Raw genomic sequence first — 1153433 nt, forward strand, 5'->3', positions numbered from 1 at the left:
TCCAAATGCAGAGGAGCCATTTCCATCTCATAGGTAACTCACATTCTCCATCCTTTCTGGATGATTGCTTGCTTTGTTAAATTTTTCATTCAGTAAGCCAAGTCATTGTGAGATATGTCCACACTCCACTTCACAGTGTCCTTTTTTTTTTTTTTTTTTCAGATGAGTCTCGCTGTTGTCGCCCAGGCTGGAGTGCAATGGCGCGATCTTGGCTCACTGCAACCTCCGCCTCCCCGGGTCTAGCAATTTTCCTGCCTCAGCCTCCCAAGTAGCTGAGATTACAGGCGCCCACCACCACGCCTGGCTAATTTTTATATTTTTAGTAGAGATGGGGTCCCACCATGTTGGCCAGGCTGGTGTCAAACTCCTGACCTCAGGTGATCCACCCACTTTGGCCTTCCAAAGTGCTGGGATAACAGACGTGAGCCTCCGTGCCTGGCCCACAGTGTCGTTTTTAAAAATCCTCCCTGAAAGAAGATGGCAATATTTTTCTCCTGCAATGTAATGCTGCAGGGTATATCATGAGTCACTGACCAGCCTCCCCAGGTCAGTGACTCAGTTGGACAATTTATTTATTTTTAATTTATTGTATATTTCAATAGGTTTTTAGGGAGCAGCTGGTGTTTGGTTACATGAATAAGTTCTTTAGTGATGATTTCTGAGATTTTGGTACACCCATCACTGGAACAGTATACACTGTACCCAATATGTAGTCTTTTATCCCTCACCCCCTTCTCACCCTTTCCCTCGAGTCCCCAAAGTCCACTGTATCATTCTTATGCCCTTGTGTTCTCATAGCTTAGCTTCCACTTATGAGTGAGAACTTACTACGTTTGGTTTTCCTTCCTGAGTTACTTCACTTTGAATAATAGTCTCCAATTCCATCAGGTTGCTGCGAATGCCATTATTTCATTCCTTTTTATGGCTGAGTAGTATTTCATGGTGTGTGTATACACACACACACACACACACACATATACACACATATATATATACATACATATATATACCACATTTTCTTTGTCAACTCATTGATGGGCATTTGGGCTGGTTCTATATTTTTGCAATTGCAAATTGTGCTGCTAGAAACATGCATGTGCAAGGATCTTTTCCATATCATGATTTCTTTTCCTCTGGATAGATAGCCAATAGTGGGATTGCTGCATCAAATAGTAGATCTACTTTTAATTCTTTAAGGAATCTCCATACCGTTTTCCATAATGATTGTACTAGTTTACATTCCCCCCAGCAGTGCAAAAGTGTTCTCTTTTGACTGCATCCATGCCGTCAGTTGGGCAATTGAAATGAGCCATTTTTCGGAGCTTGCAGTGAGCCGAGATTGCGCCACTGCACTCCAGCCTGGGCGACAGAGCAAGACTCTGTCACAAAAAAAAAAAAAAAAAAAGAAATGAGCCATTTTTTTCTCATCTCTAGAAATGTTTTCTAGAAATGAGTAGGTGGCTTGAATCACTTAGGGACCAAGAATGGCCTGTGCTCAGTACCACAGTGAGGTTATTTGTCTGTATTCCAAGCCTTCGCCTGTACGTCTCCTCCAAGGCTAGTGGTCACTAGGAAGGAGGCGGAGCACTTTAGTGTGTAGTGCAATCTATTCTCAACCTATATCCTGTATGTCCCTGGATACGGCCATTAAAAATATATGACAATATAAAGATAAATTTTGATAAGAGGGAATGAAAAGAGAAAATCTTCCGTTTGAGTTAAGGTGAACAGAATCTGGGCACTGACACCAACTCCAGAAAACTGAACATCACTATTGCTTTGCCAATTTCATTTACTGCCCAGAGTTCTAAGATGTTCAGAATCCTCCTGTTTCTCCTTCTCTGCTGTTGACAGTCCTGATTAGTGGAAACCTTGGAAATATCTAACAAATCCAAAAGGCTTTGTTTGTTTTGTGAGATGTTAGATGATCATAGCAGCCTATTTCCTGAAGTAGCCTGTATTTCCTCTGGATGTTCCTTTAGTTCTTCCTGTACTGATAAAGAACATTATATCATTGTTATTCTGGCTGTGTCCTCTTCATTGGTGATGTACTGCCAGAAATCCTGGCTTTTTCCCCTCAACATTTTCAATGAAGATTGTGTCCTCAAAAAGATTTTTTTAAATCCTATTTTCTAATGAGAATAACACCACAATGGAAGACCTACATATTCCTACCAATTGTCTTAGAATCAAATAAATTGAAGTTGTGGTAAATAATATGTCATTAAAACAAAGAAATATCTTTCTATAAATTTTCCTTTGAATGCCCAGACATTCCAAGTGGCTCCACTAATTCAGGTCATATAAAGTAAGCATAAATAGCCAGGCGCGGTGGCTCATGCCTGGAATCCCAGCACTTTGGGAGGCAGAGGCGGGCGGATCACGAGGTCAGGAGATAGAGACCACGGTGAAACCCTGTCTCTACTAAAAATACAAAAAAAAATTAGCCGGGTGTGGTGGTGGGCCCCTGTAGTCCCAGCTACCCAGGAGGCTGAGGCAGGATAATGGCGTGAACCCGGGAGGTGGAGCTTGCGGTGAGCTGAGATTGTGCCACTGCACTCCAGCCTGGGCGACAGAGTGAGACTCTGTCTCAAAAAATAAAATAAAATAAAATAAAACAAATAAAGAATAAAAAAGTAAGCATAAATGTATGGCATGTGTTGTTTATTCAAAGGGCCCCAAATATGCACAGAAAGTATAAATAGAGATTATAAAAATGCATCTCTACAGTGTGAGAAATTTGGCCATATCTAGACCTTTAGGGTTGAAGAAACTTGAGAAAGATCTATCCGGCCTCATTTGATACATAAGGAAAATGAACCCCATAGCATTAAGTGGCTTGCTTGAGGTCACTGTGCTTACATTAACTCAGATGTAATTAATGACAATTTTGCTGACTTTCTTAGAACTTAAGTGTAGTGTGGTGTGCTTATCAGAAGCCGTCTGTTATTATGTTATTATGGAGAGACTTATTATGGAAGGACTTATTACTACAGCTGTAGGAGTGTTGGCTGTGGACAGCACCCAGCTGAGTCCCTCTCTGGGACTTGCCCTTGGCTGCAGACTCTTGCTGAACTTGCTGACTCTTTACCCAAAGTTGCCCTCCTATCCCCAAGGCAGCTTGCATCTAATGACTAGGGTGTCTGGTTGATGCAGCGGTATAAAGGCCCGGTCCCTTCAGCCCTAACAGGAACAACTCTGAAGAGTCAGTAGGAGTAGCTGAAGCCATTGTCGTCCCTGCATTGTGACCCAATTCCTTCCTCTGCCCATTGCTGGTTTCCTCCCTCCCCTCTAGTCACTGATCTTGAGAGCACTGCCTAATAAATGTCCTGCATGCAACTTCCATGCTTCTCAGGGAGCTGAACTGGGGCATTAGACAAACCTTTGAAGGATATTTTGGATCAGTTGTTCTTTAAACGATTGTACCAAGAAGTTTGAACTGATATCTTAAACTCTTTGTACATTTTCTTGCAGAGTAAACATGTATTGAAAGTGGTAAGTTAACTCAAATTTAAATACATATATTTATATAAATACATATGTATTATATATAACATATTATATATATATTTTATTATTGTTGTTGTTTCTTTTTAGAGACAGGATACTGCTCCACCACCCAGGCTGGACTGCAATGGCTCGATCGTAGCTCTCTGCAGCCTCCAACTCCTGGGCTCGAGCAATCCTCCTGCTTCAGCCTCCCCAGTCACTAGGACTACAGGTATACGCCACCACACTCAGCTAATTTTGTTTTTCATAGAGACAGGGTCTCCCTACATTGCACAGGCTGGTCTCAAACTCCTGGCCTCAAGAGATCTTCCCGTCTTGGCCTTCCAAAGCACTGGGATTACAGATACAGGCCGCTGTACCCAGCCTATAACATTATATACAACATATATTATCTACAAATTTATATGCACACATATTTCTAGTAATACTGCAATATCTCAATAAGAACTTTAATTGGAACAATTTGGAAAAGGTGTATTCTCTTAACTTACTGGTTGTTTTTTTGCATTCTTTCCTTTCCTTAAGCAACAAATTGACAGTTATCAAAGAAAAAATAAAGCTCCCTTGGTTTTGTGTTTGGGAAGAAGGGCAGGATGATTGGTGGGAATAAGGAGATGGAAGACATTTATGAGCTGGTCTTGTAAAAATTAAATCTGAGGATTAAAAAAAGGAATATACAGAAAATAAATATTTATGGATACTATTAGCTAGAATTAATATTTATTTTTAAATTGTCATATTTGATCTTTAAACATATGAAATAAGATATTACAGACACAATACTTAAGATTTTCTCTTAACAACCCTGTGGTGCCCTTGTCCTGTCTGCCCCCAGAGCTTGGCTGAATCACTGGCCAGCACAGCAGCAGATCCTTGACACCAAGAACACCGATGGGTAAATGTGGACAGGAGCCAAGGCTGAGGGTTTACTGTTTAGCATCAAATGAGCAGAGTGATGAAATCAGTGTTGAAAGCAGAACACACCTTCCCTGCTTATGGACATTCAATAATAACGGAGTTAGGAAGGTAGAAATTGAATTCCAGACAATGAAACTGCAGTGAACAAACCCTTTGGAAAAATAGTTCTTTTATGATACTGCCAGTAACATTTTTAAAGTCTTCAAAATTTGTGGGGATTGCTTGGCTTGTGTAAAGGGTTTTGGAGTTCACGATGAATTCATAAATAACTCCTCACATCCCCAAGTAAATTTCTTCTCCTCCTTCTCTGTTCCAGTAAACTCACTGCTGAGTCATATGAATGATAAACCTCTGGGACTCTTCCTAGAATTCTTCTCTGGCATGCCCAATTGATTTAGCCTCTAAGTGTTGTTCAAATCCATTTCTTCCTCTTTATGCTCACTTCTGTCCCTATTTGGACCCTCATCAGTTCAGGATTGTTCTATTGCAGAAGCTTCTAGATGGCCTTGATACTTCAGATCTCGCTCCCCTGCCACCTACCCCACCCCACGTTACATGCAGGATTTACACCACCACTATAGGTTCTTCCCAAATTGCTAATCTGGCAGAGCATACCTTAAACAAAAAAACTCCTTGACAGTTCTCCACTGCCCATAAATTAAATCCGAGCCACCCAGGGAGGGCTCCAGCCCTCTGCCTTCTGGCCTCTGCCTGGTCTTCAGCTTCATGCACCAAGTCTCCAGGTCCATACTTTATATTCCTGAACTGATTGTATACCCCGTACCCCCAAATATTTCACAGCTCCATGCCTTTCATCAGGCCCCTTTTTTTGTCTTGTAATATAACCCTGGATTTGACCACTTCAGTTGGCTAGCTCATGCCTCAAGACTCAATGCTGGTGACTGAGGAAATCTTCCATCATATCTTTCAGTGGGGCTCTCTATCCATTTTTATGTCTGTCCCTCCTACTCTACTGTAAGCGCCTAATCTTATTAAACTCTGCATCCCAGCATCAAAAACAGTACCTACACTTAGTTATGCTTATAAGTGTTCATTGAGTGGCAAGTCAGGGCGGCTGGGAGAGAGGTTGAATTACTCTTCAGAAACCAGGAGTGTGGCTAGATCTAAGCGGCAAGTGAACTCCCTGTTGCTGGAGGGAGCATCGGTGAGACAAGGGGGGCATGCCCAACACGGGCAAGAGCAGAAGCCTTTGCCTTACCTGCAGTGGTCTCCTCCCCAAGAAGGAGGTGGAGGGCTGGGCTCCAGGTGTGTTTGAGTATTTGCTGAATCTCTGAGAGCCTCTTGGGATCACTTGGGCTAGCTCATTGGGCTTGGGAGAGAGAGTGTGGACTTCATGTCATAGGGCAAGTGGCAGGGAAGGGTGAAGGTGATAGGTGGGACAAGATGTCATTGAGTACTGCTGGAGTACAAAAGAACAGTAGCAAATTTTGCGTGGAAGGGACTGGTCAGATGACATGTTCCTCCCTTTCTTTATCTTCTTCCTCTTCTTTTCATCCTTTTCCTTTTCATTATTCTTTTCACTTCATCTTCCTCTGCCCTTTTCCTTTAGTTTTTGCAGACATACTACATTTTGTATTCCAAATAACCTTTTAATAGTAGTGGTATATAAAAAAGGATAGAGAACATCTGTAGAAGTGCAAAATAAATTTGGGCTCAAAAGGAAGTTTGAGATTAAAATGATGAAAAATAAAGTAGTTCATTCAAAGTTTGGCATCATCAGCTTTAAAATCAACTGTAAATTAAGCACTGCATTACACAAGGCACATTGCCTTGATGCATAAATCTAGTATTATTCTCACTGCTAAAACAAAGTACAAGTTCAAGATGATGGGTTGTGAACCCAAATGGGAAAATACGTGGGGTTAGGTGATACGGTATAACGTTTAATTTCTCTCAGCACCTGTCCATCATATATAAGGTATTGAGTTTCTTTGGTCATTTGTGGATCACGATTTGCATAAAATAGTTATGACTTTTTGTCAATGGCTTGAGATGCTAAAGGTGAATGCTAGACTTCAGAGCATTTATATCGCAGATGAAACCACCAGTGATAGGACCACATCAGAATTTCTGATGAAATTGAATCTATGGTGTTTTTTGCATTTTCTGATTTTAGTTTAAAATATTTCCAAAGGCCAGGGGATATCATTTCAGACTCTTTTCACAGTATGGTCTTTTGACCTGCATTAGAATAACCTGAAATGCCGCTTTGATCCCTGGACCCCACCTCAAGAGCTACAAGATCGGAATAGCAGGGAGCCGGTCCGGGCTCTGTGGTTTGTCTGAAAGCCATCAGGGCCCATTTTCTGAGGCATGCTTACTTAGAGTCTTCTGATTGTGCATTATGAAAGCGATGGCTGGTATCAGAGTAGCACGGACTGAAGTGATGAAACATACCTTAAGCTCCAAATGACATTAGATGGAAGATATAGTTTGCTGCCACAAATGGCTGAATTGGAGTTAGAAAGTATAAATGTGGTACTCTTTGTGCAGGAAAAATGGCAAAGCTGGTGAGCTTCAAGGAGGCTGACTTAGTGGTGGGGAAGGGCTCCTGGGTGGCCATGGGAAACTCTTAACGTGGTGAGATGACAAAGCAATGGCTCAAACAGTGTCATGACCCAGGAGGTCAGGGGTCTTAACCACTGCCAGGGGGTCTTAACCACAATTGTATTTGGCTGCCTGACTCATGCACGGGAGGTTTTTTTCTGAGCATAGTCCTGACCTTGAACAAAACCCCATAGGGAAGGGGGCTGTTTTGTAGGCTGTGAGTTGCATCTGAGCCACAGCCAATTTCATCTGCTACTCTGTACAGCTCCTGGGCCTTCAGCTAGCCAGCCCTTCTGCCACTGTGGTGAGGCAAGCCTGCAGTAAAACTGTGGTGCCAGATGCATATGCAGTCGGCCCCTTTTCCTTGGTGCGTGAAACAGAAATTCATATCATGATCCCTCTTCACGGCTTTCAACCCACTTGGTGGTATCTAAGAAGCATTTAAACACATTTTCCTGCTCTGATCCATTTCTTTTTCTGACAACTTGAACAGCACTATATCTATTATATAACTCCTGTATCTAGCAACATAATTCCTAATAAAGTATATCAGTGAAAAGTCACCCTCTATTTTATTTAATAGAAGCATTACTGTTCATGATACACTCACATGACATCTTAGAAAAAGATATTAGATTTACTCCCCAAATTTTTCAGGTTACTCTAGCATTGGGAGTATGTGAACACTCACTACTAACTTAGAAGCTGTTGCTTCTCCACCGTGCTGCCGAGATTCATCTTGAGCAGATTGAGAAGGTTATGGCTCACTTGTTTAAGCTCTGGATGTTTCTTTCTGGCTGTAAGAGAAAACATTCAGGCGCCCTGAGGTCTTGGACATGCCACCATCCTGACCTCATAGAGAGCCTAGCAGCTCTGCTTTTGTGCCAATCAAAGTTAGAACATTCTTGCAGACCTCCAGATTGTGGTGCTTACATACACTTCCAGGGGATGCAGCAAGGCTGCCCAGACTGAGTTGGGAGGGAGGATAGAATAAGGCAGAGAGCAAAGGGCTTCCACTTCAGGGTCTCTGACAGTGTTGCCCACTGGTTCCTGCCTTCTTGCTGAATCTCTCTGATAATTCTGGACCCTGGGCCTTGTCTGTCTAGAGCTATGGCACCGATTAGTGCCTCCCAGCTTACCTGACCTCCCTGGGATGCACTTCTTTTTTAATTTAATTTTTAATTTTATGGATACATAGTAGGTGTATGTATTTATGGGGTATGAAATGTTTTGATACAGCAATGCAATGAATAATAATCACATCATGGAAGATAGAGGATCCATTCCTTCAAGTGTTTATCCTTTGAGTTACCAACAATCCAATTATACTCGTTTAGTTATTTTTAAATGTACAATTAAATTGTTATTGACTACAGTTACCTTGTGCCATCAAAAAGTGGATCTTATTCTTTCTAACTGCATTTTTGTACCTGTTAGCCATCCCCACTTCTTCTTCACCCCTCCCACTCCCCTTCCCAGCCTCTGGTAACTGTGCTTCTACTTTCTATCTCCAGTTGTTTTGATTTTTAGACCCCACAAATAAGTGTGATGTTTATCTCTCTGTGCCTGGCTTATTTCATTTAGCATAATGACCTCCAGTTCCATCCATGTTGTTGCAAGTGACTGAATCGCGTTCTTTTTATGGCTGAATAGTACTCCCTCGTGCATAAGTACCACATTTTCTTTATCTACTCATCTGTTGATGGACACTTAGGTTGCCTCCAAATCTTGGCTGTTGTAAACAGTGCTGCAATAAACATGGGAGTGCAGATATCTCTTTGATATACTGATTTCCTTTCTTTTTAGTATACACCCAGCAGTGGGATTGCTGGATTATATTGCTGGATTATATATTTTAGTTTTTTGAGGAACCTCCATACTGTTCTCTATAGTGGTCGTATTACTTTACATTCACACCATCGGTGAACGAAGTTTCCCGTTTTTTTTACTTTCTTTCCAGCATTCATTATTGCCTGTCTTTTGGATAAAAGCCATTTTAATTGGGGTGAGATTATATCTCATTGTAGTTTTGATTTACACTTCTCTGACAATCAATGGTGTTAAGCATCTTTCATAGACCTGCTTGCCATTTGTATGTCTTCTTTTGAGAAATGTCTGTTCAGATCTTTTGCCCACTTTTAATCAGATTGCTAGATTTTTCCCTATTGAGTTGTTTGAGCTTCTTCTTTGTTTTTTTTCTTGCTCTGTTGTCCAGGCTGGAGTGCAATGGTGTGATGTTGGCTCATTGCAATCTGCATCTCCCGGGTTCAGACAGTTCTCGTGTCTTAGCCTCCTGAGTAGCTGAGATTACAGGCACGCATCACTGCGCCTGGCTAATTTTTGCATTATTATTATTATTATTATTTTAAGTAGAGATGGGGTTTCACCATGTTGGCTAGGCTGGTCTTGAACTGCTGACCTCAAGTGATCCACCTGCCTCGGCCTCCCAAAGTGCTGGGATTACAGGGGTGAGCCACCATGGCCGGCATGAGCTTCTTATTTATTCTGGTTATTAATCCCTTGTCAGATGGGTAGTTTGCAAATATTTCCTCCCATTCTGTCGGTTGTCTTTTTACTTTGTTGACTGTTTTCTTTGCTCTTGGGGTGCTCTTCTTATATGGCTGAATCTTGCAGCCTTGTTCACCTGCCCTTGCCTCTCTCATTGGCAGTATCTATCAGATCCCCACCTAGGAAAGCAGGCCTCGGGTACTGACCCCTCCTGGCTCTCCAGCTTCTGTTTCCATCAGAACCTAGATCTTACTGAAACCTTCACTTAAGCTCTATGTCGGCAGGCACTATGTTGATTTGCTCACTCTCATATTTCCTGTGTAGTAGCTACTCAATTATTGTTGTTCAAGTGTGGATGAAGCTGTGTACAGACTTTGGCACTTTAAAAAGGAAATCTATATTTTAGGATTTGGAACCTTGAAGGAAAATCATTTGGATAAAAGAACATGAAAGCTGTGATTCCATTTCTGTTTACAGTAATTCATGTAGTTCCCTGTAGTTATCAAGAGATATTTCCTACATTCTTTTCAGCTCTTAGGAATAATAAATAAAAATAGCTTTGCCATTCCAAAATACTGACTTAATAGCATTATCCCTCCCACACCCTCTGTAGTATGAACTATACATAGAAGGGTAAAAAAAACCTCTCTAAATCAGATACTTAAGTTGAATAATACTGAGGCTTAAAATCTTGTAGAGGCCACTATGATTGATGATTCTAACTCCAAAATAAACACTGTTATCCCTCCCCCCAACTCAAATGTCATAAGAGCCAACTTTTCCACCTAAAATTTCTTGGTAAATAAGATTGAAGAATGGAACAAATAGATACATATTTTTTTCATCCCAATTCTTATATATTATAAAGTGAGAGGAAAATCACTTATGACCCTGCTGCCTTAACTAAATCCACTTCTTGCCACTATGTTCCTAATATTGGCATGTTAGTGTCTTATCTGAATTAAAGCCCAAGCTGAACTAGCATGGTGCTAATTCATCCTTTTTTATTTTATGTTTTTAACTGATTTAATTTGACTTCTTGTTGGTGGTCACTGCAGCATGGCAAATGAACTGAGGTTGATACCACTAACAAAGTTTTTCAAGAAATAAATTAGAAATTTTCTTCCTAAATAGAAGGAACTAGAGAAAGCAAACAGACTCTTAAGACAAAGCCAAACCTGGATAAGAACATATGTTTTTACATCATTTTTAAAGGAGCAGAATGTACCTTAAGATAAGAGGAGCCCAGTGAATCCTTAAGTTGGTCTCTGTATGTGTTTATGTGGGAGAAAGATAGACAGAAAAGAGATTCTACTATCTTTCCTAGGACAGTTTCAAGGAGCAACCATCTTAGTAGTGATTAGTACTTGTAGGAAGCTGTAAGTTTGCAAATGTTTTCTCATCTGAATCGCGCAGCAATCTTGTGATGTAGTAGGATAGGCAGTATTGTTTCCTAACCTCATCTTATACATAAGAAACGGGTGCTCAGAATGTTGTAAATCTTAGCAGTAAGTAAGCGTTGGAATTGAGAATCATACATCTTGCTCTTTTCCACACACCACCTCCTGAAATATTGACTGCCATAGTTCTTAGGAGGCTGACCAATCTCATTAGCTGTGGATGACCTGAAGACTGGGGTTCATATGAGATATCTACTTTTCATGCAGTTTTCTGGGGAGTTTCTTTTCTTTTCTTTTCTTTTTTATTTATTTTATTTTATTATTAGTATACTTTAAGTTTTAGGGTACACGTGCACAAGGTGCAGGTTTGTTACATATGTATACATGTGCCATGTTGGTGTGCTGCACCCATTAACTCGTCATTTAGCATTTGGTATATCTCCTAATGCTGTCCCTCCCCCCTCCCCCCACCCCACAACTGGCCCTGGTGTGTGATGTTCCCCTTCCTGTGTCCACGTGTTCTCATTGTTCAGTTCCCACCTATGAGTGAGAACATGTGGTGTTAGGTTCTTTGTCCTTGCAATAGTTTGCTGAGAATGATGATTTCCAGTTTCATCCATGTCCCTACAAAGGACATGAACTCATCCTTTTTTATGGCTGCATAGTATTCCATGGTGTATATGTGCCACATTTTCTTAATCCAGTCTATTGTGGTTGGACATTTAGGTTGGTTCCAAGTCTTTGCTATTGTGAATAGTGCCGCAATAAACATACGTGTGCATGTGTCTTTATAGCAGCATGATTTATAATCCTTTGGGTATATACCCAGTAATGGGATGGCTGGGTCAAATGGTATTTCTAGTTTGAGATCCCTGAGGAATCGCCACACTGACTTCCACAATGGTTGAACTAGTTTACAGTCCCACCAACAGTGTAAAAGTATTCCTATTTCACCACATCCTTTCCAGCACTTGTTGTTTCCTGACTTTTTAATGATGGCCATTCTAACTGGTGTGAGATGGTATCTCATTGTGGTTCTGATTGGCATTTCTCTGATGGCCAGTGATGATGAGCATTTCTTCATGTGTTTTTTGGCTGCATAAATGTCTTCTTTTGAGAAGTGTCTGTTCATATCCTTTGCCCATTTTTTGATGGGGTTGTTTGTTTTTCTCTTGTAAATTTGTTTGAGTTCATTGTAGATTCTGGATATTAGCGCTTTGTCAGATGAGTAGGTTGCAAAAATTTTCTCCCATTCTGTAGGCTGCCTGTTCACTCTGATGGTAGTTTCTTTTGCTGTGCAGAAGCTCTTTAGTTTAATTAGATCCCATTTGTCAATTTTGGCTTTTGTTGCCATTGCTTTTGGTGTTTTAGACATGAAGTCCTTGCCCATGCCTATGTCCTGAATGGTATTGCCTAGGTTTTCTTCTAGGGTTTTTATGGTTTTAGGTCTAACATGTAAGTCTTTAATCCATCTTGAATTAATTTTTGTATAAGGTGTAAGGAAGGGATCCAGTTTCAGCTTTCTACATATGGCTAGCCAGTTTTCCCAGCACCATTTATTAAATAGGGAATCCTTTCCCCATTTCTTGTTTTTGTCAGGTTTGTCAAAGATCAGATAGTTGGAGATGTGTGGCATTATTTCTGAGTTCTCTGTTCTGTATGATATTGGCTGTGGGTTAGTCATAGGTAGCTCTTATTATTTTGAAATACGTCTCATCATTGGTCTATATCTCTGTAGTACCATGCTGTTTTGGTTACTGTAGCCTTGTAGTACAGTTTAAAGTCAGGTAGCATGATGCCTCCAGCTTTGCTCTTTTGGCTTAGGATTGACTTGGCAATGCAGGCTCTTTTTTGGTTCCATATGAACTTTAAAGTAGTTTTTTCCAATTCTGTGAAGAAAGTCATTGGTAGCTTGATGGGGATGGCATTGAATCTATAAATTACCTTGGGCAGTATGGCCATTTTCACAATATTGATTCTTCCAACCCATGAGCATGGAATGTTCTTCTGTTTGTTTGTATCTTCTTTTATTTCATTGAGCAGTGGTTTGTAGTTCTCCTTGAAGAGGTCCTTCACATCCCTTGTAAGTTGGATTCCTAGGTATTTTATTCTCTTTGAAGCAGTTGTGAATGGGAGTTCACTCATGATTTGGGTCTCTGTTTGTCTGTTATTGGTGTATAAGAATGCTTGTGATTTTTGTACATTGATTTTGTATCCTGAGACTTTGCTGAAGTTGCTTATCAGCTTGAGGAGATTTTGGGGTGAGACAATGGGGTTTTCTAGATATACAATCATGTCATCTGCAAACAGGGACAATTTGACTTCCTCTTTTCCTAATTGAATACCCTTTATTTCCTTCTGCTGCCTGATTGTCCTGGCCAGAACTTCCAACACTATGTTGAATAGGAGTGGTGAGAGAGGGCATCCCTGTCTTGTGCCCATTTTCAAAGTGAATGCTTCCAGTTTTTGCCCATTCAGTGTGATATTGGCTGTGGGTTTGTCATAGATAGCTCTTATTATTTTGAGATACGTCTCATCAATACCTAATTTATTGAGAGTTTTTAGCATGAAGCGTTGAATTTTGTCAAAGGCCTTTTCTGCATCTATTGAGATAATCATGTGGTTTTTGTCTTTGGTTCTGTTTATATGCTGGATTGCATTTATTGATTTGCGTATGTTGAACCAGCCTTGCATCCCAGGGATGAAGCCCACGTGATCATGGTGGATAAGCTTTTTGATGTGCTGCTGGATTCAGTTTGCCAGTATTTTATTGAGGATTTTTGCGTCAATGTTCATCAAGGATATTGGTCTAAAATTCTCTTTTTTTGTTGTGTTTCTGCCAGGCTTTGGTATCAGGACGATGCTGGCCTCATAAAATGAGTTAGGGAGGATTCCCTCTTTTTCTATTGATTGGAATAGTTTCAGAAGGTACCAGCTCCTCTTTGTACCTCTGGTAGAATTCGGCTGTGAATCTGTCTGGTCCTGGACTTTTTTTGGTTGGTAAGCTATTGATTATTGCCTCAATTTCAGAGCCTGTTGTTGGTCTATTCAGAGATTCAACTTCTTCCTGGTTTAGTCTTGGGAGGATGTATGTGTTGAGGAATTTATCCATTTCTTCTAGATTTTCTAGTTTATTTTTGTAGAGGTGTTTACAGTATTCTCTGATGGTAGTTTGTATTTCTGTGGGATCGGTGGTGATATCCCCTTTGTCATATTTTATTGCATCTATTTGATTCTTCTCTGTTTTCTTCTTTATTAGTCTTGCTAGTGGTCTATCAATTTTGTTGATCTTTTCAAAAAACCAGCTCCTAGATTCATTAATTTTTTGAAGGGTTTTTTGTGTCTCTATTTCCTTCAGTTCTGCTCTGATCTTAGTTATTTTTTGCCTTCTGCTAGCTTTTGAATGTGTTTGCTGTTGCTTTTCTAGCTCTTTTAATTGTGATGTTAGGGTGTCAATTTTAGATCTTCCCTGTTTTCTCTTGTGGACATTTAGTGCTATAAATTTCCCTCTACACACTGCTTTGAATGTGTCCCAGAGATTCTGGTATGTTGTGTCTTTGTTCTCTTTGCTTTCAAGGAACATCTTTATTTCTGTCTTCATTTCATTATGTACCCAGTAGTCATTCAGGAGCAGGTTGTTCAGTTTCTATGTAGTTAAGTGGTTTTGAGTGAGTTTCTTAATCCTGAGTTCTAGTTTGATTGCACTGTGGTCAGAGAGACAGTTTGTTATAATTTCTGTTCTTTTACATTTGCTGAGGAGTACTTTACTTCCAACTATGTGGTCAATTTTGGAGTAGGTGTGGTGTGGTGCTGAAAAGAATGCGTATTCTGTTGATTTGGGGTGGAGAGTTCTGTAGATGTCTATTAGATCCGCTTGGTGCAGAGCTGAGTTCAATTCCTGGATATCCTTGTTAACTTTCTGTCTCGTTGATCTGTCTAATGTTGACAGTGGGGTGTTAAAATCTCCCATTATTATTGCATGGGAGTCTAAGTCTCTTTGTAGGTCACTAAGGACTTGCTTTATGAATCTGGGTGCTCCTGTATTGGGTGCATATATATTTAGTATAGTTAGCTCTTCTTGTTGAATTGATCCCTTTACCATTATGTAATGGACTTCTTTGTCTCTTTTGATCTTTGTTGGTTTAACGTCTGTTTTATCAGAGACTAGGATTGCACCCCCTGCCTTTTTTTGTTTTCCATTTGCTTGGTAGATCTTCCTCCATCCCTTTATTTTGAGCCTATGTGTCTCTGCACATGAGATGGGTTTCCTGAACACAGCACACTGATGGATCTCGACTCTTTATCCAATTTGCCAGTCTGTGTCTTTTAATTGGAGCATTTAGCCCATTTCCATTTAAAGTTAATATTGTTATGTGTGAATTTGATCCTGTCATTATGATATTAGCTGGTTATTTTGCTCGTTAGTTGATGCAGTTTCTTCCTAGCCTTGATGGTCTTTACAATTTGGCATGTTTTTGCAGTGGCTGGTACCGGTTGTTCCTTTCCATGTTTAGTGCTTCCTTCAGGAGCTCTTTTAGGGCAGGCCTGGTGGTGACAAAATCTCTCAGCATTTGCTTGTCTGTAAAGGATTTTATTTCTCCTTCACTTACGAAGCTTAGTTTGGCTGGATATGAAATTCTGGGTTGAAAATTCTTTTCTTTTTTCTGGGTTGAAAATTCTTTTCTTTAAGAATGTTGAATATTGGTCCCCACTCTCTTCTGGCTTGTAGAGTTTCTGCTGAGATATTAGCTGTTAGTCTGATGGGCTTCCCTTTGTGGGTAACCCGACCTTTCTCTCTGGCTGCCCTTAACATTTTTTCCTTCATTTCAACTTAGTTGAATCTGACAATTATGTGTCTTGGAGTTGCTCTTCTTGAGGAGTATCTTTGTGGCGTTCTCTGTATTTCCTGAATCTGAATGTTGGCCTGCCTTGCTAGATTGGGGAAGTTCTCCTGGATAATATCCTGCAGAGTGTTTTCCAACTTGGTTCCATTCTCCCTGTCACTTTCAGGTACACCAATCAGACGTAAATTTGGTCTTTTCACATAGTCCCATATTTCTTGGAGGCTTTGTTCATTTCTTTTTATTCTTTTTTCTCTAAACTTCTCTTCTCACTTCATTTCATTCATTTCATCTTCCATCACTGATACCCTTCTTCCAGTTGATCGCATCGGCTACGGAGGCTTCTGCATTCGTCATGTAGCTCTCGTGCCTTGGTTTTCAGCTCCATCAGGCCCTTTAAGGACTTCTCTGCGTTGGTTATTCTAGTTATCCATTTGTCTAATTTTTTTTTCAAAGCTTTTGACTTCTTTGCCATTTGTTTGAATTTCCTCCTGTAGCTTGGAGTAGTTTGAGCGTCTGAAGCCTTCTTCTCTCAACTCATCAAAGTCATTCTCCATCCAGCTTTGTTCCACTGCCGGTGAGGAGCTGCGTTCCTTTAGAGGAGGAGAGGTGCTCTGATTTTTAGAGTTTCCAGTTTTTCTGCTCTGTTTTTTTCCCATCTTTGTGGTTTTATCTACCTTTGGTCTTTGATGATGGTGACGTACAGATGGGTTTTTGGTCTGGATGTCCTTTCTGTTTGTTAGTTTTCTTTCTACCAGACAGGACCCTCAGCTGCAGGTCTGTTGTAGTTTGCTAGAGGTCCACTCCAGACCCTGTTTGTCCGGGTTTCAGCAGCAGTGGCTGCAGAACAGCGGATATTGGTGAACCGCAAATGCTGCTGTCTGATTGTTCCTCTGGAAGTTTTGTCTCAGAGAAATACCCGGCTGTGTGAGGTGTCAGTCCGCCCCTACTGGGGGGTGCCTCCCAGTTAGGCTACTCGGCGGTCAGGGACCCACTTGAGGAGGCAGTCTGCCCGTTCTCAGATCTCCAGCTGCGTGCTGGGAGAACCACTAATGTCTTCCAAGCTGTCAGACAGGGACATTTAAGTCTGCAGAGGTTACTGCTGTCTTTTTGTTTGTCTGTGCCCTGTCCCCAGAGGTGGAGCCTATAGAGGCAGGCAGGCCTCTTTGAGCCGTGGTGGGCCCCACCCAGTTCGAGCTTCCCGGCCGCTTTGTTTACCTAATCAAACAACTAACTCCGCATTGGCGGGCACCCCTCCCCCAGCCTCGCTGCCGCCTTGCAGTTTGATCTGGGACTGCTGTGCTGGCAATGAGCAAGACTCCATGGGCGTAGGACCTTCTGAGCCAGGTGCGGGATATAATCTCCTGGTGTGCCATTTTTTAAGCCCGTTGGAAAAGCGCAGTATTAGGGTGGGAGTGACGTGGTTTTCCAGGTGCCATCTGTCACCACTTTCTTTGACTAGGAAAGGGAATTCCCTGACCCCTTGCACTTCCTGGGTGAGGCAATGCCTCGCCCTGCTTCGGCTCATGTACGGTGCACTGCACCCACTGTCCTGCACCTACTTTCTGGCAATCTCCAGTGAGATGATCCCGGTACCTCAGTTGGAAATGCAGAAATCGCCTGTCTTCTGTGTCGCTCATGCTGGGAGCTGTAGACTGGAGCTGTTCCTATTCGGCCATCTTGGCCCCTCCTCACTTTTTTTTTTTTTTTGAGACTGAGTCTTGCCCTATCGTCCAGGCCATAGTGCAGTGGTCCGATCTTGGCTCACTGCAACCTCCACCTCCAGGTTCAAGCAATTCTCCTGCCTTAGCCTCCTGAGTGGCTTGGATCACAGGTGCCCACCACGACACCCAGCTAATTTTTTTGTGTGTTTTTAGTAGAGACTGGGTTTCACCATATTGATCAGGCTGGTCTCAAACTCCTGACCTCAAGTGATCTGCCAGCCTCGGCCTCCCAAACTACTGAGGTTACAGTTGTGAACCCCTGGCCTGGCCAAGTTTCTTTTTATTTTTTTACATGTATTTAGGATGATTGCCCTAGCATCCATTGCTTATTTGGTCCAAATTCTGGAATAAACATTGGAATTTTACCTACCTGGAGTTTATTCAAATAAACTATTATCTTACCTGGAGTTTATTCCCATAAACTATTATCTTTGATATAAATTATGTCGAACCTACAATAAAGAGAAATTTGAAGGATGTTTAAATTCGGTTTGATTTTCTTTGGATGCTTTGTGTTCTTGGGTTTAAATGGTGACATAATTCACACTGTTCCTGACAGGAAGTAGAATGGAAGTCTCATGGCACTGCCAAAATATATCACTTTCCTTTTAAATTCTTTACTCATTTGAGTTTTGCTTTTTTTCTTTTGGAGAAAGAGACATTAAAGCAGATTTACTCTGTAGCTAATTCTTGGTTATATTTGCCCACAATCCATTACCTGCAATTCTGAATTCCAGAAAGTACTGAAAATCCTAAATTTTTCTGTAAGTTTGGTACAAACTTATTTGGTGGAAATACCAGACCTAAACGAAAATGAGGCTATTCCTAGTTATTATTTACGTCATTTAATATGGATATTTATGGGTTTTGCTGCAGAAATACTAGTATAAGGTGTTGTTCAATCCCATTTAGGGTATTACCTAAATATGATTGCACTATAAAATCAAAAAATTCTGAATTCTGAAATGCATCTAGCCCCAAGGTTTTCAGAAAAGAGATTCTAGACTGGTTCTGAAGAAGAAAAGGGAGAATACGTGTGGATAACACAGAACAGTGGAGAAGCACAGTACGGTAGACTACATTATCTTTCATCCACATGAGTGCCTTCCATGGTGGAAGATTACACATCTCTACCCTGTTGGACTCAGATATACCCATATGACTTTCTTTGTCAAATAAATAAGTGGCAGAAGAGATGAGCCACTTTCAGACAAAGTTTTAAGAGCCAATATGTAGCTCTCCATTCTCTCTTTTCCCTCTGCCATGAGTTCAGCAACACTCCAGATGAAGGCTGGAGTCCCGCCTCCTAGGTCCCCAGTGAAGCCTGTCATGGAGCTCTAGCTGATCTGCACTCGAGATGTGGCAAGAATGAGAAAGAAATCTGTGTTGTTTAAGCCTCCACAATATAACTTAGACCATTTTCACTGACACATACAAAATCATATGCCCTCTGGGATGGAGGCATCCATTCATGTAACATCTATGGGCACTGACACAGTTAAGGTGACCAACACAGTCAGTGTCCTCTAGGGGTCTGCAGCCTTGCTACACAGACGAATGGTTAAGGAGATGACGTATCAGGCCTGACCTGCAACACAGCCTTTTCTTCTTCCCAACCCCAGTTCTGGTTTCCATGTGTAGGCCCAAGGCCAAATGTCCCCTGACTTTAAGTATCCAAATGCATGCTTAGATATTAATACATACTTTTTTTCTTACCTTACTGGATTTAATAAATTACATAAGTAACTTGTGCTTATTATCATAAATCTAACACAAAAGCATACATAGAAAAAAGATTATTCTCTCTTCATCTTCTTCCTCCTAGGTTACCCCCAAGGTAACCAATGTTAATAATTTGTGTACCCTTCCATACCTTTTTCTGTACAAGGCAAATTTATATAGATACATAGGGTTACTTTTTCATATTATTCTACTTGGAACATTACTTTGCCAAGGACACCCATCCAATTCAGTTATTGGATCTAATTAGGCTTAATTAAGTCTTTTAATTATTAATAGCTTCCTTTATTGAATGTTTAGGATGTCCAAATTACTCTTACAAAGACTTTACATATATTGAATCCTTTCAGCAACTCAGTGAAGTAGCTACTATTATTATTGGCATTTTCAGTTTGAGAATGAAAATTGAATAATTTGTGAGTTACTGAGCTTAGGAAGTGGTAGAGTAAGAAACAGGCAGTCTGGCTTTTAATCTCTGAGTTATGTTGCTTCTCTAATTGCAAAATAATCCATGAATGAAGGGGCAATAATTTATTCAATCATTTCCCTACTGATTGGAGATTGAGGTGATTCCCTTGCTCTCTTTTTTTTTTTTTGCCACTGTCCGTGATGCTGAAATAAACCACACTGAAATAAACAATGTCGAAATACATACTGATACTCTTATTTCTGTTGAAAAGAATACCACATTGGTTTTTGCTTGTGCCTAATTTGAGAGAATTCTACCCACTCTGGCAGTCTCAGTCCTGGTTAGGCAAGGGGTCCTGGTTCGGCAAGAGGTCCTGGTTCTCATAATTCCTACTCCAGGAACCAGTTAGGAATTCTTGTTTCACCAGATCCTCTGAACACTCTCCAGTCCAGGACAGATTGGAGAACCCTATTTAAGTCAATGCAGCCTACATTTAGAAACAGGAGGAAGTGAACTGTAAGGGATTATCTTCTCCTAGATGTGTCAGATGCAATCACACGACATGAATTTATGAAGTGAAGTGAAATATTTGTTTTGATTGTTCACTGATTAAGAATACACTCTAATGCACAATCTTGACAACCATCTAGGGCAGCTATTCTTACTGTAAGAATCTAGGTCAGGGTTGCCCAACTTCTAGTGTAGCAGTCTCATTTCATTAAGGAATTATGCAAAGAAACCTCAATTGGGTCTGTACAATTGGTGGCTTCATCTTCAGTATTTAATATTACAGAAGCCCCAGCGGTTGTCAATGTTATTGTCCATTGATTTGAATGTTTTCTTCCTTGTTGCTCAGTATAGAGTTTGGAAAAGCAATTAGCCGGGTACTTAAAAAAATGGACATACCATATTGAAAGTGGACAAATAATTTAGTATTAAAATAATTAAGATATTTGTGTCAGACTAAACCCCACATTTTGAAGATGCTTAAATTGTGGTTTTGCAAAAACCTGAAAATGATTTAAATGGAAATCATTAAAAATCTCTAGAGGTATGTTTTAAAAATTTAATCTAGAAGCACTGCAGGGTCGGTATTTATCAACAGATTGCTACAATGTGCTACCGTATGAAAATTGGACAGTGAAACAGACTCGGCTACTTTTAGATAAATTATTCAGTGCAGTGCAGAGAACAAAGTCATAGCATAAATTGAGAGATTTTGTATTTGTGGCTGGGAAGTGTATTTTTGTGTTGGATAGGGTTTGGGGGTAGATAAGCATGTGTTCTCCTTTAAATTTTTCTTTTAGTATGATGTAGCCTTTAGGATAACCAATAGTCTTCCTCTACTGTATGTATTTGAAAAAAAAAATGCATTCAGGATCTTAAAAATTGATTATTGCATGTTTAAGAAATTCTGCTGTGAAAAGCAAAGCATCACAGCATCTCTGTCCTGGAACGCTAGTTTGTTCATTTCTCCCCTCAGCACTCCCTTCCATTCTATTTGCATTTCTATTAATGTAGGGGAAGGGCACAGGACCATTTAGGTATGAAACCTCACACAAAGCATTCAGGATGGAGGCCTCAATCAGTTCTTTTACTCTGCTCATGTGAGGGTGGGGAAGGTGACAAATATTTTAACCAATCCACATTATCTTGAGTACCACTATTTTCACTAGCAGAAGCCTGTTTCCACATTCATGGTGCTGATTAAGGTGACCCCTAATTTAACCAAAAGAAGTCTCTTTCTGAAATTCTTTATTGTAATTAGCAAAGGCCAGGTGATGGCCAAGATATGAATACTCGAAGTGCAAGCAGTAATCCCTCTGGTGTGTGGCGTTTTTTGTTTTGAGATAGAGTCTTGCTCTGTCGCCCAGGCTGGAGTGCAGTGGTGCGATCTTGGCTCACTGCAAGCTCTGCCTCCCAGGTTCACACCATTCTCTTGCCTCAGACTCCCGAGTAGCTGGGACTACAGGCACCCGCCACCATGCCCAGCTAATTTTTTGTATTTTTAGTAGAGACGGGGTTTCACCGTGTTAGCCAGGATGGTCTAGATCTCCTGACTTTGTGATCCGCCTGCCTCGGCCTCCCAAAGTGCTGGGATTACAGGTGTGGTGTGTGGACTTTTACCCTATTAATGTGGGTTCCTGATTGGGACAACTGACTGTCTTTGAGTAGAGATTAAGCTAACTGATATGGTTTGGCTCTGTGTCCCTACCCAAATCTCATTTTGAATTGTATTCTCCACCTGTCAAGGGAGGGACCTGGTGGGAGATGATTGGATCATGGGGGCCGTTTCCACCATGCTGTTCACATGATAGTGAGGGAGTTCTCACGAGATCTGGTGGTTTTAGAAGTAGCAATTTCCCTTGTGTTCTCTCTGTCTCCTGGTGCCTTGTGAAGAAGGTGCCTGCTCCCTTTTTATCTGCCATGGTTATAAGTTTCCTGAGGCCTCCCCAGCCACGCAGAACTGTGAGTCAATTAAAACTCTTTTGTTTATAAGTTACCCAGCCTCATGTAATATCTTTATAGCAGTATGAAAATGGACTAATACACTAACACATTCTTGTGTTCCATCATCTGTGCTGAAGACTTTTAAAAGTCTTCTTGAACCATGATGGTCTCATGCAAGTCCTTAAACTCAGCTGCTCTCCATGTTGGTGCTCTCTTTCCATATTCATGCAGATTTTTTCTTTGGTCACATACTCATTTCCATTTCTAGCACAGCTCCTGCCCCAGCTTCACTCATGACAACAGTTCTCTTTTTATACCTAAGTGGATGAAGTGCAGTAATCCCATGGTTACTTTTTTGAGTGATCATTTAAGTACTTTATTTACTATTGCCGTTGTGCTAAATGCAGTTAAGTTTTGGCCTGAAAGATGTAAAGCTCTGCTGAAACAGAAAAAATATTTAGAAGTTTCCCTTTGATGTGGAAAGGTTCCCACCTTAACATTTTAGGGTTCTGCTTCCTTTCACTCTAAAGTTAGGGGTTTGGACCAGAGTAGCTCTTTCTTCCCTGTAGCTTTGATAATCTGAGGTGGTCGTCCTTGCCCCAGCAGAGGCTTTCTTAGGCTAAGCTGGCAGCTGCCTGAGAGGTAAAGCCATAGAATGGGGCCTATATTTTCTTTCCCTTTGTTTGTTTTTTTTTTTTTGGAGACGGAGTCTCACTCTGTCGCTTAGGTTGGAGTGCAGTGGCGCGATCTCCGCTCACTACAAGCTCCGCCTGCCAGGTTCACGCCATTCTCCTTCCTCAGCCTCTGGAGTAGCTGGAACTCAGGCGCCCACCACCACGCCTGGCTAATTTTTTGTATTTTTTTTTTTTTTAGTAGAGACGGGGTTTCACCATATTAGCCAGGATGGTCTCGATCTCCTGACCTCGTGATCCACCCGCCTCGACCTCCCAAAGTGCTGGGATTACAGGCGTGAGCCATGGCGCCTGGCCGGGGCCTGCGTTTTAAAAGGCCTGCTGACTCGGGTATGGGTCTTTTCCCTCATGACGGTGAATCAGAGAATTCTTGTCATCACTATTTGATAATCCAGTCAGCTCTGTTCTGGTAGTGACAAATGGATGTGTATGGAAATAGTACCAAGACTCTGCTACAGGTGGGGCATCCTTTAGACAAGGAAGTACATCAAAGGAGGAACCTGTGGGATTCAACTCCCTTCCTTCAGTTTTTATGCAGACACTGATCAAAAAAACATGACCAGTGTACCACATCTCTCCATCTTTGCTTTTAAATTGAGTTCTGCTCTCTTAGCAGATTGCATAATTTGTTCAAGGAAGCAAAGACTCTTTGCCTTTGAATATTGAGAGTTGTCTTAGAGGAATAATGGGGCTGGCATTGATGTCTCAATTTAATCTTAATTAAATATTATTTTATAATAGGCCTTGCTTTAATGTCCATTTATTCTTTAATGATAGAGTTATTCCTCATTATACAGAAATTCATCATAGTGAAAATTGAAAGAACTTACAGATATATTTATTTGATACTCAGTATCTGTTGATTAAATTCAAGGAATGTGCAGATTCCTTGTCTATGTTCTAATAAAAGGACTCTATTTGTTCATTTGTTTCTGTATTTTTTTTGTTGCTTTTCTCTCTGTTGTCCCTTCTTCAGTTCCTGTGATTTTGTTCATTTCAAAAAAGAGGGCAGCTTAGACCATGTGTTTGGGTTCTGTCTGAGCCTACTAGTCACTAGAAAATATAGGGAGGAGGATTGGCAGAAATTGGTCACTTTTCCAGTCCATTTTTTTTTTTCCTGGGGAGTTTAGTTTAACTCTCTGCTTTTCCTTTAAGTCATCAAGCCATCAGGTTAAGCAAAGACAAACCACATACACTTATAGTCATATTTTGATTATTCTTAACTTATTAGATGTTTAAAATTTAAGGATTTTTTTCTATAATCTTCAATTGTATTTTTTTTTTTTTTTTGAGACAGAGTCTCACTCTGTTGCCCAGGCTGGAGTGCAATGGTGAAATCTCGGCTCACTGCAACCTTCGCCTCCCAGGTTCAAGTGATTCTCCTGCCTCAGCCTCCTGAGTAGCTGGGATTACAGGTGCACGCCACTAGGCCTGGCTAATTTTTGTATTTTTAATAGAGATGGGGTTTCACCATGTTGGTCAGGCTGGTCTCGAACTCCTGACTTCGTGATCCACCTACCTCGGCCCCCTAAAGTGCTTGGATTACAGGCATGAGCCACCGTGCCTGGCTTAAATTGTAATTTTTAATATTTTTTTTTTGTTGTTGTTAATCTGAACCAGTGATTAAAGGAAATATCTTTTTTTTTATTATACTTTAAGTTTTAGGGTACATGTGCACAATGTGCAGGTTTGTTACATATGTATCCATGTGCCACGTTGGTGTGCTGCACCCATTAACTTGTCATTTAGCATTAGGTATATCTCCTAATGCTGTCTCTCCCCCCTCCCCCTACCCCACAACAGTCCCCGGTGTGTGATGTTCCCCTTCCTGTGTCCACGTGTCAATTCCCACCTATGAGTGAGAACATGTGGTGTTTGGTTTTTTGTCCTTGTGATAGTTTACTGAGAATGATGGTTTCCAGTTTCATCCATGTCCCTACAAAGGACATGAACTCATCATTTTTTATGGCTGCATAGTATTCCATGGTGTATATGTGCCACATTTTCTTAATCCAGTCTATCGTTGTTGGACATTTGGGTTGGTTCCAAGTCTTTGCTATTGTGAATAGTGCCGCAATAAACATACATGCGCATGTGTCTTTATAGCAGCATGATTTATAGTCCTTTGGGTATATACCCAGTAATGGGATGGCTGGGTCAAATGGTATTTCTAGTTCGAGATCCCTGAGGAATCGCCACACTGACTTCCACAATGGTTGAACTAGTTTACAGTCCCACCAACAGTGTAAAAGTGTTCCTATTTCTCCACATCCTCTCCAGCACCTGTTGTTTCCTGACTTTTTAATGATGGCCATTCTAACTGGTGTGAGAGGGTATCTTATTGTGGTTTTGATTTGCATTTCTCTGATGGCCAGTGATGATGAGCATTTTTTCATGTGTTTTTTGTTTTAATCCAAACTTTCTCTCTCCCCACCTCCTGCTCCGATCTTTTGGAAGAATATACCTTTCTTTGCCTTTTGTTGCCGACTCTGAAGATATCTCATGACACCGCAGTTCTTACTTAAATTCATGTTTGGTCAATCTGTTTGCTTTCTGAAGCCTACTCTGCCTTTTCCCGCTGTGTTCTGTGCCCTGGCAGTTGGACTACTTCAACAGGCTACCTCACATTCTAGCTTTAGATTGGCTTGGCCAATGCGAGCATTGGCAGGGATTAGAGGGAGGAAGGAGCCTGAGGCCTGAAGGTGACCCACCTTCCCTCTCTTTGTAGTGTCCCATGGGTTGGCTGTATTTCTGGACTGGGTTATAGTTTCTGTAAAATGCCCTTTGCCACACATCTTGTCTCCAAATTCTAGTAGCTACATTGCCCCTTTAGGCTTATGAGTATTAACAGGGACCACTGATACTAACTCTGCATTGTCTGTTAAGGTTTCCCTACCTTCTGTAGACAGGCCCTTTATTACACTTTCCAATTGGAGTTTGCCATCAGTTTCTTGCAGGGGTCCTGATATGGGTTGACTGTGTCCCCACCCAAATTTCACCTTGAATTGTAATAATCCCCATGTGTCAAGGGTGGGCCAGGTGGAGGTAATTGATTCATGTGGGCAGTTTCCTCCATACTGTTCTTGCGGTAGTGAATAAGTCTCATGAGATGTGATGGTTTTATAAATGGGAGTTCCCTTATTCAAGCTGTCTTGCCTGTCTCCATGTAAGACATTACTTTGCTCCTCATTCGCCTTCTTCCATGATTGTGAGGCCTCCCCAGCCATGTAGAACTGTGAGTCAATTAAACTGATTTCCTGCATTAATTGCCCAGTTTTGGGTATGTCTTTATTAGCAGTATGAGAATGGGGATAATATTACCAACTTTACAGAATTGTTACAAAAATATGTATGAGTTCTCAAAAATGTTATTGTGTTAGCTTAAATATAATATGTTTAATGTAATGTGATGTAATATAATATACTATAATAATATGGTTAAGTATCCCCTCAGTATACACTGAATACCTTCCTACTGGTAAAGTCTGGTCAATTACTGAGCCATCATTTTTTTTTTTTTTGAGATGGAGTCTCACTCTGTCTCACCCAGACTGGAGTGCAGTGGTGCAATCTTAGCTCACTGCAGCCTCTGCCTCCGAGATTCAAGTGATTCTCCTGTCTCAGCCTCCCAAGTAGCTGGGACTACAGGTGTGCGCCACCACACCTGGCTAATTTTGTATTATTAGTAGAGACAGGGCTTCACTATGTTGGCCAGGCTGGTCTTGAACTCCTGACCTCAGGTGATCCCCCCACCTCGGTTTTCCACCAGCATTGAAACAAATCACTATTTGACTGCTAAAAGTAGTTGTGTTTAGGGGCCCTGTTGTATCAGAAATATAGGTTGAGATTCTATAACGCTATGGAATCCAGCAATATATTCATGCTGTGAGAGGTGAAAAACTGAAGCCAACTAAGGGAAAAAAATGGGGCAGATTCATTCCTTCTATGAAATAATAGTAAAAGTAATAAAATAGCAAAATTAACATTTATCAGACATTTTTAAGCACTTTACATACATACTCACTTAATCCTTATAATAAAACCAGAAAGCGTTTGCCATTAATCTACCCATTTTACAGAAAGTAAAATTGAGGCACAGAGAGGTAGAGAAGTCAAGTGACTTGCATCGTGAGAAGGTGGCACAGCTGGAGTTTGAACTTAGGCAGTCTAGCTCCAGTGCTCTTGTTCTTAACTGCTTTATTCTATACTTTTCACCATGATTGCCCCAGTTCAATGATCTTTCCCCTTTTCTCTCTAGGGAGGATGGAATTTAATAATTTAAAAATTTTAAATGATGAGACTTTCTTGTACTTTCTTATTGTAGCAAAAACTCAAATGATACTAAAAGGCATATAGTATACCATAAAGAGATGATCTCCCATATTCTTGGCCCCACATATAATGAATGCTAGGGATTTGTGTATTTTTCCCCCAGGACTTCTTTTAGCATGCACTCACACATATATTGTTGTTGTTCACTGCATACTTTACTCTAATTTCTCTTTTTACTTATCAATGTCATAGGCATCTTTCTGTATCTGTATATGGAATTCCACTTCCTCCTCTTAAAGAGCTATTTTCAGCCACACACTATTCCACTAAATGAATAAACTATCATTTACGTTTGTGTGTTTCCCTATTGATGAGCAGTCAGGATTTACAATTTTTTTTGCCAGATTTTCACTATTGTAAACTCTGTGGCAAACATGCTCATTTGTTCTTGTAGTCTTCTGTGGATTTATTTTTTAGCTTTAAATCTTTAATCCATGTGGAATTTATTTTGTGCAGGAGGTGAGGTGGGAATTACAGTCATTTCTTGACTTTCCTCATTCTAATGATTACCCACCTGAAGAGATTCAGTCTCCAGGCACCCAAGTAAACACATCGCATCTGTTACAAAAATACATTGAAAATTGTAATAAGGGGGAGTCTCTGTGGTGGAAAATAGTAGGTAGTGTGTTGGGAAGAGGCAGCAGGAACAGCAGGCTTGGCCAGTATAGGACTGAGCAAGGAGCTCTGCTTTCAGGTTCGAATGCTGCATTCTAATTAGCAATATTACTCCCAAATGTTTAGCTGCAATGGTGGGGGATTAGAGACCCCTGCTTGCTCATCATAATTCAGAACCTGAACATCACAGTATTTAATTAGATCTTCTCTCTTTTGAAAGGTCAGCCAATAAACTTGTCATGTTGTGTCATTCAAAGTCTAGAAGTTACTCTGCTATAAGCTTGATGGATATTTTTTTTAAAGTTAAAAATTGTCCGGTTCCTGTCTAGTGTCTTTTAGTAACCTTTGCTAGACTAAGATTCTGGCAGGTCATCATGCAGAGAGAGGCTGAAATCTTTCAGCCACTTAGAACAATTCTAGTCCTTTCTGTATTTTTTCTTTATCACTTTGGACACTATGCCAGAAAAAGCCTCTCCACCTTAAGCCTTGCGGTATGTTTTCCTTGGTGTTTACTCACAAATCAACATTCAATTCACTCTTTGTTTTGAGTCTTGGATACTGTAATTGAATAGTACTTTCAATTAATTTCCATGGGAAAAAACTCCTAAGATAAGCTATGCTCTTCTGGAAACATAATCTTTATATGGAAATTAATGAAGCTAAATTTTCCCAATTTTATTGCTGGGCTGTAAGTGTCTAAGTTGGAGAGATATCTTAATTCTTTTACACCGCAAGATTCTTAATTAGAATTCTGTATGGGGTGACAAGCTCAGAGGCCAAAAACTGCAATTATGGGCAACCGTTTTGCATGACAGTTGCTGCTGCCTGACTCCATTGACTTAGCCCATCCTGCAGAGGCATCCTCTTGGTTCTATTGGACCACCATCTCAGTGCTCAGAGCTGTTGAGCTAAAAAGTCTAAGGATCTGATCTGTGGAGAGGGGTATTCAGGGCTGACAGTTATCATTATTACTATTTTACTATTTGTGACTGTCATCTAGACCACTAATTTCATGCACAGGTAAGACTCAACTATTTTAGTTACATTCTGGGTTAAGTCTTGTGGGTTATGAAGGAAATATTATCCCTACAAATACCAATATTTTCTGAAATGTGGTTGCATCAGATTACCTGGGTATTTAATCAAAATGCTGTTTGTTGGATTTTATCCCAGAATCAGAATCTCTGGTGGTAGACCTCAGGAATCTATTTTTAACAAGTCTCCTATGCTGTGTACATTAACATTTGGGTATCTGATTTATAACATTTCTTCTACAGAAAAAATGTACTCCTGGTTCTAACCAGCTGGCTTCAAAGTATATCTTTGTGATTTTGTGTGTGGGTATGTTGGGTCTTGCTTGTGTGTGAAATCAGTGATCTGGATGACAGACACATTTCTAAAGTGTATAGTAAACAACCGGTGAATAGATTATGGCTCAGGCCATTAAATGTTTAGTTCTAAGGTATGGTACTAGGGGACTACGCTGAGAATTACTATGAGAATTAAAGCACAAAATGAATATTCAGCTGGAAGGTGAAACTGCAAGATTTCTGCAAATCCTGGGAGACTTACCTTCTCAGGGTTACTTCTGGGAGATCCCTTTTTTTCTGCTCTGCATCTAGGGATGGCCCTTTATCTTCTCTTTCCCAGTATGGTAGACCCCTTCTTCTTGATCTTTCCAGCCATAAACAGAATCTTTATAGAGGATTGAGGAATCAGAGGAAAGTAGTCAGTTACACTGCCATATCACGCAGCATAGAATTCAACTTACAATCATGTATTAAACATTCCTGGCCTTGACAGGGGTTTTGGCCATCTCATCACAGGGTATGGCTCACCAGTCAAAGCCACTTCATATCATATCCTGGCCTCTCTCTGTCTTTCTGGCTCCTTGGTCTCCTTCATTCCTGTCACCTCTCCAGGCTTGCTCTCAGGACTGCTAAGTTCTTATTCTTTTATTCAGAAAACATCAACTTGCTTGAGCTTCTACTCCCAAACTCCCCCCAGAGCAACATTTACATACCCGACACCAACCAAGGTGCATGATTGCACAAAAGTGCTACCTACCTGGTCTTTTCTTTCACAGACTCCATCCTCCTTAAAATACAATTTTGGGATTAAATAGCATTTTCCCAAGGTCTACTATATATTTCTATATAATATGTAGAATATATATTTCTATATAATAAGGTCTATTATATATTTCTTCTGTGGAAAAATTAATTTTATGTGTGCTTTCCCGAATGCGTAAAAGCTGAGAAGGAATTTTTCCTTCCTACATTATCAAAGAATCTTTTTGTTGGGAGATGGTCATCTAGAAAAAGTTAAGCAGGATTTTTGTAAGGTTTTAAAAGGCAAGTGCACATCAGGCTCTCTCAATTAATCTAATCCGTCTTTACCACACTTTTACTAACACATTAAAGAATGTATCATTTATGTTTGTGGCCAGATAAAGGAAAACAGAATTATTTCCCACTTGCCAGCAAAAAGAGTTCTCGTGACTCCAGGTGAGTGGCATGTACAAGGTCATTCAGGGCATTCTGTGTGACAAATCATATTTTGAGAATAAAGCAACAGAATTAAATTGTTTTCAGTACGATTTACTTTCTTGCTATCTTATCTTTTGTATATCTGAGAGCTTTCTATTTTGCCTGGAAAGTCATTTTCCAGACGAGAGATCATTTTATTTAGTGCTCTTATTTTCTTGGTAAGTATTCTAAATTTTTCCTAGTAATTCCTATTTTTATGCACAGTGATTCTCAATTGGTGAGAAAATTATGATCTCATAATTTCTTTTCCTTGTACTTGCTGAATGATTAGCCTCATTTGCTGTGTGAGTTCCACTTCACGGTTGTGAAATGATGACTCTCCCTGACTCTGGCTGAGCATGTCGTCTTGATGGCTTTGACCTTTTCCACAAAAACAAGGGAGATGAAAAGATGTGACATGTGTGTAAATTGTCACTCAGATGGGGTTATTTTGGCCAACGGTTCAAAATATATGCTTTGCTAAACTCCCAGAAGGTACCAGTAGGCGTGTTTTGTGTTTGGGGTTTCTAAGGCATATGAGTCTCATTATTTTTAAGCAATAAGGGTTTTAAAAAATCCTATTGGTCATTAAATATAAAGAGTACATTTATATCCTGAATCACAAGATGTGTGAATGAATGCATTGCAGACTCCCAAGGAAAACCCTGCTCTGGAGTGGTACGGTTAAATTTGCTTCATCTGCACTGTGATGGATGTTACCTCCACTGTACTTAATTGGGATAACTGACAAATTTAGATTCAGAGCATTTTGATGACTTCAAGGGATATATAAGTATCTTACCAAATCCATTCAGATGGTATTCTCAGTTTGGTTAGGGGTCTCACTGTAGTGATTTGCAGGTGTGACTGATATTAACTTACAAATTTCCTATGACTAGTCCTTTGTTGATTTCAGGCTTACCCCCACCCCTTCGGTAATGATTGCTTAGCAAGCATATTTCACCTTCCTTCTCTGCAGGCCCTTTATTGCTTTGAGATGCGCCTCTATGTGTGTGTGTGTTGTGTGTGTGTATGTGTGCACGTGTGTTTTTAATAGTGATGCATGAGACAGTATTTCCCACCAGAGCATATTAATATGAGATTTTGAAGCCATTTCTTACTTGACATGTTTCTCTCTTCACTTGGCTGTGCTTTTAGTTAAGGGGACTTGGACTATGTTTGCCTGGCTAGGCAATGACAAAACAATAATGACAGTGTTGAAATATACACATGCTCTAACAATCTGTATGATATCACACCTGGTCCAGTCCTGTGATATTATTTTTAGTAATCCCCATCAGGGTGGGTTTGAAGTCCTGCATAATAACTCTAATATGTTGCTGTTATGGAGCTGATAAATTTACATATGGGTGAAGTGATTAATCTTAAAAATTCTTTTTTCATTTTTATGAAAAATGAGATTCTCATTATCTGACATTAGAATATGATCTTTTTATGTCATTTATTTTTCTTTTCTATCACTAAAAATTTAACCCTATGCAACTACATTGCTTAGGGTTAAATTTATCACCAATGTTTGACTCATTTTAGAGACTTTAGAAACACATGAAATTGTGCTACAAAGATGAGTATAAATTTATTTAATCGTAACAACAATTCTACGAGGTAGGTACTTTTGTTATCCTCCCTTTAAGAATGAGAGACTGAAGCACAGAGAGATGAACTAACTCGTCTGAGGTCACACAATCAGGAAGCTGCAGAACCGAGATTTGAACCTAGGAATGGTTTTGATGCTGGGGAAAAACACACAAAAACAGAACACTCATGTAATACTTGCTCTCTTTTTGTAATATTTCAGACATACTTACACTAAAAAAAAACTTCACTGTTTATCTGAAATTTCAATTTCAATGAAAATGAGTACCCTGCATTTTATTTGGTAAATTCAAACCGAAGTTGTCTGGCTTCAGAGCCCACTTTCTTATGCTAATTCTGCCTAAACCCAGGCTTAATTGGTTGGTGTTGACTTTGCACATCTTAGGTAATTTTTTTCTATATTTACCCAAGGTTTTTGGTTAATGTTGTTGTTTGTTTTTAGTTTTTTTTTCTATCCAAGGTTTTGTTGTTCAAGAAGATTCTTCTATCTAGAGGTATAGCTTACTATCCAGGGTAGTGAGAAAGTTAGCAAAGCCTTTAATTTGCTCTGTGCTCAGCATTGTGTCAAAGATTAATGAGGATTTGTTTCACCCCTAAAGGAGCTCATAATCTAGTAGAAAAGATGGAATGTAAAAAGCTAATTGTATTATAATAGAATAATAGCTTTTCTGTATTATGAGCTGTTAACTCTCCTTAGAAGGTTTGGGGAAAGCATCAGAGATTAGGAAACATTTGAAGTGAGCCTTGAAGGATGAATAGGAGTTCATTAGAGAAAGACATTATGGATAGAAAGGAAACAATGTGAAAAAAGGCAAGTATCTGTGAATGTGCATGGTGGAGACATGTTTTTTGTTTGTTTGTTTGTTTGTTTTGAGACAGAGTCTCGTTCTGTTGCCCAGGCTGGAGTGCAGTGGTGCAATCTTGGCTCAATGCAACCTCCCTCTCCTGAGGTCAAGTGTTTCTTGTGCCCCAGACACCTGAGTAGCTGGGATTACAGGTGTGCACCCTCATGCCTGGCTAATTTTTGTATTTTATGCAGAGATGGGGTTTTGCCACATTGGCCAGGCTGGTCTCAAACTCCTGGCCTCAAGCGATCTGTCGGCTTCAGACTCCCAAAGTGTTGGGATTACAGTCATGAGCCAGTGTGCCCAGCCTGAGACATGTCTTTTTTTTTTTTTTTTTTTTAAACATAAGGTATATGTGTTCTGCTTAGTAGTGGATGATGAGAATTAGAGAGTGGGATATGGGTATGACTTCAAGGACTTTTAAACTGAAAAGTGATGTGATCAGATATATGTTTTAAAAATATAACTGTAGTAGCAGTGTGGCAGATAGAGAGGAAAAAGACGATGGGTAGACTGGACAACTGAGCCATTTTAAAAGCACTATTGATCATCTCTTCTTTGTGATGGTTTGGATGTTACTATGGACTGAATTATGTCCCCCACAAATTCGTATGTTGAAGCTCTACCTCTCAAGGTAATGGTAGTTGAATATGGGGCCTTTGGGAGATAGGCTTAGATGAGGGAATGAGGCAGGGTCCTCACAATGGAATTAGTGCCTTTATAAGAAAAGACATCAAAGAGTCCTGTCCCCAACCTCTCTCTGCCATGTGAGGACACAGCAAGAAGATGGCTATCTTCAAGCCAGGAAGAGAACCCTCTATGGAACTGACCATGCTGGCACCTTGATCTTAGACTTCTAGTCTCCAGAACTGTGAGAAATAAATTTCTGTTGTTTAACCCACTCAGTCTATGGTATTTTGTTATGACAGGTCATGCCAACTAAAACAGGTGTAAAATTTGTTACAGGCAAAATTTATGTCAAACGCTCCAAAGCTGACTTTGAGGACATATTCTACAAGAATCCATTCACTTTATTTCTAGGATGTACCAACTTCTAAAATTCTTAATTATTGCATATAAAACAAGAAAATAATACGGCCCAATACTAAATGTAGAGCAATGGTATAAAAGAATTTGTCTATTTTTTAGTGCTATTAGAGAAAACGTGCTACCTACTGTTGGTGGAATTTTGTTGGCTAATCCGCTTTGTTGGCTCTCTTCCTGCTTGCCCTCTGTGCAGGTTCTTGGTTTTTCTTCAACCTGATGAGTGACTGGGGAAGCTTGCCTATCAGGACTAGAGATTCCTTGCCTTCTGGCTTCTGGTTGGGTTTGGGCAATGCAGGAAACTGATAGGACATCCAAGGGAGGCAGGAGTATGCAGTCCTGTCCTCACTCTGCTGGATCACACAGGTTGGCTGCTTCCCTCTCTTGAAAGGCACAGCCTCAGACTCAGGTGTGCCCCCTTTCAAAAAGTCCTTCTCTCTGGCTTCTGATACCTCATGTCCTATTCAGGTCTTGGGTGGTAATCTCTTCCCTCCCACCCACCATCATCTTACTAGCTCCAGGTATGTTTCTATTCCTTGCTGATTTCCTTCTTTTTTCCTATTGAGAGGAGAGAGAAGATTGTCCTAAATCATCAAAGGAGCTCTGCTGGCTTCTAGATATTATATTAAAGAGGAGAACAGCTCTGTGCCTATGTGCAAGTCCTTGGCTGTTCCTAGGGTCTGCAAGAGGATGTGGTAGCACGGTATTGGGCAAAGTAACCAAATGTGTATCCCGGTTCCATCTGTCTTAGTCATACTACATTAGCTTGTAAATCTTATTTTGTTAGAGGTAAAGTAAAATTAGGGAAAAATTGAGAACAAATGTAAGGTTGCTTGGGAATGTATACTTCAGAGTATTACAAATCTGGGAAGGAAAAACAAATTGCTTGGGCGTAAGTATGGAAGAAAGAGATCTGGATGTATGTTATCAAAAATATAAAGGCATTTGGCTGGGCGTGGTGGTTCATGCCTGTAATCCCAGCACTTTTGGAGGCAGAGGTGAGCGGATCACCTGGAGGCAGGCGGATCACCTGAGGTCAGGATTTCAAGACCAGCCTGGCCAAAATGGTGAAACACCATCTCTATTAAAAAGACAAAAATATTAGCCAGGTGTAGTGGTGCATGCCTGTAGTCCGAGCTACTTGGGAGGCTGAGGCAGGAGAATTGCTTGAACTCAGGAGGCAGAGGTTGCAGTGAGCTGAGATCATGCCATTGCACTCCAGCCTGGGTGACAAAATTTTACGAAAAGTAAACACCCATTCATTTCATCACATGACATTAGATTATGCAGAGGGATTACGTAACATAGGCATTGAGTAGGAAACAAATATATGGTAAACACTTTGCAAATTACACCATGCTACGTAAATGAAAGTTACTACAATAGTAATCCTATTTTTCAGTATTCTACCATTATTAGGATATTCTGTCTAGACCTACTCAGGGCCATTTGTTTTTTTATCAAGGTGGCTTTAATTTAATCTCATCTGCTGCAAGTAATTTATGATCTCCTGAGTTACCTTACAACCTTGGGCTTCTGTGAGACGTAAGACATAATGTGGGGAAAAGGATGCTTTAGCTCTCAAAAGGAAATCTGAAATATATTCCACACATTCACACTTCGATGATGATGATAATGTTAATTATTGAAAGTTCTCCCTAAGAGGATCTGAATGCACTGTGAATAGAATAAGCAACAGGAAGTCTGAGCTAGGTAAAGATGGGAAGTAAAAATGATTCCCCTAATGTCTTAAATGCATGTAGGTCTCAAAGGCATACATTTCCACTCCCGTGCATAGTCTTAATGGAGCTTCCCCCTACTTTGTGGAAAAGGAAGTAGAGGCTGTTTGAGTTTGGGTCCCAAAATGAATATGTAAAACTGCGACTATTATCTAGGTCTCCTAACTTTTACTTTCATGATAGGATGTCCCAGTTTCCACTCTTTGAAATACTACGATTTTGATGGGAAATTTGTGAGCACACTGAGGGAGAACGAAACCAAACAACCCAGTCAGTCTCTTAAAATTATGTGACCTGCTGCTGATGAGAAAGAGTTGGCAATAAAGCCACCATAAGGTTATATTCATCTGAACACTATGTGGTTGGAAGGCAACTTGTTATAATTAACAAGTTCAGCAGGACCTTGGTAGCAGAGGATAGACATTGAATTCAGAGAATAAATGCTGATTTGCATCTTATTTTCTTGGTAACTTTTGACATTGATTTGGCTGTATTTGTATTTGATAAAGTTGCTCTTACTACTTAAAAATACTTCAAATGGGAAAACCTTTATTTTGACCTCTTTGGAAACCTTTTGCAAATAAACAGAACTCCAAGTCCCAAATGAATAATAGTGCTCAACTGTAAATTTAATGCAGTGAAACTTACAATTATATCAGTGCTGCCACCCAACTCAAGTAAATCAATAGCTTCCTAGCTGCATTTGTACTTGAGGATTGTTGTGGCAGTGGCAAATTTATTGCTGCAAACCTGAACTGTGAGGAATTAATACCAATGGTGTAGTATCCTATCAATGCAGCTCTGGTTGCCCAGTTGGAGTAGGGAAGGATGCTCTGGTGCACTTTTTATGGCTAATGCAAATTAGCAGATAGTTGTGGGAATAAAGTTCTCTCCTTGATCTATGGCAGGAGATAGCTAGTGTGCAAGAGTTCATTTCAGACTGTAATTAGTTTATTCATTAAGGTTTGGGAATTCAATGACACAGCTGTATGAGGTACCATTGAAAGCTACCTGAACATATGGCAGAAGGGTAATGCAAATTCAGTTCCTGAAAGGAAAAGGCAAAATGATGCAGCTCTGTGCTCTTATTTTACATCCTGCAGTGATTCCTTGAAGCAGGGGCGGTGATTTGATTATATTCCAAATCTTCTAATATACATTGACTTTAGATGGAGGTGATATTTATTTTCCTTGAATGCTACACGAAGTACATATAAATGTATATAACACATCCCCACATGCATCCTTAGACATCTAGATACATAGACAAAAGACTGAACACTGGTTTTTGATTCCCAGCAAGAAAGACTAACATCTATATCTACTAATAATGACTGTCTCCCTTTCTGTTTTTTAGAGTTAATTATTAGTCTTACGAGATTTTAAGTTTGATTAGAGGTGTATATATGCAGATGAAATAAAACTATTGGTTGTATCTGATCATTGTAACACTTATGGGTATTCATACATATATGTAAAATTCAACCTTGCTTGTGCAATGTAAGCACTTGGGTAGAGAGCTTCTCTGAAATCTGTTTGTATTGTAAAGACTAATCTGACTTCAGACTTAGCCATATTTATGTAAAGTTTAAAATCCATAGAGCACTTGACTTACAAAAACCAAGGATTGTAATTCAAGTACGTTATAGAAAAAATCAAATTTTCATTGTTAGGAAGGAAGCCCAGTAGGTTGAAAAAAATTGATTGGAGGGAAGCAGAACTCGATTTGAACCATTATGCCAAGCCATCCTTATGCCTCTCTCTATTCTTCGTATATCTCCTGTAAGCACTCTAAATGAAAATGTTACTGAAGTCAAAGCATCCAACCAGAGAAACAAACAGGTGCAGAATTGTGACAGATCCCTCATACTTTTGTTCTTGGCAATTGATTTACTCTACAATTAGTGCCAAAATCTATTTATTGACTACATTGTGTGCTTATAACACTGGTTTCTTCCTCTTGTGACTCTCAATCCATATTGATGGATCACACAAATGAAAGAAAATTCTTCTCCCATACCTAAGATGTTGAAACAGGAAGGATTTTGCAAGAATGCACAGTAAGATGATACTAGTGGCTGTTCCTTGAGAGTCTCAGTATAAGGAAGCTTTATATCCTATTTTGTGGTTTTCTGTATTGTCTAAATTGTGTTAAAATGTGTGTGTGTTACTTGTGTAATAATTCAAAAGTTTTCATTTTCAGAAATAGAGACTTTTTTCTGGGCAGAACCTAATGTTTGTGGTTGTGGGAGGCAGGTGGTTGCAGGTATATGGGCAGGAAGGGGACAACTATGGCTGTAAGTGGTAGGTTAGGGAGACATTAGGCATCAGAGTGAGGATAGGGTCTGAAACTACCCATATCAGAACAAACCTACCAGCAAATTCAGCCAAGGAATGGGTTGAATTAAATGAACATAAAATCCTTTTAAGTGGTGATAAAATCAAGGACTCAGGCAGGCAGCATAATCCAAGATCTAGTCTGATGGTGGTCAATGAGAGCTGAAACAAAAGGAATCAGTAGTCAGATGGCACAGTGCTAGGATCAGGAGACTTTCCTAGATGAGGTAGATTTTTACCTCATCCCCCAAAACTTTCATATCTTTAGGTAAAATAATCCCCATGACAGAGAAATACCTACACAAATATATATAAGAAGAGGCCTGAGGACACACTTGATGGATGAGGGAGTGCGGGCAGACCTTTACTCCAATTGCATTTATATCCCTGGTGTTAACCTCATGAGTATATTACCACAGAGAACAGCAAGGCATTCTTCTGAAAGTCTGTGGACAATTCTGCCATTAAAAAAAAAAAAAAAAAGTCTTTTAACAAGGCGTGGTGGCTCTCACATTTGTAATCTCAGCACTTTGGGAGGCCAAGGCAGGTGGATCACTTGAGGTCAGGAGTTCGAGACCAGCCCGGCCTACATGGTGAAACCCCGTCTCTACTAAAAATACAAAAATTAACCAAGTGTGGTGGCGCACTACTGTAATCCCAGCTACTGGGGAGGCTGAGGCAGGAGAATCGCTTGAACCCAGGAGGTGAAGGTTGCAGTGAGCCAAGATCATGCCACTGTACTCCATCCTGGGTGACAGAGCGAGACTCTGACTCAAAACAAAACAAAACAGAACAAAACCAGTGTAAACCAACTTTCCTGTGCAGGTGAGGGGAGAAGTAGCAGAGTTCTACTTCTCTTAGGATCACATGAATTTGGCTGGGTTATGTTTAGACTGTTTTGTTCTTCGCAATGAGAGTTAGTGAAAGCTGCTCCTCCCCAGAATATGTGTTTGCTAAGGAGTATCTCTTGGCTAATTCCTGATTACTCAAACTTTTGCTGATGTTTTATGTGTGAAGAAGAAATAAAAGTTAAAATCTGCCATTGTGAATTTTATAATACTTTTGAGGAGACAAGAGAAACAATCATTTCTTCATTTTAATGTTCAATTATTCAGCAATTATTAACTATACTAGATACAATATCTAAAACAACAAACAGGATAGACACATTTCTGCCTTCACGGACATTACAGTTAAATGAATTACTTAAATGATGCAAAACTTCTATTTTACTTATCTGCTCCAAATGCCCTACCTTCTCATTTAAATCACATTTTTTTTTCTTTTTTGCAAATGAAGAATAGTACAAAATTAAACAAGGCCTTGTAGTGTTAAAGCTTTTCTAATTTTACAAAATGATTTCAGCACATTTACTAGTATCTGGTGAAGAATCGTGATAATTAAAATTCAGCTATACTAATTAAAACAAATGAACAAAGCCTGTTTAATGCCCTTTTCCTTACAATTTTTAACTTCTGTTTTGCTTACTCCTGACTTTGCAGAATTCTATAGTTCTCACTGGGATTTTCCTGTCATAAGGGAAATTTATGAAATTATGCAGCTCAGAAAGCATGAAGGACTTCTACAACAGTAGTATCTGAATAAATGTAGATTCCTTTGGGTCAGCTCCTTTAAATCAATGAATTTAAACTGATAAGTATTCTAAAAGTCAACCTTTATATAGTATGTTTATATGGTATGCTTTAAATATATATATAGTAAGCATATATGTATGTATATATGTAATATATTGTGTGATATATATATATATATATAATGTTTTAAAGTTCTGACCAATACTTATTATTTCAGCATGCTAAGTTTAAAATTGATTTCCTATAGGTTTATATTCTCCAAATCTCCTTGGGAATTAAAAGCTGTATTTGTGATATGAAATCAACTAAATAAAAGCTACATAGAAAATAGGAAGCAAGAAATTATAACAAAATGTTAATCGGGTTGCCTCTGGGTACTGGGGTCATGAGGTTTTTGTTTGTTTACATCTTTTCTACATTTCTAAGTTTTCAAAAATAAGCACATAGTATGTTTTAGAAACTACGGTAATAGCAAATGCTAAATAATTTCATGGATTGAGATGTCTTCCATAGACAGGACTTTTCTTTCAAAGCAGGTCTCAACTCTCCCTTTAAACAATCCATTCACATTCAAGATGGAGACATTTTTTGTCTCATTTTGTTTTATAAACTGGTGTTCTAGGTCCTTTTAAGTGAGTTTGATCCAATAGAAAACTCAGCTTGATCCTTTTGATTTAATCCAACTTTGAAAGTACAGTGTTGCCCTGTGGTTTAGTGTAAATATCAATAATAATAACAATATCTTTGCGAAGTGCTAGATCGTAGGCATGAAAACTTTTGAGGGAAATCAGATTCCCATCTGCCAGTATGATTTCCACTCCAACTCCAGATCCCCAGAATAGGAGAAACTTAGTACATGGTTCCAAATGAAATGACAGAAAGTTCAGGCGGGCTTCATGAGAGTGCGGTGAGGTTTTAGGACATGTATCTTAGACCTGATAAAGATACGGGCTTTGGAGACCAAGAGTTGTTTTCAGTTCCTAAATTTGCCACTGGATAGCTGTATGAGCTCTGACAAATTAGTTAGGCTGTCTGAGTTTCTCATCTGTGAAATGTGGCAGGTAACTTCTACCTTTCAAGGTTGTTGTAAATAGGTGATGTACATAAAATATTTACCTTCGTGCTTGGGACATGTAGTTATTCTTGGAACAGGAGAAAGATGCCTATGGGTGGAAAAGTCCTCAGATAAGTTAATATCCCTGACTATCTAATTTAGGAAAGTCTGTCCTTCCCAAGAATAATTCTCAACTCTGACAAGAAGTTATGAAAACACTTTTGGAGTTTAGAACCTTGTTAATGGCACTGAACGGTTCTGCAAGGAATCAGTATCATTGCCCACACACTAGCTAACTTCATCCCTCATTAGTAATGTGTGCCTGCAGATATTTTGTCTTTGTTCTATCTTATCTCCACTAGGATGCCATCCAAGAGAACACGTAAGTAAAAATCTAGTTGTTGTGTCTTGCTGTTAACTGAGCAATTGTAGGGACACATTTATTAGTATCTGGTGAAGAATTGTGATAATTAAAATTCAGCTATACTAATTAAAATAAATGAACAAAGTCTGTTTAATGGTTTTCCTTACAATTTTTAATTTCTGTTTTGCTTACTCCTCACTTTGCAGAATTATATAGTTTAAGCTAAACATCCTTGACAACTGAGTTGCCAATTAAGGTTAAATGTATTACACTAACGTAAGTTGAATGAGCCACAAGAAGTACTCTATCTAGGCTGAGGAACGGCCAACTTTGAATGACAAAATGGCACTTTCTAAACTTAGACCTGGGTTTTACTGGCGGTGTTGGGCATTCTTTCTTCAAATCGCAAGAGGAAAACAGTTTACAATTGAGCCTGCACTTGGGGACTGTTTATTGCCTATATTTATTCTTCCTCTTCAAGATTACAGTTGAGCATATTTTACATCCTCCTCCTTTTCCTTTTCATTCTTATCAAGAATTATATACTGAGCAGCTATTATGGCCAACACACTAAGTCAAATTTTGAAATATCCAAAGATGTAAGACAGAATCTCTGCCCTCTGTATTTGCTTGGGCAGTTTAGTTATATAGAGGGGATGGAAGAGCCTTATAGAAGGTCGTTTTTGATGATGAATGCCAGACAGGTTTCTGTATAAAATATCCTGTATCGACAGTTTGGTAAAAGTAGAAACTGAGCCTTTTGGTCTCCTCCATTAACAGTAGGTGAAAACATTTTACTTGCCTTCAATTTTCTCAGATCACAGCAGGTGCTGCTGCCTGATCTACCTTTTCTATGGGTAGTAAAAGTCTAAGGTGTCATTTGGAATTTAAGAGTCATGCTCCATTAACATTAATGAGTGACTTATGGTTAAATCTTCATGGATCAGCCTGAACATCCCCCTGTAGGTATTGGTGCACATTTCATTTCAATGGGCATCACACCAGCCTGCACTAAAATTGCTTGCATCATTTAACCTGTAAGGTTGTCCAACAAACCCATGATTTATAGTTTGGAAAGTACTCAGTTTAGTCCAGCCTGTTACTGAAAATTTCCTGGTTTCCTGGTTATAGTTTCATGTTCAGGTCAAATACAATTACAAATTTCCGGGTCCTAACTGTTTCCTGTAGTACTTGGGTCAAGATACTCTATATGTGGAATAGTATGACTTTTAAATGACTGTGCTAACAATAATGGAAGCATATAAATTTACTTCTAAAAGCTAGAGGTTTAAGCTAAATATCCATGACAACTGAGTCGCCAAACTATATATATGTAAGAAACTATACATAGTTGATTTTGTAATGATTTGTAAAATAACCTCTAAATTCACAGGCATGTAGGTGAGCAATTTTTAAAATGCCTTAATGAACAACATAAGAGACGCCAAAAATCCTGCTTCTATTTCCCACATAAGTCTGAATAGTGCTTATATTAATTGTATTTACCTTGATTGCAAATTTAATGTCAGGACACATTGTTTGGATGTATAATTCAAGGTTAATAAGAAGGTGTTTTGTTATATGATTTAGTCATGAGCCACAGCTTGAGGCATCACCCTCCTACCACCTAATGAGTTGCCTCCAGGTTTTCCTCTGTAACTACAAGATTCTGAACATTTGAACTGCTCCAGGAGTGGGGGTGTCTTTGTGCCTGTGTGTTTGCTCTTTCATTTGGGGAACTGGTCGTCTACCACCTTTTCCTAACAAATCAAGTGAGTCCCTGTTGCAGTCTGGCTGTTAGATTGGGAGCCATTAATAATTGGCAATTTGTAGCTGTCATAATGATGCTGGGGGATTTTCCAGATGGCTTTTCCCTTTCTCTTGAGAAGGACTAAGACTTGTGCTTATTCCCTTTGATGGGGTTTTAATCAACATACATTGGTCATGACCCTTGACTCACAGTAGAAACAGGAGTCACATGCTTGCCAGAGCTTTGCTTTTCTGATGAAGGAACAAGGCTACAGCTATAGGGTGTTTTAGGATAAAGATGGTGGAAATATTGGAGTGAGTGGGATTGTGAATTTAAAAAACAATTGGCCAATGGGTATGGTTAGTGGGTACAAAAATATATTTAGAAAGAATAAGACCTACTATTTGATAGCACAACAGGGTGACTATAGTCAATAAAAACTTAATTGTACAGTTTTAAATAACTAAAAGAGTGTAATTGAATTGTTTGTAACACTGAGGATAAATGCTTGAGGGGATGGATACCCCATTCTCTATGATGTGATTATTATACATTGCATGCCTGTATCAGAACATCTCATGTACCCCATAAATACATACACATACTGTGTACCAATAAAAAATTGCCCAATTAAACTTTAAAAATAACGAAGCCAATTTTAAAGGGAATAGAAGCAGGAAGTTGATAGCATTATGTCTCCTTTGGGCCTGCCTCAGTGCAAATCTTGGGTAGGCACTTAAGTTTAAATTAGAAACAATATGGTAGTTTCTACTATTATTTTTATAGCAAATAATTTTCTCACATCCAACTTTGTTCACCTTCTTGTCCCTCCACATCGCTCATTCAATCTTAAGATAAAGAGAAGAAAAATGTGTTCTTTATAAAGTTTTACATTTTAATGTTCCCAGAGGAACATTCTACTTCAGCGTGGGGACAGTGGTGGTTGGAAAGTCTCTTTCCTGTGGAGCTGATGAATGTCCCAGCATCAAGCTGCTTTCCGCCTTACAGTCGCTGTGCACAGGCTTCCCTTGGTCTAAACTCCTGTTCCTAGGCTTTCCTTTAGGACTCTGCTTAGACGTTACCTCCTTACCTGCTTTCCTTGACCTGCTCTGTCTACACCAGTTCCTCCCCTCCCTGCCCGTGACACCCTCAGCCTCCTGACTCTGCTCCATTTTCCTTCATGGCGCTCATCCCTCCCGTGTAACTGCGCATTGTCTGCCTCTCCCACCAGAAAGGAAGCTCCGTGAGGATAGGCACTGTGTCTCTTACTGTTATATCCCCAGGTTATATAAGGTACTGGTACCTTATAGAGATTGAAAAACCATAAATTGGATGAGTGTATTCATGTTCCACCTTAGGCTCAGAGTGTAGAACCTGAGCTTCTAAAGCATGCAGCTCTCCTCTGCTTGTTGCATTATCATGGATCCTCTATTCCCCAATGTGCAGTTTCCCACATTTTAACATTTCTAAAATCAGGGTACACATTAAAACACACATTTAATGTGGTAGTGGTTCCCACCCCTCAACTGATACACAATTAAATGTGTCTTAGAATCAAGAACATCATGGTAGACAGAAAAATGATAGCTTCCCCCAAGATATTCATGTCCTAATCCCTGAAACCTGTAAATATGTCACCTTACATGTCAAAAGGGACTTTGCAGATGTGATTAAATTAAGGATCTTCAGATAGTGAGCTTATCCTGGATTATTCTAGTTGGCCCGTGTATTCACAAGGGTGTTTAGAAGAAGGAGGTAGGAAGGTCAGAGTCAGAGAAGATACGATTATTGAAGCAGAATTTGAAGTGATGTGGGTCCACAAGCAAAGGAATGCAGGCATTTAGAAACCAGAAATGGCAAGGAAAGGAATTCTCTCTCCCTTAGAATCTACATAAGGAAAACAGCCCTGCTGACCCATTTTAGATTTATTTCTGACCTCCAGAGCTATCAGATCACAAATTTGTAGTGTTTCAAGTTTGTTGAAATTTGTAACAGCAGCAATAGGAAATGAATACAGACATGCTATTACAAGCAATAGCATATATCGCATTCTGGAAATTTTAATGTCCAGTTTTATAATCTTCTTGCACATTGATAAATTATGTTATTGATTTTATCTCTCTGATAACAAAATGTCATTGATATTTTAGGATCTAGACAGGGTATAATTGTGGAATCTTTGATGCCATTTTGCAGATGTTGAAAATGCCCCATTCATATCCTCTTGACCTACATCAGAGGTGGCCTGTAGTTAGTTCCTACGATAGAGTGAACAATCATCCCAGAAGAATCAATGCCTGGGACTTACGAGTTCTCAGGATGCGGCACTTTCTGTACTAAAATCATGAAATTCCTGGGCAAACAGAGATGGGCTGTTTACCCTACTTGTACATGGGGTGGCTACCTGCATATGATGAGGATATTCTTTGGCTATAGGCCCCTCCCCTTCAGATATACATGGTGGGAGTTAACACTGCAGAAACATTTCTCAAACAATGAAGAGTGAGAGTTGGTGGATATGTATCCAGCTTCCCTGATTCCCAGTGGGAACATTCTGAGGCATGTTTCATGTAATCTTCCAGACTGAACCCAGTTGCCCACAGCACTCATCAATGACTCTCTTATTGGCTCACCTTCCTTCCTTGTCTTAATTCTTCAACACTCACCATGCTTCCTGGATTACTTACCAAGTAAAGTATTTGCACTCTGTCCTTGTCTCATAGTCTATTTTTGGATGAACTCAAACTAGGACATCACCCTAGCCTCAAGAGTCTTACATAATGAGTGCAAAACCCTTAACATAAGCCCAAATATATGAACTCTGTTTTCCCCTTGAGCTTCCCTCCTGCTATCCTTTCTCTTGCTCACCAGCATCAACTGCACCAGCCATGACTCAGAAGCTACCCTGTTCCCCATTCCTTCCTCAACATAGGCATTTTCACTTGTTGCCTGAATGTTCCTGTCATGGTCATCCTTTAGGTCCCCGCTCGAATCTCACTTCCTCATAGACTCTTCTTCTCGCCCTCCAGACTATGAATGACTTTCTGTAATCCTCCTGTGCTTTCTTTCATGGTACATGCGCCAAATGACATGAGTCAATTATGAGGATGATTATCTGTTTATATGTGGGTCTTGTAAAGGACCCAAACACACTAGTATCACATGGCATGAGTATAAAGTAAGGTTTATTGAAAAACACAGGCAAAAGGGTCATCATGGTGCATGTGTTCTTGTGCTCTGTCCTCTGGCCGACTAGCTGAGATGCAAGCTGGGCTAGGCACATCTGGACATATTGTGGGAAGTGCTCCAGGAGAGGGACCTTGCTGTGTACCATTGTACAAATTTATAAGGAAACTGGAAGAGGCAGTTACATCTAGTCAATATGTGATAGTAGAAGCTTCCTGGACAGAGAGTTGATGGCCTTATTAGATCAGCACTTAGCCAGGAGATGTATCATCCCAATTTTTTTTTTTTTTTTTTTGTGAGATGGAGTCTCACTCCATTGCCCAGGCTGGAGTACAGTGGCATGGATCTTTCCTCACTGCAACCTCTGCCTCCCAGTTTCAAGTGATTCTCTTGTCTCAGCCTCCCGAGTAGCTGGGACTACAGGTGTGCACCACCATGCCTGGCTAACTTTTTGTATTTTTAGTAGAGATGGGGTTTCACCATATTGGCCAGGCCTGTCTCAAACTCCTGACCTCGTGATCTGCCCGCCTCAGCCTCTTAAAGTGCTGGGATTACAGGTGTGAGCCACCACGCCTGGCCCATCCCAATTTTTAATGGAAAATTCCATTAGTTAAAAAATTTGAGTTTGTACTTCCAGCATATGTATATTTATTTATATATTTATACAAGCACCACTGTCAAGCTAAATGTCAAATTGCAGAGAAGCTGAATTTCTTCTTGAAGATAATAATAAACAAAAAATAAATAGAAGTTGAACAATATCTTTCTGTGTGGTAATAGATCACATACCACACTTTGAAGATTATTGCCCTTGAGCAGTGCTTTCATGAGCAGACAAATCACCTGGGGAGCTTGTGGTTTGTGAACTGGACTTTCAGTAGTCAGGCTTTAAAGCATCTTGCTTTCCAAATATTTATAAGCCACTGAAGTTTAGATGCTCAGGTTAGACAGGGTGAGATGGTCTTTTCTGTTATTTTGGAATAATTGTCTTCTCTCTCATGCTCTGATCTTACCAGGCAGAATCAGTACCATGTCTGCAAGCTTCACTGTGTTGCCCACTGGAAAATACACAAAGTGAAGAGCAGCTGGGCAGGGTGAAAGTTTGTTGACTCTTTATTTCTCCTGGCCTTTGAAATCCAATTACCTATTTTTATTCCTCTGAAGAGATTGCAAAAACACATGGAACCCCACAAATAGGCTCTACGCTGGGTGCTTTTCCTGTGCCATTTCATTTCATATCTTGCTATAACAGCAGAAACCAGCCTGAATATAAAGAGATACTCTGTGTGTGTGTGTGTGTGTGTGTGTGTGTGTGTGTGTATAAGGCTTGGCCTTCCCTTCTGACCCTCTATTTGACCTGCTGTGAGGGATGGGGCAAACCACTCAAGCTCCCTGTGCTCTGGGATGCGGGGAGGATTTCCCAGTCAGTGACAGAGTCTGAGTGATTTGTAGGCATTTGTGTGCTCATTGTCTTGCCCTCTAGGCATCTGCAGTGTTGTATCAGGAGGGCAAGAGGGTTCCAAATAGATTTAATATTCCTTGTATGAGCTTCAACCATCTGCCCGCCAGCTCACAGTGTGAGCATAATATATGTTTCCAGAATGAAACACAGAGAGCTTATTTTTTTCCCTTTCTTTTCACTTTTTTCAAAGCCTTTTAATTAAGATTATTTGTGTTTTCTTTGTCTTTTGGAATAGGTTACTAGGGTCACCCTTTCTGCAATTATATTTATGCTCATTTTGTTTTCCAATGCTCCTGGCATATTTAAATTAATGGTTTCCCCTTTCCTAATCTCCATCTAGCCCCTACAGAGTGTATCCCTGAAATAAACATCTATAAAATCTTGTGATGGAGCCTATGAGGTGATTGGAATTAAATGACAGGTTTTCCCAGTGGGTGCAGATTAGACCATGGATACCTGAAAATTATTCCCAGGCTAAATCTGAGTGCTGTTTTCCTGAGGGATGAAACTTTGGCTTTTCCTCCTCCTTTGAGAGAAATGTTGTGACTGTTGATGGGCCTATTCTAGTAGCTGTAGCTCATTGTACGACCAGAGTTATTTGGGTATTGGGTCTTTGAACTAAAATCCCTTTCTCATTTTTTAAAAGGTAATTGACATGAGGGATCTTGAGCTCTTAAAGAGAGGAATATATGCTGAGTCAATCAAATGGAGTTTTTATCTTAAAATCTCACTTAGGTTAGAAAAATTTGGTAGCAGAATTTGGAAAACTCTTTAATTTACATGAAAGTTGGGTGGGGATACCACTGCTACTCTCCCAGCATTATTCAGCATGCAAGTGTGGGCAGGGGTGACAACAGTGAAGTAAACTTGGAATACTTTCTTGTGAAGGCTTAAGGGCATAGGGATCAAGGTTCTTCAGGTCTGCTCATTTTTATTCTGTCGGCAAAATTGGCATTGTTTTGCATTAGACAGTGCATAATTAAAACTGCTTCCTCTTTAAACTCATTCCATATTTCCCTCTCACTCTATGGTGAGGCTGAGAGAGCCTGATCTCTTGCTGCTCTTCTAGTCTAAGGATGATGGGATGCCAGGTGAGGATATGGGTATGGAGGACTGCCTGGATGCCTATTCAGGCTCCATGTCTTCCTAGCTCTGTGACCCTGGGAAGGTAATCAGCATGTCATGCTGTATTTTCCTCAGTTGTAAAGAAGGGATTATGAAGTTATCACCCAAAGGAGTTGATGACATGATCAAATGTAATAATTGCATAATAATATATGTAGAGGGCTTAGCACAGTGCCTCCCACATAGTAACATGCTGGCTATTGTTACTGTTATTATAATGCTACAGAAATGAAGCGTGGGGAAAAATGGACTTGTTGATTCCAGATCATGACTTGTTCTGTTTGGCCTTGGAAGATGACTGAAACACACCTCTGCCCATGGAGAATTGAGAGGTGCTGAAGAACGAGAAAATTGAAAGCAGCAGCTTTGGTTTAAATATGTGGCTGCTATAGAACTCATGGAGGTGTGTGGTTGGGTGGTAACTGTCTCTCCTTTTCAGGCTGGTGCAGGATTATCCTTGCTCACTCCCCAACACCCTCAGGTGTTTAGATTTGGTCTGACTCCAGTCATTTTTGACCTATATTTGTTGTGAGACTGATAGAGCCCTCTATCAATGGTGACAAAGGGGTGACCTTGTCTAGAACTCTTTAATCTCACCAAATATCAAACACAGAGCAGATCTGGGCCTCTGCGGATAGGGAGAACTGAGCCAAAGTTTAGGGGATGGGGTGGATCTGATCTGGCCAGAGCCAAGAGCCTGTGCATTTTCTTGTCCCAGTTTTCTCTCATGTGGACTGTTAGGATGGTGGGCCAGTCCAAGAAGGGGTGAAAGCAATGAAATGCAAATAAATTGGTATTTGCCTCACGTCCCTTCTGGGTGATTTTTTTGATCTTTAGGTTTCCCATAGAGGACCCAGGCTAGCTCACTGTTCAGCACTATACCTGCTGCGGCTCTGCTTTACAGCAGCTGGCTCCCTCTCTCTGCTTCATTGCCTGTAACCTTTATGCTCTTTGATCTCTGCAGCCGCCATTGCTCACTCGGAAGTGCAGAGTCCTGGCTCTGATGCTTCCTTACCTCCTATCTAGCTATGATCCTACTCACTACTGCCTATTGGTGCATTTGGCTCCAAGGGCTCCAGATTGATGCATTACTTCCTGCCCAAGTGAACACTGGCTTTCTACTCTTGAGCTGTGGTTCCTAAGGGGGTGGCATAGCCTTGATGCCACTGTGGGTTTTGTTGTTGTCACATAGTACCAGTCTCCTCATTGTCATTAGTGTTGGCCCAGGTGCTCCCACCGTCACCGTGGTGAACCAGGCCCTTTGCCACAGCACAATGACTCTTACATCAAGTCCCAAACTGACGAGTGGGGTGCCTTATTCTCTTAGTCTATTATCACATCAGTAATATTGTAAGTTTTCAATGTTCTCCAGTTTCTTTGGGCTCATTTTCTCCAGGCTGTTCCTCTCCTGTGAGTCATAATACAAGTTTCCTCCAGGGCTGGATTAGGAGGGAACTGGCATCACACTGAATGACTTAACTCCTTAAACAGCCTAACCTCCTTTGGTGCTGACCATTAGCTGATTAGACTGACCTGCATCTTGGATCTTTCCCATATTAGAGAGTGTCTCCTTCCCATCCAGGACAGCCAGAGCAGGGGTGGAAAGGTTAGGTCTATCTGTTTGCTCGTTAAAGAAGCTCTGGTCATCAGTTTCAAGATATACTGCAAAGATTCTCCCAGGGAGTCCCATTATAGTGTTTCAAATAAGGAAACATAGGTGGCTCACTGTGCCAGGACCTCAAATTGTTATATAAAAGGAGTAAGCTTGGCTGTGATGTGGGAGTGGTACCCTGAATCCATGATGCTGAGTTCTTTTCCCTTCCTTCATTGGTCTTTCTCTTCCTTCTTTCCTCTTTTTTTTCACCTTGTTCAGAGAAAAGTTCATTTTTCAGTCAAAGTCTCAGTTCAGCATGGTGCTGGGGCAATGACTCAATGGAAAGAGCATGTGCTATCTATCAGGAGATTTAGAATCTGTCCCCAGCTCTACCAATATAGTAGCTGTGTAAACTTGGTCAAAAAACTTAACTTCTCTGTGCCTCTGATTCTTCAACTGTAAACTGGGATATGAGACAGAGAGAGAGAGAGAGAGAGAGAGAATGAATGAATGTGTATGTAGTGGGGATTGGATGAAATGATCTTAAAAACACTGTCTTTTTAATGGATATTGGCTTCTAGCAACTAGTGATAGAAAAGGCCTGGTATACATAGGCTTTGCCACCCGCATTCTTTAAGGCAGAATGGGGGCCCAGACAGACACCACATGCTTGCTTACTGTACCAAGAAAGAAATGAAGCAAACATTAAATTTAAATCAATAGCATTACTTGAACACAGAAGACAAAACTGTTTTCCCCCAAACTGTTTTGATTGCTGTCAGTAGCTGCTATTTGGTATGAAATCCATTCAGATCATCAAAAACCAGAGCAACATACAGTGCATGAAAAGCTGTTGTAATTGGCACCATTGTAACTCTATACGGTGTGTGATCTTAGCTGGGAGGAGGGAGAGTTGTAGGATAACTTGTAATCTAATTTTCTTTGTTGTAAAATAGAATGTTACCATTGTATTTCTGTGGAATAATAATTATAACATCTCACACAAATAGAGTGCCTTTCTCAGGAGGTGCTTAAAGAACTCAACAGACATTCATTCAACCATGTAAACATAGTAAAACCTGGCTTGCTTGCATTTCTCTCAACTGAAAATTCATATTAACCAGCATCTTTCCTCAACCATCCTACTGGGATAAATGATTTTTATGCTGGTGAACCTGACACCCTGAGAGACACTGAGGGGCCTTTTGAATCATCAAATAATTATGAAACCTTCAGTAGACCTTCAATGTTAATTGCAATTTATGACAGCCTAATTTTTTGAAAAGCAGTAATTCATATGTTGCAGAGATGATGATTAGTCAGAATAGTTGGTTAATCAGACTGCTCTATTTCCTGACCATACTGAAGTACTGAGTCTACAATAACTAACATGGGATCTCCCTCTAAGACCCACAAAGGAAGCCAGGTAAGTGAAAGTAGTGTTCTTTATTACTTGGCAGGCATAAATTACCCAGAATTAATCATTCTGGGCAAATGACAATTTCCAAAGGTTGATTCTTCAACTTCTACATTCTCTTGTAAACTAAATGAGAAGAGAAAATAAGTATGTTTTAAACATAGATTTCACTTGCCTCTTAAGACTTTCCCATTTCTAGTTATTAAGGCTATTGTTGATAACTATTGGCTCTTAGCAGTGAGTGTCTTTAAAATCAAATTTTGGATGATGTTTTGTAGAACCTTTTCACAAACACCAGAGATTTCTTCAAGAGAGTGTCAGTGCAGTAGATTTAGTTGTGTTAATTGGTCCATCCTAAATGTTTTATTGAAGTGATAAGATCTTAAATCAATTAAGATTAACATGATGACTAAAAAAAGTCTAAGTTCTTAATTATGGGATTGTAAAAAAGTGTTTAAATTGGTATTACACTCAAGTTCACTGCAGAGAATCTAGAAAATTAAGGCATATATAAAGAAGAAAATAAAAATAATCCATAATTTCATCACTCACAGAGAACTATTATTGCCTTTTGGTATATTTCCTTCTATTTTGGCCCTAATGTATAAATATACATGTAAGTATTTTATAAATTTAGAATATGCTACATATACTGTATGCTGCCCCCTACTAACATTACCTACAGGCATTTTCTAGGTCATTAATTATTCTTTTAAAACATACTAGGTTTTGATTATATGTACCATAGTATATTAAGTCACTCTCCTGTTGTTTTTATGGTTTACAAATTTTAGCTTTATCATGCTGTAACAAGTATCCCTGTTCATTTGTTTGTCCATCTGTTTGTCCATGTACTTAATCAATTTTTATTGAGTATTGTGTGCCAGGCTTTGGGCCATGAGCTGAGAATATATCATTAATCATCACCCTAGTCAGAGTTAACATATTACTATTATGTAGTATGGACCAGGTCCTTTATTAGTATTCCTATAATAATTATATGAATCATTCTAATAAGTGAGTATAATAGTATTACCTAATTAAGTTCTTATGAGGTATTATTATCCTTGTTTTCCAGATGAGGAAATGGAAGCCTAGAGAATTGAAGTGACCTGCCCAAGATCACTCAACTGGCAATTGGCAGAGCCAGAATTCAAGCCCAGGCAGCCTGAGTTCAGTCCTAGTATTTTAACCATGGTGGTTACTGTGTCAGTAGAAAAGACACTCACTTGCCCTTACAGACATGAAACAATTTTAAATGCAAAAATCTTTGAGTGATTCTCTGATTATTTTCTTAGGATAAATTCTAGAAATGGAAATACTGGGTGAAAGAGTATGAACAACGCTTCTAGTAAATGATACTGCAGTCACAGTCCTAAGTGGGGAAGGACCATAGATGATAAGATTATTTTTTGGTTTGCTTTCCTTTCTTTTCTTTTTTGTCCTGGGTCTCTGTCCTTGCTCTACCAATGACAGGAAGAAATAGACATGGTAGTGATTCAGGCCTGGGCATGCCCTGGAGAAAGTCTGGGCAATGCTCTTGCTGTTCAGGCAGGGTCAGTGGGTTGCTGCCTTTCAGACATGTTTATTTCCTCTACAAGATGCAAGACATCACAGAGGAGAGGGCATGGGGACAAAGAAGCCATCAAAGGAATGAGTCTAGATTGCAAATAATGTATAGCCTCCTAAGATGAATGTCACCACAAGAAAATGCATCTGCTCAGTAAAAATCACCAGGTTCAGTTAAATATATATATTATATATACATATTTAATAGCTGCTCCTTGCAGAGCAGGGCTAACTCCTAGGCAGTGTGCCCAGAGTCAGCCTAAAGACTTAAAAAAATTCAATTAGTATTTAGTACAGTCTCCCTTGTGCCTAAACCATAGATTATTCATATACGGCAAGTGACTACCTGTAAATATTCCCTGTGCTCCTCATTATTGCACACCCCTTCTCAGGTCCCTCTTTCTCAAATGAAGATCATCCGTCCTTTGCCCTATCTCCTAGTGCTCAGCACAGACTTGATTGATGGCTGTTCTAGGTTTGATTCCTGGCTCTGCCATTAACCCTCTGTGTGGTCTTGGATTGATTCTCAGTTTCTCCCCTTTAAAATAATAGAGTTGTAGTGTCAATCAAATGAAATGCCATGCGTAGACAAAATAGCTAATCTTTATTGAGTTCTTATTATCGGTACCACAAAATAAAATACTGTTCTAAATGTTTTAAATACACACCTTTACTTATTCCTCAAAATAATCATGCGGTAAGCAGGAGTCTACGTAGCTCTTATGATCTTCACCCTGGAATTACTTTTGTGATTATAGTACATGGCAAAAGCAACTTTGAAGATGTAACTAAGGTGACTAATCAGCTGACCTTAGAATAGAAAGATTATCCAGGTGGGCCCAATGTAATCATATGAGACCTGTAAATGGTAAACGTTTTCTCTGGCTGTTGGCAAAAGAGGAAGTCAGATTTGAAGCATGAGAAGGATTCAATGCAGTTTCTCCTTGAAGATGAAGGAGGCTGCATAAGGAGTCCAGGAAGCCTCTAGAAGCAGAGTGGCTTCTGGCTGCCAGTCAGCAAGAAAACAAGGACCTCAGACTTACAGCTGCAAGGAGCTAGATTCTCCCAGCAACCTGAAAGAGTTTGGAAGTGGCTTCTTCCCAGAAACTCTAGGTAAGAGGCCAGCCTGGTTGGTTTTAGTCTTGGTTTTAGCCTTGTGAGACTCCAGGCACAGAACCCACCAGATTTCTAATCTACAGAACTATGAGATAATAAATGGGCAGTGTTCTAAGCTGCTAAATTGTGGTAATTTGTTATGATAGCAATAGAAAACTAATATATACTGTATGTGGTAGGTACCTTTATTATTAAACCCATTTTGCAGATGAGAAAACTGAAGTACAGAGAAGCAAAGTCACTTTTCTAAGTTTCACATTATGTCTTAGGCAATTTTGTGCTGCTATAATAGAATACCACAGACTAATTTATAAAAACAGACATTTATTTCTTACATTTCTAGAGGCTGGGAAGTCCAAGATCAAGGCTAGCATCTAATGAAGACTGCTGTCTACTTCCAAGATGGTGCCTTGAATGCTATATCCTCTGGAGGGGAAAAATGCTGCTGCGTCCTTACGTGGCAGAAGACAGGACAAGAGGGGTGAACTCCCTTCATCAAGCCATCTTATAAGGGCACCAATCTCATTCATGAGGGTGGAGCCCCCATAAATCAATCACTTCCCAAAGGCCACAGCCCCAATACTGTTGCATTGGGGATTACATTTCAACATGCAATTTGGAGGGGATGAAAACGTTCAATTACTAGCAGTATCAGAAACGGGATTTAAATGGAGGTAGTCTGCCCCCAGAGCCCATGTTCACCCTAGTGACATGGTGACTGAGACATTCATAGATACTCGTTACATATTAGTTCTCTTTCCTTTCTAGTATAGCCCGGGGGTACCTTGCTGCCACATTTCTTGATTTCACTGCTGGGGGTTAGCTGGTGGTGTGGCAGGGTTCTGGAAAACACAGAATAAAAATAACATACTTGGAGCATTAGTTTTAGTCATGGGGGTAGGTCTTTTTGTTTTATAACGAACCTGAATATTTTGTAGGTTAGAATGCACAAGATAAAACCAGATAGAAAAAGTTTGAGAAGCACTGAGATGATGTATTCAAATGAATTTAGTTTAACATCTTTCCTTCCTCTTTTATCCCTTAAATTCACAGTGAATTTGTTGCACCAGCTAGAATTCTGGAATGGCAATTAAGGAAATTGGGACCAGCTATTCATCACCATCTATCCTCTATTCATCCCGTCCAATGAGTATTTATAGGGTATCTACTCCATGTCCTGGGTGTCACTGATACAGTATGACTTGAAGTAATGAAAACTTTTCCAGTTCTGTTTCCTTGCATAGCAGATCAGGTGATTTGACACAACTTTCTCTAGGGTCGTGTCTGTCACCAAATCTAGTGTTTTCCCAGTCCTTGAAAGTTTATGTCAGCATTTTTTTTTTTACATAGTAGGGCCATGTTTCTCAAAGTAGAGCCTGGATACCATCTACATCGGAATCTCCTGAGATGGTCCAGGACCAGAATCAGAATCACTGTTTCAGAAACATGGGTTGGGGGCCCAGGACCTCTCATTTTAAACAAGCTCTATAGGTCAGGTCATTCTTATGCACGTTAAAGCTTGAGATGTACAGCTATGGGGGTGCAGAATAAATACACAATATAGGCCTGGTCCTAAAAGTCTTTTTTAATGAAAAGACATTAGCTGGGTGTGGTGGTGGGCGCCTGTAATACCACCTACTCGGAAGGCTGAGGCAGGAGAATCGCTTGAACCCGGGAGGCGGAGGTTGCAGTGAGCCGAGATCGCACCACTGCACTCCAGCCCGGGCAACAGTACGAGACTCCGTCTCAAAAAAAAAAAAAAAAAAAAAAGAAGAAGAAAAACAGGGCTATCAGGACCATACCTGTTTCAGTCTCCATGCCGCTCCTTGGCTCTCCGGCCGGAGCCAAGGACAGGGAGGGAGCTGTGATCATGGAGCGTATCCGGCCCAGGCCCTAGTGCCTACAGCCACCTTTCCTCTTTGGGGGCTTACCTGGGTCTGCCCCACTCACTGGTTTGGGATAATGTGAGAACAGGAGGGGGAGTTCCTCCTCCGAGGCTAAGGGAGCCTTTTCCCTTTCCCAAAGGAAGGGTGGGGCGGCGCCGGCCGGTGCCAGAGCTCCTGCGGGCCGCTGGCATCTGGCAGCAGCGACTCTCCCGGGTCAGTCAGCAGAGCGAGGCGGCCGCCTTTCCACCTCCGTGAGTGCTGCCGAGGGGAAAACTGGGGAAGTGGGTCAGCCCGGCGGCTCCCATCCACAGACCCTCCCCCGCCCCGGCCGCCCGCTCTCCCGCGGAGCTTAAGGCGTCTGCTCCCGCCCGGCCGTGTTGCCTGAGTGGCCCTGCCCAGGTGTGGGTCGGGCCGGTGTCTGCGCCAAGGCGCTGCGCCCGCCGGCTGCCCTTGTTCACGCGCGGCGCCCATCCTGCGGCGCCGTTGGCCCTCCCGCCACCCCCTTGGCGGGGCCCTTCCCTTTACTGTGGTAATAGTGACATTCAGCGGGAAAGCCTAGCGCGGCGACGGCGCCCCGGCTCCCGCAGAGCGGAGGCTCGGGCCGCGGACTGGGCTGCGCGCACTCGCACCGCTGGACGCCGGGGGGCGGGCGGCCGCCGCGCTCTCCCCGCCCGGCCCGGCCCCTCCGCCGCAGCCGCGGGGCAGCCCCTGAGCCACGGCCCCGGCTGGCGGGCGGGCTGCGGGCAGGATCCTGGCGCTCGGGCTCTGGCAAGGGGAAAGGACAGAAACGGCGCATCGGGAGGGACCCTGCCTCACCGCTTGTATATGGCAAAGTTTCTCGCCGAGCTCCTGGGCTGCACGTTGCCGAGCAAGGGCGCCTCTCCCATGTTTGAGGTAGGTGGAGGGTGTATCCCCTCAGGGACCCCTGGCGGGCCCGGGGGTCTCCGCAAGTTGACACGTGTGCAGGCTCACCTGCCTGGTTTCCACCTGGCCCTTAGGCGGGACGGGGCACGGGAGGAGGGCTAGGCGGAGACCTCCTGGAGCTCTGGAGACGGGTTTCTCACTTCGGACCTCAGTGAATCTTTTTTGGGTTTTTTTCTACTCCCCAGTTGACAGGTGAACACGTTTTCTGTCAATCTGGCTGAGCTCTGCCAGTTGCTCTTTACCTAAAATGTCAGGGATGTCTAAAAATGAGCAGTATCCTGCAGTCCTCTTTGCTGCCTACTTTGTTTTTTTCTTCTAGTCTGAAAACAACAGAAAAATCTTCCGGTCAAAAGGTTTCCACCTTCTTACCTCCTCCAACTGCTTCCCTCCCCCAATCTCCATCCAGCACAGGGCAAACTCCATTAAAGTTAACTTGTGTCTTCTGTGAATGAGATAACACTGGGGATGAGGAGGGTTAAGAAGGGCTTTGCCAAATCAGGTGAACAAATAGCAGCTCCTAAGACAGGTTCATCTAATTGCTCACACCTGCCTGCAGTGGCAAGGCTGCTGCTGTGAGGCATCTCTGCACGGAGTCATTTAGGAGACGGCTGGCTGGCTGGCTTTCCTATATTGACCACTCAGTAGGGAGAGTTTTATACTGTACAACCCTTCCCCGCCCTCCTTATCTCTACAGTAAGAACAGAGAGTGTTCTCTGTCTCTCTACCCTGCCCTCCCTCAAGAGACTGCCTAACACACCGTCCTGAGAGAGTGCTGAGGCGTTGGCCAGGTTAACCAGTGCTGCAGTCTGTGTTGCACTGCGCTCCTCTATCAGTCGTAGTCACTGTAGCCTGATGACTTTCCCGGCCAGCCACTCCAGGAGCTGCCCCAGCCTTCTCTGTCTGCAGTTTCTTGACTGGCCAGAGAAACACAAGTTGGTCTCTTCTCTGGTGAACGCAGGAGTTTGCTTGTCCTTCAGCAAGGCACCTCTTCTGGTTCCAGAATCTTAATATGTTCTCTGGCTGCTGGTGAGTCTCTTCTCACCTTTGGCACCTGTAGCCGTTCTTACCTTCTGAGATTTTATGGTCACATACCTTAGATTTTGAAGCTCAAATTACCCAACCCATAACCTCTGCTGTGTGACAAAATGGCCTTTAAGCAGGGAGATCCCAACAGTAGGTGATAAGGAGGAGCTGGGGAAACAAGAGTGGGGTGGGAGAAGCCAGGCTGAAAGGCCTGGGCAGTTGGTAGCCTGAAACCTACAAAATAATGAAAAGCCTGGAAAAGTTAAGTTTTCCAGACCTACAGTGAAAATTAGCTGTCACCTTTGGCATGCAACATCACTGCCCATTTGCTGCTCTGTGAAGTGTTATGTAGCATTTGGGGGTCACTCTGGAGACCTGAGATGCTCTTTTAAGTTGCTTTTCTCTTTGGCTTTCTCTTCACTTGTGTTTGGATTTTTGTTCTTAAATCACCAAATGTGCCAAGCGATTTTGGTTGTGTATACTGCCTCTTTTATCCTCCAGCCAATAGATGCCCCATCTTGATTTTTCAGAATGATTGGCTCCCAGTCATTCCAGAGAGGAGGCAGCCTATAAAAACTAGCCATAGACATATTTAGACAATTACAAAAAATGAGTGGCTGTTTTGTGTTTGAAGAGTTCCCAGGAAAGGGAATTCCCTCGGTCCTTGGTCGTGCCTCATGTCTTGCTCTGCGTTATTTTCCACCCATCTAGAGGTAGGAGCTACTTGAAGCCTATGCCCACTCTGTCTTTCTACAAAGGATTGATTCAGTGTTGGCTGACTTGACCTAACACGTCCCACCTACATGTCATTCTTAATCAGTGTTGCTGGACAAACTAAGTAATCTTCCCTTTTCTACCTTTGGGGAAAAGCAGTGCCCAAAGATGAACTGAATTAGGAATGTGCTTTGAGGATGCTTGCTTCTCAGGCAATAGCCCCTTCAACACACTCTTGCTCAAAAATGAAGAGGCAGTCGTTTGGGAAGGAGGGAGAGAGAAATGTGTAAGAAAGATATTCTTAAACCTTTCTAAATATTCATTTCCAAAAGTGAAAGTGCTAGGACACTTGAGAAAAATTTAGGCAGCTTTTTATTTTCATCAAATGCTCCAATTCTAACTTTGGTTACCTTTAATTTCAGAGAGATCAGGAGAAGAGATGGATGTTTTTCTAATGAATGGCCTTTCGTTTCATTTTGGTTAGAATGTGGACAATAATGTAGTTTCTTCCCACTCAGGCCACTTTGGTTTGCACAGAGGATATTCTCCCTGAGGACTGAATCTGGGACCTCTTGTGTGTTTGCAGTTGTCTGACAAGAGGGAGTGAGTGACAGGTTATAGAGAAAACAGGGTCAAAAATGTCACTGTCATTGAAAAACAGCTCCAGTGTGTGGCTTGCTGCACCATCTTCATAGGCTAGGGACAGAGTGTGTACACTGGAAACACAAAGTGTCTTAATGATCATTTTGGATCATTAAGAATAATGGATATTTGGAATAATGATTATGCAACACCAAGGCAGAGCACCTAGAGAGAGAGTGGGCTTGCTGCGTATTCTGATGTCCAGAAACATAAGACAGAAGCATGCAGGCAGGTAGTTTCAGACCTAGCAGTTCCCTGTGTGCTTGAATGGATGGATACATGTCTGGCCCTGGCATCCACTCCTCCCTCATGGAGCTCTTAAATATTATGAACCTGCCCCCCACCTCCCGCCCCAGTCTTTCTTTTCATGGTGCCTTAGTAGCTTTTGGCATGGCAGTCAGTGATGGCGTTTGAGTTCCGGGACAGGAAGTGGTGGGAAAATAATATAGTCAGAGGCTGTTGCTTTTTTATCTTTTGTGCCTCTCTTCCCCCAATCCACAAGTCTGCATTTTTAAATCCCTGTCATTTTTCATCATCTCACCTGGTGGTACACCTTTAAGAAGACAAATTCATTGGGCCGAACACTAGAAAAGGGATGTTCAATTCTATGCCACCATTCATGGATGTGGTCTCCAGAATTGACAAACCTCATGTATACTGTATGTGTTTTTGCGTGGTTTTCTATCTCCACTTGTACCGATGCCTAACTGTGACAATACATAATAATTATCAGTTATTGCCTACTCTGGGCCAGACATTGTTCTGAAGGCATACTATACATGATCGCAGCTATGCTTCACATAGTCTTATGATATAAGTGTTAACAACCATGTGTTACAGATGAGGAGATTAGGGTTTAGAGGGCTTAAGTAGTTTGCTTAAGATCATTCTGGTAATGTATGCTAGAGAGAGGATGCATACACAAGTCTGTTTTATCTCAAAGTTCACTTACCTTCTCCACCTATAGTTACTTGGTATTCTGGAGTTTGTTTTGTTTTGCTTTTTGTTTCACATTTTTTTCTACCTTTTGGTTTTTAGCTTCGTTCTTAGATATATTCTTTTTGGAAGAAGGAAAGATAATCCCCCATTCTCTCACTGCTCTCACTATGTTACCATTGGGATGTGTATTAGTCAGTTTTCACACTGCCATAAAGAAATTAATTACCCAAGACTAAGTAATTAATTTAAAAAAAGGGTTTAATTGATCCACAGTTCTGCATGGTTTGGGAGGCCTCAGGAAACTTACAATCATGGCAGAAGGTGAAGGAGAAGCAGGTACCTTCTTCAAAAGGCAGCACAAAGGAGAGAGACAGGGGAAAGAGCCCCTTATAAAACTATCAGATCTTGTGAGAACTCACTGTCGTGAGAACTCACTGTCATGAGAACTCACTGTCATGAGAACAGCATGGGGGAACCACCCCCATGATCCAATCACCTCCCACCAGGAACCTCCCTCGGCATGTGGAGATTACCAATTGAGATGAGATTTGAGTGGGGACACAGAGCCAAATATATCGGGATGGCATAAATGTCTTATTCCCAGAGATATTTAATCAAAGGCTGATTGAACTTGAAGTTGTTAAGGGCAGGTTCAAGTTCAATTGCCATGACCATTTACAGATAGTTTCTGCTTATTGAGCATTTCTGTGTATCAGCTTGTTTTATCACCCCAATAATGCTATGAGGTAAGTGGTATTGTCATCCCTGTTTTGGAAATGAAGAAGCCAAGGCCCAGGGTGATTACATGAATTGTCCAAGGTCACTCACCTACTAAGTGTCTGAACTGTAAGGTAAATCCTGGATTCTGGTGCCACAGTGCTTTGCCAGCCATCTGTATTGACTTACCTAGTTTTGTAGCCTCTGATTTTTCATCTCATCCCCTCTATCTTTTGTACTATTACCAAAATCATCTTTCTAAAAGCTGAACTCAACATGGTGTCCATTTACTTCCCAAAAATACTTAAAAAAATTTTTTTTTAAGTCTGGCATGGTGGCTCATGCCTGCAATTCTAGTATTTTGGGAGGACAAGGCAGGAAGAGTGCTTGAGGCCAGAAGTTTCAGGCCAGCCTGGGCAACATAGTGAGACCTTGTCTCTACAAAAAAAAAAAAAAAAAAAAAGGCATAGTGGCATGTGTCTGTAGTCCTAGCTACTCAGGAGACCAAGGCAGGAAGATCGCTTGACCCAGGAGTTCTCGAGATTTCAGTGAGCTGTGATAGTGTCACTGTACTGCACTTCAGCCTGGTGATATAGTGAGACCCCGCCTCTAAAAAACCCAGTTTTTTTTTTTTAGTTTTATTTATTTATTTATTCATTTAGAGATGGGATCCAGCTATGTTGTTCAGGCTGGACTCAACCCCCTGGACTCGAGGGTTCCTCAAGCCTCAGTCTTTAGAGTAGCTGGGACTACAGGCATGCACCACCACACCAGCTATTTATGCCAGTTCCATTAGTGGTTCACCATATATGCAGATTCAACAGGGCAAACTTCCTCCACAGTGTGGTCACTGCCTGGTTAACTTGCCTAATCTTTCCTTCCTACTACTATATTTCTAATATTCCAGCAACTTTACTCCCATTTCTTGATTATGCTCTCTTACCTCCAAGCTGTTACTCTGCCCAGAATATTCTTCCTGTAATAGTCACCTATTGAAGTTGTATCTTCCTTCAAGGTTCAGCTCAAATCTCACTTCCAGATCCACCCATCTTGAATAATATCCAGGCTCTACCAGAGGCCCACTGAATATTATGTGTGTGTGTGTTTTTTCTGAGACCTTGGACAACTTCCTCTTTGAACTTCTCTATGCTCGTTATGTCTTCAATAGGGATAACAGTAGTGCTTAATTCGGGGTGGTGAGTGTTAAGCGAGTTAATGCCTGTAAAACACTTAGAATAGTGGTCAATACATGTTAATTTTTGAGACTGTTGCATGTGTCTGTGTCCCCTTCAGTGTCAGGCACCATGTATTTCTTAATTCTCTAGTACTTGGCTTGTATTTTGCATGCAGTTTTGCATCAAATAAATGTCTGATGGATCACATTGATTTTTCTGACCCTCAACATTCATGATTTTCTTTGCCTTTACATATTTATGGTTTATCTGAAATCCAGATTTAACTGGGTACCTTGTATTTTTGTTTGCTAAATCTGGTGACCTCGTCTTACCTTCTCCCTCTTTCCTCCAGAACCCTGCTCCTAGAGTCCAATCCCACTTACCTGTGTAGTCCTTGTTCCCATCCTTCTCTCCTTATAGCTCCTACTCTACCCAAGATCCTGTCCCAAGCCAAGGGAGCCACCAATAGGCAGTTGCAGCTGGGTCAACTGTCTCTCCCCACTGCCTCACTAGTATGGAAATGCAGGAGTGAGCAAGCTTCCTATTGCAGTGTCAGGGCTGTGACTGAGAAATGTATAACTAGCATTCTATTTATTCATGCTTAATGTTTTCACCAATTCATTCAGTCATTCATTTATTCAACAAATCTTAAATACTGTCTTGGTGCTAGGCACCCTATGGAAGCCTTGTTAAGAGACATTCAAACTGTTTTGACTGTGACTATTGGTAAGAAATATATTTTACATTGCAATCCTGGATGCATATAGCTATTTACACCTATAACAGTGAAATTAAGTAGAATAATGCTTTTCCTTATGACATGGGATATCCTCTGATCTTTGCAGTTTCATTCTTTCCTTTTCATTCTATTAAAAAATAAACTGGTAAAGACTCACTAAATTGATTTCATGGGTTACGACCCACAATTTGAAAAGCACTGCTATATAGGATAGTAAGATTCTATTTTTACAAAACAATTTGTGTTACCCCATTATCTCAGTATTATATTTATACATTATTACACTATACATTGGGAGATTCTTGTTGTCTATCTTGGGAAACCAGTTACCATGTAATAACATTATTTTTTAGGGAAGAAAATGTATTCAGAGTTTCAAACTACTAACTTGCCAGACAACATTTGATAAATATCCTGCCTCTAAATTAGGAGGCATTTGGGTAAAAGATTTGGCATGTTACCCAAACATATTTTATTGTATGGTTTTTTTTTTAAACAATGTGCCTGAATTTCAGTGATTTCTCTCTTAGCACCCACTAATGACAAACGTGCTCCACTGGTTGGATTGATTTCCAGGGCTACATTTTATAAATCTTCCCATTTTTATATTTCAGTTAACTCCATCCCTTCTCTCCTTAAAATGGTTATATTTTCAAGCAGTTTTTTTTCTTTCTAATTTGCCTGTTAAAGACCTTAATTTTGCCCATTACAATTGAATAGCTGAGCTCCTTTGTCTGTTTACGTGAATCTTATACACTCTCATCCACTTGGTTATTCCGATGGGCTTCAAGCATCTAGAGGATGAACCATGTGATCAGGCTGTTTTGAAAGCAAATAACTTGGACAAGTATGACTGTAACTTCTCTGATTGGATGCTGGTGGGTGATCATAAGAGAGAAGTTTACTTTGAGAATAATAGCTCCTATTGCCACAGCTGGGCTTTCTGTGAGGGTCATTTGAATTTTAAGCTAATGGGTACTGGGTTTGTCTTGTAAATTCACAATTCAGTTTGTTTGAGGGCCAATTGGATTGCTCTACCACATCTGAGCCAGTGTATACTCAGGGACAACGCTACTTACCTTTTGTGTTAGCTGCTTTTAAACGCCACATGTGGTCCCAAATGCTTGCATTTCATTTATAAGAATATTTGGTCCCATTATGATTACATCTGTCTAATGGCTTCTTGCTGAGAAACGTTTACATGATTTTTTTTTTCTTTTTGTATTTTGATAAGGAAAGGCTGGTGTTTCAAATCTGTCAAAGAGCCAGTGCTGGCAGCATGTCATAGGGAGCAGGGATAGGAGTTTAATTCTTTGATGTATTTCCTTTTGCTTAGTTCTTTTCAGTTTATAATGGTGTTCTTGTATATTATGAATTTCTTTACTTTGCACGTCTTTGATAAAATACAGTAGGACCAGTAGTGACATTTACATTAGGAAAGTTATACTCACCTAGAGTTGCCTATTCAGGTAGCCCATAAATACAGTGGCAACTTTTATTTATCTGAATTTGTGATGAGTAGGAGCTGTGCTTTCTACCCTTCGAGATTCTTAAATGTAGTCTAGGCTTCGTTCTCCAAATACCTATAATATATTAAGAGTATCCTATGATCCTTTCAAGCCCCTACATTTTCAAACCAAAATGGAAGCCATATTTTCCTCCTGGCATCCACCTGAAGCCCACTTCTCCTTTCTAACTCCATTGTCGGCCAAAAGTGCCCATTTTCTTTTCACCTTGAGTAGCACTTTAATGCCATCTTTGCTTTTTCTTCCTTTTCCTCTATGGACAATCTGTCAGTGACTCCTGCAGATTCTTTCTTGGATTTATACCTTTCTTTTTATCCGTATCACTCTTCATGCACTGATCTGACAAACATTTATCGAATGTCTGCTATGACCTAGGAGCAGTAGGGCCCGGAGAGGATTTCACAATAAGCGACTAATTGTTTTTCTTTCCTCAAGTCTCACTTCTCTCCACTCTTCCTGAATAAACTGCTGCTATACCACAATGCCTTTTCATTATCACTTTCCTATACAAGAGTCTACATGACTTTCTATTTCCAAAGGGTCAAGTCCCTAAATTCTGCCTAGATTATTTCTAATGTGTTCTAGTAAATGTCTCACCCTGCCTAGCCAACTTTATTCCTTGCCATTGATTTTCTTCAAGGATCCTCACATGTTCAAAAACAAATTCCTGCCTTTGTTTATGCTATTTGTCAATCCTCTAACAATGACCTATGTCCATTCTTTCCGCTCTTCCTAACAGAACCCTACCTAATCTTTAGGGCCATATCAAAGAGCCAGCCCTCCTTGAAGCATTCCCCAATACAGCAAAGCAGCTCAGAACATGCAGGCTGAGGAACACATACTTGGTTTCCAATCCTAGTTCCTCCACTTCTTAGCTATGTGGCCTTAATAAAGTACGTTACTTCTTGATGCCTCAGTTTTACTTTTTGTACAATAATAATAATAATAGCTACTTCATTGGGTTGTCATAATAATTAAATAAGGTAGCTCAAATAAAATACTTAGCATAGTGTCTGGAATATAGTAATGAATAAATAATATGTATAATAATAATTATTATAAAATTTCCCCTTGACCCCAAACTCTGAGTTATCCCTCTTCTTTGACTATGTAAGAACATACCTTATACTTTTCTGAATGTTCTGCACTGCTGAGCAAAACATAGGTGCTAAATGATGCTTATTAATTTTGAAAACATTCCATGTGCTGCTTTAGCGGAATCTGGGAACCAGTTTATTTCTGGATATATTTAATTATATTTCATGAAAATGTGACAGCCACTGTCCTTTAGTGATCCCATCTCGGGTCTATGGGATGTGTGTTAAAGCTAACTTGGGCAGCAGCTGTGCAAATGATGATAATATACTTTTATATACAACTGTGGCAGAAACAGTACTTGAAAAATATGCCAATTATAAATGCCATTTAAATGAAATTCAACCACAGATTGCAATATAATTAAATATAGAGTATTTTTTATTTTTCAATTGGGTTGCAAACATGTATCCTCAATATAGGTCAAGTGAAGCAAATCCATGCCATAAGTCAAGATTTTATTAATCAGACTTTATTTTCCATGCCGTTGGTGGAGCATTCTGGCTGGAAGTCAGGTTAGATTGCTCCAAAAGTAATTTACTCCAAAGAACACTTACCCAGTGGGCTTCCTTATTATATTTCCAGTGGGAAAGTAATGATGCCCTATTTCTCTGGAAGCTCTGTTGGGTGCCTGGAAACATGGGAATTTACTTTCATGGAGAGGATTTAAATTTGACTGGAAGTCAAGTGAGTGTACCTACAGGGAGGCACAAAGGGCGGAAAACTAAAGAGCGACAGTGTTACCAATTGCAAAGAACCTGCATAGGGAGTCCTAAGACCTGGATTCTGAGTCTAGACCATCTCCTCACTGGTTGTAAGCTATTGGAGAAAATCTCCTTACCTCTCTAGTGTCAATTTTCATAGCTCGAAAATGAAAGTATCAATATTCGACTTGCTTCACTCACAGAAATGATGTGAGGCTCTAGTGTGGTAATAAATGTGAAAGTCCTTTATAAAATTTCAAGCATTATACAAATGTGAATTGTCGTTACTGATACTGTAATGATGAGAGCAGAAAGATAAGGTGTATACTTGGCATCCTGGGCATGCAGGAGCCTGCTGGGGAATGGACTGTTAGGGGTGGTATAAATGGTGAAGAATAGAAGTGCTTCTATTCGAAGGGTAGAAAAGGAAAGACAAAGCAGTCAGAATCTTCAACTAGAACTCAAGGTTTATGAATCCAATGCTTAGATGACCAAATAGGCCTCTCATCTTTCTTTGAAAGACGTCTTGGAGTGCTTAGGAACTTTGGTGACAGCCTGAATTTCAGGCAGCCTTAAGATCCTGTGGTTTTATTTTATGGAAATTTCTTTCCCAGAATTATGTTATTCTGTTTAGAATATGACTGTGAAGGGATATGGTGGGAATTAATCTGATCATGATTGAGACCTCAGGGGAAGGCTGCCGGCTTCAATGGGTTCCTAATGGTCATTGGAGTTTATATTTTGCCTTGGGCATAGTCTAATTCTTCTAGATAAAGTCCTTGATTTATTTTTAGTTTCTCACCATGTCCAGTATATTTTACCTTACACAGTGCATCCTGCCTTGGGGGAGCCCTGTGGAGGATACGAAGTAGGATAAGGTTAGCCCAGCCTCAAGCTCATAGACAGATGGGGAAGAGTGACTGCTTGAGTGGTTCATCCTCCTTTTATATGTAGGTCCCCACAGTGGCTGTAACCACTCAGGCATGTGATAGGTTCATATATCTCTTACTTTTTCCCTAAGAGTCGTCATATTTAGCTTTTGTGAACCTGGGTTAGGCACAGACATGTCTGGGATTTAATTTCCTCTCTGTAAAGTTGACGTTTTAATAGATCCTACCTTATAAGGTGATAAGGTAGCGTATGTAATGCACTTAGCTCAGAGTCTGTGACATAGTTATTCATAACAGCAATAATAATTTGTCTACTAAACTATTCCTTCAGCATCCCATGGTTTTAATTTTTAAAATTCTTGATAATTATCTAAATTGTGCTGTTTACTTGCAATTGGCAGAATTGTATTGTAGCCAGGGGGAAGAGAGGGAATAGAGAGTATAGAGAAAAGGAATAGTGAGCATTAAAAAAAAATCTGATGGATTGTTGGGCCAGAAATTCCATTTCATTCTTTGTTCTATGTTTAATGCCAACTTTGTTACTAGAACCATGTTAAAACTTTTTTCTAAGAGTTCAAAATATTTCCACAGTTACCCTTTTATATATGACTACTGATCCCTAGAAGGAATAATAACACACTCGACATTCTCGAGGCAGTCCCTCTCTGGTAAATGAGAACTATCTCAAGGGTCAGTAAGTAGAAGTAACAGAGGCAATGTTCTCAGATGGTATTAAAAAAATTTCTCAGGGGTATGTAATGCATTTATAATGGAGGCCCCCTTGCCATGTCAGAGCTGAGATTTGGCTATGTCCATTGTGTGACAACCTCTGGAATCTATTTGTAACCAGATAGATACATAGAGATTAAGGTACTTTCTGAGAACTCAACTTTAACTAGGTTTAAAAATGAAATTCTATCAACATAGGGGAGGAGAGATATCAGTGACAGAAGACCAATTGCAAGGAAGGGCTGCTGGGCTAGACCCGGAAAAAGAGACTGAGGGTCTAGGATTATAGATTGCAGAAACAGATAGTGGCTGGTGTTTGAACTCCCTCCTCTTTCCCTCTGTCCCCTGAACCAAGTGCCCTGTGCCAGGAAAAACAGCTTAACATATCATGATCCAAGCCACCCTGCTACAGTGCCCTTTCAGAGAGCGGAATCAGAGGAAAGAGCTTTTTCAATGCAAGGCAAGCACTGGTGGCCTGGGCAGAGAGGTCATGGGGAGTTTGCTGCAGGAGTAGTAGGGGTGCACAGCCCACCTGGAGCCAGCCTGGTCCAGTGGCCGCCTGGATTGGTTCAGGTGCTTACATGGCATAATTTCCCCAGAGGACACTTGCTGACAGCAGAGGGAGGAAGGATCCTTGGAAGAGAATTTGATATTCTTAGGGTGGGAGTGGGTTTATGTGGCTAGCAATATTTGGGTGTAAGTGATAAGGTGACTTCCTTTGTAATCATATTTGTGTACATAAAATGGGTCCATATAATCTTGTCAACTTCCTTCTTTCCTATTCCATACTTGAATCAGTGATTCCCACAGGCTACAGGTCGATCTTTTGTGAAATTGAATCCCCCACTGATATGGTTTGGCTGTGTCCCCACCTAAGTCTTATCTTGAATTGTAGTTCCCATAATTCCCACGTGTCATGTGAGGGACCCAGTGGGAGGTAATTGAGTCCTGGAGGCAGTTACCTCCATGCTGTTCCCTCCATGCTGTTCCCATGATAGTGAGTGAGTTCTCATGAGATCTGATAGTTTTATAAGGGACTCCCCAGCCCTATACCCCAACTCCCGCTCATTCTTCTCCTTGTTGCTGCCATGTGAAGAAGGACTTGTTTGCTTCCCCTTCCACCATGATTGTAAGCTTCCTGAGGGTTCCCTAGCCCTCAGAACTGTGAGCCAATTAAACCTCTTTCCTTATAAATTACCCAGTCTCTGGTATGTCCTTACAGCAGCAGGAGAACAGAACACCCACCAAGCCATTTTTTTTTTCCCCAATGAGCTTACTTTTAATGTCCATTTTAACCACATTTTATATGTGTTAAAAAGTGTTGTTTATCTGTTAGGAGAAAGTGGGGTGGTATGGAGAGGTCACTCACACATAGAGCCATGTGCAGACAGAAAGACGGACACACAGTGATTTGTGCCTGAAATGGCCATGATGATTAAACCACATCATGACCAGTAAAGTGACTCAAGAAATCTCATTGATTTTATTTACCAACTTTGCTCCAAACCTTAAAACGTGCTTTGGGTACCTGAGGCCAACCTCAGGATATTTCTCAGAGGTTAACAAATTGAACTTTCTTTCCTTTAGAAAGGGAGTTTCTCTTGTGCCTCCTTCCTGTCCTCCAGCTTGGGGAGTTCCTTCCTAAGAATCTGTGACATAGCTATGTGCAACTTCATTTTTTTCCATCTTACTCTGCAAATAGAAACTGATTTCATTTTTTCTCATGTATAAAGATATAGTGCATTTCACAGGCCAGAAAGACATGATTGGAAAGCATCCAGCCAAGCCCTGGGGAACTCCCTAAAATTATCTTCTACCTTATGGACTGTCCAGATTGTTTGTATGTGTGACTGGGGAAGATGGGGGCGGGGAAGAGGGACTTGGGGAGGACAATTTTCTTGTGCCTAGATGCTGTGAGTATGTCAGATGGCTGGGTGAGCACTCCTGATGCCTCCTGTGATTTTAGGAGTCTATTTGCTTGGTGCCAGGTTTGCATGTCCAAGCAGCTGGGCAGACCCTCTGGGGTTCCTAGTTAATGCAACTCCTTCTCTCTGCATGTTGTGTGGACTTTCCTTACATGTGAATACTTCCTAGACAAATGAGGGGAGGACTTTTCTTGGCTTACCTTGGCTTGTATCTTTGATTTGTAATTGCTGTGGGTTGGAGTGACTAAGAAAAATGCTCTCATTTTGTAGCATTGATGGACAATAAACAATAGTAATGGTTCTTTAGAATTTACCAAAGCACCTTACGTACATTATTTTACTAGAAACAGAAAAATTTCAGGGAGCTATTTTACCCTATTTAGAGATGGAGAACTAAAGAACAAGGAATTAAGAAATATTAGCTATTGGAAAAGAGCATGAATCTAAAATTGTCCAACCAGTTTTGCAGATAATTAATTTACCACCTTTTTCCATGTAAGCTTTCCTTCTTAATAGGGTAATGGTTATCAGGGATTCGGGTCTGAGCAGGAAATGGGGAGATTTAGGACAAAGGATACAAACTTGCAGGTATGTAGGGTAAGTAAGTCTAGAGATTGAGTGTAAAACAGGTCGTTGTAGTTAATAATGGCATTTTTGTGAAGAGAGTAGATTTTACATGCCCTTACACACACACACACACACACACACACACAAAGGGTGTCTATGTGAGATGATTGATATGTAAATTTGATTGACTGCAGTACATCCAAACATTGTGTTGTTTACCTTAAATATATACAATAAAAAGATAGCACAAGAAAGTAATCATGAATTGAAATCATTAATATGAAATTTTTGAAAATCATGAATTATTACAAAAATGTAAGGTATCTGTCTCAAATACAGCTTGGGACAATGCAGGGTGCACCTGAATGCCATAAAATGTTATTGTTATTTAAACAAAAAATTCCATCATTATTAAAGGGCCTTTACATCTCTGGCCTTGCACATTTATATGAATACAAAGGGGAGCAGCTTTGAGTATACGTTTCCAAAATCATTCCCAAGCCTTTTTTGTCTCACAACGTTAGTACGAATCACACCTGTCATTTCTGACCATCCTCACCTCTTCCTTCAATTTCTTTATATCACTGGGTAAAGAGTACCCAAGCCATGAACTGTAGAGAATAGTTATATTTTTCTCTCCGGAAAAATCATTCCTAAGGTGCAGCTGGTTGGGGTGATGACCCAGGATTTTATGTTATGGAAACTTTTGTTCTGCTGACTGAGAGCATTGTCAGTGGTAGAGAATAATCAACACATTTCATGGCACAGTGCTTTGTAGATTTTGAAGTACTTTGACCAAATCTCTCTTAACAGCTTTTGACACATTATTATTCCCATTTGACAGATTTAGAAGCTGAGGTCCAGAGAGGTAAGGTGAATGTACTGACAACAACAGGCGGAAACTGATGGAGCTAGGACTTTAGCTCTAGGTCTTCTGTTCCCAAGTTCTTCCATTCTTTGTAGGGTAACCTGGGTGTTAACTGTGTGCTCTCACCAGTGTAAGGAGGCAAGCAAGACTCATATATATTAACCATCTCAGTGATGACTGTAACATCACCAAAGCAAAGAGGTGGCCCTTCCCACTTCCTGTATCTAAGGCTGCCCTTTAGTGATTATCTTCTAGAGTTTAAATTTGAATCATTATTCTCACCTGATACTTATCTGCATGATCATAGACAAGGTACTTAACATCTCTAAGCTTCAGTGTCTTCATCTGTAAGGTGAGGACAGTGGTTATTATGAAGATTTAATGAAGAAATATATGCAAAGTGTTACGCACTATGCCTGGCATGTAATTAACATTAGATGTTACCTCTCCTCTTATTTTTCTTATTTTCTACTTCGTGATTGGGCTTGAATTACATTTTAGTCTGGTCCCCCCTTTATTAACTTTTTTGGGGGGCAGGTATTGAGTGGACATGTGATGGGAGTGAGAAAGGCTTAGGAGAAGACACCTACTATATACTTTTTCCTCAGCCCACATGGAAACCAAATTAGATTCCAGAGCACTTGCAGTGATAGAAGATTGGTTTGATTTTTTGGGCGGGGGGGGTGGTAAATAGACAAGTGTTTATTTTTCTTTGTGAAGTCTCTTAGCCACCACATACTGTACTATGCTGATTGTTCGTTAAAACGAGTTTTTACTTAGTCCCAATTATGTGTTCCATATGTGTGCTTGGTGCTGTAAGGATTACAAATAGAACAAGATGTGGTCTCTGCCCCAAGTTTACTTGAGGAGGCTTGATTTCTAAGCACAAAAATAGAGTCCTATTCTGAGCTGAGGTGTGGTAGAAAACCACTATGTCTGTTTTAGGGTAAAGATTTCATGAGCTAACTCTTTTCCTAACATGCTTCGAAGTGCTGTGACACCACTTAAAATATTTCTTCAAAAGGAGTTCATTATAGAAGAAATAATGCTTTTCCAGATTCATGCTATAAATAGGCAGAATACATTATCATTTGTATCTTGCTACTTTCTAAGACACAAATAATGATTAAAAATGGTAAAAATTGAGATTATGTCTGAGGTCGTATCTGGTTGTAAAACCTTTTTCAAATAATACATCTTTATTGGATTTTCTGATTTCGTTTTGTAGCGCCTTAGGCAAATTACTTTCCTCGTATGTAAAATGCTCTAAATGAAAATATCTCACTGCATTGTGCTGCAAATTAAATGAGATATGATGTGAAAACACTTAGCTTTCACTCAGTGCCTGGCGCGTGGTAGCAAATATTCAGTTAGCAATATTTTTCTTTCTAGATTGATGGATATGCTCCTTGTCTTTCCTAGAGGTTTAAATGAAACCTCCTTTTGAACTCCCATCTCCTGTTGTTCACTTTTATTCTGCTATCCCCTACAGCATTTTGATACTGTTTACAGCTTGGCATGGCTCTTCATGCATAGCCCATCAAAGAGTTCATAATGCTGTGCTCCAACATTTCTGGGTTGCTGGAGCTACTTAATCAGAGAAATCATTATGGCTCATTTTGTGCAACCCATTGATGTCCAAAGCAACTAATTAGAGAGAGTGTATAGAAAATCAATCTTTACTATAACACTGACATTTCTTCCAACTTAAGCAATTGGTTTGCTTACATTCTTTGTGCAAACCTGTATAGATTTAAAATTATCCCAGATGACTACATTAGAGGGTTCTAATAGGCTCTTGGTGTTAGAATAAAGATTATTTGAACATTAAATACATAGTTAGAATTTGGAAGGGATCTAGCACATTACATGAGCTCACTGGACAAGTAGTTTGCACTCATGACATCATTAAAGAAGCTCTTTGAGAATCTAGCCCATTTATAAGTAGAGGGAAGAGGTGTGTGTTAGGTTTTTCCTTTACCCCTGCATTTATTGACCTTCCCCATCACAAGTTCCAGGAAGCCAACCTGAGTGAAATACAGCAATAGAGTTAGTTCTCTTGGCCTCAGTTTCTAACTGGGTTTGGCCAATGAGGAGTGTTGCTGAGAGAGACTGGAGGCAGTGAAGATTGGGTGGGCAGACATTTGTTACCACTGCTCCCTACATGTGAGACCTCCTTGGGCTGACTGTGTCCCTCTACCTAAGATCACAGCTCCTGTAAGGTGGTCGTCACCACACAGCCTGTCTCCAGTTTCCCGTCATTCTCCCTTCTGTTGCTACTTTAGGGTTGGTAATTGGGCATGTTACTTGCCTCAAAATATTGCACAATGCCTTGTGGTTTTCCTACGTCTTTTCTACATCTTTGTAAATAGTCAAAATTTTATTGAATTTTCCTTGTCACCTTTTTTGAATATGACATGTATTTCCTACTAGAACCCTGAATGATAGAGGAACAGTAGCAGCTTCTGCTTGAAAGATAAAAGTGACCATCTGAATGACTGGTTTGTAAACAATTCTGTCAATTCATTAAAATGCTGTGTGCTTCATTACACATGCATGTAAAAGTGGATAAATTCACAACATGAAATCACAAGAACGATATATAAAGATGTAACTTGTTTTGTTTGTAATATGTAGTTAAATGAAAAGTGATTTGGCTTGAATGAGGATATTATTAGAGCTTCCGTAAATGTCAGTCTTAAAACAGTACAGTGTGTACAGATGTGGTGGAACACAAAATGCATTGCATCTCTACTTCTTAACTTGCAAGTGAGGAATTTGAATCCCCAAGAAGTTAGATCTCAGTTGCCCAAGGTCAGACAACTAGTGTATTGGTTCATTTGGGCTGCTAGCACAAAATACCATAAACTGAGCATTATAATTAACAAAAATTTATTTTTCCTAGCTCTGGAGGTTGTCCAAAATCAAGGTGCCAGGCAGATTCTGTGTGTCCTCACAGAAGCTGTCTTTCAATTTAACCTCACTTGATGGAAAAGGTAAGGAGACTCTCTTAGGCCTCTTATAAGAGCACAAATGCCACTCCTGAGAGCTCTGCATCCATGACCTAATCACCTCCCAAAGTCCCAATTTCTAACTCAATCACCTGGGATTGAGGATTTTAACATATGAATTTCAGAAGGACTTAAATATTCAGACCATAGCAACTAGTGTGTGGCAAAGCTGGGTCTTAAATCTCATCTCATGATTCTAAAGCTAGTGGTTTTGGGTTTCGATTTATTTTTAAAGGGGAATTAAGTGCAAGTGAGGAATTTCAGTTTACAATAAATCACCTGTCATGTCAGCCAAACAAAACAATGTTATGATGACATTAGCACTGTTTTTAAATTTGTTTATTTGTAAGATAATATTTTGCTGCATAGAGCGGATTTTTGGTTTAGAAAATGTAACTTATACTTGTGCTGAGTGATAAATTATAAAAACATTTAGAAAAGAATCCCAGTTCCCAAATAGATTTTATTATTAAAAGAGTTTCCGGGGAACTGGTCTCCCTTCACTGTTTCATATCAGAAAAATATTTTATTTTCTATTGTGTATGTGGTATGTGCACCCTGAGAATTGGAGTGGTTTTTACACAGAAAGTGTCAGTGATTCTGCCCTTAACATAGTAACAGCCTAATGCAAGGGAGATAGGGTAGAGATGATACGCAAATTGAAAAATAAACAGGGTAAAATTTTCTGCTTAAGCCAACTGTTAGGACCTACTAGATAACGCCTTCAATTAAAAGGTAGGGCCCTGAAGTCGAGGGTAGAAACTTCCATTTTTTAAACAGACTCTTCTACCTCTTACATATGGGCAGGGAAAATGGTAATTGTTCAGTAAATATTTTACAAATAAATAAATGAAACCACAGTATGTGTTCTTTTAGTATTTCAGGAATAAGAAGGGGAGTTTGGGCTGGGTATGGTGGCTCATGTCTGTTATCTTAACACTTGAGAAGGCTAAGGTAGGAGGATTGCTTGAGTCCAGGAGTTTGAGACCACTCTGGGCAAGGTAGTGAGACCCTATCTCTACAAAAAAATAAATAGTAAAAAAAAAATTAGCTGGGTCTGGTGGTGCATGCCTGCAGTCCCAGCTACTCAGATGGCTGAGGTGATAGGATTGCTTGAGGCTGCAGTGAGCCACTGCACCACTGCACTGCAGCCTGGGCAACAGGGTGAGAGAGACCCTGTGTCAAAAAAAAAAAAAAAAAGAAAAAGAAAGCAAGAAAGAAAGAAAGAAAGAAAGAAAGGAGGTTAGGTCTAATCTGTGTTTTATCCAGTTCATAGTTGCTAGGCTAGATGGCTTATGCATTGGGACTATTATTTTGCTATACATTGTGTGAGAGTGTAGTGGTAATTTTTTCTATTTCGGTTTGCATCTAGAAAACCCAATTGGATTATCAATTCAATATTAGCTCTTTAATAAATTAAGAAGTGAAACTGTTTAGGTAAATAAATCAATAACACAATAGTTTAAATCAATTTTACTATGGAACATCATCACTTTTCTTGTGCATAAAACCTTGAAAATTAATTAACATAATCTGTTTATTGGCTTTAGTTTTTATACTTTTATACTGATGCATAACAATAGTCACTCACACCAGCTAGTTGTGTTAGTTTTCTTGCATTTTTATAATGTACTAAGATGATCTTTGCTCTAATTCTGATTTCTAGTGCAGAATTACTATAGTAACATGCAGAGTACACATTACTATATTAAATGCATATGTTAGTATTTTAAACTCTAAAATTTGCTTCTGTGCAATGCAAATATATTCCATTCCCTTTAAAACATCATATATGGGTGCTTGCCTTTTTAATATCAAGACTGGCTTGATTATCTTTTGAATGGTGAAGCTTTCTGAGAAAGATCTGTTGAAAAGATAATGGACAAATACATGTTTACCCAAATGTAAAAATTATATTGTAATCACGACATTTCCTTTAAAAAGAAAGTTGAATAGAAAATTACACCATTATCCCCTAGGAAGGGTGCCCAATGCCCTTTCATCTTATCAAATTAGTTATCTTCCCCATTGGACTCTGAGGTGGAAGAATACAGACCTAAGAGGTTGCAGGACTCAGATGGGCCATATATGAGAATAGGTAAAGTCACTATATGCATATGTTTGTCTCTTTTTCTCCTTCCTTTCTTCCTTCTAAAATGATAAGGGCCAGGAAAAACTCTCACTTGTGAAAATGCACAGCTATCTCTTTCTCTTTTTTTCTCTTTCTCTTTCCTTTCTGTCTCGTAAGAGTAGAAAGCTCTTTCTCAGAAAAGGTCTGGCAAGCTTTCTTGCTTTCCCTAGATTCACTCTCTTCCTTCCACACTTCAACAAATGTGAAGTTATCCCAGCAAGAATCTCAATGTTAGAGAGTGACAACTACATCTATTTCTTCATTGTTGGGTCCCCAGCACATAGCAGTATTTTCCAGATAGCAAGCTTGTAAAATGAATATATGAATGAATGAATGCGTAAAACTACACCATCTTTTTTCCACAAGTCTTCCCCTTCCACCATCTCTTTCATCATCACTAAGAAAACTTGAATGATATTCTATTCCATGAGTGTATACTTAAGGTTATAAGATGCTTTTTAAAATTTAAATTATAATTTTAATTTTGAGATAGTCTTGCTCTGTCAATCAGGTTGGAGTGCAGTCCATGATCTCAGCTCACTGCAACCTTTGCCTCTTGGGTTCCAGTGATTCTCCTGCCTAAGCCTTCCAAGTAGCTGAGATTACAGGCACACACCACCACTCTGGGCTAAATTTTAGCAGAGACGGGGTTTCACCATTTTGACCAGGCTGGTCTTGAACTCCTGACCTCAAGTGATCTGCCCGCCTCAGCCTCCCAAAGTGCTGGGATTACAGATGTGAGCCACCAAGATTTTTTTTTTTTTTTAATAGGCTCTTTTTCTCTTTGGCCTTGGAGGCTTTCAGGTTTGACTCTCATATTAACCTGATTACGTTTGCTTTAAATATTGAGGGTGGATAGGAAGGAATGTTAGTATCCCTAATGTGATTTTCCCTTCTCTGGGGAAGCACTGGGCCCTTAAATATTTTAGGGGACATTGATTGTAAATTCTAAGATATATTGTGATAGCAACTTTAACATTGTTTAAATTGATTAAAAATATTTGTGTATATCTGATTTTTAAGTTGATACAGTTAAAACTGTTCATGCTTTTCAAGTTGCTAGTATTCAGTTGACGAGTACAGAAGCATAAATTTTATGCATTTTCCACTTTTTTGGGTAACTTTTTGTGTGTTCATTTTTATTTCCTGAGGCATTTTCTGTACAAATCTTCAATCACCATTAATTGGAACAGTTAGGTAGTAAATACAGGAGGTTTTCTTCTCAAGGCAAATAGTTTCTGTTTTATTCCAAGATGTTGATCATTTTGAAAAATGTTACAAACAATGAAAATGGAAAAATTTCCTTATTACCATAAACATCACATTAACTTAAAATATTAAAACTATCAGCTGGGTGTGGTGGCTCGTGCCTGTAATCCCAGCACTTTGGGAGTCCCATGCGGGTGGGCCACTTGAGTCCAGGAGTTTGAGACTGGACTGGGCAACATGGTGAGACCCCATCTCCACAAAAAATACAAAAAAATTGCTGGTTGTGGTGGTGTGTGCCTGTAGTCCTAACTACTCTGGAGGCTGAGGTGGGAGGATCACTGAAGCCTGGGAGGCAGAAGTTTCAGTGAGCCGAGATGGTGCCACTGCATTCCACTTGAGTGACAGAGTTAGACCCTGTCTCAAGAAACAAAACAAAAGACAAAACTATCCGTGAAATTTTTTTTTTACAATAACTTTTAAAACAACCCTATTAGCTTTTCTCCTTGAGTTCAGTGTCCTTTCCTACCCGTAGTGACTGTCCATGGTGCTGAAATCATACTGTCTTTTTAGACATACTCACAAAATGATGGCGACATAAGACAATTTCTATTCCATGCCCCTCATTTTCAATGAATATTATGGAGTGCCTAACCTACAGCTTGTAATGGCTGATAAGGGCAAGAATTCATTTGCTTTCTGTACTACCCCAGGCTGGCAAACTTGCCTTCAAACCTGGAAGATCCCAACTGGAGTTAAATGTGTAAAACTCTAGGGTTCAATTTGAAAAATGAGTTACTGTATTATGAGTCTTCATAACATAGTAATGAAGTGTCAACAGCTTGTAAAAACCCTCCTTTTGAGGGCTGTAAATCCTGTTTGAATTTTTTTTAAATTCTGAATTATTTCTGACCTTTGAGTCTTTTGAAGGCCTTCTTTATATTCTGACTGACTTTGAGGTACATTTCAAATACAAACAATTACTTCATTATCTTGGAACCAGTATTTAATGTGGTTCACTGTCCACTAATGATTTAAAAAAAATTGGGAAAAGATAAGATTTAGAAAAATAAATCTTGAAACGCCTAGGTAAAAACTTTGACTGCATAGTATTCCATGGTGTATATGTGCCACATTTTCTTAATCCAGTCTATCGTTGTTGGACATTTGGGTTGGTTCCAAGTCTTTGCTATTGTGAATAGTGCCGCAATAAACATACGTGTGCATGTGTCTTTATAGCAGCATGATTTATAGTCCTTTGGGTATATACCCAGTAATGGGATGGCTGGGTCAAACGGTATTTCTAGTTCTAGATCCCTGAGGAATCGCCACACTGACTTCCACAATGGTTGAACTAGTTTACAGTCCCACCAACAGTGTAAAAGTGTTCCTATTTCTCCACATCCTCTCCAGCACCTGTTGTTTCCTGATTTTTTAATGATATGGCCATTCTAACTGGTGTGAGATGGTATCTCACTGTGGTTTTGATTTGCATATACACCATGGAATACTATGCAGCCATAAAAAATGATGAGTTCATGTCCTTTGTAGGGACACGGATGAAACTGGAAAACATCATTCTCAGTAAACTATCGCAAGGACAAAAAACCAAACACCGCATGTTCTCACTCATAGGTGGGAATTGAACAATGAGAACTCATGGACACAGGAAGGGGAACATCACGCTCCGGGGACTGTTGTGGGGTGGGGGGAGGGGGGAGGAACAGCATTAGGAGATACACCTAATGCTAAATGACGAGTTAATGGGTGCAGGAAATCAACATGGCACATGGATACATATGTAACAAACCTGCACATTGTGCACACGTACCCTAAAACCCTAAAGTATAATAAAAAAAAATAATAATAATAAAAAAAAAAACAAAAAAAACTTTGAGATAAAATATGAACCATCCTTCTAAATTATGCTTAGCAAAATTTTATCTGATAAAGCTTTATTTCCCTTTAGGATTATTTGAAATACTACTTAGCTTATTGTTGCAAATTAGATTGCTAATTTTATTTTCCCTATTATTTTTGTCCTGGTTTGACTTTGTCTTGGAAACACTTGAAATCTATTTTGGTATTGCCTTTTAAAAATTAATAAGATTACTTGTACCTTATTTAGAATATGAAAAAAATTTTAGAAACATGAAGACATAGTGTCTTCCAAATATATCTATTGGAAAAATAGCAAAAAAATCCCTTAAATTAAACCCATGTATTCACTGTACTATATAAGTGCATACTGTTTGTTCATAACTGTGGTAGGAAAAAATTAATTTATGACAGTCCTAGCTTATCCTTCTTAGTTTGTAATTTAGTTTGTTTAAACATCAACACTCATTATTTTTAAAAAGCTTTATTGGCGTATACTTGATATACAATAAATTGCTATAAAAGTGTAAAGTTGCTATAAAGTGTACAACTTGACAGATTTTGACTTAGGCATATACATGTGAATCTGTTACCACAATCAAGATAATGAACTTGCCCATCACTCTCAGAAGTTTCCTTGGGTCTGTTATAATCTTTCCATGGGTACCTCACTTCTACCACCAGGAAGTCACTGATTTGTCCTCTGTCACTAGGAGTTAGTTCATATTTTCCAGAATTTTATCAATGAAACCATGCAATTTATAGTCATTTTTGTCTGGTTTCTTTACATCACTATTATTCACCCATGTTGTAATGTATATAAATGTTCATTCTTTATTTTGCTGAGAGTATTTTATTATGTGAATGTGCCATAATTGGCTTATCCATTTACCTATTGACGAACATTGGATTATATATAGTTTTGGCTCTTACAAATAAAGTTGCTGTGAATATTCATGTACAAATGGACATATACTTTCATTTCTCTTGGGTAATACCTAAAAGTGGAATGGCCAGCTCATATGGTAGGTATGTGTTTGCTATTTAAGAAACCATCAAATTGTTTTCCAAAGTGGTTGGTTCATTATATATTCCCATTAGCAGTGTATGAGCATTCCAGTTCCTTCACATCCTCACTAGCACTTGGGATGGTCAGATTTTAAAATTTTAGCCATTCTAATAGGTGTGGAGAGATATCTCATTGTGGCTTTAATTTCTATTCCCCTAAGGGCTAATGATGTTGAGCATCCTGTCATGAGCTTATTTGTCATCCACCACTTCTTTGATGAAGTGCCTATTCAAATCATTTGCCAAATTATTTCCCTGATTATTATTTAGAGAGTTAAAAACATATGACTGGGCATGGTGGCTCACACCTGTAATCCCAGCACTTTGGGAGGCTGAGACATGCAGATCATGAGGTCAAGAGATCGAGACCATCCTGGCCAACATGGTGAAACCCTGTCTCTACTAAAAATACAAAAAAGTAGCTGGGTGTGGTGGTGCGTGCCTGTAGTTTCAGCTACTTAGGAGGCTGAGGCAGGAGGATTGCTTGAACCTGGGAGGCGGAGGTTGCAGTGAGCTGAGATCGAGCCACTGCGCTCCAGCCTGGCAACAGAGTGAGACTCTGTCTCAAAACAAAACAAAACAAAACAAAAACCTGAATACAAGTACTTTATCAGATAAAGGATTTGCAAGTATTTTTTCCCCAGTCCGTGGTTTTTCTTAATGCATTCTCTCAACTGAGTCTAGAAGTTCTAAGTTTTGATTAGGTTAAATTTATCATTTTTTCTTTTATGGATCATGTGCTTTATGTGATATCTAAGAAATTATTATTTAACCCAAGGTCTCAAAGATTTTCTCCTGTATTTTCTTGTAAAAATGTCTCAGTTTTACATTTTACATTTAGGTCGATGCATTTTGAGTTAATTATTACATGTTATTTGAGGTATGAACCAGATGACGATGACTACTACTACTTCTCCTCCTCCAACTCCTCCTCCTCCTTTTTGTCCTTCCTCCGCCTCTTCATTCATTTCCTTCCTTCTTCTCCCTCCTCCTTCTCCTTCTTTTCTTCCTTCTTTTCTTCCTTTTCTTCTCTTCCTTCTCCTCCTCCTTCTCATTCTTCTTCTGTCTTCTTTCTCCTCCTCCTCCTCCTTCCCTTTCTTCTGTCTTCTTTCTCCTCCTCCTCCTCCTCCTGCTTCTTCCTTCTTGCTTCTTTATTTATATGTATTGCAATCCAATTACAGCAGCGTTTGTTGAAAAGATGATCCTTTGCCCACTAAATTATCTTTGTATCTTTCTAAAAAATCAGCTGTCTATGGAACTTTCTGTACTTTCTACTCAGTTTTACTGTAAACTTAAAATTGCTCTAAATAATAAAAGTTTATTTTATTTTATTTTATTTATTTATTTTTGAGACGGAGTCTCACTCTGTCGCCCAGGCTGGAGTGCAGTGGTGCAATCTCTGCTCACTGCAAGCTCCGCCTCTTGGGTTCATGCCATTCTCCTGCCTCAGCCTCTCCGAGTAGCTGGGACTACAGGCGCCCGCCACCACGCCCGGCTAATTTTTTTGTATTTTTTAGTAGAGACGGGGTTTCACCGTGGTCTCGATCTCCTGACCTCGTGATCTGTCCGCCTCGGCCTCCCAAAGTGCTGGGATTACAAGCGTGAGCCACCGCACCCGGCCTTATTTTTTAAATAAGAAATAAGGCAGCACCTGGTGGCTCACGCCTGTAATCCCAGCACTTTGGGAGGCTGAGGTGGGCAGATCACGAGGTCAGGAGTTCGAGACCAGCCTGGCCAACATAGTGAAGCCTCATCTCTACTGAAAATACAAAAATTAGCCAGGCATGGTGGCACACACCTGTAGTCCCAGCTACTTGAGAGACTGAGGCAGGAGAATCGCCTGAACCCAGGAGGCGGAGGTTGTGGTGAGCCGAGATCATGCCACTGCACTCCAGCCTGGGCAACAGAGCAAGACTCCATCTCAACAACAACAACAACAAAAAGCAACAAAAGTACATTCATGTGCAAATCAGTACCTTGTACAATTTTTTTGGAGAGAGTCTCTGCGGATCTTTGGAGTCTTCTCTGTGAAAGTTTATCCTCTTTGGAACTCTATTGTGCAAACTCTAGCTGCCTTGGTCTCCCCAGCCTCAGCTCTGTCTTCTCAGCTCAGTGAGTTGGCCGGGCTCCACTGGATTCCTTTTCCCTGGACCACTGTCCAGAAACTCTCAAGGCAGTAAACTGGCACAATGATAGGTTCTCCCCTTACTCATTTCTAGTCTCTCAAGGATCATCACCTGCTCTCCACTGTCTTGAAAATCATTGTTTCATATATTTTGTTGTTTGTTTTGTTGTTTCAAGCATGAAAATACATTTGGTCCCTGTTATTCCAAACACACTTATTATAATTGAAGAGTAATTATATGCTAAGTCATGTGTTAGGTACAGTAAGCGTAGCTGTTGGAATTAAGTAGAAGTAATTTCCACAATGATAGGAGAAAGATACATGAAAGAAGGGAATGAACTGAGATTTGAAAGTTAAGTGGAATCTGGATACATATGGCAGAGGTATCATATCTCTGTAGTGATAAATAGTCCCCCTCCTGCCACAAAAGAACTATGGAGACATGAATGAAGAAGACCTTTGTTATCAACTATCTTAAGGGACCAGTCTACATATTTACTTCAAGGAATTTTGTTTGTTTAACCATGTCTTTCAGAAAGAAACTATTAAGAGAGTCAGTGAAATGTAAAGTTTAGCCATTTGGGATATACTGTTTGTTAATACCAGGTTTAGTTTTCAATATCATGTTGTTTTACTACATGAGTTTTTATTGAAAATAATAAATGAATGAGTTTTGGAAACAAACAGATCTGGATTTGAATCTGGCTCTGATATTTATTAGATGTGCTGCCTTAGACTAGTTACTTATTTTTTTATTTTTAAAATTTTATTATTATACTTTAGGTTTTAGGGTACATGTGCACAATGTGCAGGTTTGTTACATATGTATCCATGTGCCATGTTGGTTTGCTGCACCCATTAACTCGTCATTTAGCATTAGGTATATCTCCTAATGCTGTCCTTCCCCCCTCCCCCCACCCCACAACAGTCCCCGGAGTGTGATGTTCCCCTTCCTGTGTCCATGAGTTCTCATTGTTCAATTCCCACCTATGAGTGAGAACATGCGGTGTTTGGTTTTTTGTCCCTGTGATAGTTTACTGAGAATGATGGTTTCCAGTTTCATCCATGTCCCGACAAAGGACATGAACTCATCATTTTTTATGGCTGCATAGTATTCCATGGTGTATATGTGCCACATTTTCTTAATCCAGTCTATCGTTGTTGGACATTTGGGTTGGTTCCAAGTCTTTGCTATTGTGAATAGTGCCGCAATAAACATACGTGTGCATGTGTCTTTATAGCAGCATGATTTATAGTCCTTTGGGTATATACCCAGTAATGGGATGGCTGGGTCAAATGGTATTTCTAGTTCTAGATCCCAGACTAGTTACTTCTTTTAGTTTCAGTTTCCTCATCTTTAAAATGAGGATAATGATGGTATGGGGATTAAATTAGATCATTCATATGAAGTAATGAACAGAGCCTGATACAGATTGAACTCTCAATTAATGTTAGTTGCCATTTATCTTAGTCTGTTTGTGCTGCAACAACAGAATACCACAGACTAATTTATAATGAATAGAAATTTATTTTTTCACAGTTCTGGAGGATGGGAAGTCCAAGTTCAAGACACTGGTGTTTGGTGAGGGCCTTCTTGCTGCATTATCACATGGCAAAAGGTGGAAGAACATAGAGACAAAAAGGGGGCAAATTTGTTTTTGCCTTTTTATAATGGCATTAATCTTACCCATGAGAGCAGAGCCTTCCTGGCCCTATCACTTCCCAAAGGTCCCATTTCCTAACATTACCACAATGGCAGCCAGATTTTAACATGAGTTTTGAAGGACAAATATTCAGACCATAGCTCTATTATATGTTATATTGTAAAAGTAGAAAGGCAGTTGCATTAAATATCTTGTGTAGTCCTGGTGTGATTCCATCCTGTGTGCTGTTCTCTGGAGCAGCAATTGATATTTATCTCCATCTGGCTTCTCTCCCACCTGAGTGTATGCTACCACCAAGTGAAGACTGATGGACATGACCATGAGCCCCCTGAGGCCCTAGAACTATCTTTTTTTGTCGTGAGCTAAAGGCCCTCAAAGATTAGTACGTTAAAGTGGGTAATGATGAAAATGAGCACCAGTTATCTTTAAGAATAATCAGTTTAGAATACCAGAAATTATTGTTCCTAACTGTAACTTTGTACCCTTCGACCAATTTCTCCCTATGCCCCCATGCTCTCCCCTTCCTGGCCTCTGGTAACCATTATACTACTTTCTACTTTTTTTTCATGAATAATCAGATTACTTTTTTATTGTTCATTTTAAAAAGTTTTATTATATTTTACTTTAAGTTCTAGGATACATGTGCAGAAAGTGGAGGTTAGTTACATAGACTATAGCTAACAGTAATGTATTGTGAATTTCAAAGTAGCTAGAAGGATTTTAATGTTATCACCACAAAGAAACAATAAATGTTTAAAGTGAAAGATATGCTAATTACTTTGATTTGATCATTATACAATGTACCATGCGTTGAAACATCACACTGTATCTTATAAATATGTACAATTATTATGTGAAAATTCCAAATAAAATAAAACTTTAAAAACTGGATATTTCACATATTCACAAATTTGTTTGTAAATTAATATCAAATTTAATCCAATAAACAAATATTTGGATTAAAAAAAGAATAGTCAGTTGAGGGACTGGTGCAAAGGATGAATTGTACATTGTTGAAGCAGAGGCAACGAATGATGAAGGCAGGTTAATTGAAATAACACAGGCAACTTTGAAAATGTCTTCACAGCCAATGGGTTCCTTAAGGGCTTTAAAAAATTTTTATTTTAAGTTCTGGGGTACATGTGCAGGATGCGTAGGTTTGTTACATAGGTAAATGTGTGCCATGGCGATTTGCTGTACCTATATACCCATCACCTCAGTATTGAGCCCAGTATGCCTTAGCTATTTTTCCTGATGCTGTCCCTCCCCCTGCCACCTCCACCCCTAACAGGTCCCAGTGTGTGTTGTTCCCCTCCCTGTGTCCATGTGTTATCATTGCTCAGCTCCCACTTATGAGTGAGAACATGTAGTGTTTGGTTTTCTGTTCATATGTTAGTTTGCTGAGAATGATGGCTCCAGCTTGATCCATGTCCCTCCAAAGGACATGATCTCATTCCTTTCTATGGCTGCATAGTATTCCATGGTGTACATTTACCACATTTTCTTTCTCCAGTCTATCATTGGTGGGCATTTGGGTTGATTCCATGTCTTTGCTATTGTGAATAGTGTTGCAGTGAACATACACATGCATGCATCTTTATAATAGAATGATTTATATTCCTTTGGGTATATACCCAGTAATGGGATTGCTGGATCAAATGGTATTTCTGGATCTAGGTCTTTGAGGAATCATCACACTGTCTTCCACAATGGTTGAACTAATTTACATTCCCACCAACAATGTAAAAGCATTCCTATCTCTCCACAGCCTTGCCAGTATCTGTTGTTTCTTGACTTTTTAATAATCACCATTCTGACTGGCGTGAGATGGTGTCTCATTGTGTTTTTGATTTGCATTTCTCTAATGATCCGTGATGTTGAGCTTTTTTTCACATGTTTGTTGGCTGCATAAGTGTCTTCTTTTGAGAAGTGTCTGATCTTGTCCTTTGCTCACTTTTTAAACGTTTTTTTTTTCTCTTGTAAATTTGTTTAAGTTTCTTGTGGACTCTGGATATTATATCTTTGTCAGATGGATAGGTTGCAAAAATTTTCTCTCATTCTGTAGGTTGTCTGTTTACTCTGATGATGGTTTCTTTTTCTGCGCAAAAGCTCTTTAGTTTAATTAGATCCTTTTTGTCAATTTTTGCTTTTGTCCCTTGAAGGCTTTGAAATAACACTTGTGGTCTTCTGGTTCAAGTGTAGTTCAGGGCCAGTGCATATTAGTGGACAGTGCTTAGTAACTATGGAGGAAGATGCAGAGTCAGAAGATGAAGAGGAAGAGGATGTGAAACTTTTAAGTATATCTAGAAGGCAGTCCACCTGTGGAGATGATAGAAAGTTTCCACAGAGAAAAGTAAAACTTGCTGCTGATGAAGATGATGATGATGATTTTGATAATGAGGAAACTGAAGAAAAAGCTGTAGTGAATAAATCTGTCTGAGATACTTCTGCCAAAAATCAAACCAGAATGGAAAAAGACTAAAAATCATTAACAAGAAGATCTAAAAGTAAAGAATTCTTCAAAAAAACAGGAAAAAAATCCTGAAAACACCAAAAGGACCTAATTCTGTAGAAGACATCAAAGCCAAAATGCAAGCAAGTATAGGAAAAGGTGGTTCTCTTCCCAAAGTGGGAGCCCAGTTCATCAGTTATGTAAATAATTGCTTCTGGATGAATAAACAGGAGGCTATTCAAGATCTCTGGCAGTGGAGAAAGTCTCCTTAAGAAAATAGTTTAAACAGTTTGTTAAAAATTTCCCATCTTATTTCATTTCTATAACAGTTGATATCTAGATGTCTGTTTGATAACACAGAGTGAGAACTTTCCCTACCGTCTTTGATAAATGTACAGGCTCCACTGCTAAGAATGTGTTTTCCAAAATGCCTATTTGGTTTTTAAAGATGGATCTCCACCCTCTGCCTGGTTTTAAGTATGTATGAAATGTGTGCTAGGATATAGTAGTTGCAGTGGCCAGACATGGAAATGGCGGGGAGACAAAAATGTACATGTGAAATAAACTCAATGTTTTAATAAAGTAAAAAAAATTGTAATATTCAGCCTTCTGACATCAAACTATTTTTCTCACAGAATCTTATAACTGAAAAAACTGTATTTGAGTATAATATTCCTCTATTCATTTATTTCTTAAGCTTTATTTTATTTAGTACTCTCATTCTTTGCCCATATGGTAACAAACATCTTAATAAAAATGGAAAAAGCATTAGCTTTGGATAACTGTGTTCATCCTAATGGTCATGCTGAATTGACCAGACAACTTTGACTAAATTAACTGTATTTGTTTGTACTTCCATTTGCAATTTTTAATCTGAGTCTTCTCTCTCAATCTCTCTTTTATCTCTGTTACTCCCGTCCTGGTCAAGTTGGCATTCACACCCAGCAGTTTCTCCATGGGTTTTGTCCTGGAAGGAAGGTTTTGTTACTTGATTTTGAGATTTTATAAGAGCCACGCTCCTCCAGCCCCTTCAGCCCTCCCTTACTGAGAACGTTTTGCACTACAAATTGGAACGTGCAGAGTTCTTTCGAGTCTCAGCTACTGTCCTCACATTGGCCTGCTGTGCTTCCCAGGGACCACTGGTTGATAATTTTTGAGTTTTCCTGTTCTCAGATCCCTCAGATATTCTGCTGCTTTCTCTTATCTCTTACATGGTAGCTGATACCCTATAGGTCTTGTGGCTGGCTGTTGTTTAATCCCCATCTGTTCATATTTTCAGGTTGCTGGGGAAATCTTAGCACTTCATTGTTACCATGGTGTAAATATTGGCCGTGAGTTTTTGGTTTTGATATTCTACTTGCTCTGTCTATTTTTATGTGGTGGGGGTGGTGGGTTGGGGAGATTTAAAAACTATATTGTAGTTGCCATCATCTTCCCAGAATTCCTCCCTGATCAGTCCCTTTTTCACATTTATCTCTCTATTTGAGATATTGCCAACAGTTTTCTGGAAGTGCTGACCCACAGGTTAATTAAATGGAAACTAGATTGTGATAAAAGAAACTAGCCTCACTGGAGGTGGCTTGCTGGTACAATTCTTTTAACGTGGGCATTTAATTTTTCTGGATGTGTCTGTCTGGGGCTTGGGATACATTACTTCCTTATTACTCAATTTGCAAATATGGTGACAGTGTATATATCATTTTTATGCATTTCAGATATGCCGTGAGTCAATTTCTGTTCTCCTGCTCTATAAACATGAGAATTACTTTAAAAAATGGATTTAGCACCATTAGCTTAAGATTCAGGTATTGGTGTTAATTCTCCATCATGGGAATTGTAAAGGGGTTTTACTTTTTGCCCTGTTGAGTATGTTTAAGTGTTCCTGTGTGAGAGAGTTGCTTTCTTTTCTTTCCCTGACCTCATGTCTTTCTTGGTCTTAAAAACCATTCAGGCCTGTAGTCCCAGCTAATCGGGAGGCTGAGGCAGGAGAATGGTGTGAACCTGGGAGGCGGAGCTTGCAGTGAGCCAAGATCGTGCCACTGCACTCCAGCCTGGGCAACAGAGCGAGACTCCGTCTCAAAAAACAAAACGAAACAAAACAAAACAAAACAAAACAAAAACAAAACAAAGAAACAAACAAAACAAAACAAAACCATCCAGGTTGGGAATAAAGGAGGTGAAGGCTTTCTTAGGGTTTTCACTGGCTTCAAACCTAGTGTCAACTAAACAAGTCTAATTTCTTTTGGAACTTTGCCTCTTTTTTGAGGAAATTAATCATTGCAGAAATAAACATTCATTTGGTCATTTGAAATCTTATGAATTTTTGTTTGAGTTTAAAATTGATTAGAAGTGATGCTGGTAGTAGTCTGGGGTGAGTGAGAAAGGAAGGAAGCAGAATTATCCCCCCAAATCTATCACACACCAAGGGCATTTTCTGAAAAATTATTATTGTGAGCATGTTGTTAGACTTTACTATGAAAGGTGAGTGGATTAGCAATTTTACCTAATTCACAGGAGAGGAAAATAGGAATCTGAGAAATTTCTAAAAGACCTAGAAGATATAATTAATTCTCAAACTTCTTCCTTGTGTTCTATGCTCAGCTATAGAAATGTCTGATTTTTCAACAGCAATAATCATTGATTACCTACACTTTCTCTTACAATAACAATTTTTACCTAATTTTCAGAGAGGTGCAGAGAGCCCTAATTTTGGGAACTGTAGTAATTGCTACTGATTATACACATTTTTTGGGGGGGTACATAAATGGACTTTGATGTACTTGGAGTTGGGTGATTTACAATAGGAGAGGTTTTCTCCATATTTTACCTCACTTCTTGTCTCAGCACAGCCCATCTGCTCCTCTCTGGAGTCTTGCTGTGTGTGGTACCCGGTTCATGACTACTTAATGTCCAGTTCTTCACCCTTGCCAGGCTATTTTCCACCATCTGAAAAGCCTCCCATGTCAACCATATTAGTAAGAGTTAATCTGTCTCTTCTTATCTTGATCGAAACTCAATTCCTACAGAAAATCTTCTATAAATGCTATTCCCTCCGAGTGTGCCATTGGGGCACCATCCCTCTGGCATGTGTATATTCAGTTTGAATAATAATGCTTCTCACTGCATTTAATGTACTTTCAGTGCAAGCCGAGATCTTAATAAATAATTCTTAACTAACTAACCTATCACCTTTCCTTGTAGGAAAACCCGTAGGTTAACCTCATGTATCAAAAGTTTTTATTCAGGTTTTGAGTGTTTTAGCATAAAACAAATGTTCTATGACAACTAGAGAAGGATGAGTTTAGGTGAATTAAGTTTTATAGTGCAACTTGGTTATTTGTATATCAGCACTTAAATATAACATGTAGTAATAACTATATAAATGTTTTTTTAATTATAAAAGGAACAGTTATATATAACTGTGTACCAGGCACTTTGCCAAGGAATCTGGATCATCCTGTTTAGGAAGTATGTGTTATTATTGTACTTACTTTACAAATGGTGACCTTGATATTTAAAGAAGCTGGATAACTTGTGGGAGATTACTCAGGCAATAAATGGCAGACCTGTGGTTTCTTTACAGGCAGTCTGAATCTAGAGCTTACATTAACTACTTCATTCAATCCTAATTCCAAGAATAAGAACACCATGATAAATCATCTTTTTTTCCTGTCCATTTTACCGTACCTAGGCAGATTTCAATAGCCCAGAGCAGTGCTTCACAAAAACTTTTTCTTGATAACCAGCATCAGAATCACTATATTGTATAACTGATTCATTGACTAAGCATTGGCATGTGGGATATAATCTAAGTGCAGCTTTGTTTTTTTCTCTCACTATCCTAGCTTTGTTTGGAGGTCCAGTCCACACTGACTCTTGCTTTAGGAAGTTCTCTGCAGCAGAATCTAAAACAATTTGAGGTCTGCTCGCTGTCCTATATGACCTACCTGGTTTAGAGGAAACATGCATATATCCATTACCCCCATAAATTCTGGGAGCAAAGACTAAACTAAGCTGGTGGGGCTGAGTTCAGCCTGTGCTCCCAGAATCTATGGGGTAAGGGATATATGCAAGTTTTCATATGTATATATCCTCAGGCACGTTCACTTTTTCAGCAGTAAGTTGAGCCTGCTGTCTTTCGATAGCCAGGAACACATTTCAGGCTCTGTGAATGATCTCATGGGAGTCCCCTGTCTTTGCACACTCTGACCCTTTTTTATATCCTTGTTTAGATGAGGCATCCAATGCGATGGAACTAGTTTGAATAATTTCTTTTGTGGATTCTGCACATGGGAGGAGTGAGTGAGGGGTGTGACTCCTACTCACTTTGGTATCTGTCATATTGGTGCCAGTGCAGGACATTTCATTTTGTCCCTCCAGACTCTCTCTCAAGTAAGTCCTCTCTGTCTTCTTGTGCAGCCCAAGAGGCTGAGCTGTACAGACTGTATCAATGTGCTCCTAAGGGAGCCCTCTGGCTTCCTGTTGCCATTTGTCAATTGAGAGTATCAGGAGAAGCAAGAAGAAGGGAGAAGAGTAAGGTGGGGGTATTGTTTCCCTGGGTTCCCTCTTTGGGTTTCCTTGGGCTGCCTGCTTCCCTCAACAAACACCACAGCTTTTGTCAAGCAGTTCTCTCCACCCACTGCCTGTACTCTCTGATTCTGGTAACTAGTCTCTTTCCTTGCCCTTTCAGGTCTAGGGAAGTTAATAGGTGCCTTGTTGTTTCTAGTCTTGGGGTGCTGCATTAACCCTTGTGGTTTCCCTATATGCTACTTACACCTTTTGTGAATTCTGCCTTTATGAAACAACCCTCAGTTATCTCCTTCAGTGTGACATATCTTTCCTGGTGGGATCCTATTTGATATGACACCTCAGTTGACAGTGACATAGAGATGCTGCCCTTTTAGCATCCTGTTACACATGTTAAAAGTATAGATTCCTTAGATCCCCATCAGACCTACCGAATCACAATTTCTGGTGGTAGCATTTGAGATCCTGCATTTTAAATAAGCATCTCAGATGATTCTAATGCTCACTGGAGATCCAGATTTAATAGAAGCTGTATTAATTTGTCCTTGCACTGCTGTAAAGAAATACCTGAGACTAGGTAATTCATAAAGAGAAAAGGTTTAATTGGCTCATTGTTCCACAGGCTGCACAGGAAGCATGGCTGGGGAGGCCTCAGGAAATTTTCAAGTATGGCAGAAGGTGAAGGGGAAGTAGACATATCTTACATGGCTGGATCAGGAGGAAGAGAGCGAAGTGGGAGGTGCTACACACCTTTAAACAACCAGATCTCATGAGAACTCACTGTCATGAGAAAAGCAAAGAGAAAATCCAGCCCCATGACCCAGTTACCTCCCATCAGGCGTCTCCTACTATATTGAGGATGCCAATTTGACATGAGATTTGGGTGTGGACACAAATCCAAACCATATAATTCCACCCCTGTCCCTCCCAAATCTTATGTCCTCCCACATTGCAAAGTACGATCATTGGCTGGGTACAGTGGCTCATGCCTGTAATCATAGCACTTTGGGAGGCTGAGGCAGGTGGATCACTTGAGGTCAGGAGTTTGAGACCAGCCTGGCCAACATGGTAAAACCCCATCTCTACTAAAAATATACAAAAATTAGCCAGGTGTGGTGGCGTGTGCCTGTAGTCCCAGCTACTTGGGAGGCTGAGACAGGAGAATTGCTTGAACCTGGGAGGCAGGAGTTGCAGTGAGCCAAGATCCCCCCACTGTACTCCAGCCTGGATGACAGAGTGAGAGTCTGTCTCAAGAAAAAAAAAAAATCTGTTCTCAACAGTCCCCCAAATATTAACTCATTTCAACACTATACTAACTCAAAAGTCCACAGTCCAAAGTCTCATCTGAGAGAAAGCAAGTCCCTTCTGCTTATAAGCCTGTAAAATAAAACAAAACAAGTTACTTTCAAAATACAGTGGGGGTACAGGCATTGGGTAAATATACCCATTCCAAAAGGAGAAATCAGTCAAAAAAGGGGGACTACAGGCCCTGTGCAAGTCCAAAACCCAGCAGGGCAGTCATTAAATCCTAAAGCTCCCAAATAATCTCCTTTGACTCCATGTCTCATATCCAGGCCACACTAATGCAAGGGGTGGGCTCCCAAGGCCTTGCGCAGTTCCACTGCTGTGGCTCTGCAGGGCTCAGCTCCCATGGCTGCACTCATGGCTAGCATTGAGTGCCTGTGGCCTTTCCCGGTGCATGGTGCAAGTCAGTGTATCTACCATTCTGGGGTCTGGAGGGCAGTAGCCCTCTTCTCACAGTAGCTCTCTCATGGTAGCTGTGAGAAGAGGACTACCATGTGTGGTAGATCTGTGTGGGGCTCCAACCCCACATTTCCCCTCTGTACTGCCCTAGTAGAGGTTCTCCATGAGGGCTCTGCCCCTGCAGCACACTTCTGTGTGGACATCCAAGTGTTTTCATACAACCTCTGAAAGCTAGACAGAGACTCCCAAGTGTTAACTCTTACCTTCTGTGTACCTGCAGGCTTAGCACAGTGTGGAGGTACCAAGGCCTAATTAGGGCTTGTACTCTCTGGAGCAGCAGCCTGAGACATATCTGGGGCCCTTTTATCCATTGCTGGAGCCGGAGTGACTTGGATGCAGGGAGCAGTATCCTGAGGTTGTGCAGGGCAGTGGGGCCCTGGGCCTGGGCCATGAAACCACTCTTCCCTCCAAGACCTCTGGGCCTATGATGGGAAGGGCTGCCAGGAAGGTCTCTGAAATGCCTTAGAGGCTTTTTTCACATTTTCTTGGCTATTAACATTTGGCTACTCTTTACTTATGCAAATTTCTACAGCAGGCTTGAATTCCTCCCTAGAAAATGGGTTTTTGTTTTCTACCACATGATTAAGTTGCAAAGTTTTCAAACTTTTGTGTTCTACTTCCATTTAAAATAGAACTCCCAGTTTCAAAACATCTCTTTGCTCATGCATACACTGTTAGAAGCAGCCAGGCTACATCTTGAATGCTTTGCTGCTTAGAAATTTCTTCTGCCAAATACCCTAAATCATTGTTCTCAAGTTCAAAGTTCCACAGATCCCTAGAGCAGAGGCACAGTGCTGCCACTGTCTTTGCTAAAGCATAGCAAGAGTGACCTTTACTTCAATTCCAAATAAGTTTTGCATTTCCATCTGATATTACCTCAGACTGGACTTTGTTGTCCATATCACTATCAGCATTTTGACCACAACAATTAAACATGTCTCTAGGAAGTTATTCTGAGCCCTCCACACTCTTCCATCCTCTGCCCATTATACAGTTCCAAAGTAACTTCCACATTTTCAGGTATCTTTATAGCAATGCCCTACTCCTATGTACCAATTTTCTGTATTAGTTTGTTCTTACATTGCTATAAACAACTACCCGAGACTGGGTAATTTATAAAGAAAAGAAGTTTAATTGGCTCCTGGTTCCACAGGCTGCACAGGAAACATGGCTATGGAGACTTCATGAAACTGTCAATCATGGTAGAAGGTAAAGGGGAAGCAGACACATCTTACATAGCTGGAGCAGGAGGAAGAGAGTGAAGGGGAGGTATACACTTTTAAACAACCAGATCTCATGAGGACTCATTATCATGAGAACAGCAAGGGGGAAATCTGCCCCCATGATCCAGTCACCTCCCAACAGGCCTCTCCTACAACACTGGGGATGACAAGTTGACATGAGATTTGGGTGGGGACACAAATCCAAACCGTATCAGAAGCTTAACACCAGGAAGTAGAAATCCTGGTGTTTTGAGTGAGACCCAACAGGCAGGAGTTTAACCAGGGTATGCCAGCCTAGAAGGCTTAATGAGTTCAAATTGGCAAAGTGCTTTAAGATTCAATAATAGAAAAAACAATATGTTCATACCACCCTTGTAGCATTTGTGTCTTCTTATATTTTCTTCAAAAGTTGACTTAATTCTTTTGATCAAATTGATTATTTTTCCACCATTGTATAGCTCCTATGGGTGGTTTTAAAAATATTTTTCTTGAGATTATAGACATGGCTTACCAGTATCAGTTCAAGTTATTGTGGCCTAATACATATATCTAATATCATTGTTGTTAATACTTCAATTACATAAATAGTTTTTGAAATAACTCTTATTGCTAAATGTTTTCTAGAATATTTTTTAAAAAGGAGAGTTTTGGAATTACTTTTAATAATGATATGGCAGGCATAGTAGTTTCCCTTGCTGCAAATGTCCATGTCCTAATCCCTGGAACCTGTGAATATGTTAGATCACATGGCAAAGGGAAATTAGAATTGCAGATGAAGTTAAGATTGCTAATCAGATGACCTTGAGATATTAAGATTATCCTGAATTACCCACTGGTCCCAATGTAATCACAAGGGTCTTTACAGTGCAAAAGGGAAGCAGACGTCAGAGTGAGGTGATATGAAAATGAGTAGACCTATTTTGGCTTGAAAATGGAAGGGGCTACAAACCAAGGAATAAAGGCTGCCTCTGGGAGAGGGAGAGTCTTAAAAAGGCAAGGAAACAGATTCTCCCCTAGAGCCTCCAGAAAGGAACACAGCCCTGATGATTCCATGATTTTAGCTTAGTGAGACCCATGTTGGGCTTTTAACCTACAGAAATATGAGATAATTTGTTTTAAGCCACTAAAGTTATTGGTAATTTATTGGTAATTGGTAATTTGTTACAGCTGCAGTAGAAGACTGACATAAAGACTTACAACAAATGGGTGGGAGGTGGTTTCAAATAATAAATCAATACTTTAACTGGAGTCATTTACCCTGTAAGCCTCTGAGTATGCAATGGCTATAATTGTCATATTTGAATATTTGAAAATTTAATTCATTCCTTTGGAGACTTAGTGAGTGATATCATGACTTTTTGATATTTTAATTATGAGGTTGGTATGGGAGCAAATTATGCACAGGGAGTGACAACTAGGAACCTGTGGTGCACTACTGGACCCATTCTAAGCCAGGGCTTGACTGATGCTGCCTAGAATGTCACTGACTTTCATTCTGAAGATCAGCCCCGTAAGAGATGATATCTCCATAGAGATCCTGTTCTTTTATGTCTCTGGGAGCCTGTCAGCTCATTCCCGTGTAGGTAAAGAGGCTGGTCAAGGAGCAGGAACATTTCTGCCCGGGAGAGTGGTTCATGCTCCTGAAGTGGGATCTGAACAGCAGCCCAGGGAGGCAGCTATCTTTTGTGTCTCCCTCTTGTTTGGGAGTGGATATGGAACTCTTAAGAGTTCCCACCATTCACTGTATTGCTTAATGGGCAGCTCTTGAGACCTGGTTATGTTGAACCAATGAACAAATAATCTTCAGTTGCCCAATCGTGTTCCCTTTCTGAACACAAATTTTTGATGCAGGTGAAGAAAACATGCCAATACTGTTGGCCTTTTATCCTTTCTTTTGTTACCCATTTTGTTATGGGAGGGATCTGGTTTTCTCTTCCTTGAATCTTCCCATTATTCCTTCTTTGGAAAGGTTTTGGAAGGTAACATTTGGGGTGGCTAGAAATATCCTCTGTGAATATTTCCACAGACCAGAGAGGCTCTGGGGTCTCATGGAGGCCAGAGCAGGGTCCTGAGGTGTAGAGAAAGTGGAGGAATGGCTGATTTAAGGGAATAAGGTATGGGGTCCTTGAGGTCTCCACCTCATCCACCTCAGCTGAGTAGAGTAGAAAGCAGATGGGATTTCCAAGTGGAAACTTCGCCTAGGAACATTTGCCTAGAATGTCTTCTTGTGTTATGTCTCTTGGGCAGCTAAGGAAGAGACTAGGTGGCTGGACAGTGCATAGTTTAGTTTTGCTGAAACTCTCGTAAGAATCAGAAAATATTTTTTATCTATAAAAACTTCTTAATTATTTAATAAGGTTTCAGCTACTTTCAGAACATTTTGCTTTTTTAATGAGAGAAGTAAATTCATAACCTTTATTATTGGATGTTTTCAATAATCAAAGTTATGTATGTACATGGCTTAGAAAATCAAATATTCTTTGAGGTTTTGACAGTGGCATCCTTGAACTACCTGCTGTACCCTCATTTCTGATTTCCAGAGGCAATTTGGATATACTCTCCCAATTCTTGTATTAAACATTTTATGTTTGCTATCATATTTTTAATTCCCTAGAACTGATTTTTGATTTCTGAATGCTGACAAGGATTTCCTCCTCAGGCTCTGTCAAATTTTCTTCCTGACTAGGCCTTGGCCTGCTGAGCCCAGTTTTAGCAAGAATTCTTCTATGCCAGTTTACTGAGAATCCCCCATTCTTTTTTTTTATTGCTCCTTTTTTGATTATTATTATACTTTAGGTTTTAGGGTACATGTGCACAATGTGCAGGTTTGTTACATATGTATCCATGTGCCATGTTGTTTTGCTGCACCCATTAACTCGTCATTTAGCATTAGGTATATCTCATAATGCTGTCACTCCCCCCTCCCCCCACCCCACAAGAGTCCCCGAAGTGTGATGTTCCCCTTCCTGTGTCCATGAGTTCTCATTGTTCAATTCCCACCTATGAGTGAGAACATGCGGTGTTTGGTTTTTTGTCCTTGCGATAGTTTACTGAGAATGATGGTTTCCAGTTTCATCCATATCCCTACAAAGGACATGAACTCATCATTTTTTATGGCTGCATAGTATTCCATGGTGTATATGTGCCACACTTTCTTTTTTTTTTTTTTTTTTTTTTTTTTTTTTTTTTTTTTTTTTTTTTTTTTATTATACTTTAGGGTTTTAGGGTACATGTGCACAATGTGCAGGTTTGTTACATATGTATCCATGTGCCATGTTGATTTCCTGCACCCATTAATTCGTCATTTAGCATTAGGTGTATCTCCTAATGCTGTCCCTCCCCCCTCCCCCCACCCCACAACAGTCCCCGGAGCGTGATGTTCCCCTTCCTGTGTCCATGAGTTCTCATTGTTCAATTCCCACCTATGAGTGAGAACATGCGGTGTTTGGTTTTTTGTCCTTGCGATAGTTTACTGAGAATGATGTTTTCCAGTTTCATCCATGTCCCTACAAAGGACACGAACTCATCATTTTTTATGGCTGCATAGTATTCCATGGTGTATATGTGCCACATTTTCTTAATCCAGTCTATCGTTGTTGGACATTTGGGTTGGCTCCAACTCTTTGCTATTGTGAATAGTGCCGCAATAAACATACGTGTGCATGTGTCTTTATAGCAGCATGATTTATAGTCCTTTGGGTATATACCCAGTAATGGGATGGCTGGGTCAAATGGTATTTCTAGTTCTAGATCCCTGAGGAATCGCCACACTGACTTCCACAATGGTTGAACTAGTTTACAGTCCCACCAACAGTGTAAAAGTGTTCCTATTTCTCCACATCCTCTCCAGCACCTGTTGTTTCCTGATTTTTTAATGATGGCCATTCTAACTGGTGTGAGATGGTATCTCACTGTGGTTTTGATTTGCATTTCTCTGATGGCCAGTGATGAGGAGCATTTCTTCATGTGTTTTTTGGCTGTATAAATGTCTTCTTTTGAGAAGTGTCTGTTCATGTCCTCTGCCCACTTTTTGATGGGGTTGTTTGTTTTTTTCTTGTAAATTTGTTTGAGTTCATTGTAGATTCTGGATATTAGCCCTTTGTCAGATGAGTAGGTTGCAAAAATTTTCTCCCATTGTGTAGGTTGCCTGTTCACTCTGATGATAGTTTCTTTTGCTGTGCAGAAGCTCTTTAGTTTAATGAGATCCCATTTGTCGATTTTGGCTTTTGTTGCCATTGCTTTTGGTGTTTTAGACATGAAGTCCTTGCCCACGCCTATGTCCTGAATGGTATTGCCTAGGTTTTCTTGTAGGATTTTAATGGTTTTAGGTCTAACATATAAGTCTTTAATCCATCTTGAATTAATTTTTGTATAAGGTGTAAGGAAGGGATCCAGTTGCAGCTTTCTACATATGGCTAGCCAGTTTTCCCAGCACCATTTATTAAATAGGGAATCCTTTCCCCATTTCTTGTTTTTGTCAGGTTTGTCAAAGATCAGATAGTTGTAGCTATGCGGCATCATTTCTGAGGGCTCTGTTCTGTTCCATTGATCTATGTCTCTGTTGTGGTACCAGTACCATGCTGTTTTGGTTACTGTAGCCTTGTAGTATAGTTTAAAGTCAGGTAGCGTGATGCCTCCAGCTTTGTTCTTTTGGCTTAGGATTGACTTGGCGATGCGGGCTCTTTTTTGGTTCCATATGAACTTTAAAGTAGTTTTTTCCAATTCTGTGAAGAACGTCATTGGTAGCTTGATGGGGATGGCATTGAATCTATAAATTACCTTGGGCAGTATGGCCATTTTCACGATATTGATTCTTCCAACCCATGAGCATGGAATGTTCTTCCATTTGTTTGTATCCTCTTTTATTTCATTGAGCAGTGGTTTGTAGTTCTCCTTGAAGAGGTCCTTCACATCCCTTGTAAGTTGGATTCCTAGGTATTTTATTCTCTTTGAAGCAATTGTGAATGGGAGTTCACTCATGATTTGGCTCTCTGTTTGTCTGTGATTGGTGTACAAGAATGCTTGTGATTTTTGTACATTAATTTTGTATCCTGAGACTTTGCTGAAGTTGCTAATCAGCTTAAGGAGATTTTGGGCTGAGACAATGGGGTTTTCTAGATATACAATCATGTCATCTGCAAACAGGGACAATTTGACTTCCTCTTTTCCTAATTGAATACCCTTTATTTCCTTCTCCTGCCTGATTGCTCTCGCCAGAACTTCCAGCGCTATGTTGAATAGGAGCGGTGAGAGAGGGCATCCCTGTCTTGTGCCAGTTTTCAGAGGGAATGCTTCCAGTTTTTGCCCATTCAGTATGATATTGGCTGTGGGTTTGTTGTAGATAGCTCTTATTATTTTGAGATACGTCCCATCAATACCTAATTTATTGAGAGTTTTTAGCATGAAGGGTTGTTGAATTTTGTCAAAGGCCTTTTCTGCATCTATTGAGATAATCATGTGGTTTTTGTCTTTGGTTCTGTTTATATGCTGGATTACATTTATTGATTTGCGTATGTTGAACCAGCCTTGCATCCCAGGGATGAAGCCCACTTGATCATGGTGGATAAGCTTTTTGATGTGCTGCTGGATTCGGTTTGCCAGTATTTTATTGAGGATTTTTGCATCAATGTTCATCAAGGATATTGGTCTGAAATTCTCTTTTTTGGTTATGTCTCTGCCAGGTTTTGGTATTAGGATGATGCTGGCTTCGTAAAATGTGTTAGGGAGGATTCCCTCTTTTTCTATCGATTGGAATAGTTTCAGAAGGAATGGTACCAGTTCCTCCTTGTACCTCTGGTAGAATTCAGCTGTGAATCCATCAGGTCCTGGACTCTTTTTGGTTGGTAAGCTATTGATTATTGCCACAATTTCAGAACCTGTTATTGGTCTATTCAGAGATTCAACTTCTTCCTGGTTTAGTCTTGGGAGGGTGTATTTGTCGAGGAATTTATCCATTTCTTCCAGATTTTCTAGTTTATTTGCATAGAGGTGTTTGTAGTATTCTCTGATGGTAGATTGTATTTCTGTGGGATCGGTGGTGATATCCCCTTTTTCGTTTTTTATTGCATCTATTTGATTCTTCTCTCTTTTCTTCTTTATTAGTCTTGCTAGCGGTCCATCAATTTTGTTGATCTTTTCAAAAAACCAGCTCCTGGATTCATTAATTTTTTGAAGGGTTTTTTGTGTCTCTATTTCCTTCAGTTCTGCTCTGATTTTAGTTATTTCTAGCCTTCTGCTAGCTTTTGAATGTGTTTGCTCTTGCTTTTCTAGTTCTTTTAATTGTGATGTTAGGGTGTCAATTTTGGATCTTTCCTGCTTTCTCTTGTGGGCATTTAGTGCTATAAATTTTCCTCTACACACTGCTTTGAATGTGTCCCAGAGATTCTGGTATGTTGTGTCTTTCTTCTCGTTGGTTTCAAAGAACATCTTTATTTCTGCCTTCATTTCATTATGTACCCAATAGTCATTCAGGAGCAGGTTGTTCAGTTTCCATGTAGTTGAGCGGTTTTGACTGAGTTTCTTAATCCTGAGTTCTAGTTTGATTGCACTGTGGTCTGAGAGACAGTTTGTTATAATCTCTGTTCTTTTACATTTGCTGAGAAGAGCTTTACTTCCAACTATGTGGTCAATTTTGGAATAGGTGTGGTGTGGTGCTGAAAAAAATGTATATTCTGTTGATTTGGGGTGGAGAGTTCTGTAGATGTCTATTAGGTCCACTTTGTGTAGAGCTGAGTTCAATTCCTGGATATCCTTGTTAACTTTCTGTCTCGTTGATCTGTCTAATGCTGACAGTGGGGTGTTAAAATCTCCCATTATTATTGTGTGGGAGTTTAAGTCCCTTTGTAGGTCACTGAGGACTTGCTTTATGAATCTGGGTGCTCCTGTGTTGGGTGCATATATATTTAGGATAGTTAGCTCTTCTTGTTGAATTGATCCCTTTACCATTATGTAATGGCCTTCTTTGTCTCTTTTGATCTTTGTTGGTTTAAAGTCTATTTTATCAGAGACTAGGATTGCAACCCCTGCCTTTTTTTGTTTTCCAGTTGCTTGATAGGTCTTCCTCCATCCCTTTATTTTGAGTCTATGTGTGTCTCTGCACGTGAGATGGGTTTCCTGAATACAGCACACTGATGGGTCCTGACTCCTTATCCAGTTTGCCAGTCTGTGTCTTTTGATTGGAGCATTTAGCCCATTTACATTTAACGTGAATATTGTTATGTGTGAATCTGATCCTGTCATTATGATGTTAGTTGGTTATTTTGCTCGTTAGTTGCTATAGTTTCTTCCTAGCCTCGATGGTCTTTACAGTTTGGCATGTTTTTGCAGGGGCTGGTACCGGTTGTTCCTTTCCATGTTTAGTGCTTCCTTCAGGAGCTCTTTTAGGGCAGGCCTGGTGGTGACAAAATCACTCAGCGTTTGCTTGTCTGTAAAGTATTTTATTTCTCCTTCACTTATGAAGCTTAGTTTGGCGGGATAGGAAATTCTGGGTTGAAAATTCTTTTCTTTAAGAATGTTGAATATCGGCCCCCACTCTCTTCTGGCTTGTAGAGTTTCTGCTGAGAGATCAGCTGTTAGTCTGATGGGCTTCCCTTTGTGGGTAACCCGACCTTTCTCTCTGGCTGCCCTTAACATTTTTTCCTTCATTTCCACTTTGGTGAATCTGACAATTATGTGTCTTGGAGTTGCCCTTCTCGAGGAGTATCTTTGTGGCGTTCTCTGTATTTCCTGAATCTGAATGCTGGCCTGCCTTGCTAGATTGGGGAAGTTCTCCTGGATAATATCTTGCAGAGTGTTTTCCAACTTGGTTCCATTCTCCCCATCATTTTCAGGTACACCAATCAGACGTAGGTTTGGTCTTTTCACATAGTCCCAAATTTCTTGGAGGCTTTGTTCATTTCTTTTTATTCTTTTTTCTCTAAACTTCCCTTCTCTCTTCATTTCATTCATTTCATCTTCTATCAGCGATACCCTTTCTTCCAGTTGATCGCATCTGCTACTGAGGCTTCTGCATTCTTCGCGTAGTTCTCGAAACTTGGCTTTCAGCTCCATCATCTCCTTTAAGCCCTTCTCTCCATTGGTTATTCTAGTTATCCATTCTTCTAATTTTTTTTCAAAGTTTTTAACTTCTTTGCTATTGTTTTGAATTTCCTCTCGTAGCTCAGAGTAGTTTGATCGTCTGAAGCCTTCTTCTCTCAACTCATCAAAGTCATCCTCCATCCAGCTTTGTTCCGTTGCTGGTGAGGAACTGCGCTCCTTTGGAGGAGGAGAGGTGCTCTGTTTTTTAGAGTTTCCAGTTTTTTTGGTCTGTTTTTTCCCCATCTTTGTGGTTTTGTCTACTTTTTGTCTTCGATGATGGTGATGTACAGATGGGTTTTGGTGTGGATGTCCTTTCTGTTTGTTAATTTTCCTTCTACCAGACAAGACCCTCAGCTGCAGGTCTGTTGGAGTTTACTAGAGGTCCACTCCAGACCCTGTTTGGCTGGGTGTCAGCACCGGTGGCTGCAGAACAGCGGATTTTCGTGAGACCACAAATTCAGCTGTCTGATAGTTCCTCTGAAAGTTTTGTCTCAGAGGAGTACCCGGTTGAATGAGGTGTCAGTCTGTCCCGCTGGGGGGGTGCCTCCCAGTTAGGCGGCTCAGGGGTGAGGGACCCACTTTAGGAGGCAGTCTGTCCGTTCTCAGATCTCCAGCTGCGTGCTGGGAGAACCACTACTCTCTTCAAAGCTGTCAGTCAGACAGGGACATTTAAGGCTGTGGAGGTTCTCGCTGAGTTTTTGGTTGTCTGTGCCCTGCCCCCAGAGGTGGAGCCTACAGAGGCAGGCGGGCCTCCTTGAGCTGTGGTGGGCTCCACCCAGTTCGAGCTTCCTGGCTGCTTTGTTTACCTAAGCAAGCCTGGGCAATGGCGGGCGCCCCTCCCCCAGCCTCGTTGCCGCCTTGCAGCGTGATCTCAGACTGCTGTGCTAGCAATCAGCGAGACTCTGTGGGCATAGGACCCTCCAAGCCAGGTGCGGGACACAATCTCCTAGTGTGCCGTTTTCCAGGCCCGTTGGAAAAGCGCAGTATTAGGACGGGACTGACCCGATATTCCAGGTGCCGTCTGTTTTCCCTTTCTTTGACTAGGAAAGGGAACTCCCTGACCCCTTGCGCTTCCCGAGTGAGGCAATGCCTCGCCCTGCTTCGGCTCGCGCACAGTGCGCTTCACCGACTGTCCTGAACCCACTGTTAGGCACTCCCTAGTGAGATGAAACCGGTACCTCAAGCAGAAATGCAGAAATCACCCGTCTTCTGTGTCGCTGGGGCTGGGAGCTGGAGACCGGAGCTGTTCCTATTCGGCCATCTTGGCTCCACCCCCAGAAGAATCTGTGCCACACTTTCTTAATCCAGTCTATCGTTGTTGGACATTTGGGTTGGTTCCAAGTCTTTGCTATTGTGAATAGTGCCTCAATAAACATACGTGTGCATGTGTCTTTATAGCAGCATGATTTATAGTCCTTTGGGTATATACCCAGTAATGGGATGGCTGGGTCAAATGGTATTTCTAGTTCTAGATCCCTGAGGAATCGCCACACTGACTTCCACAATGGTTGAACTAGTTCACAGTCCCACCAACAGTGTAAAAGTGTTCCTATTTCTCCACATCCTCTCCAGCACCTGTTGTTTCCTGACTTTTTAATGATGGCCATTCTAACTGGTGTGAGATGGTATCTCACCGTGGTTTTGATTTGCATTTCTCTGATGGCCAGTGATGATGAGCATTTTTTCATGTGTCTTTTGGCTGCATAAATGTCTTCTTTTGAGAAGTGTCTGTTCATGTCCTTCGCCCACTTTTTGATGGGGTTGTTTGTTTTTTTCTTGTAAATTTGTTTGAGTTCATTGTAGATTCTGGATATTAGCCCTTTGTCAGATGAGTAGGTTGCAAAAATTTTCTCCCATTTTGTAGGTTGCCTGTTCACTCTGATGGTAGTTTCTTTTGCTGTGCAGAAGCTCTTGAGTTTAATTAGATCCCATTTGTCAATTTTGGCTTTTGTTGCCATTGCTTTTGGTGTTTTAGACATGAAGTCCTTGCCCATGCCTATGTCCTGAATGGTATTGCCTAGGTTTTCTTGTAGGATTTTAATGGTTTTAGGTCTAACATTTAAGTCTTTAATCCATCTTGAATTAATTTTTGTATAAGGTGTAAGGAAGGGATCCAGTTTCAGCTTTCTACATATGGCTAGCCAGTTTTCCCAGCACCATTTATTAAATAGGGAATCCTTTCCCCATTTCTTGTTTTTGTCAGGTTTGTCAAAGATCAGATAGTTGTAGAAATGTGGCATCATTTCTGAGGGCTCTGTTCTGTTCCATTGATCTATATCTCTGTTGTGGTACCAGTACCACGCTGTTTTGGTTACTGTAGCCTTGTAGTATAGTTTGAAGTCAGGTAGGATGATGCCTCCAGCTTTGTTCTTTTGGCTTAGGATTGACTTGGCGATACGGGCTCTTTTTTGGTTCCATATGAACTTTAAAGTAGTTTTTTCCAATTCTGTGAAGAAAGTCATTGGTAGCTTGATGGGGATGGCATTGAATCTATAAATTAATGGCCATTTTAACGATATTGGGCAGTATGGCCATTTTCACGATATTGATTCTTCCAACCCATGAGCATGGAATGTTCTTCCATTTGTTTGTATCCTCTTTTTTTTCATTGAGCAGTGGTTTGTAGTTCTCCTTGAAGAGGTCCTTCACATCCCTTGTAAGTTGGATTCCTAGGTATTTTATTCTCTTTGAAGCAATTGTGAATGGGAGTTCACTCATGATTTGGCTCTCTGTCTGTTATTGGTGTATAAGAATGCTTGTGATTTTTGTACATTGATTTTGTATCCTGAGACTTTGCTGAAGTTGCTAATCAGCTTAAGGAGATTTTGGGCTGAGACGATGGGTTTTCTAGATATACAATCATGTCATCTGCAAACAGGGACAATTTGACTTCCTCTTTTCCTAATTGAATACCCTTTATTTCCTTCTCCTGCCTGATTGCTCTGGCCAGAACTTCCAGCACTATGTTGAATAGGAGTGGTGAGAGAGGGCATCCCGTGCCAGTTTTCAAAGGGAAGGCTTCCAGTTTTTGCCCATTCAGTATGATATTGGCTGTGGGTTTGACATAGATAGCTCTTATTATTTTGAGATATATCCCATCAATACCTAATTTATTGAGAGTTTTTAGCATGAAGGGTTGTTGAATTTTGTCAAAGGCCTTTTCTGCATCTATTGAGATAATAATGTGTTTTTTGTTGTTGGTTCTGTTTATATGCTGGATTACATTTATTGATTTGTGTATGTTGAACCAGCCTTGCATCCCAGGGATGAAGCCCACTTGATCATGGTGTATAAGCTTTTTGATGTGCTGCTGGATTCAGTTTGCCAGTATTTTATTGAAGATTTTTGCATCAATGTTCATCAAAGATATTGGTCTGAAATTCTCTTTTTTGGTTATGTCTCTGCCCGGCTTTGGTATCAGGATGATGCTGGCCTCATAAAATGTGTTAGGGACGATTCCCTCTTTTTCTATTGATTGGAATAGTTTCAGAAGGAATGGTACCAGTTCCTCCTTGTACCTCTGGTAGAATTTGGCTGTGAATCCATCAGGTCCTGGACTCTTTTTGGTTGGTAAGCTATTGATTATTGCCACAATTTCAGAGCCTGTTATTGGTCTATTCAGAGATTCATCTTCTCCCTGGTTTAGTCTTGGGAGGGTGTATTTGTCGAGGAATATATCCATTTCTTCTAGATTTTCTAGTTTATTTGCACAGAGGTGTTTATAGTATTCTCTGATAGTAGATTGTATTTCTGTGGGATCAGTGGTGATATCCCCTTTTTCATTTTTTATTGCATCTATTTGATTCTTCTCTCTTTTCTTCTTTATTAGTCTTGCTAGCAGTCTATCAATTTTGTTGATCTTTTCAAAAAATCAGCTCCTGGATTCATTAATTTTTTGAAGGGTTTTTTGTGTCTCTATTTCCTTCAGTTCTGCTCTGATTTTAATTATTTCTAGCCTTCTGCTAGCTTTTGAATGTATTTGCTCTTGCTTTTCTAGTTCTTTTAATTGTGATGTTAGGGTGTCAATTTTGGATCTTTCCTGCTTTCTCTTGTGGGCATTTAGTGCTGTAAATTTCCCTCTGCACACTGCTTTGAATGTGTCCCAGAGATTCTGGTATGTTGTGTCTTTGTTCTCGTTGGTTTCAAAGAACATCTTTATTTCTGCCTTCATTTCATTATGTACCCAATAGTCATTCAGGAGCAGGTTGTTCAGTTTCCATGTAGTTGAGCAGTTTTGAGTAAGTTTCTTAATCCTGAGTTCTAGTTTGATTGCACTGTGGTCTGAGAGACAGTTTGTTATAATTTCTGTTCTTTTACATTTGCTGAGGGGAGCTTTACTTCCAACTATGTGGTCAATTTTGGAATAGGTGTGGTGTGGTGCTGAGAAAAATGTATATTCTGTTGATCTGAGGTGGAGAGTTCTGTAGATGTCTATTAGGTCCGCTTTGTGCAGAGCTGAGTTCAATTCCTGGATATCTTTGTTAACTTTCTGTCTCGTTGATCTGTCTGATGTTGACAGTGGGGTGTTAAAATCTCCCATTATTATTGTGTGGGAGTTTAAGTCCCTTTGTAGGTCACTCAGGACCTGCTTTATGAATCTGGGTGCTCCTGTATTGGGTGCATATATATTTAGGATAGTTAGCTCTTCTTGTTGAATTGATCCCTTTACCATTATGTAATGGCCTTCTTTGTCTCTTTTGATCTTTGTTGGTTTAAAGTCTATTTTATCAGAGACTAAGATTGCAACCCCTGCCTTTTTTTGTTTTCCATTTGCTTGATAGATCTTCCTCCATCCCTTTATTTTGAGTCTATGTGTGTCTCTGCACGTGAGATGGGTTTCCTGAATACAGCACACTGATGGGTCCTGACTCCTTATCCAGTTTGCCAGTCTGTGTCTTTTAACTGGAACATTTAGCCCATTTACATTTAACGTTAATATTATTATGTGTGAATCTGATCCTGTCATTATGATGTTAGTTGGTTATTTTGCTCATTAGTTGATGCAGTTTCTTCCTAACCTTGATGGTCTTTACAATTTGGCATGTTTTTGCAGGGGCTGGTACTGGTTGTTCCTTTCCATGTTTAGTGCTTCCTTCAGGAGCTCTTTTAGGGCAGGCCTGGTGGTGACAAAATCACTCAGCATTTGCTTGTCTGTAAAGTATTTTATTTCTCCTTCACTTATGAAGCTTAGTTTGGCTGGACATGAAATTCTGGGTTGAAAATTCTTTTCTTTAAGAATGTTGAATATCGGCCCCCACTCTCTTCTGGCTTGTAGAATTTCTGCCAAGAGATCAGCTGTTAGTCTGATGGGCTTCCCTTTGTGGGTAACCCAACCTTTCTCTCTGGCTGCCCTTAACATTTTTTCCTTCATTTCAACTTTGGTGAATCTGACAATTATGTGTCTTGGAGTTGCTCTTCTCGAGGAGTATCTTTGTGGCGTTCTCTGTATTTCCTGAATCTGAATGTTGGCCTGCCTTGCTAGATTGGGGAAGTTCTCCTGGATAATATCTTGCAGAGTGTTTTCCAACTTGGTTCCATTCTCCCCGTTATTTTCAGGTACACCAATCAGATGTAGGTTTGGTCTTTTCACATAGTCCCAAATTTCTTGGAGGCTTTGTTCATTTCTTTTTATTCTTTTTTTCTCTAAACTTCCCTTCTCACTTCATTTCATTCATTTCATCTTCCATCAGCGATAGCCTTTCTTCCAGTTGATTGCATCAGCTACTGAGGCTTCTGCAATCTTTGCGTAGTTCTCAATACTTGGCTTTCAGCTCCATCAGCTCCTTTAAGCCCTTCTCTCCATTGGTTATTCTAGTTATCCATTCGTCTAATTTTTTTTCAAAGTTTTTAACTTCTTTGCTATTGTTTTGAATTTCCTCCCGTAGCTCGGAGTAGTTTGATTGTCTGAAGCCTTCTTCTCTCAACTCGTCAAAGTCATTCTCTGTCCAGCTTTGTTCCGTTGCTGGTGAGGAGCTGCATTCCTTTGGAGGAGGAGAGGTGCTCTGCTTTTTAGAGTTTCCAGTTTTTCTGCTCTGTTTTTTCCCTATCTTTGTGGTTTTATCTACTTTTGGTCTTTGATGATGGTGACGTACAGATGGGTTTTTGGTGTGGATGTCCTTTCTGTTTGTTAGTTTTCCTTCTACCAGACAGGACCCTCAGCTGCAGGTCTGTTGGAGTTTGCTAGAGGTCCACTCCAGACCCTGTTTGGCTGGGTGTCAGCAGTGGTGGCTGCAGAACAGTGGATTTTCATGAGACCACAAATTCAGCTGTCTGATAGTTCTTCTGGAAGTTTTGTCTCAGAGGAGTACCCAGCCGAGTGAGGTGTCAGTCTGTCCCTACTGGGGGGTGCCTCCCAGTTAGGCTGCTCAGGGGTCAGGGACCCACTTTAGGAGGCAGTCTGTCCGTTCTCAGATCTCCAGCTGCGTGCTGGGAGAACCACTGCTTTCTTCAAAGCTGTCAGTCAGACAGGGATATTTAAGTCTGCAGAGGTTCCTGCTGAATTTTTGTTTGTCTGTGCCCTGCCCCCAGAGGTGGAGCCTACAGAGGTAGGCAGGCCTCCTTGAGCTGTGGTGGGCTCCACCCAGTTCGAGCTTCCTGGCTGCTTTGTTTACCTAAGCAAGCCTGGGCAATGGTGGACACCCCTCCACTAGCCTCGCTGCCGCCTTGCAGTTTGATCTCAGACTGCTGTGCTAGCAATCAGCGAGACTCCGTGGGCATAGGACCCTCCAAGCCAGGTGCGGGACACAATCTCCTGGTGTGCCATTTTCCAGGCCCGTTGGAAAAGCGCAGTATTAGGGTGGGGCTGACCCGATCTTCCAGGTGCCGTCTGTTACCCCTTACTTTGACTAGGAAAGGGAACTCCCTGACCCCTTGCACTTCCTGAGTGAGGCAATGCCTCGCCCTGCTCCGGCTTGCACACAGTGTGCTTCACTGACTGTCCTGCACCCACTGTTTGGCACTCCCTAGTGAGATGAAACCGGTACCTCAAACAGAAATGCAGAAATCACCCATCTTCTGTGTCGCTCAGGCTGGGAGCTGTAGACTGGAGCTGCTCCTATTCGGCCATCTTGGCTCCACCCTGAATCCCCCATTCTTAATATCCAATCAAGTTCCTCACTCTCCCAGGCTTGATACCCAACAAAGTTTCTTTTAGTCATTTTCCATCCAGTGACTCACTCATTCTGCCCATTGGATATGCATCTCCAACTGTCCCTTTTGTATTTAGAGTTGAGTTCAGCCTCTTTCTCCTACTGTAATAGTCTTGACTCTTATTGCAATGGTCTTGAATAAAGTCTTTCTTTCCTGCTTAATTAGTCTGGTGCAATTTCTCTTTGACGGTGTTTCTTGCCTGCTTAATTAGTCTTGTGCGATTTCTCTTTGATGGTGTTTCCTTTGTATAAATTCTTTTTCTTATTTTTGTCAGTGTAGTATCTTCTCTTATGAACCAGAGAATATTAGTGGCTTTTAAAATAAACGTTTTCTTTTCTCTGCTTTGTTTCTACAGATTTAGAGAGGCTTTTTTTTTTTTTCCTGGAAAATTTTTTTTCCTCTGTTTTCATATTTAAGAATGGAGCACTATTCGGATTGGAACTTCTATGTGTGAATACTTATCAATTGGTAGCCTTTACTTTAGGATGATTGGGCTAAGCCATTTCATTGCCTCTACCTCCTCCTTCATTCCCCCATTAATACCTGCTCTTCCTTTCTCTGACGCTGTTTAGTTGCTCCAGAGAGAAATTTCCCAAGCTTCTGCTTGTTGGGGTAGACAAGGGCACAGTTAGTTAAGTGAGTTCTGGAAGCAAGGGTGAATAAGAATCTGGGAATCTCACCTTTAAATGTGTGGTTTTATGTAATTACCCTGTTATAGTAGTCTCTCTGTATCCGTGGGAGATACGTTCTAAGACCCCTGTGGATGCCTGCAACTGTGGATCATGCCAAACCCCACATATACTGTTTTTTCCTCTACATGCATACCCGTGATAAAGTTTAATACACAGTAAGAGATTACCAATAAGAACTAATATTAAAATTGAACAATGAAAACATACTATAATAAAAGTTATGTAAGTGTCGTCTCACTATCTTTTTATCTCAGAATATCTTATTGTATCTTACTCACTTATTTTTGGACCTGGTTGACTGCAAGTAACTGAAACCACAGAAAGTGAAACTTCTGGTAAGAGAAGACTACTGTATTAGTTCAGATATTCCTTACTTTCTGTATCCCTGGTGTCCCCAGCCCACAATGCCTCCTATTCACTAGATTTAGTGAATCTAGTCTTCTGGAGGTTGGGAAGGATGTTTAGACGTCAAAGAGCTTTTTATACAGATGCCCAGTCAATCTTCCTGTTTTCAGCCCTGCACAATTTTCTACTGTATGATTTTCTAGTGTGTAGAGGTACAGAGTAACTCTAATTACTGACCATTTTCATGATTCTGAAGACATAATCAACTGGTTTCTTTCACTGCTGGCTTAGGGTTAAACTTTCTTAGGTCTGCTGAATCAGGATCACCTGTCTGTCTGCTGTCTCCTTTCCCTCCTCTAATATTTTGTTTCTGTCTTCTCCTAATTTTTTTGGTTGGTCTTTCCCAAAAGTGGAGAATCAGAAGGTTTTTGATGCATCGTGTTTAACAGGAAGTAAGAGCATACATTTTAGACAGTTTTTCAAGATCTTTCTTTGCCAATTATCTTCTCATTTCCTTTCAGTCAATAAGAAATTCAATTCACCTTAACATCCCAATCCCTCCCAACAAACTTAGAATTAATAAATGGTGATGGAACTATTGATCTATTATGTAAATAGATACACTATGTTTCCTTGGCACTTTTTAAAGGTTGTAAAGCAATACTATGTTAAATAAATCCAATGAAGGAAAATATTTCACAATAGAGAATAAATTACATAAGTGAAAACTACCTCACCCACCATATTGCATTAAAGCTGAGAATTATCTCAGTAATCACCTAACAATAGGGGTCCATATTGATTTTAACTGCTAATTACATCAGGGCTGTGCCCTCGAGTTGGAATTTTAAATCTAATTCTGCATAGTCTGAAAGTGCTTTCCGAACTCTAGGTGAGTTGTAATTTAAACAGAAAAAAATTACAGATCATGGCAAAACAACATATCTGACTAGCTTATCCCACATGAACTGATTTAAGAACTTTTTCATCATCTTTTATCATAGCATGGTCTGGCCTTGTATTTTGGACCAAGGAGTTATCAATTGGAATATTTAACAGCAACCCCAGTAGAATAAAACTTCCAACAAATTCAAAATTAATAAATGGTGATGGAACTATTCAGACATTAAGATTGGATATTTTTGTTTGTCAAAGCCATTTGAGTGACAAATAAAAATCTGATTAGAATTTAAGGAGATGTAAATGAGGTAAAGAAGTAGCAGGAAGAAATTCCTGTTTGCAAAAATCCAGGGCTTGTCTTTCTCTGGACTAATGCCTCAAATTTCTACCTTCCTTTTGAAGGATATAGAAGTAAACACTGACAGCAGCTTTTTCTGAAAGTCAAGAGTGATTCTTGGATCAATCTTGGTCATGTTTATCATTTACATAAATTACATTTGGTAGTGTCTGAGATTTCTGAGAAATGTTTTAGGAAATTGATCAATTCAGCCACCCAAAAGACCCCGTTTAGAGTAGGTTCCTGAAATGTCACACGAACAGTACCTTTTCTTGGATGTTTGGATCCAGCACAGGGTTTAAAATACTTGTAAGTAGACAGATACGAATTTTTGGTTATGAAAGAAAGGATCTAGAAGATTAGTTCAATCGACTCCCTCTACATTCCATTCCAAACTCATAATGTTATAGAACATTCTCCCACATTTAAAAATGCCTCTTATAGTTCAATAATGTGACACCAGGTGATGCGGCACATCAATTACTAATGAATCCTCTGGCATATTTCTGTTTTGATAAGTAATCCTTAACAATATCCTTTCAATAAACTTCTTTTTTCAGTAAAATGAGATTTATTTTCAGATACTCTTTCAACAAAGTCAAATGGTCTTCTGTACAAGGAAAGGTATAGTTAGACTATTGTATTGTCAATATTTCAGTCTACAGGTATGTATTAAATATCTCAATATGCTCTGAAGTATAGAACATGTTTTGTTGTTTAATTTTATGAACACATCTACCATAGCCAGTCACATAGTAGATAACTATAAACATTTTTTGGATTTCAATAATGCTTAAATTTGTTGACTATCCACTATAAAATAAGTCTTAAGAAATAAAATATCAAACAAGACTTAAGCCTTTTAGGCAAATGAAGAAATAATCAAATAATAATCTTAAAGGAGATGACAGTTACCTATCACTTACTCATAGGCAGAGTTGATATTTAATTAGAATTGGACATAGACATAAACTACATCAGTTGGTGTATAGCTACTGCTCTGAACACCTACCCATTCCACTGCCCTCAGCACCCTGGCCCTCTACAGTCCAGCAACGAAAGAATGGAAGCCTGACACAACAGGAGATCTGCAGGGCTGAGAGTCCATTTTGATTGGTCAATGTCTAGGATATATTGTTGTTAAATATCTTGACTATCACCCCTGTCAATATCACCCTTCCCCTCTCACCAGATAATAATTGCTTAGGGAATGTAAATAAATTTTCATAGTAGCTGGATGCAGATTTTATTAGTCTGCAAATCAGTTCTTTTTGGGTGGGGAAAATATAATGCAGCATTTCCCAAGCTCTTTTCATGGAAGTGTTGATGATTTGCTTGAAAAATGCTGGATTGAACAGTTTATACTTATTTCTTTGGTATAGAATATCTCAGAGCCTTGAACATATGACTTTACATTTTAAATCTTTAGGAAGGGATATAATATCTCTGTTTCCCAAACCTACTCAACTGTGGAGCCCTTTTTTGCCTTGAATACCAATTAATATCAATGGATATAATGCTAATTACAATCCTAAATATTTAGGATACCTCTTTGCTTCTCCTCATGTGTATAAAAGATTAGCATTATTTATTTTTCAATTATCAATTTTTTTTGTCATATTAAGGCAAAGAAAAGTTGTCGACTGTTGTTTTAGTTCGGCTATGCTAGGCCATTTTGTGGGAACACAAAATACCTAAATGTTAGTGTTTTGACATAACAGAAGTTGCTTAACAACACAGAAGTTGCTGTGAGTGGGGACACTGCTCTTCAAATAGTGACCCAGTGATGGGGCAGCTTTTTTCTTATGTTGGGGAGCAGTCGGAATGTTTGGAGAGCCCTACTCTCTGTACCACAAATATATTGAAAAGTCAGGAATATTGTCTAATGTATTGATTGTCCTTTGGTTTTATTTTAATAAATAAAAAGCTACATATTTTTATCTCCCTCCAAAAGATTTTTACAGTTCTGCAAATTAGCCATTGAAAAGTGTCAGTAGGCCCTGCTTAGCCCATTCTTAGAATGTATGTCAGCATTACATGTTCAGACATTTTGTTCAATCTACACTATAGGCAGACAGGATTGAGTTTTGTTATCAGATTTCTGTGCTTTTTGACATCTTGTTTACTTATCATCATCGTTCATTTCAGTGTTTCTTATTCTTTCTGTCCATTTGGTTAATGCGTGTCTAGATACTCAAAGAAGAACTCTATAGTTTTTTTCTAGACATCAAAATACTGTCTTTTACCATGATTATTTTCCTAAGAGACAGGTGAGAAATCTTCCCTAATTTTGGCAGAACTGTCTCTGTTGAAGAGATATTCTCGTCTTCGTTATCAAGGAGATAGTGCAAAAGGATATGAACACTGACAGAAGTTGAACATAGTATCCTGCAGTGCCTGGTCTAAACTAATTGCTATTAATTTTTCAGTTTTGTGAGTAGCACATTCACTCAAATTTATTCAGATGTTGGTAAAACCTCCATTATTACCTTTCACCTCTCAGGGTCTCAGGTGTCATCTACCTGAGTCTGAACATTTTATTGGGAGGAAAGAAGCTACCTTAATCTGGTGTAGACCAATGCTGAAGGATGCTGTATTAATGCAAAGGACGAGTCCCTTCTTCTGATTACTGAAAATTTTTCCAAAGTAATTTGGACTCAACAAGGTTCACTAATGTATTTTTTTTTTTTTTTTGAGACAGTGTCTTGCTCTGTTGCCCAGACTGGAATGCAGTGGCCCCATCTTGACTCACTGCAACCTCCGCCTCCCCAGTTCAAATGATTCTAGTGCCTCAGCCCCCCGAGTAGTTGGGATTACAGGCGAGTACCACCATGCCCGGCTAATTTTTGGTATTATTAGTAGAGATAGGGTTTCACTGTGTTGGCCAGGCTGGTCTCAAACTTCTGGCCTATTAGCGTAGTTTTCATCATGGTGCTGTCAGTAAATATCCAGGAAAGCTCAGCGGCCACACCTGTACCTGACACTTTCCTTCTTGGGTTCTCTTGTTCTTTCTTTTTCTTCCTAAATTCTCCTGAGCAGGTATAGCCTTTGTGAACTTAATTTTAAAAATTTATAATTTAAAAAATTCAGCAAGTACTGGTTTGCAGCTATATTATACTAAGCACCTGTTGGCAGTCTTTTTTCCTGGCTTTGTGAATTCAGTGTTTTGAGAAAATAGTTTTCTTTACCAAGTTTGGGACCCAGTTTAGTGTGTAGAAAAGAAAAAATAATTTCCTTTCCACCCTCTGTAGTTCTTGGTTGGAATAGACCCCTGTAATGAAAGACAGATTAACAAGAGAAAAACAAGCAGAAGTTTAATAACATATATGCCTCCTGTCTACATGGGGGATAACCCAGAGAAATAAATAAATGTCTAGAGTAGATCTTAAAGAGTTGTCATAGACCTCAGGCTTAAATACCATTATTTTCTGAAAAATGGTATTACTTATCTATCAGAGAAGGAGACAGTCTTATAAATGGAGATTTCCTTTTGTAAGATGTAAACTTTTTTTTTTTTTTTTTTACAAAATGACAACTGTTTAGAGATATGCCTATGTCTGCAGTTTCTCAAAATAACCAGCCCAAAATAATCGTTATGCCAAAGAGCCATATTTTGGGGTGGCATATTCTGGTCTACAGTCATATTTTGGGGTGGTGTTTTCTTGAAATCAATGAAGGGTTTTCAGCCTCTTGGACCTTTTTTTTTTTTTTTTTTTTTTTTTAAGATGGAGTTTCACTGTTGTTGTCAAGGCTGGAGTGCAATGGCTCGATCTTGGCTCACTGCAACCTCCACCTCCCGGGTTCAAGCCATTCTCCTGCCTCAGCCTCTTGAGCAGCTGGGATTACAGGTGCCTGCCACCACGCTTAGCTAATTTTGTATTGTTAGTAGAGACGGAATTTCACCGTGTTGATAAGGCTGGTCTCAAACTCCTGACCTCGTGATCCGCTTGCCTTGGTCTCCCAAAGTGCTGGGATTCCAGGCGTGAGCCACCACATCTGGCTGAATCTTTAAAATAAAAAACACAATTTAAATTTAAATTAAGAAGCAATATATGCTTATTATAAAATATTAGAAATAACAGGGAAAGAAAAAGAAAAAAATTTGCCCTTAACTCATTCTGCCCCCAAAATAACTACTGTCATCATATTTGTGTATGTTTTTTTATGAACTTTTTCTATTGGTATAAATAATTTCTCATAGTTGCAATAATAGTATAAATACATTCCATTTTTTAAATTTGCATTTTATAGACTTTCCATATTTTATTTTTTTACATAATCTTCATATTTATCATTTTGGTGGCTGTTTACCGGTTTACTGGGTTAAAATGATGATTGCAAAATGAGTTATAGTTAGAAGAAATGAATTATTTGAGAAACATTTCTGCTTCTGTTTTGTTGGTTTGAGCAGGGTTCTGGGATACATAGGTCATTCTCCTCTTCACCTGGGCACGTGCACGCCTATTTCTTTATTGCCCTTGTTTTCCCTCTTTTGCTTAATACTTGAAATACTTTTTTATGTATATATGAATAATATTAGAAACTTATTTGGAAGGAAATAATGAGTGAAAGGAGTGGTCTTGAAGATGATCTTTCTGGATAGCGTCAAAGGCAGAGATTTTCATTTTATCTGACATTTCATTCCAAGTGAAAATAAGAAACTGCAGCTGTATTTTGTTAACTGCAAAATTGTGCATTTATGTCTGAGGAACTTTTATCAAACATCTTAGCAAATGATCATCAATCCTTCTAATTGATTCATTACAACATATGTACTTATTTGAGCATATTCTTGGGTCCTCTGCATTCAGATGGCCTGATTTGTAATACATGCCATTCTTTTCCATGGTTTGCATATCAGAGATGATGCTTCTCCCCACCCCACCCCCACTGCTGCTGCTGCCTCTACCTGGGATTATGCAGATTCTGGTTTAAACCTCTTTATTCTTTTCTGCAAGTGCACAGCATGATGGACTTCATTTCTGCGAGTAAATGATAATGGATTTCAGCTTTCACCAGTGACATTTGGAAACTACATATCTTAAATCATATGTGTGCCGCAGAATAAAAATGATTGCCCTGTTCTAACGATGTGAAAATGTAAATAAAAATGAGTGTTGTAAATATGTAGAGGCCAAATCTTAAAATGAAAGTAAGGGGTCCTAATTATTTTAATGGAGACAATTTTATGATTTTTCAAGCTGGATGTAAAATACAATCTTATCTATAGTGGGTACTTAGGATAATCAAGAGAAGGCCGTTAGGAAGGGTTTAATTTATTCTGTCAGATGTTCAGGGCTCTAAAACATTTCAACAAATCAAAGCCATCACTTGAGAAGTAACACATTAAAAGCCAGCATTGGATACCACAAGCCTGCGTCCTTCCTGCCCTTTAATCCCAGAAGCAGTTTTACATTAAATAAAGCATACTTATCATTGATTAGCACTTATTTTGATCTCACTGGGTGTACAGTGCTTTTTGATGCTCTAGATGTCAGAAGATTCAGTTTCTTGTCTAAAATAACTGATTGTCTTTTGTTTATAAAGATAAACATAATGTGTGGACGGTGTTGAAAGAGTTCTGATAAATTTGTCAGACCTGGGCTTTATGGTTGAGATCTAGAGGGGGAGGAGAATCAGGGCAGCAAGAAAGGGCCCGTGGGGCAAGTCTATTTGGAAAGAGCGGGGGTGTTTCCCTAAAGAGCAGTGACTTTGAGAGATGAGATTATTGGAACCTCAGATTCCAGTGATGCTTCTCAAGGCGAAGAAATCTTTGCCTTATTCCCTTATTCCCATTTACTACTAGCAGAGAATGGGAATCAGTTTCCTGCCTTTACTAAAGCTTCTCTTTCTCATGCTTCTATTCTGTAAGAGGAAGAGGAGGCTTTTCTGTCTCAAATGCCGGGGGAGGACCCTTCCTCATTTCATATTCCTGAATCATCTGGGCCTTTGCACTTGGAGTACTGACTTGTAGCAATGACACCTCCACCTCTGCGTGATATGTCTTTCAAGTGAGAAGGCTTTCCTGGTCAATACTGAATCAATTTGTGCTGGCAGTCTAATTGAATGCCTCCCTCAGACAAATAGGTCACTGGGGGAAAGGGTGAAACCTTGATATGCAGATCTGAATCGAAGCCCCCAGCGAAAGATGTTTTAAAAATATATATTCCTCTTGACAAGTAGTCTATGTAACAAATGCAGTGCTAGTTATTTGCTCAGCAAAATGAGCATAAATCAATCTCTTTATAGCCTTCTTTTTATTTGATTACTATTATACTTTAACTTGATCTCTGCAGAAAGAGAGAGCACACAAAACTCTAGAATGACCCCTAGGATGAGAAATTTCTTGCCCTAAAGTTTCGGGTATGTGGATATCTCTTTATTAAGTGGGATACTATTTCCATTTAGCAAATTATATTGATGATGTGTAAATTATTTGACATCTTTAATATTCACAAATTACAGCTTTTCCAAAGATAAGCTTGGTTTTTCTCAGTGTTCTCTTGGGAACTGATGAGAAGAAAGGGTCAGGAGACTCTCAGATGAGTGCTCAGAATTGTGTTTGCTTCTTCCTAAAACTCTCTTTTAGTCCTTCTATAGCTCTATATCCAATTTACATGAGGAAATGCAGAAAGCTTAGCTAATTTACTGGTATGAACCAAACTCTGGTGTCTCCAAGGCCCAAATAGTTTTTTTCCTTACAGGGTTAATTAAATTTTATTATCACTTATTAAGATGGTATTGGGGATAACCCCTTTTATTAGTCTTTCATCTACTGAAGGAAGCCAGAATATGTTACTCCAAAAGATGCCTCTTGGACGTAAAACTCATTCTGAGCTGAGGGCAAATGGAAGGATGCAGTCATAGGAAAGACTCTCTGCTCTTCCCCCACCCCTCCCCCTTTTTTGCCCTCATACATATGTTTACTGCAGGACATATGTTTACAAAGGCAAAGGTGTCTGGCCTCCCTTCCTTACCAGGGAGAACAAAGGTTAACCACTGAAGACAACTCTAGACCCTTATCAGGCTGGAGAGGACACCAGTTATCTATATAACACACTTTACTAACTAGTCTTTACCGTTTATTTACCTTACCACAGTTTGCTGCCCCTAGAGACTCAAAAGTTCTTTTCCTTTGTCTTGACACTTACCTAAAAATTTACTGTTCTTTTTTGAAGATGCTATATAAGCTGGAATTCAAAACGTCCTCTTAGAGAATTACTCATTCCCTGAGTGTCTCCCATGCAGCTGTATGAAATATGCATGTTAATAAACTGCTTGTTATTCTCTTGTTAGTCTGCCTTTTGTTATGAGGTCTGTCCCACCAGTGAAACTAAAGATAGGTAGAGGAAAATTATTTTTCTCCCCCTATACTACATGACATGAAAATGTATGCATTCTCTGTATATTAGTTTCTCATTGTTGCTGCAATAAACTGCCACAAACTTAGTAGCTTAAAACTAAACAAATTTGGCCGGCGCAGTGGTTCATGCCTGTAATCCCAGCACTTTGGGAGGCTAAGGCAGGTGGATCATGAGGTCAGGAGTTCAAGACCAGCCTGGCCAAGATGGTGAAACCTCGTCTCTACTAAAAATACAAAAAATAGCTGGGCATGGTGGCGGGTGCCTGTAATCCCAGCTACTGGGGAGGCTGAGGCAGGAGAATTGCTTGAACCTGGGAGGTGGAGGTTGCAGTGAGCTGAGATCATGGCCACTGCACTCCAGCCTGGGCAACAGAGCATGACTCCATCTCAAACAACAACAGCAACAACAAAAACAAAACAAATTTATTATTTTTCACTGCTTAGGTCAGAAGTTTAAAAATGAGTCTCACTGGGCTAAAATCAAGGTGCCAGTAGGCTTGCATTCTCTTTTGGAGGATGTAGGAGAGAATCTGTTTTCTTGCCTTTTTCAGCTTCTAGAAGCTGCCCCTGTTCCCTGGCTCATGGTCGCTTTCTTCATCTTCAAAGCTAGCCATGGCTGGTTTAGTCTTTCACACATTGCATCACCCTGACCTCTGCTTCTGCCATCATATCTCTTGTCTCTGACTCTGACCATCTCTTCCACTTTTTGCCCACTTGGTAATCCAGAATAATTTTCTCATCTCAAGGTTGGCTGATTGACATCTTTAATTCTTTCTGCAACCTTAATTCCCCTTTGCCATATAATCTGACATATTCACGAGTGCAGGCAACTAGGACATGTACATCTTTGGGGGACAATTATTCTACTTCCCATACTCTGTGAAGTCTTTTAGTAGAGTTATACAGTGGCAAGAGGCTCACTGAAGTCAGACTGCCTGAGTTCAAGTCCTAACCCTCTGCTTTCTCACTGTATGTTTTGGGGCAAGTCAATGATATTCTCTGCATCTTGGTGTCCATATCTGTAATATGGAAGTAATAATTTGTGGTGGAGGTTGAGATACTGTATACAAAGTGCTCATCATATGCCAGTACATGACATAGGGTAGATGTCCAATAAATATTGAACATGGGGCTCTGTGCTCCATAAGATTTCATAGATATTATGTTGTTTGTATTCATAGTATGGCTCTTACTAGTAATACATCTCTAGTTGATTTTAAACTTCTTTTAAGTCAAAGCTGTAATTGTAGAAAACAATATGGCTTACAATTAAAGGAAATCTCACAGGAGAATCTACCATACTAATACGTTAACATAATCACTTGATTTTTAAATACTTCTAAGTCTGCTTATAAACATTTTATAGTTATTTACAAGCTTCTAGAGAGTAGGGACAATGTCTTTATTCATTTTGTAGGCACTGGCTTGAACATTATTAGCATGCAATGAATGCAAGTGAATGACTGGATGAATCCTAGGAGGCTGAAGTGGCCAGAGGTGAGGGCAGAGACTGGGAAGTGGTAAGGCTTTTGTATTCTCACCTTCCTTTTGCTGCACCAAAAGTCCCCTAGCAGGTCACTTAACTTTGCTGTGTTTAAATCTTCTCAACGCAGCAAAGACATAGCAACTTATTTAGAGCTGCCTTGATCATTTCAGTGAATTTGGCTTTAGTCATGTGCAAGTAACAGAAAACTGGGCTCAAATAGGCTAAAGCAATAAGATGTTTATCAGCTCTTGTAACTGAGAAGTCATGGAGGTAGGTCAGGCTTGGGGCCAGCAGTTCACCAATGCCATCGTTTTGTCTCTACCTTTCTCTTCTCTGTTTTCACTATGTCTGCTTTAGTCTAATGCTGGCCTCTCTTATCACAAGACAGCTGCTAGCAGTTTCTAGGGCTCTTTGCTTTCTTGCTTCTGTCCTGCAGGAGGAGAGAGAAAAACTCTCAGTGGTAGTCACAGAAGAGTACAGAACTAGCTTTCTTAGAAACCAAGAAGCAGCCGGGCGTGGTGGCTCACACCTGTAATCCCAGCACTCTGGGAGGCCGAGATGGGCGGATCATGAGGTCAGGAGATCGAGACTATCCTGGCTAACACAGTGAAACCCTGTCTTTACTAAAAATACAACAAATTAGCTGGGTGCAGTGGTGGGCACCTGTACTCCCAGCTACTCGGGAGGCTGAGGCAGGAGAATTGCTTGAATCCAGGAGGAGGAGGTTGCAGTGAGCCGAGATCGCGCCACTGCACTCCAGCCTGGGTGACAGAGCGAGACTCCCTCTCAAAAAAACAAAATAACAACAACAACAACAAAACAAGAAGGAACTCTTCACATCTCATTAGATTGAGTCTCAGACTCTTGAGTCATCCCTGGACCAATCACAGTGGCCAAGGGAAAGTGGTTGCTGATCAACTTAAGCCAATTAGAGTTCACCTTTGGCTCTGTGTGTGTGTGTTCAACTTTTCCCTAAAGTGAAGTTACCAAATAAAATGTAGAAAATGTAGGCTGGCCAAAATACTCAAGCTGCATGGGGGGAGAGGTTTATTCTGAGCAGTCAAACCCAGCAAAAATGTAAATGGCTCAGCCCATCTAGGGGTATAAAACAGGCAACTTCTCCTAGGCAATGAAATCTGGCTGAGTGGAGTCAGAGTCTCTTACACCTTTATAAGCAGGTTCCTTTAATCATCCTTCTGGCTCATCATCTTTTTAATTTATGGAGCATTTCCTAAGGGTTTCAATGCAGAGATTTGCTTTTAAAGTGTCAAGTACTTCATTTATTCATTTGCAAGGATTTATTAAAGACCTACTCATGCAAGCTGTTCTGCTGAGCGCTGGGGATTCAGAAATGAATAACAAAACAGCCGCCAAGTTTAAAGATCTTACTACCAAATAGAGCCCCTGAACTGCTAGGATTCTTGGTTGATTTCAAGGATAAATCCTTGTCAGATTCTCAGTCTGACTGTAATTGGATCAAGAAAGTGAAGTCTTTGTGTCTGTACCTGAGCAGAAAGAACTCACCCACTTGTATCAGAGGGCTCAATGTTGGAGGACAGAGCTGATGCATTTTGGAAAGGATGCAAGTAGTCTGGAAGAAAGGTGCATAATCAGTAACAGAGAATGATACAACTTAAGCTTCTTGTGTTAAAGTTGTAAACATAGGACAGCTGGGAGATGGGGTGGAACAATTGAAATTGGGATATAGAATGTTGTTGCCGCTTGAAATGCATTCCACGGGGGTGTTGTGTGAACTGAATTGAAAGTGGTTTAAAACCATGCAGTTGCATCACAGTTCGTGACCTCTACTGGGAAGCCCTAGGGAGGAACCTGGGATCGAACCTGTCTATTAAAATCCTATTTTCTATCGTAGAAGTTGGCCATCTGGGTCATCCTGAGAGTTTCTACTGTTGATGAACTTCACATTCTAACTGCTTTCTCTCTAAATAACTACCTCCCTAGGGTAGAAGGTGCAGATCCCTAGGTGCATATGAAACTTACTTAAGCAATGAAGTGATTTCCTGCTGGTCACCTTAGGAAATCCTGAAGGACAAGGGTCTAGGCTGGGGCAAAACCTAGGGTTAAGCCAAGTTGCTTAAACTCTATTCCTTCATGTGGTTGCCATTCCCTTTCAATTTTGTAATGTTTGAGTGCTAGATGGACAGAGGAAGCCTAAGTATATTAAAACACATTTAGTCTTATAATCAAATAAAATTTCAAAGAAAACTAGGAGGACCCATATTTATGACATTTTTGGTCATTATTATACATGTGACAGTAGTCATGGTGATATTTTCTGCCTGTTATTCTAATTAGTAGTACTTTGATACAGTCAGACCAGTTTTAAGTTCTCCATTCTTTTTGTTCATTTTCCAGCATCCATAAAACACATTAAGACAAATTGTCAGGATCCCTAAAGGGGGCCTGTCAAATAAAACCCTCTGTCCAACCTGAGTGCTAAGGAAGGTAAGAATTAAAGCAAGAAAGTAAAGCAGATGAGAGTTCAAAATGCCAACTTTATTACTCCTAAAGGCTCACTTGGAGTATGTGTTTCATCAGATGTTCCTACCTAGTCATGGGCTGTGCTGGACCAAGGCCTATTCTCTGTGGTTTGGGGTGACAGCTGTCAGGTTTGCTCTTGGAGGAATACAAAAGAACCAGGAGGTAAAAAGAAGAGCTGAGCGTGTCCAGTTTATTCCTTTAAATTTTTCCCTTAGGCAAGTCACTCCCATAGATCATGGGTGTTACATTAAATGAGCTCCCTCCACGTGGAAAGCTTCATCAAAAGCAGAGAAGTGTTCTTTTTAATGCATAAACAGTTCTTTTGATATTTTATACAGTTTAATCCTCTGTTTACATACGGACTCAATCACACTATCATCCAAAGACACGATCTTGGATTCAAAACAACTGTGGACCTCCTCTGTCCACTATTATCCCCTGTTCTACCCTTGTTCATCCTCCACATGCAGTAAAGCTGGTCACTGAGCTCAGACTTTTTGAGGTTCTCTTCTGTATTTATTTTAAATTATTTAATTATATTAAATCTCATTTAATCCTACTCATTGGGATGGTAGCTTGTCATATGCCAGTCATTTTATATACATCATCCCAATTAATTCATAACAAGCCTTAAGAGTAGGATTTATTCTCATTTATAGAAGCCAAAACTGTCATTTAGAGAGGATAATTCATCCACGGTTAAAGAGATAGTAAATAGTAAAAACAGGATTCAAACCTGTGTTCCTTCACTCCAAAAGCCTGTACAAGGGCTGTGACTGAAAGAAGCTGATAATCCCAAGTAGTTAATTCTGTGGTTTTGGCAATATTGAAGACTGGGTCTGAAACAGGTGAAATGCATCTATCATGTCCTGAAAAGTGAGCAAGGCCACATCAGTCTTTCTTTCCTAGAAGAGGAATGGTGAATAGTGTAGTTGGGTATTGAGCTCTCTGAAAAGGGAGAGAAAGATAAAAGCCACTTACATCTTTAATATAGGCATCTGTCCTCCTAACCCCCACAACTTAGAAGTTACAAGCTAGAAGGCTGCAGCATTAAGTTTTCTAGCTTTTCTGCACATAGTAGGGTGTGGACTTGGAAGAGGCTTGATTTACCTTTGGGTGGGAGCCCTGAGGCAGAGAGAGTCAGGTGGGTAAACAGTGAGTTGCGTAGCTTATTGACCTACTGTTTTCAGGCATGTATTCTCAGTCACTGGCTCCAAAAGTCCTCCTCTCTTTTAGCGCTCCTCTTTCCTTTCCCTCCTCCAGGGAGGACAGAGGTTTTTATTTAAGAGGCCCCCTTCAGGAATCCTGATAACTTGTCTTAATGGTATTTATGGATGCTGGAAAAATGAACAAAAAGAATGGAGAACTTAAAACTGGTCTGGTTATATCAAAGTAATACTAATTAGAATAACTGGCAGAAAATATCATCATAACTGTCACATGTATAATAATGACCAAAAATGTCATAAATGTGGGTCCTCTTTTCTTTGAAATTTTGATTGTTAACACTAAATATGTTTTAATATACTTAGGATTCCTCTGTCCATCTAGCACTCAAACATTATAAAATTGAGAGGGAATAGCAACCACATGAGTGGATACAGTTTAAGCAACTTGGCTTAACCCTAGCTTTTGCTGCCAGCTTAGACTCTTGCCTTGTGAGATTTCCTAAGCTGACCTGCAAGAAGTTACTTCACTGCTTAAGTAAGTTTCATATGCTCCAAGGGATCTGCACCTGCACTGCTAAGAACTCGTAGCTCCATGGTCAACAAGGGCTTCTCTGCTGTTAGTGGAGGAGGAGAAGGAAAAGAAAGTGAGCATTCTATATTTCCTTTTGGGGGAGTAGGCACCTGTGCACATGCATATCTGTTTCTGAGGATACATGATTTCCAATTATCTTTGTCTCTGGAGCAGAATGCTTTCCTTCACTTTCTTCCTGGTGAATAATGCCATAAACATCTATTACTTTCATCTCTGGAAGTGCCTTGCATGTTCCACTCCAACTACACCATGCCCCAAACCTCTAATCAAAATATTAAGGCAACCTGTCATTCAAATCCTATCTACCTGCAGCAGTTCCCTAGACAAAGTCATCCACGTTGACTACTATGTGCACAGCAAGTTGCTTTTTGATTTAAGAGAAACTTGAAATTGTTGTAGCTCAGGAATAGTGTGCTGGTAATGACTACTTTTCTTCTTTCCTAATTATCTGGATATCTGATAAGAATAATGAACATCTCACCCAGAACTATAGGCAAAAACCTACACCTCTGGTGTGTAAATGACTGTGACTGAGAGGGAATGGCAACCACATGAGTGGGTAGAGTTTAAGCAACTTGGCCTGTTATGTAGCGTGGGCCTGAGTCACACAATCAAATTCTTAATTGAAGAGAGATGGCAAAAGGAGATTTTAGAATATTATTAACAATGTTTCTGAAACACTTAGGATTTCTCATAACAAGGAAATATTCCTAGGTTTCTGGTTCATTGGTAATTTGAGTTTGCCTTTGTAGATTTACTCATTTCTCTTATTAACACTAAAAAGTAAAATAAATAAAATTAAGGCCATAAAAATTCGTTCTCTTTGCTTCTGCACTGCCCAAGAATACTATGGAGTAAGAACTCCAGGAAACTTAACTTGATTTTAAATTCTATCAATAAATGTAAAAAAGGAAAAGAAAACTATGTTTCATTAATTTCTCTCAGTCTGTGTCCATCTTCTTTAAAACAAAACTGGAGCCTCTGACAAGATTCTGTTCCACTGGTTTTAGTATTAGTTGGGGTGAAGAAGGAGCCTATCAGTCCTTTCTTTAAAATTGTACCTTGGAGACATTCGTGTTGTTCATGGAGTACTTAAGAGTTTTGCCCTTGAACTGATTCCCAAGTAGGAACTCATTTATAGACTTCAATATGAATATGTAATCCACATGTCCTTGAATTTGGCAGGACCATTGAAAAAGAACCAACATGTTATATGTGATATATTTTTTATAAGGCACCTTAGTGCCATGTCATAGATTAAAATGGGCAGGTGATTCTGGCCAAAAAGATAGTTTGTTAAATCTAGCTACAAATGTGGAAATTTGACTTATGTTTAAGTTTCCCTATCACTAAAGAATAGTTTGATACAATTTTCTTCGTGTAATTGCAAAGAATTGTTTGTGGTAGGGAAAAATCCTTTAACTTGCCAGAGGGTCTTTCCTTTGCCTTTTCTATTAATAGCTCACATTTCTTGAGAGCCAATATTGACCAGCCTTTGTGCTACATACATTTGTGCATTGGTAAATGCTTAGGAACTGGGTCTCAAAAATAGTTCCGATTTGTAGCTTTTGCCAGTTTCTGTGGTGTAAATATCCCCACCATGGTCAGTTTCAAGCCATGATTGTGCTGTCACTGAAGGGAGTGGGGAGTTGGGAAGACATGCTACCAGTAGGCTCTTGTGGGCAAATAGGAGTCAACTCCAGTACAACAGTGGCTAGACGTTTACATGTGCTAACTCTCAACGCAGTTCTATGATTTAGACTCTGTAACTACCACATTTCAAAGATGAGAAAGCTGAAGCATTGAGAGAATTTTTTTTATTATAGACAGATATGATTTCATATTACCTTTTAGTTAATTCCAATTATATTTCTATTTTTTTCTAGTTGATTTCTAGTTGATTCTTTTATTATTATTATTATTATTACTATACTTTAAGTTTTAGGGTACATGTGCACAATGTGCAGGTTTGTTACATATGTATCCATGTGCCATGTTGGTGTGCTGCACCCATCAACTCGTCATTTAGCATTAGGTATATCTCCTAATGCTGTTCCTCCCCCCTCCCCCCACCCCACAACACTCTCTGGAGTGTGATGTTCCCCTTCCTGTGTCCATGTGTTCTCATTGTTCAATTCCCACCTATGAGTGAGAACATGCGACGTTTAGTTTTTTGTCCTTGCGATAGTTTGCTGATGGTTTCCCGTTTCATCCATGTCCCTACAAAGGACATGAACTCATCATTTTTTATGGCTGCATAGTATTCCATGGTGTATATGTGCCACATTTTCTTAATCCAGTCTATTGTTGTTGGACATTTGGGTTGGTTCCAAGTCTTTGCTATTGTGAATAGTGCCACAATAAACATACGTGTGCATTTTTTGAGATGGAGTCTCGCTCTGTCACCCAGGCTGGAGTGCAGTGGTGCGATCTCGGCTCACTGTAAGCTCCAACTCCCGGGTTCACGCCATTTTCCTGCCTCAGCCTCCCGAGTAGCTGGCACTATAGGTGCCTGCCACCACACCCGGCTAATTTTTTTGTATTTCTAGTAGAGACAGGGTTTCACCGTGTTAGCCAGGATGGTCTTGATCTCCTGACCTCGTGATCCGCCCGCCTCGGCCTCCCAAAGTGCTGGGATTACAGGCGTGAGCTACTGCGCCCGGCCAGCATTGAGAGAATTAACTTATCCAAGTGACACAGCTAGTAAGTGGACAGCCAGGATGTGCACACAAACAAACTGGCTTCAGGGTCCATGCTGGTAAACACTTTGCAGTCACCTTCAGCATTGGTAGTGGTTTCACCTCCAGTTCAGAAGTTTGGTGGACATATTGTTTATCAATATGAGGTCATTGAGTGTGAAAATTATAAAGTAGAAAATTGTATTACTCTATAATTCATCTATGTTTTATATCTTTATATATAAGTTCATCTTTGTAAATTACTTAAGATAATGGTTATACGTGGTCATTTGGGGGCTAAGATTGTGTCCACTTTTGGGAATATCTCTTAGAGTAAGTAAAAACCATCTTGAGAGTGTTGAGAGTGAGTGTTCTGGTAGAAAATGGAGGGTGGGGAGCCCCTGTGGACAGATGAGGGATGACGGGTAGGGTCTCCCATCAGGGACTGGGATCCCAGGCTCCTGGCTGTGAGTCGCATACTACTTAGCTGGAGCAGCTTCCTGGACCACTTCCACCTGGATTTCCTAGGAGTGCCTCTACATGTTTGCTCCTCTGCCCATGAGCCTCAGGGAGTGGCATGAGCTCAGCATCTCATAAGTGCGGGTGTCTCCATGATTTGAGCTATGAACCCCAGGTAAAGGTAATATGCCCCCTCAGTAACCTCTCCTTAGGCTTCTTGATGTTGAAATTTTGTTTTTTGGGTAGAGACTTAAGTACGTAGCAATGAATGATCTTTTTTAAGGGAGCCTTGACTCCAATTTAGGTATAACATTCCGTTACCAAGGAAATTATAACTGTAATTACTATTTTTTTTAACATTTAAACTCAATGCACCCACAATGGTATCTATTAGGTTGGTGCAAAAATGATTGCAGTTTTTGCCATTACTTTTAATGACAATTAAACGCAATCATTTTTGCACCAACCTAAATATATGTAATTCATATGTGCCCTGAAGGAAGTTGCTTCCTGTCGCATCTAGTACTGTTTATAAATCATCTCACTATTTCACATGTGCTATTCAAGCATTGCACAGTCAATACAAACAGAAAAAAAATAGCCTTTTCTTGATAGCTCCACACCTCTACTGCCACCCACCTCCCCTGCTTCACCTCATGCCAAAGAAGCACCAAAACCAGTCACCTAAGATCTTTGCATCTGGATCAGACTTTATAGCGAGTCAAAGGGGCTTACATTCTCCAACAACAGTAGTAACTTGAAATTAAAATTTCATTTTTGGTATTATTCACAAAAAGCCTTGTCGCAATTTCCTTCAGCCTAAACTCTAGTTTTCTTTCATTTTCTTTGTTTTATGTTTCTCTTTTCTGACCCCAGAAAGTTCTATTTCATTGTCTGGTTTTCTCTATTCAACTGCTGCCGAAGTCAACTCCAGGCATCAGTCTCTGCAAACTAAAATCCCATTAAAAGTGTTCTGAAAAATCCTGACCTTTTCCACCCTTCTCCACTTGCCTTTAAAGGGGGAAGGGCCATGCAGAGCATTGGTCCTCACTGATATGAGATATGCCCATGTGCATGCACCCCCCACCTGTACCCACCAGGCAGAACCAGCTCACTTTTGGTTCTGGTAACAATTTGATTTTTCCTTTTCACATAGGACACATATAATTCTAGGATTTTCTCTAATGCAGTGTGGTTGTAGATGTAGTGATGATATAGCAGGTGAAATTATAGCTTAGTATGATTGTTCAACCATGCAGTCTGTTTTGTCCTTCAGGAGTTCCATCTCATTTATATCTTTTTATTTCAGTATCAGTTTTATTATTTAAATTAATCCCATTAATGTAGGGATGGATTTTATGGCATAGAGATTATAGAAATATCTGGCAACAAGAATCTGTGTTCAGGTGTATTCAGAGGGTGGATGCCTTTTGTAAACAGGCCCAAACAAACTTGGATATGCTTTTGGGTAGATCTTAGTAGCCCCCTAATAATTAGAGGGTATGATGATTAGCTACCCACTCCTCACCCCCTTGGCACCAGGTTGTAATGAAAGCAAGTCTTAGATTAAATTTTTCCACTCATGCAGATGCTTATTAGCAAGCACAGTTATAACACTTGTTCTGCAGGTGGATGAAGCCACAGTTCTGTCCTTTTTGGTCTCCCAAAACATCTTGCAGTAAGGTTCACTTGAGGCAATGCAGCCCTATTTCAGTGTCAGGAATCAGTGAACTATTGGGAAACCAAAAATCTGCTGACCCACTGGCTGGGCACAGGATGTTTAGCAATTAAGCTACAACTATAAGCCTTATTATATTTTGATACTGTTTTCATGTATTAATATATGTAGGGGTGTGTCCCAATGCACCTGTTTTGAATCCCTCTAATTTCATCTAAGGTAACCCATTTCTAGCATCTGTGATGCTAATTGCAAGCCACTAATTGCACCCATGAAAACCCTTTTTAGCCTTTATTAAGCCACTTGTCAAAGCCTGTGGTGTTGATCAGAGATAAGGACAGCTGAAGGCGCTTGTAGTAGTTGCCCATGATTACATGGTGGCTGACTATCCCTGGAATGTAAATTTCCAATTCTGGTAACTATAGTTAGATTGTAGTTTAACAGTTATATAATACCATGTTGTAACAAAATAGGAGTTTAGAAGGAAATATCCTTTGTCCCAAGATATTTAAGATTTTGAATGTTCTTTCTAATCACAGGACATCATTACTCCTCTCCTCCAAAGAATATCTCCAAGACTACAGAGACAGCATGACACTGTTCCTTTTTCTGCAGCACAAGATTACAAACAGAAATAGAATACACTGTTGGAAATAAACATGAATGAAGCCAGTCTGCTTTGATAGAAATACATCTTGTGATGGGTTAGACCTTAGAACTTTCTAAAGGGATAGATACTTTTCTGGCCTATGAACTTTGTTTCCCTAAAAAATGAACTAAAAAGAATGCTAGAAAAATGTAGAAACTAAATCCCTAGAAACTTCTATGTGGTTTCTTTGTATTTTATTTCTTTTAAATTCAGTGTGGTAAATATTGTTTATGACACGCAGCCCAAATAAAATCCATAGCAATTTGAAACTCTGCCCACCATTAAGTGTGGGTTTTTTTTTTCTGGTAATTTTATACCTCAATTCAGACAAACTGATGCTTTTTCCATTAAGGAGAAAAAGACAAATAAGGGGAGTAGGCAATTAACCTTCCTAACCAACCTGCAAAATAAAATATGCATGGAAACTATGGTTCTTAATTAGCCAAGGACAATGGGAAAACGAGTTTATGCGAGGCCACTTGAAAATTGTTTGCAAATTTGTCTACATTTTTACATTATTTAAGTTAGATGGCAAATTTATATTTCTAATTAGGATCTCAACTCAATGGTAAAAATCTTATACTGAGTTCCATTGGAGGAGTTAGAAACCAGCTAATAATTTTGTTGACACTTGTGTTCTAGAGAAGTGAGTTCAAATTTTGATGTATAATATTTTATAGGTAGATTTGAATAAATGGCTTCCTGTCAGTCATGGTAGACTGCTTATGCTTTTACTTTCTGGCTGCCATATCTTTGAACATAATTCCCCTTGTCCTCATTGTCCTATTCCCTTACTGCTATTTCACTGACCTCTCCAATCTGAACTATATAACTTTTATTGTGCTAAGCCTGTGATTTCTTCAATGATAGGATGGTGAAGCCAGGGAGGATACCTGCATTTGGATCTGGATTCATTTGGGATCTTGGTGGTAGGATCAGAAGGACATATCCAGTTACGAGTGCTGGGAAGTCAGTAAGTGTGGCATGGTAAACATGGTACCTAGTAAGGAGGGAAATTTAAAGTTGCCCATGATGTAGGGATAGAAAGGATATAGCGTTTGTGCTCACCAGCCCTAGCGTTGTACATCATTGAAAGCCATCACTAATTGATGATGATGTTCTTTTTTTTAGAACCTGAACATGGCCTTGGACTTCTTTTCAACAAAGTGCTCTAGGCAGCCAGTACACTTAAATGAATTGATCCTTGTAGTCTAATTGGGCAACTTAAATAGCAGACAGATCTATGTGATAAGAAATTGCAGAGCAGGCAATATCTGGAACAGCAGTCAGACAGTTCATAGGCATTGTTAGAGCAGGCTCTTAGCCACTAACTAGCCTGAAATGCTAGTCCTTTGGAGAGTGACAAGCAAAAGCAAGACATGAAGCATTCAGTTGTTAAGGTAACAGGATGTGGGAAGGTTACCAAGATGGGGAACAGGACAGAGTTCCAGAACTGGGCTATCAAGTGGGAACTGGCACTCAAGAAGAAAGAAAAGTCATCTTATCAGGCCTGGGGAGGAAAGTTGAAGCTGAGTTAGCTACAGGGAAAGCTTGATGTTATTCTCTAAAGTGATTAAGGCAGAGAGGGAAGAGAGGGAGAACAGTATTCACTTGGTACCTGCTGTGTGCCAGGGACTGTTTAGTACTTTATAGACTTGGTCTTATTTCAGAGGCAGCTTCTGTAACCCCTTCTGCCTCATAGTAGGTTTATTCCTGGCCTAGATCCAGGCCACCCTACAGAGACCTAGCACCAGGCCAGAGCCATCACCGGCCACCTACTCTCTTATTACTTGTCTTTTAAAATCCTCAACTGTATTTTAAGCTCTCAAAGGAAGACACCAGGCCTGCTGCTTCTCTGTATTCTCCTCAGGGTCTTACGTGTCTTAGGTACTTGATAAACAATTAATTGATTGCTGTTTCCTGGTACATGTGGCATCTGCCTTAGAAGAAAAATATTTCTGAGAATTGTGTCTCAAAGCAGATCTCTGTGAGATCAAATCCTGACTGTCCTTGCACTTCAGTCTCATATAGTCATTGTATAAGTAGATAACACCAGTAAGAATTAAGCTGCAGATCTCAATATGCCATAAGTAATTAGAGAGAATTCACCCAATGGGATGTTTTTCACACTGAAACTCTATGTGAGGAAGAGTCTGGGCTGCCAGCTATGAGGCCTAAGAAAGGAAACACAGTACCGAATTCCCACAACCTCTCTAGGATGAGAAAACAGTAATCCCAGGTATGTCCCTGCAAACCCCCTGCTCACCTCAACGTGCCTTTTGTTTTGTCTGCAACTACTATAGTACTTACCTGCACCTTTGAGTTAAGTCCATAAGGGTATATGTTAAGATCTAGTTAGCCTCTGGAGGATTTACATTAGACCATTATCAGTCTTCTGTTTTGTAAGATCAAAATGATGATTCTCGGCCAGTCGTGGTGGCTCACGCCTGTAATCTCAGCACTTTGGGAGGCTAAGGTGGGTGGATTGCTTGAGCCCAGGCGTTCAAGACCAGCCTGGGCAACATGCTGAAACCCCATCTCTACAAAAAAATACAAAAATTAGTTGGGTGTAGTGGTGTGCACCTGTGGTCCCAGCTACTGAGGAGGCGGAAGTAGGAGGATCTCTTGAGCTCAGGAGGTGGAGGTTGCAGTGAGCCAAGACTACACCACTGCACTCCAGCCCAGGTAACAGAGTGAGACCCTGTCTCAAAAAAGGGATACTCTTTCTCTAAGGTCTGTCCAGTTAAGCTTGGTATTGCAAAATAATTTGAGAGGAAAATTGTGTCCAAATTAAAAATGAAATAGCATGGGCTTTGGAGTTAAATGGTATGTTTACTATGTCACTGACTTCTTTGGGCAAGGTAATAAGCCTCTTTAATTCTCAGTTTCTTCATCTCTAAAATGAAGATAACAATGCCTGCATACATGTTTTTATAAGGATCTAAGACAATGGTCATAAACTACATAGTATGTAGTAGATGCCCAATGAAGTGTGGATGTTATTACTACATTTTAAAATTGGTTTTTGGAAAGTAGGAGATGAACCATTTCTTGTCCATCTTTATTCTTTTCTGACTTTTTCTTTATCCAAAAAAACGAATGAACCAACAAAATATAAAATTATTATGATGTTTTGCATTTTTAGTATTTCTATCCATTGAATATGCAAGTATTTATTATTTATTATTTTATCACTAAGGTAACATATACCATAATGTAAGTGCAAGTGCAAATATTGAGGCATATGCTATAGGGGTTACAGCATTTTACCCAAGCTGTCAGGGAATTTAGTTGATAGAAAAAGGGCAAGATGAGCCTTTGATGTACAGATACTATCGAAAAAAGCAAACCTGTGTCTTTGAAGACATAAGAAATCCAAAATGCAAATATGGAGGATGTCTCCCTATCATACCCCCATCCCTGCCATGTTCTTCAATATTATAGTTTTAAGTATTTGTTCTAGCCCTCAGTGACCTTTCAATCCTAACTGATATTCTTATTTAGATATTTAAATATTCTTATCTATCTCATATCTCTCACACAATCATGACAGATCACAGTGAGATGTACAAAGACAATCCTAATCCAACAGTATCTTGGCACAATTAGCTTAAGAAAAATATTAATTCATGATAAAAGCCTGCTGTGTTGTATGTAAGTGTGTGTGGCCTTAGTCACTACAGAACTGGTTAATATTCTGTAAAAATATTTTTACAAGCTCAGTTTCAGTTACTATAATCATGACAATAATTTTTCACACCCTGGCACCTATTGAATTAGCAACCAAGTTCTTTTCTTCAGCCATTATTCAAATGGATTCTGTCTGCATTCAAATTAATCTCAAGATCATAGAAATTAACAATGGGAAAGGTACATTAAATCACGTAGTCCATTTCTTTGCTAGGGGAGAATTGAGCTGTACATTATAATCTCTAGTGCTTTGTCTGGTGTGTTTTAAATGTCTCAAATAATTGTTATTCTGATTCTGGGTGGTCATCTCTTCAAATTCCAGGGGAAATTCTTTTTCACAGTCTACTGGTGTGTGTGCGTGTGTGTGTGTGTGTGTGTATGTGTGTGTATATATATATATGGATTTTCTGATGCTGTGCAATTTGCCAGTGCTCAGAGCCTCTAGGAATCAGGCAGTGAGTTTTCCAGAGGGGTATGTGTGGGGGCAGTGGGGTGGGTGTATGCATGCATTGAAGGGGTTTAGGTGAATCACGGTGAAAGGGAGAGAAAGACAACAAGAGGGCAACTTGAGAAGGATGGTATGTTCGATTGTATTTGAGATTGGACAGTTGTTTGCTTTCATTTAGTGATACCCTGGGTGGTTTGAGGAAGAGAAGCGGGAAATAGGCATAGTCACTAAACCAAGAGAGGGGCACTGAAAACTGTGGATGAGTCTGATGCCAATTTGAGTAGGAATTATGACATTTTTAATGAAGTCAAATATCTAGAAGTCAAGTGAAAAATTCTTTAATTTAGCTTATATATTATTAATCTTACATATGGATACTGTAAAAGTTATGTGCTCCAAAGTAGAAAGTCAGAGGCTAGGCATTCTGATGTTAGCCATTTTTCTTTCTTTTTAATTCAGTTGAAGCCTTCCAATTAGACAGATACAGAGACAGATAGGCAGAATAGTCATCTATACTTACCATAAAGTTGAGAAACAAAGCATTATTAGTATAGTATAAACCCTGCCTTGATTGTTGTTTAACTCAAATGTTCTCAATTTTCTTATTTATAAAATAAGATAAACAGAAGTGAATCAAACACTTCAAAAATGTTAGGGCATAGCATAAATGTTAGGTCATAAAATATAAATAACAGCAAAAATGTTAGGAGATAAAACAAATTATATGATTAATAACACATGCATTATTAAAATTAAATGAGTTTAATAGAAGACAGAGAAAGAGTTGTCCCTAGAACTGACATGAGAAGCACAAGGATTCCTTCTTTCAGAATCTCATGGAATATAAGGATCATAAAGGACCTTAAATTTATTCACCTTCTGTTGTATTGCTTGAATTTCCACTTTAACATCCAGGACAAGTATCTGTTCAACTCTTGCTTGCTCACCTTCTGTGATGAAAAAGTCATTAGCACTCAAAGCTTCAGTTAATAGTAGTTTGAAGGTTCTTATTTCCATTGAGACTCAAACTCTCCCTCCTCAACACTTTCACCCATGGGTCCTATCGTTAAGGGTCATACAAAACTAATCGAATCTCTTAGAACAGCTCTTCACACCGTTGAACACAGTTGTCATTGCTCCTTGCCTCCACCCTCTAAGCGCTCCTACCTCCAGTTTCTTAATCTAATTCACTCTTTCCCAGACACCATTGCTCTGCCTGCTTGTTTTGGACATGACTGTCTTAAGTGGCGGCTCCAGGCAAGCCTATTCTTCACAGTCTTTATGAAATGCATTCCTTCAGTGCTTGGAACATAGCAGGGACTTAATTTTTATATTTGCTACATGGAAGAGCATATTCTAGCTAACCCCATAGAATATGCATCTAGTATTGTAAGCCTCAGTTTACAAAAACAATTTCTTCAGTACCTCTCATGTCATTTTTCTCCCCAAGTCTCAGTCCTCATTAGATGAGGGAAAAACATCACTTTTGCTTCTAACTCCTTCAATCTCTCACAAAGTGATCCACCTTTTTCCATAAGCCAAAAACACAGCAAGAATTACTTCAATTACTTCCTCTCCTCCTCTCTTCCAAAAAAGGAAACCAGTTTGCATTTCACACATACAGTACTCTCTCATTTGCTAGCTAAAATGTATTGAGGGTTTACTTTGCACCAACTACAAAGCCCTCCTGTAACCTCTGAGAAGCCATGGTGTAGGCTTTACTGCAGTGACATGATGGTGTTACTCAGGCTGAAGCTCATCCATATAAAGTCCTTGTGCAAACTATGAAAAGGTACCCTCTGTGGTGGGCTCCTAGAAAAGCCTTCTCTGCCCTGCAGGAAGCCCCCTCCCTTCTATATCAAACCCTTAGTGGAATCACTCTTGGACAAGCCAGCAAATCAGATCTGATAACAGAAAAGCTCTTGGAAATGTTTGTTGATTAAAGAATGATGTTATGAAAAGAAACAAACCAAATGCTAATTAGTGACTTCAAGGGGAATAAGCCAAAATAATTTGTTTAAGTTTAGCCCTGCCTGCAAAGTAAGGCCACTTTGCTCAGGCATGTACAATTTTGCATAGAAAAATATTAACAAAGTCCTCAAGGGTGAGGAAGGTTAGTAATTTGAAACTGGACCTGCTGTGGTTCCTGATGCTGTTGAGTCCACTGACTGCCGGATCGCTAACCTTGCCTTTTCAGTTAAATGTTCCTGTACAGACAGAAGGTGGAGAAACCACCCCTGCAGGTTGCCTGCTGCCTGATGGTCCCAGCTCTCCATCCCAGTTATTTGTTTGGTGATGAAAAGCTGAGCTCATAAAGAAGTGGAAAGTGCTGGAAGAAAGAATTAACACATCCCTCCTAGGGAGGCCAAATGTTAGATCAATCATGTCTTCCAGCCACTGCAGTGATTGCAGACAATGAGATGTTAATTTATGCACAGTGCCATCAGGAGCCTGGGAAGTGAGTTCTATAATCTGTCTGATTCTTCAGCCAGTGTAGCTGCCTCTCTGTAACCTTTGGGCTCTTGGCAGGTGCACCCCGCCCCCACCCCCTGACTGCAGTGGCCACCTATGGGATCCGCAGACGAGGCTTCATCTCCTAACTTTCCTGACCCTTTCCACACTCTCCAGTGTTTCTTCCTCCTTCCCCCTATCCAAGTCTGAGGTGCCTTGGTGGTAGGACAATAAGGAAAACTTTGCAGTCACTTGGAAAAATTGCTGACCAACTGAAAATACATTTCTACAACCTGCAGGGAAACAGCGATGTGTGTAAAAATGAAATAGGTTGATTTCATGTGGTTTTGAAGAGGCCATTTAGAACTATGGAAAATAGCACCCAGTTTTGCAATACTGGGAACCTGAACCTGCAGTTTGTATATGATTATCTACCCACCCCCGCCCCCCCACCGCCATCCCCCACCCTCACCTCCGCAAAGGCCTACATTCTGTCTTTTTCTGTGAAGGCGGATGGGGAAGAGGTAATGGAACCATCAGCAAGCAAGCCAGAATTCACCCCCTAGCAATATGAATAATTAGACGTTCTTAAATGGAAATTGGAATGGTTACAGATGATGTAACATTTGTTGATGTAAAATGGAATGTCCCCAGCAGCATAGATAGCTTTAATTGTTCCTATCCCAGAGCTTTTATAAAGCCAGTGATAAACTATATTTTGTAGTATTTTCATGGCAGATGCCCTGGATGGCAAAAAAAAATATGTAAAGTTATCTTTCTAGATGGAGCGTGAAGGCTCAAAGAGCAGTGCTTTGTCCTGCATTGCAAGTGTAATAAGCCAAAGGTAATTTTCATTTGCTTTTTGTTTGTGTCCTGTCACAAGATATAGGACACCTTGTAGGACTGAGCCATGTGCTTGATCTTGATGAAGTGCTCTGTTCATTTTGTTACTCATTTTCTCTGTAGTATGTCTTATTTAGAGGGACTGGGAGGGAGGATGACATGATAGAAGTTTGGAGAAGAGGATGAGAGAGCTTCTTGGTCTGGTGTGTGGAAAGGTCAGATTGAATGAGGGGACCTTTCTGGTAGACCTCTTATGCTGATGGCTCCGGTCACCCTACAAGAGCTTGGAAAAGTGTCATGGCTCTAGGTCATAGAGGAGAGGTTTGTGCCATTGTTTCCAAGGCTGGTTTGTTCTTGATGTGAACATACCATCATGGTTCAGTGATTATTCACAGACTCATAGATGGAAAAACTCAACCTCCAGGGGCCATCTCTGCAGTGTGTCCAAATTCATACTCTGTAATTTCTAAGCCACATCTCAGTAGAAGCCATCTTTGAGCATACTGTATCCATTTTAATGCACTACACTGACTTGTCTTCTCAGTAAGGTGTTTTACATAGTACTCTGGTACAGCAGTACAAACATCTGTGGATTGTGAGAAGTGCAACCCACTTCCATGGCTCCACCCTGGCTTCAGCTAGGACTGGTTCATCACTGAGTCCTAGACACTGCATTTCAGTTTCACTCCTTTTCTTTGCATGGCTCTAAATCTCCTGGTATTGGCTGTCGATCTCACTGTGATGTCTGTGCTCTGGACTTTCCTCCTGGTCTTTCTGCCACTCTGGTCTCCACTGCTTGCGCATTTCATGGCTTATCCTTCCATCAACACTGTTCTAAAAACAGGAAAAGAAATCCTTGTCCTTATGGAGCTTACATTCTAGTTGGAGAGAGCAAGTTAAAAAAAATAAGTAAAAAAATACCCCAAACACCCAACATACATATATGTATGTAGAGGAGAGTGTTGGTGGCAGGGTTAATTTTGTGATTCAGTCAGTGCTGCTCCTGTTCCTATGCTGGAGAACTCTGCTACGTACCTACCACCTTCTTTCTGGGTAGCCATAGAATCCACTTCCTTATCATTTTCAGGTTTATTTATTATTTATTTTTATTTTTTAACACCTTTATTGAGCTATCATGGACACATAAAATTATATATATCAGTTTATCATATATAAATGATATATAAATGATTTTTTTACTTATTTTTTTTTTAACTTGCTCTCTCCAACTAGAATGTAAGCTCTGTAAGGACAAGGATTTCTTTTCTTGTTTTTAGAACAGTGTTGAATGAAGGGATAAGCCATGAAATGCACAAACAGTGGAGACCAGAGTGGCATATATGTAAATGTATACATATACATATGTATACATTTATATATAATATATATGTATACAGATCATTTCTATATATGCTATATCATGATATAGATCATATATCATTTATATATCACATATATCACTTATATATATGGTGTACCACTTGATGTTTTCATACACATATACATTATAAAATGACCACCACACTCTAGCTAATTAACATTTCTGTCACATCTAGTTACCATCTAGTTACCACTTGTGTGGGTGTGTGTCAAGAAAATTTAAGATCTCTCCTTTTAGCAAATTTCAAGTATGCACTACAGTATTTTTAACTATTGTCCCTGTGTTGTGTATTAGACCTCCAGAACTTATTCCTCCTGTTTGACTCAACCTTTGTACTCTTGGACCAACATAACGCCATTTCCCCTTGTCCACTAGCCCCTCTTTCTTCTCTTCTCTTTCTGTGCTTTTTTTATTTCACTTAGCATAAATCCTCCAGCTCCATTCCACTGTATAAATAAATAAACATACAAATGTATGTATACTACATTTTCTTTATCCATTCGTCCATCAAAAGACATTTAGATTATTTCTGTATCTTGGCTGTTGTGAATACTGCTGCAGTGAGCATGGGAGTGCAGATATCTCTTTGACACAGCGATTTCATTTCCTTTGGATGTATACCTAGAAGTGAGATTGCTGGATCATATGGTAGTCTATGTTTGAGTTTCTGAGGAACCTTCATACTGTTTTTCACAATGGCTGTACTAATTTACATTCCCACCAATAGTGCACAAAGGTTTCTTTTTCTCCACATCTTTACCAACACTTGTTTTCTTTTGTCTTTTTGATAATAGACATCCTGATAGGTGTGAGGTGATAGCTTGTGGCTTTGATTTGCATTTCGCTGATGGTTAGAGATATTGAGTACCTTTTTGTATGCCTGTGGAACATCTGAATTTTTTCCTTCTTTTTTAGAGAAGTGTCTATTTAGGTCTTTTGCCCATTTTTAAATTGGCTTTTTGTATTTTTGATACTGAGTTGTATGAATTCCTTGTATGTATTGAATATTAATATTTTATCAGATATGTGGTTTGCAAATATTTTTCCCATCCTGTGGGTTGCCTTTTCATTTTGTTAATTGTTTCATTTGCAGTGCTGAAGCTTTCCCCATTTGTTTATTTTTGCTTTTGTTGCCTGTGCTTTTGGTGCATATTCAAAATATTATTGCTAAGACCAACATCAAGAAGGTTTTTCTCTAATTTTTCAGCTTATAGTTTCAAGTTTTATGGTTAAGTCTTTAATTCATTTTGAGTTCGTTTTTGTGTGTGGTGTGAGAAGGGGTTCAATTTAATTTTTTTTTTTTGGAAGAAACAATCATTTCCCTATTTTGTGTCCTTGGAATTCATTTTGAAGATCAGTTGACTGTAAATGCAATAAACCCAGTTTATTTCTGGGTTCTCTATTCTATTGCATTGGTCTATATGTGTGTTTTTTATGCCAGAACTATATCGTTTTGATTACTATAGCTTTGTAAGGAATTGTCAAAAAGTGTGATGCTGGCAGCTTTGTTATTTGCTCAAAGTTGCTTTGGCTATTTTGGGTCTTTTGGGATTCCATATTCTTCTTGGATTTCTATTGCTTACCCCATTGAAGTGTGATAAAAGTGGAAATTTTGCTGAAGATGGAGAGCTGCTTCATTAACATTGCAGAAAGAGCCTCAGTGTAATAATCTGAAAATTTAGGGCTTTTCCTTTGTTGGAGTCTAGGTATTTGATTTGAGCTGACTAAATTAACTGTAGCACTGAAATGTTGTGCTCATTACCTGTCACTTCCAAGTGGATGTACATTTCACATTTATGGTGCTTTTCCATTTTAGTAAAATGTTTTTACAAACACAATCTCATTTTAGCTTCACAACAGTTTAGGGAGGCAGGCAGATCAGACAGCATCTTCCCCATGACAGTATCACATCTATGAATTTTGGTCTTACTGTGTTTCCCTGAGCATGTTACTTAAAGTCATAAAGCTTGTTTCTTCACTTCCAAAGTGAGGTTATTAATACTTACCTTGCACAGTTCTGGGTGAGAGTTTAATGAAAAAGTATAGGTAAAGGCACCTATTAATAGATAGTGCCTGACACATCATAGGGATGCTAAATGACAGCTGTTGTTATAATAATTATTATTTGCAGTTGAGAAACAGGCTCACAGAGGGAAGCAACTTGTCTGCTATGGACCAAACGTGTGAATTCCCCCAAAATTCATATTGAAAGCCCTAATCTCTACTGTGATGATATTTGGAAATGGGCCTTTGGGAAGTAATTAGGTTTAGAGGAGATTGTGAGGTGAAATCCCAGTGATGGGAATAGTGCCCTTATGAGAACAGGAAGCGGCCAGAACAAGGGTATGGCGAGAGGCAGCTCTCTGCAAACCAGGGAGAGGACCCTCACCTGATATAGAATCTGCCATTACCTTGATCTTAGACCTCCCAGCCTCCAGAACTGTGAGAAATAAATGTTTGTTTCTTAAACCACCCAGTCTATGGTATTCTTGTTATAGCTGCCCAGCTCGAGGTTGTTAATGATGGACTGAAACCCAGATTGAGAGTTTGTTGTTTTTTTCCATGGCAACAGCAAGTTTATGTGACACTGTTGTATAGTTGTTAGGAAACTCTGTGAGACATCTGTGTTACATTTTAGACCCATAGCCTTTTAATACTATAAAAGTATTAAAGGTCAACAAATAATTAGTGTAACTGATCTTGTGACATGGTGGTCATTTCAGGGAGAAATGGAATCTATAATCAGAGACAAAATGATTCTTTTAGTATTTGGATGGTCTCTTCAGGTCCCAAAATGTTATCCATGAACTTGAGAGAAGAAAACACTAGGATAAAGTCAAACAAAGAGTGAGAAAGCTTCTGGTGAACCTGGGGTGAGTAAAGAGGTCTCAATGCCTTTACAATTCACTGGTGAGCTTTGCTTACCTGCTCTCAGAGGATATTTTTCTAAGCGATAGATAGGATTTTCTGACCCTGAGGCATCTAGATGAATTAATTCCCTAATTGTGAATGATTAAGACATGTTCCCTGGGCTCCTCCCTGAAAGGTTTGTTGGGATGGATATATTGCTTTAACAAAATTGGCACTAAGAACTATTTAAAAACAACTATAGCACCCACCAGCTTTCATGTACCTTCAAGACTATTTTCTGCAATATACGAATGTAAGGCTTAAAATGTCCTGCATTTTAAATAAGCAGCCCCATTTGTATAGTGCTTTATGATGATGAAGTACTTTTACATACATATTCTCATTTTAGCCAAATGACAATTTTGCTAAGTAGAAGAGCAGGTGTTCTTCCTGTTTTCGTGATCGGGGATGAAACCCATGGAGGGTGATCAGTGTTGCAAACTCAAACCCCATCAGTTATGAGATAATAGGGAGTGGGAGATAATCGGAAAGAAACTGCCTGGTCTGAAAGTGCTTAGATCTAAAAATGTGAAAAACCCTGAGCTGGCCTATTAAAACATGTCTGTGGGTCAGCATGGCCTCTTATTTATAATATTTCTAAGGTCATAAAACTTGTAAGTGGCAGAGTTAGGCCTAGGTCCCAGGTCTTTGTCTCTACATTCAGCACTCTTTCTCCAGCATCTTTATATTAATCCCTTGGGTTTCTATGAATAATAACAATAGCTAATATTTATTGATCAGTTTACCATGGTCATTCTGTTCTTCTGCCTCCTATTTATTTAAAGTCTTGCAACAACCTAATGAGGTGGGTATTGTATTGCACCCATAATGCAGATGAGGATAGTGAAGCCTCAAGAGAGGAAGTGGCCTGCCCACCAACCTGTCACATAGCTCAGAAGCAGAGGAACCAGCATTGGGAGGCAGGCAGGTTAGTTCTAGAATGTATGACATATGCATAGTATCAGAGCACTCATTCATTCTCTGAAAATGAAAAAATAAAAAAATCTGTCAGCCAGAATCACAGATGTATTGTCTTCTTGATAAAAATATTTTCAGAGTATGGAGATTTCTCAAAAAACTAAAAATAGGATCACCATATGATCCAGCAATCCCACTACTGGGTATTTATCCAAAGGAAAGGAAATCAGCATATCAAAGGGATACCTGCACCCCCATGTTTATTGCAGCACTATTCACAAAGATGGGGAATCAACCTAAGTGTCCATCAACAGATGAATGGATAAAGAAAATGTGGTACTTATACACAATTCAGCCATACAAAAGAATAAAATCCTGTCATTTGCAGCAATGTGGATGGAACTAGAGGTTATTATATTAAGTGAAATAAGTCAGGCACAGAAAGACAAATATCACGTGTTTTCCTACGTGGGAGCTAAAAACATTGATCTCATGGAGGTAGAGAATAGAATGATAGTTACCAGAGGCTGGGAAGGGCATTTATGTATGTGGGGGTGGTGAAGTGAGGTTGGCTAATGAGTATAAACATACAGTTAGATAGAAGGAATAAGTTTTAGTGTTCAATAGCATAGTAGTTAATATATTGTATATATTGTATATTTCAGGGTAGCTAGAAGATTTAAAATGATCCCAACACAAAGAAATGATAAATGTTCAAGGTGATGTATTTCCTAAATACCCCAACTTGATCATTACACATTCTATGCATGTATCAAAATATCACATGTACCCCATAAATATGTATAAATATTATCTATCAATAACATATGCTGTTTTTGAGAAATGTCTTTATGATCTAAAAAGCAAAGACTGAACTGAGTACCTTTTTCAGGGCACCGGCTGGCTCTGCAAGCATTGTCAAGGCTGGTGCCTGGACTTCAGGGCCCTGCAACAGTGGGAGAAGCCTTAAAGTAGCAGGGATGGAAGGAAAATTAACAGCCCTGGGAGGGGCATGCTTCTGTCTTTGGTAGGAGATGTGATGAGAATATAAAGGATATATGGCCTCAAATTAATTTGAATACTTTTTCATGTCTTTCCCCTCCTGATCAAATTTTCCACTTTGCTTTTTACATAATAATTATAAGAAATGTTTCCATTGCTTATTAGCTATAAGACTTTGGGAATGTGGCCGAACTCCTCTTCACTCTCATTTCCTCATCTATAATAATAGACCTACCTCAGGAATAATGTGAGGAATACATGCATATATGTAAAGCACTTAGCATAGTTTCTGGGATCTCCTTTGTAAATGCTCAATAAGTGTTAGCTGCCATCATTGTTATTGATTTAAAAAGTGATAGTAAAATCTTAGAACTGGTGTATTTCATCATAGTCCAAACTAGAAACACACAAGCTGATCACTTGGGTCAGTGATTTATTTTGTTCTAACTTAAAAATATACCCAAAACATTTTATTTAAAAAGTGATAGTAAAATCTTAGAACTGGTGTATTTCATCATAGTCCAAATTAGAAACACACAAGCTGATCACTTGGGTCAGTGATTTATTTTGTTCTAACTTAAAAATATACCCAAAACATTTTATTGAGTTTCACTGTATATCAGGCCTTCTGCTGAGAGTTTACATACCCCGTGACTGATTTGATCCTAGTGCCAAATTTAAGAGATAGCTTGGGCAGAAACTAATATTATTTCCATTTGATACATGTGGAAACTGAGGTTGGAAAGGATAAATGATTCTCAAAATCACTTAGCTAATAAAAGGAAAATCAAGACTATTAATGAAATCCAGGCTTTCTGACTTAAAACCCAATGCTTTCTTCCAATTCCCACCCTGTCACTCTCCCCTGACCTGCTTTTGTTTATCTCTGCTGATTACCCTGCTGTCCCTGAATTCTGGCTGAACACAATGGTAAGCCAAATGCCTTTGCCTGAGGCCTTCAGGCTCTGCTTTCAGCTTCCTTGCTTTACAAAGATTTTTTAATGCTTAAAAAGGAGTTTTTCTTTCACATTTAAAATTTTCTGTCTTGCAATTTTCCAAATCTATGAATTCAATGTCCTATGTTCTATATCTCATTAAGGAACTGAATGATGGCTATATTGAATACTCTTTAAGGCTTATGCTGAGTCACTTGAAAAATGATCATATTCAAAGGAAGATAAATTGAGAACTGGCGGCTACACAGTCTGTGAGAAAGACCTAGAGCACCATGGTGTCTATGTATGTGTCTCAATTAGTGAATGAAAATTTGCCAAATTATGCAGTTGATTGGAGCAAATGAGTCAATGGGGTAATTTTTCTTTATGAAATGAAAAATTTATTTTTAAAACTAACTTTTGCTTGATCTTTGGCCTCATTTTAGTTTTGTCTTTGCCTTTCCCCTCTCTGGGGTATGGCTCCCTTCACCGTCATCCCCATTGTCTTTGTCTGACAGTCCACTTGAATGGACACTGCAGACCACTGAGCAGGTCCAGCAGCAGTTGAGGCTTGTAGGCACTGGGCTGGTGCTGTGTGCTGCATACTTGGCTGCTGCAAAGAAAGTGCAGCAGCTCAGAAGGAACTCCATGTCAATTGGGTCCAGAGTGGGATGGGGGTAACCACCTCACATCCTCTTGCTGTAGGCTAAAGTGAGAATTATTTAGTAATATGCAGTTTCTTATCTGTTCCAGTGGGGAGGAAATGCTAAGGATCAGATATATGGGTGAGTCATTCATATACATCCATTCATCAAAAAGTTATCAAGGCCTCCTGTGTGTTTCTCTTTAGAATATGAGCTTTAAAAACCTAGCACAGTGCTTTCTACGATTTTCTGTTGAATGGACAAATTAATGAACGAGGAGAGGAAAAACACTGTGCTATGGGAGCATGTAAGAGGGAGACTTGATTGCTCAAAGAAGACTCCAGGAGGAAGAGACATGTAAGAGGGGACTTGATGGGTGAGTATGCATTAGTTATGAAGTAAAGAGGTGTGTGAGGATCTGAATCTAACAGTACAGTATTCTCTAGAATCCTCATCATAAGGGGGTACAGAAGGTGGCCAGGATGGGCACAACCAAGCATAGGGAGACACTCTAGAATAAGAGCTACTGGCAACATGAGAATAGAGCTGGACATGGGTAAGAGGTGGCTTGATCTGTTTGTTATGTGTTTGTTTATTTAACAAATACTAGCACTTACTATGTAGTGGACACTATTCCATGTGCTTTATACATCCATTCTCATAACAAAACTATTTATTATTTCCATTTTACAGATGGGAAACTGAGGCACAAAGAAATTAAATAACTTACCCAAGGTCCCATGGTAAGTTGTAGATAGGGTCAGGATGGAAAGCCAGACAGACCACTTGCATTTTCTTAATCCCTTCACCATGCTAACTCTTGTTGATGAGCAAAAGAGAGGTTGAGGGACTTGGACTTTCAAGATAGAAAAGGCACAGCTACATCTGGAATCCTAGGGGCTGTCTTTATACAAAGGCAAGGAAGCTTCTACCAAAAGCAGATAGGTATCTTGCTTTGTGATAATACAGTAACTTAAGTTCCTGTTGCATTTAAATAAAGAGAAAAAGGTTCTTTTTAACTTTTTCTGACCTTTACTGTTGTGTGTGAAAAGGAAAAATAAGTAGAGAGAGAGAGAGAGAGAGAGAGGGAGAGTGGGAAACTGGGTATATAAACAAGGTAAATTTTGCTTAGTGTTATAGGAATTCAGCCAGCTTTTTGTTCATTCCTGGAGGGTGATTACTGCTAAAGCCTGGTCCTGTGTTCCCGAAGCTGCCCATTATGAAGTCTGGAGTGTTACTTTTGCTTTCTATTGCTTCAGACACAATCAGAAACCCCAAGTAAACCTTGAAATGGTGGTATACAAGAGAGAATCTGGTGCAGAGATAATTTGAGACTCCCTTCCCCAAATCACCTAGATGAAATCTTGATGTACATACTTGGAAAGTTTTAACAAATATAGTTGTAATTATTACCCCAAATAAAGAGTTTTTCTATTTCTGAAATTTCTGGAAATATTTTAAAACAATTTATGTTTAGATTTAAAAACTGACCACTTATTTTTCTTATAATCTTTTCTACGTGGAGCTCTTCTGGTGTCAGTGAATATGATCCCTATGGTGGAGTCGGGAGGAATTCCATGAAAGGCCAATGTGGATAAGATTCATGGCATGAGCCAGTTGATGGAGCGTCGGTAATTCAGATTTGCTAGGCTGGATTGATAGAATGACCTTTGGTGAAAACAGCTTGTAGCTATTGTTTACAATAGATTTTGCTTCTAACCAGTGTTTAGTGAGTAGTCCCCCCAGCCAATTGTATATTGGCTACTGGACCCAGGAGCTCAAGCTCATTTTTCTCTCCCTAAAAGCACTATCATTTCCAGAGGCCAATGCATGTTAGAAACCTATTCCTGGGGTTGCTTTGTCAGGAGAGGGAGATATAGTAAGAGGTTGTCGGGAACAAACAAAGACATCCTTGACAATAGCGATTTATCTTGCTACCTGCAACATGCCCTTTGGTTTGATAGCTGCATAGGCTGGCTGGGATTATTTATCTTGAGCTCACACTGATATATGGAAGTGTGCTCCTGGCAGGCTTCCTTCCTTTCTTCCTTCCCTGCCTGCCCAGTTTCCTCCATTCATTCTTCCATATCAGAGGGCTGTCAGCCAGCGTTGTCCTGGGGAATTAGAGGGGAGGGCAAATGCCTAGAAATATCTTAGGAGAAATGATTTTCTTTGCAAGCAGGACTTTATCTAGTTTCTTTTTTCCTGTCAGTTAAGCCTTAGGAAATCAGAGATACCTAGGAGCGTATCTGGCATGTGCAGGGAATGTTGGACTGTGCTTCTCTCCAGCGGTGGATCTCCTTCAAGCAGACCATCTCTCATCTTTTACATTCTCAAAGAACAGCCTCCTTTATGCTTCCTTCTGCTGCCTGGGCTTGTTCCAGGTGATGTTAACATGTGACAGGTGCAGGGAGACCTTGGGCAGCAGCTCTCCTATGTTTGAGCCTGGGAAAATGCTGTTCCCTCTCTTAAGAATCTTGTCTCCTCCTTACTCCATACTTCTCCTAGCTACTTCCTGGTGGCTATCTACACATGCAGCCCAGGGATGACCTTTTCTCAACAGCTCAGCTTCCCTTCTTAGACTGTGAGTTTAAAATCTTAGAGTTTTTTTTTTTGAGACGGAGTCTCACTCTGTCACCCAGGCTGGAGTGCAGTGGTGCGATCTCAGCTCACTGCAAGCTTGGCCTTCTAGGTTCACACCATTCTCCTGCCTCAGCCTCCCAAGTAGCTGGGACTACAGGCGCCTGGCTAATTTTTTTGTATTTTTAGTAGAGATGGGGTTTCACTGTGTTAGCCAGGATGGTCTTGATCTCCTGACCTTGTGATCTGCCCGCCTCAGCCTCCGAAAGTGCTGGGATTAGAGGCGTGAGCCACCACGCCGGGCCTAAAATCTTAGTTTTTCCGGTAGTTGAAGGCTGGAGAAAGTTATTGTTCACAGGTCCCTGGGCACTGACTCTGATATCTTCTGCCCAGTCCCAACACAAATACATGTGAGTGTACACAGACATGCACGCACGCACACGCGTGCACACACACACACACACTCTTGCACCCTGCCTCAAAAGAGAATGTGACCACATCCTTGCTGGTTTAGTTCACAAATCAGGTGATCCCAGTGTTTGTAATGGAATCAGGTTTTCAAGACTGGATATTGTTCTTCAAAGACTTAACTGGGAAGAGTTTAATGAAGGGACAATTTCCAGCAGTGTGGGTGAGTTTAAGAACCAACAGGAGGTAAAATACCCAGGCGCTGGTGACAGCAAGAATGGCAAGGCACAGGAACAGAGCTATTGATGCCTTGAGAGAGACGTCACTGAGAAAGAGAGCTGTAGAAATGCAGCTGTCTACTGGAAGCCCAGTGAGGTAGGGATAAGTGGGGAAATTCATCCAACTGCTATTCTCCCCAGGGCCACTACCAACCAGAAGCTGGAGCAAGGGGCAAGGAAGCTCAGGTGATGATTCCATCAGGGTCACACTCCTGGGGCACAGAGCAAGGCAGGGAAGTATAGTGTGTGTATGGCCCGAGGGGCAAGGATGCAGGGTCAGCAGTGGTGAGGGCAAATAGAAAATAGCCAGCATATAAACATCTATTTTGTTGTTCCATGAACCCCCTTGAACTCCCTTTGGGCAGTCTGGAAAACTGTCAGGTCAATTTTCAAAATAATCTTAATAAATACAAAAATAGAACACAGAGAATTACAAAGGAAACCAATTATATTGAAATATAGTTATCAAAATACTAAAAATATGAAATTGGGATTAAGTAATATAGACGCTTGTTTATTAACACATGAAACTACAAAATCTAACAATGACCAAATGTTCTAAATAAGTGTAAGTGATATTTCAAGATACCTCCAACAGCAGAAATGTCTATGAAAATATCTCCAGTGTTTCTATTGGGGATAAAGTTTTAGGTACTTCTAGTATTATTATGTTTTGTTGCCTACATTCATAGTTGAAGAAAATTCTAAATTGCAGTTAGAGTTTGTGATGTAGATAAAGACATAACTTTCCCCCATCTAGGTTCATGGAGCACTGAATTCTATCCAGGGCTCCTTAGGGGTCTGAGAACCTCAGATTAAGAATGCTTGCTTTAAATATAAGTGCAGAGATTGTTAAATTGTAGGGCACTGGTAATGTAAGCCTGAGTGTGAAAGGACAGCAGTGTAGCCAGAATACAGTTTAACAGTGGTAGGATGCTTACTGTGCATGTCCCAGGGACCTGGAAAATTCATACTAAGAAATGATGCATTTGCCCAATTCAGTGGTAGCCCTCTGCTTCCATTAAGTACAATATCATTGGTTGTGCTAGAATATAAACTTCATGAGGAGGTGATTTAAAAAAAAACTTGTTATTGAAGAATTTTATATAAAATACACACACGCACACACACATACATATATATATGCATGCATATATCCCAAATTTATGGCTTGATGAATTTTCATGAACTGAACTCACTGGTGGAAGCAGAACACAGATCATTACCAGCATCCCTGGAACCTCCCTCAGGTCTCCTTCCTGCAAGTGTAGGTACCCCATCTCCCCCAAGGGTAGCTGGTATCCTGATTTCTAACAACATAATGAAGTTTTGCCTGTTTTTGTTATTTGTAGAAATACAGTAATGCAATGTGTATTCTTTTGTGTCTGGTTTCTTTCTCTCAAATTACGTTCATGAGATTTGCCCACATTGTTCCATGTAGTTGTGGGTTAGTCATTCTCATTACTGTATAACATCTCATTGTATGAATATACCATAATTTATCTGTTCTGGTATTAATGGGAATTTGGGTTGTTTTGAGTTTTGGGCTATATGGGTAATAATTGTTATAAATATTCCAGCATACATTTTATATTGAACTACTTCTGTTGAGTATATACTTGGGAGTAGAATTGCAATGTCATAGGATCTGAGGATATTCAACCGTAGAAGATACTGCCAGTTTTCCAAAGAGATTGTATTGATTTATACTTCCACCAGTTCCAGTTGCTCCAAATCTTCACCAACACATAGCATTTTCTATCTTTTAAATTTTAGTCATTCTGGTAGTAGTAGCCCCTTGTGGATTTCTTTTAAAAATGTATTAATATTATTTTTGATTGATAAATCATAATTGTATACACTTGTGGGATATGTTGCGATGTTTTGATGTATGCATACAATGTGGCGTGATTATTAGATCAAGCTCATTAATATCCATTGCCTCACTTACCTATCTTTTTCACGGTTTGACATTTGAAATTTACTCAGTTATTTTGAAATACATATACATTACTATTGACTATAGTTATACTGCTATACAGTAGATCTCAAAACCTGTTCTTCTTGTCAGTCTGAAACTTTGTACCCTTTGATCAACAACTCCTCCATTCCCTCCCTCTCTACCATCCCAGCCTCCTGTAACTATCTTTCTACTCTCTACTTTCATGAGTTTAACTTTGTTAGGTTCCACATGTGAGTGAGTTCATGTGGTATTTGTCTTTCTGTGCCTGGCACATTTTACTTAGCATAATATCCTCCAGATTCATCCATGTCCTTGTAAATGACAGGATTTCCCTCTTTTTAAGACTGAATAACTTTGGGAGGCCAAGGCTGGTGGATCACCCGAGGTCAGGAGTTCCAGACCAGCCTGGCCATCATGGCGAAACCCCATCTCTACTGAAAGTACAAAAATTAGGCTGGGCATGTGGCCCACACCTGTAATCCTAGCACTTTGGGAGGCCAAGGCGGGTGGATTGCCTGAGCTCAGGAGTTCGAGACCAGCCTGGGCAACATGGTGAAACCCCGTCTCTACTAAAATACAAAAAAAAGTTAGCTGGGCATGGAGGAGTGCGCCTGTGGTCCCAGCTGCTCAGGAGGCTGAAGCAGGAGAATTGCTAGAGCCTGGGAGGCGGAGGTTGCAGTAAGCCGAGATTGTGCCACTGCACTCCAGCCTGGTGACAGAGCGAGACTCTGTCTAAACAAAAACAAAAACAAAAACAAAAATTAGCTGGGTGTGGTGGTGCAGGCCTGTAATTCCAGCTACTTGGGAGGCTGAGGCAGGAGAATCATTTGAATGGAGGCAGGTTTGTGGGGAGAGGGGGAGGCTGCAGTGAGCCGAGATCACACCACTTCACTCCATCCTGGGCGTAGGACCAAAACTCCATCATCCATCATCTCGGAAAAACAAAAAAAAGACTGAATAATATTCCATTTTGTACACCACACTTTCTTATTCATCTGTTGAAGAGCACTTAGGTTGTTTCCATATTTTGGCTTTTGTGAGTAATGCTGCAATGAACATGGAAGTACAGATATTTCTTCAACATACAGATTTCAGTTCCAGAAGCGGAATTACTGGATCATATGGTAGTTCTATTTTTAGTTTTTTAAATAATCTCTAGGGGTGGAGCCAAGATGGCCGAATAGGAACAGCTCTGGTCTACAGCTCCCAGCGTAAGCAATGCAGAAGACGGGTGATTTCTGCATTTCCATCTGAGGTACTGGGTTCATCTCACTAGGGAGTGCCGGACAGTGGGCGCAGGACAGTGGGTGCAGCACACCGTGCGCGAGCCGAGGCAGAGCGAGGCATTGCCTCTCTCAGGAAGTGCAAGGGGTCAGGGAGTTCCCTCTCCCAGTCAAAGAAAGGGGTGACAGACGGCACCTGGAAAATCGGGTCACTCCCACCCTAATACTGCACTTTTCTGATGGGCTTAAAAAACGGCACACCAGGAGATTATATCCCGCATCTGGCTTGGAGGGTCCTATGCCCACGGAGTCTCACTGATCGCTAGCACAGCAGCCTGATATTAAACTGTAAGGTGGCAGCAAGGCTGGGGGAGGGGCGCCTGCCATTGCCCAGACTTCATTAGGTAAACAAAGCAGCCCCGAAGCTCGAACTGGGTGGAGCCCACCACAGCTCAAGGAGGCTTGCCTGCCTCTGTAGGCTCCATCTCTGGGGGCAGGGCACAGACAAACAAAAAGACAGCAGTAACCTCTGCAGACTTAAATGTCCCTGTCTGACAGCTTTGAAGAGAATAGTGGTTCTCCCAGCACGCAGCTGGAGATCTGAGAACAGGCAGACTGCCTCCTCAAGTGGGTCCCTGACCCCCGAGCAGCCTAACTGGGAGGCACCCCCCAGTAGGGACAGACTGACACCTCACATGGCCGGGTACTCCTCTGTGACAAAACTTCCAGAGGAATGATCAGGCAGCAGCATTTGCGGTTCAGGAAAAATCTGCTGTTCTGCAGCCACCTCTGCTGACACCCAGGCAAACAGGGTCTGGAGTGGACCTCTAGCAAACTCCAACAGACCTGCAGCTGAGGGTCCTGTCTGTTAGAAGGAAAACTAACAAATGGAAAGGACATCCACACCAAAAACCCATCTGTACATCACCATCATCAAAGACCAAAAGTAGATAAAACCACAAAGATGGGGAAAAAGCAGAGCAGAAAAACTGGAAACTCTAAAAAGCAGAGTGCCTCTCCTCCTCCAAAGGAATGCAGTTCCTCACCAGCAACGGAACAAAGCTGGACTGAGAATGACTTTGACGAATTGAGAGAAGAAGGCTTCAGACGATCAAACTACTCTGAGCTACAGGAGGAAATTCAAGGCAAAGGCAAAGAAGTTAAAAGCTTTGAAAAAGAATTAGACGAATGTATAACTAGAATAACCAATACAGAGAAGTGCTTAAAGGAGCTGAGAGGAGCTGAAAGCCAAGGCTCGAGAACTACGTGAAGAATGCAGAAGCCTCAGTAGCAGATGCGATCAACTGGAAGAAAGGGTATCGCTGATGGAAGATGAAATGAATGAAATGAAGAGAGAAGGGAAGTTTAGAGAAAAAAGAATAAAAAGAAATGAACAAAGCCTCCAAGAAATTTGGGACTATGTGAAAAGACCAAACCTACGTCTGATTGGTGTACTTGAAAATGATGAGGAGAATGGAACCAAGTTGGAAAACACTCTGCAAGATATTATCCAGGAGAACTTCCCCAATCTAGCAAAGCAGGCCAGCATTCAGATTCAGGAAATACAGAGAACGCCACAAAGATACTCCTCGAGAAGAGCAACTCCAAGACACATAATTGTCAGATTCACCAAAGTTGAAATGAAGGAAAAAATGTTAAGGGCAGCCAGAGAGAAAGGTCGGGTTACCCACAAAGGGAAGCCCATCAGACTAACAGCTGATCTCTCAGCAGAAACTCTACAAGCCAGAAGAGAGTGGGGGCCGATATTCAACATTCTTAAAGAAAAGAATTTTCAACCCAGAATTTCCTATCCCGCCAAACTAAGCTTCATAAGTGAAGGAGGAATAAAATACTTTACAGACAAGCAAATGCTGAGTGATTTTGTCACCACCAGGCCTGCCCTAAAAGAGCTCCTGAAGGAAGCACTAAACATGGAAAGGAACAACCGGTACCAGCCACTGCAAAAACATGCCAAATTGTAAAGACCATCGAGGCTAGGAGGAAACTATAGCAACTAACGAGCAAAAGAACCAACTAACATCATAATGACAGGATCAGATTCACACATAACAATATTAACGTTTAATGTAAATGGGCTAAATGCTCCAATCAAAAGACACAGACTGGCAAACTGGATAAGGAGTCAGGACCCATCAGTGTGCTGTATTCAGGAAACCCATCTCACGTGCAGAGACACACATAGACTCAAAATAAAGGGATGGAGGAAGATCTATCAAGCAACTGGAAAACAAAAAAAGGCAGGGGTTGCAATCCTAGTCTCTGATAAAATAGACTTTAAACCAACAAAGATCAAAAGAGACAAAGAAGGCCATTACATAATGGTAAAGGGATCAATTCAACAAGAAGAGCTAACTATCCTAAATATATATGCACCCAACACAGGAGCACCCAGATTCATAAAGCAAGTCCTCAGTGACCTACAAAGGGACTTAAACTCCCACGCAATAATAATGGGAGATTTTAACACCCCACTGTCAACATTAGACAGATCAACGAGACAGAAAGTTAACAAGGATATCCAGGAATTGAACTCAGCTCTACATAAAGTGGACCTAATAGACATCTACAGAACTCTCCACCCCAAGTCAACAGAATATACATTCTTTTCAGCACCACACCACACCTATTCCAAAATTGACCACATAGTTGGAAGTAAAGCTCTCCTCAGCAAATGTAAAAGAACAGAAATTATAACAAACTGTCTCTCAGACCACAGTGCAATCAAACTAGAACTCAGGATTAAGAAACTCAGTCAAAACCGCTCAACTACGTGGAAACTGAACAACCTGCTCCTGAATGACTATTGGACTATTGGGTACATAATGAAATGAAGGCAGAAATAAAGATGTTCTTTGAAACCAACGAGAACAAAGACACAACATACCAGAATCTCTGGGACACGTTCAAAGCAGTGTGTAGAGGGAAATTTATAGCACTAAATGCCCACAAGAGAAAGCAGGAAAGATCCAAAATTGACACCCTAACATCACAATTAAAAGAACTAGAAAAGCAAGAGCAAACACATTCAAAAGCTAGCAGAAGGCTAGAAATAACTAAAATCAGAGCAGAACTGAAGGAAATAGAGACACAAAAAACCCTTCAAAAAATTAATGAATCCAGGAGCTGGTTTTTTGAAAAGATCAACAAAATTGATGGACCGCTAGCAAGACTAATAAAGAAGAAAAGAGAGAAGAATCAAATAGATGCAATAAAAAACAAAAAAGGGGATATCACCACCGATCCCACAGAAATACAATCTACCATCAGAGAATACTACAAACACCTCTATGCAAATAAACTAGAAAATCTAGAAGAAATGGATAAATTCCTCGACAAATACACCCTCCCAAGACTAAACCAGGAAGAAGTTGAATCTCTGAATAGACCAATAACAGGTTCTGAAATTGTGGCAACAATCAATAGCTTACCAACCAAAAAGAGTCCAGGACCTGATGGATTCACAGCTGAATTCTACCAGAGGTACAAGGAGGAGCTGGTACCATTCCTTCTGAAACTATTCCAATCGATAGAAAAAGAGGGAATCCTCCCTAACACATTTTACGAAGCCAGCATTGTCCTGATACCAAAGCCTGGCAGAGACATAACCAAAAAAGAGAATTTCAGACCAATATCCTTGATGAACATTGATGCAAAAATCCTCAATAAAATACTGGCAAACCGAATCCAGCAGCACATCAAAAAGCTTATCCACCATAATCAAGTGGGCTTCATCCCTGGGATGCAAGGCTGGTTCAACATACGCAAATCAATAAATGTAATCCAGCATATAAACAGAACCAAAGACAAAAACCACATGATTATCTCAATAGATGCAGAAAAGGCCTTTGACAAAATTCAACAACCCTTCATGCTAAAAACTCTCAATAAATTAGGTATTGATGGGACGTATCTCAAAATAATAAGAGCTATCTACAACAAACCCACAGCCAATATCATACTGAATGGGCAAAAACTGGAAGCATTCCCTCTGAAAACTGGCACAAGACAGGGATGCCCTCTCTCACCGCTCCTATTCAACATAGTGCTGGAAGTTCTGGCCAGAGCAATCAGGCAGGAGAAGGAAATAAAGGGTATTCAATTAGGAAAAGAGGAAGTCAAATTGTCCCTGTTTGCAGATGACATGATTGTATATCTAGAAAACCCCATTGTCTCAGCCCAAAACCTCCTTAAGCTGATTAGCAACTTCAGCAAAGTCTCAGGATACAAAATTAATGTACAAAAATCACAAGCATTCTTGTACACCAATAACAGACAAACAGAGAGCCAAATCATGAGTGAACTCCCATTCACAATTGCTTCAAAGAAAATAAAATACCTAGGAATCCAACTTACAAGGGATGTGAAGGACCTCTTCAAGGAGAACTACAAACCACTGCTCAATGAAATAAAAGAGGATACAAACAAATGGAAGAACATTCCATGCTCATGGGTTGGAAGAATCAATATCGTGAAAATGGCCATACTGCCCAAGGTAATTTATAGATTCAATGCCATCCCCATCAAGCTACCAATGACTTTCTTCACAGAATTGGAAAAAACTACTTTAAAGTTCATATGGAACCAAAAAAGAGCCCGCATCGCCAAGTCAATCCTAAGCCAAAAGAACAAAGCTGGAGGCATCACGCTACCTGACTTTAAACTATACTACAAGGCTACAGTAACCAAAACAGCATGGTACTGGTACCACAACAGAGACATAGATCAATGGAACAGAACAGAGCCCTCAGAAATGATGCCACATATCTACAACTATCTGATCTTTGACAAACCTGACAAAAACAAGAAATGGGGAAAGGATTCCCTATTTAATAAATGGTGATGGGGAAACTGGCTAGCCATATGTAGAAAGCTGAAACTGGATCCCTTCCTTACACCTTATACAAAAATTAATTCAAGATGGATTAAAGACTTATATGTTAGACCTAAAACCATTAAAATCCTACAAGAAAACCTAGGCAATACCATTCAGGACATAGGCGTGGGCAAGGACTTCATGTCTAAAACACCAAAAGCAATGGCAACAAAAGGCAAAATTGACAAATGGGATCTAATTAAACTAAAGAGCTTCTGCACAGCAAAAGAAACTACCATCAGAGTGAACAGGCAACCTACAGAATGGGAGAAAATTTTTGCAACCTACTCATCTGACAAAGGGCTAATATCCAGAATCTATAATGAACTCAAACAAATTTACAAGAAAAAAACAAACAACCCCATCAAAAAGTGGGCAAAGGACATGAACAGACACTTCTCAAAAGAAGATATTTATGCAGCCAAAAAACACATGAAGAAATGCTCATCATCACTAGCCATCAGAGAAATGCAAATCAAAACCACAGTGAGATACCATCTCACACCAGTTAGAATGGCCATCATTAAAAAATCAGGAAACAACAGGTGCTGGAGAGGATGTGGAGAAATAGGAACACTTTTACACTGTTGGTGGGACTGTAAACTAGTTCAACCATTGTGGAAATCAGTGTGGCGATTCCTCAGGGATCTAGAACTAGAAATACCATTTGACCCAGCCATCCCATTACTGGGTATATACCCAAAGGACTATAAATCAGGCTGCTATAAAGACACATGCACACGTATGTTTATTGCAGCACTATTCACAATAGCAAAGAGTTGGAACCAACCCAAATGTCCAACCACAATAGACTGGATTAAGAAAATGTGGCACATATACACCATGGAATACTATGCAGCCATAAAAAATGATGAGTTCGTGTCCTTTGTAGGGACATGGATGAAACTGGAAAACATCATTCTCAGTAAACTATCGCAAGGACAAAAAACCAAACACCGCATGTTCTCACTCATAGGTGGGAATTGAACAATGAGATCTCATGGACACAGGAAGGGGGAACATCACACTCCAGGGACTGTTGTGGGGTGGGGGGAGGGGGGAGGGACAGCATTAGGAGATACACCTAATGCTAAGTGACGAGTTAATGGGTGCAGGAAATCAACATGGCACATGGATACATATGTAACAAACCTGCACATTGTGCACATGTACCCTAAAACCCTAAAGTATAATAAAAAAAAAAAAATGAAATATAAAAAAAAAAAAAAAAGAAAAATCCTTTGTCCATCTGAACTCATAGTAGAAAGGGAAGACTAGGGTACATTTCCTGTGCTTGTAACATCTATAGGTGGGCACAGATGTATGAATGAAACCAACACTCCTTAGATTTATAAGTCCCAAGTTATTCTCCCAAATGTTTAGCTCATTGAGAGGAAGCATGGCCTAGTGGTTGTGTGTAGGCTGTGGAGCCAGATGGGTGTAAATCTTGCCTCTGTTGCTGTCTTTGTGAACTTGGGCAAGTTGCTTAACCTTTCGATGTCTTTGTCTCTTCACTTGCAAAAATACTGGTGATAACACTACTTATCTCAGAGGAATGTTAGGAGATTTAAATGAATTAATAAAGCTAAGTGCTTAGGATATTTTCTGGCTTGCAGTAAGCACACAATAAATGTCCTTTCTTGAAATTTTTCAAGAACTTTGTTGTGATTTAGCTTAGTACTTCTAAAGACCTTTGCATTGTACTTATTTTCCCATAGCATAAGAAGCTTTTACATGAAAGGGAATGCCATTGTTAATGGGACAGAAGCAAATCTAATATAAACAAACAACTCACAAGCACTAGCTTCTGGTAGATTAGAAGACAGTGGTGATAATAGTAGTTTATAGTGCTTACTATATGTCAGGCATTATTTTAATTTTACATACGTTAGCTTATGTAATCATCACAATAATCCTATATATTAGGCATTACTATTTTCTTCATTTTACAGATGGGAAAATTGGGGCACAGTGAGGTTAAATTGCCCCAGGTCACACAGCTAGTGAAGTGGCAGAGTTATTTCTTCACGTCCAGACAGTCTGGCTGCAGAGGCTGTGCATGGGAGACTCCTGTTCATTTTTAGCACCTAGTCAAGGGGCCTCTCTTTTGTGAAATCTTCTGTGAAGTCTTTTCTGATATGTTTGGGAGGGTTGTTTACTACTACCTATGCCAGCTACCACTCTATCTTGTACAAGTTTGATTGTAACAGGAACCACACTATATTGTAGTCATTTGTTCATATTTCTATGAGTTCCTTGTGCATGTAGGCTATCTTGTGTTTTTTAAACTTCAGTATATCTTTAAATGGCCCGGAGATCTTGTTAGAATGCAGATTTCAATTTAGTAGGTGTGATGGTTAATTTTATGTATCAATTTGAGTGGGCCACAGGGTGCCCAGATATTTGGTCAGACATTATCCTAGATGTTTCTGTGACGATGTTTTTGGATGAGATTATTGTTTAGCTCAGTAGTAGACTTAGTAAAGCAAATTGTCCTTCCAAATGTGGGTGGGCCTCATCCAATCAGTTGAAGGCCTTCCTAGAACAAAAAGGCTGACTTTTCTCTGGAGTAAGCAAGAATTCCTCCTGCCTGACTGCCTTTCAGCTGGAACATCAGCTTCTTCATTTTTAAAAAATTTTAGATGCAGAGGGTATATGTGTAGGTTTGTCACACGGGTATATTGAGTGTTGCTGAGGTTTGGGATTCTAAAGACGGCACATCCGTTTCTTCATGGCTTTGGACTTTAACTGAAACATTGGCCCTCCCTAGGTCTTGAGCCTGCTGGCCTTCTGACTAGAACAAGCCCATTGGCTCTCCTGGGTCTCTAGTTCTCTGACTCACCCAGCAGATCGTAGGACTTGTCAGTCTCCATAATCTTACGGGCCAGTTCCTTATAATAAATCTATCTATATATAGTTAAAGAAAGATATAAATCAATTACCTATTGGTTCTGTTTCTCTGGATAGCCCTAATCTAGTAGGTTTGGAGTGGAGCCTGAGATTCTACATTTCTAACCAGTTTCCAGGTTAGGCTGATACTCCTGTGCAGTGGGCCACATCGTGAGGAGCGAAGATGAGACTGTCTCATTCACCTTCATATCCTTGGTCTCTAGCAGAGTAGGCACTGTGCAAATTTCTATTGAAGGTTTTGGATAAAGTATTTTTTTTTGTTTTTTTGAGATGGAGTCTCGCTCTGTCACCAGGCTGGAGTGCAGTGGTGTGATCTTGGCTCACTGCAATCTCTGCCTCTGTGGTTCAAGCAATTCTCCTGCCTCAGCTTCCCGAGTAGCTAGGATTACAGGCACCCGCCACCACACCCAGCTAATTGTATTTTTAGTAGAGACGGGGTTTCACCTTGTTGGCCAGGATGGTCTCCATCTCTTGACCTCGACCTCATGATCTGCTTGCCTTGGCCTCCCAAAGTGCTGGGATTACAAGTGTGAGCCACTGCGCCCAGCCTAAAGTTTTCTTTTGTTCTGTTTTTTTTTGTTTGTTTGTTTTTTAACCAAGTGAAAGATTCCTTAAAAAAACAAAGCAAAACAAAACAAAACAAAAAACCTCAAGGAAATAGTAATAAGATTAAATAATTCTGAAAACTGTCACTTCACCTTGAATATAGTCCAAATTTGACCTAAATAAAGGGGAGAAAAGAGAAGGTTAAATCAGAAAATGACAGATTGTAAGAGCCAAATGCAGCAAGTGGAAAGCAAGATTAATGAGACTGATTGGAACGTACTGAAATCTACCCATGGTTAAGCATAGAAAAGATGAAATTAGCTTTAGTACTTGTGGGTTTAATAGCATGGATTTGAAACTAGGCACTGCTGGTGTGTCTTAATGTTACGTAAAATTTTGTTCCTTGCATTCATGCATTGAAAAGTCATTTTAATCACTGGTAAGTGTGATAATGTATCCGTAAAGTTTAAGCCTGATAACCTTCAGTTAGTTTCATGGGTCATTATTTTCTGCTGTGGAAATGGTGCACCTCACCTGCTGTGTTTTCTCTTGGAACTTTGTTCCTGAAGTTTGGTTATACTGTAATCAGCTTAACAAATTCAAGCTTTAGTTTCTGTGTGGTGAGTGTTGATAAGATGTTTCATCATTTGTCTTACTCATTTTCTCTTAGTAACTAGGGTTTATTTACCAGATTTATAAACCTGTGAGTCTAAGCTTAAAATTAATGTAGGAAGCAGATAAAAGATGAAAATGCTAAAATAATAACAGAAGAAGTCAATAGGAGTAAGACATATACACAGACTACACACACATACAATCCAAGATGTCATTGATTATAAGATGGTGTCATCTTTCAATGTGTATGTCTAATAGTGTATACTGCTGCTAAAATTGAAAAAATGCAGCACTATAATACATTGTTATAATTATATAATATATAATATATTACATATATATGATGCATCCCATTTTCAGAGATAATAATGTGAAAAAATTTTGCACTTTAGAATTGGTGAAATACATTGTATGTTTATGTATACATGTATGTGTGTGTAGATATATGACTAAATTAATACATATATTTATTTATACATACCCATTCAGATGTATAGACAATGTTAAAAGCTACGTTTCTATATATTAGAAGTCAGACTCTGTCTGGAAGGCTGTAGATACTCTATGTAGAAAGTGCAGAAAATTGTTTTTCTTGTACTGTACAGCAAGAATCTGAGACTGCTATACTTTTAGGCTTATTTTAAATGTTGGGAATTATTGAAACAGAAGTCCACTGTAATGTTCTTAGGGCTTAAGCTATTTCAGCCTTCAAAAATAATACCTATTTTGACTTCTGAAATTGAAAATCTTTAGTTTACAAAGACAATTATAATTTAAGTAAAAGCTATTTGATTTTTCTTGCGAAATATGTGTTCTGTGATATGTCCTTCTGTTATCTTGGTTTTTTTTTGGTAGATATTTTAGTACAGATCTGCCACTTTAAAAAATCTTATTTAATCTGGGGTCTCATTTAAATTGACCCTGTTAGTCAAACCAAATTGCCAAGGCTTTCACTTGTATGACCTGGTTAAAATTGCAGGGCAAGTTCAGAATTGCTTCATACATACAGACCTCCCAAAAGTTCAATAATGATTTTTAGTGTATGTGGACTTTGTGACAAGTAGCAATGGACTTTATGTGAGGAACAATTAAAAAGCATCAATACTCACTAATGTCCTGCACAAAGGGACTGGAATTGTGAAAAAGCTATGGACTCTAGGAGCATGATGGATATGGTAGGCAAAACACAATTGTCATGGAAAAGCTAATGATCATTATTTTTCATGGATGGAACTTTTACACTGCCAATAAAACCTTTCGAATGGGTGGACATGTGTCCCTCAGGAAACATGTTTAGGCATTGTTAATCTGTTTTCTCCTTTCCTTGTCCCCAAAGCCTCTTGAAGAGGTAGATTATTTAATGTTGAACCTGGTTTTATTTCATGTTGCTTCTGTTTATATCTTGTATTTGAACTAAAAAGGCTAGTTTATTCACTAGAAAAACAGGAGATAAAAGATTATCATTAAGGGGCTACTAAGATAGCAAGACTACAGAAATCAATAGCAATAAAAATCTCATTTTTAAAGAGAGAAGAATCATGGGCATTTTGTGAAACAGTATTATTAGGCAAAATAAATTGCATTTTTGCCTAGATAAAAAATCCACACTGTTTGAATAATGACAGGAAATGTAGTATACTTGGAGTTAGTAGGAATTGAGTAATTCCTGTGTGTTAGGCACCTACAACAACCCTAAAAGCAGTACCCTGACTAGACTGATTTTACAGATGCAGACACCGAAGCCCAAAGAAGTTAGATAACTTGATCAGGCAATGTCCTATCAAGAAACACAGTCAAATTGGGTATTTGGAGGAGAGTTTACTTAAGAGATTATTTATGAGGGTGTTAGCAAGGTTTAAGGAACAACAAGGAGTTAGCAACATCAGGAGTCAGTTCTACCCCTACAATTAAGGGGACAGGGAGGGGGAACAGTTCCTGGGTCCAAAGCTCTATAAAGAGGACTGCCTGATGGGATCTGTGGATTTGGGGAGAGGTATGTTGCCAGGTTCAGAGACTCTGCAGGGAGCTGGTGTAATAAATACCTAGCCTCACTCTCCTACACTCCGGCATCCTGCTGGTGCCTTTCATTGGCAGAATCCCACTGGAAGTTAAAGGGCAAAAGAGCCACTGATGCAGTTACTATGGTTTAGCCTCCAGGACACAGAGTAGGACGGCACATGGATGTGGAGGAGCAACAGTGCGACAACCAATTGCCAGCTGTCTATGTGTCAAGAGTTAGTAATTGGCAGGGCACAGGGATAAAGGTAGGCAGTGCTGGTGCTCTTAACTGCCTCATGGCAGATGCCTTCAGTTTTCCTTCAGAGTTCATCTAGGATTCACAAAAATTCAATGAAATGTCTTAGCAGCCCCAAACATTGGTTATTCATTCTTTATTACTCACTTAAAATTTCATCAAACCTTCATTTCTAGTATTACTAGAAGAACCTCTTGTCTTTCCTTCCCTGGGTTCTATGAGTACAGGTTTGTTTTTGGCTCTTGACTATTTGTTTTGTTACTTCACCATCCCTCTGTGGAGTGTTCTTTTATTTTTGGGAGTGCTTTTCCAATTATTATTATAGTTGCGAAGAAATCAGTTCTTATCTTAAGCCAGGTAGATTTGGGAGTATTTTGCAGTATCAAGAAAGTAACTGTTTCCAAAAAAACACAAGAAAATTGCCTTTTAGCGTATGTGTCAAGGAGCCAAAATTCCTGAAGAAAAAGGACTCTCTTTGTGAACAGGCAGATAAATGAGTAAATGATCGTCTGTTTTTATGTTAAAATGTAGTTATTTCCATAGATACCTGATTCATAAGGAGTAGTTATATGGTAATATTTCCCAAAGTCTATTTGAATTATGTACAGTGAATTATAACCTTGTAGCTTCTTACTCAAATATTTCAAAATTTTTTTTCAAAAATTATTGATGTGCAGTGCCTTAAATAGAGATTAATAGATTCAACTTTCCATTTTTATATTCACTTGCTAGCAGATAAATTTTGGAAATATATTAAGGCTTATTGATTATAGTGATCTTAATTTTTATCTTTGAAAAAAGTGTAATGAAAATTTTGTATGTTAAAATGGGATATTATGATGACATTTGACCAGACCAAGCTATTCCTTGTAGGGAGTAGGGAGCCCCAGGTTACTCAGGAGTCTACATCTGGTCATGTGGTGTGTGATAGTTACAGAGTTTAGCATGGCTAGTGATAGCTTCAGTGGACAGCTAGTTTGATGAATATTCTGCTTAATATTAATAATAACTAACATTTGCATACAACGTTAAAACTTACAAAGTACTTTTATACACATACATCATTTTATCTAATCTTTGACCCTATGGGGAAGTTCTTTTCTTTTTCTTTTTTTTGAGACAGGGCTTGCTCTGTTACCCAGATTGTAGTGCAGTGGGGTGATCATAGCTCACTGCTGCAGCCTCAAACCCCTAGGCTCAAGCCTGGGAGGCAGTTATTCCTGTTATCAAAATACAAACAAGGAAATTCAATGTTCAAAATCCAGTGTTTGATTTCATAGCTAGTGGGTGGTAAAGCCAGATACAAACACGTTTTCTGACTCCCAAGTTTGGATGTCTTTTTGATTGTCTAATGTTGACTTACAAAGTATCAACCCAACTAATTGACAAGAGAGGGCTGAGTTTATGGCTTATGCAGGGAGCGAGAACACTGCTTTGACAGAGTCTTGGCAGCTCTTAGAGGGGGAGAGGCAAGGTGGGATTTTATTGAGAATTAGAAGTTTGGTTTAAAATTGGTCTTTCAATGCAGGGACTGATCAGGAATGAATAAGAATGGCTGGGCATGGTGGCCCACGCCTGTAATCCCACCATTTTGGGAGGCCAAGGCGGTCATATCACCTGAGGTCAGGAGTTCGAGACCAGCCTGGCCAACATGGTGAAACAATTTAGGATTTGATAGAAACAGCAAGGTGAGGAGTTCCAAGAGTTTTGATACTTCTTTTTTTTTCAACTTTTATTTTAGACTCAGGGGATACATATGCAGGTTTATTCTTGGGTATATTGCATGATGCTGAGATTTGGGTTAGGAATGATTTGTAGTGAACATAGTACTCAATAGTTTTTTGATGCTTGCCCCCATCCTCACCTCCCCACAGTAGCCCCCAGTTTCTATTGTTCCCATCTTTATGTCCATGAATTCTCAATGTTTGGCTCCCACTTATAAGTGAAAATATGTGGTATTTGGTTCTCTGTTCCTGCATTAATTCACTTAAGGCACTGGCTTCCAACTGCATCTATGTTGCTGCAAAGGATGTGATTTCTTTCTTTTGTGTGGCTGCATAGTATTCCATGGTGTATACTTACCACATTTTCTTTAACCAACCCACTTTTGATGGGCACCTAGGTTGGTTCCATGTCTTTGCTATTGTGAATAGTGCTGTGATGAACACGTGAGTGCATGAGTCTTGTTGGTAGAACAGAGTGTTGATACTTCTTATTGAAGAGTTAATGGTCTTTTGGGAAATTCTTGTAATGAACAATCAAGTTACATGCCTCAGCAAGAGTCTCCTGGAGTAGCAAAGTAATACTAATGAAGACAATAGATTACAGTCATGTTGATGTAGACAGTTAGCTCTGTGTGTGTGTGTGTGTGTGTGTGTGAGAGAGAGAGAGAGAGAGAGAGAGGAGGGAGAGAGAGAGAGTAGGTAGTTCCAAGGTAGATCCTTGTTGTCTAAGCTATGTATGGAGGTAGGTGGTCTAGGTTTCCAGTGCCCCCTATGTGGCCATTCTTTAGCCTGAGTTGAATGATAGATCATTTATATCCAGGGGTGTGATGGATCAATCCAGATATTCACCAGTGTCTGAGGTGTCACAATTGCATATAAGTATCTGGGTGTGGTTGTTTCTACCTCTGTGAGTTCAAGTTTTCTTGCTCTTTCTGTTTGATGATAATTTGTTAGATCACATCATAGGACAGAGACTGCAGAGCAGCATTTTAGACTCTGGAGATCACTCATCTGAACACTGTGACAAAAATACTAAGAGAAGGATTATGATCAGAGTTTGTAGTGACCTCCTCATCTAGGAGCTGAGACAGCCTGTATTAAACCAAGAGATGAGATCTCATACCAAATGAAAAGAGCCCACAGCACTACATATGGGGTTATTAGCTACATTACCCAATTTTTTTTTATTTGCTTCTGAGTCTTTTTTGTGCTATTAAAGATCCAAGACAGGTCAGCATGGATGTAACCATAATATTCTTTCTGTAAAACAGCACATCCCCCTTGAGAGGCCAATATTATATCTTAAGCAGCTCTATTCTGAACCACTCTCTGTCCAATTTGGTCTATACTCTTGGTGTCATGGTCTGACTCAACTGGGAGTCTTTGAACCATGACATCTAGGAATCTTCCTACTTAAAAATTTAATTAATTAATCAATCAATTAATTTTATTTATGCATAATAGATGTACAGTACATTTTGGGGGTACATGTGATATTTTAACATATTTATGTAATGCATATTAATCAAATCAGGGTATTTGGAATAGCTATCATCTTAAACAATTTTCTTTATGTTGGGGACATTTGAATTATTCTCTACTAGCTATTTTGAAATATACAATAGATTATTGTTTACTCTAGTGCTGCTATTTATTTATTGAACAATAGTCTTATTTCTTCTACCTAACTGTATTTCTGTACCCATTAATCAACCTCTCTTCATACCCACCTCACTCCTACCCTCCTAGCCTCTGGTAACCACCAGTGTAGTCTCTGTCTTCATGAGATCCACTTCCTTAACTCCCGCATCTGAGTTAGAACATGTGAAATTGTCTTTCTGTGCCTTATTTCACTTAACATAACCACCTCCAGTTGCATGCAGCATGCTGCTGCAAATGACAGGATTTCATTCTTTTTTTATGGCTGAATAATATTCATGGTTCATATATACCCCATTTTAAAATTTTTCCTTCATCTATTGATGGGTACTTTCATTCATCTATTGATGGGCACTTATATATAAAATGTGTATGTATATACCACATTTTTCATTTATTCATTCATCTATTGATGGGCACTTGAGTCCATATTTTGGCTATTGTGAGTAGTGCTAGACACTGGAGTGCAGATATCACTTCAATATATTAATTTCCTGTTTTAGGGGATAAATACTCACTAGAGGGATTGCTAAATCATAGGGTAATTATATTTTTAGTTTTGAAGGAACCTCCATAATGTTCTCTATAATGGCTGTACTAATTTACATTACCACCAACAATGTATGAGTGTCCTTTTTCTCCATCCATACCAGCGTCTGTTATTCCCTGCCTTTTCGATAAAAGCTATTTTAACTGGGGTGAGATGATAAGTGTGTGTGTGTGTGTGTGTGTGTGTGTTCAGAGTCTCATCCTGTCACCCAGGCTGGAGTGCAGTGTCATGATCACAGCTCACTGCAACTTTGTCCTCCTGGGATCAAGTGATACTCTTGCCTCAGCCTCCGGAGTGGCTAAAACTACAGGCATGAGCTACCACACCCAACTAATTTTTAAATTTTTTGTAAAGATGGAGTTCCACTGTATTGCCTAGGCTGGTCTCGAACTCCTGGGCTCAAGCAATCCTCCTGCTTTGGCTTCCCAAAGTGCTAGGATTATAGGCATGAGGCACTGTACCCGGCCTCATTTTGGTTTTGATTTGCATTTCCTTGATGACTAGTGATATTGAGCATTTTTTGTTACTTCTTCGTCATTTGTATGTCTTCTTTTGAGAAATGTCTGTTCAGATTTTCCCCCATTTTTAAATTGATTTCTTTCTCTCTCTCTCTGTTTTGTTATTGGGTTGTTTGAGCTTCTTGTATATTCTGGTTATTAATCCCTTATTAGATGGATAATTTGCGAATATTGTCTCCCATTCTGTGGCTTATCTGTTTATTTTGTTGATTGTTTCCTTTGCTATGCAGGAGCTTTTTAGTTTGATATAATGCCATTTGTCCATTTTTCCTTTGGTTCCTTATGCTTTTCAGGTGTTACTAAAAAAAATCTTTGCCCAGACCAATGCCCTGGAGTGTTTTCCCAATGTTTCCTTGTAGTAGTTTCATAGTTTGAGGTCTTTTAATTAAGTCTTTAATCCATGTTTATTTGATTTTTGTAAATAGTGATAGATAGAGTCTAGTTTAATTCTTCTGCATATGGTTATCTAGTTTTCACAGCATCAGTTTTTGAAAAGATTGTCCTTTTCCCAATGTATGTTCTTGGTGTCTTTGTTGAAAATCAGTTCACTATAAATGCATGGATTTATTTCTGGGTTCTCTATTCTGTTCCATTGGTCTGTATATCTATTTTTATGCTAGTATTGTGCTGTTTTAGTTACTATAATCTGTAGTGTATTCTGAAGTCAGGTAGTGTGATGTGTCCAGCTATGTTATTTTTGGTCAGGATTGCTTTAGCTATTCAGGGTTTTTGTAATTTCTATGTAAATTTTAGGACTGTCTTTTCTATTTCTGTGAAGAATGTCATTGTTATTTTGATAGGTAGTGCATTGAATCTATAGATCAGTTTGGGTATTACATTTTAAAAATATTCTTCCTATTCATGAACATGGAATGGCTTTCCCATTGTTTGTGTCTTCTCCAGTTTCTTTCATCACAGCTTTATAGTTTTTCTTATAAAGATATTTTACTTATTTGGTTAAATTTATTCCTAGATATTTTATATGCCTTGTACCTATTTTAAATGGAATTGCTTTCTTGATTTGTTTTTCAAATTGCTCATTGTTGACATATATAAATGTTGCTGGTTTTTGTATGTTGATTTTGTATCCTGAAACTTTACTGAATTCATTTGTCAGTTCTAAGAATTTTTTGGTGGAGTCTTTATGGTTTTCTAAATATAAGATCATATCATCTGCTAACAAGAGTGATTTGACTTCTTCCTTCTAATTTGGATCACTTTTATTTCTTTCTCTTTTCTGATTATTCTGGCATAAACTTCCAGTTTTAGAAAATGATGCCCTCTTTGACTTTTATTCAACATAACAGTGAATAAAAGTCAAAGAGGGCATCATTTTCTTGTTCCAGATCTTAGAGAAAAGGCTTTCAAGTTTTCCTCATTCAGTATGTTGTTAGCACTAGGTCCATCATATATGGCTTTTATTGTTTTGAGGTATGTTTTTTCTTTCCCCAATATATGAGCATTTTTACTATAAAAGGATATAAAATTTTATTAAATGCCTTTTCAGCATCTATTGAAATGATCATATGGTTTCTATTCTTGGTTCTGTTAATGTTTCGTATCATTTTTATTGATTTATGTATGTTGAACCATCCTTATTTCCTAGGGATGAATCCTACTGGATCATAGTGAGTGATCTTTTTAATGTGTTGTTGAATTTGGTTTGCTAGTATTTTGTTGAGGATTTTTGAATCTGTGTTATTTAGGAATCTTGCCCTGTAGTTTTCTTTTTTTGTTGTATCCCTTTTTTGGCTTTGGTATTAGGGTAATGCTGAACTCATAGAATGAGTTTGGAAGTATTCTCACCTCTGCAATTTTTTTTTTTCAGAGTTTGAGTAGAATTGGTATTGGTTCTTTAAATGTTTAATAGAATTCAGCAGTGAAACTATCAGGTCCTGTGCTTTTCTTTGATGAGAAAGGTTTTATTATGGTTTTGTTCTCATTACTCATTATTGGTTTGTTCAGGTTTTTTTATTTCTTCAAGACTCAATCTTAGTAAGTTATGTTTGTCCAGGAATTTATCCATTTCTTCTAGGTTCTCCAATTTTTTGGCCTATAGTTGTTTATAATAGTCTCTAACGATTCTTTGTGTTTCTGTGGTATCAGTTGTTATGTCTCCATTTTTGCTTCTGATTTTATTTATTTGGGCTTTCCTACTTTTCTCTTAGCCTAGCTAAGGGTTTTTCCATTTTGTTTATCTTTTCAAAAAGCCAACTTTTTGTTTTGTTGATCTTTTATAAGTCTCAATTTCACTTATGTTTGCTCTAATCTTTATTATTCCTTTCCTTCTACTAAATTTGAGTTTAGTTTGTTCTTGCTTTTCTAGTTCTTTGAGGTGTATAATTAGGTTGGCAAGTTGAAATCTTTCTGATGTAGGCATTTATTGTTATAAACTTTTTCCTCATTAGTGCTTTAGCTGTATCCTGTAGATTTTAGTATGTGGCATTTCTATTTATATTTGTTTCAAGATATTTTTAATTCCCTTCTTAATTTCTTTATTGACCCATTAACCATTCACAAATATGTTGTTTAATTTCCAGATGTTTGTGTAGTTTCTAATGTGTCTCTTATTATGAATTTCCAGTTTTATTCCACTGTGGTCAGAAAAGATACTTAATATAATTTCACCTTTTTTTTTTTTAAAGCTTTTGAGACTTGTTTGGTGGCCTAACATATGGTCCATTCTGGAGAATGTTCCATGTGCTGATGAGAAAAATGTATATTTTACAGCAGTTGGATGAAATGTTCTGTAAATGTTAGTTAGGCTCATATCTGTAGTGTAGTATGTAGTTTAACTCTGATGCTTCTTTATTGATTTTCTGAGTGGGTGATCTGTCTATTACTGAGAGTGGGCTGTTGAAGTCCCCTACTATTATTATACTGCAATCTGTCTCTCCCATTAGATAGGTTAGTGTTTGCTTTATATACATGGGTGCTCCTGTGTTGGGTGCATAGATATTTAAAATTGTTTTATCCCATTGCCAGATTGACTGCATTATCATTCTATAGTGACCTTCTCTGCTTCTTTTACAATCTTTGACTTGTAGTCTATCTTATATAAGCATAGCTACTTCTACTCTTTTTTGGTTTCTGTTTGCATGGAATATCTTTTTCAATATCTTCACCTTCAGTCTATGTGTATCTTTATAGATGAGGTGAATTTCTTGTAGATAGCATATAGTTGGGTCTTGTTTCTTCATCCATTCAGCCACACTGTTCTTTTAATTGGAAAATTTAGTTCATTTCATTCAATGGTACTATTGATAGGTAAGGACTTACTAATGCCATTTTGTTACTTGTCTTCTGGTTATATTGTAACTCCTCTCTTCATTTTTTTCCTGTCTCCTTTTGTGGTTAAGTGATTTTCTCTGGTAATGTGTTTCAATGTGTTTCTTTTTATTTTTAGCATATTTATTACAGCTTTTTGCTTTGTGGTTGAAATTTAGAAAAAAAATCTTACAACAAGTTATTTTAAAGAGATGACAACTTATCTTTGATCATAAAGAAAAGAATAGAAACAAGCAAACAAACAGGAAAAACTAAAAAGACTCTACAGTTTAACTCATCCCTTCCACATTTTTAAGCTTTTTTGTTGTCTCAATTAATATATTTTTATATTGCCTATCCTTAACAGGCTGCTATGGCTATTATTATTTTTGATAGCTTTGTCTTTCAGTCTTCATGGTAGAGTTATGAATCGGTTGTATACCACAATTCCAGTGATAGAGTATTCTGAGTTTGTCTGTTTACTTATTTTTACCAGTGGGTTTTATCATTTAGATGTTTTCTTTTTGCAAGTTAGTGTTGTTTTTTCTTTCAGATTGAGCAGTTCTCTTTAGTATTTTTTGTAAGATGGGTCTGGTGATGATGAATTCCCTGAGCTTTCTCTTTTTTTTGTGGGGGGGTGCGGGGGGGATCTGGTATCAGGTAGTTTTTGTTGGGTATAGAATTTTTGGTGGACATTTTAGTACCTGCCCACCAATCCCCTACCCCAGCACTTTGGATATGTCATCATGGCCTGTATGGTTTCTGCTGAGAAGTCTGTTGTCAGACAAATTGAAGCTCCTTTATGTATTATTTGTTTCTTTTTTCTTGTGGCTTTTGTCTTTGCCCTTGACCTTGAAAGTTTGGTTATTATATGCCTTGTGATAGTTTTATTTGGGTTTCATCTATTTAATGATCTCTGACCTAACCGTACCTGAATATGTATGTCTTTCTCATGTTTTGGAAAGTTTTTTGTTATCATTTCTTTGAATAAGTTTCTATCCCTTGCTCTTGCTCAGTTCCCTCTTGAATACCAGTGATTCTTAGATTTGGTCTTTTGAGGTAATTTTCTATATCTTGTACATATTCTTTATTCCTTTTTGGTCATTTTAATTTTTTTCCTTTGATGTATATTTTCAGATAGCCTGTCTTTAAGCTTATTGATTCTTTCCTCTGCTTGATTCATTCTGCTCTTGAGAGCCTCTAATAAAATTTTCAGTTCAGCAATTTTTTTTTAGTTCTTGGATTTCTGTTTGATTTTTTACAATTATTTTAATCTCTTTGTTAAAGTTATCTGATAAATTTCTGAGTTGCCTTTTGTGCTATTTTGGAGAACACTGAGTTTTCTTAAAACTGCTATTTTGAAGTTATTTATCAGAGAGCTCACCTATCATTGTCTCATTAGGGTTGGTTACTGATTCCTTGCTTTTTCTTTTTGGTGAGGTCATGTTTCCCTGTTTGTTATTGTTCCTTGTGAATGTACATCTTTGTCTTTACATTGAAGGATTAATTATTTCAGTCTTCTCTACATGGCTTGTTTTTGTTTTTATTCATTATGTTTGCTTAGAAATTTCTTTGCAACATATCTGTTTAATATCATTTCTGCCAGGTCACTGCCTCCTTTTAAGTACTTGATGGTGCCTTATGCCCAGGTTTGCTTTGGCTCTGGCAAACTTTGGACCCCTGTCTGTCCTGGATAGGAGAGGTCCCAAAAGTGATATCCCTGCAGCATGGGAGGGATAGGTAGGTGTTCATACCCAGAGAATCCATGGAATGAACCCCCTACAGTATGCTGCTGAACAGCCACTCTGATGTGATGTCTCATTTGGTCCAGACACAGAGAAGCATTTTCTGGGCTGGCGATGCTAGTCCCACCTTCCTTTCTTGGTCTCTGGCTGTCCTCAGAAGTTTTTATCCTTTCAGGCACTCGTGATGTTTTCCATTAATTGAGGCAGGGGCAGGTCTCCTGCCAGGGAACCCAAAATGGTGGGGAAACTGTTTGACCACCTCAATCTCACTTTTTCCACTGTAGTAACCATGAATCAGAAACAATCCTGAAAGTAAGTATTAGTTTACCAAAGTAAGAAGTTTCTGTTCAACTATGGGTAGTAATCAATAGGCTTTTCTTCCATAAATACAGTACATTCATTAGGGGTTACACAATGCTCTACTTTTGGTGAAAATATATCTATATGATTGTCGAATAGCATTGTAACATTTTGGTGCCATTGGAAAAGTTTAGCATCACACAATGAAACTTGTATTGAGGTCATTAGGTAAGTATGAAGCAAAAACAAAAAAACAAACAAAAAACCAAAAACCAAAAACCCAAAAACCCCACAAAAGCAAGCAAGCAAACAAACAAAAACCCCCAAAGTAACGTGTCAAAATTGTGTGAAAAGGAGACGGCTTCCAAATACTCACCATGTTAATAAACCACAGCTACCTGTCCAAGTAGTGAATACTTTCTTAGAAATGAAATAATTTTTCTCTTGAGAATTCATTTATGCTTCCAATTAATTTAGGGCTTTTTTGAAATGTGTCAAGGGGTTGCATATGCTGCAAAAATAATTGTCTAAAACCTTGTTCTTTTTCATCTTACTGGAGATAAGTTGTATATCTGCTGAAGCTTGTACCTAATGCAAGGTCCTTCATGGTTACTTCTCTTGTTTCTGTGCCCCTGATGCATGCACCTCTCCCAAATCTTTTTGTTTTGCCATGGCAGGAGTGGCAGCCCAAGTACTCCAGAATCTTGCAAAATACTTGTATGGGTCTGTGCCCTGTGAAGCTGTGTGGATTTTCACATGCCTATTGATAGTAATTTAGAAAACTTAATTGACAGTTGGGGAGGGAGCAGATAAATCAAATACAGAACAAAGAAAGGTATAAGATGTTTTCACAATGCAACATTGAATTATACAAAATAAACTAATGTCTTGGGACAGCATTTCTGTCATTTTGGACATAGCACACGTAAAGCAAGCTACTGAGACACATCAGAGCATCTTGCTATATTTTGATGTATTCTTAAATGAAGGTAACCTAGGATGAGTTATGGTTGTGGAACCTTGTGTCTTCAAGAACTGGTTGAAGAAGCAACACGAGGGCACATGAAAAATTACACCTTAGCTAACCACTACTGCCACCACCACCACCACTATCACCACCGTAACACTATACTTTCTTGTCTGTTTTTACTATGCCAGAAATTGTCCTAAGTGGTTTATGACATTTTCACATTTAACCTTATGGAGTAACTATTATTAGTACTCCCATTTCATAGCCAAAGAAATCAAGGCTTAGAAAGCTTATGTAGTGACCAGGAGTGGTGGTTCATGCCTGTAATCCCAGCACTTTGGGAGGCCAAGGTGAGTGGATCATGAGGTCAGGAGTTCAAGACCAGCCTGGCCAAGATGGTGAAACTCCGTCTCTATTAAAAATACAAAAATTAGCTGGGTGTGGTGGTGGGCACCTGTAATCCCAGCTACTCAGGAGGCTGAGGCAGAGAATTGCTTGAACCCGGGAGGTGGAGGTTGCAGTGAACTGAGATTGCGCCACTGCACTCCAGCCTGGGTGACAGAGCGAGACTCCATCTCAAAACAAAAACAAAAACAAACAAAACAAAACAAAAGCTTATGTAGCATAGTTAAAGACGCATAAACAGAAATGTGGTAGAGCTTGTATTTAAAGACAAGTCTCTCTGATGCAGCAACATATGTTAGTAAAATTCCAATTTAAGCATTTAAGTGTTTGTAAGTGGAAGCAGCCCCTATGATACCTAAAAGTGAAGTGAACATCAACACTTCACAGAGTCAGTAGAATCATTAAACTTATAATCTGTCTACAGTGATGTCATAGAAGTACCAAGTGGGATATCTGGGAAAAGGGAGCATTTAAATATACAATTGGGGAAATTTCTGGTTAGTGGCTACAATTCCTCTAAGAACCTAGGTCTTAGATGGGGATAAGGGAGAGTTATGACCCTACAACCAAGTCAAAGTATTTTTAATCCAGGAAAAGTAGAATCATCTTTTAGGCCTTTGGAACAGACTAACAAACAGAATTTGGAGGGAGTGGTAGACATATATCAGACTCTCAGAAATTGCCTTTTGAGTAGGAGTGGAGGTCTCTTGACGCTGAGACTCATGATTGGAGAAATCCAATTTGAAGTTCTATAACAGAGTAGGTAGTGTGGAAGGGATATACTTCACAATAAGAGGAATTTATTTTACTTCTGGGTCTCTAAGACTTTCTTGTGAAGTAATAGGGACTACTCTGACTTAGGAAAAGAACCTCTTATAAAGAACAGAGTGGCTTTTACTGGATACTTTTAAAGTCTAGGCTTTCTGTGTATTTCTTTCCATTATGTTGAGGGTTCGAAGGAGGGACTAACGTAGTGAGAGCATGGAAATACTGGCCATAGCCTTTATGTCTTCTGACATTTTAAGAAAACGTAGGGTCTATTTTTTGCTACTCATATTAAATTCTCCAACTAATGTTTTAAACTCAAATTTTAGATTCTTCTTTGGAGGAAAGCAGGCTCTTCACTGTTTACAAGGTTATTTTTCAGTTGCAAAATTCTGTTTCTTCCCCATATTCCCCCATTCAGTTTTGACTGTTACAATCAGAAAGCTTGAGGACACTTTTTTCTTGCATCTGTAGTAGAAACCTTAGCAGTAGATAATAACTGCTCCAGGTCTGTTAAATAGATGCATTCCCTAATCAATATTTATATTTCAAAGGATCTTGTGTTTCAAGGAAAAGATTCACTGTAGAATTTTTAAATAGTTATTAAAGTACACATTTATACATCACAAATTATTTTGAAGTGACTAAAGAGAAAAGGAATATACATGTAAAGAGTTAGAAGCCGCTTTAATTGGCTGTCAATTGGAGAGCAATCAGAAACAAAGATAAACTTCTCTTAAGGCAAAATGTGAGTCAATTGGAAAACCAGATTTGTTTTACAAAAATTCTCACAGACATAACTTATCAAGCAAACTTGTACTGGTATTGTGTCGTGTTGTCACTGATCACTTCTCTTTGTCTTGTTGTTTGTACGTAGTTGATTCCACACGCTATTGTTGTCCTAGTAATGGGAAGTCAGCTTTCAGTGACAGTTCATATGATAAGGATCCCCTCCTTGGGTAAGGAGTCTGCACCAAAAATAGTCATCTAGCATTTGTTTTTATAATTTCAAATCAATGTTCAGCATTGACAACCTATCAAGTAGAAAAATAATGGTACCTTACCTTTATATAACATATATTTTATGAAATTTCTGCGTGTTTCTCTACAGGTGAGTTCAGTGTTATATTTGGAACTTTGTGTTTCTTATATTTTAGTCATTTATAAATAATACAGAGGCTAGCCATGACCTTATTTTTTTAATTGCAAGTATCCCTGTTTAGATTGGTATAATATATATTTGTTGTGGAATGAGAAATGGGATTGGTTTCCACACTTTTTGAACAGTGTTTGTTATTAAGTGAAAGAAAAAAGAAATAAAAGCAAAAAAGAAAGATAAGGGCCCCAACTTAAAGCCTGCCTTCATGATCCATAAGTACCCATTCTTTTTGTCTAGTCAAAACCCTTTACATAAATGTAGTGATATGATCCCCATGTGTCAGGCACTGTGCTAGTCACAAGATACAAAATGGAATAGAATATGGTTCCCACTTTTAGGGAGTTTGCAGTCTAGTTCAGGAGATGGACCAGTTCACCATCAACTATTTTTCAATTTGCTCAATGCTATTACAGATTGGTTTAGCTAAAGTGCATTTTCAGAGTCTAGTGAAGGTTGAACAATTCTGCTTGACTAGAAAGAGAGAGCTGGGGTAATACTTCACAGGAGTCTTGACATTGGAAGTGGGTTTTGGAAGGTGAATTGGGGTTGAGAAGGGGACGAAGAAGTTAGTAAAGCTTACATTGGACCTATAAGCCACAGCCTATCAGACAACTGCTGTGTCTGGCGCATGAATATTTAGGTGGGAGCCAGGCTTCTGCTAAGATGCGGTCTGCAAAGTTAGAGTGGAGGCTGCTTATTGATCATGGGGCAGCAGAAGGTGGACAGGAATTCATGCAGTAATGGAGGAAAGGTGTGTGAGAGAGAGACATGGGAGAGATGAACTAGGCAGAGACACATTCCCTGTACAGTCTTACTTAAATTTCATATTAGAAGCACATAACCAGTTTTTTGTTGTTGTTCGATTCAACTTCACAGGTATTTGCTGAGCATTTCATATATTTTTTAAAAGAGGTCATACAGGCTATATTTATATGGCATCACCATGGGTGTGAATGATATCTCCCAGGAAGACCATGCAGAGAAAACACAAACGGTAGCAGGGTGGGGAGGGGAGGACTGACATAAGAGATAACCCAAAATAGCAAGGTAGGAAGAGACCCAGGGGAGAGTAGCCGTGGAGGCCAAAGGTAGACATTCAGGAAACCAGGAGTGTTTAACCGTGTCACAAGCTGCAAAATGGTAAAATAAGAAGAAAACTGCAAGTTGACACTTAGAAGATCATTATGAATGGGATACAGAGCAAGTAGGCAGTGGGGGTCCTGGGGATGGAGGGTAGCAAGTAGCCATCTCCCAATTTCACCTAGAGCTGACCCTGTACAAAGGGGTCTTATTTACGGCGATTTGAATACTTTGTTAACAGCTCTTAGAAAAGGTTGGTTGAGGAAGCAGATTGAAGCTCTTGGCTTAAATTAGGGTTCTGGATTATTTATGGATTTAATTTATCCCTGTGATCCATGTCCCCAGTTGACACAAGCTATCAAGAGTTAGCTGCATTCTTTTCTTCTTGAAATAGTAGGAAGAATATTTAATCATAACTGAGCTTCACTAATAGAAATTTTAATAAAACTGGGCTGAGCTAGGACTGGGAGGTTGCATAAGCAATCAGAGAGTGTGAATGTTCCTCTGGGTGCACTCTGTGCACTTGGCATAATTCTTAGGACTGAAATATAGTATTTAATCCAAACAGCTCCAGGGTTTTCATAAATGCAGTTTAATTTAAAGTCTGTGCAAGCACATGCGGTACATAAAGCATAATTTTCTGGGACTTTTAAGCCTCTCTACAACTTAGATAAAAGTTAAAAGAATAAAATCTTTGATAAATTTGATAGCATGCTCATTTAAATTGTTTGCCTTCAGTGGAAATCCAAGTAAAGATTGAACTCCACCTGCCTTTCTACATACTCAGTTTTTCCTTGAGGATAAATAAGAAGGCCTGAAGAACTATTGTCATCTGGAGCTTAGAGGTCATCTAGTACAGTGTCTTCATTTTGCAGTGAGGAAACTTAGAGCCACAGAGGAGAAATGACTTTTCCAAGGTGCATTACTGTTAGTGTCAGTGCTGGGAATAGGGTGAAAACCCACATTGCTACTATTGCTGGCAACAAAAAAAGCAATATGACTAAAACACTGCAGATTCTTCTAACTCCTCCTTCAGACCTCTTTAATCCTGCTAGAGTTTTCTTTCCAAAAACAAATCTGATTGCGTCATTCCTTCCATGTTAAAGTCTTCAGTGGCTCCTCTGAATAGTAGCCAGACCCCTACCTATTTTTCTGGTCATATGTGCCCAACCACTGACCCTCATGGGCTACTTAACCATGTGCAGTCCTGGGACTCATCTTCTCTCATGCCTTTTCATTATGTCTTCCTGGGAGACCCGTCCACCTCCCTGGTGCTTAACAACTCCCATTCATCCTCCAAAATTCAGCCTTGTACTGCCACCTCCCAGAAGCCTTCCTGCACCTTTTCCCTTTGTGCTCCCATATTCTATGTGGTTGCATTTCTGTTATAATACCTGCCACAGTGACTGACGACCGTTTGCTTATATGTTTGACTATGTGCTTATATGTTTGACTGTTCAGCTAGAAGATCCTTGAGTGCAGAGAGAATGTTTTACCCATTTTGGCATCCTGAGTGTACAATGCCTGGTGTGTGTAGGGTTCAGTAAGTGCTTATGGAATTGAATTGAACTCTAACAACAAATCCAGAGAATTGTGAGTCTCTAATAGGATATTTAGATGACAGTATATCCTATGAGCCCTCATCAGTTTGAAACTAGCCTAGTTCGCCCACCTCTTCTGCCAGTTTTCTATAACCTTTGGAGAAATTGGTCAACTTGTTATTCCTTAGGGATACTGTATGCATTTATTCTTCCCACTGTGCCTTTGTCCATGGCATTGTCTCTGCCTGGCAAGCCCCTTCTTGTTTATTTAGCAGTTATTGACTACCTTTGTGTCTGACATTGTGTTGGACTCTTATCTTTTCCTTCCTAAACAGGACTCTACTGTTTGAGGCCTCCTCAAGTCCTACTCACACTTGCATCTTCTTCTAATCAATGGTCTCAGTCCTCATCACTTTACTACTTCCTATAGGTATGGCACATTTGATATTTAATAAATGCTACCTTTTATGGTTATTTTTCATTCTGGGCATGTTACACACCTATTCAACTAAATTATGAGGCTCTTGAGGGCAGAGCTGTATTTTCAGTGGCAAACTTTATGTAGAGTCTTAATACATGTTGGTCAATGATCAAGAGGACTTGAGGGGCACATTTTTACGCTGAGGCTCTGTCATTGTGCAGTGTGTTTGTGAGGATGCTATTCATGGAGACAGGTCAGGATGGCTGTGGTCAGGGATTCTGGAATTGAAGGGCAACTTTGGGAAGCATAATTGTCCGAGTTCATGAAAAGTAAATATCTCCCAGATGGAAAGATTAGATCATGTAGAGATTTCCCCAAATTGCAGTGATTTATAGGCTTAATATCATAGCAATTAAAATCTGATTGGGATGGGGAATAATTTATCCGAAAAAATAAATAGAATTTACAAAGGAAATTCTGAAAAAGTATATTGTGAGAGGCTACTTTATTTAAGCCTTTAAAAAGCTACAATTATTAAAATATTTTAGTACTCATTCACAAATTAAAAATATATTCTTCTTTTGTTGTTTTATGTATGTGTGCATGTTTTATATTATACTATAGTGCAAATGTAAAAAATGCCTGTAAACAATCTCATTTTGATATGAGTCTTCATTTGAGGTAATGGTGGAAAAAAGCTTTAATATGCTTTCCCTCCCTTCCCAAACACTGCAGGGTAAGAAGCTGGATTACTGTGAAAGAAAAGGCATTGAGAAGTATTTTTTTTTTTTTTTTAAATCATGGTCCCTTCACATAAAAATAATTATATTATTCCAGAGATAACACAAAACAGATGCAAAGGGCAGAGTTTTTCTATAGATATTGTTAGGAGGTCCAATTAGCATTTTGGGGGTGAGGGGATAGGGGGAATCTAGTCAAATAAATACCAAATAGATTAAGTAATTAAGTATAAAAATCAAACCACAGTCCAGTGTGAAAAAAACAAACCGAAGATTTATCAAACTCTGGAGGGGGTATACTTTACATACGTGGGGCTCAGAAAGGGCTTAGTGATGGCTTCATTGCACATGAAGATCTACAGTACTCGTACTGACCCTGTCCAGCACTGGGTCCCCAACAGCAACCGGCATATATCGGGTTCCACGGTTACTTGTAAGAATGTGGGGATGCCTGGAGTGTAAATGAACGTGTAGACCTTCAGACTGATTGGCTTTGAGAGTTCTCTGTTTGCATGTGTGTGTTTTGGTTTCCTTTGAACTCTAGAAAGAGGAGAGAAGAAGAATGGCCTCGTGGGACTTCTGTGTCACCATTTCTGACACTTCAGGGCTGTGTCATTCTTCATGTATTATTGGAAGGAGGTGCAAAGGAGGATAAGATCTCAACCAAAAGAGAGGGAGAGAAAAAAATGAAGCTCTTTTAAGGATGTAAGATGGGGAGTGGGATGTGGTGGGAGTGTATTCTAAATGCTTTTTAAGCAATTTTAATCATCTTTCTATTTCTGTGGTGGCAAATCAAATGTCTGCCTCTCAGGATTCATGTATTTTTCTCTAGCTGAAAAGTACTTGTAAGCTGGAAAAGAAGCTCCTCCATCTGGATTTTTGTTAGTTTCACAACTGCTTCATTACAGACATCAATAGACCCATCACACTGTAGTCATAGCTGGCTTAGTTGGCTTTCTGAGGACAGAGCTGTATCTGCCTGGCTCACCATTGTATCCCCTGCATTTATCTGTTACCTATTTTAGAGTAAAAACTTGAAAACATTTGTGGAATGAATAAATAAATGCCTATTGTGTATCTTCAGAGAGTGGTAGAGACCTCTAAGACATAACCCTTGATTTAGAGTTTATCATGTGAAAATATCTGGCCTTTATTAACACTTTCTTTGTGGCACTGTGTTTTCAGAAAACGCTCAGTATTAGACTTTCCTACATTAATTAGCCTTAGAGACATACGAATCCAGAATACATTATAGTCATTTTTCTTGGACTTGTTCATGCACTGAGTTCATTGTTTTATTTTGAGCACAGCTCCTTCTTCCCCTCTGCACTGTAAAGTTATTAATAGAAATAGGAGCTTCCCAGCTTCAGTGACATGCCTGAGAGGGATGTTCAAAAGAGATAGAAGGATTCATTTCCTAAGTAATTTGTATGCTTGGAGTACCACTCCTTAGAAACCCTGCTCTTTGTTGCTAACGTGGTTCATGACAGGGCTGGCATGCAGGAGTGAAGGCAACCAGGGAAGACAGGGAGAAACTGCAGCCTAGAACTAAAACCCTCCTGTCCCCACCCCAAGACTAGACAAGTGCTAAGGGTGGGCCAGATGGAGGCACTAGCCAGCAGTGGGAAGAAAGAAGAAGGCAAGTAGGCAGACCACAGCACCCAAGCAGTCATGAGGCAGTCCTGGAAGAGGGTGTAAATGTAGACAGCAGGCAGAAAGGCATCTGGGAGATGAGTAAGTGTGGTGGTTAAGGACAGTAGGTTTTGGAAGCAACTCAAGTGTCCATCAATAGATGAACTACAGACCGTAACTCCCTTGTCCTCTGCCTTCCACTTTGGTTTGGCCAATGGGCACTGGCAGCAAGTGACAGGGGGTGACAGGAGAGAATCCTCCAGCTCCTCGCCTGCTGGGCTGCATGCTGGCAGCCACTGTGCCCCTGCAGTACTTTCTCCTGTGGCTAAAGCTCTCTCAGAGATTGCCTGTGTGGGGTTAGCGATGATAATCACTTCCTACTTTTGTTAGCCTGGGGTGCCTCCCCATCTCTTACTGGTTTCATTAAGCCTGTCTGCACCTCTGTACAACTATGCTTGATCAAATTCTCTCCAGAGAGCCCTGTGTTTCCTGCTGAGTTCCTGACTGTTGCAGTGATACAGTGCTATTACCAGAAAGAAGGAGATGGATGCAGGGCAAACAATAACAACAGATGTCTGGCAGCAACTGATGCTGACCCACCATGGCCCCCTGGATTATAAATCTCCAGTCATCCCCCACAGACAGGATTGGACCCACAGCTGTCCAGTTACCCCAGATGTGGGAAGAGAATAAAATTGGAAAAAGAGAATCTAGAAGGGCCTGACAGCAGCCCAGAGTGACCAGAGAGGAGTTTTGTCCTGAGCATTTGTACAGATATTCCTCGAAAAGGAAGGACTCCTTACATTTCTGTTGGGAAGTCAGATACTTTCCCTTTCCCTAATGTGGACGAGGAGGTGGTGGTCCTACATTCTAAACGAATTGCAGTTCAGAGTGTCATAGGCCTTTTGAATTTAAACTATCTTCATGATTTCTTTTAAAGGAGATTGGATTGAAAAACAACTCCCAAATCAGAGGAGTATCTTCTGTCAATGCTGTGTAGTCAGTCTTGACTGCGTTGTTAGCATCCTGCAAATTGTGAAGTGACAAACACTCTTGTTTCTGAACTTTCCATTTTAGCCACTTCTTCTTGTGTCATTCCAGAAAACGAGCAACACATGGATGTGATGTGGGAGACTTTCTTAATGTCATATCAGCTCAGAGGTGTCCTTTGTGCCGGTCTCTGAGCATGAAGTGACACTTCCAAACAGGTTATTACTCCCATGAGTTATTGGGTTGCTAATCACCCCATTTACAGAGTGATCCCATTACATTACCCTGCGGTGTTCAACTAAGGGAGCTTAGACCAAAGCCCATATTTAAGAGCGCTCCCTTGCCTGTTTCATCTTGGGGTTTAAATTGAATTCTCTGATGTTGGTAGAGCAACCTGAATCATTTCCTAATTCAGCTAAAAATAGCAGAGGGATCATAAACGCGGACCCCTTTCTCGATGTGAGTAGTATCACGGGTGGGGAAAATGCATAGTAGTTGCTGGGAGAGGCCACTTAAATTCCCTTTTGGTTTCCGTTAAAATCCTGCATGCATTGTACTCAATCACAACTGCAGGCTTAGATGTCAGAACGCTCATTTTCATAAATAGGCCTGGAAAACATAATCACATTCAACCCTTGCTGTTTTGAACTCTGGAGTAACTTTAGAAAAAAAGTTAAGGTCAAAATTCCAGACAGTTTATTATAATTCAATTATAGAAGGAAACCAGGGATTTCTTTTATAAGGTTTTCTTCTGCTGCTCCTGCCTCTTCTGAGTATGTGTGTGTATGTGGGAGTCAAGGTTAGCCTTGTTGGGTAGGCTATTTTTATTTAAATGTGTTGAAGTCTACAATAAAACATTACGCAGACATTCCCCAAGTTGCGGGCGTGATGGCTTTAAGGTTACTTTGTGGAGCTGGAGCACTGGCTGCGCAGGCCCTGAGGGCCTGTGGTCCCAATGGGGTGGCCGTGGTGTGCTCTATGGCATCTGGAGGTGGCGTTCCTACTGATGATGAGCAGATGACTGGATTGGAGATGGAGGTCATGATGGTTGCAGGGAAGGGACTGGACCTATACAGTATATTACCCCTGAAGGCAGTTTCAGGCACCAAGGAAGACCCTAATTTAGTTTCCTTCATCACCAACAAGAGTATAGTGGGCTGCATCTGTGAAGAGGACAACAGTGCTGTCATCTGGTTTTGGCTGCACAAAGGCGAGACCCAGCAGCAATGCCCTAGCTGTGGAACCCATTATAAGCTGCTGCCCCACCAGGTGGCCCACTGAGCCCATGCATTAAGTTACTCAAAATGTGCTGTGAAGTTTTTCTTTCCAACTAAGACTAGCTGTTGTATTGGCTGATATACCAGACAAGGCTGTATAACTGATCTGTGAATGTTCCTTGTATATGTGGTGCCAGTTACAACATAATAACTCCTTCTCTACCTTCCCCACTGCCAAGCTATTCTGCTCTCCTTTCCTTCTTGCCATTCATTAGTTCCAGAGAGCAATCTTGGGGTTCTTGGACACTAATGCTAACTAAAGTCTGACTTAGGCAAATTTCTGACCACTTACCTCTTCTCCATGACTTTCCTTCTTTCTTTTGAGGCAGTTATTCATGTAGAATAGTTTTCATTGCCCTATCTTTCCTTTCTTTTTGAATTTTTACTCAATTTTTTGAGAAAAGCAAGTTTTTTTCCTTTTCATTTTCTCCCCATTTCTGCGTTTTCCAAGCTAGGGGACAGGTGAAAATAGGCAATAGTCCATCTCCGGTGAGAGCTGGCCTGGGCCAGCGTGCCTGCCTCAGGGAGCTGTCTAATAGCCTTTTTAGTTCCCTTGCTGCTCCTTACCACTAGGAGTCCTGAGTGACCCTATTCATAGCTGCTAAAGATCAGAGCAATGCTGGTGATGCACTTGAACTGAGAAAAGCAAAACCATCCACTTGCGAGGGAAGGGCGAGCGGCATCGGACACATTAGTTGTGAATACCATGTCTTGAAATTTCTGTAAAGGCCTCTTCAGAATTCCAGAATTTCTACCTTTGTCTTCATCTTCTTCAAATTAAATATACATTTTGTTTTACACTATTGTTCAAGATACACGGAAAAAGTAAAACAGGTTGTTAATTGATTTTTATTATTTTCTGCTTTGTCAGTAGCATGGTAGTTTACTGCTTTTTACTGCAATTACATAGCATTTCAGTTATATTAGTGATTAAATAGGCCTTTGTGGTGTAGCCTATAAAATTATCTGTATAGGGAAAGTAAACTCTAGTCTTTTATACCTAACTTATGAAAGAAATTTTTGGAAGGCCACCGGATTGTAAATAGTAGACCCACTCCATAGCATGGAATGTGCAATACAGATGATCTTTATTAAGCCCACTCTCCATTCTGTCAAGACCCAAGAGCTCATTTAATGTCAAATGAAAAAGGCATTTCTTTAGGATTGAATTGGCTTTTAATCCCTTATAGAAATTGAGGGCTTTTCCTTTAAGTCATGTTGACTGTCATGACTTTGAGTTGTATACAAAGGCCATATTCATGGATGTTTGTGGAAATTAATATGGTATAGAAGCCCAGCCAAATTTCTAAAAAACGTAAATAAACACACAATTTGTATGCTTATTTTTTTTTTTTAATTGGAGAGGTTAAAGAACTATTGTAGATCTGCTTTTGGGCTAGTGTGAATAATTTGCCAACATTTACCTGTTTCAATTCTCCTAGTCCCAGTTACCACTGTCCTTGGCAGGTGAGTGTTTCTCAAATTATTCTTGGTAGACCATATATCTATTTCAGTTCTCTGGGGTGCTGGTTAAAATGCACATTCCAGGGAGATATCCTACACCTACATCTTCTTACTTGGAATCTTTGGAGTTGGAGTTGGGAAAATGGAATGGTTAACAGCCCCCTAACTGATCTTTATGAACTCTAGAGTTTTAGAAGCATTGATCCAGACTTTCTTTCTCAGGATTTACATGGTTGGCAATGAATGTGATGATAACGGTCCATTTTGATTCAGGGCTTAGTTTTGCTGGACCTCCATTTTCTGGATTTTTGACTTCTTCTTTGGCGTAGATTTGTATTCGTTTTCTAGGGCTTCCATAATAAAATACCACAGGTTGGGTGGCTTAAATAACAGAAATTTATTTTCTCACAGTTCTGAGAGAGACTAGAAGTCCAAGATCAAGCTGTCAGCAGGGTTGGTTTCATCTGGATGCCTCTCTCCTTGGCTTGTAGATGGATATCTTTGTCTTCACATTGTCTTTCCTCTGTGTATGTGTATTGTTTGTGTCTTAATCCCCTCTTCTTATAAGGATGCCAGTCATATCGGATTAGGGCCTGTCTATATGACCTCATTTTACCTTATTTATCTCAAAAGCCTCTATCTCCAAATACAATCACATTCTAAGGTACTGGGGTTAGAATTTCAACATATAAATTTTAGTGGGAAATAATTCAGCACATAACAGTCTAGATGGACTTCAAAACATGATATGAATAAGTGAAAGATGAACACTCGATTTCATCTCAAGTTTCTTTCCCCATCCTGGCTCTGTCCATTAGAAGGAAGTCTACTACTGATTGGTCTCTCTTGTCTAAAGCAGCAGAAGGGAAGTAGGGACAATGACAACTTGTTTTTGATTGGCCCTGTTCCTCATAAGATCCATTTCTTTGCTTTAGGCTCAACTGTTGTAAATGACTAAGGGTGGCAATTCTCAAAGGGAATCTCAGAAGTAAAAACTCTTGTCATAATATTAAGACATTCTTTGCCTTTATTGGGTGACATTTGCACTGATTGTGTAGAAGCAATGGTGGCTAAAACTGTTGGTGCTTTAGCATGACTTAACGCAGTAGCACCAAACTGTATAGTAATCTTTATAATTTCACCACTGTGCATTTGCACTGCAGGACAAAAATGCCTGTTTCACTTAAGAATGCCCTTGATGAAATACTAAAAATTATTAAGTTTGTTAAATCTTAACCCTCGAGTACACATCTCTTTAGTATTCTGTGTGATAAAATGGAAAGTATGCATACAGCACTTTTGCTCCATTCAAAGGTTCAGTAACCGTTTTGAGGAAGAGCACTGTGCAATTGAATTGTGAGCTGAACTAGTCTCTTTTTTCATAAAATACCATTTTATCTTAAAAGAACAAGAGATGAACTATGATTATTTAGATTCAGGTGGCTGGCAGACATGTTTGCAAAAATGAATGAAGTAAGTGTATTACTTCAAGGAAGCAACTGACGGTATTTGTTGCCTGTGATAAAATTCAAGCTTGCAAGAGAAAAGTAGAATTTTGGAAAGCTTCTTTCTGTTACTATGAGCTTAATACCTTATAAGCAGCTGAGGATTTTTTTGGTGAGGTTGGTTATTAACAAATGTGATTTTGGGGATATTATATAGTGAAATGGGTCAACATTTGGGAATTCTGCATAACTCACTGAACCAATGTTTTCAAAATGACCAATACAAGATGCTACAAAAGATCTATTTAAAGTGTAAGATAGACCAACACATTTTAATGTAACAGAGTATAAAATGTTCATGGTATGATTTCAGACTATATATTGCAACTAACCCTTAAGAAATCGCCACTTGTCAAGTTTTGGCATATTATCAGAGAAGAATATCTACAATTTTCTGAAAGGATCATTACAAATACTCTTTCGTTTTCCAACCTCATATCTGAGTGAGGCTGGATTTTCTTCATTTATTGAAAGCAAAAACCTATCAAAATAGATGAAATCAAAAGCAGTTTTGAGAATCTAGCTATCTTCTTTTTAAGCTAAACATTAAATAAATCTGCAAAAATGTAAATGTCATCTCACTATTTTTTTCTGTTTTGGTGTATACATACAATGTGTTTTTTAACATGTAGTGAATTTATTCTTGCTATTTTAAGATGAATTAATAAATACATGTTTAAACATTTCTCAACTCCAATTTCTAATACGGTGAATATTAGTAGATATAACCCATATAAACAAAAGCTTTTTGGGAACTTCAAACTTCAATACTTTTAAAAAGTATAAATGGACTTTGAGATGAAAATGTTTGAGGACTGCTGACTTAGGAAGACATTTTTCTAGCTATGTTGCAGCAAATGATTTAGAGTTAACTTTGATTCTAGTATGTTTAAAGAAAAATATATTCACTATGTGAATACTAAATATAGTAAGCTTGACTTGCTTTTTTCTCATTGGGAGAAAAATCATAATAATATTCCATATCAAAATATTCTTATGCATGGCTTAATGCCTGGTTTACCTTTGCTAATCCCAGATCAGTTTAGATAATCGTGAACAAACTGGGAGAAAAAAAAGCCCTATATAAGAATTAATATTTTTGAGAGCTTTTTTCAATGTAATGAAAATTTATTTAAGTTAACAGATTAAAATCTGCCCTACCCTATAGAAACGCACTTGGAAATCTTCCCATAAGCATGTTCTTTTCTTCATTCTGCCTGTTTTGTTGTGTTCCAATTTAGAGGACATTTCCTTCCTTTCCTTCTCTTTTTTCTTTCTTGCCTCTTGTTTCACTCATTTTCTTCCTTCTTTCCCTTTCCTTTATTAGAGCTGCGGGCATGTGCTGCAGTTTTTGGTTTCTGCCAGTGTCCTGTAAGAAAAGATGCTGACTTGGTAAATATGAACAAGGCATTGCCAAAGTGTAGGTCTGTCTTGGCATTCTCAGCTCTAGAACTTAAATAGAGTGTACATTTCAAATCTCAACACTGGAGTCTGTGCTGTGTTTCTAGTCTTAGATTTCTAGATGCTATGAAGGAAGTTTAGGGGAAAGGATTTTAACTTAAAACTTATACCTCCTATAATAGAAGAAATGACTTCAAAATACATTCTACTATTATACTGTGTTTTTCATAGATTTCTTTCTCATTTTTTCCTCTAGTCTAAAAGTCATTCCCGAGTTGGCCTGAAATCAAGCACCAAGCAAAAGGTATATTTTTTCTTCCATATTGTTCCTTTAAAAAATAATTATTTTGGGTGGGTGCTTTTATTTATTTATTTATTTATTTATTTATTTATTTATTTATCTTCCTGAAGAGAATGACTTGTCTTTGGATGGCCAGGGCATACCCAGAAACAAAGTAGTTCTTATTCTCATATGCTTTGCCTTCATAATAGCAAAACTGAAATGGGAGAGGGATCCTTGAAATGAAATATAATTTGAGGGAGATTCTTGAAACCCAGTGGCAGAACCTGAGAATTTTCCCATGACTTACAAGCAATTCTGAAAGCAAGGTCAGAAGATACTGTGCTATATTCAGCTCTTTTATTTTCTAAGCACTTCACAGTGAAGCAATTTGTTCCTATCTCAGTTCATATTTTTACCAAACTTTATTCTCTCAACATGTGTTGTGGAGAATAACCCTCACTAATGACCTGTGATGAATTGGTTAAAACATGAGCTCTGTGAGTCAGAAAGAATTGGTTTCAATTCTTGGTTCTGCCACTTTGCTATGTGATCTTGAACATATCTGTATAGAGAAGATGATCATACCCACTACGGTAGCATATGTTAAGGATAAAATGAGATAATATATGTGAAAACACTTACATCCCGCTACCTGGTGCAAAGTAGCCTTTTAAAAATTTTGAGGTTCTATATTTCATTGATAGTTCAGAAATTCAAACAATAGAAAATTTGAAATTTCAAAATATTAATTCTCAGACAAACACACATGAATACACACATACACACTTTAATTATGTTAATTCCTGGTGATACATGGGGCAAGTTTGGAGAAGTTCATGTTTAATTTTAGAGAGGTTCATATTTACATATTATTCTTCCACTGTAGAAGTTTGCACTGATGGGAGTACTTGCCTACCTTTTCAGAATAATGCACATAGTAACTCAGAATACCTTTCTTGATGCCAATTGTCAGAGAAAAAAACACTGCAAAAATTCAAAGCATCTAAGAGGTGCTGAAGAGGATTAAAAGAGGCAATGTATGTGGAAGCATTAAGCCCATGCCTGTGTCAACAGTAGCTATTTTTGTTAGAGAAACATTATGTTGATTGAGAAGATGGACAGACCCAGGTTCCCACCCAGCTCCAATACTTACCACATAAAAAGAGCTAACATTGATACAGCAAGCCCTATGCTCCAGGTACAATACGAGCATTTTACGATGAACTCATTTAATAGTCTCAGTGACCTAATGAGGTAGGTGTTCTTGTTTCTCAGGGCTTGTCAGGAGACTACCACACCAATAATTGGAAAAGAGAATCTAACCGGTTAACCGGTTGTAGTGTTTTAATGACGTAATGAAAAGGGTAAAAAGAAGGGTAGAAAGAGAGCTGTAAGGTATCAGGTAGGTAGCAAGCAATTCCAGGGAGCAGCTGCCGTCTCCAGGGCTGAAGAAGCAAAGGAAAGAGCTGGGATTACTAACATTTCCTGGACACTCAGAGGAAGGGCCCCACAGAGCTGAAATTCAGACCTCTGAGGAGGGGGCGGGTGCCAGTATCCCTGAGGGGCACATAATGAGGCTGATTCTGGAATAAGGAGGGGCAGGTGCCAGTGTCCTTGAGGGGCACATAATGAGGCTGGTTCTGGAGAATCTACAAACTGGCTCAGTGGCTCTGTAGGAAGGAAAAAAGGATGGTATTGCTGAGGCAAAGTTCATAAGAAGCACACGGGAAGGAGCAAGTCCCATGTTCCTCCTCGGGCTCTGCCCCTCTCGCTAGCGCCCCTACTGGCAGATATTACAAGAAGCAGCTGGCTCAGCCAAAATGTGGTTCTCAGAGTTCCAGCCCCAAGCATCACAAAGCAGATAATAGAAATGTGGGCTTGGAGATGAGCGATGATAATTTAGCAACTGGCACAATTATTAGCTCCATTTTTCAGATGAAGAAACCAAGGCACAAATATATTAAGCTATGTTTGTCCAGAGTCACACAGCTAGTAAGAGGCAGAGGCAGAATTTAAACCTAGTCAGTCTGGATCCAAAAGTTTATGCCCTTAACCCCTTAAACAAGTGACTACGGACAGAAACACTTTTCTGAGTCTTTTTTAAAATGGAGATGATACTTCTTAACGTGTAGGGCTGTCGTAAGGGTTAAACAAAACAATATAAAATATGTGCCGATCATACTTCTTGGTACATAGTAGGTTCTCAATAAATACTAATTCTTGTTAAATATATTTTTCTTGTTTTAAGTATGAGAAGTTCATTTTGCCTTGGTGACTTTATGTGTAGTTTTGAAAGTATCTATGTTGCCTTCGCCTTGGAGTGGTTCCATTGCCAGTGAGTTGTTTATTTAATTTAATTCCTCCAACTTTACATATTTTAAAGTATTTAAAGTTTTCTGTGTTGGAAAGTAAACAGCAGAGAGAAGTTAATCCTGGAGCTTGATCAATGGAGGCTTTATTGAGGATTTCCTTAAAACTCAAAATTTATCAGGGGCTATGTCAGAGCACAGAACTGGTCTTTCACTTCAGATTTGAAGCAGTGGGAGAAATCACTAAACTGATTCATTCATTATTTAATGCGACAATTATTTATTGGGTGCCTAATTGTACTGGATGCTGTGCTGGCCATCAAGGGTTATATAAACACTGACAGATGGACCCTGCTTTCAAGACTGTTTCTTACAATTTAGTGGTGAGTATGATGCAACATCTCAGCTGCACATTCTCCATCACTCTTTTTCATCTTGGCAGGTGTGTTATGTGTGTGTGTCTTGCTACATAGATGTAATGCTGTCTTGTGGGTAAAATATCTATTAGGCCAAATACTGAGTTGACTCATGTCCAAGGGAGATTAATGGGTGTAGGGAGGTATGAGGGGAGGGCAGCTGACTCTCCTGAAGGACAGTCATTCATTAACTGGGGAAGAGACAAATGTCAGACTAGACACAGGGAATTAGTGGGAAAGGCTGAGAGGCCAGGCACACTGGAAAGCCCTTGGGTCCCTGGTGGTAGGTGGTAAGAAGTATGCATGCAGGGATGTGAGAGTTAAAGGGTCCAGGCTGGATGCCATGATGCTTAATGGGCCTTTTTGCTCTAACATGGTTGATTGCTTGGGAGACAAGGTCTGGAACAGCCAAGACCTTAGAGTCCTGGTAGTAGGTAACTGTGATAAGATTAGGAACCTCTTTTATATAAGTCAGGCTTCTTAAAAATGGTTTATTCCCTGTCTATGTTTACTTTCTTTTGTTTAAAAGTGCCAACTGCCTGAGTAGCCCTAAATGAACTAAGGGAAGAGCTTTGTGTAGTACTTCGGTCAGAACTCCAAGGGGAAGCTGGGCTTGGAGGTCAGCAAGGTGTAGTGGTGATGTCCAAGATCCTCATGAGAAAATTCCAAGGTCATAGTCATGTGGTCAAGATCTTGTAGTTTTTTCTAGAAATTCTGGAAAAATTAAAGAGATTAGGTTTTGTGGAGATATATTTTGTAGGACACAGGAATACCCAAAACCTGTCCTTGATCCCTGTGCCTCAAGAGAATCAGAGGAAAATAAATGAATACAGGACAAAAACTTGCACATGAGTATTGTTTCCCTAATGTAGAATTTCAGTGAGCTAGGCTGAGAGAAATCGAAGACTCTTTTGTCTCCATTCCATAAAATCTACTCACTGCTCCCTAAGTATCTTTTCGAGAGTAATAACAATAGTAAAATAGTATACAGTCAATGCTCTGGTTGCTTTGCAAACATTCAGTGTTTGCATTGTTTTCATTAAAAATTTTTTTCAGATTATACTTTACTTTTTAAGAGCAGTTTTAGGTTCACAGCAAAATTGAGTGGAAAGTACACAGATTTCCTGTATACCCTCTGCCCCTTACCATGCATAGCCTCCTGCATTGTCAATTCTCCCACCAGAGTGGTACATTTATTACAACTGATGGGCCTGCATGGACACATCATTATCACTCAAAGACCTTACCTTACATTAAGGTTCATTCTTGGTGTGTTAGGTCATTCTTGTGTTGTTATGAAGAAATACCTGAGACTGGATAATTTATAAAGAAAAACGATTTAATTGGCTCATGGTTTTGCAGGCCGTACAAGCATGGTGCTGGCATCTGCTTGACTTCTGGGGAGGTTTTAGGGAGTTTGGCAGAAGGCGAAGTGGATCAGGCATGTCACATGGTGACAGCAGGAGCAAGAGAGAGATTAAGGGGGAAGATGTCACACACTTTTCAACAGATGGTTCTTGTGAGAACTATCACGAGAACAGCACCAATGTGATAGGGCTTAACCATTCACGAGAAATCTGGCTTCATGATTCAGTAGCCTCCCACCAGGCCCAACTCCAACATTGGGGATTACAATTCAACATGGGATTTAAAGGGGACAACATCCAATCTATATAACTTGTTGCATTACACTATATGGGTTTTGACAAATGCATAATGATGTGTATCATTACAGTATTATATCATTACAGCATAATGATGTGTATCATTACAGAATAGTTTCATTGTCCTAAAAATCCTCTGTGCTCTGCCTTTCATCTCTCTCTCCCCCCACCACTGAGAACCACTGATCTTTTTACTGTCTTCGTAGTTTGCTTTTCCCAGAATGTCACATAGTTGGAATTATATAGTATGTAGCCTTCCCAGATGGCCTTCTTTCACTTAGTAATATACATTGAAGTTTTCTCCATGTCTTTTCATAGCTTGATAGCTCTGAACCTTTCAGCATTGAATAATATTTCATTGTCTCGATGTACCACAGTTTATCCATTCATTCACTGAAGGACATCTTGGTTGCTTTCAAGTTTTGGCAATTATGAACAAAACTGCTATAAGCATTCCTGTTGGATGGACATAAGTTTTCAACCCTTTTTTTGGTAAATACAAAGGAGTGTGATTGCTGGCTTGTATGGTAAGAGTATGTTTAGTTTTGTAAGAAACTGCCAAACTGTCTTTTGCATTCTCATCAGCAATGAAAGAGTTCTTATGGTTCTACATCCTTGTTAGCATTTGGTGTTATCAGTGTTCTGGATTTTGGTCATTTTGATAGGTATATTGTGGTATCTAATTGTTTTAATTTGCATTTGCCTGATAACATGTGATATAGAGCATCTTTTCATATGATTATTTTCCATATGTATATCATTTTTGGCAGGTGTCAACTAAAGTCTTTGGCCGATTTTTTAATCTGGTTGTTTTCTTTCTCATTGTTGAGCTTTGAGAGTTCTTTGCATATTTTGGATAACAGTTCTTTATCAGATATGTCTTTTGCAGATATTTTCTTCCTGTCTGGGGCTTGTCTTTGGATTCTTTTGACAGTGTCTTTTACAGAGGAGAAAATATTAATTTTAATGAAGTCCAGCTTATCAATTCTTTCTTTCATGGACCATGCCTTCAGTGTTTTCATCCCATTTTTTCAGAAAGAAAATTGATTTGCTAAAGCCTATAGTTAATAGAGTGTTTTAAATATCCTCATTCCCCAGCCAAACATTTCACCATGCCATGGTGTTCAGTGATCTTGAGTTTACTATATCCTTTTTCCTATCAAAGCAATCTACTCAGATCAGATAAATAAACTCACAGTAAGTTACACTTGATTTATATGACTTCAAGTCTAATATCTCCTAAGGGTATTTGCATTTTAATAGGTAGCAGAAGGGTACGTGTTAGCAAGCAGGGTACATGTTTTGGTTGGTAGGAAGACCTTATCTTTGCTCTTAAAATTACATTGTTTAACTTCAAGATTACTTCAGCAGGAAACATCAATTGGTTAGATGACCTAGGGTCACAATGCATATCATTGGTAGGCAGCCAATACTCAGTTTGGAGCATTGAGGCTAGCACTTTTGTATTCAGTCCATGATCTTCCTCCCACCCCCATTCCCCATGAACCTCCTCACTTATGAGTGTAGTGTCCCTTGTTCCCACTCAACCGCAAACTCTCCTCCAAACAGAAGTTGTATTAATATTTGTAATTTTCCCAACTTCCTTCTTTTTTGTATCTAGTATCTGAGAGTTTCATAAATATTGATAAGAACACCCTGTGCCCCCATGTTACAGCAGAGAAACCATGCCATGGACAGTGGTGATGCCTAATGTTAGTCTCAGGTCCCTGGAGAAGTAGCTTTTAATTTTTCCTGCTAAAGACTAAAAAAGGCTCTTGAAAATTTCTTGGGTTATTCTTGTTTTCTCATTCGATTCTAATGCTCCGTTAGCAGTGTTCTTTTGCCCTTCGAATCCCTCCACTCAATCCCCCCTCCCTTGCCCCCATTCGAAACCTTCTTCACTTTCAGCATCCTGCACCAGAGTGGTACATTTGTTATCATCAATGTAGTTACGTTGATGCTTCTTTATCACCCAGAATCCATAGTAGTTTACATTTGGGTTCACTCTTGGTGAACATTCTAGGGGTTTTGATAAATGTATGATGACATGTATCTATCTAATATTGTAGTATCGAACAGAATAGTTTCACTGCCCAAAATACTCTTCTGCTCTGCTTACTAATCTCCACTCCCCTCAACTCCTGACAACCACTGATCTTTTTACTGTCTCCATTGTTTTTTTTTTTTTTTTTCCTTTGAGATGGAGTCTTGCTCTATCGCTCAGGCTGGAGTGCAGTGGCATGATTTTGCCTCACCGCAACCTCCACCTCCTGGGTCCAAGCGATTCTTCTGCCTCAGCCTTCTGAGTAGCTGGCATTACAAGCACCTGCCACCATGCCTGGCTAATTTGTGTATTTTTAATAGAGGCAGGGTTTCACCACAGTGGCCAGGCTGGTCTCGAATTCCCGACCTCAAATGATCCACCTGCCTCGGCCTCCTAAAGTGCTGACATTATAGGTGTGAGCCACCGCACCCAGCTGTCTCCATTGTTTGGTCTGTTCCAGAATGTCACCTAGTTGGAATAATGCGGTATGTAGCCTTTTCAGATTGGCGTCTTTTGTTTAGTAATATGCATTTAAATTTCCTCCATGTAGTTTCATGGTTTGATGGCTCATTTGTTTTTAGCACTGAATAATGTTCTGTTTTCTGGATGTATCACAGTTTATTTATTCATTTAACTACTGAAGGACATCTCAGTGTCTTTCAAGGTTTGGCAGTCATGAATAAAGCTGCTATAAACATCTATGTGCAGGTTTTTGTGTGGACGTGTTTTCAACTCATTTGGGTAAAATGAAGGAACACAGTTACTGAATCAATTTTTGTCTTTTTTTTTCCCACAAATGACTCAGAGCCTTTGCTCCATTTCCCTCAAGTATCTGCTCCAACTTTTGTGTTTTCTCACTTGTGCTTCCTTGGTTTTGGCCACGTGTTTCCTGCATTAAGTCTCCAGAGTCCCCAAGAATGATCTATGTCCCCTTGGAGGAATGTAAGAAAGAGTGAGATGCTCTATATCAGTAATGCAGGGGAGGTTTTTTGTTTTTGTTTTTGTTTTTTTTGAGACAGAATCTTGCTCCATTGCCAGGCTGGAGTGCAGTGGCGCAATCTCGGCTCACTGCAACCTCTGCCTCCTGGATTCAAGTGATTGTCCTGCCTCAGCCTCCCGAGTAGCTAGGACTACAGGCGCCCACCACCATGCCCAGCTAATTTGTTTTTGTATTTTTAGTAGAGACAGAGTTTCACCATGTTGGCCAGGATGGTCTCGATCTCTTGACCTCGTGATCTGCCCGCCTCGGCCTCCCAAAGTGCTGGGATTAAAGGCGTGAGCCACTGCGCCTGGCCCATGCGGGGAAGTTTTTAATGTAGCAACTAGATTTAGGCAAGTCAAGAAGAAGAAACCAGAGGATGAGTTTATAGCACCCAAGAGTTAAATTCCAGTCCTGCCATGCAAGTCTTACTGCCATGCAGTTCTTACTGGGCCTTTTACATCACTATGAGGGTCTGAACACTGAATCTATCTTGAGGGAAAATAAATGTCACTGCTTTCTGATAGTGACAATTACCCTTGAAGGTCCTGACAGGAGATGGAAAGGGAATCAGGCTGCCTAGAGCAGAGCCTGTATTATCTTTAATCCACTGTTATCTTTCCATGGCCTGTGAAAGATGCCCAGTGGCTTTTTGGAAGATGCTGCCTAATAAAAGTGACAAAACAAGCAAACTGAATTTAAAAGTTAGAGATCCTCTCTACAGACTCACAACAATAAGGACTTTAGGAGAGCCTATTATTTCTATTTTTTTTTCCAGAAAAGATGCTGAATTAACATTTTAATATATTGGTTAATTAAAAAAATACTAATTAACTTTTCTAGATAGAGGGAAGTTTTTGAGGTAAGTATTACTCAAAAGATCAAAGGCTATGTGTTAAACACACTGACACTAACTTTTATAGTCATCTCTTCTCTGAATTTTATCCATTAAAAAGACCCAGAAGGACAAACTTGGCATTTTAGCAATGTAGGTCAAATTCTATCGCTATGAGCTCCAGGGAACAAGCCGTCCAGTGCTTTTACTCTTCTTGAACTTGTGTTCTATGGAATAGCATTTGGAGAATATGAGCCTGGGTCTGAGGCTTTGAGAGTATATCACGGATTTTGTAAAAAATTTGTTTTTAATTGACAAATAATAATTGTATATATTTATGGGGTCCAATTTGCCATAGATTTTTAATGTGATGGCATTTGTTAAATGGGAATTGAAGTCATTTCACTTTTTGTCTTATCCTTTTTCTCTTCCCTTGCCTTGGTGGAGAGCAATCTAAGTCTTACCAAGGTGTATACTTCCCCCATATCCCACTGGCTCCGGTCAAGGGTCTCCTTCATTTCCATCTTCTATCCCTTAATTTTCAAATATCCTGAGACATCCCAAAGATAGACTGCATGTTCAGATTTGCTTACATTACAGTCAAGCATCTCAAACTTAGAAGAGTGGGCTTTAGGAATGGTGTAGGCCAGTGGCTTTAGGAGCCCTCTTCAGCAAAGAGCAGGTGTTTTCTCGTAAATTGTGCGGAAAATAAGGCCCAAGCTGGATTGCTCAAAGCATTCACCTTGTATTTCTGGAGCAAAGGAAAAATAATAGTGCCTCAGAGTACAACTCACTTTGTTAAATATTAAACATGGTTACTTCCCAGTTCCCCTGTGGTTTCCTGAGTTTCAGCAGGTTTATTCAAGCTCGTCCTCTAGAGTGCGTTTCTAGCCTGTGAGTTAAACCCAGTGTTTCAGAATGACAGTCACTCTCAGAGGTGGGGCCTAGGTGAGGTTTTGCTGGGAAATGTCAGAAAGGAGCTGTAAAGCCATCCAAATGTGATGCAATTTCTTCCCTTCTTGAAGGGACTACCAACTGGAAAACCCATGGCACAACTCAGAAAAGCTGGTCAGACTGTTATGAGGTCAAAATTTTGGTTTTGTGTCTCTATGTAGCCTTTATTTTAGGTTAACTAAAACAAAAGTTTTCATAAATAAATAAAAATCTTCAATTCTTCAGAAATGCTCAAGGTAAGATTTAAGAAATAAAGAATGAAAATCCATCGCATTTCCCCCACTTCTTATAACAAATATCATTCTCTATGCAGAGATTAGAAAATCAGGCCAGGTGCAGTAGCTCACATTTGTAATCCTAGCACTTTGGGTGACCAAGGTGGGAAGATTGCTTGAGGCCAAGAGTTCGAGATTAGCCTGGGCAACATAGCAAGACCCCATTTCTACAATAAAATTTAAAAAATTAGTTAGGCATGGTGTTGCAGCTATAGTCCTAGCTACTTGAGAGGCCAAGGTGGGAGGATTGCTTAAGCCCAAGAGTTAGAGGTTACAGTAAGCTGTGATCATGCCACCGCACTCTCGCCTAGGTGACAGAGTGAGACCCTATCTCAAAAAAAAAAAAAAATCACGATTCAGTTATGTTTTATTTTGCCAATTTGAATGATTTTAAAAAATACTGAGCCAATATTTTTTAATGTGAGTGTTTTCACATAAATACCTGGCTTTCTGGCTTGTTTTGAAAAATTGGAGTATCTGAAAAGTTAGCATGGATTTCCAAATGCCAACAATCTACCATGATGAGGGGGCCCCTGCCAACTCTAAACAGGGCAAGGCACCTGCAGTTAATCACAGTACTCACCTTTCCCTATTGTATTCCTGATACACTCCAGCTCATGCCTTTCACTGCCTTCCTGGCCCCTAGTAGCACTGAAGTCTTTGACTTCTAATCTGTGGGATATTATGCTACTATTTTCCCTGAGGAGTTCGAAGTCCTTATGTTTTAGCAGAGCTCAACCCTGGGCTGTCTTGCAAACACATTCTATTTAGCAAATTCATTAATTACGGTTCACATTTTCTTTGAAACATGTTAGGCTCCAAGAAAATTAATTTGAACAAATATTCTTTGTTTTAAACTTATTTTCTTACAATGCATTGTGACATTAACACTTTTTGTAAATAATTCCATTTCATACAATCTTGCATTTCCTCTGAGTCCCTAGACTTACAGAATGGCAGTTCTACATTCTATTTAAGCTAAGAATCATTTTCTATTAAAATGAAATTAAGCATAGGTGTTAACACATGGATATGCTGGCTTCCTACATAATTACATTAGTCCAAGTTCATATATTATTCCAAACATGAATCTTTCAGGCCAAAAATATTCTCAAACATCAATACCGAATCCTGAAACAACCAATGTAGGGATTAAATAGGAGGAGAAATATTAATATATTCACAAAAGGAAGAAGTAACAAGGAAAAGCTGGACTTTAAAATGCAAATGATAGGATTCTGGGAGGGTGTTGCCTGTACTGATGGGTCCAGAACCTCCAGAACCATGACCAGGCACTGGTCTAAGGTAAGGTGAATGAGGCAGGCACAGAATTTAAGAGGCTGCCAACAATCTCAGTTATCACCAAAAATAATTTATTAATAAGTTCTGTTATTTCCCATCCTTCCCATCTTACAGCTGAAAAAAACTGAGGCTTAAAGATATTGAGTAACTTGTCCAAGGTAACAGCTAATAATTGACAGGGCCAGGATCCAAGCAACTTGACTACAGAATCTACCCATGTCCAGTTACTGTAAAGTCTAGTACTGCTTGACTGACTCAGCCTGCAATTAGATCATCACACTCGTTGGATGCCAACGTGACTCCACTATCCTGATGGTACCTACGAGGTTCATGACCTCAGCGCAGCTATACATAGACTGGCTCTAGGGAGCTGAATTAATTTAGTGGGCAGATGTGGCCTGTTGGTTTTCTTGTACTTCATGCCTTCTGTTCAATGCAGTGTTAGGGAGGAGAGGGAGGAGAAGGATACAGGGAGAGAAGGAACGAGAATCAGGAAATACATAGACACAGAGAGAGACCAGAACCTAAAGACCAAAACAATGAACAGATAACCTGTGGTTGGTAGAGGCAAGAGCAATGGGGAATGGACTGTTTCAGAATGAAGTGTGAGCCCAGAGTGAAGAGCATGGGGACACCCTGCAGTTGAAGAGAATTCACATAACTCATACTAGAGCTGTACTGAAATGACCTTCCAGGCTCTGGGAGTATGTCTGTGGCCACTCGAGCTTGTTTTCTGGTTTCCTTGCTGTGTGTCCTTCTCTTGTCCTTCCCTAAACATCCATTTTGAATTTTAAAAATTATTTTAAATTGACAGTCCATATATTAATAGAAACAGCCTAAGGTGTTTACTGCAACCCAGAAGAGCACAGTGGGCCCCATCCCTGCTTTCAGGACTCCCTTTTCCCCATCTGAGGTGTCCTGTCGTCGTGTCTTTTCACTAACCTCCCCTTTTTCCCTGGCACCTGCCTCCCTAGCCATCATTATACTAATGTAAGAGCCTTTATCAGCAGAGCCATGTTTTTCCTTTGCGATGCTTCATGAAATGGTAAAGAGTCCAGTTGTCTGTGCTCCTGCAGCTGGGAGTGCTTCATTATCTGTCAGTTTCTCCATGCCTTCAGGGCCTGAAGCAGAGAGTGAGGAAGAGAGGGCTGGCCAAGAAGGGGGCAGTGTCTGAGAGGGAAGACATTCAGAGCTAAGAAGGAAGTTCTGTTACATTTGCAGTACACTGGAAGCATGTCTGTCTACTTTACAGGCATATTTCCTGTAGAATACTTACCTTTAATTTCAGACTTGCTGCTACTGCCATAACCAGATTTAAAATATATTTGGTAGATTTTCCAGCACCACTTAACTCACTAAAAATAATATTTAACTCTCTAACTCGGTGATTCTCAGTCCTGTCACATTCAACAACCCATTTGGCAATAAATATTTAATATTTTGTAATGATGACTCTTTCATTACTTGTATGGATAATGTAACCTATTTATGCATAATTTTTAAAATTCTCTAACTGTACAAGAAAAAAATAACAGAAAATTAAATAAGTAAATATCAATTATTGGGCAGGAGTCTACCAGAGAAACATAAGGCTGCCAGGTATTCTTACCTTTTTTTTAGCTGGGAGTGTGAATAATGCAGTCTGATAAGGTGTTTTATATTAGCCACTCAGAACAATATGAGTGGTTAATATATGAGTACCATTATATTCCATGATGTGGTTGCCCGAAAAGGTGACTGTGGTAAGCAGAATAATGGTTTCTCCAAAAATGTCCATGTCCCAAACGTTGGAACCTGTGAATACTTTGCCTTACATGGCAAAAGGTACTTTTCAGATACGATTAAGTTAAGGATCTTCAGATAGGGAGGTTATACTGCATTGTCTGGTGGGCCAAATGTAATCACAAGGGTCCTTGTAAGACAGAGGCAGGAGTATTAGAGTCAGAGAAGGAAATACAACAACAGAAACAGAGGCTGGGGTGATCCAGGGCCATGAGCCAGTGAATGCCGGCAGCCACTAGAAGCTAGAAAAGGCAAGAGAAGGGGTTATCCTTAAAACTTCCTGAAGGACCACAGCCCAGTGGTCACTTTAGACTTCTGATCTCTAAAATTATAAGAGAATAAATTTGTGTTGTTTGAAGCCCCTACGTTTGTGGTAATTTCTTACGGCAACAAAAGGATACTAATACAGCCATCAACTCTTGGAAAATTCCAAACTATCAAAGTACAGTCTTTATAAAATTTATATAATAGCTTCCTTCCTGGAAAATTCATTATGTATTCAAAGTGTGCAAAAATACTTTGTAATTACATGTAAAACAGAGCTTGATTCTAGACTCAAATAATTATTAGGACTTTCCTTCTGTTGCCTATCAAGTCTTCTGTTTTCTTGCTCTTATGTCCTCTCTCTTCTCTACTCCACCCACTTGCAGTTTTTGGTTTATATCTCATGCCGAGCAATTTAGCTTCCACCCTTTTTTGAGGTCTTCTTGCAGACAGTGGCCTTGTGGCTTTGCCTTGCCTTTGCAGAGCAGCCCTTTAAGATGTTCTCCACAAACATGGTTCCTTCCCCAAGAATGCCAGCTGCTAAAATTCTTGTATGAGGAAGTTGTTCTTCCTTCAGCCTAAAATGACCTTCAGCTTCCAGTTCCTGAGTTTGACTGATGCCCGGTGGTCCTTCAAAACTCATCTCAAGTGCCGTATCTTCCAAGTAGCATCTTTCACCTCCACTTCATGGATAGGTCCTCCTCTTGGATTTTCGCTGATACCTAAACTTACGTATCTTTTATCTTTTACCTACTTTGTTTTTTCTGTGTGCAAACACTATGCTGAGCACTTTAGATATATTTTGTCATTTATCTTCTGTATCAATCCTGTTAGTTATTATTTATCTTCATTTTATAATGAAACTGAGACCCAAAGAGTAAATATTTAAAGTTTATAGATTAAAAAATAAAGGATTCTTGTACTTAGAATCCTTAATGTTTACAAAATATTAAGTTTCAAAGGGTTACCTTTAAAAGGATTAGATGTTTACAATTTTTTACCCATTAGTTATTATTTATTATATTTGTATGTACATAGAGAAAAGTTTCCAGACTATGCCCCAAACTCTTCAGGTTGCCTGGGTTTACTTTATGCCTTTGTATCATTTGAACTTTTTACAATTGTTAATTAGTGGGTTCTAACTTATTTGGCCTTCATGTATAAAATTTAAAGAAAAAAATTAAAGGTTTTAATGGTATTTTAAATATTTTCTAGGCCAATTCTTTGCTTTTATGTTTTTAAATATAATTTTTCATGTGTAATAACAAATTTCATTCATTCACATACTGATTTGCTCCATGCTTACTTGAGTGTCACTATGAACCAGGTTCAGTTCTAGGCATGGAGTATGATAGTAAATAAGAAAGACGAGGGCTTTGCCTCTGTGGAGCTCACATTCCAGTGGTGAATGTGTTCAACACTCTAGCAGGCAGCCATAGTATTATGAAGGGAAAGAAAGCAAGGTAAGGGTTAGAAAATGGTAGGGGGTTCTCTGATACACAGCCGAAAGAGGTCTCTCCGGGGGTCTGGTATGTGAGCATGGGCCTGGGTAAAATCAGTGAGAAAGCCATGTAAACATCTGGTGAAGTGTGTTGCAGAGTGTTATTTATAATGTGTATGCAATAATTTGGGTTTTATTCTGAAATCAGAGTTACTTATATCGAAGGTGTCTATTGAGCATGTACTGGGTGCTTGGTGGGTGGGGTTGGGGTAGATAACAGCGAAATATGAGACATGACTTTGGCCACCTTGTTTACAATCTTGATGAGAAAAAATATGCATATAAAAATATAGAATAGTAAAACATTATGGAATTATTTGACACTAAATTATATGACACAGATTCTAGGTTTTGAAGGACCCCTTTGGGTCTTTCCCCTTTTAGAAGTAAAAGTCTAATTTTGTTAGATTCAACCCATCTTAAGGACAAGGCAGTAGAACTAAAATAAGAAGGTGAGAAAAATGTTCTTTAATAGAACTTCAGTTCTCACTCCTGTAGGGATCTCTTCCTCTTAGGATGCTACTGAGGGAGCTTGTGAAGTATGATTCTGATTGGAGATAGGAATCTCTATTGGAAAACAGACAGTTGATTTACAGTAGATGGCATCTGCAGAAGTGGTAGGTTTCCTTGGACCCAGACTCTTGTGTCACTGAAGTGTGGTGGGAAGGGTAGCAAATGTTTTATTTTTCTTGCTTCTCTTCCCCATGGCTCCCATGTGCTATCAACAACTGAGATTTCAATTTAGACTTAAAATCAAATTAAGACTATGCACCAGACTTAGCTCATTTGGGGATGTCAATAAATGATTTGTGACTAGAACATGAATATGCTAACAGTATTTGTGGTAGTGGGATTATGACAGTTTCTGTATTTTTCAAATTTTCTGCTTTCCACAAATCCTGATTGTTCATAACACAGTTTCTAATTATACTTCAGTTTCTGATGTTACCTATGAAATAAAAACAGGTAAAAATTAATAATTTGAAAAAGCATTAGATTCATTATGCTAATGAGTACATTTCCAGTTTTCACAATAGACTTTTCTCTACTAAATTTAATATTTTGCTTCAAAGATTGATGCTTGAATCAACTCTCTTTTATTTTAATGAGGAGTATCATTGCAAGCATTAATTATAATATGTAGTGTTCACACTATGATTTTCACCCAAAAAATGAGGAAACATATTTTTAAAATCAGTAATCCCTTAAATAAGCCTACCATAGCAGATAGGCAGCAAATATTTACGTTTTTAAAGAAGGCCTTAGAGGTTAGCTGACAAGGAAAAGAACACAGTGACAAAAAAACTGGAGAAGTTTTTCTTCCGCCTGATAGGAAATACACTGTTTTGAAAAGCTGCCTAGACTGTTCCTCAAACTGATTCTAATGATGCTAGTGAGGTTTCCTGAAATACACATAAGTGCTGCTACAAACCTGAGAAGGACGGCTTTCCCTGTGGTTTTGATTTATAATTTCATTAGCTGCAAAATCAAAGACAAGGCTCCCCCTTGTTTTGTTCTTTGGTGTTAGAATTCCAGGCAATGAGCTCTATGTGTGCTGCTTCTCAGATGGGGGCCTTTTATTGTTTCCGACGCTCTTTCTTGCAATCGCACCATGGCAATGTGCTAATCCTAGTCCTGTTTGCCCACACATGCCTGCCTTGCCTTTCCTTTGCTCTGCCCCCTGTAACAGTAGGATCAAACCTTGCAGGTTAGATTGATTCTCATGCTCCTCCTTGTCAGTTGATTTCTGGCAGGAATCAACCAATGGAAGGTTCTGGAAGGTTGGAGGTTGGGAGAAGCCAGGACCCCCAGCTTCCTCCAGGTGATCCGAATGTCTGCCATCTCCCTTTATGCCTGTAGCTTGGGGAGGTGGGTAGTGGCTTTCTGCTGCTGCTAGTCTCTGGGCTGCCTCACTTTCCTGTTTGGCTCTCAGCAGCTCTCGCATTGCCTGTGCCACCAATTCTCTGTTGTTAAAGTTTCTGTTTTAGATTTAAAGTGGTTTTTGATTTCCTACTTAGACCTTGGCTGATATAGGTATCATTTCCCAGGGATACTTGCTAACAGGATGAACTGTGGTTTTCATGAGAATTTTTGGAAAGTTAAAGTTTATAAAATTTATCTCATTTTAGGCCTGAAGGAAAAGAATAATATGGGAAAACTTAGAAAGTAATAATGATATCATTTTGTAGGCAGCCATTTCTGAGCTGATGAATTATTTTACATGCTGCTATAAAATGAGACGTTAATTTCATACACCTTTGAGTTTCTTTAATATACACTTTGGATTTATAACATTTTTGTAATTAGCAAACGATCTAATGTGAAATAAAATGATCCCACTACAAAATACTAATTGAAATACTTAAAAGCTTATATATAACAGCATAACATCATTGTCCTTATTTGAGACAGGTATAATCATAAGATAGACTGAGAAATAAGTTTACATGATTTTTCTGAGATAGAGGAAAAATGTATATCCTGGATCAGTTACCAGCATTGATAAGAAAGGGACTAGTATCTAGCATCTTCCACATTTCCTTAGCCACACAGCATTCTGCAGTGGGAAAGCCACTGGACTTGGAATCATAAAACATATTTCCTATCCAAGGTTAGGTTTGATAGAGACAGGGATGTGCAAGTCATTTATTGAGGGAAGGACTTGTAAGGAAGTGAGGGAATAGGATGGGGAGGGAACCAATATAGCAAAGATGTGTTTCAGCTGAAGTCTAGTCTCGGCCTGATTGCACAGGAAACATCGGAGCTTGAATGTCACCAAAGGGGCTGGGCTTTGGTACCCCTGTATCAGTCAGTCATTCACTGTGGGAGGCCCCTTGGGTAAATGTATATAATCCCCCAAGCATTAACATGGAGGGCAGTTCTCTGGAGAAAGGTGCAGCTATGAGCTTTTAGCAGCAACACCCACAAGTTGCTGAGAGATGGATAAACTGACCTAATAAAGGAGAGATGTGTGAGACAGCCACAGCATCTGCTGTAGATACCAAGAAACACAGTGTCGTGTCTCTATCACTTACAAAGCTTTGGGTACCAGACAGGATATGTAACCCCTCCAAGCCTCAGGTTCCTTATCTGTTTTAAAAATAAAAATGTCAGGGAGTTGGTAATAAGAACTACTTTGACTATCACTCATAAATGTGCTTTGCAGCTGGAGATGATTATCCTAAGTGAATTAAAGTAGAAACAAAATCAAATACTTCATATTCTCACTTTTAAGTGGGAACTAAACATTGGGTACACATGGACATGAAGATGGGAACAATAGACACTGGGGGCTGCTAGAAGGGGGCAGAGGAGGAGGAAGGGGGACAAGGGCTGAAAACTACCTATTGGTGCTATGCTCACTACCTTGGTGATGGGACCTCAGGTAGTGACCTCAAACCTCAGCATCATGCATTATACCCATGTAACAAACCTTCCCACGTACTCACTGAATCTAAAGTAGTATAGGAAGTAGATATATAAGCAGTGAACTATATTTTGTAATTGATTATTTTAATATATAGCGTACAAAAACAAGAGTAATTAATCCTGCCAAGAGAAATCGGAAAAGTCTTCAAATACGAGGTGGTATTTGGGTTGACCATTAAAAGATGAATATGAGTTTTCAAAATGGACATTGGTAGACAGAAGGCATGCTGAGTAGAAAAAACAGCATCAGCAAAGGTATAGAGACATGAAATCACCTGGAATGATGAGCTAATGCCAGGTGCTTTAGTGACTAATGCAAAGGGTGTGTTGTGGGGTGGGGTGGAGATAATTAGATGGGGTAGAATGTACAGAGAAAGGTTGAACCAGGCCAGATGGCAATGCCCTGTATTATATTCTAAGGAATCAGAGCAGAGAGACATCACTAACACAGATGTATGTATATAGACCATGCAGTCAACGTAGTGGAAACATTAAACCGAGGTGTGACTGGTTGACAAGGCAGTGTTGGAGTGAAGGTCTTGCTGGAGTTAGAAGGAGCCTTACCTGCCATTTTCAAATGTGTTTCAGATGCAGTCTTACAGTGAAAGTTAACATGGTCTAAAAGTCAGAGTTGTTCTGATGGAATCATTGAGGGTAAAGGGTGAGAAGGGGCCTGTAGGGTGGGGGCCCAGAGACCAATCTGAGTGTCCCTTTGCTCTTTTTGTTTACCAGGTAAAAAAACAAAAAGTCACATGAAATTGTGTATGATTTACCTTAGGCTAGAACACGAATCTGTGAAAGTGTTGGAAAACCTTCCACCTTACGTTTATGTTCTTTATGTATCTAAATATCATGGACAAAATCTCAAATGATGTGTGAAATTTTGTTTCATAAAATGTTGAGTTGTAATAGAGTCCAGTCAATGTTGGCTGTGATTATTACTGCTTTACCCATTAATCAAAGCACTCAGCCGGGCGCGGTGGCTCACGCCTGTAATCCCAGCACTTTGGGAGGCTGAGGCGGGTGGATCACGAGGTCAGGAGATCGAGACCACGGTGAAACCCCGTCTCTACTAAAAATACAAAAAAAAAAATTAGCCGGGCGTGGTGGCGGGCGCCTGTAGTCCCAGCTACTCGGAGAGGCTGAGGCAGGAGAATGACCCGGGAGGCGGAGCTTGCAGTGAGCCGAGATTGCGCCACTGCACTCCAGCCTGGGTGACAGAGCAAGACTCCGTCTCAAAAAAAAAAAAAAAAAAAAAAGCACTCAAGTATGTTTAGGAAGCAGGTATAGGAAGGGTGAGGGAGAGAGAGAGAGTGTGAGAATGTGCTGAATCCCTTCTTGGATCTGGGCTGGGGAAGGGAAATGGGAGTCCTGTGTCTGGGCTGATGATGGGACAGCTGTCAGAAGTTGTCTCCTGCAGGCTACAGTCCCTCTCTTTGTAATCATTCCACAGTCTCAACATCAGTCTTGGCATGAGGTGGTGGAGGCAAGTTGTAAAATATTCTATGTCCAAGTTGCTCTGAGCTCTTATCTTCTGCCCCATGGTGACACATATCTTCTTAATTTGATCCCTAAATGAGTTATCTCAGTTGGATGAGAGGAGGAAAATGCAGAGGGAAGGGTAGCAGAGGAAACACATCCATGAGTGGGGGGCAGCAGGACAGAGGGCCTGCTATAATTACCTGCGGGGTTTTTTCAAGCTACTCACCTCTCTTCTTCCACTAGAAGAGTGGACATTATACCCCCCTTGGGTAAGGGGAGGTGACTGGTGAGCCTCTAAGTCACGGAGACTGCTCTATTCCTTAGCCATGTTGGGGAGAAAAGTAGTTCAGAACCCCTGATTTAACCTTTGCTTCTTTTTTGTCCTTCTGATAAATTCTTGGGAGAATCCTTTCTAACTTCATGTTAGCCATGACACCTAGCAAATTGCTAGCTCTCAGTATTTATTTATTACAGCCCTTAGCATGTATAATTAATCCTAATGATAGTATGATAAAAATGATAACCATCACTGCTGAAAGTTTTAAGGTCATATGGTAGATAGTTCTGGACAAATTCCAACATTTGTTTCCTGATTTGGCAATGGGGAATGAAATAAGAGGAAGGAGATCTCATATGTGTTTTCTATGATCCTCTGTCTTAAAGATATTCTGTATTCGGAGTCACTTCTAAACACCTAGAGTCATGAGTGAATAATAATGATATAAAAAAGAAAGATGGCTGCAAAGAGCTTTGCATTTTGGTATTTTGTAGGTAAAAGGGTAGGTGAGGGGGAGGAATTAATAATTTATAACTAAATCTTTTAAATGAAATAAGCTTAATACAAATCCATAGCTTAGTTCCAATGGAGAGGGTTTTAAAAAATTTCTCCAGTGCAGTTTAGACATATTTAAGTAGCAGAAAAGAAATGGTACGAGGTTAACTGTATTGTAATTTTATCCCTTTTTTAACTTAAATTTAAAAATTTATCACACAGAGGCATGCACATGGTTATAAAAGTCAAAAAGTACTAAAAGACATATATACAAAAATAGCAGTCACCTTCTCCCCTGCCCCAACTCAAGGCCATTCTCCAACAGTAGTGAACTGCTTACAGCTCTTTTCTTGTCCTATGACTTCCTTTATTGTGAAGTTGGAATTTTTAGTCTCATACCCTATCCCCTCACCTCCTATATCCTTTAAATATAGTTATTTTATAATATTTGGTTACATCCATATTCATGGGTGTTTTTTTGTTTTTACTAGGTAAATATTATTTATTGCTGAGCCAAATAGTAGGCTATGATTACATAGCTTTATTTTATAACCTTCTCTTTTTCCTGGATTTAACAACTGCCTTGTTCATTTTTTGAATCTGCTTCACTGCCTTCAAATTTCTGGCCCAACTCTTCCCATACCCTACAACAGCTTTGTCAAATGTCTTAGAATTTTTCTCATAATCAAACCTGTCAAATAATCTATCATACCCATTTTTTTGAGACATCCGTACCCTTCAGTTATTCTCTTTCACCCTAGATTGGGCTCTCCTGGGGCCTGTTACAGAACTGGACTTTGCCTAATTCACTTTGCTTCTCTTTCTTTTGTCTGGGATGCCATGCTTTTTTTTTTTTTTTTTTAGTTTATGTATTCATCCTTCTGTAGCTTCCTGAGAAGTCATGGGAGGTAAGTGTTCTGAGACTTCAATGTTTGAAAAAGAGCATTTATTCTACCTTTATACCTGATTAATAGTTTGGCTAAATTGAGAATCCTTGGTTGCAAATAATTTTCTCTCAGAATTTTGAAGATATGTCTACACTGACTTCTAGCCTGTAATGTTGCTTTCAAGAAGATGGATGTTTTTCTTATTCCAGATCCTTTGCCTGTGACCTGTTTTTCCTTGCTGGAAAACTTTAAGATCTCTTTATGTCTGATAATCTTGAATTTCACAATGCCATCCTCGGCATGGGTTACATTTCATTCATTTGCTGTGTCTTTTAAGCCAGAAATTCATGTCTTTCAGTTCTGTAAATTTCCTTGGTTTGTTTATTTCAGAATTTCTCTGTCGATGATTTCTCTGTTCTCTCTTTCTGGAACTCCTATTGGTTGGATTGAACCTCTAACTTTCCTAAGTTTTCTGCCCTATTTTCTATCTCTTTGTCATTTTGTTCTACTTTCTGGTGAATTCCTTGACCTAATCTTACTGCCTTTTTACTGTTTCTTATTTTTAAATTTTGGTGCTATTTTAAAGTCTGTATCTAAAATAACTTCACTAAAAATTTTTTTATACCATCGTGTTTTAATTTCATGGATGTAAGTTTTAAAAAAATTACTTTTAAACTTCCTACTTTTTTCCTTTCCCAGTAGACGTGCTAATACATCCTCCATGCGGGAAGGGACTGGTGCCAAGAGTGTGTCTATCCCTAGGCCTGTTGGGGGAGAAACGTGTCAGAACTCCTAAGACTTCTGATTAGAGTGTCTTTGAAATTTTCTTTTCTTCCTGCATTGTATCTATTTCTTTTATTTTCTCAATTATTGATTTGCTTGTCTCACTTCAATATTGCAGACTTTCCCCACGTGCCTGGAATCCTTGGCTGTCTATTCATATTCAAGAGAAAATCTTTGGAAAGTTGAGGGGAAGTTTTGTGTCTATTCATTGGACTTTTCAACTTTCGGGCTTCACCGCAGGGCCATTAGGATGACATGGCTTTTTCACCAGGGACCTTCAAATGTCAGAATCTGTAGTATTTTGGCTGAAGGTGATTCAGTTTTGCTAGAGAAGTTTCCTCCAATCATCTGGGGGTTCATTCTGTGCAGTCTGCTGACTTTCATTTCATCTCCCTGTTTTCACTCATATGTCTTACCTCCACTTGACCTTCTATCTCTTGTCTCTGAGTCTGGATCCTTACCTCCTCCAGCTGGGCTAAGGAAGCAGTAGCCAGACCCAGCCTCTTCCCACCTTCAGAGGCACTTGTGCTCCTAGCCTGTCTGGATTCTGTGAGCATTTCCAATTCACTTCTCATCAGTGCCTCCCTTTGGAAGCACTTAGTTGGGTCCCGGCTCCTCTCTGGTGAGCCATCTACTTCTCTATTGCTTTCTGCCATCTTATGACTTAGTTCACAGTTAAAACTGTCTCCAGAATGATGAAGGTTGACTTTCTATTTCTGATTCTTATTTCCTTAAGTGTTTGGGTGATGTTTAAGATAAGAGAGGTTGGGCTGGGTGCAGTGGCTCATGCCTGAAGTCCCAGCACTTTGGGGAGCCCAGGCAGGAGGATCGCTGGAGCCCAGAAGTTTGAGGCCAACTTGGAACCATAGCGAGATCCTGTCTCCACAAAAAATTTAAAATTAGCTGGGTGTGATGATATGGACCTGTCGTCCCAGTTACTCAGGAGGCTGAGGTGGGAAGATCGCTTGCGCCTAGAAGATCAAGGCTATGGAGAGCCGTGATCACGCCACTGCACTCCAACCTGGGCAACAGAGCAAGACTCTGTCTTGAAATGAAATGAAATGAGAGATACTGGAAATATATACTGTCTTGAAACTGAAGATTTGGTAATCATCATTTTAATTATAATGGGAAATAATTGGTGGTGCCCAAATAAATTGCTGTGTAGAAAGACATTTTTTTCCTCTTAAATTTTGTATCTGCTGAAAGCTGATATACAAATCTGATGAAAATATGTCTTTTTCTTAAATTTGTGAGGACAGGTGGGAAACAATGGAAGTGACTGATTATGGCCGAAAATCACATTGCAGCATATTCCCCCCCACCATTGGTAGGCTGGTTCGTACAAATTTATACTTTCAGATCGCATCAAGGTTAGAATACAATGGAAGGTTGTAGTGAATTTTCTAAGTGATCTGTAGTACTCCGAATTTTTGCACAAAAGTCCCAAATACAATCTTGACCTGTGGAAAGAGTGCTCAGTATTCTGGTGTCATGTAAACTGACACATCATGGTTAAAAGCAACAGAGGGAATAGGAGAAGAGTCAAATGGCAGGATTATGATGGGAAGAGGATACTGAAGTATTTCCTGAGAGAGAGAGGTTTTATGGGATTGATACAAACAGGAACCAGATTATAGATGGTCAAAGAGGATTGTTGATGATACTAAGTACTTATTTTACATGGCAAGGTCTGTGCTTGGAAGTGCCTTACATACATTATGTTATTTAATTATCATAATAACCCTGTAAGGAAGATGCTGTTACTTTGATTTTACAGGTTAGGAGGCAGAAAATGAGACAACTTGCCCAAATTTACACAGGACCAGGGTTCAGTCCTTGGCGGGCTTACCCTGGAGCCTCTGCTACTAACCCACTCTGTGGTGAATGAAGAGACCATGGAGATAGTGAATAGAAAAAAGGGAGGCAGCCGGTATTAATGTACATCCAAGGAAACCGTGACCCAGGGGTCTTGTGTGTATTTCTGAGAAGAGGGGTGAGAAAAGGCACTGTGTCAACATTTGCTTCTGCTTGAACGTGCACCTCCCAGCACTCCTCCATCAATTAGGAGAACTGTCTTGAAGAACGCTCCCTCAGCTTCTGAAGAGAAGACCCCAGGACATGCATTAATGAGAGGAGGGGGAGTCACAGCTGACAGAAGAATAAAGCTCTCTGAGGGAGCCTGGGGCCCCCAGTGAGGCCTGGAGCTTGTTGACAGAGCAGCAGGAGACCCCTGCTGCTGGGCTCCCCCTGCCTCTGTAGCCTCGCTGCTGCATCTTGGAAGAGCTCACTCTTCCCACCGTGACTCGCCTTATATGGGACAATTAATGAGCAATGCGGTGGCAGGAGACACTTCTCTATGTTGTTCGTAGCTTAGGCTTGTGACCAGACAATCCACCATTGCCCTCCTGCTTCCCTTAGAGAAGTGCCTTTTCAGCAGTTTGCAGAATCAGGTTGCAAAAGCAAAGGGCATAAAGTTAAATGCATCACATCTTTCATTTATTTAGTCAATTGCTTTTGGGAGAAGCACGGATTTAGAAGGGAGTGCTGTTTTGTTCTGAAAGGTAATCCCTCTTTGGTCATTTATTACTAGGATGCTTATTAGAATTACTTTGGACAAGAATGACTGGATTCTGTTACTCACTAATTCAATACAGAAGGAAATCCCTTAAACAAAATAGAATTTTTGAAGGGCTTTCCTCTACTAAACCGATTTTGATTCTAAGAGGAAGGCATTATTATTCCCTTTTTAAAGATTAAGAAACTAAGGCTCAGAGGTGTTTATGTAAATACCATACCCAAGGCCACACAGGTGTTGAAATGGAAGCAGAACTAAGATTGCCTTGCTCTTAATCAGCATGGTGCTCTTTCTTATTTATTTATTTATTTATTTACTATACTTTAAGTTCTAGGGTACATGTGCACAACGTGCAGGTTTGTTACATATGTATACATGTGCCATGTTGGTGTGCTGCACCCATTAACTTGTCATTTACATTAGGTATTTCTCCTAATGCTATCCCTCCCCACTCCCCCCACCCCACAGCAGGCCCCGGTGTGTGATGTTCCCCACCCTGTGTCCAAGCGTTCTCATTGCTCAATTCCCACCTATGAGTGAGAACATGTGGTGTTTGGTTTTCTGTCCTTGCGATAGTTTGCTGAGAATGATGGTTTCCAGCTTCATCCATGTCCCTACAAAGGACATGAACTCATCCTTTTTTATGGCTGCATAGTATTCCATGGTGTATATGTGCCACATTTTCTTAATCCAGTCTATTGTTGTTGGACATTTGGGTTGGTTCCAAGTCTTTGCTATTGTGAATGTTGCTGCAATAAACATACGTATGCATGTGTCTTTATAGCAGCATGATTTATAATCCTTTGGGTATATACCCAGTAATGGAATGGCTGAGTCAAATGGTATTTCTAGGTCTAGATCCTTGAGGAATCGCCACACTGTCTTCCACAATGGTTGAACTAGTTTACAGTCCCACCAACAGTGTAAGTGTTCCTATTTCTCCACATCCTCTCCAGCACCTGTTTTTTCCTGACTTTTTAATGATCGCCATTCTAACTGGTGTGAGATGGTATCTTACTGTGGTTTTGCATTTCTCTGATGACCAGTGGTTATGAGTATTTTTTCATGTGTTTGTTGGCTGCATAAATGTCTTCTTTTGAGAAGTGTCTGTTCATATCCTTCACCCACTTTTTGATGGAGTTGTTTGATTTTTTCTTGTAAATTTGTTTAAGTTCTTTATAGATTCTGGATATTAGCCTTTTGTCAGATGGGTAGATTGCAAAAATTTTCTCCCATTTTGCAGGTTGCCTGTTCACTCTGATGGTAGTTTCTTTTGCTGTGCAGAAGCTCTTTAGTTTAATTAGATCCCATTTGTCTATTTTGGCTTTTGTTGCCATTGCTTTTGGTGTTTTAGTCATGAAGTCCTTGCCCAGCATGGTGCTCTTTCTTCATCCCATGTCATGTTTCCTTTTGCTAAAAGTTTGCTAAAGACAGCATGTTATTAAAACACTTCTTTGTCCCATGGCCCCAGGAGATCACCCAGGAAGGGTCAGTTAAGCAGTTGGTTGCTCATTATGCATTTCTTTTTTGGTTATATATGTGCTCAGTACATTTCTAGGCACATGGAGAAAAAAAGTCAGGTCACATTTTCTGTCTTTGAAGAATCTGCAGTCACATTGGAAGATGTAAACTTAAAAAATGCTTAGAGAACAATAAAGTTCTTTATCACAGCTATGTGGTAAATGTAGGATTGCCAAAAAAAAGAAAAAAGAAAAAGGAAGGATAGCATAGGCTGGAATAATTGGAGCATAAGCAGGGTGGTATGCAAGTGGATGTGGAGAGATGGATAGAGATGGAAAGATGGATGAGACATAGGAGGATGAAAAAAGTTTTTTTCTAACAGTGGAAACAATTAGAACAGGAAAATGGAGTATTCTGGGCTAGCTTCAGAGATTGGGGTAGTGGTGAAATGGTGGAGGGAGTGAGGAATGCGTGTATGTGTATTTGTACATTTATTTTATCTCTTTTGTTCTTTTTGGCTTTTCCCTTTGACATGAAGGTGTAATTTAAAGTGAGATTAAGAAAGAAAAAAAAATGCCACTTTTTCTTGCACCTATACTTAATGTATTTTTTAATCCATTTATTTTACCAACCAGTTTTTGAAGGCAGAGGATGAAAGTAACCAACTCTCAAAATACTGTTTTTAGGACAGTTACTAGTAATTACTGAATACATTGTCTGACTTTCCATTTTAACCAGAACCTCTCCAGAATTGATTTCAGGGATTTTTCTTTTTTCTTAAACAGGTCTCTCTGTCAGAAAATCCACATGAGAAGAATTTGTATTAATGCAATAAATTTAGAAAAATAAGTACAAATAAGATTATCACATGAATGTCAGCCTATGAATATCTACACAGGGGAGAAATTAGACCAGGCAGAACTTGTGATTCCCATTCAGTGTTTCCATAGTGTTGTGAATAATCTCTTTTCTTTGCTATGCCGTGAACTTCTAGAAGAAAGCGACTATGTTATGTGCATCTTTACATCCCCAGTGTTGAGTATATCCCTAATTGTTAGAGGTTACTCAAGTAATGTTTAGTTGAATGAATAAATGACTATATAAATGGAAGTCTAGGCTTCATCCTGTACTAATTAGGGTAATGCTAGTGCTACAACAAGTAAGCCCCTAAATTAAAGTGACTTTGCACAACAAAAATATAGTTATCACATATAAATAGTCTAACATAGTGTTCATTGTTGATAGTGGCTGTCCTCTACTTGGTGATTCATGGATCTGGGCTCCTGTCTCGTGGCTGTGCCTTCCCCTAGGTCTTGAGACCACTGCATATGGTTGGCAGAGAGAGAAGGGAACATGAAGAATGTCCAAGTGACATATCTCACTTATGTTCACATTCATATAACTGGAACTAGCCACATGACCTACCTAGGGACAAAGAGGACAGGAACATAGGGTCCTTGACTGGACGGTTTCCTCAAAGAGACCACTCAATATATGGATGAAATATATGGATTTTAGTGACAGCTAATCATTTCTTCCACATCAAACTTTAGCACTTCCTACCTGTGTGATCTCAGGCAAGTTATAGCTTCTCTAAGTTTCTGTTTTCTTACTTATAAACGGGAATAATATAATCTTGTAAGGATATTGTAAATATTAGATGATACGGTATATTTGAAGTATCTAGCAGTAGAGCTTAGCATATGCTTTATTTGTAAGACCTGTTATAATATTGTTACTTTTCATATTTTGATTCAGTTAAGATACTTAAGACACTTTAATGTGTTAACATTTATTTTTCTTTAACCATGATCATGGCACATGCAAAGTTAGGGCAATCCAAAGAGAACATGTAGTTTCTTGTCTTAAGGTGGAAGAAATGGAAACTTTTAGATTAATACTCCTCCTGGGGCCATTGGCACATACTAAGTGTAAGGTAAGGTATGATACCCATTTGGTAGTGTGGACTTTAGACAAAAATCACAACTTTCATTAAACAAAAATTTTAAATAAATTAAAAATTTTATTTTAGTTTCAGGAGGTACATGTGCAGGTTAGTTACATGGGTATATTGGATGGCGTTGAGGTTTGGGGTACAAACTGTCCCGTTAGCCAGGTAGTGAGCTTAGTACCCAATGGATAGTTTTTCAGCCCTTCCGCCTCCTTCCTCTCTCTCCCCTCTGTAGTAGTCCCCAGTGTCTATTGTTCCCATCTTTATGCCAATGAGTACCTAGTGTTTAGCTCCCACTTATAAGTGACAACATGCAGTATTTGGTTTTCTGTTGCTGCATTAATTTGCTTAGGATAATGGCCTCCAGCTGCATCCAAGTTGCTGTAAAGAACATGATTTCATTCTCTTTTATGGCTATATATATTCCATGGTGTATATGTACCACATTTTCTTTATCGAATTTACCATCGATGGGCACCTAGGTTGATTCCATGTCTTTGCCATTGTGAATAGTGATGTGATGAACATACAAGAGCATTTGTTTTCTAGGTAGAATGATTAATTTCTTTTGGATATATACCCAGTAATGGGATTACTGGGCCAAATGGTAGTTCTGTTTTAAGTTCTTTGAAAAATCTCCATACTTCTTTCCACGGTGGATAAACTAATTTACATTCTCACCAGTAGTGTGTAAGCATTCCCTTTCCTCTGAAGCCTCACCAGCATCTCATTTTTTGACTTTTTAATAATTGCAATTCTGACTGGTGTGAGATGGTATCTCATTGTGTTTTTGCTTTATATTTCTTTGATGATTAGTGATGTGGACCTTTTTGTCATATGATTGTTGGCTGCTTGCATGTCTTCTATTGAGATATGTTTGTTCCCATCTTTTGTTCACTTTTTAATGGGGTTGTTTTTTGCTTGCTGAATTGTTTAAGTTCCTTACAGGTTCTGGATATTAGATATTTGTCAGGTACATAGTTTGCTACTATTTTCTCCCATTATGTAGGTTTTCTGTTTATACTGTTGGTATTTTCTTTTTTCTGTGCAGAAGCTCTTTAGTTTAATTAGGCACCAATTGTTTGTTTTTGTTTGTTGCAATTGCTTTTGAGGACTTAGTCAAAGTTCTTTCCCAAGGCCAATGTCCAGAATGGTGTTTCCTGTTTTTATGTAGGATTCTTACAGTTTGAGATTTTACATTTAAATCTTCAATTCATCTTGAGCTAATTTTTGTTTCTGGTAAAAGGTAGGTGTCCAGTTTCATTCTTCTGCATATGGCTAGCCAGCTATCCCAGCACCATTTATGGAATAGGAAGTTCTTTCTCCATTGCTTATTTTTGTTGATGTTGTTGAAGATCAGATGGGTGTAGGTGTGCAGCTTTAATTCTGGGTTCTGTATTCTATTCCATTGGTCTATGCATCTGTTTTTGTACCAGTACCATGCTGTTTTGGTTATTGTAGCCTTATAATGTAGTTCGAAGTCAGATAATGTGATTCCTCCAGCTTTGTTCTTTTTGCTTAGAATAACTTTGGCTATTCAGGCTCTTTTTTGTTCCATATGAATTTTAGAATAGTTTTTTCTAATTCTTTAAAAAATGACATTGGTCATTTGGTAAGAATAGCATTGAAGCTGTAGTTTGCTTTGGGCAGCAGGGACATTTTAATGATATTGATTCTTCTAGTCCATGAGCATAGAATGGTTTTCCATTATGTCATCTATGATTTCTTTCAGCAGTGATTTGTAGTTTTTATAGAAGTCTTTCACTCCCTTGGTTAGATGTATTCTTAGATAATGTATTTTTTTGTGTGTGGCTATTGTAAATGGAATTACATTCTTGATTTAGCTCTCAGCTTCAACATTATTGGTGTATAGAAACGCTGCTGATTTTTGTAGATTGTTTTTGTAACCTGAAATTTTACAGAAGTCAGTTATCAGTTCAAGGAGCTTTTTGGCAGAGTTGTTAGAGTTTTTTAAGTATAGAATCATACCGTCAGTGAAGAGAGATAGTTTGACTTCCTTTTCGTATTTGGGTGCCCTTTATTTCCTTCTCTTGCCTGATTGCTCTGGCTAGGACTTCTAATATTATGTCAAATAGGAGTTGTGAGAGTGAACATTCTTGTAAAAAGAATAATTTTCTTTTGAAAATTTAGTGCAAATCTGCTAAGAGAAACTACATATTATCACTGTGAAAGGTTGATTGTCTTGTAGGCTTACCCCATCCTAGTGGAGCTAGATGGAATGGAATTATTACAAACTTGTCTCATAAACCAAAGGGAATAAGAACCAGGACACTGGGGAAAGGAGATCAAAGGAATGTAAGGGCTCTGGGTCATGGGAAAACAAGAGAAGGGAAGGAAAGGGAAGGGAGAAGTGAGGAAAGCAAATGGAGCTGTGATGGGCCACCGAGATTTTCCTTTCAGAACTGAATTACTCAGTCTCCAGATGCTAACAGTGCATTGGCTGCTGAAGGCTCACAGCTGAGTCCTCTCTCAGAAGTTGCCCTTGCTTGAAGGGAGCTGCTTAGCCCAAGGTTACAACCCTTCTCTAATCAAGTTGGCACTGCCAGGACTCATTGTAGGCATTACTGAAGGGCCATCCCGGCTTGGTAGTTCCTTGTGGAGTTGGCTGAAGCTTCTGTTGCAATCAAGTGCAACTTCTCCTTCTGCCCATGCCTGTTTCTCTTACCCTTCACAGCTGTGGTTCTTCAAGCACTTCTCTAAAAAGTTCCTGAATGCAAATCTCCATCTTAGAGTCTGTTTCCTGGAGAACTGGACCTATGAGAATACAGAAGGGAAAGGAAGAGAAGGGAAAGTAAGGAAAGTAAAAGGAAGGGGTGAGAACCCAAAGGAGAGGGGATTTTTCCCTGTGGACTGTCATATGCAGTCATTCCTGAAGGCATCTAAATTGAAAGACCCCTTCCTGTTAACCTCCAGGAAAATTACTCAGAAGAGTTAGACAAACGACTCCAACTTGAAGTAAAGGACTCTTTGTACCTTCTTCTGGATTCCCTTGATGTGCTTGCTCAGCTAACGTTGAGATTATTTAATAACAGATTATTCTGCTCACCTTCCACTATAAGGGTTAGTACTGGGTTTAGGTAGTAATTCTGTATACAGTCTGCTTTGTTACAAAATCTGTTTTCTCCATCCTCTCCCTGCTCTGCACCATAGTTGAACTTAACCAGCCCTGCTCCAAACAGAACAACACTGTATGTGCAGAAGAAAATGTATTTGTTAGAAGAAAAGGAAAAAAGTCTACTTATAGCTTCTATAGTGAGGAGATTTCACCAAGAGGCCTTATGCTTCTCTCTCCTGCTAGTAGGATATGGAAGTGGGTTTCATGGTCTTCCATACCAAGCATAGAGTGGGCCTGCAAAAGTTATATTTTAAAATAAATTATACTGGCCCTGTAATCAGTGTGGTCTTATGAGCTTGGGTGGGAGGGATTTGCTGGAAACATGACTCTGAGACTGGGGAATGTGGGGCCCCATGGACTACAAATCCACATCTTCATACATGTCTGCTTAAAACCATTCACCTTCAGGCATTCTCAGTTAGCTTTATCTATTTGCTGCCATTTATGGAATTGTTTCCTAACAAGAGCTCCCACTTGAAGGATACCGTTAATGTTCTACAATTTGCTTCTATTTCAAGAAATTCTGTTTTTTTGTGTGTGGGTTTGCCACGATGAGATTCAATTTCCCTGATAGATGTGTGTTTTCTGGCCTCCCTTGTGTGATTAATTCAGAGGAAGCATTTATCTGTTGTGATCTAAATGTGTATTTGTTTTACCCTGAACCTACAAGACAGTTACAAATGTTGTCTTGCCTGCAACCATAGGCTTAGAAATGCAGTTGTCACAATGAAAGCCAGAAAGCATATGACTTCTGGGCTCTATGCTGACACTTGACTAGCTGCATACATGCAGAAGCCAGAAAGTGGAAAATTTTTTACTGGCAATGATGAATGATTTTCTGCCCTGCAGAACTGGCAATGGACTTTGCTTCGACCTTAATTTGACCCAGAGTTTTCCTGTAAGTATTCAGAGTAACATGACTGTCTCACTTCCCTACAATACTATATGCCTGAGGAAACTCCAACAATATCAATTGTATGGAAGTGCCCTGACTTCTCCCACCTGCCTCAGGGTTCTTATGGACTCTAAAAGCTCTGATGGGCCTCAGTATCGGAGACAGACTCTGAGACTGAATGGATCTGAGCAAGTAGCTCACCCTGTGTTGAGGACCTGGGATAGGGCTGTTGCTTGCAAAGGAAAATTCAGGGATGGAGCAGCTCCATTGATATCCTCGGGAAGGTGGGGCCCCATGGACTACAAATCCATATCCTCATACATATCTGCTTAAAACTCAGTAGCCCTCTGCTGTCTGTGCTTAACATTCATAACAAATTATTTACTGCTTTCAGGGCCAGGCCAAATAAAGTTCTGAAGGCAAAGATGATAATGAAAAATACTGGTAACTGTCCCATCTTTGTTATTAAAGCTGAAAAAAATACGACTTAGATGGTACTCTTCATAGTGACAACCGTGAGTATCTAATGCTATCTTGAGATGGTTCCTCAGGGAGCAGTTTTATGTCATTTTCTTGTAACTGTCACTCTAATGTGCTGAAGTGAAGTTTTATTGTCATTTGCATATTCTGAAAGTTTACTGAATTTTAAAAATGTGTGCCTGAGAAATAGCTTGTCTTGATATATTTAGGAATTTGGATTTTTTTTTTTCCTGGTTGGAAATGCCACAAACCTGGCTGCTACATTGATCATTTATTTAGTATAGCTTTATGTGGAGTTAGTCCAAAGAGTTAAGATTTAAAAAGGTATGCTTTTAAAAGTCGTCATTCCCATTCACAGTAAAATAAAGGAGTCATACGTGTAAGAAAATACTTGGAGTCTAGAATTCCCAGTATAACGCTATGGATTAAGTGCTGTAAGAGCAGGCAAGAAAGTGAAGGGGAGCATTGACCATGTCAGCTTGAGGTACTTTCACAGTGGGAGTGGCATTTAAAGTAGTTTTTGAAGGAATAAGTAGGAGTTTGGAGGAGGAAGAATGATAGCAAAGACCACTCCAGACAAGGGACAAAGTATGAAAAGGCAAGAGATACAACACAGGGGGAGGATGCTTGTGGATCTGAAGTGTTCTGTGGCCAAGAAGGTACATAGAGATTGTAAAGAAGCTGTATATGATTGCCTGAGGGATTTACAACAGGCACGTGGGGCCATGGGAGGCTTTTAGGCTGGAGAATGAGAGTGGGCAATAGTCAAATACTACATAGGGTAAGGTGACTGCACCTTTAAGAACCACCAGTGAGGGACTCGAACCACCAGTGAGGAGCAAGAAGGGAGGTGTGAGGTCCTAACTTCCTGATTCACTGGCTTCCTGCAGGCTCCAGGGTTCTTCCTGTCCTGGTGCAGGAGGTATGGTTCTACTTTCAGCATTGGAGAGAGGAGATTTTTAGATCACAGGAAAGGATGTGTGATGATGGGAGCTGTTCCTGGAAGCTTAGCTTAGTTTAGTTTATGCCGTTTCCTTTAGTGATTGTGTTAAGCATTTAATACCTGGCAATAAAATATTGTTTTGCTTAAACTAGCTATCATAGTGTCTGTCATCTACAACTGGACCCAAAATGATACAGCATCCCACCAGGCCTGCAGGCTGAGCTAGGAAGCCAAGAAAGAGACAGCTGTGTTTTGTCAGACTTGATGAGTGGGGAGTAGGAACCAGGGCACAAATACAAGTGGAGATGGCTCATAGCCAGGCAGGAAGACAAGTGAAACTAGGTGGAGACAGAGCTGGGGAGGGTGGGAATGCCTCCTGGCACTGGGAGTCTTTGTGAAGATAAGGGTTGCTTTCACTGGATGTCAATAGGTGAGGCATACCTTGGCATTAATAAGGAAAACATGCCAATAGTTTTGTGAGCCCCCCAATATGCTATTACTGTGATAACACTTAAATCTGAGTCACAGAGGGCAGTAAAGCATGACTGAAAAATTAAATGAACCTATTTTACTTTATTTATTTTATTTTGAGATAGGGTCTTACTATGTCACCCTGGCTGGAGTGCAGTGGCACAATCATGGCTTACTGCAGCCTTGACTTCCCCAGACTCAGGTGATCCCCCCACCTTAGCCTCCTGAGTAGTTGGGAGTACAGGTGCATGTCCCCACGCCCAGATATTTTTTTTTTTGTATTTTTTTGTAGAGACGGTTTTGCCATGTTGCCCAGGCTGCTCTTCAACTCCTGAGCTCCAGTGATCCACCTGCCTTGGCCTCCCAGTCCGAAGAGCTAGGATTACAGGCAGAAACCACAATGTCCGGCCCCTCTTTCAGACATTTAGTAAAAATTTTTTTGTGTATGTGATGAGAAATAGAAAAAAACAAAGCTGCAGAGAGATGCTAGTTTGCCAGTGTGCTAGGCAGTTGCTAGATTCACTCACCAAGTCCATCCTCAACGAGCTGACTGATCTTTGCAAGACATGGTCCTTTAAGGTTCACTTGCATTTGAAACTGCAAATGTTAAATTCATAAATACTAATGGTCTGTGTTTTGTATGTTAGTTGTAGGCTTGTTTTTTAGTTAAACTAATAGATTTGAAAGTAAATCTGCCAGACAAATACTTTTCTTTTTAAGTACTTCGTGTGTTGGTTGGAAGCTTGTTATTTAACAAATACCTGATAACTAAATTATTAGTCATATAGCCTTAATAGTCTATGGATAAAATTGAAGTCATTTCATTATTAATGTTTCATTTACAAAGCCCTTAGTGGCTATCTTTTGCCTCGAGTATTTCAGATTTTCCTTAGTTTCCCTCATTTAAAGCTAACAAAGACCTGGATTTGTGTAGAAGCAAATATTTTTTCTAGAATTTGGTCAGATAATTAGAAAGTAGACATACTGCTTCTGTCCTTCCAGTTGGGTTTTATATTTGGGTAGTTTATCAGAAATTACAAATTGAAGACTGATGGTGGCTCTAAATGTGTTTTATTTGCATGACTTCTATATGATGCTTGAATTAGTTGCCAACAGTAAAAACTGAGAGATCTTACCAGAAAGCCCAGGTTTCCCAGCAAACCGGGTGCTCATCTGGCTGGAGCTGAGTAGCCCTAATCCCATTGGAAGGGACATGGCACGCCACCTCCAGGTGGCCCCAGCCTGTGCGCTGCCCGTTTCCCTCATTTACATTGCCTGCCTGACTCCTGTGGGCATTGAAGTTTATGACCCAAGTTATGCCTTATGATTGAATAAATAAAAATTGTCACCTATAACTGGAATACAGGGTCCTCTGAAAAATCATGATGTTAAGAATATCCAACTATTGGTTATTAAAACTGTATTTGTAATGTAATCTTCCTTGTGAAAAAAATTTTTTTTCAATTCATGGTCTGAGCTATGCAGAGTTTGAAGATTCACCAAGTATAACCTATACTACATTACCATTATTCTTTTTATTCAGTATTCACTGAGCACCAACTTGGAAAAAAAATTTTGTAATCAGGGCATTTATTTGATCCCTCCTGTAATCCTCCAAATTGCTTATTTATTCCATCATTTAGGCTTCTCTATCTTCGCCGTGTTCTTGGGCGACCTGGTTCTGCTCTATTTCCTTCTCTTTTCTCCAGTGCATTGTTTGGTGCACTAATATCTGTATCATCTTTTTTCTCATTCTTTTGGCTTGAAAAATGTATCTTTTAGTAATGAAGTGTATGCCTACAAAATAAGCATAAACCTATAGCCCCTATTTTGGTAAAATATTCAAAGAAAGCCAATATAACTCCTCTAATTTACATTAAAAAATTAAATGCATCTATGCATTCATTTATTCAGCAGATACTTGTTGAGTATCTCATGTGTGCCTGATGTTCCTAGATCTGAATGGTGCCATAGTGAGTAAAAAAGAACAAGATCCAGCCACATCCTAGTGGGGAGACAGGCACTGAATGAGCATATTGGAGTGTCACGTCAGGCAGTGACAGTGCCATGAAGAACCATGATGCAGGGTAAGGTGATGGAGTCACATGGGTACCGTCTTAGGTGGGCTAGGAAAGTAAGGCAACATTTGAGCAGAGACCTGAATGAAGTAAGGGGATGAGGCATGTGGATGTTTGTTGGATGCTTTCCTGGCTATGGGAACAGATCTTACAAGGGCCCTGAGAAAGGATGTTCGTGGTGTTTTCTGGAAGATCCTGAAGGCCAGTGTGGCTATAAGTCAAGTAGGATTCGTAGACCTTGTAGCCCATGAAAATGACTGGGTTTCACTTTAATTGTGATGGGAAATCATATAAAATATGTTTGTTTGTTCGTTTACAAAGTGTGATATGCTGAGGAGCAGAGCAGGCCACGGAGAATGCCTGACCAGTGGTGGGATTATTCCTGAAATCACGTTCAGGTCTCATATGATTGAGGTGGTACACCGCTTGACTATAACTATGGCCAGTTGTTCTGCTCCTGCCCTGCCGGTGCCTCCAGGCTCCTTCCCTTCCCCTTGACCACCCCTAACTCCCTCCTGCTGGTGCAGAGTATTCCTTAGAGAGTGTAACACAGTGCAAAAGCATTGCATGCAGGCTTGCCATACATTTGTGATTTGTGATGTACTTGCATTGGTGCTCATTTGAGCCTTCTGGGAGAATGTGGATTCCAGGAACAATGAATGTGTGATGTAAGCAATATGAATATCTCAGGGATGCATCCGCATTTATTGGAACTGACAGCAGAAGTCCTGGCTTGGCAGCATTCTGTTCAAAATCCTCCAGGTGCACATTTGGATGGGTATGCATTTATTCAGGTGCATCCATTAGGAAAGGTAATTTTGATAGAAAAACTAATTTGTGATACCCCATTGACCAAATGGCAAAAGCATTTACTTTCCCATACTCCAGAGCATCTCAGTAATGGTATAACTGTTTGGAATTATCATTCTCATGCTAAGGACTTTATTACTTTTCCTCTTGTAATGCCTTATCATAAGGACACTGATTTATCTGTTTTTCTAGTAGAGAAGGTGGTCCACCACTAACTTCTAACTAAAGCCCACTGATAAGTGTTCCCATGTCAAATGTTCATTTTCATCTTAAATTAGAAAGATTATTATACTTTTGATTTGTTCCTGTTTTCACTTTGGCATGATTTTTAACTCCAAGTAATACTGCATCATTGTTCAGAACGTTCCCTCATCTCCTGTTTCTCTGCCCCTTAGTCACAATACGCGAGGCATCCTGGCTTTCTTGTTTCCAGTCTCAGTTTTGGAACTTGCTGTTTGCCTGAGCACTCTTTTACAACATATCCACATGGCTCTGTCCCTCACTTCCTAAAAGTTTCTGCTCAAAGTTTAGCTTATGATTGAAGCCTTTTCTGACCATCTTTTGTTAAATACTCCACCTATCTCAAACCCAAGGCCTGACACTGATCTCTTTTATTCTGCGTTACTTTTTTCTGTAGCAGTTATCACCCCCGGCATGCTGTTTATCTGCTTGGTTACTTGCTTATTGCCTCCCTCACTGGAGTATGAGCTCCATGAGGGCAAGAACTTTGTTGTGATCGTTGCTCTCTCCCTAGTTCCTAGAACAGTGTTCCTCACAAAGGAGTCACTCAATAGTCTTAAAAATGAACAATGATGGCTGGATGTGGTGGCTCATGCCAGTAATCCCAGCACTTTGGGAGGCCAAGGCGGGTGGATCACCTGAGATCAGGAGTTCGAGACCAGCATGGTGAAACCCTGTCTCTACTAAAAATACCAAAATTAGCCAGGCGTGGTGGCGCATGCCTGTAATCCCATCTACTCGGGAGGCTGAGGCAGGAGAATCACTTGAACCCAGGAGATGGAGGTTGCAGTGACCCGAGATTGCACCATTGCACTCCAGCCTGGGCGACAGAGTGAGACTCCATCTCAAAAAAAAAAAAAAAAAAGAACTATGCTGATAAATGGCTGATGAAGTCAAAGTCAAGTTCTAGACCTCTGTTAGTAGCATATTTTCACCAAATGAGCTACTTTCCATGGAGTGGCTCCATCAAAAGCCCAAAGTAAGTAATCCTTCTAGCCAAGTGTTTGCACAGGCCATTTTTCTTTGGGTATTGGGCTGATTTTTTTTTTTTTTTGAGACAGAGCCTCGCACTTTCGCCTAGGCTGGAGTGCAGTGGCGCGATCTCTGCTTACTGCAAGCTCCGCCTCCTGGGTTCACGCCATTCTCCTGCCTCAGCCTCCCGAGTAGCGGGGACCACAGGCACCCGCCACCATGCCCGGCTAATTTTTTGTATTTTTAGTAGAGACAGGGTTTCACCGTGTTAGCCTCCTGACTTCGTGATCCGCCTGCCTCGGCCTCCCAAAGTGCTGGAATTACAGGCGTGAGCCACCGTGCCTGGCCTGATTTTTCTTTGGAAAGAGGAATTTGCAAATGTTGGTCCTTACTAACAGACTGTATTGGAGTGAGTCTCTGAATCCTTGTTCTTCAAAGTGTGGTCCATGGGAGCCATCTTATTGCCATTGCCTGGGAGCTTGTTAAAAATGCAGGATATCAAGGCCCACCCAACCTACTTAATCTGAAATTGCACTTTAATGCAGGTGATTCCTATGCATAAAGTTTGAGAAGGACAGTGCTAAATCACCTGACTTTGACCTAGAAATCAGAAGATATCTTCTATTTCATTTAACCCTGTTTTGGAAATCATCATTAGTAAAGGGGCTAACTTAAATACTTGATATTCTTTTTTTTTTTTCAAGTTGAAAGTGAATATGGATTTTGAGTTAGTCACTTAATCTCTCCTTAAATTCCTTTTCTCTATGAGGAGGCAGTGGTCTAAAGTATTTGTGTGTGTATGTATGTGTGGGGTATGCCTTCCAGACCCAAGCCAGAGCAGATCTGTGGATATCTTCAGTCCCACTTTCCCCTCTCCATTTCCTAACTAGAGTTTTCCAGGACCCTGTAGAGCCACAGATGGAGAAATTGACCTTCTCAGGAAAATGGCGATAACATTCTATTTGAAGAGAGTCATCCAATGCCCTCATTCCCAGAAAGAATCCCAACTGATGTGTTAGTTGGATTGGAAAAAAAAGTTATTTAAGCCCTTACTCTTGTGTCAGATACTATTCTGTGTGCTTATAAATTTATCTAACAATAACTTGGTAAGATGAAAGTGATGCTATTGTCATCCTCATTTAAAAGTTATGGAAACCAACTCTTGAAAGGGATCAGTCATTTGTCAAGCTCACACAGTTTAAGTAAAGAAGCTGGGATTGCAACCCAGGTGGTCTGGTCCCAGGGCCGGAGTCTTCACTATTTTTGAGGGAAGAGCTTGCAATTTTACTACTACCTGTTAGAGAGGAATATGGATTAAATGTTGGTAGCAGGAAATTGCAGGCACTTCAATGGGACTCATTTGAAAGGCAAAAGTATAAAATACTGAATTTTGATCTGAATTATCAAGCATTATTTATTCCCTTTGAGGCTCATAGTTTAACCTTTTGTTATGCAAAGCTGCCAGTGTGATTTTTCCAATGCAGAAACTGTCTGGAATGATTAACAAGTTGTATTTATTATTCACTGTAACTACACTAACAAGTAGAATAAGTTGAGGTTGTTAAAATTGCTCTCAAACCACCTTCAGGCAATCATTAGCATGCATGCAAGAGGAGGCCGCCCAAAATAGTAATTCCAGTGACTTGATGAGGGGAAGAGGAGGGGAGTGGGAGAAGGAACCAATGTGTGTTTAACACCTTTTATGTGTGAGGCCTGTTCTGGGTGTCTTACATACATTATCTTATTTAATCTTCACAACACATGAATTAGGTAGTATTATTTCCTCTGCTTTACAAAAGAGGAAAGAGCGAGGTTTAGAGCTAACTACTAACCAATGGAGGCAGGATTTCATACAGGATTACCTAACCTCAAAGCTCATCTGTTTCCCAACTTAGCATTTTGAAGAAAAACAAGGAAATATTTTAACAGAAACAGATCAACATATTTATTTTTAAAATAAACATTTCCCCACCCTAGTTAAAATAATGCTGTTCTCTTTCTCTCCAAGCTCAGATTAGTTGACAATGGTAATAGAAGTAAATTAAAAAAAAAAAAAAGATTAGTAGTTTCCAAAGATATCATTGTCTGAAAAATACAAGAGTAGTGAAAAATTGATATATCTGTATTCAGATACATAATCTATTACATGTCCAGGTCTAATAAATTACCCGTTTGTTCACTTTATTTGAAGGAGGGGTTGGCTTTGCTTGGAGATATAAATATATACATGGCTTCAGCTACTTCCCAAGCATCGTACTCCATGGCTTGTGTGCGTTGATCTGTGCGGTAAACACAGGCGGCAGGAAGTCTACCCTAAGTCTTCATTCTAGTGATTTCCTTTGCTGGATGCAGTTGCCCTAATGCTGGTGAATTCTCCAAATTAAAAATCCACGCTGATTTTACCTGTCCTTGTTTTCATTTCCTACAAAGACAAATCAGATTTTGATTCAAATAGCCTAGCCATCCCTATAAGGCAGAATTTCTTGACATATTTCCAGGCGTGTTGAAGGTCTGCAAAGGAGAGGAGAATCTCTTTTCACTTCAAAATGCATACTGTTTTTCACATTCCAAAAGGAAGGCAGCTGGGGCTCTCAGTCACCGTGGAAGCAGGCTGGCTTTCTGCATGTTTGCAAAGTGGCTTTTGTAGCCTTTAATGAGGCAGCAGCCCCAGAAATTGCTAGAGAATCAGCATATTGAATGTCTTTCCCCTATTCCCAGTTCAAGTGGCTTCTCCAGTTTAAAATTAAGGACTTCCTGGAAGTCCTCAAGACGACTCATTCTTATGCTGCATCTTCATGTGGCCTTCCTTACACAGGGATCTTACATTCTAGTAATTTGGGGCATCATTTTTGAATGTGGAGTTATCAAAGCTTACAGACTGATCATTTTAATTTGAATAACCTTTGCAGTGTCTGGTACAAAATGAAAAGGGAGGGCAATCATGTCTCCTGTGCCTTTTCCCTATCCTGGGCTTCTTAAAATCCGTCCAGTTATTCTCTAGTGACAATATTTTTCAGCTTCCTGAGGCAGCCAGCAAAACTCTGATGTAAAAGGATTTGTCATTTTGTTTCTAGTTGAAATGAAGCATTTTGTACAGTACATGAAAAAATATAGAAGTCTTTTCAGTGAATGAACAGCCTATTATCCATAGCAAAACTACAGTGTTTTATGTCTGTCTGAGAATTACTGATTACAGCAACAGCCCAGGCAGGAAGCAACTAAGCTGCTGCTGAATTGTTGTGGCCTGAAAATAGATGGGAGCTTTATTTTTTTTTTTTTTAGAACACTTTCAATTGGTGCCATGGTCTCCATTTTCTAAAGTATAAATAAGATCTTTGGTTAGAAATCCTGAGGGTAAAAGGCAGCTACATAAATGCAGGAGACATTCTATGACTGCCTGGTCAATTTTGGAGTTGGAAGGGAATGATGGATAACTGATTTATTCCACTAATGACAAAGCTTGCCTCTCTGAAACCTGTTTACCTTCATCGGATGATCTATCAGCATTTCCCAGCTGCGTCTGTGACAACCAATGTGAAAGGAAGATCAGTACCATTTATGACTAATATGTCTTGATTTGGGGGAAGAAAACAAAGAAGTCTTTTATGGAGACTTACTACAGCTTCAGTATTCAGACATCATGACCACCAAGGTTCACACTTGTCTTTTTGTTTCTTGGTACAAAAATTCTAAGTACAGGAGAGGAAGACAAGAAAAAAGATGTTATCACAGAAAGCATTGTTTGATATTCTGAGAAATTTGTAGTAATCATAATCACGTGGAGTGCTTCATGTTCTTGCACTCAGGGTCTGCTTCATGGGCTCATGACCTGTGTGGTCACACAGAGCTGGCTCTCAGAAGGTTGCACTTGGTTTAATGCTCTGCTGTTGTCTTCTTAAAATAGTTGATCATTTTTGAACAAGGGATGCTCTGTGTTTATTTTGCCCTAAGCTCCACAAATTATATAGACAGTGCCGCTTGTAGTTTAGAATTAAAAGATGGGTAATGTGAGGACTCTGACCAAATATTCCAATCTCTAGTTGATTACCAATTGAGATTGCTTTCCTTTTTCATTCTTATTCTGTTTTTCTCCTTTTGTTCTTTCCATACAGAGAGAAAATTTATGTAATGTATAGTTGAGACAGTCTGAGCTGAGGTCATTCCTCATTTACTTGCTGTGTGACCTTGAGCAAGTGACTTTATTTCCCCAAGCCTTCGTTTAATTACTAATGAAGTGGGAATGATAATAGCATGTAACTCACAGAGTGGCTGTGAGGAGTAAATTAGATAATGCTTATAAAACATCTAGCATAGTACCTGACCATGGTAAGCACTCAGTAAATAAGAGCTATAAATTTTCTTTTACTCCAAGATTTGGAGACATCCACATATCTCTAACATTTTAATAAAAAAATTTTCAAACATACAGAAAAATTAAAGAATTTTATAGTGAACACTCATATCCACGTCCTAGATTCTGCCATGAACATTATACTATACTTGCTTTATTGTGTACTTATTCATCTACTCATCTCCCTGTCCACACACCAATCCATCGTACTTTTTGATACATTTCAAAGTAAATTGCAGACATGAGTACATGAATACATTTCTCCTAAACATTTAAGCATGAAAATCTTTAGAGTTCAATATTTGTTACCTTGTTTTTTTTTTTTTTTGAGATGAGGTTTCGCTCTCGTTGCCCAGGCTGGAGTGCAATGGTGCAATCTCGGCTCACCACAACCTCTGCCTCCTGGGTTCAAGTGATTCTCCTGCCTCAGTCTCCTGAGTAGCTGGGATTACAGGTATGTGCTACCATGCCTGGCTAATTTTGTATTTTTAGTAGAGACGGAGTTTTTCTATGTTGGTTAGGCTGGTCTTGAACTCCTGACCTCAGATTATCAGCCCGCCTTGGCCTTCCAAAGTGCTGGGATTACAGGTGTGAGCCACTGTACCCAGCAATATTTGTTACATTTTTTTCTTTCGTGGTAATGCAGTGAAATACCCAAATCTTCAGTGTATTTTTGCTAAGCTTGGACAAATGCTTGTACTCATTTAACCGGAATTCCTATTAAGTTACAGTCTTAGCTTGGGGTGCTATAACAAAGTATCATAGACTAGGAGGCTTATAAACAACAGAAATTTATTTCTCAAAGTTGTGGAGACTGGAAATCTGAGATCAGGGTGCCAGCATGATCAGATTCTGGTGAGGGCCCACTTCCTGGTTGCAGACTGCAGATTTCTGGTTGCATCTTCAAATGATACAGAGAGAAAACTAGCTACCCTTCTTCTTATAAGGCCCCTAATCCCATTCATGAGTGCTTCACCCTCATGACCTAATTACCTTCCAAATTACCACCTCCAAACACCATCTGTTAATGAAACCACTGAAAGGATTTCTTTTTTTTTTTTTTTAAAAGAGTATTCCAGCAAGCAGTTTACAAACCGGGGCGAGGCAGCCTTTGCTACAAAACAAAGACAGGTGAGAACAAAGAGAAGAGTTGTCCTTTATAGAAAACATTACCACCTAGTTTCTTACTCCAGTTGGCTATGCAAATGAGGGATGCAAACTTGTTTAGTTCTGATTGATTGACATTAAGATTGAATGTAGGTAACAGTTTCTGATTGGTTGACATTAAGATTGAATGCAGGTAACAGTCTATTGGTTAAGTTCAGGTGGCCAAATGAGACTTTCCAGGGGAGAATGTCACAGGATCCTTAGGGTGTTTACTTTCCTAGCAGGAAAACTCTGTGGCTGGTGGTGCCTTTGCCCGAGTTTTTTTTTATTTTTATTTTTATTTTTATTTATTTATTTATTTTTTTGAGACAGGGTTTCACTCTGTTGCCCAGGCTGGAGTGCAGTGGCACAATCTTAGCTCACTGCAACTTCTACTTCCCAGGTTCAAGCAAGTCTCATGCCTCAGCCTCCCAAGTAACTGGGATTACAGGTGCACACCACCATGCCTGGTTAATTTTTGTATTTTTAGTAGAGATGGAGATTCACCGTATTGGCCAGGCTGGTCTTGAACTCTTGAACTCAAGTGATCCACCTGCTTCGGTCTCCCAAAGTGCTGGGATCACAGGGATGACCCACCACACCCAGCCTGCCTTTGCCTGAGTTTTGCTTGGGCCTGCTGGGCTCATTCCACCCACTTAGCCCAACAGGCTGCGCTTCGCTTGCACTACTGGTCCAGATTCTATGCCTGCCAAGGGTGAGCCAGGCATGTAGTAGTAGGGGGTGTGTAACTGAGTGAGCATGGGGTCCAGGCAATGCACACAGCCAGGTGCACCAGCTAGATCTTGGATGGCAGCTCCAGGCACCAGCACAGATGCTGGCTCTGTGCAAGGCTGCAGTTGGACCAGATGTATTGCAAGTAACTTCCGCTGCAGGCACCAACATCTGGACAAGGAGACCATTGTGGCATCCAAAAGCTTGGAGACACCAGGAACTGCAGAGCCCCAAAGAGAGTGTTACAGAATGTCACAGCCCCGGTCTGGGGAGCCCCAAGGTCTGGGCTCCTAGAAGGGCCACAGCTCTTCTCTTCTTGTTGTTGCCTGCAACATGGCAAGCGGGGGGGTATGTTTCAGCCCTGTTCATGTTACAGCTCTTTCAGTCCTGCCATTTGGCAGGTCCCAAGTTCATGTCCCATGTCCAGGAATAATGAGATATGTGGATAACTGGAGGGTGAGAGAGGAGCTTCACTGAGCAACAAAACAGGTCTCAGGAGACTCAAAGTGAATAGCTTCTTTCTGCAGACAGGTTGTCCCAACAAGTGTTCAGTTCTCAGCAGAGAGGAGACCCATAGTGGGTAGCTCCTTTCCATGGGCAGGTTGTCTTGAAGAGTTGAGGAGACCTGAAGTGGGTAGCTCCTTCTTGTAGCTGGTGGTTCCTATGTCTGTCCAAGCCTGGCTGAGTCCAGGGTTTTTATGGGCTCACAGGGAGGAGGTGCATGCTGATTAATCCATCATCCTAGAAAAAGCACCATAAGTTTTCACTCCAGGCTGTGGATTCCACTTAGAACTGGCAGCCTGGCCCCCAGGCTTCAGGCCATTCTTGGCTAGAAGGTGGAGTTTCACCAGGGACCCATCCCTTTCTGCCCAGGAACCTGTCTGCCTCCTCGTGTCAACATGTTGCCTCCTTGTGTCAGTATGCTGTCCATAGTGCTCAGGCTGTTTGTGCTGAGGGGTGCCTGCAGGCCTGCACTGAGCTGCCCTTAGCATCCCCCATCTGGCTTCCCTCCCATGCTCATCGGTGCCCAAAGTCTGGAGGGGGCTAAGGCGCAGGGGGCTGGCATGTCAGTGCTGCCCCGAGTGTGTGGACATCTGGCTGGGTTGTGACAGTGCTTGGTCCTGGCCACAACCTTGCTACACACCAGACTGGGCGCGGGAGCAGGGAAAGGCCAGGGAGTGGGAGCAGGCACCTCTGAGCCTGTGGGATCCAGGGGCTTCCTGGGCCCCCCAAGAGGGCAGGGGTGCCCAGGTCTGCAGCTGTGGCTGGGCAGCTGCAGCTGCACCCAGGAGCATGGGGCTCCCACCCCACCAACTCAGTAGATGGTGGGGCTCCTGCCTGTTCCCAGCCCATGCCAGCTCCATGGAGTGAACAGCCCTGGCTGCGCCTCCCCCACTGCAGCTGGCATCCCCACAGCAGCTGCTCCAGACAGGCCACCACTGCCATCGATTTGTTCAGGTGGCATAAACAGGAACCCACAGCTATGGAAGTCTCTAAGTTACACAAGTGTGTGGTTTTCTCAGGAATGCAGATTGTGTGTGTGACATCTAGTCAGCAGGTGGCCACTTGCTTCCATTTTGAATTTAGGCCCAGTTAGCCACTCAGGGTTCAACTTGAAGGACTGGCCATTTCAGGATTCATACATCACATTGGGGATTAGATTTCAACATATGAATGCTGGGGAGATAAAAACACACAGTTCCTAACAGTTACAGAACTTTATCATTACCCCTAGATACTCTCATGCTCCTTCTCAGTCAATCCCACCCCACTCTTCACCCACAGAGGCAGCTACTACTCTGTTTTTTTTTTTTTTAGGTTAGTTTTGCTTGCTGTATGACTTCATATAAATGTAATCATATACTATATACTCTTTGTGCAGCTTGTTTTACTCAGCATGTTTTTAAGATTCATCCTTATTAGTGAGTGTTCAGCAGTACATTTGATTTTATGGCTGAAAACTACTTCATGCATAACTGTCCCACAGTATGTTTTACCATTCTCCTGTTGATGGACACCTGGGCTCTTTTCAGATTTGGGCTATTATGAATAAAGCCACTATGAACATTCTTGCGAAATTCTTTCTGCAGAAATCCTGGATCAGAGAGTAAGTAGTTTTATAAGAAATAATCATAAATTGTCCCAAAGTGGCTGTACCCAGTGGTGTGTTAGTAAATGCTTATCAACAGACTCCCCCTAAAAGAAGAAGACCAAGAAGAAGGAGGAGGCAGTGGTGGCAATGATGATCACCACCACCAATACCAGATGCTAAATTGCCAATTCCGTCATGTAACTCCCACGATGGCCAATATCAAGCTTCCAATATGGAGTCATTGACGGCTGAGATGAGATGTAAGTAATTTTATCTTGAGAGCCAGGTGGATTCTGCACACCACTGCTGGTACTATTTTATATTCCCATTGACAGTATGTGAGCATTCGAGTTGCTCTACATTCTTGCCAACACTTGGTTCTGTCAGTTCTTTTCATTTTAGCTATCTTGGTAGATGTTAGTAAATTTAAAATTTGGATTTCTGTGGTTACTATGTTGAGCACTTTTTCATGTGCTTATTGGCCATTCATAGCTCTTCTATAGTGAAAAGATCTGTTGAAATCTTGCCCATTTTTTTATTGGGAAGGTTTGTCTAAGAAACATTTGTCTATCTCCAAGTACTGAAGATATTCTCCTACCTTTTCTTCTAAAAGCCTCATTATTTAACTTTTATGATTAGTATATAATCCATTTCAAATTAATATTTGTATTTGGTATGAAGTAGAGGTCAAAGTTCATTTTCTGGCATGTGGATGACCAGTTTTTATAGCAACATTTGTTGTGACTTTTCTGCCCCCATTAGATTATCTTTGTCAAAAACTAAAGTCGTGGTTCTATTTTTTGTTTCCCTACTCTGTGGTATTGATTTGTTTGTTGATTATTATACTAGCGACATATTATCTTATTTACTATAGCTTAATAGTTAGTTTTGAAGTCAGGTAGTGTAAGTCCTCTAGCTTTGTTCTTTTCCAAGAATGCTTTGAATATTCTAGGCCCGTTGCTTGCATTTTCCCATATTTTCTACTAATTTTGGTCTGAGAATGTAGAAGGTCATTTTTTTTAATATAATGACCTGTCTACTTTTGAAAGTTAAAAGTTCTTTTTAACATTTAGCATATTATGAATACCTTATAAATACTAAGAAATTTTCCAACATTGTGGCAAAATCTTATTATATTTTATTTTGTACAAAGAGTAACTGGATCAGAGGGGTTAATTGGTAAATGCCATATGATTATTTGGTGAAGTAGAAGTCAGGTTTTCTGCTTTTAGGGACAGTGAATTCCGTTAGACTGTGCTGCCTGAGGCAATCAGTGTCAGTTCTCAATACGAGCATGGTGCTAGATATTCTAGTGGCCTGCCCTCAAGTGAAAGTCTCAGATTATTTCTGAAGTATAAATATGTGCCAGTAATTACCAGCTACTGTCAGTGACCTTTGTTGCTTTATCTAACTTGTGTCATAGGTTGGGAAGAATGCTAGTGGACCATCCAAACAACATTCCCATTCTAAACATGCTGTTTGGATTCCATGTTGTAATCCCTTCTAAGAAATGTTAGAGCCTAAGGAAGCCAATTAATCACTATCTCTCTTCCTTTTAAATTGTGATCCACTTGAGGTATACATAGAAAAGTTAGATAAGAATCAAACATTGACTATAATGCAGGCAAAGTTGATTCAGAATCTTATGTTCAAAGTGGGTTTCTGCTTTCTTATACCCTGGATTGAGCCCACTCACTTAGATGTAGACTATACAGCTAAATAATGACAAGTCTTTCTACCCCTGGAAGGCCAGGATCTGTGCTGGGACGCATTCCCACAAAGAGGAGACAGAAATGGGGGAGAATGGATGTGATCTGTGTTCAGGCAGCTCTGAAAAGGAAGGAGCCTCAAGAGAACCTTGTCTAAACATGACATGGAATTTCTCCCCCTCCCATAGGGTGGAGCATCTAAGGTTAAGAAGAGAAGGCAGAGCAAAAGTTTCCTCTTAAAATGAGAGAGGTAGGCACAAGGCAGAAGTGTCAGAAGAATCTCTGCTTGTCTCTTTCAGTCATGGGGACCCGACTCCCTGCCAGGGCAACCTACTTATTTTTAAACATCTCCTTTTGTGATAAAGTTCTTCCTTATTTTAAGTTGAAGCTGCTTCTTTGATATTCTACCTTTGGTTCTAGTTCTGTTTTCCTGATACTCATGGGATAAATCTACAAATTATTTTGGCAGAGTTGAAGTACTTGAGTATGTTGTTGTATCTTTATTCTCTGGCCTACATTTAGCAGTTCTTAACTTTCTTACATCTGAAATGTACACCTTGTATTCTCACCTGCCCTGTGTCCATTCCTCCATTCTTGAACTTCTGAGCTCAAGTAGTCTGCTTGCCTCGGCCTCCCAAAATGCTGGGATTACAGGCGTGAGCCATAATGCCCAACCCATTCCCCCCTTCTCTTTTATTTTAATAGCATCCAGTTTTTCTTTAGGGAATCTCTTCTTTCATTCCTGAACTGTTTAACTGGCTGGTGCTATGGTTTTAATGTTTGTATTCACTCCAAAATTCACATTGAAACTTAATCCTCAATGCAACAGTATTATGAGGTGAGACCTTTAGGAGGTGATTAGGCCATTGAGGGCTCCAACTCATGGATGGGATTAGCACTTGATAAAAGGATTGGAGAGACCTAGGTGAACCTCTTTTTTGTCTTTCCACCCCTTCTGCTATGTGAGGATGAAGTATTCAAGGCGCCATCTTGGAAACAAGGACTGGGCCCTTATCAGACACTAAACCTGCCAGTGCCTTGGACCTTAGACTTCCCAGCCTCCATACTGTGAGAGATTAATTTGTGTTGTTTATAAAATACCCAGTCTCAGGTATTTTTTATTAAAGCAGCACAGGCTAAGACAGATAGGATTAAACATTGCCTTTCTCATCTCCCTTTTCTCTGCCTCCAGGAGTAGGTACTTGATTTCATGGCCAGTCAGTGGATTTGAAACACCAGGGTCAGGAACTCATATGAACTTTGACTTCCAGGGAAATAGTTGCATTCTTTGAATATTTATCTTCTGCCATACTGCAACATCAAAGCCTTATGGAAACTCCAAATATTTTATTGATGCCAAGCTTGCATCCAGTCAATTTTCAGGAAGAATTAGACACTAGCCAAATAATTCTTCAGTTGTATCGACTTGCTGTCATTGAAATGACCTCTAGAATGACTGGAGATAAATTTCTTGGCAGTTTATATCTGGATCCTCTGCCCCTTGGTTGCACACATATTGCTATGAATAAACAGGCAAGGTCCTTTCTGCCAGGTGTGATTGCCTCAGTGAAGCTGAACTGTTCTACTCAATAAAATAAAATGAAGCAATCTATACTTCCCTTTGGATTCCTACAAATTACAATGAATGATGAAGTTTTTATTTTGCCATCCTTATTTTCTATAATTAAGAATGAAATTTATTTAGTGAACTGTGCTGGCTACTTAGCGTTTCTGCATTACCCAAGGTAATTGTTACTTAGAGCCAGTTCTTTATTGCCTGCATTTAAAGGTTTATTTTTCTTTTGTTGTGGTTTCTTGGCGTTGCTCCTGGCAGGGCTGACAAATTAATAGGCATAAGGTACTATAAGTATTTGCAATTAAAACAAAGTGGTAATAAAGGCTACCTGTTCCAAGAAAGCTTTTCTTTCAAAAATCCTGCCGAAATCAATGCACATTGAATATGAATTGTTCTCCGTGCTGTAGCTCCTTTTCCAAAATCATGTTTCAAACATTTTTCTGCTAATTCAAATAAGTAATAATTGCAAGTGGTAATCTTCAGCTTTGCCACATTTCCTTGATTGTTGTCAACTATATTTTGAACAGATCTCTCTCATATGAACAAAGGGAGACAGAAACAATTGCACTTATTTTAGCCCCCACCCTACTTATTTAATTCAGCAAATATTTATTAAATATGTCTTATGTAGTCAAAGCTGGAAATGTAGAGTTGCAAAGCTATAGACTATCCCCTTAAAGAGTCACAGTCCAGTAGACAGAGATAGAGATAATTGCTGAGTGATGTGATTCGTTTAACAGCAGAGCAATGTTGGAAGTACAAGGGAAGCTGTGATTAATTTCATCCTGAAAGGTAGAATGGGTAGTCTTTTGGAGACGTACTTTAAGGGATGAATAGAAGTTCTTCCTGAAAACAAGTGGGAAAATAATTTGTCAGGTGGAGGGAGGAACCTGTGCAAGGCAAGGCAGTGTCAAACAATCTTTCTCATTTTGGAAACTACAAGCAGTTTGGCGTTCCTGGAATATAAGGTATGAAGTGGAAGATCTGGAAGTCTAGGCTGAGTGATTATGTCATGAAAGAACCTGTGTTGGAATTTATCCACTGGGAATAAAATGATTTTTAAAGCAGAGAAGTGACATGATTATCAATATATTTGGGAAGACTGCTCTGGAAGTAATCTATGATCAGATATTACTTGCTAATTTTAAGGGAATGGGAATATGTGGTCAGTAGCCAATTATTTTTAAGTTGGGTCTAGGAAAGCATAAATAATTGAAGTCCTTAGATGAAAATTATTTGGCATAATAAGTAAAAAATTGGTATCAGGTTGGGTCCTTATTCCATTGTCACTACGTAACTGTGACAAAAATAACTTCTCTGGGTCTTATTCCTCTTGTTTCCTTATCTTACCAATGAGGCATTTGAACAGATTCTCTGTAGTCTCTTACAATGCTAATATTTTATAGATGTCACCCAGTAGATTCAGTTTCCTTCCCCATCATATTTTTTAAGAGAGCTTGAGTGGCAAGCAAGATTTTCTCCTGTCAATAAAGGATAGGACATATTATATTCACTGAGAATAGGATAGTTTATTTACCCCGATTAATAAAGAATTGCTGGGCCTCTTTTAAGGATCTTTCTCCCCACTCCCCACTGATACTATATATGCTTTGATAAATCTAAAATTTCGTATCTTGGATTCCAGCTGAAAGTTTAAAAGTCTGAGGAGATTTAAGGCAGAAATCATATTTTATTTATCTATGCAGCTCCATTATCCTTAGTGGATTTTCTTTCTAAAGAGGTAACTAGCAGAAATCTTTTTAGGCCCTTTTAATTGGCTTTCTCCATGCTTACCATATTTTCTATGCATCTACTTTTCTACTTAGTTTGAGGAATTGGAATTCTTTTTCATTTATCTCGAGGATTATAGACTTAACAGAAATGGCAATGAAATAGCTGTTCTGTGTTACCAGAATAGGTTGAAGAGTGGGCTTTTTTCTATAATGGTTTTCATCTGAAGTGAGAATAATGTAGTGTCGAAATAGTTGTTCCTAAGTAAAGGAGTTAGCCAATGCAAATTACCTCAGATAATCAAACACTTGGGAATTTTTTTATCCTGAGCATTAGAGTTTGTTATAAATCAGTTTCATTGGTATATGGATTAGGGTATACTCATGGTCCGATTGAGTCTTTTGAATTTAATGATATCAATTCTGATGTAACATACTTAACTTTTGATGTAAATAATACTTTTGGCTTTTAGCACCAATACAAAAGAGCAATGGCATATTGTATAAGGGCTGGAGATCTGTAAGTAGAGAGTCCTAGAAGGCACATAAAAACCATTTTTAAATTACCATAGTGATAAAAGGATTACAAAATTTTCTTTTTTAAAATTTATTTTTAATTTTTATGGGTACATAGGTGTACATATTTATGTGGTACATGAGATATTTTGATGCAGGCATACAATGCGTAATAATCACATCAGGGTAAATGGGGTGTCCATCACCTCAAGTATTTCTCCTTTCCTTGTATTACAAACAATCCAATTATACTCTTTTAGTTATTTTAAAATGTAAAATAACTTATTTACTGTAGTCACCCTATTGTGCTATCAAATAGCATATCTTATTCATTCTATCTATCTATTTTCATACCCATTAACCATCTTCACTTCCCCTGCCCAGCTTCCATTATCCTTCCCAGCCTCTGGTAACTATCCTTCCACTCTCTATGTCCGTGAGTTCAGTTGTTTTCATTTTTGCCCCCCATGGATGAGTGAGAATATGTGAAGTTTGTCTTTTGGTGCCTGGATTATTTCACTTAACATAATGTCCTCCAGGTCCATCCATGTTGTTGCAAATGACAGGATCTTATTTTTTTATGGCTAAGCAATACTCCATTGTGTGTATATATCACATTTTCTTTATCCATTCTTCTGTTGATGAATACTTAGGTTGCTTCCAAATCTTGCTATTGTAAATAGTGCTACAGTAAACATGGGAGTGCAGATATCTCTTCCATATACTGACTTCTTTTGGGTATATACCTAGCAGTGGGATTGCTGGATCATATGAGATAGCTCTATTTTTAGTTTTTTGAGTAACCTCCAACTCCTCTCCGTAGTGCTTTTACTAATTTACATTCCCACCAACAAGGTACAAGGATTCCCTTTTCTCCACATTCTCACCAGCATTCATTATATCCTGTCTTTTGGATAAAAGATATTTTAACTAGGGTGAGATGATACGTAATTGTAGTTTTGATTTGCGTTTGTCTGATGATTAATGATGTTGAGCATTTTTTCAGATACCTGTTGACCATTCGTATGTCTTCTTTTGAGAAATGTCTATTCAGGTCTTTTGTCCATTAAAAAAATTGGATTATTAGATTTTTTTTTCTATGGAGTTGTTTGAGCTCTTTGTATATTCTGGTCATTAATCCCTTGTCAGATGGATGGTTTACACATATTCTCTCCCATTCTGTGGGTTGTCTCTTTATTTATTGTTTCCTTTGCTGTACAGCTTTTTAACTTGATATAATTCCATTTGTCTATTTGTGCTTTGGTTGCCTGTGCTTATGGGGTATTACTCAAGAAATCTTTGCCCAGACCAATGTCCTGGAGAGTGTCCCCAATGTTTTCTTATAGTTGTTTCATAGTTTGAGGTCTTAGATTTAAATCTTTAATCCATTTTGATTTGATTTTTCTATATGGCAAGAGATATTGGGTCTAGTTTCATTCTACGTATGGATATCCAGTTTTCCCTGCATCATTTACTAAAGACACTGTCCCTTTTCCAATGTATATTCTTGGCACCTTTGTCCAAAATAAGTCAACTGTAAATGTATGGATTTATTTCTGGGTTCTCTATTCTGTTTCATTGGTCTACATGTCTGTTTTTATGCCACCCAGTACCATGCTGTTTTGTTACTGTAGTTCTGTAGTATAATTTGAAGTCAAGTAATGTGATTCCTCCAGTTTTGTTCTTTTTGCTCAGGATAGTTTTGATTATTGTGAGTGTTTATGGTTTCATATAAATTTTAGGATTGTTCTTCTATTTATTTAAAAAATGTCATTGATATTTTGATAGCAATTGCATTGAATCTGTAGATTGCTTTGGGTAGTATGGACATTTTAATAATATTGTTTCTTCCAATCCATGAACATGGAATATCTTTCCCTTTATTTGGTATGTCTTCAATTTCTTTTATCAATGTTTTCTGGTTTTCATTGTAGAGACCTGTCACTTCTTTAAGTTTATTCCTAGGTATTTTATTTTACTTACAGCTATTGTAAATGGAATTACTTTCTTGGTTTATTTTTCAGATTATTTGCTGCTGGCATATAGAAATGCTACAGATTTTTGTACATTGATTTTGTATCCCGTAATTTTACAAATTTTTTTTTACCTGGTATAATAGTTTTTGGTGGAATCTTTAGTTTTTTTCAAAATATAATGTTATTCATCTGCAAAGAAGGATAATTTTACCTCTTCTTTTTCAATTTAAATGCACTTTATTTCTTTTTCTTGTCTGACTGCTTTAGCCAGGGCTTCCACGACTATGTTGAATAACAGTCATTCAAGTGAGGATCCTTGTCTTGTTCCAGATCTTAGAGGAAGGGCTTTCAGTTTTTCCCCATTCAGTATGATACTAGTTAGGGGGTCTGTAATATATGACTTTTATTGTGTTAAGGCACATTCCTTCTATACTCAGTTTTTTGAGGGTTTTTATCAGGAAGGGGTGTTGAATTTTATCAAATGCTTTTTCAGCATCAATTGAAATGAATGTTTTTGTCCTTTATTCTGTCAATTTGATATATCACATCGATTTGCATATGTTGAACCATCTTTGCATCCTTGGGATAAATTCCACTTGATCATAGTGAATAATCTTTCTAATGTGCTGCTGAATTCTGTTTGCTAGTGTTTTGTCGAGGATTTTTTGCATCAGTGTTCAGCAGGGATATTGGCCTGTGGTTTTCTTTTTTTGATTTTTTTTTTAATCAGGGTAATATTAACCTTGTAGAATGAGTTTGGGAGTATTCCCTCCTACTCTAATTTTTCTGGAATAGTTTGAGTAGGATTGGCATCAGTTCTTTAAATGTTTGCTAACATTCAGCCATGAAGTCATTGGGTCCCAGACTTTTCTTTGCTGGGAGACTTTTTATTACAGCTTTGATATTGGTCTATTACTTGTTATTGGTCTATTCAGGTTTTGGATTTATTGATGGTTCAATCTTAGTAGTTTGTATGTGTCTAGGAATTCATGTTTCTTGTAGGTTTTCCACTTTATTGGCATGTAGTTGCTCATAGTAGCTTCTAATGATCCTTTGAATTTCTATGGTTTCAATTGTAATATTTCTGTTTTCATCTCTGATTTTATATTTTTGTATTGTTTCTCTGTTTTTTGTTTTTTTTGTTTTTTTTTTTTTGCTAGTCTGGCTAAAGCTTTGTCAGTTTTCCTTCTTAGGCGCCAAGCTTCTCTGGCCGAATATCAGCATGGGGACATCCCTATGCGTTGGTAATCTCTAGCTAATTTACCAGTAGTCCAGAGACTCCACATTCAGTCAAAATGGCTCGTGTCTGTTCCCAACCGAGAACCAGTCCTGAGTTTCTCCCTTCAGGGAAGTGGGTTCCCCTCTAGCCCAAGGCAGGTCCAGAAATGCTGTCCAGGAGCTAAGGACTGGAATCAGGGACCCCAGGAGCCCACTTGGTGCTCTCTTCCTCTGTGGCTGAGCTGGTTCCCAAGCTGCAAAACAAAGTTCCTTTTATTCTTCCTTCTTCTTTTCTCAAGGTGAAGGGACCTCTCCCATAGCCATCACAGCTGGGAGTGTGCTGGGACACACCTGAAGCCAGCACAGCTCTGAGTCTTACCTAAGGCCCATACGAGTACTGTCTGCCTACCACCGCTGATTATTTAGAACTTAAGGGCTTTTTAGTCAGCAGATGATGGATTCTGCCAGAACTGAGTCCTTGCCTTCAAGGCAGTTGGTTCCCTCTGAGCCAGGGTGTCTAGAAATACTGTCCAAGAGCTAGGGCCTGGAATGGGGGCCACAGGACTCTACCCTATTCTAGTGCCTATTTCTACTGTGGCTGAGCTGTTATCCAAGTTGCAAAACAAAGTCCTCTTTACATTACCCTCTCTTCTAACAAGCCAATGGAAGGAATTGCTCCCAGAGCTGTGTTTACATAAGGCTTAATGAAAGAAAACAACCACAGATTCTTCCTATCTTCATGCAGATTTGCATAGTTTGCATGTGATTTGCATAATTTAATGTCAAGTGAAGAGAATCTTCAATCTTTGCAACTTTCTTACCAGTGTCTTTTACTCTTTATTTTTTCCTCCAAATAACTCTGTGTTTCTTGATTTACTTGCTCTTTAGTTTCCAGGATAAAACAACTATAGTGGTAAGAAATCCAGTCTTCACTTTGTCTAATAATATTCTTTTTATCTGTGCACGTTTCAATGATCAGTTGGCTTAAAAGTTGTTGTTTTTCTTTTTATACTAGGCTTTTGGGTGTATATCTGCTTACTGAAGTATATGGCATAAAGTCGTAGTGCAATTGACTTTATTTACGTGGAAGAGTAATAAGTGGCTTCCTTTTATGGAAAACATGGTGTATTTTTAAAGTGTGAGGCAGTAGAATATGGCAACTAAGAACATGGACGCTAGATCCAGAATGACTGGATGTGAACCCCAGCTCTGCCACTTATTGGTTATATAAGCTTGGGCAATTACTAAGCTCACTATGTTCAATAGTGATAATAAACTCTATCTTCTTACAGAGTTGTTGTACAAATTAAATGAGTTCATTCATTTTAAAAACCTTAAGTCAAAGTGTTAAAAACTATTAGATATTATCATTATTTGGGGTCCCCACTAATGCTTTTTTCAACTTGATACCAGAAAGGGAGATGGGAAGAGGCATCTGAAAAATCAGTATTTTTTAATGTTGAAGAAAGCTCTAGATAGTTAAATATAACTATGTAAAACTAAGCTGCCTTTAAATTAATCTCTGCACTTAGTCACTTAAAAACAAGCAAAAAACACAAAGCCCCAAACACCTAATGTCCTATTAAAAAGTGCTTAAAACAATAAAAAAATTACAAGTTTCTTAAAAATTCCTTTAAAATGCCCATAGTCTCTTTTATACAGTACAAAGCAGGAAATAAAAATATTTTCCCCATCTCTGTTTCTTTCAATTCTATATTTTATCAATAGATGAAATAATAATGTCCCTTATGAGAAATAGCATCCTAGATTCAATGAAATAGGATATCTCACGTGACACACTGAGGAGGACTTCTCACATGCCTTTCTCAAAGAAGGGCACTGAGGAATCACAAAACATCCACCTCAAAGGACTCCTCCACCGTAAAACATCCCAGTTGGCTCTTGTCTCTCACACTGTCTTCTCTGGATCTCTTCTCTCCTCTCCTCACCTACCTCCTATTCTTTCTTCTTCCCCTAGTACAGATTACATTAGCTGTTATGATTCTTCTTGTTCTTCAACTCATCCTGTACCTCAAATCGATGCAACAAAAGACCCAGGCCTGGTGACTCTCCTAGTCACAAAGACCTATTTCTCTGGCAAAGTAGAGGAAGGGGGAAAGTTGTGATTACATTAATTTGGGGGTCAGTGTTGTGCAAGGATAGCTGCAGAGACGTATTTCCAATCCAATTCTCACCTCTTTACCTTATTTATCTGAGCCCATTACCACTATCTTTACCCTCATGTTTCCTAGGCCTCACCAAAGTTAGAGACTGTGTTGGGAGCAGGCCTCCCAAAATCTGGCCATAAACTGGCCCCAAAACTGGCCATAAACAGAATCTCTGCAGCACTGTGACATGTTCATGATAGCCATAACGCCCATGCTGAAATATTGTGGGTTTATGGGAATGAGAGCAAGGAACACCTGGCCTGTCCAGGGCGGAAAACCGCTTAAAGGCATTCTTAAGCTACAAACAATAGCACGAGCTATCTGTGCCTTAAGGACATGCTCCTGCTGCAGTTAACTAGCCCAACCTATTCCTTTAATTCAGCCCATCCCTTCATTTCCCATAAGGGATACTTTTAGTTAATTTAATATCTATAGAAACAATGTTAATGACTGGCTTGCTGTTAATAAATATGTGGATAAATCTCTGTTCAGGGCTGTCAGCTCTGAAGGCTGTGAGACCCCTGATTTCCCACTTCACACCTCTATATTTCTGAGTGTGTGTCTTTAATTCCTCTAGTGGCACTGGGTTAGGGTCTCCCCAACCGAGCTGGTCTTGGCAGACTGTATGCATACGTCAGTCTACTGTTGATGGGCAGTGTGACTTAAGAGGTTAACATGATGGTAGATCTAGGAGTTCCTGAGATTTCTTTTGGAGTTGAAAATGGCTTGTGGTTTTCTAAAGTCTTAACCCTTATAGGTATAATAATAATCTCTGCTTCATTGCAGAAGTGTTTGGAACATGTAGAAATCAGTGAGAACTCAAAAGAAAAGTGGCCAGTCTGCCTTGGTGTGGAAGGGATTGCTTGAAATGTAATCAAGAAGAGGTAGTAAGAGGTAATACTTGAAATGTGTCTTGAGAGATGAGTAAGCGTTGAGTGGGCATGTTTCTGGAGGAGAACTGGGACGGAATTGGGTAGAAATGTGGGATGTAAGTTCAGGCAAAGATATTAGCAAATACATAGGAGAGATTCAGAAGAACCCATTCAGTGGACAATAGTTTGGTCTGTGTGAAGCACAGGGTTCAAGGAGAAGGCAGGGTTTGTAGAAAAATATAAAGTTAATTTAGACATACTGAGTTTGTATGTCTGTAAATCATTCAGGTGAAGAGATCTAAGAGGATTGTGTATGGGTTTGGAATAGTAGCAAGTTTGTGAATGGAAATATGGATTTGGGAGTTTAGAACACAGAACAGGAACAGTCAGGAGAAATGGAATACTAAAGCTGGAGGGGTAGATGGTTGTGGTAGTAGACTATTATAATAGTTTAGGGTTTTAGAACTAGAGCAGTCCTGAGTTATAACAAAGTCTAGTATAAAAAATTCATATTAAGGTGGTGCAAAATTGTATACATTGTAGCATTTATAATCACATTTAAAAATGACTTTGCGCTGGGTGTACCACACCCAGGATTACAGGCTCATGCCTGTAGCACTTCAGGAAGACAAGGCAGGAGGTTTGCTTAAGCCCAGGACTTCGAGATTAGCCTGGGCAAAATAGTGAGACCACAGCTCTGTAAATAATATAAAAATTAGCCTAGCATGTTGGCATGTGGCTGTTCCAGCTACTTGGTAGGCTGAGGCAGGAGAATCACTTGAACCCAGGAGTTAGAAATTGCAGTGAGCAGTGATTGCACCAGTGCACTCCAGCCTGGGTGAAAGAGCAAGGCCTTGTCAAAAAAAGCAAGAAAGCAAGCAAGAAAGAAAATGACTTTACTGTTTGCAGAATTCTTTTCACATAAAATAATAATGAAGTGCATCATGAGAACAGTATTAGGAGTTTGAGTGTCTTGTTTTCCAACTGCCCTGTCTTATTTTACATATAACTTAGTCTGTAATGGAAAGGAACCACTCCTGGGCTCTATAAGCTTTGACTTTGCTTAGACTTCTCTAAAAGATGGAATAGAATTAAATAATTTGGCAACTATAAAGCTTCTTTACATGTAAAGTTAGTTGCCAGTAGGGATATAATGAAAATATTAGAGATTAGCTATTATAATAAATATTAATTTGTCCCCAAGAAAGAAGGGTAATAATGGACCAAGGCAGGTCTGGAAGGGGCTGTATCTATAGATGAGGTTGAGGCCTTTTGAGGACAGCCTCTAGGCTCTGCCCCTACTTGTAGGTGACTTGGATATGTCCTTGTCATTCTGTTGAGGATGTGAATGAACTTTATGCTATTGCTTGTTCAGAGGCTGTATGTGTTATTGTCTTATTCTCAGGCTTTTGAGAGGGACTGAATCCTTCCCTCTCCCACATTTCACCCTGTGTAGTTTTACAGTGATGCCCTGTAGATATTATATTGTACTTACCACTCTGAAGTCTTTGGGGGAGGTTATGGATTAATTCCATTTATTGAAGGCAGTTCTTGCTGATCTATTTATTTATGTGTTATTTCAAGATGATTTTTACCATGATCAAGCTCTAAACCTTTAACCGGCCATTTACCAAAAATTAAGCTTTTTTCTAAAGAGATATATGTACAAAAGGCAAGGCCAGAGAAATCTATTCTCTTTATCATTATTGGGGTTTTTGGTCACAAACCATCCTGTGATTTGTGAATAGGTCTCCTGGATGCTTCCATGTATGACACCTTTCCTCAAGGTAGGTCTGAGGCTCAGACTGAACTGCTTCCTTAGTTTTTTTCCTTGAGTTTCATTCTGTTCTGTTGTGTTCATCCTGTGGTCACAAGAAGCAAGAAAAGATGGCTAAAGGAAAAGGAGGACATGTCTCTAGCCTAACACAGAAGGACTAAAGCTGTTTCTACAGGCCTTATTTATCCTGTGGCTAGCCCTAGTGATATGGTTTGGCTGTGTCCCTACCCAAATCTCATCCTGAATTCCCATGTGTTGTGGGAGGGACCTGGTGGGAGGTAATTGAATCATGGGGGCAGGTCTTTCCTGTGCTATTCTTGTGATAGTGAATAAGTCTCACATGATCTGATGGTTTAAAAAACACGAGTTTCAGCCAGGTGCGGTGGCTCATGCCTATAATCCCAGCACTTTGGGAGGCAGAGGCAGGTGGATCACAAGGTCAAAAGATTGAGACCATCCTGGCCAGCATGGTGAAACCCTGTCTCTACTAAAAATACAAAATTTAGCTGGGCGTGGTGACGTGCACCTGTAGTCCCAGCTACTCGGGAGGCTGAGGCAGGAGAATCACTTGAATCCAGGAGGCAGAGGTTGCAGTGAGCCAGGATTGCACCACTGCAATTCAGCCTGGCAACAGAGTGAGACTCTGTCTCAAAAAAAAAAAAAAAAAAAAAAATCAACAACAACAAAAACCCAGCGGGAGTTTCCCTGCACAAGCTCTCTTTCTTCTCTTGTCTGCCCCCATGTGAGATGTGCCTTTCACCTTCTGCCATGATTGTGAGGCCTCCTCAGCCACGTGGAACTGTAAGTCCATTGAACCTCTTTATTTTGTAAATTACCCAGTCTTGGGTATGTCTTTATCAGCAGTATGACAATAGACTAATATAATAAATTGGTACTGGGAGTGCTGTTGAAAAGATACTCAAAAATGTGTAAGCAACTTTGGAACTGAGTAACAGGCAGATGTTAGAACAGTTTGGAGGGCTTAGAAGAAGACAGGAAAATGTGGGACAGTTTGGAACTTCCTAGAGACTTGTTTGACCAAAAAGCTGATAATGATATGGACAATGAAATTCAGGTTGAGGTGATCTCAGATAGAGATGAAGAACTTGTTGGGAACTGGAGCAAAGGTGACTCTTGTTATGTTTTAGCAAAGAGATGGGCAGCACTTTGCCCCTTCCCTAGAGATTTGTGGACCTTTGAACTTGAGAGAGATGATTTAGGGTATCTGGAGGAATAAATTTCTAAGCAGCAAAGCATTCAAGGGTGACTTGGGTGCTGTTGCAGGCATTCAGTTTTAAAAGGGAAAGAGAGCATAGAAGTTTGAAAAATTGCAGCCTGACAATGCGATAGAAAAGAAAATCTCATTTTTTGAGGAGAAATTCAAGCTGGCTGTGCAAATTTGCATAACTAATAAGGAGCCAAATATTGATCACCAAGACAATGGAGAAAATGTCTCCAGGGCATGCCAAAGGCCTTTGTGGCAACCCCTCCCTTCACAGGTCCAGAGGTTTAGGAGGAAAAAATGGTTTTGAGGGCCAGGCCCAGGGTCCCTCTGCTGTGTGCAGTCTAGGGACTTGGTTCCCTGCATCTCAGCCATTCCAGCTGTGACTAAAAGGGGCCAAGGTATAGCTTGGGCTATTGCTTCAGAGGGTGGAAGCCCTAAGCCTTGGCAGCTTCCATGTGATGTTGAGCCTGTGGGTGCCCAGAGGTCAAGAATTGAGGTTTGGGAACCTCTGCCTAGATTTCAGAGGATGTATGGAAATGCATGGATGCCCAGGCAGAAGGCAGGGGCAGGGCCCTCATGGAGAACCTCTGCTAGGGCAATGTGAAAGGGAAATGTGGGGTTGGAGCCCCCACAGAGAGTCCCTACTAGGGTGCTGCCTAGTGGAGCTGTGAGAAGAGGGCCACCATTCTCCAGGCCCCAGAATGATAGATCCACCATGCTTGCACCATGCACCTGGAAAAGTGGCAGACACTCAACACCAGCTTGGGAAGGCAGCCAGGAGGGCAGCTATACCCTGCAAAGCCATGGGGGAGGAGCTGCCCAAGGCCATGGGAGCCCACCTTTTGGATGAGAGTGACTTGGATGTGAGACATGGAGTCAAAGGAGATCATTTTGGAGCTTTAAGATTTGACTGCCCCACTGGATTTTGGGCCTGTATGGGGCCTGTAGCCCCTTTGTTTTGGCTAATTTCTCCCATTTGGAATGGCTGTATTTACCCAATGCTTGTACCCCCATTGTATCCAGGAAGTAACTAATTTGCTTTTGATTTTACAGGCTCATAGGCATAAGGGACTTGCCTTATCTCAGATGAGACTTTGGACTATGAACTTTTGAGTTAATGCTGAAATGAGTTAAGATTTTGGGGGACTGTTAGGAAGGCATGATTGGTTTTGAAATGTGAGGACATGAGATTTGGGAGGGGCCAGGGGCAGAATGATATGGTTTGGCTGTGTCCCCACCAAAATCTCATTTTGAATTCCCACATGTTGTGGGAGGGACCTGGTGGGAGGTAACTGAATCATGGGGACAGGTCATTCCCTTGCTGTTCTTGTGGCAATGAATAAGTCTGCTGAGATCTGATGGTTTTAAAAATGGGAGTTCCCCTATACAAGCTCTCTCTCTCCTCTTGTCTGCTGCTGTGTGAGATGTACCTTTCACCTTCTGCCATGATTGAGAGGCCTCCTCAGCCACATGGTACTGTAAGTCCATTAAACCTCTTTCTTTTGTAAATTGCCCAGTTTAGGGTATGTCTTTATCAGCAGCATGAAGACAGACTAATACACCTGGTTTCTGCTTGCCTTTCTATAGAGGGGATGTGGAGGCAATGAAGGAAAGGAGGAAAAGGAGAAGGAGAATGACAGTGGCATTTCCTCCTGCTGTGGGTAGGGTAGGAGTTGGGGGAGTGGAGTACAGGAGAGAGAATTCAAAAGGAAGTCAGGATTCCAGTGATCAAATCCAAAGGAAATGCTATGGCCCCAGATCTTTAACCTTTATCACACCAAAAATGTGACCCAATATTGTCCTTGCTGCCATCATACCTACCATATATGTTCTCCTTAGGAGTGGGTGTAGGAGAATGGGGGAGAGAGCCTTGAGCTCTTTCTAGAGATTAACATTTGGTTTTTTGTTCATTTAATACATATTAATATTTATTGAGTATTGTTCTAGGCACTGTGTACAAATATATGAAAAGTGAGAGGGAGAAATTGAGAGAGAAACTGAAATTTTGGTGGTTAGCTCTGGATTTAAACAAAATAAAAACACTCTTTATCATTCTGATATATTTAAACTACCTTAAGAACAACTGTCATACAGCATATGGGTGGGTAGTTTCTACACCATCGCCTGTGAGATTTTAAAGTTTTTCACTCCTTTCCTTCTATATATTTGTAAAAAATAATGTGATATTTAATTACTGAAGATTGAGAAATTATCCAAGTCCACTTTCATCCTGAGTTAAGAAATTGGGAGATTTACCAATTTATTGTCTTGGCAGTTTACTTACCATGGTTCTATGGTTTTTGGTCTTCTGAAAGCCAGAGTGAAGAGTGCCAGGTTATTTGGCAAGATTTCTGTCCCACTGTGCAGTCAGACAGACATATGCTGAAGTGTGGAATAAACCCAAACCTTTTTTTGAACTAGGGGCCAGTCGACTTTCTGCAGATGTGGGTCATGGTTACTCATGTAGAACTTTACATTGAAGACCTGCCTGTAGATAGAGAAGATAGTAAGTTTATGGCTCTCTGTTGGTTGGGAACAGACATGAGCCATTTTGACTGAACATGGAGTCTCTGGCTGCTGGTAAATTAGCTAGAGATTACCAACACATAGGGATGTCCTCATGCTGATATTTGGCCCAAGAAACTTGGCACCTAAGAAGGCTTTCCTAGCCAACCCCTATGAACAAACTGGCTCAGAGTCCGGCATGGGGAGCTGAAAATAATCCCAAATCCAAGACTAAGGTACATCTTTTGGAGAAGGTATAAAGTCCTGTTTTTACCCATCTTGTTCTTATTTATTTTCATAATTAATTTCTCTATAAATAGGTACAATTGAAAGTTAACATTTTCTTTACAAATTTCTCTAATTGGGCCAGGTGTGGTAGCTCACACCTGTAATCCCAGCACTTTGGGAAGCTGAGGTGGGCAGATCACGAGGTCAGGAGTTTGAGACTAGCCTGACCAACATGGTGAAACCCCATCTCTACTAAAATACAAAAATTAGCTGGGCATGATGGCATACACCTGTAATCCCAGCTACTCAGGAGGCTGAGGCAGGAGAATTGCTTGAACCCGGGAGACGGAAGTTGCAGTGAGCCAAGATTGTGCCACTGCACTCCAGCCTGGGCGACAGACCGAGACACTGTCTCAAAAAAAAAAAAAAAAAAAAAAAAATCTCTAATTACATTTGAATTCAGCCAAACTGCTCTTCCGTAATAATTTCCAAGTGAAAATATCAGTTCTTTCTTTCTTTCTTTCCTTTCCTCCCTTCCTCCCTTCCTCCCTTTCTCTCTTTCTCTTTCTCTCTTTCTCTCTTTCTTCTTTCGACAGGGTTTTACTCTTGTTGCCCAGGCTGGAGTGTAATGGCGTGATCTTGGCTCACTGGAACCTCCACCTCCCAGGTTCGATTGCTTTTCTTCTTTTAGCCTCCCAAGTAGCTGGTATTACAGGTGTGTGCCACCCACGCTCAGCTAATTTTTGTACTTTTAGTACAGACAAGGTTTCACCATGTTGGCCAAGCTGGTCTCGAGCTCCTGACCTCAAGTGATCCACCCGCCTCGGCCTCCCAAAGTGCTGGGATTACAGGCGTGAGCCAGAGGATTGGTAGAGTCTCTCTGTGTTTTCACATACACAGAGTTTAATAAGTTAAACTCTGTATTTTTGGGGCAGTTTAGAAGGTTCCACACATTTCTGATAATGGAGTTTGGAAACTTCTTCCTAAGTACTAGGAGTAAAGAGTCTGGTAGGAATAACTGGATGTGAAAATATAAAATTAATGACCAATTTATCATCTCATAGGTTTCTTAGTCCCAATGGTGAACCTCTCTGTAAAGTCAGAGAACTTGAACAGCACAGGTTGTTCCCTTCAGTTGCACAATTAATTAAAAGCCCTTGATTCTTCCTTGGTGAAAAATGAGGGAGATTTCCAACAGGAGAGCGAATTCTGTAATGTTGGCATGGAATGCTGGAAGCTGAATAGCTCTGTCATCAGACCAAACCTGGTCCAATCTTTCTGCTACCTGCTTCATGTTTTGAATAGATTAGTGTCCCTCTTGAGTGCATATGTATTTAATCATTCACTCACATTTGACTTTCTTTCTCTAGGTCCTCATTTTTGTCTTGCTTATTTCAGGTTTTTATAGAACTGCATTCTATGGAGGCATGATTCATATGTCTTATTTTTCCTCCAGTTATAAAATTCTGTTTTCTTTCACAGAGATTAATGAATCTGCTCTAAATTTCAAATAATGATAGCTTTTGTTTTTTGGTAACTAGCCATGAGCTTTATAACATAGGTGTTTTCTTATAAATAATGTCCTTATTTGAATATCTGCCTATACTGCTATGTTGAAATAAGATTAGCTCTGAATTAGCGTGTTTGCCAATTTCCAGGCATAACACATTCTTGAAAATGTGCATGAAAGATGAATGCATAATAGATGATCAATGGACTTGAAAATTTCAAGGTACCATGGGGTGGGTTGGATAGCTAGTGCCAGAGAGCTAAAAATGTATTCTAAAATCCTAATTACTCCTTATAGATATCCCCTTCATTGATATATTTGTCTCATTTCATACACATTCTTTAACTTTTTTCTTTCCCATTAAATACATGATTGACAAGTTTAAGTTCCATCATGTCTTGATTGAAAGTTAGGAGTTTCCACTTTTGGGAGAGCTAAGAATTTGCTTCTTTGTCTCTCTTGTATGATTCTGATGAGATCTTCATTTAGTATCATTAATTTTAGCATATGAATTTATTTTTGTCTCATTTTAGCTTTACAAAAAAAGGACAAAATAAAATATCCAAAAAATTGCCCACAAAAGATACTGTGACACAGGCAAAGAAGGTGTCACTGCTGGAACTGAACTGTTAGCCAGCTGGTAGCATCACTATGCAATGGTCTGAAATGGTCACTGGGTGGTTTATATTCAGAAGTTTAGGATGGAAAAGGTTTGTTTCGGGGTATACTTATGCAATTGTGAATGTACCAAAGCCTAAATTTATAAAAACATGACATCTTCATATAATAAATATGGCTGTGACTTAAAAAGTGGTCAGATATTTAAGAAAAACACAGAACACTGATTGATTGCTAATTAGACCACTAATTATCAGGAAGGGAAGAGAGTTTGAATCCCTTCTCCCCACTGCCTTGTAAATAAAAGGTGGAACATGGTTTTCCAAGTCAGTGGATTTGGGCTGAAGTTGGTAGAAATGTAAAATTAAAAGGAGGGCAGTGAATAAAAAGAATATTCATTCGCAGTGAATTAAACAGCTTTTGTTCAGTTAAATTATGGAGATCTTTTCAAAAGAGTACATTTGGAAAAATAGATAATCAAAATATTCTATGAGAAAATTATGATAGCAAATACTAAAAGATACGTTGTAGAAATTTGAAATTTGGCTGATGAAAAAGTTTTTTTTTTTCCTGGAGAGGTGTTGTGTTAAACAACTATTAACCTCAACAGGAAAGGCACCAGGTTCAAGAGGCTGAAGAAGAGACCTAGAACCAGCAAATGAGACATGGGGTTTTATGAGGGGATTACATACAGGGGAGAGAGTTCAGTGGTGGCAGCTAGACAGGAGAACCCCCACTTATGTACAGAAATAGTCCAGTGGTGGTGGACCGGACAACATATCCACTTGACCCAGTGGTGGCGGGCTGGGTGGGAAAACCACAGTGCTTGCAAACAGCATGCAGTTTATATAGCATTTTCACAAAACACTCCCGCTAACGATCTCCCCCTGCAACCTTCATCAAGCCCAAAACTCAGGGCCTCAATTCTCCGTATGGTCTGTGTTCCACAGCATGGGGCTTGGGGCCTCCTGTGTTTCTCATAGACAGGGAACTAATGTCCAGGTTGGCCACTCCCTAATTCCCTAGCTTGGAACACAGATTTAGGTGCATGTGCCATACAGTGTCATTCTAAAAGTATGCTTCAGTTATTGCTGTCACGTGCATTTACCCTACAAGAGGCTATGGTTTTTAAATTATAATGTAATAGTGTATTAAAAGCAATTCTTTGGAAAACATTTGAATGAGAATCCCTCTGGGACCTCGGCAATAGCTCAATGGAAAAGCAAATGCATCTGTAGTGGGCAGGAGCCTCACGGCTGCCCAGATGGCGTGGAACCCAGGGGGGCAGTCCCCAGCCTTCCTAATGACACATTGAAAGGCGATGATCTTTGGCTTGGTCAAAGCCACTGTTCCTGTCCTAGAATGTCTGATTGGGCGGGTATGACAGACGAAGATCTGTCTGATTTCATGGTTGTAACAGAAGAAGAGGATACATTTCTAGACAGATTCCCCCTTCTAGCATTCGCTTTGCTTATCTGTTTTGTACCTACAGTGCTCCAGTTAAACTCTGCTAGTATAATAGTTATTCCCCAAACACCACCACCCTTTATAACCTCTAAGCCTTTACTCTTGTCTGTTACATCTGTCTTAAATCACTTTTCTACCTTTTTCATCCACCGAACTCCAATCTAGTGTTGAAAGGCTAGCTGATGTGAAGTAGGTTAAGAAGGGAAATTTTAACAACCCTTCACTTCTTCCACCCTAACCAAATACAAAACCAACAAAATTATCTTCTCTCTGAACTTCCATAGCACTTTTTACTTCTTTGTTACATTCCAGTGATTACAGTAATTAGTGTACATTTTTATCTCTTCTAGCAAATTATAAACTCATCAAGGAGGGAAAAAACCACATTTGATTCATTTGCTTACTCATTGTGGATTCTTCTGCACTCCGCCTCCTCACTTTTCACTGTACTTTGTATATAGTAGACATTCAAATAGTAAATTATATTAAATATTAAATAAGTTTAATATTTATCTTAAACATTAAAGATAAATTTCACTCTGCTATGTAAGATAAGATTAATGCACATGGCATGCACCATTTAAAACTCTGAAAAAGGAAGTTAAATAAAGGAAGGTAAAAGAGTCAAGAGACAGGCCAGGCGCGGTGGCTCACGCTTGTAATCCCAGCACTTTGGGAGGCTGAGGCGGGCGGATCACGAGGTCAGGAGATCGAGACCACGGTGAAACCCCGTCTCTACTAAAAATACAAAAAAAATTAGCCGGGCGTGGTGGCGGGCACCTGTAGTCCCAGCTACTTGGAGAGGCTGAGCCAGGAGAATGGCGTGAACCCGGGAGGCGGAGCTTGCAGTGAGCCGAGATCGCGCCACTGCACTCCAGCCTGGGTGACAGAGCGAGACTCCGTCTCAAAAAAAAAAAAAAAAAGAGTCAAGAGACTTTGTCTTTAATATCTCTTAAACTAAAATAATAATATTATTGTACCTAGTAGAACAGTAAAAAGGCTCTTACTGGACTGTCTTACTTCAGATTCCCTGGAAACATACACTGACATGGGGATTTGTGTGCAAGAAGTTTATTGGGGAGTGCTCTGAGGATGAGATCAACACCTGTAGAAAAGAGGGAGCAGGAAGCAGGCTGAGCGGCTCCAATGGAGGCCCCAGCTGATCCGTGGGAGAGTTCTGAAGCTGAGCGGCACCTCAGAGTTGCTCTGCCTTGGGTCAAGAGGACCGATTCTTTACACTACTATTATTGGAAAGGTCTGGTGACCTTGGGCTGGGCAGCACGCTGGCTAAAGGCAATCACTAAAAAATAACTCAGCTGAGAGTCATCTTCTACTAAAAGTCCCAGCAGCTGAAGGAGTGAGTGCTCCAGTCCTGAGGAGGAGATGTGGGCAGGGCACCGCAGCAGCCAAGGCTACACTAATGCCATTGGGGTGTTGGTAGGTGATTTCAAAAAGTCGGTCAAAGAGGAGAATCATAAAAAATGATACATACACCCACAAATACTCTATTTCAACTTAAAATATAGGAATGTGAGTGGATTTGCCTTTTACTTATAGGAATAAGGCCACTGAGTATGGGCCACTGGTTGATGTTTTACATCTTGTGCAGATAACATAAATAGATCATTGTGTAAAATGTTCTGTTTCAGCTTATTTAGAGATGCTTGTGAAACATGGTTGTCTTTTTTACACATAATTTGAAAGCAATATTTTTAGTGATTTGCCTGTATTATGTTTTAGTTTTTAAATTTGATTTTATATTTCTCATATCATTAAAGTACATATTTTAAAGCATCAAACAGTCCTACAAACCTTATAATTAAAAACAGTAGTATTTCATTCCACCTCTCCCTGCTCTTAATACCTACTATTCTCTGTAGGCAATCACTTCAACTCCCTTTTCCGTTTTTCATTTGGATTCACCTCTATACAAACATCCTTATGCTTATGTTATTTTTTGTGTCAATTTTTCAATTTTGGATATATATATTTTTTGAGACAGGGCCTTGCTCTGTCACTCAGACTGGAGTGCAGTGGCACGATCATGGCTCACTGCAGCCTCAACCACCTGGGCTCAAGCAATCCTCCCACCTCGGCCTCCCAAGTAGTTGGGATTATGCCTATGCCACCATGCCTGGCTTGTTTTTTAGTTTTTTGTTGAGTTTGGGGTCTTGCTGTGTGGCCCAGGCTGGTCTCAAACTCCTGGGCTCAAGTGATTCTCCTGCCTCAGCCTCCCAAAGTGCCGGAATTACAGGCATGAGCCACCATGTCCAACTAGTTTTAGATGTCTATTCATGCCTTCTACAGAAACTGATGAGTTTTCTTACATCCCCTATCTCTGTCTCCCTCGCCCTGTTCTTCAACACATCCTTCCCCTCTTGTCTTCCAAACATGATTGTTTGAAAGTTGTGGCTTCTATCATTGAGTGTGTGTTACTATCACTTAACAGCTGAGCCATGTATTACGATATGATTGCATTTACTTTTCTATGTAACTTTTATAGTTTTTTTCTTTTTTTGGACTTAGTAGTTACCAATAATACTTTGTCTCAATTTCTTGAACTGTAAAATGGTCATAATAACTGTACCTATCTCATAGAGTTGTCAAAACTATATAAGTTTAACTATTAGTTTTCATGCACTTTGTTTTTTATGTACCAATCCCTAATTCATCTCAAACTTTCTAACAGAGCTGTAAATATCTTTTTAATATACTTGATTTTATATTAAGTGTTCAATGAATAAGTGTTGAAAACTATAGCCAATACTCTAATCTGCGCTGTATGAATGACAAAGCCATTTAATTGCAAGAGCAATGCATTTAGAATTCCTGGCAAGGCCTGGAACTGCCCCTTCCTAGCTGTGTGACCTTTGGCTAGCATATTTGAGTCACAGCTTTATCATCTGCAAATGGGAGAATTGGATTAGATAGTCTCTAGGGTCTCTTCCAGCACTATGATTCTATTATGGAGAAAAGCATATGCAGAAAATACCAAACTATGTAAAATATGTCAATGAAAAGAGTCAAACTCTAAAATATTTTGAAGGAATTTATTCTGAGCCAGATATCAAAGACAAGTGGCATGTGACATAGCCCTCAGGAGATCCTGAGACCATGTGCCCAAAGTGGTCAGGATACAGTTTGGTTTTATACATTTTAGGGAGATACAAGGCCTCAGCCAATATTTGTAAGAGATACATTGGTTCGGTCTGGAAAGGCAGGACAACTGGAATCCAGGGCTTCCAGGTCATAGGTAGATTCAAGGATTTTCTGATTGGCAATTGGTTTAAAGAGTTAAATTAAAGAGTTTAAAGACCTTGACTCAATAGAAAAGAATGTCTTGGTTAAGATAAGGAGTTGTGGAGACCAACCAACCCCTTATCTTATGCAGAGGAGGTCTCCAGGTAGCTGACTTTAGAGATAATAGATTATAAATGTTTCTTATCAGAGTTGATTTCTTTCTCCTAGATCAGGAAAAAGGAAGGAAAAGCAAGGGGATTCTCTTCAGAATATAGATTTTCCCCAAAACAGTCAGCTTTGCAGGACTATTTCAGGACATGGCAAATAAAATATATTTGGGCTTAAAGTACTTTGATTTCCTTCTTTATCTGTCATGTGATGTTATGCCAGAGTCAGGTTGGAAAGTGAGCCACATTATATAGGGTTAAATAAAACCCCTTTGATGAGACATTTTGGATTGCAGGGTGTAACCCCTCAGGCCCCTTAGATACAAATTTGGGCAAGAGAAGAAAAATGTCAGTGTTTAGTTCTCAAATGTAAGATTGCAATGACATAGCTTCTACCACCTCTAGCACCACCTCCAGAAGACCTCTTAATAACCTCTTGGGCAGGATTATGTGACATCACTCACGCTATGATAAAGGAGAATTTTGCTGAGTCGTTTTATACAAACAATTGTCCTACCCCTTTGGGACACCTAGTTGTAATTTGCGGGCACCACCACTAAATGTCGCTATAGGTTACATAACTAAGTGGTCAGGAGTGCTCTATGTGTGTGTTCTACAGGCTTTGAAAACTACCATTTAATCTCGTTATAGATTTAGAACTACATACCTTCAGTACTTAAACCAAAGTATTAAAAGACCTTGAAATTAAGATTTGTAAAGAAGGCCGTTAAACACATAATGCTCTTTATTTCTTCCTTCCATATGCCTTTTCCCTCAAATGTTGTTTCTGTGTATCTAGTCACTGGTATAAACCAAGTAAACTGGTATTTAAAGGAGCTCTTAACTGAGCAATTGCTTGACTCTCAGGCCTGCACCTAAATGATTTTTCTTTCCTCCAAAGATAAGAGATTAAGCAATAGGATGAAATATGGGTCTCTTTGTTTTCTGTTTCTTGTGTCTGTTGTATTTCCAAGCTTATCTAAAATCCTAGACACTTTAATGTATTTTATTGATTTTATAAAAATATGCACATATTTTCACATTTTAACATTTCTGAAATTATGATGCTTTATATAATTAATAGCAACATACAATTATATTGGTAGCACTTCTCTTTCTTAGTGATATCTCATAATCAACTTTTAATTTGATAAAATATTGTGTCTGATATTATAATGTATCCATCTGAATTTATTAGAGTTCAGGGCTGTCTTAAAGAGTCGTTTGACAGAGGAACTTCATTTTCTAATCAATTTTTAAAATTTTTTTCATTTTATTTTATTGTATTTTTAGATAGAGTCTTGCTCTGTTGCCCAGGCTGGAATTCAATGGTGTGATCTCGGCTCACTGCAACCTCCACCTCGCGGGTTCAAGTGATTCTTGTGCCTCATCCTCTTGAGTAGCTGGGATTACAGCCATGCATCATCACGCCTGGCTAATTTTTGTATTTTTAGTAGAAACGGGGTTTCGCCATGTTGGCCAGGCTGGTCTTGAACTCCTGGCCTCAAGTGATCCTCCCAAAGTGCTGGGATAACAGGCATGAGCTAACGTGCCTGGCCTCTAATAAAATTTTGTAGGGAGTTAAGAGTGGAAGAGATAATAACATTTATTGAATGTCCAGTATTGTCTGGACCTATGTACTTTGCGAATATGATGTTTTTAATACTCATACGCTGGAAAATGGGCTTTTTTTGTTTCTATTTTATGGGTGAGAAAACCGAGGCCTAGAAAGGTCAGTAACTTGTACAACTTGTAACTTGTCATACTACTAGTACGGGTCACTGTTTGAAGTGGTGTATTTCTGATTATAAATCTTACACTTTTCCTACCCTGTTACATTGATATTTTATACTTCCCTTTAACACCAGAACATTTTTCTAACATATAGAACTCAGCCCTTTTTGAATAATGTAGTTTTCTGATAACCCTTTAAAAATATTGATTAAAAATCTTTGATTAAACAACCTAAGAATGATTTTTCTGAACTCTAGTCTCAACTTTGTGATCAAAAGGGTAGAACGAGACTCGATGTCTCTGAAAAGTGAATTGCTTCTCTGGAGAGTAATGGTGCTCTGCAAGAGACAACATGGGGTGTGTCAAACTCATATAGAGTGTTTGGATCCCCTTAGTCTTCTGGTAGACCACTGTAGGAGACAGTTTTCAAAATGCCTTGAATTGAAACAAACAACCCCCAACCAAAAAAAAAAAAAAAAAACCCAAACCCAAGGAGTATTTCCTCCAAGTCTCTTCCTTATAGAAAGCTAGTTTATCAGCTCTATGTTATGGTTTCTTTCAGAGTCCATAAGTGTCTTGGAGATCCAGGCTGTAGGCAAGATGCAGTTGATAGGAAACGCTTAGTCAATGTCCCTTTACTTCCCAAGGGGCAAGGCTGAGAAATGAAGAGCAACTTCCTTTTGTACATCTTTGCTTTGGCAGTCCTCTGCGTGCAAATGGCACTCACTGGCAAAGACAAGAAGGGCAGAGAGAGAAGAAAACAGCTTACTGATTGTCACTGTGTTTGCACAGGCCAGAGGTACCTAAATTTCAATTCCCAGCAACTCTCAGAAACTGCTGAAATGCATTGCCTTTTAATTCTCTACCTCATATCCTGAAGGGCATTTGTTGTCTACAGGATGTACTTACGTTTTCCATTTTCAATCCTCCTTTTACAGGTTCCCCTCATTTGTAAATCTAAAAATGAAACATTAGCAATCTGTCAGCAGTTCTGTTCCATTCATTTGTCTAGGGATTTATTATAGAAATACTTTTTATATCAGCAACTTAGGATCTTATGATGATAAATATTCTGTTGTCCCATTTCACAATGATTTCTCAAATAGTGGGCATATGACTACAACATGTACAGGAAATAATAGCTAAAAATTTGAGATCACTAAGGCATGAGTTGATTACCATTGCTTAAAATTTCTTTGGCTTAAAGATGATACTATATATGCTGAAGCAATTTTGAAATGATATATTTAACTTTCAATCTCTTAAGGGACATAATGACTCTATTATGTGTTATCTAGTTGAAAACCATTGAATGAAAACTGTTTGCACCTATTCCGAGCCATCCATCCGTCATCAAAGTGATCACTCTGGGAAGGAAGGCCAAGTGACAAGCCATGAGGCTTTTTATTATATTTCAAATTCTTGGACATTCCAATGTGAAACCAATGAGAGTATGGGTGTATGTGGCAAAACGTTAAGACCAGAGTCACCCAATATCTTTCTGAATACTAAAATTGGGGACCTCTTTCAGTTCTTATGTGATTTCTTAGTTGCATCTCACTCGTTTACTTAATCATTTATCCCTTCATTCATTCTACAAATATTTATTTAACACTAGCTATGTGTCATGTACTATGCCAAGTACAGAGGATATGCTGTCAATATGACAGAGTCCCTGTCTTTGAGGAACTAATAGTCTATGAGAGTTACAGGTAAGTAGACAGCTAAGTGTATGGTGATAAGCACTATGATAGGGATAAGTATGATGTGAGGTGGGAGGAGATAGAAAATTTTAGTCCTGATTTGGGAGACTGGGAGGGATTGTTTCCTGGGCTTGTTCTGTGACAACATTCTCATCTGGCTCTTTTCCTACTCCTCCGACTACCTTTTCTCAATTTCCTTGGCTGGCTCTTCTTTCTATTCATCTTAATAAATATCAGTGTGTTCTGGGGCTTCCTTCAGTTCCTTATTTCTTATAATTAAACACTTTCCTAGGCAATCTCAGTCATATTTGTGGCTTTGACTATCCTTATACACAGTTGGTGCCTAACTATATCTCTAGTCAGACTTACACTATTAAACTAGTGATTCATTCATTATTTTATCAAACATCCATTGGCTATGTATCATGCATCTGGAGTGACAGAGATGAATAAAATTGCCTTCATTAGCACTCACTGAGTTTTCAGTCTAGCTAGCAAGAACTGCCTAAGATATTATAAAATACCTGAGAATGAAGGACTCTAGGAACACAGAGGGAAACCACTAACTAACCACTCTTTGGGGAATCAGAGAAATCTTTTCGGAGGGAAGTGGCCGTTGACCAGTTGATTAGGGGAAGGGATTTTTAGGCAGAGGAAATACAATAGTATGTGCAAGGACTTGGCAGTCTCCTTGGCTTCATTATCTCTTGAAGGCACACAATCTATGGGTTTGTGGCTAGTTTATAGGATTCTTACACTGTAAGGATCTAGAGTAAGAATATAGCCTGACAAAATAAGATGTAGTCAGATTGTCAACAGACACTGTAAGGATCTAGAGTAAGAATATAGCCTGACAAAATAAGATATAGTCAGATTGTCAACAGACACCATCCTTAGATGCAAGTACAGTAGGCACTGGGGAGCTGGCAGAGATCGTTAAACTGGCAAACTGCAGAATCACATTTGGTTTAGGGATACATTGTGGTAGGAATGTAGAGGATGGACTGGTAGCATGGAAATCTGGTAGAAAATGAAATAGGAGGTGACTAGGGTCTGAACTAAGGCAGTGGCAAGGGCAATGAGAAAAGGAAGCTTTATGATTTGAGCATCTTCTATAGTAGCATCAATAGGATAGGATGATTTGAGAGAAAGGTAAGGAAGGGAGAGTAGTCAAAAAAGACACTGTGGTTGAAAGAGTGAATAGATGGTCTCACCATTAACCAAGATATGAGCAATTGGAGACAGATTTAGAGTAGAGGACTATAATATGTTCAGTTCTGGACAAGTCGACTTATAGATGCTTATGGGACATTTGAATGGAGATATGTAATAGGCAATTAGAAATAATGAATTTGAAGCTTGGGAGGGGCACCAGGGATGGACAAACACATTTAAAATGAATATCATTTGGTTAGTAGTTGAAGCCATAAAAGTGGATGGTTATGTTTATATTCAACAAATCTTTAGAAATATCTACTATTTAAATATCTTTTAAAAATATCAATACATTTAAAAAAATCTATAGCCATTGTGTCATTTAGAGTAGCAGAGTATGGCTGGGTGTGGTGGCTCACGCTTGTAATCCTAACACTTTGGGAGGCTGAGGTGGGCAGATCACTTGAGTCCAGGAGTTCCAGACCAGCCTGGGCAACGTGGCAAAACCCAATCTCTACAAAAAATACAAACAAATTAGCTGGGTGTAGTGGTGTGCGCCTATAGTCCAGCTACTTGGAAGGCTGTGGTGGGAGGATCACCTGAGCCCGGGGAGGCCGAGGCTGCAGTGAGCTGTGATTGTGCCACTGGACTCCACCCTGAATGACAGAGTGAGACCCAGTCTCAAAAAGAATAAAACAAAAAGTAGAATAGGAGAAGTATGGCTTATGGCATGGTCACTGCTTCCAAAGAGTTCTCTTGAGATAAGGAACATAATAAATGCAATATAAAATGAAAAAGTTTATAGAAGTGTGTACAAGTATAGAATTGGCACAAAGAGAAACGAGATCACAGGAAGGATGGGGAAGACAAGGAAGAGAAAATAGAAGAGAACCAAAACAGAACTTAGTCAAACTTCTCAAAGAATAAGCTTCACAGCTTCATTATCTCTTGAAGGCACACATATATCTCATTCTTCTCTATCCTCCCAGCAGTACCCAGCCTAATCCTGGAACATAAATGCTCAGTATTGTTTGTTTAATAAATGGGCCCAGAGCAGTTGGTAAAGAATGAAAGACAAAAAGAAGCATGGGATTTCCCCAAGCCCTGGGGAACACATGAATCATTTCTTGTTATCCTTTAACTTGGAGTGCTTGTGCAGGTGGAACTCAAAATAAACCCTGAAGAAATGAAGATGCAGCAGTTTAGAACCAGAATAAGGACTCCATCTGCCAGTGCTCTAATTATGAAATGTGTTTATGGCAAACCAGACTTTTTTATTTTTATTTCCGGTGTGCAGTAAAATTGTGTAGCCATCGATTTTCTGTCAAACCATCACTTAGAGAGTCTGAGATAATGCCACATCACTATTCATTTACTAATGACAGTGCTGAGCTTTTAAACAGGAACCCATCACACTGGGTTTGGCAACCTCCATTCTTGTTGTTTAAATTATTTGTAATAGCTGGTAATTGTGAAAATGTCTTTCTTCCTTGACCTTCTCCCTTCTTTCTTCTCCACCTGCCAGATTTGCAGGTTAGTATTTCATCAGCTTGGATTACAAATGAACATAGTTTGGTGTTTTTTTTTTTTTTTTAAGATGGATCTATTTAGGTGTATGTTAATATGCATAATTACTATGAAAAAGAAAAAGGAAGAAAACATTGTGGTAAAAGCCTTATGGTAAAATATATTCCCCTATCCCACTCCCCCACTCCAACATGAAGGATATTTCTTGGGGTTCAGCACTTTCAACTTCATTGCCTGACTGGTCATCTGTTTCATTCTCATCTTTCCTGAGAATTTTGAAGGAAGGAATCCTATCATTAAGCACACACAGCTAAGTTTGAGACTAATGTACGTTTTAACCCTCCTCACACCCATCCCCACAAATAATTGCAATTGTGGTATAATGTTTTTCATTGTTTTATCTAGTTGACATTTAGTTTTTCAAGTTAAAAAATATTTTTTCCTGATTGTATTCTATCTCTTGCTGCAGAAAAGATAATGGTTTCTGGAGGGTGAGCTTTGGGAGCTCCTTGAATGTTTTTCTCAATAATTCAAACTTGTGGCCGGGCGCGGTGGCTCACGCTTGTAATCCCAGCACTTTGGGAGGCCGAGGCGGGCGGATCACAAGGTCAGGAGATCGAGACAACGGTGAAACCCCGTCTCTACTAAAAAATACAAAAAATTAGCCGGGCGTGGTGGCGGGCGCCTGTAGTCCCAGCTACTCGGAGAGGCTGAGGCAGGAGAATGGCGTGAACCCGGGACGCGGAGCTTGCAGTGAGCCGAGATTGCGCCACTGCACTCCAGCCTGGGCGAAAGAGCAAGACTCCGTCTCAAAAAAAAAAAAAAAAAAAAAAAAAAAAAAAAATTCAAACTTGCAAGCATAACCACATGTGCATGTATGTGCGTGTATGTGTATGTGTGTGTATGTGTGGGTGTGTGTTGAAAATGATCATCCACAGCACTTTTCTTTCCTCTCAGGCACTGCATGGTATTCACTGTATAAGTTATTCAGGTAGTTTAACCAGGAGCATGAGAATTTACCAGTATATACTAATTCAAAGATCAGGCTGGGCAAGGTGGCTTACACTTGTAGTGCCAGCATTTTGGGAGGCTGAGGTGGGCAGGTTACTTGAGGTCAGGAGTTCAAAACCAGCCTGGTCAACATGGTGAAACCCCTTCTCTACAAAAAATACAAAAGTTAGCCTGGTGTGGTGGCGCATGCCTGTAATCCCAGCTACTTGAGGGGTTGGGGCATAAGAATCGCTTGAATTTGGCAGGTCAAAGTTGCAGTGAGCCAAGACTGCTCCAGTGCACTTCTGCCCCAGAAAACCCCACAAAGATCGTTTGAGGAAGAGAAGGCCAATCCCTCCTCCCTGCTGTCATCCAGTTGCTCTAGAGCCTGGGCTTTAAGTAAGTATGTAGCTGTTTCCTTGCTTCCTAAGCCACCACTGTGTGCTTTAGTGGCACAGATATATCCCTATAAATAGGCATTTGTGAACTCTGTAGGGTAAGTGTGGTTGGAGACAGAGATGTAGAAGATACTGAGAATTCTCAGAAATTCTTGTAAGAATCACTATTATTTATACAATACACATCACCTTAAATTCTTACAAAATACTCTAAAGTAGATGGTCTTGTTCCCATTTTACAGATAGGGAGTTCAGGCTCACAGAATTTCAATGATAAGTCCCAGTCCACATAACAAGGGGCAGAGCTGGGGTTGATCCATTTCCCTTCCATTAGGCTACCCTGTTTCCTAGAGAGAGTCCTTTGGCCCACCCTCACTTTTATGTGAGCATCTTTGAGGAGGATGTCAAGTTGCTAAGAGACATTCGGTAACCACGGCTTTCTTCTCAGTTCTTTTCAAAGTAGGTGGTGATGATGTGCCAGGGTGGAGGGAACGGGGAAGGAGGTGACAGAAGATGAGACTCTGGAGAGAGTAGCAGCCAAGAGCTGGCTAAGGCTATGGATTTTCTCTGTTCACTTCAAACCTGAGTATGAAGAGTCACGAACTGAGAATAAGGTTAATGCAACACTTCTGTGTACATCAAGGAAGCACACAGTCTTAAGGATGAAGGAGAATTGGGATAATTAATTTGGAGAAAAATCCCTACTGTCTAAGACCTTATGACCGCGGTGGGTTACACCAGTAATTTGGAAGGGGCTACTCTCCTCAAGGGCATTAACTTTAGTTCCAGAGGGTCTATAACCCCATGCAGTGTTAGCAAATGATATTTCTTCCTGTGAACTATTTTCTTTATTCCTTGCTGCTTTCTTTGGCTTTACCTTGTGCCAGACCTGAAAATCTGGAGCTGTCCGCCCAAGTCCAGCCCCCTCCAGAGCACAGTGGCAGGGTTCCAATTCCTTATGGCAGTGAGTGTGAAGACATTTCTGCATGCAGGGTAATATTTATGGCTTTGTCAGCTGTTGGCACCATAGACATGAGCTCAAGATGGTCAAAGAAGCTTTAGTGGAAGATGAATGTTTATTTAGAATGATGATCTAATGACCCAAGTTACAGTGTAGCCTCTGGGAAGTAGTCCCCATCTAGTCCAGAACATTGCCGGAGAGAAGGAGTTTTTTATTCCCCAGTACCCAAGGGTCAAATGTAACCAAAGATAGTGACCATTTGCCTTTAGAGTTGCTGTTTACCTCAGAAGGCCTTCCGGCTGCCCACACTTTTGTGTGTAGTATGCATCTTCTGGTCCTCTGTACTGATTCCATCTGAAGATGTGGTGATTGACAGACTTATGTGTTTGTTTCCACCCCCACACTGACTCCATGACTCAGAATCAATTGATCATCATCCTGGCCTTAGTGTTAATATTTATTTCTGGAAGAGCAAGAGCTAGATCTTTCAAGTTTTCAATACTATTACTTCATATAACGTATTTAAAACTTACGATGTTTGTCTCATCCTCATAATAAACTTCCAGGTGGGCAGAAAAAATATTATGCTCCTTTGAGCATCAAATGTGGTGATTCAATCAAATTTATCAGAATAATTGGTGGAACCAGGACTATAGCGAGGTTTTTCAGATTCCTAAATCTGTATCCAGGGGTAGACAAATTATAGCTTGCAGGGCAAATCTGGCCAATTGCCTGATTTTTTTTTGTTTTTTTATTTTTATTTTTTGCTCTGTGAGCTAAGAGTGGTTTTCTCATTTTTTAAATAGTTGTAAAAAAAAAACAAAAAAGTACATAATATTTCATGACACATGAAAATTATAAGAAATTCAAATTTCAATGTCTGTAAGGCTTTATCAGAACATGGCCAAGCTTATTCATTCACATATTGTCTATACCCTCTTTCAAGCTACAGTGACAGAGTTGAGTAGTTGTCACAGAGACCTTATGGACCTCTAAGCCTAAAATATTTACTATCTGGCCCTTTATAGTGAAAGTTTACCAACCACTGAAATAGAAGATCAATGGAGACCCCTGTATTAGTTTGCTAGGACTGCTGGAAAATGTTTTTTGTTTGTTTGTTTCTGTTTGTTTTTTGAGATGGAGTCTTGCTGTGTCACCCAGGCTGGAGTTCAGTGGCATGATCTCGGCTCACTGCAACCTCTGCCTCGCGGGTTCAAGCAATCCTCCTTCCTCAGCCTCGCAAGTAGCTGGGATTACAGACCTGTGCAACCATGCCCAGCTAATTTTTGTATTTTCAGTAGAGGTGGGGTTTCACCATCTTGCCCAGGCTGCTCTTGAACTCTTGATCTCAGGTGATCCACCCGTCTTGGCCTCCCAGAGTGCTGGGATTAGAGGTGTGTACCACTGTGCCTGGCTATTTTGTTTGTTTGTTTTTGATTGACTCTCACCCTGTTGCCCAGGCTGGAGTACAGTGGCACAATCTTGGCTCACTGCAACCTCTGCCTCCTGGGTTCAAGCAATTCTCCCACCTCAGCCTCCCGAGTAGCTGGGATTACAGGTGCCTACCACGAAGCCTGGCTAATTTTTGTATTTTTAGTAGAGACAGGGTTTTACCATGTTGGCCAGGCTGGTCTTGAACTCAGGACCTCAGGTAATCGGCCCGCCTCAGCCTCCCAAAGTGCTGGGATTACAGGCATGAGCCACGGCACCCAGCCTGGACTGCTGAAAAATGTACTGCAAACTGGGTGGCTTAAAATACCAGAAACTTATCGTCTCATGGTTCTGGGGTCTAAATGTCCAAAATCAAGGTGCCAGCAGGGATGGGCTTTCTCTGAGACCCTGGGCAGAATTCTTCCTTACCTTGTCCTGGCTCCTGGTGGTGGCCACAATCCTTGGCCTTCTTTGTTTGTAGGTGCATCTGTCCAATCTCTGCTTCTGTCCTCACATGGTTGTCTTCACCTCATTTTCCCTCTGTGCATGTCTGTCTTCAAATTCTCCCTTTTTGTAAGGATGCCAGGGTTATTGGATTAGCACTCACTCTAATTACTTCATCTTAACTGAGTCATCTGCCAAGATCCTATTTCTAAATAAGGTCACATTCACAGGTACCAGGGATTAGGACATCGACATCTCTTTTTTAGGGGACACAATTCAACTCATAAGACTCTTTCCACAGTATAGCGTGTTGTCCCCTTGTTATCATTTATCATTTGTCTTTTCCTGCCTTCCTCCCTCTGTTCCTCCTTTCCCCTTCTCGCTTTCGCCTTCCTCTTGCCTCCCTTGCCCTATTCACTATATATTTAACAAACATTTATAACATCCCTACTGTGTTCTCATTCTTATGCCCAACACTGTGCTCACGTATAGGATAGAAAGATGACTAATGGTTGGTCTCTGGTCCTGGTGAGCTTACAGTGCAATGCACAAGATAAATCACCTGTGGTGAGTTTTGTAAAAGGGGTTTGTATAAAGTACAGTGGAAATTTGAAGGGATCTTAAAGATTTAAATTCCTAAATATTGAGTAATACTATTATGAAATCATTGACAGTTTCTGTTATTTAATGTACCACAGCTGTGACTCAAAAAGGATAGATGCTAATATACATTGAATTTTAATTTTTATAGATTTAGGGGGTACAAGTGCAGTTTTCTTATGTGGACATATTGCACAATGGTGAAGTCTGGGGTTTTATTGTGTACCCATCACCCAAATAGTGTACATTGTACCAATAGGTAGTATGTCATCCTTTAGCCCCCACCCTCCCTCTCCCACTCCCTCGCACCTTTTGGAGTCTCCAGTGTCCATAATTCTACTCGGTATGTCCGTGTGTACACATTGTTTAGCTCCCACTTACAAGTGAGAACATGTAGTTTTTGGCTTTCTGTTTCTGAGTCATTTCACTTAGGATAATGGCTTCCAGTTCTGGTATAGAGTTTCCTTACCATTCCTTTTTTTTTTTTTTCCTTTGAGACGGAGTCTCGCTCTGTCACTCAGGCTGGAGTGCAGTGGCGCGATCTTGGCTCACTGCAACGTCTGCCTCCTGGGTTCAAGCGATTCTCCTGCCTCAGCCTCCAGAGTAGCTGGGACTACAGGCGCCCACCACCACGCCCGGCTAATTTTTGTATTTTTCGTAGAGACGGGGTTTCACCATATTGGCCAGGATGGTCTCAAACTCCCGACCTCGTGATCCGCCCACCTCAGCCTCCCAAAGTGCTGGGATTACAGGCATGAGCCACCATGCCCAGCCCCTTACTATTCTTTTAAAGTCAAAATGTATAGAAATGTCCTACTTTCTTCTCTGCTTCAATTCTTTCAAGCTTCTTTCTCATAGCATTTACAATGTCAGATTAGGATACCCAGCATTGGGATGACAGCCTGAGTAGAGGCCTTTTGCCTGGTTTGTTATATTAATGTTGATGGCTTTAGAGAGACTTGGTCTGCAGCTTTGTGGGGTGGAGCCTGTCACCATTCAGTGCTTTTTGTCCAAATATGTTGCTTTTTGTTATGTCTTCTTTGAGGCTCTTTGTTGCTCTGCTTTCTGCTCCTGGCACTAATTGGCCACATTCAAACACTGTTGTGAAGTGCGTGAAATGTGTTTTGACTGCTTCTCGTCCCCTAGCTCCAGAGCTTAGTGTCCTGCTGGTCTTGCAGGAACCTCCTTGCCAGGGTCAGGGGTACTTATTAGTTAAGAAAATTTAGGCAAGTCACTTAATCTGTTTCTTAGTGTCCTAAAATAAGATTAATAACTACTTTATAGGATTGTTTGGAAGTCCAAGTTTAACAATGTGTGTCTGGCTGGGTGCAGTGGCTCACATTTGTAATCCTAGCACTTTGGGAGGCCGAGGTGGGTGGATCACCTGAGGTCAGGAGTTTGAGACCAGCCTGGGCAACATGGTGAAACCCCTTCTCTACTAAAAATACAAAAATTAGCTTGGCATGGTGGTGGGTGCTTGTAATCCCATCCTACTCGGGATGCTGAGGCAGGAGAATCACTGGAACTCGGGAGGCGGAGGTTTCAGTAAGCCAAGATCGTGACATTACACTCCAGCCTGGGTGACGAGAGTAAGACTCCATCTCAAAAAAAAAAAAAAAAAAAAAAAAAAGTGTCAAGGGGCTTTAGACATGGAAAGCACTATATAAATGATAAATGTCAGGAGGTATCATTAGGATAGTTACTAATTAAAATTATGCTCTGGAAATTCCAGAGACATTTTCTTCTTTTGTGAGGTTGTAAAAGGCATAGTTATCATTGATGTTAACTTGCTTTGGGTATAGCTTAGACTACTGGTTCTCAAAGTAAGGTTCCAGGGCTGGGAGCATCAGCTGTACCTAGAAATGTGTTACAAATGCAAATCCTTTGGCCTCACCCCATCCCTTTTAAGTTGGAACCTCTGGGGGAGGGGCTTAGCAATCTGTGTTTTAATAAACTGTCCAGGTGATTCTTATGCCTCTGAAGTTTGAGCTCCATTGGCTTACAGCTATGCCCAGCTGGATATGGGTAGGCTCTGATGTGCTGATGTTTTTTCACGTGAGCTTCCTTTCCCATATGGAAGGAGTTCTGTAGGCATAAATGTGTGCCCCTAAGATTGAGCTGTCACAACATCCCTGCCACCGATGTTTGCCATTTTTCAGCATAGGAAAAGATCCTAGGATTGCAGGTTCTTGAAGCACCATCTTTGCTAAACACAAATGAATCAGGTATTTTGGTAGGGTCCAGAGAGGGGGTTTTAAGGTGTTCCCTAAGTGAAAAAATAACAGTTGGATGAGATGACTGGTAAACTATTCTGTGAAATTCAGTAGAGCTGCTCTGAGCTTGGTTCCTGTTCTGGCTACTTCTGAATACCAGGTTTTTGTCTTTTTTCTAACATCCTTAGTCTTCCTCAGATGAACACCCATCTATTAATCAGACTGGGGCCTGCCCCTGCTCTGCCAGGTCTGAGAAAAAGCCAGGTGTTTGCTGTGCACCCTGTGTTTCCCATCATGCCCCTGGATTGCAGCCACGCCATGTCTGTTATGATAGGCGGACAATAGTTACATGGGTAAAGTGAAAACCAGAGCGGTGCATTTAATGAAGGTGGAAAAGGGGAAGTTGTGGGAAAAACATAAGGCAGATCATGGTACTGTCATGTTGATTCACAAGGGAAGAGGCACATGGTAGGTATTCAATAGATGGATATTGAATGAATGAAGGAGGAATGAATTTGGAGTTTGGGGAGCTAACCAAACTACTTAACTTCTGAGCATCTATGTTATCCCAGATGAACAGACATTATGGCTTGATTGAGTGAACTATTAGATATGTTTAGTTTTAAATGCAGACATAAATAGATTTGATCTTTCAGTAGTCTGAATTTCCTCCCATCAGCTTTCCCTTAATTATCCACAAGTGTTCCAAGCCTTCATTAGCTAAATAGGATGCAGATGATGGTCATTAGTCTGGGCTATAAATCCTGCTGGCACATTCAATGGCTTTTCACTTGGTTAATTGAAATTTTCAGTATTCATGGACTACAAGAAAACACTGTAATTTTATCATTTATTTGGTGGTATGTTTTTTCATTTGGCTGGTGTTTTATAATTATGCAGTTTTTTAAAAAAATAAATGTGAATGCCATACTTTGCCTGGAGGGAATACCACTGCATCCAGTGTATATCCATCAATACTAGTTTACTAAAGCATGAAGACCTAATGGAAATTCATACTTTGTCTAGAAATCCTAGAATTGGCTGGCTAAACTGTCTAAGAAAGCATCCAAGTAGTGTGCTCTTTGGAGACTCATTGATTCAAGTGTAAGAGACTTCCAAATTGTTAGTAATGTGATAGGTTTAGTCTTGACATCTACCAATGAGTAAGAAATCATCCATTGTGTCTGTGAGGTGCAAGGTATCAAATGGAGATGCTTTATGCAGACATCATTCCTTTAAATGGCTGTTAGCTTTCAACTGTATTTGACCATTCATCAAACCTACCTGGCCTCTGTCTGGTGGTATCTGGCTGAGAGTGAAAAACACACCCAAACACAGATACATACATACATAAAGGAACAAATAATACTTGAAATAAAATTTCATAATATTGCTATCTTAGAGATTCAATTTCTGTATTTCTTAATTTTATAATTCAATATTTAAGCAATTCTCTTGCACATGACTGTTCCAATATAATGAAGTGTCAGATGTTTGCTGTTTGAAAAATGTAAATCTTAGTTATAAGCATTACATAACAGAAATTGACACAGTAGAGATAGAATAGATTTATTTCTGTTTCTCTAAATTGAGTTTAATGGGAATAAACAGCATTGTAATAACTTTCAGAGGTAAACTCTCTCTTACAAAAACGAGTATAGGACATATGGATTTGGGTGGTTGTGGTGGCTCACACCTGCAATCAAAAGTGCTCAGCACTTTGGGAGGCTGAGGTGAGAGGATCACTTGGCCCAGGAGTTGGAGACCAGCCTGGGCAACATAGTGAGACTCCATCTCTACAAAAAATTAAAAAAAAATTAGCCAGGCATGGTGATGCATGCCTCTTGTCCCAGTTACTTGGGAGGCTGAGGTGGGAGGATTGCTTGAGCTCGGGAAATCAAGGCTGTATTGAGTCATGATTGAGCCACTGCACTTCCTTCTGGGTGACAAAATGAGACTCTATCTCAAAATAAACAAATTAATTAATTTTTAGAAAGAATATATGAGGTCTCTTTTCAGTGCTCAATCACTTTGCAAAAACATTTCCACCAGCGAGAATTGGGTAAGCAACACACCTTCTGGAAGCCTCTTTTTGTAGGCTGGACTAAATGAGCCACCAATTACTGGTCTCCTATCTGTGGGCTCTCTGTCTAAGGACTTATTACGGACTTTTTTTTTTTTTTTTTATCCCAGTTCACTTTTCCTTTTAGGTCAATTTCCTCTTTCTGTCCACTTGGAATATTTCTACAAACAGTTATTAATGTTAATTTAGGGAAGATATGTTGAAGTACCTGTCTTCTAAATTAACCACTAATGTATCTCAAAGTCAAATGTAAAGGCATTTGTTAAGTTATGCTTTTGTGAATCACCCGTTGTGATGGTTAACTTTACATGTCAACTTAACTGGGCTAAGGGATGCCCTGGTAGCTGGTAACACATTGTTTCTAGCTATATCTATGAAGTTGTTTCTGGAAGAGATGAGCATTTGAATCAGAAGACTGTGAAGATCTGCCCTCACCAAGTTGGGTGGGCATCATCCAATCCATTGAAGGCCCAAATAGAACACAAATGCAGAGGAAGGCGGAATTCGTTTCTGTTTGGGCTTGGACATCCGTTTTCTCTAGCCCTCAGACATTGGAGCTCCTGATTCTTGGGCCTTCAGACTTATGCTGGTGGCCTCCCTCCCCCTTCCTCTGGGTTTCAGGCCTCCAGGAGGGGGCTGAATTACACCACTGGCTTCCCTGTGTCTCCAGGCTGCAGATGGCACATTGTGGGAGTCCTCAGCTGCCATAATCACACAAACTAATTCTTATAAGAAATCTCCTCTTGTATATCTCTATATATCCTATTGGTTCTGTTTCTCTGGAGAACCCAAATTCATCTGTGAAATTCTCTTCCCCTCTGTAGATAATCAGGAGCTGACCATGTTATTTAGTCAGATATGTTCTTTTATCAGAGGATGAAGAAAGAACTAAGCAGTATGCTCATTGATTTCCAAACAATGTGTCTGATAAAATCAGGTCCACTTTCTTCAAATTGGCCAAGGCTCTCATGACCTAAAAGGAAATGAATATGGGTTTCCTCACTTCATAGTGAAGAATTCAAGACCCCAAGGCCAGTGATCCACTTTAAGCTCACAAGGAGGTCTGTTAAGAAGGGACAAGAATTAGGTCCTAGACTCCTGAGCAAATTTGCTTTTCTGTCCAAAGGCTTTATCATAAAAGGCCAGCAAACTTTTAACTATAATATGGGGTCATGTTCAACTAGAGTCAATCAGCCACAGCCAGGATCTGCCCTTGGTAAAAGTGTGTCAAAGTAAAGTAGATTGTAGTGGACTTGGCAATGCCGTGCACAGAGCTCCCTGGTGCCAGGAGTCCTGCCAGCTGACTGCCCTCAGCTATCAGTCCTCCCAGGAAATTGCTCTTGGCTGGAAACAGTCACGTTGCCCAGGATCACGCTGCCTTCCCAGGGCAGGCCTCTGTCTCACTCCAGCTTGGGATGAGTTTAACCTGCTTCTGAGCTCTCCATTTTGTTGGATGAAATCTTTGTTGAGTCTGCACCATGGTCCAACTTCTTTATCTTCTCTACCCCACATCCTTCCCTATCCTCCTATAAGCGGTGATGTCAGGAACACTTCCTCATAAAGCTTCTGCTTGCTAATTTCTATTTCACAGTCTGCTTTTTAGGGAACCTAACCTGTGACCTGTGTCTTTAGATTGCTTACCATCACTATGAGTGTCCAATATCCTCATGACTTAAGTCTTCATTTCTCTCCTATCAAAATTTGCTTTTGAAATTATTTAAAAAACAAGCCGGGTGTGGTGGCTCACACCTGTAATCCCAGCACTTAGGGGGGCCTAGGTGGGCAGATCACCTGAGGTCAGGAGTTTGAGACCAGCCTGTCCAACATGGCAAAACCCATCTCTACTAAAAATACAAAAATTAGCCGGGTGTGGTGGTGGGCGCCTGTAATTCCAGCTACTCGGGAGGCTGAGGCAGAAGAATCGCTTGAAACCAGGAGGCGGAGGTTGCAGTGAGCCAAGATTGTGGCACTGCACTCCAGCCTGGGTGACAGAACCAGACTCTATCTCAAAAAAAAAAAAAAAAAGAAAAAATTATTTAAAAAAACCCCAAAACTCCAAGGTATAACAATATGCTTTTAGAAGGGATCTGATAAACTCATTCCCTTTCAGGTATAATGGACCAATGAACTATAATATATGAAGTGTCCAATTTTCCCGTCTGCCGTGACACCCCCCCCCATATCTTAACATCCCTCATGAGTTTGTCTATTATGAATCAAAGCCTTATGCTAAAAACAGAGCTCTAATAAGTGAAATTTCAGGCATTAGTTAATAAATGGTCAAAAGAGAGGTCTCACCTATCTAAATTCTTTTTGGGAAATTGCTAAAACTGTCCATGTATAATACTATAATACTATTCACTTCATGCTGGTCACCCCACTAACAAGGTTAGGAGTCAATGCTCTAAAAAAGTCACTTGTGCTTTATTGTGCTTGTGCTGCTGTGACAAACCCAGCATCATACCAACTTTGGTGGAGGTGACTCATTAGGAGTTTCCTTTTTAGTAGAAAAATATTGATACAATCATCAAGAAAGTCACAGCATGGCCAAGTCGCCATGTTTTGAGTCTTTCATTTTCAGTAATTAAGGTGAACATGTTATTGGAAGATTTAGAAAGCCCACCCAAAGTCACTCACAATAGCTGCAATTAGTAAACTGGAATGCCAGTTAAAGTCTTTTGAAGCGGAGAATGAATTGAGACTGACCAAGTGTATACGAAAACTCCCCTTAGAAAATGGCTAAAGTAAGGAGATGGACTCTCATTGACCCGTGCCACCCCTCTTTCACACTCATTCCAAGTCTTGAGATTTTGCATATGTTTGCCCTTTGGCTAAAGTGTTTCCTTTCTACAAATGCAACATTTAAAATTACCTATGTATATATATATATATATTTTTTACTGAGGCTAATTTCACCCATCTCTGACTCTAAATTTTCCTCCAAACATGTTTCTTAGGTCACCTGAGACTGTTCTCAAAGGTTGAATGGTATTGTTTAACTGAAGATCATTTCCCCTGGGGCTATGGCACTAATGTCCAAATTCTTAGACATGCTCCTTAATTTACTCTCCCCAGGGTTGCAGTGCTCGTGCATCTTGAGCTTACTTAAAAATGCAGTTATGGTCTCTTGAGTTGCCCCCACATGGACTCTTCAGTAGCTGGAGAGTGGGTCCTCCCTATGTTCTGAGTCCCATTTCAGACAGAGAATGAAACTTGAATTCAGGGTTGAGCAGAGAAATTTTCACCACTGGACTTGCATTTCCCGGAAAAAAATTTTAGTTGCATTAGCCAGGGAATCAGGGTTATTTCTATAACTAGTCCCTTTAGAGTTTAGACCAGTTTTCTCAAATGTGGGCAGTTTTCCCCCCTAGAGAACATTTAGCAATGTCTGGAGACATTTTTGTTTGTCATGACTGAGATAGGTGGAGATCGTCAGTAGCATCTGGTGGGTAGAGGCCACACATGCTACAGAACCCCCTACAGTGCACAGTGTGTCCCCACATGCCCTCAAAACAAAGAGTTATCTAGTCCAAAAACATTCACAGGCCATCACTGAAAAAGCCTGGTTTAGCCAAACCAAGCAGAAAATAGACAACAGCTTTATGCTAAATAGAAGGTGTATTTTACCATTATTTAGAAGTCTTTTATCTCTCTTCTTTCCTATATCCCTGAGCTTCACTTTATAATGGTGTTTCTTGTGAGGCTGCTTTTCCAGCACAGTGCTTCCAAAGAAGTGTTTTGGGATAAGGATTGCAGTTTTGCCAGATGTTATTTTCTTTTGCATCTACTCAGTTCATATTTATTGGTTATCTTCTTTGTGCCAGGCACTGGGCTAGTAATGGAACTACTGCAATGACCAAGTTTCAGTGGGTCTTTACCTTCTTGGAGCAGAAATCTGGGAATCAACACTGAGGCCTCTCTCATGACACAGTGCTCATGTGTACAAATGAGTAAATATGATGAAAAGTCATGAGGAAGACATCTGATGGGAAGATTGTGGGTGGGGTGGTTCACGGTAGCATGTGGAGAGCTGCCTGGTTCTTTGGCTTTTCTTTCTGTCCTGCCCTAATCTTTGAACAGTCAGCAAGAATACTATTTCTTACATCCCGATGCAATACAGAAATGAGAGAAACTAAGATATACCTGGCAGCACAAAGAGCAAGAGGACATGAAATTTGCAGGGCTATACCTGTCCTTTCACCACCTGCTACTGTGTTTCAGGGCTAAAATTAGGTCAACAGGATAGATCATGGTAACAAGAATGCATCATGTGCCCTCATTCTCTTTGAGCGAGGATGACTGCTTCTCTATGGAAACCATTTTCTTCTTTGTTAATTGTTTGACAATTTTGCTATTTGTGCCTGTTTTTTATGAACTTTTCATTTTGTCCGTCTTTTTGTCTTTTGCCTCTCCTCTTTTCTTCTGCCACCAGAATTCTTCCCTTCTTTCTGTTTTCCCTTTTTAGTTCAAATTTTCCCAGTAACATTTATCCCTTCCCTCTCAAATGAAATAAAAATGGCCAGCAAACCAAACTTGGAGATTACGTCTAACCTAAACCTTGAACTTAATTTTTTTAATTAAAGATGCGTTTTTATATGTGCATTCACATTCTATCTTTTCTGTCCTTTAATACTACATGTTGTTTTGACCTAGAATATGTGCTGACTTAGATCCTTAGCTTTCTCACATGCTTATTGCAAAACAAACAAACAAACAAACAAAAAACAAAGCAAACCAAAACCTTAGGTGAGGTGGTAAATATTTTTATGATGTTATATGAGCGGAGAGTAGGAGACAGTTTATATACACTAAATTTTCCAGCCATATACAAGCATGTTTATTGCAGCATACTTTGCAATAGCAAACAAAAGAAAACAAGAAACAGCAACAATAAAAGAACAAAAACCTGTTGATCAATAAAGGAAAGCATAAAAGTATGATATATTTATATTATGAAATGTTATATAGGTATTGAGAAGAATGAGTTAATCTGCATGGGCTGAACTGGAAAGATGTTGATAATATGTTCTTAATTAAGATGGTATGATCATAAAAATGAGAGTTCTATGTAGTATGTGCAGACATATTTGCATGAGAATAGAGAAAGTGTGGAAGGATGAATACAAATTTGTATTATTGGTTACCTCAGGAGGATAGGGTATAAAAGAGACTAACTCATTAAGAATAAATATTAGTTTTATAATTAAAGAAAATGTAAAAAAGGCTTACTGAAAAAAATCTCAATACTGTTTTTATGGCTGACCATAGCTATGTATTTATTCACAGGATTGTCCAAAGGGAACATACTTGCATGTAAATCCCAATATAGCCTTGAATGTTGCAGTGCCTTTTGAGTGATTCATCAGGCCAAACAAGTATACATACAAATGTGTGAGAAGTCAACCACAGGGAGAGTGAGTGCATTAAAGCAAGCAGAAAGGAGATAGTAAGCCCTGGTATTGTTCAGATCACAAATCTCTTACATAGGCAGAAGCTCCACTCTCCCACTTGGGCTCATAACAGCTGTCATTTGAAAGATTGGGCATAGCGGACTCTAACATTATGCACATATCTCTTCAAGATAGAAGATCATGTGTGGTTGGAGGTGGGTTCTGGAGTTAGATGGCTTTGCCTCCTGACCTAACTATGTCCAAGGTATATAGCAATTAACCTAATTGTGCTTTCGTTACCTTGTTTGTAAAATGAAGATAACTAAGAATCCTTACCTCACTGAATGGTTCTTGGCCCATAATGGATGTTCCAGCTTGGGTGGAGTAGCTTTGGGAATAGTGAAGGGCAGACACATTTTAAAATTCAGAGAAATCAGTGGGGGACACAGAAGGTAGTGCCTACCTTGGATTGGGAATGAACATGGAAGGGTCAATATGATTATATGTTAACAGTTCTAAAGTGTTTTCCATCTTCCTATTTTGTAGAGCACCATTTTCAGCACATTGGCCAGTGAGAAGTCCTTATCTGACTGCAAAAAGGTAAGTCAGCATCCAAGAATTCCAGCATGCTGTCAGAGTAATAAAGGCTTCAGAGTTGGTGATATTCGAATGAAAAGCTGTGATATCAGTGGGGATGTTCTGGTGGAATATTATGGCTGTCTTTCTTTAGAGATGGAAATGTGAATGGTTTACTTTAAGGATGTGGGAAACTCCATTATATGACAGTATTTTGTTGAAGAGAAGCTCTGATTCCATATATTTACATCTCACTATTATCTGATACTTTATCCTGGCAGATGAGCATCAGGGGAGTTTAGGGAATGCTGTATAAACTGCATTGCAGGCTTCTATATCTTTGTTTGCAAATTTAAATATAATAAATGTAAACCTAATGTAAAAATAATTTTGTATTTTGAAAGCTGATCATATAGCATAAAAATCTGGTTTGGATTCACCGCAGTCAATCTTGAGAAGTTGTCATGCTTTGCAAAAGGATTAGCTTCACGAGCATCTGATGGAAGACATCCCTGTAATAGATCAACTTTGAAGACTCCCTGTTATAGCCTTGTGTCTAATTCCTGGCTTTTGCAGGCCAAGGGTAACGTTTATCCACCTCTTTAATCTCAGATTTAGCTAGATATTCTCCTTTTGGGGGGCAGAGAAGTGGCTTCATAGTCCAAACAACTCAAATTCTTTGACACTATCTATTGATACAGAAAACCAGCTGCACATAGAGTTGACCTGTGCGTAATATATAATTCCTAGGCATTTCTTAAGATTTCATATTATGACATTGTCTGCTGTGCTGCTTCTGTGTCTAATGTTGCTTGATATGGAAGTAAGTAGCAGAGTTACTTACCTTTAAAGGTGGTGTGAGGGCCTACTGCTCTAAGTACCATTCATTTAATTATTTGGATAATTTTAAAATCTATTTTATTACATCTCCATCTTCATTGAATTATGCTATATTTGTCTTGTTCTCTGCATTGAGTTGTATGCTGCCTGAGAATGAAAACCGTGTATTATTTTTAGAATTGTAGATCTTGGCTAGGCGTGGTGGCTCACGCCTATAATCCCAGCACTTTGGGAGGCGGAAGTGGGCAGATCACGAGGTCAGGAGTTTAAGACCAGCCTGACCAACATGGTGGAACCCCATCTCTACTAAAAAAAATACAAACATTAGCCAGGTGTGGTGGTGCGTGCCTGTAATCCCAGCTACTCAGGAGGCTGAGGCAGGAGAATTGCTTGAACCCAGGTGGCGGAGGTTGCAGTGAGCTGAGATCGCGCCACTGCACTCCAGCCTGGACGACAGAGTAAGTGAAACTCCGTCTCAAAAAAAAAAAAAAGAATTATAGATCTTAGGGAATGAGAAGGACTTCTGTGAGACTTCTAGTCTCACCTTTTTACTGGTGTGGGACTGCCACTGATATCATTATAGATGGACTTCTACCTCTTAACTGAATATTCTATTGTCAGGGAACCCAGTGAGCCTGACTATGTGTCAGGCACACTAATATGCACTAGGGAGACAATCCATAGTGTTAGCAAGTTCTTTATTCTACTGAGCCAATAGCTGCCTCCTTTAGATTCCTTCCTAGGTATGTTCCCTTTGGACAATCCTATGAATAAATACATAGCTATGGTCAGCCATAAAAACAGTATTGAGATTTCTTTCAGTAAACCTTTTTTACATTTTCTTTAATTATAAAACTAATATTTATTCTTAATGAGTTAGTCTCTTTTATACCCTATCCTCCTGAGGTAACCAATAATACAAATTTGTGTTCATCCTTCCACACTTTCTCTATTCCCATGCAGATATGTCTGCACATACTATTTAGAAGTCTCATTCTTATGATCATACCATCTTAATTAAGAATATATTATCAACATCTTTCCAGTTCAGCCCATGCAGATTAACTTATTCTTCTCAATACCTATATAACATTTCATAATATAAATATATCATACTTTTATGCTTTCCTTTATTGATCAACAGGTTTTTGTTCTTTTATTGTTGCTGTTTCTTGTTTTCTTTTGTTTGCTATTGCAAAGTATGCTGCAATAAACATGCTTGTATATGGCTGGAAAATTTAGTGTATATAAACTGTCTCCTACTCTCCGCTCATATAACATCATAAAAATATTTACCACCTCACCTAAGGTTTTGGTTTGCTTTGTTTTTTGTTTGTTTGTTTGTTTTGCAATAAGTATGTGAGATATATAACATTTCATAATATAAATATATCATACTTTTATGCTTTCCTTTATTGATCAACTGGTTTTTGTCATACACAAATCAACATAGCATGGTCAGTTTCTATGACTTCAATTTTATCCATCTAATCAGTTAACACATGTTCACAGAACATCTGCTATGTGACATGCATCGGACTGTCATGATGAACAAATCACATATGTATGATCTTTACCCTCATAGAATTTATAGATATTCATTAATAAAGTAATTAGCAAAATTGTGATGGATGATATAATTTTTTTTAAGTTGAGAGTTCATGGGATCCCATGCCAGGAGAACCTAACCTAATCAAGGGGTCAGGGAAGATTTTCCTGAAGAGATGATGTTCAAGCAGAGATCCAAAGAATGAATGAGATTTGGCTCCATGAGCACAAAATGGTGGCAGAACAGCAGGTGTGAATGTCTATAGGTGAGGGGGAGAACCATACAAAATTCAGAGCGCCTGAAAAATGACAACTTGAATTGGAAAAGATGAGCAATGAGGTCCTGGTACAACTATATTAAGAGTTTAAATTGTTCTCAGGGTAATGAGAAATTTTTAAAGGGCTTGAATTTGGGAAAGTAGGTGTATGTGCCATGATATGATTTTTAAGATCACTTGGTTACTGAAGGACACAAGAAGCAGGATTTAGATGTGAAGTCTAATTATAAGGCTACTGCTATAATCTAGGCAAGAGATGATAGTGGCCAGGATCAGAATAATGGCAGAGGGGAATCAAGAAACATTTCAGTATTTCTCAAAATCAACAGTGTATGATAGTTTGGTTATGGGAAAGGAAGTAGCTAAGGACAATTCTTTGATTTCTGACATCAACTAGTGTCAGAATATTGGTGCTATTTTCTGAGACAGGAACCACTAGTAGAGGACCACATTTAGGGAAGAAGTTGATGAGTTCACAATGGTATATGTCATTTTGGTGGTATGTGTAAGATCTAGTAAGGATGACTAGCAGACAGCTGGACATTTCGATTTATAATTGAGGAAAGCATTCTGAGCTGGATATATGGATATGAGAGGAATATGCATAGAGAGAATGATTGAAAGAGTGGGAATGGATGAGATTACCCATAGAGGTTGTGTAAGATGAAAAGGAAGAAGGTTTTCACGAGTCTTGAGGAAACTTAACATGTAAGAGCTGGGAGAAGACTATGGATTTTGGAGGGAAGAGGGAAACTGAGAAGCCACAGAGGTTGGAAGACACCAGAAGAATGTGATGTCTGAGAAATCATGTCAATAAAAACATGATCTATATAAAAAGAGGTAGACGTAAGTATCAAAACTGTTGCTAAGTGATTAAGTAAAATAAAGACTGAAAAGTATTCATTGGCTTTCTTAATACCATAGGCTTGTTGGTTTTATTGAGATTGAAGTGATGGGCACAGAAGCCAGATTGTAGTGGGACTGGGACTTAGCTGGGATAAAGAAATAAAAATGTCTCCCTGCTTTGACAACTTTTACTCACATGAAATCTATCCCTTCTTCCTTCCTTCCTATTGCAGGGCAAGATGGACTTAGTAGGGATAAAGAAATAAAAATGGTAAAATAGAGTCTTCTAAAAGCAATTTGTTGCAAGAAGAAGGAGAGAATTGAGTAGTTGGGTAGGGTTATGGGTTGAGATATGGTATCTTACAATAATGAGACATTTGAGTGTGTTTAAATGGTGTAAGAAAGAAAACAATAGGAAGAGAAAGGGATAAGTATCCACAAAGAGGGAGGGGAATATTCTCTGAGTGAGGTCATTGAGAGGATTGAAGACTTTGGATCCTAAAGCACGGAATTATCCCATGGATGGAGGGACACATCTTGCCCTGCAATAGGAAGGAAGGAAGAAGGGATAGAATTCATGTGTTAATATGGAAGGCCGGGCGTGGTGGCTCATGCCTGTAATCCCAGCACTTTGGGAGGCCGAGGCGAGTGGATCACGAGGTCAGGAGATGGAGCCCATCCTGGCTAACATGGAGAAACCCCATCTCTACTAAAAATACAAAAAAATTAGCAGGGTGTGGTGGCACGTGCCTGTAGTCCCAGCTACTCTGGAGGCTGAGGCAGGAGAATCGCTTGAACCCAGGAGGCAGAGGTTGCAGTGAGCCAAGACTGGGCCGCTGCACTCCAGCCTGGGTGACAGAATGAGACACCATCTCAAAAACAACAATAACAATAACAACAACAACAACGAAAAAGAGTTATGGAAGCAGGGAGCCAAAATGTGGCCATACCATCAGATGACTCTGATCAATTTATCTTTTTTTTTTTTTTTTTGCAGGGAAGTGGGATTATTGTTCAACCTTATTTGAGTCTGCACAACTATATTATCCATTTATGAGGTAGAATATTTAAAAAAGAAACATTTAAAGTTGTTTACACAGATACTATTTTTTCTATTTTATAGGCAGAAAAATCAGGAGGGACTTTGGTAAATGTATTATTAATGTCAAGTTACACTATTTTCACAGTATTTATTCAGTCTACAGCTACTCCCCCATAATATTTTATATAGATAGCACCATTCACATGATCAGCAATCTCTGGGCAATCTAGTTTGTTCAAATGAGATCTAAAGAAAATTATTCTAGAGTCTGTGTCACAAATAATGAAATATCTTCTGAGCCAAGGATCCATGCTGCTGACTAACTAGAGGTCTTTTCCATGGTCCGCAGACGGTGTCCAATGTACATGAATTTTTTCTACATTGTGAACATTCTTGTCTTATGTTCACCACTTTGGTTAATGGCTTCACCACACTTTTTTTTTTGAGACCGAGTCTCGCTCTGTCACCCAGGCTGGAGTGCAGTGACCTGATCTCTGCTCACAGCAACCTCCGCCTCCCGGGTTCATGCCATTCTCCTGCCTCAGCCTCCCGAGTAGCTGGGACTACAGGCGCCCACCACCACGCCTGGCTAATTTTTTGTATTTTTAGTAGAGATGGGGTTTCACCATGTTAGCCAGGATGGTCTCTATCTCCTGACTTCGTGATCTGCCCGCCTCGGCCTCCCAAAGTGCTGGGATTATAGGCGTGAGCCATGGTGCCCGGCCAGTTTCACCATACTTTAATATTATCCCTGGTTTCTTCCTTTCTTTTACTTCTCACATCCAACTAACTGTCAAATCCCGTAAATTCCATTTTGAAGCATTCCTGGGATCTTCCTTTCGTTTCTTCCCTTTCCTCCTCATCTCTCCTTTAGAAGGTTCCAACAACTCCCTTCTCACTCTTTTCTTGTACCACGTTTCCCATATTCACTCTATTTTCCAAAACACAATGAAAGTTACTTTCTGGAAAACAAATAAACAACAAACACATCTGTTTATGTCAAATCTGTAAACCAAAAATAAAATTCTAAAGTCCCCCAATCATCTAAAGGGACTTCCTCCTCAGACAGAGCTCTTAAAACTTAACCTGAAAGACTGGTTCAGGCCATGAAGGGAACTGGGATGGGACATGCCTCATTATACCTCTCCAGCATTAACATCAACACAGACTTTAAGTCTGATCCAAATATTTTACAGCCTGTTCCCTCTGAAGCCTGTTAGCTAAAAGCTTCATCTGCGTGATAAAACTTTGGTCTCCCCCACCTCTTATCGCAACCCAAACATTCCGTTCTATTGATCCCAGGTCTTTAGACAAACTCAACCTATCGTCAGTCAGAAAATGTTTTAAATTTATCTATAGCCTGGAAGCCCTGCCACCCTTTGAGTTGTCCCGCCTTTCAAACCATTGTATTTCTTAAATGTACTTGATTGATGTCTCATGTCTCCCTGACATGTATAAAACCAGGTTGCATCCCAACCACCTTGGGCACAGGTCCTTAGGACTTCCTGAGGCTGGGTCACAGGCATGCATCCTCAACCTTGGGAAAATAAACTTTCTAAGTTAACTGAGACCTGTCTCAGATTTTCTGGGTTCACAAACCTGTACTTAAGAAACATCTGAGGGATTTCAATTTTATTCAAAATAAATCCAACTCCTCTTGAGAAGTCATTACCATTCCCGTTGTCTCCAGTCTCAACTCAACTTGAGAAGTCATTCCCATTCTCTCCACCCTCATCTCCTGGTACTGCACTGGAAGCTGGAGTCTAAAGGCCTTGAGCAGACTGCTCCTGAATGTGAAAATCTTGGATAACTGTGCCTGATGTACAAACTTTTTCTTCTTTCTGGAATGCTTTCCTCTCCCTCTGGTCTGTCTGGAAAACTTTTATACTTTCCTGGAGAGGTCCCTTATATTGTCTCTTTCTTTTCAAAGACTATCTCGATTTCTCCAGTAAAGATGAGAGTTTTACCTACTGGATTCGTAATATTTTGTACTTAATATAACATCTAACAACAATCACACACTTTGTCTAAAGTTTACCATGTCCCCAGCCCTGTGAGTAGTGCTTGACATGAACTATTTCATTTGATTTTTATAACAACCCTCTAAGGTAGGCAATTGCTATTACCATTTTACAGATAAAGCAATTGGGGCCTTCAAACATTATGGAACTTGCTTGAGGACACTCCAGTAGTAAGTGTTGGAGCCACGATGTGAATCCAGGCAGTCTGACGCCAGAAACATTGCTTTTAGTGTTTTGCTACCTCCTTTCCCTTTTGGATTTTAAATGTTTATGGATCTAGCTTCCCCATAAACTATCAGCTCTTAGAGGAAAGGAACAATGACTGATTCTGTTAGGTATAGTAAAACAATACCTCACAGGTAGTAAGAACTCAGTAAACATTTATTTAACGAATGGATTTGCTATACACATGATTATCAATTGGTGTGCGATTATTCTAATATCATTTTGTTTGTTATTAGAAACAATCCTGCTATATACATGATTATCAATTGGTATGAGGTTATTCTAATATCATTTTGTTATTAGAAACTATCTTGCTATACACTTGATTATCAATTAGTATGAGATTATTCTAATATCATTTTGTTTGTTATTAGAAAAATCTTTTTTTCCCTTTTCATAGGAGTTGAGAAAAGAATATTTATACTCAACATTTACTCGTGAAGGGAATTTCCACACTAAAATAAGGTGTTAATGGATAGCTGGGGAGATTGAAGTGTTTTGTTTGGCCTGAGGTAGCAAATCCCCAAGGCCTGTCTCCAAACACCACTTTATAGAGTTATAAGAACCCCTGTTGTTATTTTCAGTCAAAGACCAGTTTATTCCTTAATTTGGAAAACCTAGGAACATCTAGGGTACATACATTAATTCACTCATTCATTAATAATTATTTATTGAGTGCCTCCCATTGCAAGACAGTCGTTACCGTTAACATGTTGCAGAGGAAAAAAACTAATGTGCTGAAACATGAAATGACTTACTCCAGGGCACATAATAAGCTTTAGTCAGACTCTTAGAGGATAGGCCTAATTCCTATGTTCTCATTTATTCCCTGTACAACCTCTGCATCCTATGCTATTTAACTAAAACTCACATCTAGAAGATGTGTGTTGCGTTGATGAACACCACAGATTGCTCCTCAAGCCTGCTCCATAGTGTCTCATGCCGCCTGTTTTATGTTATTGATGTTTATATCTTTGTGTCTTGATATTTTTACATCTCTTGGTGCGGGACATTTGGACCCAGTTATTTTGACTCAGCAATTTTTGTGCAGGAACATTCTGACATAGCACTGTTGAACCTCCAACGTTTTAATTGTTTGAAAGTACAGGGGAGGTGCAAAAGGGATATCCTCACCCCTTCTCCGAGGTCTTGTGACTCCCACCCCTAGGGCATATTTTAGAGGTAGGATAGGAGTGATAGGTAAGTGTGATAGATGGGGTGAGGGTCATGGAAAGGTTGAATCCCAGGGATGGATTAAAGTTTAGGGATGTCTGTTTCACAAATTACTTGAAACGAAAAAAATAGTGGTGTTTCCAGTTTGGCATCAAAATGCTGTGCTTCATCCTGCTGTAATTTCTGTCTACATATGGTAACCTAGAATTCCATCTGGAGTCCCTGTATGTAGTCATAGAAATAGGTTCCTGAGGTTGGAAGCTTATTTTTAAACTTCAGCTACCATTTTGATGGTTTATTTTACCTTTTTGTGGGGGGAGGGGGCTCTGTTTCTCTCTCTGTATGTCTTCCCCTGCTGTCTCTCCCTGAACTTCTAATATCTTAATCCATATAAATGACAACTTTTAAAAATAGCTTAAAAATTTCATTTAAAAGACGATTTTTAAAAATAGTTGAGACAATATTTAGAAAATGTATTCCTATTGTGTAAAAGAGTGTTGGTTTTAGAATATCTGGGATTTCCTAAAGAAAATCTGTCTGTTGGCCAGTGTAATTTTGTGGGATTATTGGTGACTGTGTTATCTCTTCCTTTCAAATGTTGGCTTTGACTTGGGTTCCCGTTGCTGTTACTAATGATGTGAGTGTGTAAGTGTGCAGAGAATGTGCCCATGTGGTCCGTTGGCCTGCTGGATGAAGTTTTCATTTTTACTAGACATCAGTAATGCTTCATTTACATAGACAAAGTAATTTTCCTTCAGGAAGAGGTAACTAAGAATAGAGAATGTAATGGGCTATTGGAAGGCTCAACCTTTTCATCAATGTTGATGAATAGGTCTCTAGGTAATCACAACTCAAGGTAATAATATCAGTGGTTAAGACATTTACTGTCACAGTCCTTTGAAACTATATTGTGTCTGGCGTCCTCTTTTAATGTCTAGATGGTGTTCAGTGACCTCCACAAAGCTGGTTGGGCAGATTCCCATGACTCTCAGCCTCTTGGCAGAATTTTCAGGCTGGTAGGTCACGGAGACTTCTTCCCATGCCCTGAGAAAAGGCATGAAGACAAAGTCAGCCGTGTCAGCGGGAGGAAATTCCTCAGTTCTCCTCTGGAATGACAGAATGCCATGTTCTGGAGCAGTCACAGCAAAGAATATCACTTCCAGCAAATTTAAACACTGTTTACTTCTAAAATAGATTTTTGGAAACAGTGAAGTTTCATTTTTGGCAGAGTGCTGTTTTTGCTGACTTGCTGTAGGGCTCTCTGCTGGATACAGGATGTTATATACACATTGCAAAGTTCCTATCTTTTTTCATATGTGCCAACACAGGCCACTAATTTATGGGAAGGGAAGTTGCATCACTGTTAAGAGAAGGGAGGTGCTACACTCTTCTCCCCTCCCTTCACCCCCGTCACATCCCTCCTTTCCTCCCTCTTCTCCTGTCACTGTCTCTACAAAGAAAGAGCTACTAGCAGTGTTTGGGAAAAGGATTTGTGGTTCTGGATTCCATGTCCTCTCCTTTCAGGCCTTATTGCCTGGCTTTGGTTTTTATTGTTGCATTTTTCCACCCTGCTCTCCTGAGAGGCAGTATGGTGTGGGGGTTAAGAGCACAGGCTTGAGGGCTTTATTTGTGAGACTCTACTACCCATGAGCTCTACAACTCTAGCCACGTTACTTAGCTTCTTTGTTCTTCACTTGTTTCATCAGTAAAATGAGACAAAGAATGATATTGACCTATAGAATTGTTGTAAGTATTGAATTTCTGTTTGGATCCATGTAAAACTCTTAGACCAGTGTCTCAGTGGGTGTTCGTCATTATTATTTCATCCCTGCGCTCGCCGAGAATGATCTGAGCCTTGATAGCTTTGAGTCCAACTTTATCTTTTTGCTCTAACAGAGCAACAATATCAAGGAAAGTACATCAGTAGACTTGGACCAACATTAGCATTTGGAAAAAACTTAGACTGTAGTTGCACTGGATAAATACCCTCAGATGCTTCTTTAAATCTTAAGATAATTCTTAATAGTTGAAATAGACTCAAGTTCAGTTTTGTTATAAGTTCCAGTTCTATAGAAGCAATGCATTTCTTAATAAATGAAGCATAAAACCTTCCAAACAGTACTGTACAATGAATCTACTTTTCTTTATCTCTAACACCTAACACAATTATGAGCACATAGTAGACATTCAATAATGCTTGTTAATTCCTAACTTTGGCATGATATTATTTCTCCAAAGGCCTCCAGAGTAAGGCTTGAGGTAGAAAAGAAAGGAAGGGGAAGAGTCCCCTCTTGGTATGTCTTCATATGCCAGCAGCTGGAACATTCACAGGTAGGAAAAAAGTACCTTATTACCTGCTTATAGGTACAGAATAAAATACAAAATATTCCTCTCCCTCAAATAAATATCCATTGCTTTTTCTAAACGTTAATCTCTTTTGACCATTAGCATTATAATATGTTAGAGGAGGTGTCATTTATGAATGTGGTATGGGCCAGGTAGAGTCAATACTGTGGGTGGAGTGGATTTGTGGGCTTTTCTTTGGATTGAAAGGAAGCATTTCAACATATGGATGATCTGGGCTGATGAATATGAAGTGCTATGGAAATGTGCACTTTTTTGCTTGCAGTGTAGTAGCCATGGAGATAATTGAGTAGAGTGAATACTGGTGAGGTCCTCCATGTGATAGCATTACATCCCTAGGCTAGGAATTTTTTATTCTTAAGCTTATGATAATGGAATTTTCATATGGAAAGTCACATATACCCAAGGTCAAACCAAGTAGTCATAGTTCATAGGATTAAAATTCATTGTGGAAAATAGTCTCATGGCCAGAAGAAATGCATTGCATTTTTATGTGTAACACCCTAAGCCAGAATCAAGAAATAAATAATAATCATATTTTTGTTAAGGTATAATTTACATTCAGTAAAATGTATTGATCTGAAGTGTACAGTTTAATGACTTCAGTTTTTAAATTTTAGCGATAGAATCACATCAGTAGCATTACCTGGTGCCTTTTGGGGTGTGGGATTTTTTGTGAATTGGCATTACTGCTAACCATGCCACTGCCAATGCTAGAGTATACCCATTATTCCTTCCTGGCAGCTGCTATAATTGTCACTGTCACTTCAGAATAAACAGCACATTTAGATCCATGGATGTATAATATAGTCATTGTCTGTAGCAGTATCATTGCTAATAAGAAAGGTAGTTAAGGGCAAATGTCATGGAATATGTTGCTCTGATCTTCTTTGAGCTGTAATTATTGTGGCTGCAGCTGCCTGAAAACAAGTTTCAAGAATATGACCTTTGTAGTCTCTGTTTCAGGGATATGTTGGAAACAGTAATAATTAGCAGTACAACCCCCCCTTCCCCACACATACACCTTAAAAAAGCTATTTTAAGCTACCAATAAAACACAGGTTTTTCTCATAGCAATTTCAGACAGCCAAATAGTTTAAAGGGGGAACAGAAATAAAAGAGTCTTGCTAATCTTGCAAACTGTGCATGCAAAGGGCATTTAATAATAGTACTTTTTTTTGCCTTTTTTTTTGTGAGCAAATGCCACAAACTACCAAGTTCAGCTCTGTAATCACTAACTTGATTTCACTCATTTCTTTGTTAAGTACTAAAGATATTATGGTGTGCTTTTGGCTGTAAATTGTGTTTCCCTTGTGATTCTAGAGTTTTTCTGTTTGGTTGCCATATTATTGAGCTTCAAGGGCACTGTAGCAACTTTTCCTCCTTTCTTTTACCTATTTTCCTTTCAGATTTTCCAGAATCTTACATAATCAAGACTGGGCAGTAGTTATTAAAGTACGTGCACGTATACACATGCATGCATTTAATTTTACATAATGTATTCTGGAGGGTGAGCTTTCATAGAGATACAGTCATCCCTCAGTATTGGTTGCAGGACCTTTGTAGATATCAAAATTCACTGAGGCTCAAGTTCCACAGTCCACCCTGAGGAAACCATGCCTATGAAAATTGACCCTTAGAATCCAGGGGTTCTACGTTCCTCAGATACTGTGTTTTCAATCCACTGTTGGTGGAATCTGTGGATGCAGAACCCTTATTTTCTTACAGCAAAATGTGCTAGATGTGAAAAGAAGCAGAAAAAACCGTAAAAGATGAGTCAGTATGAGAAATGGAGCAGAGTTCATGTAAATTGGATCTCTGTAATGGCTGGCAACTCTTTTTCATAAAAGTGGAGTAATCAGAATACTTAATTTACCTCAATTGAGAGTGATCACTGTGGCTATTCTTGCTCAAAATGGCACCAAGTCACTCTACAATTGAGCTAATTGCCACCTCTGATTTAGTGGCTTAGCTCTGTGATTTTTCTTTTGTTTACATAAATGATCTGTGGAGCAAAAGCAATCCCTCCTTCTCTCCTCCTGTTTATTGTTTTTCTTTATTATTTTAATTCCACCCTTTGATGATTGCTATAATCTCCTAAATCATTGCTCATGTTAACCACTAGATAGAACAGCTATGTAATGGTGACCTCAGAGCTGCTAGACTAAGCAGCCAGTGCAGCGGGTGCACTATGAGACCCAGACTTACCTGCCATGGACTGTGCACCTGGGCTTGTGAATTCTCCTGCAGGCTCAGGTAAGGCAGAGTCAACAGGATGCAGTGTTTCAGGGAGAGGGCTATTTCTGTGTTTACAAAAGGAGTTGTCCTAGAGATGACCTCTTTGGTCATGTCTAGTTCTAAAACTCTATGGTTTCATTACTTGCTATGATGGAAAATAGTGGTGGTGGTAACAGTAGTGCCAGTAATTCCTTTAACAGCGGGTGTGTGTGTGTGTTTAAGAGATGAAGTATGTTGCCCAGGCTGGCCTCAGACTCCTTGGCTCAAGCCATCCTCCAGTCTCAGCCTCCTGAGTAGCTGAGTCTACAAGCATGTCACCGAGCTGGCTTTCAGTGTATATTTTTTGAGGAGCTACTATGTTCAAGTACCAGTTCACATCAGTGACTAAAAGAGATAAAAAAAAAAATCCTGTCACCTCAGAATATATTCTATTGGCAGGAGTGACATAATATACAAAACACAAATTAATTAATTACATAGTATCTTAGAATGTGAAGAGAAAAAATAGGAGATTTGAAGGCTCTTGAGGAGGCACATGTTACAGTTTTAAATAGGGTGGTCATTGAGAAGGTTATCATTTGGTCAAACGGGATGCAAGAGTTAGTTACACAGATCTTTGGAGGAAGAGCACTCCAGGCAGTGGGAACAACCAGTGCAAAACACTAAGACCAGAATGTGCCTGGGGCATATACAGAAGAGTAAGGAGGCCAGTGTGGCTGGGTGGATAAAAATAATAAAGGCTAACATTTATTGAAGGTTTATTATGTGCCAGTGACTGTAATAAACTCTTTTTAGGGATTAATATATTTCATACTCACAACAGCCTTATGAGGCGTGTTCTGTTCCCATCTTTATTTTCAGATGATAGAATGGAGGCACAAAGAGGTTAATTAACCTGTTAAAGGTCACCTGGTAGTCAGATATGGACTGCCCAGATTCAAATCTAGGCTGTCTGACTCCAGAGTTCATGTTATTTATTTATTTATTTATTTTGAGATGGAGTTTCACTCTTGTTGCCCAGGCTAGAGTGCAATGGCGTGACCTCTGCTCACCGCAACCTCCGACTCCTAGGTTCAAGCAATTCTCCTGCCTCAGCCTCCCAAGTAGCTGGGATTACAGGCATGTGCCACTAGACCCAGCTCATTTTGTATTTTTAGTAGAGACAGGGTTTCTCCATGTTGGTCAGGCTGGTCTCAAACTCCCGACCGCAGGTGATCCACCCACCTCGGCCTCCCAAAGTGCTGGGATTACAGGCGTGAGCCACCGCACCCGGCCACGTTATTTTTTTAACCACTTGTAAAGAACACAAGAGGGTAACAAAAGTAGTTTTCACTTATGGTTAATAACATTCCAGGTCAATGTGAAGGCTCTTCGTTATTTATTGATCAACTTATTAGTGAATACTCATTAAATATATTACTATTACTTATTAATTCATTTTGAAATATATGTTATGTGGCAGGAATTGAATCAAACACCGCCTGGCAGGGGTTTGCTCAGGTTAGTCCCTTTTCTTTTTTCTTTTGCTCAGGCAGATTGAAGGAAGTGCCTGGTATTGTGAGATGAGATTTGCTTATTAGAAACCAAATGTCCAACTTTATGGCTGAATCTGGTGAAAGTGGTGAGGGCTGAGATTTTTGCCTATCATGGCATTATTTTATTTTGTTAGGTCGTGCGTTTTGCCTGGAGTTTTTTTTTGTTTGTTTGTTTGTTTTTTTGAGACAGTCTCACTCTGTCACCAGGCTGGAGTGCAGTGGCGTGATCTCAGCTTACTGCAACCCCTGCCTCCTGGGTTCAAGTGATTCTCCTGCCTTAGCCTCCTGACTAGCTTGGATTACAGGTGTGTGTCACCACACCTGGCTAATTTTTTGTATTTTTAGTAGAGACGACATTTCACCATGTTGGCCAGGCTGGTCTCCAACTCCTGGTCTCAAATGACCCACCCACCTCCCAAAGTGTTGGGATTACAGGTGTAAGCCACCACACCTGGACTGAAAACAATTTTTGAAGAAAAATGTACAGTATTTTATAGAGCTCCATGTGTGCCATTTCAATATATTGTCTTACAAAGCTCCCACAGAGAGTGGGCCTTTGTTATGGACAAGCATGCAAAGTAGTTAACATATATCACATTTTGCATACTGTAGGTCTTCAAATATTGGTAATAAATTGGGTAAGGGGCAATTGCAAAGTGCTTTGAGAATATGAGATTGCTGAAATATGTATAGAAAATGGGTGGGCCCTGTTAGATTAAGTAATGATATTTTAAAAGTGTTATCTGACTCCAGTAAAATGTATTGGCAAAAGTATACTCTGAACTGTATATGTGATGTTTCCTGCTTGGGCTATATTTCATGTTGCCTTTTCTTAATTCTGTCAGTAACAATAACAGTATCAAAAAGGTGGAGATTTCAGGACATACCCTAAAGTCACAAAAGCGTTGCTAATTTTACTATTTTATTTTAAAAGTCTGGGCAGCTAGAGGCATATTTTGTGACATTTTGTGAAGTTTGAAGCCTCCAGAGATCCTTAAGTTCTACCCTCATTTTGGACAAGCTCTGAACCTATTACCAAATTCTTATGCAAACTGTTTTTCATAGTTTAAGTTTTATATTTCTACTCAGCTCAAGCAAAGGTAAGTGTCAGATTAGGCAAATTTAGTGTGACGCCAGAAGCTCGCTTATATTTATGGAGATTGTAGTTGCTTAAAAACATCAATTTCAAGTATTAACAAAAAGATTTAGCATTTTATCATTTCACTATTACTGTGGCTTTGACCACAAAATGTTCATTGTGTTGGGGAAAGAGCCTGTATTTGGCTTTTTAAAATAGATATAACCTATTACAAGATATTTTTGCAATTACAGTTTCTAGGTTGTGCATCTCTATAACTTCAATCTCTTCTTTCTCTTTTCTTTCTTTTTTGCTTTTTCTTTATTTCTCTATTGAGCTTTTTCTACTCGCTCTTTCCTCTCTTCCTTTGTTTTTGATTTAACACATCAAGTAATAAGGTATAAGTTGTTTTCATGTCCCCACCTGACTCCTCACAGATACACCAAATTTATTCAAATCTTCTTTAGGCCCCGGTTGATAGGATGGTTTGGATTCATCTAGACTCCATAAATTAATTAATTAGTACATATTGATGGCCTCTCATGGATTATTTGGAAAATAAAAGATAAATGACTCCCTGAGCTCATGGTTTAGTTTGGGGGAGATAAAACTACTTGGATCAATGAATCACAATAGGGTAAACTCTATAATAAATGTATCAATAAAATGCTTTTATAGCAGAGAAAAGGTTGTGAATAACCCTCCCTGGGAGAGCCACTAACTTGTTCTACCTGTTTCATTTAAACTCTTACCAGGGACAACATCTAAATGCATTCCTGGGTTACTGAATAGGTTTTGGCTGCTTGGTGGACTATTTATATACTGAGTCAGGGGCTTGAGGAAGGTCTTCTTAAAGACTTGCCTGCTCCATGGAAATGAGTAGAATAATTCACCAAGTTGCTAATGCTTTAAATATTGTCACAAAAGGTCTTGAGCTCTGTCCTGCTCTGTTTGGGGTTGAGCCTAAATTTAATGCTATCTTTTAAAACCACAGACCGTGCAGACTGCCTACATATGTTGAAAAAAGAAAATGGTGCTGCTGGTGTAGAATTGCAAGATAAGCAGAGAACCCAGTAAATGACTCAGTGGGAGTTTTCCCCAAGGGAAGGATAAAGAAAAGAGTACACTGTTTTTCTGGCAAAGGAAACTGGTACTTAACATGATTATTGCAACTCTGGGCACTTAGCTTTTCCCACTGGGGAGATCAAACGTAATAAAGGCAGAGCTGCTCTTCCAAAGCTGAACCTTCATGAGCTCAAGTGTCCAACTGAGATGTCAAAATGGCCAATATCTCTAGCATGGAGAGCCCTTCAATTAATTAGCCCTTTGGGCTGGCAGCTTGCCACGAAAGCACCTGAACAGAGTTGCCTGTGGAAAGAACTGCAGAGGGCCCTTGCCAGCGACATGCTGCTTCCCCAAGTCCTGCCGCAAGCATCCACCTGTCTCCATGGGAAAGACAGGTGCCATGTCCTTTTGATGAGGAATGTGTGTCCACTTGGTGTTCTGTGCAAAGATGTTCCTGGCAAAGTCTTTTCTTCCATGCAGTCCTAGAGGTGGAAAAAGGATGAAAACGAAAGTATTGTTTTACATTTCTTTTGGAGAGCCATGAAAGTCAGCACATAGAGCAAGCAGAAGGTGTCTAACAAAGGCGGCACTCCTTGCTGAATCAGAGCCTGTCATTGTGCATTAGCTCTGGAAATCTCAAGACTGTTCAGGTAGGAAGAGATCTTGAGGCTCTCTAGTGTTATCAAGGTGATCTGGTGTTTTGAGGGAGGTCTTCTCTTATTACCTCTTTAGGTGATTTGGGACTCAGTTGTTACAAATGCTGTTGCCAGGTGTCTCAGAGGAAGCATCCTGTAGGTTTGCAAATGTTTTGCATGCCCTCGTTGTGCTTCCATGCACTGCTTCTGTTGCTGCAAGGGATGCCCTTTGGATGATGTGCTTTGGTTTACTCAGAAAGGATAGAGAACGTGCTCACCTTCCTTTACAGAGTTGTACTGGGAAAGAAGTCATAGGACTCCAACGAGGGCTGTGAAGCTTCTAGTCCTATCCATCCCAGGGCATCTGGCTTTCTTCCTCTGGCCTTAATCCTGGGCCACTCTTCATCTTGGTAGGCAAAGTTCTTTTTATGATCATTTCCTCAATGATTCTGCTAGCTCTCTCAAGTATTCTTAAAAATCTTTGAAGATTCTAAAGAATATGATGATGTACTTTCACACATCAAATGGGGTTATTAGTTATGTATTTACTGGTGAACATAAGTTATGTAATATTTATTAATATTAATATATATTATGTAATATTAATTTTAATATTTAATTGTTACATAATATATAATATTATTTAAAGCACCAGATGATAAAATTTCCAGTTCTTCTATAACCACTAGATGACTCTGCAGCCAAATTGCCTGTATAAAATGCTGCCTCCAGCACTCATTAGCTCTGTAATGCTGGGTGAAATTACTAAACCTCTCTGAGCCTTCATCTCTTCATTCTTAAAATGGAGATAATAATAGTATCCACCTCATAGAGTTACTATCCAGTCATGACATTGAACCCAAAGATGAGGACCTTATGAGAGTATCTACATCATTTCTGGATGTAGCTTCTCTGGAGATGGAGACAGCTCTACCTACCCTCTCCATGGCAAATTATCTACCCTGCATACGTGCCACATATAATGGTAGAATTACTCCCATCAGAAAGGGGAAATTTAGACATTTGCAGCAGCTGCTGGTTGTACAGTCCTGATACCTGTGCAGGCCAATGACCCTTGATTAGGTCTCACTTCTGTTTCCAGGAGATAATTTCCCAGGCCACTGGTTATTCCTCTGAGAGGGCTTGCTCTTACTGTTCTTCTCCTTGGCCACATGTGAAGACGGCACTGGAGAATATGCCCTTCCTAGGGTTGGAGCTACTTTCCTAGCCTACTACCTGCTCATTGAACAGCCACAGTCCATTTCATCTTAGGCTCTCTAGCTCTCTCAAAAACTTAGTTGGCTTTCTTCTTTGGTTTCCAGTCAGTTTCATATGTTGATAGGTATATTCATAATTATCTTATTTAAAAAAATTTACATCTCTTTTTTCTTTAAAGTATAACCTACATATAGAAAATATACCGCTTTTAAGTATACTAGTTCAATACATTTTGTATATTCCCATGTATTCACCATCCATATCTGATCTAGAACTTTCCAAGTGCCCTGGCAGACTCCTTTGTGCCCCCTAGTAAGACAACCACTTTTCAGACCTCTTATCACTATAGATTAGTTTTGCCTGTTTTTGAACTTTAAATAAATGGAATCATACCATATTTACTTTTTTGCTTCTGACTTCTTTTGTCCAACATTATGCCTGTGAGAGTCTCTGTGGTCTTGCATGTAGCAATGGTTGTTTTTCTTTCCAGGGCTGTTCAGTATTCTTTTGCCAGAACATACCACAATTATTAATCCATTCAACTATTGGTATACTTTTTAGTTGCTTCTCCTGAGGCTATTGTAAATAACACTACGATGATTATTCTTGTACTTTTTTTTTTGGTGGCCACAAGCACTCTTTCACTTGGGCATTTATATAGGAGTGGAATTTCTGGGTCATCTGGCATAGATATTTATGTTTAGCTTTAGTAGAGCCTTTCTAATTTTCTCCAAAATAGTGTACCACTTCTTTTCATAGCCTGTAAGAGATAAGTACTATAATCTAGAGCTCTGTGAGGTTGCAAGCTCTATATCATTTATAATAAGTTTTGCCCCATTCTCCACTGTGATTCATAGAACCCGGATAAAGAATCTTTTTGACCAGAGCCCCTTGTTGGCATGAGCTATTTCTACTTCTAGAATGCTCTCCTCCATTCAGGGAAGGGGAAGGCAAAGTCTGCTGAGGGTTCTGTGGGATGCGTTGGCTTCCTGGTCCTTTTTCTTGGGGGTTTTGATTGAGCTGCACCTCCTCAATGGTTACCAGTACCTCTTGGACTGGATCTGCTCTCAGCTCTTGAAAGACCACCAGCTCCCCTTGCGTACTCTAGACATTACCAGTGAGAGCCCAGGAGTTCCTGTCCTAACTGAACAGTGATTCTAGAACTTCTACAGGAACACTACTTACAGATAAGCTGCCTCTTTGTTCAGAGACCCCTTGGGAGAAAGCAGGACACTGCATTCCCTCTTCTTTGGAGTTGGCTTCTTCATAAGAACTAGGGGCCAGCAGCACTGACCTTGTGCCCAGGCAGGGTGACTGGAATTTTACCTCATCCTTTGCCCATTCAAGGATTTCCTTGGGGAAGGAAGCAGTCAGAGTGCCACATTTATCCTCAAGTTTATTCTTATTAAGCACTGGATTGATTGGATTTAGCTCCAAGGTCAAAGTATCTGAGGAATCCTGGCTGTGATTCTGGTCTTCTGCCTGTGCCAAAGGCCTGGGAGTCCCAGGGATGGAGCTAAACAAAGGTAAGGAAGCAGATGGTGCTGGTCTATGAAGTGACTTCTGCTGGACTGTGGTCTACCTGGAGCTTTTACAAATGCAGCTTCAGTTTTGTGTGATACAGTTGGGTTAATCTTACTTAAACGCAGAAGGGGTGGATAAATGTGTCCAAAGAAATTTTGAAGAATGACCTTTAATTTTTTAAGACAGCCTGATTGAGAGGAAGGTCAGAACCCAGAATCTTTGTGCTATTAAGCAGGACTACATTTACTCCTTTCATTCGCTGTTCTTTTATTTGAGTTGAATTCTTCCTGTTAAGTTACAAAATAATCAACTATGGAATTTCTGGCTTTATCCAGTGTGTTTTACCTGAGTGTCCCAGGTCTCACCGGGCTCTCACAAAAATATCAAGAATATTATATTTTGCCAACTCCTAGCACCCACCTGCCGAAGTAGTCAACTCTGTTCTTGGCCATGTTTCTCACGTCATGTATTTCTGGAAGCCTCCAAGAGCTTTTCACATCTACTTCTCAGGTTTCCTCATGGAAATCTGCTAACTAAAATTACCTAAAGGAAGATTGTCACTGCCTTGGCCTTTGGCTTTCTGTGAAAATACTGCTCCGCTGTTGGTCTGGTGGGTGGGTGGGCACCACCACTGCATGACTGTGCTCTGTAATCCTGCAAAGTGCTGCTGTGCTTCAGTGATGAAATGGGAGAACACGTTGCTCACCAGCTCTACCAAGAACTTGGGCCTTTAGGCCTCAAACCAGCACTGCTTGTGCTCAGAGTTTCACAAACTCCTTCATGAACACAGTGCTGTCAGTGTCTGTTCTTACCAGCCTGCCCAGTGGGTCTCAAGACCTGTTTTCAAATCTAAGAGGAAAGATATTTGCCATAGCATTCCCCGCCATTATACTTGTCTGCTCCTTCCTTGTCTATATTGTTCTTTTCTGCTGAACTCCCTTGCACCAAAATTTCTACCCTCTCTTTCATCCAAAAACAGCTTTTAGGTAACTTGGTTTTTAAATGTATATGCTTAGATGGTCAGTGGTCCAGTTTCATAAACAGGGAGCCTGGGAATCCTAATCTTGACTAGCTAGGATGTTCTGATAACCTACCCAAAGTCAGTGCTCACAGACTTCCAGTTCTAGAAAAGTGTGAGGGTGAATTAAGTAAAATTTTGGTCTTTTTGTTCCTCCAGACACCAATCAGCTGGTAGAGGAAATTCATTCTGTTTTCAATGCTCCTTATCTCTGTAATGTTGCTCATTTCGACAATGTCTGGATCGAAAGGATTGAGAGAGCCAGAGTGTTTACAGATTCTTAACTTGATCTCCATTCATAAAAAAGGAAGCTAGTTCACTTATTGAACAACCCATTCAACATCCTTGAAACCAAGCTTGCTACCTCAGCATTGAAAAAGTTGCCTTTTGTCTGCAAACTCCTTCTAGTGGGATCAGTGAATACCAGGTAAATTCATGGCCTGGTCAGGAAAACCTGCCAGTTTGGCTTAATGTTTTATTGCTATTTGTAGCAGAATTTTAAAAATATATATACTTTATGGGAAGGAATAGACAACTCCAGAGAAAAAGAAAGACTGAAATCAGATTGATTCTATGAAAATTAGCTACTTGTAACTATATATGCTCTCTCAAACTAATATTGATTGATCAAGGGAAATCATGTTTGAGTCACCATGATGTAGTAAAAAGATCAAGATCAAGACCTTGGATCTGGTTTCATCATGGACTTGTGTGGTTTGGAGGAAGTATCTTAATTTCAGCATCTATTTTCTTATGTGGCAAATGATTGTAATAGCATTTAGGCCCAATATACAGTTTTTTGTGAGGTTTACCTGTATATCTGCTGGAGGGGCACTAATGCGGTTGCCTCCAGTGAGGGTGGGGAAGAGGAGAAAATGGAGAAGGCAGAAAGAAGACTTTTCTGTGAGGTCTATGGGAGGATAGGAGGGAAAGATTTAAAAAGTTGTTCTGGTTTTGTGAAGGGAAGAACAGAGCAGAAAGAGCCAACTGGGGAAAATTTGTTGTGATGTTTCATCCCTTTCTAATGAGAGAAGCTGAGGCAGTGCCCCTCTTCATGAATTACACTACGATGAACCCTATATACTGCCAACTCTTCAAGAGCAGGAATGGCAATACTCTTATTTCTGTCTTCCCAACATACCCAGACCAGACCCTGGAATGGAGCCGGTTTTTGATGAATGCCTGTTGAATTATGAATAAACAAATGAAGGGAACCAAGGTATAACATAATCATATGAGGATACAAAGCAATCTCTAGATGAATGATTGCTGAATGAATAAGTGAATGCACAATTTTTATCTGATGATTGTGCAATTTAGGTAATTTGAAGACTGTAGGGCACACAAATAGGAGGGTACAAAATACAAAGTGCAAAACACTGGTGAAACAGCAGGCAGACTGTTTTGAACCCCTGCTGCTGCTGCAGCTGCAAGGGATGGTTAGGATATTTGTTCGTGTGATAAACGAAAGGACTATGTACATACAGTTTTGGGACTTCCAAGTAATAAAGGTATCGTTTGCACTTTCAGTCTGAAGATTTGTCTTCCAGAAATGAGGCAATGGGAAAAACCCCTGTTGCTGCCATACAATGTTATGCAAAATGTGCATTGGAAAAGAAGAGCGGCCCCTGTAAAATTGGGTGAATGTGTGGAAATGCTCACAGCTGTGTTAATAAAGTATTTAAAAGTCTGACCTTGCAGCACTTGCCAAAAATTTAGATGCTAAGGAACTGTAAACCCACTAGGGCCTCCTTTGCACACTGTCAACACTCTGCTTACGTTTATTGCATGCATGAGCGAATCAAGGGAAATTGGATCAGGACTTTTAGAACCTTCATTCTTCTGTTTTGTTTACCAAAACACTAGCTTCTAGAGAGATTGGAAAAATAGTGGGTCATCTAGATGGAAGAAAATGTGGTATTTAAACAAATTTATTCACAGATAGTTTTAGGACTTGGCAAGGGAGAATGATGTTATCTGTAGGCCTATATTTTTCATTTCAGAACAAAGAATTGTATCTGGCATAGGAAACAACCAAAGATAAGCAGGATATAAAAAATGACTCTGAAAATTATTTGAGAAAGAATATTCTGTCATGAAATGTGCTTTAGGGGTAAAAACGGAGAATAGTTGAATTCTTGAATCACCTGTGGAGGAGGATACTTTTATGCAAAAAAGCTTGCCACCCTAAGGTAGACAAATACCAAAAGCTTAGCTAGCTTTAGGAGCTTAGAGTAAAGGGGAAAGAGGAGCAATAATACTGGTAGTGCCAAGTCACTTGAATTAGCTGAGATCTCTTACTGCTCTGTGTCTTTCAACATGCTGTTCCTTCTACCTTTCCCTCCAACTTTGCCAAGAAGTGCTTCAGCAGGCCCCTATCACATGTTACCTTGGCAGCAGAGACTTCTACCACTCTCCAAACTGCTTTCTGTCCTTTGTTTCCCAGAACAATTGGACATGTATTTTGTTTCTGCAGCACTCATTCACGTATAGTTCATGAGCACCTGTCATGTGCCAAGCACTGTGAACACAAAAACACGTAAGACAAAATTGCTGTTTGCAAGAGGCTCACAGTCCAGTAAAGGGAGTAACATTTGCAGCAAAAAAACTACCCAAAGGGTATGGAAGATGTGCTGTGGAGGGTGACTTCGTGGGGAGAGGAAATATCATTTCACATGGATAGAACAGCTCAGGTAAGCCTGGGGAGACTTGAGATGCCCATGGTTGCATTTCTGGCATCACCAGTAGTTCAATGGGTAACTGTCAACCTCATTTTCAGTTCTTGGAATTAAACTGATTCATCTGTCTTATAAACCAGGGGTCCCCCAACCCCCAGGCCACGGACCAATGTTGGTCCGTGGCCTGTTAGGAACCAGACCACACGGTAGGAGATGAGCAGCGGGTGAGTGAATGAAGCCTCATCTGTAGTTACAGCTAATCCTCATTCGCATTACCACCTGAGCTCCACCTCCTGTCACGTCAGTGGCAGCATTAGATTCCTATAGGAGCACAAACCCTATTGTGAACTGTGCATGCGAAGGATCTAGGTTGTGAGCTCCTTATGACAATCTAATGCCTGATGATCTGAGATGGAGCTGAGGTGGTGATGCTAGCACTGGGGAGTGGCTGCAAATACACTTTGGGTGTCACTGTCTCCCATCACCTCCAGATGGGACCATCTAGTTGCAGGAAAACAAGCCCAGGGCTCTCATTGATTCTACATCATGGTGAGTTGCATAACTATTTCATTATATATTACAATACAATAATAATAGAAATAAAGTGCACGATAAATGTAATGCACTTGAATTATCCTGAAACCATTCCTCCCCACGCCCTGGTCCGTGGAAAAATTGTCTTCCACGAAACTGGTCCCTGGTGCCAAAAATGTTGGGGACCATCGATATAAACCATACATGCTGGATGGCATTAAAGAAAATCATGTGGAACCCTGGCCAACCCTATCCCAACTCACTTCTGTTTGACCCAGACCCATTTGGTTTGCTGATTGCTCTTATCTTCCAGATTTAAATTCCTGACTCTGTATCCCCTAAGATAGATATCCACCTCTGGGGTGTCTCTTGGATCATCAACACTTCTGACTCTCCTTTCCTCTGCTGCTGCTGGCTTAGCTTTCTCTTCAGACCCCAGCCTCTTCCAGGTGAACTCATTCCCCTTTAGGCCATAACATGACAGGTGGCCATGCTTGCCTGGTTCCTCAGGTGGTATCACAATCCTCCTAAGAGATTGGGCTTTCCATCACCCACTTGGATGGAGCTGCTGCCACTGTCTTTTATGGCCTGCACCTGGGAAACACAGGCCTGGTGAGAACACAGACTTAGGCACACAGCAGCAGATGGCTCTGCTGATGGCCACGGAGGCTGGAGAGGTCAAGTAAGGAGGCAGAATGGTATGTGTTTCTACTCCTGAGGTTAGAAGCTAAGGCAACACTTATTGTGCCTCAGAAACATCTGAGGAAATTTAATAAACTGGAGATTCCTGAGCTTCCATCTTCTCGCTGAGATTCTGATTCATTTGTTCTGGCATGCGGTTTGGGCAGTGGCAAATTTGAGAGCTCTTTGGAGGATTCTCACCTGCAGCCAGAGTTAAGCACCAGTGAATTAAGGGAGTGAGTGGTTTCCCATGTCTAAGTGTATTTTCTGATGCAATGGCCCTGGTTAAGTGGACCCAGCTTGCTACCAACCTGATCTCCTCCATGTCATGGGTACTGCTTCCAGGTCCCCACTGCTAGGTGATCTGGAAAGCTGTGGCACCTCCCTCATTAATCTTTGTTTGACACCACCTCTAATGTGGCCTCAGTGTTGTCACTCTCTGGGATTCTTCGAACTAGGCTCGCATCTCTTAGATCTGCTCCTTAGAAAGCTTGAGTCATGAAGTTGTCTCTCTAAAACCAGCTCATCTGGGCTTCACAGACTGACAACTTGAAGTCATGTGTTTGGTTCCCAATACCCTGAGGAATATTGTCTAAATACACCACCTAATACACATATCCATCCTTACTTAAACTCTCAAGAAAAATACATGGTCTGTCGTTGTATCTGGTAGGATTCGTGCATACGTGGTTAGGAAGAACTTCCCAGATGATTCTAATAGGTCAGACTCTCATTGAGATCCTCTGCTAAATGATCTGAATTTTACCTGGAAGACATCAATAAATATTTGGACTTCTGACCTGTATTTGTTCTGTGATAGAAACTGCTAGGCTATCTGCCCACCAAACCTTTTCATCCCTTTTTCTCTAGTAATAGAGTGTGCTGGGCACATGTCTACCTAGACAGGAGTTAAATTTCCCACTCCTCCTGTAGTTAGTTGTGGTTCATGAGACTGAGATTTCACTAATAAAAAGCAGAAGTGATGTTTACTGCTTCTGGGCTGGGGCTGTTAGGATAGTGAACAGCCTTCTCCATGGCCTCTCTGTACCCTTCCTGCTAGCTGACCAGGGCAGCTTTGGAAGCCACATGTTGAAGCTGGCAGAACCATTGTCAGCCCAAGGCTCTGAAAGAACAAATGAAGCAGAGCTGACAGCCAACCTGAAACACTCACCGCAGACTGGTACACGAGAGAAAAATGAGCTTCTGTTCCTACGTTATATACAATTTTTGCTTGATCTTGTCTTACCTTGATTGTTTTAATTGAAACTCATGCTGCCAACAATGCAGTGGCAACATTTTTGCCCCCAAAGTAAATAGTTCCAGGTTATGTTAACTTTCCCAAAGGTTGGAAACACTACCTAGGAGAGGTCTATCAAATATGACTATTCCAGGATCCAAATAGAGCATGGAGCAGACAGGTGGCTTGACTAAGCTGGGCCAGTAGGGCTTCAGTCTTCCAGCATGGCGCTTTACATCCACTGTCTATCTGACACCTGAATAGTCAACTGCCTTTTCTTATAAACCAGAATATCAGGGAATGTCAGGAGTTTCAAACTCTGAAAGATGCACTGAAGATTGAAGATGTAACTTATGTCTTTGAATTCATTTAGCAGCTGCCGAATCTGCCATTAAGCAGACTTTAAAATCATATATTTATTGTGTGCAACATGATGTATTGAAGTACATATACCTTGAGGAATAGTTAAATCTAGGTAATTAACAAATGCATTACCTCACACACTACTACCTCTGCATTTTTTTCAAGAATCCAATATATCATCATTAATCGTCACCATGGTTTACAGTACATCTCTTGAACTTATTCTTCCTATCTAACTGTAATTATATGTCCCTTGACCAACATCTCCCCATTCCCCCTCTCCCTAAGTACCCTGGCCTCTGATAACCACCATTTTGCTCTCCACTTCCATGAGACCAAATTTTTCAGATTCCACATATGAGTGAGATCATGCAGTGTTTGTCTTTCTGTGTCTGGCTTAGTTCACTTACCATAATGTCCTCCAGGTTCATCCATGTTGTTGAAAGTGATAGGATTTTGTTCTTTATTATGGTGGAGTAGTATTCTATATATGTGTATATATACCACATTTTCATTTCCTGTTCATCTGTTGATGGACACTTAGGTTGATTCCATATTTTGGTTATCGTGAATAGTGCTACAATAAACATGGGAGTGCAGCTGTCTCTTCAGCATACTGATTTCATTCATTTCCTTTGGATGTATACCCAGTAGTGGGATTGCTGGATCTTATGGTAGTTCTATTTTTAATATTTTGAGGAACCTCCATATTGTTTTCTGTAATGGCTGCACTAATTAACATTCCCACCAACAGTGTGCGAGAGTTCCCTTTTCTCCACATCCTCACCAACACTTGTTATCTTTGTCTTTCTTATAATAGCCATTCTAACAGGAGTGAGATAATATCTCATTGTGGTTTAGATTTGCATTTCCCTGATGATTAGTGATGTTGAACAGTTTTTTTCACAAACTTATTGACTATTTGTATGTCTTCTTTTGAGAAATATCTGTTTGGGTCTTTCGCACATTTTTAAATTGGGTTGTTTTCTTCTTATTGAGTTGAGTTCCTTATATATTTCCATATTAATCCCTTATCAGATGTATGGTTTACAAATACTTTCTTTCATTCTGTAGGCTGTCTCTTCACTCTCTTGATTGTTTCCTTCGCTGTGCAGAAGCTTTTTAGTTTGATGTAATCCCATTTGTCTACTTTTGCTTTTGTTCTCTGTGCTTTTGGGGTTATAGCCCAGACCAGTGTTATTTCCCCTGTATTTTCTTCTAGTAGCTTCCTGGTTTCAGTTCTTATGTTTAAGTCTTTAATCTATTTTAAGTTGATTTTTGTATATGATGAGAAGTGAGGGTCTACTTTCATTTTCCTGCCTGTGGATATCTAGTTTTCCCAATATTGTTTATTGAAGAGACTGTCCTTTTTCCCATTGTATTTTCTTGGTGTCTGTTGAAATCAGTTGACTATAAATTCATGGATTTACTTCTGGAATCTCTATTCTGTTCCCTTGATGTATGTGTTGCTTTTTATAGCAGATTTTTGTTTTTGGAGGAAATCAGGTAGATTTCCCAGCAGCCAGAAGATGCTGAGAACTTGCTGAAATTCAGACTTACCCAAGAATGGCCCCCAAAAGATATTAAAGAGATGGGAGGATCTTGTTTAATGAATTATCTGTCACTTAGTTATTTGTGTATATGAGCAGGTAACTCAAATACTACAGCTCTGCCTTATTGCCATATTACTACTGGCTGACCTTTAATAACCACTCAAGACCCTGAACATGATTATATGGACTTTTGGTAGCCCTGTTAATGATAAGACCCATTCCTTCACACACCAGTCATTGGAACAAATGTGCATAGACCAGATACATCCAAAATCCCAAAGTGGAGAATAGATTTGCTCCTAATCCACAAGGACTGATAGATTGACATTATGATGGATTTCACCATGAACCTGCCTCCATCCCACAGCTACAATGGGTCTGCCCTTACTAAGACGGTAGAACACAGAGAAGCACATAATAGTTACAGAGTTTTCGTACTCTGTTCATTAGGGAAATTCCTCCCTATACAATTAATGCTTGAACTCTGATTCCAGGTATCAATTTATATGATGAATCTAGAAGGCACAGTTCAAAATCTTGTGTGTCCAGAATCATCCATCCTGGGATCCTAATCTTCATGCTGTTTGTCCAATGTAACATGTTAGTGGAATCCTGGCCACTTCTACATATAACCTGCCATTCCGTGTATCTCAACACTGTTAAACCTCACATATAATGATTTAAAACCCTCCTCAATACAGAAAATCCTACAGCTTCTTTTTCTATTTTTTATTGCACCTCCAAATACTACAACTTCAATATCTGGCAGGTACCTGGAAAAACTGCCAGTTATTCAAGAAGATTTGTAAGATACCCTTTTTATGTCAAGAGGCAATTTGGTGCTAATTCTTGTAGACCTGGTCATCAGGAAAGCAGTCTGAATGGAAGAAACTTAATTTTCCAAGCACGAATATAGAATCTTTCCTATAAAAGGATCTGGGGACCACTCTTTTGAACTATTTTAAAACAAGCAAACAAAAATGATGGCATTCCGTTTCTAATATCGTGTGCTTGTAGCCTCACCCTGGCTTTCACTGCTCCCCATCACATCTGCCCCTCAGAAATTCTGCCCCCACATCCATTCTCAGCCTAGTCCTCACAGCCTTAGGCAGACACAGAGTATATAGGAGTGGACTTTACCATCCCAGAGGGCAACAATCCTTTCCAACACCTGATTCAAGGGAAAGGTATGGGCCTCAGCCTACCCCTCACCTGGACGATTCCTTGGCCATGCTGGTGTATACCATCTGATAAATCCAGAATGGCCTTGAGACCCACTGAACAGGGAAGGATTACAGGAGAAGGCCATGCACCAACCTTCACCTTATTCTGGCCTTTTTAAATGTAGACAACTGTGAACACAAGCTGCAAAGGCTAGCTGATAGAGTTCAGGGCTTCCACTAGCACTCTACGCTTTGATTCCGACCCACTTGCCTTCACTCTGTCTCCGAAATCTGGCTCATACTTGATTTAAATAACCACCTGCACCCACTTCCAAATTTGGTCATGTTTTCTACCTCTCCCACTAGGCTTTCAGATTTTATTTTCCTTTAAGCCTTCTGGCCTAGCTCACCCACCCCACTGCCCACCTGTACCTGAACATGCACATGTATACACAGAGACATAGGCCAATGGAAGTATGATGCAAGATGAGGCACAAGTAGTAGTCGAAGACCAGAGGATGAATGACCTCCTAAGTAGTTTGGATTCCATCCTTCAGAGTGAAGACTCACTGAAGAATTTTAAGCAGGAGAATGACATTTTAAAAAGATCTTTTCTCTAATAAATGCAGCATGCAAGATATTTAGAACTGGTTAGCACTAAAAGCAAGATGCTACTGTATTAGCTGAAGCCAGAACTAAAAGCATGCTTTGTAACTTAGTTGTTCCTAGGCCTTTCCTTACTCTTAGCTCTTTGAATAACAAGACACTTTTTATCTACCTCTGTGTTCTGTCTGCCATATAATGGTTACTTGATCAACATTTTTAAAACTAAGCCAAGCAAACAAGCTTGATCTGCACAATAAATGCAAATTGGAACTATTAGAAGAGGCAGCAAAAGGGAACCAAGGAAGAGAGGGGAAATATAATAATAGAAAAGTAGGCTTTTACCTAGAAAATGGGGAGATGGGAGTGGATAAAACACGTTCTTAGGAAAGAATATATGTGCAAGTTACAGTAGGCACATATCACACAAAAATAATAAAGTATGTGGCTTTTCTAGAATGTAAGGGAAAAACAAGAATAAATTGTGGGAGACTAACAGTGCAGTTTATGTGGCTGGAAAGAAGATGACATGGTTTGGATATTTGTTCCTGCCCAAATCTCATGTTGAATTGTAATCCCCAATGTTGGAGGTGGGGTCTGGTGGGAGGTGGTTGGTCATGGGAGCAGATCCCTCATGGCTTGGTACTAAACTTGTGATAGTGAGTTCTCAGGAAATCTGCTTGTTTATAAGTGTGTGGCAATTTCCTGTCACCGCCCCCTCGCCTTGTGATGTGCCTGCTCCCCCTTTGCCTTCCACCATGATTGTAAGATTCCTGAGGCCCTCATCAGAGGTAGATGCTGGCACCCTGCTTCTTGGACTGTCTGCAGAACCATGAGCCAATTAAACCTCTTTTCATTGTAAATTACTCAGCCTCAGGTATTTCTTTATAGCAATGCAAGAATGGCCTAATACAGAAGAGAAACTTGATGTAATTTTAGTTCCAACAATGAAACTAGATACAAAGTGGAAACCCATTTGTTGATGAAGGAGGAAAGGAGAGCTGTACATAGGTGAGATTTCTCTTGCATGGAATCTGAGTTGGAAGATGTTCATAAAAAATGAATTGTGAATGCACATCCTCCTCAAAAGATATGTGGAATGGAAAAATTATTTAAGGACATACATCTTTCTGTATTGTAAGAATGACAGTTTGAGGGAAGAATTTATATCTTGAGAAAAATCGGTGGAGTTCACAGCAACCGATATCTGATATATGAAGCCAGCTACTTGGAATAAATCAGCCAGAAGATGAGATTGAAGCACAACATTCAAATCAAGTTTACAACATGGATATAAAATGATGAAGCTGGTAAATGGCATTAACAATATTTACGTGCCACAAAAATGACAATAGATGTGAAATGTAAAGTGAATAAAATACCCCTTAAAAGTTCAGCTACAGCAACAACTGAGTGTTTTAGCTTTCTTGCAATAAATCTCTTAATCTGTGTCTCCTACTGGTTCTGCTTTCTTTGAGTGAACCCTGACTGATACACAGATTAACAGTTGGCTGTACATAGAATCAAGCCTTGTATTGGCTGCTCCATTCATTATACAGTCGTGGGTCTGGCTAATCAATTCTGAAATCCATAGGTCAGGCTCTCCAGAAAGGAAAGCTAGAACTCTCATGCTTGGGCTGAAGCTGCTACCCACAGTGGGAATCTCTTCTTTTTCTCAGTCCTGCTCTTAACGACTTTCAGCAGATTGAATCAGTACCACCCACATAATCTAGGAAAATCTCTGTTAAAGTCAACTGATTATGGCCTTTAATCACAACTACAAAATAACTTCACAGCAACAACTAGATTAATGTTTAATTGAATGACTGGGACTGTAGCCTGGCCAGATTGACACATCAAAAGATCATCATACTCTCTTAAGAAAACTTGATAAGAATAGGATGTTAAATGAAAAAGGATATAATTATAGAAGCTCAGTCAGAGAGCATGCTAGTCATTTATTCTGATAAAAAAGAAAGGGAGAACACATTTAAAATATAGAACTGGACTATCAGAAATGTCAGATGGAGCAAAGCCATTTGTTCATTCACTTACTCATACACTTGTCCATTCATCAAACATTTGTTTCTAGTCAATGTATGAGATAGTAAGATTATAGCAATTAAGGCACAGCCTTTTCCAGTAAGTAGCTTCCAGCCTGGTGGGGGAGATAAGAGAATTAAAAATACATACTAACTTGTGTGTTTTAGAATACAATATCATAGAAGCATATATACTGTGGGAACAGTAAGGAAGAGCCATGATGATGGTAGAAAAATGGAAATGAACCATTTATTAAAGGTATAGAAATAGATGATGGACCAATAAGAATTTTCGGCATGTATGAGAAGATTAACAAAGACAATGAGAATAAAAATAAAGTTTAAAAGTAGACAAACATGGGAGGGTAACCTTATTTCCTCTTACATATTCATGATGGGTGGCTCCTCCCAAGAATATATATGATCCCACCAACAGTAATGAATATTCTTTTATGGCCTATAAAAAATAGCACAGTCTCAGAGGGCAACTGTGCATCTACTAGGCTAAAGGAAAAAGAACATGCTGTATAGAATTTATTCACACTTCGGGGTTACTGTATTTCAGCTTTAAGAAGCCAGAAGATGATAATGATGGGTTGTGTATGTGGTTAACTGAAATACCAGATGCCTGAGTTGGCTCAAAAGGCTCCACTGAAAAGAAATAATTTTTTACTATAAATTTATCTGTCCAAAAAGGCACCAGGTTATGTTTTCTTCTTCTTTTCCCCTTTGCCTTCCAGAATAGATGGATCCCCGTTGTATCAACTTGGACTCTTGGTTGTAATAAACAGAAATCAATTCAAACTGGCTGAACAAAAAATAACTTATTTGTAAGAATGCACAAATGAATCATAGGCCCAAAGGCAGGAAGGTAGGCAGACCTCAGAAAGGAGCTAGGCCTAGACACTGGGATTTTCATCATCTCTCTCCTTTTCTCCTTTCTGCCCAGTAGCTTCATTCTCTTTGGGACCAGCTTTCTTTGCTCACCAATACACCTGGTGGAATATCTGCTGCATTGTGGAATGTTGGTCCCAGAGTTAATTATTTCTGCAGCCACACAGACAGACCATCCCAGTTTCGAGTCTGATTGCCTGGTTTAAATCAAGTGTCTTCCTTATTCACTTGGCTATGGCCCAGGGCTGGGCGTAGAAGGCTTTGAGGTCCATAGTGGGAGAGATGGGTCATGGGCTAATTAGAGCACTCCAGGGAAGCACACAGAAAGAGAAAGGGGATGTGGAGCATATCATAAACCTGTAGCCGCACGTGTGAAATTCTCAATTGCCACCCTTTTTTCCCTAACCTGTGGAGTGGGTCTTATTTTCACAACCCTAGAATATTATGATGCCTGAGATACACAGTGAAATATTCAATAAAAAACAGGCAGTATGCTTCACTGGTTTTTCCACTTTAGTAAAACCACCCAACATCTTGGGAGGCTGAGGGAGCAGGATCATTTGAACCCAGCAGTTTGAAACCAGCCTGGGCAACATAGCAAGACCTCGTCTCTACTAAACATAAAAAATAAAAAATTAGGCATGGTGTCTTGTACCTGTAGTCCCAGCTACTCAGGAGGCTGGGGTGAAAGGATTGCTTGAGCTCAGGAGGTTAAGGCTGCAGTAAGCTGTGACTGTGCCACTGCACTCCAGCCTGGGTGACAGAGTGAGACCCCCGTCTCTAAAAACAATTCCAAAAAAACCCCAAACCAGTCAACCAAACAAAAACCATAATAACATTGAATTAAGCATCCACCTTTTCCTCTTTCACTTCAATCTGCCTACCCCAGAAATTAAAAAAAAAAAAAACAGTAGATTATTACATGTTCATTTAGTCCTTCTATGTGCTCAGCTTTGTGGAAATCAATATCAAGGAAACAAAGGAAGCATAAGAAATAGATCTGGAGAAAAAGGGCTTGTTATTTATTGGAAGAATAAAATGCAAGATTGAGGGTAAGACTATACCAGGTTAATTTTTAAATACAACCTATCGGCATGATACATATAATATCACAAAGTTCTTGATGAGTAAAATACTTGGGGTGCTGTTCTCTCTTGGGCCTCATGTGCACCTGCTGAGTCAGTCTTCCAGATGCAGAGAGGGGATAAGGTTCACCCTATATAACTCTCCTCCTTCCCCAGAGAGATAGGAGAAAGGCCAGTCAGACTGGGGCAGAAACCCTAAGAAATGTCTGGCTGGGAAGAAGGTGGATATTGTTTTTGAAATCAAATTTATTATACTTCTTTCTCCATTATGCCATACTGCTCTCCATGGATCTATGAGTGATGATAATTGCTCTATTTTTCCGAGCTTTAGCCTTTGTAATAGTCCTATGATGATAATATATTTTACATGGTAATACCCTAATAAGAATACTACATATAAGATTAGGTGAATTGTATTTGACAAATTTAATTTTAAAAAGCCAACAGGAAAAACCACATCCCAATGAGATTAAATGCTGACTTAAGTCCTCAAAGCGGGAAATTGCTAGAAGGTTAATTTTGCCTTTATCTCTGCCCTGTTCCCTACTCCCAGAGGGCTTTGCAGCTGCTCTTAGAGCCTGTACCCCAGAGCCTCTGAAGCACTGTGAGCTGCTGGGTGAGGACGGGTGGACTTCAAAGTGAGTTTTTTCCTAGTTACTGTTATTATTCATCTCTCAATAGGTCCTATAAAGATCAGTTAAGCAGATGGAATCTAAATGAATGAGTTTAGAGGTTTGTGGGGAAAGTTGATCAATAGGTTTAAAAATAATTCCTTGTAAAAACAAGCAATGGGGAAAGGATTCCCTATTTAATAAATGGTGCTGGGAAAACTGGCTAGCCATATGTAGAAAGCTGAAACTGGATCCCATCCTTACACCTTACACAAAAATTAATTCAAGAAGGATTAAAGACTTACTTGTTAGACCTAAAACCATAAAAACCCTAGAAGAAAACCTAGGCAATACCATTCAGGACATAGGCATGGGCAAGGACTTCATGTCTAAAACACCAGAAGCAATGGCAACAAAAGCCAAAATTGACAAATGGGATCTCATTAAACTAAAGAGCTTCTGCACAGCAAAAGAAACTACCATCAGAGTGAACAGGCAACCTACAAAATGGGAGAAAATTTTCGCAACCTACTCATCTGACAAAGGGCTAATATCCAGAATCTACAATGAACTCAAACAAATTTACAAGAAAAAAACAAACAACTGCATCAAAAAGTGGGCAAAGGATATGAACAGACATTTCTCAAAAGAAGACATTTATGCAGCCAAAAAACACATGAAAAAATGCTCATCATCACTGGCCATCAGAGAAATGCAAATCAAAACCACAATGAGACACCATCTCACACCAGTTAGAATGGCCATCATTAAAAAGTCAGGAAACAACAGGTGCTGGAGAGGATGTGGAGAAATAGGAACACTTTTACACTGTTGGTGGGACTGTAAACTAGTTCAACCATTGTGGAAGTCAGTGTGGCGATTCCTCAGGGATCTAGAACTAGAAATACCATTTGACCCAGCCATCCCATTACTGGGTATATACCCAAAGGATTATAAATCATGCCGCTATAAAGACACATGCACACGTATGTTTATTGTGGCACTATTCACAATAGCAAAGACTTGGAACCAACCCAAATGTCCAACAACGATAGACTGGATTAAGAAAATGTGGCACATATACACCATGGAATACTATGCAGCCATAAAAAATGATGAGTTCATGTCCTTTGTGGGGACGTGGATGAAACTGGAAACCATCATTCTCAGTAAACTATCGCAAGGACAAAAAACCAAACACCGCATGTTCTCACTCATAGGTGGGAATTGAACAATGAGAATGAGAGAACACATGGACACAGGAAGGGGAACATCACACTCCGGGGACTGTTTTGGGGTGGGGGCATGGGGGAGGGATAGCATTATGAGATATACCTAATGCTAAATGACGAGTTAATGGGTGTAGCACACCAACATAGCACATGTATACATATGTAACAAACCTGCACATTGTGCACATGGTACCCTAAAACTTAAAGTATAATAATAAAAAAAAAAATTCCTTGTTTCCTGGCTCTGGGTCGTTTTCTCCTTCTTTTATATGTAGCTCAACAGAGCAAAATCTCTATTGGTTTTTGACAGGAAGAGGCTGTGTGATTTTTTCAGTGTATTGGTGGTTTCCAAGCTTGGTTATGTAAGAAAAATTATCTCAAGATGTTTGATACAATTCTCAAAGCTGAATTTGAATGTTGAAGGTAAACATGTCACATCTAGCTTTTGAGGAGGTGGAATAGAGTCTCCTTCAGAAATATTACCAGAAAGGGAGACCATTCTGCTTGCTGTCTGCCTGCCATACTTCTTAAGGGTGTGAAGGAAGCAACTTGTTTTAAAGATTCACTGGAAAAACAGCCACAATTTTATTATAAAGTACATATAAAATATAAATTTAATGCTACTAGGAAATATAGTATTTTTCCTCTTAACTGAAATTATACCCTGTATTGTATGTAGAATATCCTGTCTGACGTTGGAATGATTAATTTTATGTGTCAATTTGGCTGGGCCACCATGCCTATATATTTGGTCAAACACTACTCTGGATGTTTCTGTGAGGGTGCTTTTGAATAAGATCAACATTTAAATTAATGGGACTTTAAGTAAAGCAGATGGCCTTCCATAATGTGGGTGGGCCTCATCCAAGCAGTGAAGACTGGAGTAGAACAAAAGACTGACTTCTCCCAAACAGGAGGGAATTCTAGAGCAGATGGCCTTTGGGCTTGAACTGCAATATTAGCTCCTCCCTGGGACTCCAGCAGGATGGCCTCCCTTGCAGATTCTGGACTTACCAGCCTCCATAATAGATTAACCAATTAATGAAATAAATCCCTCTCTCTCTGTCTCTCTCTCTCTCTCTCTCTCTCTCTATATATATATATATATATATATATACACACACACACACATACATATACATATATACTCCTTGTACTCAAAAGCAAAGCCGAAATTTCAAGATTTGATGAAAAATACAAAATAGAATCAATCGCCCTGCCCACGTTTGTATACCCTTCACATAAAGTATCTTATTACCACCATCTTACAGTTACCTTACTGGACCTAGAATAACTGATGCTAGATCAAGGAAACTATTTGTGTGGGAAGTAATCTAAAAATGCTCTTTCTTGACTATTACATAAAAAAGTAATATATTCCTATTAGATTGAACCAAATGAAAATGCTCCTTTTAAATAAGTCAGACACATTCAAATATCTGCAATTTCATATGGTTCAGTCTGACAGATCAGAGATTGAACTAAATATGGTACAAAGAACCTTGTCTGCCACAAATTTACAATCTAATACTTACTAAAATGTGTCCCATGTAATCTACTTCTTATCACAGCTTTTGTTCTAATTTATTAAGTGCTTGCTTAAATAAAGCACTTTTTAAATTATTTATAAACTTGTACACTTAAGACACAGTATTTTAAAGGCAATAATACAGTCTCTACCATTTAAATAAAATTTTAAGGGGAGCTATCTTAAAGGTGCCTCTTTTTTTTATTCATTTTCTCCTTCTTTATATTTTCCTTTAAATAATGGAGCTCAACCTCTCTATCTGTCTGGGTTCTCCAGAGAAACAGACCAATAGGAGGTATATATATATATGTGTGTGTCTATGTGTGTGTGTGTGTGTAATATATATACACATTTTTGCTTGTACTCAAAAGCAAAGCCGAAATTTCAAGATTTGATGAAAAATACAAAATAGAATCAATCACCCTGCCAAGTTTGTATACCCTTCACATAAAGTATCTTATTACCGCCATCTTACAGTTACCTTACTGGATATGTATATATATGTGTATATATACATATATACATATACATACATGTATATACATATATATACACACAGACACACACAAATAGGAGGTATATATGTGTGTGTGTGTGTCTATATATGTGAAATGAAATCTCTCTTTATATATATATAGTATTAAATATCTCTTTTTCCAAAACACACCACACACACACACATACACACACACACATATATAAATAGATAGATAGATGTATCCAAATTAACACATAAGATTAATCATTCCAACCTCAGACAGGATATTCTATGTATGATACAGGGTATAATTGCAGTTAAGAGGAAAAGTACTATATTTTTAGTTTACTTCCCACACAAATAGTTTCCTTAATCTAGCATCAGTTATTCTAGGCCCGGTAAGGTAACTATACAATGGCGGTAATAAGATACTTTATATGAAGGATATAGAAACTTGTGCGGGGTGATTGATTCTATTTTGTATTTTTCATCAAATCTTGAAATTTCAGCCCTTCTTTTGCATACAAGGAAACACCCTGAAACCAGAGACACACTCTCTTTTCCCTCTTAATTCCATGGTATGGTGACTGGCTGTGGGCCAGGTGTTTACACTGATGCTATTGAAGTGCCATTTGATGTTCGATATGTCTCTGAGGTGGTATTGATAAACTTGCACAAGAATAATTTATGACATCCCTAGTGATTCATAGTAGAGCAAGGTCTATAACTATGTAACAGTTCCTGACATTTGGATAGCACTTCACAGTTTAGAAAACTCATTCTCCTTTCATCTATGCACAAACATCATAGAATACATTGTCTTTCCCATATTTATAATGGAGAAGAGGCAGTCCAGAGAGCTGAACTTACTTGCTGAGGTAACATAACTTAATGGCAGGGGCTGGAACTATAACCCACTCCAGGAATTGCTGCTTACCACCTTGGAATTGATTGCCAACTTTCTTACAACTTGCCCTTCTTCTTCCAATTCAGCTCTACCCATTTTGTGGATCAACTCATTACTGGACCACAGGTTGCGGAGGCTGGCAGGATTCTATGAACATTTTCAGGGATGTGTTTCCATAGAAAATTTTAGGAGCTCACTACTGTGTTCTAGTAAATGGGCTTGGCTGTCTCTGGGCTTGTTCTTTTTCCAAAACACAGTGCTAACTTTGCAAACTGCGCTAAACATGCAGGCACTTGGAAAACCCAGCCATCTGCATGCATCTGAGCTAGCACCAAGGCCTCACAGCAGCCAGCTGTTTGCAATGCAACCTCACTTGCCTAGTGCATTCAAAGAGGAGACAACATCAGGATACCCCTGTAGCTGTTGTATAGAAAGCTGTATTTGGAAACTGGAAAATGTGGGAATAAAGATTTGTGAGGGCCTTGCTAAAGCTCTGCCTCAAGTGCTGAAGAACAACAGGGAGTAAGTGGGCAATATGTGGCCATTGACCAGCCTGGCTCTTAACTAATGTGAATGGAAGAGTCCTTTACTGGCAAAGGTGCACGTTGATGTAAGTCTCAGAGAACATGCGCTGGAGTTCCAGAGCGATGCCTGACTTTGCTTTGTGTCTGCCTGAGGGCTGTGCATAGAACTCAGCACATAGATGAGAGGAAAAATGGTCAAGGTCAGCAGAATGTTCTTTGTGGTCACAGGATGACGTTGCCTCTATAGTTAAGGAAAAATTACCAACCCCTTCCTTTCAATATGCTTCAGCACTCTTCCTGGTGTCTTTCTTTGAAGGAAAAAAAATGCAATTCTCCTTTGCTATTTGGTATCTGAATCTCTCTTCACTACTGCAAAAACTTACAGAGCTTGTGAATATCTTCAAATTTAGTTCACAAGTTTCCTAATTATATATTTTCTTTCTTGTAATTTATTTTTCAGGCCTCTGCCTAGATATTTATAGCTGTTTCATTCTTTTTGGCTCAGTGCCACAGGGACAATTCTGGCACAAAACAAACATTAGCAGACTAGAATACAAGATCGATCTCTTATCTTACTAATTACCATCCATTTCTGCTGACAAAATCTTCAGGTCTTAAAGAGAAAACAAACAATTTACCTGAAAAGCAGAGGAAAGATTTGTCTGTAATTTTGCCTCTCTGGGTTTGCACTATCAGGAGAATTTTTAGTACTGACTTTTCTGTTTGGGGTACACTTTAAACAGCAATTGTGGTAACAAACTCATCTCTGAGCTTCAATCTCACAGCTAATACACTAAGCCTTGGCTTCCCCATCTGTAAAGTTGGGATAATCATAGCCACCTCATGGTGTTGGAAGAACAAATGAGATAATAAATGAGAACATGCTTTATAAGCCGTAAAGTGCTATATGAGTTTTAGCTATTAGCTATGGTGATGGGGATTATAATTTTTGGAAGTTAGAGAGTCTGCACTGTCAGTTTTAAGTTGCCCTTTCCTGTTTTTGCTCACTTATGATGAATTGTTTGTAGGTTTTACAATAAGAACACACACATGCACACACACATGCACACACACACACACACACGATTCTTTGTAGATTTCTAAGAATGTGAAAATCTTCATTTTTAAAATTGTAAGACCACATAGTTCTGAGAGGTCTTGGCAAACTATAGCCCATGGACCAAATGTGGCCAGCTTCCTGTTTTTGTAAATAAAGTTTTATTAGAACACAGTTTATTGGAATAGGTATACCCACTTGTTTACTTGTGGTCTATAGCTGCTTTCAATGTGCAGTGGTAAGAGTTGAGAACTCGCAATAAAAACTGGATGGCGGTTGGGCACAGTGGCTCATGCCTGTAATCCCAGCACTTTCAGAGGCCAAGGTAGGTGGATTGCTTGAGCTCAGGAGTTGGAGACTAGCCTGGGCAACATGGTGAAACCCCATCTCTACAAAAAATAAAAATAAAAACTTAGCCAGGCATTGTGGCGTGCACCTGTTGTACCAGCTACTTGGGAGGTGGGAGGATCACTTGAGCCAGGGAGGTTGAGGCTACAGTGAGCCACAATCTTACCACTGTACTTCAGCCTGGGAGACAGAGGGAGGCCCTGTCTCAAAAAAAGACTCATGGCTTACAAAGCCAAAAATATTCACTATCTGGCTTTTTATAGAAAATCATGGCCTCTCAATTAGATCAAAGGATTTTGGTAAAATAAAAGGGTTCAGTGAAATGGACATTTTGATACACTGGTGGTATGAAAAGTATGGTGTTTCTAAAGGACAATGTGGAAATATGCGCTAAGAGTTTGGAACCTTTATAACCATTTTTATTCACTGAATACAAGTACAATGAATGTTAACAGTGTTTACTTCTGAGATATGGACTTCAAATGCTTTTGAAAACAAACAAAAGCTTTCTTAACTTTTAAAATTCTCTACTGACATTTAAAAATCTTCATAAAGACCAGATAAAAACACAAACATGTCAACTTACATGATGTTGGTGGGAAAATATGCTCCTAGTTCAATGCCGTTTTAATGGTAGTTGTTTAAGGAGCTATAGAGTAAAGCCTTTTGGTATGTGGATGAGCATCCTGTAATTTATTTACTTATTTTTCAGCTCTAGAGCCTGTTTAGTTTTCTTTTAGTTTGAACAGATGCTAGGTGTTAAGTTCCTCTGTGTTCCTTGCTATGAAATGCTTCTGCTTCCCTTTTAATTGATTACACACACACACACACACACACACAGACACAAACACACCTTCCATAGACCCAAAAGGATAATTCAATATTAGTACCAATTTTTTTTTAAATCTGTGCTGTCAACTTTTCTTTTTCTGGAGCAATTCATTTCATGTTGATGTTTAACTAACAGTCTTTTCTTTGGTAGACAAGAATTATGGTGGCTGGATGAATTATTTTAAAGATTCAGCAAAATTGTTTCTGATAGAACAGCTACAACTACAATAGCAAAACTTTGCCCCCAAAAGGAAAAAAGAAATTAAAAAAGAAAAAGAAAAGGAATACAAGTTAAGAGCCCTTGCTATGGCTTAAAAATGACTTTAAACTGGAATCTATTTGCATTTATTATTCTTTTGTAGTCAGTATACACTATAGTCAGTGTAGTCAGTGATAGATCCCTTCATTGGGATCTTACATTCTTCCTCCAGAGATAAATGCGTCTGGGAAGGTGGTAACCCATAGCAACCAGGCACTATGTGAGAGTGGCAAACTAACTTGGAGGTGTGCTTAATATTTTCTTGGTGAGGAAACCTTATGTAAATGACTTCTTTTTTTTTAAATAATTCTCTAGGAATGCACTGTGTCAAGTTTCATAATGAATGCACTGTAAAAAAATGCTACTAGTCGAGGCACTTAGTCAACCTTCGAAGTTCAGTTTCAAGTCTGCACAACTCTATTAGAGGTCTGGGGGCTTCTAAATACAACACACGAAGTGAGTGCTATGCAAAAGCCTATGTTTTCTCACATTTAGAGGGGCAATTTTGGTGATTACAAAGTGACTTTTGCTTCAAGAGTCAGGAACTAGGCTCATTAAAAAAAGACTGTATTCTGTGTGTATACTGACGGAGATAAGCATGCATGCATAACATGATTTATAGATAAATATGTCCCTGAGTAGTGATGGAGTGTTATTGTCTTGGCTGGACTGGATACCTTAATGAAAAATTTTGAGAAAGGCCTGTCTTTCCCACCTACAACACAAACACAGCACAAGATGGTATTTGCTTTAGTATAGAAATGGAATGGCTATTGTTTCTATTTTTATTGTTAAATTTTTCTGCAAAATAGGAAAGCTCACTAAAATGATGATTAAATCAGAGAATATAGACAAAGCATGAACTAGTTAGGATGTAGGAGAAAGGTCTCGTTGTGTTTCATTCTCTAGAACAAAACTCAATGGCAACTCTTCTCAAATAAAGCCATTCAATTTTTAAGGATAAAATATTAATGGTGACTCTTCACATTTGCAAAATGTAGCACCTTCATTCCAAGGATCATAACACATGGTAGCCTTGTTGTTAATTATAACTTGCCCTGTGAATTAAATAACAGAGCAGATTTTACCAGATGGGGAAAAATGTCATTATAATACCTAAAAGGGTATATGTGCCTGCGTGTGTGTGTGTGTGTGTGTGTGTGTGTGAGAGAGAGAGAGAGAGAGAGATGTAGATAGTTTGTATGTGTGGTTGTGATATGCATGTATGTATATATTTTGAGATCCCTATGTATGTGTGCTTGTGATATATATGTATGTTTACATATGTGCATATATAACATACATATATACACATACACACTACAGAATTATTTGCAATAGCAGAAAACCATGAACACAAATGTTTATCAATAAGGAATGGGCTACGTGAATGATGAGACTATACAGCTTTTTAAAAGAATGAAATAAATCTCTGTGTTAATATGAGTGTTTTACAAGTTACAAAATTAAGTAAAAAGAAAAAAGTGCCGAACAGTATGAATGATTCCATTGATATAAATAAAAGGATATATACACAGACATAGATATACTAGCCGTTTTCAACTTTTTGGTTTTGGAAGGATACATAAAAATTTTTGTAAATAGTTAAATGTGGGGAGAAGGAGTGGAATTTGGGGGAGAGAGAATTCTACATCTCATCTTATGTCTTTCTAAATTACATGGATTTCTATGATGTGTGTGTAAGACTTCTGTCATTTAAAAACATTAAGGCTTAACTAAGGGGTAGAACTAATGTTTTGTCCTATACACTTCTCAGCATCTGAAAATATCTAATGTGTGTTATTAAAAACAACATTTGTGAAGTATAGTGACAATTGACAGACTTTTTAGCTATATGAAATAGGAAGAGAATGTTAGTTTTCCTCCCTTTTTGTTCTACAGTTAATAATGAAGTCAAAGGAAATGCAGTGCCATCCTGAGCCCTGCAGTCATTTCTGTTATCCATGCTGCCTACCTGTAGAGAGTAAATCCAGCAGAGAATGCTCTCTGCAGTTATATTTGACAAATACCACAGTCCCTGGTTATAATATCACATCCTGACAATGCACAGAGTTGAACAGATCTAATACCCAGTAGTCTGATAATCGAAGGCTTACAGTTCAAGGCTTAAATTTTCTAGTATCTTCAAATTCCATAATTAAGAGAGCCCAGAATTAAGAGAGCTGTGAATTCTGTCACGCAGAAGAAAGCAGAGAAGGAATGAAAAGATTGGTGTAAGATCCAGTTTCAAGTAGGGACCACCTATAACATTTGATTTCTAAATTGTATGTAGATAGTATGTCTCCAATAAGTATATCAGTACAGAACTAACCAATATATAAATATTTTAAGTCATGTTTTGAGACAAATCAGAAGGAAATATTACTAATATCTCCTACTTAGGGGCTTGTGATTTAGACAACTTTGGAGTTAGCTCATTTTTACCTTATCCATAGAATCAATATTGTGAGAGAGATTAACCCTAAGTCCCTAGGACTCCCCTATCTGGGAATTCAGTGGTGGACTGAAGACATGTCAAATGGCAAAACTAGAGGCTCAAACAATGTTCTCTTTATCTATTTATTTCCTTCCCACTTTGCATGTTTGTGTAATTCTCTCTTACAGCATATGTGCCTTTTTTCTATGTAATAAACAATGGTTCCTGCAAAGCCTCAGATCATAGTTATATTTTTCTGTCAAACAGATAAGGAGAGTCTTTTTTCCAATGGGCATTATTAGAATGGTTCAGGGAGGACCTCTTTGGCTCTTGAGGATCATGTGGCAGTTCCATAGCTAATTGTTGGTTTTAGAGCATGTGGTTCTGTGACTGGCCTGGCTTGGCTGCCCACTTCTGTAGCTGAGACTAGTGACTAAGGTGATATCATGATTGGCAGCCCAATGAAGTTCTCCTAGGGAAACAAGAATAACTGTCTCTGTGAAGAAACAGCATTTAGGAAATGAAAAACTACAGCTTTCGTAGTCTACTATTGGTGACGTCAGAAGCCATTGTTTCCCCTTCATGCTTATCTTAAATATAACTCTGTTCAATCCTGCTTATATCTACAAGTGGACTGAGGCAAGGATTAACAGAGAATTTGGGAACTCCAGTTGTCTAGTATCTCTTGTTAATACAATACATTCTTAAATCTATTGCCTCCTCTGAGAAGAATCTTCAAAGCCATGACTATTCTATTGTAATTATTTTTAAAAGATCTTTGTCCTCCTAAACCTGATATTAATAAAGATTGTTGAGAAACATAATTAAAACAAAAAGAGGTTTAATAAGTTACTTAGGTGGCACATCAAGCAAAAGCCAGAGCTTAATCACGAACATAGAGTTTATATCTTACAGTTTTACTTTTATTATTTTAAGAAGGTGAAGGGAAACCTCAAACTCAAGTAGAACAAACGCCAGTGGGAGATTTGGCTTTTAGGACTAATTGTTATATAATCAGAGACCACTATTACTTTATGACATGGCATTGATTACAGATGAATGGAAGACATCTGAAAAGTCTATTTCTTTTCTTTCTTTTCTTTTTTCTTTCTTTTTTTTTTTTTTTGAGACAGGGTCTCACTCTGTTGCCCAGGCTGGAATGCGGTGGTACAATCTTGGCTCACTGCAACCTCCACCTCCTGGTTTCAACAATTCTCCCATCTCAGCCTGCCAAGTAGCTGGGACTACAGGCCTGTGCCACCACTCCCAGCTAATTTTTGTATTTTTAGTAGAGATGGGATTTTGCTATGTTGACAGGCTGGTCTTGAACTCCTGGCCTCAAGTGATCCACCCATCTTGGCCTACCAACGTGCTGGGATTACAGGCATGAGCCGCCATGCCCGGCCTGAAAAGTCTTTTTCTTATCTGAGAAATTATTAAAATTATTTAGACACTGAGTTTGTGTAGAAATTCAACTAATAATCTTGTCTAGAGTTCTAGGTGCATATTTCTTATTTCCAGAATTGTTTCAAGCATCATTCTCACTAGAAAGCTCTGATCCAGGACAAATTCCTTCAAGTTGTTCTTCAGGTACAATGCCATCTAAATGGCCTCAAAGCATAGTTTAGACAATAAATTATAAAATATCAAAGCTATAGAATCATCACTTTCTAAAATATACTTTCAACAGTTTATTTCATCTTTTTTCGTCTAAAAAATGCATATTTGAGTCTCTTGGTCCAATATTTACGAGAAGAAACAAGTGGGTTTCAGGCATCATTATGTTACTACAGGAGGCAGTAGTTAAGATCATACTAGTTAGAAGTCAGAGAATCCTAAGATTTAATTCTGACTTTGCTGTGTGGCATCATTATCTCAATAGATGCAGAAAAGGCCTTTGATAATATTCAACATCCCTTCATGCTGAAAACTCTCAATAAACTAGTTATTGGTGGAACATATCTCAAATTGTCTCTGTTTGCAGACGGCATGATTCTATATTTAGAAAATCCCATTGTCTCAGCCCAAAAACTCCTTAAGCTGATAAGCAACTTCAGCAAAGTCTCAGGATACAAAATCAATGTGCAAAAATCACAAGCATTCCTATACACCAACAACAGACAAGCCGAGAGCCAAATCATGAATGAACTCTCTCATTCACAATTGCTACAAAGAGAATAAAATACCTGGGAACTAACAAGGGACTTGAAGAACCTCTTCAAGGATAATTACAAACTGCTGTTCAAGGAAATAAGCGATGATACAAACAAATGGAAAAACCTTCCATCCTCATGGATAGGAAGAATCGGTATCATGAAAATGGCCATACTGCCCAAACTAATTTATAGATTCAATGCTATTCCCATCAAACTACCATTGACATTCTTCATAGAATTATTAAAAACTACTTTAAATTTCACGTGGAACCGAAAAAGAGCCCATATAGCCAGGACAGCCCCAAGCAAAAAGAACAAAACTGGAAGCATAACGCTACCTGACTTCAAACCTACAAGGCTACAGTAACCAAAACAGCATGGTACTGGTACCAAAACAGACATATAGACCAATGGAACAGAACAGAGGCCTCAGAAATAGTACCACACATCTACACCATCTGATCTTTGACAAACCTGACAAAAACAAGCAATGGGGAAAGGATTCCCTATTTAATAAATGGTGTTTGGAAAGTGGTGAGCCATATGCAGAAAACTGAAACTGGACCCCTTCCTTATACCTTATACAAAAATTAACTGAAGATGGATTACAGACTTAAATGTAAAACCCCAAACCATAAAAACCCTAGAAGAAAACCTAGGCAATACTATTCAGGACATAGGCATGGGCAAAGATCTCATGATAAAAATGCCAAAAGCAATTGTAACAAAGGCTAAAATTGACAAATGGGATCAAATTAAACTAAAGATCTTCTACACAGCAAAAGAAACTATCATCAGACTGAATAGGCAACCTACAGAATGGGAGAAAATTTTTGCAATCTACCCATCCAACAAAAGTCTAATATCTAGAATCTACAAGGACCTTAAACAAATTTACGAGAAAAAAACAACCCCATCAAAACATGGGCAAAGGATATGAACAGACACTTCTCAAAAGAAGACATTTATGCAACCAACAAATATATGAAAAAGAAGCTCAACATCACTGATCATTAGAGAAATGCAAATCAAAACCACAATGAGATACCATCTCACACCAGTCAGAATGGCTATTATTAAAAAGTCAAGAAACAAGAGATACTGGCGAGGCTGTGGAAAAACAGGAAAATTTTTATATCGTTGGTGGCAATGTAAGTTAGTTCAACCATTGTGGAAGACAGTGTGGCGATTCCTCAAGGATCTAGAACCAGAAATACCATTTGACCCAGCATTCCCATTACTGGGTATATACCCAAAGAAATAGAAATCATTCTACTATAAAGATAAATGCACACATATGTTTATGGCAGTACTATTTACAATAGCAAAGACATGGAACAAACCCAAATGCCCATCAATGATAGAATGAATAAAGAAATGTGACACATATACCATGGAATACTATGCAGCCATAAAAAGGAATGAGTTAAAGTTCTTTGCAGGGACATGGATGAAGCTGGAAGCCATCAACCTCAGCAAACTAACACAGGAACAGGAAACCAAACATCACATGTTCTCACTCATAAGTGGGAGCTGAACAGTTAGAACACATGGACACAGGGAGGGGAACAACACATACCTGGGCCTGTCGGGGGAGGTGGAGGGAAGGGGAGGGAGAGCATCAGGACAAATAGCTAACACATACAGGGCTTAAAATTTAGATGATGGGTTGATAGGTTCAGCAAACCACCATGGCGCATGTATACCTATGTAACAAACCTTCATGTTCTGCACATGTATCCCAGAACTTAAAATAAAATTAAAAAAGGTTATACTACTTAAAAGTCAGAGAATCCTATGATTTAATTCTGACTTTGCTATGTCACAAGTTTCTTGGACAAAGTTTCTTTACCTTTCTGAGTCTGTTTCTTTCTCAGTAAACAACAGATGATAGTGCTTAGATAGTATTGTTGCAAATGCTAATGAGTCATATTTGTAAAGGACTTATGTAAGAACTTATGTATGTAGTAAATTCTCATAAATGTACATTTGTTTAAATTGTTATTTTGGCCATTATTATACTTTTTATTCATAGGAAAAAAATCTGTGAAAATCTATGTAAGATTATCGTGTCTTCTTTATCAACTTCTGATTCTATGTACTTATTTATGGAACAAGCTATGTGAACCTGTCTGGAATCATTGATTGTAGAAAATTTTTGTGGTATGTAAGGTGACTACTTTAAGTTTTGCTTAAACCTCATCAGGTATCTCTTTTCAGATGTTTCTGTACTTGCTCTGAAATTGTAAACATGTTGTCATTATGTCATTGAATGATCCCTGCTCCCTCCTTGCATGGGAAATTTTTATCAGAGCTTGGTTCTAGGAAAAGCTTTATCTCCCTTGGGAAAGTAGTGGGTTTCCTCTTCTCATATCAAAATGACTTATACAACTTGTCACATTTTCCTTAGTCTTGTTTGTCAGGAAGATTGTAGTTGGTCTTTTCACTCAATCACAACCACCTGACTCATTGTTATATTTTGGATATTTACTTTTTCCTCTTCTTCTCAATTAAAAATCTTATTTTAGTAATTTATTTTTCCTTACTTTTGCTGTGCCTCATATAGTTTTAGGAAAGTGGTGAGGCAGAAAAAAATATGTATGCATATGTATATACATCCTCATATAGATCTATTTTGTTAATTTTTATTTGAAAGTTTGACACACAAATTTAAGTTTTGATATCAGCAACCCCCTTAACCCAACTAGCTCTCTTTTGCCTTTGTTCATTTCTTTCATATTTGTCCAACAAATATTTTTTGTGTCCAATTGATGGGATTGTTATTTTTATTTTTAAATTGACACTTAAAAATTTTTATGGGGTAGATAGTCATGCTTCAATACCTATAATGAATAGTGATCCACCAGCGTAATTAGCATATAACCCTGGATTTCATCACCTGGCACATGTATTATTTCTTTGTGTTGGGAACATTCAATATCCTGCTTCTAGCTATTTGGAACTATATAATATGTTACTGTTAACTATAGTCATCTCACAGTGCTATAAAACACTAGAACTTATTCCTCCTATCTGGCTGTAGTTTTGTATCCTTTAACAAATCTCTACCCATCCTCACCCTCTCCCTACCCTTCCCGGACTCTAGTATCCTCTGTTCTTTTTACTTCTATGTGATCAACCTTTTTTAGCTTTTACATATGAGTGAGAACATGTGGTATTTAACTTTCCATTCTTGGTTTGTTTCACTTAGCAAAATGTCTGCCACTTCTATCCATGTTGCTGCAAATGACAGCATTTCACTCTTTTTAGTGGATGAATAGTATTTCTCGGTATATGTGCACCACATTTTCTTTATCATTTATCTATTCTTGGACACCTGGGTTGATTCCATATGTTGGCTATTGTGAATAGTATTGCAGTAAACATGGGGGTGCAGATGTCTCTTTGATGTACCAATTTCTTCCTTTTCTTTAGAGAAACGCTCAGTAATGGGAAAGCTTCTGTACAGCAAAGTAAATAATCAATGGAGTGAAAAGGCAACCTATGGAATGGGAGAAAATATTTGTAAACTATTCATCCAACAGGGGATTAATATCCAGGATATACTAGGAACTCAAACATCTCAACAGCAAAAAAACAAACAGCTTGATTAAAAAATGGGAAAATGATCTGAACAGACACTTCTCAAAAGAAGACATACAATCCGGGTGCAGTGGCTCACGCTTGTAATCCCAGCACTTTGGGAGGCCGAGGCGGGCAGATCACGAGGTCAGGAGATCGAGACCACGGTGAAACCCTGTCTCTACTAAAAATACAAAAAAATTAGCCGGGCGTGGTGGCGGGCGCCTGTAGTCCCAGCTACTTGGAGAGGCTGAGGCAGGAGAATGGTGTGAACCCGGGAGGCGGAGCTTGCAGTGAGCCGAGATCGTGCCACTGCACTCCAGCCTGGGTGACAGAGCGAGACTCCGTCTCAAAAAAAAAAAAAAAAAAAAAAAAAAAAGAAGACATACAAATGGCAAAAAAAAGTATGAAAAAAATTATCAATATCCACTAATCATCAGGGAAATGCAAATGAAAACCACAGTGAGTTATTATCTGACTCCAGCTGAGGATGGCTATTATCAAAAAAACAAAAAGTAACAAGTTTTGGCAAGGACGGGGAGACAGGACAGCTCTTACACACGGTTGGTGGGAATGTAAACTAGTACAGCCATTGTGAGGAGGTTCCTCAAAAAAGCCACAGATGGGCTGGATTTCAGGCGGGTGAGGTTTCCATAAAAAGGAATCAAAGTATCATCAGTGAGCTTACGTCCTACTAGGGGATATGGACTTTTGAGAGGAAGTACAGACCTAATGAGGTCAGAGTTGCTTCCGTTTAAAAAGTTTAAAATTTGATAACCATGCTGTTAATTTTGATGGGAAAATGACAGCCTAGGAGAAAGACCTGGGTTTTTTGATGTTGTTATTGACATTATTGCTGAATCTGATGGGATTCCACTAGCTTGCCCACAGCCTCAGGTGAAATTGGTTTTTCTGTTCGTTATCTTGGTGCCTTTTCTACAATAGCTACAAATAAGATATCCTTTCATATCTGTGAGCAAAGGGAATGAATTTTATTTTGTCACATCTCTGACTATGCTCTTAAAGACAGGGAGAAAATACAGCTTAAGAACCTCTGGTTGTTGAATCCCATTTTCTTGTCATTTTGTCATACTTTCGGCATACTTCTCAGGGCAACTTACTATCAGTGCTTAATGTTGTCCTATTTTCCTTCCTGTGGTTTTTTTTAAAAGACAACAAGAGGCCTTTTATCCTATTTCATGAGGAAATGCAGTGTATTATTAATCACGATTGTTTTATTTATAAGCCAGCACTGCTTTGGAAGGGCCAGAGCCCCACTAAGGATGATTCTTCCTGCTTTCAGGTCAGGAGCCTCTTTAGGGTTGTTTCTTTTCACCTCAGAGAATGTTTCTTTACTTGAACATAATAGTATATTTTATTTAGGAAAGCTGTTCTTTTGTGTTAGGGATAATTGTACTCATTTGGATTTATTTTCTCAATGTCTGTTGAACTACCACTGTGAGTTTTATGCCGTGTTGGGCCCTGGACTGAATGTAGCTGCCTTATGCTGTGCTTTTAAACTCAGTAAAGTCTAGAAGTAGGAATATATACGATAGTTAAGGAAGTTATATCATTTTTGTTGATCTCTTAAACTTTGAGTCTAAGAACAGGTACTACATGTGGGAGGGACTTTAGTATTTGCGTTGATCCTGATTATTAAAGTTGGGGTGACCAATTATCTCGGTTTTAGCACTGAAAGTCCTGGGTCCCAGGAAACCACTCAGTCTTGGACAGATTAGGATAGTCAGTCACCCTAACTTTGAAGCTTAAACAGAACCTGTGCCATAAAATAGCCATAATGTGGTTTTAGACAGTTGGATCCTGATTTCTAATGAGGCTATTTTAAGCACAGTATTTTACTTGGGAAGAATAGACACCTACTTATTAGCTTAAGAAAAGACAGTTTATTATAAGAAGTCTTACTGAAATCAAAGAAAACTGAACAATCACACTCTAGGAAAGGTGAGACTCAGGGTGACTCTGAGGATCTCAGCAGCTCAAGTTCAAGGAATTTTAGTCTAGTATTCTGCCATTAATATGAGCTAGCTCCAAACTCCCTCGGATTCTAAGTCCCTTAGTTCAGATTTTAGAGAACAAGAATATCATTGACTCAAACGTGCCTGTGGATTGGTTCCTCTGAAGTTTTTACCCAAATTTGGTTCATTTAGTAGTGGATGGGGGACCAAGTAGGAATCAGTGCAATTGACTGCCCAGCATCTAGCTCACCCTGGGTACCATGGTAATTCCATTCTCTTTGCCTGTAGTTGGCTTGGGAATGGACGTGTGACCCAATTCTGGCCAATGAGACCTGAGAGGGGATTTTCTGGAGAACTTCTAGAAATAGTTCCTCAGTTCTCGGACTCAGACACGATGTCCTCTTAGATACTGCTATATCTACTTGTATTGTCTGGAATTATGGCACCTATTGGCTGTTGTGAATAGTGCTGCAGCCTGAGGATGAAAGCAACACAAGAAGGGCAGAACAGAGAGAGAGAAAAATCTTGAGTCTTGAATGGCATCTTTGAGCCACTGAATCAACCCAGTCTGCCCCACCTCTGGATTCCTTGTAATTAGAAAAATTTAGAAAATTTATTATTTAAGCCATTTTAAGATATGTATAATGTATCCTGTATCCTAAAATATATAACACATACTAACAAACACCAACTGGGTCGTGGGTTAGCAGGGCTCCTCCTTTGGATGGAATATATTTGTTAGGAAAGCAGGAAAAGAAAGAAAATGAAAAGTATAATTTCCACATGGGTAAACCAGAGATGTAGTACAGCTCTTCTTTTGAACCTCTGCCTTAATGAACTGATGCTTGTTTTGAGTGTACTGGGTACATTCCCTCTATCCTTAAAGAGAATAAAGTAGCCTATGATCTTTTACCCACAAATATCTTGGCTCTAGTAATAATCTAAGGAGGGCCCAATAGTCAATGAGCCCTGCTACCTATTAGCTGCCAGAAGGAAGGACCTCAAAAATAGGATCATCATGATAGATTAGACATCTAGTATTAACTGAATTATAATTAACCCCATTCAGGAATGTAACTTATCTGGTTACTCAGGATACACTTAGCAAGCAGTTCATTTTAGAGCATATGCACAGAAGTTTATTAATCAAAGGTAAATATTTTGCGGGTATTTTACTGATATATATATATTTATTTATTTTAAATGACCAAGGAGTCATTTGATAATACCTATTTTTATAACTGTCCAGGCTTAAAATATTGGGGCCATGTTTTCATGTTTGTGCCATTGAGATTGTTGATTAATCTGTGTGTTAGAATGGGAGAATCTTGGACTTCCCCGAGGGAGCAGGGAAGCTCTATCTAAAGAATATTTTTTCCAGATCATCCAAGAGCCTGTCTCAGAAAAATATGACTGGCTGTTAAAGCATGTGGTCAGCACTAGCTTCACAGATGTGTGATCTATGCAATTATGCACACCCCCACTCTCAGAGGGACTTCTCTGGGTTAAATATTCTTCTATAGCCATTTTGAAATTCTTAATGATTGTGAACAAGGAGTCCCATAGTTTCATTTTTCACGAGATCCCACGCATTGTGTAGCTGGTCCTGTATAAGATTCTGTAGTTATCTGGATCTGGTAGCATCAAGTAGTTATATTCTTGGTCCAGGTCAGGAAATAGAATTTTGAACATTTCCCTTAGTTCTTATCAAAAGCTCATAGAACAGCATTTGAAGAAACTGTCTGAAGGATTTGTGGCCTCTCCAAACTCTTCTAAACATGCTAAAATCAATTTCTGGATTAAGCCAGACTGGATACCAATAGTGTCTGGACCTCATCATTTGCTGCTCTCATTCTCTATCTCCCATTGCTTTATTGAATTGCTCTTTGGGAACCAGCCCTCATATTGAAGGATGTCTAAAAAAGACTGTGTGACACTCATAGTGTATTTGGAAAGATGTTGAGGGTATTTATAGCATTATCCACTATTCTTACTATGAAGATCAATAAAAGACATTTCTCTTTGTTCTAGTACCAAAAATAGCTGTGTTTTCTTGACCAGTTTAACTGGTTTATCTCTCAGAATCGCTTGATTGTGTTGCCCTATTTGTCTTGGTTGCTAGGAAGGTTGGAAACATAACTACTGAATTCACAAACCTCATATTTTGCATTTTGTGTAATAACTTAATCTTTGCTTTCATCTTCTACACCTCATTCTCCCCCTGCCTTCATTTTCTCACCTACTAATTTTTTTAATAGCATTCTATTTTTGTCCTAGTGTACAATTTTATAAGCTTCCTTAAGCTTTTTTCCAGAATATGGTAATATCCATATATTACCTATTAAAAAGGTTACTTCCTATTTATATCATGTTCCCACCTGGGAACATATAAGGGAAACATTTTTAAAGTAATGGTAACATTAGAGGAATGAAGAACAATGATGGTGTTTTATTATGTAGAGATACAAAAGAGTACTTGTACAATGGTGTTAATGTGAAATATAAGAAAAATATTTGGTAATAATAAACTATGACTTGAAATGGATAGACTCTTACCCTGTGTAATCAATTGTATTTGAGTTTCAATTCACAATGACTGTTGAAAAAAAAATTCCTCCATCTCTCTGTGTCTCCTTCTCATCTCTGGAGTGCATATTGACATAAGATATGTCTCCAAATATTTATGAGAGTTGTTTAATATTACTAGAGTTAAAAAAGAAGTCCTTCAGTATAGCTATTTTTGTAAGCACAAATAATTATTGTTGATTTTTAATAAAGCTACTATTATTTCAATGTTTCTTCCATTTATTTTTGGTAAAGAATGGAAGATTGTTAGCATAGTGGATATAAAGTAACTTTAGGAAGAAATATATGAAATTGTGATATGTAGCTGTATTTTCTTTTTTCTTTTTCTTTTTTTTTTTTTTGAGATGGAGTCTTTGTTACCAGGCTGGAGTGCAGTGGTGCGATCCCAGCTCGCTGCAACCTCTGACTCCCTGGTTCAAGTGATTCTCCTGCCTCAGCCTCCTGAGTAGCTAGGATAACAGGCATACACCACCACGTCCAGCTAATTTTTGTATTTTTTTTAGTAGGGCCGGGGTTTCACCATGTTGGCCAGGATGATCTCGATCTCCTGACCTCGTGATTCACCCGCCCAACTCAGCCTCCCAAAGTGCTGGGATTACAGACGTGAGCCACTGCGTCCGGCCTGTAGCTGTACTTTCTTATTTTGAAAGTTACATTGTCTTGTTTTTCTCGTGACATTTTTGTTCTTATAATTCATTCAGTATTCTTATATTCATTGTTCTTATAATTCATTCAGTATTCATTCAAAAATATTTATTCAGGATCTATTACGTACCAGACATTATTCTAGGTAATAGGAATACATCAGTAAACAAAAAGCTCCCTGCCCTCATGATGCTCACACTCTAGCGATTTCCTCCCAAGTCATCTACATTTATTTCTTGAGTGTATGTCTTTATCCAATGCTATATTTTCTTACTAGTATGTTAAAATCATCGTTACCTGAGATATAACAGTTGTCCATGTTTAGGGTTTTCATCCTCCTTCTTTACTGATCGGATAGTTAGAAGTTTCACCCAATTTGCTAGTGAACTACATATTTTACTGATTATGGGGGTTACGTGGTGTGCTTGATTTGTGCTAATTGACATAATTTTCTGATTAATCTACATATTAGCCTTTTGACCTTTGCACTTCTTCAAATGTAGAGGATAATTAGTCTGCACAATTTGATAGAAAAGAATCCACATCTGCTATTTTTTTCTTTTGCCTCAATTAACACACTTCTGATAATATATAGATTTCCTTCTCAGCTAAATATGAATAAGTTACTTTCATTCTGGTAGGCACTGCACCACTGAGCATTGTCCGTATCAAAAAAAAAAAAAAAAACCTATGCCACTTTTTGTTCAAAGCAAGTAGAAAAAATATTTTAAGTGATCTGTTAAACGAAGATAGAAATTTCTTAGCCTCAATAGCCTCCTTGTTTAACTATTTAGAGGGAAACAAAAGGGTGATGCTATTTGCAAAAATTCATGAGTTTGCAGTTAGGATTCAAATGAATATGTAGCACAATGCCTGGTTAGATGAGGATTTGAAATTTCTTTTCTTGAAGCAATGATATTTAACTAAGTCATTTCTCTGATGAGATAGAGAAAAGCCACCAAGAAATAGCTTTGTTCCAGGATAATTATCCTGGAGGGAAGGAATTACGACCTTTCTTTGGGTGGCTTGACAAAGGCCAAGGAGATTTAAGCTTTGACCTTATACTTTTGAGGTTCACTGTTCTCAGAAGCTCTGGTGGATTAAGTTGGCTCTAGGATGCCACTTCCTTTTCCCAGCCTAAGGGAAACTCATGAGGAAAAGAGAAGTCTCAGCTGGCAAAATGGGTTCAACAGCTGGACTTACAGGTCTGGGTGGAGAGCTGATATTAACGGGTTTAAACTGTCTACTACCCTGACGTTGCTTTAGGAACAATGGCTGGTTGTGTCACTGTAGCTAAAGAACAAAGACCCTGGGCTTCAAGGGGTTAACCTGAATGGAGCAGAATCTCATTCCTTGGAAAAACCGGCTTGGCCTGTGCAAGGATCTGAGCTAGCTGGCGTAGCCCTCAAACAGTGGGGAAGGGCCTTGCGGGCTGGGAGAATTTTCAACAGCCATGTTGTGTGGCTACCACTAGAGCAACATCAACAGGAATGAAAGTGACTAGTGGGCTGAGTGGGCTGAGTAGAGTTTTTGACTTCTTGATGTGAGGCATTTGGAATATGAATTTTTAGTAAACTTCTAGAGTGGGTGGTGGGTGCTTGAGAGACATATTTTAAAATTTGACAAAAGAAATGAAGTCACATAATCTGATTACATGTATATTAGTCCATGTGAAGATGTTTGCAAGTGCATTGGCTGCAACCGCTTTTTTTTTCTAAAGCAGCAAAACATAGTTGTGGACACTGTAACAAGGAACATTTCAGCTAGGCAGCATTTGCAGCTCAGTTGGTGAAATAGCTAATCAGGTCTTTCCCATAATTAATGTGATTGGTATCATTTTGAATTAAATTGTTACCACTTGATTGCATCTATACATCTTTGTATAGTTCTTCTTACTGTCGGAGAAAGTCTGTGTATCGCTTTAAATCCAAATGGTTCTATAATTTTACAATTCCTCATGAACTGTGGAAAAAAGTATTTGGTCTCTTCAAAAACTACCTCAAACCACTTCAATCTATGACCTTTTTCTGTTCTTTTCTATACATAGAACTAGTTTTCTTAGGATCTAAGAGGGGCTTTATTTGGTTCTCTTGGCCTAAGGTGTCTCATCATAGGGTTTTAGTGTAGAGCTCTTGTTTTTTCTGTGCCCTTAACGCTCCAGTAGACATTATGGACTTTTTTTTTTTCCATCTCTGTTAAGATTGGTTGTAATGCCCATGGGCCCCAGCAAACTTCCCAAGGGCATGCATGTTACACAAGAGTGGCTCAGCAAAGTGTGAGGACTGGTTTCTCATGGAGCTGAAGGGTGACCTAGAGCACATTTCTCTTTTCTGTTTCAAGATATATATAAAATATTTTGAAAACTAAACATTTAATGGCCATAAAAAATTCTGGTGATAAGGTAGATTAGATTATCAGAAAAAAACTTTCCTGAAACACATTTTAAAATACTGAAATAAGATATTAAAACTTATATACATTTATATTATATATGTAATTGAGTAGGAGGCAGAATAATGGAATTCTTCGGATTAAGGTGTGATACAGAAGTTTGACTGCATACAATTAAGCCAAGTTTCAAAGTTGGCCTTGATCTGAAGTATCTGCTGATCACAGGTGGTCCAAACCTTGGGTTTTAATAGGCCACATATACATGGAAGTGGGAAACAGCCTAGGGGCCCAAGCACGTTGGAAGGTCAGATCAGGGTTTGAATGTAAACCCACAACCCCCAAAAGGCAATATGCTTAGTGGATGTGCCAGAAAATTTTCTGCCCCGGAGATGATGTGAATATGCACCTACTTTAGTTTTGGTTCGAGTTTGGAACAAAAAAATAAAAATTGCCTCCTCTGATAATTCCTTAGCACGAGCATCCATTCACACAGGATTGGGACTTGAATACACACTATGTTGGAGGTGCCAAAACACTCCAAACTGTATTTAGTGTGAGATGGCGCTGGCTGGTATGGCCTCCGGGTGGCAAGTGGAAGCAAAATGAATTCTCCCTGAAGGTATGCACTTTAAACAGGACCTCAAACATTCCCACAGATGATGTTCCAAGTAAGGTGAACTCATTCATAATTTAAAAAGTCCTTATAGACATGAGAAAATAAGCCACTATGAGAAATAATAGTAATGAAGAACTGTAGAAGCAAATCTATAAAAACTACAGCACTGAAATGATCAGATATTAAATATATATAATTAAAAAGCTGAGGGTATTCATTTTACTATCAACAGTAAGATGAAGATGCCCACTATTATTGCTCTGTATTCTCCACTGGGGCAGGAATGAATCAACTGTGGTTTATGTTTGTATTTTTCTAACTAATAAATAATTAAAAACATGACATGTCTGTATTTGTTTTTAGGGCCTCCATGACAAAGTACTAGAGAATTGGTGGCTTAAACAACAGAAATTTATTTCCCCATGGTTCTGGAGGCTAAGTCTAAGATGAAGGTATTGGCAGGGTTGGTTTCTTCTGAGGCCTTTCTGCTTGTGAGATGGTCATTTTCTTTCTGTGTCTTCACATGATTTTCCTCTGTGTGTCTCTATGTCCAAATGTCTTCTTATAAGGACATCAGTCAATTGAATTAAGGCCTCATTTTTACCTAATTACCTTTAAAAAAAACTTATATGTAAGTACAGTCACGTTCTGAATGATGAAGGGTTAGGACTTCAGTATGTGAATTTGGGGGCTGGGGGGACATAATTCATCCCATAACACTGTCCAAAGGTGATAAGAGCTGTAGGAAAAGTAAAGTGAGAAAGGGGATTAGAAACATCTAGGGGCTGCAATTTTAAATTGGATTGTTAGGAAAGATCTCACTGAGAAAGTGATACAGGCGAAGACCTCAAGGAGGCGAAGAAGCAGTCCCTACAGAGGTCAGGGGGTTTCTGGTGTCGTCTAGAAAAGCAACAAGATACCATTTCACATCCACAATATCAGCAATAACTAACAGTTCTGAGGATATCAATTTTTGGCAAGGATGTGAAGAAACGGGAACTCGCATACTGTTGGTGGGAAGGATATAAATTGCTATAAATGCTTTGGAAAATATTTAGGCATTTCCAAGTAAGATTGAAGATGATGACATAACAGTTCCATTTTCAGGTATACACAGAAAGAAACTTGTACCTAAATATCAGGAGAAAAGTGTAAGAATATTCATGGCAACATGGCAACAATTCATAGCAGCAAAAAATTGAAAAGAACCCAAATGTCAATCAACAGAAGAATAAATACATAAATTTTATAATTAACAAACTACTATATAGCAGTAGAGGTAAGTGAAATATACTTACATGTATCAACATAGATGATTATCAAAAACATAATGTTAGGCATTTATATCATGAGCTTCTATGTAAGTAAAGCTCAAAAGCAAAGCTAAACAATTTCATTTAGGGACACACACATACACACACACACACACACACACACCCCTCTTTGTGGTAAAAAGCCCCCTTAAAAGCAAAGGAATGATTAACAAAAATTCAAGACAGAGTTTGCTCTGATGAGGAGGGAGGGAGATGGGTTGAGAAAGAGTGTACAGGGAAACTTAAAGAGGTTCTTATTCTATTTCATAAGCTGGTTTGTTACTATATAGGTACTTAGATATTCAAATATGAAAATCTTTGGCATGTTAAAGTTAGTGTAGCTAAAGTATATAAATCAGGAATTACAGGAATTAGCACATAGAAGATGGGTTAAGAACAGATTTTTGTTTTCGACATCTGGTGATTGGGAACGTATATCCCACTAAAATCAGTGTGAGAAAATAGTGTTTTCTTTAAACACAGCCTGAAGTCTACATGTTTTGTTTTGTTTTGTTTTTTCCATTTAAGCAGATGTTTTCTATGAGAATTGGGGAAATGCTACATAATTCTTTATTGCAACATTAATGCTATATTTATTAATGTACTTTTTCATACATTAAAACACTAACAATTTATGTCTTAAAAATGGAGAAGCAGATTCAGCACTAGGTAGAATCCAGACTGCAGTCTAATTCAAAGCAGGCAAAGTTTCAAGTATTGGGCGGGCATGATTAACCCTTATTTAGACATCAGTTTTGTTTTTTTGTGTGTGTGTGTGACAGAGTCTTGCTCTGTCACCTAGGCTGGAGTGCAGTGGCACGATCTCGGCTCACTGCACCTTCTGCCTCCCAGGTTCAAATGATTCTGCCGCCTCAGCCTCCTGAGTAGCTGGGATTATAGCATGTGCCACCATGCCCAGCTAATTTTTGTATTTTTAGTAGAGATGGAGTTTCTCCATGTTGGCCAGGCTGGTCTCGGACTCCTGACCCCAGATGATGTACCTGCCTTGGCCTCCCAAAGTGCTGGGATTACAGGTGTGAGCCAACACAACTGGTGGACATCCATTTCTTTTCCTTTGGCCAGTAGGGATGTTTAGCTTCTCTGACCAGCTGTGCCTGTTGATGACCAAATACACTACCAAAAAAGAGAAAATAAAATAAACTCTATTTCCTCACAATGGAGTATTATAAATGTGTGATTAAAAATTGAAATCATTTTTCTTCGTGGCATATCTTTAATCATAGTTCTACATAAGCTTTGTAGTTTATCTGTGAGCATGTTCACATTTGTTTCCTAACTTGAGCCTTAAATAACCCTCAGAGGTAGGTAAACACTTGGAATTACAGAGGAGGCAAATGATGTTAATGCCGTTAAGTCTGCTTGTTGATAAATGAAAGGGTGAGAATTTGAGTCCAGATCTTTTCATGTCTAGTCCTGCACCCTTTCTCTTACAACATGTTGCCTTTCCCTAGTTCGCCAGTTTGCTGTTTGGGGAATACATCATTTAGGAAGGATTTTTGTTAGAGGTAAGTAAGAGATAACACCAACAGCAGATAAAGAGTGGTTTATTCTTTGCACATCAAGTCCAGGGCAGAGGTAGGCACTGCTGGTGTTGGTTTAGATTAAAGACTCAAAGTGATTCTCACTGATGTCTCTGTTCTCTTGTGATCACAATAGTTGTGGCAGCTTGAGATACTGTGTCTATTCAGGGTAAAAAGATAAAAATTGGAAAGGTGATGCCAACAGCTTTTCTTTGCATCTTTTTGTCCAGAGTTGTGACATATAAATATCTCTCATTCAAAGAGATGCTGGAAAATTATATTGTGTTGTTTGTTTTCCAATCTCTATAGCAGAGGCAGGCAAAGGAGAATAAAGTTGAAATAAAGCTGCGTTTTATGTAAGCCAGCCTATAGTATGCACCAGAAGAAATTGGAGACATAGCTTAGATGCTGATGTTGAGGGCTTTGATTAGTTAATATCTGTGTAACTATTTTGTTTTTAAGCTTAAGAAATTCTTTGTAAATCCTTTTTCTATGGATTGTTCCACCAGTGGACCATAAGTAATTACTGAGATTCTGTCAATTAAAAAAGGGATTGCTAGGAAAGTTAACACAACCATCAGCAGTGTTCCTCTGTGTTCAGGTGACTTCCTGATCAATCTTGTGTAGATGTAGCAGCTCATCTTGTCCTTGGCACTGACAGCTTTGCCTTTTGCTTTTACATGACATCAGACAACTTGAGGCCTAAGAGATCAAACCAGGGTCCAGATGCTAAGGGCTATATGTAGGTGTATTTTTTTCTTTTATAAATTCAGCTAGACATAAAGAGCCATCCTTGCTCTCTTTATACATACATCTATATAAACCTTTGGGATATACTGTAAAACAATGGTTGGCAAACTTTTTCTGTAAAGTGACACATAGTACACATTTTAAGGATTTTTTTTTTTTGATACAGAGTTTCACTCTTGTTGCCCAGGCTGGAGTGCAATGGCGCGATCTTGGCTCACTGCAACCTCTGCCTCCTGGGTTCAAACGATTCTCCTGCCTCAGCCTCCTGAGTAGCTGGGATTACAGGCATGTGCCACCATGCCCAGCTAATTTTGTATTTTTAGTAGATACGGGGTATCTCCACGTCGGTCAGGCTGGTCTCGAACTCCCGACCTTATGTGATACACCCACCTCAGCCTCCCAAAGTGCTGGGATTACAGGCGTGAGCCACCGCGCCCGGCCTGTATTTTAAGTACTATTATTGCCTTTCTCTTGCAATGAATGAAATACTCTGCTTTTTTTTTTTTTTGAGACAAGGTCTCACTATGTTGGCCAGGGCTCAAGTGATTCTTCCACCTCAGCATCCCAAGTAGCTGGGACTAGGCATGCACCACCACCTCCAGCCTATCAACTTTGCTATTATCAAGTAAAAATAGCCATGAAAAATATATAAATGAATGAGTGTGACTGAATTCCAATAAAACTTTATTTACAAAAACAGGTGGAGGACCAGATTTGACATCTGGGCCATAATTTACCCACTCCTGCTCTGGAGAGGGGCTCTGGAATAATTATCAGAGAATATGAAATAATAGTAAAACCTAGACAGTGTTCATTGTGTGCTAGACCTTGCTCTAAGGCCCTTTGAAATATTATTTCATTTAGTTCTCATAGTAATTATGTGAGGTAGATACTATTAGTAATTCAGTTCACAGATGAGAAACAGACACAGGAAGGTTATTTGTTTTGTTCATGGCCCCTGACTAGTAGAATCCTAGTGGGTCTTCCAACGCAGAGAGTCAGCTTCATTGTGTGCATGCTTCCAAGGTGGTTTTTGTAAATGTCTTTTCAGCAAAATTAAACAGTTAATAAAGCCAAAGAGTACTTCTCCATAAGCCATCTGTCCACCCTTAGATCCATTCATCCATTCATTCAACCAAGTTAACAAATATTTACTTATCGCCTCCCCTGTGGTAAGCAGTGTTCTAGGAAGTGGTAACGCAGCAGTGAACAAGGCTGGCATGACCCTGCCCTCCTGGGGTTGTCTAGTAAGCACAGCCAGCTGGGTAAGTAAGAAAGTAACAAAGACCACATCAGCAAGGGAAGGAGGTAAGACTAGACCATGTGATAATGACTGGGTTGGCCCGTGAAGGCCTCTGTGAGGAGGTGATGCTCAATTTGAGACACAAATAATGGGAGAAACCAACCAAAGAAAGTTTTGGAAGGATGGGAGTCCCTGGCAGAGAGGAAAACAAGTGTGGCACCCTGAGGTGGGAATGAGCCTGGCCTGAGGGATATGCAGCTGAGCGTGGAGAGGGCCAGGCAGGCAGCTGCAGAGTCAGCCAGGGTGCTGAGCACCGAGGACGTTTTAGGCCAAGACCTAAGATTTAAGTCTTGTTCTAGGTTTGGTGAGGGTTGCTTGGGGGGTTTTAGGCAGGAAAGCCAATGATCTGATTTGTGGTTTGACATAATTACTCTAGCTGCTCTGAGGAGATTACAGGAGGGACTAGAGGGGAAGCAGGAGGCTGGTTTGGAGGCCAGTGCATGAGTCCAAGTGAGAGAGTGTGGTAGTTTGGCCTAGAAGTTAGGAGTAGAGAGAAAAAGAGTGTGAAGATTTGGGTTTTTATTTTTGTAGGTAGGGTAGACAGAAGTGGTGGGTAGCTTGGATATGGCTGAGAGGAAGAGGATAGTTTGAGGACAACCCCTGTGGCTTGGCTTGAGCATATGGTAACATTTACAGAGGTGGGGAAGCCCAGGAGAGAAGCAGATTTGGGAGGAGAAGGGGCAATCAGGAGCTCTTTTTTGGACAAGTAAGTTTTGTCTGAACATTATATAATCAGGTGGAGATGTCAAGTAGACAGATATCTAAATCTGGATTATAAGGTGGAAGTTATGGCTGAGATAAAAATTTTGGTTATATGCATACAGGTAATTTTATCAGTTAGGTTATTTCCTGCTACATATAACAGGAAACCCAAATCGAACTAGGTTAAATGATAATGGCATTTATTATTTCACATAAGAGGAAACCTGGACATACATAAGCTTCTGGATGGGTTTATCCAGTACTTTTTTTTTTTTTTTTTTTGAGACAGAGTTTTGCTCTGTTGCCCAGGTTGGAGTGCGGTGGTGTGATCTCGGCTCACTGCAACCTCCACCACCCAGGTTCAAGCGATTCTCCTGCCTCAGCCTCTCGAGCAGCTGGGATTACAGGCGCCCACCACCACATCAGGCTAATTTTTGGATTTTTAGTAGAGACAGGGTTTCACCATGTTGGCCAGCCTAGTCTCAAACTCCTGACCTCAAGTGATCTTCCTGCCTCAGCCTCCCAAATTGCTAGGATTACAGGTGTGAGCCACTGTGTCCAGCCTCATCCGGTACTTCAGTGAGATCTTCAAAGACCTAAATATTCCCTTTTCTTCATTGTAGTGCAGTAGTGTCTTCTGTATCCCAAAGTTTGTTGTTTCGTAGCTGAAGTCAGAGCTACAGGTTTCTTCATTCATATTGGAAGGGAGGGAGAGGAGAAGGAGGAGGAGGAAGAAAAACGGAGAGAGAGAGACTGGTTAACTATGGCTTTCTCTAAAGAAAAAAAAGGCTAACTGTGGGCTTCCTCATTCATATCGAAAGGCAGGGAGAAGAAGAGGAGGAGTAAGGGAATGGACTGGCTAACTATGGCTCTCCTTTAAGAACAAAAAAAGCTTATTTTCCAGAAACCCCCAGCAAACCTTTGCTTATGTCTTATTGACCCAAATTGGCTTAGGCCTGACCATCCCTGAACCAGTCACTGGCAATGATCATAGGATTTTCACTATTGACTTAGATAATGTATTTTGTACCTGGAGTGCAACCAATTTGGGAAGTCAACCTCAATATCCATTATTTAAACCCATGAAATCGTATGGGAAAAGGTAGAGATACAGAATAAAAAAGAGCCCAGGCCTGTGCCCTGAAGAATTCTAATAAAGCAAAATTAAAATCTGATCTTTTTATCCTTCTTCTTGGATTCTACTTCTTGGATTCTTTTTTATACCCATATGCCTGAGTAGAGCACAGCTGTACAGAGTACAGGTGGGTCAAAATCTACCCGTGACTATACATGTGAAATTTGCATAAATGCCAATGCCAATTCCATATTCCATATGCTGAGAAATAAAATCATGGATGATGGATGGATAGAGTTCTGGAATGCTGAATCTTCAAAACCTCTGAATAGTCAGAACTTTAGGTGGGGACCAAAAGGGAGGGGATATGGAGGAATGATAATATAGCAAGTTTGGCAGGGCATTTGGGCTTTCTTGTATTTATTTGTTTACAAGTCTGTTTCTTCCTCAAAATTTTGAACTCCTTTGGTGAAGGAACTGTATTTTATTTACTTTTGTATTCTCAGGGCTTAAATGGTGTGCTGTGTCTATAAAATGTTAAGTAAATGTAAGAAGGAAAGGCAGGGAGGAACATTAGATGGAATGAAGTAGGTTGACATATGGCTGTAGTTACATGAAAGAAATGAATAGTTTTGCATTTTTGTTTGAAGCTGTTAGCTATGTTGTGAAACCTGGCTAGAGGTCCCCTGTGTTAAAAAATAAAAAGTTTCCTAAAAGTCCCCAGTAGTCTCCTTAAGCCAGTTGTTCCAGCAGGGGTGATTTTGCTCCCAGGGTACATGTGACATCTAGAGACATTTGGGGGTGTCACAACTTGGGTATGGGGATGTGCTATTGGCATCTAGTGTGTAGAAGCCAGGGATGTTACAGAAACATCCTACAAGGCATAGGACAGCCCCCACAATCAAGAATTATCCAGCCCCCAAAGTGTTAATAGGGCCGAGGTTGAGAAACCCCATCTTAATTACACATTGATATGGTTTTCTGCTTGATGATTGTGAATTTACTTTCCATTTCCTTTTAGAATAGAGTCTATAGTCATCCAGGTAATGATGCCTGGAGAGGAGCAGAACCAATCCTGAATTTCAGGGTCATGTGGAACTTTTAAAAATACAGTCAGCCCTCTGTATCTGTGGGTTCCACATCCGAGGATTCAACCAAGTGACAATGGAAGATATTCAGTCAATCAAGCAATCAATCAATCAATACAATAGAACAATAAAAATAATCCAAATGAAAAGCAATACAGTATAACAACTATTTACATGGCGTTTACATTGTATTAGGTATTATAAGTAATCTAGAGATTATTTAATGTATGCAGGGGGATGTGCATAGGTTATATGCAAATGCTACTACATTTTATATGAGGGACTTGAGTATCTGCAGATTTTGTTATCTGTGGGGTACTGGAGCCAATCCCCTGTGGATGCTGAGGGACTACTAGAATCCATGTGGTGTGTTTGTGGAGAATTTACAGAGATACCTTGGTTATAAATAAGTTGAGCTTTACCTGCTTATATCTATTTCTTTCGAAAATAGAGACTACATCATTCTTTCCATGAGGGCCTAATTTGGAACAGCAAGGGTGTACAGTATACATTAAGCAATGATCACATGTATGAAAAGCTGTGTAATGAAACGTGCCCTGTTTTCCATCTCCCCACTCCCCAAATGAGGAGTGCTCAAATGGCACAGCACTAAAGCATGTAACAGTGCTGTCCTGTCTACTAGAGCTTTGTATTTGGAATTGATCAGTAGGCTCATGTCCCACGAGCTGAAGGATGCTGAAAAAGGGCTCCACACAGCTGTAAATATCCCGGGAGATCCCTAGGATAAGGCAGGGAGTGTTTGGATGGTTCCAAATCTGGCAGACTTCTGTGCAATCACATCTGCATGCATAGTTGTGATATCTCTCATTACAATTTTAAATGATGAGCTCGTTTTTTAATGAACATAAATTGCCTTCAATAGATGTGGTGATTGAACACAGTAAATATTTTTCTGTGACACTAAAAATAGTAAGAACTCTAGAAAGCACTTCTCCTTTCTGTTCTGCAAAAACTTATCTTCCTATAGCACATAACCTCTTGATGGTGCTTACTTACACACATACATCCTTCTCACTGCCTCTATGGCCATCTGCTTTACTAGAGAGAGTTCTTTCCGGGCCTAGTCAGATCCCACTGCCCTTAGTAAGGGTGAGCCGGCCTGGGAGATCTGTTGCCCTTGGAATGTGCCACCATGTTGGGGGTTGAAGAGTGCCTTTGGGAAAAGCTTCTGGGTTTGGGACAGAAAGGGCCCTTTTACAACAGACTGCCTTGTCACATGTCTGGGCTTCTGCACCTCTGTTCCTTATGGCAAACAAACAGCTTGTTCCTTCCGCACATTTTCCCGGGTCTACGATCCCCTCAGGAGCTGCTCATGCAAATTATGTGTGGCAAAGGTTGTCTTTCTCTGTCTTATTGTCCTTCTCTGTCATATTTTTCTGTGAGTGCTCATCTCTGCATTGCTATGTCAGCAGTCTTAGTGTAAGAATAAGAATTCCCCGCCATCCAGGCTACAAGAATGCATTCCTGTACCATGCCCTTGGTAGGGGAGGGGGGACTTGTGTTAAAAAAAAAAAAAAAAAAAAAAAATCTATGCTTGTGGTTCCAGGTCTGATGATTTATAGTAGCACTGAAAAAATAGCTTTTTTTTTTTTCAATTCATATCGAGGATAAGTGGATTAAAAAAGGAAAATTAAAATCAACAGCTCAGAATAAAGTTCACAGATATTCAAAAGGGCAGCTTTTAAACATTTCACTTTAAGGTCAGTCCATATTTCCAGAATACTAGTGCATTTCTACCTTGCCTAATCATTTCAGAAAAATAAAGTGTTATTGCGCAGGAAGAATGGGTTTCTGTTGATTCTGCCACTTTGTTTTCTCACATTATCCCCTTGAAGTCAATACATTCATACTTTGGTAATCTCAGAGACAATGTAGAAGATATTGCTAACATCTTTCCTTAACATTCGAGGTAGTTTTTATTATGTGGATAAATCTCCCTTTGGGGGACTGGAGCAGGAAAACGACTTTGGGGCTTCCTAGCTCTAAGATGTGGCTCTCCTCGCTGTTGTTACAGTGCCACAGGCAAGGGCTTGCCCTCAAATAGGCTGCTCAGGAGCAAAGAGGGTTCTTGTCAGAGAGGCTGCTGCTTGGGAAGGAAAGGAGAAGAGCTGTGAATCCATCACCCTGTTGGCAGTGAGCCTGGTGGTTACAAAGGGGAAGGCTCCATACACAAAGCAAAAGGGCTACACTTTGATTTCTGAATGGAACCCTTCTGGCAGCACTTCCCTGGAGCTAGATCCTCAGGAGCTAATGACATAGACTTTCAAGTGTTTTGTAAAAACACGCCTACTATTAATGCATTTAAATAAAATAAATTCATTATTCAGATTGCTAAGAAAATGACCTCCACATAATTATCTTTTATTTTTCTGTAAATGTGCAAAACACTCTATGGTATTTATAAAATTTTTGAGCTTTGTATAATGCTAAATGAAGGCCCCAGGCTTACTAACTAGCTCATTGAAAAATGTGTTCTTCAGGCATTATTGTGAGGAATGCAAATGAGGATGCATCTTAAGGAAAGGGGAAGGATGGAATAGACCAAATCCTAATACACAGCTCTACTACATATTTACCTATCAGTTTGGTGAGAGTGATAGGAAATGAACTGCAAATAAGTCTAAAGAGTCTCCCCTCACCTAGTATGTCGAAGAAAATATGATTAGAATGGGTTCTTTCCAACCCCATCCAACCAGAACAGTGAAGAGGCAGGTCTGAGAAATACTAGCCAAAAGGTAATATTTACCTCAGTAAAGAACAGAATCTAAAGGAGAGTTTCACAAGGAAGGAGATGCAAACTGCTGTGACACTGGGTGCAGCAAGGTCCCATGAGATTAGGACTGACAAATGTCATTAGACTGTTCGATAAAGAGGCCCTTGGTTGACCTCAGAAAGACAGTTTCAGGAAAGTGGTTAAAGTGCTAGAAGAGTTTTAAGTGAATTGAGAAATGAACGTGTGATAAAGAAATAAAGATGTGCCTATGGATTATTCTTTCTAGGGGTTGCCCAGGAGAAGAGAAGAGAGCTAGGGAAATTGGCCAGAGGAAGACACTGAATTAAAGGAAGGTTTTTACTAATTGGAAAGCAATGAGAAAATTTGGAGGTTGAGAAGAAGGAGCTATTGAAAACAAAAGGTTAAAATACAGGAAGAAAATGCATGGAGAAGCCCCAAAAATATGGGAAAAGACAAATATTGATGCATGGAAAGAGAACGCCTAGTCCTCAGTGATTACAGGGAATGAGGTTAAAAAGAAGCATAACTATGGATAAATTTGGTGATGGCGAGGAGGAGGAAGTTGAGAATATTAATTATGGATTGTCTCTATTTTTCTGTGATGTCAGAGGCAAACTCATCTCCTGAGAGCACCAAATAAGGAGTGGGCTAAGGGGCTCTGAGATAGGGTTGAAATATTAAAATATCCCGTTTGTGAAATACAAGAGGAAATTCACCAGCTCAGGACAAGAAATTGATAGGTGGTCTGGCAGAACTTCAAAACCACAAACTCTTAGTGGTAGCACTTGATATGATAGTATCAACTTTTTCAAAGGTGATCCATGGTCTGGGGAGAGGAGCACAGAAAGTAGGTGGAGAAAGGGTTAAAGAACTTGAAAAATATGTATAAGCAAAAAGGTTAAGTGGGTGAAGAAATTAAATATCCCAGCTGGTGAGGAGTTGAAATAATGACTTGTTGGCTTATCCTGGAATAATGAGCTGATGCTAAGAGGAGAAAAGTGAGAAGTCAAGCCACATGAAATCTGAATGAAATTTAAACGCAAAGGATTCTGATTTAGGGATTTGAGAGCTGGTGAGATAGTATTTTGTGGTTAGATAGTAAAAGTGTGGAGTTTAAGATTTTGGAGATGAAGCAGTTCCAGGTGAAGAAAAGATCATTGCCATGAGAAGTGTGGGTAAAAGAAATTGATGGCTTTAAAAAAAGGCAAAGGTTCTTTTTAATCACAATTTACTATGAAAAATAAAGTGAAATCTCTATGAGGAGTGACCAGCCAGGACTGAAGTTGCAGAAGATCTGCTTAATCATGATTAATTATGAAAGCTTTCCCCATAGGAAAGAGTGTTTTCTTGTTTGTTTATTTTTGGACATGCTTACTTAAATAAAGGGAATGGAGAGTCTGGCTTTTCTTTCATTTTTAATGTCAAATCTCTAGGAGCTGAAGAAAAAGCAACACAGATGTGATTACTGCTCTGAATAATAAATTCTCCCTCAATGCTACCAAATTTCAAATGAGTCATGTTGCACTTATAATTGTTCTTTTAATAAGAATGTGACATTAACATATTCTCAGCAACATAGTAAACTTTTCTTTGCTGATATACTGGGCCTTTTATTAGCCTTTTCATGCATATCATAGGATCAATTTTCTGTTCATCACAGCTTTATGCTTGAATCCCTCATAAATGTCTTAATATATGACATTTATATATATAATACATTTAGAGAGTTTTGCCTTCCAGCACAGAGGGAAGAGAGTAGGAGGCTCTACCTTTCAGTTCCACAAGCAACAAAGTCACTAAAAGCAAGATTGATGACTGGAACAAATTGAAATCTTTGATGACACTTGTCATGGAAAGTTTTAAAATCTCTGTAAAGTTCTCTCAGTGAAATGTTGTTACCTAACTAGCTCAGATTTCGTATTTGTTGTAGTCTGTTTTGTGCTGCTATAATAGAATACCATACCTGAAATGGGGTCATTTGTAAAGAATAGAAATTTATTTCTTACAGTTCTGGGGGCTGGGAAGTCCAATACCAAGGCACTGCCAGATTAGGGCCTGGTCTGTCGGCTTCTAAAATGGTGCCTTGAATGGTAGATCTTCCAGAGGGGAGGAACAACGTGTCCTTACATGGCAGAAGAGCAGATGAACAGAAGAGGGGGATCCCACTCCCACAAACCTTTTTTATAGCAGCATTAATCCATTCACGAGGGCAGAGGCCTCGTGACTTAACACCTCTCATTATGTCCCATCTACCAACACCATTGCATTGGGGATTAAGTGTCTAACACATGAGCTTTTGAATTTTACATTCAAACCATAGTAGTCTTTACATTTTGTATTGCTTCCTATTTGCTTGCTTTGAGAACAAAGTTGATAGGGACATAGAAAAGAGGTAAGACAGCTTAAAAATAATTTATGTAAGTTAAAAAAGTCTATAAGCCTGATCTATTTGGTTTCTAAGACTCAATTATTTCACTTTTAAGTGATTTGTTAAGCATATTAGGTCTTAGATTGTGCCCTGGAAATTGTCCATTAAGAAGTTTCCAAATTATTTATGGTGCAGTTTTATTCCTCGTAGCTTTGTCTTAAATGTTATATGGAAAAAGCCATAGCAACTTTACCTGAGCATGGCTTAGGTTGGCTGATGAGGAAATGAGACTTCCAGAGTTCCATGAAACATGAATTTCTCAGAGTGAACTTTAAAGGGCTGGAAAATAAGCCGCTATTGTTTTCTTCTGCCTGGTTTCATGTTGTACATTGCCAATGATGCCACTGTCAGAGATGTTTAATTGTGCTGGTCTAGATCAAAGAGTTTAGTCAAACATGGTGCACAGAAGAGACACTGGAAAGCCAATGAAATGTTGTTCGATGGAGCCAGAAATGAGTGGTGAGCAGCAAGCATAATTGTGCAGCTGACTCACAGGTTGCCAAGGGAACAAGTTGGCCCAGCACATGTTGGCCTGCAAGCTGTGTGGAACTCTCCTCCCTCTACTCCTGCAGGTATCTTGGAATCTGGAATCTTTTCAAATAGATTCATATCCCATATGGCTGATGCTATGGTCTGAGTGTTTGTATCCCCCCAAAATTCATATGTTGAAATACTAACCACCAAGGTGAGTTGGAGTTAGGGCCTTTGGGAACTGTTTCCACCTCCATGAATGGGATTAGTACCTTTATAAAAGGGAACCCAGAGAGCCTGCTAGCCCCTTCCACCAAGTGAGGACATAGTGAGAAGTTGCCTTATATGGTCCTCACTGGTTGTTGAACCTGCCTGCATTTTGATCTTGGACTTTTCAGTCTCCAAACCTGGAAGAAAGAAATTTCTGTTGTTTATAAGCTACTCAGCTTATGTTATTTTATTATAGCAGCACAAACAGACTAAGAAAGGTGAACCAATATTTCTTACAGCTGGGTGTTATTCTGACCACTCCCCCAGACCACTGTTCAATATCAAAGCATATGGATCTGCTCTTAACCAACAACACTGATGATCTAACCTCCAGTCCCTGATTTCTTTCCATCCAATCCCTATCAAAATCTTTGTCGCAAGAAATAATTATGAAGGAGCATTTGCAGATGTTACAGTCCACACATTCCTCTAGATAGAAAAGTTTTTCCCTTGGATTAAGAAGACTATCAGAGAACTGTTTACCTCATTCCTTATAGAAGTGCGTTAGCTTAACTGCACTTCAGTTTGAACTGCTCTTGGTTCACAGCACAGGTTTTCCTAAACAACAGCTGAGCATCCTTTGCAATTGATTTTACTGTAGGATGTGTTTAATGGCTTTGTCCACCACACCCCATAATGTCCCACAAGATATTGCTCTGACGTCTCAGTACCAGGAAAACCCATGTTACTACTGAGTGATTGGTTTATCTTCCTTTTAAGGACATGATGCGTCTTTGTAACATTTTTTCTCTTTTTGCTTTAGCCGTTGGAAAGTGAGAGCTAAATTTGGGACATAGCTCTAAAGACCATAATGCTAATTTTACCCTTTATTATATTCTCATCCACTTTAACTTTTACACCAACTCCTTTAAGAATTGTATGTCCTTTTGTGATCCATATATTAAGAACCCAATAAAATTTCTCTCTAACATGAAAAAAATTATGATACAAAGTCTCAAAGCTTTGCAAGTAAAATAGTAAAAATACAGCTCCTGGTGCTCAAAGACAATGAAAGTAATGAGCTCATGACTAAGGATCCCCTGAGTGGAACTGGCTCAGTTCAAAGTATATGGACATGGCAAAAAATGTCAGCTGTGCAGCTTTGTGCCATTTATTTTAAGCCAAAAAGACATGGCTAAAATCAGTGTTCTCTGGAGTGTGCTCTACAGAACATTAGTTCTTTGTCAAGGGTTCTATGATCAAATACGTTTGGGACACTCGAGGAATATATGTAGCTTTTTTCAAATCTAAACTGCAGGATGTCTAGAAGGTTTTAACATACATGCATTATGAATCTCCAAGAAGCAGACTCTATGGTACAGGGTTTCCAAATTTATTTGACAATTTATTTTTCCTGGAGCATCTTCAGGAGCTAGTTTTATCTGACAAATGCTGGGATAGAATAATGCCATAATAATAATAATTATTATTATTACAAAGGACTGTTTCCTCTTAAAATATACAGGGCAAAGACCTAGATATTTATTGCTGGTATTCTTAATTTCTTATTTTAAAATCAAAAGTGACAACGCACTAGGAACAAAAGCAATGAAGATTTTCATAAGCCAGGTATGGTGTTTTATGGATTTATTTAGTGGAGTCTTCTATACTTAGGTTATTTCTTCTTAATGTTTGAGGTTCTTAACTATAGAACAATGTGGTGTTGAGGTGGAATCCTTGGCAACATGCTAATTTTATGACATAGTTACACTTTAGGAGGGCACAGTAGTGAAGTGATTGGAGTCTAAAATCAGACGTGACTTTAATTTATGGCTCTGTTACTTACTGATATGTGATTTACTAGATATGTGACCGTGCAAAAAAGTTTCTTAAATTCTATAAGCCTTGGTTTCCTTTCCTGTAACATTGGGATTATAATATATGTACCTCCTAGAGTTGTTGTGAGGATTAAATGAATTTGTATGTATATATTATGTCTGTGTATGTATGTACAGTGTCTATCACAATGATTCTCATACTGTAAATATCTAATGATTTGTAACTATGATGATATTTGCTCGTTCAGCATTTGTGGAGCACCTGCTAGGTAAAGGGTACTATAGGGTTTGCAGATACAAATATGAATGAGTCATAGTCCTGCCCTTGAAGAGCATGCAGTTGTCAAGTAGACAAATAGTGGACAGTTATGGAAGTGTGTAAAGTGAAGTGTTTATGGATTCATAATAAATATAAGTACTTACATAGCGCAATTGCGAAAGAGAGGATTGTCAGTTTTGGGGGGATGGAGCGGGGAGGTGGCTTGCATGAGGATTCACTGTGGATGCAATTTTTGAGGTGAGTTTGAAAAGGTGGTTAGGTATTTGCCAGGAAGAGGACAGTGAGGCCAGGGGTGCTGGCAAGAGATTTATGAGCATGAACAAAGGCAGAATAAATTTAGGAAGCTGCAGGTAGCTCAGAAGAGCTGCAGATGGCACATGAAGGTCAGGGGCGTGATGAGAAACCCTGTGGCAGGGCTTGGCAGTGGCTAGATCATTGAAGGTCTTAAATCGCAAAGTGAAGCCTTTGAAGTTCCCTAAGCAATAGAGAATGATTGAGGAATTTAAGCAGTAGAGTAACTGTATCAGATGGTTTTAGATCAGCACTGCTGCAGGTGTGGCTTGTATTTTTGCTGTTAGCATCACCTTGGAGCTTTATTAGAAGTGTAAATTATCAGACCCCACCCAGAGCTACTGAATATGAGTCTCCAGGAAAGGGGCCCATGTTTTGGCAAATCAGGTTACGTTTTGGATAGCATTAAGGTTGGGGAAGCACTGTTTTAGATCCATCACTCAATGCATTTTATAGAGAGTAGACTGGATGCTCTCCAGTTACATGCAGGGAGATTAATTAGTAAAGAGCCATTGTCCAGGTGAGAAATGATGGCAGAATCTGAACTAAATTAGCAAAAGTGGAGGAAAAGAAGAAGGAGACATAATACAAATATAACAAAGTTTACTTTATGGAACTTTAGTCCCCACCTGGATGTTGTATTAGATAAAGGAACTATTCAGGGATGGTTCCCAGGTTTCTTGCTTTAGTAATAGAATGCAGTATTATGCATTAAAATGGGGAATACAGAAAGAGTACAAGGCATTTTGTTTTGTTTTTAGGCAGGGAGAGAGCTAAATTATGAATTTTGTTTCCAACATATTAGAAGTGCCTATGGGACATCCAGATGGAAGTGTACTTATTATTGGCTGCTGGACCTATGGACCCAGTGCTCAGCAATGAGGTCCTGACCAGTGTTATGGATTCAAGAGTCATGAACATCCAGTGGGGAGGCAAAGCAACAGGAATGGATGAAATTGGAAAGAGATCCAAGTATAGAAATGTGGGTAACAGAAGATATTTTTGTGGGCCTTTGTTACCATGTTATCTCTTTTATCTTAACACTATTTCCTCTCAGCAATACATGCACCAGTCAACCTAACCCACTTGAGATTCTCCGGATACACATTCTATCTTAACCTCCGGCTTTTTCACAAACTGTTGCTCTGCCAGGAACATTCCTTGTTCTCTCTGAGCCTAGTAGACTCCTACCGATCCTTCAAAACCCACCTCTAAAGCAATCCCTTCTCCAGGAAAAGTACCCCTTCTAGATGCTTTCTTAGAGTTATTGTACTAAGTAAAATGGACAGTTTGCCTCTCTGTTCCCTTTGTGCTTAGTTCCTGCTGGTAAGGTCTGTGTCTGGTTCAACCTTTCACCTCAGTCCTGGAAAGGTGCTTGACACATGGCAGATGCTCAATAACTAATTGCTCAATGAGTTATGAAAGAATGGTCAGAGGAAGAAGGATTGCCAAAGGAGGAATAAGAAAGCATGGTAGTAGAAGTAGAAGGAATGTAAAGAGAGAGGGATAGCATGGAAACCAATAAAGGAAGTTTCTAGAATGAAACAGTAATGTTGAGAGCTTCCAAGCAATCCTGTAAGATAAAGACTTAAAATATTCATAAGATTTGCACATTAGGTCAGTAGTGCCCTTTATCAGGGTGGCTTCAGTAGAGTGAGCTCAAAGCAGAAATCAGACTGTAGAGTTTGAAGGACAACTTGGAGGTAAAAGAGTGGAACCTAGAACTATGAGAAACTGTCTCATGACAGGAAGGATGGAAGAAGGAGATGTAGTTCAGGTGAGGGCTCTCTGAAGTGAGAAGTGACTTAACATGAATGTGCTATGCTGTTGAATATGGCTTGGCATAATAAAAAAATCCAATATAAAGAAGGAGGGAGAAGGAATGATAACTGAACAAGCTTCCAGCATAGAGGAAAAGGATCAAGCTTCATGAAGAAGGATTAAGCTTGAACTGGAAGAGGGCCTAGAAGGGGCAGAGATGGGTTGGATATAGACAAGTTTATAGGGGTAGGAGAAGGAAACTTAGGGAGTTGAAGATTGATGGCTTAATTTTCCTAGTGAAATAGTGAGCAAGTTTATCTGGAATGAAGCTGTGTGTGTTGGAGGTGGCTCAGACAGGGAGAGAGGCCTGGGGAACATATGCCTGGAGGGGAATGATGTGACTTGGAAGACCCAGCAGATGGAGCTGACCAAAAATACATTATTATGTTTTTTTCAAAAGGAAGTCCCATCATCTTAAAATTAGCGTCCCTTATGTATTGATTTTGACGAGAACTCTTTATTGAGTATATAGGAAGTGTCATGAGGTCATGATTAATTTACAGTGTTATGCTTCAGTCTCTCTTACTGACGACAAATTATTTTTAAAGGACGGTCCTTCCAGAATTCAAAGAATGTTATTTGTCTCATCATCTAGCTATTTGTACACTATGTAAATGACCTGAACTTCTAATAACCATGCAATCCATGTGAGACGCCCATATTACAGAAAGAAGGGAGAAAAACCCAACCGTATTATTACTTTGGTTGAGTTTGTCATATTCCTTAGTTAAATGCATGAGCAAGCCATGCTGTGCTGTCTTGAATTAACTATTAATCAGTATAATATATAAAGATATGCACCTTAAAATTATGGTTTTATGTGTCAAGTGGCACCATAATGTTAAACATTAACACTTACTGAGTTCTTGTAAAATAGCAGAATATTTTGCTGCAAGCTTTCCTAATATAATCTGATTTAAACTTCACAATAATTCTGGGAAGTAGTAAATATTTAGATCTTATTTATAGATGAAGAAATTGAGGCTTAAAATGTGTACCTTGTTAGAACTGGAAGACCTTATGTTAAGTGAAATAAGCAAGTTACAGAAAGACAAACTTCACAGGTTACCACTTATTTGTGGGAGTTAGAATTAAAATAATTGAACTCAGGGAGACAGAGAGTAGGATGATGGTTACTAGAGGCTGGGAAGGGTGGTGGGGGTGGGGGTGGGGAAGGGGGAAGTGGGGATGGTTAATAGATACAAAAATATATATAATTAGATAGAATGAATAAGATCTAGTATTTGATAGCACAACAGAGCTACTACTGTAAACAAAAATAACAGAATATAATTGGATTGTTTATAACACAAAGAAATGATAAATGCTTGAGGTAATGGATATCCACTTACCTTGATGTGATTATTATACATTGTATGCCTGTATGAAAATATCTCATGAACCCCATAAATATATACACTTACTATATACCCACGAAATTAAAAATAAAATTAAAAAAGAGTAAAAACATGTACCTTGCTTTACTTTTAGCTTGCCATTAAAAAAGATGTCGAGTTTAGAGGCACTGATATTTAGCTAAGAGTTCTGCATTTTAACTGCAATTTTACAACATTTTGAATTTTAAAATTTAACAACACTAAATAACTTGATAGGAGGGTTAAAGGCCTAGGCTAGCATGACCTAACTACTGTGTTCATGATGGACAAATACAAGGCATGTGTGCCTTTCTATTCCCTTCTATGCCCATTGCAGACATTGATAATCAATTGTAGCACACTTTCCTGGGGGCCCAGACTTAGTCTCAGAGATTTTCACAAGAGGGTGCTCCGGGCAGTCACTACCAATTGATTTTCCACTCAGAGGCTAATATATCCAATTACTTTGTGAATCACATCTGGTGGACAGGAATGCCAGTTCAAATCCTCCGAGAAGCAGCCAAGATGGGATAAGACCTATAAGAGTTTTATTGGAGGAAATGCCTGGGAAGATAAAGAGAAAGGGAGCAATTATAGGCAGGAAGAGTCTTCAGACTACAAGGCAGGTCTGACACCTGTAAAAGGAGAGAGGGAAGGAAGAATTGGGTAGACAGGGTCTCAGACTGTAGCACAGCTCTGAGAAAGTTTCAGCCAGGATGATGGGTTCCCTGAGCAAAAGTGTCTCTTAGAAGAATTCTCACTGGGCAGCAATGGGCTGGCCCTCATACCTGCCCTCTTACCATGCTCACTTGCTGGCTGTGAGTAGTCTGGGGGAAGGAGAGCTTTAGAGTGGTAAATTCAAAGGGTGGCAGCTGGAACTTACAAGCCAATCATGCTCCCCACAACGGGTTCTCTTGATGACAAGTTGAGTGTACACTTCCATGACAACCATAAGACTCCTTGGAAATGTCTTAGTGGATCCTCTAAAGATCAGCTATGGATTTTGATTGTGCTACCAAAGCTGGCCATTCACAGAGCCACTGAACGTTCCTTAGCAGCTAGAAGATTAGAATGACAGTTCTCTTTCCTAGAATTGTGGCTCACACTCCTGAGTTGTTTGTGGAGCCCTTGATCCTTTCATCATCAGTCCCTGGGGAAGAAGAGGAAGTGCCAACTACTCTTTTTTTTGTTTGCCAGCTGACCCCTGCTCTTATCACTTCATCTAGTAGGAAAGAGTGTTTCACTTTTACTTAGCAAAATCTATCCTCTTTGTTATAAGGATTGTAAAATAATGAAATATGATTAAAACAGTAGTATCTATAAGAAATATGTTTAAGATGTTCAAATATTCCTTGAAATTACAAATATGGAAATGTCTATACAGTTGACCGGCATTCTCCTAAATCATATCCTCACTGAAATATATATCTATTTATCTTTTTCATGTGATGCACATTTTTTTCTTAACAAAAAAAAGAACAAAGATTTTGCCACTCAAGGGTGATTAACAATGAGTAGCAACTCAGCAAAGTTTCTTGAGCTAGTATATAAGTTTATTCACTGAGTTCCTCCTGCACACCACTCTCAGAGCATGTGCAATTCAAAGTGTACTTGGGTAAGATGACATGTTATCACACATTGTAATGATGACCACAGTCACAGCTATTAACTACCTCTAGTGATTGCCCAGTGAGTGCCAGGGCACTGTATCTGAAATATATTAATGTCAGATATTTATAATAACTCTGTAACATAGGTGGTACTATTGCCTTTCAGAGAGAAGGGAAAAAAGGGAGATTAGAGAGGTTAATAAGGAATAAGGTTGCCAAAGTCAGTAAGTGTCAAAAGTAGGATTTAAAGCCACACCATTTGGCTCCAGCTCCTAAGTTCTTAATTACTATTTGGAGTTACTCAAAGAGTCAAAATCAGTTTACACCAGGGGTCTGTTGCATGTAATATTATACCTCCCAAATGTGAAGCATCAGATTTGCCTTTAAGGCTAGACACAAATATAATTAAATACACATAGTATACATACGGCTAAGGCAACCCTTACCTAAATATTGCAGTTGTGCTCCACACCTTAAGGCTTGCCTCAGAAAAAGGAGTTTTTTTTTTTTAAAGGGACTTTTCTAATGGATATTAGAAGTAGAGAACAATTTCTATGTTTATCTCTTATCAAAGTTATCTTGAGGCCAAAGATAGTGTTCTAAGTTACAGGTGAACAGAGGCTGTGTCTAGGTTATCCCCAGCTCCTAGGCACCATTCCTGGAACATACAGGAAGCTCCATGTTGACATTGCCTGAGGGGTTGCTGGCATATTCAGCTGCTGAGAAAAATATGATATTCATTTAATAGGAGATCATAGGCAAGAAATAGTGTAGCAACTTCACTTAAATTAAGCTGGAAAAAAATCTAGAATGTCATGTGTCCCAAATCTGCTCGGTAGTCTGCTCTTATTTGGGGTTGAGGGTGGTTCTTTGTGGGTCTGATTTTCCTAAAGACACAGAAAGAGGCAATGGGCTTAGTCATTGAGAAGAGAAAATGAAAAGGAATATTTGACCACTATTTTTTTTAAAAGCCTTATTATAAGGCCTGGAAAAATGTGTGTGGCAGATCAAAACACCCAGGTGTTTGGGTAACAGCCCTCTGTGGCCACCTGGCTGAGGGCAGCTGGTCATCAGAGTAGATGAGAAAAACATCTTCCAAAAAATGAAGAGTTAGCCTACGGGAGGTCACTGGAAAGCACCCGATGTGTGGGAGGCTGCACACAGACCATAAATTATGTGCATGAAGAAAGAATTAAAGGAGCACATTTTAGATGTTGCCAGGGTCTAATGAAAGGTCTCTTTAATCCAGAAAGGCAGATATTCTTCTAGGGACTCAGTTGACCCTTCAGACACTCGTAGGTCAGAAGACACATTCAGCATTAAAGATATGGAGAAACTTACTTCAATGCATAACCTGATAACATTGAGCACCTCCAGAAAATGAAACACCAAATTTAGGGGTCTGAGTTACAAGGCAAGTCTTTCCAGGTTAAGTGAAAGGAGTGAAAGCTGCTAAAATTTGGACAAATACAATGTAATGGCCTTTTGGGAAAGTAATCCAAACTATATGATATGGTTTGGATTTGTGTCTCCACCCAAATCTCATGTTGAATTGGAGGAGGGGCCTGGTGGGAGGTGATTGGGGCAGATTTTCCCCTTGCTGTTCTTGTGATAGTGAATGAGTTCTCAGGAGACCTGATTGTTTGAAAGTGTGTGGCACTTCCCTCTTTTCTCTCTCTCCTGCTCCACCATGGTAAGATGTGCTTGCTTCCCCTCCACCTTCTACCACGCTTGTAAGTATCCTGAGGCCTCCCAGTCATGCTTCCTCTTACGCCTGCATAACTGTGAGTCAGTTAAACTCATTTTCTTCATAAATTATGCAGTCTCAGGTAGTTATTTATAGCAGTGTGAAAAGAGATTAATATACGTCTTGAATTTTGAACTTCTTGCCCAGTAAAATTATGTAAGAATTACTATGAACTGTATTTATCAGGTAGACATTCAAAATATTCCTGCTTTCTACTCATTTTCCACTTCTTCCACTCATCTCTGACCCCACTTGTATTTCCAAGCCAACACTTTACTGTAAATAACAGTAAGTTATTTTTATTTAATGTTACTTGCTGTAAATAACAGTAAGTAACATTGATTGGCACTTATTACATACAGGCACTGTTCTAAGTGTTTTACAAAAACTAACTTGTTCATCTTTACAATAGCTCTTTATTATTATCCCTATTTTACAGATAAGGAAACTGAGTCACAGAGAAGGAATTGACCAAAAAAAAAAAATTAAAAAGAACAACAACAATAAAATACCCAGCACGTAACAAATAGAGGAACAAATAAATAGCACTACTGTTGTCAAAATAATGCTGATGATTTCTATAACCAAGAGCTGGAGACAAAAGGTTGAAAGGGAAACAGAAGAAGCAGGCAAGAAACTAGACTAGAGGAACAAATTAAAGAGGATTTAAAAAGACTAATCTTAAGAAAGATAAGAACTGGGCCTAAAGTCTGTAAAATTAGATGATTATTTGCTTACTAAAGGGACTTTAGAACTGAGGACACTCTTTGAATCCTGAAAAGAAAAGAAAATACCTTGGTGCTATATAGTCAGCCTGATGATTATAAACCTTGAACAAGCTCTGGGAATAAAAGGAAGGAAAGAGAGGGGGAAAAGGCCACAGATGAGGCACAGGAGGACATGGTACTGCGGACTGTATGGTGACGGCCATCTGTCATGGTCCAGGAGGACACAGAACGGTGCTGCGGACTGTATGGGGATGGCCATCTGTCATGGTCCATAAACCCTCAGGGCTTTGGCTCCCAAACCATCTTCTGTGGGGCCCTCAGAGAAAAATTAACCAGGCTCCCACTCCCCTGGCACAGCAGTCTATTGTTACACATATGTTCAAATTGAGACCCTGTTTTCCATGGGAAGCTGTTTTTCATTTCTGCATATGCAAGCTGAATCAGCCAACCACGAGAGGCCCAAGGCCACTCCTAGCCTGTCTCTTTCCCTGTCACTGCATTTGCTTGTCTCTCTCCCCGGCTCCTCTTGCTGCCTTTGAAGCAGGTGCCTTCACCCGGAGTCCTATGGACTGGAAGTCCATGTGCCAGGCAAAAGGCTCTCTCTGCTTCACTATTCTCAACCCCAGTCATGGAAGAGACTCTGTTGCCAAGAACTCGGCCAGAGAAAATACAAAAATGGTTTTAAACCAGGCAAAAATATGCAAACAAACTGGTTTGAAGGAAGGTGCCAAGCAAATCCACAGTCTTAGTTTCTGAGTTACAGCAGAGGGAGAGAAGTCAGGGATTATCTGTGATTGTCTGTGGCTCAGAAGTAGAAGTGAAGGGGATTCATTGCTTTCTGTGTCCTTGCTGAGTCTGAAAGCTGAAAAATAAAACATGAATATTCTCAACTTTATCAAGTTGGAGTCCTTAAAATACAAGTTAGATTAAAATTTATCTTCTCTCACTTCATAAGATGGCTGATGTAGCTTATCTTTGGAGTGCTTTACATAGCAAATACAGAAGGTGGGGTTATCTCTCCTAATTTTCTTTCTGCTCTGATGTGACTTTGAGACCACCCAGATCTACTTATTCTGCCCCTCATCTACTGGAGGAAGGAAAAAAGGTCCTTACCTGCTTATTTTCCTGTATCTCAAAGGTTACCATCTCTTTGGTGAGGAGTTAGTCTCCTAAATCATCATGTTGAGGGTATGAGATGTGTACAGACAGTAAACTTCCTGAGAAGAAAGGGGGGCAGAAATACCTCTCCCAGATGGTAATCATAACAAACTAGGGCAGGTAGAAGAGTGTGTGTGTGTGTGTGTGTGTGTGCACATCAATTTGATTGCCAGCAACATCTGACTTGTCAATTTATTAGGTAAATCTTCAGGATTAACTGATTACCAACCTCTGTTTGGGCTTGTCTTTGTTTTCTCAATGTATTGTGAGACATAATGATATCTACATTGTTTAGCTCAACTGTGGTTTTCAACATTGGCTGCACATTGTTATTATCTGGGGAGCTTTACAACTTCCAGATGGGTGGATTCCTCCTCCAGAGAGTCAGGTTCAATTGGTCTGGGTGTGGCCTGTGCATCAGGACTTTCAAAAGCTCCCCAGGTGATTCTAATTTGCAGATGAGACTAAGAACCAGGGCTAAGAACTGAAGGTTGAGTTACTTCGTAATGAGAAATTTAGGAAGATTCCTCAGGCTATTGGGCCAGATGAAAGGACATGTTATAGGGACATCATTAGTTAAAAAGGGAAGACACTGAAAATAAATATCTAAATGCAGGTCTTTCTGTTTACAAAACAGTAGCACCCATGGCTATGAGACTGTTAGAAGAGGCCACAGAAAACACTTGATCTCTCCCAAGTTTTCTTTTTGTCATTAATCTGTTTGCATCCATGAAAACTATGGTCCCCTTCTCTTAAATACCCATTGATATTCAGGAAGCCTGCAGGCCAGAGGTACAGCTTTATTAGCAATGTGCCCACTGGTTTTCCCTATAGTTCAAGCAACAGAATAATCTCTACAAACAAAAACTCACTGTTTTCTGTGCACATCAAATAGACACCAAAGCCGAGAGTTCAGATTTGTTACCTCCAATCTCCAGGTGAATAGACTGTGAAGTCAGAAAATTATGCTACTGAGAATGTCAGATTCACATTGTCTTTCAGCATCTTGGGACACTTGGCTAACTGTCAAGACATCTCTTGATTTTAGTTAAAGAATTCCCTTCCTTGTAAATCTATCCGATACTATCAGTGGTAACATATAGCCTTTGCTGAGCACTTGCTATGTACTAGGCATTCTACTAAGGGCTTTGTGTGGATTATTTTATTTAATCCTCATATCAATTGTGGGAATTGGATGCTGCTTTCTCTATTTTACAGGTGAAGAAATTGAGACTTTGTGTGGCCCTATGACGTGGTTATTATCTTGCTATTGGTAAATGTCAGGGCAATGATTTAAACCTACATCTGTGACTTCAAAATTCAAACTTTTATTACTGTTCCCCTTGCTTTGTAGACCTCCAGTATAAGATAATTCAATTTTGCTTGTTTCTCAGACCCTTAGATTATCCCTCCCTAAAATTTTAATTAATTTAATTTTAATGCAATTTTTTGTTGATTTATTTAAAAATTAGTCTTTCTCTAAGAGTTTGCCAGTGCATACATGAACCTCAGACAACAGCTGAGTTTATGACTGGGGACTGAGATGTTTCTTTATGCAATTTAATAAATCCCAAGAAGGAAACAACAACAATAAAATCCAAAGTAATAAATGGTCGCTGGGGTTGGGCGAAGTGGCACATGCTAGTAATCCCAGCATTTTGGGAGGTTAAGGCAGGAGGATTGCTTGAGGCCAGGAGTTTGAGACCAGCCTGGACAACACAGTGAGATCTTGTCTATACCTTAAGAAAAATGTAGAAGAGTTGCTGAATATGCTCATGTGTTGACTCATATTATTGGTACTGCTATTTGGTCAGCATCAAAGACCAAATTTAATACTTTATAAAATTTATTTTTCTGCTTTAGCTAATGGCTGTTATAACATTTTGCTCATGTGCCAGAGATACTTGAAAATCTTCCCAAAGCTACTATTAGCAAGCAATATAAAACAGGGCCAGAGTTTCTCTGCCTATTAATATTTGGAAATATTGAATGAAGACATGAGGCATGATGGTATGAGCTTTTTTAACATTGACTATATTGCTACAAAGCAAATAAACAGTTACAGAGGACAGGAGGTCAGCAAATGAAGGTTTTGTAAATCTGCACTTGGCTGTGTGTGTGCATAGGTATACATGTAGAGAGGTCCCCATGTACATGTCTTTTACTAATTTCTGTCCTGTGCATTTAGTGTGATGCTCTAACCTCTGAGAAGTCCTGTCATTTTAGTGCACTCTGAGTGAATGGTTTGGGCTTCACTGCTGTCTGAGCTTGTCCTGCTTTTCTGAGGGTCCGGATGGGGAGGCTCTTCTATCACAGGGATGTTTATCTTGCTATTATAGAACCATCAGGGGTTTTTGCTTGGTGCTCTGCACTTGAACTCAGTGTCAGTGGATGAAGGCCATCCATGTGGATTTATGGAATCTCTAGCACCTCTAAAATATGTTGCAGCTTCTCAGTCTTATGAGACCTGTAAGCCTAGAGTAAATCAATGTCAAGGATAGGTTTATTTTCTTTTAAAGCTTTTTCTCCTCTGAGGCCAAGAATGCATTTTCACTTTTCTAAATAAAGCATTTAGCAACCTATCTTTTAATGCTTTGGGTTCCTCTGACTTCTGGGCTCAAGGACAGAACAGAGTTGAGGCAGTGATGGGAGGAGGAGATGCCCCTTCTCCTTTGTTGACAGAGCAGCCTGTGAATTCACTGGCCTTGAACTTTGGGATGATACACATGGCAGAATGCTGGGAATGTCCTTTGATGGTGGGACCAGGTTTTGTTTCATTGTGATTGTGATATATATTATAATTTACATCATTGCATATGTATAATTATATATAGGTGTGCTATAATATAAACTATAACTAAAATGACCTTCAGAAATAATGCAAAGATATGTGCAAAACCTAGAGAGAGGCTAGAGTGGTCAGAAAGACTTTGTGGGATTCACACGGGCACTCCACATCTCCCTCTCCTTCCAGATGTGCAGTGCAATATAGAACCGCATCCCACACTCCCTTGAATTAGATGTGGCCTTATGACTGTTTGGGCCAATGAAGTAAGCATGGAAAAGAAACAGGTCTTTTCTGGGCAGAAGCGTTAAGAGCCAGTGTGTGCTTTGCAACAGTCTCCTTTCCTGCTAGCATGGTGAATGGGGCTGCTTCATCAGCCCAGGTCCCTGATGGAATCTCCTTAGTGACCCACTACAGACCTGTAGAGAGAGAGCGAGAAATAATCTTCTGTTATTTGAAGCTACTGAAGTTTGGGCTTATCAACGTAGTCTGATTGATAAGGAAATCATGTTAAAGCTCCTGTATTAAAGTATAATAGAAATGTGACAAAGGCGATTCCTAAAGAGGAAAAGACTTTGAAGATTTCTTGGATGTTTGTTTTAACCTTAAGAACTGTTGGGGCCAGTAAACGTATAGAGCTTTTAAAAAGTATTAAAATGCCCAGGACAAGTTCCATAAAGCCTTTGTTTTATTTTGTTTTTAATTATGGTAAATGTACATAACATATTTACTATTTATTGTATTTTTAAGTAGACAGCTCAGTGGCAGTAAGTACATTCACGTTGTTGTGTAATCATCATCACCACCCATCTCCACAACTTTTTCATCATCCCAAGCTGAAACTTCATGCCCATAAAACAGTAATGCCTCATTCCCTCTTCCCACCTTCTACTCCACCCCTGCCCCTGGCCGTTCTCCTTTCAGTCTGTATGATTTTGACTACTCTATATAACTCACATAAGTGGAATCATACAATATTTGTTCTTTTGTGTCTGGCTTATTTAAATCCTCTTGGTTTCATTTTCAGTAGAAAAGATTGGATTTCAGTTTTTGCTGGCAACTCCTGTATCTATTTAGCTATTTTGAAGATAGTCTTTGCTCCAAGAAGAAAGAGGGATCACAAGAATCCATAATAAGGACTGACTGTGGCAGTGGGTTGAGGTGGCTTTATGCTTTCCAGGCCAGAGGTCAGCAACCCTTCTCAGCTGAAATGCGAGTTCCAAGCTTCCCTTGGGTCAGGGGTTAGGGGTGCTTTCAAACCCAGAGTGATGAAGTTCTGCCTTCTGCTCATACAAGGAAAGGATTGCCATATTCTACAAATTGAGAGAGAGAGGGAGTTTTGATTTCTTTTAGTAGCAAAGGTTGGCCCAGTGTCAGCAGATAGTTCTAGCTTTCAGAAGGGGTTGTGACAATGATGACAGATCCTGAAGTCATATTCAGTCATCCTGTGCCTCATCAAAGACAGAGGGAGTCTTGTTTATCATTCTTTTTGCTTGAAGAAAAGTGTCTTGTCAGAAGTTGTCTGGAGATGTTATTACCCTTTTGGTGATTTCTTTTCCTTTCCTTTCTTTTCTATTCATATCATATTCTTATCTATTCACATCAATAGATGTACCGAGTTTAACATACACAAAGCCATGAAAACCAGTGATGCCAGATGGCACTGACTTTTCCTTTTCTTTTCTTCAGAATTGCACTTGTTAGAAGCACATGTGTAGTCTAAGATGGACATCAAAGAGGTGGAGGATGGTGGTGGGAGTTGGGTCAGAGGACGACAGAGAATGCAAACTCAACTGCACTGATGTCATCCCTGAGTTTCTGTTCAGGAAGGCAGGCAGCATGTGGAGGAGATGGGCGAGTCCTGGAGGTCCCTGCTGAAATCTAGCTTTTGCATGTTCTATCAGATTTGGCCACCTGGAGATAATGGTGAAATCCCTGCCTTCTGTTCATATTGGAATTTTTGTTTGGAAATGAAAAGAACTGAAGGTTATTTTTTTAAGGGTCCTGGGAAATAATTGTCATAGAGGTAACAAAACTGTGCTCTGGTTTAGACGTTTGCTCAATAGATATTATCTCATGTGTCAGGCATTTTACTGGGTGCTGAGAATACAGTGGAAGAATAAACACGGTTTCCTCCTTCATGAGGTTCATAGTCCAGTGAGGTGACAAATATTATTTACTCAATCAGTAAGCCAGTCAATAAGTATTTATTGAATGATAATTATGTCCTAGGCATAGGGGATACTACAGGAAGCTAATTAGACACGAGTTACATAAAACAAATGTCCAATTGTAACTGTAATGAGGGCTAGGAAAGAGAGGTGCCCTGCACCACAAGAGCTATTATGAGGGTTCAGCATGGCCAGAGAGAGCTTGTTCGGTGATCTGAGGGACAGAGAGTTCAACCAGGTGAAAGGAGATAGGAGCATTCCAGGCAGAGGGAGCAGCTTGTGCAAAGGCCCTGTGGAGGAAAGGATATTGGTGATAATGAGGGGGGAATGGACACCTTTGTGGTTCAAGTTGGGAGAGAGGGGATTGGAAGACAAGTTAATTTTGAAGGAGTGGGCAGGGGTCAGTCATGAAAGGCATCCCTATAAAAATGAGAGGAGCCTGGCTTATCATTGTCTTTGTTAGAATGTGTGTATCCCCTTCTATTCCTCCTCAGCTTCGTACCATAGTTAAGAGCCTGAATTCTGGAGTCAGGCTGCCATGATTGGATACCAGCTCTCCTACTTACAAGCTTTGTGACCATAAGCAAGTTACTTAACCTCTCTGTGCCTCAGTTGCCTTATCTGTAAAATGGGGAATATAATAATACCTACATCATAAACTTGAAATTAAATGAGTTTATATATGTAAAATACCCAGAATAATGCCAGGCACTGTAAGCACCATATAAATATGATCTATTATGATGATGTTGATGATAATAAAGAACATCACTATTCAGAAGATATTCCCCAATTAGTTTATGCAGAAGAAATCCATACCAAATCAAATCCAGAATATATAAGTATTTGCATTATGAGCAGAGAAAACCTAAAACAAACTGTAGGTCTCTTCAGTCTTCATTTATGGTATGGAAAAATCCATTTCTCAAGTAAATCATCTTGGAAAAGTCCTGTTTAAAGCTGCGAAAATTAAAATAAATTCTACTCTGCCTAGTGTATATTTGAGATATTTGGAAGACAATGTATTCTTGATACTGATTCAGGTAATACTCTGGACTGAGGAATGGCAGAACTCAAAACCTCTTATCATTTTATCACTGATGCAACTGAACAATCAGAATGGTAGAGCCGTAAGCAACCTTAGAGATTAGCTAGTCATTTGTTCTGATTTAATTGGTTGTTGGTTTCTGCATGAAGTGATCACATTAGACAAAAAGAGCTGCCAGCTTAAACATTTAATAGATAAGTAATTAATTTAACTGAGACACTTCTGTGAAAATCACAAATACCATCTGCAGCTTCTCCTTTGGAAGCTGGTAATGTATTTTTGCTGAAGGGCTTTTTGTTTTTGTTTTTCACTATTCCTGAAAAAGTAATAGCAGCCTGACTTTGTACCAATAGATTTGATAACACTGTGAGTTATCATGCCCTCTATTTGGATGGCACTATATAATCAAACGAACATTTTATTGAAAGCTCACCACGTATGAGGCCTTGTGATGGATGCTTTTATATGATGTCGTCTTTAATTCTCACAGTAATTTTATGGAGTCTTGGACAGGTCTTGGGGCTGCTGTTCTTGGATCCCACCTCACCCTCCCTCTGCTCTGTCAGTGTTGCAGGGAGACCGCAGTCTCTCCTGGCCACTGGTTCTGGGTCGGGTCTGGGCATTCAGGCACTGGTGGAGATGAGGGTGGAGAGAGGAGCCAGTCTGTTTCTCTGCTCCCTCTCTGCCTTGGGCTGCATCTTCTCTATGGCTTCAGCTCCCAGGACTGGCAGGCTGTGGTTCAAACTTCCACTTGGTGGCTCCACTGGAGGTTCCAAAATAACTAAGGTTCTCTCCTCCCTTAGTCTCTCCAGTCAAGGGATGGTGAAACTCCCTGCACTTGCTCATGACTGGATTACCCCATTGTCTGCTGTTTGGCTTATAATCTCCATCACCTGTATAACCAGTTCCCTGTGCTACATTCCCTCTGTTAAACATATTTGAAGTAATTTCTGTGTTCTTGTTCAGACCCCAATTTATAGAGTTTCATATGTTTAATTATAGCTGCTTTTTTAATAGAAGAGGAAACTGAGGATCATACTGGCTAAATGTCACAATATTAAGCTCAATATCACAAATCTACTATTTAAATCAGAAAGTCTTCATACTCCTAAGCTCATACATACTTTTTCTACTATTATGCTTTAGTGTCTTTATAACTGTCTAGAAAGGAGAATTCTTATTATGGGGAAATCCTTCTTGAATCGTTAGTATCATGATAGGTTTTCCTACAGTCCTGTGTTAGTCCAACTGGATTGAAGACCCAGAGGATGGGATTGAAGGTCAATATCTGACATGTCTCCAGAGAAAGAATTATTAGGCCTTGGGCAGCAGATCAGAAAGATGCTCTTTTGTATGTCTACTGAAATTTGGTCTTTCAGGAAATCTTCCACAGATCCATGGAGCCACCAAGTTCTGGCCACTCATTTAGGACAGATGATGAAATCCAGAAATAGTTTGGATGTTTGTCACCTCCAAATCTCATGATGAAATGTAATCCCTAGTGTTGGAGGTGGGGCCTGGTGAGAGGTGTTTTAGTCATGAAGTGGATCCCTTGTGAATGGCTTGGTGCTGCCCTTGTGATCATGAGTTCTTGTGAGATCTGGTTGTTTAAAAGTGTGTGACACCTCCCTCCTTCCTCTCTTGCTCCCACTCTCACCATGTGACATGCTGGCACCCCTTCGTCCTCCACGCTGATTGTAAGCTTCCTGAGGCCTCACCAGAAGCAGATGCCAGCACTTTGTTTTGTGTACAGCCAGCAGGACCATGAGCCAATTAAACCTCTTTATAAATTACCCAGCCTCAGGTATTTCTTTTTTGCAACACAAAAATGGCCTGATACAATTCCCTTTGTTCCAATGTGAATAGAAAATTGAGATTTTTCTGGCCAGGTGCAGTGGCTCATGCCTGTAATCCCAGCACTTTGGGAGGCTGAGGCAGGAGGATCACGAGGTCAAGAGATTGAGACCATCCTGGCCAACATGGTGAAACCTTGTCTCTACTAAAAATACAAAAATTAGCTGCGTGTGGTGGTGCATGCCTGTAGTCCCAGCTACTCAGGAGGCTGAGGCAGGAGAATCGCTTGAACCAGGCAGGCAGAGGTTGCAGTGAGCCAAGATCACGCCACTGCATTCCAGCCTGGTGACAGAGTGAGACTCTACCTCAAAACAAAACAAAACAAAACAAAACAAAAAAAACAAAAAAAACAAAATTGAGGTGTTTCTGACCTTGAATTCTTGAATTTGATCAAAATCTGGAGAGAGATACTCTTAAATTATCATTGAATCCCACCCACAATCAAATACTTTGGACTTTATCATAATTTTAGCCTTAATTTTTAGACTCCTTTCATAAGAATAAATCATAGGCTAAAATGTTTTTAGTCTGAACAACTGAAGGAATGAGCATAGCATTACTTTACTTGTGGGGACTCTTGTGAAGAAGTTGGCAGTCAAAAAAGAACAAATAAAATGTTGAACCAGCAGTAGAAGAATAACCTCCAATTTCTCTCTTTTTCCTAAATAGTAAGAATAATAGTGGAGAATGTTGAAGTCTAGGGGAAGGGGTGTCTCTGTGTGGGTGTGTGTGCATATGTGTAGGGGGAAGGGATACAATGAGGAGCCATCAAAGAGTGAATGACTTAATCGTGTGTTAAGGAAAATAGGTAAAAATGTGTTGGTAGAACATAGCGATAAGGAAGAGGATCTGGATGAAGGATGCTGCTATTAATATATTTTATATATATAATATATATATATAAAATAATGCTATTATATAGTTAAGAAAGGTAACAAAAACTTGAACTACCTGACTTTTGAATAGCAGCTACTGGTAGATGCACAAGATGATGAAGATGTGGGATTGATAAGATTTGCTAATTTATTGGGATAGAAATGAGGGAGGAGAAAACAATTGAAGATGATTCTGAGACTTGAAGTCTTCATGACTTTCCTTTTTTCATTATAATATTCAACCCAAGTAACTTTTTATACTGTTATGGAATTTTCGTATTGCTATGGGAACCTTGTTGGTCCTCAGTCTTCCCTTTGTTAAGCAAAGAGCCCGGTGCTGTAGTTCCATCTGTAGTACAAAGAGCACCCAAGAGCTTCTGAAGTCATCAGGATGCTGACCCTGTATGGAGACCATAGCATGGCAAGTCTGTGGGGCACTTTACTTAGCATACTCCTCCACTTCAGTCAGACTGGTCTCTGCACTGCCCTGGGGGCAGACTATGCTCTTTCTGCCCTTTGAGTCTTTGCCTCAGTCACACACATCTGCCGAGATGTAAACTATGGCTAAATCATTTGGTATCTACATGCCAATGAGGCTTCAATATTCTCTATCTGCCTATATTTACATGTAGAATGAGGCCTATATTATGGATCCTACACCTTCCTAGAAACTTGAAACATTGATAACATTCTAATACCAACAGTGGTCATAGGTTATGTAATAGCAACAGCATTCGTAGGTTATGTCCTTCCACGGGGTCAAATATCTTCCTGGGAAACAGTAATTACACACCTGCTATCAGCTATTCTGTACATTGGAACAGACCTAATACAATGGATCTGAGGTGGCTTTTCAGTTGGCAAAACCACCCTTACAGGATTCTTTGTTTTCCATTTTATTCTATCTTTCATTATTACAGCCCTACTAGCTGTTCATCCCCTACTCCTACATGAAACAGGTTCCACCAACCCTTTGGAAATGTCATCAGACTCTGATAAAATCCCATTTCACCCTTACTGCACGATTAAAGATATTTTAGGCCTAGTCCTACTTGTCCTGCTCCTTCTAGTACTAGTGTATTCTCACCCGACCTAGTAGGAGACCCAGACAACTACATCCCAGCAACCCTCTCAACACTCCACCCCATATTAAGCCAGAATAATACTCCTTATTTGCCTATTCATCACACAGTGAATGGCTACAAATCCATGGGAGTTTACAGATATTTTTAGATTTCTGGTACATCCTTATAAGGTAAGAATTTTGTAAAGGGTCAGGCAAGGGATGAGGAAATTATCTACCTCAGAGTCACCTTAGGTGATGGGTAAGCCTTGAAGGATGGTTCTCATACCTAGCATATTCCTCCACTTCAGTCAGACTGGTCTGTGCACCACCCTGAGGGCAGACCATGCTCCTTCTGCTTTTTGGGTCTTAGTCCTCTCACCTGCAGGACCTGCTGCTCCTCCCCGCCAGTCAAATCTCCCCAAGCCTGCAAAGCCTGAGTGCCTCCTGGTTGTGGCCCTACACCCTCTTAAATAATTCATTTTCCTTTAAACAATCATAGTGTACATATTTCATTTTGTTTTATACTTTATTATATATTACATTTTATTATGCTTTAATTTCTCCAATTGTGTTAGTCTTATCTTTCAAACTAGATCACAAACTCTTTGAAGGAAGAACTATTTCTTACTCTATTATCCCCCATGATGCCTAGTACGGAGTGAATACTTGTTGAATAATTAATTTAGTGTGAAAAATTAGCCCCATCTTCTCCTTGCCACTTTATCTACTTGATTACCTTCTTCTCTAGCTACTGGATTAAAACCAAGCATGTGGACATGCAGTACAGGTTCTGAATACTGAAACATTTCTTCCAGTAAAAAAAAGAATGCTGTGACCAAAGAGAACTCCAGATATGGTAGTGAGCAGGGAGAGGAAAGAAAGAAAAATGCATTTAGAAACACAACTTCTTCTTTGACCTGAGTGAACTTGGTTGCTAGAAGTTACCGAAAAGCAAAGGTGCTCAGAACAATGATCAGTCCATCTTCAGACTCTGGTATGTTTTAGAACAATAGAAAATGACATAGGCCAAGAAATTCTTGGTAGGACATTTGGGTAAAAAGTGTTTTCTGCTTTAAGAATTTAGATTTCAGAATATTAGCTTCTATATAAGTACAAGAGACCAGCAGGTTTATTGAGCTGGGAACGTTATGGCAACTTCTACCTACATGTTGTATTTTTCATCATAAATGTAGATGTAGGTATTTTAAATTACACTACAAAAATGACGAAACTGATACCTAGAGAGTTTAAGTAACTTAACATCAATAAATCATCTTTTTCAAGAAGTCTTCTCTAAACTTCAGGATAAATTAAGCATTGTTATATCTCCCATAGTAATTTATGACTATCTTTATTGTACTACATATTATTTTTTAAAATTATTTTTAATTATTATAGATAAATAGTAGCTGTACATACTTATGAGATAAGTGTGTTATTTTGATACAACCATACAATGTGTAATGATCAAATCAGAGTAATTAGTATTCACTCCATACTAGGCATCATGGAGGATAATAAAGAGTAAGAAATAGTTCTTCCTTCAAAGAGTTTGTGATCAAGTATTTGGCATTTCTTTGGGTTAGGAACATTCCAATTCTATAGTTTTTGTTATTTTGAAATATACAATAAATTATTAACTGTAGTCATCCTATTGTGCTACCTAACACTAGATATTTTTTCTATCTAACTGTGTTTTTGTACTCATTAACCATCCCCTTTCTACCCCGCGTCCCTTCCAACTACCCTTTCCAGACTCTGGTAAGCATCATTCTACTCTCTCTTTCCATGAGTTTAATTTTTTTTTTTTTTAGCTCCCATATTAGTGAGAACATAGGATATTTGTCTTTTTGTGCCTGCTTATTTCACCTAATGTACTGTCTCTAGTTCCATCCATGTTGTTACAAATGACAAGATGTTATTCTCTCTAGTGGCTGTAAAATATTATATTGTGTATATGTAACACATTTTCATTATCCATTCATCTGCCAATGTACACTTAGATTGATTATGTACCTTGGCTATTGTGAATAGTGCTGCAATAAACATAGGAATACAGATCTCTCTTCCATATATTGATTTCCTTTCTTTTGGATATATACCCAGTAGTGGGTTTGCTGGATCACATGATAGTTATATTTTTAGCTTTTTGAGGAACCTGCATACTGTTCTCCATAGTAGCTGTACTAATTTACGTTTCCACCAACACCTTTCTCTACATCCTCACAAGTATTCACTATTGCCTGTATTTTGGATAAAAGCCAATTAAACTTGGGTGAGATGATATCTCAGTATAGTTTTAATTTGCATTTCTCTGATAAGTAGTGCTGTTGAATATTTTTTCATATAACTATTGGCCATGTGTATGTCTTCTTTTGAGAAATGTCTATTCAGATCTTTTGTCCATTTTTTTCTTTTTTTAAAAATGTGGCAAAAGGATCTTTTTTTTAATCGTCAACTTTTATTTTAAGGTCAGGGGTACGTGTGCAGGATGTGCAGGTTTGTTACCTAGGTAAATATGTGCCATGGTGGTTTGCTGCCCAGGTCATCCCATCAGCTAGGCATTAAGCCACATGCATTAGCTATTCTTCTGATGCTCTCCATCATCTTTGACCAACAGGTCCCAGTGTATGTTGTTCCCTCACATGTGTCCATGTGTTCTCATCATTCATCTTCCAGCTTTAAGTGAGAACATATGGTGTTTAGTTTTCTGTTCCTGCATTAGTTTGCTGAGGATAACAGCTTCCAGCTCCATCCACATCTCTGCAAAGGACATGATCTTGTTCTGTTTTATGGCTGCATAGTATTCCATGGTGTATATATACAACATTTTCTTTATCCAGTCTATCATTGATGGGCATTTGGGTTGAGTCCATGACTGCTATTGTGAATAGTACTGCAGTGAACATACACGTGCATGTATCTTTATAATAGAATGATTCACATTCTTTGGGGTATATACCCAGTAATGGGATTGCTGGGTCAAATGGTATTTCTGCCTCTAGATACTTGAGGAATTGCTACACTGTCTTCTACAATGGTTGAACTAATTTAGAATCCCACCAGCAGTGTAAAAGCGTTCCTTTTTCTCCACAACCTCACCAGCATCTGTTGTTTTTTCACTTTTTAGTAACTGCCATTCTGACTGGTATGAGATGGTATCTCATTGTGGTTTTGATTTGCATTTCTCTAATGATCAGTGATGTTGAGCTTTTTTTCAGATGTTTGTTGGCTGCATAAATGTCTTCTTTTGAGAAGTGTCCATTCATGTCGTTTGTCCACTTTTTTATGGGGTTGGGGTGTTTTTGTAAATTTATTTAAGTTCCTTGAAGACTCTGCTTAGACCTTTGTCAGGTGACTAGATTGCAAAAATTTTCTCCCATTCTGTAGGTTGTCTGTTCACTCTGATGATAGTTTCTTTAGCTATGCAGAAGCTCTTTAGTTTAATTAGCTCCTATTTGACAATTTTTGCTTTTGTTGCAATTGCTTTTGGTGTTTTCATCATGAAATCTTTGCCCATACCTATATCCCGAATGGTATTGCCTAGATTTTCTTTTGGGGTTTTTATAGTTTTGGGTTTTACATTTAAGTTTTTAGTACATTTTGAGTTAATTTTTGTATAAGATGTAAGCAAGGGGTCCAGCTTCAATTTTCTGTATGTTTGCCCATTTATAATTCGATTTTTTTTCTATTGAGTTCTTTATTCTGGTTATTAATCCCTTGTCAGATGGGTAGTTTGCAAATATTCATATTTTCTCCCATTCTGTGTGTTGTCTCTTCACCTCACTGATGACTTCTTTTGCTGTATAAAAGCTTTTCAGCTTGATGTAATCTCATTTGTCCATTTTTTGCTTTGGTTGCCTGTGTTTTGAGTTCTTATTCCAGAAATCTCTGACCAGAGCAATGTCCTGGAAAGTTTCTCCAATGTTTTCTTGTAGTAGTTTCATAGTTTGAGGTCTTATATTTAAGTATTTACTCCACTTCTGTTTGCTTTTTGTATATGGTGAGGGGTAGGGGGTCTAGTTTTATTTTTCTGCACATGGGTATTCAGTTTTCCCAGCACCATTTATTGATGAGGCTGTCCTTTCCCCAATGTATGTTGTTGGCACCTTTGTCAAAAATGAGTTGACTGTAAATGCATGGATTTCTGGATTCTCTATTCTTTTCCATTGGTCTACATGTCTGTTTTTATGCCAGTACCATGCTATTTTGATTACTATAGCTTTGTAGTGGTATTTGAAGTGAGGAAATTGATGTGATTCCCGCATTTTTGTTCTTTTTGCTCAGGATTGGTTTGGCTATTCTGGATCTTTATGGTTCTATATACATGTTAAGATTTTTTCCTTCTATTTCTGTGAAGAATGCCATTGGTATTTTGATGGGGATTGCATTGAATCTGTAGATTGTGTTGGGTAGTATGGACATTTTAAAAATAGTGATTCTCCCAATCCATGAACATTGAATATCTTTCCTTTTTTGTGTCCTCATCAATTTATTTCATCAATGTTTATAGTTCTTGTTGTAGATAACTTTCACTTCTTTGGTTAAATTTATTCTTAGGTATATATTTTTATTTGTAGCTATTCTAAATAAGATTACTTTCTTGGTTTCTTTTTCAGATTGTTTGCTGTTGGCATATAGAAATTCTGCTGACTTTTGTATATTGATTTTGCATCCTGAAACTTTACTGAATTTGCTTATTAGTTCCAATAGTTTTTTGGTGGAATCTTTAGGTTTTTGTAAATATAAGATCATATCATCTCAAACAAGGATGATTTTAACTTCTTCCTTTCCAACGTGGATGCCTTTTGTTTATTTCTGTTGCCCAATTGCCCTGGCTAGGACTTACAGTACTGTGTTGAATAAAAGTGATTAAAGTGGGCATTCTTGTCTCATTCCAGATTTCAGAGGAAAGGCTTTCAGTGTTTTCCCCATTCAGTACGACACTAGCTGTGGGTTTATTGTGTGTGGCTTTTATCATGTTGAGGTATGTTCCTTCTATACCCAGTTGTCTGAGAGATTTTATCATGAAGGATGTTGAACTTTATTGGATGCCTTTTCAGCATTTATTGAAATGATCATATGGTGTTTGTTTGTTATGGGACAGGGTCTCAGTCTGTTACCTGGGCTAGAGTGTAGTGATGTGATCACAATTCATGACAGCCTTGACCTACTGGTCTCAAGTGATGCTCCTACCTCAGCCTCCAAGTATCTGGGACTATAGGCATGCACCACCATGCCTGGCTAATTTTAGTATTTTTTTTCTAGACACAAAGTTTGAAACCAAGCTGGTTTCAAACTCCTGGGTTCAAGTGATCTGCCTGACTTGATATCCCAAAGTGTTGGTACTACAGGCATGAGTCATTGCACCCGGTTGTTCATGTGTTTTTTGTCCTTTATTCTGTTGATATGATGTATCATGTTGATTAATCTGCTTATGTTGAACCTTCCTTGCAACCTTGGGATGAATCCCACTTGATCATGATTAATGATGTTTTCACTGTGTTGCTCAATTTAGTTTGCTAGGATTTTGTTGAAGGTGTTTGCATCTATGTTCATCAGGGATATTGATCTCTAGTTTTCTTGTATTATTGTGCTTTTGTCTGGTTTTGGTATTAAGATAATACCAATCTTGTAGAATGAGTTTGGATAGATTTCCCTCCTCCTTGATTTTTTTTGAATAGTTTGAGTAGGCTTGGTGTAAGTAATTCTTTAAATGTTTGTTAGAATTCAGTAGTGAAGCCATAAAATCCTGGGCTTTACTTTGATGGGAGACTTTTTTTATTGCTTGTATCTCATTACTTGTTATTTGTCTATTCAGGTTTTGGATTTCTTTATGGTTCAATCTTGGTAGGTTGTATGTGTCTAGGAATTTATCCATTTCTTATAGACTTTCCCATGTATTGGCATATAGTTTCTCATAATAGTCTGTAATGATACTTTAAACTTCTGTGGTATCAGTTGTGATGTCTTCTTTTTCATTTTGATTTTATTTACTTGGGTCTGCTCTCTTTTTTTCTTAGTTAATCTTGCTAAAAGTTTGTCAAGTTTGCTTATGTTTTCAAAAAAACAATTTTTCATTTTGTGGGTGTTTAGTATTTTTTTAGTCTCAATTTTATTTATTTTATTCTGATCTTTATTTCTTTATTTCTAATGATTTGAATTTGGTTTGCTCTTGCTCTTCTAGTTTTTCATTAAGGTGCATTATTAGGTTGTTTATTTAAAGCTTTTCTCCCTTTTTGATGTAGATGTTTATTGCTATAAGTTTCCCTCTTACCACTGTTTTTGCTATATCCCATAGATTTTAGTACATTGTGTTTTCATTTTTCATTTGATTCAAAAAATTTTCTAAATTTTCTTTTTAATTTCTTCATTGACCTAATGGTTGTTCAGGATCATATTATTTGATTTCCATGTGATTATACAGTTTCCAAAGTTCCTCTCGTTATTGATTTCTAGTTTTATTTTATCATGTTTAGAAAAGATACTTGATATGATTTTATTTATTTTGAATTTTTTTAGACTTGTTTTGTGGCTTAACATGTGATCTATCCTTGAGAATGTTCAATGTACCAATGAGAAAAATGAGTATTTTGTAGCTATTGGATGAAATATTCTGTAAATAACTATTAGGTTCATTTGATCCATAGTGTAGATAAAGTTCAGTGTTTCTTTGTTGATTTTCTATATATATGATTATCCAATGCTGAAAGCTGGGTGTTGACATTCTCAGCTAATTTTGCATTAGGGTATATGCCTCTCTTTAGCTCTAATAATATTTGCTTTATATATTTGAGTGCTCCAGCATTCGTCTTATATATAATTAGAACTGTTATATCTTCTTGCTGAATTGACCCCTTTATCATTTAATAATTACCTTGTCTCTTTTTACAGTTTTGGTCTGGAAATATATTTTATGTGATATAAGTGTAGAGCTACTCTTGCTGTTTTTTGGTTTACATTTGTATGAAATATTTTTTCCCACCTTTTATTTTCGGTCTATGCATGTCTTTATAGGTGGAGTGAGTTTCTTGTAGGCAACATATGGTTGAGTCTTATTTTTATCCATTCAGCCACTCTGTCTTTGGATGGGAAAATTTAGTTCATTTACATTCAATGTTATCATTGAAGGTAAGGACTTCACTGTTGCCATTTTCTTTTCTGGTTGTTTTGTTGGTCCTCTTCCTTTCTTTCTTCCTTCTGGTCTTCCTTTGTGTAACAGTGATTTTCTCTGTGAGTATTTTTTTAATTTCTTGCTTTTTATTTTTCGTGTATCTACCATAGGTTTCAGTCTTGTGGTTGCCACAAGGCTTACAAATAACATCTTATAACCAATTATTTTAAGCCGATGACAACTTAACTCTGCTTACAAACAAGCAAAGAGAAAACTGAAACACTCCACATTTTAATTCCTATCCTGCTTTTAGACTTTTTCTTGTCTCTTTTTATGTCTTTCATGTTGTCTATCACTTAAAAAGCAGTCATAGTTGTTATTTTTGATAGGTTTATCTTTTACTCTTCTTGCTGAAGTGCTTTCTTTTATGGATAATTGTTCAATTTGGTGTTCCTGTGGGGAGACAATTGCTAGAGAGTATTTTTCAGCCATCTTGCTCAACCCATACATATTATTTTATATAATAAATATAATAATATAATTGCTTTATATTTTTGCCTCATCTGTTTGATCATAGCCTCCCTGGGGGTAAGGAAAGTTCAGGTTCTAAGTCTAGTGTTTTTTTTTTCTATATTACATTTACACTACCATTTCACATATGTCATGGACCTTGGATTTTAAAACACAGAATGTCCTTCAGTTATTGATAATAATTACCAGCTTTATTATATAGTAAAGGTTACTTAATGTGTCCTTCTTCTCTATGAAAGGGAGTATTTGTAATTTTTTTAATGAGATAACCACCTCATTGCATTTTAATTGCCAGGGATCTCTGTAAAAGTCAACATCAAAAGAAGATATCTTATAGTTATAATTGCTCCTTGGCAGAAAGGTTACCACGGATGCTGGAGAACATTCATGGTCAATTTTGTAAAACCATAGCTAATGGGACAAATCACTCAGCCATGGAGACTTTGCAAGCTGAAAGAATATAAAGAGCTGCAAAGGGAGAAGCAGGTTATGGGCTCTGTCCCTGGGCTTCTGAGAGGTTCATGTCAAAGAGAAAGCAGGCAGATGTGACTCACTCAGTCAGCTGTGGGTGGTGGTGGCCTCAGCTGTCACAGCTGGGCTGACATCAGCAACATGTGATTGCCAGAAGTGTGTGGCAGGAACAACCAGGGCTTGAATCCTGTGAGAAGAAAATCTTCTGTTGGGGACACCAAATAGCAGCAGTGAGCCCTCTCTTGCCTCCCAAAGTCTGACTAGGCTCAGGGACTTGGAGAGTTCATCTCAGAGGTGTTGTGACTTGTCCTAGATCACACAGGACATTAGAGGTCAGGCTGGGACTAGCAACCAGATCATCAAACTCCCAGGCCAATGCTGTCTTCATAGAACACACAGAAAAGGAAGACATGAGAAGATTTTTAAGAAATTGTAAAATCAGGTTAAAATCAACCTGACACTTGAACAGCTTGCTTCTTCAAAACAAAAAAAATGGTCTTTCAGGTATTCAGTAACTGCAGTGATTTGACACAGCAGCTTATCATTATTTCCTAGAGGTGATTCTTGTAGTTTAACCCAGAGAAATATTTCAGTAGTGCAGTCATCATGTATTTGCTGATCTTTATTGATGTATAAGAAACAACAACAGTGATACATGCAAAAAGGAGATTTAATTGGGGAATCTTTTCCCATGTAAGCAACACTGTGCCATTCAAACAAGAAGCAGTAGTGCATAATTAAATCTATAATCATTGAAAAAATCATTTTAAAAGATAATAAACAGCTTGAATTTGGTAAACACTTTACTTATTCAAAATACTTTGATGAATTCTATCTCATTTGATCTTCACGGCTACTTCTGTATAACTTAGGAGAAAGCAGTAGTCACCCATTTTGTAGATGAAGAATCTGAAACCAGAGCAGCTTGGCAATTTGCCCACAATTACACAGTGGTTACTACCAGAGCCAGGACTAGAATCGCGGTTCTTTATTTAGTGCTTTTGTGTAATAAAGTTCACAATGTCCTATCTGAAATTTTGAAATATAAACAATAGCCTAAGTTTATTTATTTTTTTCTTTTCTAACTTATTTGATGGTAAAACTACCTGTTCTGAATGACTTTTGGTAACAAAACCTGTTTTGAGATGACAGGAAGCTCTGCGTTGTTCTCTTTAGGGAGAAGATTCATGTTTCAGAGCAGAAATGTTAATGCGTTCAGTTACAGGATGCTGCCCCAGACCAGTGTGTTCTGTTTGTTATATGAACCATATTGTCTTTTTAAAGTCCAAAAATTTTCTGAATTCAAAAGCGCATCTGAACAGAAGAGCTTTGGATAATAATTGAAGTAGACTGCCTGTGCCTTCTTCTAGCAAGGAAATGAGATGTTTACATTAATTAGATATTCTGGTTTATAGTCACCATAGGTACAATATGTGTATTGCTAATATTGAACAAATGAGACTGTGATGAAATGCCCTTAATATTGACTCAGCAGTTGTTGTGAGGGTTAAATAAAATAATTCAGGCAAATCAATTGGCATAGTGTCTGGTTCATAGGACATATTTCATAACTAGAGTGTTAACTGCTATCTTTCTTAATAAACTTTGTATCCTCGTATCACAGATGAGGAAATGGTAATAGGCAGAGAGGTTAAGTAACATGCCCAAGGCCACACAGCTAGTAAATGACACCACCAGAACTGGACACCCAGGCTACCTCTAACACTCAAAGCATATGTATAAACAGTAGGGTATATATTTTCTTGGATCTTTCAAGAGGCTGTAGAAATCCTTCCAGATCATCATTATGAAAATTAATTACCGAATCATTGGACTGTAGCATGTGGAAGTGCTGTTTAATAGCCTGCTGGTTAGGCCAGATTTTGCTGGCTAAGGAGAGAGAGGGGGAGAGGGAGAGAGGGGAAAAGGAAGAGGAAGGGAGAAAGAGACAGAGAAGGATTAAACTACTAGGAAATACCTTACAAATGAAAAAACTGGAATGAGCATAGAGCAATTGGGAAATCTCTATGCTAGAGAATTATTACCAGGTCAGTCACTCCCTTGGATGAAATGAATGAAGTCTTTCTGGGAATTAGATCAAAGAGAAAGCACTCTGACGGCTTTTCCCAAAATTCTGTGGATCAGGTTGATGAAACTTATGGTCAGGAGAAAGTAATTTTGTGTTTAGATAATGAGAATTGCCTCCACTCCCACCCACTCCTGGCTTCTCTCCCTGAGGCTTTTTTGCCTACTTGGTTTCCTTACTCTGAACCTAGGAACTATCTTTTTTTCACCATGCTTTGGAGGGGAGTGCCTGCCCTTTGAAGGTGGGGGAGGCAGGTGGGCCCACAGAGGAGAAGGCAAGCACAGAAGGCAGCAACACAGGAGATGAGAGGAGAGCAACGTTTGCCTCAAAAATGGATTCTGATCCTGAAGCAGCTTTCTTGTGACTACCCCCGTCCCAGATGGTGAGAGGAGAACTTGAGCGCCTGGTGCTTGTGGTCTGTCAGAACAGGCTGGCAAGAAAGTGAGCCCCTGGGAAGCTAAGCCTGAGATTAAAAGGACTTGGTGCTATCCTGTTGGCAGCTGCTCCAGCTCACCCTTGTGCGGTGCGGCCTCAGCGCATGTCTGGCTTTATTTGCTATTTGGGGCGCGGCACTTGAAAGGTGCCCCCTCCCCCAGACTCCTTGACATTTGTCCAGAGATTAATTGAGCTAATCCCCTTCTTGGAAGAATAGGTTGGGAAGTCTGTGTTGAGGGAGGGTAGGGAGGCAGGCTGGGATTGAAGAGGCATGCATTAATAAGGGTGCTAGGGCTTGCTGGGCCCTTTGAAGAAAGAAAAGAGCAAATTTCTCTGCTGTTCCTGGACGAGGCTGACAGGTGGGCAGGGAGACTGCAGTTTCTCTGTTTCGCCTGGCTTTGCCAGAAGGTCTGTGCGCATCAGCAATAACGACTCTTGACAGCACCAGCTGTCACTCAGGGATGAAGTACTCCCAGGACACCTTGGCCTGCCATTCTCATCTCTTGTACTAAGGGCAGAAGGTGAGAGCCCCAAGACAGGCTATCCTGACAGGGGAGGCACATATTACTTGAATACTTGTCTGGGATAGTTAGAAAAAGTGCATTTGAATTTTGTTTTGAATTAGGCATTAAAATTAAACATCATTTATTATTTTGTATTTTTAATGGAGGGACAAAGACAGGGGAACATGAACATTGTTTTCTTATGCTGTGTGCAACTGTCCATATTTTGGGAGGGGACACAAAGCTTTTCACCTTACCGTACAATAATCATAGCTAGAATTGGCAGGGTACTATCGCTTCTGCCTGTAATCCCAGCATTTTGGGAGGCCATCGTGGGAGGATCATTAGAAGCCAGGAGTTCAAGACCAGCCTGAGCAACATAGTGAGAGTCTGTCCCTACAAGAAATAAAATAAACTTAGCCAGGTGTGGTGGCATGTACTTATAGTCCTAGATACTTGGGAGGCTAAGGTGGTAGGATCACTTAAGCCCAGAAGTTTGAGGCTACGGTGAGCAGAGATTGTGCTACTACACTCTGGCCTGGGTGACAGAGTAAGACCTTGTCTCTGAAAATAGTAGTAACAACAATAGCTAGCATTTATTGAGTTATTGTGTTCTAAGCATTTTATATGTATTAAGTCTTCTTTCTTTTTAAACAACTATACTATAAGTTCTCAGATACATGTGCAGAACATGCAGGTATGTCACATAGGTGTACTCGTGCCATGGTGGTGTGCTGCACCCATCAACCTGTCATTTACATTAGGTATTTATCCTAATGCTATCCCTCCCCTAGCCCCCCACCCCTCAACAGGCCCCGGTGCATGATATTTCCCTCCCTGGGTCCATGTGTTCTCATTGTTCAACTCCCACTTATGAGTGAGAACATGCGGTGTTTGGTTTTTCTGTTCTCGTGTTACTTTGCTTAGAATGATGATTTCCAGCTTCATCCATGTCCCTGCAAAGGACATGAACTCATTCTTTTTTATGGCTGCATAGTATTCCATGGTGTATATGTGCCACATTTTCTTTATCCAGTCTATAATTGATGGGCATTTGGGTTGGTTCCAAGTCTTTGCTATTGTGAATACAGCTGCAATAAACATACGTGTGCATGTGTTTTTATAGTAGAATGATTTATAATCCTTTGGGTATATACCCAGTAATGGGATGGCTGGGTCAAATGGTATTTCTGGTTCTAGATCCTTGAGGAATCGCCACACTGTCTTCCACAATGGTTGAACTAATTTACACTCCCACCAATAGTATAAAAGCGTTCCTATTTCTCCATATCCTCTCCAGCATCTGTTGTTTCCTGACTTTTTAATGATCCCCATCCTAACTGGCGTGAGATGGTATCTTATTGTGGTTTTGATTTCCATTTCTCTAACGACCAGTGATGATGAGCTTTTTTTCATATGTTTCTTGGCTGCATAAATGTCTTCTTTTGAGAAATGTCTGTTCATATCCTTCACCCACTTTTCGATGGTTTTTTGTTTGTTTGTTTTTGTTTTTGTTTTGAGAGAAGTCTCGCTCTTGTGCCCCGGGCTTGAGTGCAATGGCTCGATCTCGGCTCATTGCAACTTCTGCCTCCCGGGTTCAAATGATTCTCCTGCCTCTGCCTCCCAAGTAGCTGGGATTAAGGCACCTGCCACCACGCCCAGCTAATTTTTGTATTTTTTAGTAGAGATGGGGTTTCACCATGTTAGCCAGGCTGGTCTCAAACTCCTGACCTCAGGTGATGTGCCTGCCTCAGCCTCCCAAAGTGCTGGAATTATAGGCATGAGCCACTGTTCCCTGGCTGGTTGTTTGTTTTTTTTCTTGTAAATTTGTTTAAGTTCCTTGTAGATTCTGGATGTTAGCCCTTTGTCAGATGGATAAATTGCAAAAATTTTCTCCCATTCTGTAGGTTGCCTGTTCACTCTGATGATAGTTTCTTTAGCTGTCCAGAAGCTCCTGGTCTAATTAGATCCCATTTGTCAATTTTGGCTTTTCTTCCCATTGCTTTTGGTGTTTTAGTCATGAACTCTTCATCCATGACTATGTCCTAGGTTTTCTCCTAGGGTTTTTATGGTGTTGTGTCTTACATTTAAGTATTTAATCCGTCTTGAGTTGATTTTTGTATAACGTATAAGGAAGGGTCCACTTTCAGTTTTCTGCATATGGCCAGCCAGTTTTCCCATCATTTATTATATAGGGAATCCTTTCCCCATTGCTTGTTTTTGTCAGATTTGTCAAAGATCAGATGGCTGTAGATGTGTGGCATTATTTCTGAGGCCTCTGTCCTGTACCATTGGTCTATATATCTGTTTTGGTACCAGTACCATGGTGTTTTGGTTACTGCAGCCTTGTAGTATAGTTTGAAGTCAGGTATCATGATGCCTCCAGCTTTGTTCTTTTTCTTTGCATTTTCTTGGCTATACAGGCTCTTTTTTTGGTTTCATATGAAATTTAAAGTAGTTTTTTCTAATTCTGTGAAAAAAGTCAGTGGTATCTTGATAGGGATAGCATTGAATCTATAAATTACTTTGGGCAGTATGGCCATTTTCACAATATTGATTCTTCCTATCCATCAGCATGGAATGTTTTTCCATTTGTTTGTGTCCTCTCTTATTTCCTTGAGCAGTGGTTTGTAGTTCTCCTTGAAGAGATCCTTCACATCCCTTGTAAGTTGTATTCCTAGGTATTTTATTCTCTTTTTAGCAATTTTGAGTGGGAGTTCACTCATGATTTAGCTCTCTGTTTGTCTGTTATTGGTATATAGGAATGCTTGTGATTTTTGCACATTAATTTTGTATTCTGAGACTTTGCTGAAGTTGCTTATCAGCTTAAGAAGTTTTTGGGCAGAGATGATGGGGTTTTCTAAATATACAATCATGTCATCTGCAAGCAGAGATAATTTGACTTCCTCTCTTCCCATCTGAATACCCTTTATTTCTTTCTCATGCCTAATTTCCCTAGCCAGAACTTCCAATACTATGCTGAATAGGAGTGGTGAGAGAGGGCATCCTTGTCTTGTGCTGGTTTTCAAAAGGAATGCTTCCAGATTTTGCCCATTCAGTATGATATTGGTTGTGGGTCTGTCATACATATCTCTTATTATTTTGAGATATGTTCCATCAATACCTAGTTTATTGAGAGTGTCTAGCATGAAAGGGTGTTGAATTTTATCAAAGGACTTTTCTGCATCTGTTAAGATAATCATGTAGTTTTTGTCATTGGTTCTGTTTATCTGATAGATTATGTTTATTGATTTGCATATGTTGAACCAGCCTTGCATTCCAAGGATGAAGCCGATTTGATTGTGGTAGATAAGCTTTTTGATGTGCTGCTGGATTCAGTTTGCAGTATTTTATTGAGGATTTTTGCATTGATGTTCAACGGGGATATTGGCCTGAAATTTTCTTTTTTTGTTGTGTCTCTGCCAGGTTTTTGTATCAGGATGATGCTGGCCTCATAAAATGAGTTAGGGAGGAGTCCTTCTTTTGCTATTATTTGGAATAGTTTTAGAAGGAATGATACCAGCTCCTCTTTGTGTTTCTGGTAGAATTTGGCTGTAAATCTGTCTTGTCCTGGGTTTTTTTTTTTTTTTTTTTTGGTTGGTAGGCTATTAATTACTGCCTCAATTTCAGAACTTGTTATTGGTCTGTTCAGTGGTTCGACTTCTTCCTGGTTTAGTCTTGGGAGGGTGTGTGTGTCCAGGCATCCATTTGTTCTAGATTTTCTAGTTTATTTGCATAGAGGTGCTTATAATATTCTCTGATGGTACTTTGTATTTCTGTGGGATCAGTGGTAATCTCTTTTTTATCATTTTTTATTGTGTCTATTTGATTCTTCTCTCTTTTCTTTATTAGTCTGGCTAGTGGTCTATCTATTTTGTTAATCTTTTCAAAAAACCAGCCCCTGGATTCATTGATTTTTTGAAGGGTTTTCTGTGTCCGTATCTCCTTCAGTTCTGCTCTGATCTTATTTATTCTTTATCTTCTACTAGTTTTTGAATTTGTTTGCTCTTGCTTCTTTAGTTCTTTTAATTGTGATATTAGAGTGTCAATTTTAGGTCTTTCCTGCTTTCTCCTGTGGACATTTATTGCTATAAATTTCCCTCTAAACACTGCTTTAGCTGTATCCCAGAGTTTTTGGTGCATTGTGTCTTTGTTCTCATTGGTTTCAAAGAACTTACTGATTTCTGCCTTAATTTTGTTATTTACTCAGTAGTCATTCAGGAGCTGGTTGTTCAGTTTTCATGTAGTTGTGCAGTTTTGAGGGAGTTTCTTCATCCTGAATTCTAATTTGATTGCACTGTGGTCTGAGAGACTGTTTGTTATGATTTTCAGTCTTTTGCATTTGCTCAGGAGTGTTTTACTTCCAATTATGTGGTCAATTTTAGAATAAGTGCGATATGGTGCTGACAAGAGTGTATATTCTGTTGATTTGGAGTGGAGAGTTCTGTAGACGTCTATTACATCTGCTTGGTCCAGAGCTGAGTTCAAGTCCTGAATATTCTTATTAATTTTGTGTCTCGTTGATCTGTCTAATATTGACAATGGGGTATTAAAGTCTCCCATTATTATTGTGTGGGAGTCTAAGTCTCTTTGTAGGTTCTAAGAACTTGCTTTATGAATCTGGGTGCTCCTGTACTGGGTGCATATATATTTAGGATTGTTAGCTCTTCTTGTTGCATTGACCCCTTTACCATTATCTATGTCTTTTTTGATCTTTGTTGGTTTAAAGTCTGTTTTATCAGAGACTAGGATTGCATCCCCTGCTTTTTTCTGCTTTTCATTTACTTGGTAAATATTCCTCCATCCCTTTATTTTGAGCCTATGTGTGTCTTTGCATGTGAGATGGGTCTCATGAATACAGCACACTGATGGGTCTTGACCCTTTGTCCAATTTGCCAGTGGGCATTTAGCCCATTTACATTTAAGGTTAATATTGTTATGTGTGGATTTGATCCTGTCATTATGATGCTAGCTGGTTATTTTGCCTGTTAGTTGATGCAGTTCCTTCATAGTGTCAATGGTCTTTACAATTTGGTATGTTTTTGCAGTGGCTGGTACCAATTTTTCCTTTCCATATTTAGTGCTTCCTTCAGGAGCTCTTGCAAGGCAGGTCTGGTGGTAACAAAATCTCTCAGCATTTGCTTGTCTATAGAGGATTTTTTTTTCTCCTTCGCTTATGAAGTTTAGTTTGGCTATATATAAAATTCTGGTTTGAAAATTTTCTTTAAGAATGTTGAATATTGGCCTTCACTATCTTCTGGCTTGTAGCATTTCTGCAGAGAGATCCACTGTTAGTTTGATGGGCTTCCCTTTGTGGGTAACCTGACCTTTCTCTCTGGCTGTGCTTAACCTTTTTTCCTTCATTTCAACCTTGGTGGATCTGACGATTATGTGTCTTAGCATTTCTCTTCTCAAGGAGTATCTTTGTGGTGTTCTCTGTAATTCCTGAATTTGAATGTTGGCCTGTCTTTCTAGGCTGGGGAAGTTCTCCTGGATAATATCCTGAAGAGTATTTCCCAACTTGGTTCCATTCTCCTCGTCACTTTCAGGTACAGCAATCAAACGTAGATTTGGTCTTTTCACACAGTCTCATATTTCTTGGAGGCTTTGTTCATTCGTTTTCATTCTTTTTCTCTAACCTTGTCTTCATCCTTTATTTCATTAAGTTGATCTTCAGTCTCTGATATTCTTTCTTATGCTTGATTGATTTGGCTATTCATACTTGTATATGCTTCACGATGTTCTCGTGCTGTGTTTTTCAGCTCCATTAGGTCATTTATGTTCTTCTCTAAACTTGTTATTGTAGTTAGCAATTACTCTAACCTTTTTTCAAGGTTCTTAGCTTCCTTGCATTGGGTTAGAATATGGTCCTTTAGCTCGGAGGAGTTTGTTATTACCCACCTTCTGAAGCCTACCTCTGTCAATTTGTCAAACTCATTCTCCATCCAGTTTTGTTCCCTTGCTGGTGACGAGTTGTGATCCTTTCAAGGAGAAGAGGTGTTCTGGTTTTTGGTATTTTCAGCCTTTTTACACTGTTTTTTCTTCATTGTTGTGGATTTATCTACCTTTGGTCTTTGATGTTGGTGACCTTTGGGTGGGGTTTTTGTGTGGAAGTCCTTTTTGTTGATGTTGATGCTATTCCTTTCTGTTTGATAGTTATCCATCCAACAGTCAGGTCCCTCTGCTTCAGGTCTGCTTGGGTTTGCTGGAGGTCCACTCCTGACCCTGTTTGCATGGGTATCACCAGTGGAGGCTGCAGAACAGCAAGGATTGCTGCCTGTTCCTTCCTCTGGAAGCTTTGTCCCAGAGGGGCACCTGCCAGATGCCAGCTGGAGCTCTCCTATATGAGGTGTCTGTCGACCCCTGCTGGGAGGTGTCTGCCAGTCAGGATACAAGGGGGTCAGGGACCCACTTGAGGAGGCAGTCTGACCCTTAGCAGAGCTTGAATGCTGTGCTGGGAGAACTGCTGCTCTCTTCAGAGCTGTCAGGCAGGAAAGTTCAAGTCTGCTGAAGCCGCCCCTTCCCCCAGGTGCTCTGTTCCAGGGAGATGGGAGTTTTATCTATAATCCCCTGACTGGGGCTGCTGCCTTTCTTTCAGAGATGCCCTGTCCAGAGAGGAGGAATCTAGGGAGGCAGTCTGGCTACAGCGGCTTCGTGGAGCTGCAGTGGGCTCCACCCTGTTTGAACTTCCTGGTGGCTTTGTTTACAATGTGAGGGGAAAACTGCCTACTCAAGCTTCAGTAATGGCGGACACCCCTCCCTCCACCAAGCTCTAGCGTCCCAGGTAGATTTCAGACTGCTGTGCTGGAAGCGAGAATTTCAAGCTAGTGTATCTTAGCTTGCTGGGCTCCATGGGGTTGGGATCTGCTGAACTAGGTGGCTTTCTAGCTTCATCCCCCTTTCCAGGGGAGTGAACAGTTCTGTCTTGCTGGTATCCCAGGTGCTGCTGGAGTATGAAAAACAACTCCTGCTGCTAGCTCAGTGTCTGCCCAAACGGCCGCCCAGTTTTGTGCTTGAAATCCAGGGCCCTGGTGGTGTAGGCATCCGAGATAATCTGGTCAGTGGGTTGCAAAGACCGTGGGAAAAGCATGGTATCTGGGCTAGAATGCACCGTTCCTCACGGCACATTCCCTCAGGGCTTTTCTTGGCTGGGGGAGGGAGTTCCCTGACCCCTTGTGCTTCCCGGGTGAGGCAATGCCCCACCCTGCTTTGGCTTGCCCTCCCTGGGCTGTGCTGACTGTCTAACCAGTCCCATTGAGATGAGTCCCAGTGAGATGAGCCAGTTGGAAATGCAGAAATCACCCGCCTTCTGCATTGATCTCGCTGGGAGCTGCAGAACGGAGCTGTTCCTATTTGGCCATCTTGCCAGCCACCAATTATTCTTCTTAACTCACAAAGTAGGTTAGTCTTATCTCCATTTTACAGAGTTAATAAAAATCTCCCAATAAATGCTAGTTGTGGTTGTTGTTATTATTTTTGGAGACAAGGTCTCACTCTGCCACCCAGGCCAGAGTGCAGTGGCACAATCTCAGCTCACTGCAGCCTCAAACTCCTGGGCTTAAGTGATCTTTCCATCTCAGCTTCCTGAGCAGCTAGGACTACAAGTACATGACCTGCCTAAGGTCATTTGTAAATGTGGTACCAAGACTCAAACTCAGGCAGTTTAGTTTGTGGCTCTACCCTCTTAACCACTCCACTAGGCTGCATCACTATCAGAGAGAAGAGAATAAGCATTTTGCCTGGGCTGGTCCCAGGTTAGAATATGATTTCAGTTTGATTGAAAAGTTAATTGAAGATGCTGCATCCCAAGAGAACTGAGGATAAAGAGCCACAGTAATCCTTTGAGGCCCCTGGGAACCTCTGAATGATATGTGCCTAGTTGTGCATACCTTGTGGAAAATGTGGACAATGTCCTCGAACTCATGGGATTCCAATCTTGTGCTGTGTTTCTTTGTGAATTATAGTAGATACTATTATAACAAATATGAAAGTACTGGTGGTTAACGAAATAAACTTATTAAAAGGGAGTTCTTACAAGTGGAGTTTCTATTGATGCCTGCTATGAAAACTATTAATAATAAGGAGTTTTTAAAATGTCATTGCAAGGTGAAAGGAAATCTGCAGAAGTATGAATATCAGTTCATTCTTTATCAGAGGTAAGAGAACTAGGTCACGGAGATTGCTTTTGGGGAGGGGCTGAAATGACAGATGTTAATGTCAGAACAATGACTGGAGAGTTTTTGGCATATCTTTATGGTTTTTAAACACAATGAGCAATCTTCGATTTTGGAGCAGCTGACTTGTCCCTTCTTTGTAGCCACTGTCCCAGCAGGAAACACACATGCAATCTCTCTTCGTCTAGCCATTTTTTTTTCCCCATTGTGAGGATGGGTCTCTCCTGGTATGAGACATCAGTAGCTATTTTCAAGTGGGTTAAGAAAGAGAAGGAAGAATAGATGCAGAATCAACTCACTTCCTGTTTGATTTCAAAACAATCCTAAGTAGGAGTTTTATTTTAACTAAAGCTCCGGGAAGTTGCTAACTCAAGAGCACACAACAAGTGGCAAAACTGGATTTATAGACAAACTGTGACATCCAGAGTGGTGTTTTCCACAGTGCATTCTACTTGTCACCATGTCTCCAGCACCAGGTGGCAACGATGGTGAAGAAAGGGAAGGAAAAGTTTTATCCCTCTGCCTGGCTGAAGCCCCTTTCCCTCCTTTGCTTTTCTGCCACGTCCAGTGCCAGTCTTCTTGACATAGGAGGGGGTGGGGGCAGGTGAAGGCAGTGGCCACCCTTGTTTCCTAATTCCCCATTCTAGATCCTTCTCCCGTGACACAGTCTCTCACCTCCTTCCTGTGCTTTTCATCCTGCAGAGATCCTTAGTACTCACTTGGACCTGAAAGCAGCTATGCCACTGTTGACTCCTTAAGATAGAAAATGCCTTTGGTAATCTGCATTAAGCTCCACAGCCTGACAAATCTGAGGGGTAAATTTTCCTGAGTACTAAGGGAGGTGTTTTTTGTTTTTTGTTTTTTTCCAATATCTCAGTACAGGGTTACAGTTGAGACATCACTACACCCAGAGAAACTTGATGCTAGAATTTGTCAGAAAAAAATGTATTCTAAACCAAAGACTTCCAATTGAACTGTTGGAATAGGCTCTTTTTATAAACTAGGGATCACTAGCAAAATCTCTTGTTTCCCTATATATAGTCTTCAGTTTCTGATCAAATGTTCTGTGGTTTTCCAGTTTTATCAGTTTTTGCATGAAGATCAATCAACATCTTAATGATACCAGGTAAAGTCATCTACATCCATCTGACTTTATTTTAACGTGGTTTCATTTGATAGGTGGCAGGAAATGAAACCAGGTTTTCCCTTCTTTGTACTGCCCTGGTGCCTGGAGCACATGCACTCTGCTGCACACACCCCACTATAGTCGTGTATTCACTTACCTGTCTCACATCAGACTGTGAACTCCTCTGTTGCAGGGACCATGTTTTAACTCATCTTGACTCTTAGCACAATATCCTTCCACTCTTTCCTTGTCCAATCCATTTTCCACAGAGCAGCCAAAGAGAGCTTTTGAAAACATAAATCAAATTTTGTCATTTTCTTGCTTAAAATCCTTCAAAGTCTTCCCATTGCCTTAAAATAAACTGTGCATGCCTGACCAGGGCTCACTACCCGCTGTAGGCTCTGGCTCCTGTCTGCTCTCAGCCTTGCTCCAGGCCTGCTGGCCTCTGCTCAGTGTCCAGTGCTGTGCTGCCCCAGGGCCTTGAGCTTGCTCTTCCCTCTGTCTGGCATGCTCCTCTCTTGGCTTTTGCATGGTTGGCTTCTTCTCATGCCTCAAGTCTTAGATGCTTAAATGTCACCTTTAATGTCAGAGAGATCTTTCCCTGAACACTCCACATGAACTATGTCTACCCTGTTGCTTTCTATCTCTGCACCGTGCTTAATTCCTTTAAAGAAAGTCTTCACTTAACATTATCATGAAAACTACATCTTTAAACAAAACGGTGTATAACGAAACCATTTTTACTATAGCCTAATTGATGGAAACAAGAGTTAAGTTCCCACGACGTATTTCTGGTTACAAAAACATCACCAAACTCCTAAATAAAGACCCAAAACACTTCTAATATTAAACATTGAAATAAATGTGAGCTATACATACATTTAAGAAAAATTAATCAAAACAAATTCTGTTTGGCATGCAAGTGGCCGGAGCTGATCCTGCAGCTCAGGGCAGAAGGTGGGAACCAGCCCTGGATGGGAGCCATCCCATCGTAGGACACACTCTTGCACACCCACATTCACTCAGACTGGGACCATGTAGACATGCCCATTCACCTAATGTGCACATCTTTGGGATGTGGGAGGAAACCTGAGTACCTGGAGAAAACATACACAGACATGGAGAGAATGTGAAACCCCTCACAGACAGTGGCCCTGCCAAGAATTAATTTTTTTTTTTCTCAACGTCATAATGAAACAACATTGAATGAAATGATGTTATTCGAGGGCCTGCTGTACATATCACAATCAGCAAGTACTTTGTTCATTGACTTTTGGGGGGTTCTCAATTCCTCTTATTGAAATGTAAGCACCATGAGGACAGGGTCTTCATCTGCTCACAGCTGTACCCTCAGCATAGAGTGGCACTTAGCATTTCACATGTAGCCGTGCTCCATATACATGTGCTGAATAAATGAATGCACGAATGAACAAATGAACAATCACAGATTTCCTTATAGTCATTACCCAGTAGGAACTATGTGTCAAGACTCTACCAATGGTTTATAACTTTTGTGTTTACACAAGTGGATAATGTGTCCCCTCACACTGGCAAACACACCAGCTACTCGGTCCCAAGAGAAAGTCAGCTCTTATTTATGACAGAGCCCTGCCTGAGAGCAGAGGTGATGTCCAAAAGTCCCAGTGGTACTCCACATATGCTGCTGTCTCTGCCCAGCCTGCCTCCCTTTTCCTGCCAAGTCCTATACCTTTTCCAAGCCGGAGATGGCCAGACTGATTTTGAATGTTCTAAGTATAATGAGAAACTTGGGAGATTCTCACTTTTGAATTTGGAGATCCTCATTCATAGCTCTTTTTACCTGCTCTTACAAGAGGCTTGTGAATGAATTGGGGTGGATAATTGGGATGTAGCCCCTCTTAAGGCTGTCACCCCAATGACAGCATCACTCCCTCACAGAGCTAACCATATTTAGAAACAGCTTATTTATATTGCCATATCTAAAACCCTTTTGGGGGGCTCATTTCCAGATCTTGTCTCAGTAACCTTAGAAGAAAAGGAGGAGTCTCACCAAGTCTACAAACATTTAGGGTGACTTATATTTTGGCTCAGCCTGATAATCCCCCAACTCCTCTTAAAGGAAAGATGACCAAGATGCCAGCAGACCAGGTGTCCCCAGTACCTTGATTTCCCCTTGATTTATGCAATAATGCCATGGGAGCACACTGTGGAAAATAACCCCTCCCAAAACATTCATGCTATATTGATCACTTAAAATATGTTTTCTTAGGCTAATGTGGTATTTTGTTTCTAATTTTATATGTGTTTATATTCACAAAGCTTGCTAGAATTTCCAGCATGGCCCTTTAGTTAAGTTCCTATAGCACCATATTACTGATAACCAAAATGGAAGCAGAATAGAAAATGACAGGGAATTTTCTAATAATATTCAGGAGAATTTTCTTTTACCTTTATATCATTAGCCATTTTGAGATGGAAAAATAATTTTCTAAATTGTAGCCTAAGGTGATAATCTTCTAACTACAGTCTCCTTTCTCAGTGAAAGGGTTGGAGTCTTTGTTTTGTTTATTGCCTTTGAATCATTTATAGATTTAAAGCCACCCCACTGAGCACCAACTCATCTGCCAGATGCACCGGGCCTCAATGGGTTGGAAGTGAAATGAGGGGTCCCAAGCAGGGAAAAAGATGGAAACCACATTCACAGTTTATTTGCTCACAGATGTTCACATAATAGAAGCTGAAATTTAAGAAGTAGTTTCTTTGTATTTGACAAGAGACAAAGGAAAACAGTTGTGTGTGTGTTGGGGGGTGAGTGGGGAGGTGGGAAAGCAATGAAACCATCAGAAGGACTGGGAATAACCATGTTCACCAACTTGAGCAGGGGAAGCTCATTGACAAGGGTACTGATTTTCATTCCCAGGAACACCGACTGGCATTCGACTCTTGGCGAATCCTCAGCGAGTGACTTTTACATGAGGAAGGGACTAGGGTTTGATCCTGGATGATGACTCAAAGACCTGCCTATTGATTCCTCCCCTCTCCCAGTACCCTGAGGAGTGGTAAGGAAATCATGATGCAGTGTCAGGGTCCTGACAACTCCTGATGCTTTGTGATACTGCTAAGACATTGCCTACAGACGTTCTCTCTGCTGGTGTCAGTACTGTCGGTTTTGGTCTGTGTTTACCACAGTGACCTGTCACCTTTGTGGTATGAAGATCTCTGTTCACTCATGCAAGATAGGGTAGGACAATGTAAGTGAAAGAAGGACATTGCTGTGACTTTATAGGTTTAGACTTTCTAGATTAGAAGGTTAGGAGCTGTGTTATTTCCTCCTCTGTGTTGTGTTCCCGTAATCATTGTCAATGATCAAATGAATAACAGGCTCTGAATTATGATCTTTATGGCCTGAACAGCTGGATTTCTTTTAGGTTTGGCTAAGTAAAAGATTAAGATGCTTTTCCAGTATACTGATAATTCTTCTAAAAATTATATGGAATTATATTTTAAATTGATGTTAACTGAGTTCTCAGATTGGGAAGTATCTCCCTTCTCCCTTGCCCTGGCAAACAGTGACTGTCTCTATTAAAACTGCAGTACAGAGAGGACCATGCCAGATTTTCCAGACATTGTTCTATTGGTATTTTCAAGTATCTTATTTTCACTGGAATGAAACTTAAACATATATTTATAATTTAAATTCCATTCCTTACATTCTTAAAACTTCTGCTTTTGAATGGTAATAATAATACTCACTAGCCAGGCAGGCTAACTACTGTATGAATAAAACCTACATTTCAGTAGCTTGATACAATAAAAATTTATTTTCTTGTTCAGATGGGAGGGATGAGGAGATGTTCCATTCAGAGACCCAACTTCCTTCCATCTTACAGTTCTACCCTCTTTTATATTCTTAGTGTCTTGTCCATTCAGCTGGAGAATGAAAAAACAGAATTTTTTTTTTTTAAGTTCAATAGCTCTTGGGGATAAGTGGTTTTTGGTTACATGGATGAATTGTATAGTAGTGAAGTCTGATATTTTAGTGTACTGGTCAGCCAAGTAGTATACATTGTACCCTATATGTAGTTTTTTTCTCTCCTACTCTTTCCCACCTTCCCCCTTCTGAGTCTCCAAAGTCCATTATACCATTCTGTATGCCTTTGCACACCCATAGCTTAGCTCCCACTTACAAGTGAGAACATGCGGTGTTTGGTTTTCCATTCCTGAGCTGCTTCACTTAGAACAATGGCCTCCAACTCCATGCAAGTTTCTGCAAAATACATTATTTTATTCTTTTTTATGGCTGAGTAGTATTCCACATGTATATATACCACATTTTCTTAATCCACTCATTGGTTGATGGGCAGGCATTTAGGTTGGTTACTTGTCTTTGCAATTATGAATTATGAATTGTGCTGCAATAAATGTATGTGTGTACATTTCCTTCCTTCATTTCCTTTATCAAATAGTAGTTCTACTTTTAGTTTTTTAAGAAATTTCCATTCTGTTTTCCATAAAGATTACACTAATTTACATTCCCACAGGAAATATCAGTGTCCAAAAAGGAGAGAATTTTATGCACCAGAGATGTTTATGGGTCAGGCCAGGAGGAGCCCAATTATTTCCACTTAACTTTACTGATTACAATTTGGTCATACAACCACACCCTAGTAAGAGGGAAGTGTAGTTTAGACAACACGGCTAGGAGGAAAAGGAGAACCCAGATATTGGTGTGTCCTAGCAGACTTTAAACTAGTCAGCTACATATGCCATTAGAACATTAGTTGCCAGGTCATATCGTGCAGAGCAAGTATCTGTCAAATGACTGATATTTGTGAGCTTGTGAGCCCACTCATCGGCATTATCTTCAACATCTTCATCCAGGGGTGACTCAAGAGCATCTGAAGTTGAAGCAGTAGGCAGTACAGATGTAGGAGGGTGTTTCATGCCTTCTTGATCATGTTTCTGATAGATATTTTATTTCTGGCATAGAGTAATGACTGGCTGAAAACATTGAGTAACTTATAATCAGTAGTTGGTGACAGATTAATTTACTTACGATTTTCTTCTTACTTTTCTATTTCTTGGAAAATTTCTGAGTTAATGACAGATTCACCTGGCCGGTTAAGGAAAGTCACCCTAACAATCTGCATGTGTGACTATCAAGATAGTAAGACATAAAGATAGTCTATATTACTTTACCTCTGACTGAAGTTGAACTATTAGGGTATCTGGGGTACTAAACACTAGATCATCAGACATCAACTGCAGATTAAAATTAACTTATGACATGTCTTCTTTGCCCATTAGGCTTTCATGGCTATTAGCTCCTGGAGGCCTGGGACTTGTTTTATGCATTTTGATCTCCTGGCACCTACCTTGTTGTCTCTGACATGGTAGATCCTCAACATATCTTTCCTGCAGTGGTTCTCAGAGTGTGGCCTCAGGACAGCCACGTTAGCTAGCACTACCTGGAAACTTGTTAAACATGTACTCTTGGGCACATCGCAGACCTACTGAATTAAAAACTCTGAGGGTAAAGCCCAGCAACCTGTGTTTTAACAGTCCCTCTAGGGTTCTGAAATGTGTGGAAGTCCAAGAACCCCTCCTTTAGTAAACTGAAATGGACAGATCTTAACTCTGCAGACCTCAACACTATCTTGTACTTCATTGTTGTTCATCGTTCTCATCTGTTTAATCTTTGGTTTTAACTCAAGTTTAAATAAAGCATATTGATAACTTTTTGTAGAATCAGATATTTCTGGAATTTACCCATAATAATGGAACATTTTTCAGTTTCACTGTATGTCCTATAAAATCTCTGTCAATATCAAAGCTTAGCTTTAAGAACCACTTTTAAACATTCCAGATAATTAGAGATTTGGAGGGAGATATTTTTATAGTTTTAAAAAACATTTTCATACTGTACTGAAACTTCATTTAGAAGATTCTTAAAACAGGTAACAAAAGTTAAGTAATGTGGTTTTAAGACAGTAAAATAGCTTTATGGCCAGTTAAGACGTAGGCTGGAGGACCAGACACTGGGGCAAAGGTAGACTCTGACGATGTGTAGCTGTGTGGCCTGTGACAAATTATTTAACACTAGGTGCTTCCGTCTCCTCTGTAAAATGAGGATAATAATAGTGGCTACTTCACAGGGTGATTAGGAGAATTAAATGAGTTAATATTTGTAAGTAATTCAGAATAGTGCCATGGTAAGAGCTATGTAAGTGTGTGTTAGAGGAAATAATCATCTTTTAAGAAATTAAAAGCACACGATGAATACTTCATTATTCCAAATCTGGTGGAATTGAGGGACAGTGAGAATGGGGAAGAGCATACTTTTAAAACAGTGTTTCTCTGCACATCAAAATATTTCATCAAAATCAGCTGGTGTTTCAAAAATGCAATTTCTTAGACCCATCTGCACCCCCAATCTTACTTAGAATCTCTCAGTGAGACACACTTGTCTACACTTTCAGCAAGCTTCTCAGTTGATTCTTATGCCTAGTAGAGTTTTGAGAAACTTTACAATAAACAGCATGGCAAGCTGAAAAATGGCTTCCCCCTCAAAGATATTTACATCCTAATCTTGAAACCAGTGACTGTTAACTCATGTGGCAAAGAAAAAAAGCCAGGGGAAGGGGTCTTTGCAGATGTGATTAATATAAGGCTTTTGAAATGAGGAGATTTTCTTCGATGGTCTGCATGGGCCCTAATGCAATCACTTGTGTGTGTGTGTCTTGTGTGTGTGTGGTTTTTTTTTGTTTTTGTTTTTTTTTTTTGAGACGGAGTCTCCCTCTGTCACCCAGGCTGGAGTGCAGTGGCCTGGTCTTGGCTCACTGCAAGCTCCGCCTCCTGGGTTCACGCCATTCGCCTGCCTCAGCCTCCCAAGTAGCTGGGACTACAGGCGCCCGCCACCATGCCCGGCTAATTTTTTGTATTTTTAGTATAGACGGGGTTTCAACATGTTAGCCAGGATGGTCTCGATCTCCTGACTTCGTGATCCACCTGCCTCGGCCTCCCAAAATGCTGGGGTTACAGGCATGAGCCACCGTGCCCAGCCCACTTGTGTTCTTATTAGAAGGAGGTATGGGGAGGGGATTTTCTTTTTTCTTAGTTTTTATTTTTATTTTAAGTTCCAGGGTACATGTGCCAGATATGCAGGTTTGTTACGTTGATAATCGTGTGCCATGGTGGGAGATTTTCACACACACTGAGAAGGAGATAGAAGATGCAGCAGAGGGAAATTTAAACATGCTGGCCTTGAAGATTGGAGTGATGCAGTGACAAGCCAAGAAATGCCACCAAAGGCTGCAAGAGGCAAGGGCAGTTCTCCCCAGAGCCTCTGGAGGGAGAGAGTTCTTGCCAACACCTTGATTTCCGGCTGGTGATTCTGGCCTTTAGAACTGTGAGAGAATAAATTTCTGTTGTTTAATATCACTAAATAATGGTAATTTGTTACAGCAGCCACAGGAAAATAATACAAGCAGCATCCTTTAAGTTGTTTGGTTTTATACCTATAAATAAAATATTTTGAGCACATGGTCCAAAATATGTTGACTCATAAATATTTTCACATAACACTGTACCGATTTATTTATACATTATGATAAACACAAAATAAACATTTTAAATGAAGCATTAAGAAGGGAAATTAATATCTAAAAGTAATTTTATATTACTAATGGTATAAAAAATCTTTTACTCCTAAAAATTATTGTTTTACAGTGAAAGCAATGTGATAGAATATGCTACATTAGTTTGAAAAATCTTAGTTTAACACTTTCTTAAAGATATGCTTCAAAATTTGGCTTACTTGGATTATTTCATTCTAATGATTATGTGGCTAAAAAAGATACATTTTGAGGCTATGCAGATTCAAAAAGAAGTAGTACATCCTTGACTATCCTTACTAAATCAGAAAGTTATTTTATTTTCCAATTCCATTTGCAAATTATGCAAATAATTTTTAAATCACAATCAGCTAATACATTTCCACCTTAACCATCTTGTCAATCAGTTGCTTTTTTGAACTAATCAGATGATACCAAGTCAATATACTTTTTTTTTTTTTTTTGAGACAGGGTCTCACTCTGTTGCCCAGGCTGGAGTGCAGTGGCATGGTCATGGCTCACTGCAGTCTCAACCTTCCAGGCTCAAGTGATCCTCCTACCTCAGCCCTTGCTGAGTAGCTGGGATGTCAGGTGCATGTCACCATGCCTAGCTAATTTTTAATCTTTTGTTGAGACAGAATCTCCCCATGTTGCCCAGGCTAAGTCCATATGTTTTTAACAAATAGAATGTTTTTAACAAATTGAATGTCTTTATTTGAAATATTTAAAAATAGCCCCAAGTTTCTAAAGGAAGCAGATAAGAGAATATTTTAAGTGAGACATAGTGTTTTCTGGCGACAAGATCACGTAATCATGGAAATATTTGCAGACATCTGTTTTCAGAATGTTCTCTTTTTTAAGTGATTTTTTAATTCATTGTAAAAACACTCCTCTCTCATGGGAGGAAATACTAAAAAGGGAAAAAAAGAGTTAAATCTTTAGAAAGTTAATTGGTGGATTTGTTTTTTCAAAAAATATCTTCTAGATACCTTCCAGGGTTGGTAATCTCTTATATTACATAAAGCTTGATAAAATTTGAACATTTGTATTTTTATAAAAGAATATGAAACTCATCTTTAAGTTTAACAACTCTTCAATACTGTCATGAGATAGCTGATGAAACTCTTTGGAGTACATGAGTTTCATATTTCATACAATCATTCCATTGTAAAATACTATAAGTATTCTACTACTTAAGATACATAATTTATAAATATATTTAATGAGATAGATACTTGCACCACGTTGAAAGCAAATCAGTGGTTAAGGATGCCGCTGCCAGCTCCTCAGAGCCTTGGACTTCCATGATTCTCGGGGTACCTCATTCACCATGCCCCGTATTTAACTTTTGGATATGCAGCCAATTGTGAGAATGTGCCACTGTCATTCTGTATATACGATATTAGTCATACTTAATTTATTTTTTAGTGTTTGGATAAAAAACAAATAGAAATCGAAATTCCAATATTTTTTCTGTCATAAAGTGATGAATACTTTTCAGACTTTCTGGGATGCTGACTACTTTGAAGACTGTAGCTTCAAAATGAGAAGAGTTTTCTGTATAGATTATAGAGAATAGAATGGGATTTGTCAAGATGGTACAGAAAAGAAGGATCTGAGACAAAAAAGGGAAAGGCTCAGGAGAATGGATGACAGAAAGGGATGAGAACCAACATGGGAAAATAGAAGTGGTTGTGCAAATGTCCTAGTAAGGTTTCCCCCAAAATAGTCTCTGAGATGGAGCTTGGTATGCAGCAAGTTTACTAGGGAGTGCTCTTGAAGTCAAAACCTTGGACAGAAGGAGGGGTTAGGTGGTTGATTGGCCTCAGCAAACCACATGGGGTGCTCTGAAAATGGGATAGTTTTTGTGAGTTGTTTCAAGTTGGGGTGGCAGGGGGTGAGCTTTCATAGCCCACATTGACCAGTCATTGGATACAGACTGACTTGGAAAGAATGTGTCCTTGGGTAAGGCAGCAATTCCCTGTGAGTGTTGGGAGCTGAAGGCATCCAGAGCCAAGGTCATCAATGAACACCCTTCCCTGTTGCTAGGACAGTGAGCCCCCAACTTCTCTAGCACAGGCTTTCCTGCAGCAAACGTTCATTGCTACCAACAAAGACTCTGAGTCTGAGGGAACCGAACAGCATTCTTATAAATCAAATAAACTTGAATTAAGACATACAGAAAGTAAAATTTAGTTTTAAAATACTACATTGATTAATTGCGCTCTCTAGGCCACAAAATCTCACCAAGGGCCATATCACCTTCTAGAGGCTGAAAATTGTTTCTTGGGGGTAAAACACACACACACACACATACACATATATATGCATAAAACACAGACATACAGTACATAACAGTACCACCATGTATTTGTGGAATTAAAATGGCTGAGAAACAATGCTTTAGACAATTAATGGATAGTAGGATAGTAATTGTGTGAGTGTGTGTTGCGGAAGGAGGAGGGCATTCTGAGTATTTTAAACAAAATATTTAGAACTCAGGTCAAGAAAGACATAGATTGAAAAGAAGAGGAAGATCCTTCTTTCCCCACAGAAAACCAAGAGGTCTTTAAAGAAAAGCCATTTTTTCTCTCATAATCTTTAGATCCTGTCAAAGTCCTGGGCATTTCTAAACCAAGCCCTCGAATCTTCTCCCTGATGCAGGTGATCGATCTAAAGGGCAGGTGGCCCCTTGTTTGTAGCCCTGGGGTAGGAATATCAATTACCTATTAGGGAGAAGGAACTCAAGGCCCAGAGGCGACACTCGATCCACCAAAGGTCACAGGAGTCAATGACAGCTTAGGACCTAGAACATTAACTGAAGCTTTATTCACTTGAAAACCCAATTTTCCAGGACAGAAAGCAAGCTGGTTTTCCCTCAAAGATGGATACTTCTCTGTGGCATCTGACACTCCATTTTTCTTAATTACATAGCTGTGGTGCTCAGGAAGATATGAGTGACTTTGTAGGACTGAAACAGAAAAGTCAGACTGTTCAAATATAAGGCATTGCGTAAACTGAAAGGGATACATTATGATCAACAAACTGTTAGAAGAAATAACGAGGAAAAATTCCATTCGAAGAAAACTAATTCTTTACCGAAAAGAACTAGAGTTTCCAAATACTGTGCTGTGCTGTGCTATGTGTAAACAAGACTGAGCCTTAACCCATATCTTCCACAGGGGTATAAATGGCACCCCTTGAGCTGTACAGTACAGAAGTCCTGATCCCCTGTGAGGACAGTGCCAGGTGCATAGTAGATGTTAAATAAATATTTTCTGGATGGGTAAATGTGCTGTCAGCTCCCTTCAGCTTCCATAATCATTTCCCTGCTAGACTCTAGCAAACCTTCCTCTAGTTGTCCTGGTTGTGACATTGAAACAGGGTGGATTTGTGTGACATGTGTTACCTGATAGGTGCAATTATTATCCTCCTTTTACAGACAGTGTATGAATAAACAGTATATAGAGGCTTTAGGAACCAAATATCTCAGGTTTAATTTTTGCCCTCTGGCCTGATTTGCTCGGTTGTCAAAATATAGTGAATTGCCCTGGACCTACAGAATGCATAGTGGCCATCCAAGTAGGCGTTCAAGAAACATTTTTTGAAAGCCTCATTACATGCCAGGCCCTGAGTGATACTGCAGAGGTACAGAGATAAATGATACAGACTCTACCCTTAATTAGTTCATTATTTAGTAGATGGCAGCCCCTAGAAGATTGGGGTTGTGAGAAGAGAGCAAATTCACTAGTACAGAAGTTGCCCAAGGTATTTGTACTTGAGAGAAGGCTGTGCTGTTGGCATATTTTGTGGGCCTCTTGGTATACCTCCACCCCAGGGCCTATGCTTGGGGATACCCTCACCCCTGTTCCGCAAGCATAGGCCCTGGGAAGCATCCAGTTTCCCTACCTAGGGATGCTCCTAGACCGATCACTGTGGCAGCAATCTGAGAACAACAAGGAGGAGGGTGCAGATGAAGTTTGAATTTTAAAAGATGGGCTTGGAGGCTATGGAGTAGTGGTAGTGAGGCTGGAGAGGAAAGTCTGTGTGTAAATGATGCAATTCATAGTAACAAATGTTTATTGAGTGCTTGCAATTTGTTAGGCACAGTTCTCAGCACTCTGCATGTGCCGATTTCATTGAATCTTCACAATCATATGTGGTTGATACTAATTATTATTATTATTATTATTGTGTTTTTCAGATGAGGAAAGTTTGGCATACAGTAATTAAGCTACTTGCCCAAGGACACACAGTTAGTAAGTGGCAGAGACAGGTTTTGAATTCTTAACCACCACTCTATCCTTCACCGGACTTGATAGATTGGAGGTGAGAAGTGTGTTGAAGCGAAGGCACAAACCACTCCTTATGACATACTCACTATGATGGGGAACACCAGAGGGAAATAGGATTTAGGATGCCAGGAAGAGTGTGGTTTGGGACAATTTGGGACCTGTAGGTAGAGATGCTCAGTTAGCTGATGGTATATGGTTCTGGAATTCAGGAGAGAAACCTGAGCCTAAAAGAAATTGAACTATATCAAAACCAGTCAATCTACATGTAACAGAGAACTAAACGGTTTAAATAACATTTGAAAATCTGATCTTGTACTTTCAGAAGCTGATCTCCAGAGTCACCAGATATCCTCATCCCTAGCATTTATACAAAATAAGTTGATTTCTCTGGCCTTTCTCATTAGGAGGCCAAGCTCTGAGTAGTAGCAGTGATGGATTTACAACTATTCATTTACAGTCTTTCACCCAGCATTTGTGACATAATTGACTGGCATTGTTGGTTTAGTTTGTGTCCATGGAACAATTTCTGTGTGAAACTAATTGACATATATGGACATCGGATGCATGGCATTGGTCCCATTGGCACCATGTACCAATCAAAGGAGCTGACTGAGAGCAACATCAAGAGGGAGGGGAGATGCTGCTGACATTTTTATGAGTCTACAGAAAGAATGTTTCAGGGCTTATATTCAATAAATCTACTTGCAGAACTGATGGGGAAGATAAATTATGCCTGTGCAGTTCTTTGTTCCCTGTTCACCAAAAGGGGGCTGCCCACATGCAGCTGTTCTCAACGGGAAATTGCTTTTCAATCTTTAATGAAGGATGTTCTTCAAGTGCAGCAAGTGCACCCTCTCCAACCCCAAATCAGAATATGCCCCCATCTTTTGCCGTTTGCAGAATGCCTATCATGGAATCCATTATATGGAGATCTTAGGTGATGAGTGGCTTAAAACCAAAGATCTTCAGCTTTAGTGTAGTGATGGCTTCCTGGGGCAGAAGTTATTCAGGTAAACTCACACAGCTGCTTCTCTCTGCCCTTCTGGGGATGGGAGTAGGGCAGGACGCTGGTGCTGCTGAACAGGAGAACTCGGAGCATGTTGCATTCTCACTAGTCAGAAAATGGACAGAAACTTGAAAAAGAGAAAGAAAAATAGCAACCAATGCACAGTCACTCTGAAGAAAAGCTGGGCCTGCAGTTTTCTGAATAAGCAGGAAGATTGGTGCCTCTAATTTTCTGTCTCTAATAGCAATTGACTAAAGGACATTCCTTCTCTTCTCTTGGTAGCCAGGACGGGGTTGCTAAGTGAGTCCCCCTGTGTGAGAAATGCGTGTTTCTTGAAAGGAGTTAGCATTAGTCTCACACTCTCTTGTTAAACCACTAGTCTTTAAACTTTCACAATTGTCTTGCCCTACCAATACTAGAAACCTCAGTAAAGACTCTTAATAAATGTATGTATTCTTAAATTACATGTGTGCACATGTGTGTAATACTCTACTTGTAACATGAACATTTAAAAATTCTATCCCTTGCCATGCAATTTAAGCATACTGGAATGCACTTGCTTGAAAATAGCATTATTTCAGTTATTGGTTATTAATAATTATTGGTAAAAAGAAAAATTCCTTATACTACAATAGGCCCACATGTGTCTCAATACCAAGCCGAAGAAAGCCTGGATTGGAAAGAGAAAAAGACTGAAGAGACTTCTGCTAGAACCTAGCAGGGAAGGGATTATAAAAGGAAGTTTGTTCAGCAAATATCCACTGAACACCTATTTTGTGCCTTTGAACAAGACAGGCCCCTGCCCTAACAAGCCTGTGTTCTTCTGAGAGAGTCCAGCTGCCCCATTACATGACTCAAGAGGGTGCATTTACATAGTCTTCATGGCTGCCCTGTGAGGGGAGGTGTTGATGAGGGAAACCAGCGAACATATGCTGTGTCAGATAGAAGTAAATGCTATGAGGAAGAATATGCAGGGTGAAGGGGTAGAGTATGAGAGAGGCTGATCTTTCCCATGGGGGAAATCTTCTGAGAATGGGGATTTGAGCCTTGACCTGAATGCTGGGAGGCAGCTAGTCCTGTGAATATTGGAGGGAGAGCATTCTGGGTATTTATTTTGGGTCTCATCCTTGCATCCTTGGTTATAGGTGACTTAAGCTCAACAGGCCTGAGAATGACCTCCTGAAGGGCTGGCTGGCTCCTGGGGAACAGGAGGGCCCATCCTCAGCAGCTGTGAGCTGCCACATAAATAAGGCCCAGGGCTTTGTTACAGCCAGTCTGCTCCCTGTCAGGCCTGACAAGGCAGCACCCTTTGTGTTTGCTAATAATGGATTTCCTTTCTGAGGCGCCATCAGGCTCTAACCGAGTTGGTAAGCTGGGCTCCTCTTTTCCTACTTCTCCCGGTAGAAGGCTGCATCCTCAGAAGCTCTTGCAGCCATTTATGAACATAGATTGCCATTGTCTTGTACAAAATGAGTTTCTAAACCGTGCCAGCGGTTAAATCACCAGCTGGCTAGACCCTAGACTTTAGCTACCAAGTATTTTAGAAAAATGGTCTTTGATGACACTGCTTGTAGGGAAGTAGGAAGTTTTGTTGTAAGGGCAATGGGAGGTTTTGGGAGTCTCTTTCCCCACATATTTCTACTGAACTTCTTTTTCATTATAGAAATAACACATTGTTAAAACAAGTCCAACAAGGCAATGGTTTAAAAAATTTAACAATCTCCAACCCTGCTCTTCTCTAGGAACATATATGGCAGAGGCCAAGAGTGTAAGCTCTATGCCAGACTGCTGGGTATAAATCCTGCTTGCCACTTGCTAGCTGTGTGATCTTGCACAAGTTATTTCACCAATTTTGTTCTCAATTTCCTTATCTGTAAAATGAGACTGTAAAATGGAACATTCTTTTACTCACCTTTTGCAGTTGTTATAGTGAATGGGTGGTGCATAATGCTCTTAAAATAATACCTGGTACAAAGTAAGTACCATTCTCATATTAGATCTTACTAACATAGCTATCATGAGATGCTATTTTTTTGGTTTGTTTTCTCTTATGTAATTATATAGAACTTGGCAACTCATTTTTTTTCTCGGAATCCATCAACAGGCATCCTTCTAGATTCAAATCCAAGCATATATAGGTATTATCAATTTTTAACCACTGCCTAATGCTGCTTAATAGGGATCACCAGTTGTTTGAACACTACATTTTTAGTAGGCATTCAACTGTTTCTAAGCTTTTACTCTTACAAATAATATAGCAATAGACTATTGTATATATATCCTTTTTTATGTTGCTCTGTTTCTAAGTGATAAATTCTTTAAAGTGGAATTGCTGGATCAAAAGTCATGAGATTTTAAAATGGTAATAGATATCCCAAAATATCATAGCAATTTGCACTTATACCAGAAATATATGAGTGCTCATATATTTCCCCATGTGCTTACCAGCAGTGGATATTTTTAATCTTTAATTTTTTTCCAGTCCAGCAGGCAAAAAATAGAATCTCATTGTCCTTTCAGTTGACATATCTCTGACTGCCAGCGAGGTTGGGTACATTGAAAGGTTCTAAGTGGGGGCATTAAATAGTAAAATTTCCAGTTTGAAAGATCAGTAGGGCTACAACATGGAAAGCTGGGAAGGGTGGGAGTGGGAAAGGTTGATCTGGAACTAGGGAGGATCGTTAGGAGGCTGTTTCTGTTCTTCTACCTTTACCACTATTTTGACAATAACCTCTATTCCCAAATGTCAGCCTCTAACCCTTGATCTTCGTCCTGGATTTCAGCATCATGTTTCTTTTTCTGTATCAGAAACGGAATGCTAGTTGTGGAGGCAGATCAAACTCCACATACCCTGAACACATTCCTGATTTTTATGTCCTCTCTCTCCCAAATCTATCCTTTCTCTTATTTACTGGATTTATCTAATGACCTCACTATCCCCTTCACTAAATATAGGGGTGTTTAGTTAATCTTGTCTACACTACAAAACTTGGGGTTACTTTTCAGTCCTTATCCTTTGCCTCCCACAACCAATCAATCCCTAAGTCCTGTGATTTTACTGCTTGTCATTCAAGTCCTCCCTGCCTGTCATTCTTTCTTTTGCTGCTGTTGATCACAACCTCATCTTTTTCTAGATTATTGTAGTATCTTTGTGGGTTCTAGCCTGATCCTGTTACTTTATTCTATTCTCTCTGCTTGGAATTTTCTTCCCTCTTTTGCCCCCTGATTGTGAAATGAAACTTTCTCCTAAGCTCAGCTTGAGTGTTCCTTTTTTGGGGACGTCTCCTGTTATTCACATTCTTGCTCCAGGCAGAGCTAACACTTCCTTCTCTCCTGCTCCTGTTGCATTCTGTACATTCTTAGGTTTCAAAGCATATTGCATATTATCATCACTTGAATGCATAGCACTTCTTTTTCCTTCAAATATCTGTGACTTCCTTGTAAACATGGTCAATTTTTTTCATATTTAAAAATATTTTTAATTGGCACATAGTAATTGTACATATTTATGGAGTACACAGTGATATTTTAATATATTGCTACTTAATATATACAATGTACACATGATCAAATCAGGGTAATTAACATATCTATTACCTCAAACATTTATCACTTTTTTGGGATGTTGGGAACATTCGAAATCCCTCATCCTTTTATCCAGCACAGCACCTGCAGAAAGGTAATATTTAACAGTTTGTTGAACAAGAAAAGCAGATTGGTTTAAATTTTTGCTGCTAAGAATTAAATTAATTAAAAATGTATTTTATTTTAAATTTTAAAAATTGTAAAGTAGTGCTGGCTCCTTATAAAAAATTTGGGAAAAAATTGAAAAGTTGAAATCAAAAAAATGACAAAAACTCATCCATGTTCCCATTTATAATTTTATCTTGATTTTTCCTTCTTAGTTTAATGAACACATAATAACCTGTAGTGGGATGAGTTTATTCCCCTCTTCTACAAGTCCCCATTCCTATAATTTGGGAACCCCATACTAAACTAAAAAGAAAGGAGCCTGCTGTAGTGTCAATTAATAGTGGGAAAGAGAAGGGTAATCCGTTAATATAAGAAAACATAAAAATATCTTAACAGAAGGTTATCCTTCACTGTGTTTTGATGGATGTAATATTTTTTCACACTGAAGCCAGTATGGTGCCCCCGGGGTCTAGAGTTAAGTCCTTGTGGGAATTGAATTGAATAGACTGTGAGCACCCATCTTGAATCCCACCACTTGATATGTGTGCTTTGTCACTCTGTCATCGTCATATATTTTTTTTCTTAATAGTAAAGTCTCTCTTGTGAGATTCTGCTTCTCTACCTTATTCATTTTCGCTGACCACCTAAAGCAATCAACAAACCAGTATTCGTGGTCTACTTTGCGTTAGAGCTTGAAAAAGATGAGGTGGGATAAATCTTATCCCACTAGATCTTTATATCATTAGATCATTTATATCACAAACTTCCTTTGGGATTTCAGGTGTGTACTTGCTTCATCAGCTAGACAGTAAATCCGTTTTGCATACTGACTCTTCTTCTCTTTTCTATGATGAGATGTGGTTACAATTTTTATTTGTTATTTATAATGGCATAATTTACATACTTAATCCTATATTGAATTTATATGTTTTTTTAATTTTTGACTATTATAATTGTTGTAATTAATAAATATTTGCAGCATTAAGCATCTTTCCTCTTCCTTTTGGACAAAGTGTGAAAAAAAGAAAAAAAAATCTCCCTGTATTTTAGTCCTATATCCTTAAGCCATTTCTAGATGTAGAATTACTGAATCAAAGTATAATAGTAATTGGAGGCTCTTCAAACATTTTGCCAAGAGTTTTTCAAATTTACACTCTTTCCTGTTATATATGAAAGTGACCATTTTGTTACACCATTTCCAACAGTGAAGATTAACAAAAAATAAGTCCCCACTAATTTGCTAGGTGATAGGCAGTTATAGAATTTTTACAAATTGTTTCCTCACATCTTTGGGAAATCAAGAGTGACAGAGACTATTCATCTGTCTGGAAAGGTTTTAACTGTGCTAAAGTCTGTTATGGATGACTTTAAGTGTTCTGATAGTTCTGTAATTCTAGGCTACTCTGAGTATTATTCCCGTCTACAAGGTGCAGGATTGTGTTTCAAAAATGGACAGTTATAAATAATATGTGCTGTGTCATCTTTATGTAAGAGGGATGACAGACATCTTATAAGAGATATGGCAGTTGGGGGCCCCAGGGAGAAAGGAAAGGAAAGATTTAATTAAAGGGTAGATTAGGTGGTCTGGAGAGGGAGGAGCTCACTAAAATTTGCTAACTATGCATTACAGTTTTGTGAGCAAAGGACTGTTAGAGAATGTTACATGGAGCTTACTCTCTTTTTCAGTTAAAACACACATACACAGATACACACACACGCACACACAGATATGTGCATACTCATCTAGGTTAAGGCAGAAGATGGGAAACGGAAAGGCACAACAAAAACTTCAGGAGTCTCAACTACCTTTCAATCAGAACATTCTGCTTATTGAGAATTCCTGTCTTTCATGACATTTCGTTGCCTTTGTGTAGCCATCTTCCTTTCTTGAGCTTATAAACTGCAAAATGCAAGGCTTGGATTTCAAATCACTATTTGGAAATCATAATTTCAAAGTCCCCAGAGTAGGAAGTACTATTTGTAGCAAATGCTCCTCAAAGTATTTCTAGCACTTCACAGATATTTTCTCACTAGTCTTCATCTATTTTTATTGTTGCTGTTCCTTAATAGAGAAATGGGACTGGTGATATGAGCTTCTGCTGCTCATCCTTATTCATTCTCAGTGCTCAACTAAAGAAACTGACAAATATATATTTGTTGTCTACTTCATATAGAGCCTTGAAAAAGACAAAGAAAGCTAGCTAAATCTCGTCCCACCAAATATTTGTTTAGAAAAAAAAGACTTGAGGTGATTAGTGATGAAATGAAGATCTGTTTTCAAATACATCTCAGTCAAGTTTGGTGGAGATACATGTTCATCAATAGTAGCATGGTTTCAGTGGGTAGTGATTGGGGTGAATGCAAGACCAAGGTTAATAAGTAGCTGAATTTCTATAGAGTCTAACAATTTAGAAAGACCTTGCAAATGATTATTCTTCCTTGAGCCTCACCAAAGCCCCATTTAGGACCAGAGTCTTCATTTTACAGCTAAGGAAATTGAGGCTCCTAAATGTTAAATAAATAAGCAGAACCCCATGAGTCCGAACGAAAACAGTGATAGACATCACAAGTTCACGATTCGGTGAGGAGATTCGCCTGCTTGGATCCAAAGATTCTACAAAGTAATTTTCAAGGAATAAGATTTCAGAGGTAGGGTAGAGCCTTTGGAACTAAATTAGATGAATTGATTTTTTTAAATTGTGAGCAGGAATGTAATACATTAAAAATGATGCCTGGCCTAGGATGGAGGTTAAACGGGGATGGGGAGAAGTTTGGAGAGGCTGACTGAATTATGTTGTAATAGCCAATGTGTGAATTTAAATGTTGTATAAGAGGACGATGTAAAATGGAGAGGAAAAGGTCCAAATGAAGGACATATCAATAATCCCAGCAAGTTGGGAGGCTGAGGCAGGAGGATTGCTTGACCCAGGAATTGAAGACCAGCCTGGGCAAGATGACAAAACCCCATCTGTATAGAATATTCTTTAAAAGTTTAGCCGAGCATGGTGGTGCATGCCTGTAGTCCTAGCTACTCAAGAGGCTAAGGCAGGAGAATCACTTGAGTCCAGGAATTCGAGGCTGCAGTGAGCTATGATCATGCCATTGCACTCCAGTCTGGGAGACAGAGTGAGACCCCATCTCTAAAAAACAAAACAAGAAAACACGGAGGTCTTAGTAATTAAATGGACATGGTTGATGATAAACAAGGGGAGATTCAGTTTTGAGGCTGGATGGCAGTTCAGTTGACACAGACATGGCTCCTTGAATTCTCAGACAGCCAGACAATTCTCTGAAAGCATTTGCAGTGCTGGAGGAACACAGAGCTAGAGCGTAGTTACGTAGCAGGAGTTTTCTGGCTTGTGTATAATTATCAAGTTAATTTGATGAGGTGAGCTATCAAATAAGAGATAGGGAGACTACACACCTCATGAGTGGCTTTTATCAAAGTGACATTTCCAGTGTTGATCAGTGTGTTTCTCTGCTATAAGAACAGCAGTGCCAAACCACTGGATCTAGTTTTCTGCCTTGTTTGGTGACGGCGTTTTTTTCAAGCTGTGTTATGGGACAGGTAGGGACTAGAGTTCTTTAGTAATGAAGATTTCCATTATGTGGATGTGTAAAGTTTTCAATCACCTTGCAGAAAAGTAGATGTCACTATTATGACAATTTGTACTGCTCCATCTTAGCCTGACTAGCACCATTTCTGAAGGTACCTTTCAAACCTATTACTGCTATTGTAGAAATGCAAGCTTTAACCAAGTCACGTCTGTGTGTGTGTGGGTTTGTGTGTTTGTATCAGATCTACTGTTAAAGAGACAGAGACAGGATGTAGTGAAGAGGCCTGAACTTAGGATTTTCACCGGGATTTTCCCAATCTGCTGTGAGGCTTTCTCCTGGTTGTCTGACTTTGGGCAAATCCTTTGGTTTCTCTATATCTGTTTTCCCATCTATGAATTAACAGTTGGGCTACAGGCTGCTTATAATCTGTGCCCTTCCACCCAGTTCCAGCATTCTATTGTTACATTCTATTTAACATTTGCTAGGGAAAAGTGGTAGCTCCTATACCTTCAGTGTGCCTAATAAATTGGTGTAACTATATTAAATTGATAGCATTAGCAAAAGATAGTTTGCTAGCCACTCAGAAACACACTTTTCCCCATCATTGGAAAATAAATAAACTTGAATAGATGATTTGTGTAATATTCCCTTCACAACTCTTTTAACTTAGGAGTTTCATGTGAGGAAAATAAGTGTAACTGTTTTCAAAAGAAATAAAGCTCCAGAGTTTAAACTCACTGTTTTATTACATCTGCTATCTGGAGGCAAAAGAAGTTTTTTTTTTTATTATTTTATGGAAAAGTGATGTCTTTTATTCAATAGGTTAATATGGGCACCAAATATTTCCGTGGTGGGAATGGGGTGGTTAGGTTGGGCAGTAGAGTTGAAGGAATACAGTGCAGAGAGAACCAGGTAGAAGCAAAAAAGATACTAATCAGGTCCATATCTCTTTTAGGGGGAAAAAAAGACACAGTTGCTCCAATGAATCTAAAATTAGTAAATAAAGAATTGTTTAGTTATTCAGCTACGTTCTCCCCGTAAGTGACAAGAGTGAAGGGAACTGAATAATCTATTTAAATTACATTGTCACCCTGCATTTTTGGGGGTCTTGGCTACTTTGTCTCGCCCTGGAAAGTTTACTCTCTGTATTGGCATCAGCCCACTCCTGAGGATCACACTGTCCTTGATGGTAGTAGTATACTTTAGGTGTAGCCAGTGAGTGCTGGGTGGCAAGGGATGGAGGGAGGCTTGAGACACCTGTGTGTATCCTCCCAGACTCCATCAGGGAAGCACATGCCTTGTGAGAGGGCAAACCCATGCCTTCCTCTGTAATATATTGTACTCTGTAATTCTAAGGCAAAATCACAACTCCTTTGGTTGCTTTTGAGACCTGCGCTTTTGAACCAAAGTTGGACTGTTCCGTAAGATTCCCTACCCAGAGTTTAAAGCTCACTCTGATCTATCCCCAATTAACTGCAATCTTTTGTTCCATTGCCTGGGTTCTGTAGCCTTCAGTTACAGGATGCAGGTGCAATTTTGCTAGCAGCTAAATCTGGTCCCTTGATAACTACCAAAGGCAGTGGCTTCCAACAGGGGCCGCACTGGCCTTGGGCCTGCTGTGTGGTCAGACTGCTAATGACTGCATCTGATATTTATCATAAATGTCCAGGAATGAAGATATTCTAGTCTAACATTCTTTTTCTGCCTCTCATGTGAATTTGAAGTTGCTCATAGCTGGTATAAAGAAGAAATGAGTTGCCTGCTACTAAGCGGGTTGCAGTTCCTCCCTGGTCTCACCTTCCTTATCTGATAAATGAGAGAGTTGTCTGAGGTCATTGTCTACTCTGACACACCAAGATATCACAATATCCACATTTTATTACTGTTTTCCTATCAGGTTCCTGCTCAAATCCTATCCACTTCAAGAGACCTCTGTGGTCAGACTATCCTGCATCCATCAAAATTAATTTCTTTGTGATATTGTCTCATGGTGTGTCCTATGGTAACCCTTACCACAGCCTGCTTTGTATTTTAGGCCTTGGATCTGTGTCTGTCTCCCTGACTAGACTGTTAACTCCAGGGTATCAAGGCTGCTCATGTCTTATTTATCTTTTCATTTCTCTTAGTGCTTTCTGCATTGCAGGCAGGCACTCCGGAAGTGTCTGAGCAGTACAGAACTCCTCACCTGTAGTCATAAAGAAACAATTTGTAATCAAGTCCTTAGGAATACAACTGGTAGAATCTCAATTCCTATTAACCTCTTTAGATGCTTAGCAATTGAGGAGATAGGTAGTTTCTTCTCCCAGCCCAAAGTTAATTAAAATGACAGCTGGCTCCAAGAATTCTAGTTCCCTAATGCATTTTTAAAGTTCTATAGCAAATAAGGTTATTTCAATTCCTGCCAGATTAATGACCTACAGAGAAGCAGCCTGTACTAATATTCTAGAGATAGCAAGTCTCAGGATCCATTGAGAGCAGAGACCAATCCGTGCTCTTTTTCTGCCCTGTCGGGGCAGGAAATTCAGAATGGTGTCATTCAGTGTATTCATCAAGTGGTTATTGAACTCGTAGGATGTTCATGGTATGGCAGGACATACCAAGCTGAAGAGAACACAGCCTCTGTTGTGAAGAAGCTTGGGGGTTTATAGGTTCTAAGAAATCACTCACATGAGTCTAATGTGAGGCTGAGTTTAATAAGTGCAATTAGCAAGTGAGAAAATGCCAGTGTGGGGTTCAGAGAAGAGAAAGCTACCATCTGACAGAAAAAAATTCAAAAAAAGCTTATTGGACAATGTAGAATTTGGGAATCGCATTGAAGGATAAACAAGATTTTAGTAGATAGAGGAACTGCATGAGCAAAGGTGAGGAAATGGGAAATCCTGGAGCATAGCTATGAGTCCAGTTTATGCAGAATGGAGAGTACCTATGTAGTCATGAGAAATAAGAGGGGAGGTGGGGAGGGCTCGGGCCATGGAGGATGTTGGATTCCAAATGTATGGCTTGTCCTGAAATTTGTAGGCATTAGGGGGCTAGGAAAGGATTTTGATTAAGGGAGTGAATATTTTAAACCAGGGGTTGGCAAACTATGGCAGGTGTCCCAAATCTGAACTGCCATAAAGTTTTATCAGAGTGCATTGTGGCCTATTCATGTATGTATTGTCTATGGCTGCTTTTGGACTACATGGGAGAGTTGAGTAGTTGTGACAGAAACACTGTCCATATGGCCTGCAAAGCCTTAACTATTTATTCTCTGATCTTTTACAAAAGATATTTGTGGCCCCCGATATAAACATCATTCATTCATATAACCATTTATTCATTTATTCTTGATTAATTTAACAAACATTCAGCATTTACAAAGTGCTAGGGATATGCTTTGGTATTCTTTCCCCTGTTATTTAAAGTTATGTCTTTATTCAAGTTATCCTTTAGAATCATTCAGAGAATTTACATTTTGTGTAATTCATTATTTGACATGCAGCTTCTTCAAATGCTATGGGAAATGTTCCTTTTTCTAACACTCTTGGCTAATTGTATCAGGGCTAAAGTTCCTATATAAAGTAATGTTTATATCAATGATTCAGGTACAAGGTGAAATTCCTATATTGTAAATTAAAGACAGAGAGGTCAATTATACTGTATACATAAAAGTTAACCTGGCCTTTTTATCAATAACTGCTTGCCTTACCTTTCCTATGGAAAGATGGCGACAGCAAGAGTGTGGGCAGGTTTTCCCACAGCCTTATCCCAACCATCACCTCTACCACTGCTCCCGTTCTTGTGGTGTTCCGCTATGGAGCATGAAAGTATTCCTATCATGACTATATTAGTTTTTTAGGGCTGCCAAAACAAATACCACAGACTGGGGCGTAAACGTAGAAATTTATTTTCTCGCAGTTTTGGAGGCTGGTGATCTGAGATCAGTGTGTAGGCAGGGCTGGTTTCTTCTGAGGCTTCACTCCTTGGCTTGTAAATGGCCATCTTCTCCATGTGTCTTCACATGGTCTTTCCCCTATCCATCTCTTTTGAGTCAGCTCTTTTCACAAGGACACCAATCGGATTGGATTAGGACACACCCATATGACTGTATTGTACCTTAATTACCTCTTTAAAGGTTCTGTCTCCAAATACAGCCACATTCTGAAGTAGCAGGGGTTGGGACTTAGACATATGAATTTGGCACGGTTAACAGAATTTAGCCCATAACAATAAATAATTTGTAGAATATGTGCTTTATTTTTATATTCGAATTTAATTTAAATGATATCTCTTTATGAGAACCTCTCACATTTTAAGAACCACACGTATCTTCGTCCCATTTATGAGCAAAAAATTGTGCTGCTGTGGCTGTGGAACAGAGAGCAAGCAGTCCACATATATATCAAGCCAGGGATTCCATCTGTTTACCACCATCCTCTATCCAGCTGACCTCCAGCAGAGGGAGATCTCCAATCTCCTCCCATCAGTGCTGCTGAATTCATCTTTCTAAAGGACAACTTATCCTGTCTCTTACACTACTGTGGGCATTTTAAGGGAAAGGATTGTGTTTGATTTATCTATAAACCTTAGGAGCCTAGCTCATTGCCTGGTGGAGAGCAGATACTCAGTAAATGTTTATGGAAATGAAAGTGAGATGAAAATACATAAAGCTGGTGCTATTTCAGTTAATAATTTTCAAAATAAATGATCTCAAAATGTAGTCACTCAAAGCAGTAACTATTTTCTTATTCACTGGTTCTGTGGGTCAGAAATTCCAGTGAAGCACAATCAAGATGGTTTATATTTGCCACACATATCCAGAGCCATGGCTGAAACGATTTGAAAGCTTGGAATGAGTTGATGGCTGAAATTTTTTCACTCACATACCTTGCACCTGGTGAAGGCTGCCTCAGCAATACCAACTGGATCACCTATGTGCAGGCTTTCTATGCGACAGTCCACACAGCTGCACTGTCATTAGACTTCTTTGCTGCTGGCTTAGGGTTCCAACCATGACTATTTCAATGAACAGGGCAGAGGCTGTATCACATTTTATTACCCAGCCTCAGACATAACACAGCATAATAACCTATTGCATAAGCTATTACAGCATATTGTACTGCCCAAGGTTTCACAGGACTGCCCAAGTCCAAGAAGAAAAGAATTAGATTCCTTCACTTGTTGAGAAAGTGGTACTCATACTTGTTACATAAAAAGTGTAGGATGGGAGTTATTATTGTGGCTGTCTTTGGAGAGCAAGAGCTGCTATTAAAAAAACAACCCAATCAACAGATATTATACAGAATTATTTTTGGTCATGAAGTGTCAAAGAGGCTTGAGGATGAATACTATTATCTGTGTGATGTCAATAGAGAAATGGTTAAATAAACCATCTCCTTGGTCTTATCCAGCCATTGAAAAAGTTACTTACAATGATGTGTAATAACATGGAAATGTCAGTTACATTACTGGTTAAGCTACATTAGAGGAAGCAGCTTGATGTATGTCTACAATCAAGCTTCCTATTAATTCCCTTCCTAAATTAAACTCTTCCACCCAGAATTATAGGCCATCCTCTTCCAGCAGTCTTTCTTCACGGAGGAGCCAGCATACATGCTTATGCAGGCAAACAGATCCCAGAGAAAGGCCACTGTGTGATGAGGTTTTTAAACTGTAAATTTCACCCGAATGGATATGTGGACCAGTGGAACAATGGATGGCAGATTCACAATCTCCATGATCATATACATTACCCTTTCTGCCTCAGAGATAGAGTGATGCTGGAAGTGTTTCTCCTACATTCTCCCCTGTCAGGAAGAACTTCCCTCTTAAGCGAAGTATGAGTGGGGTGAGTGTATTCCTAAACTAACGTTTATGTAATAGGTGAAAAAGCATTACAAAAATATGTGATTTAACTATATACACATATATCACACACGCACTTAAACCTTACATATAGAAAAAAAGAGACTGAAAGAAAATATGGAAAATAAATACTACTTATGTTTTGTTTGTGGGATTATGGATACCTTTTTCTTTTCTCTATGTTTTAGTATTTATTGAATTGTAATTAATATGAATTACCCTTTAAAGAAAAAACTGGGCTTACTAAAATTATAAAAAATTATTAAATTATCTATCTACAAATGATAGATAGATCACTTCCTAATATCTCTTTTGGAATAAGCCCTGCTATAGGATTACTACAAGATTTAGTAAAACACTTTGAGAAGAAACATTCTAAGAACAGATTTCTCTTTCTGGAAACTGAAAAAAAAGTCAAATCTAGAACTTGACCAGTCCATGAAGAAGTGAAAAAAAGATGGTAATATAAACCACAAATAAAATTTTAAGGCCCCTCCAACCATTTGAATGGACCTCTCCTCTCAGCCAAGGGCATTCCAAAATTAACCTGAAAAACTTGTTCAGGCCTTAATAGAAGGAGGGGTGAACATTCCTCATTATACCTTCCTCCCTTTTGGAACTCAGGAAAATCCAACCAGCATTTATTATTATTATTATTATTATTATACTGTAAGTTTTAGGGTACATGTGCACAATGTGCAGGTTTGTTACATATGTATCCATGTGCCATGTTGGAGTGCTGCACCCATTAATTCGTCATTTAGCATTAGGTATATCTCCTAATGCGCTCCCTCCCCCTCCCCCTACCCCACAACAGTCCCCAGAGTGTGATGTTCCCCTTCCTGTGTCCATGTGTTCTCATTGTTCAATTGCCACCTATGAGTGAGAACATGCGGTGTTTGGTTTTTTGTCCTTGCAATAGTTTACTGAAAATGATGGTTTCCAGTTTCATCCATGTCCCTACAAAGGACATGAACTCATCATTTTTTATGGCTGCATAGTATTCCATGGTGTATATGTGCCACATTTTCTTAATCCAGTCTATCATTGTGGACATTTGGGTTGGTTCCAAGTGTTTGCTATTGCGAATAGTGCCCCTATAAACATACATGTGCATGTGTCTTTATAGCAGCATGATTTATAGTCCTTTGGGTATATACCCAGTAATGGGATGGCTGGGTCAAATGGTATTTCTAGTTCTAGATCCCTGAGGAATCGCCACACTGATTTCCACAATGGTTGAACTAGTTTACAGTCCCACCAACAGTGTAAAAGTGTTCCTATTTCTCCACATCCTCTCCAGCACCTGTTGTTTCCTGACTTTTTAATGATGGCCATTCTAACTGGTGTGAGATGGTGTCTCCTTGTGGTTTTGATTTGCATTTCTCTGATGGCCAGTGATGATGAGCATTTTTTCATGTGTTTTTTGGCTGCATAAATGTCTTCTTTTGAGAAGTGTCTGTTCATGTCCTTTGCCCACTTTTTGATGGGGTTGTTTGTTTTTTTCTTGTAAATTTGTTTGAGTTCATTGTAGATTCTGGATATTAGCCCCTTGTCAGATGAGTAGGTTGCAAAAATTTTCTCCCATTTTGTAGGTTGCCTGTTCACTCTGATGGTAGTTTCTTTTTCTGTGCAGAAGCTCTTTAGTTTAATTAGATCTCATTTGTCAATTTTGGCTTTTGTTGCCATTGCTTTTGATGTTTTAGACATGAAGTCCTTGCCCATGCCTATGTCCTGAATGGTATTGCCTAGGTTTTCTTCTAGGGTTTTTATGGTTTTAGGTCTAACAAGTAAGTCTTTAATCCATCTTGAATTAATTTTTGTATAAGGTGTAAGGAAGGTATCCAGTTTCAGCTTTCTACATATGGCTAGCCAGTTTTCCCGCACCATTTATTAAATAGGGAATCCTTTTCCCATTGCTTGTTTTTGTCAGGTTTGTCAAAGATCAGATAGTTGTAGATATGTGGCATTATTTCTGAGGGCTCTGTTCTGTTTCATTGATCTATGTCTCTGTTTTGGTACCAGTACCATGCTGTTTTGGTTACTGTAGCCTTGTAGTGTAGTTTGAAGTCAGGTAGTGTGATGCTTCCAGCTTTGTTCTTTTGGCTTAGGATTGACTTGGCGATGCGGGCTCTTTTTTGGTTCCATATGAACTTTAAAGTAGTTTTTTCCAATTCTGTGAAGAAAGTCATTGGTAGCTTGATGGGGACGGCATTGAATCTATAAATTACCTTGGGCAGTATGGCCATTTTCACGATATTGATTCTTCCAACCCATGAGCATGGAATGTTCTTCCGTTTGTTTGTATCCTCTTTTATTTCATTGAGCAGTGGTTTGTAGTTCTTGAAGAGGTCCTTCACGTCCCTTGTAGGTTGGATTCCTAGGTATTTTATTCTCTTTGAAGCAATTGTGAATGGGAGTTCACTGATGATTTGGCTCTCTGTTTGTCTGTGATTGGTGTACAAGAATGCTTGTGATTTTTGTACATTGATTTTGTATCCTGAGACTTTGCTGAAGTTGCTAATCAGCTTAAGGAGATTTTGGGCTGAGACAATGGGGTTTTCTAGATACATAATCATGTCATCTGCAAACAGGGACAATGTGACTTCCTCTTTTCCTAGTTGAATACCCTTTATTTCCTTCTCCTGCCTGATTGCCCAGGCCAGAACTTCCAACCCTATATTGAATAGGAGTGGTGAGAGAGGGCATCCCTGTCTTGTGCCAGTTTTCAGAGGGAATGCTTCCAGTTTTTGCCCATTCAGTGTGATATTGGCTGTGGGTTTGTCATAGCTCTTATTATTTTGAGATACATCCCATCAATACCTAATTTATTGAGAGTTTTTAGCATGAAGGGTTATTGAATTTTGTCAAAGGCCTTTTCTGCATCTATTGAGATAATCATGTGGTTTTTGTCTTTGGTTCGGTTTATAAGCTGGATTACATTTATTGATTTGCTATGTTGAACCAGCCTTGCATCCCAGGTATGAAGCCCACTTGATCATGGTGGATAAGCTTTTTGATGTGCTGCTGGATTCGGTTTGCCAGTATTTTACTGAGGATTTTTGCATCAATTTTCATCAAGGATATTGGTCTGAAATTCTCTTTTTTGGTTGTGTCTCTGCCAGGCTTTGGTATCAGGATGATGCTGGCCTCATAAAATGTGTTAGGGAGGATTCCCTCTTTTTCTATTGATTGGAATAGTTTCAGAAGGAATGGTACCAGTTCCTCCTTGTACCTCTGGTAGAATCCGGCTGTGAATCCATCAGGTCCTGGACTCTTTTTGGTTGGTAAGCTATTGATTATTGCCACAATTTCAGAGCCTGTTATTGGTCTATTCAGAGATTCAACTTCTTCCTGGTTTAGTCTTGGGAAGGTGTATTTGTCAAGGAATTTGTCCATTTCTTCTAGATTTTCTAGTTTATTTGCTTAGAGGTGTTTGTAGTATTCTCTGATGGTAGATTGTATTTCTGTGGGATCGGTGGTGATATCCCCTTTATCATTTTTTATTGCGTCTATTTGACTCTTCTCTCTTTTCTTCTTTATTAGTCTTGCTAGCAGTCTATCAATTTTGTTGATCTTTTCAAAAAATCAGCTCCTGGATTCATTAATTTTTTGAAGGGTTTTTTGTGTCTCTATTTCCTTCAGTTCTGCTCTGATTTTAGTTATTCCAACCAGCATTAACATCAACACAGATCTTGAGTCTGATAAGAAACATTTACAAACTATTCTCTCTGAAGTCTGCCATGTGGAGGCTTCATCTGCATGATAAAACCTAGGTCTCTACAACCCTTTATTGTAACCTAGACAGTCCTTTCTATTGATAATAACTCTTTCAACCAATTGCCAATCAGAAAATGTTTAAACCTACCTGTGAACCAGAGCTCTGCTCCTTTGAGTTGTCCTGCCCTTCTAGATCAAACCAATGTAAATCTTAACTTGTATTTGATGTCTCATGTCTCCCTAAAATGTATAAAACTAGGCTATGCCCAAGTCACCTTGGGCACATGTTCTCAGGATCTCCTGAGGGCTGTGTCATGGGCCATTGGTCATTCATATTTGGCTTAGAATAAATCTCTTCAAATATTTTGCATAATTTGACTCTTTTTGTCAACAGTAATGCAAATATCAGAATACAGAACTGGTAAAAATTCAAAGTTCTAAACATAAATATATTGCAAGTGTTATTTATTACTAGAAGGATTACGGTAATATGGCAGCATTCATTGTCTTTGGGTCATGGACTTACAGGAGTGCCCCTTGTTCTCTTATTAACACTTTTTTGTATTTTCAGTTGTGGGTATAAATTACTTTAATAATCTGAAAAAAGAGCAACAGAGTGAGTTCAAGAGCTGGTGAGCCAGTGAGGCTAATAGACAGGTCAAATCAGGGTATTGACTTGGACTTGGGCTTGGGCAGCATAATTTTTGCTAGCAACGTAAGGACATTTCTTCCAAAAGAAGAGGGGCATTGACATTTTTTCCTCAGCTTTGGGCTTTGTTCTGGCCTGGATTTTGGCTCAACCATCTAGAGCTTCTTGAAAGTGGATGACAGTCATTGTCCCCACAAAGGCATAAAGCAAGGTTCACCAGCAGATGCCTGTGGAATGCAGACAGTGGGCCTGAGCAATGAATTCAGCCTACTTGTGTTTTCTTTGGCATGGATAGTGTTTTAAGGAAACTGGGAGACGTAGAATAAAAATCTAGAATTTTGGCTTCTAAAAAGTGTGAAAACATTTGGTATTCATTCCAGTATGGACACCAGATACCAGAAGGGGGTTGTAGCTGCCCTTGGTCCCTGTTATTTCCCCAACACTGGTATAGAGTTGTGGTTATAATTCATCACCACACCTGTACTGTTCCTTTGAATAGAAGAGAATGCCAGGTCACAAGGACCTAGTGTTTTAAGAAAAGTATTTTCTTGAGGAAGAGATGAGAAGTTAAGAAATGTTTGATATGCAAGCAATGGTCTGCTTATTCATTTAGGTCACCTGCCTGGGCTGGTAGTCCTTTGAAGTAGTGACCTTGCTGGGGACTTGGGAGAGTGTGCTGAGAGTCTCTCCGGGCATCACAGAGTACAAAGGAAATGGATTTCACAGCCCAGGACCAGGCTGTGTGAGACTGAGGGGAGGGTGAAATTATAAGAATAACACGCACCCTCTGTCATCCTCCCAGAAGTTCTAAGGAGGTCTTTACCCTGGTAAAAATCTGTATCAGTCAGAGAGGCTTGGTTATGCGATGGTTTCCATAACAGACCCCAAATCTCAGTGTCTTAAGGCAGTGGGTTTTATTTCTTCCTTACACTATGTGCATATCGATTGTACATGAGCCAGGAGCTCTGCTTCATGGCATTATCACTCCAGCACTTCTGCTGACAAAGCAGACGCCACCTGGAACATTGCCAGTAGCTCTAGTATAGGGAAAGAGAGCCATGGCACACTGCCAATTGGCTTTTCAAACTTGTGCTCGGAAATAACATACATTATTTCTGCTCACATTTTGTTGGACAAAGCAAGTCACATGACCGTGCCTAACTACAAAGATTATACTTCTTATAATTAAATCATGCCCAGATGTCATAGTTGGAAATGTTTGGTAGATGGCTCTAAGGACTACAATATAAACTTCTAGAGTCTCTCTTAATTTATTGGTCCTATAGAAGGAATTTGAATCAGTCTACCTTGAATTGGGCTCATGTTGACTTGACTGTTTGTGTTAGCTGTATTAGGGTTCTCCAGAGAACAGAGCCAACAGAAGAGAGAGAGAGAGAGAGAGAATATGTGTGTGTGTGTGTGTGTGTGTGTGTGTGTGTATGACATAATACATCTCTTTTTTTATATATATATTCTATATACATCACTAACTCAGCACACTTGACTGGTTTGTATTTTCCTAAGGGAATGCATCAGTATTCTTCCCTGAAAGATTTTAATGGTTGCTCAAAGGTATTCACACAGACATTTTAGTCTTTCAGGGGATTTTTAGCTACTGAAAAGTCACATCTATTGTCAACAAGATATACACTGCTTTTTATTTTTAAAGTACCTCCATATGATTTGTCTTTGTGGAAAAAGGGAGGTTATTTATTAAAAAATTTTTATACAGATATTTCCATGTTCGTATTGCCCCAAAATGTGACCTGCAGCTGGGAGTTGTCTGGTCTGACTGGACATTTATTTACTTTTATCAAAGAGGGGTGATAAGAAATATTTCTATATAATAATTAATAGAAGACAGGCCGGGTGTGGTGGCTCACGCCTATAATCCCAGCAGTGTGGGAAGCCAAGGTGGGCGGGTCACTTGAGGCCAGAAGTTTGAAACTAGCCTGGCCAACATGGAAAAACCCCATCTCTATTAGAAATGCAAAAGTTAGCCGGGTATGGTTGTGCATGCCTGTAATTCTAGCTACTAGAGGAGCTGAGACACAAGAATCACTTGAACCCGGGAGGCAGAGGTTGCAGTGAGCCAAGATCATACCACTGCACTCCTGCATGACACAGTAAGACGGTCTCAAAAAAAAAGAAACACACGACAACAACAAAAAAAAACACATTACTAAAGTCCACATGTTGGGGGGAATAAATATAGAGCTTTTCTAAAAATGTTAGTTAATGTATGATTTGAAGTTTTTAAAAATTTTCATCAAGGAATGCAAAACCTTTTGTGGGTCTCTTTATGTTTTACTTAGCCTGTTAAGTAGGAGAAACGAAAAACATTGTTGGAATTTCTTCCTTACAAATGCCTTCTCTTCTAAAATATGGAATCCATAGTGGCATAATTATTTGCTCTCTCCAAGTCAGGATCATGAAAGACCCAGGCTCAGGGCTTAGAAAAGCAAGATCCCAGCCCATTTGGCTGGTCATCTCATAATACATAATGGGTCATACTCTGAATTGTACTTACTGGTGGATTTCTAATGACTGGTTTTGTGTAAGTGTAAACTGTCTGGATTAAGAGCAGAAATAAAGGTGGCCTCAACAAAAGACAGTAGAATCAACTGTCTCTTTGAGAAAATAAAATATAACCCCTAAGTGCCAACAAACTGTCTTCCAAAAGTCCTTATTCCAGGAGCTTGGCTCTTCTAAGCCTTGCCTTCTATAGGGCCATCCCTTCAGCTGCCTTTATGCAGGACAGCTGGCTCTTTATTTTCCCCCAGAGAAAAGCAATTCCATTCTCCCCAGGTGGCAGGAGGCTTCATTTCTTCTTGTACCAGTATATGCCTTCTTTTCATCTAAGGATCCCTGAAGGGTTTTGCAAAGAATGAAGAAATACTTGTAGATAACAGAAAGCATGTTACCCCATTTTACAGATAGAGAAGCCAAGAAAGAAAGACTTAAAAGGCAAATGAACAAAAAGGCTTTTTTCAAGTATAGCAGGTGATATTTTCAGGCAGAAGACAGAAATCATGGCTGTAGTTCTAATGGAGTGATCAGATTAAATTACTATTCATAGGCACATTTTATTGGCGTCTTCAAAATTAGACCTGCAATTAAAACATAATTATACTTTGCTCTTTAGTGGTACCTTTCACCCAGGGAACAGAAAGTGCTTTACAAACATTAATTAAGCAGCACAACACCCTATGAGGAAGGTAGGAATTATCCTACTCTTAGATATGGTTTCATTGAAACTGAGGAATTTAGTAATTTATCTATGATCGCCATAGGAAGTGTCATTCAGTATTCCATAGGGCTGAAGTCTTTCTGTGGTCTTATCCTTCACTTGGAGTCTTTTGAATGCTGTGATAACTTTTTATGAAAAGTATTTTTAACAACTTATTATCAGCATTTTGTGTTTTTTAATTTTTTTATCTGTGCTTTTGTGAATGCTTTTAATGTATATCTATTGTAAATTTTAAGTCAGAGATTAAACATAGGGAACTTTTGGTATTTTTATTCATTAGAGTGCTTTAAATAAGATCTCAATGTTATCTTTTATTAAATTTTTATTGAACTACATTAAAGTAATACAGAAAAGTGCACAAATCATAAATATAAGCCCTGATACATATTCACAAAGTGAACACTCCTATGTACCAGCCAGCACAGAGCATTACAAGCACTCAGAACCCTTTCATCCTGTGTCCCCACTTCCAGTCACTGCCCTCTCAAAGGTAACCATTAGCCTGTATTCTAGCAGCATAGATTAGTTTTGCCTGTTTTTTTTACTTTCGGTACATGGAATTATACTATAGATGGTGGTTTTTGTCTCTCTTCTTTCATTGAGCAGTATGTTTGTGAGATTCATCCATTTTGTTGTCTGCAGTTATACTACGTTCATTCTCATTGCCATAGAGTAGTCAATTGCTTAAATACTCCACAATTTCTTTCTTCTACTGTTGATGAACAACTGGGTTGTTTCCAATTTGGGGCAATTTAAGTATCATTTTTAATGGTATGTTGCTGCACACAGTCTTCATCAATTAGGTTGAAATAAATCAAGGGTATTCTTTTCACATAGATTATCATTAAAACCAATGTCTCAATTGTTCATTGAGAAAAATAAATGATGTGTAATAAGGGGTTACTAGATGTCAACTATACTTCTGATAAAGAGGATTGAGAGTCTTAAGAAGCTGTTTCCCAATTGCAGGTTTGGGAAGAATCCTAACATTTTTCTCAAAACCTGAAAATATCATCTGACTTTATTGGTTGGTTGAATTCACAAGAGGCAGCTCTGAGAAGTGGGAAGAGCACAGGTGCCAGGCAGGCCTGGGTATGAATTCCAGCTCCAACACCTGCTAACCACGTGACCTTGGCCAACTCAGCCTTACCGAACTCCACTTTTCACAACCATCAGATGGTCTCTAAGGTTGTTGAAAGACATGAAATTACATACATAGCACTAAATAGGAACTCAGTACATAGCATATATTATTAGAAATTTTGTGACCCAGTTTAACTCTAAATCCTACTGGATTATAGTTTGGATTATTAAGAATATTTATTTGAAAAATTCAATGAATATTTGTACAGTAAGTGCAGAACTATTTATATTCAAAGAGACCCCCAATAGTAAATGGACCGCCAACATTGTTTCCTTTTAAGATATATTAATGATGAATATACAATAGTCAATTAATTCCATCTTGGCATCTCTGAAAGAGTTTATCATAGATGGAATAAAAAAGCAGATCAAATGTCATTACAGACATGCTCTTTAAACTACTTGACTTAATGTATGGTTTAGCTTAGAAAATTGTTGGTTTTTAAAGCTCAGAATTCTGTGGAAGTCAAAGCTTGGGCAGGAAATTGCTGTGAGATCTTGCATTTATTGGATGCTACATCAAGAGCTTCATCTTAAATGGTATTTTAGAGACGATAATGATTGGCGTGAACTGAATAAGAGGGGTGGATATTCTTTTGCTTGATTCTCATAGGGTTACTTACCAGTTAACTACATTTCTCATTCCTGAATTGACATTAGAAAGTCATTTGTCTAAATACATTATCCTTTTGTCACCACCTTTTCCTAGTCTGTCTTCACCTATCTCAGGAAATGGTACACAGTTGCTCAGGCTAGTGAGCAACACTCAAGCCTGAGTATTCTTGACTCTTTATTTTCCTCACACCCAGTCTATCCAAAAATTCCTGCTAATTCTATCTCCTAAATATTGTGTGAATCCACCTGCTTCTCTCCATCCCATTGCCACTATCATACTTGGGTCCACCAATATTGTCCACCTGGATCACTTCAGGAGCCTTTCACCTGATCTCCTACCGTCTGTTTCTGCTCTTTTACCATTCTACCAATGTGTTGCAGCTAGAAGTAATCTTCTAAAACAACAAATAAGATCTATTTTGTTTCTGCTTAAAACTCTTTAATGGTTTTACATTGAATTTGAGGTAAAGTCTGTAATCCTTAACTGAGCCTTAAAAATGACCCTTTTCTCTTTTGCTTCTCTGCCTTGATGGTTTCATGCTTTAGCCACACAGACCTCCTTTCTGGTCCTTGAATGCATATGTCTTTTTTCACATGCTTTTCTCTTTACTTCTCTTCCCTAGCAAACTCTTTCTAATTCTTCAAGTCTCGGGTTTAACATATTTCTTCAAGAAAACATGATCTCATGAGTTCACGCGTTGAATAGTTGAGTTTCTTTACTGTATCCTCTCATAGCATCGTCTACTTGTATTTATAATATTGTTCATACTTCACATTTTACATTTAATGATTACTTTGCCTAGTAGTCTGTAAGCTTTATGGGAACAGTGGTTTTGTCTATTTTGTTTACTTATATATGTCTATTACTAAGTGATCAATAAATATTATTGACTGAATCATGTATTTCTATAGGATAGGATTAAGTTGTTAACATATCTCCAAAAGAAACAGTGGACAAGTTTTAGCTCTTGAGAAATGGTAAAATGGTATTTTAAAATAGTGAAGTCATTGAAGGAAATTGTATGTTGTTTGTGAAACTAAGGATGGCAAGCCCCTCAAACGAGACTATAAAAGTTTCATGCTGATACTTATTTATACCATTTTTCTTGATTTATTTTGTTATCAATAAATAGAGCTTAACTTCACAATATAATTTAAGCAAAAGCAACAATAAAATACAATATATATGGTCTTTGATCACTCAGTAATGACATGCAGCAGAAAAATATACCCAAAGGAACTCCTTTTCCAGACTACCTATTCTAACCTCGTAATGACTTGTCTTCTTTATATATTGAGCATCTGCAAGATGAGAAATGATGCCTCTTTCTCCCCTCTGCTGCATCAGCCGTGTGCAATATTGGTTCCTTATAGTAGTGCACAGGAATCACTTCATTTAGAATCTCCTGGGGTTTTTAGTACAAGTGCAGATTCCTGCTCCCATCAAACATTTAGTGATTTAAAATCTCTCAGGGATGAGGACTAGTGAACCACGTTTTTAAGAAGAACCAACATTTTAAAGTTGTCAGCTTAGTGCCTAATCATTACAGGTATAGGAACTGACAACAGGCAAAATGATGTTAACTTTGGGGAATACAGAATTACAATTTTTTCATGCCTTCATCAGTAAGGTCACAGTGTCAGCCATAACCTTGAAATAAGCCTGAATCTCTAGCACGGTAGGAGTCATAGAAATAATGCTAAAAGGACCTCAAAAGATCATTTGGTTAAGCTTTGAGCTTCAGACATATTTATACCCAAACCACACATGACTGTTAATGGTCTGTTTCCTTGCTGGAGATGTTTAAGGACAGAGAACCCATTAATATATCTGGGTTTTATCACTGAGACAGTCAGATAATCCCTAGGTGATCCTCTTTCAAGTCAACTAAAACCTTTGGGCTTTATGTAGGATTTCTTTCTTTTGCTTGGTACTTAATAAACACAGAGAACAACTAACACAATCATGATCTAAAAATACTTATATATAGACATCTTTTCCTCCCTCAGGACTGATGCCGAACGGTACTTCCATACTCAGACTCATTAAATTGGAAGAAACCTTAGACGCTACTTAAGTTGAACTTTCTCATTTTACAGACAGCTAAACAAATGCACAGATTAGCATATTCAGTTATAAATCTGATAGATTTGTAGGCATATTTCAACACCCCAAATTAATTTTTATCCTGGGTTATATTTTTTCCACTGTGCAGTTGGAAAGCATCTGGTTCAAATTCTTCTCTATCACTTACTGCCAGTATGAGTTCAGCACATGATTGGACACACCTGAGCTTCATTTTATCATATAGTAGAAGAAGATAAAATCTATGGGTTATAATTGTATTGAGAATAAAATGAGATATAGCACAGTTCCCAGAACATAATAGGTGCTCAGTTGAAAAATGCATGTGTTTGTTATTGGTACAATTTTTTGGAAGGCAGTTTGGCAGCATATATCAAAATGTAAGATATGCATTCCCTGTGACTTGGCAATTTCACTTATTGTAAACCAGGTTCCACATGCAAAGTTCAGAAACCTCTTATAGAGCAGCTCACTATTAGTTACATGTGGGACAGAACTTATTTACTCAAGGAAGAACACAGAGTGAAGTCTTGATATAACCCAAATACTGTAGAACAGTGATACTGTCCTTTGACAAATTTCTAGAAGAATTTAACTGCATCGAATTTAGTCATAAGAAAAGTAGTAATGATAAATAATGAGAGGTAGGTAATAGTTTATTTAATGCATATGATGTGCCAGCTCTAAGCTTATTTACTCAATCTCTGCAATAACTTCAATGCAAGTATAATATTAAACATATTTTAGAGAGATAAAGCAACTTGTGCATCTTGTGGGGAACAGTCGAGTGGCAGGGATTGTCATAATTAGTGACTGAACAGATGTTGGTTTGATTCTGCAGCCAAGTGCTCAAATCTGTAACTCAATTCTGTGGTGCTTTAAAATAAATATGTTTGTGCCAAGGCCCAATCCCAGACTTTCTGAGCTGAAAAGGTGAAAGACAAGCAAGGTTGAGAACAACTGTCATAACCATTAGCTTCCTGTCACTCTGTGCCCTTATGGTGGTCTAGTTATTAAAAACAAACAGTCAGCCCTCCACATTCAAATGTTCTTTACCCATCAAGTCAACCAATGGCAGACTGAAAATATTTGAAAAAAGATTCCACAAAGTTCCAAAGAGCAAAGCTTGAATTTGCCACGTGCCATCTACTGTATTGAATCCACAAAAATGATTTATAGACATTGTATAAGGCATTATCAGTAATCTAGAGATGATTTAAATTTAGTGTGTGGAAGGGCCAGACACAGTGGCTCACTTCTGTAATCCTAGCACTTTGGGAGGCTGAGGCGGGAGGATCATATGAGGCCCAAAGTTTGAGACCAGCCTGGCCAATATGGCAAAACTCTATCTCTAGTAAAAATACAAAAATTATCTGGGTGTGGCAGGGCACATCTGTAATCCCAGCTGCTCAGGGGGCTGAGGTACAAGAATTGCTCGAACCTGAGAGGAAGAGGTTGCAGTGAGCCAAGCTTGTACCACTGCACTCCAGCCTGAGTGACGGAGCAAAGCTCTGTTTCAATAAATAAATAAATAAATAAAGTATATGGAAAGATGTGCATAGGTTATATGCAAATGCTATGCCATTTTATATAATGGACTTGAGCATCCATGGGTTTTGGTATCTGAGAGGGGTCTTGGAACCAGTCTTGCACAAATAGCAAGACAGTAGTATACACTACTGTACATATGATGACCATCGATTATTCTTGCTCTATTTTCACCCATCGAACTCTTCATACAGCATCTTCAAATTGCCTCAGAGTGAGGTCCCCATGTGAAAGACCTTGATGAAGAAACCTAATTAACTACATATGCACTTGAATGTTTGTTTTACTTACTAAATGATTGGGTGTGGGTTTTCTTCTTTCCCCTCTTCAAGAAAGCTGGGGTTTTGAGGCAGCCACAGACTGCAATATAAGTATGAGGAAGAAGGGAGGGAAAATCTTGGAAAACTCTGAGGCCTGACATTTCCCAGACATGCCATAATTTGCTTTTGACCTTGCTCCAAAAGGCGTGGTTTCCATAACAGAATGTGTGTAATGTAATGTGACCCTACTGGAGGAGTTCCGCGCTAGGCTTCAGCCTTTCCTTTCTTACAGCCTGGGACTGCATTTGTTGGTTCTACCTTGCTAACTGCTAAGAGAGGAACTGGTGCCTGGGCCCTGCAGTCTCCGCGTACTACCCGCCTTCATGGCAGCTCCAAGTTTCAATGCCACTTCCTTCTCTACCAGTATCATAGATTGGGTGGAAATAATGTATGCCCCAGGTTATAGGTGTAGTTCACAAATGTTCATGAATTATATCCTTCTCCTTATAACCAGTTCTGCCTGGTAAAGAATCAGGGACCTAGAATAGTTTTTCTTTACATTTGGTAGCAGAAAAGATTGAGCAAGATTTGGGAGGTGAAAGAATCACCCAAAGCAGCATGGAGATGCTCACAGAGCTAGACAGAACTCAACTCTCAGCAGTTCCAATCTATCAGACATGATTACCTCCCTGTTTGCCTTGTAGGCCGTCTCACTCCACATGAATCTTCTGACCCGAGCTTCCCTCCTGAAACAGACGACAAGGTTGGAAGAGGGGTCAGCTGTCTGGGTGATTTGGCAGTGCCTTCCATTAGGACTGCTTCTTTCTCCATAATGATGAAATTTAATCTCACAGTTTAAATGCTTGTTCCAAAATATTTCGAAATGTGAAATACATACGAGCCAAATGACAAAAATGTTTTTTTAAAAAACAAAAACATGGGCTTCTTGTCACCCACCACACTAGCTGTTTCGATGTCTGTTCAGTCAGTACATTATTCTTTCTGATCTTCATTTCTGATGATATCCAGATGGTCTAAAAGTCAATCTTTTCTGTGAGAGAGAAATTCTCTGTGAAGTTACAAGTGAGTAGCCGTCATGTTCAGATGGTGTGGATAGGAATTAAGTGGAATGATATAAGGGTTGTCTGTATTCAATTAATAGTAATTGATACTTAAATAATTACAGTGACTATATATTCACCTTGGAGTTAGGCTTTATCATTAATGTTCTTAACTCTTAAATGGAAACTGTATCTTTCTCCTTAAATTATAGGATACTTGTAAAAGCCAAAACTGCTAATGTTAACATTTCTTCCTATTTTCCCTAACTCTTCTAGAATTAAAATATTGTTTTGGTGGGTTTGAAGACATTCTGTAGGAAGCTTACCCCAGGTGGATTCTGAGGGCTTGAAGTGGGTCACGTTGTCAATTATGGTGTTTAAGGTTTGTTCTCTTCCCTTTTAAATGTAACCTTAAAATGGCTAATTAATAATAACTTATAATGATAATATGATTTTTGTTTGTCATCATCATTTATCACACTTTTAAAAGAAAATAATGATTTTCATTTTTAAAATGAAAATATCAATGTTAGCCTCTATCAGTTCAGTGTCTATCCGGTGCTAAGCACTACGATAGACACTTTCATGTATTATTTCATTTAGTTCTTTTTAGAACCTATAAGATGGAACATAATTATCCATATTTTATGGATGCGGAAATAGAGGCTGAGAGAGTTTCAGTAATTTCCCTAAAGCTACACAAATTGTGAGGATGAAAACCCAGGAGAGTTGGACTCCAAATCCCAGCTCTTTCAGCTTTGCTGCATAGTTTACCAGATTAAAAAACCTCCATAGACTATGTTCATATGGAGCGAATGAAAGGTAAGAAGCTTTCTTAAACCAGTTGCTCGTTTACTGCTAGAATCCAAATGGAAATAGGTGATGCTTCACTTTCCCTTCCCATACACAGATATGTTCACACCGTGTTCTAGAGTGGGGATCCTCAGCCCCAGGCCATGGACCAGTCCTTGGCCTGTTGGGAACCATGTCACACAGTAGAAGATGAGCAGCAGGTGAGCCAGCATTCCAACCTGAGCTCCATCTCCTGTCAGATCAGTGGCAGCATTAGATTCTCACAAGATTGTGAACCCTATTGGGAACTGCACGTGCGAGGGATCTAGGTTGTGTGCCCCTTATGAGAATCTAATGCCTGTTGATCTGTCACTGTCTCCCATCACCTCCAGATGGGGCCATCTAGTTGCAGGAAAACAACCTCAAGACTCCTACTGATTCTACATTATGGTGAGTTGTATAATTATTTCATTATATATTGCAATATAATAATAGTAGAAATAAAGTGCACAATAATTGTAGTGTGTTTGAATCATCCTGAAACCAACTCCCTACCCCCAACCCCATGGAAAAATTGTCTTCCATGGAACTGGTCCCTGGTGCCAAAAAAGGTTGGGCACCACTGTTCTAGAGAAAAAGTGTTAAATAAAATTATAGGATGCTATTTTTTTTTTGACTGAGCTCCTGTACCATACCCCAACAGACCAAACCAAAATGGAGTCACTCATGCTAAGTGCCATATGACTAAACTGAAATATCAAGGAAGCAGGAAAAAATCCTTCAACCAACTAGTTTTTTTGTAAAAACAGGAGATGCACAGCAAACAATTGGAAGGGGCCCAGTTAACCTGAGCCGGCAGAGTATGGATGTCCTCTCTGCTTTAACCCTTACAAGAAACTCACCTGCTATTAACCAATCTGCTTTTAGTAGTATTCTATTTCCTTGTCCCTGCTTAAGCTGCCTTATAAAAACCAACTGTTCTGCCATGCTCAATGGAGCACTGACTTTTTTTTTATGGATGAAGTGTTGCCCAATTCATGAATCATTAATAAAAACCAATTAGACCTTTAATCTCAGTCTGTTGAAATTTTGTCTTTTGACAAAATTTTGATATAGGTTAGTAGTTGTTGATTTTCTTAGCGGCTAGAGTGTGGGAGAGAACCTTACATAATTGTCTATTGTATGGCAGATACTTAGAAACAGAATTTCAGAAATGCATTTAGTTATAAAAATTGTAATATGAGGATTTGAAAAATGCTCTAGGGGGAAGAAAACTGCAAAATGGATGCTGTCATATAAGAACTGACTATGAATGTCTCTAAAGACCTAATAACTTGCACTTTACCTTTTCTGTCTTCCCCACTCCTTCTCTCCCCTTTTCTCCCTCTCTCCCATGCTTCCGTTTTTATTCTCACTCCATCTCTACAGCTTTCTCATTATAAATAATTTTCTTTTCTAACTCACCAGAAGGATTTAACACACTTCACTGGTATGAGAACTCATGACTGCAGTAAAAGGAGGGTGGCCTTGGGCAGCAATACAGAGTTTGCAGTTGCTTCCTAGATCCTGTGGTCCCCACATTGTGTTCTATGAACCAGCAGCATTTGTCATTACCTGGAAGCCAGTTAGAAATGCAGAATCTCAGACCACATCTTAGACCTAAAAAATCAGAACTTGCCTTTTCACAAGACCCTCAAGGAATGTGTATGCATATTAAGTTTGAGAAGCACCACCCTAGCTGAGTCTAATGGGTCTTTCCCTCCAGAGAAGAATCACTACTTTAAAGGGAGAAGGTATTTGTCCGATGACATTGGTTTCAGGGTCCTTCTATAGTCAGCTATGGTTAGGACTGGGGCTGGTCTGTGGGTGGGGAGACATGTGTTACTGCAGATTATAGAACAGAACTGACAATGCACAGGTAAAGTGTCTGATGGGGATTCTGGTTACCACTTCACTACCACCACTGATAGGGTTGCCATAAAGCAGGTCCTTTGGGGCCTGGGCTTTTGTAGCAGTCATGTCCTCAATTCTCCATCAATAGATATACACACACATACACATGCACATATACATGGATCACATATACATGTTCCTGCCCATGTCAAAAATAGTCATGTGTGCTCCTAAGGGAAAAGGAAGAGAGAAATCAAAATCCATTATGTATCTGCCACATGCCAAGCATTGCAGTAGGTGCTTTCACTATAAAACTAGAGAGAAAATAGAAGGTTATTGTAAGCATGCACTCAATTACTAGCCAAACTTCATTAAGCAGAACCTCTGCATATTTAATAGATCTTTAACTGGTATTTTTAATGATAACCTCATTAAATGATTAAATTAAATGATGAGATCCTAAAAATCTAAGTCATAAAAAAGTAATTAAATTATATTAATTAGAACATTCATGTTTATAATATCATCTTAAAAGTCAGTTTCCAAGCAACTTCAAATGCAAAAAAATATATTCTAGCCTAAACATTATACATTTAACACCAGCGTTAGTGGCTTGAAAGGGACCCTCGTTCCCAAGAGTGGTTTTCTGGAGTTGGATACTGTGCTCTGAGTACTGTAATTTAAACAGTTGTTCCCTTACCAATCTCTAGGAAGCCTGTCTTTTACAGTATTTCTTTCTTACATAACAAGTAAAAGTTTCCCAGAACTTACCCTCTACAAGGACCGGTATTCCTAGCATGGGATTGAGTAATTCTCGTATTCTAATCCTTTAATGCTCTGACTGGCCGGGTGATTTGGGGATGTCACTGAATCCCTTTGGGTCTCAATTTTGCCCTCTGTGAAATGTTAAAGTGGTGGGTTTGACTGGGCTCTAAGTTCCTTTTCATCTCATACATATATTCTGGAATATATGAACGGGATATTTTAAAATAGAATATGTCAAAGTTTAAATGGATTTGGCTGGGTCTTCCCACATGCTTCCAGCACTTCCATGCTCCCAGAGTCTTCATTTCCTAAAACACCCCTCCTCTTAGAGGCTTGGCTTGTGTTAGACATCAGCTTAGCTACTGGGCAGGAGCCAAACAGCCTCCTGGTGGTGAGGTACTAACTGGTGATCATTAAACAAGAAATCTTGTTCTCATGATGACACCATGGCTTCATACATAGATTTGAGTGTCTGTAGTCGATTAATAGGTGGCACATTCAACATGTATTTTTGTTTTTAGAATGTTTACCATATATTCAGGATACAGTGTGTTCTAATTATTTGAAAATTATAAACTCATTGATGGTATAGGAGCATAATTCTCCGCAGTACCAAATTTTTGATTGGCAACACAAGCAAGAGAAAGAACATAAGCTTTGAAGTTAGAAGGATTTGTGTTTAGACAGAGCCCCTTACTAGGTGAGGGGCAGCTCTGGTCATGACAATTAAATTCTCTGAAACTCAAATTCCCAATCTCTTATGTAGGGGTAATGATATCTACTTTGTAGAGTTATAACGATTCAGCATAATGTATACAATGCTTCTGTCACGTAGATGCTCAATAAATGTCCGCTATTGTTTGCAACTAGAACCATGGTTCTCAAGTGCGAGTTTGTGAGCCAGTGTGATCTTTGGCATCATTTTCACCATTTCAATAGTGTAATATATTTGCAGGGTACGTAGTTTTTCACAAATTTAAATTTATATCATGTTACTTTTTACACAGTGATATTGAGAGTAGCAATTATTGTTTTTAACTTATTTAGCAAAAAAAGAGGTAGTTTTAAGACAGCTACCCACATTTTGTCTAAATTTTCTGATCTATGAATCCAAAATAATAAGAATCATTGAATTAAGATATCTTAATCATAGTGAATATCAAGATCTACTGAATCAGATGATTTTCAAAATTAAATCATTTTAATGAGGACAATAGAATTCCCTAGCTACTTCATATTACAGCCAGTTAATGTCTCCTGATTTCCTATTATACTTATCAGGATAACAGTTCACACTTGTGTGTGTGTGTGTGTGTGTGTGTGTGTGTGTGTTGTTAGCACCAGTGCTCAGTGTAGTCTCTGTGTGTGTGTGTGTTGTTAGCACCAGTGCTCAGTGTAGTCTCAGGTTCTTGTATCTTCTCAAAAATATTTTGGAGTCAGACACAACAACGCAAAGAAGGCAGATATTGTTATAGAGTCTGGACCCTGTAATCAAACTGCCTGGATTCAAGTCCTAGATCCACCACTGGCTAGCTGTGTGACCTCTAGTAAATAACGTACCTTTTCTGTGCCTCAGTTCTGTCATCTATCACATTCTGAAATCAACAGTACCTATGTAATAGGGTTGCTGTGAAGGTTTACTAATATAATCCATGTAAGCATTTAGTGTAATACCTGATATATAGTAAAGACTCGATAAATAATAGCAAAAACAACAAGCAGATAAAGAGAAGCAAATAAAACACTTGAGAATTGGGGAGTTGGACAGGCTTAAGATCCACCCACTTCCGTCACCATCCCCTCCTTTTTGATTTCATTATATGACTTTAGGCAAGGTAGTTAGCATCTTTGCATCTGATTTTCCTCATCTGTATAATACCTACCTCACACATTTATTGTTAGTCTCAAATAAGCTGTAATATGAAAATTACTTAATATTGTGCTTGACTCATAGTTTGCACAATAAAAGCTTTATCTACTCCTTTTACAAATCTGTATTTCACACAGCCCTGCCTGTGTACATTTTACATAGTGATAATTAATAGGTATTTCTTACAGCTCTGTACCCATCGTTGTCTCATTGCCTCTCACCTGCATTCTCAGTTACTCTATGACAGAGAGGAGAGCCTGATACTGGTTGCAACCAAGGTTAACTAGATCTGTTGGCCGTTCCTTTGCTTTAGCCAAAATTGCCTCCTGATAGACTTCTCTGATTACAAGAGAGTTTGTCAGAAAGGACAGTGGATTGGGACAGTCTGCGACAACTTGTTAAAGTTGGGAGGCTTATGGGCCCACACGGTCTTTTAAAAACATGCCATATTTTAAGAAGATTGTGTTTGAAGTCTCTCTCTTCCCTGAGAACTCCAACCTCTAATTCTTCCTTTATGTGATTCTCACATTATCTGTTCATGAGGCCAAGGTGGACTTCCCTATTAGACTTTACCACGAATCCTGGCATGCATGGGGAAAACTTGTGAGACACATTTTTGGCCTTAAACTGATACATCCCTCAAGTTAAATAAGTTCCACATTCTTAAGGAAAAAAAAAGTAATGCAATTTTAAGAACCGTTTTGGAGTGAGATAAAGTTTCATTTTCCCTGCTGGAATTGAGGGAATAAAGGAATGAGTGATTATAGAATAAATAGCCAAAATAGTTTTATATATGTTTAAAAACCTCTGCCTTCATATGATGTTCTAATATATAAGGATGCAACATTCCTTACTTCAGCCTTCTTCCTGTGCCTTTTCGTTTATTTATTTATTTATTTATTTATTTTTGAGACAGAGTTTCACTCTTGTCACCCAGGCTGGAGCTCAATGGCATGATCTTGGCTCACTGCAACCTCCGCCTCCTGGGTTCAAGCGATTCTCCTGCCTCAGTCTCCCAAGTAGCTGGAATTACAGGCACCCTCCACCACACCTGGCTAATTTTTTTTTTTTTTGTATTTTTAGTAGAGACAGGGTTTCACTATGTTAGCCAGGCTGGTCTCGATCTCCTGGCCTCGTGATCCGCCCGCCTCGGCCTCCCAAAATGCTGGGATTACAGGCGTGAGCCACTATGCCCAGCTGCCTTTTCCATTTCTTAACCTCTTGTAACTTGGTGCCTGTTTCTTTTTCTTTTTCTTTTCAATGAAAGCAGCATTTAAGGAGAGATTCCTTCCAAATGTAAGAATGTAAAGAAACAGTTAAAACTCTGACTCTTTGTGAATTGTACTATAAACTCTGACTCTTTGTACTATAAAAGGTATGGGGTGAAAACGTGGCAAGCATTTTCTGTAGAGGGGCAAAGCAGTGGTAGGCTTCCCATCAGGCAGCAGATAACATCTTGCCAGGAACAGGAAAGGACCAAGTGCTGACTCCCATGTTCACTTGAGCACCTTTACTGCAATGTGTCGCACCTCAGGACCCCTGCTCAGAATAGAACATATAGAGAGAAAGAGGAGCAAGAAAACAAACGTTTGTTAATATCAGCCACATGACATAGCTTTTCCCAAACCTAACTTATTCAAAGACCATTTATGATTTTTTTCCATGTCTATATATTACCTCTTCTATTACTTCCAGGATTTCTTCTTTAAATGAATGGACCTTAAAAATCATATTATAGTTTTGTCTTAAGAAAGAACATCTAAGAAATTATGGGTTTTATGTTCTAGTTTCCTAACACATAAAAAAGAAACCCATGACAACTAAAATTAAAATGTAAAATGTGTGTATTACTTAAAATCATCTTGTGTAACACTAGTGATAAGCATAGTAAACCCTGGGAAACATTGAACTGGATTGTCCTGCTGTTGAAGTTGCAATCAGGAATTCTAGCCACATTTCTTTTTTCTTTTTCTTTTTTTTTTTTAAGACAAAGTTTCGCTCTGTCGCCCAGGCTGGAGTGCAGTGGCCTGATCTCGGCTCACTGCAACTTCCGCCTCCCGGGTTCAAGCAATTCTTGTGCCTCCACCTCCCAAGTAGCTGTGCCCAGCTGATTTTTGTATTTTATGTAGAGATGGGGTTTCACCACGTTGGCCAGACTGGTCTGCAACTCCTGACCTCAGTTGATCTGCCTGCCTCGGCCTCCCAAAGTTCCGGGATTACAGGCGTGAGCCACTGTGCCCAGCCTTGGCCACATTTCTAATGTGGTATTAGGAATGTAGAAGGTAAGTTGCAAAGCCGAGGTTGGTAGAAATACCTGTAGATGTGCCCAGACATTCAAAGCCTCCTTCCCTTTATGTCTACTCTCAACTCCTCCATTCTAATCACATATGCCTGAAAGTTAGGGCTTCTCTGTCTTTTGAGTTCTTGACCTCCATACTTAATACCATTTCTGCTTCATCACTGATTGTGGTCTGGGGGTTGTCAACCTCAGACTGATGATGCCCTCATGTAGAGATTCCCTTTGCATTGGTTTCCTTTTGACTCTGGGCTTTTCCTAATTTTTATTATTATAAAGCTAGTAACAGTAAATTAGTACAAAAGGGCTAAAATAGCTCTGGGAAGAATCTTGTCTGGAAGGATTTGTTTTGTGACCTGGAATGGGGCTGTTATCAGTTAAAGAGCAAATCTTGTAAGAAGAGAATTTTTGAAAAGCTTAAAACAAAACACTGTGTCTGCCTATATCCCTCATAAACATTTTATATCTTAAATGTGAAAAATGTGGACCACCCTCACTGGTCCTCTCATTATCTCCTGAGCCAAAATACTGTTCAGTGTTCTAAGAAAGTAGTGATTTCCAAATATTCTTAAACATGATTTCACTATTCTTCACATGCATCCCCAGAGACCATGGACAGTTTTAGGGCTGGATAAATACAAGTTCAAAAACATCGAGGAAAATTACTAGTCTAAAACTCAATCTTCTGCCTTCTGGTTTAGTACCCTCTGCACTGATCTGTGTTTTCCCTTTTTCTTTTCTTTTCTTTTTTTTTTTTTTTTTTTTTTTTGAGACGGAGTTTCGCATTTGTCACCCAGGCTACAGTGCAATGGTACGATCCTGGCTCACTGCAACCTCTGCCTCCCAGGTTCAAGTGATTCTCCTGCCTCAGCCTTCTGAGTAGCTGGGACTATAGGCGTGTGCCACTCACCCAGCTAATTTTGTATTTTTAGTAGAGATGCGGTTTCACCGTGTTGGCCAGGCTAGTGTCAAACTCCTGACCTCAGGTAATTCTCCCTCGTCAGCCTCAGAAAGTGCTGGGGTTACAGGCGTGAGCCACTGTGCCTGGCCTCATTTTTTTTTTTAGTTGAAAATAATATACATAATCTGGCACAAAATAAAAATACCTGAAATACAAAAGGATAATGAGGAGGCCAGAGAGCCTGGTCCACCTTTACCAAGATAGTCTCTGAATGAAATGTGGATTATTTTAGAGGCAAAATTTGTAAAATAGCACTAGTACGTTATATTACTAGTGTAGTTGGTTTATAAAATTCACAATAATTCCATTGATAAAAATGCCAACTGAATGTTATATTTATAATAAATGGGATTAATCTGGGGCCATGAGGCTGTACTGTCTACATTCACAGTTTTAACCAAGAGTCTTATTTGCAGTAATGCAACTCTTCAAGTCACCTGTTAGGTGAAGAAGAGTCACACCTTCAGCATCTGCTGAAGCATTAAAATGGAGGAACATTCAGAGACCTCAATGCTTTCGAATTCTTCTTCCTCTAGGATGTCTGAATTTCAACTAGGTTTTAGAAATATGAAATTCCTGAGTTGTATTTACCCACATAAGCACGTGTCAAAATGGCACATCCAAAACAGGCTTATTGCCAAGGGTGGAGGTAGAAACCAGGTCAGTGTCTCTGAGGCCAGAACAGGGTATTATTCACCTTGTGTGGGCAGCTGTTACATTGAAACTCCTCTCAGGGTATTGCTGTACCTGCAATACTGACTCCTTTTCTCTGTCCCAACCACATAGTTGCATGCATCTGGTAGTTGCAGACCTTTTACAATGATATCTAAAAATTATTGCTCTTGGGTTTGCTGGATGCATGGAACTAGTCCCTCCTTATCACATATGAATGTTTTGAAACCTAAAATGGGCAAAAAAAAAAAAGCATGTTACAGGAGAAGTAGAAATAGTAATGTCACACCAGTTGTTTCTATTGGTTGTTTTAGAATTGTTAGAAATATTGAAAGTGTTTGCTAACATAGCTGAATCTGACCTTTAGAGTAAGAATAACAGAATAACAGAGGCTTGGACTTTGCTGATGAAACCTACTCAAAAAAAGAACACAGATAATACTTCCAACAAAAGCAAGGCCAAATTTCCCTCTTTACTACTCTGCATTTCTATATCCTATGATATTTCTTCCAATTCTCTACATATCTACCTTCTGTCTTCACAACTTGAAAGGCAAGGATAAGCCTTTAAGGTTAGAGTGATTTGTTTATTCGTAATTAAATTCGTAGCTCTACCTAAGTAAATACACTAATAAATAATTGCAGAGTTCCTTAATCCTGGAACTCTGTCTTTGGCCCATTTGATTTCTTCACTTGACTTTTATACCATAAACACTGATAATTCATGTATGGAAAGAAAAGGATGTTGTTTGACTAAAGCTTTTTGCTGAGCAGCAACTCATTACCAGTTCCATCTACCAGATGTCTGACATTGCCTTTCAGAAAGAGTCTGCCCTGCTGTTATCCATCAACCAGATCCTTAGACCCATGGCTGGGAATTCAGCTTGCATCAGCCCACAGATCAAACCTTCTGTGCCCTAAGTAAGGTAGTACATCACAATAGAAAGAGCACTGGAAATCTTATTTTCAAATCTTGGTTTGCTACTGTGACATGAAGCAAGCTATTTAACCTCTCTTGCCCTCATTTTCAATGAAATAAAATCGGATAGGATCTGGACTTGTCTCAAGTGCCAGTTCAGGTTCATTGATGGTGGTATGCTGGAGACTGGGGAGAAAGATTATAAGACTGAATCCAGGCACAGTGGGAATGAAGAGCCTTATGGATTGATTCAGATCCAGGCTTATCCTAATTGATTAGCTATGTCTGTCCTGGACAGGCAATGACAGGAATGCCTTTTATTAACTTTAGCTAGAAATATATTCTATGGTGCATTTCATCTCTATTTTAGAGAATTGCAGTACATCTCCTTGAAGAAGCTGCAAGAATATTCTGTAATTTTCAGAAGCAAAAATAGAAGTTCTCTTGACCAAGATAGGTTTCTAGAAACTTGATTTTTTTAATGCTTTGGCCCAGCCTCTCATAATCTGCTTTTGATTATCCATAACCAGTTGGAACAAATGGCCAGATGATACACCCTGTCTGGGGAATGAATGAAAGTACCCACACATTTCTTCCTCACTCTCATGAGACAGGACTTGGAAGGTTTACTTTGTTTACTAGCCAATCAACTCATAATACATTGGTATGAAGTGCTTAGAGCTAGTTGTAAACTGGAAACTTTATAATTTTCATTTGATGGAATCAGCTCTGAGAGGTCTTTAAATCAGGCAGAAGTCATACAATTATTCAAGGCTATACAATCTTAAGGAGAAAGTTTGCCATATAATTATAATGTTGACTTCTATCCTTTGGGATTTATGATAAGTGCCCTGAAGAGAGTCAGATATACAAATCTGTCTTTTGTTTCCTCATTTAATAGAGAATTCTAAGGTCCTAAGAACCTCAGAAATTTGAAGATTTGAACCATTGTTTACTTATCCATGAGACTTATTTGCTTGAATTAAAGCTGGGGCTTTGGAATCACTGTTCATTACCATCTGACAGTATACTTTATATTTGAGTAGGAGTTTGAATTTGGGGATTCTGGACCTATTTTTTTAACTGGATCTATTCCTAAATTTAGACAAGTTGCTAAAGCATAATATGTCTACTTTCCTTCCCAAACAATGGGATATTTAGTTCTGCCCTTTGACTGTACCTCAAGAATATTCCAGGAATCACAGACACTCCAGGAGATCCTTCAAGGCCATCTGGTGAAACTCACTCACGTTATTAGCATTGTTGATGTTAGCTAGGTTGTTACCTACCCTGTGCTTTTATGGTAAAGAGCCCTAGGTATTCTCTTAAGTACAGAGATACCACTTATAGTGCCCAAAATCTGCAGAGACTCTGAAGAAGTCATTTTGGATGTGAAATACTAATGTGATTTTTACCTAAATCCACAAAACAAGTTCATCCACTTTGGGATTTCTCAAATATCAGGAATAACTTAAGCAACAAAAGCTGCTGTCAGGGCATAAGCGTGTGTTGGCAGGTGACCAAAGCCGACCTTATACCCCTCAGCCTTCTGTACTCTCCTCTCTGACATTCACTTGTTTTGTAAAAGGCAAAAACAAACAAACAAAAACAGGAGTCATGTGTCATGGTTGCACTTTCCTTAAAGTCTATTAACTTCCAGAGGCCAGATCTGCACATCTTCAGAGAGAATACGATTTTGTTTTAACGGATCCTCTCCTAAACTGTGAATTTAGTGGACTTTCTTCATATAACTAGAACTGGTTTACTGTTTTTCTGTCAATGTCTGTTCTTTCTCCTTCTCAACCAATTTTCCCATTCTTTATTCCAAATGAGCAATGGGGTGAGGGTACAGATTTAAGAACTAGATCTCTAAAGAAAAAAAGGAGCCCTGATTTGTAGGGTTTTCCAGTTTTTGTGGGGTGAATACTCCCACCATGGCTGTTTTCAAGCTACCAATATGACATCATGAAACACAAGGTTGAGAAGAGAACCCCAGCATCACACCCTTTTATAGCCTTACCATCACACAAAAGCAATATATGGAGGTAAACTTAAGAAATAGATAATAGTAAAATGTAGCAAAATAATTAGGAAGTGATGAGTTTTGAGTATATGTTACCTGTTTTACACATAATTCATTTGTTCATTCATATAGTTTAATTTTTAGTAACAGTTATGTTTAGCAACTGGGTCACAAAGTTCCTGAAAAGTTAACAGTTGGCTCTTATGAGCTGGTATGGACTGGTTCCAGCACACCATTGCACAAGATTTTCCGGACTAAAGTTCATTAATTCCCTGGGAATTCTTGAAAAACTGGACAGGGAAATGTAAGTGATTGTAAACTCTTACCCTGTACAAAACAAATTAAAGAGCAGGGATGTGTCCATTTAATGTGATTTATTTGGTGCCAGGTGAAAGCCCTGGCATTTGAGCACTTAATGCATGGATCATATCAACAGCAAAGAGTGAGGAGACCAGGCTTGCCAGATAGGCCACTCCTGAAAACATCAAATAGACTCTAAAATTTTGAAAAGAAAATAAACACAACCGAATATGAAACCAGAAGAATTTAGAGAGATACATTTTTGCAAAGTTAATCTAGACAATATAAAAACAGAGAGATAGTATTAAGTCTGTCTGGGAAGGCAATACTGTAGGTATCATTGTTCATTGTGTGCGAAATGAAAGAAGTAAAGAAGAAAGGCCAAATGGAAACAGAGGCTTAGGGTTTGATGTTTGTAGGTAGATAAAGAAAATATAATTTGTATTTACCCTGGCTACAAGTGAATGGATCTCGGACCACCATAAGTCAGTCTTCAAAGCCCGGCTGATTGGTGAGAATAGTTCGAGGTGCTAGGAGGGAAGATGAATTTTACTACGTCTAGCAACAGTGGGATAAAAAAGTAAAAACTCTTTTCTATTCTACAGATCTTTCTTCTCTTTCTGCAGAAATTGCCTCCAATCAGCATACTTCCATACTCCCCACATCTTTGTTGATTCTACTTTCTCTATTATAACCAAGCGTTTACCTGGAAATGTCCTTATCCATTTCTTGCACAATCCGCCTCACTGTGTCATCTCAACTTCTGCTGTCCTTGGAATTACAGCTTGAGTATCAGTTCCAGGAAACCTTCCTTAACCCCCAAGTCCTAGATGGAAGACATACTGAGTTGAAATTCCTCACTAGTTTGTCTCAGTAGACTTAAACTAATTGTAGACAGAAGTATCTTATTCTATTGTATTCTATGTGCCTAGGAAAATCCTGATTATGTAATAGGTGCTCAATAAGTGCTTTTTCTAAATTAGTAAAATAAAGAATCAATGCCCACATTGACAACAGGATCTAATACAAGCCAAGATGTAACATTTAAATTTATAGTGCACCTGATAACTTGGCAGAATCACTTGGGTGCTTCTGCTATATCTCTTTGAAACAGAACTCAAGGAACCTGAGAGTCTTTCCGTTGCCTAATATGCATGGTAACATTTACATTACTAGATGATAATACTGATAATGAGAGGGACAGTCAATTAAGGACCTTCTTTTGATGAACATACCTTCTGTTTGGCCATCTTTATGCCAGTCCCTGTTATTCTTTCATCAGCTACATTAATATCCTTTTTTCTCTCCTTTCTCTAATTGCCTTTTGGGGATCCTTGCTTACCATACCAAGTATAACAGATAGTTTTTAATTATCTGGATGAAATGAAGAAGGACAGTTGATCCCAATGCTAGCACTCACCACCTTTGAGCACCTCCCTTCACTTCCATCTAAATAATTAAATGCATGCTCCTTTCTACTGCACTTTAGCACTCTGGCAACCACTGCTATCTGCATATTCATGGAGACAAAATAAAATGGAGAAAGGAAAAATTACAGGTTAGACAGGTGTCTGGTGATAACCTAAATTATTATCTGTGCAGAAAGCAAAATGTTGACATAGCCCTATTATACATTTCCAAAGATGTGAAATTCAGGTTCTAAATTAGAGGCAGAATTCCATTATGTAGCTTGATAATTTATTCTCAGGTGTGTGGGAGGTGTATGGAAGTAAGATGGCTTTAGCACCTATAGAATGGAGCTATTTAAGTTGGAAGATATTTCACATGTATGATTTTAAATGAGCAATATGCCTTGTGCTTTGAGTTTTCAGAGATTTACTCCCTGCAGTCTATTAAACTAAACATGGGTGTTTGTTATTGCCCTCTTGAAGCAATGTAGGCACAACTGATGACAATCTGTCAAGAGTGAGAACTTTTGCTTCTTTTGTGACTCTACATTCCATATGGAATGTCCCATTGGCATGGATGAGATGATCAGTCTTGATCTGCACTTTTTCTGCTTCATCTTATTACCTCTACCAAGTATGAGAGTCTCAGGTGCCCTCATTACTCGTTCAAAGCCTTTCAGAACAACATGAGCAAGCCTTCGGTATTGTGTTATGTGTTATCTCCTTAGTCATTGGAAATGGCCATTTTGGAGGCCTGGGTATTTGTTAATGGTCTCTTCTCTCTTTGTTGAATTGAATAGCAACTTTTATAATAGTCAATAATGTAATACCTTGAGGTTCCAAAATAAATTTATATTCATTCTCTTTAAAAGATAAAATATCATAACTCTCCTATTTTTCTTAATGTAGAATTTTATCTCTGTCGATCCTTTAGGACTCCACTGAGAAGTTCAAAACAGTTTACACACATTGTGTCCACTTAAATCTCAGGAGTGTTGGTTCAAAATATTTTATTTGCATCAAAGTCATTAAGAAAATTTGTGGTAATTATTTTCACACACTATAGAAATGATCCCTGAAAGTATAGTCTTAAGTGGTAATTATTTTCAATGCAGCCTTTAAAACATTGTTTCTTAGAGCATGGGCCAGTCTTTTTGCATCTTACCTGGAGAACTTGCTTAAAATACAGATCCTTGGGCCTCACACTAGATATTCTGAATCAAATATCTAGAGGTAGGATCCAGGAATCTACATATTTAATGGGTTCCTGGATGACACTGATAAACTTTTCAGCAGAAGGACCATAAATTTAGAACATTAAAAAAGTAAAATGCAAGAAATGCAGAGCTTTCCCCCATTGCTGCTAGGAGTTGAGAAAAGCGTATTATTGGGTAGCCATGTACGTGGTTATGTGTGGCAGAACCTGGGATGTGGTATAGAAGTTTGGGACAATCTCTAAACACTAGTAGACTTATGAATCAATAACAGAATGGCCTACAATTGAACATTTATATTGTACAGGAAATGGCCTATTGTAGAACAGTCAGACTCAATAATAGAGATGGGATGGAATAAATAAGTTTCCTGGGCCCCAAGTAATGCGTGCATTTCTTCTCATGATGTCTGATGAGTAGGTGATCTAAGGACCAGAATTTCTTAGGCCCATGTATGCATTCATTCATTGATGGATAGTTATTGGGCACTTACTTTGTCTCAGGTGCTCTGCTAGAATTTGGTAATATAGATGTGAACAAATCATATGTGTTCCTTGCCTTTATGGGGCTTATGGAAGCATGAGAAGGAAGATATTAAACAGATAATCTTAGAACCTTAGAACCCTAATAGACAATCTGTCTATTAAATGGATAATCTTAGAATAAGTACATAGTGACAACTTGTGGTAAAAGCTTTGAAGGAAAAGTACATGGTGCTAAGAGCTTATGACAACAGGATCTAATACAAACCAAGATATAACATATAAACTTATAGTGCAACTGAAAACTCAACAGACTAACCTGGATGGTTCTCCTACATCTTTTTTTTATATATAATAAATATCATCAAAATAAAAGAAATAATAGCTACCTTTATTGAGTGCCAACTATCTGTCATGGTTCCATGGAAGATTTTACAAATGTTTCCTCAGTTATCCTTCACAAAGACTTCATAAGGCTTCTAAAGCTATTAAATACTTCAACTGGGATTCAAATCTGGTCTCTCTGATCCCAGTGCCTATATTCTATTCACTGCAATACATTAGACAAATATAGATTCATAGAATGTTCACACTGGATAGCACATCAGAAATCATCTAGCCCACAACTCAACTCCTTATTTTATAGAAACCAAAACAAGGGTTATGTAAATGGACTGAACTCTCCAATCAAAAGATGTAGACTGGCTGAATGGATGAAAAAACAAAACCCATTGATCTTTTGCCTACAAGAAACACACTTTACCTATAAAGACACATACAGAATGAAAATAAAGGGATGGAAAGAGATATTCCATGCCAATGGAAGCCAAAAAAGAGGAGGAGTCATTATACTTATGTCAGAAAAAAATAGATTTCAAGATAAAAACTATAAGAAGAGACGAAGAAGGTCACTATATAATGATAAAGGGGTCAATTCAGCAAGAGGATATAACAATTTAAATACATATGCACCCAGTACTGGAGTACCCAGATATATAAAGGAAATATTACTAGAGCTAAAAAGAGAGATAGGCCCTAATAAAATAGTAGCTGGAGACTATTATAGCTCAACATCCAACTTTCAGCTTTGGACAGACCTTCCAGACAGAAAATCAACAAAGAATCATCAGACTTAATTTGCACTATATGGATCTGATAGATATTTGCAGAACATTTCATACATGAGCTGCAGAATACACATTCTTTTTCTTGACACATGGCTCATTCTCAAGGATAGACCTCACATTAGGTCACAAAACAAGATAAAACATTCAAAGAACTGAAATAATTTAGAATTAAGAATAAGCGGCCGGGTGCGGTGGCTCACGCTTGTAATCCCAGCAGTTTGGGAGGCCGAGGCGGGCGGATCATGAGGTCAGGAGATCGAGACCATGGTGAAACCCCGTCTCTACTAAAAAATAGAAAAGAAATTAGCCGGGCGTGGTGGCGGGCGCCTGTAGTCCCAGCTACTCGGAGAGGCTGAGGCAGGAGAATGGCGTGAACCCGGGAGGGGGAGCTTGCAGTGAGCCGAGATTGCGCCACTGCACTCCAGCCTGGGCGACAGAGCGAGACTCCGTCTCAAAAAAAAAAAAAAAAAAAAAAAAGAATTAAGAATAAGCATCTTCTCTGACCACAAGGGAATAAAGCTAGAAATTAATATCAAGAGGAAACTGTACACATACATGTAAATTAAACAATATGCTTCTGAATGACCAGTGGGTCAGTGAAGAAATTAAGAAGGAAACTGAAAAATTTCTTGAAACAAATGATAATGGAAGCACAACATACTAAAGCCCATGGGATACAGCAAAAACAATACTAAGAGGGAAGCTTATAGCTACCAGTGCCTATATCAAAAAAGTGGAAAAACTTCAAATAAACAATCTAGTGATGCATCTTAAAGAACTAGAAAAGCAAGAGTAAACGAACCCAAAATAGTAGAAGAAAAATAATAAAGATCAGAACAGAAATAAATTAAATTGAAATGAAAAAAAGATATAGCAGATCAATGAAACAAAAAGTTGGTTTTTTGAAAAGTTAAACAAAATTGACAAACCTTTAGCTAGACTAGGAAAAAAAAGAGAGAAGATCCAATTAAAACCAGAAGTGAAAAAGGAGACATTACAACTGAGAACTGCAGAAATTCACAGGATCATTAGTGGCTAGTATGAGCAACTATATGCCAATAAATTGGAAAATCTGGAGGAAATGGATAAATTCCTAGACACATAAAACCTTCCAAAATTGAACCAGGAAGCAATCCAAAACCTGAACAGACCAATCATAAGTAATGAGATTGAAGCCATAATAAAAAGCCTTCCAGTAAAGAAAAGCCCAGGACCTCATGGCTTCACTGCTAAATCCTGCAAAACATTTGAAGAAGAACAAATACCAATCCTACTCAAACTATTCTGAAAAATAGAGGAGGAGGGAATCCTTCCAAACTCATTCTATGAGGCCAGTATTACCCTGATATTAAGACCAGAACAAAGACTCATCAAAAAAGAAAACTAGGCCAGGCGTGGTGGATCACACCTGTAATTCTAGCACTTTGGGAGGCTGAGGTGGGCAGACCACTTGAGGTCAAGAGTTCAAGACCAGCCTGGCCAACATATTGAAACCCCGTCTCTTCTAAAAACACAAAAATTAGCCAGGTGTGGTGGCACATGTCTGTAATCCCAGCTACTCAGGAAGCTAAAGCATGAGAATCGCTTGAACCTGGAAGGCAGAGGTTGCAGTGAGCTAAGATCATGCCCCTGCACTCTAGCCTGGGTGACAGAAAGAGATTCTGTTTCAAAAAAGAAAAAAAAAAAAAAAGAAAACTACAGCCAGTATCTCTGACAAATATTGATGCAAAAATCCTGAACAAAATAGAGCAAACCAAATTCAACAATGTATTAGAAAGATCATTCATCATGACCAAGTAGGATTTATCCCTGGAATGCAAGAATGGTTCAACACATGCAAATCAATCAACATGATACATTATATCAACAGAATGAAGGATAAAATCCCTATGATCATTTCAAATGACATTGAAAAATAACCTTCAACATCCCCTCATGATAAAAAAAAAAAAAACCTAAAAAAAACTGGGTATAGGTTGAGTGCAGTGGCTCATGCCTATAAATCCCAGAGCTTTGGGAGGCCAAGGTGGGCAGATCACTTGAGGTCAGGAGTTAGAGACCAGCATGACCAACATGGTTGTGCCTCGAGTAAATTTACAAAAATTAGCTGGGCGTGGTGGCGCACACCTGTAATCCCACCTATTTGGGAGGCTGAGGCCAGACAGTCACTTGAACCTGGGAGGCAAAGGTTGTAGTGAGCCTAGATCATGCTACTGCACTCCAGTCTGGGTGCCAGAGCAAGAGTTTGTCTCAAAAAAAAACTGGGTATAGAAGGAACATATGTCAACATAATAAAAGCTATATATGACAGATCCACAGCTAGTATCATACTGGGTGGGGGAAAACTGAAAGCCTTTCCTCTGAGATCTGGTACATGACAAGGATGTCCTCTGTCACCACAGTTATCCAACATAGTACTGAATGACCTAGCTAAAGGAATCAGACAAGAGAAAGATATAGAGGGACATCTTGGAAGGGACAAAACCAAATTATCCTTGTTTGCTGATATGATTTATATTTGGAAAAATCTGAAGACTCCACAAGAAAATCACTACGAACTGAAAACCAAATTCAGTAAAGTTGCAGGCTACAAAATAAATATACAAAAATCAGTAGCATTTTTATATGCCAGCAGTGAACAACGTAAAAAAGAAATTTAAAAAGTAATCCCATTTACAATAGCCACACATAAAATTAAATACCTAGGAATTAATCAAAGAAGTGAAAGATCTCTGTAATGAAAACTATAAAACACTAATGAAGGAAATTGAAGAGGACACCAAAAAATGGAAAGATATTTCCAATCTACAGATTGAATGCAATTTCTATAAAAATACCAATGACACTCTTCACTGAAATAGAGAAAACAATTCTAAAATTTATATGGAACCACCAAACACCCAGAATAACCAAAGCTATCCTACGCAAAAAGAACAAAACTGGAGGAGTCACATTACCTGCCTTCAGATTATACTATACAGCTGTAGTAACCAAAACAGCAGTGTACTGGCAGGGACAGACGCAGAGACCAGTGGAACAGAATATAGAACCCAGAAACAAATCCACACACCTACAGTGAAGTCATTTTTGACAAAGGTGCCAAGAACATACACTGGCAAAAGACAATCTCTTCAATAAATGGTCCTGGGAAAACTGGATATCCATATACAGAAGAATGAAACTAGAACCCTATCTCTCATCATATACTAATACAAAAATCAAATCAAAATGGACTAAAAACTTAAATTTAAGAGCTCAAACCATGAAACTACTACTAAAAAAACGGGGGAAAATCTCTAGGACACTGGTCTAGGCAAAGATTTCTTGAGCAATACCCCACAAGCACAGGCAACCAAAGCAAACATGGACAAAAGGAATCACGTCAAGTTAAAAAGCTTCTGCACAGCAAAGGAAACAATCAACAGAGTTAACAGACAACCCACAGAATGGAAGGAAACATTTGCAAACTGTCCCTCTGATAAGGGATTAATAACCAGAGTATACAGGGAACTCAAACAACTCTTTAGGAAAAAAGTCTAATAATCTAATCAAACAATTGGCAAAAGATTTGAATATAAAAGAAGACATAGCCGGGCACGGTGGCTCACACCTGTAATCCCAGCACTTTGGAAGGCTGAGACAAGTGGATCACCTGAGGTCACAGGAGTTCAAGACCAGCCTGGGCAACATGGTGAAACCCCATCTCTACTAAAAATACAAAAATCAGCTGGATGCAGTGGTGCATGCCTGTAAACCCAGCTACTCAAGAGGCTGAGGCAGGAGAATCACTTGAACCCAGGAGGCGGAGGTTGCAGTGAGCCAAGATTGTGCCATTGCACTCCAGCCTGGGCCACAGAGCGAGACTCCGTCTCCAAAAAAAATTAAAAAAAGAGAGAGAGAGAGACATACAAATGGCAAACAGGCATATGAAAGGGTGCTTAACGTCATTGATCATCAGAGAAATGAAGATCAAAACTATAATGAGATATCATCTCACCTGAGTTAAAATGGCTCATATCCAAAAGATAGGCAATAACGAATGCTGGTGAGGATATGGAAAAAAAAGGGAACCTTTGTACTAGATGAAACTAGACCCCTGTTTGTGGGAATGTAAATTAATACAACCACTATAGAGAATGGTATGGAGGTTACTCAAAAAACTAAAAATAAAGCTACCAAAATATTTTACCAAAATGCTTTATTTTACCAAAAATAAAGCAATCTTACTGCTGGGTATATACCTCAAAGAAAGGAAATCAGTATATTGAAGAGATAACTGTACTCCTATGTTTGTTGCAGCATTGTTTACAGTAGCCAAGATTTGGAAGCAACCTAAGTGTCCAACAGATGAATGGATAAAGAAAAACGTGGTACATATACACAATGAAGTACATTCAGCCATAAAAAAGAATGAGATCCAGTCATTTTCAACAACAGGGATGGAACTGGAGATCATTAAGTGAAATAAGCCAGGCATGGAAAGACAAATATCACATGTTCTTACTCCTCTGTGGGGTCTGAAAATCAAGTCGATTGAATTCATGGACATAATGGAGTACAAGGATGGTTACCAGAGGCTGGGAAGGAGAGTGGGGGTTTCAGGGAGGGAGGTGGTAACGGTTAATGAGTACAAAATAAATAGAAAGAATGAATAAAAACTACTATTTGATAGCACAATAGGGTAACTATAGTCAATAATAACTTAATCATATATTTAATAATAACTTAGAGTGTGATTGCATTATTTGTAACTCAAAGGAAAAATGCATTCTCCAGGATGTGCTTATTTCACATTGCATGCCTGTATGAAAACATCTCATGTACCCCATAAATATATAAGCCTACTATTTACCCACAAAAATAAAAAAAATACAAATATTGTTAATGGTATAATGAGGGAAAAAACACAAGGGCTAAGCACCTATGAAAATTCATATCCAAACTAGCTGGTAGCATATCTGGGTCTAGAACTCAGGTCTTGAGTTCCAATCCAAAGCTCTTCTCCTGCTACCTCATTGCCTCTGTATATTTTAATTATTTGTATTCCACTGGGAATTGAACATTTAATTGAGTCTCTGTGCTAGGTTTTGAAAACTGGTCTAAGCTGCAGAAATAATTCCCTGTCATCAACATTTTTGCTCTACTGCTCTTATTTACCATTGTCTCTGTAGTCACCTTCTAAGTATTCAAAATCTACCTTATGATCCTTAATAGTAATGTACTCCTTTTTAAGTGAAAATAATACCCTGTTGGCACACCCTTTGTAAGAAAGGTACTTTTTAGTTATATTTTCCATAGCGGAAATGGATGTATTTTTTCTGTTTTTCACCCTGGGGTACAGCAATCCCAAGGATAATGGCAAGGTGCCTAGGACCCACAGGCTAGCAGGAGAAATATGGCATATCTTCCCAGAGCATTAATTTAGTCAATGGCAAGTATTTTTAACCTTTTTCTTTAACATTATAGCAAACATCAATATTTATAGAGTACAATGCAAAATTAGAATAAAATTGTTAAGATAAATAGAAGTCTTCAAAGAAATCACCTGCTTGTAACTGAGTGCTTCAGACTAACATCCTCAAAAGCATACTACATCTTTTTCAGTTCCAACATGCTCATTCACCTGCCCTCCCACAAACGTTTACTCTTCTTTGCCTTTAAAGATAACTTGATGGAAACAATTGGATAAAATGTGCCTTAACCTTTATTACACTCTCTGGCCTTTTCTCTTCCTAAAGGTGTCATGTAGAGGAAACATCTTGGGGTTTGGAATCACTGAGACATGAGTTCGAAACTTAAAACCAAAACTTTCTAGATGTGGGACTTCCACCCTGTGATCCTCAGGTTTTTTAGCTGTATAATGGAGATGTTATTGGGTATACCAGAGGCTATGTTAATGATTAAATGGGAGACATGTGAAGTACCAAGTGCGGTATGGGGGGCATAGGCAGCACTAGAGACATGACAGTTGATTAGGATCACATAAATCATAATTACTTATCTGTCAGATGGCAGGCAGAGGTCAGGGGCATGGGGTGTGGCCAGGGAAAAGAAAAAGTTATTGGTCCAAGAAGGGTTGCCACATGTCTTGGCTTCTGGAACATTGAAATAAGATGTAAGAGTGAAGGACACATATGCACACACACACTAACACACGTGCATGCACACACATGCATGTATACACCCATATACACACACTCACATACCTGCACTTGTGGGAAGGGGGGAGAAGCAAATAATAGGTGAGGAAGATTGGATCATGGGAGAGAGGCTTGAGAAGCTTGAAGCTTTTGAGATATAAGGAGTATGAATCAACCTGTCATAAGAAGACCAAGAGTCATTTTCCATCTTGTTTTTTCCCATCAAACACTAGTTTATGTGTAAAAAAGATAAGGAAACAATTGGGATATGATTTTTTTTCTCCCACAGACACTTTATTTTAACTCTAGTCTTTATTTCTTCTCAAAACAACTGTGGCAAAACTGATTATTTGTGATGTCAAGATCAGAAAATACATAGTGCCAGAATTTTCGTGGCTCTTGGATTTTGCCCTAAATTTGAACTTTTTTATTTTCCAGTTTGTTTTCCCACTTCCTGTTTCCATGGCCAAGAGCTTTAAAAAGATCAGAAAATAATTATCATATAATACTAAGCTCATAGGAAAAATGGTTTTATGAGTCAGGTGCAAATTAATCAGAATGATATGTCTTAAAAAATTTTCAGGAGGCTACATATAACTTTTCAGGCAAAAAAAATGGATTTGGTTCATCTGAGCTGTAGAAACTACAGTCAGTTGATGAAACCAGCCAACAAATTCCTATACTCTGTGTGTATTATGTTTGTAAGTGTCTCCCACACACACCCACAGTACAGGAGGCCCAAACAACAGTTCTATGTGGATCCCCCTTCAGTCTGCCTCTTCCAGGGAAGAATTGAAGAGAGGCCAATTGTTCTGAAGATCATAAGAGGATTGTGCTTGGCTGCTGGCCTGTGGAAGGGAGAGAATGAATTCCATACCCTCCTCCAGAGAAGATATTCTGCCCACCTCTGTTCAGCTGCCACCTGCGGCTCATGCCACTGATCTCACCACACTTTAGGAATGAGAAAATAAGTGTCCCAGTATCACCTCCTCTAGCTATGGAGAAGATGACTTCATTCTATCTTTCAGTAACATCTCCATGAGTTTCTTGATTAAGCCTATAAGAAGTTTTGACATCTTTTTACTTAAAACAATTTTAATGTTATTTCTAAAAATAAAAATATCGAAGATAAGTGAGAACCTCCCTGAACTGCATCCCCTCATGACTGTATCCTACTTTTCACTCAGATATACTTCTCTGGGCCTCTCCTCATTACACCTTTTGAGAATATTCAGAGATATCTACCCCTTTAAGGAACTGGAACTGGATGGAGGTGACAAAGCTCTTAGACATGCTTACTTTTTTTTTCTTCTCTGCTAAACATCTGTGAACATTGCATCACAGCCAGATCTGCCACAGTACATTCTTATCTAGCTTAAAGGCATCATTGCTGGCCTGCCTTGGAGAGAAGACCCACTGGTCTTCTCAATATTGTATGACTAAAGCATAGAGGAAGGAAAATGCTGACAGTCGTGATCAAAGACAGGGGTGGTTTAAACTGGATGCAGGTAATTGTCAGGGCTAAAAGCTTAGGCTCAATGAATCATGCTTTCCTCAAAGAGAAATCATTAGTTATGGGGCCCTTAGGAACTTGTTCTACTTTATGGCACCAGGATAAGGTGAAAAGAGAGGTATTGAAAGGGGAACTAATAAGTACCTTTTGAGCATTAGCTTCCAAAGAAACTGTGGGTATTTGGTTTCACATAGTAAAGAGTTTAGATAAATTTGCTTCTCTACTGAATTGACTGTCATTTTATAGATACAACCATAATTAGGATCATTTGTTTTCATGATATGTACTTTTAGATGACAATTGTCAGTCCAGAGGGTCAATAACTGAAGCCAAGAGCACTCGGCATGTGGAATGAATCGTTGGTGCCTATCTCCATTTTAACAGGAGAGATAAGTTGAGAATTTGAGGCTAAGTGCAGGTTTCCTAAGACTCTTCCTAGCCAGGGGCAGTTGCTTACAGAATGTGTTAAGTAGAGCATTTCCTCATTCAACAAGTATTTACCAAGTTGGGCACTGTGCTAGATGCTGGGAGTAAACAGAAGAGGCATATCCCTGACCTCATGGAGTCTCTAGATCAGCAGGAGGGAGGCACATCAAATATTTGCCCTGGAAGCTGGAACACCCAGACTTTCTATGGGCCCCCACCAGCTTCAGTAACAGCTCTGGTTTCTCAACTGTCTGTCAAGAGTGTCTTCAAAGTCTGGCCCACTGGCAGGCTGTATCATTATCTCCTGGGAAGCTTGTTTACAATGCATGTTTCTATGACTAATCCCAGTTTTAAAAAATAAAAATCTCCGGCTTTTTAGCAGGCTTTCCTAAATATTTCTGATGCCATAAATTCTATCTTTGCACATTTTAATGGCGATAAGGCTTTTTTTTTTTTTTTAATTATACTTTAGGGTTTTAGGGTACATGTGCACAATGTGCAGGTTTGTTACATATGTATCCATGTGCCATGTTGATTTCCTGCACCCATTAACTCGTCATTTAGCATTAGGTGTATCTCCTAATGCTGTCCCTCCCCCCTCCCCCCACCCCACAACAGTCCCCAGAGCGTGATGTTCCCCTTCCTGTGTCCATGAGTTCTCATTGTTCAATTCCCACCTATGAGTGAGAACATGCGGTGTTTGGTTTTTTGTCCTTGCGATAGTTTACTGAGAATGATGTTTTCCAGTTTCATCCATGTCCCTACAAAGGACACGAACTCATCATTTTTTATGGCTGCATAGTATTCCATGGTGTATATGTGCCACATTTTCTTAATCCAGTCTATCGTTGTTGGACATTTGGGTTGGTTCCAACTCTTTGCTATTGTGAATAGTGCCGCAATAAACATACGTGTGCATGTGTCTTTATAGCAGCATGATTTATAGTCCTTTGGGTATATACCCAGTAATGGGATGGCTGGGTCAAATGGTATTTCTAGTTCTAGATCCCTGAGGAATCGCCACACTGACTTCCACAATGGTTGAACTAGTTTACAGTCCCACCAACAGTGTAAAAGTGTTCCTATTTCTCCACATCCTCTCCAGCACCTGTTGTTTCCTGATTTTTTAATGATGGCCATTCTAACTGGTGTGAGATGGTATCTCACTGTGGTTTTGATTTGCATTTCTCTGATGGCCAGTGATGAGGAGCATTTCTTCATGTGTTTTTTGGCTGCATAAATGTCTTCTTTTGAGAAGTGTCTGTTCATGTCCTCTGCCCACTTTTTGATGGGGTTGTTTGTTTTTTTCTTGTAAATTTGTTTGAGTTCATTGTAGATTCTGGATATTAGCCCTTTGTCAGATGAGTAGGTTGCAAAAATTTTCTCCCATTCTGTAGGTTGCCTGTTCACTCTGATGATAGTTTCTTTTGCTGTGCAGAAGCTCTTTAGTTTAATGAGATCCCATTTGTCGATTTTGGCTTTTGTTGCCATTGCTTTTGGTGTTTTAGACATGAAGTCCTTGCCCACGCCTATGTCCTGAATGGTATTGCCTAGGTTTTCTTGTAGGATTTTAATGGTTTTAGGTCTAACATATAAGTCTTTAATCCATCTTGAATTAATTTTTGTATAAGGTGTAAGGAAGGGATCCAGTTGCAGCTTTCTACATATGGCTAGCCAGTTTTCCCAGCACCATTTATTAAATAGGGAATCCTTTCCCCATTTCTTGTTTTTGTCAGGTTTGTCAAAGATCAGATAGTTGTAGCTATGCGGCATCATTTCTGAGGGCTCTGTTCTGTTCCATTGATCTATGTCTCTGTTGTGGTACCAGTACCATGCTGTTTTGGTTACTGTAGCCTTGTAGTAGAGTTTAAAGTCAGGCAGCGTGATGCCTCCAGCTTTGTTCTTTTGGCTTAGGATTGACTTGGCGATGCGGGCTCTTTTTTGGTTCCATATGAACTTTAAAGTAGTTTTTTCCAATTCTGTGAAGAAAGTCATTGGTAGCTTGATGGGGATGGCATTGAATCTATAAATTACCTTGGGCAGTATGGCCATTTTCACGATATTGATTCTTCCAACCCATGAGCATGGAATGTTCTCCCATTTGTTTGTATCCTCTTTTATTTCATTGAGCAGTGGTTTGCAGTTCTCCTTGAAGAGGTCCTTCACATCCCTTGTAAGTTGGATTCCTAGGTATTTTATTCTCTTTGAAGCAATTGTGAATGGGAGTTCACTCATGATTTGGCTCTCTGTTTGTCTGTTATTGGTGTACAAGAATGCTTGTGATTTTTGTACATTAATTTTGTATCCTGAGACTTTGCTGAAGTTGCTAATCAGCTTAAGGGGATTTTGGGCTGAGACAATGGGGTTTTCTAGATATACAATCATGTCATCTGCAAACAGGGACAATTTGACTTCCTCTTTTCCTAATTGAATACCCTTTATTTCCTTCTCCTGCCTGATTGCTCTGGCCAGAACTTCCAGCACTATGTTGAATAGGAGTGGTGAGAGAGGGCATCCCTGTCTTGTGCCAGTTTTCAGAGGGAATGCTTCCAGTTTTTGCCCATTCAGTATGATATTGGCTGTGGGTTTGTCGTAGATAGCTCTTATTATTTTGAGATACGTCCCATCAATACCTAATTTATTGAGAGTTTTTAGCATGAAGGGTTGTTGAATTTTGTCAAAGGCCTTTTCTGCATCTATTGAGATAATCATGTGGTTTTTGTCTTTGGTTCTGTTTATATGTTGGATTACATTTATTGATTTGCGTATGTTGAACCAGCCTTGCATCCCAGGGATGAAGCCCACTTGATCATGGTGGATAAGCTTTTTGATGTGCTGCTGGATTCGGTTTGCCAGTATTTTATTGAGGATTTTTGCATCAATGTTCATCAAGGATATTGGTCTGAAATTCTCTTTTTTGGTTATGTCTCTGCCAGGTTTTGGTATCAGGACGATGCTGGCTTCGTAAAATGTGTTAGGGAGGATTCCCTCTTTTTCTATCGATTGGAATAGTTTCAGAAGGAATGGTACCAGTTCCTCCTTGAACCTCTGGTAGAATTCAGCTGTGAATCCATCAGGTCCTGGACTCTTTTTGGTTGGTAAGCTATTGATTATTGCCACAATTTCAGAACCTGTTATTGGTCTATTCAGAGATTCAACTTCTTCCTGGTTTAGTCTTGGGAGGGTGTATTTGTCGAGGAATTTATCCATTTCTTCTAGATTTTCTAGTTTATTTGCATAGAGGTGTTTGTAGTATTCTCTGATGGTAGACTGTATTTCTGTGGGATCGGTGGTGATATCCCCTTTTTCGTTTTTTATTGCATCTATTTGATTCTTCTCTCTTTTCTTCTTTATTAGTCTTGCTAGCGGTCCATCAGTTTTGTTGATCTTTTCAAAAAACCAGCTCCTGGATTCATTAATTTTTTGAAGGGTTTTTTGTGTCTCTATTTCCTTCAGTTCTGCTCTGATTTTAGTTATTTCTAGCCTTCTGCTAGCTTTTGAATGTGTTTGCTCTTGCTTTTCTAGTTCTTTTAATTGTGATGTTAGGGTGTCAATTTTGGATCTTTCCTGCTTTCTCTTGTGGGCATTTAGTGCTATAAATTTCCCTCTACACACTGCTTTGAACGTGTCCCAGAGATTCTGGTATGTTGTGTCTTTGTTCTCGTTGGTTTCAAAGAACATCTTTATTTCTGCCTTCATTTCATTATGTACCCAATAGTCATTCAGGAGCAGGTTGTTCAGTTTCCATGTAGTTGAGCGGTTTTGACTGAGTTTCTTAATCCTGAGTTCTAGTTTGATTGCACTGTGGTCTGAGAGACAGTTTGTTATAATCTCTGTTCTTTTACATTTGCTGAGAAGAGCTTTACTTCCAACTATGTGGTCAATTTTGGAATAGGTGTGGTGTGGTGCTGAAAAAAATGTATATTCTGTTGATTTGGGGTGGAGAGTTCTGTAGATTTCTATTAGGTCCACTTTATGTAGAGCTGAGTTCAATTCCTGGATATCCTTGTTAACTTTCTGTCTCGTTGATCTGTCTAATGCTGACAGTGGGGTGTTAAAATCTCCCATTATTATTGTGTGGGAGTTTAAGTCCCTTTGTAGGTCACTGAGGACTTGCTTTATGAATCTGGGTGCTCCTGTGTTGGGTGCATATATATTTAGGACAGTCAGCTCTTCTTGCTGAATTGATCCCTTTACCATTATGTAATGGCCTTCTTTGTCTCTTTTGATCTTTGTTGGTTTAAAGTCTATTTTATCAGAGACTAGGATTGCAACCCCTGCCTTTTTTTGTTTTCCAGTTGCTTGATAGATCTTCCTCCATCCCTTTATTTTGAGTCTATGTGTGTCTCTGCACATGAGATGGGTTTCCTGAATACAGCACACTGATGGGTCCTGACTCCTTATCCAGTTTGCCAGTCTGTGTCTTTTGATTGGAGCATTTAGCCCATTTACATTTAACGTGAATATTGTTATGTGTGAATCTGATCCTGTCATTATGATGTTAGTTGGTTATTTTGCTCGTTAGTTGCTATAGTTTCTTCCTAGCCTCGATGGTCTTTACAATTTGGCATGTTTTTGCAGGGGCTGGTACCGGTTGTTCCTTTCCATGTTTAGTGCTTCCTTCAGGAGCTCTTTTAGGGCAGGCCTGGTGGTGACAAAATCACTCAGCGTTTGCTTGTCTGTAAAGAATTTTATTTCTCCTTCACTTATGAAGCTTAGTTTGGCGGGATAGGAAATTCTGGGTTGAAAATTCTTTTCTTTAAGAATGTTGAATATCGGCCCCCACTCTCTTCTGGCTTGTAGAGTTTCTGCTGAGAGATCAGCTGTTAGTCTGATGGGCTTCCCTTTGTGGGTAACCCGACCTTTCTCTCTGGCTGCCCTTAACATTTTTTCCTTCATTTCAACTTTGGTGAATCTGACAATTATGTGTCTTGGAGTTGCCCTTCTCGAGGAGTATCTTTGTGGCGTTCTCTGTATTTCCTGAATCTGAATGCTGGCCTGCCTTGCTAGATTGGGGAAGTTCTCCTGGATAATATCTTGCAGAGTGTTTTCCAACTTGGTTCCATTCTCCCCGTCATTTTCAGGTACACCAATCAGACGTAGGTTTGGTCTTTTCACATAGTCCCAAATTTCTTGGAGGCTTTGTTCATTTCTTTTTATTCTTTTTTTCTCTAAACTTCCCTTCTCTCTTCATTTCATTCATTTCATCTTCTATCAGCGATACCCTTTCTTCCAGTTGATCGCATCTGCTACTGAGGCTTCTGCATTCTTCGTGTAGTTCTCGAAACTTGGCTTTCAGCTCCATCATCTCCTTTAAGCCCTTCTCTCCATTGGTTATTCTAGTTATCCATTCTTCTAATTTTTTTTCAAAGTTTTTAACTTCTTTGCTATTGTTTTGAATTTCCTCTCGTAGCTCAGAGTAGTTTGATCGTCTGAAGCCTTCTTCACTCAACTCATCAAAGTCATCCTCCATCCAGCTTTGTTCCGTTGCTGGTGAGGAACTGCATTCCTTTGGAGGAGGAGAGGTGCTCTGTTTTTTAGTGTTTCCAGTTTTTTTGGTCTGTTTTTTCCCCATCTTTGTGGTTTTGTCTACTTTTTGTCTTCGATGATGATGATGTACAGATGGGTTTTTCGTGTGGATGTCCTTTCTGTTTGTTAATTTTCCTTCTACCAGACAAGACCCTCAGCTGCAGGTCTGTTGGAGTTTACTAGAGGTCCACTCCAGACCCTGTTTGGCTGGGTGTCAGCACCGGTGGCTGCAGAACAGCGGATTTTCATGAGACCACAAATTCAGCTGTCTGATAGTTCCTCTGAAAGTTTTGTCTCAGAGGAGTACCCGGTTGAATGAGGTGTCAGTCTGTCCCTACTGGGGGGGTGCCTCCCAGTTAGGCTGCTCAGGGGTGAGGGACCCACTTTAGGAGGCAGTCTGTCCGTTCTCAGATCTCCAGCTGCGTGCTGGGAGAACCACTACTCTCTTCAAAGCTGTCAGTCAGACAGGGACATTTAAGGCTGTGGAGGTTCTCACTGAGTTTTTGGTTGTCTGTGCCCTGCCCCCAGAGGTGGAGCCTACAGAGGCAGGCAGGCCTCCTTGAGCTGTGGTGGGCTCCACCCAGTTCGAGCTTCCTGGCTGCTTTGTTTACCTAAGCAAGCCTGGGCAATGGCGGGCGCCCCTCCCCCAGCCTCGTTGCCGCCTTGCAGCTTGATCTCAGACTGCTGTGCTAGCAATCAGAAAGACTCTGTGGGCATAGGACCCTCCGAGCCAGGTGCGGGACACAATCTCCCAGTGTGCCGTTTTCCAGGCCTGTTGGAAAAGCGCAGTATTAGGACGGGACTGACCCGATATTCCAGGTGCCGTCTGTTTCCCCTTTCTTTGACTAGGAAAGGGAACTCCCTGACCCCTTGCGCTTCCCAAGTGAGGCAATGCCTCGCCCTGCTTCGGCTCGCGCACAGTGCGCTTCACCGACTGTCCTGAACCCACTGTTAGGCACTCCCTAGTGAGATGAAACCGGTACCTCAAGCAGAAATGCAGAAATCACCCGTCTTCTGTGTCGCTGGGGCTGGGAGCTGGAGACCGGAGCTGTTCCTATTCGGCCATCTTGGCTCCACCCCGGACAGTGCTCGGCGATAAGGCTTTACAATGTTTCTGCAAGAGGGAACACATGAGAAAATGTGTTGGTTTGTGGATAACACTAGATTTGTGGTTTCCAGAGACAACTTTAAATGTTGGTTCCTCTAGTTACAACTTTGTTTTTGAGTCTTAATTTTTTCATCTTTTAGCTTATTGAAGGGTTCATGTAATAATGCCAGGTCCAGAGTCTCTGCTTACTTCTTTTGGCTTCTGTATTTAATTAGTAACTAGTTACTCATAAACAATATTAAAACAGAAGCCATTGACAGGGAGAAGAAATTTGTAGTATTTACAAATAATAGATAAAGTACTGTTGTTCACAATATATTTTAAAAGAATTTCTACAAATCAGTAAGCAAAGACAAATAACCACCTAGAAGAATGTGCAAAGGATGTGAACAGGCAAGTCATCAAGAAGGCAATCTGAACTGGAACAAACTCAATAATTTACAAGAAGATGAAAATTAAAACAACACAAGACACCTTTTATTATAATATGTCAGATTGGCAAAAATTAAGACATCTGACAATATTGAGAGTTGTCAGGGTGCAGGTGCAATGATACTCTCCTGCGTTACTCTTGGGAATGTAATTTGATAGACCCACTTTCAAAATATACTGACATCATCTAGTAAAATTCAAGATTTAATACTAAAGTCTCCATAATTCTACTTCTGTGTATATACCCAACAGAAACTCTGGTATATGTGCACAGAGTCATATAATACAATGAGTATTGTAGCATTGTCTGTAAGAGTAAAGAATTGGAAACAATCTTAATGACCATTTTTAGAGGAATATTTAAGTACAATGAACAGCTGAAATTAATGACCTACATCAACTGGTTATATTTTAAGAACATTATGTTGAGTGAAAATAAGGAGAAAGAACACTCAGTATGAATCATTTATATAAACAAAAAAGAACAAAAATAATATATATTGTTTTTTGATGCATGTTATATATGTATAATTTTTAAAACTGAGAAATAATCATACGAAATTTATATTTGTTGTCAGAGAAGGATAATGAAAAGGGATGGGCTGGAAAAGATGTTTGACTATGTCTGTCATTTAATTCCATTTAAAAAAATACCAAAACCTGGAAGAAATACAGTCAAATGTTAACAGTTGTTATATCTGGACCATAGAGCTACAACTGTTTGTGGTTATATTGTTCTTTGTAGTTTTCTGCAACATTCATGCTTTTGAAATTTTTAAAAGGAAATCAATGACCCTTCATTGTTGCATAGCTGAAGAAACTCTATTTGGGTAGATGAGATGGTGGTTGCTAACCTGGAGTGCAATGGGTGGTACTGGTATATCTACTGGCTGGGGGTTCTGGGGTTGGCTGGGGAGTATCCGAGGTCCCCAAAAGACTTTCAGGACCCGCCCATGGAGAGGAGACCCCAAGAATATGAACCATGTTGGTAGTATAATTGTATTTGTTTTTAATGCTCTCAGCTACTGTTTATGTAGACAGTGAAATTACCAGTCAGAGACCCAGAGAATAAATAGCTTTTTTTCTTCTCTTCCACATCCCCGCCTTCTCACCCTACGCCTGCCTGTGGTTTGGCAGCCACAGTTGACTGCTTTACAGTTGGCTGCTCCTCTTGGTTTCTATTTTATCTTCCTGTCTGGTAGGTGGTTGCCGTGGGAGTATGAAGGAGGCAAGCAAAGAAGAAAAGAAAGAGAGAGAGAATGTAATTGACTCTAGATAAAGAAGAACCATTTCTTGGCTTTTCGTTCAAAAGATCAAGTTTTATGATCTGAAGAAAACATGATTTTAGAGATGAACGTACTGGGAATTCTAACTTCTAGGTGCCTGAGCAGTTTTGTAGTGACCCTTAAGTTCTTTGCAGCCCATCCTCCAGAAATGCTGTTCATGCACACACATACATACATACACACACACACACACACACACACACACACACGCAAATTCCACTCCTGCCTCCTACACTTTAGTAAAACCCCCAGCTTGTTTGGACAGCATCCACATCTGTGAATGGAAACCAATGTGTTCAAAAGAGTAAAGTAGAGGCACCACATTCATTTTAAAGTGCTTCCTCATATGTGCATTTAACTTCCAATCTCCAAATGATACAACTCAAAGAAAAGAAAGGGTTTAGCTATTTGTCTCGACAATTAATATGTTGTCAAAAGACCTTTGGCATTGATATACCGCATAGATTTTTCTCTTCTTCCAAAGAAGGTAGGTGTTTCTAGATTCTGTCCTGCTAGAAAAGAGATGCCTTGGTATAGTATAAAGCAGTGGTTTCCAAAAAGTGTGGTTCCAACACTAGCAGCATCAGTATCACCTGTGAACTTGTAAGAAAGGCATGTTCTTGGGCCCTGTCTCACACTACTGCTGGTTGAAGGTACAACAGTCTGTGTTTTTAACAAGCCCTGTGGGTGATTCTGATGCATATTAAACTTTAAGAACCTCTGCTATCAAGAACCAGCACTAAGCCAGAAACTAGAAGAGAAAAATTCAGGTCTCAACTCCTATACTTAGCATTCGTGCCACCTTGAGCAAATAACTTGTTAGGATTAAGTGTTTTTTATTTAGCATAAGCCCAGCAACTGTTTAGTGAATAAGTAATACCAATGAAAGTTCTCTGAAAACCATTAAGTCCTATACAATTTAAGTTATTATTGTTGTTATCTCATCTGGGGAGCAGTTTTGTTTGCTAAAATCATATGCTCCAGTTGAAGCCTCTTTTCTGCTTCTCTTTGAAGGTATCTTTTTACCATCCAGGAAGAGTTGCCAGCTTTCATAAATACAAATAAAAGATATACAATTAAATTTATATTTCAGATATACCACAAGTATTTGTTTAAACATACATGTCCCAAATATTGAATGGACATCGTCGTCCTAAAAAATGACTTGTTTTTGACAAGTCCTATATTTAATCTAGAAACTCTACATCTCTGAGGTCTTTTGTTAAGGTTAGGGACCAGGTTTTATTGATTTCCAAATGCTTATGTATAAGAAGGAATGTCTTAACCAGTAACAGGAAATCTCACAGTGGTTTTAACAAATAGAATTTCTTTGTCTTACACAACAGGTAGTCTTGCCGGGAGGTGATTCTAGGAAGGATTCAGTGGCTCAAAGACATCAACGATCTTGTTCTGGGTTCCTGCGATTCTCTCGGTCTTTCTTTCATTGTTACAAAATGTCTGCAGTGGCTCTAAGCCTTAGATTCTCACAGAACTTTCTTGCCAAACAACTTTATAATATAGTCAGAAGAATAGTTTATTTCCAAGAGTCTTTCCAGCGAACTGGAAAAATGTCTAGTTTTCCCAGTCTCTAGATTGGAGTTAACCAAGGTGGGAAGGTTTGGGAAGTAATTGGGGCAGCTAATTGAAAGTGTCTTCCAGTGTTGACCCAGCATCTATTAAATGCCTATTATATGCCAACCCCTGTGCTTAGTGTTAGAGAGACAGAGATGTGTAATGCAAAGTTCTTGTCCTCCAGGAGTTTATAATTCTACTCAGGGAGACAGCTATGAGTCAAATGAATTGATATTACTAGATACATGCTATGTTAGAAGTAAGTTCCTTGTGTAATGGAAACCAAGAGACCACTTTCCTCAAGCCAGGAGTTTAGGAAAGATCCCTTGAAGAAATGCTACCTAGGCTGCAGTAGATGCTTGAGATTCTGCAAGAATTAAATCAGCTTATATGTAGTTTCTGGCACATAGTAAGGAGCAATGGATGTTAGCTCTTGTAATGATTAGTTTCCTTATGGAAGCTGGTGGTTGATATGTCACCTGGGTGTTCATCTTTTATTGGGTGATCTAAAGTAGGGGGTATAATCAGTGTTACCTTTCACAAGGTTAGGAAGTTGGACAAGGGGTGGTGAAAATGAGTAGAAAATAATCAGATGGCAGAACCAGGGAAACTAAAATCCATAGATCTAAACAGCCACCAAATCAGTGCTTCTCAACACTTTTGTAGTGTATGTTCCTTTATATACGTGTGTGTGATCCTCATATGATTATTAATGTATTAATGCTAATTGAAATTTAAAATAAAACCAAGACTGTAACTAAAACAAGTCAAAACAATGGGACCTGTAACACAGCTTCCTTCACTTCACAAAACCCATTCAGATACCCTCCCTTCTGCCTGCTCTACAAATAAATTATTGCTTTGGAGATCAGATGAATTAGCAGTTTTTTTAATTCTGTGATTTTCCAGGTCCCTGGAGGGTGCCATAAAGGCTACTGAAGGGAAGGCCCAATTTTCTGCAATTTGATGTCTAAACAACCTCACACACCTCCTCCCCCAGTACACACACACACACACACACACACACACACACACACACACACACACACTCCAAACAGGACTTTTATTAAGCCAAGGCAAGAGAGTCAGATTATCTGTGATCTTCTAACTGTGTGGACTCAGGCAAGTTTCTTAACTTCTTTGTGCCTCAGTATATTTATCTGTAAAACAGGAATGACAATAACATTTCCTATTTTATAGTATTATTAAGAATGGCAATTAAATGAGGTAATTCACCTAGAGTACTTGGCACAAAGCCTGGCAAATTCTATTTATGTAACAACTTTGAATTATTAGTAGTACCATTTTTATTATTAGATATTGGAGGTTTGAATATGATTTATCTCAACAACAAAGAGTTCTACTGCAGGGGAAAAAAATAAAAGCCTATTGTTGTAGTCAAATTTCCTTCTATTGCTGAAGCCATTGAGGTTAAAGACGTGAAATGACTTGTCTAAGGTCTTTTGGTTAGTGGCAGATTTAGGTTCAAACATCAGATCCCAGACTATCACTGCAAAGCTTGTATAAACTCACAGTTCACAAGGCTTCACTGCTCAAAACAATTTTTACTTGAATTATTATAAACTAGCACCAGATAGCAACAGCCCATAAAAATATATTTCAAGCACTGGTTTCTATGCTTTGAGGTCTGATGTAAACAGTAGATATACCTACTTTAACAGCACATATTAATGTCTACCCAATAGGCCCACCGGTGGGATACCCATCCAAGTCTCTTTTCAATTGCTACCCCATTCTCAGTTTCACTATCTCATCTTAGCGAACAATCCCTCCTCCTAACAGACTGAACTCTTGCTAATCCACTAAACACATTTTGAGAAGTGGGTGATATGGTTTGGCTGTGTCCCCACCCAAATCTCATCTTGAACTGTAGCTCCTATAATTCCCACATGTCATGGGAGGGACCCAGTGGAAGGTAATTGAATCATAGGGATAGTTTCTTCACATGCTGTTCTTGTAATAGTGAATAAGTCTCATGAGATCTGATGGTTGTATAAATGGGAGTTCCCTTGCACAGGCTCTCTTGACTGCCACCATGTAAGACATGACTTTACTCTTCATTCGTGTTCCGCCATGATTGTGAGGCCTTCCCAGCCATGTGTAACCGTGAGTCAATTAAACGTCTTTTCTTTATAAATTACCCAGGCTTGGGTATGTCTTTATTAGCAGCATGAGAACAGACTAATACAATGGGCTTAAAAAGCTAATAAATTCTCTCCAAAGGAGAAAGTCACCATACTCCTCATAGGTATTTCCATTCTCATGGACTCCCAGTTTAGAAATTTATCTTTAACTCTTCTTTCTCTTACCTATGTTCCTGCATTACTTTCTACAGAATGTTCAAAGATTATTTCCTAGACCCGGGTCTGCTTGGTTTCACTAACTTAATCTTCTCCATTAGTCAGGTCATTCTCCTTGCTGGACCCAGCAGGTAATAATTTCATCCAAACTGGGCTTAGACAATAGGAGTGATTGTGTCACATGACAGGAACCCCAAGAGAGCAGTTATAGAGTTGATTCAGTGGCTCAATATCATTAATGGTCCCGGGGCAGCTTCTCTATAATTTTCTTGTGTCTCCTTCATGGTTCAAAGTGGCTACCATAACTCCAAGGATTATGTCCTTTCAGAATAGGGATCTAGTCCTAGGGAGGACAGACCCTTGTATATTGTTCCTTATTCATGATAGAGGAAAACCTTTCTCAGAGTCCATCAGTAGCCTTACCCTTTTGTGCCAGGATGGGTGCGGTTGTCCATGCCCTGGCTTCAAAGGCAATTGGGAGACTCCGTGTTGGGGGCGGGCCCTGCCATGTAGGAAAAAGGAAGGGAGGAATGGTTGTTTGGTAGGTATGTTAGTTTACTAGGGTTACCCTAGCAAAATACCACAGACTAAATGGCTTAAACAACAGAAATGTATTTTCTCACAGTTCTGGAGGCTGAAAGTCCAAGATTAAGATGCCAGCAGGGTTGGTTTCTTCTGAGACTTCTCTCCTTGGCTTGTGGGTGTTCCTCTTCTCACCCTATATGGTCATTCCTTTTTATACGGACACCAGTCAGATTGAATTAGGGCTCATGGCCTCATTTTAACTTAATCACCCATTTAAAGGCAACATCTTCACACACAGTCACATTCTGAGGTACCAAGCATTAGAGCTTCAATGTATGAATTTTGAGAGGAGACTCAATTCAGTCTATAGCAATAGGCAAACAGCTTTGCTTGTCATACAGAGACAGGTTTCCTTCTACCCACCGTTGAACCTTTGTGTGTGCCTTCCTTCCTATAGAGAATCACCTTCTCCTCTCTAGGTTTTTAAAATACATTCATTACCCAAAACAGATCCAAATGGGACTCCAGGAATCCCCGCCTTTACCTTTCCTCATCTTCCCCAACTACTTCGATTGAACTCTGCCTCCATTTATATGCAGGCATCTTTATCATTGAAGATTTGTTAGCCTAGGAAAATTTGATTAGAGCTGAACAAATTTATAGACAAATCATGACAAATCACACAGTATGAATGCTTGTTTAGACAAAACCTAGGTTTCAATTTCAGTGATCTTTGGCTGGAGTTGGGGAAAGCTTCATCATGCTGAGATGGGAATGTGATCTAAAGTCTACTAAAACCTGCACGTTAATTCATCAATATTACATGTTGAAGTGGGAACTTGAGGAGAACTTGGAGTTCAGTAGGGGATCTCCTAAAGGGACTTTAGAATATGAAGCTGGAAAATGAGTCTTTAGTTCAAAGGGATAATTGATCGGACACTTTTTTGTATAATGTTGGATTCCTGATCAGAAGATTCTCAACAGGCCAGGTGTGGTGGCTCATGCCTGTAATCCCAGCATTTTGAGAGGCTGAGGCACACGGATCACTTGAGCTCAGGAATTTGACACCAGCCTGGGCAACTTGGCGAAACACCATCTCTACAAAAAATAAAAAATTAGCCAGGCACGGTGGCACTCACCTGTAGTCCCAGCTACTTGGGAGGCTGAGGTGAGAGGATCACCTGAATCCAGGAGGTTGAGGCTACCATGTTCACACCACTGCACTCCAGCCTGGGTAACAGAGCAAGACCTTATCTTAAAAAAAAAATTTTTTTTCAACAGAATTATGGTCACATGCTATATGCTTCCTCCTTTCTACCTATCCTCCTTATACTGTGCTAGTATGGAGATGGGAGAGTGGCAAATTCAAGATTTAAAAAAGCTCTTCTACTTTTATAGTGGCAACCATGCCTCAAATTGATTTTCAACTGTATGTTTAACTTCTTAGTCTTCTATAAAAAGAGTATATTTCTCAGAGGCAAGATCTGGAGTCCCTTATTGATACAATCCTCTTGAGTATGGAATTCTTATTTGTCACAGCTTCTCTTGGTAACTTTTAAAAATTGACTATTGCAAGGTTATTTTGAATCTGGAAGTTTTTAAAGAAAATAAGAGACTGTGACTATGTGAGCCTGCTTATTAAGGCATCATGCTTTCAAGTCACCTCTGCCGGTGCAAAGGTCTTTTTATCTCTGATCAGTGGTGGACTTCAAAGAAAGGGACACATTTTGCACATCTTCCCTTTCTGCCAGTTCCTTTCTATGCAGCTTTTATTGAAAGGAAGCCAGCACACACCTACACACATGACATGCACACAAAATAACAGGTTTCTTGGGCCAGCGCCTTCCAAAGGCTAGCCCCCAACCCAGTGATGTTCTGTTGTGAAAATTGCCTTTCACATCAACAGCACTTTGTTGTCAGACTCATAAGAAAAACAAAGTGCCAGAAGTTTTTTTTTTATGTTTGAATGATCCACTATTTTATAACATGCACACTTATGCTTTTTAAATTTAAAGTCAACAGAGGCCTCTCAACTCTAATACATTGTGATAAGCTCTAAATGATTGGCACAAATAATGGACAATAGGAACATGAAGCAAGACACCATCAGTTCTGCCTGATAAGAGAAGAATCATAGATGAGGTAAGAAAGAAGGAAGCCTTGAAAGATGAATAGAGTAGAATCTTCCTAGATTGAAGGGTAGGGAAATCTGGGCAAAGGCAGCAACATGGAGGAGTGAAAATGATGGGTCTGTTGAAGGAATGACCTTTCTAGTGGCAAGAAGTTAGAGGCACCAGGACAAAGGTGAGTAGACAAGATTTCAGAGAAAGGAAACACACTCACAAGTTAGGTTTTAAAGGATGTAAGGTACTGAGAAGTCAGAAAAGGGAAAATAGATGGCATAACAAAGTATACAGGAAAAGATCTTGGCACTGATATTTTACACAATTGGATGGACTGTAGACCAATACTTGTAAAGTAGTTAGAGAACAAGCAAACTATTATAATATCATGTGCCCAGCTCAACTGTCTAAACTGTAAATGCATACTTAGATGCAGAGTTTGTTCTGAGGTTGGCAAGTTTAAAGAAGTCTTCCTGGAGTGGATAGAGATGGGGCAAGGTCTGACAGGTTAGGAGACTTGAACCATAAGAGGAAAGAAGGCATTCTCCCTGAGCAAAATCTTAACAGAAGGATTAGCGTTGTGGGAAGAGAGGTAGATATGAAAGACAGTAGAGATTAGCCCAGTAATTATGAGGGAGGTTTAAGTTGTAGTCAATTGGTCTATTTCAGTGCTTCTCAATCTCGAATGCACATTGGAATCTTTTAGGGAGGTTTAAAAATACTGATGCCTGGGACACACCCCTAAAGATTCTAAGTTAACTGGTCTGGAGTGTGGCTTGGCAACGAGATTTTTAAAAGCTCTAGTGTACAGCCAGATTTTGAGGGTATATTAGGGAGACCCACATATTCAAAGCCAAGGAATTTAGATTTGGTTCCATAGGCATTGCCTATTCTTAAGTGATGGAGACATAGAATGGAAGTGATCTGTAAGAAAGAAGAGCAAGCTGGTAATGGAAAGTGGATTGGAGAGAGGGTGGAGCTCCTGGAAATGAGTGGGACTAGAAATCCATAGAGAAATCTTGGCATGAGTTTTCAGAGCAACAGGATAGCATTGTGCCCATGGTAAATGAAAGAGGAGGGCAGGCCCCAAAGATGCATTAAAGAATCATCCCAAGAACCTGATAGAACAGACAGCATGATTTAGCAGAAAGAATGGGGATTCTGGAGGTGGATGGATTTGGGTTTGAATTTCAGCTCTGCCCAACTTCCAGCATGATGACCTGGGCAAGCACTCTAACTCCTCCTTTAAATGGGATCTCCATGCTGGAAATAGAGATAATAATACTGACCTTGCAGAGGTGTGGTAAAGAGTAAATGAGATCATGTATAAAAGTACCTGGCTGGCATGGAGTAAGTATTCAGTAAAAGCAATCTGTGTTTTCATTCTTATAGAGAATAAAAAAGCTGACTGGTTAAGAACATCCACTTTGCAGATTAGTGATCTAAGCCTAGCTCAGCCCCTTGATAATTGTAGACTTTGGATAAAGGGCACAATTTCTCTAAACATAAATTTTCCCATCTGTAAAATGGGAATAATATTCCCTACCTCATAGGGCTCCTAGGATCGTGCTTGGTACATAATACACACTCCTTAAATGTTTGTCAAATAAAATATTTAATGAATCGAGTTTTGAGAATAATAGAAAACACACAATGCTTATTGTGTGCCAGCCAATATTCTCAGTGCTCTCTCTATATTAGCTCCTTTAATCGTCACAAACCCATTAATATGATACTCCAACTATCCCCGTTTTATAGATACAGAAACTGAGTTCAGTAACTTGCTGAAGGTCACACAATTGGTTTATAGTGGTCCAAGACTGTTTGGCTTCAGTTCCTACTGTTAACCACTGCTTCACGCATAGTGTCTAGCTTATAGTAAGCACTAAATTTGTTATTAACACATTTCATATACACAGTTACTGTTATTGGTATTTAGGGAACAAAGGAGAAACAGAAGCATGGTGGTGCCATCTATAGAAATAGGAGAAAGAGATGAGAGGACAGAAAATCATAATTCTTCAGGAATCTCTCCCACATTGGGCCTTGCTCAAGAGCATTCTTATTTCCCTTAAGCCCATTCTAAAACTAGACTTCTAAGTGAGAGAATTTCTCAGACACCTGATTTTCCAAGCTAGAGCTCCCCTTGAGACCCTGCGTTAGCCTAACCTCAGTAGGACATAGAGTCACTGAGACAGGGCTGTTGTGCATGGCTGTTCATATTGTTCACTATGCAACTGCACGCCCCATCCACACCATGATCTATGGCAACCCCTGGAGTTTTGCTGTGCCCAACTTGCAAGATCATACTCTTCCTGGGCAGGGCCAACTATGTAATTTGCTGAGCCTTGTGCAAAATGAAAATGCAAGAACTCCATATTCAAAGGGCAGAGAAAAAGTGTCAGTAAAGGCACTCATATTTTAAATGTTTAAAACTTTTTCCTTTCTTCCACATTCTCTCCCTCATCATAATGTTTTGTTGTTACTATTATTTAGTGTTGCAATCCCTTGGGCATGGAAATGAAGGGCAGTACAGAGCCTCACAGGTGCCCAGGAATCCCACCCTGCAACTCAGCTCACTAGCTGCCAGGTTTCCTCTCTCTCCAGATGCCAGGCCCACCAACAGGCTGTGTCCTGGCAGAAAGCTGGGGGTTGAGGGGTGGGAGGACTCAATCTTCCCTTCCCGTGGACCTGCTGTCCCAAGCTACAGTGACTGGTGGCCCCAAGGGGATTGCATCCTTCAAACCAGGACATGCCAAGTACCTGGATCCAGGTGGGTGAGAGACTTACCTCCCCTACCCTCTCCTCCTGGCCTATCCCCTCCCCACCCCCTGCTGCCACCCGGCAAGCATGCATGGTGCTGCCAGTCTAGAGAGGAGATGGCAATAACCATGCCCTGTGCTGGGACTCCAGGGCCCACAGGCTCGATCGGGATCTGCCCTGTACCCATGCCTAGTCCTTGCAGGAACAAAGGGTGACAGCAGTCACCGGGCAGGGTGGGGAAGGGCAGCCAGCAGGGCTTGGGCAGAAATAGACATTGGCAGTTAGTTTGGAGTCCCTTTAATATAACATGTATGAATACAGCCAGCCTGTATGCTCTCCCAGTATAAACCAATTGATACATTCAAGTTTTCATATATTTTCAAGCTAAGACCCTGAACCCATTAGCAATCCCTTCTTATTTCCCCAACAATCTCCCCCGACCCAGCCCTAGGAAACCATAAATCTACTTTCCATTTCTATGAATTTTCCTATTCTGGGCATTGTTTACCACATTGAAGTTTTGGTGTGGACATGTTTTTATTTCTCTAGGAGTCTAACTCCTGGGTCATTTGGTAACTCTGTGTTTAATATTTTGTTTGCCACAGCATCTGTGCTACTTTACATTCTTACCACCAATGTATGAGGGTCTCAATGTCTCCACATCTCTAAGCTAGAGTTCTCCTTGACAACCTGAGTTAACCTAACCTCACTAGGACATAGAGTAACTGAGACAGAGCTATTGTATATGGCTGTTCATATTGCTTGCTTGCTTTTCTTAGGCATGGTTAGCCACAAAACCTATCATCAGTTCATCTGGGTTATGCATTAAGAAATGCATGCATTTCTCTCCTTTTCTTTTCTTTTTTCTTTTCTTTTCTTTTTTCTTTTCTTTTCTTTTTTGAGATGGAGTCTCACTCTGTCACCTTGGCTGGAGTGCAGTGGTGTGATCTCAGCTCACTGCAACCTCCGCCTCCTGGGTTCCAGTGATTCTCCTGCCTCAGCCACCTGAGTAGATGGGATTACAGGCTTGTGCCACCATGCCCAGCTAATTTTTGTATTTTTAAGAGAGACGATGTTTTACCATGTTGGCCAGGTTGGTCTTGAACTCTTGACCTCAAATGATCCATCCGCCTCAGCCTCCCAAAGTGCTGGGATTACAGATGTGAACCACCGCACCCAGCCAGGAAGTCATACATTTCTTAATTGTTAACATTTATTGTTATCCCTGTTTTTGATTATAGCCATCCTACAATGGTGTGATGGGTGTAATGTGGTACCTTGTTGTGGCTTTGATTTGCATTTTTCTAATAGCTAATAACATGGGACATCTTTTCATGTCCTTACTAACCATTTGTAAATCTTTCAAATCTTCTGTTTAAATTCTAAGCCCATTTTACATATATATGTAAAATATTATATAATTTAGTATATATAAAATTAAATGTAAAATATATATTAATATATATTAAAAGTAAAATAATATATATTATAATATATCTATATATTTTACTTTTAATTTAATATATATTTTTATATATTATATTATTATATAATATAATATATTATATATATTAATTTTATATAATATATATAAAATATATATCTATATATTAGAGTCAGGGTCTTGCTTTGTCACCTAGGCTGGAGGGCAGTGGCACAATCATAGCTCACTGCAGCCTCAAACTCCTAGGCTCAAGCGATCCCCCTGCCTCAGCCTCCCAAAGCACTGGCTAAGCCCATATTTTAATTGGGGTATCTTTCTTTATATTATATATATATCTGTAAGAGTTCTTCATATATTCTAGATATAAATCTATTATCAGATACGTGACATGCAAATTTTCCCCCATTTTGTAAGTCATCTTTTCATTTTCTTGTTGATGTCCTTTGAAGCATAAAAATTTTTAATTTTGATGCAGTCTAATTTATCTATTTTTTTCTTTTGTTGCACTTGCTTTTGATATTATATTTAAGACCTTGCTTAACTCAAAATCATTGAAGATTTACTTCTATGCTTTCTTCTATGAGTTTTATAATTTTCATTCTTACATTTAGGTCTATGGTCCTTTTGGGGTTAATTTTCATCTATCATGTGAGAAAGGGGTCCAGTTTCATTCTTTTGCATGTAGATATGCACCATTTGTTGAAAAAAAAAAGTATTATTTCCCCCATGGAATTGTTTTGGTACCCTTGTCAAAAATTAATGTCTAGCCTTATGCTGCCTTATCTTGAGAGAAATGCCTTATCATGAGAAAATGACTCAAATTTGGGAAATCTACTGATTTTGTCGGATTTATTTTATGTCTGTAAAACATTTAAAATTATCTACCATTACCTTTTTAACAATTGAATGATTTGATTTAGTCTGTATTCGATATTTCACATAGAAAATTTGGTGGTAAGAAAATTATTATCAATTTTTTTTTAACTTTTCTAAAAAAGAAAAGCAAGCAAGCAAACCCTGGAGACCTGGCTGGAGGTCACAGCTGTGTCTGCCCACAGTGCTTACTGCCACACATTTTCCCAAATGCCTCTTTCCCCTGGTATTCATTCCTTAATGCATAACCCAGCTGAACTGATGGTAGGTTTTGTAGCTAGGTAACCATGCCTAATTCTTTCTTTATGTTAATTGCTATTAGTTTATTATACAACTCTAGCTGTCTTGTTTACCCCAATATCTCAAAATTCCTTTTCTCTGGCCTGAAGGTAAAACACAGCAACTGTTTGAAGAGCAACGCTCAAGTGGCTAGTGGTTCAGGAGCAGAAGGATTGGTTGTCCTCCCTCTGGGTCTTATCCTCCTTTGTACAGCTAAAGGATGAGATGCAGACACTGAAAAGGGTGGCAGGCTGGCCAGTCAGAGCCCCTGTATATTGAAAGGTACGGCAGCACATGGGCTGCCTCTCAGGGATGTTCTGCCTGTAAAGAGTGTTTGAGAGAGGCAGGCGACAGAGAGGTAATCTGCATCTCAGAGGCCCAGATGATTCCAGGTCTCCAAAATGCTCCAAGTGGTCTTGGGACGCTGGCCTAACAAAGCTAAGGATGATTTGAACCCAAAGAGGACAGTAGAAAGTGATTCTCAAATGGAAGTTGGTGTCCACCAATCGCTCCCCGGGCCCGAAGACTCGATGGTTATCTCCTTAATGGTGTATGCTATGGTGCTTCATCCTTCCCTTGCAGGGGGAGCAGGATGGATGTGGGAAATGGACCCAGTAAGGGCACTGAATAGACAAACAAAATCTGATCAGCCTTGAATCATTTTTGTGAGAAGATATAAGGAATTAACTCTAGGTGTTGTTTTCCCTGACACTAGGTCTGAAAAACTTTAAATTGCCAGAGAAATTTATTTATTGACATTTCTGAGAGACACCTATAATTTTTCCATCTACATAATTTTTGTCAACTCCTGCTTCATTCTGTATGTGTGCCAGAGATGTAGAACTGGTTTATCCCTACTTCAGAAATCAGAACTTCCTATCCTTATAGAGATTACTTTTTTGTAGTTGAATATAGGAAAGAAAGGCTCAAGTAACATTGAGTATTGTTTATTTAATTAGGATTTTCCTTTGAAGAACTGTGTATTTATCAATTTGAACTTGTAACGTGGATGGATTCTAGAGCACTTACCTTCACTGGAGTCTAATACTCTGAGGTTCTAGATCCCTCTCAACCTTCTGCTAGGCTGAGAGTTTCCAACCTTCCTAGGAGATGCTTTCAAATTCAAAATATATGTGGATAATAAACTGTTGTAGTGGTTCCTAATGATGAGCAGAATTACACCTGGAGGCTGTTTAGAATAGCATTGCTATTACAAAGACTGAGGGGACTACTGGAATATGCTGGATGGGCAAGAGATGCTATATGTCTTTCAATGTGAGACACTGCACAACAAAGAATTTTCCCACCCAGAATGTGAAGAGGGCCCCCTGCACTGAGAAACAGTGATCATTTGCCTAAGTCTGAGTCTCATCTCTGTGCTTTTGAGTGGATCTAATAACAGTAAAGAGGAGTCACAGGGTTGTCTAATACAATTGTAGCATCACCTGGGTCTTCGGTGCTCATTTCCCTTCCTGCTTCCCTGAGGATCTACATTCAGCTGAGCTCTGTCTCTAGGTACCATCTTCCTCCTATAGCCTCATTCCTGCCAGCTGAACCTAATGTCCATCTAGTTGTTCCCATTAATAATAATAACTGATCTCTTATCCCAGCTTCCTTTGCCTGGCTAACTCCTACTGAGTCTTTCACCTCACTTCCTTGGGGAACCCATTCTGGGTCAGGAGACTTATCTCTGTGCACCCTCTCTTTCCTCAATCACTAGGAATAATGACAATGTTATAAGTGCTGTTCAAGTGTCTATACTCCTTACAAGGTGCTAAGGGACTGTGACTTCTCAGGCACTGTGTCCTTGATGCCTAGCTGTGGCCTGGCACAATTCAGGTGTTATACAGATGCTTCTGGATGTGGAGAAGGCACGTGGTCTCACCCCTCTGGCTCTCCCCATTCCAAAAGTGGTTCCTGTGGGTACCTTCCTCTAGCTTCAGCCCTCTGTCTACAACCAGCCTTCTTGATTGAGACTGCCTGGCCAGCTCTCAGTGGGGAACTTGAACAGAGCCTGAAGGGGAGACCAGCACTCAGGGAAAAGGGAGGCAGGGTTTTCATGAGAAAGCAGGCAGGGAATTTGTGGTCCTACAGCAGGATCTATAAGACAAGTAAGATGAGCTGTGGTGATGTGGACTCCCTGGGGCCATATAAGGAATTAGAAATAGCTTCCTAAGTCATTCATTGTTTTCTAGCCTTAATGCAATTCAATTAGAACAAAACCTGGGTCCAGTGGGGTCCCCAACCCTCAAAACCCTCTAGCCAACTTGATGACAAAGAATGTTGTGGGTTTTATGAGAAAAAACAATCAGGAAATAATATTTCTTGAGTAATGCTTTTGGCATTTAAAATTAAAGAAAACTATTACTTTGGAGTCAACAACTCAGGCAAATTTTTATAGGATTTTGTAGATTCTCCACATAATCATTACATTGTAATGGTGCCTACAATATGCCAGGGACACTAAACATGTGCATGTCTGGATCCATTGATTATTAATTTTCCCCTCCAACCCTTACCACAATCCTAAGAAGTGAATATTGACTTCCCTGTCTTACACATAAGGAAACAAAGGTTGTATAACTTGCCCAAGGTCATCCACCTTGTAAGTGGCTGAGATGGAATTTGAACTCAGGTTTGTCCGAATTTCAAGTTTAACGCGTTGCGGTTTGCCTTTTGCAGACGTATCACCAGCCTTGTATACCAGCTTTTCTTTTGCACAGTGCTTTCACTTCCTCATTCTTACAGAGGCTATGTTCTCTGTCATGTGGGGTGAGCCAATGGGCTGAAGAAGCATGAGGAAAAGGAGACTCGGGTATAGCAGGTGGCTGTGTGGAGAGGACACTTGGTAAGACTGCTGCCAAGTTGCAGGTGTAAATGATCCGTGAGATAAATGAGAAGCCTTCCCCTGTACGACTGCTTTTCATCAAGCAGAAATGATTGAAAAGATTCTGGGTCAAAGAATTTACCTCAGTTTGTTTTTATAGAAATTTTGTGTTTTAGATCCAGAAAAATATTTAATCTGACTCAACTAGGAAACCTGTACTCATAAATAGATTCTCCTGAACATAATCAAAATGATAATTTCCTCCTCTGGGCTCAACCAGCCCTGGTTGCCCCACTGCAATTATCATCTCTCTGCCAGTCTACTATGCTATTTCATTTTGTCAATCCATACTAATTTTCAGGCAGTGCAAGGAGTTGGGTGTGTGTGTTTGTGTGTGTGTGTGTGTGTGTGTCCCTGCAGCTCAAATCCTCTCTGTCTCCAGAGGAAAGTATGACTGCTGTAAGTCAAATCGAATTTGCAATTCCCATGGTAGCCTTTATCACTGTTGTGCAAACACTGTCCTCTTAAAAACCTGCTGAGGGATAGCATTTGATACCTGTGCATCACCTGACTCCATGAGGCCGGTGTTGAAAAGCTTGCTGTCCTTCTCATCGGGCCAGTTGAAGTATGGCCTAGTTATAGTGTAAAATGGCTGTTCTTTTCCTCTGGAGCCTTTCCTACATATGCTGCTTATCAACAGGAGTGGGTCATCACTAAACAAAAGAAATGAGCAGGCAGAGGGAGGGCATTGTCAGTGTTCCCTGGAGGTTAAACATTTTAAGTGTGTACATAAGTGTGCCCAGTTATGACAGAGTCACTTCCTGTCCTGAACGCCCTCCACAAACACAGGACAATGTCACGAGGTGTATGATGTAGATAATCACATGGTGTGTTGCTGCAACATATTTAGAGCTTATCATCAAGAGGACTTTTGAAATAGGCAGGTGAAGACTCCATTTCCATTGTCCAGAAAGAGCTGATGGGAGTGAGATTTCAGCATCATAGCCTATGTGCTGTCAACATGGATGTAATAAGCTTTTGATAATTTACAGGCTGTTTTTCTGCTCAGTGAATGATTTAGGGCCTTTTATTCTGTGATTGACAGCGCTTCTTTCACAATGCGGGCATGGGGAGGGGAAATGACCATTTTCCTACTCATTTGCAGTGTTGCTGAAGAACTTCTTGTGGGGTGTGGAGTATAATCCCCAATAGCTGGGACGCCCTGGGATGATTTTTGGATAAAAGTGTATTTAACATGTCAGTATCACCCTATTCCTTACAGTTGGCACCCTATTCCTTGCAGTTGGCACTTGCAATTCCCAAGGCTACCACGAGAATTGCAAAATTTTTTTAAAAAAATATGAGATTGGAATTTCCATTTCTGTGCACTAAATACGAGATATAATAGCAACATCCAGGTCACTGTGATTAAAGTTCTCACCCCATGTTTGATGCCGTAGTCCATGTTCTGCTTTTTGAGACTGGCTCTTCCTTTTGTTTCATTTAGTTTGCACTCTTTCTGCTTCCACCTACCTCTCAGACACACCCACAGCCTCCTTTGCTAATTCCGAATTTTTCCACTCAGCTTCATGATGGAGGAGCTACCTTGAGATCTATAGTCACCCCACTTCTCGGCTCCATTCTCTTCCTCAGAGCTATTCCATCCACTCCTTTGTCCTCACTCACATGTAAATCTGTTAGTGCCAGAGCTGAATAGCTCACTACCTACTAGGTATCAACCTATAAACACCCAGCAGACATCTTAGACTTAACTAGTTGAAAATCAAACTAAATACCGTTCCCTTCCTTTTTCTGCTGTACTCAGGCCTCCAGTTCTCAGAGTTGCTCATCATCAGTAAGAATTTCCATGTATCACATAAATTGCTTCACCTTCTTTGAAAAGAAATCTGGAAGACTTAGTTATAATGAAAAGTACATATACTGGCCAGACACAGTGACTCATGCCTGTAATCCCAGCACTTTTGGAGGCCGAAGAGGGTGGATCATTTGAGGTCAGGAGTTCAAGACCAGCCTGGCCAACGTGGTGAAACCCTGTCTCTACTAAAAATACAAAAACTAGCTGGGCGTGGTGGCAGGCACCTATAATCCCAGCTACTCGTGAGGCTGAGGCAGGAGAACCATTTGAACCCAGGAGGCAGAGGTTGCAGTGAGTTGAGATCACGCCACTGCACTCCAGCTTGGGTGATAGAGTGGGACTCTGTCTCCAAAAACAAAAAAAAAGTACATATACCTTTTAAGCCAGCAATCCTACTTTTAGACTCTATCTTATTGAATTCAAAGTACCTCTCTATATAAAGAGATATTTGTAAGGATGCTTATTGTTAGTAGTGACAGAAAACTGGGAACAACCTGAATTCCCATCAGAGCAGAATAGATGGCAATGAATTATGGCCATTTTGCAGCTCTTCAGTGTGAAAACGCATCTATGATATATTCTGAAGTGAATAAAGCAGCTTGCAAATTAATATGTACATCATCCCATTATTATAAAAACAAAAATAACAAAAAACTCTACCTGTGTATATGTGTTTGTGTGTTTGAATGGACATAGGAATGGAGGGATAGTCAGCTGACTTAATGTTATTTCCCGGGGTGGGGTGTGGTGGGGATGAATGAGCACGTGTTGCCTTTGTAATATTTGAAAAAAATATTTAATTGCTCATCGTTCCATATTTCTTGCTAGTCACTCAAGTAGGAATCTTAGCATCACGTTAGACTCCTCCTTCCCCCTTCCTTTTGCCAATGATTCATTGTTTCTGTGTCTCAGTCCTTCACTGGACTGTGAAGGCATTGAGGGCAAGGCCTGTGTATGGTAATGTTGTCTCCTGACTAGTACCTTGCACATTTCTTTCAACATACAGTTATTGACTTGAAATAAAGATTTTAGTGTGTGATTTATCCAGTTTTCTATTATACGGATATCTCTTGGTTTTTATTTCTAATACAGAGGGATGCCAGTGCTTTTGCCAAAATCCTTAAATCATATACCACCCTCCCCCACCTGCTATGGAAAATGTGGCCTTGGGATATGCAATATTACTTCATGTACTCTTCCATCCTAGGTTGAGTTACTTAGTCTTCTCCTACACATATTTTTACCCACCTCTGCATCCTGCTTTCAGTATCACTTAGAGCTCTTTGGATAAGAGGCAGCCAAATGGGGTAAATGGGGTAACCATCTCTGAAGGCCTGTGTGCATATGTGCACTGAAGTCAGCATAGAACAGTATCTGTGTCAAATACATGATGAAGAAGTTGGCCAAACATCCAGGTATTTCCTGATGTCAAATATTTGGCAATGTGAAACAGATATTTTAAAACCAATTTCTATATTTTGTTTCCTCTATATTAAAGATTAAATAGAGAACTCAATCTAGGGAACCTTTCACCACACATGTGGCCTTCTTCATATACGTATACCCACACACGTGCACAAACACGCTGCTGCATTGCACTTTACTTGAACTTCAATTTGCTGAATCATGATTTAACTGGCTTTGCTCCTATGGCTTTCCAGGACTGATGGCTAATGTCTGAGTTGCCTGAAAGGGGAGTGGCAGCTGTTTGGTCAGATTTGATGGATGAATTGCTCCACTGATCTTTCTACCAGTTCTGCATGCACTGTTTCATCCTGCATTCCAGAGCTTTGACCAAATTCTGATACAGAGCTCTGTGATTGGCCATCCTCAGTTTGTTGGATTGCGCAGCACATTGAATAACCAGGCATGATGTCATTTGCATGCAAAGTAAGAGCAACACATGATCTCTTACACCAGATTGAGTTAAATCATCAAGCTGCTATTTATATCCCTAACACTTCTCAGGCTGAGAGTGCAACAGCATAGCAGCAGGTATCAATTACAATCCTCGTTTGTTCTTGGAAGTTGCTAATAGGGGAAGTAAGACGCTCTTCCTTATCCACAAGATCCCTGCTTGTAAGAGAGAGAATTTGGCATCCCATTGGGTAATATAAACTTTGCAAACAGTAAGAAATGAGTAGTTAAAAATAATTGACTGGAAACCTATGGTGGTTCCTAAAGAATGCTACCCTTTTTGATGATCTCTATATATAGTTATAAGGTTCTAGGCTGAACATAGTCAACAGACAGAATTTTATGCAGGAGTTATGCTTCTTGAAACTGCTCTCTGTGTATTTTGCATCTTTTAAGAGTTGATGTCAAGCTAGTAACACTTAAGGGGTTTCCTTTTCCTATATTGGTAGTGAGTTCTGAATATGGCCTTCTCACTCCAATCAGTTGGCTACTCCGATTTAAGTCAAACCATTGGAAAGATATTCTTATACATCTTGCCTCTTTACTGAGCCCTCCTCTCCTACCACCCTTCTCTCCAAATAAACAGGAAAGGCAACCCCAAGCAACAAAATATCTTTTGAATGAGCATCGTCTCCTACCATCAGAAGTTAGTGGGAGCTTTGCCCAGGGAGAGGAATTAGAAATCAGCCTATAAAAATAAATGAATCTGTTTCCATAGTGACAGGAATCTTTCTCTCCATAGTTTTTATCCTGTGTTCTCCCACAGATCCCTTAGGCAGAATAACAATAAAGTCGAAGACAACATTTTATTATCTTAATGGATTCTTAATTTAAAACCAAAAGCCTTTAAATTATCTTCCCAAAGATACCATTGACCATAACTTTTGGAACTGAATACCTGAACGTAGTTGCAGGAGGAATATCATCTCCTAGAACCCTAGCCGAGCAGGAGGGATGAAATGAGGACGACCTCGTGGGTTACACATGCATTTTGCATGCAGCCTTTCCCGATGAGTAACACACCTGCCATGTTTAATATTGCATTGGTGAAGAAAATGTGCATCTGTCTGTGTTCATCTGCTGAGTGAAATTTTGCACTGATGGAGCCTGTGTGTGGTGAACATGGCAGGGCTCCTTCATTACTTCCCTAAATTGTATTCCACAGCAAACAGGAGAAATCCATACCAGCAACAAAGCCCGAGCCACTGCTCAGCCACCAGCCAGCTTCAGGGGATCCTTCACCTTTGTTTCTGCAGCTACCACTAGGCCTGCCTCTGCCATCACACAAAGAAGGCTCAGAGAGGCCCAGCAGCTATAGTTTCAAAAGCATGGCTGCAGAGACAAAGGACCCAGAAGAATAAATTCCTGGGCAGAGTTGTCCTAGGATGCAGGTGAGGAACTGGGAGCCCCATGAGGAATACCGAGCTGGTGGAAATGTCCTCTACATACATGGCAAACTCATAAAGCAGGTGGTCCATGTGTGGAATGATGCAAATGACATGAATAGGAATTATTTCAGGATTGTTGCAAAACTGAATGTGAAAGGGCTCAATAAATATCCTTGATTTTCCACGAGAAGTCATCTCAATGGGAAAAAACGTCTTGACTCTCTTAATTCCATATAAGCATGGATATATGTCACAGTTTTCTTGGAAAAAATTGAGAGTCTCATGCCTGTTGCCCAGGATAACTTTTTTGTTTTTTGAGATGGAGTCTCGCTTTGTCACCCAGGCTAGAGTGCAGTGGCGTGATCTCGGCTCACTGCAACCTCCCTCTCCTAGATTCAAACAATTCTCCTGCCTCAGCCTCCTGAGTAGCTGGCATTACAGGCGTGCACCACGATGCCCGGCTTTTTTTTTTTTTTAAACGGAGTCTCGCTCTGTCACCCTGGCTGGAGTGCAGTGGTGTGATCTTGGCACACTACAGCCTCCACCTACCGGGTTCAAGCGATTCTGCTGCCTCAGCCTCCTGAGTAGCTGGGATTACAGGTGCATGCCACCACGTCCGGCCTTTTTTTCATATTTTTCAGTAGAGATGAGGTTTTACCATGTTGGCCAGGCTGGTCTCCAGCTCCTGAACTCAAGTGATCTGCCTGCCTTGGCCTCCCAAAGTACTGGGATTACAGGCATGAGCCACCACGCCTGGCCCCCAGGATAACTTTTAATGCCACCCTTTCCCATTCTCACAAGCATCTCAAAGGTTTGAATGATAAATGCCAAGGCCACCCTACTTATAGTCCAACATTGTAGGTCTATTCTTCCACCACTGCTATTTTCTCTTTCTATGTCTTTCTGTATATACACATGCTGTTTCAAGACTTGTGTGACTTTCCAATAATGGAGCAGCTGCCAGGTGTATAGACCCTTTCAAACTAAAGATAAGTGGAGCCATGAAGACATTTTTCTCAAGATGAAAAGTAGAGAATGAAGGCATTCCTTCTTTCTTATGGTGTAATACCAAAGTTGTGTAATAATAACGCATTAATTAGTTTGTCACGCTAGATGTGAAGTTCTTGAGGACAAAGGGAGAATATTACTTATTTTTCTATTGTCGTGGGCAATTTATGGGCACGTAGCTGCAGTTGTAAATGAATGAATATGGCAGTATATAAGGAGAGGGTTTATTTGAGCCTAATACCAAATAAACTTTGGAGGAGGGGGGTTGAGTATTAATACATAGCAGTGGGATAGATGAGGCAGGAAAAAAGAATTTTGGACACTGTCATTTTTTCTCTTTTCATCATTTAACTTTTTCCTAATTATAAAATATTATATTTTCATTGTGGAAAATTTAGAAACAGAAATGAAAGAAGAAGAAAAAGAAGAAGAGGAGGAGGAGGGACAGGGAGAGGGAGAAGAAAGAGAAAGTGAATGAGAACAAGAGGGAAAAAAATCACTCACTTCCCAGAATAATCATAATTCACTTTCTGTGGTATAGATGTCTTGTGTTTCTCACTCGTATTCACGTATGTGTAAATGTGTGCCTGTATAGTCACATGATTTTTGGGATACAGCGTCTTATTAGGATCACTGTAGTTATCAGCAAGCTGTTTCATAAAATGCAGCTTTAGAATCAAGTGGAGAATTTATGTGAGTACCCCAAGTGGTGGGGGAGAGAAACTTGAAGAAATATTGGGGATTATCTTTATTTTATTTGGGCTGAAGAATGTTCTTTCCAAGGATATTCTGCCTTTGACAGAGTCGTTTGTCTCTAGGATCAAGTGAGTATAGTGGGAACACTGAACTTGGAATCAGAAGATTGCTACGTATATTCTGAATTAATCATTTACTTGTCTGACCCTGGGTTAGTTTTTTAACCACTTCAAACCTCAGTTTTATCACCGTGGAAGTATCTATTCTTACCACATAACAGCAATGTGAGAATCAAATGAAATCCGAAACATACTTGACAGTATCTAGAACATAGTCAGTAGGTGGTGGCTGATATAAACAGAGGTAGATATATTCTTTACAGTTCCTTATGGAATGGTGTTGGTGGGGAAAACATAAGGTTTGGGACATGAAGATGGTTTGAGATTGTGTTTAGCCCACAAATGATGTGATTATGAAGCAATTCGTTTAATTTATTTTGAGCCTTAGTCTCCTCATCAACTACTTGAAATCGTTTCTATAATGACATGTTAATGTAACCAATTTTACATAACAATGATGGTAGTTTTCTTACTGGGAAAGTTGGAAACAGAAGGAAGAAGAGAAGAGGGAGGAGAAAAGAGAGTATTCTATAATGCTATTCTGAAGATAGATGAGAAAATGACATTTTATTACTAAATATCATCTCTCAAATCCTGTACCTTCAAATTGAGGCTATATTGTTTTCAACCAGGGCTATACGCCACAATCACTGAAAGAGTTAAAACAAATAAACACAATGCCTGAGACCCAGTTGAATGAGAATCTCTGAGGGGTTGGGCTGGATATCATGTTTTTAAAAGCTCTCAAGACCATTTTCATAGGCTGCCAAGGTTGAGAACTGCTATGTGTCCATGCCTCCAAAGGAAGCTATCGGTGGGAAGCATGGCTGATTTTTACAACTCAGGGGGCTTGGACAGGAAACTTGTTGATACCCAGTACCGCATGTTGGCAGGAAGATGGAAAAGCTGGGAATGGACTGATCAGAGCTGGTGGAGCCAACCTGTCGATGGAAAGTAGCTTCCTCCAAAGTTACAGGTGCTTTAAAGCATAGAGTTCAAAGACAGTGGTGTGCTCAGCTCGGCAGGGAAGGAAGGCCCCTGTGAATTTCAGAGGTATAGGATCGTTGCAGTTCTGGGCATTCCTCCCATGTCTGGATGGCTGCAGCACCCCCCTCCCTGGTTCCCTGGCTCTAGTCTTAACCCTCTCCAAGCTGTTTTCCACACAGTCTAGCAGTTTTTCTATTCTAGTATAACAGATTACCACAAGCACAATGGCATAAAGAAACACCCATTTATTAGCTCTCATTTCTGTAGGCAAGGGGTAGGTGGATCTCTGCTCAGGGTCTCACTAGGTTGAAATCATGGTGTTGCTTGACTGTGGTCTCAGCTGGAACTTGGGATTCACTTCCAGGCTCATTCAGGCTGCTGGCAGATTTCAATTCCTTTCCATTGTAGGACTGAGGACTGAGGTGCCATTCCCTTGCTGGTTGTTAGCCAGGGCCCTCTCATTTCCTACAGGCCATTCCCATTGCTTGTCACATGGCCCCAGCCAGCAATGGAGAATCGTACTTATATCCAATTTATCAAAAGAGCTCAGGCTGGGCGCAGTGGCTCACACCTGTAATTCTAGCACTTTGGGAGTCCAAGGCTAGTGGATCACTTGAGGTCAGGGGTTCGAGACGAGCCTGATCAACACAGTGGAGACCCCATCTCTACTAAAAATACAAAAATTAGATGGGCATGGTGGCACGTGCCTGTAATCCCTGCCACTGAGGAGGCTGAGGCAGGAGACTTGCTTGAACCAAGGAGGTGAGGTGGAGGTTGCCGTAAGCTGAGATTGCACCACTGCACTCCAGCCCAGATGACAGAGAGAGCCTGTCTAAAAAAAAAAAAAAAAAAGAAAGAAAGCTCAGTCCCTTTTTTTTTTTTTTTTTTGAGACGGAGTCTCGCTCTGTCACCCAGGCTGGAGTGCAGTGGCGCAATCTCGGCTCACTGCAAGCTCCGCCTCCCGGGTTCACGCCATTCTCCTGCCTCAGCCTCTCCGAGTAGCTGGGACTACAGGCGCCCGCCACCACGCCCGGCTAATTTTTTGTATTTTTAGTAGAGACGGGGTTTCACCATGGTCTCGATCTCCTGACCTCGTGATCCGCCCGCCTCGGCCTCCCAAAGTGCTGGGATTACAAGCGTGAGCCACCGCGCCCGGCTCAGTCCCTTTTAAGGGCTTACCTGATTAGGTCAGGCTCACCAAGGATAATCTCCCTATCTTAAAGTCAACTGATTTATGACCTTAATTACATCTGCAAAAATCTCTTCTGTATACACACACACACACACACACACACACACATATATACACACATATATATCTCAATTATATAGTATATACTAATATAATAATATGTACTATATATAATATACACTAATAATATATAATCTGTACTAATATCCTATATAATATATTATATATAATATATATGTACTAATGATACCTAATATATATCAATTATCATATCATATGTTATGTTATGTTATATATTAGTGTTTACTTCAATAACTGAGAGAAGATATGGGTACACTTGGGCTGGGAGTTTGAAGAACTTAGGATTTTGCCTACCATATAGTCCTAATATATGCTTAAAACTTTTCAGTGGATGCTCTTCGCCTGCTGAATAAAGCCCATGTTCCTTAGCATGCCATCTAATACTGCATAATCTGGCTTATGTATCTACACTTGTCTCTAATTACTGTGTCCCTGCACCTCATTTCAACTACACTATATGTGCACCAATTTGTTCATATTTTTGTGGCTTTGTATACTATTTTGTTTCTTGATTTTGAGCTTTAGCTAATGCTATTTCCTGTGCTTAGAATGCCTTTCCTATCTGTATTCACATGAAAAACTGTTTGTGACCCAGCACAGCTTCATCTCCTCCAGGGACCTTTCTCTGGATTTATTCATTCACTAAGCAAATATTTATTGAGCACCTACTACGTACTGTCCTAGGCACTGGAGATACAGCAGTTAATCTGACGATGTTACTCTGTCTTGCAGAGTTCACCTTTTAGTTGGGAAAACAAGCAAAACACAAAAATAACTCTACAATTTGTCAAATGGTGATAGTGCTATGAAAAAGAATAAAACAAAATAAAGAGGCAGAAGGTGATGGGCATGTTGTCATTTTATAAACCATCAACCTGTAATGCTTCTGTCATAGGTGACATTTAAGCAGAGACCTGAAGGAAGGCAGGGAGTAAACAATGCAGAAATGTGAGGCAGAGCCTCGGGGGCTTTGCCCTTGCTGTTTCATTTTTTATCCATTATTTGCTGAATGTTTGAATGGGAAAGGGGGTGCAGGGAGTATTCTAGGCAGAAGGAACAGGAAGGGCAAAGGCTCTGAGGTAGGAAGTCCTTCAATGCTCAGCTAATGAACATTAGGGATATATATTGATTTAGTACTGTAATTAGAACTGAAACTAGAAAGCTCTCATGGTACAACTCTAGGGAATAATAAAGTACACTCGTCCACCTTCTTTCTCTCTTTTCTTCTATTTCTGGTTCCACCACCCGGTGTCAGATTTGTTTTCCTTTCTTTGCTCTAAGGCTTTTTCTGCTTACTTACAGTGTCTGTTGCTTCATGATTTTGCATTTCATGTGCCTTGCCATGAACCCAACTCTGCTTCATGGTGCTTTTTCTTCAGCTTTAATTTATACTACCAACTGGTATAGTCTGCCTGCATAATTGAATTCAAATTTAGGAGACAGAGAACTTAGTTATCCCAGCTCATCTTTCCTTTTTTTTTTTTTTTTTTTGAGATGGAGTTTCACTCTTGTTGCCCAGGCTAAAGTGCAGTGGTGCCATTTCCGCTCACTGCAAACTCCACCTCCCAGGTTCAAGCGAGTCTCCTGCCTCAGCCTCCCGCGTAGCTGGGATTACAGGCACGCGCCCCCACACCCGACTAGTTTTGTATTTTTAGTAGAGACGGGGTTTCACTATGTTGGTCAGGCTGGTCTTGAACCCCTGACCTCAGGTGATCCGTCCACCTCGGCCTCCCAAAGTGCTGGGATTACAGGCATAAGCCACCGTGCCTGGCCCTCATCTTTCTTTTAATACCAGCAAGCCAAAGGATTAGCTTGGCTCAGATGGTGACATTAGTTTAATTACCTGAACCCTGGATGAGGGAGAGAGGAGGGAAGAAAAGAAAAGGAATTGTGTGTTTAAAATGTGGCTGCTTAGCTATCAGGGGTTAGAGTGGACAAAAGTCCCTTGAAAGATAGTTTGGGTGAGCAGACACCAAATGACTTCTCTAATTCAGGAAATGAGACACATTCTTCAGGAAGATTGAAGGTTTACTAGGGAGCTTAACTATCAGCACTAAGTACCAAGAATCAAGAGTAGCTTGTGAAAAAAAATAGAACCAATACTCAAGAGTGCAGCAAAGACAAGTTTGGAACAGGAGAAGGCAGTGAGCAGTTGGCAAAGGAGTCAAAGAAATATCACCAATGGAGGCTGATCTGCTTTCTTTTCAGAGGCTAGTATCTGCCACTACTTTATTGGGCAATGAAGGAAATAGGGCAAATTCTCGAGGTCATATGCATATAAAGAGATGTATTAGACTAATCCAGGAGAAAAACCGCAGGGAAGCCGAGTGTTAGTCCAGTGACAGTGAGTACGTTCTGGTCCTCATTCACTGAAGACTTACTTGGTACCTGGCGCTGTCATAGATATCAGGAATATGTCAATCCTTCCCTGCCCTAGACGCTCCCTATCCCCCTTCCTTGATTTATCTTTGTTTCTCAAACTTTTAACTTTCTGAAACACTACCAATTACACTTACTGCTGTTTTATGTCACCCCTCGAATCTAAGTTCCATGGAGTCTAAGCTCCATGAGGGCGAGACGTTTTCTGTTTTGTTCAGTGTTGTATTTGCAGCATCTAGAAAATGCCTTGTTCAGTCATTACTTGTTGAACAAATGAATGAATTGCATTGATTATCTGAGTTACTTGCACAGAACTGAAGAGATATCACATTTACGTCAAAAGGTGTCTGAAAACTAAATAATGATAATTACATGAATGTTATTGCACATGTAAGAACAGCACTTAAGGCAAATTTTTTTTCATTAAATTGAAGGGAAACAACTACACTCAAAGGTATAGTCATTGGCCCACTCAAGTGATTCAGTCAAGACTTACTGGCCTGCCATGAAAATTTGTACCTGAACCAGTACCTTTCAATACTCACTTCCTTTTCCCTCATAGAAAGGGAATTTGTTTTTAGCCCCTAAAATCTCAGTGGCTTAACTCAATACAACATATGCAGTGCTGGGTTGCAGGAGGTTTCAGGAGGTCCTGTTTTTGTGAAGTTGCTCCAGCAGAGTCCATCTTTCTGAATAGAGATGTTCATGTGGACCTGATCCCCTGAGGCCCGTTAAGCAAGACAGGCAAGTGCACCTATCTTCTAAAAACAACAGATTCTGGCTTTTTTTTTTTTTTTATCTTATTATGAAGGAAATTCCATCATATCAGCCCAGCCACTGACCTTGAACACTCAGGCCTGGCAGGAGGAGCTGTGCACAGTGTCAACTGGCCCAATTTTTATAAATTCACCCTGTTCCTCATGGTGAATTTATAAATTCCTCATGGAGCAGGGTGAATTTATAAAATGTTTGCAGGCAGTAGTTGTAAAAGTAGGCAGTGCCAGGAAACAATTAAGACATTTCCTATTTCTCTCAAAAGTTTTAAATTATAATTTCTGGGTAGACTAATTGACAAATTGGCTCATATAAGGAAAAGAAGTTTACTTATATAAGACTATTAAGAAAGAATATTAAGCATTATAAAATAACATTCTTTTTCATTATTATAAATATATGTCCATAATAAATTTTTAAAAGAGAATACAGAAATGCACACAGAACACAATTCAGCAACAAGGACTTAAAAAATATTTTTACTCACTTGTTTTTTACGAGGCAGAATGGTGGGTGCTAGGGATACAGCAGCAAGGAAAACAGACTTCTTGCCCCCATGGAATACTATTCAGAGATCATAACTGTTAAACAGTTAAATGCGAAATTGAAATCAGTGTCTTTTGACTTGACTCCTGATTGTAAAGAACAGGGACCTTCTTTTATTTGAACACACACATTTAACTTTAGGACATTGAAGCAAATGGGCGTGGCCATAGCTTACAGCTGCTTTGGGTGTAGCCTATTCTCAAATCAGAGTCACTCTCAGAGTGCATCAGACCTTCCAAATCAAGACACATGCATTGGAATGATATCATAGGCTATGAAAAGCAAATAAACAGCTGCATCTGCAACATGTTTTTTACTAAATTAACATAATTCATAGCTATATTTCAAATGTGTGGATGCCACCCATAGAAAATAAGCAGGCAAGTGAATCCTCTCAGTTTATTATAAAGTTTAATATTAAGCTGAATTCTTGACTAATGGTAAAACTAACATTGACATTAGCTAGATTCCAACTTTCAGACAAAACAAATAGGTTTCACAGAGACCAGAGTTCAAGTTCAGCCAAAAGCAGGGGAATCTCCTGTATAAAAGTTGGTAAAATAACTCTTCCTTACTCTATGAATTCTGTCATAATGCTTTCTGTTACACTCTCATTAGTTGGTGGTTGGTACTAGAACTTCTCAATTCTTATCAGGTCAAGTAGAGTCCAGATATAGACCAATTGTAATAATAATTTAAAGTTGATCAACTTTTGTTTCTATTTTTTAAACTATTTATATGCATATACTAATATTAACAGATAAATTGTAAAGTTAGAAAGAGAATGCTAAGAAGAATACGATGGCTGTGTTGTCGTGTCTTATTTGTATTTTTAGCTTTTCTCTAAGAGTTTAAGTCAAGAGGATCATTAAATACGTTGGGGAATGGGAATTAGAAGGTAGGTGATTCAGGAAGACTAAATACCAGGTTGGAGACACCTTTGGCGGTGAGGACACCTAAATACCAGGTTCCAGATCCACAGTGCTGACTCATTCTCTGAGTTCCTTAGCTGAGTTTTTTTTCTTTTTCTTTTTTTTTTTTTTTTTTATAAATTTCAGAGCCTAAATGGATTGTTCTCCATCAAGAGCTGAATTTTACCTCAATCTGTTTTTAGCTATTGAGTGAATTTTCATGGTTCAGAAATCATCTTTTTAAAATTATGATTATAAATTAAAAACTAGGGATGCTCAGAAAGAGTAGACTGTCCATTCAGAATATTGAGGATTGGAAGGAGTGTTACTTGAATTACTGGGGTGTACATTTTCCTGGTGCTGCGCAACTGGGCTTTGCATCTGCTGAGTGTCTGCCCTTCTCCAGGAGAGGCTGCCTTTCTCTGACAGTGGGAAGGTATTTCGTTGCCTGTGAATATGACTGAGGATGAAGTATATTAAGATATTCAGGCTCACTTGGTGTCATTCATGAAGGAGTCAGCTGCCCACATTCTGAAGACTTAAAGTGGCACTCCTGGAAGTAGCAGCTGGTATGCATGTGGCTGCCAAACACTCACATCAGCCTAAACTGCAAAAATAGAAAGTACCAACACCAAAAATTAGCTTTGCATTTGGATGGATGGCACAGTTTTCACTTCTCTTTAAGGCTGATTAATTATACAATTTACATGTAGCAATCACTTGTAAATTATAAGCAGAAGACAGCAGATGATACTGTAACTGTCTGCTCAATGGTAATTTTTAGAGAGAGGCTTTCAAAATAGAATTGGTTTATCAAACAATGTAATTAAATAGGCTTCAAAAAGAAAATACTTAAACTCTCCTTATTGCCCTACTTTACCCTTTCGTATTTGGCCGAAGGAAGTCCTTTCTTAGGGGTTGTAACTACTGACTTCCAAGTGGATTCCAATGTTGCCCTTTGATGTAACATGACTTTATAGGTGCTACATGATATGCAAAAATGACCTTAGTGTGTTCCAAATCTAGTCAGTTTTTAAATTTTTCTTTTTTATGTCATCTATGTTTTTAAAATCATAGAAACTTACAAAGCGAATTGAGGGAGATCTCATCCAAGGAAAAAATCTTATCAGGGGGGTCATGAACCAGTAAAACTTTATGCCAATCAAACATCAAAAATCAGTACCAATATAACAACAGCAACAAAGCCAAACATGTTTCCACACTGGCCAACCAACCGAAATATATCAATACTACAATATATAAAATTCCTACAGGTTAAGTTTATACAGTATTTGATAAGCTGATTCAAATTTTTTATTTAACTATGAGAATGAAATAAAAACATAACAGCAAACAAAATTATATTTCTTCTGTACTCTACACTCACCCTGAGAAAAACAGCATCTTTAAAAAAAAAGACTTGAGTGTAGATGGTGAAGAAATGTATGGTTTTTTTGTGACTTAGCAGCATTCTGACCTGTAATGTGTTACGGATGCAAAATATTTTATGATTATTAGTTAGCATTATTACCTAAGACTGTTTTTAGTTAAATTGGAGTGCAGTATCAGCAGCTGGCAGTGAATGAAGAATATTCACAAACAATTTGTCACGCACTCCACTCCCTGGAATGTTCCATCTTTCTCACGACACATCTACCCTCTTGCCTAGGATGCTCTACACAGACACTGGAAAAAAATAACCCTGGAACATAGCTAGTGATGTTTGAGGTTATTGACAGTTAACAGAATATGCTCTAAATACCCTTTATAAATGAACCAACTCTTTCTTGGGTTTAAAAATAATCTATATCAATGTGGTATATTGGTGAACAGCAGAGTCTTTGGAGACAGACAATCTTGGGTTTAATTTAAATCCTTCCTTCATCATTACTTATAGTTGATCTTAACTAAGTTATGTGAACTTATTAGATGTCAGTTTCCTAATCTAAATAAATGTGACTCATACCTGTTTCATAGGGTTTTGCCTAACATAGTAGCTTGCATAAAATCGGCAAGTTAGAATGATTAACTGAGATGATTTCTGGCTATCTACCTGTCTGTCTGTCTGTCTGTCTCTCTCTCTCTCTCTTATCTATCTAGGGATGTATGTGTGTGTAAACATGTGAATACAGTATCTGCTTGGCAAGAAGTCAACACAAGATGTTACATAATTGCCTTAGGGTCTTTCTTCTTGCTATTCTCAATCTGTAATTCTTCTCTCCACATTTTTCAGCTGTCTTGTAAAGTTCTTATTTGCAAGCAACAGAATCCAGCTCTGGGTAATGTTAACGGAAAAGTAAATGCAGATGTTCAGGCTCACCTAGTGTCATTCATGAAGGAGGTAGTGTAAATTTGGTATTCCAGAAAGGTACTGCTGGAGGTAGTGTAAATTTGATATTTCAGAAAGTTGGTAAAACCACTTTAGAAAACTTTTGGCATTGTCTATATTGAATAGATGCAGAGTCTATGATCTAGCAAGTCTATTCACATTTACAAACACCATAGAAAAATGTATATATGTGTACCAAAAGGTATAGACAAGGATGCTTATAGCTGCATTATTTGTAACAGCTTCAAACTGAAAACAATACAATGTCCATCAATAGTGAAATTGTGATATATTCACACAATACAATGCTACCCAACAATGGAAGTGAATGAATGAGAGCCATACACAATGGCATGATGAATCTCAGAAACCTAATATCAAGGAAAAAATTGCAGATCCAAAGAATAAATCCTGTATAATTTCATTTATGTAAAATTCAAGAACAGGGGGAGAAAAATGATGGTTTTAGAAATCAGGATAGTGCCTTCCTTTGGAGTAATGACTCATAGGAAATGTGGAAGAGTTTCCACCAAGATAGGGTCTTGGTTGGCCTTCAGGTTACTGAGCAGGTGGCCACTTGCCCCAGGGAAGGTAGAGATAGTATCTCTGTCCTCATTGGCCCAAGAGGTCTGGGAAAGCATAGACTGCCTTGCTTGGAGATGTGAGAGGAAAGTCAGTCCCACTAAGGGACATGAGATGATTCCTTGTCCTGAAACATGCACTATGTGTGCTTTTTAAATTTTTACCTTTCATAATAAAATTTCAAATAAAAATGTCATTGGCATTCATTCTCTCTACTAAAATAAATATTACTATCAATTTCTTTTTGTTTCTGAGAGGGAGAAGCTAGCATTTGTGTGATACTTTACATTCTAGTTTGAAACTCATGCTCATATGCTTTATCTCATGGAGTATTGCTTTGAGAACGAAACCAAAGTCAAGAATGCCTCTACCACTGTGTCTTACCAGAGTGGCCATTCCCAGTAAAACTTTGAGCTGATGAGGGCAGGTAAGAGAAATGGTAGTAGGGTTTTTATTTCCTTTTTAAAAAATCGGAGAGAAAAAAGTCTCAAACCCATATCTGATGCTGAGTTTTGTGCTCTTCCATCTGAATGAAATTTGGATAATGGATCACATTTTCTAATAAATAAAACAGCTAGTTTAACAATTAAAAAGTAAATGAGGCCAGGCACAGTGGCTCATGCCTGAAATACCAGCACTTTGGAAGGCCAAGGTGGGAGGACTGTTTGAGCCTAGGAGTTCAAGAATAGCCTGGCCAACATAATGAGACTCTGTCTCTACCAAAAAAAAAAAAAAAAAAAAAAAAAAAATTAATAAATAGCTAGTTGTGGTGGCACGCACCTGTGGTCCCAGCTACTTGGGAGGCTGTGGTGGGAAGATCACTTGAGCTCAGGATGTTGAGGCTGTAGTGAGTCTTGTTTGTGCCTTTGTACTCCAGCCAGAGCAACAGAGTAAGGCTCTGTCTGAAAGTGAGCACACAATGCTGTGGGATGAACCCTACAGCAGATGCTGCCCTGGGCACATCCACATAGGAGTCACCTCTAGTCTTATTCTAAAGTCAGCCCAGGGAGGGCTCTCCTGTTATCAAGAGAAGCACATCTATTGATAGGTCCATAACTGCTTTTGCAAAACACTATTTTCATTCCTAAGAATTATAATCATAATCATAATTAAATACCTAAAAGAATGTCAATTACATAGACAATATTTTCAGGAGTATTTACTTGCTTGCCCCATTAGATGGGAGATCAAAATGGAAAGGCCTGCTTTTGGCTTACAAATCACTGTGGTATAGAACACGTAATCAGGGAAAACCAAGACCCAGTTGTAGTGCAGTTGCAATCTGGGGTGCCCCACTGCACCTGCCCTCTCAATTGTAGTCACTGGTTACTCCTGTCTGCTCTATTTCCTACCAAAACCTGATTTTAAAAGTTTATTCTCCCTCAGCCACTTTCTCCTTATTGCGAATAAAAACCAATGTGCCATCTCTCCCAGGGAATTTTGCACATTAAGCCTTTTGCTAATTATTCATCACAGAATGAGGGTCTCCCTGCACCTCACCATCAAGAAAGTTCAGGTGCAGGTAATCAATGGGTGGGGCATCTTTAACCTTTGCACTTATAATTGCCCCACCTGTCTACTTCCTGAGTGGATTATGCCAATGGATTATCACTCTATCTGGCATGTCATCTGCCAACTTGCTCCACTTAATTTCTAGTAACACAGAAATTTTTAGGAAGACTAGTTAAGGTCTATATTTTTTGGAAATGTTACTACTATATGTGCTTCTTAGAAATATTAGTGTAATTCTGAGCAATCTTTTAGCTTCAAGGAGATTGCGGTATCTTCCACACTATGTTCAGAGCTGTTTGTCTTACAAGAGTTAGTTAAAAAAAAAAAAAAAAAAAAGATTCCACGGGTCACTATAAGAAAGATGTAAGATTATCAGCCAAAATTCATATGCTTGTGAAACAGAGAAAGCCCTGAAAATGGGAGAACAAAGGCTTATTCTCTTTTCCTTAAAAGTTGCATGTAAGTGTAAAGATGCATAGATATTTCTTTTTTTAATTATTTTAGCATTTGATAAAATTTATGCTAACATTGATTGATTTAATCTTTGAGAACAGAAATTCTGTTTGTCCGTATAATCTCAGAATCCAAAGCTTAACTTCAGCCTGTAGTTAGAGTATTCACAGGTGCATGGACCACATGAAGCTCCTGAGTTTTTAGACAGATTGTTTTTGGTGATTTTGGAATCCAATTTGACTATCTCTGTCACTTGTATTTTACCTGAGCTCCTGATTTAGAAAAAGTACTGCGATGTATCAAGCACAGTTTGTCATAGGACTCTAACATTAAGATACATTTCACTTAGAAGGCCATGAATGCCAAGACAATTTATATAGACAAACCAGTTTTTAAAACTGAATTTTGTCAGTTACTTTTTGTTGTTGTTGAGACGAAGTCTCACTCTGTCACCCAGGCTGGAATGCAGTGGTGGGATCTTGGCTCACCACAACCTCCACCTCCCTGGTTCAAGTGATTCTCCTGTCTCAGCCTCCCGAGTAGCTGGGACTACAAGCACATGCTACTACGCCCAGCTAATTTTTGTATTTTTAGTAGAGACACGGTTTCGCCATGTTGGCCAGGCTGGTCTTGAACTCCCGACCTCAGGTGATCCACCTGCCTTGGCCTCCCAAAGTGCTGGGATTACAGGCGTGAGACACCGCGCCTGGCCCAGTTACTTTTTTCACTGCTCACCAACAGGATTGGTGATTGTCTTGCCTGTGCTTTGATGTCTAGAAATGCTTTCCCTTTCAACAGGGCTCCCTTCATTAATTGCAGGGCCGCTTGCAAAATGTAAATGCAGAGTCCTTTGTCCAAAAAGAAGGGAAAAATATGTCATTCAATGTACTGAAACGTAAAGTGTTTTTTATTCTTCTGCAGTCTGTCTCTCAAGTTGTCATGGTGTTTTTTAAATTTGCTATTTGTTGTCATTCTAAGAAAAAATTTTAAATTAACATGAATGTTATCATTCATCTTTGTATAGTACAATGTCAGCTTTGAATGTAAATGTAAGAACATTTAATTCATATCCAGAATCACTGAAATTATACAATTTCTATTTTGTAGCTTGTACGTGCATATGTATTTCATTCTTACCCAAACAGTGGTGGACATGCTGTACAACTGACTCAACAGTGTTTATTACACTTCTTGATACACATACATTCTACCAACACTTTTTCTACTTTTGGCTAATATTGATGAGTAAATAAAGACTAAAAGGGAAAGGACTATATATTTCCTTATCTTTTTGTCTACCTTCTATGTCATTGTTTTCAGCATAAGTGGCTAATACAAGAAAATAACATAAATTAAAAAGCATGGCCGGGCGCGGTGGCTCACGCTTGTAATCCCAGCACTTTGGGAGGCCGAGGCGGGTGGATCACGAGGTCAGGAGATCGAGACCACAGTGAAACCCCGTCTCTACTAAAAATACAAAAAAAATTAGCCGGGCGTGGTGGCGGGCGCCTGTAGTCCCAGCTACTCGGAGAGGCTGAGGCAGGAGAATGGCGTGAACCCGGGAGGCGGAGCTTGCAGTGAGCCGAGATCGGGCCACTGCACTCCAGCCTGGGTGATAGAGCAAGACTCCGTCTCAAAAAAAAAAAAAAAAAAAAAAAAAAAAAGCATATGATAAGGTTCCTTGGTTGTTTGTGTTTCTTATAACACCACTGCTTTCCTATTGCATACGAAGCAAGTTCTGGTTCAAGCGGAAGGCATGATCTCTTGGAGTTGTCAGCATCCTTGTTTACTCAGTTGAAGATATAACCTTGTACTTGCTTTGAGTCTTCCTGAACTCCCACACGTTGTGATTTCACTGGAATTGTATGCTTACGGGGCACTGTGCACACTATACGCAAATGGGGTGTCAGGGAGCAACAGACATGCACATGGTGCTCATCCCCTCTGCTCATGTGCATCTTCCATTGTTCCATCCACCTTCACTTATAAAGCCAAGTTTAAGAATACAGTTATTAAGAATTTTTAAATGGCAACAACATAGCATTATACCAAGTGGGGGCCCATCTGAGGACCAAGCTCAGTGCTACTGTGCAGATCAAGCATTCATAGAGCTGGCCTTGAATGAACTATTGCAAAGGTAACTTGTTGCCAAAATGTCATCCAGAAGGGCATCCTACTATAATTTATTTATATCTGGATTATTTATTCACACCACCTGTGCACATTTTGTTCTTTTGACGTGGAACAAAAGCAGCACATCTTATTCTAAAAGATGAAACCCTGCCTCGCCAATCAATATGGAGGGTTTTTTCCTTTGATAGGTACCTTTCCTTGCCCATTCTCCACCCAAACTCTAAAGGCACCTTCATGGTGTTCTTCTTTTATTTTTTATTTTTTGGACCACAAAGACACAAGACTAACATGGATCTGAATACATGAGGAAGATGAAGTGAGGGCATTCACTAAGCACAGGCACAGAGCCAAGTCATATAAAAGAAAACTTTAATTTTGTTCTACAGTTAGTTGTGGGAAACTGACTGATTCTCTTGAATCTGACCTCTTTGTAAACTCAGATTCCATCATCTTGTTTTAGCTCCCAGGATCCTGCCTGATCTCTGGGCTTCCAGCCTCGCAGCCTCAGACTGTTTTTTTGTTTTATTTATTTATTTATTTTGAGTTTTGCTCTTTTTGCCCAAGCTGAAATGCGGTGGTGTGATCTCGGCTCACTGCAAACTCCGCCTCCCAGATTCAAGCAATTCTCCTGCCTCAGCCTCCCAAGTAGCTGGGATTACAGACATGTGCCACCAAACCTGGCTAATTTTTGTATTTTTAGTAGAAACGGGATTTCACCATGTTGGTCAAGATTGTCTCAAACTTCTGACCTCCAGTGATCTGCCCACCTTGGCCTCCCAAAGTGCTGGGATTACAGGTGTGAGCCACCACACCCAGCCTCAGACTCTTCTAATACATTCTTTACCATGACACCAATGTGATCCTTATAGGGCACATTGTCATCCAGACGTTCCTTGCCTAAAATATTTTTCTTGCTCTCCCTTGCTCTTAATTATCTTCATGATAATTAAGGTCCTTCATGGTTTAGCCCTTCCCAACTCTCCAACTTCCTATGTATCCTATGATCTTTCAGACAATGTGCAATTACTCAAATGTTTGCTCTCTCTTTCCTTTGTATTTGTGTGTTTACCCACTGCCTAAAAAACTTTACTCTCTTTTCTTTGCCTGCCCCCTTACCTGTCTTTTAAGAGTTATCTTAGGAATCCATCCATTTCTTTATTTAACTATTTACTTTTTATTCAAGAAGTATTTCTTGAGTACCTGTGATAGGCCAGGTGCTGTGCAACAGTTTTGGGATATAGTGATGGACAAGAACAGAAAAGCCCCTGACCCGGGGGAAGCTGAGAGTCATCAGGGGTGGAGACAGATCATATGTGCTTTCTCTCGAAAAGTCACGCAAATACGTGTACCAAAAAAAAATGCCCAAATTAATTAAAATTATGATAAGGGTCACAAAGGAGAAATGTTTTCTGGAATTAGAGCATAGAAGCAAGTCAATATAACCCAATGGAAATTACAGTTGAGCTGGATACTGAAGGGAAGATTGGATGAATTTAGAAAGGAAAGTGAAGAGTTGGATGCCAGGAGGTGGATATGTGTTTTTGTTGTTGTTGTTGTTTGTTTGTTTTTTTATTGGAAGAGAGAAGAGCATAAGGAAAGGTTCTGGGACAAGAGAGAACTTGATATTCAAGGTGCTAAAAGAAGGAGGAAAATGGTGCAATATAAATTGGAGAGGTAGGAAGAGGCCTGGCCAAGAAGGGCCTTCTAGATCAAAGTGAAATTTTAGTCTGCATCTAAGAGCAGTGGGAAACTTCTGAAGTGTTTGGTTTAAAGAGGAGGAGAACAGAGTGGAAGGATCATACTTCAAAATTTTTTAAAGAGCTCTCTCAGCCATCATATCAAGAACAGATCTGAGGGGGGGAGCAAGAATCAAAAGTCTTCCACATTTCCAAGAAAGAGATGTTTATGAGGGAAAGTAGAAAGAAGTGGGAGTTACTACTTCTATAAAGATTTGTTGATTTCCCTAACCCTTACCCCCTCTACCTTCAAGTCTGGTTTAGAACTTCGTTCCTGTGTTCCAGTGGAACCCTGTGTTTTTCCATTTAATCTACACAACAACCTTGCCCAATGGTCATTAGTAGTATCTCCACTTGGTGTCTCAGGAAGTTTAAGGTTTAGAAAGATGTAGCAACATGCCCAAGTCTCTGCGAGTAGTAGATGGTGGAGCCAGGACCAATGAGAAGGGGAGATGAAGGCATGAGAAGGAACAGAGGGATAAATAAGTATAGTGTATGCATGGGAGACAGTAGAAAATTTTAGCTGTAACAAAAAGTTAAAGTTGAGATAGGAAGACAGGTTAAGGCCAAAATGTAATGCAAAATGTACACCAAAGAATAATGCATTTAAAAGCAGAGCTCAAAAGTGGTGAATGCTCTTTGTGCCTTTTGGTTCTGAGCGATACCCTAACCTAAATTAACTGTCTCTCCTTGCCTGTCATCCACACTCTTATCATGTCCTTCCCTTTTCTTGTAATCCTAGCAAGATTCTGTACTTTTTGGTGCACTTCCTCACTCCTCCACTTCCTAGAAACGTGCCAGTTATCTAGCTCCACTTCCATTTCCAACCAATGGATAAGTTCCCATGATTTCTTCAGTCTGTCCCCTCCTCTCTAGTCTTTCTGCTACTTTGCTAGTGCCGATATCCAGACATTAGCCTACCTTTCCTGGTTGTGGTACCAGCAGCCTAAATAGTTGCCTGGTTTGCAGTCTTTCATCCCCTCAAACGCATCCTCCTCTCCACTAAGGAAATCCACTGAAACATTGTTAAAAGAATCTTGTAGTTCTTGCCTTGCACCATCTCTCACCAACCCAGTATCACTTGGGAAGATCTAACAGCACCAGATTATTTGTGGTTCACAAAAAAAGTCTTCTTAACTGCTTTTATAAAAAGCAATTCTTTTTATTCCATACCTCTTTTCTTGCACTCGTGAAATTTCCTCCTCCTCAAACAGCATACATCTCTTTTCATATCCTCAGACCTGCCATCCTCTCCCACCCCACACCACTTCATTGTCACCTAACTTTTATTCTGTCCCCTTATACTCAGCTCCAGGGTCACCTCCTCCTGGAAGCCTCCCAGCAACAGGGGGTTCCTTTGTGTTAGATGCTCCTCCTTTTGCTCCCCCTGCATCTTCTGCATACCTCTAGCCTTAATATGTACCACTTCTTTTAAATAGAATTTGTTCACTTCTTTCCCCAACTACCCTTTGGGGAGCTCCTTGAGGGTAAGGCATAAGATATCCCCAGTGCCTGCTCAGCACTGCCATGCAGAACCCCACCCCTTCAGATGTCTGCATCTGATTTGTCACTGGTCACTGCAACACCCTTTCCCCAGTTCATTGGAAAACCTTTCCTACACTGACTACCTTCTGCCCTGAGTCGTTTTCACCCATATTGAAGCTCTTTTTTTTTTTTCCCTAGGATGCCTTATATTCGTTGGCTAGGGCTACCATAATATAGTACTATAGACTGGGGATCTCAAGCAATGGAATTATTTCCCCTCACATTTCTGAAGGCTAAAAGTCTGACATCGAGGCATGGGCTGTATTGGTTCCTCCTGAAGCCTTGTGGATGGCCGTTCTTTTCCCCAAGTCTTCACATGGTCTTTCCTCTGTACATATCTGTACACTAATCTCCCCTTCTTATGAGGACACCAGTCAGATTGAATTAGAGCCCACCCTAATGAGCTCATTTTAACTAATTACCTCTTCAAAGACCCTACATCCAAATACAGTCATATTAATATTTGTCATGTTCTGAGGTACTGAGAGTTAAGACATATGAATTTGGAGGGAAAGTCATTTAACCCATAAAATGCCTCTTACCCATTAATACCTTTCCCCAAATTTGCTGCCATTCTCAAGCAGCTCCCACCTGCAGAGATGCAGGTTACAGCATCCCTGCCTCCCTCTTTCCCTGTTATTGAAAGCACTGTTATGAGCTGTTTGCATTTCGACCCCCTTGGACCTCATAGATCTGGGATTTCGTGTATGAAGTTGACCTCCAGTGATACATGGGAACTATGGAAAATTATTTCTTCTTCTATGTGATGCTTTCACATGTCTGAATAGATGACTTCCTATTTTCATTTCCCTTCTTATTTTTCCAAACGCCTATAGAATCTAGAGTTTATATCATACAAGTGAATGGACTATCGTGTGCTGTAATATCACATGTTGTGGTTTGACATTCCAAAGACATGTATAAAAGATGGTTGATTGTTTTCAGACAAAGAAGATTGGGTCTTCCTTTTTATAAAAAATAAAATAAAATAAAAACAAATTATATACTATACTTTTTATTGCTGAAGAAATGAGCCACAAAGAGATTACATATCAAGTAAGTGTCAAAGCCAGTTTTCAAATTCAGGTCTTCAGACTACAAAGCCAACAATGTGCTTTTCACTATATCATTATCTTATTTATAAGGAACTTAGAAGCAGACATAAATATATTTCATAAGCACTTACTTTTATAAGCCTATGCCTATTTTATTAACTCAATTGATTACTTTTAAAAAATATTTTAAATATTTGTTCATTGTTGAAACTTTCATTGTATGTTTTATTTTAAATGAGTTTAAAACTTATATTTATAATTATGGTTTATAATAGAAAAGTATTGAATATGTTTACAATTGGCCGGGCGCGGTGGCTCAAGCTTGTAATCCCAGCACTTTGGGAGGCCGAGGCGGGCGGATCACGAGGTCAGGAGATCGAGACCACGGTGAAACCCCGTCTCTACTAAAAAAATACAAAAAAATTAGCCGGGTGTGGTGGCGGGCGCCTGTAGTCCCAGCTACTCGGAGAGGCTGAGGCAGGAGAATGGCGTGAACCCGGGAGGCGGAGCTTGCAGTGAGCAGAGATTGCGCCACTGCACTCCAACCTGGGCGACAGAGCGAGACTCCGTCTCAAAAAATTAAAAAAAAAAAAAAAAAAAGAATATGTTTACAATTTAAAGGTAAACATACTCATTTAAACTAATAAACTTCTAAATAATCTATTTTGTACCTTTTATAATTTTTATAATTGTTATGCTTTTTATTTAAGCATTTAAAAAATAATTTCAACTTTTAGATTCAGGGGTACATGTGCAGGTTTGATACATGGGTGTATTGCCTGATGCTGAAGTGAGGGGTAAGAATGACCTTATCACCCAGGTAGTAAGCATAGTACCCCATGTGTAGTTTTCCGGCCTCTGCCCTCCTTGCACTCTCCTCACTCTAGTAGTCCCCAGTGTCGATTGTTTCCATCTTTATTTCCATGAGTACCTAATGTTTAGCTCCGACTTATAAGTGAGAACATGTGGTATTTGGTTTTCTGTTCCTGCTTTAATTTGTTTAGGATAATGGCCCCCAGCTGCATTCATGTTGCTGCAAAGGACATGATTTCATTCTTTTTATGGCTGTGTAGTATTCCATGGTGTATATGTACCACATTTCCTTTATCCAGGCAGCTGTTGACAGGCACCCAAGTTGATCGCATGTCTTTGCTATTGCAAATAATGCTGCAATGAACATATGTGTTCATGTGTCTTTTTAGTAGAATCATTTATTTTCCTTTGGATATAGACTCAGTAACGGATTACTGGATTGAGTGGTAGCTCTGTTTTAAGTTCTTTGAGAAATCTCCAATCTGCTTTCCACAGTGGCTGAACTAATTTACATTCCCAACAACAGTATTTAAGTGTTCCCTTTTCCCCACAGCCCTGTCAGCACTTGTTGTTTATTGACTTTTTAATAATAGCCATCTGACTGTTGTGAGATGGTATCTCTTTGTGGTTTTGATTTACATTTCTCTGATGATTAGTGATGCTGAACATTTTGTCACATGTTTGTGGTCACTTGTATGTCGTCTTTTGAGAAGTGTCTGTTCCTGTCTTTTTGTACTTTTTAATGGGGTTATTAAGTTTTTGATTACTGAATTACGTTTTTTAAAGATTCTGGATATTAGACCTCTGTCAGATAGTTTGTGGGTCTTTCTCTCATTCTGTAGGTTGTTTACTCTGTTGATAGTTTCATTTGTTGTGCAGAAGCCCTTTAGTTTAATTAGGCCCCACTTGTCAATTTTTGCTTTTGCTGCAATTGCTTTTAAGGACTTGGTCATGAAGTCTTTGCCAAAGTCAGTGTCCAGAATGGTGTTTACTAGGTTTTCTTCTAGGATTCTTATAGTTTGAGGTCTTACATTTAAATATTTAACCGATTTTGAGTTTTGTATATGGTGAAAGGTAGAGTCCAGTTTCATTCTTCTGCATATGGCTAGCCAGTTATCCCAGCACCATTTATTGAATGGGGAATCCTTTCTCTATTGCTTATTTTTGTCAATTTTATGAAAGATTGGATATTCATAGGTGTACAGCTTTATTTCTGAGTTACCTGTTCTGTTCCACTGGTCTGTTTATGTTTCTGTTTTTGTACTAATACCATGCTCTTTTGGTTACTGTAGCCGTACATCATAGTTTAAAGCTGGGCAAGGTGATGCCTCCAGCTTTGTTCTTTTTGCTTAGAATTTCCTTGGATATTCAGGCTCTTGTTTGGTTCCATATGAATTTTAGAATAATTTTTTTTCTATTTTTGCAAAAAATGACATTGGTAGTTTGATAGGAATAGCATTAAATCTGTAGATTGCTTTGGGCAGTATGGCCATTTTAATAATATTGATTCTTGAAATCCATAAGCATGGAATGTTTTTCCGTTTGTTTCTGCCATCCATGATTTATTTCAGCAGTGTTTTGTAGTTCTCCTTGTAGAGATCTTTCACCACCTTGGTTAGATGTATTCCTAGATATTTTATTATTTTTTGTGGTTATTGTAAATGAGATTGTGTTCTTGATCTGGCTCTCAGCTTGAACATTATTGGTGTACAGAAGTACTACTGATTTTTGTACATTAATTTTGTAGCCTAAAACTTTACTGAAGTCACTTATCAGTTGTAGAAGCCTTTTGGTAGAGTCTTTAGGTTTTTCTAGGCATAGAACCATATTGTCAGAAAAGAGAGATAATTTGACTTGTTCTTGTCCTATTTGTATGCCTTTTATTTCTTTATATTGTCTGATTTCCCTGATTAGGACTTCCAGTACTATGTTGAAAAAGAGTGGTGAGAGTGGGCATCCTTGTCTTGTTCCTGTTCCTAAGGGGAATATTTCTAGCTTATTTACATTTCTATAAATTGTTATACTACTTATAAATACACATTTTTATATAAAATTCTTATAAAATTAGCAAAGAGCTAAGTTACAGTACTTAGAAAATATCTGCTGATTGACAATAGGTGAGGAAATCTATTTATTAAATTATAATAGAGATTCACTGATACCTGCTATTCTACTCTGAAGAAGGCACCAGGGAAGACTAACAAGAAAATATTTTTTATTAACATGAAAAATAATAGTACCACTTATTATGTAAGTTTATTTGCTGGACTGAATTTTAAAGTCCTCCAAACAAGCCTATGATATAGGTATTATTCCATTTTACATTTGAGGAAACTGAGGCTTAGCAAGGCTCATTAACTTATGGTCTCAAAGGTAGTAAGCTATGGAGCTGACATATTTCCGACTCCGTGCTCACTGTCTCACTGTGACACAAGCTGAAGAAATTATAGGATAGAGACATAGTCAGCGATTACTCATTGAAACCAGGAACATATTGGGTACAGGCACTTGAAGCCAGTGAAGCTCATAAAAGGGACATTGGTCATCTGACACTGAGTTACTTCACCTCTGTGGTGTTTAGTGTTCTAACTTATAAATATGAGGTTGATGATGGCAGTTCTTCAGGGATTTGCTGTTAAGCAAAAAAGAGTTGGATGTGTGTGTGTGTGTGTGTACATACATATGTACTATATCTCTAAATACATATATATATAGTACATACATATGTACTATACCTCTAATATATATACATATATAGTACATATGTATATATATATAAATGTATAGTACATATGTGTATATATTAGAGATAGCTGTATAAACCAGTTCGATCCTTTTGAAAAGCAATAATTGGATAGTAAATAAAAAGAGCCATAAAAATGTCTATATTTTTGGCTTGGAAATCCTACTTCTAGAAATATATTCTAAAGAAATGACTCAAAAGACAAAAATAAGACCATATGTAATTAAAGGGAGAAAATGGAAATGATAAAAATATATATCAAGATATAAAATACGTTATAGTCTATGTTGATGGAACATTTTGTAGTTACTAAATATTACAACTCTACAGACTATGCAACAAGACAAAATATGTAATATGTGGTGCTACGTGGATACAAGAGGTTAATACAAAGTGGTGTTCTAGCTTAATACACATGCATTTGGATAAAGCCTGGCAGAAAACTCCAAGATATGTGAGTATGGTGAAGGGAATGTGCCGTCTTCTTTCAGAAGTCCCATTAATGTGTAGTGTTTCTTGTTTTAATGTTCTTTGTAATTGTAGCCTTGTGGTAAGTACAGGTGGTGCTGAAGATGCATGAAACATGGGGAAGAAAGGTAACCGCACAAGGGACATTTTAAAAATCAGCATGTAAAACAACTAGGAAATAGAAATTTAAAGGCCAAAATTTAGCAGAGCATTTAAGGGAAATGGGTACTGAGGGAGGTGCTGAAGAATGCATTAGCAGGTCAGGCTCTAACAAGATCCTGCCAAAAAAAACTGGAAACCCAGAATGCTTGTGAGTTTGTTCTCCCCTGTGACCTTCTTTCTGCTGGCAAGCCTGTGATAATAGCCCAAAAGGAAGGAAGAAAGTGTAGCAGTTTGCACAGTTTACTTAAGTTCACCAAAAACTGTACTCGACTGTAGAAAAGGGAGGAAGTCTGGTCAAGCCTGAGTGAGTCAACATTTAATCACCCTCCACCCAGTTCTCCTCCCTTCCCAAGGCCACCTCAGCTTTATGTCTGTGTGCTTGACCCTTCCAAGGGAGGAACTCCAGCTGTGAGGGGAGGGACCAGCCCAAATCCCTATTGGTTGGTCTCAACAACCAGGTTGAGGGGCCAGAGAGAGCAGGGGCCAGGACAGCCGGTGATGATCTACATCACATCCCCTTTTAGGAATTTTCTTTTTCCTCTGTTTCCTCTGAGTATTTGAAAGGTCACAGCTCCCTCCATATCCTAGGCCCCAGAAAGAGCCCATAGCCTTTGAGCAGTGTGAGGAACAACCAAAGTGCTTTGTCATCAGTTTGTTGAAAGGTTTCTACCGAAGCAAGGTGCAGTTATTTTTGCTCCTTGAATAATGAATGACAGGGTGAGGTTGGAGATGGGAATAGCAATCTTTAAGGTAGAATCTGCTTCCGTCTCAAAACAGAACGCGCTGTTACTAGCCTTGAGGTGTGGGGAGGAGGGGCAGGCATTGGATGGATGTGAATATCCTTGTTTTATATGGAATATAAAATCAAGACTTCTGCGAGAGGAGGCATTCTTTCAGAATTATTAGGATAATTTGGGCTGCCTGGTGACTCAGCCTTAAGCAGATGCCACTTGGTCTGATCCCACTGCTCAATCAACTAGCTGAGCTTGCCAGATGATCCTCACATCTTTATTTCTTAAAAACCTTGATTATCGCTTTCCTTTTGCACCAGAAGTTGCTCTTATATTTCAGGCATCGGGATAAACACTGAAGGCAGTAATTACAGTTAAAGGCCTTAACAACTTCTTTGGTCTCCTTTAAGGGGTCCAATCTGGAAAGGTAACCCCAGATACCTTTCACGTAGAGATTTCTGAGAAGTTCTGTAGCTTTTTGGAGTTCTGTAGCTCTGAAGTTATTATGGGAAGAAGATAAGGGGACAATTACCCTCATTTTCCAGAGATCTGGAGAGGATGGCTGGTTTGCCTGAGGCTTCAACAACTTTTCTCTACTTCCCTGCTAGTCTCCTTATTCCAAGTCCATCCTCAGCGCCCACACCCCCACATTCCACAAATGGCGAGTTAGTGTGAAACACTGGTAAGCATCAGTCACCCAGACTGCGTGTGTGTACATACATATTCACCGTATCTCTAATACATATAATACATATATACATAGTACATACAAAACCCTGTAGGTGGGAAAAGCCTGAAATGAGGATAGGGGATAGGAAAAGGGGAATGCTATTTAATAATAACTGTATGTCCCTCATTGTTCTGTGTTTTGCATATGAACCCACTGTTTCAGAAGTTCCCTTTTATGTATGGCCCAGACTTATGTTTTCCTACCAAATAAATAATTTATAAGTAAGAAATCTATGTTTTGCAACTGCTGGGTTGTTTTGGTCTTAGGTATACCCAGTGTAAATGTATCAGGGGAATGTTTGGTCTAAAGAAAATCAGGCTGTGTAACACCCTAAGAAAGCTAGTTACATGTTGCCATAGCAACTGGAGGCGCCTCAGAGTGAAGGCCAGAGTTCTTTAGATTCATCTACTGCCTCTGCAGATTGACTTCCTTGAAACAGAATCATGTTTCACAATCATCAATACTGAACAGTTATTTTCATTTTTAAAAAGTTACAACCTTAAGTTGATATATTTTGGCTTTTTCTCTGGTGCCATTCAGTATCTTTTTACCTTTGGAAGGTGGGAGTTGGTAATGATATCTCCTTTGAAACTTTTATTCACGTACTCACTAATATTGCTGGGACCTGTGCCAGTGGGGTTTGATGGTAATTACTCTTTGATGGCTGGAACATGACCTGTGAAATGAGTTGCTGGTCTCACTTTAACTCCTAATGGACAGAAATCCGCGTGTCTCAGAACCCAACTATAACCCTTGTTTTCAGACCCCGGGAAGAAGTTAGCAATTTGAATGGCTTCTCCTGAGGGTAAACTATAGGGTCTGTTCCCCAGGAATTATACTTTGCCTTTCTAGACCACAGATATCATTGCAATTAGTCTCAAAATACTCTGTGAGATGTGTGTGAATAACACAAACCACATTTGCAGAGAGGGCCACCCTTTGAGAGTACAAGTAATTTGCCTTAGGGGAAGGGGGTAAGATAATTCGTAACAGCAGGACTAGAGATTCCAGAGGTTCATACTCCATTCCTTGCTAAGTCCACAGGAAAAAAAATCTTCCTTTTACTCAAGAAACACAGCCAATTAATAGACAGTGTGGGTGGGGATGGGTCAATATTTGTTGATTAATTTTTAAAGTTCGTTTTTATTTTATGGGGTTTATTGGTACCTACTATTAAGTTTTTTTTTCCCCCAATAACAAGTCTCTTGATGTCTTCTCTACCAAGACTGAAAAAACTGGGTGAAAAATGTGTGTAGTGAGAACTGGGGCTGGAGGTTGGAGAGGGCTGGATTTAGTGGGGTGTTTTAGAAATTAGTAAGGATATAAAGAAAAAGATTCGGCTGACAAAAGAAATAATTAATTGAAAAAAAAGAGCACACACATAGTGTAAGACCTGTTTTAGATTGTGAAGGATACAAGGTAACTAAAGCATGAGTTCTGTCCTCTGTAGCTCACATTCACAGCAGATAGTGACAAGTACTCTGTTTTAGTCAATTTTCTGCTGCTATAACAGAATACCACAGACTGGGTAATTTATACAGAGAAGCTATTTATTTGGCTCATGGTTCTGGAGGCTGGGAAATCTAAGACTATAGCACCAGTATCTGGTGAGGGCCCTCCCATGGTGGAAGGTGAGAGGAAGTGAGCACATGAGACAGAGAGAAAATGGGAGTTGAAATTTTCTTTTATCATGCGCCTACTCCAAAGATAACTTAACACATCCCCATGAATACAGCATTAATCTATTTAGGAGGGGAGAACCCAGATAGCCTAGTTACCTCTTAAAGGCTTCATCTCTTAATATTTTTACAATGGCAATTATGTTTCTGACATAGGAGCTTATAGGGGGCACATTCAAACCATAGCACACTCCAATAATAGTATTTTGAGACTTGGTAGGGAGAAATTCATTCTGACTCTAGTAAGAAGTAGAGAACAATAGTGAAATGTTTCGTAGGGAATTTGAGCTGGGCTTTATAGAACAAGTAGGAATTCACAGGCAGATATTACAGAAAGGCTATTTTAGGAATCGTGAGCAGCATAAAGAACAGCATAAATTGGAGACGTTCACAAAAATAACATAGGCCAATGTGACTTGAGATTTAGGGTAAACTATAGGGCAGAGTTGGAGTCAAAACTGAAAAAGCAAAGACTCTTTGGGAGGGCTCTAATAGCAGGTAGAGTACTTTGGAAATTATCCCATATGGAATCAAAAATTTGGAAACCAGAGGGTTACATGGGATCACTTCGTTTGTTTGTTTGTTTTGAGATGGAGTCTCACTCTGTCACCCAGGCTGGAGTGCAGTGGCACAGTCTTGGCACACAGCAACCTCTACCTCCTGGTTCAAGCAATTTTCTTGCCTCAGCCTCCCGAGTAGCTGGAATTACATACCTGGCTAATTTTTGTATTTTTAATAGAGGCAGGGTTTCTCCATGTTGGCCAGGCTGGTCTTGAACTCCTGATCTCAAGTGATCTGCCCACCTCGGCCTCCCAAAGTGCTAGGATTATATGCATGGGCCACCGCGCCTGGCCAGGTCGTTGTTTTTATGCAATGATATATTAGTAAAGTTATTTTTTAAAAGATTCACATAGTCTGATCCATGTTCTAAGAAGATATCTTAAGAGGTGAACATATTGTGAATTTATGTCAACATGTGTGTATTAATTCCCTCAAAATGTCATAAATGGTGTCCCTGTACAAGTTTAAATGGGTTTGCACAGGCTGCAAACTAAAGAAACCATGCAAAAATGCTGACTCAAGTATTTCAAGTGACAACTATCAAGTTTAAATGCTTGCGGCACTGTTGTATCAGGAAAATGGATCCATGCAGCAGGAAAGCCAGCCACGTCCCTGAAATTTCCCTTTCTGTGTTTCCTTTCTTGCAGGAACAGCAATGGAAACCTTCCATGTACAGCAGCATAACTCCAGTTTGCTTTCCAAGCCCTCTGATTGAGAAGCCAATAGGCAAAGTAAGAATGAACCTACTTTTATCAGACACTATGATTCGAGCCAGTTGGCTGTTATTTCTTTTTGCCTTGAGCTATTTCGGTGAAATAATAAAATTGATCTTATAAAAGCAACTGATATAATTCAAAGTTTGTACTATTTGGTTGGCCTTAGTAGGACTTTCTCAGGCAAAATGTTGAGTCTGAGAAAACTTTGATCCGAGAGTCCCTGTCCTCAGTGTCTGCCACCACACCCATCCCAATGGCATCCTCCCCATCTTCCTTCACTCTTCCGATCTCTCCACTCTGATTCACCTTCCCCTGCCTGTGGAAACTTATAAGAAAGAGGGTGCTTTTAGTCACTGACATCTTCATGTGGAAATCAGCCACAATACTAACTGTACAATATTTGTCATTTAAACTATCTTGCGGACTTTGCCTCTAGAAACTACAGACTTTGCCTCTAGAACTACAGGTGTATGCTAAAGAACTACAGGTATAAACTAAAGACTTTGCCTCTAGAAACTACAGGTATATGCTTGAACTGCTCCTGTTCTGAACCTGCAATCACAGCATCAGTCCCATCGGGGAGTATAGCGCCCTAAAGGAAGAGTGTGGGGCTCTCTGAAGCCAGCTCACCTGGCTTCAAGTCACAGGTCTGCCATTCATGGGCTGTGTGACTTTAGCAAGTCCCCTGTTAAAAAAGAAAAAAATCCAATCAAACAAAAACTCATCATAATGGTACCTGCCTCATGGGGCTGTTACAAAGATAAAATTATTTATTTATTTATATGTATTTTTGGAGACAGAGTCTCGCTCTGTTGCCTAGGCTAGAGTGCAGTGGTGCGATCTCAGTTCACTGCAACCTCAGCCTCCTGGCTTTAAGCAATTCTCATGCCTCAGCTTCCCGAGTAGCTGGGACTACAGGCATGTGCCATCACACCTGGCTAATTTTTTGTATTTTTAGTAAAGATGGGGTTTTGCCATGTTGCCCAGGCTGGTCTCGAACTCCTGAGCTCAGGCCATCCACCCACCTCAGCCTTCCAAAGTGCTAGGATTACAGGCGTGAGCCACTGCGTCCTGCCTAAATAATTTAATATAAATCTACAAGAGCAAGGAATTTTTTTTTTAAATTTTTACCTATTTTGTCCACTATGTATTCAGGCACTCAAGGAGTTATGCAAATGAATTAAATACATGAATAAATGAAAAGCTAACTAGTAAGCTTAGAGAAACTACATCCCCAATTTGCTTATCTCAAGAAATAGAAGAAGGAGGTGTTGTATTTCATGAAGAGAAACCAAACTCTGGTGAGTAGATCAAGCATACCTTCCAGGTACACCTTAACAGAAGGATCACAGTGTCCCTGGGATTCTCACCACCTTCCTGTCCTTTGCTACTGCAGTACATCCCCGGACCACACGCAATCCAAAATCTAGTATGAAACATAGTCACTGCCAAGAAAAGCCAAAAACAGGCAAATAAAAATTCTTTAGATAGTGTTCTTATAGATATATGTGGGTAGAACCAGAGGGGGGTTTTTTGCAGTTTTTAAAGGAAATGAATCTGTTTTCCTAGCTAATTCCTGGTAATTTTGCCTTGGCCACAAGTCCTGCCAAGGCAGCTGTATGCGGAGTGTGAAATCCCGGGTGAAGCAGAAGCCGCCTGTCTGTGCTGTCAGCGAGTCTGACATTTTGCAGGCCTAGCAGGGGAGCAACCCTAGTTTCTTGGGACCGTGTTTCTGTACTTTGTGTTTGGTGAGGTCTGCACTTCCCCTCTGCTGACTTCGGTTCCAAGTAAGAGGAATATCCTTTCGCCCAAAGATTAAAGCAACCAACCGACAACAAAACACACCCTGGATGTCACAGAATGTGTTGCTAACTGTTCCAGTATTCACGGCCTTGCCCCCATGGCTGTCCCCTCTAGCCCCCATATTTTGACATTGTTTATATAGCCTCTAAATAGATCACCAGTTTGTCTGTGGAGACAGAGAGAAGCCTTTTCAAAGGCGAAGGTCAAAAGTCAATGAACCCCTGAGGGGTCGCTTGACTAAATTTCATTTCAATTCAGTATGTGGTCCGGAGTTTACTCCCTGGTTTCCTAGGCGTGATGAGGAACAGAAGCAGCAGTATACAGATGTTAGGGAGTGGCTTTTTTGAAATGCTTTTCAGAGAGTGGAAGTGAATTTAGCACAGTATGACCATCCATGGTTCTGTGATACTGTCTCTCTGTGTGATTCTCGGGCCCTCCTTCCCCACTGGGGCAGAGTTAGCAGATGGGCTTTCTCTACGGTGTCACCAGGACTGTTCTGGGTCGAGTGAGATCGCTCCCAAAGGGCGCTCTTGCTCTCTTTTCTCATAGCTCTGGCTTCTGGGCTTAATATACTTGCTATAAATTACTCTAATGAATTTATTTTGCATCAGCTCTGATATTCATCTACCTGGAGGGGAGAAATGACGCTAAAAAATGTAAGCAGAGTCAACCTATAATTATAGGGGCCCATGGAAGGCAGCATTTGGGTAGATAGTTGAAACCTATGGTTAATCTGCCCAGAATCCAAACTATCTTCCTCACTACCGAGAAATTTTGAGTGTAAGGCTGAAAGCTGGCTCAAGATAGGATTTTCACAACCTAAACAATGATTCTCCAAGCTGAATCAGGGACCAGCATTTTTTTGTTGTTGTGGGGGAAGGGAGTGTCTTGTGAAAACCCACAATTGGAAAACAGAGAATTTCAATGTGAGCACATAATAGAAAACAATATTTTGGAGCCAACTCAAATCTTACAACTAAATGATAACTCTTTTCCTTAATGGTTGTGATGAGAGGGTAGGCATAATGGGGAGAAACTCTTGGATCAGAGAGCAAGAAGCCAGAGAAATCACTCTGGGCAACAGGCAAGCAAGCCTAGAATATGTGGTTATCTACTCGTCAGATGAAGAGAAATCGAGTGTTTTATTTTACATAATTGGAGTCAGCGCCTTTTGAATGAAACATACAAATTTATGTAAATAAGAATGCAAATGTTAAAAATATGTGTCTTGGGATTTCCTGGGGATAACCTAGCAGCTTTATCTTCCTTTCCTTTGCAGCTGCTAAATATTGTGTTGTGAAATCTCCAGCTGAATTTATTCCATCAAATCCCACAATGTTACAGCTAGAAGACTTTTCTTTGTAATTTATAGGAGATACTTTGGAGGATGAACTAAAACAGAGTAAACTTTAACATATTTGACAGTAAACATGTTACTCCCTAGAGGTTGCACAGGCCAACAATAAATGCAAAAAGAATTGCAGGATTTTAATAAATTAATGGGAGATTCAAAGTAGACTACTGAAAGGGAATTGGACAATGATGATGAAAACAAAAGCAGGGATTGAGGGAGATAGGTAACATTAGAGGTTAACGTAAAAAACTACCAGGATCTCCACAAAATTCTCATTGGTGCTACTGGCAAGGTATTGTGCATATCATGCCAAGTTAAAACAACCAAGTAAAATGCCATGACCTCAGCAAACTGTGCAGGTTTCTCTAGATACACAAGCAAACAACTGTTTTGAATAAGGGGCTGCTCATGACCATGACTGCCAACTTGCCTTTCTCAAAAGAATTTAGGAGACAGCTTAATCTGATTGACTTGTCCTCAATCCAAAAAAAAAAAAGTAATAAGTAACATTATTTTATTTGGCCAGAAGGAAATGGAGAGATAAACTGCTTTGAAGGATAGCAGTGTTATTAAATGAAAGGATGTCTAAGAAAGTAAACAAGACTCCCTAGGCGTTCTGTATTTCTGAGTGAGGGAAAGGGAAACTGAAGGAGCCGGGTGGAAGTAGCTGGATAAACAACAGATTAAAAAGAAAGGAACTGGTGAACTTGGAATCAACAAAACATAGATCTGCTTTATTTCAAAGTTGGGAAGCATCCATGGGAAGAAAAAATTAGAGGTGTCCTTTTCATAGATTAATCTTTAGCTTCTTTTACCACCACACAATTTTTCCTAGCAAAGGAATGTTTAGCTTAGCTAATGGGGACCATTTTAAGAGTAGTCATGTAAGTCACAGGCTGTTCAAAATTACTGAACATTATATTATTATATTATGGCTAGATCTGGATGGACAGCACTAATTCCGCAGGTGCCTCGGGACATAATATTCATTATTTAGGGCTGTCAGTGACCCAAGAAGATGGAGAAGTCAACTCAAAAACTAGTGTATAGACTACTGCTGCTTCCAAAAAATACTGAAAGTCGTGTGTGGAATAATTGGAAGATAATGATTCTTAGCAAAGCAAGTCATAACAACTACTATAGTCATATAAGAACATGATCTTAGTTTTTCTGTGTGAGTACCTCTGATTTGGCTGGAACTCTTTTGCTATACATTTAGCTTCTGGTCACTGAGGCAAAATGTATTAAGCCAAGTAATCTTCCTCTGGAACTTTTCGTGATGAGGTGAAGAAAATCTTCCAGTTAAATAGTCCATTTTTTTCTTCTAAAATAATGGAAACTTCACTTGAGCATATGTCCACCCAGATAAAAAGCACATTTATCAGCCTCCCTTGCAGCTAGATGTGGCTATATGGCTAGATTATGGCCAATAGGATGTGAGTGGACATGATGTATGTAACTTACAGGTCATGCCCTTTATAAGAAAGCCCTGCCCCTCATGTCAGCTGGAATACAGATGTGGTAACAGAAGCTACATCAGCCACCTGAGACCAAGAGAGAAGGGCAGAGAAACAACACTGGAAAGTTGAGGTCTCTGATTCCATAGAACCGTTGGCTGCTTCTGCTCCAACTATGATTGCCTAAGACAGAAATGCACTTCCATTTGGTTTATGCCACTACTATTTTGGTCATTATTACTGTGGCAGCAATAATATCTTACTGCACAATTACACAGAGCAGAGAGTAGGCTGCCTGCTCTGTGGGAAGTCACTGAGAGAACCTGATACAATAAATAGCGTGAAAGGAATGGAGATGCTAACTTGTTAGCACTCATTTCCCAAATCCAGCCTGGTTGAGAAAGAAGAGGCAGAGAAGCTAACTTCTGGCTCAAAGAACATGGTGGTGAGCAGGGCTCTGCTTAGCAGAGAACCCTGTCTTTCAGTTCTGAAGGTAGTAAACCTAGGTATCTAAGCTCAAAGAAATTCTCCTTAGAACTGAGGCAAACAGATTCCACTGAAACCACTCAAACTCAAGAGTCCATTGTCTATCAAATAATGTTTCTATTGATACTAGCTGTTTGTCCACTGTGGTAAAGTCCGTTGTCTATCAAATAATTCTTCCAAGGATACTTACTGTAGGTAGGAGGTGTCATTAGTTTGGGGATATTCACAAATATTTTCATGTCTGTATTTCACATAATATTCTATTTCATTATCTGAGGCAGGTTTGGATTCCCTAGGGCAACCATCTTGGACTCCAGCTTTTGCTATAACTCTATGACACAGGCTTTCTATGGGAACAGTGAATCATACCTCATTCTAGATCCATTCTTTTTTTATTTAACATGAAAGAATACTTATTGTTTTGGCTTAATAGATTAACCCTCTAAAAAGGCAATGGTTACTACTATCATACATTAGAGTCCATGGCAGATTTTTTTCATCCTGCCTTTCCCCTTAATGTCTGAAACCATGATATGTACGTAGTAGCTGGGTAGTGCCTGTCTGTTGATGGTGAAATGAATGCAAAATTTTAGTTTGTCATTCAGTTAGGTATTTTCATCTTCTTATCCTCGTTCATAATGGTTTTTGAAGTAGTATTCTATGTTAGTGGCTTACTATATTTGACTAAGGACAAATAATTTTTAAAATCAGTATTATCTGTACTGTCTTGTAAATATTAAATAATCAGAGGGGGGACTATAGATCTCTTAAATTTAGAGTCCTGGGTTCTCACTACCACCCAAGCATAACCTAGGCTGAAGTTTACTACACTAATTCCTTCTGTAGGAGTTCAAATGGGTAAAAAAAATACAGTCTAATGCGTTAAGGTGAGAAGTTTATCCACCCTAACATTCCTAACAGGCAAGATGGCTCTATAAATAGACTCAATAAACTCAGAAGAGTTGTAATAAAATTTAACAAATGAGCTTAAGCCAATGGCAATTCATTTTATGTCCTCCTGTAAGGATAAAAGTATTTAATGTTAGCTCTCAAAGGCCACAGAAAATAAATGAAATGTGAACAATTAATATCTGTGGAATATTTATTAGGCTTATAAATTGATTAATTTTAGAATTATGTAGATGCCTCCCCACTATACAACTGAGAAACAATAAACATGAGAAACAGATATCATTCTTGTTCTTCTGATCCTGCTTTATAGCTTATCTTTAAAGGTTAAAACATATGGTACAATATGTATGGACAAAATGCACACACTCATCACCATATACTGATGTTTAAATATAAATAAATGTTAACAGCATATGCACACGAACACAACACACACCATCGTCAGATCCTTGCTGCTGTGGAATGTGCTATCAAAGGGCACAGAGTCATATTTGTATTACGGAGATACTGTTTATTCTTTCCTTGTCGCAATGTGCTGATACTTTTCCATTAACACCACCCTAATGCCTCTTCCAGAACCCAGCTGAAAAATATCAAGTGGAACTTCTGATGGAAAAATGCTAAGTAGATGGCCTGGTGTGTTACTGAGGGAAATAGAAACTTTAATTTGTACCACCTGCGAGTAGTCAAAACACATGCCCTAAGGCTGCCATAGGATGCATATACCCTCTTTTCACATAGATATGAAAAAAAAATCACTGAGCTCTGTGAAGCCGCACCACTGAATTATCAGCAGGATTAATACAGAATTAAGGCAGTTTTGCTACCTTCCCAATCTCCTTGCCCTTGAGTTCCTTTTGTTATCTTCCCAGTACTCTTGAGAAAGCCAAAGGAAGCACTCCCTGGAAATATTGCATTCTCAGCTAAAAGCTAGCCAAGCATCCGCTAAGAAATAAACAGACATTGAATACCTACCATGTGTGAGGCAGTGTGCTATAAACTGTAAACCAGGGCAATTTGGTATAAATGATAACAGAAATAATAATTATTACAACAATTACTATTGTTTGAGGACTCTGTGCCAAACACTAACGTAAGTTCTTTATAAGCATTATCTCATTTAATCATCTTACAGATGAAGCCTAGGTGATAAACAACTTGTTCAAAGTCACAAAGCTAATAAATGGTACGTTGGCATTCAGACCCAGGCATGCTGACTCAAGAACCTAGGTCTTAACCACCTGCTAGAGAAGTGCTTTTTTATTTGGACAATCTCTTTCCTATTCCTAGTTGAAATATGATCAAAGTTTCCTGAGAGGACACAGAAGGATGCCAAAAAAAGTATGACCTGGCTTATATTATGGGTCACTCTGGCTACAGTTAGCCAACCTTAGATTTTCATTTTCTAAAAGGCCCCAGTTATAAATAGCAACCGTGCACAAATGGGAAATAATGTGTGAGCATGCAGCCTTAGGCTGATCCTTTAAAAGCAGTTGCTTTACAAAGAAATTTAAAGGGGGTATGAGCTGCAAAGATGTCACCATGAGGTTACTCAGATCAAAATAGTATTCTTCAGAAGCCATTCCATATATTTAGGTGTCCCAGTTTATCTCCCCTGGGAGAAGGAGGCTTAGTGTTCATCTAATCCATGAGGTTATGCATTTAATTTTCAGAACTTTAACACTCTCAGTGAAAAGACTCAAAGTGATATTATTAAATATCATTAAAGTTCAGTTTAATGAAACAATTACAATCAAGTCAAGGGTGGAGCTAAAATCTCCACTCACCAATAATACTTGTAAAGTTTTTACATATAGGCAGCTTGGATGCCTGTTAAAATAAATGAGTACAAATGAGGTGAACAGAGAGCATATCGCATAAAAGTTTATGGTCTGAACAGTAGGGAGGTAATTAGTGGAGCGATGAACTCCCCAGTTGTGTCTGTGTTTTTAAAGTTCACTTCCTGTATTTCATGAAAGGTGGAGGATTACTTTCATAGAACTTCGCTTGCACCATTGTGAACATTTATTTCAGCTCACCTTAAGGTTGTTTGATTGTACATCTGTCTTTTGCACTGGCTTGTAATCTCCTTGACTAGGGGCTGAAGTGCGGCAGGATCATGCTCTATTAATGTCCCAAAGCACCAAGCACATTTCTTTTCACATAGTAGCTGATTGTTAAGGACAGGGAGTGGCAGAAAAAGGAAAGGAAAGAAATTCTCACACTGATGAATCCGAGATCCATGTTTTCTGATTACCTGGGTTCAGGTTGCTTTTTATTACATGCCTTCTAAAACCTCTCTAATGAATTCCTTACTGGAAAATTTAACTTTACCTTAAAAGACAGTTGCTTACAGAATGATAACTCTTAAAAGGCTCTATTCATTTGGAAAAGTCAGAAACTACAATTTTTACACTAAGGAGTTTCAAAAAGAATCAGCCATAAGAGACATTATGTTGAGATTAAAACAGAATAGAAGCTGAGCCCTGTGACGTGTGCCTGTAATCCCTGCTATTCAGGAGGCTGAGGTGGGAGGATTGTTTGAAAGCAGCCACTGCACTCCAGTATGGGCAACATGGTGAGACCTCATCTCTTAAAAAAAAAAAAAAAAAAACAGGGAGAGAGAGAAAGGAGAAAATGAAAATGTTCTCATGCTTTGTGAAAGGAAGTTAGCTGTTTCCTTCATTCACAGCACCAGTGAAGGTGATCTTGCCAGGACTGGTAGGAAACCGCTAACTGCCAAACCCAAAGAATACATTCCAATTCTTCTCTGAATTGACCTTCACAGCATTTGACTCAATTGCCCTCTTCTGGAAAGTTGTTCCTCTCTTGGGTTTCATGAGAGCAGACGATTCTAATTCTCATCTAACCTTCTTGATCTCTCTTACAACAATACCTCCAATTTTGTGTTACCCAGTGTTCCATCCCTGGTGCACTTTGTGTGTATGTGTGTTTTTGTTTTTTTTTTTGTTTTTTGCTTTTTGTTTTTTTTTTTTGAGATGGAGTTTTGCTTTTGTTGCCCAGGTTGGAGTGCAATGGCACAATCTTGGCACGCCACAACCTCTGCCTCCCGGGTTCAACCAATTCTCCTGCCTCAGCCTCCCGAGTAGCTGTGATTATAGGCATGCGCCACCACACCTGGCCAATTTTGTATTTTTAGTAGAGACGGGGTTTCTCCATGTTGGTCAGGCTAGTCTCAAACTCCTGACCTCAGGTGATCCACCTGCCTCGGCCTCTCAAAGTGCTGGTTGTGTTTTTTGTGTGTGTCTGTAAATCAACTCTCTCCCTTTGAGCAGTTGTCTTTATTCTGTTGGTTCATTTACTCAACCTGTTCAGAAATAAACTAGTTAGCTTCTCTTTCCCTTCTGCTTCTCGTGCTCTACAAATGTTCTTTTTCTCCCTCAGTGAATGGTCATATCTTCTACCCAGCAACTCAGGCCAGATGTCTGGGTGTCATCCACAATTCCTTCTCTCTCATGCGTTCAGTTAGCCACCAAATTCAGATGGTGCTTGGTCCTTAACATCTCTCTATCTCCTTCCTCATTATGAATTCTCTATTTATGGCCGTCATCATCTCTCATCTGGATACTGCATACAAGTTGTAAATATGATCAACTTACTTTCTCCACTAAGATGTGGAATGGCATCCTATTGGCTTCTGAGTTGGTCCACATCTCTGGATGGCAGAGGGAGCCATGTGGGATGTATCTACCCCTCTGGCCTCAGTGCCCACTGCCTATTGCCTCCAAGGCTGTACCCTAGTCTCAATTTCACAACTTGGTGCTGTTGTTCACTCTGCTCCTTCTGCTTGTTCTTGTCTAGTTTCTTTCTCTTTTAAAAAAATCTATCTTACAATTCACCTCCACTCCTTTTCCTCCACTGCTAGAACCTCTGTTCTGGGTTAAAACTGTACCTTGCACTTTCTTTTGTTACAGCATTACTCTCACTCAGTTGAAATAGTATGTAATTGTCTCCTCTGAGTAATGAGTATGTCTCTAATCTTTGCCTTGAATGTGTGGCACATACTAGACACAGCATGGTCCAGAAATCCTGCTTGTGCCTGTGAATACCTTTTCTATTCATGTCACCACATACTGAGAATGCAGAGCTCATTCAAACCTAGAATTCAGAACTCTTCTCACTTGTGTATTTTTTCATTCTCCAGCCAGAGCACCAGACTCTTAACTTCATTAATGAGGAAAATAAAACACTTCTTTTCCTTACAGATGATTAATGCCTATTACTACGCTGAAACTCATCTTAAGGGAAGATTTTTATCAGTTGAGACCATAAAGACTCAAGCCTTGGCCAGTGTGAATTCCTCTCTGTTAACTGATAACAATGAGATAATTGAGGAAGATAGGCATATTAAATAATTTAGGCGATTCTACCCAATCTATTTTATTAAAGAGAATAGCAATGGGAGTTAGAACTGCCTGCTGTGCCTTTAGTAGGCAAGAGTGATAAATGTGATTAGCACTTCCAGATGCTGTATGTATAAAGAGAAGGAAAAATGGTTACTGACTCCAGCTTGACTTTTGATATGAGACCAATCACAGAAGAAACCTAGGCTTCCTGTACCTTGAAAATATCTGACCTGTTTAACGTTAGGCATTCTGTAGGGGAATGCCAAGTGTGAAAAGATAAGAGCTTTGCACCTATGAATTTAAACACCACACAAGCAAGAGCTTATTGCATTAAAATTGTAGTTTTGGGTTTTAGTCAAAACTGATAATTACAAAAACAAACTTTAATGACATACTTCTAGAGGATATGAGATACAAAAAAACCCAAATCCTCGCATACTTTCATTTCGGCGTGGAACAACTCTTACTATGGGAAAACCACATTTATAATGATATAACCAACAAAGTTTTATCAAATGTATTAGATGCATATCATTTGATTGATAGTGCTAGGTATTCTGAAACATACTAAAGAAGTTATTCCAGTCTTAAGGGATACAGACAGACTTATTCAGTGCTGGAAGGTCATTTAAATGTCACCTACTCTAACTTCCCATCTGTTGCTTAAATCTGTTCTACAAACATCTGCCAATCCTCCTGTATCTCCAGCGATAGGGAACTTTCTGCCTTGTCAGGCAGCTCATTTCACATTTATACAGACCTTATTATGAATAATAATAAATATATTGAGTGCTTACTATGTGTCAGACCCTGAGTTAAGTGTATCTTCAAAAATCCTATTTGATCTTCATCACAACCTTATAAAATGGTATAGTTATTAATTCCATTTTAGTGGAATTAATGATGAGAAAACTGATGCTTAGCAAGGTTGGGCAGCTTACCCAACAACACGTAGTTGGTAAGTAGAGGACCTGGTTTTGGCACCATGGTCTATATTCATAAACAGTATACAAATGCAGCTTCTCTAACTCAACTTCCTTCCTATGTTGACTTTAAATTTACCTTCTTATAGCTTCTATTCATGGGTCCTAATTTTTAGTGGGTTGACACTAAACATGTCCAATCCCGTTTCCACATGGCAACTCTTAAATTAGTTGAAGGTAGCTATCTAACCCACTCGACCCTGTCAGTCTTTCTACTGGATTTACAGTTCACTGCCTTCCAATTTTCCTTATGTGAGATGGTTTCTGGGCCCTTCAGCATCATGGTAACTACCCTCTGGACTGACTCTATTTTAGCCTCTTACACAATTCACACAGTATAAAATTACTTTTTATGTAGAATTAGTTTTGTTGGAAGAATGGAAACACAAGGTTGAATTAGATGCTTGTGGTCAATCAAAGTGACTAAATGTTTTGCACATATGTTGGCAAGCTCTATCTCTGCTTTCCTATATTCACAAGTTGATTTTTTTTTAACTTGAATTGAGAGCTTTGCACTTATCACAGTTATTTTTGTCTTAATTGTGTGGTTTATTGTTCTAGAATGCTGAAATCTTTTAGGATTGAGATTCTGCCATCTGACTTTTCTTATATTCCCTTTGTATCCATTAACTTCTGCCATATATTAAACCACTCCAGACTTAGTGAATTTTAAAATAGCAACTTTGCTTCTAATTCCATGTGTCAGCAGTTAGTTTGGGCTCAGCTCAATGTCCTTTTGTACCTGACTGGGCTCACCCATGCATCTGTGGTCAGGTGGGAGCTGGTTGGTCTAGAAGAACCTCAGCTGGGTTGGCTAGTCTCAGCTCTACATGACCTTTCATTCTCCAACAGGCTAGCCTTGGAAAGGGATGGAATCCCATGACAGCAAACGAAATAAGAAGGCCCCCTGAGTCCTCAGCTCAGGACAGGCGTATCATCACCTGCCCCACACTCTACTGGCCAAAATAAATCCCAAGGCCAGCGACATTGAAGGTTGGAAAAATAAACTCTATCTCTTGATGGAAGAACATTCAAAATCAGTTTCCAAGGTCCTACATGTAGGAAGACATGAAAACTGTCATTTTTGAAATCTGCCACCCTCTTAGAATCATGTCATTTGTGGATTTGATAAGCACACCATCAAAATTACCCCCTTTAAAATTTCATAGGAATTTCAATTTAATAATGTCTAAAAGTAAAGTCCTATGTGATATCACTTTTGCTTATACAATCTAGTTAGACAACCAATACCCTGTAAACAGTAAAAGAAAAAAATATATGCTACATGATAACATTCTGTTTCTGAGAGGCATAATTTAAAGGACAGAAAGATCTGTAAGGGCCATCATCAGGAAAATGCTTCTAGATGAGATTAAACTTGGTCTAGATTTTTAAAAAGGCTAAAATCTGAACTGGAAGAAAGGCATTTAGGTTAGGGATTGGCAAGTGTAAAAGCACACAGGATCAGAGAACGGACTAGAGTGACAAGATTGGAGAGCTAACTCTGAAAAATGAGTGGGAGAAGAAAGCATGGCTAAGTGGTGAGGGATCTATAGTGAGAGAACATGAATTTGAATTTGATTTGGTAAGCAGTAGGGAACTATAGATAGTTCTTGAGCAAAAACATAATGTGATTAAAATTTTTGAAGACTAACTTAGCATTAATTTGAATGGAAATTTTTGGAGTCAGGGAAACCATTCATAATAAGCCTTACAGCTTTTCTTTTCTTTTTTTTTTTTTTTCCCCCTGATTGAAACCAAACATCTGATACTGTTTTTTCCTAAGGTAGAAAAGAAATGGTCCAAATAATTACTTTCACAATAAGTTTCTTTTCTACCAACTTAAGGAGCAGGCACAAAGTGCCAGCATTTGGAAACAGGTGAATGTGTTCTTTTTCTTAAAGAAGGGGAAAAGGAAGTGTAACTACTTCTGCTTAAGTCTGAGTTGTATGTCATGTGTACAGATTTTTCAAGGTTATTTCCCTCAGTGGCAAAATGGTGGTTTTCAGAAATAAAAAGCTGACAGTTTCAAGATTCAAAAACTTAGTGATTCAACAAAACCCTGAGTAATCACAAAAGTGTAGTTTTCCATTCTGGTATAGAAGTCCTATTCACTGTAAGAGGACGTGACAGACACCCAATTTTCTCAGCTATTCACTCAGACTGAGTCTTACTGTAGGGTCTCTGTAAATAATGAAACCACTCTCTGATCAATGTTCTAATGCCAGGATGCCGAGAGCGTCGGGAAAATTATTAAATATTTAGAAAACAGTTTAGGATTCCCCCTAGAAAAACATGAATTTGTCAGAATTCCATCACTAGATGGGTGATGTGATAAAGGCCATTTTCACTACTTGTCTTCAGACTTTCTTGGGACACATCCTTTCTGGAAGAAATCAATTTAAATCTTCATTTAACCTTGCACACCAAAATGAGTTCCAAGAATTGAATGTTAATAAATAATAAAATTTTGGAAAAAATACTGGTGATTGTTTAATGATCTGATATTTTAATAGAGTAAGAGTTTCTTAGCTTAAAAATGTTGGAACCCTACGGTGCTAATGGATCTAGGCAACAATTAATGCCTATTAAAACCATTAGCTCTTTGGGAATTTTGTAAAGGATACATCAGGCTGATAATACTTGAAATCACTAATTAATTTTAACATTGCTAAATGTGGAACACTCAGAAATTATGTGTCTCATGACATGATGCAATAGGAAGTTTATGGCACCACCTATGAAGTATTCTGCCTAAAGATATTAAACCTGAAGCTTATCAAATCTGTAAATCTGACTACGACTTGACTGAAAATTTAGTGATAAAGGAATATAGTAAATGACATCACAAGGATAGATCATCCAAACCCGGAAAGCGGGATATTCTTTAGGATAAATGACCCAGTTTCCTCAACAAATAAATGGCCTGGAATAGAAACAAGAGGGAGAACTTAAAATAACATACCAATCAAATATAGCACATGGATCCTGTTTTAATATGGATTCAAAAATCCAATTCTGAAATGACATTTTTAAACATCAGGAGGCCAGGCATGGTGGCTCACGCCTGTAATCCCAGCACTTTGGGAGGCCAAAGCGGGCAGATCACAAGGTCAGGAGATCAAGACCATCCTGGCTAACATGGTAAAACCCCGTCTCTACTAAACAAAATACAAAAAATGAGCCGGATGTGGTGGCGGGCACCTGTAGTCCCAGCTACTTGGGAGGCTGAGGCAGGAGAATGGTGTGAACCTGGGAGGAGGAGCTTGCAGTAAGCCGAGATCGCTCCACAGCACTCTGGCCTGGGTGACAGAGCGAGACTCCGTCTCAAAAAAAAAAAAAAAAAAAAAAAAAAAAAAATCAGGAAAAACTGAGCCTGATTGGATATCAGACATGAAGGAATTACTGTTAATGTTGATGAGTGTGTTTCTTGTATTTTAGAAGCTCTTATCCACTAGAGACATATTTTGAAGTATTTGTATATGACATAACATTATATCTGAGATTTACTTTAAAATGCTTCAGCGAAAGAATCCTGGGGAAAGGGGACAGAACTGATGAAAGAAGAATTGCAGAGTGTTGAGAGTTATTGTGCCAAGTAGTAAGACATGTGGGTTTATTATAATATTCCTGCTACTTTTGTGTATGTTTGGAAATGTCCATTCAAATTATTTCAACGTCATTGGAAAAAGTCACAAAGGAAAAGGCCAATATGTTCTATTTGAATGAAATTAAGAACTTCTATGCCTTCTTAAACAGCAAGCTGGGGAAAATATTAGTTACAAATATGGCAGACAAGGAATTAACATCTGTTTTTATACACATACATGCATATGCATATACATGTAGATTGATAGGAAAAATACTAAGCCTCCAATAGCTAAGTGATATAAACATAGAATTCAGAAGGGGAAATGTAAATTGCTTAAAATGTCCTTTTAGAAATAATCATTAAAAAGCAAGTTGAAGTATTTAAAACTGCTAAAGCAAGCTGTCCTCCAGAACATCTATGCCTATTATGTCCTGGGAAACAGTTATTTCCTATGATCAATGAGAAATTTTTGAAAATACTAGCAGCCTTCTTATTAAATGCCAAAAAAGTGCCATGTGTTGTACAGTAAGGACTATTTTGGGAAAGTCTTTCTAACACTTCTTCAGTGCTGATAAAATCCCAGCCAAGAATCTTTGCTGGGGTTGGATAGGTAGTGTTACAAATGAACTCAGGGAGTGGGTTGTGATAAGGAAGGGCTTCACAGGGTGTTTCTAGGGGTGTTGACAATGTTCTTCTTAATTTGGTTGATAGCCATATGGGTGTTCCTTTGTAACTACTTATTAAACTGTGCATAGAGATTTTATGCCCTTTTTGGTAAATGCATTATATTTTATAATGCAATTTTTTCTTTAGAGTAAACTTCAACAAGTGTGGTCACCCTTGAGTTGAGTTGCTTTATGTGGTGGTTGGCTCCAAATCACCCTGAGTGACCAAAGTGGACATAACTGCTTTAGAATGGAGGCCAGCATAACAGTAGGGTGAGGGCTCTATAATGGTAGAAGCTATTTCCCAAGAGGAACTCTTAACTCATGTTTGGCTATTCGGGTTTTCCCCAGAGGCATTATTGGCTGTTGTGGGGGTGTTCAGTTCTGGAAATACCCTAAAATATAGTACTCCAGGAATACTAGTACTGGTAGATAGTACTCCAAGAATTCTCTGAGAAGGTGTTTTTTCTTTTTTCAAACCCATCCATATGGGATGTTTTTAAGGACAGAAGAACTCCATATATATGATAAATTAAGATACTGTCCTCAGGACTTTCTATGAATGGGCAAACTCTGAGATGGCTTTCTAATGGTGAAGATGGATTTATTCTTTTTTTTTTTTTTTTTTTTTTTTTTGAGACAGAGTCTCACTCTGTTGCCCAGGCTGGAGTACAGGGGCGCGATCTCTGCTCACTGCAAGCTCCGCCTCCTGGGTTTATGCCATTCTCCTGCCTCAGGCTCCCAAGTAGCTGGGACTACAGGCGCCCGCCACCACGCCCAGCTAATTTTTTGTATTTTTAGTAGAGATGGGGTTTCACCATGTTAGCCAGGATGGGCTCGATCTCCTGACCTCATGATCCGCCCGCCTTGGCCTCCCAAAGTGCTGGGATTACAGATGTGAGCCACCGCGCCCGGCCTGGATTTATTCTTAACTATTTTAATCGTCCTACCTAGCTCTTCCAGGGGAAGATGGGAGGCTTGAATAAAACAGTGGATGATTAGATTAAGCTATGATATTCAAAAATCAACCAAGTTCCTTCTCTAACATTAACTTTCAGCTCTCTGATTCTGCGTGCAATTTGTAATTGACACGTCCAGAAGGCTTGTGTGCTGAGCAATCATATCTGGTCAAGATGAAATCCTATTCTTAGTATCAGGTACTCAACAATAATTTGTTGTCTATTGTCATGCAAAAAAAAAAAGAAAAAAACAAACCAAGAATACGAAAGAAAGATGTTACCATTTGTTGATAAAATTGTGGAGATAATCTTTTTTAAAGTTGTTTTTAGAAAACCTATTAAATGTCTCAGACCAATAGGAAAATGTAAGTATAATAATAATTCATCTTTAATGGCTTCTAATAATTAAATACTTTATCATTTAGAATAAGTAACTAAGGCTTTTCATGAAACCATACAACTCCCATTATGTTCTGTAATTTTCTCTTCTCACTTCTTTCCCTAATTTCCACCAACTTTATCAAATTACCTGGGACCAGAGTGGTATATTTTATCTTCAAGAAAGTCTCTTCCAGGGACAAGAGATTCAATCTTTAAGTTTCATCCATGAGTTTGGAATGTTAATTAATGACAAATAGAAATGTTATTTGATTATTTACTATAGAATTTGGAGGTCTTTTCTTGTTTTTAAAAAAAAAAAAACTCTTTTTCTGATTATGGAAGTAATACTTTATTTTTCCTCATTATGGGTAATTTGGAAAATTCAGGGAAGGTCAAAAAGGAAACGAAAATTTCCACAATCCAAAGATAACCATAGTCAATATTTTGTTGTATTTTCTTTCCATGTGTGCATACATTTGTGTTATATAACTTAGATAATTCAGCATATGTAGTTTTCTACCTAATTCATTTTAGCTTCATATTTTCATGAGCATTTTACAATGTCACTAAATAGATTTCAAAGATCTCAATTTTAATAACTAATATTTGAGTGTATTACTATAGCTTAAGTTATTTTTACCAACAACCAATTCTGGACACTTTGGTAGTTTCTAATTTTTGTCATTAAAAATAATGTTAAAATAAATGATGAATACACTTATACATAGATCTATGTATGTTTCTTTGATTACTTCCTTATAATTATTCCTAGAAATGAATAACAAAGGTTAGAAACAAAATTTTATAATATGTATTACCTAATTAGTTTTTAAAAGTATGTTCAGTCTATGTTTTTACTAGCAATATATAAGAATGCCAATCTCACTATACCTCTCCATCAGCACCGAATATTATATACATATATATATATATGTATATATTTTTTTTTTGAGACAGCAGAGTCTCACTCTGTTGCCCAGGCTGGAGTGCAGTGGCCCAGTCTCAGCTCACTGCAACCTCCATCTCCTGGGTTCAAGCGATTCTCCTGCCTCAGCCTCCCTAGTAGCTGGGATTACAGGCACGGGCCATCACATCCAGCTAATTTTTGTATTTTTGGTAGAGGTGGGGTTTCGCCGTGTTTGCCAGGCTGGTCTTGAGCTCCTGACCTTAAGTGATCCACATGCCTTCGCCTCCCGAAGTGCTGGGATTACAGCCATGAGCCACTGTGTCCAGCCTGAATATTATAATTTTTAATCTTTGCTAGTTCAATAGATTAAATCTCATTGTTTTCATTTGCTATTATTTGTTTAGTAGTGGGGCTTATTTTTTCCCATGGCTGTTTTTTATATGTCTGCATCTGTATAATACATGTTCATTTCCTTGATCCATTCTTCTATTTGAACGTTAGTATTTTAATACTGACTTTTAAAAAATATATGTGACAGGGATAAAATAAAAATATATTAAATCATATATTTGTTTAATTGTGGAATTGTTTTGTAATCTCTCCACCTTTCCCCTTCTCTCTTTTCTGTTCCTCATTTCTCTGCTCATAAGGAGGAATGTTGAACTCTGCTAATTGGAGTGAGGTGGCATTGGGAGAGTATAGGCTAAATTGATAAACATAAGAAAAATCACGGACATATATTTAAAAAAAATAAGATGTGGAAATTTAGAGATACCTGATTGGGGGCTAGGGGAATATTTATGAAAACAGCAAGAGGTTGGAGCTACTTAGCAAGAGGGATGAGAGGAAGATAAGAAAAAAAGCCAGGATGGGCTACTTGTTCCCCGTTTGGGGACAAGATGATAAGGAGTATGAGCAGCTGCTCTGATTAATGAGGCTTTGATGAAAGGGATGGGCAAAGAGGATTTTTAATAAATTTTACTGTGTTTCATGCAGTGAAATCTCTTGTTTCCTGCTATTAATACCCCTGCTTCTCCAAACAAAACAAAACAATCTTTAATAAAGTGTCTACAGTGCTCTTCAAAGGCGTGGAATTTGATTTGTGTTTTGTTTGGATGAGTCCTTGGGGTAGGATGGGCCTTACCAGGAGTTTGAAAAGCCCAGGTTTATTATTTAGGTTAAACTCACATAATAAATATAAATAATCCTGTCATATTTTTAAACCAATATTTCCCCTATTGTCTGTTTTATCTTTTAAGGCTTTCATAAAACTTTATGAAGATGATACACATGCAAATGTTTCTCACTGGGTGTAAAAGATGAATTGGTTAAGATTTAAAAATTAGGTTTTATTTTAATACTGCTTTAGAGTCTAGGAGGTGGATATAGAAACTTATAAAACTTAGACTAAAAAAAGGTCTCTTCTATCTAGGAAATAAATTTTTTTTACCAAATATATAGCATTAGACACACATATAATACAGTGAGGTTTGAGGAACCTTCCCCTGGGCCCCTTCCAGTGACACAGGTAACTTGGGTCAATTCTGTCACAGGCGTACCTCAGTAGTTGCAGGGATTGGTAACAGGAACCCTGCAGATAGTAAAAGCTGAGGTCCCTGCTGTATGCTAAAGTCCCTGGTACAAAATGGTGTAGTACAGTCAGCCTTCTTTATCCCTGAAAAAAGATAAGGCAAAACACTCAAAAAAAGAAGACTTCATATTCAGAGATGCCACTGCTACTTTCATTAAATGGTGGGTGGGCCAACTGTATTATGCTTCTACTGTATTATACTTTTTGACATCTAAATAAGTATCTATATCTATATATCTCTGTCTCTATATGGTTAAATCTACAGGTGGGTGTGTGTGTTTATTGGAGTGACCCAATATCATCACCTTTCTTTACTTCCAATTTTTCTGTGATGTCAGTATTTACATTTAACACTGAAGCAATTATGGGATGAATGACTTTGATGTGTAGGATGAGGTGAGGATTGAGGTTGATGTTTTCCTCCAGATTATACCATTTTTTCTAATGTCATCATTGGAAAGTTAATTCATTCGCTGTTAGTTTACGATACCAAGAAAAGAAAAATAGCTCAGAGCAGTCTGAACTGAGATATACAAAATTTACCAGGCCCAGAGACGTGAGTATGGGACTTCAGTGCACATTCATGCCTGGGAACAATTATTTAAAGCCATTTTTCCTCCTAACTGCCTCACTCATTATCTTCATGTTCCTGGAAATTGTGATACAAAAACCAATATATAGTCAATTAATAGTTTATATTAACTTAATATAAATTCTTGGTAAACACCTTAAGAACTACCACTTCTATTTTCCATAAAAACCCACTCATAACTACCACTAATCAGAGTATATATTCAAGACAACTTAAATTTATGCCATCAGGTGGCCATTCTCAAGCTTTGGATGATGATTAAGTATTGAGTTTTTTATAAACTATATATATAGGGAAACAAGACAAGGATGCCCATTAAGACCACTAAGTATAGAGTTTATTATAGACTCTATATTTAATCATATTTGCTAGGCCAGGCACAGTGGCTCATGTGTGTAATCCCAGCACTTTGAGAGGCCTAGGCGGGCAGGGATCACTTGAGCTCAGGAGTTTGAGCCCAGCCGGGGAACAGGGTGAAACCTGGTCTTTACCAAAAATATATATATATATATATATATAAAAATCAGCCCAGTGTGGTGATGTGCATCTGTGGTCCCAGCTACTTGGGAGGCTGAGGCGGGAGGATCACTTGAGCCCAGGAGGCGGAGGTTGCGGTGAGCCAAGATTGCACCACTGCACTCCTGCATGGGCGAAAGTGAGACTTTATCTTAAAAACAAACAAACAAAAAAACATATTTTCTAAATCTCTTTAAGGTTGACAGTACACAGAACAACTTGTGAATTTTAAATATGCATTTTGACTCTGGTCACCATACTGAACCTTTAAAACATTAATTCTAATGTTTTATTCACTCTCCTGGGCTTTCTAAGGAGATGTATACTCTGTATAGCTAGAAATAAAATATCTAGAAAAGAGATAAAATCAATTTCACTTTTTATATTTTGATTGGAAGACTTTCCAGGAAAGTTTTTATAATACTGGAAAGCAATAGCCAGCTCATAGCTAATTATGGAACACCAGAGATATTCCTATCTAACGCTGATGTCATTAAGACCACTTTTTATGGCAGACACATTACAAATATCATTTAATATTCTCATTAACTTAGTAAGGGAGGCATCACTAATACAGAATACATTTAACCTTGATTAAATACATAGTTCATCAATGATGCTATATTTTAGATGAGAAAATCAAAACATGAAGTGGTGAGGACCTTGCCAAGGGTTAAACAGGCAGTGGGAATTGAACCCAAGTCTGTGATGTTCCAGTGTTGTGTCCGGAATTGGCGTGTTCTTGGTCTCACTGACTTCAAGAATGAAGCCGCGGACCCTCGCGGTGAGTGCTACAGTTCTTAAAGGTGATGTGTCCGGAGTTTGTTCCTTTTGATGTTAGGACATGTTCGGAGTTTCTTCCTTCTGGTGGGTTCATGGTGTCACTGGCTTCAGGAGTGAAGCTGCAGACCTTCACGGTGAGTGTTACAGCTCTTAAGGCGCGCGTCTGGAGTTGTTCGTTCCTCTCGTCCGGAGTTGTTCGTTCCTCCTGGTGGGTTCGTGGTCTCGCTGGCCTCAGGAGTGAAGCTGCAGACCTTTGCTGTGAATATTGAAGCTCATAAAGGCAGTGCGGACCCAAAGAGTGAGCAGCAAAGAGCCAAAGAACAAAGCTTCCACAGGGTGGAACGGCACCAGAGAGGGTTGCCAATGCTGGCTCTGGCAGCCTGCTTTTATTTATATGGCCCCACCCACATCCTGCTGATTGGTCCGTTTTACAGAGAGCTGATTGGTCTGTTTTGACAGGGTGCTGACTGGTGTGTTTACAATCCCTGAGCTAGACACAAAAGTTCTCCAAGTCCCCACTGGATTAGCTAGACACAGAGCACTGATTGGTGCATTTACAAACCTTGAGCTAGATACAGGGTGCTGATTGGTGCATTTACAAACCTTGAGCAAGACACAGAGTGCTGATTGGTGTATTTACAAACCTTGAGCTGGACACAGAGTGCTGATTAGTGTATTTACAATCCCTTAGCTAGACGTAAAGGTTCTCCAAGTCCCCACTAGACTCAGGACCCCAGGTGGCTTCACCTAGTGGATCCCGCACCAGGGCTGCAGGTGGAGCTGCCCGCCAGTCCCTCGCAGTGCACCTGCACTCCTCAGCCCAAGTCAATGGGACCGAGCACAGCAGAGCAGGGGGCTGTGCTCCTCGGGGAGGCTCGGGCCCCCCACAGGAGCCCACGGCAGCAGGGAGAGGCTGGGGCATGGCAGGCTGCAGACCCCGAGCCCTGCCCCGCGGGGAGGCAGCTGCGGCCTGGCTAGAATTCGAGGGCAGCGCTGACGGGCCAGCACTGCTGGGGGACCCGGCGCACCCTCCACAGCTGCTGGCCCAGGTGCTAAGCCCCTCACTGCCCCGGGCTGGCGGCGCCGGCCGGCTGCTCTGAGTGTGGGGCCCACCGAGCCCATGCCCACCCAGAACTCGCGCTGGCCCACAAGTGCCGCACGCAGCCCTGGTTCCCTCCCCCGCCTCTCCTTCCACATCTCCCCGCAAGCCGAGGGAGCCGGCTCCAGCATCAGCCAGCCCAGAGAGGGGCTACTACGGTGCAGTGGCGGGCTGAAGGGCCCCTCAAGTGCGACCAGAGTGGGCACCGAGGCCGAGGAGGCACTGAGAGTGAGCAAGGACTGTGAGGGCTGCACGCTGTCACCTCTCAGTCTGATCTCTTCAATAGACCTCGTTGCCTATTTGTCCTTCCAGCAAAAGCAAAACACTCCATTTGGAGTGTGAGTATATTTAAATTTTATAAAATGCTTTTACATACTTCATTTTCTATTTTCTCAGAATTAACGCTTAAATAGGTCCACGATAAATTCTAAATCATATAAATAAACACAAAAACTTTACGTCCCTTACCTTATAGGTGGTTTAGCGACATCACAGTGTCTGTCATCCACTCCCTGAAAAAGACAAGGCAAAGCACTCAAAGACTACTTCCTATTCAGAGATGCCTTTGCCTCTTTAATTAAAACTGTGAGTGTGTCTCTGCTGTATTCAATAATACTGAATTGGAGTAATTTTATGAGAGAATTGGTGTGAGTTCAGGGCTTTGGGAGAAACCCAGATTAGAAAGACTAATTGTCCTGTCATGTTGGGAAAGAAGAGCTAGTGGAGAATTTTCAAGTTACCATGTGGATAAAATTTGTGTGAGGGAAGGGGATAGATTTTTTTTTTCTTAAGCAATTTCTAGATTTGCAAAGGGCAACATTTGATACCATGTTTTGAATGGAGCCTAGATTCCTCATAGCTTGCTGGAGGCTTTACCAAGCATTGGTGATACCATTGCTTGAGCTGATACCATTTCGTCTATGAGCTGATACCATTTCGACTTTTCTTATAAAGATAATTATGGCATTGTATATTCTTTTAATCTTTCTATTAGAAAATATGGATTTAGAGTTTAGGTGCACATGTTGTTCCTGTGTGCCTAACTTGCTCATCTGAACTTCACAGTGGCCTTTGTCCCAGATTTTCTTGTTCCATGACTAAGATCAGGTTAGGGTGGGGCTCTGTCTGAATTATGATGGCATGGGGAAGCTGGAGAATACCCACTGTGCCCTCATAAAAACATTTGTAATGGCTTAAGTTAGGAAAACAGCACTCGAGATTTTTTTGAAGTCAGGCTGAATTTCTCCACGTTAAATTCTACTGATTAAGCTGTGTAGCTGTGTGTGTGTGTGTGTGTGTGTGTGTGTGTGTGTGTGTGTCGCCTCTTCTAGCAGGTAAAAGGATTCTCGAAAGAATGTTGGAGCTTTTCCGGAATCCTTTGGGTAACTTCAGGTCTTAGACTTTTTAATACCTAGGGAATAATTCTAACAGCATTAACAGTAATCAGCTTCACTGTCACTCAGGTTCTTTATATAATGTATCCTACTATATTATTATTTAGCCATTGAAAACTATGCATCTAAAGCATATGTAATAACTTGGGGAAATAGTTTATAATCATCAATAAAATATCTTAATTTAAATTTAAATTGAGTTAGGTCTCTCTTGGTTGCCAGTAACATTGCCCCAGCTCAGATAAAAGGACTTTTATTTTAAGTATGTTTCAGGAGCCTCATGAGAATCAAAGCATAGGAGTCAACAACAGACCTCTTGGAAACTGAATCTGGAAAATTACTAAGCACAAAGGTCTTCTCTCAGGCTACTAGATTTTCCTGTCGAGCCTTCTCCCTGCGTGCCTACTCCATTTTTCTCACTCTACAACTTCAACCTCCTCCCCTTAAACATAATTTTGCGATCTTCATAACTTCAGCGTGTACATTGTCCAAAATGTTTTCCTTAGCTTCAGTTATATCATGCATCTGCTCATCTCAGCCTCATTACTAATTGATTTCATCTCTCAGTCTCCCAATTCCAAATTCCTAAATTGAGTGGTCTAGCTCATTTTTTTGTTTGTTTCAGTCAAACCACAACTTCTAGGTCCTTCGTTAGTTAGAATGGACTGTGGTTGTATCCAGTGGCCAGACAGGTCAGGTCACATTGGTGTAAGGTATGTATGCCCAGGTACATACCTGGAGGAGCCGTAGGTGAACAAACATCATATATGTGTCTAGTACTTAAATATTATGTCGAAATATGTATAGAAAATAGAATTAGAAAAATAAAAATATTAACAGCAGTTGTTTTTAGGTAGTGATTTTACAAAGATGTTTCTCTTTATTTTGTCTAATTTTTCTTTAATGAATCATTGTATAATCACAAACATTGTAAACTTCATGCATAAAAACATATTTAGAAGAATGATAATGTTAAAACTAAAAGAGACTTCAGGATGATATAATTCAGCACCACCTCGATTTATAAAAGTTGAAACAAGCCCACATAGATTAAATGACTTGCCCAAAGTCACAGAGCAAGGCAGTGGCCAAGCTATGAGTTTTCCAACTCTTTTTCTTAAAGAATCTCAGCTGCACATGATACTACCTTGCCTGAACCAAATGAGATAAATGCCTCTGATTGCAAGTCAGAGCCTGTAGGTAGCAGATCTTTGAGTGTGCCATATACCTGTAAACTGTGCTCTACATCTTTAGAGCTTGGAATTTTGTTAAAATAACCCCTCGTTGACTTAAAGCAGAACTCTAATCTGTAGGTTTCATTAAACCATCATTTTGCTATGAGGTACATTTTGTTAAGGGCTTCTATTTACACAGTTCAAATTGTCAGCTCCATTTCATGTTAAAGTAATACGAACAGTAGAGAAGCAAAAGAGGAATGAGGGAATTTCCAGATGTGAAGTACAGGCTCACTCTGTGCTTGTGTCTGTCTCTCCACTCGGGTGGTTTTGGGTTCCTGCTCTCCAGTGTGTTTACTCTTGATGGATTAACATGATCTCTTAAGAACAGTATAAAGTCTTTTGAGGTAAGGGTGAAGTAGAGATTGGGAGGAGCATAAAATGAGATCTACATTATGCAAGAAAAGGAAAGGAAAGGTAGAAGTCTCCTAAGGTTCCATTCGAAAACAGGACTTCAAGCTGAAATGAAATACCATCGCTTAAAGAAAAAGATTACTACACAGTTTGAAACTTCTCCAGCTTAACCTAAAGCAAACAAAAGCCCTGAGGCATTTAGTCATTTCTGGGCATCAAAATGCTCAAAGATAATTCTGGCTCAAAGGCACATAGAACATGTAAATTTCCCCTGTGTGGAGCCTTAGAGAAGCTGAAAATAGGATTCAGACAGAAGTTCCTGAACTTGATTTTGAGTTTATTTAGTATTTATTTCACCGTTGGTTTAGGAGAGGATAAGCTAATACAACATATGTCACGTGAATGACAGACTCAAGACTGAAGAAGTCTCAGTAGTCTATAATGATAGCTTGAAATACGCAAAAAAAAAAATTGAGATGAAGAATTTTAAATATAAATAAATGTAAAGTCCTAAACTCAGAAACAAACAAAAATTAGTCACACAAATAAAGGATAGGCTGATGTTGTGTAATGGTAATTGACATAAAAACATCTTTGAAGCTTCAGTTAATATCAAGCTTAATATAAGTCAACAGTGTATAAGACAATGATCATAGAAAAAAGGTTTAAAATAATGTTTTTCAGGTTTTAGTATTTAATATTAGAAAAATGGTGTAAGATGCCCAAAATAGGGAGGCAGGTCTGTAAACCATGTCTTAGGGAATACAAATGTTTATTTTGGATGAGGATATTCAGTTTGGGGGAATGAGGGGAATGGAACACATAATAATGCTTTTCAGATATTTGAAGGACCTTCATAAAGTTAGACAGCTTTCATATAGAAACAAAGCATTTAATTTACAGGAGGCAGAATTCACTTCCAAATGAGGAGGATCTTTATATAATGATCGAAGCTATCCCCTAACCAGAATGAGTTACTGTGTGAGCTAGTGTCTTCTCTATTATTAGAAGAGTTTAAGCAGAGGTTAAAGAATGTGTTAGATGATGGTGGGGTTTCTCATAAGACTATGATATGACAATGTGCGTGGAAAACTTAACAGTCATTTAAATTGTTTTTTATTCTTTTCCATCATTTTTTGCAAGATATATCACTGCCTTTAGTTAAAGGAAGATATTAGCTAAATTTGGATAATAAAATGACTTAAAATAACAGCCAATAAACCAGCAGTCAAGCTTGACCCCAAGCATTCCATAAGTAACAAGTTTGCTTACACTTGTGGAAGTGCAATGAGACCTGTGAACTTTTTTTTTTTTACAATTCTCTCCACAAACATTTGTTGAACATCTACCATGTACTAGGCCGGCACTGTGGCAGAGTCCAAGACACAAATATGGAAAAGACATGGTTTCCTACAATTCCGGTATATTTGGGACTATAACCCAAATAACATGCAGGATGGTATATTCTTAATACTAAAATGAACTTCCGTTTTAAACTTTTCTTGATTTAATATTCCCCCATCTTGTTAGATGCTTTGACATCCTTAGGTGAAAGTTGTTCATATGTACCTTAGTGAACCATTTGTAACATTTTAGTAACTTTCGGGTGAAACCCTTTAATGTCTGCCAGTTAAGACAAATGGTTTTACTGCATTCTTTTAAAGTGAAGTAGAAAATACATGTGTGTGAACAGTATTTGTTACAGGCATCTTCCTCTATCCTGCTGTCTTTGAATATCTAGCAGGTTTATTCAGGTGCTTATACCTAAGATATCTTTTTATCTTACTAGTTGAGCTAGTGAAATTTAAGTTCTGAAGAAATCTCAGATAATTAGAGGCTCTTTGATCTGGAGTATTCCACAGTTAATGTGTGAGCAGATGTTGGCCTGCATTAAGCACTAAGATCAAAAAAGAGTTAAATGGGAGGTTAACTTTGCAGGCTTCAGTGGTATCCAGATGGTTCTGGACTTCCACTTAGACATGAGGCAATTGGCAAATTGGGTTCCAGTGTTATTTGGTCTTTGATTACTTTGCAGCTAGCTGCTGCTTGCTTGCTTTCTTTATATGTATTTATGTATGTGTGTGTGTATCTTTCTCTTGTTTTTTTGCAAATTACATCAAATTGTTGCTTTTGTTGTTTAAAGCGATCTCTGAACTTGCATTCAATTTGCTAAACCACCACATTCCCATCTGGGTGTGTAGGTTCAGGGGGTGAAGCTAGGGGAGAAGTCCTTGACCAAATCTGTGTTGCTGCTTTTGAGCTGAAATGTGATCCTTTTCAGCAAAAGACAAGACAGACTAATTCCCCATATGGAGAAAAGCCAGGTGGCTTAGCAAGCTGGACACGTCTTCACCATTGCTTGTTGCTTAGGGTTGGCTGTCTAATGAATCTGTGTTCTGAGGACTCAAGTATAAGAGCTATGTTCTTAGAAAGATTCATAACCACTTTTCTGAATACCCTTCCCCTTAAATCCACAAGACAGCACAGTTGAGTGTCAGTTGCTTTATTCCAGAATGTCCAACGACTATTTTTAAATAATAATTATAACCAATACTCTTTTTGTTTGAACAACATGTATCAGCACTGAAACAGAAGCCACCATTGGTTAAACTCACACTCCATCACCAATGGCACAACTATGGGAAATCAGATAGAGTGCAGTAATAATGGTGAACTAGAGTGTCCTCGGATTATATGACACCTTCCTGCTTACCTAATGCAATCTTATAAAATGTGGGAAGGATCCCTTTTCAAAGCTGTCTGTGTATATTAGTAAAAATAGAAATATTAGATGTCTTCAGCAGTAGCTGGGATCCAAGAAGAATCACTGGTTTAATCTCCCTGGTGATCCCCAGGGAGAGGTTGGTTGAAATACCTATGCCAAGTGGTGTTAGAGGAGTTCCTTCTAGTGATACTACTCTTGCCCGGTTATGCTGGAAAGAGCACCTTCATAGTCCTCCCTGCTGTTACTTCTGGGCCCTGGCTCTTGTAGAAGACAGGCTTGTGACTTCATTCACTGTAGCAGAAGTCACATCAGTCTACTCACAGTTCCTTGCAGTATTTAACAGTTGTGTCAAAATGAGCAGAGTAAGAGCACACTCAAAAAGATCCGTATGACTTTTATTTGTTTTAAAAGTTTTCATGTAAAGCAGAATAGGGAGAGTCCATGTAAATAACTCTCCAAGAATGACTCCACTTTTTTCTGGTGTGTAATGGAACATCTTCAGTACTGCTATCCCAACCAGGTTGTCCCATCCTTTCAGCTGAGCCCTTGCTCATATCATCCAGCACGATACTATCAACACAGATAAGTTTCAAGGCCACAATTTCTGAAAGTCAACTGAGGGAACTACAAAATTTATTGCTGGAAATTCCCAGGTACCACTCCTGTATGTACAGCGTTACGATTGTTAACGTGAGGGATGGAGCAAGAAGCACTGATGCTGTTTTGCATCATTATTAAGGAAGTTCTAAAGTCCTGAAAGAGCCAGGTAGGTTCTGGTCTAAAGATTCCTAATCACTTTCTATGACTTCATTATAGTGCTGCACCTTTATATTTCTCTCAAATTGTACTCCAGACTATTAGGCGTAGATTCTGGCTAAAACATTTTCTTCTTTTAAATAGTTTGCAGAAGTCTTGCATATAGCATGACCAAGACAAAATATGCATATCTGAGGAATTAAAACTGTTCACAAGCCATTAGTATAAATGTCTTGCTTATAAATGATGAATTCTAGGGAGGAAATCATGCTATTATTTCAAGGGACTCTGATTGTTGTCCTCTCGTAGTTTGACATGAATCAGTCTGAGCTCCTACCAATTAAATATACATTCTTCTTATCATAGCAAGATGAACCAGAGGCTTTCAAACATCAAAATATCTGTTGGAGCTGGCATACAATAAACTAAGGTCCACCTGTCCAGATGGTTCTGGACATCAACTTTAGGTATAATATCCCTTCCAGCCTCAATAAAGCATTCAACAAAAGACTCCAAAACTTACCATACTCAATGATGAATCTAAGTAGGACATTGATAACTCAAAGGCACTAGCCAGTGAGACTGTATTAACACATACAAATAAATTTACAGGTATTAATGATGATATTATCTCCAAATTTAGACCAGTGAAAGCAACACGCCAATGAGAACCAAACAGGTTTTGCATTAGGGCTGGTCCCCATCTCCTCCCACTTGCAAGTAGAGTCTCAAAGCAGTGTTTCCTCTACGCTGCTGGGTGAACAGAAGCCTAGTGCCCATGTAAGCCACGAGCTACAGCCTCCCCTAACCTTTGTGACCATGGTGACTATGCCTGCCTGGCCCACCTACTAGGCCTACTTCCTTTTAACTCTTCAGCCCTACATATCTTTCTCAGCTAGTTTCTATGGGACTGTTTTTCATTGAATTAGGACTTCCTCACTGGTCTCACCTTGGGCTTCCAGGCTTACTGGATAATCCTACCATGGCTACTGAGGGCAGATACCTCAAAATCTGAACAAGATGACTTCCTGAAACCTCTAAGATCCATCTTTTTTTCTCTGACCACTGAGTCTGGCCCCGATTTGATTGGAGTTTCTCACCCTCCTTCAATACTTGTTTTGATCTAATAATGCTACCCGGCTGTGTAGTAGACTTTTCCGAGGGCCCTGACTTGGTGCTGCTTCAGTCTTTCCTCCCAGGCAGAAGCTTCTATCAGAGCTTGATCTAGGCTAAACTATATTTTAAATCTAGAAATGCATTTTATAACACACAGGTAGAGGGTACTTTCCAAGAGCATCAGTGATCTGCAGCATTTTAGAAATTCTTACAGATAAGAGACTGCAGAAGGTAGGCATTAACATTCTGTTTGTAGATTCAAGGGCATGTCAAGCTTGAACAAATATGCCTTGCAAAATTTATTAAATTGTAAGCCAGGAGTGTGTTGTAAAAGTCACATCACATGGACTTAGTTAATCTTTATTATTCTGTAATGTAAAATAGATGAATTGGATATATTCAGTGGGCATAGAGCCATAGATCTCAAAAAATCTCAGTAATAGCTGTTAAATGATTCTGCTGTAATGAGTGTGAGGAAAAGTTGATTCTTGTTATAGTTTTTCAACAATATGAAAAATAATGTATCCTGGGGTCATTTGCTAAAGTTAGGAGACAATATAGCCACAGTTTCCATTGCTGAAATGTCAGTGTGAACACACAGAATTGGCTTTTTCAGAGAAAAGCTTCCACTTAACCTTGTGAGGGGCCTATGAAAATCTCTTGGAAAGGGAAACAGTTCACAGGGAGAATGAATGTTTAGTGAAATCACCAGAAGAGACCAATTGTACAAAGTTGCCAACATATACGCTACCTGGTTATTATTTAAGAAAACTGGAGTTTCCAAGTAGGATCTATTCCAAAAGTTATTACTTTTGGAACCCACCAATGTTCGAATATCAGAAAAAAAAATATCTTTTGTTTGAAGAAATAATTGGTGACTGAGCTCCGGAGGTAGTATAATTTAAAGCAGTGGTCCTCAAGTGTTCCAGTGCATGAGAATCACCTAATGGGCTTATTGCAAATGCAGATATCAGGCCCTAGTGTGAGACATTCTGGTTCAGTAGATTTGGAGTGAGGCCCTATAGTCTGTCTGCAGAATAAGTACCCAGGTGATTTTGATGCCAGCTCCATGAAACATCTTTGAAAAATTGAGGAAATAGCATAGATTTTGATAGTGGACAGAAGTAGACAAATCCTAATTTAGCCACATACTTGTTTGTAGTCTTAGGCAAGTTCCTGCACTTTCTGAGTCTCAGTGTCCTTATCTGTAAAGTGAGGATATAATACTCCCATAGGGTTGTTGTAAATATAGAATAAAATTTGTATAGAAAGCACATGCAGCAGATGGTAGGTATTTAGTAAATGTTGGTTTTCTACCACAATTTTCTACCAGGGTTATATAAAAAGTAGAATGATAAAATGAGACTTGGAAAGGAGCTGTAAGTCTATTATTAGTACATGACTGTGTAGTTTATTGTCCAAACTGGGACACTTTTGAGAATTAAAGGGAGGTTCTAATAATACTTTTTGTTTTTAGAGATGGAGTCTCCTTCTGTTGCCCAGGCTGGAACACAGTGGCATGATCATAGCTCACTGCAGGCTTGAACTTGTTGGCTCAAGCAACCCTCCTGCCTCAGCATCCCAAGTATCTGGGACTACTGGAGCACACTACCATTAATAATTATGCCCAGTCTGCCATTAATAATTATGCTAAGGCGGCCAGTGTAAACCCAGGACTGTATAGTCACCTTAATTATCGGTAAGATAAAAGATCATATATTTGCATTGCCTAAGCTCAATCTACTTGATATAGTTTGACTACTTCCCCCCTCCAAATCTCATGTTGAAATGTGATCCCCATTGTTGGAGGTGGGGCCTGGTGTGAGGACTTTGGGTCAAGGGGGTGGATCTCTCATGAATGGCTTGATGCCACCTTTGTGGTAATAAGTGAGTTCTCACCTTGTTAGTTCACATGAGATCTGATTATTTAAAAGAGGCTGGCATCTCTCTTGTTCTGTCTTTGCTTTCTGCCATGAGTCAAAGCTTCCTGAGGCCTCAACAGAAGCAGATTCTGATGCCATGCTTCTTGTACATTCTGCAGAACTCTGAACCAAATAAACTTCTATTCTTGATAAATTATGCAGCTTCAGATATTCCTTTATAGAAACACAAAATGGACTAACACATTACTCTCTATGATTCTTAGACTGAAAGAAGTGGATGTGATCTTTTCAGTTGACTTTGCAAAAGGTTTTCAACTACTCTTGGTAAGCTCCTTGCTGCCAGGGCCTGTTCCCAATGCATTTCTACTGTCTCTGCAATGGCTGGTATTGGCACGATGTACTAAACATAGTAGATTCCTAAGAAAAGATTTTTCAAATGACTACATGGATTATTATCAGCACTTTAGTTTCTGCATCAATCCAATTATTCTCAAATAACAGATATTCTAAATCAGTAACTTCCATTATCTGTTTTGTCTGAAAATTTCCAAAAGCACCAGAATGATGAGGATCATAGCACAATTCTGTTCAAATCTCTCTATTTTTTTCTTCTATAAAGAATTATATAGAATAAAACCCACTCATCTCATGAATCTCTAAATGCAGGTCAACTGACAACTTCATATGCCAAAGAATGCCATTTTAATAACAGGAGCTGGTTGGTCTTTCCTTTTAACAGGATATCATACTTGCTGTCGATAGATACTTTGGTAGTCTTGAGAAGAATGACAGAAAATAAAAGAATTTTTTAGCTCTTTTAATACCCTTGAAGCTGAAATAATTTAAAATATAAAGAAAATGGAATATCAAGAAATGTTGATTTAAGGATATTTATTGTAGACATGTTTGTATCAGCAAAGCACCAGAAACAGTTTGTGTTCAACAAGGTGGGACAGGTGAAATAAATAATGGTACCAGTTCTTAAAATGTGGCCCATGGACTTCTGTGGTTGACTATAAGAACAAAGCTATTTTCTTAGTAATACAAAAACATTCCTCACCTTTTTCATTGTTTTGACATTTCCACTGCAAATGCAAAAGTAATGGTAGGTAAAACTTATGGTGCTTAGCATGAATCAAGGTAATGGCTCCCACTATCTTAGTAATTATTATATTCTTCACCACCACACAGTTCCATTTGAAAAAATAAAAAGCCAATTTTACTTAAGAATATCCTTAATGAAGCAGTATAGGTGACGACCAGTTTCATTAAATCTTGACTCTTGAGTACTTGTGTTTTAATATTCCATGTGACAAAATGGGAAGCATGATAAAAGCATTTTTGCTGCATATCGAAGTGCAGGGGTTTTCTCAAGAAAAAGCACTCTGCAATTGTTTCGATTGGAAGTTGAACTATAGCGGAGTAACATTTTTCTTGAAGAAATGACTGACAGATAAAATGACAGAACTGAGTATTTGAAAGATACTTTCTCAAAAATAAATGAAGTGAACTTGCCAATTCAAGGAAAGCAATGGTCCATATTTCTTGACAATGGTACAATTTGAGCTTTCAAAGGAAAATTAGAACTTTGAAAAGCGGGCTGGCACAGTGGCTCACTGTAATCCCAGCACTTTGGGAAGCCGAGGCAGGCAGATCACTTGAGGTCAGGAGTTCCAGACCAGCCTGGCCAACATGGCGAAACCCTGTCTCTACTAAAAATACAAAAATTAGCTGGGCATGGTGGCATGCACTTGTAGTCCCAGCTACTCGGGAGGCTGAGGCAGGAGAATCACTTGAACCCAGGAGGCAAAGATTACAGTGAGCTGAGATCGTGTCATTGCACTCCAGCCTGGGTGACAGAGCCAGACGTCTCAAAAAAAAAAGAATTTTTTTTGAAAAGTATATATCTACCCCTACGAACTTGACAAAAATCCCAATATTTAAGAACTTTCTGGGAAGATTGGTGTTGATATTAATATAATTTTGTAATATGATATAAAATATGTCAACATTTGAAATAAATGGTTAATACATGATGCTATAAAATCATGTGTGGGTAAATGTTTCATTCAAAGTGTAAGGTAGCTCAATAGAATTTAATATAACAAAGTAGGAAAAGTTTATTGAGGTAGCTTCAAATTCTATAATGCAACTAACCTTTAAGAAACTACTGGCTGGGGGCAGTGGCTCATGCCTGTAATCCGAGCACTTTGGGAGGCCAAGGTGGGAGGATCACGAGGTCAGAAGTTTGTGACCAGCCTGGCCAATATGGTGAGGTGGCATGCTTCTGTAGTCTTAGCTACTCAGGAGGCTGAGGCAGGAGAATCGCTTTAACCCAGGAGGTGGAGGTTGCAGTGAGCTAAGATCGTGCCATTGCACTCTAGCCTGGGTGACAGAGCAAGACTCTGTCTCAAAAAAAAAAAAAAAAAAAAAAAAAAAAAGAAGAGGAAAGAAACTACCACTTTGGCAGGGCTCAGTGGTTCATGTCTGTTATCCTAGCACTTTGGGAGGCCGAGATGGGAGGATCACTTGAGCACAGGAGCTCAAGACTAGTCTGGTTAACATACTGAAACCAAAAATTCTAAAAAATTATCCAGGCATGGTCGCATGCACCTGTAATCCCAGCTACTTGGGAAGCTTGAGGCAGGAGGATGGCTTGAGCCCAGCAGTTCCAGACTGCAATGAGCTATGATAACACTACTGCACTCCAGCCTGGGAGGCAAGAGTGAGCGCTGTCTCTAAAACAAAAACAAAAACAAAAACAAAAAACAAAAAACTACAACTTTGAGTTTCAGTGTAGTTGGAGAAGAACATTTGCAATTATCTAAAAAGCCTATTAAAATACTCCTCCTGGCGGAGCACGGTGGCTCACCCCTGTAAATCCTAGCACTTTGGGAGGCCAAGGCAAGTGGATCACTTGAGGTCAGGAGTTTGAAACCAGCCTGGCCAACATGGCAAAACCCCTTCTCTACTGAAAATACAAAAATAGGTGTGGTGACACATGCCTCTAATCCCAGCTACTCAGGAGGCTGAGGCAGGAGAATCGCTTGAACCCGGGAGGCGGAGGTTGCAGTGAGCTGAGACTGCGCCACTGTACCCCAGCCTGAGTGAGACTACGTCTCAAAAAAAAAAAAAAAAAACTCCTCCCTTTTCCACTTCCATATCTGTGTTAGGCCAGATTTACTGCAACCAAAACATTATCTGCAACAGATTTAATGCAGAAGCAAATATGAGAATTCAGTTGTCCTCAATTAGGCCAAACATTAAAGAGAGTTACAAATTTTATAAAGTAATGCCATTTTTTCTCACTAAATCTTTTTATTTTGAAAAATATATTAATTTTAATTTTCACCAAAAAAGGTATTGTTTATATGAATATGCGATGGGCTTATAAATCGATTAACTTTTAATTAATATATTTTTAAATGTATCATGATTAATTTCTGATATATAGAGATAGATAGATAGATCTCCTTGGGATCTTTAGTAATTTTTAAGAATATAAAGTTTTCAGAGACCAAAAATGTTTAGAATTGCTGAGTTATGGTATATTGATAATATGGAGTTCTCAAAAGGGGGAAGGGTGGAAGTGGGGTAAGGGTTAAAAACTTACCTATTGGGTGCAGTATTCACTATTTGGGTGATGGGTATGTTAGAAACCCAAACCTCACCATTATGCATTATATCCATGTAAGAAACCTGCACATGAATCCCCTGAATCTCCAAAAAAGTGGGGTGCTATGTAATCATGGAAAAGAGTGAAGTAGATTTATATGTGCTTATGTGAAATTTATTCCATCCTATATCGTTATGTGAATGAAGCAAGTTGCATTATAATATGTATAGTATGCTTCCATTTGTATAAAAAGGGGAGAATAAACATATAGAGAAACATATATACATATTATTATTTATGTGCGTGTTATATAAACATACATATACACATTATTATTATGAATGAACTGCGTTTACATTTGGAAAAGTGGCCTAGGATTTGGGTAGAGGAGAAAATAACTTCATGGTATATCCTTGTCTATTTTTAATTTTTTTTACGATGGATTTATGCTATTAAAATTAATTTAAAAAACAAGAATTATACAAAGAAGTAATAAATTGTCCAATATTTGATTAAAATGCTTAGTAGGACGGAATTGGTCATAAACCCTAGAAATATTAACACTGAGTTTCCCAACTTTGGCTCATTAACTATTAAAAGAATGTCTCCTTTTTAGGTTCACAGTTTCAAATTTTAACTTCAATCATAGCAAATAAATACTTTTTGTCCTGCTTCCTATCTTTCTACAAACATTTATTTTTCATTAGTGTTAAGCAATTTTACTGGCAGTGCTTATTTTTGTTAAAATGCAATGGCACAGTTTCATAGGCAGAAAGTGTCTTTCCTTCTCCCTGGATTCAGTTTATCGGAAGAGGGAAAGGAAGACAAACAGAACATTTAGGACAGAAAAGATAAGGATCGCGGGGCCAGAAATTGCCAAAGAAATACGGGGAACATATGAGAATGAGAAAGGGATGGGTGACATTGGGAGGAGCGTGAGGCCAGAGAGTGAAATGGGACAGAGTGAAGAACAGTCTGGAAAGAAATCAGGAGAGGAGGAGGCGGAATTAGTGCAGGGTCAGAGAGCAACTGGCTAGGGAGGAGTGAAAAGGGGAAAGAAAAGCAGAAACTGAAACAAGAAACTGAGTTGAAAACAAAACAAACAGTCTATTGAAGAAAAGTAGCCCCCTCAACAACTGACTGAGGGATTGCTGACCTCGGCTCCAAGAGAAATGGGAATAAAAATCTCCAGACAGAAATTCAGTGGAAACTGAGGAATTGAAGGGGACATGACACTTGACAAGAGGGCAAATATTTTGATTTAGATGAGACTCTTTCCTTTTAGATATAAATTCTGGGTAGTTTCCAGGTGCCAATGATGGATCTCTCTTTCTGTCCCCATGTTCCATCTGGGAGGCAGAATGCTAGGGAAGGGGATGCTGTGACAGCTGGGTAAAGAGCAGGAGAGGAAAAAGAAACTCCTGTGATCCCTTATCCTGTGAGGAGAAGAGAGGGCGGTGAAAGGGTCCTTTATCCACTGGCCGTGCAGCTGGAGACCGTGTCTGTCCCTCCAGCTGAGCAGTAGCCCAGCCACTTCTGACCCAGAGAGTCCCTGACAAATAGCGTTCCACCCACCAGCCTCGGACTGTGGCCAAGGAGCTGTGGGAGGCGGGGACTCTGCAGAGCAACCTCCAGACTAGAAGACGAAAGAAATGGAAATGTTGAGAGAGAAAGGCAAAGAGGGGACTCACCATCACAAAAGTGACACTTTTACACTAGAAAAACTTGAGTACCTAAATGGAGGAAGAAGGATAGGAAGAGGAGCCCTCACTCAAAGGAACAAGTCAAAAATACACCCAACTGGATTTTGACCTAAGGGTTTGCCTATGATTCATTTTAAGGAGTATTATTTATTTTGTGATGATAAAGAATTTGGGGGTTCTGTGTCAGCAGTTTGTCAGCGTTGTTATCATCACCCGGATGCTAGATCACCCAATTTTAGGACTGAGCTCTGGCAACTGGAACTCAGTTCTCCAGTGTTAGAACTGTGTCTAACCCTCATCTGCTCTTTGCAAGCAGCTGGCTGTGCCATAGAAAGGACATCAGCAAGCTCTACCAGGCAACAACAGAACTAGCTGCACAGGAACAATGTACTGATCTGCCAGCATAAGACATGTATTAGTCCACAGGGGATGCTAGGATGAACATCCACAGAAAGCAAGGACAGGACAAGCTAGTCACATTCTTGTCTTTTGGTACCATATACGGTTTCAGTCGGGCAGAAATATTAACATAATAGCCCTAATATTGGGCTAACACTAAGAAAGATGCACGTGTTCTCAAGTGATGCAAAAAGTAAGCAAAAGTTTTTTTTTTTAATTACCCTAAAAATAAGTGATCCTACCGGGTGTGGTGGCTCATGCCTGTAGTTCCAGCACTTTGGGAGGCCGAGGTGGGCGGATCACGAGGTCAGGAGTTTGAGCCCAGCCTGGCCAACATAGTGAAACCCTGTCTCTACTAAAAATACAAAAATTAGACGTGCGTGATGGCAGGCACCTGTAATCCCAGCTACTCGGGAGGCTGAGGCAGGAGAATTGCTTGAACCTGGGAGGCGGAAGTTGCAGTGAGCCGAGATCACGCCATTGCACTCCAGCCCAGGTGACAGTGCAAGACTCTGTCTCAAAAAAAAAAAAAAAAAAAAAAAAAGTGATCCTAAAACAGCTGGAGATGAATCATTCAACATGGTTGATCATTTGTCCCTTGTAACACTAGATTAATTTTATTGTAAGCTTTTTATGTGGAATTAAACAATGTAATTCATTTTTCAGCTTCTTAAAAAGTATATTCTGGTTATATTTTTGCCTTTCTTTATTACTCAGTGTTAACTATGGTTAAAATTAAGTTGTTTTCCTCTACAATTATATATTGATGATCTGGGACCTACTGAAGGTTGTAGACTTGTTTGCCCCTATACACAATCTGTATATCAACCGGATACTTCAAGGTTTTCTTTTTATAATTTTTTGTTCCTTTCCTTGTTGCCACACTATCAGTAGCTACTCCACCCCTTCTCAACCCCCATTCAACTTGTTGGCTCTAATCTACTAAAGGTCTGGAAGTCAAATAGCTATATGTATAAAAATTATGGATAAGGTAACAGGAAATAGGCTCTGAATCAGTAGGTGAGCAAAATACCTGAACTTTAGTGTGTCAAATTTGTCAGTCTGTCGGTTTCAGTGTGTGAATTTTGTGGCATTATTTGGATGCCTATAGTCATTTTTGTTTTGTTTTATATTCTCATCTATGATCTCATTAACAGAGACTTCCAGGTGAATTCAGGAAAAATGAAGTACTTTTTAACATAAATTGAGGAAATCCTAGCCAGTTGTTGAGCTTTATTGACCACAAACTTGACAGTGGAAATAATATTTGCAGAAAGGAAGGGCTTTTGATTTTCTCCAAAATCAAAACACATTTGTTACCCTAAAAACTTTCATTTGTGGCTATTTTACAAAATTTTAAAAATAAAAATTTTTTAGATCTCAAAACTTTTACCAAAGATACCCACTATTAATATTATGGTCTTTCAGAAGCTACCATTTAAATGACTGCTGGTTTTCTTTTAAATAGGAATAATAAGATGGAATTATGGAGCTCATCATTTTGCACAAGTTTGTAACATCTCTACAGATCATAAATATTTTTGCTTTGCAACATAATCTCCATTAAGAGCTCAATTATTGCCTAGTATATTGAAAGGATATACTTCAATGTGTGTATTTATTGGTCATTGCACGTATCAGTGTATTTAGATTTTTCCACTTATTTTATGAATTTATGTATTTGATATTTGAACATAATTGTTTTTTACCAGATTGTTTTAATTTTGCCTTAATATTTGATTTTCTTTTGTCAGTTTTAACCATATTGTATAAACTAGACAAGATAAATTCATTTTTCTAGCAAGATGTATTTTACAAATATATGAGCTAAAAAATAGAATTCATTTGGATGGAAACTTCTTGACAGCAAAGTCTGTGAAAAGACTAATCAAAGACATCTGAGGTTGTTTTGTTTACTCAGATGTCAAAAAGTTTTTTCTCTCTCATCTTGCTTATTTTAAACTTGGTCTTCCTTTTCTCATTCAAAATAATGATTTTTAAAAGGCTACTCCTTTTCTGAATCTCCTGTATTCTCCAACCTGTAAATAAAATCCTTTGACTCCTTTTGAAGTAGCAGTGATTCAAGCCTTATACTTAAACCAGGTGTATTGTTTTTATATTTATTGGTAATATATTACTTCATAGCATCCAAATGTATAAAGAGAATTTTGGTTACAGAATGTCCATGCTAGAGGGAAATCTACTCACCATTGATCTTCCTCACAGATATCTTGAGAAAGAAAATATAGCTTTTATTCCTCTGTTTCTGAAGTACATGGAAACTCTAGCAAGGAATTTAAGATCATATTATATCACTTATTAAATTTATTAGGATTTATTAGTTGTACCCATCTAGTATGATTTTCAGTAAGAGGAGAAACTTCCAGGGGAGACTCAATAATAGATTTAAAATACCCGAGTCAGGTATTACACTTCTCTCAAAGATTTAAGGCATCCTTGAAAAAGAGTCTAAATTCAATAAGTTAGTGTAATATAACCAGTCTGCTGTGGGACATGTTCACCATGTCAGATCTCCCAGTAACACGTTTTCTGAACTTGGGCTAGTGACAAGCTTACCTAGGCCTCAGTTTCTTCATTTGTAAAATGAAATGATTTGGTTCCATGAGGAGGCTGTAGATAAGCACAGGGTGCTACTCCTGGTTAGAATCTCAAAGAGAGTCAACATTAGAATGTTGATCTGAAAAAGCTAAGGTATAGGAAGAATATTCTTCAGTTATGACATAGACTCCACCATTTATACAGGTTGGAGGGAAAAAATACTTTCTCATTTTTGTGATTACAGCCGCTAGTTTCATTTCCTCCTTTGTAGGAACCCCCCGTTTTGACGTACAGGAAAGATGCTTGAAATAGAAGTGAAAGCAGAAACTCCAGGCAATATAAGAAACACCAAGTGAATGAATATGCCTGCAAGGGGACCTAGCTCTTTATCATTCTGAGTAATTTGGAAGGAAAGGTATTTAACAATGTCTACTTCCTCAAACAATTCTTCCTTAGGCGAAGGTACTGCCTAAAAGGTATTAAACATCTGAATCCAAATTTCAAAGTAGAATTTCCCAAGGAATTTTCTTATAATAGAAATAAATGTTGTCACCTACTATCAGAGGTCAATTGAAATTTTTTGTTATAAATTCCTATCAATTTACTATTGGTAATTAAATAGTTAGGGGCCTTGGAGTAGAAAGGCTGTCAAATGAGACTGGCAATACAGATGGCTTGTAAAGAGAACAGATTCACCAAATACTTCTTCATGAGTAGCTAGTTCAAGACAATCCAAAGCCCCTCTCTATTTTGCCAAGCATGTTTTTGGTATGGTTATGGACATGGTGCTCCTGCAAAGACATTGCCCCAAATTCAGCATCTTTCTACGTGGTTGCTTATGCTTCAAGCTGTTTAATAGCCACAGTGCCCTCCAAGGCTGGGCCTAGATTAGCATTTTTAAATCTTTTTTGATCACAACCCACAAAAGAAATGCATCCTAAACCATGACCCGGGACTCCCATATGTGAATGTATGCTTGTATGTATATCTACGCCAGTTAGAATGGTGATTATTAAAAAGTCAAGAAACGACAGATGGTGGCAAGGTTGTGGAGGAGTATGAGCACTTTTACACTGTTGGTGGGAATGTAAATTAGTTCAACCATTGTGAAGATGGTGTGGCTATTCCTCAAAGATCTGGAACCAGAAATATCATTTGAACCAATAATTCCATTATTGGGTATATACCCAAAGAAATATAAATCATTCTATTAAGAAGATATATGCATGTGTATGTTCATTGCAGCACTATTCACAATAGCAAAGACATGGAATCAATAGAAATGCCTATCAATATACTGGATAAGGAAAATGTGATACATATACACCATGGAATACTATGCAGCCATAAAATAGAATGAGATCATGTCCTTTGCAGGGAAGGACATGGATGAAGCTGGAAGCCATTATCCTCAGCAAACTAACACAGGAACGGAGAACCAAACACGGCATATTCTCACTCATAAGTGGGAGCCGAACAATGAGAACACATGGATACAGGGAGGGAAACAACACACAATGGGGCCTCTTGGGGGTGGGGTTGGGGGAGGGAGAGCATTAGGAAAAATAGCTAATGCATGCTGGGCTTAAAACCTAGATGACGGGTTGGTAGGTGCAGCAGACTACCATGGCACGTGTTTACCTATGTAACAAACCTGCACATCCTGCACATGTACCCAAGAACTAAAAATATAAATTAGAAGAAAAAAAAAGAAAGCATATCCGGAAAGAGTCTCAGGAAATGATACTCTTACCAGATAGGATGAGATTTCCTGTTTTAGCGTATGTTGCTTTATTTGTTAAAATGCTGTGATGACCCACTATACTGACGATACAATCCACAAATAGGTTTCAGTCTACAGTTAGAAAAACATTGATCTAAGTTAATAATAATTATGATAATAAATATAACAACAGTGAATAACAATACAATAAAAAGTTTCAACCAACAGAACCCTGGGCCTTCTTTAGAAGAATTAGTTAATTTTTTTTTTTTTTTTTTTTTTTTTTTTTTGAGACAGAGTCTCACTGTGTCGCCCAGGCTGGAGTGCAGTGGCGCAATCTCGGCTCACTAAGAGTGACCTTGAGCAGGAGATATAGAGGGACTATCTTATAGTGTATGAGGATTTTCTGAAAATTAATAAAATTGTGACAACCGCTTTGGAGACTCTTTGTCTCATTCCACCTGCGTTCCTGATTCATCTAAATACTGTTGCATCGGATGTTAGAAAGATCTACTTCTATCTATACTCTGATATTAACTGGACTTGAGAATTAAAAGAGAATTTAAACGTATAACATATCATAATTTTTTGAGCTGCTAAGAAAGAAAAAAATGCTGCTGATTATGATTATAAAATCCCATGAATTCTATGACATTTAATAGACATGTTAAAATACGAAAAAACATACTTTTTTTTGAAAGCGTTGCTTTTAAAATGAACACTGAACTAAGACTCACTTGGGGGCTCTCCTCAGGCTTTCTGGGTCCCACATTCTTCCCTTCATAGGAGAAATAGGAGTTTGCTTATCTGTGGGGAAAATTAGCTAGGATTGTATTTTATTTTATGGAATTTTTTAGAATTATAAATTCAAAAGCCATCCTTAGTGACAATCTGGATCCTACCTCCTCATGTTACAGTTGAAGAATCTGATACCCAGAGAACTGATGTGACTTGCCCCAGTTAATATAACAAAGTAGAGACAAAAATAAGTTTAAAAGAGAAAAGAGGCTGGGTGTGGTGGCTCACGCCTGTAATCCCAACACTTTGGGAGGCCAAGGCAGGCAGATCATCTGAGGTCGGGAGTTCGATATTAGCCTGACCAACATGAAAAACCCCGTCTCTACCAAAAATACAAGATTAGCCGGGTGTGTTGGCGCATGCCTGTAATCCCAGCTACTCGGGAGGCTGAGGCAGGAGAATCGCTTGAGCCCGAGAAGTGGAGTTTGCGGTGAGCCAAGATGGTGCCACTGCACTCCAGCCTGGGCAACAAGAGTGAAACGCGGTCTCAAAAAAAAAAAAAAGAAAAGAAAAGATAAAAGAAAAAAAACATCTAGTTGTCAGGCTGGAAAGAAGTGGTAACCCAGGGAAAATCGGGGCTAGAACCCGAAGCCTCTGCTCCATTTGTTGTATCTCCTCGGCTTTTTTTTTTTTTTTAAATAGCCATAGGCTCCTTCCACCCTTTTAATTTAATATTTCCATTCTGTGAAGAGATATAAATTATTGCTAGAACTCTTTCTCAAACATCGTTTAAATGATGATACTAATATTTTGTCCTTCCTAAGAAACTCAGGAGCTGCTTTGGTTTCAAACCAATTATTTACTTTCTGTCAGGTGATCAGGATCTTCCACTATCATCTTAATTTGTTTATTTATGGTTTATACCCTACACACTTTCTATAAGAATTAGCTGGATCAGCCTTTCCACCTATTCATCTTAATCCAGTCACACTATCCTATCTACTGTTTCAGTAAATCCCCTGCCATCATCTACATGTGGTGTGAAACTTTCCAGTTCTGTAACTTTACAAATGCTCCTCATTGTTAACTTCTGTTTTCTTGTAAATCCAACATTTATCTCCTTTGGAAAACAATCTTTAATTAACATTGTTTTGTGGTCCATACATGTTTAAACATATTCTACATTCCTCTCATTTTTACTCAACAATTAAGTTGAAAGACGCTTTCTAACTGATCTCAGCTTTTATGTATTGTGTTCCCTTAAGGGTACCACTTTTGCACTGCCCTGACTTCAAGGATGATGCTCAATCTACAGCGTTTCCTGACTCATGTGGTCCCTGTCCTCAAGGAGCTAACAATTTAGTAAGCAGGAATATTCACACACACACACACGCACACACACACAATCCCCACTGAGCTACAGGAAGGAATACATGCACAAAACAGCAAAGCTGTGTTCATGCTTATTCATAAATGGTTTGTTCATCACCTCATGAATAGCAGAAAGCACAGAATATTTGGCTAATGAGAGACTCTGACCTCCTCTCCCAACACTCACTATCTGCATCTTAACATTCATCCCATACTTAACTATCTCCAGTTCCTCAAGGATGCTTTGTCACACCTCTGTGCCTTCATTCATAGGCTTATTAGCCTAGAGCACCCCTCACCCCGTTCTTCACCTGGACCACACATGTCCTTTACAAAATCTCTCAAGAAAGCTTCTTTCTCACCATCGCTCTGCCCATGCTCCCTTTCACCATGCAGCCATGAAGTTTGAGTGCCTATGGCCCATCACAGCACTTGTCACTGTATCCTAATTGTCTGCTGACATTTCCCTTCTCAACCAACCTGACAGGTACTTGTGGTAAGGTGCCAAGGACCCTTTGGCACCTAGAATGGTACTGGCAACTATAATCTGTGGTCAATTCTAATTATCCCAGAAAAACGAAAAGAAAATAAATTTGATCAAAATGCCATCCCTACCCTTAAAGGGAATGACACTTCGTGTGGTTAGTGAGCAAACAGAACCACAGTTGCTCATCCTAGACATTAGAAGTTATTCTTAGAGTCAGGTTGCTCTTCAGAGTTCATTTTTGATGGAGAATATGTCACATAAGCTTGTTAGCTATATTTTAGAAAAAAAAATACCATCTTCTAAAAGGTTAGAGCCAGCTGGATTTCTGTTTCAAAGACTCATCAGGTAGCCTTAGAAATGCTCTCTCTCTCTCTCTCTTTAATACTGCAGTAGTTTTATCACTGCCATAATATTTTCCAGGTTGGGTAACTCCTGATAAATTGCTGAGCTCATTTTCCCTTGTTTCCTTACCGTTTAAAACTAGTTATATGCATATTATCTTTAATAAAGTTCTATTAATTCATTTCAGTTCACTTTATCCTCTACTATTGTATATACCCCATTGACAATGTTTTCAGAGCCAGGGAAGGGTTCTTCTTAAGGAAGGAGAAGGCAGTTGAAATTTCTTTTCATGTACTCAATGAAAAACCTGAATATCAGTCAATTTGCATTCTGGGATTTGTAATCTAGAGATTTCCTTGTGCCTTGAACCACAAAAGAAGCATATCTCTGGACAGATCTTTGGTAGGACCCAAATATGAATCGTATTAGAGTATCTAATTGTCCTGCTTTGCCAGAGGTCAGGAAGTTTAACCTAGTAGAAATGAAATGGACTCTGGACTCATATAAATATCTGCAGAATGCCACATGCATTGTGAGGATGATGCAAAGGGCATCTGAGTCACACAAAGCTTGATTTATCCTCTTCTGCAGTTTGCCACCTGGATAGTGTTGGGCAGTTTATCTCTATACCTCATGGGGTTGTTATGAAATATGTATGCAGAAGAGTACATATAAGTCATAGATATTTAACGTAAGGTACATATTAAGTGCTTTAAAATGTTGGTTATTGCTAATATCATTTCTAGGCTATTTGATAAAATTTCTACAATATTAAATAATTTTTCAGTAGCATCTCACATTATTCAAAGACTTAAATTTAAAAAACAGCCAATAGCCTATTGGGCTTCAACACCAGCATTGATATTGTAGATTTAAGATTTTTTTATGTTACTTATTTCATTTTGTTTTGATTTTCATTCAGGAGTGACTGCTGGCTTACCCCGTGCCAGACACTAGTATTGTTACAAGGTTGAATTGCACATGAATCTAGAATACTGTTATTGATATTCAACAGAGTTCCTTGTATGTGGAGTCCTTTGTAAAGCTCTCTGGTGGCTTCTTTTGGCTGAATCAATTACTTTCGAAACTTTGTTTATCCAGGAAAAACCTGAGCTGGGGAGATGACTTTATTAAATGACTTGTAATTCCAAATTATTTTGTCCATAATATATAGGAAGAGAGCTCTTACATAGTCAACAGGAAACAAGAGGGATTTATTCCAAAAGATATAACCATGCCTACTTAGGCCATGAGAGAGTACCTCAAGATTCTGCTTATAGATTCAAAGTTCTGGAGGCAGATTCTGTAAGCAGCAGGTCTATTTAAAAGAGCACAACATTTTGGAAAGCTCTTCATAATTTAAGGGTAAAGACAGATTACTAAATAGAGAAAATCTAGATATACAAATATTAAAATGTGAAGAGGGGTTGGTGGGATTGCAGGCAGATTTTTTAAATTTATGATTCCTTCTAACTTAAGTAATAAGATAAAAGTCACATAAAAAAGAAAGTGAATGCAGTTCAAAATTTATCAGAATGAAGTTCATAGACCTTTATATCAGTTCTTATCACCCGATATCAAGTCACCTTAGCTACTGATATAACTGTGAAATGGGAATTGGATTATATTTAAAGTACCTGGGCTGAAATGCCCCTAGAAATTGCAATATTTGCAGCAATACTCATAAATACCTGGAAGAACAAGATAGATGTCTATGATATTTTTTTTCCTATTCATGTGGATAACAGCATCTTCCACAGAATATTTTCAAAGGTACTTTTGCCTGGATCACTGAGACCCACATGCATCCTTTAATACTTCACTTAAAACAGTGGTTAGAAACTGTGATGTTTATTCATTAAAACTGTGATCCTATCATTTAAAAAAAAAGAAGTGTCTGCTTGTTATTGCAAGGAAGTGGCACTCTTAGTAAATAACTGACTTATCCCAGAGGACTAGGAGAACTGGACAAAAAGAATTTTACAAAAACAAGCATATAAGCAAACAAACATATTTATAAAAATTAAGAATCACCATATGAAGCAGAAACTTTAAAAAATGAGTAAGCTTGTCTTGCCTTCCAAAGTTAAAAAGTTAGTAATTAGAATTCAGAAAACAAACAATAGAAAGACTCACTGAATAATTCTTACCACCAAAGAACAAAGCATGCTAAATGTCAGCTCGCAGAACCACACAGAACTCAACTTCTTCCTAAACCAGGAAAGATGAAGGAAATAATATAACAAAGAATGCTTTGTGTCTTAAATTTTGTTTCACTTTCTGGCGGCAAGATAAAAAGTCTCTTTCCCAAAATGAAGCCAAGCGATCTTGAAGGTAAACTCTGTGGGCTAGAAGCCATTCAACATTGAACTTTCAGTTAGACCTCAGTTGAACAAAAACTCCAAGTGAAGAAAGAAAACCCAGAGTCAACTACCTTGAGAGAGACTGGAAAAATTCCACACCTACTGATGGCTGAGCCTCACCCTTTGTTGAGTAAAAGTTTGTGTTGATTGTGGCAAGGGGATCTGCTGGGTATGCCAGGGAAATGTATGCTTGTTCATTTTTGTATGGTCATTCCTTTCCGGCATGAGTCCTTCATGAGAGAGGAAGAAGAGTGTAGGTTTATTATAGGTTTTAGGTCTATTTTTGAAATTGTGTTTGGTGCATTTAATGAGACTGGTAATTGCAAAATCCACCTCACCTGTGTAAGTGAACAATATGGACTGTTGTCTTGTTGGCCCTATGAAATTCTGCACTTGGTATTTAGTATATACTCTACATTCATTAGTTGCTTCTGACAAGATGTTCTGCCTTAGCACTCAGTTGCAGTCTTTTCCTTTTCTTTCCTGTTCATTATGCTTTAATTCTGAGGACCATATAAGGGTAGAATATGTTATCTTTTAAAAATTACCAAAATTTGTATAGGCAAACCATTTTCTTCAATTTGATGGCCAAATGTTAGAATGTTAGTTTTCATATCATTTATAATCTTGTCACAATTTACTTAATGAAGTTTGGTTAGATTTCAGTGAAAATTATCTTCCAGAGTAGTTCCCCCCACCCCCGTGCCCCCCATCCCCAACCCCGGGAAGGGGGCAACTTTGCTACAATGAGTAAGTATGGTACACAATTTCATGCAAATGAGGTGTGCCAGCAGTGTACTAATTTAAACGTATTTAAACAAAAACAAAAAAAAGAATGCACAAACTCGCTGTTACTTAGATCACTGCAGCTTCTAGGACCCAGTTTCTTTTACTGATTTAAAAACAAAACAAAAGGGAAAAACCTGTAATATTCAAATGAAGAACTCCTCACTCGAATAAAGTTTTTTTTAAATTTTATTATTATTATACTTTAAGTTTTAGGGTACATGTGCACAATGTGCAGGTTTGTTACATATGTATACACGTGCCATGTTGGTGTGCTGCACCCATTAACTCATCATTTAACACTAGGTATATCTCCTAATGCTATCCCTCCCCCCTCCTCCCACCCCACAACAGTCCCCGGAGTGTGATGTTCCCCTTCCTGTGTCCATGTGTTCTCACTGTTCAATTCCCACCTATGAGTGAGAACATGCGGTGTTTGGCTTTTTGTCCTTGCGGTAGTTTGCTGAGAATGATGTATGATTAGTTGCTACCTCTACCTGCCACTCTAAACGCTGCTTGTCTTGAATGGCAAATTATGTTTTGTGAATCATTGATCTGTCTTAGTTATTAATCATTATTTACCCAGAAATCCATGGATAAATAGACCCCACCAGCAGGTGGTTCAAGCAGTGACAGGTAGTAATATTTCTAGTCTTCTCTTTAAAGACTTTTCAGGGTGGGACACAAAAGGAAACTCTCCAAATGGTTAAATACACATTTAGTTGAATAAAGATTGATTTCTACAATTATAACAACATCATCTCAACAGAGATAAAGTGAAGTTTTATATTGGAATTTTTACATTTTATATAACTTTGCAATTCATTTGTTAGAGTAGTAATATGGTTTGGCTCCATGTCCCCACCCAAATCTCATGTTGAATTGCAATTCCCAATGTTGGGGAAGGGACCCAGTAGGAGGTGATTAGATCATTGGGGCAGATTTCCCCCATGCTTTTCTCATGCTAGTCAGTCAATTCTCACGAGATCTTCAGGTTTAAAAGTGTGTGGCACTTCTCCCCACCCCCACAACTTCTTCTCTTCCTCCCCACCCCTCTCTGCTGCTCCGCCATGGTAAGATGAGCTTGCTTCCCTTTCACCTTCCACCATGATTGTAAGTTTCCTGAGGCCTCCCAGTCATACTTCCTGTTAAGCCTATGACACTGTGAGTCAATTATACTTCTTTTCTTCATAAATTACCCAGTGTCAGGTAGTTCTTTATAGCAGTGTGAGAATGGACTAATACAAGTGAGCAGAGTATAAACTAGATTGTGAGACTTCATGTAGGTATCCTGTTTGTCAGTATTTATAGTATCAGTAACTTTAATTATAATGGAAGATGTCATTTTTCTCCACATCTTTTATTTTTGAAATTCTATTAGCAGAATTTTTATTGGTGCAAAGTCTTTCCCAGATACTCTTAAGCCAAGTAGTATTCCATTTTTCCCCACAAATATGGTAATTTGATAATTATAAAATCTAGCCCTTATTGAAAAATGTTAATATATGTTATCAATGTTGCTAAATATCTAGCTGTGTGATTTTTGTTTTAAAGATAGATTCTGAATTGTTTGTCAAATAAATATTTAATGAGCATCTGTTATTTGCTAGCTAGTGGGCATTCTGATCTCAAGGCATTTCAAATCTAGTAAAGGAAACAAATAAAAGACAATAAAAAATCAATGTGAAAAAGGTGAACTTTAAGCATAAAGAAAATATGCTACAATAAACTTAGCAATTTATTGGCTCATTTTTCTGAAATGTATAAGATTACACTAGCCTCAGGGCCAGTTATATCCAGCAGCTCAAACAATATTATCAGGACCAGGATGTCTTTCTCTCTTTCCAGCTCTTGACTTGGCTTTCTTTGTGCTGGTGTCATTTTTAGGCAGCAGATTGGTTCCAACAGCTCCAAGCTTACTCTCACCAAAACAGAAACCCCAACTCATTAGTTCCCGCAGAAGTCTCAGGGCTGGCTCTAATTAGCCCTTCTTGACTCATGTGACTGATACAGACACTGTGGTTCCTGTGATACACCATTGTCATTGGCTGTCTGGTTATATGGACTGAGTTAAGGATGGATAAGTCTACGAGGAAAAATCAGAGTGCCACTAGCAAGAGAAACAGCAGATGTTTCACCATACATGATCACCAATTATATGAAACACGAATTCCCATAAACACTAGATTCATTGACTTTTTTGTTTATATCAATTTCTACTTTATACTAAGTGTGTCTATTCTATACTTGAATATTGTCTGTAAGGAGAGGTCTATAGCGGTTTCCCAAGAGGGACACACAGAATCACTTACTGAAACTAATGTCCACCAAAGGATTGAGCAATATTCCAGTGCCCCACTGAAGAGCCCAAGGCATGAGCAGACAAGGCTAGAAAAAAGCAACTGCAATGAAAAGAAAGACTGAATAAAGAAAAGCAATGTAAAAAGTAAAGAAATATGGAACAATCAGTAAAGCATATTCCCAAATCCTTCAGTTCACTGATGCTTGGGAGCTGTCTCTATGGATGCTTGTAGAGATTTAGCCTACCAATTCAGAAAAATAATGTAGATCAAATGAGCTACAGTGACTTCCAAGTAATTTAAAAATTATTAACTAAAAGAAATATTTTTAATTCTTTAATTTTTATATCGGAAAACTGAATAAATGCAAGAAACAAACTAATTAAAAACCTTAAAATGATCCTTCCTATTTGCAGAAAGATATTTGTTTCATTTTCCAAAATGTTAATTTAATGCTTTAACATGGCAGGTCAGTTACATAAGCAGGAAATAATTTATCAGTAAATAATAACTGTGTTTTTCCACAAGACCAAGATGTTCCAATGACTTCTCAGTAAATGAATTTACTTTATAAAAGACCTATTTTTATAACTCAAAGGTCATCACTGGTCATTGCTACCATAATTATTCCATAAATAAACTTAAAAAAAATAAATATATTCAAGGAATACTATAATAGAAATCCAGGCCTAGAATAGTCTTGTACGAAAAAAATTAAGCTTAAGTACTTATTATTTTTTATATGTTCACAAATCTTTCCAATTAGGGACTACCTAATGATTCTAGTAACAATAATAAAAATTATAGTAAAAATTAGTTCCTCCCTGTACTTCATAGCACTTTATGTGTCTGTTATAGCATTTATCATGTTTCATTTTTATAAAATTCATTATGCCCACATTTCATGGAAAAGGATTTATGGCAGGTATCATTTGCCTGTTTACATGTCTGCCTTTATACTTAGACTGTGAGATCCTTAAGGACAGGAACTAAATATGATTTTTTTTTAATCTTCACACACTGTATTTAGCACCTACAAAAGTTCTAAATAAGTGCTGAGTAACATAAAAAATGAATAGATGAATTAATAGACTCTTCCATTTAAATGACTTCTTGAACTCCTCTATTTATCTTCTTTGTTAGTTTCACATTTTAAGTGTCTCAAAGCTCACTTCTCCTTAAGTTAACCAGCCCTCACGTATATGCCTGCTTACAAAATTATATTATGACTTATGCAGAGTGGAGAATGACAACCTGGGCCTGGGTCAGATTCACTGCTTAAGCGTGGACGTGGCTGGCAAAGTCTGGTTAACTCGCAGGACAGACCCGTTAGTTGTCTTTGTGTTGAGTGAGGAAGAGACTCCTGGTGAAAAAATGCTAATGATAGTTATTGCTGACATTACAGACGAATATGGGTATGTTTGGTAAGTTCTTGGTCTGCTCCATAGATTTTCAGGGAGAAAGGGGACTGTGATATCTTCTGGAAGAGAATTAATTCTAAGAGAAAGTAGCCAAGTGTGACAGACCAGTGAATGCACCAATGGCGCATTCTTTCTTTGGAAGGAAGGAAAGGGGGCTCTCTGCACTAGCAAGGCTGCCACTTGGATTGTCTTCTCTGCAAGCCCATTAGACCCAGCAAAGGCAGGAAGATGATAAGCCAAAGCTGGAAGAACTCTCTTAATAAACTTTCTAACACTTGGGGGGTATAGACTAGAGTGCTTTGGGATCCCTAAGTAAGCTCAGCCATTTTCCCTCTGCTCCTTCCTCACCAGCACTTCATCAGCTGCATAGTCTCAAAGGAAGAAATGTAATCTCCCATCTTCATGTTTTCACAGAGGAGGGAACTTCTTCCCATCAGGGCTGTGGCTTTGAAGAAAAGCTTCTAGCTTCTCTGCCAATCCTATCCCTGCTTCCCTACAAAGGAGAAGGACAGCTCCTTTCACTGGTGACAGCCTCCTGTTAGGAAGAATGTCCCTGTGTTAAAAGTGACTGCTCCTGCACAAGTCTCTTGCTCTTTATGACCCGTGTGCGAGCAGTGGCGCTCAAGTTCTCCACCCCTCTGCTTCCATGGGAGAAAGCACAGAGGGTGAGTCAACCTCTTACTCTTTCCTCTTTACACTTTGGTCAGCCAGTAATGAGGTCAGATGGAATGGGCCTGTGATCTTCCATGCAACTGGCTCGATGGCAAGTTTGCTCTGAAGATCTATTTCTCCCTTACCCTCTCAGTCCACCTCAGGCTCCGGATGACCCCAAGGTCTGAATGTGGGTGGGAATGCAATGACATGCTTTGGCTCTGGATCTAAATTGCATTTTCCAATCCAAATTTACTGTGGTTCTCAGAGCCTCTTGGGCACTTGCCCAGATTGCTAATAAATCTGGTTTACTAATAAATCCACAAGTGATCATCAACTAGCTTTCAGTTCCTAGAGTCTGTACCTTATCCATTGGAACCAGGTGGGGAGTCAGGGTGGATCATAATCTCATTTCCCATACAACCCAGATACTGCTCAGACACTGTTGAGGCCTAGGGAATCAGTGGAGTGTGCCTAACAGGGTGGTGGCAGAGGAGTGTCGTGCACCCTGGAAAAGCTGGCACAGTGGCCTGATACAGTATTGGTGAAGCACACTAGCCACAGCTGGGCCTCGAGGAGCAGCGGGACAGGCTGTGGCTCTTTGCTGAGCATTGTTGGAGGAGCCGCAGTGCCCAGCAGGCATCTACTCGTGATTACATATGAGAACAGGAGATAGCGGCTGGGGATTCCCAGAAACGTTTGACACTGGGGAAGCTTTACATGGCTATTGAGAAACTGCATCATGTAGGCGAAGCCAGTGAAAATTAGATTATTAAGTGATCTCATTCATATGCTCAAGCTTATGGCCCTTGGGAAAATTATAGTTACCCTCATTTTACTTTCAGTCTGAGCATGTGTTGTGTTCATCAGCACTTTGTCCAAAATGGGTGATTGTATCAGGGATATCAACTGATTATTTCACTTGAAATGCTGACATTTTGCATGTTGCTGTTTAAATGAGTATCAGCTAAAATAAGCAAGCCACTGTTGTCATGAGGTATTAATGTGCTAGTTCAAGCATTTAAAATTATTTTTTGATCATGTCTGTGAGCCCTGAGTTTGGAATATGGTGAAGGGTAAGCCTGCAAGCTAGAAATGAAGACTTACTCCTGAAATTATTTTTCAAAGCCAGTGTCATTATGTCAAGCTGATTCTCTATGTCCCAAAGAAATTCTCTTTCTTGCTACCTCAAAACCACCTTGAAGATCAAAACTGTTTGGTCTCAAAGATAATTTATTTCAGCTAAGTTGTTATTTCAAAAGATAATGCAAAATCTATGTACAGTTTACATTTGAAGGCTGTTCCAACAAATAGATGCTACTTAATACTTTTTTTATATATTTGACTTTTGACTCAGCACCTAAATATAATATATGCTTTATATAAACGTACCCACACATATTCTTATTTTATTATAAAATATAGCTTTTCACTTACAAATATTATGGTTATAATTTTAGACATTTCCCAAATTTTGTGATTCATTTCAATTTTTCTGTCATAAACAGTTATTCTCTTACATGTGGTAGTAATATTTGTTTCCTATTTTCTTTTCTTTTGTTTTTTTCTTTTTTGAGACAGTATCTCGCTCTGTCACCCAGGCTGGAGTGCAGTGGCACGATCTCGGCTCACTGCAACCTCCGCCTCCCAGGTTCAAGCGATTCTCTGGCCTCAGCCTCCTGAGTAGCTGGGATTACAGGCGCGTGCCACCATGCCCAGCTAATTTTTTTGTATTTTTAATAGAGACGGGGTTTCACCGTCTTAGCCAGGATGGTCTCGATCTCCACACCTCATGATCCACCCGCCTCGGCCTCCTGAAGTGCTGAGATTATAGATATGATGTTTCCTATTTTCAATGAAATAAAATGTAGTATAATCCTGAAACTATGGAAATACTTTTCTATGCATTAGAATATTTATATGGTTTCTATTCTTTTACCTTTCAAGAATCAGAAATTTAGGACTGGACACAATGGTTTATGCCCCGTAATCTCAGCACTTTGGGAGAATTGCTTGATCCCGGAAGTTCAAGACCAGCTGCCTGGGAAGCATAGTGAGATCCTACCTCTAAAAAAGAAATTTTTTAATTAGTCAGATGTGCCGGTGCATACCTATAGTCCTAGCTACTTGAGAGGCTGAGGTGGGAGGATAGCTTTAGCCTAGGAGGTCGAGGCTGCAGTGAGCCTTGATGGTGCTACTGCACTCCAGCCTGGGTGATGGAGTGAGACCCTTTCTCAAAAAAAAGATTTAATCACTTACTGTCTGTAGCCTGAGTCAGTATTAGAGTTTTCAAATGGAAAATTCACATCTAAATTGAGTTTGATCAGCTTTCACATCATTAATCTATTCCATATATTTAAGAAAGTCATTTCCAAATGAACCATATGTCCTCAATATTTTTATCAGTTAGGCAGTCCTTAGGGTGTTTTTCTAGCTGTATTGACAAATTGACAAATAGAAAAAAATTTTTTTCTGTAATGTTGCCCCAGTAGCTTTTCCAAAAGGTAATGATAATGTTTTGACCATAGCAAGGTAGTCTGGCGTGATGAGGTTAAGGAGTAGACTTTTAAGAAACGGAGATGTGGCCTCAAATCTCAGCTCCACTACTTACTGGCTGTGTCGTTTTGACTAAGTCACTGCAACCTTCTGAACCCCAGTTTCTGCATATATGAAATAGGAATTGTTTATGTGTGCTGGGCAGGTTAAATGAGACAAGATTTGTTGAGTACTTGTAACATAGTAGGCACTAAAAAATGACATATTTAATATCTAATAATATATTTCTCTAGAAGTTCAGCTATTTATGGGTTTAATTCATTTTTTAATAGTTGTAAGGTCATAGAACTTTGAAGCTGGAAGTTACTTTAGAGATCAATTAAGTGGTATTTCACAGATGGGGAAACCAAGGCACTGGAAAGTTAAATGGTGTAGAGTCTTTGCCTATACGTTTTGTGTAATAAATGAGAGGCAGAATCTTACTTGTTCTTTTCCATCTTAAAATGGTAGGAAAAGCGAACCTTCAGGGAAGTGGTAGCAACTATAAGGCAAATTCCAATGACGACGTATGGTTCATACCTAAAGTAAGGTAAATCCAACCTATTCGAAAGGAGGGAGAAGTTCTTTTACTTTACTATTAGAATGCATCTGAATGCTTTGGAGAATCTTGAAAATTATGAGCTGCATGCATATCATCAATTGTCCAGTATCTGGGGAAGTAGTCATTCATTGTGATTGATGACTTTATATCTTAAAGATATTTTAGATACACTTAAGGTATTTTTATCTGGGTCTATTACAGGGTTTTAAATTTGATTTTGAGAAGTAAAAATTCCTGGGCCCTAGTCCCATTAACTTCCATATATAGAGGGCTTCATTTTTATCTGCAGAACAAAAGGATTGGCTTAGAGGAGTACTTCCACATTGTAATCTTTACGTTACCACAGTCCCAATTTTTATTGTATACATACCTGTAATGTTATTTGCTTTTTAAAATGGCCTCACTTTTTAAACTTAACCTCATCCTAAATGATAATATCTAGGAAGTGGCACATTTGCTATACTGATTATATCTTTTCTCATATAAAGATAAATTCATGACTTTTAAAATAAAATATCTGCCTATACCACCTGAAAGTATCTCATGTACCACTCTGACTTTCTTACAGCCTTAGCATAGTTTCACTCTTATTCCTGCTCATTCCTAATTTTGGGCAAAATAAAGTGAGATCTGCAATAACAAAGCCCTTTCTATTCTCAAGCTTTTAGTCTCTGGGATAAAAAAGAGCCGCCACCCTAGATCCATGTGCTTTTTTGGGTGAAAGGGGTGGAAACCATGTGCTTTTCGATAGACACTAAGAGAATATAAAGGCAAAGTATAATTTCCTCTTCGAAATACTGGTTTAAATGATTGAAACACCAACACTAGGAAGTATTGTTATTTTCAGATTACTTCCAATAGCATCACATTAAGTCCAAATCTTTATTATCAAGTTGAACTTACCCAAGGAAGCTTCACATAAAAACTAACATTCTTTTTTTTTGAGACGGAGTCTCGCTCTGTTGGCCAGGCTAGTGTGTAGTGGTGCGATCTTGGCTCACTGCAACATCCACCTCCTGGGTTCAAGCAGTTTTCTGCCTCAGCCTCCCGAGTAGCTGGGACTACAGGCACCTGCCACCACGCCTGGCTAATTTTTTTCTATTTTTAGTAGAGACGGGGTTTCACCATCTTGGCTAGGCTGGTCTTGAACTCCTGACCTTGTGATCCACCCACCTCAGCCTCCCAAAGTGCTGGGATTACAGGTGTGAGCCACCACACCCGGCCAAAAAACTAACATTCTTTTTTTTTTTTTTTTTTTTTTTGAGACGGAGTCTCGCTCTTTCACCCAGGCTGGAGTGCAGTGGCGCGATCTTGGCTCACTGCAGGCTCCGCCCCCGGGGGTTCACGCCATTCTCCTGCCTCAGCCTTCCGCGTAGCTGGGACTACAGGCGCCCGCCACCTGGCCCTGCTAATTTTCTTGTATTTTTAGTAGAGACGGGGTTTCACCGTGTTAGCCAGGATGGTCTCAATCTCCTGACCTCGTGATCCGCCCGCCTCGGCCTCCCAAAGTGCTGGGATTACAGGCGTGAGCCACTGCGCCCGGCCTCAAAACTAACATTCTTTTTTTTTTTTTTTTTTTTTTATTATACTTTAGGGTTTTAGGGTACACGTGCACAATGTGCAGGTTTGTTACATATGTATCCATGTGCCATGTTGATTTCCTGCACACATTAACTCGTCATTTAGCATTAGGTGTATCTCCTAATGCTGTCCCTCTCCCCTCCCCCTACCCCACAACAGTCCCCGGAGTGTGATGTTCCCCTTCCTGTGTCCATGTGTTCTCATTGTTCAATTCCCACCTATGAGTGAGAACATGCAGTGTTTGGTTTTTTGTCCTTGCGATAGTTTACTGAGAATGATGTTTTCCAGTTTCATCCATGTCCCTACAAAGGACACGAACTCATCATTTTTTATGGCTGCATAGTATTCCATTGTGTATATGTGCCACATTTTCTTAATCCAGTCTATCGTTGTTGGACATTTGGGTTGGTTCCAACTCTTTGCTATTGTGAATAGTGCCGCAATAAACATACGTGTGCATGTGTCTTTATAGCAGCATGATTTATAGTCCTTTGGGTATATACCCAGTAATGGGATGGCTGGGTCAAATGGTATTTCTAGTTTGAGATCCCTGAGGAATCGCCACACTGACTTCCACAATGGTTGAACTAGTTTACAGTCCCACCAACAGTGTAAAAGTGTTCCTATTTCTCCACATCCTCTCCAGCACCTGTTGTTTCCTGACTTTTTAATGATGGCCATTCTAACTGGTGTGAGATGGTATCTCACTGTGGTTTTGATTTGCATTTTTCTGATGGCCAGTGATGATGAGCCTTTCTTCATGTGTTTTTTGGCTGCATAAATGTCTTCTTTTGAGAAGTGTCTGTTCATGTCCTCTACCCACTTTTTGATGGGGTTGTTTGTTTTTTTCTTGTAAATTTGTTTGAGTTCATTGTAGATTCTGGATATTAGCCCTTTGTCAGATGAGTAGGTTGCAAAAATTTTCTCCCATTCTGTAGGTTGCCTGTTCACTCTGATGATAGTTTCTTTTGCTGTGCAGAAGCTCTTTAGTTTAATGAGATCCCATTTGTCGATTTTGGCTTTTGTTGCCATTGCTTTTGGTGTTTTAGACATGAAGTCCTTGCCCACGCCTATGTCCTGAATGGTATTGCCTAGGTTTTCTTGTAGGATTTTAATGGTTTTAGGTCTAACATATAAGTCTTTAATCCATCTTGAATTAATTTTTGTATAAGGTGTAAGGAAGGGATCCAGTTGCAGCTTTCTACATATGGCTAGCCAGTTTTCCCAGCACCATTTATTAAATAGGGAATCCTTTCCCCATTTCTTGTTTTTGTCAGGTTTGTCAAAGATCAGATAGTTGTAGCTATGCGGCATCATTTCTGAGGGCTCTGTTCTGTTCCATTGATCTATGTCTCTGTTGTGGTACCAGTACCATGCTGTTTTGGTTACTGTAGCCTTGTAGTAGAGTTTAAAGTCAGGTAGCATGATGCCTCCAGCTTTGTTCTTTTGGCTTAGGATTGACTTGGCAATGCGGGCTCTTTTTTGGTTCCATATGAACTTTAAAGTAGTTTTTTCCAATTCTCTGAAGAAAGTGATTGGAAGCTTGATGGGGATGGCATTGAATCTATAAATTACCTTGGGCAGTATGGCCATTTTCACAATATTGATTCTTCCAACCCATGAGCATGAAATGTTCTTCCATTTGTTTGTATCCTCTTTTATTTCATTGAGCAGTGGTTTTTAATTATCCTTGAAGAGGTCCTTCACATCCCTTGTAAGTTGTATTCCTAGATATTTTATTCTCTTTGAAGCAATTGTGAATGGGAGTTCACTCATGATTTGGCTCTCTGTTTGTCTGTTATTGGTATATAAGAATGCTTGTGATTTTTGTACATTGATTTTGTATCCTGAGAATTCCCTGAAGTTGCTTATCAGCTTAAGGAGATTTTGGGCTGAGACAATGGGGTTTTCTAGATATACAATCATGTCATCTGCTTTATTTTGCTATGGGCTTGTCTGTAGAGTATTTTGGCAGCATCTGTAAAAATTTCTTTTGAAACAGTTTTTTTGTCAAGATTGCACCTGAAGCTTCTAAATTATCTAGAGAAATTCCAAGTTGTTATTATGTGTTTGATACATTGTGTTAGTCTTATCCATACATTGTGGCAGGTTTTCTGAAGAACCTCAACTGTATATGTGCCACATTTTCTTGATCCATTCTATTGTTGTTGGACATTTGGCTTGGTTCCAAGTCTTTGCTATTGTGAATAGTGCCACAATAAACATATGTCTGCATGTGTCTTTATAACAGCATGATTTATAATCCTTTGGGTATATACCCAGTAATGGGATGGCTGGGTCAAATGGTATTTCTAGTTCTAGATCCCTGAGGAATCACCACACTGACTTCCACAATGGTTGAACTAGTTTACAGTCCCACCAACAGTGTAAAAGTGTTCCTATTTCGCCACATCCTCTCCAGCACCTGTTGTTTCCTGATTTTTTAATGATGGCCATTCTAACTGGTGTGAGATGGTATCTTACTGTAGTTTTGATTTGCATTTCTCTGATGGCCAGTGATGATGAGCATTTCTTCATGTGTTTTTTGGCTGCATAAATGTCTTCTTTTGAGAAGTGTCTGTTCATGTCCTTTGCCCACTTTTTGATGGGGTTGTTTGTTTTTTTCTTGTAAATTTGTTTGAGTTCATTGTAGATTCTGGATATTAGCCCTTTGTCAGATGAGTAGGTTGCAAAAATTTTCTCCCATTCTGTAGGTTGCCTGTTCACTCTGATGGTAGTTTCTTTTGCTGTGCAGAAGCTCTTTAGTTTAATTGGATCCCATTTGTCAATTTTGGCTTTTGTTGCCATTGCTTTGGTGTTCTAGATATGAAGTCCTTGCCTATGCTTATGTCCTGAATGGTATTGCCTAGGTTTTCTTCTAGGGTTTTTATGGTTTTAGGTCTTACATTTAAATCTTTAATCCATCTTGAGTTAATTTTTGTATAAGGTGTAAGGAAGGGGTCCAGTTTCAGTTTTCTGCATATGGCTAGCCAGTTTTCCCAACACCATTTATTAAATAGGGAATCCTTTCCCCATTGCTTGTTTTTGTCATGTTTGTCAAAGATCAGATTGTTGTCGATGTGTGGTGTTATTTCTGAGGCCTCCGTTCTGTTTCATGGGTCTAAATATCTGTTTCAGTACCAGTACCATGCTGTTTTGGTTACTGTAGCCTTATGGTATAGTTTCAAGTTGGGTAGCACGATGCCTCCAGCTTTGTTCTTTTTGCTTAGGATTGTCTTGGCTGTATGGGCTCTTTTTTGGTTCCATATGAAATTTAAAGTAGTTTTGTTTAATTCTGTGAAGAAAGTCAATGGTAACTTGATGGGAATAGCATTGAATCTATAAATTACTTTGGACAGTGTGGCCATTTTCATGAATTGATTCTTCCTATCCATGAGCATGGAATGTTCTTCCATTTGTTTGTGTCTTCTCTTATTTCCTTGACCAGTGGTTTGTAGTTCTCCTTGAAGAGGTCCTTCACATCCCTTGTAAGTTGGATTCCTAGGTATTTTATTTTCTTTGTAGCAGTTGTGAATGGGAGTTTGCTCATGATTTGGCTCTCTGTTTGTCTATTATTGGTGTATAGGAATGTTTGTGATTTTTGCACATTGATTTTGTATCCTGAGACTGCTGAAGTTGCTTATCAGCTTAAGAAGTTTTTGGGCTGAGACAATGGGGTTTTCTAAATATACCATCATGTCATCTGCAAACAGAGATAATTTGACTTCCTCTCTTCCCATTTGAATACCCTTTATTTCTTTCTCTTGCCTGATTTCCCTGGCCTGAACTTCCAATACTACATTGAACAGGAGTAGTGAGAAAGGGCATCCTTGTCTTGTGCTGGTTTTCCAAGAGAGTGCTTCCAGTTTTTGCCCATTCAGTATGATACTGGCTGTGGGTTTGTCATACATAGCTCTTATTATTTTGAGATATTTTCCATCAATACCTAGTTTATTGAGTGTTATTAGCATGAAGGAGTATTGAATTTTATTGAAGCTTTTTCTGCATCTATTGAGATAATCATGTGGCTTTTGTCTTTAGTTCTGTTTATGTGTTGGATTATTGTTATTGATTTGCCTATGTTGAACCAGCCTTGTATCACAGGGATGACGCTGACTTGATCGTGGTGGATAAGCTTTTTGATATGCGCTGGATTTGGTTTGCCAGTGTTTTATTGAGGATTTTCTCATCGATGTTCATCAGGGATATTGGCCTGAGTTTTTCTTTTTTTGTTGTGTCTCTGCCAGGTTTTTGTATCAGGATGATGCTGGCCTCATAAAATGAGTTAGGGAGGATTCCCTCTTTTTCTATTGTTTGGAATAGTTTCAGAAGGAGTGGTAGCCAGCTCTTCTTTGTACCTCTGGTAGAATTCGGTTGTGAATCTATGTGGTTCTGGACTTTTTTTTAGTTGGTAGGCTATTAATTACTGCCTCAATTTCAGAACTGGTTATTGGTCTATTCAGGGATTTAACTTCTTCCTGGTTTAGTCTTGGGAGTGTGTATGTGTCTAGGAATTTATCCACTTCTTCTAGATTTTCTAGTTTGTTTGCATAGAGATTTTTATACTATTCTCTGATGGTAGTTTTTATTTTTGTGGGAACAGTGGTGATATCCCCTATACCATTTTTTTATTACATCTATTCGATTCTTCTCTGTTTTCTTCTTTATTAGTCTGGCTAGTGGTGCCTATCTATTTTGTTAATCTTTTTCAAAAAACCAGCTCCTGGATTCACTGATGTTTTTGAAGGGTTTTTCATGTCTCTATCTCCTTCAGTTTTGGTCTTAGTTATTTCTTGTCTCCTGCTAGCTTTTTGAATTTGTTTGCTCTTGCTTCTCTAGTTTTTTTAATTGTGATATTAGGGTGTCAATTTTGCATCTTTCCCACTTCCTCCTGTGGGCATTTAGTGCTATAAATTTCCCTCTAAACACTGCTTTAGCTGTGTCCCAGAGATTCTGGTACATTATGTCTTTGTTCTCATTGGTTTCAAAGAACTTATTTATTTCTGCCTTCATTTCATTATTTACCCAGTAGTCATTCAGGAGCAGGTTGTTCAGTTTTCATGTAGTTGTGTGATTTTGAGTGAGTTTCGTAATCCTGAGTTCTAATTTGATTGCATGGTGGTCTGAGAGACTGTTTGTTATGATTTCCATTCTTTTGCATTTGGTGAAGAGTGTTTTACTTCCAATTATGTGGTCAATTTTAGAATAAGTGCTATGTGGTCCTGAGAAGAATGTATATTCTGTTGATTTGGGGTGGGGAAGGAACTGGCAACATACAGAATGGGAGAAAATTTTTGCAATCTATCCATCTGACAAAGGGCTAATATGTTTATTGCAGCAAAATTCACAATAGCAAAGACTTGGAATCAACCCAAATGCCCATCAATGTTAGACTGGATAAAGAAAATGTGGCACATACACACCATGGAATACCATGCAGCCATAAAAAAGAATGAGTTCATGTCCTTTGGAGGGACATGGATGAAGTTGGAAACCATCATTTTCAGCAAATTAATGCAGGAACAGAAAACCAAACACCACATATTCTCACTCATAAGTGGGAGTTGAACAATGAGAACATATGGGCACAGGGAGGGGAATATCACACACCAGGGCCTGTCAGGGGGTGGGAGGTAAGGGGAGGGATAGCATTAGGAGAAATACCTATGTAGGTAACGGGTTGTTGGGTGCAGCAAACCACCATGGCACATGTATACCTATGTAACAAACCAGCACATTCTGTATATGTATCCCAGAACTTAAAGTATAATAAAAAAAGAAAATAAAAGAAACTTCATTGTTCTACAATTTTTGAAACTGTTAATATAGCTGAATCTCCTCATTCTATAGGATGGTGAATATCAATTTTAAAAATCACTAAATCTAAAAGGTAAAATTTACTTTTACCTTTATAGTGGTTTGGCCTTCTTCCACTTAGGTTGTTTTAGGGAAAACTTTAATTCCTATACTATTTCAGGAAGGGATGAATGGCTTGGGAATTGAAGGAACATGTGTCTTTTAAGTTCTGTTATAATGTGCAATGAAGGATGTACTCACTTCATAAGCATACTTTAAAATGTCCTGGGATCCTATAGCCAGACTAAAATTTTACTAGCAAATAATTATATTTTATTGACATTTTTTGGTCTCTTGTTGAATACCTAATTATGGGATCATAGAGAAATCACCCAGCTGCTTTAGGTATCCAGCAACTCCACTCATTCACCTACTCATCCACTTACTACCCATTCATCTGTCCATTCACCTGTCCACCTATACCCTCAGCCCCTCACATGTCCAACTCTCCACCCACCCATTCAGTCACATGTCCATCACATATCCACCTACCCATCCATCCACATGGTTATTCCTTTATATATTATTTTGTTCAACAATATTTATATGATGTTGTTTCTTTGTAAACAAACAGCAAAAGAAAAATTACCACATTATGTGTTTTACTCTACAACCTACCTTAAACTCACAGGTTAGTGTCCTAATATACTTCCTTATGCACTACAGTCTCAATGTGTAAAGAATAGTTATTTCAAGGGTAGATGTTAAACAATGGCCAGGATGATGCAAGTGTAGGGAGAGAAGTGTGCTGCCTGTCAGCTGAGATCTAAGCTGTTCAACGTATCTCCTCAACCTGATGTTCTTAAACCTTATTTCTACGAAGGATTCATTCAGTCCTTTCCTATCATATTTCCTGGCATTCCCTTTCATGCCAACGAATCTGAGCTGCTTGAAATCGCCTAAACTATGCCTTTGATTATACTTTTTCCTCTGTCTGGTTTGCATTTCTTGTCCATCCTGTATGTCTAGTTCACAGCCAGTCCATTTCTTTCCTCTCTAAAGTTTACCACATCTGCTTGCCCCTGATTTGTCACCCACACTTCTCTTGTGATGCTCCACACTTTTGACCTGTGGTCTACTTATTTGTGGGGATGTCCAACTTCTCCTATTAGACACAAATCCCCCTAGAAAAATGAGGCCTGCACTTGATTTATGATTGCCTCCTTCACAGAACCTCATGCAGGGCCATTCAGTAAATATTTCTGGAATGAATCAATCAGTTCATCTATACTTCTGATTGAATGAAGACTTTCAATATGCTGATTTCATGAGTAACTGAGGAGTTTGAGGCTAAAAAATATCCAGTGCCTCTAAAATTCTTATCTAACTGTATGAGTGGATTATAGTTGGTGAATCTTTCGTAAAGTATTTTGCAATACCTTCACCTGAGGATGTTAGTGTGTTTCAAAGTGATGTTATAGTCTCGATTTAATTAAAGAATTGACTTTCTGGAGTGTAAGCTAATAAAATGTCTTTACTCTTAGACATACTAATTCTTACACTATTTGTTTTTCCCTCTGAAACTTTCCTTCTATTATTCACCAACTCAATATCAAACTTGTAAACAATCACCTAGATTTGTTGTTTGGAACTTACGATCCAGTGACAATTTTCACACTTTTTTTTTTTTTTGAGACAGAGTCTCACTTTGTCTCCCAGGCTAGAGTGCAGTGGCACAATCTCAGCTCACTGCAATGTCCCCCTCCCAGGTTCATGCAATTCTCCTGCCTCAGCCCCCTGAGTAGCTGGGATTACAGGTGCATACCACCATGCCGGGCTAATTTTTGTATTTTTAGTAGAGACAGAGTTTTGCCATGTTGCCCAGGCTGGTCTTGAACTCCTGACCTCAGATGATTCACCCGCCTCAGCCTCCCAAAGTGCTGGGATTACAGGCGTGAGCCACTGCGCCTGGCCAATTTTGACTCTTACCTTTGGCTTTCAGATCATGTTGAGGATGCATCAGCAAAATTCTGGCCTACCTTTTTTTATTTAAGAAAATGATTATAGCTCTTGCTGTTGCGTTCATTACTTTACATCATCCAAACACTACCTGAATTCTCAATAATTATTACATGAAATAGAAGAGAAAAGAGGCAAAGTGAGGCGAGGCAAGGAGAAGAGAGAAGAGAATGACTTGGCTGGTAGTTCAAAATAAGAGCCTAGAGAATTGTCTCAAGGCCGAAGACAAGAATGAATTTGCAAACACATATTTTTACAATAACAGATTTTTTAAAGATGTAGTCTAATACTTTTCAGGCCCTCATCTTAGTGCCTTTGCTAATTTGCATGATCGTGTTGAGGTAGACCTAAATTTTATCTTAGTTCTTCCCATTCTTCCTTTATCATCAAAATCTTAAAATTTTAAAATGACAACTTTGAAAATTATAGAGTATCCACATTTTTACTCTGAATTGTTACAAGAAAATATAAAAAGCCTGTTAACATTTATTCAGTTGTCCATGTAAATTTACCTGGACCTTTTCACCGAAAGTGGAATTGGCAAGCTCTCAGGGATAGAGCTGCTTCCACAAATGCCCAGGATCTCCTAGCATCCTTACTCAGTTACCAGACTGGTGCTCAGCATCTTAAATATGCTTAGTCAGCACTGTCAACTGAATGGACCTTTTTTATGCTAGAGAGAATTTCATGTTGATGACAATGAATAATAGTATTTAACATTTATATGGAATCTTCCCATGACCCACAGGTCCTCTCCATGGTACTCCTCATATCGGGATCACTCTTGTTTCTCTACTATGGCCATGCTTGCATTGCCTTTAGTTTAGGGCTGTGGCCTTGGACTGTCTGACCACCAGGATTGGAGCTGTTGTAGCTGTAGGCACCAGAGATTTTTACCCCCTTATTAAAGAGGAGCAAAAAAAAATAATAATAATAAGCTCATGTCAGCCAAACATAGTAGTTTTCCCTCTCTGGGAGCCTTGAGCAGTTTAGTAGACAAAGCTTTGAATATACTTTTTAATTTCTAACACCTCTGGATGTTACTTTTTCTTCAGTACTTACAAACGGGTCCTGCAGATACCTGCTGAAGTCCTATCTGGTCTGCCTGCCTTTGAAAGCCTCCCTTGACACTGGCATCCTGCAGTGGAAGGCCCTCCTTTTCATATCCTCCCCACTCTCACCATTGGATGCCCAGGACTGAGTGCCACTGAGCAGTATCCCCGGAGGGACACTCCCCAACCCTGCATTTAATCGCTTCCCTTTGTGGGACATTTCTGCTGACTGTAGATTCCTGCCCCTTGGTCTTCCCCTACCAAATCCTTTCACCCTGCTGAGGCCTTGGAGGCAAGAAGGACCAGGGCAATTATCAGTGCTTTCTCCTTTAGGGACCTGTTCCATCATTTCTAATGTCATTTTCTTTGGAAAAGATAATTTGCATCCCAAACAAATAACTCTCCAATAAATTTGGAACACAGACTGTTTGATTGGAGGGTTGTGTGTACTTACATTGAGGAAGTGCAGTTTCATGTACATAAGACTCTCTGATTGCTGAGTAAGCAGTTAACATTAAAAAAAAAATTAATTCTCTGAGGACAGGAAACTGCAGGCAGCTGCTTTTCTACCCATTCAAGAATCACTTTGCTCCTTTATAGCAAAAGAGCTGAACTATGAAATGAACTGGGGGTTTGGATTGGAGCTAGGTATTTTAGCAGCCATTCAAGAGTCTTTTTGGTGGTATGTCCATCAAATAGCAAGTTTGTGAAGCACTGCTATAGAAGTGCTTACTCTTGTTTTTTGAAGATTAGAGCAGGATAGAGAGAGAGCAAGAATCCAGAGTTACATATAATTTTTCCTTGCGCTGGAGAAACTGAGACAATGAAAAGAAGAACATTATGCAAAGATACAGAGGGGGGTCTGCAATTTTGAGAACATGCTCTTTATTTATTCTGTCATTTCCAGGAAGTTAGTTGAAAGCCAATCCTATTTTTAGATGAGTTTTGCTGTCTGGGATGTTTATTATTGACCACTCCATCATAGGGAAAGGTGGTGTGTTTTAGGGATAAGGTTAGTTACCAGACTTCTATCAAAGACAAGATTTTAAGAAAAAAATAGATTTATTTCCTTATAAATTTCAACAAGTTCAGTTCTTATTGTTGGTCATGAGCAAAACAATATAACACAAAATTAAGAATATATTTAAGCTTTGAAACATAATAAAACCCATCCCCTAGCTTAAGAACTAGAATACTAACAACACTATAGAAACTTCTTGTGTGTTCTTCCTTAATCTTCTCCACTTTCTCCCCAATCTCCACACAGAGGTAACTACACTCCTGGATTTTGTGTTTGTCTACTCCATGGCCTAATTTTAGTAGTTTTATCATATAAGCATGTATTACTAGTCAACATAATATTAAATTTTGGCTAGGGTAGTGGCTCATACTTGTAATCTTGACACTGTAGGAGGCTGAGGCAGTAGAATCACTCGAGGCAAGGAATTTGAGACCAGTTAGACCCAGTCTCTACAAAAAAAAAAAAAAAAAAAAAATTGAAAATTACCTGGGCCTAGTGGCATCCATGGGTAGTCCTAGCTACTTGGGAGGTTGAGGTGGGAAGATCCCTTGAGCCCAGGGGTTTGAAGTTATAGTGAGCTATGATCATACAAATGCCCTTCAGCCTGGGCAACAGAATGAGACCCTATCTCTGAAACAATGAAAAAAAAAAATAGGTTTTGCTTGTTTTTTGAGTGGCATAGAAATGGTATCTTGTTGTATGCATTTTTCTGTATTTTGGTTTTTCATTCCAATATTATGTTTCTAAGATCCATCTATATTGTTGTGTAAGCTGTAATTTATTCATATTCACTGCTATATAATATTCCATTATGTGACTACATCAAAATTTATTAGTGACTCTTGGCAGTAACATTTTGGATATGTGAAGGAAAAATAATCAGTAATAGACTGATGCACTTGTCCAGGAATTTTTCTAGGTCAGTGGATTTCAATTTGTTTTTACTGTTATAAAAAATGAATACATTTTGGCTGAGCGTAGTGGCTCATGCCTATAATTCCAGCCCTTTGGGAGGCTGAGGCCGGCAAATCACCTGAAGTTAGGAGTTCGAGACCAGCCTGGCCAACATGGTGAAAACCCGTCTCTATTAAAAATACAAAAATTACCTGGGCATGGTGACGGGCACCTGTAATCCCAGCTACTCAGGAGGCTGAGGCAGGAGAATCGCTTGAACCGAGGAGGCAGAGGTTGCAGTGAGCCAAGATTGCACCTTTGCACACCAGCCTGGGTGACAAGAGTGAAACTCCGTCTAAAAAATATATATATATGTTTTATCCCGGTACACATACATGCATAAATAATTTTAACAAAGTTTAATAAAATCATAATATTTTTACTGTGTATGAAATACCCTAATATTTCTATTCTTGTCCATTTTTACTTTGTAGTGTTTAACTGGCATTTGGTGAGGCCCACCATATTGATTTCTTTACCCTCTGTATTGCAAATCACAATTTGAAAAACACTACTTTAAGTCTTACAGTCAGGAATGAATTACAAGGTCAGAAAATATAGCATGCTGGCCAGGCTCATGCCTGTAACCTCAGCACTTTAGGAGGCCAAAGTGAGCAGATCACTTGACAGGCCACCAGCCTGGGCAACATGGCAAAACCCCATCTCTACAAAAAAAAAAAAAATTAGCTAGGCATGGTGGCGCATGCCTGTAGTCCCAGCTGTGCAGGAGGCAGAGGTGGGAGGCAGTGAGCTGATATTGCACCACTGTACTTCAGGCAGGTGGCAAAAAAAAAAGCATAGCATGCTTATTTTTAATATTCTTACTTTTATTGGGACTAGGAAAAAACTAGTAAAATCCATTAAATATTTATGCACAGTGGTTTTTATTTATTATGATCACTATGATTATAAGATCTTGTCCCCCATATTAGTGAAGCTCCTCAATGAGAAAAAAAAAAGTCCCACATATTTAGGAGTCTTTTTATCTAAACTGAATTTTGAATAAGTCCAGCACAAGATAACATAATTCTTCAAATTACTTTGGAAAGTTAAACTTTGTCATCATAATGAGAAAAATACATTTTTGTTTTCTTTGTGACAGGAAATAGTTGGTGACTTTCTAGGCTAGGAATAAGAAAGCTAAACACCCACAGTCTTTACACCTGAGCATCACCTCCCCTGTGACTTTCTAACTCTAAGCAGCAGACAAGAGGTACTGATAACAGATCGACACCCACCTCTCTTTGACTGCATAAAGACGCTTTAGGAAAAAATTCCATATTCTAACTTCTTGAGGGGAACATTGGAGAAAAGTCCCTTCCATATAACCTCAAAAGCAAAGAAGTCCTAAGAGCTCCTTTTTAGATTTTATAAGAGCTGATGGAGATTGACCATTTTCCACTCCAAAATACTGGTACCTTCAAGCCTCAAGGGACAACATTCCTTCCTGTTATGAAAGAATTCTCCAAAGCTGGGGGCATCTGGGTACAAGGAATCCTCACTTCAAAGAGAGCAGAGTTCAAAGAACCTATTCTGCTGCTGCCTTCCCCTTGCTCCTCTCACACCTAGTGTGAGGAATGGGTAAATAAGTTTAGGATTCTCAATGAAGTGCCTGAGAATTTAGAATATTCATTTGTCTCTAGACCTGCTCTTTCTTGCTTAGGAAATGGAATTATTCTATATTAGAAGAACTTCTAGTTTCATCTCTAAGTAAAGCAGGAAATATTTTTAGGATTTATTTAAAAATTTTTATAATTATGATAACATCGAATTAGGCTTACATAATAAATTAGTCTCTACCTTTTTAGCCTTCCTTTCTTTCTTTGGAGACTAGTCAAAAAGCTAGAACTATTTCAACTGCTGAATCTTTAAACAGATTTTTAATTTTTTATTATCTTTCTTCTTTTTATATGATTTTATTAAGTAGTTTTGATCAGTGTTTACATTTCTCTTTATTTTTGTTTGTGAATTATTAGCACCCTTACAATTTTTACTTAAGAAACAATGTTTATATAAGAAACAGTTTACATTTTGGAAAGAGTAGCCATTAACTGTGAGAGCTCTGAAGCCAAACTTCTTGGGTTCAAAGCCTAGGTCTGTCATTTACTAGTTGTGTGACCTCGGGCAATTTAGACATTTGTGCCTAAGTTTCCTTATCTATAATATGGAAATAATTTTATCTTCTTCATGGGTTTTTTGTAGTATTAAGCAGGTTGACACATGTAAGTACACGAACCAGTACCGCATGAATAGGAAAAGCTCAATCCATGTTAATTATTCTTATAACTGTCATCATTTCTACATAACTACACAGTTATTCAATATGACAACCATGGCCTCCCTCTTACTGCCTAGGTACCTAAGACTGATTATTTGTTTATAAATATGTTTAAAACCAACACGTTATTTTTCCTCTCTGGGGAAGTATATTATCCAGTATAACACTCTGGTGAAAATTCAGCTTTGCTTAGTTATCAAATAAGATGAAGCATATTAAGTACTTTGCAAACCATAAGGTACTATACAAATGTCACAATTATAATACGTACTACTAAGAAAATTTCTTATTTTGTGGATGCTATTATTCAAGAGACATCTTATCTTTCCTTTTGGAAATAAATTTGAGGTGGTTTTCTGATAAAGAATAATCTTTATGGAGCCTCAAAGATCTTAGACCAAGATTTGTTGATGACAGTTTTCGTTATTGGGATAAAGATTTAGATTGTATGAGATTTAAACACATTGGAGTTTCAGCTTTTCCTTCAACAAAGATATGAACATGTTGTTGTCCTTTGTTTATCAAAAAAGCAAAGCATTCTTGGTTGCAGGAATTTCAAAATGAATGTTAAATTAAATAGGTTCCCAGAAACTTCAACTCTCAGACCATTTGATGCATACTTCATTTAGCTAACTGTAACTAATTGCCTATTTTAAGGAATTTCCTGGGAAAGAGACATTCAATATGCAGACCAACATTCAATTGCTGGATGTTGTTTCTTAGACCATCAACACGTAGTATTCTGTCCTTCATCAATTTCCTTTTGTATACACAATGGAAGTCTCCCTTAAATAAGACTTGATCATAATATATACTATCCTTTTTCAAGCTGTCAGTCCTACTGTCTGTCTTTTTGTTATATCAACGCATAATGTTATCGCATCTAAGAGTGTTTCCTTTGTGTATGTTTGCTTCCCCAACTAAATTTTAAGCCATTGAATCAAGAATCATCTTATCTTATTCATAATTTCTTTATAACAGCCAACAAAGTGCTAAGCATATAATAAATGCTCAGTGAGTACTGATTTGATAGATTGATTAATTGAAATTCACATGAGCCTACTTTAGAATTCAATGAGATAAAGCCTGTATTTTCCCCAATATGAAACAAGACCTCATAACAGAAATCTTTTTACTTTTTCTCAACCCCTTCTACAGGATTCTCAAATACATCCATTACGTGCAGATATAGCAGTACGAAGGAGAAAGAACTCCAGCAGGAGTTAAAATGTCTGGGTTTCAGTAATTAACTTAAGCAAGGAATTTAATATCCCTGAGCTTCAGTTTTCTCATCCATAAAATGGGAAAAATAATGTCTGCCTCTGTATTTTGAAGATTGGAGGAAATATATAAGATGCCTAACACAGAGCCTTGTTGGGGTGCAATAAAAGGTAGGCTGTTAAATACCTACTTAAGTGTAGGTGCCAATTTGATTTATAGCTGGTTTTCTTAAGGACTCACTATGCCCAAAACCAAGTTTATGACCTCTTCCAAATCCCAAACCTGGTCTTTCTTCAGGGAATGGCACCATCATCCATCCACTTACACAAACCCAAATCTAGAATTCTCTGACACTTGTCATACCCTCTTTCACACTTTCAGTTTGCAAACCAGTGCAAACTCTTTATCTCCTCACCTTCCACAACCACCAGATTAGTTGATTCTATCACCTTCTCTCACTTGGTCCAATCACTATACCTCTATCTAAGCTTCCTGTATCCTTCATGAGTAGCTCCAGTCTGCTCATATGCAAGGATGGCCTTCCTTTATGAATGGCAAATCTGATCACATCATTCCCTCGCTGCCTATCACTTTCAGAAAAACCAATACCTGAATCCTTCAATTGGTGAATAAGATGGTATGATCTGCTTCATACTCTGCAGGATATTTTCCATTTACCCATCTAGGTCCACTTTATCCTTCTTCACCTTGCTCTGTGCCCTGGGAGCTGATCCTTCTAGTCTGCATCAAAGAGCTTCCTCACTCTCTGACTTCCAATTAGTTTGATTAAAGAACAGTGGGAGATGGGAAGGTGGCGGAAGATTGCAGTATGGTGTTTATTCCCCTGCATCTCCTCCTGCTGTCTAGCCTCAGCTTGACTGCATCTCTTTATAGAAGGTCACAGCTACTGTTTGGTGTTGATGGCAGTGGTGGCCTGTCTGGAGCAGCCACTGCCATCATGCCAGCTGCAGTAAGAGAGGCATGACTGGGGCTGCAGGCTCCATAGAGCTAGCAGGAGCCTGAACAGGCAGAAGCCCCAACCTCTTCTAGGTTGGAGGGGGCAGGAGCCCTGCCCTCCTGGGTACAGCTGCAGCCACCCAGCCAGGCTTCAGTCTCAGGCATCTCTGCACTCTCAAGGGCCCAGGTCCCCCTTCCACTGTAGGCTCAGAAGTGCCTGCTCCTGGTGTCTGGCCTCTCCCTGCTCCTGGCACCAGCTCTGATTTCAGAGCAAAGTTGTGGCCAAGCCCAGGTGTTGTCACAATCTGGTTGGGTGTGTACACACTTGGGGTATCACTGACATGCCAGCCCCCTGCTGCCTTGGTCCCCTCCAGACATTGGGTGCTGATGAGTACAGGAGGGAAGTTGAGGGGGTGGTTTTGCACAGAACTGCAGGCACCTCTGCACACAAACAGCCTGGATGCTATGGGCACTGTGGATGGCAGATTAATGGTGGCAGGAGGCAGACAGGCTCCTGGGTGGCAAGGGGCAGATCCCTGGTGAAACCCCACCTTTGGGCCAGGGATGGCTTGAGGCCTGGGGGCCAGGCTGCCAGTTCCACAGACCAGAGTGAGAAATTATGGTGCTTTTTCCCTGGCTCTCTCATGGCTACCCAATCAGCACATACTTCTTCCCTTCTGAAGCCCATAAAAACCCCAGACTCAGCCAGACTTGGGCAGATGATGGGACAACCTGCCTGCAGAGAGGAGCTACCCACTGGTGATCTCCTCTCTGCTGAGAGCTGAACACTGGTCAGGAGGCCCTGCTTGCAGAGAGGAGCTACCCACTGCGGGTCTCCTCTGAGCTGTTCCGTCTCTCAATAATATACCTCTTCACCTTGCCCACACTCCAGTTGTCTGTGTTCCTCATTCTTCCTGGACACAGAACAAGAACTCAGGAACTGCAGAATGGTGGGGCTGAAAGAGCTGTAACACAAACAAGGCTGAAACAGTCCCCTTGCTCACCATGTTGCGGGTGATGAGAGGAGAGAAGAGAGAAGGAGAGAATTGCTGTGGCCCTTCAGAGAGCCCAGATCTAAAAGCTCCCTGAGCCAGAGCTGTGGCACCTTCTTTGAGGCTCTGTGGTTCCTGGCACCTCCAAGCTTCTGGAGGACACTGCATTCCCCAGTGCCAGCCATGGAAGATGCCTGCCAAATGCCTGCTCCAGCCACAGCCTCACAGGGAGCCAACACCCCTGCCGGCATCTGGAGCTGCCCACCTCACCACAGTCAGCATCCCTGAATGTGCGCAGTAGCTGGATCCCATGCTCACTCACTCACACACCCCTTGCTGCTCTGTGCTTGGCTTGCCCTTGACAGGCATGGGATCCGGGCCAGTAGTGCTAGCTGAGCACAGCTCCTGCTAGGCTGAGTTGGCAGAATGAGCTCAGCAGGCCCAAGCAAAACTCCGGCAAAGGCACCATGGGCCACAGAGGTTTCCAGCCAGAAAAGTGACACCCTAGAGATTCTGTGACAGTGTTATAGCTGGTTTTCTCCAATACTCACTATCCCCAAAACCAAGTTCATTTCTAGTCAAAAAGCTGGAAATATTCAAATTTCTAATTCTTTAAATAGATTTTTAATTTTTCATTATCTTTCTTCCTTTGTATATAATTTCGTTAAGTACTTTTGATCAGTATTCACATTTCCCTTTATTTTTGTTTGTAAATGGTTGGCAGCTTGACAATATTTACTTAAGAAACAACGCTTATGTGAGAGACAATTTACATTTTGGAAAAAACCTCCTTACATTTTGGCTGCCCGTCTTTATAGAAGGTCACGGCTACCATGTGATGTCTATTTCCTATTACCATTTTCTCTGATAAATGCTCCCATCTTCCATTTTGATGCCTAGACATAGAAGTAGCTTTCCATTCTTGCTCATCCTGGAGTACTGTACATTCCATGTTCCTTTCCCTTAACCATTCAGACATCATTGTAAAGAGCCCCTTTATTAAACTGTCCTCAATTGCCCCATTTGAGTGTGCCCTCTGTTTTCTGCTAGCTCCTGATGGATTGAGCCATTCTTCTCTCCTGGAGCCACTGACCTTTCAATTCTTCAAATATTCCATGCTTCCTTCCATCTCGACCTAGATGAATCTTTCTCTTTTCCTAGTTAATGCTAACTCATCCCACAAATCTCAGCTCAAATATCGCTTTCTAGTGGAAACTTTTCCTGACTCCCAAAGTAGGTCAGGTAACTTAGTAATATGCTTTCCTACTTCTATGTAATTTTTCACAGCCCTTGTAATAAGATAAATACATCACTTAATTGAAGTAGGTCTCTGCTATGAATAGGGGAATCATGTCTGTTTTGCTCAGCACCACACCACAGTCCTTAACACAGTGTCTGGTATATGTGGTGCTCAGGACATACATGATAAAAGAATGAATACATTCAATTTGTTAGTCCCTAACTAGAGGTACAGGTGTATTCAAGTTGACCACATTTATCTCTTTATTTTGTTGGGCCATGTCCCATATGCTAATCACATTTTGGGCAAAGAGATTATTTTTACTATTTTAGCCAATCACAATTTCTAAAACCAAGCATTTTAAAGTTCCATTATGTTAAGAATTTCCTGGCTGTAAATGACTCTCCCTGTCTTCTTCCCATACTCTGCGGTTTTTATGTACCTCAGCCAATAGTTTTCCCCTTTCCATTATCTCTTATTTGTAGGCTGGAATGACTCCTCCCTTCCCCTATCCATTGGGGTGAACCTTTCATCTCCTTCAAGGTTTTGCTCAATAGTTTCCTCAATGAGTCTGCTAATCATACTACTTAAAATTTTAGAAGCAACCCTCTCTCCTAATCCCCTGGACCTTGCTGTGTTTTTCATTAACTGTTATCATCCTCTAACATTATTTGTATATTGACAATGCTTATTGTTTATTGTCTTTCTCCCCTAGTAAAATCTGTGTATTGCAAACATCTACAGCAGTGCCTGGCACATAGTGGGCATTCAGACATATTTGTTGAATGAATTATATAGGTATCCTTTTCTCAACTCTTGATCTGCCCATGCCTGTTCATTCACATGTACTCTTCTCCCACAAGGCAAAAGGCAATTATATATGTAAAGAGTCTCCCTTGTTCCTTCTCCCACCTAGGCAAAACTTTGTGACACAAAAGTTTTAAAAGACATCTCAGGAGATTTAAAGGAACTACCCTTACCACACATAATTCTTAAATTTGTAATGAAGCAATGCGAACACAGTAAACATGCTTTTTGGATTGAATGTCCTGCACTCAGTAAGTACTTTGTTATGAGAGCAATAAAATGAAGGCAAATGGTAATGAAAGTCCATAAAGGTGTAAGTGAAATGCTTAATCTCTATTTCCCAAGCAGTTAATTTCCATCTCCATCTTATCTGCAAGTCACTTTAGAACTATCATATAAAAAGCAGATTTGTCATGTAATCTAGCAAAGGGAACTCCTTATGAATTTGCACTTTGGCCATTCTCTGTTATTTTTGTCATTGATATGCAACATGATTAGTCAAGGCTCTGCAAAACTGAAAGAACCTTCTGAATCATTACCATGAAATTTTCAAAAGCATTATAGGTCACATCTTATTTATTGAATATTGGTTATCCATGCCCTGTATACATGGTTACTCTCTTGTAACCATAATATTCCAACCAATCAATCCAACAGGAAGTGTCTATTAAATAACTAGCATGTGCTCATCCTAGCATTGCTTTATTAACCAGAACACCACACCTCTGAGCAGACTAAATGCTGAGAACTTGCTGTCTTAGTGACAACTATGAAATATCTGTTAGTCTGAAATTACTTTTATGCAGAAGTCACTAAATGGCTGAAGAAAAGAGGGTGAAGGCTGGTTAACATTCATATGAGTTCTCATACCTTCATGACCCTGCCTCTTCTCAGAGGCTTATACCTCCTTTCTGTGCATGATTATTCTTGTCAAAACTCTAATTGTTTTTTCCTCATTTAAGTGAAACACCGTAGAAAATTTTGCCTGAGATATGTGTCTTTTTTCCTCCCATTTATATTATGTGTTAATAAAAGATCAATTAGGAATTACAGGTTGAAGGGAGAAAAATTAATTCCCAATTATTTCATATATTTCATCACTAAAGGTAACCACTGTTAATTGTAGAATTTATATTTTTTCATGTCTTTTTTTTTTTTAACACACAATCACACACAACAGTGATCTGAAACTGTCAATAGTGGTAACTAGAAAAAGAACAGCTCAAGCTTATAAAAGTGACATCTATAAAAAAATACCAAAAAGAAAAAAAAAGAAAGAAAAAAAACCTAGCCTCTAGGGTAAAGGTTAACAACTGAACTGTCACTTAGTGTTGATGACTTGCTTTCTCCTAAGCTTAGAACTTTCAGGGAATTAGTTTATGATCCCAGGCAGCTTTCTCGGCAGAGGGGAGGGTGCCTAGTTAGCCCTAATTATTACATTTTGTTTCACATTCCCACTTAAACAGCTAACCTTTTTTTCCAATAGGTTTGGACTCTGGCAACCATAGCTTGAACTGACTGCACTGTTCTTTCTCTAAATGGCCTTTTGTATGTGGATAATGACCCCACTCTCTTGAATAGGGTTTCTCTCTACATGCTGTAGCTAAATGCATCGTTGGGAAAAACAAAGCAAAGAGAAACTGCAGTAAAATGGCCCATAATGGCCTCCTGGGACGGGGGGTAGGCTAGACTCTCAGACTTTCACACTTTCCTTCTTCTAAAGTTCCGTAGAGAATAATGCTGTACCTCAGAGCAGGGGGACTGCACCTTATGGGATTTTGGCCATGTTCTGGTTTGTGGTTTGAAAGACAAGCTGTCATGAAGTTAAAGGCTGCCTGGGTCTTCTGGGTGGAAATACTGCTCACTTCTTCATCCAGTTGATTGAATTAGAGCCTGCCTCAGAATAACTGCTCAGAAATAGGAATTTCTTCTTGGTCAACCCCAGGCTTTGAAGGGCCTTTGGTCATTCTTACCCTTGTGCTACAGTTCTGCTGCGATAATCTGAATTTGCCATGTTCGTGGTACTGGGAAATCAGATGAATGAAAGCTCTTAGAAACCCATCTCCTGACTCTACTTTATGTATCAAGGTTTAGAATTATCAGAACAGAACCTGGTGTTTGCACCTGTAGTCCCAGCTCCTTGGGAGGCTGAGGTGGGATGATCACTTGAGTCCAGGAGTTTGAGGCTGTAATGAGCTGTGGTTATTTCACTGTACTCCAGTCTGGATGACAGAGTGAGACCCTATCTCCATCTGTTAAAAAAAAAAAACAAAAACAAGGTAAAATTATCAGAATGAACTTTTTTGTCCATTCGAATAACGGGAGCTATGGTGTCAAAGCTTGCAAAACTTTAAGCCAGATTTTGACCCATCTATTTTACATTTCAAAATAATTAAAAGCATATGTACATATCCCTGTAGTCGCCATGGATTCCATTATCTCCATGGAACTTAAAATAAGGTAATTTTAAAGTCTAAAGAAAATATGTGTTAGTGAAGCCTCCGTACCTAGTGTAATTGACTACCCTCTCCTCCCCTGTGTCTTTTGGTTCTCCTCCCTGATGTAAGAGCACTTTGTAAATTATTGGACATTATATAAATACTAGTCAGTGTGAGCTAGTCACTCACCCTTTTCTCCTGTACTGAATTCCCTCCATTACACCATATTTACTCGGTACTTACTAATTCCATCCAACCCATTTCTTCCACCTCATCCCCCGGGTATTTTAATAGTTTCATTTAATGAAGTAATAACCCATAATGGGTTAATAAAGGGCAGTTAGGGATGCTAGGGTACAGCCCTTTGAAGATTTTTAAGGTACTTTGCCAAGGTGATTTATTAACTCCTTTTGGGTGCCTGATCTTAGAAAAGGGATATGATAATACACATCTTCTTTACTCAAGCTACTAAAGATACAGGTGTGGCATGTGCGTGCGTGTGTGTGTGTGTGTGTGTCTGTGTGTGTGTTTAGTATTTTTTAAGAACAGCCTCTGCATAAGCAAGAGAGGAAGAACTGGAGTGGAAACATGCACAGAGGAAGCTGAGGAGATTGTTTTCTATTATTGACTAACCTCTTAAGGGGAGACAAATATTAGCTATTACCCTATATTAATTGAATATTAACTTAATATGACAATTTTTGTTTCATCACAACAAATTCTGAATAGGTCTTCAGGATATTACACTTTTGCAAAATGCTATCTGTTTTAAAAATGAAGGAAAAATGAAGTTTGAAGAAAATTCAGAAGAGCACACTTGTTCTCTATGAAGGTGTAGTCCAGCCATTTATGTAGACTCCTAGTCTTCCCAGAAGATTTTTTGAGGCAAGTTCAGCTTTGCCCAATAGCTTTGGGCTGCAGCTGCTGAAGGGGAGAGTGGTACCAAAGAAAAATACTGACTGCCTTATAAACCTTGATTTTTACACATGGATGAAGTGCCTTTTGACTCTATCGAACCGATGTGATTTAGTGTTTATGATCCATACGAGAATCTGGAAGGTGATTAAAGTTTCTAACCCTATAGGTTGATATATTTTAACGTAACACTCTTCCTCTTAAGTGCTCTTTGTTAGTCTATAGATGTGTCGTCAGCAGTTGAACCATTTGCTAGTGGCCTGGATCAGTGCAGATAGGCTTGGAACACTTTCAGAACAGAAGCTAAGTATAGTGAATGCTAAGAGAAAGAAGGGTCAGAGACTAGGGGCAGGCAGCCACTAGGTAGGTACCTAGTGCCACTAGGCAGCCACCTAGGTAGCCACCTAGATCATTGCTGATGAAATAGTCAGTGAAATTCTCTATCACTTTGCCATGGGGAATTCATTCATTAAAGTAGTCACAACTCTTTATTGAGCATTTCTTATTTGCTAGACATGGTCTTAGGGTACAGGGCTACAGAAGATAAATAAACAGGTGATCACTACCCTCAAGAGGTCACATTCCACTGGTAGAGTTGGAATTGTAAGCAGATTAATTACAAATAACAAAATAATAGCTCTCACTTATTTCAATTGAGTTCCTGCCACTCTTCTAAGTAATTTGCGTGTATTAGCTCATTTAATCTCACAACAACTCTGCAAAGTAAGTATTATTATTCTCTCATTTCTACAGATAATTGAACCAGAGCACAAGGAGACTTTTGTACTTGTTCAGTTCACACAGAAAGTGATGGAGCCAGGATTACAACCTGCTCTTCCTTACAACCTCTGACACCATATTCTGAAAGAGAGCTATAAAAAATGGATCAGGAATTTCTTAATAGAGATTAGCATTGCTTAAAAACCTTTGTTTCATTCCTATCATATGTAACTATTATTAAGAGTTTGGTGAATTTCCTTTCATCTTTCTTTGCAATGGGTTTGCTGCTTTTTAAAAAAAGCGTAGTTGTGATTAAATACATGTTGCATATACAGGTCGAACATCCTAATCTGAGAATTCAAATCCAAAATGCTCCAAAATCCAGAACTTTTGAGTGCCAACATAATGCTACAAGTGGAAAATTCTATGCCTGGTCTCATACGATGAGTCCCAGTGAAAAAAACGTCAAAACTGTTTCATACACAAAATTGTTTTAAAATGTTGTATAAAATTACCTTCAGACTATGTGTATGTGGCATATATAAGACATCAATAAATTTTGTGTTTATTATAGAATCGGATCCTATCCTTGAGATATCTCATTATGTACATGCAAATATTCCAAAACCTGAAAAAATTTAAAAATCTGAAATGTTTCTTTTCTGAAACATTTCAGATAAGTGATACTCAACCTATACAATTTTTAACATGTAATTCCGAAGTTTGTCTATAGGTTTTGAATATTATTAAGCAATGACAGAAGTCCTTGAAAATCATTGTTTAAGGGCTTTCTTAACCCAAAAGATGCTATTTTTTAGGTACATTAAAAAAAACTAACTTCCTAGAGAAGTATTTACTAGATAAAGCATATATTATGATAATAAGTTACCTTTAAGAACCATCATGAAGGCTCACTTACATATTGAAATAACCACAAAGCTCAGGTATCAAAATGATATTTTAACTTGATATCTTCTTGTTACTTAGCCTCTCAAGTTAAATTGGTTTGTCAGAATTGTAAATGCATTTAAAATTGTAGAAATTTTCCACAAATATTCAACAAGGACTCAGTCAGAATAATGTTTCCCATATACCAATTTTATTTAAAAATTAGAAATGGGGGAGGGGCATAAAATCATGATTAGGGCCAGTTTTTCCATAAAGTGTATTTCTGTTTACATTTTAATAATGATATAAACAGGAATACTCTGCATTCCATGGGTTGCACATCTCACCTATTAAAAAGGCATGTGAAACTCTTGTTGGAAAAATAAGGAAGTGAGTGGGGAAAATGTGCTTCAGACTTTCAAACTGTAGCTACTGGCTTTTGTATCAGAAGTCAGTTTTTACATTTGAAACCCCAACTGATCTAAGCAAATTTTTCAGTTTGCAAAGTAATGAGTTTAAAAACAAGTCCCTCCTGTTGTTGCTTGATTTTCTTTCTACTTCAGTTGCTCTTTCAAATAACATGCTGAAATGCTAAGGAAGCAATTTTCGGAAATGCACTGGTAGCTAAATCACACTGTATGTTGAGATCGCATGTAGGTGGACTTCACCAGTGTTACCTAAAGCCTCTATGATATTCTAGTATGACTTAAAGGAGAAAGAAATCAATGCCTAAGAAAGGGAACTACTTAGCCTGGGTAGACCAAAGCAGAGTGAAATTGCATGGCCACGTACTCATGAGAAGACCCTACTCTTTATGATTGCCAGATTCACTAAAACCTTGCTGTAACATTGACTTGACAGTAAATTGTGTAATATAAGACAAATTTACTTAAATATTTAAGATAAGCTTTAAAAAAAGAAACACTATCAGACCTAAGCACTTTACTTAGATTATCTAATTTGATTCGTATAAGAATGCTATGAGGTAGCTACCATAACTTCCCTCATTTTATAGAAAAGAAAATTGAGGCACAGAAATTAAGCAACTAGCCTGTATTTGCAGTTAAGGAGTGGCAGAGCTGGAATGTAAACATAGGCAAAGCTTTCCAAAGCTTTATATTTTGCCACTTCCTCATCTAAAACCTCCAATAGCTAACAGCTACCTTCAGCTAATAGCTTATCAATGCAATTGACAAGAGATGAGTGGGCCAGAGCATATCTTTGGGGAGCAGGGAATGAATGAAGGCATACGGTTTTTTAAAACCAGCTTTCCATTCCAGTTCACCCCATAGGCTATGATTTTCTTTGCTCCCATTCTCAGATGCATCCTCCAATCTTCTCTGCCCTGCTTCCAGGCTCTCTGGATTCTAGGTAGATTTGGTCATTGGGAGGCACTGGCAGGAGAATGAAGGGCAAGAGAAGAGAGGCCAGGGGCTCTCTTCCTCATGCTCTGTTTCAATGCATTTCTCTGGCGCTAGCTGCATCTTTCTTGCCAAGGAGCTGCTCCTGCCCTTTCAGCCTTAGCAGTGGTATTAGCCTCCTGTCGCTGGCGTCCGGGTGCTTCAGCATGTCTTATTTCTTCCCTTAGCCCTATCTTACCTCTTTAAGTCATCCTTCATTAAAGTCCCTTCTCTTGAATTATCTGGGTGGAAATTCTGTTTTCTGCTGAGACCTGACTGAGAGGCCTTGTCTTCTATTCTTATTCCTCTCTGCATGCACTCACTAAACAAACATTCTCTGAGCCAGGTACTCTTCCAAGGGCTGGTGGTGAAGAACTTCATGGGGAATAAGATAGACAGGTTCTTGCTTTTCTAGAGCTTAAAATATCTGATGCCTTCACTTCTTTATGCTTTTGTTCATTCCCTACTTCCCACTCATCGCTTGCCAATTGTAATTCTTTAACCCCAAATACTTCTTCAGCAAAATTCCAACATTAAGACATTTTTTGAGCACTGTAAACGGCTAGTTTCTGTGCTAACAATAAAGATTCTAAAATAAATTCTAAAAGTATTCCCTTATCAATCCAGCATTCCAGGTCTTGTTTCAAAGACTCCGTAACTCTCAAAAACCCACAGAAGCAGATGGAATTTTCCTGAGTGAACTGGAGCTGACTATTTGCCCCTTTAGTATGGCCAGCTTCCCAGATGATTAAGAGATGCTTGTGTTGAAGGATAATTTATGGAATTATTAAGGTATTTTTCCCTAACCATTTCCAAGCAATTAGCAAGATTTGGGGGCTCCTTTGTCTCAGGAGAGGGATGTTTGAAGAAAGCAAATGTTTTCTACAGGCAACTTGCCTTCCTGACCTTTGTTTCTTGAGGCCTGTGCTTTTAAGGAAATCATGGTAATGGGGAAGGGAGAGATGAAGTTTGGAGGCAGGCCATGAAGATGCCACTGCTGAAGATTTAGGAGCAGACAGAGGCTGCATGCGGCCCAGCATTCCATCGAAGAGGCAGTGGCTATCTGTGTCCCCAAGAAGTCTGACCTCTAGGCTCTCAGCCAATGCAGAGCCCCCAAGGAGGTCAAACCAAGGTGTTCCTGAGTTCCCTGCAGCATCAAGGATTCCCCTGTGTGTTCAATGGCATGAAACCCCCTGCCTGTAAGAGACACCAGTAGCAAGAATACTTTAACTTATTCTGAAGTTTGCTTTTCAAATGAAATTATTACATGCTTTCAGATTCCAACATTGCTTGATTTCTTAGCAGCTAGAGATATTTTCCACTATTTTTTTCAGCACCAAGGTCATTTAGTTGATATCAATGCAACTCAAATTTGTATATGAATCATTAACTCATATTTACAAAACTCTAAGCTGCATTTAAGAGAAAGAAAATTGTAGCTCCCTGGGTACGTAGGAATATTCCTTCCAAGTGGACCTTTAGTTTTCCCTCTCTGCTTGCTCATGATAGTTGGGGGGTTGGGGCGTGGGGGGAGGGAGTGAGTTGATTGACCAGATTATCAAATTATCATTTAGAGTAGGAATTGGCAAACTATGCCCCAGAGGCCAAATCTAGCCCACCACCTTCTTTTGCATGGCCCATGAGCTAAAAATGATTTTATATTTCTATATGATTGGGGAAAAAAATCAAAAGAATAATAATATTTTGTGGCACTGTATTAGTCCATTTTGTATTTGCTATAAAATAATACCTGAGACTGAGTAATTTATAAAGAAAAGAGGTTTCATTGGCTCACAGTTCTACAGGCTGTATGTACCTGAAACATAGTGCTGGCGTCTGCTTCTGGCAAGGCCTCAGGAAGCTTCCAATCAGTGCAGAAAGTGAAGGGGAGCCAGCATATCACATGGTGAGGATGGCAGCAAGAGAGGAAGGAGGGAGGTGCCACACGTTTTTAAACAATCAGATCTCACAAGAACTCACTATCACGAGGACAGCAGCAAGCCATTCAAGAGGGATCCACCCCCATGACCCAAACACCTCCTATTGGACCCCACCTTCAACACTGAGGATCACATGTCAGCATGAGATTTGGAAGGGACAGACATCCAAACCATATCAGACACATGTAAGCTATATGAAATTCAAATGTCAGTGTCCATAACAAAATTTTATTGGAACACGGCCACACTCATTCGTTTATATGGCTGCTTGGCACTACAATGCAGGGTTGAGTAGTTTTGACAAAGACCCACAAAGTCTCAAATTTTTCTATCTGGTCCTTTATAGAAGCTTGCTGACCCTTGAGATAGGGTGAATGTGGTCATTTTTATTCCTAGGCCTTGAACTTGGCTGTCTAAGGGAGGATCTAGTCACCTAATACGTGGATTTATTTATATCTATATGGTTGTTACTCACCCAAGAATAAAATTGGCATCAGAATAGACTAAAACAAAAAAGGGGGCCATCCCCATGAGTTAAACAGAAATCAGTACATATTGAATGAGCTTAGCCTGACATACGAAGTTCTCCCAGAGGCATTATAATAATGATAGCTTCCATTTATAGAACTCTTACTATATGCCATGTACTTAGCAACTCAATCCTCAAAACAGCCCTGAAAGGTGGATATTTTAAAGCTCTTGTGAAAGTGGTGCAATTAGTTAAAATACAGAAATCAAAAGGTATGTCCGATGTGACTCTAGAGGCAGGAAAATGTAGAGAAAGTACTACTTCTAACACACAATGCAAAGAGGTGGGTTTTTCGCCCACCTGCCGTGACATTTCATCTTGTGGTAGACCAACCTTACAGAGTTGCTATGAGGAATCAGTAACCTCACTTATGGGAAAACACCTTACAGTGTCTGGCAAGTAGTGGTTGCCCAGTGAATGTTGATTTGCTTCCTTCTCTTTTTTTTTATTCCGAATTAAATTTCATATTTACCAAAAACATATTTCGGGTATACACAAAGATCAGAATAGTACAGCAATAATTAATAAAATGGTATCAAAAGGGCTGAAGACAGGGGTAGGAGCTTTTTTTCACCATTTATACTTTTCATGTTGTTTTGATTTTCAGCCATGTAAATGTGTTAGCTATCAAAAAATTAAATTGCAAATGTGTAATGAGGCTTAATTTGGAATGTATAAATTTTAGAACTCTCTAGTAGATATGCCTTCTCAGTTTTATGATGATGGTCCCCCCAATAATGATTTTATTTGATTTCATTCTTTTTTCCTACTATTTTGAAATTAATTTATTCCCTGACTTGAAAACATAACAATCCAATTTTTTTTATTTATATAAACGACTCTTATGGATATTAGTGATATCAGCCTTTAGTTCATTTTTGTAACCAAAACTTAGCTTCCTATAGGTTGTTACATCTGACTTTCATGTGTTTTCTATATACTTTTATTTCAAACCAGTAGCATTATTGGGGCAAACACATGTATTCTGTGGTGCATAAAATACTGACTATTTAGTCAATACTATATCAAGTTAAATAGTAACATATTTTGAAGTTAAAATAGGCCAGGCATGGTGGCTCAAGCCTGTAATCCCAGCATTTTGGGAGGCCAAGATGGGCGGATCACTTGAGGTCAGGAATTCAAGACCAGCCTGGCCAACATGGTAAAAACCCATCTCTACCAAAAAACACAAAAATTAGCCGGGTGTGGTGGTGCATGCTAGTAGTTCCAGCTACTCAAGAGGCTGAGGTGGAAAAATTGCTTGAATGACAGAGTGAGACCCTGCCTCAGAAAAAAAAAAAGTTAAAATAATTTTCTTTTTCTAAATGTACCAAGACATTTCACTGGTTGTCAGTAAGAGCACGTCCAAGTTCCCTCACCAGGAAATATGTGGCCCTCTGTGTCCTGGCTCCTGCCCTCCCCTCTGCTCACTCCCTAATGCCACTCCTTCCCCCTTCAGCATCACTAAACCACTTGCAGGTCTCAGCGCCCCCATGCTGTTTGTCACATAGTAGGTGCTTAGTTAATATTTGATAAATTGATGAATGACCAATAAACTTGAATGATTAATGAACTTTCTGATACTGGTTTAATTTTCCAGAAGGGGTTCTTGTTACAGAAACTAGATAGGCTAAATTCCCTAATATATGTACACCCCATTCCTCTTAATAATTATGTGTAATTTTCTATATTATTAAATGAGCTTTTATAAGCCAGTCTCTCCTGAGTTTAGTGAACATGGATCAAACCATCTATATAGAAAAATTAGTGAAACAATGAGCTATGACTTGGAACACACACTCTAGAAAGAAGCATCCAAGTAGCACAAAACAACTTAACTCACCTCCATGCACATGACCCTAGCAGAGTTTCTGACCCAAACTTTGTCTCCAGTCCATCCTAGATAGCAATAACCTCTCCAAAATTCTGATGTCGCCAGGCGCGGTGGCTCACGCTTGTAATCCCAGCACTTTGGGAGGCCGAGGTGGGCGGATCACGAGGTCAGGAGATCGAGACCATGGTGAAACCCCGTCTCTACTAAAAATACAAAAAAATTAGCCGGGCGTAGTGGCGGGCGCCTGTAGTCCCAGCTACTCGGAGAGGCTGAGGCAGGAGAATGGCGTGAACCCGGGAGGCGGAGCTTGCAGTGAGCCGAGATTGCGCCACTGCACTCCAGCCTGGGCGACAGAGCGAGACTCCGTCTCAAAAAAAAAAAAAAAAAAAAAAAAAATTCTGATGTCATTCTTTTTCTGATGGGCTCATAAATCAGATGTTATTAGTTTGGATAATCTTCAAGGCTCTTTGTCGACTGGTCCCAATATACTCTTTTTGAGCCATTTCCCCCAATGAAGCTCTCTGTTCCAAGTAGGTCAGTTTCTTGAAGACATATGCTCTGTTCACTTCTACCTTCAAATCTTAACCTATATTCTTTCAGTTAAAGAAGTCCCCTGAGTTTATTTGTTTTTAAAGTGGTCTGTTTTGCTTATGCCAATTAAAATTCTGTATATCAAAAAAACCTAAATAAAACCCATCTCATTCCCATAATCTTTCTTGGCATCTGCTGTTTATACCATAACAGCTAATAACTTGTCTATATGTGCTCTACTTGCTTCCCAGTTGCATTTTATTCATACATCTTGTCTGCTCAAACAAAGGACTGTTCTTTTGACACCTAGGTTTAGTTTTTTGCTTCCTCGTCATTTCTACTAATGCCTACCGCAGAGCTGACTGGACTGAGTAGGTGTTCTAAGGATACCAATTAAACTGAATTTCCAGAAAGCATTTTCAAATTGGGAGGCAGAATGGAGGAAATGGATACATAATATCTGCCATGATGGGTGTTTGTTATCTAAAGTAATCCTCACAAAATGCTGCCAAGCATTTATTATTAACCTTACCTTTTAGAGATGAGCAAGCAGATGTTCACAAAAGCCAAGTTACTTGCCCAATGCCACATGGCTAGTGTGTGGCAGAGCTGGAATCTGAAAATAGATGTTTGATGTCGAAGCATTTCTTTTTTTTCCCTCTTTTTACTCAATATTTTGCAATGGTAGCAATCTTTAAGACTGAGGAGTATGTAGTCTTAAAGATTAAAAAATTACTTAGTGGGTAATTTCTTTTTTTTTTTTTGAGACAGGGTCTCGCTCTGTCGCCCAGGCCGGAATGCAGTGGTGCGATCTCGGCTCACTGCAAGCTCTGCCTCCCGGGTTCACGCCATTCTCCTGCCTCAGCCTCCCGAGTAGCTGGGACCACAGGCGCCCACCACCACGCCTGGCTAATTTTTTGTATTTTTAGTAGAGACGGGGTTTCACCGAGTTAGACTAGGATGGTCTCGATCTCCTGACCTTGTGATCCGCCCGCCTCGGCCTCCCAAAGTACTGGGATTACAGGCATGAGCCACCACACCCGGCCATTAGTGGGTAATTTCATGAAAAAATTAGTTTTGCCTATAAAATGGCATTATCATCTTTCTTTTAAAATAAAATTAAAATTGCATAGAAGACAGCTTATGCTTATCAAATAAAATATGGAAACATAAGGGGAATCATCAGGGAAATGAAGTCAATAGGGAAATAAAAACCTTGCCCAGCTTAGTTAACTAAGCAATCCCGAGTTTAGACAAACTTCAGGCTCCCAGACTTTTTGGAGAGGCAGCAAGAATATCAAAGTATATTTTCTATTGCCTAGAAAAGGGTCTTTCAAAGATCCACATTGTTTTTCTTCATTTCTCTCTTGCTTAACTTTAGAAGACAAAGTAAGATAGTGCTAGTTTGATTTCTATTTTTTTTTTTTTTTTTTTATTATACTTTAGGGTTTTAGGGTACATGTGCACAATGTGCAGGTTTGTTACATATGTATCCATGTGCCATGTTGATTTCCTGCACCCATTAACTCGTCATTTAGCATTAGGTGTATCTCCTAATGCTGTCCCTCCCCCCTCCCCCCACCCCACAACAGTCCCCGGAGCGTGATGTCCCCTTCCTGTGTCCATGAGTTCTCATTGTTCAATTCCCACCTATGAGTGAGAACATGCGGTGTTTGGTTTTTAATACTTTCCAAAACAAAATCTAGGCCCAGGATACTAAGAAGGCAAAATGGCAAAAAAGCAAATTAAAAAAAATATTTTCATTAAAACCCAGTTCCTTTTTCTACCTATAAACCTCAACCACATTACCCATTCTCCCTGTTCCTGTGCCCCCAGCTGCCCTGGAAACAGAGTATTTGTTTTATATCTTTTTCTCTGTTAAGCTTTTTCTTTCTGTTTGGTTTCTCATTGAATGGGGGACACCTGTGTTGTGTAGCGGGCATGCTGGGGGGAGGCCAACTGCATCTCCTGAGCTATAGCAGAGGGAGGGAGGGTTCAGCCTGCCTCACAGCAGGAAAACTCCCCCTGAGAATCTTTCAAGGCCTTTTTGTGAGATGACTACAGAAAAATACATTTTGTTGACATCTTGGTCGTTTCCAGTTATTCCCATCATTTCTCCTGCCTGTGAGATCTGGAAACTCACATGCTAAGTCATACACATGTAATTCCTCTAGCTGACAGACATCATTCGGAGGCCGCATAATAAGAGGAACGGAAAGGGGGAGGGGGAGGAGGGGGGAATTTCTGAGGAGGCTGAAGCTTTCCTTACATAGAAAAACCATTTCCCTTTATTCTAACCCCAGGCTTGTTTTAATTTCAAGCTATTAATTTGAACTAGCTAATCAGTTGCTACAGGCATACACACACTGCCGGGACTGCAAAATACCTGCCCTTTTCTAATCAACCCCAAAGTGATAATGCTTTATATGTATAATGTGCACTTAGTCTGTAAAGCCCAGGCACTTTGCACGAGATGATTTGTGGAGATTATTCAGTAGGATTTTCTAATTCATACTAATGTCTGGGAGGCCCATGGAGGATTCTCACATTTTCATGATTGAACAAGAGAGTGAACACACACATTTTTTTTTTTTTTTTTTTTTGAGACGGAGTCTCGCTCTTTCACCCAGGCTGGAGACACATTTTTTTAAAAACACAAACTCTAGGAAGAGGTTTCACAAAGCTTATTTTATGCATTTCCTTGGACAAGTATCACTTTGTTTTGACTGTTTATCATTCTCCGTGGGGTACTAGCGGAAATGCCCTAGGAGTGCCTGAAGAGAAGTGAAGTTTCCATGGCCTGAGTTCTCATTGCTGCTTCAATACCAAATACTTACTGGGAAGCAGGATGGGTTTCTTCATTTAAATGAGAATTATTTGGTTTGGCTTAATGAAGCAAGAATTAACTGTTAGCTGTATCACTTAACCCACTGCTGTGATGTATCTATCTTTATTAAGGAAATCTAATACATTCTTGGCAGGTTGCAGCAACCTACACATTTGAGGGAATTGGTAAGAAAGAAGACTATTGATTTTAATTGGAATGACAGCAGGAATTTGAGAGAATGCAGTAATCTGCACTGAAATGAATGTTACCACTATCCCAGCTAGAGTTTGTGTCCTGTCTTCCACCCAAATGGCCAGTCAGATCTTCACTGACATTGCAAAATGATGTCTTGACTACCCCTACTTAAATCCCACTCTGGAGATTCCATTTCTGTAATGGACCACTCTCTTGAGGGAAAACACAGCTGCAGCATAGTTAAGTGCCAAACCCAGCATAGCACCTTCCCTTGGAGTTCTGCCATTCAAGTCAATTGCAGTGTTGACCCAAATGAGATTATTAAATATCTTGGGAACATTATAATCCCAAGAAACATGGTGGCCAAAAGACCAATTTATACTTATTTAAATTTGACTCATCTTTCCCAGAAAGCCTTTCTCAAACTAAAGTTTAATTCAATACAATAATTGAAATATACTCACCATCCAAATGGGTAGATTTCTGAGGTTAAATGCTCTAATTATTGGGGCCATTATAACATTAGAGACAGGGAGTCATGAGAAAGAAAAAGTCTGGCAAACAAGGGAAGCAACTGAGGATTTGTTTTTTAAATAGAAATTCTATTTGTATGTCGCTTCACAGGAGTGCTATTTTATTTTAGTACCTGCCTCTCAATGGTCTCAGTATAGTTTACCAATAACACCTTTTTATCATTTATGTGTCTCAGGTTCTGATTTTTGAAACTTCCAAAATATGCCTTTTGCCAGTAATAAGTGAGAATTTAAAAAATTACAGCATATTCCTGAAACATCATTTGGGTAGAATAATTTTTTGTTCTTTTCCATATATCCTTATTGTTGGTTCCTATCCTAATATTTTAAGAGGGAAAGAAATCCTACTGTGCCTAGAATAGGTATAAATATGAACATCTTCAGGCCCCTCTTTACAAACTGTGTTTACTATTCAGTATTGGATATACAGAAAAATAAGCAGAAGAATACTGAATTAGCTTGTGTTGCATGTTACTAAGGTTGCAAATTTACGAAGTGAATCAGACTTCAGATCCAATACTTGCCCAATACTGTTTGGACAGTTATATTTTGAGCAACTATTTGCTGAAGATATGTCTGCAGAATACATGGATACCTTGGGAAGAGGTATTGATCATTTCAACTCCCCCCAGCCAATTCTGAACAAATGACTGTACACGTTGTTAAGGGAACTGAGCATGTTCCCTAAGGATGCCCCGTAGTTTTTCTGGTCCAGTGTTTCTCTATTCCTGTTATCACAGTCATATTCCAGCTGAGGTAATTCCATCTTAATGTGCCTGTTACCTATCAAAATGGATGTCACAGTACATTTCCCCCACAGGAGACCGCTTCTGTGGGTAAACGAGGCACATGTATCTGGATTGTCACACACTCTAGAAATCCCCTGGGTCTCACAAATGCTCTAAATTTATAGCTGCTAGTTTTAGTGTATGTGGGTGTATGGGTGACTGTCAATCAAACATGGAGCTTAACATTTACTGTGACTTTTTATATTGAAATACAATTTCTTTTCTTCCTCTGTGGTAAGCCCAGAAATGGAGTGGAACAAGTTAATTAAAATACTGGTGGCTTAATACTTTTCAGCCACTGATAGTTTCCAGTCAGCTCTTCTCTGGAGCATTCTTTGTCATTGTGAAGCTAATCTGGAGCCAACAGGAAGATTTTTCTAAACATGAAATAATTTCTTCTAAGGTCTTTCTGCCCTCTCTCTTAAAATCTGAAGGAAACAATCTCATGGACTATTCATTAATGCTTTGACCCCTTTGTGCTACCAATAGAATCGGGGGGGGGCGGGGTGGGGACATCACATTTTATGAGCACATACCTAGAAAACAGCTTTATCAGCAGGGATCAATTTGTCTTTTCCTATGCATTACTATTGAACTCTCTGCCCATCAGCAATCAGCTGACCCCTGAGGAATAAATACCAACAAACTCCTTCGTAGGTTTTAAAGTTTATTTTGGGTCCTTGATGTCCTAGAAATAGAAATATACAAGAAGAAATTTATTTGTATGTTGGCTTCTTTGCTCTTGGTGGAATTATTTGAAGAATTAATTTTAAACTAAAATATTTTATTATACAATGAATTAAAATGTAATCATGAAATGTTCCTTTTCCAGAAGTTGCAAACTGGTAGCCCACAGGCCACATCATGCCTGCCCGGGTACTTTCTGTGGTCTGCCTGTTTTTGGTTTTTTTCTTTTTTCTTTTCTTTTCTTTTTTTTTTTTTTTTTTTTTTTTTTTTTAGAGACAGGGTTTCATTCTGTCACCTGGGCTGCAGTGCAGTGGTGTGATCACAGCTCGACTTCCTGGGCACAAGTGATCCCCCTACCTCAGCCTCGCCAGCAGCTGGGACTACGGGCATGCACAACCACATCCAGCTATTTTTTTTCTTTTTGCAGATAGGGTCTTGCTATGTTACCCAGGGTGGTCTTGAACTCCTGACCTCAATTGATTATCCCACCTCAGCCTCCCAAAGCACTGGGATTACAGGAGACAGCCACCATGCCCGGTTACATGTTTTTTTATTAATTGAATTAGGAACCATTGTATGTGACCTGGAAATTTCACATAGAAGTATGGATTTGGAGATGCTTTTTTAAAAATAATCTCCCAGTATGGGGTCTGTACTATCCCGAATGGAGCTAGCAGCAACTGTCCGCTGTCTATATGAGGCAAGGCTTCCAGTAGCCACCTTTCAAAGAAGAGATGGGACCCCCTTTTATCAGGCATAAATCCTTTAGTTGCCCTCTTTGGGTAGATATGGGCCCTCCAGTTTGCCACAGTCGTTTCCTCCCAATACAAACCACGAATTCTACTGTAGGCTTACCAGAGATACTTGATTGTGTAATCCCTGTTCTTGATGAGAAACTGTGACAAATGCTCATCTGAGTTCCTTAAGTAACTTCCTTCCCAAGAAAAGAAATTATTCATTGAGCACCTATCTGTGCCAGGCACTTTTCTTGCCCTGTCTCATGTGATCATCATAACAACTCCAGTGGGTGTTTTACAGACAAGAGAAGCGGAGCTCGAGAGAATCAATAACTTGCCTGGGACTACACAGCTCATAAGTGGATGAAATAAATTGCATTTCTATTGCCTGGTTCCAAAGCCCAGACTCTTCCACTAAACCTCCCAAACACTTCAGATGGCTCTGCACAAAATCTTATTTGTTTTACCCCATCCCTGTTGAGAGTAAGGAATTGAGTAGGGAGGTCTAAGAGGGAATGGGAAATTTTGATTTTTTTCCCCTCATTTGCTACATCATCATTTTCTTCTTAGACCTGTAATAACATCACCTACTCTGGTTTTTGAAATTACTCATGACAAGCCGTGAAACCTAACTTATGTGTGGCTTCTGTAGGCTACTAGAAAGTTGGCATCCAAATGGCTGTCATTCCTTCACTCGCTGTACAGTCTCGTCTTCGATTGCTGCACAGCTGTATGGAGCTCAATTTGTAATAAAAGGGGTTTAGTGCAAACCATACATACATAATGGTCTTTGATTTCCCCCTCGGCTTTGAAAATCTCTCTTAATTATCTGCCTGTAGGCTTGGAATTTCTTTGCCAAGTCTATCTTCATTTACTGAAGTGTCTCCAGAGTACTACTTTTAGAGGAATTTCCTCAGAAGTGGAAACTGGCGCTAAGCCCTCATGTTGAAGAAGGTCAGTGTAGCAATAACATTGACTTAAAACTTACTTCAGTAAGGAAGTCCCTTTAAAAAAGCACTCTGCGCCCACTCTGTTAAAAAGAAAAAAAAGTTGTGAAAATAGAAGTGATGAAGGCAAAGAAGAACACTACAAAGCCACGGCTGGGAGAAGTAACAATTTAGTTGAGCTGATTCCCTGGTGTGGGGAGGAGGCCTTTCTTCTGTTCTGTGTGCCTCCGAATTCTGCTTACCCCAACACACTTGAACAACTTTGCTGATACCTTCATTAATAATTTTTGTCATCTATTCAGTAATTCATTCAAGCCTTCTCTGAACACCTACGTAAAATGATATTTCTCTATTCTTCTCTATCCCCTTGCCGGGCTTTATTCTCCTCTTGTCACACTTATCACCGGTCCATTATATCGTATGTTCAATTGTTTTATTTTTGTTTCTCTCTGTTACCTAAATGTAAGGTCTCTGAGGACAAGGACCTAGCCTGTTTCATTTATTGCTATACCCCTAGCACCTTGTGCATGGCACATAGTAGGAACTCAATAAATATAAGTTATTGAACTTCTACTATGTATTTAGGATCTAAAAATGAATAAGACATGATTCCCACCTTCGAGGCATTCATAGACTTTTTAGAGACAGATGTAAACATAAATGCATCTTGCAGTATGAGAACTTGACTGGTATGCATGACTTCAGCAAAAGTGATTTAACTGATTAACTGCTACACTATGTGAGTGTGATGATTAATTTTCTACATTTCCTTGAATGGGGCATGGGTTTCCCAGATTTCTGGCCAAACATTATTCTGGATGGGTCTGTGAGTGTTTGGGGATGAGATTAACATTTGAACTGATTGATAGATGGAGGGAATCAGATTGCCCTCCCTGATGTGGGTGGGCCTCATTTAATCAGTTGAAGGCCTGACTAGAACAAAAGGGCTGACCCTCCCAGGAGTGGGCGGGAACTCCTCTCACCTGACTGCCTTGAGCTGGAACATTAGTCCCTTCTGACTTTCAGAATCGGACTGAAACACAAGCTCCTTTTGGATCTTGAGCCTGGTGGCTTTTGGACTGGAACTACACGTTGGCCCTCCTGGGTCTCCAGCTTACTGAATGCAGATCTAGGGAGTTTTCAGCTTTTGTAATTGCATGAACCAATTCCTTATAGCGTGTGTGTGTGTGTGTGTGTGTGTGTGTGTCTCTATATGTATGTCTATATGTATATCCTGTAGACTGATAGGCTATATCTACATATCTGCACATACACATATATCTACATATCTATAGGCTATATCTACATATATGGATATATCATATTGCTTCTGTTTCTCTGACCCCTGGCTAATACAGTGGGCCAGGCATACAGACTTAAAAGGATCATACCTTGCTTCTCTAAGAGACAGATGCCAACTGGAATTAGATGTGCAAGTGGTTTACTAAGAGAAGAGCCTGTGAAAGATAAAGGACAAAATGGAGGGAGCTGGAGGAGGTGGAGGAAGCCTGTAGCCCATGATGCAGCTCTGAGACCTATGAAAAGAGAAACAGAAGAAAGGATTGAGTAGGAAATGCTTCAGACCAAAGTGCAGTTCTGAGAGTTGTGGCCAGCCTGATGGAGAGTCCCTCAACCAAAGGTGCCCATTTAAGGAATCCCCCTTTAGGCAGGAATGGCCCAGCTCTAGCACCCACCACTGTACTGAGTCATTGACTGGGACAGCCCAGGGAAGTGTGACTTGGAAGTGAACGCTGCAGTCAATCCAAGGTACAACAGCTGAAGACTATGAGTCAACTATGTCCCACTCAATAGGCCCTCCCACAGGGAGATTCGAACAGGGCACCTTCATGACCCATTCTTCTGACATGCCCTTCTGAGGCTGGGGGTGGGCTTTCACAAGTTCTGACCATCATAGAATCTCTATGTGGTAAAGATAATATGTACTTAAAGTGGGGTAGGGGCTCCCTAGGAACCTGTATTGAAGTTTGTGTTCTTATTTAGATTGTATATTTACCAAAGCCAATCTTGGAGCCATCTCTGCTCACATGCAAGAGTGGGCCAGGCTGAGGAAGGATGATGGTGGGAATCGAGGAAAAGGAGGGGCCTGGAAGCTGGACTCTTTGTCTCTTCTACTGAAGCCAGAGACTTGGGAACTGTAGGCACCTGTCATCCCAAGGTGCTGGGATGGGAGGAGGACCTGGTTTTTGAAACCAATGATACATCAATCCATGGGCAAACTTTGGTACCCACACTCTATTTGACAGACCTCTGGCTGATCTCAGCCCTGCCTTGGATACATTGCAACAGAACTGGGAGAAATATGGCAGAGATCAGCTCTCCTTAGTTGAAATAGAAAATTCCCAAGGATGGGCAGGAAAAGATACTAGACTACCTGTTCTTCTGATAAATCATATAATGCTTGTTTGTTAAATGATTTTAAATCTAGTTCTTTCTTTTATTCCTCCTTTAGGATCAAAATTTATTACCAATTCAGAAGATTAGTGTGGGCTGGGCTTCCCCCGTAAACATTTCCCTCTTCATTATGTTTCCCCTACTCTGCAAATTAAGAGAACTGCCACTTAAAGCCTGTGAAAAACAACCCTGTCAACTAACTCTGATGGAGTCATAGTGATGAAATGTTAGCTAGTGCTAGACAGGAATCTGGAGATCCTTTATTATTACTTATAGAAAGAAATGAGTGATTACCCAAGGTCACCTGGCCGACTAACTGCAGAAACAGGCTGGGACCCAAGGCTTTGGTTCTCAGACCGGAGCGCTGCTCACCATGGCAGCCTTGCTTTCTTCTCCGATTGTACCATGTTTTTGTTTGTTTGTTTGTTTGTTTTTGGTACTTTTATGCTAGAGAATACTTGGTTAGCCAAAGATTTTTTCATAACTCCTGTAAAGCATGAATTTCACTTTTTTAGGGAACCACTTTTTCCTCTGGCTAAGAGTTTTCCGCCCCAACTCAATGGAAAAAAAAAAGCATTGTCTTGCTGCAGGAGCCTATAAAAATGGCATTTCTTTGAAAACTGGCAATGGCTAATGCCTAACACAAACCTCTGAAGGAAGAAAAGGATGGAGAAGCTAAGGTGCACAAATCGCCCAGCTTTGTGACTGGTAGAGCTAACACTTGTTTACTGATGTGGACGGTTCCAACAGCTGCTCGTCTGCAGACTCAGAGACTTCTTTGAACTAGAAGGAACTTTGACAATTATCTGTGAGGAAACAGAAAGAACACGTCCCGTGAGCACCGTTACAGGGCAGAGTCAGAACCAGAACCCACGCCTTCCAACTCTTAGTCAGATGATTGTCTGTGACAGAATATTTGGAAGACTCCAAGGATGAGGCTTTTAATTTCAGACAAGCAAGTGCAAATTAGGAAGTGTGTCAAAAGTCAGTGCATTGACTGTGATAATCATTGTTGAGCCCTTATTATGTTCCAGGCACTGTTCTAAGGGCTTTACATGGATTGAGTACTTCTTTACACTGGGTTATTAGTCAGCTTTCACCAGGCTGTGTTAAGCAATAACCCCCAAATCTTAGTGATTTACAATAACAGAGGTTGTAGGTGGTTGCGATGGGTGAGACTCCTCCAAATGGCTTCTTCAATGCAGGATCAGGGTGAATGAGAAGACTCTATTTGAGATATGTCATTCTTGTGGCAGAGAGAAAAGGGCACAATGGCCCAGAAAGCCTTTGCTCAGTCAGGGCATATGTCATTTCCACTCAAATGCCACTGATCACGGCAAGTCACATGGCCAAGCCTGATGTCAATGAAAGGAACACAGCAAGTCACATGACAGTAGCCAGGGATAATGTAGCCGACTAGCAGACTAAATATTTCTGTTCCCCCAGAATTCATATGTTAAAATCCTAATCCCTAATGTGATAGTATTAGAAGGTGGGATCTTTGGGAGTTGATCAGGTCGTGGGGGTGGGGGCTTCGTGAATGAGATTAGTGCTCTTATTAAAGAGACCCAAGAGATCTCTCTCATTCTCTCTCTGCCATGAGGATACAAGGAGAAGTCATCCTCTCTCTGCCATATGAGGACACAAGGACAGAAGAGGGCCCTCGCCAGAACCCAAGTATGCTGGCATCATTATCTCAGATTTACAGCTTCCAGAACTTTAAAAAATAAATGTTTGTTTTTTTAAGCCATCCAGTCTATGGAAATTTGCTATAGCAGTCAGAACAGCAGCTAAAACAGATGTGTGTCTGTATGTGTGTGTGTGTGTGTGTGTGTGTGTGTGTGTGTGTTTTAACATGAAAGGTAGCAAAGTATTTGAAACAATATTGCAATCTACCACAATGAGAATCACCACTTAACATTTATAAGCTCATCTGATCTTCACAACAAAACCTATTAGGTAGGTTAAAATATCATCTGTTATCTAAAGCTTATACAACAAATGAGAGACAGAGCTAGTATCTGAACCCAAGCAGTCAGCCTCAAGACTGATCCTTAATCAGTAGGCCATGCTGCTTTTCATGATTTGCTGCCTTTCATCTGCTAACCCTCTGTCAGACACAGTTCCCTTCTCCCCTACTCCCTCCACCAACTGGTAAAGTCAGCCAAATGCCTAATGCCCAGACTTCAGCCATCTGTTATTTTTACCTACATTGCCACATTCATTTATTTATTCAAAAATATATATTGAGCATCTGTGGACATGACGTGATACAAAGCAGTAGGCAGAGAGTGGGTACAAAGATACATCAGAAATAGATGATGGGTTCTGTTCCCATGAACCTAGTGAAAAGATATATAACTAAAAGAATAAATCATAAACACATATGAACCTACAATTAAATTGCTATGGGAAAGCCAGAAGAACAAGCAAATTATTCTGGTGAAAGAGCTCTAGAAAAAGATGGGAGGGAGATATTTAGTTGTCTTTGAAGGATAGATGGAGTATGAAGGTGGGCAGATGGAAGGGAAGGAAAGGAATGCATGAAGATAGGGCGTGGAGACATGCGGTGGGGCCACAGAGCCATTAGTTCCAGGCCACATTCAGGAGGGCCCACAGAAGAGTTTATACCCTAACTCAGTAATGCATACACTGGCAATGCTAAAGACGTCCTCTGTCACCCTATTTTAAACTGTTCCAGTGCTGGATCACACTGCCTGTGCTGACTAGGAATGAATATTTTTATAGACCCTGTAATTATCTCTGAATAGCACAATTATGTGACATTGTGTTTTGTAGACACTAAAAGCATTAATTTGATAAATGTTATCTTTGAAAATATATCAAATTTTTAAAATCTTGTTTTGGCTTTTCTTCATTTCTAAAAAATATACCAGTAGCTTCAAAAAAAGAAAGATTTCATGTCTTTCAATGTCTTTACAGTAAAACACGGTGGGAAGAAAATACAATAATTTTGGCTGTGAAAAATCGTTCAGTTCATACTTCAACAAATATTTAATGAGCACTTAGTATAAACAGGGCCTTATTCTATGTGTTGGGAATGTCGCAGTGAAGAAAGGGTACACATTTCTGTCGTCATGGCATCTGCATTCTACTGAGTATATAAAAGAAGTAGTGAGAACTGAAAAGCTAAATTGTGCATTTGTGGAGGAACCAGACCTTGATTGCCAGGCTAACTGTATCATTTTTTTTTTTTTCTGCAGACAGTGGGGAGTCATTGAAGGTTTTCTGCAGGGACATGATGAAAGCTGGGCTTTAGGGGGTTAATCGGGCAGCATTATGGTAGGTACAGGTGAACTAGAAAGGGACTTGGGTGGGAAGAAGGGGCATTCAGAAAGCAGTTCATACCATGCAGAAGCAGTTCATGGTGTCCAGCAGATGCAAAACTGAAGTCGGGTAGGCAGAGTGAATGCAAAGGTTGGACAAGATGTAAAAGATCCCCATGAGATAGAACAGCAGGGTAAGAATTCCTCATTGTGTGAATGTGAAACCAAGGGAAAAAAGAAAATCAAAGTTCCTGTGGTTTGCAGCCTCATCTCTGGTAAGGGCAAGGTGGTTTAGCCCAGAGTGGGCTTTGGCATCAGATGACCCTAGCTTCAAAGTCTGGTCTGACGTTTAACAGCTGTGAAACTTTGGGCAGGTTGGTTAATCTCTATGAGGTTCAGTTATCCCATCTGTAAAAGTGAAAAATAATTCCTAACTGCAGGATTAAATAAGATAATAAGTGTCAAGCACAGAACACAGACAGCTCCCAGTAGCTTTTTATTGTGATTATTACGATTACATGGAAGATGAACTGCCTTGGGGGATGCATTTGAAGTAACTGCTGGACATCCAGAGGGAGATGTTGAGCATTTTCTGTGCTGAACACTTGACAAACCTCATCTCAGCTTGTCACAACAAGACTTTGAGGAAGATATGACTGTCATTACTATTTTACAAATGAAGAGAATGAGATTTAGTTAACTAAACAGCCCAGCCTAAGCAGCTAGTGAGGTGCAGAACTCGGGTCCCCCTGACTCCAAAGCCCATACTCTTAAAACATTCAAGGTTCAGAGCAAACCCAGAAGAGGCACTTAATTTAGTTTACAAACTCTCACTCTCCCTGGCCACCCATCTTCCTCCCACAGCGACCACTTGGCTGGCCCTGATTCTCCTGCGTGCTTATGAAGGAATGAGTTCAGTCTGAAGGGAGCCACCCTGCCCATCTCAGCAGCCTCTTTTGGTGGATTAGAACAGATTTTGCTGTTTCTGCTCAGATACTTATTAGTCAGCATAATCATGGTCATAGACAGACAGCTCTTTTGGCCCTGGACAGGTAGTCATTGTCCTTCCAGATTTGCTATGTCCTATCTCTGGTAATATTCACCAAGCTTCCTGGGGCTGGGAGTTAACATGATTAAAACACACCAACCCAGGAGTCAAGACCCAGGTTCATTTTAGGCCTTTATCACTTACTACCTGTTCAATTTGGGGAAAGTTCCTTGTCCTTTTTGAGCTTCTTTCTCTTCTTCATTTGCAAAGCAGAGATAATGACCCCAGGTTCAAACCAATCAACAAGAAAATGAAGACAATCTGCAGAAGGAATCACTGTGCAACTAGCAACCATTGTCTGTGACACCCCCCAGTCCTAACAGTGCCCAGATGGAGGAATGAGAAAGATGTGGGCTCTTAGCCCCAGAAGATGTCAGGAGATTCATGAGCCACAGAATATGCCCAAGGGAAACATCTTCCTGACCCTTTCATCAGACTACCTTGACCTTCTGTTAGACCTATTTTAATTCTTCTTTTATTTCCCAAGTGCAGTCATATTGACTCATATTTCACTCAAGAAAAAGTGTGGCATTCACAGAAACAGCTCTGTCCCTCTTATTTTGATGTTAACTTCAGCATTACCTGTGTAGATTACAAGTTTCTGATCCAAAACAAGCTCTGCTTAAAACAGAATGGAAGCAGCTCTCTGACTCACATCAAGCATGTTAATAGCTTTGCCATTGCGCAGTGAACAAATTCTAGCAACAAAGACTATTATGGTGTTCTTTCCTAATAATTTTCTGTGTATAGATCCACAAACTGGCTTTCAGAAATTCATGGCACAAAGATGGCATTTGCCAGCCAGTATTTGGAAAGAATCTGATATTCTCAGAAGAAAGTATGATGCAAATTGTTCTGTAATGTTAGGGGAGCTTTACTTTGCTTCTATTCGAAGTCAATCCCTTTAAAATATTGGCTGGGCACAGTGGCTCATGCCTGTAATCCTAGCACTTTGGGAGGCTGAGGCAGGTAGACTGCTTGAGGTCAGGGGTTCCAGGCCAGCCTGGCCAACATGGTGAAACCCCGTCTCTACTAATAATACAAAAATTAGCCAGATGTGGTGGCAGGCACCTGTAATCCCAGCTACTCAGGAGGCTGAGGCAGGAAAATCGCTTGAACCTTGGGAGATGGAGGTTGCAGTGAGCCAAGATGCGCCACTGCACCCCAGCCTGGATGACAGAGCAAGACTCCATCTCAAAAAATAAATCAATAACTAAAATAAGATAAATAAAATATGAACTCATCTCACTGAGCAAAGACCTGCCTTTTTATTAACATTCACTTCTCACACTGCCTCACAAGCAGGCATTTTCGTGTTTTCCCTTTCTTCTTTAATGTATGATCTGGCCTGTCTAAGGAGACACCGAAATGCCAGAGCAATCAAGCGAATAATCGGCATTTACTGGGGGCTCTGCCACATTTTCCAACCAGAAGGACAGCAGAGTTAAATGAGTGGGGGTCTCTTTGCATGTGGCTTTGTGCAGCAGGCCTGCCAAGCATTACTATTCCAGCCCTTAAACCTGTGCCAGACTGTTAATGTCTTAATGCTTATTCAAGTGTCAAGGAGTGCTGGCAGATGTCAGAGAGAATGGGAGGCTGTCAATAAGGAAATTACTTACATTCACAGGGTGATTGCAGCAGTCTGTCAGGTAGCGTTTGAGAGGATGTCATGCTGAAAGAAGGAAGCCAAGGGGGGGCGGGGGGAAAAGGGTGGCAGCAAACAGCATTGAGGGAGAGCCTTTTAAAAAAATTGTTTGTGGATTTTTTTTCTTTTATTTCTGGAGCTAAACTTCAGATACAGCAGTCACACACAGGTCAAGAAATAAACAAGAAGGTATTTCCTATTTATGGAGACCTTAAACATAAGAGCTGCGTGACAAGGGGCTTTCGTTGCTTGAAACCGACAAAAAATTCAAGCTCTTTTCTGAGATGGCAGCAGGAATTAGCAACACATAGGGTGTTCCATACGTTATATATGTCATCCAACAACCCTTTACCTACCTACTATGTGCTAGGTGTGGTCAATAATGCAGTGACTAAAGGTACACAGGAAATGTATTTTTAAAACACATTTTTTAAATTCTAGGCAGGGAAAGACATCTTCTTTGCTGTGCAGTTTTAAGATGAAGAATTTGAATGAAGTAGTATCTCACCCATGCAACTTTCACAGCGCATGCCTGTCTTTGCTTGCGTGGGGAGAGGACTTGAAGAATGAGCTTCTGGAGAAGGCAATCTTGCCTTTAAAAGCCTCTCTTAGTTGTTCCGGATTTGCCATGGTGATTCTATTTATTACCTCCTTATGCCTGGAAAGTTCTATTCCTGTCTCTTTTATTTTACTGGTCTTTATACTCTCCACCTCATCCCTCCAGGGAGAGCCTCCTCAGGAGCTTATGATGGGGTTACATCTCAATTAACCCATCATAAGTAAAAAATATCATAAATAGAAAATACATTGATACTTCCTGACAAACCCATTGTAAATTTGAAAACTTTGAAGTTGAACTATCCTTAAGTTGGAGTCTGTGGGTCTGTGGGTGTGCTTGGAAGAGGAGGGAGCAAAAATACTGTTGTCATTAGTCAGTAGTCAGATGCAATTGTCTAATTACATGGGAAAAGATGTGATCATAGTTACGAAACTTAACTTTTAAACGAAAAGTCAGCCCCTCAGAATCACCCTGGAAACATGAGACATCTCTAGTGCTCATCTCTGATGATGACAAAAACACCCTTGCATTTAGAGAGAATATGGCAATTCCATTCATAGTTAATGGTGATTTTTTTAGGGCTGTCATTACTTAATGTCACACTTTCATTGTAACATAGCTCCCTTTCATATTTCAGAATTTATCGCAGAAGGAATAAAAGAGAGGATGTGAGTCACATTTGTTAGTTAGCTTTAGACTGACCAGTCAAAGAAAAGCAACTGTTTTACTGATGGAAACTCCAGAGCTGATGGTGCTCAAGAGTACAAGAATCAAGGACAGGGAACTTTTTTACAGAGTACCCGAGTCAACCAGACTCCTGAAAGATGCCGCAGCAGTGATTGTCTCTGTGGGGACAAAACCAGCTGGGTGAAATAGGGCGTAATAGCTAAAGTCCAGATGTGGCCTGGACAGATTCATGCCCCCACTCTCTACTGCCCTTCCTGTCCACAGTTCCTCTCTCCTCCCCTAGATCAAGAGGGGTGGAGTTTGGATTCTGGATAAGAATGTGCTCAGGTCCACATCAGCACAGCCCTTTCCCCAGGAGCATCCCGCCTACCTGCTGGCCTGCCTGTGTACTCATGGAATTTGCAGGGCACATACCTCAATCAGTTTACACCAGTCATGGATGAGGCTCCGGGCCTTTTGAAGTGTCCTCTGTACCTTTGAAGTGCTCTCCCCAAGGAAGCATAAGCAAATTTCTGGGAGAAAAAATGTAGCAGGACTTAACCTATCCCCAGGGAAATTCTTCCAGAGATACCTCACATTTCAGGAAGGAGTAAATAAGTTTTTATGAAGATACAAAAGGCTTTCCATCTTGTTCTCAGGGCTGAAGCAGAGAACAATCAGGTTGGAAACCCTCTGTGATCCACATATTCGCTCTGAAATATCTTCCTTAGAGCTATAGCTTCTCAATGCCCACCTCCACTGGCCTTTACACCCACTACAGACGACCTAACCTTTTCTCCTACGTGCTGCAATATTAAGCTATGGGTGAAAGTCAGAGCATATTCTTCAGTCAATCCAGGAATAACACTGAAAGAAATACTTAAAAACACAGAAAAACATACTCTCCGTAGACACAATCAATATCATGGCAAAATTCTGGAAATGCCAGAAAAACATTAATGAATAATTAAATTTCCCATGTGCATTTATTTTCCCACTTGGTTACTGCTTATTTTACTAACTCTATTAAAAATTTTAAATCCGTTGGAATCACTCTGTTTTTTACAAATTAAAATGCATAGTGTTTTTAAAATATTTTCTTCCTGCCCCCATCCTTTCTAATGTTATGATGGCTATTATGCTCAATTTTCATGTTTCTTGTATCCTGTTCTCTAATTGGATACCTGTCAAGGGGCAAAGAGAAAAATAATATCACAAAGCCAATGACTATCATTTACTAAGTACTTACAAAGTGCTGGGATAACCTCTTTGCATTTATTATGTTGCTAAGACTTTAGGACAATCCATTACCCTTGTTTCATAGGTGGGAATTAAGGTTTAGTAATGTTAACTCAAGAACCCTAAGGCTGGGCATGGTGGCCCACACCTGTTATCTCAGCACTTTGGGAGGCCGAGGTGGGCAGATCACCTGAGGCCAGGAGTTCGAGACCAGCCTGGCCAACATTGTGAAATCCCATCTCTACTAAAAAATACAAAAATTAGCTGGGTGTGATGGTAAGTGCCTGTAATCTCAGCTACTCAAGAGGCTGAGGCATAAGAATCGCTTGAATCCAGGAGGCAGAGGTTGCAGTGAGCCGAGATTGTGCCACTGCACTTCAGCCTGGGCTACTGAGCAAGACCCTGTCTCAAAACAAAATATAAAACAAAGAACCCTAAATTAGTAATTCTAGTTCAAAGGTCATCTCCTCAGAACCACCACCCTCAACTAGGACATACACCTCTTACATGCTTTTTTTTATAAAATCTTATCATAACATTTTGAATCTTTCCTTCATAGTTCTTATAAGAGTTTGTAATTTTATATTTACTTGCAATTATTTGATTTAAGTGTACTTCCTTGTTAGACTTTAAATTTTAAGATAGCAGAAGCTATGTCTACTTTTGCTATTACTTAGCCTGTTACTTAGTAGGATTATAATATATACTGAATGAATCAATATTAGAATGACTTAATAAGTGAACCCTTATCTATCTAACTTCAGAATTTGAAAGCTTTACTTTAGACAGAAAAATTGCTTTTTAAATTAAATCCTAGGTGAGGGATTATACAAAGTGATACATAATATGCAACACTGAGTAGTGCTAAACAAGCTACCTGGATTTGAATCCCAGCTCCACTACTTTTTAGCCGTTTGATCTTGGACATGTTCCTTAACCTCTCTGTGTCTCAGTTTCTTTATTTGCAGAATAAAGATAATAAGAGAACTCACATCATGCAGTTATGAGGGTTAAATGAAAGTGCAACTTCTCAGAATAGCACGTGGTACTTAGAATGTTCTGTGTATGTGTTGGTTATTATTATTACTCAGTAACTTACTTGGTAGAGAGAAATAAAATATCCCAGGCTAATTTCATTTAAAGACCCCTATGTGATAGCATTTATTCATTGACTCAAACCACCTGTTCTGGTCCTTCTGGTTGGAGGATCCTGAAGGTGTTAATCTTAAAGAAGGTCTTTTCTCTTTCAAGAAGAAAACACCCAACATGAATCCATCTTGAGATTTTTACTAATATTTTACTCTATAAATTTAGAAAGGAAATATTTAGTGAAGATAAATTATGTGTAAATTTTGAGCATGTATTCCCTAAAAAAAAGTCTCTAATACTCTCCCATGGGGCTGACATCCTCTACGATCTTTATCAGTAATTGTGGAATGAGGCATAGCAATCGGGGGGCCTGAACAGAGTTACGCAGTTCCAGATTCATCACAGCTCAGCCACCTAGTAGCTGCTTCTTGTTCACTTCCTGCACAAAGATAAGTGATAACCCAAAGCAGTAGATGCTAAGAGGCAAACGAGTAAACCACAGTTACTTTTTATCTTATTGATTTGCCTGTGAAAACATAATTCCGCCGGGCACGGTGACTCACGCCTGTAATCCCAACACTTTGGGAGGCCCAGGTGGGCGGATCACAAGGTCAGGAGATCAAGACCATCCTGGCTAACACGGTGAAACCTTGTCTCTACTAAAAACACAAAAAATTAGCCGGGCATGGTGGTGGGTGCCTGTAGTCCCAGCTACTCGGGAGGCTGAGGCAGGAGAATGGCGTGAACCTGGGAGGCGGAGGTTGCAGTGAGCTGAGATCGGGCCACTGCACTCCAGCCTGGGTGACAGAGCGAGACTCCGTCTCAAAAAAAAAAAAAAATTCCTTCTTTTCTTAGATGAAATTTTTCCATCATTGTGTGAGATAGCGTTCCCCTCTCTTGGATTCCATGGAGAGCTTGATGGGAGAAAAAGATTAATTTTACTTTGACGCCATTACTTCAGTGTTACGTAAGCACATGCCTTGGTTTGGATATCTTTCAACAGTGGTCTGTTTGGCTTTAAATAGTACATGTTTAAGTGTAATCTAAAACTTTGAAATTCTGTAAAGCAACAAAAATCAATATTGAAAATTATCATGAGAAGGTTTTTTTTCTGAGTTTTTTCCCGAGTCCATTTTTAGGACTAAGTATATGAGAAGTATTCAGAGTTTCAGTTTCATTTTTAGCGAAACTGGTAAGTAATAGAATTGATTCTGAAACTCCACAGCAAGAATAAGGGATATAAGACTGTCTGGGATACTTTCTACTCAAAAACATACATTTCCCATGACTTTTGATAGGGATTTTCCAAAATCTTTAGATTTTTGAATATGTGCTATATTTATGCAGTTCAAACACAATAAAATATGACAAAGTGTCTTGTGAAAAGTTTCCTTCCTGTTTCTCCCACCCACTGTCTTACACCCACCAAGTTCCCATCCCCTCCCCTAGATAGCTAACTACTTACCCGTTCCTTATTTATCTGACCCCCTATTTTTCATGTATAAAATATTACAGTACAAATATATATTCCTTCTTGTTTCCTTTTATAAAACAAAGAAACAAACAAACAAACAAAAACAGCGTCTTGTTCTGCCTCCCAGAGTAAGACCTGGGCTCAGGTGATTCTCCCACCTTAGCCTCCTGAGTAGCTGGGACTACAGGCATTCACCACCACATCTAGTTAATTTTTTAAAACATTTTTTTCTCACTATGTTGCCCAGGCTGTTCTCTAACTCCTGGTCTCAAGTGATCCTCCTGCTTCAGCCTCCCAAAATGTTGGGATTACAGATGTGAGTCATCATACCTGGTCTCCCTCTTTTATGTATATTGTAAGATACTCTACATAATGATTCTATATATTTTTTCGCTAAACAATATATTAGCATTCCATATCAATACATAGTGTCCCTGTGGTCTCTTATTATACTGCAAAGTGTTTGATTCTGTTATTACATTTTATTTATTAAATAAATACAATTTATTCATTGAATTCACTAATGATAGATATTTAGTTGCTTCTAATCTTTTCTCATAATGGAATGAGTAATGTTCTTTATGTGTTATTTCACATAATGAGTGGAAGGTATCTATACAATAATTTTCCTTAGTTGGTATTATTTGATCAAAACATATATGCATTTGTATTCCTCCACTATGGTAGATTTTCTTATGAGTTAAAGGAAATCTTATGAGTTAAAGGAAAAGATCTCAGAATTAGTTTTAATTTACAATTTTGCTATTATGAGTAAGAGTGACCTTTTTTATCAGTATAAAAGCTTTTTCAGATACAAACTGTATGTTTGTGTCTTTTTCTGATTTTCTATTGGATTATTAATGATTTTCACTTAGTAACAGTACAGTAAATAAGTATATGTTCATCATTTCCTAAATTTGCTATGGTTATCTTTTTTTTTTTTTCAAGAAGGTACTCATTCTTGACTCCTTTTTATTTGAAGCTACGGGTGTAGAATTGTGGCAATCACGTATGAGTCATACACCTTTTTTCATTCTGTTCTTAGGATTTGACCAAAGTCGAATTCAAACAAATAGAATAGAAGCATAACTATACCCCAAATCCTTCTCTTTCTATAGCATTCCTCCACATGGTTAAAATTTGCTCAGTATCTTTTTTTTTTTTTTTTTTTTTTTGAGACAGAGTGTCGCTCTGTCGCTCAGGCTGGAGTGTGCAGTGGCGCAATCTCTGCTCACTGCAAGCTCCGCCTCCCGGGTTCACGCAATTCTCCTGCTTCAGCCTCTCCGAGTAGCTGGGACTACAGGCGCCCGCCACCACGCCCGGCTAATTTTTTGTATTTTTAGTAAAGACGGGGTTTCACCGTGGTCTCGATCTCCTGACCTCGTGATCCGCCCACCTCGGCCTCCCAAAGTGCTGGGATTACAAGCGTGAGCCACCGCGCCCGGCCTGCTCAGTATCTTTAAAACAACAACAGTTACAACCAAGACAAACTCCTGATCTTTCTTTCACCTTAAGTAATTTTGGAATCATTCTACCAGTCATTAAAATAAGAACTGGAAGAACTGGTAATGTGAAAAGAAAAACAGAGAGTGAATTGTCTGCAGCATAGCTAATGTAACACTATAGCTAAATGATTGTTTGCTTATTTTCCCTTTCTCAGAAGTTTGAAAATGATTCTTTTCCCATTGATATGTAGTTTTCAGAAACTTGCAAAGTAGTGGCCTATTGTGATTTCTCTAAAGATGCTATAAAATTAACCTGTTGGCTTCATAGTACGCCATGTAATAAAAAAAGAAAAGTCAGAGTATGAAAGGAAGAAGATCAGGTTGCCTGTAAGCTGAATGTTAATTAAGTAATAATTAATTAATTCAGCATGTAATATTGAGTAGTAATTATGAGCCAAGCCATCTGCTCAACTCTGAGAATATGTAGTAGTAAATAAGAAAGGTGTACCCCTTGCTTTTCAGAGCTTATATTCTAAACCAGTTCCTTTTTACCCCAGTTAACACATGAAAATCACCTGGGGAGCTTTACAAAAATACCAATCCCTTTGTCCAAGTCAAGAATCTCTAGGGGTATAACTCAGGAACAAATAAATTTTTTAAAACTCTCCAATGATTTCTAAGTGAAGACAGAGTTGAAACCACTAGTCTAGCCAGACCTCAGAGATAGCTAGGAAACCACACAATATTTTGAAGAGGAAGTGGTCATGGAAATTTTGATGTGAAGTAATATGAACTACGTAGCATTGACTTGGAAACATTCTTGCCACAATGTTTCACTTAAAAGCAACGGAGGCATAAGGCCTGCATTCCAAGGTATAGATAACAGAGAGGATAGAAGAACCAGTTAAATGACACTTTGAGGAAAAATATCAAACAAGTTCAGAAATTGGTACTAAGCCAAATGGCCTGGCTTCTTCAAAATAGACAATGTCAAGAAAAGCAAGAAAAGGTTGGAAGTGAGGTAAGAACTGATAAAAATTAAAAGAGAATAAAGAAACACCAACCAAATATAACACATGAACCTTGAGTATATCCTGGTTCAAAATGTCCTTGGGGACAATTTAGGAAATTTAAATATGTACTAGAAATTAGATCATATTAGGGATATTAGGGGATATTGTTGCTTTTTTTTTAGTTGACAATTATATCATTATCTATGCACAAGAATGTCCTCATTTATTTATTTTTTTTCGAGATGGAGTCTTGCTCTGTCAACCAGGCTGGAGTGCAGTGGTGCGATCTTGGCTCACTGTGACCTCCACCTCCTGGGTTCAAGCTATTCTCCTGCCTCAGCCTTCCGAGTAGCTGGGATTACAGGTGCCCGCCACCACACCCAGCTAACTTTTGTATTTTTAGTAGAGACGGGGTTTCACCATGTTGGCCAGGCTGGTCTCAAACTCCTGATCTCATTATCCACCCACCTCAGCCTCCCAAAGTGCTGGGATTACAGGCGTGAGCCATTGTGCCCAGCTAAGAATGTCCTTATTTTTTAAAAGATTCACACTAAAGTATTTTTATGGGTGTCTGCAACTTTCAAATGGTTCTTCAACAACACAAAATGAAATCACACATATAGATAAGCAAATATAGTCACACTTTTTAAAGGAGTTTGGAAGAGGCCGAGGTATTAAAGATGAAAGAGGCTACTGAATAGTGATGATAATTATATTTAATTAACTACAATTTCTTGAGTAAGTTCTATGTTTCAGATAATGTGCTAATGACATTATATGCATGATTTAATTTTATTTTTAAAATAAGCTTGATTATTTTAATCTTATGAATAAGAAAACTGAAGCTTGGAATGATTGAACCACTTGTTCCAGTTCACACTGAGCTAGATTTGAACCAAGTTCTTCCTGTTCCCCTTGTGGGTGATCTTGATCATTATGCAGCTTTGCTTCCACCCTAAACTGCAACATAAGCACTGAGGTAATGGAAAGCCCATTTGCTTTGGATTTACTTCGGTTACAGCACTTATTACAATGCAAATTCACCTAATTATGTAAGTGTCTGCTCCATAGACTGTGTCCTCCTTGTCATACAAAGAACATAATCTTTGGAATCAGGCCCAGCTGGGTCCAAATCTTGGCTTTGTAATTTATTAGATATTTGTTCTTAAGCAATTTATAAACACTTTTTCTGAGCCTCAGGTTTCTCTTCTGTGAAGATAGAGATACTACTAGGTGCTGAATAGGGATTGTTATGCAGATGACATAAATATATGTGGAAAGTACTTAGCACAATCCCTGGTGCATATATATATATACGTATATATATATATATACATACATGTAGTGCTCAGTAATGTTAGTCATTCCCTACCCACCCCACCTTCCCTGAAATTTAATTTGTATGGCTATAAATAATTCCTGCTTATACAGGAAAAACCCCAGATGTTCAAAGTGATTGCCAGTGCTGGATCCTCCAGTCACTTGAAGCAACCATTAAGTATCAACTTGGCATCAGGGACTATGGCTTTGAATCCCTAAAAGCTACAATGGAACTTAACTAGTATTCAAAACTATGTGTTTATTAGTGTTAAGCCATCAGTATCATGGTCATTATGATTTATTTATTAAGGCTGTGCTAGGTATTAAATTTTCCCTCTAGGAACTTAAAATTAGGACATTTTCAAACGGTTTCTAAAACTTAGGCAGAAATAGTTATTAGTAATCTATTTTGGGACTATGCAAGTTCATTCCAGTTAAGTGGAATAGTACGAAGAAAGTCATAGACATGGGAAAACTTAGGATCTTTTTCCCTCAAAGACACTCAGTCCACTCAATTGAATTACTGTGTATATAGAAGTGTAAATAAGAGAGGCCAGACACTGTGGCTCAAGCCTGCAATCCCAGCACTTTGGGAGGCCAAGGCGGGTAGATCACCTGAGGTCAGGAGTTCGAGACCAGCCTGACCAACATGGTGAAACCCCGTCTCTACTAAATACAAAACAATTAGCTAGGTATGGTGGCGCATGCCTATAATCCCAGCTACTTGGGAGGCTGAGGCAGGAGAATCACTTGTACACAGGAGGTGGAGGTTACAGTGAGCTAAGACTGCGCCATTGCACTCCAGCCTGGGCAACAGGAGTGAAACACCGTTTCCAAAAAAAAACCAAAAAAAAAAAAAACAAAAACAAAAAAAACAAAAACAAATCGTAAATAAGAGATAAGATTGGAAAGTTTGGTTAAGAATCTTGATTTCTTAAATATAGCAAACCCATGTCAGTTTAGGAGCCAATGAGCAATTCATGCTCTTGACATAGCACATATCAGTGGTAGTCTAGTAGAGCGGTGTATTATATGTGAGTCTGTGTGTGTGGTGGGATGTGGTAATCAAGTAGGTGGTCATTTCTCTAATCTCCAAATCCAATGGGACCAGAAATGGCAAAAGAAAGTAGGAGACTTTAGGGTGTACAAAATAAGAGGATATAGCCACTGGCTGGATATAGGCAAGAAGCTTGAGAGAGGAGGTCAAGCTGACTCTGAAGTTTCACGCCTGTGTGGCCAGGAGAATAAAAATATCATGATCAAAAATGAGAAAATCATAAGGGGGACCTGGCTTGGGGGAGGTGAGAAATTTCCTAATGTAAATTATGAGTTTGTTAGACCTCACCTCTGTGCCTTTTTAAAATGAGTCACTCTAAAACCCACCTTTAGAGGCAGGTCATCATAAGGCTGAAGGCTTAAAACAGTGAGATATATCTCTTCTTAGGTAGCAGCGCAGGGCACCTAACATATTTAGGAGCCAATAAATGGGCACAGAACAAAGGAAAGGGCTTTCAAAGTTTCTATTTGAGCCAGTAAGCACAGATTAGCCCAGAATACCCTAGCCTGAAACTTATGGGTGTTCCATGGCCCATGGGGTCTATAACTCAATTTTCTTTATGGATAGGCTAGTTGAAAAACGGGGAATAAGGTCAGGTGTGGTGACTCATGGCTGTAGTCCCAGCACTTTGGTAGGCTGAGGCAGGCAGATCCCTTGAGCACAGGAGCTTGAGGCTAGCCTGGGTAACATGGCCAAATCCCGTCTATATGAAAAAATACAAAAATTAGCTGGGTGTGGTGGCACATGCCTATAGTCCCAGATACTCAGGAGGCTGAGGTGGGAGGATTCCCTGAGCCCAGGGAGGTCAGACTTATAGTGAGCCATGATGGTGTCACTGCACTATAGCCTGGGGAACAGAGTGAAACCGTGTCCCAAAAAGGAAAGAAAGAAAGAAAGAGAGAGAGAGAGAGAGAAAGAAAGAAAGAAAGAAAGAAAGAAAGAAAGAAAGAAAGAGAAAAAGAAAGAAAGAAAGAAAGAAAGAAAGAGAAAAAGAAAGAAAGAAAGAAAGAAAGAAAGAAAGAGAAAGAAAGAAAGAAAGAAAGAGGAAGGAAGGAAGGGAAAGGAAAGAAAGAAAGAAAGAAAGAAAGAAAGAAAGAAAGAAAGAAAGAAAGAAAGAAAGAAAGAAAGAGAAAGGGAGAGAGAGGAAGGAAGGAAGGAAGGAAGGAAGGAAGGAAGGAAGGAAGGAAGGAAGGAAAAGGAAAGGAAGAGAGAAAGGAAGAAAGAAAGGGAATAATTCTGGAAAGTGAGTTTTGGGGAGGTAGGTAGTAGATTTAAAAATGCAACATATTTTGTCTCATTTATTTATTCAATTGATATTGAGCATCTACTAGATATCAAGTATTGTTGTGGACATTAGGGTTTAGACAAAATTTTTGTTAGTGTGTACTTTTTATTCTAATGATCCTATTATAATTTATATTCTATTTCCTTGTGGTTTTGATTTGCATTTCTCTAATGACCAGTGATGAGGAGCTTTTTTTCTTGTTTGTTGGCCGCATAAATGTCTTCTTTTGAGAAGTGTCTGTTCATATCCTTTGCCCACTTTTTGATGGGTTTTTCTGTTTTTTTTTCTTGTATATTTGTTTTAAGTTCTTTGTAGATTCTGGATATTAGCCCTTTGTCAGAAGGATAGATTGCAAAAATTTTCTCCCATTCTATAGGTTACCTGTTCATTCTGATGATAATTTCTTTTGCTGTGCAGAAGCTCTTTAGTTTAATTAGATCCCATTCGTCAATTTTGGCTTTTGTTGCCATTGCTTTTGGTGTTTTAGTCATGAAGTCTTTGCCCATGCCTATGTCCTGAATGGTATTGCCTAGGTTTTCTTCTAGGGTTTTTATGGTTTTAGGTCTTACATGTAAGTCTTTAATCTCTCTTGAGTTAATTTTTGTATAAGGTGTAAGGAAGAGGTCCAGTTTCAGTTTTCTGCATATGGCTAGCCAGTTTTCCCAACACCATTTACAGAAATGCAAATCAAAACCATAGTGAGATACTATCTCACGCTGGTTAGAAGGGTGATCATTAAAAAGTCAGGAAACAACAGATGCTGGAAAGGATGTGGAGAAATAGGAATGCTTTTACACTGTTGGTGGGAGTGTAAATTAGTTCAACCATTGTGGAAGATAGTATGGCGATTCCTCAAGGATCTAGAACCAGAAATACCATTTGACCTAGCAATCCCATTACTGGGTATATACCAAAAGGATTATAAATCATTCTACTATAAAGACACATGCACAGGTATGTTTACTGCAGCACTATTCACAATAGTAAAGACTTGGAACCAACCCAAATCCCCATCAATGATAGACTGGATAAAGAAAATGTGGTACATATACACCATGGAATACTATGCAGCCATAAAGAAGGATGAGTTCGTGTCCTTTGCAGGGACATGGATGAAGCTAGAAACCATTGTTCTCAGCAAACTAACACAAGAACAGAAAACCAAACACTGCACGTTCTCATTCATAAGTGGGAGTTGAACAATAAGAACACATGGACCCAGGGAGGGGAACATCATACACCGGGGCCTGTCATGGGGTGGGGGGCTAGGGGATGGATAGCATTAGGAGACGTATCTAATGTAGATGATGGGTTGATAGGTGCAGCAAACCACCATGGCACCTGCCAGATAAATTATTACGCCAGAAGTAGAACTTCCATCATTGAAGGTGAATCTCAAGTCTGTTTAAATCAGACTCAGAGTGGAGGTATTATTATGCCATGGTCCATTTAATTGCAGCCACTGCCTTTAGTACAGGCCGGAGCCTTAGGGAAAAGTCAAAGCAGATCCCCAGGGGATCTTTCGGGCATCATAAGGATTAGCATAATGCAGATATTGAGCTTCAGAGAAAAATATGACCATAATCCCTAATATCAGTGTCGTTAGGTCAAGTCTATCCTTCTGGGCCTCTGCAAGTCTCTTGGCTGTTAAGGTATCCAGATGGAACCAGCCTAATCCCCTCATTTTACAGTTGAGAACACCGAGAATCTGAAATGTTAGCTTCTCCCACAGCAAAGCCAGTATGACAGGTTCCTGTATTTGTTCCTACACTGACTAGAGTCTCTTTGAAATATCCGCCAAAGGCTCTTTCTCCCCAGGTGAGACAATGAGTCCCTTCCACTGTTTACTCGCAACAGGTTGTCCTGTTTTGCATTTCCTCCCTCCTTCTGTGTGCTCTGGAATGAGTTCTGCTAGCCTTTGTGCAAATGACTCATTTCAATATGCTGGTTGTTTCTTCCTAAAATAATTATTTAACAGGTTCAAACATTGCCTCCTTGAAGCATGGGTTGTTACTCTTAAATTTGAAGTGAAAAATTTCTACCACTATGTAGTTTGCAGATCCTAAAAGAGCAAGGATGGAAGGAAGGAAGGAAAAAGGAATTTAGAAAGGATCCAAAAACTCCTGTATTCATGTATGAAGTCTACTAGGTACCTTGTCAAGTGAGATGTGCCTCAGGTTTGTCATTGTGATAAACTTGGAAGGGTTTGTTCTGGCAGGATATATGCTTTTTTTTCTCACCTATGGAAAGACACAGAACAAAATTCATGTTCATTTTGTTGTTGTTGTTGTTGTGTGTTCTGAATCAAAGGATGGCAATATATCTGCCATTAGCCTTAATGCAAGAGCAAGAACAGGACTAACCAAAACTGTATCTATTTAGTGATGTTTTCAAAAGTATGTCTTAGTTCAACTATTTTGGAGAAAAATAAAACTTCTTAGTATTTTTGAATTTAGAAATTTGGGTTCATGATTGCCTTTTGTAAACAGCTGGTGTTTGACTTTTTAACTTAAGAAGGCAGGGCATTCAAGAGTTTGTTGTGAGTTCTTAAAAAAAACAACAAACAGACTAAAGACACATGTTATATTTATCTATGGAATTTTATCCAGACTAAGATATTTTATTTTGCCCTTGGCTATGAATTTCTTGCTGTGAGAGGTGTTAAATTCATACATTAGTCTTTCTTAGACTTCTTTCCTTACATACTTAGGAGATAATCTCTTTTAAATTATTGAGCAATAGTCTAGGTCAGAAAATGCCTCATATCTTCAACACTTTCCAAACTCCACTTCAAGCAACAGTCATATTCTTCCACCCCGTCTCCTGTCCCAAATACATCTCCAAACACACTCCTTGACTGTCATGACAGACCTGAAGTAAATGGATCATCCCCCTAATAAGAAGACATGACATATCCTTACATTCAACCTCCATTTCACTTTAGTTCTTGACCACTCTTCAGAGACAGCTATTTGGAGACAATTCTGTGGATAATTGTAGATTCTAAAATTATCACTGGTTAATTCCAGGCCCTGGAAACATTAATCACGTGCTAATGGTGTCAGCCTGTGGGAGATTTGACTTTAAAGCAGGTTTCAGTCACGAATCAAAGCTCATTTGTGTGTTAACTATGTGTCACAATGTACATCACTGTTTCAGAGGAGACACACGCAATCACATCAAAAAACAAAAGGGGGCTAATTTGATAGGCTATGTGAGATGCATAACATTCTTTAACATACTTTATATCACATAGAGTATAATTTTGTACAGTGAAGCCAAATAAAATTCTCTGGACTATTGATTGACAGTTATGCTTCATAAATGTGATTAATCAATGAGAGGAAAAAGGCAAAGCATAACATTATCAGTATATATTGCCTTAAAATATAAGCTTTAAATATAGAAGTTTAAGATTATGTAGTATAGGTACATGAAAATATCCAATTTTAATTATAAAATTCTTTAATTTTTTTGAAGAAACTTACAAAATAAAAAAGTATAAACACCCATCTACCTATGATGCACAAATGATAATAATGAACATTTTGTCATATCAGCTTTATGTTGTTCTTTAGGAAAGAATTCAAACACTACAGGTAAAATTGAAGTCCAATTCCCATTCCCAGAGATAGCCATCCTCTTTCTCTAGTGAAATACAATTAAATTACATAATGTTTCCTTTTATTTTTGTGTAGAAAATAGATTCAGCATTATGCTTTTCCATAACAATATCTAAATATTTTTGCACAGAAATTCTGGCTTTACTACTGAAATCATCTGTGTGTCAAAATGAATGTTTAGACATTTTACAAATTTAAACTTCACAGAATCATTTAGAAATCATACAAAGACTTCAGGGAAATGCTCTAATAGTCTTGTGAAAATTATTTTATTATACAAAATAGAAAATATCTTAGGTACATGCTTTCATGGTGACAATAATAAATGCTAATTAGAGAAGCTTTTTTGATGACACAATTTCTTGGATTTACTTTATGAAGTATAATTAATAGTTACTTTAATGTGGTTACTTTAATGATAAAGCCACTAAAGAGCTTACTATTTTACTACTTTGAATATTAAATAATAAATGGCATTAGCATCATTTAGAAAATTCTAATAAAATGTAGTATCTAGAGAATTTATTTTATCAAGATATATTTAATAGAGAATAGTTGTCATCAATATTTGAAAACAAATTAAACTTCTATAATGTCAAAGTAGCTCTACAGCTCTACCCCTGCAGGAATTATTAGGAAGTAAAATCATGTAGGATTTGAAGTCCTGGGATTATCTGTGTTCTTTGACTAGCATAACTTTGCTATTATCTTGTTGGCCTAGGAGAGATCATTTAATCTCTCTGGGACTCAGTTTCCTTGTTCAAAAATGTCTTGGTTGGTGGCACAGGGATAGGGAAAGATTAAAAGAGATGATCGTTAATACTTTCCCCAACTCTAAAATTTTATTATTGTATTACTTATTTTCTCCCTTGTCCCTTCCTACTCAATGTGCTAGATGATTAGTTTAAACCAAGGGGATCTTCTAGCAAAATAACCAGAGTTAACATTAAAGGCTACGAGAATCTGACTTAGGAAAACCTGTTCTTAATTCGTTATAAGACCAACTCATTCAGAAGAAACCAAAAACTGCTAGAGAGAGAAATTACACATAGAAAAATATATGTATATTTACTATAAAGATTTTTTGGATGAATAGCATTTATCTAAATAGATTCATGTTAAACATATTTGAATTTCTACTCAAAACAGTAAAATGTCTAATCAAAATAATGCATGCTTAAGATTATTAAATGTTTCTTTGTCGGTACAGGGAAGGTAAGTTACTATGTATTACATAATCAATGAAGAGGATGACTGTCTCATGACCTTGTGATCAGGCCAAGTTATATTACTTCTCATTATCAATATTCTTTCTGAGGGTGTTGCAAATAATTACTTTGTAAGAGTAAATAAGTATTGGCAAATAAGTAAAATGATGCTTATTTAAGAAAAAACAGTAAAGTTGCCTTTCAACAGTTCTTGTCTATAAATGAAGATACCGTAGTTTTTTACATCTTTTTAGGAGACTTGAAAACCTACTACCTGTCGTGGGATTTCCCATGCAGTTGTCATATTCTTTCCTACAACTTTAGGGTCTGGGAGATAAAAAGTGACAGTGATGAAGAATCACTTGAATATGTTCACTAGACCCCCTGAAGTTATCTTTTTCAGCCAGTTCTCTTCTGTTTAGGAGTATCTTCTTAGCAAGTTTAAATGGATGGCTATCTATAATATTTTTAGTGATACCAGAAGAGGAAAGTATATGTCTTCTATAATGACCACTGTCAGAATTAAATGACCCTCACAGACCCCATGTTCTCCCTAAATGAGATAATGGATGTGAAAGAACACTGTAAACTGTAACAAATGTTGGAAATTGTTATTGGAATGACCATTCAAAGGCTGACCCAGTCATTTGTTTCATCACACAAATTCCTTCTAAGTGTCAGAATTCATTTTATAGTTGTATTGGGATTGATGGCACTAGACAGGGACTCAGGATCTTGATTATGGAAGTCTTTGTGTCCTGCTGTGGTCATTCTTCCCATCAGATTTCAGGGCTATCTTTTAAAAAATACTCTGAAGTTCCAATATGGTCCTCTATTAATTTTATTATTCTATTACTCATTTTCTCCCTTGTCCCTTCCCACTCAATGTGCTAGACATAGATTGGCAATTAGTCAAAACCAAAAAGATCTTCTAGTAAAATAATCAGACTTGCCGGGCGCAGTGGCTCACACTTGTAATCCCAGCACTTTGGGAGGCTGAGGCGGGCGGATCACGAGGTCAGGAGATCGAGACCACGGTGAAACCCCCTCTCTACTAAAAATACAAAAAATTAGCCGGGCGTGGTGGCGGGCGCCTGTAGTCCCAGCTATTCGCAGAGGCTGAGGCAGGAGAATGGCGTGAACCCGGGAGGCGGAGCTTGCAGTGAGCCGAGATTGCGCCACTGCACTCCAGCCTGGGCGACAGAGTGAGACTCCGTCTCAAAAAAATAAAATAAAATAAAATAAAAAAATAATCAGACTTAACATTAAAGGCTACCAGAATCTGAGTTAGAAAAACCTGTTCTTAATTCTTAATAAGACCAACTTATTCAGAAAAAAAACAAAAAGTCTAACCCATGGACAGCCTTCCTTTCACTCAGGCTAGCAGCAGGAAGAGGGCATGAAACCCAAGCATGCCAAGCAGCTTCCTTCTCCTTTTGCTCTAGGCCCTCAGACGATGAGGAAACGGAAGTCAAGGAAAAGCATACTTAAATAGCAAGGGGAAAATAAGGGATTTCTCTAAAGTGTGGAGCTGGGTTGGTCTAATTGGCCTAAGACCTCATAATCTTTTGTCATCATACAAGAGAGGCTGTGTACATCAGACTTATGAAAAATGGTTTGTGGGTTTTAGCTTTGAAAGTGAGAAGGCCTAGGCTGGGGTCCAGATTGACTGTTGATAGGTGGTGTGATCAATCCCGTTTTTTCCTTCCATTTACAATCTGAGGTTAAGATTACATATCCTTGAACTGCTCAACTGCATAGTCCAGAGTGACATTGAGAAAATAAATGAAAGAGAAAATGTGGGAGTATTTTGAGAAGTTACATGGCCATTTCACAAGGCTCTTTAAGATGCACAGAGCGGGAATTTAATGCTGAAAAAGGATACCATTCTGCTATAGACATGTTTAATGTTTTTCTTACATTGAAGCCATAATCCATTCCCTTATATAATTCCCTTTTTAATCCTATCTAGTGTTCTGGTGCCTCATTCTTCTTTAAAATGATAAATTTTAAATATCTGAAGACAAACATGCTTGTGAGATTTTCTTTTTTTTTTTTTTGAGACGGAGTCTCACTCTGTCGCCCAGGCTGGAGTGCAGTGGCGCAATCTCGGCTCATTGCAAGCTCCGCCTCCCGGGTTCACGCCATTCTCCTGCCTCAGCCTCTCCGAGTAGCTGGGACTACAGGCGCCCGCCACCACGCCCGGCTAATTTTTTGTATTTTTAGTAGAGACGGGGTTTCGCCGTGGTCTCGATCTCCTGACCTCATGATCCGCCTGCCTCGGCCTCCCAAAGTGCTGGGATTACAAGCGTGAGCCACCGCGCCCGGCTTGCTTGTGAGATTTTCATGGAAGGTTCAAGTGTTTTAAGGAAATTATAAATCACAAATACTAGTATTAAACTCGTGTCTATGAAGAAAACTAAACTTGTGTCTTTGAGACAAATAACTGCTTTGCAAATAAAAAAACTAGCTTCTAGTTTAATTTAAATACACATATCTAGTAGTTTTAAACATTATTTCATACGTCCCACAGTAATTGAATGAGTTTTATGAATTGGGAAGGCAAGAGGATTAAACAGAGATATACAGGTTTAATTCATGGCTTCTCCAGCTGAGTGTCCTTGGACGGTGACTTGCTTTCCCAAGCCTCATTTCTTCCTCTCAGATATGGAAACGGTAGTACTTATCTCTCAGAGTTTTGATGAGGACTGATAATATTGCGAATAAAAAATAGCTCCCTGCTAACAGGGAGCTATTAACAGAGTTACACAGATATGGTGAAACACTCAACAATGGATAAGCAGAGTGAGCAACACCAACATATATCAACATGGATAGAAGATCAAAAGTCTAAGTTGCAGGGAAAATGAGAAACAGAGTGAGACAGATTGCACAGTAACATTTATGTAAATACACTCATGTGTACTCACATAAGACAATACCATCATTGTTCATGAAAGGTGGATTGAAAAGTTCACACTAAATACTGTGTGATAAAATCTGGAATTTTAGATGGGGAATGAAAGGAACTAAAATGAAAGAGGGCTGGACATGGATTGGTCATGATGATTGCTCTAATTTTATGCATCTGAGCTACAAGAGGACTGGAAAAGAAAAAAATAATGCTTAGCACAGAGCCTGCCATAGAGCAGAAATTCTAAATACAGGTGGCTGTTTTTTAATACTGGAGTGAGATACTACCTAGCAGATTTGCATCAATTTGATTGGCATTATTGAGCTTACTGACATTTACAGATAGGAGTTGAGCCAATGAGTAAAAAGATCAGAAAGAAACTGAGGAATAGAGAAAGGAAATTTTTTTATGATAGAAAATAATTCAGGCATGATAATAACAGCAGTTCGTTATTGAGTACTTATTATGTGCTAAGCATTCATTTATTCAACCAACATATATTTACTAAGTGCTTCTTATATGTCAGACATTGTTCTAGACCTTGGAAATACAGCAGGAAAACAACAACTACAATGAAAACAGCAACATTCCCTGCTGTTATGGAACTTATATTCTAGTGAGAAGGGAGAAGCAATAATAAGTAAAATATATAGTATGTTAAATGGCAATACGTCCTATGGAAGAAACAACAACAAGAAAGCAGGGAAGGGTTCTATGGAGTGAGGGGGTGACTGCAATTTTAAATAGGGAGGTCAGGGAAGGCTTCTCTGAGGGACATTATTTCAAACTCATTTCATGTGTGATCTCTTTTAGTCTTCTCAACACCCTATGAAAACGTTACTTTGATTAACCATGATGCTATTTTTCAGATGAGTAAGCTGGTCCAGAGTCCATCAGTGCCTTTTCTAAGGCTTTATAGGTGGCTCTGTGAGAGAGATAGGATTAGGGGTCAGGATGCCTAGCTCCAGATCTGTCTCTTTATTTAATACTCGGCATACAGAAAGCTAGAAGGAACCGAGAGAGATCTGCCAAAATAGGGGGTGGGAATGCTGTTTGGAAAGCATTGCATTAATATTATCATGGTATCCATTTTACATCTTAAGAATCTAAAATAAACAAACTTCTTTGTTGGGGGCTACTTTAGAAAGTAAAACTGGGCAAAATCTTCTGGTCTGGTGTCCACATCCAGAGGTTATAAAGGATATGTCAGATATTCTCATTAAGAAATCCTGATTTTTTCCCAGCTACTCAGGAGGCTGAGGCAGGAGAATGGCGTGAACCCCGGGGGCGGAGCCTGCAGTGAGCCGAGATCGCGCCACTGCACTCCAGCCTGGGCTACAGCGAGACTCCGTCTCAAAAAAGAAAAAAAAAAAAAAAAAAGAAATCCTGATTTTTTCCAACTCTTAATGTCTTTTTTATTATTATATTTTAAGTTCTGGGGTACATGTGCAGAATGTGCAGGTTTGTTACATAGGTATACACGTGCCATGGTGGTTTGCTGCACACATTAACCTGTCATCTAAGTTAGGTATTTCTCCTAATGGTATCCCTCCCCTAGCCCCCCACCCCACAACAGGCCCCAGTGTGTGATGTTCCCCTCCTTATGTCCATGTGTTGTCATTGTTCAACTCCGACTTATGAGTGAGAAAATGTGGTTTTGGTTTTCTGTTCTTGCGTTAGTCTGCTGAGAACAATGGGTTCCAGCTTCCACCATGTCCTTGTAAAGGACGTGAACTCATCCTTTTTATGGCTGTAGAGTATTCCATGGTATATATGTGCCACATTTTCTTTATCCAGTCTAACATTGATGGGCATTTGGGTTGGTTCCAAGTCTTTGCTATTGTGAAGGGTGCCACAATACACATACATGTGTATGTGTCTTTATAGTAGAATGATTTATAATCCTTTGGGTATATACCCAGTAATGGGATTGCTGGGTCAAATAGTATTTCTAGTTCTAAATCCTTGAGGAATCACCACACTATCTTCCACAATGCTTGAACTAATTTACACTCCCACCAACAGTGTAAAAGCGTTCCTATTTCTCCACATCCTTTCCAGCATCTGTTGTTTCCTAACTTTTTAATAATCACCATTCTAAGTGGCATGAGACGGTATCTCATCGTGGTTTTGATTTGCATTTCTCTAATGACCAGTGATGATGAGCATTTTTTCATATGTCTGCTGGCTGCATAAATGTCTTTTTTTGAGACATCTCTGTTCATATTATTTGCCCACTTTTTGATGGGGTTGTTTTTTTCTTGTAAATTTGTTTAAGTTTTTTGTAGATTCTGGAATTATCCCTTTGTCAGATGGATAGATTGCAAAAATTTTCTCCCATTCTGTATGTTGCCTGTTTACTCTGATGATAGTTTCTTTTGCTGTGCAGAAGCTCTTTAGTTTAATTAGATCCCATTTGTCAATTTTGACTTTTGTTGCCATTCCTTTTGGTGTTGTAGGCATGAAGTCTTTGCCCATGCCTATGTCCCGAACGGTATTGCCCAAGTTTTCTTCGAGGATTTTTATGGTCCTTGGTCTTATGTTTAAGTCTTTGATCCATCTTCAGTTGATTTTTATGTAAGATGTAAGGAAGGGGTCCAGTTTCAGTTTTCTGCATATGACTAGCCAGTTTTCCCAACACCATTTATTAAGTAGGAAATCTTTTCCCCATTGCTTGTTTGTGTCACATTTGTCAAAGATCAGATGGTTGTAGATGTGTAGTGTTATTTCTGAGGCCTCTGTTCTGTTCCATTGGTCTATATATCTGTTTTGGTACCAGTACCATGCTGTTTTGGTTACTGTAGCCTTGTAGTATAGTTTGAAGTCAGGTAGCATGATGCCTCCAGCTTTGTTCTTCTTGTCCAGGATTGTCTTGGTTATGCAGCCTCTTTTTTGGTTCCATATGAAGATTAAAGTAGGTTTTTCCAATTCTATGAAGAAAGTAAATGGTAGCTTGATGGGGATAGCATTGAATCTATAAATTGATTTGGACAGTATGGCCATTTTCATGATATTGATTCTTCCTATCCATAAGCATGGAATATTTTTCCATTTGTTTGTGTCCTCTCTGATTTCCTTGAGCAGTGGTTTGTAGTTGTCCTTGAAGAGGTCCTTCAGATCCCTTGTAAGCTGTATTCCTAGGCATTTTAATCTCCTAGTAGCAATTGTGAATGTGAGTTCACTCATGATTTGGCTCTTTGTTTATCTGTCATCAGTGTATAGGAATGCTTGTGATTTTTGCACATTGATTTTGTATCCTGAGACTTTGCTGAAGTTGCTTATCAGCTTACAGAGATTTTGGGCTGAGATGATGGGGTTTTCTAAATATATAATCGTGTCATCTGTGAACAGAGACAATTTGATTCCTCTCTTCCAATTTGAATATCCTTTATTTATTTCTCTTGCCTGATTGCCCTGGCCAGAACTTCCACTACTATGTTGAATAGGAGTGGTGAGAGAGGGCATCCTTGTCTTGTGCTGGTTTTCCAAGGGAATGCTTCCAGCTTTTGCCCATTCAGTATGATACTGGCTGTGGGTGTGTCATAAACAGCTCTTATTATTTTGAGATACATTCCATCAATACCTAGTTTATTGAGAGTTTTTAGCGTGAAGGGGTGTTGAAGGTGTCCAGGGCCTTTTCTGCATCTATTGAGATAATCATTTGGTTTTTGTCATTGGTTCTATTTATGTGATGGATTATGTTTATTAATTTGCATATGTTGAACCAGCCTTGCATCCCAGGTATGAAGCCAGCTTGATCACGGTGGATAAGCTTTTTGATGTGCTGCTGGATTTGGTTTGCCAGTATTTTATTGAGAATTTTCACATCGATGTTCATCAGGGATATTGGCCTGAAATTTTCCTTTTTTGTTGTGTCCTGCCAGGTTTTGGTATCAGGATAATGCTGGCCTCATAAAATGAGTTGGAGAGTATTCCTTCTTTTTCTATTGTTTGGAATAGCTTAAGAAGGAATGGTACCAGCTCATCTTTGTACTTCTGGTAGAATTTGGCTGTGAATCCATCTGGTCCTGGACTTTTTTTGGTTGGTAGGCTATTAATTACTGCCTTGATTTCAGAACTTGTTATTGGTCTATTCAGAGATTCGACTTCTTCCTGGTTTGGACTTGGGAGGGTGTATGTATCCAGGAATTTATCTATTTCTTCTAGATTTTCTAATTTATTTGCATAGAGGTGTTTACATTATTCTCTGGTGGTGGTTTGTATTTCTGTGGGATTGGTGATGATATCCCCTATATCATTTTTTATTGTGTCTATTTGATTCTTCTCTCTTTTCTTCTTAATTAGTCTGGCTAGCGGTTTATCTATTTTGCTGATCTTTTAAAAAAAACAGCTCCTGATTCATTGATTTTTTGAAGGGTTTTTTATGTCTCTATCTCCTTCAGTTTTGCTCTGATCTTAGTTATTCCTTGTCTTCTGCTAGCTTTTGAATTTGTTTGCTGTTGCGTCTCTAGTTCTTTTAATTTTGATGTTAAGGTGTCAATTTTAGATCTTTCCTGCTTTCTCTTGTGGGCATTTACTGCTATAAATTTCCCTCTACACACTGCTTTAAGTGTGTCCCAGAGATTCTGGTACATTGTGTCTTCGTTCTCATTGGTTTCAAATAACTTATTTGTTTCTGCCTTCATTTTATTATTTACCCAGTAGTCATTGAGGAGCAGGTTGTTCAGTTTCCATGTAGTTATACAGTTTTGAGTGAGTTTCTTAATCCTGAGTTCTAATTTGATTGCACTGTGGTCTGAGAGACTGTTATGATTTCCGTTCTGTTGGATTTGCTGAGGAGTGTTTTACTTCCAATCATGTGGTCATTTCTAGAGTAAGTGCGATGAGGTGCTGAGAAGAATGTATATTCTGTTGATTTGGGGTGGAGAGTTCTGTAAATTCTATTAGGTCCGCTTGGTCCAAGCTGAGTTCAAGTCCTGAATATCCTTGTTAATTTTCTGTCTCGTTGATCTTTCTAATATTGACAGTGGGATGTTAACGTCTCCCACTATTATTGTGTGGGAGTCTAAGTCTCTTTGTAGTTCTCCAAGAACTTGCTTTATGAATCTGGGTGCTCCTGTATTGGGTGCATATATATTTAGAATAGTTAGCTCTTCTCCCTGCATTGATCCCTTTACTAATACGTTATGCCCTTCTTTGTCTCTTTTGATCTTTGTTGGTATAAAGTCTGTTTTATCAGATTAGGATTGCAACTTCTGCTTTTTCTTTTTGTTTTCCACTTGCTTGGTAGATCTTCCTCCATCCCTTTATTTTGAGCCTATGTGTGTCTTTGCACATGAGACGGGTCTCCTGAATACAGTACCCTGTTGGGTCTTGACTCCTTTTCCAATTTGCCAGTCTGTGTCTTTTAATCGGGGCATTTAGCCTGTTTACATTTAAGGTTAATATTGTTATGTGTGAATTTGATCCTGTCATTATGATGCTAGCTGGTTGTTTTGCCCCTTAGTTGTTGCAGTTTCTTCACAGTACTGGTGTTCTTTACAATTTGATATGTTTTTGCAGTGGCTGGTACTGGTTGTTCCTTTCCATGTTTAGTGCTTCCTTCAGGAGCTCTTGTAAGGCAGGCCTCGTAGTGATAAAATCTCTCAGCATTTGCTTATCTATAGAGGATTTTATTTCTCCTTCGCTTATTAAGCTTAGTTTGGCTGGATGTGAAATTCTGGGTTGAAAATTATTTTCTTTTTCTTTTTTTTTTTTTTTTTTTTTGAGACGGAGTCTCACTCTCTCACCCAGGCTGGAGTGCAGTGGTGCGATCTTGGCTTGCTGCAAGCTCTGCCTCCCGGATTCACGCCATTCTCCTGCCTCAGCCTCTCCAAGTAGCTGGGACTACAGGCGCCCGCCACCACGCCTGGCTAATTTTTTGTATTTTTAGTAGAGACGGGGTTTCACCGTGATCTCGATCTACTGACCTCGTGATCCACCCGCCTCGGCCTCCCAAAGTGCTGGGATTACAAGCGTGAGCCACCGCGCCCAGCCGAAAATTATTTTCTTTAAGAATGTTGAGGCTTGGCACAGTGGCTCACCCCTGTAATCCCAGCACTCTGGGAGGCCGAGGTGGGTGGATCACTGGCGGTCAGGAGTTCAAGACCAGCCTGGCCAACATGGTGAAACCCCATCTCTACTAAAAATACAAAAAAAAAAAATAGCTGGGTGTGGTGGCGCAGGCCTGTAATCCCAGCTGCCTAGGAGGCTGAGGCAGGAGAATTGCTTCAACCCGGGAGGTGAAGGCTGCAGTGAGCTGAGATGCCACTGCACTCCAGCCTGGGTGACAGAGCGAGACTCTGTCTAAAAAAAAAAAAAAAAAAAAAATGTTGAATATTGGTCCCCACTCTCTTCTGGCTTGTAGGTTTTCTGCAGAGAGATCTGCTGTTAGTCTGATGGGCTTCCCTTTGTGGGTAACCCAACCTTTCTCTCTGGCTGCCCTTAACATTTTTTCCTTTATTTCAACCTTGGTGAATCTGATAAGTATGTGTCTTGGGGTTGCTCTTCTCGAGGAGTATCTTTGTGGTGTTCTCTGTATTTCCTGAATTTGAATGTTGGCCTGCCTTGCTAGGTTGAGGAAGTTCTCCTGGATAGTATCCTGGATAATATCCAACTTGATTCCATTCTCCTCGTCACTTTCAGGTACACCAATCAGACGTAGATTTGGTCTTTTCACATAGTCCCGTATTTCTTGGAGGCTTTGTATGTTCCCTTTTATTCTTTTTTCTCTAATCTTGTCTTCTCTCTTTATTTCATTAAGTTGATATTCAGTCTCTGATATCCTTTCTTCCACTTGATGGATTTGGCTATTGATAACTTGTGTATGCGTCACGAAGTTGTCATCCTGTGTTTTTCAGCTCCGTCACAGCATTTATGTTTTTCTCTACACTAGTTATTCTAGTTAGCAGTTCATCTAACCTTTTCTCCAGGTTCTTGGCTTTCTGGCATTGGGTTAGACCATGCTTCTTTAGCTCGGAGGATTTTATTATCCACCTTCTGAAGCCTACGTCTGTCAATTCGTCAAATTCATTCTCCATTCAGTTTTGTTCCCTTGCTGGTGAGGAGTTGCGATCCTTTGGATGAGAAGAGATGTTCTGGTTTTTGGAATTTTCAGCCTTTTTGCACTGGTTTTTCCTCATCTTTGTGGATTTATCTATCTTTGGTCCTTGACGTTGGTGATGTTCGGATGGGGTTTTTCAGTGGACGTGCTATTCCTGGTTTTTAGTTTTCCTTCTGACTCGTCCCTCTGCTGCTGGTCTGCTGGAGTTTGCTGGAGGTCCACTCCCGACCCTGTTTACTTGGATATCACAGCGGAGGCTGCAGAACAGCAAAGATTGTGGCTTGATCTTTCCTCTGGAAGCTTTGTCCCAGAGGGGCACCTGCCAGATGCCAGCCAGAGCTCTCCTGTAGGAGGTGTCTGTCAGCCCCTACTGGGAGGTGTCCCCCAGTCAGGATACACGAGGGTCAGGGACCCTCTTGAGGAGGCAGTCTGACCCTTAGCAGAGCTTGAACGCTGTGCTGGGAGATCTGCTGCTCTCTTCAGAGCTGTCAGGCAGACGTTTAAGTCTACTGAAGCTGTGCCCACAACCACCCCTTTCCCCAGGTGCTCTGTTCCAGGGAGATGGGCATTTTATCTATAAGTCCCTGACTGGGGCTGCTGCCTTTTTTCAAAGATGCCCTGCCCAGAGAAGGGAAATTTGGCAGTCTGGCCACAGCAGCCTTGCCGAGCTGCAGCAGGCTCTGCCCAGTTCCAACTTCCCAGAGGCTTTGTTTACACTGTGAGTGTAAAACTGCCTACTCAAGCCTCAACAATGGTGGATGCCCCTCCTCCCACCAAGCTCGAGTGTCCTGGGTTGATCTCAGACTGCTGCTGTGCTGGCAGTGACAATTTCAAGCCAGTGGATCTTAGTTTGCTGGGCTCCATGAGAGTGGGACCGGCCGAGCCAGACCACTTGGCTCCCTGGCTTCAGCACCCCTTTCCAGGGGAGTGAACGGTTCTGTCTTGCTGGCATTCCAGGCACCACTGGGGTATGGAAAAAAAAAGAACTTCTGTAGCTAGTTCGGTGTGTGCCCAAATGGCCACCCAGTTTTGTGCTTGAAACCCAGGGCCCTGGTGGGGTAGGCACTGGCGGGAATCTCCTGGTTTGTGGGTTGCGAAAACTGGGACAAGCACAGTATCTGTGCTGGAGTTCCTCAGCCTCAGTCCCTCATGGTTTCCCTTGGGTAGAGAAGAAAATTCCGCAACCCCTTGCACTTCCCCGGGTGAGGTGATGCCCCACCGTGCTTCAGCTCACCCTCCGTGGGCCGCACCCACTGTCCAACCAGTCCAGTGAGATGAACTGGGTACCTCAGTTGGAAATGCAGAAATCACCTGCCTTCTGCGTGGATCTCGCTGGGAGCTGCAGACTGGAGCTGTTTCTATTCAGCCATCTTGCCAGCATCTCCTGCAACTCTTAATTTCTGGCTACAGGACCAGTAATGTCAAGGGTGTAAGTGACTGTCCCAATGTCATATGGCTCGTTTGTTACAGAATCAGGATGGGAAAACGGAGCTTGAAAAATCAACCAACCAGCACAACCATACCAGCAGAGCAGGGCCACCCAGCCTCTGTGTTTCACTCTGCATGGCTGGCCCACCAAGTTCCCTTGGTCTTATGGCTTCTCATTTAAACTGCAGAGAAGCTATGGTTAAGTCAAAGGCTCAGCTAGGTTAGAGTGAATTACTGAATCAGAGGAGTCCTATTTACACAAAGGAGGGAAGGAGTATGATAAAGAGGAAGAAAAGTAAAAGGAGGCATAAATGAAGAAAATGAAGGAGGAATCCGCTAAGAATAGACAAAGTGAGCGTCAAAATGACTCCACCCCAGGAAGGAGAGGGGGAGGGGCCCATGGAGCAGGAAGGAAAAGGATTCCTCCCCCTCAGTAATCTTAATTATAGCAGTATAGGACAGGTATGAATAGTGTTGTTTTATATATGAGAAAACCGAAGCTCAGAAAAGCCGTATCACTTACTCAAGGAAATACAGTTGGTAAGAGTCTCCTAATTCTGTAAATTTTTTCTTTCCATAGGTCTCTTTCTTCCCTTGTTTCCATCATTACTTCCCTCTGGCGTCCTTTTCTGTGTACAAAGTGAAGTACTGAGGTTTTTACCTTTTTTCTGAAATAGTTATCAAATATCCCATGATGGAGTGAGTACGTGGTTACCATGACAACACAGCCCTCACTGAGGACTAGCCTCCCTGCTTTGCCTCCGGAATCATGTTGCACAGAACAGGTTCCTCTCTGTGCAACTTCTAGGAGCTGTAATTCTACATTTTGTTTGGGTGATTATTTGCTGAATGTATGTCCTCCACTAGACTATGTAAGTTTCACAATGGTAGAGACCAGCCTACTTTGCCAAGTGTGCCCCCAGCGTTTTGCACAGTGCTTAGCACCAGGATCTATGTGATATTTGCTAAGCAAATGTTCTGTGGTTCCTCTCCGCTGTCTTCTGAAAGTTACATGGACAGTAACCTTTAGCTCACAATTATGTTAATAGATACTGTGTAACGAGTCGGGCCGGTATTTACAGATAGTATACACGTGAATGAACACACACACACTCAAGACTGCACAACAGCCCCGGGCAGGTGCACTCAAGAGGAAACGCGCACAGTCGCAGCCAGCCTGACCAGCGCTGTTAAACACCGCTGCGTTGGGCTCTGCGGGCCTCTGCCGCGTGGGAGGGCACCCAAGCTGACGCGCTGCGGGAGTCTGGGGCCCACTGGGACTTGCCGGCCGGGCCGGGTGGCGGCGGCGTGGGCGGTGAGCTGCGCGGTGATTGGCCCGCGCCTGCCGGGGCGGGGCGGGGCTGGCAGCCGGAGGCAGGCGCCTGAGCTAAGGGGGCGTGCGCGGCGGCGGCTGCCGTAGTTTCAGTATAAACAAGGAACCCGACTGGTTAGGCAGATTTTGTTTTTCTTCTTCCCGCGCGCTTTCGCTCCCTGTCCTTTGGTCGCATTTGTGGGCGCGCGACACGCAGCCGGGAGGCGGAGGACTCGGAGTCCACCTGCAGGTAGGTTGTTCCCTGGCTGGGTTGTTCTCCTGCGGGGGGAACGACAGCCCGGTAGCGGGAACTCGGGACCCTGCTGCGCGCTGCGCTCTCCCTGGAGATCCCTGGGCCGCGCGGGGAGCGAGCGGGGCTCAGAGACTGCACCGGCTGCCGGGTGCGCTCCGAGGCGGCGGGAGATCCCGAGGCGAGTGAGCGCGAACGCGGGCGCCAAGAGCCGGGTTACAGCCCGGGACCGGGGGAGGGCCCCTGCCCGGCCGCTGCGGGCACCTGGGACTGCCGCGGCCCCAACAGGTGCGAGGCCGAGCCGCTGGGACCCGGGCAGGGCCGGGCTTGGGTTGGGTTGTGCCTTCCCTCTTTCTCCCTGATCCTGCAGCCAGGCCTTCTGTCTCGAGATAGGTGGTTTTTAAGGATTTGTCTTGAGTTGTTATCGCGTCCATCATTTTTTTCATCCCTTCTTTCCTTCGTGTGCATACCTAGGTTGATTCTTCCACTTCTTGACTAGTTTTGTGTGCGTGTGTGTGTGTGTAGGGGGAGCTGTTTATTTTTGTTGTCAGTGCCATGTAATCTAAAGTCTGACTCGTAGGAAGGGACGAGGGAACAGAAGTCACATACTCCCCACCGGCAAGGTGATGTTCTGTCATCCTTCAGTGTTCACCTGGCAAACTTGGGAGACACTGAGTCGCCTTGCTTTTGCCAGAGCTAAGTTGAGTCGCCTCGGGTCACCTGCCTGGGGAATCTAAGATGAGCTAGAGGTATCTGGGAGCCTCGCGGGCAATCGGCTTGAGGGAGGCTCTTTCTAAGGGAGCTGTGAAAACAACTTAAGTGCTGCGCCAGGGAAAAGGGCGAGACGGGGGCTGGGGTGCGCTCGCCTTTGTGTGTGTGTGTATGGACGTACCATTTCAATACTGCTTGCTGTCTTGCCCCAACCAAATCGGCGCAGTTCAGGCAAAAGCAACGTAGCTTAGTCCTCTGACACTGCCGAGGGTGGCACAAGTGTGGCAGATAACATAAGGAGATTGTCTAGACGGCGATTTTCTCTTCGGAATGTAGATGTGTCCATCCTCCCTGATGAATTCGGTGGATATGGTGTATATAGATGAATATGCACACAAATTTGTGTATGTGTTTGGACCGAACGCGTCTCCAAGGAGTCCTTCGTCAGCACCATGTGACGACGGTCAGGAACTGCTGGTGTGTCTAGATCTATATTTAGCTCAGATGGTCTAATGGCCGAGGGGAGGGTCTCTGAGCTGGGTGCATAAAGGGGAAGAGTCTAGGGATCAGGGTGGTGCACTCTTGAATGATGTCTGGCACAGTCACACTCAGATGGGGTGAATAATTGCCCTTTCCTCGTGAAAACAGTAGCTAGAGCTTGGCTGTGCCTTAATTTAAAACATAGTTGGACCATGGCGATAAGCCTCTGCTAAGAAACAAGGAGGTTTACAGTTAAGCAGCGTATATACCTGGTTGGCGGTTTGGGTGAAAATAACTGGTCCCATGAGATTTAGAACAAATACAGAGCTGCTTTCTTTTATAAAAAGAAATAAAAATTCTTTGCTGTTGAGGTTTTCATAACAGAAAAAAAGAAGGCAGCTTGTTAAACCCTATCATTAAAGGTAATTTTATTTTTTTAAGTGAGGGGCAGTGGTGGAGCTAGAGAGGAGGACCTTAGGGCACTTTTGACAGATATCAGGGTTTACAAACAGCGTTATATTATGCCTTTCAAGCAGATTTTCTGGTGAAGATGAGATCAGCCACTGATTAACAAGTTTCTTGTTGGCATTCTTCCACTGCATTTCGGGTCAATCCGTTGTTTTCTTGGAGGTGGCAACATTTCTGACTACTAAGCATATTGGCCTTGTACTTTCCAGTTGTCTAACGAAGTGTTACATTCTTAGAATTTATTTCTCCTGTGGTGCATTTTCAGTCTTGCTTCATCTTACGTGCTCCTAGATATTTTATCTGATACTACCACATCTAATACCTGGGAATCATACTGTCTTTTGGAGAAGAGAATAACCAGAAAGCATTCACATGTATTGTCTCCCGCTAACCCCCTACAGCTTAGCATCTAATAGATTCTTTATATGTGTGTGTGTGTGTATACACATATATGTACATATATATACATATGTATTTATATGTATAACTAAATCAAAGTATTATAATAACACATAGTTCTTATATAACAATTTATTCTTCTAACCTAAAATTAACTACTAGTTAATAGAGTACAATAGACCATATAAAAACAATTCAATACACTTTCTAAGGAAAAAGACATGGTAAGAAAATTGAAGGGGAGGAACTGGGATCCCTAGTATGACTCAGGAGAGCTGGGATCAGCTTTGTCAATATCCACAGAGTACCTGGAAGAATTGGACTTGGGAGGAAAATTGGGATAGCCCCAGGAAAGCACCTCCTTGGAAAGGAGATGGGTGAAAGGCATGTCTTTTTCTTTGCTTGGGAGAAGAATCTAGAAGCAGGGATTGGGAAACTTGATTCTGACGCTACACATAATAAATGAAAAAGCTGTGAAAACATTTTGTGACTTCTTAAAGAGGCCAATTGCACTGTTAAAAATGTGTTTAAGATTTATGGGATTTTTATTAGTAGTAGTTGAATTCAGGTATTGCCAGCCCACCCCCCTCACTTTTTCAGACTTATAGTTGTCCTTTTTGATTCTCCAGTTAAAACTACAAAAAAGATCCATGCAACCTTTGCTTATCCTAAAGTGACAGATTTTATAACCTAGTGCTGTGGGCATATTTCTGCCTTGGAAATAAGGAGACTTGGGTTCTGGTCGATCTGGAGCCCTAATCAGTGATTTATTTTTTCTCTATGCCTGCAGTATCTATAAAACGACTGTGGGGAGTTGAACAGAATGATTTATGAGTTTCTTTAGGTCTGTCATAACTGCTTTATTTTGTTGTACTACCGCTTCATGCATTTACACCCTGTCTTAGGGGTGGACTAATAAAGGGAGAAGTGATTTGCAGTTAGATGTTCACCTACTTTCTGGGTACGTGGAAATGAAGAGAGGAGAGTGAAATTTCTTTTTTATTGATGAATTTATGTAGAAATTTAATATTAAACTGCTTTTTGCTTTTGTTTTTCTTTAGGTATGAATATTAAAAATGATTATCAAAAAGGTTGGTGTCAGATTATTTTTTGGCCTATTAAATCAATGTTACTATCCACTAAATTTTTAAATTTGTCTTGAACAATCCTTTTTTCTTCGGTTTATATTATTTCATTTCAGGATATGCCTATGTCTGGAAATCATTCAGTTGATTCAAATTTTATTAGGAAACCCTGCTTAGAAAATTAGTTTAACCCAGAGAAAGTACAAATTAGCCTGGACTACCAATATCTTTCTATTGATCTAAAAGAGAAAAATGAGGAGGGATGAATACAGTTTTTCAAAAACCCACAGCTGGAAAATTATCCCAGTAACCATGTTACATACTAAAATATAAATAGAAAACTCTACTTTTTAATAAACATCCTCATTAGGTATCAGATCATTTTCCTGAGATGAATTAGGTGTAGAAAAATAAAACCTTTTATTAAAGAATGTTCTCTAAATGATATTATATAATTTGAGATCTACCATATATAAATGATGATTCAGCTACTCATATCTGTGCTGTTCAGTATGGTAGCCACTAGTCATATGGGAATATTTAAACTTAAGTTTATGTAAATTAAACAAAATTTAAAATTTAGTTTTTCAGTTGCAATAAGCCACATTTTAAGTGCTAAGTCAATCACTGGTGGCTAGTGGCTGCTGTATTGGATTGTGCAAAAGAAAAACATTTTCAGTATCCCAGAAAGTTCTTTCTGACAGCACTCAATTAAATAATGATGATTTTGGTTATCCAGAAGATCATTTTTTTTCTTCCAGGAAAATGAAATATTTAATTCTCATTATAGATGAGCACCTACAATGTAAGGCATTATATCCAAATGGCATTATTAGCCAGTACGTCTTCACCTGTACAGTATGAGCTGTATAATTCAATAATGTGCCAAGATCACAAATACCAGTTTCTCAATATATTTTCCCCGTAACTCTAGTTATCCTTTTGCTTTTCTAAACCAGCACTGTTACTGCTATAAAGTGCCAACCCCTTTGAAAGACAAGGAACGAGGAGCCATCTACTGTCCAGTTTGGGAACTGCATGGAAGATGTAGATAAAAAGTTAATGCATAAAGAATGTATGCATTACATTCTTTACATTCAATATGTCCTGAGTTCAGTTCCCACACAGTAAAGATTTATTTCATAGAAGAGTTTTAATTGACTCTCAGGTCATGTGCTGAAATGTCATTTGTGTTTTAATAAACTGCTAACAACACATCCCCAAGACAAAAGATGACAAATCTTAGCTTTGTTTTTCTTCCAAGGAAACCAAAGATAGTAAACTATTTGAGTCAGAATCCCCTTCCTCCAACAATTAGGAATTAGTAAGGAAATATTTTAAGTAGCATCTAAGACAAATCAAGCAGAATGCAAATTCACTTTTTGTATGGATGCCGATAAATCAGGAAATAATATCACTGTTTCATTGCGAGAGAAATAGGATCTTCCTTCCTCAAAAATACTGATTTTTTTTCTCCCTTAACTGTGAAATCTACTAAGCATGTGGGACTCACTTTCAAAGAAGGTACTTATCTTGGAGTCTTGGAGTTTCTGTCTGTTCACATACCAAAGAAGTGAGTTGACTCTGAGTTGTCTTCTCTGTGTTGTTTGACCTCTGAATACAATACCATTTTTTTTTTTAAGGAGGTAAGCAGAGGTGGAGCATTTCTGCGGTTTCCAGAGATGCTGTTAGAAATCGCTGATTTAGGACTTCTGACTGAGGACAGAAATAGGAAGATAATCTGAAAATTTTCTTTCTTTCTTCCTTTTTTTTTTTTTTTTTTTGGAGGTGGAGTCTCGTTCTGTCACCCAGGTTGGAGAGCAGTGGCGTGTTCTCAGCTCACTGCAACCTCTGTCTTCCAGGTTCAAGCAATTCTCCTGCCTCAGCCTCCCCAGTAGCTGGGACTACAGGCACCCGCCACCACGCCCGGCTAATTTTTTGTATTTTTAGTAGAGACAGGGTTTTACCATGTTAGCCAGGATGGTCTCGATCTGCTGACTTTGTGATCTGCCCACCTCAGCCTCCCAAAGTGCTGGGATTACAGGCGAGAGCCACCACGCCTGGCAATCTTGATGTTTTCAAATTTAAAATAAGTCATGTTTTAGATAGTGTCAGAAACTTGACTTTTGCCTTTCACCCTGGCTCAAATCCATAGTTAGATACACCCTATGAAGGTGCAGTCAATCTTTGTATTCTAGCAGGGCGAAAGGAGGCAGGCTGCAAGTACTTGAGATAACAGCTGGAGTAAAGCTGAAATATGTGAACTCTTAATTCAGATCTATGCAACTTCAAGGGAGAAAAGGAAGAAACAAGTTGTTGAAGATAAATCTCACCAAAGGGCAAAGTTTCTCTGGCATCTAGATGGGAATTCGGGAACCAGTATTTCCGGGATATTAAATTAAACCTCTCCCCACTAAACAAATATGCTTTCAAAGTTCAGCTGTGATATGGAGGCCTTCATCTACTTAAGTGTTTTTCTTTTCTTTAATTGGGACACATGCCCAACATTTGAACAGAAGCTAAAATATTGTGGTCAACATCAAGGCATTGAATTTATTAAATATTTCACTGAAGCACTCTATGTATGATGAAATAGGGATTGAAAAAAATAAACCTTTTTTTTCTCTGACTCTTACAATTTCTGTCTCATTCCAAGTGTAGAGGAAATGCTGACTTGACATTCTGGTAGAGATTTGCAAAGCACCTATTGCAGACGTTGAGGGATAGCTTTTGATTCAGTTCCCATATCCATCTTTTCCTCAACCTCTTTTCCAATTTGAATTGTCACCTGAAACCACCTTATCCTGGTGCACCTGCTTCATCATAAATAACATTGTGCAAAAGCAGTCGCTAATTCAAACACAGTCTGCTGTTTAGAAAAAGGCAGCTTTTCATCTGGCGCTTTAGTGGATTTGAAACCATTAGGCATGCCTTTCAAATCCATTCATATCGTAAATCACCCATAGCTTGCTTCCTTGCTGCTGGATCAATGTCAGGCTGAACTTTTTCAGGGTCCTTGGAAGAACATGATCTGTCTTTGTGACCAAATTAGCTGCCTCTGTAAGATGTCTTGTCTGTCAACTAACTTTTCAACTTCCCAAATTAATTTTAAGAAAGAACATTCATCTTGTATACCTGGGTTGGGTATATCTTGACTTCCTGTTGGAAGATTTTCTAGCATAACCTGTAATCTATATGCTAATTTTGGTGGCTCTACACTTTCTTTTTCGCCTGGTTCATTGTTTTAAAACCAGAGTCTGTTTTCCATTATCTCCCTGCATCTCCTCACATCCTAAAGTGCTGCCTCAATTTTTGCAGAAAAGAGAAAGCCCATTTCAATAGCTGTACCCAAACCAAAATAATTATGATTATTTTATTCTCTTAACTCAATTTGATTGGTACTACCTGAAAATACAAGAATTCCTTGATTTCTTTCTTTTCCTTTTTTTTTTTTTTTTTTGAGATGGAGTTTTGGTTTTTTTGAGATGGAGTTTTTTGCCCAGGCTGGAATGCAATGGCACGATCTTAGCTCACGACAACCTCCGCCTCCCAGGTTCAAGCGATTCTCCCGCCTCAGCCTCCTGAGTAGCTGGGATTACAGCCATGCACCACCATGCCCAGCTAATTTTGTGTTTTTAGTAGAGACAGGGTTTCTCCATGTTGGTCAGGCTGGTCTCAAACTCCTGAACTCAAGTAATCCGCCCGCCTCAGCCTCCCAAAGTGCTGGGATTACAGGCGTGAGCCACCACTCCTGGCCTAAGAATTTCTTGATTTCTAAGGAGCCAGTCTTGAAAGTGTTAGACCAAGGTTACTGTCAGAGCCACCATGTTCTTCTTCCTTGGCGTAGAGAAATAACATCTAGGTCTGTACAGGTCAGCACATGGACTTCTTAATCTGGGGTCTGTAAACTCCCTGAAAGTATATGGTGTGTAAATTTCTCTGGGGGTGGTGATGGGGAGAGGGTTGTGATCTCCCTAAAGAGTTAAGAGCCACTGACTGAATTGAATATACTCTAAGTTGTAAAGAACTGGCTTACAAATGCAACTTCGTAAGGTGAGAATAGCTTTTGAGATTAACCTGCTCTCTGCTTTATGTATTAATGGTAGGATTTGAATAAAGTCAGCCGCTTTTTCTTGTGTCTCATACAAATCTCTTTTTTTCTGAAGGAATTAGCCACTTTGAAGTTGGACTTTATGGTAAATTAATGCCAATATTTAACTTGCTGTTCCATCCACGTATTCTAATTTTGGAGAAGAGTCAGTTTTTCCTAAACAAAATTTTTCGTTAGCTGGTCCCCATTGATAGGTATATTGAGTTAGGCAAAATTTTTACTAACGACAGATGGCAGACAGTGGAGAGGCTGGTTCTGAGGCTGTGTTGCAAAGTGTAGAGAGGAATAAGTTGAGAGTTTATAGGATCTCAGAGACATAAAACATTAGTTGTGGAAGCTGAAAGGAGAGAAGATTTGCTGCCAATAATGAAGGCATGAGAACTGCCTGACTGAATGAAATAAATGGAAGTTATGGGTTAGGAGCGACCTTAACCTGAGCCTTTCTTCCCCTGGAGAAATCATTAGGAAGTGATTCCTGGAGTTAATAGTGCCCAGGGATAAATACTTGTCTGGATTCTCATGCCCAGTACTTTGAATACTGGATTTATTTTCTTAACAAGAACTAAACCAATATTTAATCTTTTGGGCCTCACTTTTCAATTCCAGAACTGAAGCAGTTAGAACAAAAGACCCAGACATCAAATCTGAGTAATACCAAACAAACAGTAGTTCTTGGTGTGGTTAACAAGAGGGAAGATACTTTAGAGAAAACAGACTACTGTGTTTGTCTTCTTAGGTATTTAAAATTCTGTTCCACAAACTGTACTTTCTGTACCATTCTGCTGATTTTTCCTTGTGATTGTCAAATGCTTCTATTACACAGGCAGTTGATCCTTCCAAAAACAGCTAGACTGGCCACTTGTTAGACATTGTCCAGCAATGAGTGACGAATACTGTGAGCCATGATTTTTCTCTTGGTCGTTTCTTTCATTAAATTTTTTTTGCTGGAAATCTATAAAGTACACACAAGCAAATATTACTATATTTCATTGAGTCTAAGAGGCTATCCATTGTTAGATGCTCTGTCATTGCATATATCACTTGAAAAGACTGTTAAGTAAACATGTTTTCTTACCATTCAACTGTTTACACGCATCCCAGTTTTGAGGATATTATAATTTTTTTTAAAGTCCATATTGGAATCTCTGGAATCTCTATGTCTTGATGAGACCATGCTTTGATGGCAAAGGTCAGTAGCTTAAATACTGCTGTTGACAGTTGAACTTTTTAATAAGAGTAATTAATGGTACTAATACTTCTTTGGAGCAAGGATTTATGTAGAACATGTAAAACGTATGAATTATTCTAATAGCCTACAATTTGAGACAGACTGACAGGATTTTCGTTTAATGATTAAACATTAGAAGTTCAAAGAAGACCATTTGCAGCTTATCATAATGTAGTGTAATAAATTTTGAACCTGGAATCTGAAGACCCAACTCTGAAACCCTACCCCACCTGTCCCTTACTCCATGTCTAACCCCAAGCGAGTTATTACAGTTTTTCTGAACCTCAGCTTCTTATGTAGTCAAAAAAAAGATGAGTGAGGATGCCTGCCAGATGAGGTGGTTGTAGAATCCAGGAAGGCATTTGTAGTCAGTAAACAGTTACGCAAATGGAGCCAATGAAATTCTCAGAGCCCTCTGCATCACGGATGTCGTAAGAGAGACCTGGAGCGGGGGATTTAGAGAGGTAAAGGTCTGTGAAATGTGAAGACATTTTCCAGCACACGATATCCCATAGTGAGAAGAATTATGACTAATGAAGGGAGAAGGGATTAAGGAATTGAAAAGATTCTGTCTGGAGTATAGGGGGCGGTAGAAAAATAAGACTATTGTACATAATAAAAAACGGGCTGAAGTGACTTGAATCTCAGGAGTTGGTTATTGCTATGTGCAAGTTCAACAATCAAGGTGGTTTCATGGGAAAATGAAATCGGCTAATTAGCAGCATAACTTTGGGCTTGTTAGAAGGCAGAAAATAGCCTGTGACATAACTGTTCTTACAGTTGATTTTTAAGTACAGTAAGCCATAACCCTTATTCATTTACCTCAGTTTGGTTTCTGTCGCTATTTGCATTATATTCTTTTGGTACCTTGTTGGAGGAAGTTTTCTAAGTATGGATATTTTGCACCTCTTCAGAGAAATACTACGAGTGGTATAGTTCCAAAAAACAATACACAAGCCTTTTGCTATTGCTCTAATCATAATGCTCTAAGGAGAACCTTGAGCTAAAGAAGATAAGTAGTTTTGTTACTATTTTGGAAGGGATAAGCAAAATTGGAAATAACAGATGGAAAACATATCTGGTGGTGTTGAGGGTTTGAAGACTTCACAGCCATTAAGTGCCAGAATTAGGACTTCATTAAATCTGAATCTTTGTCCAGATCTGAGCTCTTGTCTACTCTGCAGGAATAAATAATTAAGAAGTGCAAATACTTGGTGGCATTTGGTGCTGATTCGTTGAAAACAAAATCTGAGTGACCCATGACCGTTTTGTGGGTTGGTGCTTACTGCTAATTAGCCTGTAGCCGGAGAGTATTTGGTGCAGGGGAGTTCCATCCAGCAAGAGTGCAGCGATGTGCCTCATTGCTGGGTCATCTTAGCCTGGTCACCTTACCCCCTTGGGTCTCAGTGTGCACCTTTATAAGAAGAGGAGATTGGACTAGATTGTGATGGCACATGGGCTGTGGCTCCTTCCATGACTGTCTGACAGTCATTGCTAATCACTTACAGCCCACATTCTCCCACTGAGTTACAGCTTCCATATCCTCCTTGCTCATCTTCAGGCCTTTAGACAACCACTTTAATTGATTGCAGTTGGAAAGTGAAATGAAATGTTTTCCAGATCCTGGGCCAGGTGATTTCTGTGGTTCCTTTGAATATTTATCATTTTCTGTTTTTTTGGAATTCCCAAATCCTGGCCAACCATCTCCCAAAAGCAGTTTGTTAGAATGGTTGCAGTAGCAATGAGTAAGTGCTCCAATGAAGAAAAATGTGTGGTTCCTGAAAGAAAAAAATCCCAATTCCAAGGGCATGACACTCTTCATGCTGCATGTGAAGGACACTATGGTTATAACCATCTAAAACTTTTTAAAGCCAGAGGCAACCAAATCCAGACAAAGGGTTCTCTGTCAGTTATCTGAAGGAACTTCTAGGTGCCTCTCATCTCACATCCTGCCTCCTAGTTTGAGGGCATTATGAGTTTCTCAGGGCAAGGACAGACTGACTCTTTTTCTTCCTGCCAAGGACGGCCAGTTTGCAATGATTATATTGCACAGGAGTAGTACTCATAGAAACCTGGCAATTTGAAGAGGAAAGAAACATACCTTGTCTATTGCCTTAAAAAATGTTAACATTGAATAATTTATTTATTTAACTGCAGTTCCTACATGTGAGGTCTTGCCAACTAAGGGTGTGTGCAGACCATTTGTGTTAATGTTATATCCCATAGTGCCTGACCCTTTGGGTGTTATGACTATGTGCTACCTAAAGGAGAGCCACGGGGCCAATGACCCTAGTAGTGACAAATCTCTGTGGATAGAGTGATTCTCAGTCATCACCTTCTTCCCATTTGTGGCTTTTTCATGGATCCCTTTAAATTGTCCCTCAGCACTGGTTTGTGGAGGGGACAAAGTACTCAGAAATGAAGTTGGTTTTTATCTCCTATTTATTTTTCTTGTTACTTCCTTTCTCTAATTCTGTTTTCACCTGCCAGGTTGGCTTTTATGATGGATATTTTCTCATAATGCCCCGCCCCTGGCTGCCCCCTGCTGAGGCAGGTGCACAGGTTGTGATGCTCTGTGTACCCATCAGCTGTAGCTGGAACAGATGCTCAAGGAGTGATGGATGTGACTTCTCAGACAGGGCTCCACACCCCTCCCACATTGAGATGCAAATATCTTTTGGCATCTTAAAAAGAAAGATTAGTCCAGGTTATGTCCTCCTGCTGCCTCCACACACCCTGTCCTGGTCAGTCCATGGCTTGGAGTATGGCTCCCCCTCATTGTTTGCCTTCTGAAGCCCCCAGTCCCTGCAGCTCTTCAATGCCTCCATTGTGCAGACGTGGTGCCAGAGACTGGGAGTCTGTTCTCAGGGCCGGGTGCTGTCCCTAGGAATTCAAGTAATAACTTAATAGCCTCTGGCCTCTGCAGAGCACCCTCTGACAAGGCCTTTGTGAACTGCAAAGTACACAGATGGAGAGGAGCAACTTATCTCAGGACTGTCACAGTGCTCCTTGCTCCCGAATCAGGTGCCTTCTTAGCCTGCATGTTTATTGAGAACTGAGGCTTTACAGATACCACCCCACAGCCCCAGGAGAATTTAACACAAAGGGGAGAAAATCAACAGCATCTGATCTTTCAGTGAAAACTGAGGAGTCTACATGAAATCTTGTGTGTACACATACACATATATAAACATGCACGCAGTATACTTTAATTCTAGGCCTGCTTTGCAATTTAGTGTTTTCAGCTTCAATTTTGGTTGTCTTCCAGTACTTCAGATAGCTCTTCAGTGTTAGGTAACTTTTCCCAACCAAATTTTAAGGTATACACATTTCCACCTTAGGAAAATTGTTGACTCCATGCGATAAAGCAATCGAAGTTCAGTTCCCTTGCCCCTTTCACAATCTGATGTGAAGGAGTGACATCTAAATATGACAGCCAGAGACTTGAGTTTAAGTCCAGGTTGGGCCCCTCGGTCTAAGCATTGTATGATATTTGATTGAATGAGAGTGGTACTCAAAAGCATGCATACATGTCGTACTCAGAGAGCAATTTGGTTCCTGATAGGCTCTGATTCTGTGTCAGAACCTGAACTACTATTTTAATTGCCTCTTCTCTCATTACTATTAAATCTTAGTGCCCATTAAAGCTTACCTTTATTTTCACACTGCATATTGCTGACATTATGTTTTCTTCTTTTTTATTCCTTTTAGGAAAGTATGCCTCAGACTCCTCCCTTTTCAGCAATGTTTGACAGCAGTGGTTACAATCGAAACCTCTATCAGTCTGCAGAGGACAGCTGTGGAGGGTTGTATTACCATGACAACAACCTCCTCTCTGGATCCCTGGAAGCACTCATCCAGCACTTAGTACCTAATGTGGATTACTATCCAGATGTAGGTATTCATGTTTCTCTGAAACACATCCTTGGCAATGAGTAGAAATTATAGTACAGTAGGCAGGGACCATAGATAATACAGAATTATATCTAGGTTGCTAAGAATTTTTCTAATAAGAAATTGCATATTGATTATCAAGTGCATTGAAATCAAATTGAGCCTGGATAAGCATCAGATTTTGGTATACTATTTGTATCAATTTCTTTTCAGGTTAGTTACAACATTGTAGACGGTCTGATACCATCTAAATGAAGTATCTGTAGAGTTGATTCATGCATATAGCTCAGTCCTTAAATAGAAATGTCAGAGAACACTGGATGCTCCCAGAATATGTAATGCCTTTTTTGTTTCCAAGACCATCACTATGCTAAGAAAAGTGAATGTAACCAAGGAAAGTATGTGGAAGAGAAAACAAGATTTATGCTCAAGATGTAATTCTTTATAGATTTGACATCAGATGACATGGTTGCTTTGTTTTACCTTGGTAACCTACATTTATATAGCTAGCACTTTCCAATCTAGGGGATTTATTGTATATTTTCTCAGTCTTTACAGTAATTCCAAGAGGGAAGAGAGGAAAAAACGATTCAGAGTGTTGCATATTTGCTGATGGTCTCACTCCCAGCATCAGCAGTCAAACACAGGTTTTCTTTCTGGAACAAGTGACTTTTTCCCCTTTCCCTGTGCTACAGCTACCTCTATGGAATTGAGCTTAGTAGTAGGAGATTTGCTGAGCAGCTGGTTATTGATAAAGATCTCATGGAAATATCTAGAGACTGCATTCATTTGTCTTTATAAATTTAATGATAACCTTGGTGTGCAAAGGATAGTCGGTGCTTGCCACAGTAATTCACCATAGTGTTTCTTAACTGAGTTGTCTCTCTGTGTATTTTGTTACATGGCATTTTCAGATATGTTGCCACACAGGGAAAACTTGTAATCAAAAGTAAAAGGAATCCCTTGTTCAGCCCTGTAAGTGTTTATGAGCTAGTAAATGCGCCTAAGGAAAAAAGAAAAATCCCATGGAATTTCTCTTTTCATTGGGAGTCTGAAATTATTATAACAAATAAGCACTACTTCATTACTGGCTTCTTAGGAGACAATGTGGTTAAAGAAAAGTATATAGTGTTATATTGTGCTTTATTAAATTGCTTTGCCTTTAAACAAATAAATAGGTTACTTGAAAGCCTGCCTTTGAATGTTCTGACACAAACGCTTTAGTGTGACGTGCTAGACACAGTACAGAATTGTTGAGTGTTATGTGCATTGGGTAGGTAGGTTTTTTTATTGTTATTTTTTGTTTGGTTTCCATTGAGTTACAAAATACTTGGACACACAACCATGTTTTGTATGGGTAGTATATTCAAGTAAGATTTATCTCTCTGGGCTGAATTTCATTCTCTTTACTAAAGTGAGTTATGTGTCTTGGTATCCTGGCTCCCTGAGGATGGATGTGAAAATGTGCTCTGAATAATTCCAGGAGCCAAACTTATCCTGTACTTCTGTTATTTTTAGTATGGTTTAAAGGAAAACATACATCAGAAGGTAAAGGAGAAATTAATCTTACACTGTTTTACTACTAGTAGGCATTACTTTTGAAACTGCAGCATATGAACTTGATCAGGAGAACGTAATGAAATAAGACAGTATAAAGGCAAGATATTAATTTCAAAGAGAATGTAACGATGATGACTTTTTTCTCTTGCTGCAGAGAACATACATATTTACCTTCCTACTCAGTTCTCGGTTATTTATGCATCCGTATGAGCTAATGGCCAAAGTTTGCCACTTATGTGTTGAGCACCAGAGACTAAGTGATCCTGATAATGATAAGGTAATGGTACATTATTAATATTATAATATTACAGTTTGTTTTATTAGGAATGCTTACTCTATGGCTTAGATTCTGTGAAGTTGTTTCCTTAAGTAACCCTGGTTTATCCCCAGGCTAGAATGCATAAATGGCATCATGGCTATACAAGGGGAATTGTGAATGGTATAAAGAATAAAGAACACAGGATAAATCACATGCAGCTCGGGTGCACTGGCTCACGCCTGTAATCCCAGCACTTTGGGAGGCCAGGGTGGGTGGATCACCTGAGGTCAGGAGTTTTGAGACCAGCCTGGCCAACATGTGAAACCCCATCTCTACTAAAAATACAAAAATTAGCTGGCCGTGGTTGCGCATGCCTGTAATCCCAGCTACCCCGGAGGCTGAGGCAGGAGAATCGCTTGAACCTGGGAGGCAGGTTGCAGTGAGCTGAGATTGCACCACTGCACTCCAGCCTGGGAGACAGAGTGAGACTCTGTCTCAAAAATAAAAGAAATTGAAAATTTAACAATTTTTAAAAATAAATTAATTAAATGCAATGGAGGATCCCTAGGTCCTGCCTTAAGTTGGTGGCACTTAGCATGGACATGGAGGGAGGGGGGCTGGAGCTTCTTCTTCATCCCTAAAGACTTTGCACTAGAAGTTTCTCAGTGACACTGTTTGTAACTATTTATTTGATGTAGTCCATAGTGATAAATATCACTGAATTAGATTTGCTTTTTCTTCCTAGAACCAGATGAGAAAAATCGCACCCAAAATCCTTCAACTCCTCACGGAATGGACGGAAACATTTCCCTATGATTTTCGGGATGAAAGAATGATGAGAAACTTAAAAGATCTGGCTCACCGAATAGCCAGTGGCGAAGAGGTTGGTAACCTGAATTTAGCACGGCTGCTGGAATTCCCAGGCAGAGCCTGGGTGGGAAATGGTGCCCAATTATGCATCCTAATCTCCACTGCTTCCTCTCTGTTTTGCCTTTGGGCAAGCCCTCCACATCACATATTGGTCTGTTTAGTATGTCAAGTGAGAATGATTATACCATCCCACTTCAAAGGGATATGATCTAGAGTTTTATGTGATTAATTTGGGGCTATGTTCATGTCAACTCATGCACAGGATTTATGTTGCAAGTGTGTTTTAATTTTACTTTACTTTTACCATTTTTCCTCCCAAAAAGGTTTGACACAGCTAGTTAGATGATAAATGGCATGTTAATAGACATCAACACTAGTGGATATAAAGTAAATAACATTAATATATTAACCAATGATAAATAGTAGATTAATAAATCATAAATAGAAATAGACATTCTGGGCCATGGCAGAAAGAAAATAAATACACTCCTGTTGAGAATGAGTAGAGGAGGACAGGACTGCTGTGGTATGAGTTTAAGTTCCAGGTAAAAGGGAAATACAACTGGTCATGTGATATTCACTATCAGAAAAGAGGAAGTATAGTAATTATTGAGGGACTTAAATGAAAAATTTAGAAACTTTCTTCTGAAGAACTTTGTATAGGGTCATAGAATAAGATCCTACAAACTGTTCTTTATGGTGTTTACAACATACCTTCCTGTACAGAAGCTGAGTTCATAGATTCATGTGTAAATTAGCAAAGATAATTCTTGGGGGAGGAGAAGACTGAGAAAATGAGGCAAGTCTTCCAGTGCTCAGAAGCTGATTTAAGGATAGACTCTAGTATAGGTAGAGGTTAAAAGTAAGTCTCTTAGATAGTCTTTCATAAATATCACTTCCCTCAGTTGAGCCTTTGATAAGCACTAACTACTAGCTGTGACAAATTCAAGGTTATCTTTTTTGAAGCAGGACCAGAGGGCTGGTATTCTGTGTTGAGACTTGCTGGGCAAGGATGTCCTTGTAGTTTCCATGTTGCAGGTCAACTTCTGGGAACAAGTCATTCAGGCACAGATACACTTTCACTTGGAAAAAGTAGATGAAGCACTTGGCAATGATGTTGCATTTTATTCATCTTAAAATGCATTTTCCATTATGAGTAACCTTCCTTGAGAACTCTTTCAGTGGTGTGCTGTAATGTATAACTTGATACCCTACCCTTTTTTTCTGAGACAGAGCCTTGCTCTGTTCCTCAGGCTAGAGTGGAGCGTTGCCATCATGGCTCACTGCAGCCTTGACTTCTCTGGCTGAATCAATCCTCCCACCTCAGCTTCCCTAGTAGCTGGGACTACAAGTGCATACAACTTTGCCTGGCTAGTTTTTTCTAGTTTTTGTAGAGACAAAGCCTCACTATGTTGTCCAGGCTGGTCTCCAAATTTTGGGCTCAAGCAGTCCACTGGCCTTGGCCTCCCAAAGTGCTGGAATTACAGGTGTGAGCCACTGCACCCAACCACAATTTTTGTGAGAAAAGGGGAAGTATATTAATTGTTGAGGGAATTAAGTGAAAAATTTAAAAACTTTCATCTGAAGAACTTTGGGGCTCTGTTCATGTCAGCTCATGCACAGGATTTATGTTGGAAGTGTGTTTTAATTTTACTTTACTTATACCTTTGTACTTCCAAAAAGGTTTGACACAGCTAGTTAGATGATAATCAATGGCATCTTAATACATATAAACATTTTAATGCCATTTCTCCCAATTTTACAAAATCAGACTAAAATTATGTCAGGCTAGCTCTTGAAACATCTATATGGGCTTTCCTGTATTATGTTCTCATGAAAATGAGATTAACCATTTTACTGTTACTTTTTGACATTATATTATTATGAACCCAAGTGGTCGAGACAGCCATTATTTCTGCCGGGCTGAATGAGTCATTTCCTGAGTCGCTGTGCAAGTTATGACGGTTATAATCATTTTGCCAGTTTGCCTATTACAGGTTCTAGCCAGGTATGAATTGATAGGTCCCTTGCTTACAAAGGCAAAGGTAAGCATCACGGTACAGTTTTGTAGTAAATCTTATCTTAGAGGGGTTAGCCGTGGAGTTCCTTGGCAGGGTAAGTGCTGGCTCAGCGACCTTGGTTTATGTATCTGAAGCTTCTCAAAAGATCAGTGATATCATAAGGGCTTTTTCTTGTATGAAGGCTGAGACCTAAGTCAGACAGTTTTCATTTCAGTTAGGTTGTCTTTAGCTACTTAACATTATATGTCAGTTATCTTATCTTCCCTCTATTGCCTTTATAACTTAGTTCTTTCCAAAAGAAACACCTTAAAAATCTTTTTCTTTTAAGATAAAATGTTGGCGTTTTGAAAATACCAAATGGATGGTCCTTCTTGTTGCGGGAGTCAAAGGGGAAATCATTTCTATCTGTGTTTACCTGATGAGAATTGGTCTTTTTGTTTAACAGAAGCAAGCCATTCGAGAGCCGGGTAGAACAGAGAGAAGGGCCAAACAGCCTTGTGACCCTGGCTTCTTTTCAACACTCCTGTGTTAATAACATATTCTTGATAGAAACCTTGCGAAGTTCAAATGGTTTTGAGCATGAAAAGAGGAGATAAGAAGACAAGCCAGTTCTAACTGAGGAATTGATTAAACTAAGGGTTGAGTGGAGAGATGTCACCTGCCTTGATCGGGTTGGGTTTCACAGGGAGATGTTGTTTCTTTAGCTGCTTCTATTCAGTATTCAGAATTCAAATCCACACTTGCCAGCTGGTTTATCTGAGTGTGTTTTGGCTAGTCCTCTGAATCCTTGCTCCTTCCTCATCTCTATAAATCGTAGAAGTAACTGCCTTGTGTTAATGCCCTTTCAGCTCTGAAATTGTGTGATCGATGTCCTTCCTCCAGTTCTTTGGCTTCAGGCTCCTTATCAGTCACGTGCTTAGGTGGCTCTCCTCAGAGAGACCTTCCCTCAGCACCCCAACTATGATCGTACCCCCTCCCATTATGCATTATGGGCTTTCACTGCTCTTCCCTTCATAGTGATTCCTAGCACTCTGTGATGAGTAATGATAGCTGGCCCTCTCTCTGTATTTGTGGGATCTGCATCCATGGGTTCAACCAACCTCAGATTGAAAATATTCAAAAAATATTGAGTCTGTACTGAACATATATAGACTTTTTTTCTTGTCATTATTCCCTAAACAATACAGTATCACAGTGATTTACGTAGCATTTACGTTGCATTAGGTATTATAAGTAATGTAGAGATGATTTAAAGTATACAGGAGGATGTGCGGATGTTGTATGAAAATAATGTACCATCTTATAGCAGAGACTTGAGCATCTGCAGATTTTGGAATCCGAGGGAAGTCCTGGAACTAATCTCCCGAGGATACTGAGGGATGACTGTACTTGCATTTTTATTGCTTGTTTTCCCCTCTAGACCCCATGCTGTGCCCTCTTTGTTCACCAGGCATCCTTAACTCCTAGCTCAGTACCTGGCACCTAGTATTCTCTCAGTAGTGTTTGAATGAATGAGTCAATCAATGAATGAATGATCAAATGAATTACTGGAATAGGGAAAAATTATTTCCTTCTATTGGAAGGAAGATGGGTCTGGGTTGGGATTTGTTGCTTCTTGCCTGGGACTTTTTTTTTTTTTTCCTTTTGGCAGTCAGTGAATCCAGGTGTGCCCTGTATATAATTTAGTCAGGTTCTTCTGAATCTGCCAGGACAGTTCTACATAATTTGGCTTAATATGTTTCTCCCCTGGGGATTTGCCCAAAATGAGGTGGTTTATTAGGACTTGCCTGCAAGAAACATGAAATGAAACTAATCATTGAATTACATGACAAATGACTGTAGTGGGTAGAGTGCAATTTTCTCTTCCTTAAGGGGCTGGTCTTTATAATAAGAGCTTCTATCTTTATTTGCCAGGTAATTACTGTCACTGGCATTTGAAGTTATAAAAAAGAATAAGTACATATTTAGTAAGTCATGACTCAGTGAGGAACCATGCTTAACAGCACAAAGCTTGATTTCTCAAATGGAATCAAATGGCAGCAGGAAACTTTTAAAAGAGGTCATATACATACGCTCTCTCACATGCTCACACACTAGTTGTTGTTGAATAGCTTTCCCCCATACTCTATTGCATACATTTTTCCCTTATATTTTGATGCAGTTTTTTGCTAACAACCTGACTGTACATTCCTCTGCCTCTTCCTGCAGTAAATTTTTTTAAAATTGCGGAATAGGCTGGGTGCGGTGGCTCATGCCTGTAATCCCAGCACTTTGGGAGGCTGAAGCAGGCAGATCACCTGAGGTCGGGAGTTCAAGACCAGCCTGACCACCATGGAGAAACCCCATTTCTACTAAAGATACACAATTAGCCAGGTGTGGTGGTGCATGCCTATATTCCCAGCTACTTGGGAGGCTGAGGCAGGAGAATCGTTTGAACCCGGGAGGCAGAAATTGTGGTGAGCCAAGATCGTGCCATTGCACTCCAGCCTGGGCAACAAGAGCGAAACTCTGCCTCAAGAAAAAAAAAATTGCAGAATAAAAATCTTTCAGCAGATATGCTGGTAAAGCATTGCTTCTCACACTTGGCTTATGCAAGGATCAGCTGAGGAGCATCTAGATCATGTGACCCAAGTGCACTGCAGACCAAGTCAAACAGAATGTCTGGGGTGGAACCCAGGCTGCCCCCATTCAGCGGTTCTGCTCATTGCTTCCCAGCAGGTACCCTTGTGTGGTACCCTGAATAGAAGTGGTAATTTCTTACTAAAGTATTTTCTGCAGGGATCCCGGGAAGGGGTGAGGAGAAGGTGCATGATGTAGGAATGATAACATGCATGGAATAGCAGCTGAGGCATAGAATAATGAATATTTTAAAATATTTGCATAATTATTAGAAGTAGTATCTAACTCTCATGTAGTCATTTGTTATGACATTTGGGACAAAGGACTGAATAAAACATTTTAAGTTGGTAGATTTTGTTTGTTTGCTTTGTTTTTTGAGACAGATTCTTTGTTACCCAGGCTAGAGTGCTGTGGCATGATCAGGGCTTACCATAGCATCAACCTCTCTGGCTCAAGCAATCCTCCCACCTCTGTTTCCCCCAAGTAACTGGGACTGCAGGTGTCCGGCTAATTTTTAAATTTTTGTAGAGGCCAGGCACGGTGGCTCATGCTTAATAATCCCAGCATCTTAAGAGGCTGAGGTGGGCAGATTACTTGAAGTCAGGAGTTTGAGACCATCCTTGCTAACATGGCAAAACCCCATCTCTACTAAAACAAAAACAAAAACAAACAAAACAACATCAACAACAACAACAACAAATTAGCTGGGTGTGGTGATACACACTTGTAATCCCAGCTATTCAGGAGGCTGAGGCACGAGAATCGCTTGAACCTGGGAGGTGGAGGTGGCACTGAGCTGAGATTGCACCACTACACTCCAGCCTGGGCAACAGAGCGAGACTCTGTCTCAGTCAATCAGTCAATCAATATATAAATAAGTTTTTGTAGAGACAGGGTCTCACTATGTTGTCTCGATCTCCTGGGCTCAAGGGATCCTCTTGCCTCATCCACCCAAAGTGCTGGGATTACAGATGTGAGCCACCATGCCTGGCCATAGATTTTTACTGTAACTCAAGTTTATAAAATTAAAAGAGGAGGGGGAAATAGGAATGAGAGATTTAAAATAACCCTCAACTCATCCTTGAACAGCTTTGAATTCCAAAAAAGAGACATTTCCCTTGAGTGAAAACATATTACCAAATAGCATTTTCTAAACTGATAACCTTAATGCTGTATGGAAGGTGGGATTTTTGTCTGTTCAATTTTTAAATACATAGATGTTTCATTAGTGATTTTAGGGTGATCCATGACTATAGAGAAAAATAGGGGTCATCTAATGGACCAATTTAAAGAACTCAGCAGAATATACACTAACAAATAGAAAAGAAAAGGAAAAGAAAGCTTTGTCTGCTTTTTACGTCTCGAGTATGCGAGAATTAACCATTTCTAGATATGTTGTCATTCTCCTCATAAGCAAATATCTCTTCATTTGGGTTTTTGTAATATACTCTAATAAACGAAATTGCCTCTGTAAAAAAACTATGGGTCTTACACTTGTAGGTAAATGCCATTTAATTTTCAGATAATTAATCTCAGCAAATGATATTGTGGTATTTTTTTAAAAGCCAATGGAGCCATAAACATAGGCCTTTCTACATCTGTAGGTTTACTGGGGCCATCCTCCTTTGGAGATTTAACCTAAGGACTGTGTTAGCATTGAATCAGCCTGTGTGCCTTTCTCTGATACAGGCATCATAATTTACCTAGAAGAATATTGTTTTGGAAATTTTGGGCTAGAAAAGGAAGACTAAATGGGCTCTGCAACTTATATCATAGCTGTGCCCTGGGATTGATGGATTGTGAAGTCATTTCTTGATTTAACAAATGTTTTAAAAGTCAGGAGGTTGACAGTTATCTAAACTACATGCAGTGCTTTTTTAAACCAGTTTCTCTTAAGCATGAGGCTGTAGCATAATGAAGTAGCAAACAAAGTGGCACCTGGGAGTAGTGTTGCGGGGAGAATTGCCATGTGGAAGAGTTTGGTTGTGAACATTAATAGTGAGTCATGAATGCAAAAGAAATGATTATGAGGCCGGGCGCGGTGGCTCACGCTTGTAATCCCAGCACTTTGGGAGGCTGAGGCGGGCGGATCACGAGGTCAGGAGATCGAGACCACGGTGAAACCCCGTCTCTACTAAAAATACAAAAAAATTAGCCGGGCGTGGTGGCGGGCGCCTGTAGTCCCAGCTACTCGGAGAGGCTGAGGCAGGAGAATGGCGTGAACCCGGGAGGCGGAGCTTGCAGTGAGCCGAGATTTGCAACACTGCACTCTGGTCTGGGCGACAGAGCGAGACTCCATTTCAAAAAAAAAAAAGAAATGATTATGAGCCCAGTGGAGGTCAGATGCCAGAAATGAATATCCACTGCTTCCTCATGCTAATCCACATTTTATGTGTAAGTCAAGAAGGTGGTAGGCCGGACGCGGTGGCTTACGCCTGTAATCCCTGCACTTTGAGAGGCTGAGGCAGGTGGATCACAAGGTCAGGAGTTCGAGACCAGCCTGGCCAACATAGTGAAACCCCATCTCTACAAAAATACAAAAATTAGCCAGGCATGGTGGCACATGCCTGTAATTCCAGCTACTTGGGAGGCTGAGGCAGGTGAATCACTTGAACCCACGAGGCAGAGGTTGTAGTGAGCCAAGATCACGTCACTGCACTCCAGCCTAGGCAACAGAACGAGACTCCGTCTCAAAGAAAACAAAGCAAAACAAAAAAAAAAAAAAACAAAAAGAAGGTGGTTCGAGGGGGTGAGTGGGAAGTAATGGTATATTCCTGTTAGGTAGCCAGACTGATGAGATTGATAGAACTAGAGAAATCAAGAGGGTGGCCCTAAAGAAAAAGCATTAGGAAAAGGATGCATTGACTTGCGATCAATGTATTTCAACCCACCAGAAGTAAACTAGTAGGTACATTTCTTTGCTGGAACAGAGGACATTCAGTTATACTTACTACTCATTATACTGGATTCCCTCAAGAGGTAATCTAAATTGTCACTGGAGTGTTTTCATGGCCCAACCTGAACTGTACTCTCAGTCGCAACCCCAAAGAAGAACTAAACCTTACAGGTTTGAAAATGCCTTATGCATGTGTCTCAAACTGTTAGAGGTAGCTGAATCTTCCCGTAGCTGCCCTTAACCAAGTTTATTCTCCAATGTCCAGGTAAAATCATTTGAGGACATAGTCTCTGAGTTTGCACAGTGGCAAAACCAGACATGCAGAGCACAGATGTAATTCTTCTTCGCTTATTCCCTAGCAGACATACAGAAAGAATGTCCAGCAAATGATGCAGTGTCTGATCCGCAAGCTTGCTGCGCTCAGCCAGTACGAAGAAGTCCTGGCAAAAATCAGCTCCACATCCACAGATCGGCTCACAGTTCTCAAGACCAAGCCACAGTCTATACAAAGGGATATCATTACTGTCTGCAACGACCCTTACACGTTGGCCCAGCAGCTGACTCATATAGAGCTGGTAAGGCCGTTATCATCTTTGCCCTTTACAACCACAGATTTGCTTTGCTTTGGCAACCAGACAATATATTTGTCAGCAGTAATGTCACAGGAGAGGTCAGAATAATCCAAGTGGGAAATCATCTGAGATAGCTGTGAAACATACTTTGTTTATGGATTTGAATATGAATGCTTCTGATATTCTGGGGATTCACTTGTAAATAAATACTAAACAAGGTTGACGAGCAAAGAGTTTATTGACCTTCCTCACCTTCCGCCTCTAATCAGTTTTTCCAAAACCTGCTCAGCCTTTCACTATCTTGTGGAACATTGACCCAAGCAGAAAATTGCCTCTGCACAGACCTTGAAGATGATGAAAGTATTTAGGGTTAAAGGCTTATTTTATAATCTTCATTAAAAAATGGGGGGGTGGTGCCAATAGTCATAGAGGGAGTTGACAGTCCATTTCTTTTCATTTTCTTTAATACTGTTGACCTTCTGGGTTTGTGTTTCAGGAGAGGCTCAATTATATTGGGCCAGAAGAATTTGTTCAGGCGTTCGTGCAGAAGGACCCTTTGGATAATGACAAGGTAATCAGTCTACCCAAAGGTCAGCACTGAAACCAAAAATGGAATTTATCAGTCTGTGATAGTGGGTATAAAGGACAGAAGTTAGAACTATATTCTGTTGTAGATTTTAAAATCAGAATTTTTTTTTCCATCAGCCACGTCTGATTCATGGCAGTTTTCTTGAGCAAGGTCTGCAAGCTCCTTTACAACATTGCCCCATCACTAACTTGTAGCCTTTTCTTCCTCCTTATTGGGAAATTTAGTAAGACCTTTACAGCAAGTAGATGCAGGCATTTGTGGTGATGAAAATAGAAGATGAAAGCATAATGGTTTTAGCAGATTAAGAATCTGCTAAGAGAGAAGGTTCTGCCCATAATTCAACAATAGCAGGGGCAGGAAAGACAGGATGCACATCCAGCTTGCTGAGCAAGGGGCTTGACTGCTTTGCCTCTTGTTTTAAGGTGAATCTCTCATGAGAGGTCTATTGCCTAGGTGCAGCCCACTATTAAAGAAAATAATGCTGGGCATGGACTGTCAAATCGGTGTACACATATAAGAAAATTTTTTATCTCCCAGTGACCTGGAAGCATTTTGAATTGTTAGGCAAAGACTACAACACCCGCTGCTGAAAGCCCCCTTCTGAGAGTAGGGGCAACAGCTGTTTTCCGGCTTTAGAATAGTGTCTCCTAATATAGGAAGTGAAGAATTTGTTTTGCAGTAGAAGGCTAGTGGACTCTTTGTTTGTTTCTTTTTTTTGGAAGGAAGGAAAGAGGGGTGTAATTAGCCTCTTCAAGCTGGCCTTGAACTTCAAGATGAGATTAACTTTTTTGCCTTTGAACAATGTGTTACTCACCCTACGAAAGAGCGTGATGGTGTAGACTTCTGTTTATCTACTTGGAAGATACTTAGTTTGTTGCAACATTATGTTCTAAAATTTTGTCCTATGCTTAATTTTAAGAGAAAATGTTCTACTCCTCTGTACTCTTAGCCACTTTTTGCTGTATCGATTATAGCAGTTGGTATTTGCACTCCATCTGAGTTGGGATTGTTTTGGAATGCAGCCAGAATTCTTCCTCTGAATTGTGTTTCTGAAGATACAATCCAGACTAACTTAGTTTCTTGGGAAGAGGGGTAGGCACACTTTGTTTTCGGAGGCCGAATCTCACTCTGCCACCCATGCTAGAGTGCAGTGGCACGATCCCGGTTCACTCCAACCTCCTCCCGGGTTCAAGCGATTTGATTCTCCTGCTTCAGCCTCCCGCGTAGCTGGGATTACAGGCACGTGCCACCATGCCCAGCTAATTTTTTGTATGTTTAGTAGAGACGGGGTTTCATCATATTAGCCAGGCTGATCTCGAACTCCTGACCTCTGGTGATCCACCCGCCTCAGCCTCCCAAAGTGTTGGGATTACAGGCGTGAGCCACCACACCCGGCCTAAGGACACTTTTATAAATGCATCAGAGTACATTTCTAGACCTCAAGTGTTTCACTGGACTATCCTAAAGGACTTTGGTATTTCTGTAAGGATAATCAAGAATGCCCGTGGTTGTCTTTCTCTCTCTCTTTCTGTTGTTCTAAAAAGCTTTCCTAATCCATAAACTGAGAATAAAGGCTCATATTTCACAAAGTGAGAGTCCAATACATTCGTTTTTTTCCTCTAACTCATCTGTTTACTTTGTTTTCTCTAAAGAGTTGCTACAGTGAACGGAAGAAAACACGAAACTTAGAAGCTTACGTGGAATGGTTTAATCGCCTCAGCTACTTGGTTGCTACAGAAATCTGTATGGTGAGGAAATGAATTTTCTGTCTCCTAGTTCTCAACATTATTTTTTCATACTTATTTTAGAACTGTTGGGCCTTCATACTGGATAACTGCCCTCTATTGTCTTTTACTGTGTAGCCCGTTAAGAAAAAACACCGAGCAAGAATGATTGAGTATTTCATTGATGTAGCTCGGGAGTGTTTTAACATTGGCAACTTCAACTCCTTGATGGCGATAATCTGTGAGTATTTTGTGGAAGAGACATGTCGTTTATCTTTACGAATCCTGTAAAATGACCCACAGAAAATTTGCAGATAGTATGGTTTTGTTAGTACAGACTGTATTTTTTTTTTTTTTTTTTTTTTTGAGACAGAGTCTCGCTCTGTCACCCAGGCTGGAGTGCAGTGGCGCGATCTCGGCTCACTGCAAGCTCCGCCTCCCGGGTTCACGCCATTCTCCTGCCTCAGCCTCTCCGAGTAGCTGGGACTACAGGCGCCCGCCACCACGCCCGGCTAATTTTTTGTGTTTTTAGTAGAGACGGGGTTTCACCATGGTCTCGATCTCCTGACCTCGTGATCCGCCCGCCTCGGCCTCCCAAAGTGCTGGGATTACAAGCGTGAGCCACCGCGCCCGGCCCAGACTGTCCAGAGTTATTTGAGAATGTCCAAAATGCTTTAAATAGCCAAATGAGTGCAAGTATGTGTGTAATCTTTCTTAAGTATGCAAGAATTGTTGGAATGTTTTAAGTTAACCTTAGCTAAATATGCATCTACAAAGGCTTATAGGTAAGATATTTGTCTACATAAAGAGTTTTAAAAAGTATTTTGGCAGCTTGCATATCAAGTATTATAGAAATAATGATCCAAGACTAAATTATCTGATTCCTTGGACAAGACAGTGGCCTAAGAAACTGGCACATTTTGTAACTGTTCAGGCTTCTAGTACTTATCACCCACAGACCTTATTACTCTAGTATACAAACTCACTCTATATCATGGAGGTTTTAACATCAGAGACCATGTTTCTTTCCTTTCATTCTATAAATATGTATGGTAACAATATGTCTTGGTTCCAATTTATACTTGTTGTCTTGCCTTAATTATTGATAATAGCTTTTGATAGTAGCTCTTTCATTAAAAAGTGTCCTAGTTTGTATGATCAATTATATGGCCATCTTACAAATTGTAGGTGCTCAATAAACATTTGAATAAAAGAATAGGCTGGGCACAGTGGCTCACGCCTGTAATCCCAGCACGTTGGGAGGCCAAGGTGGGTGGATCACGAAGTCAGGAGATCGAGACCACCCTGGCCAACATGGTGAAACCCTGTATCTACTAAAAATACAAAAATTAGCTGGGCATGGTGGCTCATGCCTATAATCCCAGCCACTCAGGAGGCTGAGGCAAGAGAATCACTTGAACCAGGGAGTCGGAGGTTGCAGTGAGCTGAAATCATGCCACTGCATTCTAGCCTGGTGACAGAGCAAGACTCCGTCTAAAAAAAAAAAAAAAAGAAGAAGAAGAAGAGAGTTGAGGTCTTTTTGAAGGATCAGTTTGAAGCTAGAGAGTCTACCAAATTTAATTCAAGAATCTTAATCTAATAAATTCTCCCTTCCACCAATTTATTTTTCCATTTTGTTTACGTATCATTTCCTCTTTCTCTCCCCCCATAAAAATACTGGCCAAGTCTCAGCTTATTATTTATCTGACTAACTCCATGAAAATAGCAAACAGAAAGATTATCTGAATCAGGGACTGAAAGGCCCACAGTCTAGATAATAGATTACTTAATTTCCCTCTACTAGTAAGAAAATATCAAGGCAAGCCATAGCATTGGAGAAAATGTAATACATAGAGCTGACAAATAACTTGTATCCAGAATCTATAAAAAAACCCTGCAAATCAATAAAAAGGCAAATAACCCAGTGGAAAAAAAAGGCCGAAAGACTGAAACAGATATGTCGTGCAAGAAGATACTGTATATTAATGGCTAACGAGTATCTGAAATGGTGTTCCACATCATTAGTCATCAGAGAAATACAAATTAAATTGCAGCAAAATATTAATACCATTGCATACACTAGAATGACTGGAATTTTAAAAACTGGTTACACCAAATAGTGTTGAAGATGTGGAACAAGTGGGGCTCTTATTATACATATTTGGCAGAAGTATAAAATGGTACTACTACTTTGGAAAACTGTTCAGCAATTTCTTATAAGGTTAAACGTATTTCTAGCCTGCAATGCAGAGATTGCACACACCTACATATTTACTCCATGAAAATGCAAACACATGTCCACAGAAAGATTTGTAAAAGAATGCAGCTTTATTCATAATTGCCCAAGACTGGAAACAATCCAAATGCCCATTTACAAATGAATGGCTAAATAAATTGTGGCATATTAATACAATGAAATACTGTTTGGCAATAAAAATGAACAATTGATACATATAAGTAACATGGATTAATTTTAGAATCATTATGTTGTGCAAAATAAGACAGACACAAGAGTAGATACAGTATGATTTCATTGATATGAAGTTCTAGGACAGACAAAACGAATCTCTGGTTTTAGGCAGCCAGTGTTCTGATTTCTGTGGTGGTGGGGAGGTGACCAAAGAGGGTCCAAAGGAGCTTTCTGGGATCATGAAATGTGCTACTATATCTTGATTGGAGTGGTAATACATGGACTTATACATTAGTCAAAATTCATCTAATTATGTGTTTAAGATCTGTGTATTTTTTGTATGTAAATTGTACCTCAGTTAGGAAACAATCTCCCACTTCTGGTCCTTAAAATATGAATGTTGGTGGCATGGAATTAATATATGTACTCATTTAGGCTAGCGTGGGTTCCTTTTCTGTACAACAGCCACTGTAATATTTTTCTGAATAGTTATAGTACATAAAGTATCATTCAGGAGAGGCAGCATGGCTTGTTGGAATGAGCGTGGGTTATGGTGTTAGCTCCGTGTGAGCTTCCATCTCTGTTACTTGTTAACTGGATATCCTTGGGAAAATTTCTTTCTCTCTGGAACTTCAGCATATTCTTTTAAGAATGTTGAGGGGATGTATGAGATAATACATGCAAAACATGGTTGACACATTAGTTTCTAGGTCAAAGGTCAGCAAACTATGACCTGTGGGTCAAATATGGCCCACCACTGGTTTCTTTATGACCAGTGAGCTAAGAATGGTTTTTATCTTTTTAAATGATTGAAAAAAAGTGAAAATAATAATATTAGCATTTCTAACGTGTGACTGTAATATACATTCAGATTTCAGTGCACATAAACAAAGTTTTACTGGAACACACCCATAACCATTTGTTTATGTAGTTATCTACATAACTGGATGGTGGCTGTTTCTGCACGGCAGTGATAGTGTCCTGTAGTGATGACACAGACCATATGGACTGAAAGCCTAAAATGCTTACTCTCTTTCCCTTTATAGAGAAAATGTGTTCACCTCTGCACAGAGTCAGTGGTAGCATTTATGCTGTTTCTCGACTCAGAATTTGCAAAAAAAAAAGAAAAAGTTATAAAATTGGGGTTTGTTACTTACTAATTTTAGAATTCTCACTTAGTAATGAACGTATTTTAGATGTATGTGTTTATTGTTTTTCTTATTTCTCTCTTTCAATTTTCCTTTTTTCTCCCCCTCCGTTTCAAATGCGAAGCTGGTATGAATATGAGCCCAGTCTCTCGACTCAAAAAAACTTGGGCCAAAGTGAAGACTGCAAAATTTGACATTCTTGAGGTATGTGAAGCTGATGTTTTGCTGTTAAGTAACACTTTACACCTGGAAAGTGGAATTCCTTTATGTGGTCTTGCCTCTCCATCAGACTACGACAGAGGAAAAAGCCCATCTATCTTTACAGACCCAGGGAAAGGAAAGTGGGTAGAATTGGTGGGGAAAATAAATCAGGTTATGTACTGGTTGTTTTGTAGGTAGAGATGTCCATTCTGGGGTTAATTGACTGGGGAAATAGTGACCTGTCAGTCACTTATATGCCAGAATGGAATTTTGGTCCTGAGCAGTTGAGAGTTTTACTTCACTGTGAGCCTATTAGCTTCATTTATCTTCAGTGTCTCAGGGGGAGGGTTCCCCATCCCTACGGTAACATTTATTCATCATCCTTTCAACAAATTTAGCTGACCTATGAAAAAGCCCTTCCCATACAATTCTGAGGATAGTAAGAATTGTGGGCCAGGCGCAGTGGCTCATGCCTGTAATCCTAGCAATTTGGGAGGCTGAGGCAGGAGGATCACCTGAGCCCAGGAGTTCAAGACCAGCCTGGGCAACATGGCGAAACCCCACCTCTATGAAAAATACAAAAAATTAGCCAGGTGTGGTAGCACGTGCCTGTAGTCCCAGCTACTTGTAGGGCTGAGGCAGGAGGATTGATTGAGTCTGGAAGGTGGGAGCTGTAGTGAGCCAAGATCACACCACTGCACTACAGCCTGGGTGGCAAAGTGAGACCCTGTCTCAAAAAAAAAAAAAAAATCGTGTGCAAGAGTGTGTGTATTTGAATCATACTCAGCACTACCTTGGTGTGTCAGTGCTTTCAATTACTATCTCTGGAGATAATAAGAAAGTGTTCTTTCCCAAGTTTTCTCCCAAATTGGAAATTACCATTATATATAATGTTATGACCTATTCACAACCTAATACATTTATTTTTCTTCTTGCAAAATGATATGCTTCACTTATTTGTGCATGATTTGTCACTACAAAGCGTTGGATCACTATACATGGCTAACCATCAACGGGCCCATTGACCTTCAGATGCAAACAGGAAATTTTTCTGATGCTGGTGTTTGACTCTTATTAGTTTTACATCTAAGCTCAACAATTAGCCTAGAAAGAATGTGGTTTAGGTTTAACATTATTGAAGCTGACATTAGCTCGCATAATTACACCAAACCTCAGGAAAGAAAACACTTGTGTCATGTCCATTTGTGTGTATGAGAAGGATAAATCATATTCCTACTGAGTTTCCTAACTTATTTTGAATTTTATATATAGCTAAATGTGTGATCTTGTAAACTTCCTACAGAAGTTTACAATAAATAAATGATTAATATTCTTCTCTCTTTTATCTATAGCATCAGATGGACCCTTCAAGCAATTTCTATAATTATCGAACAGCTCTTCGTGGGGCAGCACAAAGGTCTTTAACTGCTCATAGTAGCAGAGAAAAGGTATGCACTTTAAGTAGTGTCTTTCTTGTGGTAGAGTTGCTGTGTTTTATGCTGAAATGCTATGTGAACTACTACACTGAAGTTTTTTACTTGTTGAGATTTAAGAGAGAGACATGTGTACTCTAGAAATGATACCACTTGCCACACAGAGAAGGAGAATGCTACCAGAAAGTTTGTTAGACTGGATATTGCTGTGTTATTATTACATTACTTAAATAATTACTCTGTAGTGCCTCTTAATTGTGTTTCAAGCAATACATTAAGTCATATGTTAAGATGACTAATAGCATTAGAGAGTAATTTAGTTTAATGGAAAATAGACATTTAAGTTGTGCACAAGGTAGCTGACTTAATATAACCTTTTCTCTTAAAAGAATTAGCTTACCTCCCATGGTTAAGTCATTTATTTTCAGAAAGTGGGTTAGTTGCTGTAGCATTAGGCGTGCTGTTACTAATTGGATTATGGGAGTAGCAGAAAAAGTACAGGGGTAATGTCTGAGAAATTAATGGTCCTTTCTCACTCTACCCTACTCTTAAAACAAGTTAGTACCATCCTGCATCTACCATATTCTTGATTCTGAGGGTCCTTTCTTGGCACATTTTGGTGTCATATTTCTTTACAGAGGAAGGATAAGCTATTTCAACATTTGGCAGTCATGTTATTTGAGAAGTGAATACTTAGTTATGGTAACTGGGTTAATGAAGGTTGCTTGATGGAGGTTATTTCGGTTTAGATTCCATCCATCTTTTAACTTAAACTATATCTTCCACAAATAAAAGAAAATGAGGTAAAAAACATTTCACGGCTTCCCAATCACATCTCCTGAAAAAGCTTCAGCCTCAATGATCTGAAATAAAAATAAACACAAAACCCCACCTTTAATAAATGCTAACTTGGTTCTCAATCAGATCTGAAGTATCAGTTCTAACAATGTTTGATGGATATTGTAAATACTTCAAATTTTTTATTTAAATAAACTTATAAGATCAGAGGGGGTATGAAGCAGAGATGACAGTCTTACTGTAGCCTGACAGAGTTTGCCAGCTTTTAAGTTCTACTTGCTCAATCCCAGTACTCTTGTGATTAGATTGAGAAAAAAATCTAATATGAGGTCTTTTAAGCTTCAAACAATGAGCACATGTGGGAGGACTGCAGTACACTGAAGAGTAAGCCCACTGAAGGGGCTGTACGTGGCCTCATTCACCTTCTCTGTGTTGCAGGGCAGGCAAGGTTCTCTCTGCATGGGCTGCAGTGAGGGCTTGGTGGGCTCTGCCCCAGGGAGGAGGCTGTGGAGTCATATCTGTGAGTAGGCAGCTGCATTGTTGGCCAAAGAAATTCTGAAGTGCAATCCCTCCAAAATATCTCAGTTGTGGAATTCTAAGTTTTTTTCTACAAAAAGTCCCAAGTGTTTACCCTTTACATCATTTAACAAATTGTGTCTGCTTTAGTTTTGTTTTGCTTTAAGCAGGTTCTATGTGAACATATAAATTGTACTCTGTAGTTCGTAAAACAAATGAAATCACAGCCATTCAATTATTAAAAAGTCAAGAAACAATAGGTGCTGGCAAGGCTGTGGAGAAATAGGAACACTTTTACACTGTTGTTGGGAATGTAAATTTTAGTTCAACGTAATTCACATAATTATGGAAGACAGTGTGGTGATTCCTCAAGGATCTAGAACCAGAAATACCATTTGACCCAGCAATCCCATTACTGGGTATATACCCAAAGGAATATAAATCATTCTGCTATAAAGACACATGCACACATATGTTTATTGCAGCAGTATTTACAATAGCAAAGACATGGAACCAACCCAAATGCCCATCAATGATAGACTAGATAAAGAAAATGTGGTACATATATACCATGGAATACTATGCAGCCATAAAAAGGAATGAGATCATGTCCTTGTGGGGACATAGATGAAGCTAGAAGCCATCATCTTCAGCAAACTAACACAGGAACAGAAAACCAAACACTGCATGTTCTCACTCATAAGTGGGAGTTGAACAGTGAGAACACATGGACACAGGGAGGGGACAATACATAACTGGGGCTAGGGGGGCAAAGGGAGGGAGAGCATTAGGACACCTAGGATACCTAATGCACGTGGGGCTTAAAACCTAGATGACGGGTTGATAGGTGCAGCAAACCACCATGACACATGTTTACCTATGTAACAAACCTGCACGTTGTGCACACGTATCCCAGAACTTAAAATTTAAACAAAAAAATCACAGCCATTTAAAAAAATGCCATCTCTTTTTACAGGTGGGCTCAAAGGCTAAGAGTGAAAGCATTTCTAGTTAAATCCACCTTTTATTCAAGAAAATTGGGATTCTTGGCCGGGCATGGTAGCCCATGCCTGTAATCCCAGCACTTTGGGAGGCTGAGGCGGGTGGATCACCTGAGGTCAGGAGTTCGAGACCAGCCTGACCAATATGGTGAATCTTTTGTATCCTTTTAAATCTCAAGTTTGTGTGGTCAGAGTGGCACATCTCTAGGTACCTAACAGAGAACAAACCAAATGTGTCTTCCACACAGCAGCCCTTAAATATTCTTTAAATAGCTGGTTTTTTTTTTTTTTCCATAGGTACCCGTGTCTCCAGGTTTTTAACCATTTTTCATACGATTACATGGCTTTAAATCCTCTTGCCATTCCAATTCTGCTCCTGTGAACTTATTTGGTCCTATTTATCAGCATTCATTTCTAGGTATGGAACTGGCAAAACCCTTATGGTGTAGTTGCTGGGTCTCTGAATTAAGAATATTTTGAAAGGAAATTCGAAAATATTATTACCTGAGAAGTTCTCCTGCTAAAAACATCATTGACAAGACCTTCAGGAAAATGAACTTTTGCTTTCTCCTACTAATAATGTGTACATTCACTTAGCTCATGGAAATCTGAAGTCCTTATAATCTGATTTTCACTATATTAGATTTGTATAGGGAGGGGCTACAGATCTGAAGGGAATTATCTATGAATAAATGAGAAGTTGAAGCCTTTCTTACATACAGGCATAAGGAACAGAGCAGTAAAATATCCTAAGTAAGATTATTTCTATTTCTATTTCTATTCAAGAGTGATTGAGATAGTCAGTAGTGGAGAGTCTTGCAGGCACCCCTGAATGCAAAAATCATGTAAGGTAATAGCCTCTGCCACCTAGAATTTATAATCCAGCTATAGGCACCTGGCGTGAATTTATGAGAAGTTTAAATATCAATAAGAAACAGTAAATGATCAGCACCGCATGAATCTCACAGCTCAGCCCAAAGAATAGAGCACAAAAATAAAGTTCTTGTTTAAAAGCTGCTACAATATACAAATATTACATCTTGATTATAATTTTGTTCTTATTTCCCTGGGGCTGTCTTATGATGATGTATCCTTACTATCCTCTAAGTGCATATTCACCTTGGACACAGTAGCACAGAGGCAGACGTAGACAGTATGAAGATGAATGAATATGGCTGTCTTCCAGTAAAGCTCTGTGGCCACTGTCATTTGAATTTCATATAATTTTCATGCATCTTGAAATATTATTATTTTGATTTTTTTAGCTACTTAACAAATGTAAAATGTGTGACTCCTAGGCCAAAAAAAGAGGCCTGAGGGCCACAGTTTGCCAACTCCTAGCTTATACCACCAGTAAATTCTGAAGCGAAATTTTTTGCTGTTGTCTGGCAGCATCCAAAGTTCAGCATTCCCATTCACAAATAGTCTTTCAAAGAAGCAAGGTTCAGCTGTACTTTTACTATTGTTACTACGCTGTTTAGTTCTAACATAATGGAAAATAGCTAATCATATTAGAAGGAAAGGCTGGCTTTAGAGACTGTCAGAGATAATAACAAATGATTAAAAGTCTATTTAGGTGAGGTGTCAAAAGATGTCAAAACGGAAGATTCATTTTGGTTATTTTCAGAAATCAATGAAACAAAAATAATCAAAACTTGTTTTGTAAATGACTTTGGTGAAAATCTGAATTTTTCCTTAGAAGGGAGTTGATACTTAATATTTTTGTGTGTGAGCCCAAAAGTATGTTTTCCTGTTCACTCAGTATAGAAGTACCACCTGAGTCATAGCTTAGGAAACTTCAAAGATCTGACCTTGGGGAAACAAGATAGGCCCACGATCGGTGTTTAGTGGATTTTTTACATTGCAGGAAATTTAGGATCTTTAAAAATATGTTGACATTTGAGAGAAAATGGAAATTACTGTATGTGAGCCTTTTTCTCTGTTTCTTGTAGGTTTAGTATGATTTGGGGTACTTACTGAGAGATTATTGCTTTAGGTTAATTAATTAAATACCACCTCATCAAGCCAAAGAATTCAGATGGGAAAATATTTTTAAAGGTTTATTGTTTTTAAACAACTATTAATTTTAATTTATACATTCATATTTCCTCCTTCACCTGGGGCATATTTGTCTCAAAACATATTATGCAAGGTACTTAGGTGATTTCCTATGAGAGCAGGTGCTAACTTGTTCGTCATACACAGGCCAGGTTTACAATAGAAAGTTTGTAGCAACTATTCTAAAACCTTGAACTCTCACATTATCTTGAGGAATGTCTTCAAGAAGAAATAAAATGTTTATCTAAAAAAAAAGTTTATCTTAAATGTAGACGTCTAAATAATAAGCAGTACAGCTTCTAGCAGGGAGATGGGTCGTGCATCATAAAATCTTGGTACATGCCTGGGCTTGGTGGCCCGTGCCTGTAATCTGGGCACTTTGGGAGGCTGAGATAAGAGGATTGCTTGACCCCCATGAGTTCGAGACTAGCCTGGGCAACATAGTGAGACTCCATCTCTACACAAAATTTTTAAAAATTAACTGGGTGTGGTGGCACGTGCCTGTAGTCCCAGGTATAGGAGGCTGAGGCTAGAGGATTGCTTGAGCCTAGGAGTTCAAGGCTGCAGTAAGCCATGATTGCACCACCGTACTCCAGCCAGGGTGACAGAGCAAGACCTGTCTCTTAAAAAAAAAAAAAAAAGGCCGGGTGCGGTGGCTCACGCCTGTAATCCCAGCACTTTGGGAGGCTGAGGCGGGCGGATCACAAGGTCAGGAGATCGAGACCATCCTGGCTAACACGGTGAAACCCCATCTCTACTAAAAAATACAAAAAAAAAAAAAAATTAGTCGGGCGTGGTGGTGGGTGCCTGTAGTCCCAGCTACCCGGGAGGCTGAGGCAGGAGAATGGCATGAACTGGGGAGGCGGAGCTTGCAGTGAGCCAAGATCGCACTGCTGCACTCCAGCCTGGGTGACGGAGCGAGACTCTGTCTCAAAAAAAAAAAAAAAAAAAAAAAATTGGTTCCTGCAGTGATAGGTATTCTATTAACATTTTGCTAAGGGGTTGCTAAATGAAAGGCAAGAGTTCTTTTAGGTATTTTTTCTTTCATAATAGCTAGAGTTTTCAGATTTTATTGCATACTGCTGCAATGAGAAAAATAGGAAAAATTGTAATAAAAGTACTAACCTATTCACTTCCCAATGCTACTTGTCCTTGCTGTGCTTTGGTTATAAATAGTAGTTGTAGTATAAGCAAAATTATGTAAGGGAAGAAATTGCTGTTGTGTAAGAAACAAAACACTGTACCTTAATTCTTTGTGGCCTTTCATATAATCAAAAGTTAATGTTGTTCATTAATCTTGGGTATTTTTATGAGGCTAAATATTTGTTTGCCCAGACAAACCAGAATCTTTTGTTTCCTCTAGATTGTGATACCATTCTTCAGTCTCTTAATCAAAGATATTTATTTCCTCAATGAGGGTTGTGCCAACCGCCTTCCCAATGGCCATGTCAATTTTGAGGTGAGTGTGATAAAGTAGGATACAAAAATCCGAGCACAAGGAAAGGGGCAGCTTCTCCAGCACCGCATTCCTGGCCAGGCAGTCAAAGCCAATTCTGCAGTTTCAGAACAAATTATCTCTTTCCATATTATTTTGTAAGAAATTAACAATACCAAGTAGAAGAGAATAGCTGAGCCATTATGATGATGATTATTACTATTTGAGGGAACTTGAGAAAATTTTTATACCTCATAAATAGAGTTTTATTAAATGAAGAAAACTATTTAATTCAGAAGATTAAATACCAGAAAGTAGCTGCAGTAGCTCACGCCTGTAATACCAGTCCATTAGGAGGCCAAGATGGGAGGACTGCTTGAGGTTAGGAGTTTGAAACCAGCCTGGGCAACAGTGAGACCTTGTCTCTACAAAAAATTGAAATATTAGCTAGTCGCAGTGGTTCGCACCTGTAGTCCCTGCTAGTAGCAGGGAGGCTGAGGCTGAAGGATTGCTCGAGCCCAGGAGTTTGAGGTTGCAGTGAGCTATGATTGCACCACTGCGCTCTAGCTTTGGTGACAGAGTGAAACCCTGTCGCCTTAATAAAATAAGAAGGAATCATTTCAAATGGAATTGCCTCTCCCAAGCTCATATTTTTTTATGATCACCTTTATATTCTTTTTTTACTTATCTTCCAGAAATTTTGGGAACTGGCCAAACAAGTGAGTGAATTTATGACATGGAAACAAGTGGAGTGTCCATTTGAGAGGGACCGGAAGATCTTGCAGTATCTGCTCACAGTACCAGTCTTCAGTGAAGATGGTAAGGCCATTCAATAGGAGCTACCACTAGCATCCCCAAATCCTTTATTTAGGAAATTAGTATAGAAATGCTTGGTTACTCATATAGTAATGAGGCCTGTCCTCTGATCTGTTCCATGTTAAGAGCTTTCTGTTTCACAGAAAATGAATGATTTGTCCCTAAAATATTTGCACTTAATGTTCACCTATAAACAGTATGTTTCTGTGTTTAAGTATTCTTTATAATACCAGATTTGCAAAGCTGTGGGCACAAATGGGGTTATTGAAGAAATTTTTTTTTTCTTGTTTGAGCTTACTTGAATAGACAAAAGGTGTTTTGTGGTATGTTGATAGTCAATGTAATTTGGAGAAAAAAAAAACAAAAACAGTAAATTGCTACCCCCTGCTGTTTAAAAAAGTACTGCAACATTTTGACCTGTTAAAACATTAGGGAATTTGGAGCAGAAAAAGTGATTAGATATAGAAAAAAATCATCAGAAGAGAAGTGAGCTCATAAAATACTTAGAGATTTATTTTATTGATTTGTTATATCCTAATATTACAGGAATTAATAGCACCTATTAACAGTTTCTCATAGTAGATTGATAGTATTTACAATAATGACTTTTTTTTTTTTTTTAAAGATAGCAACTCACTCTGTCACCCAGGCTGGAGCACAGTGGCACGATCACAGCTCACTGCAGCCTCAACCTCCTGGGCTTAAGCAATCCTCCCACCTTAGCCTTCCGGATAGCTGGGAGTACAGGCGTGCACCACCATGCCTGATTAATTTTTTTCTTTCTTTTTTTTTTTTCTTGTAGAGACAGGGTTTCGCTGTGTTGCCCAGGCTGGTCTCCAACTATTGGGCTCACATTATCTGCCCACAGCCTCTCAAACTGCTGAGATTATGCCACCACGCCCAGCCAGGAGAACGTTTTGAATTAACATCACCTATGCCAGAGGGGATTTGATTGTTTTTAATCTCTATAAAGAGGATTAATAACAAACTTTTGAATTTTTAAATGAAGAGTCTTTCTGATTTAAAAGGAAGAAAAGCATTAGTAGAATGGAAAATTGGCCTAGAAAACTGGCTTTTTACCTAGTAAAGAGTTTTTAAAAAAAAAGAAAAAAGGAAAAAACAACTCAGGCTACCAAGAAAGAACTCCCACCCCTTTGTTTAAGTCTGCGTGTACGACAGCATCATATGGCTTACATTTTATAAGCTTTTTTTTGCCTTATACATTCTTAGGTAATTAAGTGCATTTTTGGCTTAGAAGCCCTTGGGTTTTCATTGAGATGGTCAGTCAGAGGCAAAGTGATATTCTGTGTTCTTCATGAAACAGTGAAGCTTCTTGGTCATGACTTGATATTTTGAAGAGTATTTTGCTATGGAGTTTGGCTCAAGTTGAACAAGGGATGGATGGTGGTAGATAATATATCAGGAGAAGGCTTTAATGTTAACGTACTTTCTTTTGTTTGATTGTAGCTCTCTACTTGGCTTCTTATGAGAGTGAAGGACCTGAAAATCATGTAGAGAAAGACAGATGGAAGTCTTTAAGGTGGGTCTCATTCTTCTCATTGCTGCGCAAGTCTGAAGGAAATTGGCTTTACTTGAAGAAAGCCACATGCGTTCTATAGGAAGCTGCTGTCTATCTGTTCCAAGTCCTCTGCACTTTATCTCTTGTACACCAAATCTTTGTGGCTCAGAATTCTCACTACCATCATTCTGCTTTATTGCCTTTCATTTTTTTATACTGTCAGATATACAGTGACTGTTCTTTTTCTCTCCCATTATTTAATAGAATGAGGAACTGAACCATAGTATGGTAAAAAAAAAAAAAAATGCATTGACTTTGTCTAAAATATCAGAAGTTCAGACTTTATTTCTGAAGAGTTCTTCTAACACTAAAATTTTATTTAACCTGAGAGAAAAAAAAAGAAGTACCAGTAGGCTTCATAAAGTTGGGTTTGCCACTTTCCAAGTGGATCTCAGTCCCCTCTTTGAGAGAGTTGGGACTTCAAACATAATCTGGAGATTTTTCAGATTTACAACTTTTGCTATTCTATGAGTATTTTTGAACAAAACTAGAATAGGGTTAAATTTGTATTTTAAGCATTTGACTTTAATAGGCAAAAGCAGCCCAGGGTATAATATAATCAAAATTGTTATCGCTATAGTCCTACTGAGAAACTTGGAATGTATACCTTTTTGTACTAGGGTTTACAAGCACATTTTCTCTTATTTTTGTGGTCCCAGAATCATTTGAGAGCCTTCATTATACTTGATATTAGGATAGATTTCATGAACTAGGATATCTAAGATATACTTGGTTTTGTGTGGTTGTGTTTGCTTCAAAGGAAAGCTTAAGCCTTCTTTGTACCTCCCAATGATGAGGGATAAGGTATGAAGGCGTTGGAATTCTTATCCTTAGGATATCATAGTAATTGGTGAAGGATTGGAGATGTTTCTTGTATCCCCAGACACAAACAGAAAGAAGGTTTGGCCGATGCCTAAAGCCATGGGATATAACAGGCTTGTTGGGCTGATGCCTATATATATATGTACAGGACTAAAATGCATTGACTAATTATATATATATATATATAAAAAAATAAAATATATAATTTTGTGCCTGGCAGTGGCACATTTCAATTAAAGTTTTGTATTACTCTGTGTTTGTATTAAAATTCTTAACTGTGCTATTTAATAATATTCATGTGCAAAACATGAGCCTCAGAGTGCATATCTTGCTGGATAAAAGATTTAAGAATTACTCCTTTTAGTTGTCCTTTTTTGATACATTTTGCCTTCCATATGTCTCCTTTTTAATCCCTCCTTTCTGTGTTTTTAAAAACAGTAAGTTTGTTGGGGTCCCTGGGTATAGCTTAGCTTTTGTTACTTTTCTTGTAGATTTTTTAAAAAATTGGTAAGCAGATTGGCTACACATAAATGATATCTGGTATCTGCATTACCTGTGGTCTCCAGACATTTTAAATTAATCCAGACCTACCTACGAAATTATTTTCTAGTTCATATTATTTTATGACATATTCCTATTAACTAGTGGTTAGATTGGAAAGGTTCATAAGTCAAAGGTTTGATATTAAAAGCTAAAGATTGAATTGTATAATGTCTTCCCACGTCTGTACTGTTCACGTAATATATGACATCTAACATTTGATTGTGAAATGGGAAAGGTTCCCTTGTGCCCCTCCCAAGGCATGCGATGGGGGTGTGGTGTGGCTCGCTTCTAGAGGAGCATACGGATGGGCAGGCTGTGGGGCTCCGACCCCACGGCAGCGTCTAGGGGTGAATGTTTACAGCTCTTGAAGCCCCAGTGGGCCTGTATTACAGGGTGCTCCCTTATTTTGCCATCTATAGGTGGCTTGCATTAACCAGCTCAGTTAGACCCTCTACCTTGTGGCAAGGACAGAGGGCTTTCTGTATCCCAGCGTTCTTGCCTCGGTGTACTGGAAGAATCGGGACGCACATAGGCTTGGAAAATGAATGCAAAGTTTTTTGTTGTTTGTTTGTTTTTTTGAGATGAAGTCTCTCTGTCGCCCAGGCTGGAGTGCAGTGGGACGATCTCGGCTCACTGCAGGCTCCGCCTCCCGGGTTCATGCCATTCTCCTGCCTCAGCCTCCCGAGTAGCTGGAACTACAGGCGCCCACCACCACGCCCTGCTAATTTTTTGAATTTTTAGTAGAGACGGGGTTTCACCATGTTAGCCAGGTTAGTCTCGATCTCCTGACCTCATGATCCGCCTGCCTCGTCCTCTCAAAGTACTGGGATTACAGGAGTGAGTGCAAAGTTTTATTGAGTGGAAGTAGCTCTCCGCTTATGGCGGAGCCCAAAGGGAGATGTTTTTACTTTGGAGCGGGGCCACTTAGTGGCCCAGGCTCTCCTCCGGCTGCCTCTGCCAAACTCCGCCTCATCCCGCCAGTCAGTGGCCTGCCGGTGTGCTGGCGTCTGTCGGTGTGCCCATCTGCCAGCGTGCCCCCCTCAGTGTCCTCTCGACGACCAACTGCTCCTCAGACTGCCCCTGCCAAACTCCGCCTCATCCCGCCAGTCTGTCCCGTGTGCTGGCGTCTTTCGGTGTGCCCTGCCAGCATGCCGTTCTACCAGTGTGCTCCCCTCAATGTCCTCTCGACGACCAGCCACTTGCGTCTTCTTCAGCAGATGTGTTCCTCACTACGTCCAGCTACTTGTGTGTCTGTCTGCCTGGGGGTCTCGGATTTTTATAGGCCCAGGATGGGGGCGTGGTGGGACAGGATGGTCTTGGGAAATGCAACATTTGGGCAGGAAATGTCTGTCCTCACCTAGGTCCGTGGGGGTTGAGCCCTAGCCAGGGACCCGCCTTTCTCTACGCAGCACTTCTCTTCGCCCATTCGGTATCATTTAAAGGGACCGTGCTCTTCCCCTCCCAGCACTCCCATATCAATTGGTTGAAATGAAAGTTATATTCTTTGGTATAAAAGATAGTTTCCACGTTGAAATTGTTTTTTAAGGAGCTTTGAAGAACAGCTCTCATCTGTGTTGGTGTTCAAGCCACGCACTCTGCCTTTTCCATATCCTGTCTGTTATGGCCCAGCTCCAGTGCCTCCCCCGTCCCTGGCCCGTTTTTCCCTAGAAAGAATGTCTCCAGAACTCATACACTCAGGAGGCAGTCTTCCTCTCTAGTTACCAGCCGTGTGGTTTTCTGTAGTGTTTGTGGTTCTTTTCCCTATTGCTATGTAAGCCCCTTGAGGGCAAGCACAGGGTCTTCCCCTAATGTCTGCCCCAGCTCTGGACACAGTGTCTTGCTCTCTATTACTCATCAGCCCATGCTCCTGTAGTGTCATTGAGTGGTACTGGGTTATCACAGGTGTTGGCCAAGGCATAGCAACCACGGAGAAGTTAAAACAAAACAAGCTATTATAATTTACAAAATACATACGTTAAGTGGATACTAAGATTAAGCATAATCATCCCTTGGTATTTATGGGGGATTGGTTCCAGGACCTCCTGCAGATACCAAAATCTGAGGATGTTCCAGTCCCTGGTATAATAAAATGGAACTTTCTGTTGCTGTTGTTTTAAGAAATACTATTTTCTTGTGGCCATCAGTCTTACTGATTCAATAAAACATAACCTGTTAGGGTAAACTCAAAATAATAAATAGATAATACTTGAATATAACCATATACATCCTTTCTTATACTTTAAGTCATCTCTAGATTACTTATAATACCTAATATAATGTAAATACTATGTAAATAGTTGTTGTACCATAAATCATCTCTAGATTAATTTCAATATCTGTTATAATGTAAATGCTATATACATAGTTGTTATACCATATTACTTAGGGAATGATGGCAAGACAAAAGAGTCTGTACATATTCAGCACAGACACATATTTTTTGTTTCAAATATTTTTGATCTGCAGTTGATTGAATCCACAGGTGCAAAACCCACAGATAGAGAGGGCTGACTATATTCTGGAATCATTGTACCTGCCTGAAAACTTTTATACATTAGCTTTGAAGGCTGAAAGATATTTTTACATAGATGCTTTTCTTGGTGGCCCTAGAGCCATTCATTGCAGACATGTAGATTCATCAGTGACAATGACAGATACACCTCTGACGGCAGACACCCTTATTGTCAACTATTGTTTAAACTCTCCCAATGTTCATGGAATGTGTTGTGAAGATGCTTATATCTACCAAGTAAACCCATCTGTGATAACCTATACCTAAAAGCTCTTTATCATTAATGATCTTTGCTTTTTTGTTTTTGTTATAATATGAACCTACCCAAGATATAGATTTATCTGTTTAAGCTTTTGCCATCTCCATTAATAAATGTTTGGTTTTTTTTAAGTGACTAGCAGTTTTCCCAGAGAGCCAATAGGACTTAAAAGCTTGAATTTATTTTTCCTGGTTTAACTTTGTAAAATCAAACTTAAAACACAGGAAAGATAAAATTAGTATTACACAAGGCATTTTCATCCTAGTTCAAGTAGTCTGTTACATTCTGTCTTAGGTTGTGTTGTTTTTATTACTCAGGTCGAGCCTCTTAGGCAGAGTTTAACACACGGGAGCTGCCTGCCTGCTGCTGCTACTGCTGCTGCTTCCTGCAGATCATGGAGGGGCTGGCCTTTGTTTTCTGGCATCTCGCACCACGAACACTCATGAAGACCCTGCAGTCATTGGAGCGCCAGGGTCAGCAAAGCACGCAAGCTCACTCAAGACCAGATGGAGAACTTATTTCCTGCAGCTGACAGATAGACTCAGATTTTGTGAGACTGAAATGTTCACTGAAGACACTTGAGAAAGAATCCTCTAAAAATCCCGGCTCTGCACATGATTCATCTCCTGGAATTTCCATGTGAATCACAGCTCTGCACCTGGATGGAGTTTTCTTTTGTGTGTGTGTGTTTTTTTTTATTTGGTTGAACATTTGCTGCTAATGGGACTTGCCCAGCTGAGTGCTGGCTCTGAGGAAGCCCATGTTTCTTTTGTTAACTTAAATGAAGAAAGGAGTGGAGGGAGGGGATCTAAAACCCCCGTTTAGATCCCAGACCTCAGCTCAATCAGTATTGCCAGAGAGGGGTAAGACTGGTTGGAAGCTGACTGTGGACTTTGTTTCCCCTTAGTGTGTGCTGTGTTGTAAATTTTTCTCCTCCCTCTTCCTACAAGGCTTTGAGTTGGCTGCTGGTTAGCAAACTCCTTTTTACCCATATAAGTTATTTAATATAATACTGAAGCTCAACACTGTGGTAGGAAAATAGCCACTAGAAAGAAAAAAAAAGCAGAGTTTGTCATTGGACTGCTTAACATGCTAGAAGGACTTTTTTTTTTTTTTTGCTCTTCTGAGCTGTTTACAACTGACCACTGTGTTCTACAGATGTATTTTTCAGTAGCTTTTTGTTACTTAGTTTTCCGTGATGCCTGTTATTTTTCTCTTGTAAATTTAAATGAGCTGACTTTAAGGATCTTAGGAAAACCCATGGCATAATTACAATTTATTTTTTTTAACCTACTTTTCATTACTTTTGGGAGTCTGTTGGTAACTAAAGATGTCAACAAAGAATAAATTGGAAAAGTTACCACCCCCCCCACTATAGCAGTAAACAAAACAGATGAAAAACACCTTGCTGTTAACTCAATGGTTGATCTAATTGTGAAATCCTTCACCTTGTTAAACATCTAAGTAAGTCTGTAGTCGCTCTGCAAACAGCCATTATATTTATTTACTCTAGAAGAAACTGTAGAGTAGTAATTCGTGCTAATGAAAAAAACAAAATACCATGTTCAAAACAGATGTATTTGAAAACTTAATGACATGGTTCCAAAAACTAGAGCATGTATGTATGCTGTGCATCATCCCAGCAGACCTAAAATATCCCCAAGTTGTCCCTTTACAGCCATCAATATATTTTACACTCTGCGGCCAGGAGTTGTGGTGTCTTTCTTTTCTTTTATGGGTGGAATTGTTGGGGGCGGGCATGAGCTATAATCACAGTGGATCAGTTCAAGAGACTGGCTAAGAATGTATCTGAGGAAGTTGCCTTAACAGTTTGTGCATGGGCATTTATTTTTTAAAAAAGAATGATAGTATTATTTGCCAGGCATTTTCTAAGTGTTTAGCATAGATTCATCTCTACTTATTAGGGGTGGAAATAATAACTTGTACAAGGCCATATAGCTAATGAGAGGCACAAATACTTGAAATGGGCCTTCTAATTCCAGACCCCAAGCTTTAAACCACACCACCACAGCATCTCAAACTTCAATATCCTTGCAAATAACCCAGGAATCATTTTTACATGCAGATGCAGATTCTGTCGGTCTGGGATGAGGCTCAGGGGATGCTGATGCTGCTGGTCCTGGGATCCCGCTGAGAGTAGGAAGGCACTTCCGCCTCATGATAACCTGTTGAGATTTTAATTTATGGGGGTAGCTGAGTGATGACACACAGAGGCCAGTGCCACTGAAAGCTTTATATTACTCAATTTCCCCAGAGAAAGGGCACATGCCATGCCATGCTGGGCCACAGGGGAAGCACCGGTGTCGGTCGGGGGCAGAAGCAGGAGCAAGAAGAAAGCATAGGCTTTCACTGAGGTTTCTGCAGGGAGGCAAGGCAGAGCAAGGCCAACAGTTTTTGATTGGCAAGTCTGAATAATTCCAGCAGGCTCTGGGCTGGAGGGGCGGTCTCCATTTGCCTGGTACCTACCCCCTGGGGTGAGTTAGGGCAATTTGTATATTGGCTTGGTGTGTGAAAGTTAGATAAAGGGGAAGGTTGTGGCTATGTTCTTGACAATAGTTAGATATGCTCAGGGCCCAGTCCTTTGCTGTCTCTAAGAATTAGCTAGTCCTGGGAGTCTCTTCCCTGCCAGCAAAATTTATAAGATACCAGAACATCATAAGATACAGAAAAAAAAACCATGATGAATGCAACTTCACAATATTGCCTCCTTTCTCCTTGCACTGCCTTTCCCTGATCCCTCTACCACTTTGGTTATTGTAACAGCAACAAGGTTTATCTTTCAACCGTCTACACCAGGGGTCAGCAAACTATGGGCTGATGGCCAGATCTAGCCAGCTGCTTGTTTTGTATGGCCCACAAGGTAACAATGCTAGAAAAAAAAAAGATTTCATGATGTGAAAATTATCTGAAATTCAAATTTCAGTCTCCTTAAGTAAAGTTCTATTGGAACATGGCCACACATTTATTTATATATCTTCTTGTGGCTGTTTTCTGCTACAGCTGCAGCGTCTTATACTTGTAACAGACCGTATGGCCCATAAAGCCTCAAATATTTACTTTATGGGACTTGATGGAAACTTTACTGACCCCTGATCTAAGTGTTTCTTTTAAGCATTGCAAAGATAGTTTGCAAAAATGCTATGAGAGCTCTATTATGGCATTAGATACCTAAATGTAGCGGCTGAAAAAAATTTCCTAAAGTGGTATTAGGCCTAAAAATAAGTGATTCTAGGGCTACTTAAACAAGAAACCTTTACAGAAAGAGTTATATCGTCTACTCATTTTAATGTCTAGGTAAGCCAGAGCTTTAAATCCTGTATTAATTTACCTGTGAAAATATTTCATATTCTCCCTTGTGTGCCATGTGTGCATTGGATTCCCCAGTGGGTGTATAGATGAATTTATAATTTATGTGGCTGGATGGAAGCCTGGGTAAATACAAGCATAAACACCATCAGGCAATGCCAGTCGGTAGACTGCAATTCAGGATCTGTTCTGTCCAGGCCTGCCGTTCATTCCAAAGGCCTGCATTTCAAAGCTGCAGGCTTGGAGCTGGGACTGCCGGGAAGGTGGGGGGCAGGGTTCAGAACTGGTTGGGCTTAGGAAGGTACCAGGAGAGTGCATCTTCTAGTACTTGAAATGTCCGTTCATTTTGAGGACACAGGAGTGGCCTACCTTTCATCTAACAAAGACAACAGAATTGAAAGCTGATTGTCTTTGTCTTTGAAGGGTTTTTGCTTTACCTCTTCGCTTCACCTGGCTCCAGCACCTCTGTCATTTCTTCATTTACTTTTTTTCTAGCATACTTTTAACTTCTTTTTGTACTTTCTCTTTCCAACTGCTGTCCACATGCCACCTGTGTATAGAATCCCAAGAAAACATAACCCACCATTAGAATTTTTGTTGCTAAACTATATAAGAATTTTGAGCTGTAGATTTTTAACATCCTCTACCTTCCTTTGGTGCCATTTGTTTACCCCTTAGTCCGAACAAAAAACAATATCTGCCCCTGTTCCAAAGGTGTCTTACTATTCCGATAAAGAATGCATGCCTGGGAATAAAAAAGAAGCTTAGACTAATGTTCCAATGGAGCTAAGTGTTCAAAGAAATTCCTGAATTCATTTCCTGGGGGGAAAAATGTGGTTAGTGACCTGGAAACTACTAACAACTTACAAAACTCAGTACTCTGATAGCGACTCTGTTAGCTTTACCCCTAAGACGTTTTAAAAGGAAAGACTTTTGTCAGAGTTGGGCTTCTAAAGTTTTAATAGGAAATTGAGGCACTTTCTGTATAATTCAAGCCAAAGTTTTTTTTTTCTGGGTTTGAATGATTGGATAATTGCCTCAATTCTCTGTTCCATGTAATTGAGATCACTTGACTCTTCTTAGTGCTAATAAAGAGATGTTGGGATTCACGGTTTATTAACCGAAGCTTTCAGTTTGTGGACCTGTCATTCAAAACTGCAAACAAGGCTGGTCCCATGCAAAATAGACTACTGCCATTATGTTGTACTAAGAATCAATTCCTCTTAAAGGATGCATTTTTAAACTTTATGCAATGAGTAAATTTCCAGGTAGCCGATTTTCTTTATAGTGCTAGCAGCCTTCAGCAAGCTTAAACTCTGCCCTGCAAGCCTGAAACCCTGCTTCTTTAAGATTCTACGTAACAGGAGATTAAACATCCAAATGTGTATAATCACATTCTGGACAGTATGAAGAAGCTGTCTTGGAACATTGTTAACTATTAGAATACTTAAAGTGTGCACATCATCCGTTTTAGGATTTCTTGGTAATAGCAGCCTATACTTTAGAAAATTAAAGAGGAAGAAGGGGCCGGGCACAGGGGCTCACGCCTATAATCCTAGCACTTTGGGAGGCCGAGGTGGGCAGATCACTTGAGGTCAGGAGTTTGAAACCAGCGTGGCCAACATGGAGAAATGCCGTCTCTACTAAAAATACAAAAAATAATCAGCCGGGTGTGGTGGCCCGTCCCTGTAATCCCAGCTACTTGGGAGGCTGAGGCAGGGAATTGCTTGAACCTGTGAAGAGGAGGTTGCAGTGAGCCAAGATTGCACCACTGCACTCCAGCTAGGGTGACAAGAGTGTGACCCTGTCTCCAAAAAAAAAAAAAAAAAAAAAAGGAAACATGTTTCTGAGAATAAAAAGGAAAATTACTCCTTGATGGGTGTCAAACCAGTGGGTTTTCTACAATGAAACAAAGTTTGCTTTCTTTCTCTCCACCCACACTGCTTGGAGCAAAATGAAAGTTAGCAAAAATCACCTTTCTCCAGATGAATCATTGTGGGAAAGTAAGTTTAGCAGAATGTGCTGTCAACTTGGTTGAGATAAGGCAGTTGGAGGACTGGCATTATTAAATTTTCTGTGGTGCAATTAGGAGTCCTAAGTGCAGGTGAGCTGTGGTGAGGAGTTAATGTATGCTCAGTAAATATGTGCTGAATGCATAAGCAAGGCAGTTATTAATCTGGTTATCATTGGGGATTCACAAATTTCACTTTGTATCTTGTAACAAATCTCAAATGTGCCCCCTGAAACATCTGGATTTTGAAAATGAGTATAAATTTAAGTGATTCCAATCCGTTGTCATGGGTGGCACTATTCCCAGAAATCAACAAAGGAAATCCAAGCCACTGAGGGTTTTTAAAAAATTATGAGTATTAACTAGACTGTTATACTCTTCTTGTTTATATTTAGTACCAATAATCAAGACAATAAATCCATCTTCAACAATAATATAAAAAGCCATCATTAAAAACAAACTAGGACCAACATGGTTTAGGATCATGGGATAAATCTGAAATCCCTCCCTGTGAGAATTCTTGTCTAAGAATGTGAAAATGAAGTGCTAAACCTCACTCTCCCCAAATTTCTAGGATTTTGTGGAAGCCTTCCTACCTTTCTGAACTTCTGTCCTCATCTGTGAGTAATGGGTCTGGACTAATTGAGATGGAATGGGCCTTCAGGGGTCTGTGGTTTGGGAAAGCACTTTCTCAGTTTGCTGGATTAAAAGGTAAATTAGCAAGTAAATGCAGCATCCTACATATGTGCCTCCAACCTCTTCCTGTCTGACTCTTTTGTTCTTTAATTATACTTGAAGAGGGAAGGGATAAGAGGCTAATTGCTACTCGCTAGGACACAATGCAGTGATAAAGGCTTCACGCACCCCTACCCCTCCAGCTGCAGGCAGTCACACAACTATATACAGTTCTTCATGGTAAAGAGTGATTGTTACCCCGACCAGGAATTAGAAAATACCCTTTGTGAAAGGTCAGTTGTATGATTTCAAAGGTGCTAGATTAAGAAAACATAGTCTAAAGACTGCAAAAATAGCTGTGTTGTGTAGACTACATCTTTGTCATAGCAGCTGTTGTAATTGTGCTTGTTGACATAGATAAAATAACACGTAACTTGCCTGGTCACACCTAGTCATTTGCAAATGAGTCACTACTTGGCTCGAAGGACCAAGACTTAGAGAAGTGATAGTCAGAGCCAACTTCTGCGTTTTGTCAACGTTCACTTCTTAGGCCAGAGTGGGGACCTCCTTGAAGGCTGTCCAGCCAGGGTAAGCTGAAGAATTTGACATACATGTTAGGAAAAGTCCTCCAGTGAAAGAAACCAGGGCATATATCGGTCCCAAGTGGGTGAATACCTTCTTTCCTTGGGCTATAAATACTCTCTGAATCCTACTCCAAGTAGGCCTCTTCTGCGAAAGAGGAATGATCAAAGGAAAAAGACAAAAACTAGTAAGAGGAAGAAAAATGTTGAGGAGATGTAAATAACAAATTAAATAGCTTTTGACAAGGGAGAGTTTAAGAAGAGATATGACAGTAGTATCTTTCATGTGCGTCCATGTGAAGAGACCACCAAACAGGCTTTGTGTGAGCAATAAAGCTTTTAATTACCTGGGTGCAGGCAGGCTGAGTCCGAAAAGAGAGTCAGCAAAGGGAGATGGGGTGGGGCCATTTAATAATATTTGGGTAGGTAAAGGAAAGTTACAGTCAAAGGGGGGTTGTTCTCTGGCGGGCAGGAGTAGGGGTCGAAAGGTGCTCAGTGGGGGAGCTTTTTGAGCCAGGATGAGCCAGGAAAAGGACTTTCACAAGATAATGTCATCACTTAAGGCAAGGACTGGCCATTTTCACTTCTTTTGTGGTGGAATGTCATCAGTTAAGGCGGGGCAGGGCATTTTCACTTCTTTTGATTCTTCAGTTACTTCAGGCCATCTGCGTGTATACGTGCAAGTCACAGGGGATGCGATGGCTTGGCTTGGGCTCAGAGGCCTGACAGTATCCAAGCATCTGAAACATTTGAACTCATTTAAAATCTAATAAGAAAACAATGAAGCTAGGAAATATGTTCTCTTGGGAGATCACAAATTATTTGCTAATAAAATATATATTAGGTAAATGAACTGAACTAGATAACTAGGGGGATTATTTTCAATTACAGTAACTCACTGAACTGACTCAATAAAATCAATTTCATAAAATTCTGGAAACTAGATATCACCAACCCCTTTCTACCTGTTCAAAAATTAGCAAGGCCTTTGTGAAGGGCAAAGAGGAACCAGATGGAGTGCTTGGTCTCTCAACCAGTTTAGACTTAGAACAAAGAATAACCTAAGAGGTTCTTAGCATCTCCCGCAAAAGGCTCTGGAATTGTAAAATGCTGTTTCCTTTAGTATATTTTTACAACATTTGTCTTAAAGATTAATCCAACCTACAATGGCCCAGGTTTATAGTGGAATAAATGTGATCCCTTAGCTCTACTCTTACATTTAATAAGAGCAGATGAGAGTGCAGGTCTATTACTAAATTGTATAAGAAGGTGAGAGTGCAGGTCTATTACCAAAACAGTCTTACTAGTAGAACTTCTTGTGTTCAGAGAGTTCACAGCACGGTGAAGGCAGTTCTTTGGTTTTTCTCCTCAAGGTTGACGCTGTCAATCTTGAATGAGCCTGAAGAGGTCTTTACTCTGCTTTCCTGCAGGCACAGGTGTAGGCTGTGGACCCTCAATTTCTAAGCTCTTTTTCTACTCAATGCACCTAGCAGTACTATGGTTCTACAACAGGTGAAAGGAATGAAGGAGGAGAGTTCTGCTGATTGGCTACCCGTTACAGCGTGACTCCCAAGTGATATATCTAGAGAGCCTCTCTTTTCTTTGCCTTAACGAAGGGTACTAGCTACTATCCTTGCTTCCTGGGTCTGGGCCCCGGGAGGTCAGTGGGCATGTACCCATCCTCATCTGCAGAGGATTGCGGGATGAAGAGAGAAAACTCAGCCCTGCTAATAACTGACGTCACCATTTCCAATGAGGCTGGTAAGTTCCCAGCTCTCATCCTACTTCCTAACATGCTTTATGTTTTGAAACTTCCCGTCAGTCTTCTCTCCAAATTGAGATGTCTGTTTCTTCATGGTCTACCCATCTTAGCAAGGAATTTGAAAAAATTGGTGGTTTAAAATTGTTAATCTAATTCATACTGTAATGTGATTGACTGAGAATCCTTTCATGTCAGCTTTCTAGCTGCTAGAGTTTTAGGGTGTATAATGGAGTGAAATTTAAAAATTCAGGCAGCAAGGGGAGAAATGTGTATGGAAGGACCTTGTAAAGTCTTGTAAAACTCTTAGAGACTTAAAGGTATTACCAAGTGATTGATTCACTTAGCCGTCGAGCTGGTTGGTAACTGACCTGGAACTAGAACCACAATCTAGGACTACTCTGCTGCACGAAGCAGATTCCCTACAAAGTAGGCGAGCCTGCCTGGGATTCTGTCCAGTTTGACTCTCCTAAGCAATTCTTAGAGTTTTCGGCTATTCTAGCACTTTTGAATTCACAGATTCTCTAATTGTCAAGGAAAAATGGAATTCATTTGAGATTGACTGAGTACCTACGTATACTACATACAATGCATAGCGTCAGAGCTATTGAGATGTGATGAACACCCAGCTCCTGTGTTGAAGGAGCTCACCTTCTCCTGAGGAAATTGCCCTTGCAGTGCAGCAGGTGTTCAGAATCAATCTCTCCTTCATGCTGCCTTTGAATCCTCTAATCTTAGCTTCCTCAGCTTAGAAGGTCAGGGATTTCTCATGGTGGATGCAAACCTGAGACTTCACAAATGCTTTCCTGGGGAACTCCTTCTGCATGTGAGTACGGGGCCAGGCAGCCACATGTTGGCATGTTGTTTTATCCTGCACGAGGTGGAGGAGGCTGACTAGGGACTGAAATCCAACCAGTGCCCCAGTCCTCCAGCTGTGTACTGAGCTTGCACCAAGGCAGCTTCCACCAGAGGGAAGGGTACTTGATTGTAATTCATCCTCCCTGAGGAGGCTCCTTTTCCTAATTGTCACAAAGGCTTTTGATATGCTAGCAGCAGCCCTGCAAAAGGACACTACCAAAATGCTCTATTTAAAGAACTACCTCATGTTTGTGATGGCTGAAAACAGGGTAAAGTTGAGGCTTAAGAGGTGGTTAGGAGCCAGATTTGGACTCTATGCTGAGGAACTGCACTTTATTTTAAAGATAAAATGTAAAACCACTCAAGGATTTTTAACAGTGAACTAGCAAAGTCAGAGGTCCATTTTAGCAAGATAGCACTGGCTGACCAGTAGAGAGTGAGTGGTAGTTGGGGAAGGAGGGTCATGGAATAAGTTAGAGGGACTGGATAGGAGAGTCTTGTCTTAGACCAGACAATAAACTAGGAGGCTCTGAGCAAAGCAGGGAGGATGAAAAGGAGGAAATGGATTTGCAAAATGTTAGACAGTAGAGATAAAAGCTCTGGGTGAAGGACCGTGTGGGCAGCTTTGTGGACAAAGAGGAATTGAGGCTGGGCAGCAGCCATTGTAGGTAGGTTTGTGTTGTAGGGCAGAAAGCAGGTGATCTCTTCCCTCCCCACCACAAGGGCCACAACTGACACCCCCATAACAAAGACAGGTTAACAAGGGAAAAGCATAGCAAATTTACCTGATTATAGTTTCACATGACACAGGAATCTTCAGAATGAAGACCCAAAGGTACAGGGGAAGCTTGTGATTTTACGCTTCAGTTCTATGAAGCAGGGAGAGTGGTGTAGAAATGTGGTTGGATGAAAGGGAAAGATCTAATAGACTGGCCGGGAAGCCAGCAAAGCCTGTCTGTTTAGGTTCTTCTCGCCTCTCTGTGCAACGTTTCTTCCTCTCAGGTATGGGGTAGGACCTCTCTGAAATGAGGGTCTGAATGTCTTTATGGTCAGCTGTTGCAGAGAAAGGCAAGGGGAAGGTTAGAGTAGTATTTTTAGGTTTTATGGCTAGCTTTGGGGAAAAGGGTTCTAGTTCCTATGGCTTGCCTTGGTGGGAGGCTGGCAGTTGAGAGTTAAGAGGCCAGGAGGTCAGGGGGAAACTTTGCTTCTGAGGCCTTCAGCTTGGAATGCCATTTTCTCAGCCCTGCAGTGCTGTGGGTTGAATTGTGTCCTCACAAAAAAGGTATGTGGGAGTCCTAACCCCCGCACCTCTGAATGTGACCTCACTTGGAGGTGGGGTCTTTACAGAGGTAATGAAATTAAAATGAGGATTTTTAGTGTGGATATTAAAACCATGTAACTGGTGTCCTTAACAAAGGGGAACATTTAGACATAAACATACACACAGGGAGAACCCATGTGAATATTGGACCTATGCTGCCACAACCCAAGGAACTACCAAAAGTTAGAAGAGGGGCTGGAACAGATAATTCCCCAGGCCCTTCAGAGGGAGCACCATCCTGCAGACAGCTTCTGAGACAGCTGGCCTCCAGAACTGAGAGACGGGCCATTTCTGTTGTTTAAGCCACTTCTTTTGTGGTACTTTGTTACAGCAGCCCTAAAAAACTAATACAGTTTGTTTCTTTATGATTAAATTATTTATTACCTAAAATCTTCGATTAATTAAATCCCTTTAATAAAGGGGAGGTCTATAAGGGGATTAAACAATACTTCCCACACTTGACTTTGAGATCCTCAACTACAGTCATTCCATTTTATTGCCAAACATCCTTTGAAGGTTTCTTATTTCATTTATTTATTACCTTCAATTGTATCACATCTTAATCAATGTAAAGCAAATAGGGAATTTGAAATGTATACTTAAATCAATGAATGCAATTAAACACATATCCTGGAAACTGATGTGATCTAGTCCTGAGGCCCAGCCCACCTCAAGATGGAATGCCTAGGCCAAATGGCAGAGTCAGAAAGGACTCTAGAGAAAATAATATATTTCTTCATTTTATTGATGCATACAAAAAGGTCTTAAGAATTTATGTGACCTTGAGCAAGTGATTTAACAAATCGGTGACAGGGCTAGAAGTTAAGATTTAATCTCTTGACCTGGAGACAGTTTTTTTCTCCTTATACGGCTGATTTAATGCTGAATTTCATTCTAAACTGAGTTAGTTTGATGCTACTCCCAGTTTTTAAATACAGATGTTGAAAGTCAAATGATTAGAGACTCTCCATCCTGTAGTAGATTAAAAGGTGTAATAAAAATAAATAGCAGCCTATAGGAGAGCAAGCATGAGGTAAATGTAAAGAGAAAGTAAAATTATTTTACCAAGTATATATCATTGGTCATTTCTCAATCTCCATTTCTGATTACACCTAAATCTTGAAACATAGGATTTTCCCAGGATTCAGGGACTCTTTTATTTATATCCACTTTATAGATGACTTCATTCATTCCTATGGCTTTAAAATCCTCCACTACCTGGTGACGTCCAGTTACAGAACTAGACCTTCTCACCAAGAGGTGAATTCACCTTTAAATGTATGGAGCTTAAACTTTAGGACCTCTTATTTGCACAACCTCTTCTTTTTTATTATTTCAGTAGGTTTTGGGGGGAACAGGTGGTATTTCATTATATGGGTAAGTTCTTTAGTGGTGATTTCTGATGTTTTGGTGCACACATTACCTAAGCAGTGTACACTATATCCAATGTGTAGTCTTTTATCTTTCACCCCACAGCCACCCTTCCCCCTCCCTGAGTCTCCAAAGTCCATTGTATCATTCTTATGCCTTTGTGTCCTCATAGCTTAGCTCCCACTTGTAAGTGAGAACCTATGATGTTGGTTTTCCATTCCTGAGTTACTTCTCTTAGAATAATGGTCTCCAGTTCCATCCAGGTTGCTGTGAATGCCATTATTTAATTCATTTTTATGACTGAGTAGTATTCTATGATATATTTATATCATATTTTCTTTATGTACTCATTGATTGATGGGCATTTGGGCTTGTTCCATATTTTTGCAATTGCGAATTGTGCTGCTACAAATGTGTGTGCAAGTGTCTTTTTCATATAATGACTTCTTTTTTTTTTTTTTGAGATGGAGTCTTGCCTTGTTGCCCAGGCTGGAGTGCAGTGGCGCGATCTTGGCTCACTGCAAGCTCCGCCTCCCAGGTTCACACCATTCTCCTGCCTCAGCCTCCCGAGTAGCTGGGACCACAGGCGCCCGCCACCACACCCGGCTAATTTTTGTATTTTTAGTAGAGACAGGGTTTCAAAGTGTTAGTCAGGATGATCTCCTGACCTCGTGATCTGCCCCCCTTGGCATCCCAGAGTGCTGGGATTACAGGCATGAGCCACCGCACCCAGCCAATGACTTCTTTTCCTCTGAGTAGATACCCAAGAATGGATTACTGGATCAGCTGGTAGATCTACTTTTAATTCCTTGAGAGATCTCCACACTATTTTCCATAGTGGTTGTACTAGTTTACATTCCCACCAGCAGTGTAAAACTGTTCTCTTTTCACCAATCCACACCAACATATATTATTTTTGATTTTTTAATTATGCTATTCTTGCAGGAGTAAGGTGGTATCGCATTGTGGTTTTGATTTGTGTTTCCCTAATCATTAGTGATGTTGAGCATTTTTTCATACGTTTGTTGGCCATTTGTATATCTTCTTTTGAGCATTGTCTATCATGCCCTTTGCCCACTTTATGATGGGATTATTTGGTTTTTTTTTGTTGATTTGGTTGAGTTCCTTGTAGATTCTGGATATTAGTCCTTTGTTGGATACATAGTTTGCAAAGATTGTCTCCCACTCTGTGAGTTGTCTGTTTGCTGATTATTTCTTTTGCTGTGTGAAGCTTTTTAGTTTAATTAAGTCCCATCTATTTATCTTTGTTTTTGTTGCATTTGCTTTTGGGTTCTCGGTCATGAAGTCTTTGCCTAAGCCAATGTCTAGAAGGGTTTTTCCAAAGTTATCTTGTAGAATTTTTATGGTTTCAGGTCTTAGATTTAAGTCTTTGATCCATCTTGAGTTGATTTTTTTTATAAGGTGAGAGATGAGGATCCAGTTTTATTCTTCTACATGTGGCTTGCCAATTATCCCAGCACTATTTGTTGAATAGGGTGTCCTTTCCCCCCTTTATGTTTTTGTTTGTTTTGTCAAAGACAAGTTGGCTGTAAGTATTTGGCTTTACTTCTGGGTTCCCTATTGGGTTCCATTGGTCTATGTGCCTGTTTTTATGCCAGTACTATGCTGTATTTGTGACTATGGCCTTATAGTATAATTTGAAGTTTGGTAATGTGATGCCTTCAGATTTCTTCTTTTTGTTTAGTCTTGCTTTGGCTATGAGGACTCTTTTTTGGTTCCAAATGAATTTTAGGAATTTTTTTCTAGTTCCGTGGAGAGTGATGATGGTATTTTGATGGGAATTGCATTGATTTGTACATTGCTTTTGGCAATATGGCCATTTTCACAATATTGATTCTAGCCATCCATGAGCATGGGATGTTTTCCATTCATTTGTGTCATCTATGATTTCCTTCAGCAGTGTTTTGTAGTTTTCTTTGTATAGGTCTTTTACCTCCTTGGCTAGGTATGTTTCTAAGTATTTTATTTTATTTTTCATTTTCATATGCTCTCCTAAGACTCTGTATTTAATTTTGTACAGGGTTTGGCATTCCTTATCTTAAAGGAGCTTCCCCCCAGAATATATACACTCCAGGTTCCACAAGCCTGGATGCACTCCTTGTCCTTCCCTGAACTTCAGACTAGTACACTACACCCCCATGGGAATGGCCATGTCCAAAACACAGAAAACTCTTGGTTTTCTCATCGGTGGCAGTCACTGCTGCTATTCACCAAATATTTCCAACTTTCTTAAGTCCAGGTATGCAGTAGGTTGTGCTTCTTTCCATCCTCTTTGAAGTTAGGCAGTGCTCTGTGATTGCTTTATTTGATGAAATGTGAGTGGAAGCAACTTCACTTCCCATCAGGCGCTTTGGGAACCAGAGTACAATTCTCTATACTCCTTCTCGCTGCTGTGGTGGTGAAGGCAACCAGTGTCAAAGTGAAGCCTCTGACCCCTTAGGTTCCTAAGTGAATCCTCTGAATGGAGGCCCCTGCCAACTGGCAATGGAAATGTCCTGAGCGAGAAGGAGATTTTTGGGGGTTAAGCCATTGAGACTTAGGAGCTGTTTGTTACCACAGCATAACCTAACTTATCCTGATTGATACACCTCCCAAATCTGTGCCTCTTCCTGGCTTTCTATCTCAGTAAACACAAATTCAATCTTCTGGGTTGCTTAGGACAAATTACATGGTCTCATCCTTGATTTCTCTCTCTTTCACTGCACATCAATAGTCCTGGAGACTTCAAATGTATCTAGAAACTGACTAATTCTCACCACTTCCATGTCAAGACACTGTCCTCTGCTGGATTATTGCAACAGTCTTCTAAAGCCTTGCCTTCCTTATGGTCTAGTTGTCACATGTCAGCTAGGACAGCTATTCAGAACACAAGTCCACTTGTGTCACTCATCCCATTACTCATATTTCTGTAATGGTTTCTCATCTCCCACCAAGTGAAACTCAAGGCTCTGTAAGATCCAACCCTGCTGCCTCTCCAGCCTCATCCCCTGTGATCCTGCTTTGTGATCATTCAGGTGTAGCCACATTCCCCTTGCTAGATCATGCACATGCTCGACCTTGCCCTTGCCATTCCCTTGGCCTGTAACATCTGTCCAAGGCAGCTTTGTGGCTCTTCTTCATCTCTCTGCTCATATGTTTCCTTCTTCATGAGGCCTCTGGTCTCCTCTAAATCAGCTACTCTCTTTCCAACATTCCCATCAGTTTGGAATAATAAGAGAAAATATTACTATTACATGTTAGGTTCTCTGTTGAACTCTTGATATATAATAAATAACCTCATTTACTTACAACTATCCTGTGAAATGGAAACTATTATTCTTATTTAAAGAGTACAGTAACTGTGGCTTAGGGATATTAAAATGAGCTTAAGTTCACAAAGCTGGTAAGCAGCAGAACTCAGATTAATCCATCTGCCAGACTCTTAAGCTATGCCCTTAATTGCTATGTAAGTCCGCTCCATAGATTAGGAAGAGTCCAAAGGCATAATGAAACTTGATTTTGTCAATTTTAAAAATAATTATTTATGTCATCCTATTGGCAAACAAATTCAGACTGTATGAGAGCACAGGAGAATTCAGAGCTTGCTGAGCAACGGCTCCCACAGAGTGTGGATTAATAAGTCAGTGCCCACTTCAATACAGGTCTGTAATGGTGTGGTAGTGTTCTGGCTCTGCCCTGGTCTTGCTGTCACTCCTATTATTCACCAGGATGAAGACTAGAGAGGCCAAAAAACTGATGTGGTGGCCGGGCGCAGTGGCTCACACCTGTAATCCCAGCACTTTGGGAGGCCGAGGTGGGTGGATTACTTGAGGTCAGGAGTTCAAGACCAGGCTGGCCAACATGGTGAAACCCCGTCTGTGCTAAAAATCCAAAATATTAGCTGGGCGTGGTGGCAAGCATCTGTAATCCCAGCTACTTGGGAGGTTGAGGCAGGAACCCGGGAGGCGGAGGTTGCAGTGAGCCAAGATCATAACACTGCACTCCAGCCTGGGTGACAGAGCAAGACTCTGTCTTAAAAACAAACAAACAAACAAACAAACAAACAAACAAAAAAACTGATGTGGCATCAATATTCAAAAAATATTTTGATGCAATAATGAATTAAACCAGATAAAGCTTGGCAGACTGAAGTTAAACTTTGCATTTAGGTTCAAAACTAAATATTGTAAATTCAGTGGGGGAGAAAACATTTTTTTTTTCTTTTTTTTTTTTCTTTTTTTTTGAGACAGTCTCACTCTGTCACCGAGGCTGGAGTGCAGTGGCATGATCTCAGCTCACTTTAGCCTCTGCCTCCCAGGTTCAAGTGATCCTCCCAACTCAACCTCTGGAGTAGCTGGGACTACAGGTGTGCACCACCACACCTGACTAATTTTTGTATTTTTTTGTAGAGATAGGGTTTCACTATGTTGTCCAGGCTGGTCTCAAACTCCTGATGTCAGGTGATTGGCCAGTCTCAGCCTCCCAAAGTGCTGGGCTTACAGGCATGAGCCACTGCGCCTGGCCAGGAAAAAACATTTCTTACAAAAGTTCATGTGAAGAAACCTAGTGATTTGAACTGACCCTTCTCTTCATGTGGACCCACAGTATGACACCACACAGGTGTTTTTAGGAACCATCTTAGTCTCAAAAACTCCTTATCCAGATTGAGGAAGAATAGAGGTGAACTGGGCTGCTAAACCATAGCTCTTTTATTTAATCCTATTGTTTTGTCATCCTATTGTTTTCAGTTATGAATAACAAGCTTTAAAGGGAACATTGGCAAACTCAAGGCACAAAGAAGACAGTAATAAGGGTGGTGAATTGGAGGAATTAAAGCCATATGAGAGCCTCTTCCTGGATCCAGAGTTGTTAAGTCTGAAGGATGGATGTTGGAAAATTAATCACTGTCTTATTTAGGCTTACTCTACTGTGTAAAATGGAAGAATTCAGGCTAATATGTGAAAATTACAAGGAAGCAGATTTCAAGTCAGTGTAAATATTTTCTAATCAACAATTATGTCCTGCATCCCTAATGATTACGGAAGATATTCCAGTGGATAGTTGCATAACCGTGCCCCTACCTTCAAAGTGCTCTCTGAGCAGTAAGAGAGACAGCTCAATTATAAATGTTGACCTGCTTAAATGCAATCACTGAAGTTCCTGTAAGAGTCTGTAGTTGCACAGAGGAAGGAGTGATTAATTCTCTCTCCCTAGGTGGTCAGGGATATTTCACAAAAGTGATAATTAAGCATAACTTAGAAGCATAGTTAAGAGTTTTTCAGGGGGATAAGTGGTAGAGAAATGCTCCCTGGAGAAACTAGTAAAATAGTTAAGGATATCATATAAGGATGTGAAGAAGCCAAGAAAGGGTGTGTTAGTCTGTTCTCACACTGCTATAAAGAAATACTTGGAATTGGGTAATCTATAAAGAAAAAAGATTTAATTGGCTCACAGTTCTGTAGGCTATATAGGAAGCATGGCTTAGGGAGGCCTCAGGAAACTTTCAATCATGGCAGAATGCAAAGGGGGAGCAGGCATATCTTACATGGCTAGAGCAGGAGGAAGACAGAGAGGGGAGTTGCTACACACTTTTAAACAACCAGATCTCGTGATAACTCATTCACTATCACAAGAACATCACCCAAGGGAAATCCACTCCCATGAGCCAGTCACTTCCCACCAGGCCCCACCTCCAACATTGGGGATTACAATTTGACATGAGATTTCCATGGGGACACAGACCCAAACTATATCAGAGTACAATTTCAGATGAAGTCCCAGACTCAGCCTGATCCCATGGGGAAACTTGTAGCATAATTTACACCTCAGAATTTGTTCCCCTTGAAGCAAAGGAGCTGAGCTTTTGTACTCACATACCAGTCTGTTCATGGTTATGGGCTACCCTGATGGACAGGGGCTGGAATACAAAACGCCCAGGCATATGAGGAGCAGGACATCTCCAGAGCAATGCTCCAAAGGTCTTAGATTTTAGGATGTGAGGCATTAGCAGCAAGGCATGAAGAAGTTGGAGGATGAGTACGTGATATGCTTAAAGGGATCTGGTGAAAGCACCATCGGTGTCCTTTACTGGGGACATGAAAAAGAGGGTCTTGGCTGGGTGCGGTGGTGCATGCCTCTAATCTCAGCACTTTGAGAGGCTAAAGTGGGAGGATTGCTTGAGCCAGGAGCTGAAGACTAGCCTGGGCAACATGGCAAGACTCTGCTTCTTAAAAAAAAATACAAAAATTAGGCAGGTGTAGTGGCATGCAACTGTGCTCCCTGCTACTCAGGAAGCTAAGGTGGGGGTATCTCCTGAGCCCAGGAGGCAGTGAGCTATGATTACACCACTGCACTCCAGCCTGGGTGGCAAAGCAAAACCCTGTCTCGAAAGAAAAGAAAAGAGAAAAGAAAGAAGAAAAGAAAAGGAAGGAATGAAAGAAAAAGGAAGGAAGGAAGGAGAGAAAGAAGAAAGAAGAGAAAGAAAGAAAGAGGAGAAAGAAAGAGAAGTCTTCTAGCAAAAGAATCAGCCAAGCAAGGGTGTGGAATGTGATGTGTGCTTAGAGGGATAGGTGCAATTTTACTGGAATAATAGGGCGAATAGGAAGAAAATGGCTAAAGAGCTAAAGTGGTCAATTTTTGAGGTACCCAGGAAAAACTCCTTCAGTAGGCTGTCTCAAGAGAGACAAGAATACCATAGAAATCCTAGGGAAAAATCTGCAGTACATCAACACTTCATGGAGGCTTTTCTGAGTGGTGATTCAGGGTCTAGGTGCTGTAAGTATCTCAGTGGAGAACCAATGGGTTATTTTAGTTCTCTGGAAGATTTCTTTCCCACCTTTTCTGATTCAAAATCTGAGGTTGACCTAGCAAACCATCACTGACATAGTATGAACAGAATATTTTGTATCAGCACATTTCTTAATTTGCTGAAAAACTGTGGGCCTGCTTGGCCATCAGCGGTCACTGGGAATACAGATTAATATGTTGTTGGGTATAACAGGGAGATTAAAGAGAGAAAGGAAGTAGTGGCCATAGTCCACGTGCCATGATTGACCAGGATAAGCTTTTCTGGAGCCAGGTCAAGAAAATCCTTGTATCAGTCATCCATGGCTGTGGAACCAACTTCACAGGGCCATGCAAGTGGTAAGTGAGTAGGGTGAGGCCAGTGAGGTGAGTGTAGCAACAGGGGCATGCAGTTTAAAGAGACACTTACTCTTATGTCATGGAAGTGCAAATGAGGCCTCATTGAATTTTGCACCCTAGGTGCTTCCCCTCCCTCAACTTAGTCCCAGCCTCAAAACTTAATAGTTTAGCTCATGTACCTGTGAGTTAGTACTCTGGGATGAACTCAGCTGGTCAACTCTTCTCACTCCCAGTGAAATCTAAGGCCCTGTAAGCTCTAACTCTATTCGCTTTCCAGCCTCATCTCCTGGTCTATACCAGGCTTGTTCATGTGTCTGTGCTCAGCTGGGTTTAACTGGTGGATGATGGCATTGACTGTAATATTTGGTTGTGAAAATTGTCACTCCAGCAGCTAGAGGAAGAAGGACTGGTAACGTGAGACTGGAGGTAATAATAAATCAGGAGCAGACAAAAAATAATGAAACCTGTAACAAGAGAGTAGTAGGATGGAGAAGAGAGGAGGACTGAGAATATTTAACAGAATGAATACGTATTCATAATATAGTTGGCATGCTGGAAAAAAAAAAACCCACTGGAATTTCAGATTAAATCCAGTCTAAAGGGAGGGCTTCCGGTTTCAGTTAGGTCCTAAATTCTTCCCTCTGCCCATGGCTGTTCCAGCGTTCACTTTCTTCGACTCTTCCCAACCTCATTGCTACTCACTCTCAGCCAACAATCTCGCTTCCTTATTCATGAAGAAAATTGATGTCAACAATCGTAAATCAACTCATCTTCCCTCTGCCTCCATCTACTCCCTGCCCTTCTTTCCACCTTATCTCTGTCTGCCCCCACCGTGACTATTTCCCAGGGCCCTCAGAGGGCAGTCTCTTCCTGTCCAAGCTTAAGGCCTCTTCCTGTGATCGCCATCCCATTTCCTCCCCTCTCCTTGGATTTTGCTGCAAGTCCTTTTCCAAAAAGTTATGGTCCCTGTTCAGTGTTACAGGGGAGAAAGGCATTAAATGTACTATAATATATTGTAGAGGCATACTTTCAAAATTTCTGTTATGGGTGTAACTAGCAAACAGTCAAGTACTAAAAAAACAGTTTGGACATCTTATACAAATATGAGAGCCAGTTATGAAGTTTCTTTGTTTCTGATTTTGACTTTGGAACTATACAAAAAGTGTTAACTCTTCCCTGAATCCACACAGCACATTTTTTTTTTCTTCTGGGTAACTCTGGTATTTTACCTGAAACAATAAGTTGTCAGATGCTCAGGGGCCTGAAGGAGATAGAAATACTGGAAGAAGATCAGAGAGTAAGGACAGACATTACTGAGGGAGTGGGAGGGATTCATTTATGTGGAAACATGAAAGCAGAATTAACTTGGCAATGACTAATGATATGATAACTGTCTACAAACACCAAGCGTGTATGACGTGAATGCCAAGAAGTCAAATTGCTTCACTCGGCACAAAGATACAATCTGTACAGTAACACAGTAGACAAAATAAATAGAGCATCCTGAATTACTATCACAGAAAATCCCCCCAAATAAGTAGATATCGAAATGATTTAATGAAGACTACTTCATTTCTTAGGACAACTCGCATCCATCCATCCGTCCATCCATTCATCCTCCATCCCTTTCTTCAGTAAACTTTAAGTACTCAAGAGCTAAAAAGGAACCAGCTCTTCAGCTTTCCCCATTCACACCTCAGGGTCCCCATCCTCTATCCTTTCCTTTCCTTCATTGCCTGAGTGGCCTTCCTGAATCATCTTTATTGTTACTTTCCAACAATAGCCAAAAAATTATTGCTAAAAAGGCCAAAGCAATAGATAGCATCTTGATGTATAAGGAAAAAAAAATCCACAGCAGCCTTGACATTGCATTCAAGGCTACTGTTGATCCTGAAGGAGGCATACCAGCCTAGAGAGTAAGCATGGGTCAGTGCAGTCCATCACCACTGCTCTAAAAGCACACCAAGAGTTGTGTCATTGACTCACCATCACTTACAAATTCTCCCTTTCTCCTATGTGATACTGACTCACCCCTCCTATCTTCATCTTCCCAGATCTCCGGGGCAGTGGTAAGCCCATTTCTAAACAGTGGTACTGAAAGTGTCCCTTTTCTCAGGAAATTTACCATCGACATCACTGACACTAAGGATTAAATAATAATTTCCCAATCACGCATTTATTCAATAAACTCATATCGAGTGATGGCGTTGTGCTAGGTTCTTAGCTGCAGTCTAAAAGCTGGTGTCACACAGAATGCCAAGACAGAGTCTCATCTTCAAGGAATCGTTTCGGTGCTGCTTGCTGCACTAGAGACAATCAGTTTGGAATTGTATTTTTATTTATTTATTTTTGAGACAAAGTCTTGCTCTGTCGCCCAGGCTGGAGAGAAATGGCGTGATCTCAGCTCACTGCAACCTCCACCTCCTGGGTTCAAGCGATTCTCCTGCCTCAGCCTCTCAGGTAGTTGGGATTACAGGTGTCCAACACCATGCCCGGTTAATTTTTGTATTTTTAGTAGATACCGGGTTTCGCCATGTAGGTCAGGTCTTGAACTCCTGACCTTAGGTGATCTGCCCGCCTCGGCCTCCTGAAGTGCTGGGATTACAGGCATGAGCCACTGCGCCCAGCTGGAGCTGTATTTTACAAAGTGTCAGTGTCTCAAGCCCTGCGGTGGACTACAGATACAGGTCATAAGAGTTACCTGTGTGGATGGGATAGGGTCAAACAGCAATGAGTTGGTAGTTCGGAGCTATTTTAAGAAAAAATCCAAGAAGGTTTAGTTTATTGTGGACGGGTAGGGATTGGCGGTAGAAAAGTACTAAATTTATTAGAACTATCAAGGAGAAAGTATCATTCTGTGAATTCCTGCAAAGACGATGGGCCCAGGGAATGGTTGGGGCATTCTACTTCCAGAAAAACACACAGCATCTTGAACAGGATGAAACTAGAAAGCATGGATAAAGGACTAGACTGCTGAATTTTTCAAACAGACCTTCCAACTCTCCAAAAAGAAAATGAACATTCCATATTTAAGGGGTCTTTATTGCCATCAAGTGGTGGAAACAAGGATAGCTCTAAAAGAATTTAATATGAATATTTTTCTAAGCGGCAGGGAGGCTGGAAGAAACTAACCTTCAAAGTAATTACTGGGCTTAAAAGCATTTATTTAATTAGGGTACCATCACAGTTTTGTAACCTTTTCTGTATTTATAAGTTCTATATTAATTATTCTCCTAATTTCTACTCCTGGCTCTATTGTCCAATCCCTGTAGCCTTAGTTGATGATGACTATATCATTGGAGAAATGCTGCCACCTTGTGGGAGATGTGAAAAGAAGTCCCGAGAACAAATGAGAAATCATGTTTTAACTTTGTGAAGAGAAACTTGGACTCTTTTAAGTAGGAATTTATCCCTGAGCATAATTGTCAAGCCAGAAGCATTAATCTTTAATATTTCTGTCCTCTCTTTTTTTGTAGGCAAAGGGCATGCATTACTTTTCAGTTGTTCTTTGTTCACTTCTGTGTGACTTTGGGTAATTTGTTAGTCTCAGTTTCCTTATATGGAAAATGTGCAAATGGGCATAATAACACGTATAGAACAAAAGAAGTATTATTTTCCTTTATTATTTGCCTCTTTTTTTTACACTAAAGTGTCTGTGACTGCTGTGCTCTGTGCTGTTTTTCCTTTTTATTTTCTTTCCTTCTTTCTTTCTTTTCCTTTTTCTTTTTCTTTCTCTCTCTTTTCTTTCTTTTTTTTTTTTTTTAAGAAGGGGTCTCACTCTGTCACCCAGGCTGGAGTGCAGTGGTGTGATCCCAGCTCACTGCAGCCTCAATCTCCCCGGGCACAAGCGATCCTCCCACCTCAGCGTCCAGAGCAGCTGGGACTACAGGTGCATGCCACCATGTACAGCTAATTTTTTTGTATTTTTAGTAAAGACAGGTTTTTGCCGTGTTATCCAGGTTGGTCTCAAACTCCTGGGCTCTGACAAACTGCCCACCTTGGCCTCCCAAGTGCTAGGATTATAGGTGTGACCCACCATTCCTGGACTTGTGCTGTTTCATAGTCATGGCAGTCCATAAAAATGCAGAGCAGCAAAAATGCATTTTTATTTTTGTAAAGGAACATACTTTTCTAGACCTTGAATCCTCCTCATCCTTCTCTCTGACAATTTCTAGTTTTTTGAGCCCAATTAAGAAGTTTGGTCAAATTGAAGATTCGTCTAACTCAGCTTCTGTTTAAAGCCTCCATTTTGGCCGGGCGTGGTGGCTCACGCTTGTAATCCCAGCACTTTGGGAGGCCAAGGCGGGCGGATCACGAGGTCAGGAGATCGAGACCGTGGTGAAACCTCGTCTCTACTAAATACAAAAAAATTAGCCGGGCGTGGTGGCGGGCGCCTGTAGTCCCAGCTACTCGGAGAGGCTGAGGCAGGAGAATGGCGTGAACCCGGGAGGCAGAGCTTGCAGTGAGCCGAGATTGCGCCACTGCACTCCAGTCTGGGCGACAGAGCGAGACTCTGTCTCAAGAAAAAAAAAAAAAAAAAAAAAAAGCCTCCATTTCTACTTCCTCCCTGCAGGCTGCGTTTTGTAGGTCGCCACTTCCTTTGGCGCTCCTCATACACACAAAGCAGATCCTAAATGCAAGTGAGGCCATGAGATCCACAAAACACAGATTTCCCATAAAGAGGCCAGGGACACAGTCCAAATCTTATCTACTTAAGAAAAATATGGAACCCCTGCTTACATATGACTTTTCCTCTTGTTTCTTTACAGTGGTAAAGGGAGTGATAGATTGTCAAACTGGAAAACTATCTCACATGAAATTTTAGTTTTTGACAATGAATAAGAAACAGGGCCATTGATTTCAATTTTCTAAAGTTAACACCTCTAAAAAATGATAACCCCTGAACTGAAAACCTAGAAATCCCTCCAGGACTGAAATTTCCCAAAAGATTGCCCTCATTTGCCACAGGTCTCAAGTGCTGCCTTCTTTCATCGTTAGGTAGTTAAGGAGAAACATAGCTCCCCACATCAGCCCTGTCTGGCGGGTACTGAAGGGCTCTGGAGGTTCTGGGAGATGTCCCCTCTCCACTTCACCCAAACATCCAGCAGAGGAGGCCAGTGCTTCCATCAGCCTGGGATCTCCCTAGATCCACCCCCACTTGCATTTTCACAGTATCTTTCCTCCTTGTGATTTTTGGCCTTGCTTCTCTTCAACTGACAACATCTAAGAACTATACAATCGTAGACTTTTCTTATATATATATGGACCATGTAGAAAGTAGGAAGCCTTAGTCTTGAGATATAGGTAAATACAGAAGAAAAAGCAATTACATGTTACAGCCATTTCTGTATCAAGTATAGCAATTTCTGTGAGGGAAGGAATGCGCTTAGGTGGGATATCTGAAGTCTCAGAAAATTACTTCACAAAGGTTAAAGCATTCTCTGGGCAAGGCGAGTGGATGTCGTGGTCCTGCTTTGTTGCCTGTTACCTGGTAGTGTTTTGTTAGTACATAGAGGGCATGGCCTTCAGGGAGAGGTGGTCTCCTCCTCAGGGAAACCTGGTCTCCATTACTGCCTCAGTTTCCTGGTTTCTCCCTGAACGATATTCCAAATATCACAGCGTGCCCACCCTTGGGCCCAGTAACCCCTCTTGTCTCTGTCACTCACAAGTCACGTAGGGAAGCATTCCTCAGATCGCTGTCACTTAGTGACAAATGCAGTTTGCCTCCAACTCAATTCCATCTCTGCAGCCTATGGTCTTCTGGCTTCCTGAAAAAATGTCAATCAGATGTGGATCATTTAAGCAGGAGGTATGCACAATTTCCTTCCTAGAATGCTGGGGCCGGGACAAGTCAGCCTGCATGAGCAAGGCACATATAACACATATGCTCACACACGCCCCAGATTTTAATCCCATAATCTGGGTCAGGATCTGTTGTCATGAACACGAGAGACCAATTGCCGTGTGCTTACTCTTTTCCAGTGTGCTGGAGCAGAATTACAGTAAACCAGCGATCCTGACCTGGAGTTCATGGCTGGGTTTCAGAGGACCTGCGACCTTCTGAAATGGTATGTAAACTCTATGTGTATGTGTACGTGCCTGTGTATGTGTTTTGCTATGTCTATATTTCTGAGGAGAAAGTCCACGTATTTCATAGAGTTTTAAAAAGATTTGTAATCCCTCAAAATGTTTGAGGTCTACTAAATGGCTTTCCAGAGTGTAAGAATTTGGTCCTCTTGGGACCCAACTATCCCATCTACCAAAGGAAAAAATGAAACATAGCCCAACATCTGCAAAGCATCTAGTGTGTGCCAGCCATGCCCATATAGCATATCTCATCTAATCATCTCACCAACCATGCAAGGAAAGCATCATTCCCCTGCTCTCACACCAGAAAGTGGAAGCCCACAGAGGTCAAGTAGCATGCCCAGCAAAAGCTGGAGTTCAAACTAGCATTGCCAGGCTCCAACGCCCATGTCCCAGCCACCACCGCAGCACTCTGATTATCTTTCGTCCTGCTTGGCTTCTCTTCCTTTCTTCCTTTCTTCTTCCTTTCTTCCTTTTTTATTTTCCAACTCTCTCTCTATTCTTGTTCTTTAGGCACCCTTCTGCTTTGTGGAAGTCAAATCAGTCCATTCCCATCTGACAGGTGTCTGCCCCTTCCTTCACCCTTTCTTGGCTTACCACAGAGTTACACACTGGTGGTCCTTGGGTCAACTCTGCCCTGCAGTTGTTTTTTTTTAATTTTATGATGAACAATGTTTTGCTAATATTTAGAAACTGGAAAAATTCACATAGAAGTTTGGATTTCAAACTGATTTTGAGAAAAATAAGATCTAGCAACCCCAAGCCCACAGTCTCTCTTGATAAAGGGACGTTGGGCTGAGTTGGTGGGGCAGGTGTTCTCCAGTTCCCTGCAGTCCTCACCACTCCCTCTCTGATCCCCGCATCGCTATCCTGTGTCATCTGCTGGGGGCCTTTGGCATCTGAATTTTAACTCCTGGCATCTCCCTTCTCTATGTTTCCTCTCTCCTCTCCTTCTGCCTTGCATACTCCTCAACTGTGGGCTCTCCCTCCCTAGAATAAACACCTTTTATTTCTCCTTCATTTATTTACCTTCTCTCTCAGGCTAATTTCTGCTGTCTTCCTCCTCTTTCCTGGTATAGAACTAAAGACAAAGATAGACAATTGGAGACCACGCTGTCTATTATGTGTCTGAACACCGTGGGGCTAAGGTACTAAGCAGGGAAAACCTGGCCGGGGCTTCCCTTGTCTGTTAGTATTTCCTTTCTTGTGCTTCCCTTAAAAAGAAAAAGAACCACCTGACACACATAAGTGTGTTGCCAGTTTTATCCCAACTGTATTGCATCTAAAAAAATACGTAAGTAAATAAATAAAAAGCAAAACAGTCAAGTTGGAGGAAGTGAAAACGTAGCCCTGGGACCCTGGTTTATCTGTGCTTGCCTCATCTCCTCGACACCATACAGCACATGGACATGGTGGTGCTTCTGCTGTAGCAGGCTTTTTCTGTGACACGGGGCATCTGATTCTTTGATTTCCAATGTCTCGCTCTCTGAGTTAAGTTTTTTGAGCCTAAAATGATTGGATGCTCCATTTGTTTTACAAATAATTTATTTAACATAAATTATGGTAAACTTCCAACATGTCGTCTTTTCTCTTGTACCAATCTGGAGAAGCAGGCAATGAGAGGACAAGATGTCCTTAGAGAGATACAGTGATATTAAGGGTTCCTGTACTTGACTCCAAAAGTGCATTTACCAAGTTCTCCAGGATTCATGTGCCCACTCATTACAGTGGTGTTAAAAGGAGAAGGTCAAGCTTAGCAAGGGAGAAGGTGGCATATATCCGAAAAGAAACCTGCAAAACCCTGGAAGTGGCCACCAATCCTGCATGTTCAACTTTACACACATGTGGTCTTCAGAGTCCCACTCTTCGTTTAACAGATGTGTCCTAAATCATATGTCATACCAGTGAATTTGGTGAGTGAAAACATATTTTCTCATTGGAAACAAATGTCTCACTTCAGAGATGTTTAATCAGAACATCTGGTTGATCTTTAGTTGATAGTGACTCTCATCTGTATGTTTATTTATCCAGACAAATTTCTTCATTACATTTTCCATAATGGATATATTTTAATACATGTAAAGAAATCAGCTAATCCAATAATTTGAAACTTTAGGACCAGAGGCCACCGAGGGCAGTGAATGAATGTAATGCACAAGGCCAGAATGCTAGCAGTGTCTAAATCAGTGTGTCCACGGACTCAGCTGCCTGTACACGGGCTACTGAAAGTATTATATTTTAGATTTCAAAGGGGCTGAGAACCACTGGGATAGACTCTTCTTCACATATGGGAGCTCCCAGATGGGTTAATCTTGTGGGACAGGAAGACAGCAAGGGAGCAGTGGGGCTTGTTGCTCCTGGGCTGGAGCTCCTCCTGTTATAATCTGTTGCCTGAACCAGAAGTCCCTGTTGGGGAATCCTTTGGCTGTAGCCCCCTCAGTAGTTCTGTAGTAATATATTTGTGGTATTAGTGTGAAAGCATTTGTTGTTCTCCTCTTGATTTTCCAGTGTGATATGGAAATGGAAGACCAATGAATGGAGGACTGGGTACGGATGGGAAATTATCTGTACTGTAATTTCTTCTTGCTCATCTTAACCCACTTCCCTTTGCCTGGAGGTGGGAGTATGTGGCAAAGGGAGTATGTGGATATTGTCCCCTTACCTAATAAAGTGTTCCTTTTAGGCATTCCTGGGCCTGTCTCTGTTCTCCTAAACTCTTTGACTGAGGCTACAAAGCTGATGTGTGGAGCATCCAGGAAATGTGTTCTGATAGGATTCCCAGAAGACCTGCCACCTGCCAGTTCTGTTCTGTTTTCCTGATGGACCACTGCTCACTGTGGAATTAAACATTTGCAGAAGGCCTCAGATGACCTTGAAGAGCTCACTAAGATTCAGGAGCCTTGATTTTATCCTGGAATCTGACACCAGTGTGCTCTACAGTTCACTGAGTTCCTCTCGTTCTCTCTCCCCCTCACTCATGTATAGGATTATTAAGTAAGACATTTTCCCCTTCTTTGAAAATGTTAGTACTTATTTTCAGGCATTCAATTCCAATATTCCAAATGTCTCCCACATGCATGTGAAGCACTATAGTAGACACTTTGGGGCAGAAAGTAGAGAAAAAACTAAGAACATTATGATGATGATGTTATTCCTATTTTATACATAAGTAAACTGAGGCTTAGTGAAGCTAATTAAATTGCACAAGGTCGCCAACCTAGGAAGAGCTGGCATTCAAACCCAAGTCAGTTTGATTTGAAAGGCCATGTCCTTCTCATTGTTCCATGTTTGCTACAAAGATGATTGGAATATGGCTTATTTCTCCAAGGGGCCCTAAGCCCAGAACAGATGAGAGTACATATACAGTAACTATAATTCAAAGAGTATTCTGCATAATAGACAAAAATACAGGCTATGGAAGAATGATAAATGTGAAAATTATTTAAAGTTATGTGTGGTTCTTTGTTGTTGGGTATGTTGTTGCCATGGCTACAGCTTGAGCCTCTCTCGTAGTTCTGAATTAAAAGCTGCACAGATGTATATGTAGATACGCTGACATCAATGGACAAAGTCATGCCACAGATGACAGCAAATGCTAGTGTTAGAGATATTCAGGGAATTTTAAACTTTCCAATAGCTGTGAGCAACAGGCATTGGTGCAATTCCCTGACTCTACACCATCCTCTCCATCTATAGTTTGCAACTGAGCCCTCTCCATGGTTCACTGACGTAGTTAGCTCCTCAAGGAATCAGTGCTGATCTGAGCTTGTCCTGCTGCTGCTACCTAAGGGCAAGTTAACACCATTCCCCAAATGTGGGAGTGAAGGATTTTAGAAGTCCCACTGCAACATTCTCTAAGGAACCAAACACTCATGCTCTGCAAAGGTTAAACCCCAGGCCAGATTCCAGATTCTTATCCTCCAAAGCTCTGTGAGACAGCTGTTACTGCCTTCAGAGACTATGGATCTGGCTCAATAAAAACAAACCAATTTATAACTGTGTTACAGACACATTCCACTTGTAACTCTATTAAGAGGCATTACATGCTAGATGTGCAGCCCCATGACCATTGCAGCTGCCAGATCTATTTGATTTTCAGATATGACCTTCTTGGGATCAGACCCACCAAGCTCTGGATGCCCAGAAGGCTGCTCAGGTTGGAACACCTGTAGCCCCTGCGCTGGGGATTAAGAAGCACTTGTTCCAGCTGTAAGCCTTGCCAAATGTCTCCGCACCACAGAAATGAGATCTGGCCTGCATGGAGTGCAGGGGGCCCCCAGCATGCATCACATTCTTCCAGGCTTAATCGACTCAACAACCAAAGTGGAAACAGCCTTCTAGCCCCTCTTAGCCAACTGAGTATACAATATAATCTAACGTTGCTATATGGCAGCCTTAACAGTAATGAACTCTACACCATGTTCCCCTAGAGAGCTATGTAGTGCTTCCCTGAGGGCATGATTTTTGGAACAGTTTTTCAATAGGAAAAAGAATAATCTAATGTACACTTAGAAAAAGGTGAAGCTTTAAATGGCAATGACAGTTTAGTTTGTATGTATCTTTAAGTTGTTTCCTTTATTTAGATGAACAGATAACAAGTTCTGTATGTGGTGCAATAATACAGAACAAGTGGTTCTGGGACTTCTATTTAGGAGACTATACCTTGTCTAAGTGTAGCCCAAATGCATAGGCAGACACATAGCCTTTTTAATGTATCTCTCCATAACATTCCTGGGAGCAGGAACCGAGAAAGGCAACTTGGAGCTGACTTCACAAAGCATGGCAGAGTGAGCGCCCCGAATTGGTTCCAGGAGAGCTGGAACCCTGACTGTGGTCTGAGATACTTATACATTCTTGACTGTCTCAGCCAACCCCCTGGAGGAGGACTTTTCATCTAGTGTTTGTTGAGTAGTTTCCTGACACTAAATCCATAATATTTCTAACAAGGGCCCTCTTGCCACTTAACTTGCCTCACTTTAATTTCTTATGTCCTGTTTCTTTCTTCAGAGATAATATAATAGGGTATTCTGGAAAAGACTTGGAGCTGAGAGGTTTTTTTTAAAAAAAAAAAAATCTGAAGAGAAACCAAGAAGAATGTCATTTAAAAAATTTAACTATTTCCTGCCTCAATATAAATAAAGGGTTGAGTTTACTTTTAGGGTATATTATCTGACTAATTTTTAAAATTTTTTTGTGAGGTAGGCTGTCACTATGTTGTTCAGGCTGGTCTCAAACACTTGGCTCAAGCAATCTTCCCACCTCGCCCTCTCAAGTAGCTGGGATTACAGGTCCATGCCACCATGCCTGGCTATTCTTTTTATTCTGGTTTTATTCTATTCGAGTTTTATTCAAAACTGAAACAAAACAAATATTTTAAAGGTAGACCCATTTAATTAAACAAAAATATCTACCATTGATTCTTGGAAGAAAAATTAAACACAGTTCAACAACCCCAAACTGAGAAGTTCAATGTTCTGTTGGTAATGTAGCCACTGAGCTAAACTCAAGGTCAGTACCACTGTCCTCTCCTTCTTATGTTTATTCTGTATCCATAACACAGAGCTGACAGCACAGAGCAGGCACTCAGCACTTATCTGTTGACTGCCTGACTTCTCTCTACCACTTTAGTAGTTGTACAGGTGTCTGTTTTCCAGATCGGGTTTATCTCTTATCTTACACTGCAATAGCATGGGCCTTATCTTAGCAAATGGTGTGTGTTTCTCAAATTGTGTGTAACTTAAATTCTTATAAAATAATCATTTAAAATACATCAAGGGAAAACCATTTTGAGAACCCTACTGTGAAATTTTTTGCTGATTATCTTAGGAAGATGAAAGTGGAATATGTTTTATATGTATGATTCTGTTTTATAAAAGTAGACCACTTTTACAATTAGAGCTACTACCATTGATGTAATTGATAGTCTTTGCTCCCCCCATCCCAGAAAGGCCTGTGTTGTTTTTGTTACATATGTGCTTATTAGAAATGATTTCTCACTATACTAATTTCCCTGAATATTTCTGCTGAGATTTTACAGGAAAGTCTGTTTCTGGTTTCATGTAGCTTTGTTTACTGGTAGGATGGGATCTTCTTCTCATTAGAACATTAAGAGGGGAGAATCTGGAAGGAGTGAATTTTGTTTTGTTCTGTTCCTCCACTAGCCACTATATGAATGTAGTAAGAAGCTGAGGGCAAATGGGTAGGAAACAAGTGTAAGTTGGAAAATTCATGCAGAACCCCAAGGAAGAGAGGACAAATGAAGATAAAGCCCCAACACAACTGAAGTTACCATATACATTCAAAAAAGAATCCTATTCATGCCTATAAGATATATTACTGAGGGAACAAACTGCCATCAAACATATGGCATGCCAATAAAGAAAGGAGAAGAAATCCCAGGAGCCAAAATCAATAAAAATTGTTTGATTACATAGTATTATGGTTGGCTAAATGCATTTTAAAATATTATTTTCTCAGATACTGAAGAATCTTCTCATAACAGCTATTGATTATTTGGGTTCAATACCCTGTAAGTCTAATAATGTTTCCAGAATCGCTGCAACTATAGATTATAATAGCCTAATGAATCACAAGTGTTAAGCTCCTAAGGTAAGTTGAATCCAGTCCCTTTGTCCTGTATTATAAAGGGCTTCTGCTGTGCATGTCATTTAAAAGTATTCAGCTCACAAAAAGCTATAGCTAACAAAAGGTCCAACAAGGTAGAAGAAAAATAGATCGATTTAATTCCTCTGAGCTCAACATCAACATGTTTCGGGCTGACAGGTAAATATTGACTGAAACAGACCTGAGGGCCTCAAGACATGCAGAAAAAAATCCTTGCCCTATTCCTGGACAAAGGCCACAGTTTTCGTTTTTCTTAATAATAACAAAAGGTTATTGGAAGTCAGGCATTGCATGGCAGAGCCACATAGAACTCCTTTTTACCTCTTTAGGAAATGTAGAAAATCCTGTCACCTGCCTGAGGAAATGACAAAAACTCCTGAAGATGGAGAGAGAGAGAAATCCGGAGTGTGGTGCAGTGATTAAATGATGTGTTACAACATGGAATTAGTGCTGAATAATTGGCCAGAGGTGACTAGAGATAAGGGTTAGAGTAACTTTTTTAAGCCAAGAACGTGGGAAGTTAGTTCCAAAATGAACCACCCTGTACTCACTCTGAACAAATTTGGTTTTACAAATTCTACTGCAATATAGCAAATTGTCTCTCTAATCTGTACCTGAATATAAATTAATTTTGTGGTCCACAGTAGGTACAATATTAAGTAGGGCAGTAAGTGGGGTGGTAATATTTTATAGCAAATTACTTTATGCTTCTTGTGGAGATTAAGACATAATTCCCTGCTTGAATAATGATTACCAATAATAGAGAGCATTATTCAGCCACAAAGGCAAACTTCGGTACACATGATGAATGAAAATAATACCTAACATGTATTATATCCCTTTTACGTAACAGGCACTATTCTAGTTGTGTTGCATGTATTAGCTCAGTTAATCCACATTCAATCCTATGGGGTAGTAGAGTGGCCAAGGTTAATTGGTCCTCCATGATATTTCTTATTGTCTTCCATGCCCTGGGCCCTATGCTAGTTCAGCCCTCACCATTTCTCTTCTGGAGCTCTGTGGGTGCCATCCAATGAGGCCTCTTGCTTCACTGTATATGTTGCACCCATGTTGATTTTCCTGAGGTCAACCCAGTTCTTAGCTAAATTAGAAGTAGATGCTTACTTAGAATAGGTGAAGAATCTGAGCTTTCCTGGAAAAGCTATTGCAGACACTTTCAGGCAAATGAGCAGGACTGAGAGAAAAATATTCATTAAGGGGCAGAGATAGCTGGCCAGAGTCAGAGCTGCATTACGAAGAGTGAAGAAGGCAGTTTCTATTTTTTTTTTTTTTTTTTTAAGACGGAGTCTCGCGCTCTCACCCGGGCTGGAGTGCAGTGGCGCGATCTCGGCTCACTGCAAGCTCCGCCTCCCGGGTTCACGCCATTCTCCTGCCTCAGCCTCTCCGAGTAGCTGGGACTACAGGCGCCCACCACCAGGCCCGGCTAATTTTTTGTATTTTTAGTAGAGACGGGGTTTCACCGTGGTCTCAATCTCCTGACCTCGTGATCCGCCCGCTTCGGCCTCCCAAAGTACTGGGATTACAAGCGTGAGCCACCGCGCCCGGCTGAAGAAGGCAGTTTCAAAGGCAAGTCAGGACTGTGGCTGTAGGCTAGATCAAAACGTGCTTTTCTCAGTCAGGAGATAAAGGGGACACATGCCAGGAAGTTGGCAGACAGAACATGCAGGAGCCAAGCTTGGCAGAGCCCACAGCCCCAGATGCCTTGAGGGCTAATGTAAGGAAGAGTGAGCCTGTTGGTTAGAGAGAAAAGGTAGGTAAAATGGTCCCATCCTTTGAGTCCCTTTACTCACAGGTCTTACTATTCCTTCTCTAATGCCTTTTCACCATTGACTTAAGAATATAACATGTCAATACATTTCCTCAAAAAGATTTGTGGAGAAGGGCCTCACTATGGACAATGTGCTACCCCATATCCCCAAACTCAGCCTCAATTCTGATGCCTGGAGCCAACCCAGAAAAGGAAGCTTTGCAAATAGTCTGAGAACCTGCCTAGACCCTGTTTGACACTGGTGCCAAATGCAAACCACTGTGGCTGAGCAGTGTGACCCATCCATCCCTGGTTCTGACGAGGCTGATAAGAAGGAACTAGAATCTGGTGAGCTAACTACTTTGGGCTTCATTAGCGTAGAACCCATGCTCAATGAACTCATCCATGTCCCTGCTTTTGTGTTTTTCTTTCTTTTCTTTGGTTGTTCTTCCACTGTTGTAGTTGTCTATATCTAAACTCAGCCTTCAGGACCCTGAATCTGAATTTCAGATTCCTTAACCAGTTTACTAGACAGGAGCATCCTGAGGAGTGGAGAGAGGATGATGAAGAGGTTAGGAGCACACACTTAAGAGTCAGACCTAGGTTAGAAACCTGATCTTTAATATCTACGTGCCCCTGAAAAAGTCCCTTTCCCTTGCCTTGTTTTTTTCCTTGATAAATGAAGATAATAAGTCGCTAGAGAAACATTATAACAATTATATAATATAGGTAAAATGCTTAGTACAAACCCTAGTCCATAGTATAATAAAAGCTCATAAGTGAAAATATTTTAAATTTATCTTGTACCTAATAGTGTTTGGCATATTGGAGATATATAATAATTGTTCGTTGTATTTAACTGAATTTTTTTTTTTTAGTGGACATATTCAGTAAGCGTAGTGATGTGGTAGGAATTTGAAACAAAGTTTAAGACATTTTCAGGACCAATTTAGAATCATGAGGAGCTGTCACTTGATCAGTTAAACAAGCTCACTAATGACCCATGAGTCTTCAGTTTTTTTTTTTTCTTTGAAATAGAGTCTCGCCGTGTTGCCCAGGCTGGAGTCCAGTGGTGCAATCTCAGCTCACTGCAACCTCTGCCTCCTGGGTTCAAATGATTCTCCTATCTCAGCCTCCCGAGTAGCTGGGATTACAGGTGTGCGCTACCACGCCTGGCTAATTTTTTGTATCTTTAGTAGAGACAGTGTTTCACCATGTTGGCCAGGCTGATCTTGAACTCCTGACCTCGTGATCTGCCTACCTCAGCCTCCCAAAGTGCTGGGATTACAGGTGTGAGCCACCGTGTCCGGCTGTCTTTAGGTTTTAATATGTTTGTTTTTACACAGATACATGAATCTTTGAACTGAAAGCAAAAGTAGCCCCAGGGCACTGTGGCCAGAATCAGTTTCTGCTTGTGCTCCTTATAGTTCACTAAAAAGTGAACCGCAACTCCAGGCTTAGTTACCAAAGGCTAAAGACCATAGCCAGGCTAGGTCCACACGTGGCTCAGTTCCCCAACCCTGTAATTCTCTGTTCTTTTAAAAATATTTCTTCCTTTGACTTTAAAATAGTAGAATAAGCTGTTTAGTGAAATTATTTCTTCTGAGGAAAGCTCTACAATTTGAAATGACACAATAAGCTGCCAATAAAAAGAAGAATTAATACAAGAAATCACTTGAAAAGGGTTTTCCTAGGAGACAGAGACAGATCAGTCACCCAATCAATGATAGTTATTGTCTTCTGTGTGCTAAAAATGATGAATATGCAAACCATAGGACCCAAGGTTAAGAGAAAAGTGACTGAAGTAGACAACGTGTTCTGTGAATTTAGAGGAAGGAAAGATTGGTAGCACATGATGTGAACTTAGAGAATTACCTAAGTATTCCTGCTTCCCTGCCTCCTTCTGCACCCCAATCAATTCACAAACTTTGGCCCAGAGAGCCAGGATGGTTAGGGGATACCTCCAAGCCACAGCCAGTGAGTAAAAGAACCACTGACCTCTAGTCTAGAGCTTGTAGTCCTGGATATCTCCTCTGTCCCTCTGGGGTGAGATGGAGAAAGTTTGCACAGGCTCTTTGGATAAAGAGGACCTGACACAGGTTTTGATGGATGGGTGGATTTTGGAAAAGTAGGAAGGTGGGGAAAGTTATTCCAGCTAGGGGAAATGACGAAAGTATGCAAAATTGGAAAAGTGGGACAATAAAAGATACCTTCCCAGAACACTGCATGAATGAGTTTTATTGTTATGGGAATTAACAATAAATATAGGGCAGGTCTTTGAAATATGGGCATCTGCTTCTCTCATTCTTGCTTTGAAACCTTTGAAGACTACTCATTGCCTAGAGAATAAAGTCCAAATTCCTTAATAGAGAATTAAGAGTCTTTCACATTTTTGGCTTAATCTACTTGCCTTGTCTGTTTGTCCTCTGCCACTTGAGATTAACATTCCCCAGACAGGTCTTGGGTACTATTATGACCCCTCCATGTACTTACTAGGTTGGTGCAAACGTAATTGCTGTTTTTGCCATTACTTTCAATGGCAAAAACCACAATTATGTTTGCACCAACCTAATGTAATGTTCTTTGATAGGAAATGCCTTTTTTCTTTTCTGGCTAGCATCTGTGAAGCCTTCCTCCAGTGTCACTTCCTGTGCTTTGGAGGTAGAATCAGTCATTTTCTCTTCTGCTGCCCCAGTGTCAGTGTTCCTCTCCCATGATGGCACTGTGTGATCGGGACTTTTTTCTGTGAGTGACTTGAGTAGTGAGACCTTCTACAATGCCTGAAATTTTATAAACATATGTCATTTATAAATGTCTACTGAACTAGTATGAAGCCTGAGTGAAGATGTACCTGTTAATTCACAATTTAATAAGATTCATAAGGCAACTCCTCCAGAATGGTCAGTTTTGCACTACAGCCTGTGAGAGGCTGGAACCAAAGGTATACGAGTGTATTTTGGAGTGAGGAGAGTGGATGCTTGGATTGGGAGAGTTTTAACAATGAGATAGTTTTATACAAAGTCAAATGTGGATGACAACATACAGCAAATATTTCAAGGAGGAGCAGACTTCTTACTGAGGAATGTGAGAGCTATCTAACCTTCTAAATACTACCCTGTGTTTAAGGGGAACTATGGGGAAGAGAAACTAGATCTCAATGCTCCCTAAAGTTTCCATAAATTGTTTCATGGATGGGGAGTGGCTTGGAATTCCTAGTCACTGAATACTTGGCCATAGTATAGATTTATAATACTCAAGACTAATGCACTCTCTTTACTAAAATCTGGCAATTTGGTATAGAAAAGTGGGTTGACTTGTTTGAGACTCATAAGGACATGTTTTTCCTGTCTGTCTTTAGGTATAAGCCAAGGTAGTTATAAGGTGGGGACTCCCTGATCTCTTTTACTTATGTTTGCTATGTCCACCTGATGCTGCTATTCTTACCATGAAAGGGGCATGTGAGAGATTTGCACTATCTTCCTCATGCCTGCTTTCTTCTGGGATCTATGTTAGTCTCCTTCTTGCCTTCTGCGTTTGAGGAACCCCTGATCATAAGATGTCCTTAGGTTTCATCTTGCCAGGCCAATCATATGGAAATTAAGACACGAAGAAAGCTCGCCGGATAGAAGAAAAGTAGGAGGGTTAAGGGAAGAACAGCACATTCATGCTAATATATTTCTATTGAGAACCTTTTTTTGCCGCACTAGCATATCCATCCTCTCATTGACACCTTTCTGTTTCCATGAGTCTCTGACTTTGGTTTTGTGTTGAGTAGATCTGGGAAAAGCCTAATGTGTCCAGGTCAAACACATAGGATTCCATGAACTTAGAAATAAATTACTCCTCAAATTATTTTACTATAGCCTACTTGGCCATCATGAAGCCATTGATGGGTGATCTTCTGTTTAGTTATGAATATCTACATGGGTACAAAGTAGAAACAACTCCTTAAAATAAAAACAGGTAACATTGTAAGGCCAGTTTCCAAGAAATCATCCAATCAAAACCTCACTCTAATTTCTCCAATCAACTGTGGTTATTTGCATTTTAACTGTACTGTATTTTAACTGTGTGTCAAAATAACTTTAGCTCTCTCTTAAGAAAAGAGTTGTCTCAAGGAAAGAACTGCAGGGATAGATTTTCTCAGATGTGGAAAATAATACTATGCCGTACACGCTTCATTGTCTTACTTTTTTTTTTTTTTTTTTTTGGTGAAGCGTTTAAAAAAAAATTAAACCTCATGTCATTTCACTCATCATACTTAGGGATGTGCCCTAAAAAATTTAGATATTTTCTTACATCATTCCAATGAATCATACCTAACAGTTAATAATTCCTTGGTATCAATCTAATACCAAGAGCATTTTCAAATTTTTCTCATTACCTAAAAAAAAATTTTTTTATAGTTAGTTGACTTAGGGTTCAAAGTCCACACATTGTATTTGAATGTATTTGAATCACTTCAGCTGGATGCAGTAGCTCACACCTGTAATCCTAGCTGCTCTGAAGGGAGACTGAAGCCAGTGGATTGCTTGAGGCCAGGAGCTCAAGACCAGCCTGGGCAACATAGGGATACCCCATACCTATTAAAGAAAACAAAGAAAAATTAGCTGGGTGTGGTGGTGAGTCTATACTCCCAGCTACTAGGGATGGTGCGATAGGAGAATCACCTGAGCCCAGAATCAAGGCTGCAGTGAGCTATGATCATGCCACTGCACTCCAGCATGAGTGACAAAGTGAGAATCTCTTGAAAAAACAAAAACTCAGTTTAAATCTAGAGCAGTTCCTAGATCACCTTGAATGTCCCACATTCTGGATTTGTGTATTTTCTCATTGCGTCATGTGATGTATGTGTTTTCTGTCTCCTATAAACTGGATCTTAGTTTTAATTACATTAAGTTCAACCTTCTTGGAGGGTGGGTGGGTGCACAAATACTTTATAGGTGTTGCTGTGTTGTTCCTATTGCATCACATCAGGAGGTATGCGATATCTGGTTGTTCTACCTACATGGTGGTTTAAGACAGGTCACACAAACTACAGCTCACGCACCAAGTCTGGCCTGCTGCCTGTTTTTGTAAATAAGGTGTTAGGGGAACACAGCCACACTCATGTCGTCTATGATAATGGCAGCGATGAGTAGTTGCTACAGAGATGGTATAGTCTGCCAAGCCTAAAGTATTCATCTGGTCCTTTACAAAAAATATTTGTTAATTCCTGGCTTAGTGTATACATGTTATGACAAACTTATCCTCCAAATGAGGAACCAAGGGCTCTAACTGCTAAATCGACTTTCCTAAGATCACACAGTCAGTAAGTGGAGGAAGCAGGGCCCACCAAGCCTTCTTTCTGGAGATCCTGTCTCTGCTCCTTACCCAATCTTGTTGCCCTCCCATTAAGCCATTCTGCTTCCTAAATATCAAGTAGGCAGGTATCAGCAAAAGTTTTATTCTATCCTTACCCTGTCCCACATTCCAACAAAGCTAGAACTCAGATACTTGAATGATGCACAGAGAAGGAGGTGTAATCTGATACTTTTAGCTGTAAGTGACAGCAAATCACACTCAAACTAGCTTGAACAGGAATTTATTAACTCTCTTAACCTGAAGCCAACGGTGCTCTCAAGGTCCCATGTTCATTCTGTCTCTTTGTTCTGTCTGCTTAGTATTGATTTCACTTTTTTATGTTAGTTCCCCTCCTGATCTCAGATGGTGGCCAAAGGGCTACATGCATTCTTGCTACACCCAGCAGGAGAGGGGGAAGAGAAACCATACTTTCAAAGATGGCATATTATCCAGGTGCAGTGGCTCACACTTGAAATTCCAGCACTTTGGGAGACCGAGGCAGATGGATCGCTTGAGCCCAGGAGCCCAAGAACAGCTGGGGCAACATGGCAAAACCCCATCTCTACAAGACACACAAACAAACAAACAAAACCAAAATTGGCTGGGCATGGTGACATGCTCCTGTAGTCTCCCAGCTACTCAGAGGCTGAGGTAGGAAGATTGCTTGAACCCAGGAGACTGAGGCTGCAGTGAGCCGTGATTGCACCACCGCACTCCAGCCTGGGCGACAGAGCAACACCTTGTCTCAAAAACAACAACAAACAAACAAACAAAACCCAGCTGGCATATGAGTGTTTTTTCCTTTAGTCTAATTAGGCCCCCACCTCCATCTCTAGAATACTAATTGTAGCCAGGAGAAGCACATACATTAATTGGCTGGGAATAATCAGATTCGTCTCCTTCTGGGGCTAGAAGTGGAGTGGATACTTGAACAGCAATTAGGATTTTGTTAGAAAGGAGAGGGGGAAATGAAGGGGAAAATCAAGTTTTGGGGAAACTGTGGTTCAGGGTCTTTATGGGGGCTAATTTAGACACTGTATTCTTTTTTTTTAATTTTTATTATACTTTAAGCTCTAGGGTACATGCGTACAACGTGCAGGTTTGTTACATAGGTATACATGTGCCATGTTGGTTTGCTGTACCCATTAACTCGTCATTTACATTAGGTATTTCTCCTAATGCTATCCCTTCCCCTGCCCCCTACCCCACAACAGGCCACTGTGTGTGATGTTCCCTGCCCTGTGTCCAAGTGTTCTCATTGTTCAATTCCCACCTATGAGTGAGAGCATGCGGTGTTTGGTTTTCTGTCCTTGTGATAGTTTGCTCACAGTGATGGTTTCCAGCTTCATCCATGTCCCTTCAAAGGACATGAACTCATCCTTTTTTATGGCTGCATAGTATTCCATGGTGTATATGTGCCACATTTTCTTAATCCAGTCCATCAATGATGGACATTTGGGTTGGTTCCAAGTCTTTGCTATTGTGAATAGTGCTGCAATAAACATACATGTGCATGTGTCTTTATAGTAGCATGATTTATAATCCTTTGGGTATATACCCAGTAATGAGATGGCTGGGTCAGATGGTATTTCTAGTTCTAGGTCCTTGAGAAATCACCACACTGTCTCCCACAATGGTTGAACTAGTCTACACTCCCCAAAACAGTGTAAAAGCATTCCTATTTCTCCACATCGTCTCCAGCATCTGTTGTTTCCTGACTTTTTAATGATCGCCATTCTAACTGGTGTGAGATGGTATCTCATTGTGGTTTTGATTTGCATTTCTCTGATGGTCAGTGATGATGAGCATTTTTTCATGTATCTGTTGGCTACATAAATGTATTTTTTTTGAGAAGTGTCTGTTCATACACTTTGTCCACTTTTTGATGGGGTTGTTTGATTTTTTCTTGTAAATTTGTTTGAGTTCTTTGTAGATTCTGGATATTAGCCCTTTGTCAGATGGGTAGATTTCAAAAATTTTCTCCCATTCTGTAGGTTGCCTGTTTACTCTGATGGTAGTTTCTTTTGCTGTGCAGAAGCTCTTTAGTTTAATTAGATCCCGTTTGTCTATTTTGACTTTCATTGCCATTGCTTTTGGTGTTTTAGTCATGAAGTCCTTGCACATGCCTATGTCCTGAATGATATTACCTAGGTTTTCTTCTAGGGTTCTTATGGTTTTAGGTCTAACACTTAAGTCTTTAATCCATCTTGAATTAATTTTTGTATAAGGTGTAAGGAAGGGATTCAGTTTCAGCTTTCTACATATGGCTAGCCAGTTTTCTCAGCACCATTTATTAAACAGGGAATCCTTTCCCCATTTCTTGTTTTTGTCAGGTTTGTCAAAGATCAGATGGTTGTAGGTGTGTGGTGTTATTTCTAAGGCCTCTGTTCTGTTCAATTGGTCTATCTCTCTGTTGTGGTACCAGTACCATGCTGTTTTGGTTACTGTAGCCTTGTAGTATAGTTTGAAGTCAGGTAGCATGATGCCTCCAGCTTTGTTCTTTTTGCTTAGGATTGTCTTGGCAATGTGGGCTCTTTTTTGGTTCCATATGAACTTTAAAGAAATTTTTTCCAATTCTGCGAAGAAAGTCATTGGTAGCTTGATGGGGATGGCATTGAATCTATACATTACCTTGGGCAGTATGGCCATTTTCATTATATTGATTCTTCCTATCCATGAGCATGGAATGTTCTTCCATTTGTTTGTGTCCTCTTTTATTTCCTTGAGCAGTGGTTTGTAGTTCCCCTTGAAGAGGGTCCTTCACATCCCTTGTAAGTTGTATTCCTAGGTATTTTATTCTCTTTGTAGCAGTTGTGAATGGGAGTTCACTTATTATTTGGCTCTGTGTTTGTCTGTTATTGGTGTATAGGAATGCTTGTGATTTTTGCACGTTTATTTTTTATCCTGAGACTTTGCTGAAGTTGCTTATCAGCTTAAGGAGATTTGGGGCTAAGACGATGGGGTTTTCTAGATATACAGTCATGTCATCTGCAAACAGGGACAATTTGACTTCCTCTTTTCCTAATTGAATACCCTTTATTTCTTTCTCTTGCCTGATTGTGCTGGCCAGAGCTTCCAACCCTATGTTGAATAGGAGTGGTGAGAGAGGGCATCCCTGTCTTGTGCCAGTTTTCAAACGGAATGCTTCCAGTTTTTGCCCATTTGGTATGATATTGGCTGTGAGTTTGTCATAAATAGCTCTTATTGCTTTGAGATAATGTTCCATCAATACCTAGTTAATTGAGAGTTTTTAGCATGAAGGGCTGTTGAATTTTGTCAAAGGCCTTTTCTGCATCTATTGAGATAATCAAGTGGTTTTTGTCATTGGTTCTGTTTATGTGATGGATTACATATATTGATTGGTGTATCTTGAACCAGCCTTGCATCCCCAGGGATGAAGCTGACTTGATCATGGTGGATAAGCTTTTTGATGTGCTGCTGTATTCGGTTTGCCAGTATTTTATTGAGAATTTTCACATCGATGTTCATCAGGGGTGTTGGTCTAAAATTCTCTTTTTTGGTTGTGTCTCTGCCAGGCTTTGGTATCAGGATGATGCTAGCCTCATAAAATGAGTTAGAGAGGATTCCCTCTTTTTCTATTGACTGGAATAGTTTCAGAAGGAACAGTACCAGCTCCTCTTTGTACCTCTGGTAGAATTCGGCTGTGAATCTGTCTGGTCCTGGAATTTTTTTGGTTGGTAGGCTATTAATTATTGCCTCAATTTCAGAGCATGTGATTGGTCTATTCAGGGATTCAACTTCTTCCTGGTTTAGCCTTGGGAGGGTGTATGTGTCCAGGAATTTATCCATTTCTTCTAGATTTTCTAGTTTGTTTGTGTAGAGGTGTTTATAGTATTCTCTGATGGTAGTTTATATTTCTGTGGGGTTGGTGGTGATATCCCTTTTATCATTTTTTATTGCTTCTATTTGATTTTTCTCTCTTTTCTTCTTTATTAGTCTTGCTAGCAGTCTATCAATTTCATTAATCTTTTCAAAAAACCTGCTCCTGGATTCATTGATTTTTTTGAAGAGTTTTTTTTGTGTCTCTATCTCCTTCAGTTCTGCTCTGATCTTAGTTATTTCTTGCCTTCTGCTAGCTTTTGAATTTGTTTGCTCTTGCTTCTCTAGTTCTTTTAATTGTTATGTTAGGGTGTCAATTTTAGATCTTTCCTGCTTTCTCTTGTGGGCATTTAGTGCTATACATTTCCTTCTACACACTGCTTTAAATGTGTCCCAGAGATTCTGGTACATTGTATCTTTGTTCTCATTGGTTTCAAAGAACATCTTTATTTCTGCCTTCATTTCATTATGTACCCGGTAGTCATTCAGGAGCAGGTTGTTCAATTTCCATGTGGTTGTGCAGTTTTGAGTGAGTTTCTTAATCCTGAGTTCTAATTTGATTGCACCGTGGTCTGAGAGACAGTTTGTTGTGATTTCTGTTCATTTACATTTGCTGAGGAGTGCTTTACTTCCAACTATGTGGTCAATTTTGGAATAAGTGTGATGTGGTGCTGAGAAGAATGTATATTCTGTTGATTTGGGGTGGAGAGTTCTGTAGATGTCTATTAGGTCCACTTGGTGCAGAGCTGAGTTGAAGTCCTGGATATCCTTGTTAACCTTCTGTCTTGTTGATCTGTCTAATATTGACACTGGGGTGTTAAAGTTTCCCATTATTATTGTGTAGGAGTCTATGTCTCTTTTTAGGTCTCTCAGGACTTGCTTTATGAGTCTGGTGCTTCTGTATTGGGTGCATATATATTTAGGATAGTTAGCTCTTCTTGTTGAATTGATCCCTTTACCATTATGTAATGGCCTTCTTTGTCTCTTTTGATCTTTGTTGGTTTAAAGTCTATTTTATCAGAGACTAGGATTACAACCCCTGCTTTTTTTTTTGCTTTCCTTTTTTTTGGTAGATCTTTGTCCATCCCTTTATTTTGAGCCTATGTGTGTCTCTACACATGAGATGGGTCTCCTGAATACAGCACACTGATGGGTCTTGACTCTTTATCCAATTTGCCTGTCTGTTAGACACCGTATTCTTTATGGGGCTAATAAGACCTGTGTCCCTGCTGGGGAAAAAGAAATTCTGACTAAAGCCGCTGTCTCTATTTAACTGTGTCTATTGTTTGTACACTAGGATGAGATTTGGTCTCAGGGTGGAATGTTTGTATGATATTTATATTCCATTAACTTTTAAATCCAAGGTTATCTTCATAGAAAAATTACAAATTTCCATCAATATGTAACATTTACATATTTTTCAAAGATTTAAAATAAACTTGAAGTGACTAGCCCTTAAATGATAATGACTTTTTAATTTGTTTCAGAAACTTGCAGAAGTAGATCTGCAATAATGAAGGGAAAAACAATCAGTAAGAATCAAAACTATATGAACTATAGCATGGGATTTTTAACCTAAGGAAAAAACTGTTAAAAAAGCAACTGTAATTTATTTCTGTGCTAACAAGTTCTTGACAGGTTAACTTTAGATAATTTAGATAATGGCAAGAACATTACCTTTTTTGTATACTGTGTTATAAAGTTTGCAAGGAGAAAATGTAAAGATGGATTTTTGGAAGATGTAGTTCAGTACTTCTAAAATATAACTGTCTATTATAATCACCAGGAAAGTTTTCGTTAAATTCAGAAATTCTATTTTAATTGGAGTGGGGGTGATTTTTAAAAAACTCCACAAGTGAATCTAGTGTACAGTCAGCTTTAGTTGAATCTAAAGACAGGCCAAAAACCCTACTGAGGGGTCATCCACTCTAGGCCTGGAGCCCAGCGCTCAAGTCGAAACCAGAGAGACTAATTATCATATTTCATTGATTCTAAGGTGTGTGCCATAGCTTCTGCCCACCTCTGCCAAATGCGTCTCTGATACTGGGACATGGTCAGCCAAGGCAGGCACTCAGACAGTCTAAGCAGGTGCATCATCTCCTGCAGCCAGAGTGACAGCCGGTTGGAGGAAATTGCTTGGGCTAGTGTTTTTCTCCTTTAAGAAATGCAGCGTCACTCTCACTTACCATACATAGGTATGCACAAGAGTAATATATGGGAAAATAGTGAATTAGTTTATCACAATATTTTAAGTGTGTGGTTATATGAGGATAGTATTTGATATAGAAGGGAAAAGAAGAAAGAGTAGAGAGATATGTCCAAGGCAGTGGTATGTTGGTATGTGATTAAAAATGGGCTAGACTCCAGGAAGGAAAAAGCCCTGATGTGTAGCACTTGCCAATTTCCATGGTGTAAATATCTCCACCATTACTGATTTCAAGCTACCAACCTGCTGTTACTGAATGTGAAGTTGAGAAGTTGAGAGCAGAAGCAAAGGAAAACTTGGGTAAATTCTTCGAGCAAATAAAGATAGTAGAGGGCAGATGAGAGGAGAAAAGACTCTGTGGCTTCCTCAGGTCTGTGGAGGGTAGTAATGTTAAAAGGATGTGCCTGCTGATTCAGGATGGATCCTTAATCTACTCCTATTTCCCAGTTTTTCAAGTATAATGGAACAGAATTGTAGTTCCACTCTTCTTTATTATTTTTAATTAAAAAGTTATGGGGTGATTTTATGACTTTATAGTTCAATCAAGAGCGGTTTATTTCTCCAACTGACATCTGTAGAATCAAGCTGTAAATCTGTGTATCTTGGGTGTTCAGCTACCTCTACACACATGGAAGACATACACATCTTTTTGGCTTTTGATTTAATAAATTAGAAGATTCTCATATTTGTGGTCTTCTTGAATATGTGTAGACACACACACCACACACACACATGCATGCACACACACACATATATGTTCCCCATTATTTGTGGAAAAAAGGAAGATGCCCAATTAAAATTACATGCAAAGAAAACATTTTGTCATTTTAATTTTATTATTGGTTATTTTTTAAAACAGAAAATCTATCATGATATGCTCTCTGAAAAAGAATCATTGGGAGCCTTATGTGGTTCTAAACATTTCACACTTTTGAGAAAAATAATGAAATAGTACTTGAAATAGGCATTTTAGACTTTAAAGAAAGGACAAACTTTTCCTAGAAAGAGACATAGGTTAAAGGCTTCCTTTGGGATTTTTTTCCCTTCTAATTAGTTATGTATTGATGTTATGTGTCTCATGTTAGTTACCTAATTTCTCCCCGGAGATCAAGACCTCAGTCATCAAAAATCAGGATGCTTTGCTCAGGAAGAAACTGAAACAATTTTGTTTATAATGATATGATGGATATAAAAGATGTAATGAAATGGAAATCTTAAGTAGGAGATGTAGAGAAATATAATATAATCTCATTACCATTTTTAAGCAAAAAAGGAATTTTTCAATCTACAAATATATAATTCTACAGGAAACTCATATATGGGCTCAGATTCAGAAGAGTAATTGTCAGGTTTTTCTCACTTAATACTTTTCCCCATCTTACTTACTCTGCTCCCCTTTCCCAGTCCATAAGTACCTCTGTCTCAGGAGAGGCTCATGGATGGACAGTAAATGAATGCTCTTCTGAACTTTTGCTTTAACTATATGGATCTGTTTATGGAACTCTCATTTGGAGATGGTAGCCTATAAAATGTTTGTTGAACTTGGAACAGTGTCAAGATTTTTCGATGAGTCTCGAAAATAATTGTAATAGTTTCCCTACCCCCTTGTTTTTTGTTTTTTAAACAAAAATCTCATGCCCCTACAGCTATTTAAAGGAAAAAAACACAAAAGGACACAAAACCCAGATTTGGTACCTGAAATATAAATTCTGGAAGAATTTCTAATTTGCAGGTTGTATATCTTGGTTGAGCAAATCTTTGCTTAGCTAATCAAGTGCAGAAAATTGGACTAGGGATTTTCTGAAGATAGCTTATAAATAAATAACATTGATAGTATCAGAGCCAGATGGATATCTTTCTCTAAATATATCCTCTAAGGATAAATTAAATATATATGGACACATGTATATTTCCAGTCATATGAGTATTTTTCTATGGAATATTCTCATTGATTAGTTCTTAGCAAGCATTCCATAGCCTCGATTTACAAACAGGATGACTTCCTTGTCCTCCATTTGGTATTTTTTTTGCCATTTTTTTCTAAATTTAAATAAGTTATTTGTAACTATATGAATATGCATGCTTTATGACAATGAAGCAAAACCTTCCACATGCTGGCTGACTTCTAAATTCCCGAGGTTTCATGGCACTACGGTGGGTGAGAAATACACAAACTTCACAGAAAGGGCAAAGTTGAACATTCCGGTTTACTTTTTTGAGCTGGGGTTGGTGTTTTATATTTTTCTTTCTTCCCAGGCCACCTCTTACTGTTTTCTGTAGTTAATAGCCAGCTCAGCCACAAGGTCCATATGCCTCCGAAGTGTTTATGGGGCACCTGCACCTGAGAATTTGATAAGGAATTCCTGCTGTGATAAAAAGTGCTCTTAGGTCAAATGTGTAGTGGTAAAATTAATTGTTTTGAGACTGTGTGTCTCAAGCCATCTATAAAAGCTGTATTATTTACTGCCTAGGATACCACCTGTGTAATGCAGCTGTCTCAACCATTTTATGCACACATACACACCCACACACACATACACAGAAAGAAAGAGAAAGGGAGGAAGAGAGAAATTATATTCAAGGGGTGATTTTATTTGGGTTAAAGCCATACTCTCGAGAGGTTTTGTTTTTCACCTAATTGAAAACATCTACAACACTCCTGCCAAAGAACCCCGAACACAGGCCAACCTGGAGATGGCGGCCTTCCCGTCTCCAAACTATGAATCATTGATGATCTTGCCTCAAATCTAGGCCCAAGTATAAGGTTCTGCTTATCAAACAAAAATAGTAGCAAACAGCAGAATCACTGAAGTGACAGCTACTTGATTCTCAGCCAAAGAATTGTCATTAGGCCTTTAGTCCTCAAATGTTTCATGGAAGTAGCTGAAGTGAGGCTAATTTTAAATATCTCAGGGAGCTCAGTGAAAGGTCTTTCCTACTTGTACTCCCTGATGCATGCTTTATATGGCCATTTGACATTTTCTTGCCCTGTAGACCCCACCTCCATTTGTTAAAATAGATTCAACAGTGACAAAGCCCTGTTTGGTTAATGTATCACTGTTAATTTATCAGTCTCAGTTAATTTACCTCTGAGGTCAAGTTTTCTTTCACAGGACACAAATAAGGAGAGCAAAGATCATTCTGAGGCTAAAAGAAAGGAGACTGAGGGCCCTGGCGCAATGGCTCATGCCTGTAATGCTAGCACTTTGGGAAGCTGAGGTGGGCAGATCACTTGAGGTCAGGAGTTCGAGACCAGCCTGGCCAACATGGTGAAACCCCGTCTCTACTAAAAATACACACATAAAAAAATTAGCTGAGTGTGGTGGTGGGCACCTGTAATCCCAACTACTTGGGAGGCTGAGGAAGGAGAATCACTCGAACCCGGGAGGCTGAGGTTGCAGTGAGCCGAGATTACTGCACTCCAGCCTGGGCAACAGAGTGAGTAACTCAAAAAAAAAAAAAAAAAAAAAAAAAAGAAAAAGAAAAAGAAAAAAAGGAAGAGGCTGCTGATTTTTTAGCTTAGATCAGGGAGGGCTTGGTGAACTACAGCCCACAGGACAAATCCTGTCCTTTGCCTATTTTTCTAAATAAAGTTTTACTGGAAGACAGCCATGCTCATTTAGTAACATAGTGCCTATAGCTGGTTTCACACTATAACACTGTAAGAGCAGAGTTGAGAAATCATGGCAGAGCTAATGCAGTTCATGAAACCAAAGATATTTACTTTCTGTGCCACTATACAAAGTGCCAACCCCTGACTACTAGAGGTTAGTGTTTAAGGACTTTCCTGGGTTTTGCTATCAAGCAAGTAAGTGGCCAAGACCCCTGAGCCTGTGGAATGAAGCATGAAACAAAGCTCCTGGAAATGATGGCAACAGGGCAAACTTGGCTTTTGCACCCATCAGTGGTGAGCTGTCTGTCAGAACTCACAAACCTGGATGTACAGCTGACCCTTAAATGACACAGGTTTGAACTACACAGGTCCACCTGTATGTGAATTTTTTTCAAGAAACATATTGAGAAAAGTTTTGGAGATTTGTGAGAATGTGAAAAAACTTGCAAACCGTGTAATGTAGAAATATTGAAAACATTAAGAAAAAGGTATGTTATAAATGCATGAAATATGTCTATAGATACTAGTCTCTTTTGTGATTTACTACCATAAAATATACATGAATCTATTATGAAAAGTTAAAATTTATCAAAACGTATGCACACAAACATGCACCATACATGGCACCATTTTCTGTTGAGAGAAATGCAAACAAAAGTTAAAATGCACTAGGAAATCATAACTGCATAAAAGTTACTGTAGTACACACTGAACCACTGTAATAATTTCCTAGCCACCTCCTGTTGCTATTGCAGTGAGCTCAAGTGTTACAAGTATCTGCTTACAACATCATGTGATGCTAATTATCTCTGAGTGAGCAGTTCATCTCTTCAGTAAATTGCATATCACAGTAAAAAAATGATTTCTCAAGGTTCTTGCATATTTTTCACTGTGTTTAGTGCAATACCATAAACATTGAATAACACTATGAGACCCATATGAAGTGCCGCTAGTGATGCTGGAAGTGCTCCCAAGAAGCAGAGAAAAGTCATAGCATTACAATAAAAAGTTGAATTGATTGGTATGTACTGTAGATTGAGGACTGCAGCTGCAGTTGCCTGCCATTTCAGACGTGATTAAACTTTCAGACCCGACTTAAACTTTCTATATCAGTAGACACAGTACAGTATAGTAAAGGTATTTTCTCTTCTTTATGACTTTTTAAATAACACTTTTTCCCTAGCCTACTTTAAGAATACAATGCATAATATGGTGTTATAAAATATAACATGCAAAATATATGTAAATTGGTTGTGTATGTTATGGTAAGGCTTTTTGTCAGCAGTAGGCTAATACTAGTTAAGTTTTTGGAGAGCCAAAAGATATACACAGTTTTTTTTTCTTTTGAGACAGAGTCTCGGTCTGTCACCCAGGCTGGAGTGCAGTGGCACGATCTCGACTCACTGCAGCCTCCTTCTCCCGGGTTCAAGCGATATACACAGATTTTTTATTATGCGTGTGGTCAGTGTCCCTAATCCCAGAAATTTTCAAGGTTCAACTGTATCTAAATGTGGAGAGGATATTTTGGTGAAATTTTCTAAATGTCATTGCAAAGAACATTAGTGCCATACAAAAGATTGATAATTTCATGAAAAAGTGATTACCTAGGGGAAATAAATTTATTATGTGCTTGGGCTAAGCAAAGTTGGAGAGTTTTCTTCACTCTAAGTCTTATCATTCCCTAATGTATAATTATAATTATTCACTGACATATAATTATAATTTAGTAATGTGGAACATAAGAGGAGTGTAATGTGCATGTTACAGTATTTCTCAATCTTACTTAGCAATAGAAACATATTCTTTTGGATCATCTAGAAATATCTTATGGGCTACATCTTGTCATGGAATACTATCTAGAAATCCTCTCCAGGGTCTCGGCACACATGAAATCTGTTTCCATTTTTCAATATTAATTGCTCCAGTTCTGTTTCCAGCTGGCAATGCTGATATTTGCTGGGTACACAACAGTACAGCCTGTCCAGTTGTTAAATGTCTTGAAATACTTCTTTACCAGCTGGCAAACAATAACTTCTCTGAACCAGTAAATGCACCCTATATCTCTGGCTAGCCTGGTTTCTCTGCTGAGATCTTCCAGACCTCTGTACATTCTAATGAATAAAGGTTATCACTTGGCAGGGGTGTGGAGATGGGAGGAAGAGGTTCAGGATTATGCTCCAGCACTACCAGAGCCTGTGTCCTGTCTGGTCGCTGCTCATACCCTGCAGGTTTTTAAATATTTTGGATAAAACTCTCCAAATTCTAGGATGAGTGCATGTATTTTCTAGCCCACTATAAGTGTCTTGCCTCTAATGATATAGATGCCACAGCATCACTGAAGCCAAACAGATTATGTGGCACAACAAGTTTAGAAACATCAGAGCCAGGCGTGGTGGCTCAAGCCTGTAATCTCAGCACTTTGGGACGCCGAGGTGGGTGGATCATGAGGTCAGGAGATCGAGACTATCCTGGCTAACACAGTGAAACCCCGTCTCTACTAAAAATACAAAAAAAATTAGCCAGGCCTGGTGGCAGGCACCTGTAGTCCCAGCTACTCGGAGAGGCTGAGGCAGGAGAATGTCGTGAACCTGGGAGGCGGAGCTTGCAGTGAGCCGAGATTGCGCCACTGCACTCCAGCCTGGGCGACAGAGCGAGACTCCGTCTCAAAAAAAAAAAAAAAAAATAAATAAATAAAAATGAAAAAATAAAAAAAAGAAACATCAGGACTATTGTGCAAGTGCAAATGGGGAATTAGAAGTTTAGAGCAATGGCCTAAATTCTCACATAAGCACCTTATCCCTCCCAGCTGAGTAAATATAGCTTAATGCAAGTGACTAGTGATGACATCAGGTATACCTTGAGTATTCTCTAAAAGGCAGTAAAAAAGAGAAAAGGTTGGTATTTCAATGACTATTAGTAACAAATTTGCGATGCATTTGAGAAGTGTTTGATCCATATTAATATGTTAAGAAGTGTTGGTCTAATGGGGGACTCATAAATAGGCATGGGAATATGATAGATAAATGCTGTGATGGGGAGAAGCACAGGGCTGAGCACCTCAACTGGACTTGGGCAGGGCAAATTAACCATGAAATATTTTTTGGAGGAGGAGATATGTGAGCTAAGTTGGAAAGTATGAGCTTGTTAGGATGGGAAGGGGAGTGGAAGAGAGCATTTCCAGTAGAGGGAACAGGGTATTCTGACTTCAGCTTTGCTTCTCATGTTTTTCCTCTTAAATTCCTGTCTCAGAACTCAGTTCAAATTATTATATTTGTATACTTGTCTTATCTCTTCTATTAGAGACACTATGACTTTTTGAGGGCAGAGTCTTGATCATCTTTTTATACACTCACTTTGTCCATTATATAAGCTTAAAATAAATTTGTAAAATTAAGTTGGGAAAAGTGTACATTTGTATTACTTAGGCTTGTCCAGAGAAACAGAATAGGAAGGTGCCTGAATAGAAGCCATCATTGAGTGTCCCTCACAACAGGAACACTAATTGAATAACTACCAGCACGAAAAAACACACCTTCATAAGAACCAAAAAACCAGGTGAGCAATCACAGTACCCAATTTTAACTTCATATCACTGAAAGAGGCAGTGAAGAGGGTGGGAAAAGCAGTCTTTAATCACCAGTGCCATTCCTCTTACATCCCCTGGCAGTGGCTGCATGTCATGGTGAATCTGTGTGCTTGAGGCAGCGAGGGCACAGTGATTGTGGGACCCTGCATTGAACCCAGTGCTGCCCTGTCACAGTGGAAAACAAAACTGCGCTAAACTCAACCCACACCCACCCACAGAGGGAGCACTTAGACCAGCCCTAGCCGGAGGGAAGTTGCCCATCCCAGTGGTCAGAACTTGAGTTCCAGCAAGCTTTGCCAGAGTGGGCTAACATGCTGTGGGGTCCTATAAACTTGAAAGGTGGTATGGCTACAAGGACTGCAATTCCTAGGCAAGTCCTAGTACTTGGCTCAAAGACAGTGGATGTGGACAACTGGGGTGGCCAAGGAAGTGCTTATGTCACCCTCCCTCAACTTCCTTCTGTTTGAGGAGAGGAGAGGGAAGAGGAAAGAGGACTTTGTCTTGCTTCTTAGATACAAGATCAGCCACAGGAGGATAGGGCACTGGGAAGAATTTTGAGGCCCCCACCCCAAGTCCTAGCTCTGAGGTGACAAGTCTAGAACACCCTGGGCCAGAACAGAACCTGCTGCCTTGAAAGGAGGGCTCCAGTCCTGGCAGTGTTCATCACCTGCTGATTAAAGAGCCCTTGGGCCCTGAAAAACCATCGCCATTCCCAAGGTAATATGCAATGGGCCTTGGTTGGCACTCTGAGAGGTGCTGGCTCCAGGTACCAGCTCAGCCACAATGGGGTAGGGCACCAAATGGGCTTTTGGGGTCCCTGATTCCAGGCCTTGGCTATTGGACAGCACTTCTGGACCTTCCCTGGGCCCAAAGAATGCCCACTACCCTGAAGGATGAGTCCCAGGCCTGGCAGCATTCACCACAAGCTGACTAAAGAGCCCTTGGGTCTTAAGGGAACATCAGCAGTAGCCTGGCAGTACCCGCTGTGGGTCTGTGGTGGTGGTGATGGCCATGGTGAGGGGCTCCTCTGCCTATGAAAAAGGGAGGGAAGAGTGGGAAGGACCTTGTCTCATGTCTTGAGTGCCAGCTTCACTGCAATAAAATAAAGTACCAGGTAGATTCCTGGGGTTTTTGACTCCAGTCTCTGGCTCCTGGATGGCATCTTTGGACCTGCCCAGGGCTTGGGGAATCTTGCCATTCTGAAGGGAAGAACACAGCCTGGCTGGCTTAGCCACCTACCGATTATAGTGCCCAAGGGCTTTAAGCGAACACAGGTGGTAGCCAGGTAGTGGTTACACTGGGCCTAGGGTGAGACCCGGTGCTGTGCTGCCTTCAGGTCTGACTCAATGCAGTCCCAGTGGTGGTGGACACAGAAGTGCTTGTGTCCCCCTAGTCCCAGCTCCAGGTGGCTCAGCACAGAGAGACTCTGCTTGTTTGCAAGAAATTAAGGGAAGAATACAAGAGTCTCTGCCTGATAAACCAAAGAATTCTCTTGTGTCTCATCCAAGACCACCAAGATGGTACCTATATAAGTCTGCAGGAACCACAGCATTACTAGGCTTGGAGTTCCTCTAATGCGGATACAGGTTAGATCACAACACCCAAGACTCTTTGAATACCTGGAAAGCCTTCCCAAGAAAGATGGGTACAAACAAGCTCAGACTGTGAAGACTGTAATAAATTCCTAACTTTTCTATGTCCAGACACTGGGGAACATCTACAAGCATTAATAACATCCAGGAAAACATGACCTCACCAAATGAACTAAATAAGGCCCAAGGGAACAATACTGGAGAATGTGAGCTTTCGGACAGAGAATTCAAAACACCTACTTTGAGGAAACCCAAAGAAATTCAAGATAACATAGAGAAGGAATTCAGAATTCTATCAGGTAAATTTAACAAGGAGTTTGAAATAATTAAAAAGAATCAAGTAGAAATTCTGGATTTGAAAAATGGAGTGAACATACTAAAGAATGCATCAGAGTCTCCTAATAGTAGAACTGAAAAGCAGAAGAAAGTATTAGTGAGATTGAAGATAAACTATTTGAAAATACACAGTCAGAGGAGATAAAAAAATTAAAAAAGAATAGAAAAGAATGAAGCATGCCTACAAGATCTAGAAAACAGCCTCAAAAGGGAAAATCTAAGAGTTATTAACCTTAAAGAGGAGGTAGAGAAAGATATAGGGGTAGAAAGTTTATTCAATTGATAATAACAGAGAACTTCCCAAACCTAGAGAAATATGTCAATATTGAAGTACAAGAAGGTTATAGAACACCAGCAGATTTAACCCAAAGAAGACTATTTCAAGTCATTTAATAATCAAACTCCCAAAGGTCAAAGGTAAAGAAAGGAACCCAAAAGTAGTAAGAGAAAATAAATAAATAACATGCAATGGAGCTCCAATACATCAGGCAGGAGACTTTTCACTGGAAACCTTACAGGCCAGAAGAGAGTGGCATGACGTATTTAAAGTGCTGAAGAAGAAAAACTTACCCTAGAACAGTATATCTAGTGAAAAATATCCTTCAAACCTGAAGGAGATATAAAGACTTTCCAGACAAACAAAAGTTGAGGGATTTCATCAACACCAGGCCTATCTTGCAATAAATTCTAAAGTGGGTACTTCAATCAAAAAGAAAAGGATGTTAATGAACAACAAGAAAGCATCTGAAAGTGCAAAACTCACTTGTAATAGTATGTACCCACAGAAACACAGAATATTGTAACACTGTAGCTGTGGTGTGTAAACTACCCTTATCTTAAATAGAAAGACTAAACAATGAACCAATCAGAAATAATAAGTACAACTTTTCAAGACATAGTCGGTACATTAAGAAATAAATAGAAACAACAAAAAGTTAAAAAATGGGGGGATGAGGTTAACATATACAGTTTTTATTAGTTTTCTCTTTGCTTGTTTATTCGGTGTTTTCTTCAGTTTCAAATAATGAGCTATAAGACGTATTTGCAAGCCTCATAGTAATCTCAAATCAGAAAACATACAACAAATACACAAAAAGTAAAAAGCAAGAAATTAAATCATACCACCAGAAAAAATCACCTTCGCTAAAAGAAAGATAGAAGGGAAGGAAAAGAATACCACAGAATAACCAGAAAACAAATAACAAAATGGCAAGGGTAAGGCCACCCTTATCAATAATAACATTGAATGTAAATGGACTAAATTCTCCAATAAAAATACAGTAAAGTGATTGAATGGATAAATAAACAAGACCCAGTGATCTGGGTCTAAGATCACAAGCACAGGTGACCAAAGCAAAAATAGACAAGTGGTATCACATCAAGTTAAAAAGCTTCTGCACAGCAAAGAAGACAATCAACAAAAGGAAGAGATGATCCACTGCATGGGAGAAAATATTTGCAAACTACCCATCTTACAAGGGATTAATAACTAGAATATATAAGGAGGTCAAACAACTATATAGACATGTATCTAATAATCTAATTTTAAAACAGGTGAAAGATATGAATAGATATTTTCCAAAAGAAGACATATAAATGGCCAACGGTTATATGAAAAGGAGCTCAACATTACTGATCATCAGAGAAATGCAAATCTAAAACTACCACAAGATGTCATCTCACTCCAGTTAGTAGGGCTTTTATCTAAAGGACAGGCAATAAAAAATGCTGGTGAGGATATGGAGAAAAGGGAACCCTTGTACACTGTTGGTGGGAATGTAAATTAGTAAAACCACTGTGGAGATCAGTTTGGAGGTTCCTCAAAAAATGAAAAATAGAGCTATCATAATATTCAGCAATCCCACTTCCAGGTAGATACCACAAAGAAGGGAAATCAGTATATTAAAGAGGTATCTGCACTCCCTTGTTTATTGTAGCACTATTCACAATATCCAAGATTTGGAACCAACTCAAGTGTTCACCAACAGACAAACATAATGTGGTACATACACACAATGGAATACTATTCAGCCATAAAAACAATGAAATCGTGTCGTGTGCAACAACATGGATGGAACTGGAGATCACTATGTTCAGTGAAACAAGCCAGGCACGGAAAGACAAACTTTGCATGTTTTCACTTTTTTGTGGGTGCTAAAAATTTAAACAATTGAACGCATGGAGATAGAGTGTAGAAGGATGGTTACCAGAGGTGAGGAAGGGTAATTGGGAGGTTGGGAGGAAGTGGGGATGGTTAATGGGTACAAAAAATAATTAGAATAAATAAAAACTAATATTTGGTGGCACAACAGGGTGACTCTAGTCAATAATAATTTAATTGTAAATTTAAACATTATGGAAAGAGTATAATTGGATTGTTTGTAACACAAAGGATAAGTGCTTGAGGTGATGGATACTCCATTTACCCTCATGTGATTGTTGTGCATTGCATGCTTTTATCAAAACATCTCATATACTCCATAAATATATATATCTATTATGTATCCATGAAAATTAAACAAAGAATAAGATTTATTTATTTAGAGACAGCATCTTGCTCTGTCATCTAGGCTGGAGTGCAGTGGTACCATCATGGCTCACTGCAGCCTCAACCTCCAGGCTCATTCAATCCACCCACCTCAGCCTCCTGAGTAGCTGAGACTACAGGCTTGCACCACCATGCCCCATTAATTTTTGTGTATGTGGGGTTTTTTTTTTTTTTTTTTGTAGAAATGGGGTTTCACCATGTTGCCCAGACTGGTCTTGAACTTCTAGGCTCAAGTGATCTGCCTACCTTGGCCTCCCAAATTTCTGGGATTACATGCATGAGCCACCATGCCTGGCCTGATTTTATTGTATTTATTTATCACTTGAAAAAAATATCTCTATCAATTGCTTTGGGAGACCCACCTTATACCAGTAAAAATGAGGCATTTAAAAATACCCATTTTAAAATTAGATTGTTAGATATAGTAAAATGGAGGTTTTAGTTCTTTTTTTAGGGCTTCCTAAGAATCTCCTTAAAGATGTCCAAGGACTTCGTACTTGAAGCATATAAAGTGGCTACCAAAAGAGTATATTACTGTGTTAGTTGCTGGCCTACGGGCATTAAGATACGATTTTAGTTAAATCTCTTATGATTGCCAAGTGAAAAAATCCATTTCCAACCATTTCATGCATCAAAGAAATTCAGTGTAAGTCCACTGAATTAACTCATTGATACAAACCCAAAAAGTTAGGTAAATATCATGAACAGGGCCTAGGTACTGGCCAGCTGTCAGGAACCCTGGTAAGGAGTTATCTCCTTCTTTCTTTGATATTGTTTGGCTGTGTCTCCACCCAATTCTCATCTTGAATTGTAATGCCCACGTGTCAAGGTGCGGGGGGACCTGTAGTCTCCACGAGTCGAGGGAGGGAGGCGATTGGATCATGGGGGCAGTTTCCCCCATGCTGTTCTCGCGATAGTGAGTGAGTTCTCATGAGATCTGATGGTTTTATAAGTGTTTGACAGTTCCTCCTTCACATACTCGCTCTCTCTCGCTCTCTCTCACTCTCGTCGCTCTCTCGCGTGCTCTCTCTCTCTCTCACCCTCTTGCTCCCTCTCGCTCCCACCTGCTGCCCTGTAAGATGTGCCTGCTTCCCCTTCCGCCATGATTGTAAACCTCCCCAGCCATGCGGCACTATGAGTCAATTAAACCTCTTTCCTTTGTAAATTATCCAGTCTTGGGCAGTTCTTTATAGCAGTGCAAAAATGGACTAACACATTCTTCTTCAGTCTTTCCCTCTTTCTCTTCCTCTTCAGGCAGCATTTCTTGCTTTGGCAATCACATGGCTAAATACCACCACCCACATTTCTATCTCATCGAGTTGCCCACCTGGATTGCCGGGTGTTTCTTAGTTCTAGGCCAAGATTGTGGAAAGATTTGTTTGGCTCACTTGCTTTCTATTCAGTAATGGATGTGGGAGAATGTCACACAGTATAGACATTGCTACTTTTTCTTTGCTCCTCTGTGTCGATGGAATTGTCAGAGAAGCACAAAACTTAACTATTATGTTTGTGCCGTTTAGTGTTAACAGCAATCTTTGCAGGCAGGAATTAGTATTTCCATTTTTTTTCACCAGGCAACTGAGGTTCAGAGGGAAATAATTTCTGTAGATCATAAAGTTAAGACCCCAAATTGAGACTGTCTGACTCCAAAGCCTGTGATCTGTTCTTCTTACCTATTTCTTCTCAGTTTCTGGCCAGAAAACGATTTGCTGCAGAGGGGAGATGACAACATATGTGGACAAAGTAGATCAACTACTTGCCTGAGATTGTAGGAGTTGTGATGGTAGGATTGCCATTCCCTACCCAAAGTGAACCAGAGGAAAACATTTTTGGGAGACTTGTCTTAAAGGGAGGTGGCAGAGCCCTTGGTTCAAAGTTGCATGGACTTGGATAATACTTCTGAGGTATCCACAGCACCTTCTCATTTAAGAATCTGCTTGCACCTCTGAGAGACTGGCTTAATCGTGTGTGTGTGTGTGTGTGTGTGTGTGTGTGTGTGTGTAATTTTAAAAAGGCATTAGCTAGAAGTCAAGGTTAAGAAATCATCCTGATTTTTTTCTTTTCGACTTTTAACAGAAATATCTTCATATATAGAGAAAGTAGAACTGCTTTATATTATTGACCAGTGCAAATGAGCTCCTAAGATTGTCTGCATGGTATATTCACTATTCAGTCCCTGAAAAGCCTGAAAAACAGGGAAGCATACGGTCTCAATTATGGATTTCACTCATTCCAAGGTTTTGCTCTTTTTCACATAAGCAGGATTTTTTAGCGGGTTTATGACACTCAATTAGATAAAGAACTACACTGCCTTGCCTGACTGCACCTTGCCCTCAGTTCTCTCACCTTTCCTGCGCTTCCCCCTGAGGAACTTCTAATTATTTTTTAACAGGCAGTTTTCTCCTCAGTCTGTTTCTCATCTTTTCAATGTTTTGTTCTTCATCCTTTCTTAATTCAAGGGGTACTAATGCATTAGCTTCCCTGTAAATGTTACACATATTTATTTACCCTCATTTAATCTGAGTTTGTATGAAACGATTTGGGGATGTGCTTTGGCGGCACTGTTGTCAGGCACGTTTCTGCTGTTCCTCCCACTAAGCTCCTAGCCTTTCTCCTGAGGTGTTTTTTTAACATATGTCCCCAAGTTGACATTGGTAAATCCTCCAAAGAACCCCCGCCATTTCTGTGACACTCTCAGGCACCTCATCTGCCTTTTGCAAAGCAAGTAGGCAGCAAATAAAAACTACTCAACTATTGCAAAATGCAGATTTTTTATCTGTGGGATCTGGGAATTATCAAACAATACTTATCTGGGAATTATTGATTAAGCACTTATCTACACTGTCCTCAGCACTGTGTGGACAGTCCCAAATGTCCCCCGCCCCCATAAAACCAGAAAACACAATTCTTGTTCTGGCAAAAATTATAATCTAATAACGGCACTATGTCATGAGAAGACAATGAATACTAAAAGAAGACACAGCAAGTGCCAAAAGCAAGTGTGGGTCATGGGTGCTTTTTGAGCCCAGAGGAGGAGGAGAGCTTGTCTGCTCTGGATGGGCTGTGCCATTCAGCCGGGGAAGGAATCAGTAAGGGTAAAGATAAGAAAATCTTGGGCATTGTTTAGTACAACATGCTAAATGCTTTATCTAAGATGGAGGGATTTGGGAGAGGCACTAGTGGGAGGTAAGGCTACAACAGTATTCAGGGCAATTTGGAAATAGGACTTAGATTAAAAAGAATAAAATCAAGATTTATCCTAAAGGCAACCCTAAGTTTAAATTCATTCAAATTTGTAGTATGACCTCTCATTCTCCCTCTCTGTGCACTTATTTTATATATCCAGAGAATGAGATCTGGAAAATATTAGAATTTCTTTATAGTATTTACCTTGATATTTAATATTTAAATATTTTTCTAATATACTTCTAATCAAATGTTAGAGATGTATCTAATCAAATATTATATATATAGATATATCAAATATAGACATATCAAAATAGATATATCAAAATAGACATATATCTAATCAAATATTTTTGGGTGGTAAGATTTGGGATCATGTGTGGTTTTCTTTATTGCTTAACTTTTTTTTTTTTTTGAGACGGAGTTTCATTTTTGCTGCCCAAGCTGGAGTGCAATGGTGTGTTCTCGGCTCACTGCAACCTCCACCTCCCGGGTTCAAGTAATTCTCCTGCCTCAGCCTCCCAAGTAGGTGGGATTTCAGGCATGTGCCACTATGCCCAGCTAATTTTTTTCTTCTTGTATTTTTAGTGGAGATGGGATTTTATCATGTTGGCCAGGCTAGTCTCGAACTCCTGACCTCAGGTGATCCTCCTGCCTTGGCCTCCCAGAATGCTGGGATTACAGACGTGAACCACCAAACCCGGCCAATTGCTTAACTTTTAAAAATATTGAATGTGTACCATTTTTATGAAAACAATGAAGGCATCACTGTAAAAAAATTATAAATGTGAGGTCACTTGGAAGCAAGTTGCAAAATGATGTTCTAAGTCATATTGCTACATAGAGGGCAGGTCACAGACAGGCGGTGCACCCTTTCATTACCCACAGTGACGTGATGAGAGTAGAAAAAAGTCTTCCCGTTGCATTCTTTGTAAGGACCGAAATGGCTGAAAAGTGAAAACTGAAGTCTAATTTTTTAACATCATGGAAGTCAAGCGGGTGTCAATTGTTATATGAATTTTCTAACTTTTTAAAAAGAGGTCCTGGGTTTACACACCCAACAATTTTCCACTTAGCTGGCTTTTTTCTATCAAAGAAGAAAAATAAGAAATAGCCAAACATTAAACAAGCACATTTAAAACACTTTTTAGCCACATCACTTTATTTGGGATTTCTCCATTTACTCACCCACATTCCAGAGGTCCTGGAAGCCTTGCCAGTGTGGTCCAAGCAGACGTTGAGTGCATGCCTAACTTTAGGGGTAGTGGCCAACTGTAATATAATTCATCCAAAAACTAATGGTTACTGAAGTCCTTATACTGTTCACTGACAGTTTCAGGTCAAAGAAAGAGAGAGTTAACATAGACTCATATATATTTTAAGTCAGAAGAAGTCTTAGGATTTTGTTGTAATTATAAGGCATTTGATTGATTTTTTTAGAAAATATTTGAAGATTTTTGAGAAAATATTTATTGGCTTATAACAATTCATTAATTGCAGTTTCAGCTACATTGTCAGTCAAACATGTCACCAAAACATACCTTTATAGATTACTGCATAAGTAAAGCCTGATACGCATATCACTGTCAGCCTGTAAGGCTAGTTTTTATCCTGTACCCCACTGCCAGCATTTTGTGGTGAGATAGAAATTTTAATAGTGGACATTTGTTCTGCTTTTTGACAATATTTAAATTTGTATTAGTAAACAGCACTTATATGATTACGTGATTGAGAAAGGATAAAAAAGGACACACTTCTGGAAAACACACAAGATTGTAAAATTTAAATCCCAAAGGATCAATATATAGTATGTTGAGTGAGTGAAAACAGTGAGTATTACATAAGCCTCATAAGGACATTGTTCACTCACTGAAGAATTAATACAAAGAAAAAAGCTACTAAATTTTAAAATAATTATCTGGATAGTAGTTTCAATTCTTTGGTTTGCCTTGTTAGTGAAAAGTGTCCTATTTATAGAATAATTGCGTTCTGGAGCTAGAAAGACCTTAGAAATTATTTCATCCAACTTTGCAAGGACTAGAGCAAATGACAAATCATCTAAGAAGCTTTTCCTTTTTTTAAATTTTATTTACGTATTTATTATTTTTTTTAATTTTTTTAATTATTATACTTTAGGTTTTAGGGTACATGTGCACAATGTGCAGGTTTGTTACATATGTATCCATGTGCCATGTTGTTTTGCTGCACCCATTAACTCGTCATTTAGCATTAGGTATATCTCCTAATGCTGTCCCTCCCCCCTCTCCCCACCCCACAACAGTCCCCAGTGTGTGATGTTCCCCTTCCTGTGTCTATGAGTTCTCATTGTTCAATTCCCACCTATGAGTGAGAACGTGCGGCATTTGGTTTTTTGTCCTTGCGATAGTTTACTGAGAATGATGTTTTCCAGTTTCATCCATGTCCCTACAAAGGACATGAACTCATCATTTTTTATGGCTGCATAGTATTCCATGGTGTATATGTGCCACATTTTCTTAATCCAGTCTATTGTTGTTGGACATTTGGGTTGGTTCTAACTCTTTGCCATTGTGAATAGTGCCGCAATAAACATACGTGTGCATGTGTCTTTATAGCAGCATGATTTATAATCCTTTGGGTATATACCCAGTAATGGGATGGCTGGGTCAAATGGTATTTCTAGTTCTAGATCCCTGAGGAATCGCCACACTGATTTCCACAATGGTTGAACTAGTTTACACTCCCACCAACAGTGTAAAAGTGTTCCTATTTCTCCACATCCTCTCCAGCACCTGTTGTTTCCTGACTTTTGAATGATGGCCATTCTAACTAGTGTGAGATGGTATCTCACTGTGGTTTTGATTTGCATTTCTCTGATGGCCAGTGATGATGAGCATTTTTTCATGTGTCTTTTGGCTGCATAAATGTCTTCTTTTGAGAAGTGTCTGTTCATGTCCTTTGCCCACTTTTTGATGGGGTTGTTTGTTTTTTTCTTGTAGATTTGTTTGAGTTGATTGTAGATTCTGGATATTAGCCCTTTGTCAGATGAGTAGGTTGCAAAAATTTTCTCCCATTCTGTAGGTTGCCTGTTCACTCTGATGGTAGTTTCTTTTGCTGTGCAGAAGCTCTTTAGTTTAATTGGATCCCATTTGTCAATTTTGGCTTTTGTTGCCATTGCTTTTGGTGTTTTAGACATGAAGTCCTTGCCCACGCCTATGTCCTGAATGGTATTGCCTAGGTTTTCTTGTAGGATTTTAATGGTTTTAGGTCTAATATGTAAGTCTTTAATCCATCTTGAATTAATTTTTGTATAAGGTGTAAGGAAGGGATCCAGTTTCAGCTTTCTACATATGGCTAGCCAGTTTTCCCAGCACCATTTATTAAATAGGGAATCCTTTCCCCATTTCTTGTTTTTGTCAGGTTTGTCAAAGATCAGATAGTTGTAGATATGCGGCATTATTTCTGAGGGCTCTGTTCTGTTCCATTGATCTATGTCTCTGTTGTGGTACCAGTACCATGCTGTTTTGGTTACTGTAGCCTTGTAGTATAGTTTGAAGTCAGGTAGCGTGATGCCTTCAGCTTTGTTCTTATGGCTTAGGATTGACTTGGCGATGCGGGCTCTTTTTGGTTCCATATGAACTTTAAAGTAGTTTTTCCAATTCTGCGAAGAAAGTCATTGGTAGCTTGATGGGGATGGCATTGAATCTACAAATTACCTTGGGCAGTATGGCCATTTTCACGATATTGATTCTTCCAACCCATGAGCATGGAATGTTCTTCCATTTGTTTGTATCCTCTTTTATTTCATTGAGCAGTGGTTTGTAGTTCTCCTTGAAGAGGTCCTTCCCATCCCTTGTAAGTTGGATTCCTAGGTATTTTATTCTCTTTGAAGCAATTGTGAATGGGAGTTCACTCATGATTTGGCTCTCTGTTTGTCTGTGATTGGTGTATAAGAATGCTTGTGATTTTTGCACATTGATTTTGCATCCTGAGACTTTGCTGAAGTTGCTAATCAGCTTAAGGAGATTTTGGGCTGAGACAATGGGGTTTTCTAGATATACAGTCAGGTCATCTGCAAACAGGGACATTTTGACTTCCTCTTTTCCTAATTGAATACCCTTTATTTCCTTCTCCTGCCTGATTGCCCTGGCCAGAACTTCCAGCACTATGTTGAATAGGAGTGGTCAGAGAGGGCATCCCTGTCTTGTGCCAGTTTTCAAAGGGAATGCTTCCAGTTTTTGCCCATTCAGTATGATATTGGCTGTGGGTTTGTCATAGATAGCTCTTATTATTTTGAGATACATCCCATCAATACCTAATTTATTGAGAGTTTTTAGCATGAAGGTTGTTGAATTTTGTCAAAGGCCTTTTCTGCATCTATTGAGATAATCATGTGGTTTTTGTCTTTGGTTCTGTTTATATGCTGGATTACATTTATTGATTTGCGTATGTTGAACCAGCCTTGCATCCCAGGGATGAAGCCCACTTGATCATGGTGGATAAGCTTTTTGATGTGCTGCTGGATTTGGTTTGCCAGTATTTTATTGAGGATTTTTGCATCAATGTTCATCAAGGATATTGGTCTGAAATTCTCTTTTTTGGTTATGTCTCTGCCAGGCTTTGGTATCAGGACGATGCTGGCCTCGTAAAACGTGTTAGGGAGGATTCCCTCTTTTTCTATCGATTGGAATAATTTCAGAAGGAATGGTACCAGTTCCTCATTGTACCTCTGGTAGAATTCGGCTGTGAATCCGTCAGATCCTGGACTCTTTTTGGTTGGTAAGCTATTGATTATTGCCACAATTTCAGAGCCTGTTATTGTTCTATTCAGAGATTCAACTTCTTCCCGGTTTAGTCTTGGGAGGGTGTATTTGTCGAGGAATTTATCTATTTCTTCTAGATTTTCCAGTTTATTTGCATAGAGGTGTTTGTAGTATTCTCTGATGGTAGTTTGTATTTCTGTGGGATTGGTGTTGATATCCCCTTTATCATTTTTTATTGCATCTATTTGATTCTTCTCTCTTTTTTTCTTTATTAGTCTTGCTAGCGGTCTATCAATTTTGTTAATCTTTTCAAAAAACCAGCTCCTGGATTCATTAATGTTTTGAAGGGTTTTTTGTGTCTCTATTTCCTTCAGTTCTGCTCTGATTTTAGTTATTTCTAGCCTTCTGCTAGCTTCTGAATGTGTTTGCTCTTGCTTTTCTAGTTCTTTTAATTGTGATGATAGGGTGTCAATTTTGGATCTTTCCTGCTTTCTCTTGTGGGCATTTAGTGGTATAAATTTCCCTCTACACACTGCTTTGAATGTGTCCCAGAGATTCTGGTATGTTGTGTCTTTGTTCTCGTTGGTTTCAAAGAACATCTTTATTTCTGCCTTCATTTCATTATGTACCCAATAGTCATTCAGGAGCAGGTTGTTCAGTTTCCATGTAGTTGAGGGGTTTTGAGTGAGTTTCTTAATCCTGAGTTCTAGTTTGATTGCACTGTGGTCTGAGAGACAGTTTGTTATAATTTCTGTTCTTTTACATTTGCTGAGGAGAGCTTTACTTCCAACTATGTGGTCAATTTTGGAATAGGTGTGGTGTAGTGCTGAAAAAAATGTATATTCTGTTGATTTGGGGTGGAGAATTCTGTAGATGTCTATTAGGTCCACTTTGTGCAGAGCTGAGTTCAATTCCTGGATCTCCTTGTTAACTTTCTGTCTCGTCGATCTGTCTAATGTTGACAGTGGGGTGTTAAAATCTCCCATTATTATTGTGTGGGAGTTTAAGTCCCTTTGTAGGTCACTCCAGCCTTGCTTTATGAATCTGGGTGCTCCTGTGTTGGGTGCATATATATTTAGGATAGTTAGCTCTTCCTGTTGAATTGATCCCTTTACCATTATGTAATGGCCTTGTCTCTTTTGATCTTTGTTGGTTTAAAGTCTATTTTATCAGAGACTAGGATTGCAACCCCTGCCTTTTTATGTTTTCCATTTGCTTGATAGATCTTCCTCCATCCCTTTATTTTGAGTCTGTGTGTGTCTCCGCACGTGAGATGGGTTTCCTGAATACAGCCCACTGATGGATCTTGACTCCTTATCCCGTTTGCCAGTCTGTGTCTTTTAATTGGAGCATTTAGCCCATTTACATTTAAAGTTAATATTGTTATGTGTGAATTTGATCCTGTCATTATGATGTTAGTTGGTTATTTTTCTCGTTAGTTGATGCAGTTTCTTCCTAGCCTTGATGGTCTTTACAATTTGGCATGTTTTTGCAGGGGCTGGTACCGGTTGTTCCTTTCCATGTTTAGTGCTTCCTTCAGGAGCTCTTTTAGGGCAGGCCTGGTGGTGACAAAATCACTCAGCATTTGCTTGTCTGTAAAGTATTTTATTTCTCCTTCACTTATGAAGCTTAGTTTGGCTGGATATGAAATTCTGGGTTGAAAATTCTTTTCTTTAAGAATGTTGAATATCGGCCCCCACTCTCTTCTGGCTTGTAGAGTTTCTGCCAAGAGATCAGCTGTTAGTCTGATGGGCTTCCCTTTGTGGGTAACCCGACCTTTCTCTCTGGCTGCCCTTAACATTTTTTCCTTCATTTCAACTTTGTTGAATCTGACAATTATGTGTCTTGGAGTTGCTCTTCTCGAGGAGTATCTTTGTGGCGTTCTCTGTATTTCCTGAATCTGAATGTTGGCCTGCCTTGCTAGATTGGGGAAGTTCTCCTGGATAATATCTTGCAGAGTGTTTTCCAACTTGATTCCATTCTCTCCGTCATTTTCAGGTACACCAATCAGACATAGGTTTGGTCTTTTCACATAGTCCCAAATTTCTTGGAGGCTTTGTTCGTTTCTTTTTATTCTTTTTTTCTAAACTTCCCTTCTCACTTCATTTCATTCATTTCATCTTCCATCACTGATACCCTTTCTTCCAGTTGATCGCATCGGCTACCGAGGCTTCTGCAATCTTCGCGTAGTTCTCGATACTTGGCTTTCAGCTCCATCAGCTGCTTTAAGCCCGTCTCTCCATTGGTTATTCTAGTTATCCATTCATCTAATTTTTTTTCAAAGTTTTTAACTTCTTTGCTATTGTTTTGAGTTTCCTCCCGTCGCTCGGAGTAGTTTGATCGTCTGAAGCCTTCTTCTCTCAACTCGTCAAAGTCATTCTCCATCCAGCTTTGTTCCGTTGCTGGTGAGGAACTGCATTCCTTTGGAGGAGGAGAGGTGCTCTGCTTTTTAGAGTTTCCAGTTTTTCTGCTCTGTTTTTTCCCCATCTTTGTGGTTTTATCTGCTTTTGGTCTTTGATGATGGTGGTGTACAGATGGGTTTTTGGTGTGGATGTCCTTTCTGTTTGTTAGTTTTCCTTCTTCCAGTCAGGCCCCTCAGCTGCAGGTCTGTTGGAGTTTGCTAGAGGTCCACTCCAGACACTGTTTGGCTGGGTGTCAGCAGCGGTGGCTGCAGAACAGCGGATTTTCGTGAGACCACAAATTTAGCTGTCTGATCGTTCCTCTGGAAGTTTTGTCTCAGAGGAGTACCTGGCCAAGTGAGGTGTCAGTCTGTCCCTACTGGGGGGTGTCTCCCAGTTAGGCTGCTCGGGGGTTAGGGACCCACTTTAGGAGGCAGTCTGTCCGTTCTCAGATCTCCAGCTGCGTGCTGGGAGAACCACTACTTTCTTCAAAGCTGTCAGTCAGACAGGGACATTTAAGTCTGCAGAGGTTCCTGCCGAATTTTTGTTTGTCTGTGCCCTGCCCCCAGAGGTGGAGCCTACAGAGGCAGGCAGGCCTCCTTGAGCTGTGGTGGGCTCCACCCAGTTCGAGCTTCCTTGCTGCTTTGTTTAGCTAAGCAAGCCTGGGCAATGGCGGGCGCCCCTCCCCCAGCCTCGCTGCCACCTTGCAGTTTGATCTCAGACCACTGTGGTAGCAATCAGCGAGACTCCATGGGCATAGGACCCTCCGAGCCAGGTGCGGGACACAATCTCCTGGTGTGCCGTTTTCCAGGCCCATTGGATAAGTGCAGTATTAGGGTGGGACTGACCCGATTTTCCAGGTGCCATCTGTTACCCCTTTCTTTGACTAGGAAAGGGAACTCCCTGACCCCTTGCACTTCCCGAGTGAGGCAATGCCTCGCCCTGCTTCGGCTTGCACACAGTGCCCTGCACCGACTGTCCTGCACCCACTGTTTGGCACTCCCTAGTGAGATGAACCCGGTACCTCAAACGGAAATGCAGAAATCACCTGTCTTCTGTGTTGCTCAGGCTGGGAGCTGTAGACCAGAGCTGTTCCTATTCGGCCATCTTGGCTCCACCCCTGTGAAGCTTTTTCAAATTTTCCAGTTAGAATTAATTTTTTAAAAAACTCATTTATGGTGATAAAACTTATTAGATATTCACTAAAATCTTTGATGAATATAGACAAAAATCTCATTTCAATCTGTTCTATTTTTTCCAGAATTTCCCCACATATCTATTACATAAAGTTTTATCACAAAAAAATTAAAAATTTTTAATGGCAGTATAGCATTTCATCATGTGGATGAACCATAATGAATGTAATAGTTTCATTATACTTTTGGAAATTTAGATTTTTTTTCTGAATTTTTATTATGACAAATGAAGTTGTGATGCCCTCTCTGTATACATTTCTGATTATATTTTAGGATTAATGTTTAAAGATGAATTATTGTTGAATGATAGCGATTGTTAATCTGCTTTCCAGAAAATATCCCCTATAGCGGCGTATGAAAGTGGTAGTTTGTCTTTCTTGACTGTAGCAATTTATACTTTCATGTACACACTAATCATGTTGTTTCTGGTGCTATAATTGGCTGGGGACGTGTCTACATCATTAGAGAGATAAGGAAACCAAAATTCAGACTACGTAGTTGAATTGCCTACATTCACATAATTAGTGGCAGAGCTACAGTTAGAACCGGGCTATCTTGACTTCCAATCTGGTGCTCTTTTGTTATAATTTCTTATGTACTCCTCAACTATGTGTATTATCATTATGGCTCTGTATTTTAAAATCCATTTTGTTTTAAGACATTTCTAGATGGCTACTTAGAAGCCAGAGTGCTTAGGGTTTTATGCTGTATCTTCTCATTGATTTAGGACATTTCTTTGTTTTTTTCTTCCCAATTCAAGTACCAGGAATTCTAATATCTTGCAACATCAGCATCATCTTTTGTGTTTGTTAGAAATGCAGAATCTCAGCTCTGTTCAAGCCTATTGAGTCAGAATCTGCATTTTAATAAGATCCCTAGGTAATTTATAGACACATTAAAACTTGAAAAGTGTAGTTCTAATACATTTTGGTGGGTAGTCTTTCCTGCAACATGGTAGCCAATTAAAAAAAAAAGTAATGGTAATAGAAAAAAATAAAGACATACATTAATACCTTGAATTGATGAATGATAATACCTTTCCCCAAAATATGACTAAATAGTTTCTATATAGTCCTTACAAGTTAGGCCATAATAAGTAAGACTCTTATTTCTTATGGCACAATAATAAAAGGTTTTATGTCTGGAAACCCCTTTTTATCACAAAAATTTTGATCATAAATTGAAAGATCATGCTATAAAATGGAAATAAAATTTAAACTTTTAGGAAAAACAATTATTTGGTAAAACCAAGCATTTTTTTTCTCTTTAGAGGATATTTTTGTAGGGACTAAATTGAAGGATCCTTCATAAAACACACATCCAGTGGAGTCAGGAATAAATACAGATTTTTTTCTTCTGGCAAAGCTTTGTGTTGCAAATGAAGGTATTTGTTGTTTCTCCCAACTTCTACATTTTATTCCAAACTCTGATACTCTCTCCTTAAAATGTTGTTACTAATTTGATGCATGTGAACGTTGTGCATGCGAAGATTTAGGGAAGCCGTGGTATTCTTGGCTTACTTGTGTAGCCTTGTTCATTCTACTCCTTGGTGATTACAGCCGAGTTTTGCTTTTCCTTTAAAAGGCTTATGTGTGATAGGAAAAGTTGTAAATGGTTCATAGGGTTTTTATAGATCCAGATCTATATTTTGACCCACCTCTCAGGGAGGTACAATGCCCATTGACTTCAAAGGAAGTTCTAGAACTGAGCAGACTGATCTGTTGTCTGTGATGGAGGGCGTGGGAGCAGCTGTAGTACACATCCATGGACGAGATCTTTTCAGGACTTTCAAGGAAAATATGCCACAGACAAAGCTTCAGCCTTTCAAAGAGTTAGGGTAAAAAGACCCTTGAAATTTCAGGAAGAAAAAAGGAAACACTAGTAATTTAAAAATTATAGCAACCCCTAACATTTTAAAAAAGTTATTTTTTTTAAGTTACTTTACAGAATTTAATGAAAACTTGCTGTATGAGACAGAAAATGTTTTTAGTTTCCAAAGATAAGATTCGTTAATTTGGACTCTATGAAATCAAATAACTCATTTGACTATGACCAGATTCCACCCCCCCCCAATAAAAATGTACCCCTGGACATTGATTCAACCTTAGTTGCCCTTCTAGAGGAAAGCAAGTTTCACTGCTTACTCACAAAACCTGTATCTTTTCCATTGCAGCCCAAACTTCTTTAACTTATGGAATAATATTGCCACTTTTCAAAATGCTCTCAGAAAGGAAAAGAATAATTCTAACATAAAAAATTCTAGCCAAAGGGGATTTTCTTCTTCAAACACACTCTTTGTAAAAATTGATTTCTTCTTTATAATGTTGATAATCAATAAAAGCCTTTACTCAAACTCCCCAAAGTGCCCGTGGTAACCCAGCCCTTCAATAAATCTAGGGACTCTCCGAGGGATTTCCAGCCCAAACCACGCCACAACTTTTATGATGATATATGAGGGTCATATACAGGGACTTACCCAACATCCTCTAAATTAAAAGTCGTTGGAACAGGTAGTTTAAGGAACAGATTTATAACAGGTTTCAAATGAAACAAAGGTATTCCTTACAGCTGTGAGCCATCTGCAACCAATTTTCTCATACTCAGGGTATATTGAAGATAAATATTCTCCCCATACCCACCCACCCGCTCAGTACACTTAGAGACTCGTATAATATGCCACCCAGAGGAACCTCAACATTTCCAAAGCATACAGCTGCTCAACCTTCCTTTGGCCTTTCTCTTGTAGTTCATATCGATTTCAAATCATTGCTACACTCACTGCCTAGATCCTTACATTGTTGTTTAATCTGAAAACGCTGGTTAGAAGAGTCAGGATCATTTTAATTGCCATAATGTATACAGCTATGACTGATTATTCACTGTGGTTGTGAGTAATATTAGAATCATTGTGTGAATAATTTCCCATAAGAGTGCATAGAAAGATATGAATATAGAGCAGTATATCCTAGTGGTCTATAGACAGCTTGGATCTGACAGACATGAGTTTAAGGCTTTCTTCAAGCTATGTGACCTTGGAGTCCATTTTTTTCAACTGCAACCTAGGAATATAAATAGTATCTACTGCATAGGATTCTTGGGAAGATTAAATATGATAATGCATGTAAAATGCTTAGGAAGATCTCCAGAAGGAATGTAGCACCAATAAAGATTTTTTTTTTAAATAAGTAATAATACATTCAAAGTTACTTTTATTAACCATGATGATAAATATTAATCATAACAAAATATTAAGATTAGAATACAACAGGTAATCTCTTTGATCTATCACCTCATAATATTGCATCCTATAGTAAACAACACAAACTATTGTTTGTGTTTATCCCTGCATTTATTTACCAAACTGTCCTTCATAGAACATTGGCATTCCAAAAGATATAATAGGACACACACACACGCACACACACACACACACACACACACACACCAGAGTGGATAAAGAAGATAGAAGAATCCTGGGTTGAATATAGTTAAATAGTCTTTCCTGCAGAACTTCCCAGAGTGTCTAGTACACTGATTGTCTTTGCCATTTTCAACATGATGGTGGTAGTAGTGGCAGGGACTATAGATTTACATTGTTTCCTAATCTTTTTATTTATTTATGTAGAGACGGAAGAGTCTTGCTCTATCGCCCAGGCTGGAGTGCAGTGGCACTATTTCTGCTCACTGCAAGCTCCGCCACCCAGGTTCACGCCATTCTCCTGCCTCAGCCTCCTGAGTAGCTGGGACTACAGGCGCCCGCCACCACACCCGGCTAATTTTTTGTATTTTTTAGTAGTGACGGGGTTTCACTGTGTTAGCCAGGATAGTCTCGATCTCCTGACCTCGTGATCCGCCTGCCTTGGCCTCCCAAAGTGCTGGGATTACAGGCGTGAGCCACTGCGCCCGCCCTCCTAATCTTATTTTATGAGAGAAGACCCCACTCCACCACCCAGAATACCTATATATGTGGTTTATTTAATGGTCTGGACTTGGTGTGGTATAAACATGAAATACTTATTTTTTTTTCCATTATTGCCTTCAACTGCACACTGGTGTCATAATGATATGACTGGATCTCACAGCCTTCTGGTCACTGTAGTGAAATAGTCCAGTTAACAGCTTCACTCTCCATTCCTATGTAGTACTGTAGGCCGTTCTCTTCCCCAGCACAGGCATTCACAGTAGGGAAGGAACTTGGTCTGATCCTTCGCCTTTTCTCTCCTCCTTGTTCTGGGTTCTCTTTTATTTGTGTTGGGATAGGAAAGAAGAATTAATGGTTAGAAAGATTTACTCTTTCTGACATTTTAAAAAGGAAACTTATGTCCTTTTTAAAAAATAGATGGGAGTGCATGTTAATATACGATTGTATGTCATGACTGTTTTTGGAAAACTAGTTAGCTGTGGAGCCCTATGTGTGATTTGGCATGACCGACATCCAAATGCCAATTCTCTCAGAGGGCCTTTGCTTACATTCTGTGGGAGGTGGATCTTCACTACATAATGCCCTGATGATCTCCTGGATTGACCTCTTCCAACCTCTCTCAGTTCCCACCTGCATGGTCCTCTTGCTTCTGGGGACCCCTCACTAGCTGGCTGTCCTCTTAGGTGCAGTACTGGTACGATGGCTCAAATCCAGCCGTCTTCCATGGGAGCCTATGTTGTTCCACTGCCAAGCCTTGCCACCTTGCCTTATCTTTCTGATTCTCTTCAGCTCAACTCAGACAGCCACAGATGGTAGACTAGCAAGTCCACTGCATGAGTAAGCATTTAACTCGGGAATTAGATATCCATTGCCCTTTCTTAAAGGTGCTGCAAATTTCTAAGGAATCTCTACTAGCACTTTCTTTACTTGATATTTGGAGTGAGGAAGCAACTTCTCTCTTCACTGTGGGGAGAAGATAGAGCCATGGTCCTATCCACTTCAGGCCCCAAACTCTTGAACTTATGTTTGTCTTTTTTTTTTCTTCCCCCATCTCCCTTCTTATTCTTTATGCATAAAAGATGGGGTTAGGGATGTGTGATGATGGCAGTTATTGGAGGTAGTTTGGCTGCCACTTACTAAGCCTGAGAGATAGTGAGCATCTGGTCTCCAGTTGCAACAATTCTCTTTACTCTTCAGAATACAGATTGTTCCTGGTTTGGGTCTAGTTAGCAGAAAATTCTGCTCAACATTTTGTAACAACTGTTAAGGTCTTACAGGGCACTGATGTCAGTGCAAGCCAGTTCAGCAAATGCTGGATTGGAAGTTTCATGAAAACAGGAACTGTAATTGTCTTGTTAATTTTTGTTTCCTTCAGTTAACAGGAGCTCAGTGAATATTTGTTGAATGAACAAATAAATTAATGAATGATCTAACCTATTCATTCTTTAAGCTGTAGTAGGGATAAGAATCTCTCGGAGAACTTGTTTTTAAATACAGATGCCCAGACTTCAATGGCAGATATTCTCACTTAGTAGATCTGGGGAGGGGTGGAATATGCTTTGAGAAATATTGCCTAATCCATGGATAGATTAACCTTGTATAATTGAGTAACTGCTGGTTAATGATTACTTAAATACACATTTCAAATGCATTTTTTCAGCAATTCTCTTTCGCCTGCACATAAATAAATATCAACAGATGTATTCAGGCACAAACACACACATACCATTTAGGTAAGTGTGAAGAGGAAATAAGGCATAGGATTGATAGTTGAATCAACGCTTTGGGACTCATGAATATATAGCTTCATGGAAAATGTCTTTGGGAAACCCTATAACCATTTCTGACTTTTACATGTAGGTGAAAGTTCCTTTCTTTATTATGATTAAATCATATTCTTATATGCTACAGATCAAGATTCCTTAGTTCCCTAGGTCCTTGTCTGTGGCAAAACCCAAGAAGGAGCCATGAATGGGAACTGTGGTGCTTCCATTTAGCAGGTGCTACCTGTTATGATAATAAATTATAGATTTGATTCTCTAGAGTTTTCAGTACAATGTATTTTACAAGCACAGAATACAAATTGTAACCCCAATACTTCCCCATAATGGTCATCCTCATTTCAGGTGAAGAAAATACTTTGAAAGTATACACCAGGGGTATGTGAACTCATAGAACTTGATTTAATTAGGAAAGAGTTGAATAGACAAGGATAATATTTTTAACAGAAATGAACTCAAATAGCCATAATTTACTCTATTTCATCTATTTCTTTAAAATCTTTTTATTGAAATAAACGTATATAGAAAAATGCATTTCACATATTTGTGTTTATTCTCAGTTGCATAACTGAGGTTCTTTTAGAAACATAGAATACTTTAAAATATATTTCTTATTTGTAATGAAGTTTCAATGTGACCATGTAATAAACAGTTATAGAGGTTGATCTTACCAGATCAGGTTGTATTTTGTAGATCATGCCATTTTCTTTTTTCTTTTTTTTAAATTTTAGATTTAGGGGGTACATGTGCAGGTTTGTTACGTGGATGTATTGCATGATGATGAGGTTTGAGTTTCAATTGAACTCATCATCCAAATAGTGAACACAGTACACAATAGGTATTATAGTTTTCCAACCTGGGCCTCCCTCCCTGCTTCTCCTGTTGTGGGGTCCACAGTGTCTATTGTTCCCATCTTTATGTCTGTGTGTACCCAATGTTTAGCTCCCACTTACAATAAAGAACATGTAGTATTTGGTTTTCCGTTTCTGCATTAATTTGCTTAGAATAATGGCCTTCTGTTGCATCCATGTTGCTGCAAAAAACAGGGGACAGGATTTCATTCTATTTTTACAGCTGCATAGTATTCCGTCGTGTATATGTACCACATTTTCTTTACCCAATCCACCATGGATGGGCACCTGGGTTGATTCCACGTCTTTGCTACTGTGATAGTGCTGCAATAAAATGTGAGAGCAGGTATCTTTTTGGTAGAATGATTTATTTTCCTTTGGGCATATATGCAGTAATGAGATTGCTGAGTCAAATAGTAATTCTATTTTTAGTTCTTTGAGAAATATTCGGACTGTTTTTCCCAGAGGCTGATCTAATTTGCAACCCCCCTAGCAGGATATAAGCATTCCCTTTTCTCCACAACCTCATTAACGTCTGTTATTTTTGACCTTTTAATGACCATTATGACTGGTATGACATGGTATCTCATTGTGGTTTTGATCAGCATTTCTCTGATGATTAGTGATGCTGAGCATTTTTTCATATATTTATTGGCCACTAGTCATGCCATTTACTGTTATTTTCTAGAAAGGTAGAGCACATTATTTGGCATTTTGCTATCTGATAAAGCTCAGAGAACAATCAGGCAAAATGTAAGTGAAGGAGGTCATAATTTCAAGGGTTCGAAGTGATAAACTTTTCAGACCAAAGTCAGGAAGAGCCCACAGCTTTCAAATTTATAAGTGATAAATAGGGCTGCAACAGCTCCTTTACCTCAAAGCTAAGCCTTAGAATGAGATCTATGACTATAAGACAGAAATCCAGGGCGATCCCTGCCAAAGTGTTCTTAAATAAAAGTAGAGACTCAAAGACTTACGGCATATGTAAACTGTGGGATTAATAAACATGTCTTCTCAACAAGAAATAAGCCAGCAAAATTGAAACCTTCCATCAGGAAATGCAGCAAGTCACTTGGAGTTGAATAGTTGGCTGTGCCCCCCTCCTTTCCTTTCCTCCCATTCCCTTCCTGCCTTTCTTTCCGTCTTTCTTTCCTTCCTTGTTTTTCTCTCTCCTCTTCTGTCCTGTCTCCTCCACCCCTTCCTTCCCTTTTTTTGAAGCTCAGATTATTAATTTCTATGTGAACAACCTTAAACCACTTATACAGGAGAGACTATAGTCTAGATAAGCAAAGTAAACCACTGTTTAATCCTGAAATCCGATCAGAGAGGTCTTTTTAGAGCCTACATCATTTCTGGCCCCTCAGGGATATGTGTGAGAGTGAGAGGGGTTACGGGAGAGAGGGAACTTGGGAAAAGGATGAGGCCAGGCATTTTTAATCATCTTATGATGTCTACTCAGAGCTGGCTTATTTACCTGTCCTAAGGGTTCCCAAAGTTTTTATTCCTTTTGGCATTGAGCTCTACATACATCCAGAGTAATCATAAAAGACCTGATTTGATCTAGATTCCAAGGATAGCCTTCAGACATCAACAGGAAATCTACACAGACTCTGTAAGGCTTCAGAGTTGGTGCTGGGGCAAAAAAGACAGGTGTAGGTATCTACATAGGAGAGGACATGAATTCTCAGGTCACTTAACTCTGACTATAAACCCCAGTGGCTCACTGGTATTATCCAAAGCATTGCATTGTTTATTGGCTGTAAGGGGGTGGGACTTGGGACACTTATATATGGCATATTTCGATTTAACCACTTCCCAAACATATTATGAAAAAAATGGTTTTTTTTTTTTTCAAAAAAAAAAAAAAAGAGAAAAGATGTCTATGTGTTGTTCATCTCAAAGCAGCCATCTCTGTGCCTGGACATAACTTCTGACACTGAAGCTAGACCTATTCCCCATTCACCAACCAATCATTACCTTACACTATGTTCTAATCCCCACCAGGACCCCAGCTGGTGCAGCAGAAAGGGATTAGCTTACTGACTAAGGGAAAAAAAGTAACCTTCTGTGGGACATAAAGCCGTAGGTTTCAAACCTAGAGGATTCTTATATAATGCTGAGTGATTTGTGGATATGAAGGGGAAATTTTAAAATGTATTCCATCTTTAGTGCTCCTCATAACTGTTATGAATGAAAAAAATTCAGGCGCCCAGTGAAGTGTTTTAAAATGTTCTCACTGGTTTCTTTGCTTTGATTACTTAATGGAAGTACTCATGCAACAGAATAAAAACACATAATAATGCAAGGCATAATTATGACTTATAATTGCAATTATGAATCACTATTATGCATACATTTATGTGTCCCATATGCTAATGGCTCTCTTTCAATGATATCCAGATACTTTTCTGCTGAATTAACACAAAGACATCTTGTATTTTTGTTGCCAAATTTGTTTTTAAAGTGTACAACCAATGCATTCTTTTAAAAATGTATATTAATTCACAGTTGTAGGTGAGTTCCTAAAGGTCAGCTGCAGACTGATGATTTTATGACTATTCACAACCTGTGCTATTCCTCCTCATGATTCCTCCTCATGATTCCTCCTATGTCTTTAGGAACAAGTGGAGTTAGAAATAGTCTGGACACTAAAATGAATGTAGTACATTTAAGTGTCTATGTCATGTGTGTCCTTTTAAAACTGATAACATCTCTAAAGTTGCTAAATATATTTTTTGATTATTCATAATCTGAATCCAAGTATACAAAGTTAAATTTTATAAATCCAATAATTAAATGAAGCTTTTTATCAAACCGTTTCCTGTCTCTTTAAGTGGGCCTAGCCTAGGAAGAGAAATTTTACAAAATTTTCAAATGTGTCAAATGCTAACCTTTGATTCTTGGCCCCAAGAATAGCTTTACCGATGTGTTTGCTCTGCATATTAGGACGGATTAGATAGCTTTGCATATGTTAAGTAAAAATACAGGGAAGTTAGGGGAATATTGGTAAACTTGTAAAACTTATATGTTGATTTGTAGATGTGTCTGCATCATCAGCTGAAGTTTGTATTCCTCCAAATCCCTATGTTGCTCCCACTGTGATGTTATTAGGAGATGGTGTTTTTTGGAGGGAATTAGGTTTAGATGAGGTCATTAGGGTGGGATCTTCATGATGGGATTAGTGACCTAAGAAGAAGAGGAAAGGGGGAGAGCTCTTTCTCCACAAACCCACACTGAGGAAAGGCCATATGAGCACACAGTCAGTAAGCAGCTGTCTTCAAGCCAGGAAGAGAGCCCTCACCAGGAACAGAATATGCTGGTACCTAGATCTTGGTCTTCTAGCCTGCAGAAATGTGAGAAATACGTTTCCGTTGTTTAAGCCACCCAATCTGGTATTTTGTTATAGCAGCCTGAGCTCAGACAATCTGTTAGGAATATATTCAGTTATAAATAACAGAAAACTCTATGACAGTAGATTCAACATTAGGATTTACTTGTTGTATTAGTTCGTTCTCACACTATTATAAAGAACTGCCTGAGACTGGGTAATATGAAGAAAAGAGGTTTAATTGACTGTACAGTTCTGCAAGCTGTACAGGAAGCATGGCTAGGAGGCCTCAGGAAACTTACAATCACAGCGGAAGGCAAAGGGGAAGCAAGCACATCTTGCCATGGCAGAGCAAGAGAGAGCGAGCGAAGGGGGGAAGTACCACACACTTTGAAACAGCCAGATCTCATGAGAATTCACTATCACAAGAACATCAAGGGGGAAGTCCGTCCCCATGATTCAATCACCTCCCACCAGGCCCCTCCCATGTCACAGGGGGTTACAATTCAAGATGAGATTTGGGTGGGGACACAGAACCAAACCATATTGCTTGTCTCACAAAAATATTCAGAGATGAGTAGCCAGCGCAAAACGTGTGTGGTGGCACAGCAGTGCCGTTGTGACCCACTCGGCCATCTTTAACAGGTCATTATTTCCATGCCTCTTGCTTTACAGTCACAGAATGGCGGCAGCACTTCCACACCTCCGCTCTGTATTCCAAGTGTGTGCAAGAAAGTTGAAGTCTGTCCAGTTTTACCAATGAGACCTTGTCTTTTTACTTGGGAAAGGTTGCCTTCACTAGGGATTTCTGTCTCTCATTGGCTAGAACTATGTCATATGATCACTTTGAGCTACAAAAAAACAAACAAATAAAAAAGCAAAAACTGCATCCATCTATAGGTTCAGGGACCTTTTAGTAGAGAAAAGATATCAGAAACCTTGTACCCCTTGGACCATCCAGGATCCATTCACATCTTCCTTTGCATAGATATTCTTTTTTTTTTTTTTTCCTTTTAATTACATTTATTTTAATGCTGAATTTACTCCCGTGCCATAAGTTTTTGTTTCTTCAGTTTCTTCTGGGATATCTTTTTCTTCTGGGCAACCTCCTCTTCTGGTTTAGGAACAATCTGTTCCTTTTCCGTAAGGATCATCTCAATGTGGCAGGGAAAGCTCATGTATGGGTTAATCCGACCATGAGCTCTGTAGGTCCGGCGGTGCATCTTAGGTGCTTTGTTCACTTGGATATGCTCAATGACCAGAGAATCTACGTCTAAACCCTTAAGTTCAGCATTACTCTCTGCGTTTTTAAGCATGTGCAGCAAAAATTCAGCACTCTTTTTGGGCCACCGACCTTGTGTCCAGCCCCACTGCTTGGCCTGCGCACACCTGCCAACTCCACCATTGTAACGTCGGAATGGTACGCACTGTTTCTGTAAAGTGACATCTTTCAGGTACTTCATGGCTTTTCGTATATGCATACCCTTGATGGCCTGAGCAGTTTCACGAGTGTTCTTAAAGTGAACACGAAGATTGGAACCTCTTGATTTGCATGATTTCGTGGGGTTCTCCGGGTCAAGTGAATAGCGAACCATTTTCACAGATTACCTCAGGCTGCTTAGGCAAAGAGCTGCATAGATATTCTTTATGTGGAATGCATTTATACCCTCTTCAAGAGAAACAACCCCAAATTCCCAGCTACTGCTTTCTACTTGAAGTCCAGGATTTCTGGCTGATATGTAGATCTCCCCATGAGATCTGAGTGTGGCTCCATTCTCCTGGGAGATTCATCACCCACGTGGGCTGATTTGGATGTGACTTGGGGGTGAATATGTGAGGCATCAGCAAACAACATCTAGCATTTGTATCCTTCATGTCCTCTATAACTTGTGCACTGTTGTTTGCTGCTTTGGTAATAAAACTAAGTGAAAGCAACCTGGAGCTGAGTCCAAGTCAGAATTCTTGCAAGCTTAGATTCTACAAACTTTGTGGTCTGGCCTAATTCATTGGGCTAGTTGTGCCATGTCTACAAATCATCAAAACAACTGGTGGACTCAATGAAGAACAACGGAATCATGAGTTAATTCAGTCAGTATGGTCAATCTTGTAGCTTTATGTAGACACAGTTTCCAAGTTTTTGTTTTCTGATACACAAGCTCTAAAAACAGTCACAACAAACAAACAAACAAACAGATCTTAGATAGACCTTACAACTTTCACCTGTACCTCCTTATAACATTTGGCAATTTAGAGAGTTATTACCAGCTTCTCCTGTCTTCCTGCAAAATCCCTACTTCTTCCTTAAATTTAGAAGAAAATGTCAGAATTCCTAAGAAGGAGACTGCATTCCACATTCCATTTCATTGTAAAAACCGCAGCGCCATCTGAGTTATGCTCCCTCTGTGACATGTAAAAGGAAGGCACTGCTCATAGAGCACACATTAATTACCACCGCTGTCTTCTCTATGCACATTAGAGCTTTCTCTTAGTTTCTGATCAAAGGAAAAAGAAACAATAAGAAATGATTTGGAACCTGAAGCCCAGGAAATGAAGCATGTTTTGTTTGGAAATGTCTCGCACAGTCGTTTTGAATCTATATCCCAGTCCTGGATTACTGGGGACTGATAGACCGTGGTTGTTCCTGTGCCATTCAGTAAATGCAAGCAAAATATTTTAAAGAATCCACTGTGAATGAATGTTGATTTGGCCTTAAATGTGGATATCGGGGAGCCTTTTAAGAACATGTAACTTCTGGGCCCTTAAGAAGATGTAAACGAGGCTTGAGCTGAAGCCGCATTTACTTTAGCCACTAGAGGGCAGCACGGCCCAGAAAGTGTGAGCAGGTAGATGCCACTTCTCTGCTTTAAAGGATAGCGTTAGGAGATATACCTAATGCTAAATGACGAGTTAATGGGTGCAGCACACCAACATGGCACATGTATACATATGTAACAAACCTGCATGTCGTGCACATGTACCCTAAAACTTAAAGTATAATAATAATAAAATTAAAAAAAAGGGGTGTGTGAACTGTTTCTGGGGCTAGAGCAGGTGGGAGGGAGCCCTGAAAAAGCAGACAACTAAACAATAACCCTTACAATGACCCCCATGGGAAAAGTTAAACAGATGTGCAAAGATCGCTACATTGCTTTAGAAATCATGGTGACTAAGCAGAGAAAATTAGATGAATATACAGTACTTAGATATTTATCCCCCACACCAATAATGGAAGAAAAGGGAATCAACTACTCAGCTAACCTGAGGGCAAGGTACCAAAGACAAGAAGAAAGGTCAAAGTAGAGTTTTACTCTTTTGAAGGTAAGGACGCTTAGAAGCATTTAGAAGCAGACTGGCCTAGGTTTATATGCCAGTTCTAGCATTTACTCGGCTTTTTGATGTTGAGCAGGTTATTTAATTCTCTCAGCTTCAGTTTGCTCATCTGAGAAATGTGGATAACCACAGTCGCTACCTCCTGGAGGGGTGGTGAGGCTTAAGTGGAGTAAGGCATATGAAGAACTCAGCTTCTTATCCCTTAGTAAATACAGGCCAGGACTATAGGTAAGGTGACCTCACAGTTCATTGTTGAGAATTCATGTTGCCCTTCCATAGCCTTTTAAGCCTGAGTCTCAGGCTCCTGAGTGGGAGACAAAGGCCAGGAATACTTGGCCCTGGCAGAAGGAGGAAGAGGTGCCAGTGCAAACATTGTGGCCAACATGCTGGTCCTCCCAGGGTCTTATGCAACCTGACATGTTCCAGGCAGGACACTGTGGCTGGCCAGGTGGCTGCATCCTCCAGGCTTCTCACAGAGAATAAGCAGGCTGGGAACCCAGCATAAAGGTGGGCTGAAGTGAGCAATAACGGCTGATGCCTGTCCCTCATCCTTTTACCTTTAAAATGCTCTGCCGCGTTGGCAGGAGAGGTAACAGAGTGGGTGGTTGAGCAGGACTGTCTAGCGGAGAAGGACAGCCCCTGGCTCCTGTTTTTGTTCTTTCTACTATTTTGGACTCTTCTTCTTAGCTCCTTCCTTTCTTACTTCTTTTAGTTTTGCTTCTAAAATAATCAAACTCTTTGTTCTTTTCTGCTTACAAGCATTTTTTCTTTATTCATCCTTTCCAACAGGTATTTATTGAGAACTTACTGGATGCCACATACTGGGAACACACTGGTAAACTGAGACCAGGGTTCTGCTGTAAGGAAACATTTTCTAGTGCAGAAAACAGACAGTAAACAAGTGAACGAATCTCTCTCTTTTAGTGAGATTTCTTTCCAAAAATTAAATTAAATCCAATATTCTTTATTAGTTGAGCAGTACTAATAGCATAAGGGTTGCATGAGAGAGACTGGGGGAGAAATCTGGGCTTCCTGGCATCTGGAGCCGTACCAATCACTTGCTCAAATCTCAAGTGGTTGCATTTTTTTAATAAGGTACAGAAGGTCACTTTCCCCTCATTAATAATGTAATATGTGATGTGGAAGGGGGGACAGTTCTGGGAGTCTCAATAAACTCAGCCTGCTGCCACTTTGGTCACTCCGTCCTGTAACCCCTCAGCATGCTGCTGGTAACTTTGGTCCAGAGCCAAGGCAGTGGTTGAAGAGTAAGCAAAATTACTGGCAATTAGGACATAAAATTCTACCATGCTGGAAGAAATATAATTTTTATAACCAAGTATCTTTTCTTGCTAAAGACTCAATTTATCCTTCCCTTCATTCATTTAACTCTTATTCATTAAGCACTTACTATATGATTGGTACTGGATGAACAAGGATAGACAAACATATATTCTGTCCTGTAACTTTCAGTATATATAGAACCAGAATTTCCAGTCATTCAGAGGCTAGGCCACTCATGCAAACACATGAATGTAGTTGAGTACCATTGCAAGCACAGTGGTTACTAACATCAGGCCTTAGTGTTGGGTAGACAGCAGAGAATAATGAGGTCAACGGCAATCTAGAGAGGAGTACTCTCCCAATCTAAAGGAGCTGATGTTAATAACTCTAGCATATCATTGCTATGTAGGAATGAGGGCCCAGTGTTGCTTAATCTTTAGCTTTTTGAAAGAAGTAGGAAATCTACAGTGTTATATAAAATATACTATTTAAAAAATGTACTCATTTAAATTTTTGTGAGGAACAAAGTGCAATTATTTTAATTAAATGCCTCTATTAACAATTAATATATTATATAATATAGATTTCTTATATATATTTATATAGATAACTCAGATTTTTGTTAGAATCACACCAAACATAACTCTATATGTGCACTCTGATTATGGTGTACACATATACATATAGACAGATATAAAGATTTATAAAAATTTTGATTTTATGTATCTTTAAATCTGTCTATATCTAGATATCTATATCTATACAGTAGATTTGGCCAGTAAGCGTCTAGCTAGCATTCTCTATTTAGAGTAATAAAATTTAATATCATTATCTACTTTCATGAAAACATAGTCTATCTTTGACTTATTGACAGCTTGTATGAACTTAAAGGGCTTAAATTCAAAGAGCAAGGCAAATTGTGGCAGAGAAGGGAAGAACAGATAAACAGACACATTCATAAGAAGGCTGTGTGAAGTGTCTCTAGTATAAAAATGCCATAAGGAGAAATAAAATTCCACCTCATTAGGTGTCATTGTATCCGTGGGATCTTCACAAATATGAATCTTAATACCATGACTTTACTTTCCTTAAACAGAAATGGTCTAGAAAGAAAACAGCGTTCTTGTTGGGGAAGAAAATGATACATACTTAGTAAGCTGGATAAATTTATGAACCAAAGAAATGTAACTGAAATCATTGGGACCTCCTCCCATGCCACCTCCTGAGTGAATAATGATTAGATAATTGTTTTTCACTCTAGGCAGAAGTCTTGTCATTAAAACTCATTAGTTGTCATGCAATTTGCTTGCCTTCTGAAGAGAATTGCTGTGAAAATAGTACCTGAAGGGTCAGCTGGGCAGCACAGGGGCTGGCTTAGATACATGGTGGAACAACGGGAAAGAACATTAGGAAACACAAAGCCAGCACATGTGTTATCACTGGCAATTTAGAACATAGCCTTCCAAACAATAATCCCAAACACTACCTAAAAGAGCAAAACCAGCTGAGAGAAAGAGCCCAGATGTTTTCCTCTGCTTGTAAAAGAAAATACCACACAATAAATTGGGAGAGATGACATCAAAGTAGTCCAGGGTCTTAATGGAGTGAAAGATATCCGTACAGCTTTTGTGCATTTTCTGCTGTACCATGGCATGAGCTCCTCTGGATCTGGCCAGCTCATATTGGAAAGTACACATCTGGAAACAGTGTCACAAATGCTCCAAAAGCTAATTCTTTCATGATAAGTAATTGCTTCTTTAGGAAAAATGAAATAGCACAAGTTTCTCAGTTAGGCAGATTATTTACCTCCAAGAAAAGTAAGGAGTTCTATGTATAATCTAAAATAACAGAACAGAGAGTAATCAAAGCAGATCTTTACTCTTTTGAGGGTAATGACACTTAAAAGCATATAGAAGCAGACTGGCCTAGGTTTATATGCCAGTTCTAGCATTTACTCAGCTTTGTGATGTTGAGCAGGTTAAAGAACCAGTTAGAACATTGGATACATCAGAGTCCTTGGTCTGACTTGTTTCAGTGAAGCCGGAGCACTGATGTGAGATCTTCTGACATTTTGTGGGTGTGTTCTGCTTATATCCTCTTAGATCTCTAACCATTTCCATGCAAACCTGCCAGGTTTACAATGGCCAGTACCTGCTTTTGGGCTGCTGGAATCCACTTTGCCAATTGAAATACCTAGGAATTACCTACCCCTAGGAGCATCATTACAGATTACTTAAGAGGGTAGGAATATGAATACCCCAGCTCTGCTTCCCCTTAGCAGGATAACTTGGATGTGTGTGTTTTATTCCATTTCCCAGAGCTTCCCAGTTGGATTAAACTCCAGCTGCCCACTGAAGGTAGCTGACTTAATAATGTGCCTGTATTGACTGCCTTATTTTCTCCATCTCGTCTATCCCTGGATCTCCCAAATAAACTACGTGTATTCAGTTCTTATTTCAGGGTCTGCTTCTCAAGGGATCCCCACTAACATACACCCCTACTGAAATAATTCCCACTCTTTAACATTTATATGGAAAGGAAACACATCTCAAAAGTGAGGGGTACTGCAGATAAACATCAGCTGAAGCTTTGTTTTGTTTTTGTTTTTTTTTTTTTGTTTTTTTTTAAATCAGAATGCAGCTTCTTACTGGATGCATATCCATGATGACTTCAGAATTATTAACCCTTCACTTGCTGAGTGCCTTCCACATTTTCCTGTGCTCTGCTCTGTATGTAGTGTGGGAGGAATTGAAGTTCAGAATGAACTACTTGGCACTATCCCCTCGCCTCAAACAGAACATGGTGATTGTGGTATATCACAAGACACTCTTGCCTAAAGCAATATAGGGAAGATGAAACTTTTCTGTTAAATAGGAGGTTCTAAGATGATATGTAAATCAAATTTTGGTCTAAGAAAAATTTGAGATTATTTATTAAAACTACATTTCCAGCCTCAAGCCTCAGAAAAACAGATTAATAGGTCTAAGGTGTAAAACCCAAGTATTTGCATTTTAAATAAGTGTATCAGTTTTAAAACCTGGTCCCCAAATTCGTTGATGCTCCTTGTATGGAGAGCTGGATTCTGTCTCCTCTCCTTGACTCTGGGTAAAGTCACTGTTTAACCAAGAGAATATAGTGGAAAGGATGCTGTGCGGGTTTCTGGGCCTAGAATTTGAACAGTAGCTTCCACCTTTTGCCTCTTGGGATACTTATTGTTGGAACCAAGCCACAGTGCTATAAGGAAGCCAAGCAGCCATATGGTGAGGCCCTATGTAGGTTCCAGTGAACCACCCAGCTAACACCCAGCAACAAGCCCAAGACACATGAGTGAGAGAGTGGGCCTGCTGAGGATTCCAGCCCCTGGATGTTAATCACCTTCAAGCAGCACCTGCTGACTGTGTGGAGCAGAGATAAGCCAAGCTTACCAATCCCTGCCCAAATTGATGAATGAATGACTCTTGTTTTAAGCCACTGAGATTTGGTCTGGTTTGTTAAACAGTAATAATAACCAGAATAACAACTTATTCAGGTAACTCGTAAGTTTATGGCCCATGTACTTTGAAAAATACTTTCTGATAATCAAATGTCAGGAGATTATGCAAAAGGTATGGGGTAAAAACTATTAAAGAAAATAATGTTTTTTTCAAGATGGTTGACTTAGTGACATCAGATGCCAGTTCTACTCAGAAAGGAGATCAAAGTTACTGGTGAATGGACAAGTTTCAAATGGAAAACTGAGGGAAGAGAACCAGAACCTGTCAGAGAGTGCAAAGGAAGAAGCTGGGCTGCAGAAAAGGAAAGCAGTAAGAATATGGCAGAGATCAGCCCCTGAGGAATGTGGAGCCCTGAAGAAAGAGTAGGTGGGAATGCTTCTCTGCTTCCCTCACCCCTCTGACCATCTGCTGACCACCAACTGTTGGGGAGCCCCTCTTCCCTGGTGACCCTGAGCAGTGCTGTTAGTGGCAATTTGGGAACTTTCCAGGGACAGAGACCTGGGTGGCCAGCTCGTGTAGGTGTGCCCACACTCTCTCATACCTGAACTGAGACAGCAGGTGCCATACTGATTGTGCACCCATAGTGGGCCACTGCCCTGGCCAGGGACTCTCTGCCATTGAGTCACCACACCACCATACCTAACAACCTGCTTGGACTTTGGTGAGCACAGGGGACAGTGGGTCCCCAGGAAACTGCAGAATCCCTGGAAATCTAACGGTCTGCATGGGCCCCCCTAAGGGAGTGGGGGAGTACAGCCCACCAGGGCCTCCCTTGGGACAAAGGAAACAGAGGTGTGATGGCAATCAATGAAGGAGACAGCACTGATGCCTGGAAATGGAAGTGGAGAGGGGGACTTGTCCTGCCCACCGCCCCACTCCCATCCTCTGTTGCAGACACAGCAGTAGCTCTTCTCACTGGGGGTGAGTGTGTAGACATGTGGAGAAAGCATTTTTTGTGCTTTTCATGCCAGCTCTACCCCCTACTGAAATTGACCCTATGCTACTTGGATGCCAAAGGACTGGACCCAGCTACTCCTCCCTTTGCAGAATGGCAATGTCTTGGCAACAGAGGACAGAAAAATTATGGAGCTGCCTGCTCTGGACTGGGGGAAGGGGCAAAGCCTCTTCAATTCATTTTGGCGGTAGCCATCAGAGGGGCATATCCGTGTCCTGCAGCCACACTGTGGTCAGGAATCAAAGGTCACAGTCTTTATGAATTGAAGTTCATAAGTCCTGTGACAGGAGCGTGATAGGGAAGTAGGTTGCATTCTTGCCTGCTCTGGATGAGGAGCTGGTGAATCCCTCCTGCTCCTTCCTCCAAGACCTCGGCACACCTCAATACAATCTCTTCCTACCCCACTACCCTGCATCAGAGAAGGTGTTTTCTTTTTTATTTATTTATTTATTTTATTTATTTATTTTTTTATTATACTTTAAGTTCTAGGGTACATGTGCACAACATGCAGGTTTGTTACATATACATGTGCCATGTTGGTGTGCTGCACTCATTAACTCGTCATTTACATTAGGTATTTCTCCTAATCTTATCCCTGCCCCCTACCCCCACCCCATGACAGGCCCCACTGTGTGATGTTCCCCACCCTGTGTCCAAGTGTTCTCATTGTTCAGTTCCCACCTATGAGTGAGAACATGGGGTGTTTGGTTTTCTGTCCTTGTGATAGTTTGCTCGGAATGATGGTTTCCAGCTTCATCCATGTTCCTACAAAGGACATGAACTCATCCTTCTTTATGGCTGCATAGTATTCCATAGTGTATTTGTGCCACATTTTCTTAATCCAGTCTATCATTGATGGACATTGGGGTTGGTTCCAAGTCTTTGCTATTGTGAATAGTGCTGCAATAGACATACATGTGCATGTGTTTTTATAGCAGCATGATTTATAATCCTTTGGGTATATACCCAGTAATGGGATGGCTGGGTCAAATGGTATTTCTAGTTCTAGATCCTTGAGAAATTTCCACACTGTCTTCCACAATGGTTGAACTAGTTTATGGTCCCACCAACAGTGTAAAGGTGTTCCTATTTCTCCACATCCTCTCCAGCACCTGTTGTTTCCTGACTTTTTACTGATTGCCATTCTAACTGGTGTGAGATGGTATCTCATTGTGGTTTTGATTTGCATTTCTCTGATAGTCAGTGATGATGAGCATTTTTTCATATGTCTGCTGGCTGCATAAATGTCTTCTTTTGAGAAGTGTCTGTTCATATCCTTTTCCCACTTTTTGATGGGGTTGTTTGATTTTTTTCTTGTAAGTTTGTTTAAGTTCTTTGTAGATTCTGGATATTAGCCCTTTGTCAGATGGGTAGATTGTAAAAATTTTCTCCCGTTCTGTAGGTTGCCTGTTCACTCTGATGGTAGTTTCTTTTGCTGTGCAGAAGCTCTTTAGTTTAATTAGATCCCATTTGTCAATTCTGGCTTTTGTTGCCATTGCTTTTGGTGTTTTAGACATGAAGTCCTTATCCATGCCTATGTCCTGAATTGTATTGCCTAAGTTTTCTTCTAGAGTTTTTATGGTTTTCGGTCTAACATTTAAGCATCATGCTACCTGACTTCAAACTATACTACAAGGTTACATTAACCAAAACCTCATGGTACTGGTACCAAAACAGAGATGTAGACAGTGGAACACAATAGAGCCCTCAGAAATCATAGCACACAACCACAACCATCTGATCTTTGACAAACCTGACAAAAACAAGAAATGGGGAAAGGATTCCCTATTTAATGAATGGTGCTGGGAAAACTGGCTAGCCATAAGTAGAAAGCTGAAACTGGATCCCTTCCTTATACCTTATATAAAAATTAATTCAAGATGGATCAGAGAAGGTGTTTTCAATCTTCATCAGCCCACCTGAGGATGAGCTGGCTTTTACTCTTAAGCACCTCCAGTGTGGCTGCGGGCCATGGATATTGCTTTAGTTCAAAAAGCCTGAACTGCACTACCAAATAAAAATCTTGCTGTCAGAAGGGCTTAATGCTAGTCTGGAGATAAGCTTCTTGAATATTCCACACCCTCAGCCCTGCGGGAGATAGTGTGTAAGCTCATACAATACATAACTACAACAAACAGCATCTGAGAAAGCACACAGAAGCTATCCACAACCAAGGAACCCAAACAGAGCCTTAGGCCTCTGAAAGCACCCACAAACAAAGCCAAATAATCATACACAACATACTCCATGGTCATACCCTCAAGGAAAAAAAGAATAAAAAAATTTAGAAGTCTCATCCAAATGATTGCAAATTCAAAAATAAGAAGGAGCATGCTGCTCCCTCAGATGAGAAAGAATCAGTGCAAGAACTCTGACAATACAAAAAGCCAGAGTGTCTTTTTTTTTTCTTTTGAGACAGAGTCTCGCTCTGTCACCCAGGCTGGAGTGCAGTGGTGCAATCTCGGCTCACTGCAAGCTCCACCTCCCGGGTTCACGCCATTCTCCTGCCTCAGCCTCCCGAGTAGCTGGGACTACAGGCGCCCACCACCACGCTCGGCTAATTTTTTGTATTTTTTAGTAGAGACTGGGTTTCAGCATGTTAGCCAGGATGGCCTCGATCTCCTGACCTTGTGATCTGCCCGCCTCAGCCTCCCAAAGTGCTGGGATTACAAGTGTGAGCCACCGCGCCCGGCAGCCAGAGTGTCTTGACACCTAGGATTGCACTATCTCTCTAGCAATGGATCTTAATTAAATTGAAAAGTCTAGAATGACAAAGAATTCAAAATATGGATTTCAAAGTAACTGAATGAGAAAGTTGAAATTCAACACACACAAAAAAACAGAAAAATGACTCAGGACATGAAAGATGAGATAGTTATATTAAGAAAAAATGAAATAGACCATCTGGAATTGAAAAATTTACTACAGGAACTCCAAAATATAATTGGAAGCTTTAAACAATAGACTAGGTGAAGACTAGAAGGAAGAATTTAAGAGCTTGAAGACCAGTCTTTTGTACTAACCCCATCAGACAAAAAAAAAAACAAAAAGACTGAGAAAATGAACAAAGCCCTCAAGAAATAGGGGATTATGTAAAGTGACCAAACCTACACTTTATTGGCATTTTTGAGAGAGAAGATGAAAAAGTAAGAAATATGGATTATGTAATCAAAGGAATACTTCATGAAAATGTCTCTAATCTTGCTAGATTGATCAACATTCAGATACAAGAAATTCAGAAAATACCTGCAAGATGCTTTAAAAGACAACCATTCCCAAGCATGTAGTCATCTGACTGTCCAAGGTCAATGCAAAAGAAAAAATCTTAAAGGCCACTGAAGAAAAGGATCAGATTACCTGTAAAGGAAATTCCATCAGACTGACAATAGAATTCTCAGCAGAAACCTTACAAACCAGAAGAGATTGGGGGCCTAATTTTAGCCTTTTTAAAGAAAAAAAAATGCCAGCCAAGAATTTCATATCCTGCTAAACTAAGCTTCATAAATGAAGGAGAAATAAAGTCTTTCTCAGGCAAACAAATGCTAAGGGAATTAAACATCACCAGACTAGGCCTACAGGAGATGCTCAAAGAAGCTTGAAACATGGAAGGAAACAAAAGAACTATACTAGGTATCATAAAAGCACACATAAGTACAAAGCTCACAGATCCTATAAAGCAATTACACAATTCAGACTACAAAGAAACTAGGTAACAAAAATATGACAGGAACAAAACCTCACATATCAATATTAACCTTGAACATAAGTGGCCTAAATGCTTAAAAGTGGCAAGTGGGATAAAACAACAACAGCAACAACAAGGTCCAACTTTCTGCTGCCTTCAAGAGATACATCTCCATGTATAATAACACCCATGGGCTCAAAGTAAAGGGATGGAGAAATATCTATCATGCAAACAAAAACAAAAAAGAGCAGGGGTTGCTATTCTTGTATCAGCTAAAATATACTCTAAAGCAACAATAGTAAAAAGAAGGCCATTATATAATGATAAAGGGTTCAATTCAACAGGATTTTACTATCCTCAATATATATGTACCCAACATTGGAGCATCCAGATTCATAAAACAAATACTGCTAGACCTCAGAAAAGAGATAGACAGCCATACAATAATAGTGGGAGACATCAACCTACCACTGATAGCACTAGATAGATCATCAAGGCAGAAAACTAACAAAGAAACTCTGTACTTAAATTGAACTCTTAACTGAATAGTCCTAATAGACATATACAGAATACACCACCCAACAACCACAGCATACACAATTTTTTCTCATCTGTGCGTGGGACATTCTCTAAAATTAACTACATGCTCAGTCACAAAACAAGTCTCAATAAATTTAAAAAATCAAAATCATATCAAGCGTTTTCTCGGACCACAGTAGAATACAATTAGAAATCAATAGGAAGAGGAACTCTCAAAACCACACAAGTACGTGTAAACTAAGCAAATTGCTCCTGAATGACTTTTGGGTAAATAACAAAATTAAGGCAGAAGTCCACAAAAATAAAACTAACGAAAATAGAGACACAACATACCAAAACCTCTGGGATACAGCAAAAGCCGTGCTGAAAAGGAAGTTTATAATGCTAAATGCCTACCTAAAAAAGATAGAAAAATCTCAAATTAACAACCTAATGTCACACCTAAAGGAACTAGAAAAATAAGAACAAACCAAACCCAAAGCCAGCAGAAGAAAAGAAATAAAAAAGGCCAGAGCAGAACCAAATGAAATTGAGATAAAAAAAAAACCCACACAAAATGAAAAGTTGATTTTTGAAAGATCAAACAAAATGGGTAGATCACCAGCTAGATTAACAGAAAAAAGAAAGGCGATTCAAATAAGCATAATCAGAAATGACAAAGTATAATGAGGTGACATTAGGACTGATACCACAGAAATACAAAAAATCCTCAGAGACTTTTATGAACATCTCTATGCATACAAACTAGAAAACATAGAGGAAATAGATAAGTTCCTGGAAATACACAACCTCCCAAGATTGAAGTAGAAAGAAATTGAAATCTAGAGCAGATCAATAACAAGTTATGGAATTGAATCAGTAATGAAAAAATCTTCCCACCAAAAAAACTACAAAAAGCCCTGGAACAGATGGATTTGCAGCCACACTCCACCAGATGTACAAAAAAGGGCTGGTACCAATCTTACTGAAACCATTCCAAAAAAATCAAAGAGGAGGGCTTCCTCCCTAACTCGTTCTACAAAACCAGTATCATACTGATACCAAAATCTGGCAAGGACACAACAACAAAAGAAAACTACAGGCCAATATTCCTGATGAATATAGATGCAAAAATCCTCAACAAAATACTAGCAAAACAAATTCAGCAGCACATCAAAGGGATAATTCATCATGATCAAGTGGGTTTTATTCCTGAGATGCAAGGATGGTTGAACAAATGCAAATCAATAAATGTGATTCACCATGTAAACAGAATTAAAAACAAAAACCGTATGATCATCTCAATAGAGGCAGAAAAAGCACTTGTTAAAATCCAACATCCCTTCATGATAAAAATTTTCAACAAAATGAAATCATATCCTCTGCAGCAACATGAATGCAGCTGGAGGCCATTATCCTAAGCAAATTAATGCAGAAACAGAAAACCAAATACCACTTGTTCTCACTTATAAGTAAGACTTAAATTTTGGGTACTCATGGAGATAAAGATGGCAACCATAGACACTGGGGACTACTGGAAGGAGGAGAGTGGGGAGGGGGCAACAGTTGAAAAACTGTTTTGTACCATGCTCAGTACCTGGGTGACAGGATCATTTGTACCCCAAACCTCAGCATCATGCAACACACCCAGGTAACAGACCTGCACATGTACTCCCTGAATTTACAATAAAAGTTGAAAAAAAATCTTCAACAAACTAGGCCTTGAAGGAACATACCTCAAAATAATAAGAGCTATATGTGACAGACTCATAGACAACATCATTCTGAATGAGCAAAAGTTGAAAGCATCCACCTAAGAACTGGAAAAACACAGGGATGTCCACTGTTACCACTTCTATTCAACATAGTACTGGAAGTGCCAGCCAGAGCCATCAGGCATGAGAAAGAAATAAAAGGCATCCAAATAGGAAAAGAGGAAATCAAATTATCTGTCTTCACTGATGATATAATCCTATACCTAGAAAACTGTAAAGATTCCTCCAAAAGACTCCCAGACCTGATAAATGACTTCAGTAAAGTTTCAGGATACAATGTCAACATACAAAAATCAGTAACATTCTATGTACCAATAATGGTCAAGCTGAGAAACAAATCAGGAACTAATCCTATTTACAATAGCCACACACATACACATAAAAACTACCAAGCAATACATTTAACCAAGAAGATGAAAGATCTCTACAAGGAGATCTACAAAACACTGATGAAAGAAATAATAGATGAACAAACTAATGGAGAAACATTCTGTGGTCATGGATCAAAAGAATCAGTATCATTAAAATGACCATACTCTGCAAAGCCATCTACAGATTCAATGCTATTCCTATCAAATTACCAACATAATGTTTTACAGAATAAGAAAAAAAAATAAAATTCATATGAACCAAAAAAGAGCCCAACTAGTCAAAGTAATCTTAAGCATAAAGAACAAAGCCAAAGGCTTTACATTATCCAACTTCAAACTATACTACAAGTCTATAGTAACCAAAACAATATGGTGCTGGTATTAAAAACAGACACATAGATCAATGAAGCAGAATGGAGAACTCAGAAATAAAGCCACACATCTAAAAACAATTGATCTTTGACAAAGTCGACAAAAATAAACTATGGGTAAAAGACATCCTATTCAGTAAATGGTGCTGGGAATACTGGCTAGCCATATGCAGAAGAATGAAACTGGACCCTATCTCTTAGCATGTACAAGAATTAGCTCAAGATAGATTAAGACTTAAATGGAAGACTGAAACTATAAAAGTCCTAGAAAAAGCATAGGAAAAATTCTTCTGGACATTGGCCTCCACAAAGAATTTATGACTGAAGACCTTAAAAGTAAATGCAACAAAAACAAGAACAGACAAAATGTGACTTCATTAAATTATAAAGCTTCCACACAGCCAAAGAACTATCAATAAACAACCTATAGAACTGGAGAAAATTTTTGCAATCTACCCATCTGACAAAGGTCTACTATCCAGCATTTATACAGAACTTAAATTTATAAGAAAAACACAATCTAGTTAGAAAGTGGGCAAAGGACATGAGAAGACATACAGATGGCCACAAGCATATGAAAAAACGCTCAACATCACTGATCACTAGAGAAATGCAAATCAAAATCACAATGAGGTACCATCTCACACCAGTCAGAATGGTTACTATGTAAAAGTAAACAACAACAACAAACACAGGCTGGCGAGGTTGCAGAGAAAAAGGAACGCTTGCTTATACATTGTTGTTGGGGGTGTAAATCAGTTCAACCATTGTGGAAGACAGTGGCAATTCCTCAAAGACCTAAAAACAGAACTGCCATTTGACCCAGCAATCCCATCACTGGGAATATACCCAAAGGAATATAAATTGTTCTGTAATAAAGATGCATGCATATGTTCACCGCAGCGCTATACACAATAGCAAAGACATGGTATCAATCTTAATGCCCATCAATGGTTGACTGGAAAAAGAAAATGTGGTACATATACAAAATGGAATAATATGGTGCCATAAAAAAGAACAAGATCAAGATCATGTCCTTTGTAGGAACAGGGATGGAACTGGAGGCCATTATCCTTAGCAAACTAATGCAGGAACAGAAAACCAAATATCGCATTGTATTAGTCCATTCTCATGCTGCTATAAAGAAATACCCGAAACTGGGTAATTTATAAAGAAAAGAGGTTTAATTGACTCATAGTTCTGCATGGCTTGGGAGGGCTCAAGAAACTTACAATCATGGCAGAAGGCACCCCTTCAAAGGGCGGCAGGAGAGAGAATGAGTGCCAGCGGGGGGAATGCCAGATGCTTATAAAACCATCAGATCTCATGAGACTCATTCATTATCATGAGAACAGCCTGAGGGGAGAAACTGCCCCCATGATCCAATTATGTGCCCTTGGCATGTGGGGATTATTACAATTCAAGGTGAGATTTGGGTGGGGACACAGAGCCAAACCATGTCACGCATGTTCTCACTTATAAGTGGGAGCTAAATGATGAGAACATGTGGACACATAAAGGGGAACAACACACACTGGGGCCTATAGGAGGGTGAAGGGTTGCAGTAGTAAGAGTATCAGAAAAACTAACTAATTGGACTAGGCTTAATACTTGGTGACAAAATAATCTGTACAACAAACCCCCATGACACAAGTTTACCTATACAACAAATCTGCACATGTACCCTGGAACTTAAAGGTTAAATTAAAAACAAAGAGGACATACATGCAGCCAACAAACATATGAAAAAATATTCAATGTCACTAATCATCAGAGAAATGCAAATTAAAACCACAATGAGATACTATCTCACACCAATCAGAATGGCTATTATTAAAAAGTAAAAAAAAACTGATGATGATGGCAAGGTTACAGAGAAAAGGGAATGCTTATACACTGTTGGTAGGAATGCAAATTAGTTCCAACTATGTGGCAAACAGTCTGGAGATTTCTCAAAGAACTAAAAGCAGAACTACCATTCAACCCAGCAATCCCTCTATTGGATATCTACCCAAAGGAAAAGAAACCATTTAATCAAAAAGACAGCTTGCATTTTTTTTTTTTTTTTTTTGAGACGGAGTCTCGCTCTGTCACCCAGGCTGGAGTGCAGTGGCACGATCTCGGCTCACTGCAAGCTCCTTCTTCCGGGTTCACGCCATTCTCCTGCCTCAGCCTCTCCGAGTAGACAGCTTGCATTTTTATGTTTATTGCAGCTATTCGCAATAGCAAAGTCATGGAATCAACCTAAGTGTCAATCAAGAGTAGACTGGATAAAGAAAATGAGGTGTTTAATTTTTTTTTAAATGTGATGTTTAATGTTTAAAAGAAAATGTGGTATTAATATATACCATGGACTGGCCGGGCGCGGTGGCTCACGCTTGTAATCCCAGCACTTTGGGAGGCCGAGGCGGGCGGATCACGAGGTCAGGAGATCGAGACCATGATGAAACCCCGTCTCTACTAAAAATACAAAAAAAATTAGCCGGGCGTGGTGGCGGGCACCTGTAGTCCCAGCTACTCGGAGAGGCTGAGGCAGGAGAATGGCGTGAACCCGGGAGGCGGAGCTTGCAGTGAGCCGAGATTGCGCCACTGCACTCCAGCCTGGGCGACAGAGCGAGACTCCGTCTCAAAAAAAAAAAAAAAAATATATATATATATATGTATATATATATATACATATATATACACACACACATATATATATACACATATATATACACACACATATATATACACATATACATACATATATATATACACATATATACATATACATATATATGTGTGTGTGTATATATATATATATATATATACACACACCATGGACTACCATACAACCGTAAAAAAAATGAAATCATGTCTTTTGCAGTAACATGGATGTAGGTGGAGGCCATTATCTTAAGCGAAATAACTCAGAAACAGAAAATAAAATATCATGCGTTCTGCCTTAGAAGTGGGAGCTGAACAATGGGTACTCTTGGACATTAAGATTGCAACAGTAGACACTGAGGACTCCAAAAGTGGGAGGTTAAGAGGGGGGCGAGGTTAAAAGTCTACCTATTGGGTGCTATGTTCACTACTTGGGTGATAGGTTCACTAGAAGTCCAAACCCCATCATTATGCAATATACTCGTGTAACAAACATGTGCATGTATCTGCTGAACCTATAATTTAAAAAAATAATAAGAAAAAGAGAAAATAATGTGATCAGTGGTTATATGCAGGGAAAAAATAGTTTAATATGAGGTCTCAATCAATAATATGGAGAGCATGAATCTCAGTCTACACATTCAGATATATAGAAGAAATAACTTTTTAAATTTTGATAAGGTAACATAATTTTTTTTTCCTCATTCCATTTTTCTGCAATGCTGAGGCACTGGGAGTTTCTGATCTTGGCTACTGTTTATTCAATCCGTGGCAACTACTGACATTTCCTTGGTCCTATGTCCACTGATGGATCATTGCTTAGCGTTTCTAGTCCCTGACTCCAAGAACAAGGCTCTTTGAAGTCCAGCTTTCTGAGCTGATTCTGTCCCTGGTCAGCACAATAGGACAACATGTGGTGCAGGGCAGTCCATGGGCTGCCCAAGGCCCAGTGGTCATACTTTGCAGTTGTTTCTACTCTGCATCATGCTGCCTTCTTGGGGCCCCAAGTGGAAGAGTGAAGTGGGTAAATGAGTGAAGTGTACCAGTTGTAAGATAAAATGTGCTGTCGCTATTTAGCTCTATCTAATTGTTGCCATAAAGGAATTTTGGTTCAGGGTGCCAGATAGTCTGATATTTCAAGAAAATCCTGAAGTGATCATTGTTATGTGGTGTCACCTGATATTAAGTGCATAAAACAAAGACAAAATTTTAAAATATATTTAGGTGAAATGAAACATATCTGTCGGCCAGCTTTACAGCCTGCCAGTTTGTAAGCTCTGACTTAGTTAATTTTATGTGTGTGTGGGTTGAGGGGGAGGGGATATAAAGAGCAAAGCAGAACAAAGAATAAAAAGAAATATTGGAAACAAAGCTCGATCCGAGAGTTTTTCAAAAATATTATCCTAGAGAAAAAGAGGGAATGAAGGATAATATAAAACTTAAAAAGACATTTTTCAATCTAGTTTCAAATGAGGGCAGTTTCCATGTGTCAAATAATCAGCCAGTTAATAAATAGTGCCTTGCCTAGAGTTCAGAGCCCAGAGCCCGGGACCACCTAGGGTATTACAACTGAAAAGGAGATGGGAATGGAAAGAGAGCTCAATAGGAGAGGTCCGTGAGGCTCTGAGAAGTCAGTTTACAGAGATGCAAGCAAGCAGGCTTTCTTCTCTGTCTGATGGCAATTTTGAATGTTAGGTTTATCTTCTGACTGAAAAGGAAAAGCAATTGAAATTCACAAGCACTTCTTTACTTACTTTGAATATGATACCATTCAGAGAGTAATCACGAACGCTCCCACTCAGACGTAATCACTGCTCTCTGAGTTTAGCTCCTAAAATGTTAATTAAAACAATATGTTAAACTTAGGGTCTAAAAAATGAGCAAGGGACAGAGGAATGCAAGGCTTGCTAGATGAATATAGGTCACTGGGGAGCCAATGAAGAAGGCGATTTCTACACAGCTGGCCCTGGTGCTGTCAGTCAGCCTTCTAGTGCAATGCTGTAGCTTTACTGGGAAAGGGCCAGATTCAAGATCATATACACTTTAGGAGATAGGCCAGGGAGTTGGTCTGAAGTTCTCCATACTATGAGATCTACCTTTCCTTTTGGATGGCGTGCAAGAGGGCATTTGGGGAATGCACAAGAGTGAAGAAGTATTTATAGTTAAGGCTCTTGTTGAAGGCAAGAAAAACAAAACAGAGCAAAAAACCAACTCTAACAGATCTAAAGCAAGAGCAGAAATATTTGCTCACATAACAGTCAAGGATAGGATTGTTGTAGCTCTCTCCAGGGTCTCAAATGATCTTATCAGGACTTAGTTACTCTTCTCTCTTGACCCTAACTAGACACCAGCCCAGAAGTTCCAGGTTAACACTGAAGTTTCAGGTTCAAGTTCAATGGAAAAGAGAGCATCACATCCCAGTGGTTCAAAACTGAGCTCCAAAATTAGCTCTGATTGCACCAAAACAAATTACATGCCAACTCTTGATTCAATCCTGTGACTAAGGGAATATTGGCACTTTGACTGGCTGGGACTAAGTCAGGCCACACAATTCAACACTGGAACTTTTCTACATTTTTTTTTTTTAAATCCTACCAGTTCTTTTTCTCTTTATACTTTAATTTGAGTCCTTTGCATTGATCTGTCTTTCAGTTAATGGAAATTGTGTCCCATCTGCTGTTAAACCAATCTGTTACATTCTTACTTTCATATATTACATTTTAAAATTTTAGAATGTCCATTTGATTCTTTTGTTATAGATTCACCCCTGACATGTACAAGCATTTTCAAAGAAGCATTATTCAGAACAGATAAAACTGGAACCTAAATACTTTTTAAAAATTATTATGTTAATAATCTTAATTATTATTATATATATAAAATAATATATAGAGACCCTTGCCAAAATAAGTCCTCAAAAATTGATTTAAGACTCAGAGTTGTTCCTCTTCATGAAAATCATTAGTAAAAGGAGAACAATTTATGTGATCTGAAAAGAAACTGGAGAATCCAAATAATTTCTATAAAAAGTAGAATAGATAAATTATCTGTTATATTCAAAGAATGAGATACCATATAGTAATGAAAATGAATGAACTATAACTACATCCAACATCATGGATGAAAGTTAAAAACCTAAGACACAGCAGTCAAGTTATTCACCCTGTGGCAACCACTGACATTTCCTTGGTCCTATGTCCACTAACGGATCACTGCTTAGGGTTTCTAGTCCCTGACTGCAAGAAGAAGGCTCTTTGAAGTCCAGCATTCTGAGCTGCTTCTGTCCCTGGTGAGAACAACAGGACAACATGCTGGTGCAGGGCAGTCCATGGGCTGCCCAAGGCCCAGTGGTCATACTTTGCAGCTGTTACTACTCTGCATCATGCTGCCTTCTTGGGGCCCCAAGTGGAAGAGTGAAGTGGAATCATAAAATAATGTGTGATTACATTTATGTAAAGTTCAAAAATAGACTAAAATAGCTAGGGACCAATATTAAGGTAGCAAAAATATAAATAAAATCAAGGAAACAATTATGAACAAAGCCAGCATATATACTTTTGGATAGATACAGTATATTTTGCAGTAAAGAAAGTATAAAATAAAGGAAAGAGGTAATCATGGGTTTTGGCAAACCCATGAGAACATAAGCGGTTTACTTCTGCCTTTTACCTCTATAGTGTCTTCTGCTGCCTCCTTTCAACACTATCACAAACTTCCCACAGTGATGTTCTCTCTTTGTGGCCTGAACTCTCCACTCCTGTCCTAGAAAAGTGGTAAGTAATGGTATCTCCTGCAGCCCTCTGTCACTGGACAGAAAAGTCAGTGTGTACTCTAGAAAGAGTTACTCACATGTCTCTATAATCAGTATGATAGATAGGTTCCAGGAGCAAATATGAGATAAACCATAGCTGCAGGGAAGTTGGAAATAAGACGAATGAGATTATGTCCTGGGAGTCACACTATAAAATCAGATAATGAATTTTAAACAGATTTGTAAATGCCTGCTAAATAATAGGTAAGTTTTTTTAGTATTTACGAAGGCTAATTTGTGAAAAATATTACATACATAATAATCCTTACAACAATTTTGCAAATTAAATGAGGTTATTTTCTTAATATTGCAGTGGAGGAAACTGATGTTTAGGACATTTTCAATGAAGTCCTCAAGGTCACATGGCCAGAAAGGGGCAGAACTGAGATCGTCTAGCTCTCAAGCCCTTGTCCTGAACTCTCACATTGTAATATCCTTGTGAAGGAGGTGCAGTGGCTCCCAGGCCTGAGCAAGACTGGAGAATTTCATCATCCGTGATATAATTTAGCAACAGAAGTGTAGCACATCAGAGTGACTTGGGAGGCCCAATCTGGGCATACTTCAGGAAGAGAAGGTCCTGCCAATCGACTGTTTCTCATGATCCTTTAGGTTTAAGGATATTTCTACAGTGAGGGCGGATAGATCAGGCTTTCTTAGCCTCATGATACTAGACATTTTAATTAGGCAGATAATCTCTCGTCCTCTGAATTCTTGTTTAGCAAGCAGCTTTCTGATTATAAGTTGACTTTCCAAGAAGAGCACATTAGAATTTGGAGTCTGTGTCAATGTGAATATTCTCGTGTGTGTGAGAGCTTTTATTTATCATTGTCGACAAATGTATTGGCATTCTTACATGCACAAAAGTTTTGTGAGCTATGTAAATGTGAATTTTCTCATTAGAGGTTCAATTCTGAAAGCTGGATCTACAAAAATCTGATTTCTGAGTCTGGAAGACTGAAGACCAATCTCTGAATATTGGCAAATTCATCAAAGTAAAGTTATTATGTAAAACCTTTTGAACAATAAGCCATTGACCCTTTTGTATTCAGACTTTAAACCTGGTGTGGGGTTTAACTTTTCTACTTAACTTCCATAAGTGTATCAGTTCACTTTATCTGGTGACTGTCACACTATAAAGCAGAATAAACCATGAAGCCATTAAATTTCAGTAAAGTGATATGGTAGGGAGAGGTTTAGAGGAGCGCTATAGACTGAAGTGTTTTCTACCCCAAATTCCCATGGTAAAGCTCTAACTTCCAACATGATGATATATAGAGGTGGAACATTTTGGGAGGTAATAGGTTATGAGGAAGTCATGAGTTTTGATGAGATTAGTGCCCTTATAAGAAGAGACATCAGAGAGAGCTTGCTTCCACTCTCTATGTGTGCACGAAGAGGTCACAAGACCACACAGGGAGATGGTGGATGTAGAGAAGCAAGGACATCTATAATGCCCTCACTAGAACTTGACCATGCTGACACCCAATCATGGGTTTCTAGCCTCAACAACTGTGAGAAAATACATTTCTGTGGTTTAAGCCACCCAGGCTATAATATTTTGTTATGGCAGCCCTAGCAGACTAATATAAGGGGTCAATGTTAAAAAAGGAGGCAATATTCCTTTGAGCGACTGAGATGCTATGGCAGGGGTAGGACAGGCTCAAGAAACCTGAAAGGCCAGGCCGGGAACATAAAGAACCCAGAGAACATCATCTTAAAAAGAAGAAATTTGAAAAACTCCCTTTGCTTCATTTAGGACTGTCTTATATTTGGTATTCTGCACCAGGCCTCTCCTCTTAGATTTTTCTGTTTTCTGCATCTGTTTTATTCAGTGGAAGAGTTGCACTAGTGTCATCAACACTCAGAGCACTTATAGAAAGTAAAAAATTTGACTCACTAAAAATGCTTCATTACATAGTATTCCTTTCACAGATCATTCTTTCCTTTCTGGAAAAGAATCAGGTTATAAAACCCAGGGAATGCAGTTACCAGGACTTTTAAATGGTGTTTGATTTTTTAAAAGCCTAAGCATCCGACCATGGTTTTTCCAAGTCAAACAGCAGTTTTAAAACTGAGAGGCTTTGAAGTCAGAGGCCTGTAATGCTGTGAGCTACTCTCTCTCCTGCTCTCTCTCCTGAAATAGTAGGTGAGATCAGATGAGAAAATTCATACAGATACTGTTTGTGTTTCTCCACATAGAAGGTCATTTCTTAAGTATCTGCCCTATAAACCTTACTTAGGTTCTAGAATGCACTGAGACACTTTTTTGAACTATGTAAGAAAAAAATTCAGTGGGCTGAGGAAAACTTATGTAACCACACTGTTATTACTTTTAAACACGAAAAATGTCATTTTCCCTTTACTTTTCAAATAATGAACAGAAAGACCCAGGCTTTCTGAAGGTTACCTAGCAAGCCAAGACCAATACTGATTTTAAGCTCACAAAGATAGAGGCCTCTTTAAAGAATGCAAAGGCCCCAATAATAATAGCTATCTTTTATGTTGTACCTACAATATACCAATTACTTTGCTTGCTGTCTTGCTTTATTTTTCATGGTTGCAGGACACCCTCAATGAGATATTTGTAATGGATAAAGAAAGTGAAGTTCAGAGTGGTTGAGTAACTGGACCAAGACACATTACTCATAAGAGGCTGTGTCAGAATATCAAACCAACTCTCTGATTCTGAAATCCACCTTCTCTCCACTATGCCATGTGAGATCGATAATAATATCTTTATTTCTGGACACACTCAGTAAATCTGTTAATAACTACATTTTAATTTTAGCATAGTAGAGAACTTTCAGTGAGAGTAACAATTGTCCAATGACTTGAATGTTTTTTATAACCATAGACCTTTTTTTTTTTTTTTTCCAAGCAAAGCTGATTTTTTAAAACGGTAGTATGTGTTTGCCAGGAAGGCAGAAAAGCTAGAGACATTGAGGACTGTGTTTTACCAGAAGGTTCTAATCATGCCATGGTAACCAAGCATTAAGGTATTGACCTGCATAACTAACAGTGATCATAATAATTTACACTTGTAGAGCACTTTTCAGGTTGGAGATAAGTTGTTTGGGAGAAGAAAAGACAATTGGATCAGAAAAGAAGCCACATCATATAGTGAGATTAGCTTTCTCTGGGAAATGCTTAGATCAAAGTTTCTATAGAGACTGTGAAGAATTCTATGTCACAAATTGTCACCAGGAAAGCAGTCCACTGAAAAATGCAATAAATACAAAAGGAGTTGGAAATTGGGAATTGGCTTGTTATAACAATGTGTCAAATGAAGAGTGCTGAAGTGGAGGTAGTTATACATAATCAGAGTGGGAGGAATATTACCTGGAAAAATAGAGGTGTAAGGGTGGATTTATGAGCAGTCTACTGCATTAAAGAAAGAAGGGTGTTTGGTCTGTTTGACAGATCTATCCCCACAGGGGAGGAAAGTGATCCATTAGTTTGCTTTATCTTCATAATGCTCCCAGGATAATCCAGCTCCTTGGCCCTGATTTTACACTGTCTAAGCAACCTTCTGATGGTAATTGGGTTTCCCAAATAGATTTCTTTCCTTGGAAGGAACTGAGTAGACAGACTGACATGATTTGATCTGCTTGGCAGTGTGATTTCTCACTGTAGATTAAGATTTTGGCTCGGAGGATGGGTGCACCCAAATCTCACAAATCACCACTAAAGAACATACTCATGCAAGCAAATATCACTTGTATCCCAATAACTTATGGGAAAAAATATTTTGGCTCCTGAATTTGGTATAATTGAGTGATTCAAGTCAGGTCTCTTTGGGCCTGACTTCTCAAGGCCCTGAGTCTATAGAACTGACAATAGCAACCACTTACATTTGTATAGTAATTTATAGTTGATAAGCCTTCTGACTGATGTCATATCATTTAGTCACAATGTGTCTGTGAGTTAGTTATTATGATCTCTGTCTAATAAGACTTGGACAAGTTAAGTGAGTTTCTCAAGGCCATCTAGTAAGAGGAATACAAGACACAAAACCTAGTGCTTCTGAAGCTAAATTCAGAGCTTCTGCACTAACCAGGGACAGGTGAGTACACAAATGTGTAAGAACTCATGAGATTGAGTTTGCAACAACTTGCAGGCTTACCAATATCTTGCTACAAGAGATATTGTAGCAATATCATTTATCTGTTTCTAGATAAAGGAGATATTTTTTAAAGCTTATTTAGCTGTCACCCCCAATCTCCCCACTCCCTATCCAGCCATAGGAAACCCACTAACCAGAAACCTACTTTCTGACTCTATAGATTTACCTATGTTTGACATTCCACATAAATGGAATCATACAATGTGCGGTCCTTTGTGTCTGGCTTCTTTCACTTAGTATAATGTTTTCAAGGTTCATCCAAGTTGCAGCATGTATCAGTGTTTTAATTCTTTTTTTATTGTCAATTAATATTCCATTGTATGGATCCACCACAGTTGGTTATGTAGTCATCAGTTGGTAGACATTTTGGTTGTTTCCACTTTTTGACTATTGTGAATAGTGCTGCTATAAACATTCATGTACAAGTTGTCTTGTGAACACGTGTTTTCATTTCTTTTGGGTATATAACTAGGAGTGGAATTGCTGGATTGTATAACTATAAGTTTAACCATTTGAGAACTGCCATATTGTTTTCCAAAGTGGCTATTCATATTATATTCCTACCAACAGTATATGAGAGCTCCAATTTTCCGTAGGCTTACCAACACATGTTGTTATCTGACTTTCTTTTTTTTATTGAATAATTTGTCTTTTACTTAAATGTATTTCAAAAAGCATGAATATATGATTATTCATAAATTGTACACTTTAACAGTAAGTTTTCCGAGGAAATAAAGACTTTTAAATCCTTTTCAGTCATGGTGTCATATTTTGTAGTACTTGCATCTTTTTTTAAAATTTTATTATTACTATACTTTTAAGTTTTAGGGTACATGTGCACAACGTGCAGGTTTGTTACATATGTATACATGTGCCATGTTGGTGTGCTGCACCCATTAACTCGTCATTTAGCATTAGGTATATCTCCTAATGCTGTCCCTTCCCACTCCCCCCACCCCACAACAGTCCCCAGTGTGTGATGTTCCCCTTCCTATGTCCATGTGTTCTCATTGTTCAATTCCCACCTATGAGTGAGAACATGCAGTGTTTGGTTTTTTGTCCTTGCGATAGTTTGCTGAGAATGATGATTTCCAGTTTCATCCATGTCCCTACAAAGGACATGAACTCATCATTTTTTATGGCTGCATAGTATTCCGTGGTATATATGTGCCACATTTTCTTAATCCAGTCTATTGTTGTTGGACATTTAGGTTGGTTCCAAGTCTTTGCTATTGTGAATAGTGCCGCTATAAGCATATGTGTGCATGTGTCATTTTAGCAGCATGATTTATAGTCCTTTGGGTATATACCCAGTAATGGGATGGCTGGGTCAAATGGTATTTCTTGTTCTAGATCCCTGAGGAATCGCCACACTGACTTCCACAATGGTTGAACTAGTTTACAGTCCCACGAACAGTGTAAAAGTGTTCCTATTTCTCCACATCCTCTCCAGCACCTGTTGTTTCCTGACTTTTTAATGATGGCCATTCTAACTGGTGTGAGATGGTATCTCACTGTGGTTTTGATTTGCATTTCTCTGATGGCCAGTGATGATGAGCATTTTTGCATGTGTTTTTTGGCTGCATAAATGTCTTCTTTTGAGAAGTGTCTGTTCATATCCTTCACCCACTTTTTGATGGGGTTGTTTTTTTTTCTTGTAAATTTGTTTGAGTTCATTGTAGATTCTGGATATTAGCCCTTTGTCAGATGAGTAGGTTGCAAAAATTTTCTCCCATTCTGTAGGTTGCCTGTTCACTCTAATGGTAGTTTCTTTTGCTATGCAGAAGCTCTTTAGTTTAATTAGATTCCATTTGTCAGTTCTGGCTTTTGTTGCCATTGCTTTTGGTGTTTTAGACATGAAGTCCTTGCCCATGCCTATGTCCTGAATGGTATTGTCTAGGTTTTCTGCTAGGGTTTTTATGGTTTTAGGTCTAACATGTAAGTCTTTAATCCATCTTGAATTAATTTTTGTATAAGGTGTAAGGAAGGGATCCAGTTGCGGCTTTCTACATATGGCTAGCCAGTTTTCCCAGCACCATTTATTAAATAGGGAATACTTTCCCCATTTCTTGTTTTTGTCAGGTTTGTCAAAGATCAGATAGTTGTAGATATGTGGCATTATTTCTGAGTGCTCTGTTCTGTTCCATTGGTCTATATCTCTGTTTTGGTACCAGTACCATGCTGTGTTGGTTACTGTAGCCTTGTAGTATAGTTTGAAGTCAGGTAGCGTGATGCCTCCAGCTTTGTTCTTTTGGCTTAGGATTGACTTGGCAATGCGGGCTCTTTTTTGGTTCCATATGAACTTTAAAGTAGTTTTTTCCAATTCTGTGAAGAAAGTCATTGGTAGGCTGATGGGGATGGCATTGAATCTGTAAATTACCTTGGGCAGTATGGCCATTTTCACGATATTGATTCTTCCTACCCATGAGCATGGAATGTTCTTCCATTTGTTTTTATCCTCTTTTATTTCATGATTATAGCTATCCTAGTGGGTATGAAGTGGTGTCTCATTATGATTTTGATTCATATTTCCCTGATGGCTAATGATGCTGAACATCTTTTTATATGCTTACTGGTCCTTTGTGTATCTTCTTTGGGGAAATGTGTATCCAAATCCTTGGTCCATTTTTAAATGGGGTTATTTGTCTTTTTATTATTGAGTTGTACTAGTTATTTGTATATTCTAGATACAAGTCCCTTATCAAATACATAATTTGAAAAAACCTTTGTCTCATTTTATAGGTTGTCTTTCCTCTCTTGACTTTGTCCTTTGTATTACAATAGTTTTTAATTTTCATGATAACCACTTTATCTATATTTTTCTTTTATTGTGCTTTTGGTGTAAGGAGGGATATTTTTGAATAAAGAAAAAAGTTGATTACATGTCTAAATGGCATTAATTATTACTTCAAGGTAAAGTATAAAAGAAAGCACAGTTTCTGACGATAAGTGTCTGTTTTTATAGAGTTTGCATTGTGATGAAACAAAAAGTAAAGAAAGAAAAAAGAACACAATAAGGAAAGGATAGAAAAAATGTTAAGAGTAAATATTAAGACAAATTTCAACCATATCTTATTACTAGCAATGTTTATTATTGTCCCATTTGTTTGTAGAACCAACATCATATCAGCAAAGTATATCTTTCAAATATTGACATTTGGATTTTTTCACATTTTTCTAGATATGGAAACAACCATTATTATATTGTACATTTTTCTTTAAAACTAGTATAGGTCAGATGAGTTGTCCAAATATGTTTGTATATGATTTAATGGTTGATTTTAAATTACTTTATGTATATATCATTACTAAAATAGCACCTTGCTTTATATAGACGTCTTAAAACTTCTTCTGAACATTATATAGTCTCTTTTTAGAAAACAAGATATATGTATCTTCTACCCTTTACACAATTAGATTTCTTTCCTCATTTGTTGACAGGTATTTTATGAGTCACATCTGCAATATCCAGTAATCTGCTGCACGAAATAGTGCTCATTTCATTAGAAAATAATTTCTTTCAAAACCCTTCTTCAATACTCTAAACAATCTCTAATAATATAACTTAATAATATATAATCAAGGAAAATGCTAGGTACAGCAAAGGAAAAATAAACAAATTCAGCTCAGTGTTAAATGAAGACACTGTCCCTGAGATTCTCCTCAGCTCAAGTGAAGGAATGGATAAACAATTTTAATCTATGAATTTTTGTATATAAATACATGTGTGTGTAATTATGATGTTTATGGTTGCTCTGTACCTAGCTTTATATCTAGGTTTAGTTTTATTTACTCATCAAAATTAAATTCTGAAGTGTTGATGAGGTACATATTCTAGGAGTACTAGGATGGTTACAGAATTCAAACAATAAGGCTTAAGCTCTTAAAGTTGTAGCTAAACTGTTATTTTTTGGGGGAAATATCTGTCAAATCATTTAAACCTAAACATGCAAACACTATATTTAAGATGATAGTTTAGACATAAATCAAACTCAAGTTATGATTTCTGACCTCCCTGTTTCTTTTCTTTTTTGAGACGGAGTCTCTCTCTGTCACCCAGGCTGGAATGCAATGGCGCGATCCTGGCTCACTGCAAGCTCTGCCTCCTGGGTTCAAGTGATTCTCCTGCCTCAGCCTCCTGAGTAGCTGGGATTACAGGCACCCACCACCATGTCCAGACAATTTTTGTATTTTTAGTAGAGATGGGGTTTCACCATGTTGGTCAGGCTGGGCTCGAACCCCTGACCTCAGGTGATCCACCTGCCTTGGCGTCCCAAAGTACTGGGATTACAGGCGTGAGCCACCATGCCTGGCCCTCCCTGTTTATTTTCAATTTTTCTATTTCAACTAATTCCAACCTTTTTTTCTATGCACACTTTTTTACTAGAAAGTTCTTCTGTGGCTGATGCTGCTTGTCTAACATGAAATCCAAATCTTCCTAGGTTTTGGGCCAGTTTCCCAGAATGTGGGATATTTTTGTAACAAAGTGACTAGAAGTTTTTTTCCCTCTTACATCTAATTGATTTGTTTTTCCAAAATTTAACTCTTTCAGTTGCCAGAAACACAAACACACACACACACACACACACACGATTTGAGCTCTTATTTCTTCTGTTTAGTTTAGTTTCTTCCATTTCTTGTTTTTCAGCCATGTCATTTTGCTTCTGCAAAGCAAGAGCAAATGCTCATAATGCACAGGTGCCTGTGCTCTCAAAAGAATCCTGTAGGCAAAGCAGGTGGCCTGATGCAAGCAAGTCAGAGCTCTTTTTGTTTGTTTGTTTTAAAATTTGCATTATTTTTATTATTGTACTCTTATTTTTATTTTATTATTATTATTATTATTATACTCTAAGTTTTAGGCTACATGTGCACAACGTGCAGGTTTGTTACATATGTATCCATGTGCCATGTTGGTGTGCTGCACCCATTAACTCGTCATTTAGCATTAGGTATATCTCCTGATACTATCCCTCCCCGCTCCCCCTACCTCACAACAGTCCCCAGAGTGTGATGTTCCCCTTCCTGTGTCCATGTGTTCTCATTGTTCAATTCCCACCTATGAGTGAGAACATGCAGTGTTTGGTTTTTTGTCCTTGCGATAGTTTACTCTGCTTTGCTTACTTGCTCCTGTTTTTCAAAAAAAATAACCCACACAAATATCCCTTGGATGTTGGACCATTACTGCCCTTGTGCCACTTTCTAGTCACTCCCTCACTTCTGCCACCACTGAGGCATATACTCCCCAATAGTCTGCTGTTTGGAAACTTAGCCTGTTCATGCCAGTTGAACTCATTATTAGAACTATGTAATTTAATAGAATACTGGGGAAACCAAAGAAGAAATGATTACACAAAGAAAAGGGTATTGTTTTTATGAAAATAAAATTAAATGTTTTGGAAAGAGTTTAAATTTTGCTTAAAATTAGTATGGAAAATGAACCGATAAGCTTGGGGAAAAGGCAACAAAAGTAGTTATTTAACTAAGGCTGAGTTTAAAAATAGCCTAGTTGCATTTACTCATAAATGTGTATTATTTTATCCTACAAACATTTACTGAGCATTTACTATCTCTACTAAATAGCTGAGTAGGTAGGAATATAAAAACAAGTAAATCACAGATGTTAAGATAATAAAGTCTAGTGGGGAAAGAAGTTTTGTGAACATGCATATGCAAGAAAATGTCATGGCTATATTAAAGGAGTGTTTTTTAAAGCCTGGAAATGTTTAAATAAACATGTTATTGGCTCCCAAGGGACATTTAAAAATAATAATTTGTCTCCTCTGATAATATGCAATGTTTTATAAATATAAAACATTCGAAAAACAGAAAAATGTGAAGAAGAAAATAAAAACCATCTCCAATTTGACTACCCGGATAATTACTATAATTTTTTTGGTGGATTTTCTCTCAATCTTCTTTTTCTCTTTCTTTAAACATTATATGTGTGTGTGTGTGTGTGTGCGTGTGTGTAACATGCTGTATAAATTATATCATTTTTATTGTATTATATCATTTAACACTAAAAATATATAATAATATAATTATAAGTACTCATAAAGCATTTTCTTTTTACAATATTGGGATAATTTTGTCTCCTTTTTTTTTTTTGAGACGGAGTCTCACTGTCGCCCAGGCTGGAGTGCAGTGGTGCGATCTCGGCTCACTGCAGGCTCCGCCCGCTGGGGTTCACGCCATTCTCCTGCCTCAGCCTCCTGCGTAGCTGGGATTACAAGCGCCCACCACCTCGCCCGGCTAATTTTTTGTATTTTTAGTAGAGACGGGGTTTCACCGTGTTAGCCAGGATGGTCTCGATCTCCTGACCTCGTGACCACCCGCCTTGGCCTCCCAAAGTGCTGGGATTACAGGCATGAGCCACCGCGCCCGGCCAATTTTGTCTCCTTTTAACAGGTTTTAAAACATGTTAATGACAACATAGTATTTAAACACAATTTTTAAAATTATTAAATATCTATATTGAGAACAATTACATAAATAAACAATATTAGACTTAAAGATGTCAGCCCAGGAGAAATTTCTTTTTAATTTTAATTTTTATTTTAAGTTCCGGGTACATGTACAGGATGTGCAGCTTTGTTACATACATAAACATGTGCCACAGTGGTTTGCTGCACATATCAACCCATTGCCTAAGCCCAGCATGCATTAGCTATCTTTCCTAATAATCTTCCTCCCCCTACCCCACCCCCTGACAGGCCCCAGTGTGTATTGTTCCCCTCCCTGTGTCCATATGTTCTCATTGTTCAGCTTCCACTTGTAAGTGAGAATATGTGGGGTTTGGTTTTCTGTTCCTGCGTTGGTTTGCCAAGGATAATGGCTTCCAGCATCCATCCATGTCCCTGCAAAAAACATGATCTTGTTCCTTTTTATGGCTGCATAGTATTCCATGGTGTATATGTATCACATTTTCTTCATTCAGTCTATCACTGATGGGCATTTGGGTTGATTCCATGTCTTTGCTATTGTGAATAGTGCTGCAGTGAACACACGTGTGCATATATCTTTGTAATAGAATGATTTATATTCCTTTGGGTATATACTCAGTAATAGAATCACTGAGTCAAATGGTATTTCTGGTTCTAGATCTTTCAGGAGTCACTACACTGTCTTCCACAACGGTTGAACTAGTTTACATTCCCACCAACAGTGTAAAAGCCTTCCTATTTCTCTGCAACTTTGCCAGCATCTGTCATTTCTTGACTTTTTAATAAATGCCATTCTGAATGACGTGAGATAGTATGTCACTGTAGTTTAGATTAGCATTTCTCTAATGATCAGTGATGTTGAGCTTTTTTTCAAATGTTTCTTGGCCACATGAATGTCTTCTTTTGAGAAGTGTCTGTTCATGTCCTTTGCCCATTTTTTAATGGGGCCATTTGTTTTCTTCTTGTAAATTTGTTTAAGTTCCATGTAGATTCTGGATATTAGACCTTTGTCAGAAGGATAGATTGCAAAAATTTTCTCCCTCTCTGTAGGTTACCTGTTGGCTCTGATGATAGTTTCTTTTACTGTGCAGAAGCTCTTTAGTTTATTTAGATCCTATTTGTCAATTTTTGCTTCTGTTGCAATTGCTTTTGGCGATTTCGTCATGAAATCTTTGCCAGTGCCTATGTCCTGAATGGTATTGTCTAGATTTTCTTCTAGGGTTTTTGTTTTTATCATTTTGGGTTTTAAATTTAAGTCTTAATCGATTTTGAGCTAATTTTTGTGTAAGGTGTAAGGAAGGGGTCCAGTTTTAATTTTCTGCATATGGCTAGCCAGTTTTCCCAGCACCATTTATTAAATAGGGAATCCTTTCCCCATTGCTTGTTTTTGTCAGGTTTGTCGAAGATCAGATGGTTTTTGTAGATGTGTGGTCTTATTTATGAGTTCTCTATTCTGTTCCATTGGTCTATGTGTCTGTATTTGTACCAGCACCATGCTGTTTTGGTTACTGTAGCCTTGTAGCATGGTTTGAAGTCCAGTAGCATGATGCCTCCAGCTTTGTTCTTTATGCTTATGTTCTTTATACTTAGGATGGTCTTGGCAATACAAGTTCTTTGTTGGTTCCATATGAATTTTAAATAGTTTCTTCTAATTTTGTGAAGAATGTCAATGGTAGTGTAATGGGAATATCATTGGATCTATAAATTACTTTGGGCAGTATGGCCATTTCCATGATATTGATTCTTCCTATCCATGAGCATGGAATGTATTTCCATTTGTTTGTGTCCTCTCTGATTTATTTGAGCAGTGGTTTTTAGTTCTCCTTGAAGAGGTACTTCACTTCCCTTGTTAGCTGTATCCTAGGTATTTTATTCTATTTGTAGCAATTGTGAATGGGAGTTTATTCATGATTTGGCTCTCTGCTTGCCTGTTGTTGGTGTATAGGAATGCTTGTGACTTTTACACATTGATTTTGTATCCTGAGACTTTGCTGAAGTTGCTTATCAGCTTAAGAAGCTTTTGGGCTGAGACGATGGGGTTTTCTAGATATGGGATCATGTCATCTGCAAACAAAGATAATTTGACTTCCTCTCTTCCTATTCAAATACGCTTTATTTCTTTCTCTTGCCTGATTGCCCTGGCCAGAACTTCCAATATTATGTTGAATAGGAGTGGTGAGAGAGGGCATCCTTGTCATTTACCGGTTTTCAATGGGAATGCTTTCAGCTTTTGCCCATTCAGTATAATATTGGCTGTGGGTTTGTCATAAATGGCTCTTATTATTTTGAGGTATGTTCCTTCAATGCCTAGTTTATTGAGAGTTTTTAACATGAAGGGTGGTTGAATTTTATTGAAGACCTTTTTTTTGCATCTATTGAGATAATCATGTGGTTTTTGTCTTTAGATTTGTTTATGTGGTGGATTATGTTTATTGATTTGCGTATGTTGAACCAGCCTTGCATCCCAGGGATGAGGCCAACTTGATTGTGGCAGATAAGCTTTTTGATGTGCCGCTGTATTCAGTTTGCCAGTATTTTGTGGAGAATTTTTGCATTGATGTTGATCAGGGATATTGGCTTGAAGTTTTCTTTTTTTGTCATAGCTCTGCCGGGTTTTGGTATCAGGATGATGCTGGCCTCATATAACGAGTTAGGAAAGAGTCCCTTCTTTTCAATTGTTTAGAATAGTCTCAGAAGAAAGGATATCAGCTCCTCTTTGTACTTCTGGTAGAATTCAGCTATAAATTCATCTGGTCCTGGGCTTTTATTGGTTGGTAGGCTATTTATTATTGCCTCGATTTTAGAACTTGCTATTGGTCTCTTCAGGGATTCAACTTCTTCAAGGTTCTGTCTTAGGAGGGTGTATGTGTCCAGGAATTGATCAATTTCTTCTAGACTTTCTACTTTATTTGCAGAGAGCTGTTTATAATATTCTCTGCTGGTTGTCTGTATTTCTGTGGGGTCAGTGGTGATATCCTTTTTATCATTTTTATTGTGTCTATTTGATTTCTTTTTCTTTTCCTCTTTATTAGTTTAGCTCATAGTCTATTTTAATTTTTTCAAAAACCCCGCTCCTGGATTCACTGATTTTTTGGAAGGGTTTTTCATGTCTCTGTCTCCTTCAGTTCTGCTCTGAGCTTGGTTATTTCTTGTCTTCTGCTACATTTGGGGTTTGCTTGCTCTTGGTTCTCTAGTTCTTTTAGTTGGGATGTTAGGTTGTTAGCTTGAGATTTTTCTAGCTTTTTGATGTGGGCATTTAGTGCTATAAATTTCCCTCTTAACACTGCTATAGCTGTGTCCCAGAGATTCTGGTACATGGTCTCTTTCTTCTCATTGGTTTCAAAGAACTTGATTTCTGCTAACATTTTTTTATTTACCCATGAGTCATTCAGGAGCAGATTGTTCAATTTCCATGTAGTTGTGTGGTTTAGAGTGAGTTTCTTAACCTTGAGTTCTAATTTGATTGTGCTGTGGTCTGAGAGATTGTTTGTTATGATTTCAGTTCTTTTGCATTTGGTGAGGAGTGATTTACTTCCAATTATGTGATCAATTATAGAGCAAGTACCATGTGGCCCTGAAATTAATGTATATTCTGTTGTTTTTGGGTGGAGAGTTCAGTGATGGTGGCCACCCCTCCCCCCGAACTCCATCTTCTTAGGCAGTCTCCAGCCTGCTGCGCTGGCCAGAGGGGATTCCAAGCTAGTGGGTTTAGCTTGTGGGGTTCTTTGGGAGTGGGGCCCGCTCAGCGAGGCAACTTGGCTCCCTGGCTTCAGCCCCCTTCCCACAGGAGTGGACGGATCTCCTGTGTCACTGGAGTTCCCAGAGCCTAAGTATGCAAAAACTCCTGTCTCAGTGCCAACTGAGCTGCTGCCCACTGAGCTGCTGCCCATCCGAGCAGCTGCTGTGAGTCTGCATAGCTCTGTGCTTGGGACTCAAGGCACTGGTGGTGTGGACTCACGAGGGGACATCCTAATCTGTGGGTTGCAAGGATCCATGGGAAAGCATGGTTTTCAGGGAGGGGTAGCACAATCCCTCACCTCCTCCCTTGGCTGGGGGAGGGAGCTCCCTTTGCCCCATGCAGCTAATGGGTGGGCCCTTGCTCCACCCTGCTTTTCCTCACTCTCTGTGAATCTTGCCATCTGCCCAATCAGTCCCAATGAGAGAACCTTGGTACCTCAATTGAAGATGCAGAATTCACTCACCCTTTTCATCTTTCTTGGTGGGAGCCACAGAGTGGAGCTGTTTCTGTTTGGCCATCTTGGCTGCTCCCTAGGAGAAATTAAAAAAAAAAAAAAAAAAGAAAAAAGGAGTTATAGGCCAGGTGCAGTGGCTCATGTCTATAATCCCAGCACTTTGGGAGGCTGAGGCGGGTGAATCACTTGAGGTCAGGAGTTCGAGACCAGCCTGGCCAATATGGTGAAACTCTGTCTCTACAAAAAATACAAAAATTAGCTGGGTGTGGTGGTGCACACCTGTAATCCCAGCTACTCAGGTGGCTAAGGTGAGAGAATTGCTTGAAAACCCAGAAGGTGGAGGTTGTAGTGAGCTGAAATCGCATCACTGCACTCCAGCCTGGGTGACAGAGTGAGACTCTATCTTTAAAAAAAAAAAAAATTGTTATAAATGACAAGTATTTGGATTATATTGTAGAGAAGCCACTGATTTTTTTTCACATCAATTGGCCATTTTGAAGTAATCTTAGCCACAGTGACATGGCAGGACATTGCAGATCAAAACAACTCACATACAGCATTTTAGTATTTAGGAAGGCATTTTCACTTCTATGAAATAGCTGACATCTACTTTTGAGAGAAGGATCTCACTAATCTTGCAGATTAATGTCCGTCCCCTTCCTTGCACTTTCTGTTCCTGGCTAAGAAATAGCATCAAGGAGAGGAAAACCAAGCTGTGGTGAAGCTGACGGTCAGTGGTGAGACAACTGCCAGGTGCCCACAGGGCAGAATGGGGCCCAGAGCTGATTCAAGGCTCAAGGAGGTTGTGGCGGCCAATGGCCAGTCTTCTCACATTTTGTCTCTCAGAAAGAGGGCTCTGATGCGCTCATCTACTAGATGTGTTTTCACTGAAACTCAGCCTTGTGATTCTATGGGCACAGATATTATGTCCATGAAACAATGGATGCAAACTTCCTTTGAAAGTCTGAAGTTCAATGCATTATGATCTGCTGACTATTCTGAAGGAGTTGGTACATCTGGGACCTTTCTTTCTGTACTGCTTCATCAGTCTTTCGCCACTGAACATTGTCTTCTCCCATAAGAAAATTTGCTGGGGCTTTGATGAAGGACCCTGATCGGAGGCCCTGTGCTCACAGAGAAATAGAGGCAGGGCTCCTGGGCCAGGTCTAGAGGAAGGCTGCCCCTCACTCTGTGCACTAGTAGCTCGCAGAGCTTTGTGCAGGTGCCTCACCCAGGCACTCTGCACACTGGTGTAGATAACATCACAAGTTAGTGGCTTATGAACTAGCCAGCACCATCACGTCTCTTTCTGGGAATCCTTCAGCCTCTTCTTGAATCACCTACTTTTATTGTTCCAGCTCTGGACTTTGTTCTTAGTCTCTACTCCTGCCGGGAAACAGAACCCTAATTCTTCACTTGATTTCCTGTCACACGTTCTCCTGGATTTGTTTAATGATTAGAGATGATTCTGTCTAACTATGGGTACAGTTCAGAGGCACGTGACCTGTCCGGAGCTTCGCTTAATGCTCTGTCACTGCCTTAAAATTCCTAATAATTTTTGAACAGGGATCCTGCATGTTCATTTTGCAAATGACTCCACAAATTATGTAGCCTGTCCTGTCTGTGACACCTAGCCACAACAAGTCACTCAGCCCATTGCCATGGCTACCCCCAAATACCAGCCTGGCTAAGGCCCTGGGCAGAGGGGAGTCAGACTGATGAGGCTGAGGTCCCTACTCTTTCTCTCCTTGCCAAAATGGGTACAAAAGTACCCATAGCTAGAGAGAATCAGTGATGCCCACTGAGGCTGCCATGGGGAAGTCAGGAGTTGAGAGCTAATTTAATAACATTTGAATTGAGATGTTGGGAGCTAACACTGGTTCAATCTTTCCTTCTTGCAGTCAGGCTTTAATGAAGAACAAAGAAAGGAAATAAAGCAGCAGCCAGCGGCCATTCTCCACCTCCACAGCTTGGAAACCTGAAGCAGACCTGAGCTGGTGTGAGGGAGATTAAAACGGAATAAGTTTAGACTTATGTGATTTTGGGATAACATTAGGTTTTTACTTATTTATTAGTGCCTTATTACTTAATAGTAATCATGTGAACTATGAGTTCCGTCCAATATTTACTCAGAGGTAGAGAAAGAACAAGTTGAGAGTGTAGGTTTGAAGAGACAGTGGCAAGAGGAAAAAAGTTGTTTTTTTGCTTGCACCCTATTGAATCCAGCTTATTTAATAAACTAGATTCAAGAGCCTTACTTCCTGAAGGCCAGTGGGAGGATGAGCAAGCGGATCATGAGGGTGTAACTCAAATTAGACCGCAAAGCCTACTCTTGTTATTCATGAGCCTAGCCCCAAAATAATGCAAGAATTTATCTAGTTCCTACTAAAATAGCAACTACTATTTTAAGGTGTTTACTATGTTTTATGAGTTATATAATTGGCACCTCACAATGAGATATTTTAATAAATTGTGTGTGAGAAAGACTAAAGTCACTAAGTCATAGAGTAGATAAGTATAGAAGCCAGCACTGAAAGCCAGGCTTGTCAAACTCTGGAGCTTATGCTCTCAACTATTACCTTATTCTGTCCTTACAGGAGCTAAAAACTTGAGTTCTTCAGATTTTTCAGCATGCCTTTTTAGGCAGTCTTTTTTGCAATACTCATATATAATAACCAGTAAAATAGCATCATTTTCAACCAAACAAAAGCAATGAAATATCTTTCTCACTTCCCTTCCCCTATTCTCTTGCTCTTTCATATTTATACATAAAAACCATAAAACAAACAACAAAAAACTCACTCAAACTGATTACACTAAAGTTAAAATTTGAGCATATGTATAGTTTTTGAAAATCCCATTGAGCTGGAAAAACAAAAGAAAGAAAAAATGTTTTAACCTAGTTTGTTGTCTGTATCAAGTATCAGATGGTGAAGGAAACCATGAAGAAAATTACTGTTCTAGGGAAAATTTGATCAGCAAAGAAGTTCTTGGTAAAGTAGAATAGGACCGTATCGTCCCTTGTCAGATGTAACCCCAGAGTTCCGGGAAATAGCATAAAGCTAAGAGAATAGAATTAGGATCTCAGAACTGCAAACGACCATAAGAATAAGAGGACTGTATCTAAGAAACAGATGTAGCTACCCAGAGCTCTCTCCATCAGTCTTGGTTTACATAAGAACAGGCACATTACGTGAAAGAATAAATACTTGAACCACGAATTACATGGACCTGGACGAATGGTATGAAATAGGCTGATATTCAAGCACTTTACACACTCAACATTTTCAAAAATGAGGACACTCTTCTCAACCCTGGATGAAGCTTGGAGAAAGACTATTGCTTTTTGGGAATGGAAGAGGCTGGGCTCACTTTCCCAGTCTCATGGATGATAGGGACAGCAGAAAGACCAGCTGACTCAATAACTGTCCCCTATTCAGGGAACCTTGATTTGGTTCTTTGGTGAATCTCCTACATATTTCAGGTTGTCTGAACCAGAGAAAGGAAGCACATTCAGAACACAGAATAGGATTTTAATAATAATTTTTAATAGAGAAGAAGCCCATTTCCCTCCACCCCACTCCTATCCTTTATGATATGTGGTGGAAAAGAGTTGTAGTGATCAGAATTATTTTCTAGCAGAGGAATGTGATTTTGAGGGGAAATCTTTAGCCCATTTGGAGAAGGTGAGACCCTAAGTAAGGAAGTTGCACAGTGAGAACCTCAGACATACCTACCTCAGAAGGCCATTGTGGGCATGAAATGCTAAGATCTGTAAAGCACAGGGAACAATGCCTGGCATGCAGTAGAATATCACAATTTTCTATTGTTGTCTTCTATAGGATCTTGCTCAGAATGAATCTCAAGATAAGTCTTTTGTCTGCTATAACTACATTCTCTCCTTTTTGAAAATGAAAACAACATTTGCCCATCTGTAGACTTTTCATATCTGTCCTCTTTGTCTATCTCTAAAAACGAAAAAACAAAAACCCAGCTCTCCTGTGGGTACTCCATGCTCTCTGCAAGCAGGAGAATATAATTCGTGAGGACCAGGAGAGTTGCATAAAATTTACAATTCCGCTCTCTATTTTTGAACTTCAGTTGTTTTCCTCTCAAATTTGGACTTTGCTCCATTAATACCACTTTCATTGATAGATAAACTTGAGTGGAATGGACATTTGGTAGTTTATTCTTTATATTATCCATTCCCCAAAACTAAGTATATGCTTTTCTTGCTCTTGTTCCTTCTTCAGAGTTTAAATGACATTTTAATAGCTCTTTTTTTTTTTATTATTATACTTTAGGTTTTAGGGTACATGTGCACAATGTGCAGGTTTGTTACATATGTATCCATGTGCCATGTTGATTTCCTGCACCCATTAACTGGTCATTTAGCATTAGGTATATCTCCTAATGCTGTCCCTCCCCCCTCCCCCAACCCTACAACAGTCCCTGGAGTGTGATGTTCCCCTTCCTGTGTCCATGAGTTCTCATTGTTCAATTCCCACCTATGAGTGAGAACATGCAGTGTTTGGTTTTTTGTCCTTGCGATAGTTTACTGAGAATGATGTTTTCCAGTTTCATCCATGTCCCTACAAAGGACATGAACTCATCCTTTTTTATGGCTGCATAGTATTCCATGGTGTATATGTGCCACATTTTCTTAATCCAGTCTATCGTTGTTGGACATTTGGGTTGGTTCCAAGTCTTTGCTATTGTGAATAGTGCCGCAATAAACATACGTGTGCATGTGTCTTTATAGCAGCATGATTTATAGTCCTTTGGGTATATACCCAGTAATGGGATGGCTGGGTCAAATGGTATTTCTAGTTCTAGATCCCTGAGGAATCGCCACACTGACTTCCACAATGGTTGAACTAGTTTACAGTCCCACCAACAGTGTAAAAGTGTTCCTATTTCTCCACATCCTCTCCAGCACTTGTTGTTTCCTGACTTTTGAATGATGGCCATTCTAACTGGTGTGAGATGGTATCTCACTGTGGTTTTGATTTGCATTTCTCTGATGGCCAGTGATGATGAGCATTTTTTCATGTGTTTTTTGGCTGCATAAATGTCTTCTTTTGAGAAGTGTCTGTTCATGTCCTTTGCCCACTTTTTGATGGCGTTGTTTGTTTTTTTCTTGTAAATTTGTTTGAGTTCATTGTAGATTCTGGATATTAGCCCTTTGTCAGATGAGTAGGTTGCAAAAATTTTCTCCCATTCTGTAGGTTGCCTGTTCACTCTGATGGTAGTTTCTTTTGCTGTGCAGAAGCTCTTTAGTTTAATGAGATCCCATTTGTTGATTTTGGCTTTTGTTGCCATTGCTTTTGGTGTTTTAGACATGAAGTCCTTGCCCACGCCTATGTCCTGAATGGTATTGCCTAGGTTTTCTTGTAGGATTTTAATGGTTTTAGGTCTAATATTTAAGTCTTTAATCCACCTTGAATTAATTTTTGTATAAGGTGTAAGGAAGGGATCCAGTTTCAGCTTTCTACATATGGCTAGCCAGTTTTCCCAGCACCATTTATTAAATAGGGAATACTTTCCCCATTTCTTGTTTTTGTCAGGTTTGTCAAAGATCAGATAGTTGTAGATATGCGGCATCATTTCTGAGTGCTCTGTTCTGTTCCATTGATCTATGTCTCTGTTGTGGTACCAGTACCATGCTGTTTTGGTTACTGTAGCCTTGTAGTATAGTTTGAAGTCAGGTAGCGTGATGCCTCCATCTTTGTTCTTTTGGCTTAGGATTGACTTGTTGATGTGGGCTCTTTTTTGGTTCCATATGAACTTTAAAGTAGTTTTTTCCAATTCTGTGAAGAAAGTCCTTGGTAGCTTGATGGGGATGGCATTGAATCTTGGGCAGTATGGCCATTTTCACGATATTGATTCTTCCAACCCATGAGCATGGAATGTCCTTCCATTTGTTTGTATCCTCTTTTATTTCATTGAGCAGTGGTTTGTAGTTCTCCTTGAAGAGGTCCTTCCCATCCCTTTAAGTTGGATTCCTAGGTATTTTATTCTCTTTGAAGCAATTGTGAATGGGAGTTCACTCATGATTTGGCTCTCTGTTTGTCTGTTATTGGTGTACAAGAATGCTTGTGATTTTTGTACATTGATTTTGTATCCTGAGATTTTGCTGAAGCTGCTAATCAGCTTATGGAGATTTTGGGCTGAGACGATGGGGTTTTCTCGATATACAATCATGTCATCTGCAAACAGGGACAATTTGACTCCCTCTTTTCCTAATTGAATACCCTTTATTTCCTTCTCCTACCTGATTGCTCTGGCCAGAACTTCCAGCACTATGTTGAATAGGAGCAGTGAGAGAGGGCATCCCTGTCTTGTGCCAGTTTTCAGAGGGAATGCTTCCAGTTTTTGCCCATTCAGTATGATATTGGCTGTGGGTTTGTCATAGATAGCTCTTATTATTTTGAGATACATCCCATCAATACCTAATTTATTGAGAGTTTGTTTTTTTTTTTTGAGACGGAGTCTCGCTCTCTCACCCAGGCTGGAGTGCAGTGGCGCGATCTCTGCTCACTGCAAGCTCCGCCTCCCAGGTTCACGCCATTCTCCTGCCTCAGCTGAGAGTTTTTAGCATGAAGGTTGTTGAATTTTGTCAAAGGCCTTTTCTGCATCTATTGAGATAATCATGTGGTTTTTGTCTTTGGTTCTGTTTGTATGCTGGATTACATTTATTGATTTGCATATGTTGAACCAGCCTTGCATCCCAGGGATGAAGCCCACTTGATTATGGTGGATAAGCTTTTTGATGTGCTGCTGGATTCGGTTTGCCAGTATTTTATTGAGGATTTTTGCATCAATGTTCATCAAGGATATTGGTCTGAAATTCTCTTTTTTGGTTATGTCTCTGCCAGGCTTTGGTATCGGGACGATGCTAGCTTCATAAAATGTGTTAGGGAGGATTCTCTCTTTTTCTATTGATTGGAATAGTTTCAGAAGTAATTGTACCAGTTCCTCCTTGTACCTCTGGTAGAATTTGGCTGTGAATCCATCAGGTCCTGGACTCTTTTTGCTATTGATTATTGCCACAATTTGAGAACCTGTTATTGGTCTATTCAGAGATTCAACTTCTTCCTGATTTAGTCTTGGGAGGGTGTATTTGTCGAGGAATTTATCATTTCTTCTAGATTTACTGGTTTATTTGCATAGAGGTGTTTGTAGTATTCTCTGATGATAGATTTTATTTCTGTGGGATCGGTGGTGATATCCCCTTTTTCATTTTTTATTGCATCTATTTGATTCTTCTCTCTTTTCTTCTTTATTAGTCTTGCTAGCGGTCTATCAATTTTGTTGATCTTTTCAAAAAACCAGCTCCTGGATTCATTAATTTTTTGAAGGGTTTTTTGTGTCTGTATTTCCTTCAGTTCTGCTCTGATTTTAGTTATTTCTAGCCTTCTGCTAGCTTTTGAATGTGTTTGCTCTTGCTTTTCTAGTTCTTTTAATTGTGATGTTAGGGTGTCAATTTTGGATCTTTCCTGCTTTCTCTTGTGGGCATTTAGTGCTATAAATTTCCCTCTACACACTACTTTGAACGTGTCCCAGAGATTCTGGTATGTTGTGTCTTTGTTCTCATTGGTTTCAAAGAACATCTTTATTTCTGCCTTCACTTCATTATGTACCCAATAGTCATTCAGGAGCAGGTTGTTCAGTTTCCATGTAGCTGAGCGGTTTTGAGTGAGTTTCTTAATCCTGAGTTCTAGTTTGATTGCACTGTGGTCTGAGAGACAGTTTGTTATAATTTCTATTCTTTTACATTTGCTGAGGAGAGCTTTACTTCCAACTATGTGGTCAATTTTGGAATAGGTGTGGTGTAGTGCTGAAAAAAATGTATATTCTGTTGATTTGGGGTGGAGAGTTCTGTAGATGTCTATTAGGTCCACTTTGTGCAGAGCTGAGTTCAATTTCTGGATATCCTTGTTAATTTTCTGTCTCGTTGATCTGTCTAATGTTGACAGTGGGGTGTTAAAATCTCCCATTATTATTGTGTGGGAGTTTAAGTCCCTTTTTAGGTCACTCAGGACTTGCTTTATGAATCTGGGTGCTCCTGTGTTGGGTGCATATATATTTAGGATAGTTAGCTCTTCTTGTTGAATTGATCCCTTTACCATTATGTAATGGCCTTCCTTGTCTCTTTTGATCTTTGTTGGTTTAAAGTCTATTTTATCAGAGACTAGGATTGCAACCCCTGCCTTTTTTTGTTTTCCATTTGCTTGATATATCTTCCTCCATCCCTTTATTTTGAGTCTATGTGTGTCTCCGCACGTGAGATGGGTTTCCTGAATACAGCACACTGATGGATCCTGACTCCTTATCCAGTTTGCCAGTCTGTGTCTTTTAATGGAGCATTTAGCCCATTTACATTTAACGTTAATATTATTATGTGTGAGTCTGATCCTGTCATTATGATGTTAGTTGGTTATTTTGCTCGTTAGTTGATGCAGTTTCTTCCTAGCCTCGTTGATCTTTACAATTTGGCATGTTTTTGCAGTGGCTGGTACCGGTTGTTCTTTTCCATGTTTAGTGTTTCCTTCAGGAGCTCTTTTAGGGCAGGCCTGGTGGTGACAAAATCACTCAGCGTTTGCTTGTCTGTAAAGTATTTTATTTCTCCTTCACTTATGAAGCTTAGTTTCGCTGGATAGGAAATTCTGGGTTGAAAATTCTTTTCTTTAAGAATGTTGAATATCGGCCCCCACTCTCTTCTGTCTTGTAGAGTTTCTGCCGAGAGATCAGCTGTTAGTCTGATGGGCTTCCCTTTGTGGGTAACCCGACCTTTCTCTCTGGCTGCCCTTAACATTTTTTCCTTCATTTCAACTTTGGTGAATCTGACAATTATGTGTCTTGGAGTTGCTCTTCTCGAGGAGTATCTTTGTGGCGTTCTCTGTATTTCCTGAATCTGAATGTTGACCTGCTTGCTAGATTGGGGAAGTCCTCCTGGATAATATCTTGCAGAGTGTTTTCCAGCTTGGTTCCATTCTCCCCGTCATTTTCAGGTACACCAATCAGACGTAGGTTTGGTCTTTTCACATAGTCCCAAATTTCTTGGAGGCTTTGTTCATTTCTTTTTATTCTTTTTTCTCTAAACTTCCCTTCTCACTTCATTTCATTCATTTCATCTTCCATCAGCGATCTCCTTTCTTCCAGTTGATCGCATCTGCTACTGAGGCTCCTGCGATCTTCGCGTAGTTCTCGATACTTGGCTTTCAGCTCCATCAGCTCCTTTAAGCCCTTCTCTCCATTGGTTATTCTAGTTATCAATTCTTCTAATTTTTTTTTCAAAGTTTTTAACTTCTTTGCTGTTGTTTTGAATTCCCTCCCACAGCTCAGAGTAGTTTGATCGTCTGAAGCCTTCTTCTCTCAACTCGTCAAAGTCATCCTCCATCCAGCTTTGTTCCGTTGCTGGTGAGGAACTGCGTTCCTTTGGAGGAGGAGAGGTGCTCTGCTTTTTAGAGTTTCCAGTTTTTCTGCTCTGCTTTTTCCCCATCTTTGTGGTTTTATCTGCTTTTGGTCTTTGATGATGGTGATGTACAGATGAGTTTTTGGTGTGGATGTCCTTTCTGTTTGTTAGTTTTCCTTCTACCAGACAGGACCCTCAGCTGCAGGTCTGTTGGAGTTTACTAGAGGTCCACTCCAGACCCTGTTTGGCTGGGTGTCAGCAGCGGTAGCTGCAGAACAGCGGATTTTCGTGAGACCACAAATTCAGCTGTCTGATAGTTCCTCTGGAAGTTTTGTCTCAGAGGAGTACCCGGCCGAGTGAGGTGTCAGTCTGTCCCTACTTGGGGGGTGCCTCCCAGTTAGGCTGCTCAGGGGGGGAGGGACCCACTTTAGGAGGCAGTCTGTCCGTTCTCAGATCTCCAGCTGCGTGCTGGGAGAACCACTACTCTCTTCAAAGCTGTCAGTCAGACAGGGACATTTAAGTCTGTGGAGGTTCCTGCTGACTTTTTGTTTGTCTGTGCCCTGCCCCCAGAGGTGGAGCCTACAGAGGCAGGCAGGCCTCCTTGAGCTGTGGTGGGCTCCACCCAGTTCGAGCTTCCTGGCTGCTTTGTTTACCTAAGCAAGCCTGGGCAATGGCGGGCGCCCCTCCCCCAGCCTCGCTGCCGCCTTGGAGCTTGATCTCAGACTGCTGTGCTAGGAATCCGCGAGACTCCGTGGGCATAGGACCCTCCAAGCCAGGTGTGGGACACAATCTCCTAGTGTGCCGTTTTCCAGGCCCGTTGGAAAAGCGCAGTATGAGGGTGGGACTGACCCGATATTCCAGGTGCCGTCTGTTACCCCTTTCTTTGACTAGGAACGGGAACTCCCTGACCCCTTGAGCTTCCCGAGTAAGGCAATGCCTCGCCCTGCTTCGGCTCGCACACAGTGCACTTCACAGACTGTCCTGCACCCACTGTTTGGCACTCCCTAGTGAGGTGAAACCGGTACCTCAAACAGAAATGCAGAAATCACCCGTCTTCTGTGTCGCTCAGGCTGGGAGCTGGAGGCCGGAGCTGTTCCTATTCGGCCATCTTGGCTCCATCCCCGCTATTTTAATAGCTCTTAATGTCTTATATAAAGGTGCTATGGGTACACTGCTCTGCCTGCCATGCCATTCCAACCTCTCACCCCTAGGGGGAGTGAGGACTTCTGAGAGGTGGCGTGGAGGGTGAGTTTGGGCAATAATAGCCCTTCATACTCATCCTGAAAGGCAGCCCCGTTTGCTAAAACAAAGAGGTGGAAAGAGAACGTAGGAAGAGTTGAAGGAAGATCTTCCTCAGCTCAGATCCTAATGCCAGCCAGTTCCTTCCTCACACACCCCTCTGCCTCTTTAGAATCTGAATCTTCTACTCTAGTAGAAGGTTAGAGACATCGTATGATGGCTTAAATCAGCCCAATCATGGATGAAACACTGAAATCCACCAAGGAAAGGAAATTTGTGAAAATCGTATAGAATCTGTAAAAGTACAAGTTGTATGACTATTGAACACATAAAGTCAAAGCTTACTTGAATAGGTGTGGAGAAAATTCCCTGAGAACATACCCTGTGATAGCACAAATCCAACTAACACAGAGTTGGCAACTGGTACTTGTTCTGGGCTAACATTTCTCACGTGCTGTCACAACTCGTTGCTGGCAGAATTAAGCCCATCCTGTGTGGCTCCTCTGGAAGAAGACTCTTGAAATCCTGCTCCTCGTTTCTTTCAGACTTTGCCACTTGAATCTTTTTCCTGGGTTGATTATGCTTAGTATCTTTTACCTGTAATAAGTCATGACTACGAGGATCACTATAGGTTGAGTCCTGTGAATCCTCGTAGGGAATCATCAAACCTGAGGGTGGTCTTGGGAACCCCCAACTCAGTATCCTTGAAATGTTTCCTATTCCCTATGTCATTTCAGGGGCTAGTTCACTACAGAAATATTTCTAGTAGGGACAGAGAACTGTTTCCACACTATATATCAATTTCTGGCCCTGCATAGACTAAATGAGAGGAGTGGCCATGTTAATTCACCCAAGGTGTAAAATTAATGATTTTTTATCCAAGTCTTCTCCTGAACATAAATATTACAGAAGAATGACTTTTGAACTTAATTATTCAGCTATGGGATCCTTTATGTGTAGAAAAACCTTATGGGAAGGCCAATACATGAAATATTTCAAAGTAAGTCTGCTCTGGTTGGGGAAGCCCTCAGAAACTTACCTGTTCATGTTCCTTCCCCCTTTCTGACATCAAGCTGGAAAATTCGACTTGGAGCTTACTTTAAAAAAAACTGTATACCAAAAATGAGAGCATTATGCAAGTTTATGTCCTCACAGAGGGAAGTAGATGGTAAAGCGATTACATTATTTACTAGTTAACTTATAAACGGAATACCAAAATTAGGTTATGACAACATCGTGTTCATTTCTTTAATCAGAAAGGAAACTCTGAACAAGAGAAAGTCATAGATGGCATAGCTAAGGGCATAACTGAAGTCCCACTTCTATATCTGACTGTTTTCCCTTAGCATATAAAGAAGAAAGTAGAGAACTAATTGTTTTTAAGTATCTATTATGAGCACACTATGTATTATTTCTTATAATGTTTAGATAGCCATGGGAGCTACTTTCTCTCCATTTCAATGACCTGGAGGCAAATCCTCACATTGTTGCAGAGTTGGGATTCGAATCTAGCTCTGACTCATTGCCACAACATACTGAACGTCTCAGTGTCAGTCTGTCAGACCATTCACTGTTTGACCCAACTATCTGGCTTACTAACCTCATGTGCTGTGTTTCTTTCTCTTCTAACTGCTGAAGTCTTTTTATCTGCATAAAGAATGGCTGGAAGGCCCTACTTCTGTATGCCCTGCAAAACAGATAGATTAGGGGAAAGACATCTGATCATCCCTCTTCAAATAGAAGGCATTGAAATCTGGATGAGCATGTAGCCAAAAATATCCTCAATGGTTCGGCAGTCCTTGCTAAACTGAGCACACAGGAAATGTGCTTTAATTACCACTGGCCACGTCTATCTGAAAGATATTTTGCTGTTTGTGACTGTTTCTTAGTTAGCCTGATGCTTTTGTTTAAAAAGTTGGTTCCTGATAGCTGCTTGTCAGCCTGAGTTTCCTAATTGGCTCCAGTTTTTCTATGTTTCTTGAAGTTGTGCTTCAGTGAATCCTGAAAGCATTTCCTCTTTCCTCCCAGCTCATGATTATCTCACTTCAGCTAGTCACACAACAGCTGTCTGGGATCCAGCTGTCACCCTCCAATGCACGTGAGCAGTCCAGCAGAACGACATGACTGTGTACCCTGGCTTCACTCCAAGACTGGGGAGTGACATTACTCCCCTCGGATGATGGAGGATTGATGAATGAAGGAAGTTAGGACAAAGTTCATAGCTGTAAACACCCCATCCATCAGCAAGGTGTAGTTCCAACAGGTGACAGATATTTGAACAGCAGAGATAACATGTACTTTTATTTTTATTTATTCACTCCCTCAAGGCTTAAAGACAACAGCGAGACAGTATATACTGCTCAACACTGGCTATGAAACATGCTGGGAATAAGGAGATTCAACTCTAGACAGAAAAAAGGCGGGGCACCAGGAAACCAGCCAGCGTGGCATAAAGGTCAGAGTAGTCAACAGAAAGAAGTGCACCACTCATTAGCAAAGACCAAGACCAAGAAGAGAAGCAAAATAGATTCAATTTGGGTCCACACTGGACTCAAGAGGTTTTTTTTTTTTTTTTTTTTTGAGACGGAGTTTCGCTCTCGTTGCCCAGGCTGGAGTGCAATGGCATGATCTCAGCTCACCGTAACCTCCACCTCCAGGTTCAAGCAATTCTCCTGCCTCAGCCTCCCGAGTAGCTAGGATTACAGGCATGCACCACCACTCCTGGATAATTTTTGTATTTTTAGTAGAGATGGTGTTTCTCTGTGTTGGCCAGGCTGGTCTCGAACTCCTGACCTCAGGTGATCTGCATGCCTCAGCCTCTGAAAGTGCTGGGATTACAGGCGTGAGCCACCGCACCTGGCCAAGAGGTTATTTTAAAGGATTATTAAAAGGATTATCAATTTAGCTAGTATCGTACGTTTTAATCCTTGCAACCTAAGAAGTATGTGTCATTAATTCTGTTTTATAGGTGAGAAAATCATGGCTCTGAGAATTTAAGAACTTTGCCCATGGTAATGTCATTAGTAAGTGGTAGAGCCAGGATATGAACCTGGTTCAGCTTAACTGAAAGCAGGTGCCAATCAACTATGCCACACTGTGATCAAAACCAAGGCAGCAGTATCAAGGTGCAATTCTAAAACGGAACTCTTTATGGTCTGCCAGAAATGAGTCTTCCTTTGTTCTTTCTTTATGTTAGTTACCGGCACCAGGATTCATGCATGCCAAGTCTGAAAGCTGGGGCTCATCTTGATGCCTGCTTCTCTCTCACTCTTCAAGATTCATCTCATACATTGCCTCCTTTACAAGTCTTCCTTTACCTCCAGGTTAAATACTTCCTCCATTATAAGACCATACAATCTACAGCATCCTGTTAACATATTATGTGCATATTTTCCTCTTCCACTTTAACTGGGCATCTCTAGAGGTTAGAGATGCATTCCACACATCTTTATATCTCCATCACATAGCAAATGACTGTCACATAGTTCGTACTTTAAACGAATAATTGAAATAATAGAAAGGACAGATGAATGAATGAATGAGTGGATACCAGAATATAAAGAAAAGTGTGGGCCGGGCGCAGTGGCTCACGCTTGTAATCCCAGCACTTTGGGAGGCCGAGGCGGGCGGATCACGAGGTCAGGAGATCGAGACCACGGTGAAACCCCGCCTCTACTAAAAATACAAAAAAATTAGCCGGGCGTGGTGGCGGGTGCCTGTAGTCCCAGCTACTCGGAGAGGCTGAGGCAGGAGAATGGCGTGAACCCGGGAGGCGGAGCTTGCAGTGAGCCGAGATTGTGCCACTGCACTCCAGCCTGGGCGACAGAGCGAGACTCCGTCTCAAAAAAAAAAAAAAAAAAAAAAAAAAAGAAAAGTGTGTTTCCTTTCCATTTTTTTTCTTTTTAGCAGTAACTGGAAGAGAATTTTTCACCCAAGAATGTTGAATATTATAGTGGACCCTGTCTTTGTGGAAGTTTTACAAGATGTGTGGGAGGGAAATAACAGGTACATAATATGTTTACAGTTTTAATAATCACTAAGCACTTTGGATGGGCATAGGCCACCAGATATTTTTAAGGAAAACAATGGCTTCTCCAGGATAATTAATAAACTTTCAATTATGAAAAGCTACTTTGGGCATTAAGGACACCAAAATTCATATTGAAGATTCTTCAAGGGCTGCATTTTTTTTTTTTTCCTGGCATAGACACTGGACACATATGCTTTCTGGATCCTCTCCCTTCAGCTGTACAAAGCTTAGCAGAAGTCACTTGGCAAGTTTAGGACTAACTATGGCTGATCACCTGCACCTATTTGTCTCAATGTGATGCCTGAGCCCTGTGGAATTGTTTCTACTTGCTTTATACACCCGGGGAATAACTATGGTTGCACTTCTTGCATTTTTCCAAATAATGGTTCGAGAGGACCACTTTTCTTATTAACAGAAAGTCCAGAATCACTCTCTTAATTCCTTTTCCGCAACACTAATTTTCCACAACCTTGAGGGTTTGATTAATTTGGGAAGGGGGGCTGGGGTTAGCACTGCTTCCAAATGCCAAGTACAAAGCAAACCAGAATAGTGGTTGAGTCCATCGCTGCCTTGCTTCTTGCTGCTGCAGTCAGTTGTCAGATGGTTGGTGAATGGCCCACTGTCTTTCCAGGGCTCACTGGTGCCCTCTTAGAATCCTAGGCTGAAACTCTTCATTTCACACCCGTGTGTGAAATGAGTACACTCTTCTCAACCCTGGATGAAGCTTGAAGAAAGGCTATTGCTTTTTGGGAATGGAAGAGGCTGGGCTCACTTTCCCAGTCTCATGGATGATAGGGACAGCAGAAAGACCAGCTGACTCAATAACTGTCCCCTACTCAGGGAACCTTGATTTGGTTCTTTGGTGAACCTCCTACATATTTCAGGTTGTCTGAACCAGAGAAAGGAAGCACATTCAGAACACAGAATAGGATTTTAATAATAATTTTTAATAGAGAAGAAGCCCATTTCCCTCCACCCCACTCCTATCCTTTATGATATGTGGTGGAAAAGGGTTGTCATGATCAGAATTACATTTAGAAAATATAATTTCTACATTTCCTTAAAAATGTAATGATCAGAATTACATTTTTAGGAAAGCCAGAGGCTATAGAATGAAGGTCATCAAAACTGACTCCCCTTGAACAATGTGGAGTTTTTGATGATCTTTCCTGCCAGTGAAGTCTTGTCAAAGCCACTTGGCCCACTGGATTCTCTATCTTACAGTCTCAGAGAAGTAGGGGTTAAGTCTGCCGTCTTGCCTCCAAATCCTTGGGTTCCTATACAAATAAGTCATCTTTTCCTCAGAAATCACTGCTTTTCAGAATATTTTGAAGAAGAACGTACCTCTCTCCTTTCATCTGGAGCAGGGAGTATTATACAATGGGAAAGTCCGCTCCAGTGCTCTGTGTTCCTCTCTGTCTTTGTCTCCATATTGCTGTGTTTATCTGTATCTCTATCTCACTCTATCTATCTTTTTCTATAGAGATAACAATTGTTCATTACCCACAGGGAGAATCATCAGATTTTCATTAACACTTCTTTTTGTCACAGATTTTATCACCAGTATCATTGGCCACAAAATGAATGGTGGTAGAGCCTAAGGGTAGGCTAACCCATGCTATTGTAATTACTAGAGAAGCCTATGAACTGATTGAACTGCAGATTGTCTTATGATGAGCTGAACGTCCATGAGAAGACTATCTCTCAAATATTTATATTTACTAAAAACTGTACTTTTTCTTAACTGGGTATTGTTTATCTTAAAAACACTGTGAATGTAACATTTGATTGATTTCTTCTTGGCTAAAAAATTCAGAATTAAATGAACAGAACCACACAGTAAGCATGTATTTATTCTAATATTTACCCTGATTTATCAAAAACTGTTTTTTTATTTTATCGAATGGATACATTTTCTTAATATATCTTTAAGATGTTAAATTTTAAATATTTTTGGATAAAAATTATGTCACAAAAACCAGGAGGGGGTTTCTAGTATCTTCTTTGTATAAAAGCAATAATTTTTTTTCTTTCCAACTTTTATTTTAGGTTCAAGGGGTACATGTGCAGGTTTGTTGCATGGGTAAATTGCATGTCATGGGGGTTTGCTGTACAAATAATTTTATCACCCCCATAATCAGCATAATATCCAATATGTAGTTTTTCAATCTTCCCTCCTTCACCCTCAAAAAAGCCCCATTGTCTATCATTCCCTCCTTTGTGTCCATGTGTACTCAATGCATAGCTTAAAGGTGAAAACACGTCGTATTATGTTTTCTGTTCCTGAATTATTTTGCTTAGGCTAATGGCCTCCAGCTCCATCCACGTTTCTGCAAAGGAGATGATTTTATTCTTTTTTTATAGCTGCATAGTATTCCATGGTGTATATGTACCACACATTCTTTATTCAGTCCACCATTGATGAGCATCTAGGTTGATTCCATGTTTTGTTGTTGTTAATAGTGCTGCAGTGAACACATGTGTGCATGTGTCTTTATGGCAGAAGGATTTACATCCCTTTGAATATATACCCAGTAATGGGATTGCTAGGTTGAATGGTAGTTCTATTTTAGGTTTTTTGAGAAATTTCCAGACTGCTTTCTGCAATGGCTGAACTAACATACTTTGCCACCAGTAGTGTAAAAGCATTCCCTTTTCTCTGCAATCTAACTAGCACCTGTTATTTTTTGACTTTTTAATAATAGCCATTCTGACTGGTGTGAGATGGTATCTCATTGTAGTTTTCATTTTCATTTCTCTAATAATTAGTCATATTGAACATTTTTTTCATATGCTTATTGGCTGTGTGTATGACTTCTTTTGAGAAGTGTCTGTTCATGTCCTTTGTCCATTTTTTAATAGGGTCATTTGTTTTTTGCTTGTTGATTTGTATAAATTCCTTATAGAGTCTGGATATTAGACCTTTGTCAGATGCATAGTTTGCAAATATTTTCTCTCATTCTGTAGATTGTCTGTTTACTCTGTTGGTAGTTTCTTTTGCTGTACAAGAGCTGTTTAGTTTAATTAGGTCTCACTTTTAATTTTTATTTTCATTATAATTGCTTTTGGAGTCTTCATCGTGAAGTCTTTGCCAGGACTGATATCCAGAATGGTATTTCCTAGGTTTTCTTCCAGACTTTTTATAGTTATGGATTTTATATTAAAGTCTTTAATTCATCTTGAGTTGATTTTTGTATATGGCATAAAGAAGGGGTCCAGTTTCAATCTTCTGCATATGGCTAGCCAGCTATTCCAGCACCATGTATTTAATAGGGAATCCTTTCACCATTGCTTGTTATTGTCAACTTTGTCAAAGAAGAGATGGTTGTAGGTGTGCGACTTTTTTTCCGAGTTCTCTAACTTATTCTATTGGTCTATGTGTCTGTTTTTGTACTAGTTCAATGCTGTTTTAATTACTGTGGCCTTGTAGTATAGTTTCAAGTTGGGTAGTGTGATGCCTCCAGTTTTGTTCTTTTTGCTTAGGATTGCTTTGACTATTCAGGATTTTTATTTTTATTTTTTTGGTCCAAATGGAGTTTAGAATAGTTATTCCTAGTTCTGTGAAAAATGTCATTGATATTTTGATAGGAATAACATTTAATCTGTAAATTGCTTTGGGCAATATGGAAGGAACAATTGTTAGCATTATCTAGAGTAGGTGCATTTCAGAAAAAAAATCAGTGTGATTTACAGCCTATGCTGCTTCTAATTATATATGGTGTGATAATATACCTTTATGGGAAAAATTTCATTGATAAGACAATAAACTTTATTTACATGTTTGAGGGAGGCAGATAATGTCAATGGATTTTAATATAAAAACTCTTCTGCACTCACTAAATAATGTATTTTTAGGATATTTAAAATGTATTAATGCGTTCATCAGAAATGATACCCAGTATGTAATGAAGTTATTTGCTGAAGCATTTTCTTGAAGTGGTCATGAAGTCATCTTTATGGACTTGAAGTGGTCATGAAGTCATCTTTATGGTCAAAATTAAGAACAATTTTTCTTCTAGATGACATCTCTTACATGCCGTATTTGGATCCTGTCTTGTACCACTAAAGGAGTGTTCACTAACTAGTGAAAGGGATGAAAGGGCCCTTGATATTCTCTCTGCTACTATTAAGTTAAGCAATGTTAAATAAAGAATCACGAAATTGCCCCAATAATTCAATACAAATTTTCCTCCCAATCCAAATATTAAATTCTGGTTAGCTGATTTGGTTAGAATACATTTCATTTAATATTAAAAATCAGGTTCATTCATTTCAATGGTCAGATAACCATCTGGAAAGAAATGTTTAGTGCCACAGCCACAGACTACATCCTCAAAGCCAACAAGCAATCTCACAAATAACTTCCCAGGATATGAAACAGATAACATGTGAGAAAGATAGGCTCCAAGCTCTTTGGCACAGGCCTGTGTTAACCAGATCATATTTGAAGGACAGAATGTTCCCTATGTTCATTGTTTAAGTGCACACCCAAGAATCAGAGTCTGCTTATATCATGTCCAAACTTCACCTTGCTTTTGGGAGGAGCTCATCTTATCATCCCAAGTGGTCTTCTGTTCTTCTTTTGGGTGTGTTATTTTTCACTCCCAACTTTGTGCCATCCAAAAATGTGATAAGCAAATGTCTTACATCTTCTCTTATGTCAGATGGCTAAGCAGCCTAGGGCCAAGTAGAAAGACATATGCCTGGCACTAGGAACCTCCATCTGGATTGACTGAGACCCTTTTTATCACAGATTCCTGGCACCTTTTCCCCTTAGTAATAAATCCTCCTTAATGTGCTCTCCTTATGTTCACATCTCTTCATCTGCTTCACAGACACATCTTGCCTGGAAAGAACTTATGAGGCCTTCTCACATTCCACATTGCCCCTATCCCAGCCTAAACTGCTAACATATATTGCATTTGTGCTTTACTGTAGTATTTGCCACTTTACTTTCATTTCATTTCATTTTTATGATATGATTTTGTGGTGAACAACATGATATTTTGATACACATATTCATAGTAAAATGATTACTATAATCAAGCAAATAAACATGTTCATCTCCTCACATAGTTGCCTTCACTTTGTAGTAAGAACACCTGAAATCCACTCTCTAAGCAAATTTTCAGAATGCAATACAATATTATTAACTGTAGTCGTGTTGTACATTAGCTCTCTAGACTCGCTTTTCTTTTTCTTCCTCTTCTTCTTTTTTTTTTTTTTTTTTTTTTTTTTTGAGACAGGGTCTCACTCTCGACCAAGCTGCAGTGCAGTGGCATAATCTCAGCTCACTGCAGCCTCGAACTCCTGGGCTTAAGCAACCCTCCCACCTCAGCCTCCTGAGTAGCTGGGACTATAAATGCGCACCATCACACCTGGCTAATATTTTTGTATTTTCTGTAGAGACAGAGTTTCACCATGTTATCCAAGCAGGCTGGTCTCAAATTCCTGGGCTCAAGCGATCCTGCTGTCTCGGCCTTCCAAAGTGCTGGGATTATAGGTGTGAGCCGCCACTGTGCCTGGCCAGAACTCTAGACTTGTTCATCCTACGTATCTGCTACTTTATACCCTTTAACCAACATCTCCCCATTTCTCCCTATCTGCACCCTTGTCAACCCTCATTTCACTCTCTGTTTCCATGTAGTTGGCTTTTTAAGATTTCACATATTAGGGACATCATGCATTATTTTTATTTCTGTGTCTGGCTTATATATGTAGCATAATATCCCTGAGGTTCATCCATGTGTTTGCACATGGCTGGATCCCTTCTTTTTAAAGGATTAATAATATTCCATCATGTGTAATATACATATACCACATCTTCTTTATCTTTTCAGCTGTCAATGGACACTTAGATTGTTTCCATGTCTTAGCTATTGTGAATAGTGCTACAATAAACATGGGCATGCAGATATCTCTTTGATATAATGATTTCATTTCCATTGTGTGTATTCCCAGCCATGGGATTGCTGAATTGTATGGTAGTTCTATTTTTAATGTTTTGAGAAACCTACATATTGTTTTCCATAATGGTTTGTACCAATTTATATTTTCTCCAGCATTGTACAAGTGTTCCCTTTCCTCCACATCCTTGCCAACACATGTTTTCATTCATCTTCTTAATCATGGCTATCCTAACAAGTGTGAGATCACATGTCATTGTGGTTTTGATTTGCATTTCCCTTATGGTTGGTGATTTTGAGCACTTTTTCATGTACCCGTTGGCTATTTTTATGTCTTCTTTGGAAGAATATCTATTCGAGTCCTTTGCCCATTTAAAAATCAGGTTATCACATGTTCTCGCTCATAAGTGGGAACTGAACAATGAGAACACATGGTCACAGGGAAGAGAACATTACACACCAGGGTCTGTCGGGGGTTGGGGGCTAGGGGAGGGAGAACATCAGGACAAATACCTAATGTAGATGACGGGTTGATGGGTGCAGCAAACCACCATGGCATGTGTATATCTATGTAACAAACGTGCACGTTCTGCACATGTATCCCAGAACTTAAAGTATAATAAAAAAAAAAAACAAAAATAAAAATCAGGTTATTTGTCTTATTGAGATTCAGTTGTATGAGTTCCTTACATATTTTGACTATTAATCCCTTATCAAATATATAGTTTGCAAATATTTTCTCCCAATTCATAGGCTGACTTTTTAAAAATTATCTTCTTTGCTATGCAGAAGCTTTTTAGTTTGATGTAGTCCCACTTGTTTATTTCTGCTTTGTTGCCTGAGTTTTGGTGTGATAACCAAAAACATCATTTCCAAGACCAATGTCAAGCAGCTTTTCCCCTGTTTTCTTCTAGGAGTTTTAGTTTCAGGTCTTACTTAGTTTAAGCCTTTAATTCACTCTGAGTTGATTTTTTTGGGTATTCTGTAAACTAAGGGTCCAATTTTATCTTTTGCTTGTGGATATCCAGTTTTCTCAGAACCATTTAGACTTTATTTTCAACTGTGTTTCTTGACAAGAAAATTCTGTGGAACAGTGTGTGTGTAGGAGCAGGCATCTTTATGGGGATCAGAGTCCCAGTGCAAGACCAGGATCCAGTCTAAATATAGTTAGGGACGTTAAAAAAAAAAAAAGGGCATCAGAAAATCAGGGTATATATTGTTCCACATTAATTGCATCTTCAGGCTTCCTTTTTCTCATAGGGAATCTTCTGGGAGGGCAGCTATTCACCTGAGGAAAGAGGGCTGATCAGGAGGACTGTTATTTTCCAACCTCAGCCCAACAAAGGCCAACGACCAGGTCCCAAAGATATTTCTGCTTATTAAAACTGTAATCATAATGACTATCTTTATTGAGTATCATCTTATGTGCCAAGCACTATACTAGGAGCTTTAGGTACATTATCTTATTTATTCACGAATCTCAGTGCAGAACTAGGAAAGAGACTTGAGGTCAGGATGGTACAATGTAAACTATAGGAATCTTTGTAACTTCCTCATGTGCTTGTTTAATTCTTTTTACCTCTGTAATAGCTTCAGTTTCCTTAAAATGATAGGATCGTCATTTTAAGAGTCACAAGAAAATGTAGGAAGCCCTCCTTTTACTCCAAATCCTGCTTTTAGGGAAAACAGAGACACAGGCTGGAAAAGATTAGTGCTAGCAACAACAAGAGTGAAACGCAGGAGAGTCCCTGAGTGGTCTACAGGTAAATGCTTAAAAAATGGTCCTGGGGTGGGGGAAAGCTCTGATTTGTAGTGTTGCTGGTTTCCTTAGTGTAAATATTCACACCACTGCCAGTTTCAGTATACCAACATAATGTCACTGAACACGGAATTGGGAAGAGATGACGCAAGTGGCTTTTGTGAGCTGGTTGGAGGCCAGCTCCAGGACACCCCTTCGAAGAAAATTGACAGGATTTCCCTTGGGCCTAGAGACTGAAGCCAGCTGGGGTTTATTTAATGTCCCTGACTCAGCTTTGAGCTGTGTAAAGCTAGAATTGTTACTATCCATCTTTACATCCACAACTTCTAGCACAGGTTGCGATACAGAGCATGCTTACAAACGGTTTGAGAGAAAAGAGCCCAGATTTCAAGTTTGCTCTTCATTACCATGTGACAGTTTCACCTTGAAGATGTCACTTAACCTCTCTGAGCCTCATGTTTCTCATTAGAATTATTGGAGTTTGAAGTAGTTCTTTTCCTATGTCATTTGTCTCTGAGATGCTATAAAAACTGTATTATTTGGCCGGGCATGGTGGCTCATGTCTGCAAACCCAGCACTTTGGGAGGCAGAGGCGGGTGGATCACAAGATCAGGAGTTCAAGACCAGCCTGGCCAAGATGGTGAAACCCCGTTTCTACTAAAAATACAAAAATTAGCCAGGCGTGGTGGCAGGTGCCTGTAATCCTAGCTACTTGGGAGGCTGAGGCAGCAGAATCGCTTGAACCTGGGAGGCGGACATTGCAATGAGCTGAGATTGCACCACTGCACTCCAGCCTGGGTGATACAGTGAGACTCCATCTCAAAAACAAACAAAAAAAATCATTATTTTTCTTCAGTCAAGATACAGGTTTATAGTTTTTCTTTGATTTCTCAAATCTAAAAAAAAGCATGAGAGGTTAGTTAATGAGTACAACATAACGTACAGTTGGATAGAATAAGTAAGTTCTAATCTTAGAAGAGTAAGATGGCTGTAGTTAACAATGATTGTACTTTTAAAATAGCTAGAAGAGAGGACTTGAAATGTACCCAACACATAGAAATGATAAATACTCAGGTGATAGATACCCCAAATACCCTTACTTGATCATTATTCTATGCATGTAACAAAATTTCACATGTACCCCATAAATATGTACAAATATAAGTACCCAAAAAAGCAGTGGTTAGTTTAGTGAGCCTTATTGTTTGTAAGTCCATGTGGGCTGTTAGTGATAAATGCCTCCTTTACTTAGTGCTTAAAAGACAGTGTTATATTGATCAGGTATGAATTTTATAGGCTACAAGCTTAGTTGTGAAAAAATAGAGCTTTTTTAAAACTAAGCTTCACTTTATTCTTGAACCTTCATTCTGCTCCCTAGTGGACAGTGTAATCTTCCAAAATCAAAGAAAGCCATTGCATTCTGCTGTTTCTCAGGCAATTCGGGCCATTTGTACTCATGTTGGAACACCAAAATTTGTGCCTTGTAATTTTCACCTCTGCATATGGCAGATCATTGCAAATTCATAGGAGCAGCATAAATCTGCTGTGAGGGCTGTTTATAACAAACTGAACTGGAGCAGGTTGTCTTGAAGCAACTGAGTTTGCAACTGATGTGGCCTCTTGGGAAAGAGAGCCTGGACCTTTGGTTTGTATCAGGCTGAAGGTGATTTCCAAGACACCAGTGGCAGCCAACTCACTCCATGTAGACCCACGAGGCTGCTATTGGAGGGGGCTGTGTCCATTGTCCCCTAGAGGACCTTCTGTGGATGTGGAGCAGGAGGTTCACACAGGATATAGGCAGAAAGAGCAAACTCAAAATGAAATCAGCTCCCTCTGTACCAGGAGGAGAGGCAATGTGGTCATTTCTTATAATATATGCCCCTCCTTTGGAGCTTAGAATCAACCTCATGGAGGAAAGGGAGAGGAAAAAACCCTCAGAGAGGGTTTTAACCCCTTTCTGAATTATAAACTTGAATAATTGAGACAATGATGGAGTTTAATAGAATTTAGATTTTTTTTGTCAGATAAAATTGGGGCTGGGAGCCAGAAATCAGATTTGACTATAATGAGTTGTTGATTGTGGAATTCCTAACTGAGAAAATCATAATATATTTTAACATTTTGTTAGAAATTGACTCCAAGATTTTTGGTCTTGTGTTTTTCAAATACATTTCTCTCCTCTTCTTTGGAATGGGCAACTATTCCATTTTGATATTCTCAACATCTTCTCTGTTTTCTGTAATTATGCAAAAGTTATGAAAGTGAGCAATGTTCACATTTGCAGATTCTTTCAGTACTTTCAGAGGGAAATCATCTCTGTCTGGAGATTTTAGTTTATTTAAAGTAACGAAGAGCTTTTTTTCTCCCCAACTGCTTTCCACTTAATCCTGGGTTTCCGTTCCCTTGCCATCATGTTCATTCAAACCTTTCCAGATTGAAGATTGCTCCTCTTTGTTTATTATGATGTACTTTTTATACTGAATAGAAAGATAAGGCTTATTTACCGGTAACATCAGTGATGGTTGATAAATAAGGGTTTGTGCTATAATTAAATGCAGCTTTTAAATTACATAATCCAAGTGAAGTGGAGAACTAATATAAACATGCAAATGAAGTTAGTCAAGAACATTTTTAATTGATCTAAATGAAGTGGTTTTGCATCTTAAATTATTTGGAAACTCTAGGTGCCTCATTTTGCCCCTTTACAGCCCAGCAGTTTTCTTGGCATTTCTCTGGCAAAGAAAAGACACTGTGGGAAAACCCTTAGACAATTAGAATTTGGCTCTCTCTTGGCTAATTAAAGAAAGTCAAAGTCAAAAAATCAATGGAAGCTTTTGAGCTCCTAATAAATTTTAGATCTTTCTGCAAGACCCTATCACTCTTTTTCAGGAAGACAGAGATGGTTCACTGTGACACCAGTGAAGCTTAAACTTCAAGGTCCCTCCCTGGGACAGGCTCCTTCCAGTGCCCTGAAGCATGGGTCAAGCAATGTTTTCCTATGGACATGGGTTTTTGTAAAATTTGCAACACTACAGTATCTAACTGCAACCTCTTCAGGCCTTAGTTTTGTTACTCTTTGATTTCCTCTCAGTCATATTTACTCTCTAGTCAGGTGGCCTTTGAGGGGATGTGAACATTTTTGGGAATCTTTTTCCCAAATAATGTATGTGTTTATGGTTTATAGTCAGTTAAATTGTTGCCAATATTTTCTTTGTGAGAGTGGTTTTCAGGTGACGGTGTGCCACAGAAGGTACAGGGCCAGTGGTGGCTGGTGATACACCAGTGCCCAGTACTGGAAGCATATGGGTAGTGCAGGAGAAACAAGGCTTGAAGTGCAGAGACTCAAAAGCCAATTGGTGAAAAACTATTCCAGTCGTCAGATGCATACAATTGTAAGCACACTAGAGGACTTGGTTCTTGTTGATTCCTAGTCAAAACAGACATTCTCTCAAGTCGGGAATACAATCAACAATGCAACATATACAATTATCAACCCCCCATACACTGGACAGGAACTGGCAAAATAGAACACATCGGAGTTCCTGTGTTTGTAGGACATAAACTTGCAGCAATTGACGAACAGCGAGGTCTATGTGTGAGGTCATGGGCTTAAGTCTTTTCAACTGCCAATAATAAAAGACAAACTTTAATCATATTAGAAGAAAGAATGAATTAGCTTTTGTTCTCTTTTCATAATATATTAAAAATCATTGTCATAGGAAGAGGTCATATGGGAGTATGCAACCAAAAATGTAGGGAAAAGCTATTGCCAAACCATGTTAGCAGTTATTTCATAAAACTCCTTTTGCTATTTTCAAGACTTATGCAGTGTTAGAGATATTTTCAGCTTTTAAAAATTTGTAATTTATGATGACTCATTTTCTCATTCTGAACACGTTTTGTAATTGTAAATTTGTATTCTTTTCCATAAACAGTCCACCGAAAAACCAAAATGTGTTTTTTCATGAGGTACCATATTTTCAAGTGATACATTCTTTTTCTCACAGATGAACACATTTCAAGTCTTATTTATTGAGAAGCTGTGATATACAAACGTGTTTCATACCTGTGGTTTTCCTTAGAGAAATTTGCTTAGCCTCCCAGAGCTGATAAGTCTTTATCTATAAAATAGAAAGAAGAGGCTGGCTCACAGGGATACTTTTGGGATTCAAAGAGGATAAAGGATGCATGTGGAAGTATGTTTTGAATTATCGGGTGCTATTTAGACAGTCACCTTGGCACATAGGCATTGAAAATAGGCTACCTCTGTTTTATTCCTGTTCCACCTTATGAGTAATACATCTCTGGGCCTATTCATCTCCTCACCTTTAAAAAGAGGGGAAAGATACCCAACTCATAAGATTGCTGAAAGCATTAAATGGGTGATGTCTCTTATTATTACTGAATTATGGCTGTTAGTCATTACTAAGACCAGTGTCAAATAATACCTTTGAAGAACTACAGGGAGTTACGGGGACTTTTTAAAAAATTAACTTATTGGCTGGGCACGGTGGCTCATGACTATAATCCTAGCACTTTGGGAGGCTGAGGTGGGTGGATAACCTGAGGCCAGGAGTTCAAGAGCAGCCTGGCCAACATGGTGAATCCCTGTCTCTACTAAAATACAAAAATTAGCTGGGCATGATGGCAGGTGCCTGTAATCCCAGCTACTCAGGAGATGGGAGAATCGCTTGAACCCAGGAGACAGTGGTTGCAGTGAGCCAAGATTACGCCACTGCATCCCAGCCTGGGTGGCTGAGTGAGACTCCATTTCAAAAAAAAATTATTGCTTTTTATTAAAATGTATTATTATTTTTGTACATTCATTTGTGTGAGATTCACTTATTTCACAGCCATGAAAATTATACTGTCTGTTAGTTTTGTAATTGATGGTATTTTGACATTTTAGCTTGAGGATTATGAAAAAGAAATACCTCATATAGCTAAGTCTTAATGATTTTGTCACATTTATAGTGTGAAGGCACATCAGGTCAAAGAAGCAATAGCAGGCACTAATAAATGTCCAGTACCTTGTAGACATCATAAGATTTTGAGCATGATCTGGTGAGATGAATTAATAAAGTATCTTTTCTACCAGGTTTTAAAAAAAGTCTATGGTATTTCTTATTATTTAATACCTTATTATTTGTCCCCAAAGAATAGGGACAGATAATAACTTTTAGAAAAAGTCTTTCCCAAACTCATGCTCTTTTACTTTCTTACCTCAACAGGAGACATTTCTCCTTTTCTCATATTTGAAAAATTTCTTCCCTTGTATAGCTGCATTTCACATAGAGTTAATCAGGGAAATTGCCTTGAAGCCTATATTTTAGTGGTACTTGGCATAGCTTCAGAGATCAGGCAACAGGATAGAGGCTGGGAATTGGTAAGAAAATGACAACATTCACTGGTACTAAAAAAAAAATAGGAGACGCTATATATATATATATGTACAGTGAACACTTGAGTCTAGTTTCCTGGCAACAATGTCCTTTCCTGCACATCTCAGTGTTTCCTGTTTTCTGTGAATTTCTATCTCAATGGCTTTCCTTGTGGTTCATGTTAAATGTTCCAATTACCAGTGGTGCATAACAAACTATTTCTAATTTAGTGGTAAAGAACAACCACCATTTTATTATGATCACAGATTCTGGGGGTGAGAAATTTTGACAGAGCACGTTAGGGACTCCTTTTCTCTGCTTCATGTCTGGGGACTTAGCCGGCAATAATGGAACAGCTAGAGGATGGTGACTTGAATGGCTGAAGGCTGGAGTCATCTGGAGGTTTCTCCACTCGTTTCTCCACTTCTGGACTGGAATGACTTAAATTTGGCTTCCCTTGGAACTATAGACCAGACGGTCTACTTGTGGTCATACGGTTTGGGCTTCCTCTTAATATGGCATGCCCATAGCAGTTGAGTACTTCAAGAGCAAGTGCTGTAGTGAACAAGGTGGAAGATGCACAGCCTTTTATGACACAGCCTCAGAAGTAACAGTGACGCTTCTGTCATACTCTACTGATTGAAGCAATTACAAGCTTATACAGATTCCAGAAAGGGAACATAGATCTCACTTCTCAATTTAGGGGATGCCTGTAGTAGTTCATTCTCACAATGCTTTGAAGGAATACCTGAGACTGGGTAGTTTATAAAGGAAAGAGGTTTAATTGAGTCACAGTACCACATTGCTGGGGAAGCTTCAGGAAACTTACAATCATGGTGGAAGGCAAAGGAGAAGCAAGGCACCTTCTTCACAGGGCAGCAGGCATGGAGTGAGTGAGTGCAAACAGGGGAAATGCCAGATGCCCATAAAACCACTAGATCTGGTGAGAACTCAGTTATTATCATGAGAACAACATGGGGGATACCACCTCTATGATCCAATTACCTCCATCTGGTCTTGCCCTTGACATGTGGGATTATGGGGATTAAAATTCGAGGTGAGATTTGGGTGGGGACACAGAGCCAAACCATATCATTCTGCCCCTGGATCCTGCCAAATCTCATGTCTTTTCACATTTCAAAACCAATTATGCCTTCCCAACAGTCCCCCAAAGTCTTAACTCATTTCAGCATTAACTCAAAAGTCCACAGTCCAAAGTCTCATCTGAGATAAGGCAAGTTCCTTCTTCCTAAGAGCCTATAAAATCAAAAGCAAGCTAATTACTTCCTAGTTAAAATAGGGGTACAGGCATTGGATAAATGCTCCCATTTCATATGGGAAAAACTGGCCAGAACAGAGGGGCTACAGGCCCCATGCAAGTCTGAAATTCAACAGGTCAGTCATTAAATCTTAAAGTTCCAGAATAATCTCCTTTGACTCCATGTCCCACATCCACATCATGCTGATGCAAAAGGTGGACTCCCAAGCCCTTGGGCAGCTCTGCTTCTGTAGCTTTGCAGGGTATAGCATCCCCCTGCTCCCAGCTGCTTTCATGGGCTGGTGTTGAGTGCTTTTGGTTTTTCCAGGTGCACAGTGAAAGCTGTTGGTGGATCTACCATTCTGGAGTCTGAAGGATGGTGGTTCTCTTCTCACAGCTCCACTAGGCAGTACCCCAGTGGGGACCCTGTGTGGGGGCTCCAGCCCCAAATTTCCCTTCCACATTGCCCTAGCAGAGGTTCTATGAGGGCTCCACCCCTGCACCCCTGGACATCCAGGCATTTCCATACATCCTCTGAAATCTAGGCAGAGGTTCTCAAACCTCAATTCTTGATATCTGTTCACCCACAGGCCCAACACCATGTATAAACTGCCAAAGCTTGGTGCTTGCACCCTCTGAAGCAACAGTTTGAGCTGTATATTAGGCACTTTTAGCCATGGCTGGGATGCAGGGCACCAAGTCCTGAGACTGCACAAAGCAGCAAGGCCCCGGGGCCAACACAGGAAACCATTTTTTCCTCCTAGACCTCCTGGGCCTGTGATGGGAGGGGCTGCCATGAAGACCTCTGATGTGCCCTGGAGACATTTTCCCCATTGTCTTGGTAATCAACATTTGGCTCCTTGTTACTTATGCAAATTTCTGCAGCTGGCTTGAATTTCTCCTCAGAAAATGGGTTTTTCTTTTCTATTGCATTGTCAGGCTGCAAATTCTCCAAACTTTATGCTCTGCTTCCCTTTTAAACATAAGTTCCAATTCCAAGTATATGGAATATATTTGCGAATGCATAAAATTGAATGCTTTTAAGAGCACCCAAGTCACATCTTTAATGCTTTGCTGCTTAGAAATTTCTTCTGCCTGATACCCTAAATATTTCTCTCAAGTTCAAAGTTCCACAAATCTCTAGAGTAGGGGCAAAATGCTGACAGTCTCTTTGCTAAAGCATAGCAAGAGTCGCCTTTATTCTGGTTCCTAACAACTTCCTCATCTCCATCTGAGACTACCTCAGCCTGGACTTCATTGTCTATATCACTAGTAGCATTTTGGTTAAAACCATTCGACAAGTCTCTAGGAAGTTCCAAATTTTCCCATGTCTTCCTGTCTTCTTCTGAGCCCTGTAAATGGTTCCAACCTCTACCTGTTACCGAGTTCCAAAGTCACTTCCACATTCTCAGATATCTTATAGCAAGCCCCCACTACCTCAGTATCAATTTACTCTATTAGTCTGTTCTTATGTTGCTATAAGGAAATACCTGAGATGGGTAATTTATAAAAGAAAGAGGCTTAATTGATTCACATTTCAGCATTGCTGGGGAGGTCTCAGGAAACTTTCAATTATGGTGGAAGGTGAAGGGGAAGCAAGGCACCTTCTTCACATGTCAGCAGGACAGAGTGAGTGAGTGCAAGTAGGGGAAATGCCAGATGCTCATAAAAACATCAGATCTGGTGAGAACTCACTCACTATCATGACAACAGCATGGGGGATACCATGCCCATGACCCAATTACCTCCACCTTGTCCAACCCTTGACACATGGGATTATGGGAATTAAAATTTGGGGTGAGATTTGGGTGGGGACACAGAGCCAAACCATATCAATGTCAAAGGATTTTCAGCTATGTTTTAAACTTGCCTCAGTACACAACTTTACGTTAACAACTGAGGATCAGGAATGAACACATATAATTGATTTCCCTGGATGGCACATCTCAAGGGACAAATCTTGGTAAGAAAAGTGAGATGAGATATGCAATCTTTAAGAGTCAGTATTCTGTCCTAGAAAGGACTTTACGTAGTGGGAATCGATGGGTCAATATCCTGTATTCTCTGTTTGAGACTTTTCACTTTGAGAATCAGTTTTCCTGTAAGGACTAATAAAACCCATCAATCTTCATGGTTGGCATGAAATCCAATGAGATAACATGAAGACCAATATACCAGCTTCTATTAACATGCCATATCATCAAGGCAAACTAAGGCAATAAAAAATCAAAAGTCAATAGTCACTTGATACTCAGTCTTGATTTAGCTTAATGAATCACAGGTTCCCTTTCTAGAAGGGAAACTACGACAATCTGATGGCATTGTGAAGTTCAATTTTGTGAGAAGCCCTGTGATGTGCAATTGCAAGCATGTCACTGTTTTAAAGAGGTATGTCACTCTTCAGGCAAATCATATATTATGACCACATTTCAGGTTTATCTATAACATAAAGGATAGCAATATAATAGCAAACATTTATTAAGAGCTTACTATGTGCCAGGTATTACACTAAGCACTTTATATGGATTTAATCCTTAACAACCATATTATTATCTACTTGTTAGGATGGGGAAACTGAGGTTTACAGAGATTATGTACTTGATGAAGATCTGGAAGCTTATAATAAATAGATCTGGAATTTGAATCCACCTTGAATACACTATACTGCCTAATGATACAAAACTTTGTTTGATAGCCTTTTTAGGATTATGCTAATATGGCATCAAATTAAATTCTGATATATTCTAATTAATTTAACTCCATAAATATGTATTGGACAGCTCTTCAATCTAACCAAACTAATATTTAGTGAGTGGTTAATATAAACTAGGCACTGGTATATAAATTTCACAAGATGAAAATTTCACCTTCAAAGAAAACACACAGTTAATCAAAGAGAAAAACACATAAATAACTGTAATATTGGGTGGTAAATTCCAACATAATTTTAAACATTGTATTGGTGCAAGTTAGAAAAACAAACCAGACATAAAATCTGTCTGCAAATACTTGTAATTTACTTGAAGAACTTAATTCTTATACAGTTTCATCAGGTAATTTAGAGAAACAGCTACTCTATGCCCAGATTTACGGTGACTGACAATTATTGATAATTTCTTTAGATCTGAAGATGGTACTACTTGATGAAACATTCAAATTTTCTTTTATGTGAGTGTGGCCAAAACTGTCATAAAATAACCGATGGTGCTTTTTATAAAAGAATTACTAACACTTGACTAAAGCCACTACACAGAGCGACTGTCATTGTGGGTACATGGTTTTTAATTTTGAAGTATTAATCACAGAAGAGGAAATTCAGCCCTGAGAATGGTCTGTTGGATGGTTAATCATTTCTGTTAGTTACGTTTTGACCCATCATCCATCCATCCATCCATCCATCCATCCATCCATCCATCCATCCACCCATCCACCCATCCATCCTATCCATCTAATATCCATCCCACTCCATAGGAGTATAAAGGGCATGTTAAAGTTAGCTGTCAGCTATGTGCTGAAGCTGGCTCATACAGGCTTGTGAGTGATGATTTTTTTTTCTTTTTTATTTATTTATTTATTATTATTATTACACTTTAAGTTTCAGGGTACATGTGGACAATGTGCAGGTTTGTTACATATGTATCCATGTGCCATGTTGGTGCGCTGCACCCATTAACTCGTCATTCAGCATTAGGTATATCTCCTAATGCTGTCCCTCCCCCCTCCCCCCACCCCACAACAGTCCCCAGAGTGTGATGTTCCCCTTCCTGTGTCCATGAGTTCTCATTGTTCAATTCCCACCTATGAGTGAGAACATGCGGTGTTTGGTTTTTTGTCCTTGCGATAGTTTACTGAGAATGATGTTTTCCAGTTTCATCCATGTCCCTACAAAGGACATGAACTCATCATTTTTTATGGCTGCATAGTATTCCATGGTGTATATATGCCACATTTTCTTAATCCAGTCTATCGTTGTTGGACATTTGGGTTGGTTCCAAGTCTTTGCTATTGTGAATAGTGCCGCAACAAACATACGTGTGCATGTGTCTTTATAGCAGCATGATTTATAGTCCTTTGGGTATATACCCAGTAATGGGATGGCTGGGTCAAATGGTATTTCTAGTTCTAGATCCCTGAGGAATCGCCACACTGACTTCCACAATGGTTGAACTAGTTTACAGTCCCACCAACAGTGTAAAAGCGTTCCTACTTCTCCACATCCTCTCCAGCACCTATTGTTTCCTGACTTTTTAATGATGGCCATTCTAACTGGTGTGAGATGGTATCTCATTGTGGTTTTGATTTGCATTTCTCTGATGGCCAGTGATGATGAGCATTTTTTCATGTGTTTTTTGGCTGCATAACTGTCTTCTTTTGAGAAGTGTCTGCTCATGTCCTTCGCCCACTTTTTGATGGGGTTGTTTGTTTTTTTCTTGTAAATTTGTTTGAGTTCATTGTAGATTCTGGATATTAGCCCTTTGTCAGATGAGTAGGTTGCAAAAATTTTCTCCCATTCTGTAGGTTGCCTGTTCACTCTGATGGTAGTTTCTTTTGCTGTGCAGAAGCTCTTTAGTTTAATTAGATCCCATTTGTCAATTTTGGCTTTTGTTGCCATTGGTGTTGGTGTTTTAGACATGAAGTTCTTGCCCATGCCTATGTCCTGAATGGTATTGCCTAGGTTTTCTTCTAGGGTTTTTATGGTTTTAGGTCTAACATGTAAGTCTTCAATCCATCTTGAATTAATTTTTGTATAAGGTGTAAGGAAGGGATCCAGTTTCAGCTTTCTACATATGGCTAGCCAGTTTTCCCAGCACCATTTATTAAATAGGGAATCCTTTTCCCATTGCTTGTTTTTGGCCGGTTTGTCAAAGATCAGATAGTTGTAGATATGTGGCATTATTTCTGAGGGCTCTGTTCTGTTCCATTGATCTATGTCTTTGTTGTGGTACCAGTACCATGCTGTTTTGGTTACTGTAGCCTTGTAGTATAGTTTGAAGTCAGGTAGCGTGATGCCTCCAGCTTTGTTCTTTTGACTTAGGATTGACTTGGTGATGCAGGCTCTTTTTTGGTTCCATATGAACTTTAAAGTAGTTTTTTCCAATGCTGTGAAGAAAGTCATTGGTAGCTTGATGGGGATGGCATTGAATCTATAAATTACCTTGGGCAGTATGGCCATTTTCACGATATTGATTCTTCCAACCCATGAGCATGGAATGTTCTTCCATTTGTTTGTATCCTCTTTTATTTCATTGAGCAGTGGTTTGTAGTTCTCCTTGAAGAGGTCTTTCACGTCCCTTGTAAGTTGGATTCCTAGGTATTTTATTCTCTTTGAGGCAATTGTGAATGGGAGTTCACTGATGATTTGGCTCTCTGTCTGTGATTGGTGTACAAGAATGCTTCTGATTTTTGTACATTGATTTTGTATCCTTAGACTTTGCTGAAGTTGCTTATCAGCTTAAGGAGATTTTGGGTTGAGACAATGGGGTTTTCTAGATATACAATCATGTCATCTGCAAACAGGGACAATTTGACTTCCTCTTTTCCTAATTGAATACCCTTTATTTCCTTCTCCTGCCTGATTGCCCTGGCCAGAACTTCCGGCACTATGTTGAATGGGAGTGGTGAGAGAGGGCATCCCTGTCTTGTGCCAGTTTTCAAAGGGAATGCTGGTACCATTCCTTCTGAAACTATTCCAATCGATAGAAAAAGAGGGAATCCTCCTTAACACATTTTATGAGGCCAGCAGCATGCTGATACCAAAGCCTGGCTGAGACACAACCAAAAAAGAGAATTTCAGACCAATATCCTTGATGAACATTGATGCAAAAATCCTCAATAAAATACTGGCAAACCGAATCCAGCAGCACATCAAAAAGCTTATCCACCATGATCAAGTGGGCTTCATCCCTGGGATGCAAGTCTGGTTCAACATATGCAAATCAATAAATGTAATCCAGCATATAAACAGAACCAAAGACAAAAACCACATGATTATCTCAATAGACGCAGAAAAGGCCTTTGACAAAATTCAACAACCCTTCATGCTAAAAACTCTCAATAAATTAGGTATCGATGGGACATATCTCAAAATAATAAGAGCTCTCTATGACAAACCCACAGCCAATATCATAGTGATGATTGTTAAATTTCTAAACATTTTACATGCTTTCCATACAATCATTAAAAAATCAACTTTTATAAACTTAAAATTAAATAAATTATATTAAAAATAAAGTTAATAGATACTCAAAATTCATCAGTTCCTAATTATTTTACTACATTTTAGTGTTGTCTGTGCTCTTAAAGTTATTTACATTTACTGTATCTGTATGATGCAAATATTACATAATACTTCGTTACTTTGCATCTCTTCTCAACTCCGCATTCAGTGATGTTATGTTAACAGGTTGAAATCAACTGCAGTGGGAATATTTACACCTTGGGAATTAGCACTAACACACTTTGGCATATGTCATGGAGTAAAAATGGCTGGAATGAGTGTTTTAAGGAATCGAGATCTTTGAAAGTACCACTTTGTTCTTTATTTTGTAATGCATATCTTTTACTTTACTAAACATTTTAAATAAACCAACTACATTTGATAATTTTAAAAAGTAAATTATCTCTGGAGGCTTTATAATTTTAAAAAATCTCGTCTGATACGCAGTCATACTCTGTGTGGCAACCCCTCTGACTCTTAACTTCTTCTGGTAGTTGTTTTAGTGTTTAGAAAGAATATTCCTACATTGCTTTTATCTGAATTACCAGTTATGGACATTATATATTAACTTTCTATTATGATAGATGAAAACATTGCTTTTTCAAATTCCATTATTTTCTCCATACAATCTTCCTAAGTCAGTGACATCAGCATTTTTAGTTAAATCTATCATTGTTTATCTTATTATTACTATATGTATCTTGGTAACTATAGATAACAATAGTATGCCGATTTTTTCCCTTCTTATAAAGCATTTTTCCCTAAATTTAATAATTGAGTACTTGTTTAATGTTTTTAGTTGCATAATTCTCTTCACCCCCATAAAATGTAGTTCACTGTATATTAGCCATTATCACTGTTGTTGATTCTCTTATTGTTCTCCATATATACTTACTTATATTAAAATGTTTTATCACATCATCTATGTTAACAATTCTTGAAGTCCTCTCTCCTGAAGTCTTCCACCCTCCTCCAATTTGTACTGGTTTCTCTCTAGGCTTGCTGCATAGGTGTCATCCTAGGACATAGTTAGGCTTTATGGTTGGAGCTATTGTTGGGAAAACATGTCTTCCTTTTTCTTAGTTTAAGCCATTTTTTATTGTATTACACCTACCAGTAGCTTTCTAAGAAAGGGTATATAGTAGATAGATTTTATGACACATCAAAATACTTCATTGTACCACATTTGATTCTAGAAATTGAAATTGAAATTATTTTCTCTTGGAATTTTGAAGGCATTTCTTTGTATTCTAGTAGCCCATGTTGCTACTGGGATATCTGTTGTCCAGTACGTTTGTATTTGACCTTCTTTTAGTCTCTGGAAACTTTGTGGATTTTCTGCTTTTTCCTGATATTATAACATTTTAAAATAATATTCCTGTGTGTTTGTGTGTGTGTGTATTATAATTCAATGAGCTGGGCATTTATTGAGCTTTTTCATTTTCCTCTAGTTTTACCATGGAAGAGCTCCTTGACTTTATCTTCCAACTATGTTATTAATTATTATTATTTTTTTAATTTCAGTCACCATATTTTTAAATGGTCTAAAAGGTCTTTACAGATCACTTTGTTGTAAATGTCTCAAATGCTACGTTTATTTATATTTTACTCTATTTCCACTCTTAGAGTCTTTGTGTTATAATAGGTGATTTCTATACCATTTATTTATTCATATAACATGGATAATTAAATTTACTTTTTTTATTTTATATTATGCTCTTTACTTTTCATTCACTTTGCTAAGCACTTCATGGGATTCTTCAATCTGCACATGATGCCTCTAAAAATACAGCATGATATTCAAGTTTGTTAATTTCATAATCTAAGGACTCAATCATCTTTTATTTTCCCATACTTCTTCCACCAACCCTACAGTCTTAGAATAATACTAAATTTATATTGTATGTTTAGTAAATATTGTTTATTAGACATTCTACTGTGCGCTTGCTATATAGAGACTGTCAGGAACCTAATTTATTTAATTTCCTCCAGAACATGGTGTTGTTAGAGATTATAAAAATATTTACTGAATGAATCAATGGCAGGATTAGCTCATCCAGAGAATAGCTTTAAAAATAACTTATTGCTCCAAATTAATTTTTACTTGTGCAGTAGATGGTGGAAACACATTAGAAAACCCTTCCTCTTAGGCTGTAACATTATGATCTAGGAGAAAGGTAGTTGTAAACACTTCTTTAGTTATATTTTTTTGAAAGGAGATGCTATTCTCACTTACGACTGTACTATTATTTTTCTCTGGGAATATTTCTCCAATTTATAATAGATGTCAGTGGGGGAAAATAGTATTTCCTTCATAGAAATTTATTTTATGATCAAAATCAATAGAGCCCATCTGTTCAATAAAAACAAGTTGCCTACAAAAAGACGATAACAAAAATATCTATTACTCAATTTTCATTCTTCTTATTACATTTCTTTTAAACAAGAGATGGTTAAATAACACAGCTTAATTTAGTCCTATTTTCCTTTTTTTTTTCAGGCTCCCTTTAATTAGCCTGATGAAGTGAGTTTGAGATCATAAGTCTCATAGGAGTCTGAGCCAAGTTCCCAGCTCATCAATGTCTCAGTCTTTCCAAATTTCTCATAATGTTCTTTAAATGTAATACAGGTCTGTATATCAAACTTTTTAGAAAGAAGAGATCTAAGACAGTTCAGATTTAGAATTTAGTGGATACAAAATAATGTGCTATGTAGAGTTTATTAAGGATTTTTATATGAAAGTGATTAGCACTTGTAACTAGGCAGATACTTGGCAAAGTTCTACACAATTATCTCCAGGATTGATCTAGAGAATTATTTTGCTTGTCTATCTCTTATTTTCTTCTTTCACGTTTCCTTTCTTCATGATTAAATGAGAAGTGACAAATTAACCCCTAACTCAGTCATTGACAAAGTTTCCATCACTTTTCGTGGTTTTCCTGAGACTGGATGTAGTTTGACTGAGTAATATGGCAAGATAGGGAAGTTGGCAAGGAGGTAAGAATAAGGTGAATCAGTTGCATGTATGCTGGTCCTCAAAAGAATCATCGATAGCCTGTGCCACGCCTGGCCTACTGTTTATTATGGATTTAAATGGACATTATCGTCTTGAGATTGCCATCTGGTTCTAACAATAGACTATAAGGGCTTTGAGAAGATCACATTGCCAATCACCCTGGCTGCTTTCCTTTCTTCCCTGCAAACATCACTGTGTACCAGACACCATTCTCGTGAAGAAAACAGATAGGAGGATACTGGCAGAGACAACATACACATTAGATAATTTATATGTCTAATATCTTAGAAACTGATAGGTACTGTGAAGGAAAGTAAAGCTGAGAAGGGCATAGAGAATCCTGGAAACAGGGAGTGAGACCACAGGTTTTATCCAAACCTACTGAATTGGAACATCCAAAGATGTGAGGAGCAGGTATCTAAATTACAAACGAGCTCCCCAAGGGATTATGGTACCTTCCAAAGTTTGAGAATTACTGATCTAAATAAAATTCCTTGTGCTGCACTGCATCTCAGAAGTAGAGACAGAGCATTCTTCTCCAAAAGTTTCATATTTTTTTTGTTCATTGAGGCTGTTTTTCTCTATTTGAGTTTCCTTTGAACATATATTGAAGGCTTCTTAGAATCCACATGCTCATCTCCATGGCTCCCATGCTGATAGCTGAAGGGTGCTTTTCAGAGGAGATGGGGAAGTCAAGAATACCAGAAATCTCAGTCTGTAGGAAAGACACACTGGTTGGTTTCAGTAAAATATATCAGAGAAGATACTTAAACAATGAGTTATAACAAAATAATTAACTGTCATATTACTTTATTGAATTACACAGGAGTGCTTTCATTTGACATGAGGATGCAATTCAATTTCCTTTTGCTAAAAGACATGCAGAGTTATAAATTTTTATTATCTTTATCTGTGGAAACAGACTACTCTGCATGGCTCTAACATCATACAACCAGTTGACTAAACTTTTGGACATGGCAATAAATCTTGATGAACTTTGTCCAGTGGTCTTACTAGTGAAAGATTAAAAACTAAGATATAAAGCAAATGACTTAATAAGTAACCCCTGCTCTTCAGAGGCAGAATGATTGGGGCTTTAGGAAATAGCAACGGAAGCACAAATTTTTCCTTTTAGCTTCTCTTAGTAACCTTGGGTTTCTGTCTTAGTGGATTCTGTAGTCTTCCCATGAGCTAGTTGTTTGTGCAGGGACATAAGAAAACGCTTTTTCTGCTGACCTCTATGTGAGCCATGGGAAACAGGATTGAAATGAAGGCAGGAAATAAATAAGACATTTCCCTTTGGTTTTATATAAGAGTAGGTTATTAATTTACTCTTTTAAAAAATTACTATAGGCCAACACTGTTTTTATATTTTAAGCATATAAGTTGAACACACTCCAATTTAACTTTGGCTCCAAGCAAAAGGGCATCCTGGGTTTTAAAATGATGAAGCAAATACATTCTCTTTTTGCTCTAGAGAGCCTGGTCCTTTTTGAATGATCTCTTAACTTTGAAATTGCTGGTATTTTGTTATAGATGTTGAGGAGCTAAATAAATAAGTGAGAAGCATGTTGACATTGTGAAAAAAAGTTCCTAAGTTGGGTTCCTGAGTTTGAATTATTAATTACTTGTATAGTGTTTTGGGGTCTCCATTTTTCATTGGCAAAAACTGGAGTAATACGTAAGTCCAAGGACTGTTGGAAGAATGAAAAAACAACATGCAAAATCCTCTGGCACAGTATCTAGCACATGTAGCATACTCAAGGGATGCTAGTTCACATAATATGGCATGACATGGTGTTATGCTTCATCCAAGGATCAGTGTACATTATTCCAGTTGGTGAAGAGTTCTATGCTTGTAGCAGGAGTTTCATATGAGAGAATTTATTATCAATGATTTTGGTAGAAATTTTACACTTACTGGGAACTTTGGATACTGTACTTTCTGCATATAATTATACCAACAAAATCCCAAGACCCCTGGAGCAATATACCTCAAGAGAATATCAACACATTTTAATAATTTTCTTCATAAAGTGAAGATCTGCTTCAAAAGATAACATCAAGACTGTATTTTTCATTCTGTTAGTTCCTAAGATAAAAGAAAATACCGATCAGTGTGTATGGGTAGGTAGCAGAAGAGGCTAATGTGTGTGTGGGAATGGATGGAACATTTCTCAGGATTCTGGTTTTAAAGGTTTATTGACGATGTGAAGAACCAAAGTATAACAAATTTATACTTTGTAAGTATAAACTTACAAAGATCACAAGGCTGACTGTGAGAATACAATTGTTCTATGTGAACTTACTTTTTTAAGCCTGAGAGGCTGTTAGCAACTTGGGGATCTGTCCTGGACAGCAGCAGGTTTACTGTTACGAGATCCTGTTGGTCTGTGGCTACCAGAGTCTGTGTGATAGCAGACTGAAATTATCTCCATCCTTGCAGACAAAGATGATCCTTATTGGCTCGAGCCAGGACCTCTCAAGAACATGGGACAGGCCGGGCAAAGTGGCTCATGTCTGTAATCCTAGCACTTTGGGAGGCCAAGGCGGGCAGATTGCCTGAGCTCAGGAGTTCGAGACCAGCCTGGGCCACAACGATGAAACCCTGTCTCTACTAAAATACAAAAAATTAGCTGGGCATGGTGGCGTGCGCCTGTAGTCCCAGCTACTCAGGAGGCTGAGGCAGGAGAATTGCTTGAACCCAGGAGGCAGAGGTTGCAGTGAGCAGAGATCACGCCACTGCACTCCAGCCTGGACAACAGAGTGAGACTCCGTCTCAAAAAAAAAAAAAAATAATAAAAGAACATGGGATGGGAAGGACATACTCTCTTGCTCCTTCTCATAATTGAGGAAATATACTTGTCCCTGGGGCAGAACATTGGCTTAATTGTGGGACCAGAATATGAAACATTCGCCTTCCAAACCAGCAGAACTTTCATGTGATTGTGACTATCCAGCTACAACACTTGCCTTTCCATGCTACAAATCACTAAGCTTGGGACCCACATGTCAGACTAAGAAGACAAAGAGTTTCTAATGTGAGGATAATTTACAAATTGTTTCTTTGACAAAAAAGAGTCTCAGAGGGTATTTCATAAAATATTGTGTTATTCCCTTTTCTTAGACGCTCTTTTTACATAGAATTGAGCCAGCAAAGCTCTTTTAAAATTAATCTTTATTTATTAAACATTTCATTAACCTTTTTTCACACTAAATGATTAGAAGTGGGAAATGAATTAGCACAATTCTAAAACAATACATTATTCCTGAATCTGCTAATTTCACAAGTGTCACTACTGTACTTTCCACAGTCCATTAATAAGACAGTATTGTCCATTCACATTTGGTTTTTAATCACTTCTTGAGAGAAATGTTTATTACAGTTGGGATCTTTTTTTTTGAAAAACTTGCCTATGGGGCTAAAATATAAACTTACAGGGTCACAGAACCAATTTGTCTTAAGGCATTTTTTTCCTATAAAGGATGATAGTCCTATTCAGTAAAGCAATTTACTCAAAATGTCTACAAGGTAGAGCACTGTGGGAGGGGTGAAGGGAAGGAGAGGGAAAACCAGCAACATAAGCTGAGGTCTGACTTGACACTTAACAGGCCCTCAGACTCCCTGAGGAGGGTCACGCCTGAATAGAACATAATTACATGATAAAGGAAGGCAGTGTTAGAGGATTTCCTTCCAGACAAATCCTGGAGGCAGAAAGAGTTCTAGGAATGGATGCCAGCCAGCCAGATCAGTCTCTTGGTGTAAGTGGAGTTAAAAATACATCTTCCTGAGGCCTTTGGGCATGGCTGAAAACTATAGGTGAATGGACTCAAACAGGTGGAAAATGATGTGAGTTTTATGGACTTGAACTTGGCATAGCAACACTTCTAAGGACTTGTAGATCCTAAGTGCCACGGTGGAGGTTTTCCTCAAGCTGTGCTTAACAATGTTTAGTCTCTTAGGAGACTCATATACCTAAGTGGGAATCTTTTTCTCTGTAACTAAAGCCAAGTTGTATCAATGATGAACTGAATAGTACAGTGACTTTGTTTCTCTGCTGAATACTACTAATAGGGTACAGTGAATAACTCTGAGTCTAACTCATGAAAGCAAGCATTCTGGGAGATACCAGAATGAGATAACAAGACTGATTCTCATTTTCTTTCATCCTATGCCTAACAGCAAATGTACAAATCCCTACATGGCAATAAAATGTGTGCTCTTTAAAAATAACCTGAATTCTTCTGAAAGTCAATTTTAAACCTCACTGACTTCACCTCTTATTAAAAGAAGTTCCTTGACCAAATCTGGAAGAAATGCTTCATTTTCCTTGACTCTGGAGTCAGTAAAAGAAGACCTTTTCAGAGATTGTTAGAAGTTAAAAAAATCTATAGAGCACAATAATATCTCAACAAATTCAAGATTCAGTGGTTCTAACACCTGTGGGTCTTAGAATATTGCTACTGAGCATACCCTTTAACAAGGCAAGACACAAAAACTTATTTTTTAAGTTATGGCAAGTTCATTCCTCTCGGCATGCCTGTCTATATCTCAGAGCTCAGTGATAAAAACTAATGAACCAAAACATATTTTCAGCTGGAGTCATATGTAGGGCTCCCTGACACCATGTGAAGCTATGTGTCTATTAGCAACTAAAACTATGTGTCCTTCTTGTGTGACTTAGCCATGTCCTATAGAGGTTGATATCATTTCAAGACACTATGGAAGCATGGCACACAGCCCAGCCTGAATGACGTAGACAGGTACCATCAATGCCTTCTTGGCTCTTCCTTGTCACTAGCTCTCAATGCAGAACCTGGTGTTCCATTAGAGAGCTAGGCCGCCTTGCCTGATGTTTTTGATTACAGTGTTTATTTATTATTTATATCCCATCACTTGAAAAAATTTTGAGATGGTTTTGAGACTCTTTACGTCCTTATAAAGATGAGTTTTGCTTAAAGGAGGAGGCGGTAACCCTTTTCCTTTCAAACCTTGACCCTGACTCCGAAACAAGGCCAGAGATTTTTGTTAATATAAGGGAACATGCGGCAACATCATTCTGAAATAACAAAATAAGGTGATAATGCTCATAGTCATTAGCAACTAAAACTAATAGAGAGTCCTTTCAATAAGGTACCCCTTACATTAACATAAAACTTAACAGAGAATTTATTAATATATGCTTTGTTATTGTTTGGAATTTGGAAGTTTCTTTGAAGCTTTTTTTCTTAGACATGATTTCTACTATTAATAGCCCTCTCCAATTTGCATTCATGTAGTACTTTCTACAGCATATAGTAAAAAATGTAGAACTTACCTGTATTTAAATAAAAATTTCTTCATTTCTGTAAATGAAGAAAACTAAAGGGAATTCACTGTTTTTTATTGAAATGAAAATATATATTGAAGTTTAGAAAAAGTTTATCCTCAAGTAAGTTTCATTGCAAAGTTCTAGACATTTTATTTTGCTCACAAAATTTTGTGTCACCGTAAGAGGTTTAAAAAACATAAAAGCAAAGCAAAGAGGAGAGAGAAAATATATGTCAGTAAATTACTGAAAGAAAAATCCACATTTCACATCTGGTTATGTGAAGAAACACCTATTCTCCCCTGTGGACCATTGAAACAAAGTGTTGAGAACAGAACCTCGTCTTGGTAAGAGGAAAATATATATTCCACACTTTAGGTGTAAGTTGAAAATGATAAAGAATGTAACTGGGGAAGAAATGGGAGAAATTTTGTTGCTTCCATATGAAGGGACTTCATGTCCATGCCATACAGATTGGGGGCCTTGGGGGAGGCACAGAAGGAAAGAAATTCATCTAGTATCAGAAGCATGACAGCACCCAGGGTCAGAGCCAAGGTCTTCCTCTAAAGACACATATGATGATGAATATGTTGACTTTATCAACTCTGCTTTTTGGGAAGCATGACAAATGCAGTATTTCTCTGTGTATTCATCCCTCAGTTTCTGGAAATTTTACTTCCAGAGATTAATGATCCATCACATAATTTATCAGGCCAATGGATTTATTTTTGAAAGACTTGCTAGATGATCCTGATTTAAGTCATCCACTTAAAAGTCCAATTCACAGCCTCAGTTTGATCATTAAGCTATAACCACTGCATCCCCAAATGGGTTTGCTGGTCATCTCCATAGTGAAGGCCAGTGAGATTCTTTCCCTTTTATTGCTTTCATGTCTAGCAATACCTATGCCTGTCCCAACCATGCCCATGAGAAGCCTACCTCTGGCAATGATGCTCAGTCAACAAACTCAAAGGGATGTGTGTCTTCCGTGGAACCCTGTGACACTTCAAATGCTTACCTGTCTATATTAGATTAGTACTATAAGATTAGAATTGTAAGTAATTTTTAGTATATTAGGATTATTAGTAGCATATTATTTTCATAGTATATTAGATTATTCATTCAGCAATATTTGAATACTTACTATTTGCCAGACACTCTTTTAGTCCTATGAACAATACCATTAACAAAACAGACACAAATCTTTGTGATTGTAGAAGGTTATATTCTACTGGGGGAAAACAAAATAAACCATAACCATAATAAATAAGTAAGTTAACTAGGTGCTAAGTGCTATGAGCAGAAAAAGGAGAACGGGACAAGTAAATTAGTAGTGCTGGAGGGGGTGGTTATAGGAGGTAGTTGACAGTTTAAAATAAGGTAATTGACCAGGCACGGTGGCTCACGCCTGTAATCCCAGCACTTTTGGGAGGCTGAGGCGGGTGGATCACAAAGTCAGGAGATCAAGACCATCCTGGCTAACATGGTGAAACCCCGTTTCTACTAAAAAATACAAAAAATGAGCCAAGTGTGGTGGCATGCACCTGTAGTCCCAGCTACTCGGGAGGCCTAGGCAGGAGAATCGCTTGAACCCAGGAGGCTGAGGTTGCAGTTAGCTGAGATCACGCCACTGCACTCCAGCCTGAGTGACACAGCGAGACTCTATCTCAAAATAAATAAATAAAATAAGGTAATCATTGAGAAGTTGAGTTTTGAGCAAAAGCTTGAAGAAGTTAAGGGAGTTACCTGGGGGGCGAAAGATCCAGGTAGAGGGAACAGCCCGTACAAAGATCTTAAGGCAAAGAGCTATTTGGCACGTTCAACAAACAGCAAGGATGCTCTGCGGCTGGAGCAGAGGTTGCTGGGGGAGACTGATGAAAGATGAGGTTAGCCACTAGAAGAGGCACAAGATGCAGGGAGCTGGTCATGAGTGCCTGGTAGGACATAGTAAGGATAGGGGCTCTTACTTTAAGTGAAATTGGGAGCTATGGTCGGGTTTTAATCAGGAGAATGGCATGATTTGTGCTGTCATCTGAATGTGTGCCTCCAAAATTCATGTTGTAATTGAATCCCCATTTTGGTAGTATTAAGATGTGGAGTCTTTTAAGATGGGCTCCAGCCTTATGAGTAGAATTAGTATCCTTATAAAAGAAATTGAGGGGGGCTGCCTTCTCCTTCTGCCGTGTGAGGACACAGGGAAGGTGCCATTGATGAGGAACAAGCCCTCACCAGACACCCAATCTGTTGGATCGTTAATCTTAGACTTCCCAGCCTTCAAAATTTCTATTGTTTTGATTATTTATAAATGCACCCAGTTTAAGATGTTTTTTTTATAGCAGGCTGAACAGACTAAGGCAATCTCACAATTTAAAAAGAAACACTCTACCTATGTAACAACAGAGCACAAAGTGGGAAGGGGAGAGGCTGAAAATGGTCAACAGACGACTTCAGTAACCCAGCTACCAGATGATGTATCCCGGACCTGGCAATAACAGTGGTGGTAGCAAGAGCTATTCCAAAGTTTCTGCCCAAAGGATTTCCCAATGGATTTGATTACATAGACCCTGCAGGGCTCCAAGCCACACCCTTTGGGCAGTAATGCTCTAATACTTTTTGCCTTTGGTTATGTCTGTTTGTAGTTCAGATTAGATAAGCCTATAGTCCCATTCCTTCACTTTTTTTGTTCATTTATTTCTAATTACATATTTGTTGTACATTTTATTTCTTGTTAATGATCTTCTTATTTTAACACTTAAAGAAAAAAGAATGAAAAATAGTATTTGGTACAATTATACAAACCAGTTCCTGTGCTGGGTATTTAAATGCATATAATGGTTTAACAGATATTTATTAAATACTACATGTCAGGTTCTGTGTTAAATGCTTTTATACAAATCATCTTCTTTAACCTTCTCAACAATCATGTGAAGCTACTATTACCTCTTCTTAACAGATGAAGATACTGAAGCTTAATAAAAGGTAGATCAGCTGTCTAAGATTATCTCATAAGCAGAAAAGCAGGGAATCAAACTCAAGTTTATCTGGAGCCCTTAAGTATTTTGCTTTTCATTTGACCTTCATTCCTGATGACCCAAAATGCTGTGAGGTTAGGAATTATTGTCTTCATGTAAGTTAAACAACTTTCTAGTAAATTATTGTTATTTTCTCTTGCAAATCATCTATTTGTATGTGTGTGCAGACTCTCTCCAATTGCATTATTAGTTCCCTGAATCTAGAAAAATTGAATATACACCATAGCACCAAATATGATGCTTTGAGCATAGTTAGGGTTGAGTAAATATGAGTTGATTGATTTTGTGCTGTGTTTTTTCATGGGATCACCTTACACCATATGCAGGGGTCAGATTCTACCTCTCTGAGTTCCCCAGACTACACATTGCATAGTTTGTGTTCCAGAAATGTTATTCACAGCATATGTTTGTTACTTAATCTATCTCTGTTATTCTACAATGACTCTTTCAGCTCTCACCCAGCTATTTTGTCTGCTATGTCTCTTATGAAAAGAAACAAACACTATTTTTTAATAGAACACTTTTATTGTACTCCCACTTGGGAAGATAAAAATGAATCTGACATCAGACCTCAAACAACAGCAGTGTTCACATGGACTTACTTTTGCTATCTTTGCCAATCTCATGAGATCTGTAAATTTATAGTATTCTTAACCCCTTCAGCAGGTTCCTTCAGGGGAGTCAGTGAGAACTAGATAGTAATTCTAGCCGGGTCAAGAAAACATGGACAGGTGTCATGGCTGATAGAAGAGGCATAAGCCTGTCTGCTAACTGGGGAGTTGGAGGCTCAGGTTTGGTTCCTGAAGAGCATAGAAAGAGCTTGTAAAGAATTATACGGCATGTACACACTAGCTTCTTGCCCCCTTTTTTGAATATTTTCTTTATTCATGGACCATAGTGGAAATCTCCACTTCTGCAAAACAAAGAAACAAGCAAATAATAACTGCAAGAAGACACTAAAAAGTACACTCATCTTTTACTTAATGGATTATTCTTCTTCCCTTCTCCTATCTTAATATTGATTTCCTTTGTATTGATTTCCATTTGTATTAGCCCACATGGCTGCCAAAACAAAATACCACAGGCTGTATGCTTTAAAGAACAAAATGTATTTCTTACAGTTCTGGAGGCTGAAGTCCAAGATCAAGGGGCCGGCCAATTCAGTTGCAGGTGAGGGCTCTCTTCCTGGCTTGTAGATAGCTGTCTTCTTGCTGTGTTCTCATGTGGTCATTCCTTGTTCTGTTGGAGTGGAGAGAGAAGGAGAAAGCTCTGATCTCACTTTCTCTTCTTACAAGGACACAAAGCCTGTCTGATCAGGGCTTCACCCTATGACCTCATTTACCTCTAATTACTTCAGTAATGGTCCTCGGTCCGAAGGAAGTCACACTGGAAGTCAGGGCTTCAATCTATGAATTTTGTGGTGGTGAGGGGTCAGGGAGAACAGGCAGAATTTAGTCTATGGCAGGGTCTATTTTTGTGGTTTATCTTGTCTTTATATGTCTATTTATCGAATTATTGAATATAAATTTTCTTTATCTGTAATATAGTGCTCTGACTAGTAATTATTTAGGAGTGATAGACCTATTTCTGGAATAGCTGAGTGCTGTATTACTCCCATTTTAAGATGAAATAAACAATAACTTTAATGATGAAAGCAGATGTTTAAAATTAGCCTTGGGGGACTGACTGCTTCTGTTCAGGGTGTCATCAGCAAATCTTATTAATAATTTAGGAGGTGCTTAAAATAATAAGTTAAATCTATTCTACTATTAGCTCTAGAATAGAGACAATTGTTTTCAAGTGTACTAATTTCCTTTATTGAACACACATTATATTCCAAACTAGCTTATAATAACAGTTTAATCAAATTATCATATTCCTTGCTTTATAATGTAGTCAAAATAAACTCATGTTACTAAGCCAGCAATGTTAGGAGGAAAAAGAGTATTGTTGATCCCTATTTAGACATTAACTTACTAAAACCATCTTCATCTCATCTAATCTGTGTCTATATGACTTTCTAAACAACAGATTGGTGTTAGTCGATTTGAGGAAGTAGCTGGCTAGTACAATAAGAGGGAAAATAAGAGTAAATAGTTTTTTGATTAAATACATGTGGTAATGACTGTGCTATTTATTATTCTACTTGAGTCAGACACATAAATTGTAATTTTCAAAGCACATTTGGAATTTGAGCTGCCAAAATCAGAGGCTTTTGATAGAATCCTGGAAAAGGAAGGAACTATAGAATCTTCAGGCTCAACCCTTTTTTGGTGATTATGGCCATTACTCCAGAGGGCCAGTAGGAATGTAGGAGCTCATGCCTTGCAGAATCTGGACTAGAATCTGAGTCTAGGTCCTTTCAAGTTATATCAAGCTTCTCACCTATATCACCCCATTGTAGATATGGATTATATCCAAAATATACTGCAATGTTCTCTACCTAATGAAACATTGTTAAACAAGGGTTACCTGAGGTATTTCTTGACTAAAAGGGTCTAAATATGTACGGAAATATTCTTCAAAGAATATGAGAACTAGCCTTGCTTTGTTGTCCTAAGAATTGTGTAGGCACAATGCCTAAGAATTGCTATATTATTTTTTTTAGAAAATTATAATTACAAAAAGTTATGATTTTTAAGTTTAAAGAATTTTCTGGAAAAAGTATCTTGTGTTTTATTTACTAGGTCAATTCCTACATCTTAACTATTTTGCTTTACATTTCTTTCTTGAATTTGTGAAATTTCCCTTCCTTCTCTCACTAGCCATAGTTTACTTTTGCTAACCAGGTACCATGATTAGTGCAGGTAAGAAAGCCATGTGTGCCTTTGCACATGTCTTCAGCAAGTAATTGGTGAATTGTCACCATTTTCTTTTGAAGTCTATGGAAATACTACAAGAATATACCTGTGTATTTATTTTTAAAATCATACTGTGACCATTTCCTACTTGTAAGTAGCATGTGATGTAAAACAGCTGAAGTGTTTCAAAAATGGGACAGATATATTAGAAAACACATGTACGTGAAATGCTTAAATTTTGTACTGAGTTTGATAAATAGCATGAGACCTTGGGAAAGTCAGAATGTTTACTAATCTGTGGTATGTCAAGAGTGCTGTCATACTTATGTGGTTGCATTGTCAAATTTGAGCATGAGAAATGGCTTGGTTTTCTCACAAGGAGTGGTAGAGTCAAAACATTGTGTTATTGAAGAATTAGAATTAAGACATGTTATATACTAAATGTATGTATATATACACACGTATACATATATACATGCACACAACTATACATATACATATAAAGAAATCCACATACACATATAAATATATATAACCTATCATGAATAAACAAGAATACTAAATTCTGTGAGAGGTACAAAAAAGAATAAGGCAGTGTCCTGGGGAACATGGGATGTAAATATTTAAATAACATTGGTTAGAAAATGTTCAGGCCTTGGTCAGGTTTGTCGAAGATCAGATGGATGCAGATGTGTAGTGTTACTTCTGAGGCCAAAACAAGCAATGGGGAAAGGATTCCCTATTTAATAAATGGTGTTGGGAAAACTGGCTAGGCATATGCAGAAAACTGAAACTGAATCCCTTCCTTACACTTTATACAAAAATTAACTCAAGATGGATTAAAGACTTAAATATAAAACGTAAAATCATAAAAATCCTAGAAGAAAACCTAGCCAATAACATTCAAGACATAGGCGTGGGCAAAGACTTCATGACTAAAACACCAAAAGCAATTGCAACAAAAGCCAAAATTGACAAATGGAATCTAATTAAACTAAAGAGCTTCTGCACAGCAAAAGAAACTATCATCAGAGTGAACAGGCAACCTACAGAATGGAAGAAAATGTTTGCAATCTATCCATCTGACAAATGCTTAATATCCAGAATCTACAAGGAGCTTAAACAAATTTACAAGAAAAAAAAACCCATCAAAAAGTGGGCAAAAGATATGAATAGATACTTCTCAAAAGAAGACATTTATGCGGCCAAATAAACATTTGAAAAAAAAGCTCATCATCACTGGTCATTATAGAAATGCAAATCAAAACCACAATGACATACCATCTCACACCAGTTAGAATGGGGATCATTAAAAAGTCAGGAAACAACAGATGCTGGAAAGGATGTGGAAAAATAGGAATGCTTTTACACTGTTGGTGGGAGTGTAATTTAGTTCAACTATTATGGAAGACAGTGTGGCAGTTCCTCAAGGATTTATAACCAGAAATACCATTTGACCCAGCAATCTCGTTACTGGGTATATACCGAAAGGACTGTAAATCATTCTACTATAAAGACATGTGTACATGTATGTTTACTGCAGCACTATTCACAATAGCAAAGACTTGGAACCAACCCAAATGCCCATCAATGATAGACTGGAAGAAGAAAATGTGGCACATATACACCATGGAATACTATGCAGCCATAAAAAAGAATGAGTTCATGTCCTTTGCAGGGACATGGATGAAGCTGGCAACCATCATTCTCGACAAACCAATACGGGAACAGAAAACCAAACACTGCATGTTCTCACTCATAAGTAGGAGGTGAACAATGAGAACACATGGACACAGGGAGGGGAACATCACACACTGGGGCCTGTCAGGGGGTGGGGGGGCAAAGAGAGGGAGAGCATTAGGACAAACATCTAATGCATGTGGGGCTTAAAACCTAGATGTTGAGTTGGTGGGTGCAGCAAACCACCATGACACATGTATACCTATGTAACAAACCTACATGTTCTGCACATGTATCCCAGAACTTCAAGTAAAATTAAAAAAAAAAAAAAAAAAGAAAATGTTCAGGCCTGTGATAAGAGGCCAGGAGACATTAGATGATGGTAAGGAAGTTCTGGAAAGGGTAAAGAGACATAAAGATCAATGTTGTCAAACAACAAACAAATCCTTCAAACAAAACAAAGCAAACCCAAGTCCACTGCGCCTCCTGGACAATTCCTAGGAGTCCTGATCACAAACTATAGAACAGGCTGCCTGAAATCAAATTCCTGCTCTACTCTCGCTACCTATGAGACCAGAAAAAAGTCCTTCACCTCATTCTGCTGGTTTCTTTATTTATACAACAAAGTTGATGGCAGTGCATACGTAAACAGGATTGTCATGTGGATTAAGTGGATAAATATAGTAAAGTACTCCAAAGCATGGAAGTGACACAACTCATCAGGTCGGCCTATAATACAGGGAAGAGGATAATTTGGTGTAAGCAGAGGGAAAGGAAGTGCTTTCTCTTGCTATCCCTAAGGACAGTATATTTTCCAGCTTTAAAGTCAGTAAAAAAAGTGAGAAATACTAAATTGGTTAAACATCAAGCTTACAACTTCAAAATTTAAAAGTCCTAGGAAATTTGAGCTCAATAAATGTCATAATAGTTGTTTCACAGAGGCTCCCTGTGTGCTTTATTGGAGTTAATAATAACAATTTAATCATTTTTCCAAATCAAATTATGAGGAACGGATGAGTTAACATTGTTTTGTAGACTTTTTCACTTCCCAATATTTGGGTCAGAAAAAAGAAAACAGCCTGCCTTTATGTTGTGTTACTCTCTCCCCAGTTGATCCCAGCCCCTATCTGAGGACAGCAATGTTCCTTCTTAAGTTAGTTGTGATCTCTGAGTGTACAAACTGTTTCCTGGGCTGGTGGGTACTTTCAGAAGCAGCATTTAGGTTATTATAGCAAAACACAATGAGTTGTTTTTTTTTTTTTTAACTGATGTACTTTGTAAGTGTCATAAGAATTATATAAAAATTCTATTCTTTTACGTTGTAAATTAGACATCTGAGAGTGCTTTCCTTTCAAGATTTATCTACAGAATACTTTGAAAAAATATAACAAAAACAACAAAAAAATCCTTTCAATGATTTCCAGATAAATACTACCAGTAATGTTTGTGTTTAGGTCTTTGAGGCTGCGTCAGTCAACTGGAAATTCTTTTCTCCTTCAAAGATGCTAGAGTTGTTTGTTGTTTGTTAGTGTTTTTTGTTTTTAATCCCTCTCTCTCCTTAACTTGTCAGACTGAAACAATAGATAGTTATGCCTTTACGATATTAAAAAAAACATAAATCATTTCTTTCCCTGGTGGACATATCTTGTTTTCATTGATTGATATTTCCCTGGGAAGTCCAGTGGGGGTAGGAAAGGACTGTAGAGGGACTGGCCAGGCCTAAGGAATAGTGCAGGTAAGTTTACCTGAAAGATCAAGTTGACTAGTGAGCCTCACATAGGAATTAGGAGATGGGCCTTTGCATTTTTGAAAGAGTGAGTCACCTGAAAAGACAGAAATCAACTTTTGTAGTAAAGAAGTTACTCTCTTTCTTTTCTTTTTTCTTTTCCTTTATGAAACGGAGTCTCACTTTGTTGCCCAGGCTAGAATGCAATGGTGTGATCTCGGCTCACTGCAACCTGTGCCTCCCGGGTTCAAGCAATTCTCCTGCCTCAGCCTGCAGAGTAGCTGGGATTACAGGTGCCCAACACCATTCATGGCTAATTTTTGTATTTCTAGTAGAGACAGGGTTTTACCATGCTGGCCAGGCTGGTCTTGAACTCCTGGCCTCAGGTTATCCACACACCTCGGACTCCCAAGGTGCTGGGATTACAGGTGTGAGCCACTGCGCCCAGCCAACAAGTTACCATTTCTATGCACCCAGGTCGACTGCAAACTGGTAGCACCTTTGATTTTTTTTTTTTTTTTTTTTTTTTGTCTGAAGTCTTTTTGACTGCTAGGGAAGCTGGAAGTAAAGGGAAATTACTGATCTCCAGGAAAGGGAAATTATTTTCCTCAAACAGTCACTGATGTGGGTTGGTGAAAACATGCCCACCTACCTCAACTCTTGAGTAGTAACTCTGAGGTGAATGGTCTACACCAATTCCTGGAGCTCCAATTGCCTAAGGTGGAAACTGGCATGATCATGCCCTCTTAATTGGCTTCCTTCTCTTCCTTGCCTCTCTTCTCTACATGCCTACTAGGGTTTTCCTGTATCACCTCCCAAGTAAAATATTTGCACGTGAATCTTGTCTCAGGGCTGGTTTCTGGAGGAACCCAGGTGAAGGCAACTCGATCCACCAACATACTTGGAGAAAAAGAAAGCGTTTTATGTCAGAAGATAGAAAATGACAATGTTCCCAGGCTTCCTTCTTTCTCTCCAAAAAGACCACCAATGGGTACGGATGGGAGAAAATTAATAGCATAAAATTCTTGTATTTTTTTCCAGTGTTATTGAAGAATAATTGAAAAATTAAAATTGTATACATTTATGGTATACAATGTGATGATTTAATATACATGTGCATTGTGAAATCATCACAATCAAGCTAATTCACATATCCATTAACTCACACAGTTGCCCCCCCTTTTCGTGTTGATAACACTTAAGATCTACTTTCTTAGCAAATTTCAATTATACATGAGTATTAACTATAGTCACCATGCTGTACATTAGATCTCTAGAACTTATTCATCTTACAACTAAAAGTTTGTACCCTTATACCAACATCTCTCCATTTCCCACACTCCTAGTCTCTGATAACCATCATTCTAACCACATGTAAGTGAGATCATGAAGTATATGTCTTTCTGCATCTGGCTGTTTCACTTAGCATAATGTCCTTCAGATTCATCCATGTTGTCTCAGCTGGCAAGATCTCCTTATTTTTAAGGTGGAATAATATTCCATTATATATATATATTTGTATGTGTGTATATATATATTTATATATATGTGTGTGTGTGTGTGTGTGTGTGTATGTATCTATATACACCACCCATTCATCTGTCAACAGACATTTAGGTTGATTCCATATCTTGATTATTGTGTATAATGCTGCAATGAACATGGGAGTACAGACATTTCTTCTACACACTGATTTCATTTCCTTTGGGCATATACCCAATAGTGGAATGGCTGGATCCTATGATATTTCTATTTTTAGTTTTCTGGGAAACCTCCATACTGTTTTCTGCAATGGCTACACCAATTTACATTGCCACTGACAGTATGGAAGGGCTCCTTTTTCTCCATATCCTTCCTAACACTTGTCTTTTGACTTTTTGATAATAGCCAACTTAAAAGGTGTGAGGTAATATCTCACTGTGGTTTTGACTTGCATTTCTCTGATGATTAGTGATGTTAATCATTGTTTCATACACCTTTTTGTCTTCTTTGGGAATATGTCTATTCAGGTCCTTTGCCCATTTTTGAACTGGGTTGTTTCTTTGGTATAGAGTTGCATGAATTCCTAATACATTTTGGATGTTAATTACTTATCAGATATATGACGTGCAAATATTTCTCTCATTCCCTATGTCTTTTCATTTTGTTGATTGTTTTCTTTGCTGTGCAGAAACTTTTTAGGTGGATGCAGTCCTACTTATTTTTGCTTTTGTTGCCTGTGATTTTGGTATCATATCCAAAAAAGTCATTGCTGAGACCAATGTCAAGGAGTTTTCCTCATGTTTTCTTCAAGGAGTTTTATGGTTTCAGATCTTACACTTTAATCCATTTTGAATTGGTTTTTGTGTATGGTGTAGCACAAAGATCTAATTTCTTTTCTTTGCATATGGATATCCAGTTGTCCCACCATTTATGGAAAAGACTATCCTTGCCCTATTGGATTTTCTTGGTACCTTTGTCAAAAATTTGCTACTATAGGTGGGATTATTTCTGGGCTCTCTGTTTTGTTGTATTGGTCTATATGTCTATGCTTATGCTAGTGCCACACTGTTTTGATTACTATAGCTTTGTAATATAATTTGAAATCAGGAAGTGTGATGCCTCCAGTTTTGTTCTTGATTTTCAATATTGTTTTAGCTATACAGGGTCTTTTGTGGTTTCATATGAATTTTAGAAATTTTTTAAGAATTTCAGTGAAAAGAGGGGTGGAGCCAAGATGGCTGAAGAGGAACAGCTCTGGTCTACAGCTCCCAGCGTGAGTGATGCAGAAGATGGGTGATTTCTGCATTTCCATCTGAGGTACCGGGTTCATCTCACTAGGGAGTGCCAGAGAGTGGGTGCAGGACAGTGGGTGAAGTGCACCGTGTGTGAGCTGAAGCAGGGTGAGGCATTGCCTCACTCAGGAAGTGCAAAGGGTCACGGAGTTCCCTTTCCTAGTAAAGAAAGGAGTGACAGATGGCACCTGGAAAATCGGGTCACTCCCACCCTAATACTGCGCTTTTCCAACGGGCTTAAAAAATGGCACACCAGGAGATTATATCCTGCACCTGGCTCAGAGGGTCCTACACCCACGGAGTCTCGTTGATTGCTAGCACAGCAGTCTGAGATCAAACTGCAAGGTGGCAGCGAGGCTGGGGGAGGGGCGCCTGCCATTGCCCAGGCTTGATTAGGTAAACAAAGCAGCCTGGAACCTCGAACTGGGTGGAGCTCACCACAGCTCAAGGAGGCCTGCCTGCCTCTGTAGGCTCCACTTCTGGGGGCAGGGCACAGACAAACAAAAAGACAGCAGTAACCTCTGCACACTTAAATGTCTGACAGCTTTGAAGAGAGTAGTGGTTCTCCCAGCATGCAGCTGGAGATCTGAGCACAGGCAGACTGCCTCCTCAAGTGGGTCCCTGACCTCCGAGCAGCCTAACTGGGAGGCATCCCCCAGTAGGGGCAGACTGACACCTCACACGGCCAGGTACTCCTCTGAGACAAAACTTCCAGAGGAACGATCAGGCAGCAGCATTTGTGGGTCACCAATATCCGCTGTTCTACAGCCACCGCTGTTCAACAGTCACCGCTGTTCTGCAGCCACTGCTGCTGATACCCAGGCAAACAGAGTCTGGAGTGGACCTCTAGCAAACTCCAACAGACCTGCAGCTGAGGGTCCTGTCTGGTAGAAGGAAAACTAACAAACAGAAAGGACATCCACACCAAAAACCCATCTGTACGTCACCATCATCAAAGACCAAAAGTAGATAAAACCACAAAAATTGGGAAAAAACAGAGCAGAAAACCTGGAAACTCTAAAAAGCAGAGCGCCTCTCCTCCTCCAAAGGAACACAGCTCCACACCAGCAACGGAACAAAGCTGGACAGAGAATGACTTTAATGAGTTGAGAGAAGAAGGCTTCAGACAATGAAACTACTCTGAGCTACAGGAGGAAATTCAAACCAATGGCAAAGAAGTTAAAAACTTTGAAAAAAAATTAGACGAATGGATAACTAGAATAACCAATGCAGAGAAGTCCTTAAAGGAGCTGATGAAGCTGAAAGCCAAGGCTCAAGAACTACATGAAGAATGCAGAAGCCTCAGGAGCCAATGTGATCAACTGAAAGAAAGGGTATCAGTGATGGAAGACAAAATATATGAAATGAAGCTAGAAGGGAAGTTTAGAGAAAAAAGAATAAAAAGAAATGAACAAAGCCTCCAAGAAATATGGGACTATGTGAAAAGACCAAATCTACATCTGATTGGTGTACCTGAAAGTGATGGGGAGAATGGAACCAAGTTGGAAAACACTCTGCAAGATATTATCCAGGAGAACTTCCCCAATCTAGCAAGGCAGGCCAACATTCAGATTCAGGAAATACAGAGAACGCCACAGAGATACTCCTCGAGAAGAGCAACTCCAAGACACATAATTGTCAGATTCACCAAAGTTGAAATGAAGGAAAAAATGTTAAGGGCAGCCAGAGAGAAAGGTCGGGTTACCCACAAAGGGAAGCCCATCAGACTAACAGCTGATCTCTCGGCAGAAACTCTACAAGCCAGAAGAGAGTGGGGGCTGATATTCAACATCCTTAAAGAAAAGAATTTTCAACCCAGATTTCATATCCAGCCAAACTAAGCTTCATAAGTGAAGGAGAAATAAAATCCTTTACAGACAAGCAAATGTGGAGAGATTTTGTCACCACCAGGCCTGCCCTAAAAGAGCTCCTGAAGGAAGCACTAAACATGGAAAGGAACAACCAGTACCAGCCACTGCAAAAACATCCCAAAATGTAAAGACCATCAAGGCTAGGAAGAAACTGCATCAACTAACGAGCAAAATAACCAGCTAATATCATAATGACAGGACCAAATTCACACCTAACAATATTAACTTTAAATGTAAATGGGCTAAATGCTCCAATTTTAAGACATAGACTGGCAAATTGGATAAAGAGTCAAGAACCATCAGTGTGCTGTATTCAGGAAACCCATCTCATGTGCAGAGACACACATAGGCTCAAAATAAAGGGAGGGAGGAAGATCTACCAAGCAAATGGAAAACAAAAAAAGGTGGGGGTTGCAATCCTAGTCTCTGACAAAACAGACTTTAAACCAACAAAGATCAAAAGAGACAAAGAAGGCCATTACATAATGGTAAAGGGATCAATTCAACAAGAAGAGATAACTATCCTAAATATATATGCACCCAATACAGGAGCACCAAGATTCATAAAGCAAGTCGTTAGTGACCCACAAAGAGACTTAGACTCCCATACAATAATAATGGGAGACTTTAACACCCCACTGTCAACATTAGACAGATCAACGAGACAGAAAGTTAACAAGGATACCCAGAAATTGAACTCAGCTCTGCCCCAAGCGGACCTAATAGACATCTACAGAACTCTCCACCCCAAATCAACAGAATATACATTCTTCTCAGCACCACACCACACCTATTCCAAAATTGACCACATAGTTGGAAGTAAAGCTCTCCTCAGCAAATGTAAAAGAACAGAAATTACAACAAGCTGTCTCTCAGAGCACAGTGCAATCAAACTAGAACTCAGGATTAGAAAACTCACTCAAAACTGCTCAACTACATGGAAACTGAACAACCCGCTCCTGAGTGACTCCAGGGTACATAACGAGATGAAGGCAGAAATAAAGATGTTCTTTGAAACCAACGAGAACAAAGACACAACATACCAGAATCTCTGGGACACATTCAAAACAGTGTGTAGAGGGAAATTTATACCACTAAATGCCCACAAAAGAAAGCAGGAAAGATCCAAAATTGACACCCTAACATCACAATTAAAAGAACTAGAAAAGCAAGAGCAAACACATTCAAAAGCTCTCAGAAGGCAAGAAATAACTAAAATCAGAGCAGAACTGAAGGAAATAGAGACACAAAAAACCCTTCAAAAAATTAATGAATCCAGGAGTTGGTTTTTTGAAAAGATCAACAAAATTGATAGACCACTAGCAAGACTAATAAAGAAGAAAAGAGAGACGAATCAAATAGACGCAATAAAAAATGATAAAGGAGATATCACCAGCGATCCCACAGAAATACAAACTACCATCAGAGAATACTACAAACACCTCTATGCAAATAAACTAGAAAATCTAGGAGAAATGGATAAATTCCTTGACACATACATCCTCCCAAGACTAAACTAGGAAGAAGTTGAATCTCTGAATAGGCCAATAACAGGCTCTGAAGTTGAGGCAGTAATTAATAGCTTACCAACCAAAAAAAGTTCAGGACCAGACGGATTCACAGCCGAATTCTACCAGAGGTACAAGGAAGAGCTGGTACCATTCCTTCTGAAACTATTCCAATCAATAGAAAAAGAGAGAATCCTCCCTAACTCATTTTATGAGGCCAGCATCATCCTGATACCAAAGCCTGGCAGAGACACAACCAAAAAAGAGAATTTCAGACCAATATCCTTGATGAACATTGAAGCAAAAATCGTCAATAAAATACTGGCAAACCGAATCCAGCAGCACATCAAAAAGCTTATCCACCATGATCAAGTGGGCTTCATCCCTGAGATGCAAGGCTGGTCCAACATATGCAAACCAATAAATGTAATCCAGCATATAAATGGAACCAATGACAAAAACCACATGATTATCTCAATAGATGCAGAAAAGGCCTTTGACAAAATTCAACAATGCTTCATGCTAAAAACTCTCAATAAATTAGGTATTGATGGGACGTATCTCAAAATAATAAGAACTATCTATGACAAACCCGCAGCCAATATCATACTGAATGGGCAAAAACTGGAAGCATTCCCTTTGAAAACTGGCACAAGACAGAGATACCCTCTCTCACCACTCTTATTCAACATAGTGTTGGAAGTTCTGGCCAGGGCAATTAGGCAGGAGAAGGAAATAAAGGGCATTCAATTAGGAAAAGAGGAAGTCAAACTGTCCCTGTTTGCAGATGACATGATTGTATATCTAGAAAACCCCATTGTCTCAGCCCCAAATCTCCTTAAGCTGATAAGCAACTTCAGCAAAGTCTCAGGATACAAAATCAATGTGCAAAAACCACAAGCATTCTTATACACCAATAACAGACAAACAGAGAGCCAAATCATGAGTGAACTCCCATTCACAATTGCTTCAAAGAGAATAAAATACCTAGGAATCCAATTTACAAGGGACGTGAAGGACCTCTTCAAGGAGAACTACAAACCACTGCTCAATGAAATAAAAGAGGATACAAACAAATGGAAGAACATTCCATGCTCATGGGTAGGAAGAATTAATATCATGAAAATGGCCATACTGCCCAAGGTAATTTATAGATTCAATGTCATCCCCATCAAGCTACCAATGACTTTCTTCACAGAATTGGAAAAAACTACTTTAAAGTTCATATGGAACCAAAAAGAACCCGCATCACCAAGTCAATCCTAAGCCAAAAGAACAAAGCTGGAGGCATCATGCTACCTGACTTCAAACTATACTACAAGGCTACAGTAACCAAAACAGCATGGTACTGGTACCAAAACAGAGATATAGATCAATGGAACAGAACAGAGCCCTCAGAAATAATGCCACATATCTACAACCAGCTGATCTTTGACAAACCTGACAAAAACAAGCAATGGGGAAAGGATTCTCTATTTAATAAATGGTGCTGGGAAAACTGGCTAGCCATATGTAGAAAGCTGAAACTGGATCCCTTCCTTACACCTTATACAAAAATGAATTCAAGATGGATTAAAGACTTACTTGTTAGACCTAAAACCATAAAAACCCTAGAAGAAAACCTAGGCAATACCATTCAGGATATAGGCATAGGCAAGGACTTCATATCTAAAACACCAAAGCAATGCAACAAAAGCCAAAATTGACAAATGGAATCCAATTAAACTAAAGAGCTTCTGCACAGCAAAAGAAACTACCATCAGAGTGAACAGGCAACCTACAGAATGGGAGAAAATTTTTGCAACCCACTCATCTGACAAAGGGCTAATATCCAGAATCTACAATGAACTCAAACAAATTTACAAGAAAAAAACAAACAACCCCATCAAAAAGTGGGTGAAGGATATGAACAGACACTTCTCAAAAGAAGACACTTATGCAGCCAAAAAACACATGAAAAAATGCTCATCATCCCTGGCCATCAGAGAAATGCAAATCAAAACCACAATGAGATACCATCTCACACCAGTTAGAATGGCCATCATTAAAAAGTCAGGAAACAACAGGTGCTGGAGAGGATGTGGAGAAATAGGAACACTTTTACACTGTTGGTGGGATTGTAAACTAGTTCAACCATTGTGCAAGTCAGTGTGGTGATTCCTCAGGGATCTAGAACTAGAAATACCATTTGATCCAGCCATCCCATTACTGGGTATATACCCAAAGGATTATAAATCATGCTGCTGTAAAGACACATGCAGACATATGTTTATTGTGGCACTATTCACAATAGCAAAGACTTGGAACCAACCCAAATGTCCAACAACGATAGACTGGATTAAGAAAATGTGGCACATATACACCATGGAATACTATGCAGCCATAAAAAATGATGAGTTCATGTCCTTTGTAGGGACATGGATGAAACTGGAAACCATCATTCTCAGCAAACTATCGCAAGGACAAAAAATCAAACACCACATGTTCTCACTCATAGGTGGGAATTGAACAATGAGAACACATGGACACAGGAAGGGGAACATCACATTCCCGGGACTGTTGTGGGGTGGGGGAAGCGGGGAGGGATATCATTAGGAGATATACCTAATGCCAAATGACGAGTTTATGGGTGCAGCACACCAACATGGCACATGTATACATATGTAACAAACCTGCACATTTTGCACATGTACCCTAAAACTTAAAGTATAATAATAATAAAATTAAAAAAAATTTCAGTGAAAAATGCAATTAGAGCTCTGATAGGGATTACATTGACTCTGTAGATCACTTTGGGTAGTAGGAACATTTTCATAATATTAATTCTTCCAATCCATGAACAAAGTATATCTTTCTTTTTTTTGTATCTCAGAATTTTTTTTTACTGTTTAAAGTAAACCATTTATTGGTTTTGTTTTTGTTTGCTTGCTTGTATTCTAGGGGTACAGGTGCAGGTTTGTTACATAAATATATTGCATAATGTTGAGGTTTGGGCTTAGTATCCTGTCACACAAATAGTGAATATAGTACCCAATAGGTAGTTTTTCAACCCTTGATTCCCCTTCCTTAAGCCTTTTGGAATCCCAATTGTCTATTGTTTTCATGTTTAACTCCCACTTATAAGCGAGAACATGTGGTATTTGATTTTCTGTTTCTGCATTAATTCATGTAGGATAATGCCCTCCAACTTCACCCACATTGCTGTAAAGGTCATGATTTTGTCATGAACACAGTATATCTTTCCACTTGTCTTCTTCAATTTTTAAAAATTAATATTTTATAGTTTTCAGTGTATAGTCCTTTTAGTCACTTGGTTAAATATATTCACAATTGTAAATGGGATTTATTTTGAGCTGTAACCCTTCTAATTCCCTCCCTTTGGAAGAAAAGTCCTGATAGATTCATTCAACTTTTTCCTCCTGTGTCTAGTTGGTTGGCGTATGCTTCAGGCTGCCTGCCCTGCCATCATGTAGGAAACTCATTTTGTGGTCTCTGTCCCTGCTACTGTGTCTATTGCCTTGAATGACAGCTCGTTATTAGCAGTACCCTCAAGGGTTTGTGTCGCCAGGAGAACAGGTTGCTGCATACATCCACTTTAGGCAGATTATTGTGTGCTGTCACGTGTGCATGAGGTTATGTGGCTCCCATTCTCTGTAGCCAGGCTCACCACTGCTCAGGAAATTGTTGCCGATGCTGTGGAAATTAGAGATGTCTTCCTCTGCTCCCAGGTCAAATAGTCAAGGGTCTCACAGTCCTCTCCTTCTCTCACAGCTCTGAGAAACCTGGTATATGTCAGGCAGAGTATCACCTGGGTGTTTTTAGGTTGAGGTTGGCTGTAGTATCATCACAGGCCTGTATAAATTTCACTCCTTCTCTCTCTCCCTGAGGTTCCTGCTCTTTGGCCTTAAGCATAGCATAAAAACATTGTTTGAAAGGCACTGATGGCTTCATGTGATGGTGGTTGGTCATATGGCTTCGCTAGTTATTGATACCGTTACAGCACAGAGAGAATTGTGACATTTCACTATTATATACTTGATGTCATTTAATTTGACAATTTTGTCTTCTTTTAAGTAGATAGAGAAAAAAATATCTTTCTTTTGGAACTATGGGTGGGTGGGAATCAGTAGGGGTATGCTGTTCTCTCCCCATTGCAGTTAAGTTACAGCCACTCCTTGTTGTACTCTTTTACCTCACTTCCCCCGGGAGACTTTATAGAATGCTCCACATCCATACAGACTTCCCCTTTTGGAGTTCTAGGCAAGGAAGCAATCTCTTAGCCCTGCCTAATACTCAGGAGTTTGAGTGTTAGCAGGAGATGAGCAGATAGCCAAGGGCATGACAGAAGCCACAGGGTTGCTTTAGGGTCCTATAGGGGAGTGGAGGGTGGAGTAAAGTAGGCAGACTGAGGCCCTGCAGGGGCTGGGGAGATAAGGATATGGGTGCAGTAGGGCACCAAGTAAGGCAGGGCCCCAAGCTGGAAGACTCTTCAGGAATGAAAGGAAAGTTATTTTGAAGTGTTGAGACTGCAAGTCACCCTAGCCAATAGCAGCTCTATTTCCTGCCCGGGTCCTAAACAAGTTGAAAAATAAAAGAAATGAGAAAGGCCAACAATATCACTTTTGTTTCTGATAGAATTAGATGGCCACCTTCCCTGCCATATTAGAAGTCTGGCTACCCTGAAGACTCCATGCTGGAAAGCCCATGTAGAGAGACCACACACGGAGAGAGAGAGAGGCTGCAGGTGCCCCGCTCAGACATGTGAGTGAGTGAGACTGCAGATGATTTCATCCTGGACACTATTTGACTGCATCCAGAACCACCTAGCCAAACTCTTTTCATAATTTTAACCTGCAGAGATTATATCGTGTTAAATAATTGTTTTAAGCCATTGAATTTTGTTACACAGAAATGGGTAACTGAAATCCTATTTTCTCATTTTGAAAAAAATTGGTTATTTATTGGACAAAACCTTATGTAATTACCATTAGGAAGCTCTATTTGTGTGTGTGTGTGCTTGTGTGTAGGTGTGTCTTTAAATATTTTTCAGTTTAATGCATCTTTATGAATTATTATTATTATATGTTTCATAGGCCAGCTAATAAATAATATCTACAAAAGGCTTGAAATCTTGCATTTCTAACAAGCTGCCAGGAGATGCTGATGCTATCAGACCAGGGACGACACTTTGAGCAGCAGGACACTAAACTGTACTGTTTTGAATACCAGCTGGTAGGCTGGATGTCTCCTAGTAGATTGTAGGTTGTGGTCCTTTTGGGATAATGAACTCTTGCTGCCTCACTATAATGCATCACAAGATTTAAAATTGGATCAGAACTTCCTGTAACAAAATGCCAGCCCAAATGCACTAGTGGGCTTTCCAGGCCCTTCTTCCTCCAGGTCTATCTGTTTTATTGTTGTCAACCCTTGTGCAAGGCTTCATTATAAAGAATGTCTTTCCAATGTAACATGGCTTTGCATTGTGACCAGTATGTTCTCCTGCTCTTGTAGGTGGGATAGATTTAAAATAAGTAGAAGGGTTCATGTTTATTGGAGTTTATTTTAAAGCCTTGCAGTAATTAGTAGAAATTTCCACAGGATAAAAGATTTTAAGAAACTATAATTAAGTTTTCCATAATGCTTATTACTTGGGGAAGCAGAACGTTACCAATATTCAAGTAGTCAATAAGCACAGTGTTAGGTTTAAGTCCATTTTATTCCTGTTTTGATTTTTATTCCTGTTTGGATTTTGATTTTTTCTTTCTTTGAGATGGAATCTCACTGTATTGCCCAGGCTGGAGTGCCATGGCATGATCTCAGCCCACTGCAGCCTCCACCTCCTGAGTTCAAGCAATTCTCATGCCTCAGCCCCTCAACTAGCTGGAATTACAGGTGTGTGCCACCATGCCTGGCTAATTTTTGTATTTTTAGTAGAGATGGGGTTTCACCATGTTGCCTAGGCTGGTCTTGAACTCCTGACCTCAGGTGGTCCACCCACCTTGGCCTGTAAAATTGCTGGGATTACAAGTGTGAGCTACCTCACCCGGCCTTTTTGTTTGTTTTCTTAAAGCTAACATCTAAATAGTCATGCATCCTGGATTTAGGTGTCAGCTGGATAGTAGAGAGAAGCTAGGCAAGGGTTAAAAAATATGGTAGCGTGGCAGGCCAGGTCTCACTAATGCAGGCCTCCATAACAACTGTTTCAGTACTGACTGAATTTTTAAGCTAAATATTAAAAGGTGAAAGAGCCAGGGTCCTTATACTAAAGCTGGAATGTTAACAAAAGCGCACCAAGAGTTTTGCCCAAGCATGACAAGATAACAAAGGAATTCTTAGCAGGGCCCATTTAGGATTAAACAAGTTTTAATGGGGGTCTGAAGAAACTCCCAAGGCCTCCACAAACAAGTTTACTGGGGGTCTGAAGGAACTCCCTAAACCTCCACGATTTAGCAGCAGACAAAAGAAGGGTAATCACCCGAGCACCTGGACCCATTTAGATTAAGTAAATTTACTGAGGCTCCAGAGGAAGCTCTTCAAGACTCAGACCTTAATTATAGATTAAAATAAGTTAATCACTTATGTCTTTAGAAGAATGCACAGTTACATATAGACATATAGTGTAGAAGGTATATAAGCTCTGGAAAACTTTGTAATTTTGAGTTAGTCTGGTGATAATTTCAAGGCCTTCTCCCTGTAACTGGTTATAAAAATAAAAACTCTCTTCCTCCCCAGTTCATCTGCATCTTGTTATTGGGCCATGAGAAATAGCAGCTCGACCCTCAGTTTGGTCTGGGAAAAGTAGCAATTTAATGCTTGAAAAATGGCTCCCCTATACACCTATGTTTGGAAATGGATTATAATAAGAAAGCAGGCAAGGCAAACTTCTAAGACCCTGGGCTAGGCAGGGCTGTAGCTAATAACTTAAATTTACGAAAGAACCAATACTCCAATTCATTTCTCTGTTAGTCCAACATAGATGATGTTGCAAACCTCACAATTTTACCAGCTTTATTAATTGACATTCTTGAAGTCTCCCATACTATGATAATAGTTATTATTCAATAATGAATAAAAATTAAAAAGGAAATAAAAGGTAATTGACTAGGCCACTGAAGTGCACACAGTTATTACTGATGCTGAATGCAGCTAAAGAAGTCTGGAAACAGAGTCACCAATCAGCACATTAAAATGCAAATGTAGATGAAAGTCATTCTCTATGAAAGCCACTTTAGAAAGTTTGGAAGAGGTGATTGTCTCACCAGATGCATAGACATCAATGCAGGGATACAAGAAATATGAAAAAGCAAAGGAATATGATGCCACCAAAGGAACATAATAATTCTTTAGTAACAGATCCCAAATGAAAAGAAAATCAATTCATTTCCAGAAAGGAAAAGCAAAATAATGATCTTAAGGAAACTCAATGAAATAGAAGAAAATATTGACAATTCAACAAAATCAGGAAAACAAGTTATGATATGAGCAAGAAATTTAACAAAGAGATACAAATCAAAAGAAAGGAATCAAAAGGAAATCCTGCAGCTGAATAGCTCAATGAATGAAATAAAAAATACAATGGAGAGCTTCAGTAGCAGCCTTGATTAAGCAGATGAAATAATCTTTGAACTTGAAGATAGGTCATTTGAAATTACCCAATAAGAGAAAATAAGAATGAAAAAAAGTAAAGAAATCCTGTAAAACTTATGGAACACAATTAAGCAAATAAATATTTGGGTATGGGAATCCCAGAAGAAGAAGAGAAGGGGAAAAGCATGGAAAAACCTATTACATGAAATAATAACTGAAAACTTTCCAAGTCTGGAGAGAGATATGGACATCAAGATTCACAGAGCTCAAAGATTTCTAAATAGTTTCAACCCAAAATGTTCTTCATAAGGCACATTATAGTCAAATTGTCAAAAATAAAAGACAAAAAGAATTTTTAAAACAGCAGGGAAAAAGTGTCAAGTTACATATAAGGGAATTCCCATCAAATTAATAGCAGATTTCTCCACAGAAATCTTACAGGCCAGGAGAGAATGGGATGACGTATTCAAAGTGCTGAAAGAAATTAATATGCAGCCAAGAATACAATACTCAGCAAAGCTATCCTTCACAAATGAGGGAGGAATAATTTTTTTTTCCAGATAAACAAAAACTGAGGGAATTTATCACCACTTAGACTGGCCTTACAAGACATGTTCAAGTAAGTCCTACACCTGGAAGTGAAAAGACAGCAATCACTATTATGGAAACATGCCAAAATATGAAACTCAGTGGTAGAGAAGACACACAAAGGAGAAAGGGAAAATATCAAGCCTTATACTGCAGAAAACCACCAAGTTTCAATGATAAACAGTAATAGAGGAAGAAAAGAACAAAGTATTCACAAAAACTTAGAAAACAATTAACAAAATGGTAGAAATCCTCACCTTTTAATAATAATCTTGAATGTGAACAGATTAAATTACTGACTTAAAAGATAAAGACTGACTGAATGGATTTAAAAAATGACATATCCTGCCTACAAAAACTCACTTTATCTGTACAGACACATATAGACTGAAAGTGAAGGTATGGAAAAAGATATTCCATGCAAATGACTATCAAAAGTATGCAGGAGTAGCTATACTTATATCAGATAAAATTGACTTTATAAATATATTATATGAATATGTTAAAAGATATTTAATATTACATATTAAAAAGATCATTTACCATAAACAAGTTGGGTTTATCCCAGGAATGCAAGGATGTTTCCACATATGAAAACCAATAAACATTACATATCACATCAACACAATGAAGGATTAAAAACATATTATCACCTTAATATACACATGTAAAAAATTGATATTTTAAACAATTCTTCATGAGAAAAACTCTCAACAAGTTAGGTGTAGAAGGAACATACCTCAACATGATAAAGACTGTATATGACAAACTCAAAGTCAACATCATACTAAACAGGGAAAAGTTGAAAGCTTTTCTGCTAAGATCTTGAACAAGACAAAATGTCTACTTTCACCACTTTTATTTTACGTAGTACTGAAAGTCCTAGCTAGAGCAATTGGCAAGAGAAAGAAGTAAAGAGCATCCAATCCAAATTGGAAAGAAGGAAGTCAAATTGGCTCTGCTTGCACACAACATAATCTTATTTATAGAAAACCCTAAAAGCCCTGCCAAAACCTCTTAGAACTGACAAACAAATTCAGTAAAGTTTCATGATATAAAATTAGCATACAAAAAAGTAATCAAGAAAGCATTTTCATCTACAATATCTATTAAAAAAAAACCTAGGAATAAATTTAACAAAGGAGGTGAAAGGTTTTTCAAGGACAACTTTAAAACATTAATAAAAAAAAATTGAAGAGGACACACAAAAAATGAAAAGACATCCCATGTCCATGGATTGGAAGAAGTAACATTGTGATCTACAGATCTACAGATTCAATACAATTCTTATCAAAATACCAATGACATTCTTCATAGAAATAGAAAGAAAATCCTAAAATTTGTGTGGAACCACAAGTGACCCAGAATAGTTAAAGAAATTCTCAGCAAAAAGAATAAAGCTGAAGGCATCAAACTACCTTACCTCAAAATATATTACAAAGTGATATTAACCAAAGCAACATGGCACTAGGATAAGAAGAGACACATATGACCAATGGAACAGAATAGAGAATCTATAAATAAATCCATGAATTTACAGTCCACTGATTTTCAGCAAAGATTCCAAGAACATTAATTGGGGAAGGGACAGTCTCTTCAATAAATAGTATTGGGAAAATTGAATATTCATACACAGAAAAATGAAACTAGATCTCTATCTCTCACCATACAAAAGCCAACTCAAAGTGGATTAAAGACTTAAGTGTAAGACCCGAAACTATGAAACTACCAGAAGAAAACATATAGGAAACCCTTAAGGACATTGGTCTGGGCAAAGATTTTATGAAGAAAATCTGAAAAGTGTAGGCAAAATATAGAGTGCAATTAACATCTTCACAATGTAAAAATAGACAAGTAGGATTATACCGAACTAAAAAGCTTCTGCACAGCAGGAGAAATAATCAACGGAATAAAGAGACAACCTGAAGAATGGGGGAAAATCTTTGCAAACTGCTCATTTGACAAGGGATTAATGTCCAGAATATACAAAGTACTCAAACAAGTCAACAACAAAAAAACAAGTAATGGGATCAAAAGACGGGCCAATGAGCTAAATACACATTTTTAAAATGAGACATACAAATGGCCAGCTGGTATAAAAAAATTCTCAACATCACTAATCATCAGGGAAAAGCAAATTAAAACTATAATGAGATATAATCTCATGCCATTTAAAATGGCTGTTATCAAGAAGACAAAAAAGAAATGCTGGTAAGGATGTGGAAAACAAGCAAACTTTACATGCTGTTTGTGGGACTGTAAATTAGTACAACCATTATGGAAAACAATATGAAGTTTCCTCAAAAACCTAAAAATACAACTACCATATGATCCAGCAATCCCACTACTGGGTATACAGTCAAAGGAAAGGAAATCAGTATATCAAAGAGATACCCGCATTCCCATGTTTATTGCAGTACTATTCATAATGGCCCAGACGTGGTATCAACCTAAGTGTCCATCAACAGATGAATGGATAAAGAAAATGTGGTATACATACACAATGGAATAGTATTTAGCCATAAAAGAACGAAATTCTGTCATTTGCAGCAACATGGATAATCTTGAAGGACATTGTGAAATAAGTCAAGCACAGAAAGATAAATACTGCAAGTTCCTACTCATATGTAGAAGCTAAACAATTTATTCATAGAAGTAGAGAGTAGAATAGTGGTTACTAGAGGCAAGAAAAGGTAGGGGGAGGGGGACTAGCCAAAGGCTGGTTAACACCTAGAAAAGTAGAGTTAGATAGGAGGGGGAAGTTCTAGTGTTTTATAGCACTATAGGGTGAATATAATTAACAGTAAATTTTCTGTGTATTTTCAAAAGCTAGAAGAATGAGTTTCTAATGTTCTCAACACAAAGAAATGATACATGTTTGAGCTGATTTGATCATTACACATATGTACATTTATCAGAATTTCACACTGTACCCCATAAATATACATAGTTATTATGTGTCAACTAAAAATAAAAATAAAGAGTGCAATTAGGCCAGGCACGGTGGCTGACGCCTGTAATCCCAGCACTTTGGCAGGCTGAGGCGGGAGGATCACAAGGTCAGGAGATCAAGACCATCCTCGCTAACACAGTGAAACCCCGTCTCTACTAAAAATACAAAAAAATTAGCTGGGAGTGGTGGCTGGTGCCTGTAGTCCCAGCTACTTGGCAGGCTGAGGCAGGAGAATGGCGTGAACCTGGGAGGCGGAGCTTGCAGTGAGCCGAGATCGTGCCACTGCACTCCAGCCTGGGCGACAGAGCGAGACTCCGTCTCAAAAAAAAAAAAAAAAAAGGAGTGCAATTAAAGATCTTCACAATGCAATAGTTTTAGACATATTATTTCCTTAACACATGTTTTTAGAGGTAAAATTGCTTTATACTGCCATCATGAATGAAATGCTATCTCCTCTGAGAAGCCTTCCCTAACATGTCCAAAATAGACTCCTCTTTTGTCACTGTTTATCCAATTACCTTATTTTACTTTTTGTAGGATTATCACTGTCTGAACTTAAATAATTTATTTATAACTATAGAAGGTAAGGTCCACGAAGACAAAGATTTTGCTTGATTTGATCTTTATTATATTTCTAGCATCTGGAATAGTGCCTGGCATATGGTATATGCTCAATAAATATTAAATAAATAAATGTATATGAATCTCTGTTTTCCTACCATCTCCTTAGCACTAGCTATTATCATTTAAAAAGTCTTCAAATAGGTAAAAATTGGTATTTTGTTAATGGTGTAATTTTATGTCTGTTCAATATTTAGATTGAACTTCGTTTTCATATATTTACTGACTACTCTAGATTTATGTAAAGAAACCTATAACAGTTCTTTATATATTGACTCATTGCCTGCTACGTATATTACTGACAAATTATTCCAAATGAATTTCTCTATCTAGATCACATCACTTGCATGTAGACTTTTCAATCCCAAGAAGACAGTGACACAGACGGATAGTTTGAATAAGCACGGCAGAAAGACTTCATTCTGTTCTTGGAAGTGCAGTTGCAGCTGCTATTTGCAGAATTGGAGCCTTTTGCTTGCTCTGAGTTTCCTGAGTCAGCCTAAGGTCTTTAAAAGCATAGCCTCATCATGCCAATGTGACAAAGCTGGGCCTCATCATTTGAAGTTGTGCTTCAGGAAATCCTTAAAATAGTCCTTCTGTACCATCCTGCTTGTGGCTGCCCTACTTAGCTCACAATTATGAAAGTTCCTTGAGTGTTTGGTGGTCAACTGTTTTCCAAATGGGGCCAGTTCTTTAAAGCCATGCCAAGATGAATGTCACTTTACTGCTGGAGTCCCTGGCTGGCCATTTCCATAGGTTCATTGAGAATGCTGTTGGAAATGCTCAAGCAAGAAGTGACTTCTGAGGTAGGTATCACTCTCACCATGTTCAGACGGGCTTTAAGCTCTGAAATCATATTCTGCCTGCTGTCATCTCGAAGATGTTAGCCTTCTTAGGTGTCCTTCTTTGTCCATCTGTGCAATATTGGATTGGCAATTTTCTGACACATTGCAGGGATTGCTTCTCCCTCTGCATGACCGAAGAAACTCTTTACATATGGGAAGATTCCCCTGAAGCAGTATAGCACACTTTCATCTCTTTCTCTCTTTGTCTGTCTCTCTTTCTTTCTTTCTTTTTTCTCTCTCTCTTTCTGTCATGACAAAAAAGAGAATGGATTATGACAAGTGAAAAATATGAGTACATATGGTACTGTAACTTTGGCCTATCCATTTCGTGATGAGGATCTATATTATATTACATATACCTAGAATTGGTTTAAAATAAAACCATTATACCAACCTCCTCCTCTATTGAATATATTAGAGAAATAGGAAGACCTCTAAATTTCAGCTTTATATTAAGATTTTAGTTATTATAAAATGAGATGATTGGAGCTGGACAGGAATGGACCTGGGAGTGAAAGAAGGTCTTCCTGCTGCCATTTAATTGGGTTGATTTCATGCTGCTCACTGAGCTTTATAAAGGCATAATTGGAGTGTGTAAATGTAGCTCATCAAAATCAAAGTGAACCTGCTGTAATAGTTCTGTGTGATAATTCAGAAACTCTTTGCTATGCTTTTTTATTTTTTTTATGAACCTGGCCTTAGTTCAACATGTAATTGAATTGGCCCAGTGATAGAATCTTCTACTCACAGATGATTGCAAAATTGCTCTTCTTGAATTGTTAACGCGGATGTGAAATTGAGGCCATGCCGTTAAGTATTTTTTGTTTTTGTTTGAACACAGTATAACTTTTTGGTGTTTTCCTCTAAGAAAGGGCAGTGCTAGTAGTCATAATCTTTTTATTTCATTTTCTGAGGGTGCACCTTAATGATCATTTTTATCTCCACTTGGCTACAGCTGAGGATCTGAATGTATGCAGAATAACTTCAGAGGCCCGGGTAGAAACGTTATTTCAGAAACTACCAGCTATAAACAATCTCTGGGCTTCTTTGGCATGCCACTGGTATACCCTTCCATCAGGTTAGGACAACACCTTCTTCTTTAGAAAAAAAAACCTCTACCAACTTTTTTACTCTGGTCTTCTCTCCTCTGCAAAGGTGTAAATAATTGTGCTTCCTTGTGTGGCTGATAAGCTTACTTCCCATACAAAGGAAGAGCAAGTTCCACGAATACCCCATACTCTCTAGGTACTTTATAAGCCACAGTCAGCAAACCCACTCAAAAGCCCTAAGATTTAAGATATGCTACAGTAGGGGTCAATATGGCATGAATCTAAAACTGGGGGACTATTGTTTTGTCTTATTAAAAACATGATTTTTATCTACCATGTTGTGAACAATTAGCTACTTCATCTATGAAGACCTCTCTGAAAAATGACATTTTTCATTTTCTCTATTTTCTTTTCCTTCTTCTTGTTTCTATTTGGTTTCCATATTTGTTCTTTCCGTGCCATTTGGAATTGTTTGAGGAAGGGCATATAGCACAAAATAAAAAGTAATAGTTCAACAATGGTTTTAAGTGAAGTGATGGTGAAGATGGAGTGGATCTTACGATCACACTTCAGGTCACTGGTGTGCTAGAGACGGTTTGCCCTGACTCTTGAGGGCGGATTGTGCTCACCTCTTCCTAACTTCACATTTAGTGGGGTTACAGTGGTAGCTTGAAGTTAGCTGTGGTGGGAGAAATTTTACCACAGAAACTGGCAATCTTTACACATCTGGTATGTTTTTTTCCCAAAAGACCCCGTTATTAGACATTTCTCAACACGTCACTGCCTGTGGTCAATGAACGGAGAGTAGGAGGGCAAAAGTTAATCAAGAGAATTCACTTTTAGAAGCATTCCTGGTTGGCAAGTATAGTAGAGCTACTTCAGTTATGTAACAATACATGTAAACTGAGACTATAAAGTACGGAGAGAAATTATTTTTAACAGATGCAAGAAAATAGGTACATCTAAATGGATTTTCTTTCAAAATTACCACAATGAAAAATGATGCACCCAGTTCACTTAGTTGTCTTTACTCAAATCCATTTTGAAGACTCTTCTTGAAAATAGTTTCAGAGAAATATTCATGAAGCACATACATGTTTTACGACTTCAGTCTGATATGTAATGATACATAAAAGCTAAAATATGTTCATTCTTACCACATTCTAATATGTAGCTGATGACATTACCTAGTATTTCTCTAAGAAGTTATCTTTGCCGCCATGTTGCTGTGGTTCCCGGCAAGACTGCTTGCCCTGTGCACCCTCTGCAGCTCCCACCTCTGGGATCTATCCCCTATGACATCTCAGGGGCAAGGCTCTGGTGCATGAGGACAGATACTAGGACTGGCTCCTTCCATTAGGCCTCCCCACCACACCACCTTCCCCAGTGTCTCATGTCTGGACTTGAGTAGCGTTGGGCAGACAAATTAGCCCAGTTCTCCGCAGAACTGTAACCAGGGAATGAAACATCAGTCTCCACTTCCTGCCGTCACCCTAAATCCTACCAGAAATCTTGTGGGGCTACCCACAAGATTGAGGGAGGAAAAAATCCCCTTTTTCCAGTAGGGGGAGCTGCAGGGAGGAAATAGTTTCTTTTTATTAAAAAACCCGCTGTACTCCCCTAAAAGCCAACTCTATCTGGCTCCCATTTCTCCTCTCATAGTGTTGCCTGATGGGAGGAGAGAAGTAGAAATGCCTTATACTAACACCTCAAGCTCTGGAAAGGTGTCTGGACTCCACTTCTCACGGTTCTTTCAGGAAATTAGCACTCTTTTCCCCCTTGGCTATCGCCATAGTGGTTTTACAAGACAGAGCCTGATCCAGCACCCAATATCAGAAATTCTACTGCAAAAATAGATTTTTTCTTTTACAGCTTTTATGCTTAGGAATTCAGTGTGTGAAAAATGGAGGCAATGCAACACATTAGACTTTTAAATGCTGTGTGAGAAGAGTAAACGGTAAATTTGTGGGTGGGTTTGTGCGTGAAGAAGCTTGTACATAGGGAAATCACGACTTCTCTTTTCTCAGCAGCGCGCAGAGGTCTCTTCGGCGCTGCTTCATCACTATTCATTTTTATCTTTACTCTCTAATCTTTTGAGGAATACTTTATCATATTTTGAAACATTATCTTTTAGTACTCCTCTTGCTACTTGGAAAGAAAATATAGAAGGTCAAGAAGAGAAGAAAAGCTTTGAAAAATAGTGTGATAGTAACATCTACTCATTTTTATCCTGTTGGAAGAAGAATCACGTTCACTTAATACATGACACTGATTCAAAACAGGTGGACATAGTTTCAGAAAAGTGGTAGGAATGTTTGAAATTTGATTCCTATCATAATTTCTTCCTCTCTGTGAGGTCAGTACTGGTATCTGAGGGAATAGATGCATTTTACTTAGAGCTGGCTTAACACTGGGGCTGGGGTCCAAGCTTCACTGTAGAAAGATTGGAAAGCAAAGAATAGGAAAGCAGGGAGGTAGGACTGAAGTGGTTTCTGAGGATGGCTGTGGTAAAAGGAAGGGCAGAGGAGATGGCATTTGAGAGTCACCTGGATTAAAAGGCAGGTTGAGTGGGAGAGAGGACATTGCTGAAAGGAAGGTACTTAATTAAGCTGAATTCTGCTGTAGCAAATCCCTGGGAAGTGCTGACATAGACTGAAGGATGATTGGCTCTGGGACACAAACCACTGTATAAATTATATGAAATGAATAACACATGGGAAAGGTCTTAGACACATATGTAACATATAATGGAAATTCAATTAGTGTTGGTTTTCCTTCCCCTCCTGCTCTTGATGGTGCTACCAGGTGGCACATAAAACAGATTGAGTGAGTTTGGGTCAAAGTGTCACTGTGACAATATTGTCTCAGTAGCACTTTCAATGCAGGTAAAAGTTCAATTCAATGTGTGAAATGGCTGAGTGAGAAAAATAGCAAAGTCACAGATCAGGATAGAAATAAAGCTATACCGTTACCTGACATTCAGAAAGAAATAATAGGGGTCTAGCTTCTCTTGGAAAAGTAGGAGTAAATGGAAGCCCAAACCTAGCATCTCCAGGAGCTAATCCATGAGCTAGTGACCAGGACTATGAGAGGAAAACTAAGCCCAGGGAAGAGTGTTGGGAAGTCATAAAAAAAGTCATATCATGTGGAAGTCCATGGATAATGAACCTTGACATTTGGAACATGTTCAGGTGTTATATCCAGTTTCTATCTAAGGAGATCAGAATGCATAGGGCAATTAAAAGGGTAGCGATAGGCATCTGCCTGCTTCTGTGTGTCCTCTGGGTACGGGCTCTTGGAATCTCTGGCTAGCTAACCTGAATCTACAGTGTCTTGATTGTTTACAGTGCCTTTTTATGGTTCTTTCCTACTATGAAATGTACAACTACTAGTGAGAGAAATGCTCAAAATGAAACTTTCCTCTTTACTAATTAATCCACTCTTCAATCTTTATTTAGATACTCAACACACATGTGCATGAGCATGTGTGCACACACATGTACAGACACAAAATGCCAATTAAGACATTAATTTTCCACTACCTAGAAGGACCTTCATATTTGTTTGATCCTTAAGACTGAGGTCATATGTCTCCTTCTGAAGCATTCCCCGACTCCTTCCCTTAGGGTAGTTAAACTTTCATAATGTATTGTAATATTTCAGGACTTCAGAAAACTTTGCTTTCTGTAATGGGCCTACAAGACACCCTGACAATGATGTTGATTAATTATCTTTGTATTTATTTACAGGATGGTTGGTTGTTATTTTCTGCCACTCACAATCAATTTTCCCCTTTTTTTTTTGATAAGAGCATCTTATTTTCTTCTGGGAAATTATCCCTCTTCCATTGTGTGTACTTGGTGGGGTTGCCAATCTTGGTGGGGCTGCCAATCAGCCCCACCAAGGGGTAGGCATATGAGCCATGATGGCCAATTGGACTAAAATGGAACTATTTACCTGTTTAAGCAGAAGGGGATTTATTACAGAGAATGGAGTATCCAGTAATTATTCACAGAAAAAAATAATTGTTATATAACAAGTAACAGTCTGCAAAGAGAACTGTTAACATCAGGAAGCCGAGGAAATGGGAACCACGATGCCAACTTCTGATTGTTGTTGTAATCATTGGTACCAGAAATATGCGTGTTAGCTGTGACTGACAGATAAGAAACCGTGACCACAATTGTTGGCTCCAGAGCCATGACATGCCTGCTGGGACTGCACCAACAAAATGGATGACCCATGCCATCCTCTCAACATCTAATAAGTGGCTAGCTACTGGGATTTCAGCTAAAGCTGTTGCAGAAAAATCAACCACCTTGCCATCTATGTTCTGCACCAGAAATTGCAGAAGCAGCACAAATGTGGCCTCCACCTCACTTCTGCCTTTCTGATCTCACATGAACACATGTGACTAGCTGAATATTATTAAGTACCTTCTGGAACACTGTCTGCAAACTAGACTATGGAATACAGTGTTTAGCTTTCTGGCCTTAACGATGACTGAAGGGACTCTAGAATGAGGGCAGAATGGATATTGAATATCAATCCACCATATAAACAATGGACTCTCCCCCCAGGCTCTTGAGCCCAGTGGTTAAAGAGCGGAAGAAAAATGGCTGGAGCCAGTGGATCCTCTTGCAATATCCTGAAGACTAGCTACCTAGATCCTCCAAATGCCCTGATTACTGTCCTTTTAGGTTTCTACTTTTGTAGATTTCCCTTTGGGTCTGGGAGCCCCCACCAGGACCTTATAATTATTTCCCTTTTACCTGTAGTTAGTCAGATTTGCGTTTTGACATTTGTAATCAAACCACCTCAATGGATACATTTAGGAACTTAATTGTCAGTGTTGGCATCCTCAATTCTTGCAGAATGAATTTGGTTGGCCTTGACTCTGCATCTAGAGAGCTGGCTGCTACCGATGTGAATAGCACCCTTGGAATTCTAGTTTCTAGAATCAAAAGTCAAAGAAGTCCTTGGATGTCATCCAATCCAAACTCTACTTTTGTTTTTTTTTTTTTTTTTTTGGTTATCAGACACATTCCTTTATTATTAACATAGAAATTCTTAAGACAGTTCATGTAGATAAAAAGTACAATTATTTTAACAGCATAGAATACCTTTGAAAGAAGAAAAGGTATATAAACAACTCTTGAAAAAAATTTTTTAAATAACATAGGTTCTAAATCGTTGCCATTATTACCTAAGAGTTTTATTGTAGAATTCATAGCCAGACTTGTCAAAATCTGTAAATATCTTATAGAAATTTCTGTGATAAGGAAATTCATACTCAGTGGAAATGCTTTGGGGATTTTTAATGCAGCGATTGATCTCTTCTTAATTTTTCAAATTACAACAGGCTTATCTATCAAAGCTTAATGAAATACAAACTTTGCCAATGATCCAGCCACAATCTTACATGCTATGCAGATTTCCAAATGCATTCCATGTCCTTCCACAAAAACACTTCCTGATGAATAATGTTTAACTTGGTCTTTTATAGTAGTTGTCCAAAGACTTTGAAAAACATTCTTAAGAAGCTACTACAGGAACTTCCAATTTAATGAATTTTAACAGCTGTTTCTGCCACTAGGCCTATAAGTGGAACTTGATTTCCCTTGAGTCAATTCCATTAATTTGTTTTTATTATTTTAGGATAGCGAATATGCTTCAGCTGGCTGCGTTCAGAAACTAGGATTGGTGTGAGTGGCACAGCAACTCTGGTTTCAATCAGTCTTCCTCTGAGGTTCCCCTGAAGACCACCCGGATGGATGGATGGATGGTGCAAGAGCAAGCAGGGCCACAGTGTGAGTGGGGGGCACATGGCTCCATTCTGCACTCAGGGGTGGGGCATTCCTGCTAAACACTTGGGAGAATTTCTCAGGAGATAAGGGCACTCAGCAGTTTTCCGAGGTGGTAGAGCAATATTATTTCCTCTCAGCTTGCAAAGTGCACAGACCATCCCTCGGGTGGTTTAAGCCCACACTGCTGGATTGCACTTGGAATACAAAGTCAAAAAAGGACAGTGCTCAAAATGCAGCTAGGCTTCAAGGGGATGGAACGTGGCTTCAGATTCTATCTTAGTAAATTATGGATAATAATATCTGCCCTACCAGTTTCTCAGGGCTATTATATGTATAACATATGGATATAAAGACAAATATATTTTAAAAATAAATATTGCTAAGCATTTCAAATAATTTTAGACAGAGGCTAATATTAAACTTACCTAAAAATGTGCCTTATAGACCATCCCTCTCTCCCTATGGTGAGGTTGAGGTGAGGTTTATTTTTTCTAATTATTTTATTGCCAAAGGTGAATTTCTAAAGGAGAAAAGTTAGGATATTTCCTTGAGAAATCTGAGCAATCGGGTCAGCACAGATTCTCTGAATTATTTATTTCTGATCATTAGTGCCCTTTGTCATCAGGTCATGGGCTTTATGAGAGTGCTAAGGAAAGAATCAAGTTGTATAATCATCTTGGCTCCACATGGTTTGTATTTGGTTACATCTTTATCATAACAGCTTAGTGCTTGGGTTTGCCTGACTCATAAGCTCAAGCTTTCAGAAGCTGATTACTCTGTAATGGATTGAATTGTAAATGGCATCTCAATGAGTAAAATAACTGTTATTTTCATTTTTATTTCCCCGTATCCAAACCTAATTTTTTTGTTTGATTGCTGTTGCTGATTTTTGGTGTAGGCAGAGCTGGAAGATGTGGATGTGGCTAGAGGATTAAAAATACTGTTTTTTCCTGGTTTCAAATATTGTATATATTTACTGTAGAAAACATGGAAAAAGCTAACAAATTATGATGAAGTTAATAGAAACATCCAAAAATCTCACCACTCAGAGTCATTCATTTGTAAGATTCTTGTTTTTTTCTTTTTTTTGCTATATAAGTATATACTTCTTTTTTTTTTTTTTAAAAAGTACTATTCTGTGACCCATTTTATTGCTTGTCTTTAAGCATATTTGTTCATCTGATAAGTATTTATTGAGTGCTTTCAACTATACATTTCTAAGTCACTACAAGATATTCAACATGGTCCATGTTTTACTAACTTGTGATCAACAAAGGATGGGAAGGCTATAGCTTTTTTGTTTCTTTTGTATGTGTGTCACTGATTCGGCTCAATAATACATACGAGTTATCCCTAATTGGGTTTCTAAAGACGCTTAAATTTGAAGAACTCATAAAAATCAGCAGGTATGATCATTGTTTTTGTCAGTGAGTATGTGAGTCACTTTTATGTTAATTTTTTTCAACTTAAAGAATGGCTAGCCATCACTACTGAGTATGTAAATAATCTGTGGTATAATAGATAAATACCTCATGGCAACAAACTCTCTTTTCTACAACTTTAATACTTTTAAATCATACAGTATTTTTATAAAAAAATCATCAGAAAAACCATTATGTCCACTTTTTCCTTTATAGTCAATACATTCAACAAATATTTTAAAGAACCTTTAACATACAAGACACTGAGTAGTAGAATACATGATTCTTTTTTTTTTTTAACCACTGTGACTTTTATTTCCATTTACTTTTTACACACACATATATATATGTAATTTTTATTTAAGTTTTTTCACTTAACAGAATGATATTGTCAGCATTTCTTCCATGCCATTAAACATTACCCAAAACATGCTTTTTAAAGTTTGCATAATTTTCCCTCATATTAATATCATTGAATATATTTAACCAATAATCTTTTTTGGAAATTTAGTTTATTTACAATTTTTTTTTTCTTAATCATTGAGAGTTTACATTCTAGTTGGGGACTGTATTAGTCTGCCCAGGCTGCCATAACAGAACACCACAGACTGAGTGGCTTAAACAACAGAAATTCATTTCTCACAATTCTAGAGGCTAGAAGTCCCAGATCAAGGTGTTGGCGGATTCAGTTTCTGGTGAGACCTCTCTTTCTGCATTGATGGCCTCACCAGAATGATTGATGGCCTCACTCATCATCTGGATTGATGGCCTCCTTCTTGCTGTGTCCTTATATGACCTTTTATCTGGGTACACAGGGACAGGAAGGGAGAGGGAGGCAGGAAAGAGAGAGAGAGAGAGACAGAGATCTCTGGTGTCTCTTCTTCTTTTAAGAACACTAGTCATATCAGATTAAGGCCCCATGCTTATGACCTCACTTAATCTTAGGTACTTCCTTAAAAGTCTTATATCCAAATACAATCATTGGGGGTTAGGACAATATATGAATTTTAGGGGGACACAGTTCACAGGGAACCAGTCATGTATATAATTATCTAACTTTTAAATGGTGCCATATGAAGATATAAATGAAGTGCTATATTTAATTTTGATTGGGGACTGAGGTTCCCAATCAAAGCTTCACAGAGGAATTAGCATTTTAGTTTGTCTTAGACACAGACTCTGACATGAAGATTCATGTGCAAACAAAGAAGTGCTCCCAGAAGAAACTAGTAAGGAAAAGGGTGAAGCAGAACAGGGGATGGAAAGAAGCCAAGCATAAGGGTGAGATTTCAGGCAAAGTCCTGGAAAGTAGTTTTAGCCTGATATTGCAGGAGGACCCTAGAGTTTGAGTTTTACCTTAGGGTTGGCCTGAGTCAAAGGGAAGTGAGCTTGATTTTCATACTCCTGTACCAGTCAGTCAGGGGCTAAGGGCTGCCCTGGGGTGAGGCTGGGGAGAGGGGGGCAGGACATAAACTCCCAGGACCTCTGAGCTCTGCTTCTGTGAGCACAATGGCTCCAGCAGTTTCAGGACAGTCCTGTGAAGTGAGTTTTATGTACAAGCTATTAGAAGCACAAGCTGAGAGGCCAGGAGAAATACAAACAGCAGTGGTAAAAGAGATCTGAGAGGCTATGGGTGAAACATTGACTGCGTTCTCTACAGTGATGGGCATTGAAAGGAAAGAGTAGAATTTCAACAGATTTGAAAATAGGCAAGAAGATTCTAGACCTGTGCTGTCCAATATATTAGTCTCTAGTCATATATGACTAGTGGTTTCTGTACTGGACCATGTAGATATAGAATATGTCCATCAACAGAAAATGTTCTATTAGACAACACTCTATCTAGACTAAGGATAGTATGAATAAAATTACAGGAAGGTGAAGGAGGAAGTAGTTTACTAGGAATATACGACCAAGATAGGTGACCAAAATATAGACTGTGATCAAATTACAAAAAGCTTTAGAAGCATTGATCCATTAATTGTAGCATTTAAAAAATAGACATTGATCAATGGGAGCTTACTATTTTAAGGACTCACCCTAAAAGTGTATGTAAAAGTTGGAGTACCTTGTTTGCAATCCTGTACGGCCTCCATACCTGGCCCTATACTAGGTTTCTTTGTACCTTTAGTTGAAGATATTGTCTCTTATTTGGTCTTCTGACCACTCTTTACCTGGCCCCTTCTTCAGCCATTGCTCCATCACTCGTTCCATTGCCTCATCTCTTAGATCTAGGCTTGAATCTTTAATCCTGATTCCACAGAGTTTAGATTTCCTACCTAGCATTTTGAATTTCCTACTCCTTCTTATCACCTTTCTCCCACTTAGTCCCAATTGCATATAAATCCCCAGTTGTATGTGTAAAGGACTAGAAAATGTTAGGAGGTAGAATGAGGCAAAATCAGGTTAATGGATTCTGGAGTCCCGAGCATGTAGATAGACTATGGGCAAACAGAGGAGATACAGAAATGAACGAAACAAAATAGAGGGGAGATAATAAATGTCATAAGAAAATGTTAGAGAACGTGCTTTTCTGTATTCTTGAAAATAATCTCTGCCTTGATTTCTAGGGGAAAGATTTTATTCCCCATCTACACTGTCTGCATTAAAAGGGAAACCAAGTCTACTGGATTATTAGATCCTTCTTGTTCCCACGCTTCTTGTAGAGTAAAACCTCAATAAACTTCATCCCTTTATCAATCTACATTTTTTTCTGTACAGGAATTTATGAGAAGGAAGTGACAGACTTGCAAGCTTAAATCATGAGCTTTTTAAATTAAAAAATAATATTACTTGAACAATCCTAAAATTTATATGGAACCAAAAATGAACCCAAGTAGTCAAAGCAATCCTAAGCAAAAAGAACAAAGCTGGAGGCATCACATTACCTGACTTCAAATTATACTACAAGGCTATAGTAACCAAAACAGCATGGTATAAAAATACACACATAGTTCAATGGAAGAGAATAGAGAACTGAGAAATAAAGCCACATATCTATAGCCAATTGATCTTTGATAAAGTCAACAAGAGACACTGGGGAAAGGACACCCTTTTCAATAAATTGTGCTGGGAAAAGTGGGTTGCTATATGCAGCAGGATGAAACATGACCCCTATCTCTCGCTACATATAAACGTCAAGGAGCTCAAACAACTAAATTGGAAAAAAATCTGATATTCCAATTTAAAAATGGGCAAAAGACTTGAATAGATATTTCTCAAAAGAAGATATACAAATGGCAAACAGAGTTATGTGAAAAGGTGTTCAATACCATTGATCACCAAAGACATGCAAATCAAAAATATAATGAGATATCATCTCATCCCAGTTTAAATCACTTTCATTCAAAAGATAGGCAATAATGAATGCTGGTGAGGATGTGGTAAAAAGGGAAAGCTTGTACATTGTTTATGGGAGTGTAAATTAGTACAGTCACTATGGAGAACGTATGGAGGTTCCTCCAAAAACTAAAAATAGAACTACCATATGATCCAGCAATTCCACTGCTAGGTATATATCCAAAAGAAGTGAAATCAGTATATCAAAGAGATATCCACACTCCGATATATACGGCAGCACTATTCCCAACAGCCAAGATTTGGAAGTAACTTTAGTGTCCATCGACAGCCAAACGGATAAAGAAGATGTGACACATATACACAATGTAGTACTATTCAGTCTTAAAAAAAATGAGATCCTGTCATTTGCAACAATGTGGATGGAACTGAAGGACATCATGTTAAGTGAAATAAGCCAGGCCCAGAAACACAAACTTTGCATGTTCTAACTCATTTGTGGGAGCTAAAAATGAAAAAAAAAAATTGAAATATTGGAGATAGAGAGTAGAATGGTGGTCACCAGAGGCTGGAAAGGATAGGGGGTTTCGGGGGAGAAGTGGAGGTCGTTAATGACTATAAAAATATAGTTAGAAATAATAAATAAAATAATAAAATCTAGTATGTGATAGCACAAGGTGACTACAGTCACAATAATTTATTGTACATTTTAAAATAACTAAAAGAATATAATTGGAATGTTTGTAACACAAAGAAATAATAAATGCTTGAGGTGATGGATACCCCATTTACCCTAATGGGATTATTACACATTGTATGCCTATATCAAAATACCTCAGCTATCCCATAAATATATACACCCATGTATCCATAAAAGTAAAAACATCTTTAAAAATCAACTCAGAATGAATTAAAGTCTTAAAATTAAGAGTTGAAACTATAAAAATACTAGAAGAAAACCTAGAGAAAACTCTTATAGACATGGGTGTAGGCAATGAATTCATGACTAAGACCTCAAAAGCACAAGCAATAAAAATGAAAATAGACAAATGGGACTTAATTAAACTAAAAATCTTCAGCACAGTCAAAGAAATCATCAGCAGAGTGAATAGACTGCCTGCAGAATGGGAGAAACTGTTTACAAACTATGCAAGGACTAATATCCAGGATGTACAAGGAACTCAGCCCAACTACAACAATGACAAAAACACAAATAACCCCATTAAAAAGTGGGCAGGGTACATGAATAGATATTTTTGAAAAGAAGACATACAATTGCTTCAAAGAGAATAAAATACCTAGGAATCCAACTTACAAGGGATGGGAAGGACCTCTTCAAGGAGAACTACAAACCACTGCTCAATGAAATAAAAGAGGATACAAACAAGTGGAAGAATATTCCATGCTCATAGGTTGGAAGAATCAATATCATGAAAATGGCCATACTGCCCAAGGTAATTTATAGATTCAATGCCATCCCCATCAAGCTACCAATGACTTTCTTCACAGAATTGGAAAAAACTACTTTAAAGTTCATATGGAACCAAAAAAGAGCCCACATTGCCAAGTCAATCCTAAGCCAAAAGAACAAAGCTGGAGGCATCATGCTACCTGACTTCAAACTAGGTTACAAGGCTACAGTAACCAAAACAGCATGGTACTGGTACCACAACAGAGACATAGATCAATGGAACAGAACAGAGCCCTCAGAAATAATGACACATATCTACAACTATCTGATCTTTGACAAACTTGACAAAAACAAGAAATGGGGAAAGGATTCCCTATTTAATAAATGGTGCTGGAAAAACTGTCTAGCCATATGTAGAAAGCTGAAACTGGATCCCTTCCTTACACCTTATACAAAAATTAAATCAAGATGAATTAAAGACTTACATGTTAGACCTAAAACCATAAAAACTCTAGAAGAAAGCCTAGGCAATACCATTCAGGACATAGGCGTGGGCAAGGACTTCATGTCTAAAACACCAAAAGCAATGGCAACAAAAGCCAGATTTGACAAATGGGATCTAATTAAACTAAAGAGCTTCTGTACAGCAAAAGAAACTACCATCAGAGTGAACAGGCAACCTACAGAATGGGAGAAAATTTTTGCAACCTACTCATCTGACAAAGGGCTAATATCCAGAATCTACAATGAACTCAAACAAATTTACAAGAAAAAAACAAACAACCCCATCAAAAAGTGGGCGAAGGACATGAGCAGACACTTCTCAAAAGAAGACAGTTATGCAGCCAAAAAAACACATGAAAAAATGCTCATCATCACTGGCCATCAGAGAAATGCAAATCAAAACCACAATGAGATACCATCTCACACCAGTTAGAATGGCCATCATTCAAAAGTCAGGAAACAACAGGTGCTGGAGAGGATGTGGAGAAGTAGGAACGCTTTTACACTGTTCGTGGGACTGTAAACTAGTTCAACCATTGTGGAAGTCAGTGTGGCGATTCCTCAGGGATCTAGAACAAGAAATACCATTTGACCCAGCCATCCCATTACTGGGTATATACCCAAAGGACTATAAATCATGCTGCTATAAAGACACATGCACACGTATGTTTGTTGCTGCACTATTCACAATAGCAAAGACTTGGAACCAACCCAAATGTCCAACAACGATAGACTGGATTAAGAAAATGTGGCATATATACACCATGGAATACTATGCAGCCATAAAAAATGATGAGTTCATGTCCTTTGTAGGGACATGGATGAAACTGGAAAACATCATTCTCAGTAAACTATCACAAGGACAAAAAACCAAACACCGCATGTTCTCACTCATAGGTGGGAATTGAACAATGAGAACTCATGGACACAGGAAGGGGAACATCACACTCTGGGGACTGTTGTGGGGTGGGGGGAGGGGGGAGGGACAGCATTAGGAGATATACCTAATGCTAAATGACGAATTAATGGGTGCAGCAAACCAACACGGCACATGGATACATATGTAACAAACCTGCACATTGTGCACATGTACCCTAAAACCTAAAGTATAATAATAAAAAAAAGAAGACATACAAATGGCCATTTAGTACATGCAAAACTGTTCAACCTCACTAATCATCAGATAAATGCAAATTAAACCACAATGAGATATCATGTTACACCAATCAGAATGGCTATTATAAAAAGATAAAAAATAACAGATGTTGGCAAGGATGTGGAGAAAAGGGAACTCTTACACACTGTTAGTGTGAATGTAAATTAGTACAGCCACTATGGAAAACAGTATGGAGAGTTCCTGAAGAACTAAAAATAGATCTACCATTTGATCCAGCAGTCTTACTACTGTATATCTATGCAAAGGAAAAGAAATTATCATATTAAAAAGATACCTGCACTTGCATGTTTATTGCAGTGCTGTTCACAATTGCAAAGATATGGAATCAATCTAAGTGTCTATCAACAGATGATTGGATAAAGAAAATGTAGCATATATACATAATGGAATACTATTCAGCCATTAAAAGAAAGAAATCATGTCTTTTGCAGCAAGATGGATGGAAATGGAAGCCATCATTGTAAGTGAAACAACTCAGAAACAGAAAGTCAAATAACGCATGTTCTCCCATAAGTAGGAGTGAAATTTTGTATACACATGGACATAGAGTAGGGAATAATAGGCATTGAAGACTTGGGAAAGTCGGGGGTGGGGGGTGAAACAGGGGAGATAATGAGAAATTTCTCAATGGGTATAAATTATTCAGCTGATGAATACACTAAAAGCCCAGACTTTGCCACTGCTCAATATATCCATGTAGCAAAATTACACTTGTACTCTTTAAATTTATACAAATTTAAAAAATTAATCATAGTAAAATATATATAACATCAAAACATCTTGACCATTTTTAGGTGTACATAAACTTTAGTGTTAAGAATATTTACACTGTTGCACAACCAATCTCTGGAACCTTTTCATCTTGAAAAACTGAAACTCTATACCCATTGAACAATTTCGTATGCCCCCCAGCCCCTGGCAACCATTGTTCTATTTTCCCTTTCTATGAATTCAATTACTCTAAGTACCTCATATTTAGAATGATACAGTATTTCTTTTTTTGTGACTGGCTTATTTCACTTAAATAACCTCCTCATGATTCATCCATGTTGTAGTATAGGTCATAATTTCCTTCATTTTAAAGGCCGAATAATATTTCCTCATGTATATATACACATTTCGCTTATCCATTCGTTAATCAATGGACACCTGGGTTGGTTCCATCTTTTAGCTATTGTGAATAATGCTGCTATGTATACAAATCATGTAATTTTTACAAATAATCTTTGAGAATAGATCTTTAGTTGGTAAATCAACATCTTTTTTAACATCACTTAGGTTTAATAATCATAATGGTAACCTGAAAGCACACCAAGATATTTTAAGCCATTGAAAATATTTGTTTGAAGGCAGAATTTCTTGTGCAGATATTTCATTATTTGTGTTCTTTGTCCTGAGCCATAGAGTCATAGTGATCACAGTTCAGAAGACTATTTTTTTTAATGTCGCAAACCTGCACATTGTGCACATGTACCCTAGAACTTAAAGTATAATAAAAAGAAAACCAGAAGACTATTTTAAGATATTTATTATCTTTCTGTGCTGTCAGGTTACCATTATTTAAGAAGTATTAAATTACATTCTGTGCACTATACTTTCTAAAGCAGAAAACTAGTCTAACATATAATAGCATGACTTTCAATAAACATTGAAAGAAAAATTGATTATGAATAACATTTAATCTAACCAGAAAATTCTCTTCATCAGAACATAATAAGCCTTCCAATGCTTATTGACCATATTAAAACTATAAAGTATTGTGCTTCAAAGGATGCAAACCCTTGATTTAATCACATGTTGAAAGGCTAAAAATGGCATTTGCGGGTAGTTAATTTGGGGTAGTTTGTCCTCAACCAGATGCAAGAACAACATGATTTCAAATAGGTCCTTTCAGAGCTGAACTTAACCCCAATACACGAAGCAAATCTTTTTAGAAAGATGATTTTCTCAGCCAATTCAGCCAACTTTCACCAACCATAATTTTTACTGTTATGAATGCCTTCTCTTAAGATTTTTGTTCCTTTTTTTGGAATCTGCTAAATTGCATGGTGAGGTCTTTTTTCACCACACACTCACTTGTGGTCCCAAGCCCACTGAAGGCCTTGCAGCCTGTCTGTGCAGCTGATAAACAAGCTCACAAAACAGTTACAGTGAACAACAAAAATCCCTGATTTTCTAAGTTCAGTGGTCTCTTCAGTGTGGGAGAAGGAATGTGTGATACTGGGCGAAATAGCAAATATTCAGGCTTTTAAATGTATCATTCTGGGAAAAAATGTTTTAAGAAAATACAGTCAAACATGTTCATTTTATTAACTCAAAGTGGATCTCAGTATAGCTTGATTCACAATTTTATTTCTTCAGTCCTTTTAGCCTTGTCAAGGTATTTATATTTGACCTGTAACTACTCCCCTTCAAGGAGTGATTATTATAATATCCTGACCTTCTGCCTGTTTAAACTTCTCAATGTGAAAATCAGCAGGGCTAGCTTCCTGGATAAAAGTACTTGCTTTTATATTTTCTATATCTCAGCAGCCTTGAAAAGGGACTGTGACAGATACAAGAGGCCAAGATGCAAATATCTGAGCCTGCAGGCAGAGCTTGTGTCATGGCCATGGTTTCCTACATTAAATCCCATCCACGAGTGGGTAATATCTGTTCTCTCTCATTCCAGTTCCTTTCAGAGGGATATAATTTTGTCACATGGGCACTGTCCACTAAACCAGCCAGAACAGACAGTGAGTTGTGTGATTGTGTACATGGGCAAGGGACTTGGGAGGAATTTGAGGCTGTGGTACACAGTGACCCCAAATAGGGAGAGATTTCCTGGAAACTGAACTTCAGCCGAAACCCAGAAGTTTAAAAAAGGTAAGAAAGTAAATGTCAGTTTATACCGCTGGAATAAGTTATTGACAGTGGATTAGGGCAAAAAAAATTATAGTAATTATCTCCATATCCCTATCAACTATGTTTTTTTAATAACAATAATATCACTATTAGGTTTTAGAATAGTTTATCAATGTTTATATTTGAGTGTGCATGGAAATAGAATATTTTAAAAAGTGAAAACATAAAATATAAACCATTTGGTTGTCTGCCTAGTTAGTTTATTTTCCTGCCTACCTTTTTTGGGTTCACTAATCTCAATGGGAACTCTGTAAACTTGTAACATGATTCTTACTGACTTGAGAACTGCAAATGAAAAATATTCGCAGAAGATGAGGCATATCATCTTGTTTCTTTTCTCCTTTTATCTACTTTAAAACTGGGTACTTGCTTTTTTTTTTTTCTTCACTTTGGCTACTGTAACATATGATAGGTGCATGTATGATTCCTTTCCTGTGTATCCTCAAATATTTCCTTCTCCTGGGAACATTCAGAAGGTAGGAAAACATGAAAAACGATTATAGAACTCTTAATTCAGAAGATCTGGATTCAAGTTCTAACTCTATTACTTATCAACTTTGTGATTTTGGATAAATTTCTCCACCTTTCTCTGCGACCTAAGAGTAATGATACCTGTCTCAAAAGTTATTTTATGGATTAAATGATATGATGGATGTGAAACACTGGGGAAGTTGTAACAAACCACACAAGTCTAAGACATTATCAAGGTTGGGTGTGGTAGCTCAAATCTACAATCTCAGCACTTTGGGAGGCTGAAGCTAGAAGTTGGAAACCAGCCTGGGTGACAAAATGAGACCCCATGTCAAAGAAAGAAATAAAAAAAGATGATATTATCAGTATAAGATTTAGAGTTGGTAAACTCAAAAGACCCTAAACAAATAATTTCCTATTCTGGGATTAAAATAATTAAAATTAAATAATTAATTTCCTATTCTGGGATTAAAATAATATTATAGGATTAACATAATAATGATGTGATGAATATATTAATAAATAATTGATCAAGAGTCTCTAGATACTCTTCAAGGCATTATTTTATTAATCTTAACTATAATTCCGTGAGTTAGTTACTAGTCTTCTATTTTACAGATACTGAAAACACTAAGCTGGGCAACCCCGTTTATATTTCTAGTAGGAACAAATGGCTTGATGGTCTGCAGTTTTAACCACTATTCTATACTGGTTCTCTGCTACTAACAGATTATTATATATATAACACAGATTATGCTCCCAAGAACTCTGTGATGTATCTTGGGAACTTCAAAGACAGTATAATGATACTACCATTGTTTCTGATGGCTAATGTTTGTGCAGAGATTTATAATATTTTTGAGATTTAGTGCATAAGATAGTAAGAGGAAGCACGTTTTAAGTGCTTACTGTAAGCCCAACAGACACTACTCTAAATAACATTTACATATTGCACATTTAATCCTTTTAGCCCAGCAAGGTAAGCTATTCTTTAAAGCCACACTCATTTTACAGATGAGGAAACTATTGCACAAAGAGGCTATGTAACTTGCTCAGAGTTATAGAGTCGATAAGAGGAAGAACAGGGACTTGACATGTCCAGCCTGGCTCTAGAGGCCCATGTTCTTTTTGTTACCTTTTATTTTTACTTGTCACATAATAATTGTACATATTTATGAGACAGAGTGATATTTCAATACATGTATACAACGTGTGATGATCAAATCAGGGTAATTAGTGTATCTATCATCTCAAACATTAATCCTTCTTTGTGTTGGGAACATTCAAAATCCTCTCTTCTAGCTTTTTGAAAATATACAAGAAATTGTTGTCGTCTATATTCCCTGAACAGTGGTATAGAACTCTAGAATTTATTGCTGCTCTCTAGCTGTAATTTTGTATCCATTAATCAAGCTCTGCCTATCCTGCCCTCCTCCTCTCCACCTCCAAAAGCCCATGTTTTAAACCACTACACTAAGTCCCTGATCATCTGTGAATATGAAGGCATATCCACAGAGTACCTGATTCATTTTATTTGATCCTAAATAACAGACTTCAATGTTGATGTCAGTCTTTTCAGTCATCAGTTACGTATGCAGAAAACATACATATTCATTATCTCCACATTCATGAGATGCTGTCTCACACAACATTTACATTATTTCCCTAAGCTTCTTGTATATGGGGAAAATAAATCATTTAGAAAATGTGACTAAGATGAATAAATCCTATCACCTTGCCTTTTCTCTTTAATTCTGCTTCTTAGGAAGCCATATGATTAGAGGGCAATAAGCTTAGTCTTTATAATCCTGGCTCTAGCCTACTAGCCAGAGAGGAGTGTGACCTCACACAGGATACTTAATGTCTCCAAGTCTTAGTTTTTTTTGTTCATAAAATAGAGGTAGAGTACTTAAAGGATTCTTGTGAAGAATAGAGAGGCCATTATGTCAAGTGTCTCCTTACAGTATAAACCTAATTAATATTGATTCCTACCTTTTTTTGCTTCTAGTGGAATTCACTTGTTGTTTAAGCACTTTAACATTCTGCTTTTAAAACTCCTAAAACCACCAATTCATCTGAATTTCTCGGAATATCTGATATCTAGAAAAGTTTTGAAGGACATTCAAAACATTAGTGATTTTCACATACCTAGCAATACAGACAGTCACAGGGGGTATCTGATGCCCTAAAGGGTGGCCTCATGATAAAATCTATCTGAAGAATATTCTAGCCATCTCAATGGCTGATTACTTTAGCTGATATGAGTTACATTTATCATGAAAACCATCAAAATAATTTGTTTGGAATAATGTTCTATGTCCTGGCCCTTATAGTCATAGTGATCACAAGTTCAGAGGCTATTTTTCAAATAGAGAAACAGGGAATGTTAAGGAACAATTCTGGCTGCTGTAACTGGCTGTATATTTGATTTGGTTTTGTTTGTTAGGAACTGATATTCCTGAACAGAGAAAGATTATCAAAAATTTATTGAATAAGGAAGAGTACTTCCCAAACAGGAGAGGCTCCTGGAAACCTTAAGAAAGGGGATTCTAAAGGTTATTTCTGCAAGAATATAGACACCAATGTGTCTTCAATTTTAAAAGGTTTTAGGGGAAAGTTTTCTAATATGGTCTGACACACAGACTTTCTGCTCAAGAGAGACTATAACAAAAAGTACTTCCTTGTTGGATCTGGCAAAATCAAAGAAATTAGATAATGGAAGGGACCACTGAGGGAGCTAGAGCATCTCCAGAGAGAAGAGAAAAACAAAGAAAAATTGGAGAATGCTTTTCAACATTCAAAGATTAAAAAATAATTTAAAAAGAAAGAAAACTACAGCAATCTTATTGCATTACCAGAGAGGAAAGAACGAAAAAGACCCCCAGCTAAAGAAGTGATGATTATATGCCAAACCAGCTTTGTCCAGGTACAGACTACTAAAATAAAAGGTCAAAGCACCAAGGGCTTTCTGGACAACCTCATACGGAGGTTAAGGCTGTTATCTGAAGGGGACAATTTGCAAACATAGAAGAAATTATTATGAATCAATCTATTTCTATAAACAAGATAAATTTTACATATTAACAAACTGACTTAGAGTCAAGCCAAAGCATCAGGCTTCCTGAAAACATAGGAAATGGCAGAAACCCAGTTAAAGCCAATGCAAAAAGGAAAGCAGTGTGAAAATCAAGCAGTGGAAAGCCCTGTCCAGTCCCCAGACAACCACAAGGGAAAAATGTTGACCCTTGGAAGCAAGACAGTAATAGGCCCTTAGTACAGCGAGAAACTGTGGTGGTGGTGGTGGTAGTGGATGGTATGGGTACAGTAACATTTTTGAGAGTAGAATTGTCCATGATTTTTGGTCGATTATTCCCAATAAACTAAATTTTTACAAAAATGTCTTTAGAAGAAAAATATAACTACATAAACCATTGACTTACGTCTAAATATTGCTCTAGGGTATGAGTAGTCATCCTTTAAAAGCAGAAGACATCTTAATTCACAGCATTTTAAATAGTTACTAAATTCTTCATGAAGTTGGGTGATGCCACAGTTTGAAAATTTGTCCCCTCCAAATATCATGTTACAATGTGATCCCCAGTGTTGAAGGTGGGCTTAGTGGGAGGTGTTTGGGTCATGGGGGTGGATCCCTCGTAAATGGGTTGGTGCTATCCTTGTGGTTATGCGTTCTTGCTCTATTAGTTCACACAATAGCTGATTGCTTAAAAGAGTGTTACGTTCCTCCCCTCTCTCTTGCTCCCTCTCTTGCCATGTGACATGCCTGCTCCCTCTTTGCCTTCCATCATGATTGAAAGCTTCCTGAGGTCTCACCAGAAGCAAATGCTGGTGCCATGCTTTCTGTATTATCTGAAGAACAATGAACCAAATACACCTCTTTTCTTTATAAATTACCCAGTCTCAGGTTTTCCTTTAGAGCAATACATAATGGACTAACATAGGTAATAAGATGTGTAATATGCAGGATAGGATTTTGAATGAGACTAATCCATTGTGAATGGATTGGAATTGTGAATTATCAGTTTCCCAATAAGGGAACCATAAGTCCACTTAAGGTAGGACTTCGCAATGCATCTGTTGGTCACAAGTCTAACTGTGTTTAAGTTAATAGGAAAAATTGAAAAGGGAAAATATAGGGCTTGAATTAAAGGTGAATTAACTAGGAAAACTTCCTGCCAGGTGAAGAAATTGCCATCAAAGCGATGGTTGGCTGGGATATTCATAAGAGCTTTGACACTGCCAAGAATATTTGGATACTCTTTGGAATACTAAGTTAAATTTGATGACCAAACACATTGAACACTTTCTGTCAAAAAGTAGAATTGCTCCTCTCAATACTTACTCAGTTGAGGAAATACTTCTGACATGCATGAAATTTAACTTCACAGGACCAAGTTTATTTTGGTGAAAATATTGGTATTTAGAGATGCAGCATTATACATAAAAATAAATCATGGTTTTTCTCTGAGTGAGGGTGCTGTGAGGTGCACTTGATTTGATTTTTTTTTAGAAAATAGGTCATGTTAAACTTGGACAAGAACATACTTTGACTAACATATTTTTGGCGAGGTATTGAGTGAAATATATTACCTTTAAGTTTAAGGTGATAGTGTGATCGGTGCTACCGAATTTCCCAAGGGACAACCTGAAAGAAAAAATGAAATATTTATGTTAAATTATAGCTAGCTCATCCTTGGAGTGCTAGAGAGACTATATTGTCAGGGAATGTTGATCTCAGCATTTCCCATGTAACCAGCACAGCTCTGGCAACTCATTTAGTAATATCCAGAAAGTCTTACAGTTTTAAAACCAAATAATAAATATACCAAAATTCAATAAATATGGCTGTAATCAGTTAACCTTTGCTGTGTAACAAACTACCTTAAAACTGAGCAACTTAAAATAACAGTCTTTTATCGGGCTTTCTTCATGGGCCGCCATTTTGGGCTAGGCTCAGCTGGGCAGTTCTCCTCTTGCTGGTCTTTGCTAGTGTTATGGGCTGAATGACATCTCTTCTTTTTCAAAAATATATATATGCTGGAGTCCTAATCCCCAGTACCTCAGATTGATACAGTATTTGAGATAGGGTCTCCACAGAAGAAATTAAGTGAAAATAAAGTCATTAGGGTGAACACTAATCCAATATGACTGATGTTCTTCTAAAAAGAAGAAATTTGAGCACAGACTTGTACAGAGGAAGATAATGTGAATAAATGGTGAAAATGCCATTTGAATCTGAAGACGTGTCTACAAGCCCAGGAGAGAGAACTGGAACAGATTCTTCTTTCATAGCCCTCAAAAACAAACAAAAAAACCAAAAAGACACACAAAACACAATACTGCCCAATCTTGATTTCAGACTTCTAACTTCCAGAACTGTGAGAAGGTAAGTTTACGCTGGTTGAGCTCCCCTGTGTGTGGTGTTACAGGCTTTGTTACAGCAGCCCTCTCAAACAAATACAGCGGGGCTCTCTCATGCATCTGCAGGCGCTGGTGGGTTGGCCAGCCTGGCTGATGGTGATGGCATCAGCTGGGATATCTGAAAGAATTGGGGCCTCTCTCTATGTGGTCTGTAATCCTTCAGCAGGCTAGCCAAGCTCATTCATATAGCATTTTCAAATTTCTTTTTTTTTATTTATTATACTTTAAGTTCTGGGTTACATGTGGAGAAAGTGCAGGTTTGTTACATAGGTATACATGTGCCATGGTGGTTTGCTGCACCCATCAACCCATCACCTACATTAGGTATTTCTCCTAATGTTATACCTTCCCTAGTCCCCCACCCCCCATGGGCCCCAGTGTATGATGTTCCCCTCCCTGTGTCCATGTGTTCTCATTGTTCAGCTCCCACTTATGAGTGGGAACATGTGGTGTTTGGTTTTCTGTTCTTGTGATAGTTTGCTGAGAATGATGGTTTCCAGCTTCATCCATGTCCCTCCAAAGGACATGAACTCATCCTTTTTTATGTCTGCATAGTATTCCATGGTGTATATGTGCCACATTTTCTTAATCCAGTCTATCATTGATGGACATTTGTGTTGGTTCCAAGTTTTTGCTATTGCGAATAGTGCTGCAATAAACATACGTGCGCGTGTGTCTTTATAGTAGAATGATTTATAATCCTTCGGGTATATGCCCAGGAATGGGATTACTGGGTCGAATGGTATTTCTGATTCCAGATCCTTGAGGAATTGCCATACTGTCTTCCACAATGGTTGAACCAATTTATACTCCCACCAACAGTGTAAAAGCGTGCGTATTTTTCCACAACCTCTCCAGCGTCTGTTGTTTCTGACTTTTTAATGATCACCATTCTAACTGGCATGAGATGGTATCTCATTGTGGTTTTGATTTGCATTTCTGTAATGTCCAGTGATGATGAGCATTTTTTATATGTCTGTTATATGTCTGTATAAATGTCTTCTTTTGAGAAGTGTCTGAGTGTCTGTTCATATTCTTTGCCCACTTTTTGATGGGGTTGTTTGCTTTTCTCTTGTAAATTTGTTTAAGTTCTTTGTAGATTCTGGATATTAGCCCTTTGTCAGATAGATGGATTGCAAAAATTTTCTCCCATTCTGTAGGTTGCCTGTTCACTCTGATGATAGTTTCTTTTGCTATGAAGAAGCTCTTTAGTTTGATTAGATAATATTTGTCAATTTTGGCATTTGTTGTCATTGCTTTTGGTGTTTTAGACATGAAGTCTTTGCCCATGCCTATGTCCTGAATGGTATTGCTCAGGTTTTCTTCTAGGATTTTTATGGTCCTATGTCTTCCATTTAAGTCTTTGATCCATCTTGAGTTGATTTTTGTATAAGGTGTAAGGATGGGGTCCAGTTTCAGTTTTCTGCATATGGCTAGCCAGTTTTCCCAACACCATTTATTAAATAGGGAATCTTTTCCCCATTGTTCGTGTGTGTCAAGTTTGTCAAAAATCAGATGGTGGTAAATGTGTGGTGTTATTTCTGAGGCCTCTGTTCTGTTCCATTGGTCTATATATCTGTTTTGTACCAGTACCATGCTGTTTTGGTTACTGTAGCCTTGTAGTAAAGTTTGAAGTCAGGTAGCGTGATGCTTCCAGCTTTGTTCTTCTTGTCCAAGATTGTATTGGCTATGTGGGCTCTTTTTTGGTTCCAGATGAAGTTTAAAGTACTTTTTTCCAATTCTGTAAAGAAAGTCAGTGGTAGCTTGATGGGGATAGCATTGAATCTATAAATCACTTTGGGCAGTAAGGCCATTTTCATGATATTGATCCTTTCTATCCATGAGCATGGAATGTTTTTCCATTTGTTTGTGTCCTCTCTTATTTCCTTGAACAGTGGTTTGTAGTTCTCCTTGAAGAGATCCTTCATATCCCTTGGAAGTTGTACTCCTAGGTATTTTATTCTCTTAGTAGCAATTGTGAATGGGAGTTCACTCATGATTTGGCTCTCTGTTTGTCTGTTATTCGTGTATAGGAATGCTTGTGATTTTTGCACATTGATTTTGTATCCTGAGACTTTGCTGAAGTTGCTTATCAGCTTAAGGAGAATTTGGACTGAGATGATGGGGTTTTCTAAATACACGATCATGTCATCTGCAAACAGAGAAAATTCGACTTCCTCTCTTCCTATCTGAGTACGCTTTATTGCTTTCTCCTGCCTGATTGCCCTGGCCAGAACTTCCAGTACTAAGTTGAATGGGAGTGGTGAGAGAGGGCATCCTTGTCTTGTGCCTGTTTTCAAAGGAAATGCTTTCAGATTTTGCTCATTCAGTATGATATTCGCTGTGGGTTTGTCATAAATAACTCTTATTTTGAGATACGCTCCATGGATACCTAGTTTATTGAGAGTTTTTAGCATGAAATGCTGTTGAATTTTGTCGAAGCCCTTTTCTGCATCTATTGAGATAATCATGCGTTTTTTGTCGTTGGTTCTGTTTATGTGACGGATTATGTTTATTGATTTGCATATGTTGAACCAGCCTTGCATCCCAGGGATGAAGCTGACTTGATTGTGGTGGATAAGCTTTTTTATGTGCTGCTGGATTCAGTTTGGCATTTCCAAAGATCTAAGAAAGCAAGAGCAAAAGGTGTAAGGCCTCTTCAGTCTTACAACCGGCACAACATCACTCTTACCATAATTCATTGATCAAAGCAAGTCCCAGGGCACGTACAGCAATGGCTGGGAAAATAGACTCCACTTCTTGTTGGAAGACACAGGGTGTTGTGGAGATTTTTGCCAGTTACCACAATGCCCATTTAACATTATAGCACTGAACCTTTTCCAGAGATCAGAAATATGGGACTACATTATGCTCCAATATCAATTCTGGAAATCTCTTACAGAGAACTTTCTGGCAAAATTATACTGAGGCTAAGCTGGGCATGGGGATGCATTCCTGTAGTTCCAGCTACTCTGGAGGCTGAGGAGGGAGGAGGATCCCTCAAGCTCAAGAGTTCCAGGCCAGCTCAGACCACATAGTGAGACCCCCCTTCTATCAAAAAAAAAAAAAAAAAATCATACCGAGGCCAATATCTAAGTAACACAGACTAGGTTGTTGAACATCATAGGTGATTTTAAGTGTATTCCATTTCCATAAACAACTAATATTTCAAGCATAAACTAACATAAAAGGACTGAATCACTATATTAAGAAAAGGCAAAATCTCTACTTGACAGGCTTATTAGATACAAGTTTTATGGACAGAATTAAGGGCATAATAAATTATAATAATTATTTACTTAGTGGTAAGTAATTATTTACTATAATTATTATTATAATTCACTATGCCTTTAATTGTTTAATTCTGTCCATAAATTACTTATATTATTTATTCTGTCCATTAATTTATTTATAAATTAAACAATTAAAAGCATAGTAAATTTGTTATTATAAAAATACTATTTATTATTATAATAATATAAAAATATTTATTATTATATAAAAATATTTATTATTATAATAATATAAAAATATTATTATATTAGCAATTAATTTATTTTTACAATTATATTAACAATTATATTAACAATTATTATATAACAATTAAAAGCATAGTACAGTTAAAAGCATTAACAATTAAATTATATTAACAATTATTATATAACAATTAAAAGCATAGTAAATTTATTATTATAAAAATACTATTTATTATTATAATAATATAAAAATATTTATTATTATATAAAAATATTTATTATTATAATAATATATAAAAATATTATTATATTACCTGTTGAAACTGCCTTTCCCAAGTGCAGATCATTAAAAGCAGAGTTCAGCTACTTTGCTTGAACACAAAGACTGTCTAGAATCACCAATATTACCTTTTAAAGTATCTCCCTTTGATGGATAATTATTTAATTCACTTATTGAATAAATATTATGGTGAGGAACTTATTACTTGCAAGGTCCTAGTAACATAGGAGTGAATAAAATGGACCTGATCCCTACTCTCATAGAACTTTAGCAAAGAAAATATTAAGTCAATAAAGGCACACATAAAAATATAATTAAAATTGTAAAAAGTTCTGACTATTACATAAAGTATGCAATAAAATCTCATTCATTCAATAAGCATATATTGAAGAACTTATTATGAGGTAGTTAATGTGCTAGGCACTGGGAATGCCAAGGTGAATGAGTCAGACCCATCCCTTTATTTTAGAATGAGAGACAGATGAAAAACCAATTAGTTAACTAATTAAAAATAAACACTTGTCATTGTTATAACTTGTGGTAAGTGTTATGAGAAAACAAACAAGAAAAGGACAAAGTGGGGCTGTCTTTAGAGGCTGTGATCTGATGAGAACTTGCAGAGAAGGTGATATCTAAGCTGAAACCTACAGATGAAGGGTAGGCAGTTCCCAGGCAGAAGAAACAGGAAATGCAAAGCCCAGAGAGGTGAATGATTTTGATATGATGCAGCAGGAATCTTAACTGAAGACCAGTGATCACCATGGTTGGAGGGTAGTGAGCCAGGTGGGGCAGGAGCCAGATCACGTTTGGATTTTATTCAAACGAAGTGAGAAGGAACTGAAGGAATTTTTTTTTTTTTTCTTTTTTTTTTGTGACGGAGTCTTGCTCTGTCGCCAGGCTGGAGTGCAGTGGCAATCTGGGCTCACTGCAACCTCCGCCTCCCGGATTTAAGCAATTCTCCTGCCTCAGACTCCCAAGTAGCTGGGATTACAGGCACATGCCACCACGCCCAGCTTATTTTTGTATTTTTAGCAGAGACGGGCTTTCACCATGTTGGCCAGGATGGTCTCCATCTCCTGACCTCGTGATCTGTCCGCCTCGGCCTCCCAAAGTGCTGAGAGCCACTGCGCACGACCAACTGAAGGATTTTAAGCAGAAAGTGACATGACTCATTGTAAGAACAATCTGCTGCTGTGTGGTTACTAGACTGAGAGAATTAGGAATAGGAGTAGTGAGACCACTTTTAAAGTTGCTGCAGTAGTTGAAGTAAAGAAGGACGGTGGCCTAGCCTAGGGCCATGGGATGGAGGAATAGACAGACAAGTGCGGGCTTATAATGAGAAGGCATGATGTGGAGTAGAAAGGTAAGGGAAGGCCTCTCTAAATAAATTTTATTTAAGGCGAGAACAGTTAGTGGAGGGATAAGAGAGAAGCCTTCATTCACAGTGTAACAGCAGGACTGAATTAAGACGGAAGGAAAGAAGCCTTAAGTTCTGAAAAGATATTGCTCTTCCTTTTCCCCAGAAACATACACATCCTTAGGTAATTCAAAATTAAAACTGTGCTAAACCACAAAGTAGGTGTAAGCAGGTTCCACAAGATTCAGATTTTTCCCACCACAACCATGTTCATGCTTTCACTTTTAAAATGTCACATATCAAATTATCTCAAGATAGTTTTGTTATGAAATCCTCAGCATGTGCTGAGTCTGTTTGTTTAAATGTGGCGTTTTACAAAGTCCATGAAAAGGGAACGTGTTTGAAGTGTGTGAAGCCGAAAGCAATATGGGAGTGCTGGGAAGGGAAGAGCGTCGTCCCTTTAAATGATACGGGAGTGTGGACAGGGAAGTGCTGGCTAGAGAAAGGCGCGTGGTCCCAGGCTAGGGCTCTACCCACACAGACCTAGGTGAGGACAGGCACTTCTGCCTTCGCTCACAAATGTTGCATTTTCCAAGACAACCCTGGCCCGCCACGCCCCCAATTCTGGGCCTATAAAAACCCGAGACCCTAGCAAGGCAGAGACAGAAGCTGCTGGACAGCGAGAGGAATACATTGGCGGAAGAAGACAAGCGGCTGGACATCTAGCGGGTGTCGAGCGGCGCACGTCGGTGGAACAGGAGCACACCAACAGATGCCAGCACGCTGGCAGGCCATTGACCTGCAGAACGAGGCGGAGTTTGGACAGGGCAGTCTGAGGAGAGCCGGGCCATTGAGCCGTCTGACTCCAGGGGAAAGTCATCTCCCTTCCGGCTCCCCCATCTGCTGAGAGCTACTTCTACCAATAAAACGTTGCACTCAATCTCCATGCCCATGTGTGATCCAGTTCTTCTGGTACACTAAGGCAAGAAAGCCCGGGATACAGAAAGCCCTCTGTCCTTGTGATAAGGAAGGGGATCTAATTGAGCCTTCCACAGACGGCTAAACCAAAAGATCATACTGTAACACACGCCCACGGGTTCTTCAGGAGCTGTAAAGATTCACCCCTAGACACTGCCGTGGGGTCTGAGCCCCTCAGCCTGCCCGTCTGTGTGCTCCCCTAGAAGTTTGAGCAGCAGGGAACTGAAGAAACAAGACACCCCCGCATCATATGCCCTGTGAGGGGGACAAGGGAACTTTTCCCATTTCAAAAGTAGGCTGCATCCCAGACATAGGCATGGGCAGAATACGCAGGGATCTGCAAATTAAATAGAGGACTGGACCTTAAGAACAAAAAAGGAGATATGATAAGATGTTCAAGAGCAAGAGAGATTAGGGAAGTTCAGGGAGGACGTAACTGCAGTAACTCAGGCGGGAAAAGGGTGCGGATTCTAATACAGGTGTTGGTGGCCGTGGAGGAAAGTTTCCCTCAGAAGCCAGGTCAGATGTTTCTGGAGGTCAGTTCTCAGCAGAAAATGAAGAGCTTACCTACTCTAGTTTTTAGAAAATATATTTATTTTTATGCCATGTCTCCATTTTGAATGGAGAAAAGCAGAGTCCAGAGTTACTTTAATTGGTACAAGGAAAACGTCAAAGGCAATGTATTGGTCTACTGATTTCTTCCTTGAAAAAACTAAAAACTGTCATTTTATATTTGGAAATGAACTCTCACTTTGTTCTGTTTTGATCGTATGGTTTGCTTTAAAGAATATACTGTAGCTACTCTGGTTTGTATGTCTTACAGTGGCTTTTAATATTCTGACTTTACCTGTTATTCAGTTTTGACTATACCAATGTATTTTTTTCTTTTAATATTTTCATTTTCCTGACTTTCCTATTAGGCTAAATTCATTTCTGATATTTGAATTATCTAATTTTTTGGTCAACAGGTTATATAAACTTGAGACAAGTAACACATTCATCTTCATATCTTGAGCAAAAACATAGTGCATGAAACAAAATAGCTGCTCAGTTTGCTGCAGAATGGAATTTAGACAATCCCTGCCCTCAAGGAGCTTGCAGATGACTTAGGGAGTCAGCTGTATTAAAAACGACACACAGTGTTATAAGTGTAACGGGGAAGTATGTCAATACAGAATTAAAAGAGAAAATTAGAGGGTTAATTGTGCACAGCAGCCTCAGGGAGAGCATTAAAGCAGAGTTCATTCCAGAGGAGCGGGTAGGAAAGGACAACTCAGGTGGAGGAAACACCATGCAAAGAAGAAGCAAGGACCACAATCCTTAAGTGTACTGGAGTGTACTGGGAAAGTAGTGCTATAGAAGCAGACTAAGCTTAGAAACAAGCAGATGCAAAAACATATAGGGTTTGCAGGCCAGGTTATGCAGTTTGAACTTTTTTTGACAGGCAGTCAGGCAGGGGACAGTGAAAGGTCTTGGCGTGGAAGCAATATGATCAGACTTGCCTTCTGCAAAGAGCACTTTGGCTGCAATGTTGAAATGAGGGCAAGTGCAGTGGCAGATTGACTTCTTAAGGTGCTATGGCAATAGAGCAGGGTAGAGAAGACTATGACCTTAAGTAAAGCAGGGGAAATGGAAATGGAGAGATGGGGTAGATTTAAGAGATTCGTAAGATGAAATGGACAAGACTTGATGACTAGATATAAGGGTTCAATAATAGGGAAGCATTGAAGAAGTTTCCAGTTTTATAGCTTTAGAGATAAGTAAATGGTGGTGCTACCCACCACTGTAGAAAATACAGGACTGGTTGTAGGGGAGTGGAGAAAGTTGACAGCAAAAAGGGAAAATGAGCCCTTTGGAACATTTTGAGTGTGGAGTGACTGCAGGCCTTTTTATTAGAGAACACTGCAGTGCAGTGTCCTTGTATGACTTCCCCAGGCAAAGGTAGTTTTTCATAAATTTTTTCATAAAACTCATGCCTTTGTGATCCCTGTTTAACATCTTGTATATTATTATTCCCTCTATCCCATAGAAAATCTGCATTTTCTCCTGTGCTTTCTGTCCCAGTTAATGGTGACACGTCCCATCCACTTACCCAAGCCCATCAATTCAGAGTCAATATCAATTCCACTGCCTTTCTTAAAAGTCACATCTGATAGGTCACTCAGAATGTTCTCTAACCTTTCCCCTCCCCTTCTCTTTATGGTCACTGTTTGAACCAACATACCTGCCCAGTGCTATATACACACATATCTCAGCCCTCTCCCACTAATTTATCTCTCCAAGACCTTGTAGAGATTTCCTAATTGCTATTTCTGCTGCTACTCTTTTCCCTGAACTATGTGTTATTTACACTATTGCTGGAACAATTTTTCTATAACATGCTTGATCACATCGTTTTGGTACTTAGAAGCATCAATAGCTCCTCAATGCCTAAATGGTCATGAACAAAAACCTTGGTTTTTCATCATGTGTACAAAACCTATTTTTTTGGCACAGCAAATTACTCCTCACTGCATTAATGATAACTCAATTGACTTTAAATATTCAAAGGACTCTGATAAGTTAGTTTTGTGACTCTGTATCAATTCAGGTAGGTTTTGGACAGGTGAAAATAGCCATCTGTCTCACTCCCACCACCACCACCACTACCACCGCCACCACCACCACACACTGTTAGATTCAGTTCCACAGCTAATTAAGGATTGCTAAGGATTGATTTGTTTTCCCCTAAAAGGTGCGTTGGAGTCCTGATTGTCAGTGCTTGTGAATGTGACCTTATTTGGAAATGGATCTTTGCAGATGTAATCAAGTTGAGTCCGTTAGGATGGGCCCTAATCTAACATGGCTGGTGACCTTATGAAAAGCAGAAATCTGGGCATTGTCACATATAGAATGCCATGTAATGACAATGGCAGAGATTGAGGTGCTATAGCTACAAGCAAAGGAATGCCAAGTATTGACAGCCACCACCAGAAGCTAGGAATAGGCAAAAGGATTCTTCCCTAGAGGTTTTACAGGGAGCAGGGGATGGCTGACATCTTGATTTCAGAATTCTAGCTTCCAGAACTGTGAGACAGTATATTTCTGTTTTTTAAAGCAAAAGTACTTTGTTACAGCAGCCCTAGGAAACTAATACAGATACCATATTCCATGGGATGCAAAATAACCACATAGCCTATCTTCTCTCAGCCTCCAACCTTTCTAGTGGGGGGCAGCTGCTTGCAGCACTGTCTCTACATGGCAATGATCCTTCAAATTTAGAAAAAGTGCCATCATTGTACTTCTACATGGAGCTTACATCACCATTCCCGAAGAATGTATAATCTGTGGGATTCTGTTCAACAGAATGTATACAAATGTACTTTTCTGATTCTTGATTCAAATTCATTGTTGGCAAAACCAAGCATGGAGAGAAACTACAGTGAGTGTTCAGGTGTCTCCAAATCATATCTGCGCCTCTAGCTCACTGGAAAGCCCATTTCCATGCAGACTCACTTCTGGATAAAAGCAGTACAGTGTTACCTAGAGTAATGGGTCTGTATTCACAATGCTATAAAGATACTACCTGAGACTGGGTAATTTATAAAGGAAAGAGGTTTAATTGACTCACAGTTCACATGGGGGTACGGGGCACTCAGGAACTTACAATCATGGGGGAGATTAAGAAGCCAGCACCTTCTTTGCAAGGCGGCAGGAGAGAGAACGAACACAGGGGAAACTGCCAGAATTCCCTCACTATCAGGAGAACACCCCCATGATCCAGTCACTTCCCACCAGGTCCCTCCCTCAACACCTGGGGATTACAATTCCAGATGAGATTTGGGTGGGCACACAGAGCCAAACCATATCATTCTGCTCCAGGCCCCTCCTAAATCTCATGTTCTTTATACATATCAAAACCAATCATGCCTTCCCAACCATCCCCCAAAGTCTTAACTCATTTCAGCATTAACCCATGAGTCCAAGTCCAAAGTCTCATCTGAAGCAAGTAAGTCCCTTCCACCTATGAGCCTGTTAAATCAAAAGCAACTTACTTCCTTCCAAGATACAATGGGTTACAGGCATTGGGTAAATGTTCCTCTTCCAAATGGGAGAAATTGGCAAAAACAAAGTGACCCTATCCAAGTCTTAAACCCAACTGGGCAGTCATTAAACCTTAATGCTCCAAAATCTCCTTTGACTCCGTGTCTCACATCTAGGGTATGCTGATGCAAGGGGTGGGCTCCCATGACCTTGGGCAGCTCCACCCTTGTGGCTCTGTGGGGTACAGCTCCTGTGACTGCTTTTACAAGCTGGCATTGGATGCCTGCAGCTTCTTCGGGTGCGTGGCACAAGCTGTCAGTGGATCTACCCTTCTGAGGTCTGGAGGATGGTGGCCCTCTTCTTACAGCTCCACTAGGCAGTGCCCCAATGGGGACTTTATGTGGGGTTCCAACCCCACATTTCCCTTCCACACCACCCCAGCAGAGGTTCTCTATGAGGGCTCTGCCCCTGCAGCAGACTTCTGCCTGGACATCCAGGCATTTCCATACATGCTCTGAAATCTAGGCGGAGGTTTCTAAATCTCATGTCTTCTCTTCTGTGCACGCTTAGGGCCAACATCATGTGGATGTTGCCAAGGCTTGGGGCTTGCATTCTCCGAAGCAATGGCCCAACCTGTACCTCAGCCCCTTTTAGCCATTGCTGGAGCTGGTGTGGTGGGGACACAAAGCACCAAGTCCTGAAGCTGCACAGAGCAGTGCAGCCCTGGACCCAGCTCATGAAGCCATTTTTCTCTCCTAGGCCTCTGGGCCTGTGATGGGAGGGGCTACCGTGAAGGTCTCTGACATGCACTGGAGACGTTTTCCCAATTGTCTTGGCTATTAACATTCAGCTCCTCATTACTCATGCAAATTTCTGCAGCCAGCTTGAATTCCTCCTCAGAAAATGGGTTTTTCTTTTCTACCATATGGTCAGGCTGCAAAATTTCCAAACTATCATGCTCTGCTTCCCTTTTAAACATAGCTTCCAATTTCAAACCATCTCTTTGTGAACGCATATAACTGAACACTTTCAGAATAAGCCACGTCACATCTTGAATGCTCTGCTGCTTAGAAATTTCTTCCACCCAATACCCTAAATCATCTCTCTCAAGTTCAAAGTTCCACAGATCTCTAGGGCAGGGACAAAATGCCACTAGTCTCTTTGCTAAAGCATAGCATGAGTGACCTTTACTCTAGTTCCCAATAAGTTCCTCATCTCCATCTGAGAACACCTCAGCCTGGACTTCATTGTCCATATCACTATCAGAATTTTGGTTACAACGATTCAACAAGTCTCTAGGAGGTTCCAAACTTTCCCACATCTTCCTCTCTTCTTCTGAGCTCTCCAAACTGTTCCAACCTCTGCCGGTTACCCAGTTCTAAAGTCATATCCACATTTTCAGGTTATCATTATAGCAGTGCCCCACCGCCAGTACCAGTTCTCTTCATTAGTCCATTTTCACACTGCTATAAAGATACTACCTGAGACTGGGTAATTTATAAAGGAAAGAGGTTTAATTGATTCACAGTCCCTCATTGCTGGGTAGGACCCAGGAGACTTACATTCATGGCCATGGGTGAAGGAGAAGCCAGCACCTTCTTCAAAAGGCAGCAGGAGAGAGAGAGAGTACAGGGGAAACTGCCACTTTTAAAACCATCAGATCTCATGAGAACTCCCTCATTATCAGGAGAACAGCATGGGGAAATGGCCCCCATAATCCAGTCACCTCCTACCAGGTCCCTCCCTCAATGCATGGGGATTACAATTTGAGATGAGATTTGGGTGGGGACACAGAGCCAAACCATATCACCTAGTTTTAAATGCAGAAACTCAGTCCTGTTTGTCTTTTTCCCCCCAGCATTGTGATATACCCTATTAAAGGCTATCTTGGTTACTTTTTTCTCTGTAGGTGTTTCAGAGTGTGACACTTAAACAAAAGAAATGAAATTCTGATTTTACCTCAATAAGGATTTTGTGGTATTTTACTCTATACACTTCATCAAGTTTACTTTATTTCATTTGTTTCCTGGATATGCTATGCCCTTTTAAGTCTCTACTAGGTTAAGTTACACATGAAATGTTTCTTTTTTTGCATTTGCTTTAGTAATGGCACATAGTAGGTGCCTAATAAATACGTGTTGAAAGGATTAGTGTATGCTGAATAAATGCATGCATGCATGGATTATAGAATGAAAACAGCATTTTGTATTACATTGTGAACTTCTGGGAGACCTTGCCTTTTTCAATTTCTACTCCACAGTGTTGAATAAAAGTCTGCTGGTTGAATGAATACTTAAATGAAGGATTACAGCAGACTAGAAGCCCTGCATGTGGCAGTTTTCTTTTTGTCTTTTAAAGGGGTTGGGAGCAAGTGATAAAAACTCATACAAGGGCCCAAAAGTTTGTCTCATCTCTGTTAACTGAAGATTGAATGGAGTTAATCTAATTATAAGATCATGGAAATGAAAATATTAAAATCTAGGAACAATTTTATTGTATCATTTATTTATTCATTCATTCACTTGCTCACTTACACTTATGGATTGAGAAAGCATCTGACAGCTGAGTAATGACTCCACTTTTTTTATTTTTTTAATTATTGGAAGTCTGATCTCGGGAAAGCTAATTGGGCCATTGGCTGAATCTCAGAGACAGCCAGCATAGTAATTGCCTTTGGGACCATCCATGATATAGGAAGTACTTATGTGACTCATAAATTAGAGACGTGGTTCACAAAATGTGGTCCAGGGACACATAGGAGTCCCCAAAACCTTTTCAGAGAGTCTCAGTTCAGAATAATTATTATGACAGTACCGAGACCTCATTTGCCTTTTTGGTTTTCATTAAGTAGAGTTTCCCAGACACTATGGATGTAACAACAGATTGAATGCAGACATCAGTATGCAAATCCAGCTATCATCTATTAACCCAAATATTAAAGAAATTTGGAAAAAATATAAAACAATGCTTCTCTTCACTACGATTTTTGGGAAACAGTTATTTTTATAAAATTATGTCATTGTGCTAATATGTAATGGTTTTATAATAGTTATTTTAGAATGAATAAATGTTTATAAAAATTTCTCAGTTTTAATTTAGAAAATGATAAATATTGATAGATATAACCCACATAAACAAAAGTATTTGAGGTCCTCAATAATTTTATGACTATAAAACTCTTCTGAGACCAAAAATGTGAGAACCACTAAATTAGATAAATATGGACTCATGAGAAGTTACAAAACACACTGTCCTTTCAGAAAGTATCGCCTAGAGAATGTTTCGTTCTTGCTGGTGTGTAGGTTGGGCATAAAGGCAGAAGATGAATCATTTACATAGTTTAGGATGACCACCTTTTTCTCTGCTTTATTGCTCTTAACCTACTCCCTCTATAAGAGTAACTGTGGTGTTTTCCCAGGAATCTGCAACTAGAATTGAATGTATACTTACTATTTATTTTCGAGACAGGGGAGACCTGTCAGTCTGTCACCCCGTGGCACAATCACGGCTCACTGCAGTCTCGACCTTCTGGGCTCAAGTGATCCTCCCACCTCAGCCTCCTGAGTAGCCAGGACTACAGATGGGTGCCACCATGTCTGGCTAATTTTAGATTTTATTTGTAGAGACAGGTTCTCGCTATGTTGCTTAGGCTGGTCTCAAACTCCTGGACTCAAGCAATCCTCCCATCTAAGCTTTCCAAAGTGCTGGGATTATAGGTGTGAGCCACCACGCCCAGCCTAGAATTGAATATTTAATCTGTGGCCTGAGGCCAAACTCTAGGGTCCATTCTTCCTAATGCAAATCCCTCAAAGTGTTTTTCTCCCAGCACCATGAGGCCTCAGCTCCTTCATAAAATCGTTCAAGGGCAAGTCATTATAATCAGCTATTGGAAGGTGTGCTAATTATGTAGTTTCTGAAATGTTCTCTCAGTAAAGTAGCCATTCAGTAATGGGGAAAAAAAAAATAACTCTTAATCACAGCAACAGAATTTTTAATAAGAATCCGTAATTTAAAAAATTGATCTACAAACATTTTCACTTTTATTAAATTGCCAAAAAATTAAGATGTTTACCTCTGGTCTTATAGCTAAGTAGCTAGCACATGCCTACATCCATTTAGAAAATGTTTATTGACCATCCATGATGTGTTAAGTACACTGAGAATATATGTAAATACCCAGCCTAGGAGCTGGTGTGTAGCCTGTGACTGGCCTCTGATAAATAGTCATTGAACCTTGCCTTTTATAAAATGAAATAACTAAAGACCCGGAAAAACTATGCATAAAATTTTTATTATACTTCATTAACGTGGGAGCCTGTTTTAAATAACCACACTGGACAACTAAATTGGTAGTTTATTCCCAATTAGGGCCTCTTAAAGGAAGTGAGATGTGTAAATTGAGAAGTCAGTAACAAATAAAATCGAGGAGAGCCTCATGTAGCTCAGGCTAATCTGTAGTTATTCCCATTGGCAAGATCATAAAATGGAAATAAATAGTGGCATGTGACAACGTGCTAAGATAGAAGACTATGTAGTTGTGTCAGAGGCTTCCTCATGCAACATGCTGGCTAAATACAGGTCCGGAGATGATTTATTATTTGCTGTCTTTGAGCAGTTGGTTCTGCTTGGTGTTATGGTGTCAAATGAACTCACTTAGTGGTACACTGTTTACACAAACCAAACAAAATCCGAAAAACAATTTGACCCAATGAAGAACTGAAACTAAACAGTATTCTCAATTACCTTTATTTCAGGGAAATATTATTGCTAACTGATTAAATGAAACCTTTGGTGTCTGGAGGACTTTCTGGGAGGATGGATCAGTTATAGACAATTTGGGTTTGGGAAATGCAACTGTATCTCCAATGAGGTCCTAATAGATTTAGCTCCTCTTGAATGGTTATGTGAAAAGATAAATATAACAAAGTTCAAGCCAGGTTTCTGCTATTTAAATGCCAGGATGGGCAGATAATAGCCCATATCTTCATGGTATAATACTTGAATCTAAAAAAAGCCTAGTGAAAAAAATAACACCTAAATTATTTTCATTTATCTTCCATTACTTTGAAGGTAAAGATGTCACTGTTGCTAATATAAATTGGTATACAATAACAACGTGAACAACAAATAACACAAACCAAGGAGCGAAAATTAGCCACTGGTAAAAAAGCAGCTTATGCTACCCTAGTTGTTGCTAGCTAGGTATGGATTTTTTAAAAACAATTATAGATAGGGCTGCCATTTATAGACCTGTTGCTATGTGCTATTTCTATTTGTTGGGACACACGGCATCTGCATGCCAAAATGGCTAACCCATCCTGGTTACTCGATGTGAGGTTGTGCTGTCAGATGGAATTATTTCCCAGCATTCCAGAGCTATATTGCATTCTGGCTGGAAGTTATTCTTGAGTAGGCTTTTAACATCATTCTTTTATTCATTGATCTTCACTAAGTGATTACCATGAAGAAGACATTGTCTTGGCTGCACTGGAGATTACAGTTTAATTCTAAAAAGGCACATGAACATATAATTATAAAACTGCTTGATAAAAGTGGTGATACCACCAAAGTCACCGCCAGGTTCTAGCATTGGAGAAATAGTGTGTATATATACACACACACACACACACACACACATATAATCACACACACACCAGAATTGCTAGTAGGCATAATATTGTTTTGTAGATAATTAAACATTTTGTAATTTCAATTTTGTAATGTTCTTTTCTGTAGCATGGAAGCCCCCTGCAATCCTACAGGTTCTCGATAACTTATTGCCCTAAGCACTGTGGCTATATGTCTGCTAGATTAAGAGACTTGCAGCATGGGAGTAACAAAGGCAGCTTTGAGTTCTAAAAAGATCACTTTGACAGCAGTGTTGGAGTGGGCATAGGAGTGGCTACAGGAAGATGGTGAAGAGACTCTTTCGGCATCCCAGCAAGAAATGCTGCTGATGTTGATATTGAAGAGATGCCTAGAAATATTACAGATATATTTAGGGCAGAATTGCCAGGACTTTGTGATGGATTCTTTATGGAGGGTGAGGAAGAGAAGGAGACAAAGATATCTTTTCTAAATTTAAAAATAAAAAATCTAATTGGAGGATGGCTTATTTGTATAAGACACCAGAGGAAGAATTAGTTCTTAGGGAAAAGATGTTCCTTTACTTTTGGACTTGTTGATATGTTGAGGAGGTAAGCATTTTACTTCTAGAGTGGAAATATTGAAAAGGCAGCCAAATAATCTGTTCTTGATCACAGAAGTCAGAAATGGAAATACAGATTTGGGAATCATGAATATATAGAAGATAATTAAAACAAGGATATTTCTAGGCTTCTCTTTCTTTATAGCAACTGAAAAAGGATGGCCACCTACAGAGAGGAAAGACAACCTTGCTCAACACTGCATGGATTTTTAATGTTTATGGCTCGAGGCAAAGTCATTTGCAAGGGAGCCTGGGAAGGAGCAGCCATTGAAGAAATAGAAACTGGAGATTATGCAGTCACTGCAACTACTCCTATGAGAAGAAATGAGGTAACTGCACTCAATGCTGCTGAGTGGCCAAGTAAGACAGATATTTCTCATGAAACTAGAAAGATGGAGGACATTAGTCACCTTAGGAAAAGTGTTTTTGGTAGGATGGTGGGAAGCCAAATCATTGAGTCTAGTAGACAAAATAATAGCTCCCCTAAAATGCCCAGGTTCTAATCCTCAGAACCTATGAAGATATGACCTTACATGACAGAGAACTCTGCAGATGTGATTAAGGATCTTGAAATGGGGAGATCATGCTGGATTATCTGGGTGTGTCAAATGTAATCACACATACTGGATTATCTGGGTGTGTCAAGTGTAATCAAAGCAGTCCTTAGGTGTGAAAGAGGGAGGCAAGAGAGACAGAGTCAAAGAGCTTCGAAGATGCTAAGCTGTTGGCTTTGAAGATGGAGGAAGGGGAGGGGCCACAACCTAAGGAATGTGGACGGCATCTAGAAGTTGGAAAAAGCAAGGCAATGGATTCTTCTCTAGAGTCCCCAGAAGGAAAGCAGCCCTGACACAATTTTTTTTTTTTTTTTTTTTGAGATAGTCTCACTCTGTCACCCAGGCTGGAGTGCAGTGGTGCAATTTGGGCTCATTGTAACCTCCACCTCCTGGGTTCAAGCGATTCTCTCATCTCAGCCTCCAAATAGCTGGGATTACAGGTGTGCACCACCATGCCTGGCTCATTTTTGTATTTTTAGTAGAGACAGGGTTTCAACATATTGACCAGGCTGGTCTCAAACTCCTGACCTCAAGTGATCCACCCACCTCAGCCACCCAAACTGCTAGGATTACAGGTGTGAGCCACCGTGCCTGGTCTGTAATACCATGTTGATTTTAGCTCAGTGAGACCCATTTCAGAATTCTGGCTTTATGGAATGTATGAAAATAAATTTGTGTTGCCATAAGACACCAAATTTATGATAATTTGTTACAGCAGCATTAGGAAACTGATATACCATAGGTCAAAGGAGTGACAGAGGAAATGAAGACAGTGAGTGTGGATGTTCGGAAATTTGCAAAGGAGCAGTTATTACAAATATAATGGAAGAAGCTCCTGCTTAATGTGGGAGAAACTTAAGGAACCAAAGTTCTTTAAGGACAGGCAGGTGATCAAGAGCACAGGTAGAAGCACTGAAGTTAGACAGAATAATGGACGCATCATCCTAAGGGGAAATGAGGGAGAAAAGGGTATATCTTGAAGCAGACAGGCTTCTAGATTTTATGTAGGGACACTGAGGTAGTTCTTATTGATGAGTTGTACTTAATCTCGCTGTGCCTCAGTTTCCTTATTTAATAAATGGCTATAATAATGGTATCTCACAGGGTCTTCCTGAGGATTGACTGCATTAATGCATGTCAAGTGCAGTGCTCACATGCATTGTAAGGGCTCAACACATAGTATTGTTATTGTATGAGTTTGCTAGGGCTGCTGTAACAAAGTTTCATAGACCAAGTGTTTTAATGACAAATTTTATTGTCTCATAGTTCTAGAGGCTAGATGTCCACAGTCAAAGTGTTGACAGCATTGGTTCCTTCTAAGGACTGTGAGGAAAGAATTTGTTCCAAACCTTTCTCCTCAACTTGTAGGTGGTTGTCTTCACATTATCCTTCCCATATGACTGTCTGTCTCTGTGTCCACATTTCTCCTTTTTAATAAAGACACCAATCATATCAGATTAATGTCCTCCCTAATGTCCTCACCTTAATTAATTAAATCTGTAATAATCCTATATCCAAATAAGGTCACATTCTGAGGTTCAGGGAGTTGTGATTTTGACATATGAATTTTAGGAGGGACACAATTCAATCCATAACAATTATTTGCTGTGAAGAGTCCGTAAGACCAATGACCATGAGTAAGAATGGTTAGATGAAGGTTTGAAGAAAGAGGAAAAGGTTTACCACATTCACTGTGGTAGAGAGAAATGTAGCTGACCAGGTAAATTCAGCAAGATTACCAGGGAGCATTCAGTGCCCAGAGGAGATTGATATCAAGAATTCAGAGTGGTGTAAAACCCAAACTCCTTACCATTGCCTACAGGGCCCTGTGTAATCTGGCCTCACTGTACCCTCTCTGAACTACATGGTATCACACTCCTCCATGTTGTTAGGTTCCAGCCCTGAAACTCACCAAGTTCTTTTGGCTTTGATATAGTTTGGCTGTGTCCCCACCCAAATCTCATTGTGAATTATAATCCCGGTTATCCCCACATATCTAGGGAGAGACCTGGCTGGAGGTGATAGGATCATGAGAGTGTTTCCTCCGTTCTATTCTCATGATAGTGAGTGAGTTCTCACGAGATCCGATGATTTTATAAGGGGCTCTTCCCGCTTTGCTCCTCCCAATCTTTCTCCTGCCACCATGTGGAAAGGTCCAAGTTTGCTTCCCCTTCACCTTCTGAAATGATTATAAGTTTCCTGAGGCCTCCCTAGCCATATGGAACTGTGAGTCAATTAAAACTCTTATGTATAAATTACCCAGTCTCAAGGAAGTTCTTTATAGCAGTGTGAGAACCGACTAATACAGGCCTGTTGGCCATTGCACATGCTTTTCCTTCTGCCGGCATATTCCTTCCTAGATCATCTTGTGGTAGGCTTTGTTTCATCATTTGGGCTTCACTCAAATGCTCCCTCTTAAGAGAGTTCTTCTGAAGACCACTTCTCGGAAGTAGCTCTCCATTTCCTTTTCTAGTTTTTCCTTTTCTCTTCTGTTAGTAAAATACTCTACTCCCTAACATTCTAATGTGTTTTTTTGTGTCTTTTTATTTTATGTGTTTATGCAAAATGAATAATGTATTTTGTGCATATTATCTTTAATTTATGCAAAGAATATTGTGTTTTATATCCATATATATCTCATTGTATTTCTATTTTCTACTACTCTTATTTTTAAGGTATATCATTTTGCTTTGTGAACATCTAACTTGTTTCTAAGTATTGTTTAATATTCTATGGCATATAGCCATAGGAACTTACCTATTTACCCTCCCAGAGATGCATACCCAGGTACCCTCTAGCCTCTAATCATAACAATAAAAAGGAAGTTGCAATAAACATCCTAGTACATGTTCCCTTATGGACTCATATGGGAATTCCTCTAGGATATATGGTATACTCAGAAGTGGAATCACCAATGGGCTGTTCGTATTCTTAATTTGAATAAATCATGCCAGATGGTTCTCTAGAATGGCTTTACCAGTCGAATCTCCTACTATTGGCCCAGAATTTAAGTTTATGAGAACAGGACCTATATCTACCTTGTTTCACTAGTTTTTATTGTTTAAGTACAAGAAGAAGAAGTGGAATTCCTTCCTAATGGGGGCTTCTCCTGGCTATTGTAAGACATAAGGCTGGGGCAAGGTACCAGTAGCATGAGATAATGCATTCCATACCCAACTGTGTAAGGAGCATAGTAAAGACAGTGAGGAAGTAAACAGAGGATCAAGGAACTAGAGGTCACTATAGGGCCAGAAACACATGAAGAGAATGTAATTGAGCAATTAAGCTTGAAGGATGGAAAGTTGTTGTCATAGAGTATAATGCCTTATTTTAGTTTGGTTTCTCTAGAAAATAGAACCTAAGGTAAAGCTCACATGTGATACTCTATTTAGAATATTATCCTAGGGAAGCAAGAATGAGCAGAAAAACAGAAATAAAAGAGAGAAGGAGAAAAAGTAGATTCAAAGTTGTGCATTACCAATTTGTCTACAGCTTCTCTAGAAAACAAAGCTGGTTGCTGAGTCATGCCAGAGTAGCCAGAAATACAGAACCATTGCATCTTTGAACAGCTCCTGGGTGGGCAGGAAGGGTGAACAATTTATTTGTTGTCTTCATCCTGGCTCCTGTCTCTCAGTGGTCAAAGTCGGCTCCACAGGGCATTAATTCCACTATATTTCTGGGTTGTGTTTTGGGCCCCTCCAGGCAGCAGTGAGGGAAGCTAGAGCTTCTGTGGGTTCAGTCAGGTCAGCCCAGGGGCCTGGAGCTGCTGATGCTCCCTCTACAGTGGGTGTTATGAAGGTCATGCTGGTCTGGCCCTGGATCCAAGGGAGGCCGAGGTCAGTGACAGCATTAGCCTGGGCTTTACAACCATGGGGACAACACCAGCCATTGCTTGGGCCGTTCTGGCTGAGAAGCAAGGCAAAGGGCTGAAGCCCTAGAGGCAGGCAGGATTGTGCAGATCTGGGGTGCATATGCACTCACAGAATTGGTGATTTTAGAGGGATTTCCAGGTGTGACTATGGGAGTGATGGCTGAAGCTGAGATGGAGCTATTAGATATGGGAAGACTAAGGAGTTGAGAGGTTAAGTGTTGGATGGGTAGTCCAGGTTGACTCTGAAATAGCACAGGATGGTGAGATGCTAAATACTGTGAACCTAGTGCATAGTTAGTGTACACTGGCTATATTATTTGATGACTACCTATACCTAGAAAAAAATCACTATTTTTTCTAGGTATTTAGGAAAGTCAGTGTACCCTGGGCTGAAACTTATTATGTATAATTAAAACCAGAAAACCAAATTTATTTATATTTTGTACTTTTAAAGTAAAATTTACTATTACCTGATTGTCAATTGGACAGACTATTAATTTCTAATTCATATCATTATTCTAAACAATTGTCTATTCCAGGAGGAAAATCAAGAACATGTTCCAAATTCTTTCTACAGAACTTAAGAAACATAAGCAAAATTCTTCTGGATAACAAATCATGGCTTTATATCAACTCTAGGATTGGACCTGCTGTGTGTGGTACTGGGAGAGATACAGCAAAGATAATCAAATGTGAACTATGCCCTCCAAGTGTTTACGGTTCTGTAGGAGAGATAAATGTAGTTAGACACCAATAATACAAAGTAGAAAGTGATAAATACCACAAGAAGGGCTGAGACAAAGTACAGTGCTGGCAAGTTCTGGAAAAGGGGTGGACACCTAGAAATAATCAGTGAAGCTATGAGATGAGAGAGAGAGAGAGAGGGAGAGAGAGAGAGAAAGAGAGAGAGAAGAAAGGGCTAAAGCCAGAATCCTGGGAAAATTTGGACTGGGTGGGAGTGGGAACAGATGAGGGGGGACATTCAGAGAGAGCATGGGCAAGAGACTGTTCAATTCTAGATTGGGATCACATGAAGGCTTGGCTGCTGCTTGGAGGAGCTTGGAAACAGCCCAGATGTACCAGGAGTTAATGCCCATAACACTTTCATCCCCAACCAGGATCACTGGGAAGGCATTGGTAAATGACAGGCTACTGTCCCTTTGGAAAGAGGAGTAGAAAGAAGACTGATGCTTTCAATGCTAGGCCTGGAAGACTGTATGACATTATTGATGAGCTTCCACAGAGGAAGTAGAGGCACCACATATGGGGTTCACTTTCAAGTCTCTAGTATCTTAATAGACAGTTTTTTTTTTAAAGAAGATAGTAGATTAAAGCGTGAAATTTTTAAATTATTTTTTAAATAATGAAGAGACTTGAGCTGGGTATGTTCGGGAGATATAAGCATTGATACAACAAAGTCCCTGCTCTGAAGTCTAATAAGGGAGATTGGCAAGTTAACAAGGATTTCTAACTTGGAGCACCATGTTGCTGTGGGGTCATGAGAGAGAAGCACTATCCTTCATGGTCAGCAAGACATCATGGAAGAGATAAATGGTATTGAGGTAAATAAAGGGATTGTGGGCTGCAGGGAACTTAGATAACATGAAAATTTGCGTGGATTCAATTGGCCCAGTTTTATAACCATATTGAGTGATGCTGGAACCTGGACAGCAAAAGCATCAAAGGCAAATGGGATTTTGTCTTGGTTAGGGTTTGGGAAAACCAACCAGAAAGAAGGGCACTATGACCTGAGGTCCTAGCCTTAGCAACTGAAATGGCTGCTCACGGAATTAGTGTGGTAGGATAAGGAAGCCTGAAGATAAATGAAAGAATAAAAGAGGGAAGGAAACAAAAACCAAAGACATGGTGAAAAAATGGAGTGTGAATCACCAGCATGGCAGTTTTGTCCCTCTTATGTCCCCAGGAGATTTTCTGCTGATACATAGAAGGGACCTCAGTTGGGCCTTGGAGGGCTCCAAGCTGGAATTAAAGATTATGAGCACAAGGCTGATCTGATGGGGTGCCCTGACAGGAGTCTGTGTGCAAAGGTAACTATAGACCCTCCCGTGCAGAAATTTATCCCAAGAAAATAAGATTGGCATGGGATGATCCTGAACTCTAATTGAGTCATCCAGGGGCTTGGGAGTCTGAATTAAGTATGGAAACATTACTGGATCTCTTCCTAGCTCAGCCTCTTGGATGCAGGTCCCTGCAAGAAACAGAAAGTGGGCAAAACCGGGAGATTTCTGTGAAACACTTGGGCTGCTTGGGGACTTTTCTGTGTATAAAACAAGGGAAGACAGGCCTTTTATCATCCCCATCTCCATAGGCTACCTCTGAACTTTGACATCATGAAAACTCTAGTGCTCTGGTGACAGTGCTTAGCAGAGACCAGGAGACCTAGTGGAGCAGAGGCTTACCTAGTGGGAGAAGGATTAGTCATGAGCATGTCCCACATTGCCCGTATGCTTAGATTAACATTGCAGACGGGCCTCTGAGAGGGCTGTGTTCCTCAGTCAATGGCAGAGAAAGGCCGGTGGATTTTGATTTCTCGTTGTCTTTGTAGAGGTAGAAGAAGTCAAGATTTTAGGGTCTGGAATTATATAGATTGGCTCTGCAACTTATTAGCTCTGTGAATTTGATCGAAGTTACTTAACTCTCTGAGTTTCCTTCCTCAGGTGCACTTACCTCCTCAGGTCAAAGGAGTAAATGAGAAATTACATGGAAGGCTTTAACTCATGACACAGAGTCCAACATCACAGGCCAGATTCCTTCAGCCTGAAGGTGCTTCCTCCTCACTCCCTGTCTCACTCTTACTCACCTTAAGTTTAAATGCCCTCCACTTTTTTTTTTTTTCCAAGAGACATTATCCCTGAGCCTCTGTAGCAGACTCTAGATTGCCTACCCAGCATCCATTGCCATCCTCTCCTTTTTATTCGGGTATGCACTTCTCAAAGAATGCAACAGGGAAGAGTTAGGAACCAGTCCCGCAGAGCCTAAGAACCTAGGAATGGTGAGTCCCCCCTCCACCTCCAGCATTTAGGTGTGAGCACATGCTCAGTTTGGATTAATGGCAGGTGAGAGAGTCTCCTGGAAGCTTCCAAGAATGATTTCCCGACTCTGGAAAAGAGACTGTCTGCGACCTTTGGGCACTGTTGGGATTGCCCATAATAAATAGAGTTGTTCCAGTCATCCTGGGGCCATGGGTGGAGCAGCCCCAGGGACAAAGCTGCCATACTGGGAATGGCAGGGGGAATAACGGGAACAGGCCAGGGCCTTCCCAGACACAACTGTGTTCCTGAATTCACCAACTAGAGCCTCCTGACCTTGGAACTTCTTGCCTTGTGAAACAGTAAGTTTCCTTATAATTTAAGCCATTCTAAATTGGGTTAATTATTAATTGCAGCCTCCCACATCTAAATTATAACCCCATATATTTTTCTCTCATTTTTCTTCACAGTATTTCTCCCAAATATGCTTACTTTTGTGTTTACTTATTTAATGTCTGTTTCTCTCACTGGATTTTACACTCTAAGTCGGCAGAGATCACAAGTTAATTTTGTTCACCATTGAATTCTAAGTATTTAGCACTGGGCCTGAGATGCAGGAGCTGCTGAAAGCACATTTGTTGAAATAATAAGCTCAAAAAATGGTCACTTTCCTGCTCTTCCTCTGTTTCCTTGTTCAGCATGGTAGAGTTGTAGATTTGACAGAGCACAGGATTGCTGGGAGGGAACTTAGGTTCCCCCTCAAACTCTTCCTAGCTGGGTGACCCTGAGCAACAGCCTGCACTGCATCCACAGCTTTCAAGCTTTTACCTCAATGAACGGTAAGAAAGTACATATGACCCAGTTGACCCAGTGTGCGTGCATACTCTGCTATTTTTTATTCTATTTGGTATCATTTTAAAAACGCTGGCTTTGACCCAATACATCAATTTTATAATCCATTAATTAGCAACCCATTGTTTAAAAAAGCCCAGGACTCAATGAAATGTAAGGACTTTGCAGCACTATTCACAATAGCAAAGTCATGGAGTCAACCTACATGTCCATTAAGGGGTGATTGGATTTATAAATGTGGTTTTATATTATATATATACATATATATATAAAATACACACACACACACACACACACACACACACACACACACGCAATGGAATACTACCCAGCCACAAAAACAATGAAATCATATCTTTTGCAGCAACATGGATGGAACTAGAGGCCATTATCCTAAGTGAAATGACTCAGAAACAAAGTCAAAAACTGCATAATCTCCTATAAGTGGGAGCTAAACAATGGGTAGGCATGAACATCCAGAATGGAATAACAGACACTGGGGACTCCAATAGGTGGGAGGGTGGGAGGTGGGTGAGGTAGGAAATACAACTTATTTGGTACAGTGCACATTATTAGGGTAACAGGTGCGCTAAAAGCCCAGACCTCACCACTATGTGTCATGTCCGTGTAATGCGACTGCACTTGTACCCCTGAATCTAAAATTTTTTTTTTAAGTGAAGACTTTGAAAATGTTTTTCTCCTTTTTGTCATTAAATCGCTTATAAAAATTCAGCCCATCAACTTAAAAGTCCATTATTACAGTGACATACAATTACTTATTTTCTCTTTTCCTGTGGAATTCTTCCTCACTCCTTTCTCCTCTAATTTTTTTTGAGGTCTTTATAAAATGTACAGATTCTGGGATAACTTCATGAAAAAGTACTTTGTGTACTTTCGCTATTTTCCTCCAGTTAGCACAAAAACAAACAGGACTATATTCCTCCTCCTCTGAAACGTAATGGTTTCATTCAACATATTTTATATGGGCCTCATTTTTTATATGTTTATGTATGTAACAGTGTATACAAGTGTTACGTGAGCCCCACCGCCACCATGTGGTTTAAAAACCCCAGAGAGTTGGTTGTAACATTCTCTAGATGCACAGTGAGGAATAGACCCTCACTGTACTTTCCATCTCTCAACACAGAAACTGCCCTTGTCCTCCGTGAATTTGCTGGTGAAATTCCTCTGGGGGCAGAAGGAAAGGGAAAAAGCCACACGGAGATCTCACAACCCCAGAGCACAGCAAATAATGCGGTGGGGTGTACATATATATTTAGAAAACCATATTGCACCCTTCAGGAAAAAAAAAAATGTACTCGAAAGGCGACCAGAGAGCATTATCTGCTTGGGTGATCAAGAAAGCTCCCTGCCCAAAGACCTGCAGATTCGGAAGGTATAATCTCTGTCCCTCGAAACTCGATTCAACCCCTGCCCCCAGCATCACGTGAACTGGCAAACTAGATGTAAGTTATGGCCCCAGAGTCCGGGAGGGGCGCGTCGACGAGCTGCTTCGGGGTCACATGTCTTCGTAGAAAGGCATTGGTGTGACAGAGAAGGGCATGTCCAGGGTACGTGCGCCTGTTTGAGCTCTGGGAGGGAAGGCGAAGTGGAGAGAGCCTGCAGTGAAAACAGACTGGAAGGATGGAGGAAAGGGAGGGGAAGCAAAAAATGAACACCTCCCTGAACTTTCCTCTCCCCTCGTCCCACACACTTGAAATAGAAATAATAACATGAACAAAAATGCTTACAACCACGATGTTATCGCCCTACTTAAGTTGCCTCACTCTGGAGGGTATGGGGTATAAAGTGCAGACTGCGGCTGTGTCGGGAGTAAAGGTTCGGGCTAGTGTGGGTGCGCGCGCGGGTGACCCCACCTTTAGGGAAGCCGGCGCCCTACTCTCCAGGCAGTAGCCCCAGCTGACCCCCTCCCTCCTCCTTCCCTCCTCTCTTCCCTCCCTCCCTGCGTGTCTCCTCTGCACCGGCCCCCGCCGCGGAGCCAGGCGGCAGCACCGACGCCGCCGCAGCTCCTGCCCGCATCGCGCTAACCCGCGCCCCCGGCTCACACGTAGCCGGAGCTACTGAGCCGGCAACCCCGGGCCCACGCTGCGCAGCGTGTGCACGGCGGGGCTGACTGAGCTGACCTGCGCTGGGCTCCGGCGCCTCGGGCGACTGGGGAGGGCGGCGTGGGAGAGGACGCTGAGACGCAGGGGCGGCCGCGCCGAGGTGACAAGCTGCGCACCTGGAAAGTTACCGGCTGTCTGGTGAGGTTCGTGGGCCGGGGGTCTTGGGCGCCGGGGTGTGAGGGCGCGTGGGGAGGGACGGGGTCGGGGTGCGCGCGTGTGCATGCTGTGAATGCGTTGCGCGATGCGCGCCTCTATTCCACACCCAGCCGGTCTCTTGCTTGTGCTGTTCGAGTGTGGACGTGTGCATGCGTTGCATTCGCTCGGTGTGGCAGCGTTTCGTGAGCTCCTGGAGGCAGGGAAAGGCTACTTGTGTTTAGAGGTTCTGTTGAGGGCGGGAGGGGCTCAGCCCCAGTGGGGATTCCTCAGAGTTCTCTAGGTTTAGCGAGGAGCAGCGGTGGAGGCTGTTGCTCCGAGCTAGGGTCTTGGCGGTGCTGTCAGGGCTTGCGCTCCCGGCTTTGCTTCGTGGAGCTCTGGGTAGTTGCTAGGGGACAGTCCTCAGGCAAGGACTTTTAGGAGTCCTGGTAAACTTGTGTGGGTGTCCTTTTGTCAGTCTCGGCACCGTGAGGCGCTTTCATATTTCTGTATTTCTCGGTGATGAAGAAACAAGAGCAAACAAAGCCCAGAAACCAGCCGCTTTGGGGATGAAAGAAAAAGAAATAGGTTCAGTTTTGAGAAGAACTACGGTGCAACTACAAAGCAGCTGAGGCCAGAGCTGACAATAAAAACAATGCATGCAGAATTAGTAGGTAGAAAGGGTGACGCTGGAACAAATGCCTTGATTTCCTGATCTTCATCTTGTTCCCCAAGTTCCCAGGGGCTTTTTCTTTCTTCTTCTTCTTTTTTTTTTTTTTGCTAAGGAAGAGAGCAACATACACCTGCCCCCACCCCACCACACCCCCATACTTAGAGTTTCTTAGAAATTGTCTCTTTTCTTTGCAAGTTTCTATTTAACTCATGAAGAAGGCGATCATCCCACATAACATACACTAGCTGCTTTCAGTACTCCTGTTTGGTTTTGCACAGGAGGGTATGAGCTAATATGGTAGAGAATTCTCTATGGAGAATTAGAGCGCATCCTCTCCATTGGAACACTGTGTGACTAAGAGTAAACGACCTGAAAAGATGATGCCCAGGGATCTTTCTCTTTTACATGAAATCCTTAACTCCAGTTCTATGAAGTCATTACAAGTGAGGCTAATGAGAATTCACCTCACAGTGAAGGCATATGTTGTCTGGCTGTTGCCCAAGTCCTGTGATCCCTTATTGTCTTGCATCCTCTAGGCTATTTTTCCTATCAATTATCTCTTCTTTTCCCATGTTTTCGTTTTTCCTATCTCTTGTGCTTCATTATCCTGGAGGTACAGACATTTTCAAGTTTTCATTATTTTAAAAATCCCTCATATGAACCATGATACCGTCTTGCAGGCTCTACTCTTAGTGTCAGCTCTTTCCATGGTCCTTTGTAGTTGAGTGTCTATCCCCACTCCTCTTTGACAAATCAGATTCAGCACTTTTCCCTCTGATCTCATTTGCTGTGACAGGCCTGTGGGATGTGAGGTACAGCCTGCTCACCTCTTAAGGATCTTATCTGCATGGCCTTTCTGATGCTTCTCCTAAATCTCTTATTGGTCCATGTGTTCCTTCTCCTTTGTTGTTTGCTTCTCCTCCTCCTCCTCCTCTCCCACAAATAATATCCACAGATATTACCTATATGTTCATAGCTAACAAGAGAGACATTCCTTTCTTACCTCCCTTAGTGATCTCATCTACAAATGGTACTTTAAGTCTTCTATGGAGCAATCTCTTCCCTTGACTTTTTTGCTTCTACCTGCTAGATATTTGCATCATGATGACCCACAAGCATCTCAAACTCAATATATGTAAATCCAGACTCATTACTGTCTTTTCAAAGCATGCTCATTGTCCTGACTTCTGTCAGTGTCACAGTGCCTAGCCCATACACGGTGCCCTATGTGTTCTTTTTGAATGACTGAGTGAATGAAGAGTAGATAGTACTACTTTCCTTCAAGCCTCGTAAGATCAAAACATTGAAATCATTTTGATTGCCCTCCCATGCACATCCATTTAATTACTACATTAGAGATGCTATCCTGCAGTGTTCCTCCTACTCATCCTCTTCTTTTAATATTAATTTCTTCACATCCTCTCTCACTTTAACCAAAGCAGTACCTTCTTACCATATCTTACAGTTTTCTTTCCAACCTCATATAGACCTAGACACTCTTCCTCTCCTCGTTGCTAATATCCTGGGCACTTGCATCCAGTTCATCAACTTCAGCCTCTATTTATGTATCAGTAACTGCTTAATATTTTCAGCTTTCCTCTTTCTTTAGCTTTTCTTGTCCCTCATTTCTTACTGCTCACTAAACTTCTCTACCTTAAAGTTTCCACTGGTGCTTCAAACTGAGTATATCCAAAATTAAACTCACTGTCCTATCCCTCAAATCTGCTCCTCATTTTGGTCAATGACATTACCTTTTACTCAGTTGCCACAATGTAAACTTTCAAATCCTCATCGTCTTTCTTCTTGCCACCACTCAAAAATTCTGTCAGCTACAATCTTCAGACCTAGACTTACAGACCTACATTTCTGTGTGTTTGCTTGTTTATCTGTTAATGTAGCCCCCAAAATAGCTGAATTTGGCAGTCAAATATAGGATATGTGGCATTCATAAAATTCACTGTGCACATTCTGCTGGGGGGGTGGGAGGGAGGCACTTTAAAGAGATAACCAACCTCCAGAGTAGCTGCAACTTTGGTACAATAAGGTCATATGATTTCCTGTCAAGAGAAATTTTTTCTCCAGCCAGGATGCTGTGGACAGAGAAAACAAGCAGTAGATTCCAAACTGAGCCCCGGGTCAACAGTCACAAGGTCGAATGGACAGATGCTTTTAATTGTGGCATTGATGTGAAAGTGAGCTGTTTCTCACAAGGACAACTCTGTGTGGTTTGCTTCAGGGAGAAGAATCAGGGATTTATATATTCAATTATTTTCTAAAGGGACTTTAGAGAGACAAGCTAATGGTAACATCAAATGTATCAGTTTCCTATCCACCTAGAATATTATCTGTAGAAGTCTGTATAATTCACTCCTCTGATTTCCAGCTGAACTGCCTATTATCATTAAAAAAATCAATTCCGGTTTCCATGATTTATTGAAGGGAAGGACATTGCAGTGTTACATATAGCTGTAACTTTTATTGAATCTCATATGGCAATGTTTTTCTCTCTGGCTACCACGGAGATGGTCAATTTTTTTCTTGAGTTCAAGAAGTTCAAGTCATTAAATAGTGTTGGGACTCTGAGCTTTAATCCTTAAACTGTCACCTCCTATTTGGATTGGTGTAATAGTATCTTCCCTTGTCTTACTTCCTCTAAGCTCTTTTTACTCCATTCCTTATTTATGACAGTATTATTTTCCTAAAGGACAAATCTGACCACATAACTAGAAAACTTAGTGTATCATAAGATTCAGATACCATAATGTGGCATAGGAAATTTTTCAGTATCTTACTTTTTCAGTTTCATTATTCATTACTCTCCTTCCATCCATCACACATTTCAGCCTGTCCCTTGACTGTGCTATCAGCTTTCTTGCATTCATTTCTTAATACATAATTCTTTTCTTAAACTAATGGACTTTCTATTTTATAGAAATTTTAGGTTTATAGAAAAATCGAGTAAAAAGCACAGATTTCCTATATACCCACCTCTCAGCACTTTCCCCTGCTCTTAACATCTTTCATCAGTATGTACATGTGTTACAAGTGATGGAACAAATATTGGTGCATTATTATTAAAGTCCATAGTTTACATTGGGGTTCATTCCTTTTGTATATTCCATGGGTTTTGACAAATATATAATGAAATGTGTATATCATTACAGTATCATATTGAATAGTTTTACTGCCCTATAAATGTTCTTTCCCACCTATTCCTTTCTGTCCTTCCCCAAGCTCCTGGCAACCACTGATCTTTTTATGGTCTCCAAGTTTTGTCTTTTCCAGAATGCTATACAGTTGAAATCATACAATGACAATGTATAGGCTTTTCAGATTGGCTTCTTTCACCCAGCAATATGCATTTAAAGTTCCTTCATGTCTTCTCATTGGCTGATGACATTGCTTTTATTATTGAATAATATTCTATCATATGGATGTGCCACAGTTTGTTTATCTGTTTACCTACTGAAGGACTTCTTGGTTGCTTCCAGGTTTTGGGAATTATAAACAAAGCTGCTGTAAACATTCATGTGCTGGTTTTAGTGAAAACATATGTCTCATATCAGTTGGGTAGATACCAAGAAGCATGATTGCTGGCTTGTACAGTAAGAGTATATTTAGCTTTGTAAGAAGCTGCCAAATTGTCCCCTAATGTAACTATATCATTTTGTATTCCCACTAGCAATGAATGAGCATTCCTGTTGCTCCATATTCACACCAGCATTTGGTGTTGTCAGTGCCTTGGATTGTAGTCCTTCTAATAGGTGTGTAGTGGTATCTCATTATTGTTTAAACTTGAGATTCCCCAATGACCTATCATGTTGAGTATCTTTTTATATGCTTATTTACCAACTGTGTGCCTTGTTTGGTGAGGTGTCTGCTCAGATCTTTTGCCCATTTTTCAGTTGAGTTGTTTGTTTTCCTATTATTGAGCGTTCAGAATTAGACATATGTTTTAGAAGTACGTTCTCTCAGTCTATGGCTTGTTTTTTCATCCTCTTCTTTTTTTTCAGAGCAGAAGTTTTAAATTTTAATCAAGTCAAAATTATCAATTTTTTCTGTCTATGAATCAGGCTTTTTGGTCTTTTATCTAAAAAGTCATCACAAAACCCAAGATCACCTAGAATTTCTCCTATGTTGTCTTTTGGAGGTTTTGTAGTTTTGTTTCTTACATCTAGGTCTGTGATCCATTTTAAGCTTATTTTTTGTGAAAGTTAATAAGATCAGTATCTATATTCTATTTTTTAAAAAATCAATGCCTAGTTGTTCCAGTACAATTTGTTAAAAAGACTATCCTTTCTCCACTGATTTTGTATTCTTTGATCTTTGGATCAGTTCACTGTACTGTTTAGGTCTACCTCTGGGATCTCTGTTCTGTTCCATTGACCTACTTGTCTATTTTTTCACCAATACAACACTATATTGATTACCATTACTTTATTAGTAAGCCTTAAAGTTGGATAGTATCAGTTCTCCTTCAATATTGTGTTGGTTTAGTACATGTTTTCTGATCAATAAGTTTTTCTTCTAAAATAAATTGTCATGTTGGATAATGTTAACTGTAATAATAATAGTAATATTTAATATTTCTTAAATACTATATGCTAATACCTGTGCTAAATTTTCATCACTATTTATCTCATTTAATCCTCTAAAAACGCTAAATGACAGGCAGCATTATTTTGTCTATCTCTCTATGTTTCTATCTGTTTCTTCCATTATTGACACTCAAGTATCTTGCCTGAGGGCATATAGACCACTAAATGAAAGTGCTTCGACTGGGACTCTGGATCCATAACCTTAGCCAGCACCATACCATCTCCCATATTGACAGATATACATGTAGCTATACACACACATCTATATATGTGTGTATGTATTTGTCTGTGTATATTTATAACAGACTCCAGATGGGTAGAGAGAGAAATAGATATTATCTAGACCAGAGCCAAGATTCTGGTTTCAAACTGCTATAGGGCTGGAGGAAAAACAGAAAACAAAGCTTAATTCCTCCCACATTGACTGCCAGGTGTTAATCCGCCTGCAAGCGCCTTCACAGTCACTTTTGCTTTTCTTTGTTTTTTTTTTTTTTTTTTTTTTTTTTTTGAGACAGAGTCTCGCTCTGTCGCCCAGGCTGGAGTGCAGTGGCGCAATCTCGGCTCACTGCAAGCTCCGCCTCCCGGGTTCACGCCATTCTCCTGCCTCAGCCTCCGAGTAGCTGGGACTACAGGCGCCCGCCACCGCGCCCGGCTAATTTTTTGTATTTTTTAGTAGAGACGGGGTTTCACCGTGGTCTCGATCTCCTGACCTCGTGATCCGCCCGCCTCGGCCTCCCAAAGTGCTGGGATTACAAGCGTGAGCCACCGCGCCCGGCCCACTTTTGCTTTTCTTACGTCTCTTCTAATTACCTCTTGGTGGACAGCAATTTCTAAATGATGATTATATTAATATAATAATTTGTAGTCTTATATAGTTTTCCTCTCTTCTAGCAAAAAGCCACTACTCATTCGATTGCTGTCTCCTATACCTAACTGCAGAAGAGTATTGCTCCCAGAGTGAACTATGGTTTTTGGTTGCCTTCAAAGATAATTAGGTGGGCCTCCGTGTTTTAAGCATTTCATTGCAATGTGTGAAAATAAATAGGGGCTACATGAGGGAATTACAGAGCTTCAGTTATTAAGTCCTTGTAGTTATGAGCTGGCTCCGTGTCATTCATAATTCTTTTTTTGTCTCCATCTTTTGGTGGGGAACTTGTTTTCCAGGCTGTTTGTTTCCAAATGACTTCTTTTCTCAATGGAAGATAGAATCCAGACAAAGTAAGAGTCCCTTACTCCCAGCCACCCCCTCCCAAAGGAATAATGTGCATCTTTAAAGAGTTTTGTCACTTGAGAGGCTGAGGCAGAAGGATGGCTTGAGCCCAGGATTTCGAGACCAGTTTAGTGCAAGACTCCATCTCAACAAGAAAATAAAAAAAATCAGTCAAGCATAGTGGTGTGCCTCTGTAGTCCTAGCTACTCTGAAGGCTGAGGCAAGAGGGTCACTTGAGCCCAGAAGTTTCAGGTTATAGTGATTGCACCACTGGCCACTGCATCTCATGGCTGCAGAATGAGACCCTGTCACAAACAAACAAAAACCCACAAAAGACTCTTGTTGGAAGATGCTCAGTTTACTAGACTTCTGTCCTACCCAGAAATGATCCTCTCTGGGTTTTCTTCACACCAAGACATTAATTGCCTGTTTCTAGTTACATACTATAATAAGAGCTGCTTACCTACTTCATGTCTGATACCTGCCAGGCATTGTATGGGGTACTTTACAAACGTAATAATCATAGTAACCCTATGAGATGGATATAAATATGTTCCCTTTTGTAGATGAGAAAGTAAGACTCAAATATTTTTAGGAATATATAGAAGGTTGAGAAAGAGCAGATTGTTTTATAACCCTAATTGGCCTGACTCTATTGCTCATGTTAAATTCTGATCTTTATCTCCAGACTCATTTCTTATTACATCATGTGCTGCCCTCTGACTGTAAGAATGATTTTAATAACCTAAAGTTGCCAGATTGATGGAGCAACATCCTATGGTTCATTTCTCCTTGTGGCTAGCAATACATATTTGAGAAATAGCTTATCTTAGTGACTGATACAGGAAACAGAGTGAATCTAATTAGGTTTTATGAAGCCAGAGACTTGAAACCTTGGCTTCAGGGACAGCAATATTTAAATGGATGAACTAAGTAAGAAATCAGACTAGTATTGAGCCATTTAGTAACTTACTTATGTATCTTAAATTAGTGACTTGAAAGATGAGTTAGTTACTCTCATTTTACCCCTCTTTGAAATTCTAAATAGCTTGAAAGATTTACACAGCTTCCAACTAAACCAGAGGATAATTGGTGTTTTGGGAGAAATTAACATCCTCTACCTAACTGTGCTTCGAGATTGTAAAATTATTGGATTGGTACAGAATTTTTTGAATACCATCCATAGATCAAAAATGATTCTAAGCCTTTTCATATTTGTAATGCTAAAACTGTTTTCTGTGTCAAATTTGACTGCAAATCCATGATGGGATATGCCCCTGATATGGTATATGATACTTTGGTCTTAGGAAACAATTTTTCCATGAACAAAAATGAGTTAGTTGTTAGTTTAATATTAGATTTGAAAGTTTTTGTGCATGCTTTTTTATTTATAAGGCAAATCCTTTTCCTCCTACCATCACATCTCCCTTCTTTCTCTACTGACCTAAGAATACTTCTCCCTGAACCAAGAAGGCTGTCTAGAAAATGGCTCACTGATGCGTGTTAAAAACGTGTGTACACATTAATTTCAGATTTTTTGGAGCACCTTTCTTATGCTTGTAGTTCATAATCTCATTCAGGTTTATTCCCAGATTTCAATATAACATATTCTGAATTGCTTATTCAGGATACAAGTATGTCCAGGGCTACTTCTTTGAATTCTAGTCTCTTCATCCTTCTTATACATTCATAATATATAAGATCAGTAAATGCTGCCAAGTCAACAGAAACTTAAAGTTTAAACCTGCCACATCTCTGCAACATATTAAGGCAATTCTCTAAAGGCTAATGTTTATTAATGACCACTTTGAACCTGAATTCTATGAGAAATATCTAGGTGTTTCAAGATTGCTTTTATAAATGCATTTGTTTTTTGCACCATCCATTGTAGGCAATCTGCATTGACTATTTGGTCACATCTGTTTGAAATCTAAATGCTGTGTTACATCTTTGCATCTGTGCCTTTGTTGTTGTAGAGGTCACAATTATTCTGGTAGAACTAGTGAAAAAACTCGAAGTATTTCACTTCTATTTAAGTTTGAAGTTTGGAGGGAGAGAGGGGCAGATGTGTGGGTTATAAAACTGTGAAGTTTCATTTCTTCTGACTTGAGATAATCAGAAGTAATTCAAGCTTAGTTTACAAGTGTTATAATGCTTTTTGGGTTATGGCTGTTGTATTAGTCTGTTCTCATGTTGCTATTATAATGAAGACATACCCGAGACTGGGTAATTTATAAAGGAAAGGGGTTTAATGGACTCACGGTTCCACGTGGCTGGGGAAGCCTCATAATCATGGCAGAAGGCAAAGGAAGAGCAAAGGCAAACTCCCCTCTATAAAACCATCAGATCTCATGAGACCTATTCACTATCACGAGAACAGCATGGGAAAGACCCGCCCCCATGATTTAATTAGCTCCCATTGGGTCCCTCCCACGACATGGGGATTTATGGGAGCTACAATTCAAGATGAGATTTGGGTGGGGACACAGCCAAACGATATCAGCTGTCAAAAACTGCATGTGCAAAAATATGAAGTTTAAATAGGTAGTCTAAAAAGCCTTTAAACATTATAATAATTAATCAGAGCAGTATTTCCCAAAGTTCACACATTCAAGTTCTACTTTTGTGGTTCTGCTCATATGTGCTTATTATCTGCAGATGATTTATTTTTATTTTCATCGAATTGACTCAGTAAACCTAAATACCTAGTTTAGTCTTCAATGAAGCAATAATAACAATGAGATCACAACTTTGTGGCGATAGTTATTTATATTTCAAATACATGTTAAAATAAATACATAGCTATTAGACTAAAACAAGTTCTGAATAAACTAAATCATCCCTCATAACCCCTGATCTGCATATGACATCTGGAGACTCACTAGATTCACGATTACTTTGGGGCCTGAACTGAAGATATTCATTTTTTTAATTTTTGAAATTTTCATAACTTCCCACACTACACCAGTGTAGGAGGATATTCTTAATAGGAAAAGAATAGAGCCTTGCAGCATGGGTCATACATTTTGGAGATCCTCTACTTTGCACATAAAGTAGAGGATGTAGAACAATTTTAAAACTCTTCTTCTTGTTGGTGACCACAGTTCAGAAGTGTTTTAGCAGTGAGTGTTATCAGAAATGCAAAACTTAATAGATACATACAGCAGGAGGAAAGTGCTAATCAACCATCACCAACTCTGCTTCTGTCTTCTGAGAAATGCAGATGTGTAATTTTCTAAATCTGGGGAAGGTTTCTGACTGTTGCCGCATGGGGAGCTGTGAAAGTTGTGACATTTCCATGCCTCTGTTGTTGTAGCTGCTCATTTGCATTTTATCTTTGCCATGCTGACATCCAAATCACAGTTTTGTTGTGATGCTTTTGGCAGCTGTTCAGAGAGACTGTCCAGAGAAAACAGCAGGTAACTCAGACCATTTGTGCAAAATGTTAGGTGTGATACTTGTGCTCTCAAAGGGACAGGTAAGAATGAACCCAAATGCCAACTCCTCTTCATGGAGGGAAAAAAGAAATCAATAGATAGCTTTTTTTTTTCTGGAAACATGGGGAAATTTATTGCTTTTCAGACAATGATGATTGCTGTGTTCGTATTTATGAAGCAAGATAGGAATGAGAGGAATGGTGGGGACTGTTGGGAAGTGAAACTCCACTTGATACTTCCCAATTCTGTGCCCTCTCAGGTCCCTGAGCAAAATGGGAAATGGTTCAGTAAAACCTAAACATTCCAAGCACCCAGATGGACACTCTGGGAACCTCACCACTGATGCTCTGCGGAACAAGGTGACAGAGCTGGAGAGAGAGCTGAGGAGGAAGGATGCTGAGATCCAGGAGCGGGAGTACCATTTGAAGGAGCTGCGGGAGCAGCTGTCGAAGCAGACTGTGGCCATTGCTGAACTCACAGAGGAGCTCCAGAACAAGTGCATCCAGCTGAACAAGCTGCAGGATGTGGTGCATATGCAGGGAGGAAGCCCGCTTCAGGCTTCTCCAGATAAAGTGCCTCTTGAGGTCCACCGGAAGACCTCTGGATTGGTCTCTCTCCATAGCAGGAGGGGAGCAAAGGCTGGCGTGTCTGCTGAGCCAACAACCCGGACCTATGACCTGAACAAACCCCCTGAATTTTCCTTTGAGAAAGCAAGAGTCAGAAAAGACTCCAGGTAAGAAGTTTCCACACCCTTTAAACTCAGATGGCTTTAATATTGTGAAATATGAGAGTGATATTTATTAAGCCTCCTTAATGATAAAGAACATATTAACCCTTTCAGATTTTGGGGTAGAGGGGTTTTTGAAATGATTTTATTTTGCAAAAAAATCTCCCATTGGGCAGAATTTGAAAGCAGAAATTGTACTATATATATCTCTCTCTGAGGAGCTCAGTTTACTGAGTTATTTCTATTACCTTGAAAACCCTAGGGGTGTGAAATAGTGTTAGAAAGTGTACACTTCTCTTTCTAGAGGAGTGAACTTAAAAATGTACACACATCACAGTGAACTGTGACTATGTTAGCAAAAAAAAACAAAAGAAAGTCACATTTTAGTAGTCTTCAAGTGTCATGAAAAAGGAACACACTGGAGCCTCAAAGAAAGGTGAATTCATTCATTCATTCCAGTTTATGTTGGTCTCTACTCTCTGCCAGCCACTGTGTTAGATGCTAGGTATGCCTCAGTGAATAGACACAGAGCCTTTCTAGCAGGGGTGGTAAACAGTATACACAGAAACAAGTCAGCAATGTGTAATTATTAATTGGAATCAATAATATGATAAAAGCCAATACTATAGCAGGTGGCATCTGGAGTGAGGGGAGAGGAGGTCAGGGAGACAACAGAAGCAGGCTTGTCATGAAGGCCTGGCAGAGGAAGTGACCTTTAACAGACTGCAAGGAGCATGAACCAGGCAGGAAGAGGATTTCAGGCGGGGGGAACAATTAAAAGCTAGAATTACTTTTAAAAATTTGAGTTTTTAAAAGAACATATAAATATTTGCCACTGCATTCATGTATAGGGGTGTGTGTGTGTGTGTGTGTGTGCGCGCGCACGTGTGCGTGTATACATTTCTTTATGGGTGAAAGTTCAATTTTCTGGGTCAGGAAAGACTCATTAGAAACATCATGAGTTAGGGTTCCCTTCCTTTACTATTTTTAACTGAGTATTTATTAATTGAAATTAAATCTTTTGCCTTGATAATGCCTTGGTCAAGCCTGAATCTCTATTGCAAAATGCAAGATTTGTGAAATTAAAACAAATTTTAACTTATTCACGAATGTAAGTATTATAAATTAAGATAAAACATCTGACCCAGACAAACAAATGATCAATTTTAACAACAGAATTATAAAGGGAGGTTTAATTAATCAATTTGTTGACAGTACTGGAAGCATAGTGAATGATCAATAAATATCTGTGAAGGAAGTTAGTGATGCCAGATTATTAATTATAATATCCTGTGACTGAAAGAAATTTGATTAATATTGGATTTCAGCAGTTTTATTAAGTCAAAATTTTTATTAGTCTAGAAATTTCTCATCTATTTCCTTTCAAAAGTAATAATTATTTTTAATGGTATGAATTCTGAAATTATAGATGGCACAAACTTATATTTGTTTTAAAAAACTGAACATCATCCAGTGTTCTTTTCTGTTATGTCAGAGATATATGAACTCTACATAGTATATGTATATATATACATATATAATAATATTATAGAATGTGCATTGCATTACTATATGTGTACACGTAAGTATAATCTATTATTTACTCACAAAAATGTTACAAATAGCAATGTACTTTTTTATGCACAATGACATGTAAGAGAATTTAGTAGCAATTCATCTTCTTTACCTTCTCCCTATATATGACACCAGATGTATTCTCTTGAACCAAGATTATGTTCAATTACTTTGTTCAAAGACTTATGCTCATCTTGAGGCAAAACCCATTCTCCTGGTGCTGAAAAATCTGAGATAAGCATATTTCCTTGCTTTTATTTAAGGATAAATTATTAGCTCTGCTGTAACTAGGCAAAAAAAACCAGTAGTTATATACAATTTCTGTGCCAAACCAGACTTCTTTCTGTCTGTCTATAGTGAATGGGATGCAGGAAGGATATTGTTTCTCTTGAATAAGGATTATTGATTATTCTCCCCACCATAAAGGCAAGCCAAGTGGATACAAGTCTGTGTTGTGGTCAGGATAAAGAAATGGGCTAATTGATTTCTTAATGATTAAGTCCTAAAGAGACAAAAACTGTATCATCCTTGCCCTAACAATCCTCATCTGCTTTCACAGAGCCTTGTGCTTCTGGAATAAATAAAAAATGGAAACATTCTTTTTTAGTTGACTGGTTTGTACCTCAGTTTCCCTTGCAAAAAGTACAGATACCTCAAGTCTGAAATAGCTAGCTAAACACAAATAGTTAACTTTATCAATTCAGAAATTTAAAATTTTTCAATTTTTCAAAAGTGTTCAATATTACAATTCATTTTCCATTTCCAAATCATTTCAGTATTGGATAAAAGCCAAAAGTAAACTTTGGATATTTTTATATCTCTTTTATATTATACAGCCTATCAAAAATTTGTAAGAAACAATTTTCCAGAAGTTAGAGCATTAAAAGTATAGACATGTCCTTCACTGATGAAAGGATGATGTATGGTATACATTAGTTTGTCTACTTTTCCAAGCAGTTCTTGCTAGATATCAGAGATTTTAAGATCATCAGTCATAATGGCTCCTCTGTTTATTTTTTGGTTCTCCTGATTTATTTGTTGGACTTTTATAAAGTATCTTGGCTGAATTTATGGCTAAATCTGTTTCTGTTAATATACACGTCAACTACATTTTGGATAAAGTTCACCCTTCCATACTGGATCAGAAAGCCATTGAATGGCTTTTCAGTCTTTTTTTCTAAGAGAGTATCTCTGATGAACACTTAACAGTGAGCAGGAAACTGAGGGGAGAGTCCTAGCTCTCCTTCAATCAACAATATTAGGGACATATGAAGCACCCATAGAAGCCAGAGAATAACATTTGATGGAATGATAGATTCTGAATTTGTATATTCAGTTTCCATAATTCATGACACAGTATTCTATGATTTTGCTAAGGTACCTGTGCTCAGATACATCATAAGTGGTGAGTGAGCCTCTTCAATTGCTAGGCAGCTCCAGCTCATGCCAGCTTTATTGTCCTATACCCATCAAATATACTTTTATGGTCTGAAGGTGTAACTTAAATTGTCTAATTGTACCTCCCTACTTTATATGGAGGAACTCATAATGACACTCTACTGACATTAGGAAATTCTGGAAATTTGTTTCTTTCTAATTTCAAGGATCTGCATTTTAATATCAGGTTCTAGATTCAGTGTGTCCAGCAGAACTTTCTTCAGTGGTGGAAGTATTCTATAATCCATGCTTTACGATATGGTAGCCAATAGCCAAATATGGCTATTGAGCACTTGAAATGCAGCCAGTGCCACTAAGAAACTGGATTTTTAATTTATTTTCTTGCAAAGAAGCTTGAATCTGATGGATTTTTAATTTTAATTAATTTAAAAATTGAATAGGCACGTCTGTTGCCTACTCTACTGAATACTACTGTTCTAATGGTTTTGACTGTAACTGCTATTGCCTAAGATGGGAATTGTGACTTAGTTTGAGAACCCTTTATAGACAAAGTGAAACCCATGTTCAGTTTTAGGACGATGCCACAGAAAATGAGTCTATGCCTGTGAGATTGAGGTGGGCACCATGTGGAATCACTGGTCAGCTGCACCCAACCTGCAGTATATCATAGCTCTTTGTAGGGACCTGGATTTGTGCCTACTGACCATTTTAGATCCTCAAAAGCATGCGGCATGCAGTGGGCATGTAGCCTGTTTCTGTAACAGGCACTCAGCTTTATGGAAGTATTATAAATTTCATGATGAATCAGGGTACTACAGTGTGTCAGATACTCTGATCTCTGATTTAAATTTAATATGTTGAACATCAGAAGACCTTAGAGCCATAGGAACCTTACAGATTGTCTGATGCTACCCCCCTTACTAGAGAAGTAAGGACACAGGTACTGGGGAGTTACGGAATATACCATGGTTGGTGGCAGAGCTAAGATTAGAATCCAAGACCCTTGAAATCAGGATCAGTTCTTTTCCTCTTCAGTCCTACTCTAGTGTTCTAAGAACTACCCACATATGTGAAAGGCCTTGATTAGACCAGCCTGGGCACAAGTCTGCCTTATTATAATATGCCCCATTGATTGATATTAAGAGTGGTGGTGCTTCCTGGAGCTCCCTAGCTTCATCCATGTGGAGTTGAGCAGAGGCGTCCCATTGCATCGATGCCTACTAAGTTCTGGATCCTTAGAGCTGAGGTCTGTGAGAAAAGGACATTGAGAATGGGTTTGATCCACCTGATGGCAGCAACTGCCATATGGGTCACATATGGGTTCCTGAATAAGTACATTGCTTCTCAAGGCTGAGAGCTGAATATTGCCGGCAGAGAGGGCAGAGAAGAGCTCACATAGCGTTTCTGCCCATGTCTGGTCTGCCTTGAGCACCAAGACAACCATGCATTCAGATGTCAGACCTTTTACTGAGATTAAGTTTTTCTTTTCTGTTTATGTAGATATTGTTTAGAAAACTTCATCAGAGCAAAATTAGGAGCTCATGCTGAATGTCTGGTGGAACACAGGCAAATTAATCAGAGACATCTGGCAAGTTGCTGGTATGACTGCATTTTGCTAGGGATGCTTAAACTATTATTTGAAACTATTGTTCTTTCATGAAAAGGAAAGATAAAACAAAGACTTGCCATCTGACTTCAGATTTGACTCCAGTTTTAGGAAGGACAATTCGTTTTATCTGTCACTCTCACCACAGGAGCAGAATAGGTAAAAGAAGAAAATGCTAGTGAGTCATACGTTTAAATAAGATGTGGAAAAGGACTGTGGAAGAATATGTTTGTTTTTATTTGCTTCCTTTCCAAAGCAGTACTGAGCATTTGAGGATGTGCACTACAGAACATGTTTTCTTTATTGAAGAGGAATGTTTCCATGGAAAAAAATATTTATATACCACTAATTATGTGCCAGTCACCACTCTGAATGCCTCGCAAATACTGAATCATTTAATCCTCACAATAAACCTATAAGATAGATATTATTCATCACTCCCATTTTATATATGAGAAAACTGAGGCATACAGAATTGTATAACCTGCCAAAGGTTACGTAGAGTATAGTATAGGAAACAGAATTCAAATCAGAAAACCCGCTGTCTAGATTCTGCTCTAATCATTCCTATAGATGATTTTTTTCAAGATAACAATCAGAGGTGGACTCTTGACCTTTTTATTGGAAAGTCTTCTTTAAAAATTAAATATATAATCAGAAATTTTTTTTTTTAAAATGCACTGATTAGAAAAATCTCCCTGCTATTGTTATTTTTCCCTGAAAATGATTCTTCCAGAAAGTGCTGCTCTATTAGCAGTTTGCAGTAGTGGGAACTTTTGCTGGGGAGGAAACACCCCTTTTTTCCCTCCCATGAAATAGTGACTGACATGTTGACATATGAGAGGCTCTATATCTAGATCTTACATAGATAATTAAAGATTTTTAAGAGTGTCTATACAGGCTTTTACCAGTTGGACAGTTACAAAATTGGTATATATTCTCGTAAATACTATTGCTTTAACCTGGGTCTTCAGAAAAGCAAAAATTGAAGCTGTCTATATAGGATAAGGCATGGAAGAAGAAAAATAATCCAGTTTTGTGGTGATCTGATACCAAGAATCTATGGGTGAAGGTAACTGGGTGATGTATCTGGTGAAAGTTGTCAGTATGCTTGAAAACAAAAGGTTATATTTCATAGTGATAGATAATGTGCATGTAGACACTCAGATCAAAACTAGCTACTCAGCGATGGGATGAAAAAACTAAGTTATTGTTTGGCTATTACATGTCTGTCATTCTCCATAATTAACTCATGGAGGCCTTAGACTTGCCTAATGAGGCATCAGTTTCTTGTTTTACTGAAGGTGAAATTAAAGCTCGGGGTCATTCAACTTGCTCCAGGTTGTAATGTTTATATAGTTTTGGAAACAGTTTTCCAATTTGAGTCTGCCTGATGTCAAATGTGTATTCTCTACCACAGTGTGCACAACATTTATAGCCTGTGCAGCCTGCAGTGTGAGTGGCTTCCCTTGGGGTTGTATAACCAGGCTGGGGGCTTTTTTTTGTGGGGGTGAAGTAGGGTGGGTGGTACCGTTAAGCTCCAAAAAAAGGAAGAGGTAAAAAGCATGGAGGAATTTAGGAGCCTGACTGGAATTAAGTGGCAGCTGCCTTGACATCTAGATGAAGTTAAATAAGCTTTGGCAGCCGGTTTGAGTCCTGGCGCCCAGCCAGTCTCCCTTTGTGCCTCTGTCTTTTCTTTTCTCTAGGAGCCAATGAGCTCTGGGCTCCACTCACTCTGCTTCCCCACCTTAGCCCTCTCAGCCTCTCAAATGGTCTTCTGCTTAGTGGATATCTGCCCTTTAGTCCTTCTCACTTTATCCTTAAAACTTCTAGTCTTAGTTGCTAGGCATTAGGAAAAATATTTAATGAAGCCTTGGAAAACACTGAGGATTTGAAGGCTAATTGTTTTGAATAGTCAAAGGTCTAAGAGCTCACTGTTAGCACTGTGCTGACTCTGAGGAGCCTACCCTTGCCTTGTGGGCTACATTCCTAAGGGGATGCACAATGCTATTTTTACACTACACAAAAACCGTGGCGCTTTTGGACCCAGTGCCTAGCCGTGGCTTAGCAGCTTTAATGTCCAAGGTTCCCTTTACTCCTTCAGATTAATACATCCAATGCAACAAATATTTATTGAATACTGAATCAATGAATCCAATTCTTTAATATTTTCTTCCACATCGCTTCCCTTTTCCTTATTTCTTGTTGTCTTCCCTCCTTCATTTTTTTTCACTAATTCTTTAATTTGGTTTCTTCCTAATCTTCTCATTCTCAATATCTGACTAGTCAGTGGCTAATACTACCAATTTTGAGTACGTATTATTTGGTACAATCTGCTATGACCTATCTATAGTTATCTCACTTATTTTCACAGTTAACCTGTCAGGTAAGTATTATTATATGAGGCTTATTAAGAGTAAGTAACTAACCCATGGTTATCACTAGTAGTGGCTAAGGCTTGTATAAACTCACCTAGATGTTAAAACATCTGCCTCTTAATCACAACTCTGAAATCTATTCTCATTTTATTTCGCTTGCTATCGTTTTAATTTATGTAGGATATTTATATCAGTTTCTGGATCTGCTTGGTTCTAAATAGGTTATTCCAAGTGAGTTTGAGCAGTGCTGGCTTCTAACAAGGGTCCTGGTTGCCTGGGCAGGAGCCTCCACCTCTTCTCCCTTGCATTTTCTAAATGTCCTCTGAAATGGGTAGCTCCTTTTGACCCTTTTTCTTTTTTTCTTTTCTCAAAAACATTCTGGACACTGCCCATTCCTTGCTAGATACCCAGGAAGGACTGTAGTAGAAATAGCATCATTGAGAAGACAGTGGTCTTTCTTTTCCTTGCTTGCTGGATAAGAGAGAAACATCACCACTGGCCTTTGCCTCCTAATGAGCAGCATTCAGTTTCCATAGAACCTCCCTTTTCTTTCCACAAGCCTGGGCAGCTCAGCTCTGTCGCCTCTTTCTAGAGTTTAAATTGCAATACAATTCTCAAAAAGGGGGACAGATCTGAAGACAAGGATGAAATGTTTCGATTTTCAGACTCTTTGGAAGTCCCTTCTTTGTGAAAGATACATTTCTTATATCTATCCTTTAACTAAAACTGTTTCTTTTCATTAAAGTCTCACTTTAAAATGATTTGTCTTCTCTTTCTGCTGACTCCTTAGAGGTATTTGTTAGTTGTAGATTTTTCAGTGCAGTTTTATGTGACAGGTTTCTTTTTCTTTTTTTGAGATCTATAGCCAGGAACAGCCAGAGAATATTTTATATTTTATATATATTTTATAATAAGGTGCGAGTCATCAGGGTCCCCCAACATCTGTTTAATCCTTCTTGGGTTATTTGTGACGTCAAATCAATTTTGATTGGTAAATTTCAAGCAGGTGTTTAAATGGTCTTTTTGGGGCTTACAGATTAAGCTCTGGGAAATATGAGAGAAAGAAAGACCTAGAGCTTCCAGTTCCCTCTTTCCAGGTGAGATGAGGAAAGAGGAAGTACAAGTGAGAAGAACAAGATACAACTTGAAATTTCTTGGCAACAGAAACTCAGGAAATGCAAGCATATTGGTTTTCTATTGCTGTGTAATAAATTACCACAAACTTAGTAGCTTAAACAACACATATTTGCTATCTCAGTTTGCAGTGGGCCAAGAGTCCAGGCGTGACTTATTTAAGTCATCTTCTCTGACGTCAGCCGCAAGCCTACAGTCAAAGGGTCAACTGGCCGTGTTCATTTCTAGAGCTTTCTACAGGAAGAGGTCCTCTTCCAAGCTTATGTGATTGTTGGCCAAATTCAATTCCTTGTGGTTGTAGGGCTGAGGTCCCCATTTTCTTGCTGGCTGTCAGCTGGGGCTGCTCTCAGCTCCTAGAGGCTGCCTAGAGTTCCTGCCTTGCATCCCTCTCACAGGCCCTCTCACAGCATGGCAGCTTACTTCTTCAGACTCAGCTGGATAAGCCCTTTACAGTTGACTAAGATGAAGTCTTATATAACCTACCCAGGAATGGCCTTCCATCATCATTGCTGTATTTTGTTGATAAGGAGCAAGTCACAGGTCCTCCCTCCTCGCTTACCAAGCCCTTTTGCTTCTCTGGTGTGAGATTCCTGTTTAGGAATATTGGGTATGCCGGGTAGGTAAAGCCATGCATAAAAAATCTTGTACATCCATGCTTATAGCAGTGTTATTCATAGTAGCCAAAAAGTAGAAACAACCTTGTGTCTGTCAACAGATGAATGGAGAAAAAAAATGTAGTATATACATGCAATGGGATATTATTCAGCCTTACAGAGGAACTCTGACACATACTACAGCAGGAATGAAGCTTGCAGACGTTAGCCAGACTTAAAAAGACAAATGCTGCAGGATTCCATTTATACGAGGTACCTCGAATAGTCAAATTCATCAAGACAGAAAGTAGAATGGAGATTGCCAGGAGCAGGAGGGGTGAGGAGACCCAGGGAATATATAATAGGTACAGAATTCCAGTTTGGGAAGATTCTGGAGATAGATGGTGGTGATGGTTGTAAAACAATGGGAATATACTTATTGTTACTAAACTGTACACATAAATGGTTAAAATGATACATTTTATGTTATGTATATTTTACTAAAATTAAAAAAAAAGTTCACACACTGAGGCTAATTCGACAGCATGTTTCTAGGTGCCAGGCCACGTTTCAGGTTCCAGACAGAATGCTGGGAGGAGGGAGAGGAGAGTAGAGATATTCTCACTTGTGTATTATATTGCAGAAAAGAACAAGCTATGTCAAAGTCTTGTAACAAACATTAATTGATCATTGTTAATCAATACTTGTTAATTACTTAATTGATTGATTACTTGATGAGCCTTCAGTAGAGCATGTTCCCAGTGCTGTGGAAATACAGAGGGAAGGGACAACTTCAACTCCCATGTTCTTGTTTACAGCTGTAATCCTTAATCTTAAGTTTACATTGTAATCACCTGTAATAAGAAGTACTGATGCCTGGGTTTAACCCCCAGGTATTCTAACTAAATTGATTTGAGGCGAGAGCCCTGGGCATATGGATTGTAGGCATATATATATATATATTAAAAGCTCACCTGCTGATTCTCATATGAAGCCACCACTGAGGAGCACTGTGTTATAGGAGCAAGTTTCCCTGCTGCTGACTCCTCAAATACTTGGTCTGAAGATTTAAGAGCAGTACTAATTAGAGACATTTAAAGGAACTGTTTGCCTTTTATACCTAATTACCATGCCACACAATGATGATTATGCCTGTCATTGAGTGTGTCAGATAAACTTCTTTGTAAGTTTTGATTGTTTTCAACATTTCATTGTTAAACCCTGTTCTTTGATGCTTATGGGAATAGAATCATCTACACAAACTTAAGGAAGAGAGAGAGAGAAATGTTTTGTTGTGAGCATGAAATAACAGCAAACAATTAAATTACAACTGTATTTAATTATATGGGCAATAAGTAAAAGAATTGAGAGAAGAAAGTCATGCTTATTTTATGACATCCATGGGATGACCTCATTTGTGTCGCGCTAGTTTCTCAAATTATAAACTTGTGCATTTATTAGGTTTTTTTTTTTTGGTTCATCACTCAAAAACAATTATCTGGGGATGGGGCAGAAAATAGAGATACGTATCCTGTTTATTAAATGTGCCCTGTTTATTAGGGTGACTGATGTTTTCCGACTCCACTCTTGGCCCTGTACCCATAATTTTTAAATTGAGAGAAAGAATTTGAATGTCCTTTGGGTTTCTTAATTTTGTCAAGTTTCTATTATGTGCAAAATACAGTTCTAGGTATTAATAAGAAAAGCATAGTCATACCCTTGAAGATCAATGTCTCTTTGGGGAAATTATAATTTATGGGATTAATATTCTAAGAGATAGGCATACAAAGGAAGGCGGGCACATTCTTTACTTGGTAGGGTAGAAGAGAAAATCTCTAGCTGGGTTTTTAAGGAGGAATAGATTATAGGAGACAAAGAGGCCTGGCACTGTGTGGTTTGTTGGGTCTGGGGTATCCTAAGTATGGGGAACCTAGACAGGACAGGAGCATTACCATTTTGAAGTGGCCTCCTTCAATAAGTAAAGGTAGGTCTTAAATATAGAGTTTTTGTTTGTTTGTTAATCTATTTTTGAGATGGAGTTTTGCTCTGTCTGTTGCCCAGGCTGGAGTGCAGTAGCATGATCTCAGCTCACTGCAACCTCTGCCTTCCGGGCTCAAGCAATTCTCCTGCCTCTGCCTCCTGAATAACTGGGATTACGGGCGCCCACTGCCACACCCTGCTAATTTTTGTATTTTTAGTAGAGACGGGGTTTCACCATGTTGGCCAGGCTGGTCTAGAACTCCTGACCTCAGGTGATCTGCCCACCTTGGCCTCCCAAAGTGCTGGGATTACAGGCGTGAGCCACTGCGTCCGGCCAACATAGAGTTTTTAGATCTGTTCTAACTCAGCATTTAAGGTGTTGGTAACTTGCCTACTTATTATGGTGATAGCTAACTCTTATGCAGTATATTTTATGTACCAGGCACAGTTCTTAGCGCTTTATTTTGTTAACTAATTTAATTCTTATAGAAATCCTGTGACCTGTAGACTGTGTTTATTATTGTTTTATAGCTGAAGAAACTTAGAGGTTCAGTGACTTGCCTAAGGTTCCGCAGTTAGTAAGTGGCAGAAGTTGGAATCAAATCCTGGCATTCCAGCTCTACTAGATTTTGTGACCTTCAGAAATATGCCTTACCATATGTTTTCTAATTGCATGTAGATATAATTAAGCTATGAAATGAAATACAAGTAAAGTTGCTGCCTCTTATGCTGACAAAACATCCTTGACAGATAAGGATGAAGGAAGGTCAAGGCCACTGGCCTCAGCTTTGCACTGAGCCTTATTCAAAGAAGGTTGCAAGATACATGCTTTGACCTGGAAAAACAAAACAAAACAAAACAAAAACAACAGTGAGAACACGGACCTCTAATATATGAGCCCAGAGAAGAAAGATCGAGAGCCTAATGCAACTGTAGGTGAACTTTGCCAAGTTAAACTTCCTGAAGCAACTTAGAGGATGAAAATTTATTGCTTCAAGAAATGTTGACTGTGTAAGTTGGGGGTATAAAACGATTACAAAAGGATTGCTGCTGCCACCTCAAATGGGCATGAATTCAACATCCAGCCCCACTGGAGGAACGTTGAACTGAGCAGAGGGTCTTGTCAGTGCCTCCTTGTTCTATGGTTTTCATAACTTTTCTCATTCCACTCTTTCCCCCAGAAAGACTTCTACCATTTCCAGCTACTATGACTACCATTTATTAAGTTACTGGCACATTATTTAAGTTAATGTGCATAATATTCCTATGAAGTAGGCATAATTACTATGCCTATTCATAGATGAGAGACCTGAGATTCAGAAAGGCTAAGTTACTTGTCCAAGATAATGAAGCGAGGAAGGTGCTGGCAGCACGTATGCTAAAATTGAAGCTAGGTAGTGCCAGAGCTGATATTTCATCCTAAGATTTTCTGATTCCAAAGTCATACACATTTTTAAAATGAATTTTTAATTGAAGTACACAAAAAGTAAAGTGACCATACCCATGTGACCACCAAAATTATCAGAAAATAAACATTACTAGCACCTTGGAAGCCCCTCATGCCCCCTTTCAATTTCTCCCCATTATCTTCCCTTTTAAAGGGAGCTACTATTTGCACTACTTTTATCAGAGATAGTACTTTTTACCTGTTGTTGAAATTTATTTAATGGAAGTATGGAGTGTGTACTCTAAAGACTCTGGCTTCTTTTGTTCCTAGAGTTAGATTCATTTATGTTATTGTATGTAACAGAGGTTCACTAATTGTCATTGCTATGTAGTATTTACTGTGTGACTATATACAATTTAATCATTCTATGATTTATAGGCATTTGGTTAATTCTGGTATTTAGCAGTTATGAACAATGCTTCCATGAACATTTTTGTACATGTCTTGTATATGAATTATGATGGGTATAAACCTAGGAGTGAAGTTACCGGGCAGTACATTATATCTAAGTTTAATATAGATGGCCAAATAACTTACCAAAGTGATTAAACAAATATATACTCCCACCAACACATATGTGTATTAAATGACTTCATATGTTCACCAGCATTCAGTCAGTCTTTTTCATTTTGGCCATTCTACTGGATATTTTGTGGTATCTCAGTAGTGTCCTTTTAGTTTTCTTTTCCTTGATATTTAACAATGGTGAGCACTTTTCGATATGTATATTTTCTATTGAGGTCTGTTCATCTCCCATAGCTCTGTAGTACAACTGTCATTATAAATCAGGAATCTATGAATGTGTAGGTCAATTTTTGAATTTTCTTTTCTGTCCCAGAAGTCTTTTTTAATTTTTATTATTAATATTATCCTTTAAGTTCTGGGAGACACGTGCAGAAGGTGCAGGTTTGAAACATGCTGGTTTTGCTGCACCCATCAACCCGTCATCTACATTAGGTATTTCTCCTAATGCTATCCCTTCCCCAGCCCCCAACCCCCTGACAGGCCCTAGTATATGATGTTCCCCTCCCTGTGTCCATGTGCTCTCATTGTTCATCTCCTACTTATGACTGAGAACATGTGGTGTTTTGTTTTCTGTTCTTGTGTTAGTTTGCTGAGAACGATGGTTTCCAGCTTCATCCATGTCCCTCCAAGGGACGTGAACTCATCCTTTTTTAATGGCTGCATAGTATTCCATGGTGTATATGTGCCACATTTTCTTTATCCAGTTTATCACTGATGGGCATTTGGATTGGTTCCAAGTCTTTGCTATTGCTAACAGTGCTGCAATAAACATAGGTGTGCATGTGTCTTTATAGTAGAATGATTTATAATCCTTTGGGTATATACCAAGTAATGGGTGTGCTGGGTCAAATGATATTTCTGGTTCTAGATCCTTGAGGAATCACCACACTGTCTTCCACAATGGTTGAATTAATTTGCACTCCCACCAACGGTGTAAAAATGTTCCTATTTCTCCACATCCTCTCCAGCATCTGTTGTTTCCTGACTTTTTAATGATTGCCATTCTACCTGGCATGAGATGGCATCTCATTGTGGTTTTGATTTGCATTTTTCTAATGACCAGTGATGAGCTTTTTTTTCATGTCTGTTGGCTGCATAAATGTCTTCTTTTCAGAAGTGTCTATTTATATCCTTCACCCAGTTTTTGATGGAGTTATTTTTTTTTTTCTTGTAGATTTGTTTCAGTTATTTGGGGATTCTGGATATTAGCCCTTTGTCAAATAGAAAGATTGCAAAGGTTTTCTCCCATTCTGTAGTTTGCCTGTTAATTCTGATGACATCTTCTTTTGCTGTGCAGAAGCTCTTTAGTTTAATTAGATGCCATTTGTCAATTTTGGCTTTTGTTACCATTGCTTTTGGTGTTTTAGTCATGAAGTCTTTGCCCATGCCTATGTCCTGAATGGGGTATTGCCTAGGTTTTGTTCTGGGGGTTTTATGGTTTTAGGTCTTACATTTAAGTCTTTAATCCATCTTGAGTTAATTTTTGTATAAGTTTTAAGGAAGGGGTCCAGTTTCAGTTTTCAGCATATAGCTAGCCAGTTTTCCCAACACGGTTTATTAAATTGGGAATCCTTTCTTGATTGCTTGTTTGTGTCAGGTTTGTCAAAGATCAGATGGTTGTAGATGCGTGGCATTATTTCTGAGGCGTCTGTTCTGTTCCATTGGTCTACGTATCTGTTTTGGTACCAGTACCATGCTGTTTGGGTTACTATAGCTGTGTATAATAGTTTGAAGTCAGGTAGCATGATACCCCCAGTTTTGTTCTTTTTGCTTAGGATTGTCTTGGCTATACCAGCTCTTTTTTGGTTTCATATGAAATTTAAAGTAGGTTTTTCTAATTCTGTGATGGAAGTCAATGGTAGCTTGATGGGGATAGCATTGAACCTATAAATTACTTTGGGCAGTATGGCCATTTTCACAATACTGATTCTTCCTATCCATGAACATGGAATGTTTTTCCATTTGTTTGTGTTCTCTCTTATTTCCTTGCAGAGTGGTTTGTAGTTCTCCATGAAGAGGTCCTTCACATCCCTTGTGAATTGTATTCCTTGGTATTTTATTCTCTTTGTAGCAATTGCGAATGGGAGTTCACTCATGATTTGGCTGTTTGTCTGTTATTGGTGTATAGGAATGCTTGTGATTTTTGCACATGGATTTAGTATCCTGAGGTTTGATGAAGCTGCTTATCAGCTTAAGGTGATTTTGGGCTGAGACGATGGGGTTTGCCAAATATAAAGTCATGTCATCTGCAAACAGAGACAATTTGACTTCCTCTTTTCCCATTCGAATACCCTTTATTTTTTTTCTCCTGCCTGATTGCCCTGGCCAGAACTTCCAATACTGTGTTGAATAGGAGTGGTGAGAGGGCAGCCTTGACTTGTACCAGATTTTAAAGGGAGTGCTTCCAGATTTTGCCCATTCAGTATGATATTGGCTGTGGGTTTGTCATAAATAGCTCTTATTATTTTGAGATACGTTCGTAGTTTATTGAGAGTTTTTAGCACTTAGGAGTGTTGAATTTTGTTGAATTCCTTTTCTGTATCTATTGAGATAATCGTGTGTTTTTTGTCATTGGTTCTGTTTATGTGATGGATTACATTTTTTGATTTGCTTATGTTGAACCAGCCTTGCATCCGAAGGATGAAGCCGACTTGATCCTAGTGGATAAGCTTTTTGATGTGCTGTTGGATTCGGTTTCCCAGTATTTTATTGAGGATTTTTGCATCAATGTTCATTAGGGATATTGGCCTGAAATTTTCTGTTTTTGTTGTGTCTCTGCCAGATTTTGGTATCAGGATGATGCTGGCCTCATAAAATGAGTTAGGGAGGAGTCCCTCTTTTTCTATTGTTTGGAATAGTTTCAGAAGGAATGGTATCAGCTCCTCTTTGTATATCTGGTAGAATTTGGCTGTGAATCTGTCTGGTTTTGGACTTCTTTTGGTTGGTAGGCTATTAATTACTGCCTCAATTTCTGAACTTGTTATTGGTCTCTTCAGGCATTTGACTTGTTCCTGGTCTAATCTTGGGAGGGTTTATGTGTCCAGGTATTTATCCATTTCTTCTAGATTTTCTAGTTTATTTGAGTAGAGGTGTTTATAGTATTCTCTGATGATAGTTTGTATTTATGTAGGATCAGTGTTGATATCCCCTTTATCATTTGTTTTTGTGTCTATTGGATTCTTCTCTCTTTTCTTCTTTATTAGTCTGGCCAGGGGTCTATTTTTTTAATCTTTTCCAAAAACCAGCTTCTGGATTAATTGATTTTTTTGAAGGGTTTTTCATGTCTGTTTCTCCTTCAGTTCTGTTCTGATCTTAGTTATTTCTTGTCTTCTGCTAGCTTTTGAGTTTGTTTGCTCTTGCTTCTCTAGATCTTTTAATTGTGATGTTAGGGTGTCAATTTTAGATCTTTCCCACTTTCTCCTGTGGGCATTTAGTGCTATAAATTTCCCTCTGAACACTGCTTTAGCTGTGTCCCAGAAATTCTGGTACATTGTGTCTTTGTTCTCATTGGTTTCAAATAACTTATTTATTTCTGCCTTAATTTTGTTATTTACCCAGTAGTCATTCAAGAGCAGGTTGTTCAGTTTCCATGTAGTTGTGCAGTTTTGAGTGAGTTTCTTAATCTTGAGTTCTAATGTCATTGCTCTGTGGTCTGAGAGTTTGTTTTTTATGATTTCCATTCTTTTGCATTTGCTGATGAGTGTTTTATTTCCAATTATGTGGTCGATTTTAGAATAAGTGTGGTGTGGTGCTGAGAAAAATGTATATTCCGTTGATTTGGGTTGGAGAGTTCTGTAGAGGTCTATTAGGTCTGCTTGGTCCAGAGCTGAATCAAGTCCTGAATATCCTTATTATTTTTCCATCTCGTCGATCTGTCTGATATTGACAGTGGGGTGTTGAAGTCTCCTGCTATTATTGTGTGGGAGGCTAAGTCTCTTTGTATGTTTCTAATAACTTGCTTTATGGATCCGCGTGCTCCTGTATTGGGTGCATGTGTATTTAGGATAATTAGCTCTTCTTGTTGCATTGATTCCTTTACCATTATGTAATGCCCTTCTTTGTCTTTTTTGATCTTTGTAGGTTTAAAGTCTGTTTTATCAGAGACTATGATTGCAACTTTTGCTTTTTGTTGCTTTCCATTTGCTTGGTAAATATTCCACCATCCCTTTTTTTGAGCCTGTGTTTGTATTTGCATGTGAGATGGGTCTCCTGAACACAGCACCCCGATGGGTCTTGACTCTTTATCCAGTTCACCAGTCTGTCTTTTAAGTGGGGCATTTAGCCCATTTACATTTAAGGTTAATATTATTATGTGTAAATTTGATCCTGTCATGATGCTAGCTGGTTGTTTTGCCCATTAGTTGATGTGGTTTCTTCATAGTGTTGATGGTCTTTACAATTTGGTATGTTTTTGCAGTGGCTGGTACTGGTTTCTCCTTTCCATATTTAGTGCTTCCTTCAGGAGCTCTTGTAAGGCAGGCCTGGTGGTGACAAGATCTCTCAGCATTTGCTTATTTGTAAAGGATTTTATTTCTCCTTTGCTTATAACCTTAGTTTGTCTGGGTATGAAAGTCTGGGTTGAAAATTATTTTCTTTAAGAATGTTGAATATTGGCCCCCACTCTCTTCTGGCTTGTATGGTTTCTACACAGAGATCCATTGTTAGTCTGATGGGCTTCTCTTTGTGGGTAACCCGACCTTTCTCTCTGGCTGCCCTTAACATTTTTTCTTCATTTCAACCTTGGTGAATCTGATGGTTATGTTTCTTGGGGTTGCTCTTCTTGAGGAGTATCTTTGTGGTGTTCTCTGTATTTCCTGAATTTGATTGTTGCCCTGTCTTGCTAGGTTGGGGAAGTTCTCCTGGATAATATCCTGCAGAGTGTTTTCCAACGTGGTTCCATTCTCCCCATCACTTTCAGGTATACCACTCAAACGTAGGTTTGGTCTTTTCACATATTAGGCTTTGTTCATTCCTTTTCATTCTTTTTTCTCTTACCTTGTATTCAGTCTATTTCATTAAGTTGATGTTCAATCTCTGATATCCTTTCTTCCACTTGATTGATTCAACTATCGATACTTGTGTATGCTTCTCAAAGTTCTCTTGCTGTATTTCTAAGCTCCATCAGGTCATTTGTCTTCTTCTCTAAACTGGTTATTCTAGTTAGCAATTCCTCCAACCCTTTTTCAACATTCTTAGTTTCCTTGCATTGGTTTAGAACATGCTCCTTTATCTCAGAGGATTTTGTTATTACCCTCTTTCTGAAGCCTACTTCTGTCAATTCGTCAAACTCATTCTCTGTCCAGTTTTGTTCCCTTGCTGGTGAGGAGTTGTGATCCTTTGGAGAGGAGGTATTCTGGTTTTTGGAATTTTCAGCCTTTTTGTACTGGTTTTTCCTCATCTTCATGGATTTATCTACTTTGATCTTTGATGTCGGTGACCTTCAGATGGGGTTTCTGTGTGGGCATCCATTTTGTTGATGTTGATGCTATTCCTTTCTGTTTGTTAGTTTTCCTTCTAATAGGCCCCTCTGCTGCAGGTCTGCTGAAGTTTGCTGGAGGTCCACTCCAGACCCTGTTTGCATGGGTATCACCAGCAGAGGCTACAGAACAGCAAAGATTGCTGCCTGTTCTTCTTCTGGAAGCTTCATCCCAGATGGGGCACCTGCCAGATGCCAGCTGGAGCTCTCCTGTATGAGGTGCCTGTCAACCCCTGCTGGGAGGTGTCTCCCAGTCAGTACGCATGGGAGTTCAGGGACCCACTTGAGGAGGCAGTCTGTCCCTTAGCAGAGCTCGAGCTCTGTGCTGGGACATATGCTCCTCTCTTCAGAGCCAGCAGTCAGGATCATTTAAGTCTGCTGAAGCTGCACTTACTGCCGCCCTTTCCCCCAGGTGCTCTGTTCCAGGGAGATGGGAGTTTTATCTATTAACCCCTTCCTGGGGCTGCTGCCTTTCTCTCAGAGATGCCCTGCCGAGAGTGGGGGAATCTAGAGAGGCAGCCGGGCCACAGCATTTTTGCAGAGCTGTGGTGGGCTCCACCCAGTTTGAACTTCCCTGCGGCTTTGCTTTCACTATGAGGGGAAAACCGCCTACTGAAGCCTCAATAATGGCAGACGCCCCTTCCTCCACTAAGCTCGAATGTTCCAGGTTGACTTCAGACTGCTGTGCTGGCAGTGAGAATTTCAAGCTAGTGGATCTTAGCTTGCTGGGCTCTGTGGGGGTGGGATCCGCTGAGCTAGACTGCTTGCTCCCTGGCGTCAGCCGCCTTTTCAGGGGAGTGAACGATTCTGTCTCTCTGGCATTCCAGGCACCACGGGGGTATGAAAAAAAAAAAAAAACAAACTCCTGCAGCTATCTCAGTGTCTGTCCAAATGGCCACCCAGTTTTGTGCTTGAAACCCAGGGCCCTGGTGTCATAGGCAGCCAAGGGAATCTCCTGGTCTGCAGGTTGTGAAGACCACAGGAAATGCGTAGTATCTGGGCCTGAGTACACCATTCCTCGTGGTGCAGTCCCTCATGGCTTCCCTTGGCTAGGGGAGGGAGTTCCTCGACCACTTGTCCTTCCTGACAAGGAAGGCAGGGCATCGCCTCACCCTGCTCAGCTTGCCCTCCATAGGCGGTACCCACTCTCTAACCAGTCCCAGTGAGATGAACTGGGTACCTCAGTTGGAAATGCAGAAATCACTCACGTTCCGCATTGATCTCGCTGGAAGTTGCAGACTGGAGCTGTTCCTATTTGGCCATCTTGCCAGCCACTCCCCAAAAGTCTTTTTATCCGTTGTTGTGCCAGTAGTATATATTCTTTTAATTATTTTCATTCATAATAATTTTTGATATCCATTAAATGTTGTAATATTGTTATTTTTCAATGTTGTGAAGCTAGCCTTGGGCCTTTTTATGACTATAAGAATTTAATATCAGCTTCTCAATTTTCATAAATTTTTAAATTAGAGCATTGATTGGGATTTCATTAAACCTGATCAACCTGAATATAATTAACGTAATTAAAAATATAGTCTTCTAATCTATGACCATGGTATATTCCTCCATTTAGTTAGGTTTTCTCTCCCTCTTTTAATAATATTTTGTATTCTTCTGTGTAGACATCTTACTTATTTTTGTTAGATATAATCCTTCGTAGTTGATACTATTTTAAATTATTTAAAATTTTTTAATGTTAATTGTTTAATACTGGATATAGAAATACAATTAAACTTGTATATTGACTTTGTATCAAGTGAGATTGTTGAAATCACTTGTTGATATTGGTGGCTTACCTGTACTTTCTTTTGAATTTTTCACATACACAATCATATCTTTTGGAAAGAATACAGCTTAATTTTTTCTTTTCCTATGTTTACATATTTTATTTTCTTATTTTATTTTTCTTGTTTTTGTTTCTTTTCTTTCTCCCTTTATTAAATTTGCTCAGACTTCTGATTCAGGATTGAAGTGTCCCATTTCTGATGTCTGTAGGAAAGCTTTCAATGTTTCACGATATAATATGATGTGTTTTTGTTTGTTTTATAGATGTATTTTATCAGATTAAGGAGATTTTCCTCTATACTTAATTTGCCAAAAGTATTTCTTAATTCAAAAATTATTACAGGTGTTTAATTTTACCAAATACTCTTTCTGCATTCCATTATATTTGCTACATTTTTCTCCTTTATTCTTTACATGTTGATAATTATGTTAATTAATGTTCAATCTAATCTAGAATATTTATTTTTTACACTTTGCTTGTTTGTTTTGTTTTTTACTCTTGTCCCTCTATTCATTAGGAATATTAGATTTTATTTTTCTTTTTTTGTAGTATAACTCCTTATCAGGCTATTCTGGCACTATAAAATGAATCGGGAAAAATTCGTCTTTCCTGTTTTCTGGAAAATATTATATAAATTTAATATTAATTTTTCTTTAAATATCTGCAAGGCTTAATAATAAGGTCATCTGGGTTTAGACTTTTTTGGGTGGGATAGTTTTTATATTTGATTTAGTTTCTTTATTGCTAATCGGATTTTCTATTTCTTCTTGTCTCAGGTTTGGTAGTTTATTTTTCTAGAAATTTTTTTCATTTCATCACAATTTTCCATACTTGATGTTTTTGAAACTATTTTAAATGATGTCATTTTAAAAATTTTATTTTTAATTGTTTGATGCTGGACTACATAGTATGAACAACTATTTTGGCAAGAATGCAGTTTAATTTTTAACTATAAAGTTGTTCATACTACTCATTTCTTTTTTTATATCTGTAATATCCATAGTGATGTCTTCTTCTTATTTCTAGTAATAGTAATTATACCTCCACCCTCTCTTACTCCCCAAGTCCTGTCTTGTTGTGAATTATCATTTTATTATTTTTTTCAAAGAAATTATTTTGGGCTGTGTTGATTCTCTTCATTATATTTCTTTTTCCCTGTTTTAATATTTTCTGCTGTCATTGTGTTATTTTCTTCCTTCCTTTTTTGAGTTCAACTTACTTTTCTTTTTCTAGTCTTTTGAGATGGATGCTTAGGATGCTCATTTATAATATTTATTCTATTATATAATTTGACATCATAAATTTTCTTCTATGCCTCATTTTAACTGCATCTTACATGTTTTATGTCGTATTTTATTACTTATTTCAAAATATGATATGGTTTTTCTTATAAGTTAATTTTTGACCAATGGGTTGTTTAGAAATGCATTGCTCAATTCTAAAACATTTGAGGATTTTATGATTTTTCTGTTATTAATATCTAGCTTTATTCTATTAATACTATATTTAAAGAATATACTCTGTATTACTTCAGTCTTATGAAATGTGTTGAAATGATTTGTGGTTTTCCATGTGGTCAGTTTTTACGATTGTTTAATGTGCACTAGAAATGAATGTGTATTCTGAATTTATTGAATAGAGACATTTAAAATATCAGTGAGGTCAAGAGACTAAATAAAGTTCAATAATCAAATATTCAGATCTATTTACTAACTAATTTTTGTTGGCTTATTCTATTAATTAGAGAGATGTGTTAAAATCTCCCAGAATCAATGTGGGAGACTTGTCTCTTTTTTCTTTTAATTTTACCAATTTTGCTCCATATATTTTGACACTATCATATTAAGTGGATACATATGTAGAATATTTAGATATTCTTGATGATATAAATATGAAATATTCCTCTGTATTTCTAGAAATATGTTTTTTATTAAGGTCTACTTTTCTGTGTCAGAGAAAAATTTATTTTTAATTGATGTTTACATAGTATATCTTTTTCCACTTTTTTATTTTCAGCCTTTCCATACATTATCTTTAAGGCATGTATCTTATTAGCAATATACACTTAGTATTTCCTTTTAAATTTTATTTTATTTGTCTGACAAGCTTGTCTTTGAATTGGGATATTTGGTATATTTACCTCCAATGTAAATAAAAAATTTGGGTTTAAATCTAATATCTAATATTATTCAATTTCTCTTTTTGTTTGCCATGTTTTGAGGATTAGTTAAGTATATATTTTAATTCTATTTTATCCTTGTTAGCTTTTATTTATTTATTTATTTAATTTTATTTTTTTGAGACAGAGTTTCACTCTTGTTGCCCAGGCTGGAGTGCAATGGCGCGATCTCAGCTCACGGCAACCTCCAACTCCCGGGTTCAAGCAATTCTCTTGCCTCAGCCTCCCGAGTAGCTGGGATTACAGGTGGCTGCTACCATGCCTGGCTAATTTTTGTGTTTTTAGTAGAGACGGGGTTGGCCAAGCTGGTCTCAAACTCCTGACCTCAGGTGATCCATTGGCCTTTGGCCTCCTAAAGTGCTAGGATTACAAGCATGAGCCACTGCGCCCGGCCTATCCTTGTTAGCTTTCTAGTTAAATATTCTTTGACTAATCTTGTAGGCCTTACTATAAATTATGGCATGCATCCTTAACTTACTAAATTTTAACATAGATTAGTACTTTTATCAATTGCTGGACCTTAAATTGTGTTAACTCCTTTTATTGTTCCCTCCCCTGCAGTTTTGGCTGTTTTCTACGTTTATTTATTATTTATTTTACACTGCACAAGGTATTATTATTGCTCTTTAATAAATATGAGCTTTCATTAATCACCCATAGATTTATATTTTCCATTGCTCTTTCTTCCTTCTAACATCTGCCAGTTTCCATCTGAGATCATATTTCTTCTCTCTGGAGCTCTTCACTGTGACAAGTCTTTTGCCAATGGAAAAACATTTTGAAAATATCTACTTTTTCCCTTCATTTTTGAAGGTGATTTTCACTGGGTAAAGATATTGAAATAGGCTCTTTGAAGCGCTTTGAAGATAATGCTACTGTGTTCTGGCTTCTGTTATTTCTGTTGAAGAGTAAGTTAGTCATTTGAAAGTAGTGCCTTTTTTTTCTAGCTGCTTTTTAGTTTTCTCGTTATATTTAGTTTTTCAGCAATTTGACTATGGTAGGCCAAGATATGGTTTTCTTTGTATTTATTTTATGCAGAGTTTATAATGCATCTTGTCTGTGCTTGACATCTTTTAATTGATTTAAGCTAACTCTTTTTTCTTTTCTTTTTTTTTTTCTTTTTTGAGACGGAGTCTCACTCTGTTGCCAGGCTGGAGTGCAGTGGCACAATCTCGGCTCACTGCAACCTCTGCCTCCCGGATTCAAGTGATTCTCCTGCCTCAGCCTCCAGAGTAGCTGGGACCACAGGCACCTGCCACCATGCCCAGCTAATTTTTGTAATTTTAGTAGAGACGGGGTTTCACCATATTGGCCAGGATGGTCTCGATCTCTTGACCTCGTAATCTGCCCACCTCAGCCTCCCAGAGTGCTGAGATTACAGGCATGAGCCACTGCACCCTGCCTGATTTAAGCTAACTCTTAAATATGATTCCTTCATATATTGTTCAGCTCAATTATTTCTCTTTCTTCAGGGTCCCAGGTTATATATATGTTCAACTTCTCTATTATGCCTCATATATCTCTTATGTTTTGATTTTTAGTTTTTTGTTTTGCTTTGTTTTGCATCCTAGATTCTCTCCAATCTTCTATAAATATATTCTAGCTGCTTATAATTAGTTTCTAATTATTTTCAGCTGCATTTTATCAGATTGCAAACTGATCTTTTGAGTTTCAAGCTTCAGATATTGTGTTTTTCAGTTTTAGAATTTCCATTTGATTTCTTTAAAGATTCACGTTTTCTACTGACATTTCCATTTGTCCTGAAAGCATATTGTTTATAGTTAAAGTTGCACCTGATAGTTGCAATATATTGATCTACTATGGTTCTCTTTCTATTGTCTTTTTTTCTCTCTGTCCTTAGTCATTTGGGCTTTTCTCTTAGTATGCCTGGTAACTTCTGATGTCATGATAAATATTTCCTATTTAAAAAACTGTGGAGAAAATTTGAGTGTCTAGATTTTGTGAACTTCCTATGGAGAATATTTACTTTTACTTCTGGCAGGCAGTTAAGCTAGTGGCTGATAGTTGTAACCAAAATAGGGTTTTGTTTGTTTGGTAGCTGGTTTTCAGTGTTTTTGAGAGCTAGCCTATTTTGCTTTGTTCTTACTCCTAGGCTGCAGCCCTTCAGATGTCCCATCTGAAATCCTGGGTGTTTACCAGAACCACAGGTAGACACACAGGATGTCAGATGGGACATCTGAAGGGCTGCAGCCTAGGAGTAAGAACTAAGCATCCTATCATCGCACTTCATGGTGTGCTTTGAACACGAACTTTTGTCTTTGAGATAGCCAAGACTGTGTTCAGTAGCTGCCTGAAAAGCAGCAAATGCCTTGAAGGAAATGCAGAGGACAGTGTCAGCCTCATGTTCTCTTGTGGATCATGACTCTAAGTTGTTGCTATGTTGATAGATCTTCAATACTTACAATAGATTATCTATCTGTCTAATCAGCTTTTATAGTTGTTTTGTGGGAGCAGGAAGAGTTATGCTGATAATAGCTGGTCTGTTGTAGTTATAGAAGGAGTTGCAAAGTTTATATTCTTTTTTTTTTTTTTTTTTTTTGAGATGGAGTCTTGCTCTGTCACTCAGGCTGGAGTGCAGTAGCACGATCTTGGCTCACTGCAACCTCTGCCTCCCAGGTTCATGCCGTTCTCCTGCCTCAGCCTCCACAGTAGCTGGGACAACAGGTGCCCGCCACCACGCCTGGCTAATTTTTTTTGTATTTTTAGTAGAGACAGGGTTTCACTGTGTTAGCCAGGATGGTCTCCATCTCCTGACCTCGTGATTTGCCCACCTCGGCCTCCCAAAGTACTGGGATTACAGGCGTGAGGCACCGCGCCTAGCCGAAACTTATCATATTTTTAAAATAAGTTGTTTTAAATTTATAATCTACTTTTGAGAAAAATTCATAGAGATAATTTTACTAATTAGAGACTATTACAAAATGTTTATACACTAAGTTATAAAAGTTTGGAAACTTTTTGAGGCCATGGGTCATGTTTAATTAATTTTTATGTCCTAAGTAAGTGCTTAGTGACATTTTAAAAGTAGAATAGATGTGAATATAAGTACTCTACGAATTCAGAGGAGAAAGAAAGGATTTCGTAAACTACAGCATCCATTTAAAATCATCCAATTTAAAATCATGAGGGGTTTCTTGGTGGATGTATAAGTTTTGGAAAGGTTGAGGGGTAAAAAGTAAGTTAAGTCACAAAAGAAAACATGTTCCATCTCTTAAGGCAAAGTTCAAAGATATAGGGGATGATAAGGATACCAGCTTATCTATAATAAAAAATTTGTTTTAGGGAGTACTAGATGGATAGATTGGAGCCATGTTGTAGAAAATGGTAAATACTGGGTTGTAGGATATTGATTTTTTCCTATGGGCAAAAGAGTCTTTTTGAGTACCTGCATGGAACGTTGGATGTTCAATGAATGAAGTTAAACCAAAAAAGAAATAAATAAAGAGGACATTGAAGCTTGAGAAATACTGGTTTAAAGAGATTTGTTTACAGCAAGACTTTTTTGAATCTTTAAAGTGTGCATTGTAAATTTCCAAAGTTGCTTAAACTTAGCACACTTTTGCTTATAAAGAAACAGTGTTCTTGGAACATACTTTGGAAAATTGGTATATGTGGGCATTGAGGGAACACTGGAATATTATACTAACATATAAAGTCTGTGAAAGCTGGAGCTTCTTGATATTGTTCACAGTTCTACCAGTTGTACTAAGAGAATTACCTAGCAAAGATAAGTTCTCAATATATATTAAGTGAGTTGGCTTTAGTGGATAAAAATGAATGGGATGAGCATGAAATCCATTTTTAAATTTTTTTTAGCAAGAATAATCTGATGATATAGTACAGATGGATTTTAGGGAAAATAGGCTGGAAGCTTAAGTCCAAGAAAATAAACTTTTAAAGTTGTCCAGACCTAAGATTTGTTCTTGGACTGCGGTGCCATCCTTGAAAATGGGAAATAAAATGGATAACAGTGATACTTTTTAAAACAAATTGATAAGATTTGGTAATAGATTAGATGGAACTTCTCAAGGCACTCAAAGAATTTGAATAGCTTTGAGTCACTGTAGGGAAGAAGAAATTTATTTGTGTAAGACTTCATTCTGTTTTCTTCATGTAGCCTAAAGATCTGATGGATAGAGTCATGAAAGAATTATTTAATTTCATGAAGTCTTACCTTTTGTTTGAGAACTTTTTGTGTAGAAAAAGATCACCGGTTTCCAAATGGTGATTGGAGAGGGTTTGAATGAAAGATACGGAAAAATGTATTTAAAAAATCATGCTGAGTTTTATGATCGAGAGTAAATATATTGTGCAGATCTGACTTAGCTCATAGAGCATCTTTCAGCACAATAATTTTATGACATCTACATATGAAGAATTTTCATTAAAACATTTTAAATTTATGTTAATGCAAATTGGGTAACTATCTTGAGCTACATCTTTTCCAGAATAAAGCAGAGCATTATAGGATTATCAGCAAATAGAACTTGGATTTGAGGAATGAATGGACTGTGAGATTGGAAATGTTAGTTCTGTCTAGTCCACACATACCTAGAGTAAAACCTAGTCAAACCTAGACTATCACTGTCACCACCTATGTCTGATCAAACTTACCAAGCCCCAAGGGCTTTTGCTCTTAGAAGCTTTCTCCCTCAGAAGAGACAATGGGATGGAATGGAAGCAGCCCAGACTTCAGATTCACCTACTTAGTTTTAAATCCCATGAAGAATTAGTTGCTTCTTACCTCTTAGTCTACTTCTTCCTAAAATAGGAATAGTAATTATCTCATAATATGGTAACAAGGATTAAATAAAATATAAAATAACTACAACTATAGGCACTATGCATACACGAATACATCATTGAATGAAGACTGTGTTGTAATCCCTTAAATACAACTCCTTTATATCCATGAGATTTGCTTTCCATCTAAAACATGAGTCCATTAGTAGTGCATCTATGGATCTTGAGAAATGCTACATTTGTGGTGATGGCAATTAGGAACGATAATATTGGTGTCATAATGACTATCAGAATAATATTCAAAAATATTTTCATAGGTTTTTCATGTAAGCTATGGTAGTTATAAGGGTGAAATGTTTGGTGGGGTTGGAAAAAGATTGTTCTTGCTAGAAAGTTATAAGTTTGTAGGTAATATTATCAAGAATCAGAATAAAGTATATCTAAATAGTAAAACATGATTTTCATTAATTGTAAGTACATCTCTTTTCCATTATAACAGTGAGAAGAAGCTCATTACAGATGCCCTTAATAAAAATCAGTTTCTGAAAAGACTGGATCCTCAGCAGATCAAAGACATGGTGGAATGCATGTATGGGAGAAACTATCAGCAAGGGAGTTACATAATTAAGCAAGGAGAACCAGGAAACCATATCTTTGTGCTGGCAGGTGGGTTTCACAGATTTTTCCAGTTATTATAAATATTTTGCCTGTTATGATTTTCTGCAAACATTTATAAAAACATAAAACTAGTTGCTCTATTTGTAGAAAACATAACATATTGAATTCATGAAATAGCAAAATTATTGATCTAATCATGATGATGATAATATTTAATATGTGCTGAATGATTTCTATATATCAGGCATCCTATTGAGCAGTTGATAGAGAGATCTCATTTTATCTTCTCACCAACCTGTAAGGCAAGTTCTATTTTCTCCATGTTACTAACATGGACTATGTCTCAGAGAGGGTAACGCCACACAGATCATAAGCAGTGGAAGTAAAATGCACACTTAGGCAATTTGACTTAAGAATCCACACTTCTAATCACACTACCACTCGCTCAAAAAGTGTTTTTATTCAAAATACTGCTGCTGAAGTTAACATTTTAAGAAATGCACTAGGAAAAAAGAAAACAATTAATATTGTGGTTCTGGAAAATGTTTTGGTTTTATACCAATGATTTAAAAAGATAATTTAGGTACCTTTGACCAACACACAAATCAAATGACATGTCTTACAATTAAAACCAGTGTTTTTAGAATCATTTAAATGTTTTCCTTCATCTGTGGTAATCTGAACATGCTTACATGTTGGGAAGATTATAATGGTTAGATAGGCAAATGATTTATTTTTGTGACGTATAGATCTTATAATGACTACTCAATTTTTTTTTGTCTTTTGTATATAGAAGCAAAAAATTATCTAAACAGGGATTAAAGTTATAGAACATTTTGTCACATTCTGGCACAACTTTTTGAGTTTTAGGGGAAAAAGTTAAAACTGGCTTACCCAGAAGGAGTGATGAATGGAGGAATGCTTTCTATTTGGCATTGTAGTTCCTGATAATCTAAGTAATGCTTTTATTCTTATTCCTTTGGGGCCTTAAGTGTGAGGCAGAAGTTGTCTATCTAAACAAATTAATAAACATGTATTATTCTATTTATAGTATATAAAAGATTGTTTTATATACTTTGATTATTTGAACATGCCAATTTTATGATTATTATTTGCCGTATATATCTTTGTAGGCACCTTTAAAATTATACAGTCATTCCCAAGGAGTCATTCTACTTAATTAATGAGTTATAGTCTTAATTTAGCCAGCCTTCAATTTTTTAGGGACAACTTTTCCCTCTTGCAACTTTTCTCTTACCCACTTTAACTTCTGCTTTAGCAACACTAGAGTATTGCAGCAAGAGAAGATAGGTCATTAAGTCAACAAATATTTATGAAACCTCCTAGGAGAGGATGAGAAACTGATGTTAGCCTATCTCGTTCCTTCCCAAGTAGTTCTGATGGAAGGCTCAGGGAGAGAAGAGGTTGAACAGAAGTCAGTATCCAAACAGCTATTGAGATCAGAGTTATGGCACACATGGAAATGAAAATTGGACGGTTTCTTATTTGAATTAATTACAGTGTCACCCAAGGACTGAATTGCCTGGTTTAATTATCTGGTTGAGCAAATTAATTTGATAATTTAAAATATTCCCTTCATGAAACACAGCATGAATAGCAAAGAGTAAAAGCATATTTAGCTTAAACTTTTGTTATTCCATATAATTCTTCAGCATTGCTCAGGTACAATGAGCCATAACCAATTTCAAGATAAAAACTTGAAATGCATTAAGATTCATGATATCAACTGGACACTACCACTAAGTGGCTTTGATAGAATAGAATTTAGCTAATGAGAAATTTTAAATTGCATGTCTAACCTGTAGGATTTGGAGGCAAAACTGAGTGTTTTTTTTTTTTTCTTGCTAATATAAATTCTATCAGACTAAGTATAGTTTCTCTTTTGTCCCCTCTGTGGCTCTGGCACTTGGAACAGTTCCCAGCACAACATAGGTACTAGATCAGTTTTGCTGAATGAAGGGATGGACAGAGATGATACAGAGCTACTTAGCAGTGAATTAGGAAAAGGAAAAACTAATTCTTTAAGGAAAGGAGACATTGCCCCATCATGTTTTTTTCCTCTAAGAACTTAGATCTTTTTTGCTTATGCTTTTAGTTGGTTAAGGTTTTGTTTGTATTTGTTCAAAGCAAAAGAAGAGTAAAGCTACCAAGGCAAAAAAAAATAGTGAAGGGGATGCAAAGTTCTGCCTCTTCCTTCCTCCGATCTTTGCCCGGGGAATAAGTGCCAAACACTCTTCTTAGTGATTTTCATTTGTAACTAATATGTATTACATTTAAATAAATTAGAGGTTAGATAACAATTGAGGCACCATGAAGTAACTTGCCCAAGGTCACATAGGCAAAACTGAGTTGAATCAGGACACAGCCAGGCAGTCTGATTCCAGCGCTGATCTACTTACTGGTTATGACGGGTGGTCATTCCATCATTGTGAACAATTTCTCTGTGTTTTTAAGACACACAGTGATTGTTGAGCCCCTCATAAAAGAGAAATAGTTTCATGTATTACATTTCTCATAGGTTATAATGAATTTTAAGCAAAACACTTGCCATCCACTGCTTCAGGAAAATAACATTGTAAAAATAATAATATTAATAATAGCTAACACGTAGCATTTACTATGCACTAGCCATTGTTCTAAATTCCTTACCTAGATTAACTTATTTCATTCTCGCCACTGTAAAATAATAATAATAATAATAATAATAATAATTATCCTCATTGTTGATGAGGAACTTCAGACAGATAGAGTAAGTTTCTCAAGGCAACCCAGCTAATAGTAAGTGGCAGAGGTGATTTCAGTCTGCACTTTTACACTTTTAACCGGTATATTATAATGAGAATCATAAAATATCTTACCTGTATACTTTGTGTGCTTTATGATTGTTTTATTTTTCTAATTTATAGCATCTACACGGATTTTGATTATTTGTGTGTGTGTTTTTTAAAATTCTACTTGATAGAGGGTCGACTAGAGGTGTTCCAAGGGGAGAAATTGCTGTCCTCCATCCCTATGTGGACCACATTTGGGGAGCTTGCCATTTTATACAACTGTACAAGGACTGCCTCTGTGAAAGGTAATAAAAGAGGAAATGCTCCATCTTTGAATTGTTGTGGCATGTTAGAGATAATCTAGTCCAGTCACATTTGCACCCTGATCCAGAGTCTTTTTGTTTCCCATTTTACCTTATATGTTCTTATAATAGAAATGCTGTGCCTATTCAGGGATTTATACTGAAGCACTTACCTATATAATTTAAGCTAGAAAGAACGTTCTGGATACCTGTGTATAAAATGTAAAATGGCTTTTAACTATTCACAATGGTAAAGACATGGAATCAATCCAAATGACCATCAGTGATAGACTGGGTAAAGAAAATGTGGTATGTATACATTATGGAATGCTACACAGCCATAAAAAGGAACAAGATTATGTCCTTTGCAGGGACATAGATGGAGCTAGAAGCTATTATCCTCAGCAAACTAACACAGGAACAGAAAACCAAACACTGCATGTTCTCACTTATAAGTGGGCATTGGACAGTGAGAACACATGGACACAGGGAGGGGAACAACACACACTGGAGCCTGATGGGGAGGGGTGGGGGAGGGAGAGCATCAGGATAAATAGCTAATGTATGCGGGGCTAAATACCTAGGTGTTAGGTTGATGGTTGCAGCAAAGCACCACGGCACACGTTTATCTGTGAAACAAACCTGCATGTCCTGCACATGTATCCTGGAAATTAAAATTAAATTAAATTAAAAATAAAAGTGAAAAGGTTTGTTCTGCCAAAAACAATGGCTTTAAGCTGACTGATTCCAATATTTGCTTTAATTGCCACTTTACTTTTTACTACATACACACATGCCTTTGGCTCATCCAGAATGTTTGCTTTCTAGCTAGTCTCAACGAGATTGTGACCATATTATTAGCCAGAGAAATTAATTAAACCAGCGAAAATGTATCTATATCAAAAGGAATATGAATTAGAGTAATTAGAGTTTTCATGAATGACTTTTGGGATTACTTTATTTGCTTTTCTTTAGATTTATGTTTTATTGACTTTAAGGCAATCTTGGGTTTCCTTCTGAATTACATAGATATGATGTTTTTCAGTGTTTGGGACTGGGTTATATGTGTTAGCCCTGCTGAGGTATTTGATAAAAATGCAGATTCTGGGTCTCTACTGCAAACCTGAATCAGAGTCTCTGGCAGTGGATCCCAGGGATCTTGTATTTCTAACAAGAATATCAAGATGATTCCAATGTAAAGTTTGGTAATCCAGAGCTTTGGGTTTTGATCAATTTTAGAGGCTTTGTTACTCTTTTTTAAAAAATTGTACAACCACAATTTCATCTAGATTTTTTAGAGCCACCACTTCTTGCCCACTTTCTTTTTAAATTTTATACTTACCCTTAAGTCTTTACTGTAAAAATATTATCTCAAAAACTTTCTTTCATAGTCTCTTTCAAATAATTTGTAGGCATTTTACACAAAAGTAACTGTAGAGATTCTTAAATAATATGTAGCTTCTTTAGCAACAGTGTCAGAACAACATAAAAAGACACATAAAAACACACACACACACACACACAGAGATATCTTTAACTTTCAATTATCTCTTTGTGACTTCACTCTCCAGATTAGCTACAAATTGACCGCCTTTCTCTTGTATCACAGCAGAAATCTAGAGCACATCCTGATGATCTAGTGCATAATTGGGAATTGCAAACTAATTTGAATATCATCCTAACTATAACATAATTAGAAAGGAAATTTTTTGCTAGTCATTTCCAAATAATAGTGTATTTCAAAGCCAAAATGATTTATAAAATTGCTCACTATTTACTTTGCTGTCTCCTTCATTTGTATGTTTGAATAATGCATTTTCCAAGAAGTACCATTTTATAAGAACATATAACAAATCCATCGATTTGTACTTTGGAATGTTTTCACAATGTTGTACTAAATGTTTTATTGTTTTCTTGATTTTTCTAAAGCTATTACCAATGTTAAAACATGGGCATTAGATCGAGAGGTATTCCAGAATATAATGAGGAGAACAGCCCAAGCTAGAGATGAACAATACAGAAACTTCCTCAGAAGGTAAGAATAATACATTGGGAGACAGCGAAGACAGTGGAGTCACCATATTGTGAATATATTGATTTTATCAGAATAATTATTCTACTATAGCTACTCCCATTTAAGCATTTTCCACATGACTAAACCAAAGGAACATTGCTTGCAGTTTATGCCAGTGCACACCAAAAACTATATTTAATTTCTATTATCCTTGTATACTATTTACTTCTCCTGCTAGTTTTTGCCCTTGTATTGATGGAGTGATAGTGTACAGCATAGAAAAATGTGCAAAAAACCTAAACTATTAATTGGGTTGCTCAGTTGGCTTTGAAAGGCATTTGAAATATGAAAGTGGTTAGCCAAAAGACAAGCTTTCTAAAAGTACTTTGCTTAGAATGGTACTAAAATTAAGTTTACTATCCTTATTTGCTTTACCTGAGACTTTCTTATTTGCATAGTCATACCATCTTCCAAATTACTATTATTTGTAGCAAATTGACTTGCTAAAAATGTTACTATACTTGTCATGATGACAGGGACTTGGAACACACTCATTTTGTGAACTATTCTGTACCTCAACACCTTGGATGAATCAATTTATAAGGAAATAAATGTCTATGTAAGTGAAAAAAACTAGTCCCACATTAAAACTTTATTTGGAAGTGTAAGTTATTTATTTAAACAATTTCTGTATCTTTAGTGGGAGTTTTGCAAGTTTCTGAAGCTGCAATACATTCTATAATGAAATGTTATCTATGATATGTAATAAAAATAATAATAATGTACCACATGATTTCCAAAAATAAATTATAAGTTCTTCTTATGGTAATTTTTTTCTAGCATGAGAATCCTTCAAAGCTAATGATTTTAGGGCCATATAGTGCTTAGCTTATAGTGTAAGCTCAATAAACATTGAATAAGACTTCTCATCTAGAATCTTACTGATTTGTTCTCCCAGAGACAATAATGTCTCCTGGCAGAGAGCTGCAATAATGACAAGCAGGTTCTCTACCTATTTTCCAGCCAATGCATTAGCTATCATATTGTGGGGCCCACTTGAATCTAGGTGATCTCAAAATCCACCAACTGAGCAACACAGGTTAGCATTTAAGCTGATAAGCCACACTTATGTAAGGGCCAAAAAGAGGTACTTAAAAAAACCAGTGTGCCTGGGTTGTGTTTGAATGTCTGAGATTAAACGTGAACTAGGCATAGCAGTTAATTACCTTGGAGTCTAGTATGTTCTTAATGGAAAAAGCTCAGATAATCTACTAGTGAATATTCATTCTTTCCTTCCCTCCTTTGGTTATTTCCTTCATTCAACTAATACTTATTAGCAGGCACTAAATATTGTTGATTTAGTGGTTAACAAGATAAACCCGATTCTTGCCTTCATAGAGGGGAGACAGAGAAAATATTTTTTCTTATATCTCTTTTGCCACCAACCTCCAAAGGTGCTAGGTTTATAACAGTTAATTTTCACTAATGTTATAGATCCCTGTTTGGACCAGAAGTAAAACCTTCATGATAGTCTGTGTTAATAACAAGTTCTGATGACTCTTTTACCATTTCATCTATAGTGAGATATATTAGGGGAATACATTTCTCTTTGTTTCATAATATACAGTATGTTTTTTATTTACATTTTTTATTATGAAGTATGTGATATTCTATGTGATATATAGTACATATGTAAGTTATAAGACATCATAACAAAATGAACACCCGTGAAGCTACTGCCCAACCTAAGGAAGAGAAAGCAGTTGTTGAAGTTCTTATGTACTTCCCCATGTTATTTCCAGCCTCTTCCTTCTCTTCTCCTTGAGGGTATCTGCATTCTGAATTTTAGTGATCATTCCCTTGGTGTTGTTTATAATTTTGCCTGTAGCTTGATTTAATTATTTTTGAAGTTCATCCGTGCCTCTGGCTATCATTAATTTTAAAAGACAGTACAGTATGACTAATAATCAGAGATCATTTCAATGTCAATTCCCTTGTTCCCTCCCAACCCCGGATTCAGTCCTTACTTAATTATAAGGATTTAGACAAAAATCTGATTCTCCACTGGAAGCAGAGCTCCTCGCACAAACTAATAAAACAGATATTGAGAAGTGGAGAGGAACAAACTTCCAAATGCGATTCACTGTGAAAACCAACAACAAATGTAAATTTATTTTTACCAAATAGACAAAATGTGACTTTTCCCCCTGTCTGGTATCTTACTATTTTCATTTATTTGCCTGTGGCACATGTCTGTGATTATATATCTATAATTTCCAGGGTATATGAAATTCAGTCATTGATGTGTTTGCAGTTATTTGGACATTTACTTTGGAAGAATCAAAGTGCATTATATTTTTTAAAATGTATGTAAAGGTTTTAGAATCTGCATATGTGTATATTTATAGTTTAATTCAGGAAGGTAATTAAAGGTTTCTTTTTAATTTTGAAGTGTATCCTTGCTGAAGAATTTACCTGAAGATAAATTAACCAAGATCATTGACTGCTTGGAAGTGGTAAGAAATTTTGAAGTAAAAAATAAATTTCATGAGAAGATATTACAATGTACTTATATTATTAACACCATAAATAAACAAGAAAAAGATGTCAGAGCACCAGTCTACAGAGACTGAGAGCCTTTTTCTATGGTGAAAAATCTTAAGCCAACTCATGCTGTGTTAAGGGATGGAGAAAGCTTTAAATTCTTTACATGTATAAAAGGAAATCGGATTTGCATGTGTAAAGTGAAATTTGATTTACATATTTTAATCTTTTTAGTATATCTCATAAAACAAACCTGCCTTACTCAAGAAGCATTTGATTTTCTACAATTAACATCACAATCCCTTACAGAGTTTTCATAGTATAAAGGAGTCACTGATGCATAATTAAGAAATGGAGCAGAGAAAGGGTGTGTTGGTCCTTTTGGTGGCAAGCCTCTGAGTCAGGCTGTGAAACACTTTCTACTTGAACACTCTAGGCCACAAAAACACATTTTAAAAACTGTACTTAAGAAGCACTTTATCTATTTTAACATCTAGGGGGAAACGGCATATTGGAATGTGTTCAAAAACTCATTTTAGGCATCACCCAGATGGTTGGTTCTAGTCCAAGACGAGTCAAGTCTTTTCATGAATAATGCTTTTACGACATGTACCTTGGATTCTAACGATATGCATTTTGTGAAAATGTCTTCAGATTTCAGAGATTAAAATTCAAAGCAAATACGTTCTTTAACTTTTTGGGGGGTCAATTTCGTTGAAACCCAGATGGCTTTTATGGAATTTAAAGGAGGTAAGGAATAGTAAAGGAGTCACATATAGAATTTAAGCTTTTGTAAAGCTGTTCTCGGTGGGAGGAAAAAAACCCCCAAAAACCCTACAAGGCTGATTGTTGACAGATTCATGCCTCTGTCAATCACAATATACATTGTAACTAATATCTGTCAAGCAGGGAGTAGGGACCATTTTATCCTTAAGTGTAAGTGACACCAGCAGTGTTTCCATTTACAATTCATGGAACCCATCCAGCAGTTTATCAAGGACAGACCATGATGACACAGTGCCTGGCCTTGTGGCCCCAGGGGGTTCAGATATGAAGTCATTTTCAAGAAGATTGCTTACCCTGCATCTCTGGAGAGTCTCCCATTGTAACATAACCCAGTCACAGATGTTACAAATTAATAATTCATCCTAATTTCTAAGGGTGTTTTTTTTTTTATTTAATGCTGGAGAGGCCCTAGTTTTTTTTGTTAACCAAGGAAATCTGTTTTTAATATAATACTAATAGAGTAGATTCACCAGAGGGGATTTCTATGTTGACAGCAAATATGAAAATTTAGTATCATTAAAAATAAATGGTAAATTAGACATATTTATAGCAGCCACAGGCAATTGCTACAGAATATATAGATGGGGGCTCAAATCCAGTAATAATTAACACACAATTCAAATTTGAAAAACTCATCTTTTCAAACACCTTGGAAAGGATTTGCTGTGTCTCAGCATTTGCAGACGGCAGCAGTTTACAAAGGGCTCTTTATTCATACCTGGCAAACAAATGTGTCTCTGTGATGTGTGAAAATTCTCAAATGTGAAAGTGATTAACAAGGGACTAATGGGATCTATTTAGCACTAGGAAATGCATGTGATTTACCAGTGTAGCTTGGACGAATGACCCATCAACTTGGTCCTGACAACAGCCAATCACTACTGCATCAGTTTCGACGGTGTCCAGAGTTCTAGGACCAGCTGTCCCACAAACTGTCCCCATAATCTTTGAAAAAGACAATCTAAATCTGTCATGCAGTTTGGGAGTTGATTTGGGAGTTTTGCATGTAGCAGGGGGTAGGGAAGGGAGAATCAGAATTTCCCATCACTAAGTAGTTGATCTGATGTATTTGTTGAAACTTAGACGGTTGAACTCCTAGAACAAATGGCCCTGATTGTGCAATGTTCCAATGGCATTTCTTGCTTTAGCTTAAATCACTCAGAACATTTATACAGGCAGCCATTGCCTTTAAGCCTCTTCTTGTGTTCTGATAAGAAAACGAGGGTAGGCATAACACCAACATACTAGAATTCATTAAGAGTTAACTAATGAGAACTGTAAAGCATGATACAGATTCAGAACAGAGTGTACAGATTAACGACAATGAAAATAATAATGTGACTTATGCACCTGGCAGTTACGCAGTATGAAAGATAAGAGTGGAAGTAGTTTCTGCCCCCACACATGGTGATGAATCCACTAAGCATGAGATTTGACTGTGACATCCTCCTGAACTACAAACATTGTGATTCATCATAAAGTCACCTGTTAGTCACAGTGCTTTGGTATTTGACCCAGTGGCCTTTTGCACTGTGACTCTAAACTGCTATCTTTCACAAAGCTGAGGTGTATGAGGCTGGGATGAGGGTGTAGTGTGGAGCACCTTTGCCCTTAGTCAGATTGCCTGTGGTGCCGATGAGAAGGCATATTCCCAGGCACCACCCCACATTTACTGAATCAGAAACTCAAGTTGGGGCCCCCAAATCCACACCTAACACTCTAATGGTGGGATTTTTATGCTTATTAAAGTCTAAGAGGCACTGATTTAGTTATGAATGTTTAGAGTTTGCAACCGTCTGCCTCTTTCTTTGGGAATTTTCCATTTTAGTCACTTTTTTAAAGTCTAGTCTTTCTTGTAGTCCTTACCAACACTTGCATAAACCAGGATTTTGTTTTCCTGTCATCTTAATGGTTAAATCCAGAGCCATAAGAAAGTTGAAATAATTGTAGATTTTGCTACAGTTTATGAACCATTGAGCTAAAGGTGGGGCAGCCAGGTGTTCTAGAAAGTTCACTAGTCCAAAGTCTGGAGATTAGGGCTTGTGGTTCTGCCTCTGTCACTCTACCAGCTGTCAATGAATTGTGGTGGGCTTTAGCATATCATCTCTTCATCTACAAAATAATGGAGTGGTGGGCCATATCTCTATGAGCTCTTTCAACATTTAAATCATAGAATTCTATATGATTGGCTCACCCAAATAGGAATAACTTCTGTTGTTTTTCATTTTGTAGTATCTGGTTCTTTGAAAATAATCAATCAGGTGCTACATGTCCGAATGGCTGACTGGGCCCACCTGATCAAGGTGTGCTTGCCTTAAAATTTCTGAGGTGTTCTAAACTCTTGTACTTGGAAAACAAAGATTAACTAGTAACAACATAAATAACTAACTGTAAACAATTTTTTAACCCACACACTTGAGTACATAGTCACATAATGGTGTGTGTATGTGTGTGTGTGCTATACATCTGGTTGTATATCATCAGTACTCCTAATACTTCTTTTTAATGAAGATTTCATTTGCTTTTTGCAAGATACTCATAAAGAAGATTTTCTAGCTGCAAATTAAAGACTCTAAGGAAGTCATTGCCTTCCTTCTTTGTCTTTGTCCTCTGTCACTTTGGAATTTCCTTCTGGTTTTATATATTGTATTTACAGGTACTCAGGCTCTAGCATTTTGCTAGATTATCACAGAATGAACATTTTGTTTACAGTAAAAATGGGTTACAACTCATTACCAGGTTATGAAACCAATTTAGAGGTGCATTTAAAAAATCAGAATAGTAAGTATAAATATTATTTTGAAAAATGTTTCAATTTTGTATAAATATGTGTACCTGCTCTTGTGTGTGTATTGGGAGTACATGCAGAATGTATTTCTTACTGTTGGTCAGAGTTAAAACATGCTTGAAAACCATTGTTCTGCAGGATAGGGTCTATGGCTTCTTGGTCCTCTAAGGGACACCTTTGCAATGTAACCACAAGGACAATAACCACACTATTTGCATTTCTCTTTTTGGTCTCAGTGACTACCCTGGCTTGACTGGTTGCACTCCCCAGTTGACAAACACTGGGCAGTCTAGCATCACAGTCAGTACTTACCACTATATATTTTTCGTCTGACCTATTTCCACAGCCTTTTCTGATCTATGAAGTTACTGTCAACACACTGGGAGGTATTATTTATCTTCTTCCCATGGTTTTGGGTGACAAAGAATCATCCACGGAGGAAAATACCACTGGGAAGGTTGTCCCTTAAAAAATAACAAAGGTCTTCCTCAGTGTCCCCTTTCAAGCTTTTCCCCCTTTGAAGTTATTTGGTTGTCAGGAATTAAAGCCACACCTCTGCACACATCAAAGGCTTTATAATAACTGAAGAACAGCCTAACAGCATTTCAGAAATTCTCCGTGTTTCTTCTGCTCCATGTGGGTAATGAGGACTAAAATTGTGATGGGAACAGGAGAGCTTGAAGAGCAGACTGTCTGAAATAGGAACTTCGAACACAATCCCAGCAGCTGTAGCAAAGAACATTGAATGTTAGCTACATGGTGAAGACAGCTGGACTGTGTGGGGGATCAGGATCATCCTGTAAGGGTCATAGTCATCTCCACTGCAAAATCACGCTGCATATAGTCAAGGTTTGTGATAAAGCTAAAATTGGGAAGGGATGAAGGGTTTGAGTAAGCAAACTATGAGGCAAAGAAATGCCAAATATCATGGCTTAAATAAAACAGAAGTTTGTCACTTGTTAACATAACTGTCCAGGGAAGATAGTCCCAATTGGCTCCACACAGTCATTCAGGAATCCAAGCTGATGTCTACTCTGCCATTTTCAACATGTGGTTTTCCAGGTTTGTGTGGGCCATGCCATTATAATTGGGGAAAAAGTATAAAGACACATGCATGAAAGTATGCATGGGCTTGGTGTGGAATTGTCACAGATCACTTCCACTCAGATTCTTTTAGATAAAAGTTCATCACATGACCATAGCTAACAGCAGGAAGGCTGGCAAGTGTAACTTACCTGGACAGTCATATATTCCTCTGGAAGACTTTTGTGACCAGCTCACAGCCTCTTTCACAAGATTAACACCGGGTACGTGGTGTGCACTAAACATTCCATCAGGTACTTCAGATACACCGTCTTAACTAGTCCTCAAACAACATTAGGTGTAGTGGTAAATATAACCTTAATTTTACAGAAAAGGAAACAGAGGTCCAGAAGATGTAGGAAACAGCTGAGCAAATCATTATCATCCTCCTTCTTAGCATGGCAACAATTAATTGTGCATTTACTATATTTTATATGCGCCTACTATTTCAGGCAACATTGCCTTTCATTGGCTTATTGTGGTAGGTAGAATGGTCCCCTTCCCCAGCCCCCCTTCCAGATATCCAGATCTAATCCCTGGAATGTATGAATACGTTATATTACGTGGCAAAAGGGACTTTAATGGTATGCTTAAAGTTTGGGGCTTTAAACTAGATTATCATGAATTGGCTAGGTGAATGAACTATTGAATATAGTTGCATGAGCATAGAATTATTTCTGGTTGGGGTCAGAGAGATGCAGCAGAAGTGGAATCCAGAGACACTGTGAGGGTAAGAAATGAACATGCCATCACTGGTTGTGAGATGGAGGGGGCTCTCTCCAGGGATGGGAGAGACCTTACGGGCAGTTCCCACTGTCAGTTAGTAAGGAAATGGGATCTTATCCTGCAGGTGAATCCTTCCAGCAACCTGAATGACCTTGAAAATGAATTTTCCCCTGAGCTTCCAGAATGACATAAGCCCTATTGATACCTTGAGCTCCATCCTGAGAGACCCTAACTGAGAAACCTAATTGAGTAACACTGTGCCTAGACTTTCTGACTCACAGAAACTGTAAATAATAAAAGAGTGTGGCTCTAAGCCACCAAGTTTGTGGTTGTTACAGCAGCAATAGAAAACTAATGTGCTTTCCTAAATCTTTGAAGATAAGGGTTGTTACTTTAATTTTATGGGTTGAGGAAAGTAAACTTATTGTAAACTGGGATTTAAATATAGACCTGTTTGGCTTCAAAGTACTTTTTACTCCAAAAATATTATACATCCTTCCATGAGATGTTGACATATCTTATAAAATGTACATAATGTTATGAAAATAAAAGGCATGTTTACTAGTATTAGGAGTAACATTTATTCCAGAAATGTAAATAGGTTTTAAGAATAAATGATCAAGAAAGTATTGAAAAACAACAGATACAAAAGGAGTTTAGTTTGGAATTTATTTTCAAGTCTAAAAGAAAAACAAGAGAGAGCAATTATGTGGTTAGTTATGCCTTTTTAAAAATTAAAGAAGCCACTTTTGTTTGTATAAATAATTAAGAGATCCATCTTAGTTCTATGACTTTAAGACAAGATCAAATTAAAGCAAAGTAGAGGTGGACAGTTTAATCTGTCCTTTGTTTTCTGAGATATTTAGTCGCTCCTTTGGTCTGACAGGTGGATAGATTACTTTTCCCTCCTCAAGAATTTTCTAATCACATAAACATTTACAAGAGAAACAGATGTTAATAAATAAAAAAGAAATATGCAATAATTTGAGGTTTCATGAGGATAAATCTAAATTAAATAATAGAATTATTTATTATAATTATTAATTATAATAAATAATTAATAAATAAATTTATTAATTAATAAATTAAATAATAGAATTAAGTAAACATTTCCAGGGTCAATGCTTTATGATGACAAATCTTTGGATATAGCATTATGACAGCACTACCTACTGTGAATGTAGAATCTTCCAAGAGGTTGCTTTTCAAGGAATTAGAAATTAAGGATAATTTTCCTAATATCCATTGGGGATATTATATAATCACTTGTTCTTTTTCTAGAGCCCAGACTCAATTTTTAGAATGTTGCTGATCACCAAACAGTTTATATTTAGATTATGCAGGTGAAAGCTGGTGATAGTTGCCTGGCTCTCATTTCTCTTTATATCTTTGGACCCCGTGCCTGAAATTCAGTATTCCAGGTGAATTTACTCTGTGAAAGAAGAAAACATAAGTGCAGATAATAAAGCAAAAGTCTCCTTACTTTTCTACAGTTTATGACTGCAACGTAAGAAAAGCTTACAGTTTCAGTAGGCAAAAAACAACCAAACAAACCCTAAAACAGGTGTGGAATACTCATTTCAAAGACAAAAGGAGTTCTGCTTCCTTTATGTCTTCAATTATGTGTCTCTACTTGATCTTACATTTTCTTTCTCTCTCATCCCAACAGGAATACTATGACAAAGGAGATTACATCATTAGAGAGGGCGAGGAAGGAAGTACCTTTTTCATTTTGGCAAAAGGAAAGGTAACTATTAATTAAAGCTTACTGAATACAGATTATTTTAAATCAGTTTGCCATAAACTCAACTATGCTTTGCATTGCAACATAGGTCCTCCACTTTGGACAGATAAAGGAGCTTCTATGAGTAAAGTCCCATGCAATTCTGTTTGAACACTGGGTTTGGAGTGGAGGCCACAGGACCCCCTAAGAAATAATAACTTCTTAGTGATGTTATGTAGGTCACTTGATTTTTTGGGGGGAGACCTAGCTTAATTGTATATGAGATGGTGGATTATTTATAAGGTCCCTTCTGGCTATGAATATGTGATTCTCAATCATCCCCAGATTCCAAGATCAGTACTAGAATATTTTCTCATCCAACAGATATGACAAGTAGCAGGTGGAGAATGAATTCAGCAATTGAAGACAGTAATGATTAGGTATCAAGCTTATAGAACCAATATGGCTCAGAATTTCAATTGATACAAAACAGCTCAAGTGAATTTAGATGCTGATGCAAAATTTATACTAACATGTACAATAAGTCTTTTTCTTTACCTAGATATTGAATGGATAACATGTTGCCAGTTGTTCCAATGTTGACTCAACAGTGTTACTCAGAGATGAAAAGCATTTGTGAAATATTGAAGGAAAGGGTCAATTCTTGAGCACCTGTGTGTATAAACTTTCAGATTTTTACATATGTTATATGGAAGAGTTTACCATCAGGGAGTCAGGCACTGCCATTTGTAAACTGGATTGTGGTTGAACTTTGAATTTGGCCCCAAGTGAAGGAAAAACATGAACAAAATAGTTTCAAACCTCTGAAACTCTTCAACACTCAGAACTACTCTTGTCATTTTTTCCCAACCTAGACCCCATACTTTGAAATAATTCTTGCTAATAAAAAATTGCATTTTTTATTTTTAAAATTTTAATTCATTGTGACATACATAAATGCCAAACAGAATTTCTATTCAGCCTGAAGCAGCACTTGTTACCATGTTGAACTGGAATAACTCTAGCCACAAACAGGGCTTTTGCTGTTTGGCCCTGCTGGGTGGGGGGTTCTTAAGCCTTTGTGGGCAACAGATTGCTTTGAGATGCCCATGAAAGTTGTAGACCCTTCTTCAATCAACATTTTGCATTCAGTTTTAGAAGGTGCACAGGATTCGGCCAATCTATTGATACCAGACTCAGAACTACTGATACTCAACCTTATTTTTGATAAATTTGTCAACTCTATTAGGCTTTTTAAAATAGAAAAAGTTCCCACAAGACCATTATTGTTTGCTTTGTGGATCTCTCAGAAGGAATCACTGGATTCACATTTAAAATTTAACTTCAGGAGGTGGAGTTTATTTCCTCTTACAGTGGGTAGTTATTTGATAATATTAGACCATAGGATTTCCCACATCCATCAAAATGGGCTGAATGTAGGTAATTGTCCTAATTACTGTAAAATTAAAACAAAGTATTGTCTTTTTCCTTGTCCAAGTTTATATAGGTCTGGAGGGTTTGGTTGAATGAATGTGTGTTCAGATTCTCCTTTTTCTTCAGTCTCTTTCTCTTTGTATTGTTTAACATTGTTTAGGTAAAAGTAACACAGAGTACAGAAGGCCATGATCAACCACAGCTGATCAAAACACTGCAGAAAGGAGAATACTTTGGAGAAAAAGCTCTTATCAGGTGAATTCATGAATTATATGCCATACTTTGGATAAAATGCTTTGACTATTTTTTATATAAAATCATTTAGAGTTGTTAAATTGAGCTACCAAGTTAATGGCAACAAATATCCTAATATTAAATATTTTGAAGTGATTTCTTAAAAATTTTTTATGCAGGAAATGAGTATGCTAATTTGCAGAGGAAATAAGTGGAAAATCCTAAGTTTGCTAGTGAAAATGAAATTGGTGTTCTATTAAACTTTTTAGTTTCAAAAAAGGGTCTGAGAAAAGATTAAAAATGGAAAAATTACCCTTGTATGCAGATTTTTATATTTCCAAGGTTTGAAATATTGCCTACTTTAGAGTTTTCACGTTTTTAAAAATTACAAAATAATTTTATATATTTCGTGTGCTTTTAAATCATCAGGTCAAAAGTAGTATTTTTCTTAAGAATTTTTATCAGCTCGTTTTGCAAGTTTTAAAAACAACTCAAAATAGTATATTTGCAATTTTTACCACAACCTTCAGTCTTGAGGTATGAGTTTATTTACTGTTGATCTAATTTATGGAAGAAATATTTTTGAAAGTTAATTAAATGGCTCGAGGGACACTTTGCATTTCCTGGAACTCATAAAACCTCAAGTTTGATCGAGTGCATTTTCCTAAATATAAATAACTTTATAAAATATTAAGTTAAAGTCAGAGCAACACACTTTATTGGAATTATCTATGTTTTCAAATTAATACTTGGAATCACTTAAGAAATCAGTTAAAATTTACATATGACTAAATGCATTTGTTTCAACCGTATGCTTTTGGAAAAGGAATAGTATTCCTGTTCATTTATCTTCTTACCCTTGGCCTATGAAACCCCAATTCTGCTGATTTGTAGATCGGGTTTACATAAGTACAGAGCAAAGAAAAAGTGTTCAGATATTACCTGAAGACAAATTTGAGTCTTTAAAAATCACAAATCTCTTAGTTTTTAAAGAAAACCAAGTACTAAAAATAAAGTTTTAGCTATTATGTAAGCAATTTAAAAGTGGGATTTAAAGATAAGCTGAATTCTTCTTTACCACTTTATAGCTGGTAATGAACTTGTTTCAATATTAGGAAAATTATTCTTCTTTTTATTTGTAACAGAATATAAATACATTCATGCAATATAATAATGTAATATCATTATCCAGGGCTTCAGTGTCTTTGTTCTTAACACTTACAGGTTTTCTCTTACTTTCAAGCAAAACAACTGAAGCTTGAAAGTGCACAGAACTTTATAAATGCAGTATAGAGTCAAAATAGCTCTTGAAAGAAAATATGTTATTCAGTTTTGCTGGGCCTGAAATAATTTATGCTATATGTTGTGGCTAGCCAATTACAGTGTTTTCCCATAAAAAAAGCATGGGAATTTATGTTTAAGATAGACACTCAACTCCTAAAGGTGTCTGAAAGCATCAATGAGAAGGAAAGTTGGGGGCAAATATTTTTATATTTTTGTGCCTTTTAATGCTATCACATTTTAGGGCCACTGACCATGATTCAGTAATCCTTATATTCTGTGTATTTCCATGACTTGACATTAAATAGTCCCTGGAGTTCTTTCAGAATTTTATGTGCAAAAATATATCTATGGCACTTACACAGTTACTATGAAAGAAACATAAGTGTATTTACATACATCTAATACTTGTAAAATGTTTGCAGAGAATATTCTCAGTCAAAATCATGATACTGACATGCAAAAGGAATACCATATGCCTTTCCTTTCTCTAAGCTCACAGATCAAATGGTTGGCCCACAGTCAAGATCATGTCTGTGTCTATGTCTATGTCTATGTTTATGTCTATTTCTAGATCTGTCTGGCTCTACATCCACCATCTCTATCTCTACCTTTACATATACAAGTACAAATTTTCCTGCTGCTATCTCAAACGTCCATGAAACTGAAGTGTTTTCACTGATATCGTCTAACAAGGACCCTATAAACTTGGGAGGGACAGTGAGTTATGTCAGAAGGTCTCAGAATGTGAGCTAGGTAGATAGGGGTCTTTGAAATAGTAGAGATGGGCTGCCGGTGCTTTTCCTGTCCCATTACTAAGAGAAGGCAAAGGAAAGATACTTTGTGCAATAACATTTTTGATGAAATTTCCTAGAAGAGACCCAAAGCATACTCCAGGGCATGCTTGGTACTCCCAAGTCACCTTAAATGAATCTCAGAGCACTGGGTGCCTTGTGGATGTACCTTTTTTGTGTGTGTCTTTTAGTTTATAACTAATAGAGGGAGGAAGCTAATATAAGTAAAGGTCTCTAAAGAAGTACTTTACCTGATACCCATTGGCATTCATTAGGTAATTAAATTTGCTGCCATTAGATCATATATACTTGCAAGATGTCAATTATAAGATGCACTGCTATTTTATATACATCTAAGAAAAAGAAAATGCTGCTAATTACACTACAATTTATCAATTTTAAGACATGCTCTAATTTCAGAGATTTTAATGGAAAAATATACACTTTACACTTTGAAATGAAAGTATTTTAGTATTTAATTAATTGGATGATATGGCACTGAAACTACTTTTTTATTTTATTAATGATTGGTTTATCTTATGCTAATTACTTGACCATTTTTCCAATGCATTTCTCTGATAAGTTAATTTCAGTTTTGCCTTCTTGTTAGTGAATAGTTCTCCTTTGATCAGAGGAGAGCTATTTTATTTTGACTTCCACAAAGCTCAGAATGAGATCCCATAAACATTTGTAGTCACTTATTCTTCTCTGTTCCCAGTGCAATTATCTTCTTCTCCTCTGAATTCCTGTGTACATAACCTCTACTGGGGCACATTTCAAATCTTTTTTTGGGGGGATATAAATTATGATGTTTAAAAGAAGCAGTTTTTGGCAGGTTTAAGTGATGGTTGTGTTTTCATACAAAGTTAGTACGTTCCCTAATAAAAGTGGATGTTTAATTTCTAATTGTAGTGAAAATTGACTTTCCTATTTTTGTTTGCAGTGATGATGTCAGGTCAGCTAACATTATTGCTGAAGAAAATGATGTTGCATGCCTGGTTATAGATCGAGAGTGAGTATACTGATGTTGGAGGAGGCAGGCCACTGCCACCTTTGAAGACTTGGCCTTCTGTTACTTCAAGGCCGATCTGTTTTCTCATTCATCACCACTTGGAAATACTGGCCGATCTCAGCTGCAAGTACATTCTATTAAAATTCATGGGAAGGAACAGGGCCTTCTGATCTGAATCGGTCTGTGGCAGGGGCAGATGCTGGCAGGCTAAATATTTTGTGTGCAGAGTTTGTACATAAATATCAGCAATAGACTGATTTAAATTCTGCATCTTCTAGGGAAGTAAGTTGATTAGTTCTCTTATGGATTTCTTCCATACAATATAGTGAACAATTACCTACTTTATTTCTAAAATGCCTTTAGTAGTCAAAAAATTTTTGAACAAAACCTCTCTCAAAGCATAAAATATATATTAGCTACATATTTTTCCAGAGTGGCTTTAACTGAACATTTGTTGTAATTTATAAGTGGTGTGTGTCAATATTAATCTCTAAATGTTTTAGGTTATTCTTCAAAATAAGTCTCATTTTATATCCATCACTCATTTTAAATCATGTTTGAATCTGCCCCCCTGGGTTTCTCATTAATCAATTCAATATTTATTGGTTATATACTTGACAAAATGAAGGAAATTCAGTGATACCAAAGGCAGGCCATTGTCAGAAAAGTCATAGTGTAGTCAAAGAAATAGAGCATACTCATATGAAATATTAACAAAAATTATAAAATGACAACAGATACCACAAGGTAGTATATAGTTGACTGTTAAATAAATACAGCATTTATTGAAAATAGAGTCTAGAGATATAGAGCTGGAAAAACACTTTAGAGCATTTAAAAATGTATTTTTCTTATGGAAAATTTTAAACATATCAAAAAATAGACAGAATGGTATCATGAACCCATAATGCAAGTTCAACAATGATCAATTTATGCGTTATCTATACCCCTTTACCATTTCCTGCTATCCCCACACTATTTTTAAGCAAATTCCCAACATAAAATTATTTTATCTATACATTTTAGTTGCATTTCTAAAACCTAAGTATTACATGTAATGCATGACCACAATAAGGCTAACATGCCTGAAATGTTAACAATAATTCTTAATATCACTTAGAGTTATTTTAATTCTCTCCTCTACAGATACAAAATGAGTCCCAGGTAGGTTGCATAATTTCCCCAGCAGTGCTCCCTGTGCTGGAGCCATCCCTGTCCGGGCTTTCTAACTCATTTCCCCATGCTTCCCACCATGCCATTTGGCTCCCAAGCATGTGTTCAAAAAGAGGAGCAATCACTATGCAGTAAAGTGGTCAAGGTTTTATTCTAATTTTTAGGTGCGGAAAAGGGATTTAAAGTATTAACAGGACTTTTCTAGGCAAAGAGGAAATGTTGAAGTCACCCTAGGTGAAATAAAACCCTCAGGCAAAAGCATAGGACTAGAAAAGGGCGAAGTGTGTTCAGATAAAGGTAATCTTTGGATGCCAACTCTCAAATGGAAAATATATGGCTACAGTATTGTATCAATAATGCATTGTTTTGTATATATGTTCCTTAAAATATGTGCAAGCACTGAGTGGTATTAGCTGTGTGGTAAAATATTATAAATGGATGCAAAATGCTAGGACTAAAAATAGGATAGAAAGGAGGAACTCATTTCCTTTTTCTTCATTGTAATCACATACACCACATATTTACACAATGTCTCATCTATTCATAATCCATAAAGAGGATGCAATAATTTTATATGGCTTACAAGTTACTTGCCAGTTTATAATTTTAAAATGTTTAGTTCACATGTGTATAATTTAGAGTCTGCAATATACAAAGTATTGCATTAGGCACAATAAGACATAAAAATTACATGAATATTTTCTGTGGATAAGACAAACTGATTATCAGATATAACTAGGTTTACTTACATCTTGGATTTACTGAGACAGTTCAGATTACACCAGCATATTTAATATTGACACATCATTTCACTCAGAAATATATTCCAGCTTGGATGGTAAATTATATGATCATCCTAGCTATGACTTACAGACTAGAATAAGATCCCACAATAATGCTCTCATAGCAGCCTTTATACCCTTGTCATATCATTATAACACCTTGATTGCTTTGTTTAACATCTGTCTCTCCACGCTTCTGTAAGCTTCATAAATACAGAAACATGTAACTTGTTCACTGCGGTTGCAGTGCCAGCGTTTGACATAGTCCTTGGCATATGGGAAGTGCTCACCAGATGGTGGCTGAATACAGGGCACCATCCTTGCAATGAAATATAGTGACTGAAAGCCAATGACTTTTTATTTCTCCTTTCTTAATTCATGATTTTAACAAAGGCTTAGATTGCTTACAGTGCAAGAAGGAGAGTTAAAGTTTGAGTTATATTTCCTATTTTTAAATGTGATAAAATATGAAATAACCCTTTTGTACGGCAAGAGCTCTAAACAAATGGGAAATGCTATTTGTCACATCTCTATCATTGACTGTTGGGACAAATTTCAAAAAAAAAAGTTCATTAGTTATTGCTCAGGCTATAGCATCTGAATTAATGTAGGCTATTTGAATATCACAGCAACAATTTTGTAGCTGTTTAAACTTGACTTTAGGATTAGTTAGTGGAGAATTTCTAGAGACCTATAGCACCCTTCTCACCTCTATTTAGGAAATAAGATTTGTTTACAGTAATACTGCAGTTAGTTTAATAGCCAGCAAAATAATGGTGAAGTATAGAATAAATAAAAGTAAAACAAAGTAAGAGTGTTTCCTTTTTAACAGAAAATTTCAACTATTGGAGATTAGAAAATTCACAGCCATCCTGTTTTATGTCTCACTACTCTTTAGTCGACAAAGGTCAGTCCATAGAACAGGCTAGAAAAGAGTAGAGAATAGATCTGGAGGGGAAAGGAAAAATACCCTGCACAGTATGTAATATGTGCTTAATAAAGTAAATATAGATTGGTTGTCAAATAAATGGGTAGAGGCAGTAAGTTGAGACAGCACAATATTGAGGTGGCTCTGGCTTATTAATTTTAGGTATTTTGAGGTAAACTCACTCTTTTCATTCTACTGTGTACTAGGTACTTAAAATATTACAAAGATGATTAAAGCATGGTCTTTGCTTTTAAGAAGGATACTATTTTGTAGTAGGGAAAAGAATTACCCTGATAATTACAAGTCAAGATAGATTGTTGGAGTTAGAAGCGGGGAAGCATTGGAGGTAATCAAGAAAGTTGGCCTTTCACTGGTGAGGAAAAGGATTATTTTTTCTCAAGGGCATAGGACTATGTTAGAGTTCCCAATGATCATGGACGGGAGACAGAGTGATTAGATCAGGCCTATGAGAAAACTGTGATCCAGGAAGGGTGAGAAGGGTAATGAGATGTTGGCTGATCCTCAGAGAACTACTGAAGTAAGGTAAAATGTTTTGGATTTAATTATGAAGGAATATGAAATGGAGAGAGTTATCTTGAGACAAGAGATAAATTTTATTCTTGATTTAAAATATATATAGCTTAACTTAATTAAGTAAAGTTAAAAGAATCTGTAACCCCTGTAACCTGTTGATTCAGTAAACACATCATGTAAGGCTGTTCCCTTCCCACTATCTTCTTAAAAAAATTGCTGTTAAACCTTGTGGAGAAATAGGAACACTTTTACGCTGTTGGTGGGACTGTAAACTAGTTCAGCTATTGTGGAAGACAGTGTGGCAATTCCTCACGGATCTAGAACTAGAAATACCATTTTACCCAACCATCCCATTACTAGGTATACACCCAAAGGAATATAAGTCATGCTGCTGTAAAGACTCATGCACATGTATGTTTATTGTGGCACTACCCACAATAGCAAAGACTTGGAGCCAACCCAAATGTCCATCAGTGATAGACTGGATTAAGAAAATGTGGCACATATACACCATGGAATACTATGCAGCCACAAAAAATGATGAGTTCATGTCGTTTGTAGGGACATGGATGAAGCTGGAAATCATCATTCTCAGCAGACTATCACAAGGACAAAAAACCAAACACTGCATGTTCTCACTCATAGGTGGGAATTGAACAATGAGAACACTTGGACACAGGCAGGGGAACATCACACACTGGGGCCTGTCATGGGGTGGGGGGAGTGGGGAGGGATAGCATTAGGAGATGTACTTAATGTAAATGACGAGTTAATGGGTGCAGCACACCAACATGGCACATGTATACGTATGTAACTAACCTGCACATTGTGCACATGTACCCTAGAACTTAAAGTATGATAAAAAAATATATATATATAAAACCTTAAATACAAGGCAGAAAAGTATAAAAAAGTTTTCTGTTCTCATTAATAGCCCCTTTGCTTTTATAAACTCAGAGGATCAATTATATATAGCTTTTGATAACCATTCTACATATTACATCAACTTTAATATTTCATAAATTATTTAAAAAATGATTTATAAAGTCATGAATAACCAGCTAGTGCTTTATGAGCTTAGAAGAATGTCAAGTTGCCTTGGTAACTATCAGCACAGAGCATTTTATTTTATTCTATCTATTTAGAACATTCAACCAAACTGTCGGTACATTTGAAGAGCTGCAAAAATACCTTGAAGGATATGTGGCAAACCTGAACCGTGATGATGAAAAAAGACATGCGAAGTAAGTGGAGGAATGTTTTCCTGAGCCGGAACTGACTCCTGGCAGCCAATAAATAAAGAAGGGGACAGAGAGTGTGACTTGCTGTGTGCTAACTTTTAATGTGCCTTCACTAGAAAATTCTGGAAAGTTATTTTGAATTGTTCTTCCACAAAGACAACACCACTTCCACTAGAATGGATATTATCTAAGTCTATTATAAATAGTCTGCTCCTTTATTTTGGGTGATGAGTAGGAATGTTAGGGAGAAATGTTCTAATCCAGGGCCTTACAAAAGGGATATTTTATGTTGCCTGGTGACCTAGCTCAAAAAGACATTAATATTTGATTAGAGGTAAAGAGCAGGGTTATAGTTAGAATTTTTTCAAGATGTAAGGAATCTATTGCCCAGCGATATGTGGAGGAGGGGGTTGGGTAAGTCTCTAAATGTAGTAATGGTGATTAATTTTTTGTGTGTACTAGAAAACTCTACTTTTGTTAAATGAAAATTATTTGAAAATTGTTTGCTGAAACATTTTTTAGAGTGAATGCTTAAGCATATGTTCACTAGATAGTGCTATCAAAGCCATAAAGTCAAAATTCTTAGAAAACTTAAATTAGAATTAAATTAGAATATTCAATCAGTACTTCATATGTTTTTGCAATTTTTATGCTGAAGGCCTTTTGTGGTAATAATTTATGAATATGTAACCCAGAGCAGTAAACCTTAATTAAAAGAGAAAAAAATGGGTATTACTTAGACATAAAGTAAGAAATGTACTTTTCATATTTCACAAAGCAGTTATTTTGGTTCAGCCATGCAAAGCTTCAAGATCTGATAAAACTAGCAAAATGTGGGAAAGGTTGTCAGTGTGGCATTCTCCTGTACATGCAGCAAAGGAAGTGGCTCCCTTGTTTCATTCCCTTTCATTGACTGCTTTTCATGGTTGTTTTTTAACAGCTTTTTTGAGGTATATATATTTTTAGTTTAAAAAAAAATTCCACACTGAGAAGAAGCCTAAGAGGTACATTTTAAATACCACAAACTATACCCATTTTACCTCTCATTGATTCAATTTGGCATTCATCTGTTTCCTAGTGTATGTGTATGTGTGAGTTTTATGTTTGTATATTCTATTGTTTTCTCCCTGTGTGGGACTGAGTCTGATCCATAAAAGTTGAGATAGCCTTTGTGGCAACTATAAATCATAGTTACAGCAGAAATTAGACTGTCGTAGGAGTGAAATTTATGTATGGCAGGACACCTTCTTGATTATGGGTGTGTGTGTGTAAAGTTTCACTTCTCTTGTACAGGCGGTCCATGTCTAACTGGAAGCTGTCCAAAGCACTCTCTCTGGAAATGATTCAGCTGAAGGAGAAGGTGGCCAGATTTTCCTCATCATCCCCATTCCAGAACCTTGAGATTATTGCAACACTGGGCGTTGGTGGGTTCGGAAGAGTTGAGCTTGTAAGGGGTTTACGTTTCAAGCATCTGAGAGAAGCCTTTTGACTTTTTTGTTTTATATTCCAGCATATCTTGGAGGAATGTATGAATTGTTACTGGTATCTTAAATGTTGCTTTGAACTGAAGTTGAGAAAGTAAATTTTCACTCTGTATATTGTATAGTAGCAGGTCTGTGCTAGTAAGTAACTTGTAATAATCACCTGCTAGTTCAAGCTTATATCACCTTTTGTGAATTTTCTTCTTGATAATTATCAATATACCAAGTAAGCACTTCCAAAAGGAAACATAAAATAATGTATTTTCTAACAGCAAATGTGTGTCTATATACATTCATGACACATTTAGTCTCCATACACTAAAGAAGAATGTGTCAAGTGAAAATGCCATAGAAATGAAATATTCAATGTTATAGTTGTGTTCTTTAAACAACTCCAGTACCATGTCTGTATTTCACCTTCATTATTTTATTTTTGGGTTGCTCAAAATTTCATATTGTGAGAAAAGAAGATGAATGAAAGGGAATATTTGGGCCGGGCGCGGTGGCTCACGCCTGTAATCTCAGCACTTTGGGAGGCTGAGGCGGGCGGATCACGAGGTCAGGAGATCCAGACCATCCTGGCTAACACGGTGAAACCCCGTCTCTACTAAAAATACAAAAAATTAGCCGGGCACGGTGGCGAGTGCCTGTAGTCCCAGCTACGTGGGAGGCTGAGGCAGGAGAATGGCATGAACCGGGGGGCAGAGGCTGCAGTGAGCTGAGATCGCGCCACTGCACTCTAGCCTGGGTGAAAGAGCGAGACTCCTTCTCAAAAAAAAAAAAAAAAAAAAAAGAAAGAAAATATTTGAAGAGAAGCCTTCTGTAGTGCTTATCAGGATATCTGGGAACTTACAGCCTGATTTCAGTTGTGCCTTCCACATCACCCTCTTTGAGCTATCAGCTTCCAAGGAGTAGCACAAGTGGTACTGTCAGAACAAGTTTTCTAAGGAAAATGTGGAATAGAGATCTGTGGCCTTACTGGGTACAGATGGCTCTGAGGCCTTGGCAATTACCAAGTCCTTCTTTGCCCATAAGATTTTTAAGGATTCACCGTACCTTATCTTCTGGGAACTCTGCTGACCTGTTGGTCTGCTGGCTGGCTTTGGGCATGAGCAGATTTGAAATGCTGTCAGGAGAGTATGGACAGTACGCTTCAGACCCAGTCCTTACTTCATCTCTGATCGGGGTGGGGACAAATGGTTCCTTAGGATAAATAATGTGCGTAATGTCTCTTATACCTTATGGAGAGATAAAGATAATACCTGTCTGCAGTGGTATTTTTCGTGAAAGTTTGTGGAAAAAGGATTCCATTAACAAAGCTGAGATCTGTTTTCTAATAATAATTGAAGCAGTAAATCCACCATTGATTTAAAAGTCATGGGCAGCACTAATGGCAAACATGAGCAAAATATGGAGTGCAGCCATTTCTGCACAATCTAGTTACTTATCTAGCATAGTCTGCTTATGGAGTTTTAAATCTATCAAAAAATTATTTTAAAATGTTTATTTCCTATTAAGGAAATACTTGATCGTGCATCTAGACTAGTACTGTTTAATAGAACTGTGCTGAGGGAAATGTCCCATATCTGTGCTATTCAATAGCGTAGCCACTAACTAGATGTGACTATTGAGCTTTTGAAATGTGGCTAGTATAACTCAGGAACTGAATTTTTAATTTTATTTAATTTAAATTTACATAACCTCATGTGATTTGCAGTTATCATATTGGATGGTACAGATACAGAGCTTGATTTCATATATGTTGCTTTAGGCTGGGTGCAGTGGCTCATGCTTATAATCCCAGCACTTTGGGAAGCCAAGGTGGAAGGATTGCTTGGGCTCAGGAGTTTGAGATTAGCCTGAGCAACATAGTGAGGACCCACCTTTATAAAAAATACAAAAATTAGCTGGGTGTGGTGGTTTACACCTGTAGTCCCAGCTACTCAGGAGGCTGAGATGGGAGGATAGCTTGAGCCCAAGAGGTCAAGGCTGCAATGAGCCCTGATTGCACCACTGCATTGTGGGCGACAGAGTGAGACCCTGTCTTAAAATATAATAATAATAATAATAATAATAATAATAATATATCTTGCTTTGAAAGCAAAGTGAATAATAAGAAAAAAATGGCAATTCTAGTCAAAGTTTTTTATGTCACCCAATTAAAAATAGAATAGCTATCTAAATATTAAGTCTAACAGAATTTTTTTGCTTTAATTCAAAAATTTTAGAGCCACATCCCAGATAGATGAACTATTCTAGAAATAGTGATGAAAGGGAGGTGTGTACACTTGAATTAAAGTTCTCAAAGGGATAAGTGGCTAAGGGCTTCCATACTAATTAAACATGAAACAGTTTTAACTCTCATCGATTAGCATGTTTTATAGAGATACAAGTTAATTTTGAGGTATCTTTCCATTTCTTACATAGGTTAAAGTAAAAAATGAGAATGTCGCTTTTGCTATGAAGTGTATAAGGAAGAAGCACATAGTTGACACCAAGCAGCAGGAGCATGTCTACTCAGAGAAGAGAATCCTAGAGGAGCTGTGCTCTCCATTCATTGTGAAGTAAGTGAGCAGTTGGCTTCCAAGGACTTAGGATTTTCAGGCTCTTTATTTATGTATTTACTTAAATTATTTTTATTTTTATTTTTAATTTTTGTGGGTACATAGTAGGCATATACATTTATGGGGTACATGAAATGTTTTGATACAGGCATGCAATGCATAATTACAGCATGGAAAATGGGGTATCCATCCCCTTGAGCATTTATTCTTTGTGTTACAAACAATCCACTTATACTATTTTAGTTATTTTACAATGTCCAATTAAATTGTTACTATGATCCCCCTGTTGTGCTATCAATTGCTAGATCTTATTCTTTCTTTCTATTTTATTTTGTACCCATTAACCATCTCCCCTTCCTGCATGTCTCCCCACTACCTTTCCCAGGCTCTGGTAACCACTCCTCTGTTCTCTATCTCCATGAATTCAATTGCTTTGATTTCTAGACCCCACAAATAAGTGAGAACATGTGATGTTTGTCTTTCTATGTCTGGCTTATTTCACTTAACATAACGACCTCCAGTTCCATCCATGTTGTTACAAATGACAGAATCTCATTTTTTTTGTATGGTTGAGTAGTACTCGGCTCTTGTTTTAAACTTTCCATGCAAGAGGACAGAACGAAGAGGTGGAGGAGGCCCCACTCTGGATTCTCCAACCCAGTCACAGCAACAGTACTAAGTTTGAGATCTGGGTTCAGATGTTTTCCAGTTGTTTTGATTCTTTTTTTTTTTTTCTTTTGAGACGGAATCTAGCTGTGTCGCCCAGGCTTCAGTGCAGTGGCGCGATCTCTGCTCACTGCAAGCTCCGCCTCCAGGGTTCATGCCATTTTCATGTCTCAGCCTCCAGAGTAGGTGGGACTACAGGCGCCCGCCACCACGCCTGGCTAATTTTTTTTTTTTTTTGTATTTTTAGTAGAGACAGGGTTTCACCGTGTTAGCCAGGACGGTCTTGATCTCCTGACCTCGTGATCCACCCGCCTCGGCTGGATTACAGGCGTGAGCCACTGCGCCCAGCCTGTTTTTATTCTTGAGTAGACATCACAAAAATGTGTGTGTGTATATATATGTGTTTGAGTATGTGTGTGTGTGTATATATATATGAATATAAAATTATTGAGGAATAGTTTGAACTGGTTATTTTATTCAGAGTTAATGCAGAACTGGGGACTAGGGAAGCAAGGATTTGTGTGAAACTCCTCAGAGAGCATCCTGATCTTGAATTTCTGCAGAAGGCAGCATTTGGGCACATGTGGGAAGCCAAGGGGGAATGTACTCTGGTCCTAGTAGTAGCTAGGTACCAAAACATCCATCTTCTAGTAGTTATTCTTTCTGTAGCTGTCACAAGAGTTTGCAAAGAAATATTAATTATTATAGACCACAGCTGTCTATCCTTGTGAATTCATGGGTAGTGGCCTAAGCCAGTTTATGCTTTCATATATGTCGTAATGCCCCAGAGTGTAGTTTTAGTGATTTCTGGGTAATGTAAAGTGTCCCTGCAATGGCTAGAATTTATGCTTTTTGATCAAATGCTTTAAAAGACTCTTTCTCCCTATCCATCTTTCCAGACCCACTTTTTTCCCCAAGATCAACAAAGAAGTTTGAACCCAGGCAGTGCTGGCAATAGAGAGTCATCCAATTATCTTTATATTATGTTCCCAGAATGGATGCCTTTTTAAAATTAATATTTTGTTAACAAGCTATGATGAGCAGCTTCAGGGCATGGATTAGATTGCATTCATTGTCTTATCTTCAACTCTTTCCAAAGTGCCTGGCATGTAGTCAGGCAATAATATGAAGAATAAATATTAATGACAACATTTATTGAGAAATTAACATACATCAGGTGCTGTTCTAAGCTATATCTATATGTATAGATAATCAACACATTTATCTCACTGGTCAATTAGAATAAAATGGATACATATATTTTTCAATGAATATATATCAATAATATGCATAATAATATGTAATCCATATAGAGTAAAATGAATATATATGTTCATTGAGAAACAATGAGAAAACAGAGGTTGCATAGCTAATAAATGTCTGATCTGGATTCAAGCCTTGGCAGCTTAGTTCAGAGCCCACACTTTGAACCACTTTACCTGATTGCTTCTTCTGTCTGTATGCGATATGGCTGTTCTACTGTCTGCTTTGGTCTGGGTGTGGTGCTAGGGAGAAAAGGGGGTCTCTTGATGATTAAGGCCCCAAAACTGCTTTTACACACGGTTGAAATATGATGCCCTGCCTAGGTCCCGCTTCAGAACTGAGGCTCCCGTTCCCCCAGCTTCAAGGAGTGTGGTTGTCAGCTGAGGACTCTAGCTCAGTTCCTCTCTGGGCACTGGTTTTTGTTTTTATTTGGGGAAGAGAACCACCTTGCTCAAGTGAGCAACATAGTGAGGACCCACCTTTATAAAAAATACAAAAATTAGCTGGGTGTGGTGGTTTGCACCTGTAGTCCCAGCTACTCAGGAGGCTGAGATGGGAGGATAGCTTGAGCCTAAGAGGTCAAGGCTGCAATGAGCCCTGATTGCACCACTGCGTTGTGGGCGACAGAGTGAGACCCTGTCTTAAAATAATAATAATAATAATATATCTTGCTTTGAAAGCAAAGTGAATAATAAGAAAAAAATGGCAATTCTAGTCAAAGTTTTTTATGTCACCCAATTAAAAATAGAATAGCTATCTAAATATTAAGTCTAATAGAATTTTTTTGCTTTAATACAAAAATTTTAGAGCCACATCCCAGATAGATGGCATGTAGTCAGGCAATGCATGCCTTCGGGGACATGCATCCAACAACTGCAGAGCCTCTTGAAGCTGAGGCTTTTGTCGAAACTAAAACATAGCCCAATTCTATGTCCTCCCTCCCCCACAGGTGTTGTTTCCAGTTGCACTCCCCACTAATCTTACTGCTTGCAAATCTCAGTCTCAGAGTCTATTTTCAGGGGAATCCAACATCAATTAACCAACTAGGGGATATAAGACATTGACATGAATAACTAGTATGCAAGGCAAATCTTAAAGGTGACATATTCAGAGGTCTCTGAGGTTTTGGAAAAAGGAGAGGACATATTTGATAGGTGGGATAATGAGATGTTTTGTTAAAAAGATGGCCTTGGAGGTTGGCCCTGAAGAATGGATAACATTTTTACGGTAAAACTGAGATTAAGAAGTTCAGTCTGTGGTTAGAGAAAGGCCAATCTAAGTGAGATCCACGGGAGCAGAAGCAAGGCAGTAGGGAAATCAAAGAGGATTTGGCGCGAAGCCCAGTGTAGTTGTGGGGTATTTATATGGAGATGAGGATCATTGTTCATAATGTTAATGATGATAGTTCTAAGCAACTTTAAAAAGGTTTTTAACTAGATTTCTAATAATAACCATGTTTTTATCTGTCTTCACAGATTATATCGTACTTTCAAGGACAATAAGTATGTATACATGCTTCTGGAGGCCTGCTTAGGTGGGGAGCTATGGAGTATATTAAGGGACAGGTAATGAAAAAGTTTGTGTGCTCACGTCTGGTCTAAGGGATGCTATATTTATAATCATTAAAAAAGGCATAGAGGAAATCATTAGGAAATTATTATAACAAAATATCCCTTGATAAAATAAAGTAGTAATAGTGATATTTTCTTAGCTAACGCTACAATAGTGCCCTAACACCACGTAAGGTAGTTGTTGTCATCTGTTTTAGAAAGTAAAGAATCCCAGACTAGAGAGGAGGTGAACTATCCCAGGTTACATGACTGGTATAAAGCAGAATCAGGGTAAAAACCCAGATGTTTCTGATTCCAAATCTCCTAGCAGAAGCAGTGTGATCAACAAAGGTGGGGGTGGGGAGTGGGTAAGCCCTCACTGAAAAGCAGAGCAAGATGCCTGCAAAGATTCAGTTTTACACAAGGGGGTGATTTTCACACAATTAAAATCATAGATACATACTAAGCACCACCTATGTAAAAGGCTCCATAGTGCACGGTGGGGGTCAGCAGGAGACACTCTAGACAGTGTGGACTTTTCTAACCAAAAAGTAAAAAGTAGAAACTTTAACGAGTTTAGAGTTTCCTTGGGAGGCAAAACATTTCATTGTTTAGTGAGAAAACTAAGTGATGACAAAGAAGTGGGAAATTTGTAGTTAAATGCCAAATAGTGTTGTAGATGGTGAGCTCTGAGGAGGGCAGAGAGAGAGAATGTGATGATAGAGGAAGGATTTGAATTAAACTCTAAACATGACCCAAATTTGGAAAGGCAGAGAGGCAGGGAAACTGCTTTAAGACAAAGCAGGGAAGTTGGGGTAGTATTATGTCTCTTTGTGGATGGTGAATGGAAGAATTTGGGTAGAAGTTAAGGGCAACAGAAGACATGAGAAGGTAGGTTGGCATTAGATTGTGGGGATTGATGCAAGGCCACATATTCACAGTCAGACCCGTGCCAGTGTTTTTCAAAGTTGGCCGCACATTGCATTCACGTGGAAAGCTTTTACAAAGTAAAAATGCTGGGCCCTAATGCCAGAGGTTATGATTCATTTAATCTGGGATGGGGTCCAGTAAATGATTTTTTAAATGCTTCTCAGGCAATTTTAATGTGCATTTATGGTTGAGAATCACTGACTTAGGCAAGGAAAGAACATTGAGCATCTGAGTAGAAGATGAATGTGTTGTATCAGGAACATTTCATTGGACGGATTTGAATGGGGAGAACTTGGAAGGGTGAGGAGATTTTCATGATACCTGCAAATGCATTAGCCTCTTCTGTCTTTGCTTCAGTAGGCAAATTTGTTGAGAAAATCTAAATCATTTTAGAAAGGGGAGTTACTGCTACCTGTTAGGCACTGTGCTTAATCCTGAAAATGCTTCTAAGTAAGTATCACACCTTTTTTATGGATTCTGAGCCTCAGAACAGTTAAACAACTTTCTCAAGGATATAGTGAGTGAAAGAAACAGGAGTCAAACCCAGTTTCTGTCACTCCAAAGCCATGTTTCTCTGTGAGATCATGTGGCAAATCACCACTGCATTAAAAAAAAATTCAGTCTGTAAAACTACACACAGTGCTGACAGAGGGGACTCTAATAAAAGATCAAGGGGCCCCAAACAGAAAAGACTTATGATTCCATTTCTACCGGTGTTACTCTGACATGCTATGCAAACAGGAAATGGAAATAATCACGAGTCATTTTTAAGTCAAGCAATCAATTGCAAAAGCCTGGTTCAAGCTCTCCACTGTAGTTGCATTTTCTCCAGAGTTTGTGATGGGTGTCTAAAGAAAGTTTTTGTTTTTGGATTTTTCTCTTTTACATGTTCATGTGTGATTACCAAAAACAGTTGTTGATATTTTAATTTTAGTGAAGTAATTCTTGTTTGTATCACATATCTCCCTGAATTGCCTTATGATCTGCAAACAGCTTAATTCATGGGTACTATAAAATACATTTTATTGTTGATACCCTGCAAAATATTTATATTGCATAAACTTGCCAGTCCAATAATTGATTTGACACCTAGAACAGCACCAAAGACGTGTATCCAGAGCATTAAGAGGGAAAATGATTTCGTTGCAGAGGCAGCTTTGATGAACCCACCTCCAAATTCTGCGTTGCTTGTGTGACAGAAGCATTTGATTACCTGCATCGACTAGGTATTATCTACAGAGACTTGAAACCAGAAAACTTAATTCTAGATGCTGAGGGTTACCTTAAATTGGTAAGACAATTTTTCTCACTTATAGTCTCATATGAGATGTTTCCCCTGGCAAAAGTAGTGTTATAGTTGCAATTTGCTTTTTAATTTTGGTGCAGCTGTTATTCTCTCTTTGGGGGTATGGCCTTTGATACTTCCAGACAATATAGGGAGCGATGTTATGAGTACATTATTTTTGACCTAAAGATTTAATGTCTAACCATATTTGTGACTCCTACTGAAGGTTCACATAATAGAATGCCTTTAAAATTGGATTTTATCAGTATTTTTGTTTAATTTTTAATAATTTTAACTATTTTTAAATTGATTCTTGCTATCCATAGGGAGTGGCTATAAGGAATAATAAAAGAAGATAATATGATTTCTACCCCAAGATATCCACTGTGTATATATAAAGAGAAGATAAACATAGAGACGTTAGTAGTTTTCTTGAAATTTTTCGAAGTGATTATAATGGGGCCCCAGGATTTAACATCACAAGCCTGGAGTACAGGCTGCTTGAGGACACAGACTTTCCTGGCTGTCCGTCTTTGTAATCTGCTGGTCCCTAATATGACTCCTTTGCATGGTATACTAAAGAAAAAATTACTACTAGTCACAAACTGCTTTCAGCGAGAAGCTATAATAGACTGGACAGTCATAACTGAGGAGAAAGCAAGGCACGTTGGGCCTCAGGAAGGAACCCCATTAGAATGGGGAACCCAAGCTTTTACCTGAGTCCATTTTTACTTCAAGGATGTTAAACCATTTCTGAACTTAACATTTACAAAGATATTAAAATTTCTCACTTCAGACTTTTATAAAGTTCTGGAAATAAAAATAGCTCACATTTAATGGGCAGTTACTATATTTAAAGCTACTATGCTAAACCTTTTACAATTAACCTATTTAACAATCTATAAGATAGGTTAGATCGGTTTCATCACCCACATGTTATAGTTGTATAATTCAGCCACATGAATTAAATTTATTATGTGTAAATGCTAAGATATTTTTCTCCGTGGTAAAAGAGTAAAATAAAAGCCCTTTCATGTGATATCTGGCTAACTTCCAACAAACACTTTTAATCATTCAAGCTTTATTTTATCCATGAAAGATAGCTTTGAGAACTGGTGAGGTACTAACACAAGACCCCAATCACTTCTGTTCTTCACAATTCCTTCATTGGTTATGCCTCCTACATTTCTTTATAGAAACTCCTTGGAGTATTGTAAAAGTAAAACCAACATGAGGGATGCAGGCAATTCAGAAGCTCCATCTCTTTTTTCTCATAACTAATTTTTTTTAAAAAGCTGTTTTTTTAAAAAAACATATTTCATATGTATAGGCATAGAGGTGCTGTTTTTTTAAAAAAACATATTTCACATGTATAGGCATAGAGGTCAATAAATAACTGCTGTTATCCATTCTGCTAATTCATTTACCAATCAGCTAAACAAAGAGTAAGAACTATAGCCTTCAGTGATTAAAAAGTGAATATTAAATATTTCAATTTCTAGCTATGAATTAAACTATATAACTTGAAATCCTCTTACTACAAAATGTCTACTGGATGAAACATGAAAAGCAGTATTAAATATATGGCTGAGTTTATAAGACAACATGAGAATTCTTCTGGGGTTTGAAATCAAACTTGAGCAGCAGTGTCTGGTGGAAATCACACATTGAAGCTGCCATCTTACATGCACCTAGCAATCCTAGGTGGTCTAGAGGTTTGATTTTAGTAGCTGTGCCCTCCGGGAACAGGAGACCAAGTGTTGGACCTATGTAGTGTGGGTAGGTGAATCAGAGAACATTGCATGAAACCAGGAATCACATAGATTAAACTCTCGGAGAAATAGGAAACAAGAAAAAAATATCAAATTTGTAATGACAGATTACATGCAAAGAAACATGCTTTTCTCATTATTGGCTCTTGGTAGAGGAATAGAAACCTATCCCTAAGAATTCTTGGCCACAGGTTGGTCTTAGTGGAGGTTGGGTGCCCAGTCTTCAAGGATGGAAAAATCTAAGCAAGAATTTAAATGAAATGAATCTATGTTGGTGGCATGCCCAAGTTCCCAAGAATCAATGTATATTCTTTCTGGAAGAATATACTCTCAACTCAGGACACAAAGAACTACTGGATCGAAAGTTCTAGGGAACATAAGACAACATTAAAAAACATGAATGTATGAGGAAAAAAGCTACTATAGGCATTCGTTTCCAGAAACAAAAAGAGCAGAAGCAGACACATAAGTGCCTCATTTATTGGAGTAATCAGATACAGACTATAAAATAAATACATCTAATATGTTTTAAAACTAAGAGACGGATAAAAAATGAGCAAGGATCAGAAACTCAAAAAAGATCTAACAGATATGGAAGGAAACTGACAAAGCATCTAATAAGAAATTAAGAGTATAATGATTGAAATTATATATGCAATGAAAGCTTTCATTAATGGCGGAGTAGCTCACCTTGTACTACGCTCTTGATAAGATTAATCATAATTGAAGGCATTAAAAAGAAACAAAAAGTAGATATTCAAGCTTTGTAAAAAGGAAACCATGCTGGGTGAGATCCGCATTTAAACAGCTGTTATACAGCTGTTCACTTCAGAACATTCTTCAGTGTATAAGGAATGGGGAATAAACCTCTAGTTAAAATTGTACCCCATGGTAAGGTAGTGAGCATTTTTTATCAGGTTGTGAACAGGACAAAAATATCTCCTCTTATCACTTGTATTTAACATTGTAATAGGGGTCTTAGCAAATTAAACTAAGAAAGATAAATGAAACCCCCAAATATTATAAAGGAAGAAGTTACCTATTTTTATTTGCAATGTGAATTTTAGGTACTTGAAACAAGAGGTAAGTTAAGTATGATTATAGGTACAAAGTAATATACAAATATAAATTCTGCATTTATAGACTAGCAATAAAAATTTATAAGTGAAATAAAATAATCTTCATAGCACTAAAAATTATAAAATAATTTTGAGTAAATTTAACATGTAAAAAGTATGAGACCTCTACATTAAAACCCACAAAATATCACTGAAAAAAAACCTAAATGGCAAGATATACTACATTCATGGATTAGATAATTCAATATTTGATAAGCTATTCTCCTCAAATTGATCTTAGATTCAATATTACTGCATTAAAAATTTGAGCAGCCATTTTTTTAGAAATGGAGATGTTTATTCTAAAATTTACATAGAAATGCAAAATGATTAGAAGGGTCAATAAATACTTTGAAAAAGAACAAAATTGAAGAATGTATGCTATCAATATCAAGACTATAAAGCTACAGTAATCAAGGCAGTATGATATGGGTATAGGAAAAGACAAATAACTCAGTCTAGTAGAATAAAGTCCAGAAATAAACATCCACAGTCAGCAAAAGAATCTTTTCAAAAAACATTGCTGAAACAACTGGATATCCATATGTGGAAAAAAATTAACCTAAATCCCCCCACAAACCATATACAAAAATTAATTCTAGATGAATCCTAGACCTGTCAATCACCTAGACATAAACATAGGGTAATATTTTCACAATTTGAGGTAGGCCAATATTTCTTAGAATACAAATATTTGCAATATATATTTACATTACAAAAGGCTTGTATCTAGAATATATAAAGAACTCTTACAAATCACTAATAAAAAGACAAATCAATTTTTTAAAATGGTCAGCATCTTAAAAAACCACTTCATGGTGGCTGGCAAGATGGTCAAATAGGAACAGCTCTGGTCTGCAGCTCACAGCAAGATCAATGCAGAAGGCAGGTAATTTCTGCATTTCTAACTGAGATACCCAGCTCATCTCATTAGAACTGGTTAGACAGTGGATGAGCTGAAGCAGGGTGGAACGTCACCTCACCTGGGAACCACAAGGGGTTGGGGAATGCCCTCCCCTAGCCAAGGGAAGCCATGAGGGACTGTGTTGTGAGGAATGGTGAATTCCGGCCCCAGATACTAAGCTTTTCCCATGGTCTTTGCAACCCGCAGACCAGGAGATTCCCTCAGGTGCCTATATCATCAGGGCCCTGGGTTTCAAACACAAAACTGGGTGGCCGTTTGGGCAGACACTGAGCTAGCTGCAAGAGTTTTTTTCTCATACCCCAGTGGCACTTGGAATGCAAGTGAGACAGAACCATTCATTCCCCTGGAAAGGGGGCTGAACCCAGGGAGCCAAGTGGTCTAGCTCAGTGGATCCCACCCCCAAGGGGACAAGCAAGCTAAGATTCACTGGTTTGAAATTCTCCCTGTCAGCACAGCAGTCTGAAGTTGACCTGGGATGCTCAAGCTTGGTGGGGGGAGGGGCATCCACCATTACTGAGACTTGAGTCGGCAGTTTTACCCTTACAGTGTAAACAAAGCCGCGGGAAAGTTGGTGGAGCCCGCTGCAGCTCAGCAAAAACCGCTGTAGCCAGACTGTCTCTCTAGATTCCTCCACGTTGGGCAGGGCATCTGTGAAAGAAAGGCAGCAGTCCCAGTCAGGGGCTCACAGATAAAACTACTCTTTCCCTGGGAGAGAGCACCCGGGGGAAGGCGTGGCTGTGGGTGCAGCTTCGGCGGGCTTAAACATTCCTGCCTGCTGGCTCTGAAGAGAGGAGGGGATCTCCCAGAACAGAGCTCGAGCTCTGCTAAGGGGCAGACTGCCTCCTCAAGTGGGTGCCTGACCCTTGTTCCTCCTGACGGGGAGACACCTCCCAGCAGGTGTCAGTAGATACCTCATACAGGGGAGCTCCAGCTGGCATCTGCCCGGTGCCCCTCTGGGATTAAGCTTCCAGAGGAAGGAAAAGGCAGCAATATTTGCTGTTCTGCAGCCTCACCTGGTAATACAAAGGCAAACAGGGTCTGGAGTGAACCTCCAGCAGACCTGCAACAGAGGGGCATGACTGTTAGAAGGAAAACTAACAAACAGAAAGGAATAGCGTCAACATCAACAAAAAGGACTTCCACCCAAAAACCCCATCTGAAGGTCGCCAATATCTAATACTAAAGGTAGATAAATCCATGTAAGTGAGGAAAAAACAGCACAAAAAGGCTGAAAATTCCAAAAACCAGGAAAAATAAAATCCTTTACAGAGAAGCGAATGCCGAAAGATTTTGTCACTACGAGGCCTGCCTTACAAGAGCTTCTGAAGGAAGCACTAAATATGGGAAGGAGAAACCGGTACCAGCCACTGTAAAAACATTCCAAACTGTAAAGAACATCAACACTATGGAGAAACCACATCAACTAATGGGCAAAATAAGCAGCTATCATCATAATGACAGGATCAAATTCACACATAACAATATTAACCTTAAATGTAAACAGGCTAAATACCCCAATTAAAAGACACAGACTGGCAAATTGGATAGTCAAGATGCATCGGTGTGCTGTTTTCAGGAGAACCATCTCATGTGCAAAGACACACATAGGCTCAAAATACAGGGATGGAGGAATATTTACCAAGCAAATGGAAAGCAAAAGAATGCAGGGGTTGCAATCCTAGTCTCTGATAAAACAGACTTTAAATCAACAAAGATCAAAAAAAACAAAGAAGGGCATTACATAGTGGTAAAGGGATTGGTGCAACCAGAAGAGCTAACTATCCTAAATATATATGCACCCAATGCAGGAGAACCCAGATTCATAAAGCAAGTTCTTACAGACCTACAAAGAGACTTAGACTCCTACACAATAATAGTGGGAGACTTTAACACTCCACTGTCAACATTAGACAGATCAACGGGCAGAAAATTAACAGGAATTTTAAATATTCCTGGAATATTTAATATTCAGGAACTGATGTCAGCTCTGGACCATGCAGACCTAGTAGATGTCTGCAGAACTCTCCACTGCAAATCAACAGAATATATATTCTTCTCAGCACCACATCACACTTATTCTAAAATCGACCACATAATTGGAAATAAAACACTCCTCAGCAAATGCAAAAGAACGGAAATCCTAAGTCTCTCAGACAACAGTGCAACCAAATTAGAACTCAGGATTAAGAAACTCACTCAAAACTGCACAGCCACATGGAAACTGAACAACCTGCTCCTGAATGACTACTGGGTAAATAACAAAATTAAGGCAGAAATAAATAAGCTATTTGAAACCAATGAGAACAAAGACACAACATACCAGAATTTCTGGGACACAGCTAAAGCAGTGTTTAGAGGGAAATTTATAGTAGTAAATGCCCACAGGAGAAAGTGGGAAAGATCTAAAATCAACGCCCTAACATCACAATTAAAAGAACTAGAGAAGCAAGAGCAAACAAATTCAAAAGCTAGCAGAAAACAAGAAATAACTAAGATCAGAGCAGAACTGAAGAAGATAGAGACATGAAAACCCTTCAAAAAAAGCAATGAATCTAGGAGCTGGTTTCTTGAAAAGATTTACAAAATAGACCACTAGCCAGACTAATAAAGAAGAAAAGAGAGAAGAATCCAATAGACACAATAAAAAGTGATAAAGGGAATATCACCACTGATCCCACATAAATACAAACTACCATCAGAGAATACTATAAACACTTCTACGCAAATAAACTAGAAAATCTAGCAGTGGATAAATTCTTGGACACATACACCCTCCCAAGGCTAAACCGGGAAGAAGTTGAATCCCTGAATAGATGAATAACAAGTTCTGAAATTGAGGCAGTAATTAATAGCCTACCAACAAAAAAAAGCCCAAGACCAGATGAATTCACAGCCGAATTCTAACAGAGGTACAAAGAGGAGCTGGTACTACTCCTTCTGAAACTATTCCAAACAATAGAAAAAGAGGAACTCCTCCCTAACTCATTTTATGAGGCCAGCGTCATCCTGATACCAAAATCTGGCAGAGACACAACAAAAAAAGAAAATTTCAGGCTAATATCCCTGATGAACATCGATGTGAAAATCTTCAATAAGGTACTGGCAAACCGAATCCAGCAGCACATAAAAAACTTTATCCACCACGATCAAGTCAGCTTCATCCCTGGGATGCAAGGCTGGCTCAACATATGCAAATAAATTAATGTAATTCATTAGATAAAGAGAATGAATGACAAAAACCACATGATTATCTCAATAGATACAGAAAAGCCCTTTTATAAAATTCAACACCCCTTTATGCTAAAAACTCTCAATAAACTAGGCATTGATGGAACGTATCTCAAAATAATAACAGCTATTTATGACAAACCCACAGCCTGTATCATACTGATTGGACAAAAGCTGGAAGCATTCCCTTTGAAAACCAGCAGAAGACAAGGATGCCCTCTCTCACCACTTCTATTCAACATAGTATTGGAAGTTCTGGCCAGGGCAATCAGGCAAGAGAAAGAAATAAAGCATATTCAAATAGGAAGAGAGGAAGTCAAATTATCTCTGTTTGCAGATGACATGATTGTATATTTAGAAAACCCCATCATCTCAGCCCAAAATCTCCTAAAGCTGATAAGCAACTTCAGCAAAGTCTCAGGATACAAAATCTATGCGTCAAAATTAGAAGCATTCTTATACACCAATAATACACAGAGAGCCGAATCATGAGTGAACTCCTTTTCACAATTGCTGCAAAGAGAATAAAAAACCTAGGAATACAACTTTCAAGGGATGTGAAGGACCTCTTCAAGGAGAACTACAAGCCACTGCTCAAGGAAATAAGAGAGGACACAAACGAATAGAAAAACATTCCATGCTCATGGATAGGAAGAATCATTTATAGATTCAATGCTATCCCCATCAAGCTACCACTGAATTCCTTCACAGAATTAGAAAAAACTACTTTAAATTTCATATGGAACCAAAAAAGAGCCTGTATAGCCAAGACAATTCTAATCAAAAAGAACAAAGCTGGAGGCATCATGCTACCTGACTTCAAACTACACTACAAGACTACAGTAACCAAAACAGCATGGTACTGGTCCCAAAACAGATATGTAGACCAATGGAAATGAACAGAGGCCTCAGAAATAATGCCACACGTCTACAACCATCTGATCTTTGACAAACCTGACAAAAACAAGCAATGGGGAAAGGATTCCCTAATCAATAAATGGCGTTGGGAAAAACTGGCTAGTCATATGCAGAAAACTGAAACTGGATCCCTTCCTTACACCTTATACAAAAATTAACTCAAGATAGATTAAAGATTTAAATGTAAGGCCTAAAACCATAAAAACCCTAGAAGGAAACCTAGGCAGTACCATTCAGGGCATAGGCATGGGCAAAGACTTTGTGACTAAAACACCAAAAGCAATGGCAACCAAAGCCAAAATTGACAAATGGGATCTAATTTAACTAAGGAGCTTCTGCACAGCAGAGCAAACTGTCGTCAGAGTGAACAGGCAACCTACAGAATGGGAGAAAATTTTTGCAATCTACCCATCTGATAAAGGGCTAATATGCAGAATCTACAAGAAACTTAAAAAAATTTACAAGAAAAAAAAACCATCAAGAAGTGGGCAAAGGAGATGAACAGACGCTTCTCAAAAGAAGACATTTATGTGTGCAAAAAACATATGAAAGAAAACTCATCACCACTGGTCATTAGAGAAATGCAAATCGAAACCACGATGAGATACCAGCTCACGCCAGTTAGAAGGGCAATCATTAAGAAGTCTGGAAATAACAGATGATGGAGAAAATGTGGAGAAATAGGGATGCTTTTACACTGTTGATGGGAGTGTAAATTAGTTCAACCATTATGGAAGACAGTATGGTGATTCCTCAAGGGTCTAGAACCAGAAATACTATTTGACCCAGCAATCCCATTACTGGGTATATACCCAAAGGATTATAAATCATTCTACTATAAAGACACATGCACATGTATGCTTATTGCAGCACTATTCACAATAGCAAGGACTGGAACCAATTCAAATGCCCATCAATGACAGACTTGATAAAGAAAATGTGACACATATACACCATGGAATACTATGCAGCCATAAAAATGGATGAGTTCATGTCTTTTGCAGGGACATGGATGAAGCTGGAAACCATCATTCTCAGCAAATTAACATAGGAACAGAAAACCAAACACTGCATGTTCTCCCTCTAAGTGAGAGTAGAACGATGAGAACACATGGACCCAGGGAAGGGAACATCACATCCTGGGGCCTGTCGGGGGCTGGGGGGTCTAGGGGAGGGATACCATTAGGAGAAATACCTAATGTAGATTACGTGTTGATGGGTGCAGCAAACTACCATGGCACGTATATACCTATGTAACAAACTTGCACGTTCTGCACATGTATCCCAGAACTTAAAGTATATCTATTAAAAAAAACACTTCACAAAAGAAAATATTGAAATGGTTAGTAAGTCATGTCAGTAGTCATCAAGGAAATGCAGATTAAAGCCACAGATTTGCCATTTCATACCTACTTAAAAAGATTTATAATACCAAGTGTTGGTGAGGCTGTTCCCCTATATTTCTAGTAGAAAAAGAAATTTGTAAACCATTTCAAAGAATAGCTAGTCAGTTTTTCATAGAGTCAAACGTATACCTATTCCATGACAAGAAATTCCACTTTTTTGGTATTTATCCAGGTAAACTGAAATCATGTCTTCAAATATCTTGGCCACAAATTTTATAACAACTTTATTCCTAATAGCCCTCAAATTGGAAACAGCCAAAATACCCATCATCAACTGAATGTATAAACATATAGTAGTGTACTCAGCAATGGAATGCTGCTCACCAATAAAAAGGAACAACATGAATGCATTTTTTAAACTGATGACCAAAGGAAGCCACACACAGAAGAGTACCTTCTGCATGATTCCATGTATCAAAGTTCTAGAACAGGTGGCAGACATAAATACAATGGTTGTCTCGGAGAGAAACATTTGACTGAAAAGCAGCTTGAGGGAATTTTTTGAAATAACGGGAATGCCTCTAAACAGTATAGTGGTTGCAGCTACATCAGTATAATATGCATTAAAATTCAATGAACTGTACACTAAATATCTATGGATTTTATTGCTTATAAATCAATTTTAAAAACTGTAGCATAAAGGTTAAATAGCATATGATTGACCCAACAAAGAAAAAAATCTGTGAACTGAAAGATAAATTTAAGTAATTTACATAGAATAGAGACATAAAAACATGGAACATAAGAAAGAGAAATGAAAAGAGTTGGAGAATAGAGTGGAGTCCTAGACAAAAATCATATAGAGAATGAGGGAAAAGCAATATTTAAGAAATAGAAACTAAAAAATTTCCAGAAATTAAAAATGACACCAATCATCAAGTAAAGGGACCCCCACAATTCTAAACTGGGATAAACAAAGTTCCCATTTTACGTAACAAACCACTCCAAAATATAAGGGCTTAAAACAACAACAATCATTTATGGTCTCAGGTTTCTGTGGGTCAGGAATTTGGAAGTAATTTTGCTTGAGGTCTCTCAGGAAGTTACAGTCAGATGGTGTCGGGGGCTGCAGTCAGCTGGAGGCTCCAGTCGCCTGGAGGCTCAGAGACCCATTAGACTAGACGAACCGCATCCAGGGTGACTCCCTCATGTGCTGCAAGCTGATGCTGGCTGTTAGTTGGGTGCCTTAATTCTTCTCCAGGTGGGCCTCTTCCTGGGACTGATTGAATAACTCATGGCAGCTGGCTTCCCTCAGGGTGGGTTCCAAGAGACGATGAAAAAGCTACAAAGCTTTTGGAAGACCTGCTTTTGAAAGTCACACACTAGCACTTCCAGTGTATTCTGTTGGCTACACAGGGCCTGCTCTTACTCATTGTGGAATGAGATGCTTCAGAATAGCAAAAGGATATCACAGATGTTTGCTATTGTAGTGGTGAAAGTACAAAACAAAAACAAACATAAAGTCTTAAGAGTTACCCCAAGGAGAAAAGATAGTTTATATATAAAGGAATAAAAATTAAGCTTTCAGTTGACATCTCGACAGCAACAATAGAAGCTAGAATGCAGTAGAATTTAAAGTTCTGAAAAAAAAAGTAAATGAAAAACTCCATGTCCAGGGAAACTGTCTTTCAGAAAGAGTGAAAGAAAGACATTTTCAGACAAAGATAAAGGGTGTTTACTTCTACATACAAAGGATATGCTTTTTTTTTTTTTTTTTTTGAGACGGAGTCTCGCTCTGTTGCCCAGGCTGGAGTGCAGTGGCGCAGTCTTGGCTCACTGCAAGCTCCGCCTCCCGGGTTCACGCCATTCTCCTGCCTCAGCCTCTCCGAGTAGCTGGGACTACAGGCACCCGCCACCACGCCTGGCTAGTTTTTTGTATTTTTAGTAGAGACGGGGTTTCACCGTGGTCTTGATCTCCTGACCTCGTGATCCGCCCTCCTCGGCCTCCCAAAGTGCTGGGATTACAAGCGTGAGCCACTGCGCCCGGCCTACAAGGGATATGCTTAAGAGAGAAGAAAAATGATCCCTGATGAAGGATCTGATATGCCACAAGGAGTGGTGACCATAAAGAAATGGTAAACATGTTACCTTGTTAAAAAATTATGGCATAAAGTAATAATTATTCCAGTAGATGGTATTAAAATTTAGAAAATGTGAAATAATTGAACAACAGTAGCATGCAAACTGAGAATGAGTATAATGGGAATTAAAATAGAAGGATCAAATTCTTTTTTTCAGAAAATGTTATTTTAAAAGAAGCCTGCAAAAAGGAAACAGAAAATCCAAAAATAATCAAAGAGAAAGCATAAATTAAGGAAATAGAAAAGAGATCCAGTATATGTAAATGGACTTAACTCTCCAGGCAAAAGACTATTGTCAAATACATTTAAAAAATAAAAATTGGCCAGGTGCGATGGCTCACGCCTGTAATCCCAGCACTTTGGGAGGCCGAGGCGGGCGGATCACGAGGTCAGGATATCGAGACCATCCTGTCTAACATGGTGAAACCCTGTCTCTACTAAAAATACAAAAAATTAGCCAGGCATGGTGGCAGGCACCTGTAGTCCCAGCTCCTCGGGAGGCTGAGGCAGGAGAATGGCGTGAACCCGGGAGGCAGAGCTTACAATGAGCCGAGATCGTGCCACTGCACTCCAGCCTGGGCGACAAAGCAAGACTGTCTCAAAAAAAAAAAAAAAAAAAAAATCATCTATGTGACGTTTACAAGAGATATGCTTAAAAACGAGGATGCACAACGGTTGGAATTAAAAGGGTGGAATTCCTAGAGATAAATGGGGTTACCACATGATCATGAAAGGCCAATTTCACCAAAGTGATATAAAAATCCTAATATTCTATTTACCTAATAAAATTCTTCAAAAATAAAAATAAAAGGAATTTGGCAGATAAGGATATATGAGCAATTGCAGAAATTTTAATATATGTTCCTCAGAAATTGGTAGAACATTTAGATCCAAAATCACTGAAGCTTTAGAAGATGTATAAAACACAAATAATACACTTCATCTAATGGGCTTGTAGAATATTGTTCCCAGTAGGTGGAGAACACACATTAACAAAATTTGATCATATACTGGGCATTAAGCAAGTTTCATCAAGTAGCAAAAATGGGAATTGATTGGACTGGCAGCCCAGCCAGAGCTGTTTTAGCTGAGGCTCCTGAGTGGACTGCAGTGGGTTGGAGTCTGGAAAGGGTGGCCAAGGGTGGGGTGTGCCCTGGGGCAGTACAGCAGGACTTCCATCTGGGTGATGAACACTGTGGGCAGTCCAGTTTTGGATACAGTGTCTTATAAGAGTGACTTTGGTCTCATTCTGCAAATTCTGATAAGTGGCATTTTCATCCTTCGTCGATTCTTGGCAATATCTATGAGGGGTCAGATACCTAAGAGAGGCAAGTAAGGGAAAGTTTGCTGGTCTGTTTGTTTTTTCAGCAGAGGAAAACCAGGGAAAGCCCAGAAAAAAAAGGCCTAAATAAGAGGAGAAAAGTCTGAGTCTGGAAGTGTGTCTTTGGAGTCTGTAGTGGTGTGTCCTTTCTTAATAATTATAGATGATGAGTTTGTGGTAAGGGATTAAGACCTCATTCTACTCTTATTCCTTAGTCGTGATTGAGATTGTCAGCCTGATTTTTTCCAAAATGAATCTCACCTGGGTTCAAGCTGTTTTTATCCGAAATCACACTGAGTGGAGATTAAAGAACTAAAGGATGATGAAAACTCTCACATCGTTATATCTTACCTGCCCATCCCAGAGTTTCCTATATCTTACTCCACTTTTCAGGCCAAGAAGAGCTGATGAAGGTTAAGAACCTTTCTTCTGGTTGTAGTGAATGAGTCGATAACAATATTAAGATTAGGACAATACTTAAAGAATTTAAAAGAAAGCCCACTTTGTTCTCAACCTATGCAGCATTTATATAATAGCTAGCCTTTTTTGCGATTCTTCAGGAGAAAACTTGGTTTTACTCTAACAAATAATAATCCAATAAATCTCAGCTGCTGCTCATCAATAAATGTCCTATATGAATGTATCGTTAACTCATGTGAGTAATGCACCTCAGCTAAAATTCAGAGCCTGAATCTTACTTATATTGAGTATAAGAAAATATAATACAAGACATATTAAATGTTGATATTATTGCCTGACTATCATCTATCTGCCTCTCTATACTGATAGCCCTGTAATGGCAAACTATGCTAGGGTGTTTACTGCTGAAATTAGCATGTTGCTTAGCATATAAGAATGAATGAAACCAAAAGTTATTTGTAAAGATCAATAAAATCAATAAGTCTCTATCCAGATTAACTAAGAAAAAAAGAGTGAAAGAATAAAGATATAAATTACTAATATCAGAAATGAAAGAGGGCACATGAATTCCATATATTTCATGGATATGGATTCTACATATTCCATGGATATTAAATTGATAATAATACTGTGAAGAGCTCTGTGTCTACAAATTTGATAACCTAGATGAAATGGACTAATTCCTTGAAAGACACAATCTGTCAAAAGTCACACAAAAGGAATAGGCAATCCGAATAGGCCTATATCTGTTAAAGTTGAATCAATAATTAATAACCTTCTAGAGCACAAAGAACCAGGCTTAGATGGGTTTACTGGTGAATTCCAGTCAACATTTACATAAGAAATTATACTGATTCTCTACCATGTCTTTCAGAAGATAAAGCAGAAGGAATACTCGATAACTGATTTTATGAGGCCATTATTACCCTAATACCAAAAGCAGACATAGACATTCCAGGAAAAAAAACTACATACCAATATCTCCCATGAATATAGATCCAGAAGCTCCCAGCAAAATACTGGCAAATAGAATCCAACAATGTATACAAAGGATTATATACCACAACCAAGTAAAATTTATTCCAGGTATTCAAGACTGGTTCAATATTTGAAAAGCAATGAATATAATCCATTACACCAGCAGGCTGAAAAAAAAGCATTATATTATCATATCAATAAATACAGAAAAGCCATTTGACAAAGTCAAATACTCATCCATGATAAAAACTCTCAGTAAACTAGGAACAGAGGAGAACTTTCTCAACATGATAAAGAATATCTACAGAAAGCCTACAGCTCACATCATACTTAATGGAGAGAAACCAGAAACTTTTCCACTAAGATCAGGAATAAATCTCTTACCACTCCTTTTCAGTATCACACTGGAAGTCCTAGTTAATGCAGCAAGACAAGGAAATACAGGGTATTTGGATTTGGAAGAAAGAAATAAAAGTCTTTGCTCACAGATGATATGATTATCTATGTAGAAAATCTTAAAGAATCAACAACAACAACAAATCTCATGGAACTAAAAAGCACTTACGGCAAGGTTGCAGGATACAAGGCTGACATGCAAAAATCAATCACTTTCCTGTATACTAGCAATGAACAAGTAGAATTTGAAGTTAAAAACACTATACCATTTACATTAGTACTCACAAAAATGAAATAGGTTTAAATATAACAAAATATATATAAGATCTATGAGGAAAACTACAAAATTTTGATGAAATAAATGAAAAAAACTAAAATGGAGAGTATTACATGTTCATGGATTGAAAGACAGTATTGTTAAAAGAAAAACTTCAGCCGAATTAAATGTAAAGGAATTTAATTGATCAATGAGTGATTCATGAACTGGGCAGCCCCAGAATCACAGCAGATTCAGGGAGACTCCAGGGGTGCCTCATGGTGAGAACAAATGTACAGACAAAAAAAGGGAAGTGACGTAGAGAAATCAGAAGGTACAGAAACAGCTGGATTGGTTACAGTTTGGTGTTTTCCTTATTTGAACATGGTGCGAACATTCAGCAGTGTATGAGTGGTTGAAGTACGGCTTCTGGGATTGGCTAAGACTCAGCTATTGTTACAGGTGCATACTCCTAAGTTAGGTTTTCAATCTCGTCTACCTACTAGGTTAGGTTGCAGTTCGTCCACAAGGACTCAAATATAGAAATATGGAGTCCTTCTCAGGCCATATTTAGTTTTCTTTGACAGTATCCTTAAGATGTCAGTTCTTCCCAGCTTGATCTATAAATTCAATTCAATTTCTTTGGGAGGCCAAGGTGGGCAGATCACGAGGTCAGGAGATCGAGACCATCCTGGCTAACATGGTGAAACCCCGTCTCTACTAAAAATACAAAAAATTAGCCGGGCGTGGTAGCGGGTGCCTGTAGTCCCAGCTACTTGGGAGGCTGAGGCAGGAGAATGGCATGAACCCGGGAGGTGGAGCTTGCAGTGAGCTGAGATCTCGCCACTGCACTCCAGCCTGGGCGACAGAGCGAGACTCTGTCAAAAAAAAAAAAAAAAATTCAATTCAATTTCAATCAAAATCTCAGCAGGTTATTTTGTGTACAGAGAGAAACTCATTCTAAAGTTCATATGTGGAGGCCAAGAGACCCAGAATAGCCAATGTAACATTGAAGGAAAACAAAATTGGAGGACTGACACTTCCCAATGTTAAGACATACTATAAAGCTACCATACTGAAGACAGTGTGGAATTGACAAAAAGAAAGACAAATAGATCAATGGAACAAAATATAGAGCCCAGAAAGAGATCCATGTAAACATAGTCGATTGATGTTTGAAAAATAAGCAAAGCAATGCATGGAGCAAAGATAGTCTTTTCAACAAATACTGCTGGAACAATGAGACATCCAGATGCTAAAAAGTAAATCTAGATACAGACCATGTACCCTTCAAGAAAATTTAAAAAAAAAAAAAGCAAATTAACTCAAAATGGATCAAAGACTAAATGTATAATGCAAAACAATAAAACTATTAGAAGATAACATAGGAGGAAATCTAGAGGACTTTGAATATGGCAATGACTTTTTAGATACAACACCAAAGGCATAATCCATGAGAGAAGTAATTGATAAACTGGACTTGATTAAAATTAAAAGCTTCTTGGCTGGGCCCAGTGTCACATACGTGTAATCCTAGCACTTTGAGAAGCCTAGGTGGGTGGATCACTTGAGCTCAGGAGTTCGAGAGCAGCCTGAGCAACATGGTGAAACCCCATCTCTACAAAAAACACAAAAAATTAGCTGGGCATGGTGGCTCACACCTGTAGCCCCAGCTACTTGGGAGGCTGAGGTAGGAGGATTGCATGAGACCAGGAGGTTGCGGCTGAGTCAAGCAGAGATCATGCCACTGCACTCCAGCCTGGGTGACAGAGTGAGACCCTGTCTCAAAACAAACAAAACAAACAAACAAAAACTTCTGCTGTGTGAAAGGCTGTTAAGAGAATTAGAAGACAAGCCACTGACGGGGAGAAAATATTTGTAAAAAACATACTTCATTAAAGGATTGTTATAAAAATATATAAAGTGCTTTAAACCATAAGAAAACAAACAACTTGATTAAATAATGGGCAAAAGACTTGAAGACACTTCACCACAGAAGATATATAGATCTCAAATAAGCATATGAAAGATGTTCAAAATAATAAGTCTTTAGGGGATTGCAAATTAAAGCAATGAGATATCACTACACACCGATTAGAGTGGCCCCTATTAAATTCTAGAACACTGACAACACCAGACGCTGATGGGAATGCAAATGGTACAGCCACTTTGATAGGCAGTTTGGAGGTTTCTTGCATAACTACTCATACCTTTACCATATGATCCAACAATCACGTTTCTTGATATTCATGGAAAGCAGTTGAAAACTTCTGTTTACACAAAAAAATATACACAGGAGTTTATAGCAGCTTTGATCATAACTGCCAAAACTTGGAAGCAGCCACAGTATCCTTCAGTAGGTGAATGGGTAAACAGTGCTAAATACCACAATGGAGTATTTTTCACTGCTATAAAGAAATGAGTTATCAAGCTATGAAAAGACATGAAAAAACAAAATGCATATCATTAAGTGAAAGAAGCCAATCCACAAAGATTACATACTTCATTATTCCAACTAAATGACATTTTGTAAAAGGCAAAACTATTGGAGACAGCAAAAAGATTAGTGGTTGGTGGGGTTTGGGGCAGGAGAGAAGAAATGAATAGGCAGGACACAGAGGATTTTTAGGGCAGTGAAAATACTCTGTATGATACTGTAACGGTGGATACCTGTCATTATACATGTGTCCAAATCCATAAAATATGCAATACCAAGAGTGAATCTTTATGTAGCAGGTGGACTTTGGGTGTTCATGATGTATCAGTATAGGTTCATCAGTTGTAACAAGTGTTTCACTCTGGTGAGGGATGTTGATAATGGGGAAAGCTATTTATATATGGGAGCAGGAATTATGCAGGAAATCTCTGTGTCATTCCTTTCAGATTCACTGATTGCTCTAAAAAAGTGAAGTCTTAAAAATTTTACTATATCACCACTTTACCAGATTAAATGAGAAAAACATTATATAACTACCTTAATAGATGCTGAGAAAATTTTAACATATTATTACATTCAGTTATGATAAAATATCTTAGCAAACTAAGATATTTTATCTTAGTTTATTAATAAGAATAATAATTTTATTAACCTGATGAATGATACCTTACAAAATTTAGGGCAAACACTGTACATAATTATGAAAAATTGGAAGTATACCACTGACTCTCAAAAGTCAGTGATATAAGCACTTCTTCTATTTGGTATTTTACAGGAGGTCCCAATGCAGCAAACTATGAATAAAATTAAAAGATGGATTGAAAAGTAAACAATAAAACTTTCCAGGTGATATGATTAAATCTATGAAAATCCAAAATGTAACAAGAGGCCAGGCACAGTGCCTGTAATCCCAGTACTTTGGGGCACCCGAGGAGGGAGGATTGCTTGAGTTCAGGCGTTCGAGACCAGCCTGGGCAACATGGTGAAACCCCGTCTCTACAAAAAATATAAAAATTAGCTGGATGTAGTTGTGCATGCCTGTAGTTTTGCTTACTTGGGAGGCTGAGATGGGAGGATTGCTTGAGCCCAGGAGGTTGAGGCTGCAGTGAGTCAAGATCATGCCACTGCACTCCAGCCTGGGTGACGGAGTGAGACCCTGTCTCAAAAAAAAAAAAAAAAAAAAGTAACAACAGGGTAAATAGACAACCTACGGATGGGAGAAAATTTTTGCAAACTAGGCATCTGACGCAAGTCTAACATTCAGGATCTATAAGAAACTTAAACAAATTGACAAGAAAAAAAAATCCCATTTAAAAATTGGTAAGGGACATGAACAGAAACATCTCAAAAGAAGACATACATGTGGCAAACAAGCATATGAAAAGAATGCTCAGCATCACTCATCATGGGAGAAGTGCAAATAAAAACCACAGTGAGATACTATCTCACACAAGTCATAGTGGCTAACATTACAAAATCAAAAAATAGCAGATACTGGCAAGGTTGCAGAGAAAAGAGAACACACACCGCTGAGGGGATTGTAAATTAGTTCAGCTATTGTCAAAAGCAGTGTGGCAATTTCTCAAAGAACTTAAAATTACCATGCAACCCAACAGTCTCATTATTGGATATATACCCAAAGGTATATAAATCATTCTACCATAAAGACACATGCACACATACGTTCATTACAACACTATTCACCATAGCAAAAACATGGAATCAACCTAAATCCCCATCAACAGTAAAGAAAATGTTGCACATATATAACATGGAATACTACACAGCCATAAAAAATAATGAAATCATGTGCTTTGCAGCAACATGGTTGGAGCTGGAGGACATTATTCTAAAAGAACTAACACACGAACAGAAAACCAAACACTGCATGTTCTCACTTATAAGTGGGAGCTAAACATTGAGTACATATGGACACAAAGAAGGGAATAATAGACACCAGGACCTACTTGAGGATGGAGGATAACAGGAGGGAGAGGATCAAAAAACTACCTATCAGGTACTACGCTTATTACCTGGATGATGAGATAATCTGTACACCAAACCCCCGTGACACAAAATTTACTTATATAACAAACCTGCACGTGTACCCATGGACCTTTTTTTTTACTTTTAATAAAAGTTAAAAAAAAAAGAATCAACTAGAGAGTTTAGTATAGTTGTGGGTGTAAGATTAATAACACAATAACTTAGCGTATTTTTAAATACCAGAAACATAGTTGATACATAGGCATAAAAATGCCATTTACAAAAAGCATGGAAATATGTATCTAGAGCTAACCGTAACAAAAGTGTATAAGAACTTTATTGAGAAACATAAAAATTTATGGAAAGATGTTTAAAAGACCTAAATTTATAGGTAATATGGCTTTTTATGTCTTCTGGGTACAGAGCTAGACAGTATATCTCAGGCTTCTTTCTCGTTAGTTGTGACCTTGTGGCATAGTTCTAGATAGTGAAATGTGAGCAAAAGTGAAGTTTACCACTGTCAGACCTGAACTGTAAAAATTGTTTGCAGCTGATCTTTATGCACTCTTTGTGGCTTGTTAATGGACGTAGCCAGTTGGAAGTTGACAGAGCCCTAAAATGGAAGAAACCTGCATTTCTGAATCACTCCTCAGCTACAGATTAAATACACTTCCAATGGAAATTCCAGAAGAACTTTTTGTGAAGCTTGGCAAACTGATTCTAAAACTTATGTAGAGTAACCAAGGGCCAAAAATAGCCAAGACATTTCTGAAGATAAATGAGGAGAACAGTGTGGAAATAAACTGCTCCCTCAGATATGAGAACTAATTATAATGCTCTAGCTCAAACTAATTATTAGTGGAGGAAAGGCAAGTTAAGACCACAGTGATTTTATACTCACAGGTGGCAAAAAACAAAAATGCTGGTGAAGCATGTAGAGCAGTCGGAACTCTTATACAAAGGGGTGGCAATATCATACAATCCCTTTGGAAAATAATTTGGCAATATCTAGTAAAGTTGAAGAAACCATGTCTTTGACCCAGCATTTTTACTCTCGTATACATTTCTACTGCGTAACCTAGAAAATGATGTTAACAGAAGCATTTTTGCAATAATACACGATTGGAAATAACACACATGTCCGTCAACAGCAAAATGGACAAAAAATCATGCTAAGTTAATCCAGTGGTGTTATAATACAGCAGTGAAAATAATGGACTATATAGGGTATAGATTAAATTGACAAATAAAATTTTTCAGTAAAAAAGACCATTTGCTCAAGATCAAATATGTTAAGATTTATCTAAAATAAAAAAAACTATAAAGTATTTAAGGATATTAGATTTGTGGATAAATTAGAAATCAATGCAAGCAAATGATGAACACAAAAGTCAGGGTAGTGGGACTTTTGGGCAATGAGCAAGAGGACACTGTGAGAGGAAGACAGAAGGCTTCTGTGTTGGTTCTGTTTAGTTACTAAACTGTTGGTAGGTGCAGGGGTGTTTTTATTCTCATGCTTTGTAACTTGTTTATATGTCACATTATTTTATATGTATCAATTATTTTTTAAATTGAAAATTAAAAATAATCACCAACTCAAACCATATTTTTATTGCCAGACCATTATTAGCCAGACCATTATTAGCTGTACTTGACAGTTAAGTTTCTCTCAATAATGTGCTTAACACATGCTGTTGCTTCTCACTTAAATACCTTCTACTTCCTCATCAATTTATATAAGAAGAAAGTTCCCTTTGAACCTGGTTCAAATTTTACTGTAGACAAGTATCCATGACCTTCCTAAATTTCATTATGTCTTACTAAAACTGACATTAATGATTACCTCTTCATTCAATTCTTTTTTTTTTTTTCACCAAACACAGGTTGAACATCTGTGTTGCAAATGCTATAGGGATACAAACTGTATAGGATATATTGCCTTTTCAAAGGAGCTAGATTTATTCACAACTAGACACCACTGGCACCAGGGATGTAATTCTGGAATATAAAAAGTGTTACAGAACCTCATAGGAGAAAGGAATTGGTTCTGTAAATTCAAGTAAGACTTCAAATAAGTGGTGTCATATGAGATGAGCCTCAAAAAATATTTCCTGTTTGTCCTGGGGTATGCAAGTCTTCCCTTCATCTCGCCCACCTTCTACTAAATACTCTTAGGTATTTCAGCTGAATCTGTACATCAAACATAAAGAGTGGATCATTACTTGGAAAGACTCATTCATCCCGTATGTATCTTAACCTCTTTCACTTTCACTTCCACTCAATTGAAACCATCCATTGTTGCCTCTTTTAGTGGATGGACGTTAGTAGCAGAAAGACATTAAATCAACTTTGGTTGTTGGTGGACAGGATAAACAGATTCCATTTACCCTTGTCTAGACTTGGGTAAAGGAAGTACACTAAAAATGCCACATAAATATTTTTTTGGAATGGCATGTCACCATGAATCATCTGGTTTAATTAGACTGGTCATTTTGTGTCCATTTTTATATGACCAAGAGAACCAATATCTGACAAATTTACTGACCCAGAGAGAAACTTCTGGGAAAGAGTTCATACTTACTGGATACCAGCTCCAGCAAGCCTCAATGCAAATTTTTCTATTTCTGAATGGTGCAATCATCAGTGCAGATTTAGAATCATTTTAAAACCTTCTAGTTTATTAAAATCTTTGGAGATGATGTTTTCAGCATGATGTACGCCATCGTTAATAATGAGAATTTAATAGAGACAAGGGCAAACCTGTGTACAACTTCCTCAGGTACTCTTCTGGAAACCTCAGTTTTGCTAGTAGAATTTGAAAAAAAAAGCGGGGGGTGCTCTTCTTGAAACCTCAGTTTTGTTAGTAGAATTTGAAAAAAAAAGGGGGGGGTCGTCTATTTTCTTGTCTCCTAGATTGTTTTAACCCCCTTTAAAACATGTCAGGCCATGCCATACCCCTTCTGTAATCTTACTGTGCTTTCTTAGAAAAGAAAAATATCTGAAGGTATTTCTGTGGTTTACAAACGCACAATGCTCTCACTTCTTGCCTTTCTTCCCCTCATCCATTTTTGCCCAAGCACGCTGGCCTTCTTGCCAGTTCTTGATCCTGCCATGCATAATCCATCTCAGGCCTTTTCACTGGCTCTTCCTTTTGGTGGCATGACTGCCGCTCGGATACTTTTTTTTTTTTTTTTTGAGACGGAGTCTCGCTCTGTCGCCCAGGCTGGAGTGCAGTGGCGCAGTCTCGGCTCACTGCAAGCTCCGCCTCCCGGGTTCACGCCATTCTCCTGCCTCAGCCTCTAGGAGTAGCTGGGACTACAGGCGCCCGCCACCACGCCCGGCTAATTTTTTTGTATTTTTTTAGTAGAGACGGGGTTTCACCGTGGTCTCGATCTCCTGACCTCGTGATCCACCCGCCTCGGCCTCCCAAAGTGCTGGGATTACAAGCGTGAGCCACCGCGCCCGGCCTCGGATACTTATAGAGCTCTCTTACTTATCTCACTGAGATTTCTACTCAAATCTGCTCAAATGCTACCTCCTTAGTGAGTCTTTTTGGTATATAGTGGTACTCAATAAATATTCATTGAGTTATTTATTAACTTTCTGTTGTCTAGAAGAGCTGGGGTGAAAAAAGACTGAGACTTTCCGGTAGTATCCATGGTGGTACAAGACAGACATAGTGTGATTATTATAGAAAATATACAAAACTTGATGTTGAAGATTTGGGGCCTTCTATATTAGGCACTTGTTTTAAATAGGTCTGAGTGTCCAGTTTCTGCTGACAAAATGGATTAGACCAAAGTTGATATGATCAAAGGAGATAAAGAAAGTGATACATTTACATCAATCTTGAAATTTTAATATAAGTATTGCCATCTCTTTAGGGCAATATGCAAATATTACAAAAGCTAAACCAGCAATTCAAATGGAAATATACCACTTTCAGAGCTAGAGAAATTCTCCTAAATAGCTAGTAAGCTTCCAGTGATCCTTATGAGGAAAACTTAAATGCAATTAAAAAAGAAATGAGTCAAAAGTCTGTTATAAACCAAGAAAACAGAATATTTTCATATATGTGTGCATACAAATGCAGTTATAAACATTACTTTCTTGCCTTTTAAATTTCGGTCGGTATAAAATTAGCTAGGATTTTCATATTGGTTCTTTCTCTGAGGAATACATTGATGTGCTAGTCTCAGCTGGTTACAAATTTTAATTTTGTAATATTCCCAACCACACAGTAGATAGAATCACTGTGAGTCATTCTGTGTGGATGAAAGAATCAGCAAAAGCCCACTTCAAATTAGATTGTTTAAATTCCTTTTTTCCAATAGGAAAATCCTTGCTGTTGTGTGATAAATACTAAAAGCAATCAGTAAAATGGTAAATTTCTAAGGGGTTTATTTAAGGTAAATTAAGATTTTAAATACCAATATTTGAATAAATAAATATGGGCTGGATTTTATAGTTCAATGACTCATACTTTTTTTAGATGAGGGCTTACTTTGATATGTGAACCTTGTTTATTTATTTTTTAGCCAAGATTGTTGCTGTATTATTGAGAAAGGCTATGTGAAATGTGAAATGCTGAAGCCCAGAAACAATTTGTGACTGTTTGTTTGAGGAAGGTAGAGGATAGTTTTGTTAGAATAATATCTGTATATATTGGAGATGAAAAGCATTTGCTAAATACCCCTGTGAAAGAAAACCAACTGTGTGTTTTGCAGGGAAGGATTTCAATCATATACACTGCTTCGATTCAATGAGGGGCCCTTCTGTAGCTCCAGCTTTTTTTCTGTCTATTCTGTGCACGGAGTTCTTTGAATAGGGCCTCAGAGAAGAGGAAAGGTCTATTTTGCGAAAATGGAGGATGGTAACACTGATTCATTACCCTGGGAGAGTTCCTAATCCTCAGTCAGGGCCAAGCTCAGATGTCACCTGCTAATAACATCTTCCCCAACCATCATCTCCCTAATGTTCTCGACATATATGATTTTTGCCCTGTGAGTTTATACTTTGTTCAATTATATCATGTATAACATGATATACATGTTATAAGTTAATGTAGATGCTACATATAAGTTAATGTAGATGCTACCCACCACTCGCCTTCTTGAGACAGACAAAAAGTGTATAGAGCCCAGACGAAGTTGGCATGATATTACCCCGACTTTGCTTCTGACTGCCAAAATGTGTAGGGTGCAGACATTGTGTATAATGGTTTTTAAAGACTGTCCAGAGTCTTAAGCCCCACTTCTAGCATTAGTCCATTTCCCAAACTCTCAATTTTATTATTTTTACATTCATGATGGAGCTTTACTTGCACAGGTGTCCATCATTTCTTCCTTGTCTCTTCTTCCCAAATAATACCACCTTTGAATTAAACATGTGTTTAGTCCTGCTTGCCCTGAGCTTCAAAGTTGTTGTTATGGCTCCCCTTTGCTAAGCCATTCCTCCATATCCTCTAGGGATTGTGGGCAGAGAGGTATGTGCATGGAACTTTCCGCAGTGCAACTAGATACACACCTGACCCTGCAAAGGAATACATGAGGTGGTCTCTCTGTCTCTCTGTCTGTCTGTCTCTGTCTCTGTCTCTCTCTCTCTCTCTCTCTCTCTGTGTGTGTGTGTGTGTGTGTGCATGGTATAAAAAGAAGGGTAGGGTGTAGAAAGCAGATTTCAGAGGTAAGAGGGAGGCTTAAAGAGCAGCATGAGTTTTATGGTTTCTGCACAATTTCTTTGCTGTTCTTTACCAGGTTGACTTTGGATTTGCGAAGAAAATAGGATCTGGACAGAAAACATGGACATTCTGTGGGACTCCAGAATATGTAGCTCCTGAAGTCATTCTCAACAAGGGACATGACTTCAGTGTGGATTTCTGGTCACTGGGAATTCTAGTGTATGAGCTCCTAACGGGCAAGTATGTACCTTCAAGTTTTATGCAGCCACCTCTTCAGAGAAATGCAAAAATAACCTAACTAGTGATAAAGTATACTTTAAAAGCGTAACATTTTGAAAATGTTTTTGATTAAGTATGATACCTTTTTCTCATGACATTGTTTCACATACAGTGAACTTGCTGGTTTATAACATAAAGAAAAGATTCAGGAAGGCAAAGGAAAGGGATATAGAATTGCTGTGGTTTACCTAACGTGGCAAGACCTATTACTGTAGATAACAAATTAAGTATGAAGGCTTTAATAATTCAGCATAATAATAAGAGAAGGAATGAAAGTTGTGGGCTGTGTTATTATTTCCTCTTTTTTTGTGTAATGGAGAAAACAGCAATCTGAGTTCAGTTAAATCCGTTGATCAATTAAACTGAAATTATCCATCTTCCCAACATATCATTAACCAGAAATGCTAGAACAAAGCCCCATTTCTGGATTTAAATTTTAATCCTCTTGTCAGCTGCTTTCTAGAGGTGCTAATGAATAGAGACAAGACACTGCAGGGGTTTTAGCAGTGAAAATTGAATTGTCATTCCCAAAGAGATTAAAGGACTGTATTAATGAATCCAGGATCTCAAATATTTAAATGCACATACACACATTACACACCTATGCAAACACACATACACAGGCTATATGTGATATTACCTCACATTTGTAAGGTACTTTACATTTTACAAAGCACTTACATATGTATTATATAGTTTAGTTTTCACAAATTTGTGTGGAAGATAAGTCAGGAATTTTTATTAGATTATTTTATGATCTACATTTTTATTATGATTATTTTATGATTTACATTTTATAGATTAGAAAACCAGGTGAGAGAGCTACCTGTCCAAGATCAGTAACATAATACTAGATCTTCTGACTAAATGTGACGCACCTTCCTTCTATATGTGTTTATGATACAATGCATGGGCATACACACACAGAATTCAAATCAATTTTCTGGTTTTCTAGCTCCATTTCTGGTTAACTGATTTGATCATCCTTATAACCCTTTATAACCAAATATTCTCAGTCTTAATTTCAGAGAGGATTTGCATCTGGAATGGTTTAAGAAATACTAGAACAAGTCTATTGGTGAAGATACAAGTCTTAACACATACTTTACGAAAAGAGTTTCATAGAATCTTCTTGAACTTTTTACACTACAAATTTCAGTGTTAGACTATCTGTGGCTACGTTTTACACCTCTGTCCACATGCATTGAGCAAACAAATATAAAAGACCATTTTATATTGTCTGTAATTATTTTCAAATATTCATTGCTTAAGATTCTGAAGGAAGGAAGAGAAAATATTCAGTCATTCAGAGAAAAGTTATTTAAGGGCTTGGGCACAACAAATTCTATTTCAAAAATTTGTTTCTCTGGGAAATTTGTCAGCTGCATTTGTAAGAGATACATGCTGGCTTCTGAAGGTAATCAGATATGTATCTCAGTTTTCACCAGCTGGAATAACATATTAGAAGGAGTAGGTCATAAAGAAGTTGAGAAATTGTTTTGTTTTGTTTGTTGAGACACGGTGTCACTCTGTCACCCAGACTGCAATGAAGTGGTGTGATTACTGGTCACTGCAGCCTCCACCTTCTGGGCTCAAGCAATCCTCTTGCTTCAGCCTCCAGAGTAGATGGGACTACAGGCACATGCCACCATGCCCAGCTAATTTTTAGATTTTTTTTGAAGAAATGGGATCTTACTGTGTTACCCAGGCTGGGCTCAAGCAGTCCACTCATCTCAGCTTCCAAAAGTGCTGAGATTACAAGTGTGAGCCATCACACTAGGCCAAGAAATTGTTTTTGTAACAATTGTTTTGTTTGACCTGTAAATGATTTGCTGGGTAGGGCATGAGAAAGGTTAACTTTAAATGCCCTGAACTCCAGAGCATAGGAGGGAAATGAAAATTTAAAAAAAAATCAATAATGTAAATATATAAATAAGTTGAATATATCATAACAATGTTTTGGGTTTCCTGCCTCATTTTCTTTACAAGTGAAATATAGTTTAGTAAAAAGTTGGTACACTGACTGTCTTGTTTATTACCTAGAGTGGGAAAGCTCGGTAACACAAGGTCTCTAGTATGACTAATATATAGCAAAGTAGTTCATGAAAGTCATCTTTAATTTTCAAAAATTAAATGGCATAATAGAATAAATATGAAAGTGTTTTTATTATTTATTTATTTTTGAGAAGGAGTCTCGCTCTGTTGCCCAGGCTGGAGTGCAGTGAGGCAATCTCAGCTCACTGCAACCTCTGCCTCCCAAGTTCAAGCGATTCTCTTGCCTCAGCTTCCTGAGTAGCTGGGGTTATAGGTGCCCGCCACTATGCCCAGCTAATTTTTGTATTTTTAGTAGAGACAGGGTTTTGTCATGTTGGCCAGTCTGGTCTCGAACTTCTAACCTCAGGTAATCTTCCCTCCTTGTCCTCTCGAAGTGCTAGGGTTACAGGTGTGAGCCACCATGCCCAGCCTTGAAAGTGTTTTTGAAAGCAAAGTGTATGAGTTAAAATGTTATCCAAATTCAGTGGCCAATTCTCAGTCTTTGTTTACTGATCTTAGCAGTACTTTTTAAAAAATACTCTTGGGTGGGTGTTGTGACTCATGCCTGTAATCCCAGCACTTTGGGAGGCTGAGAAGGGCGGATCACAAGGTCAAGAAATTGAGACCATCCTGGCCAACATGGTGAAACTCCATCTCCACTAAAAATACAAAAATTAGCTGGGCATGGTGGCATGCACCTGTAGTCCCAGCTACTTGGGAGGCTGAGGCAGGAGAATCGCTTGAACCCAGGAGGTGGAGGTTGCAGTGAGCCGAGATTGCACCACTGCACTCCAGCCTGACGACAGAGTGAGAGTCCCTCTAAAATAAATAAATAAATAAATAAATAAATAAATAAATAAATAAATAAATAAAAATACTCTCTTCACTTGGCTTCTATAATTGTCTTCTCTATTCTTTTCCCACATTGGTGGCTCCTTCTCAGTCTGCATTGCTAGATTCTTTTCATCTTTCTAACTCTCAACATTGGACCAATTCAGTTCTTGACCTCTATTCTCTCTTTTCTACCCACTCACTCTCTTGATGATACCATCAATTCTCATGGCCATAAATACTGTCTGATGACTCCCCAAGTCACACTTTCAGCCTTAACCCCTTTCCTAAATGCCTATGTCATAAATCCACCTTCCTGCTTAGCATTTCCATTTGGATGTTTAAAACATAACTCTTGATTCTCTTCCCTATAACCTGCTCTGCACACCACCCCAACTCTGTCTTTCTCCTCTTAGGAAATAACTGCAACAAGGCCAAAACACTTCAGCGTCATTCTTGACTTCTTTATTTCTCGTTCATGCCTTATTCACCCCATTAGCAAACCTTGATGGCTTTACTATGTGTCTTAGTCAGCTTGGGCTGCTATAGCAAAATACTATAAACTGGGTGGCTTAAGCAGCAAACATTTATTTTTCACAGCTGCAGGTTGGAAGTCCCAGATCGGGTTACCAGGATGGTTGGGTTACGGTGAGCATCCTAATCTGAGTTACTGCTGACTTCTCCTTGTATCCTCACATGGCCGAAAGCCAGGCAACTAGCTCCCTAGCTTTTCCTTAGAATGGCACCAGTCCCATTCATGAGGGCTTCACCCTTCTGATTTAATTACCTCCCACAGGCCTCACCTGCAAATACCATCACACTGGGATTAGGGTTTCAACAAATGAATTTGGAGGAACACAGACATTCAGCGTATTGCACAGTCTAAGTAGATCTAGAATCCAGCCATATCTCACTACTTTCAACATTACTATCCTAGGCAAGGTTACTGGGGCTCCTTGCCCCTGACTTTCTCACTATCACCATCATAGTTTATCCTCCACACATTAGGAAAACCTTACTCTGGCTGCTGTAATTTAGATCATCCTGCTCAAGAATGTATCCCCAGGTCCTTCCAATAGCCCACTTCATCTATGCGATGTTGTCCTCATCTATGTACTCCCCTCTTGCTTCCTCACTCCACCAGCCACACTGCCCACTTCACTATGCAGGACCACCGAGGCCCACTCCTGACTCATGGCCTTTTTGCTTCCTGTCATAGAACCGTCTGCCACAGGTAGTGGTGCGGTGCATTCACTTCCTTCCCTCTCTTTATTCATAGGTCTGCTCAATGGTCAGCTTATGAGAGGCTTTTCTTATTTACTGTATATCTCAAAAAATCACACCTTCTCTGTCCCTTTCTTTATTTTTAGTGATTATCGACACATGACCAATTACCTGTGTGTGTGTGTGTGTATTGTGTGCTAAGTGATATTAAATTAGTGAGATGATTTTCTAGGATATATCTAAATTTGTTGTAAAACAATTGAGACAGAGAGAGGAAGAAATGAAAGAAGGGAGAGAAGGAAAGAAGGAAGAAAGAAAATTCATTCCAAATGTGATCTCAGACCCTGTTATTAATGTGTCCTGTTCTGGATTTCCTCTAGCCCACCCTTTTCTGGGGTTGACCAAATGATGACCTACAATTTGATTCTCAAAGGAATTGAAAAAATGGATTTTCCCAGGAAGATAACACGACGACCTGAGGATTTGATTCGGAGGCTTTGCAGGTGAGAATGACAGTCAGTAACCCCTTGTCTTGAAGAAAGTCTAAAGGCTTCGGTTTCTGTTTCTACACATTTTAAAATTAGGTGCATATTTACTTTTTGTGCTGTTTTTATATAGGTAAATTATATTTAAAGACAGTCATTTTCTGTTTTGCAGTGTAGGGAGTTTTAGTTGACTTCACATTACAGAATCACAGTACCTACTTATAAAGTAGTTTAAAAAAAGATCTAAATTTTTCAGACAACCTTTGGGTATCATCTTTATCTGTTATAGAGCAAAATAAACCACAAACCTTAGGCTAAAAAAGGAGTAATTTACTATTTCAGCAATTAAAAAGAATGAAGTCATATCATCTTCAGCAACGTGGAAGGAACTGAAGGTCATTATCTTAAGTGAAATAAGCCAGACACAAAAAGACAAATATTCAATGTTCTTGTTTCTATATAAGAGCTAAAAAATTTGAACACATGGAGATAGAAAACGGAAATGTAGGTATCAGGGACTCGGAAGGGAGAGGGGAGGCTGAAGGGAAGTGGGTTAAATATGTAATTATACAGTAAGATAAAAGGAATAAATTCAGTGTTCAAAGAGGACAATTGAATATTTAACAAAAATGTATTGTACTCAGGCAACGGACATCCTTAATACCCTGAGTTGATCACTAGGCATTATATATGCATTACAAATTTTCTTATGCGCCACATAAATTTTCACAATATAAAAAAGGAGTAATTTATTTATAATAATCTTGTTATTTTGAAAGAAAATTAGTCGTGATAATGAAGTGTTATTATATGACCTCTTTCCATCTTCATTTTTTAAAAAGTGCTCCTCTGTTCTTATTTTAAATTACCCCAATTTCTACTTACCATTAAAAATAATTTATCAGAGAATAGGAGACTTCCGGATATTTTTTGTTTAAAATTCATTTTGCTGTTTTTTTCCTATTTGAACTTTTTAAAAAGCATTAAAATTTAGTAAATTTAGAACTAAAAACCTAGCTATGGGTTGCCAGTATGAATTCCTGCATGCTTCTAAGATTTCAGCTTAGATGTAAATGATTCTCTAAAGCTTGTCCCGGTTTTCTCAGCACAGTTGGCAAGATAGTGCCTGCTTGTTCTTTAAAGTATTTATTCATACCTTATACACACATATATATATACACTCCAAAGTCTAATTTAACTGTGGCTCCTCCAGGGAGGAGGTCGTGTCTTTTCACCTCCCTAAACTCAGATTTCGAGTCTACAGTAGCAACTTCATGCATGTTTTTTAATGAATGAATGAATTAATTAATTAACAAATAGATGTTAAGTTTTAATTTAAAATTTTCTGAATTATAATTATTATAAATTGCCTTTTACAAATTATCATTTTAGGCAAAATCCAACAGAAAGGCTGGGAAATCTGAAGAATGGAATAAATGACATTAAGAAACACAGGTACATAATTATTTCTTTGCCCAGAAAAATATAGAAATTTAGAGAACAATGTGGTACTTGCAAAAGCTTCTCTCAGGAGGCCACAAAGGTCCCTTTCCAGACTTTCAATTTTTTCTTTATGGTGCTTTGCTTTTTATCTGTGTTTCAGTAGATGTAGTTATAATAATCTCAAAGTGATTTGTCTCATGCTGGAAATTCATATCAAGAATGATTGAAATTACAAAAGAAGTTACAAAATCATGTCTTCAAGTCATAGCAAATTAACTTTTTATCCACTTCTGTCTTTATTATTCTGTGGTTTTTTGTTTTTGTTTTTTTTTGACAGAGTCTCACCCTGTTGCCCAGGCTGGAGTGCAATGCCACGATCTTGGCTCATTGCAACCTCCACCTCCTGGGTTCAAATGACTCTCCTGCCTCAGCCTCCCGAGGAGCTGGGATTACAGGTGCCTGCCTCCACACCCAGATGATTTTTGTATTTTTAGTAGAGACAGGGTTTCACCATGTTGGCCAGGCTGGTATCAAACTCCTGACCTCGTGATCCACCTGCCTCAGCCTCCCAAAGTGCTGGGATTATAGGCATGAGCAACGATGCCTGATCCTAGTATGTATTTTTATTGATCTATACTAGCTGTACGTATTTATTATACTTTGAAATATCAACTTAGAATCTGTAAAGGAATTACATTCTAATTTGGGCATTGAACTTGTAAGTAAAAGAGGATACCATTGTTGTTGCCAGTATTCAAGAGGATGGATCACCTAAATCAACTGTGAAAAAGTATTCTATTTCAGGTTTAATTAATAATATATATTTATTTTAAATATAATTTTCCTTTGAATATCCTCAAATTCTGAACCCTCATGTTATATTTTACTTTTTGGGTAATGGATATTGATTTCACTGGTTTCCACAGAACCTCAAACCATGCTTTATCCTTTTGCAGTAATCTGACATGTACTTTTTCAGTTCTGTGAATTTTTAAAGCTGGCCTTCAGAACCATTGATAACCTTCATAAGACGGTCTGTTGTGGGGTGGGGGGAGTGGGGAGGGATAGCATTAGGAGATATACCTAATGTAAATGACGAGTTAATGGGTGCAACACACCAACATGGCACATGTATACATATGTAACAAACCTGCACATTGTGCACATGTACCCTAGAACTTAAAGTAAAATAAAAAAAAGACATCCTCTCTGATTTATTAAATATTCAAATGTGGCAGTTCAAACCTTCAGGTTTTGGCTTGTTAAATCAGTGCTTGGATAACTGCTGCCATCTTTAAGATGTTTTCATTTTGCTCATGATTCACAGATATAAAAAATTACTTCTAAGAATATGTAGATAGTGCAAAATATATTTGAGACTTTTATTATTGAAATCCTTTGACTACACTGATATGTTCACTTTTAGAAATGAAAACGCCTCATTCCTTTATAGATCTTTCACTGAAGAATTAGGGGTACATCAACATGATATGAAAATAAAGGGAGAAGGGCTGTTGCTGAATAGAAATGCTATTTATGTTTCTTAATAGTAGCAGTACAGCTTCAAAACAAAAACAAAAAATCAACCTGCCAATTCTACTGTATGTGTTAATGAACTTACTCGAAATAAAGCCATGTATTCAATATTGTAAATTCATACTGAGCTCTGCCTTAAGGGTGTTTTTAGGAAGAAAGGGAGGGAGGAAACATAGGAAGGAAAGAAAGATAAAGACACATGTAGATTTTATAGAATCAAAATGCTTGTAGTATTCTAATGTTCTGTGCTATCCTTTGGATTGCCTTCAGCTGTAAAGCTCATTATTTGTCTTAGATTCTAATTTATTTTCTTCCAGCACTCCATGCTGTTATCATAATTTCTTTTCTCATCATAAAATGACACAGAAACACACTATTCATATTGAGGAAACAAGTGCTCTGTCAATTAAAGCCATTCTTCCAATATACATTCTTCCTTTCTCTCATTATAGAAGGGTCTTCATGTTTTGCTCTGGCGTAGCTGGGGAATAGAAGTGATATATCTGTTAACAGGCTCCAGCTTAGCTTTTGCTTCTTCTTTACCTGAGGCTCACTTAAATGTAGCTGTCAAATTGTCATTAGATGCACATGCAAATTGCTGCTAAAGGATTTTCTCACCTCAGCATAGTAATAAAGAATTTTGAATTTCCTTCCCTGTAGGGATTAATTTGTTTATTCCTTCTTAATAGGCAACATTGTCTTTGCTATATGTAATATAGAGTCTGAGTGCAGAGTATAGAGGTGATTAATAAGATATACCAAATTTACAGTGTCTTCGGTTGTGTAAATGCTCAGAAGCATTTTTTCATTCTATTTTCATAGTGCTTTTTAAGCTATAAAGCCGAAGATGGGGAACATAGAAAACTTGATCTTTCTCTCCAAATGGGAGTGTTTAAAAACCTTTCACAAGTCTTTAAGCTGCGTAGCTTCTCTACTCAGTATATTCTTAGAATTAAAAACAAACAAAAAAGCTTCTTTCTAAAGTTTGGCATCAGATTTTCTCAGTCCCTTCTAAAGTAAAACTTTTTTTTTTTCTTAGAGAACCAGTCACTTTAATTTTGTATTTTAAAACAATACAGTTGTATGTATCTGTCCATTCTGTATTAAATAATCTTTCCCAAAAATAGTTACAGAGCTCTGCTATCTTGTATCTAAGAGCTAATTTAAAACTAAGCACCAGTCATGTCTCCCAACGCCCATCTTAAAAGAAGGCTGATACACTTGTAGGGCACAACTAAATCTTTCCTGACAGGAAGAGGAAACGTTTGTTTCAGGTTCAGGCATACCTTGTTTTATCGCACTTTGCTTTACTTACTCCACCTTGCAGATATTTTATTTTTTACAAATTGAAGGTTTGTGATAACCCTTAATCAAGCAAGTCTATCACGGTCATTTTTCCAACAACGTTTGCTCACTTTGTGTGTCTGTGTTACATTTTGGTAATTCTTACAATATTTTACACTTTTCATTATTTTTATATCTATTATAGTGATCTGTGATCAGTGATCTTTGATGTTAGTATTGTAATTTTGAGGGCACCACAAACCGCAGCCATATAAGATGCCAAACTTCATTGATATATGTTGTGTGTTCTGATGACTTTATTGATGGCCCGTTTTCCCATCTCTCCCTCTACTCAGACCTCCCTATTTCCTGAGACACAACAGTATTGAAATCAGGCCAGTTAATAACCCTACAATGGCCTCCAAGTATTCAAGTAAAAGAAACAGTCTCATGTCTCTCACTTTAAATAAAAAGCCAGAAATTATTAAGCTTAGTGAAGAAGGCATATCAAAAGCTGAGGTAGACTGAAAGCTAGGCCTCCTGTGCCAATAAGTCAAGTTTTGAATCCAAAGGAAAATTTCGTGAAGGAAATTAAAGATGTTACTCCAGTGAACACACATGTATTAGTCAGGGTTCTGTAGAGGTATAGAACTAATGGAATAGATATACGAAGGGGAGTTTATTAAGTATTAACTCACGCAATCACAAGCTCCCACAATAGGCTGTCTGCAGGCTGAGGAGCAAGGAGAGCAGTCTGAGTTCCAAAACTGAAGAACCTGGAGTCCAATATTTGAGGACAAGAAGCATCCAGTGCAGGAGAAAGATGTAGGCTGGGAGGCTAGGCCAGTCTCTCTTTTCACATTTTTCTGCCTGCTTATATTCTAGCCACACTGGCAGCTGATTAGATTGTGTTCACCCAGATTATGGGTGGGTCTGCCTTTCCCAGCCCACTGACTCAAATGTTAATCTCTTTTGGCAACACCTTCACAGACACACCCAGGACCAATACTTCAATCCAATCAACTTGACACTCATTATTAACCATCACAATGCACGTGGTAAGAAAGCAAAACTGGCTTATTGCTGATAGGGAACAAATTTTAGTAGTCTGTATAGAGATCAAACCAGACACAACATTTCTTTAACCCAAAGTCTAATCCAGAGCAAAATTCTACTCCCGTCAACTCTATGAAGGCTGAGAGAGGTGAGGTAGCTGAAGAAGAAAAGTCAGAAGCTGTCAGAAATTGGTTCATGAAGTTTAAGAAAAAAAGCCATCTCCATAAAAGAGTAAGGTGAAGCAGCAAGTGCTGATATAGAAGCTGCAGCAAGTTATCCAGAAGATTCAGCTAAGATCATTGATGAAAGTGTCTACATAAAAACAGATTTTCAATGAAGAATAAATTGCCTTACATTGAAAGAAGATACATCTAGGATTTTCCTAGCTAGAGAAGAGAAGCTAATATCTAGCTTCAAAACTTCAAAGAACAGATTAACTCTCTTATTAGGAATGCAGCTGGTGACTGGAGTCAATGCTCATTCTAAAAATCCTAAGGCCCTTAAGAATGATGCTAAATCTACTCTGCCTGTGCTTTATAAATTGAACAAAGCCTGAATGACACCATATGTGTTTACAGAATGGTTTACTGAATATTTTAAGCCTACTCTTGAGACCTACTGCTCAGAATAAAATATTTCTTTCAAATATTACTGTTCATTGACAATGCACCTAGTCACCAAAGAGCTCTGATGGGAATGTACAAGGAAATTAATATATTTTCATGGCTGTTAACATCCATTCTGCAGCCCATGAAACAAGGAGTATTTATTTTTAATTTTAATGTTTTTGAGGGTCTCATTCTGTTACCCAGGCTGGAGTGCAGTGGCACAAACATGGCTCACTGCAGCCTAAACCTCAAGGAATAATTTTGATGAATTTAAAGTCTTGTTATTAAGAAATACATTTTGTAAGGCTATAGCTGCCATAGTGATTCCTTTGATGGCTCTGGGCAAAGTGAGTTGAAAACCTTCTGGAAAGAATTCACCATTCTAAATGCCATTATAAACATTTGTGATTTATCAGAGGAGGCTAAAATAGCAACATCAATAGGAGTCTGGAAAAAGTTGATCCTAACCCTCATAAATGGCTTTGAGAAGTTGAAGACTTAATTGGAGAAAGTAAATGCAGATGTGCTAGAAATAGCAACAGAACTAGAATTTGAATTGAAGCCTGAACATACGACTGAATGTTGCAATCTAATGATGAAACTTGAACAGATGAGGAGTTGCTTCTTATGGATGAGCAAAGAAAGTGGTTTCTTGAAATCCAGTCTACTTCTGGCAAAAATGCTGTGAACATTGTTGAAATGACAACAAAGGATTTAAATATTACATAAACTGACTTAGTTGATAATGTAGTAGCAGGGTTTGAAAGAATTTACCTCAATTTGTTTATTTATTTGATTATTTATTTATTTTAGAGTCTCACTGTCACCCAGGCTGGAGTGCAGTGGTGTGATCAGGGCTCACTGCAGCCTTGAATTCCTGGGCTCAAGTGATCTTCCTGCCTTAGCCTCCTGAGTAGCTGGAACTATGAGTGCATGCCACCATGTCTGGATAATTTTTTAACAATTTTTTTGTAGAGATGGGTGTCTTGCCATGTTACCCAGACTCCTGGCCTCAAGAGATCCTCCCACATTAGCCTCCCAAAGTGCTAGGATTGTAGCCATGAGCCACCATGCCCAGCCTGACCTCAGTTTTAAAAGAAGTTCTACTCTGCATAAAATGCTACCAAACAGTATCACATACTGTAGAGAACTTTTATGAAATGAAAAGTTAATCAGTGCAGCAAACTTTATCATTGTCTTATTTTAAGAAATTACCACAGCCATTCCAATCTTCAGCGACCCCTACCCTTGTCAGTCAGCAGCCATCCAAACCAAGGGATGACCTTCCACCAGCAAAAAGACTATGATTCATTGAAGGCTCAGATGATTAGCAATAAGGTATTTTTAAATTATGTACATTTTTAGACATAATGCTGTTGTACACTTAATACACTGAAGTTCAGTTTAAACATAACTTTTATATGCACTGGGAACTCCAAAATTTGTGTGACTTGCCTTATTACAGTAGTTTGGATCTGAACCTTCAGTATCTCCAAGGTAAGCCTGTATTTTAACATTGTTTTTGATATTTCTAGTCTTCGAAACTACTTTCAAGAATAGGCTCTATGAGTCTTCTGAAATGAAGAAGCAGTTTATATGCTGTTGCTGCTAATATTTCTCTGGTGAATATTTTTTACACACCAGTGCATGCTGGCGCTTGCATTACTTAAAATGTGGTTAGTGTCAGAAGGCCGTGTGTTAAGTGAATAGCCACGCATGTTAAGTAAATACTGTGATAAATCAGATTGTAACAAGTACTCTGTAAGCAACACATGGGCTATTTGATTCAGTAGGGTGATGGTAATGATTTTTATTAATATTTATGAAGCACCTCTGGGTAGAGAGCATTGTAAAATATGTTAAAAGGAATTGTTGGCATATTTGGTGACAAAAGAAAAGAATCCATAGAACTGTGTACTTAGAAATCCCTAAAAGTGGACTTGCAGTCTATGCAAAAAAGCAGTGGGTAGAACAGAGAGAGGACTTCTGTGGTTTTACAGTAAGGGCAGAGGAGGGATATAAAACAGCTGGGTTGCTGTCTGACTCTCATTCTGACTGGAGTTTCAGCAGCTTATGGCAAAGTGATATTTTGGTTTAGAATAGCATCTGAAATGGAATGCACTAGAGTCTGCTCTCTCTGTTTTTTGTTCCTTTTCTATTGCTAAGCTTAGACTTGTAATAGGAAATCCAGTCAAGCACTGAACCAAACCCACGTCTGGGGGTGAGAAGAGATTGAGAAAGGTGGAAGAGCCTAACTTCTGGTATGGCCAACAGACAGAGCAATGTGACAGCCTCCTGAAAGTCTCCCTGCCTTTAATCACAGGGACGCATCACCATCCCATTCTGGCCCCTGTAGTCTTTATCTCTAAAGCAGCCAGAAGTATCTTTCGAAAAGTAGCTTGTGTCGTTTACTTAGAGCTTTCTGATTCTTTCACTATATGTAGAAATCTTGATCCCTTACTGTGCCTGCAAAGCTCTACGTGATCTAGCCTCTGGCTCTTTCTCAGACATCATTTTTTTTTTCTAGTTTCCTCTGCATTCACTACACTTCAGCTCATTCCTTCCATCTGGAAGGGCTTTGCCACAGATCCTCCCATGGTTCCCCCTTCTCTTCATTCTGGCGCTTTCAAATATCACTTTTTCAAATACCACCCTAGCTATAAGCAGCCCCTCCCAATCTGTTCCTATTCCCGACATCATCTACCACTTTATTCTCTTTTATCTTCCTTGTACTTACTACTATCTGAAATTAATTTAATAATTTATATTGTTTACTTGAGTTTTTTCTATCACCTCCCAGCAAAACAAAAACATCTTAAAACCTTCCGCAAGTCTTTAAGCTGTGTAGCTTCTCTACTCAGTATATTCTTAGAATTAAAAAACAAACAAATTTCTTTCTAAAGTTTGGCATCAGATTTTTTCAGTCCCTTCTAAAGTAAAACTTTTTTTTTCTTAGAAAACTAGTCACTTTAGTTTTGTATTTAAAAACAATACAGTTGTATGTATCTGTCCATTCTATATTAAATAATCTTTCCACAGAATAGTTACAGAGCTCTGCTATCTTGTATCTAAGAGCTAATTTAAAACTAGGCACCAGTCATGTCTCCCAACACCTACATTAAAAGAAGGCTGATATACTTGTAGGGTACAACTAAATCTTTCCTGACAGGAAGAGGAAACATTTGTTTCAGGTACAGGCACACCTTGTTTTATCACACTTTGCTTTACTTACTGCACCTTGCAGATATTTTATGTTTTACAAATTGAAGGTTTGTGATAACCCTGCATCAAGCAAGTCTATCAGGGCCATTTTTTGATGGCTGAGACCAAGTTGACTTTCCATAAATATTGGCTGGCTGGCTGAGCTGACCTCTGTGTGCCAGTAGAAAAGATCAGTGGCTATAGAACAGCATGATTTCATGTTCTTATTATAAGATCCTGAGAGAAAGAATAGATTGTTTCTATTCAAGAGAAATGAGGCCTCCTGACTCCTGGTGTTATATTTCTAGACCATCAAGCTTGAAATATATGCTTGAAATATATGAAGATCAGATCAGCCTTTTTAAATTAATGACGCGTAAGCAATGATGACAGAACTTCCACTTAATCCCATATTTTCACAGATTACTGTAAAATACTTTTTCTGTATAAGTGTGTTCCTTTGCAGAGTCATTCAATGACTCAACAAAAATTTATTGAGCCCCTGTCCCATATCAAGCACTACTCCAAGTGTTGAGGCACAGAGAAAAGGAAATAGATAAAAATCTCTGCCCTCATGGAGCTTGCTTTCTAGTGGGAAGATAGAAAGTAAACACAATAACTAAGTCAAGTAGTATATTAGATAGCCATAGATGCTAACTAAGGGGGGTAAAATAAAGTAGGGAAGGAGGATAAGAAGCTTGTGTGTGTGTGTGTGTGTGTATGTGTGTGTGTGTGTTGGTGGGGAAGAGTTTCAATTTTAGACTGGATGGCCAAAGAAGATCTCACTGAGATGAACTTTGAGAAAAGACATGAAGGTGTTGAGAGAGTAAGACATGGAAATCTAGAGAAAGAACAATCCAGCCTTGAGTGCAAAGACCTTAAAGTGAGAACAACCCTAGTTGGTTAGGAGAATAGTGAGAAGATAAATGAGTTAAGGGAGAAAGAGAAAAGTAAAACAGTAGTAAGGTAATGGAAGGATGGCGGTAGAAACAATGATTTTATAAAGCCTTGTTGGTTACAGCAAAGACATGGAACAGACTTTGCCTTTTACACTGAGTAAGATGGAAAAGGTGGGGAAGTATTGAACCGAGGCATGTTGTGACCTGACTTATGCTATAAACGACCAATCTTGCTGCCAAGTTATCTCCAGCACAAAAGTAGGGCTGGTTCCTTGCTAGTAGAGTGAAGGTATTGAAGACTGGCCAGATACTGAATATAGATAGAATTTGAAGCTAGCACTGACAGGATTTGCTCATGGACTCAGGTAGGATATAAGACAAAGAATAACTACAAGAGCTTTGGTTTGAGCAACTGGAAGAATTGAGATGAGGTTGGTGGAGAAAATTTGAAGCTTCTGTTCGGAACTAATACATGCCAGATGCCTATTAGACATCTAATTGTCAGAAGATGATAACAATTGTAGACCCTAGCCTGTAAGCTGATGGAGGGGTCTTGGTTGGAAATAGAAATTTGGGAATAATTAGTATATAAGTGCTATTTAAAGCCACGGCAGATAACTTGACATGCTAATAGTTTATCATCCAAGTAATATTTCTTTTTGTCCTTTCTTTCTTTCTTTCTTTCTTTCTTTCTTTCTTTCTTTCTTTCTTTCTTTCTTTCTTCCTTCCTTCCTTCCTTCCTTCCTTCTTCTCTTTCTGTCTTTCTTTCTTTTTCTTTCCTTCTTTCTTTCTTTCTTTCTTTCTTTCTTTCTTTCTTTCTTTTTTCTTTCTTTCTTTCTTTTTTCTTTCTTTCTTTCTTTCTTTCTTTGTTTCTATTTCTCAGGTGGTTAAATGGTTTTAATTGGGAGGGACTGAAAGCACGGAGCCTTCCATCACCTTTACAAAGAGAGGTATTGTATTTATTATATTACTTTTTAATTTTTTTCCCAGGGATTTGTTTTTGTACACAGATTTTAGATGTATGTGTATGTATATGCCCATAACAGATTTTAGGTGGGTTTTTTAAAAAAAAACAGTTTTTATTTTAAATTAAGTGAATTTGTCTTACTAATTGTGATTATAGGGACTAAATAGTACTGCCTAGTTGATGGACATTAACTTACCATCAAGAACCAAATACAGTGTCAGTGCCACTTAAGTCCCAAAGTAGTCAGTGTTGTTCAGGCTGACAAATGACTAGAAATTTGATGTGAACAATGTATGTAACTTAAAATTTTCTAATAGCCATTTTAAAAAGGTGAAAAAAACAGGTGAAAATGATTTTAATTATCATAATACCTCCAAAATATTATTTTGATATGTAATCAATATAAAATATTAGTGAGATAGGGGTTATGTTTATTTTTGCATACTAAATTTTCTAAATCCCAAGTGAATTTTACTGTTATAGCACATCTCAGTTCAGATGAGCAACATTTCAAGTGCTCAGTCACTAAGTGTTGCTAATGGTTATGTTACTGGATAGCGCAGCTCTAGAGGAAGCAGAACTTCAGCTAACGTGGGAGGAAGAATGACTCAGGAATGATCGAGGTCAACATACTACTAAGTTTATGTTAGTGTTTTTTCCAAAAGATTGCAAAGATCTATATTTCCTCTTATACATTGGTAGATTGCTATCTGAATTTTTTTTCATCAAAGTGTAGTTGTGGAGAATATGATTTCCAGTATGTTGTAAATATTGACATTTTAAAATAAAACACTAGGCCAGGCACGGTGGCTCAGGCCTGTAATCCTAGCACTTTGGGAGGCCGAGGCAGGTGGATCATGAGGTCAGGAGATGGAGACCATTCTGGCTAACGTGGTGAAACTCTGTCTCTACTAAAAATACAAAAAAATCAGCCAGGCATGGTGGCGGACACTTGTCCCAGCTACTCGGGAGGCTGAGGCAGGAGAATGGCGTGAACTCAGGAGGTGGAGCTTGCAGTGAGCCGAGATCACACCACTGCACTCCAGCCTGGATGACAGAGCAAGACTGCATCTCAAAAAAAAATAATAATAAAAATAAAATAAAACACTACTGTTACTTCATTCCTTTAAATATGTCTACTATAATCTAAATACCATTGAGATTTAATACCTATCTGCCACTTATAAAGTTTGGGCTGAAATATTGTGTCACTCCTTTTCATCATATCATCATATTTTCATTCTATGTTCCCTATAAGATTTCATCCTAATGTAAAATGCTTCTATGCTTGACAATCTTTCTTGATCATTCTTTAAATGCCTTTAAATTTTAGATTTAAAATTTGTGATAACACCAATATTTCTTCTGAATTCTGTTATAATTACATTTTTATGGCATGCAGTGTCAAATGGCATAAATATATTATGAATATCTAAAGGTAATTATTAAATAAACATTTTTTGAGAAGAAATTATTTCATGTACCCATGGATAAATATTATTTATTAGAAGAATGGGATCAGATTCAGCATCAATTCTACTTCTTTTAAAAATTACTGTTTTGTAGATACAAGTTCTAAGAGTTGTGTTCTCACATATATAAGTGGGAATGGAGGGGTTTATTACAGTGATGTCACTTTGGGCTCCTTCTGAACGATCTCTAGCTCTGTTCCTCCACCACATTATGATCTATCATAAATAATATTTTTAATGATTTTTCAGCTGATCATTCGATTAGGCATTACTTACATTTGTTTGAAAGCAGAGTTAGAAGTCATTTTATTTGTGAAATAATTTAATACCAGCATAATTTCACTATCTCAACAGGGTCACTAATATTTTGAATTGTTCCTTTTTTGGCATTCTGAATACTTTATATGGATCAATTAACCATAAAAAATTTCAGGATTGGTGAGAAACTTATACAATGGAAGAAGAACGCTAGCAGATTTCGATTTTAAAAGAGTTTTCAATTAAAAAAATAAATAGACATCATTTCTATCACTTTTTTTTTTTTGAGACAAAGTCTCACTCTGTTACCCAGGCTGTAGTGCAGTGGTGTGATCTCAGCTCACTGCAACCTTCACCTCTCAGGTTCAAGTGATTCTCCTGCCTCAGCCTCCAAAGTAGATGGGATCACAGGTGTGTGCCACCATGCCAAACTAATTTTCATATTTTTAGTAGAGATGGAGTTTCACCACATTGGCCAGGCTGGTTTCAAACTCCTGACTTCAGGTGATCTGCCTGTCTCGGCCTCCCAAAGTGCTGGGATTGCAGGTGTGAGCCACAGTGCCTGGCCTATTTCTGAACTTTTTCTTTAGGAAAACTCCTCATGCCAGGTAGTTACTGTTGAATGTTATCTGGTGACCAAATCTATTTGGTTGTAAAGAGAAGATCTCATGAGGCTGAGACTAGGACTCAAGAATGATAATTGGTCATTTTTTTCTTGTATGTGACTTCCAAGTTGTTGCAGTATGAAATCAGTGTTCTGAAATAAAAAACATTACCCATATGTGATAGCATGCTTGGTCAACATTATTCTTCCTTTTGTTTTAATTATTTCTATATTAGCTCAATGGACCCATAGATCACAGCTACTTTGACAAATATCCTCCTGAAAAGGGAATGCCTCCAGATGAGCTATCAGGCTGGGATAAAGACTTCTGACAGAAGAAAAGTTGATTACTGCCTGTACACTACAGAAGAGGACCTCAAGGATCAATAATCCAACACATCATTTTCTTTTCAGAGTATTATAATATCTTTGGGAGACCATTAGGGAAAAGAAATTCCTGCACAAGGGGAAGAGGAGAATGGTATGGACGTGGTTCTGAGTTATAGTGTCTCATTTAGATGCTGTGAATTATTGATGTATTACATTCTTTGCTTTTCTCAACTTTTAGAGGCTACCCCATTTTCCTTTCCACAATCAGGGCCATTTTTGTTAAAGTGGCAGTTTTTTCTGCAATCTATTGTTCCATTCCAATCATATCCTTCTCGTTTGAGTACTACTAACGTTTAAAAAGGGTCTTGCCCTTGAATAACTAAGTCATACAAATAGAAGGAAAAACAATGGTGAATTTTGGAGAGTCCCCCAGCTCTCAGCAACTTCATATAAGCATGATGGTATCTTAAAATGGTGGTTTGCAGAAAGCATGGTAGCCAACAGAACCTCCTGACTTTCACCTGCTTTTAGCCTGAAAATATATTACTATGCCTCTGACATGAGTCCAGGGAGAGGCAAGATTGAGCAATAGTCAGTGGCACGTTTTCCTAAAGTAACTGAATCAATCAGTCCAGTCAGGTAATTATTTTCTATTGGGGAACTTAGAAAAAAAAGTAAAGCAAAAATATTTTATCTCCTTTATGATCAGTGATACCTTAGAGATTTTTCAAAAGTCCTTCTTAAAGATAGTTATAATGTGTGGTTAAATGATGCTAAAATATTTTCACAACCAGAGTAGAAAATGTGCTGGAACAAAATTGTGAAGGCTTTTGCCTCCCAGTAAATAGAAAGGAAAATATATTCTAATAGGTAAGACTGCTAATTCTTTGAAAATCTGAGGTATTTTGAAAAATTCTGTGATTGTTGCTAGTAATAAACCAAAATTGTATAGAATCATCCTTAATTTTTAATATAACTCCCATTGACAAATGTTGATGCACTGTAATCACTGCTGAGTTAATAGCTCTTTTTAAAGACATCTGAGTCATGGATGTGTTTATAAATTTAGATTGTTAAGACAGGCAAGCCACCGGAAAAGTGATAGGATTTCAGAAGTAAAAGGGACAACAGCATTCCTCCTATCCCTTCCTTGCAATCTCCCAAATAATAAATAGGATAGTTTCAATAGCATGGGACCTAGTACCTAAGAACTTTACTGGTGAATGGTTGTATGTATTGACCATGATCATTCCCTTACCCTCCTTCCAAAATGAATGAGAAGCAGAGACTTTTCCACATTTTTTAAATCTGGCAGAGTAAAAATACTGTATAAGTTCCGGGATTATTCAAGCTTCTGGTTATATTTTCATATGATAATGTTCTATGTCAAAAGAAACCTCTACCCAGTCCCCACTCATAATTTCATCATCCAGAAAAAAGCCAGCTATATGCTTCCTTAATGAATTAAGCTATATAAGTGAAGCCCAATCCAGAAAGGTGCATCCTTAACAAATTAGATTTCCACATTTATAATCCTTTTGCTGAACCAAAGAGTTTTTGTTTCCTGGAGCTGTATTTTTAAAGATTGTGTATTGTACATAGAGTAATCATTTTTAATAGGATTGACATAACCTGCTTAAAGAATTTCTAAGAGTTTTTAAAGATTTTTATTTGAATTTGGTTTGTTTGTACTGTATGTTTTTCCATGTATATATTTTTAAATTACCAACCTATAAAGATAGAAAATTTATGTATTGGGTGGATATTAGGACTGTACAGTTATAATAGGAATGATGTTCTCAAAGCAGATCAATAGTTGTAATTTTTAAAACCCTACATATATAGAAATAACCAAGTTAGAGTACTACAGGTTTATTTTTCCTGTGATTGACCATGTCAGCGTGTTATCCTCCCACGTGATTCTTTATTGTTTCCTTAGAGTACTTTAAAAGATGAAGAAATGAGAGACTGAACCATTGAATAATCCCAACTCCACTATTTCCTAACTGAGTGACTTTGGGAAAGTGATTTAGCTTTTTTGAGTACTAGCTTTCTCATTCATAGAAAAAGGCAGAGTAAAGTAATATTTACTTCAGAGGCTTGTTTCAGGGATTAAGTTATGTAGAGAGTCCTTTGCCCAGTATCTGTGAAATAACCATTGCTGCATAGATGGGAGCTACTGTTACTGTCTCTATTAAAATTAAAGGGGCCTTAATAACCATTTAATCCTGAATCTTATGTATCATTGGTATCTGTATGCGGAATTGTACTTATCAAATCCAGTATCTGTCTTTTTTTTTCTTTTAAATCATGAAGTAAAAATGATTGATCAAAAACTTCGGTGTATGAGATGAAGGGTTAACCCTCACTAAAGTGAAGTGCTTCATTAAGTTAACCTAAATTTTAATTTTTATGAATTAAAGGTACACACATCCAAGGAAATATGGAAAATTACCCTCATATATGCAAACCCATCATTTTCCTAATCACTAAATCATTCCCAATCTCTCTTGTTAGGATGTAAACTTAATTTTTCATCCTTGAGCTTCTTCCAAGTGGGACCAACTTTTCATAATTATAGGTTCTTAATGCTTTGTTTAAATATAAACACATCTGAAGAAAAGACAGTGTAGTAGTGAAAAGTAAGAGATTTAGAGAAGAAAAAAAAAAAAAAACCTGGGCTTGAATTCCAGCTCTGCCCAGATTTGTGTAACCTTGAACATTAAACCTCAGCTTTACTCTTCTGGAACGTGGAGATATACATTTAAAGCTTTGAAATCTTGATCCAGAATATTATTAATAGTAGGTCATTCATAATAAACATTTGAAAATAAGTATATATGTATATTTCTTTGGGCACAATAACAAATCCTTGTTCTTTATTGCTAGGCATTGTACTAGGAGTATTTGTATCTATTAAGTCATTCACACAAGATACTAAAATAATTATAAATAGATAGTTGACTTTATTCAATTTTTTTTATTTATTGGCCTTAAATATGCATTTTTTTACAAACAGATGCTCATTTATTTTATTTTTAAATTACCTGAGGGATCCAGCATCATGATGATGATGATTATTATTTTATATCTTTCTCTTGTTTAAAAATTCCACATTCAGGGCGCACATGCATGTTTGTTACTTGGGTATATTGCATAATGGTGGTGATTTGGTTTTCAATGTACCCATCACCCAAATTTAAATATACATTTTATTCACAATTTAGCTCTGATGGTTTTGCATGGCTGAGTCCCAGTTGTTATAACTGTGTAACAAATTACCCCAAAACTTAGTTGCTTAGAACAACCATTTTGTTACTCTCCTAGATTTCGTGGGTCAGGAATTCAGACAACACATGACAAGGGTGGCTTGTCTCTGCACCACAATATCTGGGGAACCAGCTGGAAAGACTCAAAGACTAATGGTGACTCAGTGGCTCTAGGAGCTAGAATTACCTGAAGCCTTGTTCACTCACATATCTGCTACCTGGCTGGGACTTCTCAAAGACAGGACTTAGGACCAGGTTGCCTACACATACCTTTTCCATAGCTTGGATTCCTCACATAATGGCATCCTTAAACTAGTCAGACTTCTCTTGTGGCAGCACGGGGCTCCTACAGTGATTATTCTAGCTAACAAAGCAGAAGCTATACTATCCTTTATGAATTAGCTTTGGAAGTTGAGTAACATCACTTCTCCCACACTCTGCTGGTGGAAACAAAAACCCACCCAGATTTGAGGGGAGAGAACATAGACTTAACTTCCTAATGAAGAGAATAAAATTTTAAAGAATTTGTGAACAAGTTTTAAAACTGCTGCGATTCACTTTCTGGCCACACATTACTTATATTACTCCCATATGAAAAACAAATTTATTCCCTCCCAAGAGCCTCCCTAAAAATATTATCAGGCTCTGGCTCATGGTCCTGGGTCATGTCATCTAAATCCAATTTAAGTGTAGATGACACTCTTCAGGTGTAATTCCTTCCATACATTTTAAGTCTAAAATCCTGTGAAATAAGTAAATAAGTAATCTGCCTGGACACTCACACATTGAGCGGTAGAAAGCAAAGGACGACCACACCAGATACTTGGATTAGGAGGAGAGAATGGAAGGCACAAAGCAATAACTAGTCTATGGTAATCCTGAAATTTGGCCAGACACGTGAGCTGTTCTCGCCTTAGGACTCACTCCTACTCCCTGTGAGTCATTCTTTATAGCCCATGGAGCCACCATTTAGAATCTTGGTTCTGCCTTCTGAGCCATCCTTCCTCTTCCATAAAATATAGCTGATTTTTCAACTGAGTAGACATCTTAGCCACTTCGATGCCTGTGAAAATTTGATGGTAGAAATGCCTCTTTTCAGCTCGTTTCTGCCTCTTTATTTCAAGCTGATATATTTCTTTTAAAAATGTCATGACTTCTTCATATACGAATTCATAACCCAGTCCACTAGACAATAGCCAGTCACAAATCTTTCCTCTAAAGATGCTCTGAGAAAATGCACTTAAGATTCTTAGAAGTTTTACTTTTTATGAGAGAAGATCTGTACAGCACATACAAGATGCCTCAAAGGATTGTTTGAAGGGGTGTGGTGGGCACCTTCAAAGATAGCTTCCAGCAATCCCTGCTTATGGTAGTCATGGCCTTTTATAATCCCCTCCTCTCCAGTACTGGCTGAACCTAGTGACTTCCTTCTAACAAACAGAATATAAACAAAGTGAAGGGATGTCACTTCTGAGATTGGGTTAGAAGAGGACTCTGCGTATATTCTCCTGAGCCTCTCTCCCTCTCATATGCTTGCTCTGATGGAAGCCAGCTGCTGCAATTTGAGTAAACGTGGCAAATAACTGAGGGAGGCTCTGGCTAACTGTCAGTGAGAAAATGAGGCCCTCAGTCCAGCAACCTATGATGAGCCAACTCCTGTCAACAATCACATGCCTGAACTTAGAGCAGATCCTCCACTGAGTTGAGCCTTTAGATGGAACTGCTGCCCCAGCCAATACTTTGCAGCCTAGTGAGAGCCCATGCACCAGAGGACTCAGACAAACGATTCTGGAGTTCCTGGTCCACAGAATGTGTGAGATAATAATTGTTCATTGTTTTAAACTACTAATTTAGAAGGGAAGATTGACATAAAATGGAGGAAGAAGGATAAAATGGACAGGAGAGAAAAAAGTTGAATCCTTGAGGAAAAAACAAATTTGTAGTGACAAACTGGAACACATGAGGACAAACTGGAACTTGCATCTATCTTTCCTGGTTGCCAGCCTTGGTCATTTAGGTGACCTACAGGATAAGCTGACACCTTTAAAATATTCCTGCTTTAGGATTTGAAGATGCTGAAGGAACAATCTAGCTGGAGCTGGAAAGGCCATAGGCCTGGCTGTGCTCTATACCAACAAGATGAGTCAACAGATGAGACAATGTGTATGAGCTACAGCAGTACTTGGACTTATTGTCCCCTGGAGTGCAAATATAGCTGCTTCTCATGTCTGCCTTTCAGATCTTATGTAAATTTCTCTTGTGAGAAGGCCTAACTCAGAACCATACTGAAAAGGGAATTCTGGGAAACATATTTCTGGCTTAGCTAAATTGACACAGTACAAAGTCACTCAGTTTTAAAACTAGTAAAACATATTATATATTATTATTATTATGTAATTTATTCAGTTTGATTTAGTAATGAGATTTGCTTTACCTCTTTCTACCAAATAATCTTTGAAATATATTTAGGGCATGGGACACATGACTCAATCAAAATCAGTAATAACAATTTGTCTCAAGTGATTTACAAGCAAGCTATAAACTGAATTAGAGCTGGAGCATTTTCAATTCTGAAAGACATAAAACCAGGATATTTTTGTTTATTTAATTGTTGGTTGCTAAATTAAAAGTGGTACAATGAAAAGTAACATGAAATTTGTTTTGATAAGTATAAACTTCCTCAGTAAGGGAAACACAAATAGACATGCATTTTGGGGGAAGAAGCAGAAGATGATGTGATAATAGAACAAATGGGGCTTACTCTTCAGGCAGATGAAAGCAAGCTAGGAGTCACACTGGAACACAAGCTGATGTGAGCCAACCACCCAATCCTGCTGCTTAAAATTCAGGAGGATCCTCAGATTGCTAAGTGGATCATAACATGCAAAAGCTCTGTGCGCTTCTGAATTCTGTTTGTTCAGCCTCTTTTCCTTTGATACAGAGTCTTGCTCTGTGTTCCAGGCTAGAGTACAGTGGCACAGTCACAGCTCACTGCAGCCTTGACCTCCTTGGCTCAAGCAATCCTCCCACCTCAGCCTCCCTAGTAGCTGGGACTACAAGTGCGCACCACGACCAAAAAAAAAAAAAAATGGTATTTCTAGTTCTAGATCCCTCAGGGATCTAGAATTAGAAATACCATTTGACCCAGCCATCCCATTACTGGGTATATACCCAAAGGACTATAAATCATGCTGCTATAAAGACACATGCACACGTATGTTTATTGTGGCACTATTCACAATAGCAAAGACTTGGAACCAACCCAAATGTCCAACAACGATAGACTGGATTAAGAAAATGTGGCACATATACACCATGGAATACTATGCAGCCATAAAAAATGATGAGTTCATGTCCTTTGTAGGGACATGGATGAAACTGGAAACCATCATTCTCAGTAAACTATCGCAAGGACAAAAAACCAAACACCGCATCTTCTTATTCATAGGTGGGAATTGAACAATGAGAACTCATGGACACAGGAAGGGGAACATCACACTCCGGGGACTGTTGTGGGGTGGGGGGAGGGGGGAGGGACAGCATTAGGAGATATACCTAATGCTAAATGATGAGTTAATGGGTGCAGCAAACCAACATGGCACATGGATACCTATGTAACAAACCTGCACATTGTGCACATGTACCCTAAAACCTAAAATATAATAATAAAATTAAAAAAAGAGAAGAAAACAAAACAAAACAACAACAACAACAAAAACCCAAAACACAATTTTATTTTGTATTTTTTGTAGAGATTGAGTTTCACCATGTTGTTCAGGCTGGTCTTGAACTCCTAGGCTCAAGCAATGCACCCACCTTGGCCTCCCAAAGTGTTGGGACTACAGGCGTGAGCCACTGCACCTGGCCTTAGTCAGCCTCTCTTAAGGTCTTGTGCTGAGTTTTGCTTTTGGGAAAGATAGTCAAAATATTAAAGTGTGCCTTTTCTCTTTGAGGGCTCATAAGGATTAATCAGAATAAGGGAGACCTCTTATTCAAATGGGTGGTGAATGCAAAGAAAATTATTACATACATGTCTTAACTGATTCACTCAACAACTATGAATTTGAGCACTTATGTTCCAGGCATTGTTCTAGGTGTTGAGGACACAGCAGGATAAAATCATAGTTCTAGTAAATGCTTATATTTATTATATAACTATGTTAACAGTAATGATCTCCAGGTGGCATAATCATGCATACTTTTTCTTTTATCTATATTTTCTTTGTTCTATACATTGAAATTATATATTATAATAAGAAAAAACTTCATTTAGAAAAAGAAATTTGAATCACAAAGGTAGGCTAGATATCAGAAAGATTATTTTTAAAAAAGGGGGGACTGTTGAACATGTATAAATTTTACTACATCACATCAGTTTTATTGGCAGCAGACTGGCATAGCCTTTCTCAGGCCTCAACAGCATTCAGCACCTTTATTCACTTGAATCTTTGAGTTAAACTTTTACAGACTTCCTGGTGATGCTCTGTATTAGTCCCTTTTCATGCTGCTGACAAAGACATACCCAAGACTGGGTAATTTATACAGGAAAAAGCATTTAATTAACCTATAATTCCATGTGGCTGGGGAGGCCTCACAATCATGGCAGAAGGCAAGGAGGAGCAAGTCATGTCTTACATGGATGTCAGCAGGCAAATAGAGAGCTTGTGCAGGGAAACTCCACCTTATAAAGCCATCAGATCTTGTGAGACTTATTCACTATCATGAGAACATCACAGAAAAGACCTGCCCCCATGATTCAACTGCCTCCCACCAGGACCCTACCACATGTGGGAGTCAAGATAAGATTTTGGTGGGGACAGAGCCAAACCATATGATTCCACCCCTGGCCCCTCCCAAGTCTCATGTCCTCACATTTCAAAACCAATCATGCCTTCCCAACAGTCCCCCAAAATCTTAACTCATTTCAGCATTAACTCAATAATCCACACTCCAATGTCTTATCTAAGACAAGGCAAGTCCCTTCTGCCTGTGAGCTTGTAAAATCAAAAGCAAATTAGTTACTTCCCAGATACAATGGGGGTACAAGCATTGGGTAAATACAGCCATTTCAAATGGGAGAAATTAACCAAAACAAAGGGGCTATAGGCCCCATGCAAGTCTGAAATCCAGCAGGGCAGTCAAATCTTAAAGCTCGAAAATGATCTCCTTTGATTCCATGTTTCACATCCAAGTCATGCCGATGCAAGAGGTGGGTTCCCATGGTCTTCAGTAGCTCTACCCCTGTGGCTTTGCAGGGTACAGCCTCCCTCCCAGCTGTCTTCATGGGCTGCTGTTGAGTGTCTGCAGCTTTTCCAGGCACATGGTGCAAGCTGTCAGTGGATCTACCATTCTGGGGTCTAGAGGATGGTGGCCCTCTTCTCATAGCTCCACTAGGCAGTGCCCCAGTAGGGACTCTGTGTGGAGGCTCCAACCCCATGTTTCCCTTCTGCACTGCCCTAGCAGAGGTTCTCCACAAGAGCCCTGCCCCTGCAGCAAACTTCTGCCTGGACACCCAGGCATTCCTATATATCCTCAGAAATCTAGGTGGAGGTTCCCAAACCTCAATTCTTGACTTCTGTGCACTTGCAGGCTCAACACCATGTGGAAGCTGCCAAGGCTTGGGTCTTGCACCCTCTTAAGACATGGCCTGAGCTGTACCTTGGCCCGTGTTAGTCACTGCTGGAGTGGCTGAGACGCAAGGCACCAAGTCCCTACACTGCACACAGCATGGGAACCCTGCACCAAGCCCATGAAACCATCTTTTCTTCCTAGGCCTCCAGGCCTGTGATAGGAGGGCCTGCCGTGAAGACCTCTGACATGCCCTGGAGACATTTTCCCCATTGTCTTGGGGATTAACGATCAGTTCTTCATTACTTACGTAAATTTCTACAGCCACTTGAATTTTTTCTCAGAAAATAGAATTTTCTTTTCTATCACTTTGTCAGGCTGCAAATTTTCCAAACTTTTATGCTCTGTTTCCCTTTTAAAACTGAATGCCTTTAACAGCACCCACGTCTCCTCTTTTTTTTTTTTTTTTTTTGAGACAGAGTCTCGCTGTCGCCCAGGCTGGAGTGCAGTGGCGCAATCTCGGCTCACTGCAGGCTCCACCCCCGGGGTTCATGCCATTCTCCTGCCTCAGCCTCCCGAGTAGCTGGGACTACAGGCGCCCGCCACCTAGCCAGGCTAATTTTTTGTATTTTTAGTAAAGACGGGGTTTCACTGTGTTAGCCAGGATGGTCTCGATCTCCTGACCTTGTGATCCGCCTGCCTTGGCCTCCCAAAGTGCTAGGATTACAGGCATGAGCCACCGCGCCCGGCCCCACGTCTCCTCTTGAATGCTTTGCTGCTTTGAAATTTTTCTTCACAAGATACCCTAAATTATCTCTCTCTAGTTCAAAGTTCCACAAATCTCTAGAGCCGGGTCAAAATGCTGCCAGTCTCTTTGCTAAAACATAACAAGAGTCACCTTTGCTCCAGTTGCCAACAAGTTCCTCATTTCCACCTGAAACCACCTCAGCCAGGACTTTATTGTCCATATTGCTATTAGCATTTTGGGCAAAGCCATTCAACATGTCTCTAGGAAGTTCCAAACTTTCCCACATTTTCCTGTCTTCTGAGCCCTCCAAACTGTTCCAACCTCTGCCTGTTACCCAATTCCAAAGTCACTTTTGGGTATCTTTTCAGCAGTGCCACACTCTACTGTTACCAATTTAATGTATTTAGTCTGTTTTCATGCTGCTGATAAAGACATACTCAAGACTGGGTAATGTGTACAGGAAAAAGCATTTAATGGACTTACAGTTCCACGTGGCTGGGGAGGTCTCACAATCATGGCAGAAGACAAGGAGGAGCAAGTCACATCTTATATGGATGCAGCAAGAAAAGAGAAAGCTTGTGCAGGGAAACTCCACCTTATAAAGACATCAGATCTGCTGAGCCTTATTCACTATCATGAGAACAGCATAGGAAAGACCTGCCCCCACGATTCAATTGCCTCCCACCGAGTCCCTCCGACAACATGTGGGAATTCTTCAGTATTTGTTTTTCTGTTTCCACCTTAATTTACTCAGGATAATGGCCTCTGTTTCCATCCATGTTACTGCAAACACGAATGGACATATCCTGCTCTTTCTTATGGCTACATAGTATTCCGTTATGTATAGGTACCACATTTCCTTTATCCAGTCCATCATTGCTGAGAATTTAGGTTGATTCCATGTCTTTGCTGTTGTAAATAATGCAGTGATTAACATATGCCTGCATGTGTCTTTATGGTAGAATGATTTGTACTCCTTTGGGTATATACCACATAATGAGATTGCTGGATCAAATAGTAACTCTGTTTTAAGTTCTTTGAGAAATCTCTAAACTGCTTTCCATAGTGGCTGAATTAATTATGTTCCCACCAACAGTGTATAAGTGTTCCCTTTTCTCCTCAACCTCACCTGTATCTGTTACTTTTTGCCTTTTTAATAATAGCTATTCTGGCTGATGTAAGATGGTATTTCACTGTGGTTTGATTTGTAGTTCTCTAATGATTAGTGATGTTGAGCATTTTTTCATACGCTTTTTGGCTGTTTGTATGTCTTATTTTGAGAAGTGCATGTTCATGTTCTTCGCCCATTTAAAAAAAATCTCTTTTCTTCTGGACATAGGGTCTCACTCTGTCACCCAGGCTAGAGGGCAGTGATGCAATCTCAGCTCACTGCAACCTTGGCCAGCCAGGTTCAAATGATTCTCCTACCTTAGCCTCCTGAATAGCTGGGACTACAGGCATATGCCACCACACCTGGCTAATTTTTGTATTTTTAGTAGAGATGGGGGTTTCACCATGTTGGCCAGGCAGGTCTCAAGCTCCTGACCTCAACTGATCCACCCTTCTTGGCCTCCCAAAGTGTTGGGATTACAGGTGTGAACCACTGTGCCCGGCCTACCCATGGTTTTAATGGGTTTGTTTGTTTTCCACTTCTTAATTTGTTTAAGTTCCTTATAGATTCTGGATATTTATAGACCTTTGTCAGTTGCATAGTTTCCAGATGTCTTCTCCTATTGTGCAGGCTGTTCACTTTTTTGATAGTTCATTTTGCTGTGCAGAAGCTCTTTAGTTAAATTTTTGGCTGTTTCAAAAAAATGTTGAGTTCTACCTCTACCAGGCTTCTTATGCCTTGTTCCCTCACCTTTTCCCTCACCACCAGGCAGAGTATCTCCTGACAATAAATTCTCTGTGCCAAATGGATACATATTAATTAATTAATTACTTGACTTATAGATTCCCTCAACTAACATTTGTGCAACTACTCTGTGCCAGGTACAATTCCAGCACTGGTGTTCAGCAATAAACAATATACACTTTCATCATAAAACACATATTCTAATTGCATGACAATGACAGTAAATAAAAACAGAAGGTATGGCAAAATTTAACTCAACATACAACTTGTGCATAAAAATTTAAAAGTAGTGTCTGTAGCTTATCTCATCTCTTTTGAGCTTTCACCTACTAGTTAGCCGGTAGGGAGGAGAAATGAAAAGTCTCCTTTGGTTTAAATTTGATCTGATCAAATACTTCAAGCAGTCCCTCTAGGGCAGTGGTTCTTAGATTTTGGTGTGGAAGTTGATACATGCATTAAGACTCAGGCCACACCCTTTAAGGAGCCTGGTTCTCTCTGAGCTTTCTTAACAACCCAGGTGGATCTGACAAACAACAAAGTATGAGAATCTTTGCTTTATGAAAATTTCAGTCCCTCTTAAATAAAAATGCTCAGATTATCATTTAGCATCTCTTCTAAATATGTTCCTTACCAAGATGGGGCCCATGTCAGTGCTCTAAGGCAGGATATCTACTTGGTTGCTGTTCGGCTGATACTCATGGTCAAAGTCTATGGCTAGGGAAGCCCATCATTTGTCTCTCTGGGCTGGGACAGGGCCCAAAGCCTCCTTCATTGACTCAGATTCTGATTGGTTATGCTAGCACTAGAGACCTTCAGGGTTTGACTATGGTCTCTTGCAATTCTAGGCAAGATTTGCTCTGGAGAATTCACTACAAACCTACCTGTTCACTACTAAGGGAATCCCCTCTGATCAGCTCCCTAGCTGGACATTCAGAGTTATAGATTCTGTTTTCACAATGTAGACGCCAAAAGGATTCATAACAATTATAGCTCAGGGCCTCCTGATGCCCAGCTATGCTGCACCCTCAATATTACTATGCTGCAGTCCACCCCAGGGAAGCCTGTGAGGAGCCACAAACAAACACAGGAAAGGGGGGATTTTTTTTTCCTTTCTCTTTCCACAGTTTGCCGAGGGTAGAAAAATGCGGGCTTTCTCTTTCTGTTATGTCTGGACTTCCCTTACATACATAAAACTCTTGTCTCTTCCACAAAGCCTGATCCTATATAAGCTGAAGGAGGAGATACAGGAACTTAGATAATCCTTTCTGAGGGCCAAAGCTTGTCCTTTGAATTTTAAAAGCTAAATGTTTCCTAGGACTTTTTCAGCGCAATCCTGGAAGTAATCCTGTCGGCAGGTCATCCACCTGATTCCAGAAAAGAGCCAAGATTTATTTTTGGTAAGCAAAGGCAAGATCACATCCATAATTTAAAAAGAGGATTATTTCCCCTTTGCAAAAATAAATAAAGCAGAAACTTTCATCACTGCGATAAATGCTATTAGTACAATTAAACAGGATCCTGGGATAGAATGCTGCTGAGAAAAGGTGAGAACGGCTTTGAATAAGTGGTAAGGAAATGCCTTCCTGAGTCGGTGACATTTGAGCTGAAACCTGAATGATGAAAAAGAAACAGGCTTGAGACAGTCTAGGATAAAGTGTTCCAGGCAGAGAAATCAAATGCAAAAGCTGTGGGGTATTAATGAATTTGGCATGTTTCAGAAACAGAAAGCAGTCCTGTAAGTTTCCAGAATTGTGAGAGCTCAGAGAGGTAGACAGGCCCAGACTGTGAGTCTCATAGGCCACAGTAAAGAGTTTGGTTTTATCCCAAATGAAATATGAAGCCATTTGATCTTTTTTTTTTCTTTTGGAGCAGAGGAGGGATCTGATTTATGGTTTTGAATGATCACTCCGGTGGCTATGCTAGGATGAAACATAGATTGAAGAATAAAGGAAACAGGCAGTTGAACTACTTAATTCAGGGGAAAACTGATAGGGGCTGGCTCAGACTAGAGTGTCAAGTGGGTCATGGACAAAGAATACTGGGTAGACTGGAACTGTGTTTGGAGAGAGAGGTGATGAGATTGGATGTGAGAGTGAGGGAGAGAGAGGAAATAAGCAAGGATGATCCTTGCGGTTTTCAAAGTTCTAAGTTGGTAATTGAATGTACACAAGTATGTATGTATGTATATATGTATGTGTGTGTGTGTCTGTGTATGTGTGTGTAAAATATCCTTTCTTCTAGTAATGTTTGCGGACTGTGGTCTCAGTTATTTTTCAAGTAGAGTTGCAGATATTGGTGATTACAACTGTATGAGGTAAAATAAAAAGAAAGGAGAATCACATTTTAAGTACTTCTGTGACAGCAGCGTGCTAAGTACTTTATATATGTTATCTCACTTGAAATTTTTGCCTCCATTTTATGTAGTTATTATTATTACCATATATTAGGTTGGTGCAAAACTAATTGTGGTTTTTTTGTCATTACGTTCAATGGGAAAAACCGCAATTACTTTTGCACCAACTTAATAATAGCTGTGGAAGCTTGACCCAGGTTGGAAAGTAAATTAGCACACTTCAAAGACTTATTCAACTAATATTTTTTAAGGACCTACTGTGTGCATAATATTTATTGTTGTTACTCAGAATGGGTAACATCATTTCCATCACTACGACCATTTATGGGGAATAAAAGAGTTTTAAAATCTCATTTTTGTGTGGCGTATTTTCGGAGTCAAAACTGCTTGAAACAAAAGACCTTGCATTCCATGCACTAACTATAATATGTAATAGCTATGGTCAAAAATATTCTCAAATATGCATCACACTGGGGTGTCAGTCAAAATACCTATATTATGTATAAGCAGTGCTGTTAAGATTTTAGGTGATGGAATGTGATCAGAGTGGGAGAGTTTTGAACTTAGCTTTATATCTCTCTTCTTTCAGAGTTTAACTTCTGCTACCTTTCAAGTTTAACAGAGTTGGGAATACTAGCTCTTTCTTTTTGTCCTCTAGCCTGTTTTTATTTAATTTTTTCTTACATTGAAATTCAGCATTCACTCAATAAACATGTTTGAGCACCTATAGTACATACAATAATCCATAGAGCAACTGAAATCAAATACCACAAAGAATTTCTTGGTTATGGTTGTGATTTCATATTACATATCAATAACTTTGCCTTGGTTCAGTACACTTTTTATATTACAAGGGAATATTGGATATCATATAAAAAGAATCATTGTTTAATATTAAGGGGAATACAACAAAATTTAAACTTCATGGTTGCTACAAATGTTAAATATATTTGCATACAAAAAGAGAGAAAAGAACAAAAGAAAATAACAAAAAAAATGTTGACCTCTGAGTTGCAGAATAATAGATTATTTTCCATGCTTCCTACCTTCTCAATATTTCTATAAATTATTGAAAACATACGCAATAAAAATTTTGGTCATGAACAAGATTTCTTTTTTTTTGTGGTAAGAACACTTAATCTGAGATCTATCCTCTCAAGTTGTTAAGTGCATAATATGTTAACAATAGGCACCTTGTTGTACAGCAGATCTCTAGAAGGTATTCATCTTGCAAAACTGAGACTTTATACTTGTTGAATAACAACTATTCATTTCCCCCTTGCCCCAGCCCATGTAACCACCATTCTACTATTTTTTTGAGTTCAACTCTTTTAGATACCTCCTGTGAGTGGAACCATGCCGTTTTTGTCCATCTGTGACTGTCTTATTTAACTTACCATAGTGTCTTCCAGATTCATCAGTGTTGTCACATGTAGCAAACTTTTCTTCTTTTATAAGGCTGAATGATTTTCCATTACATGTACATACCACATTTTCTTTATCCATCCATTCATCAATAGAAATTTAGGTTGTTTCCCTGTCTTGGCTATTGTGAATAATGCTGCAAGGAACATGGAAATGCAGATATCTCTTTCAGATCCTGATTTTAATTCTTTTGGATACATATCTGAAGGGGGATTGCTGGATCATATCGTAGTTCTATTCTTATTTTTTTTTTTTAGAAATCTCTATACTGGTTTTCATAGCAACGGCACCATTTTACATTCCCAACAACAGTATACAAGGGTTCAAGTTTCTCCACATCCTCAGCAACAATGGTTATTATTATTTTTTGATAATAGCCATCCTAACAGGTATGAGGTGATTTTTCATTGTGGTTTTGACTTGCATTTCTCTGATGATTAGTGATGCTAAGCATCTTTTCATATACCTGTTAGCCATTTGTACATCTTCCTTAGAGAAATATCTATTCCAGTCTTGCCCACTTTTCATTGGTTTATTTGTTTTTTTTCTATTGAGTTGCAGGATTCAAATAAATAAAATCAGAAATAAAAAAGTGGACATTACAATTCGTGACACAGAAATAAAAAGGACCGCAAAACTACTATAAACAATTATGCACCAACAAACTGGTAATCTAGAAGAAACAGATAAATTCCTAGACTCATACAGCTTACTGGGACTGAAACATGAAGAAACAGAAAATACGAACAGACTAATAAGCAAGGAGATTGAAACAGCGATTAAAACTTCCAAGCAAGGAAAAACACAGAACCACATGTCTTCACTGGTGATTCTACCACACATTTAAAGAAGAGCAAACACCAATCTTTTCCAACTACTCCAAATGATTGAAGAAAAGGGAACATTTACAAACGTATTTTGAGTCCATCATTACTCTGATACCAAAGCCAGACAAAAATCTCACAGGAAAAGATAATTACAGGCACAAATGTCCTTGATTAACAAAAATCCTCAACAGACTACTAGCAAATCAAATTCGACAGTACTTTAAAAGGACCATACAGCATGACTAGGACCATACATCATGTACTACACATCATGGGATTCATCTTTGGGGTGCAAGGATGGTATGACATGCAAATCAATTAATGTGAAACACTACATTAACAGAATGAAGAATAAAAAATCACATGATCATTTTAATGATGCAGAAAGAGTAACAAAACGTAATAGTCTTTCACTGTAAAAACTCTAAAAACTAGATGTAGAAGGAATTTACCTCTGCATAATAAAGGTCACATATGATAAATTCACAGCTCACATTATAGTAGATGATAAAAAACTGAAAGTTTTCCTCTAAGATTAGGAAAAAGATGAAGATTCTCACTCTCACCACTTCTATTCAATATAGTATTGGAAGTATTAGCCAGATCATTTAGGCAAGAAAAATAAATGAAAGGCACCTAAATTGAAATGGAATAAATAAAATTGTCTCTGTACATGACTTGATCTCATATAGAAAAGCTTAAAGACTCTACAAAACAAACAAAACAAAACAAAAAACCAAAAACCTGTTAAAAGTAATTAAAAAAGTAAGTATAATTGTAATACACAAAATCAAGATATAAAAATCAGTTGTGTGTTTATACACTAGTAACAGACTCTCTGAAAAGGCAATTAAGAAAACAATCTTATTTAGAAAAGCATGAAAAAGACAAAAATATTTAGGAATACGTTTCACCAAGAAGATGAAAGATTTGTACACTGAAAAAATATAAAACATTGATGAAAGAAATGGAAGAAGATATAAATGAATAGAAAGACATTCCATGTAAATGGATTAAAAGATTTAATAGTGTTAAAATGTCCATACTAGCCAAAACAATCTACAGATTCGATGCAGTCCCTATCAAAATCCAATGGCATTACTTGCAGAAATAGAAAAAAAAATTCTAAAATTTCATATGGAACTACAAAAGATCTTGAATAGCCAAAGTAATCTTGAGAAAGAAGAATAAACCTAGAGGCATCACACTTTCTGATTTCAAGATCTATTAGAACGCTACAATGATTAAAACAGTACAATATTAACATAAAACAGACATATTGACCAATGGAACAGAACAAAGAGCCCAAAAATAAAACCATATTTAAAAGGTTAACTGATTTCTGACGTGCTTGGATGAATGAATGAATTTTAGGTGAGGTAACTGAACTTAGAAGAGTTAAACAACTTCACCCAGTGTTAGCAAACTTCATTATAGCCTCCATCTTCTGATTCTATTGTCCAATATATGTGTTCAGCATACTGTTTTACTCTTATAATATCTACATACTAAATTAAATTTGAAAATTTTTGGTTGTCTGCTACTTATAAATGCTTATAAATGAATAGATTTGTTTTCTTATACAAAGACCACAGAATTTAGAGTATGGCTTTGACTTGTTCATTTCTCAAATAATCTCTTTGTAGGATTTGACTGTTTTCTTTTTTTAAATAAATCAATGCTAGAACCTAACATAGGCCCTAAAATTTTCAAATTAGCACGTTAAGCAGAAGAGCACATTAGACCAAGTTGTGCACAGATAGACAAAACTTCACTTTCATGTATTTAATGTAAATGTCCAATTTACAGAAAATTTAGGGAATGTATGATAAAATTTTTCAGTGAGACCATTAACATTATCTAACATTCTGACTTTCACTTCAAGCTGCAAGGTCCAACCTGTCCTTATACAATTTTGCCTGATAATTTTAGTGTTTATCAGGGAATTAGGGAGAGAGAAAATAAAGTGTTAGACTATTTTCCTACCTGAACTGTGTATGTCAAGATGAAACCTATAGGGGTAGGCAACATTATATAATTTTACACGTATCAAAAATATACAAGGTGATTTAACCTGTGAGCTTACTGTTTTGTAGGTCACACTTATGGGACCCTACTACTAATTGGTTAAATGATGGTTTATTTCCCCAAACCTGTGTTTTAAATATCTCAATAATTCTCAAGTGAACTGATGAACCAATGTGAATATTGATTCAGGGGAGCCGTGTAACATTTGTCACAAACTTGAGCTGTTTAAAGGAGACAATATTTAGACATATTAGTGTATATCTACAAGATATTTTCTCTGTTTCTAAATGAGAATTAGGATTACTTGACTGACAGTGAGCATCCCGGTGAAGCTTGGCAATTCATTTTTTTGTGCAAGTGATAAGGAATGAATTTAATTTAAAAAAGTGAGTGCTCAGCAATTTTAAAATTATAAAATGCTATTCCTTGTTCTCTCTTACTTTCAGCCACGTCTCACTCACGTTTATACTTGCTGAATTTGCATGGGTTTGTCTTTCTCTTTGCTGTGAATGAATTATCTGTTTGTGAGGGTCTTCTGTGGAATTTTGAAGCTGCACTTAGATATTGATGGAATCTGTCTCTCTCTCTCTCTCTCTGTCTCTTTCTCCTTTATCTGTATTGCTTTTAAACGGAAAGAGTGTTCTAAACATTCCTGTCCTCAGTCAAATATTTCTAGGTTCAAAGAGTTTGATGGGTTTGTTACAAGCTGTGTAAATTCAAGAAGTATCCAAAACATAGAAAAAGATGACAGATGCTAAATTTCCTATGTCCTCTGTGACTGAACAACAAATAATGTGACAAAAGGTAGCCCTGAATCTATTTCCTGAAAAAGTTTTAATTGAACGTAAGATCAAAAGGAACTCCACTCTAGATCCATTTGGCATTTAATACTTTAGACTAAAGAGTAAAGGTATTTCTTGATGTTTCCTACTTCAGTGTAGCAACAGCCATCACCAGACAAATGCAATTGTTCAGAATTCTTTTTGGGCAGGAGTAAATGGCGCTGAGAACAGGGATGTGCAGATTATTTTCTCTTAGAAAACAATAAAGAAAGATGGGGGAGAGAGAGAGAGAGAGAGATTACATGAACATCTAAATGTAACTTCAAAATTCCACTGAAGAGCCTCACTGATGGATAATTAGTTCACAGTAAAGAGAAAGACAAAACGCTGTGATCTTCAACTTTGTCTGGAATCATTGGAAGAGAGGGCTGCCTAAAAACTATTTCTGCACAGTAGCAAGGTCACCTTCTGGTTAACCTGGGAGGAGTCACTGGGTCCAGGAAGTAGCTAGGATGCAATAAGCAAACAGTCTTGTCTCTTCAGGCTAATAGCTGCGCTCCCTCTAGTGGTCACAGTAATGAACTGAAATCTAGCGGCTTGAAGACTTCAAACCAAAGTAAATAGACTGACACTGTTCTCTAGATGTGGCTGCGGCTTCAGGCAGAGCATCTGGGAGTGGCTAAACACAGAGCCTCTGAGCCGCTCTATATCAGATGCTTTGATACCTTCCGTTTTGCCAAGCAGGAATCTGTTGTGGCTGAGGCCTTTGTAGGCCAGGAGTGCTTTGGCTCATTTTAAGCCAGCCTCACACTGATGTCTGCTGTATGGTGCATTTTATTATTAATACTATTTGAAACAAGAGAAGATAGTGGAAAGTGTACTGAGTGGAGTGTCAGGAAGATTGCCTCTGCTCTGTGAGCTCGTGCAGGTCCATGAGACTCAACCTCTGTGTGACAGTTTTTTTCATGTCTAAGACCCCAGGGTGAAATGCAAAGCTTTTCTCCATTCGTTTATTTAATACTAACCAGGTGCTAGGCTGGGCGCTTTGTGGGGCTCAAAGGGTGTCAAGCTCAAGAGAAAAGATAAAATTTTAACGTAAATATCTAAAATACATCATAGGAAGTACTAAATTTCATACCAGAAGGCCACAAGAGAGTTACACATAGAATACTGAGGGTTAGATAAGTACCTGGAGGTGGTAGGCCTGAAGAGGTGTCATGAATATTGATCTGTATCAATGCGAGTATTGCCTCTCTGTCTATTCTGTTTGTATATACATGTTTAAACACAATATATAAATATGTTAATGTATGCATATATACTGTATGCATGTATAGTCAATAAAATGAAACCCATAATCGATAAAAAGATAGATGACCACTTGGGGGAAGAGGTTTGCAACATGAACAGCAGATAAAGCTTCTATATTGTGGGAGGCAGAGCTTGCAGTGAGCCGAGATTGCGCCACTACACTCTCCAGCCTGGGCGACAGAGCCAGACTCCGTCTCAAAAAAAAAAAAAGAAAAACTTCTATATTGTTAATGTATAAGGAACTCTTACAAATGAATAAAAAAATTCAAACGTTTTAGTGACAAAATGGGAAACGGATATAAACATGCCTTTCTCAAAAAAAGAACATACAGATTTCCAAAAATATGTGACAAATACATCTAAGCATACTAGCAAATAGATTATTTAAATTAAATTTTAATTAGTTACATTATTTTTAAATATTATTTAATTATTCAATTGAATAAATTTAATTGTAACTAACAATACAATTAAAAATTCTGATTAAAGCAGTCATATTTGAAAAGTTTGAGGATCACTAGTATTGGTGAGGCCATGGAGTAAACAGGTTTTTAGACACTGATGAAGGGAGTATATGTTGCTACTCCATCTGGAGAAAAGGCTGGTGATGAGTCAAAATGTAAAAGATTTGATTTTTAGGGGTATACCTTAAAAAAAAAAACCAGAATGAACAACTGCACAGAACTGTCTGAGTAATAATCTTCATTTTAGCGTTTTGTGTAGTAGCAACAGAAACAAAAAACAACCAACCAACCCTAAATAACTTGCTCTTTGGGAGTGGTTAAATAATTGAGGAAGAGCCACATGATAGAGCATGTCACCAGAAAAGGAAACTTCTTAGATCTGCACTTATAACGTAAAAATACTTATAATATGTTATGGAGAAAATAGCTTATAAAAGAATATGTATAATATGCCACAATTTTATTAAAATAGTAAACTACGTGTACATGTGAATTAGCATGGAAAAACATCCAGAAAATATAAATTAAAACATTATTATGGTGATCACTCAGTGCTGAGATTACAGGCTATTTTTATTTTCTTTTTATACCTTTCTCTCTTGTCTGTATTATCTACAATTATGAAAAATTACTTTTATTACTAGGCAAACGAATTAAGCAAGTATTATTGAGGATGAGAAAGGCTGAGCAACTGGGGCAAATTCCCATGAAAATCGCTAACTACATCTTCCACGATCTTTCCCAATCTGAAAGTACAATTTCCTGCTTCAGTTTATAGTACTGCAGAGGTAAATAAAGGGAGTAACAACAGAGATGCATCTTTTCACAGACCATAATGAAGTTCCATTTCACTGGTGAAGAATTCTCTTTTCATGTCCCTTAGGCACTATGTTAAGCCTCCATATGCATGAAGGTAAAAAGGACACTTGCAAAGACATAAAGACCCTCTCTGAAGGAAGTATAATGACAGAGAGCTTACATGGTCAGGACACATCGCCCTCTGCAAGTAGTCAGCCCCCTATGAGCCTGGCGTGTGTGTTGTCGTCAGCATCAAGGTGTGAGAGCTGAAGAAATGGCCAGCGAGAGTTAAGCCTAGGGGAAGTGGGTATGACTGATGACTGTGTAGGCCTTTCATGAGCTCAATGACGGTCATGACCGCTTATCTTAGAGCTCACGTCCTGATGTCTCCCCACTGGGCAGGTAGCACGTTATCCACAGCCCCTTTAAGGAGCTCATGTCCTGATGTCTCTCCACTGGGCAGGTAGCACGTTATCCACAGCCTCTTTAAGGATGCCCTTCTCTACTCTTGAATGTTGTTGTCAGACTTACTCTATATGTTGCCACAGTGGAGGAGCCAGACAGCCTTGTGCTTGAATCCTAGCATTACCATTTAGTGTTTTTGTGATCCTTGGGCAAGAGACAGAACTCTCTAAAACCTCAGTTTCCTCATTTATAGACCAGAGATAATCCCATTGCATTTACTTTTTGTGAAGATGAGGGGACACAAGTATGGTGCCTAGCACACAGTGTTCCAGAAATGAAAATTAAGCCATTTCCTGTATATTAAAGCAAAGTGGTTATTAACTTCCATTAGTCATAAGTTGGGTGACCAAATAATTTATTAAACAAATGAGATCACTTGTGACAGTGAAAAGGCGTGCTTTGGTTATGCCGAGGCAAAGTGTAATCTGAAACTGGCGTGGGCAACTTGAGATGGATGGTCATTCTAGTTACAAGGTTCTTCATTTGATTTTCTGAAATTGTACTATGTTTAAAGCAGTTGGTGCTTTATTATCAGCACTGAATCTACGTGACTTCTCTAGGGGACATAGGTTGTGAGAATGTGATAATTCCCTGAGCACATATCCACAGTGTACTTTGTTGCTTTACTATTATTTGCAAGCACAGCAGTCTTTTCTTGCTATGTTATTTGACTTTATGTCTCTGGTGACTAGCATACTGTACACACTAAATAAATGTTTACTGAATTCATGACCAGATGCCATGGAAATATTAGGCTCAGATTCCAGGAAATGGCCCCAGCTCTTTCTGGGTGGTTCGTAGCAGTGAGCCCAGCTTTCTGGCGGCTGGATGATTGTACTCTTATGATCAGCCTAAGGCAGCAACAACCATCGCTGCTGTCTCTTGCATGAAGAATAGTGGTTGCTGATTGCTGCTCTTCATAAGATGTTCTGGGGATTTCTGAAGGGACTGGGACACCACCTGGCTTCCTTGACATCCTGTGGTGTCACTCCACTTTGCTTGTTGAATCACGTTGTGTGTACTGGGCTGTCAGTTCTTTGAGGGCAAGAACCAAAATTGTTTTGTTTATGCTTGTGTTCACAGCCTAGATAGCATACCAAACACAGTGCTTAATAAATGTTTGTGGAAAGAAAATAAATAAAAATGGTAATAATGAAATAATTATGAAATAAAAAATCAAAAAATAAATGAGAAGAACATTGTAATTTTTCCTATAAATTCACTTATCTTTAGGCCTCATTTTCTTATCTATAAAATGGGAATAATAAGCTGGCAGAATAACATAGTGCATGCCCATCATCATGAGTCATTAGCACTATTAATAGTGGCTATGCTATTAGCTTTGGATTCAGAAGATTGGAGTTTGAATGTAACTTTTATTAACTGCTAGATCTTGAAAGTTACTTAGCTTTTCTAAGTCTCAGTTTCTGCTGCTGTAAAGATTAAACTAGATGTTGTGAAAAAATTAGTATTATCTATTGCTCAATAAGTGGAAGATATCAATATTGTTATTCATGTCTGAAGTTGTTTTAAGGTCTCATAATTTCATATTTTTGTTTCTATTATTTACATAACATCTGTAAAATAAAAGAGTATCATTAACATTCTTATTCACAATTAGAAAGCCAGGAAGATTTATTAAGTTTGGATCATTGGCAATTTTGAGTGAATTGATAGATATGATGTGTAGAAACGAACAGTAACTAAAAGTTGTATAGTATTTTATGGTGCACAAAATATTTTCACAACCACAAGATTCACAGCACAGGAATAAACTGTGCAGTGTTTGTATGTTTGTATGCATGACCGTGGATTGCATTTGTTCCTCATCACATTATTAGGGAGCGCCCATGAACACCAAAAGCCATGTGTAACTCATTTACCTGGCTGACTTAAGAGGAATTTGATAGCTTCCAAAAGTTTCCACTCTCTTCCCCAGCCAGGAAATCAGAATGCGGGTGCATCAGAGAGACTGAAGAAAGTTTAATGTAGATTTGTCAGGTGTAGGGGGGAATATTTGGAGAGAAAATTTCTGTAACTGTGTGTGTGTGTGTGTGTGTGCATACACACAGGCATGTCTGTCTACACAACACACATGAGGAAGAGGTAATAGAATGAGAAATGCTCTTTCTGCATTCAATAAGAGAGAGAGTGGAGAAAAAAAATTGTAATGACTCATTCTGAGCCATGGAAGAATTTCAAAGCAAGTGCTAGAACTCTTTACTCTCCCGTCTTTAGAAGTCTCTCATTTACTTATTTACTGGTTTCTCAAATAGAATTTCTGAACACTTGTCAACTCTAACACTTTGTGTATCATCTTCTTGATTACTTATTGCTCACAGTTTCCATTTCAAACATCTTATTTCAGTTATTAAGTTTCTACTTAAAACTAGGTTGGAAGCAAGAATGAATAATTCAGTACTCATTTTCTTTATCCATTTCTTTCTGTAGATAAGATATTGAGAAGAAAATTCTAAAGCATCCTACACATTTTGAAAAACATAACTAAGATATATTTCATGCATATGATCTGTGAGTTCCATTCTAAGTGCCAGAGACATTAACACTTGTGGTCAGTTGGCAGAAACTTCTGTACCTTGAAAAGCTAAAAAAAAATTTTTTTAATGTTTTAGAGGAACACAAGTTCTTCAGAATACAGAAAGCAAGTATATTCTGTGAGCTATAGAGACTAAATATTTCCCCTTTAAAACTGAAGCTTTTCCAGACAAACATTCATCAAACAGAGAAGCAGCTGGAGAGGCTGAAACTGACTGCTTTTGTCCAGTTTATACTCACAACTTCCTATGTTAGCCTTGAAAATGATGACCTTTCTGACATAATCATCTTTAAATGTTTATTACTTACTTTAATAACAATCTACTTATCTCAAAGAACATTTACTTTGTGCTATGAACATTTATTATCTCAAAGGAAGGTAGACTGATAAGAAATTTGGGGGAACATTTTACATTTTAGAATATGTAATATATGATATAATTTAAGTCAAACCTCTATAAAGTAATTGTGATGTTTCTCTACAACATTGTACATGGCTGTAAATGATTTTGATTTGTGAAGTGATTTGCCTGTATAGAAGAATTATTAAACTGAGTTATTGTCAAACAGAAATTGAAATAGTTGATGAAAAGTTTAAAATAGTTTAATACTGTTTGATCTTATCTATCTATCCATCCATCATCTGTTTATCTATCTATCATCTATCTATCTATCTACCTACCAACCTACCTATCTACCCAGATTCTAAATGTTCAGAAAGAGCAAAAGATCAGTTCCTTGCAAAAGTGGACCTGAATGACTGAATTAGAAATAACTGTGGGCAGATTTAATGCCATCAAAATAAGTTGTTTAGAGTGAAAGGAAAGATGTGTTAGGAAAGCTTTCTTCATAGTGTAACGCCGGCATAAGTAGCACAGCTGTGTTTGCATGGTAATTAACATCTGTAATGTAAATCTTAGTTGAGTAAATACTGGACCCAATACCAGAAGAAATGACCTGAGGGAACTTATATGTCAGGGAGTGATTAGTATATAGTCTCAAAGAAATATGGGTTATAAATTTGTAATTATTTTTCAATTTTTAGTCAGCCATGAGGACACTGAGTCCTTTACTGCTTTTCTGACCAAGTATCTCCTTATTTGACAGTGTCTCTTATTCAGCTGAGGGAAACACAACAGGCAACATTTTTTTCTGAAGGGTCAAAATCTATCTGTTTCCTATTTATCCCTTAGATCCACGCCATCCAACAGAATTGTCTGTGGCAATGGAAGTGTTTGACATCTAGCTGATCCAGTAAAGGTAACCATTAGTCACACGTGGCTATTGAGCACTTTAAATGTGATTAGTTGGACTGAGAAACTGAATTTTAAAATTTTATTCAATTTTAATTAATTTAAAGTTAAATAGACACCTATGGCTATTGGCTGTGGTTTAGCACAGCCTAAGATTCACGGTCTCCCAACTCTTTCGTCTACTAAGGGAATTTTTCTGAGTGGTTTAACATTATTTTTGCTAGACCTTTAAACCTTAGGCCAAAATGAAATTCCAGTCTGCCTGTCATTCAAACTACCGAACAATTGCTTTTATTTAGAGTCTTTCCACTGTCAGCCACTGCTGTTTATGTCAATTAATAGATAAATTACTATTCAGGACCTCTTGTCTCTGATGATGGGCATGGTAATGCTCTTCAAATTCCCAGTGGTTCAAAACAAACATTATTTTTTGAGTAAGAGGTTTTACAGTCCAAATAATTACTTTTCATCAATTATGATAGGATTTGGCTTTGACATTTTTCCATAAATTCAGTAAACAAAAAAAATTCAAAAAATACTTGATCAATAAGTAGCTTTAATCATTCCATTTATAAAACTTACTTTAGTTTTATTTTGCATACCAATTCAGATTTGTAGGCCATCATCTATATGTGCCTGACAACCATTCTAGAGGCTACTGAGCCTTCTCTCAAATTCGAATTTTATTCCAGAAAGCTGGAAAAGAAATAATACTAACAAAGTCCAAGATTCTTTAAGATTTTTTATGTAAGTAAAATATGACATTTTAATCTAAATCAATATACTCATGTTTAGATGATTTCTTCCTTGTTCTCAAAGTTTGAGGTTATTTTCTCATAGGCAGTTCCAAAAAATGTTGTAGAGGAGTCTGCTTGCTACAAGACAGAAATCTCATTCATCTAATGATAAATTATAGATCTCAGTTCTGTAACTAGTTAGAGTGGGATAGAATTTAAAGTCAACCCCATTACACTGTGAAAGAAGAAATGGGAACTGCTGATGACATTAGACATTAGAAGCAAAGGAACTTTGAAATGCTCTCAGCCTATCCTGTCACACCCGAAGCCTCTCTTTATAATATGCTGCTGTTCCTTGGATGTGTTAGAAGGTGGCTTTCAAATCAAATGAAGCAGAAAGCAGAGCTCCAAGGGGCTGGTTTTGACACACACACTCACTAGCTAGGCAGGTCATCTACCTCTGCATTACAAAATCATCTCAAGATTACTAACAGTTCCAAGCTTCCATGTATTATCACCAGCCTATGGGCACTGGCTTCCATTCAGTATTTGTCTATGTGACTGTTTCAGCTGCCAAATTTTTGATATTGTACCATTAATTTTTTCATTTCTAATAAATGAGATAATTTAGTGAAATCACATATGCTAGGCCCATTTTTAAAAACCCACTTATGTTCATGTGTGTATATGTCAGTGTTTATAGTGATGGAAAATCTCCAGAAAACAGGGCTGAAGTCCTGTAAACACCAAATGTTTTCCTTAAGTGAGTTCGTTTTGGGGAATGCTCTTTCACATGATTCTTGCACATAATTGCCTCACCTCTGGACTGCTGCATTCACATCTGGCCTGAGCCCCCATGAAGTGGGGGTGGGTTTTCATTGCAACTTGATGGTAGTTTTCCTATATGATGAATCTGAAAAGGTAGTTGGCTAATATTTTGAGCAAAGTGTTGGATCATGACCATATTTCTCTCCCTGCTTCTGTGATGTTCTAGTAGAGCTAGGCATTTCTCTCTCTGTTTCTTTCCCTTTCTTCCTCCCTCCTCCCCCCATCCCCAGTTCCCAGTTGTGAGCAGGTTGGAATGAAGGGAATATGAGGAAGAAACACCTGCTACCTGCTGATTTAACTTTTTCTAGGACATGTGTGTGTATGTGTGTGTGTGCTGTGTGTGTCTGAGTATAGGGCTGGGATCAAGGGAATACGGGGAAGAAAACACCTGCTACTCTTTGATTTAACATTTTCTGGGATTGGATTTTTTATTGCCCTCAAGGCAGTATTTTGATGAAACAAAAAGAAATGAAGAATAAACTGAAATAAAGTTTCCACCAACTAAAATTGACAACAGTGAGCAGGGAGGGTAAAAATAATGCTTCTCAGGTATTCTGACCTTGTTAATTATCAACAGAGTAGCCTCCAACTGTCTTGCAAAATAGAGCTCTCTTTCTCTATGGGAGGTATCTCAAATACTCAGACAACTATGGCCTTGGACTTGAAGCAAACCAAAGATGGATTTTCTTTCCACATCCTCTGATGGACCTAGAGAAAATAGGCATAGTACACAAGGCAGGGAAATTCATACCAAAAAATGAAAAAATAAATCCCAACTACCTAAAATGATTACTGTATATAGTGTTTGCTTAAATTTCATAATTTATGTCTATTTTAATTTTAAAAAGACATATTAGGCAAGTCGCTTTTACCCCATTTCTCATTTTCCTCTAAAGGGTGCTCAACTTCCACCCAGCTGGCTAAGAGAAAACAGTGCTGGGAGATACTTCTTGTTTTTTTCTTCCTCCTCTCATAGCTCTTCCCCATGGGAGAAGGAGCAATGATCCTACCGATGACAGGGTAAAAGCTGGTGATTTGACCATTGGTTCATATTTTTAGTGGGGCCATGTTAAGATTTAAAGTTTTAGTCACCTGTGCTGTTGTTCTTTTGGGATGTAGGGAAGGCCAGAATTTCCTATTTAGTGGCATTGTGGAGATGAAGGGGAGGCTCTTACCAATATACTACCTCTATTCTCCTTAGGAACAGGAATCCCTTTGTACTCTCTGGGTAGAAACGGCATTGAAGTAATATTTTCTGCTCTTGTCCCTATCTTTTTAAAGGGAGAAACATATCTGATTGATGATGATAAGAAATGGGAACTGAGAGTACACAGTTCAGCCCTACTTTGACTTTCCCTTTTTCAAAATTTTTTTACTCAACATGCACATTTTTCCATTTTCCAAAAATTTAGCTCACTGAGACCATCTCTGTACACCCGGGTTGACCTGAAATTGGGCGGGGAAGTTCAACTCAGGGGAAAGTTCTCAGATCCAAACACTAATCAAACATTACCATTATTAAAACTTTTTTTTTTGCTTTCTTCATGATGCCATAGTCTATTTTCCTCAAATTTCTCAGGACTCCAAGGAAAGATGGGTAAAATCACTCTGGCAGCTTTCTTTAAGTAGAGGCAACTGAGGTGAAGTGCAAAAGAATAAGACAATTGGGGTGAGATTATCGCTGCTGGAATCCCAGCCCTGATGCTACTAGCATGGTTCTGACCTAAGGTGTGTCCGTTATTCTCCTGGGTCAGTAAAATGAGGATAATAAGCACCACTACTTCTCAGGGTCAAATGAGGACTCATTCATGGAAGTGTATAAAATGCATTTAAAAAAATCAAAAAGCGAATTTTGAAGAATATTTACTTTGTGCTATGAACATTTATAAGTGTTTCATGTATAAGGGCTCAAGTGATTTTCACAGCCCTCTAAGGCAAGCTCTATGTTTTGTTCTCATTTTACACGTGAGGACATGGAAACAGAAAGATGCTTAATAACTTGTCTAAGGTCCCACAGTAAGTGACAGAGTTGAGATTCCAATGTAAATTGTCTGACTGTAAGCCCGTATCTATAAAGTACAATATGCATAAAAATAAACTTTCATATACTAGAAATATACATATATAACATTTTAGTCTATTTTCTACAATTCCTTTGGCTTTGTTTTTTGTTAAGATATTAGATGCCTTAATTATTTGTTAAAATATAGTAAGACAAATAACATCACCTACTTTTTATTATTAAAGTAAGAGGAAGAATGCTGTAAGTAAAATGTAGGTATGAAAAGTAGAAGAGTCTCACAAACCCCATCACATGATAGAAGTGAGATAGAATCAACAATCTCCTAAGTTGAGGGACGGATGATCTATTCCCCTGGTCCTTTCTTGTGTTCTTCTCTCTTTCCCTTCCATCATGACTTTTGTTGTTGTTTTTTTTTCCCAAGACATGATCAGGAGAAAAATGTTTATAAGTTGTGATTTAATATGGATGTTTGACTCATGGATTCTGGTATACTAGAGCAAAAAGGAATTTTAACCACCACCTGGAGAAAATTAGGACATCTAAGAGGTGAAGGAACTTAGGAAAGTGCTCGAGCTCAGAGCTTAGCATTGCCATAGATTCTGATGTTGCTTCAAATGCCATTGAAAAAAACAAATATAACCCAAATTAAAATTTAAATATCATATTGTGAGAACAACCACTTTTTGTGAACAAAAGAGTATGAAGGGAAGGCTCACAGATTCTCACATTTTGTGTGTTGTGGATGTAAATATATAACTCTGTGACATTGTGATTTTCCTATGTGAATATATTTTCATTTTACTGGTTGATATTCACTTGTTAACAGTTACATGTAGCTAACTTCCAGTTCTGAGACTGCAGACAATGTAGGCATTAATGCTTTATATCATCAAGCACATCTCTACCCATTAAAATAGAGTTTTGTACAATGTGAACAATCCTTGGTAATGCTAAGTGGATATGTGCTCAACGTTCTTATTCTTAACCTTAACCCCCACCATACCTTCTAATGGCTACAAAGATCAATTCTAAGTGGTATTTCAAGACAATCCTCTGGCATGAGAACTGAGGCAACTCTTTTGGAAGTATTCATTAGTCACAAAACTGGCTACCCTGAAAGTATGATGATTGCATCAATATTCCTCAAAGGCATACATCACTCTGCTAGTAACTGATAGAACCAGAATTCAAACTCAAGGTGGTATTACCTTAAGGAAGATGCTCTCTCCATAATGTTACAAAGGATTCGAATACCAGTTTTTCCAGTAGCTAGTCTTATGCAATTGGGCATACTTAGTCCAGTATATCATAGTCAATACTGTTTGGTGGCAAGTTATAGATATTGGCTTAAACCAGCATAAGTACAGGTGGGTAATCTGTTGAGTTTTCAGGGATAGCCTATGCAATCCAAGGACAGAAAGTTCAATTTATGAGAAAAAAGGTACAGGAGCTAAAATATCATCAGGAAACAGAGCAGCCACTCTTTTTACTATGCAAGGCCCAATGCTCTCTCTATCCCTGGCCAATTTATTCTTCTCTCTCCACAACTAGCTTTTACAACATTTCTACATGCTGCTAAAAATCAGTGGCAGCCTCCATTGCCAGCCATGCTGCTAACTAACCTCTCAGCTTCACCAGCATTGGTCCAATTTTGTCATGTGTCAAGGAACACATTCCTGTTGGTGGGGGCCAGTTCCAAAGGGAGGCATGATGGGTAGACATCCAAACTTACACTAGAGCATGTCTACATTTCCTCACTGGAAAATGGGAAGACTAGGTTAGATAACAGTAAAAATAATAACAATTGATATTTACTAAGTCTTTATTCTGTTTTAGACACTTGGCTAAGTCATTTACATGTATTATCTCATTAAACCTTGTAACAACACTATGAAGCAGAAAGTTTATTGTCCCATTTTATAAGTTAGATAAATGAGGCACTGAGAAGTTAAGGAACTTGTTCAAGATGATCTTTAAAATTTCCTTGTAGTTCCAAAATGCAAACATCACACACAGTGTTACAAAGATGGATTAAAATAATAAAAATAATATAAAAGCATATTTTATTTCTTAATATCGGGACTTTTTTTTCCTTAAAGAGAAAACTATGGCCGAAACAAAAAATGGCTAGAATATATCTCAATGATAAGATTAATTAAATTTAGATAGTTATCATTCTAAAAGAACAGGACATGGTAAGAATGATAGATGAAATAAAGTTATTGTCAAAATAGTGAGTCAGACATCCAGAAAGAAAAAAAATCTCCAACTATAAAATGTGGAGTTTTTGGTTAAAAAAGAAAAGAAAATATGCAACAATTTAAGTTGAGTTTCTCAAGCTTGAAAGATATATTTTTCCTGATGGGTATATTTCAATATTGTTTTACAATCATAATCGTGTTATGTTAAGAGTAAGTTACGATGCTCCATTTAGAATACCATTTGAAAATGTTCAACTCTATGTTTAAGCTTTATTACCTCTTTTCAAATGCAGCACACTTGAAAATGTCTGGAAATATAGTCTTTCCCAATAAGTAAAAATGAATGGTCAATGAAGCAATTTTTATTTCCATACTGTATAATGAATAGCTTTTCATTACTGAAAGAAAATGATACAAATTCAACAAAGCTTATACATTGGTAGTGAAGTATCCTTCACAGTTTCACTGCAATATACCCTCTAAGTGGATTTGACTAAAGAACCAAACTGCATTTTGCATCTAAAAACTGTAGTAAAAAGGAATTTTTCTTGCTAAAATTATTATCATAATTAAGGATAAAAATTATTATAGGAAGGCAATAGTCATTAAATAAATTAAAAGCATCTTTGAACTTTTTCCATATACATATATAATATATATATATTTAAAATTGCCATTGACTGTACAAGTATTAAACATTTACAGAAACTGTGGAAAGCTGAAGAGAAGGACTGGATTTCAGGAAACAAGGATCACTTTATCACTTATAAACTACATTAAATACAACTCAGGGGAAATAAGAGCTATACAGAAAAGTCCAACTTACCCAAGATTTCTTATTTAATCTCTTCTTTAATCTTACACATCAGGTGTGCATAGCTATTCCTAACCCACCTTTGATTCAATAAGAAGTCAATGCCCAGACATTAGTTACTTGTTAGCACAGAGAAAAGTGAAAGCAGAAAGACTAAACTGAAAGACTAAACTGAATGAACTATACAAACATTTTTAATAAATCAGACTCTTAGCAGTATTACTCACATTTGATTGCCTACGAAAATATTAAATGGGCAATAAGAGTTTTATTCAGAAATATTAAGGTAAAAAATCTTAACATATAAATGATCATCAGTTAATATATAGCAAAGGGAATGTAAAAATGTATCTGGAATGTTGTAGTCCTGAGATCTGAGGAATCCAGTCTTCCAGTTTAAGTTCTACAATCCCAAATCCTGTAAATTATATATTATTTACACAGGTTACAACAAAGTATTTTTAAAATATTCTATTGACATTGGCGGTCCCTTAATTTGAATTCAAGAGAACAGTTATTGAGAAAAAGAATTCTTTTTGTCAAATAAAAAAATTAGCCGGGCATGGTGGCGGACATCTGTAATCCCAGCTACTCTGGAGGCTGAGGCAGGAGAACTGCTTGAACCCAGGAGGTGGAGGTTGCAGTGGGCCGAGATCGCGCCACTGCACTCCAACCTGGGTGACCAGAGTGAAACTCCATTTAAAAAAAAAAGAAAAAGAATTATTTTTTTCAGTAACTGACTGTGTGTTTGTGTGTGTGTGTGTGTGTGTGTGCATGCTACATGGGGGAGAGAGATTACTTGTGGGGGAAGATAGAGAGAGTATTATGCATGATTTAGCAAATGGAGTTTATAATTGTAGCTTCTCTTTTCATGAATGCCAATTTAATAATTCTATACCAGGAGATTTCTAAAACTTCTATGTAGGAATTATACAGAAACTAGTACCTAACAATTTGTAAAACAGGCACTTACTCAATTTTCTAACTACTCTTAGTAAATCTGTATTAATTAAAATATTAATACATTTACTTCAATCTCTACTACTGAAAGATAATCTTGCTTTATTCTTTGGGAATAAAACTCTTCCAATTTATACTATAATATATCCTCAATTCAGTAGTAAAATGATAGTTACAAAGCACCCAGAAAAACTGTTGGTTAAAACCTATTTCCATTGCTAAGAGATTACCCAAGTTCTGTTATTATGTTGTAATTTTATATCAATTGCTACTTAAAATATAATTTTAACTAGTTGGTACCTGTAAATTTTATTATGTAGTGGGTTTTTGGCCATTGTGGGGTGCAATCTGTAATAAGTAGGCATTGACTCAAATTAAGAAAGGTAACAAACAGGCATTTGGATATGAGAAGGCTAAGAAGTGATACTGGGAATTGCCAGAAGTTTTGGTTGATACATCTCTAGAAAAAAACCTAAATTTAGAATTTCACCAAATCTACCAATGAAAAAGTTTTCTTTATTGAAAAACAATATGATCAGGATGGTGGCCACACTCTGGACCCCTTCTATCATACACTTTTATTTTCAAATGTTTGAGAACATGTATTAAAAAGTAATTTTATCCTCCATCTTACTTTGAATCTTTATGCTACTGTAAGAAAAAATGAACTAGAAGAAAGCATGATAACTCAAGCACCAGAACTTCCCTCATTTTTTTTTAGAACTGGTGTGTCTCACTCACAGAATTAACACACACCCACACCAACATTTGTGTACCCCAAGGTGTCAAAGAGCTTCTTTTCATGGGTTCTTCTTTTAATGGGTTTTCAGTAAAATACCACTTAAACCAAAGCGAATGCCATACTAATTTACAAACAGCGAAGTATAGGATGTTCTTGCATTTAGTTTATTAAAAGAGGGACTTACAGTGTTTTTGTATCTATCACTATCATTCCTTCAAAGAAGACGGGTATGAAATAGCTGGAATTATAAACTTAACCCTTCCAGCTCATGGTCAGCCTCTTCATTTTACCAGTGAGGACACTAAAGACACACAGGTAACACAGTGCCTTTCACAAAATAGATGCTCAAAACATATTTATTAAATGACTGAACCACCATAATTAGCTACAGGCAGAGACAGAACAAACTCCATGTCTTCTGATACTGCACAGCCTCCAAAATGGCTGAGATATTTCTAAGTATCAGATAAGACTGAACTAAAATGAGGATTAACCACAGATTAACACCAACAATGATCTATGGCCTGAAAGCATTTCCATCACACAAATAAATATAGTGAGAAGGATTTTGAAATAATTTTGAAGAGTAAAGGTATAAGAGGACACATGTATGTATGTGACACATAGAAATGGAAAACAAAGACAAACAAGTGTCTATATTTGATTCCCATACCTGGTGAATAATGTTTTGTAAGCTTTGCTAACTTGTAGATTTCATGACTGAGCCAAAAGCCCTGATCTATGTGAAAAAGTGCCTGACTTAGATGTGACTGAAGAATGATATTCAATATTTGGTTATGGTTAAATTGGTCATTTAAGATCTTCAATATTCCATCAGTTTTTGGGCCTCAACATCTACCAATAACTTCATATGAAGTAAAGGCATATCAGGAGAATTAAAAAGTTAATGGCTTTAGGAATGATTTTTAAATTCAATTTAGAATAAATAAAAGCATTTGTGAAAAAGAAGTACAAAAGAGGAATTATACTTGTGTTTTCAAAAACTGGGTTGCTGATTCCTTTTTCTGGTAGGAAATGAAATGAAAACAACCGTATTTGCAATTAAATACCTGGGTCAAGTGGTAACTCTCTGTATATGCTCTTGAATTATTCTATCATATTTGACAAAGTTCTCATAACTGAATGGTGTTTGCCAAAATATAAAATTGAAAAAATAAAGAATCCTGTGTAAACTGAATTATAAAACCATATTAAGCAAACCACCCTACAGAGGGCACAGGCACCTGGAACATGTATGCACATACATTCACACTAACGCTCAGCACAAACTTTCCATTACACTTACACAATGACTTGTGGAGGAAAAACAAGGGTAAACAAGAGTCTCAAGAACTTAAGAAAACATCAGAGTTGATTATTTAGCACTTTCTCAGGAATCTAAGGCAATAAGCCTAATTCAAAACATGAAATTGTTCTCTATTTCCCATTAGTCATTAAATGAGATAAATGACAAGCTATTGCTGCTTCTCCATTCTGTTTTCAAAGAACATTACAAAAATAAACCAGTGTGTTCTCTAACAGTTCTAAAAACAGTTTGATAAGTTGTTGTGTTTGATTACAAAAAGAGAAATAGATGTCCATATTTACTAAAATCTCACTTTAAGTTACATTTAGAAACAAATACAGTCCTTTTCCTTGGTGGAAACCTTCAATCTATTTGCTCATTCCCCTCTGACTATAGAAATAATCTTTTGAAACAAAATGCATTGGCAGTGCAAAAAAAAAAAAAAAAAAAAAAAAAGGAAGAAGTCCATAAAAATAAACTAATGATTGAATTAAGCATTCAAATGAGTTCTTTGCCAGGTTATCTGCAAGCGCAAGACTCTACTGTCATGTTAGGATACACTTTAAGCACTACATTCTTATTTTCATCAAAGAATAAAATACTGAGCGAGGACATCTTTTCTGGTACACAGCAAGGCTCAGGAATCCCAGGAACGACCCCCACAGCTCTCACTATACTCTGGATGGTAGCGTGATTTGATGGCTTCAAAGACTAGAAAAAGAAATGAAAGAAGAACACATGTGTTAGGTGGAACTGTGTTTCCACTCCTCAGTCCTCATTACACAAAATGCTTATCTAATGAATTTGTTTCAACAATTTAGTAAAACCTCTGGCATCATTATACATTAAGCCCAATCTCCTATCCCACCACTACCAAAATGGTTATTATTTATTAAGTGCCTGCTGCATTCCAGGCATGTTATATGTAGTCTCTCTAATTCTTACAACAAAGCTAACATTTCTTACACTTTACAAAGGCTCAAAAAGCTTAAACGACATATCTAAGGTCAAATAGCTTGTAAATGGTAGAGGATTTAAACCCAGTTATCTCAGCAAGAATCATTTAATTACAAACAACTTAGTCCCCAAACATGGAATTAATACATTCTACGGTGTTTTCAATAACAGGATTGCAACAAAAAATGATTTGTTATTGGCCCTATGTTAATCAAAACCCTAACAAGCACTCTATTTAACAGAGATACATTATTGCCACTGCTATAGTGATATTTAGGCATTGTTGTTAAAATAAAACCAAGCAAGTCAGAGGGGTATTGATTTATTTAATTTCATAGTTGCCAAGATGGATTGGATGGTGACTATTCCACTATGTAATTATTCAACTCTCCTTAGAAGTACAAACTGGGGGGTAAGAAGACCACACCATTGGCCACTGGGGGTCACTGTTGCTCCACTGGTTTAGAATTAAGCATGGTGGGGTTGTGTTCTAAGAGTGGGCCACGTCCTCTGGGAATTCCCTCTGGGAATTATGAGGACCTAAAGTTATCCTATGGATACCAGAACTTTCACCAAAGAAGCCTGAGTAAGAATCTTTTCCCTGAGAAAATGCCAAATGGGACCACTAACATTCATGTGAAGCATGTGGTTTTATTTAGAGAACCCCATACAGCTCTGCTCTAGCTAAAAGTACTAAAGAAACAGTCATTTTTGCAAGTCCAGAATGTTAGGTATTGCCAGAGTGGTAAGAAGAACTTCCTAAGAGATACCCCACTGTGCAACACCTGTTTTTCCCGATGCCTCTTTTAGGCAGGTGAAAGTAGTTTTGTTTTAAACACATTGAGCAACAGAAGTTTGGTAACTTGCCAGAGACCAATTCAGGAGTAGGATTTTGACCAAAACTTTCGCTTTTTAATTTCAGGACTTTGAGCCATGATTCTCATGGCTCAGAGGAACCCCGCCCCAGTGAATTGGTATTTTAATTTCAAACTCCTAAAACTCCCAGCATGGGAAACTGGAACAAGTTAAAACTTTAAGGGTATATACAAACCAAGGGAGAAGCAAATAATATAGAAAGCAGGCATACTCTTAAAAAAAAAAAGAAAAAGAAAAGAAAAAAAGAAAAAAGGATTATTTTTGGCAGAGGAAGGTTAAATCTCATCCCATCTTTTAGTATCAATGAAATAAAATCCATACGTCAGACTTCAACTTTATTGTGATTAGGAATAAGTAACTAAATAATTAGACTTAATGATGGGCAACTGTTCTTACTTTTTTTCCTAGAGATTTTCAGTATATGTTAAAAAGACTGGTTAACTTTGAATTAATTAGCTTTAACTCATTACAAAGCAAGTTATTCCTCCCTTGAGGAAAGGAAGTCCATGCTGTTTTATTTCGCACATTGTATGCCCCGCATCACCAATAATATCTGTGTAACTTACACAAACTACAATCAGTATTGTACAACAAATGTCAGTAGCCATTGCTTGTTATTGCTATTGGTAATTTCTAAAGAAAGCTTTTGCAGCCATCCACTTTTCTCTACTGATTTAAAGTTATTTATGACTCAATCATCTAAACAGCTTGTCATAAAGTGAAAACAATTTGTAAACCAGATTTTCCAAAAGTATTCTGTTATTTTAATGTTTAATGACTCCTATAATATTTGAATTTTATACAAAGTGGATCAACTTAATCACATGAGAACTTGGGTGCTAAATTCTGCTGTGCATGGCTGTTGCTGAGCACCTAGTATAATCTAGGCATGAAATAAATGCTTGTTAAATGGATGAAATACTTAAAAGAAACAGCATACCCTCCATTTTATCCATTTCTGTGGAAATAATTCCTATCAACAAAAATACAAGTTTCTGTGCAAATGACCTGGTGTAGATATGAAAAATATTCATGGGTGTTTCCTAGGAAAATTCCTGTCCTTTTTTTAAAAGTTTTAACTGACAAATGATAGATTCAGAAACTATGAGTATATGAGTAGTCTCTAGTGGGCTCACTGGAATTTGGACAGAAGCCCCTGATTCTGCATTGGTGTATCTTATCAGGAACCTCTCAGATTACTAGGGAGTTTCCCCTGCTTTTTTTTTCTCACTATGAAATCCTCTGATCAACCTGCCATTACCAGAAATAATCATGTCGTGCACAAAAGATCCATGCGGTAATTTGCTGGTGTAAAGCATATTGCCAGTCCAGAATTCCTGTTTGTTTCTGAGTTCAGGTCATGTGTGACTCTTTATTAAATAAGTTAAAAAATTAAGAAATATATCAATTACTAATGCATATCTGTGGTATTTGCCTTACCAGCTCTTTCTAATGAGGGTGAAGCACGACTTCAATAGCAGTTAGGTAATTTTTTGCTTAAGTAACTCAGCACATCAAGATTTAATGTTTTTGGAGTTCATTTTTATGACCAGAGATTAAAATTGGAAGATTCAGGAAGTTAATTGAGGTTGTATCATTTTGAACTCATTAAATGTGAATTTCTTCTTTGTACGGAATACTTGGTTCAAAGTGTTTAGATACTTCGCTGCCTAATTCTATGTGTTTGCTATTTCTAGCTTTTGCAAAATTCCTTGAAAAAAAAAAAAAGCAAAACCAACTTCTCTTGGATCTTTGTCAGTGACAACAGCTCAATCACTTTCATTTGAAATTTCTGTTTTCCATCTCTTCTAAGGTGATGAGGAGAGGCAAAGGTATAGAACTTGGCGTTAACTGTATGGGTATTTTTCATCTCATGGCAGAACTCCAAGAATCTCTCTCTGGGAGAACAGATTGGCTGTAAGGGCTAGAAATCAGAAAAATCCAAATTGCCGTGTCTGTGAATGAAATCTACAATGGTCAGGCCTGCACCTGCCAAGCTGTGTATGATGTCCTCGAGTTGAATTTGATTACAAATGCATTAGCAGGGGAGAGCATGTCATCAGCTAACAGCCTTCATTCCTGACCTGGGCCATGGAGTTTTACTCCACAATTCTTCCAGTCCAGCCCACATGGGTGTGATAGTCCAGAAAGTATCTAATTGGAATCAGTGAAAGGGCAAAGCCTGGAATTTGGGAAAGGCAGAAAGAACACAGCTGTTCTGAATTAGAGAACAGGTTGTCAACTTTTGCAGACAAAAGGCCCTGCCATATAGAACAGTCTTTGGCTCAGGAGGCCAAAAGAAAGGAGGGCCAACAAAGCAGTCTAGCCTGGGGGAACTTTCTCTGGGGCAAAAACTATATCTAAAGTCTGAAAGGTCTTTGGCACCTCAGTTATTCCACATGTTTTGTACTGATCTGACCAGCGGCCTTGATTCTCCTCTGTTGCTTAGACTATATTTTTATTTACAAAGTTCACTCTGGTTGCAGTATTGGACACTGTGCTGATAACAGGGATGTTTATTAATTGCCCCTAATGTAGCAGCTTCATTTGGCTGCATGTTTCCCATCTTTTTGGTCACTGTACCACTTGAAAGACACAAGGCCTGGAAGGCTTAAAGGGAACCACTAGAAAGCTTTAAAAGTTAAACAGATCCACACAATGTGATGAGAGATTGAGAACTCTATGTAACAGCCAAACTTCCACTCTCAACTTGGCAAAAGGAAATCTGAAGCTCAGAGAGAAAGCTCCACACTTATCCCTGTTATGTCTCCCTGGAGTTCTGATGCCATTCCAAGTTTTGACAAATATTATGATGAGTTCAGTTGCTGCGACTGATGCTCTCCTGATTCTCTTACTCTCCAAATAAACCTCCCTGGAAGAGCTCACGGGCGGTTGAACCCAAAGGGAGAAACCTATTTTCAGCTTTGTGATGTTTGAAAAGGGACTAGAAACATTTAGAAAACATTTTCCTGCCTTACAACTTTTATTCTCTTGATCTCGTTTCCTATGTAGTCTTTCTTCAGAGTCCTATGTTTGCTTTTCTTTCTCCTCAGTCTCAGAAATGGCCATGAATAATAATGTCAATAACAGGTATTTATTGATAACTTACTATGTGCAAGGTGCTCTACCGTCTCATTTTCCCACTGTTTTTGTTATATAGAAACTATTATTTTTACTATTTACTACTAGACCCATTTCAGACTGTAAAAATAACTTGTAGAGAGTCTGAATAACTTCTCCAAAGAGCCATAGCAGTAAGTGGTAGAATCAAGATTCAAGTTTAAAGGATTTGACTCTCATTTTTGCTACTCAAAGTGCAATTTGTGGATCGGCAGCATCTGCATCACCTAGGAACTTGTTAGATATGCAGGATCTTAGGCTCTACTATATCCACTGGATCAGAACCTACATATTAACTAAATCCAGGGCAATTTGCCAGGACATTAAGGTTTAAGACGCCCTGCTGTGACCAAGCATGTACATTTAATTATTCTCCTGCACTAACAAACTTCTCTCTTTAAATGTATTTCTGCTATTTTTAACTTATTCCTCATCAGTTCTTAAATTATTATTCTTTAGATCACTGAGAAAGATGATGGAGCTCTTCTGAAGTAACAGCAGGTTTCAGAACAGTAAAAGCAGGTAGAACCAATAAATGAGAGGGACAAATTGGAAGTAATTGTTGTGGGGTGGATACCAAATCAATTCTCCAGAGCTAGAGGTTCAAAAGCAAACTAACAGAGTATCTCTGCATTGTCCTGGCTTCCTGAGTCCTGAAGATTGTAGTCAGGAGAAAAAAAAGGGAAAAACTCCTTCCCTGGGCTACCCAGAATATATGACCCTTTGTAAGTGAGAGGGATTATTTGGAAAACTTTGAGACCCAACGCGAGTCAGTCATCCTGGGTTTAAAGACAGATTTTGAAACCATTCTTGCTTCTCAATGCCACAAGGCAAGCCACACTGTAAAATAAAGACTCATCACTGCTTGTTACATTTGTCATCTTTGTTGTGTGTGTGTTTTTTAATGTTACCTCAGTTGAACAATTTTGTTTGATCAGTAAAATATCCTTTATGAATATTTAGACAAGATAAGACTCTTTACATAATTGCAAGGGTATAGAATTCGTACTTTGTGTTTGGGTTTATGAAACATAAAATGATCAAAAATCTTTGGGAAAGAAGGGGTCTTAGAGAAGTATTATAACAAGAAAATAAAATTTCAATCAAGTCTGTGGCCCTGAAAAGGCTAACCCAGCCTTGTGCTGTCAGCCCTTTGCTTTTTTTTTTTCTCCTCAGAGTCGGGGTCCTGTTGTCTCACTCTGTCACCCAGGCTGGAGTGCAGTAGTGCAATTAGAGCTTACTCCAACTCTTGGACTCAAGTGATCCTCCTGCCTCAGCCTCCAGAGTAGCTGGAACTACAGGGGCATGCCACTGTGCCAGACTAAAGCCCTTTGCGCTTATGTTTGTTATGCTTGTCATCTCAATGATTATAGCCAAGTGTTACACTTGGCTAGAACATGAAAATGCTATTTTAGAGATGCATAAGCAGAAGTTGGTCATTTGTTGAGACAAAGGATTTTTTCTTCATTATCATAAAATAGCAAAAATGGACTCATTTCAAATTTTGAAAAAGAAAACTGTATTCCTCTGAATTCTGTTTCTTCAGCTACTTTTTTTTTGGTATAACAGAGATATAAACTGCTACAAGCTGAGAATGGAAGTGCACCAATAAACTTAACTGAAGGCTGAAGAGTGCCACTATATTTTATTATAGAGGGTACTACTTAAACTTTAAATTCAAAGAGAAGAGTCACTTGAACGTGCTGTGCAAGTTGGAGGTGGGGGTTGGAGATACTTCTGCAAATATATTTGTCAGGAGACTGAGAACTGATATGATAAAGTTCAGACCTTATGGATTTTCGAAGAGACACAGGTAAGCTCTGAAAGGTTGAAATTAGTCTTGGCAAAAGTTTACAGAGTCATCATATTCTATTTTGCTTTCCTTTTCTGATGTTTAGCAGTGAAGCAAATGAAATAAGCATGTAGTGGATTTCATGAGGCCAGTTTACCTCAGTCAATCCTGATCCTGACCTCTGTGGGGACAACTTAGCTCACAAAAGGGTATTTATTAAAACGTGTTCTGCATTAGGGCATCAATCCCATCAGCTCTTCTCTGTGCTCCCGTGACATTCACTTATTCCTTGATTACTCTTCCAAGATCAGCCTTCTACCATTTGGGGCTTGCTTACATGGACAGGTGCAAGTTCACACATAACCATGTGGCAGAATATGCACCATGTTGAGAAGCAACACAACAAGTATGTTTCACACGTTTTTTTGTCATATCCTTCTTTATACCAATACTGACTTCATATTACTTTAACAACCATTAAAGAAAAACCAAGAACAACCATATTACCTATTATGGTTTAGAATGCAGTAAATAAGGGTCCCAATGGATTTTGCAAATGGCAACACAAACGCTTACACAAACCCCCTATATGCACACTCAACTTAGTCAATGTGTCTTTCTACCAATGGAAATAGGAAGTAAGTACAGGACAGAGAACAATGGCTACCTTTGGCATGGGGAACTGGCATGCCCCAGAGCAATAATAGGCATCAAAGGACTTGGGGGAGATAATCCATTCACTCCAGCCAATATCTGCAAAGTCTACTTTGAGGTATCTCCTGGCGCAATTCCGAGGTTCAATCCATTGCTTTCTCCTTGCCTTTTTCAGGGTCTGCTCATCAAATTGGAGTGTCTGGCTCTTCTGATGAGGTCCCTTTCTCTGTTTCTTTTTATTCTTACCCTTTTCAGGGGGCTGAGTCTGAAGGGTCTTGTAAGGCTTTCTCTCCTCCCACACCTCATCCTTTTTATACTGGTATTCTGCACCAGGAAGCTCGTTGTTCTGCAGAGGCAGCAAGACCCCAGTAGAGCGCTTCTTCCTCCGTTCAATGGAAAGGGCAGCTCTGATGTGACTATCCCATTTGGGAACAGTTCCAGTGGGAATATTCTGATGTCCCTGTAAGTTTGATACCACACTTTCTGGCTCAGAAATGGCAGCATCATTGGCATATACCAAGATATAAGGCTCTGGAAAAGGTAACCTCCTCTTTGGCAGCTGGTGTCCCTTGGAGGTAATGTTAAATCCTATGAGGAACTCTTCATTTTCTTTGGCCTTCCTCAAGAATTGAGTGATATCTTTAGACAGCCAGGACATAATATCTTGATGAGATTTGGCCATATCCACTGACAGATGGCCCAGGAGTTGACTTTGGTTTCTGCTGAATTTGAGGGTCCATGCAGAAAGATCAATCTGAATGTGTTTACTCTGAGCATGATGGGAGCATCCTCCAGACACTGGACAACTAAGGCTGATGTTTCCTAGCTCTCCAATATAGAAATATAGTGTGGCAGACAAAATGTTTTCAGACTTGGTTAGCGATGTCAGATTGAAGATATACAGTCCTTTTCTTTCAAGAGTTTCTAGGAAAGAAAGAGAAAGAGAGTAAACAGGAGTAAACAAGACCATTACTTCACTATATGACAATTAACTCAAAATGAATCAGAAACCTAAATATAAGAAATAAATCCATGAAATTTTTGGAAAGAAACCTAGGGGTAATTCTTCATGACTTTGAATTTGGCAATGGCTTCTTATATATGACACCAAAAGTGTAAGCAATAAAAGAAAAAGTAGATACATCAATAAATTAGGTAAATTTATAAAATAAACTGGACTTCATTAAAATTAAAAACTTTTGTGTATCAAAACACATTATCAATAAAGTGAAAAGACAACCTCCATAATAAGATAAAATAATTGCAAATCATACATTTGATAAATCTAGTATCCAGAACATATAAATAACAGTTACAACTCAGCAATAAACAGACCAAGAAACCAAATAAAAATGGGAAAATGCCTTGAATAGACATTTCTTCAAAGAAGATATACAAATGGCCAAGAAGCACATGAAAAGATGCTCAACATCATTAGTCATTAGGGAAACACAATCAAAATCACAGTGAAGTACTACTTGATACACACTAGGATGACTATAACAAATAAACAAAAAAACCCAGAAGGTTACTGAGAAGGTGGAGAAATTGGAACACTCTCAAATTGCTGGTGGGAATGCAAAATGGTTCACCTGCTGTGGAATACTCTTTGGCAGTTCCTCAAAAAGTTAAACATAGAATTATTATGATTCTGCAATTGCTCTTCTATGTATACACCCCAAAGAATTGAAACAGGCACTCAAATAATTACATGGTTACAGCAGCACTAGTCACAATAGCCAAAAGTTAGAACAGCTCAAATGACTACCAATGGATGAATGGATAAAGAAACTGTGGTATGTCCATACAATCAAATATTATTCTGCCATGAAAAAGAATGAAGTACTGACACATGCTACAATGTGGATGAACCTTGAAAACATTATGCTAAATGAAAGCAAGACATGGAAGATCACATATTGTTTGATTCCATTTATATGGAATATCCAGAATAGTAAAATCCATACAGACAGAATCAGATTGGTGTTTGCCAGACGCTAAAGGAAGGGGCTAATGAAAAGAAACTCCTTAATGGTTACAGGGTTTTACTTTAAAATTGTGGAAATATTTTGGAACTATATAGACTTGGTGATAGCACAACATTGTGAGGGTGTTAACTATCATTATATTGTTTACTGAAAATTAGTTAAATTTATACTATGTGAATTTCACCTCAATTAAAACAAAGCAAAACAATTATGCCATCTCTTGTTTTGGAGGGTTCCTGGAAGTGGAATAAAAAGAGAGTAATAAACAGGAATAATTTTAAAAGACAGAAAAAGGTTAGCAAGAATCAGCCATTTTAATTAATTTGCTCTTTCCTTTACTGAAGCACCATAAATGTGTGAAAACTTTAACACAGAAATAAACTTAAAGGGGTGAAAGCTCAGAGTTATGGAAGACTGCCAAGACTTATTCCTACAAATGTGGCGACGTATTGTAATAGCTTTTTATCTGAGGCCTGTATAGCCTACGGGCTACAAACACAGGGTTTGGAATTACACTCACCTTGATTCAAGTACTCGCTCAGCCACCTATCAACTTCGCAATATCACACAAGCAGTATTCTCATTCACAAAATGAGACAATATCTACCTCCTATGTCATCAGAATTAAATGAGACATGTATAAAGCAGTCCATAAAGTGTCTGTGAAGTGTTTCTTAAATATCAATTATTATTGTTATTAGTTCTGGTATTAACAGTCTTACAAGGATTACGTCTTCTTCTACCTACTTCAAAAAATGTAGGATGAGGTCAGGTGCAGTGGCTCATGACTGTTATGCCAGCACTTTGGGAGGCCAAGGCAGGTGGATCATTTGAGGTCAGGAGTTCAAGACCAGCCTGGCCAACATGGTGAAATCCTGTCTCTACTAAAAATACAAAAATTAGCAAGGTGGTAGTGGCACACACCTGTAATCCCAGCTACTCGGAAGGCTGAGGCAGGAGAATCGCTTGAGTCTGGGAGGTGGAGGTTGCAGTGAGCCGAGATCGCACCACTGCACACCAGCCTGGGCAACAGAGTGAGACACTGTCCTCAAAAAAAAAAATTGTAGTATGCCTGATAAGCATTGGGTAAGCAGGATCCAATGCATCTCAATATTCAAATAATACATCTGAAAAAATGAGGCATACTGCAAAAATGTCAAAAAAGAAAAAAAAGAATGCTCTTGTGGATCTTGTTTGAAGTTTATGACATTCCATAAATTTTAAAAAAAGAGTTAACTTTCTATATAGTGCAACAAAAATGATTAAAATTGTTCACCCATACTTCCAATTCTTCAAATCCAGAAATGAGAGAGAAGAAGAGAATGAGAGATTTATTAATAAGTGCAGAATTTGATTCCTCCCCTTTAGCTCATAAAACAAGATCCACAAGACTGAGGTTAGAACTCTGGAATCTCCCATCCTGGGATCAGTCACCAGAGCCTAAGCCCTTCTCCATGCACTTGTTCCATATACATATTTGTTTCCGAAACACACACGCAATCGTGAAATTATGTTCTTGATCAAAAACATGTTTCAGTAAAAACAAAACATTTTTATAAAGATGTGGAAACTTAAAATGAGTTCATTGAGTCCCCAAGCACAAGGGAAGTGCAATGGGAAACATATTCTATTCATTTTTAACACCGTGTGAAGGAAAAGGAGGAAACTGCCATTGGTGCACATTTGTATAATCCGTGACACCGGGATAATATTTTACAGACCTTTATAATGAAGCCATGGCATCAGGACTGTTCAGAGACTTGAGCCTTAATTCATACCAGTCACTGGAGCATATACTTTTACCCAAATTTTGTGTAGCAGATAGAAGTTTAAAGTGGAAGGAAGAGAAGCCACTCTGTTCTGGGTATGTGGCAATCCAACGGTTGCCAAACAAACATGCTGGCAGGGAATAAATGATCTCCAAGGGATATGGGTGGCAGTACCTTAATGGGTAAACCAATCCTGCCCTTTGCCCCACATTTTGCTTCAAAATATTTTCTTCTTTCAAACATGTTTCCTTCTAGTCACCTTATGACCTGCTGTTAATTAGCCTCTACCTCTGTGTCTAATCTACAACATCGTCTTGTAAAAGTCTCCAAATCTGTCATACTGCCTCTTCCAATGGCTCTCATTTTAAACCAGTGCTTTATTATGAAGTCAAAGCCCATTGGCCCAGTTGCAATTTCACTACAACCCATAGCAGCCCTCAGACAAATAACCTAAGCTCTTTAAGTTTTGGTGTGCTCATGTATAAAGTGGGTCTAGTAGTAGCAACTATAGAGTTGTTGCGAGGATTAATTGAGAGAAGGCACATAAAACACATAGAAAATATTGAATAAATGTTAGCTAACTAGAACTGTGGTTTCCGGTATGGTAGTATGTAGCCACTTACGTTCAAATTGAGATGTGCTGTAAGTGTAAAATACACAGTGAATTTTGAAGACTTGGTAAGAAAATGAATATAAGATATCATAGCAATACATTTTATTTTAAGCCAGTGTGTGTTAAAGTGACTTTATTTAACTATATTGCATTAAATATACTATTAAAATTAATCTCACTTGTTGCTTTTCACACTTTGAAATGTGGCTACTAAAATCTTTAAATTATATATGTGACTACCATTTGTGGCTCCCATTGAATCTCTATTGGATGGTCGTGGTCTAGAATAATCACTAATTTTGTAGTCAAAATGGAAAGGAAAAAAAAAGACTATGCCATGATGATAATACAAGTAGCTATGCCACGATGATAATAGAAATAGCTGTGCCATGATGATAATACAAGCTGCCAAAGGTGTTAGCTATGCTTGGAGCAGAATTGGGAGCCATTAACTTTACCCAGGTAGAGGCAAAGAAACACACAGGGAAGAAGTAATCTTTGGACCAGACTTTTAAAGATAAAGGAAGAAGGAAATCTTGGCGAGGGGATGGAAGGAACAAATTCTAGCAGTATGCAATGCTGTATATCTGGAAGCTTTTGCAAAAGAAATGTTGCCAATGTTTTACATAGAAAATATAAAAATACTTACAATTAACCTAGTTATTGAAGTTCTAGTGAATGTCTAACCTAGAATTGAAGTTCTAGTGAATGTCTAAGCCATCCAAGTTGAGCAAGGAATGGCCAATCTGAAGCCTAACCAAAGGTATTATGTTATTCCCAACACTTGATGTGTTTGCTCTTGTTATTTCCACCTAGGCTAGGGATCTCTGCCTGTTCCAGATCCTCTCCCTCCTGGGTTTAAAAAAAAACCAAGAAGCAAAACAATAAGCTAGAATTATCAGCCATTTCACAAAGCATTCACTGACTTTGACTTTTCTAACCCATACTTTATTTTTGCCTTCTCTTATTCTAAAACATTTTATTTTTGTGTAAGTTAATGATCTTCTCTCCAAAACAACTTAACAAATAGTTACTGAGCATTTACAATGGACGAAAAAAATAGTATAAGCTAGCATCATGGGGTCAAGTGAATGTATATAGAGAAGTAAATAAGAATGAGGTACACCTTCCTGCAAATAGCAGTGCATGATAATATCTACTCAATTACTTACATGCTCTTTTACTTTTTAGATTTTATATTAACTTGGCCTGGCGCGGTGGCTCACGCTTGTAATCCCAGCACTTTGGGAGGCCGAGGCGGGCGGATCACGAGGTCAGGAGATCGAGACCACGGTGAAACCCCGTCTCTACTAAAAATACAAAAAATTAGCCGGGCGTGGTGGCGGGCGCCTGTAGTCCCAGCTACTCGGAGGCTGAGGCAGGAGAATGGCGTGAACCCGGGAGGCGGAGCTTGCAGTGAGCCGAGATTGCGGCACTGCACTCCAGCCTGGGCGACAGAGCGAGACTCCGTTTCAAAAAAAAAAATTTTATATTAACTTGTAAAGTGAGTAACTTTCCATACTCATGAACAGATTTGCATTGTCTCTCTCTTCCCCATGAGTTGTAGCACAGCTTTATCTATGCACACAAATATCTACGTTTGAATATCAGTAAATAAAAAATACCTTAATATTCACCTTTTCTATTCTTCTGAAATATTCAGATACTTATCTATTGGGAATGATTGAATCAAATTCCTGATTAATAAGAGCAAACTGATATAATAATGATAAAAAAATGAAGGTGGATTTTTTTCAGGTTACAAAAATTACTTATGCGTTTTTAGTCTGTGGATAGTATTCGGTACTAGAAAATATTAATTGTATGCTACACTGATCATCTAAATATATCTGGAATTGCATGCCTAATTTTGGGTGCTCTCATTCTAACCAGTTTATTAATGCAGAAGAGAGCAACTTGGAAAAGTAACCCAGATGTTGAGGGGTCTGGAAACTATCTCATAGATTTGAGTTGAATAAATAAGAAAACATTGCCTGGAGGGAGAAAAAAAAGTTTAGCAATGACATGAGAATTATTTTCCAATATTTAAGGGACTGTGGAGAGATCAGGGTTTTTCTGTCCAGTGTCAAAATGAGAATGCAATCTAACGGTGATAGTTAAATGGAGGCCAAATCCAAGCCAATATAAGTCATGACTTTCAAACTGTTTGACTTAGTGAGACCCATCTGTGGGACTGGGGCAACTGGAGATAAGTCAAGACTATTACAGGAGGATGTTTTTATGGTAGAGTAGTGTGTGAAAGTGAACGAGAGAACCTCTCATCCCTTGCAAGTAACTATAACCGGCTTTGTTTTCTAGCTTTCCCCAAAGAAATATTTTGATGCCAAAATGTGACTACCAATAGGTGGTGCTATTTTCTTACTGTTTGCTGGCACTGGCACATGGGAATATATTTACTGCAGCCTAGTTAGGGTTTACCATTAGCATTATAATCTTATCTTTTGAATTTTCTAGAGTTTTAACACCTGAGAATTGAAAAGGAGGTTGGAAGACAGGTGAGTTTCTGAACAAGCCATACTCTCTTTTACACACTTGTTGGGACTTTGCACCTGTTGCTGCTTCTCTCTGCAATGTCTCTACCCACCCTTTTTCTCCTTGATAATCCAGATTTGTTTTTTAAGGCAAGGCAGAGATACCATTCCTGGATGCAAGCTTGTCATGACAACCCATTTCCTTGGCTAGGATCCTGCCTCTATTACCATTTTCATTACACCTTTGCTCCTTCTTAAGGCCATAAGTTCCTTAAAGACAAGGCTCTAAATTATATCAGACTCTTCAGCCTCCAACACAGGGCTTGACCTTAAAGCTTTTTTTATATGAATGAGCAAATTTAGTTCAACCTACTCATTAGAGAAATGCAAACATGAAGCACCCTAGGAGTTAGCAAGCTAGCTAGCAATTGACTTTGGAGAAAAAGTCAGATAGGCGTTTTAAAAGGAGTTTGATTATTAAATAAAGGTAGAAGATTTATTTCAGTTTTTACCTAAAAACAAAGCACTTGCACCTGATGAAACCAAGGACTCATTTCAGGAAGTCGGGTTCTGACTTCGGGACTTAAGGCCAGCCATGCTATTGCAACACTTCAGTGCCTCTCCAGGAGTAGCTGAGGCTGTGTCCAGGGAGTGGTAAGGGGAAGTTCACCTTTGTGCTGGCCCACACAGAACGTTTGCAAAGGGAATTAGAACATACAATCAAAAGCTTCCTATGTAAAGTCTGATTTTAAAACAAATAGACTAAATGAAATCTTGATGATTAGCTAAATCCCCAGGAAGCAGGGAAAACATTTTAGTCATACAGAAAATATGTAACTAAGAACAACCACCTCCCCAACCTCCCCTTGCCCCAACTTCTTTCTTCAAACAAAGTACAGCTGCTAGAAATGCCAGGGGTGCCTAGGACAGGGACACATCCACCCTCAGTTGCTGGGTGAATATTTGCTGCAGATTACTTAGTCAAGATTGCAGCATCCCTGTGCTGCCTTTAACTTTCAGGCACAGGCAAAAGGAATAATTTCTACAGAGAACACAAAGTCTTAGAATTGTGTTTCTCCTGCACAGTCCCAGTCAAATGACTGTGCTTTACGGGATCTCAAAACAACCATTCTCTATGTCCAAAGTAAAAACAGCCAAAGATGATATGATGTATGTTTTTCTAGAATAGTAAAATGTTCATTAATCAGTTTATCTACTCTTAGGCTCTGCCCAAAGGCATTCCTAGACTGTGAGCACTAAGAGGGCAGACCTGTGTTCTATAGATCTTTGAATTCCTAGTACTTCACACAGCCTGGAGCACTTAAGTCCCAAAAGGTATTTGTTAGGTGTGTTGAATGAACAACTCTGTAAACTTAACAGATTTAAAAGTGTTTCCTACTTAACACCAAAGCATAAAAACTTTCAAGTAATTTCAAGTTCCCAAAGTCAGCAAGAGCCCTTCTTGGGTATAAATACCATATGATATTTCCTTTCAGTTCATTAGAAAAGAAGAATTATTATAATCATTGTATATGAAGTAGAATAATATTGTCATTTAATATATAAATGGTAAAATGCCCCATAAGAAATTCCTTCAAGGCAAGTTTATTTGTAAAGGGTATTTGCCTGGCTGATAGCTTTTGAACTATCTCATCTTTTCTCCTGAATATGTAACTCAACTCAACTGAAGTATTTAGTGAGCGTCAACTACACGGCAAACTGTGCTAGGTCCTCAGAACACACAGATGAATTGAGACAGACTCCATGTCCTCCAGGGACTTGCTTTGTAGGCCTCTGCTCATATCATATTTTTCTTCTAGCAAATTTATTATATCATAAACTCTCTGCAGCTATGAGTGAAGGGTAAGCAGTCTTGATTAACTTATTTCGAAGACTTCTTTATGGCAAAACCATCATAAAGGCAGTAATATACCTTCTAAGATATATATTTTAAAAAGCTTACCATTATATAAGTCAATAAACCATTTGTCTATGGGTAGGCCCACTAAAAAGGCCAGATGAGATCAGGAATAACATGATAATCAATTCTAGATTTAAGAGGCTGGTTTTGATATAAAATACTCAAAACTCTAGGGACAGAAGCTTAGAGCAGTGTTTCTCAAATATGGATCAGAATCTTGTGGATGGCTTTTTAAAACACATATTTCTGAGCTCCATCACCAGAGTTTGATTCGGCGGGTCTAGTATGGGCTGGAGAATTTCTAACAAGGTTCTAAGTAATACTGATGCAGCTAGTCCACGAACTATACTTTGAGAACAATTAACTTCAAGAAATCTCTCTAAAAAAGCATAACCCTACACCCCTCAGCCACCATGGTCAGGACAGAAAATAGTACATTTGTTGACTAAAGGTTTGGGATATCATAGATTGCACAGATAATTACCAACTATTTTTACATCATCATCTGTGCTACAGACAAGTACATATTATCAACATTTGAGATATGTTTAACGCTTTGTTGAACGCCAGGGGGAAATAATCTCAAAATATTAAGAATATTAGAATACCTAATTTATATAGGACTTCTAAACTTTTAAAGCATCTTTGCATTTACTTTGTCAATTGAGTTTCACCATCTTTCTGTGAGACAGGCACAGGAGGTATAATTTAATCCATCTGATAGATGAAGAAACTGAGAATAGCAATATTAGATGACGTTACTTACTAGCAGTTCAGCCAACAATGGAAGTTAGATCTCCTAACTCTTAGCTTTAGGTAATAGAAAAAACAAAACACTAATAATCTTTACTTGAAAACCATTTCATTTAACACCAAGTACAGCAATTACCCTTAATTCAGTCTTTAGATTAATTTAATGCAATTAAAGAGAAAGGTTTTTGAAGGAAAAGCAAATAATAGTATGTTGGACAGTTGGTTTAACTGTAAAATGAGGGGGCTGAACAAAGAACCTTATATTTTTAAATTTATTGAATGTAATTATTTTATAAAAGAGATATTTAACAATACCTTAGTAAAGTTAAAAGAACTAACTGAAGCTAGTAATAAAGTGAGATCATTTTGCACACACACTTATATTCGTGGTATACCCAAACACAATCAAGGTACTGCATTTACCATGGTTCTATCGCCATGAAAAGATGGCTTTTAAAGAAATACAGATCATTGAAAGAGTCAATAAAACCACCGTGGCCATTTGATTCTATGATCTACATGCTGATGTTTCAGATAAACAAAGAGAAATTCATGCCTTTAAAGTATTATCCCTTAAAATGTGTGTTATCCAGGAGTACTGCTGTATACGCCATTATGCTAAGACACAACGACTGCTAACATGTAGATAGACTAGTAATTTTATTGGCTGTTACATATATTCCATATATGAAAGCTTTTTGGGTTACATTTCATCTTTTACTACTGTCAAAAGTAGATATAATCCAGGTATACTTGTATTACTTGATTAATATAAAGTCAATATTTCTATTACAAATTCTATTTTCATGGATTCATAACATAATCGTAAAAATTTACTCAACTGAAACATGGCATAGAAAAGTCTGTCTTAAGATTATTTGTGATGCCAAATGTCTTTCCACTACTACCCCCAAAATAAAGACATTAAGATACTAACTGATTATTAGTATATACAAATTTAGCATATGGAAGAATCATCAAAATTTGGGGAGAGATGTTCTGTTATTGAAGCACAAAAATCCTGACTAACCAAAAGAAAATATATAACAAGTTGCTCAACCATTTTCATAAGGTTTTTTGATAGGTGCAATATTTTTATTATGCCTATTAAATATAACAAACACTGGGGATTTATAATATAAGGAATTTGATTGACATCTTAAGTAAATGTGTCTTTCATCAAGGTAGTAATGGTGACAAAACATTAATAAAGTGATATACATGATCATTAGTGAATTTTTCCACAAATAAACTAGCTTTTCTTTTTAAAGCATAATACCTGTGTGAAACAATGAATATTAATCTTATAGATGGAAACAATGAAGGAGAACTCATAAAGATATAGGAAAAAATAAAATTTAATGACAGAAGATATCTAAAATTACATTCAGAGACATTTATAACATAAAAGCAGGAAGATGGTACAATGCCAATTGAACCCAAGTCCAAAAAGTAATAATATAAGTAGACATACTGAGATAGGTACTGCGTGGGAAATGAAAAATGAGACAGTGTTCAGTTGAACCACTATTTTCCCAACTAGACATCTTAGAAGGACATTTCTGTAAAATGCTTTCTCCAGGAGGAAGTATTTCCCTTTTGTGGGGACTCATTAGCATTTAAAGGTCTTGAAAGGTCCCACAGCAAAGAAAACTGATCACATTTTCCACGTTTGACCATGGGGCCCAATTTTATATAATACCTGTTAACATCTTGCAAAGACCTGTTTTTGTGACATTTTCTCCTAGAAAATTAGATTTGGCTATTAAAAATAATAGGTTTTGAGGTGAGCTCAGTATGTTTGAAAAATTATGTGGCAAATACATCATGGTACTTGTTTCTGCTTCCATTAAAGGAAGGACTTGTTTTCTTGAATACTTCTTCCAAATACAAAATTATATGATGCAAAAATGCTTAAAAGCAGATTTGATATTCATGTCCCTATTTAATTTTTAGAAAAAGCTGAACTCATTCAATCAAATGCTTACGAGCTTCCACTACTTAGGTAAAATGTATGTAGCCTTCTAATTCATTCTGAATTATGTATCTATTTCTAGTGTACAAATATTCCTTGAGTGAATTATTTGCTTAGGAGATTTTTTTTTTCATTGACCCCCATGGCCTCTTGGTCTCTTCAAGTGTTTCTAGCTAAACAACAAAGTTAAATTTAAATTTTTTAATATGTAATTCATTCCCGTTCTCCTTTCCATTAGCATGAATAATCAAGAATTCATGGCACTGTGATTTTTTAAATGTCAGAGATTATAAAGCTGTCTTGCTTGTTACAGTAAAAACTTCATTAAAGGCTATCATGTATTCAGAGTAGTGTGTAATTCAAAGCAGCTGCACACCCATCTCCTCTTCCTCAGATGTACTATTGTCCTTTAAATGAAAACATCAGATTATCCAAGTACTTTTAAATTTCAAGCCCAGTTTCTAGGTGCCAGGCACTTCAAGGTAACTACGTTTTAATAGTTTTTATAGTCCCTTAGCATCAAACCCATCAAAAATGATGTTTTCCCACTGTTTCCATATATTTTGAAGGAATGGCTCCTATTGGAATGATCATTCAACACTTAGTTATATACTATCTTTGCTGAAGCCTTATATTTTAGCCTTACACTTCAGAAACATTTCAATATTATAATTACTTATCTTAAAAGTACTTTGGTCACAGGAGGAAAGAATCTCCTCTTCCTCATTGCAGGAAAATATTCACTTGTGGGGGTGGATTGCCTCAGTTATTTTTTTTAAGTCTACGAAGTATGTGAGATTTTTTTAAAGGTGACAAGTACTCACTAAAATGTGCTATTTTTGTAGGTGCATGTCATAAATAGTGATAGTTTCCTAATAACATGTGTGCTTTAATTGTTTTTCCTAAAGAGATTACATTTGTCATTAAGAAAAGGAAGATTAAGTGACTATGCGAGTCATGAGAAAGTGATGATCCTGAAGTATCTTAAAAGATCAAGACAGAAGAAAACTTCGTGTAAAATATTCTTCTTTATCATATAGTAGCCAGAGATAACTTAAACCAAAATCAAAATAAATGCTAATTTCATATCCTTCTGTCTTCCTTCACATGGTGTGTTTTTATGAAGCTGACCTTCTCTGTCACTAATAGATTTTGTAAATTACCTTTTGCAAAGGGAAAGATAAAACCTGTCTTTATGTAAACCCTTCCACATCACAAAAAAACTTACAAGCACTCCAAACTTACGGTTTTGGCACACCAACTACATAGCATTCAGGGAGGAGAAAAGGGGTTAGCAGAAAGTGTATTTAGGATGAATGCCACCCACCATCAAGTAATGGTTTAAGTAGAAAGTAATCAGAGGGAGACCACAGCAGCTAAATTTCAGCCAAAGATATTCTAGGTTTAGAACAATAAATAATTTTAATCAGGTATGTTCCAAGGAACAAATAGGACTCTAAAGCTATAACTCAGCCTGAATAAGCAGTCAGAGGCTACCGGATCAGCAGCTGCCCCATATACAGCACACCACCTGATCTTCCATTAATATTTCTAACGTCTTCAGTACAGAGAAACCCATATGTTCTAAAACTTCAAAACTCTGGACTGGAAAACATATCTACTATATTAACTTAGACAGCATCTTTCACCTACAAGGGAACATATGTCACAAGGTGAAAGGGTGTTATGGAAATGCTGATATGGATGAAGAGAGAGGGACACACATGAAAACCTTAGCACGTTCCTGGAGTCCTGCCTTATTAGAGCCAGAACTGCCTTATAATAGTCTTTTTAGTGTGTTAGTAACTAAACACTCTTGGAAGGTGCCCAACATGAACCACCTCGCCAGGAGTCTCAATGAAGTAACATGACACTTAAGCTTCCACAAAAACCAGTGTCTACATTTGATGAATAAGTCATTAAGACAGTCTCTAGGATGCTAAAGGGATTACTTTTCTTATCAGGGCACACAGCCTTGTATATATGCATCAAGCTGCAACTCATCATTTCAAGGGAATGTCTGGCCTCCTTATCAGAGTTTATTATTTGATGCTATGAGACTACAGTGAGGCTGATAAGGGACACTCTGGAATTATATTGCAAGGAATGAGTTGAAGCCAAAAAGAATATGGTGCCTGAGTTATTAAAATCTTTATCCATGGTTAACTTAGCCTAAAACAAAAGCTGTACAATACGTGAATGAAACAAACTCGAATTCTACCTCCAAACCATGTGGTTCATTCTATAAATGAAACTTGTTAATCCAAAAAATATTGTTTTTTTATCTTAGGGGCCTCAGCTACTCCCTAGCAATATAACCAAGAAAACAAATATCAAGATAAGAGTGATTTGAGTACCTTCATTTTTGCCACCTGCGTAGCTCACCCAACTTCCATTCAATCCTTGCAACTCCCGTATGAGTTCTTCACTGAGTTATGCCCCTAGAGTTGCACTAAAGTAAACAGAGTATTCACTGGTGTAGTCAGCTGTCAGGACAGCCTCCTCCAATGGCTAGGATACTATGGATAACACAGAGCAGGTTTCTTTTTCCTTACTGGTGGCGCTCTCCTCACAGATCATGCTCATGGTTTTAAGAAGAACGTAAAATCTGGTTCAGTTCAGTCTCTAGCTAAAGACTTCTGCATTAGGAAGCATAATTCACATCTACTGTAAATGTCATCATGCCTATAAGCTCTAGAATATATTTACACAGACAATGCAGGGCTTTCCTTGATGAATGCCTTAGTTTTCCCTTTTTCCAGGAGTCTTACATATCAAAACTTTGGGAGATTTCTTTCTAGTGATTCTGACAGTATTGATTGAGGCATGGCCTCATTTTCTTGAAGAGTCTTGGCTATTGTTCAACTGTTCACTGAAGATAGGCTTTGCAGTTACATTTCCCCTTATCATGAATGTAGTGAACATCCTCAAAGCATAAAAACAGAGTTAGTGTCCAGGAAGCTTTCCCTCAAGCTGTTGACACAAGGGAGGGAGGCTGTTAGCATAAGTTATTCCCTTCACCACAGGGGCTAGGAGAAACCTTGTTAAGCCATGAATTTCAGTCCGAAGTGATCTGTGCTGAAAAACGGGATGAGCAGATTTTCTTGGGCAGATTCCAAGAGGTGTTTACATCCAGGGTTGCTCCCTCCCCTTGTCTCCCAGCTCCTCTCAGGATGGATGGTACAACCCCTATTTACCCAGACGGGTTTTAAATAATCGAAACACCCAAGCACCTGTTTTTTTTATTGTTGTTGTTGTTGTTGTTTTTGCCACTAAGGAACTATCAAGTAAAGTGTCAAATATAGTACAGTAACACAAAGGGCGCGAATTAGGAGCGGGTGCAATATCCGGAGAAGCGACTGGAGAAGGAGAAAAGGAGAGGGGAAGCCGTCTTACTCAAGTATGATTTCTCTCGGGCCCCGGTATTGGCATAAAATGGCATCTGCCTCTTAGTAAACATGGCTAAAGCCCAGTCCAAAGGAATTTCCGCTGGCCGATTTAGGAATCAACAGAATAAGGTACCCTAGAGGTGCTCCAGTCACTCAGGGCAGGAGGCCTCACAGGCATGGGGTGTCGCCTCTTCCCTTTTTCCACGAAGTTCCTCCAGCCTACCCCTCCACTGCTCCGCGCCCTTCATTCTATTTCCCCCTCTCACTTTGGATTTGAAAACTGGGCTTACAGGAGATGCAGCTGGCGACACACAGGGTGTGACTGGACGGAGGAATCCAGAGGGCAGCTGAGGAGGGCGGAGAAAGGTCCCTGGTCAGCGCCACCAAGCAAGGGGCAGACAAGGAAGCTGTGGGGGGTCCTGGGAGAAAGCTGGGGCGGGACCACGGGAAGGGAGTCTCACCTCCCGCACTCACCTGCTGCTGCCGCCCGAAAGCTGCGAACCGTGTTGCCTTCGCGCAGGGGCTGAGGGCGCCAGGGCTGCCAGCCTCCCTCCAGGGAGCCCGGTGTCCGCGCCGCCTGGACCGTGCTGTACCTGTCATAGAGCCGCAGCATGTGTTCAGAGACCTTGTCTTGCGGCTGCAGCTCGGAGTCCGGGCCACCACCTGCCGTGCGGTCACCTGGCACAGGTTTGCGGAGCTCCGGGAAAGGTGGCTTCGGTCTCTCTCCCTGCGCCAGGCTCACGCAGAAGCAGCCCAGCCACAGAAAGAGCAGCCTGCTCGCCCCAGCCATGGCTAGGTACCCGCGCGGCGCGTCGGCTCCCGGCGTCGCTGCGAGACACTCCGAAGGCGCAAGGAGCCGGCGGCGGAGCCGAGGGTTGAACTCCAAACCAGCTGGGGCGAGGGCGCACGGAGCCCGGGACACGGCCGGGTGCAGCGAGATAGCGGCCAGCCCCACTTGCTGCGCTGACCCAGCGCAGCCTGACAGGTGGGCTCTTCCCCAGCAGCTGCGCGGACCTCGCCGCGCAGGGCGCTGCGGGCGCCTTCTCCACTCCAACGCTGAGAAAGAGCTGTAGGTCGCGGCGTGTGTGGCCCGGGTGTTTTCAAGATCTGTCTGTACCTTCCTTCCTCGCTTTATTTTTGGGAGCACCCGGCCAAACTGGCCGCGCGAGGGACTAGGACTAGCTCTGTTTTGGGCGCCAGGTCGGAGCCGGGGCTGTGCGCAGCGGTCCGGAGGGCGCTCGATTGCCTTTTCCAGGGATTGGAGCAGCTGCGGCGCGGCTGGTCCGAGTTTTTTAGTGTACGTGTGTGTGTGTGTGTGTGTGTGTGTGTGTGTGTGTGTGTGTGTGTGTGTGTGTGCGTGTGTGTGTATGAGAGAGAGAGACTTAGTTCCTTCGCTCTCTAGCTGATCTGTAGAGTCCTCAGCCAATCTCTCCCACTCCCTCGTCCTCGTCCTCTTAGCTTGCACCAGGCTGGGATAGAAGCAAGAGGGGGGAGTAACCAGAGAACTGGCAGCGGGAGGGAGAGAAGAGGAAGTGGGGGTGGGATGGCTGGGGAGAGGAAGGGAAAAGGAGATTTAGGACTAAAGAAATGGTAGGAGGGACTTTTTTTTTTTTTTTTTTTTTAATTCTCCAAGAACAGTGGCTGTGTGGTGGCTACCAAGAGGGCAGAGGAAAACAGAATTTCTTCCTGGCTTTTCGCTCTTCTGATTCCAAACAAAGTCACAACGTGAACACCATTCTCACTTTCCTGAGCCTCTTCTGAGGGACACTGCGGGCCCCTGCACCTGTAGCCCGTCATCATAGCTTCCTGTCTTTCTGAGAGCATACCCATCATAACGCCCCTCTCTCCCGCATCATCTTCTCTCGAGGTGAGAAATATGTGCGAGTCAATGTCATGTTAAAAACAAATAAGAAAACAAGCAAACACACCACAACCCCACCTACAGCTTCCCCCAAAGGTTTCCTTCCTACAGGTCCCCAAAAGCTTTCCCAGGAGGATGGTGCAGTGGTGGCTAAAAACAAAGGTGTGTGGAAGATCCCGGAGTCCGGAACAGAATATGAGAGTCGCTAGCTTTGTCTTCCTAATTCTTTCTTGTCATGGCTGTACAATGGAGATTAAACTACGAGCAGCCTGGCGCAGTGGCTCAGGCCTGTAATCCCAGCACTTTGGAAGGCCGAGGCGGGTGGATCACGAAGTCAGGAGTTCGAGACCAGCCTGGCCAAAATGGTGAAACCTCATCTCTGCTAAAAATACAAAAATTAGCTGGGCGTGGTGGTGCGCACATATAATCTCAGCTACTGGGGAGGCTGTGGCAAGAGAATGGTTTGAATCCAGGAGATGGAGGTTGCAGTGAGCCGAGATTGTGCCACTGCACTCCAGACTGGGTGACAGAGCAAACTCCGTCTCAAAACAAAAAACAAACAAAAAACAACTGTGAGCTAACATTTTTCTCCACACTTATGCTCTAGACATGCCTTGTTATTTATATTTCAAGTATATTACCAAATAATTCTCACAACAAAGCCCATTTTACAGATGAGGAAACTGAGGCAAAAGGATACATAGTAAGTGACAGAACTGAGATCCAAACTCAGGGAGTCTGATTTCTGGCCTCAGGCCAGATCCCCACACTATTAATAATGAAATTAGCATTTAAACTGAAGTTTCAGCGTGTAATCCACGTAAATGTTCTTAGTGCAGTTCTTGACCAGATGCAGTAAAATCCAATGTCTAGTGCATTTATCCCTCTTCCCCTCTGTGGGGCAATGGAGTTGATTGAAAAGAAGATAGGCTCCTGGAGTCACACCGTGTCTCCAAATCTGAGTTTCTTCTTTGATGGTGAATAACAACACATTCCTTTTAGAGTTTTGTTTGGATGACATTAGAGAGCAGTGCTAAAGTGACTGGCGCACTCACTAGCCTTTAATAGGGGCTCAATCCCTTTCTATCCTAAATTTATCCCAAATCCAGACTACATTCTCCCCAGTCAGTCACTTCTTAACCCACTGTGGTTTGGATTTTGCCCTTAGCCACCCCAGGAACTGTTCTGCAGATAATAACACATACTTCAAGAGTAGTTGTGAGGATTAAATGAGATCATGTGTTTGATCTTTGCTTGGCATAAGGAACATAATAGCTTTTGTGATTAATAATGAAGATCTAATTGCAAAATTCAATAGGCCCTGGAAACTCTCTCTTTGATTTTTGCCTGTGAACTATTGGTTGTTTTTCCATTCCTTTCTGCTCTTTCTCAGTTCTGTGAGCTGCCTCCTCTTTCTAGGCCTGCCTCAAGCGATCCTGACATCTTTACTCTGCCCTGGGAAAATGCCAAATCCAGAAGAAAATTCTTTTTCAGTTCTTCTGCTTTGGTGGTCACCTCTGGCCTTTAAATATATAGCACCAGCTCCAGTCCACATTGCCAAAAGTTCATCCTCTTCCCCTTTGAAACCATCTTTGAGACTTCCCCCCCTTTAGCTACAGTGCATATTTCTGTCACAACATTTGCCACTCTGTACTCCACATGATTCTTCATTCATAGATACTGAAGACTGACAGCATCTCTACAATGGCTCCCTTCCCTTTGCTGTACCTCCAATTTGTTATTTAAGCCATAAGCATAACATAATAGTGCCATCTCACAGGGTTGTAGTAAAGAATAATTGGATAGTCCATTTTAAGAGATTAGCATAGTGCCTAGCACACAGCAAATGCTTAAAAAGAGTTGGCTGAGACTTAAGAGAATCACTTGTTTGTTTTTGTCTAAGGCAGAGATCACGGCTTACCCATCTTTATATTTTAATGACCAGTCATTTCATTCAGAATAATCAAAGTAACAGGGGCTGATGAGCAAGTAGAATAATCCCTAACAGAGATTCCCAGCTGTAATTCCAGACTAGAACAGAATATGGATATGGGAGCCAGCAAACCAGAGAACACTAGTAGCAACCAAATTTTGGACTTATAATAACTCATTTGCAACTAACATACATCCAGGAAGAGGGAGCAATGGATGAAATGGATGAAGCCAGCAGCAGTATATCCAGCAATGACAAATAAATGGCACCCTTGCCAGACTCTTGGAATGACTTCTTGGGAAACTGAATTGAAAGCAAATTAAAGGGGAAAGAAACAATTCCCTCATCAGCACACCTGGAGATGCCATCTTGTGATATTCAAGACAGTAGCACAGTGTTTCTTTTATCAAAGGCTACAGAATCTGAGCTCTGGATGGATTAAATTGTTTCAGAATGCTGGCATCTTGAGATGCCTCTACTCAAATGGTTTAAATCATAGGATTCATATTTCTGGCTGAGCATCTGGTTTCCTTGATGTATGGAGGGTTTGCAGCTTTTCAGGAGGAACTGAGTTGAACATATTGGCAGTATACGTGCCTTGTATTTGATTTCTCTGTTGTGTTGCATTAATTAAGAGTTGTTTTAATTTTTAAATAATAGGTCTTTCCTATTTTATGTTAGAGGTTGTGACTGTTATAGCCAACTACTGAATCAGAGGATACTTATCAATCTTTTTTCCTAAACACAAGGAGAGTTAAAGGAAGGCATTTCTAAAATAGAAAACAACAGCAGATTAGTAGAGTAGTGGATTCTGTTGCATTAAACTCTACTTTTGACTATAAAAACCCTGTGTGTGTATGTATGAATGCATGTGTATTATGCTTGTCTTTATTGATATTCTTGAGTAATATACATTTATTTTCTAAAAAATTCCCATCAACCATTATTATTGAATACTTATGTAAGACTATATTAGCAGTTGTGAAGTTTTGGTTCCTTCCTCTTGTTTATTACTCCCATCCTTGATTCATTCACTCAATACGTATTTAGTATCTATTGTGTTCTTGACAATTTCATGTTGAGAATACAAAGATAAAATGAAATGGTTCCTGTCCCCTGAAAACTTAGTCTACTTGGGAGATAGGAATAACCACTTGAAAAACCTTAAGGTTTTTTTTTGTTTGTTTGTTTGTTTTTCCTGGCTGAGTAAGACAGACAGTGCTGCATGGAAGAGACGGTAGTTGAACCGAGATTTAAAAGCAAAGTAGGTGGTTTTCCAGGGGTATTTTAGATAGGCTATTTCAGACAGAGGAAGAATATCATCTACACTTAGGTGGGAGAAGTCTTTCTTCTGGGGTCCTCTTCCAAATTCATACCAATCTTTCTCTCCATTATCTCTTTAGTTAACTCACTTGAGCTATATGCTTGTATTTAGTTACCAATAACTCCACGAGTATTTCTAACCTTAAGTCTCTACAGTATTTCAGCTCCCTCCCCACACAGTTTTTATAAACTGTGTTTATCCTGTTGATATCATAAATTCGGTGCATCTAAAATGAAATTGGTCATCTATCTTAATTATATTCTTGGTTTCCAAACCTTTATGTTGGCACTCTTATCCTTTTAGCCATCCACATTCCAAGTCTTAGGCTTCTATTCACCTTCTCCTTCTCTCTGAGCATCATAAATTAATTGCCAAATCACACAGAGGCTATCTCTGCTATTTCTTTCGTTTATTCTCTTTATTTCTATTGCAACTCCTTTCATTTAGTTATTAATTTATTTTAATCTAGGCTATGTTTTTAGTCTCCTAAATAGCTTCCAGTTCTTCCCCACTCCAGATGAATCTGATTTCTATTGCTGCATAACAAATTACTACAAACTTAGAGGCTTAAAACAACATGCAATTATTATCTCACCATTCTGTAGGTTAGAAGTTCAGTGGGGCTCAGCCGCGTTCTCTGCTCAGGATGTCACATTCAATGTGTTGGCCAGGTGGTATTCTTATCGGAAGGCTCTGGGTAGAAATCCTCCACCAAGCTCATTCAGGTTTTTGCAGAATCAAATTCCTTATATGTAATTGTTTGACCGTGGTTCCATACTCTTACTGGCTTTTAGCCAGGGCTTGTTATCAGCTACTAGAAGCCACTTGCCGTTTTTTCTATGTGTTCCCCCTCCATATTAAAACAAGTAACAAATAATTTTTTGCATGTCGAATACAGTACTTCTAATTTATTTCTCCAGAAAGAAACCCCATCTTTGTAAAGAGCATGTCTGAAGTGAGGTCTGCCAAGGATAACATCCCAGTCTTAAAGCCAACTTTGCCATTTAACATAAGTGAATCATATAATATACCATCATATTCATAGTTTCCTCCAACATTCAAAATGGGGGGGATCATACAAGATCATGGGTCACTGGGAGTCATTTTAGAATCCTGCCTACAATAGTAACCATGTAAATACTGCCACTAGATTTATGTTCCTAAAACTTAGTCCACGAATGTTATAAACTTTCTCAAAAAACAATAAGTAACTGCTCATTACCAACTAAATAAAAAAAAAAAAGAAAAACCACCAAACACCTCAGTTTGGTACTCGTAGCCTTGCCCAATTTGTCCTCAACCTAGTTTTCTGTGTCTCTCTCCTTTCTCACGTATCTCCTATGCACCAACCAAACTATGTGCTTCTTCTCCACTTTCCTTCACTTGGCATATTCCATTGCCTGGTTTGTCCTCATTAAGATGCATCTGAAAATGCTACCTTTCTCATGATGTGATTCCTAATTAGTCTGATGTGTTGTGAGCTCTTAATCCTTTATCTTTTCATAGCATTTAGTACTTATCACATTAAGAGATTCTGTTATATGCTTCTTTTGTTTACTTTTATAAAGAAATGACTGTTTCTCTAATAAAATAAAACCCAGCTCCTCCAGGCTTGGCAGTACTGGGAGAATATCCACCTGGAGAGGGAGTGGCTGGACCTCTTGTCTGACTCCTTCTCCAGAAATTTTCCATCTACCGATCCTTCTGTGGCTGATTCCTATTTCTACTGCACTGCAGTGTGGGATTCTGCTACTCTCTTCTCACTTATTCTGCCCCAAGCTTGAATACACAGATCATCCTTAATTTTTGTCTCAGATTTGAGACAAGCCTGGGACTTGCTGACAATAATTTACTACAGGCTCATGAGAACGAACACGCAGAGATCAACGCACACCACCATATTAGGTTGGTGCAAAAGCAATTGCAGTTTTTGCCATTGCTTTTAATGCCAAAAACCATAATTACTTTTGCACCAAACTAATATGTCTTGCAAAAATTTTTCCTCTTGATTTTCTGCTATTTGGATCTTTTTCTTCCCAGCTCCTGTCCTACTATCATTTTTGCTAACAATTTTTTACTGAATATCCACTATGAACCAGACGTTCTTCTAGGTACTGGAGATGCAATTGGAAACGAAGTGAAAGTTTGTCTCTTTTTTTAAAGTCTAGAGTCAAGACAGTAAGATCAAGAGAAACAAATGTTCCCTCTCTCATTTGTTCATACATATTCATCAAATGTACATTATGAACCACACACTATTCTAGAAGCTGAGGATATAGCCACACGAAAGACTTGTGAAATCCCTACCCTCATGGAGTTTATATTCCAAAAGAAATAGACAATAATCTCAAACCAAAAAAAAAAAAAAGTATTTTCTAGAAGTACCATGAAAACAGTAAAACAAAGTAGTAGATCAAGAATGGTGTGTATGTGGGTGTGGTAAGTGGGCTGATTCTCTGGCTGAGAATGGGCGGAGTGGAGGTATTCTAGGGTGGTGAGGTGGTCAGGAAGGGCTTCTCTGAGGACACGGCATTTGAACTGAGACCTATATGATATGAAAAACAACCATAATAAAGTCTGCAGGAAACATGTCACGGACAGCAGGAATAGCACTTGGAAAGGAGGGCTGCCTGCTGGGGACTGTCCAGTGACTAACGATCTCCCATTTTCTTAGTGATTTACATTGAGAATAATCAGTCATTCAGGGGGCTATACCCAAAGGTTTGGTCCTGTTCTCTATCCTAAATAGGAACATCAGACAAGAATCCAAGGGATACAATTGGGGTTGGGAGGAAGTGGAAGTAGAATTACATTAATTTACTTCTTTTTAGATACAGGGACCTCAAAGGTAGGATTGTTACTCATCTTTTACTCCTCCTGCTTTCCCCTGATTTCCTTATATACCATTAACTGCTTAGTAGATATTTGCTGAGCTGAATCAAATTGAATAGTGACAAGCTAAAGAGGTGTCATATCAAATATCTCCTGCCAAACACATTTGTTTTCCTATATAATATACAGAATAAAAAATATATAATCATATTCCTAAAGCCCAAAATAATTTGATTTTAGCCTTTACTTCTTTCTTCCTTTTTGAACTTCATTTCAACTGCCCTAAACTAAGACATTCCTTACAATTTTAATGATATGAAAAGTAAAGATGACTAAAGAAATATAATAAAGAATAAGAATTAGTCAGCTCCTTAAGGGCAGAAAATGTGTTTTATGTATTTTTGCATCACCCATAGTCACAGGACCCAAGCAAAGCCAAAATTAGCATTTTGAGATATATCTTCCCAGTGGCCTGTTTTCTATGCCGAAGGCATAGAATATTTCTGTTCAATTTTATCTTTATAATCATATAAAGCATTTTGATTTTTTCTATTTAATTAAAAATAAAGAAATTGTATTATGAGAGCAGGAATCTCTTTTTATGCTGCTTTATATCCTCGTTCATATTAATATATCAGAACAACGGGCACACTAAGATTTTTTTATTTTTTTATTTTTTTTGAGATAGAGTTTTCCTCTTGTTGCCCAGGCAGGAGCGCAATGGCATGATCTCAGCTCACTGCAACCTCTGCCTCCCCGGTTCAAGCTATTCTCCTGCCTCAGCTTCCTGAGTAGCTGGAATTAAAGGCATGCACCACCACACCCAGCTAATATTTTTGTGTTTTTAGTAGAGACAGCGTTTCACCACATTGGTCAGGCTGGTCTCAAACTCCTGACCTCATGTGATCCACCTGTCTCAGCCTCCCAAAGTGCTGGGATTACAGGCATGAGCCACCATGTCCGGCCCCCACTACGCTTTTACAAGTAATTAACATAGTCATATTTTCCTTTGTATTATTCAATTCCACTTTTACTTAAAATTTCTACTGATAATGATGCTACGAGAATTTATCACTATGCCTCCCTACACCAAAAAAAAAAAAAAAAAAAAAAAGAGGTAGACTATTTTGAGTCACAGCATGACAAATTTTGCAAGCCCACCTTGAAGGTTTTCCTTGCACAGGCTGTTGATTTATTTCTTGTGATTTGATATTTGGAGATTCTGCTCAGGTGCCCTTTGTACTATTCCCACGTGCAACCTACAGGCTCTGCTCTGTGGAACGCTACCCACTGTCCTAATCTGTTTCTTTCTGCAGGCAGTTCAGCTGGCATCCTTCCTCTGTAATTTGTATTTAAATTCTTATGGCTTCAGAAAGGCTTTCTTTTTACCAGCAGTTTTCTTTCTCTTGGTCTTATCAGCCATTTCTGTATACAGTGGTTTACCAGTCTGATTTTTGTCTTTTGGGAAAAGTTGTTACTTTAAAAATTGTTTTCTTCTTAAAACTTATCTCTCTTTTTTTCACTTAATTCCTGTGGTGATTATTTTGTGAACTGAGTTTCTAAGAATGTAACAAATTTATTGCTTGCCCTGGCACTTGTGCCCTACACAATGCATTGAATATTTCCATTCATTTTTCTGTAGTCATTTTCTCCCAGGTGGTCACGTCTCCAAGCCCCTATAGGTAAGGATTAGCTGCGAGTGCTGAAATATATGCAGCAACCCTTTCCTTCTCCCCTGTCCGGCTCTAGGGTTCACTCTCCTCTCTTTACCATCTTGCACTTTCTTAATTCTTCCTCCTCTTGTCCCTCTTCTTTCCCACCAATCCTACCCTTAAATGCAGTCTAGGAGATCTTGGCAATGGGACTGTGGATTGAAGAGGTTACTGACCCTCCAGTATCTGGAGCAGAAAGGCACTTAAAGAAGGTGATCTCATTTGTCACCTCAGCAACTCAGAGATTCATTCATTAGCATGGTTGCTGGCATCTGCCTTTTCACCCTACAAATTTCCAGGTGTAGCTGCTCAGATGACCCATGTAAAACCTTAACAGGATCAATTAAAGTTGCTTAGGTATGGTGATGAATGCTTTAAAAATATGGACAGATGGGGGTGTAGAAATGATAAATATCACCACTGGGGACTAATTTTACTCTTTACATGTGCTTCGGGGTTTCCAGGTGTTTTTCTGGCGTTTCTTCCTTGAAGGAAGTAGTTTAAAACTGCCCCTGGATATCTGCCCACGAAAAAGCAAACAGCTTTCTTTGACCACAAATGATCACCTACCAACAACTCCTCCACCCTGTTTTTCAATTTTTGAACTCTGGAGTAAATTCTTGCCTTATAAAATTAAGATCGAGATGACTCTGGCTATGAGCCAAGCTCTGCAAACCAGTTCTTTTACTGGGCAATGAAAAGTGATTGCATAAATGCTATATAAATATTTCAAGTATCTATGTTGTCAATCCTGGTAACTACTGCTGAGCTGTAAACAGAGCAGGAGTGTCTGGGTAGTGCTGGGTGAACTGAGAAGGATTTGACTGGACAGGAATGAAAATAGAATGGAAGCTGACAGATCCTAAGAAGACCAAGGACTGCTACTTTTCTATTTTTGTAATACCACATCTATACTAAGTATGCAATACATTTTATTGAATTACATATTTTCAAGGAAATTCAAATAATCAAATAGAGATTTGTGATTATCTTTGTAGCTAGTTCATGATGTATTTTTGGATTCCTAGGCACTGACAAGGAATACCCCCAAGGAATCTCTTGCTGTCTCGTGACAGTTGTTCTTGCTTTAAAACATTCTAGAGCAAATTTCCTGGTAATATGACACACAACCAAAACCAAAATGTTAAACCTTTCCAGATCAGTGACTTTCAGATTTCATTCCTTATTATGATTTGATACATAAACATATGAGAAGTTAAATAACAATATTAAATGTGCATTTGAGTACATTTGTATCTCTATTTAGAATGTAGCTTTTTAAAATTTTTATTTTTAGAGATGGGCTGTCTGTCACCCAGGCTGGAGTGCTGTTGCTCCATCATAGCCTCCTGCAGCCTCTAACTCCTGGGGTTCCTCCCACTTCAGCCTCCCAAGTAGCTGAGACCACCAGTGCTCACCACCATACCCAGCTAGAATGCAGTGTTCTAGGGACAAGAATCATGCATAGCACTTGGAGAGCTTTTTGCCTATACTAGGTATTCAGTAAATACCCTTTAGGAAAGTAGTTGAAAGAAGAATATCGAAGAACAATTAGTGATAACCTAATTCTGTCATCTATCTAAGATGGCAGAAAAATGAAAAGAAAAGAGGCTTCCTCTTTTTTTTTTTTAATTTTTAAGCTGGCCATACTCTAGACCTCAATAGCCTCAACAGGAGCTATACAGAGGAACTACATGTTGATAGCAGAAATTTGCTTTCTTTTTAGAAGAAAGGCAGCACTATTTTTCTTTCAGTGATGATTGGCTAGAAAAGAAAAAAGAACAACATCTACAATTTTTTTCTCTCTACATTCAGCACTTGCTCATAATGTGTGACCACTTTCTCCAAATCATTTAAGTGATGGATGCCATAATAGATATGCAGGTAATCCTACAGCAAACCTCCATCCCTGAGTTCCTAGTTCCCACTTTTCTCTTGAATCGTAAGTAGTAGACTAGCTACTTAAAATTAATTCAGGAAGTCAGATACAAGTCCCAAGAAACGGCAGTGGGCAACCAGGCCTTTTCCAGGTGGTTTCAGATTGTTGCATTTCCCTCCAGCCCTCAGGTAGGAAGAGATTTCAAATGTTGATGTCCTTGGAAATGCCATGGTAAATGTCTCTCCTGTTAGGTGAAAGAAATCCCACCTGGTGGCAGTGTTTGTAGTCCCAGGAAATGCCAGGAAACAATTCACTTACTAACAATATTTAGGTACAAAGAATGGAGCTACAAAATGTTTTCAGGGATTCTGCCTCCTCCTAATATAGAAATGGCTCAGACAGAACCAGACCCATCTTGATGTCAGGTAGTTCTGGGCATAAAGGTAATTCCTTTTGTTTCCACTTTAGTCCTTGAAACAAAGCAAAACCTCAGGGTACTGACTGATGTGGTAGGAGAGGAAGTTTCTTTCTGGGGATGGTCTCTATGGTGGCAGGGTGCAGGAATTAATGGCCCCCAGAGCAGGACCCTTTGTGAGTTATGAGAAGGGAGCAGTCTTTCCATCAGTGATTCAACAGGTCCTTTCTTTGGTTCTTGACATTGAGCCAGACTTCAAGAGTCCCCTAATAAAATGTAGATATCCCTGGGAAGGCTAACACCTTCAGCATTATCAACTGGTATCAGTTAACACCTTAAGAGAAACAGGACAATTGCCAAAAGTTGGTAGAGAACAAAAAAAGGGAAGCAGAAACAGCATGCAATATAAAGTATTGCCTTCCTCACCACTTTTCTGAGGAGCAGCCCTGCTAGAGCCTCCAGAACAAGTGGACTCTGTCTTACCTCAGTGGCCTTGGGCAAGTTCTTCCTCTATGCTAGTTTCTAGTTTACCTGTTAATTGGAGAGAGTAATTCTTTTTCTTACGAAGGGTGTTGGGAGAATTTATGGTCTATAAAACATTTGAGATTTTCAGTGTGAGGCAGTTCATAAGTACAAAGTGTTATTATTGGTTTTATTGCAGGATTGTAAATGGAATCTAAGTAGCATCATACTGGCGTTATTTTGTGGAAGTAGTTATCTCCATTTGTGCAGAGAGGTGGACCTATCTGTATCTACTTACCTGGCCATGATAGAAATCCTATGAGATATTGATAAATATAGATTAAGTCTTGATACAAAGGAAATGTTGTTGCCTTTTATTACCTAACACAGGTGTTTTATAGTATGTTTTATCTGAGAGTAATATCCGAATGCATAGCTAAGCCTGGCTCAAAGTCAATCTGGGTAGGGATTTTTAAAAAATCCTGTGAAAAGGTGGGAAGGCCTTCTTTTCCATTTCCACAGATATCACTGTTATCCTACTCTTTGTTGGCAGGACATACTCATATTCATTCTGGTTAAGGGATGGTACTTGTTTGTATCCCTTGTCTCTTTCCATATATAGAGATAGGACTAGAAGAGCCAAGAATATGTGCCTCTTTCCACATATAGAGATAGGACTAGAAGAGCCTTTCACTTCATACTTGTTCATGAATCTATGTTGACTCTCCAGGGCCTAATGCATTTAACATTTGAACTTCCCAGTCCAGAATTCAAGGGTTTCTGTGAATCCCCTCCATCAAATTTACTTCCATTTTCATTTTTTTCCCATAAATTCAATACATCTATTTTATTTGCTGCTAGTAACCTACCTACTCTGTAGGGTAAACCCCATGACTCTGAGGACAGTTTTTGCCTCAGTACTATGAAAAGCATCTGGTACATGGCAGCTGTTCAAGAAATAGTTGTTGAATGCATGAATAAATGGCTTAAATCCTGAAACCCTTTCCCTCATTCTCTCTCCTAATGTGTTCCTTGATTCTATAAAGTTTTGCCCAAAACTCAATTCCTTTAGGCAAGCTTTTAATTCAATGTGCCACATCACTGGAAATACACTGCATGCTTGACATGACATTATGATCTCCTTGACTGAGCCCACTTGATTGTACTCATCCTTCTATTAGACTTCATACTTAAATTTGAATTTCACTCCTCTGATTTGCTGCTTAATAAAATGAATGTTAATGGTTTTGTACATGTCATACACATAACAGAATGGGCTTAGATATCAGATCAGAGCCCTAGCTTTGCCCGTATCTAAATTATGATTTTGAGTAATTTACCAATTTTCCCTAAGACTTAGTTTCTCTATGTATCTCTCTCTCTCTCTCTCTCCCCTTCTCTGCCCCCCCCACCCACAAACACACACCACAAGTGTTGTAGGTGATCAAAGACTATATGGGCCACTGGCATGAGTGGTAATGTGGTTTGGCTGTGTCCCCACCCAAATCTCATCAAGAATTGTAACTCCCACAGTTCCTACGTGTTGTAGGAGGGACCCAGTGAGGGATATTTGAATCATGGGGGTGGGTCTCTTGCGTGCTGTTTTCACAATAGTGAATAAGTCTCATGAGATCTGTTGATCCGAAAAAGAAGAGTTCCCCTGCAAAAACTCTCTCTGCCTGCCATCATCCATGTAAGATATGACTTTCTCCTCTTTGCCTTCTGCCGTGACTGTGAGGCCTCCCCAGCCATGTGGAACTGTAAGTCCATTAAACATCTTTTTCTTCCCAGTCTCAGGTGTGTCCTTATTAGCAGCATGAAAACAGACTAATACAGTAAATTGGTACCAGTAGAGTGGGGTGCTGCTGAAAAGATACCCAAAAATGTGGAAGCGACTTTGGAACTGGGTAACAGGAAGAGGTTGAAACAGTTTGGAGGGCTCAGAAGAATACAGGAAAATGTGGGAAAGTTTGGAATTTCCTAGAGACTTGCTGAATGGCTTTGACCAAAATGCTGAAAGCAATATGGACAACAAAGTCCAGGCTGAGGTGGTCTCAGATAGAGATGAAGAACTTGTTGGGAACTGGAATAGAGGTAACTCTTGTTATGTTTTAGCAAAGAGAGTGGTGGCATTTTGCCCCTGTCCTAGAGATTTGTGAAACTTTGAACTTGAGAGAGATGATTTAGGGTATCTGGTGGAAACATTCTAAGCAGCAAAGCATTCAAGAGGTGACTTGGGGGCTATTAAAGGCATTCAGTTTTATAAGGGAAGCAGAGCATAAAAGTTTGAAAAATTTGCAGCCTGACAATGTGATAGAAAAGAAAATTCCATTTTCTAAGGAGAAATTCAAGCTGGCTGCAGAAATTTGCATGAGTAACAAGGAGCTGAAAGTTAATCCCCAAGACAATGGGGAAAATGTCTCCAGGACATGTGAAAGGTCTTTGTGGCAGCTCCTCCCATTACAGGCTGAGAGGTCAAGAAGAAAAAGTGGTTTTGTGGGCTGGGCCCAGGGTCCCCGTGCTGAGTGCAGTCTAGGGACTTGGTGGTCTATGTCTCAGCTGCTCCCCTTGTGACTAAAATGGGCCAAGGTACAGCTCAGGCTGTGGCTTCAGAGGGTGCAAGCCCCGCACCTTGGCAGCTTCCATGTGGTGTTGAGCCTGTGGGGGCACAGAAGTCAAGAATTGAGGTTTGGGACCCTCTGCCTAGATTTCAGATGTATGGAAATGCTTGGATGTCCAGGCAGAAGTTTGCTGCAGGGGCAGGGCTTTCATGGAGAAGCTCTGCTAGGGCATTGCAGAAGAGAAATGTGGGGTCAGAGGCCCCACACGAAGTTCCTACTGGGCACCGCCTAGTGGAGCTGTGAGAAGAGGGCCACCATCTTCTAGACCCCAGAATGGTAGATCCACCTACAGCTTGCACCATGCACCTGGAACAGCCACAGACACTCAATGCCAGACTGTGAAAGCAGCCAGGAAGGAGGCTGTACCCTGCAAAGCCACAGGGGCAGAGCTGCCCAAGACCATGGGAGCCTACCTCTTGCATTAGTATAAACTGAATATGAGACATGGAATAAAAGGAGATCATTTTGGAGCTTTAAGATTTGACTGCTCCACTGGATTTTGAACTAGAGTGGGGCCTGTAGCCCCTTTGTTTTGGCCAATTTCTCCCATTTCGAATGGGTGTATTTACCCAGTGCCTGTACCACCATTGTATCTAGGAGGTAACTAACTTACTTTTGATTTTACAGGCTCATAGGCAAAAGAGACGCCTTGTCTCAGATGAGACGTTGGACTTGGACTTTTGAGTTAATGCTGAAATAAGTTAAGACTTTGGGTGACTGTTGGGAAGGCATGATTGGGTTTGAAATGTGAGTATGTGAGACTTGGGAGAGGCCAGGGATGGAATGATATGGTTTGGCTGTGTCCCCACCCAAATCTCATCTTGAATTCCCATGGGTTGTGGGATGGACCTGGTGGGAGTTAATTGAATCATGGTGGCAGGTCTTTCCCCTGCTGTTCTCATGATAGTGAATAAGTCTCACAAGATCTGATGGTTTTATATGAGGGAGTTTCCCTGTGCAAGCTCTCTCTTTGCTTGCTTCCATCTATGTAAGATGTGACTTACTACTCCTTGCCTTCCACCTTAATTGTGAGGCCTCACCAGCCACATGGAACTGTGTCCATTAAACCTCTCTTTCTTTTGCAAATTGCCGAGACTCAGTTGTAGGTAAAGACAGGCAGATTTATTAGAGAAAGTGTGAAAATATGTTGCAAGGGTGCAATGGGCACATCAGCAAGAAAGGAGCTGACTGCCAGGAAACAAAGCCTTTCTGGGGATTTTATAGAATGGTACTTGTGCTGTGTGCTGAAGAGGGCTTTGTGCAGCACTAATAATGCCAAGGTTGCAGTGAGCTAACTTGCATTTTTCTGTCAGCCTGTGGTCTGTTGATATCTGGGTGCAGGAAGATTGTGTATTATTTGCCTAGCTAGACTATGTGTCCTGAACCATAAAGGAAGGCAGAATTGTAGCTTATCTGCTTTCTCTTTTGCTTTGCCTTGGTCCCACCAACCTGACTTCTTTGTCCAAATTAAGACTCCACAATAAGTGTGCATGCTTATATATAATATTATTTGGATATTTGGAAGATAAAATTAATAAAGCCATTCTCCTAAATTTCTAAGCTTCCTTTGGAAGTGAAATAGGGTTCTTAAGTGGTTTCTAAAAAGATTAGTACATGGAGAGTAATGCTAAAATAGGGAAACTACATAGTTAGGAAAGAAATTTGGCAAAATGTGGTCCAGAAGGAACTTTTTTTAAAGTTTTTTTTAAATTTTTTTTCTGCGTACTCCTTTGTAAAACTTTGTACATTTATTATGTTTTCAAGGTTCATTCATGTTGTAGCCTGTATCAGCACTTATTCCTTTCATTGTCAAATATGATTCCTTGTATGGATATACCACGTTTTGTTTATTTCTTCATCAATACTCAAATGTTGATGGACATTTGGCATGTTTCCATGTTTTGGCTATTACAAATAAAGCTGCTATGAACATTTGTGTACAGTTTTTCCTTGATCACAAAGGCCACATTAAAAAAAATTTAACTTATATGAAATATTCAGAATAGGCAAATCCTAGAGTTGGAGAGAGTAATTGTTTAATAGAAACAGTTTTTCCATTTTGCGGTGTTATGAAGCTTCTGGAACTACCTTGCTTTCACATCATTGGTACACATACACACACAAAACCTAGTGTAGTGCTAAGTTAATATCATTTGACTCGTGATTTGTTGGATCACTTTTTCCAGAAATAATTGGAGTGATCCTGAAAGCCTATGTACATAATGTTCCTTTACACCAGGAAATTTGCTGCAGAAAATAACCACTTTAGTGTGAGCAACTTGTCCTGGTTTGATCATGACTATCCTGGTCTTATCACTGAAATGTTCCTGTCCCACACAACCCTTCTTTCCTGGGCAAACCAGGATGGTTGGTCACTGTATTTGCCAAGATTTTCCAGAGAAACAGAACCAATAGGCCACATACACAAACACACAGATAGAGATATCTATTTCTCTTTTGATTGATCTATCTCTCTATCTATCTATCTTCTATCATCTATCATCTATCTATCATCTATCAGTCATCTATCTAATCTACCCACCTATCTAAAGAGATTTATTTTAATAACGTGGCTCATGCGGCTATGGGAACTGGCACATCTGAGATCTGTAGGGCAGGTTTGCAGGATGGAAACAGTAAACATTTATATGTTGCAGTCTTCAGACAGAATTTCTTCTTCCTCAGGAAGCTTCAGCCTTTGCTTTTAAAACCTTTAGCTGATTAGACAATGTCTATTCACATTATAGAGGATTCCAGTACAATTTTGTTGTGTATATACACTACATTTTCTTTATCCATTAGTTCATTGATGAACATTTAGGTAGATTCCATATTTTAGCTATTGTGTGTGAATAGTGCTGCTATAAATGTGGGAGTATACGTGTCTCTTCAATATATTGACTTTTTTCCCCTTTGGATATGCATCCAGGAGTAGGATTGCTGGATTGTATGGTAGTTCTACTTTTTAGAATTTTGAGAAACCTCCATGCTTTTCCATGGCTATACTAATTAATTTAAGTTCTCACCAACAATGTATGAGTTCTCTTTTCTCTGTGTCCTCACCTGAATTTATTTTTTTGTCTTTCTGAAAGCAGCCTGTATTAGTTAATTTTCATGCTGCTGATAAAGAGATACTCAGGATTGGGCAATTTACAAAAGAAAGAGGTTTAATTGGACTTACACTTCCACATGGCTGAGGAAGCCACACAATCATGGCAGAAGGCAAGGAGGAGCAAGTCTCATTTTACATGGATGGCAGCAGGCGAAAAGAGAATGAGGAAGACACAAAGCAGAAACCCCTGATAAAATCATCAGATATCATTATACTTATTCACTACCACAAACACAGTTTGGGGGAACTACCCCCATGACTCAATTATCTCCCACCAGGTCCCTCTCACAAACTTGGTAATTATGAGAGTATAATTCAAGATAAGATTTGGGTGGGGACACATGGCCAAACCATATGATTCAGCCCTTGGCCCCTGCAAAATCTCATGTCCTCACATTTCAAAACTAACCATGTCTTCCCAAAAGTCATCTAAAGTCTTAGCTCATTTCAGCATTAACTCAAAAGCCCACAGTCCAAAGTCTCATCTGAGACAAAGCAAGTCCCTTCTCCCTATGAGCCTGTAAAATCAAAAGCAAGCTAGTTATGTCATAGATACAACGGGGGTACAGGCATTGGGTAAATACAGCCATTCCAAATGGGAGAAATTGGCCAAAACAAAGGGGCTACAGGGGCCATGCAAGTCTGAAATCCAGCTCGGCAGTCAAATCTTAAAGCTCCAGAATGATCTCCTTTTATTCCATGTCTCACATCCAGTTCATGCTGATGCAAGAGGTAGGTTCCCATGGTCTTGGGCAGCTCTGCCTCTGTGGCTTTACAGGGTACAGCCTCCTTCCTGGCTGCTTTCACAGTCTGGCATTGAGTGTCTGTGGCTGTTCCAGGTGCGTGGTGCAAGCTGTAGGTGGATCTACCATTCTGGGGTCTGGAGGACAGTGGCCCTCTTCTCACAGCTCCACTAGGCAGTGCCCCAGTAGGGACTCTGTTTGGAGCTCCAACCCCACATTTCCCTTTTGCCTTGCCCTAGCAGAGGTTCTCCATGAGAGTCCTGCCCTTGCAGCAAACTTCTGCCTGGGCATCTAGGCATTTCCATACATCTTTGGAAATCTAGGCAGAGGATCCCAAACCTCAATTCTCGACTTCTGTGCCCCCACAGGCTCAACACCACATGGAAGCTGCCAAGGCACGTGGCTTGCGCCCTCTGAAGCCATGACCTGATGTCTGTGTTGGCCCCTTTCAGCCACAGCTGGAGCGACTAGGATGCAGGGCACCAAGTGTCTAGGTTACACATAGCTTGGGTCCCTGGGACTGGTCCACAAAACCACTTTTTCCTCCTCAGTCTCCAGGCCTGTGATGGGAGGGGCTGCCATGAAGACCACTGACATTCACTGGAGACATTTTCTCCATTGTTTTACGGATTAACATTTGGCTCCTGGTTACTTTTGCAAATTTTTACAGCCAGCTTGAATTTCTCCTTAGAAAATGAGATTTTATTTTCGATCACATCATCAGGCTGCAAATTTTTCAAGCTTTTATGCTCAGTTTCCCTTATAAAACTGAATGCTTTTAACAGCCCCCAAGTCACCTTTTGAATGCTTTGCTGCTTAGAAATTTCTTCCACCAGATACCCTAAATCATCTCTCTCAAGTTCAAAGTTCCACAAATCTCTAGGGTAGGGCAAAATGCTGCCAGTCTCTTTGCTAAAACATAACAAGAGTCATCTTTGTTCCAGGTCCTAATAAGTTCCTCATGTCCATCTGAGAACAGCTCAACCTGGGCCTTACTGTTCATATCGCTATCAATACTTTGGGCAAAGCCATTCAACGAGTCTCTAGGAAGTTCCAAACTTTCCCACATTTTCCTGTCTTCTACTGAGCCTTCCAAACTGTTTCAACCTCTGCCTGTTACTGAGTTCCAAAGTAGCTTCCACATTTTTGGGTGTCTCTTCAGCAACGCTCCACTCTACTGGTACCAATTTACTGTATTATTCTGTTTTCATGCTGCTGATAAAGACATACCCAAGACTGGGCAATTTATAAAAGAAAGAGGTTTCACTGGACTTACAGTTTCACATGGCCGGGGAGGCTTCAAAATCATGGTGGGAGGCAAGGAGAAGCAAGTCATGTCTTACATGGATGGCATCAGGTAAGGAGAGAATGAGGAAGATGCAAAAGCAGAAACCCCTGATAAAACTATCACATCTCATGAGACTCACTCACTATCATAAGAACAATATGGGGGAAACCACCTCCAGGATTGAATTATCTCCCACCAGATCCCTCTCACAACGTGTGGGAATTATGGGAGTACAATTCAAGATGAGATTTGAGTGGGGAAACATAGCCAAACCATATCACAGTCATTCTAACTGGAATGGGATTATCTCTTGTTGTGGTTTTGATTTATATTACCCTGATGATTAGCAATGTTGGGCTTTTTTCATATGCTTCTTGGCCATTTATATGTCTTCTTTAGATAAATGTCTATTCAGAGTCTTGGCCCACTTTTTAATCTGACTTTTGTTTTTCTTTTTTTTTGCTGTTAAGTTCCTTGTTTATTTTGGACATAAATCCCTGGTTGGATGAATAGTTTGCAAACATTTCCTCCCATTCTACAGATTGTCTCTTCACTCTGTGGATTGTTTCCTTTGCTGTGCAGATGCTTGTAAGTTTAGTATAGTTCAATTTGTCTATTTTTGTTTGGTTGCCTGCAGTTTTGAAGTCTTAGACATAAAATCTTTGCTTAGACCAATGTCCTAAAGCCTTCTTAACAATATTTAAGTAAACAATACAATATTGTTAATTGTATGCACTGTGCTATACAGTAGATTGCTTGGATTTATTCATCTTGCATAAGTGAAACTATGTAATCTTTGATTAACAACTCCCTGATTCCCCTTCTTCTCTATAAAATGTTTTTACCCTTGTCATAGGTTGTTGGGAAAGAGTATGTAAAATATCACTTTCCTGGTTCAGTGTTTGATTCAGTTGGTATTCAACATATAGTGGCTACAGACAGAATAATAGACAGTTTAGGTAGTTAACATTCACTGGGCACTTTTGTATGCTAAGCACTGTGCTAGTCACTTTACAGGCATCATTTATTTAATCCTCATAATCTTCCAATTATATAGTGATTGTTACAATCTCCATTTAACCTGTGAACATAAATAAGCTTGGAGGGAACATTAGTTCATTCTCACACTGCTAAAAAGAACTGCCTGAGACTGGGTAACTTATAAAGGAAATAGGTTTAATTGACTCACAGTTCCACAGGACTGGGGAGGCCTCAGGAAACTTACAATCATGGCAGAAAAGGAAGCAAACATGTTCTTTTTCACATTGCAGCAGAAGAGAGAAATGAGTGCCCAGTGAAGAGGGAAACCCCTTATAAGACCATCAGATCTTGTGAGAACTAACTCACTATCATGAGAACAGGACAAGAGAAATTGCCTCATGATTGAGTTATCTCCATTTAGTCCCTCCCCTAACACATGTGGATTATGGGAATTACAATTTAAGATGAGATTTTGGTGGGGAAACAGCCAAATCATATCATTCCACCCCTGAACCCTCCCTAAATCTCATGTCCTCAGAATTCAAAACACAATCATGCCCTTCCAACAGTTCCCAAAAATCTGAACTCATTCCAGCATTAACCCAAAACTCCAAGTCCAAAGTCTCATGTGAGACAAGGCAAGTTTCTTCTGCCTATTAGCCTGTAAAATCAAAAGCAAGTTAGTTACTTCCTAGATACAATGGAGGTACAGGTATTAGGTAAATACACCCTTTCCAAATGGGAGAAATTGGCCAAAACAAAGGGGCTACAGGCCCCATGCAAGGCTGAAATCCAAAAGCACAGTCATTAACCCATAAAGTTCCCAAATTATCTCTTTTGACTCTATGTCTCACGTCCAGGTCACACTGATACAAGAGGTGGGATCCCATGACCTTGGGCAGTTCTGCCCTGTAGCTTTGCAGGGTACAGCCCCACTCCTGGCTGCTTTCATGGCTGGCATTGAGTGTCTTTAGCTTTTCCAGATGCACAGTGCAAGTTGTAGTTGTATCTACCATTATAGTGTCTGGAGGATGCTGGTCCTCATCTCACAGCTACATTAGGCAGTGCCCCAGTGGGAACTCTGTGTGGGGGCTCCCTCCCCATATTTCCCTCTGCACTGCCCTAGCAAAGGTTCTCCTTGAGGGCTCTGCCCCTGTAGCAGAATTCTGCCTGGACATCCAGGCATTTCCATACATCCTCTGAAACCTAAGCAGAAATTCCCAAACCTCAATTCTTGCCTTCTGTACACCTGCTGATCCAACACCGTGTGGAAGCTGCCAAGGCTTGGGGCTTGTACTCTCTGAAACAACAACCTGAGCTGTACCTTGGCCACTTTTAGCCATGGATGGAGCAGCTGGGATGCAGGGTACCAAGTCCCCAAGGTCCACAAAGCAGGGGGACCTTGGTCCTGGCTCAGGATACCATTTTTTCTCTCTTAGGCCTCTGGGCCTGTGATGAGAGGGGTTGCCATTAAGGTCTCTGACATGCTCTGGAGACATTTTCCCATTGTCTTGCCTTTGTTACTTACGCAAATTTCTGCAGGGGGCTTGAATTTCTTCCCAGAAAAATGTTTTTTTTTTTTTTTTTTATCACATCACTAAGCTGCAAATTTTCCAAACATTTTTGCTCTGCTTCCTTTTGAATGCTTTGCTGCTTAGAAATTTTTTCCACCAGATACTCTAAATTATCTCTCTCAAGTTCAAAGTTCCACAGATCTCTAAGGCAGGGGCGAAATGCCACCAGTCTCTTTGCATAGCAAGAAGGAGCTTCACTCCAGTTCCCAATAAGTTTCTCGTCTCCATCTGAGATCACCTCAACCCAGACTTTATTGTTCATATCAGTATCAGCAATTTGGTCAAAGCCTTTCAACAAGTTTCTAGGAAGTTCCAAATTTTCCCGTATCTTCCTGTCTTCTGAGCCCTCCAAGTTGAGGAAGTTTCAACTTTCCCACATTTTCTTGTCTTCTTCTGGGCCCTCCAAATGATTCCAATCTCTTCCTGTTACCCAGTTCCAAAGTCACGTCCACATTTTTGTGTATCTTTACAGCAGTGCCCCAATACCTGGTACCAATTTACTTTATTAGTCTGGTCTCTCTCTACTATAAAGAACTGCCTGAGACTGGATAATTTATAAAGAAAAGAAGTTTAATTGACTCACAGTTCCACATGGCTGGGGAGGCCTCAGGAAACTTACAATCATGGAAGAAAGGGAAGCAAACACGTCCTTCTTCACATGGCAACAGGAGAGAGAAATGAGTGCCCAGCTATGGGAGAAGTCCTTTATAAAACCATCAGATCTCATGAAAACTAACTCACTATCAGGAGAACAGGATGGGAGAAACCACCCCTATGATTCAATTATCTCCATCTAGTCCTTCCTATGACATGTGGGGATTGTGGGAACTACAATTCAAGATGAAATTTGGGTGGGGACACAGCCAAATCATATCAGAGGAGTTAACTTATATTTTGAGATCAAACAGCTAATAAGTGGTACCATTAACACTGGAACCCAGACACTCAGGTTCCAGAACCTGTGTTCCTAATCCTTCTATCACACTATTTGGAAAAATGAGTTAAGGCTAATGTCTTTACATGAGGCTAGGTTTGAATAAATATTCGACTAGTTATTTCCTAGCTGTATATCTTTGGGTGAAATATGTATGCTTCCTGAGTCTCTGTTTCCTTACTAAATATTAGTAATAACAATTGTAGTCAAAATTTCCATTCTTTGAAGATTCCATGTTTGCAAATTCAACCTACTTGCTAAAATTTATTTGTATCCTCCAAATCAATACTGGGGCACTTTTGCAGTCATTCTTGAACATGCATGGAGTGAAAAAATGTGAGTCACCTAATCTGCACATTCCCAGCTGAGGATAAACAAGGCAACACTGCCTTCTTATTTCAGCTCTCATACTAAAAGAACTGTCCTTTCCACAGTCTACTGAGTGACATGTTTTTCACATTTTGTGTCCTTTTTTGGTAATTTCACTGTTTACGATGGTCCCCAAGCATGATGCTGAAGTACTGTCTAGTGTTCTTAAGCACAAGAAGGCTGTGATGTGCCATATGGAGAAAGTACATATGTCATATAAGCTTCATTCAGCCATTACAGTAATGTGGGCCATTAGTTCAATGTAAATGAATCAACAATATAGATTAGGTAAGGTGTCTTTAAACAAAAACACACATAAAGCAAGGTTTTACATTGATTGGTTGATAAAATTATTGTGGCCAGAGGCTCCCAGGAACCTATTCCTATATTTCCCTAAGGAGCAATGATTTAGTATTTGTTAATTCAGTGTTCATGGTGATTTTATAGATGTAACTATTTTGAATAATAATAATTGCCTCTATTTCATAAAAGCATTAAATGAATTAAAGAAGATCAGAAAATTGCAGTTTGATTGTTTTTTTCTCTTTCAAGACTGCTGTATCATTCTAATTTAGAGATCATTTAGTGCAAATCTAACTATGTTGTTTCAATACATCATTTCTAAAAGGTATCCTTAAAAATACATGGTATAACTTACATCTCAAAGAAATTATAGTATTTTAAGAATTTTATAGTTGAAGGAAATGTAATAAAAACTATTTCTTAATACATTTAGTGTGAATTGTGCTATAGAATTAAGTAATTACCATTTCAAAAGACAAACTCTTACTGCTCCACTTCTAATAATTGATTGAAACAATGATACATCAGTAAGCTTCTAAATGTCCATACAATTAAGCAGAATTCTTGAATTGTGCACTTAAAAAATTAAGATTATTAAGGGCTTTTCAGTAAAACAAACAAGAATTAAACATTGAAGAAATCTGTGAAAACTCATGTACATTTTAAAAATATTGAATTTATAGGCCGCTATCTAAACACGTCCTTTATTTGTCCACATTACTCAGATATCAGTGTGGAAAACGTCATTCTTGCACAACTCTTTTATGCTTTCATAAAATGTCTTATTAATTTATCCCAAAGACAGTAATTTCTACCATCCTCAACTCTCTTAATCTCTTCTCCAAATGATATATTTTATTCTTTGGAAAGAAGTATTTTTGCATTTAAGATTTACAAGATTCGTTTCAAAAGACAACATTTAAATGCCAACCCAATGGGATTTAGTGAGCTGATGGTGGCTCAGTTCTTTCTACTGGGAAAGTCATCCTTGGTGGATATATATGGCAAACTCCTGCTCAACCCTTGAGAAGGGGTTCAGATTTTACTCCCTTCATGAAATTTCCATAGCCAAGAGTAGCTTTCCTGTGTTCCCCAGTAGCACTCTTAATATACTGTGTTGTCTCATTTTTCACTATTATCACCTGATATTATTTTCTCTGTCTTCCCTACAGGGTCATGAATGGGTCCTAGCAGGAAGAGGATGTTCAAGGAAGGCTTGTTGAATGAATGAATGAATGAATGAAGGTTACCTGACTTCTCAGTTTTAGTGTGTGTTTAACCATAGCGTGTTGCCTTTTTTATCCAAATAACTAGTGTGTGGCATGTTGGCATTAGAGGAAAAAAAATGAAGATTTTCTCTTCTGTGAAAGGAGGTGAGTTCATGTCCTTATTGATTAAAAAAGAGGTCATTCTCAAACGTGTTTTTTTCCTTCAACACTTATCTTTTTTTAGGAGTGATGAAGGGCATCTCCATCAATTGTAAAACAAACTGTTAGCTCTAATGCAGTGTGTGTTAACATTATGGATCTTACTGATCAATTTAAGATGAGTAACATTGAAGTCTAAGCCCCACTCTTGACCCCAGTGCCTGGAGAGCTGTGAGCATTCTGACATGTCTTATCAGTTACCACCAATTTAAGGAAAACTTAATGAACTTACCGATTTCTTGGTGTTACGTGATTCTTAGAATAATTTATGTCACTTTTATTAGGAAATTGACCTCTATCATGTGGCCTTTCTTAATTAAATTTTTTGTGCTTCCTTCTTCCTCTCTTATTCTCTGCAATTGTTCCCAACTTTTGCCAGTTCTGACAAAGATCTGATCGCTTGTTTTATACTCTCATTGACACCACTCTAATTCATTTTTCTTTGTCCTCATATTAATGCAGCAACCTCAAGAAATAGGTTTCCAACCTTTCAAATTCTCAATTCTCCCTCCCATCTATTTTGCACATAGCTAATGTATTCGTCTTTCTGCAGTATAAATTGCTTCTGCCTTTCCTCTGAGAAAAATATGTTTAATGATTCCTCATTGTCCATCTCATTAAGAATAAAAGACTTGGGCAACTCAGGGAATGATCTTCCAGGGATACTCCCAAATACTCTTGCATTTCTATGATCTGGCCAAAAAGTTTATGCTCTCTGTCCATCTTTGCTCACTGCTTTATCCTCAGGACCCAAAATTGCATGTGGCACATTAGTAAGCACTTACACATAAGTTTTGGTTGAACAAATCAATTAAGAAAACTGATTTTAAATTCCCTTTGACTTGGATTTTATCTCTAAATGAAATACATAGTTCAATGATACTTCATACAAACATACATGAAGTCACATACAAACACTATGTATCTGTGGGGGACATGAAGTTATTAATTTAGTTCTAGCTCTGCTTTCCATCCAATCTATACACATTTAAGTTTCCTTAGCACTTTGCTTTTATACATTAAGCTGCCCAGAAATAGCAATGGTTTGTTGATGATTGATTTTGTCTTCATCTATAAGCATATCTAGATGTTGTTTTTATTCATATTTCAGGATGTCTTAAAGTGGGGAAGTGATGAAACAATGGGACATGTGATTATTTGGCTTTTCCTCATTTCCTCCAGGCCCATTGCTAGCAAATCTTCAGTTTTCTTCTCTGCCATTATTCAGTGAGTAGGAAAGGTTAATGGGAAATCTCTTCAGTAAATATTACCTCAATTCAGTGATTTCTCTTTTCTATTGCATTTCCAGTGATACCACTTTTCTGCTCCATACTTGAGTTTTCTAAGCCTGCTTTATTTCTAACCCAACTTTTCACTACAAGGAGAGGGAATATCTGGTTCTTATCTCACCAGGTGCAGTGTTATTTTATATTGCTAAAGCAGCATAAACCAATTTTTACTATTTTTGCTCCTCTTGAGAAAACTTAAGGAAGCATAGATCAATTATTACCATTTGCTGCCATTTACCATTATGCTGCCAATTGTTAAGGAGGCATAGATCAATTTTTACCATTTTTACTTCAGTTGAGAAGAGTCTTTCAATTCTCACTAGTTGACCACTCTACCCATTAAATACTGAGAATTCTTTCTTGGTTTGTGACAAAGGCTTGGCTCAGCTGTGACTTTTTAATCAGCTCTCCTGGGATGTCCATGGTGGCCTTTTCTACTTCTTTCTGGTCCTTTTTTTTTCCCCCTTGTTCCTACTCCCTTCTTCCTGTCCTCCCTGCATGTTTGTGTTCTTACCCAACATCTGCCCTTGGCCCAGGGGGCAATTTCCAGCTCTGGGCATTGTCTTTTTTTTTTTTCCCTTTTACAACATCTCCCTCATGGCAATAAACACACATTTGCATTTCAATAGAAACTCCTGGGTATGTTTAAAAAAATACCACCCACATATAATTAATATTTAACATAGGAAATTCTGGTTCCCCTTTCTGTTCTCTCTCCTCCCTCCCTCCTCCATCATCCATTGCTTTCAGAAGGGGGCTGCATTTCTCACACATTGCCAGCTGTGAGTGCAAGTGAAGCTTAAAATAGCCAGGCTTGACCGCTTGTGCTTTTCACACTTTGAACCTGTGATGACTGTTGTTCAACTTATGATTATGGCTGCTATCTCTCGCCTTTTTCCTCAGGGACTCACCACACCTTGTTTCATATAAACTATCCAGCACTTGACTTACAGAAAGAAATAATGATGACTCCTTTCTCTCACTTCACACCTCCAGGCAATCCCTCTGAACCATCACAGAAAAAGATGAAGACTGTAATTTGTATACCAATGCTCATGTCTCCCTTTTCCACTCTATCCTCAACCTCATCCCCACACCTCTAGGTTTGTACAAGTAGATTGAGAGTAAGAAAATCAGTGAAGACATACCAAAGACTTTTCACTGTTTTTAAGGAAGTAAAATAAAAGCAATTTAATTTTGTATATAATTTGTAAATTTCAAAGTATTCCAATTTGCAAGCCACAATAATACTTTGGAAGTAGAAAGGACTATTATATTACAATATTATTAATCCAATTTCCTAAGGAAGAAATCAAGGTTCAAGGAGGTTAACTGATTGTTTTTCCACCAACAAACTGAAAAACACACACCACACATCATAAATTATTTTGCATTTTCTATCCTCTTGTAGTCCGGGATTAAGCTCATTCATTTATTCATTCATCCTCTAATTCTTGAACTCCTACCATGAATGAGGCTTAGTGTTAACTGCATGTTTGGGTTGTACTTATGTTAGAGGTATGGTTTAAAGTCATTCTACAGATGTCTTAACTAACCTTTCTTTTCCCAATCCCCTTAATGCATTAACTCTACTTTAGCACTGCACAGCTGATTCTCACATGTGAGCTCATCTATCCTTCCTATAGTTGACCCATGAGAACAGATTTTCTGCAAGAATCAGCCAGGGCCTTCATAACTACTTATAGTGACATTTACTTTTTCAAGAATTAATGGATTCTTATTTATTGGTCTCATATTTTCCTGCTTCTATACTTTTTCATGTTATTTTTTCTATTTAGGTTGTACAATGATTAAAAAATAAGTCATATATAAGTATTTTCCATCTCAAGCTGAGAAAAGCCACATAAATATTCATTCTTCAACATTTTATTAGACATCAAAAATAACATATCTTATTTTTGATATAATGTATCAATGTTTAATAATAGACAAATCAGAAAAGAGCACAGCAACAAATATGTCTTTGATGTGATATTTGAAATAATTTGGTCCTGGTGTAATAGGCAGTTCCACTCATTTGAATATGCATGAGACAGATAACAAGGAAGATATGATGTTGCCATCCTCAAGGTTTTTCTTGAGTGAATTATTAAGGCAATAAAATATTGGCTAACTAAGACACAGACAAAAATATTTTCTCACATTGTAAAGGTACTTATTATACAAAACAATATTTACATCATAAATTAAAAGCAAAGTTAAAAGGAAAACATTTTCCCAGGAATGGGTTAAATTATATCAACAAGTCCATAATTTTGGTAAAAGGTAAATATTCTTTTTATTGTACAGAGCCATTTTTTTGTGGTAAAGTGGCAATATCTCTGTAGAGGCCTCATCTAGTCATTGATTAAATTGATGAATAGTTAAAATAATGAGCTAACTTTTATTGAAAACTTAGTATGTGTTAAGGACTATTCCAAGAACTTTAGATTTATTATCATATTAATATATCTTTACAACCCAGTGTAGTAGGCACTATTATTATTCAGTGTGCAGATGGGGAAACTAAGGCTCAGTGGGGTCAAATAATATTTCCTAAATCACACAGCTAATAAAATGGAAACAATCTGGTTTCAGAAACATAAACTCTTGAAATTAACTCCTTTAAGCCCATGTTCTATCAGATACATTTTGAAAGGCCATTCTCAGAAAGTTCATTGGTGGTGGAAGAATTAAAAGTCTATTCTGACCATATTTTTTAAAGGAAAACTTAGGACACATAGTTTGACCAACAGCAACGTGCTCTGTGTGGCACACAGCAGCCACTCAATAATTTCACTGGGTCATCAGGGAAGGATGCTTGAAATCGGAGTTTTCCTGGAAAATCTTGGAAGGTCTGGTATTGTATACATGCCCTTCAAGGTGATAACCATAGAACTTATGCATAAGATGCATATTTGATAATCCTCCTTGCTATGGCCTGAATATTTGTGGCCCTCCAAAATTTATATGTTGAAACTTAATCCTCAAGGTGATAGTATTAAGAGGTGAGGCTTTTTGGGAAGGGACTAAGTCATACGACCTCCACCCTCACAAGTGGGATTAGTATTGTTATGAAAGAGGTTGAAGGGAGCTCCTTGGCCTCTTCTGCCATGTAAGGACATGGCAATAGGGCATCATCTGTGGAGCAGAAAGAGAGAGTCTTCACCAGATGCAAAATCTACTGGTGCACTGAACTTGGACTTCCCAGCCTCCAGAACCATGAGAAATAAATTTCTATTATTTATAAATTACCCAATATAAAATATTTTGCTATATGACCTGAACAAACTAAGACACTCCTCTAGAATGAAAGAAGTTTTTATATTCTTTTTCAAAGGGTATTGGCATTTAGCTAGTCATTCATCTACAACTTAATGATTTAATCTTTTTTTGACTTGGTTGTAATATTTGATCTTCTGGTAATTTATGAACTGATTGAATGCTTAACTTTGTGGTAGAGGAGGAAGCATAAAACAGTCTTTGTATTATTTATAATTATCTTTAATCTAGGCTTGATGGAACAGTATGGTATATTTTGACTGTTCAGTTGGGATAAGTTGCTGGAGACTTTCTTTAAGTGAAATACTGTAGACTGGGTTGCTATTTAGCAACCAAACATATAATCAAAGCAATGGGAAGGTTGGGGGTAGAGAAATTCTTGCACTTTTAATTTGTTTATAAAAATAAGGCAAACATTTCAAGAAGAAACATTGTCCAGTTCCAAACTCCAACAGAGGTTACATCTTCCTAAATCACTTCTTTGGAAAATTCAAATAGTCCTGTCTCTATCTGAGAGAGGCCCAGCATCAATATTGGTGAGTTTGCAGTGTGGAAATTTTAGGCTTTTGTAGAAGTCAGGGCTTCACACAAAAGCGGAGAAAGACAGTAGAAACAAAACTTGTGTCTAGCCTGTTATTCCTGCAGACCCTCACCTCCTGATGTCATGAATATTAAGGGAGTATTTTAAAAACAAATTATAAAGTATAAATTAGCTTAACATCATGTGGTACATCATAAATATATAAAGTTTTTATTTGTCAATTTCAAAATGAATAAAGACAGTGAAACAATACAAAATGTATAACATAGTTTAACTTACTTGGAAGTTATCTTCAGCAACAGCAGGAATACAGTAAGAGTAGTATTGTAAAATAGGAAGTCTCAAATAATTTATGTTGTGGTGAGTCTGAAATAATTTATGAGTAAAAATATCCATACAAACATTAGGATGGGTGAGGTAACCCAGAGGTGAGGAGTGATATATGTATATCCCACTATTTTACCCAGTTGATTCAATATTCCTAGTGACATTTATGTTTAGAATTTGCATTATGTAATTTTAAAATAAGTTCTGAATGAAGGTGAGTACTAGGATTATGGAGACATGACAAGCGGGCATTGTAAAGATAATTTACTTTTTTCAGGTCACTCTCCTATGTGTGTGACAAATGTAATGCTGAGTCAGTTGTATATTTAATTGTTAGATTTACAATCTTTCTTTAAAATGCCACGTGAATGTGGAGATAAGTTTGTCACTTATCTAAAACTAGCAAAAATAAGCATATAAGATATTCTTAGAAGCAAAGTAGCCAGGGAGATTAGAGCATGGACTGGGGTTCTGCTGCATGTGTTCAGATTCAGGCTCTGCTGCTTACAGCTTTTTGGACCTCAGAAATTTACTTAACCGTTTTGTGCCTCAGTTTCTGTTTGTAAAATGAAGACAATGTACAATATTTTCTTCATAGCTCTGTGGTGAAGATTAATTAAGACAACACAAGTCAAGTTCTTAGAACACTATCTAGAACATGGTATATGTAAGTGCCAGCTATTCATATTTTCTACGAAACTGTTCCCTGTTGAGCAAATAGTTTGCAGGTGTGCAATTAATGGAGGCAATCAGGAAAGGGTCCCACTCTAATTGAGGTATCTAAGCTGCTTCTTCAGAAGCTGAAAAAAGAACCATCATCTAGTTGATGTTATTGGACCCTGACTGATTAAAAATGTGTCAATGCGAGACTGAGGTAGGCCAGGGGAGACAAAGGGTGAGACTTTATCAGGGCCGACTTAGAGGTGGCCTACATCGAGGGTGCTGGGCAAACTGGTTCCCTTGTCAGATTCAAGCCTATTGTGGAGTAGAGACAAACAGGATGACATGACTCTTGAACTAGTCCAAACTTTTTTGCACCTCCTCCACACTTGTTCTCCAGGCCCTATTCTGAGGGGAGTTTAGTTTCTCATGTGCTAGGGAGAGAACAGACTGGCCATCCAACCTGAGTATTACAATGTTCTTGGTCTCTGTATTTCTTGTTGTAATTCTTTCTATCTGCATTTTGGGTTTATATCAGGTTCTTAAAGGTTTTATTTAGAAAGACAATATAATATATTGTGCAGAAGTTCTCAAATTTGAATACGTAAAACAATCACGTGAGAAAAATTTTTTTTTTTTTTGAGTCGGAGTCTAGCCCTGTCACCCAGGCTGGAGTGCAGTGGCATGATCTTAGCTCACTGCAACCTCGGCCTCCCAGGTTCAAGCAATTCTTCTGCCTCAGCCTCCCGAGTAGCTGGGACTACAGGTGTGCATCACCACATCCGGCTAAGTTTTGTATTTTTAGTAGAGATGGGGTTTCACCATATTGGCCAGGCTGGTCTCGAACTCCTGACCTTGTGATCCATCTGCCTTGGCCTCCCAAAGTGCTGGGATTACAGGCGTGAGTCACTGCACCCAGCAGAATTTTTTTTTTTTAATCTGAATTCCTACTCCCAGTTCTCCCTACCACACATGCACACACAGGTGCTGATTTAGAAGGTCTGACCTAGGGTCCAGAAGCCAACATTATCCACAGGCACCTTAAGTAAGTCTGATGTAGGTGGTCTTAGGATCACACTTTGCACCGAAATATTGAGGACAATTAGCTTTATAATTAGAGAGAACAGGATTTGAAACAGGTTTGGATCATAATCTCGGTAGACAATCCTGGGGTCCATAACTCCGAATGTTGAAATCCCAAAATATCAAAATTCCTAAAGTCTAAGTCTTTAAAATATAAAAACTCTAACATCTAAAATCCTGAACATCACAATCACAGGATAGTTACATCATGTTAGGTAGAACAATTATTTCCTTATTGTCTTCATCTGGAAATTAAGTATGGTTTAAGGAGATACGTATGGGTGCAAACTTACAAAGGGGTGGACCATGAACTTAATTGTAGGTGTCAACTTGACTGGATAAAGGAGTAACTAGAGACCCAATAAAGCATTATTTTTGATGTGTCTGTGAGGGTGTGTGTATTAGTCTGTTCTCATGCTGCTAATAAAGACATACTCAGGACTGGGTAATTTATTAAAAAAAAAAAGAGGTTTAATTGACTCACAGTTTTGCACAGCTGGGGAGGCCTCAGGAAACTTACAATCATGGCAGGAGGTGAAGGGGAAGCAAACTTGGACCCTTTCACATGGTGGCAGGAGAGATAGTGTGAGGAGCAAAGGGGGAAGAGCCCCTTATCAAACCATTGGATCTTAGGAGATCACTCAGTATCATGAGAACAGCATGGGGGAAACTGCCCCCATGCATCAATCACCTCCAACCATTTCTCTCCCTAGACATGTGGAGATTATAGGGATTAAAATTCAAGATGAGATTTGGGTAGGGACACAGTGCCAGATTATATCAAGTGTGTCCAGAAGAGGTTAGTACATAAGTCTGAGTGGACTGGGTGGGAAAGATCTGCCCTCAATATTGGCACCATCCAATCAGTCAGGGGCCCAGAGAGAATGAATACAGAAGGCAAATTGGTCTTTCTCTGAGAGCTGGACCATATTTTCTTCTGCTGTCTTGAACACCAGAACCCCAGGCTCACTGGCCTTTGGACTTCATGACCCCCCGACCCTGGGGGGTCTTCGGACTTTCAGCTTTGGACTAAGTTAAACCATCAGCTTCTCTGGTTCTCAGCGTTAAAATGTTAAAATGTTGCAACTTTCTCAATAAATGAAGAAATGTCCTTTTTGTACATTTGCATTTATGAAAGATAAAATTTCTTGAGCTCTCAGCTCTTTGGGGAACTGCATATGCAGTGGTGATCCATTGTAGTTTTTGACCAATCTTGTCAAAAGACAAGTTGTTATGGAGGTATTTCAGGTGACTGCAGTTAGGAAGCTGGGGTCACATGATTATCAACCATAGTGGTATGTGTTTATACATTTAGCTTTGTGACTTATTATTTCGTTATGAGTATGGCTCATCTGCTCATCATTGTTCTGCCCATGTGAGTGTCATTAGTGTACTTGAGTGTTTATGCTTGCAAAATATGTATTGCATATTTTATTGTGTAAATTGGCCTATGAAATGTCCTGTTGTGTTTTTACATGTTTCTCAAATATATCCTCATTAAAAATGTAAATGAATGCCTTTAAAATAATTTTTAAATTATTTTTTCTAGAATTATGTTTTCAGGATTTTAGACTTTAGACCAAAATTTTCATATGTGGGATTTCAGCATTCAGGTTTATAGCATTTGGGATTGTATATTTTGGGATTATAATCAGTTACCTTTGAAACCAAACTCTGCCTCTTTCTAAAGTCTGGATGATTTTGGGTGAATGACTCAACGTTTCTGAACTTCACTTTTCTCACCTTTTAAGATGGGAATATGATGCTCTGGTGAGTATCAAAAAACGTATTGTAAGAAAAGTGCTGAACACAGTTTTTGTGTGGCAGTTATTGTTATTATTTAATCAAAGTGTGGTAGGCTCTCTGAGCCTACTCATTTAAAAGAGAAATGAAACACTTATTAGAATGCTCACAACTATGAATACTCAGGACTGGACCATAGAAGATAATGACTCCTCCAGGAGACTGCAGGCTTCAGAAGACTTTCTGGGAATTTCTTCAAAGCATTTAACCCACAGTGGGTGCTAAATAGACAGCAAGTCCCTTTTCTGCCACATAAACTGGTAGCATATTTTTTTGGAAGATCTTTTTCATATATTATTTGTTTCAGAAAATTTCTAAGATGCCCAAGCAAAGTTCCAAAGCACACACTGGTACATCACACTTCTTTTCTGGCTGGGGCAAATTACCGAAAAGTTAAAATACTTCTCCTTATTGAATCCCTGAATCTTACGCAGCTTTTAAAAATGAAAACCACAGCCTTGTAATGCTTATTTATGTTACAGAGGTTTTGAGCTGAAAATGATCCTAAAAATCATCTGAACCAGATCTTGTCTAATGTAAAGATGAAGAAACTGAGTCCTGGAGGTGCTCATGAACTGGTCTGCATTTCTGTTTCTTCTCTCTTCTGTTACTCCTTTTATGCATTTTTGACATGGTGCTCTAGATAGAGGGGTCACAGCTGCTCAGAGTGCTCTATTGTAAGCATGGTTCAGGAGTGGCAGGTTTCATGTAAGTTGGATTCTGTTCATTGCTAGGACATCAACGTGTGGGTGGCTTCAGACAGCTTTGCTTTGCTTTCCAGATGAAAACCTGACAGAGTCCAGGCACCTTGGATACTGCTGTGTGCTGACAAATGACTTGAAAAATGGGGAATGAGAAAGGGTGCTGGTGGGTGGGAGAAGGGCCAATCTGCTCTTGGGAATAATTTAGACAAAAAAACTAAGGGCTACAAAGTGACTCTTGAGTATGTAATTTTTTAGAACTCTCATTTATTTTAACTGGAGAAGCTCTTTTTGTCATGAGTTGTTTTATGTTTTACTTGATATGCAATGTCAACTACCATAGAATTGGTCTTGATCCTTATTATAAAGGCTAAGTTAGAAATTAATCTCATTTTTAACGATGTATTGGGCAAGCTTATTATGGGAATAAAAGGAAGTGTACTTTGTCCGCTCTTTATAGTACTTCTTCTTCTTCCTCTGTATGATATTGGAATCTGAGTTATGTGCAGAAACATTTACACTTTAACCTGGTTTGTACACACTGAGAAAACCAAAATTCAGCTTTTTATCCCAGAAGTTAATTTTGCATTGCAAACTTTTAATATGAGTGTTTTATATTCCTCTGGGTAAATCTATTTGACCCTCACAATACACATTTATGTACTTAATTAGTAGACCCTGATTCTGTGAACACTTTTTTTTTTTTTGTCAAGACAGCATCTTGCTACGTTGCCCAGGCTGGTCTCAAATACTCGGCCTCAAGCAATCTTCCTGTGTTGGTGTTGGGCTCCTAAAACACTGGGATTATAGGCATGAGCCACCATGCCTGACCTGTGACCACTTTTTAATATTCTGTTGGAGCTAACTACCTTTCTGACAATTTCGGATGAGTTATGTTGGGTGTGTAACATTGGGAAATAGTATATGTATTTCTGACCCTTGATAATTAAAGAACAACAAAAAAATGGTATCAGCAGAAAGAAACAAGAAAAAAGGAAAGGGAAGAAGGAAAAAACAAATGTAGAAAAAAGGAAGGAAAGGAAACAGGGAGAGAGGGAGGAAAAATACTGACTATAAGGAGAAATTCATTGTGTGGCTAGGTTAAGAGCCAACAGAAAGTAATGGGTTTCTATAAAAGTAAGAGGCTTAGGTAAATAGAGGAAGCTCATGGCAAAAGCTCAATTTATGCTCATCTTTCGTTTTATGTTCTTGAGAATCAACACTCTATGCTACTAGAGATTTCTCCCCCATTGAAGTCTTTTATTGAGGCCCTGTCCACTATGTGATTATTTCTTGTTGTTCTGTTTCTCTACTCCTGGTAGAAACAAGAGGGTATTGAGGGATGTCTATGTTCAATTTGCTTAATTCAGTAACTTGCTGATAGAGATCAGGCGTGTGCTCTAGCCAAAAAAGAGTGGAATTTGTAATCTTACATAGCAGACTAAAATCACCTCTTTTTTGTATATTGACTGTGTGATCTTATGCAAGTTATAAAACGTCTCTGATTCTCACTTCCTTAATCTGCTTAATAGGGAAAATAATTGGCTTTTATAGAAGTGTGCTTGAGGGACGTTGTACCAGAGTGTGAGAGGCAGGTGTGAACATCTCTTCTAATTCCATGATCAGAGATGCCACATTCATAGCTTTAAATAGAAGTACTAGTAGTGAAAATATTTACACTACAGAAATTGGCAAAGACTTCAAATCAGGGTTTTTTTCTTTTCAGAGATTATTATTAAACATTTATTATTACTTCTTTGTTTATGTATGAAATGAGATAATAAGTAGGATTTTGCCAATTGTAGGGATGCAATATATATTTTCCTTACTTCAGCCATCCCTACAGAATATTTGCATCTGAAAACCTTTGATTTTTATGCTTTTAAATAAAATAAAACAAATGACAATAAAATTTTACTTAGAAACTCAATTTCATATTACAATCTCTGTACTTTATGATATTTTATCTGGCTCAGTTCTTTTTTTCTATCTTTTGACACTACTCTGAAGAAATCAGAAGTTCTGTCACTTTTCTTGAATTTTTCTTACGTGATGTCTAGTACAGTGTCCCATGACACTGCATTTTGATGATGATTTTCAGTGTGAGCCTAGATTGTTCAACATTATCTTTAATAAACAGTGTTAAGAGTTAAAAGTTTCATGCGAAAATTATAATGGTTTTCACACATATTAAAGGTGGAAGAAAGGCTTCATGGGGAAGACGATCTATGTGCTGATCTGCGGAATATGCTAAGATATCCCTGTGAGAAGGGCAAGACTAAAGGGTAAGACAGATGGGTCAGAGAGGACAGAACTGCTAGAGAAAGGGCAGAAACCTGGGATATAGCTGAAAAGCTTTGTGTCAGTGAGAAGTTTGAGGCACAGCTGGAAGATCAGACAAAGACTACACCTTAAAAGGCCAACAGAGGAGTTTGTACTTCCTTTACCAGACAAGAAAAGGATGCTAGATTTTGGAATAATCAGAGGTACATTTTAGGAAGAATAATTAGGCGGTGTAAACTACGAATTGGGAGAGGAAGGATTGGAGAGTCATATAGAAAGAGTCTCAGCCTCCCTTAGCCTCAGTTTCCATACCTGGCAACTGTGAATAATAATGTTCTCTTCTAGGTTTATGATGATAATTAGATGAAGCCATGTCTATGGATGGACATGCCTCTGGCATACAGTAGATATCAAGAGGGCTTTTCTGTCTTTCCAAATCTCCCTTACATGAAGGGATTTTTAACTGAAGATTGCCTTGCCTAAAGAAAGGGAAATTTTAAATGATTTGACAAAAAATAAAGTATACAAGATCCTTTTATAAAATATAAAATATGGGAGCTGAGAACATATAACTGGATAGAAAAGATGCCAATAATCTATAGAGAAATTGATGTAAGCTGTTGTATATTTAAAAGATTTAAGAACAAGAGGAGAAAGATGTGTAGGAGGTGGACAAGCTATAGAAATACCATTGTAGGATGTAGGTTCTGATTCTCAGCATTCCAGTAATTAGCACATCTTGACAGGGTGAAAGCGGCCACCCAGTCTCTCTCTTGGAAGGGGCAGAGGTCATTGACAGCTGGTGCTTGGGCCTTTGGGGGAATATTCTGCTTGAGGCCAGCTGGGGGAAATGGATCCCCAGGAAGAGTGGTCACTCAATGATGAGAGCTCTGTTCCTTTTTCTTGTAAACAGTGAACACCCTTGAAGACCCATCTGCACTGTTGCAATACATTCTGCACCTGGGTTTTTGTTTTCTTTGCTGAAGAATAGTCGCCTGGTATGCATCAGGAGTTCCCATCTGTCTCACAGATAGTCATGGAGTTCTTGACTGCGTGCATTTTGTCTGAGAATGAGTGGTTCAGTTCATTCCTACTCTAAAACAAAATCTCACCCTGGTCCCAAATCTCAGTATTATAAATATTTCAGTGGCAGAATCTTGTTGTAGCAGAAAATGAAAAAATCATATACCTACACAAGACTTTAGAAATCTTTAGAAATGGTATCTTTCTTGCTTCGTCATTTAATGAAACTCTCCCACTTCTTCAGACTTCGATTTCAGAATTTTTGGTAAACTGTAGTCAGTGTCTAGGAAAACAACATTCCTCTGAAAATTGTAAAACACTTTACACTTGTCACTTGGTGAGAAATGCTGAAATTTGCATTTTAAAATAAAAAAAATAGAGTGTCAGGAAGTAAAATAATTTCCAATATCCCTTTTAAAAGCCAGAGTAACAAAAGGCAGATAATTCATGACTCCATAAGCTTTCAAATTCTAATTCTGTCTACTTCTATTTACATTGTCTCTCTAAAGTTTGTATCTGCATGGTTTTGTTGCATACAGAGCATTATACCTTGCACCAAAGGCAGCAACATTTGATTTTCCTCAAGAGAGAGCCAAAGATGTTTCTTGCCATCCCTAGAAACTCTGTCTAGTAACATCATGAAAATCTGCCCTGCCCTAATCATTGGAAGTAGCTGAGCAAAGCTGGGTCCCCTATTTAGAGCTAAGAAAAATACAATCCAAGCAGAGTTAAGTTGTCTTAACAAACAATAGACTCCAGAAAGTTTTGCTAAACCTGACCACTAGGTGGCAAACTGTCTGGACATAAAAAAGCTGATTACTGTTCTTTCTTCCTGGTTCTAACAGCATTGGCAGTTGTACAATGTAGAAATCTGATTGAGCATCCTCAGCCATGACACAGTGACCCAAAGTACCTATCCACAGTGAAGGGGGTGTCATTGAAACACTGTTATAATCAGGTTTGACATATATTGCCCAGTGTGCTTAGATGAACAAAGTAATTCTGCAAAGACATAAATGATAGACCTATATATGCTTTACATAGAATTTTACTTAGTTTGCCTTTTCTCCAAGTATTTTTACTCTAAAAATGGGGAATAATATGCACTGCACAGTATTGCCGTGAGAGTAAAATAAAATAACCCTTGAAGGGTTACCTGGTACATACCAGTTCCTCAATAAATATTTGTTAAATATTTGTTCAAAGAGTGACTGAATCAGTCAACAAACAAAATAGAAGCAGATATAGGCTTCTCTAAAATGCCTTTACTTGAAGACTACCTTGCCTAAAGAAAGGGAAATTTTAAATGTGCTGTCAAGAAAATAAAGTATACAAGATCCTTTTATAAAATACAAAAATATTTATAGTTTAAAATACACTTTTAAAAAGTTTCTGCTAAAAGGCAACTCATTGTCTGGAAATACTACTAGAAAAGGTTAGGTTATCCCTCCAGGTCTTGGACAAAGGTCTATTGTAAATGTAAGGGGCTGTGGTAATTTGCTCTTACATTTTTTTTTGTCTTTGAGCTATTAGTTTTTTTTTTTTTTTCAGAACGCTGTGGTTGCAGATTGTGAAAAATGAAGTGTAGAATGCTCAGTAGTGTTTAGCTGTTACATAAAAATAAAACTGTGGATAATTGGAAGCAGTGTAAATCCATGTCTGAGTATTTTGAACTATCAAATCAGTATTTTCCATGCTTAAGATAGCTTCCCCAGGCCACATGTAAATGCCAGCCAACCAGCTTCCAGGATTCACATGGTAAGAGGATTTCATTCTATCATAAGAAAAGCTACATAAATGGAAATAGTAGGACACATGCTGAACATGCATTTTTTAGAAACACATTTTCCAAACTCAGTCATGTTCACATACTTACATTTCACTAAGAAAAGTCATTAAAAACAAAACAAACTTCAGTACAACATTGCCCCATATATCTTCACTCTGCAATTTCATTCATTACAGAGATGGTGCCATTGCAGTATCACTTTTCATGTATTTCAAAGCAATCTCTTAAAATACCTCTCAAGTGAGTCCAAGTAGACATATTTTGGTTTGTTTCTTTGATGACATTTTCCTTTGTTTACCCTAACTGCATTTATATACCACCTTATCTACATTTCTCTATGCACCATCCTTGTAAAGTTGGTTCATCATGAAGATGAAGATGTTGAGACTCTGAGAGGCCATTTTGTCTTCAGCCACATAGCTATTATTACTCAGCAATATCAGGATTTTGATCTGAGTCTGCTGATGACAAGTTTAGTACTCACGCCACAAGATCTGTGTGGGTCTAGGAAACTGAATAGGGATATGAATTAAATGAGTTTTAGCTATAAAGAGAACTGTTGCTCAAGTCCTATGCTGAATCTAACTGCAGATAATAAGAAAACAAAACAAACAAACCAAAAAAATAACATCAAATACTAGGCAGGTTGGGACAAGAAAAAAAAAGATGGGTATTTGGAATAAGATACGAAACAGGGAAAATAGAAGAAAAAATAGAAGGATGTAGGGAGGAGAAAGAGCCACATATGGATTTTCAGATCACTGCTCTGGTATCCACCTCGCCCTCTTTCACATCCATAGATCACATAATACATTTATTTTTTCTGCCCTGTGTTTCCAGAGAATATTGTATCTCTCCAATTACTGCACTTATCATGTTATAATGACTATTTAGTCATTTTCCCTCTTATAACACAAGCTGCATGGAGGTTGTGTTATCTTTTCATACCTTTGAGCCTGTTACATAATATGTGCTCACTAGATATGTTTTGAACACATTAATTAATAAATAGGGAACAGTATGGTACCTCAGACTGCTTGGTTACTAATAAGTTTTGCCCACACCTATTTTACGGGCAAGAAATCTTGAAGCTGGACAATTCACAACTGCAGAGACATGGAATCAATCTAAGTGCCTCTCAATCAATGAGTGGATAAAGAAAATGTGATATACGTATACCATGGAGTACTACTCGACCGTGAACAAGAATGAAATAATGTCTTTTGCAGCAACTTGGATGTAACTGGAAGCCATTATTCCTGAAGTAACTCAGGAATGGAAAACCAAATACTTCATGTTCTCACTTATAAGTGGGAGCTAAGTTATGGGGAAGCAGGGACGTACAGAGTGGTAAGACATTGGAGACTCAGAGAGGAGAGAGTGGAAGAGGGGTAGGGGATGAAATATAATACTATCTACTGGATACAATATACACTATTTGGGTGACAGGTACACTAAAACCTTGGGCTTCACCACTATGCAATTCATCTATGTCACCAAAAGCCACTTGTATTGCTAAAGCTAGTGGAATAAAAATAAATAAGTAATATGGACAACACAACAAAAATGAAATCTTGAAGCTGGAAGGACGGCTTGAAAGTGAATTTAAAATGTTTGGATCCTTAAAGAGCTGCATTGGGACTGATTAAATATTTGCATCATTAAAATGTGATGTATATTCAACTCCTTTAATGAACGGACGGGATAAGTTCCTCATTATTGAATTTTGGAATTTTCTGAATAATCACTGATTGTACTCTGTTTCTTTATGGTAGAGTTTTAATTTTACATAATTGAACATGACTCATGATGTACTCATATTAGAAAGTGAGTCTATTTCATAACACTGAATCTGTTTGGCAGTGGAAAGCTTGTTTCTTCTTTATTAATTTGATTAGGAAGCCCCTGACTATTCTCCTATAATAATAATGGCTCTAATGTTTTTGATCTGTGTCTGAGGTCATTTATACTGCAAGAGCTTTTATGCATATTTTCTAATTTTTCACTTCCTGAGTTTTAGGACCATATCTATTAAAATATTATGTAATTAAATAAAAAAAAGAGAAGGAAAAAAGTGTCTCCCTGGGGAGAAAAATAATTTCCTTAATTGAGTTTTTGAAAATAAATACTTGAACTTTATAGAACCCTAGAACAATTCTTTAAGGGCTTCTTCCTCTTCCTACTAGTTCAATCTTACTTAAGCTGGAAAACAGGTGCGTGTTTTTAGACCAAAGAAAAATCATAAAATGCAACTATTCAACTAATTCTATGTGCCAATATTTTTGATTAAACATATAATATGGATAATGTTATGAACATCAAACTCAAACATGTAGCTGTTTTGTCTAGCTAAAGCTTAGGCCATCTTTAACATTCCTGAGTTTCTGAGACACTAATCCTACTTTATCTGCTCAATAGTCCCGAAGTGTTTCTAGCTAATGAATAAGTTTTTAAATTAGAAGAAGTTTGAATTGATAAAAGCTGGATGTATTTGTCCATGTGTGTTTATGTGTCTTATTCTTTGACAATACATTTTGAATGACTAGAATGCTCTTCAAGGGTCATCGTCTGATTGTGTATATTAACATGGCTCTTTCTACATGGAGGCAGGGGGATTGCTAGGCTAGGATGGAGTCTGGGACTTCTAAAGAGAAAGCAACATTTTATAAATAAGATTATTTGGTTTAGTGTATTTTCTTTTATATGATGTATCAAATGTGGTCTTGTGTTATTTCTTTTCTTTTCTCTTCTCCTCCTCCACTTCCCAGCCTTCTTTCTTCTTTTTGCTATCTCCAAGTATTTAGTAAAGTATTTTAATACTGCAATTTTACTGCTGTCTACATGTATTCAGTCAAGTCTGTTTAATGAGTTGGCTTATTCCCAACCAGGCTAAGAGCAACCAAGGGAAGTCATGAATGCACACTGAGTTGACATGGATAAGGAGAGAGCAGTGTCCCTTGAGGCTGCTGAACGCAAGCAGCCATAATTGACAACCATTTTCCCATATGAAGGGTTAATCTCAGGAGAATAAAAATCAAGGCTACAATTCCTAGTCACTGCTTTCCCTGGGATGAGTCTTTTTGCATCTTCAGCCTTGAAAAATTTTAGTTTATATTTAGGAAATAGAGACAGTAGTCCCATAGCCAGGTACTGAGCTAATAGTTGGAGCATACATAAAGAAGAACAAAGTATGGTACCCAAATTTAAGGAATTTGAAATAAGAAAAAATATGAATATTTGTATTATGTTATAATTTACAAGGCACTTTACCACATAATTTTATATGGATTACATGATTACTATCTGAATTTTACAAATGAAGACATCTTTTGTCCTGGTGACAGCCTGGGTGATAGAGGTAGAAGAAATTTGTTGTTTTGTTCTGACTTCACAGAAAATGTTCTTTAAACTATGGTATCATGTAGTGTTTTCTTTCTGTCTTTTCTTTAAAATTTCCAATTTATGAAATATTTAAATAGACATGAAATTCAGAAAACTTTATATATACATATACATATATATACATGCTACTACAAAGAAAAAATGTTAATTTTTCCCCTATATTTGTTTAAGCCTTTTTTTCAAAAACCCTTGTTTTTAAAAAAATATGTTTACATTATTCAAAAACCTAAATAACATAAACAAATATACACTCGAAAGCGTTGTTCTAATTTCTGTCTACATCATACTCACACGCTATAGGTAAGCACTTCTATTGGCTCCTGTTTTTTCGGTTTCTTGTTCCAGTAAGGAATATCTACTAACATCTTAATGGCAGGGCTACACTGATAAATACAAACAGATCTTGGACATTACAGTGTGAGACAGATAATAAAGAGACATACAAATAATGAAATTCTTACAAATTGTAATAACTTCCTTGAACAGAATAATGGATTCTGAGAGGTCAGTAGCTCCCAAATCTGAATCAGCACTAGTGCCATCACTTAAAAAAAAATATGATCATACACTCACAGTACAATTATAAACTACATACTATGGAAAATTGTTAAGTCAAAAGAACATATATCCCCCAAATGCTTTTCTCCTGAGGTTGTGTGAATATGTATTGCTCAAGATATTTTATAAATAATTTCAAATATATATATATATATAAAAATGTTAAATATGACTTTTTCTTGTTAGCTGAGAATTTCTGCCAAGGGGCCAAAAGCCTAGAACAATACAATAGGTGCAAACTATGCCCCACATCATAAAACAAGGTATTCGATTTTCTATGCAGTGTGTACCAAAGCCATAAAGCTTTTTGGCTCCATTGGCCCTTTACCCATCATGGGCTACAAAAAAGAAATTTGGGGAGAATAACATTTTTGGAGAGGTGTTTTTCTGATTTATGGATTTCTTTCCCCATTGAGGGGAACTTGGGGGATTGTTCTTCTTTGTATTAGCCCAAGTGAGAAAGGATGTTTCAAGAGAATTACTTTTCAAGAGAATTACAATTATGTTGTCTGGAGTTTGGAAGACACAAGGATCAGTAGCTGACTCCTGTCTGCAAAATCAAGAGCAAGAGAATCTTGAGGGACAGAGCACATAGAGGGCTGCAAGTGCCTATTTTCTGAGAACAAAGACTAGCGGGGAGGGCAAAGATGGGTGAGAGAGGAGGCAGCCTATCAGGGATCATTTTAAAAGGAATCTCACCTAAGAGGCAGTCAGGAGGTGCTTATAACCCCAACTGAAGCTTGGACCCTCTGAGTCCCATGACTGGAGGAATGACCTAAGCAGTCAGCCAGAGGAGTATGAGAAAGAGCACAGCGAGGGTGCATCCATCACAGTTGGGGAACCAACGCTAGGTTACAACTTCATCGGCCACCGGAGGCTATGTCCTTTCTCCCTAATCTCCTCTCCTTGCAGCCAAACCCTAGAAAGATAAGAAACAGCAACTATCAAGCAGGAGAGGAGTACTATAACAGCAAGAAAGAATATACAAGAAACTATATTCTCCCTTATTCTAGGCTTCCAAGCTTGAAGCTAGCCATGGTCTTGGGGCTTGGGGAAGTGGGATTTATTAAAAGTTTTTCACCAACATCTTATTTATGTTATAGTCATACTTATAGCTTGGTGTACAAATATTAGAGAGGGGTAGTTTTAAATTAAACTTTTTTATTATTACCCTTGACTAGTGTTGGTAAACTGAATCTTTCCCTCCAAACTCAGGTTTTCAGTGTTTGCCAATTTTCGTGGTGTAAATACTCCCACCAGAGTCCATATCAAGCTACCAAAGTTTTAACAACTACCTTGAAGAATCCCTGAATAGTAAACAAGTTTAAAATTTAACTGAGATGGTGTAAGCTAATTGAGTTTGTTTTTGACTAAGCAAAGAACAGAAAAGCTATGGGATGATTTTCTCCTCCTGAAGTCTTAGGTAGGAGTTGGTGCTGGGGAGAGAACAGGCCCACTGAATCAGTTTAGCAGTGAGTGGTGAGAAAGGTTTATGTATTTGTATTATTGCACTCAGCTCACTGAGTTTGAATATTTATGGAACGTGATGTTAAAAGGGATTTTTTTCCTAAATGTTGGTGAAAGCTGAAAGCTAAAAACAGTAAGAGATAAGTATTACTGTATTCTAAAGAGAATTACCCAATTTATCTCCTCATTCTACATGGTGACCAAACTTGGTCAACAATGTGGTAATGGAAATGCGGTAATGAAAATCAGTGATTTCTTCCCACCTGGAGAATTCTGCAAGAGGGAAGTTAGCAGATTTAAGAAAGAAGGTTGCAGTTGGGTAAAGTGTCCTTCCCTTCATTGGCAGGAAAATAAAATATGTCATTTCCTGAAGAGTAAACGGTATTTAGAACAGGATGTTGGTCTGAGACATCTTGAAAGGAACCCACCACAGAGCGCTGCCTGCCAGGCCATGACACCTCAAATGAAAAGGGCTATTTCATTATTTCTTTCCTTTTTTTCTGGTTTGGTACTGTATTTATTTTATTTCAGTAGGTTTTTGGAGAACAGGTGGTGTTTTGTTACATGAATAAGTTCTTTAGTGGTGATTTCTGAGATTTCGGTACATCCATCACTCGAGCAGTGTACACTGTACCCAATGTGTGGTCTTTTATCCCTCACCCCACTCCCACCCTTTCCTGAGCCCCAAAGTGCATTGTATCATTCTTGTGCCTTTGCACCCTCATAGCTTACTTCCCACTTACTAGTGAGAACATGCAATGTTCGGTTTTCCATTCCTGAGTTATTTCACTTAGAAGAATGGTCTCCAATTCCATCCAGGTTGCTATGACTGCCATTATTTCATTCTTTTTTATGGCTAAGTAGTATTCCATGGTATATATATATATATATATATATATATACCACAATTTCTTTATCCACTCATTCATTGATGGACATTTGGGCTGGTTCCATACTTTGCCATTGCAAATTGTGAAATTGTGCCACTATAAACATGGTTGTGCAAATATCTTTTCCGTATATTACTTCTTTTCCTCTGGGTAGCTACTCAGTAGTGGGATTGCTGGATCAAATGATAGTTTTACTTTTAGTTCTTTAAGGAATCTCCACATTGTTTTCCACGGTGGTTGTACTAGTTTACATTCACACCAGCAGTGCAGAAGTGTTCCCTTTTCACTGTAACCATGCTAACATGTATTTTTTTTATTTTTTGATTATGGCCGTTCTTGCAGGAGTAAGGTGGTATTGCATTGTGGTTTTTATTTGGATTTCCCTGATCTTAGTGGTGTTGAGAATTTTTTTCCATGTTTGTTGGCCATTTGCATATCTTCTTTTGAGAATTGTGTATTCATGTCCTTAGCCCACTTTTTGATGGGATTGTTTGTTTGTTTTTTTCTTGCTGATTTGTTTGAGTTTCTTGTAGACTCTGGGTATTAGTCCTCTGTTGGCTGTCTCATCATTTCTAACAGACATGTATGAATGTGCCACTGTCTAGAGATTCGCATTAGAGCTAGATGAAGTTGAGTATGTGTATTTTTAAATGAATTTCCCAATTATGTGTAATATTACACCAAAAGTTTAGGATGCACTTGAATCTTAGATGACAATCTAAACATTTTTCCTCAATCACCTACCTAAGTATTCCCATCGCTGCCTCTCTACAAATATAACAATTTGGAAATAGTAAACTATATAAGCTTTCTGGAAACTGAATATAGAAAATGCAAATAGGAATATACTTGCAATTGTATAAAAGATTTATTTTCCTTGCTGCTCAAAATGTGCATATTTTATTTCTTCCTTATTTCCACACATCATCTTCCCTTTCTGTCCTAATAGCAAATTCTAGCCAGCTGACTCTGTTAAGCTCATCTATTTCCTCTCAAATACTTAACCTGGTGTTAGGTTACCCCAAACAGATCTCTGCAATAAAGATTCCACAAGTTTCCCAATTTGGGGGACAGTAAAACATATTCACACCAAGAACAAATTCAGTTCAGAATATGTTAATCAGATATAGCTGTTGCAGAAGAATTGCTATTCACACTTTCTAATGGAACAGAAATGATTTGAACATGTTCAGATTTCAATTTCACTATAAGAAAACTTAACCTAGCCCTTGATCTTCTGAGGTTAATTTACTGTGTATTGCCTCTATCATTAAAAATAATATGATTGACCTGTTGCAAGTGTTTGGCTAGGTTGACTGGCAGGTTCAGCCAAGTTGCCTCTTCTATTTTCTATTGGCACAAACACCAAAAAGGCTTAGAAAGCCAGACACCAAATGGAATTTCAGAAATGAAGCTTTGTTTTGCAAACCCTATGTAAGATTCCCCCTGACACAGGGAAGTAGACAATAGCCCATTTAGAATATTGCCATCAAGTGTCCAAATGATATATTTCAGGTCCACCTATCACACACCAAAAGACCAAATGGATTACCACTTTACCAAAGATGTACAAATCTGAGTGCCCTCAAAACACAAAGTATTATTCTGTATATGGTCTACCTTTGTGCTGAAAAACAAAGAACATCTGCTAGTCTGTGGCCTTGACCACTCAGAAGCAGTAATTTACAAAATTAAGATTTAGGTTATGGATGTAGTCAGAATTGACTCAACCTCTAAGTTACTTGAACTTTCCTGGGCATCATTTTTTTTTTCTAATTTTATGAGTATTAGAGGATGGAATATGCAAACATGCTCAAAAGAGTACCTTAATATAGTAGGTATTTAGCAAATATTACTGTCTTTTCCTTTTGTTCACTAAAAATATATAGAAGCTACTCCCAAAGAGGATACAAAAGCCGCTTTCATGAACCTTGTTGTTTATTAATTTCATGTTTGGACAAACGGAGAATACATTTTTAGTGCACGATCACACTAAGTTATAAGTTTTTAGCTCTTGGATAAATTCAGTGGATTCCATGAAGCTGCTAGATGCTGGGCTAACAGGTACAAGTCAACATAATAAAAACCAAGCTTTCCCCCTACTTCCTCCACAATTAACTATTGTTCCACTGTTAGTAGGTTCAATATTGTTTAATGCCATCATCACTTTCCTAGTTTCCCAGGCTAAAGATCACTAGGTCATTTGCTGTTTCTTCTTTCCCCATAATGAATAGGTCTCTAAATCACATTAATTGTACTTCCAAGATATTCTTCACATTTGTTTCCTTCTTTGAGACCTCTCTCACTGCCTTGCAATTTTTTGCATGAATTATTGCATTGCCTCCTAAGTGACCCTCCCAGCCTCTCATCTCTTCAGTCCAATTTATCCATTACACTGAGCAATCTAATTATATCACTGAGCTGCTCAAAAACTCGCCAAGCCTCTCTTGTTCTCTAGGCCCTCGTTTAATCTAATCTAAAACTAAAATGCTCTTTCTTCAATTTTGTCTGATCTAAATCCTATTGATACTTCAACAATTTTTGTTTTTCTAGGTTTGTCAAAACAAAATAAAAATGCATGGGGAGAGTGCACAAGGCCTTTCATGATCTAGTCTTTGTGCACCTCTCCTTCTTGATGTCTCACCATTCACATCTTACCAAAGACATCTTGCTCCAGCAGGTCTAATCTACTTAGAGTTCCTTAGCCATGTCCTGTTCTCTCCATGATTCTTCCTTTATTATACCTGTCCCATCTTTGCCTAGCTATTTCATTTTCTTTCTTCAGGACTCACCTCAGGGATTACCACATCCAAAAAGTTTTCTGAATGCTTCTTCTTCAGGTTATCAAATAATCTTGTGAAAACTCTGTCTTATTATTTTCCCTACTTAATTAAAATAACAACTATCAATTCCTACCACCACCTTCTCACTTCTCAGAAATTCATAGATGTTCTCAGGGACAGCTGAATTTACCAAAAGTTAAATAACTGAAAACAAATCATTGAAATCCAGTTAAACCCTTTGTGAATTAACCAACTATGAATTGTCTTAGTGCTTAAGTTTCTTATTTTATTTTGACATCCCCAATTTTTAGTCTAGTACCCAATCGAGCAGACAGTCAATACATGATCTCCTAAATAAAACTTAATTACTGCTCCTTTTATGTTCCCAGATTTTGTTAGTCCCAGAAACAGTGATTTTCTTTTTCAAAAAAGTGCTATTTTTCAACAGTGCCATTTTAGAAGTGGTGTCACTATTCTGTAGGAATAATGAAGATATTTTGCAAGTCATGAAGGAGATTCTCTTTTCTAAAAATATTGAGCCAGTTTCCTTATCTCTTTCCTTTGTAAATGACTCCCACTTTAGCCCATTTAGTTCACATTTTATTTGGCTAAAATGTCCCCAAACCCAAGAGGACATTCTGAGAACTTTCATGTGGTTATCATTTCTGGAAAAATCATTCTCTTGTCATCCATATGTTTGACACATTTGTTTCACTCTGTCCTCTGCCTAGAGTTCTGAGATGACACTGTTGAGAGAAAACAGAATTGTCATTTTCAAAATATGAAAAAATAACCAAATCAGAGAATAAAGAAAGAAATACTGGCATACTATTAAACCACCGTATCAACACAGGGAAATATTCGGACTACAAGAATGTTCATGGTCTAGTTGACTACCTGTAGTGTTTATTGCATTGCATTGTATGCTATAGAGTGGCCCAGATGATACTGTTGTATCAGATGAGTTTATTATGACTACCTTCTAAGACCATAATATAATATTCAGTACCATTAAGGTAATTCAATAAAACTAATAACTAAAAATCAAAAGTGTTTTATTTAAACCAGATCAGAGATACCAGGTCTTCTTTAAACTGTTCAACAGGAAATATCATAAATGAAATTTAAAAATTTCTTGAGTATCTACTCAGTACCATGACCTGAAGTCAGTGCTTTAGGAATTCAAAGATGAAAGTCAAGATTCTTGTTCTTGTAAATCTTATGAATTTAATAAGGATAAAGCAACATTTCTGCAAAGAAGGTAGAATGAGATAAAACCAAATTAAGAGATATAAACAATGGAAAGCACCTAAGAGAAAAGTGACGGATATCCAGCTAGAGAAATTAGAGAGGACCATGTGGAGGAGGTGACAATGAATTTTGAACTTGAAGGACAACTATAATTTCAGCAAATGAAGATGAAGAGAAGCACATTTCAGACAAAAGGCATGAAAAGACACAGTGGTGAAAAAGTTAAGGACCAATTTAGGGAATGACTTACAGACATTTCTTAGGTGTGTAGAGGTGAAGGAAAGTAGTGAAAGATATCTGCAATAAAATTATAAGATCTTTTGTATGTAAACTTGAGTCATTTGAACTATATTTGGTAGGCAAAGCATTGCTGTGAAGAATTTTGAGTTGGAGTAGGGTTGATCAGATATGTTCTTAAATTGATTAACCTAGCAGCACATGAGTGTTAATTTTCTATTGTTACTGTAACAAAAATTACCACAAACTTAAAACAACACAAGTTAATTAGTTTATAGTCCTGTAGGTCAGAAGTCTGCTGCAGGTCTCTCTGGACTAAAATCAAGGTGTCAGCAGGCTGTATTCCTTTCTGCAGGCTGTAGAAGAAAATCTGTTTTCTTGCCTTTTCCTTGCCAGAGTTGAGAGGCTGCCTCTATTCCTAATATTGATCTCTTTTTGGTTATGAGCCATTTTAAATTAAACAAGATTTTCTTCCTTAAAAATTGACTCTTGTGTTCTTTAAAAACAAATGATATTAAAATAAGAATCAACAGTGATAAAAACTGGGAGAGCCAAAGAAAAATGTAAAAGCTGGTAGTATGCATTGATCTATTTTCCAAAGTGTAATAGAGCAGGCTGGGGGCGGTGGCTCACGCCTGTAATCCCAGCGCTGTGGGAGGCCGAGGTGGATGGATCACAAGGTCAGGAGTTCGAGACCAGCCTGGCCAATAGGGTGGAACCCTGTCTCTACTAAAAATACAAAAATTAGTTGGGTGTGGTGGTGTGTGCCAGTAGTCCCAGCTACTTGGGAGGCTGAGACAGAAGAATCGCTTAAACCGGGGAGGCAGAGGTTGCAGTGAGCCGAGATTGTGCCACTGCACTCCAGCGTGGATGACAGAGTGAGACTCCATCTCAAAAAAAAAGAGCAAATGAAATGCTAAAGAAATCACCTCCTTGGCTAAATAGGATTGCGATTGCCTTCTTGATTTGCTTCCCCACTTGATCACTATTGGTGTATAGAAATGCTACTGATTTTTGTATGTTGACTTTGTATCCTGAAACTTCACTATCAAATTTAAGCGGTTTTTGGAGGAATCTTGAGAGTTTTGTAAGTAGAAGATCATATTGTCAGTGAACAGAAATTTGACCATGTAGGAATAAGTGAAAGTAAAGCAAACGCTAATTCAAGAGTAACATCAGTTACTAGGTGTCCATTTATGCAAGTTTTGATAGGCTGCTGGAGGCTGAAATCCACCAATGAGAAATTGCTCAATAATTTTATGTTCATTTCAATGCTTGGACACAGGAAGGGGAACAGCACACACCTGGGCCTGTTGTGGGGTGGGGGAAGGAGGGAGGGATAGCATTAGGAGATATACCTAATGTAAATGACGACTTAATGGGTGCAGCACACCAACATGGCACATGGATACATATGTAACAAACCTGCACATTGTGCACATGTACCCTAGAACTTAAAGTATAATAAAAAAAGAGAAAAAATAATTTGATGCTCATTTGCTGGTTATCATTAATAACTAAATCCCTTATTACTATTTATGTAACTTATAACTTAAAATCTTTAAGGAGGCTGTTAATAAATGCTATCACACTAGGGTGCCTTAATACAGCTTTTCTTAACCCTACAAACATTAAGAACTAGATAAGACTTGGGAGGAAACATCTACTAATTAGGGACTAATTAAGTGGATTGAGAATCGTAATTTGTTTTGTTATCCACAGCAAGCTTGCCGAACTGAAGAAAGAAATGAAGTGCTTCATGCATCCACTAATATACCCTTTCGGCAATGGGTATGATAGTGGATACCCCAAAATAGTTTGCAGACATTTTTGGCTGTCACACTGTCACAGTTGTGATGTGGTTGCTACTAGCTAGAGGCCAGGGATGTTGCTGAACATCCTGCAATGTACAAGACATCCTCCCTCCCCCAGCTTACAACAAAGAATTACCAGCCCAAAATGTCAATAGTGCTCATTTGGGAAATGCTGATTTATACTAACAAGAGAGCTGGACAGGAATTTCTCTACTTCCTTGTCCTCTCTTCCCCTCACTTTTATTTTTAGAATAATGTTATTGTTTGTCCAAATGAAGCATTTCTTGAAACATAAAGGAGAGCTGTTCCAGCTGAAATCATTCAGGAGCCTTGAAGCCCATAGCTCTGCATCCCATCACCCTTTGAGAAGGCCCTTAAGGCTCTTAAACATGACCTCAGAGCTTTGAAGAATACAATTTAAAATGTACTTCTCTCTAACATGGGTACCACTATTCTACCATTCCTCTTAAATTAACTGGACAGGAAGAGGAATGGGTCCTTGAAGTGCTATGCACGTGCTGGAGGGTACTGAATCCTTGGTCAGAGTGATCTTGATAAAAGTGCATGGTAGAAATAAAAAATTTCATTATATCCATTGGCATTTGGTATGATGAACATAGAAGAGAGTTCCTACCTCAGTCCAAGGAGCTGCACTATATAAATGATTTTAAGGATAGTTGCATGTATTTTGCTGTAGTTGTGAAATAGATAGGAGTAGAGAATTTAAGCAGCATCGGAGAGCAGATGAGTTGGGACAATAGAAATTTCACCATCTTCTCTGGCAGCGGGTGCAATACATGATGTCTAGATACATTTTACTTCATTTGAAAGCTGCTTTATTTCAGAAGCTAAAATTTATTGAATATTTACTATGTGGAAAGTATTACTCTAAATGCTTACCTTGGTTGTCTATTTTATCCTTATATACTCTTTTGGAATTTGAAAAATAATATTAAGGATAATACAAAAATTATTGTGTGAACTATGAAAAAATTAATGAACATGAACTTGCTCTAAAAGATATTAAAATCTATTGAAAGAAAAAAGAAATTAAAACATTTGGTGATGACCCAGCAAGACACAATCTAGGGACACTAGAAATAAACTGAAAAAAGAGGGAAAGGATTTATTAAGACAAATATGGGATTTTGAATAATGGAGTAAAAATGGATTCTTTTGAAAAATGATATTGGAATGAATTAATAGTTATTTGAGAAAAAATGTTAAATTTCTGCATTTTTCCTTTCATCAAAAATAAATCACAAGTGAATAAAAATGTACATCTAAATATGACAACAAAATTATTAGAAAAATATTTTAAAAGTTATCATTTTTGAGTGGGGAAGTCTTTCTGCCATGAAATACAAAAGCTATAAATAAAACTATAATTGAACTTAACTACTTACAAATAAATTCTTTTGCACAATAGAAGTTACTGTAGAACATTAAAAACCAATAAATCAACCAAGAAAAATATTTGGATTTTATGTTTCAGAAAAAAATATTTTCATGTATCTCAAACTTTTACAAATCAATTAAAAAATGAAGAACACAAAATGAGAAATAGATAAAAATGCAAAAAAGTATAAAGATGTTCAATAAACGTGAAAATATGCTCAAACTCACAATTAAAGAAATACAACCGAAAACTACAATGGAATACAAATACTTATCTACTAGAGAAGCAAACAATGAAAAGACCACGGGGACCCATTATCAATGAGGGGAAAGATACACCTAAATGCACTGTCTCTACTAAAATACAAAAATTAGCCAGGCATGGTGGCAGGTGCCTGTAATCCCAGCTACTAGGGAGGCTGAGGCAGAAGAATTACTTGAACCCGGGAGGCAGAGGTTGCAGTGAGCCGAGATCGCACCACTGCACTCCAGCCTGGGTGACAGAGCGACACTCCCTCGAAAAAAGAAAAGAAAAGAAAATATGTGTGTGTATATATATATACACTGTAAATTATGAATTGATGAAACTTTTGGGATGGCAATTTGATATTTGTCAACATTTAAACACACTTGCCTTTTGACCCAGTAGTTTCCTCTTTACTAATTTCTCTCACACATATACTCAGTTCATTGCCGAAAACTACTTGCAAAAAGAATGTTAACGAAAGTATAGCTTGTAACAACAAATGCTTAAACATCATCAATACCCGACTGCTTAAAAACGTTATGGTAGTTTCTGGCTGGGCATGGTGGCTCATGCCTGTAATCCCAGCACTTTGGGAGGCCGAGGTGGGCGGATCATGAGGTCAGGAAATCGAGACCATCCTGGCTAACAGTG

General features: G+C 39.0%; 5 protein-coding genes, 2 long non-coding RNA genes and 2 other non-coding genes across 18 annotated transcripts; 3 read left to right on the forward strand and 6 right to left on the reverse strand.

Moving 5' to 3' along the window:
• The first annotated feature begins 56668 nt into the window (after positions 1-56668).
• On the forward strand, positions 56669-689998 carry RASGEF1B (RasGEF domain family member 1B). 7 transcript variants are annotated; one of them, XM_055297172.2, is made up of 17 exons: positions 56669-56830; positions 188500-188547; positions 280218-280271; positions 514573-514656; positions 657465-657647; positions 659362-659484; positions 660212-660349; positions 668232-668447; positions 668941-669015; positions 670686-670781; positions 670896-670998; positions 674440-674519; positions 675869-675964; positions 681686-681781; positions 682453-682576; positions 684041-684113; positions 688606-689998. In XM_055297172.2, exons 1-17 carry the CDS (start codon positions 56762-56764, stop codon positions 688628-688630), a joined length of 1683 nt encoding a protein of 560 aa, XP_055153147.1. In that variant the 5' UTR covers positions 56669-56761; the 3' UTR covers positions 688631-689998. The 7 variants fall into 7 exon arrangements, with proteins under 7 accessions (XP_055153147.1, XP_055153148.1, XP_055153150.1 ...); XM_055297173.2 differs by having other exon boundaries at positions 56670-56830; positions 668235-668447; XM_055297175.2 differs by lacking the exons at positions 56669-56830; positions 188500-188547; positions 280218-280271; positions 514573-514656 and adding an exon at positions 645113-645271.
• LOC129492191 (uncharacterized) lies at positions 120852-137375 on the reverse strand. The gene is made up of 3 exons (XR_008660752.1): positions 137299-137375; positions 135252-135325; positions 120852-120940 (listed from the first exon to the last, which is right to left on the reverse strand). It is a non-coding gene; the product is annotated as an uncharacterized lncRNA (long non-coding RNA).
• On the reverse strand, positions 175435-175560 carry LOC129492419 (small nucleolar RNA SNORA31). Its single transcript, XR_008660868.1, has one exon. It is a non-coding gene; the product is annotated as a small nucleolar RNA SNORA31 (small nucleolar RNA).
• Positions 183485-183877, forward strand: LOC129492190 (cytochrome c oxidase subunit 5B, mitochondrial-like). The gene has a single exon (XM_055297192.1). The coding sequence runs from the start codon at positions 183485-183487 to the stop codon at positions 183875-183877; it is 393 nt and encodes a 130-aa protein (XP_055153167.1).
• On the reverse strand, positions 609361-611147 carry LOC134731583 (uncharacterized). Its single transcript, XR_010113989.1, has 3 exons — positions 610995-611147; positions 609949-610131; positions 609361-609469 (listed from the first exon to the last, which is right to left on the reverse strand). It is a non-coding gene; the product is annotated as an uncharacterized lncRNA (long non-coding RNA).
• Positions 689999-767273: 77275 nt separating the features above from the next.
• On the reverse strand, positions 767274-767906 carry LOC129492192 (large ribosomal subunit protein uL22-like). The gene has a single exon (XM_055297193.2). The coding sequence runs from the start codon at positions 767875-767877 to the stop codon at positions 767323-767325; it is 555 nt and encodes a 184-aa protein (XP_055153168.1). The 5' UTR covers positions 767878-767906; the 3' UTR covers positions 767274-767322.
• A 19699-nt stretch (positions 767907-787605) lies between these two features.
• LOC129492475 (U5 spliceosomal RNA) lies at positions 787606-787721 on the reverse strand. Its single transcript, XR_008660902.1, has one exon. It is a non-coding gene; the product is annotated as a U5 spliceosomal RNA (small nuclear RNA).
• Positions 787722-924848: 137127 nt separating this feature from the next.
• On the forward strand, positions 924849-1042798 carry PRKG2 (protein kinase cGMP-dependent 2). Of its 4 annotated transcripts, none has more exons than XM_055297195.2 (19): positions 924849-925134; positions 935306-935779; positions 963114-963280; positions 966216-966329; positions 968256-968361; positions 970793-970856; positions 977937-978014; positions 979585-979679; positions 982677-982745; positions 987308-987406; positions 988697-988850; positions 991312-991448; positions 994853-994942; positions 997007-997148; positions 1022138-1022301; positions 1026810-1026932; positions 1028307-1028369; positions 1037825-1037891; positions 1040479-1042798. In XM_055297195.2, the coding sequence occupies exons 2-19, from the start codon at positions 935319-935321 to the stop codon at positions 1040572-1040574; spliced, it is 2289 nt and encodes a 762-aa protein (XP_055153170.1). In that variant the 5' UTR covers positions 924849-925134; positions 935306-935318; the 3' UTR covers positions 1040575-1042798. The 4 variants fall into 4 exon arrangements, with proteins under 4 accessions (XP_055153170.1, XP_055153172.1, XP_055153169.1 ...); XM_055297197.2 differs by having other exon boundaries at positions 988697-988763; XM_055297194.2 differs by having other exon boundaries at positions 925065-925139.
• Positions 1042799-1072403: 29605 nt separating this feature from the next.
• Positions 1072404-1099564, reverse strand: BMP3 (bone morphogenetic protein 3). Its single transcript, XM_055296257.2, has 3 exons — positions 1098659-1099564; positions 1083298-1084208; positions 1072404-1076596 (listed from the first exon to the last, which is right to left on the reverse strand). Exons 1-3 carry the CDS (start codon positions 1098972-1098974, stop codon positions 1076405-1076407), a joined length of 1419 nt encoding a protein of 472 aa, XP_055152232.2. The 5' UTR covers positions 1098975-1099564; the 3' UTR covers positions 1072404-1076404.
• Positions 1099565-1153433: the final 53869 nt, after the last annotated feature.

The sequence above is a fragment of the Symphalangus syndactylus genome, chromosome 10, assembly GCF_028878055.3.
Source record: "Symphalangus syndactylus isolate Jambi chromosome 10, NHGRI_mSymSyn1-v2.1_pri, whole genome shotgun sequence".
Taxonomy (NCBI): domain Eukaryota; kingdom Metazoa; phylum Chordata; class Mammalia; order Primates; family Hylobatidae; genus Symphalangus; species Symphalangus syndactylus.

Bases quoted from the DNA above. Each gene is read 5' to 3' on its own strand.
- RASGEF1B (XM_055297172.2), top strand. From the start codon at position 56,762: ATGGCAAAGTTTCTCGCCGAGCTCCTGGGCTGCACGTTGCCGAGCAAG. The intron at 669,016-670,685 runs GTAATCAGTCTA...TTTTCTCTAAAG, and splicing joins ACCCTTTGGATAATGACAAG to AGTTGCTACAGTGAACGGAA. The intron at 681,782-682,452 runs GTGAGTGTGATA...CTTATCTTCCAG, and splicing joins ATGGCCATGTCAATTTTGAG to AAATTTTGGGAACTGGCCAA.
- LOC129492190 (XM_055297192.1), top strand. From the start codon at position 183,485: ATGGCTTTAAGGTTACTTTGTGGAGCTGGAGCACTGGCTGCGCAGGCC.
- LOC129492192 (XM_055297193.2), bottom strand. From the start codon at position 767,877: ATGGTTCGCTATTCACTTGACCCGGAGAACCCCACGAAATCATGCAAA.
- PRKG2 (XM_055297195.2), top strand. From the start codon at position 935,319: ATGGGAAATGGTTCAGTAAAACCTAAACATTCCAAGCACCCAGATGGA. The intron at 970,857-977,936 runs GTAAGAAATTTT...TCATCCCAACAG, and splicing joins TCATTGACTGCTTGGAAGTG to GAATACTATGACAAAGGAGA. The intron at 1,026,933-1,028,306 runs GTGAGAATGACA...TTATCATTTTAG, and splicing joins TTGATTCGGAGGCTTTGCAG to GCAAAATCCAACAGAAAGGC.
- BMP3 (XM_055296257.2), bottom strand. From the start codon at position 1,098,974: ATGGCTGGGGCGAGCAGGCTGCTCTTTCTGTGGCTGGGCTGCTTCTGC. The intron at 1,084,209-1,098,658 runs GTGAGTGCGGGA...TTTCTTTCCTAG, and splicing joins CTTTCGGGCGGCAGCAGCAG to AAACTCTTGAAAGAAAAGGA. The intron at 1,076,597-1,083,297 runs GTAGCCATTGTT...TTCTTTTTCTAG, and splicing joins GCCAGTTCCCCATGCCAAAG to TCTTTGAAGCCATCAAATCA.